The sequence below is a fragment of the Phyllobates terribilis genome, unplaced genomic scaffold, assembly GCF_046119375.1.
Source record: "Phyllobates terribilis strain yellow unplaced genomic scaffold, ASM4611937v1 Scaffold_2__4_contigs__length_985480577, whole genome shotgun sequence".
NCBI lineage: Eukaryota > Metazoa > Chordata > Amphibia > Anura > Dendrobatidae > Phyllobates > Phyllobates terribilis.
The window spans coordinates 892,302,437-893,455,869 of NW_027362762.1; the positions used below are offsets into that span (position 1 = coordinate 892,302,437).

At 42.4% G+C, this 1,153,433-nt stretch overlaps 2 protein-coding genes across 3 annotated transcripts; one reads left to right on the forward strand and one right to left on the reverse strand.

Moving 5' to 3' along the window:
• Positions 1-154,305: 154,305 nt before the first annotated feature.
• On the reverse strand, positions 154,306-767,200 carry CADM2 (cell adhesion molecule 2). Of its 2 annotated transcripts, XM_073668208.1 has the most exons (9): positions 767,067-767,200; positions 569,579-569,731; positions 558,517-558,654; positions 550,515-550,685; positions 416,268-416,358; positions 330,045-330,223; positions 288,259-288,363; positions 166,534-166,659; positions 154,306-161,769 (listed from the first exon to the last, which is right to left on the reverse strand). In XM_073668208.1, the coding sequence occupies exons 2-9, from the start codon at positions 569,616-569,618 to the stop codon at positions 161,651-161,653; spliced, it is 969 nt and encodes a 322-aa protein (XP_073524309.1). In that variant the 5' UTR covers positions 569,619-569,731; positions 767,067-767,200; the 3' UTR covers positions 154,306-161,650. The 2 variants fall into 2 exon arrangements, with proteins under 2 accessions (XP_073524309.1, XP_073524310.1); XM_073668209.1 differs by lacking the exon at positions 288,259-288,363 and having other exon boundaries at positions 154,307-161,769.
• On the forward strand, positions 392,034-393,076 carry LOC141235995 (uncharacterized). The gene is made up of 2 exons (XM_073668211.1): positions 392,034-392,833; positions 392,961-393,076. The coding sequence occupies exons 1-2, from the start codon at positions 392,054-392,056 to the stop codon at positions 392,964-392,966; spliced, it is 786 nt and encodes a 261-aa protein (XP_073524312.1). The 5' UTR covers positions 392,034-392,053; the 3' UTR covers positions 392,967-393,076.
• Positions 767,201-1,153,433: the final 386,233 nt, after the last annotated feature.

Consider the following 1,153,433-nt stretch of genomic DNA (forward strand, 5'->3'; position numbering starts at 1 on the left):
GTGTTCCCTCCCCCCACTCCAGCCAGGGACAGGGACTGTCGTGCCCATCTCAGGGGCATATTGGTCGCCCTGCCCCACGGCAATGTGGTGTAATGCATGCAGGTGTCGGGTCCTGATCCACACTACATCGTTACCTGAGAGTGAGATATCACACCTCTGGGTGAGGTGCAATACCTCTGTAGCAACCGAGCCCTCAGGGTGCTACAGTTCCATTTATCTTCAGCCTAGGTTACGTATTGCGATACAGGGCCGTGATTTTGGCTATAAAAGGGTCCCCTAGACCCCTACCCCAAGCTTTTTAAGAGAATCATATATGGCGTGCCAGGAGACTCTATGGAATGCTTTCTCAGCATCCAACGAGAGTATCTAATTACAAATTTTTAACTGCATCTAGCCCAGGAAATACTTTGTGCCTAGTAGCAGTGTCTGCTAGTCAGCGGATTATCCCGGCTGTTAAGCAAGCTACACCACCTGTAGTTTGGACACTTAATTTTTTGAAAGGAAATGCTTCGGGACCACGAGATACTCAGTGAAGAGCATCAGGAGGCACCCCAAGGCATAGGGGCTGGGACTGGCAGTAGGATGCCTTGCGGTGGACAGCCGAGCTCGATCCTTATAAAAGCTTTTTAACTGCAGCAGCTTTAGTGGACGCTACTGGAGCTGGAATTACGCGGCTGCTGGCATGAGACTTGCCCTCCAATAGATCCTTGTAAATGGATTTAAAGTGTATTCATTCAAATTAGAGAGACAATTTAAATTAAAAAGCTTAGAGCTGCCTCCACCACAGGGGGGCTCGCTCGACCCACCAGTGGACAGGCACCAGTATTGGGAGAGGGGGGCTGGCCGTCAGGGTTCACCGCGGCTCTGGCACAAAACCGGCGAAGCGGAGGTGGCACGGGCAGGAGCGGACTGAACGTGGCTTCTCACTTTTTGGATTTTAGAAGGGCATGACATGCCTATATCTGTGTCTCCCCCTCCTTTTACTCCTCCACCTCTTTTCTTTTCGTATGACTATATGTACTTGTCACTTTTCCATGTGTTAGTTGTGTCTTCTGAGCAGTTTGTCAGCTTTTGGACACCTTTGAAGGTGTTTTCTTTGTGTTTCTATGTGTTTTTGTTTGCCTGCCATTGGTTTTAACGGTGTTCGAAGGTGTTCGACGAACAGTTCGACGAACAGTTCGGCGAACACACGGGTGTTCGACGAACCGAACCGAACTCGAACACTATGGGGGTGGCTCAACACTAGTCAGAAACTTACTACGCAGAGGCAAGAAACAGGAGGCCCTACACCCGCTCATTGGGGAGGATCCTGATATTCACCCTTCACCCTACAGTGCTCCGGGATGTGCCTGAATTTCCTCCAGTAAAAGGTACTGAAGTGACTACCGTGTCCGTTCCCGTTCTTGCTCTGACCCAGCTGGGTCTCGCCTGTCCTGCATTCCCCCTGCATACGCTGCCCTGAGACCTAGCTCCACCTGTGGGGAGCTATACCATCGAGCTGCCTTATCACGGGTCTCAGTGGACTGCTGCAGCGCTGTTGCTTCTCTCCAGATACCACAGGTGGCGTCACGAACTCTTATAAAATTAACAATTATCCACTCTTTTAAAGAGTGACCCCAGGGTACGGGCCAGGAGCCGACCACCGCGACATCCCCAAGGCCAGGCAAAGGCCCGGGTACCGAGTCATCCCCATCCCCTGGGCTAGTCACATCCTCCTCCACCTCCTCCGTTGACCTCATCGACTGGCTGACTGTGGGTTGACAGTAAGTGGGATCTCCAACCTCGTCATCATCACCCTGTGTGCTATCACACCCGTCGTCCTCAAAGCCAACCTCTTCCTGCCCTGACCGAAAAGTCAAGTTGTCGCTCCAATCAGGTATTTGAGTCTCATCATCGTCTTCATCATTGTCTCCACCAACAGGAGTGACAGTTTGGGAACGAGGGTCTACATTATGCTCAGAACCTTCTTCATCTGGTCCTGGATCCGACTTATAAAGATTCTGGGCATCAGTGCAGATCATTTCCTCGTCTGGATTAACAGAGGCTCTGGAGCAGACCTCCGTTTCCCAGGCTATAGTATGAGTAAACAGCTCTGCAGACTCAACCATCTGTGTTACCCCATACTCAGACCGGCAGCTGGAGACTTGGGAGCTGTGAGGAAACAAATGCAATTGGGGTGACACCTCTGAGGACTGGAGTATTTGTGATGTTGAAATTGAGGTGGAGGAAAGCCCACTTGAACGAGCACTTGATATCCGCTGAAGCACCTGCTGTTTTTGTGCCTCATCTGGAATATGTAGCGATGGGCGTGTCCGTAAGAAAGGGATCGTATCACATTGTCCACGAAAAGAAGTCGACATCTTAGTTTGGCTGGAAGATGGTCCTTCTTCTGCAGATGTTACCCCCCCCCACCGCGGGGGGGCTCGACCCACCAGCGGACAGGCACCAGTATTGGGAGAGGGGGGCTGGCCGTCAGGGTCCACAGCGGCTCTGGCACAAACCCGGCGACACGGAGGTGGCATGGGCAGGAACGAACTGGCCGTGTCGGCTTCTCACTTTTTGGATTTTAGAAGGGCATGACATGCCTATATCTGTGTCTCCCCCTCCTTTTACTCCTCCACCTCTTTTCTTTTCGCATGACTATATGTACTTGTCACTTTTCCATGTGTTAGTTATGTCTTCTGAGCAGTTTGTCAGCTTTTGGACACCTTTGAAGGTGTTTTCTATGTGTTTCTATGTGTTTTTGTTTGCCTGCCATTGGTTTTAACGGTGTTCGAAGGTGTTCGACGAACAGTTCGACGAACAGTTCGGCGAACACACGGGTGTTCGACGAACCGAACTGAACTCGAACACTACGGGGGTGGCTCAACTCTACTTAAGAGTAGAAATTACAATGAAGTCCAGCAAGGCCAGGAGGGCGGAGCGGGATTAAATAGGCAAACAAGGTCATGTGACCAGCAAGATAGAAAAAACCTAACAGGAGAGTTCTAACAGTACCCCCTCTTCTATGAGGATCCTCCGGATCCCCTAGGCCCAGGCTTATCAGGAAACCTCTTGTGAAAGCTCTGACAAGTCTGGAAGCAGAAACATCATCCGCCCTCACCCATGAGTTATCCTCGGGTCCGAAACCTTTCCAAGCGACGAGATACTGCAAACTCCCTCTATACCGTCTAGAATTTAGGATGCGGGAAATTTCGTATTCCCCGTCCTCCACCACCGGAGGAACAGTGGCAGAGACGTCTCCATCCGACTCACAAGCTCTTTTCAACAGAGAAACATGAAACACCGGATTAATCTTCCAGGAGGTAGGAACCTCCAACCTAACAGCAGATTGGTTAACTACCTGAAGCACCTTAAAGGGCCCTACAAACTTGGGACCCAATTTTTTAGAAGGAATCCTCAACCGCAGATTCTTAGAGGACAACCAAACCATGTCACCAATAGCAAACAAAACCTTTTGCCGTTTCCTATCAAAGTACCTCTTAGATTTTTTGTTAGCTCCTGAAGATTACCACGCACATCCGTCCAAACTCTCTCCAAGTCACCGGAAAAACTCTCCTCCTCAGGCACAGCCGATACCAATTTGGAGAATGACCCAAAAGATGGATGTCTCCCAGAACAACAAAAAAAAGGTGAACAACCAGCAGAAGAGGATGTATGGTTGTTAAGAGCAAACTCAGCAAGTGGCAGAAACTCAGACCACCCCTCCTGATTGTCTGCCACAAAACAACGCAAGAACTGCTCAACATCCTGATTCTTCCTTTCTGTCTGGCCATTAGACTCAGGATGATATCCGGATGAAAACGACAAATGAACTCCCAACCTGTCACAAAAAGCACGCCAAAAACGAGCCACCAACTGAGGTCCCCTATCAGAAACAATGTCAGTAGGAACGCCATGTAGTCTGACAATTTCCTTGACAAAGGCCTTAGCGAGTGTCTTAGCGCAGGGCAGTTTGATGAAAGGAACCAAGTGACACATCTTGCTAAAACGGTCCACGACCACCCAGATGACTGTGAAACCCTCAGAGGGGGGAAGGTCAGTAATAAAGTCCATAGCCAGATGTGTCCAAGGTGCACTAGGAACCTCCAGAGGGCAAAGTAACCCCGCTGCAGGAGTATGTGAAGACTTAGATCTAGCACACACCGTACATTGACGCACCCACTTAATGACTTCCTTCTGCCATCCAGGCCACCAAAAACTGTGACCCACAAGTCTCCTGGTCTCAGAAATTCCTGGATGACCTGCCAACTGAGACTCATGACACTCAACAAACAAATCTCTCCTAAAGGTCCTAGGCACAAACAACCTCCCATGGGGAGTGTTAGATGGGGCATTCTCCTGTGCTTTAAGAATCTCATCTTCCAAAATGGAGTCCAATGCAGCAATCACAACACCTTCTTGTAAAATGCTCCCCTCCTCCTCAGCACCAACCATGGGAGAAAAACTGCGAGACAAAGCATCAGCTTTAACATTCTTGGTACCCGGGATGTAAGTAACTGAAAAATTAAACCGCGAGAAAAAAAGTGCCCACCTAGCCTGACGGGCATTCAAGCGCTTGGCAGCATCAAGATAGATCAGATTTTTATGATCAGTGAAAACCTGAATGGGAAATTCAGCACCTTCTAAGAGATGACGCCAGTGTTCAAATGCGAGTTTAATAGCCAGCAATTACTGGCTATTAAACTCGCATTTGAACACTGGCGTCATCTCTTGGAAGGTGCTGAATTTGATGTACTCCATCCTTGATTTCCTGAGACAACACGGCACCGACCCCCACCGAAGAAGCATCAACCTCAACCAAAAACGGCTTAGTCACATCAGGCTGCATAAGGATAGGAGCAGAGCTGAACCTCTCCTTTAGAAACACAAAAGCTTCAATGTCAGTAGTCCACTGAACCGCATTAGCACCTTTCCTGGTGAGATCGGTCAGTGGTTTGACAATAATAGAAACATTTTTAATGAATTTTCTGTAATAATTGGCGAAACCCAAAAACCTCTGTATCGATTTCTAATCAATAAGCCTAGGCCATTCCTGAACCGCCTGAACCTTCACAGGGTCCATCTCAAAGCCTTCGCTGGAGATAATGTAGCCCAAAAAACAAATTCTCTGTACAGCAAACTCACATTTCTCCAGCTTAGCAAAAAGCGAATTGTCAATTAATAACTGTAATACCTCACGTACTCTCCGCCAATGAGACTCCAGATCAGGCGAATAAATCAAAATGTCATCCAAATACACAACCACATTTTTGCCGATCAAAGGTCTAAGGATGTCATTAATAAGATTCTGAAAAAATGCTGGCGCATTGGTAAGACCAAAAGGCATAACCAGGTTCTCAACATGACCCACAGGAGTGTTAAAAGCAGTCTTCCATTCATCACCCTCCTTCATGCGCAACAAATTGTATGCCCCCCGGAGATCAATTTTAGAGAACCACTTGGCCCCCACTAACTGGTTAAACAAATCAGGAATCAATGGCAGTGGGTAAGGATTGCGTACAGTAATTTTATTAATCTCACGAAAGTCCAGACAAGGACGTAAACCGCCGTCCTTTTTTTTAACAAAAAAAAATCCAACAGCCACAGGAGACTTGGAAGGCCTAATGTGACCCGTGGCCAAGCTTGTCTGTATGTATTCCTCCAAAGCCTTTCTCTCAGGAATAGTAAGATTAAATAAACGACTTTTTGGAAGAGTCGCTCTAGGGACAAATTCATTGGTACAATCATAGTCTCTATGGGGAGGCAATATTTGTGACTCCTCCTCAGAAAAAACTCTCCAAAAATCCTGAATAGGCACAGGTAATTCCCCTTTCTCCACCGCAGCAATACGTCCGTTACAACACTTGTCATAACACTTAGGACTCCAGGACTTAATTTCATTGGTAGACCAATCCAGTACAAGATTGTGCAATTTTAACCAGGGTAACCCCAAAATTACTGGAGAAGGCAAATTATTTAATACCACCAAATCCAAATTTTCTTGATGAACACCATTAATAGTGAGGGGAAATTCACAGACCTTGTGAGTAACACTCTTCAAAGGGGAGCCATCGACAGAAACCACAGCAATAGGGGATGACAAAGGTTTGGGTTTTAATTTTAGTTTTTTCAAGAATCCCCCATCAATCACATTCAGAGTAGAACCACAATCCACAAATATCCGAAATTCAATTAATTCTTCCTGAGCAGTGGTAGTAGCAGAAAGAAATACCCCCTTTTTGTTTCTTTGTTCATACGAAGTACACAGTTCTTAATAAAATGATCAGATATTCCGCAATAAAAGCACAAACCTTCAGAAGATCTGCGGTCTTTTTCCTGAGAGCGGGGTGCCATCGCCCCGATCTCCATTGGCTCTCCAATGTCAGTACAGACCCTCTCAAGACTCGGAGCTGACATGGTAGAAGATTTACTTTCATTAACCCTTGCACACAGTCTCCTGTCCACCCGTATAGCTAATTGCATAGCCTCCTGCAAGTTCCCAGGTGTGGGATAAGCAATCAGCAAATCCTTAACCCTTTCACCTAGCCCCGCAAGAAACAAACTTTTCAAAGCTGAATCGTTCCACCCCACCTGGGCAGACCACCGACGGAAGTGAGAACAATATTTTTTCCACATTACCTGATCCCTGCCTCAAATGTCTTAATTCAGTCTCAGCTGATGAGACACGATCAGGATCATCATACAACAAACCCAAAGCAGAAAAAAAACTATCCACTGATCTAAAGCATGGATCACTAGGTTGGAGAGAAAAGACCCATCCCTGAGGTTCTTTGCGCAAAAGTGACATTATGAACCCTATGCGCTGTGATTCATCACCAGAGGATCTGGGTCTCAAACGAAAATACAATAAACAAGCATTTTTAAAGGAAAAAAATTCCTGTTGATCACCAAAGAATAAATGAGGCAAACGTACCTTTGGCTCCACAAAATGTGCTCCAGAACAGCTACTCACGTGTTGTTGGAGCTCGGCCACCTCCAGAGAGAGTCCCTGCAGGCGTTGAGCCAAATCCTGAACCGACACCATGATGGAAACTGGAAGTCTTTCCTTAGAGATATTTTTTGGCTGGACTTACTGTTATGATCTGCTACAAGCACTAAGGAAAGAAAGGAGATCTGTCCCTACAATAGAACTAAGCTAGATCCCTACGATGTAATGGGGAACCTGATCCTGCGATCAGACCCGCTAAAGTCCTCGGCTAGTCTGTACGAAGACCTATAGATGCAAGGGAGGGATCCCTACAAGAACTAGGGACTGGGATAAAGTTGGGCACCTCCTAGCAGAAATTGTAGCAGTAAATGACAAACACACGACATAGAACATAAAGGTCCGAAGACCAAGCTAAACAGACAGAGAAAGGTAACTAAGCACCAGGCTAACTTAAGAGTAGAAATTACAATGAAGTCCAGCAAGGCCAGGAGGGCGGAGCAGGATTAAATAGGCAAACAAGGTCATGTGACCAGCAAGATAGAAAAAACCTAACAGGAGAGTTCTAACAACTGTAAGCAATTGCAGACACCTTTGCTAATTAGTTTGGCAGGTGTGTCCAATGAAAGGCAAGACTAATTAAGAAGGGTGTCCCACATTATTAAGCAGCCTACATTTTCTGCCAAAATGGGAAAGAAAAAGGATGTGTCGGCTGCTGAGAAGCAACAAATTGTGGAGTGTTTAGGTCAAGGCATGACTACAATCAACATTGCCAAGACACTTCATCCTGATCATCGCACAATCAAGAAGAATGTAGCTGATTCATAGTACACACGTGTGCATGCTGATTAGGGAAAATTGAGGACTCTTTCCCACAGGCAATTACATCAGGTTAAAAGAGCAGCGGCAAAAATGCCTTGTCATAGCAGCTGACAAGTTTTTGCATTAGCTGGTGTCTCCAACGTCCCCCGAACAACAAGATGCAGGGTACTTCAGAGGTTTGCAGCTGTGCGTAAGCGATCCTGTTGACCTCCTCTATCCACTGTACACAAGCAGAAATGGCTCCAGTGGGCCAAACAATACATGAAGACTGACATCAAAACTGTTTTGTTCACCGATGAGTGCAGTGCAACGCTCGATGGTCCAAATGGATGGAGTGTAGGATGGCTGGTGGATGGACACCCCATGCAAACACGGCTACGGCGCCAACAAGGAGGAGGTGGAGTAATGTTTTGGGCTGGAATCATGGGGAGAGAGATTGTCGGCCCCTTTAGGATCCCTGAAGGGGTAAAGATGAACTCCATAATGTATGTGGAGTTTCTCAAACAGCACTTCCTGCCATGGTTCAAGAAGAAGAACCGTGTATTCTGCAGCAAGATCATTTTCATGCATGATAATGCACCGTCTCATGCTGCACATAACACATCTGTATCTCTGGCAGATATGGGCATAATAGGGGACAAACTTATGGTGTGACCCCCATGCTTTCCTGACCTCAACCCCATTGAGAACCTCTGGAGCATCATCAAAAGGAGTGTCTATGTTGGCAGGAGGCAGTTCACATCTAAGCAACAGCTCTGGGAGGGTATTCTGTCCTCATGCAAAACAATTGAAGCAGAAACCATCCAAAACCTGACAAATTCAATGGACGAGAGAGTTCAGAAGCTCCTTTTGAACAAGGGGTCCTATGTGCAAATGTAACATCATCTAGAATAAAGTTTTGAGCTGAAAACTGTTTGATTTCAGTTTCTAATAACCTGCTAATGCTTATAATTTCAAAAATGACCATTTTTTGGTTCTTTATTAAAATGAAAAGGTTGATCGAAGAGTGTGGGGGATCTAAGAGTGTGGCAACCCAGTAGTCAGGATTATTTCGAATTCTGACAATCTGAGGGTCATGTTGCAGGTAGTGCAGCAAGAAGGCACTCATGTGTCTTGCGCATCTAGGAGCCCCAAAATTATTTTCCGGGCTAGATGCAGCTAAAAATTATTATTAATTTGAAAGCTGGTGGAGCCTAGTATACATGGCCTAATAGAATCACTACTGCAAACTGCTACAAGGCACAAATTATTTTCCAGCCAAGATACAGATAAACATGATTAGTAATTTTAAATCTGGTGGAGTTTAGTATAGATGGCCTAATAGAATCAGTACTGCACACTGCTACAAGGCCCAAGTTATTTTCCAGCCAAGATACAGATAAACATGATTAGTAATTTGAAAGCTTAAAACGGTTGGTGAGGTGATTTTAACAAATCATCAAGCTTTTACTCTCCCCAGGATGACACAGGGGTAGAAAAGTCATTTCGGATCCATGATTTGTTCATCTTTATGAACGTGAGTCTTTCAACATTATCAGTAGAGAGCCGCGTGCGCTTATCTGTCAGCACACCACCAGCAGCGCTGAACACACGTTCAGACAGAACGCTGGCTGCGGGGCATGACAAGATCTCCAAGGCGTAAGTGGCTAGCTCCGGCCATTTATCCAGATTGGAAGCCCAAAAAGAGCAAGGGTCCAGTGACACAGTCATGGCTTCAATGTTTACTTGGAGATACTCCTGTACCATCGTCTCTAGGCGTTGACTATGTGTCAGACTTCTTGTCTCCTGTGGCATTGCAAAGGATGGGCTAAAAAAGTGGTGAAATGATTCCGCAAAATTGATGTTACCAGCAGATACTGTGTTTCTGTTATGGTTTGAGTGCTGAACACTTGACGGTCCCACGGTTGGCAAGTTGGAACTGTGAGATTCACTACGTGCACCACTAGTGTTTTGGGGAAAAGCACAAGTAAGATTCTGCAACAGTCTCTGAGGATACTCCTGCATGCGTGCATCTCTTTCTACGGCAGGAATAATTTCTGCAAATTTACTTTTGTACCGGGGATCTAACAGTGTGGCAACCCAGTAGTCAGGATTATTTCTAATTCTCACAATTCGAGGGTAATGTTGCAGGTAGTGCAGCAAGAAGGCACTCATGTGTCTTGCGCATCCAGGAGCACCAATTCCCTGTTGTGTTGGTGGCGAGGTAACAATCATGCTTCCTTCCTCTGCCCTCTCCCCACAACCTCGCACAACAGATATGTGATCAAGGTCTCCATCATCTGATGAGTCTTCCATCAGTTCGTCCTCCACTTCTTCCTGGGCTCCTGCACCTTCCTCACTAGTTTGGCTGCTACCATGCGCCCTGGTAAAACCATCTCCCACACCCTCACATTCCTGCCGCCTTGGTGCTGCCGACCATCTGGACCTTGCAGATGTTAGCCCTTCCGCATACAACTCCTCCTCCTCTACTTCCTCCACCTCCTTTTGTGCCACCACCTGACTCCGAATTCTGTTTAACATGTGCTCCAGCATGTAAATCACCGGAATAGTCATGCTGATAATGGCATCGTCAGCACTAAACATCTTCGTCGCCATTTCAAAACTGTGCAGAAGGGTGCATAGGTCCCTGAACTGAGACCACTCCTCCAGCGTGATTTGCCCCTCCTCTGGATCTCGTTGGCCCAGGCTATACATCAGAATGTATTTCACCAGGGCTTGTCGGTGCTTCCACAGTCGCTGCAACATGTGCAGGGTTGAATTCCACCGGGTAGGCACATCGCATTTTAGCCGGTGAAGTGGCAGGCCCAATGACTTCTGTAGAGATGTAAGTCGCTGAGCTCCGGGATGCGAACGGCGGAAGTGAGCACACAGCGACCGAGCCCTCTGCAGAAGGCCATCTAGTCCAGGATAATGGGCTAAAAATTGCTGGACAACCAAGTTCAACACGTGAGCCATACAAGGCACGTGTGTGACATTGCCACGGCGAAGGGCCGCACCCAGGTTTGCAGCATTGTCGCACACGGCCTTCCCTGGTTTCAGGTCCAGTGGAGACAACCATTCATGAAACGGGTTCTCCAGAGCTGACCACAACTCCTCAGCTGTGTGACTCACATTTCCCAGACATTTCAAAGTAAAAACTGCCTGATGACGTTGAGCCCTGCTGCCAGCATAGTAAGGAGGTGTGCAGGATCCCTTCTGCGCAGTTAGAAAGCTTGTGGCATGACCAGACAGGCTTTGGGAGCAGGTGGAGGACCGAGAGGAGGTTGAGGAGGCAGAAGCAGTGGAGGAACTTCGTGATAAAGAGGATTGACGCACAACTCGTGGGGATGGCAAGACTTGGACAGCAGCCCCTTGTCCTGCTGTCACCATAGTTACCCAGTGCCCAGTCAGCGACATGTAACGCCCCTGTCTATGCCTACTCGTCCAAGTGTCTGTGGTGAACTGCACCCTGTCACACACAGAGTTTCTCAAAGAAGCGGTGATGTTGTGTGCGACATGCTGGTGGAGCGCAGGCACACCTTTCTTTGAGAAGTAGTGCCGACTGGCCATTTGGTACTGGGTCACTGCGACGGACATAAGGTCTCGAAAATCCTCTGTGTCCACCTGGCGGAAAGGAAGCATTTCTGTAGCCAAGAGCTTGCAGATGGTGAAATTCAACCTCTTAGCTTTCTCATGGCTAGGAGGAAATGGTCTTTTACTTGTACACATCTGAGGTACCGAGGGCTGGCTGTTGTGCTTAGACGGGGTTGGGTAGGGTATCCCCGGCCAACTGCCGGTCTGTGAGGAAGATGCAGGCAGACATGTTAGGTTGCCTTTATCCAAAGGTGGTGCTATCGAAGTCGGACAGCGCTGAACACCAGCTGGTGTTTCCACTTCCAAAGAAAATGATGACCCGCTGTTGCGGGTAAAGAGGTGGCAGGTCTGCGTCCCAAAACAGGTGTGACTCCTGTCCCCCCAGTCACAGAGAATGATGAGGCCGTGGATGCACAAGATGTGGCAGACGGTGGTTGGCCCGGCCGGCTAGGCCGCATTGTAGCACAGTGAGCTTCCCACTGCAACTTATGCTTCATATCCATGTGACGGTTCATGCATGAAGTACTCAAACTATGTATTTTTTGGCCTCTACTTAGCTTTTGCTGACAAATGTTACAGATAACATGAGTTGGGTCATCTTTATCGATCCGAAAAAATGCCCACGCTATGCAAGGCTTAGCACCCATGCGACCTGAAGAGCCACCACGACTTGTGGTCAGAGGCAGAGTTGTGTTTGAGGATGCAGTTGTTGATGTGCTTCCAGTACTACGTCTCTGTCCAGGAAGGCGCAACCTAACCTCGTCATCACTAGCATCCTCCTCCACCTCCTCTGCTGACCTCATCTCTTGGCTGACTGTGGGTTGACATTAAGTGGGATCTCCAACCTCGTCATCATCACCCTGTGTGTTATCACACCCGTCGTCCTCAGAGCCAACCTCTTACTGCCCTGACAAAAAAACTAAAGTTGTCGCTCCAATCAGTTATTTGAGTCTCATCATCGTCTTCCTCATTGTCTCCACCAACAGTAGTTACAGTTTGGGAACAAGGGTCTACATTATGGTCAGAACCTTCTGCTTCTGGTCCTGGATCCGACTCATAAAGATTCTGGGAGTCAGTGCAGATCATTTCGTCGTCAGGATTCACAGAAGCTCTGGAGCCGACCTCTGATTCCCAGGCTATAGTATGAGTAAACAGCTCTGCAGACTCAACCATCTGTTCTACCCCATACTCAGACGGGCAGCTGGAGACTTGGGAGCTGTGAGGAAACAAGTGCGATTGGGGTGACACCTCGGAGGACTGTAGTATTTGTAAAGTTGAAGTTGAGGTGGAGGAGAGCCCACTTAAAGGAGCACTTGATATCTGTTGAAGCACCTGCTGTTTTTTGCCTCATCTGGAATTTGTAGGGATTGGCGTGGCCTTAAGAAAGGGAACTTGTCACGTTGTGCGCTAAAAGAAGTAGACATCTTAGTTTGGCTGGAAGATGGTCTTTCTTCTGCAGATGTTACTGGTGCTTTAACACCTACCCCACGGACACAACCTTTTTTTCCCTTCCCAACACGCCTATTCCGCTTTCCACCAGCAGCAGGCCTTTTTCCACTCATTTTGGTGGTTAACTAATTCACAACTGTGGAGTTGTTTGCACAAAAAACAATGGATGGGAACTGAGCAGAGCTGAGTGGCCAAACGGTGGTATTAGTCCAAATGTATTGGCTGGGTTAGATGCAGATAAAAATTATTTTGAATTTGCAACCTGGTGGAGGTTAGTATAGATGGACTAATAGAACAAGTCCCACACACTGCTACAAGCCAAAATATTTTTTCAGAGCTAGATGCAGAAAAAAATTATATTGAATTTGCAACCTGGTGGAGGTTAGTATAGATGGACTAATAGAACAAGTCCCACACACTGCTACAAGCCAAAATATTTTTTTCAGAGCTAGATGCAGATAAAAATTATTTTGAATGTGCAATCTGGTGGAGGTTAGTACAGATAGACTAATAGAACAAGTCCCACACACTGCTATAAGCCGAAATATTTTTTCAGAGCTAGATGCATAAAAAAATTATATTGAATTTGCAACCTGGTGGAGGTTAGTATAGATGGACCAATAGAACAAGTCCCACATACTGCTACAAGCCAAAATATTTTTTCAGAGCTAGATGCAGAAAAAAATTATATTGAATTTGCAACCTGGTGGAGGTTAGAATAGATGGACTAATAGAACAAGTCCCACACACTGCTACAAGCCGAAATATTTTTTCAGAGCCAGATGCAGATAGAAATTTTTTTGAATTTGCAACCTGGTGGAGGTTAGTATAGATGGACTAATAGAACAAGTACCACACACTGCTACAAGCCGAAATATTTTTTCAGAGCTAGATGCAGAAAAAAATTATATTGAATTTGCAACCTGGTGGAGGTTAGTATAGATGGACTAATAGAACAAGTCCCCCACATTGCTTCAAGCCGAAGCCCAAATATTTTTTCTGACCTAGATGCAGATAAAAATTATTTTGAATTTGCAACCTAGTGGAGATTATATTATTATAAAAAAAATTATATTGAATTATATTATATTATATATTATATTATATTATATTGAATTATATTATATAAAAAAAAATTATATTGAATTTGCAACCTGGTGGAGGTTAGTATAGATGGACTAATAGAACAAGTCCCACACACTGCTATAAGCCGAAGCCCAAATATTTTTTCAATGCTAGATGCAGATAAAAATTATTTTGAATTTGCAACCTGGCGGAGGTTAGTATAGATGGACTAATAGATCAAGTCCCACACACTGCTACAAGCCGAAGCCCAAATATTTTTTCAGAGCTAGATGCAGATAAAAATTACTTTGAATTTGCAACCTAGTTGAGGTTAGTATAGATGGACTAATAGAACAGGTCCCACACACCGCTACAAGCCCAAGCCCAAACATTTTTTCAGAGCTAGATGCAGATAAAAATTATTTTGAATTTGCAACCTATTGGAGGTTAGTATAGATGGACTTATAGAATGATGCTATGCCCAAAATGATGCTATTCCCAACACAGATAGGCTACTCCACTGACTAACACATACTGCCAGAGGCCAAAAAGGATTTGCTTTGCTAGATTTAGCCAAATGCTGTGAAAAAAACTTGCACAGCACTGGCACAGACCTGCCTGGCAAAAAGTGATAGGAAGTGATGTAACCTAGCCCTCAAAAGGACTGCAATTACAATTAGTCTTTACTAGAGATGAGCGGTGTTCGACTAGAACTGTTCACCAATCTCAAATTCGAGCTGTTTTGGGCGGTGTTCGAGTCGTTCGACGAACGCGAACGGTTTGCATGTCTGGCGCTGTTTAGAGCACAAATCATGCAGGGATTGTCTGCCACTCACTGTAATGCCACAGCCATGGTGGTTGTGGGATTACAGTGGTTGCCCAAATCGATGGGAACAGTGCTCACAGTGAAACATGAAAAGCCGGCAATTCAGCAGCGGCATACACCGGTACCCGACAATTTATAATTGAAAGAATAGAGCTTCACACATAGATTAGATAGATAGAAACATGTCAGTCACATATATAATTAGCACAGTGACAGTGTTGCTTACTGTACTTGTCATTTAGTGTAAAGGAGTTCATTGGACATGAACTCGGCTCATCTGGATGCCGTCACAGCCAGACACTGAGGAGCGCAAGCATGCCTGCACTTCTCAGTGTCTGCCGCATGGCAAGCTAGATGGCAGCGTTCTGCTGCGGTCCAGCCTGTCATGTGAATGTAGCAGAGCTGAAGCTGTCGTGGGAACCATGGAAAGGTAAGGATGATGTTGCTTTATTATTTTACTTTTATTGCAGTAGATCGTTGGCTTCAGCTGGAATGGGCGTGATGGTAAGTATGGTTTAATTTAGAACAATAAAGAATTGTGTCTTTATTTCAATTAAAGGACTTTATTCTAGGTGTCTGTGTTTTTTGTAACTTTGACTATGGGGTTAGTAATGGGGGTGTCTTATAGACGCCTCTCCACTACTAACCTGGGCTTAATGTCAGCTGGCATTATAAGCTGACATCAACCTCAGCCCTATTACCCCACAGCCACCGCTACAGGGCAGTGGGAAGATCGAGGCTAAGTGCCAGAATTTGCGCATCCTATTAGTGTTGAGCGAACATGCTAGACACTGCTCGGTACTCGCCCGAGCATCACGCTACTCGGGATGTTCGGCGTGCACCGAGCATTTCCGGGCTACTCGGGCGGGAGCTCGGATCTCCGCCCTGCATGTTTGGTGCTCTTTACAGAGCCAATGAACATGCAGGGATTGCCAGCCAGTCACTGTAATGCTGCAGCCATGTTGGTTGTGGGCATTACAGTGATTGGCTGGCCGCACAGCGTCACCTCGAGTATTTAAAACCGGGCGCCGCCATCTTGGACACTGTCGCTCCGGATTAGACAGTGTAGGGACAGCGCTGCTGATTTAGGGTGAGATATAAACTGCGAAATAGTTAGTGTAGGGTCTGTAAAGGCTGCCAGAACAAACAAACAGTCCTTTTCAGGACTAATATCCATCCCAGATACCTGTCAGGCAGGCTGTATAGGAGACACAGTGGTTATACCAGCAAATGCTGCATTACAGTCCTGTGTGCTCCTGTTGCTGAAATTGCTGGACTTAGCACCAGGTGTCGGGGGCCAGGAAAAATCCTTTTTATTTCATCTAAATCCTCCTTTTTTTTTCCTCCTTCACACTGTACAAATACACGTCTTATTAACCTTTTGGTGTGTCCCCCCCCCCAAAAAAAAGCGTGTCTCTGATTTTTCAGACACAAATATAACTGTTGAAAATAGTCTGGTGTAGGCTAGAGAAACAGAAGTGTTGTTTTGCACTTCCACGGTTCAAACATCTGTATTATCCATTTTGGGCCATTTGTATCTAAAAAACAAAACAGTTTGAGTGTGTCGCTCACTGTTCAGCCGCAAATATCTCTATTTAAAAAAGTGTGGTATACCCCAGTAAACAATAACTGTGGTTTTGCCATCCCACGGTAAAAAATCTCTATTATTCAGCTTTTGGTAGTTTTTTCCGTAAAGAAAAACAGTAGTGTCTCCTGACTGTTGTGACACAAAAATATATCTGTTGAAAATAGTCTTGTGTAGGCCCGACATCCCAGTGTGCTTTCGCAGTTCCACTGGTCAAATCGCTGTACTATCCAGTTTTGGGCCTTTGGTATCTAAAAAAAAAGCTGTTTGAGTGTGTCGCTCACTGTTCAGCCGCAAATATCTCTATTTAAAAAAGTGTGGTATACCCCAGTAAACAATAACTGTGGTTTTCCTCTTCCACGGTTCTAATCTACTCTTTATTACCCTTTTTCCATTGATAGTGCAAGTGTAAGCTATTTTACTTCATTTACAATGGGCAAGGCGCGTGGCAAGGGACGTGGAAGTGGACGTTCTGGTGATGGTTCGTGCAGAGGATGGGGCCGTGGCCAAGGTGAAAATGTGCCACAACCAACAACCACATCTTCTCGCTCCCACTTCTTGACCGAATTACTAGGGAAGCACAGAACAACACAAGTATTGAGAACTGATCAGTGTGAACAGGTTATTAATTGGATAGCAGATAATACTTCCAGTTACCTGGGCACCACCACCTCCGGTCTGTCTTCCACACGGTCAACTCTTAGTAGCCGTGAGTCTCGACCGCATACTCCTCCTCATCCTGATGCTCCTTCCTCCCACCATGCCGAGTGTCGTCAGACAGCAAGTGATCCCACACTTGGACACTCTGAAGAGCTGCTCACTGGTCCGTTTGCATATTTGGGCCCCTCGCCTGATTCGCTTGAAGTAGTGGAAGAGGAGATCCCATATTGCGATGCCCAAATATTTGAACAGCCACGGCCACAGGTAGTCGACGTTGGCAATCTGTCACAAGAGGTGGACGATGACGAGACACAATTGCCAGGAAGTGAGGAGGAGGATCGTGGTGCGCAAGTGGAAGAGGAGGAGTTGGTGGATGATCTAGTAACTGACCCAACATGAAAGGAGGACATGCAGAGTGAGGCCAGCAGCACACAGGGGGAGGGAGGCAGAGTACCCCAACAGGCAGGAAGAAGCAGTGTGGTGGCCGCAGACAGAAGGCAGGCAACCGTTCCCCGTAACACCAACACGAGGGACGTTGCCAGTACAAGCGGTAGGTCTTCCAGAGTCTGGAATTTTTTTAAAGACTCTGCTGATAACCCCAAAAAGGCCATATGTTCCACCTGCCATGACAGCATCAGCAGGGGTGACAAAACTACCAGCCTGACCACCACCAGCATGATCAGGCACATGGCAGCAAAGCACCCGACTTTGTGGGATGAAACCCAGGGTCCATGACCAGTGTCAGCGGGTGTCACCACTGCTTCTTCCACTGTTGTGCGTGCAATAGAACCCCCTGTTGTGTGTGCAAGGCAATCCCCTGTCCATATTGCATGTAAAGATGCCCCCTCCTCTCAGTCTTCACTTGTTATGGCAGTTTCTCAAGAAACAGCATCAACGTCCACGTCCACGTCCCACCGCAGCGTTCAATTGTCCATATCCCAGACCATTGAACGAAAGCGGAAATTCGCAGCTAACGCCCCACAGGCCACAGTCCTAAATTCGCACATTTCACGACTGCTTGCATTGGAAATGCTGCCTTTTAGGCTGGTGGAGACGGAATCCTTCCGCAATCTTATGGCGGTGGCCGTCCCTCGGTACTCGGTCCCCAGTCGACACTATTTTGCCCGGTGTGCCATCCACGCACTACACAAGCACGTGTCCCAAAGCATCTGCCGTGCCCTCAACAACGCAGTTACTGGGAGAGTCCACCTGACAACGGACACGTGGACAAGTGCTTGTGGCCAGGGACGGTACATCTCTCTGACGGCACACTTGGTAAACATAGTGGAAGCCGGGACCCAGTCTGACCTTGGGACGGAACACATCCTCCCCACACCGAGGATTGCGGGCCCTATGTCAGTCAGAGTTGCCCCCACAGTGTACAGCTCCTGCGCATCCTCCTCCTCCTCCTCCTCATGTTCAGCCTCCATCTCAGATATCACCACATCAGTTACAAGCTGGAAGCATTGTAGTACTGCCTCCGCCAAGTGGCAACAGGCTGTGCTGAAACTCATAAGCTTAGGTGATAAACCTCACACTGCTTGTGAGTTGTGGACAGCTGTGAAAGAGCAGGCAGATCTGTGGCTGAGACCGCTGAACCTACATCCCGGCTTGGTCGTGTGTGACAATGACCGTAACCTGGTGGCGGCTCTGAGGCGAGGTGAGATCACACACGTACCATGCCTGGCTCATGTGCTTAACCTCGTGGTTCAGCGGTTTCTTAAATCGTACCCCGAGTTGCCAGATCTGCTCGAGAAAGTACGCCGCCTGTCAGCTCATTTTCGCAAGTCAACTACAGCTTCCCCCGCCCTTGCTGTGTTGCAGCAGCATTTGCAGCTTCCGGCACACTGACTGGTGTGTGATGTCTCCACACGTTGGAACTCTACCCTCCACATGTTGCAAAGGATTTGTGAGCAGAAGAGAGCAGTTATGGAGTACCAGCTGCAACAAGGCCGTCGATATTCAGGTCAGACTCCACACATAAGACCTCAGGAGTGGACCTGGATGTCTGACATATGTACCATCCTGACAAACTTTGAGGAGGCCACCAAGATGGTGAGTGGCGATGATGCCATCATTAGTGTTAGCATCCCACTTGTTTGTCTTTTGCAACGCTCTCTGCAGAGAATTAAAGAGGAGGCATTGCAGCCAGAGTATGATGAGATGGATCAAGAAGCCATAGCGGGCGATTACACACAGCCCAGCCTCATCTCATCCCAACGTGCATTGGGGGACAATGAGGGAGAGGAGGAGGAGGAAGAACAGGAGCTGCTATCATGCGTTGTAGACGGTAGTACCTGTACAAGTGTCATACCGTCGGATCAGCGTGGGTGGCCTGAGTACAGGGGGGAGGAGGAAGAGGAGGAGGAGGAGGAGAGCATGGTCAGTAGTCATCTTGGTGAGGACACGGAAATCTTGCCCGTTTCCAGTCTGGCACGCATGGCTGACTTTATGTTACGCTGCCTTAACCGTGACCCTCGCGTTGTCAAAATGTTGGGTGACAGTCATTACTGGTTGGTGACACTTGTAGACCCCCACTACAAGGAGAACTTTCACTCTCTTATTCCTGAGGTGGAGAGGTCTACAATAGTGGGGCAATACCAGAAGGCCATTGCTGCAGAACTCTTAAAAAAATTCCCATCTGAACACGCTAGCAGCAGAGGTCACAGTTCGTTGCCCAACCAAGGCGTACAGGCGAGAGAGATGCAACTCCAATCCAGCAGAGGCAGGGGAACACTGTCAACGTTCTGGGACAGTTTTCTGACACCTGCCCAGCTTACAGGCCCTGAGGCGTGGTGTACTCTCACAAGGAGTGGAAAGTTTCAAAAGATGGTGAGAGATTACCTTGACGATCGTACCAGCGTCCTCCGTGATTCCTCTGTGCCTTTTAATTATTGGGTATCCAAGCTTGATACTTGGAATGAACTCGCTCTGTACGCCTTGTAGGTCCTGGCCTGCCCTGCCGCTAGCGTGTTATCGGAGCGTGTTTTTAGTGCCGCTGGGGGAATTATAACTGATAAGCGCACTCGCCTGTCAACTGACAATGCTGACAAGCTGACCCTTATCAAAATGAACAAGGGCTGGATTGGGCCAGACTTCTCATCACCACCAAATGACAGCAGAGTAACATAAAGTCATATCCACTGTGTTATTTCGGGAGGTGTATTCACATGCACCACTTCACACCCACACATTAGTATACGCTTCCTCGTTTCGGCTGTTTAATCTTCTTCTCCTTATCCTCAGCCTCCACCACCACTATACCACCAGGGTGCCAGCATTGCAAGTTCCTCCGTCCTTATTTTTGGCAGCTTTTGCTTGCAAGGCATAAGCAAACACTATGGGACACCCACTCCCCAATAATGGGACTTATGTTTGTAATATGCTGTACTGCATGGCTCTTGTAAGGGGCATTGCAAGTTGCTCCGTCCTAATTTTGGCAGCTTCCTGGGAAAGCATAAGCAAATACTATGGGACACCCACTCCCCAATAATGGGACTTATGTTTGTAATATGCTGTACTGCATGGCTCTTGTAAGGGGCATTGCAAGTTGCTCCTTCCTAATTTTTGGCAGCTTTTGCTGGGAAAGCATAAGCAAATACTATGGGACACCCACTCCCCAATAATGGGACTTATGTTTGTAATATGCTGTACTGCATGGCTCTTGTAAGGGGCATTGCAAGTTGCTCCATCCTAATTTTTGGCAGCTTTTGCTGGGAAAGCATAAGCAAATACTATGGGACACCCACTCCCCAATAATGGGACTTATGTTTGTAATATGCTGTACTGCATGGCTCTTGTAAAGGGCATTGCAAGTTGCTTCGTCCTAATTTTTGGCAGCTTTTGCTGGGAAAGCATAAGCAAATACTATGGGACACCCACTCCCCAATAATGGGACTTATGTTTGTAATATGCTGTACTGCATGGCTCTTGTAAGGGGCATTGCAAGTTGCTCCGTCCAAATTTTTGGCAGCTTTTGCTTGGAAAGGATAAGCAAATACCATGGGACACCCACTCCCCAATAATGGGACGTATGATGTAATATGCTGTACTGCATGTGACGCGCCCCCTGGGCCGTGTGTACACGTGTGTGGGATACCCTGTGCCGGGTCTCTGGGGTCTGTAGTCTCCGAGGCGGTGAGTCGGTCCCGTGGCTCAGGCTGGTCAAACCAGTGGCAGTCTTTCTTAGGTTTTGAGGTTAATTGTCCGACTGCACCACCCGTGGATTGCGGTCAGGGAGTACCACCGCTGAGAGGCAGACCGCTGAGGCTGGTGTTGTGTGCGCAGCATAGAATGGGATAACTCCTCTCGGGAGGAGTATAGCCTCAGGGCAGTGAGTGTGGATGATGGGGGTGATGGTGCATGAGTGCAGCAGGAATGACTCAGAGTCTTTGCTGTGCAGTTCAGGGTCTTTACTGATGATTATAAGGTAAACCCTCCCGGGAGTACTGGCTAGCATAAGAGGCCTGGTCAGTCTGTGAGCAAGCAGGAGTTCCCCTGGCCAGGTGGAGTTGTAGGCCTCCCCGTCTGTCTGCACTCTTCCTGGCTACCTTGCTGTAAGCGGGTAGAAGTAGCCCACATCCCTGAGTGTACCGTGTAGTGCTCACCCATATGGCTGGTGACTTGGGGCCTTCTGTTAGCCTCCGCTCCACGACGCCGGTGCTGGTCTCTTGCTTGTAACTGAGCCTCCGGGCTTCTATGGCAAGAGGACCTGAAATCCCCTGCCGGCTGGTTTCTGCTGCTGGATATATAAGTCCTCACAGCTTCGGACTCCTGTGTCCGGTTCCTATTGTCTTCTGCCAGGGCGAGCTCTGCTCAGCTTCCAGCCCCTGGTCTTTAGCTCCTAGCTCCTACAGAGCTCCTTGCTGTTACTTTCCCTTGCTCTCACTCTGACTCTGACTGTTCTCTGACTCACTCAACCCCGCCACAGATCCAGTTTATAAGGGCAGAATTCTCCCCTCCCAGGATTGGGGCAGGAGGATGTTGCATGTTTAAGGGATCCTGACAAGGAAACCTCCCACTTGCTCTCCGACTTAATATCTCTATTACTGTGGTGACCAGACCCCTGGGGTGCCACACATGGCTCTTGTAAGGGGCATTGCAGTTCCTCATAATTTTTGGAAAGCCTTCCATTCACTGCTTAGGCCAACAGTGCACGGGAGACCCAGTTGCTATAAATGGAAAAAAAGGTTTTGTTAACGCCCTCTGACCTCCATGTCATTTCCAAGGAGCATTGGAGTGGCTCGAAATTTTTGGTAGGCATTGCACTCACTGTATGCCCTATAACTGTGTAGCCGAACCACTCCTTTTGTTACAGAAACATATCCTACAAGACATATCTGGTTGACTGGCCTGATATTGATGTGAATGGTCCCTGTTTTTCCTGCTCTTTCTCCTTTGCCACTACCTCATCCATCATTTATCACCTGAAGCTTTGTTTTAACGGGAGTCATAGAACTTGGATAGTAGCAGGAAAACATCCAGCAATCCTCGGAGGAGGTAGGATATGCGCCAAAACGCTGACCACCTCAGGCCTAGCCGCTACTACTTACATGCACTTGCATTACAACAAAACAAAGCAGATGCTAACTTCTATCATCCTCATCATGCTCCTCACCTTGGCACTCTCAACTCCCCTGATTGAGAAGCCAGGGCCCACTGGAGGAGTTTGATAGTCCGGTGGGCTCGGCCAATGCTGCCCTAAAGCAGGCCAGGCTAAGAAAAGTGTGGTAAAGCTTACCGGGACAAATAGGGGTGGCTGGGGACCGAGTATGGACTCCCGGCCACCCCCTGGAGGCTGGGGAGCAAGCGGGGACACCCGGCCACCAGGCGGCTGGGGACTGAGTATGGATACCAGGCCGCCGACACAGCCATGGCGTGGTGGCCAGATTCCGCCTACACATGCCTAAAAGGCCCAATTTAAAGTGCAAGCAAGCAGTATGGTATTGCAGCCTGGGGGTGGGTGGGTGGCAGGCTGCATACTTGCGCTTGCATTGCTAGGAATGGGAGAGGTACAATTGAACACTGGCCTGGGACAAGGACTTGAATGGGGATAGTTGCAAGTCTGCAACGACAGGTGCAAGGTGGGAGGCATCTTCGAATGTACCATGAACAGGAGTTTGGCATGCACACACTACAGTGGAATAGGCTCTCCTTCCCACTAAATGCACTGGGGAGGTCACAGGTAATGTTTTGGTATACGCGCTTAATCTTATGTATAAGGCACACCAGGACAAATATGGGCGGCAGGGGACTGAGTATGGATACCTCGCTGCCGAAGCAGCCATGAGGTAGTGGCCAGCTTCGGCCTCCTCCAAACTAAAGGGCCCCATTTCAAGTGCAAGCTAGCAGTATGGAATTGCAGTCTGGGGGTGGTTGGGTGGAAGGCTGCACACTTACACTTGCATTAAAAGAAAACATATCAGATGCTAACTTCTGTCATCATCATCATGCTCCTCACCTTGGCACTCTCAACTCCACCGATGGAGAAGTCAGGGCCCACTGGAGGAGTCTGGTTCTCTGGTGGGCTCGTCCAATGCTGCCTAAAGCAGGTCGGGGAAAGAAAAGTGTGTGGGGGGATGTTTCAAGGAGAAATAGGAGTGGCTGGGGATCGTTTATGGACACCTGGCTGCCCCCAGGCGGCTGGGGACCGTGTGTGGACACCCGGCCGCGGGGTGGCTGGGGACCGAGTATGGACACCCGGCCGCCAGGCGGCTGGGGACTGAGTATGGATTCCAGGCCGCCAACACAGCCATGACGTGGTGGCCAGATTCCGCCTCCACATGCCTAAAAGGCCCAATTTCAAGTTCAAGCAAGCAAGCAGTATGGTATTGCAGCCTGGGGGTGGGTGGGTGTCAGGCTTCATACTTGAGCTTGTATTGCAAGGAATGGGGGAGGTACAATTGAACACTGCCCTGGGACTAGAACTTGCATGGGGATAGTTGCAAGTCTGCATCTTCTGATGCGGTAAGGATCACTTATGATGGGCACACTTTTATACAGTGACCTGGGAGTCAGAGATGCTTCCAGGGGTCTTCCCCATGCTGTTCCCTTGTCTTTTCAGCACTTTATGCATGTGTCACACAGCACATGGCCAGATAAGATTGTAAAATGTTAAAATGACATTTCACGGTGAATGAATTTGTAATAATTGAAAGCAATACAAAAGTTCAAAAACGCATAAAAAATGCTACTTGTGAACATAGCCGAAGGTGTGGAAGAGTATTTTTGTTTTTGGTCATTTATTTTACCTTATACACAAGTCTTTACCCTGGAAAGGATGTTTCTTAACATATTTCACAGGAAAAAAGTTTCACTTTCGTTTTTGAACGTTTTATTGTGAGCCTGTAAAAGTGGCTTAATACCTCTGACCACGTTGTTGACAGCAGTGACCTGGGGGTCAGAAATGCTTTCTGGGGCAATCCCCATGCTGTCCCCATGTCATTTGAGCACTGTCACTATCGTTTTGGGCACTTGTTAGGCTTTTAAAAGACTGCCGGGGGTGCCACCGCAAAAATGCTCGAGTCTCCCATAGACTAACATTGGGCTCGTTGCTCGGGTCGAGCACCCGAGTATCACGGCGAGCTCGGCCCAAGCTTCGAGCACCCGAGCATTTTAGTGCTCGCTCAACACTACATCCTATGGATTCGCCATTTCTGGGGCGGCTGACGGCTGATGTTTCTAGCCTGGGAGGGGACCAATATTCATGGCACCCTTCCTGGGCTATTAATATCAGCCCCCAGCTGTCTGCCTAGCCTTTGCTAGCTATTAAAATAGGGGGAACCCCACGTCATTTTTTTTGGGGTCCCCCATTTTAATAGCTAGTAAAGGCTAGGTATTCAGCTGGGGGCTGATATTAGTAGCCTGGGAAGCTCCGTGGGTATTACCCCCTTCCCAGGCTTCAAACATCTGCCCCAGCCGTCTGCTTAACCTCCGCTAGAGACTAAAATTACGGGGAACCACACGCCAATTTTTTTTTTAATAAATCCTTTATTTTAACACTAAATGACAAGTACAGTAATCAACACTATCACTGTACTTCTTATCAATGTGACTGACATGTTTCTATCTATCTAATCTACGTGTGATGCTCTATTCTTTCTGTTATAAATTGTCGGGTACCGCTACTGAATTGCCGGCCGGCTTTTTTAAAGAGACGGTGCATGAAAACACTAATATTTTTTTTAATAAATCCTTTAACACTAAATGACAAGTACAGTAACCAACACTGTCACTGTATTTCTTATATATGTGACTGACATGTTTCTATCTATCTAACCTATGTGTGATGCTCTATTCCTTCTTGTCTAAATTGTCGGGTACCGGTGTATGCCGCTGCTGAATTGCCGGCCGGCTTTTTTAAAGAGAGTGTCTTCTGAGCAGTTTGACAGCTTTTGGACATCTTTGAAGGTGTTTTCTATGTGTTTCTATGTGTTTTTGTTTGCCTGCCATTGGTTTTAACGGTGTTCGAAGGTGTTCATAGGTGTTCGACAAACAGTTCCTCGAACATCCCGGTGTTCGACGAACCGAAACCGAACACTACGGGGGTGGCTCAACACTAGTCTTTACTTCCAACCTATCTATTTAAGAGCACAGACCTGCCTGATAAAAGTCATAGGAAATGATGTAACCTAAACCTGAAAAGGACTGCAATTACAATTAGTCTTTACTCCCAACCTATCTATTTAAGAGCACAGACCTGCCTGATAAAAGTCATAGGAAATGATGTAACCTAGTCCTTAAAAGGACTGCAATCACAACTATTCCCTACTCCCAAGCTATCTGTAGATTTGTGAGAAAATTGGCTTGAAATTAACACTGAAAGTATAGCGAACACAGCAACAGCGGTGCCGTCTAACACGCAGCTGCAGCAGTGAGAAAATGGTGGCGACGGGGAAAATGGCTGGGTCTTATAGGGCAAGGACATGTGACATACACTGGTAATGACACATGCCCTTGCTTGTGTGAAAAAAAGCGTTTTGCTCCGTGTGTGCGCTGCTGATAGGCTGACAGAGTGCACCTCCCCACTGTAAATGCGGGAAAGAGAAAAAAAAATGGAGATCTTCATTATTTCTGCAGAGATCCATCCCCTGCCCCTCCCCCCGCCCCGCTGTACACTCAAACTGCGTATTAACATTCATTTTCAGCATTACTGAGAAAAAATCCAGTTATGATTTTGGTGCACGAACAGTTATCGAACATAACCTCGAACAGCCGAATTTTTTTCAAATTGTTCGTGTTCGCCGAATGGCTGGAACACCGACCAAAACAGCTCGAATTTGAGATTGGCAAAAAGTTCGAGTCGAACACCGCTCATCTCTTGTAATGAATAGTAAGGACTGGAGGCAGTAAGGGAGGTGAGTGGTCCAGTAACTATTTTTTTTCTAATTTTTATGTCTTTAGTTTATTATTAGTGATGAGTGAACGTGATCGGATGAGGGTTTATCCGAGCACGTTCAGGTGATAACCGAATATCTTTGGCGTGCTCGCAAAATAGATTAATAATAAATAATAAACTTAAGACATAAAAATTAGAAAAAAAATACTTATCGAAGATACTTTGTTAGCACCTGAGTGTGCTCAGACAAGGGATTATCTGAGCACATTCGCTCATTACTATTTTTTATGCTCTGAGGTCTGGAAAGATCACATAATAATAAAGCATATTAAATTTGCAGAGAATAGCTCCTCTACAAATTGAATTTAACATGAAAATCCAAGCAAATTTTGCCTAATCATCATTAAAGGGAAACTGTAATTTCCAAAGTCTTTTGACATGTCACAGTGAAGAAGCCGAAGTGCTTAGCTGAGTGCTGCTATCCTTTGACACTGAAAAGGAGATCAATAGAAAGTCGATGAATTCATCTTAAAGGGATGGTCCAGTTATGCCATATGGATGACCTATCCATAGGATTGTTCAACAATGTGAGATAGGCAGGGATCCCCCACCCAGCACCACCACCGAATCGATCAGCTGTTATTTGCATGATACATGTGTGTGGGGAGGCAGGTGGGACGGAAAAGGAGAAAGAGAACTCTGCTGAACATGAGAGCTTGCACTGTGCAGCTCTACAGAAGAGAAATAGATATTGGATGGATAGATAAATTGATAATTAGTTAATTTGATAACTTTTCACACTGCCATGAGAGAGAACAATACCTTCTATCCTTATACTGTACAAACATAAGCCTTGCCTGGCCCCCATCTTTTATACCAGCTATGATAGCCTCCCTGATGGGCTGCGCTACAAATATATGATGTTATAGCTTCAGGAAATTAAGGGGTATTGCAAAATGTCATTAGTCTGATAGCTGGTGCTTCAGAAGTGTGTGAAATGGTACCAGCCATTTTTTTTTTTTGATCCTCAGAAATCAAACCACAAAGTGTTCAAATTTGCAGAATCCACAAACTTTAGGAGATTTAAACTCTAAGTTGATCGATAAGTTCATCTCTATTAAAAACTATACCACTATACATTTTTAAAGCCATCTTTGTAATTCTTGGACCATTAAAAGATGAATATTCACTATTGGGGATCATGCAGACGTCCCTGCAAATCAGTCTAAGCTTAGACTACTAATGCACGGTCTGGTCGTGGGTCTCTCGACTCAAGTGTGATAGCTTCATATAAATATATGAAGCTGTCACACTTGGGCCGGGAAAGCCGCAGCTAGTTTATGCATTGCGGTCTGAGATCAGACATCTGCATGAGCCCTGATTATGATCTATGGGTACTTATATAGTTTACCATAAAGGATTACTCTCAAAATATTTATGTATTTCAGGGGCAGCCAAGAGTTGTTATTATAAAATCTGACTTGCAAAAAGCTTACATTTGCACATTCCTTATATGCTCACCAAAATATTCAATATTTGTCCATCTAACATTTTAAATTCCCTATTTATGTTGTTTATGACATCTGACTTTTATTTTTTAATGAACACTTTGCATAGTCTGCAGACTGAGCATTCAATGATTACCAATTGATTTGATGATCCACACATCTGCATGATGAATTATTACTTATCAGGTATAAACAAGGGAAAAGGCAAATGAAATTAAATTTCACATTTTTACATCAAGCCCAAAAAGTCAGACAAAAGAAAATAAGCTTGTTCAATTTAAAGAGATCTAACCCCCAATTCAATTTTCAGGACAAGAGTTGTTAACTGGTCCATTTTATATCAAATTTGGCCAAAGTATTACAAAGACTGCTTAAAAGCATTTAGTGGTATAGTTTTTAATTAAGTATAGTTTTTCCTGTCAAATTAAAAAAAAAGAAAAAACTGTTTAAACTTTTCAAGGGCTTGGCACAGCAAGTACAATAGTTTCCTACTCCTCTTAGCCCTGTCAAATAACTGGGGGATTATGTACAGTATAATATGATGTTTTCTCACTTCTAGTTCTACACAATTACACAATTCGGAAAGTTTTACAAAAGAAGACTACAAGATACTCAAGCAGATGATAGATGTAGCAGAAATCTAATGGTAAATTGTTTGTAATAGAGATGAGCCGATTGATCTGTGATTTCCTGAAATTTGCGGTTTCATCTCAAAAAATAACTTGCCCGGCACCATTTCCCACAAGGCAGAAGCATCAGAAAGCGGGCGGATGTTATTTTGTGTGGCTATGCGGGCCTCCCCATAAGGCCCTGCAGCTATGACATCTGGCGGATTATCATACCTTGTAGTACAGTGGTAGTCAGTATCTGGGCCATCACAGATCAGCTATCACTATCTAGACTGAGCCACAGTGAGTTAGCATTCCTCTTTTGTTTTTTTTAAAACTTCTCATAAAATATGCAACTCAGCTACTAGAAACAGGAACCATGGAATAAAACTTCAGTATTTGGTCAGTATTTTGCATGCATGTTTTTATGCCGAAACCAGGAGTGGAATTTACTGAGAAAAATTTTAATTGGAAGATTGACACCTGTTCTGTGTTTTCGAGACACTCCTAGTTTTGGCATTCAAGAACTGCTGAAATACTGATCAAAAATACCGATCAAATATACTGATGTTTGAAAAAAGCCTAAGGAACAATACTTCCTAATTAAAACAGCCAACTGACAACTTTTTCGTGCCAGTCTCTATATGTTTTTTGCTTTCATATGTGTTATGAACCGAAAACACTAATAGGGCTTCCAGTGCCAGATTTGGCAATACCAGCTCTGTTTTGCAGGTCCCAGGAAACTTACGGTTTTCATCAGCAATTGGCCAGTTGGTAGGACTTAATATACTTCTTGTTAAAAAAAAAGGGGTGAGAGATTTTCCAGCTCCAAAGTTTTGGTCTCCATTGATTTCTATGGGGTTCAGGATCAGGTTCGAGTTCGGGTAGAGTTTTGGTGCCCGAACCAAACTTTGGACTAAAGTTTAGTCAAACTCGATGAATCCAAACTTTTGCGGGTCCACTCATCCCAACTCAGGAGCAAGTGCAAGTTAATATTTAACAATATGAGATTGGTCATGTTCAAGGGCACATTATGACTGCACAGACTTTTTTGGGTGCCACATTATTGCTTTTACCAACTCACAGCTTGTACAGGGACATAATATAACCATGTGCATGGGCTGTTATTCTCATTCTTGTATCCAAATCAATATTTTGTACAATTACAAACTGTAGCTAATATAAGTAATATTTCAGTTATACATATTTTTGCCGAAAGGCATTAGATCAATGTATGATTTTTGGAGGTGCGGTCCATGCTCCTTTTTTTGTGCATAAGTAATATTTATTCTAAAGATTTCTCAATTTTATTTGAATATTTATTTGGACTATTTCTTGGTTTGTTGATTCTGGTTTTCTGGCAGCATCTTGTCCATCATTGTGCGGTCTTCCGATTGTTGTAGAGAATCTGAGAACAGGAAATCAACACATTTCATCTATTGTATTCTGAGGACTAAAGTACTTGAAAAATCTAGTCTTGTAGAAGTAAATTTTAATGATGTTTTTTTTTGGTTAAGGCTTTTGGCATCTTATGTAAGCCAGGACTGTAAAATATATATTTTTTATCATATTGTAATGTGTAGAGGTGTCGCTGTTAAAGCATACCCATGATTAAAATGTAAAAAATCACAGCCTTTCTTCAGGCAGTTGTAGATATATATTAAGTGTAGTACAACAAGACTCGTACATAATCAGCATTATTTTAAATTGTTTTCTTTTCTCTGTTTTCTCTAAATTTTCATACTATCTCCCCATACTTGTTGTAGTGGAGGATGTTTTGTTTGCTGTGGGCTTAGAAGATGTGTGGCGCCCCTTAGGGTTCAGTCGCCACAGAGGTACTGCACCTCACCCATAGGTGTGGTGTCTCCTTCTCTCAGGTAAGGAGGGAGTGCTGCCCGGAACCCCAACACCCGCATTCAACACTACACTGCTCCAGGCCAGCTGGAAGGGCAAGATGCAATGTGTTTCCTGCTGAGCCCTGACCCTGGCTGGAGTGGGGGGAGCCAAAGGTAGGGGGAACCGGTAGTGGGTGTGGGTGGAGGATGTAGAGTGGTAATGGTGGCAGTGCAGTAGAGCACAGTGAGTGAGGACAGTCAGTCAGGGAGAAGAGTCTCTTTAGGAGCTCTGCTCCACAAGTGGGGCCTAGTGATAGAGGCCCAGGAGGGGAGCAGAGGAGTAAGGCTCCGTTCTATAGAAGGGATCCCAGGGGGTATGGCGAGTGCAGGACAGCACCCGTATGCCCCGAATCTGCCAGGTGTCAGAGGGATCAGGCCGCAAGAAGGGGACCGGCCCCTGTACCAGCCGTGTTACTCCAGGTCTCGGCTGGAAAAACCGGAGGCTTCTGACTTTTATAGTGCAGTTGCCACAGCCTCATCCTAGTCACTGTGAGGGTCAAGTAGGTCTGGGAACTCCTAGTTGCCCAGAGGGACTTCAGAGCACCCATTCAGGACTGTGTATGGGAAAGCGCAGGGCAGGAGGGAGAAGACCAAGCGTGAGAAGTCTGTCTAGTGAGGAACATAAGAAAGCGGGGTTCCGTCAAGTGCTCCTGACCTACCTGAGGAAGAGCTGAACCCCTGTTCTGGTAGATGCAGCGCGACGTGGGAGGCTGGCACCCGCGCAGTGTACCTGTGGAACTTACATGAGAACTGTGAGTAAAAACTCGGATGACTGCACTGCACTGCCTTCATCAGTTATTTCAGCTGCGCCATCTCCCCCTCTGCACTACAACGCCCAGCATCACCACCATCTGCACCTACACTGCACCAGGGGCCCCGCTCCACCTGTGGGAAGCAGAAACATCCTAGCTGCCATCCCATCACCCCCGGATGACTGCAGCAGCGCTGGTAATTCTTACCAGGTACCACAGGTCTCGTCACGAACACTTCCTAAAACTACAAACCCCATATAAATAACATTCCCCTTTTTGTTGACCGCCCTGGGCCACGGACCGGGCGAGCCGCCGTGACATATCCCTTTTCTCAGTGTCCACCAGCCCGGCACCGAGTACCCCACAGCCCTGGGGACGCGTCTGATGACTATAGTGCTCCTCCTTTTTTCTGTCCCTAGAGGCATAGTTGTGGTGAGGCAACCGAGACATCTGTGCCGAGAGCTGAACATTGGGGGGTTACTTTTCTTTTGGAATAAAGGAAAGCTTAGCTATGGCTATGGCTATTTCACTTAAAAACTAAGGAGAGATCTGCAGCTGCATGCCCCTCCTCCCACTCTTATACACTAGTAAGTGTACTACTTATTTATAAGTACTGTATTTTCGGAAGACATTTCTGCATCAAAAACACATCTCTTGGCAGGAAAAACACTGCCAAAAAATATGTGTTTTTGCCACATATCCGCTTGCTTTTTCTATGCTCTTTTCATGCCTTTTTCCCACCATTCATTAAAATAGGTGGAAAATACTGCAAAAACACTGAAAGAATAGAAATTCTGCAGATTTGAAACAGCTTAAAATCTGCAAGGAAAAAAATAAAATGTGCATGAGATTTTAGAAATTTGCTTTGATGCCACTGTAAAACACTGCAAAAAAAACATGCAGAAAATCCTTAGAAAAAAATGCGGCAAAAAGCGACATATGAACATACCCTAAGATTGATGAGAATTTTATTAACATATGATCAAAATATCTGTGTTTCTTCTAACTTCCATTGTGAAGATGAAGAATAATTCTAATATTCATCCTAGCTTAAATTAATTCACATATGTGTCTATTTTTGATCCCACAATTATATATTTTTTACCACTCTCATGTAATCTCAGAATTTCTCATATCTGCTTCATAGAAAATGGTTGTATATCTATCTGCAGAAAACAAGATACAGTGCTGTGTTTGTGCTGGTGTTGATAGCCCATCAACTCAAGGCATTTATCAGCCATAACAGCATTAGATTGATAATGAATTCTTTATCTTTTTTTGTTTGTTTTTCAGTTCTCAAAAAATAAGTCTTATTCTTATGCTGACCAATAACTGCCGGAGCTGAAATGATGCACAAGCCCGAGGCACGAGTTTTGTTGCATAGGTAGACTATTCATAAAGTAGAACAACGAAGATGTAACTGGATTTAGCACCACAGCAGCTTGAAGCACCGTAGCAAGATATTGACAGGACTCATCTGTTCCTGCTTTATTTGGTTTATTTAGATCTCTGTATATATGGAAAATTGGCAAAAAAAATTATCGATACAACTTTGTATTATTGGAAAATATGACCCAATTCATTATGGGTACTTTGCACAAAAAATGAATCTAGCATATAGCAAAACAAATACTTTTAAGCACTGAAGCATGAAGATTAACAGAACATAATATGACTATCACTAAGCCCATGATATAAACTATACAAATGTATATAATTTTGTTATAAAATTGCATACATTACTGTATGTAAAAAAAAATAAATAAATACAAAGAAATTAATGATAATGTCAAGCAATTAGGTAAGTAAAAGTATTATATGCAAATATAGCTTAAATTTAAAATATTTAGAAATAAAATAAACATTTAAAAATATATTAAAATATGTAATACTTTCTATATTTAGGATGTAGCCTATGTATAGTGGTGGAAAGAATAATGGAAGCTTCCTTAATTAGAGCTTTTGCCACCAATTCATCATTAAACAAGCAATTTTCTCTGGATTGCAGTTATACACATCTTAAATTCTAGATACAGAGATAATTAATGATTCTTTAATGAGTGTATATGAGGAGATTACTATCTGGGAATATGGACTGTATTTTTTTCTGTAATGTGTAAGTGATCTATTACTGTATCATTACTTAGGTCTTCACACCTAAAAAAACAAACACATTGGCTGATCATAACATTATACATATATGACATAACGAAGTAGATATAAAGTGTGATATATTGTGAATCATATCATAAGTTTGTATAGCAAAAGTTATCAAAATACCGGATTGGTCAAAAGTTCAAGCAAAGGTTTTTATTGTTCTTATCGGAATGTGCACATTGTAGATTCAGGCAGAATCAACTCAAAAGAATTCATATGTAAATAAGGCGTAAAAAATAAGTGGAAAAAAAACCATAATATTTGTTAAACTCTAGATTACTGAAAGTACCCAAACTTTACTCTAACAGATTTTCAGACTCTTGGCATTCTCTCTCAAGCTGCTTCATTAGGGAGTCACCTTGAATGGCTTCCAATTAACAGGTATGCCTCGTCAAGAGTTTATTAAGTGATCATTTGCTCTCAGAAAGCGTTTGCGACCATCAGGTGTATTTTGCAGAAAAAATGTTGGTGCACATTTCTTAACAATGAAAAGCCCTATTCCACAATTGTTCTAAGCCAGAATATGGCAAAAAACTCAAATAATTGAAAAGAAATGACAGCCCAACATTACCATAAGACATAAAGATCAGTCAACCTGGAAAATTGCTAAAGCCTTAAAGGCATCCTCAAGTGGAGTCAATAAAATCGTTAATCATTATGATTTAATTGAGTCTTACGAGGACAACCCAGGAAAGGAAGATCAAGAATTACATCTGCTGCAGAGGATAAGTTCATCAGAGTTACTAGCCTCAGAAACCACAAATTTACAGCACCTCAGATAACAACCCTCATAAATGATGTATGTATCTCAATTAGTTTTGAGCGAATTTGCTCAGTGAATGTTCTAAAGTTTCAAATTCGGCACGAATATGACACATTCGGATTTGTGATTGGAAAGGCGAGCAAAATTTGTTAAAATCTGAAATTGTTTGACGAATAAGCGCAGCAACGCGAATACGGGGCAACCACAGCATTTTGAACAGTTTTTCTAGCATAGTGTAAGTGTATGTTGAGCAGGTAGACATGGTAGATGAGTGTGGGTGCTAAGGAGAGCTCAGAACAGGACAGATCAGTGGCGCGCGCTTTTTTTTTATCCCAGTAGGCGGTAACTTTAAGTCAGGAAAGAGCGGAAACAGAGCGAAGGAAGCATCCACACTGTCCAGACAAAAGGGCTTCTGCAATTGGCTGCTGAAATCACATGTCCTCCCTATATAAAAAGCTGCCATGTTCCCTTAGCGCCATTCTATCCATTTAACTGCTGGGGAGACAGACGCAGCTCAGTGTGCTCCTGTGTAATGATAGATATTAGCTAGCTAGATGGGCGCTTGTGTGGAAGTCAGAAACTGTAGATAATTCCCGGCCTGTGTACCTGTGCAATCAATGATGCAGCACATTTTTTTGTTTTCTTGTGCAAGTACTGAGATTCTGACAGAAAAGAGCAGGGCCCATGCCATAGAACAGCATTGTGCACTGCTTGTATTGAGCTCCATGCATGAGTATACCTTCAATCTATTTTTGCACTTGCTAATGTGATCAAGCAAGTAAGCAAGCGCAGCCCACCTTTTCATTTTGTGTGGTTGAAATTCTGCTCTATGCAGAGTCTGCAGAGCTTCTGATTGCAGAGCACAAAACCCTTTTTGTTTCTGTTGCTAATGTGAGAGTGCAAGTTGTGTTAGCCCAGTTTTTCCTTCTTTTGGTGGGTGAAATGCAGCTGTATGCACAGTAAAATAGCAGAGCAGAGTCCACAAAAGTATTTTTTAGTGTGGAAAGTTTATCCAGTCTGCTAAAAGCCAGATAGTATTTTAGTGGCATTGAACTTCAGCGTAAAAAAATAAATTTCAGCAGCAGAATGGAAGGAAGGGAGACACAGACATTACTAGTGGGTAGGCGGAGCCCACACAGGATAGAACACCTCAGATTACAAAAAAGTGTTGACCGGCCCCTCCAGCTTGGGCTCCTCCTACTCCAGCTCCCCAGTCTAAAATTTGAGGTCGCAGAGGATAGTCGCTGCTAGAGCAGCTCCTCAGAAATTTTTTTTATTTTTATCGGACAGAGACTTGGACCCCCCGTGGTCTAGAGGTCTCAGGGGTCTCAGTGCTGATGGACCCCCACCCCTCCCCTGGCGAATCTGCATACCCTTTATGGTGGTCCCTGCAGAACCCTGCCGGCCCCGGGGGATAAGGGACGCTTCCCGGAGGAGACCCAAACCGCGCCATTGGGGTCCCTGCACGCTCCGTCCTGGGGGGAAGCTAAGGGCCACAGCGCCACAAATCCCTGGGGGTCCCTGAGGCGCTCAGCTGGGTGAGTACTCAGCATTTGTAAATGTGTTTGAGTGCTTCAGCGGCTGCTGCGGCGGCCGCTGTTACATGTACCGTTGGTGACTGTGTGTTTTTCGTCCGCAGGTGGATCCCTGCAGGACATGTGAAGCGGGGCAGGAGCGGAGAGCGGAGGAGTCGCGCGTCTTTTTGAATGCCGGTGGGGGGCGTGGCTTCCCGCCTTCCCGGTCTTTTCGCGGGCAGGTAGCGCTCTGAGCGCGCGCTTTCTCCTGTCCCTCCCCTTCCGGCTTCTCTCTTCACTGCGCGGTGGCCATTTCTGACGGCCTCCTCCGGCTCCTCACTCTCCTCTCCTCCCGTCAGAACCGAAGAAACGCTGCACCGCGGCCAGCTGGGTGAGTCGCTTCTGCCTGTCAGGGCAGAAGCTTAACCTCCTCACCCCCACAGCGCAGGGCACCTTTCTGCGGCACAATTAGGTGGCAGACTGCGCTGCCCTGCAGCTGCTACCTCATATAGAGGTTTTTTTGTCTGGGACTCGCACACCTCTTTCATTTAGCAGAGGTTGTGGGGAGTCTGCTGCATTAACCCCCTGGTAGGCGGTTAACCCTTAATTGGGGGACATCTGGGGTAGCTCTCACTGTAAGAGCCTTAACCCTTCAGCGTTTGTTTCTTTCCTTTTAGAAGCCACACTGTCCTAGTTACTGACAGGCTTAAGCCTGCTATATACTGTGTGAGGGCATGTCAGATCAGGGTCCAGGAGGCGCGGTCCGTCTCCCAGGTCCGCTACAGGATCAGTCTCGCGTATCTGACTCGCAGGAGTCCTCGACGGCGTCAAGTGCAGCGCAGGTCAGGGGACTCAGTGATGTTAAAATGGAGTCTCTCACTCGTTCTATTGATAGCCTGTCTGACCTTCTAGGTCATTGGGTGTCAGCTAGATCCCAACTGTCTTCTCATGGCAGGAAGCGCCACAGGCCGGTACTGTCCTCCCCACGCAGCGACTCAGAGATCTCTGATATGGAGGGTTCCCCTTCAAGCTCTGCTGGGGAGATGTCCGATTCAGATAAAGAGGATCGGCAGGGGCGCTCTGCCTCTCTTTTGGGCCGTGTGGATGCTTTTATTGGAGCTATGAGGGAGGCGTTACAGTTACCGGAGGAGGTAGCTAGACGCCCTGGTAAGTCGGCCCGGCTTTTTCAGGAGTCGCATAGGTCGCGGTCAACGTTACCATCTCTGGATGAATTTGATGGGGCGGTGGAGAAGGAACGCTTATGTCCAGATAAGCGTTTTCAGGGGACACGGTTTTTTGAGGCACTGTATCCGTGTTCTACGGAGTCGATTGCTAATTGGATTCCTTCTCCTGAAGTGGATGTCCCTTTATCCCAGCTTAGCAAATCTTCATTACTTCCTGTTAAAGGGAAGGCGAGTCTGCAGGATCCGCTGGACAGAAAAACGGAGATGGCGGCTAAATCCATCTACGAGGCCGCGGGTCATGGATTCAGAGCGGCTTTAGGAGCCATGTGTGCTGGTGAAGCTTCCCTGAGGTGGTTGGACCGCCTACGGACGGCGTGGCAAGATGGATCCCCGCTATCCGAGGTAGAAGGGCTTTTCAAGTTGTTGGAAGAGGCAGCGCGATATGGCAGAGATGCAGTTCTGGATACTACGTCACTGCTGTCCAGCGCTCAATCCTCGGCTGTCACAGTCAGAAGAGCACTGTGGCTTAAGCAGTGGACCGGAGACGCGGTTTCCAAGCAAGGTTTGCTGTGTTTAGCTTACAAGGGTGGTCAGCTGTTTGGGTCTGACCTCACGGAACTGATTGCGAAGGCCAAGGCAAAAGAAACGGCTTTACCGCAGCATAGAGCTGTGGCTTCTGCGTCTGGCAAGTCTAGTGCCGGTAGTAGTCGGCGGCCCTTTCGGCCCCGTGGACGGTTCGGTCAGCCCTCTTGAGGATCGGGTCATCCCTCGTTTTTGGGAAAAAAGATCTCTCAGAAAGCCCGCACTCCCTGGAAACAGAACTTCCGTCAAGACAAACGGGAAGCTGACAAAAAGCCCGCTAAGGCGGACTGACGCCAGGGTTTCACTCGAGGGTCCTCGAGTGGGGGGTCGCCTGCTCCAGTTCGAGTCGACTTGGGTGTCCCACGTTTCAGACGCCTGGGTGACGCGGGGTGTGTCGGCAGGCTATTTCATAGAGTTTCTTTCTCGACCCCCGGACAGATTTTGCCAATCTCGCATTCCGTCAGAGCCCGAGCTAGCTACCGCTCTACGGCGGGAGGTCGATTCCCTTCTGCAGAATGGTGTGGTGGTGCCGGTTCCGCCGGAGGATTGGGGAAGGGGGTTTTACTCCAACCTCTTTGTGGTCCCCAAAATGGAGGACAAATTTCGCCCCATTCTGGATCTCAAAAAATTGAATCTGCATGTCCGGACCCGGAAATTCCGCATGGAGTCGCTTCGCTCAGTTGTGGCGGCTCTGTCGCAGAACAATTTTTTAGTGTCAATCGACATTCGCGACGCTTATTTGCATATTCCCATTGGAAGGGCTCACCAGCGCTTCCTACGTTTTGCCATAGGTCAGGACCATTACCAGTTTGTGGCCCTGCCATTCGGGTTGGCATCAGCGCCCAGAGTTTTTACAAAAATTCTGGCGCCTCTCATGGCGATCCTTCGAAGGCAGGGGGTGACAATTCTTCCCTATCTAGACGACCTTTTGATTGTGTCGTCCACAGAGGAGGAGGCGGTGAGGGCTCGCAATCTATCAATTCAGCTCCTGGAGGACTTCGGATGGCTAGTCAATTGGAAGAAGTGATCTATGGAACCGTCGCAGTCAATCCTGTTTTTGGGGATGCACTTCGACACGGTACGGGCAGTGGTGTCCTTGCCTCCGGACAAGCAAGCAAGTCTTCGTCAACATGTACAGGTTATGAAGTCTTCGACAGCAATGTCCCTTCGAAGGTGTATGCGCCTTCTGGGTCTGATGGTGGCGTCAATGGAAGCGGTCCCGTTTGCTCAATTTCATTCCAGGGGTCTCCAAATGCTCATTCTGACCCGTTGGGATCGATCGCAGGCTTCGCTGGATCGCAGTGTCATCATCTCCCACAGGGTGCGAGAGTCTCTAGGATGGTGGTTACATCCAGAAGCGTTATCCCAGGGGAAGTCCTTCCTCCTTCCGCGGTGGTCGGTCATAACCACCGATGCCAGTCTGACGGGCTGGGGGGGGGGTCTGGAACGATCTCTGGATTCAGGGAGTATGGTCGTCAGAAGAGTCTGTCCTGTCGATCAACCTCCTGGAGTTGAGGGCGATTTTCCTTTGCCTCCAACACTGGACGGTCCCTTTAAGCGGTCTGCCAGTCCGAGTGCAGACAGACAACGCGACGGCGGTCGCGTATATCAACCATCAAGGTGGGATGAGGAGCTCCAGGCTCATGATGGAGGTCTCTCGGATCATGGTATGGGCCGAAGCCAGGATTCCAGCCATCTCCGCGATTCACATCCCAGGAGTCCAGAATATCACGGCGGACTTCCTTAGTCGCGAGAAGTTGGATCCCGGAGAATGGAGTCTTCATCCGGAAGTTTTTGCACTACTGTGCTCCCGTTGGGGAAGTCCCCAAGTGGATTTGATGGCATCCAGGTTCAACGCCAGGTTACCGACGTTCATGTCCAGGTACAAGGACCCAGAGGCTGTGGCGGAGGATGCTCTAGTGGCTCCGTGGGACCAATTCGAGCTGATCTATGTGTTTCCGCCGATATCCTTACTTCCTCTGGTGTTACGTCGGATCAAACTGGAGAGAGTCTCAGCTATGTTGGTGGCCCCAGATTGGCCAAGGAGGACGTGGTTCTCAACGCTGGTGTCGCTTCTGGCAGTGCCTCCGCTTCCACTTCCACTTCGCCCGGACGTGTTAACCCAGGGGCCCATTCGTCATCCGGACCTGAAGTCTCTGCGTTTGACGGCGGGGCTCTTGAGACCGAAATCTTGACCCGTCAAGGATTTTCAGCCGAAGTCATTGCCACTCGGCGAGCGGCCAGAGGTCCTACTACCACTAGGATTTATCACAAGACTTGGGAAGTCTTCTTCTCGTGGTGTTCCGGTTCTTTAAGGAACCCGAGGATTTTTTCCATTCCCAATTTGTTGGCCTTTTTGCAGTATGGGCTGGACAAGGGTTTGGCAGTTAGCACCCTGAAGGGTCAGGTTTCCGCTCTATCCTTGCTGTTTCGGAAGGCTATCGCCTCGCGTAGGGACTTACGTTCCTTTTTTCGCGCGGTAATCCGTCAATTTCCGCCGCGGAAGGCACTTGTGACTCCTTGGCGGCTCAATCTTGTCTTGGAGGCTCTTCAACATGGGCCTTTTGAGCCTATGGACTCTGTTAGCCTTTCATTGCTTTCCTGGAAGGTTGCCTTCCTGGTGGCGGTCACCTCTTTGAGAAGGGTTTCTGAGTTGGTGGCTCTTTCTTGCTCGCCTCCTTTTCTGGAGTTTCACCCGGATCATGTAGTGCTTCGTACACGGGGCGACTTTCTACCTAAGGTGGTGTCACAATTTCATGTTAACCAGGATATTGTGTTGCCCTGTCCAGAGCCGAGGAATGTGAAGGAACGGGCCTTGCACACTTTGGAATTGGTGCGGGCGTTAAAGTTCTATTTGTCTATTACTCAAGGTTTTCGGAAGTCGGACTCACTTTTTGTGATTCCAGCAGGTCGTCGTCGTGGTCAACGAGCTTCCAAGGACACTATAGCTTGATGGATTCGGTCGGCCATTTTAGAAGCTTACCGATTTAAGGGCGAGCCTTGCCCAATTAAGATTCGAGCTCACTCCACGAGAGCTGTGGGTTCATCGTGGGCTTTTCATCAAGGGGCCTCGGCAGCTCAACTCTGCCGGGCGGCTACCTGGCGCTCCGTCCACACTTTTACAAAGTTTTATAAGGTGGACGTCAGTGCTTCCGCGGATGCGGCCTTAGGACGTAGGGTCCTGCAGGCGGCTGTAGTTTAGGTTATCTCCTTAACTTGTGTTTAGCGCTGGTTGCGCATTTATCTAAGTTGTTGGGAATCTGCCTTTGTTGTTTTTTCCCACCCTTAATTTCTGGACTGCTTTGGGACGTCCCACTAGTAATGTCTGTGTCTCCATTCCTTCCATTCTGCTGCTGAAAGACGGATTTTGGTAGGAACTTACCTGTAAAATCCTTTTCAGCGAAGGAAGGAAGGGAGACACAGCTCCCTCCCATGGCAGAAGTGTGTTGTTGTGTTTTCAGATGCGGCGTGACCCTTCTCTGATGGCGGTTATCTGGGCTGGGGTCAGCGCGCTAAGGCTCTGTTCCAGCATTGCCAGCTCATCGCAGTGGTCAGGTCCAGTGAGTAGTACCTGGGACTGTGTGTTTTTTTCTGTTATATGCATAATCTGTCTTCTTGCTTTTTTCTGAGTTTTTCAGAAGGGGTTGTGTTGCTCCGCTGGTGTTAATTGCTCTTCCTTAGCTTGTGTACGGACTGGGGAGCTGGAGTAGGAGGAGCCCAAGCTGGAGGGGCCGGTCAACACTTTTTTGTAATCTGAGGTGTTCTATCCTGTGTGGGCTCCGCCTACCCACTAGTAATGTCTGTGTCTCCCTTCCTTCCTTCGCTGAAAAGGATTTTACAGGTAAGTTCTTACCAAAATCCGTCTTTTTTCTCTTGCAAGGCACAGTCCAAAAAAATTTTTTTTGTGGGACAAACGTGATACACTGTGCTATAAACCAGCTACTATGTCAGTGGTGGTCAAATTCAGCTGTACACACATTCAAACAAATACAGTATATATTTTTTGTTGGCAGGCAGAGCCCACAAAAGTTTTGTTTGTGTCACAAACGTGATCCAGCCTGCTAAAAGCCAGAAACTATTTTAGTGGCGTTGAATTTCAGCTGGTTTCAGAGTAAAAAAATATTTTTTTTCTCTTGATAGGCACAGTCCAAAAAATATTTTTTCGTGTAACAAGCTACTACGTCAGTGACGGTCAAATTCAAAAAAATATTTTTTGCTCTGAGTAACGTGATACAGCAGGCTAGATCTGAGTTTGAAATATTTTGAAGCATATATTCTATGTCATACTGGGCTCATACACAGTAAAAAAAAATTCTGTTCTTAATGTGATACAGCAGGGAACATCTGAGTTTGAAATAGTTCGGAGAATATTTCCTAAGTTATACAGGCCTCATCCACACTAAAAAAAATACTTTCTTCTGTTCCTAACATTATACAGCATGGGACATCTCAGTTTGAAATTGTTCGTATCATATCTTTTATGATATACAGGCCTTATCCACAGTAAAAATATACTTTCTTCTGTTACTAATATGATAGAACAGTGGACATCTCAAATTGAAATTGTTAGGAGAGTATCTCATATTTTTTAATGGGCCTCATCAACACTAAAAAATTTCTTTCGTCTGTTAGTAACATTATATAGCAGGCCATATCTTACCTTGTCATTTAGTGTCGCTGAAATTCAGGTGTGTGAAGATCTGTTGCAGAGGAAAAAAAGAAATTTTTCTTTAGTTAATAGCGTGCTCCTACCACAGTATCTGAGCAACATGAGTGGGAAAAAGAGAGGTAGTCTTGGAAGGGGGAATAGGCTTGGTGTTCAAGATATACGTGGGGTAGGTGGTAATGAAACAGATCCTATTCAAAGACAACTGACAACTTCTGATACTGGATGGCTTACTCCATTCCCTTTCTTTAGCAGCCACACAGTGATAAACCTTGTTGATAAGGGCCAGAAAGAGAAGGTTCTCCAGTGGATGGCAAGCTCTGTTTCAAGTGCCCTCTCCTCTTCTTCCTCCACCTCATCATCACACGCAGTACAGTCCACAGAGGTGGCACCCCAATTACCCATGCCCCCCGTGTCACAACAGTCCAACTGCCCAACTGACTGTAGTGAAGCACAGATGGGTGAGTCTGTAGAACTGTTCACCCATTCTATACTATAGGCATCAAGAGGAGGAAAGCATCTGCACCGATGCCAACATTTTTTTTATCTTGGATTCGGGGTAGGACGAAGTAGGGTCTGAGCAGGTTCATGACCCTCATCACCAGATGTTAACCACAGGGGAAGGAGGTGATACCAATGAGACTCAGATATCTGAGGTTCATGCGCACTGTACTGTGCTGTCAGGGAAACAAGAGGGGAAGGGTCACTGTGAGGGCGAGGAATGGGATAACACATTGGATGATGATGAGGTTAAAGATCCTAATTGGTGTGAACCCAGAATCACGCAGCCGAGTAGTTCAACTGGGGAGGTGGAGGAGGAAGTCGAAGAGTTTATATTTCGCCGTATGGCATAGACACGGAGGGATGCAAGCACAAGGAGCATTGCATCCTTAGCCACAACCATGGCTGTGGCAAGCAGCGGTCACAGGTCTGCAGCTCGCAGGGGCGGCAAGGGTTGCCTAGCATGGGCCTTTTTTGTCTCTGCAAAGGATGAGCCAACTCACGTTATCTGCAAGCTTTGTGATAAAAAACTCAGTAGAGGGAAAAACTGCAATAATTTGTCTACTACATGCATGAATATTCACATGCTCAAACAACATGTGTTATGCTGGGAATCTCACCGCGGTGAAATGCGGACCAGCGGACATCAACAACCATCAGCTGCCCTATCAAATGCATCTGCTGCTTCTTCATCCTCCTCTGTTACTGTGCCAACTATTGTCACGTAGGTCTCCCAGCGCAGAAACTATGATTCTTTACCCGCTCCAGTCAGGCTGAGTGACGGCCCATCAGCTCTAATGGAAGCGGACACGCCTGCTGTGTTTGTTTCACCGAAAACACCGCATGTTTCTCAATCTGCTCCTGCACCTCACTCATGGTCCAGCAGTTTGTCCGGTTCACCATACTCCGCCCTCTCTCAGCACCGCAGCCAGCCCTCGGTCCTGCAGTTGTAGTCACATAAAAGATTGCTTCATTCTACGCATGACAAAGCTAAGAGGTTGAACTCCACCATTACCAATATGTTGGCCACGGAAGTGCTGTCTTTCCGCCTGGTAGATACAGATGGTTTTTGAAAGCTGATGGCCCTTGCAGTCCCCCTGTACCAGTAGCCTAGTTGCCATTACTTCTCTAAGAAAGATGTGCCTGCGCTACACAAGCATGTCGCAGACAACATCACCCGTTCCTTGTCTAAATCTACATCTGCAAGGGTGCATTTCACCACAGACAGCTGGATGAGTAAGCATGGCCATGGGCGTTACATCTCACTGATTGGGCACTGGGTGACTCTGGTGGCTGTGGGGGGCATGCGGGGAAGGGGCTGCTCCACAAATCTTGGAATCCCCAAGGCTTGCAGAAGAAACCTCTGTATTTCCCACTTCCTCCACTGTTTCTGCATCCTCCACCTCCACAAGGGCCTCCACCTGCGCACTCAACCTCTGCCTTAACAAGACATGCGTTCCAAGGGTACAGAGGGAATCCACACCACCTCTGTGCTGTGCAGTCAGGGCTCACCTCAATCAGGCAGTGTTAAAACTAATATGCCTTGGAGATCGCAGTCATACAGGTGAAGAGTTGTTGGCAGCTTCCAGGCTCAGTTTGAGCAATGGCTGTCTCCACTGAACCTAGAGCCAGGGAAGGGCGTGTTCGATAATGGTATGAACCTGTTAGCGCCCTAGGCCAAGGCAAGCTCACACACGTGCATTGCATGACTCACGTCCTCAACCTGGTGGTACAGCGATTTCTCCACCACTATCCCAGCCTGGATGAGCTGCTTCACAAAGTACGGAAGCTGTGTGCTCACTTCCGTCGTTCTCGCTCCTCATGTCATTGACTTGCATCAATACAAAGGTCTTTCTCCATGCCAGTTAACAGGTTGATCTGCGATGTACCGACATGGTGAAATTCCACACTGTGTAGCATCGGCGTCTCTGCCCCCTGTCAGGCAGAGATGCCGTCCCTCTCACCGCCAGGCTCCCCGCCCGGCGTCCTCCAGCACTCCTCTTCCTGCTTCTGCCGGCGCACGCAGCTTCCCGGGCACTGTGCTTAGGGCACGCGCGCACTCCCTCCCTCTTAAAGGGGCCGCGCGCGCCACCCTAAGGTGTCCCCGGCCAATTGCCGGAGGTCCTCCCATATATAAAGCACCTCCTCCAATATGGAGGTGCCCGAGCAATAGTTGATGCACAGTGTACTTACCTCTGCTTCACCCTCAGGTCCCGCTGCTAGCCTGACTACTAGTCCTGCCCGCCAGCCTGACTATCAGTCCAGTCCGCCAGCCTGACTACTCTCCAGCCCGACAGTTTGTCTTCCATTCAGTCTGCCAGTCTGTCTATGGGCTTTGCCCGCCTTCTTACCTGGAAGGACCTGCCTGTTACCTGCCAACCTACCTGGAGTCTCCCGCCTGTCACTTGCCATGACCACCTGTCTGCCTACCTTGAGGCTCCTGCCCATCACTTGCCGTGACCACCTGTCTGCCTACCTGGAGGCAACTGCCCATCACTTGCCGTGACCACCTGACAGCCTACCTAGAGGCTCCCGCCTGTCACTTGCCGTGACCACCTGTCAGACTACCTGGAGGCTCCTTCCCGTCACTTGCCATGACCACCTGACTGCCTACCTAGAGGCTCCCACCTGTTGCCTGCTGTCTCTGCCAGTTCATCTACCTGGATCTCTCATCTGCCTGTCTGCTGTGCCCATCTGCAGTATCTGTCAGTCCCAGCCATCTGACCCGTGGGAGTCACCTGCTCTCTTACAAGGTCGTCCCCAGAGTAGCACCTGGTCCCTCTGCTCGGTCCCTTCCTGATCACGGAGTCGTTAGCCACCGTACGACCTAGGTCAGTCCGAGTTGATACTTAGTTACGCCCCTCTGGGTCCCTCCTTGCCCCGCAGCACAGAGGTTCCACCAACCGGATCCGTAACACACTGCACATGTTGCAGCGACTGTGTCAGCAGCATCTAGCTCTGATGCAGTATGTCATGTCGTATAGCCTGGGCCAATGCAGTACAGATGTGAGGCAAATCATATTTACCGAGTGGGAACAGATTAAGGACCTCTGCACCCTTCTGCACAGTTTTGAAATGGCTACTAAACTGGTTAGCGCTGACAATGCCATCAACAGCATCACTATTCCAGTCATATACATGCTGGAGCAGACAATGAGTAACCAGCGTCAGGAGGTGGTGTTTCCAGAAGAAGAGGAGGATGCAGAAGGGATGAGAATGTTTCAAAGTTCCAGACTCTCATCACCGAGACAGATGCCAAGTGACGGTGGATTCCTGCGATCGACGGGGTTTGGTGATACCAGGCAAACTGTAAGTGAAGGTGCAAGAGCCGAGAAAGTAATGGAGGAGGAAGAGGTGATGGGCGAGCAGCTATCTGAGGATGAAGAGGATAAGAGGATAATCATCCCCTCTCGGTTGAATGTGATTGGCAGGAGGGGACAGAGGAAACAAGCATCAGTGTTGCGCAGCCCACAATACAGCCTGGCTTTAGACGTCCTGGAAGAGCCCGACATATGAGTGCCTTCTTGATACACTATCTGCAACATAATCCCGTATAGTTAGGATTAGAAATAATGCTGACTACTGGGTTGAAACTCTGTTAGATCCACATGGAAAGGGACCCATTTATGTTGGAGTATCGGAACAAACTTTTAAGCAACCTTAATAGAGCTTTTCCTCAAGATAGCAATGAGGCATCGCAGCTGTAGTCTTTCAACCTCTGGCATGTCATTTTGTCAATGCCAAAACATTAGCTGCAAGTGAAGTAAGTGGCAGAAGCAATTTCTGTGAGTCCTTTCACACATTTTTTAGACCACCTTGTGCATCAACACAACAGAGTACAATTCTGACACGTGGTGAACGACTGGAGAGGATGGTGGAGCAGTATCTAGAGCTTAATATGAATACCATCAGGGAGTATTTTGACCCTTTTACATTTTGGTCTTCAAAAATGGATGAATGGCCTGAGCTAGCCTGTCACACCTTGGAGGTTTTATCATGCACGCCTCCAGCGCTCTCTCAGAACGTGTCTTCAGCGCTGCTGGTGGTGTCTTGACGGATAAGCGCTGTCGGCTGTCCCATGAAAGTGTAGACCGCCTAACTTTCATCAAGATGAACAAGTCATGGATCTACAAGGACTTTTGCACCCCAATTGCAGACTGTACAGAGTAGGTGATCTTGTAGTTTTTAGTGTGCTGCATTGATCTCGCGGAATCGCAGTTTGTCATATGGCTTCTGTGCCTGCTCTTGCTGCTGCAGGTTTTAGGCTCTAATTTTGGGAAATGTGGAGAATCCTGATTGGGTCTCCATCCATTGGGTTCGCTGTAGTGGGAGAGGTTTGGGTCTCCGTTTAACTAATTGTAGTATGATGAAATTGATGCCACTTCGGTGGTGTTAGGCCCTCATTTAGGGAAATGTGAACAGTCCTGGTTTGGTATCCATCTCCTGGGTTGGCTGTACTGGAAGAGGTGTGGGTCTTATTTACACTTTTTCTACTGTAGTGAAATTGAGGCCACTTTGCTGGTGTCTGCAGCTAATTTTTGGAAATGTGAAGAATACTGATTGGGTCTCCATCTGTTGGGTTGGCTGTAGTGTAAGAGGTTTGGATCGACATGCATTTGTATAGTTATACTCTAGTGAAATTGAGTATTTGGTGCAGATATTGTTCTTCCCAAATGGGAACACAAACATGATAAACTATAAATTGATTTTCAATAAACAACCATCAGCCACCCCATCCAACACCTCTGCTGCTTCTTCCTCCTCCTGTTACCATGCCAAGTATTGTCACGCAGGTTTCCAACAGAACTAGCTGTATACCTGCTGCAGTTAGGCTGAGTGAGAGCCCGTCAGCTGTAACAGAAGCTGACATGCCTGCTGTGTTTGTTTCACTGAGCACACCACACGTTTCTCAATGCACCGTAACATCTCCGCCTGCACCTCACTCACGGTTTATCAATTTGTCCGTTTCACCGTACTCTGCCCTCTCTCAGCACTGCAGCCAGCCCTCAGTTCCGCAGTTGTGGTCACGTAAAAGATTGTTTCATCCTACACATGACAAAGCTAAGAGGTGGAACTCCACCATCTCCAATCTCTAGGCCATGGAAATTGTGGTCTTAGACCCTATTTTTTTAAATGTAAACACTTCCGATTGAGTCTCCATCTCCTGGGTTGACTGTTCTGGAAGAGATGTGGGTCTTATTTACACTATTTCTACTGTAGTGAAATTGATTAGACATTGCTAGTGTCTGCCACAAATTTTTGGAAATGTGGAGAATCCTTATTGGGTCTACATTAGTGTTGAGCGAGCATGCTCGACATTGCTCGGTACTCGCCCGAGCATCTCACTACTCGGGATGTTCGGCGAGCACCGAGAATTTCCGGGTTACTCGGGCGGGAGCTCAGGTCTCCGCCCTGCACCTTTGGCACTCTTTACAGAGCCAATGCACATGCAGGGATTGCCAGCCACTCACTGTAATGCCGCAGCCATGTTGTTTGTGGGCATTACAGTGATTGGCTGGCCTCACAGCGTCACCTCGAGTATTTAAAACCGGGCGCCGCCATCTTGGACACAGTCGCCCGGGATCAGACAGTGTAGTGTCAGTGCTGCTGAGTTAGGGAGAAAGATATAGTGCGAAATAGGTAGTGTAGGGTCTCTAAAGCCTGCCAAATCAAACAAACAGTCCTTCTCAGGACTAATATCCATCCCAGATATCAGGCAGGCAGGCAGGCTGTATAGGAGATGCAGTGGTTAAACCAACAAACACTGCATTACAGTCCTGTGTGCTCCTGCTGGTCAAATTGCTAGACTTATTCCCCGGTCTCAGGGGCCAGGAAAAATCCTTTTTCTTCATCTAAATCCTGTATTTTTTTTTTCCTCAGTCAGACTGTACAAATACGAGTCTTTTTAACCTTTTGGTATTCCCCCTCCCACCAAAAAAAAAAATTGAATGTGTCTGTGACTGTTCAGACACCAATATATCTGTTTAAAAGAGTCTGGTGTAGGCCAGATAGCTAGAACTGTGGTTTTGCTGTTCCACGGTTCAAATCTCTGTATTATCCTGCTTTTGGCATTTAATCCATAAAAAATACTGCAATAGTGTCTCGCTGACTGTTCAGACACAAATATATCTGTTTAAAAGATTCTGGTGTAGGCCAGATAACTAGAACTAGGGTTTTGCAGTTCCATGGTTCAAATCTCTGTATTATCCTGCTTTTGGCCTTTTTTCCGTAAAAAAAATAAATAATAGTGTCTCGCTGACTGTTCAGACACAAATATATCTATTTAAAAGATTCTGGTGTAGACTAGATAACTAGAACTGTGGTTTTGCTGTTCCACGGTTCAAATCTCTGTATTATCCTGCTTTTGGAATTTTTTCCGTAAAAAAAAAAACGGTAATAGCGTCTCCCTGACTGTTCAGACACAATATATATCTGTTTAAAAGATTCTGGTATAGGCCAGATAACTAGAACTGTGGTTTTGCAGTTTCACGGTTCAAATCTCTGTATTATCCTGCTCTAGGCCTTTTTTCCGTAAAAAAAAAAAGTAATAGTGTCTCGCTGACTGTTCAGACACAAATATATCTATTTAAAAGATTCTGGTGTAGGCCAGATAACTAGAACTGTGGTTTTGCAGTTCCACGGTTCAAATCTCTGTATTTTTCTGCCTTTGGCCTATTTTCCGTAAAAAAAAAACGGTAATAGCGTCTCCCTGACTGTTCAGACACAATATATATCTGTTTAAAAGATTCTGGTGTAGGCCAGATAGCTAGAACTGTGGTTTTGCAGTTCAACGGTTCAAATCTCTGTATTATCCTGCTTTTGGCATTTTTTCCGTAAATAAAAACAGTAATAGTGTCTCCCTGACTGTTCAGACACAAATATATCTGTTTAAAAGATTCTGGTGTAGGTCACATAACTATAACTGTGGTTTTGCAGTTCCACGGTACAAATCTCTGTATTATCCTGCTTTTGGCCTTTTTTCCGTAAAAAAAACCGTAATAGTGTCTCGCTGACTGTTCAGACACAAATATATCTATTTAAAAGATTCTGGTGTAGGCCAGATAACTAGAACTGTGGTTTTGCAGTTCCACGGTTCAAATCTCTGTATTATCCTGCTTTTGGCATTTTTTCCGTAAAAAAAAACAGTAATAGTGTCTCCCTGACTGTTAAGAAAAAAATATATCTGTTTAAAAGATTCTGGTGTAGGCCAGATAACTAGAACTGTGGTTTTGCAGTTCCACGTTTCAAATTTCTGTATTATCAAGCTTTTGGCCGTTTTTCCGTAAAAAAACACAGTGATAGTGTCTCTCTGACTGTTCAGACACAAATATATCTGTTTAAAAGATTCTGGTGTAGGCCACATAACTAGAACTGTGGTTTTGCAGTTACACGGTTCAAATCTCTGTATTATCCTGCTTTTGGCATTTAATCCATAAAAAATACTGCAATAGTGTCTCGCTGACTGTTCAGACACAAATATATCTGTTTAAAAGATTCTGGTGTAGGCCAGATAACTAGAACTGGGGTTTTGCAGTTCCATGGTTCAAATCTCTGTATTATCCTGCTTTTGGCCTTTTTTCCGTAAAAAAAATAAATAATAGTGTCTCGCTGACTGTTCAGACACAAATATATCTATTTAAAAGATTCTGGTGTAGGCTAGATAACTAGAACTGTGGTTTTGCAGTTCCACGGCACAAATCTCTGTATTATCCTGCTTTTGGCATTTTTTCTCTGTAAAAAAAAACAGTAATAGTGTCGCCCTGACTGTTCAGACACAAATATATCTGTTTAAAAGATTCTGGTGTAGGCCAGATAACTAGAACTGTGGTTTTGCAGTTCAACAGTTCAAATCTCAATATTATCCTGCTTTTGGCATTTTTTCCATAATAAAAAAACAGTAGTAGTGTCTCCCTGACTGTTCAGACACAAATATATCTGTTTAAAAGATTCTGGTGTAGGCCACATAACTATAACTGTGGTTTTGCAGTTCCATGGTTCAAATCTTGGTATTATCCAGCTTTTGGCCGTTTTTCCATTAAAAAAAACAGTAATAGTGTCTCTCTGACTGTTCGGACACAAATATATTTGTTTAAAAGATTCTGGTGTAGGCCACATAACTATAACTGTAGTTTTGCAGTTCCACGGTTCAAACCTTTATATTATCCAGTTTTGGCCATTTTTCCGTAAAAAAAACAGTAATAGTGTCTCCCTGACTGTTCAGACACAAATATATCTGTTTAAAAGATTCTTGTGTAGGCCACATTATTATAACTGTGGTTTTGCAGTTCCACCGTTCAAATCTCTGTATTATCCAGCTTCTGGCCTTTTTTCCATAAAAAAAATACAGTAATATTGTCTCGCTGACTGTTTAGACACCAATATATCTGTTTAAAAGATTCTGGTGTAGGCCAGTTAACTAGAACTGTGCTTTTTCAGTTCCAAGGTTCAAATCTCTCTATTATCCTGCTTTTGGCATTTTTTCCGTAAAAAAAAACAGTAATAGTGTCTCGCTGACAGTTCAGACACAAAGATATCTGTTTAAAAGATTCTGGTGTAGGCCAGAGAAATAGAACTGTGGTTTTCCTCTTCCACGGTTCTAATCTCCTTTTTATTACCCTTTTTCCATTGATAGTGCGAGTGTAATCTATTTTACTTCATTTACAATGGGCAAGGCGCGTGGCAAGGGACGTGGAACTGGATGTTCCGGTGATGGTGCGTGTAGAGGACGGGGTCGTGGCTAGAGATGAGCGTTGTTCTACTCGAACTGTTCGCCAATCTCAAATTCGAGCTGTTTTGGGCGGTGTTCGAGACGTTCGGCGAACACGAACGATTTGAGAAAAATTCGGCTGTTCGAGGTTATGTTCGATAACTGTTCGTGCACCAAAATCATAACTGGATTTTTTCTCAGTAATGATGAAAATTAATGTTAATACGCAGTTTGAGTGCACAGCGGGGTGGGGGGAGGGGCAGGGGATGGATCTCTGCAGGAATAATGAAGATCTCCATTTTTTTTTCATTTCCCGCATTTACAGTGGGGAGGTGCAATCTGTCAGCCTATCAGCAGCGCACACACGGAGCGAAGTGCTTTTTACACACAAGCAAGGGCATGTGTCATTGGCAGTGTATGTCACATGTCCTTGCCCTATAAGACCAAGCCATTTTCCCCGTCGCCACCATTTACTCACTGCTGCAGCTGCGTGTTAGACGGCACCGCTGTTGCTGTGTGCGCTATACCTTGTTAATTTCAAGCCAATTTTCGCACAAATCTACAGATAGCTTGGGAGTAGGGAATAATTGTGATTGCAGTCCTTTTAAGGACTAGGTTACAGCATTTCCTACGACTTTTATCAGGCAGGTCTGTGCTCTTAAACAGATAGATTGTGGGAGTAAAGACTAGTGTTGAGCCACCCCCGTAGTGTTCGAGTTCGGTTCAGTTCGTCGAACACCCGTGTGTTCGCCGAACTGTTCGTCGAACTGTTCGTCGAACACCTTCGAACACCGTTAAAACCAATGGCAGGCAAACAAAAACACATAGAAACACATAGAAAACACCTTCAAAGGTGTCCAAAAGCTGACAAACTGCTCAGAAGACATAACTAACACATGGAAAAGTGACAAGTACATATAGTCATGCGAAAATAATAGAGGTGGAGGAGTAAAAGGAGGGGGAGACACAGATATAGGCATGTCATGCCCTTCTAAAATCCAAAAAGTGAGAAGCCGACACGGCCAGTCCGCTCCTGCCCGTGCCACCTCCGTGTCGCCGGGTTTGTGCCAGAGCCGCGGTGAACCCTGACGGCCAGCCCCCCTCTCCCAATACTGGTGCCTGTCTGCTGGTGGGTCGAGCGAGCCCCCCTGTGGTGGAGGCAGCTCTAAGCTTTTTAATTTAAATTGTCTCTCTAATTTGAATGAATACACTTTAAATCCATTTACAAGGATCTATTGGAGGGCAAGTCTCATGCCAGCAGCCGCGGTAATTCCAGCTCCAGTAGCGTCCACTAAAGCTGCTGCAGTTAAAAAGCTTTTATAAGGATCGAGCTCGGCTGTCCACCGCAAGGCATCCTACTGCCAGTCCCAGCCCCTATGCCTTGGGGTGCCTCCTGATGCTCTTCACTAAGTATCCCATGGTCCCGAAGCATTTCCTTTGAAAAAATTAAGTGTCTAAACTACAGGTGGTGCAGCTTGCTTAACAGCCGGGATAATCCGCTCACTAGCAGACACTGCTACTAGGCACAAAGTATTTCCTGGGCTAGATGCAGTTAAAAATTTGTAATTAGATACTCTCGTTGGATGCTGAGAAAGCATTCCATAGAGTCTCCTGGCACGCCATATATGATTCTCTTAAAAAGCTTGGGGTAGGGGTCTAGGGGACCCTTTTATAGCCAAAATCACGGCCCTGTATCGCAATACGTCACCTAGGCTGAAGATAAATGGAACTGTAGCACCCTGAGGGCTCGGTTGCTACAGAGGTATTGCACCTCACCCAGAGGTGTGATATCTCACTCTCAGGTAAGGATGGAGTGTGGATCAGGACCCGACACCTGCATGCATTACACCACATTGCCGTGGGGCAGGGCGACCAATATGCCCCTGAGATGGGCACGACAGTCCCTGTCCCTGGCTGGAGAGGGGGGAGGGAACACTGAGGAAGGGGAACCCTGTAGTGCAGGAGCAGGGAGGAAGCAGTTCCTGGGTGCATTGAGAAGGGAGTATAAAAGGTGGGCACCATCTTAGTTCAGTGCAGAGAAGTCTGAGCAGAAGTGGCAGGGAGCAGGGGCTCTGCATGAGCTCTGCTCCGGAGGCGGGCCTAGTAACAGAGGCCCAGGCCTGGAAGAGGGAGAAGGAAGGAAGAGGAGCGGAGAAGGCTCCAGAAACGAGGAATGAAGGGATCCCAGGGGTGCGGACGGGCGAGTCGCCACCGCACGCCCGAATCCACCTGCGTGGAGGGGTCAGGCCAAATTGGGAGACCGGTCCCCGAACTAGTGGAGGCAGGAAACGACCCTCAGCTAGAAACCGGAGGCGCTGACATTTTATGTGGCGCAGCCCCTCGCTACACCCGCTAGGAAGGCACCACATAGGGTCAGGGAAACTGGCGCCAAGTTTACCAAGAGGAGGCCCGAAGCAGCCGGACAGAAGTGTTGGTAAGAAAGGCCAGACAAAGGACACACAAAGGGGGTCCTGTGAAGTGCTCCAAAGTTATCTGGGAGTTGTCTGAGCCCCTCACCTGGTGAGCACAGTACGACGTGGGCAGCCGTTACCTGCAGACGTGGTCTGGATAATAAGAACTGTGAGTAAAGGCCCTGAACTGCATCACTGACTCCATGTCGTTACTGCTGCTGCCCTGCACCATCACCCCCATCCTCCGCATACACTGCCCTGAGGCTATACTCCTCCCGTGGGGAGTTATGCTACGCTCTGCTGCACCCACAACACCAGCCTCAGTGGTCTGCCCTGTAGCGGCGGTTCACTCTGACCGCAATCCACGGGTGGCGTAGTCGGACATTTAAACATGAAAACCACATAAATAGTTCCGCCACTGGTTTGACCGCCCTGAGCCACGGAACTGGGTCGCCGCCACGAAGACTACAACCACCAGCATCCACCAAAAAGGGTCCGGCTCCGGGTGTCCCAAGGCCCAGGGGGTGCGTCAGAACATTTTCATCACCTTTCACAATCACCAATGGGACAAGGCAGTGATGTCCTCTGTCCCCTCTCTTATACATCCTAGTGACAGAGCACCTGCTCTCATCAATTCGCCATAACCCCAATATTAGGTGGATTGAGGTGGGAGGCACCGAGTACAAGTGCTCTCTATTTGCTGATGATGTCCTAGTATATATCACTCAATCACATATATCCATCCATGCTGTTATGGCTGAAATAGATCACTTTGTTACATGGTAAAATTTTAAAATCAATGCAGCGAAGTCTGAGGCCCTCGATGTCTCCCTCCCCAAATCCATATAGGATTCCATCCAGTCCAACTTTCCCTTTGCCTGGCCCTCACAGGGTATCAAATACTTAGGAATTCCTATTCATAGAGACCTCTCCCATCTATGTTATCTTAATTTTTGGCCCTTTATTGAACAACTCCATACAGACCACGGTTGGCAAGTTAGAACTGTAAGATTCACTACGTGAACCACTGGTGTTTTGTGGAAAAGCACATGTACACTGCGTTCCAAATTATTATACAAAAAGTGTTTAGGAGTGATAAGGGAAGAATTTGTTTGTTTGTCAGTTAAACTCATTGATGGTGATGTGTGTCAGGGCTCTTTATATCACTGTAAGCAATTGCAGACACCTGTGCTAATTAGTTTGGCAGGTGTGTCCAATGAAAGGCAAGACTACTTAAGAAGGCTCTCTCACATTATTAAGCAGCCTACATTTTCTGCCAAAATGGGAAAGAAAAAGGATGTGTCGGCTGCTGAGAAGCAACAAATTGTGGAGTGTTTAGGTCAAGGCATGACTACAATCAACATTGTGCGATGATCAGGATGAAGTGTCTTGGCAATCAAGAAGTATGTAGCTGATTCACAGTACACACGTGTGCGTGCTGATAAGGGCAAATTGAGGACTCTTTCCTACAGGCAATTACGTCAGGTTGAAAGAGCAGCGGCAAAAAAGCCTTGTCATAGCAGCAGACAAGTATTTGAAGCTGCTTGTGCCTCCAACGTCCCCCGAACAACAAGATGCAGGGTCCTTCAGAGGTTTGCAGCTGTGCATGCGCCATCCTGTTGACCTCCTCTATCCACTTCACACAAGCAGAAACGGCTCCAGTGGGCCAAACATTACATGAAGACTGATTTCAAAACTGTTTTGTTCACGGATGAGTGCCGTGCAGCGCTCGATGGTCCAGATGGATGGAGTGGAGGATGGCTGGTTGATGGACACCCCACGCAAACACGGCTACAGCGCCAACAAGGAGGAGGTGGAGTAATGTTTTGGGCTGGAATCATGGGGAGAGAGATTGTCGGCCCCTTTAGGATCCCTGAAGGCGCTAAAGATGAACTCCATAATGTATGTGGATTTTCTCAAACAGCACTTCCTGCCATGGTTCAAGAAGAAGAACCGTGTATTTCACAGCAAGATCATTTTTCTGCATGATAATGCACCATCTCATGCTGCACATAAAACATCTGCATCTCTGGCTGATATGGGCATAAAAGGGGACAAACTTATGGTGTGACCCCCATGCTCCCCTGACCTCTACCCCATTCAGAACCTTTGGAGCATCATTAAAAGGAGTGTCTATGATGGCGGGAGGCAGTTCACATCTAAGCAACAGCTCTGGGAGGGTATTCTGTCCTCATGCAAAACAATTGAAGCAGAAACCATCCAAAACCTGACAAATTCAATGGACGAGAGAGTTCAGAAGCTCCTTTTGAACAAGGGGTCCTATGTGAAAATGTAACATCACCTAGAATAAAGTTTTGAGTTGAAAACTGTTTGATTTCAGTTTCTAACAACCTGCTAATGCTTATAATTTCAAAAATGACCATTTTTTTGGTCTTTATTAAAATGAAAAGGTTGATCGAAAAGTTTGGGGGATCTAAGAGTGTGGCAACCCAGTAGTCATGATTACTTCGAATTCTGACAATATGAGGGTCATGCTGCAGGTAGTGCAGCAAGAAGGCACTTATGTGCCTTGCGCATCTCGGAGCCCCAAAATTATTTTCCGGGCTAGATGCAGCTAAAAATTATTTTTAATTTTAAATCTGGTGAAGCTTTAGTATAGATGGCCTAATAGGATCAGTGCTGCACACTGCTACAAAGCCCAAATTATTTTCCAGTCAAGATACAGATAAACATGATTAGTAATTTGAAAGCTTAAAACGGTTGGTAGGGTGATTTTAACCAATCATCAAGCTTTTACTCTCCCCAGGATGACACAGGGGTAGAAAAGTCGTTTCGGATCCATGATTTGTTCATCTTTATGAACGTGAGTCTGTCTACATTATCAGTGGAGAGCCGGGTGCGCTTATCTGTCAGCACACCACCAGCAGCGCTGAACACACGTTCAGACAGAACGCTGGCTGCGGGGCATGACAAGATCTCCAAGGCGTAAGTGGCTAGCTCCGGCCATTTATCCAGATTGGAAGCCCAAAAAGAGCAAGGGTCCAGTGACACAGTCGTGGCTTCAATGTTTACTTGGAGATACTCCTGTACCATCGTCTCTAGGCGTTGACTATGTGTCAGACTTCTTGTCTCCTGTGGCCTTGCAAAGGATGGGCTAAAAAAGTGGTGAAATGATTCCGCAAAATTGATGTTACCAGCAGATACTGTGGTTCTGTTACGGTTTGAGAGCTGAACACTTGACGGTCCCACGGTTGGCAAGTTGGAACTGTGAGATTCACTACGTGCACCACTGGTATTTTGTGGAAAAGCACATGTAAGATTCTGCAACAGTCTCTGCTGATACTCCTGCATGCGTGCATCCCTTTCTATGGCAGGAATAATTTCTGCAAATTTGCTTTTGTACCGGGGATCTAACAGTGTGGCAACCCAGTAGTCAGGATTATTTCTAATTCTCACAATTCGAGGGTCATGTTGCAGGTAGTGCAGCAAGAAGGCACTCATGTGTGTTGCGCATCCAGGAGCACCAAGTCCCTGTTGTGTTGGTGGCGAGGTAACAATCATGCTTCCTTCCTCTGTCCTCTCCCCCCAACCTCGCACAACAGAAATGTGATCAAGGTCTCCCTCATCTGATGAGTCTTCCATCAGTTCGTCCTCCACTTCTTCCTGGGCTCCTGCACCTTCCTCACTAGTTTGGCTGCTACCATGCGCCCTGGTAAAACCATCTCCCCCACCCTCACATGCCTGCCGCCTTGGTGCTGCCGACCGTCTGGACCTTGCAGATGTTAGCCCTTCCGCATACAACTCCTCCTCCTCTACTTCCTCCACCTCCTCTTGTGCCACCACCTGACTCCGAATTCTGTTTAACATGTGCTCCAGCATGTAAATCACCGGAATAGTCATGCTGATAATGGCATCGTCAGCACTAAACATCTTCGTCGCCATTTCAAAACTGTGCAGAAGGGTGCATAGGTCCCTGATCTGAGACCACTCCTCCAGCGTGATTTGCCCCACCTCTGAATCTCGTTGGCCCAGGCTATACGTCAGAACGTATTGCACCAGGGCTTGTCGGTGCTGCCACAGTCGCTGCAACATGTGCAGAGTTGAATTCCACCGGGTAGGCACATCGCATTTTAGCCGGTGAAGTGGCAGGCCCAACGACTTCTGTAGAGATGTAAGTCGCTGAGCTGCAGGATGCGAACGGCGGAAGTGAGCACACAGCGACCGTGCCCTCTGCAGAAGGCCATCTAGTCTGGGATAGTGGGCTAAAAATTGCTGGACAACCAGGTTCAACACGTGAGCCATACAAGGCACGTGTGTGACATTGCCCCGGCGAAGGGCCGCACCCAGGTTTGCAGCATTGTCGCACACGGCCTTCCCTGGTTTCAGGTCCAGTGGAGACAACCATTCATGAAATTGGTTCTCCAGAGCTGACCACAACTCCTCAGCTGTGTGACTCACATTTCCCAGACATTTCAATGTAAAACCGCCTGATGACGTTGAGCCCTACTGCCAGCATAGTAAGGAGGTGTGCAGGATCCCTTCTGCGCAGTTAGAAAGCTTGTGGCATGACCAGACAGGCTTTGGGTGCAGGTGGAAGACCGAGAGGAGGTTGAGGAGGCAGAAGCAGTGGAGGAACTTTGACATAAAGAGGATTGACGCACAACTCGTGGGGACGGCAAGACTTGGACAGCAGCCCCTTGTCCTGCTGTCACCATAGTTACCCAGTGCCCAGTCAGCGACATGTAACGCCCCTGTCCATGCCTACTCGTCCAAGTGTCTGTGGTGAAATGCACCCTGTCACACACAGAGTTTCTCAAAGAAGCGGTGATGTTGTGTGCGACATGCTGGTGGAGCGCAGGCACACCTTTCTTTGAGAAGTAGTGCCGACTGGGTATCTGGTACTGGGGCACTGCGACGGACATAAGGTCTCGAAAATCCTCTGTGTCCACCAGGCGGAAAGGCAGCATTTCTGTAGCCAAGAGCTTGCAGATGGTGAAATTCAACCTCTTAGCTTTCTCATGGCTAGGAGGAAATGGTGTTTTACTTGTCCACATCTGAGGGACCGAGGGCTGGCTATTGTGCTTAGACGGGGTTGATAAGGGTGTCCCCGGCAAACTGCCGGTCTGTGAGGAAGATGCAGGCGGACATGTTAGGTTGCCTTGATCCAAAGGTGGTGCTATCGATGTCGGACAGCGCTCAACACCAGCTGGTGTTACCACCTCCAAAGAAAATGATGACCTGCCAAATACGCTGGCTGTTGCGGGTAAAGAGGTGGCAGGTCTGCGCCCCAAAACAGGTGTGACTGCTGTCCCCCCAGTCACAGAGGATGAAGAGGCCGCGGATGCACAAGATTTGGCAGACGGTGATTGGCCCGGCCGGCTAGGCCGCATTGTAGCACACTGAGCTTCCCACTGCAACTTATGCTTCATGTCCATGTGCCGGTTCATGCATGAAGTACTCAAACTATGTATTTTTTGGCCTCTACTTAGCTTTTGCTGACAAATGTTACAGATAACACGAGTTGGGTCATCTTTATCTATCGGAAAAAATGCCCAGGCTATGCAAGGCTTAGCACCCATGCGACCTGAAGAGCCACCACGACTTGTGGTGAGAGGCAGAGTTGTGTTTGAGGATGCAGTTGTTGACGTGCTTCCAGTACTACGTCTCTGTCCAGGAAGGCGCAACCTGACCTCGTCGTCACTAGCATCTTCCTCCACCTCCTCTGCTGACCTCATCTCTTGGCTGACTGTGGGTTGACAGTAAGTGGGATCTCCGACCTCATCATCATCACCCTGTGCGTTATCACACCCGTCGTCCTCAGAGCCAACCTGTTCCTGCCCTGACAAAAAACTAAAGTTGTCGCTCCAATCAGGTATTTGAGTCTTATCATCGTCTTCCTCATTGTCTCCACCAACAGGAGTTACAGTTTGGGAATGAGGGTCTACATTATGGTCAGAACCTTCTGCGTCTGGTCCTGGATCCGACTCATAAAGATTCTGGGCATCAGTGCAGATCATTTCCTCGTCTCGATTCACAGAAGCGCTGGAGTCGACCTCTGATTCCCAGGCTATAGTATGAGTAAACAGCTCTGCAGACTCAACCATCTGTTCTACCTCATACTCAGACGGGCAGCTGGAGATTTGGGAGCTGTGAGGAAGCAAGTGCGATTTGGGTGACACCTTTGAGGACTGGAGTATTTGTGATGTTGAAGTTGATGTGGAGGAGAGCCCACTTAAAGGAGCACTTGATATCCGTTGAAGCACCTGCTGTTTTTGTGCCTCATCTGGAATTTGTAGCGATTGGCGTGGCCGTAAGAAAGGGATCTTATCACATTGTCCGCTAAAAGAAGTAGACATTTTAGTTTGGCTGGAAGATGGTCTTTCTTCTGCAGATGTTACTGTTGCTTTAACACCTACCCCACGGACACAACCTTTTTTCCCCTTCCCAACACGCCTATTCCCCTTTCCACCAGCAGCAGGCCTTTTTCCACTCATTTTGGTGGTTACCTAATTCACAACTCTGGAGTTGTTTGCACAAAAAAACAATGGATGGTAACCGAGCAGAGCTGAGTGGCCAAACTGTGGTATTAGGCCAAAACTATTGGCTGGGTTAGATGCAGAAAAAAATTATTTTGAATTTGCAACCTGATGGAGGTCAGTATAGATGGACTAATACAAATAGTCCCACACACTGCTAGAAGCCCAAATATTTTTTCAGAGGTACTGTAGATGCAGATAAAAATTATTTTTAATTTGCAACCTGATGGAGGTCAGTATAGATGGACTAATAGACCAAGTCCCACACACTGCTAGAAGCCCAAATATTTTTTCAGAGCTAGATGCAGAAAAAAATTATTTTTAATTTGCAACCTGATGGAGGTCAGTATAGATGGACTAATAGACCAAGTCCCACACACCGCTAGAAGCCCAAATATTTTTTCAGAGCTAGATGCAGAAAAAAATTATATTCAATTTGCAACCTGCTGGAGGTCAGTATAGAAAGACTAATAGAACAAGTCCCACACACTGCTAGAAGCCCAAATATTTTTTCAGAGCTAAATGAAGAAAAAAATTATTTTTAATTTGCAACCTGATGGAGGTCAGTATAGATGGACTAATAGACCAAGTCCCACACACTGCTAGAAGCCCAAATATTTTTTCAGAGCTAGATGCAGAAAAAAATTATTTTTAATTTGCAACCTGATGGAGGTCAGTATAGATGGACTAATAGACCAAGTCCCACACACCGCTAGAAGCCCAAATATATTTTCAGAGCTAGATGCAGAAAAAAATTATTTTTAATTTGCAACCTGATGGAGGTCAGTATAGATGGACTAATAGACCAAGTCCCACACACTGCTAGAAGCCCAAATATTTTTTCAGAGCTAGATGCAGAAAAAAATTATTTTTAATTTGCAACCTGATGGAGGTCAGTATAGATGGACTAATAGACCAAGTCCCACACACCGCTAGAAGCCCAAATATTTTTTCAGAGCTAGATGCAGAAAAAAATTATTTTTAATTTGCAACCTGATGGAGGTCAGTATAGATGGACTATTAGACCAAGTCCCACACACTGCTAGAAGCCCAAATATTTTTTCAGAGCTAGATGCAGAAAAAAATTATTTTTAATTTGCAACCTGATGGAGGTCAGTATAGATGGACTAATAGACCAAGTCCCACACACCGCTAGAAGCCCAAATATTTTTTCAGAGCTAGATGCAGAAAAAAATTATTTTTAATTTGCAACCTGATGGAGGTCAGTATAGATGGACTAATAGACCAAGTCCCACACACTGCTAGAAGCCCAAATATTTTTTCAGAGCTAGATGCAGAAAAAAATTATTTTTAATTTGCAACCTGATGGAGGTCAGTATAGATGGACTAATAGACCAAGTCCCACACACCGCTAGAAGCCCAACTATTTTTTCAGAGCTAGATGCAGAAAAAAATTATATTCAATTTGCAACCTGCTGGAGGTCAGTATAGAAGGACTAATAGAACAAGTCCCACACACTGCTAGAAGCCCAAATATTTTTTCAGAGCTAAATGAAGAAAAAAATTATTTTTAATTTGCAACCTGATGGAGGTCAGTATAGATGGACTAATAGACCAAGTCCCACACACTGCTAGAAGCCCAAATATTTTTTCAGAGCTAGATGCAGAAAAAAATTATTTTTAATTTGCAACCTGATGGAGGTCAGTATAGATGGACTAATAGACCAAGTCCCACACACTGCTAGAAGCCCAAATATTTTTTCAGAGCTAGATGCAGAAAAAAATTATTTTTAATTTGCAACCTGATGGAGGTCAGTATAGATGGACTAATAGACCAAGTCCCACACACTGCTAGAAGCCCAAATATTTTTTCAGAGCTAGATGCAGAAAAAAATTATTTTTAATTTGCAACCTGATGGAGGTCAGTATAGATGGACTAATAGACCAAGTCCCACACACCGCTAGAAGCCCAACTAATTTTTCAGAGCTAGATGCAGAAAAAAATTATATTCAATTTGCAACCTGCTGGAGGTCAGTATAGAAGGACTAATAGAACAAGTCCCACACACTGCTAGAAGCCCAAATATTTTTTCAGAGCTAAATGAAGAAAAAAATTATTTTTAATTTGCAACCTGATGGAGGTCAGTATAGATGGACTAATAGACCAAGTCCCACACACTGCTAGAAGCCCAAATATTTTTTCAGAGCTAGATGCAGAAAAAAATTATATTCAGTTTGCAACCTGATGGAGGTCAGTATAGATGGACTAATAGAATGATGCTATGCCCAAAAGATTTTACTTCACTAGGTGCAGTAAAAAAATTGGTATTCTATACACAGGTGTTATATCTTGCAACACAGATAGGCTACTCCACTGACTAACACACTCTGCAATAGTCCAAAAAGGATTAGCTTTGCTAGATTCAGCCAAATGCTGTGAAAAAAACTTGCACAGCACTTGCACAGACCTGCCTGGCAAAAACTGATAGGAACTCATGTAACCTAGTCCTGAAAAGGACTCCAATTACAATTAGTCTTTACTCCCACAACCTATCTATTTAAGTGCACAGACCTCCCTGATAAAAGTCGTAGGAAATTCTGTAACCTAGTCCTTAAAAGGACTGCAATCACAACTATTCCCTACTCCCAAGCTATCTGTATATTTGTGCCAAAATTGGCTTGAAATTAACAAGGTATAGCGCACACAGCAACAGCGGTGCCGTCTAACACGCAGCTGCAGCAGTGAGAAAATGGTGGCGACGGGGAAAATGGCTTGGTCTTATAGGGCAAGGACATGTGACATACACTGCCAATGACACATGCCCTTGCTTGTGTGAAAAAAAGCACTTCGCTCCGTGTGTGCGCTGCTGATAGGCTGACAGATTGCACCTCCCCACTGCAAATGCGGGAAAGAGAAAAAAAAATGGAGATCTTCATTGTTCCTGCAGAGATCCATCCCCTGCCCCTCCCCCCACCCCGCTGTACACTCAAACTGCGTATTAACATTAATTTTCATCATTACTGAGAAAAAATCCAGTTATGATTTTGGTGCACGAACAGTTATCGAACATAACCTCGAACAGCCGAATTTTTCTCAAATTGTTCGTGTTCGCCGAACGGCTCGAACACCGCCCAAAACAGCTCGAATTTGAGATTGGCGAACAGTTCGAGTAGAACAACGCTCATCTCTAGTAAAGACTAATTGTAATTGCAGTCCTTTTCAGGACTAGGTTACATCAGTTCCTATCAGTTTTTGCCAGGCAGGTCTGTGCAAGTGCTGTGCAAGTTTTTTTCACAGCATTTGGCTGAATCTAGCAAAGCTAATCCTTTTTGGCCTATTGCAGAGTGTGTTAGTCAGTGGAGTAGCCTATCTGTGTTGCAAGATATACCACCTGTGTATAGAATACCAATTTTTTTACTGCACCTAGTGAAGTAAAATCTTTTGGGCATAGCATCATTCTATTAGTCCATCTATACTGACCTCCATCAGGTTGCAAACTGAATATATTTTTTTTCTGCATCTACCTCTGAAAAATTATTTGGGCTTCTAGCTGTGTGTGGGACTTGTTCTATTAGTACATCTATACTGACCTCCATCAGGTTGCAAACTGAAAATAATTTTTTGTCTGCATCTAGCTCTGAAAAAATATTTAGCCTTCTAGCAGTGTGTGGGAGTTTCTCTATTAGTCCATCTATACTGACCTCCATCAGGTTGCAAATTAAAAATAATTTTTATCTGCATCTTCCTCTGAAAAAATATTTGGGCTTCTAGCTGTGTGTGGGACTTGTTCTATTAGTCCATCTATACTGACCTCCATCAGGTTGCAAACTGAATATAATTTTTTTCTGCATCTAGCTCTGAAAAAATATTTGGCCTTCTAGCAGTGTGTGGGACTTTCTCTATTAGTCCATCTATACTGACCTCCATCAGGTTGCAAATTAAAAATAATTTTTTGTCTGCATCTAGCTCTGAAAAAATATTTGGCCTTCTAGCAGTGTGTGGGACTTTCTCTATTAGTCCATCTATACTGACCTCCATCAGGTTGCAAACTGAATATATTTTTTTTCTGCATCTACCTCTGAAAAAATATTGGGCTTCTAGCTGTGTGTGGGACTTGTTCTATTAATCCATCTATACAGACCTCCATCAGGTTGCAAACTGAATATAATTTTTTTCTGCATCTACCTCTGAAAAAATATTTGGGCTTCTAGCTGTGTGTGGGACTTGTTCTATTAGTCCATCTATACTGACATCCATCAGGTTGCAAACTGAAAATAATTTGTTGTCTGCATCTAGCTCTGAAAAAATATTTGGCCTTCTAGCAGTGTGTGGGACTTTCTCTATTAGTCCATCTATACTGACCTCCATCAGGTTGCAAATTAAAAATAATTTTTATCTGCATCCAGCTCTGAAAAAATATTTGGCCTTCTAGCAGTGTGTGGGACTTTCTCTATTAGTTCATCTATACTGACCTCCATCAGGTTGCAAATTAAAAATAATTTTTTGTCTGCATCTAGATCTGAAAAATATTTGGCCTTCTAGCAGTGTGTGGGACTTTCTCTATTAGTCCATCTGTACTGACCTCCATCAGGTTGCAAATTAAAAATAATTTTTATCTGCATCTACCTCTGAAAAAATATTTGGGCTTCTAACTGTGTGTGGGACTTGTTCTATTAGTCCATCTATACTGACCTCCATCAGGTTGCAAACTGAATATAATTTTTTTCTGCATCTAGCTCTGAAAAAATATTTGGCCTTCTAGCAGTGTGTGGGACTTTCTCTATTAGTCCATCTATACTGACCTCCATCAAGTTGCAAATTAAAAATAATTTTTATTTGCATCCAGCTCTGAAAAAATATTTGGCCTTCTAGCAGTGTGTGGGACTTTCTCTATTAGTCCATCTATACTGACCTCCATCAGGTTGCAAATTAAAAATAATTTTTTGTCTGCATCTAGCTCTGAAAAAATATTTGGCCTTCTAGCAGTGTGTGGGACTTTCTCTATTAGTCCATCTATACTGACCTCCATCAGGTTGCAAACTGAATATATTTTTTTTCTGCATCTACCTCTGAAAAAATATTTGGGCTTCTAGCTGTGTGTGGGACTTTCTCTATTAGTCCATCTATACTGACCTCCATCAGGTTGCAAATTGAATATAATTTTTTTCTGCATCTAACCCAGCCAATAGTTTTGGCCTAATACCACAGTTTGGCCACTCAGCTCTGCTCGGTTCCCATCCATTGTTTTTTTGTGCAAACAACTCCAGAGTTGTGAATTAGTTAACCACCAAAATGAGTGGAAAAAGGCCTGCTGCTGGTGGAAAGGGGAATAGGCGTGTTAGGAAGGGGAAAAAGGTTGTGTCCGTTGGGTAGGTGTTAAAGCAACAGTAACATCTGCAGAAGAAAGACCATCTTCCAGCCAAACTAAAATGTCTACTTCTTTTAGCGGACAATGTGATAAGATCCCTTTCTTAGGGCCACGCCAATCGCTACAAATTCCAGATGAGGCACAAAAACAGCAGGTGCTTCAACGGATATCAAGTGCTCCTTTAAGTGGGCTCTCCTCCACATCTACTTCAACATCACAAATACTCCAGTCCTCAAAGGTGTCACCCCAATCGCACTTGCTTCCTCACAGCTCCCAAATCTCCAGCTGCCCGTCTGAGTATGAGGTAGAACAGATGGTTGAGTCTGCAGAACTGTTTACTCATACTATAGCCTGGGAATCAGAGGTCGACTCCAGCGCTTCTGTGAATCCAGACGAGGAAATAATCTGCACTGATGCCCAGAATCTTTATGAATAGGATCCAGGACCAGACGCAGAAGGTTCTGACCATAATGTAGACACTCATTCCCAAACTGTAACTCCTGTTGGTGGAGACAATGAGGAAGACGATGATAAGACTCAAATACCTGATTGGAGCGACAACTTTAGTTTTTTGTCAGGGCAGGAACAGGTTGGCTCTGAGGACGACGGGTGTGATAACGCACAGGGTGATGATGATGAGGTTGGAGATCCCACTTACTGTCAACCCACAGTCAGCCAAGAGATGAGGTCAGCAGAGGAGGTGGAGGAAGATGCTAGTGACGACGAGGTCAGGTTGCGCCTTCCTGGACAGAGACGTAGTACTGGAAGCACGTCAACAACTGCATCCTCAAACACAACTCTGCCTCTCACCCCAAGTCGTGGTGGCTCTTCAGGTCGCAATGGTGCTAAGCCTTGCATAGCCTGGGCATTTTTTCAGATCGATAAAGATGACCCAACTCGTGTTATCTGTAACATTTGTCAGCAAAAGCTAAGTAGAGGCCAAAAAATACATAGTTTGAGTACTTCATGCATGAACCTGCACATGGCCATGAAGCATAAGTTGCAGTGGGAAGCTCAGTGTGCTACAATGCGGCCTAGCCGGCCGGGCCAACCATCGTCTGCCATATCTTATGCATCCGCGACCTCTTCATCCTCTGTGACAGGGGGGACAGCAGTCACACCTGTTTTGGGGCGCAGACCTGCCACCTCTTTACCCGCAACAGCCAGCGTGATTGGCAGGTCATCATTTTCTTTGGAGGTGGCAACACCAGCTGGTGTTGAGCGCTGTCCGACATCGATAGCACCACCTTTGGATCAAGGCAACCTAACATGTCCGCCTGCATCTTCCTCACAGACCGGCAGTTTGCCGGGGACACCCTTATCAACCCCGTCTAAGCACAATAGCCAGCCCTTGGTCCCTCAGATGTGGACAAGTAAAAGACCATTTCCTCCTAGCCATGAGAAAGCTAAGAGGTTGAATTTCACCATCTGCAAGCTCTTGGCTACAGAAATGCTGCCTTTCCGCCTGGTGGACACAAAGGATTTTCGAGACCTTATGTCCGTCGCAGTGCCCCAATACCAGATGCCCAGTCGTCACTACTTCTCAAAGAAAGTTGTGCCTGCGCTCCACCAGCATGTCGCACACAACATCACCGCTTCTTTGAGAAACTCTGTGTGTGACAGGGTGCATTTCACCACAGACACTTGGACGAGTAGGCATGGACAGGGGCGTTACATGTCGCTGACTGGGCACTGGGTAACTATGGTGACAGCAGGACAAGGGGCTGCTGTCCAAGTCTTGCCATCCCCACGAGTTGTGCGTCAATCCCCTTTATCTCAAAGTTCCTCCACTGCTTCTGCCTCCTCAACCTCCTCTCGGTCTTCCACCTGCACCCAAAGCCTGTCTGGTCATGCCACAAGCTTTCTAACTGCGCAGAAGGGATCCTGCACACCTCCTTACTATGCTGGCAGTAGGGCTCAACGTCATCAGGCGGTTTTTACTTTGAGATGTCTGGGAAATGTGAGTCACACAGCTGAGGAGTTGTGGTCAGCTCTGGAGAACCAATTTCATGAATGGTTGTCTCCACTGGACCTGAAACCAGGGAAGGCCGTGTGCGACAATGCTGCAAACCTGGGTGCAGCCCTTCGCCGGGGCAATGTCACACACGTGCCTTGTATGGCTCACGTGTTGAACCTGGTTGTCCAGCAATTTTTAGCCCACTATCCCAGACTAGATGGCCTTCTGCAGAGGGCACGGTCGCTGTGTGCTCACTTCCGCCGTTCGCATCCCGCAGCTCATCGACTTACATCTCTACAGAAGTCGTTGGGCCTGCCACTTCACCGGCTAAAATGCGATGTGCCTACCTGGTGGAATTCAACTCTGCACATGTTGCAGTGACTGTGGCAGCACCGACAAGCCCTGGTGCAATACGTTCTGACGTATAGCCTGGGCCAACGAGATCCGGAGGTGGGGCAAATCACGGTGGAGGAGTGGTCTCAGATCAGGGACCTATGCACCCTTCTGCACAGTTTTGAAATGGCGACGAAGATGTTTAGTGCTGACGATGCCATTATCAGCATGACTATTCCGGTGATTTACATGCTGGAGCACATGTTAAACAGAATTCGGAGTCAGGTGGTGGCACAAGAGGAGGTGGAGGAAGTAGAGGAGGAGGAGTTGTATGCGGAAGGGCTAACATCTGCAAGGTCCAGAAGGTCGGCAGCACCAAGGCGGCAGGCATGTGAGGGTGGGGGAGATGGTTTTACCATTGCGCATGGTAGCAGCCAAACTAGTGAGGAAGGTGCAGGAGCCCAGGAAGAAGTGGAGGACAAACTGATGGAAGACTCATCAGATGAGGGAGACCTTGATCACATTTCTGTTGGGCGAGGTTGGGGGGAGAGGACAGAGGAAGGAACCATGATTGTTACCTCGCCACCAACACAACAGGGACTTGGTGCTCCTGGATGCGCAACACACATGAGTGCCTTCTTGCTGCACTACCTGCAACATGACCCTCGAATTGTGAGAATTAGAAATAATCCTGACTACTGGGTTGCCACACTGTTAGATCCCCGGTACAAAAGTAAATTTGCAGAAATTATTCCTGCCATAGAAAGGGATGCACGCATGCAGGAGTATCAGCAGAGACTGTTGCAGAATCTTACATGTGCTTTTCCACAAAACACCAGTGGTGCACGTAGTGAATCTCACAGTTCCAACTTGCCAACCGTGGGACCGTCAAGTGTTCAGCACTCAAACCGCAACAGAACCACAGTATCTGCTGGTAACATCAATTTTGCGGAATCATTTCACCACTTTTTTAGCCCATCCTTTGCAAGGCCACAGGAGACAAGAAGTCTGACACATAGTCAACGCCTAGAGACGATGGTACAGGAGTATCTCCAAGTAAACATTGAAGCCATGACTGTGTCACTGGACCCTTGCTCTTTTTGGGCTTCCAATCTGGATAAATGGCCGGAGCTAGCCACTTACGCCTTGGAGATCTTGTCATGCCCCGCAGCCAGCGTTCTGTCTGAACGTGTGTTCAGCGCTGCTGGTGGTGTGCTGACAGATAAGCGCACGCGGCTCTCCACTGATAATGTAGACAGACTCACGTTCATAAAGATGAACAAATCATGGATCCGAAACGACTTTTCTACCCCTGTGTCATCCTGGGGAGAGTAAAAGCTTGATGATTGGTTAAAATCACCCTACCAACCGTTTTAAGCTTTCAAATTACTAGTCATGTTTATCTGTATCTTGACTGGAAAATAATTTGGGCTTTGTAGCAGTGTGCAGCACTGATCCTATAAGCCCATCTATACTAAGCTCCACCAGATTTAAAATGAATAATAATTTTTAGCTGCATCTAGCCCGGAAAATAATTTTGGGGCTCCGAGATGCGCAAGACACATAAGTGCCTTCTTGCTGCACTACCTGCAACATGACCCTCATATTGTCAGAATTCTAAGTAATCATGACTACTGGGTTGCCACACTCTTAGATCCCCCAAACTTTTAAATCAACCTTTTCATTTTAATAAAGACCAAAAAAATGGTCATTTTTGAAATTATAAGCATTAGCAGGTTATTAGAAACTGAAATCAAACAGTTTTCAACTCAAAACTTTATTCTAGGTAATGTTAAATTTTCACATAGGACCCCTTGTTCGAATGGAGCTTCTGAACTCTCTCGTCCATTGAATTTGTCAGGTTTTGGATGGTTTCTGCTTCAATTGTTTTGCATGAGGACAGAATACCCTCCCAGAGCTGTTGCTTAGATGTGAACTGCCTCCCGCCATCATAGACACTCCTTTTGATGATGCTCCAGAGGTTCTGAAGGGGGTAGAGGTCAGGGGAGCATGGGGGTCACACCATAAGTTTGTCCCCTTTCATGCCCATATCAACCAGAGATGCAGATGTTTTATGTGCAGCATGAGATGGTGCATTATCATGCAAAAAAATGATCTTGCTGTGAAATACATGGTTCTTCTTCTTGAACCATGGCAGGAAGTGCTGTTTGAGAAAATCCACATACATTATGGAGTTCATCTTTAGCGCCTTCAGGGATCCTAAATGGGCCGACAATCTCTCTCCCCATGATTCCAGCCCAAAACATTACTCCACCTCCTCCTTGTTGGCGCTGTAGCCGTGTTTGCGTGGGGTGTCCATCAACCAGCCATCCTCCACTCCATCCATCTGGACCATCGAGCGCTGCACGGCACTCATCCGTGAACAAAACAGTTTTGAAATCAGTCTTCATGTAATGTTTGGCCCACTGGAGCCGTTTCTGCTTGTGTGAAGTGGATAGAGGAGGTCGACAGGATGGCATATGCACAGCTGCAAACCTCTGAAGGACCCTGCATCTTGTTGTTCGGGGGACGTTGGAGGCACCAGCAGCTTCAAAAACTTGTCTGCTGCTATGACAAGGCTTTTTTGCCGCTGCTCTATTAACCTGACGTAATTGCCTGTAGGAAAGAGTCCTCAATTTGCCCTTATCAGCACGCACACGTGTGTACTGTGAATCAGCTACATACTTCTTGATTGCCAAGACACTTCATCCTGATCATCGCACAATGTTGATTGTAGTCATGCCTTGACCTAAACACTCCACAATTTGTTGCTTCTCATCCTTTTTCTTTCCCATTTTGGCAGAAAATGTAGGCTGCTTAATAATGTGAGAAAGCCTTCTTAAGTAGTCTTGCCTTTCATTGGACACACCTGCCAAACTAATTAGCACAAGTGTCTGCAATTGCTTACAGTGATATAAAGAGCGCTGACACACATCACCATCAATGAGATTAACTGACAAACAAACAAATTCTTCCCTTATCACTCCTAAACACTTTTTGCATAATAATTTGGAACACAGTGTACATGTGCTTTTCCACAAAACACCAGTGGTTCACGTAGTGAATCTTACAGTTCTAACTTGCCAACCGTGGTCTGTATGGAGTTGTTCAATAAAGGGCCCAAAATTAAGATAACATAGATGGGAGAGGTCTCTATGAATAGGAATTCCTAAGTATTTGATACCCTGTGAGGGCCAGGCAAAGGGAAAGTTGGACTGGATGGAATCCTATATGGATTTGGGGAGGGAGACATCGAGGGCCTCAGACTTCGCTGCATTGATTTTAAAATTTGACCATGTAACAAAGTGATCTATTTCAGCCAAAACAGCATGGATGGATATATGTGATTGAGTGATATATACTAGTACATCATCAGCAAATAGAGAGCACTTGTACTCGGTGCCTCCCACCTCAATCCACCTAATATTGGGGTTATGGCGAATTGATGAGAGCAGGTGCTCCGTCACTAGGATGTATAAGAGAGGGGACAGAGGACATCCCTGCCTTGTCCCATTGGTGATTGTGAAAGGTGATGAAAATGTTCTGATGCACCCCCAGGGCCTTGGGACACCCGGAGCCGGACCCATTTTGGTGGATGCTGGTGGTTGTAGTCTTCGTGGCGGCGACCCGGTTCCGTGGCTCAGGGTGGTCAAACCAGTGGCGGAACTATTTATGTGGTTTTGATGTTTAAATGTCCGACTACGCCACCCGTGGATTGCGGTCAGAGTGAACCGCCGCTGCAGGGCAGACCACTGAGGCTGGTGTTGTGGGTGCAGCAGAGCGTAGCATAACTCCCCACGGGAGGAGTATAGCCTCAGGGCAGTGTATGCGGAGGATGGGGGTGATGGTGAAGGGCAGCAGCAGTAACGACATGGAGTCAGTGATGCAGTCCAGGGCCTTTACTCACAGTTCTTATTATCCAGACCACGTCTGCAGGTAACGGCTGCCGACGTCGTACTGTGCTCAACAGGTGAGGGGCTCAGACATCTCCCAGATAACTTTGGAGCGCTTCACAGGACCCCCTTTGTGTGTCCTTTGTCTGGCCTTTCTTACCAACCCTTCTGTCCGGCTGCCTCGGGCCTCCTCTTGGTAAACTTGGCGCCAGTTTCCCTGACCCTATGTGCTGCCCTCCTAGCGGGTGTAGCGAGGGGCTGCGCCACATAAAATGTCACAACCTCCAGTTTCTAGCTGAGGGTCATTTCCTGCCTCCACTAGTTTCGGGGACCGGTCTCCCCCTTTGGCCTGACCCCTCCATGCAGGTGGATTCGGGCGTGCGGTGGCGACTCGCCCGTCCGCACCCCTGGGATCCCTTCGTTCCTCGTTCCTGGAGCCTTCTCCGCTCCTCTTCCTTCCTTCTCCCTCTTCCTGGCCTGGGCCTCTGTTACTAGGCCCGCCTCCGGAGCAGAGCTCATGCAGAGCCCCTGCTCCCTGCCACTTCTGCTCAGAATTCTCTGCACTGAACTAAGATGGTGCCCACCTTTTATACTCCCTTCTCAATGCACCCAGGAACTGCTTCCTCCCTGCTCCTGCACTACAGGGTTCCCCTTCCTCAGTGTTCCCTCCCCCCACTCCAGCCAGGGACAGGGACTGTCGTGCCCATCTCAGTGGCATATTGGTCGCCCTGCCCCACGGCAATGTGGTGTAATGCATGCAGGTGTCGGGTCCTGATCCACACTCCATCCTTACCTGAGAGTGAGATATCACACCTCTGGGTGAGGTGCAATACATCTGTAGCAACCGAGCCCTCAGGGTGCTACAGTTCCATTTATCTTCAGCCTAGGTGACGTATTGCAATACAGGGCCGTGATTTTGGCTATAAAAGGGTCTCCTAGACCCCTACCCCAAGCTTTTTAAGAGAATCATATATGGCGTGCCAGGAGACTCTATGGAATGCTTTCTCAGCATGCAACGAGAGTATCTAATTAAAAATTTTTAACTGCATCTAGCCCAGGAAATACTTTGTGCCTAGTAGCAGTGTCTGCTAGTCAGCGGATTATCCCGGCTGTTAAGCAAGCTACACCACCTGTAGTTTGGACACTTAATTTTTTCAAAGGAAATGCTTCGGGACCACGGGATACTCAGTGAAGAGCATCAGGAGGCACCCCAAGGCATAGGGGCTGGGACTGGCAGTAGGATGCCTTGCGGTGGACAGCCGAGCTCGATCCTTATAAAAGCTTTTTATCTGCAGCAGCTTTAGTGGACGCTACTGGAGCTGGAATTACGCGGCTGCTGGCATGAGACTTGCTCTCCAATTGATCCTTGTAAATGGATTTAAAGTGTATTCATTCAAATTAGAGAGACAATTTAAATTAAAAAGCTTAGAGCTGCCTCCACCACAGGGGGACTCGCTCGACCCACCAACGGACAGGCACCAGTATTGGGAGAGGGGGGCTGGCCGTCAGGGTTCACCGCGGCTCTGGCACAAACCCGGCTACACGGAGGCGGCATGGGCAGGAGCGGACTGAACGTGTCGGCTTCTCACTTTTTGGATTTTAGAAGGGCATGACATGCCTATATCTGTGTCTCCCCCTCCTTTTACTCCTCCACCTCTTTTCTTTTCTCATGACTATATGTACTTGTCACTTTTCCATGTGTTAGTTGTGTCTTCTGAGCAGTTTGTCAGCTTTTGGACACCTTTGAAGGTGTTTTCTATGTGTATCTATGTGTTTTTGTTTGCCTGCCATTGGTTTTAACGGTGTTTGAAGGTGTTCGACGAACAGTTCGACGAACAGTTCGGCGAACACACGGGTGTTCGACGAACCGAACCGAACTCGAACACTACGGGGGTGGCTCAACACTAGTCGTGGCCAAGGTGACAATGTGCCACAACCAACAGCCATATCTTATCACTCCCACTTCTTGACCGAATTACTAGGGAAGCACACTACAATACCAGTATTGCGAACTGATCAGTGTGAATAGGTTATTAATTGGATAGCAGATAATACTTCCAGTTACCTGGGCACCACCACCTCTGGTCTGTCTTCCACATGATCAAGTTTTAGTAGTCGTGAGTCTCGACCGCATACTCCTCCTCACCCTGATGCTCCTTCCTCCCACCATGTTGAGTGTCGCCAGACAGCAACTGATCCCACACTTGGACACGCTGAAGTGCTGTTCACTGGTCCATTTCCATATTTCTGCCACTCGCCTGCTCCGCTTGAAGTGGTGGAAGAGGAGATCCCATGTAGCGATGTCCAAATATTTGAACAGCCACGGCCAGAGGAAGTCAACGCTGGCAATTTGTCACAAGAGGTGGACGATGATGAGACACAATTGCCACAAAGTGAGGAGGTGGATCGTGATGCGCAAGTGGAAGAGGAGGAGGTGGTGGATGATCTAGTAACTGACACAATGTGGCAGGAAGACACGCAAAGTGAGGCCAGCAGCACACAGAGGGAGGGAGGCAGAGTACCCCAACAGGCAGGAAGAAGCAGTGTGGAGGCCGTACACAGAAGGCGGGCAACAGTTCCCCGTAACACCAACACGAGGGACGTTGCCAGTACAACCGGTAGGTCTTCCAGAGTCTGAAATTTTTTAAAGACTCTGCTGATAACCCCAAAAAGGCCATTTGTACCACCTGCCATGCCAGCATCAGCACCGGTGACAAAACTACCAGCCTGACCACCACCATCATGATCAGGCACATGGCAGCAAAGCACCCGACTTTGTGGGGCGAACAACAGGGTCCACGACCAGTGGCAGCGGGTGTCACCACTGCTTCTTCCACTGTCATGCGTGTAAGAGAACCCCCTGTTGTGCTGGCAAGGCAATCCCCTGTCCATTATGCATGCAAAGATGCCCCCTCCTCTCAGTCTTCACTTGTTATGGCAGTTTCTCAAGAAACAGCATCAATGTCCACGTCCACGTCCCACCGCAGCATTCAATTGTCCATATCCCAGACTTTTGAATGAAAGCACAAATTCGCAGCCAACGCCCCACAGGCCACAGTCCTAAATTCGCACATTTCACGACTGCTTGCTGCCTTTTAGGCTGGTGGAGACGGAATCCTTTTGCAACCTTTTGGCGGTGGCCGTCCCTCAGTACCCGGTCCCTAGTCGACACTATTTTGCCCGGTGTGCCATTCCCGTACTACACAAGCACGTGTCCCAAAACATCTGCCGTGAGCTCAACAACGCAGTTACTGGGAGAGTCCACCTGACAACGGACACGTGGACAAGTGCTTGTGGCTAGGGACAGTACATATCCCTGACGGCACACTGGGTAAACATAGTGGAAGCCAGGACCCAGTCGGACCTTGGGACGGAACACATCATCCCCACACCAAGGATTGCGGGCCCTATGTCAGTCAGAGTTGACCCCACAGTGTACAGCTCCTGCGCATCATCCTTCTTCTCCTCCTCATGTTCAGCCTCCATCTCAGATATCACCATATCAGTTACAAGCTGGAAGCACTGCAGTACTGCCTCAGCCAAGCGGCAACAGGCTGTTCTGAAACTCATAAGTTTAGGTGATAAACCTCACACTGCTTGAGATTTGTGGACAGCTGTGAAAGAGCAGGCAGATCTGTGGCTGAGACCACTGAACCTACATCCAGGCATGGTCGTGTGTGACAATGGCCGTAACCTGGTAGCGGCTCTGAGGCGAGGCGAGATCACACACGTACCATGCCTGGCTCATGTGCTTAACCTCGTGCTTCAGCGGTTTCTTAAATCGCACCCCGAGTTGCCAGATGTGCTCATCAATGTACTCCGCCTGTCAGCTCATTTTCAGAAGTTGGCTACAGCTTCCGCCCTTGCTGTGTTGCAACAGCGTTTGCAGCTTCCGGCACACCGACTGGAGTGTGATATCCCCACACGTTGGAACTCTACCCTCCACATGTTGCAAAGGATTTGTGAGCAGAAGAGAGCAGTTGTGGAATACCAGCTGCAACAAGGCCGTCGATATTCAGGTCAGACTCCACACATAAGACCTAAGGAGTGGACCTGGATGTCTGACATATGTACCATCCTGAAAAACTTTGAGGAGTCCACCAAGATGGTGAGTGGCGATGACGCCATCATTAGCATCAGCATCCTACTTGTCTATTTTTTGCAATACTCTCTGCAGAGAATTAAAGAGGAGGCATTGCAGCCAGAGTATGATGAGATGGATCAAGAAGCTGTAATGGGTGATTACACACAGCCGAGCCTCATCTCATCCCAACGTGCATTGGGGGACAATGAGGGAGAGGAGGAGGAGGAGGCAGAACAGGAGCTGGTATCATGCACTGTAGACGGTAGTACCTGTACAACTGTCATAACGTCGGTTCAGCGTGGGTGGCCTGAGGACAGGGGGGAGGAGGAGCAGGAGAGCATGGTCAGTCATCATCTTGGTGAGGACATGGAAGTCTTGCCCGTTACCAGTCTGGCACGCATGGCTGACTTCATGTTACACTGCCTTAACCGTGACCCTCGCGTTGTTAAAATGTTGGGTAACAGTCATTACTGGTTGGTGACACTTTTAAACCCCTGCTACAAGGAGAACTTTCACTCTCTTATTCCTGAGGTGGAGAGGTCTACAAAAATGTGGCAATACCAGAAGTCACTTGCTGCAGAACTGTTAAAAAAATTCCCATCTGAACACGCTAGCGGCAGAGGTCACAGTTCATTGACCAACCAAGGCTTACTGGCGAGAGAGACTCAACTCCAGTCCAGCAGAGGCAGGGGAACACTGTCAACATTCTGGGACAGTTTTCTGAGTCCCGCCCATCTTACAGTCCCTGAGGCGCGGGGTACTCTCACAAGGAGTGGAAAGCTTCAAAAGAGGGTGGGGGAGTACCTTGCCGACCATACCAGCATCCTCCGTGATTCCTCTGTACCTTTTAATTTTTGGGTATCCAAGCTGGACACTTGGAATGAACTCGCTTTGTACGCCTTGGAGGTCCTGGCCTGCCCTGCTGCTAGCGTGCTATCAGAGCGTGTTTTTAGTGTCACTGGGGGAATTATAACTTATAAGCGCACTCGCCTGTCAACTGACAATGCTGACAAGCTGATCCTTTTCAAAATGAACAAGGGCTGGATTGGGCCAGACTTCTCATCACAACCAAATGACAGCAGAGTGACATAAAGTCAAATCCACTGTGTTATTTCGGGAGGTGTATTCCCATGCACCGCTTCACACCCACACATGGGTATACGCTTCCTCATTTCATCTGTTTTTTGCTCTTCTCCTTATCCTCAGCCTCCACCACCACTATACCACCAGGGTGACCGTGGTCCATCTTGACAGCATTGCAAGTTACTCCGTCCTAATTTTTGGCAGCTTTTGCTTGCAAGGCATAGGCAAAGACTATGGGAGACCCAAACCGCAATAATGGGAATAATGTTTTTCATATGCTGAACTGCATGGCTCTTGTAAGGGGCAGTAAAACTGATTTGTTAAGCTACTGTGACCTCCACCACTCTTCCAAGGGGCATTAAAACCGTCTTGTTAAGCTACTGTGACCTTCAATACTCTTCCAAGGGGCATTAAAACCATCTTGTTAAACCACTCTGAACTCCACAGCTCTTCCAAGGGGCATTAAAACCATCTTGTTAAGCTACTGTGACCTCCATCACTCTTCCAAGGAGCAATAAAACTATCTTGTTAAAACACTCTGACCTCCACGTCTATTCCAAGGGGCATTAAAACTGTCTTGTTAAGCTACTGTGACCTCCACCACTCTTCCAAGGGGCATTAAAACTGTCTTGTTAAACAACTCTGACCTCCACGTCTCTTCCAAGGGGCATTAAAACTGTCTTGTTAAGCTACTGTGACCTCCACGTCTCTTCCAAGGGGCATTAAAACTGTCTTGATAAGCTACTGTGACCTCCACCACTCTTCCAAGGGTCATTAAAACCGTCTTGTTAAGCTACTGTGAGCTCCACCACTCTTCCAAAGGATATTAAAACTGTCTTGTTAAGCTACTGTGACCTCCCCCACTCTTCCAAGGGGCATTAAAACTGTCTTGTTAAGCTACAATCACCTCCACCACTCTTCCAAGGGGCATTAAAACTGTCTTGTTAAGCTACTGTGACCTTCACCACTCTTCCAAGTGGCATTAAAACCATCTTGTTACACCACTCTGAACTCCACAGCTCTTCCAAGGGGCATTAAAACCATCTTGTTAAGCTACTGTGACCTCCTCCACTCTTCCAAGGAGCAATAAAACCGTCTTGTTAAACCACTCTGAACTCCACAGCTCTTCCAAGGGGCATTAAAACCATCTTGTTAAGCTACTGTGACCTCCACCACTCTTCCAAGGGGCATTAAAACCGTCTTGTTAATCCCCTCTGACTTCCACATCTCTTCTAAAGGGCATTAAAAGTGTCTTGTTAAACCACTCTGAACTCCATAGCTCTTCCAAGGGGCATTGAAATGTTGTTTTTAATTAACTCTAACCTCCACGACTCTTCCAACGGGCATTGCATTTCCTCCTAATTTTATTCAGCTTTTAATTTTCAATGCATAGTCGAACTCTAAGGGAGACCCACTCCCCAATAATGGTAGAAGGTATTTAGTACACTGTAATCCACGTCTGTTTCAAGGGGCATTGCAGTTCCTCATAATTTTTGGAAAGCCTTCCATTCACTGCTTAGGCCAACATTGTACAGGAGACCCAGTTGCTATAAATGGAAAAAACGGTTTAGTTAAGGCCCTCTGACCTCCATGTCACTTCCAAGGGGCAGTGGAGTGCCTCGAAATTTTTGGTAGGCATTGCACTCACTGTATGCCCTATAACTTTGTAGCCGAACCGCTCCTTTTGGTACAGAAACATATCCTACAAGACATGTGTAGTTGACTGGCCTGATATTGATGTGAATGGTCCCTGTTCCTCCTGCTCTTTCTCCTTTGCCACCACCTCATCCATCATTCATCACCTGAAGCTTTGTTTTAACGGGAGTCATAGAACGGGGATAGTAGCAGGAAAACATCCAGCAATCCTCGGAGGAGGTAGGATATGCGCCAAAACGCTGACCACCTCAGGCCTAGCCGCTACTACATAAATGCTCTTGCATTCCAAGGAACAGAAAGCTTAGGAGATGGATGGCCTCATGATCATGAATAATTTACTCGTTGTGTAGGAGGCCGACCACTGCTGCTGTCTACCATCTGAACTTTGTGTTGAAGCCTGATTGACCCAGGACCCGCAATCTTCTATGTCTGGAGGACATGTTGCATCCCAGTGTCCAACTGTGTCCCACCTTCCACCATATTAACCCAGTGTGACGGCGTCAGTCAGATGGACCATCCCTGGCCACATTCACTTGTCCACGTGTTTGTGGTTAGGCTGTCCGTCAAATAGGGGGTGGGTGGGTGTCAGGCTGCATACTTGCACTTGCATTGCAAGGAATGGGGGAGGTTCAATTGAACACTGCCCTGGGACAAGGACTTGCACGGGGATAGTTGCAAGTCTGCATCTTCTGATGCGTCAAGGATCACTTCTGATGGGCACACTTTTAGGTAGTGACCTGGGTGTCAGAGATGCTTCCAGGGGTCTTCCCCATGCTGTTCCCATGTCTTTTCAGCACTGTATGCATATGTCACACAGCACATGGCCAGATAAGGTTGTAAAATGTTAAAATGACATTTCCCGGTGAATGCATTTATCACGGTTAAAAGCAATACAAAAGTGCAAAAACGCATAAAAAATGCTACTTGTGAACATAGCCCAAGGTGTGGAGGAGTATTTTTGTTTTTGGCTATTTATTTTACCTTATACAGAAGTTTTTACCCTGGAAAGGATGTTCCTTAACATATTTCACAGGAAAGCAGTTTCAGTTTCATTTTTAAACGTTTTATTGTGAGCCTGTAAAAGTGGCTTAATACCTCTGACCACGTTGTTGACAGCAGTGACCTGGGGGTCAGAAATGGTTCCTGGGGCGATTCCCATGCTGTCCCCATGTCATTTGAGCACTGTCACTATCGTTTTAGGCACTTTTTAGGCTTTCTACCGACTGCCGGGGGTGCCGCCGCAAAAATGATCGTGTCTCCCATAGATTAACATTGGGCTCGTTTCTCGGGTCGAGCACCCGAGTATCACGGTGAGCTCGGCCCGAGCTACGAGCACACGAGCATTTTAGTGGTCGCTCAACACTAGTCTACATCTATTGCGTTTGGCTGTAGTAGAAGAGGTTTCTGTCTACATTAAACTACTTCTACTCTGGTGAAATTGATGCCACTTTTATGGTGTCTGCCACTAATTTTTGTAAATGTGGAGTATCCTGATTGAGCCTCCATTGGGTTTGGCTGTAGTGGAAGAGTTGTCGGTCATCATTATACTAGTTCTACTCTAGTGAAATTAATTCTTTGGTGCAGATATTTTTGTCACAGGGGTACACAAGATAGAATCAAAATTGGTTTTCTTAGTTCTGTGGTATATAAAGCTGGTTATATTTCTTAACACTCACAGCAAAAGCCACACTACGAAGAATTAAAGTTCCCCCAAAAATTCAAGAAAAAAAAAAGGGCAGCAGTGTTTACCTGCCCAGATCATCAAATCCAAATGCTCTACCAGGATGCAGCAGACCCACATAAAGATAGCTTTTGCTGTGAGTGTTTAGAGTAGGACTCGTAAGCATGAGGACCCTTGACGCGGGTTACGAGCTTATGTATTTTGGCCAAAATATCAACTAATACCTCATATATTATATATATTTATATGTAATTTTGCACACTTTTACTCCAGGGTGTACCCAGGCCAATGCGGACATTGTAAACTAGGGTGTCTCTTCCAAGGGGCTGCACTTGTATAGTACCGGGCAGCCCGCCTAGTCGAATAGTATGGGCGTAACTAATAGGCTGTAAGCCGGATACTGTGCACTACCCTAGTGTGAACAGCACCCTATACAAGTCTATCTTTGTGCAATTCTAATACTAAGCAGTCACCCCCTCCATGAAATGGTAGGTTGTGAGTGATTGTCTCATCAGTATTTTGCACCTGTGTATCCACGATCTTTATGTGGGTCTGCTTCATCCTTGTAGTGCATTTGGCTTTGAAGATCTGGGCAGGTAAACACTGCTGCCCTTTTTTGTTGTTTTTTCTTGAATTTTTGGGAGAATTTTAATTTTTCTTAGTGTGGCTTTTGCTGTGAGTGTTTAGAGTAGGACTCGTAAGCATGAGGACCCTTGACGCGGGTTACGAGCTTACGTATTTTGGCCAAAATATCAACTAATTCCTCATATATTATATATATTTATATGTAATTTTGCACACATTTACTCCAGGGTGCACCCAGGCCACTGCGGACATTGTAAACTAGGGTGTCTGTTCCCAGGGGGTGCACTTGGATAGTACCGGGCAGCCCGCCTAGTCGAATAGTATGGGTGTAACTAATAGGCCGTAAGCCAGATACTGTGCACTACCCTAGTGTGAACAGCACCCTATACAAGTCTATCTTTGTGCAATTCTAATACTAAGCAGTCACCCCCTCCATGAAATGGTAGGTTGTGAGTGATTGTCTCATCAGTATTTTGCACCTGTGTATCCACGATCTTTATGTGGGTCTGCTTCATCCTTGTAGTGCATTTGGCTTTGAAGATCTGGGCAGGTAAACACTGCTGCCCTTTTTTGTTGTTTTTTTCTTGAATTTTTGGGGGGAATTTTAATTCTTCTTAGTGTGGCTTTTGCTGTGAGTGTTTAGAGTAGGACTCGTAAGCATGAGGACCCTTGACGCGGGTTACGAGCTTGCGTATTTTGGCCAAAATATCAACTAATACCTCATATATTTTATATATATATATATACACTGTGTTCCAAATTATTATGCAAATAATATTTTCTCAGATTTTCCCAAATTACCTATATGAATTGCAGTCATTGTAATTTTCCAGTCAAATAACTATTAGAATACAATTGAAAGGTTTTTGAACAAACTGCCTATGATAAGAGTATATTTTTAAAAAAATAAAAAACTCAAACTGCACTCAAAATGCATGTTCCAAATTATTATGCACAGCAGAGTTTTCAACCTTTTCATTTTAATAAAGAACAAAAAATGGTCATTTTAGAAATTATAAGCATTAGCAGGTTATTACAAACTGAAATGAAACAGTTTTCCACTTAAAACTTTATTCTTGGTGATGTTACATTTGCACATAGGACCCCTTGTTCGAAAGGAGCTTCTGAACTCTCTCGTCCATTGAATTTGTCAGGTTTTGGATGGTTTCTGCTTTAATTGTTTTGCATGAGGACAGAATACCCTCCCAGAGCTGTTGCTTGGATGTGAACTGCCTCCCGCCATCATAGACACTCCTTTTGATGATGCTCCAGAGGTTCTCAATGGGGTTGAGGTCAGGGGAGCATGGGTGTCACACCATAAGTTTATCCCCTTTTATGCCCATAGCAGCCAGAGATGCAGATGTGTTATGTGCAGCATGAGACGGTGCATTATCATTCATGAAAATGATCTTGCTGCGGAATGCACGGTTCTTCTTCTTGAACCATGGAAGAAAGTGCTGTTTGAGAAACTCAACATACATTATGGAGTTCATCTTTATCCCTTCAGGGATCCTAAAAGGGCCGACAATCTCTCTCCCCATGATTCCAGCCGAAAACATTACTCCACCTCCTTCTTGATAGCGCCGTAGCCGTGTTTGCATGGGGTGTCCATCAACCAGCCATCCTCCACTCCATCCATCTGGACCATTGAGATCATTTCATGCATGATAATGCCCAGTCTCATGCTGCACATAACACATCAGCATCTCTGGCTGCTATGGGCATAAAAGGGGACAAACTTATGGTGTGGCACCCATGCTCCCCTGACCTCAACCCCATTGAGAACCTCTGGAGCATCATCAAAAGGAGTGTCTATGATGGCGTGAGGCAGTTCACATCTAAGCAACAGCTCTGGGAGGGTATTCTGTCCTCATGCAAAACAGTTAAAGCAGAAACCATCCAAAACCTGACAAATTCAATGGACGAGAGTGTTCAGAAGCTCCTTTCGAATAAGGGGTCCTATGTGCAAATGTAACATCACCTAGAATAAAGTTTTGAGTTTAAAACTGTTTGATTTCAGTTTGTAATAACCTGCTAATGCTTATAATTTTGAAAATGACCATTTTTTTGTTCTTTATTAAAATGAAAAGGTTGAAAACTCTGCTGTGCATAATAATTTGGAATATGCATTTTGAGTGCAGTTTGAGTTTTTTATTTTTTTAAAAATATACTGTTATCATAGGCAGTTTGTACAAAAACCTTTCAATTGTACTCTAATAGTTATTTGACTGGAAAATTACAATGACTTCTATTCATATAGGTAATTTGGGAAAATCTGTGAAAATATTATTTGCATAATAATTTGGAACACAGTGTATATATATATATATATATATATATATATATATATATATACAGTGCTGGTCAAAAGTATTGGCACCCCTGCAATTCTGTCAGATAATACTCAGTTTCTTCCTGAAAATGATTGCAATCACAAATTCTTTGGTATTATTCTCTTCATTCAATTTGCTTGCAAGGAAAAAACACAAAAGAGAATGAAGCAAAAATCAAATCATTGATCATTTCACACAAAACTCCAAAAATGGGCCAGACAAAAGTATTGGCACCCTCAGCCTAATACTTGGTTGCATAAGATTTAGCCAAAATATCTGCAAACAACCGCTTCCGGTAACCATCAATGAGTTTCTTACAATGCTCTGCTGGAATTGTAGACCATTCTTCTTTGGCAAACTGCTCCTGGTCCCTGATATTTGAAGGGTGCCTTCTCCAAACTGCCATTTTGAGATCTCTCCACAGGTGTTCTAGGGGATTCAGGTCTGGCTCATTGCTGGCCACCTTAGAAGTCTCCAGTGCTTTCTCTCAAACCATTTTATAGTGCTTTTGAAAGTGTGTTTTGGGTCATTGTCCTGCTGGAAGACCCATGACCTCTGAGGGAGACCCAGCTTTCTCACACTGGGCCCTAAATTATGCTGCAAAATTTGTTGGTAGTCTTCAGATTTCATAATGCCATGCACACGGTCAAGCAGTCCAGTGCCAGAGGCAGCAAAGCAACCCCAAAACATCAGGGAACCTCTGCCATGTTTGACTGTAGGGACCGTGCTCTTTTCTTTGAATGCCTCTTTTTTTCCTGTACACTCTATGTTGATGCTTTTTCCCAAAAAGCTCTACTTTTGTCTCATCTGACCAGAGAACATTCTTCCAAAACGTTTTAGGCTTTCTCGGGTAAGTTTTGGCAAACTCCAGCCTGGCTTTTTTATGTCTCGGGGTAAGAAGTGGGGTCTTCCTGGGTATCCTACCATACAGTCCCTTTTCATTCAGACGCTGACGGAGATGGACTTGTAGCCTTGAGATTGCTCATGCTTCCTCACAATTTGGTTTCTCAAGTTCTCAGACAGTTCTTTGGTCTTCTTTCTTTTCTCCATGCTCAATGTGGTACACACAAGGACACAGGACAGAGGCTGAGTCAACTTTAATCCATGTTAACTGGCTGCAAGTGTGATTTAGTTATTGCCAACACCTGTTAGGTGCCACAGGTAAGTTACAGGTGCTGTTAATTACATGAATTAGAGAAGCATCACATGATTTTTCAAAGGGTGCCAATACTTTTGTCCACTCCCTTTTTTAGGTTTGGTGTGGAATTATATCCAATTTGGCTCTAGGACAATTTTTTTGTGTTTTTTTCATTGAAGACAAATTAAATGAAGAGAATAATACCAAAGAATTTGTGATTGCAATCATTTTCAGGAAGAAACTGAGTATTATCTGACAGAATTGCAGGGGTGCCAATACTTTTGGCCAGCACTGTATGTAATTTTGCACACTTTTACTCCAGGGTGCACACAGGCCCATGCGGACATTGTAAACTATGGTGACTGTTCCCAGGGGGTGCACTTGGATAGTACCGAGCAGCCCGCCTAGTCGAATAGTATGGGCATAACTAATAGGCTGTAAGCCGGATACTGTGCACTACCCTAGTGTGAACAGTACCCTATACAAGTCTATCTTTGTGCAATTCTAATACTAAGCAGTGACCCCCTCCATGAAATGGTAGGTTGTGAGTAATTGTCTCATCAGTATTTTGCACCTGTGTATCCGCCATCTTTATGTGGGTCTGCTGCATCCTGGTAGTGCATTTGGCTTTGCAAATCTGGGCAGATAAACACTGCTGCCATTTTTTGCTTGTTTTTTCTTGCCATATTTCTTCTTTCAATTTTCAGTGCTGATATTGTTCTCCATTAGTGATGAGCGAGCATGCTCGCTACTGCTCGGTGCTTGCCCGAGCATCTCACTGCTCAAGATGCTCGGCGCTCGCCGAGTATTTCCGGGGTTGCTCGGCGGGAGCTCGGGTCCCCTCCCTGCATGTTTGGCGCTGTTTAGAGCGCCAATCAACATGCAGGGATTGCGTGCCTCTCAATGTAATGCCGCAGCCATGGAGTTTGTGGAATTACAGTGATTGGCTGGGCACACAGCGTAATCAGGTCTATATGATACCTGGCGCCGTCATGCTTGTCACAGTCACTCCGGAATCAGGCAGAGTAGGGAGAGGTGCTGCTGCGTCAGGGAGAGATTTGCTTGTGTATTAGGTAGTGTAGGGAGAAAAACCGTACATTACACATATCTATCTTAACAAACAGTCCTTTTGAGGACTAACTAATCCATCTGCAGAGATATCAGGCAGGCAGCGTATATAGGCAGGCAGGGTATATAGCAGACTGCAGTGCATATAGCACAAGAGGCTTCATTCCAATTCTGCCTTCTGCTGCTGTTAGATATTTCTATACAAATGCCCAGGTCTCAGGGTCCTGGAATACTTTTTTTGGGATCTTAATCCTCATTATTTGCTTAAAAATCAAACCAGAGATCAGTTTTTCTGTGCCATTTGCTTGTTGGCACTGCAGAATGCAGCCAGGTCCTTTCCATATTACAGCGCTAGAAATCCAGCTATGTAATAAATGCACTAAAGGCCTATTAGCTTATGCTATAGAGCATGGCGGAGGCAGACAGAATACTCTCAGAAATAGGGAGGCGTTTTGGATTTTTGTACTGGATACTAGAATTCCCTCAGGCTTCAATTATAGAAAAGAGTTTATGTTACATTACTGACTTGGTGTCTCACTCTTGTTTTTAAAAAATTCCCGTTGCTTTTTAATTCACCACTCTTACAAAAAAATTTTTTTTTCTTTGCAATCTTGGGTTGTTACACACCTGCAGCACCTTTTCTTGATTAGTGCCGCATAAGAGGGGTTCCTCCCCTTTTGTCTGACACTTATTCATACCAAGTTTAAGAGCGGTCTTTGCTCGAAACGCGTCTGGTAGCACACCCCTCTTTGGTGCCCCTGTGTTTCCCTTCTAGCATTGTTTTCCTACAAGCTGGAGTTTCATTATCGCCATCTGGATATTTTTAAAAAATTCTAAATAAAAGACATTTGTTTTTACTATTGGAGTCTGTGGAGCTGGATCATCGTCTTTCCTTTTACAAGTGAGAGAGACACAACTTCAATCCAGCAGAGGCAGGAGAATACTGTCAAAGTTCTTGGAGAGTTTTCTCAGACCCTCCCATCGCACAGGCCCTGAGGCGCGGGCTACTCCCACAAGGAGTGCAAAGTTTGGGAATATGCTGAGGGAGTACCTTGCCAACCGTACCAACATCCTCCGTGATTCCGCTGTGCCTTATAATTATTGAGTATCCAAGCTGGATACGTGGAATGAATTGGCTCTCTATGCCTTGGAGGTCCTAGCCTGCCCTGCAGCTAGCGTTTTATCACAGCGGGTTTTTAGTGCCGCTGGTGGAATTATAACTGATAAGCTCATCCGCCTGTTAACTGAAAATGCTGACAGGCTGACTCTTATAAAAATGAACAACGGCTGGATTGGGCCAGACTTCTCAACACCACTGAATGATATCCCGAAGTGCCGAAGCAAGAAAAAATACGAATATACGGCCAAAGATATAAAGAAAAATAGAAAAAAATATCTTTATTGAGAAATATATATATAAATAATCACAACATCATTTCAGGCTATGGTGGCACGACATATGTCAGAAGACATTACACAGAGACAAATAAAACATATTTAAAAACAATCACCAGGTGTCACCGCAGAGTACAGATATCGCATGCCTCACATATCGTTTTAAACTATCGACATATCACTTAGGGTAATCATATCTGTAGACAAATAAATGGCTACCACTAGCACACCCACATAGAGACATAAACCTTCATAGTACATATCAATTATAGGAAAATAGCAAAAGGAGGAAATGTCACATCAGAGATATTATTCACCTTGTAATGGGATCGAGACTGCACGCTGTGTGGCTCCCCGACGCGCGTTTCGGCGCTCCCGCCTTTGTCAAGGGGATGACTGTAACTGGAGACGTATCCCTCTTAAATACACCCACAATGAGGTGGGACCTGCCGCTAATGCCGGAACTAAATGATCATGTGACCGTTACCATAGTAGCGCATAGCGCCACCCACTATGCACTGCAACCCGGAAACTAAATGATCATGTGACCGTTACCATAGTAGCGCATAGCGCTACCCACTATGCACTACAATCCGGAAACAACCAGGACACTACCATAGGACTATAGGGCCACGTGTTTGTTACTATAGCAGCATAAGACGCTGCCCACCCTGCACCATGACCCAAAGGTGACGCAGAGTGCCTCACTGCAGGCCAGGCGACGGACTACATCAGCGTCGCAGCAGCAAGCTGCCCAGGACACGGAGGGAGTCAGACGCCATGGACAGAGAGGCACCTGCGTGCAGAGTCATCACAGTAAGTCTAAAATGTGACGCAGGAACTAAGAGGTGACACTACAGGGATTACAACATATGTCGCGATGTAGGGGGAGGGAAGGAGGGGGGGAGAGAAAAAAGAAACCATCACAAACAGCGATGCCAATAACAAAAAGTCCCAATATGCCCCATTTATAGCACAATCATCCTAGCATAAAGAAGGATATTATTAACACGTAACTTACTGGTCGCTGTGCATATAAATTGCAACTCGTGCTACCAACATGTTTATACAGTACAGACCAAAAGTTTGGACACACCTTCTCATTTAAAGATTTTTCTGTATTTTCATGACTATGAAAGTTGTACATTCACACTGAAGGCATCAAAACTATGAATTAACACGTGTGGAATTATATACTTAACAAAAAAGTGTGAAACAACTGAAAATATGTCTTATATTCTAGCTTCTTCAAAGTAGCCACCTTTTGCTTTGATGACTGCTTTGCACACTCTTGGCATTCTCTTGATGAGTTTCAAGAGGTAGTCACTGGAAATGGTCTTCCAACAATCTTGAAGGAGTTCCCAGAGATGCTTATCACTTGTTGGCTCTTTTGCCTTCACTCTGGGTTCCAGCTCACCCCAAACCATCTCGATTGGGTTCAGGTCTGGTGACTATGGAGGCCAGGTCATCTGGCGTAGCACCCCATCACTCTCCTTCTTGGTGAAAGAGCCCTTACACATCCTGGAGGTGTTTTGGGGTCATTGTCCTGTTGAAAAATAAATGATGGTCCAAATAGACGCAAACAGGATGGAATAGCATGCCGCTGCAAGATGCTGTGGTAGCTATGCTGGTTCAGTATGCCTTCAATTTTGAATAAATCCCCAACAGCGTCACCAGCAAACCACCCCCCACACCATCACACCTCCTCCTCCATGCTTCACGGTTGAAACCAGGCATGTAGAGTCCATCCGTTCACCTTTTCTGTGTCGCACAAAGACACAGTAGTTGGAACCAAAGATCTCAAATTTGGACTCATCAGACCAACGCACAGATTTCCACTGGACTAATGTCCATTCCTTGTGTTCTTTAGCCCAATCAAGTCTCTTCTGATTGTTGCCTGTCCTTAGCAGTGGTTTCCTAGCAGCTATTTTACCATGAAGGCCTGCTGCACAAAGTCTCCTCTTAACAGTTGTTGAAGAGATGTGTCTGCTGCTAGAACTCTGTGTGGCATTGACCTGGTCTCTAATCTGAGCTGCTGTTAACCTACGATTTCTGAGACTGGTGAATCGGATAAACTTATCCTCAGAAGGAGAGGTGACTCTTGGTCTTCCTTTCCTGGGGCGGTCTTCATGTGAGCCAGTTTCTTTGTAGCGCTTGATGGCTTTTGCAAGTGCACTTGGGGACACATTCAAAGTGTGCCCAATTTTTCGGACTGACTGACCTTCATTTCTTAAAGTAATGATGGCCACTTGTTTTTCTTTACTTAGAATTTGTATTATGGCAATAAAAAAAGCAGCTAACAGTCTATTCAGTAGGACTATCAGCTGTGTATCCACCTGACTTCTGCACAACACAACTGATGGTCCCAACCCCATTTATAAGGCAAGCCATCCCACTTATTAAACCTGACAGGGCACACCTGTGAAGTGAAAACCATTTCCAGTGGCTACCTCTTGAAGCTCATCAAGAGAATACCAAGAGTGTGCAAAGCAGTCATCAAAGCAAAAGGTGGCTACTTTGAAGAACCTTGAATATAAGACATATTTTCAGTTGTTTCACACTTTTTTGTTAAGTATATAATTCCACATGTGTTAATTCATAGTTTTGATGCCTTCAGTGTGAATGTACAATTTTCAAAGTCATGAAAATACAGAAAAATCTTTAAATGAGTAGGTGTGTCCAAACTTTTGGTCTGTACTGTATGTATATCGTGCATATACAACCCGTCCTGTCACAATATGTAGATAATTATACATATACTCACAGAGATATAACTCATGTGATAATAGATCTATCATGACTATGACACATGGCATATACACAAAATATAAAGACCAATACAGAAAAAATTATTATATACTGCATAGTGAAGGATCATACAAAAGATGACAACTAACAAATAGGTATCAACAACAGGGGGATATAAGACATTATTGCATAAATAGATTGTACAGATAGATCTCTATATGACATAGCTTCCCAGCAACGATGGCGTAGTATATAGTTCTCAGGTGTCACATCCAAACAGGAGGTTGTCCGGTATACAAAAAATAAGTGCGGATAATCCAATATGGAAGGAGGATAGGGCCACAGGTCACGTAAGATAGTCCAATATGGAAGGAGGATAGAGGAACAGGTCACGTATCCAGTCAAAGCCCACAGATTCATAGCACCTGATAAAAAATAATAATAATATTGTGCACAATTAAAAAACGAAAGAACACACAAAATTCTATGTAAAATGACTAACGCATATTTTAGATGGAATAGCAGGACCGGATTCACAAATATGGGGCCAAACTGTTATATTCGTTTAGACCTCTCGGATTTATTGTATTAAGGGTCCAGATCCACCTTGTTTCCATACGGGCCAGTCTCTGCGAAACAGGACCTCCACGTATACCCACCTCCACCGAATCAATCCCTTTGACCTCTAAGAGCTTTGGATTACAATTATGATATCTTTTGAAATGCTTTGGTAATGTTTTTAACGTAGATATTTCATTTTGCTCTGATGCCGCTGATATCCCTAGGACGTGTTCCCTTATACGTGTTTTAAGACACCGCGTGGTCATCCCCACGTAGATGAGACCACAGGGACATGTAGCACAGTATATGACATTACGAGAGCTACATGTTATACAATTCTTGATCTCATATGAATGTCTCCCTGTAGAATCTTCAAATGTGGTGCTTCTCACCACGTTGGGGCAGGCCACGCACCGACCACATGGGGTACATCCCGGGCGGCTCCTGAAATTATCTAAAAAGGTACCAACCCTTCCCCCCTCATAGTGGCTCCAAACTAGGTGATCGCGGAGATTTTTACTACGACGAAATACAAGAGTGGGCTTAGTTGTGATGTATTTAGCTAGCACTGGATCCGCTCTAAGTACCGGCCAGGCCTTTTTTAAGGCATTCCTTACAGCCGGTATTTGAGAATGGAAAGTTGTAATGAACCTGACAACATCACTTTCCTTCCTAGTATTAGATTTATAAAGTAAGTCATGGCGGGAGGAATGTCTAGCTCGATTGTATGCTTTCTTCACACACCTGCGACTGTACCCACGTGTATAGAAACGCTCACTCAATTCCTGGGATTGTAATTCAAAATCCCGGTCATTGGAGCAGATCCTGCGGAGGCGCAGGAACTGCCCCACCAGGACGGATTGGATGATGTGTGGTGGGTGAGGGGAGGAAGCATGCAACAAAGTATTTGATGCAGTAGGCTTTCTAAAAATGTTTGTTTGGATGGCATTATCAGGACCACGAGTTAGACACACATCTAGAAATTCGACTTTATCTGAATTACAGCAAAAAGTGAGCCGTATATTCAGGGAATTAATATTTAGGTCATGAATAAATAATTCAGGGTGTTCACGTGGCCCCTGCAAGATGAGGAAAATGTCATCAATGTACCGCGTCCAAGAAAGGACGCGGCCAATCGAGGACTCCTGATCCGGCAGGGAGAGGTCCATCTCCCACAACCCCAGGAAGAGATTAGCATATGAGGGGGCAAAAGCCGCCCCCATCGCGGTCCCCTGGAGCTGTAGGTAGAAGATTATTACTGGCGAACTGTCCTCAGCTTTGTGTGTGGTTGAACCGACAGTCCCTACCCTTTATCTCCTCCCTAAACTCCATAAGAATTTACAGAGACCTCCTGGACGTACTATTATATCCGGTAAAGGGAGCTACTTGGAGCCAGTCAATAGATGGATCGACTCCAAAATCAATCCATTGGTTGAAACTCTTCACTCCTTTTTGAGAGATACAGGTGACCTGCTGAGAAGGGTGGATGGGTTATATCTTGAGAGTGATTCCCTAATGGTGACTGCTGATATTGAGTCACTATATACGAGTATCAAACATAATGATGGTCTACGCGCCACTCAATACTTTTTGAGAAGGTCATCTTTATCAATTGAGATACAAGCATTACTGATGGAGCTGTTAGAGTTTACACTTACGCATAGTTTTTTTGTGTTTAAGGGGTCCTTCTACCTACAGCTCCAGGGGACCGCGATGGGGGCGGCTTTTGCACCCTCATATGCTGTTCTCTTCCTGGGGTTGTGGGAGATGGACCTCTCCCTGCCGGATCAGGAGTCCTCGATTGGCCGCGTCCTTTCTTGGACACGGTACATTGATGACATTTTCCTCATCTGGCAGGGGCCACGTGAACACCCTGAATTATTTATTCATGACCTAAATATTAATTCCCTGAATATACGGCTCACTTTTTGCTGTAATTCAGATAAAGTCGAATTTCTAGATGTGTGTCTAACTCGTGGTCCTGATAATGCCATCCAAACAAACATTTTTAGAAAGCCTACTGCATCAAATACTTTGTTGCATGCTTCCTCCTCTCACCCACCACACATCATCCAATCCGTCCCGGTGGGGCAGTTCCTGCACCTCCGCAGGATCTGCTCCAATGACCGGGATTTTGAATTACAATCCCAGGAATTGAGTGAGCGTTTCTATACACGTGGGTACAGTCGCAGGTGTGTGAAGAAAGCATACAATCGAGCTAGACATTCCTCCCGCCATGACTTACTTTATAAAGTTAATGCTAGGAAGGAAAGTGATGTTGTCAGGTTCATTACAACTTTCCATTCTCAAATACTGGCTGTAAGGAATGCCTTAAAAAAGGCCTGGCCGGTACTTAGAGCGGATCCAGTGCTAGCTAAATACATCACAACTAAACCCACTCTTGTATTTCGTCGTAGTAAAAATCTCCGCGATCACCTAGTTCGGAGCCACTATGAGGGGGGAAGGGTTGGTACCTTTTCCGATAATTTCAGGAGCCGCCATGTGGTCGGTGCGTGTCCTGCCCCTACGTGGTGAGAAGCACCACATTTGAAGATTCTACAGGGAGACATTCATATGAGATCAAGAAATGTATAACATGTAGCTCTCGTAATGTCATATACTGTGCTACATGTCCCTGTGGTCTCATCTACATGGGCATGACCACGCGGTGTCTTAAAACACGTATAAGGGAACACGTCCTAGGGATATCAGCGGCATCAGAACAAAATGAAATATCTACGTTAAAAACATTACCAAAGCATTTCAAAAGATATCATAATTGTAATCCAAAGCTCTTAGAGGTCAAAGGGATTGATTCGGTGGAGGTGGGTATACGTGGAGGTCCTGTTTCGCAGAGACTGGCCCGTATGGAAACAAGGTGGATCTGGACCCTTAATACAATAAATCCGAGAGGTCTAAATGAATATAACAGTTTTGCCCTATATTTGTGAATCCGGTCCTGCTTTTCCATCTAACATATGCGTTAGTCATTTTACATAGAATTTTGTGTGTTCTTTCGTTTTTTAATTGTGCACAATATTATTATTATTTTTTATCAGGTGCTATGAATCTGTGGGCTTTGACTGGATACGTGACCTGTTCCTCTATCCTCCTTCCATATTGGACTATCTTACGTGACCTGTGGCCCTATCCTCCATCCATATTGGATTATCCGCACTTATTTTTTGTATACCGGACAACCTCCTGCTTGGATGTGACACCTGAGAACTATATACTACGCCATCGTTGCTGGGAAGCTATGTCATATAGAGATCTATCTGTACAATCTATTTATGCAATAATGTCTTATATCCCCCTGTTGTTGATACCTATTTGTTAGTTGTCATCTTTTGTATGATCCTTCACTATGCAGTATATAATAATTTTTTCTGTATTGGTCTTTATATTTTGTGTATATGCCATGTGTCATAGTCATGATAGATCTATTATCACATGAGTTATATCTCTGTGAGTATATGTATAATTATCTACATATTGTGACAGGACGGGTTGTATATGCACGATATACATATAAACATGTTGGTAGCACGAGTTGCAATTTATATACACAGCGACCAGTAAGTTAGGTGTTAATAATATCCTTCTTTATGCTAGGATGATTGTGCTATAAATGGGGCATATTGGGACTTTTTGTTATTGGCATCGCTGTTTGTGATGGTTTCTTTTTTATCTCCCCCCTCCTTCCCTCCCCCTACATAGCGACATATGTTGTAATCCCTGTAGTGTCACCACTTAGTTCCTGCGTCACATTTTAGACTTACTGTGATGACTCTGCACGCAGGTGCCTCTCTGTCCATGGCGTCTGACTCCCTCCGTGTCCTGGGCAGCTTGCTGCTGCGACGCTGATGTAGTCCGTCGCCTGGCCTGCAGTGAGGCACTCTGCGTCACCTTTGGGTCATGGTGCAGGGTGGGCAGCGTCTTATGCTGCTATAGTAACAAACACGTGGCCCTATAGTCCTATGGTAGTGTCCTGGTTGTTTCCGGGTTGTAGTGCATAGTGGGTAGCGCTATGCGCTACTATGGTAACGGTCACATGATCATTTAGTTTCCGGGTTGCAGTGCATAGTGGGTGGCGTTTTGCGCTACTATGGTAACGGTCACATGATCATTTAGTTCCGCATTAGCGGCAGGTCCCACCTCATTGTGGGTGTATTTAAGAGGGATACGTCTCCAGTTACAGTCATCCCCTTGACAAAGGCGGGAGTGCCGAAACGCGCGTCGGGGAGCCACACAGCGTGCAGTCTCGATCCCATTACAAGGTGAATCATATCTCTGATGTGACATTTCCTCCTTTTGCTATTTTCCTATAATTGATATGTACTATAAAGGTTTATTTCTCTATGTGGGTGTGCTAGTGGTAGCCATTTATTTGTCTACAGATATGATTACCCTAAGTGATATGTCGATAGTTTAAAACGATATGTGAGGCATGCGATATCTGTACTCTGTGGTGACACCCGGTGGTTGTTTTTAAATATGTTTTATTTGTCTCTGTGTAATGTCTTCTGACATATGTCGTGCCACCATAGCCTGAAATGATGTTGTGATTATTTATATATATATTTCTCAATAAAGATATTTTTTCTATTTTTCTTTATATTTTTGGCCGTATATTCGTATTTTTTCTTGCTTACGCACTTCGGGATATATGTTACTTATACGAATGGCCCTAGATACATAGTCTTCTGAATTGGTTCTAATATGGAGATACTTGTTATCTTCATTATATACGTGTATGGCAACCTAATATTCGGTTCTAATCCTTCTTCTAATACCACTGAATGATAGTAGCGTAACATAAACTCAAATCCAGTGTCTTTTCTTGCGAGGTGTATTCCCATGCACCTTTTCACACCCACACATGTGTATATGCTTCCTGATTTTGGCTATTTGCTCTTGTCTTCCTCCTTCTCCTCATCCTCCACCACCATATCACCAGGGTGATGGTGGTCCGTGATGTAACACCCACATAATTTTTTTAAAGGGTGTTTATGATGCCCGTAAAAAAATTTTTTTATACCGTATGTTCATGTATACCCCCCAGGGGTAAATGTTTGTCAGCCCATACACTTAGTGCATGGGCATTACAGGTATAAGAGGCCCGCTCCTTTCTAATGGGAACATTTTTTTATGAGGCCCTCCTCCACGTCTCTTCCAAGGGGCATTGAAGTGCATCCAAATTTTTGGCAGCCCTTGCATTCACTGCAAAAGGCCAACACTATGGTAGACCCTCTCCTTTCTAATGGGGATTTGTCGTTACTGTGGCCCTCCTATATATCTCTTTAAATTGTTATTGGGGTTTTCCCTAAATTTGGTCAGCTGTTAGACTCACTGCATACACTATAACTGTATAGAAGACCCTCTCCTTTCTAATGGGAACATGTCATACTTGTTACTGTGGCCCTGCTCTATGTGTCTTTAAATTCTTAGTGGGGTTTTTCCTAAATTTGGTAAGTCGTTGGAGTCACTGCATACCCTATAACTGTATAATAGACACTCTCCTTTCTAATGGGAATTTCTCATTACTTTGGCCCTGCTCTATGTGTCTTTGATTTCTTAGTGGGGTTTTTCCTAAATTTGATCAACCGTTGGAATCACTGCATACCCTATAACTGTATAGCAGACTCTCTTCTTTCTAATGTGAATTTGTCGTTACTCTGGTCCTGCTCTATGTGTCTTTAATTTCGTAGTGGGTTTTTTCCTAAATTTGGTCAGCTGTTGGACTCACTGAATACTCTATAACTCTATAGCAGACTCTCTCCTTTCTAATGGGAACATGTCATACTCGTTACTGTGGCCCTGCTCTATGTGACTTTCAGAGTTCCTTCATCATCAATGAAACAGGATGTGTCTGATGATGTGTCACGCACCACTTTGCCAGATAAGGTTGCAAAATGTTAAAATGACATTTCCTGGTGAATGCATTTGCCTTAAAAAATAACGTAAAAAAAACAAAACAGTAGGACCTTTCTTTAGTATAAAAAAAGAGTCACCAATGTAACCTCAGTGTAATCACATTGTTCTGCTCCTGCACCTCCTCCTCCTTCTCTGAAATGACCACATCAGTCACAAGCTGAAAGCATTGCAGCACTGCCTTGGCCAAGCGGCAACAGGCTGTGCTGAAGATAACAAACTAAATGCTTAGGTGACAAACCGCAAAGCGCTGCAGAGTTGTTGAAAGCTGAACACAGCAGCTTGATCTGTGGCTCTCACCGCTGAACATACAGCCAGGCATGGTCGTGTGTGACAATGGGCGGAACATGGTGACGGAGAAATCACAGCCGGAGTAGATACGGTTTCCCTCTATGCCAGTCCTTTCACCGAGCTAAAGAATATGCCTGTGGTGAAATACAACTCCCACTGAGAAGCTGATTCAGAATGAAAAACATTGTGCCCACTAGAGGATTTGATTCTGAGCGCTCACCTTTCTCCCCTGCTCAAGAGCCCCATAGCTGCTGCAAAGTTAGCGCTGTCATGAACTCTCCTGAAGTAGAAGCCAGGGCACCCCAGAGGATTCTCTGGTGGGACCGTCCGACCCTGCCGAGAAGCAGTCCTTGCTAAGAAAAGTGTGTGGGAAGGTCCCCGGACACTTTATGGCTGCTTTTATACTGAGATGGAAACCCACACAAACACGGGGAGAACATACAAAATCCTTGCAGATGTTGTCCTTGCTGGGATTTGAACCAAGGATCCCAGCGCTGCAAGGCTTCAGTGCTAACCACTGATCCAATGTTCTGCCTTTCTCCCTCTGATATCTAACAGGCTGGAGAAACTTGCACCTACTGCCACCATATCTTCAGCTCCTTTGTGAGAAACTAATGTATTTGGGCAGCCAATCAGTGTACCAAATAAAATTCCGGAGAAGAAAATTTGGGAAGGCTTTGCTACTGGTACTGGGGGCAGTGCTAATACCATGGCGTTGTACCATAGTTTACTGGAAATATTGCAGGCTGGTAGGAGGCAAGCAGATTCACACAAAGTACCAGTAGTAATGTTCAGGGACACGCGATTGTGGAAGATGGAGACAACTCCAGGAGAAATAGTGGCAGCTGGGGACCGAGTATGGACACGAGGCATAAGGTTGTGAAATGCTTCCTCCTCCATGAGCCTAAAAGGCCACATTTCAATTGAAAGCAGCTTTAGAGGACTTCCTGGGAGAAATGACAGCTGGAGTAGATATGGCTTCCCAAGTCCTTTTACCAAGCTAAAGAATATGGCGGTGGTGAAATGCAACTCAGCAAAAAAGCTGTGGACTGGCTCCGTACCGTGCCTGGCCACATTCAATTGACCACGTGTTTGTGGGTAGGCGGTCATTCCCAGTAGGTTCACTGGGGAGAGCACGGGTAATGTTGAGGGACCCGTGCTTGTGGAAGGCGGAGACGAAACCGGTAGAAATAATGGCGGCTGGGCACTGAGAATTGATACACGGCTGCAGCCGACATGAGGCTGTATAAAGCTTCCGCCTCCATGAGCCAAAAAGGCCCCATTTCAAGTGCAAGCAGCTGCCCAGAAATCTGGCAGTTTAGTATTGCAGCCTGTGGGTGGCTGGCTGCATTCTTGCGCTTGCATTCCAAGTAACAGAAAACTAAGCAGATGGTGGCCTCTATCATCATCATGGCCTCACCTCAGCACTAAGAACTTTCATGAAGGAGAAGCCAGGGCCCACCGGAGGAGTCTCCGGTTGTCTGGTGGGTCCGTCCAACCCTGCCGAGAAGCAGCCCTGGCTAAGAAAAGTGTTGGGGAAGGTTCCCGGACACTCTATGGCTGTTTTTTTAATGTAGATCAGATGTGCTTATGCATGTTATTTCTCAAACCGGATTGCAGATCAGGCCATTGCCCAACTCTGTAGTCATGAAATTAAATGCGCAAAGAAAGATGTTTGTGTGTCAAAGCAAAACCGAGAAGTGCGAGTTGATGTTGGATGGGCTGCCATTGCTTCTGCAAAAGCTGCTTTAGAGGTCTTCCTGGAAGAAATGACACCCAGAGTAGATACGGTTTCCCTCTAGGCCAGTCCATTCACCGAGCTAAAGAATATAGCTGTGCTGAAATACAACTCAGCAAAAAAAGCTGTGGACTGGCTCCGTACCATCCCTGGCCACGCTCACCTGTCCATGTGTTTGTGGTTAGGCGGTCCTTCCCAATAAGTGCACTGGGGAGGGCACGGGTAGTGTTGTGGGACCCATGCTTGTGGAAGGCGGAGACGACACCGGGAGAAACAGTGGCGGCTGGGGACCGAGTATGGACACCCGACCGCCGCCGGCATGAGGTTATGAAAAGCTTCCGTCTTCACGAGCCTAAAAGGCCACATTTCAAGTGAAAACAGCTTTAGAAGACTTCCTTGGAGAAATGAAAGCTGGGTAGATATGGTTTCACAAGTCCTTTCACCGAGCTAAAGAATATGGCGGTGGTGAAATACAACTCAGCAAAACAAGCTGTGGACTGTCTCCATAGCGTCCCTGGCCACATTCACCTGTCCACGTGTTTGTGGTTAGGCTGTCCTTCCCAGTAAGTGAACTGGGGAGGACACGGGAAATGATGTGGGACCCGTGCTTGTGAAAGGTGGAGACAACACCGGAGAAACAGTGGCCACTGGGGATCGAATATGGATACAAGGCCGCCACTGGCATGAGGTTATGAAAAGCTTCCGCCTCCATGAGCCTAAAAGGCCACATTTCAAGTGCAAGCAGCTGTCAAAAATTTGGCAGTATAGTATTGCAGCCTGTGGGTGGGTGGGCGGCTGGCTGCATACTTGCGCTTGCATTCCAAGGAATGGGGTAGGGACAACTGAACGCTGCACTGGGACAATGACGTGGAAGGTGATTGTTGCAAGACTGCAATGACAGGTGCTTGGCGGGAGGCATCTTTGCATGCGCCAAGGTCACTTATGATGGGCACACTTTTAGGCAGTGACCTGGGAGTCAGAGATGCCTCCAGAGGTCTTCCCCATGCTGTTCCCATGTCTTTTCAGCACTGTATGCATGTGTCTGATGATGTGTCACACGCCACATGGCCAGAAAAGGTTGTAAAATGTTAAAATGACATTTCCTGGTGAATGCATTTGTCTTGGTTGAAAGCAATGCAAAAGTGCAAAAACGCATCAAAAATGCTACGTGTGAACATAGCCCAAGTTGTGGTGGAGTATTTTTATTTTTGGTTATTTATTTTGCCTTATATACAAGTCATTACCCTGGAAATGATGTTTCTTAACATATTTCCCTGGAAAATCCATTTTGGTTTCGTTTTTGTATGTTTTATTGTGAGTCCGTAAAAGTGCCGTAATACTCTGACAACGTTGTTGACAGCAGTGATCTGGGAGTCAGAGATGCTTCCAGGGGTCTTCCCCTTGCTGTTCCCATGTCATTTGAGCACTGTTCCCATCAATTTGGGCAATTTTTAGGCCCTCTGCAGACCGCCGGGGTGAGCTGCCAGAAAAATGCTCGAGTTTCCCATAGACTTACATTGGGCTCGTTGCTCGGGTCGAGCACCCGAGTTTTCCAGTTTGTTCGACTCGAGCAACGAGTACCCGAGCAAGTTAGTGCTCGCTCATCACTATTCTCCATACAGGGTTACACATTAGTAATGAGAGTGATTCAGTGATTTCTCAAAACCTACCCAGATCTGCCACAGCTACTTGTGAAAGTACAACGCGTGTGTGCCCACTTGAGAAAGTCAGTTATAGCTTCCGCCACCATGGCAGTGCTTCAGCAGCGTTTGCAGCTTCCCGCTCACCGACTGTTGTGCGATGTCACCACTAGTGTTGAGCCACCCCCGTAGTGTTCGAGTTCGGTTCGGTTCGTCGAACACCCGTGTGTTCGCCGAACTGTTCGTCGAACTGTTCGTCGAACACCTTCGAACACCGTTAAAACCAATGGCAGGCAAACAAAAACACATAGAAACACATAGAAAACACCTTCAAAGGTGTCCAAAAGCTGACAAACTGCTCAGAAGACACAACTAACACATGGAAAAGTGACAAGTACATATAGTCATGCGAAAAGAAAAGAGGTGGAGGAGTAAAAGGAGGGGGAGACACAGATATAGGCATGTCATGCCCTTCTAAAATCCAAAAAGTGAGAAGCCGAGACGGCCAGTCCGCTCCTGCCCGTGCCACCTCCGTGTCGCCGGGTTTGTGCCAGAGCCGCGGTGAACCCTGACGGCCAGCCCCCCTCTCCCAATACTGGTGCCTGTCCGCTGGTGGGTCGAGAGAGCCCCCCTGTGGTGGAGGCAGCTCTAAGCTTTTTAATTTAAATTGTCCCTCTAATTTGAATGAATACACTTTAAATCCATTTACAAGGATCTATTGGAGGGCAAGTCTCATGCCAGCAGCCGCGTAATTCCAGCTCCAGTAGCGTCCACTAAAGCTGCTGCAGTTAAAAAGCTTTTATAAGGATCGAGCTCGGCTGTCCACCACAAGGCATCCTAGTGCCAGTCCCAGCCCCTATGCCTTGGGGTGCCTCCTGATGCTCTTCACTAAGTATCCCGTGGTCCCGAAGCATTTCCTTTGAAAAAATTAAGTGTCCAAACTACAGGTGGTGTAGCTTGCTTAACAGCCGGGATAATCCGCTGACTAGCAGACACTGCTACTAGGCACAAAGTATTTCCTGGGCTAGATGCAGTTAAAAATTTGTAAGTAGATACTCTCGTTGGATGCTGAGAAAGCATTCCATAGAGTCTCCTGGCACGCCATATATGATTCTCTTAAAAAGCTTGGGGTAGGGGTCTAGGGGACCCTTTTATAGCCAAAATCACGGCCCTGTATCACAATACGTCACCTAGGCTGAAGATAAATGGAACTGTAGCACCGAGGGCTCGGTTGCTACAGACGTATTGCACCTCACCCAGAGGTGTGATATCTCACTCTCAGATAAGGATGGAGTGTGGATCAGGACCCGACACCTGCATGCATTACACCACATTGCCGTGGGGCAGGGCGACCAATATGCCCCTGAGATGGGCACGACAGTCCCTGTCCCTGGCTGGAGTGGGGGGAGGGAACACTGAGGAAGGGGAACCCTGCAGTGCAGGAGCAGGGAGGAAGCAGTTCCTGGGTGCATTGAGAAGGGAGTATAAAAGGTGGGCACCATCTTAGTTCAGTGCAGAGAAGTCTGAGCAGAAGTGGCAGGGAGCAGGGGCTCTGCATGAGCTCTGCTCCGGAGGCGGGCCTAGTAACAGATGCCAGGCCTGCAAGAGGGAGAAGGAAGGAAGAGGAGCGGAGAAGGCTCCAGGAACGAGGAATGAAGGGATCCCAGGGGTGCGGACGGGCGAGTCGCCACCGCACGCCCGAATCCACCTGCGTGGAGGGGTCAGGCCAAAGGGGTAGACCGGTCCCCGAACTAGTGGAGGCAGGAAACGACCCTCAGCTAGAAACCGGAGGCTCTGACATTTTATGTGGCGCAGCCCCTTGCTCCACCCGCTAGGAAGGCACCACATAGGGTCAGGGAAACTGGCGCCAAGTTTACCAAGAGGAGGCCCGAGGCAGCCGGACAGAAGTGTTGGTAAGAAAGGCCAGACAAAGGACACACAAAGGGGGTCCTGTGAAGCGCTCCAAAGTTATCTGGGAGTTGTCTGAGCCCCTCACCTGGTGAGCACAGTATGACGTGGGCAGCCGTTACCTGCAGACGTGGTCTGGATAATAAGAACTGTGAGTAAAGGCCCTGAACTGCATCACTGACTCCGTGTCGTTACTGCTGCTGCCCTGCACCATCACCCCCATCCTCCGCATACACTGCCCTGAGGCTATACTCCTCCCGTGGGGAGTTATGCTACGCTCTGCTGCACCCACAACACCAGCCTTAGCGGTCTGCCCTGTAGCGGCGGTTCACTCTGACCACAATCCACGGGTGGCGTAGTCGGACATTTAAACATCAAAACCACATAAATAGTTCCGCCACTGGTTTGACCGCCCTGAGCCACGGAACCGGATCGCCGCCACGAAGACTACAACCACCAGCATCCACCAAAAAGTGTCCGGCTCCGGGTGTCCAAAGGCCCAGAGGGTGCGTCAGAACATTTTCATCACCTTTCACAATCACCAATGGGACAAGGCAGGGATGTCCTCTGTCCCCTCTCTTATACATCCTAGTGACGGAGCACCTGCTCTCATCAATTCGCCATAACCCCAATATTAGGTGGATTGAGGTGGGAGGCACCGAGTACAAGTGCTCTCTATTTGCTGATGATGTCCTAGTATATATCACTCAATCACATATATCCATCCCTGCTGTTATGGCTGAAATAGATCACTTTGTTACACGGTAAAATTTTAAAATCAATGCAGCGAAGTCTGAGGCCCTCGATGTCTCCCTCCCTAAATCCATATAGGATTCCATCCAGTCCAACTTTCCCTTTGCCTGGCCCTCACAGGGTATCAAATACTTAGGAATTCCTATTCATAGAGACCTCTCCCATCTATGTTATCTTAATTTTGGGCCCTTTATTGAACAATTCCATACAGACCACGGTTGGCAAGTTAGAACTGTAAGATTCACTACGTGAACCACTGGTGTTTTGTGGAAAAGCAAATGTACACCGCGTTCCAAATTATTATGCAAAAAGTGTTTAGGAGTGATAAGGGAAGAATTTGTTTGTTTGTCAGTTAAACTCATTGATGGTGATGTGTGTCAGGGCTCTTTATATCACTGTAAGCAATTGCAGACACCTGTGCTAATTAGTTTGGCAGGTGTGTCCAATGAAAGGCAAGACTACTTAAGAAGGCTCTCTCACATTATTAAGCAGCCTACATTTTCTGCCAAAATGGGAAAGAAAAAGGATGTGTCGGCTGCTGAGAAGCAACAAATTGTGGAGTGTTTAGGTCAAGGCATGACTACAATCAACATTGTGCGATGATCAGGATGAAGTGTCTTGGCAATCAAGAAGTATGTAGCTGATTCACAGTACACACGTGTGCGTGCTGATAAGGGCAAATTGAGGACTCTTTCCTACAGGCAATTACGTCAGGTTGAAACAGCAGCGGCAAAAAAGCCTTGTCATAGCAGCAGACAAGTTTTTGAAGCTGCTTGTGCCTCCAACGTCCCCCGAACAACAAGATGCAGGGTCCTTCAGAGGTTTGCAGCTGTGCATATGCCATCCTGTCGACCTCCTCTATCCACTTCACACAAGCAGAAACGGCTCCAGTGGGCCAAACATTACATGAAGACTGATTTCAAAACTGTTTTGTTCACGGATGAGTGCCGTGCAGCGCTCGATGGTCCAGATGAATGGAGTGGAGGATGGCTGGTTGATGGACACCCCACGCAAACACGGCTACAGCGCCAACAAGGAGGAGGTGGAGTAATGTTTTGGGCTGGAATCATGGGGAGAGAGATTGTCGGCCCCTTTAGGATCCCTGAAGGCGCTAAAGATGAACTCCATAATGTATGTGGATTTTCTCAAACAGCACTTCCTGCCATGGTTCAAGAAGAAGAACCGTGTATTTCACAGCAAGATCATTTTTCTGCATGATAATGCAACATCTCATGCTGCACATAAAACATCTGCATCTCTGGCTGATATGGGCATAAAAGGGGACAAACTTATGGTGTGACCCCCATGCTCCCCTGACCTCTACCCCATTCAGAACCTTTGGAGCATCATTAAAAGGAGTGTCTATGATGGCGGGAGGCAGTTCACATCTAAGCAACAGCTCTGGGAGGGTATTCTGTCCTCATGCAAAACAATTGAAGCAGAAACCATCCAAAACCTGACAAATTCAATGGACGAGAGAGTTCAGAAGCTCCTTTCGAACAAGGGGTCCTATGTGAAAATGTAACATCACCTAGAATAAAGTTTTGAGTTGAAAACTGTTTGATTTCAGTTTCTAACAACCTGCTAATGCTTATAATTTCAAAAATGACCGTTTTTTTGGTCTTTATTAAAATGAAAAGGTTGATCGAAAAGTTTGGGGGATCTAAGAGTGTGGCAACCCAGTAGTCATGATTACTTCGAATTCTGATAATATGAGGGTCATGCTGCAGGTAGTGCAGCAAGAAGGCAATTAAGTGTCTTGCGCATCTCGGAGCCCCAAAATTATTTTCCGGGCTAGATGCAGCTAAAAATTATTTTTAATTTTAAATCTGGTGAAGCTTATTATAGATGGCCTAATAGGATCAGTGCTGCACACTGCTACAAAGCCCAAATTATTTTCCAGTCAAGATACAGATAAACATGATTAGTAATTTGAAAGCTTAAAACGGTTGGTAGGGTGATTTTAACCAATCATCAAGCTTTTACTCTCCCCAGGATGACACAGGGGTAGAAAAGTCGTTTCGGATCCATGATTTGTTCATCTTTATGAACGTGAGTCTGTCTACATTATCAGTGGAGAGCCGCGTGCGCTTATCTGTCAGCACACCACCAGCAGCGCTGAACACACGTTCAGACAGAACGCTGGCTGCGGGGCATGACAAGATCTCCAAGGCGTAAGTGGCTAGCTCCGGCCATTTATCCAGATTGGAAGCCCAAAAAGAGCAAGGGTCCAGTGACACAGTCGTGGCTTCAATGTTTACTTGGAGATACTCCTGTACCATCGTCTCTAGGCGTTGACTATGTGTCAGACTTCTTGTCTCCTGTGGCCTTGCAAAGGATGGGCTAAAAAAGTGGTGAAATGATTCCGCAAAATTGATGTTACCAGCAGATACTGTGGTTCTGTTACGGTTTGAGTGCTGAACACTTGACGGTCCCACGGTTGGCAAGTTGGAACTGTGAGATTCACTACGTGCACCACTGGTATTTTGTGGAAAAGCACATGTAAGATTCTGCAACAGTCTCTGCTGATACTCCTGCATGCGTGCATCCCTTTCTATGGCAGGAATAATTTCTGCAAATTTACTTTTGTACCGGGGATCTAACAGTGTGGCAACCCAGTAGTCAGGATTATTTCTAATTCTCACAATTCGAGGGTCATGTTGCAGGTAGTGCAGCAAGAAGGCACTCATGTGTGTTGCGCATCCAGGAGCACCAAGTCCCTGTTGTGTTGGTGGCGAGGTAACAATCATGCTTCCTTCCTCTGTCCTCTCCCCCCAACCTCGCACAACAGAAATGTGATCAAGGTCTCCCTCATCTGATGAGTCTTCCATCAGTTCGTCCTCCACTTCTTCCTGGGCTCCTGCACCTTCCTCACTAGTTTGGCTGCTACCATGCGCCCTGGTAAAACCATCTCCCCCACCCTCACATGCCTGCCGCCTTGGTGCTGCCGACCGTCTGGACCTTGCAGATGTTAGCCCTTCCGCATACAACTCCTCCTCCTCTACTTCCTCCACCTCCTCTTGTGCCACCACCTGACTCCGAATTCTGTTTAACATGTGCTCCAGCATGTAAATCACCGGAATAGTCATGCTGATAATGGCATCGTCAGCACTAAACATCTTCGTCGCCATTTCAAAACTGTGCAGAAGGGTGCATAGGTTCCTGATCTGAGACCACTCCTCCAGCGTGATTTGCCCCACCTCTGAATCTCGTTGGCCCAGGCTATACGTCAGAACGTATTGCACCAGGGCTTGTCGGTGCTGCCACAGTCGCTGCAACATGTGCAGAGTTGAATTCCACCGGGTAGGCACATCGCATTTTAGCCGGTGAAGTGGCAGGCCCAACGACTTCTGTAGAGATGTAAGTCGCTGAGCTGCGGGATGCGAACGGCGGAAGTGAGCACACAGCGACCGTGCCCTCTGCAGAAGGCCATCTAGTCTGGGATAGTGGGCTAAAAATTGCTGGACAACCAGGTTCAACACGTGAGCCATACAAGGCACGTGTGTGACATTGCCCCGGCGAAGGGCCGCACCCAGGTTTGCAGCATTGTCGCACACGGCCTTCCCTGGTTTCAGGTCCAGTGGAGACAACCATTCATGAAATTGGTTCTCCAGAGCTGACCACAACTCCTCAGCTGTGTGACTCACATTTCCCAGACATTTCAATGTAAAAACCGCCTGATGACGTTGAGCCCTACTGCCAGCATAGTAAGGAGGTGTGCAGGATCCCTTCTGCGCAGTTAGAAAGCTTGTGGCATGACCAGACAGGCTTTGGGTGCAGGTGGAAGACCGAGAGGAGGTTGAGGAGGCAGAAGCAGTGGAGGAACTTTGACATAAAGAGGATTGACGCACAACTCGTGGGGACGGCAAGACTTGGACAGCAGCCCCTTGTCCTGCTGTCACCATAGTTACCCAGTGCCCAGTCAGCGACATGTAACGCCCCTGTCCATGCCTACTCGTCCAAGTGTCTGTGGTGAAATGCACCCTGTCACACACAGAGTTTCTCAAAGAAGCGGTGATGTTGTGTGCGACATGCTGGTGGAGCGCAGGCACACCTTTCTTTGAGAAGTAGTGCCGACTGGGCATCTGGTACTGGGGCACTGCGACGGACATAAGGTCTCGAAAATCCTCTGTGTCCACCAGGCGGAAAGGCAGCATTTCTGTAGCCAAGAGCTTGCAGATGGTGAAATTCAACCTCTTAGCTTTCTCATGGCTAGGAGGAAATGGTCTTTTACTTGTCCACATCTGAGGGACCGAGGGCTGGCTATTGTGCTTAGACGGGGTTGATAAGGGTGTCCCCGGCAAACTGCCGGTCTGTGAGGAAGATGCAGGCGGACATGTTAGGTTGCCTTGATCCAAAGGTGGTGCTATTGATGTCGGACAGCGCTCAACACCAGCTGGTGTTACCACCTCCAAAGAAAATGATGACCTGCCAATCACGCTGGCTGTTGCGGGTAAAGAGGTGGCAGGTCTGCGCCCCAAAACAGGTGTGACTGCTGTCCCCCCAGTCACAGAGGATGAAGAGGCCGCGGATGCACAAGATATGGCAGACGGTGATTGGCCCGGCCGGCTAGGCCGCATTGTAGCACACTGAGCTTCCCACTGCAACTTATGCTTCATGTCCATGTGCCGGTTCATGCATGAAGTACTCAAACTATGTATTTTTTGGCCTCTACTTTGCTTTTGCTGACAAATGTTACAGATAACACGAGTTGGGTCATCTTTATCGATCTGAAAAAATGCCCAGGCTATGCAAGGCTTAGCAACCATGCGACCTGAAGAGCCACCACGACTTGTGGTGAGAGGCAGAGTTGTGTTTGAGGATGCAGTTGTTGACGTGCTTCCAGTACTACGTCTCTGTCCCGGAAGGCGCAACCTGACCTCGTCGTCACTAGCATCTTCCTCCACCTCCTCTGCTGACCTCATCTCTTGGCTGACTGTGGGTTGACAGTAAGTGGGATCTCCGACCTCATCATCATCACCCTGTGCGTTATCACACCCGTCGTCCTCAGAGCCAACCTGTTCCTGCCCTGACAAAAAACTAAAGTTGTCGCTCCAATCAGGTATTTGAGTCTTATCATCGTCTTCCTCATTGTCTCCACCAACAGGAGTTACAGTTTGGGAATGAGGGTCTACATTATGGTCAGAACCTTCTGCGTCTGGTCCTGGATCCGACTCATAAAGATTCTGGGCATCAGTGCAGATCATTTCCTCGTCTGGATTCACAGAAGCGCTGGAGTCGACCTCTGATTCCAGGGCTATAGTATGAGTAAACAGCTCTGCAGACTCAACCATCTGTTCTACCTCATACTCAGACGGGCAGCTGGAGATTTGGGAGCTGTGAGGAAGCAAGTGCGATTTGGGTGACACCTTTGAGGACTGGAGTATTTGTGATGTTGAAGTTGATGTGGAGGAGAGCCCACTTAAAGGAGCACTTGATATCCGTTGAAGCACCTGCTGTTTTTGTGCCTCATCTGGAATTTGTAGCGATTGGCGTGGCCGTAAGAAAGGGATCTTATCACATTGTCCGCTAAAAGAAGTAGACATTTTAGTTTGGCTGGAAGATGGTCTTTCTTCTGCACCTACCCCACGGACACAACCTTTTTTCCCCTTCCCAACACGCCTATTCCCCTTTCCACCAGCAGCAGGCCTTTTTCCACTCATTTTGGTGGTTAACTAATTCACAACTCTGGAGTTGTTTGCACAAAAAAACAATGGATGGTAACCGAGCAGAGCTGAGTGGCCAAACTGTGGTATTAGGCCAAAACTATTGGCTGGGCTAGATGCAGAAAAAAATTATTTTTAATTTGCAACCTGATGGAGGTCAGTATAGATGGACTAATAGACCAAGTCCCACACACTGCTAGAAGCCCAAATATTTTTTCAGAGCTAGATGCAGAAAAAAATTATTTTTAATTTGCAACCTGATGGAGCTCAGTATAGATGGACTAATAGAACAAGTCCCACACGCTGCTAGAAGCCCAAATATTTTTTTCAGAGATAAATGAAGAAAAAAATTATTTTTAATTTGCAACCTGATGGAGGTCAGTATAGATGGACTAATAGACCAAGTCCCACACACTGCTAGAAGCCCAAATATTTTTTCAGAGCTAGATGCAGAAAAAAATTATTTTTAATTTGCAACCTGATGGAGGTCAGTATAGATGGACTAATAGACGAAGTCCCACACACTGCTAGAAGCCCAAATATTTTTTCAGAGCTAGATGCAGAAAAAAATTATATTCAATTTGCAACCTGCTGGAGGTCAGTATAGAAGGACTAATAGAACAAGTCCCACACACTGCTAGAAGCCCAAATATTTTTTCAGAGCTAAATGAAGAAAAAAATTATTTTTAATTTGCAACCTGATGGAGGTCAGTATAGATGGACTAATAGACCAAGTCCCACACACTGCTAGAAGCCCAAATATTTTTTCAGAGCTAGATGCAGAAAAAAATTATTTTTAATTTGCAACCTGATGGAGGTCAGTATAGATGGACTAATAGACCAAGTCCCACACACCGCTAGAAGCCCAAATATTTTTTCAGAGCTAGATGCAGAAATTTTTTTTATTCAATTTGCAACCTGATGGAGGTCAGTATAGATGGACTAATAGACCAAGTCCCACACACTGCTAGAAGCCCAAATATTTTTTCAGAGCTAGATGCAGAAAAAAATTATTTTTAATTTGCAACCTGATGGAGGTCAGTATAGATGGACTAATAGACCAAGTCCCACACACTGCTAGAAGCCCAAATATTTTTTCAGAGCTAGATGCAGAAAAAAATTATTTTTAATTTGCAACCTGATGGAGGTCAGTATAGATGGACTAATAGACCAAGTCCCACACACTGCTAGAAGCCCAAATATTTTTTCAGAGCTAGATGCAGAAAAAAATTATTTTTAATTTGCAACCTGATGGAGGTCAGTATAGATGGACTAATAGACCAAGTCCCACACACCGCTAGAAGCCCAAATATTTTTTCAGAGCTAGATGCAGAAAATTTTTTTATTCAATTTGCAACCTGATGGAGGTCAGTATAGATGGACTAATAGACCAAGTCCCACACACTGCTAGAAGCCAAAATATTTTTTCAGAGCTAGATGCAGAATTTTTTTTTATTCAATTTGCAACCTGATAGAGGTCAGTATAGATGGACTAATAGACCAAGTCCCACACACTGCTAGAAGCCCAAATATTTTTTCAGAGCTAGATGCAGAAAAAAAATATTTTTAATTTGCAACCTGATGGAGGTCAGTATAGATGGACTAATAGACCAAGTCCCACACACTGCTAGAAGCCCAAATATTTTTTCAGAGCTAGATGCAGAAAAAAATTATTTTTAATTTGCAACCTGATGGAGGTCAGTATAGATGGCCTAATAGAACAAGTCCCACACGCTGCTAGAAGCCCAAATATTTTTTCAGAGATAAATGAAGAAAAAAATTATTTTTAATTTGCAACCTGATGGAGGTCAGTATAGATGGACTAATAGACCAAGTCCCACACACTGCTAGAAGCCCAAATATTTTTTCAGAGCTAGATGCAGAAAAAAATTATTTTTAATTTGCAACCTGATGGAGGTCAGTATAGATGGACTAATAGACCAAGTCCCACACACTGCTAGAAGCCCAAATATTTTTTCAGAGCTAGATGCAGAAAAAAATTATTTTTAATTTGCAACCTGATGGAGGTCAGTATAGATGGACTAATAGACCAAGTCCCACACACTGCTAGAAGCCCAAATATTTTTTCAGAGCTAGATGCAGAAAAAAATTATTTTTAATTTGCAACCTGATGGAGGTCAGTATAGATGGACTAATAGACCAAGTCCCACACACCGCTAGAAGCCCAAATATTTTTTCAGAGCTAGATGCAGAAAAAAAATTATATTCAGTTTGCAACCTGATGGAGGTCAGTATAGATGGACTAATAGAATGATGCTATGCCCAAAAGATTTTACTTCACTAGGTGCAGTAAAAAAATTGGTATTCTATACACAGGTGGTATATCTTGCAACACAGATAGGCTACTCCACTCACTAACACACTCTGCAATAGGCCAAAAAGGATTAACTTTGCTAGATTCAGCCAAATGCTGTGAAAAAAACTTGCACAGCACTGGCACAGACCTGCCTGGCAAAAACTGATAGGAACTGATGTAACCTAGTCCTGAAAAGGACTCCAATTACAATTAGTCTTTACTCCCACAATCTATCTATTTAAGAGCACAGACCTGCCTGATAAAAGTCGTAGGAAATGCTGTAACCTAGTCCTTAAAAGGACTGCAATCACAACTATTCCCTACTCCCAAGCTATCTGTATATTTGTGCGAAAATTGGCTTGAAATTAACAAGGTATAGCGCACACAGCAACAGCGGTGCCGTCTAACATGCAGCTGCAGCAGTGAGAAAATGGTGGCGACGGGGAAAATGGCTTGGTCTTATAGGGCAAGGACATGTGACATACACTGCCAATCACACATGCCCTTGCTTGTGTGAAAAAAAGCACTTAGCTCCGTGTGTGCGCTGCTGATAGGCTGACAGATTGCACCTCCCCACTGCAAATGCGGGAAAGAGAAAAAAAAATGGAGATCTTCATTGTTCCCGCAGAGATCCATCCCCTGCCCCTCCCCCCGCCCCGCTGTACACTCAAACTGCGTATTAACATTAATTTTCATCATTACTGAGAAAAAATCCAGTTATGATTTTGGTGCACGAACAGTTATCGAACATAACCTCGAACAGCCGAATTTTTCTCAAATTGTTCGTGTTCGCCGACCGGCTCGAACACCGCCCAAAACAGCTCGAATTTGAGATTGGCGAACAGTTCGAGTAGAACAACGCTCATCTCTAGTCACCACATGCTGGAAATCAACGTTGCAGATGTTGGAAAGAATTTGTGAGCAGCAGAGGGCAGTTGTTGAGTACCAGCTTCAACACGCCCATCGGCATTCAGGTCAGCCTCCGCACAAAAGAGTTGATGAGTGGGCATGGATGTCTGATATCTGTGCCGTCTTCCAAAACGTTGAGGACTCCACCAAGATGGTAAGTGGCGATGACATCATAACTAGCTTCTCTGTCTACTGACTCGCCTGCTGCTCACAGTTAAAGAGGAGGCATTGCAGGCGGAGCAAGGAACAATGCTGCCCATCCTCATCTCATTTCAATGGGGATTGGGTGATAATGAGGAGGAGGAGGAGAACATGGACAGTCATCCTCTTGGGCAGGGCAGGGAAGTCTTGCCTGTCTTGGAAGTCTTGATACCCATCTTTCAGTCTGTGGGAAAGCTGTATGAGTTTCGCTTAATGACCTTCAGTGCCCTAAACCGTGGCTTTGCTTATGCAAATTGTTTCTCAAAACGCATTGCAGATCAGGCCATTGTCCAACTATGCAGTGATTATATTCAAGAAGTAAAGAAATAATTTTGTCTGTGGTTAAGCACCAAAGAGAAGTGTGAGCTGATTTTGGAAGGGCTGCCATTGCTTAAGTGTGCTGGCCGATTAATGCACCTGTCACCACGCTATTCCCAGGCTTCTCCCCTCTGTAAATCCCTGTGCGGGCTCCCTGTTGCCCAGACACTCCAGTTGAAAACTTTGGCATACCAAGCCATCGAAAACCTGTTTCCTCCATACATGTGTGAACTAGTCTCACTGTACTAGTTACCAGCATGCAACCTCCCATCCTTCCAAGATCTCCTTCTCTACTTCCCTCTTATCTCTTCTTGTCATAATCACATACAAGATTTGTCCAGTGCATCTGGGCTATTGTATAAATCTGTACCCCAACACATCAGACTGTTGCCTACCGTGTAAACCTTGAAAAGGAAGCTGAAGACCCACTTCTTTTGACAACTGTAACCCTCGCTCCAGCATACAGCTGCACAACTAGCTGTACCCTGACCTACTGTATCCTCCCCCATCCTTTGCAGATTGTTTGTGCACCCTCGCAGGCAGGGTCCTCTCTCCTCTTGTACCAGTCGGTGACCCCTTTTGAGATATAAAGCGCCACGGAATAAATGTCGCTGTCATAGTAATAATAATTAATAATTATAGTACTTGTTCTCTGGGTCAATTGATGGCACTTCCCTGTTGTCTACACCTAATTTGATGTGTTTTGGCAGCTTTTGGACCCCTTTGTAGATGTTGTTTATGCATTTTTTTGGTCCCCCCCATTGACTCCTATGGTGTACAGGAATGTTCGTCGAATGTTCGACGAATAAATTCGTCAAATTTCTGTTTCTTCGGCGAACTTTTTCAACCGAACATTGAAATGTTCGCTCATCTCTAATCTCAACATCAACTGTCCAGAGAAGATTGCAAGAAGCAGACCTTTAACATCGTATTGCTGAAAAGTATCGAATATTGAGAACTGCAAGTAAGAAGAGATTTCTTTGGGTCAAGCAATTCAAGAATTGGAATTAGGAAATCAATAGACCATATATCAGTGGAAATCTGTATTAATTTACTCAAAATTTGGCCTTATAAATCATATCTGAGATTATTGGTACTAACAGCCATATCCTTGTGAGATGCCAAAAAGGTGCACTGATTGCTTCTATATGTGTGGTGTACATGAAGCATGTAGGGGGAGGTGTGATCATGTTAAGGTGCTTTGCTGGTAACACAATTGATGATTTATCGCAAATTTAAGGTACACTTAACCTGCATGGCTGCCACAGCATTCTGCAATGATATGCTCACACTAAGCGCAAACCAGATAGGATGGCACAATTTGTACTGCAACAGGTCAATGACAAACTACACTTTCATGTTATGAAAGGGCTATGTGTCCAAAAAGGAGAAGAATGGAAGATGAATCAAATTACATGGTCTCCACATTCACCTAATCTCAACCCAAATTAGATGATTTGGAATGAAATAGACCACAGAGTGAAGAAAAAGCTGCCAACAAATGCTTTGCAACTCTTTGAACTCCTTCAAGACTTTTGGAAAGCAACTCCAAGGTGAGTAAAGCTGTCATCAGGGTAAAAGGGGAATACTTTACGGAAGCTAAGGATTAACACATCATCTGGCTTGCTTCACATGTTTCCTTACTGCATGTTTTCATATGCTTTCCTTAACAGTTTTGCTGCCTTCAGTCTGAAAATAAAATGTGCAAATTCTAAAGACGAAAACTAATGACCGGTACTGTACTTTGCATTGTAATAAATAGAAAAATTTGATCAACATATTGCTTCTTGATTTTTTAATGTCATAGAAATTTTATCAAATATCTGATGCTTGAATGTTTAGATGTTTTTCTACATCTACAGATTATTTTTTAGCACTAAGGGCACATTCACACGTTCAGTATATGGTCATCAGTATTTGTAATTCAAATCCAGGAGTGGGTGAAAAATGCAGAAGTGGTGCATGTATTTCTATTAGTCCATGGCCTCACTATCAGTATTCGGTCAGTATTTTTTTTCAGGAGTGGGAGCCAAAATCAGGAGTGGGTGATAAATGCAGAATTGGTGACTTGTTTCTATTATACCTTTTCTTTGATTGTTCCTCACCTGATTTTGGCTCCCACTCCTGAGAAAAAATACTGACCAAATACTGATAGTGGGGCCGTGGCCTTATATTTTTCCTCTGTTTGCACCACTGCTAGTTTTGAATTACAAATACTGATTCAAAATACTGACCAAATATTGACCAAATACTGAATGTGTGAACGTGGCCTTAAACATATATTGTTCTATTCAAAAGAGTGATTCAACAACCAACATATTTATAAATGGTGAGATCTATGCTTACCCATTGAATAGGGCTTTCATTAGGGCTTTCATGGCCTCAGTGATTTTTCACCACACATTAAAGGGAATCTTTCAGCAGGTTTTTCCTATGGAATATGAGAACAGTGTGCTTACATGAGGTAGGGGTTAAAACACTGAGTTCAATGATGTGTCACATGTCAGGCTGTATGCTGTTGTTTACCTACAGTGAAGGTTTTATCACCTGGTGATTAATATTGCCTGGACTACTGCAGCTATGAAAGTGCGTGCTTTCTAGTGCGACTCCACTCTCTTCTGTGATAAGCAGCTTACTGTGTATAAACAATGTACATATAGATCTTGATGTAGGCAAGGTTAGCTTTCTCAGCTCTGCTGTATTGATCAATCTAAAAATTCTGATTGTGTCAGAACTGCTGCACCCTGTAGCCTCATTAATACATCATTGGATTCATGGTCTCTTAGCCTAAATCAGTCTGTTCTCAGATGAGGTAGCAAAAATTTGTTGACAGATTCCCTTTAAGTGATTTATCAACAAGCAAGAGAAAGACTGAATGTCCATCTGTGTCATAAATGAGATCCATAGAGTGTCATTGGTGTTAAACATCTGATGTCATCCAAGAAAACCACTGTAAAACATTTTGAAAAGTTGCAGAATAGTGCAAAATTTTTGCATCTTTTGTCATTTTCACCCAAGTTTAGGACAACTCTGCCAAAAAATATGGAGCTAGGGAGAACTCGAGGCGGTGCAGGGAATGGCTACGCCTAACTGTCAAATTCATCAATAATGGCAGTGTTTCTAATACAATGAATGTTACTCCAGTCATAGAGCAACATTTATGATGAGGCACAGGAAGCCACTGATAAGATGCCCAAATTCATTCATTAAGTGGTGTACTCATTAAATTTGACGTATCTTATTCCTGCATGAGCTTCATTAAAACTGGTGTACAACATTCCAGTTTTAATGAATCTGGGCAATAGTGTTGCAAAAAATAAAATGCTGCTGCCATCAGCTGGTGTCCAATGGAGCAGCTTGTCAAGGCATTGGTAAAATGAGTGTAGATCATGAAATAACGCACTGTACTATACAGTGGTACTACTAAAAAGTGAAATCAATGGATACATTGCAGTTACATATATATTTTATCAGTGAAATGTGTATGATCTTCAAGCCACTCACACATAAAAACACTTCCTAATTATCTATTGCATTGGATGATGAACATGGCATAAAGACAAAATGTCCAGGAAAAGTTAATGTATGTTAAAAATATTGTAACCTGAGGCCATTGTAGCTTGATTGATCCAAGATTGTAATAGTGTCTTGTGTAACAAAGAAGCAACTCGATTTATGATCACCAGTGTAGGGATGAACGGACAAATACTGGTGACCCCCTATTTATTTACTATATGTAGAGGTACAATTTGAAATTCCTAGTCTCCAATGGAAAGTTTACAACAGGGCACCCCATCTGTTATGTGTCATTTAGAATACTGGTGTAACAGAGGGGCACTGAGGCAAACACTTGCAATAGAGCTCCTTTAGTCTTCCATTCAAACATGAAAGGAGAATGCAGTTCATGGATCAAGTGTCCTTTTCTTTTGTCCACCATGGCACTTTGTGTTTTTGAATTGGTGGAGATTGACCTGACATAAATCAGCACCAGACGAGAAATCTTTTTGATGTTTTTTTGTCATTGTATTAACTGTATCTCTCATTGAGTAACCATTGTTTTAATTTATTTTAATCAATTATTAGTACAGGTAAAAATAAGAAACTTCCTAATATATCTTATTTGAAATAATCTGATTCTTCATCCCTTGGGACTGATCTTTTATTCTCAAAATTCTTAATTCACGGATAAAATCTGTCTTCAGTGAAGATCGATTTTCCCATTACTGAGATAGGAGAGGACAGATTCTGAATTCTGGTTGGAACAGAAATGCACAATATGGCAATCCCGCATGACAAATGAGAGTGAGAGTGATGGTTGTGCTCACAGGGGATGGTTGTGTGTGGACAATCTTCACCACACTTATTTGTTCCTCACCCAATCGCCTCCAAGACTTTTCCCAAAAATCCCCCATCCTCTGGAATTCTGTGCCCCAACACATCCGACTATCCACACTCGGATCCTTCAGACAGAGCATGAAAACCCATCTCTTCAAGAAAGCTTACAATCTGTAATGACCCCACGGCCTCCTCAACACCACTGGAGCTGCTGCCTTACCAACACCGGACCTGCGCCTCACCACCACCAGAGCTCTGCAACTCCCCACCCACTGTATCATTCCCCATCGTCCTGTTAAATGTAAGCCCGCAAGGGCAGGGTCCTCTTCTTTCTGTATCAGTCTCTCATTGTTTATTTATTACTGTAAGTGATATCTTTATTTTGTATGTAACCCATTCTCATGTACAGCACCATGGAATCAATGGTGCTATATAAATAAATAATAATAATATTAATATTAAGAGTCCTAGAATCCATGGCTGCAGCTTTGTGCCTAGAGGAAAAATTCTTACAGATAGCAACTCACTATAGTGGAGAGATCAAGGCTAGTGATGAGCGAACGTGCTCGACAAGCTCGGTGCTCAGCGAGTATTTCCGGGGTTGCTCGGGCGGGAACTCGGGTCCCCTCAATGCAGGTTTGGCGCTCTTTAGAGAGACAATGAACATGCAGGGATTGCCTGCCACACACTGTAATGGTGTAGCCATTTTGGTTGTGGCACTACAGTGAATGGCTGGCCGCACAGCGTCATCAGCTCTGCAGAGTGGGCCATTTATATGGATACACCTAAATGAAATGGGAATTGTGGGTGATATCAACTTCCTGTTTGTGGCACATTAGTATATGGGAGGGGAAAAACTTTTCCAGATGGGTGGTGACCATGGTGGCCATTTTGAAGTCAACCATTTTGGATCCAACTTTATTTTTTTCAATGGGAAGAGGGTCATGTGACACATCAAACTTACTGAGAATTCCATAAGAAAAACAATGGTGTGCTTGGTTTTAACGTAACTTTATTCTTCCCATTTAATTTAGGTATATCCATATAAATGGCCCACCCTGTATATACAGTAAGACCTGGCACCGCTATGCTCGTCACAGTCTACTCCGGAATCAGGCAGAGTAGGGAGAGGTACTAGGTATAGGTATTTCACAATATATATATATATATATATATATATATATATATATATATATATGTATATATATATATACAGTACAGACCAAAAGTTTGGACACACCTTCTCATTTAAAGATTTTTCTGTATTTTCATGACTATGAAAATTGTACATTCACACTGAAGGCATCAAAACGATGAATGAACACATGTGGAATTATATACTTAACAAAAAAGTGTGAAACAACTGAAAATATGTCTTATATTCTAGGTTCTTCAAAGTAGCCACCTTTTGCTTTGATGACTGCTTTGCACACTCTTGGCATTCTCTTCATGAGCTTCAAGAGGTACTCACCGGAAATGGTTTTCACTTCACAGGTGTGCCCTGTCAGGTTTAATAAGTGGGATTTCTTGCCTTATAAATGGGGTTGGGACCATCAGTTGTGTGGTGCAGAAGTCTGGTGGATACACAGCTGATAGTCCTACTGAATAGACTGTTAGAATTTGTATTATGGCAAGAAAAAAGCAGCTAAGTAATGAAAAAGGAATGGCCATCATTACTTTAAGAAATGAAGGTCAGTCAGTCCGAAAAATTGGGCAAACTTTGAAAGTGTCCGCAAGTGCAGTTGCAAAAACCATCAAGTGCTACAAAGAAACTGGCTCACATGAGGAACGCCCCAGGAAAGGAAGACCAAGAGTCACCTCTGCTTCTGAGGATAAGTTTATCCGAGTCACCAGCCTCAGAAATCGCAGGTTAACAGCAGGTCAGATTAGAGACCAGGTCAATGCCACACAGAGTTCTAGCAGCAGACACATCTCTACAACAACTGTTAAGAGGAGACCTTGTGCAGCAGGCCTTCATGGTAAAATAGCTGCTAGGAAACAACTGCTAAGGACAGGCAACAAGCAGAAGAGACTTGTTTGGGCTAAAGAACACAAGGAATGGACATTAGACCAGTGGAAATCTGTGCTTGGTCTGATGAGTCCAAATTTGAGATACAGTTATATGAAAAAGTTTGGGCACCCCTATTAATCTTAAGCTTAATGTTTTATAAAAATTGGTGTTTTTGCAACAGCTATTTCAGTTTGATATATGTAATAACTGTTGGACACAGTAATGTTTCTGCCTTGAAATGAGGTTTATTGTACTAACAGAAAATGTGCAATCTGCATTCAAACAAAATTTGACAGGTGCATAAGTATGGGCACCCTTATCATTTTCTTGTTTTAAATACTCCTACCTACTTTTTACTGACTTACTAAAGCACTTTTTTTGCTTTTGTAACCTCATTGAGCTTTGAACTTCATAGCCAGGTGTATGCAATCATGAGAAAAGCTACTTAAAGTGGCCACTTGCAAGTTGTTCTCCTGTTTGCATCTCCTCTGAAGAGTGGCATCATGGGCTCCTCAAAACAACTGTCAAATGATCTGAAAACAAAGATTATTCAACATAGTTGCTCAGGGGAAGGATACAAAAAGCTGTCTCAGAGATTTAACCTGTCAGTTTCCACTGTGAGGAACATAGAAAGGAAATGGAAGAACACAGGGACAGTTCTTGTTAAGGCCAGAAGTGGCAGGCCAAGAAAAACATCAGAAAGGCAGAGAAGAAGAATGGTGAGATCAGCCAAGGACAATCCTCAGACCACCTCCAGAGAGCTGCAGCATCAACTTGTTGCAGATGGTGTCACTGTGCATCGGTCAACTATGCAACACACTTTGCACAAGGAGAAGCTGTATGGGAGAGTGATGCGAAAGAAGCAAGCACGCCACAAACAGAGTCGGCTGAGGTATGCAAAAGCACATTTGGAGAAGCCAATTTCTTTTTGGAAGAAGGTCCTGTGGACTGATGACACCAAGATTGAGTTGTTTGGTCATACAAAAAGGCGTTATGCATGGCGGCAAAAAAACACAGCATTCCAAGAAAAACACTTGCTACCCACAGTAAAATTTGGTGGAGGTTCCATCATGCTTTGGGGCTGTGTGGCCAATGCCAGCACTGGGAATCTTGTTAAAGTTGAGGGACGCATGGATTCCACTCAGTATCAGCAGATTCTTGACAATAATGTTCAAGAATCAGTGATAAAGTTGAAGTTACGCAGGGGATGGATCTTTCAGCAAGAAAATGATCCAAAACACCGCTCCAAATCTACTCAGGCATTCATGCAGAGGAACAATTACAATGTTCTGGAATGGCCATCCCAGTCCCCAGACCTGAATATCATTGAACATCTGTGGGATCATTTGAAGAGGGCTGTCCATGCTCGGCGGCCATCAAACTTAACTGATCTGGAATTGTTTTGTAAAGAGGAATGGTCAAAAATACCTTCATCCAGGATCCAGGAACTCATTAAAAGCTACAGGAAGCGACTAGAGGCTGTTATTTTTGCAAAAGGAGGATCTACTAAATATTAATGTCACTTTTCTGGTGAGGTGCCCATACTTATGCACCTGTCAAATTTTGTTTGAATGCAGATTTCACATTTTCTATTAGTACAATAAACCTCATTTCAAGGCAGAAACATTACTGTGTCCAACAGTTATTACATATATCAAACTGAAATAGCTGTTGCAAAAACACCAATTTTTATAAAACACTAAGCTTAAGATTAATAGGGGTGCCCAAACTTTTTCATATAACTGTATTTGCTTCCAACCACCGTCTCTTTGTGCGACGCAGAAAAGGTGAATGGATGGACTGTACATGCCTGGTTCCCACCGTGAAGCATGGAGGAGGAGGTGTGATGGTGTGGGGGTGCTTTGCTGGTGACACTGTTGGGGATTTATTCAAAATTGAAGGCATACTGAACCAGCATGGCTACCAGAGCATCTTGCAGCGCCATGCTATTCCATCCGGTTTGCGTTTAGTTGGACCATCATTAATTTTTCAACCGGACAATGACCCCAAACACACCTCCAGGCTGTGTAAGGGCTACTTGACCAAGGAGGAGAGTGATGGGGTGCTACGCCAGATGACGTGGCCTCCACAGTCACCAGACCTGAACCAAATCGAGATGGTTTGGGGTGAGCTGGACCGCAGAGTGAAGGCAAAAGGGGCCAAAAAGTGCTAAGCATCTCTGGGAACTCCTTCAAGATTGTTGGAAGACCCTTTCCGGTGACTACCTCTTGAAGCTCATCAAGAGAATGCCAAGAGTGTGCAAAGCAGTCATCAAAGCAAAAGGTGGCTACTTTGAAGAACCTAGAATATAAGACATATTTTCAGTTGTTTCACACTTTTTTGTTATGTATATAATTCCACATGTGTTAAATCATAGTTATGATGCCTTCAGTGTGAATGTACAATTTTCATAGTCATGAAAATACAGAAAAATCTTTAAATGAGAAGGTGTGTCCAAACTTTTGGTCTGTACTGTATATCCATCTGAACTAACAGTCCTTCTGAGGACTAGTCCAGCTGCATATAATTAGTGCAGGCAGGCAGAGTATGTGGGAGACTGCATTGTATGACAGTGCTCAAGAGGGTCCATTGAACGTCCTATCTGCTGCTGATGTAAAAATTACAGATATTTGTAGACATAGCCCCAGGAATCAGGAGCCAGGGAAATTTTTTTTTATCTTAATCCTGGTTATTTGCTTAAAAAGCAATCCAGATTACACCATATTTCTGCTCCATTTGCTTGTTCTCACTGCAGAATAAAGCCAGATCTGTTCCATATTTCAGCGATAAAAATATAGAAATTGAAACTGAGTGTGGAAAATGTTGGTCTCCTTTTCCATTCTGTTGCAGTGCGTCGGTCAAGCTATTCACACTAGACGCTTGTGAAGAATAGTATTAATAAATTACAGGGGTACTATTTAAAACTGTGGTTCTCTGTCAGGCATATCACCTATAAGACTGTTCCAAAATCAGACATTTCTTCAATTTTTATTCTTTTGCAGTGTGTCGGTTAAGCTATTCACACTAGGTCTCTGTGTAGAATAATATTGGTAAATTACAGACCTGCTATTTAAAACCGTGGTTCCCTGTCAGACGTATCACATAAAACTGCATTTCAAATTCAGCCATCTGTAGTGAACGTGGAAAATATTGTCCTCCATTTATAGATTGTAGCACTGTCAGTGTACACCATTTCATAGCTCTATTTTCTTTTTGCAGAATACAGACAGTTTTTTTTGTTTTATTCATATTACTGTATTGAGGAAGCAGAGGAACTTTTTTCAACGATCAGACACACATGATCCATATGCCTGCCGTAATAATGCCGAAATTTTGATGAGTGTGCCAAATATTCCACTCCTCTTAAAGTCAGCCACCTGTGTTTTGTTGAACCAATTGACACTTGGTCGCAGACAAATAGAGATGAGCGTTGTTCGACTCGAACTGTTCGCCAATCTCAAATTCGAGCTGTTTTGGGCGGTGTTCGAGCCGTTCGGCGAACACGAACGATTTTAAAAAAATTTGGCTGTTCAAGGTTATGTTCGATAACTGTTCGTGCACCAAAATCAAAACTGGATTTTTTCTCAGTAATGCTGAAAATTAATGTTAATACGCAGTTTGAGTGTTCAGCGGGGCGGGGGGAGGGGCAGGGGATGGATCTCTGCAGGAATAATGAAGATCTCCATTATTTTTTCTCTTTCGCGCATTTACAGTGGGGAGGTGCAATCTGTCAGCCTATCAGCAGAGCACACATGGAGCGAACTGCTTTTTTTCACACAAGCAAGGGCATGTGTCATTGGCAGTGTATGTCACATGTCTTTGCCCTATAAGACCCCGCCATTTTCCCTGCCACCATTTTCTCACTGCTGCAGCTGTGTGTTAGACGGCACCGCTGTTGCTGGGTGCGCTATACCTTGTTAATTTAAAGCCAATTTTCTCACAAATCTACAGATAGCTTGGGAGTAGGGAATAGTTGTGATTGCAGTCCTTTTAAGGACTAGGTTACAGCATTTCCTACGACTTTTATCAGGCAGGTCTGTGCTCTTAAATAGATAGGTTGGGAGTAAAGACTAATTGTAATTGAAGTCCTTTTCAGGACTAAGTTACATCAGTTCCTATCAGTTTTTGCCAGGCAGGTCTGAGCCAGTGCTGTGCAAGTTTTTTTCACAGCATTTGGCTAAATCTAGCAAAGCTAATCCTTTTTGGCCTATTGCAGAGTGTGTTAGTCAGTGGAGTAGCCTATCTGTGTTGCAAGATACACCACCTGTGTATAGAATACCAATTTTTTTACTGCACCTAGTGAAGTAAAACCTTTTGGGCAAAGCATCATTCTATTAGTCCATCTATACTGACCTCCATAAGGTTGCAAATTTAATATAATTTTTTTCTGCATCTAGCTCTGAAAAAATATTTGGGCTTCTAGCAGTGTGTGGGACTTGTTCAATTAGTCCATCTATACTGACCTCCATCAGGTTGCAAATTAAAAAAATTTTTTATCTGCATCTCGCTCTGAAAAAATATTTGGGCTTCTAGCAGTGTGTGGGACTTGTTCTATTAGTCCATCTATACTGACCTCCATCAGGTTGCAAATTGAATATAATTTTTTTCTGCATCTAGCTCTGAAAAAATATTTGGGCTTCTAGCAGTGTGTGGGACTTGGTCTATTAGTCCATCTATACTGACCTCCATCAGGTTGCAAATTGAATATAATTTTTTTCTGCATCTAGCTCTTAAAAAATATTTGGGCTTCTAGCAGTGTGTGGGACTTGGTCTATTAGTCCATCTATACTGACCTCCATCAGGTTGCAAATTGAATATAATGTTTTTCTGCATCTAGCTCTGAAAAAATATTTGGGCTTCTAGCAGTGTGTTGGACTTGGTCTATTAGTCCATCTATACTGAGCTTCATCAGGTTGCAAATTGAATATAATTTTTTTCTGCATCTAGCTCTGAAAAAATATTTGGGCTTCTAGCAGTGTGTGGGACATGGTCTATTAGTCCATCTATACTGACCTCCATCAGGTTGCAAATTGAATATAATTTTTTTCTGCATCTAGCTCTGAAAAAATATTTGGGCTTCTAGCAGTGTGTGGGACTAGTTCTATTAGTCCATCTATACTGACCTCCATTAGGTTGCAAATTGAATATAATTTTTTTCTGCATCTAACCCAGACAATAGTTTTGGCCTAATACCACAGTTTGGCCACTCAGCTCTGCTCGGTTCCCTTCCATTGTTTTTTTGTGCAAACAACTCCAGAGTTGTGAATTAGTTAACCACCAAAATGAGTGGAAAAAGGCCTGTTGCTGGTGGAAAGGGGAATAGGCATGTTGGAAAGGGGAAAAAAGGTTGTGTCCGTGGGGTAGGTGTTAAAGCAACAGTAACATCTGCAGAAGAAAGACCATCTTCCAGCCAAACTAAAATGTCTACTTCTTTTAGCGGACAATGATATAAGATCCCTTTCTTACGGCCACGCCAATCGCTACAAATTCCAGATGAGGCACAAAAACAGCAGGTGCTTCAACGGATATCAAGTGCTCCTTTAATTGGGCTCTCCTCCACATCAACTTCAACATCACAAATACTCCAGTCCTCAGAGGTGTCACCCCAACCGCACTTGCTTCCTCACAGCTCCCAAATCTCCAGCTGCCCGTCTGAGTATGAGGTAGAACAGATAGTTGAGTCTGCAGAGCTGTTTACTCATACTATAGCCTGGGAATCAGAGGTCGGCTCCAGCGCTTCTGTGAATCCAGACGAGGAAATGATCTGCACTGATGCCCAGAATCTTTATGAGTTGGATCCAGGACCAGACGCAGAAGGTCCTGACCATAATGTAGACCCTCATTCCCAAACTGTAACTCCTGTTGGTGGAGACAATGAGGAAGACGATGTTGAAACTCAAATACCTGATTGGAGCGACAACTTTAGTTTTTTGTGAGGGCAGGAACAGGTTGTCACTGAGGACGACGGGTGTGATAACACACAGGGTGATGATGATGAGGTTGGAGATCCCACTTACTGTCAACCCACAGTCAGCCAAGAGATGAGGTCAGCAGAGGAGGTGTCTGAGGATGCTAGTGACGACGAGGTTAGGTTGCACCTTGCTGGACAGAGACGTACTACTGGAAGCACGTCAACAACTGCATCCTCAAACACAACTCTGCCTCTGACAACAAGTCGTGGTGGCTCTTCAGGTCGCATGGGTGGTAAGCCTTGCATAGCCTGGGCATTTTTTCAGATCGATAAAGATGACCCAACTCGTGTTATCTGTAACATTTGTCAACAAAAGCTAAGTAGAGGCCAAAAAATACATAGTTTGAGTACTTCATGCATGAACCGGCACATGGACATGAAGCATAAGTTGCAGTGGGAAGCTCATTGTACTACAATGCGGCCTAGCCGGCCGGGCCAACCACCGTCTGCCCCATCTTGTGCATCTGCGGCCTCTTCATCCTCTGTGACTGGGGGGACAGCAGTCACACCTGTTTTGGGACGCAGACCTGCCACCTCTTTACCCGCAACAGCCAGCGTGATTGGCCGGTCATCATTATCTTTGGAGGTGGTAACACCAGCTGGTGTTGAGCGCTGTCCGACATCGATAGCATCACCTTTGGATCAAGGCAACCTAACATGTCCGCCTGCATCTTCCTCACAAACCGGCAGTTTGCCGGGGACACCCTTATCAACCCCGTCTAAGCATAACAGCCAGCCCTCGGTCCCTCAGATGTGGACAAGTAAAAGACCATTTCCTCCTAGCCATGAGAAAGCTAAGAGGTTGAATTTCACCATCTGCAACCTCTTGGCTACAGAAATGCTGCCTTTCCGCCTGGTGGACTCAGAGGATTTTCGAGACCTTATGTCTGTCGCAGTGCCCCATTACCAGATGCCCAGTCGGCACTACTTCTCAAAGAAAGGTGTGCCTGCGCTCCACCAGCATGTCACACACAACATCACCGCTTCTTTGAGAAACTCTGTGTGTGACAGGGTGCATTTCACTACAGACACTTGGACGAGTAGGCATGGACAGGGGCGTTACATGTCGCTGACAGGGCACTGGGTAACTATGGTGACAGCAGGACAAGGGGCTGCTGTCCAAGTCTTGCCATCCCCACGAGTTGTGCGTCAATCTTCTTTATCTCAAAGTTCCTCCACTGCTTCTGCCTCCTCAACCTCCTCTCGGTCCTCCACCTGCACCCAAAGCCTGTCTGGTCATGCCACAAGCTTTCTAGCTGCGCAGAAGGGATCCTGCACACCTACCTACTATGCTGGCAGTAGGGCTCAACATCATCAGGCGGTTTTTACTTTGAAATGTCTGGGAAACGTGAGTCACACAGCTGAGGAGCTGTTGTCAGCTCTGGAGAACCAATTTCATGAATGGTTGTCTCCACTGGACCTGAAACCAGGGAAGGCCGTGTGCGACAATGCTGCAAACCTGGGTGCGGCCCTTCACCGGGGCTATGTCACACACCTGCCTTGTATGGCTCACGTGTGGAACCTGGTTGTCCAGCAATTTTTAGCCCACTATCCCAGACTAGATGGCCTTCTGCAGAGGGCACAGTCGCTGTGTGCTCACTTCCGCCGTTCGCATCCCGCAGCTCAGCGACTTACATCTCTACAGAAGTCGTTGGGCCTGCCACTTCACCGGCTAAAATGCGATGTGCCTACCTGGTGGAATTCAACACTGCACATGTTGCAGCGACTGTGGCAGCACCGTCAAGCCCTGGTGCAATACGTTCTGACGTATAGCCTGGGCCTACGAGATCCAGAGGTGGGGCAAATAACACTGGAGGAGTGGTCTCAGATCAGGGACCTATGCACCCTTCTGCACAGTTTTGAAATGGCGACGAAGATGTTTAGTGCTGACGATGCCATTATCAGCATGACTATTCCGGTGATTTACATGCTGGAGCACATGTTAAACAGAATTCGGAGTCAGGTGGTGGCACAAGAGGAGGTGGAGGAAGTAGAGGAGGAGGAGTTGTATGCGGAAGGGCTAACATCTGCAAGGTCCAGACTGTTGGCAGCACCAAGGCGGCAGGCATTTGAGGGTGGGGGAGATGGTTTTACCAGGGCGCATGGTAGCAGCCAAACTAGTGAGGAAGGTGCAGGAGCCCAGGAAGAAGTGGAGGACGAACTGATGGAAGACTCATCAGATGAGGGAGACCTTGATCACATTTCTGTTGTGCGAGGTTGGGGGGAGAGGACAGAGGAAGGAAGCATGGTTTTAACCTCGCCACCAACACAACAGGGACTTGGTGCTCCTGGATTCGCAAGACACATGAGTGCCTTCTTGCTGCACTACCTGCAACATGACCCTCGAATTGTGAGAATTAGAAATAATCCTGACTACTGGGTTGCCACACTGTTAGATCCCCGGTACAAAAGTAAATTTGCAGAAATCATTCCTGCCATAGAAAGGGATGCACGCATGCAGGAGTATCAGCAAAGACTGTTGCAGAATCTTACATGTGCTTTTCCACAAAACACCAGTGGTGCACGTAGTGAATCTCACAGTTCCAACTTGCCAACCGTGGGACCGTCGAGTGTTCAGCACTCAAACCGTAACAAAAACACAGTATCTGCTGGTAACATCAATTTTGAGGAATCATTTCACCACTTTTTTAGCCCATCCCTTGCAAGGCCACAGGAGACAAGAAGTCTGACACATAGTCAACGCCTAGAGACGATGGTACAGGAGTATCTCCAAGTAAACATTGAAGCCATGACTGTGTCACTGGACCCTTACTCTTTTTGGCTTCCAATCTGGATAAATGGCCGGAGCTCGCCACTTTCGCCTTGGAGATCTTGTCATGCCCCGCAGCCAGCGTTCAGTCTGAAAGTGTGTTCAGCGCTGCTGGTGGTGTGCTGACAGATAAGAGCACGCGGCTCTCCACTGATAATGTAGACAGACTCCCGTTCATAAAGATGAACAAATCATGGATCCGAAATGACTTTTCTACCACTGTGTCTTCCTGGGGAGAGTAAAAGCTTGATGATTTTTTAAAATCACCTCACAAAACATTTTAAGCTTTCAAATTACTAATCATGTTTATCTGTATCTTGGCTGGAAAATAATTTGGGCTTTGTAGCAGTATGCAGTACTGATTCTATTAGGCCATCTATACTAAGCTCCACCAGATTTAAAATTACTAATCATGTTTATCTGTATCTTGGCTGGAAAATAATTTGGGCTTTGTAGCAGTGTGCAGTACTGATTCTATTAGGCCATCTATACTAAGCTCCACCATCTTTCAAATTAATAATAATTTTCAGCTGCATTTAGCCCGGAAAATAATTTTGGGGCTCCGAGATGCGCAAGACACATAAGTGCCTTCTTGCTGCACTACCTGCAACATGACCCTCAGATTGTCAGAATTCGAAGTAATCCTGACTACTGGGTTGCCACACTCTTACATCCCCCACACTCTTCGATCAACCTTTTCATTTTAATGAAGACCAAAAAAATGGTCATTTTTGAAATTAGAAGCATTAGCAGGTTATTAGAAACTGAAATCAAACAGTTTTCAACTCAAAACTTTATTCTAGGTTATGTTACATTTGCACATAGGACCCCTTGTTCGAAAGGAGCTTCTGAACTCTCTCGTCTATTGAATTTGTCAGGTTTTGGATGGTTTCTGCTTCAATTGTTTTGCATGAGGACAGAATTCTCTCCCAGAGCTGTTGCTTAGATGTGAACTGCCTCCCGCGATCATAGACACTCCTTTGGATGATGCTCCAGAGGTTTTGAATGGGGTTGAGGTCAGGGGAGCATGGGGGTCACACCATAAGTTTGTCCCCTTTTATGCCCTTATCAGCCAGAGATGCAGATGTGTTATGTGCAGCATGAGACGGTGCATTATCATGCTTGAAAATGATGTTGCTGTGGAATACACGGTTCTTCTTCTTGAACCATGGCAGGAAGTGTTGTTTGAGAAACTCCACATACATTATGGAGTTCATCTTTACCCCTTCAGGGATCATAAAGGGGCCAACAATCTCTCTCCCCATGATTCCAGCCCAAAACATTACTCCACCTCCTCCTTGTTGGCGCTGTAGCCATGTTTGCGTGGGGTGTCCATCAACCAGCCATCCTCCACTCCATCCATCTGCACGGCACTCATCTGTGAACAAAACAGTTTTCAAGTCTGTCTTCATGTATTGTTTGGCCCACTGGAGCCGTTTCTGCTTGTGTGCAGTGGATAGAGGAAGTCGACAGGATGGCGTACGCACAGCTGCAAACCTCTGAAGGCTTTTGGTGGCACCAGCAGCTTCAAAAACTTGTCTGCTGCTATGACAAGGCTTTTTTGCCGCTGTTCTTTTAACCTGACATAATTGCCTGTAGGAAAGAGTCCTCAATTTGCCCTTATCAGCACGCACACGTGTGTACTGTGAATCAGCTACATACTTCTTGATTGCCAAGACACTTCATCCTGATCAACGCACAATGTTGATTGTAGTCATGCCTTGACCTAAACACTCCACAATTTGTTGCTTCTCAGCAGCCGACACATCCTTTTTCTTTCCCTTTTTGGCAGAAAATGTAGGCTGCTTAATAATGTGGGACAGCCTTCTTAAGTAGTCTTGCCTTTCATTGGACACACCTGCCAAACTAATTAGCACAGGTGTCTGCAATTGCTTACAGTGATATAAAGAGGCCTGACACACATCACCATCAATGAGTTTAACTGACAAACAAATTCTTCCCTTATCACTCCTAAACACTTTTTGCATAATAATTTGGAACACAGTGTACATGTGCTTTTCCCCAAAACACCAGTGGTTCACATAGTGAATCTTACAGTTCTAACTTGCCAACCGTGGTCTGTATGGAGTTGTTCAATAAAGGGCCCAAAATTAAGATAACATAGGCGGGAGAGGTCTCTATGAATACAAATTCCTAAGTATTTGATACCCTGTGATGGCCAGGCAAAGGGAAAGTTGGACTGGATGGAATCCTGAATGGATTTGGGGATGGAGACATCGAGGGCCTCAGACTTCGCTGCATTAATTTTAAAATTTGACCATTTAACAAAGTGATCTATTTCAGCCATAACAGCAGGGATGGATATATGTGATTGAGTGATATATACTAGGACATCATCAGCAAATAGAGAGCACTTGTACTCGGTGCCTCCCACCTCAATCCACCTAATATTGGGGTTATGGCAAATTGATGAGAGCAGGTGCTCCATCACTAGGATGTGTAAGAGAGGGGACAGAGGACATCCCTGCCTTGTCCCATTGGTGATTATGAAAGGTGATGAAAATGTTCTGACTCGCCCCCTGGGCCTTGGGACATCCGGAGCCGGACCCTTTTTGGTGGATGCTGGTGGTTGTAGTCTCCGTGGCGGCGACCCCGTTCCGTGGCTCAGGGTGGTCAAACCAGTGGCGGAACTATTTATGTAGTTTTGATGTTTAAATGTCCGACTACTCCACCCGTGGATTGCGGTAAGAGTGAAACGCCGCTGCAGGGCAGACCGCTGATTTTGGTGTTGTGGGTGCAGCAGAGCATAGCATAACTCCCCACGGGAGTAGTATAGCCTCAGGGCAGTGTATGCGGAGGATGGGGGTGATGGTGCAGGGCAGCAGCAGTAACGACATGGAGTCAGTGAGGCAGTCAAGGGCCTTTACTCACAGTTCTTATTATCCAGACCACTTCTGCAGGTAACGGCTGCCCACGTCGTACTGTGCTCACCAGGTGAGGGGCTTAGACAACTCCCAGATAACTTTGGAGCGCTTCACAGGACCCCCTTTGTGTGTCCTTTGTCTGGCCTTTCTTACCAACCCTTCTGTCAGGCTGCCTCGGGTCTCCTCTTGGTAAACTTGGCGCCAGTTTCCCTGACCCTATGTGGTGCCTTCCTAGCCGGTGTAGCGAGGGGCTGCGCCACTTAAAATGTCACAGCCTCCGGTTTCTAGCTGAGGGTCGTTTCCCGCCTCCACTAGTTTCGGGGACCGGTCTCCCCCTTTGGCCTGACCCCTCCACGCAGGTGGATTGGGGCGTGCGGTGGCGACTCGCCCGTCCGCACCCCTGGGATCCCTTCGTTCCTCGTTCCTGGAGCCTTCTCCGCTCCTCTTCCTTCCTTCTCCCTCTTCCAGGCCTGGGCCTCTGTTACTAGGCCCGCCTCCGGAGCAGAGCTCATGCAGAGCCCCTGCTCCCTGTCACTTCTGCTCAGACTTCTCTGCACTGAACTAAGATGGTGCCTACCTTTTATACTCCCTTCTCAATGCACCCAGGTACTGCTTCCTCCCTGCTCCTGCACTACAGGGTTCCCCTTCCTCAGTGTTCCCTCCCCCCACTCCAGCCAGGGAAAAGGACTGTCGTGCCCATCTCAGGGGCATACTGGTCACCCTGCCCCACGGCAATGTGGTGTAATGCATGCAGGTGTCGGGTCCTGATCCACACTCCATCCTTACCTGAGAGTGAGATATCACACCTCTGGGTGAGGTGCAATACCTCTGTAGCAACCGAGCCCTCAGGGTGCTACAGTTCCATTTATCTTCAGCCTAGGTGACGTATTGCGATACAGGGCCGTGATTTTGGCTATAAAAGGGTCCCCTAGACCCCTACCCCAAGCTTTTTAAGAGAATAATATATGGCGTGCCAGGAAACTCTATGGAATGCTTTCTCAGCATCCAACGAGAGTATCTAAATACAAATTTTTAACTGCATCTAGCCCAGGAAATACTTTGTGCCTAGTAGCAGTGTCTGCTAGTCAGCGGATTATCCCGGCTGTTAAGCAAGCTACACCACCTGTAGTTTGGACACTTAATTTTTTCAAAGGAAATGCTTCGGGACCACCGGATACTCAGTGAAGAGCATCAGGAGGCACCCCAAGGCATAGGGGCTGGGACTGGCGGTAGGACGCCTTGCAGTGGACAGCCGAGCTCGATCTTTATAAAAGCTTTTTAACTGCAGCAGCTTTAGTGGACGCTACTGGAGCTGGAATTACGTGGCTGCTGGCATGAGACTTGCCCTCCAATAGATCCTTGTAAAAGGATTTAAAGTGTATTCATTCAAATTAGAGAGACAATTTAAATTAAAAAGCTTAGAGCTGCCTCCTCCACAGGGGGGCTCGCTCGACCCACCAGCGGACAGGCACCAGTATTGGGAGAGGGGGGTCTGGACGTCAGGGTCCACCGCGGCTCTGGCACAAACCCGGCGACATGGAGGTGGCACCGGCAGGAACGGACTGGCCGTGTTGGCTTCTCACTTTTTGGATTTTAAAAGGGCATGACATGCCTATATCTGTGTCTCCCCCTCCTTTCACTCCTCCACCTCTTTTCGCATGACTATATGTACTTGTCACTTTTCCATGTGTTAGTTATGTCTTCTGAGCAGTTTGTCAGCTTTTGGACACCTTTGAAGGTGTTTTCTATGTGTTTCTATGTGTTTTTGTTTGCCTGCCATTGGTTTTAACGGTGTTTGAAGGTGTTCGACGAACAGTTCGGCGAACACACGGGTGTTCGACGAACCGAACCGAACTCGAACACTACGGGGGTGGCTCAACACTACTGACCAATACCATACTATTAGGCAACTGCCAGAAACCGTGGCCATCAGACATTATCCCATATGACTGCTGTAATAATCCAGCAATTATTGTGAGAGTGTCAAATATTACACTCCATTTAAAGTATTGCAGTTGAGGGTTCAAACCTATTCTCAGTTGGCCGCTGACAAATAGCATATCTGTGAACAATGTTGTCAGAATATTACGCCACTTTTGCGGACTGACAAAAAAACATACAAAAAACAAGCTAAAATGGAAAAAATGTTAAGAAACATTCTTTCCAGGGTAATAACTTGTATATAAGGCCAAAGAAAAAAAAATAAAGTTATGGACTGTGGAAGACATTTATGCGACCAGATTGAACACTCATGTGTAGCTGGTGATGATACCACCTAGCAGCAGCACCTGTTCTTATTATAAATGCATCTGACAGCGTTATTGATAGGGAATAGAATCGATTTTAATTTTTTGGGGGCAGCACGCAGTATAAGGCAATAATACCTGGCTGGATCGGTGTAATATGCTATCCATACTGTGATACCTCAACCATAAAAGAATTTCAGATAAGACAGTTAATATTCTAGAACATAGAATCTATTTGAATTGTCCTTCCCATTATTAAGGAGTGGGTCTCCTATAAAGTTATTGCATATGCAACAATTTCAAGGACAGCCAAAAATTAGGATGCACTCCAATATACATTTGACAAGACATAAAAAAAAAATACAAAATAAATAAAAACACAATAGGATCTTTCTTTAGTATAAAAACCAGACTCGACAATGTAACCTCAATGTAATCACATTGTTCAGCTCCTGCACCTCCTCCTCGAGTTCAGTCTGCATCTCCAAAATGACCACATCAGTCACAAACTGGAAGCACTGCAGCACTGCCTTGGCCAAGCGGCAACAGGCTGTGCTGAAGATAATATGCTTAATGATTAGGTGACAAACGGCCCACTGCTGCAGAGTTGTTGAAAGCTGTAACACAGCAGCCTGATTTTTGGCTCTCACCGCTGAATATACAGTAAGGCAAGGTCATGTGTGACAATGGGCGGAACTAGGTGGCGGAGAAATGACAGCCGGAGTAGATACGGTTTCACTCTATGCCAGTCCTTTCACTGAGCTAAAGAATATGGCTGTGGTGAAATACAACTCTCACAGAGAAACAGTGTCAGTGAAAAACATTGGGCCCACCAGAGGATTTGGTTTTACGGGCCCACCTTTCTACCTCGCTCAAGAGCCACATGGCATCTGCAAAATTTGTGCTATCATGAACTCTCCTGATGGAATTGCCAGGGCCCACCCGATGATTCTCTGGTGGGCCTGTAAAACCCTGCCGAGAAGCAGCCCTGGCTAAGAAAAGTGTGTGGGAAGGTTCCTGGACACTCTATGGCTGCTTTTTTACTGTGGTCTGGCTCCAGCAATCTATAAGATTATAATCTATGATTCTTTCACTGGCTCTCCATTTGCCAGAGACTTCAATTCAAAACCGTAACTAGTGTTGAGCCACCCCCGTAGTGTTCGAGTTCGGTTCGGTTCGTCGAACACCCGTGTGTTCGCCGAACTGTTCGTCGAACTGTTCGTCGAACACCTTCGAACACCGTTAAAACCAATGGCAGGCAAACAAAAACACATAGAAACACATAGAAAACACCTTCAAAGGTGTCCAAAAGCTGACAAACTGCTCAGAAGACATAACTAACACATGGAAAAGTGACAAGTACATATAGTCATGCGAAAATAAAAGAGGTGGAGGAGTAAAAGGAGGGGGAGACACAGATATAGGCATGTCATGCCCTTCTAAAATCCAAAAAGTGAGAAGCCGACACGGCCAGTCCGCTCCTGCCCGTGCCACCTCCGTGTCGCCGGGTTTGTGCCAGAGCCGCGGTGAACCCTGATGGCCAGCCCCCCTCTCCCAATACTGGTGCCTGTCCGCTGGTGGGTCGAGCGAGCCCCCCTGTGGTGGAGGCAGCTCTAAGCTTTTTAATTTAAATTGTCTCTCTAATTTGAATGAATACACTTTAAATCCATTTACAAGGATCTACTATTGGAGGGCAAGTCTCATGCCAGCAGCCGCGGTAATTCCAGCTCCAGTAGCGTCCACTAAAGCTGCTGCAGTTAAAAAGCTTTTATAAGGATCGAGCTCGGCTGTCCACCGCAAGGCATCCTACTGCCAGTCCCAGCCCCTATGCCTTGGGGTGCCTCCTGATGCTCTTCACTGAGTATCCCATGGTCCCGAAGCATTTCCTTTGAAAAAATTAAGTGTCTAAACTACAGGTGGTGTAGCTTGCTTAACAGCCGGGATAATCCGCTGACTAGCAGACACTGCTACTAGGCACAAAGTATTTCCTGGGCTAGATGCAGTTAAAAATTTGTAATTAGATGCTCTCGTTGGATGCTGAGAAAGCATTCCATAGAGTCTCCTGGCACGCCATATATTATTCTCTTAAAAAGCTTGGGGTAGGGGTCTAGGGGACCCTTTTATAGCCAAAATCACGGCCCTGTATCGCAATACGTCACCTAGGCTGAAGATAAATGGAACTGTAGCACCCTGAGGGCTCGGTTGCTACAGACGTATTGCACCTCACCCAGAGGTGTGATATCTCACTCTCAGGTAAGGATGGAGTGTGGATCAGGACCCGACACCTGCATGCATTACACCACATTGCCGTGGGGCAGGGCGACCAATATGCCCCTGAGATGGGCATGACAGTCCCTGTCCCTGGCTGGAGTGGGGGGAGGGAACACTGAGGAAGGGGAACCCTGTAGTGCAGGAGCAGGGAGGAAGCAGTTCCTGGGTGCATTGAGAAGGGAGTATAAAAGGTGGGCACCATCTTAGTTCAGTGCAGAGAAGTCTGAGCAGAAGTGGCAGGGAGCAGGGGCTCTGCATGAGCTCTGCTCCGGAGGTGGGCCTAGTAACAGAGGCCCAGGCCTGGAAGAGGGAGAAGGAAGGAAGAGGAGCGGAGAAGGCTCCAGGAACGAGGAATGAAGGAATCCCAGGGGTGCGGACGGGCGAGTCGCCACCGCACGCCCGAATCCACCTGCGTGGAGGGGTCAGGCCAAAGGGGGAGACCGGTCCCCGAACTAGTGGAGGCAGGAAACGACCCTCAGCTAGAAACCGGAGGCTCTGACATTTTATGTGGCGCAGCCCCTCGCTACACCCGCTAGGAAGGCACCACATAGGATCAGGGAAACTGGCGCCAAGTTTACCAAGAGGAGGCCCGAGGCAGCCGGACAGAAGTGTTGGTAAGAAAGGCCAGACAAAGGACACACAAAGGGGGTCCTGTGAAGTGCTCCAAAGTTATCTGGGAGTTGTCTGAGCCCCTCACCTGGTGAGCACAGTATGACGTGTGCAGCCGTTACCTGCAGACGTGGTCTGGATAATAAGAACTGTGAGTAAAGGCCCTGAACTGCATCACTGACTCCGTGTCGTTACTGCTGCTGCCCTGCACCATCACACCCATCCTCCGCATACACTGCCCTGAGGCTATACTCCTCCCGTGGGGAGTTCTGCTACGCTCTGCTGCACCCACAACACCAGCCTCAGCGGTCTGCCCTGTAGCGGCGGTTCACTCTGACCGCAATCCACGGGTGGCGTAGTCGGACATTTAAACATCAAAACCACATAAATAGTTCCGCCACTGGTTTGACCGCCCTGAGACACGGAACCGGGTCGCCGCCACGAAGACTACAACCACCAGCATCCACCAAAAAGGGTCCGGCTCCGGGTGTCCCAAGGCCCAGGGGGTGCGTCAGAACATTTTCATCACCTTTCACAATCACCAATGGGACAAGGCAGTGATGTCCTCTGTCCCCTCTCTTATACATCCTAGTGACGGAGCACCTGCTCTCATCAATTCGCCATAACCCCAATATTAGGTGGATTGAGGTGGGAGGCACCGAGTACAAGTGCTCTCTATTTGCTGATGATGTCCTAGTATATATCACTCAATCACATATATCCATCCATGCTGTTATGGCTGAAATAGATCACTTTGTTACATGGTAAAATTTTAAAATCAATGCAGCGAAGTCTGAGGCCCTCGATGTCTCCCTCCCCAAATCCATATAGGATTCCATCCAGTCCAACTTTCCCTTTGCCTGGCCCTCACAGGGTATCAAATACTTAGGAATTCCTATTCATAGAGACCTCTCCCATCTAGGTTATCTTAATTTTGGGCCCTTTATTGAACAACTCCATACAGACCACGGTTGGCAAGTTAGAACTGTAAGATTCACTACGTGAACCACTGGTGTTTCGTGGAAAAGCACATGTACACTGCGTTCCAAATTATTATGCAAAAAGTGTTTAGGAGTGATAAGGGAAGAATTTGTTTGTTTGTCAGCTAAACTCATTGATGGTGATGTGTGTCAGGGCTCTATATATCACTGTAAGCAATTGCAGACACCTGTGCTAATTAGTTTGGCAGGTGTGTCCAATGAAAGGCAAGACTACTTAAGATGGCTCTCTCACATTATTAAGCAGCCGACATTTTCTGCCAAAATGTGAAAGAAAAAGGATGTGTCGGCTGCTGAGAAGCAACAAATTGTGGAGTGTTTAGGTCAAGGCATGACTACAATCAACATTGTGCGATGATCAGGATGAAGTGTCTTGGCAATCAAGAAGTATGTAGCTGATTCACAGTACACACGTGTGCGTGCTGATAAGGGCAAATTGAGGACTCTTTCCTACAGGCAATTACGTCAGGTTGAAAGAGCAGACAAGCCTTGTCATAGCAGCAGACAAGTTTTTGAAGCTGCTTGTGCCTCCAACGTCCCCCGAACAACAAGATGCAGGGTCCTTCAGATTTTTGCAGCTGTGCATGCGCCATCCTGTCGACCTCCTCTATCCACTTCACACAAGCAGAAACGGCTCCAGTGGGCCAAACATTACATGAAGACTGATTTCAAAACTGTTTTGTTCACGGATGAGTGCCGTGCAGCGCTCGATGGTCCAGATGGATGGAGTGGAGGATGGCTGGTTGATGGACACCCCACGCAAACACGGCTACAGCGCCAACAAGGAGGAGGTGGAGTAATGTTTTGGGCTGGAATCATGGGGAGAGAGATTGTCGGCCCCTTTAGGATCCCTGAAGGTGCTAAAGATGAACTCCATAATGTATGTGGATTTTCTCAAACAGCACTTCCTGCCATGGTTCAAGAAGAAGAACCGTGTATTTCACAGCAAGATCATTTTTCTAAATGATAATGCATCATCTCATGCTGCACATAAAACATCTGCATCTCTGGCTGATATAGGCATAAAAGGGGACAAACTTATGGTGTGACCCCCATGCTCCCCTGACCTCTACCCCATTCAGAACCTTTGGAGCATCATTAAAAGGAGTGTCTATGATGGCGGGAGGCAGTTCACATCTAAGCAACAGCTCTGGGAGGGTATTCTGTCCTCATGCAAAACAATTGAAGCAGAAACCATCCAAAACCTGACAAATTCAATGGACGAGAGAGTTCAGAAGCTCCTTTCGAACAAGGGGTCCTATGTGAAAATGTAACATCACCTAGAATAAAGTTTTGAGTTGAAAACTGTTTGATTTCAGTTTCTAACAACCTGCTAATGCTTATAATTTCAAAAATGACCATTTTTTTGGTCTTTATTAAAATGAAAAGGTTGATCGAAAAGTTTGGGGGATCTAAGAGTGTGGCAACCCAGTAGTCATGATTACTTCGAATTCTGACAATATGAGAGTCATGCTGCAGGTAGTGCAGCAAGAAGGCACTTATGTGCCTTGCGCATCTCGGAGCCCCAAAATTATTTTCCGGGCTAGATGCAGCTAAAAATTATTTTTAATTTTAAATCTGGTGAAGCTTTAGTATAGATGGCCTAATAGGATCAGTGCTGCACACTGCTACAAAGCCCAAATTATTTTCCAGTCAAGATACAGATAAACATGATTAGTAATTTGAAAGCTTAAAACGGTTGGTAGGGTGATTTTAACCAATCATCAAGCTTTTACTCTCCCCAGGATGACACAGGGGTAGAAAAGTCATTTCGGATCCATGATTTGTTCATCTTTATGAACGTGAGTCTGTCTACATTATCAGTGGAGAGCCGCGTGCGCTTATCTGTCAGCACACCACCAGCAGCGCTGAACACACGTTCAGACAGAACGCTGGCTGCGGGGCATGACAAGATCTCCAAGGCGTAAGTGGCTAGCTCCGGCCATTTATCCAGATTGGAAGCCCAAAAAGAGCAAGGGTCCAGTGACACAGTCGTGGCTTCAATGTTTACTTGGAGATACTCCTGTACCATCGTCTCTAGGCGTTGACTATGTGTCAGACTTCTTGTCTCCTGTGGCCTTGCAAAGGATGGGCTAAAAAAGTGGTGAAATGATTCCGCAAAATTGATGTTACCAGCAGATACTGTGGTTCTGTTATGGTTTGAGTGCTGAACACTTGACGGTCCCACGGTTGGCAAGTTGGAACTGTGAGATTCACTACGTGCACCACTGGTATTTTGTGGAAAAGCACATGTAAGATTCTGCAACAGTCTCTGCTGATACTCCTGCATGCGTGCATCCCTTTCTATGGCAGGAATAATTTCTGCAAACTTACTTTTGTACCGGGGATCTAACAGTGTGGCAACCCAGTAGTCAGGATTATTTCTAATTCTCACAATTCGAGGGTCATGTTGCAGGTAGTGCAGCAAGAAGGCACTCATGTGTGTTGCGCATCCAGGAGCACCAAGTCCCTGTTGTGATGGTGGCAAGGTAACAATCATGCTTCCTTCCTCTGTCCTCTCCCCCCAACCTCGCACAACAGAAATGTGATCAAGGTCTCCCTCATCTGATGAGTCTTCCATCAGTTCGTCCTCCACTTCTTCCTGGGCTCCTGCACCTTCCTCACTAGTTTGGCTGCTACCATGCGCCCTGGTAAAACCATCTGCCCCACCCTCACATGCCTGCCGCCTTGGTGCTGCCGACCGTCTGGACCTTGCAGATGTTAGCCCTTCCGCATACAACTCCTCCTCCTCTACTTCCTCCACCTCCTCTTGGGCCACCACCTGACTCCGAATTCTGTTTAACATGTGCTCCAGCATGTAAATCACCGGAATAGTCATGCTGATAATGGCATCGTCAGCACTAAACATCTTCGTCGCCATTTCAAAACTGTGCAGAAGGGTGCATAGGTCCCTGATCTGAGACCACTCCTCCAGCGTGATTTGCCCCACCTCTGAATCTCGTTGGCCCAGGCTATACGTCAGAATGTATTGCACCAGGGCTTGTCGGTGCTGCCACAGTCGCTGCAACATGTGCAGAGTTGAATTCCACCGGGTAGGCACATCGCATTTTAGCCGGTGAAGTGGCAGGCCCAACGACTTCTGTAGAGATGTAAGTCGCTGAGCTGCGGGATGCGAACGGCGGAAGTGAGCACACAGCGACCGTGCCCTCTGCAGAAGGCCATCTAGTCTGGGATAGTGGGCTAAAAATTGCTGGACAACCAGGTTCAACACGTGAGCCATACAAGGCACGTGTGTGACATTGCCCCGGCGAAGGGCCGCACCCAGGTTTGCAGCATTGTCGCACACGGCCTTCCCTGGTTTCAGGTCCAGTGGAGACAACCATTCATGAAATTGGTTCTCCATAGCTGACCACAACTCCTCAGCTGTGTGACTCACATTTCCCAGACATTTCAATGTAAAAACCGCCTGATGACGTTGAGCCCTACTGCCAGCATAGTAAGGAGGTGTGCAGGATCCCTTCTGCGCAGTTAGAAAGCTTCTGGCATGACCAGACAGGCTTTGGGTGCAGGTGGAAGACGGGGAGGAGGTTGAGGAGGCAGAAGCAGTGGAGGAACTTTGACATAAAGAGGATTGACGCACAACTCGTGGGGACGGCAAGACTTGGACAGCAGCCCCTTGTCCTGCTGTCACCATAGTTACCCAGTGCCCAGTCAGCGACATGTAACGCCCCTGTCCATGCCTACTCGTCCAAGTGTCTGTGGTGAAATGCGCCCTGTCACACACAGAGTTTCTCAAAGAAGCGGTGATGTTGTGTGCGACATGCTGGTGGAGCGCAGGCACACCTTTCTTTGAGAAGTAGTGCCGACTGGGCATCTGGTACTGGGGCACTGCGACGGACATAAGGTCTCGAAAATCCTCTGTGTCCACCAGGCGGAAAGGCAGCATTTCTGTAGCCAAGAGCTTGCAGATGGTGAAATTCAACCTCTTAGCTTTCTCATGGCTAGGAGGAAATGGTCTTTTACTTGTCCACATCTGAGGGACCGACGGCTGGCTATTGTGCTTAGACGGGGTTGATAAGGGTGTCCCCGGCAAACTGCCGGTCTGTGAGGAAGATGCAGGCGGACATGTTAGGTTGCCTTGATCCAAAGGTTGTGCTATCGATGTCGGACAGCGCTCAACACCAGCTGGTGTTACCACCTCCAAAGAAAATGATGACCTGCCAATCACGCTGGCTGTTGCGGGTAAAGAGGTGGCAGGTCTGCGCCCCAAAACAGGTGTGACTGCTGTCCCCCCAGTCACAGAGGATGAAGAGGCCGCGGATGCACAAGATATGGCAGACGGTGGTTGGCCCGGCCGGCTAGGCCGCATTGTAGCACACTGAGCTTCCCACTGCAACTTATGCTTCATGTCAATGTGCCGGTTCATGCATGAAGTACTCAAACTATGTATTTTTTGGCTTCTACTTAGCTTTTGCTGACAAATGTTACAGATAACACGAGTTGGGTCATCTTTATCGATCTGAAAAAATGCCCAGGCTATGCAAGGATTAGCACCCATGCGACCTGAAGAGCCACCACGACTTGTGGTGAGAGGCAGAGTTGTGTTTGAGGATGCAGTTGTTGACGTGCTTCCAGTACTACGTCTCTGTCCAGGAAGGCGCAACCTGACCTCGTCGTCACTAGCATCTTCCTCCACCTCCTCTGCTGACCTCATCTCTTGGCTGACTGTGGGTTGACAGTAAGTGGGATCTCCGACCTCATCATCATCACCCTGTGCGTTATCACACCCGTCGTCCTCAGAGCCAACCTGTTCCTGCCCTGACAAAAAACTAAAGTTGTCGCTCCAATCAGGTATTTGAGTCTTATCATCGTCTTCCTCATTGTCTCCACCAACAGGAGTTACAGTTTGGGAATGAGGGTCTACATTATGGTCAGAACCTTCTGCGTCTGGTCCTGGATCCGACTCATAAAGATTCTGGGCATCAGTGCAGATCATTTCCTCGTCTGGATTCACAGAAGCGCTGGAGTCGACCTCTGATTCCCAGGCTATAGTATGAGTAAACAGCTCTGCAGACTCAACCATCTGTTCTACCTCATACTCAGACGGGCAGCTGGAGATTTGGAAGCTGTGAGGAAGCAAGTGCGATTTGGGTGACACCTTTGAGGACTGGAGTATTTGTGATGTTGAGAGCCCACTTAAAGGAGCACTTGATATCCGTTGAAGCACCTGCTGTTTTTGTGCATCATCTGGAATTTGTAGCGAATGGCGTGGCCGTAAGAAAGGGATCTTATCACATTGTCCGCTAAAAGAAGCAGACATTTTAGTTTGGCTGGAAGATGGTCTTTCTTCTGCAGATGTTACTGTTGCTTTAACACCTACCCCACGGACACAACCTTTTTTCCCCTTCCCAACACGCCTATTCCCCTTTCCACCAGCAGCAGGCCTTTTTCCACTCATTTTGGTGGTTAACTAATTCACAACTCTGGAGTTGTTTGCACAAAAAAACAATGGATGGTAACCGAGCAGAGCTGAGTGGCCAAACTGTGGTATTAGGTCAAAACTATTGGCTGGGTTAGATGCAGAAAAAAATTATTTTGAATTTGCAACCTGATGGAGGTCAGTATAGATGGACTAATAGAGAAAGTCCGACACACTACTAGAAGGCCAAATATTTTTTCAGAGGTAGATGCAGAAAAAAATATATTCAGTTTGCAACCTGATGGAGGTCAGTATAGATGGATTAATAGAACAAGACCCACACACAGCTAGAAGCCCAATATTTTTTCAGAGGTAGATGCAGAAAAAAATATATTCAGTTTGCAACCTGATGGAGGTCAGTATAGATGGACTAATAGAACAAGTCCCACACACTGCTAGAAACCCAAATATTTTTTCAGAGGTACTGTAGATGCAGATGAAAATTAGTTTTAATTTGCAACCTGATGGAGGTCAGTATAGATGGACTAATAGAGAAAGTCCGACACACTACTAGAAGGCCAAATATTTTTTCAGAGCTAGATGCAGAAAAAAATTATATTCAGTTTGCAACCTGATGGAGGTCAGTATAGATGGACTAATAGAGAAAGTCCGACACACTACTAGAAGGCCAAATATTTTTTCAGAGGTAGATGCAGAAAAAAATATATTCAGTTTGCAACCTGATGGAGGTCAGTATAGATGGATTAATAGAACAAGACCCACACACAGCTAGAAGCCCAATATTTTTTCAGAGGTAGATGCAGAAAAAACTATATTCAGTTTGCAACCTGATGGAGGTCAGTATAGATGGACTAATAGAACAAGTCCCACACACTGCTAGAAGCCCAAATATTTTTTCAGAGGTACTGTAGATGCAGATAAAAATTAGTTTTAATTTGCAACCTGATGGAGGTCAGTATAGATGGACTAATAGAGAAAGTCCGACACACTACTAGAAGGCCAAATATTTTTTCAGAGGTAGATGCAGAAAAAAATATATTCAGTTTGCAACCTGATGGAGGTCAGTATAGATGGATTAATAGAACAAGACCCACACACAGCTAGAAGCCCAATATTTTTTCAGAGGTAGATGCAGAAAAAAATATATTCAGTTTGCAACCTGATGGAGGTCAGTATAGATGGACTAATAGAACAAGTCTCACACACTGCTAGAAGCCCAAATATTTTTTCAGAGGTACTGTAGATGCAGATAAAAATTAGTTTTAATTTGCAACCTGATGGAGGTCAGTATAGATGGACTAATAGAGAAAGTCCGACACACTACTAGAAGGCCAAATATTTTTTCAGAGGTAGATGCAGAAAAAAATATATTCAGTTTGCAACCTGATGGAGGTCAGTATAGATGGATTAATAGAACAAGACCCACACACAGCTAGAAGCCCAATATTTTTTCAGAGGTAGATGCAGAAAAAACTATATTCAGTTTGCAACCTGATGGAGGTCAGTATAGATGGACTAATAGAACAAGTCCCACACACTGCAAGAAGCCCAAATATTTTTTCAGAGGTACTGTAGATGCAGATAAAAATTAGTTTTAATTTGCAACCTGATGGAGGTCAGTATAGATGGACTAATAGAGAAAGTCCGACACACTACTAGAAGGCAAAATATTTTTTCAGAGGTAAATGCAGAAAAAAATATATTCAGTTTGCAACCTGATGGAGGTCAGTATAGATGGATTAATAGAACAAGACTCACACACAGCTAGAAGCCCAAATATTTTTTCAGAGGTAGATGCAGAAAGAAATATATTCAGTTTGCAACCTGATGGAGGTCAGTATAGATGGACTAATAGAACAAGTCCCACACACTGCTAGAAGCCCAAATATTTTTTCAGAGGTACTGTAGATGCAGATAAAAAATAGTTTTAATTTGCAACCTGATGGAGGTCAGTATAGATGGACTAATAGAGAAAGTCCGACACACTACTAGAAGGCCAAATATTTTTTCAGAGGTAGATGCAGAAAAAAATATATTCAGTTTGCAACCTGATGGAGGTCAGTATAGATGGATTAATAGAACAAGACCCACACACAGCTAGAGGCCCAATATTTTTTCAGAGGTAGATGCAGAAAAAAATATATTCAGTTTGCAACCTGATGGAGGTCAGTATAGATGGACTAATAGAACAAGTCCCACACACTGCTAGAAGCCCAAATATTTTTTAGAGGTACTGTAGATGCAGATAAAAATTAGTTTTAATTTGCAACCTGATGGAGGTCAGTATAGATGGACTAATAGAACAAGTCCCACACACTGCTAGAAGCCCAAATATTTTTTCAGAGGTACTGTAGATGCAGATAAAAATTAGTTTTAATTTGCAACCTGATGGAGGTCAGTATAGATAGACTAATAGAGAAAGTCCGACACACTGCTAGAAGGCCAAATATTTTTTCAGAGGTAGATGCAGAAAAAAATATATTCAGTTTGCAATCTGATGGAGGTCAGTATAGAAGGACTAATACAACAAGTCCCGCACACTGCTAGAAGCCCAAATATTTTTTCAGAGGTACTGTAGATGCAGATAAAAATTATTTTTAATTTGCAACCTGATGGAGGTCAGTATAGATGGACTAATAGAGAAAGTCCGACACACTACTAGAAGGCCAAATATTTTTTCAGAGGTAGATGCAGAAAAAAATATATTCAGTTTGCAACCTGATGGAGGTCAGTATAGATGGACTAATACAACAAGTCCCACACACAGCTAGAAGCCAAATATTTTTTCAGAGGTACTGTAGATGCAGATAAAAATTAGTTTTAATTTGCAACCTGATGGAGGTCAGTATAGATGGACTAATAGAATGATGCTATGCCCAAAAGATTTTACTTCACTAGGTGCAGTAAAAAAATTGGTATTCTATACACAGGTGGTATATCTTGCAACACAGATAGGCTACTCCACTGACTAACACACTCTGCAATAGGCCAAAAAGGATTAGCTTTGCTAGATTCAGCCAAATGCTGTGAAAAAAACTTGCACAGCACTGGCACAGACCTGCCTGGCAAAAACTGATAGGAACTCATGTAACCTAGTCCTGAAAAGGACTGCAATTACAATTAGTCTTTACTCCCACAACCGATCTATTTAAGAGCACAGACCTCCCTGATAAAAGTCGTAGGAAATGCTGTAACCTAGTCCTTAAAAGGACTGCAATCACAACTATTCCCTACTCCCAAGCTATCTGTATATTTGTGCGAAAATTGGCTTGAAATTAACAAGGTATAGCGCACACAGCAACAGCGGTGCCGTCTAACACGCAGCTGCAGCAGTGAGAAAATGGTGGCGACGGGGAAAATGGCTTGGTCTTATAGGGCAAGGACATGTGACATACACTGCCAATGACACATGCCCTTGCTTGTGTGAAAAAAAGCACTTCGCTCCGTGTGTGCGCTGCTGATAGGCTGACAGATTGCACCTCCCCACTGTAAATGCGGGAAAGAGAAAAAAAAATGGAGATCTTCATTGTTCCTGCAGAGATCCATCCCCTGCCCCTCCCCCCACCCCGCTGTACACTCAAACTGCGTATTAACATTAATTTTCAGCATTACTGAGAAAAAATCCAGTTATGATTTTGGTGCACGAACAGTTATCGAACATAACCTCGAACAGCCGAATTTTTCTCAAATTGTTCGTGTTCGCCGAACGGCTCGAACACCGCCCAAAACAGCTCGAATTTGAGATTGGCGAACAGTTCGAGTAGAACAACGCTCATCTCTAACCGTAACCCTGACATGCGAAGCCATCCACAACCTGGCTGCTCCATATATCTGTGACCTAGTCTCCCGGTACATACCAGCACACAACCTCCAATCCTCACAAGATCTCCTTGTCTACTCCCATCTTTTCTCCTCTTCCCACAATTGCATACAAGATTTTTCCTGTGAATGCCTTCTACTCTTGAACTGTGTACCCCAACTTATCAGACTCTCGCCTACTGTTGTAACCTTTAAAAGGAAACTAAAGACCCACCTTTTTCGACAAGCCTACAACCTGCAGTAACCCTCTCTCCACCATACCACTGCATGACCAGTTGTACCCTCACCTACTGTATCCTCACGCATCCCTTAAAGACTGTTTGTGCACCCTCACATGCAGGGTCCTCTCTGCTCTTGTGCCAGTCAGTGACTTCTTTTCTCATGTAAAGCGCAATGGAATAAATGGCACTATAATAATGAATAATAATAATTATACTACTTGTACTCTGGGTCAATTGATGACACTTTCCTGGTGACTGCCCTTAAATTGATGTGTTTGGCAGCTTTTGGTCCCGTTTAAAGGTGTTGTGTATACGTTTGGTTTTGGAACCCATTGAATCCAATGGCGTTTGGCAATGTTCGTTGAATATTCGACAATTACATTGGCGAATATTGCAAAAACGGCGATTGTCATCCGAAATGAATATTGAAATATTTGCTTGTCTCTAGTCAGAAACAGCCTTAAAAAAATTATGTGGGTGTTGCATCACCGTCTCTCTGGTTATATGGTGGTGGAGGATGAGGAGAAGGAGGAGGGTGACATAAAACAGAACAATTCCTGAAGGGTATATCCATATCTGGGTGTGAAGGGGTGCATGGAAAAAGACCCCCCCAAAAATTAACCACTGGATTTGAGTTTATGTTTGATGCTATCATCTGGTGGTGTTGAGAAGTCTGGCCCAATTCAGCCCTTGTTAATTTTTATAAGAGTCAGCCTGTCAGCATTTTCAGTTGACAAGTGGATGCACCTATCAGTTTTATCAGATATAATGCCCCCTGCGTCACTAAAAACTATCTCTGACAAAATGCTAGCGGCCAGGGCCTCCAAGTTGTAAAAAGACATTTCATGCCACGCGTCCAGCTTGCATCTTCCAAAACTTTTCCCTCCTTGTCAGAGTACCCCATGTATCAGCGCCTGGGTGCTGGGAGGGTCTGAGAAAACTGTCCCTGACCTTTGACAGCATTCTCCTGCCTCTGCCGCATCTGGTTTGTGTCTTCCTCGCTTGTACTCCTTGGTTGTCCAATGAACTGTCTGACTGTGACCTCTGCCGCAAGCGTTGTCAGATGGAAATTATGTTTTGTTATAATTCTTCAACAAGAGCTTGAACTTAATATTTTCCAGAATGGACTCCTTCTGTTCCCTCCGTCTACCAACCTACCTATACCTGACTTTGCAGTTTCCTTTAGTTGCTGCTACCATAACTCCCACTCGGCAAGCCTGCTATTTTGGAGTCATATTTGACAAACAACTTTCCTTTATTCAACTTGCAAAATCAATCACTCACTCATACTACCTGCACCTTAAAAACTTCTCCAGAAGTCGACCTTTTCTTACCTGTGATACTGGAAAAACTCTTACTGTCACTCTTATTCACTAGTGCAACTCTCTTCTAATCGGTCTCCCTCTAAACAAACTGTCTCCTCTCCAATCCCTTCTGAATGTAGCAGCCAGGGTCGTATTTCTATAAAGGCACTTCACTGACGCCTCTACCCTGTGCCAGTCATTGCATGGGTTAGGTTACACAATTACTACAGAATACAATACAAACTCATCTCTCTCACCCACCAAGTTGTCCACAGTTCTGCACCAGCCTATATCTCTTCCCTCATTTCTGTGTATCACCCCTCCTGTGCCCTCCTTTCTGCAACTGATCGAAGACAGACATTCTCCTTAATCAGAACCTCACACTTCCGTCTCCAAGAGTTCTCTCGTGCCATGCCAGTTTTCTGTAATGCCCAAAATGCGTACAACGCGATGGTCACAGTAAAAGCAGGGGAACATAAAGTTGGCCTTGTGTGCCAGACTGCCAACAGCCAAAACTTCCCTGTTCTCACCAAGAGTATCACTGTCTATATTCTCTTCCTCCTCATCCTCCTCATTTTCACCCAATCTGCACTGAGATGGGGCTGGGCTGGGTAGCATCACCCTGCACATTTCCTTGCTCCGCCTGCAATGCCTCCTCTTTGTGAGCAGCGAGCATTTCAGTAGACAGAGAAGCAGGATGTTAATGATAATTATGGCGTCATAGCCGCTCACCATCTTGGTGGAGTCCTCAAAGTTTTGGAGGGGGGCACAGACGTCAGACATCCATGTCCAATGATCAGCTCTCATGTGCGGAGGCTGACTTGAATGCCGACGGACGTGGTGAAGCTGGTACTCAACAACTGCTCTCTGCTCCTCATAATCATTCCAAACATCTGCAACTTTGATTTCCAATGTGTAGTCACATCGCACACCAGTCGGTGAGCTGGAAGCTGCAAACGATGCTGAAGCCCTGCCAGGGCAGCGGAATCTGTAACTGACTTTCTGAAAAGGGCACACGTGCGGCACTTTCACAAGTAGCTCTGGCAGATCCGTATAGATTTTGAGAAACTGCAGAACCACTGAGTTGAGCACATGGGTCAAGCATAGTACATGTGCGAGTTTGCCTAGCTTCAGAGCTGACACCAGGTTCTCTGATACAGCTTTCAACATCTCTGAAATGGTGTGCAATTTATCACCTAAGCATACAGTCCTGCTTATTGTTATTGCCACACACAAAGTTTAAGCAAATAATCTGGAATATGTCCTGAAAAAATTAATCAAGTGATGGAGATGGAGGCTGAAGAGGAAGAGGAGGAGGAGGTGCTTGCACTTTAGAATTTAGAAGTAACCCTGATTGACCCAGGGTCCACTCTCCTCTGCGTCGGGAGAACCTGTTCCATCCCAGGTTCTCACTGGGTCCCGGCTTCCACAATATTAACTCAGTGGAATGAGTCAGTGAGATGAACCGTCCCTGGCCACATTCACTTGTCCACGTATTTGTGGTTAGGAGGTCCTTCCCACTTAAGTGCACTGAAGAGGGCACGGGTAATGTTCTGGGACTCGCGCTTGTGGAAGGCGGAGACGTTATCGGGAGAATTAGTGGCGGTTGTGGACACCCGGCCACCAACAACTTGAGGTTGTGGAAAGCTTCCGCCTCCACAAGCCTAAAAGGCAACATTACAAGTGCAAGCTGTCCAGAAATATGACAGTTTAGGATTGCATCCTGTGGGTGGTTGATTGGCTGCATACTTGCGCTTGCTTTTCAAGTAACACAAAGCTAAGGAGATGGATGATCCAACCATCATGAATAATTTAATCGTTGTCTAGGAGACTGAACACAATATTAATCCAGTGACATACATCCGTGAGATGTACCGTCCCTGGCCACATTCACTTGTCCACGTGTTTGTGGTTAGGCGGTCCTTCTCACTTAAGTGCACTGGTAAGAGGATGGGTAATGTTCTGGGACTCGCGCTTGTGGAAGGCGGAGACGATACTGGAAGAAATAGTGGTGCCTGGGGTCCGAGTATGGACACCCGGGCGCCGCCGCCATGAGGTTTTGGAAAGCTTCCGTCTCCATGAGCCTAAAATGCAACATTTCAAGTGCAAGCAGCCCAGAAATGTGGCAGTTTAGTATTGCGGCCTGTTTGCTGCCTGCATACTTGCGCTTGCATTCCAAGTAACAGAAAACTAAGCAGATGGTGGCCTCTATCATCATCACAACCTAGCCTCGGCACTATGAACTCTCCTGAAGTAGAAGCCAGGGCCCACCAGTGAATTCTCTGGTTCTCTGGTGGGTCTGAGAAGCAGCCCTGGCTAAGAAAAGTGTGTGGGAAGGTTCCTGGACATTCTATGGCTGCTTTTTTTTACTGAGGTGGAAACCCACGCAAACATTGGGAGAACATACAAAATCCAGATGCTGTCCTTGGTGGGATTTGACCCCTGGACCCCAGCACTGCAAGGCTTCAGTGCTATTCACTGAGCCACTGTGCTGCCCTCTTTGTTCTCCCTCTGATATCTAACAAGCTGGAGAAACTTGCACCTACTGCCACTAAGTATCTTCAGCTCCTTTGTGAGAAACTAATGTATTTGGGCAGCCACTTAGTCTACTAAATAAAATTCCTGAGAAGGAAATTGTGGATGGCTTCGCTACTAGTACTGGAGGAACTGCTAATACCATTGCGTCATGCCATAGTTCACTGTAAATATTCCAGGCTGGTTGGAGCCAATCTGATTCCCATAGAAAAGTACCAGCAGCAAGCTAAGGAGATGGTGGCCTCTATCATCATCACGACCTCACTATGAACTATCCTGATGGAGAAGCCAGGGCCCACCGGAGGAGTCTCTGGTTCTCTAGTGGGCCCGTCCAACCTTGCTGAGAAGCAGCTCTGGCTAAGAAAAGTGTGTGGGAAGGTTCCCGGACACTCTATGGCATTTTTTTTTTTTACTGTTCACTGGCTCCGTACCGTTCCTTGCCACATTCACCTGTCGATGTGTTTGTGATTAGGCGGTCCTTCCCAGTAAGTGCACTGTAATTTTCTGGGACCCGCACCTGTGGAAGGCGGAGACAATACCGGGAGAAATAGTGGCGGCTGGGGACCGAGTGTGGACACCCGGCCACCGCCGGCATGAGGTTGTGAAAAGCTTCCACCTCCATGAGCCTAAAAGGCAACATTTCAAGTGAAAGTAAGCAGTCCAGAAATGTGGCAGATTAGTATTGCGGCCTGTGGGTGTGTGGGTGGTTGGCTAGATACTTGCGCTTGCATTCCAAGTAACGCAAAGCTAAGGAGATGCATGATCCAACCATCATAAATAATTTGGTCATTGTCTAGGAGACCGAGCACAATATTAACCCAGTGACATGCGTCAGTGTGCTATACCATTCCTGGCCACATTCACTTGACCACGTGTTTGTGGTTAGGCAGTCCTTCCCATTTAAGTGCACTGGGAAGGGCACGGGTAATTTTCAGGGACTTGCGCTTGTGGAAGGTGGAAAGGATACCGGGGGAAATAGTGACGGCAGAGGACCAAGTATGGACCCCCGGCCGTCGCTGCCATGCGGTTTTGGAAAGCTTCCACCTATACGAGCCTAAAAGGCAACATTTCAAGTGCAAGCAGTCCAGAAATGTGTCAGTTTAGGATTGTGGCCTGTGGGTGAGTGGGTGACTGGCTTCATACTAGTGCTTACATTCCAAGAACTGTGGTAGGGACAACTGAACGCTGCAAAGGGACAAGGACGTGGACAGTGATGGTTGCAATTCTGCAAGGACAGGTGCAGGGCAGGAGACATCTTGCATGCGCCATGGACAGTGCATTGGCGTGCAAGCACAACAGCGGAGTGGCTAGTTGTGTCATCCGCAGACCCTTTTTCTGGACCTTGGTGTTTGGCCCAGCTTGTCAGGTGCTTTGCTGTCATGTGCCTGAGCATGCTGGTGGTAGTCAGACTGCTACTTTTGGTGCTCTTGCGGATTCTGGCCTGGCAGATGTTGCAAATAGCCTTTTTGGGGTTATCTAAACAGTCTTTAAAAAAGAAGCAGATTCGGGAAGACCTAAAAGTTGTACTGGCAACTTCCATCATGTTGGTGTTCTGGGGGGCAGTTGCCCCCCTTGTGTCTGTGGCCACCACACTGCTTGTTCCTGCCTGTAGTGGTGCTGTGCCTCCCCCCCCCGTGTGCTGCTGTCCTCGCTCTATATGTCCCCTTGCCAGGTTGGGTTAGTGACTTCATCGTCCACCTCTTCGTTTTCCACTTTCGCACCCTGGTCCTCCTCCTGACTTTCCTTCTATTGTGTCTCATCATTATACACCTCTTGCTACAGTATTTGCAGTTTCCCACCCTCACCTTCAGGTGACCATGGCCTCTCAAATCGCTACATGTGATTTTCTGTTGCCCTGCTCAAGGTGGCTGGTCAAGAGGCCCAAATTTATCAATGAAAAAGTGAACAGCTCTTGGGGTAAACCTGGACTTTAATCTCTCCTTCAAACCACATATCAAAGTTCTTTCCACTTCTGAGTGGACCGAGCAAGAGGCCAGAATCTATAAATTGAAAGATGAACAAAACAGCTCTTCGAAGTTTCCAAGTGTGGGATCAGTTGTCTCAGGGCACTCAAAATGGTGAGAGTAAGGAGGATGAGGGTGAGGAAGATGTTGACTCCAAGTAAAAAAATCACCTGTATCCGTACATTCCTCAACAACGAATATACAAAAACACTAGTGCACGGGCTCATCATCTCCTTTCTCGATGACTGCAACTCCTGCTCTGTGGCTTCCCTTCTAACACTCTCATATTCCTCCTATATAATCTATCCTAAACTCTGTTGCCCCACTAATCCACCTGTCCCTTTACTATTCCCTGGCCTCTCCTCTCTGTCAATCCCTTCACTGGCTCCCCATTACCCAGAGACTCCCGTTCAAAACCCTAACCTTGAAATGCAAAGCTATCCACAATCTGTCTCCTCCATACATCTGTGACATAGTCTCCTGGTACTTACCTGCATGCAACCTCCGATCCTCACAAGATCTCCTTCTCTACTTCCCTCTTATCTCCTCTTCCCACAATCTAATACAAGATTTATCCCGTGCATCCCCCTTTCTCTGGAACTCTCTACCCCACCATTTCTGACTCTCGTCTACTGTTGAAACCTTTAAAAGGAAGCTGATGACCCACATCTTGCGACATACATACAACCTGCAGTAACCATCACTCCACCTCACCTACTGTATCCTCACCCATGCCATGTAGACTGAGCCCTCGCGATCAGGGTCCTCTCCTCTCCTGTACCAGTCGCTGTCACATTTTTGTTGAAGATTATTGTAATTGTTTTTGCAATGTATACCCCTTTTTCAAATGTAAAGTGCCGTGGAATAAATGGTGATAAAGGAATAATAATAATGTGATCGAGACTCACATCTACTGAGACTGGACAATGTGGAACACAGGGTGGTGGTGGTAGCAAACTGACTGGAAATTTTATCTGCTATCCAACCAACAACCTTTCCACACTGCTCTGGCTTCAATAGTGGTGTTCCATGTCCGTAACAGTGGACATTGTTGACAGCAGTGACCTGGGAGTCAGAAATGCTTCCAGGCATCTTCCCCATGCTGTTCCTATGACATTTCAGCACTGTTCCCATCAATTTGGGTAATTTTTAGTCCCTCTGCAGACTGCCGGGGGGGGCACCAGAGAAATGATTGAGTTTCCCATAGACTTACATTGGGCTCGTTACTCGGACCGAGTACTCGAGTATTCCAATTTGCTCAACTCGAACAACGAGCACTCCAGCATTTTGGTACTCGCTCATCACTAATCAGGGTACCTGGGCTGCACTTGCTGAAATTAAGAATCCTCAATGGTATAAAATGAAGATTTTTATTACACCAATGCATTTCAGCACCAGACTGGCTCCTGTTTCATGGTAAAACAAACAAGAGAGGATAGTTGGTTTTTATAAAGCTTTATGGAGAACTGTACAGTCATGGCCAAAAGTATTGAGAATGAGACAAATAGTAATTTTTCCAAAGTTTGCTGCTTCATTTTTTGTAATGGCAATTTGCATATACTCCTGAATGTCAGAGTGATCAGTTTAACAGCAATTACTGTACTTGCAAAGTCAATATTTGTCCAGAAAATGAACTTTAACCCCCAAAACACATTTCAACATCATTGTAGTCCTGCCTTAAAAGGAGCAGCTAACATCGTTTTAGTGATTGATCCATTAACACAGGTGTGGGTGTTGATGAGGACAGGGCTGGCGATCAATCAGTCATGATTAAGTAAGAATGACATCACTGGACTCTTTAAAAGGAGGCTGGTTCTTGGTATCATTGTTTCTCTTCAGTTAACCATAGTTATCTCTAAAGAAACACGTGCAGCCATCATTGCACTGCACAAAAAAGGCCTAACAGGGAAGAGTATCGCAGCTACAAAGATTGCACCTCAGTCAACAATCTATCGCATCATCAAGAACTTCAAGGATAGAGCTTCCATTGTTGTCAAAAAGGCTCCAGGGCGCCCAAGAAAGACCAGCAAGCGCCAGGACCGTATCTTAAAACTGTTTCAGCTGCGGGATCGGACTACCAGCAGTGCTGAGCTTGCTCAGGAATGGCAGCAGGCTGGTGTGAGTGCTTCTGCAAGCACTGTGAGGCGGAGACTCTTTGAGCAAGGGCTGGTTTCAAGGAGGGCAGCAAAGAAGCCACTTCTCTCCAGAAAAAAATCAGGGACCGACTGATATTCTGCAAAAGGTACAGGGAGTAGACTGCTGAGGACTGGGGCAAAGTCATTTTCCCTGATGAATCCCCTTTTCGATTGTTTGGGACATCTGGAAAACAGCTTATTCGGAGAAGAAGAGGTGAGAGCTACCACCAGTCTTGTCTCATGCCAACTGTAAAGCATCCTGAAACCATTCATGTGTGGGGTTGCTTCTCAGCCAAGGGAATCGGCTCACTCACAGTCTTGCCTAAAAACACAGCCATAAATAAAGAATGGTACCAGAATGTCCTCCAAGAGCAACTTCTCCCAACCGTCCAAGAGCAGTTTGGCGCCCAAAAATGCCTTTTCCAGCATGATGGAGCACCTTGCCATAAAGCAAAGGTGATAACAAAATGGCTCATGGAACAAAACATAGAGATTTTGGGTCCATGGCCTGGAAACTCCCCAGATCTTAATCCCATTGAGAACTTGTGGTCAATCATCAAGAGACGGGTGGACAAACAAAAACCAACAAATTCTGGCAAAATGCTAGCATTGATTATGCAAGAATGGACTGCTATCAGTCAGGATTTGGTCCAAAATTGATTGAGAGCATGCCAGGGAGAATTACAGAGGTCTTGAAGAAGAAGGGGCAACACTGGAAATATTGACTTGCTGCATTAACTCATTCTAACTGTCAATATAACCTATTGGTACTCATAATATGATTGCAATTTTATTTCTGTATGTGATATAAACATCAGACAAACACTAATAAAAACCAGAGGCCAGCAGATCATGTGAAAATATAATTTTGGTGTCATTCTCAAAACTTTTGGCCATGACTGTAATTGTTTTTTCAGGAGAATTTGCAGCAGAATACTTGTGTCTGCCTGTAGCTCCTCCTTTCTCCTCCCTTTCCCCTCTGCATTAAATTTTATAAGCACCAACTGTCATCTATCTCCGTAATAAGAATATCTTTCTTCACTGAACACAGATTTTATCCATGAACGGAGAGTGAGAGATCAGTCCAGGAGTAGAAATAAGCAGATTTCTCTGATAAGATACTTTATAAAGTTGCTTATCTACATGTGTACTATTGATTTATTAAACAAAAATAAAAATAACTGTTCCTCTCTATTGAAATTAGCTGATGTCATGGTGATAATCTTTGAAAGTTTTTGTTAAAAGGGTTGAGCCATCCCACAAGCAACATCAACTCGTACACAGTAATCTCACAGCTTTGTTTACTTCATTAGATTTTTATTGAAGAAATAGAAATGTCCCACATGAGAGATGCTCGTCTCACCTTTAACAGGGAAAAAGAAGCATATGTACAGGTGTTTTCATTTGGTAACAGATGAGTGGCACTAAATTACACTACAACTGCTATGTTACATGGAAGAGCATGTAACTACGAGGCGCGCTTACGCACGCGTGCACAGAGTAAACTCGACCCCCTCACATTTGTGAATTACCTCATTACACATGATTCTTTTCATCAAGATAATTTTTGTTTATTTAAACATTAAAATGAAAATACATGAGGTGTTACATTTCATCATCATCATCATCATCATTTTTTTTATTTTTTTTTTTAGAAAAAAAGTTTTGTTTCTGTTTTTGCTTTTGGTATGAATTACAGATTTACTCTTAATGCAAAATTTACCATCCCAAAAAACATGTGAAATGTGTGACATTTTAGCACTTTTTCTCAGTGAGTAAGATACTCATCACAATTCCTGGCCAATTCCTGGATGTAATGCTGACAAAGAAACAGATTTATAGGAAGCAATATCGTTAGTGACAACATATTTAAAGATAAACGATTCAGTCCTCTGGAAAAAAAATATATATATCGTATATTTGTGATTACAATGATTAATAGACACCATAAACTGTACAATTGCAGAAATATGCTACAATAAGACCATCTATTCTCACAAGTACAAATGCATGCTAGTTCCCAGTGATTTGTAGATGATACTATTTTATTTCTCCTAACTTAAAACTATTGTGACTGATATATTGTTATTAAGGGCCTAAGAGCTATAGAGTTGCAAAAAGACTAGGACTAGTGACCCCTGGCTAAATTATGATGGGGCCCATCTTTGCTGTCCATTTTGTTTTTTACATGGATAAATAATCTTGTCTTTTTTTCTGGTCACCAGTGTTTACAGTGTGGTAGAATACAGTGTGGTAGAGCAACATGTCTTCCATGTCCAATCCTTCTAAGATCATTCTACCTCAAATGACTTCTGCAGGACAAGCTCATATTTTGCATTATATTGAGGGATATTTATTTTTATTGTGTTTATGCCAAAAACTGGCTTAAAAAAAATTGCAAATTATTGTGTTCGCTATTTGTACGCCATCATTTGGGACTTTTTACTTATTTTTCTGTTCCCCATGGCACTTTTCTAACAAGTAAGAAGAGCTTAGTGTAACGGGGACCACACGCAAATTTACTAAAATTTATGCCAAAAAGTGGCAAATCTATGCCAGCCGGTTTTGCAATTGTCCCGTAGTCAAAGCACGTGATGCGACAAATTTATTAAGTGACACATGCTTTATACGTCAGCTTGCTTTATATTAAGACCTACTTAAAGGGGTTGCCCAATCCTAATCTACAAGTCTGTTGTCATTGTATGTGATCAAAAGGAAAATGGGTTCCATTTCCAGTTAAAAATGAAACCTTTATTCAGAAGTTAAAATTGAAATTCCATGGAAAATCTTTGGGAGAACAAGGTAGGGATAGAGAGTCATTTCGCAACACGTTTCAGACGCACTCTAGAGTCCTTTGTCAAAGCTTTGACAGCTGGAGCTGGAACCCATTTTCCTTTTGATTATTTCCACATCTGGTCAGGATGAACTTCCATGCTCCTACATATCAAGCCGCAACAGGTGAACTGGCATCCTTTCTACATCATTGTATGTGACTGCAGATTTGTGAATCCTCACATTGTGTGCACTGTGCGCTGTAAGAATTCTTCAGCGCTGGCATCGAGAACTGCGATCATGTGACTGCAAGTATACTATATGCATTCTCGTGTCACCATGCCGACTAGACTGTTTCTGGACTTGCATTAAGCAAGAGCCCAACCATTTAGTCAGAATATGGTGGGGAGTATGCATATTCCATATTTCTGGTCACATGACTGCCACTCCCGGCACCGGAGAATCCTCACAGTGTGCAGTGCACCAGATGTAAGGATTCACAAGTCTGTAGTCACTCTATGTAAGACCGGACAACCCCTTTAATCTATACCAGTCTTAATATATCTCCAATTTGTCCCAATTAGGTTCCTGAGATCTAATGTCAAGGACTGTGACAGTAGTGGGTGTCCTAACAGATATACCTTGACTGTTACCATTCCCGACTTGTCTGTATTAAAGAGGTTTCCACTACTTTTACATTGATGCCCCATCCGTAAGATGGGGCATCAATGTCTGATCGGCCAGGGTACTGCACTTCTGCCTCCTGTTCAATTCAATGGGAGGTGGATGTATAGTACCCCGCGGCTACTACCTCTAAACGGCCAAGCTCCGCATGTAAGTACTTCTGGCCAGCGGCCGCCGCCAGCACCTATAACAGCTGATCGGTGGGGAAGCTGTGTGCTGGACCCCAGCCGATCAGACATTGATGCCCCATCCTACGGATGAGGCATTATTGTGAAAGTAGTGGACTACTTCTTTAATAAATACTTGCACATCCCATAACATATCTTTTCGCCAGTATAAACTCTTTTCTGCTTTCCTCCTAGCAATATAAGAAAAATACTTGGTTTCACAATTCATCAATAGGGCATTACCCTACAAAGTTAGGCAAAGTTAGCCCCGATTCGATGGCATCAAAATATGTAGGGATGCACCCCTTTGGCAAGTGGAATGGTAATGCCCATTTTTTGTTCACATATCCAGGAGGAATGACAGAGGAATGGCAAACTACAGAGAAGAATAGATGTTCTATAATTGTTCTATATATGAGAAATACAAGCATTCTTTAAAACAAACAGGTCAGGATAGGTGATAAGGATTGTTAAAGGATTTCTCCTACTTAACATTGGCGAGAGGGAAAACATTATTAAGAAGAGCAGCTACCAAACATTTTTCAAAGCAATGTTCTTTCAGACTTCCTAACTGCCTCAGACCTTTATGCCACAAATCATATAGGGAACAGTGAATAAAGGACATTTTCTTTTATTTATTTCATATATATAATAACGCGAGAGCAAATTGATATTCCAATATAAGTTTAAATTGAATAAAGTATTTTGCTTTTGTGATTCTGCGGTGGAAATAGTGAGGCAAAGAAAATACAAAATCATTGTCAAATAATACAAAGGAATGAATATGCATGAAAATATTTAACCAGAATCCAGATGGTGCTTAATGGTTCATATATTCCACAAACATGCAGTTCAAAAGTTTACAGAACAGTTTTCGTCTTTTTTTTTTTTTCTTTTTTTTTTTTCAAATTTGGAATCACAATCGTATGCTGAAATTTTTTTTTCTGTGTAACGTTGTGAGTCCTTGATAAACACGCTTTTATGCATTTACAAATGTTGACTGCCTATAGAGGTTACAAGGAATGTAGAACTTTAAGACACAACAGTGTATGAAAAGCAAGAGGGAGAGTCTGCTACCAACCCTCCTAGCGAAGAAGACTGAGATGCCAACTCTTCTAAATATTTTACTGACAATTTTCTATATGTAATATAAAACTGTATATACTAGAGTGACTACACTCTAAACTTCTAGAGTCATTATATATGTGAAAACTGCAGATCTGCTGACATTGGCTGAGGTATGTGGAAAAATCTTCTCTAGGCTCCAACGCAAAACTGTCTTTTCCATCCCTATAAAGATGGAAGTCGTGACATTCCCAACCATTTTTCACAACATTATTTATCATCTATCTGCAGGAATCACGATTTAGCACCCCTTATATTCCTATACAGGTTCACTTCACTTCACTTTTTATTTTTTGTTTTTGACCATCAGTAAATATACTCATAAGTGGCAACCGTGAATGCGATGAACTTTTTTGTTCAAAAAAGCAAAAAAAAAAAAAAAAAATCACTGCCGATAATATGGTTACTATACTATATTCAATCTATTAGAAACAGCTAATAACAATACTAATAAGAATAACAGTTCGGGGATTATATGATAAAGACTATCTCAACACGAAAAAAAAAAATTGGATGCTACAGTATCAATTAGGACTAAGGGTCTACTTTGTTAATTTATTGGGAAGAGTAATATATGAAATTTTATACTTGTATCAAGGGTTGCATTTAAAAAGTTGCCCACATTGGAATAGTGCCTCTGTGGGCACAACTATAGGGTGCTGTGTCATACCTAAAATGGAAATTAAAAATGTATTTTACAGCATATTTGTCACCAAACCCATGGAAGGATTTTTTTCTGTTGTTTTCTTTCGTCAAGTCCAAGATGGACTATTGCCATCTGAAAGTTAGATTCCATTGGATACATCAAATATGTTTCCATTTTGCCCAGGGCAGCAGGAGATGTGTCTGGAGCAATATCAATCTAGTTGGATAGCACAAACAGAACACAAAACATACTATCAGGGATTAGACTGTTTGACGTAATATCTTCTGCAGCCCTTGTGTTCCGCTATCGATTGACCTTCCCTTTCCCCGCGTCTCCTTGGCCAAAACGCGAGCGTCCGATAATCTATTTTTTGCCAACTCATACAGTTTCACCAAATTTCTAGCAGCTACAGTACCCCTGTTGTCTTACTATCATATTTACTATAGATTAAACGTATTATTGCATTTTTCACATATGTTATGGTGCGTAAAACAAGCATGCAGCCACACCAATGAAGACATACTTCTTTCAAATGTAATACTGTATATGTTTTATTATGATAACACTCAACCATGTCATGATTATTCATACTTGGTATATTATGGAGAAAAACAAAGGAGGGCGCTACAGGCAACCCCAAAGTATTACAGAAAAAAATGTAAGTCTTCCACAAGTATTACTGAAGTTGAGATCATATTTGTAGTATATATATTTATTCTAAGTCAAAGTCTCTATGTGTCTTCTTTTTCCAGATTCCAAAGATTCTATAAATAACAGTAGACATAATTTTTGCTTCATAGGCTGTCAGCCTCTCACACTTCACTAAGTCTAGCTACCTTGTTAAAATACCCTATTTCAGATGCACAATGCCTGGAATTTTGAGGCAAAGCAGAATTCAGAGCGATTCTCAATCTCCGACTTTGGGAATCAATGCTGGAAATGTAAAATAACAATACTTATTACAGGCTGAAAAAGATATAAAAAAAAAATAAAAAATCAAGCCAACAGGTCCGGAATATTGAGTTTATGATTAGCGGAGTGAATTTTTTTTTCGATCATCAAAACCTCACTGACGTGTTCAGAAATATATCATGGCTTGTGGATAAATTGATACTGAAGCTTTCACTGTCAGAAATTCTGTATCATTTTACTGTGACATAAGTTATACCTCACAAATGCATAGACAGGAATTTAGTAGAAGAAGTTCATTTACAGTATCCATAAACCGTGTAGTATTTGTTGCACTACGACTTTTTTTTTTTTTGTTCTTGATATTTTGACAAATCAACCCAAAATGTGAAACAAATAAAATCACCCAAAAAAATAAAAAAATAATAATACAAATAAAAATGACTAGAAAGCTAAGCAATAAAATAAAGTTGTACTCAAATATGGTTAAACTTGAAAACCTGAGGCTCTGCACTGGTGGTGAGATTAAAGTATCTTTCCTTTAACATTGTGCTTCCATTGTTGAACAGATAAAAAATAAGATGATCTAGAAAAGTTTGAACAGTGCTAGGACATACAGACAGAAATTCTTCAAACACATTATCTACACGTAATACTGGTTGTAGGTTTATATCTAAGAAGGATTTTGGGGGAGTAGGAAGCGGAGGGGCCATTAGAAAATGGGTACTTGTGACTTCCTTACATCCAAAAAAGTTAAATATGTATCAAATAATGTCCAACTTGATTTAATACATTTACTATTTACAAGATACGGGAAATGCACAAATATTCTGACGACTTTTCTCTTCTTGAAGAAAAAAAAACACAGTAGAGTCCACATAGAAACAATAAATATGGAGAGACCTAGAACATTAAATAAACCAGGTGAAGTCATCCCCCCCAAAAAATAGGGGAAAATAATAATAAAGAAAAAATCATACATGGAAGTACCATTTACTATACCTCGGCTTAAAGTGAATGTCCACTTTTCAAAAGCAAGTAATTTTTTTAGGTATAAAAAGTTGTACTGTCTTATTTTGTCATATATCTTCATAGTTGTTGAAGCTCTATGTTACTGATACAGATCTCCAAATCTCCTTCATAGACATAGAGTTAACAATGCCATGAATACTGCTTGCAGTCGCCCATAGGTTGGCACAAAAGCTTACTGTATACAGTTTTATCATTAAGTTCAATGTAAACCAGTATGCAGTAGGCTCCTAAGCTCCCTCTAGTGGTGGCTGCAGATATACAGAATGTTATCTTTAAAATCAATTTGTATGCAGAGGATTACAGATCTGTATGAATCTCCAGCATTAAAAAAGCATACTAAGAAGCTAAACAGCTCCACATTTTACACCTATTTAGATAAAAAAGGAAAATGGTATGCTAGGGCAGACATTTACTTTAAGTATAATGTATCTACTTTGTATTTTTTAAATCTACGTTGAGCATGTCTATTGTATTCAATGCCATACATGACTTTGCCCTGACTTATGAGTATTGTTATTGTTAAAGCATATATCTATACTCACTGTTACTATGTTCAGATCATGTGTAGTAGATCATTCTTAAAAAAAAAAGCATCCAGTCATAATGAAAGCGAGAAAATGGTGTTTGTCTTTAAGTGGAACTTAATCAATTGAATTTAATCAAGTCTGTACCAAAACTATGTAATGGCAAGACACACTCCATACTTTATACATGCAGCAATGAATGTAGTCCAGATTATTGCAGTGTGTTTTGTAATACCGCACGCAGCCACACGAGGTGCCATTGCTTAAAATCCTAACAGGACATCTATAAGTAGGCCAGTGTGATATACACAGAACTGCCAATAGGTTCAATAACATGGACTATAATACATGTTGGTATCATCATGTACTTGTATGTGTGCTGGAGACATATACAAAAGGGCAGCCTGGAAGTTCTTTGTGTAAACATAAAAAAAAAAGAACGTATGTCGTGTAACAATGAGAAAAAAAAATAAAGAAAAAACAATTGTTAAGGCTGTATATTCAAGCACTGTATGATTAGATTTTCAACAAAATGATGGACATGTTTTTTCATTTTTTTTTTTTTCATTATTTTTCGCATTTTTCTGCAGTAAGAAAAGTCCCGCATTATGAAATGCAATTAAAGTATGATGCTGTCAACAGCTGATTGTTGGCATAAGCTGGCTATTGATAGCAGAAGTTAATAAAATGGAGCGGAAGATGGTGGGAATGAATTTTGAAAAAAATAAAAATAAAAAATAAAATGATAGCCAGTTTTTTCCAGCAGTCAGCCTGATAAGTAAAACTCGTAGTAACCAGGTTTGCATTTAAATGAAATATTCCTTCTTCTCCTCTGCATTCACTTGGCTGCCTTCTGCATTGATAATGGCTGTGTCTGCATCTGGGGCATCTTCAGCTCCTTTTGCTTCATTTGTTAAATATGTCCCTACAGAGATCAAGATTATACAAACGGTTGTTAGAAATTTTGCTTGTCATTGACTGTCTCTTGTTTCATTTAGAGATTGATGCAAGGCAAAGCTGCTTACAATACATTAGCATATCATTTATATACAATGTTCTGATCTACATCAGATTATATTAATGTAGTATCTGCATGCCAAATGTCTCCAAGTATTGGATGGACTAGACAGGCTATTCCTTACTTTCAGTTATGTTGTCTCCATGGTATAATGAGAGCAAATGGAAAAAAAAAATATTAGCATGATGTGTTGTGTATAGCACCTAAACCAGCTGTAAAGTGTATTGGGAAATTAGTATTTTTATTTAATCGAGCTTCTAAATATATATAGCCGATATCGGGTGTTTGTGCTCATCATGATTTGCCCTTAAAACATAATGAGAGTTCGCCAATAGTGACCAGTAGGTACAGTGTTAAGGAAGCTAATCTAAGCCAAGGGAAAGGGGAAACAGGCTAAGAGATAAACATCCACTGATGCTAACAATTTTTCAGAAGGTCGGGAAGACAAGAGCAATGCTGCCTTCTTTATGTATATAGGTAGTAATGGACTTTTTGCCCGGAGGTTGAGGTTTATTTTGTTTGTTTTTTTCCACCTACACTGAGTATCCTATGACTCACCATAGAGTCTAGGTTGCTTCTTTTTAAAAGAACATACATGCCATAGGTTAGTCTTATTTGTTTTCTATTGGGCTTTTTTTGAATGAGTAGAGTTAGTGATGAGCAAATTTGCCAAAATTTTATTTCAAGCGGCTCGCTTGAATTCATTTAGTCCATTTAATTTACATCATATTAGTTTGATGCAAATCAAATGTGCCTTATAATGTTCTTGGGTGTGTCCAGACCCCAAATCATAATAAACATACGGTGAAAATAAGGAATCATAAGACTCATCTCTCCGCTGACCTGTCCCACTCCAGCTCTCATCCGGTCATCAGCACAACTCCCTTTGGCTTCTTCTTTGCTTGTCCATGACATACATTTTTATCTTTGGCTTCTTCTTTGCTTGTCCATGACATACATTTTTCTCTTCCTCCGTCTTCACTTTGTGCTGGGACTTCTGAAGGTAGACTGCAGAGAGCTGTGGTGGTGGGACATGTCAGTGGCCAGATGAGTATTTTGTTTTATATTCACCTGGTATTCCTATAAATCATCAAAATTCCAGTCAACCAAGGCCAATTTTTCTGGATTTGCCTAATTTTCAAGATGATCCATTTTTTTGTAAAATTTAAGGTGACTTCCATTCACCTAGAATCAATTTGCTCTTCTCTAGGTAGAACAATCATGGAGATATCCACTCCACAGGGAGTAAATCCAATGGTCAAGAAAAGAAGATTGGGGTGGCCAACCACCAATTCATTATGATTAATGGGGTAAAGTATAAGGTGGTATCAAACAATACTATATACATATCCTATCAACCTTTGCGATGGGGCCAACTATCTTATATACTGTATACTGAGGTGTCCTTTTACACCAGCTATAACAAAAAACAAAAACAAAATATGATTTCACAATACCCTAATGGGACATGTCTATATATGTGTCTTTTTGTGTGGTCACCCAGTGGTTGTGACATAAAATGGAGCCTGTTAAAGTTTTGGAAGAAGGTCCCGAAGAATGCATTCAGTTTGTATCATGAGAAATTGGAGTCATTAACACAGAGAATCGTTGGACATTTCAGCCAACCACCTGAGCATTGTTGGCTTCAGCTTCGGAGATATCAGACACACTAATTATTTGGCAAGTGAAATATTCCCCGGCTGAAATGTGCTAACATTTTTACTAGACAGTATTGCTTTCCAATGATAGAGCAATTTAATGGTGATTTTAAGATGCTCCTGGAATCACAGCTGTAAATTGCTAGACCTAGAGATTTCAGAGTGATGTTTTTAAATGATTCTCAGGTCGGTAAACCACTTACTTTGTCCAAAAGGAACCTGTAGCTGAGAAGATTTTACTTCAATTATTTCAGATGATGCACCATGAAGGAGCTACAGGACATAAGGACTGTCAGTAAGTGACACGAAAACCACTGTGGACATCTACTAGAAATTCCAAAGTGGAAATTTACTTTTAGACATCCTTTACTTACATTTTAGGAAACTGCAGCAATAGCTATTTCTTAATATATATTAACTAGAATTGACATTTTCAGTGCTCCCTGAAGAATCTGTCATCGGAGTATAGAGGTAATTTATAGCAGATTATAATCTGCCAACAGATAAGGGAAAAGTGAATTTTTTTTTTCACTACAATAATTCCAAAGTTAATACAATTGAAAAAAGACAACTGTCCATCAAGTTCAGCCAAGGGATGGGAAAGGATAAAAGGAAGTGGTATATGTGCAACCCTAATTCATGATCCAGTCTACCATAAAAGAACTAATCTTTCCTTCCTAACAAAGTTTTTATCCTCTCAGTTTATTACAGTCTTATAGTATAGCACTGTGTACTTACAATTGCTCATTTTGCCTTTCTACCCAAATAATTATTCTCTTTTCTCTGCTCTATGTGGAAGCAGGAAGTCTCTTTTCCCTGCATGAATCATTCTACTCTTCAGCTGTTGACCCAGCTGCTCCCTCATCCCCTCTGCAAGGGAATTTTGCAGTGACTCATGACTCATGCAGGGAAAGGAGAGTTTATGCTTTGTATATAAAGCTTAGAAGGATTCAGCTAGTCTATTTTTAATAATGTGATGTCATAGACCTAATGGAGAAGAGAATAATTACATGGGTAGATGGACAAAATGAGCAATTGTAAGTACACAGTGCTATATAATATGATGATTGCAATACATATAGGCTGTGTTCACACATTGCATTTTCTCAGTGTTTTTTAAGCAGTATTTTATGCAAATTTTCTGCCGCATTTTACAGCATCAGTAAAGTCTATGAGATTCCAGAAATATTATGCACTTAGCTTGGTTTTTGTTTCACCAGTATTTTGTGCTTTGCATGGTCTTTTAAAGAATAAAGAATGTCACTTTCAGCATTTTTTCAGCGTTTTTCACCCGTTAGAAGTAACGAGTGGTGAAAAAACGCTGAAAAAAAGCACCAAAAAAGCAGGTGTCAGTTTTTTCAGCATTTTTTGTGGCAAGACATAATGAAATAGAATGAGATTCTTTTTTTTTACTCTCCTTTATGTACATGCATAAAGAGACAAAAGGACAGTGAAAAAAAACGCACCAAAAAAAACGCACCAAAAACACAAGCAGAATCCTGAACAATCCTTCCTTGCAAGAGATCAGGATTTGCTGCAGAAAAAAAACGCTGAAAAAACACAATGTGTGAACATAGCCTAAGAGGATACAAATTTTTATGGGAGTGCTTCTTTATGGGCAGTGAGTAGAGCTAGCACCAACCATTGTGTAGTTTAATTAGTTAAATGCTGCTGTCAACTTCTGACCATGTAAATAAACTGATTGCAGATGATGGCTCCTATCAGTCCCCTCACTATGCAATCGCAAAGTGCTGATGGGTTCTCATAGCTGAGCTCACACTCTGCTATCTGTAGTATTGCAGTATATAGAATCAGTGATAAAATGATCATAGGTTGAAGTCGACTAAGGGGATTAAAAAAAAAAGTAATAAAGAAATCACATTTTTAATAATATCAAATATAATAAATGATAAAAGATTAAATCATCTCCCTTTAAAAAATAATAAAATAAAAAATAAACTCATTTGCAGTTTCCATGTCGTTAAATGTCCAGTTTGTCAAAATATTTAAATAATTTACCCATATGGTAAGCTCTATAAAATAAAAAAATGAAACAACCAGTTTACTTTTTTTTATTGAAAAAAGCAATACATTTTTTTTTCCAAAATGTTGCATAAACTACAGAATGGTATCAATAAAAATGTCATCTCACCATGCAAAAAAACAAGCCCTCTCATAGGTTCATTTATGGACATAGAAAAGAGTTACTGCCAGGTCTCACAAAACGGGGATACAAACCAATTTATTAATTTTTCTGAATTTCTTAAATTTTGTTTCACAATTTAAAATAAAAAAAAGTACAATTTTGGTATCGCTTCGATTGTACTGACCTGGAAAGTTGGTTGATAATTTTTACAACAAAGTAAACATTGTAAAATTTAAACCCAGAAAACAATAATGGAATTTACATTTTTTTTGTCATTTTTTGGCAGAATTTTTTTCCCAGTTTCAAGTACATTGTGTGTTAACTCAATGGTGCCAATAAAAACTACAACTTGACCCACAAAAAAAATAAAGTCCTTACATAGCTATGTTGATGAAAAATAAATAAAGTTATGAATCTTGGAAGAGAGTGAAAAATAAAAGAGTAAAAATAAAAAATGAGCACAGTTGGGTAAGGCATTACATTGGGAAAGGCTTAACATAGGGGCAAAGTCAACCACATAGTCAAAGATGTGCCAGATGTATTATACGCATGTGACTTTTAAACAACTTACACAAGTAGGCTTTGGCTTCATGTAAGTATTGTAAGATAGTTGATTTTTTTTCTCTACTATGAGTAAGTAAAGCAGCTAAAACAATTGTAGCTGAATTTTTCCTCTTGGGAATACTATGAGTGTATTATCTCAGTACCATAGGGAGGATAACACTAGTCCTAGTCCACCAATGACTTGGCCAACATTTAACGAACCAAGCAACAATTTTATAATAGTTAGACACATAATAACATTTAACATGTAAGGTATAATGAAATAGAGAAAGAAATACTAGAAAAATAATTGCAGGGATGTACCTTTATGTCTCGCCAAGTATCGTCCAAGCAATATAATAGAACATAATGTGACAAAGACGACTACGGCTACTATCCCTCCTATAAGAGCGTGGTCAGTGGCTGCAGGACCAGGATATGCATTGGGATCTGTAAAGCAAATACTAGATCGTTAATAAGTGAGTGATGCAAAAAACATATAATATAAATAAAAACACTAAAAAAAAGTAAATATAAAGAAAGAACCTAAGTGGGAATTTACCGATAAGGGATGCATAGGCTGCAGTTCATTCTGCCACATTATGGAACATCAGTGCAATATTATGTAGGACTTGAAATAGTTAAAAGCTCCATTGTAGGGGCCCAGAAGTTCAATGTCATTGTATGTCTCTGAATTGGCCAGTAGTGTATTCAATGGCTAGAGAAGCATTACCCATAGAGAAAATGTGAGAAAAATTTACAAATGTGATAATTTCTGGAAAATGGATTATAAGACACCAAAAACAATGTACCCTTACTCAAACAGTGCTGGTTAATAAGATGAACTGTCTTATAAAGCTGCAGCAGTGTCTGAATTGGAAAGTCTGATCTGAGCTATTTTAGTGAAAAATAAAAGGAATTGAGAATTAGAGATCAGATATATCGGGCAGAAAAGTCTGAATAATACATAATTCATACAGCATTGGCTCTGTGGGAAATCCCTAACACATGCTCATCATTTCTCTGCAATTCCTACAGTACTTTCTCTACTCTTTGAAACATACTCTGCACTTCCATTATACAGTGTGTGCATATATATATATATATATATATATATATATATATATATATATATATATACAGTACAGACCAAAAGTTTGGACACACCTTCTCATTTAAAGATTTTTCTGTATTTTCATGACTTTGAAAACTGTACATTCACACTGAAGGCATCAAAACTATGAATTAACACATGTGGAATTATTATTAACAAAAAAGCGTGAAACAACTGAAAATATGTCTTATATTCTAGGTTCTTCAAAGTAGCCACCTTTTGCTTTGATGACTGCTTTGCACACTCTTGGCATTCTCTTGATGAGCTTCAAGAGGTAGTCACCGGAAATGGTTTTCACTTCACAGGTGTGCCCTGTCAGGTTTAATAAGTGGGATTTCTTGCCTTATAAATGGGGTTGGGACCATCAGTTGTGTTGTGCAGAAGTCAGGTGGATACGCAGCTGATAGTCCTACTGAATAGACTGTTAGAATTTGTATTATGACAAGAAAAAAACAGCTAAGTAAAGAAAAAAAAGTGGCCATCATTACTTTAAGAAATGAAGGTCAGTCAGTCCGAAAAATTGGGCAAACTTTGAAAGTGTCCCCAAGTGCAGTTGCAAAAACCATCAAGCGCTACAAAGAAACTGGCTCACATGAGGACCACCCCAGTAAAGGAAGACCAAGAGTCACCTTTGCTTCTGAGAATAAGTTTATCCGAGTCACCAGCCTCAGAAATCTCAGGTTAACAGCAGCTCAGATTAGAGACCAGGTCAATGCCACAAAGAGTTCTAGCAGTAGACATATCTCTACAACAACAGTTTAGAGGAGACTTTGTGCAGCAGGCCTTCATGGTAAAATAGCTGCTAGGAAACTACTGCTAAGGACAGGCAACAAGCAGAAGAGACTTGTTTGGGCTAAAGAACACAAGGAATGGACATTAGACCAGTGGAAATCTGTGCTTTGGTCTAATGAGTCCAAATTTGAGATCTTTGATTCCAACCACCGTGTCTTTGTGCGACGCAGAAAAGGTGAACGAATGGACTCTACATGCCTGGTTCCCACCGTGAAGCATGGAGAAGGAGGTGTGATGGTGTGGGGGTGCTTTGCTGGTGACACTGTTGGGGATTTATTCAAAATTGAAGGCATACTGAACCAGCATGACTACCACAGCATCTTGGAGCGGCATGCGATTTCATCCGGTTTGCGTTTAGTTGGACCATCATTTATTTTTCAACAGGACAATGACCACAAACACACCTCCCGGCTGTGTAAGGGCTATTTGACCAAGAAGGAGAGTGATGGGGTGCTACGCCAGATGACCTGGCCTCCACAGTCACCAGACCTGAACCTAATCGAGATGGTTTGGGGTGAGCAGAGTGACGGCAAAAGGGCCAACAAGTGCTAAGCATCTCAGGGAACTCCTTTAAGATTGTTGGAAGACCATTTCCGGTGACTACCTCTTGAAGCTCATCAAGAGAATGCCAAGAGTGTGCAAAGCAGTCATCAAAGCAAAAGGTGGCTACTTTGAAGAACCTAGAATATAAGATTATTATCTGTTGTTTCACACTTTTTTGTTAAGTATATAATTCCACATGTGTTAATTCATAGTTTTGATGCCTTCAGTGTGAATGTACAATTTTCAAAGTCATGAAAATACAGAAAAATCTTTAAATGAGAAGGTGTGTCCAAACTTTTGGTCTGTACTGTATATAATTCATAAGGAAAATATATAGTAGGCTGCCATTTTTAAGCTCATATATAGACATATGCAAAAAAATAAATGATTAAAAAGCCCATGTCTCTAAGCATCAGTTTTGTTTTCTTCAGATCTCATGCTTTTTCCACCTTTCCTGTGCTCAATGACGAGTCTCTGCTGCTTATATCAGGTCAACAATGCAGAAGCCAATCAGTGAGATCTGTGGTTCTAAGTTGATGGCACAAGTCGCTGAAAGCCGCTGAGGTCAGTCATTGGCTGCAGCGTTATTGATGTGGTATGAGCACTGCAGACAATAACAGACATTGGGAGCAACATCAGGAACTCAGCTGGGGAGAGTGAGTAAAACATAGCTTTTTTTTTTTTAAAACAAACTGCAGAGGTTTTCCAAAACCTTTATAAAGGACCATTTCATAAATCATATGTCAAAAATACACAGGCACATACTAATTCTTAGTTTTTACCCTCTAAGTTCCTATTAATTTGCCAAACAAAAAATAGAAAAAACACAACTACCATTTGCAAGGAGGGGATGTATCTGTGAGCTTTCCTGAAGCGCTGTTCTATACCCTTATGCTAATCCTATACTCTTGCTCCCCCCCTAGATATAACATTGACCATGTTTTTGTCAATGGAAGTTTCAGATTTGACTTTTTGACAAAAGTCTCTTTCCCTGTGCACAAAGCCTTACCTGCTGCATTTACTTCTTTGCAACTGTATTAGTCAATTTATCATAAAGAAGAAATTTAGCAGAATAAAAGCCCAGATAGGTTGATTACTCGAGAATGTACGGTTTTCCTTGACATTTGTGATTTATTGTACACTTTGTTCCAATCTGAACCGTAAGGACCTCACTGTACTGCATTATCTTGCATGGAGCGCATACTGTATCGGAATTAGATCTGCTATGCTTTGCAGACCACCAAATTCTATTAGTATCTATTGATCTGGAGGATACATCAAGGCATATAAACAAAATTCCACTCTGTCTGTTATCATTCCAGGGGACATGTTCATACTTATCAGCATTGAAAGAATTTTACACTATTCCCGTGTAGCATATTGTTTCCAGATTAAAAAAAAAAAGAATAAGGAAACATGAAAAAGTTTAAAAGTGCTGACAAGAAAATGTATTATATTGATCAACTGCAAAGATCCTTGCAATGCAGAGACTTTGCCTTACTCGCATCCATTTTGTGTGAAATTCAGTCTAATAAATGTGCTGGGAAAAATAGAAAGCTTTTATGTTTGAGCGTAGTTAGCATTAGACAAATTACAGGATGTGTGCTGTGTTTCTGGCAAGCTTTTCATGCTGACATTTCCTTGAAATATCTGTTCTATTGGAATAAAGTAAGTGACAAACTTTTTGGTAAAGTTCTTACTTTGACTAAGGAAAGGGGTAAAAGCAAAAAAGCTAAAAACCTATAGAACTATAACAAGGTAACTCTAGTAAAAGTAACTTCCCAACATTTCAAAATAATATTAGGACTCTAATGAACAAAGGAAATGTTGCATAACAATAAAAATGAATGAAAAGAAGCAGCTTGAACCCGTGCACCAGAGGTATAAGTACAGGTTACTAAAACAGCATCCGCGAAAAATCAGTACAGGTTGTTAGGATATGCGCGAATGAGGTCCTGTTGTTGGCACTGACAATGCGTTCACATAACAGCGAATATGACTGTCATAGTATCATAGTAATAACACTCCAGACGCATGCGCCAAAATGACTATCCGGGCGTATACGTAGAAGCAATCATAAAAATGGCACCAATTGGTTATGCTTAAGGAGGCACCTTGAAGGCTATCACTGTCCTCGGACCTGACACAACATTATTTTCCTGCACAAATAAATGACAAAATTTAAAAAATTCTAAAACTTTTTGAGAGTGTGGTTGTTTTCTGTTCTTATATTACTACTTGGGATAACACCAAGTTCATCCAGCACCTCCCTATCATGACGAGTGACCACCAAAACTTCCTCCAATACATGAGTATGCACACAGTGTGCAGACTGAATACAAAATCCATGGGTCTGCGCACCATCATGTGCAGTTTTATGCGTGAGCTGAGAGCTTCTGCTTTGTGCTTTGTGTGATCTGGGGGGATCTCAGAACCCACCAAAAAAAAGAACTTTAAAGGAGTTATAATGTACCAAAACTTTTTTTTTACTTTAATTATACTTTAAATCTACAGAATTATTAAAACAAGAATATATTTTTTAGACTACCCCTTTAATATCCTGAATCTGTGCCGGAGGTCTCTACTCCAAAGAAATTATTATTATTATTATTTATTATTATAGCGCCATTTATTCCATGGCACTTTACATGTGAAAAAGGGGTATACATAGCGAAAACAATTACAATAATCTTGAAAAAAACTTGATGGCGACTGGTACAGGAGGAGCGAGGACCCTGCCTGCGAAGGCTCACTGTCTACAAGGGATGGGTGAGGATACAGTAGGTGAGGGTAGAGCTGGTTGTGCAGCTGTATGGTGGAGCAGTGATTACTGAAGATTGTATGCATGTCAGAAGAGGTAGGTCTTCAGGTTCCTTTTGAAGGTTTCCATTGTAGGAAAGAGTCTGATATGTTGGGGTAGAGAGTTCCAGAGTAGGGGGGATGCACAGGAGAAATTTTGTATGCGATTGTGGGAAGAGGAGATAAGAGGGGAGTAGAGAAGGAGATCTTGTGAGGATCGGAGGTTCCGTGCGGGTATGTACTGGGAGACTAGGTCAGAGATATATGGAGGAGACAGGTTGTGAATGGCTTTGTATGCCATGGTTAGGTTTTTGAACTGGAGTCTCTGGGTAATGGGGAGCCAGTAAAGAGATTGACAGAGAGGAGAGGCCAGGGAATAGTGGGGGGACAGGTGGATTAGTCGGGCAGCGGAGTTTAGGATAGATTGGAGGGGTGCGAGAGTGTTGGAAGGGAGGCCACAGAGCAGGAGGTTGCAGTAGTCGAGGCGGGAGATGATGAGGGCATGCACTAGTGCTTTTTCAGATTCATGGTTGAGAAATGTGCGGATCCGGGAGATATTTTTGGAGTTGGCAGGAAGTGGAAAGGGCTTGGATATGTGGTTTGAAGGATAGGTCAGAGTTCAGGGTTACCCCAAGGCAGCGAGCTTGCGGGACTGGGGAGAGTGGACAGCCATTGACGTTGATAGATAGGTCAGGTGGGGGGATGAATGAGATGGCGAAAAGATGATTAATTCTATTTTATCCATGTTAAGTTTTAGAAATCTAGCAGAGAAGAAGGATGAAATAGTGGATAGACATTGTGGGATTTTGGTCAGTAGGGAGGAGATATCGGGTCCAGAGAGGTAGAATTACAATATCAATGGATAAAGTCACCATCCCAGGGATTGTACAACCCTACTCTCATGCAAGGAACGTCAAGTGAAGGCAAAAAAAACTAAAGGTATTTATAAGCCAACATTGGGAGAACTATTCTTTAGGATTTCTGGCCATCTATGCTTTACATGCATTGCTTACGATAACTCTAACATGCTTATTTATACGGTTTCACTAAAATATTTTATACATTAAGATAATCATATGCAATTCTTTACATTATCCATTTCATTTAATCCAATTTTAATATTTTTTGTTTATAGTACACCAAACAATTACCAGCCTGTTTTTATAGCTCATAGTTTATTAATCGCTCTCATTTTATATCTAAACTGAAGCATAATAAAATGACTCTTATTCATGGTCATTTATGCACTTATAATTTACAGTGGAAATAAATGCAGGGGCAATTTCCATTGACTGTAGTTGTGTTATAATAGCTGTAGTAAAACTTTATGCCACATCAAACGTCTCCAAAACTGCTAATGGAAAAGCCTGCAAAATGTAAAAATCTTGAAATTTTCATATGTTAGATTTTCAGGATTTTACTTTTAAATTTATAGTAAGAATAAAATAAAATATCGCATGAAAGTATCAATCAAAGCTGAGATAGCTCCCAAACTGCGTCGTAAAAAGTGAAAAATGCATTTCTCGAACCTAAATGAATTTATTTACGATAAAATTTTCATTTTCATCCCTAGAAATATTTCAACTTTCATTACTTATCGGTTGCTCATCATTTTTATGTAATGTGTCTTGCGTCTACTTTTTTTTCCTGTTGTGTATTTTTCTGTCTCCTTAAGGGTACAAGGTGCTCATGTCTTAAAATGGTTCATTTACTTTATGTTTCGGCTTAGGACTCAGCAGTATTGTGTGTCTATGTATTTTCTAGTTGACTTTATACTTTCTGGGAAGCAGATCAGGTGAATGAACCTCCCTCTGAAGTAAGACAAGATATAATGACTGATGTTTATTGTTACATTTTATTGGAGAAGGGTCAAGATTATCTTTTCTTTGGGTTCTTCATGTTGGCAGCTTTATATCTAAACATATCAAAGAACAATAAAAATGTGAAAAAGAAATTAAAAATACAACTTAGAAATTAAATACAGAGACCTTGGAAAATCTTATAGATATTCTGTTATTTTCCACTTCTTAAAACGTATATTCTACTAGTTTGTGGCTGCCATTTTGATTTAACTAAAGAGTGGGCAGCCTTTGGTGATTTTTTAAAATTATGAGCTAGTGTTAAAAGTATGGAGAACACTCCTAAATATCCTCAAAAAGGGCCTATGGAAACAATTCAGGTGGTGCTCAGGTGGCGCAGTAGAACATGGTAATTGTAAGATCAACTTCACTTTGAAAGTTGGAGATGGCACCAGGAGAGAAAACGCTCAGGGATTGAGCAGATTAACATTAAATCGAGGAATTGACGACGTGGTGGTGTGCTACCCAGTAAAAAAGATGAAGTGTAATATTCAGCGAATATTATTACCTTTATTGATGTACCCAAATTCACAGATCACAAACCGGTTTCCGCTCTTGGCAGGAACCTTCGTCTGTTGAATCACCTGATGAAGGCTCCTGTCTGGAGCTGAAAAATGGTCTGTGATCTGTCAATTTGTGGACTTCAATAAAATTAATATTATTTTCTGAATATTGCACTTTATATTTGTCCTGGACACCTCGTCAATTCCTCCAAAAGGGCCTGACTTTCTAGCAAAAGCAAAGAATGAACTTCCAGGTTTTGGGATCCCTGTATATAGAGATCCCGCAACCCTCCGAGGACTCTCTTGCAGTGAATTTATAAGATATTGAGCATTATCGCTAGTTCTTGCTCTAACTCAGCTCATCCTTTACTAAGCAGTTACTAAATGGTAATATCTCTAAGGATTTTATCATTTGGTCCCTTCTACAGCAAATCAGAATGATCCACAGGTCCACAACACATCAAGGTTAGGGCTCATTTAGACGTTAGTGATTTTTCTCATGCGCAAAAATTGGTCTGAGCTTTATCAGTGTTTTTGATCAGAGTTTCATCAGTTTGGTCAGTGTCAGTTTTTACCATTAGAGTTTGGTCAAAGTTTCATAAGGTTTTCTTCGGATGACATTAAAATTGATTGCAGTTTCTCAAGCTTCTCTTTTTAATCAGTTTGTGAAAAACGGACAACATATAGATGAAATCTGAGTGCAATCTGATTTTTTCATGGACTCAAAGACTTGCACTGTCCAATTTGATTGGATCAAAATTGGACATGTCTCTAAGACATTCGGTCAGTAAAATTAAACAAACATGTGAACAGCTTCATAGAATACAATAGATATGAGTTGATATGAGTTCTAGCCATTAAAAACACAGACAGAACTTGCATGAAGAAAACTGAAGTCTGAATGAGCCCTTACAGAAATTAGAGTTGTGTCTTGAAATGTGCCATCTACCATTGTGCCCATCACATGGCCAAGACCATTTTTTCAAAAGAAGGCAATCAAGGCTCTCATTTAATGAATGCAAGTCTTGAAGATCTCATTGAAAAACTTTAATTTGCTAAAACAACAATATTGTTTTAGGCGGCTTTGCACTCAATATTTTTTAGAAAAAATAATGTTTTTGTGTCATTTTTTATGGCATTTATAGCACCTTTTTGCTTCAAAAACCACTACAATCAGATGTTTTATGGAAATCAACAAGATAACACAAGCATTGCATTTATTGTGGCGAGAGTTGTTATAGCATTTGTGACGAGTTACCATTTTTGGAATGCTTTTCCAATCAATATTTCATATATTTCTGAGAAATAGATCTCTTTGTTGTACATTCTTCTAAATGCTATATTTTAGACATTTTAGAGTACAATACATAAAATCTTAGCTTTATATTACATAATACAACGCTTACATTATGTCTATAGAAATGTGGTCTAGAAATAATATCAACAGTTTTATGATTTTTTTATACATGGTTTTAAAACCTGCAGCGTCTATAGTCCTGATAGGAAAATAAAAGCAACCTGCTATTTTACTTCATAGCATGTTTTTGAGGAGGTGGAATATAATGAATAGACATTAGCCTAGGTGGCCATGAATGAAAAGTTTTATTAGATTTATGAAGTAATTTAATTCCAAATTAAACACCCACAATAAATTGCAAATTACAATCTTAAATTTAGTCCCTGCCTGAAATTCTAAAATATCATGTACATTTTCCCATTAGATGCAAATGTCATGTAATATTGGATGAAGGGTTTACCAAATTCTGAAAGCACTTCTGATTACATTTCCTGGAGAACTTTCTGTTGAGAATCTCTATTACTTTGTGTGTGTTATTTAACACAGACATACAAACATATAGACATACAGTGCTGGCCATAATATTGGCACCCCTGCAATTCTGTCAGATAATACTCAGTTTCTTCCTGAAAATGATTGCAATCTCAAATTCTTTGGTATTATTCTCTTCATTTAATTTGTCTTCAATGAAAAAAACACAAAAAGAATTGTCCTAAAGCTAAATTGGATATAATTCCACACCAAACCTAAAAAAAGTGGTGGACAAAAGTATTGGCACCCTTTGAAAAATCATGTGATGCTTCTCTAATTTGTGTACTTAACAGCACCTGTAACTTACCTGTGGCACCTAACAGGTGTTGGCAATAACTAAATCACACTTGCAGCCAGTTAACATGGATTAAAGTTGACTCAACCTCTGTCCTGTGTCCTTGTGTGTACCACATTGAGCATGGAGAAAAGAAAGAAGACCAAAGAACTGTCTGAGGACTTGAGAAACCAAATTGTGAGGAAGCATGAGCAATCTCAAGGCTACAAGTCCATCTCCAAAGACCTGAATGTTCTTGTGTCTTCCGTGCGCAGTGTCATCATGAAGTTTAAAGCCCATGGCACTGTGGCTAACCTCCCTAGATGTGGACGGAAAGAAAAATTGACGAGAGATTTCAACGCAAGATTGTGCGGATGGTGGATAAAGAACCTCGACTAACATCCAAACAAGTTCAAGCTGTCCTGCAGTCCGAGGGTACAACAGTGTCAACCCGTACTATCCGTCGACGTCTGAATGAAAACGGACTGTATGGTAGGATACCCAGGAAGACCTCACTTCTTACCCAAGACATAAAAAAGCCAGGCTGGAGTTTGCCAAAACTTACCTGAGAAAGCCTAAAAAGTTTTGGAAGAATGTTCTCTGGTCTGATGAGGCAAAAGTAGAGCTTTTTGGGAAAAGCATCAACATAGAGTGTACAGGAAAAAAAAAGAGACATTCAAAGAAAAGAACACGGTCCCTATAGTCAAACATGGCGGAGGTTCCCTGATGTTTTGGGGATGCTTTGTTGCCTCTGGCACTGGACTGCTTGACCCTGTGCATGGCATTATGAAGTCTGAAGACTACCAACAAATTTTGCAGCATAATGTAGGGCCCAGTGTGAGAAAGTTGGGTCTCCCTCAGAGGTCATGGGTCTTCCAGCAGGAAAATGACCCAAAACACACTTCCAAAAGCACTATAAAATGGTTTTAGAGAAAGCACTGGAGACTTCTAAGGTGGCCAGCAATGAGTCCAGACCTGAATCTCATAGAACCCTGTGGAGAGATCTCAAAATGGCAGTGTGGAGAAGGCACCCTTCAAATATCAGGGACCTGGAGAAGTTTGCCAAAGAAGAATGGTCTACAATTCCAGCAGAGCATTGTAAGAAACTCATTGATGGTTACCAGAAGCGGTTGTTCGCAGTTATTTTGGCTAAAGGTTGTGCAACCAAGTATTAGGCTGAGGGTGCCAATACTGTTGTCAGGCCCTTTTTTGGAGTTTTGTGTGAAATGATCAATGATTTGATTTTTGCTTCATTCTCTTTTGTGATTTTTCCTTCCAAGCAAATTAAATGAAGAGAATAATACCAAAGAATTTGTGATTACAATCATTTTTAGGAAGAAACTGAGTATTATCTGACAGAATTGCATGGGTGCCAATACTTTTGGCCAGCACTGTACATAACTATAAACTGCTCTAGGGCCCATTTAGAGAGGGACACAGATTTGGTTGGTTCCATCCCCTTTGTTTTTGTATAAAAAACAACGGTGAAGTATTCCCCTCCCAAGAAGCATTGCATTATTAATAAAAGGTTAAGCGGTGGACTGAGGGAACGTGAAAAGAGGGTGTAGGAGGAAGCAAACACCAGACATTACTAGCATGGGTAGCAAAGCCAAGCACTGAATTGATCTTTTTGATTTTTGATATTGGGTTCTTTTTATTAAGCATGTCTTACTGCACAAGACAACTAAGAAGTTTATGAATATAGCATAAAAGGAAAAGGAAAAAAAAAAGGAGGTAGAACTGGAATCAAGATTTATGTCATTTTCTTATTCTGCCCTCACATAGGGTGACAGGTTCAATGTAATGGTATGCACACTAAAATTTTAGCTCCATTATAATTTAGCACTATGAAAAAAAGTTTTCTTTATCCAATTGAGTCCTTAAAGAAATTGACCACTTTTGGGGATAGGGCTTCAAAAACACCCATCAACCCCACCAATCAATGGCTCCAGCAGTGGAAGGAAGTTATCCGATCCTACCAGAACACAGCATCTCCATTAAAACTGCGGCTGGGTCCTGCATAGTCACCCCCTTTTCAATTGAATAGGAGATGGATATACAGTACCTGGCCTTGGTCACTATTAGTGTTGAGCCACCCCCGTAGTGTTCGAGTTCGGTTCGGTTCGTCGAACACCCGTGTGTTCGCCGAACTGTTCGTCGAACTGTTCGTCGAACACCTTCGAACACCGTTAAAACCAATGGCAGGCAAACAAAAACACATAGAAACACATAGAAAACACCTTCAAAGGTGTCCAAAAGCTGACAAACTGCTCAGAAGACATAACTAACACATGGAAAAGTGACAAGTACATATAGTCATGCGAAAATAAAAGAGGTGGAGGAGTAAAAGGAGGGGTAGACACAGATATAGGCATGTCATGCCCTTCTAAAATCCAAAAAGTGAGAAGCCGACACGGCCAGTCCGCTCCTGCCCGTGCCACCTCCGTGTCGCCGGGTTTGTGCCAGAGCCGCGGTGAACCCTGACGGCCAGCCCCCCTCTCCCAATACTGGTGCCTGTCCGCTGGTGGGTCGAGCGAGCCCCCCTGTGGTGGAGGCAGCTCTAAGCTTTTTAATTTAAATTGTTTCTCTAATTTGAATGAATACACTTTAAATCCATTTACAAGGATCTATTGGAGGGCAAGTCTCATGCCAGCAGCCGCGGTAATTCCAGCTCCAGTAGCGTCCACTAAAGCTGCTGCAGTTAAAAAGCTTTTATAGGGATCGAGCTCGGCTGTCCACCGCAAGGCATCCTACTGCCAGTCCCAGCCCCTATGCCTTGGGGTGCCTCCTGATGCTCTTCACTAAGTATCCCATGGTCCCGAAGCATTTCCTTTGAAAAAATTAAGTGTCTAAACTACAGGTGGTGCAGCTTGCTTAACAGCCGGGATAATCCGCTCACTAGCAGACACTGCTACTAGGCACAAAGTATTTCCTGGGCTAGATGCAGTTAAAAATTTGTAATTAGATACTCTCGTTGGATGCTGAGAAAGCATTCCATAGAGTCTCCTGGCACGCCATATATGATTCTCTTAAAAAGCTTGGGGTAGGGGTCTAGGGGACCCTTTTATAGCCAAAATCACCGCCCTGTATCGCAATACGTCACCTAGGCTGAAGATAAATGGAACTGTAGCACCCTGAGGGCTCGGTTGCTACAGACGTATTGCACCTCACCCAGATGTGTGATATCTCACTCTCAGGTAAGGATGGAGTGTGGATCAGGACCCGACACCTGCATGCATTACACCACATTGCCGTGGGGCAGGGCGACCAATATGCCCCTGAGATAGGCACGACAGTCCCTGTCACTGGCTGGAGTGGGGGGAGGGAACACTGAGGAAGGGGAACCCTGTAGTGCAGGAGCAGGGAGGAAGCAGTTCCTGGGTGCATTGAGAAGGGAGTATAAAAGGTGGGCACTATCTTAGTTCAGTGCAGAGAAGTCTGAGCAAAAGTGGCAGGGAGCAGGGGCTCTGCATGAGCTCTGCTCCGGAGGCGGGCCTAGTAACAGAGGCCCAGGCCTGCAAGAGGGAGAAGGAAGGAAGAGGAGTGGAGAAGGCTCCAGGAATGAGGAATGAAGGGATCCCAGGGGTGCGGACGGGCGAGTCGCCACCGCACGCCCGAATCCACCTGCGTGGAGGGGTCAGGCCAAAGGGGGAGACCGGTCCCCGAACTAGTGGAGGCAGGAAACGACCCTCAGCTAGAAACCGGAGGCTCTGACATTTTATGTGGCGCAGCCCCTCGCTACACCCGCTAGGAAGGCACCACATAGGGTCAGGGAAACTGGCGCCAAGTTTACCAAGAGGAGGCCCGAGGCAGCCGGACAGAAGTGTTGGTAAGAAAGGCCAGACAAAGGACACACAAAGGGGGTCCTGTGAAGTGCTCCAAAGTTATCTGGGAGTTGTCTGAGCCCCTCACCTGGTGAGCACAGTATGACGTGGGCAGCCGTTACCTGCAGACGTGGTCTGGATAATAAGAACTGTGAGTAAAGGCCCTGAACTGCATCACTGACTCCGTGTCGTTACTGCTGCTGCCCTGCACCATCACCCCCATCCTCCGCATACACTGCCCTGAGGCTATACTCCTCCCGTGGGGAGTTATGCTACGATCTGCTGCACCCACAACACCAGCCTCAGTGGTCTGCCCTGTAGCGGCGGTTCACTCTGACCGCAATCCACGGGTGGCGTAGTCGGACATTTAAACATGAAAACCACATAAATAGTTCCGCCACTGGTTTGACCGCCCTGAGCCACGGAACTGGGTCGCCGCCACGAAGACTACAACCACCAGCATCCACCAAAAAGGGTCCGGCTCCGGGTGTCCCAAGGCCCAGGGGGTGCGTCAGAACATTTTCATCACCTTTCACAATCACCAATGGGACAAGGCAGTGATGTCCTCTGTCCCCTCTCTTATACATCCTAGTGACGGAGCACCTGCTCTCATCAATTCGCCATAACCCCAATATTAGGTGGATTGAGGTGGGAGGCACCGAGTACAAGTGCTCTCTATTTGCTGATGATGTCCTAGTATATTTCACTCAATCACATATATCCATCCATGCTGTTATGGCTGAAATAGATCACTTTGTTACATGGTAAAATTTTAAAATCAATGCAGCGAAGTCTGAGGCCCTCAATGTCTCCCTCCCCAAATCCATATAGGATTCCATCCAGTCCAACTTTCCCTTTGCCTGGCCCTCACAGGGTATCAAATACTTAGGAATTCCTATTCATAGAGACCTCTCCCATCTATGTTATCTTAATTTTGGGCCCTTTATTGAACAACTCCATACAGACCACGGTTGGCAAGTTAGAACTGTAAGATTCACTACGTGAACCACTGGTGTTTTGTGGAAAAGCACATGTACACTGCGTTCCAAATTATTATACAAAAAGTGTTTAGGAGTGATAAGGGAAGAATTTGTTTGTTTGTCAGTTAAACTCATTGATGGTGATGTGTGTCAGGGCTCTTTATATCACTGTAAGCAATTGCAGACACCTGTGCTAATTAGTTTGGCAGGTGTGTCCAATGAAAGGCAAGACTACTTAAGAAGGCTCTCTCACATTATTAAGCAGCCTACATTTTCTGCCAAAATGGGAAAGAAAAAGGATGTGTCGGCTGCTGAGAAGCAACAAATTGTGGAGTGTTTAGGTCAAGGCATGACTACAATCAACATTGTGCGATGATCAGGATGAAGTGTCTTGGCAATCAAGAAGTATGTAGCTGATTCACAGTACACACGTGTGCATGCTGATAAGGGCAAATTGAGGACTCTTTCCTACAGGCAATTACGTCAGGTTGAAAGAGCAGCGGCAAAAAAGCCTTGTCATAGCAGCAGACAAGTTTTTGAAGCTGCTTGTGCCTCCAATGTCCCCCGAACAACAAGATGCAGGGTCCTTCAGAGGTTTGCAGCTGTGCATGCGCCATCCTGTCGACCTCCTCTATCCACTTCACACAAGCAGAAACGGCTCCAGTGGGCCAAACATTACATGAAGACTGATTTCAAAACTGTTTTGTTCACGGATGAGTGCCGTGCAGCGCTCGATGGTCCAGATGGATGGAGTGGAGGATGGCTGGTTGATGGACACCCCACGCAAACACGGCTACAGCGCCAACAAGGAGGAGGTGGAGTAATGTTTTGGGCTGGAATCATGGGGAGAGAGATTGTCGGCCCCATTAGGATCCCTGAAGGCGCTAAAGATGAACTCCATAATGTATGTGGATTTTCTCAAACAGCACTTCCTGCCATGGTTCAAGAAGAAGAACCGTGTATTTCACAGCAAGATCATTTTTCTGCATGATAATGCACCATCTCATGCTGCACATAAAACATCTGCATCTCTGGCTGATATGGGCATAAAAGGGGACAAACTTATGGTGTGACCCCCATGCTCCCCTGACCTCTACCCCATTCAGAACCTTTGGAGCATCGTTAAAAGGAGTGTCTATGATGGCGGGAGGCAGTTCACATCTAAGCAACAGCTCTGGGAGGGTATTCTGTCCTCATGCAAAACAATTGAAGCAGAAACCATCCAAAACCTGACAAATTCAATGGACGAGAGAGTTCAGAAGCTCCTTTCGAACAAGGGGTCCTATGTGAAAATGTAACATCACCTAGAATAAAGTTTTGAGTTGAAAACTGTTTGATTTCAGTTTCTAACAACCTGCTAATGCTTATAATTTCAAAAATGACCATTTTTTTGGTCTTTATTAAAATGAAAAGGTTGATCGAAAAGTTTGGGGGATCTAAGAGTGTGGCAACCCAGTAGTCATGATTACTTCGAATTCTGACAATATGAGGGTCATGCTGCAGGTAGTGCAGCAAGAAGGCACTTATGTGCCTTGCGCATCTCGGAGCCCCAAAATTATTTTCCGGGCTAGATGCAGCTAAAAATTATTTTTAATTTTAAATCTGGTGAAGCTTTAGTATAGATGGCCTAATAGGATCAGTGCTGCACACTGCTACAAAGCCCAAATTATTTTCCAGTCAAGATACAGATAAACATGATTAGTAATTTGAAAGCTTAAAACGGTTAGTAGGGTGATTTTAACCAATCATCAAGCTTTTACTCTCCCCAGGATGACACAGGGGTAGAAAAGTCGTTTCGGATCCATGATTTGTTCATCTTTATGAACGTGAGTCTGTCTACATTATCAGTGGAGAGCCGCGTGCGCTTATCTGTCAGCACACCACCAGCAGCGCTGAACACACGTTCAGACAGAACGCTGGCTGCGGGGCATGACAAGATCTCCAAGGCGTAAGTGGCTAGCTCCGGCCATTTATCCAGATTGGAAGCCCAAAAAGAGCAAGGGTCCAGTGACACAGTCGTGGCTTCAATGTTTACTTGGAGATACTCCTGTACCATCGTCTCTAGGCGTTGACTATGTGTCAGACTTCTTGTCTCCTGTGGCCTTGCAAAGGATGGGCTAAAAAAGTGGTGAAATGATTCCGCAAAATTGATGTTACCAGCAGATACTGTGGTTCTGTTACGGTTTGAGTGCTGAACACTTGACGGTCCCACGGTTGGCAAGTTGGAACTGTGAGATTCACTACGTGCACCACTGGTATTTTGTGGAAAAGCACATGTAAGATTCTGCAACAGTCTCTGCTGATACTCCTGCATGCGTGCATCCCTTTCTATGGCAGGAATAATTTCTGCAAATTTACTTTTGTACCGGGGATCTAACAGTGTGGCAACCCAGTAGTCAGGATTATTTCTAATTCTCACAATTCGAGGGTCATGTTGCAGGTAGTGCAGCAAGAAGGCACTCATGTGTGTTGCGCATCCAGGAGCACCAAGTCCCTGTTGTGTTGGTGGCGAGGTAACAATCATGCTTCCTTCCTCTGTCCTCTCCCCCCAACCTCGCACAACAGAAATGTGATCAAGGTCTCCCTCATCTGATGAGTCTTCCATCAGTTCGTCCTCCACTTCTTCCTGGGCTCCTGCACCTTCCTCACTAGTTTGGCTGCTACCATGCGCCCTGGTAAAACCATCTCCCCCACCCTCACATGCCTGCCGCCTTGGTGCTGCCGACCGTCTGGACCTTGCAGATGTTAGCCCTTCCGCATACAACTCCTCCTCCTCTACTTCCTCCATCTCCTCTTGTGCCACCACCTGACTCCGAATTCTGTTTAACATGTGCTCCAGCATGTAAATCACCGGAATAGTCATGCTGATAATGGCATCGTCAGCACTAAACATCTTCGTCGCCATTTCAAAACTGTGCAGAAGGGTGCATAGGTCCCTGATCTGAGACCACTCCTCCAGCGTGATTTGCCCCACCTCTGAATCTCGTTGGCCCAGGCTATACGTCAGAACATATTGCACCAGGGCTTGTCGGTGCTGCCACAGTCGCTGCAACATGTGCAGAGTTGAATTCCACCGGGTAGGCACATCGCATTTTAGCCGGTGAAGTGGCAGGCCCAACGACTTCTGTAGAGATGTAAGTCGCTGAGCTGCGGGATGCGAATGGCGGAAGTGAGCACACAGCGACCGTGCCCTCTGCAGAAGGCCATCTAGTCTGGGATAGTGGGCTAAAAATTGCTGGACAACCAGGTTCAACACGTGAGCCATACAAGGCACGTGTGTGACATTGCCCCGGCGAAGGGCCGCACCCAGGTTTGCAGCATTGTCGCACACGGCCTTCCCTGGTTTCAGGTCCAGTGGAGACAACCATTCATGAAATTGGTTCTCCAGAGCTGACCACAACTCCTCAGCTGTGTGACTCACATTTCCCAGACATTTCAATGTAAAAACCGCCTGATGACGTTGAGCCCTACTGCCAGCATAGTAAGGAGGTGTGCAGGATCCCTTCTGCGCAGTTAGAAAGCTTGTGGCATGACCAGACAGGCTTTGGGTGCAGGTGGAAGACCGAGAGGAGGTTGAGGAGGCAGAAGCAGTGGAGGAACTTTGACATAAAGAGGATTGACGCACAACTCGTGGGGACGGCAAGACTTGGACAGCAGCCCCTTGTCCTGCTGTCACCATAGTTACCCAGTGCCCAGTCAGCGACATGTAACGCCCCTGTCCATGCCTACTCGTCCAAGTGTCTGTGGTGAAATGCACCCTGTCACACACAGAGTTTCTTAAAGAAGCGGTGATGTTGTGTGCGACATGCTGGTGGAGCGCAGGCACACCTTTCTTTGAGAAGTAGTGCCGACTGGGCATCTGGTACTGGGGCACTGCGACGGACATAAGGTCTCGAAAATCCTCTGTGTCCACCAGGCGGAAAGGCAGCATTTCTGTAGCCAAGAGCTTGCAGATGGTGAAATTCAACCTCTTAGCTTTCTCATGGCTAGGAGGAAATGGTCTTTTACTTGTCCACATCTGAGGGACCGAGGGCTGGCTATTGTGCTTAGACGGGGTTGATAAGGGTGTCCCCGGCAAACTGCCGGTCTGTGAGGAAGATGCAGGCGGACATGTTAGGTTGCCTTGATCCAAAGGTGGTGCTATCGATGTCGGACAGCGCTCAACACCAGCTGGTGTTACCACCTCCAAAGAAAATGATGACCTGCCAATCACGCTGGCTGTTGCGGGTAAAGAGGTGGCAGGTCTGCGCCCCAAAACAGGTGTGACTGCTGTCCCCCCAGTCACAGAGGATGAAGAGGCCGCGGATGCACAAGATATGGCAGACGGTGATTGGCCCGGCCGGCTAGGCCGCATTGTAGCACACTGAGCTTCCCACTGCAACTTATGCTTCATGTCCATGTGCCGGTTCATGCATGAAGTACTCAAACTATGTATTTTTTGGCCTCTACTTAGCTTTTGCTGACAAATGTTACAGATAACACGAGTTGGGTCATCTTTATCGATCTGAAAAAATGCCCAGGCTATGCAAGGCTTAGCACCCATGCGACCTGAAGAGCCACCACGACTTGTGGTGAGAGGCAGAGTTGTGTTTGAGGATGCAGTTGTTGACGTGCTTCCAGTACTACGTCTCTGTCCAGGAAGGCGCAACCTGACCTCGTCGTCACTAGCATCTTCCTCCACCTCCTCTGCTGACCTCATCTCTTGGCTGACTGTGGGTTGACAGTAAGTGGGATCTCCGACCTCATCATCATCACCCTGTGCGTTATCACACCTGTCGTCCTCAGAGCCAACCTGTTCCTGCCCTGACAAAAAACTAAAGTTGTCGCTCCAATCAGGTATTTGAGTCTTATCATCGTCTTCCTCATTGTCTCCACCAACAGGAGTTACAGTTTGGGAATGAGGGTCTACATTATGGTCAGAACCTTCTGCGTCTGGTCCTGGATCCGACTCATAAAGATTCTGGGCATCAGTGCAGATCATTTCCTCGTCTGGATTCACAGAAGCGCTGGAGTCGACCTCTGATTCCCAGGCTATAGTATGAGTAAACAGCTCTGCAGACTCAACCATCTGTTCTACCTCATACTCAGACGGGCAGCTGGAGATTTGGGAGCTGTGAGGAAGCAAGTGCGATTTGGGTGACACCTTTGAGGACTGGAGTATTTGTGATGTTGAAGTTGATGTGGAGGAGAGCCCACTTAAAGGAGCACTTGATATCCGTTGAAGCACCTGCTGTTTTTGTGCCTCATCTGGAATTTGTAGCGATTGGCGTGGCCGTAAGAAAGGGAACTTATCACATTGTCCGCTAAAAGAAGTAGACATTTTAGTTTGGCTGGAAGATGGTCTTTCTTCTGCAGATGTTACTGTTGCTTTAACACCTACCCCACGGACACAACCTTTTTTCCCCTTCCCAACACGCCTATTCCCCTTTCCACCAGCAGCAGGCCTTTTTCCACTCATTTTGGTGGTTAACTAATTCACAACTCTGGAGTTGTTTGCACAAAAAAACAATGGATGGTAACCGAGCAGAGCTGAGTGGCCAAACTGTGGTATTAGGCCAAAACTATTGGCTGGGTTAGATGCAGAAAAAAATTATTTTGAATTTGCAACCTGATGGAGGTCAGTATAGATGGACTAATACAAATAGTCCCACACACTGCTAGAAGCCCAAATATTTTTTCAGAGGTACTGTAGATGCAGAAAAAAATTATTTTTAATTTGCAACCTGATGGAGGTCAGTATAGATGGACTAATAGACAAAGTCCCACACACTGCTAGAAGCCCAAATATTTTTTCAGAGCTAGATGCAGAAAAAAATTATTTTTAATTTGCAACCTGATGGAGGTCAGTATAGATGGACTAATAGACCAAGTCCCACACACCGCTAGAAGCCCAACTATTTTTTCAGAGCTAGATGCAGAAAAAAATTATATTCAATTTGCAACCTGCTGGAGGTCAGTATAGAAGGACTAATAGAACAAGTCCCACACACTGCTAGAAGCCCAAATATTTTTTCAGAGCTAAATGAAGAAAAAAATTATTTTTAATTTGCAACCTGATGGAGGTCAGTATAGATGGACTAATAGACCCAGTCCCACACACTGCTAGAAGCCCAAATATTTTTTCAGAGCTAGATGCAGAAAAAAATTATTTTTAATTTGCAACCTGATGGAGGTCAGTATAGATGGACTAATAGACCAAGTCCCACACACCGCTAGAAGCCCAAATATTTTTTCAGAGCTAGATGCAGAAAAATATTATTTTTAATTTGCAACCTGATGGAGGTCAGTATAGATGGACTAATAGACCAAGTCCCACACACTGCTAGAAGCCCAAATATTTTTTCAGAGCTAGATGCAGAAAAAATTATTTTTAATTTGCAACCTGATGGAGGTCAGTATAGATGGACTAATAGACCAAGTCCCACACACCGCTAGAAGCCCAAATATTTTTTCAGAGCTAGATGCAGAAAAAAATTATTTTTAATTTGCAACCTGATGGAGGTCAGTATAGATGGACTAATAGACCAAGTCCCACTCACTGCTAGAAGCCCAAATATTTTTTCAGAGCTAGATGCAGAAAAAAATTATTTTTAATTTGCAACCTGATGGAGGTCAGTATAGATGGACTAATAGACCAAGTCCCACACACCGCTAGAAGCCCAAATATTTTTTCAGAGCTAGATGCAGAAAAAAATTATTTTTAATTTGCAACCTGATGGAGGTCAGTATAGATGGACTAATAGACCAAGTCCCACACACTGCTAGAAGCCCAAATATTTTTTCAGAGCTAGATGCAGAAAAAAATTATTTTTAATTTGCAACCTGATTGAGGTCAGTATAGATGGACTAATAGACCAAGTCCCACACACCGCTAGAAGCCCAACTATTTTTTCAGAGCTAGATGCAGAAAAAAATTATATTCAATTTGCAACCTGCTGGAGGTCAGTATAGAAGGACTAATAGAACAAGTCCCACACACTGCTAGAAGCCCAAATATTTTTTAAGAGCTAAATGAAGAAATAAATTATTTTTAATTTGCAACCTGATGGAGGTCAGTATAGATGGACTAATAGACCAAGTCCCACACACTGCTAGAAGCCCAAATATTTTTTCAGAGCTAGATGCAGAAAAAAATTATTTTTAATTTGCAACCTGATGGAGGTCAGTATAGATGGACTAATAGACCAAGTCCCACACACTGCTAGAAGCCCAAATATTTTTTCAGAGCTAGATACAGAAAAAAATTATTTTTAATTTGCAACCTGATGGAGGTCAGTATAGATGGACTAATAGACCAAGTCCCACACACTGCTAGAAGCCCAAATATTTTTTCAGAGCTAGATGCAGAAAAAAATTATTTTTAATTTGCAACCTGATGGAGGTCAGTATAGATGGACTAATAGACCAAGTCCCACACACCGCTAGAAGCCCAACTATTTTTTCAGAGCTAGATGCAGAAAAAAATTATATTCAATTTGCAACCTGCTGGAGGTCAGTATAGAAGGACTAATAGAACAAGTCCCACACACTGCTAGAAGCCCAAATATTTTTTCAGAGCTAAATGAAGAAAAAAATTATTTTTAATTTGCAACCTGATGGAGGTCAGTATAGATGGACTAATAGACCAAGTCCCACACACTGCTAGAAGCCCAAATATTTTTTCAGAGCTAGATGCAGAAAAAAATTATATTCAGTTTGCAACCTGATGGAGGTCAGTATAGATGGACTAATAGAATGATGCTATGCCCAAAAGATTTTACTTCACTAGGTGCAGTAAAAAAATTGGTATTCTATACACAGGTGTTATATCTTGCAACACAGATAGGCTACTCCACTGACTAACACACTCTGCAATAGGCCAAAAAGGATTAGCTTTGCACAGCACTGGCACAGACCTGCCTGGCAAAAACTGATAGGAACTCATGTAACCTAGTCCTGAAAAGGACTCCAATTACAATTAGTCTTTACTCCCACAACCTATCTATTTAAGAGCACAGACCTCCCTGATAAAAGTCGTAGGAAATGCTGTAACCTAGTCCTTAAAAGGACTGCAATCACAACTATTCCCTACTCCCAAGCTATCTGTATATTTGTGCGAAAATTGGCTTGAAATTAACAAGGTATAGCGCACACAGCAACAGCGGTGCCGTCTAACACGCAGCTGCAGCAGTGAGAAAATGGTGGCGACGGGGAATATGGCTTGGTCTTATAGGGCAAGGACATGTGACATACACTGTCAATGACACATGCCCTTGCTTGTGTGAAAAAAAGCACTTCGCTCCGTGTGTGCGCTGCTGATAGGCTGACAGATTGCACCTCCCCACTGCAAATGCGGGAAAGAGAAAAAAAAATGGAGATCTTCATTTTTCCTGCAGAGATCCATCCCCTGCCCCTCCCCCCACCCCGCTGTACACTCAAACTGCGTATTAACATTAATTTTCATCATTACTGAGAAAAAATCCAGTTATGATTTTGGTGCACGAACAGTTATCGAACATAACCTCGAACAGCCGAATTTTTCTCAAATTGTTCGTGTTCGCCGAACGGCTCGAACACCGCCCAAAACAGCTCGAATTTGAGATTGGCGAACAGTTTGAGTAGAACAACGCTCATCTCTAGTCACTATAGAAATTTTAAAGCTGTTGTGTTCCGGCAGAATCCTAGAACTTCCGGCTGCCATCTACTTCGATAACAGCTAATTGGTGGGGATCTTCTGCATAGGTCATCAAGCAAAAAGTAGTGGCCAAACATTTTAAACAATATTAGTTAGAATTACAGAATGAGATAATATACATTTTTAGTATATCCTTTAAGGCTAGCCATACATGTGCAATAGAGGTCAAACAGATGCTTGTTTAGCTGACAACGATCTCTGGCGACTCCCCCATACGAGTACACTTGAATGTTTTGCACTACCTGGGTAGAGAGGAAAAAGGCACTGAAAAAGGCTCTGACAATGGCTTATTTCCAAGAGGACATCAGAGGCAGACAAAATACAAACTGTCCAACCTTTATATTTCCCAACTTTATTTGTCTGTAGCAAGATTCATTTGAATTGACAAGAAGATTCAATTTTTTCTCAATAAAATTCAATATGTTATTGAATTTGCCCTGAAAAGACATTTATTATGTTCTGGGGTCTTTGCAAACCCAAACACATAATAAATGGAGGGTTGGGAAGTGGTCCTATACCCACACCTTACCTGTCCAGCTGCCACAGCTCCTCACCTGGTTCTCCACTTGCTTCTGATCGATATCTTCAGTGCTCTCTTCTTCAGTCTTTCCTTCAGTCTTCTGAATATATCAGGCCTAGTCAGTTCCAGAAGACCAAAGAAGTGAAGCCCAAAGAATACAAATCAGAGGAGAAGACTGATCAGAAGTGCAGTGAGGCCCAGTAGGAGGGATGTAGCAGCAGGATAGGTGAGGAATGGGACTAAGACAGTTATGTATATTTTATCTTTATTTTAACACCTTCCTAGTCCACTAAAGAATTTGTCAGCCACCATTTTACTGAATTTGTGAATTCATAACAAATTTGATTTGGTTGCGTCGCTAGCATTGGTGCTTTGCAGCACTGGGGTCCTGGGTTCAAATCCCACCTAAGACAACATCTGCAAGGAGTTTGTATGTTCTCCCCGTGTTTGTGGGGGCTTCCTCCAGGTTCTCTGGTTTCCTTCCACACTCCATAGACATACTGATAGGGAACCTACAGTGCTGGCCAAAAGTATTGGCACCACTGCAATTCTGTCAGATAATACTCAGTTTCTTCCTGAAAATGATTGCAATCACAAATTCTTTGGTATTATTCTCTTCATTTAATTTGTCTTCAATGAAAAAACACAAAAAGAATTGTCCTAAAGCCAAATTGGATATAATTCAACACCAAACCTAAAAAAGGGAGTGGACAAAAGTATTGGCACCCTTTGAAAAATCATGTGATGCTTCTCTAATTCGTGTAATTAACAGCACCTGTAACTTACCTGTAGCACCTAACAGGTGTTGGGAATAACTAAATCACACTTGCAGCCAGTTAACATGGATTAAAGTTGACTCAAACTCTGTCCTGTGTCCTTGTGTGTACCACATTGAGCATGGAGAAAAGAAAGAAGACCAAAGAACTGTCTGAGGACTTGAGAAACCAAATTGTGAGGAAGCATGAGCAATCTCAAGGCTACAAGTCCATCTCCAAAGACCTGAATGTTCCTGTGTCTTCCGTGCGCAGTGTCATCAAGAAGTTTAAAGCCCATGGCACTGTGGCTAACCTCTCTAGATGTGGACGTAAAAGAAAAATTGACGAGAGATTTCAATGCAAGATTGTGCGGATGGTGGATAAAGAACCTCGACTAACATCCAAACAAGTTCAAGCTGCCCTGCAGTCCGAGGGTACAACAGTATCAACCCATACTATCCGTCGGCGTCTGAATGAAAAGGGACTGTATGGTAGGATACCCAGGAAGACCCCACTTCTTACCCCGAGACATAAAAAAGCCAGGCTGGAGTTTGCCAAAACTTACCTGAGAAAGCCTAAAACGTTTTGGAAGAATGTTCTCTGGTCAGATGAGACAAAAGTAGAGCTTTTGGGGAAAAAGCATCAACATAGAGTGTACAGGAAAAAAAAAGAGGCATTCAAAGAAAGAACACGGTCCCTACAGTCAAACATGGCGGAGGTTCCCTGATGTTTTGGGGTTGCTTTGCTGCCTCTGGCACTGGACTGCTTGACCGTGTGCATGGCATTATGAAGTCTGAAGATTACCAACAAATTTTACAGCATAATGTAGGGCCCAGTGTGAGAAAGCTGGGTCTCCCTCAGAGGTCATGGGTCTTCCAGCAGGACAATGACCCAAAACACACTTCCAAAAGCACTATAAAATGGTTTGAGAGAAAGCACTGGAGACTTCTAAGGTGGCCAGCAATGAGTCCAGACCTGAATCCCATAGAACACCTGTGGAGACATCTCAAAATGGCAGTTTGGAGAAGGCACCCATCAAATATCAGGGACCTGGAGCAGTTTGCCAAAGAGAATGGTCTACAATTCCAGCAGAGCATTGTAAGAAACTCATTGATGGTTACCGGAAGCGGTTGTTCGCAGTTATTTTGGCTAAAGGTTGTGCAACCAAGTATTAGGCTGAGGGTGCCAATACTTTTGTCCGGCCCTTTTTTGGAGTTTTGTGTGAAATGATCAATGATTTGATTTTTGCTTCATTCTCTTTTGTGTTTTTTCCTTGCAAGCAAATTAAATGAAGATAATAATACCAAAGAATTTGTGATTGCAATCATTTTCAGGAAGAAACTGAGTATTATCTGACAGAATTGCAGGGGTGCCAATACTTTTGGCCAGCACTGTAGATTATGAGCCCCAATGGGGACAGTGATGACAATGTCTGAAAAATGAGGTGGAATATGATGATGCTATGTAAATAAAATAAATAAATTGGTTATTAATTCATTTGACCTTCTCCGCCCCCATATACATTAGATGGCCATTCCGCCAGACTTTAATATCTATAAAAATTCCATAAAATTCTGTGAGGTCTATGAAACATTCATATGCATGTGACTTATTGTCTTGCAAACATAGCAGTATACCGGGATATTATAAGGCAAAGTAGTTACTTTCTACGACTGTGTAATTTAAAGCCACAAGGACCCTGTTTGCCACAGTACAGGCTATGAGACATGGTTCTGCCTTGTGTATTTGGCATAAAAGAAGCATAAATGTATTATATAAAATAAACTGCAAATCTAAAATATTGTTTTACCGTATCATTATACTATTTTAACATGAAGCCAATATAATTTTTTACTATTCCTATCTCCTACTTTACTGGTTACTGGTTGCAAATGATCTATATAAAAAGAAGTAAAAGACCTATATGATATAAGAATTTCCGCAAGGCAACCACACTTTACATCTGAACTGAGAAAGTAATTTCCTTTATTCCCTGCAGAGAGCAATAAGGTCCTGAATCGAGGGCCCAATATAAGTACTAACTCAAGTTTCAAATAAAATAAATGTGATAAAAGCTTTCATCTGGCTGTTGATCAAATGTGCAAAGGCAATGATTTCGACAGACATAGTACAATGCATCTCTTGTATGGCTCCCTAATGCAGATTCATCAATTGCCTCCATTCGGGATTTCTTGATTAAGGCAGAAAGAAATGTTACTCACATCTTAAGTGCTGCCCAGTGGGGGAATACCAGATATGTTCTAATCTGGAGATTGTTAAGATTGTCATTAGGAAATAATGGAACCATGTTTATTTTACAAAATGATAGCGGTAATAAACCTATTTAAAGACAGATTCAATTTCTTCAGCCAGAGAGTCATGTTAAGTTATTGCAACAGGAGCCAAATATTATTGTTGGGAAACTTTGAGAAAATGTAAACTTTTGTTGTATTTTAATTAAGTTTCAAATTATAAAAGATCAATAAATTAACAAGTGTGAACTAAATAATATTGTTTGCATCATGTGTGTTTATTCCCCCCCAAAAAAGTATTTGACTATTACTTTTTTAAAGACACACGTGGTTAATTTAAAGGGAACCTATCTTGTTTGCTATGAAGTTAATGAATAATTACACATCTACTTTGCAATAAAAATGTCAAAAATCCTCTTGGTATTGTGGTTTCCTTTCACAATGCTAAAACATACTGATAGGATAAATGGATTCCTATGATATTGGCCTAGTGAGTATATATTATTATTATTATGCATTGCTTATATAGTGCCATTAAACTCCGTAGCACTTTAAAACATTATCATTGCTGTGCCAATCTAAATTCCCTATCACTATGTCTCTGTAGTGTGGGAGGAAACAGGAGGACACCCACGCAAACACGGGGAGAACATACTAATGCAGATGTTGTCCTTAATGGGATTTGAACCCAGAAACCCAGAGCTGCAACACCACAGAGTTAACCACGGAGCCACCGTGCTGCCTAATCGGAGATGAAGAAGTCAGATTGTAAGAGAAACTGATATCCATAACTACCTCTGTACAGCTCCTTGGAATATGTTGGGCCTAAATAAATACAACTCATTTACTCTCGGATGCTGCAATCAAAAGTTATTGCTTTGGAAATCTATTTACTAGAAGAAGGACAACACAAGGAGTGAAATAGGTAATTAAAGTGGATTCTGGTTTGGCTTTTATCCTAAGTCACATTGCAAGGCTTGTTAAAGGGTCGATATTGACTTGTAGGATTGCTACTTTCAATAGATGGCACTAAAGTTCAAGTCCTCTTCCTCTCTGAAGAGACAATTTGCATTTCTAATTCTAGAAACATTTTCCTAACCTAACGAGGAAGAATTACCTGGAACTTTTTCTACATCCAGAAGGAACTGGGTGAGAATGTTTGTTTTTCTATTAAGATGATTATGTTGCATTAATATCTTCTTGCTATGTGTTTCATCCATTAGGTGCCACTGGCATTAACATCCCTGAGGGTTGTTTGTCCAGGTTTTATGTTATCTGTAGTGGTGCATCTATAATTCCTATGCTGTTTTGTCTGTGCACGCCTGGTCTATTTATTATACTAATTAATTCATTAAAAATTATGTTTTAAGCACCCAGTGTTCTAAATATACAACCCCCTCCTCTATCTAAACAATATTTTTGAATGTAACATGTTACTGTTATATAAAAAAAAAAAAAAAACAGAAAAGGAATTTCCGGACTTCCATACACGTACAACTAAGAAAGTGAAGGACCTGATTGTATGCTAGTTATTTACTAATGATATGATAGAAAGTCATTCCAAACCCAATTTGAGTCGATTTTATTCCTCTAGTCGTGGTAGAATTATAGCGGTGAGATTATTGCAAACAAACTAAATATGTTGTACTGAAATTGCATTCTAAGCATAGCAAAGTAAATCTATCCTGTCACACTGCACAGCGGTGGAGATGTGTAGTGTTTTTAATAGAACTCCTCACCGTAAAAAATATGTTTAATTTTGTTTATTTGCAACCTAATCAAAATATGTATAAAATTAAAGTGATATATGGTGCTTTTCTGCTGAAAGGACTTCATATAATTAGCCTAAAATGTGATGTATGGCTACCCGTTTGGCTAATCTCCACGGAATGTTTATTTCTGAGAGCACTGTGTGCAAAACCTTTCCCCATACTGTACATGACAAACTATATTGTTATAAAAACTGCTACCCTGAAGAGATAAAAAAATCAATTACATAAGATAACATTGCATAAAAAATACACATTCTAGAAACAAGTCCAGTAAGGAGATAAAGGATTTCATACTAGCCCCTGGTATATATATATATATATATACATATATATATATATATATATATATATATATATATATATATATATATATATATATATATAAAGATATAGCAAAACAAGACTGTGTTTTAGGTGTAAAGCGCCATGAAATAAATATAATGAGAAATAATAATAATGGGTATTAGGGTCAAACTGCCAAATAATACAACCCATTGCAATGTCAGAACTTGAGATCACACAGAGATCATTCACACTGCAAAACACTTCTTATTCCCTTTTTTTTGCCTTCTCTCTGTAACGCTTTGGCACCATTTCGCAACATTTCCATCAGAGTTGCCTGGATGTTATGGACAACCACCATAATTCAATGGCAAAGTCATCATGCAGGCATAGGAATTAAGGTTGACTCTTTGTCATTCAACCCATTAGATGTCATGATCACTGGCTGTAGTGAATTAACGTTGACCCTGGCCGTTCAACCCCTTAGACGTTGTGATCACTGGCTGTAGAGAATTAACGTTGACCCTGGCCGTTCAACCCCTTAGACATCGTGATCACTGGCTGTAGTGAATTAATGTTGACCCTGGCCGTTCAACCCCTTAGACGTTGTGATCACTGGCTGTAGAGAATTAACGTTGACCCTGGCCGTTCAACCCCTTAGACGTTATGATCTCTGGCTGTAGAGAATTAACGTTGACCCTGGCCGTTCAACCCTTTAGATGTCGTGATCACTGGCTGTAGTGCATTAATGTTGACCCTGGCCATTCAACCCCTTAGACGTCGTGATCACTGGCTGTAGTGGATCACCCTTCCAGCCGGTGATTGGCTGCAGCCGTTACATGCCCCTGTATCAGTATGTCATCACTGCACCAAGGGAGGGCAAGAGACTAGAAGCAATTCTAGAGGTTGAAAACCATGGATCTCTTTATTAGAAGGAGAAAATTCAGGCTATCGGAGGCTCTCAGAGGCAAAAAATGAATCAATCACCAAAATTAATGAAACTGAAAATAAAAATGTATTAAACAAAATACAATGCATGCATAGCACAAAAGACACCATAGACACCAGTGCATCATGGCTGCATAGTACCACCTTGGACCCACATAAATTAATTGTGCCGCAATTTTTGGAAAGGACTCAGGTTGAGTCAAAATGCTTAGTGCATTTTTAATCTCATTCAAGAAGCAATGGTGTAATTCTACTATTTGTACCAACTGTTCTAATAAATTCCTCTTTTTGCAAAACTTCTGAATGTGCAGTGAAAATTCCTCACAAATACCATGTACTGTCCTATATCCACACTATAACAATAGAAGCGCCATTAGTAGGGAGCTAAACATTTTTTAGTATTTTTAGAATACTCTTGTGGCCATTTCTGTTGGGGAAACACACCTTTTTGGTGTGGATCTTACTCATTTATATCAATGGGGACCATAAATCCATTTGTTAGTGGTTTTGTTTTCGTTTTAATTTTTTTGTTTGCATTGACGCAAGAAACAAACCCCCATAACAGCATATAAATAAAGTGCAGAACGCGTGCAAAGATTTTAAATTAAGAAAAGCTTGTAGTTTAGAAATCTGCACTAATTAAGCAACGTGTGAACTTGCATAAATAGAAAGTGTCAAAGATATCAGACGATTTGTATTAGGCTCCTAAAGTCACACATAGATTTAACTGACAGTCTAATGTGTAAGGAGACCCTGAAGAGATGATTGTCGGAGGAATTCAGGATCTGACATGTATGATTGGAGACTGCAAATCCTTTTGTGCTACATGAGATAAGCTACTGGCAGCAGCTCTCTCATAGAAAATACAGAAGCGAGCTCTCCTATGTATGGAAAGGACGGCCGAGATAAATGCTGGCGGAATAATTGGTCAAACCATTCTTCAGCTGACCGGCCGCTATGGTCTATGGTGGGTTTAAGACTTAAAGAGGTTGTCGACTACTTTTTACATTGATGGCCAGTCCTTAGGATAGGTCCAACACCCAGCCCACCCGCCAATCAGTGGTTATCAATGTTGGCGGCAGTGGCCGCCAGCTGTAAGTACTCACTTGCCGAGTTGCTTCATCTACTTGTAGTGGCTGCAACAAGGAACAACACATACACCGCCTATTAGAATCAATAGAACGTGGATGTGTGCTACCCTGCGGCAGCCACTACAAGTAGATGGAGCAGCTCGGCAAGTGAGGAAGCCACTGCCGCTGCCAACAATAGCAGCTGATCGGCCGATCAGACATTGATGACCTATCCAAAGGATAGGTCATCAATGTAAATGTAGTGGACAACCTCATTAAATCTGCAGTATTTGTGTAGTGTGGCCACTCTTGTACAAAGTGAAGACTGTAGCTACATTAGTAGCTCCATCTATACAACAGTAACACAATGCTCTCCTATGTCCTGACAATTTGATACAATGTATCAGTGTAAGTAAAATGTTCCAGTCGGTTTTGCTCACAGGGAGAAAACGTCAACATGCATTTTTTTAAAAGACTAGGAAAAAAAATCTGTAATCATCTGAATAGACATTTATCATCTCTTAGACATCTTTGACACCTTGCAAAATTGCAGATGGTAGAATGGTTTACAGCAATCAATCTTAACATATCAAGTTTGTAATTCTAGAGTAAATATGCCAAATCAAGTAGGAGGGCTTTAATGGAGCCTGCTCCTATTGATTAGCAATTCTAAGCAGCAGAAGAAGACAAGGTAGAAATAGGAGTTATTATGTGTCATGCAGAGAATATTCTATGCAATAAAATCAGTGCAAACGAGTGACTGGCCTGGCTGGAAAATATGTTTTGTGGCATTTAATCATGATATCACTTTTTGTTACATTGTCCAAATGAGAGGCAGGTTACTGTAACACCTGGTGCTATACATGACTTATTTCTTGGCTTATAGCAATGGCTCCTAGTCATTACTAGTGTTGAGCATTCCGATACTGAAATATCGGGTATCGGCCGATATTCGCGGTATCGGAATTCCGATACTTAATTCCGATACTTTTACAATATCGAATACCGGAATCGGAAGTTCCCATAATGCCTGCGCTCTGCAGTGTCTGTGAAGGATGACAAGTTGGATGGCAGCCCGATCCAGCCTGTCATCAGAATGCCATCCCAGCGGGGGAGAATTCTCCTGATTGTTTAAAAGCCGGCGAGCGGTAAAAAGCCGCCGGCTTTTAAACAATCACACAGCCCCATACTGCTTCCCTGCAGCCTCCCACCCCGATCCTCCGCTCCCCTCGCCACCTCCAATCCCAATCGTAAATTAGGACCGGGCGGGGAGCGCAGCACCAAGGAGCGAAGGACCCGGGCGGGGAAGCCGGCAGTGAAAAGACTTCACCGCCGGCTTTCCCGTTCTGTGCTGCGCTTTCCCGCCGGTTATTTCAAATGAACAGCTGAGGTATCAGGTGATGCCGATCAGCTGTTCATTTGAAGTAGCCGCGGTGCCCTCAGAGGGTTCATGTGAGTTCATGCTTGACTGCATGAACTCACATGAACTTTCCCACGGCCGCACAGGTCAGCCTCACCTCCCAGACCATCAGACCGGTCATGATTAGTGTGTGTGCGGGTGTCTGTGCGTGTGTGTGCGGGGTGTGTGTGCGATGTCTGCGTGTGTGTGCGCGGTGTCTGTGCGATGTTTGTGCGGGTGTGCGCGGTGTCTGTGCGATGTCTGGGGGGTGTGTGCGTGCAGGCAGACATAGGCCGATGTGACACTACTACTCCCATTGGCCTATGTCTGTCCCCCGTCCACTCGTGCCAGCAGGATCAGCTCGATGGGAGCAGTAGTTCCCATCAGCCTGATCCTGCTATTTAAATTGCCCTACTATGCCCCAATAAATTTTAAATACATGTCATTGGTGGCCAGTGGTTACCTAAAATAAATTAGTTTATACATTACCTGTCCCCGCCGATCGCCACCTAAAATAAAGTAAAAAATAAAAAACTACACCTATACTCACCTAGACACCTAATTCCCCGAAGCCATCGATCTCCTGTAATAAAATATAAAATAATAAACCACAACCTTATCCTTACCCCTCCGTAGTAGTCCACGAGTGTCCCACGAAGATCTCCAGTTCAGAGCAGCCACATAGAATGTGACCGCTCTGAACCGCTGCCGCCGCTAGAATGACGGGGCCGTAAGGGTTCACCGGAGTTCAGGCAGCGCTGCTCCGGTTAGCTCCTTTACGGCCCTGCTGTATCGTGAGAAATTCCCACGGTACAGCAGTGCCGTAAAGGAGGTCTCCGGAGCTGCGCTGCCTGAATGCACTCCGGTGACCTCAGTCAGTGGCTCCCGCTGCCGGGAGCGGACGTGTTCCCGGCAGTGTGAGCTTACAGCAGCCATGCACAGCTGTCACCATCTCCAGATGTGACAGCTGTGCATGGGAGATCAGCGCAGGAACGTGGACAGGTAACTATTATTTTTAGTAAACTAAGAATTAAATAAAATGGTGTGTTTTATTTCAAATAAATTATTTTTTTCTGGGTGTAGTGTGTTTTTTCTTTTTAACACTTTGTAGGTTAGTAATGGGGGTGTCTTATAGACGCCCATCATTACTAACCTGGGCTTCATGGCAGCTGGCTCTGACATGAACCCCACCACTATTACCCCCTGCCACCGCACCAGGGCAGCGTGGAAGAGCGAGGCTAAGTGCCAGAATTGGCGCATCCTATGGATGCGCCATTTCTGGGGCAGCTGACGGCTGGTGTTTCTAGCCTGGGAGGGGGCCATTATTCATGACACCCTTCCTGGGCTATTAATATCAGCCCCCAGCTGTCTGCCTAGCCTTTGCTAGCTATTAAAATAGGGGGGACCACACGTCATTTTTTTGGGGGGTGTCCCCCATTTTAATAGCTAGTAAAGGCTAGGTATTCAGCTGGGGGCTGATATTAGTAGCCTGGGAAGCTCCGTGGGTTTTACCCCCTTCCCAGGCTTCAAACATCTGCCCCAGCCGTCTGCTTAACCTCCGCTAGAGACTAAAATTATGGGGGATCCCACGCCATTTTTTTTTTAAATAAATACTTTATTTTAACACTAAATTAAATTTGAGGAGTTAATAAAGATGCAGTCCCTAAATTATTATTTATTTTTTAATTCATTTTTCCCAAAACTTTTGACGTGGGCTTCGCCATATTTTTGTATGCCAGCCAGGTACAGCATCCAGCTTCTATGAACGCGCCATTTTCCGGGGCGGCTGCGGACTGCAATTTTCAGCGGGGGGGGGGCAGAAAGCTTGGGCCTCCCTGCGCTGCAGATTCCATCCCCCAGCTGCCTAGTTGTACCTGGCTGGACTCAAAAATAGGGAGAAGCTCCACGTTTTTTTTTTTTTAATCATTTCATGAAATTCATGGAATAATTAAGAAAAAAAGGGCTTCCCTATATTGTTGTGTCCAACCAGGTACAAATAGGCAGCTGGTGGTTGGGGGCAGCCCGTTCCTGCCTGCTGTACCTGGCTGGACACAAATATAGTGCAAATCCCCACGTCAATTTTTTTTTAATTATTTCAGGAAATTCATGAAATAATTAAAAAAAATTTATGTGGGGCTTCGCCCTATATTTGTGTCCAGTCAGGTACAGCAGGCAGGAATGGGCTGCCCCCAACCACCAGCTGCCTATTTGTACCTAGCCGGACACAACAATGTAGGGAAGCCCTTTTTTTCTTAATTATTCCATGAATTTCATGAAATAATAAAAAAAAAAAATACGTGGGGCTTCGCCCTATTTTTGTGTCCAGCCAGGTACAGCTAGGCAGCTGGGGGCTGGAATCCGCAGCGCAGGGAGGCCCAAGCTTTCTGGGCCCCACCCGCTGCAAATTGCAGTCCGCAGCCGCCCCGGAAAATGGCGCGTTCATAGAAGCGCCATCTTCTGGCGCTGTACCCAACTCATCCAGGGCCCTGGTGCGGTGGCTCACTGGGTAATAAAGGGGTTAAGGCCAGCTTGGCATTATCAGCTGGCCCTAAGCCCGAAATTCATGGGGTCACGCCAATATTAGACATGACCGCCATGAATTTCTAGTAAAGTATTTAAAAAAAACACAAACACCCAGAAAAAAGTCCTTTAATGGAAATAAAGACACAATTCTTTATTGTTCTAAATTAAACCATACTTACAGTCACGCCCATTCCAGCTGAAGCCAGCGATCTCCTTCAATAAAAGAAAAATAATAAGGCAACCTCATCCTTACCTTTCCATGGTTCCCACGACAGCATCAGCTCTGCTACATCGAGATGACAGGCTGGACCTCAGCAGAACACTGCCATCCAGCCTGTCATCCCGCAGACACTGAGAAGCACAGGCATGCTTGCGCTCCTCAGTGTCAGGCTGTGACGGCATCCAGATGAGCCGAGGTCATGTCCAATGAACTCGGCTCACCTCATGCATGTCACTGACAGCGTGGGAAAATTCTCCTGCACTCAGCGCTTCAGCGTGAGAATTCTCCCACGCTGTCAGTCACATACATGAGGTGAGGTCATGTCCAATGAACTCAGCTCACCTCATGCACGTCACTGACAGCGTGGGAAAATTCTCCTGCACTCAGCTCTTCAGCGTGAGAATTTTCCCACGCTGTCAGTGACGTGCATGAGGTGTGCCGAGTTCATTGGACATGACCTCGGCTCATCTGGATGCCGTCACAGCCAGACACTGAGGAGCGCAAGCATGCCTGCGCTTCTCAGTGTCTGCGGGATGACAGGCTGGATGGCAGCGTTCTGCTGCGGTCCAGCCTGTCATCTCGATGTAGCAGAGCTGAAGCTGTCGTGGGAGCCATGGAAAGGTAAGGATGAGGTTGCTTTATTATTTTACTTTTATTGCAGGAGATCGTTGGCTTCAGCTGGAATGGGCGTGACGGTAAGTATGGTTTAATTTAGAACAATAAAGAATTGTGTGTTTATTTCAATTGGACATGAGCTCACCTCATGCACGTCACTGACAGCGTGGGAAAATTCTCCTGCACTCAGCGCTTCAGCGTGAGAATTTTCCCACGCTGTCAGTGACGTGCATGAGGTGAGCTGAGTTCATTGGACATGAACTCGGCTCATCTGGATGACGTCACAGAGAGACACTGAGGAGCGCAAGCATGCCTGCGATTCTCAGTGTCTGCGGGATGACAGGCTGGATGGCAGCGTTCTGCTGCGGTCCAGCCTGTCATCTCGATGTAGCAGAGCTGAAGCTGTCATGGGAACCATGGAAAGGTAAGGATGAGGTTGCTTTATTATTTTTCTTTTATTGCAGGAGATCGTTGGCTTCAGCTGGAATGGGCGTGACTGTAAGTATGGTTTAATTTAGAACAATAAAGAATTGTGTGTTTATTTCAATTAAAGGACTTTATTCTGGGTGTTTGTTTTTATTTAACTTTGACTATGGGTTTAGTAATGGGGGTGTCTTATAGACGCCTCTCCATTACTAACCTGGGCTTGATATCAGCTGGCATTATAAGCTGAAATCAACCCCAGCCCTATTACCCCACTGCCACCGCTACAGGGCAGTGGGAAGAGCGAGGCTAAGTGCCAGAATTGGCGCATCCTATGGATGCGCTATTTCTGGGGCGGCTGACGGCTGGTGTTTCTAGCCTGGGAGGGGGTCAATATTCATGGCACCCTTCCTGGGCTATTAAAATCAGCCTTTGCTAGCTATTAAATTAGGGGGGACCCCACGTTATTTTTTTGGGGGGGTTCCCCCATTTTAATAGCTAGTAAAGGCTAGGTATTCAGCTGGGGCTGATATTAGTAGCCTGGGAAGCTCCATGGGTATTACCCCTTCCCAGGCTTCAAACATCTGCCCCAGCCATCTGCTTAACCTCCGCTAGAGCCTAAAATTAAGGGGAACCCCACGCCAATTTTTTTTAAAATAAATCCTTTATTTTAACACTAAATGACAAGTACAGTAATCAACACTGTCACTGTACTTCATATATATGTGACTGACATGTTTCTGTCTATCTAATCTATGTGTGATTCTCTATTCTTTCTATTCTAAATTGTCGGGTACAGATGCTGAATTGCCGGCCGGCTTTCTTAAAGAGACGGTGCACGAAAACACTAATATTTTTTTAAATAAATCCTTTACACTAAATGACAAGTACAGTAAGCAACACTGTCACTGTACTTCATAGATATGTGACTGACATGTTTCTATCTATCTAATCTATGTGTGATGCTCTATTCTGTCTGTTATAAATTGTCGGGTACCGCTGCTGAATTGCCGGCTGGCTTTTTTAAAGAGACGGGTGCACGAAAACACTAATATTTTTTTAAATAAATCCTTTATTTTAACACTAAATGACAAGTTATGTGAGCAACACTGTCACTGTACTTCATATATATGTGACTGACATGGTTCTATCTACCTAATCTATGTGTGAAGCTCTATTCTTTCTGTTGTAAATTGTCGGGTACCGGTGAATGCCGCTGATGAATTGCCAGCTTTTCATGTCATTCGACATTATTCTTAGTTGTTTTACTTCATGTAGAATTAACCTACAAGGAAAGAAAGGGTTTATTTTCATTCCGATATTTGTGTCCCATTGACTTGCATTGGTTTCCGGTATCGGAATCGGCGATATCCGATACTTTTTGGGTATCGGCCCGATCCAATCCGATACGATATTTCCTGATATCGGAAGGTATCGCTCAACACTAGTCATGACCAGACAAATAGTCTTGTACTGGCTTTGTATATGTTGCATTACTCTCAGTAACTTATTCATTTAGGATTCATGTAAATCTAAATACATAATAAAATACTCGTACATGCTACAACTGTAGAAAGGCATCAAATAAAGCAAAAACACTGCGGCATACAGCCCAGGCTGGGTCAGTCTACACCAAATGAGTTTAAAGGGGATCCCTAGTTTACATTAGAGAGATTTTGGAAGAGTTCACCTAACCAAAATATTCACCCTTTTAGGTTTCATGCTTACAACTATATTATGGGTATATCCAATCAATAAAATAAGATTGGAAAGTCGGAATTTGTAGAACTATTTGTTATACAGTCATTAGCATTTCTTTGCATAAATCCAGGATATGCCTTTAGGGTAACCTACAATCCAATTTAAGTGGGTTTTTCAGAATTAAAAGGGGTTTGGATCTGCACCAACTTTGGGAGCAGTGGCTCCAATGGTCCATGTGTGAATAGAACTATCATGTTGATGCTTGACCACCGCTATATTTTTGTCTATGGAACTGATGGACTGCTCAGCTAAGTCAGTACCAAAGAAATGATTAGAGAGATCAACTTTGGGTATCACTATTACATCTACACAGGGAACATGGGCAGAATAGTGGTTCAGTGGTTAGTCATTGAAGTCCTGGGTTCAAATCTCACCGAGGGCAACATCTGCAAGGAGTTTGTATGTTCTCCCTTTGTTTGCTTGGGTTTCCTCCAGGTTCTCCAGTTTCATCCCAAACTCCAAAACCTTACTTATAGGGGATCTAGATTGTGAGCCCAATGGGGACAGTGATGATATTGTCGATAAAGTGCTGTGGAATATGATGGCGCCATATAAGTAAGTTAAATAAATAAATTTTGGGACTCCTGAATAGAGATGAGCGTTGTTCTACTCAAACTGTTCGCCAATCTCAAATTCGAGCTGTTTTGGGCGGTGTTCGAGCCGTTCGGCGAACACGAACAATTTGAGAAAAATTCGGCTGTTCGAGGATATGTTCGATAACTGTTCGTGCACCAAAATCATAACTGGATTTTTTCTCAGTAATGATGAAAATTAATGTTAATACGCATTTTGAGTGTACAGCGGGGTGGGGGGAGGGGCAGGGGATGGATCTCTGCAGGAACAATGAAGATCTCCATTTTTTTTTTCTCTTTCCCGCATTTACAGTGGGGAGGTGCAATCTGTCAGCCTATCAGCAGCGCACACACGGAGCGAAGTGCTTTTTTTCACACAAGCAAGGGCATGTGTCATTGGCAGTGTATGTCACATGTCCTTGCCCTATAAGACCAAGCCATTTTCCCCGTCGCCACCATTTTCTCACTGCTGCAGCTGCGTGTTAGACGGCACCGCTGTTGCTGTGTGCGCTATACCTTGTTAATTTCAAGCCAATTTTCGCACAAATCTACAGATAGCTTGGGAGTAGGGAATAGTTGTGATTGCAGTCCTTTTAAGGACTAGGTTACAGCATTTCCTACGACTTTTATCAGGCAGGTCTGTGCTCTTAAATAGATAGATTGTGGGAGTAAAGACTAATTGTAATTGGAGTCCTTTTCAGGACTAGGTTACATCAGTTCCTATCAGTTTTTGCCAGGCAGGTCTGTGCCAGTGCTGTGCAAGTTTTTTTCACAGCATTTGGCTGAATCTAGCAAAGCTAATCCTTTTTGGCCTATTGCAGAGTGTGTTAGTCAGTGGAGTAGCCTATCTGTGTTGCAAGATATACCACCTGTGTATAGAATACCAATTTTTTTACTGCACCTAGTGAAGTAAAATCTTTTGGGCATAGCATCATTCTATTAGTCCATCTATACTGACCTCCATCAGGTTGCAAATTGAATATAATTTTTTTCTGCATCTAGCTCTGAAAAAATATTGGGCTTCTAGCTGTGTGTGGGACTTGTTGTATTAGTCCATCTATACTGACCTCCATCAGGTTGCAAACTGCATATATTTTTTTCTTCATCTACCTCTGAAAAAATATTGGGCTTCTAGCTGTGTGTGGGACTTGTTCTATTAATCCATCTATACAGACCTCCATCAGGTTGCAAACTGAATATATTTTTTTCTGCATCTACCTCTGAAAAAATATTGGGCTTCTAGCTGTGTGTGGGACTTGTTGTATTAGTCCATCTATACTGACCTCCATCAGGTTGCAAACTGAATATATTTTTTTCTGCATCTACCTCTGAAAAAATATTTGGCTTCTAGCTGTGTGTGGGACTTGTTGTATTAGTCCATCTATACTGACCTCCATCAGGTTGCAAACTGAATATATTTTTTTCTGCATCTACCTCTGAAAAAATATTGGGCTTCTAGCTGTGTGTGGGACTTGTTCTATTAATCCATCTATACAGACCTCCATCAGGTTGCAAACTGAATATATTTTTTTCTGCATCTACCTCTGAAAAAATATTGGGCTTCTAGCTGTGTGTGGGACTTGTTGTATTAGTAAATCTATACTGACCTCCATCAGGTTGCAAACTGAATATATTTTTTTCTGCATCTACCTCTGAAAAAATATTGGGCTTCTAGCTGTGTGTGGGACTTGTTCTATTAATCCATCTATACAGACCTCCATCAGGTTGCAAACTGAATATATTTTTTTCTGCATCTACCTCTGAAAAAATATTGGGCTTCTAGCGGTGTGTGGGACTTGTTGTATTTGTCCATCTATACTGACCTCCATCAGGTTGCAAACTGAATATATTTTTTTCTGCATCTACCTCTGAAAAAATATTGGGCTTCTAGCTGTGTGTGGGACTTGTTGTATTAGTAAATCTATACTGACCTCCATCAGGTTGCAAACTGAATATATTTTTTTCTGCATCTACCTCTGAAAAAATATTGGGCTTCTAGCGGTGTGTGGGACTTGTTGTATTTGTCCATCTATACTGACCTCCATCAGGTTGCAAACTGAATATATTTTTTTCTGCATCTACCTCTGAAAAAATATTGAGCTTCTAGCTGTGTGTGGGACTTGTTCTATTAATCCATCTATACTGACCTCCATCAGGTTGCAAACTGAATATATTTTTTTCTGCATCTACCTCTGAAAAAATATTGGGCTTCTAGCTGTGTGTGGGACTTATTCTATTAATCCATCTATACAGACCTCCATCAGGTTGCAAACTGAATATATTTTTTTCTTCATCTACCTCTGAAAAAATATTTGGCCTTCTAGCAGTGTGTGGGACTTTCTCTATTAGTCCATCTATACTGACCTCCATCAGGTTGCAAATTAAAAATAATTTTTATCTGCATCTAGCTCTGAAAAAATATTTGGCCTTCTAGCAGTGTGTGGGACTTTCTCTATTAGTCCATCTATACTGACCTCCATCAGGTTGCAAATTGAATATAATTTTTTTCTGCATCTAACCCAGCCAATAGTTTTGGCCTAATACCACAGTTTGGCCACTCAGCTCTGCTCGGTTCCCATCCATTGTTTTTTTGTGCAAACAACTGCAGAGTTGTTAATTAGTTAACCACCAAAATGAGTGGAAAAAGGCCTGCTGCTGGTGGAAAGGGGAATAAGCGTGTTGGGAAGGGGAAAAAAGGTTGTGTCCGTGGGGTAGGTGTTAATGCAACAGTAACATCTGCAGAAGAAAGACCATCTTCCAGCCAAACTAAAATGTCTACTTCTTTTAGCGGACAATGTGATAAGATCCCTTTCTTACGGCCACGCCAATCGCTACAAATTCCAGATGAGGCACAAAAACAGCAGGTGCTTCAACGGATATCAAGTGCTCCTTTAAGTGGGCTCTCCTCCACATCACTTTCAACATCACAAATACTCCAGTCCTCAAAGGTGTCACCCCAATCGCACTTGCTTCCTCACAGCTCCCAAATCTCCAGCTGCCCGTCTGAGTATGAGGTAGAACAGATGGTTGAGTCTGCAGAGCTCTTTACTCATACTATAGCCTGGGAATCAGAGGTCAACTCCAGCGCTTCTGTGAATCCAGACGAGGAAATGATCTGCACTGATGCCCAGAATCTTTATGAGTCGGATCCAGGACCAGACGCAGAAGGTTCTGGCCATAATGTAGACCTTAATTCCCAAACTTTAACTCCTGTTGGTGGAGACAATGAGGAAGACGATGATAAGACTCAAATACCTGATTGGAGCGACAACTTTAGTTTTTTGTCAGGGCAGGAACAGGTTGGCTCTGAGGACGACGGGTGTGATAACGCACAGGGTGATGATGATGAGGTTGGAGATCCCACTTACTGTCAACCCACAGTCAGCCAAGAGATGAGGTCAGCAGAGGAGGTGGAGGAAGATGCTAGTGATGACGAGGTCAGGTTGCGCCTTCCTGGACAGAGACGTAGTACTGGAAGCACGTCAACAACTGCATCCTCAAACACAACTCTGCCTCTCACCATAAGTCGTGGTGGCTCTTCAGGTCGCATGGGTGCTAAGCCTTGCATAGCCTGGGCATTTTTTCAGATCGATAAAGATGACCCAACTCGTGTTATCTGTAACATTTGTCAGCAAAAGCTAAGTAGAGGCCAAAAAATACATAGTTTGAGTACTTCATGCATGAACCGGCACATGGACATGAAGCATAAGTTGCAGTGGGAAGCTCAGTGTGCTACAATGCGGCCTAGCCGGCCGGGCCAACCACCGTCTGCCATATCTTGTGCATCCGCGGCCTCTTCATCCTCTGTGACTGGGGGGACAGCAGTCACACCTGTTTTGGGGCGCAGACCTGCCACCTCTTTACCCACAACAGCCAGCGTGATTGGCAGGTCATCATTTTCTTTGGAGGTAGTAACACCAGCTGGTGTTGAGCGCTGTCCGACATCGATAGCACCACCTTTGGATCAAGGCAACCTAACATGTCCGCCTGCATCTTCCTCACAGACCGGTAGTTTGCCGGGGACACCCTTATCAACCCCGTCTAAGCACAATAGCCAGCCCTCGGTCCCTCAGATGTGGACAAGTAAAAGACCATTTCCTCCTAGCCATGAGAAAGCTAAGAGGTTGAATTTCACCATCTGCAAGTTCTTGGCTACAGAAATGCTGCCTTTCCGCCTGGTGGACACAGAGGATTTTCGAGACATTATGTCCGTCGCAGTGCCCCAGTACCAGATTCCCAGTCCGCACTACTTCTCAAAGAAAGGTGTGCCTGCGCTCCACCAGCATGTCGCACACAACATCACCGCTTCTTTGAGAAACTCTGTGTGTGACAGGGTGCATTTCACCACAGACACTTGGACGAGTAGGCATGGACAGGGGCGTTACTTGTCGCTGACTGGGCACTGGGTAACTATGGTGACAGCAGGACAAGGGGCTGCTGTCCAAGTCTTGCCGTCCCCACGAGTTGTGCGTCAATCCTCTTTATGTCAAAGTTCCTCCACTGCTTCTGCCTCCTCAACCTCCTCTCGGTCTTCCACCTGCACCCAAAGCCTGTCTGGTCATGCCACAAGCTTTCTAACTGCGCAGAAGGGATCCTGCACACCTCCTTACTATGCTGGCAGTAGGACTCAACGTCATCAGGCGGTTTTTACATTGAAATGTCTGGGAAATGTGAGTCACACAGCTGAGGAGTTGTGGTCAGCTCTGGAGAACCAATTTCATGAATGGTTGTCTCCACTGGACCTGAAACCAGGGAAGGCCGTGTGCGACAATGCTGCACACCTGGGTGCGGCCCTTCGCCGGGGCAATGTCACACACGTGCCTTGTATGGCTCACGTGTTGAACCTGGTTGTCCAGCAATTTTTAGCCCACTATCCCAGACTAGATGGCCTTCTGCAGAGGGCACGGTCGCTGTGTGCTCACTATCGCCGTTCGCATCCCGCAGCTCAGCGACATACATCTCTACAGAAGTCGTTGGGCCTGCCACTTCACCGGCTAAAATGCGATGTGCCTACCCGGTGGAATTCAACTCTGCACATGTTGCAGCGACTGTGGCAGCACCGACAAGCCCTGGTGCAATACGTTCTGACGTATAGCCTGGGCCAACGAGATCCAGAGGTGGGGCAAATCACGCTGGAGGAGTGGTCTCAGATCAGGGACCTATGCACCCTTCTGCACAGTTTTGAAATGGCGACGATGATGTTTAGTGCTGACGATGCCATTATCAGCATGACTATTCCGGTGATTTACATGCTGGAGCACATGTTAAACAGAATTCGGAGTCAGGTGATGGCACAAGAGGAGGTGGAGGAAGTAGAGGAGGAGGAGTTGTATGCGGAAGGGCTAACATCTGCAAGGTCCAGACGGTCGGCAGCACCAAGGCGGCAGGCATGTGAGGGTGGGGGAGATGGTTTTATCAGGGCGCATGGTAGCAGCCAAACTAGTGAGGAAGGTGCAGGAGCCCAGGAAGAAGTGGAGGACGAACTGATGGAAGACTCATCAGATGAGGGAGACCTTGATCACATTTCTGTTGTGCGAGGTTGGGGGGAGAGGACAGGGGAAGGAAGCATGATTGTTACCTCGCCACCAACACAACAGGGACTTGGTGCTCCTGGATGCGCAACACACATGAGTGCCTTCTTGCTGCACTACCTGCAACATGACCCTCGAATTGTGAGAATTAGAAATAATCCTGACTACTGGGTTGCCACACTGTTAGATCCCCGGTACAAAAGTAAATTTGCAGAAATTATTCCTGCCATAGAAAGGGATGCACGCATGCAGGAGTATCAGTAGGGACTGTTGCAGAATCTTACATGTGCTTTTCCACAAAATACCAGTGGTGCACGTAGTGAATCTCACAGTTCCAACTTGCCAACCGTGGGACCGTCAAGTGTTCAGCACTCAAACCGTAACAGAACCACAGTATCTGCTGGTAACATCAATTTTGCGGAATCATTTCACCACTTTTTTAGCCCATCCTTTGCAAGGCCACAGGAGACAAGAAGTCTGACACATAGTCAACGCCTAGAGACGATGTTACAGGAGTATCTCCAAGTAAACATTGAAGCCACGACTGTGTCACTGGACCCTTGCTCTTTTTGGGCTTCCAATCTGGATAAATGGCCGGAGCTAGCCACTTACGCCTTGGAGATCTTGTCATGCCCCGCAGCCAGCGTTCTGTCTGAACGTGTGTTCAGCGCTGCTGGTGGTGTGCTGACAGATAAGCGCACGCGGCTCTCCACTGATAATGTAGACAGACTCACGTTCATAAAGATGAACAAATCATGGATCCGAAACGACTTTTCTACCCCTGTGTCATCCTGGGGAGAGTAAAAGCTTGATGATTGGTTAAAATCACCCTACCAACCGTTTTAAGCTTTCAAATTACTAATCATGTTTATCTGTATCTTGGCTGGAAAATAATTTGGGCTTTGTAGCAGTGTGCAGCACTGATTCTATTAGGCCATCTATAATAAGCTCCACCAGATTTAAAATTACTAATCATGTTTATCTGTATCTTGACTGGAAAATAATTTGGGCTTTGTAGCAGTGTGCAGCACTGATCCTATTAGGCCATCTATACTAAAGCTTCACCAGATTTAAAATTAATAATAATTTTTAGCTGCATCTAGCCCGGAAAATAATTTTGGGGCTCCGAGATGCGCAAGACACATAAGTGCCTTCTTGCTGCACTACCTGCAGCATGACCCTCATATTGTCAGAATTCAAAGTAATCATGACTACTGGGTTGCCACACTCTTAGATCCCCCAAACTTTTCGATCAACCTTTTCATTTTAATAAAGACCAAAAAAATGGTCATTTTTGAAATTATAAGCATTAGCAGGTTGTTAGAAACTGAAATCAAACAGTTTTCAACTCAAAAGTTTATTCTAGGTGATGTTACATTTTCACATAGGACCCCTTGTTCGAAAGGAACTTCTGAACTCTCTCGTCCATTGAATTTGTCAGGTTTTGGATGGTTTCTGCTTCAATTGTTTTGCATGAGGACAGAATACCCTCCCAGAGCTGTTGCTTAGATGTGAACTGCCTCCCGCCATCATAGACACTCCTTTTAATGATGCTCCAAAGGTTCTGAATGGGGTAGAGGTCAGGGGAGCATGGGGGTCATACCATAAGTTTGTCCCCTTTTATGCCCATATCAGCCAGAGATGCAGATGTTTTATGTGCAGCATGAGATGGTGCATTATCATGCAGAAAAATGATCTTGCTGTGAAATACACGGTTCTTCTTCTTGAACCATGGCAGGAAGTGCTGTTTGAGAAAATCCACATACATTATGGAGTTCATCTTTAGCGCCTTCAGGGATCCTAAAGGGGCCGACAATCTCTCTCCCCATGATTCCAGCCCAAAACATTACTCCACCTCCTCCTTGTTGGCGCTGTAGCCGTGTTTGCGTGGGGTGTCCATCAACCAGCCATCCTCCACTCCATCCATCTGGACCATCGAGCGCTGCACGGCACTCATCCGTGAACAAAACAGTTTTGAAATCAGTCTTCATGTAATGTTTGGCCCACTGGAGCCGTTTCTGCTTGTGTGAAGTGGATAGAGGAGGTCGACAGGATGGCGTATGCACAGCTGCAAACCTCTGAAGGACCCTGCATCTTGTTGTTCGGGGGACGTTGGAGGCACAAGCAGCTTCAAAAACTTGTCTGCTGCTATGACAAGGCTTTTTTGCCGCTGCTCTTTCAACCTGACATAATTGCCTGTAGGAAAGAGTCCTCAATTTGCCCTTATCAGCACGCACACGTGCGTACTGTGAATCAGCTACATACTTCTTGATTGCCAAGACACTTCATCCTGATCATCGCACAATGTTGATTGTAGTCATGCCTTGACCTAAACACTCCACAATTTGTTGCTTCTCAGCAGCCGACACATCCTTTTTCTTTCCCATTTTGGCAGAAAATGTAGGCTGCTTAATAATGTGAGACAGCCTTCTTAAGTAGTCTTGCCTTTCATTGGACACACCTGCCAAACTAATTAGCACAGGTGTCTGCAATTGCTTACAGTGATATAAAGAGCCCTGACACACATCACCATCAATGAGTTTAACTGACAAACAAACAAATTCTTCCCTTATCACTCCTAAACACTTTTTGCATAATAATTTGGAACACAGTGTACATGTGCTTTTCCACAAAACACCAGTGGTTCACGTAGTGAATCTTACAGTTCTAACTTGCCAACCGTGGTCTGTATGGAGTTGTTCAATAAAGGGCCCAAAATTAAGATAACATAGATGGGAGATGTCTCTATGAATAGGAATTCCTAAGTATTTGATACCCTGTGAGGGCCAGGCAAAGGGAAAGTTGGACTGGATGGAATCCTATATGGATTTGGGGAGGGAGACATCGAGGGCCTCAGACTTCGCTGCATTGATTTTAAAATTTGACCATGTAACAAAGTGATCTATTTCAGCCATAACAGCATGGATGGATATATGTGATTGAGTGATATATACTAGGACATCATCAGCAAATAGAGAGCACTTGTACTCGGTGCCTCCCACCTCAATCCACCTAATATTGGGGTTATGGCGAATTGATGAGAGCAGGTGCTCCGTCACTAGGATGTATAAGAGAGGGGACAGAGAACATCCCTGCCTTGTCCCATTGGTGATTGTGAAAGGTGATGAAAATGTTCTGACGCGCCCCCTGGGCCTTGGGACACCTGGAGCCGGACCCTTTTTGGTGGATGCTGGTGGTCGTAGTCTCCGTGGCGGCAACCCGGTTCCGTGGCTCAGGGCGGTCAAACCAGTGGCGGAACTATTTATGTGGTTTTGATGTTTAAATGTCCGACTACGCCACCCGTGGATTGTGGTCAGAGTGAACCGCCGCTAAAGGGCAGACCGCTGAGGCTGGTGTTGTGGGTGCAGCAGAGCGTAGCATAACTCCCCACGGGAAGAGTATAGCCTCAGGGCAGTGTATGCGGAGGATGGGGGTGATGGTGCAGGGCAGCAGCAGTAATGACACGGAGTCAGTGATGCAGTCCAGGGCCTTTACTCACAGTTCTTATTATCCAGACCACGTCTGCAGGTAACGGCTGCCCACGTCGTACTGTGCTCACCAGGTGAGGGGCTCAGACAACTCCCAGATAACTTTGGAGTGCTTCACAGGACCCCCTTTGTGTGTCCTTTGTCTGGCCTTTCTTACCAACCTTTCTGTCCGGCTGCCTCGGGCCTCCTCTTGGTAAACTTGGCGCCAGTTTCCCTGACCCTATGTGGTGCCTTCCTAGCGGGTGTAGCGAGGGGCTGCGCCACATTAAATGTCACAGCCTCCTGTTTCTACCTGAGGGTCGTTTCCTGCCTCCACTAGTTTCTGGGACCGGTCTCCCCCTTTGGCCTGACCCCTCCACGCAGGTGGATTCGGGCGTGCGGTGGTGACTCGCCCGTCTGCACCCCTGAGATCCCTTCGTTCCTCGTTCCTGGAGCCTTCTCCGCTCCTCTTCCTTCCTTCTCCCTCTTCCAGGCCTGGGCCTCTGTTACTAGGCCCGCCTCCGGAGCAGAGCTCATGCAGAGCCCCTGCTCCCTGCCACTTCTGCTCAGACTTCTCTGCACTGAACTAAGATGGTGCCCACCTTTTATACTCCCTTCTCAATGCACCCAGGAACTGCTTCCTCCCTGCTCCTACACTACAGGGTTCCCCTTCCTCAGTGTTCCCTCCCCCCACTCCAGCCAGGGACAGGGACTGTCGTGCCCATCTCAGGGGCATATTGGTCGCCCTGCCCCACGGCAATGTGGTGTAATGCATGCAGGTGTCGGGTCCTGATCCACACTACATCCTTACCTGAGAGTGAGATATCACACCTCTGGGTGAGGTGCAATACCTCTGTAGCAACCGAGCCCTCAGGGTGCTACAGTTCCATTTATCTTCAGCCTAGGTGATGTATTGCGATACAGGGCCGTGATTTTGGCTATAAAAGGGTCCCCTAGACCCCTACCCCAAGCTTTTTAAGAGAATCATATATGGCGTGCCAGGAGACTCTATGGAATGCTTTCTCAGCATCCAACGAGAGTATCTAATTACAAATTTTTAACTGCATCTAGCCCAGGAAATACTTTGTGCCTAGTAGCAGGGTCTGCTAGTCAGCGGATTATCCCGGCTGTTAAGCAAGCTACACCACCTGTAGTTTGGACACTTCATTTTTTCAAAGGAAATGCTTCGGGACCACGGGATACTCAGTGAAGAGCATCAGGAGGCACCCCAAGGCATAGGGGCTCGGACTGGCAGTAGGATGCCTTGCGGTGGACAGCCGAGCTCGATCCTTATAAAAGCTTTTTAACTGCAGCAGCTTTAGTGGACGCTACTGGAGCTGGAATTACGCGGCTGCTGGCATGAGACTTGCCCTCCAATAGATCCTTGTAAATGGATTTAAAGTGTATTTATTCAAATTAGAGAGACAATTTAAATTAAAAAGCTTAGAGCTGCCTCCACCACAGGGGGGCTCGCTCGACCCACCAGCGGACAGGCACCAGTATTGGGAGAGGGGGGCTGGCCGTCAGGGTTCACCGCGGCTCTGGCACAAACCCGGCGACACGGAGGTGGCACGGGCAGGAGCGGACTGAGCGTGTCAGCTTCTCACTTTTTGGATTTTAGAAGGGCATGACATGCCTATATCTGTGTCTCCCCCTCCTTTTACTCCTCCACCTCTTTTCTTTTCGCATGACTATATGTACTTGTCACTTTTCCATGTGTTAGTTGGGTCTTCTGAGCAGTTTGTCAGCTTTTCGACACCTTTGAAGGTGTTTTCTATGTGTTTCTATGTGTTTTTGTTTGCCTGCCATTGGTTTTAACGGTGTTCGAAGGTGTTCGACGAACAGTTCGACGAACAGTTCGGCGAACACACGGGTGTTCGACGAACCGAACCGAACTCGAACACTACGGGGATGGCTCAACACTACTCCTGAACTGGCACACAGGAGAACAGGTGGATTCCCTGTTTGGCCCCTGTGCAGGAGTGTGCTCCCTACCTTCCTATATGAGCAGTAGCTGGCGCGGTACACTTGATTCACTAGCACAGACAAAGACAATATCTCATTATTCATTGAGTAAAAAGCTTCAATTTATTATTCTGTTGAAGAAAGGAAAATTTGTGACCAAGGAAATGCAATATTTGCATGTAGCAACTACAGTGGACCCCCAATGTCAGTGTTATAGGTGGGCCCTGGGCAACCCAGTCCTGCACTGCTCCTGATCTCTGAATCAGTGAAGGGCTCAATGGTCAGTTTGTCATCGATCATCCATATATCATCTATTTTATGTGAAAATGAAAAATATTTTCACTGGAAAACTCCTTTAATACTGTTGATTATACTTATAAGAGGCCAACAATGTGTGATCTGTAGCAGTCCAATCCTTGGGACCCCAATTACTTTGCAGAACAAAGGTCTACTCTGATTACTGGGCTGTGTTGCCCCTTTACTGTAGTACCAATGCATCATTGGCAATATTTCCAAGACACAATGTTAAATGCACTGCAGGATGTCGCAGGCCCCCAAGATAAAGGCAGTAAAAATAGGAGGGGAAATAGGGAAAATCATCTCACCAGTGTTGGAAGTCTGTAGCCCTCAGTTGCAAGAGGAATCACCACACGGAGTCGCCCAGGTTCAGGACATAGGCACAATTTTCAGAAAAAATATAGGTATTTCCAGCATTGAATTATAATATAAAAGGTCACTTTTATTTTCAATTTCTCATAAAACATACTGGCTGGCAAATCTACAATTCCCACAGTAAAGGACTGACGTGTTTCGACTGGGAAGTTTTATTCATGGCATGAATCATACCATGAATAAGACTTCCTAGTCGAAATGCGTTGGTCCTTTCCTGTGGGTTTTGCAGATTTGAAAGCCAGTATGTTTGTATGAGAAATTGAAAATAAAAGTGACGTTTTATATTATGATTCAACACTGGAGAATACCTCTGTTTTCATGATAAAGGCAGGGGCATCACAGGTGCAAAATACTGATGAAACAACCACTCAAGCATGGAGGGGGTGATTGCCTAGTATTGCAAATACACATGGATAAGGCTTGTGCAGCGTGCCAGTCACACAGGTATGTGTAATGCACAGTGTATTGCTTACAGCCTATTAGTGGTGACCATACTATTAGATCGGTGGGCTGCTGACTTTGCTGAGCACTATATAAGTGCTCCCCACAAAGACAGGCACCCTAATTTCCCCAATTGGATTTGTAATACTAGGCAACTGCCCCAACCATGAATTGGTAGGTATGTGAATGGCTGTTTTGTCATTATTTTGCACTTAGGCTGCCCCCGCCTTCATCATGGGGGTCTGCTGCATCCCCCTAGTGCAATTAGTATTGTGTCTTGGTGTTGGTAAATACAGCTGCCTTTAAATCTTGGAAGTTTTTGGATTTTATGTCACTTTCTGTGAAAGCAAGTGTGTGGAGTTGAATCATACACTCATATACAATCTAATGATAAACCATTCCTATTAAATAGAAGCTACCTCTGTTTCTCTCTCACTACATTGCTTTTTTACTAGATTATTCCAAAGTTTAAATTGTGTTCCGATAGATTTTCTGTTGGAACCAGACTCTTACACATTAATTGGTGCCAATGGTCCAACCAACCACAACTTTAGAGGAGCTAATTATTAGAGCCAGCCACCTGCCAGTAGGGTTCATTTCTTGTCGGATCATTACTAAATAAATGATTAGATCTTATTGATGATACAGTATGTACTTATTGCACAATGATAAGAAAATGATTCAAAGAAAGTAAAAGTGAAGGCACAAACATAATACCTAGATGAAATCTGACGTTGATCACTAACATTTATAAAAGATCATTTCCAACAATAGACGTATAATAGTTAAATAGTTCTGTGTACAAACACAAGTATACTACAAGTAACCAAGAAAGTCTTAGAGTTAGGGATGAACGGATCCGTAGAAGTACGGGTTCTGATACCCGACAAGGACTTTATTCCAAAGTTCGGTTCCTATACCAAAACTGTGCCTGAACCAGAACCCGATCCCCATTGAAAATAATGGGGACCTGAACATTTGAGCTGGAAAATATTCTCTCTCTCTGCCGAACGTCTCCCGGAACTCCGAACTTTGCAGCGGATTTCTGGGAGAGGTCCGTGTTCGGAGTTTAGCAATTAGGGTAGGTTCACACCAGTGAATAAAAAATCATTCAGAATTTCATTCAGAAAAGTGGGACAATTTTTTTTCTCATTTGGCATCCGAATACAAGCCGTTTTTTTTTTACAGCAGCAGCTATTAACCATTTACAGGACCATTTACAGTCTCCTATGTTACAGAATTGCAATGTATCCGTAAAAATCTAATGTTACACTGTGGCTCTGTATGACAACCGATTTTTTAATGCATGCATAGACTTAAATGGGCGAGTCTCATCTGATTTACGGAAGACACTAGTGCATGATGCAATTTTTTTCATATGCAGAATCGCTTAGTGGAAAAAAAAGTTCATCTGCACTGCCACATTGAATAACATTGGTCCGTGTGCTGTCCGTTTTTTCCATCGACAGCACTGGACCAAAAATATGGTCGTGTGAGCAAGCCCTAAGGCTTTATGTGACAATATACGCAAAAAATGAGAATTTTACAGAAAAGAAAGGGGCAGAATACAAAGCTTCAGCTAAAATACATTTTCTTTAAAAATACACTGAAACTGAATAAAGCTAGCACAGTGAACTTCTCCGTCTGCCCACCCTTGTTGACTTAATGGATCACTATTCTTAAGAGCACTCAAAGGGTAAATTGACTTTAAAGCCCTTTTAGAGTGTCGTTGGCATAGAACTGACAGAAAATTCTCAAAAAGGGCACAGCTGTCAAGAAAGTCTGCATTCCGAAAACTACAGAACAGCCAGGGATTTACAGAGATAGACAGTAGTAATGTCAATACACTGCCAAATGTTGCTAATGTAGAAAGTGTAATTCAAGGTAACTTGTCTGACATTGGAGAAATGAGGGAAAAGGCTTTTCTTATCAGGTTATTTTTTTGTTTCTCTTTTTTGTTCTTTTTAACTTTTTAACCACACTATGATTGGTTCTTATTGTGCATGAGTCTAATATAAGCAGCAATGTAGCAATGTATGACCCGATAATCTGTACTCAGAAATGGAATGGTTGCCCAAAATAGACTGTAGTCTCCGTTATATAATTGTATTTGTCCAATTTATAAGAAATGATAAATCTATTTAACAAAATAGAGCTTTTTTGGTGCTATTGATAACTGGCTGTATTAGAATACTTGTTTGGATAGGTCAATGAGTTTGATTGATGAATTTGAAAAAAAATCAAATGAACACACTAACTTTAAAGCTATGTGCACACAGCATTTTTTTTCAGGTGTATTCCACCCAGTCTTTTGGGGGAAATCTGCAAATAAAATCTATATTAACTGCAAGAAAATGAACGAGATGCAGATTTTAATTTTTTTTTCTGCAATTCAGTTTCAACAGAGTGAAAAAAAACAACCAAAAGCATGAGCATAAGTGGGCATGAAATTCATATACTGTAAATCCAATACACTTTGCTAGAACTGTGTTTCTTTCATGAAGAAATTATGCAACATCACAAACATACCAATATTCATTGTGGAAACTTAGCCTAAGGACATGTTTACATGTAGCATTTTTCTGCACATTTTTGACTGAGAAAAAATGTAGCATTTTACAACAGCAGCAGCAGCAAAAAATAAAATAAAGAGTTTTCCAAAATTTCTCGTGCTGCATTTTTTCTTTGCATTTTTTGAGTTTTTTCTTAAACGGCAGCATGTCAATTTGTTCCAATTTTTTTATGCGTATGAAAAACATCCATAATGAATTTTCTCTGGTCAATGCTTTGTGTTTTTCATGCGAAAAAAAAATGCTGGTAAAATAATTGCTGCAAAAAAGCACTGAGTGAACATTCCCTATGGACATTTACTAACACCTTACTCCAGAATAAGTATCCTGTCTTGTGCTATAGCTGCTGGGAAAAGGCAAGTGGCTGTGACTGTACAGCTTTCTTTATTCACTTCTGTAAGAGAAGAATCAGATGGCCGTGTAAATCAGATGAGGATCGCAATGCAATGCTCAGACTGGCCATTGGCTCCCCCTGACCTCAGCGTGACAGCATGTATTTCTATGCAGCTCTCACGTCCAAGTCGAGAGAGCCGATGGCTAGTCTGAGCATTGTGTTGCGATCCTCCTCCGAGGAAGAGGGCCATTTTCTGCTTGTGTATGCCCTTGCCAGACCAATTAGGGTATATGCAAACTATGTCATTTTTGGCAGATCCGCCCCAAAACCTGCACTGCCATGTAAACACGACTTGCTGTGCACATGTTCAGTCTTTTTGAGCTTCTTTAAAGGGGAACCTGTCAGTACAGAATGACTGTTTAATCCAAGTACAGGCGCTCGGTGCTTCATGGAGAAGCCAATCATTTAATCAAACCTGCTTGGTTTCCATTTAACTCCACCTTTCTCTAGCTCTATGAAGCCAGAGCTGTCAATCACAGAAGAGGTGGGGTGGAAATAAATGGAAAACAAGAAGGAGGGAAGGAGTATATTAATGATTGGTCTGTCATGAAGTATCAAGTGGTGGGATTTACTTTGAACAGTCATTCTGTGCCGACAGAGTCCTTTTAAGCACTTCAGGCTTCAAATGCTGCAAAGCGGTAAAAGAAGTGACCCGAAACTCTTCAAATGGCTTCGACCTAAAAGCCAATTAATATTGTATACAGAATTAAGAAAAATAGCACACTGGCAGCAAATCTCCCACAAAAAAAAGGCAAATAAGTGTCAAATAAGAAAGGAAAAACATGGCTTGCGTTTCCTAAAGTGTTTTATGCTTGAAAAACCCAAAGGGCATGACGGCATCTAACGATTGTTCTGTGCACATAGTCTTAGAGAATTTATTCTCTATACCAGTGTTGAGTCCTTGAGGTTACGTTTTTTGATAAAAGTATGCAAAATAGCTCTCCTCCAGAAGCATGAAAATCGTCTCTCCGTTGACAACTGGGGAATGTAATATGGTTGGCTTCTCTATAAAACTCTGATTTTACTGACATCTTTTTCCCTCTTTATGGCATCAAACATTGACATGTCAATGTCAGAGGCAGTTCTCTCCCTTCCGGAGAGGAGCTATTTTTCGTCATAAACTGAGAAGTAATAGCTGAGTTAGTAACAGTGCACAATGCTGTTTGGTACAAGCATTTGTCATGTTTTTCCTAAAGTTTTATGATGTGACACTATTTTTTTCGTTGCAAAATCTTTACTTTTTCATGACAAAAGCCATTGTAACACGCCATACTGTGACTTTATCGGTTGCTATGGTAACTTGTTGGGAAAACTCAGAGACAAAGTTAAAGTTTAAAGCATATTTTCTCCTATTTTGTGCATGCTGCCTATTTAATATAAATGCCCATTTTGATTAACTTTTGCATATATTTGCAATAAATATGATTAAAAAAATATTTTCTGAGATTTCTTGACCAGTATGTCGTTAAAGAAAAGAAAAGAAATAGACAGGTGGTATCTGTATCCAATAGCCAACAGTTTTTTTTTGATAATTGGTGGAAAAGGATATCATGAACAACTAACCAATTACAGTACAGAAAATGTGGAGGTAATTTTATGAGTTTACTTTTTCTGGATACAGTATTTCACTTGATTAAAGGAGTTGCACAAAATTGGTCATTTTCTTCCAAAAACACATAAGTCCACTGGACTGGTCTGTTATGACAATGACAAAATGAGACTGATCTGCAGTACCACAAACATCCCATAGACAAATGCGGCACTGTTTTTTTTTTCTTTTTAAAGCAGCCATGTATTTTTAATTCATACTCACTAGTGTTGAGCGAGTATGTTCTGTCCGAGTACGCTTGGGCCGAGCTCCGAGTAGTTATAGCTGCTTGGTCATAAGGTTAAATCGCTCCCGTGTACATGATTTGCGACTGTTTGACAGTTTTATTACATGTGAGGATTGTCTATTTCTTACACATTCCTCACATGTAATAAAGCTGCCAAACAGTTGCAAATCATGCACAAGGGAGCGATTTAACCTTATCACCGAGCAGCTATAAATACTCAGAGCTCGGTCTGAGCATACTCGGACAGAACATACTCGCTCAACCCTATTTCTTACACATTCCTCACATGTAATGAAGCTGCCAAACAGTTGCAAATCATTCACAAGGGAGCGATTTAACCTTATCACCGAGCAGCTATAAATACTCGGAGCTCGGCCCGAGCATACTCGGACAGAACATACTCGCTCAACCCTAGTGTAAATATGACTAGAAAGCAAATAGTTCCTTTTAACACTAATTTTCTTGTGGAAGGTTTCCATTGTTTAGGCACATCAGGGGCTCTGCAATTACGACATGGCATCCACTATCTGTTCCAGCCAATTTTGCACTTCAAAAGTCAAATGTTTCTCCTGCCATCCACCCAAACAGTAGTTTTCTACCATATTTTGGGTATCAGTGTACTAAGAAGAAATTGCACAACAAATTTTAGCGTCCATTTTCTCCATATCTGATACCCTTATGAAAATGCAAAATTGGGGGCTGAAAAACAATTTTGAGGGAAAAATGTGAAAATGTTATTTTTATGGCTCAATGTTATAAAATTCTGTGAAGCACCTGTTGGTTCAAGGTGCTCACTACCCATCTAGATAAATTCCTTGAGAAGCTAGTTTCCAAAATGGGGTCACTTGTGGGGGGTTTCCACTTTTTAGGCACATGCACATAAGGGGGCTCTACAAACGTAACATGGCAACCGCTCTCGATTCCAACCAATTTTGAGCTCCAAAAGTCAAATGGTGCTCCTTCCCTTCCGAGCCCTGCCATGTGCCCAAACAGTATTTTTCACCCACATGCAGGTGACCGGCGTACTCAGGATAAATTGTACAACAAATTGTATGGTCTATTTTCTCCTGTTACCCTTGTGAAAATGAAACATTTGGGGCCAAAATAATATTTTTGTGGGAAAGGTAAAATGTTCATTTTTTCCTCCCATATTGCTTTAATTCCTATGAAACACCCAAAGGGTTAATACACTTCTGGAATGTGGTTTGAGCACTTTGAGGGGTGCAATTTTTAAAATCATGTCACTTTTGGGTATTTTCTGTCACCCAGACCACTCAAAAGCACTTCAAATGAGATGTGGTACCTAAAAAAGTTTTGTAAAGTGGTTTTGTAAATTTTGATGGAAAAAAGAGAAATTGCTGATAAACTTTTAACCCTTCTAACTTCCTAACAAAAAAAAAAAGTTTCAAAAAGCAATGGTGATGTAAAGTAGACATGTGGGAAATGTTATTTATTAACTATTTTGTGTGATATAACTCTCTGGTTTAAGGGCATACTCTGACAAGCAAAAAGGATAACAATGTTTTGACTTTTGACTTTCGGGCTCCATATCTCACAATCTACTGATTCGAACATAAGACTTCAATAATTTTATCTACAATTATTTTGGCTATCTCATACAGAAATTTGACTTGCCACTATTTAGCATATGGCTGGCTATGTAGTTTATTTATATATATTTGTATTCTTGTGTGTATATACAGTACAGACCAAAAGTTTGGACACACCTTCTCATTTAAAGATTTTTCTGTATTTTCATGACTATGAAAATTGTACATCAACACTGAAGGCATCAAAACTATGAATTAACACATGTGGAATTATATACTTAACAAAAAAATGTGAAACAACTGAAAATATGTCTTATATTCTAGGTTCTTCAAAGTAGCCACCTTTTGCTCTGATGACTGCTTTGCACACTCTTGGCATTCTCTTGATGAGCTTCAAGAGGAAGTCACCGGAAATGGTCTTCCAACAATCTTGAAGGAGTTCCCAGAGATGCTTAGCACTTGTTGGCCCTTTTGCCTTCCCTCTGCAGTCCAGCTCACCCCAAACCATCTCGATTGTTGGTCAGACCTCATCTGGAATACTGTGTACAGTTTTGGGTACCACATTTTAAAAAAGACATCGACAAACTGGAGCAAGTTCAGAGAAGAGCGACCAGAATGGTGACTGGTCTGCAAACCATGTCCTATGAGGAACGGTTGCAGGATTTGGGAATGTTTAGCTTGCAAAAAAGAAGACTGAGAGGAGACTTAATAGCTGTCTACAAATATGTCAAGGGCTGTCACATTGTAGAAGGATCATCTTTATTCTCATTTGCACAAGGAAATACTAGAAGCAATGGGATGAAACTAAATGGGAGGAGACACAGATTAGATATTAGAAAAAACTTTTTGACAGTTAGGGTGATTAATGAGTGGAACAGGCTGCCACGAGAGGTGGTGAGTTCCCCTTCAATGGACGTCTTCAAACAGAGGCTGGACAGACATCTGTCTGAGATGATCTAGTGAATCCTGCTTTGAGCAGGGGGTTGGACCAGATGACCCAGGAGGTCCCTTCCAACTCTACCATTCTATGATTCTATGATTCTATGATTCTATGATTGGGTTCAGGTCTCGTGACTGTGGAGGCCAGGTCATCGGGCGTAGCACCCCATCACTCTCCCGCTTGGTCAAATAGCCCTTACACAGCCTGGAGGTGTGTTTGGGGTCATTGTCCTGTTGAAAAATAAATGATGGTCCAACTAAATGCCAACCGGATGGCATAGCATGCTGCTGCAAGATGCTGTGGTAGCCATGGTGGTTCAGTATGCCTTCAATTTTGAATAAATGCCCAACAGTGTCACCAGCAAAGCACCCCCACACCATGACACCTCCTCCTCCATGCTTCACGGTGGGAACAAGGCATGTAGAGTCCATCCTTTCACCTTTTCTGCATCGCACAAAGACAAGGTAGTTGGAACCAAAGATCTCAAATTTGGACTCAACAGACCAAAGCACAGATTTCCACTGGTCTAATGTCCATTCCTTGTGTTCTTTAGCCCAAACTTGTCTCTTCTGCTTGTTGCCTGTCCTTGACAGTGGTTTCCTAGCAGCTATTTTACCATGAAGGTCTGCTGCACAAAGTCTCCTCTTAACAGGTGTAGTAGAGATGTGTCTGCTGCTAGAACTCGGTGTGGCATTGACCTGGTCTCTAATCTGAGCTGCTGTTAACCTGCGATTTCTGAGGCTGGTGATTCGGATAAACTTTTCCTCAGAAGCAGAGATGACTCTTGGTCTTCCTTTCCTGGGGCGGTCCTCATGTGAGCTAGTTTCTTTGTAGCGCTTGATGGTTTTTGCAACTGCGCTTGGGGACGCTTTCAAAGTTTTTCCAATTTTTCGGACTGACTGACCATCATTTCTTAAAGTAATGATGGCCACTCGTTTTTTCTTTACTTAACTGCTTTTTTCTTGCCATAATACAAATTCTAACAGTCTATTCAGTAGGACTATCAGCTGTGTATCCACCTGACTTCTGCACAACACAACTGATGGTCCCAACCCCATTTATAAGGCAAGAAATCAAACTTATTAAACCTGACAGGGCACACCTGTGAAGTGAAAACCATTTCCGGTGACTACCTCTTGAAGCTCATCAAGAGAATGCCAAGTTTGTGCAAAGCAGTCATCAAAGCAAAAGGTGACTACTTTGAAGAACCTAGAATATTAGACATATTTTCATTTGTTTCACACTTTTTTGTTAAGTATATAATTCCACATGTGTTAATTCATAATTTTGATGCCTTCAGTGGGAATGTACAATTTTCAAAGTCTTGAAAATACAGAAAAATCTTTAAATGAGAAGGTGTGTCCAAACTTTTGGTCTGTACTGTATATACCGCATTTTCCCGCGTATAAGATGACTTTTCAACCCCTGAAAATCTTCTCAAAAGTCAGGAGTCGTCTTATACGCTGGGTGTCATCTTATAGTGCATATACCCTTATAGTCTGAATTTTGGTGGAGGAGGGGGTTTATATATATGATGTGTGGGATGTGGGAGGAGCAGTAGCGGCGGAGGAGCCGAGCACAGGAGGCAGCAGCCACCTGTTGCAGCCTACACTGTCCCTACTGCTAAAGAAAATGAATATTCATGCTCCTTAATAGCGGCACACAGTGTAGCCACAGCACGGCTCCTACTGCTGCCGAAATCGCCTGTGACCACTGTTAATGGGCATGAATATTCAACCTCTCTCCACGCCCATTGGCGTGGCAAGGGGGTGAATATTCATGTCCTTTAATAGTGGGCATACGCGATTGCCCGACAGCAGCAGAAGCAGCGCTGAGGCTACACTGTGTGCTGGCTATAAAGGAGCATGAAGTCACTGCTCCCAGCGCATTCCGTCCCGGTGTGGGGAGCAGTGACTTCCAGCAGTTGATCTCTCCTTGTCAGCGCATGGTAAGGATGCCATGCGCGGCTCACATGGCGAGATCAGAGCGGGCAGACAGGACGCAGCGCTGGAGGAGAGAAGAAAGATGAGTAGGAGTGTTTATTTTTTTATGTGCAGCATGATGGGAATTAGGGGGACCATGCATACCAAAATAAGGATTAGGGGTCATACATAACAGGATAAAGATGAGGGGGCCATACATACCAGGATAAGGCTGAGGGGGGCATACATAACAGGATAAAAATGAGGGGGCCATACATACCAGGATAAGGATGAAGGGCCATGCATACCAGGATAGGGATTAGGGGGGCCATGCATACCAGGATAGGGATTAGGGGTGCCATGCATACAAGGATAGGGATGAGGTGTGCCATTCATACCAGGATAGGTATGAGGGGTAGCATGCATTCCAGGACAGGGATGAGGGGTGCCATGCATACCATGATGGGAATTGCTGTGCCATGCATACCATGATAGGGATTAGGGGTGCCATGCATACCAGGATAGGGATGAGGGGTTCCTTGCATACCAGGACAGGGATGAGGGGTGCAATGTATATCAGGATTGGGATGAAGGGTGACATGCATACCAGGATAAGGATGAGGGGTGCCATTCATGCCAGGATGGAGGGGTTCCATGCATACCAGGATAGGGATGAGGGGTGCCATGCATACCAGGACAGGATGAGGGGTGCCAAGCATACCAGGATAGGGATGAGGGGTGCCATGCATACCAGGATAAGGATGAGGGGTGCCATGCATACCAGGATGGGGGAGTTCAATGCATACCAGGATGGAGGGATGCCAGGCATACCAGGATGGGGACCACGTATAAAAGGAAGGGGGGCATATATACCAGGATGGGGGATATTGTCAGAATTAGGGGACATTACCCCTATACCAGTGTCAGCAGAAGATCCCCTTCCCCTTAAAAATGCATCTTGAATACATTTTTTGCTTAATTTTTTTTTTCTATTTTCCTCCTCTAAAACCTAGGTGCGTCTTATGGTCCGGTGCGTCTTATAGTCTGAAAAATACGGTATTTATGGTCATTTATAAGCCCTCCCTGTCTCCAAGACTATCAGAGTGGTAGCACATCCCTCTGGCCCGTCCTTGTATCCTATTACTGGTACCTCCTTCTCTGCCTCTCTGATCTTGCTCCTGAGAACTGCAGTGACGAGATGAGGGGGCGCCTCATCGAGAAAGTGTAAGTGAAGCAAGCTGCAGGCGTCCAGGACGCCCGGGGTATAGAAAAAAGAGAAAGAGCGGTGCGGTGACCAGGAAAACACGCCTCTTTCACTCGTCCGGCCCGCCCTTGTATTACCTCCTTCTCAGCCTCTCAGATCTCGTTCCTGAGGACTGCAGTGAAGCGGCGCAGGCGCGCATGTGCTGATAGTCTTGGAGACAGGGAGAGCTGGGCAAGGAGAGCTGACCAATCCAAGCAGAATTTGCATACAACAACCAGCCAATCGCCAGTTAGGTTCATCATTTTAAAATTACCATATTGAAATCAAATCTGATTTATTTTAAATTTTTACTGTATGTGCGTTAGAAGAGGGCTAGTCTTAAATGGTGAATATATCCCAAACTCTATATTTTAACTGGAAAAGTTGGGGGTCGTCTTATACACCCAGTCATCTTATACTCCTGAAAGTACAGTATATATTTATGTATACTGTATATACACACACACTAATGCAGGGGTCTCAAACTCGGCTGGGTATATGGGCTGAACATGGAAAAAAATTTGAATTTGGGGGGCCGCATTCTTTGCAGGTCAAAGTGAAATTATTAGTGATACCTTTTTTTTGCATACACCGTCCGAACATTTTTGCTGTGCTTATTTTATTTTTTTATAGCTTGGGTCATTACGGATGTGGCAATAATAAATGTGCACTTTTTTGTGTTTACTTTAGTTTATATTTAAAACAGCATTTTTAGTGGCAAAATATTTTTTCATGCTGTATTTTTATTTTTATTTTTTTTAATTTTTACAATTTTGTTTCTTCCAATTGGCCACATACAGTAATATTGTTTTACAATTAACACCATATAGTAATTCTGGCAAACATCTAGTAATGTGCCCCATCCTGGTGGTCCCAATCTTGAAGTAATATGCCCCATCCTGGTGGTCCTAATCTTGTAGTAAGGTGCCCCATCCGGGTGGTCCCAATCTTGTAATAATGTGCCCCATACTGGTGGTCCCAATCTTGTAATAATGTGCCTCATCCTGGTGGTTACTATCTTGTAGTAATGTGCCCCATCCTGGTGGTCCCAATCTTGTAATAATGTGCCCCATCCTGGTGGTCCCAATATTGTAATAATGTGCCCCATCCTGGTGGTCCCCATCTTGCAGGATTGTGCCCCATCCTGGTGGTCCCAATCTTGTATTAATGTGCCCCATCCTGATCTCCATCTTTTAGTAATATGCCCAATCCTAGTGGCCCCAATCATGTAGTAATGTGCCCCATCCTGGTGGTCCCAATCTTGTAATAATGTGCCCCTTCCTGGTGGTCCCAATCTTGCAGTCATGTGCCCCATCCTGGTGGTCCCCATCTTGTAGTAATATGCCCCATCCTGGTGGTTCCCATCTTGTAGTAATATGCCCCATCCTGGTAGTCCCAATCTTATAGTAATGTGCCCCATCCTGGTGGTCCCAATCTTGTAATAATGTGCCCCATCCTGGTGGTCCCCATCTTGTAATAATGTGCCCCATCCTGATCCCCATCTTTCAGTAATATGCCCCATCCTGGTGGTCCTAATCTTGTAGTAATGTGCCCCTTTCTGGTGGTCCCAAGCTTGTAATAATGTGCCCCATACTAGTGGCCCCAATCTTGTAATAATGTGCCTCATCCTGGTGGTTACTATCTTGTAGTAATGTGCCACATCCTGGTGGACCCAATCTTGTAATAATGTGCCCCATCCTGGTGGTCCCAATCTTGTAATAATGTGCCCCTTCCTGGTGGTCCCAATCTTGCAGTCATGTGCCCCATCCTGGTGGTCCCACCATCTGGCAGTAATGTGCCCTATCCTGGTGGTTCCCATCTTGTAGTAATATGCCCCATCCTGGTGGTTCCCATCTTGAAGTAATGTGCCCCATCCTGATGGTCCCAATCTTGTATTAATGTGCCCCATCCTGATCCCCATCTTTTAGTAATATGCCCAATCCTAGTCGTCCCAATCATGTAGTAATGTGCCCCATCATGGTGGTCCCAATCTTGTAATAATGTGCCCCATCCTGGTGGTCCCAATCTTGCAGTCATGTGCACCATCCTGATCGTCCCCTCATCTGGTAGTAATGTGCCCCATCCTGGTGGTCCCCATCTTGTAGTAATATGCCACATCCTGGTGGTTCCCATCTTGTAGTAATATGCCCCATCCTGTTGGTCCTAATCTTGTAGTAATGCGCCCCATTCAAGTGGTCCCAATCTTGTAGTAATGTGCCCCATCCTGGTGGTCCCAATCTTGTAATAATGTGCCCCATCCTGGTGGTCCCCATCTTGTAGTAATATGCCCCATCCTGGTGGTCCACATCTTGTAATAATGTGCCCCATCCTGGTGGTCCCAATCTTGTAATAATGTGCCCCTTCCTGGTGGTCCCCATCTTGCAGTAATGTGCCCCATCCTGGTGGTCCCAATCTTGTAGTAATGTGCCCCATCCTGATCCCCATCTTGTAGTAATATGCCCCATCCTGGTGGTTCCCATTTTGTAGTAATATGCCCCATCCTGGTGGTCCCAATCTTGTAGTAATGTGCCCCATTCAAGTGGTCCCAATGTTGTAGTAATGTGCCCCATACTGGTGGTCCCAATCTTGTAATAATGTGCCCCATCCTGGTGGTCCCCATCTTGTAGTAATGTGCCCCATCCTGGTGGTCTCAATCATGTAATAATGTGCCCCATACTGGTGGACCCAATCTTTTAATAATGTGCCCCTTCCTGGTGGTCCCAATCTTGTAGTAATGTGCCCCATCCTGATTACCATCTTGTAGTAATATGCCCCCTTCTTGTGGTCCCAATCTTGTAGTAATGTGCCCCATCCTGGTGGTCCCCATCTTGCAGTAATGTGCCCCATTCTGGTGGTCCCCATCTTGCAGTAATGTGCCCAATCCTGGTGGTCCCCCCATCTAGCAGTAATGTGCCCCATCCTGATCCCCATCTTGTAGTAATATGCCCCATTCTTGTGGTCCCAATCTTGTAGTAATGTGCCCCTTCCTGGTGGACCCAATCTTGTAGTAATGTGCCCCATCTTGGTCCTCATCTTGGAGTACTGTGCACCATCCTTGTGGTCCCCATCTTGCAGTAATGTGCCCCCTCCTGGTGGCCCCATCTTGCAGTAATGTGCCTCATCCTGGTGGTCCCCATCTTGCAGTAATGTGTCCCATCCTGGTGGTCCCCATCTTGCAGTAATGTGCTCCATCCTAGTGGTACCCATCTTGTAGTCATGTACCCCATCCTGGTGGTCCCATCTTGTAGTAATGTGCCCCATCCTGGTTTTCGTCTTGGAGTAATGTCCCCCATCCGGTAGTAATGCTCCATCCAGGTCCCCATCATGTGGAATTGTCCCCTGCGCTGTTCTTCACACACATAAAAAAGAAAAAAAAAAGATTCCTCTCACCTGTTCTCCATTCCCTCATCGTCCTTTCTCCACCTGTGGCCTGCAGGCACAGACCCCTTGATGATCCGATCTGGTCCAAGAGGAGCCTCCGACAGCAGCACTTCATTGCCACACAGAGACTGGCTCTCTGCACAGCATTTCCAATGCCAGCCGCCGGCCAATCAGAGGCCAGCAGCTGGCATCTGTGCATGGCAGTGAATTAATATGCCGCTGCGCTGGGACGCAAATATCAGCTGCTGGCTTCTGATTGGCCGGCGGCTGGCATTGGAAATGCTGTGCAGAGAGCCTGTCTCTGCGCGGCAATGCAGCGTTGCTGTCGGTGGCTCCTTCTGGACCAGATCGGATCGTCAAGGGGTCTTTGCCTGCAGGCCGCATAAAGCAGCCTCAGGGGCCGTGTATTTGAGACCTCTGCACTAATGTGTGTGTGTATTTGTATAGCACAGCCAGAAAACCATAAGATTACTAGAAGAAAAGAATTCAAAACCATTTCATAAGTTTGGATTCTTTTCCAGACTCAATTCCAATTTAATCGAAAACAACCAGTCAATGAAAAATATATATTTTTTTCTCTCACAGAATAAATTGGAAAAGACAAGTCGCTGAAGATAAATGTATTCCACTTCATTTTCTCCCCCACTTCTGGAATCAAACATAGATCTCATTTAAAATACAAAATTAAAGATCAGTATAACCATGTAAAAATAACACTTGAGAAATAATTGTATTATTCTAATTATTCATCACTGTTTGTACACCGCATGATTTACTTTATTGCCCTTGTTGTCATTTTTATGAGGAATAAAGTATCGTCTCGGACAGGCGAATAAAATAAATGCACGCTTGCTAGATGCAATCTTACTGAAATAATAATAAAAAAACTTTACAGCTGCTTACATGAGCAAATAATAGCCTCTTACTAGCACGAGGATATTCAATGAATTAAAGGCGGTGTACGAAGGCAAGCAAAGAAAGAACAAGTGCAAGGGGCAAAGATTAGAGAACAGAAACAGAACCTGCGCAAGGAGAAAACCCACAAATAAAGAGATAGTGATTTGATTATGAAAGTAGTTATTTTACTTCTGTATTAATATATGCTAATTACTAAAGGTTTTAGAGGTTGGGCTCATGCACATAACTGTATGGAGCTTCTGTATGCCACTGATTTACTACAGAATCATAGAGACACGCCATTCCCATGTTTTAGGTACTAAGTAGAGATGAGCGAACCCTAACTTAAAAGTTCGGGGTTCGTACCGAACACTAAATGACGGGTGCAAAACTCTGAACACAGACTTCTCCCTGAAGTCCATTTTAATGTTCAAAGTTCTGAGGGAAGTCCAAGGACAATCGAGAGAGAGAGTTTGGTTGCCCATTTTTTTTTCAATGGGGTCCGGGTTCATGTTCAAGTTTGGGCACGGTTCTGGTACCCAAACCAAACTTTGCACTAAAGTCCGGGTTGGGTACCTGAACTTGAATTTCCAACGGTCCGCTCATCCCTAGTACTGAGGTGTTCTTCATATACATGAAGCCTGAAGGAGCAGGTACAGTGCCTACAAGTAGTATTCAACCCCCTTCAGATTTAGCTGGTTGACACATGCGGAATTAACTTGGCATTGTGACATTTGTACTGTAGATCAGCCTGGAAGTGGGAAATGCACTGCAGCAAATTTTTTTTTTTTTTTTTTTTAAACGTTAAAAGTTAATTCAGAGTGTCATTTATTATTCAACCCCTCAAACCACATGAATTCTGTTTGGTCCCCCTAAAGTATTAAGAAGTAGTTCAGGCACCAAGAATAATGAGCTTCACATGTGTGGATTAAAGATCTCTTTTGCCAGCCTTTTCTGACTATTTAAGACCCTCCCCAAACTTGTGAACAGCACTCAGACATGGTCAACATGGGAAAGACCAAGGACCATTCCAAGGCCATCAGAGACAAGATCGTGGAGGGTCACAAGGCTGGCAAGGGGTACAAAACTCTTTCCAAGGAGTTGGGCCTATCTGTCTCCACTGTTGGGAGCATCATCCGTAAGTGGAAGGCTTATGGAACTACTGTTAGCCTTCCACGGCCTGGACAGCCTTTGAAAGTGTCCTCCCGTGCTGAGGCCAGGCTTGTCCGAAGAGTCAAGGCTAACCCAAGGACAACAAGGAAGGAGCTCTGGGAAGATCTCATGGCAGTGGGGACATTGGTTTCAGTCAATACCATAAGTAACGTACTCCACCGCAATGGTCTCCGTTCCAGACGAGCCCGTAAGGTACCTTTACTTTCAAAGCGTCATGTCAAGGCTCGTCTACAGTTTGCTCATGATCACTTGGAGGACTCTGAGACAGACTGGTTCAAGGTTCTATGGTCTGATTAGACCAAGATCGAGATCTTTGGTGCCAACCACACACGTGACATTTGGAGACTGGATGGCACTGCATACGACCCCAAGAATACCATCCCTATAGTCAAGCATGGTGGTGGCAGCATCATGCTGTGGGGATGTTTCTCAGACAAGGGGCCTGGCCATCTGGTCCGCATCCATGGGAAGATGGATAGCACGGCCTACCTGGAGATTTTGGCCAAGAACCTCCGCTCCTCCATCAAGGATCTTTAGATGGGTCGTAATTTCATCTTCCAACAAGACAACAACCCAAAGCACACAGCCAAGAAAACCAAGGCCTGGTTCAAGAGGGAAAAAGTCAAGGTGTTGGAGTGGTCTAGTCAGTCTCCTGACCTTAACCCAATTGAAAACTTGTGGAAGGAGCTCAAGAATAAAGTCCACATGAGACACCCAAAGAACCTAGATAACTTGGAGAAGATCTACATGGAGGAGTGGGCCAAGATAACTCCACAGACCTGTGCCGGTCTGATCAGGTCTTATAAAAGACGATTATTAGCTGTAATTGCAAACAAGGGTTATTCCACAAAATATTAAACATAGGGGTTGAATAATAATTGACCCACACTTTTATGTTTAAAATTTAATAAAATTCAACTGAGCAACATAACTTTTTGGTTTGTAAGATTTATGCTTCTGTTCATAAAACCTACTCTCGTTTGCAGTTTGAAGGCTCTAACTTATTTGCATCTTATCAAACCAGCTAAATCTGCAGGGGGTTGAATACTACTTGTAGGCACTGTATAAAAGAACATTGAGGCTTCATAACTCCATGCAAAAGGAGCCTAAAGGAGCCCATACAACTTACATTTCAGTTTACCCAAAGCCATCTCTAGAAGCAGCCTATCATCTAGGAAAACAAAATGAATGGGAGTTGGCTTTTATTAACCACAATAAGTATATAAAAAAAGTAAGCGAACCTCTGTGATTTCTCTAAGAACTAATTAGTGCAGAATGTTTTAATTACATGAGATTGGAAGTTTAGGTTTCACAGGTGCATTGGACAATAAAGGGGCACAAAACCTGATTTCTGACAAATTATTTTCAACAAAGGCTGGTTAGTGTGAGGAACGAGAAAAATTGATAATCAGCTCACCTTCAAGGGAGGACATTTTAGTGTGAAAATCACTTGCATTAACATAGAAACTCTGGTAGACTTTTTTTAGGTCAGGGTTTAGTGCAAGGAGTGTAGGAACACACAGAGATAGTATCCAGATAAGAAATGGAAGAAGAGGGAAGAAGGGTCCATAAGGATTGGGCTTCAGTACCAATGTAAAAATGTTGAAACATAACTTTTACTGTGCAATTAAAAGCATGGTGAGAAAAGGCAAAAAAGAAAGGTTAAGGATCCATAAGCTTACGCTTTTCGGGCTAGCAACCCTTACTCATAGTTGGTAAGTGTGAACCATGCCTCGAGGCAAACAACTGCAACTGTAAAAAGCCCACAGTAGAGATACATGAACGTAAAAACATCGACATAAGCACTACTAAAGATCTAGGTGTTTATTCAATTTTTCAATCCCTCAGGTGAACTGAAATGTTGTATGTTGTCCATTGAAGCTAATAGACTGGTTATCTGATGCTGGGTCCTTCACTATTTATAGCCACTCTGTTGTAGCTGACTAATTTGCTCTAAATTAGAAATTAACCTTTTCTTATTTGAATTCCAAATGTCCTATTGGGGGAGGAATTTGGAATTGAGTTTTCAAAATATGACAACCTCTTTATGTCTGAAGAGCAGAAAAAAGCAGGTTCATGTTCTATCCAAGTAACCACAATTAAGTGGTTGCTGTCTAATCTTAATAACATCAGCTTTCTAAACGATAGTAAAATGTCTTTTGTCTTATGAATATTAATTTTAGTCTTTTCCTTTAAAAAACAAAACAAAATGTGACTTCTGTGAAGGTTGTTCCCGAGACCACATATTTGTATCAGTGCTACTTTACAATTGCCTCTGGTTGCCTTGAGGCAGTTTTAAATCTTGTATTATCCCTAAAGTATTCACTGGCATAATCAAATTAGATGTTTCATTTGTATTTAATGGTCTGCTTTGCTTCACTTTTCAAGTAATGTCTTAATGACGATTAGAAATTCAGAATAGTTCCCGGTGGTCAACAAAAAGCCTTTTGCCTGACAGCACAAAATGCTCTCGATTGCAAAACATGCATGAAAGGTACATTTGACAAGAATATTTGTGTAACTTCAACCTGGCCTCCAGATAAATGTCCCCACAGGTAACGCGTCTGATTAGGATCTGCAGCTGGTAATTATTCATGTACAGATTAATGACATAAGAGCTTTACAAAGTTGTGTTTGAAGTAGGTGAAAGAATTAGTGAACTTGTTTATTTGGTTTTCAAACTTTTGTAATTGCTAAAAGTTTTTGAAAAAGTTTGGGCTACATTTCTATATTGCTTCCTATAGCAACTCATCACCCTGGGACTTAAAAGTGACTGTACATTTCTCATGTATAGCTATCCTACCTGGTACTCTCCATTTGTCTCCAGTTGCTTCCTTTGCTCAGATCAGTGATCAGTTCCTCCTGCATTCAAGATGGCTGAAGCATTGGTATGGGGAGTGCAGTGGTAAGTCTGATCCATACATCCCCTACTTTCACTATGCTGTGGGATATATATGATAGGGAAGACATGCTTTTGACTTACAATTGCACTCCCCAATGTAGGGGCCATATTGAAGGCAGGAGAAATGGAACACTGATCTGAATAGACGAGGCAGTGACTAGTCTTGAGAAAAGTATAGTCACTTTTCAGTCCCAGGGTCTAAGGTCAAATTAACTATCATAAATAAACAATTATTCCCAGCAAGCTTATTAAACCTTTACCTCCTTGGATGTATGAGTACTTCCAAGGTGGTAGCTCCGCATGTTACCAGGCATGTGACAGCTGATTTTATCAGCTGTCATGTGCCCCTAACAGCCACGGGTGGAATCGCATCTGTCAATCTCTGACAGCGGCATTTAACATCGCCGTGCCGTAAGCGCTTCACTTGTCCCGCCCATCGGTTGCCGATGGGTTGGCATGACAGACCAAGGTCTCCAGGAGATCCCTGTCGTTTTCATTGACGGGATGCTATGAGCACCACCAACAGTCTGCGCTCATAGCAAGTGAGCATTTTAGCTACACACAGGGGGCCTGGAGCTCTGCTGTGTGTAGCACAGGTGATCAGACGATCGCATCTTCTAGTCTCCCATGGAGACTATTGAAGCATGTCTAAAGTAAAAAAAAAAATGTTTTTAAAAATATTGATAAAATTAAAAAACTATAAAAGTTCAAATCACCCCCCTTTCGCTCAGCTCAAAATAAAACAATAAAAAAAATCAAATATACACATATTTGGTATCGCTGCGTTCAGATTACCTGATCTATGAATGTATGAAAAAAAATTAATCGGATTGGTAAACGGTGTAACGAGAAAAAAAATCGAAATGCCAGAACTACGTGGTTTTGGTCACCGTAACATTGTAATAAAATGCAATAACGGAATATTTACCCCAAAAATGGAATCAATAAAAACGACGGCTCGGCCTGCAAAAAATAAGCTCTCACCTGCGCCCAGATCCCAAAAAATGGAGACTCTACAGGTCTCGGAAAATGGCACCTTTTTTTTTGTTTTTTTTTTATTTTGGATTTTTTTTTCACAACTTAAATAAAAAATAACCTATACATGTTTGGTATCTACGGACTCATAATGTCCTGGAGAATCATAATGGCTGGTCAGATTTAGCATTTCGTGAACATGGTAAAAAACAAAAGACAAAAAACAATTGTGGAATTGCACTATTTTTGCAATTTCACAGCACTTTGAAATTTTTTCCCCTTTTCCAGTATACAATATGTTAAAACCAATGGCGTTGTTCAAAAGTACAACTCGTCCCACAAAAAATCAAGTCCTCACATGGCCATATTGACAAAAAAATAAAAAAGTTATGGCTCTGAGAAGACAGGGACTAAAAAGCAAAAACTCGAAAATGGAAAAACCCAATTGCTAACTTGCTGATCACTAGTGGTCCTACTAATCCTGAAAATGGGACTATAGTGCCCCCAACTGAACAGTGAAATGGATGCGCAAGTTTCTGCTCCATTCATTGTTTAGGGGACTGATGCTGATAGCCAAGTAAAGGACTTGGCCAACAGTCCCAAAGATTGGCTGAATGAATGATGGTGATGTATATGAAGAGCTATCACTCAACCCAAACTATGCCATGTTCTCAGAATCAGTGGAGGTTCCAACTATGGAACTCCAGCGATCAGCAACTTAACAACTGTGAATAGGTGATAACTTACTAAGATGGGAATAACCTTTTAATGATGTTGTCTGGTTAAGAGCCTTTATTTTCAAGCACTGTAAGAGAATTCTGAGTTAACGGATTGGCCATTCATCTGTTATCAAGAGCAGAGATAATTTTCAAAAATTGTTTTGACTGGAAGACCTTGGCTGCTTTTACTTTATATTAAAAGACATTCACCCCGATTCACTAAAGTGGTTATGTCACGAATCATTAGGAATTTGTGGCAGCTCTGGATGGCTATAATTTAAATGTTATTTTTTTCCTTTGGTCAAGGAAGAGTTAATGTTAATCTCTTGCTGGCAAGTTTCTTTTTGTTCCATCAGCTGATGTTGGGTGGGAACCACTCTCACCTCACATGATCCATCAGCTGATGGTTGGTTATTGAGTTCATTTTATGCAGACTAGCTAGAGGTGTGAAACCCTCCTGTAACTTTGGTGGAGCAGCTGTAAGAGTTCTGTACTCTGGTGCCATTGTTGGAGCTTTGCTGCAGATTTGGAGCTTTGCTGCAGATTCCAAGTTAAGTTGTTTTTTCTTGCTGCCAGTCAATTGTTTGTCATCTTACCCTGTGTTCTTTATCTGTAGTGACAAGACTAGCATCCTTATCGGCCAGTTCACTAGCCAGGGTTTGTTGAGGAGACAATCAGGAACTAGGTACGTGACAGCAGTGGGGGGGAAGGACCCACATAGGGTGTTAGGGAAGATTAGGGATAGACACAGGTTAGTGTCAGGAGGTGTCCCATCCCTCTCTCCCTACCATTAGGGCCTTCCTTCCCCTATATAATCCCGTTGTACTCAGATATTATGCCATCCGCCAGACACCTCAGTGTCCGGTTCGTGACAGGTTCTGCCAGAATTCTAGTGTAAAGCACTTTAAAAAGTCGTAAATTGTTTGTGAAAAATTGGCAGAGCTGCGGCAAGATGGGGATGTGACATTGGATTGATGCCACAGCTCGTCTAATTTATGATGAATTGTGGCATTCCAGTCTTACTCCAGACTGGAGTAAAATTTGTGTGGAGGCGCACACAACTTTACTTCTGTTCCTAATTGATCTATAAGCAAATTAATGAATTAGAAGCGTTTGACTCCAACATGCCCTCTTCTCCCTCCCTTTGAAAATCACTAGTCTTGAAGAATTAGGGCCATTGGGTTCACAGGAATTCTGTAATGCTTCATTGGTCCTGTGATGGCATTGCAAGGATATAAAATACTTGCTATCACATTTTTTCTATAAAACACTGATGATCGTATGTAGCCGCAGATTATCTTTAGGAAACCCTTTTATCAAGAAGAGTTTGTCAAAAGGAGACAACTTAGACAATACAATAAGATGGCTATTTCTGCTTCTTATGGCAAACACCACTCTGCTTAGTTGAGATGCCTACTTTATATAAGAATTTCCAGCTGTGTGACTAATCATTCATTTTCATCATTGTCGTTCCTATATATTTCATTAACAGGACCACATTCTAGGTTACTATTCTGCTCTCTGAATTTAATGTGTAGCCCCCAAGGGAGACATTGATGAGGCATCTGTGGAACTTCAAGGTCACTTCTCCTTTGATACTATTTTGGGCTATTTTTTTTCCCTTTCTACAATTTTCGAAAGAATACCCTTGCTACAGACAGACCCCAGTCGACCTTTTAAGTATAATCGCTTCATATATTTCAACTGAGTTTTATCTGCTGCATTGTCTTGCTTCATTCTTTTATCTTAAATACTATATATCTCCTTGTTTAATCTACGTATTGTTTAATAGCCACTTGTAGGGAGTCTGTTAAGCTGTAAATCAACAGAAGGATTGGAGACAATATAGGAGAATTTTTAGTACATTATTTCTATTCCAGGACACATTTAGGTGCTTTATAAACCTAAAAAAATAGCCTTGCCTAAAACGTTAGAGACATTTATGGCTGAAATGGAAATATCCATCTCTGTGCAGCAACGACAGGTGGATTGGACTATGCACACAGTATTGTTGGCCCGCTTGCCTGTATCCATAGTCCTGACCAATGGAGGGTGCCACACAAGGACAGAAATTCCTATCTCAGCCGTGATTACCGGAAACAGGAATGTCAGCTTAATGCTCTTTTTAGCATTCTTAGTTTTTCATCACTTTCACTTCCATTTGCTTCATGAAAATTATGTTTAAAATATCCACCAATGAGATAGTCTAATATCCAACACTATAGATAATGAACACCCACCCCATTAAAGCCTTGGACACACTTAGGTTATTCTCATACACAACAGATGTAAAAACATCAACCATTATGGATATACATATGCATGCTGTTTATATCAGTACATGGCTATCTGTACATGACGAATGGAACAGATGCAGACATGTTTACAATATATCTATGTAGTGAAAGTAAACCCTTATATAACCCACTTATGCATCCTCATAGAAGATGATGTTACGCACTTGCCTCAGCTCGGCAGGACTTCACCACCTTCCCTTATGACCACTGCCCTCTGCTGCGCTCCACATTGGGTTTTACAAGTGGTACAACAAGTTTACATGACCTCATCTGCCTAGACCTATTTAAGGCCTACTAAGACACACAACTATGTGACTTCTAGTGCTGTGTTCTGTTTGTTTCCTATGCTTTTTTATCACCTCCTTGTCTGCATCTGCCTTGTAACACTGCATACCTGTTGCATTTGTTGCTTTGGACCTGCCTACGTCTTCTCTGCACCTCTCCTTTTGTGGGTGCCAAGTCCTTTCTCCACACCTGCCTTCCTGCCTGCTACACCAACGCCCCCGAGGTCCGTGTACCCACCCGGACCTGAGGCTTAGAGGATACACCTCACCTGGCCTGGTGAGCCTAACAGATGAGTATTTTACTGTTATCTCTGCTTAATCCTCAATGTCTTAATGGAAGAATGAGAGGGAAAGCTAAATAGTAAAAGAACTTGAGTTATGTACAGCACAGATAAGTGACATCATAATCCTGATTAGGAACATTTTTAGTAACATGTTGACACTTCAGTGCATTATACTGGGGGAATGTAGTACAAAAAAAGTGAGCTTTGTATTAATATGCATGTAATGATTGGCTGTCTAAGTAGCTTTTCTCCTTGCTACTATTTTACATATACTATAATACGGTCTTACCAGTGGTGTAAATAAAAGAACAAGGTCCCCTTAGTAAGCTTTAGAATGTGCCCCCAACCCTGACACCCTGTTTGCTCATCATCTCTCGACCCTCCTGCTGTGCTTCTTACTCTAACACCCTGTACCCATCTGATGCATCATCACCAGGTCCTTCTGCAGCTATGCATGCCCTCACATCCTCTTTTAGAGTCCCCCACACTCTGATAGCACCTGTGTGGGCAGAACAGGCAGTTCTACAGGAGAGTCTCTGAGTGACGTGGGCACATTTGTTCTTCTTGTCTGATCAGTATCTCAAAGGGTAACACGGCACTCTACTTATTCATTGAAAGGTGCACAGATAGGATATTTATTTATTTTAATTGCTTATATAGCGCCATTAATTTCACAGCAGTTTACAGACATTATCGTCACTGTCCCCATTGGGGCTCATAATCTAAATTCCCTATCAGGATGTCTTTGGAGTGTGGGAGGAAACCGGAGAACCCAGAGGAAACCCACGCAAACACGGGGAGAACATACAAACTCCTTGCAGATGTTGTCCTTGGTGGGATTTGAACCCAGGACCACAAGGGGCCAAATAATATTGCACGCCCCACTTTTCAGTTTTTAATTTGTTAAAAAGTTTAAAATATCCAATAAATTTCGTTCCACTTCACGATTGTGTCCCGCTTGTTGTTGATTCTTCCCCAAAAAATTAGAATTTTATATCTTTATGTTTGAAGCCAGAAATGTGGCAAAAGGTAGAAAAGTTCAAGGGGGCCAAATACTTTCGCAATGCACTGTATATAGGAGGCTATGTGGGGGCTCATATTGTATGTAGGAAGCCATGTGGGGCACATATTGAATATAAGAGGCTATGTTGGGGCTCTTACGTAATATATGGGCTGTTTTTGGGCTCTAACGTTATATAGGGGGCTGTGTGTGGGCTCATACGGTATATAAGGGGATGTCAGCATACTTAATTCTGCTCAACATTAAGTGATACTATTAATATTAATATAAAATATTTATAGCCAATATCTTAACATTAATATTGAGCATAATTAATTTCAGCCCTTTGGTTCGGCTCTAGACAACAGTCACGGTTTCTCATGTGGCCCCTCGGGAAAATTAATTACCCACCCCTGAACTATATGGTAGTGCTCAGATTTTCTATTTTTGATCTCCTGCAATCACAGGCCCATACCGGCTGCTATGGCTACTGTTGCGCCCCCTCCTGTCTGCCTGTGCCAGGATGAGCTGCTGTTTTGAACCCCATATGAGAATAGGGCCCTGAAGAAGCTTCCTGTCATCTAATAGTAAATGATTTACAGCTTCCAGCAGTTAGTTCTTCTGTATATTCAAAGATTTTTTTTCTATCTTTATTAGGTTTACTCTTATTTTCTTTTTATCCTCATTTTTTGAAGGGAGGTTGATATTTGTGGGAGTTCAAAAGCAATAGAATTAAATATGTAAAATACGCAAAAAAAGGAAAAATACTTATCAGCTCTCCTGAAGTGTAGTACTGCCCTGGGATCTTTCAATTGAGGTAGGGATGACCGGAAGGAAAAAATGACCAGAAGGAAAAAATCCCAGCTGGAGGATGGGTGAGGCACAAGAGCAATAGAAAAAAATCCAGCTACACCAAAAGAAAAAGTATCGAACATTAAAAATTCTAATTTAATGAAAAAAAATTAACAACATATTAGAGGGGAATTAGAAAGGCAGACATAAAAAATTAGAGAAAGGATGACGGGTTTTCTTGGTAGGATATGAGTAAGAACCATGATGGTTCGAAACACGTCATCCTTTCTCTAATTTTGTATGTCCCCTTTTCTAACTCCCCTCTATCAGGTATTTAATTGTTTTTCATTAAATCTGAAGTTTTAATATTTAACATTTTTTCTTTTGGGACTGCTGGATTTTTTTCTATTGCTCATGTAAAATATGTAATAGTTGTCATAGAATAAATGAACATTGTAACATGAGGGAGCGCTGCATTAACCAACACTACCATCCACTCCAGACAGATTCTGCTCTCCAAAAGTAGGTAATTAGATTTGGTAATTAAGAATTCAGCAGTTCTCTGGCAGTGATACTGATTATTTTGCTGTAACATACAATATTGAATGTAGTAATCTATATTATTTAACATAACTGTCCTCCTCTAATCAATATTTAGCTTAATGAATAGCAATTAGTGATAGTAAATGTCACGTACTGTAACTTAGTTTTCGAGTTTGATTCAGAATTATCTTCTTATTTTTTATATTTATACACAAAGTATAGGAATAAAACAAAACTTAATTGTCTGGATCTAAATAATACATTTCCCTATTGATTTGTTTCCACCCTGTAATGCATTGCGCTTGTTCGGGACGTGGCAGCTGAAGTGGAGCCCGCCTTATCTACCATGCCAGGTCTACCCATCTGCCAGTCTTGAGGCTGATAACATTCTTTAAAGCTTTTTTGTGACCACCAACTTGACAAGACTCATCGGACATAATAATTTGTGCAATAGTGTTTAGTGTAAAATCTGCGTTTTCCTGCTCATTATGATGCTTTACAGACCTTATATCACATTAAAAAGACAATTTTGTAGTAATGTATCGTAAGCTTTAGAGGGCAATAATCGTTTTTATTAAATTAAATCTAACAATATTTAGACTAATGTTAAATGTCCAGTTCATGAATTATTCAACAGTTAATTAAATTCTGTTTTCCTCCTTATGTTAAATATATTAATGTTCTATGAAGTTAATTGTCTGCTTCAGTCAATCCCTTCCTGCTTTAATCATTAGTTGAGTGTTCCTGCTTCTGTTGCCACCAGAGATGAGCTGTAATCTGTAGAGGAACGCAGCAATAAGTGTTCAGTTTATCTACAGCACCCCCACAGGAGGAAAGTAGAATTGCATTGTTCCCAATAAATGTAATAGGTTGTTTGTGTAATATATTCATGACATTGGTTTTCCATATTGAGATGTGCATTTTGTAGCTGCTCCATAGATTCCTAAAGTAATCAAAACCCTTGATAAAAAAAAATTATCAATTGTTTAAATCATTTTTTTGAGGGCCATAAATGTATTTTTGTTTTTTCAAATTGGTAATGTGTCTTTTTTATTCTCCATATCACGATCTGTACTAATAAAAGAGAAAAAAAATGCCATTTTCCTATTGGCCCCATCTAGATTATTACTTTATTTTGCTTTAGGAAATTAACATGTACATTAGAAGCAATAGATTGAATCAGACCATATCCTTTTATATTGAAGCATTTAATAATAGTTTAATAATAGTTTGCAAAGGTCATTATAAAGGACTAGATATTGAACCCGTTCTACGCCCGGGTGGCGAGCATTTTTATTGGTATATGGTCTCCCATGCCGGTATGTGCTGCCCCCCTCCTGGAATTTGTGCTGCCCCTATCCTCTCCCCACATTGGTATGTGTGGTACTTCTCATCCCTATACTGGTAAGCATGGTACCCCATCCTTCATCCCTCATCCCTATCCTGGTATGTATGGGCCCCTCACCCACATCCTGGTATGCATGGCACTCCTCACCACCATCCTGGTATGCATGGCCCCTCATCCGAATCCTGGTATGCATGGCCCCTGATCTGAATCCTGGTATGCATGGCACCCCTTATCCCCAATCCATGTATGCATGGCACCCCTCATACCAATATGCATTTCACCCCTCATCCCCAATCCTGGTATGCATGGTCCCCTCATCCCCCAATCCTGGTGTGTGTGATACCACTCACCCCCCAATTCTGGTATACATGGTCCCCTCATCCCCAATCCGGGTATTTGTGGTACCCCTCACCCTGCAATCATGGTATGTATGGTCCCCTCACCCGGCAATCCTGGAATGCATGGTCCCCACATCCCCCAATCCTGGTATGTGTGGTACCCCTTATCCTGGTATGCATGATACCCTCACCCACCAATCCTGGCATGCATGGTCCCCTCACCCCCCAATCCTGGTATGCATGGTCCCCTCATCCCCCAATAATGGTATGTGTGGTACCCCTCATCCTGGTATGCATGGTCCCCTCACCCCCCAATCCTGGGATGTGTGGTACCCCTCACCTCCTAATCCTGGTATGCATGGTCCCCTCACCTCCCAATCCTGGTATATGTGGTATCCCTCATCCCCCAATCCTGGTATGTGTGGCCCCCTCACCCCCCAATCCTGGTATGTGTGGCCCCTCACCCCCCAAACCTGGTATGTGTGGCCCCCTCACTCCCCAAATTCTGGCCTGTGTGGCCCCCTCACCCCCCAATACTGGTATGTGTGGCCCCCTCATCCCTTTCACGCTGTACATACAAAAAATAAACAGTTATACACTCATCTTTCTTCTCTGTGCTCCAGCGCTGCTGCGTCATTTTCTGCCAGTGGCTAGGGGAGGAGTGCGGTGCCGGAGCACCGCGCTGTCCGGTGCCATTTTTCTGAAGACACACTGCAAAGAGAAGGCGCCGCAGCAACGCACCTCCCGGTCAGGTAAGTATGGCACCGGAGATCGCGGTATGCGTTCTGTGTCTACGCATACCACGATCTCCGGTGCCATACGCTCCTCTTACCTGTAACGGCTGGATGCATGCTTCTGTCTAGAGCCAGACTGCACGCCGCACATGCACAGTCTATCGAGGCTTCAGACAGAGACACGCATCCCCAATTATATTATTGATGTGGGTACAGGTTTATCTGTAATATCACCTATTGTGAACGGACGATCCCATGCTATCTGCTATGTATACAAATTAGTGATGAGCGAGTATGTTCTGTTAACCCTTTTGGCAAACATGTTCAGGTGCTCACTGAGTATCTTCAACGTGCTCAGGTGTTAAGTTTGAGTCACTGTGTGTGCATGATTTGCGACATTTTGACAGCTTTAATACATGTGAGGAATGCCTAACAAACAGGCATTCCTCACATGTATTAAAGCTGTCAAACAGTGGCAAATCATGCACACACAGTGACTCAAACATAACATTTGAGCAGCATGCTCTCCGAAAGGGTTAACAGTAGTGTTGAGCGAGTATGTTCAGTTAACCCTTTTGGCGAGCATGCTCGGGCGAACACCGAGTATTTTCAGCGTTCTCAGGTGTTATATTTCAGTCTCTCTGTTTCAATGATTTGCAACTATTTGACAGCTTTAATACATGTGAGGAATGTCGGTTTCTTAGGCATTCCTCACATGTATTAAAGCTGCCAAACAGTCGCAAATCATGGATGCCGAGAGACTGAAACATAACACTCGAACACTCTGAAGATATGCGTTGTTCGCCCGAGCATGCTCGCTGAAAGGGTTAACAGAACATACTACTCGCTCATCGCTAGTTAACAGAACACGCTGGCTCATCACTACAAGTGATATGTTTGCAAAAAAAATATTCGGACAGGTAACTTTGGTTTGGTGGGAGGTCATACTGAGCAAGCATGGAAACACACTAATGGTTCATGAGACCTGTATCAGGCTGGGGTGCCAAGGACCCACCAGTAACCAACTCCAGGACCCTACTTTTCAGCTACATGTAAATATGACATTATCTTCAATCATAAATTCATATAACAATGAGCTGGATAGATTGGTAAATGAATAAGATGCTGCCTTTGTCTGTACATAGTGATTCAAGTATATTGTGCCAAGTACTGCTCATAGAAGAGGGTGGTGGCCCACTCCTGCACAGGGGTCCACTCCTGTTTGCCAGTAAGTAAAGTTGTGAAATACCTTTATTATTCATGTGGGAAATCTATGAATCAATTGACAAGTGGGCATCACCCCACCCCTTGTAAATAAGGTTTGTCTGATCATGATAGGAATGATTGGACAGTCTCATGTGAAGGACATGCTCCATTGACAAAGGAACATCCAGCTGTCAGTTTAGTCATACATTTCCAGGTGGAACAAGAGAGGAACTGAGTTAGGCTATGTTCAATCATTGCGTTTATGCTCCTTTTTTTCTGCTGGCAAAACCTGCTCTCTTAGCAGTAAAGAAACTGATTACAAAAAGCAGGAATTTCTGCATTTTCCAGCACTATTTGCTGCATTTTTGCTGCATTTTTTGCTGCATTTTTTTTCAGGTTCCCGAGCTTTCTCAGGATCCCAAGTGGAAGCTTTGCTTCCACCAAAGAAGCATGAACACAGGTCATCAATACAAGACATATGTGAAATGATAAAACCATCTTTAGAAAAAAAGGGGCAATTTGATTAAATTATTTAGTGGCAAAAAATTTTTATGTCTAAAAAAAATAAAGACTATTATGAACAAAAAAGTTCATATGAGTCCATGAAAAAATACAAAATTACAAATGTAGCAGTGGAGGGAGGTGAATTAGTCAGGAATAGTTTACCAAGCTTGACATTGGCAGAGCATTGAGTTTGTAGGACAGAGTTTACTTTAACACTTTGGTCGGCCTTTGAGAAGACCAGATATTGTTCAATTTCACACCTTGGTCAGCAAATGTTTACTTTTTTCACACATTACTAATTTTATTAAGCTGTACTAACCCTAATTAAATTGTACTAATCCTAAACGGCCATTCTCAGGTGATGACACCAAGACATTCTGGTTTAAACTTGGGAAAATCACAAAAATAAATGTGTCTCACATCCTGCTGTACATGCTTTTTTTCACTAAAAATGCTGCCTTTTTGCACTTACTCGTAGCTTTCTATGGATGAAAAAAAGCTGAACAAACCCTGAAAAAAGTGACATGCTGCAGTTTTAAAAAAACGCAGCAGTTTTCCAATTCAGTCAGGAATGTGTGTGCATGAGATTTGTGAAAACTCATAGCTTTTGCTGGTGCTGTAAAACACAGCTTAAAATTTGCATAAAAAACACAGCAAAAAAAAAAAAAAAAAAAGCAAAAATGTAACATGTGAACATAGCCTAAGAAGAGCTATGATAAACAAGGGTAGAGAACTGTTATTGCATGCTATTTATTAAAGCAAACCCTGGACCTCTAAACATTTCAATATTTTTTTGGAAAGACTTGTGAAACACCCAATTATTTCTATATTTTCCTACTCGTTATGTTCACAGTACTGGCACAGCTCGTTCAAAGGTTTTCTGGAACTTATATAAAAAAAAAATCTGATTTACTGATTACAATAGTTATCAAAACTTTCAGTGTATCTCATATGTCCCCCCCCTGTATATATACTTTCCTAGATGTGTATTTCAGCTTTTAATTAAAATCGGTTGCGCAGCAACTCAGAAAAGCAATAGCCTTGTATTGCCAATAATGTATTGCAACACGTTGGTGTTTCCAAGCAACCGCACGGCATAGGAATCGTGAAGAAAAGGTAAGGGCAAAAGGGCTCAAATCAATTATGAGTAGGTAAACCACTTTGCCATGAAAGCTTGAAATATTTAGTTATCTCCCTGTGTTAGTTGTTATGACCTAATATCAGTTCACTCCTTTTTTAATAACAGGTTGACATTGGAAAAAGCTGGAGTCGCTTAAGATAGAACTAATAATAAGGGAAGCAGGAGAAAAAAACTGAATTCATAACACTGGAAAACATGAAATTATATTTAAAAAGAAAAAACATATTGTAATTGCTTTAATATATGAAAATCAATGTTATGCTGTGATTAGGCCCCCTGTGCATACACCAAACTGATCCATGGGGCCCTATTTTATCCAATGGAGGTCAACGGAGGTCAAAAGAGGGTCCTTTATTCAAGGGTACAGCTGCCATGTTTTTTAATTGTATGGATTAGTGCTGGGAGCTGAGCTGATCCTTACACCGGCTTCAGAGAAGCTCATGAAAAATTTTCATCCAGACAAAATGGATGATTTTCATCCACTTTCCATCCGTATGCAATGCACATGTCATCCTTTTTTGTATATCAGCAGTAAATAAAATTTACCTGACCAAACTCCATTTCCTATGTTAAGAATTGCAAGGTATCACTTAAAACCAGATGCTATACAGTTGATCTCTATGGGATCCGATTTTTTGGAGAATTCAAAGAATAAATAGGCGAGTGTCATCTGAAATATGGTAAAGACTAGTACATGCTGCAATTTTTTTCACACTTAGTCCTAAAAACTGTCATCTGAACAGCCTTATCGAATAACATTGGAACGAGTGCTGTCCAAGTGCTATCAAATTTTAACACGGGCAGCTTACGCCTGTACAGAGGCATTCTGGGAAAAATGTATAGCCTTATATCCATTATTATGTGTGTCCTACACCTCAGTATGATTATACAGTGGCATCCATTAGATGTATAAATCTGGAATTATTTCTGACATATACCTCTGACATACACTACATATACTGTGTCAATAAACCCTTTGGTATTGTGGTTAAGTGGAAGTGCCTGGATTACCATGACAGGGCATTCTTTATCCTCTCATGTCTCTCCTTACCCCACAGTATAAGAGTGGAGAGAATGTGTTAAAATAATTAAAAAAAAACATAATATATTCACCTGTCATAAGCCCTCATCTGACTCCTTACACTGGCTTTCAAGCTCCTAGGTACTCCACTCAAGATTTTGGTTCTCATAGCCAGGGAGCACAAATAGTCATGTGGGGGGTGACACACGTCAATGGTATCCATTGCCCTCCATGTGTCTGGTTGGACTTCAGCTCTGGAAGAATGAAACCCAAGCAGAGGACTTGAGGAACTGTGAAGATAGTGTATGGGGTCAGGTGAGGGTCTAGGATGGGGGATATGTTTTTTTTACTTTAACTGCTTCTTGGCCATCAAAAAAGCCCAACAAAATGACAACTATTTGACTGGATTTGTGCTAATTAAATCACGAAAATTTGGGATTTTTTAGAGTCTGAAATTTTTGAGAAATTTGTAATGAATTGTATTTGCTATGGATTTATTGGTTTATGTCTATTTGGGATCGCTTAGGCATCAGGGCTGGGTGCAGGTTCTGAATCTTCTATAGATTCACCCCTGTAGCCAATGGTAATCCATTAAGTAGAAATGTCCTGTAGTCTAAAGTCCTTCATACAAATTAGATTAATGTCGGCCACAATTGCCGATATCGATTGGTTCGGCCAACAGTTGGGGGCCAGTCAACTGAATGTTGTGAGAGATGTCGATCGAGCATGTCCGATTTCAGACTGCTGATTGAATTGTTCTCCCAGAGATAAGTCACCAGTAGAGATGTTTGCAGGGTGCTTTTCTCATGTACACACGTGGTCAAAATTGTTGGTACCCCTCGTTTAATGAACGAAAAGCCCACAGAAATAACTTGAATCTGACAAAGGTAATAATAAAGTAAAAATCTATGGAAATGAACAAATGAAAGTCAGTCATTGCTTTTCAACCCTGCTTCCACAGAATTTAAAAAAAAAATTAAACTCATGAAATAGGCCTAGACAGAAATGATGGTACTCCTGAAAATAATGTGACAAAGGGGACATGTTAAATCAAGTTGTGTCCACTAATTAGCATCACAGGTGTCTATAATCTTGTAATCAGTCAGTGGGCATGTACATAGGGCTACAGATACTCACTGTGCTGTTTGGTGACATGGTGTGTACCACACTCAACTTGGACCAGAGGAAGGAAAGAGTTGTCTCAGGAGATTAGAAAGAAAATTATAGACAAGCATGTTAAAGGTAAAGGTTATAAGACGATCTCCAAGCAGCTTGATGTTCCTGTGTAATTTATTAATACTTTTGTCAGATTCAAGTTATTTCTGTGACCATTGTGGGTTTTTCTTTCATTAAACGAGGGGTACCAACAATTTTGACCACATGTGTAGAACACAGGAGAGCTTGGAGGAATGAGCGCTCCTGTATATGAGAGAGACGGCCAAAAGAGCTGGCAGCTGAACGAAAACTCCTGTGTTTAGGAGAATGGCCAAAGGATTGTCGGCCAAACAAGCACTCCCGTATATAGGAGAGATGGCCAAAAGGACTGTTGCCCGAATGAGCACTCCTGTATATGGAAGGGACGGACAAGGGGGCTGGCAACCAAACAATTGGCTGAAGCATCATTCGACCAACAAACATTAAATATGTATGGAAGCTATGAGGCTACATTCACACATTTTTGTTTTACCTACAATATCTTTTTTTGCCTCATCCTTTTCTTAGTGAAGCAGGCAGACTGTCTGCACTAATTTTATCCATTGACTATTAATAATGTATTAGTTAAAAATGAATGAAACTCAGATAGATCTCTGTAGAACATAGTCTGTCTTCAGAGCGCCATTCAATTTAGACGGATCCCCGTGGACGTTAATGGCTGCGTAAGACTGATCCACAAAACAGATGAGAAAAGTACATGTGCTGAATCTAATAGCCCAGAGTCACGGATCCATTTTTAAAACTGATTTGTGTATGGATCAATGAAACTCCATGGGTCAGTGTCTTGTCTGAGATAAAAGGGATAACACTAGGATGTTTCACATGGGTCTATGGATGTAGCCTAAGGCCTGGTTCAAAGAGCCATATCCAAACTTGGGCCAGTCACAGGCAAAGCTCTGTGTTTGTGTGCTTTATTTTTAACATCCACTAGTCTGGTCCATCGGTGTGCACAGGCTCACTGGTTATTATTGGATAAGTGCAACGTCCGTTGAGCACACTGAAGAATATTCGACAGACTGGACCTGGCCTAAGGCCGGCTGCAGACGAGTGTATAAAAAATCATCCTGAAAACTCTGACAATTGTCAACCAATTTTCATCCATGTGCTATCCATGTGTCAGCTTTTTACATCCTTGTGACAACCATGCGATGTTACTGTGTCTTCCGTGAACAATCTGTTTTCACGCAGCTACACTAAAAATATGATCAAATACAGTTTCTAGGTTTATAATAGAAATGTATCAGTAAAAATCGGATGCCATTCAGATGTTTTGGGTGGGTTCCGTTTTTTTAACTCATCCATAGACTTGAATGAGACTCATTCGAGACTCGGAAGAAAGTCGTGCATGCTGCGATTTTTTTTCTCACGGACAGTCAGACCGAGAAAGAAGACTGTTCATCTAATAGCCCTATTGAATAACATGCGTCAGTGTGCTGCCCAATTTTGGCTCATCTACATGAGCCCTAATTCCCATATTCCTGTGTGAGTATCTAGAGCTAATGTGCTAAACAATTGTAAAACTCATTACTTAAAGGTCTGTCTGCTGACTGGAAGAAAGTAAGTAGGAGCCAGCTGTTGTCTGGACTGATAAGCCTAGGTAACATAAAACATCAGCATCTACAGAGTTTATGTGTCACCCGAAGAAAACACATCATCTGATAAATTACGTGGGAAAGAGGATAAATTACAATGCAGTGCTACTAATCCATACAACAATGGCCATCTGCTTGGTGTAATTCAGGTTATTGCTTGGACAATAGATTTGATGAAAGCGCCGGTATCTTCATTAACAGACCAGCAGGCTGATTATTTATCTAGCGTTAAGAGAAAATGTAGCTAATGTCAGTCATTAACAGCCATACTCATCTGTTTCAAGCCCATTAGTAAAGTACAACTAATTAAGTTACACAAGTAAAAAAAACAAGACTTAATTAGAATCATTCCATTCCACTGTAAGGCCGTGCAATACATTTGTGGGACAATTCTCCGACAAATAAGAGCTGGCTTGTTTGTATGGCTTTTACGAGAAAAATCTGATCCTGAAAAAGGAACAATCCAGAAAATCTAATGCTTTGTGTTATGCATAATGCAGGGTCTACAGAACTTTTCTCTCTGGCATTCTTTAAGCCCCTAAATCATCGACCCTCTTAGACATCGTACATAGCAGATCATATATCAGTTTTTAATGGCGTTCTAATAATTACAAAGCAATGAGAATATTTGGGAGGTGATTAAATGTTCTCTGTACTTTTAGACAACTCGGTCTCATTTTGTAGATAATGAGATAAATGGAAAATCTACATATATATTTTTGTAAAAAAAAAATATAATTTAACCTTAACAAATTTCCCCTAATTTCTGGTCTCTAGGTGTCCCTTATATTTTTTAACATGCTGTTCAATGCATCTTGTTAAAGGGAATCTGTCACCAGGGTTTTGCTACTGCATCTGAGAGCAGCATAATATAGAAAAAGAGACCCTGATTCCAGCGATGTATCACTTAGTTTACTGGGTGCAGCAGTTGTGACACAATCAGAGTTCCTAAATGTAGCATGCAGAAGAGCTAAAAAGCTACCCCTGCCCACACCAGGCTCTGTATGTACATTGTCTATAGACAGTGAGCTGCTTATCACAGAAGGGGGCGTGGTTGGACCAGTGCACTGTGGTCAGGGCTATGATAATCTCCTAGTGATAAAACCTTCATAGTAAGTAAACAATAGCACACAGCCTAATAAATGACACATCACTGAATTCAGTGTCTCAGTTGCCAACTCATGCTGACAAATTTCCTTCAAGTGTAATCTCCCTATTGCACTACAGACTTCAAAATAATTTACAGGCAATGTCGGCAGATCTTCATCTCCTACTCCTGATTTGTTATCTATCAAGCACAAAGGCGTAGCAGATAGGCGGGCTTTCAGTTTGAGACATACTAGTTCCTGCTCCTATAGTGCTGACAGAATGCTCTTAAAAATAATTGATGTCAAGTGTCCTTTTATAGCACTCTTCATTTGGTGAGGGTTTGTCTCAATAAGTCTACAGGGTGGAGCTTGTAGATTCACAAGCACTGTGGCTCAGATGACCGATCAATCTGCTGTTAGCATGTAGATGAAGCTGATAATGTATTCTGAGTTCAGGACCTCCACTAAATATTCATGAGCAGCTATTTTTATTGAGAATTACGTATGAAATTCCCGACGAAAGCAAAATGAAAAGTTTCCCAGCAGTTTGAAATGATTTAATGTCCCTTTAATGCTGTAATGAACATTTCACATGGCCTCGCCTCCTTTATCTATACAGCGAGGCATAAATTGTAGCCCTTCTCATTGCAATAGTTTAGACGACTTCCATCTAAACTAACACTAAAACTTGCTTAAACTGAAATAATATTGCATTCCTGTATTACCATTTATCTTAATCATATTACATGCGTGTTTTTTTTTTTTTTCTGAATATTTTCCCTTAAGCTTTAATATCAAATGGACAATCATGTAAAATCATTGCTTTTAACAAGCGCAACAGAGGGAGAATATGTGCAGCACAGATGGCGTAAGGAAAGAGAAAATGGTTCTGCATATGTTATGCAAATGAAATTGGGTGCTATGCATGGAGTGAATTATAAGAATGAATGTGTGCCTAGTGAGCGCAGATTGAGTTTTGAAGGAGTATATGTGGGCTGTGCGGAGATTATCGAGAGGTGTGAAATTTCACTCTGCAGTAGGAGCCGTAAAGGGAAAGAAAAAAAAAAAAAGTTGAATTCTTTAAGTTCAGGAAAGATATCTCTTAAATTCACTGTACACAATCTGCCTAAGGGTAAAAATGTCGCTGAATGTCAAGCAGTCAACCTGTGTATGAGAAGCTGCCGTTCCGCGGTTATTTAGCATACCTCATAGGCAAACTGGATATTTTATATGTTTAACGGAGACATATTTCACTCTTACTGCCCACCTTCAGGCTTTGATGACTTGAAGTCTCCAATAGTACAATCATTACGATAAAAGTGATTTATATTCGCAAGAATAACACAAAAAGTAAATAATATAATTCGAGGAGGAGAAGGGCACATTCTTAAATGTTCATTGTAATAGACTTCTCAACATTGAAATTGCAACACCAAGAAGGAAAAGTTATGGAATTATGGAACTCGTAGGATACATAGACATGTTAATGATATGAAAATGATGAAGACATGGAAACAAAATTTTCAAAACTTCTTGATTTATTCCATATCGAGTATGAGCGCCTGGCACAAAAATCCCCGCACTTGACATGCAAAAATTGAGGTTATTAATGGTTGTCTGAGAAATTTTCTGCACTTGTGCATATAGCTCATCAGGAGCTGCTTCTGGCAGCGCCCTTTGCAATTGTTGACAAATGATGCCCCAGATTTGAATGATATGAGAAAAATCTGGTGACCCTGCAGACCATGGTAACACATTGAGACAATGCAGACTTCTCACAGTAGCTCGAGCAACATGAAGCCTGGTGTTGTTGTGTTAAGAAATGGCTTCTGGTACATTTTGAAGAAATTGCTGTACCACTTTGTTCACAACAAAATCAATGTAATGCCGATCTATAGTGCACCTGAAATGAAGACTTGAAGTATATTATGCCTCTACACATCATAATCCTGAGTGTAAGACTGATGTGACATTCCCTCATGAAGACCTTTCATGGCATTTGCCCCTTGGTCCCCTCAGATTCAAAGAATAGTCCATAGTGATCCATGCTGTTTTGCAAGTGAAATTAGACATAACTTACCAAACTTAAGACTTCAAACAGTGTCTGCACAAACCACAATATTGGCTATGAATCAGACATCCAGCATCAGGTGTTTCATTGACCTCATGCCACTGCTCTCGAAAGCTATGAAACTGCAGAGCAAGACAGCAATGGAGGCTGTAATGTAGACCTAGCCTCTTGAGCATGGATTTCTACTTTTGTCTTGGACACAATGATAACTAGAGATTGGTCAGGAGACAATGTGGGCAACACCATGAAGAGGCTTACAAAGGGAGTGGGAAAGTTTCTCAGGAACCATTTTTCAACATGATAACACCAGATTGCATGTTGCTCTCACTACAGTGAACCACCTGCATGGCCTAAACGTTCTACTATGGCCTGCATCCTCTCTGTATTTGTCTTCCATCAAGCAAGTCGCCTTTGGTTGGCAATTGCAGAGGGAGCTGCCAGCAGCAGATCTTGATGATTTGTGCACCCAAGTTTATTCAATAAGGCAGAACATTCGTCAGACAATAATTGATAACCTCAATGATATCATGCCAAGATGAGTAAGTGCGGGGATTTGGGCACATGGTGCTCATACTTGAAACTGAATAAATACTGATGTTTTGAATTCTTTTGTTTTTCAAATTTTTTCGGCACTCGCATATCATTGACAAGATTGTTAAACCGGTGATTTTAATAATTCCACAAGCTTTTCTTTTTGGTGATGCAATATCAATATTGATGAGTGTAAAATGTTCTCTCATATATCCATAGAAAGGGATCATACTTGAAGAGATGACCAAACATAAAGTCTAACCTCAATGCTAGGGCAAAGTAGGAACAGAGTAGATAAAGTACAGTAGGTAACCATCAATGGCACAATTAAGAGCAATCAATGCTGTCTGTTTACTAATTTCCCATCAGCATAATGTTGAACTTTAGGGTCAAAGGATAGGGAGACAAGCTTTGGGCATTGGGGAGGACAAGCCTTGTGGAGAACTTGTCCACCACTTGACAAAACTAAGCAAGAGTGGAAAGATCGACTATAGTCAATGTATTAACTATCATTTATGCCAGAAACTGGAATAAATTATAGCGGAAAATAAAAGCAAGCTCACAACCGGCACAGATTTTGTTAGGAGACCACAAGCTTCCCAAGATACGACTAATGTAGTAAGAGGCATTTGCCTCTAAATAAATCTGGACCCCAGAGCTCATATAATTAAGACCAGTGTATAAATGCTTGTGTAAAATAAATGTCCCCTAATACATTACTGGCAGGTAAGAAAATTGATTTATGGTTACATGCAAAGGCCATATTAAGACCAAGGACAGAATTTGATTCTGTGCCATTAGTTTGGGAAAGTCTTTCCTGATGTCATATGACTGGATATCTTGTTACTGGCACTAAATATTATGGACCTTACCCAGAACTATAATATTGATATATGTATGAGCTCTCACAATACAGAGTTCACCTTCTGACTTTACATAACTTGTATCATCATCAGGTCATTTCCATCTAATTGTCAAACAATCAATCAATGTTTCACTCCAGTAAGGAGACCCCCAACTCTCCACATTGCAACAGCTTGCAGAATCTTAACACTTTTGCTTCATAATCACAGGACAACATTATTTTTGTAGCAAAAATAGAAAATCTCCAGGGCATTAATAATTAAAAAACCTATTTATTTTAAGTTAGTAAATAATATTTTTTCTGCAGACATTGACTTTTTTTCTGCTGATACCTTCTTCCCATCTGTGAACCATCACTGTCAGTTAAAAATAATGAATCATCACATATGTTGACGAATATAATATAGAAGTAGTCATCCCCCAAAGACTGATTTTCAGCTACATTAGTCTTTTTCTCCATAAATAACAAGCATATAAGACTTACAGAGAAAGAGATTTCAAGCTTTTGAAGAGTCTGTGAGCTTTTAGGTGTTTTCAGCTGATTAACTGCAACATCAGTGTTTGATTCAAGGCAAATAACGCTTAAAAGGGGTAAAAGTCATTTTATGATATAATGGCATAACTTTCAATGGTCACTGCCATTTCAAATAAACAAACAGTAAAAGCAAGATTAAGAAATATTTTATTCTATCTTATTAGAGAAGTTTGATTCTTTCTACTCTCATAAGACACTTCTCGAGCTCACGCCTGCATACTGAAGTCACCATTCACACTGAAAAATAGCTTAAATCTGTGTTGATCAAAACATGACTTCCAGTTCACTGAGGAATCATATTACCACTAAATATTAAGTCTATCGAAAGGGGAGGAGGAGGGAGGAGCATTGACAGAGAAGTGGAGAGTCACACACCGATGATGTTGCTGCTTTCTAGTGCTTTTCTCAGCCTTGTGCTGGATTCACAGCTACACAGCTCAATACTATCTCTGATTAGACTGTCTAGTCTAAGTTTTTGAGTAGACCGTGCTGTTGTAAAAAGGAAGGAGCTCCACAGGGGAATAGCAATTTCGAAGTTTTTCCTTTTACACGTTTCATACTCGCACAGAGCCCTTTTTCAAATACAAGCTAGAGGTGCTATGTAGTTTGATTTTTTTAAAAAGAGCTCAGTGAGAGTATGAAACGTGTAAAAATAAAAACTACAAAATTGCTATTCCATTGTGGAACTGCTTCCTCTATACAGCAGCGCGGTCTACTCTGAAACATCAATCTCCTTTTTATAATAATCGATATGCAAAAGATGGTTTGCGTTCATTTGCTAATGGGACTGCAGCAGCTGTAATATTCATGGGCAATTATTGGAGTTGTGACAATTGTAAGGTGCCCCAGCGAGGAAGTCGTGGGTGAGCTGTAGCCCCCTCTCGCTCTGGCGCCCTACATTCGTGTCCTCCCTCTGATGTGTGGCTGTGTATGTGGGGCTCTCCACTTACTTCAAACCACCCGATCGCGGCTGTCTCCAGGCATTTCTCTTCTGGGAGAAGGGCAGCAATAAATTCAGAGGACACGAGATTCTTAACCATAACTTGGACTTTACTTGAGGAAGAGGAATATGTACTGTATTTACAGGCAGTTATAATGCATAAGGCCCGACAGGTTATTATCTCTCTCACAGGCACTGGCAACATCTTCAGCCCTGGTTCCCTCTTTAAGTGAAACATCTCTGTGACTCTATCTCTAGCCCAAGATACTCTTCTGCAATATCAACAGTGTTCCGGCTCTGATATCTCCCCCACGTCTTAGCCTGGAGTCCTATTTTTCTTCCTTTGCTTCCTGCAGACTAGAAGTGCCCCGGGTCCTCAACACCTCTTTTGGGTTTCCCCGGCCGGCTAACAGGACTCTTGCTCTTGCGTAGGGAGACTTTTACACTGGCGATCCCACTGTCTGAGGGTATGGAGCTCCCGTCTACCCTAGCAGCCACCATATAGTCAGGCTGCCCATACGGTTCACTGTCCTATCTCTTACTGAACATCACTTCCTGCTTCTGGAAGCTAAGCCGGGATTTGCCTAAAGTGCCCACCCTCTGTGGACTGTCATAACACAACACTGCTAGCAGACTCAACCTGACATCTGCACCCAGGACAGTGGCATCTTGTGGCTGATTACAGGTACTGCAGCACACAAGGAATTATGCCAGGAACAAGCTCTACAACACTCAAGGCTTGATCAGGGCACTAAGTTCCCCCTCTACTCTACTGACTGGACCAGTGAAGCTAACCCCTTAGCTTGACCTACCAACAGTTCAGAGAGGTCTAACTACAGGAACACTTCTTTTAACTACCTCAGTGCCAAGGGAAGGCTATATCCTTACCCACTATTACACAATCACAGCCCTTTCAGGCAAGAAACTGCATAATTCCCTTCTAATCTGAACCTTTAAATATCACCCTATGTGCCCTTGCCTCCCCCCTTTATTAGTCTAAGTTTGTCATCTGTTTGTTGACCATGTTCCTTTCTGGTATTCTACACTTTACATCAGTGAAGTCACACCCAGTTGGACAAGGCACGGAAAGTGCTAAAAGACAAAATGAATATTATATAAGTCATAAAGGACTGTTTTTTTGGCCCAGACTGCCACATTTAGCTTGATTAATCTATCCCATTGTCTGCACAGCTTTGTATGTCCTAATGTAGATTTTACACTGGAGCCTGATACGTCACTTCATTATATCAAGTATATAACAAATCTATCTATCAATCTATCGATCTATCGATCTATATCTACCTATCTATGTATCAATCTATGTATCTGTCTGTCTGTCTGCCTGTCCATCCGTCCATCCTCCGTCCATCTGTCTGTTTTTCTGTCTGTCTATCTGCTTTTATCTAGTGGACAAAAAACATTTTGATATAGAATGCATTATATTAACCGTTTAGCACTAATTCCTATTTGTGAAAGTAAATTAAGCATATGGACATAAAAAATAAAGTTTATTCAAAGGATTAATTGAAGAATTCACTTCACTGAGCTGAGTAATGAGCAGCACTTGTCAGTTGTGGGGTAATGCTGCTATCTGCTAATATCTTCAACATTGTACAGTTGAAAATGTGAATTAAAGAATACATCGTTTGTCTATTTCTTGTTAAAATAGAGTAAAGTTTTTCTTTTTTCTGGCAGTAGGTAGGTGCAGACTAAGGCCACATTCAGATGTCCGGTTTTTGCGTATGGGTGCTGGCTGTGATTTTCACTGATAGCACTCACACCTATGATAGTCTATGGGGCCATTCACATGTCCAATTTTTCCCTCAGATCGAGTGGTCAGCGAAAAATATCGGAGACATGTCCGATTACATCTGAGTGCACTCCGATTTTCATTGACTATCAGAATGGAGAGGGTGGAGAAATCGTTTTTATCCAATTTTTTCATGCACTAGAAAATTGGATGACACTCGTACCACACTGTTATCAAACTCTGATCAGAATAGTCGATCCGATTTTCTTGTAATCGAAAAAATTGGACGTCTGAATGAGGCCTAACAGTAGTTGGCCACTTTTTGGCTCTTCTGTGTGTTTGAGCTAAGTGAACCTAAAATTGGAATTAATATACTAATTTGTCATCATTTTCCATTCGGCTCTGATGTTCTGAGTGTACTCAAAGCATGGACATTGTCAGCTATGTAAGCTAACAGGTAGGCAGTCACATAATGTATAAAAGGGTTAGGCAAAGACAGGCAAGAAATCTCACCTTCCCATGGGCTGGAATGTAGCTGGTAGCATGGTGGCTCAGTGATTAGCACTGGGGTTCCAGGTTCAAGTCTCACCAAGAACAACATCTGAAAGGAGATTGTGTGGGTTTCCTCTGTGTACTATGGTTTCCTCCCAAACTCCAAAGACATACTGATAGGGAATTTATATTGTGAGCCCCAATGGGGACAGAGATGATAATGTTTGTAAAGCACTGCAGAATATGATAGCACTAAATAAATAGCTGTAACTTTTCATTTGAAAAAAGCCCCAGAAAAGAGTTTCGTTCAAGACTTACAACAATGAATAGATTTTTCTATTATTGGTGATGACCTGCTACATTGAGCATATTGAGGAAGCAGATGCATGCAGTTCTTCCATAAATAATGAGAGGTAGTAATTCCCAAAATATTAATAGAAACTCCACTGCTGGAATGATATTGCAGTGAATATAAGATTATATGTTACTTCTTTGTCACTTATTCACCAAATATACAGTTCTGTACCAAACAGTGTACAGTGGTCCTTAGGCAGAATGGCAATAATAGGGAACCTTAATTTCCTGTAACCCTCTTACCTTACATAGCACTTGCTTGTATGATGTATCAGTTTTACAATAAAACATGTTATAGAATACATTTTTTCTCTAAAGGTGAACCGCGTCTTTCAAGTAGTCTTTAGTGGCTGTATATCTACCCTTTGTTCTAATTTGGTTAAGGGCTCCAATTTTAGAAAAGTGGAATCTGTCACCAGCATTTTGTTACCTCATCTGAGAGCAGCTTGATGTTGTTTTTCCATTGATGTGTTCCTTACTGGGCTGCATGCTGTCATTTTGATACAATCACAGTTTTGTCTGCTGCAGATCAAGCAGTGATCAGAATGCTGAGCTCTGTATAACTCCGCCCACACCACTGATTGGCAGCTTTCTGTGTACCATGAGCAAAAGCAGAAAGCTGCCAATCAGTGGTGGGGGCGGGATTATACTGAGCTCATGAATATGGAGGACTGCATGGCATCAGGTTTAATAGTCCTCTAGTGATAATCTCCTGCTTATAAAACATTTTCTCAAAACTACAGCAAGCAGCCCAGTAAGTGACACATCTCTGGAATTAGGGTATCTGCCCCTACATTATCCTGCTCTCATATTGTGTGTCAAAAACCAAGTGTGAGGCCTGATCTACGGCCAGCATATATCAGACACTGTATTTATGATTCCATCGAGGTATTTCTGACTCTGAAACACTGCAAAATTTTAAAGATAAACATATATTAAAAGCCACTGGGAGCTAAACTGCATGGAAGAATAGTTGGACAGACGAGTCCCTGGTGGCCTTTCACTGTGCGCACCCAGTGACTGATAGATCTCTTCCTATACACGCAAGCAGCTGTCTCCTGTCTCTCAAGGACAGCAGGCAGGGAGAAGCTACCAGGGTTTCAACTGGTCAAGTAGTCACCAAAGTGATTTGGTCCCGGTGGCTTTTAAGGGGAACCTGTCTTCATAATTTAGTATGTTAAAATAAAGGTATGGTCATAGTAACACTTTTATATTGATTTAAAAGATACCTGTGGGGAAGAAATCCGCATCCTAGTTCTTGTTTAATTCACGTTAGAAGTTTTCATGCAATATCCTCTTCATGCATCAGGGTGAGACTGTGGATAGTATTTTTGGCTCTGCCGTGACCCCTCTGTTTTTGTACAAGCCTCCTATTTTAAAGTTTTCACCAGTGCCATTCTTCATCAACACCATTAAATTCTTAATTTCCTAGTGGTCTTCAGCAAAATAGCACCGGCGGCGGCACATGCACAGATTCAGACCTAGGCTCAACGATGAGCTGAGATCTAAATCTGCCATCCCCCGGAGCCATTTTTCTGAAGACCAATGGGAGATGAACTTGCTCAAGCACCACCAGCGGCAAGGGCGGCGCTAGTGTGATTTTTAAAATAGTGGGCTAGTACAAATGCAGAGGGGCCGCAGCAGAGCCAAAAACCCTATCCACAGTCCTGCCCCGATGTACGAAGAGGATATTGCATCAAAACATCTAACGTGAATTAAATAAGAACCAGGATGCGGATTTCTTCCCTACACCACATGTACACACATAAAGCATACACATCTCATGCAGAATATCAGACTCATATTTTTTAGGGGTGTTAGTACAGATTTATGAATAATTTGAGCAAAATTGGCTCTAGAGTTCTAGTACTCTTCCTCTCTGAAGAGACAATTTGCATATTTCCCAGAGGATCATTGCAAGGCTTAAAAGTCTCCTCATCTTAGCATGTCAGGCTTGACATGTCACTCTCCACAAGGAGAAATGTTGACCTTGAATCCCGGTCAGACGCCTCTGATCCAGGTAAACCAGATCTCTCACTTTGCACTGACAAGGGGCAGTATCCAGAAAAGCAAATTGAGATTTTGGCTTTTATCCTAAGTCGTGTGGAAAGGCTCATTAGAGAGTCTATATTAACTTTTAGGATTGCTACTCTCAATAGGAAGCGTTAGAGTTCTAGTCCTCTTCCTCGCTGAAGAGATGATGAGCAAAAGTAAGAAAAGACATAGATGTATAATGTCCTTTAGCATCTGTGCTCATTGAGTTACATTCTAGTGAGCTGTAGCATGCAGATAGGTAACGTTCTGCATTGTGCATAAAGTTTTCTTATATTGTCCACAGCTGAAAATAGTTATTCTTACCCATAACATTGCCCGTTCTTTGCAAAGATTTATTCCGGTAATACACTTTGATCTGGATTTTCTCTTAGGTCCAGAATGCAACCATAAATATTATCTAGTGCCAATGTGTTCATCACATTGGGCTTAAATATTAATAGGACTAGATTGATTCAGTCTATCTTTTCTATTTTTAATGCACACAGCTCATTTATTTATAATACGGAGGATTATTTAGTTTGCGGTAGGTATATGTTGGTAACACTTGCCATGCTTTTCAGGTGACCATAATATCTTTACCGGAAGAAAAATTCACCCTTCTGATTATAATTAACATTCAGCTAATTCCAGGTTTTTAAATATGGTGGAAAATATCAGAACATACAGTCATGGTCGAAAGTGGTGGCACCCTTGAAATTGTTCCAGAAAATTATTGCATGTTTTGTCATACACATTTATTTCCTTTGTGTATTGGAACAACACAAATAAATAGAGAAAAAAGGCAAATTGGACATTATAATAATAATTTTCTGGAAGAATTTCAAGGGTGCCAACACTTTTAGCCATGACTGTATATAGGGCTCAAATTTTTGATAAAAGGGCTTTTCCAGGACCTGAATATTAATTGTCTAATGGTACAAACTGCTCTCAATGCTCTTTCAACCTCCAAGTCTCTCTCCGCACATGGCGGATTATGTAATCTCCAATTATAGGTTCTATTAATTCATTATTTTTTCTATTTAGTACCCTTTATCATACCCCACATTTATACAAAATAGGCAGGATCTTGTAAATCAAAATTATAGTTTTTTCGAGGCTGGTGATCAATAATGTTTAACTGGAGATGTGTTTTTTTGCTCGTTTTTGGGAGGTTGTTAACTTTTTGTATACTATGCTGTTGTTAATTTTTATTGTTTTATTTCTATGTGAAGTCACACATGAAATGTACAGCGAAACCTGGACTATATCATAACAGGGATAAAATGAACTCAAGCTGAATGTTAAACTCCATAAACAGCACTGACAGCTGCAAAAACTGTGTTTAACTATTTTGGAAAACTCATTTTTCAATTGACCTGCTAGACGGCTTTTGAGTCTTTGTGAGTGATAGAGAGCCTGTCTAGTCACATCAATCTGTCTACAGTTGCCAGAATGCCCTAACCACCAAAACAGATGAATGACCAAAAGAAAAGAAATCCTGTTAAATATAGAATTGTCACTTCAAAACAGAGTTCTAAAAGAATGGGACTTTATGTTGCCATGGAGAGTGAATGTGGAAGTGTGGTGACATCTCCATTTTGGGAAAATACAAATTCAGAGGTACACCTCAAAAAGAGAAAACCCATAAGTGATTTTCAGAAATACTCTTACATCTTGGCTAAACATAAACTTTAATAGTGTTTTCCACTATTGTATTTAGCACTTTAAGAAAGCAAAATATTTTTGGCGACAGTCCTTTTCTAGCTCACTCAACATTTGTAGCAAAAAGTATAATCTAAAAAAAAAAATAAAATAAAATGTCAGTTTTAGAATTGAATTGTACACAAAGAAAAAAATATATATTATTTCACAAAAGAAAAAGAGTCACAAGTCACCAAAAATATAACGCATAAAAGAATAGTTATGTTTAGGACTAAGACTATTTAAAAACCAAAAAAATGAGCCGGAACATAATTTGGCCACTACGACTATTTGGTCAAAGCATTTCTTCATGATTGCTGCCCTTCTTTGTCCATCGAATGACTTGCCATATTATTTCCAAATTTCTAGGTGCTGAGTTTAGTACTTTCACTATCTTAAAGGGAGTCTGTCACCCCAAATTTACTTTTTCAAACTAACCACATTGACTTGTAAGAGATGGAGCAACAAATAGAATTCAATATTTTTAAATCTGGACCTTCTGTTGCCCCCAAAATCAAATTTATTGTGTTATGCAAATGAAGGTGCTCAGTGCACCATTCGGGTGTCTAAATGACTTTGTGCATAGTTCCACCTACTTATTTAGATTACTGCCACTCCTATGTTGATTGACAGGCCTTTGTTTGATCCATACCCTCTGCTGTGTGAGGATAAATCTATGTTGTGTCATTCCTGTTCCTGTGCAGGAGAGAGCACACAGATCACTCTCTCCTTGCTGCTGACATTTCTTGCACCCATTGCTATCACTAGCAGTGATGTACGTGCTCTCTCCTGCACTGAAATGATAGCAGAGGAGACGAGCAATGTCACAAGTGAGAAGAAAGTGATTTTTGTACTGTCTCCTGCACAGGAACAGGGATCACATAACAGAGGTTTATCTTCAAATAGCACTGGGCAAGCCAGCGCTGTCAATCAACTTAGAACGAGTGGTAGTAATGTAAATAAGTGAGTGCAATAGTGCACCGAGGCATTTAGCCGCACCAAGTGTGCACTGAGAACCTTTATTTATCTACTACAATAAAGTTGTTTTTTGGGACAAGATAGAAACAGATTAAAAAAAAAAGATTTTATTGTTGCTTAATCTTCTACATCTATATATGGATAATTTGAAGTGTAAATTTGTGATGACAGACTCTCTTTAAAGAGGTTGTACACTACTTTTTCATTGATTACATATACTTCAGTCATGAATTCGACACCTGGCACCCCCGGCAATCAGCTGTTCTCGGTGTCACCGGCTGCAGGCTAGAACTGTTCAATTGCGTAGCTGCTCTGTCTTCTGATAGTGGCAGCGGCATGGTACAACACATCCGTCTCCTATTGATTTGAATAGGAGGTGGATGTGTAGTACCTTGCCGTAGCCACTATCAGAAGCCAGAGCAGCTCTGCAATCAAGCAGTTGTGGCCGGCAGCCGCTGACACCGAGAACAGCTGATCGGCGGTGGTGCCGGGTGTTGGACCCCAACCAATCAAACTTTGATGACCTATCTTAATGATAGGTCATCAATGAAAAAGTATTTTGCAACCTCTTTAAATATGTTGCAATCAACTATGAGATTAAAGGGAATCTGTCAATCAACCCTCTGGAGTCATCTATGTGGGCATGCAGGTCATAGGAAGCTGAATAAAATGATATCTTGATATCTGTGATCTGATGTCTTATTCCAGAGAAGTCCACATTTTTCTTATAAGTAAATGAGCTGTTCCAGGCTATAGGTCGGACCCTGTTCTGCATATATTGCTCTTCAGGGGAGGTATATTCTGAATAGGTCGTTATCACCCAAAGAAAAAGGGAATCGACCAACCAGATCAGGACTTCCTCTCCAGGTATCGCATATCAGTCACAAGATTTTCTTCAATTCTGTGTATGCCCTTGCTTTTTGGGACCTGTACAACACTGGAAGTGTATAGTATTTGTTCCAATTTGGAACTGTACATACAAATCAATGTTTTGCTTAGACCCACAAGGAGTAAAAATGGAATGATCTATGTATCTGATTTGCATTGATCTTTTTTTATTGAAAAAGTAAAGTTTCACTTCTTCAGTAGCAAAAGGCTGACAGGATTAGGGCTGTAGATCCCTCCAAGGATATCCTAAATCTTCCAAATGCTAGAACAGAATACATGATGCTGTAGCGTAAATCATTAATGTGTAACCTAAAATCAAACCAAGCCTCAGATGTAAATCTCTTGGATATATTTTTGATTTTGTAGTTTTTAATAAAAAATGTATTTTACAAAAATGCAAACATTGATTTCTTAAATTTGTAAATACAGTTTAGCATTTTTAATTATAATTCTACATTCAAATTAAATTTTCATTTACACTTCTGAGACTAAGAATCATTTGTTGGATTATTTAAACTTCTGCATATGTTGCAGTAATACTAACCTGGGGCTGTACAACAAAATCCAAAAGTGCCATGTTTTTTGGCCCTGAAGTGATGGGGAGCAAGCCATTTGGCATGTGTATCTGAGTGCTGCTTCTAGCATGAATCACTCAGCCTAGTTGTCTCAGTTTTTGGAATCATTTTGTTAGCACAGTTAATTGATGCATTTTTAATGGTTTGAATAAATCTTTTCATATTTGAAGTTCTAAATTTGTGTTTTCCATTTTCCATTTTGAGATTTTGAAATTATTGGCATGTGCTTGTATACATTAAAATTACGAGATATACATTTTCTTAATAAATACATATTAACTTTTTAAGTATATCATAAAAACAAAATTGTAACAGCTTTCACATCTACTTTTTGGTTGAAAGTCTCGTGTATCGTTTACAGGGGAAGTAAAAGTTTTCCCAAGAATGACATCTATCACCCATCTACATACATGTCTAATTGTTGAGTGTCCCACTAGTGGTAACCCGATCAATCACCAGGAAGGTAGGCTGGAAGATTTAACTGGGGAAAACTTCTCACACATGAACATTACTAGTGTCATTGTCAGTGGGAATGATGGAGATAGCCGAGTACAGTCCCCAGGTATTGTCACTTGTTCCAGGACTTTGGATGGAGCATTGTACGCAATAATGCATGTTTATTTCCAACCTAATTGAAAAAGAATTGGGGATCTGGATTACTGTTTTAGTTATTCAAAAGGAGTCCAGATACTGCACACTTCAATACGTTGTAAAAAGATTAGAACCGTTAGGCTATGTTCACACTTTGCGTTTTTTCAGCTTTTTTTATGCACATTTTCAGCTGCGTTTTACAGTACCAGCAAAATCTATGAAATTCCAGAAATCTCATGCACACAGCTTGTTTTTTATTTGATCAGTATTTTGTGCTTTGCATGTATTTTTTTGCAGTATAAAGCATGTCACTTCTTTCAGCCTTTTTTCAGAGTTTTTGCAGCATTTTTTTGCGTTTTTTCTCCCATTGGAACTAATGGGCGATGAAAAAATGCACCAAAAATGCAGGTGACAGGTTTTTCAGCGTTTTTTCAGCATTTTTTGTACCAAAACCGGAATGAGATTTATTTTTTTACCACTGAACTTTATGTACATGCATAAAAAGACAAAAGGACATTGAAAAAAATGCACCTAAAACGCACCAAAAAAAAAGCAAAAAAGCAAGAAAAATCCCGAACAAACCTCCTGTCAAGAGATCAGGTTTTTCTGCAGAAAAAAAACGCTGAAAAAATGCAATGTGTGAACATAGCCTTAGAATCGTTGGTGATGTGCTGTTCTAGTCACCTGACTGCTGCAACCAACCTTAGCGGTTCTGTGACAGAAGAATGGTGATATCATAGTGTGGTATTTGGAGCAGCCTATGCTGGATCTACAAGGGTTACAAAATTTGAGGATATATCAGCTTGATATCTTCACTCCAAGCATGGCATCTGCACAGGTTTTAGAATGGCCGGACAACCCCTTTAAAAGAAATATGTCATCAACTTTTTGCTACCCCTTGTGATGTATCACTTTCTGGGCTGCTTTCTGAAGTTTTTGATAAAATCACTACTTTAATTGCTGCAATTCTACCAGTTCTCTGAATGCTGAGCTCTGCATAACCCCTCCGACACCACTGATTGGCAGCTTTTTGTGTACACTGTGCATAGGCAGAAAGCTGTCAATCAGTACTGGGGCATAGTTATACAGGACATATGCAGGACATATGAGTATGGAGGACTACATGGCGCCAAGTTTACTAATCCATTAGTTATAATCTCCTGGTGTTAAAACAGTGACTTTCTCAAAACTACAGCAATCAGCCTAGTGAGTGACACAACATTAGAATCAAGGTCTAGGTCTCTACATTATGCTGCTTTCAGGCTAGTGTGATCCAGGGACCCTATAAGGAACAGCCGTTGATGAGTGGGAGTGCCAAATTGTATATTAGAGTGCCAAACTCCAGAGCAAGGTAGGGAACAGAATTATTATAGGGACTAATTTAGGTCTCATAGCTAATGATCCTATTGTGTCTCCTGTTAAGAGTCCCTATGACTCCATTTTCCCTACTTATTTTGTATTTGTATTTTATATATGGTTTTCTTTATAAGCACATTTTTATTTTCAGACCCTTTTTTTGTACATTCTGTGAGCTAAGTCTGCAATGTGACTATAAATATATTTAAAGGGGATTCTTTTGTTTAGCAATTTTTCAAATAATATTTCAGGATTTTGGAGATATTATAGAGCGTCATCCATTAATGTTTGACCCAGAGAGACCTTTACTCTAAGGGAGCCAACATGCTTGTAATTTACAAAAACAGCTTATTGCTTTAATGGACCCCATGTACAGTAATTCTTGACTTCCTCTATAGTAGTATGGCAGCTAACACTTGTGACTGTGTTCCCACACCATTTATGGCTGATTGTTAGGGATTTGAGTAAGTGGCACATCCTACAATCAGCTTATCATTGCGGGACCATAGTTAGGTAACCAAGTGGAGTGCCCCGTGACCTTTCTCAGTACTCATGTGAGTTTTTCATAAATTACTCCTGAAATCACAGAAAGTGTTGGGAAATACTGATTATTTAACTTCACTTTTTATTTAACCCCGACCCTCATATAAGAATAGAGGCAATTAAATGGAGCTGCACATTACTGTATACCTTATAAGTATGGGATCTGTTTTACTCTTTTGGAACCATCATGTCATAGATATGCTAAAAGTGTTATAAAAAATGACAGCAGCTATAAAGATATTCTACCAATTGAAACCCAACATGTTATCAAGTGTATTGTTAGCAGACTAATTAGAGTTTATCCATTAATGAATAAACGTGTTTTTCTTAATTATACTACCATGAAATTTTCATCTTTTCATTGTCTCAGAAGAAATGTGCATTTTATCATGATTATGTCTGTCTAAATAATCCCTCACTTATCTGTTAGATTTTACAGCTTTTTAACCTTCCTGAGAAATCAATTGATAGAGGCCATGTGATGAAATGTTTCATCATACTGAGCCCAAAGTAATAGGGAATACCAGCTGGCTCTTTCTCGAGGATGATCTCTACAGTCCTTGAGAGAACTTGCTTCATATGTGACAAAACATGTCATTCATGTCAGACTTGCCAATAAGATTTACTATGATCTCATTCAAGAAACATTTTAGAACATTCGAAACCTAATTTAATACGAAAAAAATAATTACCATAAGAGATGAGTTAATCTGGTAAGATACGAATTAACCAAATTGAGCGGATTTTACCGAGAAACTCAAAGTTATTCCCTGCAAATTGAAAGTTCCCTATTATGCTCAGGGGTCTCTCCAGATCAAAGAAATTAAAAAAGTAAAATATAAAAAGGCCTCTTTTTTCTGAATATGAGTGCCAGTGTCTTCACTCTAGAACAGGTATTCTGGCCGCGACCATGCCTTGATGTTCAGGGCGCGTCATGATGTCATGACATTACGACACACTATGAACTCCAATCCCCACCTCAATCTAAAACATGCCTCAAAGGTCACTGTGCATAGTAATGTCATGATATAACGATGTACCATGACATCTGAGATCCATTGTCTTCACTCTATAGGACAGGACTTCTGTCCAAGACCAGGCCTTAGCGGCACTGTGTGTTGTAACATTACGACACCCCCTGCGACCTCTGAGAGACAGTCGCATCCGAAAGTTCTGCTCTATACTGAAGACACCAGTTCAAAATAGTGGAAAGAAGAGGCCCTAAGGACTACACTGTGAGCAGCAGGCACTGAAGGCAGCAGTGGTGCCAGGACAGATGATCGGTAAGGTGAATATTATATTGTTTATTTGTTTGTTTACTCTTTTCCAGCCCTTTTCCCACGACTGGTTGCCATTTTTCTGAATTTGCACAAAGTGAGTTACTAAAAAACCTGTATTCTGGAGAATAGATATTTTTGTAAGGTTGGAGTAGAATTACATTCGCCCATCTCTAATTTTTGTATATCAGTAACAATGTAAAACAATGAAACATGTAAAATTATCTCACTAGAAATAAGAGAATTCTTTGCAATTTGAATTTATCAGGTTCACCGAATATTTCCCAAAAAATTGTTTCACGGTGCGTAGATTTGCTGTGACATGCAAGTACTCCAAATTGTCCTGAAAAGACACATGTAAAACTCAGAGGTCTTCTAGGGCTGTATTGAACCCACTTCAAGCTCTAATAAAACACCTTAGTGATGTCAAAGTGACCATAACACAAATATGCCTCTGTCATATGGCAGCCATTCTTCTCTGCTGTGCTGCCACACACTATCTATCGTTTCTTCAGTGTTTTATGTCTTTCTCTCCCTATCTCTGTGGCTAAGGTTTGACATCATCTTACGATCCTGCCGCTGCATTCACTGGTTCTGCTTTTCTACAGGCTTTGATATTCCATTCTGACTGGTTGTGCTACATTATGTGATATGATAGCTGCAAAGCTTTACGGTGGAAGCCTTAGTTACACCTGATGTCAAGTGACCCTTCTCTGGCTGATGTAATCTGCTGCAATGTGTTAAAATGATGGAAGAAATTATAAGCGATTCACAATTGTTTTTTAACTTTCCAGGTTCAGCATATTCCTACAATTAAAAACAAATTTAAATACTATTCAATTTACTCATTAATAATACTCACATACATCATACTTGGCATTCCACTATCAAATCCCCAATATGGCCCGCCAGACATCTATTTACCTTATACAGCCAATTACTTGTCACAGCGGTCCCATGCCAGTTTGACTGATATCCATAGTCATGGAGTTTTTCTATTATTAACCCATTCATGACAGGAGCATTTTCCGTTTTTTCGGTTTCATTTTTTTGCTTCCCTTCTTCCCAGAGCCATAAGTTTTTTTTATTTTTCAGTCAATATGGCGATGTGAGGGCTTTTTTTTTGCGGGACAAGCTGTAATTTTGAACAACATCACTGCTTTTACCATATAATGTACTGGAAAACGGGAAAAAAATTCCAAGTGTGGTGAAATTGCAAGAAAAAGTGCAATTTCACAGTTGTTTTATTTTTTTTTTTACCACGTTCACTGAATGCTAAAACTGACCTGCCATTATTATTCTCCAGGTCATTACGAGTTCGTAGACACCAAACATGTATAGGTTCTTTTTTATTTAAGTGGTGAAAAAAAATCCAAAGTTTGCTAAAAAAAAAAAATGGAGCCATTTTCTGAGACCTGTAGCTTCTCCATTTTTCGTGATCTGGGGTCGTGTGAGGGCTTATTTTTTGCGCGTGAGCTAAAGTTTTTATTGATATCATTTTGGGGTAGATCAAATGTTTTTATCACCCGTTATTGCATTTATTACCAAAAAAAATGTAACTCTGGCGTTTAGAATTTATTTCTTGTTATGCCGTTTACAGATCACGTGATTTTTTTTTTTTATATTGATAGATTGGGTGATTCGGAACGTGACGATACCAAATATCTGTATGTGTGTTTTTTTTTTTAACGGTTTTATTTTAAATGGGGCAAAAGGCGGGAGATTTAAACTTTTATATTTTTAAAAACATGTTTTTTTACACTCTTTGCATGCTTAAATTGTCTCTATAGGAGACTAGAAGCTGCATTTACCTGATCCCCTCAGCTACACACTGGTGATGAGAAGATCGCCTCTGTGTAGCAGAAATGCTCACTTGCTGTGAGCACTGACCACTGGGTGGCGCTCATAGAAATCTGGCAATGACAACCACTGGGGTCTCCTGCAGACCCAGGGTTATCATGCCAACCCATCGGTGACCAACGATCATGTGACGGGTCGCTGATGGGCAAGGCCAATGACTCGCTTACCAGAAGTGTGAGTTAAATGCCGCTGTCAGAGATTGACAGCAGCATTTAACTAGTTAACAGGCGCGGGTGGATCGTGATTCCACCAGCAGCTGTTGCGGGCACATGTCAGCTGTATAGATCAGCTGACATGTGCCCGGAAAGGTGTGGGCCGTGGGGGCGTACTATTACACTCCACATCAGAAAGGGGTTAAAGCACCGCTCCAGCATTTTCTTTTATTTCAATGCTGGAGTGGTGTCACTAATCTAAGTTTACTGACCCTAGGATTAAATTTACTAGCCGCAATCTTCTGTTGTTCCCCCCGGTCCCGCACCACCATCTTGTGACCTTTTGACTACTGGAAGTCAGAGGAAACGGTCACAAGGAGTGTTGAGCGAGTACGTCTCATTAACCCTTTCGGCGAGCATGCTCAGGTGTTCGTCGAGTATTTTGGCTTGCTCGGTATTTCTTTTACTGTCGCCGCAGCTGCAAGTGTCACGGCTATTAGACAGCTGTGACACATGCAGGGATTGCCTGTCAAACAGGCTTGAGAAAGGCCTATCATGGCCAAAATATTGCTTGATTCATCTACCTCATTTGTAACTACTCTCATATGCTTTTAAAGACAGAATAAAAGTTATATTTTATCCCTATGAGAAGTTTTCTGGTGCCTCGGATTTCCTTGGATTTTGAAGCTGATTTGGACCTTGTGGGGGGTCAGTCCGAGCCTATACTGAGTGTCCTCTGGTGCATGAGAAACATCCACTGGACTCCATATATCTGTTGTGCATTATCTGTTGTAGATGGAAACATTGACCATCTTTGACTCACCTCTTCTTTCACAATGAATTGTTTATAACATCAAAGTGTTTTTTCTTGCCCTTTTCTCGGAAACAATTTTTAACATAATAATAAAACTTGGGTTTCTGTGTATTTTTTTGGATTAATTTTTAGGAAATTTCCTAGAAAAATTATCTGTGACACATAAATAAGAGAAAAGTAGTGTCTTTTTGATGTTCTGTCATCGCGATGTAATGCTTATACCAATATTACAGAAATATCAGATCTCTAGAAAGAACAATAGTCTACCAAGCTCAAAAAGCTTGTAGATTTCTTGTCTTAGTCCTGCAGTCCCATGCCTCAAAGCAGCTCATTACAGTCCTCATTTTAGGTTTCTACAATCTTCTATCTAAGCCGGCAATGGAAAGGAGCCATAGGATAAAATGGTTTATGATGCGATGCCAGATGAAGATGGACCACCAGCTGAGCCTTTCCTATAGATGATCTCTGTCATCCCTAAGATAAGTTTTTCACTTTGAGCAAAAAAAATCACAAATTCAGGCATGCCAATGAGATCTACTGAGATGTTAGTGGAGGGAAATGCATTTTAGAAGTTTTAAATGGACTCAACTATATGAAAGAAATCTGATTTATGCGGCTACCCAAAATCAGTATATTTCTAGCTTCAGAAGCACATAATCAAGCGGACTGACTAAACTTCTGTTTTGAAGCGATCCTCGACACACCTCTGTACAAATAACTTAAAGAAGACCCATCATCTCTCCAAACATGTCAGATTTAATAAATACTTGTCTGTCCCATATCATTTTATAGCATAATTTATTAATGATTTCAATGATCTTCATCGTTCCAACGATAGTACAACTAAATATAGGCAAGCTTGCAACATATCTTAGCATAAAAATAGGTTTCTTTCTCCATTTATGAGCCATGTCTTCTCTCCCTGCCTCTCAACTCTCAAAAGTCATTTAGATGTGTTTACACTTAACCTTTCTTGGAATAATGTAAGCTTCTTAACTAGTAGGGATGAGCGGAATCATGGAAGTTTGTGTTCGGGTAGCAGAACTTTACCCGAACTTGAACCATAAATGTAAGGGGATCCAAACTTTGGATCTCTCTCACTCTCCATCTTGCTGCTCAAAAGTTCAAGTACCTATTGTTTTCAATGGGGTTCGGGTTCTGGTTAAAGTTTGGGTACAGTTCTGATACCGGAACCAAACTTTGGAATAAAGTTTGTGCTGGGTACCAGAACTTCCACAGGTCCGCTCATCCCTACTTGTCATGATATCAATTAATACAATCCATTAAATGTGTAAATATTAAACATATGTGTCTACTTGTAACAGTTCTCTGGATATGTCTGGTTTGGGAACATGGTATAGAGGGAATATAGAGGGAATATAGGAATGAGTAAGATCACCCTTTCTCTTTCTGTTTCCAAGGAAAGTAACAATATAATATATGGATCCATACAGAATGCATACATAATTAAATATATGCCTTAGACCTAATGAGGCTGGTGTACTTACTTTGAAAATCCATGTCAGAATGGCAGCATGATATTGATATTAATATAAACATTTAATGATACTATCTATATTGTGATAGAGCTCATGAGCCTAAGTGTATTCAGTGTCTGCTCACTCAGCCTGGCTGACAGCTGCAGCTTATACTCAGCAGAGAGAGATTTAGCAGGGAAGAAGGACACTGAGTAGAGAACAATCATGCTAGGTTTGTGAAGATTGTGCTTAACTCTTCATAGAAGATTTAAAAGAGTAAACAGCCATTCTGACATTCTAATACATCTATTTAATAATGTATGCAGTTTGCTGGCAACACATTTATTTTAAGCAGCAATAAATAGATGATTAATTTTCAATCAGCTGTACATAACTAAATTTTACTGAACCCATAAACACATAAATCAAGTTTAAGCAATCAACTAACACTTATGCATTTAAATGTAAAGTTGAAGATTTCCAGTTTGATTTTAACTGCAGTTGATTTGCACAAAAGTTTTCATTATGTTGCTATAATAGATACTCCATTGCCTTAATAATAAAGCAAAAGAGTGAAAACCCTGAACCTGTGATAGAGGAAATAATCAATGTAGCATGACATTGAGCTACTGAATAGCATGTTGCATAAATACATGAAGGGAATTTGTCAGCAGATTTTTCATATGTATTCTGACAGCTGCATGAGGTAGGGACAGAGACCTTGATTCCAGTATCACATTGTTTATTGTGTGCAGCAGTTATTATAGAATCACAGTTTTTTCTACTGCAGATCTAGCAGAGCTTGGAATACTTGGCCCTGTATAACTGCGCCTACACCACTGATTAACCGTTTCTGTCTATAATGTATATTCATAAAAAGCTGTTAATCAGTGCTGAAGGCGGGGTGGGACTAGGAGGCAAAAGGCAGCTTGTAGTGTAGAAATAATCTCATGCTGATAAAACACTGATTTTATTGAATCAGCAAAATGGAGCCCAGTAAGTGACACATCACTGGAATCAGGCTCTTTGTCGCTACATCATGGTGCTCTCAGAATTCATCGCAAAAACATGCTGATTGATTCCCTTTGCGCAAGTCAAAATAAACAGTACAGCACAATTGGAAACATTATGATATACAGCAGGTGTTGAACTCTTTCAGTTTAAAGGGGTTGTCTGGTCTAAAATGAAAAGTCTGCCATCAGTCTGTGTGACTGCAGACTTGTGAATCCTCTCAGTGCACACACTGCGCTGGGAGGAATTGGCATTCTCTGCCCTGAGAACGAAGGTCAGGTATGCCACATGTATACTCCTGGGCAAAACCTGTCTAGTGGGTGCTGCCTCGCTCAATACATTTGCATTGATGAGGCCACGCCCAGTAGATGGCCACGTCCATTAGACGGGTTCTGCTCGACAGCCGCAACACATGCAGAGATTACCTTTTTGTTGGTCAATCTATGCATGTGTTGTAGCTGTCTAACAGCCACGAGACATGCAACCGTGACCCCTCAAACATATTTTTCGAGCAAACCGAAGATACTCGGTTAGCACCCGAGCATGCTCGGATGACCCCTTATCCGAGCATGTTCGCTCATCACTAGGGACAACCCTTTTAACCCATTTGTATTCCCATTTATCATATACATGTCTGAAGGGCCATGTAAGGCTGGAGCTACAGGCTTGCTTTGGATATGACAAAGGTGCGACTCACAAAGTACCGCATTGCAGCCCACAAGGTAACGTGACCAGCAAGATGCAATAAGTCAGATCCATTTGGATTTTTGGTCACTAGCTTGTCCCCATTGCAGTATCTTGCAGGGTAAAATGAGATCTCATATACCTGCATCATGCTACAATGTAGCAGCAGCATATAGCGATCTTTGGCCATGCGATTTGTGTCATGGCAAAACTTTCAATGTAGCCCCAACCTTCAGAGGGTTTTTTGTCATTTTATTCATCTCAAATATCTGTTTTTTTATATTTACTGTTTGTATTAATTGCTACAACAATGTGCAAATATCCTCACATTCATCCATGCAGTTGGGTTTCACACACATTTAGCAAAATTCTTTTTGTTGCCATCACAGGTGAAAACGTGTCAGTCTCATTTATTTGCCTCAATGGGAGCATGCGATGAAAAATATGTTCCATTTTGTAAAATAGCAGGTTGGTAAATCATTAAAACATTAGCGTTCACTGAGATGAGAGAATTGCTTTGAATGCACAACTGAATGGGAGCAATTTTGTGGTTAATGTGTGATTTTCATGTTAAGAAACTTTTCAGGTTACTGAATGTTTCCGAATGTGAAATCTATCATGGCATCGTAGCTACCCCCTTATATTTACTTAAAGTGGTTGTACAGAGTTATGTATGGTAAGAGCGACTACTGAATATTGCAAAATTATGCAATGTTCTATATAGTATTGTGTGCATAAAATCTTAACCTATAGTAACATTTCTGTTACTGTTGGGCTCGCCAACATGAGCGTATAACTTGGACTAGCGCTATGCGATATTTTATCGGATAGCACTCAGCCCAATGTTATACTATGGGGCAGTGCAGATCAGCGATTTTTTTCTCATGCTTTTTCAACTTTCAAAAATGTATCCGATAGTCGAAACATGCTCACCCATACAAGTCTATGGGTGCATGTAAAACATCAGACTACACTCGCATGTCATCCGAAAGCAGTCCGATGTATGCTCACAGAGACAATGGAGAAGATGGAGAAATTAAGTTCTCCATCTTCTCCACACCTGTGATATGATTCTCTCATGTGGTTGTTGAGAAAAGACTGTGAGCGGCTGTAACATCCAAATTGCGTCTGCATTGGAATAAACAGCAGTGATTTATTACTACGTGAGTGCCAGGACCTGCTTTATTTTCATGCATTCCTCTTCCATGAGCACCACGAGATTTCACGTAGTGTCGACCTATTACCTTGTTATCTTTACACAAAGTGACTGTTGACTTATCGATTTGGGCAGGACAACTCCTTTAATCTCTACCTGGATGCATAAAATTTACATTTTAGTATTTAATAGGAAAGCTTATCAAAAGGCTTATATAGCTATTATATAGATATCTATAGATATCTATCTATATCTATTACATAGAGTCACTGGTATGATATATGAGGGGAGGCATGTATCACGCAGGTTGCTGGCCTGTGTGAACTGAAACCAATAGACTTTCTGCCAGCATGTTATATGTTGGGGGTTTACTCTTTTAAAGGGTGTGGTTTTATGGGAATGACATAAAGATGGGAGGGAAGTCATTCCAAATACCTTCGCCTCAGGGTGTGGCTGAGCAAGGCTTAAATGCTCAGTCACCATTCTTTTTCCTGTTGTTGAGTTTGGAGTGTCAAAGACTCCAGACTGAAGGGCCACAGCTCAGAAAGGAGCTGAAGGCTGGGACTGCAACATGTGTGGTGAATCCCACACTGCTGTGGACTGTGCTATAGTTTATCTTTTGTTTTGTTGTTTTGCCAGTAAGGCTGTGTTTATTGTTGCTAGAGCTGCAAGGCTTTATGCCACATAATAAAGCCTGCAGAGAAAACATGGTTCCTGAGTCTACTTCCTGGAAGCCGAGTTAGGTACCTTACAACAGTTGGTGTGAGAGTGCGAGCAAGATCCCAGGAACACATGTTCCTGCTATGAGAAACGGAGGATGTCCTGGGTGCAGGCCACCACCCAGCCAGAGAAGGCTGGCAGCATGGAGGAGCTCATTAAGCACCTGGTGCAGAGCCAACAACAGGTGCACCAGCAGCACTTGCAAAGTCAGCAGCAGAACCAGGAGACGACCAAACTGTTGCTTCAACAGATCCAGTTGCAGCAGCACCAGCAGGGGCAGCAACAGCAGATACAGCTTCTGGCGGACGCCATCCAGGGCAGGGCAACCGCCCCACCCACAGGACCAACTGATGACTCCCACTTTAGGAACGCGGTAAGATGGACCATTCGTAAGATGACTCCCAGTGATGATGTAGAAGCATTTCTGACAGTCTTTGAGAGGGTGGAGACTTCCACCTGAACAGTGGGCAGAGGTTCTAGCAACAAATTTGTCGGGTGAACCCCAAAAGGCATATTACGACTTGGCACTGCAGGGTGCCAAGGAATATACCAAGCTAAAGACAGAGATCTTAGCATACCTGGGAGTGAATATGGTGGTGAGAGCCCAATGAGTCCACCACTGGGTGTATGCCAGCGACAAGCCCCCTTGCCTGCAGATGTTTGACCTATTGCATCTTGTTCAGAAGTGGTTGCAACCAGAGTCCACTCCGGCCCAGATGGTTGAGAGGGTGGTGATTGACAGATTCGTGCACTCCCTTCCTAAACCAGTACAGACTTGGGTTGCCCAGGGAAATCCCCAGAATGCAGATGACTTCATTGGCCTGGTAGAGAGGTACCAGGTGGTTGAGAAATCCCTTGGGAAACTGGATATAGTCACTTCTCCATACTGGGATACCCAAATGGGGGTGAGTTCACCACAGAAGGGGTCTAGAGCCACCACTGGGGGGCGTCCCACTCCCACTGAAGGTGCCACAAGGACCGTTGTTAAAGATATAGTCTGTTGGCGGTGTCACTGTTAGAACCTTGCTCTTAGGTTTTTTCCTTTGCTGGTCACATGACCTTGTTGGCCTATTTAATCCTGCTCCGCCCTTCTGGCTTTGCTGGACTTCATTGTATAACTACTTTCTAGCTAGCCTGTGCTCTGTATCTAACTCTGTTAGTTTGCTTGGTCTACGGACCTCTGTGTTCTTTATATTTTGTTTGTTCGTCTGTCTGCTACTATTTCTGTTAGGAGGTGTCCCATTTTCCTCCCAGTCCTTAGTACTTGTAGGGATTCCTTCCCCACATCTATAGGTCTCCGTACAGACTAGCTTAGGACTTTAGCAGGTCTGATCGCAGGATCAGGTCCCCTGTTACATCGTAGGGATTAAGCTGAGTTCTATCGCAGGGACAGATCTCCTGTCTTTCCTTAGCTCTGGTAGCAGAACATAACAGTAAGTCCAGCCTGCAAATTCTCTAAGGAAAGATTTTTCTGTTCCATCATGGTGTCGGTTCAGAATTTGGCTCATTGCCTGCAGGGACTCTCTCTGGAGGTGGCCGAGCTCCGTCAGCACGTGAGTAACTGTCCTGGAGCACAATTCTTGGAGCCTAAGGTATGTTTGCCGGATTTATTTTTTGGCGAACACCGAGAATTTTTTTCATTTAAAAATGCTTGCCTATTGTATTTTCGTTTGAGACCCAAGTATTCTGGGGATGAATCCCAGCGCATAGGGTTCATAATGTCACTTTTGCGCAAAGAGCCTCAGGAGTGGGCCTTTTCTTTGCAACCTAGTGATACATGCTTCAGATCAGTGGATAGTTTTTTTTCTGCTTTGGGGCTATTATATGATGATCCTGACCGTGTCTCATCAGCTGAGACTGAGTTAAGACGTTTGAGACAGGGATCAGGTAATGTGGAAAAATATTGTACTCATTTCCGTCGTTGGTCTACTCAAACAGGGTGGAACGATTCTGCTCTGAAAAGTCTATTTCTTGCTGGGCTCAATGAAAGGGTTAAAGACCTGCTAATTGCTTATCCTACACCTGAAGATTTGCAACAGGCTATGCAATTAGCTATACGGGTGGATAGGAGACTGCGTGCAAGGGTTAATGAGAGCAAATCCTCTGCTATGTCAGTTTCTGGTTATGAGAATGTGTGTACTAACAGTGGTGAACCGATGGAGATTGGATCGGTGGCACCTCGCTCTCAAGAAAAAGACCGTAGATTTTCTAAAGGCTTGTGTTTCTATTGCGGAAAATCTGGTCATTTGATTAAAGGCTGTGAGCTTCGTATGAAGAAAGAAAAAAAAATGGTCAGTCATGCCCGTATTGCCTGTTTAAATTCCAAGGGTGTATTTTTAGCTGCTTCCACGATTGCTCAGGAAAAATTAATGGAATTTCGGGTGTTTGTTGATTGTGGGTCTACTCTGAATGTAATTGATGGGGGATTCTTGGAAAGACTCAATTTAAAACCCGAACCTTTATCATCCCCCATTGCTGTGGTTTCTGTGGATGGTTCCCCTTTGAAGAATATTACTCTCAAGGTCTGTGAATTTCCTCTCACTATTAATGGTGTTCACCATGAGAAATTGGATTTGGTAGTTTTGAATAACTTGCCTTCTCCAGTAATATTGGGATTGCCCTGGTTAAAATTTCACAATCCTGTACTGGATTGGTCTACCAGTGAAATTAAATCCTGGAGCCATAAATGTTATGACAAGTGTTGTAACGGGCGTATTGCAGCTTTGGATAGGGGAGAATTGCCTGTTCCTATTCAGGATTTTTGGAGAGTTTTTTCTGAGAAGGAATCGCAGGTTTTGCCTCCTCATAGAGACTATGATTGTTCTATTGAATTTGTCCCTGGAGCGACTCTTCCTCAAAGTCGTTTATTTAACCTTACTATTCCTGAGAGGAAGGCTTTGGAGGAATACATACAGACAAGTTTGGCCGCCGGTCACATTAGGCCCTCTAAGTCTCCTGTGGCGGTTGGATTTTTTTTTTGTAAAAAAAAAGGACGGCGGTTTACGTCCTTGTCTGGATTTTCGTGAGATTAACAAAATTACTGTACGCAATCCTTACCCACTGCCATTGATTCCTGATCTGTTTAACCAGTTAATGGGGGCCAAGTTGTTCTCTAAAATTGACCTTAAGGGGGCATACAATCTGTTGCGCATGAAGGAGGGTGACGAATGGAAGACTGCTTTTAACACTCCTGTGGGTCATTTTGAGAATCTGGTTATGCCTTTTGGTCTTACTAATGCTCCTGCATTTTTTCAGAATCTTATTAATGACATCCTTAGACCTTTGATCGGCAAAAATGTGGTTGTGTATTTGGATGACATCAGAGCGTTTCACAGGAGATTTCCTGATAAGCCTGGTCCTAGGGGATCCGGAGGATCCTCTTAGAAGGGGGGGTACTGTTAGAACCTTGCTCTTAGGTTTTTTCCTTTGCTGGTCACATGACCTTGTTGGCCTATTTAATCCTGCTCCGCCCTTCTGGCTTTGCTGGACTTCATTGTATAACTACTTTCTAGCTAGCCTGTGCTCTGTATCTAACTCTGTTAGTTTGCTTGGTCTACGGACCTCTGTGTTCTTTATATTTTGTTTGTTCGTCTGTCTGCTACTATTTCTGTTAGGAGGTGTCCCATTTTCCTCCCAGTCCTTAGTACTTGTAGGGATTCCTTCCCCACATCTACAGGTCTCCGTACAGACTAGCTTAGGACTTTAGCAGGTCTGATCGCAGGATCAGGTCCCCTGTTACATCGTAGGGATTAAGCTGAGTTCTATCGTAGGGACAGATCTCCTGTCTTTCCTTAGCTCTGGTAGCAGAACATAACAGTCACAACCCTGGACACGTGGCCGCCACATGTCAATTGTCCCCCGAGCCCATGGACTGCAGCCTAGGAAGATGGGTTTCCTATTATGCTTATCCAGGCTGCAGAGTGGACTGTTCACCCGGCGAGGGGCCACAGGCATGTGCCGTGTCCATTAATTGGGTGAAGGTGCTAGGACTGTTGGATTCAGGGAGTCTAGTGACCCTAATCAGTGCCAACCTTCCCCACCAGCTGATCTCTGCCAAGACTGTGGACGTTCTCTGCATACATGGGGATGCCAAGGACTACCCTGTGACCAGAGTGACAGTGGGAATAGACTGTGGTGCCCAATCCCACGAGGTCAGGGTGGTTAAGGACCTGATACATCCTGTCATATTGGGACATGATTTCCCATTGTTCTGGAATTTTTTGGGGAAAGAAACCAGACTGAGTCGTGTAGACAAAATCCAGGTCACTAGGGAAATACCCACGTTGAGATCTGAAGGGGATGAGTTCCCATTGTGTGTCCTTGCCGGCAACAAGGAGGAGACTGTGACCGAGGAGGCTGACCTCCCTGAGTTAGAGGTGACAGGAGAGAACTTTGGGTCTGCTCTAGTTTGGGACTTGACCTTGAAGGGGGCATGAGAAAATGTTTCTGTCTGTAATGGGGTTGCTCAAGAGCCGGGGGCAGACACCAGGTACCTACACTTCACAGTTCAGGGGGAGATATTGTATCGGGTTACCAAACCAAAGGGTGATGAGATAGTGGAGCAGCTATTAGTCTCAGAGCCACACAAACAGAGGGTATTAGAGATGGCCCATTCACATGTTCTGTGGGAATACCTGGGGGTCGAGAAGACTCAGGAGAGGATATTGAAGAGGTTTTATTGGCTAGGGTGTTACCGGCAGATCCTGAACTATAGTAGGCCCTGACCCACTTTCCAGATAACCACCCTCTCTTCCCACTTTCGTAGTCCTTTAGTCCCCCTACCTGTGATAGAAATCCCCTTTGAAAGGATTGCTATGGACTTAGTGGGGCCCTTAGTCAAATCGTCCCGGGGCCACCAATACATTCTGGTGGTCATGGACTATGCGACCCTTTAACCGGAAGAGGTACCACTGAGGAACTCGTCGAGTAGGAGCATAGTCTGAGAACTTGTCCATATATTTGCCAGAACCGGGCTGCTGAATGAGATACCCTGTTCATGAGCAACGTAATGAAGGAGCTGTGTAAAGTCCTTCAGATTACCCAGCTACGAACCTCCGTTTACCATCTGCAGACAGATGGCCTGGTGGAGCGCTTTAATAAAACCTTAAAAGCAATGTTCAAAAAGGTCATAGAGAAGGACAGATGTGACTGGGACTACCTGTTACCATTCCTGCTCTTCTCGGTAAGAGAGGTCCCACAAGCCTCTACAGGTTTCTCCCCATTTGAGCTACTGTATGATGACAACCGCGAGGGCTCCTGGATATTGCCAAGGAAACCTGGGAAGCCGAGGTTACGCCCCACTGGAGCATGATAGAACATGTCGCCCAGATGCAAGAGAGAATGGCGAAAGTGATGCCTATCATGAAGGCTCATTTACTCCAGGCACAAGAGGCTCAGGCAAGGGTCTATAACTGGTCAGCAAGGCTTAGACAGTTCCAGCCTGGGGATTGCATTCTGGTGCTTATTCACACCGTCGAGAGCAAGTTCCTGGCCAAGTGACAAGGCCCATATGAGGTGGTGGAAAAACTCAGCGAAGTGAACTGCAAAGTTCACCAGCCAGGCCGAAGAAAGCCGCACCAAGTGTACCATGTGAACTTGCTCAAGCCATGGCGAGATTGGGAAACGTTGGAGGCTTCTTGCTTGGGAGCCAGTCCGAAAGCCAAAGTTGAGGACGTCACGATAGCAGAGACTATCACCGTCACAAAAGCAACAATGTAGAGAGCTGCTGAAATGGGACCGTGACCTGTTCTTGGAGTTACCGGGGCATACATAAGTGTTCAAGCATGACGTGCTGATGGAAGCGCATGTTAGGGTAAACCTCAAACCCTATAGGATTCCTGAAGCCCACCATGAGGTAATCTCAGCCGATGTGACGAGGATGCTGGACCTCGGCATGATAGAGGAATCAAAGAGTGGGTGGTCGAGTCCCATCCTGTATATGAGCTGGAAACTCTCGTCCTGGGAGAAAAATGATGCCATTGTGGAGAAAGAATGCTTAGCCATAAAATGGGCTATAGACACACTAAGATATTACCTACTTGGCCAAAAGTTTAAATTGGTGTCAGACACTGCCCCTTTGATATGGTTGAGGAAAAAGAAGGGTAAGAAGGTCCAAGTAACTAGGTGATTCTTAGGTCTCCTAGACTTTAGTTTTCACGTGGAGCATAGACCCGGGAAGTTACACGCTAATGCTGATGCCTTCTCCAGAATCCCCTGCTTGGTGTCTGAAGGTGCCCAAACCTCCAGCTTTGGGCAGTGGGGGGGAATATGTGACAGTCACTGATATGATATACAGTATGAGGGGAGGTATGTGTCACGCAGGTTGCTGGCCTGTGTGAACTGAAACCAATAGACTTTCTGCCAGCATGTTACATGCTGGGGGTTTACTCTTTTAAAGGGTGTGGTTTTATGGGAATGACATATAGATGGGAGGGAATTCATTCCCCATACCTCTGCCTCAGGGTGTGTATGAGCAAGGTTTAAATGCTCAGTTACCATTTTTTTTCTGTTGTTGAGTTTGGAGTTGCAAAGACTCCAGACTGAAAGGCCACATCTCAGAGAGGAGCTGAAGGCTGGGACTGCAACATGTGTGGCGAATCCCACACCGTTATGGACTGTGCAATCGTTTATCTTTTGTTTCATTGTTTTGCCAGTAAGGCTGTGTTTATCTTTGCTGAAGCTGCAAGGCTTTATGCTAAATAATAAAGCCTGCAGAGAAAACACGGTCCCTGAGTCTACTTCCTGGGAAGCCGAGTGAGGTGCTTTACCACAATGTGTATGCAGCTTCTGGGGTGAATTCTGGTGATAGGTCCTCTTTAGTTCTGGTGTGACCTATATATGTGGGCTGTATAGGACCTCATATGGGCTACTGGGAGTAAGAAATCACTGTGGGAATTTTCCAGTTGCACATGGCAATAATATTTATTGCTTTTTGAATTTTACATCAACAAGCAGCAGTTGCCTTTTTGGTATTTATGGGGCAATTTTCATGATATAGTGGCTCCATTGTTAGCCTGATGGGTAATAAGCTGCCATTTATAGATACACAGGACTCTTGACAACTGTAAAAGTCAGTATTACATGGCCCCTGGATCGGTCGTTCTTTAAACCGTCTCCTTCTTGCCAACATCACTGGCTCCTCTTTTGACCATTCAGTCTGGCTTGATGTTTTTGTGGAATGACATCAGCTGGCAGGTAAAAGGCGGTTCCTAATGTTCCTTGGCAGTGAACATTGACTACTGACCTGGCGACTGGACCAGGAAATTACAAACTTATTTACTCATCTCTTGTGACAATGGCTTCATGAAGTATGCTGTATTGTATCATCAGTGGTGGACACAGAAACAAAATGGTCCCTGTGCAATAACAGTGTATTGGCTCTTTGCAGTTGGGCTCCTTGCTGGTTTGGGGTTGATAATGGGCTCCCTTACCTGTTGGACCTCTGTGCAGCTGCACCAGTTGTACCAATGATGTGTCCTCCTCTAAGCATCATACTATACAATGTTTGAGATAAAGAAATAGGTCCATCAAGAACAGTCTATTCTTCCACATTGCTGATCCAGAGAAAAAACAAACCCGTATGATGCGCAAAAACTTTGGCTAATCTCTAAGATTTCTCTAGGGTCAATGACCCATCTCCAAAACCCTAGCTTTCATAATTAGTAATTACATTGAGGATAAGCTTCCAAGGTAAACTATTTCAAGACCAAATTCCTTCCATGCTCTCCGATGCATTCGGGCTTCCTCTGAGTTTCCAACAACCAAAGCAAGCATCATCATTTCCTGAACTGAATGTAAAAAAAAAAAATACTTCCTTATAGCTCTAATTTTTAAAAGACCATATTTATTTTGTGGTTATTTAAAGGCAACACGTGTTAATATTTATGAAATCTGATTGGGTCTAAATAGATGCATAATCTATGTCAATTATGGTTGGAACCTAGAATAGGAACCTGTTACATGCAAACTTTCTATAGGCAGTGCGTTATATAGCAGAAGCTGAGCAGATTGATATATACTTTTGTGGGAAAAGGTAAAACTTGTTCTTTATTCATGTAAATCACTGCCCTTTTTATGGTTCAGTTGACATTGCTATCCACAATTTACATGGTTCCCTTTCCAACTTGTACATAAAGAGATGACTGTCAATCCCTCAATTGAACACAGAGATTGAGCGCTATAACTTTATGCACAGTGAGACAGGCAGGTTGCTCAATATTTAAATACAACCGCCTACTGGACTCCTCAGTAAATAATGAACACTGATTTAAATTAATAAAATACAAGTGATCAGGGTCGAACTGGCCAAGGGCCCACCGGTAACATCAACTCCAGGACCCCACTTTTCAGCTACATGCAAATGTGACATTATCCTTAATCACAAATGTACACTGCTCAAAAAAAAGAGGGAACACTTAAACAGCAGAATATAACTTCACGTAAATCAAACTTCTGTGAAATCAAACTGTCCACTTAGGAAGCAACACTGATTGACAATCAATTTCACATGCTGTTGTGCAAATGGAATAGACAATGGATGGAAATTATTGGCAATTATCAAGACACCCTCAATAAAGGAGTGGTTCTGCAGGTGGGGACCACAGACAACATCACAGTACCAATGCTTTCTGGCAGATGCCTTGGTCACTTTTGAATGTTAGTTGTGCTTTCACACTCGTGGTAGCATGAGACAGACTCTCCAACCCACAGAAGTTGCTCAGGTTGTGCAGCTCATCCAGGATGGCACATCAATGCGAGCTGTGGCAAGAAGGTTTGCTGTGTCGGTCAGCGTAGTGTCCAGAGGCTGGAGGCGCTATCAGGAGACAGGCCAGTACACCAGGAGAGGTGGAGGGGGCCGTAGGAGAGCAACAACCCAGCAGCAGGACCGCTACCTTCACCTTTGTGCAAGGAGGAACAGGAGGAGCACTGCCAGAGCCCTGCAAAATGACCTCCAGCAGGCCACAAATGTGCATGTGTCTGCACAAACGGTTAGAAACGGACTCCATGAGTGTGGTATGAGGGTCTGACATCCACAGATGGGGGTTGTGCTCACAGCACAACACTGTGCAGGACGCTTGGCATTTGCCACAGAACACCAGAATTGGCAAAGTCGCAACTGGCACCCTGTGCTCTACACAGATGAAAGCAGGTTCACACTGAGCACATGTGACAGACATGAAAGAGTCTGGAGATGCCGTGGAGAGCAATCTGCTGCCTGCAACATCCTTTAGCATGACCAGTTTGGCAGTGGGTCAGTAAGGTTGTGGGGTGGCATTTCTTTGGAGGGCCGCACAGCCCTCCATGTGCTCACCAGAAGTTGCCTGACTGCCATTAGGTACCGAGATGAGATCCTCAGACCCCTTGTGAGACCATATGCTGGTTTGGTTGGCCCTGGGTTCCTCCTAATGCAGGACAATGCCAGACCTCATGTGGCTGGAGTGTGTCTGCATTTCCTGCAAGATGAAGGCATTGGACTATGGACTGGCCCACCCGTTCCCCTGACCTGGATTCGATTGAGCACATCTGGGACATCATGTCTCACTCCATCCACCAACGTCATGTTGCACCACACACTGTCCAGGAGTTGGCGGATGCTTTATTCCAGGTCTGGGAGGAGATCCCACAGGAGACCATCCGCAACCTCATCAGGAGCATGCCCAGGCTTGGTAGGGAGGTCATACAGGCACGTGGAGGCCACACACAATACTGAGCCTCATTTTGACTTGTTTTAAGGACATTACATCAAAATTGGATCAGCCTGTTGTGTGTTTTTCCACTTTAATTTTGGGGGTGACTCCCAATCCAGGCCTCCATTGGTTAATACATTTGATTTCCACTGATGATTTTTGTGTGATTTTGTTGTCAGCACATTCAACTTTGTACAGAACAAAGTATTCAATGAGAATATTTCATTCATTCAGATCTAGGATGTGTTATTTGAGTGTTCCCTTTATTTTTTTGAGCAGTGTATATACAGTAACAATGAACTAGGTAGATTGTTAAATGAAAAAGACGCCACCTTGGTCTGTACATAGTGATTCAAGTATATTGTGCCAAGTACTGCTCATATAAGAGGGTGGTGTCCCATTCTTGCACAGGGGCCCACCGGAGGATTCTCCTGCTCTCTTGTGGGCCAGTCCAAGACTGTAAGTGAAAGTAAATAATTTCCCATAAAACCATATCTAGATCTTCTCAGCTCCTTCTCCTCTATAACTTGTTGCCAACAGATCAGATACCATGTTCGATGTGACAAGTTCTCTTACATGGATGCAGAAACAAATAATGTACAGCAAAATTAAACAGAAATGTGGTTATTCAAGCTGATGCAATATTGACTTATTTCAAACCCAATCAGCTTCAATTATCTCATCACAGTTACTGAAATTGGCAGCAGACTAGAGCACAAGGTGTATGGTAGATCAAACATACCTTTGGTGCCAGAGACGGATGAGGTTGAACGGGGTGTTATGGTAACAGAGGTTTTGACTGTTGCAGTGGTGAAAAGGGGGATGATTGTGGTTGTAAATAAAGGTTCTGGTCAATGGGAAAACATAAAAAGAGACATGAAACGTAAAGACAAAATCATAGTATACAAAAATCATAACAATGGTTAAGCTGGGTAATGTAGACACACAGTAACATAGACATGCTTAAGCAAAGTGCTCTAGACACTTGGTCATTTAATAAGATTAAATCACTCTCATTTTGTATTTCGCTTCATTAGAACGGTATATAAAATGCTGTATTATTTTTCAATTACTGGATACTGCAAAACATTATTCCATCTGATGCTATGGAGAGTGAATTTAATTGACAAGAACCAAGCTTTCATCCATGCCATGTACAATGGATTGTGCGTCGGAGATCAAATGTGGATAAAACAACATGCTGGGTAAAAGTAGGAGACAAACAAGCAAAAATAACATGCTAAGAGGATGGAAATCACACGCCAAAGTGACTGTTTCACCTGCAGTGCCTTCCTCTGGGCTATATCAAGGAAAACTAATCAGCAATTGACTCCATGTTTTGCATTTTGTATTCAGAAGTCGTCCCCTAGCTAAAATAGAAGTCAATGGTGGGCAACAATCATAAAGACCCTTCTATTGAGCCACAGAGGACTTCTAAAAGAGTATATAATTGACTATTATATTTTTGATGCAGCATACTAGCAATACAAGTGATTGACTTATAGTATAATTTTTTTTCAGAAAATTCTAATATTCAATAGAAAACTTTTTGCGGTTTTCAGAACCTCTACTTGCTTTTCTGCAAAATGAACTTTTATCAAACTTATAAAAAACGTTTTAGTTTACGTTCCACTGGACACAAATCTATCCTGGCCATGTGATGATTTCCTACATGCCACAGTTCTGAGATCTGTACAGTATACAGCCCTGTACATCAAGTAACCAGGTCATATTTCTATCCAATGAAAGAAGTATATGATGAAGGCTCCTGTTCATTGACTACAAGAGATAATGGGCGATGTATTACACAAGAGATGAGTTTCTGTTAAATAATAATAATTAATAATAAAAATTGTCAGCAGAGTTATAATGTCACTTTTGCAACAAAGTATTGCATAAAGTAATAGCGATAAGTAGTGATGAGCGTAGGTGCTGGTTACTCGAGTTTGCCGAGGGTGCTCTGGTATGCACCGACTATCGCAGATGCTCAAGTGACATGTTCGGGCTGCATGTTCTGTGGTTATTAGACAGCCACAAAACATCCATTGATTACCTAACAAACAAGGGCAATCCCTACTTGTTTTGTGGCTGTCTAACCCGCACGAAACATCTGGCCGTGGGGACTCGAACATGTCACTCGAGCATCTGCAATACTCAGTGCATACCAGAGCTCCCTCGTCAAACTCAAGTAACGAGCACTTGCGCTCATCACTACAGATAAGTGATTGACTCAATGATTGACAGCATTCACTCTCTGACTGTGCATAGAAACATAGCTGACAAGCAGTAAACAGGACATCCCACTGGCATAGTCATCCATGAAGGGTGGGTAATCTCTGCAAAGGACACTGGACTCCTCAGCATATAATAATATGACTTATACCATTACTAATTATTGTAATTGTCATCAGAATTATCATTACTCTCACCTCTACATAGTATACAGTGGTGATATTCTACATAAAGTAATAAATAGAGATGAGTGGATCACTTCGGGCGACCACAGTTCTTGGTCCAGGTCAGTAGTCTATGGATCTTGACAGGAGCTAGGAGAATTTCCTTACCTTCCGAGATCCAAGGCTCAGTTTAAGACTAGCTGTATCCCGAACACCGCACAGATGATATCATACCAGGCCGGCATATCAAATGCCGTGCCTAGGAGCCCCGAATCTCAGGAATTTTGCGCACTGATCTGGACCATGGACTGAGTTTGAGCAAAGTGATTCTCTCATTTCTTGTAGTAATAATTAAAGTTTTAAGCTATCCTTCACCCTTTAAATCAAAACTATATTTGATTTGTAGATTTAGAAAGAGCAGCACAGGTAAAGAAAGATTCACATTAGCTTTGTACCACATATCCTAGATTTGGTCGAAGGTTCTATCAAAATCCCCAAAATGGAAATTTGTGCAGCTCCTGTGCACAGCCAGACATTACTGATCTGGACCATGGACCGTATTTGTGGAAAGTGATCCACTCATTAATAAACATTAAAGTTTTAAGCTATCCATCACCCTTTAAAACAAAACTATAATTGACTAATATTATAAGGTAAGGATGCGTTCACATTAGCTTTGCACCCCACATCCATGATTCCGTTGAAGATTCCATCAGAATCCCAAAAACGCAGATTTCCAATAGACCCCCAATGGAGCCATTGAGTTAAAAGTCTGCAACTTTGGACCCTGTTTGGTCTCCTTTCCTGCGGTGTCCATCTTTTAAGTCAGACACAATAGTGCAATTTACTTCTCTATTGTGTGCGAAGAGGTTTTTAAATCTAACCAAAAAATAATGCATCTTATTTCCAATAATTCACTTTATATACACGTTAGTTGGAATGAACACTAGATTGAGAAAACGTTAATAGGAAAACAGTTCCTAAATTCTTTGAACAGAAGCATAGCATGAATACCAGAGAATTAAATGTACCCTGCTTGCTCCTAATCATGTATTTGGTCAACATGTATTTTGTTTTCTTGTTACATTTCCCATTGAGTTCTCTGCTGGAAATAAACTGCTTTGATAGTTATTAGAACAGTAATTGTGCTTGAGAGTCTGCAGTATGACTAGTCTGGGCAATTACTGACCACTCAAAAATCACATCATTATTGTTGGATGTCAGACTCTTATCAAATGCAGACATGAGTTGTCAGAAGCCAGAATAGTATATGCAAAGGTTCCAGAATTAAATGGGTATATCAGTCCGATGTGGAGGTCACAGGTAGTTGAGCACACAAACAACAGTCAAGCTGTTTCCATATTTCCATCTGCTTCTGATTTCCACGTAGAGTCAGACATTTGAATCTCAGTCATGAATGGATAACATAGCAATACTCCTTTAAACTTATATTTTAAATATGAATTTACTAGTCAATTACTTGCTGTATTTTACTAGTAATACAACAGAAAACTTAGTGAGACATAGATGTTTTTTGGTAGATACAGATTCTTTCTAAAGGGAATTTGCCACTATAAAAAGTGCCACTTGAGATCTGGTCAGGGGTTCACTATTTATTTTTGCTATCACCAACTGTGCAGGAAACCACATCATTATACATTCACTTGAATGACGCTGTGTTTAAAATCACTGTACAGTAGGAGGCCAAAATGAGTGAACTTTGTGCAATACTTAAAAAAGAGTGAATAAATCTCTCACCGTGCCGAACAAATTAACTTCATTTTGAACATTGTGCAATGAAAAAGGTTCATGGACTCTTGTAATGTTTCATTAAAATTCCCTGAACTAAGTTTGGCTCAGCTGCACCAAAGGAAGTTGACCTAATTCTCAGGGAATCCCAAACCTGCATCCCTTGCTATCAATGATACTTTTAGGTACTTTTTCTGATAAATAGAGATGAGTAGATCGCTTTGCACAATCCCGATCCTTGGTCCAGGTTAGTCGTCAACAGACATGAATAGGAGCTGTATGAATTTGCTTATCCTCCTGGGACCCAAGCTAGATTTATGATTAGCTGGGCTGGTGAGACATCACCTGTGCACCATACACTGCATATGACAACACGCCAGGCTGGTGAATCAAACGCTACGCCAGGAAACCCGTAAGCTAAGGAAATTCATACAACTCCAGTCCTTAGCCAGAGAGCACGGATTTGGACCATGGACCAGGGTTGTGCAAAGTGATCCGCTCATCCCTAGTAATAAAGTTTGATGCTAACTTTTAACCTTTAAGAGGAAACTATAATTGACTAGTAAATTTAGAAACAGAAGCACAGATAAGGATGCCTTCACATTATCTTTGTGCCCAACATCCATGATTCCATTGAAGGTTCCATCAGAATCTCCAAAAAGCAGATTTCTAGTAGACCCCAAATTATCCCATTGAGTATAATGAGGCCAACGGTGACCACCCTTCCTGCGGTGGCCAACTTTTAAGTGAGATAAAATAGCAGTCGACTATGCAATTGTTTTGGAAGACATTATTAAATTTAACCAGAAAGTAATGCATAATCCAAATAAGGGAGGCTTCCAAGCAATACTGCGTGAAAAAAAGTTAAAATCATAAGAAAATTGTCCCTCTAGGGGAAGGTGCAGACCACTGTATTTTCGGCCAGAGTGCGATCCAACAAAACATCAGATCGCACTTGGACCAATGTTCGTCTATGGGGCCATGCGCATGCCCGATTTTTCCTCGGACAGACTCTGTATTGCTGCATCCCTGAGTTTGGTCCTTAATTCGGATCACACTTCACCATGCAAGTCAATGAGTGCGTGGAAATCATCGGAAGACACTCGGATGGCATCTGTTCTCCTGTACGATTTCCACTGCCTGACCCAATGGAGAAGATGGAGAAAAGTTGTTCTTCACCTTCTCCTCATCGGAGAGAATTGAATCACACTATGCTGACACTCTGATAAAACTCTGATCAGTTTCATCAGAGTGTCATTTGCATAGTAGACGCGATTATCTTGGATGAGAGAATCTACAGCCATCTGCACCTGCTCATTGACTTACAAGTTAGTTACCATGCAGGGCCCCAAAGAGAAAATATTCTTCCCTTTGAAGGAGAGCTCATTTGCATACTTTCCTCAGTATTTACCTGTGAACACAACTTTTTAGTTTATAAACAGATGTTATGTATATTTATAAAAAAAATATATATCAATTTGTAAATAAAAGACTTATTATCTTGTACTGAGTTACAGCCTATATTATGGTCAAAACTGCACGCATAATTCTACTTGTTGCAGCTGAAAACAGCCAACAATCTGGTTGACAGATACATTTCTAATAACGTAGCTTAATAGCATAGAGTATGACTTTTACATTTGGAGATGGAATTTAAATTTTAAAAAATAGCGCACAGGTGTAAGGCATAAACTCACGGGATCCATCTCATTGCTGACCCAAGAAGGCAGTTATGTCATGCTATAAGCCTGAAGCCTGCAGAATTGAGAATGCACCTCTGGGTTATGAAACAAGACCAGTACAAAAAGGGTAATGTTTTCATAAAACTACTCAAATAAAAAAAAATATTGATGAAAATTTGGAATTTTCCATTTCACTTTTTGCTTACACTTAAAGATACAACTTGTTGAAGAATAGAAATTAAAAATATATGGATGTTAGAAAAGCATTGAAAGATGAAAGCATTTTCCAATTCTGGACGAGCTGCATCAACTGTGAAAAGTTTAGAAGTGTGAGAAAGACTTTAAGAGTTCTATGGTTGCCTAGGCAACCAGACCTCCCTCTGTTGTGGATGCACCTCCTACTCTATCTTTTAAGTATTAGGTTCATGGGTTCTAGTACAGCCTTGACACAATCTGCATAGGTGTAACATTATTTTCCGACCAGTGCCACTTTGAAGACATCTTTTTAAATGAACAAGTCAATATTCAACTTGACCCAACATTTTTTTTTCTTTTTTCTTTTTTTTTTTAAATCATTTTTCAGTGACAGTGCAGGCGGGACACAATGTGAAAACTCCTAGGCGTGAATGAGTATGGCCGCCACGGGGCCAGGTTGTTACTAGGCAGCATGTCTCTCCACATGGCTGCCTTTCTGTTCCTTTCTCTCTTGCCGTGCTTTTGTCTGTTTATCTTTTTTGAGTGAAGCAGCTTACAAAAGAAGATGCTCAAAAGCAGTACAGCAGAAGAATGAAAGTGTCAGCATGAAATACAATCCATTACAGATCACCAGGTGTAATTCCATTTGGAACGAAAGATCATTTTTAGAGCATGCTACTGTTAACCCTTGTTCGTGTTTTCTTTTTTCACATTTAATGCATCACAGACTTGAAGGTTTGAATTGGAGGTGCTCCTGTGAACAGCTAGCAATGAACACATTAAATCTTCACCAGAACATTCAAGCTCAAAAAAATTGTACAAAAAAAAAAAAAGATAAAAAAAACTCATGAAAAAAAAACGACTACTTCCTTCTGGACAGTTACTGCATTGTTTTTGAAAGTTAAAATTGATGCCATGTAAAAAAAAATAAAGTGCAATAAATAGAACATGGTCAATTTATATGCATTGACACTTTATGTTGGCTATATAAGAGTCTCTATGCCTATGGAAAGGATAGCCTAAGTTCCAGAGCTTTCACTGATCAGCAAAATATAGGGGCTGTAGTGTTGCTAGAAGAATTTAACCCCTAGAACTTTTTATACCGTTGCAGTATCTAGTCCAAGGAGAGCATTTGCCCTAGTACTGCAGCTTAGATCACTTGAATTCAGTCAAATAAGTAACTTTACCAACTAGAGTTTCATGAAAGGACAAGTGATTAGTGATGAGTGAGCATGCTCAGTACTCGAGATTTACGAGCATGCTCAGGAGTTTTCGGAGTATCTTCGGCCTGCTCGAATGTTATGTTTGAGTCAATCCTGTGTACATGATTTGCGACTGTTTGACACCTTTAATACAATTGAGGAATGCCTGTTTGTTAGGCATTACTCACATGTATTAAAGCTGTCAAACAAACAGGCATTCCTCAATTGTATTAAAGCTGTCAAACAGTCGCAAATCATTGACACACAGAGGCTGAAACATAACACCCAAGAATGCTGAAGATACCTGGTGTTAGTCTGAGCATGCTCGCCGAAAGGATTAACAGTAGTGATGAGCGAGTATGGTCAATTAACCCTTTCGGCGAGCATGCTCAGACTAACACCAGGTATCTTCAGCGTTCTTGGGTGTTATGTTTCAGCCTCTGTGTGTCAATGATTTGCGACTGTTTGACAGCTTTAATACATGTGAGGAATGTCTGTTTCTTTGGCATTCCTCACGTATTAAAGCTGTCAAACAGTTGCAAATCATGTATACACAGAGAGACTGAAACATAACACCCGAGCACGCTGAAGATACTTGTTGTTGTTAGCCCGAGCATGCTGAAAGGGTTAACAGAACATACTTGCTCATCACTACAAGTGATTTGTTTGCAAAAAAAATATTGGGACAGGTAACTTGTAAGAGTCTATGGGCACTTTAATGTGCTTATTGGAAGTAGTTCAAGAGATACAATAGAACACCCAATAATTATAGGAGTTGTTCAGTGAAAAGAAGTTATTAACTATCCATGAGACACAGTAGACGATAAATTATTTATCGGTGGTGGTAATCCGCACTGATCGGTAGAATGTGGAACTTTTGGCCTCGAAAGAATGGAGCAGTCATAGTGTGCACTAAGTGATCTGGTATACATGGTTCAGTGTGCATCATTTACTTGGGTCTGCCTATGTAAACAGACATGACTACCTATCGGTGAAAATTTATCAATCGGCATTCCCATTGTGCCACAGGTCAGTCAATGTAAATGGACCTTTAGTTTTTGCTGTGCTACACAAACACAACTAGTATCCAACTTCTAACACAAAGTGAAGAAATAATATTATACCTAGTGGTCAGGGGTTAAAACACAGATTTCAGCAATGCCTCTTAACAAGCTCTGTGGTTTTGTTTGCTTATAATGATTGTTTTAGCACCACCATGCTGTTCTGACATGCCCCCTACTATGATGAGCACCTCACTGTCTATGGACATTGTATATGCAGAGCCTGGTGTGGGTGGGGTTAGCTTCCTCAGCTCTGCTGTATTGCTAAATCTAAAAGCTCTAATTGGGTCAAAATGGTAATCTAAGTGATACACCATTAGATTCAGCATCTCTTTGCCTACATCATTCTGCTCTCAGATAATTCAGCAAAAACTTGCTGACAGATTCCCTTTAACTGACATCCTGCTCAACAGCCTGTGTGCAGAGCTTGGAGTGCGATTACAGCGCACTCACTGTGCACTCACTGTGTACTGAGCGCTGTCGGCATGGAGAATGTAACCTAATTTTCTCCCTGTAGCTGCACCTCCAGATAGATTAACCAACATGTTGAGCCCCTTTCTGGAAATGGTCGTAACTGTGTGGGTGTGCGCCTTTACATGTTCAGAGATCACTGTACAAAATGAGGGAAAAACTTTAACTTTAACTCTTCTCCTTACCAGTCGTCAATGGTGGGATCCTGTTTTATCTACCTCTTGCTTTACAAATGGATGTTTCCTTTTGTTGTAATCCTTCCCTCTTACAATACTGAGATCAGTAACAACCAGGGCTAACTGGCAATTCCGGCAAATGCCAGATGGGCCGATTCAGAGGTGGATAACACAGCCCAAATAACAGTATTCAGTATCCTGTGATGCAGATACTGTTAATAACTGTAGCGGAGCCAAGAACCATTTGACAGAAGTATCAAGGTGGATTTCTAAAATCTAGGTATAGATTTAGTTGGCATGAAAGCGCCGATATATTCATGCAATTAGCTTGACATATAAAATCCTCATGACAGGTTCTCTTGAAAGAATTTGGCTTATTTTTCAGCTTTCCCTGCGTCAGAGACAGATATTTCCTCCAGTCATGGACTGGAGTACATTTCTGCTATGATTTGCACTAAATTTTTTGGGCTTTATTAGGTTCCTTCAGATAAACTCCTCACACTTTTCAAAATGGCAAAAGTTGCAGCTTTTGCACAAAATTAGCAACTTTTCCGGGGGAAAAGGGCTTCAGGAATTATCTCCTTATATTAATTATTCTTAAAATTCACCAAAAATACAAACAAATTATCAAACAGGATGAACCACTATGTTAAATCAAGCACTTTTTAATCTTTTTAAGTTTGCACTAAAAATGTTTTTAACAAAAATAACCCATCGTATATTAAATTCAATATCAAATATCACACGCTGTGCATGTAGCTAGATTAAAGTTGAGTCTTTGGAGGGATTTTCTGGAATCATCAGAATTAATGGCTTATAACTAGAATAGTCCATTAATATTTGGCTCTGTCAATCAGATGTCTGTAGTGTTCTCATTGTTTTCATTGTTTCCAACACCTGTCAAGAGTCTGCGCTTCATCAAGCTGATAAGGTTGCAGCTAGACTTGCTAATTGACCATTAATTGCCTACATCTGAGATGATTTGCGGTTGTTTAATATGCTTCCAGGGCTCACAGAACAATCAGTCATAGGTATTTTTGTGCGCATAAACAGTCATTGTCCTCGGCAGCACATGATTTGTTTACACAGTATGATATGCTTCCGAAAATGATGACACTTAAAGGGTTTTCTCACAAACAAAAGTTCACTTTAATCAATAGATCTTGGAATAATAATAATTTTCACAATTTGATGTTTTTAAATAAAATGTTCCTGTGCTGAGATAATCTTATAAATGTGCCCCTGCTGTGTACTGTGTAATGGTTGTGCCTGACTGTACAGGAACATGGTCTGATCATACCACAGCTCCTGGGCAGGGGAGGAAGCAAAAAAGAGTATACAGACATTACAGCAGGGGATCGCAGCTGAATCTTTTTGTGAGGTACAACCTTGTTTAAAAACAGGCAGGGAAATGTTATACCTCACAAAAAGAATCAGCTCTGATCCCCTGCTGTCCTGTCTGTACACTCTTTTGCTTCCCTCCTGCCCAAGAGCTGTGGTATGATCAGACAATGTTCCTGCATGGTCAGAGACAGCCATTACACAGTACACAGCAGGGGCACACTTATAAGATTATCTCAGCACAGGAACATTTTATTTAAACACATCCAATTGTGGAACTTATTATTATTCTAAGATCTATTCATTAAAATTTACTTTTGTTTGTGGGAAAACCCCTTTAAGCATTTAGCTCGTTCACGGAGTGATTGGCTACCTGTTTACACAGGAATTGAATGTTCCTAGAAAAACTCATTCCTGATAATTAACCAATGTGAATTCATACGTAATCCTTGAAAACCCCTTTAATAAAGTGATCATAATATTTAATGACAACTATCAATAACGAAAAAACATTATCTTGAATTATTTACAGTGCAAAGAAGAAGAATTTGCCTGTAAATTAAGAAATATTCAGCAGTTTGAGGCTTTAGAGTATAAAATGATATGGAACAGATTTGTACATATTTGCTAGATTTGTTGAAAAAAAATCAACAAATGCTCAAACCAGCTGTTAAACAACTTTTTTCCTTACTGCTCAAAATGCGTAAAATTCCAACTTTGCTTTTTATGTATTCATATAAAGCTTTAAAGCTTCTAATTAGCAATATTTTTTTACAGCAGTAGGACTGGAAATATACTGCAACTGTTAGAGATGAGAGAATCAATTTGTTGCAAATCAAATTTGTGTCAAATTCTAGGAAATTCTCTGAACTCTGCAAATTCAATCAATGTGCAATTTGATTTGCACAAATTGCAAAAAAAGACAGTCAATATTTTGCACAGTGCAGAAGATTGCATCAGCCAAAGAAGGCTCACATAACCTCGGGCACATCCAAGCTAGCCTATAAGGGACTCATAAGGAACTTTCATAGCCTGTATAAAAGCTAAGGCAGGGAATGCAGTGTAGCAACTAGTTTTGGGTGAATCTGTTTAGTGAGAAGTGAAAGCTTCACTGCTTAACAATGAAAATAGGGCAAGAAAGCTCCAAAACTCTGAATATGCAGTACAGATAGCAACGTGTATGTCAAAACAGCACTGAAGAATGGTCACTACCTAGTGATGAGCGAGCACAAAAATGCTCAGGTGCTCGATGCTCGGGTCGAGCACATTGGAATACTCGGGTGCTTGACCCGAGCAATGAGCCCAATGTAAGTCTATGGGAAACTCAAGCATTTTTCAGGCTGCCCCCCCCCGGAGGTCTGCAGAGGGCCTAAAAATTGCCCAAATCAATGGGAACAGTGCTCAAATGACATGGGAACAGCATGGGGAAGACCCCTGGAAGCATTTCTGACTCCCAGGTCACTTCTGTCAACAAAGTTGTCAGAAATATTACCCCACTTTTGCGGACTCACAATAAAACATACCAAAACAAAACCAAAATGGAATTTCCTGGGAAATGTGTTAAGGAGCATCCTTTCCGGGGCATTGACTTGTATATAAAGCAAAATAAATAACCAAAAACAAAAATGCTCCTCCACACCTTGGGCTATGTTCACACGTAGCGTTTTTGATGCGTTTTTTCACTTTTGCATTGCTGTCAACCGTGACAAATGCATTCACCAGGAAATGTAATTTTAACATTTTACAACCTTATCTGGCCATGTGGTGTGTGAGATATCATAAGACACATTGTGTTTCATTTGTGAAGGAGGGACTCTGAGAGTCACAAAGCCTATTCTAAGAGAGCCATCAGCCGGCTATGTTTTATTGTTCCCATTACTAAAGAGTGGGTCTCCTATACTGTTATTGTGTATGCAGTGAGTGCCAGGGCTGCCCAAAATTTGGACGTACCCCAAAAGAGCTTTGAAAATTTGGATGCACCCCAGTACCCCTTTGAAGAGACTTAGAGGAGGGCCTCCTGAAAACAATATTCCCATTATTAGGAAGTAGGTCTCCCATTGTGTTTGCCTATGCAGTGAATGCAAGGGTTGCGAAAAATTTGGAGGCACTCCAATGCCTCTTGGAAGAGACGTGGAGGTCAGAGGGCCTCCTGAAAACAATGTTCCCATTATTAGAAAGTGGGTCTCCCATTTTGTTTGCCTATGCAGTGAATGTAAGGGTTGCCAAAAATTTGGAGGCACTCCAATGCACCTTGGAAGAGACGTGGAGGTCAGAGGACCTCCTGAAAACAATGTTCCTATTATTAGGAAGTGGATCTCCCATTGTGTTTGCCTATGCAGTGAATGCAAGGGTTGCCAAAAATTTGGAGGAACTTTAATGCCCCTTGGAAGAGACGTGGAGGTCAGAGGGCCTCCTGGAAACAATGTTCCCATTATTAGGAAGTGGGTCTCTCATTGTGTTGGCCTATGCAGTGAATGCAAGGGCTGCCAAAAATTTGGAGGCACACCAATGCCCCTTGGAAGAGACATAGAGGAGGGCCTCATAAAAAATGTTCCCATTAGAAAGGAGCGGGCCTCCTTTACTTATAATGCCCATGCACTAAGTGTATGGGCTGACAAACATTTACCCCTGGGGGGTATACATGAACATACTGTATAATTTTTTTTTTTTTTACAGGCATCATAAACACCCTTTAAAAAAATGATATGGGTGTTGCATCAAGGACCACGGTCACCCTGGTGATATGGTGGTGGAGGATGAGGAGAAGGAGGAGGACAAGAGCAAATAGCTAAAATCAGGAAGCGTATACTCATGTGTGGGTGTGAAAAGGTGCATGGGAATACACCTCCCAAGAAAAGACGCTGGATTTGAGTTTATGTTAAGCTGCTATCATTCGGTGGTGCGGAGAAGTCTGGCCCAATACAGCCCTTGTTCATTTATATAAGAGTCAGCCTGCCAGCATTTTCAGTTGACAGGCGGATGCACTTATCAGATATAATTCCACCAGCGGCACTAAAAACCCGCTCTGACAAAACGCTGGAGACAGAGCATGCCAGGACCTCCTAGGCATAGAGAGCCAGTTCATTCCATGCATCCAGCTTGGAAACCAAGTAATTATAAGGCACAAAGCAATCACGGAGGACGTTGGTACGGTCGGCAAGGTACTCCCTCAGCATTTTCCCAAACTTTACACTCTTTGTGATATTACCCCACGCCTCAGGGTCTGTGCGATGGGAGGGGCTGAGAAAACTCTCCCAGAACTTTGACAGTGTTCCCCTACCTCTGCTGGATTGAAGTTGGGTCTCTCTTGCCTGTACTCCTTGGTTGTCCAACGAAGTGTGCCCTCTGCCGCCAGCATTTTAAGATGGGAATTTTTTTAATAGTTCCCCAACAAGGGCTTTCTGGTACAGCCCCATTTTTGTAGACCTGTCCGCCTCAGGAATAAGAGATATAAAGTTTTCCTTGTAGCGTTGGTCTAGAAGTGTCACCAACCAGTAATGACTGTCACCCAAAATTTTGAGAACGCGAGGGTCATGGGAAAGGCAGAGTAACATAAACTCAGCCATGCGTGCCAGACTACTAACAGACAAGATTTCCGTGTCCTCACCAAGAGGATGACTGACCATGCTCTTCTCCCCATCCTCCTCTCTGTCCTCTGACTATCCACGCAGAACAGACGGTATGACAGCTGTGCAGGTAGCACCGTCTATAGCGCATGAAATTAGCCCCTGTCCTTCCTCCTCAACTTCCTCTTCCTCATTGTCACCCAATCCAAGTTGGGATGAGATGAGGCTGGGCTGTTTGTAATCACCCTGTATGGTTCCTTGCTCCATCTCATCGTGCTCCGCCGCAATGCATCCTCTTTGATTGTGAGCAGAGAGCATTTCAGAAGACAGAGAAGCGGGATGGTGATGCTAATTATGGCATCATCGCCGCTTACCATCTTGGTGGAGTCCTCAAAGTTTTGGAGGATGGTACATACGTCTGACATCCATGTCCACTCCTGAGGTCTTATCTGTGGAGTCTGAACTGAATGCTGACAACCTTGTTTATGCTGGTACTCAACAACTGCCCTTTTCTGCTCACAAATCCTTCCCAACATCTGCAGTGTAGAGTTCCAAAGCGTGGGGACATCACACATCAGTCTGTGAGCCGGAAGCTGCAAACGCTGCTGAAATACGCAAGAGCGGTGGAAGCTGTAGGTGACTTTCTAAAATGGGCACACAGGCGGCGTACTTTAACAAGCAGATCCGGCAGCTCCGGGTAGGTTTTGAGAAACTGCTAAATCAAGAGGCTAAGCACATGGGCCAGATATAGTACGTGTGTAAGCTCGACTTGCCTCAGAGGCGCCACCAGGTTCCAGAAATTGTCACACACGACCATGCCTGGCTGTAGATTCAGTGGTGTGAGCCACAGATCTGCCTGCTCTTTCAGAGCTGTCCACAACTCTTCAGCATTGGGCGGTTTGTCACCTAAGCATATTAGCTTCAGCACAGCCTGTTGCCGCTTGGCCGAGGGAGTGCTGCAGTTCTTCCAGCTTGTGACTGTTGTGGTCATTTCGGAGATGGAGGCTGAAGATGAGGCTGAGGAGGATGAGGTGCAGGAGCTGTAGACCGTTGGGGCAATCCTGATTGACCTAGGGACCGCATTCCTTGGTGTCTGGAGGACGTGTTTCATCCCAAGGTCCGACTGAGTCCCGGCTTCCACTATGTTAACCCAGTGTGCCATTGGCGCGATGTACCTGTTATGATCTGCTACAGAGACTAAGGAAAGAGAGGAGATCTGTCCCTACAATAGAACTAAACTAGATCCCTACGATGTAACGGGGAACCTGATCCTGCGATTAGACCCGCTAAAGTCCTCGGCTAGTCTGAACGCAGACCTATAGATGTGAGGGAGGGATCCCTACAAGATCTAGGCACTGGGAAAAGTTGGACACCTCCTAGCAGAAATAGTAGCAGTCAAAGACAAACACACAACAAAAAGGCATAGGGGTCAGAAGACCCAGCAAAACTAACAGAGAACGGCAACAGAGCAACAAGCTAGCTTAACAGTAGTAAATACAAATGAAGTCCAGCAAAGCCAGGAGGGCGGAGCTGGATTAAATAGGCAAAATGTTCATGTGACCAGCAAACTAAAAAAAACCTAACAGGAGAGTTGTAACAGTACCCCCTCTTCTAAGAGGATCCTCCGGATCCCCTAGGCCCAGGCTTACCAGGAAAACTCCTGTGAAACGCTCGGACAAGTCTGGGAGCATAAACATCATCCGCCCTCACCCATGAGTTATCCTCAGGTCCGAAACCCTTCCAAGCGACGAGATACTGCAAACTCCCTCTATACCGTCTAGAATTTAGGATGCGGGAAATTTCATATTCCCCGTCCTCCACCACCGGAGGAACAGAGGCAGAGGCGTCACCATCCGACACATCAGCTTTTTTCAACAGAGAAACATGAAACACCGGATTAAATAGGCAAAATGGTCATGTGACCAGCAAACTAAAAAAAAACTAACAGGAGAGTTGTAACAGTACCGTCCCTGCCCACAAGCACTTGTCCACGTGTCCGTGGTTAGGTGGACTTTCCCAGTAACTGAGTTGTTTAGGGCACGGCTAATGTTTTGGGACACGTGCTTGTGTAATGCGGCGACGGCACACCTGGAGAAATAATGGTGGATGGAGTCCGAGTACCGAGGAACGGCCACCGCCATCATGTTGTGGAATGCTTCCGTCTCCACGAGCCTAAAATGCAACATTTCGAGCGCAAGCAGTCGTGAAATGTGAAAATTTAGTAGTGTGGCCAGCGGGTCGTTGGCTGCGTATTTGCGTTTGCGTTCCAAGGACAGGGGTATGGGCAACTGAACGCTGTGCTGGGACAAGGATGTAGACGTGCTTCCTGATGCTGCTACTTGAGAGTGTGCAATGATAGGTGCAGGGCAGGAGGTATCTTCGCATGCACCATGGACAGGGGATTGGCTTGCATGCACGACAGTGGAAGAAGCAATGGTGCCACCCGCAGACACTGTTCCTGGACCCTGGGGTTTGGACCACAAAGTCGGGTGCTTTGCTGCCATGTGCCTGACCACGCTGGTGGTGCTCAGACTGGTCATTTTGCCACCCCTGCTTATGCTGACAAGGCAGGTGGTGCAAACGTCCTTTTTGGGGTTATCGGCAGAGTCTTTAAAAAAACAACCAGACTCGGGAACACCTAATAGTTGTACTGTCAACTTCCAACATGTTGGTGCTACGGGGAACGGTTGCCTTCCTTCTACCTGCGGCCACCACACTGCTTCTTCCTGCCTGTTGGGGTTCTCTGCCTCCCTCCCCCTGTGTGCTGCTGTCCTCGCTCTGCATGTCCTCCTGCCAGGTTGGGTCAGTCACTATATTATCCACCACCTCGTCTTCCACTTCCGCAGCCTGGTCCTCCTCCTGACTTTGTGGCAATTGTGTCTCATCATCATCCACCTCTTGTGACACTTTCCTACCATCGCTTCCGTGTGACCGTGGCTGCTCAAATATTTGGGCATCGCTACATGCAATCTCCTCTTGTGCCGCTTCAAGTGGACCGGACGAGACGCCCGAATCTATAAATGGAAAAGTGATCAGCTCTTCAGAGTGTCCAAGTGTGGGATCAGTTGTCTCCGGGGACTCGGCATGGTGGGAGGAAGGATTATCAGGGTGAGGAATATGCGGTCCAGAATCATGGATACTGAGACTTGACCGTGTGGAAGACAGGGTGGTGGTGTGGCTAAATGACTGGAAGCATTATCCGCTATCCAACCAACAACCTTTTGACATTGCTCTGGGTTCAATAGTGGTATGCTGCGATCCCCTAGGAATTGGGACAGGAAGGTCAGGCGAGAAGATGTGGGTGTTTGTTGTGGGACAATTTCAGCTTGCCCACGGCCTTGTCCTCGGCCTCTGCATGCACCATCACCATCACGTCCAGTTCCCCATCCCTTGCCACGTGCCTTGCCTATTTTAAATGGAGGACAGTATCCGCCACACTCACTACAAATGACTGAGTTTGGAGTGAACTTATTTGTGATCCGTGTGACGGAGAAAACTGAGTTTTAAATACCTGGCCTGTAGGTAGCTAGTTTGAACTGCAAACTGGTGTGAATTGTTTCACTGACACACTGAAAGAAATTTTTAATGGAGGCCAGAAATGGCAGTATTTTCTGACAACATATATGTGATCTGTGTGACGGAGAAAACAGAGTTTTAAGCACCTGGCATGCAGGTAGTGTAATGCAGCGGCTTGCTGCATTGCTAAAATGTCCAGAGGGATGTGTTCTGGCTGACCTTTTACCTCCCCCTCAGGTGACTGATCACATGACTGTGTCATCATCACAGGTCCTGTGTGCACAGAATGATATGTAAATCCTGGTGGTTTTGAAACAGAGAGAGAGAGGCCTGGTGAGGCCTGGTGAAGCCTTGGAAGGCTGGAGGCCTGGTCCCTGTGTGGGACTCCACTAGCCGGGAAGAGGCTGGATCCCTGTGTTTGAGATACCAGTAGCCTTGGAAGGCAGAAGGCCTGGTCCCTGTGTGGGACTCCACTAGCCTGCAAGGCAGAGGCTGGATACCTCTGTTTGACATACCAGTAGCCTTGGAAGGCATGTGGCTTGGAGACTAAGTCTGGGAAGCCTTAAAGCCACAGCTGTCCCAGAACCGAGTTGATAGAAGCAGCTGACATCCGGCAAAGGTAAATCAGCGCTATATGTGAATATTGTTGCTGTACCCTGCTGAAGTCTGTATTTGAAGCAAAGTGGGCATAGCTGCCACTGAGAAGGCTCTAGGATACATGTGTAACATTCCTGCAAGCCACAGAGATGGACTATGTTATGAGCGGTTTATGATGTGTAATAAACTGCTGGACTACATATTACCGGAAAGTGTTGCATGTGTGCTTTAATTGACCTGGTGAAGCAAGTACCCCAGCGTGATGAATAGCGCTACCTTACAGTAGCTAGTTTGAACAGAAAACTGGTGTGAATTGCTTCACTGACACACTGAAAGAAATTTTTAATGGAGGCCAGAAATGGCAGTATTTTCTGACAACGTATATGTGATCCGTGTGACTGAGAAAACAGAGTTTTAAATACCTGGTCTGTAGGTAGCTAGTTTGAACAGAAAACTGGGGTGAATTGCTTCAATGACACACTGAGATAAATTTTTAATAGAGGCCAGAAATTGCAGTATTTTCTGACAACGTATATGTGATCCGTTTGACGGAGAAAACACAGTTTTAAATAGCTGGATTTCTAGCGCTGTAATATGGAAAGGACCTGGCTGTATTCTGCAGTGCCAACAAGCAAATGGCGCAGAAAAACGGTGTTCTCTGGATTGCTTTTTAAGCAAATAATGAGGATTAAGATCCCAAAAAAATATTCCTGGCCCCTGAGACCTGGGCCTTTGTATAGAAATATCTAACAGCAGCAGAAGGCAGAATTGGAATGGAGCCTCTTGCGCTATATGCGCTGCAGTCTGCTATATACACTGCCTGCCTATATACCCTGCCTGCCTGATATCTCTGCAGGTAGATTAGTCCTCAGAAGGACTGTTTGTTAAGATGGATATGTTTAATGTCCGTTTTTTCTCCCTACACTATCTAATACACCAGCAAATCTCTCCCTAACGCAGCAGCACCTCTCCCTACTCTGCCTAATTCTGGAGTGACTGTGACGAGCATAGCGGCGCTAAGTCTGATATAGACCTGATGACGCTGTGCGGCCAGCCAATCACTGTAATGCCACAACCAACATGGCTGGGGCATTACAGTGAGTGGCAGGCAATCACTGTATGTTGGTTGGCTCTCTAAAGAGCAGGGAGGGGACCCGAGCATCTGCCCGAGCATCTCGCAAGTACTCGTCGAGCTCCGAGCATCTTGAGTACTGAGATGCTCGGGCGAGTACCGAGTACTTGCGAGTATGCTCGCTCATCACTATTACCACCCATTTACCCATTACCATATATGTTGAGGTCACTTTGACATTACTAAGGTTGTGCTTGCCTTAAAGATCTTGAAAAGGTCTACAATCAGTCCTATGAGACCGCAGAGTGTTACACAAGTCTTTTTAGGGCAATTTGAGTACCTGTGATTTACAACAAATTTATTTGCCGCAAATCGAATTTTCGGGGAAAATGTGGCGAAGATGTTGAGGTCAAATTTATAAAGATTAAATCATCTTTATTAATCTTGCTGTCAAACTGTGCTGGTCTGAAAAGGGAACAATGTACTTACCTATGTATGTATCAGATGGCGATTTCATATTTATAATTAGAATTGGTCATTTTCATCTATAACTGCTGTGTATATTTGGATACAGTTAGGAAGATTCTACACATATAGATATTGGACTATCTGTCAAATCAAACCAATATAAATTAAATTGATTAATATTTCAATTGATTTTTATTATTAGTCAGAAATGATGTGGAGGACAGGAATTTGTTTTATCTTGACACATTATATCTGGCTGCATACGGATAACTTAGAGAAATGTCATTATGTGCAAGACTGTTCTGTTTTACCTGAAATGTCTACGATTAAATCCAGTTTGAAGGGGTTTCCAGATGAAAACAAGTTATTTCATATCAACAGGATACATGCTAATTGGTTAGTCTGTGGGGGACTGACCATTCGATCCACACTAACTGGCAGAATTGGTAACTTTTATTCCTTTTATAATGGAGCGCCAGTGAGCATGTGCAACCTGTCCTCTATTCAGTTCCTATAGGGCTGCTGAGTGATATACTTGGCTTTTCCCAACAGAACCTGTCGCACCATGTTGTAATGGGGATAAAAATTCCCCATTCTGTCGAACAGTGGGGGTCCCCGTGTTGAGACATCTACCAATCAGCAAGTTGTCTCCTATACCATGGATAGGTAACAGCTTGTTTTCACAGGAAAACCCTTTTAAGTTAACAGTAAAAGTATAATACCATTAGGAAACCAGAAAATAAAACTTTGTAATATCACAATACAGTGTGACACAGTATGATTCTGCTCTATAACAACTTTACTGATAAATCTATCATACTTACCAACATCAAGGTTGGTAAAATAGGAAAATTTAGATTTCTACCTCAGGTTTGAGAAATATTCCAGAACTGGGAGATAATGTCCACTTATGCCAGGATTGTTTTAGAAAAATCGTGACAGTTCCAGAAAATTTGTGACGGCTGATAAATGCGGTCTAAGCATTCAGTTTTCTACCGTTCAGCGGAATGTTTCCTATAGTTGTAGAGGAGCAGTCATTTTAGGTTGAAATCAATGGAACATCTATAAATGTATAGAAATTTAGTAAAGCCAGTTTAGTCAAACATCACTCAAATGTTCCATCCGTTTGGTGTAGGTCCTCATCTGATTGCTCAAAAGCATGTGGCAATACAAGCAGAAATGGACGACTCCTGCATAAATGGCACATAGATTTTCTATTGAGGTCATATTTATTTATTTATTTTACTTGCTTATATAGCGCCATTAATTCCACGTCACTTTAGAAACATAATTTTTCCCATTGGGGCTCACAATCTACAATCCCTATCAGTATGTCTTTGGAGTGTAGGAGGAAACCGGAGAACCCGGAGGAAACCCACGGATGGGGAGAACATAAAAACCCCTTGCAGATGTTGTCCTTGGTGGGATTTGAACCTATGACGTGTGACTGAGCCATTATAACTATAAGGCCCAGTGCTGTTTACTAGCACTATAGGTATTTTTTGCTCCATTTGCTTTATATTAGATATCTGGGCCCATGATAAAATTGTTATGAAAGCAAAGGTAGCTCACAATATAAGTTTACTCATCCGCTGACCAGACTTGAACTGTTCAGATACTACAAAAAATATTTTAATCGTAGCAGAAATCCTAAATGAACATCACAGGGTGGTAAGAACCCAACAGACCATAAGCTGCCTTCCCATAATGTATATCTGTAGTATCTGTATCAGTCAATTAGATTGTAATGGAGGACAAGGGCTCGTTTTCCGCTAAATATTATGAATGTACGTCCCGTGTAACAACAATTCCTGGCATTGTGCTGCTGCCATATTCTCTGGCAGCACCTTCCTGTTTCTGAGAGTGTTTTCTTGACATTTATTATTATCAATAAAAGCCAAGACAAATGAAAGTAGCAGCCGTAGTATCGATTCTGCAAATGCAGCACGGAGAATTCTAACAGTTTGATCTCTTCCAATCCACCAAAAATACATAAGCTCTTTTACGGCCACCTCCTCCCCCCTCTATACCATCCCCCTCCATCAATGAAAAATGGAAATAATATTGCTGACTGTTTTGATGGCAGTGGCAAGTAACAGTTACGGGAGAATTGTAATCATTCTGCTCATATCTGTATCGATTTCAGCTATGATCTGCGCTGCTACATTAAAAAGTATATCGCCTTTCATCTCTCAGATGCACCTGAAAAAAAAAAGCGATCATCGTTGACCTTGTTCTGTGTGAAATTTCGTAACCAGATTAGTCAATTAGAGATCAAACAAAATGCACTGTATTTTCCGCTCGCTTCACGCTTTTTATTTGGCAAAAACTAACAGAATGCTCTGGAATGTGAAGAGAGAGTCGCGTCCGTCTATAATTTATTAGACTTCTGAATAAAATCAACACAAAAGCAAGCAAACAAAGAAGGGTTTAGAAGCCACGTTAATGTTTTATACCCTAAAATGTAGCAACTGTATTATTTATTGGTCTTGTCAATGCTGTCCTTTGATTGAGTTTTGGCTGTTTTGTTATTATAACCTATAGACACCCCTGTCCCTGTGCTTCTGAATGTAGATGAGAATTTAATGGTTAAAAAAAAGTTCTTTACCAGCTCTATCCTATTGAAAGTGTATGAATCTGTGATCTTTTATTAGCAGGTTAGATAAAAATTCAGGAAAACATCTTCATACCTATAGCTACATGTAATGATAGGGTGGTCACTCAGAAAGAGTCCAGCAACTTTAAGTAGGATGCTTTTAAAGAGGCATTTCCATCCAGTGGCGTACCGCCAATGGCGGCAGACCACGCGACTGCTATGGGGCCCGTGAGCCGTGGGGGCCCCATAGCAGTCCAGGGGGGGACATACCGCCGCCGGTGCAGCAGCGCCGGGTCCCCACCATGCAGCTGCACCAAGGGGCCCGCAAGGTGCAGCAGCTCCCTGCACGCGGCGGTCAGGGAGCGATCCCTGCAGCTCCGCTGCTGTCAGGAGGAGAATAGCAACGGAGCTGGAGAGTTCGTCGTCTGCTTCCTCCCTGACCGAGGCACGCGCAGCTTGATGACGTTATCATGCAGCGCGCGCCTGGGTCAGGAAGAAAGCTGCTGGCAACCAGGAGGATGATGCTGCAGGGGAGCGAGCTGAGGTAAGTTGTTGTTTTTTTTTTGCTTGCTTGTTTTTTACTGAAATGCTGGGGAGGGGAGGTGGGGGGAGAGCAAAGGTGGGATGGTGGGGCTGGGGAGAAGAATGATGGGGCTGGGAAGAGCAATAATGGGGCTGAAGGGACTGAGGAGAGCAATGATGGGGCTGGGGAGAGAAATATTGGGGCTGGAGAGAGGGCTGATGGGGCTGGGGAGAGGAATAATGGGGTTGATGGGGCTGGGGAGAGCAATAATAGGACTGATGGGGCTGGGGAGGTGAATAATGGGGCTGATGGGGCTGGGGAGAGGAATGATGGGGCTTGGGATAGGAATAATGGGACTAATGGGGCTGGGAAGAGTAATAATGGGGCTGGGGAGAGGAATGATGGGGCTGGGGAGAGGAATAATGGGTTGGTAGGGCTATGGAGAGCAATGATGGGGCAGGGGAGAGGAATGATGGGGCTGGGGAGAGCAATGATGGGGATGGTGGTGCTGGGGAGAGCAATGATGTGGATGGTGGGGCTGGGGAGAGCAATGATGGGATGGTGGGGCTGGGGTGAGCAATAATGGGGCTGATGGGGCTGGGGAGAGGAATAATGGAGTACATGGGGCTGGGGAGAGGAATGATGGGATGATGGGGCTGGGGAGAGCATTGATGGGGCTGGGGAGAGGAATGATGGGGCTTGGAAGAGCAATAATGGAGCTGATAGGGCTGGGGAGAGCAATGATGGGGATGGTGGGGAAGGGGAGAGCAATGACGTGTTGCAGGGAGAGAGCAATGATGGGGGTGCTGGGAGAGAGCAATGATGGGGGTGCTGGGATAGAGCAATGGTGGGGGGCTGGGAGAGAGCAATGATGTGGGGCTGGGAGAGAGCAATGATGGAGGTGCTGGGACTAAGTAATGATGGGGGTGCTGAGAGGAAATGATGGGGGTGCTGGGAGAGCGCAATGATGGGGGTGCTGGGAGAGAGCGATGATGGGAGTGCTGGGAGAAGCAATGATGAAGGTGCTGGGACAGAGCAATGATGGGGGGCTGGGATAGAGCAATGATGGAGGTGCTGGGACAGAGCAATGATAGGGGTTCTGGGACAGAGCAATGATGGGGGCTGGGAGAGAGCAATGATGGGGGTGGTGGGACAGAGCAATGATGCGTTTGCTGAGAGAGAGCAATGATTCGGGTGCTGGGAGAGAGCAATGATGGGGGTGCTGGAGAGAGCAACGATGAGGGTGCTGGGACAGAGCAATTACAGGGGTGCTGGGACAGAGCAATGACGGGGGTGCTGGGAGAGAGTAATGATGGGGGTGCTGGGAGAGAGCAATGACGAGGGTGCTGGGAGAGCAATGATGGAGGTGCTGGGAGAGAGCAATTATGGGGGTTTCACTTTACTTGTACTGTGAAGCCTTGTATGTTTTTCGTGTGCACATAGCCTTACAGTTAATTGGGGAGAGTCACAGAGACTGAATAATTTATATTATTGGCCGGTGCAGATTATAGTTAAAGGGGGGCACAGTGCTGCTTATCACTTTATATTTTGATTACTAAGTGGCTAATAGTATATTAATGGGGGAGTTACATATCTGTATTCGAGGACTCAGAGCGGGGGAGACACATGTATACATACAATATGTGACCTTCTTATTTTCTAGGCTGGAGATCATCGTGACAAGACGAGTCGTGGCTGGGAGATGTCGACATGAAGGTCTGACCAGATGGAGAAGAAGCAGCAGAAACCGGATCTGATCAGATGAGACATCAGCGGTAAGTGCCTGGATGTAAATATTATTCTGTATCTGCACTGTGTGACTTGGAGTGATAATGTTATCTGTAAAATCCCTTAGGCCACATTCTCACATTTGTGTGAAATGTCTGTGTGCTGCCAGATATTTTAATCGAATGGTCCACGGACTTGTACAGTTTTACAGATCCATTCACACATCCATGAAAATCACGGATCTGAGAATGAGATCTAAGAGGGTCAGAGAATGTCCTGTTCTGATCCGATTTTGAGGATTAGAATAGTACATGCTCAATGCGTCAGTAAAACAGGGCAGCACACCGACACTGCACACAGATGCAGGAATGTAGCCTTATTATGTATAGCACAGTCCCTTAGTATATAGTGTACTCACTTATTATGTATAGTGCCATCCTTAGTTATATAGTTTCCTCTTTTATTATGTATAACACCCTCCCTTATTATGTACCATCCTCTCTAGCGGCTCACAGTTGGGGGATCATACTGTGTTGGGGTCAGCATACTTTACCCTGGGAGTTGAGGTGGGGTATAGTAGGGTCATTATACTGTGCATGTTGAGGAAGTCACGATGGGGGTTTCATACTGTGTTTGGGGGGCCCTTTTATTGGCACCACACTTTATGGGGCAATGAAAGAGAGATCTAGGACGTCAGCAGGAGGAAAATTACTATGTAAAGGATGGAAAGTTGTGAGATCTGATCTTTGGTGACCCCGACAATTATTTACATTTTCTTTTTGGGGGGGGGCCCAATTAGAGCTTCTGCTATGGGGCCCCATGATTCCTATGTACGCCCCTGTTTCCATCTACGTAAGAAAATGCATATTTGTAGGATATTCCGTGATGTTATAATCGATAGCGGTACAATTACTTGGATTCTAATTGATTTTGAAAATAAAGCAACTGTTGCGCCCCTCCTATGCATGTCCCATGCACAGGGCAGAGACTGATAATGATAAAGTTCAAGACAGGGAAAAAATGATCAAAATAATAAATATCTTATTGCAAAAAACAATTAAAAGGCAAAAAAGTTAATAATTGTAATTGTCCCAACAGAGAAGACAACATTGACACGTGTTGGTGAGTAAACTACAGACCCTGGAAGTAATAATCCAAGTTTTAAAGAAAACACGTAATCAATTCATAATGACATAAGCATAATGGAAATAAGAATGGAATGCCAGAAGAAAATTGTATTGAAGTAAAAAGTCAATCAATATAAGAATATAATAGCATACATTCTGCCAGCCAAGGCGAAAGGAGCTCACGCACCAAATACACCCCAGCACGCGTTTCACGAATGCTTCATCAGGGGTCATTTTCGGTGCACAGAAGCACTGACTGCCCAGCTGTGCAGAGAATGACTTTGAGAAGCCGCACTGCAAGGAAATGCCTGGTAACATCTTTTTGCATGGAAAAACCATAGAAGAGCAATCAATGAAGCAGTGTTTCGCTCTTTTTGTTCTCAGCATCAATGGAGGTTCAAGAGAATGTCTCCTCAGTGATGATAACATATCCTACAATACACCATAACTTACAGAGGTGGGAATAATCTTTTAAAAGAAATCTGTCATTTAATTTTTGCTTCCCCATCGGAGAGCAGCATGATTAGTGGCAGACACCCTGATTCCAGTGATGTATTACTTTCTGTCCTGCTTGCTGCAGTTTTGATAAAATCATTGTTTTTCTACTGCAGATCTACCAGTTCTCTAAATACTGAGCTCTATATAACCCCGCCACACCACTGATTGGAAGTCTTCGGTGTACACTGTGCATAGGCAGAAAGCTGGCAATCAGGAGGAGATGGGGTTATACAGAGCTCATGAACATTGAGGACTATATGGCAGCAGGTTTATTAGTCCATTAGTGATAATCTACTGATGATAAAACAATGATTGTGTCGAAACTACAGCAAGCAGCCCACTTGACACATCAGTGAAATCAGGTTCTCTGTCTCTGCATTATGCTGCCCTTAGACTGTGTGGTATAAAGCTGGTGACAGATTCCCTTTAAAAATGTACTAAGGAGGGATGCTAGAAAGGAAGACAGACAGGGCTGTTATCTAATAATAATCATACTGACTTCTTCTCCTTTAGTTCCCACAGTGCGCTGCTTGAATTTGCACTGCTGATATACTATGAGAAATATGGTGGAAAGTAAAATACAGATAGGTAGTTATTGAAGATAAGACTGGAATGAAGAAGGGGAAAATAAAGCGCTAATGTGCTGTAAGAAAGAAGAAAATGAGTGGGAACACATGGAGAACGAGGTTGCAGACAAATCAAATATGATGTGGGAAAAGAGAGCACGAGAGGAAAGAAGTGCTGAAATGATCTGATAAATGAGCAGACATGTGAAAAGAAGACGACTGGGTATTCTGAAACTGCTCTTCTGCTGACACATTACTGCTAATCTAAGCCGACAACAGAGCGTGCGCTGTCATTGTGCACATCGCACAGTGCACAGCGAGCAAGGACCAGCCTAGCCCCTGAAACGAGCATCTCTGATGGCGCTTTGTTTCAGGGAGGGAACAGGGGCTGTGGCAGTGACCGCAGACTCTGCCCCCTCCTGATAACACTTTGTTTCAGTATCCCAGCATGCACTGTGATTCTCAAATAATGAGTAGTCAAAGAGGAAGTGGAAAAAGAAACACGGATAGTGTAATTTTGGGAAGATAAGGAATTTTTAATACAAGTATATTAGAAAACAATTTAGATTATCGATCGGTATAGATATTGATTTAGGATGAATATCACTTTGGATTTTGGACTACCCCTTTAAGGTGTAGGGACCCATATGTGGTGGCCACTTATACTCCCCTTATAACCACACATTTGTTACTGTTAAAACAACACTTTTACAATAGCATTGTCATGGTTGAGACACTTATGTTAAAAAATATATATATAAAAAAACAACAACTATATAAACAAATAAATATATGCATAATATCGTTACCCCCGGCCTCATACCTGTTATATCATGCCTTATGCCTGTGTTTGGGTCAGTTAATGACTAAACTATTGTAAACTCAGTGGCAAATAAGCCTCCTAAACTGGGAATAAAACTCTTATGTGTTGTTCTCTATACTGCTTTTCCAGGAATAGTTTTTAACTATAACTCTAAATCCATAAAGCCTAAAAAAAATAAACTCTGAAATGATCCTTCAGAGTGCTCCTGGCTCCGATATGCTGCTATGCTGCTGGTCTGTAAGTGGTGCTCATCCTTGAAACAGTGCTGGATAAGGAATCAAGAGCTTGTTTATGTGCACTTATTAAGCCCGCTCAGGCTGCTTCTGATTAGTAAATACTGAGATAACACAAAGGATGCTGGTAATGGGTACAAGATGTCACATTAAGCATCCACTTCACTTCATAATACAGGACAGCAAGCAGCAAAATGCTTTCTAATGTTACACAACAACATTTTTCACATTGTGTAACGTAGGAAACTTTAAAGGGAACCTGTCATGTGAAATCTCCCTAATAACTTGTGGATATGGAGTTAATATGCAGGTTAATAGCGTTCTGCTAGACACCCACACTGAGAGCCCCACTGCCAGAAGGAAATCAACTGTAACCACGCCCGGGCACCTGCACTTAAAACCCCCACCGCCGGGAGGAAATGAACTGTAACCACACCTGGGCGCCCGCACTGAGAGCCCCGCTGCTGGGAGGAAATGAACTGTAACCACGCTCGGGCACCCACACTGAGAGCCCCACTGCTGGGAGGAAATGAACTGTAACCACGCCTGGGCACCTGCACTGAGAGTCCCGCTGCTGGGAGGAAATGAACTGTAACCACGCTCGGGCACCCACACTGAGAGCCCCACTGCTGGGAGGAAATGAACTGTAACCACGCCTGGGCACCTGCACTGAGAGTCCCGCTGCTGGGAGGAAATGAATTGTAACCACGCCTTGGCACTGACAGACAGCTGGTTCTAAAGTGAATCAGTGCTGAGCCTGATGTCAGTTAGTGTCAGGGAATGGTTTCAGCAGCCACTTACAATATATTGAGCAATGACTGAAGCCACGCTAGTCGCACCTATATAAAGCCGGAGGCTGCCAGGAGGATTAAAGTTAATTTACTCCCAGTAGATTTAAGTAAAGGTGCCGGGCAGAGCGCTATTAATCTGCTTAATAACCCCATATCTGCAGGTTAAAGAAGCACTCCCATTAAGGTTTTTAGTACTTACAATTGCTCACTTTGCCTTTCTACCCAGTTAATTCTCCTCTATTCCAATAGTTCTATGACATCACGTGATAAACTGAATCCTGATAAGCTCTATGTAGAAGCAAGAGGTCTCTTTTCAGTGCATAAGTCATCATTAGAACTAGAATTCATCATCACTGAAATGTCCCTGACAGGGAGAGGAGAAAAGCAGCTGGGTCAAGAGTTGCAGAGAAATGACTGTCATGGTAGCAGTCTTGTCTGCTCCCCAGTGAGGGGTTTAGGCAAGGGGCCCTCGTCACAAGTTTCAAAAAATCTGCAATCCATGAGCATAATTTACTGGTGCATGTGCATTTGGAAAATGAGTTATCTTTAATGGACAACCCTCTAATTGATTGATTGATTGAATGAAAAAATGGAGCAAGTTTAGAGAAGAGCTACCAGGATGATGAGCAGACTGCAAACTATGTCCTACGAGGAACGGTTAAAGGATCTGGGAATGTTCAGCTTACAAAAAACAGGGCTAAGAGGAGACTTAATAGCTGTCTACAAATATCTGAAAGGTTGTCACAGTGTACAGGGATCATCCTTATTCTCATTTGCACATGGAAACACAAGAAGCAATGGGATGAAACTGGAAGGGAGAAGATATAGATTAGATATTAGGAAAAAACTTTTTGGCAGTGAGGGTGATCAATGGGTGGAACAGGCTGCCCCGAGAGGTGGTGAGTTCTCCTTCAATGGAAATCTTCAAAAAAAGGCTGGACAGACATCTGTCTGAGATGGTTTAGTGATTCCTTCATTGAGCAGGGGGTTGAACATGATGACCCTGGAGGTCTCTTCCAGCTCTACATTCTATGATTCTATGATGAGAATGATGATAATGATGGTGATGAATAATGATTGAAGCATGAAGATGGAGCTGACACTGATGCTGATAAGCCCCCCCTCAGCCTATGAGTTGTGGGTGATAATAATGCTGAGTATTGGTTGTATGTATCATGCTTTATACCATCTATTATGCTTTTTTTGTGGTACACCAATGAAAACCAGCTTTCAGGTCCATTTGTTAACAATTTACTCAGTGACTGATGAACAGCCGCATACGAAGTTTCAGCAGTGCGTCTCACACAGAGACCAAGATGGCACAACATGGATGCGGTTCGTTAGGCAGCGCTCTTCATAGGGACCTTGGCACAGCTGCAGATCTGAACTTGATAAATAATTCATAGTTAGCTTTCCAACTTTCAAATGAGACGATTCAGATTGAAAATGTGACCTGCAATATTACGTTTCTAGCAGGATATTAATAGGAAATACAAACTGATGTCGTCCGCCGGTTGTTACCGCAACATGTCACCTCTGCATTAGTGCAAATGAACATTTATCTGAGCCGCTCAGTCTAAAAGGAGGTGATCTGAAAATAAATTCTAGAATACGCTTTTCTATGCTCGCCGAGACATTTATCAATGTCTTTCCATTCTCCTTCACGCTAAAGAAGCATCAGATTTATAAAATTAAAAAGTTTGAAAAAAAAAAAACTCGGTTACACATTGAACTCTTGTAATGATAAATCTAAGCTTCATATTTTCCACCCGCATTGTGGCATTTTGTGCACCGGTCGGAATTTGCAATTACTTTCCGGCAGTAATATGGAATATCTAGTCATAAAACATACACTGATCCAATGGCTTTCTTCCCACAAGTTGTACATTACGTGGTACAATTAGACAGATTTCCCCTCCTCTGATGTACATAGACACAGCTGTGCTCGGAGACAATACTGCTGAGCTATAAAGCTTCACCGCACTGTCAGTCCATTGTAACTCCTGCTACTGTTTAGTGTTATCGTAACTTCCACCGCTGCTAGGAATTAATAAGTAGGTTCACTCTTCCTCCACATATTCCTCTTGAATTATAAACAGCGACTCTTAGAAAATAGATACAGGGGATTTTTTTCAGGGATAAAAAGATCAAATAACAAAGCAAAGCAAATTTTATACATGGTTTCAGAGGCATATAGCGGATCAAGGGTTGTCAAAGTTAAAGAAGACCTTTTATTCTATTTATCATTAAATGATTTTTTTCCCTTAAATTATTGTACATTTTTTATAAACAAAAAATATAATGAAAAAATATATATTGAATATTAGGGCCAATTTGCTTTATACCTGCAGTTGTAATCTTGGGGATAGAGTGCACTGGATGACTCTCCCCGTGTTCCCATCTCTCCCTTTGACTGACTTATAGCAATTGCTTATTTTTATTTTATTGGCATATAGATTAAAGCATGATCTTATTTCCCTATTTCATATTACAAACATGATCATTATTATCCCCATTAGGGCTCACAATCAAAATTCCCTATCAGTATGTCTTTGGAGTGTTGGAGGAATCCAGAGTATCCAACGCAAACACTCCCCGTGAACATGCAAACTCCTGGCAGATGTTGTCCTTGGTGGGATTTGAACCCAAGACCCCACTGCTGCAGTGCTACCCACTGAGCCAGTCACATGGCACATAACAGTGAGAGTAGATACGACTTCAAAAGTCTTAAAAAAATTATCCAGAATTAGAAAAACATGGCTACTTCTAAGTCTTAAATGAATTGTCCAAAATTAGAATATGAAGGCTGTGTTTCTTTGCCGTGTGTGATGATGTTTAGCTTTACCGTGTGGATGTCAATGTTCTTTTTCTCTTAAGTTGGGCTTGCATGTCCTATGATATGATTAGAGAATCAAGTCTTCTACTGAAATTTGGTGACTCATTTCTTGGGTTTGTACCCTGATTGTAGTATAATAATTATCCTAAAAAAATATTAAAGCATAAAAAAAGAACCTGAATGTTAAAGGTATACCTTTTTTTCGCAATGGAAACTAATAGTTGATGGATACCACTTTATGACATCAATCACAGATGCCTGTTTATGTCCTTGTGTCTGAATTAAACATAGGTCACAAAGGGAGAATAGTTGATAGAACTTCTTGTAATCACTTCTGTAATGATGAAAATAGTGGTCACCCAGACAGGAAATTAATTAACGGAGTTGACATACTGTAAATCAGCACACTGCAATGAAGAGGGCCTGTTACCAGGTCAATAGTGGCTTGTTTTTTCACTATATTCCACAATTTTGCCATACAGTTTCAGCACGGGCCATTTTATTTCATGCTAATTTTAATTGTCTTTACAAAAGGGGTGTGACTCACAGGGTTATAATGCAGAACAGCCCAAAGACATGCCCCAAAGGATCCTGTGAGCCACACCCCATTTGTAAAGACTATTAAAATTAGCATATCAGTGGGAAAAATATGAATAAAAATGGATCCCTTTTGACCTGGTAACAGTTCCTCTTTAAGGAAAAGCCTTAAAAATGGAATTACAGATCTTAAAGGTATTTAAAACCAATTATTATGTATGTAATTACTGTAGTGGGGCTGTAGATGTTTCAGTAGTTGTAGATTCTGCACAATAGTAACAATAAAATATCTAAGAATAGAGTTAAAATATCAGCCAATTTGACATACTTTAGAAACATATCAAGTGCTAAATGATTGTAGGATTTCATCATAATAAAACTACCAGTGTATCTTTAATAATATAACACTTTACCAGTGTGGCAGATATATTATTATTATCTTCATTTACTTGGCTTTTTTCACACCTCAAGTTGCAAAATCTGCAGTGCTATTACTATATGCATGCAAAATTCAACCTATGAGGTTCCTGCGACCTTTGTATGAAACTAATAGCTGCAAGATTCTTCACACGGTGGGCAATTTTATCTCTTTTATGTAAGTCAGTTGCTTAAATAATATTGTGCAGGTTAGAGCTTCATTACAAGGAGAGCCAAGTGGCATACATAGCATGGCAATAATTAGTTTATCATTGGATACAAACATTGGGAAACATATGTGACAAGTTCCAAACAAATGTTTGTTTCACCCAATAAGCATAAAAGTGATTTTTGCTATCATGATATTGATAACCTATGCAATGAGTAGATCATTAACACCAGATCAGTGGGAGTCCAACAACCAGCACCTACACCAATCAGGAGTTACCAGCTCCAGCAGCAGCCAATGTGTAAAGTGAACAGAGTGGGACGCCATACCTCCATCACACTGTTTAGTGGCCATTTTACTAGATTACATCCAGTTTCTGTCCGTGCTGATAACAGCTAACCGGTGGGGGTCTCAGGTTTCTGACCACCACTGTCACAATACACGTATAGATGACCTTTTCTAAGAATATCCTAAGTAAGTAGAGCATTTATATACATATATATATATATATATATATATATATATATATATATATATATATAGTAAAGCATGTATATATTGCTGCATAAATGTAAAAAGCCCACTAACTTATATTGTAAGTATATTTTGTACAATATGAGCCTGGAGTGTGTTTCATCAAAGTCTTTCTGGTTTCGCTTTGCTCTCTTAGAGTACACAATTCAGCTTGCAGCTTTCTTGTCCGACTCTCCTATACAAATGAATGCTGAGCTATCATGTGTTCTCATTGGGCAGAGCAGAGTAAAGGTCCCCATACACATTAGATGGCTGTTTGTAGAACAATGCTTTGGTTAATCGTTCATCTGACAGCCATCTTGGCTCTCTCTCCCATACAGAGGAGCACTCGATCGGTCATGCTCTCCTGTGTTCTCTATGAGAAAACCACCAACAGACATGATTAATAGTAGGCTTATCTCCTGGAGGACAACAGAGAAATGTAGCCAAAAATCGCAAATGCCCAATTGACATATCCAAGACAATAAGTGGGCCAGCGCCCCCATACACATTATAGTATTGGACAAACTGGTAAATATACATGGGTGTGGACAACATTAGTCTAATCTGTTTGGAGGGGTTTATGCCACAGCCAGATTGAACAGGCAGCAGCTTATCTGCCTGCAAAGCCAAAGTATAGGGTGTTAAAATGTAATCGACCTCAGTCTTATATTCTGTGCTTTTATTTGTCAAAGAAAAGTTGATCAGTCCCCTTACACACTAGATGGTAAGTCAGTCCTGCTGAAATAATGGAATAATTGACTTTTATCTAAGGTGTATGGAGTACATGGAGTAGAGATGAGTGGATCAGACAGAATTCAAATTTGCCTGTTCACACAGATTTTGCTGGGAAATTAGATTTGCTGAAAAGTTATACTCCAAAAATGGAATGTCCTTTATTATGCTCATCGCTCACCTCTCCAGTCTCTCTGCTCTTCATGGTCACCCATCCAGTCCTTTGATCCTCCACCACTTTTAACACTGAGCCAGAACTTCCAGCGCTGATGATGACTGGGAGGGTTCTCTTCAAACTTGTGAAATGTCACAACATCATAGTATTATGTTATGCACCATGACATTGTGTACACATGGGCAGAACCGTCCTGGACCTCATCAAAGCTGGAAGTGCTGACTCAGTGTGGGAGGCTTAGGGATTTCAGTTTGAGCAGCAGAAATCAAAAGATGTGGTGAAGACTAGACGGGTGACAGTAATTAACGGAGAGAGAGATGGCAAGGTGAGTATAAAGATTTTTATTTGAACTTTTTGCTCGCCACATTTTACTGAAACCACAGCTGCCAATTTGCTGAAATCACACCAGAATGAATTACAAAAAAATGCTTTTTTCTTTTAAAAAATTCAAACCCACAAAAAATCCATTCTATAAATGAGGCCAAATGTAAGTAAATGTAATGTTCCTGAAAAACCTCACAATGTAATGATGAGTGATGAGCGAGCATGCTCGCCACTGCTCTGTGCTTACCCGAGTACCTCACTGCTCGAGATGCTCGGCAGTCGCCGAGTATTTCCGTGGTTGTTCGGCGGGAGCTCGGGTCTCCTCCCTGCATGTTTGGCACTCTTTAGAGTGCCAATCAACATGCAGGGATTGCCTGCCACTCACTGTAATGCCGTTGCCATGTTGGTTGTGGCATTACAGTGATTTGCTGGCCGCATAGCGTTATCGAGTCTATATCAAACCTGGCGTGCCAATGTTCATCACAGTCACTCCGAAATTAGACAGTGTAGGGAGAGGTGCTGCTTTGTCAGGGAGAGATTTTCTAGTGTACTAGATAGTGTAGGGAGAAAAAACATACATTACACATATCCATCTTAACAAACAGTCCTTTTGAGGACTAACTAATCCATCTGCAGAGATATCAGGCAGGCAGTGTACATAGGCTGGCAGGCAGGGTATATAGCAGACTGCGGTGTATATAGCGCAAGAGGCTCCATTCCAATTCTGCCTTTTGCTGCTGTTAGATATTTCTATACAAAGGCCGAGGTCTCAGGGGCCAGGAATATTTTTCTTTGGATCTTAATCCTCATTATTTGCTTAAAAAGCAATCCAGAGAACACCATTTTTCTGTGCCATTTGCTTGTTGGCACTGCAGAATACAGCCAGGTCCTTTCCATATTACAGCACTAGATATCCAGCAGTTTGCTGTTGTAACTGCTTACCTACAGGTCAGGTATTTAAAACTCTGTTTTCTCCGACACACTGATCTCATATACGTTGTCAGAAAATACTGCCATTTCTGGCCTCCATTAAAAATTTCTTTCAGTGTGTCAGTGAAGCAATTCACAGCAGTTTGCTGTTCAAAATACTTACCTACAGGCCAGGTATTTAAAACTCCGTTTTCTCCGTCACCCGGGTCACATATAAGTTCGCTCCATACTCAGTCATTTGTAGTGAGCGTAGAATATACTATCCTCCATTTAAAATGGGCAAGACCCATGGCAAGGGACAGGGAACTGGGCGTGATGGTAATGATGCATGCAGAGGCCGAGGACAAGGCCACAACAAATACCCAAATCTTCTCGCCTGACCTTCCTGTTCCAATTTCTAGGGGACCGCAGCACACCACTATTGAACCCAGAGCAGTGTCTAAAGGTTGTTGGTCGGATAGCGAATAATGCTTCCAGTCACTTAGCCACCACCATCACCACCACCCTGTCTTCCACATGGTCAAGTCTCAGTAGCCGTGAGTCTGGACCGCATAATCCTCACCCTGATCCTCTTTCCTCCCACCATGCCGAGAGCCCAGAGACAACTGATCCCACACTTGGACACTCTGAAGAGCTCTCGCCCGGTCCACTTGAAGCGGGGCAAGAGGAGATCGCGTGTAGCGATGCCCAAATATTTGAGCATCCACGGTCACACGAAGGCGACGGTGGGAAAGTGTCACAAGAGGTGAACGATGATTAGACACAATTGTCAGAAACTCAGGAGGAGGACCAGGGTGTGGAAGTGGAAGACATGGATGATATAGCAACTGACCCAACCTGGCAGGAGGACGTGCAGAGCGAGGACTGCAGCATGCAGGAAGACGGAGGCAGAGCACCCCAACAGGCAGAAAGAAGCAGTGTGGTTGCCACAGACAGAAGGCAGGCAACCGTTCCCCGTAACACCAACACGAAGGAAGTTGCCAGTACAACTGTTAGGTCTGGTTGTTTTTTAAAGATTCTGCTAATAACCCCAAAAAGGCCATTTGCACCACCTGCCAGGCCAGCATCAGCAGGGATGGCAAAAAGACTAGCCTGACCACCACCAGCATGATTAGGCACATGGCAGCAAAGCACCTGACTTTGTGGGCCGAACGCCAGGTTCAAGGAACAGTGTCTGCAGGTGGCACCATTGCTTCTTCCACTGTTTTGCATGCAAGCCATTCCCCTGTCCATGGTGCATGCTAAGATACCTCCTGCCCTGCACCTGTCGTTGCGCACTCTCAAGTAGCAGCTTCAGGAAGCACGTCCATGTCCATGTCCCAGCGCAGCGTTCAGTTGTCCATACCTCAGTCCTTGGAACGCAAGCGCAAATATGCAGCCAATGCCCCACAGACCACACTACTAAATTCTCACATTTCGTGACTGCTTGCGCTCAAAATGTTGCCTTTTAGGCTCGTGGAGATGGAAGCATTCCGCAACCTGATGGCGGCGGCCGTCCCTCGGTTCCCGGTCCCCAGCCGCCACTATTTCTCCCGGTGTGCCACCCCCACATTACACAAGCACGTGTCCCAAAACATTAGCTGTGCACTCAACGATGCAGTTACCGGGAAAGTCCACCTAACCACGGACACGTCGACAAGTGTTTGTGGGCAGAAACGGTACATCTTGCTGTCGGCACACTGGGTTAACATAGTGTAAGTTGGGACCCAGTCGGACCTTGGGATGGAACACGTCCCCCCGACGCCAAGGTTTGTGGGCCCTAGGTCAATAAGGGTTGGCCCCACAGTCTACAGCTCCTGCACCTCAACATCTTCAGCCTCCTCCTCTTCAGCCTCCATCTCCGAAATGACCACATCAGTCACAAGCTGGAAGCACTGCAGCACTGCCTCGGCCAAGCGGCAACAGGGTGTGCTGAAGCTAATATGCATAGGTGACAAACCGCACAATGCTGAAGAGTTGTGGAAAGCTCTGAAAGAGCAGGCAGATCTGTGGGTCATACCACTGAACCTACAGCCAGGCATAGTTGTGTGTGACAATCGCTGGAACCTGGTGGCGGATCTGAGGCGAGGCGAGATCACACACGTACCATGCCTGGCCCATGTGCTTAACCTCATGGTTCAGCGGTTTCTCAAATCCTACCCGGAGCTGCCGGATCTTCTTGTTAAAGTACGACGCCTGTGTGCCCATTTTAGAAAGTCCTCTACAGCTTCCGCCGCCCTTGCCGTGTTTCAGCAGCGGTTGCAGCTTCCGGCTTGCAGACTGGTCTGTGGTGTTCCCACGCATTGGAACTCTACACTGCAGATGTTGGGAAGGATTTGTGAGCAGAAGAGGGCAGTTGTTGAGTACCAGCATCAACAAGGCCGTCGGTATTTGTTCAGACTCCACACCTAAGACCTCAGGAGTGGACATGGATGTCAGACATACAGTACAGACCAAAAGTTTGGACACACCTTCTGATTTAAAGATTTTTCTGTATTTTCATGACTATGAAAATTGTACATTCACACTGAAGGCATCAAAACTATGAATTAACACATGTGGAATTATATACTTAACAAAAAAAGTGTGAAACAACTGAAAATATGTCTTATATTCTAGGTTCTTCAAAGTAGCCACCTTTTGCTTTGATGACTGCTTTGCACACTCTTGGCATTCCCTTGATGAGCTTCAAGAGGTAATCGACTGGCTCCATACCATCCCTGGCCACATTCACCTGTCCACGTGTTTGTGGTTAGGCGGTCCTTCCCAGTGAGTGCACTGGGGAGGGCATGGGTAATGTTGTGGGACTGGGCTTGTGGAAGGCGGATACGATACCGGGAGAAATAGTGGTGGCTGGGGACCAAGTATAGACACCCGGCCGCAGCCGGCATGAGATTGTTAAAAGCTTCCGCATCCACGAGCCTAAAAGTCCATATTTCAAGTGCAAGCAGCTGCCCAGAAATCTGGCAGTTTAGTGTTGCGGCCTGTGGGTGGGTGGGTGGCTGGCTGCATACTTGTGCTTGCATTCCAAGTAACAGAAAACTAAGCAGAAGGTGGCCTCTATCATCATCATGGCCTCACCTTGGCACTATGAACTCTCCTGAAGGAGAAGTCAGGGCCCACCGGAGGAGTCTCTGGTTCTCTGGTGGGCCCGTCCAACCCTGCCGATAAGCAGCCCTGGCTAAGAAAAGTGTGGGGGAAGGCTCCCGGACATTCTATGGCTGCTTCTTTAATGTGGATCAGACATGCTTATGCATGTTATTTCTTAAACCGCATTGCAGATCAGGCCATTGTCCAACTCTGTATTCATGAAATTAAAAGCACAAAGAAAGATGTTTGTGTGTCAAAGCACCACCGACAAGTGCAAGTTGATGTTGGACGGGCTGCCATAGCTTCTGCAACAAGCTGCATTAGATGACTTCCTGGGAGAAATGACACCCAGGGTAGATACGGTTTCCCTCTATGCCAGGCCTTTCACCAAGCTAAATACAACTCTCATTAAAAAAAGCTGTGGACTGCCTCCGCACCGTCCCTGGCCACATTCACCTGTCCATGTTTTTGTGGTTAGGGTTTCCTTCCCAGTAAGTGCACTGGGGAGGGCAAGGGTAATGTTGTGGGACCAATGCTTGTGGAAGGCGGAGACGACACTGGGAGAAACAGTGTCGGCTGGGGACCGAGTATGGACACCCAGCCACCGCCGGCATGAGGTTATGAAAAGCTTCTGCCTCCATGAACCTAAAAAGCCACCTTTCAAGTGCAAGCAGCTGTCAAAAAATTGGCAGTATAGTCTTGCAGCCTGTGGGTGGCTGTATACTTGCACTTGCATTCTAAGGAATGGGGTAGGAACAACTGAATGCTGCACTGGGACAAGGACATGGACGGTGATTGTTGCAAGTCTGCAATGACAGGTGCATGGCGGGAGGCATCTTCGCATGCGCCAAGGATCACTTATGATGGGCACACTTTTAGGCAGTGACCTGGGAGTCAGAAATGCTTCCAGAGGTCTTCCCCATGCTGTTCCCATGTCTTTTCAGTGCTGTATGCATGTGTCTGATGATGTGTCACACACCACATGGCCATATAAGGTTGTAAAATGCTAAAATAAAATTTCCCATTGAATGCATTTGTCACTGTTGAAAGCAATTGCAAAAGTGAAAAAACGCATCAAAAATGCTACGTGTGAACATAGCCCAAGGTGTGGAGGAGTATTTTTGTTTTTGGTCATTTATTTTGCCTTATATACAAGTCATTACCCTGGAAAGGATGTTCCTTAATATATTTCCCAGGAAAATCTATTTTGGTTTTGTTTTTGTATGTTTTATTGTGAGTCCGTAAAAGTGGCATAATACTCTGACAATATTGTTGACAGCAGTGACCTGGGAGTCAGAAATGCTTCCAGGGGTCTTCCCCATGCTGTCCCATGTCATTTGAGCACTGTTCCCATCGATTTGGGCAATTTTTAGGCCCTCTGCAGACTTCCAGGGGGAGCCGCCTGAAAAATGCTCGAGTTTCCCATAGACTTACATTGGGCTCATTGCTCGGGTCGAGCACCCGAGTATTCCAATTTGCTCGACCCGAGCAACGAGTACCTGAGCATTTTTGTGCTCGCTCATCACTAGTAATGATGTAAAATGTAAAAAAATTAAGATTTGTGACGATGGTCTCCACGCACCTGTCCCAACTCAGTTCCACCCATATAAGCAGAGCTGGGAGAAACTGCCATGAAGTCGCCACTAGTTACAAAATCCAGGCTCGACTTCAAGTTCCACCTAAATTTTGTGACTTTTCAAAGCTTCTACTACAGAATTCTGCTGTGAAAGTTTTAAATATCCAATGTATCCAAATAATCCTTTCCTTACTTGACACAATTGCAGACAAGCTCTGTCTATTGAAGACCGTTATGTGCATTCCTCCAGTAGTTACCATTGAATTATCATTATAACCCTAAACAATGGCCACTCATAAAACAATGATAATTAATGACACAGTATTATGAGATCATTTATGCTATATGATATAGCATATAAGAAGATGAAAACATAGAAAATAAATTGCTTAGCGGTACACTTCCATTAATACTGTATTACATGGGACTATTGAAAATATCTAGCCTTTCTTAGATTCGGATAAAGCAAATAAGTTAGAAATGCAGGTTTGCCCAGTCGTGGCCCAATATTCTCACTTTTTAAACCACACTGCATTAGACATATGAAAAATGTATTCACAGTCATGATTTTATTTTTTGAAATTTTACAGTACCCAAACCATTTTACAGTATATACCACTATCCCTCTAAAAATTTTTTAATTGATGAGGCCCAGTAATTTTAGCACAATAATACAGAATGGTCACTCTCATTCAGATGGGTCCACACTTAACTTTTCTTTAAGTTAGAGACTACGTCATGAGAAATATTTAGATTTGAGAGTCCTCAGTGGTTGATACCTTTTAATGGCTAACTGAAAAGATGGTAACAGGTTGCAAGCTTTCGAGACAACTCAGGCCTCTTCATCAGACTACGTCATAAAATTGAATGAAATCTCACACTATCTAGTAAAAGGTATATTTTATTAATGAGAGACTATGGTCAAAGGATTCTTTTTTAACATAGTCGCATATGGTTGTTTTGCAACATCCATCAAAGGCATTTGTTACAATCATCCAGTAAAATTTACAGTATATACAGTATATATATACAGTTATATGAAAAAGTTTGGGCACCCCTATTAATCTTAAGCTTAATGTTTTCTTAAAATTGGTGTTTCTGCAACAGCTATTTCAGGTTGATATATGTAATAACTGTTGGACACAGTAATGTTTCTGCCTTGAAATGAGGTTTACTGTACTAACAGAAAATGTGCAATCTGCATTCAAACAAAATTTTACAGGTGCATAAGTATGGGCACCCTTATCATTTTCTTGTTTTAAATACTCCTACCTACTTTTTACTGACTTACTAAAGCACTTTTTTGGTTTTGCAACCTCATTGAGCTTTGAACTTTATAGCCAGGTGTAAGCAATCATGAGAAAAGCTACTTAAAGTGGCCACTTGCAAGTTGTTCTCCTGTTTGAATCTCCTCTGAAGAGTGGCATCACTGGCTCCTCAAAACAACTGTCAAATGATCTGAAAACAAAGATTATTCAACATAGTTGTTCAGGGGAAGGATACAAAAAGCTGTCTCAGAGATTTAACCTGTCAGTTTCCACTTTGAGGAACATAGTAAGGAAATGGAAGAACACAGGGACAGTTCTTGTTAAGGCCAGAAGGGGCAGGCCAAGAAAAACATCAGAAAGGCAGAGAAGAAGAATGGTGAGATCAGTCAAGGACAATCCTCAGACCACCTCCAGAGAGCTGCAGCATCAACTTGCTGCAGATGGTGTCACTGTGCATCGGTCAACTATACAACGCACTTTGCACAAGGAGAAGCTGTATGGGAGAGTGATGCGAAAGAAGCCGTTTCTGCAAGCACGCCACAAACAGAGTCGACTGAGGTATGCAAAAGCACATTTGGAGAAGCCAATTTCTTTTTGGAAGAAGGTCCTATGGACTGATGAAACAAAGATTGAGTTGTTTGGTCATACAAAAAGGCGTTATGCATGGCGGCAAAACAACACAGCATTCCAAGAAAAACACTTGCTACCCACAGTAAAATTTGGTGGAGGTTCCATCATGCTTTGGGGCTGTGTGGCCAATGCCAGCTCGGGGAATCTTGTTAAAGTTGATGGACGCATGGACTCCACTCAGTATCAGCAGATTCTTGACAATAATGTTCAAGAATCAGTGATAAAGTTGAAGTTACGCAGGGGATGGATCTTTCAGCAAGACAATGATCCAAAACACCGTTCCAAATCTACTCAGGCATTCATGCAGAGGAACAATTACAATGTTCTGGAATTGCCATCCCAGTCCCCAGACCTGAATATCATTGAACATCTGTGGGATCATTTGAAGAGGGCTGTCCATGCTCGGCGACCATCAAACTTAACTGAACTGGAATTGTTTTGTAAAGAGGAATGGTCAAAAATACCTTCATCCAGGATCCAGGAACTCATTAAAAGCTACAGGAAGCGACAAGAGGCTGTTATTTTTGCAAAAGGAGGATCTACTAAATATTAATGTCACTTTTCTGGTGAGGTGCCCATACTTATGCACCTGTCAAATTTTGTTTGAATGCAGATTGCACATTTTCTGTTAGTACAATAAACCTCATTTCAAGGCAGAAACATTACTGTGTCCAACAGTTATTACATATATCAAACTGAAATAGCTGTTGCAAAAACACCAATTTTAAGAAAACATTAAGCTTAAGATTAATAGGGGTGCCCAAACTTTTTCATATAACTGTATATAATTTTTTTTAAATATGCAGAAACTTGATGGGTGCCATAAATCTAAGCATCCATCCAACATACTTTTTTCATATGTGTTTAACTTCTTGGACCACATCACTTAGGATATGTCAAGTTTGGAGAATATGTAAGGAAGGACACATCTGTTTGTCTAAAATAAGAAAAAATAATAATAAGTCAACCTACCGTTTATTATCAAGATGTATTCTGCACTGTTTTTACCAATGGTGTTAGTTGCTTCACATCGATATGTTCCATTGTCTGTTTTGTTCAAGAAAGATATTGTTAAGTCATGTCCACTTACGACCATCCTGTCTGGATCTGGAAGTTCTCCACCATCCTTTGTCCATAATACTGGTTCTGGTCTGTTTAGTAAAAAAAAAAATTTCCTTTAGTCGGAGTAAACTTTCAAGGATTTATTATTGACTTCAAAGGGAGATGTTTAAGTCTATCTGGCAGCAGACAATTAGAGATTTACATTTTATCTCCGTTGTTTGGGATTTGGAGGTCTGTAATCGTAAACCTGGAGCTCCATATTCATTTAATAAAGAATCAGCACATTTTATATTATATACTCACATTCTCTCTGTGAAATCCTTATATTTCTTACTCTTACTTAAAGCTTTGTAATATAGATGTAGATTTAATTGCAAATATTTTAAATGTTTAGTTTAAGTGTTAAAGGGAATGTGCCATCAGTGAATGATATACAGTATGTTTAAATCAGGTTTTTTAAATTAAAGGTATAAAAATAGAAATATATCATAATCTGCATTAAATGTGTATATATATATATATATATATATATATATATATATATATATATATACATATATAAATCTTGCAATTTTTACATTGGCTGGTCCTAAGAAGGAAGACTCCAGCTGCAGCCAGTTGTTTTACTTCCAGACACAGGTAAATTAAAAGAAAGGGAGGTGCATGTCGGATTTCTTGAAATATAGTGTTTAAGTCAGGTTTCTAGGTTAAATGTATTAAAAAAAAGAAATAAAATAACAATCTATATGAAAAAAATAGAAATCTTGCAATTTTCACACTAGCCGCCCCTGAGGGTGGAGAGTCAAGCAGCAGTCAGTTGTTTAACTGCCAGACAAAGGCAAATGAAAACAAAAGGAGATGCATGTCTGATCTCCTGAGAAATGTTGTTTAAATCAGGTTTTATGATAAATATATTCAAAAGAAAATATTATCACAAAAAATAGAAATCTTGCAATTTTCACACTGGTCGCCATAGAAACTATTTCAGACTCACATGTTTTGTTTTTTTACAGAAGACTTTTCAGAAGTCTCATTATCATCACAGGCATGACTTCAATGTCTGAAAACACCTCTATACATTGCTGATAAAATCACAGGATCCACCAATCATAATAGGTGATGTCACAGCTTCCCCTGCTCCTTCTCCCTGTACAATAAATTATGCACACACTCATTAAGTGCTTTAACACAGTGACTAGGTGGTAGTCTGGTGCTGGATTTGAAATGGGTCCAGGACTTTCTGTGATCTCCCATTTCAGTCCAGCCAGGGCTGATGCTGCTCAGCATCATCGTCACCCCCAACACCTAGCTTGTCCGCGAGCACTGTTTATCTCCCAGGTAGTTGTGCCTAACAATGTTAAGCCTGGGTTGCAGAGAGAGACTGGGCTTGCGGAGTCTAAGTACAGAGTTTGCCGTACTGAGCATGTCCGTGACCTGGCGGATCATGATTCGTGGTTTGGCACCCACCTGACCCGGTGACCTGGCACCGCCTGATTGGTTCACGGTTAAAGTCACCAATGGCGCGTCGGTGGGCAGGGCTTAGTCTTTAAAAGGCCCGCCCACAAACATGGCGACGCGCTCAGATCATTTGAGCTGGTTGTTTGTGGTGTGCACGCTTAAACTCTTGAGCTCCTCAAAGAGCCATAGCTTTATGCAGGCAGGTAGCTTGAGCCATATAGAGCCGGTCTGCTCAGTCCTGTAGCACGCCGGCTGAGTGCACGAATACCCGGCGGGTATCACATCCGCATACTAGCACCAACTCCTATAGCGTAGCGCCTGTACCGAAGACAGGGCTACTGCTTCTTCTCCGGTCACACGTCTCCCTGCGGTTCTTGGTTATTGTGTGAACCGCTTTAGCGCCATTCCCCATAGCATAGCGCCTGTATCAAAGACAGGGCTACTGCTTCTCCCACGGTCGCACGTCTCCCTGCGGCTCTTGGAGATTGTGCGAACCGTGTTACCCGTCCGTGTGCATTAACACGAAGGGCTAAGATAGTTGATAGGTGTGTCGCCGGTCGCTCTCCCTCCGTGCAGTTAACGGAGATAGAGCGTATCGCTTTACCCGGTCCGGTGTGCTGTTAACACGGATGGGTTATCAGTTTAGTTGTCGCTTTCCTTTCCACCCGGAAAGTGTTCGGCAGCAGTCCACTAGGCTGCATTGCGGACCCCTGGGTCGGTTGCGTTCCATTAAAATAAAGTTGTCTGCAACCGCCCTCCTAACACTAGGGATCTAAATCAGTTGATTGCCGCTAATGCATGCTGATTTTTATTTTTTCCTTTTTATTGCTGCTTATGTATCCATGCATTTCCTGAAAGAACAAGAAGCAGTGTCCACTTTAGAAATTATAAGACTTTTCTTTATTTTAATGCAGAACATGATGTGAAAAAATAATAAACAAAAAAAACTTTACAAAATTTTTTACTTTTTTTAACTAATTTAAGTGGTAGGTGATTTTCTGATGACATATTCCCTTTAAATTTGGATGATTTTAAGGTATTGCATTGACTTTAATATATTTTGAGCATCTGTCAACGAGGCTGTAGCACTATTCCACCATGAAACCTAAAATAATTTCTTGATCGCAAGATTTTTATCGGCTGTGATTTTCTACTAGGAGACTTTATAAATGACCGCATCACTTAAAAGTCACCTAATGCACTCTAATAATTATTTTAAATACAGTTCACATCTCAAGCTTTAAATACTGCGATCCAGTTTATTCATTAGCACTGGCTCATTTGTCCGGCAGCTGCTATGATAGCGAACATATTGCTCAAAGGACAGCTATTCTAAATCAAAAGCTGCTGGATGTTTTTCTTCTGAGCATAATATTTCTAAATGATTCATTTTCGGCTGACCTGCTGCACTTTTTTATTTTTTTTTATGTAAAAATATAATATTCCCAAGAATGTGGCATCACAAAGCACAATGCACAAAAGATGGAGCTACAGTACATTAATTTTGTCTTAATTAGTCAAGTTCATTAATCATGTTTCAACAACATACATAGCCTGTGTTTTGCTACAAATGGTCAAATATCTGTTGTGCTTTTTTTCCTTCCAGAATAACGCCGCCCTTGTCCTTAGGCTGAATTTGGTATTGCAGCTCAGTCACATTCAAATTAATATGAGGCAGAAAACTTTTAGAATTTAGATTTTGGAGTAAAATGGGAACCAGTTTTCTAAAGAAATAGACCATTTTAAATGTGACTGGTTTTGGGAAACAACACCTCATCTGTAGATGAGTTGTGACTGATTTTGCAGTTCAATTCCATTGGAGTGAATGCAGTTGAGTTGAAAAATCACACAGAACCCGTGGAGATCAGTGGCACTTAAAGCAGAGGTGATTTTCTAATCTAGCTCAATCTCCAATGTTTAGAAGAGATACAGGAATAGATACCACTACATTAGGAGGTCAATATAGATATTACTCTGACACAAAATCATAGTAATGTCCCAATAAATTAGAAAAAGAATGGTAGTCTCACAATATACAGTACTAGGTAGACTATGGAGGTAACTAGATCTACATTAGACATATTCGGATATCTAGAATATGTATCTGTGTACAATGAATGACATATGGGCAGGCAATCAAAAGAGTTGTCCGGTCTAAAACTAACAAGTCTGCAGTCACTCTATATCACTGCAGACTTGTGAAATATCACATTGTGCACACTGCACACTGTGAGGATTCTCCAGTGCCTGTACCAGGAACAGCAGTTATGTGGCCGCAAATATGCAAGGTGCCACATTTCGACTGGATGGGCGAGACTTCCATCAATGAAAGTGTATTGAGCGTGGCCGGAAAAAGTCTAGTTGGAATGTGACAGGTAGCATGCTGATAGAATACAGCTCCTGGCACCGGCATCAGAGAATCCTCCCAGCACACAATGTACACGATGTGAGAATTCACAAGTCTGCATTCACATACAGTGTCTGCAGACTTGTAGTTTAAGACCGGATACCAGAAACTTATAATAAGATAAGATAAACATTTAGTCTTTTGTTCTTAAGATTTTCTATAGGTCATGCATAACATCTGACCTCATATATATCATACAATGGGTTTATGGTTTAGTTGGAAGTGATTCTTGTCTGATTTTAGTTATTTGCTTGTATAAACCAATTATCTAGGATTTTTATATATAAATATATATACATATATATATATATATATATATGGAAAATTGTTATGTCCTTTACTTGATTAAGGCTGTGTCTAATTGAGTGATGGTGGTGGTTTTTGTAAGGGTGGCCGCTATAGGGTCACGCAGGGCTAGCCCACGTTGAGCGGGGGAATCATATCAACTTATTAGGGTGCCAACCTTTGTGGTTAGGTAGGGTTATTGAGGGTAAGAAATCCCCCCCCCTATCCCCTCAGGATTTTTTGATCAATCTGACCTTTTCGTGGTAACTTAGCCTTTCACTATTTCTTACCCTATACTGTATGTGGCAGAAATACTACAGTACATACTACACTAAGGTTTAATACCTTGTTTTTAACCTGATAATTAATGAAGTCTAATTTTTTAAGGGTTTTTCTTCAGTGTGGCATACTACTAATTGACGCCCTTTTAATATTCCCTAAGGCTGTTGTAATTTAAGACTGGAAAACAACTTTAAGGTAACTCTTAATTGAATCGAAATTTAGATTTGCAGACCATAAAAGAGGTTATCCCTGACTTTCATATTGGTGATCTATCCTTAATCATCAATATCAGATCTGTCGCCGATCAGCTGTTTGTACTGTAGCTTCAGATGTACAGGTCCAGATGTACACAGTGCATGGAGTAGGAACAGCACAGCTCCGTACAATGTGTAATGGCCGTTCTTGGAGGTATACCTTAATAACTTGCATTCAGTGCAATATGAGCTGAGATATAGCATCCAAGAATGGCCAGTAAATACTGTATGGAGCTGGACTGTCCAGACTCTGTACATTGTGTACATATAGTCAAAGTGGGAGCTGCACACAGCTTATCGGTGAGAGTGCTGGGTGTCTGATCCTCATTGATTGTATATTAATGATCAATCCTAAGGATCCTAGACAACCTCTTTAAGAATGGCTAGTTAAAGATTTTCCCAATTTTTTTCAACAGCGGCAAGCAATCAAAATGACTTGTCTTTTGGAATTTTCCAAATAACTTATTGATCAATGGGAATCGATCCAATCAGATAACTAGATTGAAGGGGCAAGGTTTTTTCATTGTTTCATCTGTTTGATGCAGACACTGCAGAAAACACATACTATGGTATAAACCAGTGAGAAAGAAAAAAAACACTTAAAAAAGGTGGTGCAGCTGGATAAAATAATTCAACTGGTTGGTTTTCTTTAACTTCAGAAAGATACCAGTCTGGCGCAAAACGTGTTGTTTAATTAAAAGAAACACAACTATTCTCTGCCACCACAGCATCAAGAATTGTTTTATCCAGCCATGCAGCCTTTTTAGAATTATTTTCTTTTTTTTCTACTGGTGAATCCTATCTGGGAGTTTCTCCAAGTCATGAGGCAGCAGGAGGAGTAATACTATTTTTGGATTTATTTCCCTCCTCTAAATAGGGTCACCCCGTTTGTGTGCATTTTCTTTCCCACAAAAGCATTTTTTGAACTATGTCTTAATTATCTGAATAAATGTAGATCACATACTGCATTGTAAAACAGCAACCGGTCAGTGTATTCAGAAGAAGAATGAATAGAAAAATGTGCTCAACTCTCTCCATTTATTTCTTTAGAAGGTACAAAAAAAAACTTAATTTAATAATATTCCACAAATGTCAGTTTTGGGAATAAATCTTTAAGACTATATCAAGAATGAAAGTTAAAATTGTGGAAATAGAAAATAATCTTAAAAAAAATTCCTGTATTGTACAAAATGAAAAACAATAAAAAAAAGAATCTCCTTTTGTTTTATGATTTTTTTAACTGAAGACTTTACAGTGAGACAAAGTTCAACTTTACTTTTTTACTAAGTAAAACTTTGATGATTTTGAATCAGGCTCTCAGTGGTTTATGATTTTGGAAATATCACTCTTACAGGTTAGCTCCTTTCATTTTCTCTCGTTACTGGTAAGGGAGATCTCCTGAAATATTTTGCTTGGTAATATGTAATATCAATATATTCAAAATTGCATTCCTCACCAATAATGTATTTTTCATTTTGTTTGCTATAAGCAGAAAATCTTGTTCAATAAACAAGTTCAGCAAAATATATTAGAAATGAAATAAAGTTACCGTTTTTAATCTTGAACTGAGCAGATAGCCTCTGGTGTGCATGGTTTGTATATGCTAGCTTGTTTTTAATGATAAATTTATTTAACACTTACATGTCATGACACCTGCTACATTTCAAATTGATTCTAGCATTTTATGCTTTGTATATTATTGATACTGATTTTACACTATGTATGTAGCACCTCTGAGCTGGACTGGCCATCTGACAATTCTGATAAATACTAGATGGGCTGGTCCAGTAGTGGACAGTTTTAACAGTATCTGCATCCTCGTTAATACCCTAATCTGCCAGTTACTTGAGAAAGTGGTAGGCAGATTCTGGCCAGCAGATTTTGAGAGGCCTGCAGGGGATGAAAAGCGGCACAATAACATCACTGGCACCAAATCCGGGCTAGGGACTGATGTGAGAAGGAGTGAATCACTGTGAGGCACGAGAGCAGGTTGAGTTGAGTATTGTTTTCATTTACCCTTTGAGGAGGCACAATATAGGTCAATATTAATACAAAGGGAGACACCAATACAAGAACTAGGAGGCACAATGGTGGGGGTGGCAATGCAATAGTGCTACAATTAAGACCAATGGGGAGCAATATTTTTACAATATAGAGGAACAATGAGTGGCATGACTAAAAGGCATGGTCAAAAATGAGGTGTTTTTCATTGGAAACTGTTTTAAGAAACATTCCTTCTTTAAGGAGTTTTGAAGGTTTTTTTTTTATTTCCTGAAGAGGAGGCACAATGAGGTCCATTACTACAATATTGAAGGGCAATGGGAAGAGGCATTATTTGAATGAGGCAATTTTGGAGCATTACTATCAGGAGTCACAATGGTGGAGCATTACTATCAGGAGGCCTGATAGAAGGACAATAATATAATAAAGAGGCACAAGGGGGTCATGAATATTATTGTGACATGAGGAGGCACTATTGCTATGTGGAGGCACAAAAGGAGCGTTATTACTGTCTGGGGAACTGGTTATCTCACTATACGGTTTGCATAAAGGTGGAGAACTACACGATAGGTGCTGAAAAAGTGATAAACCAAAGAAGAAGTGGTCATGGGGGTCTGGGCCAAATGTCAAATAACAATGAGAGGAAATGATTACAATTAATGAGAACGTCACTTGTAAGTTACTTGAATTATCTGTAAAGTATATACTTATTTGACAGATCACCAGTATAGAAATGATATCTACCATTTGAAGATGAGCAAATCTTTTGAAATTCTTAATTGCCAGCTTCACCGAATTTTCCCTCAACAATCAATTAATTTGAATTAATGGTGGATATAAATACTGCAAAGCCTCTAAGTGCCTGGAAAACTGCATTGACTTCATTTGAGCTCCTTAACACAAACACAGCCTTAGTAATATCCAAGTGACCTCAATCTATCTGACTAGTGGAAAACAGATGGTAACCAATAGCCGATTTAAAGAGTAGCCATCATTTTAATTTTATTTCATAAATCATAAGTACACGTGAAAATAAGCAACTTTGTCATTTATTTTATCAGAGAAATCTGCATCTTTATCTGCCAGAATTGATCAGTCATTATCAAAATTCTCAATTCTGAGGTACAATCTGTATTCAGTGAAGACACTGTCTTATTACTGAGATAGGAGATGAGAGCTGCTACTGATCTTGTTACCACAACTCCTGACTGGCCCGAAGTCAGAGCTAACGTAAGTCTAAGAAAGCCTTCTTCTGCCCTTTTTCTGACTATCGTAGAATTACATTGAGTTGTAACTTCTGGATCGCCCAGCAAACACTGGAGCAATCCTGCAGGTCATAAACTGTTGGAAACTGACCAGAGCGAAACCCATCAAAGATGAAGATGGCGGCTGGTAAGTATTAAACTAGATTTGTAACACCTTTCCAGCTCTGCAATAAATAAAAAGACTGGAGTGGTGCTTTAAGCTTTAATTTCTAAAACTGAAATATCCACTATAAAAAAAATTCACAATTAGCTTTGCTACATCTTTTACCAATATTTGACCTAATCTTTTCCTTTTAGAACCAAATTTCCCTGCAATATATCTCACCAATACTTTAAACATAGAAAATATACTTCCCCTTTGATCAATGATCCGGGATGAATGTGTTCATGTACGATAAGCACTTTATATGTGAATACTGGTAAACGACTTTTGACCTATTATTATGTGGATGTTATCTTTATTTCTTTTTGTAATACTAACAAAATACCAATGTTTTTCTTTTTAAAATATTGTGCTAAATGCTAACAATTTTCAATATATTTTAGTCCCTAGCTCATTATTACATGCAGCTTGTAGAATTATGCAAATAACATAAACAAACTATACAAGTACAAATATACCAATAACATACCATTTACTTTTTAAGATGATTTTGGCAATTTCTTCTATATCCAATTACTTTCCTTAAACTTGAGAAAAATTAGGAAAAGGCTCAGAATTTATCACTGTGCCCCACCTGTCCCTGTGTGCATCAGAGCTCTACACACATGCAGACGGTTTATACTAATTCCAGTTCAATTTTTAAAATATGGAAAATTGATTATGAGTTTTCTTATTGCTTACATTTATGTCTACATACAGATCTTACATTTCATTTAACTCCACCAGACAGAAGTTATTACAGTAATTTCAAGCATATAAAAAAGCTGATGATGTCATGTCACCAGGGGGGAAAGGCTGTATGCTATGCATTATGTAAAGCATGCAGCTTTATTTTACCTCTATGCTGCTGTTAGATGATAGGAATTGAATAAAGTCAGAATGTTTCATATTAGATGTCAAATCAATGTTTACCACTCCTACCGCAATAAAAGTACTTAATAAATATATATGTAAATAGGTACAAAAAGGAATAATTCACTGGGTACTGAACAGAGATTTTGCAAAGGGAATTGATGTTTAAAACTCTGGAGTAAATTTATACATAGTATTTATTTTGGCTGTGATTAGAGATGAAAAAATAAATTTGAGTGGCAATGAATTGTGCTCGAATTTTACAAAAGTCTGCATTCGCCAAATGTGTATTTTTTGCAATTCACTTCCGCACGGATTCAGAAAAATGGTGGCCACAGGTTGATATTTTTATGAACCACAAATGGCTATCACAATGTTGGAAAAATTTAAAAATCCTTATATTTACCTCACTGCTTACATCTCTGGCCCATAAAACTCTTCAACATCACCCGTCCAGTCCTCGTTGCATCCTCTGATCCCCACCACTCGTGCTAAAATTTGTGTGGTCCTCATACTGAGCCGGGGCTTACGGCTCTGTTGAAGGCTGAGAAGTTTCTTCGCATGCACAAGCAGGTCCTCATACTGAGCCAGGGCTTACAGCTCTGTTGAAGGCTGAGAAGTTTCTTCTCATGCACAAGCACAGTCGTAGCACATGACCTTTGTGCACTTGTACAACACTTCCCAGTCCTCATCATAGAAGTTTAGGCTCCGTGTGAGAGGTATGGGGATTTTAGCATAAGTGGTGGGTTTCAGAAGATGCAACGAGGACTGGATGGTTGACGGTAATGGGTGGAGGAGCCAAAGAAGTGAGCAGTGAGGTGAGTATAAGGATATTTCTTATGCTTTGCATATCATATTTGTTAAGCTCTGGGGTCTGGAGCAGCAAAGGTTTACGGTATCAGAAATGACTGGTAAGTGATGGGCGGGACCAGTTATTCCCATCCTTCAATTCAACAGGTGCAGCTGGGTTAAAAGGACAGCTGACCTGCTCATAACTGTCTGTGTGTAGAGGTGGAAACATTTCTTAGACCTGGTCTCTTTGAGAGCAGGAGAGTAGAGATGGGCGAACCCGAACAGTCAAGTTTGGGGTCCGTACCAAACACATAGTGTCCGTGCATGGACCCCGAACACGGACTTCTCCAGGAAGTTCCTGTTATTGTTCAGGTTCAACACCCCGAATATTGGCTGTTTCCCACGCTGTCATCAGGGTGACAGCGTGAGAAACACCGGCGGCTCTGATCGGCTGTAAATTATATACTTTCTCACGCAGTATGAGGCTTTATCATGCAACGAGTGGTGCCGTAAGGTAGGTGACTGTGGCTCATCAGCTTTGAACTCCCGTGACCTTTCTCACGTCAGAGCTGCACACTGCAGGGGCATTCTCAGGCTCCTGTCTCAGTATGTTCCAGCTGTCATGGAGAGCTGTCGCATCATTGATGTGACCACTCTCCAATTCATTCAAATCGTCGTTGGACAGATATGGATTATATTCTCGTCGGTCAGGTGAGGAATATGTTTTTTTAAATAAATGGGTAAAAGAGAGTGGGGAGTTTTATTTAAAATAAAGGAGTCTGTGTGTTATTTTAAATAAAAGAACTTTATTCTTGCTGTGTCTTTATTACAATATGACAATTGGGTTAGTAATGGGGGCATCATATAAATGCCTCTTCATTACTAACCTGTGGTCTTGATGTCAGCGACCATAATCCAGCTGACATCAACTTGGCATATATTACCCCACTGGCCACCACATCAGGGTAAGTGGGAAGAGCCGGGAAAAAGGTCAGAATTGGCGCATCTAATAGCTGTGCCATTTCTGGGGAGACTACAGGCTGCCATTTTTAGGCTGGGGAGGGCCGATATTCATGGCTCCTTCCCAGTCTGAGAATACCAGCCCCCAACTGTCTGCTTTAGCTTGGCTGGTTGTCAAAAATGGGGGGGGGGGCACGGCATATTTTTTAAATTATTTAAATATTTAAAAAATACAACATGGGGACCCCTCTATTTTTGATAACTAGCCAATGTAAAGCTGACAGCAGGGGGCTGGTATTCTCAGACTGGGAAGGGACCATGGATATTGGTCCTCACCAGCCTAAAAATAGCAATCCACAGCCACTCCAGAAAAGATTAGATGTGCCAATTCTGGACTTTTGCATGCCATTTTTTATTTTTATTTATATATTGCACAGGCGCAGGCTGATGAATACTCTCATCAGCCTCGCCTGCTCTCGCTGCTATCAGTGAGGGCAGGTGCACACTAGTGAGAGTAGTACTCTCACCAACCGACGCCTGTGACCACTGCTGTCTCACTTGCTGCCATCTGACAGCGTGGGAACCGCAGCTCTCTGACCGGCAGTATCGATCTTACCGCCGATCAGAGCCCTTGTTTGACGTGTTGCCATACAGATGACAGTGTGGGAAACAATGGATGTTCGGGTATTGGGTATTGTGGGTGTTGTTCTGGTACCTGAATCAAACATTTTTTAAATGTTCGGTGAACCCACTGGACCCGAATAACCACGGGTTCGCCCATCACTACTGGAGAGACCTTCTTCTTCTGGTCAGACTGTGCGCTAAGAATCTTGAAGATATTGTGAAGGGGCAACTGTTTGGAACAGGGAGGCTGCACTGTCAAAGGGACGCTATCTGTGTGAGGTTAACAGTACAGGAGGCCTTGCAGAAAAATACTCTGGAGGATGACGTAGTGGTTTTCCTGACTTTATTTGAGAGGATGGCAGAAATGGAGAAACTGCCCCAGGAGCAATGGGTGGAGGTCCTAGGGCCATATCTTACTGAGGAACCACAGAAGGTGTATTATGACCTTGCCCTGCAGGATGCTAAGGATTACGATAAGCTGTAGGTTGAGATTGGGCATAACACTGCAGCCTAGGCTCAACAGGTGCACCATAGGCACTGCAAAAAGGACAAACCTCCCCTATCTCAGATATTTGAAATCCTGAACCTGATCCAGCAATGGTTGCAGCCTGAGACTTGTTCCCCAGCTCAGACGGTGGAGAGGGTCGTGTTGGACCGGTTTATCTATTTATTCCCAAAGTTGGTGCAATGCTGGTTTGCCCAGGAAGATCTCTAGAAAGCAGATGACCTGGTGGGCCTTATAGAGCGATACTCGGCCGTGAAAAAATCCCTGCGCCATCAAGGGAGTCCGAGTTCACTTGTCAGGTGTACCCAAATGAAGGGGCCCAAGATTACCTCTGAGGGGCACCCAAGGTCCCAGGAGGGGTCATAGCCGGGTCCAATTGGTACATCTCATAAGAATATCTGCTGGAGGTGTTGTGCTCCGGGGCATATATCAGCCAACTGTCCCCTGACCTCAAGGTCAATTGACTGTGGCATAGGCCGGCGCTGCTCCTACTTTACCTATCCTGCCTGTAGAGCTATTCTTCATCCTGGCAAGTGGTCCCAAATGTGCTTGGTAATGGTGAATTGGGTGCAGCTGACTGGTCTCCTGGATTTTGGAAGTTTGGAGACCTTGGTAAGGGCCAGACTCCCACATGTGCCAGTCCCCGGGAAGCTGGTGTACAATAGATGTATTCACAGAGATGTTGAAAACTTTTCTGTGGCCCAGGTCGACATAAGCACGAATTTGGGATCAATGTCTCACAAAGTGGGAATAGCAAAAAACTTATTACAATCCAATATACTCTAACCAATAAAGAAAAGAGAAGTGCTATGATGAAACTAAACACAAAAAAATATAAATCTTTATTAAAGGATGTAAGTTAAAAACAAGTAAAGAGGAAATAAATATCCAACATGGCAAATACAGATAAAAGGAATGGGTGAGCCAAATAGGCAAATTTTTTTTAGTAATAATTACCCTGAGATGTAAAATTATTTAAAATAGCGAACAAACAAGAAATGTATGTGCCCAGATAACCAACCGAGGTAAATATATGTGAAAAAATGGAAAGTACTAAAGTATAAATAGCAGGTAGGTATCAAGGGTCATATGCGGGATAAGTAGATGATAAAAAATTCCGGTGCCAACATTATTTGAAGTAGTCCCATATATAGTCATATAGTACATATGATGTGACATATAAATTAAGGTACAAATTATAGAAAAAGTGCATACAGGCTCACTCGCTAACAACCCGACGCGTGTTTCACTGATGCTTTGTGGACCCTTTAATAAAGTTTTATAATATTGGCATTAACTTTCGTCATAACACTTCTCTTTTCTTTATTAGTTGTTGTATCCCTTTGGTGCAATTAGGACATTTGACCTGCTTGGGGTTACAATCTCTTTTGCTCAATGCATATTGTATACTCTGCTAAAGATACTGTATTCCTAAACAGGTTCTTACCACCTAGTAATAAATGGGATAGAATCAATCAAGCCTGGGCCTCCTCTCTTTAGGGGCCACGTAATTGACTTTTTAACACAATCCCTTGATTTCATTTTTTTCATACTTTTTTGCTCAGATATAACTAATTTCTGAAACAAAAGAAAACTTTTTGTTGCTGCTTTTTGGCATTTTTATTTATTTAAATCACCTTTACAGTTAGCTATAAAGTAATTGTTATACTAGAAGAATTGTTAAAGGTTCATCAATCTTTGCTCCTTTGTCTCAGAGATTTACATCCGTAATAATAATGCATACTGCCACATCAAATATAAAGCAGAAAGAAATACTCCCCAAGCCAGGTTTCATGCCTATTTGGCCATCTGTTATAATAAAATTTCTTTCCAGTCTCCTCTGATATACATCCAGTCTTGTCTGGTCACATAATTTTCATTATGAGAACGCAGTCAGAAGATTTTTCATTTTATGAGATTTAAAAGGTTATGACACTGCCATGCTTACTTACTAAGAAGGGTAAAGACACTTGAATAAGACATAAATTAATTTATACTATTAAAAAAAAATAAGAAGATCTGGGAATTTTCAACACTAAGATCACATCTGCAATGGAGGTATTGTCAGTAGTTTCTGTTGCAGTTTCTATTATATTTGATTAGCGCTAATCTTTTCATTAACCCCTTCCTGACCTGGCCATTTTCCTTTTTTGAGTTTTTTTTTTTTGGCCCCCTTCTTCCAAGATCCATAACTTATTTATTTTTTTCTGTTCACATAGACATATGAGGGATTGTAAATTTTTAGTTGCACTTTTGTTTGAAAGCATTAATTTTACCCCGTAGTGTCCTGGAAAACAGGGAAAATAACTCAAAGTGGGGTGAACTTGGGAAAAAAAATGCAATTCTGATATTGTTTTAAGGGAATTCTTTTACGGCTTACATTTAGAGGTAAAAATGACCAAGAATCATGCTCATGCAGGTAAGTTTGATCCCAAAGATATGAAACTTCTACATTGTTATTAGTTTTTTAGAGGTAGAAAAAAAATTGGAAATTTGTAAAAAAATTAATAATTTGGGATTGAGTCAGCATTTTTTGAGACAAAGATCGTTTTAATTTCTCAGTCAATGGAGTTGTGTAAGGGCTTATTTTTTGCATTTGGATAGGTATGACAAGTTAATCACTTCTTATTAAATTTTTTGGCAGAAACCAAAAGAACATAGTTTTGACAATTTAATTTTTTTTCTCTTTAAGAAGTTTACTGCTAAAAAAAAATATATTTTGATAGATAGGACTTTTATTGATGTGGTGATACCACATAAGTGTATTGTTAATACATTTCTTTTTCTATACAGTATCTTTACTTTTAATGAGGGAAAAGAGGGGTCATGCAAATTTTGATGTGGTTTTATTTTTTTTATAACATTATTTTTTTAAAAATTTGTTAGTCCCCTTTGGGGACTTGATCCTGCGATTGACCTTGTTCTTTAGACAACAATATTTCAGTATTGATGCATATCGTAAAAATTATGATCGCCATTGAAACACAACCACAGGGTGAGGTTCAGGGAAGCTCCATGATGACATGCACAGGCATCTTTAACAGACACTTGGCAGCCTCAACCACCCATTGGCACCCCAAGATCACATTGCAGTTCATGTGGGCGCATAGAAAGATGCATTACCAAACTTAATGACCAGGCATGCAACCCTTTGATATCAACCATGTTACATCTGTATAACGGAAATCACAAACCAAATTTGAACAAATCCTATCTAAAAATAAGTTTGAATCATGCTCAAAAGCTTTATATGGCTTTGCTATTTGTTGATTAGGAAAATTAAAATTTTGGGCATTGCCCTTCCCAACATGCTCTAGGTGTCTGGAGGTTTGTGACTCGAGTCTTCTTTTAACTGAAACAGTACAAGAGCTTGTAAATTAATGTAAATAAAAAATAAATAAAAAGTCATCAGTATAGAAATACAAAGGCCATGTCCTCAAGGTGATGACAAGAAATGATAGCAACTTTAAAGTGAGCTCTATATTTTCAGTGGTTACTGTCATTCAACAAATTTTGCCTAGATTAATAATATAATATAATATCAGAAACAAAGAATATGAGAATGCTTCTTTCTCCGCTTGTTAGCAAAATTTTCTCTTTCCTCCTGCCTCCTGAACTCATTATTCACTCTTAAAAAACAGATTAAATCCACCTTAACCCCTTCACAAACTATGATGCATATTTACGTCATATGTCGTGTCCCTGACTTTGATGCGTGCTTGCATATTTCCAGATATATGATGGCTGATGTATTCAGCCATAATCTGCCTTTAACAAGCATGTGGCAGTTAACCTGTTTACTGCTGCTGTCAATCTCTGACAGCGGCATTTAAAACGCAACGGCAGGGGGCATATCATCTGGGGCGCCGGTGGATTGGCATGATAGAGGGTCTGCTGAAACCCTTGTGCCTGTTATTATGATAATCCTTTGAAAGCCAGCATTTAGCTGACCTTCATAGGAGATCATAATTTTCACTTTACATAGCAGTACTGATGCACTGCTATGTATAGTACAAGCAATCAGATGTTTGCAAGTTTTCAAGTTCTCTAAGGAGATTATTGAATACAGTAAACATTAAAAAGAAAAAAGTTTTTAAAAATATGAAAAAAAAACAACACAAAAGTTCTAATCACCAACCTTTTGCCCCATTAAAAAAAAACTATTAAAAAAGTAAAAATCACAGATATTTGGCGTTGCTGCGTTTGTAAAACTCAGATCTATCAAAATATAAAATGAATTAATCCGATCAGTAAACTGCGTAACGAGAAAAAAAATAAAACTCCAGATTTACAAAAGACTCCTGCAAAGGCTTCCTAACATTTTAAAAAGGTCCCTTAGTCTGTTACAGTAGGCTCCTCAATCATGGGGAAGACTGTTGACTTGACAGATGTCCAAAAGGCAGTCATTGACATACTTCACAAGTTCCCAGAGTTCCAATTTGCATTCGGAAATCAAGGTCCCAGAGGCTAGAGGAAGAGTGGAGAGGCACACAATCCAAGCTGCTTGAGGTCTAGTGTGAAGTTTCCACAATCAGTGATGGTTTGGAGAGCCATGTCATCTGCTGATGTAGGTCCACTGTGTTTTATCAAGAATAAGTCAACGCAGCCGTGTACCAGGAAATTTTAGAGCACTTCATGCTTCCCTCTACTGACATGCTTTTTGGAAATGGATATTTCATTCTCCAGCAAGACTTGGCACCTGTCCACACTGCCAAAAGTACCAATACCTGGTTTAAAAAAAACTGTATCACTGTGCTTCATTGGCCAGCAAGCTCGCCTGACCTTAACCCCATAGAGAATGTATGGGATATTGTCAAGAGGAAGATGAGAGGCACCAGACCCAACAATGCAGATGATCTGAAGGCTGCTATCAAAGCAACCCGGGCTTCCATAACACCTCAGCAGTGCCACAGGCTGATCGCCTCCATGCCACGCCACATTGATGCAGTAATTGATGCAATAGGAGCCCCGACCAAGTATTGAGTGAATTTACATAACATACATTTCAGTAGGCCATTATTTCAGATTTAAAAAAAAATTTCAAGCTGTTGTTATAAAGTATTCCAATTTACTGAGATAATGACTTCTGTGTTTTCATTGACTGTAAGCCATAGTCATCAACATTAAGGCTGTGTGCCCACGTAGCGTTTTTCAAGCGTATATGCTGCGGAATTTCCGCAGCGTAAACGCTTGAAAAACGCATGTATATCCGCACCCCATGGTCCCCAATGGCATTCCGCAATGTCAATGCCCATGCTGCGGATTTTTCCGCAGCGTATATGCTGCGGTCAAAAATCCGCAGCATGTTCATTAATTTTGCGGAAGCGCAGCGGAATCAATGTGCGGATGGTACCCAAGTCTGGATGAGAGGAGACTCTCATCCAGACCTGGGTACCAAAGAACCTGTTAAAAAAAGAATAAAAAGAAGTTTATACTTATCTTCTGATGTTTTCCCTCCGTCTCGCTGTTGTCTGAAGGACCTGCCACGTCATTGAGTCATGTGACCCACCACATGACTCAATGACGTCACCGCAGGTCCTGCACACAACAGCGTGAGCCGCTCAAGCCTCCGGACGGGGCAGAGAATGCATCAGAAGGTGAGTATAAAGTTTATTTTTTTATTTTTTACCATTCTGAACAAGTTGTCAAGCACTTTTCCAAGTGATGCTTGGAGAAGTGCTTGATAACCCGCATGCGGAAATGCATGCAAAGACGCCTAACAAACGCTTCTACCTGGCGGGAAAACCGCATGTAATATCCGCATGCGATTTTCCCGCCAGGGAGAAGCGTAAAAAATATGCTTCAGGTCCACAACGTGGGCACATAGCCTAAGGCTATGTGCCCACGATGCAGAAATGCTGCATATTTTTTCTGCTTCTCCCTGGCAGGAAAAATGCATGCGGATTTTACATGTGTTTTTCCCGCCAGGTAGAAGCATTTGTCAAGCATTTGTGCATGCATTTCTGCATGTGGGTTATCAAGCACTTTTCCAAGTGATTTTAGCATCACTTGGAAAAGTTCTTGACAACTTGGTCACACTATATAATCCATGCAACCGGCATGGATTTATATAGTGTGACCAAGGAATAGTTAAAAAAAAAGAATATGAATGGTGAAAAATAAAAAATAAAGATTATGCTTACCTTCTGATGGCCCCTGGTCTCCTCCGCTACGTCCGGTCTCCCCAGTGTCTCGCGGTGGTGTGAAGGACCTGCGATGACGTCATTGAGTCATGTGACAGGTCACGAGACCGCCGACGTCAGCGGTTGCGTGACCTGTCACATGACTCAATTATGTCATGTCAGGTCCTCACACCACCACGAGCCGCCCAACACACCGCACGCATCGCTGAGGAGGCCAGGGGCCATCGGAAGGTAAGTATAATCTTTATTTTTTATTTAAAATTTTTTTTTTACAGTTTCTATGGTTCCCAGGTCTGGATGAAAGTCTCCTCTTCTCCAGGCCTGGGTACAATCCGCACATTGAATCGCTTCATATCCGTGTGTGCACATGTAGTGATGTGGATATGAAGCATTTCATGCAAGTTAATGGCGGCAATTACGCTGCGTGTCCGCAAAATTAATGGACATGCTACCTATTTTTCCGCAGTGATAATCCGCAGCGGAAGTTTCCTCAACATGTGCACAGCACATGCGGATTATCATTGGGGACCTTGGGGCACGTATTAACAAGCGTTTTTAAAGCGTTTTCACTGCGGAAATTCCGCGGCAAAAACGCTTGAAAAACACATAGTGGGCACACAGCCTAACAGAAATAAACAATTGAAATAGATCACTCTGTTTGTAGTGATTCTATATACAGTATTTTTCCGACCGTAAGACACACTTTTTCCCCAAAAAATAAGGAAGGAAAATGGGGGGTGCGTCTTATGGTCCAAACATTACTTTACTGTTGGTTGTGGAGTGGGGATCACAGGTTCCTCTGGCGGCGGCAGAAGTGAGATGTGGCTGAAGCTGGGACCTGTACCTGTGCTGGAGTGGCTGGTGTCGGGCGGTGAAGTAGAGGAGACGGGGCCTGTGACGGGCTATGAGCGGCGTCTGGCGGTAAAGCAGAGCAGCGTGTTGGCCTTCCGGTGGCCGCGGCCATCTTCCTGACGCCGTGATCTACAGGAAAAATGGCCCACGAGCCGGTGCATTCGCCGACAGGGAGCTCCAGCGGCCATTTTCCTGTAGATCACAGCCTCAGGAAGATGGCAGCGTCCACCGAAAGCTGCACACGCTGCTCAGCCACACCGCCGGATGCTGCTCACAGGCCGGCACAGGCCCCAGCTCCTCTGCTTCACCGCCGGACACCGCTCACAGGTCCAGGCCCCAGCAGGCTCCTCTGTTTCACCGCCAGACACGAGCCACGGCCAGCACAGGTCCCGGGCCTCAGACAGGCCCCAGACTTCAGACAGGCTCAAGACCAGCCACAGCCAGGCACAGGTCTGGGCCCAACACCAGCCGGGCCCGACACCAGCCAGGCCACAGGCCCCAGTCAGGCCACAGTCAGGCCACAGGTCCCAGTCAGACACCCGCCTCGCAGCATCTCTCCTCTTCTGCTGCTGCCACCGTGTTCCTGAGGCAGGGAACGGAGGGACCTGCGATCGTGCTCCAACTCACAGCTGCTGGAGCACAAGCTTCATGTATCCGGGGTCTGCAGCATTCCTCCACTTCCGCCGGGCCGGTTTCCTGAAGTTCCCTGTTTGCTGTGACCCCAGCTCCACCACCCCCCAGGTACGATACCGTGCCTATTCAGACTATAAGATGGACCCCATCTTATAAAAATTTTTTTTTCCTATTCTCCACCCCAAAGTTTGTGGTGCGTCTTATGGTCTGGACACAAGTTGTGACATTGAATTAAAGGATGGAAGATGTCTGCTCTTTCTACAGTCACTGTGTGATCCATTTATTTTAATAAGACTTCAAATGCAAGAGGCACTATTAAGGTCAAAATATTTTCATACTTTTTTATGCGTAATGATTTTTTTTTCCACAATGTGGAAATGTGCGTCTTATAGTCCGAAAAATAAGGGAATATATGAATTTCACTTTTTGTATTGAAAAACTGAAATAAATTAACTTTTCGATGATATTCTAATTTTGTGAGAAGCACCTGTACCTCAACATTGTATCAGTAAAAATGTCTGCTCAAGGTGCAAAAAATAAGTGCTCAAATAGCCCCATATTCCGAAAGTTAAAAGTGTTATGGGTCTGGCGACACAAGCAAATTTTTATTTTACAAATTTTTTTTCACCACTTAAAAAAAATTATGCGTGTTTGGTATAATCATAATTGTACTAACCTGAAGAATCAAATTGCCAGCTCAGTTTTACTGAATGGTGAATAAAAGACCCATGGTGAATAAAAAACGCAAAAAACTATTGTGAAATTGCACTTTTTTTTGCAATTTCAATGCACTTGGAATTTTTTTCTCACTTTTCCGTGCATCACATGATAAAATGAATGGTATAACTCAAAAGTACAACTCATACCACAAAAAACAATCCCTCATGTGGCTTTGTGGATGGAAGAAATGAAGGGCTGAAAAAATGAAAATTCCCTAAGTGTGAAGGGGTGAATGAATGCAAGATGAGTTGCCAGCTCACTGAAGAATCAAGTTACAGTTGAAATTAAACCCTTTAGAGACAGGAGAGAAGTAGTGAGGAGCACTCAGCACAGTGAGAGACCAGGTAGACACAGGCAGAGCATGCTACAACTTCCAGCAAATTTATTCTCTTCAGTTCAAGATTCACATTCACACAGCTCAGTGATGCTATATAATGTACTCAAACTTGACAAGTCAGTGCCCTAAGTTATATATTATTAACCTTAAGTAATCTAGGATTAACCTATTTAAAACAGTATATTTCACTCGAATTGTACCACAAAGGAGTGTAAAGATGTAATGTGAAGCATCTCTACATCTCTACTGCCTTCATTCAATCATTATGACCTTTAGGATATGTTCACATAATGACTTTTTCAAGTGGATTCCATTATGGAAACTGCCCAAAAAAACAAGCAGAAAATTTTCAATAGAATGAACAAATGCATTTCTATGTAAAACTTGCTGAGCATAAGATCAGGGTTTTAACCTTCTTTGATCCTCTTCAGATTTCTAAAAACACCAAATAGCTAAATGAAGGGAGATATCCAATCTTCTGGCATTTGGCATTTTGCTCTTTACAATAAAAGTCAATGGGAAAGCTAATAAGACCCAGACTTTATTTGGAATGGTTTGCCACAAATTTTAAGTAAAAACTGCTAGCAGTTTCTTCATTATTCAGTGTAATTTAAAAAAACAACCAGAAAAAGACATCACAAAATCCATAGAAAAAGTCTGCAAAAAACTGCCAGAGGACAAAACCGTCTTAAAAAATGCTCAGGAAATGATCAAAAAAACAACAGAAAAGACATTTCATGAAGAAAAAAACTTTTTCTGCTTTAAAAATTAGATGGGATTGCCTGAGTTTTAACCCCTTAATGACCGCTGATACTCATTAAAACGATGGCCATTAGGGGCATTATTCCCTCACTGCCTTTTTAAAATGGTGATCAGGAATAAGGCTGTAGCACCCCCCCCAGTATCGGATTTTCCTGTCCCTGATCACCAAAAAAACCCTATGTCCGCTATTAAAATAATTTATCTCTCTTCTGACAAGATGTAGATGACAGAGGAGAGAGAAATGATGTCTTCCAATCCCACCCCGGTACCGCCATCCCCGGTCCATCCTGCTCTGTCCCCTGGCCCTCCATGTTATCTCCCTGAAAATATGGCAGGCACTTGCACACTGCACCCGCAAAGATCTGCTGGCCTGTATTCGGCAACAATTACAGTGATTAAAAGACAAAAAATAGTAAAACAAATCTCCCTTTTTCATCCCCTTAGTTTATTTTTTCCATTCTTTGCCGCTATGGTTAGGATTAGGGTTGGGTTTGGGGCTGGGGTTAGAGTTGTGTAAGGGTTAGGGTTGTGTTAGGGCTGGGGTTAGGGTTGAGGTTAGGATTGTGTTAAGCTTAAGGTTGTGTTAGGGCTCTGTTAGAGTTAAGATTGGGGTTAGGGTTTGTTCGGGTTGGGGTTGTGATTAGGGTAAGAGTTGGAGATAGGATTGGGGTTTTTTCAAAAGTAAAAAAAAAGGATGACTATATGATGACGAATCTTGAGGGCAAGTGATAGTTACTCGAGTTGTGCTCGGTTGTGTGCTGAGTATCGTGGGTCCTCGAGTGACATGCTCGAGTCCCCATCCTACATGTTTTGCGGCTGTTAAACAGACAAAAAAAACATGCGGGGATTGCCTGGCATACATGGGCAATCCCCACATTTTTTGGGGGATGTCTAACAGCCGCATAACATGCGGGGCAGAGACTTGAGAATGTCCCTCGAGGACCCGCGATACTCAGTTCATACCCAAGCACCTGATGCAAATTAGTGAGCACTTGCGCTCAACACTAATGATGATGTATGATATATGACAACCTAATATCATCAAATTCTATGTAGTACCTTTGGGTTCAAAAACCTGACTATACCCCTGGATAAAATCCTTGAGGGGTGTAGTTTCCAAGGTGGGGTCATTTATGGAGGGTTTCTGCTGTTTAGGCACCTTAGGAGCCCTGCAAATGCAACATGGTGCCCACAATCTATGTCAGCCAATTTGTGTTCCAAAATTCAAAGATTGATCCTTTCATTCCGATCCCAGCTGCTTGTCAAAACAGAACTTTTTGACTTCATGTAGGGTGTCACTGCTAGAGATGAGCGTTGTTCTACTTGAACTGTTCGCCAATCTCAAATTCGAGCTGTTTTGGGCGGTGTTCGAGCCGTTCGGCGAACACGAACAATTTGAGAAAAATTCGGCTGTTCGAGGTTATGTTCGATAACTGTTCGTGCACCAAAATCATAACTGGATTTTTTCTCGGTAATGATGAAAATTAATGTTAATACGCAGTTTGAGTGTACAGCGGGGTGGGGGGAGGGGCAGGGGATGGATCTCTGCAGGAACAATGAAGATCTCCATTTTTTTTTCTCTTTCCCGCATTTGCAGTGGGGAGGTGCAATCTGTCAGCCTATCAGCAGCGCACACACGGAGCGAAGTGCTTTTTTTCACACAAGCAAGGGCATGTGTCATTGGCAGTGTATGTCACATGTCCTTGCCCTATAAGACCAAGCCATTTTCCCCGTCGCCACCATTTTCTCACTGCTGCAGCTGCGTGTTAGACGGCACCGCTGTTGCTGTGTGCGCTATACCTTGTTAATTTCAAGCCAATTTTCGCACAAATCTACAGATAGCTTGGGAGTAGGGAATAGTTGTGATTGCAGTCCTTTTAAGGACTAGGTTACAGCATTTCCTACGACTTTTATCAGGCAGGTCTGTGCTCTTAAATAGATAGATTGTGGGAGTAAAGACTAATTGTAATTGGAGTCCTTTTCAGGACTAGGTTACATCAGTTCCTATCAGTTTTTGCCAGGCAGGTCTGTGCCAGTGCTGTGCAAGTTTTTTTCACAGCATTTGGCTGAATCTAGCAAAGCTAATCCTTTTTGGCCTATTGCAGAGTGTGTTAGTCAGTGGAGTAGCCTATCTGTGTTGCAAGATATACCACCTGTGTATAGAATACCAATTTTTTTACTGCACCTAGTGAAGTAAAATCTTTTGGGCATAGCATCATTCTATAAGTCCATCTATACTGACCTCCATCAGGTTGCAAATTGAATATAATTTTTTTCTGCATCTAGCTCTGAAGAAATATTGGGCTTCTAGCTGTGTGTGGGACTTGTTCTATTAATCCATCTATACAGACCTCCATCAGGTTGCAAACTGAATATATTTTTTTCTGCATCTAGCTCTGAAAAAATATTGGGCTTCTAGCTGTGTGTGGGACTTGTTCTATTAATCCATCTATACAGACCTCCATCAGGTTGCAAACTGAATATTTTTTTTTCTGCATCTACCTCTGAAAAAATATTGGGCTTCTAGCTGTGTGTGGGACTTGTTCTATTAATCCATCTATACAGACCTCCATCAGGTTGCAAACTGAATATATTTTTTTCTGCATCTAGCTCTGAAAAAATATTGGGCTTCTAGCTGTGTGTGGGACTTGTTCTATTAATCCATCTATACAGACCTCCATCAGGTTGCAAACTGAATATATTTTTTTTCTGCATCTACCTCTGAAAAAATATTGGGCTTCTAGCTGTGTGTGGGACTTGTTGTATTAGTCCATCTATACTGACCTCCATCAGGTTGCAAACTGAATATATTTTTTTCTGCATCTACCTCTGAAAAAATATTGGGCTTCTAGCTGTGTGTGGGACTTGTTCTATTAATCCATCTATACAGACCTCCATCAGGTTGCAAACTGAATATATTTTTTTCTGCATCTACCTCTGAAAAAATATTGGGCTTCTAGCTGTGTGTGGGACTTGTTCTATTAATCCATCTATACAGACCTCCATCAGGTTGCAAACTGAATATATTTTTTTCTGCATTTACCTCTGAAAAAATATTGGGCTTCTAGCTGTGTGTGGGACTTGTTCTATTAATCCATCTATACAGACCTCCATCAGGTTGCAAACTGAATATATTTTTTTCTGCATCTACCTCTGAAAAAATATTGGGCTTCTAGCTGTGTGTGGGACTTGTTCTATTAATCCATCTATACAGACCTCCATCAGGTTGCAAACTGAATATATTTTTTTCTGCATCTACCTCTGAAAAAATATTGGGCTTCTAGCTGTGTGTGGGACTTGTTCTATTAATCCATCTATACAGACCTCCATCAGGTTGCAAACTGAATATATTTTTTTCTGCATCTACCTCTGAAAAAATATTGGGCTTCTAGCTGTGTGTGGGACTTGTTCTATTAATCCATCTATACAGACCTCCATCAGGTTGCAAACTGAATATATTTTTTTCTGCATCTAGCTCTGAAAAAATATTGGGCTTCTAGCTGTGTGTGGGACTTGTTCTATTAATCCATCTATACAGACCTCCATCAGGTTGCAAACTGAATATATTTTTTTCTGCATCTACCTCTGAAAAAATATTGGGCTTCTAGCTGTGTGTGGGACTTGTTCTATTAATCCATCTATACAGACCTCCATCAGGTTGCAAACTGAATATATTTTTTTCTGCATCTAGCTCTGAAAAAATATTGGGCTTCTAGCTGTGTGTGGGACTTGTTCTATTAATCCATCTATACAGACCTCCATCAGGTTGCAAACTGAATATATTTTTTTTCTGCATCTACCTCTGAAAAAATATTGGGCTTCTAGCTGTGTGTGGGACTTGTTGTATTAGTCCATCTATACTGACCTCCATCAGGTTGCAAACTGAATATATTTTTTTCTGCATCTACCTCTGAAAAAATATTGGGCTTCTAGCTGTGTGTGGGACTTGTTCTATTAATCCATCTATACAGACCTCCATCAGGTTGCAAATTGAATATAATTTTTTTCTGCATCTAACCCAGCCAATAGTTTTGGCCTAATACCACAGTTTGGCCACTAAGCTCTGCTCGGTTCCCATCCATTGTTTTTTTGTGCAAACAACTCCAGAGTTGTGAATTAGTTAACCACCAAAATGAGTGGAAAAAGGCCTGCTGCTGGTGGAAAGGGGAATAGGCGTGTTGGGAAGGGGAAAAAAGGTTGTGTCCGTGGGGTAGGTGTTAAAGCAACAGTAGCATCTGCAGAAGAAAGACCATCTTCCAGCCAAACTAAAATGTCTACTTCTTTTAGCGGACAATGTGATAAGATCCCTTTCTTACGGCCACGCCAATCGCTACAAATTCTAGATGAGGCACAAAAACAGCAGGTGCTTCAACGGATATCAAGTGCTCCTTTTAAGTGGGCTCTCCTCCACATCAACTTCAACATCACAAATACTCCAGTCCTCAAAGGTGTCACTCCAATCGCACTTGCTTCCTCACAGCTCCCAAATCTCCAGCTGCCCATCTGAGTATGAGGTAGAACAGATGGTTGAGTCTGCAGAGCTGTTTACTCATACTTTAGCCTGGGAATCAGAGGTCGATTCCAGCGCTTCTGTGAATACAGACGAGGAAATGATCTGCACTTATGCCCAGAATCTTTATGAGTCGGATCCAGGACCAGACGCAGAAGGTTCTGACCATAATGTAGACCCTCATTCCCAAACTGTAACTCCTGTTGGTGGAGACAATGAGGAAGACGATGATAAGACTCAAATACCTGATTGGAGCGACAACTTTAGTTTTTTGTCAGGGCAGGAACAGGTTGGCTCTGAGGACGACGGGTGTGATAACGCACAGGGTGATGATGATGAGGTTGGAGATCCCACTTACTGTCAACCCACAGTCAGCCAAGAGATGAGGTCAGCAGAGGAGGTGGAGGAAGATGCTAGTGACGACGAGGTCAGGTTGCGCCTTCCTGGACAGAGACGTAGTACTGGAAGCACGTCAACAACTGCATCCTCAAACACAACTCTGCCTCTCACCACAAGTCGTGGTGGCTCTTCAGATCGCATGGGTGCTAAGCCTTGCATAGCCTGGGCATTTTTTCAGATCGATAACGATGACCCAACTCGTGTTATCTGTAACATTTGTCAGCAAAAGCTAAGTAGAGGCCAAAAAATACATAGTTTGAGTACTTCATGCATGAACCGGCACATGGACATGAAGCATAAGTTGCAGTGGGAAGCTCAGTGTGCTACAATGCGGCCTAGCCGGCCGGGCCAACCACCGTCTGCCATATCTTGTGCATCCGCGGCCTCTTCATCCTCTGTGACTGGGGGGACAGCAGTCACACCTGTTTTGGGGCGCAGACCTGCCACCTCTTTACCCGCAACAGCCAGCGTGATTGGCAGGTCATCATTTTCTTTGGAGGTGGTAACACCAGCTGGTGTTGAGCGCTGTCCGACATCGATAGCACCACCTTTGGATCAAGGCAACCTAACATGTCCGCCTGCATCTTCCTCACAGACCGGCAGTTTACCGGGGACACCCTTATCAACCCCGTCTAAGCACAATAGCCAGCCCTCGGTCCCTCAGATGTGGACAAGTAAAAGACCATTTCCTCCTAGCCATGAGAAAGCTAAGAGGTTGAATTTCACCATCTGCAAGCTCTTGGCTACAGAAATGCTGCCTTTCCGCCTGGTGGACACAGAGGATTTTCGAGACCTTATGTCCGTCGCAGTGCCCCAGTACCAGATGCCCAGTCGGCACTACTTCTCAAAGAAAGGTGTGCCTGCGCTCCACCAGCATGTCGCACACAACATCACCGCTTCTTTGAGAAACTCTGTGTGTGACAGGGTGCATTTCACCACAGACACTTGGACGAGTAGGCATGGACAGGGGCGTTACATGTCGCTGACTGGGCACTGGGTAACTATGGTGACAGCAGGACAAGGGGCTGCTGTCCAAGTCTTGCTGTCCCCACGAGTTGTGCGTCAATCCTCTTTATGTCAAAGTTCCTCCACTGCTTCTGCCTCCTCAACCTCCTCTCGGTCTTCCACCTGCACCCAAAGCCTGTCTGGTCATGCCACAAGCTTTCTAACTGCGCAGAAGGGATCCTGCACACCTCCTTACTATGCTGGCAGTAGGGCTCAACGTCATCAGGCGGTTTTTACATTGAAATGTCTGGGAAATGTGAGTCACACAGCTGAGGAGTTGTGGTCAGCTCTGGAGAACCAATTTCATGAATGGTTGTCTCCACTGGACCTGAAACCAGGGAAGGCCGTGTGCGACAATGCTGCAAACCTGGGTGCAGCCCTTCGCCGGGGCAATGTCACACACGTGCCTTGTATGGCTCACGTGTTGAACCTGGTTGTCCAGCAATTTTTAGCCCACTATCCCAGACTAGATGGCCCTCTGCAGAGGGCACGGTCGCTGTGTGCTCACTTCCGCCGTTCGCATCCCGCAGCTCAGCGACTTACATCTCTACAGAAGTCGTTGGGCCTGCCACTTCACCGGCTAAAATGCAATGTGCCTACCCGGTGGAATTCAACTTTGCACATGTTGCAGCGACTGTGGCAGCACCGACAAGCCCTGGTGCAATACGTTCTGACGTATAGCCTGGGCCAATGAGATTCAGAGGTGGGGCAAATCACGCTGGAGGAGTGGTCTCAGATCAGGGACCTATGCACCCTTCTGCACAGTTTTGAAATGGCGACGAAGATGTTTACTGCTGACGATGCCATTATCAGCATGACTATTCCGGTGATTTACATGCTGGAGCACATGTTAAACAGAATTCGGAGTCAGGTGGTGGCACAAGAGGAGGTGGAGGAAGTAGAGGAGGAGGAGTTGTATGCGGAAGGGCTAACATCTGCAAGGTCCAGACGGTCGGCAGCACCAAGGCGGCAGGCATGTGAGGGTGGGGGAGATGGTTTTACCAGGGCGCATGGTAGCAGCCAAACTAGTGAGGAAGGTGCAGGAGCCCAGGAAGAAGTGGAGGACGAACTGATGGAAGACTCATCAGATGAGGGAGACCTTGATCACATTTCTGTTGTGCGAGGTTGGGGGGAGAGGACAGAGGAAGGAAGCATGATTGTTACCTCGCCACCAACACAACAGGGACTTGGTGCTCCTGGATGCGCAACACACATGAGTGCCTTCTTGCTGCACTACCTGCAACATGACCCTCGAATTGTGAGAATTAGAAATAATCCTGACTACTGGGTTGCCACACTGTTAGATCCCCGGTACAAAAGTAAATTTGCAGAAATTATTCCTGCCATAGAAAGGGATGCACGCATGCAGGAGTATCAGCAGAGACTGTTGCAGAATCTTACATGTGCTTTTCCACAAAATACCAGTGGTGCACGTAGTCAATCTCACAGTTCCAACTTGCCAACCGTGGGACCGTCAAGTGTTCAGCACTCAAACCATAACAGAACCACAGTATCTGCTGGTAACATCAATTTTGCGGAATCATTTCACCACTTTTTTAGCCCATCCTTTGCAAGGCCACAGGAGACAAGAAGTCTGACACATAGTCAACGCCTAGAGACGATGGTACAGGAGTATCTCCAAGTAAACATTGAAGCCACGACTGTGTCACTGGACCCTTGCTCTTTTTGGGCTTCCAATCTGGATAAATGGCCGGAGCTAGCCACTTACGCCTTGGAGATCTTGTCATGCCCCGCAGCCAGCGTTCTGTCTGAACGTGTGTTCAGCGCTGCTGGTGGTGTGCTGACAGATAAGCGCACGCGGCTCTCCACTGATAATGTAGACAGACTCACGTTCATAAAGATGAACAAATCATGGATCCGAAATGACTTTTCTACCCCTGTGTCATCCTGGGGAGAGTAAAAGCTTGATGATTGGTTAAAATCACCCTACCAACCGTTTTAAGCTTTCAAATTACTAATCATGTTTATCTGTATCTTGGCTGGAAAATAATTTGGGCTTTGTAGCAGTGTGCAGCACTGATTCTATTAGGCCATCTAAAATAAGCTCCACCAGATTTAAAATTACTAATCATGTTTATCTGTATCTTGACTGGAAAATAATTTGGGCTTTGTAGCAGTGTGCAGCACTGACCCTATTAGGCCATCTATACTAAAGCTTCACCAGATTTAAAATTAATAATAATTTTTAGCTGCATCTAGCCCGGAAAATAATTTTGGGGCTCCGAGATGCGCAAGACACATAAGTGCCTTCTTGCTGCACTACCTGCAGCATGACCCTCATATTGTCAGAATTCGAAGTAATCATGACTACTGGGTTGCCACACTCTTAGATCCCCCAAACTTTTCGATCAACCTTTTCATTTTAATAAAGACCAAAAAAATGGTCATTTTTGAAATTATAAGCATTAGCAGGTTGTTAGAAACTGAAATCAAACAGTTTTCAACTCAAAACTTTATTCTAGGTGATGTTACATTTTCACATAGGACCCCTTGTTCGAAAGGAGCTTCTGAACTCTCTCGTCCATTGAATTTTTCAGGTTTTGGATGGTTTCTGCTTCAATTGTTTTGCATGAGGACAGAATACCCTCCCAGAGCTGTTGCTTAGATGTGAACTGCCTCCTGCCATCATAGACACTCCTTTTAATGATGCTCCAAAGGTTCTGAATGGGGTACAGGTCAGGGGAGCATGGGGGTCACACCATAAGTTTGTCCCCTTTTATGCCCATATCAGCCAGAGATGCAGATGTTTTATGTGCAGCATGAGATGGTGCATTATCATGCAGAAAACTGATCTTGTTGTGAAATACACGGTTCTTCTTCTTGAACCATGGCAGGAACTGCTGTTTGAGAAAATCCACATACATTATGGAGTTCATCTTTAGCGAATTCAGGGATCCTAAAGGGGCCGACAATCTCTCTCCCCATGATTCCAGCCCAAAACATTACTCCACCTCCTCCTTGTTGGCGCTGTAGCCGTATTTGCGTGGAGTGTCCATCAACCAGCCATCCTCCACTCCATCCATCTGGACCATCGAGCGCTGCACGGCACTCATCCGTGAACAAAACAGTTTTGAAATCAGTCTTCATGTAATGTTTGGCCCACTGGAGCCGTTTCTGCTTGTGTGAAGTGGATAGAGGAGGTCGACAGGATGGCATATGCACAGCTGCAAACCTCTGAAGGACCCTGCATCTTGTTGTTCGGGGGACGTTGGAGGCACAAGCAGGTTCAAAAACTTGTCTGCTGCTATGACAAGGCTTTTTTGCCACAGCTCTTTCAACCTGACGTAATTGCCTGTAGGAAAGAGTCCTCAATTTGCCCTTATCAGCACGCACATGTGTGTACTGTGAATCAGCTACATACTTCTTCATTGCCAAGACACTTCATCCTGATCATCGCACAATGTTGATTGTAGTCATGCCTTGACCTAAACACTCCACAATTTGTTGCTTCTCAGCAGCCGACACATCCTTTTTCTTTCCCATTTTGGCAGAAAATGTAGGCTGCTTAATAATGTGAGACAACCTTCTTAAGTAGTCTTGCCTTTCATTGGACACACCTGCCAAACTAATTAGCACAGGTGTCTGCAATTGCTTACAGTGATATAAAGAGCCCTGATACACATCACCATCAATGAGTTTAACTGACAAACAAACAAATTCTTCCCTTATCACTCCTAAACACTTTTTGCATAATAATTTGGAACGCAGTGTACATGTGCTTTTCCACAAAACACCAGTGGTTCACGTAGTGAATCTTACAGTTCTAACTTGCCAACCGTGGTCTGTATGGAGTTGTTCAATAAAGGGCCCAAAATTAAGATAACATAGATTGGAGAGGTCTCTATGAATAGGAATTCCTAAGTATTTGATACCCTGTGAGGGCCAGGCAAAGGGAAAGTTGGACTGGATGGAATCCTATATGGATTTGGCGAGGGAGACATCAAGGGCCTCAGACTTCGCTGCATTGATTTTAAAATTTGACCATGTAACAAAGTGATCTATTTCAGCCATAACAGCATGGATGGATATATGTGATTGAGTGATATATACTAGGACATCATCAGCAAATAGAGAGCACTTGTACTCGGTGCCTCCCACCTCAATCCACCTAATATTGGGGTTATGGCGAATTGATGAGAGCAGGTGCTCCGTCACTAGGATGTATAAGAGAGGGGACAGAGGACATCCCTGCCTTGTCCCATTGGTGATTGTGAAAGGTGATGAAAATGTTCTGATGCACCCCCTGGGCCTTGGGACACCCGGAGCCAGACCCTTTTTGGTGGATGCTGGTGGTTGTAGTCTTCGTGGCGGCGACCTGGTTCCGTGGCTCAGGGTGGTCAAACCAGTGGCGGAACTATTTATGTGGTTTTGATGTTTAAATGTCCGACTACGCCACCCGTGGATTGCGGTCAGAGTGAACCGCAGCTGCAGGGCAGACCGCTGAGGCTGGTGTTGTGGGTGCAGCAGAGCGTAGCATAACTCCCCACGGGAGGAGTATAGCCTCAGGGCAGTGTATGCGGAGGATGGGGGTGATGGTGCAGGGCAGCAGCAGTAACGACACGGAGTCAGTGATGCAGTCCAGGGCCTTTACTCACAGTTCTTATTATCCAGACCACGTCTGCAGGTGACGTCTGCCCACGTCGTACTGTGCTCACCAGGTGAGGGGCTCAGACAACTCCCAGAAAACTTTGGAGCGCTTCACAGGACCCCCTTTGTGTGTCCTTTGTCTGGCCTTTCTTACCAACCCTTCTGTCCGGCTGCCTCGGGCCTCCTCTTGGTAAACTTGGCGCCAGTTTCCCTGACCCTATGTGGTGCCTTCCTAGCGGGTGTAGCGAGGGGCTGCGCCACATAAAATGTCACAGCCTCCGGTTTCTAGCTGAGGGTCGTTTCCTGCCTCCACTAGTTTCGGGGACCGGTCTCCCCCTTTGGCCTGACCCCTCCACGCAGGTGGATTCGGGCGTGCGGTGGCGACTCGCCCGTCCGCACCCCTGGGATCCCTTCATTCCTCGTTCCTGGAGCCTTCTCCGCTCCTCTTCCTTCCTTCTCCCTCTTGCAGGCCTGGGCCTCTGTTACTAGGCCCGCCTCCGGAGCAGAGCTCATGCAGAGCCCCTGCTCCCTGCCACTTCTGCTCATACTTCTCTGCACTGAACTAAGATGGTGCCCACCTTTTATACTCCCTTCTCAATGCACCCAGGAACTGCTTCCTCCCTGCTCCTGCACTACAGGGTTCCCCTTCCTCAGTGTTCCCTCCCCCCACTCCAGCCAGGGACAGGGACTGTCGTGCCCATCTCAGAGGCATATTGATCGCCCTGCCCCACGGCAATGTGGTGTAATGCATGCAGGTGTCGGGTCCTGATCCACACTCCATCCTTACCTGAGAGTGAGATATCACACCTCTGGGTGAGGTGCAATACCTCTGTAGCAACCGAGCCCTCAGGGTGCTACAGTTCCATTTATCTTCAGCCTAGGTGACGTATTGTGATACAGGGCCGTGATTTTGGCTATAAAAGGGTCCCCTAGACCCCTACCCCAAGCTTTTTAAGAGAATCATATATGGCGTGCCATGAGACTCTATGGAATGCTTTCTCAGCATCCAACGAGAGTATCTAATTACAAATTTTTAACTGCATCTAGCCCAGGAAATACTTTGTGCCTAGTAGCAGTGTCTGCTAGTCAGCGGATTATCCCGGCTGCTAAGCAAGCTACACCACCTGTAGTTTAGACACTTAATTTTTTCAAAGGAAATGCTTCGGGACCATGGGATACTTAGTGAAGAGCATCAGGAGGCACCCCAACGCATAGGGGCTGGGACTGGCAGTAGGATGCCTTGCGGTGGACAGCCGAGCTCGATCATTATAAAAGCTTTTTAACTGCAGAAGCTTTAGTGGACGCTACTGGAGCTGGAATTACGCGGCTGCTGGCATGAGACTTGCCCTCCAATAGATCCTTGTAAATTGATTTAAAGTGTATTCATTCAAATTAGAGAGACAATTTAAATTAAAAAGCTTAGAGCTGCCTCCACCACAGGGGGGCTCGCTCGACCCACCAGCGGACAGGCACCAGTATTGGGAGAGGGGGGCTGGCCATCAGGGTTCACCGCGGCTCTGGCACAAACCCGGCGACACGGAGGTGGCACGGGCAGGAGCGGACTGGCCGTGTCGGCTTCTCACTTTTTGGATTTTAGAAGGGCATGACATGCCTATATCTGTGTCTCCCCCTCCTTTTACTCCTCCACCTCTTTTATTTTCACATGACTATATGTACTTGTCACTTTTCCATGTGTTAGTTATGTCTTCTGAGCAGTTTGTCAGCTTTTGGACACCTTTGAAGGTGTTTTCTATGTGTTTCTATGTGTTTTTGTTTGCCTGCCATTGGTTTTAACGGTGTTCGAAGGTGTTCGACGAACAGTTCGACGAACAGTTCGGCGAACACACGGGTGTTCGACGAACCGAACCGAACTCGAACACTATGGGGGTGGCTCACCACTAGTCACTGCTCTCATAAGAAAGTGAGTAATAAACTGTGGGGTCCACGTTTTGGTGTTATCCCTTACAAAAGTCAGAAATTTGTGGCTAAAGGAAGATTTTTGTGAAAAAAATGAACTTCTTCAATATGACAACCTATTGTTATCAAATTCTGTGTTGTACCTGTGGGTTCAAAATGCTCACTATACCCCTGGATAAAATCCATGAGGGGTGTAGTTTTCAAAATAGTGTCACTTGTGAGGGTTTTCCACTGTTTATTCACCTCAGGGGCTCTCAAAACACGACATGGCACCCCCTCTCGATTTCAGCTAATTTTGTGTTCAAAAAGTCAAATGGTGCTCCTTCTCTTCCGAGCCCTGCCAAGCGCCCAAACAGTATTTTTACCCCACATATGGGGTATCGGCATACTCGGGAGAAATTGCCCAACAAATTGTGGACTGTTTTCTCATGTTACCCTTGTGAAAATAAAAACAATTGAGTCTAAAATAAAAGTTTTGTTAAAAAAAAGTTTAATGTTATTTCTTTCCATCCACATTGCTTCAGTTCCTGTGAAGCACCTGAAGGGTTAATAAACTTCTTGAATGTGGTTTTGAGCACCTTGAGGGGTGCATTATTTAGAATGTTATCACTTATGGGTATTTTCTGTCATTTAGGACCCCAAAGTCACATAAAATGTGATGTGGTCCATAAAAAAATGATTTTGTAAATTTTGTTGGAGAAATTAGAAATCGCTGGTCAACTTTTAACCCTTCTAACTTCCTAACAAAAAAAAATTGTTTCAAAAATTGGGCTGATTTAAAGTAAACATGTGGAAAATGTTAATTATTAACTATTTTGTGTGACATATCTCTATGATTTAAGGGAATAAAAATAAAAAAATTGAAAATTGTGAAATTTTTTACACTTTTGCCAAATTTTCTAATTTTTTACAAATAAGCTTAAATAATATAAAAAAAATTTAAGATGATCATGAAGTACAACACAAAAAACAGTCTCAGTATCAGTGGGATCCGTTGAAGCGTTCCAGAGTTATTACCATATAAAATGACAAATTGTAAAATTTGGCTTGGTCATTAGGGTCAAAATTGGCTCCGTCACTAAGGGGTAAAATTGTTGTGTGTACATGTCTTTAGGGCATGGGCAGATGGAGTCAGTCTGTTTAAAAAAGTGCCTGAAATATTGCTTAAAAATGCTTACTATTAATTAATATTGTTAAGCCATCTTGCTCTTCACATTTTCAGTCTTTTCAGTGTTTTAGAAGCTGAAAAACGTCTGGTGGGAAAGAAGAAAGCGCATGTCACTTATTTTAAGTGGTTCATGATGGAATCTACTCCAAACTAGACACTGTCCAATTAAAAGGCTGCAAAAAATTAAAAACACTTTTGGAAAAAATAATGCTTCGAAAACTCTTCAAAACCGCAATAGCTATGTGTACATGGTGTCTTTTAGACACTGGCAGTCATTGAGTTTTCGCTGGTCAACTAGCTTCATTAAAATGCCAATGGTTGTTTTCCTGAGGCAGCTTAACCGGCGGAGCTACTGGTGTCTCTTACTCTATTCTCTTAACCATAAAGATTATGCTGTTTCCGAGTGGAAGCTGCCCAACGAATGAGTATGTCACTTCTTTTAACCACTTCAGGGTTTTATAAAGTGGTTTAAAAAAGAGACATAGGACAGAACAAGTGCACAGCAGAGACGTTTTGACATTACTATACACTACTGTATATTTATTTTATAAGGGCTTTTTCAGCGCTTTTTCATCTGTGCATGATGAAGGGATTGCAAGTACTTTATGTATTGTAAGAGATAACCAGGCATTTGGACAAAATATCTTTAAAAAAACGTTGTACATGAGCTACTCATTGATGCGAAATGAACGCTAATTTCCCTTACTTAAGCATCAGCTGCAAAACTATAAAGTAGTATTTTATTATTAATAATAACATTTTAATTAATGATAGATTTTGCATACAATTGCAGCAGGTGCTAACCAACCCCTCGGCACTAACATCATGTTTACTGCTATATTTTAGTGCTTCCAATAAAGTGTTGCTCACGCAGATACAAAGTGCTACCTGACAGACTGACACCTAGCAAGTGACTGATTAACCATCTGTGAATAGCAAAGTATTCTAACTTGCGTCATTACTATTACTTCAGCACATGGCCTCCCAAAAAACATATTTTCTCACATACAGAAATGGATGCATTACCAGTACCTTTGCTTTCTAAACAAGTCAAAACAGATCTGTATGTTACATTCCCATGATATCAGGGCAGTATTTGTATCTACAACATGGAAACTAATATTGAGTATAATACAGTAAAAAATGTGGATAAAAAATTGAAACATCATCAGCTGAAAAACATTCAGTGGGGAAAATAAGTATTTGATACAATGATGATTTTGCAAGTTTCCCTACCTACAGAGAATGGAGAGGTCTGTAATTGTTATTGTAGGTACACTTCAACTTTGAGAGACATAATCTAAAAAAAATCAAGAAAATCACATTGTATGATTTGTAAATAATTCAATTGCATTTTATTGCATGAAATAAGTATTTGAACAACTGACAATCAGCAAGAATTTTGGCTCTCACACACCTGTTAGTTTTTCTTTAAGAAGCCCTCCTATTGTGCACTCATTATCTGTATTAATTGCACCTGGTTGTACTCGTTACCCATATAAAAGACACCAGTCCACACACTCAATGAATCACACTCCAACCTCCCCACCATGGGCAAGACCAAAGAGCTGCACAAGGCTGGGATAGCTACAGGACAATAGGCAAGCAGCTTAGTGAGAACAACTGTTGGCACAATTATTAGAAAATGGAATGAACACAAGATGAATGTCAATCTTTCTCGGTTTGGATCTTGTGCTCATGGGGTATGGATGATTCTAAGAAAGGTCAGGAATCAGCCCAGAACTACAGGAGAGGACCTGGTCAATGACCTGAAGAGAGCTGAGACCACAGTCTTAACCATTACCATTAGTAATACACTACACTGTCATGGATTAAAATCCTGCAGGGCACGCAAGGTCCCCTTGCTCATGCCAGCACATGTCCAGGCCCATTTGAATTTCACCAATCACCATCTGGATGATCCAGAGGAGGCATAGGAGAAGGTCATGTGGTCAGATGAGACCAAAATAGAACTTTTTGGTATGAACTCCACTCGCCATGTTTGGAAGAAGAAGAAAGATGAGTACAACCCCAAGAACACTGTCCCAATCGTGAAGCAAGGTAGGGGAAACATCATACTTTGGGGACAGGACGACTGCACCTTATTGAAGGGAAGATGGATGAGGTCATCATGCATTGCATGATTTTGGCCAACAACCTCCTTCCCTCAGTAAGAGCATTGAAAATGGGTCATGGCTGGGTCTTCCAGCATGACAATGACCCGAAACACACAGCCAGGGCAACTATGGAGTGGTTCTGTAAAAAGCATTTCAAGATCCTGGAGAGGCCTAGCCAGTCTTCAGACCTGAATCCAATCGAAAATCTTCAAAGGGAGCAGAAACTCAATGTTGCCTAGTGACAGCCCCAAAACCTGAAAGATCCGGAGAAGATCTATGTGGAGGAGAGGGACAAAATCCCTGCTGCAGTGTGTGCAAATTTGGTCAAGAACTACAGGAAATGTCTGACCTGAACAAAGGTTTCTGTACCAAATATTCAAATCTGTTTTTCTATTGTATAAAATACTTAATTAATTTGCATTTTATTGCATGAAATATGTAAAAATCGTACAATGTGATTTTCTGGATTTTTTTTAGATTCTGTCTTTCACAGTTGATGTCTACCTACGATAAAAATTACAGACCTCTCCATTCTTTGTAGGTGGGAAAACTTGCAAAATTGTCAGTGTTTCAAATACTAATTTCCCCCACTGTAAATAATAATCTAAAAACTAACAAACAATCTTCATTACTTTAAGGGGTTGTCAGACTTTCAACAATTTTTTTTTAAGTAGGCATTGTTACAGAATAATAAAAACATGGTATACTCACTGACTCTTTCTTCTGTCACTCTATCACTGGCAGCACTGTGGAATCAATGGCCACCTGACCACTGAGGACTGTGTTTGGCTTCAAGCCATTAGATGTACAGTACATTTAAAAATGTCCAGTTATACTGACCTGATGGCTGCAGCCAATTGTAGTCCTCAGTGTCAGGGCACCCAAGAACTTAACTCCATAATTTCCTGTCCACGTGGAGACCGCGATAGTTGCCTTCGCTGGAGTAACTGAGTTAGAGCTAGGGAGTCAGACAGTATATTTAAAAAAGGACATGTCATCAAATTTTTCATGTTGAACTGGACACAAGATGTAATAGTGGCTGCAGAGCAGAATGACATTATTTTTTTTCTAATTTTGCCTCGGTTATGGAGACATTAGCAATTAAAGTATTTGGCACCATATGAGTTAACTTTAATTAAATCTAAGTGGGTGTTATCACCTAGCAAATCATACAGTGAGAATAATTACACGCCCCCAGTGATAGAAACTCATACAGGGAGTAAAAGTACACGCCTCCAGTGATAAAAACTAATACATGAAGAAGAAGCACACCCCCCCAATGATAGCAATTCATACAGGGAGAAAAAGTACATGATAGAAACTCATACAATGATAAGAAGTACACGCCACCAGTGATAGAAACTCCTACAGGGAGAAGAAGTACAAGCCCTCAGTGATAGCTATTCATACAGGCAGAAGTTGTACATGCCCCCAGTGAAAACTCTTTAATAACATCCACTTGGCCTTAACTTATTGGGTGCCAAAAACTTTAATTGCTATTATCTCCACAATGGAACAACCTAAACTTGAAATAAATTAAAATACCACCTGCAATTAATATAACAACAATCTTTATTGAAAAATGTTTTTTTATTTAAAAAATTCTTATTATAAAACCACAAATGATTAAAAAAATTCAAGAGGAAAGAATGAATCAAAAGAATGTTGGCACGTATGGGCCTGGATACATCCCCGATGCTGAGATCTTATACATATAAATTAGTAGTCATAGGAGGGGTTTTCTTTCCAATATAGGCCCCACCTCTCTACCCAGTGAACAACATAGGGTGTAAATATGCAAAAAACGTCCCTACATAGGGCTCAGCTCGATGTAAACCTTGCTGTTAAATATATAGATACAACAACTGAAATAATATGAGTCTATGCAAAAGAGTTATAAGTTAATGCCCTCCCAAATAGGAGCACCGGTTTAAGTTTATTGAACTTACCCATCAGGAATGTAAAAATGCCCGGTCACGCCCAACAAGTAACGCCCTGACGTGCGTTTTGCAGACTCAGTGCTTTCTCGAGAGGAGTGCCTGAATGGAGAGTCGGATCTCGTACATCCAGAGATCCTGTGACTGCGCGGACATGCGGTGCAATAATTGGTGGACATTGGACAGGGATATGTATAAATGCGGAGAGACATGACTCTTTACATTACACACTCCCATTGAGAAAGCACTGAGTGTGCGAAACACGCATTAGGGCATTACTAATGGTGCGGGACCGGGCATTTTTACATTCCTGATGGGTAAGTTCGATAAACTTAAACCGGTGCTCCTATTTGGGAGGGCATTAACTTATAACTCTTTTGCATAGGCTCATATTATTTCAAGAGTTGTATTAGTATATTTAACAGCAAGGTTTATATCGAGCTGAGCCCTATGTAGGGACGTTTTTTGCATATTTACACCCTATTTTGCTCACTGGGTAGAGAGGTGGGGCCTATATGGGAAAGAAAACCTCTCCTATGACTACTAATTTATATGTATGAGATCTCAACATCGGGGATGTATCCTGGTTCATACGTGCCCACATTCTTTTGATTCATCCTTTCCTCTTGAATTTTTTTAATCATTTGTGGTTTTGTAATAAGAATTTTAAAAAAAAAAAATTTCAATAAATATTGTTGTTATATTAATTGCAGGTGGTATTTGGATTTATTCCAAGTTTAGGTTGTATCATTTGGGATCCACTGCATAGTTTTGTCCATATTTACTAAATGGGGAGGTATAAACAAGTTGATCTCCAGCTAATATGCATCATATATGTCTTTGGAATAGTGTTCTGTATATCTCCACAATGGAGATGCAAAATTAGAAAAATTAAAAACTTTTTTATTCTGCTTTACAGCTATTATTACATCATGTGTCCAGTTCAACACGAAAAATGTAATGAAACAATATGCAACTATGAATACATCTTTGCATAGTGTTTATTTATTTAATTTAGATTTTTTAAAATTAGTTTGTATGCATCTTCTCTTGATGGCCACAAAACAAACAATTGAAACTTTGAAAAGTAAAGCTAGTCTAGATGAAACCTTGAATACCAAAAAATAAAACTAATTTTGCAAAAATCATTATCGTTACGTAATAGTATTGCTTACAGAAGTCCATTGACACAGAATGTTCTCTATTTTGGACTAACCAGTATAGAATTAACAGACACAGAACCACTATCCCTTGTAACACCAAACTTTTGTTAGCAATGATCTAAGGTTGATTAACTTAATACTCTTCTTCCACAGCTAAATTCTCTTAATATATTGATTGGAGGCAAATATACCAACCCTACTGCATTAATTATACTCTAACTCAGATATCAGGAGCATGTATTTTTTCTTGCATGGCTGTGTATACACATATTATATACTATGGAAAACCCAACTATGACATTCATAGGTTTTGATTCTCACTTCAATAAAGAAAACAGGTTCTAGTAAATTACAGAAAATGGTTAGACCCAAAAACCAATATCCATTACTTTTTCGTAAAAAGACTTTTCCCATCAGTTCTGTTAGTTTTAGAGCATTATATATCAATTACACTGTTGGTGTTAAACCAAATGTACAAAAAAAAGTAACCAAAACGTTACTGCATACAACCATTATAGAGAAGGTGAAAATGGCTTTCAGATCAAAACCATGGGAATGTGACCTTTCTTATTGACAACACACCATGCTGTATTGTATCATCCCATATCACATGTTTACCAGCTTAGTCAATAGCAAAACCTGCTGTGAAAATCTTTCTCGGAATCACATCATTTATTGACAATATTTGACAGATACACTCTTGCAATCTTTAAGAAAAAACTAGAAGAATTTCAGAGAATTGACCAGGATTTATCTACTGTATATAATAATTATACTCCTACTAAAATAGATACTTTTCTAAGAAATCCAGACATTTCCTCAAAAGAGTTTTCTATTTTCTGTATTTCTGTTGACTTTTACTTTTCAGATTGTTTTTCTTATTACTTTAAAATATTTAGGTAATCTCAGAATTTGCTGAAAGAGAGATGTAAGGATTTTGGATACCGAAGAACTTTTTACTTTTGTTGTTCTGGTTTTGAGCTACAACTTGCATAGTAGACCAAAGGAGTATTTAAAGGAGTTAAAGGGGTGGTCCAGAATGCAGCTTAATTTCCATCCTAAATCCCTCTCAATTTAGTGCCATAATCGAAACTATTTTCTAATATACTTAAATTAAAAATAAACTATCCTTTCCCAACTACACTATCTAACATTCTGAACTGTCCTCCCACTTCTCCTCCTGCTCCCTCTTCCACCACCTACAATCTGGTTTCCAACCACACCATTCTACTGAAGCTGCACTGATTAAAGTCACCAACGACCTTCTAACTGCCAAATCCAAGCGACACTACTCTGTCCTCCTCCTCCTGGACCTATCATCTGCCTTCAACACAGTGGACCATTCCCTCTTACTACAGACTCTCTCATCTCTCGGAATCACGGACTTGGCCCTTTCCTGGATCTCCTCATACCTAACAGACCAGACATTCAGTGTCTCCCACTCACACACCACCTCCTCATCTCACCCCTTTCTGTCGGTGTTCTCCAAGGTACAGTTTAAGTCCCTTGCTCTTCTCCATCTGCACCTTTTGGCCTGGGACAGCTAATAGAGTCTCATGGCTTTCAGTATCACCTCTATGCCGATGACACACAGATCTACCTCTCTGGACCCGATATCTCCTCCCTACTAACCAAATCCCACTAAATCTGTCCACTATCTCATCCTTCTTCTCTGCTAGATTTCTAAAACTTAACATGGATAAAACTGAATTCATCATCTTTCCGCCATCTCACTCAACTCCCCCAACTGACCTACCTATCAACGTCAATGGTTGTCCACTCTCCCCAGTTTGGCAAGCTCGCTGCGTTGGGGTAACCCAGGACTCTGACCTATCCTTCAAACCACATATCCAAGCCCTTTCTACTTCCTGCTGGCTCCAACTTAAAACTATCTCCTGGATCTGCACATTCCTCAACCATGAATCTACAAAAACACTAGTGCATACCCTCATAATCTCCCGCCTCGACTACTGCAACCTCCTGTTCTGTGGCCTCCCTTCCAACACTCTCGCACCCATCCAATCTATCTTAAACTCAGCTGCCCGACTAATCCACCTGTCCCCCAGCTATTCCCAGGCCTCTCCTCTCTGTCAATCTCTTCACTAACTCCCCATTAACCAGAGACTCTGATTCAAAACCCTAACTATGGCATACAAAGCAATTCACAACCTGTCTTCTCCATATATCTCTGACCTAGTCTCCTTGTACATACCCGCACGCAACCTCTGATCCTCACAAGATCTCCTTCTCTACTCCCTTCATATCTCCTATTCCCACAATCGCATACCAGATTTCTCCCGAGCATCCCCCCTACTTTAGAATGCTCTACCCCAACATATCAGACTCTCTCCTACCATGGAAGCCTTCAAAAGGAACCTGAAGACCCACCTCTTCCAATAAGCCTACAAACTGCAGTAACAACCGCTCCACCATACAGCCTCACGATCAGTCCTACCCTCATCTACTATATCCTCACCCATCCCTTGCAGACTGTGAACACTCATGGGCAGGGTCCTCCTGTACTAGTCGCCATCACGTTTTGTTCAAGATTATTGTAATTGTTTTTGCGATGTATGCCCCTTTCTCACATGGAATAAATGGAGCTATAATAATAAATAATAATAACTGCTGTTCTATTTTTTTACAACTTTTTTAATGACACTTCATTTGAGAATCCAAGTGCATTCTGGGATACACAAGCGAAGTGTCATCAGGGGGAAGAGGCTGTGGTCACTGCCGCAGCCCTTGACCCCTCACTGAAACAAAGCATCATCAGTGATGCTCATTTCAAGGGCTGGGGTAGTCCCTGCTGCTGTCCACTGTGCGATGAGCACAATGGCTTTGCAAATCAATGACAATGACACAATGACAGCGCCCTCTCTCGCTGGCTCATATCACTGTCACTGTTACAGTCCTTGTGATGTCAGACACCCATCAAGAAAATCAGACAGTGAGCTATCAATCAAGCTTAAGAGGCTGGTGCTGGATGAGGAAACAACCCCAAGAGACAGTGGTTTGTTAAGTGTACTGCCACTCTCAGAACATTTAAAAAATATTTGCATATTAATGAAAATGATAACTACTCAGGAATATAGCAACAGATAAGATATATAAAGGTGTTGAAGAAATTACATTTTAAAGTCCTAGATGTCCATGTATACATTTTGACTAGTTGATCTTACTGACAGATTCCCTTTACTGTCTGCACTGATATTTGCTATCTGGAAAGTGCAATATTTACACCAGGCACTGTATAGTATCTGTTTCAGTAAAAATGTCCTGTTAGTGACTGCTTATATAACGTGCTGTAGGACAAAGATTCCTTAAGCCCACAGCCAACAAACCTTTTTTTTCCAATTAAATACCCCGATTCTGCTATCTCAAAGGAACACTTGCAGAGTGAAAACTCTAACACTATCAACCAGATGACCACCCAAAAATTACAGTTCCCAGGCACACTCTACTTCCTTCCATGCACCCGCATCAATTGTGTATGCTCTCCCCTGCATAGTGAGAAGTGCACATGTGAAGTCCTGCTACACAAAGAAAGAGCCACAGTATGTTGATGTAAACCAATGAAGACAAATTGCACATGCTGTGAACCTAAATAAAAAAAAACAGAAAAACATATTAGAGCAGGGCCACTGAAATATAAACACTTATAAAGTTAATATGAGCAAACAATATATTAGGGTGAGTCAAAAAATATCTGTACACTGACAGTTGAGTTTATTATAAACTTTCAAAAGAGACAAATGCATCATTTTTTAACATAACCTTCCTGCTTTTCAAAACATTTTGTCCTTCTGTCAACAAGCATTTGCATTCCTTCATTACAAAAAAAAATATTTTAGTATGAGCTGCTAGCCACAAATGCATTGCTGTCTTCACATCTTCAGCAGGAGTGAATCTTTGTCCTTGTAGGTTTTTTTCAGGAGATTTAATCCACTGTCACTTGTCTATCCAAGAGAATCAGGTCACGTGCACGCTCATTGTTGTCATTAATTGTTGACGTGGATGGGCGTCTGGCTCCTTCTTCATTTCTGACAGCTGGGCAACTTTCCTTGAAATTTCTATCCATTCATGCACACTTCTTTGTGACAAAACGCTTTCTTACATACTATGTACATGGTCTTCAATAAATATTGGCGCCACACACACCTGCTAACCACAAAAAAAATCCAAATCACTGCATGCTGCTCTTCTTTCGTACAAATCACAAGTGGGGCAGCCTTTGTTTCTTGCACCCAAATCACACGTTAAATCTTGCATAGTAGTGACTGGGGAGACAAAGACCTTGTACAAAAAACACTGATATAACACTGCATAGTAGTGACTGGGGAGACAACGACCTTGTACAAAAAGCACTGATATAACACTGCAGAATAGTGACTAGGGAGACAACGACCGTGTACAAAAAGCATTGATATAACAGTGTAGCCAGCAGAGTTTTTTGAATCAACATTGTAATTTCTATTGATAAACCTTTGCAGAAAAATTTAGTTGCACATGATTAGAAATAGCTAATAACTACAAGAGTTGTGGTCAAGGCAAAAATGCATAATAAGTAAAGTGGAATTATTGATTAAATGTAGATGAAAGTGAACCAGTGACATATATTTATGATCAGGAGGTGGAAGTACAAGTGCAATTATAAATAATTAATTAATTGATAGATAAAACAAGAACAGATTTTCCACCAAGCTCCACTCCAGCCCCGACATGTGATTCACATTCAGCTTTTTACACCCCCTGCATTTTATTTTGAACTATACTTAATTAATTATTCCTCCTTTCTAATCTTGTATTTTTGCCTTGACCACCGCCCTTGTTGTTTTAAACTTTTATTATTTATGTCCAAATTATTTTTGCACTAATAAATAGCAATAAAAATTATATTGTTTGCTCATATTGACTTCATGAGTATTTATATTTCTGCTCTATTTTTATTTTTTCAGATTACATTTTTTGGGGCCTTAGAATGGCACATTATATATTTTTAACATAATAAGGCTGTGTGGTTATACTGGTGATCAATTGCACATGCTGGTACTCATAGTGGAAAATTAACTGTAAGACGAAGAACATGGTAAAAATAAGTGTGACACATTAATTATCATCAATTAGCTGTATTTGCAAATTATATTCTAAATTGGTAGTAATTGTGACAATTCCCCTTTAATTACTTATTAACTCCTATTAGTGGTGTCTTCTGCTTTAGTAGCCATTGTTATTTCATGCAGGCATATACTTACTTATTAATATGGCAAATAGTGTCGTAAACCCTATTTTTAACACAGCATCTATATTCTTTATCATAGAAAAAGTGTGGGCAAATCACAGACTCTTTTCTCTTAAAGGAACCTATATCTGCTATTACAGATTAGCAAATCATGCAAAATTTGAATTTGTCTGATTGAGCTTATTTTCCCAGGAAATTTGATTCCCGAAGTATTTATTCTGAAATAATTAAATTTTCCTTATTATGTTCTTGGGTAATTTGTAAAAAATAAAAAAAATCCTTATATTCATGTCACCACTCAACTCTCGGGCCCCTCTGTTTCTCACGGTAACCTCTCCGGTCCGTGCTGTATCTTCTGATTGCCACTGCTCAAGCTTAATTCTTGGGGCCTCTTACATTGGGCTGAAACTTCTGGTTTTCATGTGGGCTGGGAGGGTTCTGCACATGCCATAACCTTTTGAAAACTTGTGACTAAGTGAGGGATAGTGGTCTGAAGATGCTGCAAGAACCAGACAGGTAACACGTAGGTGCCGCAGTGTCACGGATGTGTCAGATGTGACAGACAGTCGCTCTGTATCTGGCTGCAGAAGGTCACCACGTTTGACATTGCAGACGTCTTCCTAATCCTGCTCACTTTTGGACCCAGTGGCAGCCTCCCTCCTGCTCTGATTGACACACTCTGGTCTGGGTGTTTATAAACTCTCAGTCTGCTGCAGGGAGTCACTGGTGATATTCTCATTTTCCCTTGTGAAGGCTTGGAGCTACAGCAGTCGGCTAGCTTCCTCTCTGGTGTCCTTGGAGGACGTTTGGTGTTATCTCTTTGGTGTTTGCTCAAGCTCAGTTTCCCCCCTTTGTCTCCATTGTTGTTTTTAGTTTATAGTGGTCACTGACCAGTGCTCTCCCGTCCCCTCCCTATCTAGGGCCTAGCTCTAGGGATATACAGGTCTTAGGTTTCCGACTCGGCGATTGGTGTGGAACCAATGTAGGGATGGCAGGGTAGGCAGGGTGTCATTAGATCTGCCTAGGGATGTCCACTCCCCCTTTTCTTAGTGTCTGGGCTTGCTTCCCTTCATCCCTTCGTGTTGCACTTAGTCTTACCCACACTGTGCGTGACACACAGAGGTCAACAGTAACGTGAATATAAGGATTTTTATTTTATTTTTTTAACATATTTATGGCATATTATGGTTCAGCAAAAATGAAGGTCAGTGACTGCCATTTTGCTGAATCCGCATGGAAGTGAATTACAAAAGCTCTGCATTTTGGCAAATGCGGATTTTTGTAAAATTCAAGTAGTATTCAATTCCACTCTAATTTACTCGCTCATCTTTATCTGCTATGAGATATATTTTCATAAATGCATGCTGGTCACTGACAAAAATCTTCTGAAATTGTCAATTTTAATACTATTTCCTGGATATCAGACATTCATTTGCTACTTTTTACTTGTTTACTACTTAAATTCAACAGGAAATCTCCTTAAATTTTATCCAACTTGTTGGCTGTTTTCAGCCTGCAGTTGGCCATAATCAAATGTTCTTAGACCAGCTAGCATCAGTCAGACATTGTATCCCTTTCTCTAAATCAGGCTTCCTAACTTTACATGATAGTAAGAGTTCATTGCATTGGCCAAAATTACACTGAGATTTCAGACCGTTCATGTGTCAGATATCTTTATTATGAAAGTTAACAGGTGTCAGAAAGTAAGAAACCCTCATAATCAATAGTGGTACTTTAAATTGGAGAAGATACTCACGCTAAACCTTTGATGCTGGAGGATCTGCTGGCTCTAAACAAAAGGGTATAAAAAGGTATAATGAAGCGTTACGCTAGACATGAGCAAATAAATTGGATGCTAATTGAATTTTTGTTGAATTTTTAAGAATTCACTGAACCCTTTTCCAATTCACTTTGTACAAATGGCTGAAAATGGTTGTAGCAATTTTACACATTGCAGGAGATTGTATCAGCTAGAGAAGGATCACATGATCTTGGCATTAGATAATGAGAGGACATCACAGCTCACAGATTAGTCAAAGAGTTAGGGAGTGAAAGCCATAAAACACTGTATACACGTTACATGTGGTGTCTGACAGCACAAAAGTGAAGAACAACATATTTGTCAAGGTCACTTAGGCTTTACTAAGGCTTTGATGGCTTTGAAGCACCACTCCAGTATTTTTTTACTGCTGGAGTGGTATCACTAATCTAAGTTACCTGCCCCTAGTATACATACCAGCCACCATCTTCATAGGCTTCATTCCGGTCGGTCTTCTGCAGGTGTTGCATCACTCCAGTGTTTTCTGGGAAAGACGACAGTCACAACTCAATGCAAGTGTATGAGAGTCAAAACAAGGCCAGAACAAGGTTGTCATAGACTTGCATTGAGAGCCTGTGACCTTTACAGGAAGAGCAGGAGGCAGAGCCTGGTAAATATAATACTAGGGTCAAGAAACTTACATTAGTGGCACCACTCCAGCACTGGAGTGGTGATTTTAAGTGCCTGGTTGGATATAGTTCTAGAAGACTTTGGAGGTTATATACTGTACATCATCTGGAATCTTTGCAGTACTTTTAATTTGCAGTGAAAAGATGTGCCAATTGAATCTTTTTGAAAAATTGAGCAAATGTATTGAATTTTAATTTTAAAACAAATTTTAATGCCAGATTTTTCTTGCCATTGAGATGTGAGACTTGACACAAAAAATGTGATCACCACAGAAAGTAGCATAAACTGTAAGAATGTTGTTGCAGCAGATGAGATTTTCTAAAAAATGAAGCAAGGATGAAAAGTACTGTAATTTTTTGTGTTTTCAACTAAATGAAGGAATCTTTCAGTAATTACTGCAATGTTCCATTCAGATCATTGTCAGTGTTTATGTAATTGACAAAGTACCCATAATGTCAACACTTCTCAAGGGAAGATGTGATGTGACTGCTATTATGAGCAATCATGTAAGAAAAGGAAATATACAGTGAGACTGAGACAACAGGACAGTGAAGGCAATGTAATACATAGACCACTAATTTATTATATCCATCTTTAAACTGAATTTTAAAAATTGCATCTAATACACAATAAACTGCAACATTTAAAGAGGTATTCTGAGCTTAGACATTTCACAAAGTAAAATACTGCAATTCTCCACATATTTTCCTTCAAATATTTTCCGTGTTTGCTTCCGACCATTCTATGGTCAATTATAGTTTGGTGTTTGGTGTTATTAAAGATGTTTAAATTGTTTGAAATTCCATTTGCCACATTCTCCAAATTTTATTAAAATTAAATATGCACGGAATTGGTTAGCTAAGAATCAAAAGTATTCCAAAGTCTCCAATTGCACTGAAAAGAGAAGTCTGATACTTTAAGTCTCCCATCTCTCTCCCTTAAAGTTAAATCTAAATTATTCTCTTTTTCGCACTATGGTCCTGATTCATCAAGACCATTGATTTTCTCACTGGTTTTGATGAGGGAGTGTGCTGGAGTCAGTCGCTCCTGATTCATTAAGAGTGCACACCTCTAAATTAATCGGGCACATCTGAAAAGTGGCGTCCGCCTCCATGTGCGCCTTGCCACAAATCTTACAGCAGTTGGGGAAAATTCTCGATGAGCGGGAATTGTCAAGTCTCCATCCCACCCCAGCTCTGCCCGCTTTGATAGAGCTGGGTAAAAATGGCATGAGAAGGTCAAAAGTTGCAACATTTTAGCGCATGGTGCCAAAATTTTGTGACTTCAAAGCTTTTCATGACAGAATTCTTGTGTAAAGCTTTGATGAATTATGTCTTAATTGTTTAGCTACTGCATTACTTGTCTCTGCTTTTAAGCAGGCTATGATAGTCCCTCATGATTGGCTGTTCTATGCCATGTGATGTGATAGCTGCACTATTTGGAAGCCCTCAGGTGGGCTCAGGATCATGTAAGTCTTCTTTGAATGATGAAATCAATGTGAAAAAATGGTGGTAACCATTTTAGGTGATTCAAATATTATTTGAGTTCTCTGAGGTCAGCAAATTAATACAAATTCAACATGAATTCAATTGACATTAAATCAATTTGCTCATTCTTAGATCCTATGGTTGATACATCACTGACATGAGATCATGATCGGAGGACTTTCTCCAGTGACACATCGTGACAATTAAGGTAAACCGATGCATTTGGATACACAGCTTTGGTGTGGGAACGATGAAGAATTTTAAGGGTAAATAATTTTAGAAAGTCACTGTTTTATTACTCTATTAGGAACACTGTTTAAAGGGTATAAGTAATGGATTATGGAGATGACTTTTAAGCTCTTGGCAATTCCTAGCATGAATGGGCTTCACAGTTTGATAAAAACCTTGGTACCACATAATAGGACAGCAATGTTATAAATGGCTTGTAGTAGATAGATGATAGATAGATACAGTGGTGGCCAAAAGTATTGGCACCCCTGCAATTCTTTCAGATAATACTCAGTTTCTTCCTCAAAATGATTGCAATCACAAATTCTTTGGTATTATTATCTTCATTTAATTTGCCTTCAATGTAAAAACACAAAAAGAATTGCCCTAAAGCCAAATTGGATACAATTCCACACCAAACCTAAAAAAGGGGGGGGACAAAAGTATTGGCACTGTATGAAAAATCATGTAATGCTTCTCTAATTTGTGTAATTAACAGCACCTGTAACTTACCTGTGGCACCTAACAGGTGTTGGCAATAACTAAATCACACTTCTAGCCAGTTAGCATGGATTAAAGTTGACTCAACCTCTGTCCTGTGTCCTTGTGTGTACCACATTGAGCATGGAAAAAAGAAAGAAGACCAAAGAACTGTCTGAGGACTTGAGAAACCAAATTGTGAGGAAGCATGAGCAATCTCAAGGCTACAAGTCCATCTCCAAAGACCTGAATGTTCCTGTGTCTTCCGTGTGCAGTGTTATCAAGAAGTTTAAAGCCTATGGCTCTATGGCTAACCTCCCAAGATGTAGACGGAAAAGAAAAATTGAAGAGAGATTTCAACGCAATATTGTGCGGATGGTGGATAAAGAACCTCGCCTAACATCCAAACAAGTTCAAGCTGCCCTGCAGTCCGAGGGTACAACAGTGTCAACCCGTACTCTCCGTCGGCGTCTGAATGAAAAGGGACTGTATGGTAGGATACCCAGGAAGACCCCACTTCTTACCACGAGACATAAAAAAGCCAGGCTGGAGTTTGCCAAAACTTACCTGAGAAAGCCTAAAACGTTTTGGAAGAATGTTCTCTGGTCAGATGAGACAAAAGTAGAGCTTTTTGGGAAAAAGCATCAACATAGAGTTTACAGGAAAAAAAAAGAGGCATTCAAAGAAAAGAACACGGTCTCTACAATCAAACATGGCGGAGGTTCCCTGATGTTTTGGGGTTGCTTTGCTGCCTCTGGCACTTGACTGCTTGACCGTGTGCATGACATTATGAAGTCTGAAGACTACCAACATATTTTGAATCATAATGTAGGGCCCAGTGTGAGAAAGATGGGTCTCCCTCAGAGGTCATGGGTCTTCCAGCAGGACAATGACCCAAAATACACTTCCAAAAGCACTATAAAATGGTTTGAGAGAAAGCACTGGAGACTTCTAAGGTGGCCAGCAATGAGTCCAGACCTGAATCCCATAGAACACTTGTGGAGAGATCTCAAAATGGCAGTTTGGTGAAGGCACCCTTCAAATATCAGGGACCTGGAGCAGTTTGCCAAAGAAGAATGGTCTACAATTCCAGCAGAGCATTGTAAGAAACTCATTGATGGTTACCGGAAGTGGTTGTTCGCAGTTATTTTGGCTAAATGTTGTGCAACCAAGTATTAGGCTGAGGGTGCCAATACTTTTGTCTGGCCCATTTTTGGAGTTTTGTGTGAAATGATCAATGATTTGATTTTTGCTTCATTCTCTTTTGTGTTTTTTCCTTGCAAGCAAATTAAATGAAGATAATAATACCAAAGAATTTGTGATTGCAATCATTTTCAGGAAGAAACTGAGTATTATCTGACAGAATTGCAGGGGTGCCAATACTTTTGGCCACCACTGTAGATAGATAGATAAATAGATATCAAAATTACATAGATGATGTCCTCCTCCTGTGGACAGGAAGTGAAGAACAATTATTTGAGTTTATTAGGTACCTTAATGAGATAGATCCCACCATCAAATTTACCCTTGTCTTTTCAAGTGATAAGATACAGTTTCTAGATGTAATGGTGAAACAGGATAATGGAAAACTAAATACTACTCTTTTTGTTAAACCTACGGACAGAAAAGACATTTTACAATATAATAGTCACCATCCACAGAAAACCATTGCATCCATAACATAAAGTCAATTTATTAGGCTACGGCGAATCACCAGTGAGGACAAAAAATTCTGACTGCACTTCAGATCTTATGGTAAAAAATTTTTTGGACAGGGGATATCGAAAAGATTTGCTAAATCATCAAAAACGTAAACCATGTAAACTGACAAGAGTGTCTCTATTAAATTTCAAAAAGAATAGAAAATAATTGAAAAGAGTGTCGATGGTGACAACATAAACCGAAGATAGTAAAGAAGTATCTAAAATAATTAAGAAGCATTGGGGCATGTTAAGTAAATGTTTGCCAAATATTATGGATTTTAAAGATCTTCCGTTGTTCTCTTACAGGAGAAGTAGGAACATAGAGGATAGACTTGTACACTCAGACATTGGCACATTTAAGAAATCTCAACATATCTATCTAACGGGTACACAAAGGAAAGGCTGTTATCCATTCTTATCATGTGTAAATTGCCCATTGATGTTATAAGGCCCCACTTTTATCCACCCTGAAACAGGTATTAGCTACAATATAGAACACTACCTAACATGTAATTCAGACTATGTAGTCTACCTCTTATAATGACCATGTTCCTTATGGTATATCGGTGAGACATCTTGGGACTTTAAAACTCGAATCAATCACCACCGATATACCATAAGGAAGAAGAGGGGTCATCTGCCAGTCTCCAAACACTTCCTTGAAATTGACCATATGGAAAAACAATTAAGAATTAAAATTATAGATTTTATTCCACCACAGAGGAGAGGAGATAGAGTCCGTCTCCTTAAACGAAAAGAATTAGAATGGATTTATAAGTTGAATGCCCTAAAACCTGCTGGATTGAATGTGGAGTTTAAAATTTATTTAGTTGTATAAATTAATCATATTCCCCTTTGTTGTGATCTGCTCTTTATCATTGGTGTTATAAAAAGGTTTATTTAGTCTTGAATTTTAATGTTGTATTTATTCGTTCACAGATCACTTCACGAACAAAGAATTCACGGAAGAATCTGTCTCACTTAGTTTGGTGTTGTAGATTTTTAAATAAAAATTCCTTTTTCTAATAAAAGTTTTTGAAATGCTTTTTTGACACATAGATATATTCTTTTCACTTTTGAACACTTTTCAACCAATGAAAGCCTATAGGGACTTTCTGGAGAATTAAGAAAAATTTGTGTGAGTGTTTACATAAATAGGATGGAATGTAATTCACTACTGGTATGTCCATTAACCCCCTTGTGTTAAAGTTGGGAGGGGTCTGACCTGGTAGGGCCACCTTCTCCCTTCATGACATAAGCATCTGTAATACCAAAAGGGGCATTTCAGATTGCTGGGGTTGGTCAAAATATACAGACAGGTAGACTTACCAAAATCCCTGCTATATTTAATTAAGGTAATAAAGCATGAGCTGCAAAGTAACTATGTTATGTATAATGCTCATTAAAGGCCCCGTCACACTTAGCGACGGTGCAATGATCCCGACAATGATACGACCTGTCAGGGATCGTTGCTGCGTTGCTATGTGGTTGCTGGTGAGCTGTCAAACAGGCAGGCTCACCAACGATCAGGGGAGCAGCGACATAATGGAAAGAATCTTTCCACGATGTCCTGCTCCTGGTTACGAGCCTGCTGAAGCAGGAGCAGGCTGGTAACTATGGTAAACATCGGGTTACTAGGGGCACACGCGCACCTAGTAACCTGCTGTTTATCATGGTTACCACTCTGCTACAGTGAGCGGGAGGTTACCGCTCACTGTAGCAGGCTCGTAACCATGATAAACAGCGGGTTACTAAGTGCGTGTGTTCCCCTAGTAACCCGATGTTTACCATAGTTACCAGCCTGATCGCTGCTCCCGCCGGTCACACACAGCGATGTGTGCTGACCAGCGGGAGAGCAACGACCAAAAAATGATCCAGGACACTTTGCAGCGATCAGCGACCTCACAGCAGGGGCCTGATCATTACAAAGTGTCACACATAGCGACATCGCTGGTGAGGTCGCTGTTGCATCACCAAAACCGTGACACAGCAGCGATCTCGCTAGCGATCTCGCTATGTGAGACGGGGGCTTAACCCTAGAACGCATGACCATAAAAATCTACACTTTCACATACCTGGGGCCTTTTAGGCCCGTGTGCAAATAACATGGAATAACTCAAACAAAAATGACAAACAACTATATACCTGAGGAATACCTAGAGTTTCAAAATTCTAACTTAAGTAATCTTGCAGAAAATAGAAAACAATTAACAGGGCGGGCCTGCGAGGCCCCAGGTATGCGTTCTAGGGTTAAAAGACTTCTACAATCTAAATGTAAAAAAATATTGTTGTTCCAATGTCCTTTCCCATAAGGAAGATGGCGCTGCCACATTCAAAAGCGTTACTACGTGTGGAACAGCCAGGACATCTTTCACCATTTAGAAATGGAGATCGCGACTACTTAACTCATTTGCGCATGCGCGATTGTGCTTTCTCCCTACATGATTGGCATGATTGGTTGTTCTGCAATCAGCTGACTGGACATGCGCAGTAGCCCTTGATAGATGCTGATATCGGCAAAGTCTTTAGGATTTTTCATCTAATATGATTAAAACACGGGCGGGTGAGTTATATTTTAATTAGTAACAACACATGATTGATCACTATCCAATTTTATGTTTATTAATAAAATAAACATGTGTAATATTACAATATGCACTTCATCACTCCAGCACTTTATATTTGACATACTATGTACATGCATATCTGGCAGAAATCAATGTGCACTGTTTTTTAACTTGTTCTGACCAAAAGTTTGTTAATTGTACAATTCTAAAATGCACTTATATAACTATGATGTGTCCTTGTTTCACTGCTTGAGGAATGTTAATTTGAACAGAAACATCGCCACGCCACATGGGCTACAAAAGTCCACTATCCTTGGTAACTAATGGAGTGCTGCCTGCTTTTTCTATTTTTTAGATAGATAATCGATAGATAGATGATAGATAGATAGACAGATAGATAGATAGATAGATAGATAGATAGGGGTCCCTATATATGTATATATATATATATATGTATATATATATATATATATATATATTGTCTTAGCAATTTAAACAAAAATACATAAACATGAAATGGAACACATGAATAGCTTTAATGTCTACATACAGTACATTTCATTTCTACAATTTTGCTGTTACCTCTCCTTATACCTAAATAGAGTTTTATTTTCCCTGATAGATAGTAATATAATGGCCTGCAGAACAGCCTGTAGTATAGTTATGTTGTCACTTTAGATATTCTCTAATGCTATATACAAATTAGGTTGCAGTTTATTTCTATATGATTGACTTGATAGCCCTTCAATAAATATGGCTCCCGGTATTTGTTTGATTTTTTGTGCAGGTCAGCACATGTGCAGTATCTTTACATAAGACTTTTTATGACGTTTACTGACATAATGATCTAATTTTAAATCTACTGTATATTGTGCTGGGGCAGTATCAGAACCTGGCAAACACAGGAATTTTGTAGGGCCCACTACGCCTGGTGGGTCGACACAACCCATACCAGGGTAGAGAAAGATACAGTTAAAAACTATGATGGAACAGAAAGTTATTAATTCCCTTCCTGACTGCTTACACTTGTAGGTGATAGGTTTCTTTAGGATTATGCCTTATCAGAGGTTAGGAGGTTGGGTTGCAATGATATTTTATAATGCCACTTATACCTGTTTGAAGACTATAAATGGTAGAAGTAAGTGTGGCACCCCAGGAGTCCGGTTGCCACAGAGGCATTGCCTCCCTCTCAAAGGGTGATGCCATGCCTGGAAGCAAGGAGGGGTCCCCTAATCAGGTTTTGCTAGCATGCAACACTTTCCTGGCTCCAGACCAGCAAGCGGAGCTCCTCCCCTTAGCAACTGGGATCTGGAGGCGGGGTTAGTCAGTGTGAGGAGAGGAGAGAGGAGTTGAAGTCTGGACGCTGACGAAGAAAGACCTAGGGAGTGGAGCTGCACGGCAGTTCACCCCAGAGGAGAGAAGCGCAGAAAAAACAGACATCGGAGTCTGAGGTTGTTGGGCACTGAAGGCCCAGCAGCAGAAACCGGAGGGCAGGACACTGCAGGTCTCCTGGCCCCATCAGACACCCGGAGGCTCAGCAGCATGATAGGGCCCAGCACCACCACGTGGGAGCGACACTCCAGGAAGGCCCGAGCTGCCTGCTATACAGGTGAGCACAAAGACGCTTTACTCAGGGACGTGGGCCACAGCATAGCTGCAAGCAGCAGGGCCAAAGAGATTAGCGCAAAGGGAAGGCCTACAACTTCACCTGGCGGGGTGGATTCCCAACTTGCTTCCAAGCCGCCTGGACCTCTACTACCAGCTGGTACCCATGCCACGGTTTCCCTAACCACCGCAAGTAAAGATAAGAGGAAACCGCCATTAAGTTGTGGACTGATTATTAACTGCGCCATCCTCTGCACTACCCCGCACAGCAACATCTATAAAATCACTACTTCCTGCCCTGGAGCTAAGCTCTGCCTGTGGAGAGCTGAACAAACTCTGCTGCGTCATCATCGGCTCCAGAGGTTCTGCACCGCAGCGGCGTCTCCATATAGCCGCATACCACAGGTGGCGTCACGAACATTATATAAAAACTATAATCCCCTTTCCCAAATTCCCCTTTTATTGACCGCCCTAGGTCAAGGACCTGGTCACCGCCATTGTGACATCTCCCCTAGCAACGACCGGCCCGGCTACTGAGTACCCCACAGCCCAGGGGAAGCGTCATAGACCTCACCTCTCATTGTGGGAGCAGGATTAGTTGAATTTGACTTTATTTTGTTTATTGAAAAATAGAACATGGGAGGACTCATAGGCACAAATTGCAGATAATTTCTGTATAGCCCACAAAGAGGTCATTATTATTGTAAGGAGACACAAAAGGGGCATAATTACAGAGGGGTGTACGTATTGTGTAGAGGCTTGAAGGGAAACATTATTATTGCATATATACCCATGGACATTATCATTACTTTATGGAAGCTCATAGGAGTCATCATAATTATATGGAGAGACAAAGTAGTACATCATTATTGTATGGAGGCATAAAGGGGCATAATTATTGTATAGAGCCTTAAAGGGAAACATTATTGTATGAATAACTAAGGGGGGCATCATTATTTTATGAAAGCTTGTAGGTGTCATCATACTTGTATGGAGGCACAAATTGGGACATCATTATTGTATGGAGGCACAAAGTGGGACATCATTTGTGTATGGAGGCACAAAGTGTGACATTATTGTATAAAGGCACAGAGGGGGTGTAACCATTGTATAGAGGCATAAAGGGAAACATTATTATTGTATGGATACCCAAGGGGCATCATTATTTAATGTCAGAAAACAGTGGGGTATCATTATTGCGTATGGGGGGCACAAATGAGGACATAGATTAATAGATAGATAGATAGATAGATAGATAGTCCTTTAACAAGATTGACATTGAACAATTACTACTACAGTAGGCAGTGCATTTTCAAAAACAACAACTACTTTATTCTTGTGCATAATTGGACTTTTATTATACAATATAGCTTAAGCAAGGAGATCATTCTTGCTGCCTACATCATCTTCAGTTTCTCAGTTCTTTTGGGACCCTCATGTGAGGTTTTGCAATATTTAATTGAAAATGATTGATTGCACAGACATCCCTCATGAGTCTGGTGAACAGAATGGAGGAGACGATATTCCTAACAAATGCATAAAACATTATGTTGTCTTTTCATAGAATTGTCTGTATTAATGCAGCTTAAAGGAAAAAGTGATATTGTTTCAACCATACTTTGCAAGATTCTAGGACTTTGTATTCTCATAGGAGTAAACGCACTGTCAAAATATGTAACAAATTAAGTACTGCAAGGAGGTGATTATAGCATAAAGATAATAAAGGGGTGAAAATAAGGTTTAAGAATAAAAATCCTTTGATTTGGAGAGGTTTTCCACTACTTAGATAGTCTGATGATTAGAACAGCTTATCAGTATTAGGTTGGTAGAGGTCCGAAACCTGGCACCTTCATCAATCAGTCAGCAGTGTCCAAATGCAACCAGTGAAAAGAGTGGAAAAGCACAACTCTGGACACTGTGTAGTGGCTATTCTTGTCTACTATGTATCAACTCCTATTAAAGTTAAAAATATTACTGTGCCTAAAATTAATATATACTGTTAATATCTTGAAACAATATTATATTATGTTTTTCTTTTCTCATCGGCTTCACCATTCTATATTAGATGAGGACACAAGAAATGATGCACCTACAGAAGGATAAGGTGTCTGTAAGATAGGGCCACTATTGATTCCATGTGTCTTAGTGGTGTGACAAAGTCACTGGCAGAATACTGGAGGGGAGATATGTTTCACTGGAAGTTTCTCCTGCAAAGTAGGTGCTGAGAGAGTTAAATAGCCACAAGGGAATGTTTTATAGGTGGATGGCTGTAATTCGGGCGGGAGGCCATCCATCATATCTCCACCCAAGGGTGGGGTCTGGGCTTTGAATAGCCAGCCTTTTCATTCATGTGGTGTTCAGTGTGTGGAGGCTAGTTCCTGAGAGAGAGGAACCTGTATTTGTGCTAAAACTGGACCATGTGCTCTTGCTAACCCGGAGTGGCCGGACCTCGGCCAAAGTAAGGACTGTTCTTACCTTTTTCCTTTTTCTTTATTGTTATGCCAGAAAGGCTATGTTTATATTGTGCACTTGACCATGGTTTATGCTGCTTCCTACAATAAACCACCAAGTAATTTAAAGACAGTGTCATGTATCCACCTCCAAGTGCAGCAGAGAGAGCGACTCTACTACAAGTGGTGCGAAAGTGCATGCAAGATTCCAGGAACACGTGTACCTGCCACAGAGAACAGTGGATTTCCTGGGTAAAGGCCATCAGCAAGCAAGAGATGTCCAGCAGCAGGGAGGATGTAATAAAACACTTGGTCCTGACGCATCAGCAGCAGCAGGAGTCAAACAAAGCTGTTACTACAGCAGATGTGTCAACAACAGAAGGATCAACAGAAGCAGATGTAGCATTTGGAGACCGCCATCCACGGCCGAAAGATCATCCCACCGCCAGGTCCAGCTTATGACTCCCATGTCCGGAAAGTGGTAAGACATGTGATGCAAAAAATGACCACAGGTGACGATATAGAGGCCTTTCTGATCATTTATGAAATTGTCGCTGAGAAGGAGAAACTTCCGCCAGAACAATGGTCAGAGGCGCTGGCGCCCTACCTGACGGGGGAAACCCAGAAGGCATATTAAGACTTGGCCTTGCAAGATGCCAAAGTGTATTGAAAACTAAAACCTGAAATTTTGGCTCGCTTGGGGGTAACAATGACTGTTAGGGCACAGCAGGTCCACTGCTGGGCGTATCACTGCGAGAAAAGCCTCGGTCCCAAATGTTTGACCTGTTGCACCTTCTCCAAAAATGGCTGCAGCCCAAGTCCTCTACCTGGGAGCAGATGGTAGAGCAAGTGGTGATGGACCGATTTGTGCATTCCCTGCCGAGGCCGATACAGACTTGGGTTGCCAAGGGTGATCGCCGGAACGCAGATGAACTAGTCATACTGGTCTTGTTTCTTTGGCGTGGGTCGGTGCAACAGCTTGAGAGTTTCATGGCACAGCTAAATATAAATATGTGGGGAATTCGGTTGACATATAAATATGATGCATCTAAGATCGAATTCCTGGATGTCTGTCTGGAGGTGGACGATTCTGGCCGCATTCAGACGGACATCTATAGGAAACCAACGTCGACCAATTCCCTTATTCATGCAAGTAGTGCCCACCATCCAACCACAATAAGGGCCGTCCCGGTCGGGCAATTCCTGAGGGCGAGGTGGATCTGCTCATCGGACCATAAATTTGAGAAGCAGGCTATCGATCTTAAATCAAGATTCGCATCACGTGGCTACAGTAATAGGTGTGTGAGGCGGGGTTACGAACGTGCTAGGCATACCACAAGAAAACACTTATTATACCCAAACAAAGCATATAAAACCAATGATGATGGGCAGAAGAAGATACGGTATATCTCTACATTCAATCACGAGTGGGATAATATGAGGAGTATAATGACAAAACACTGGAGTATCCTGATGACCGATGCCTCCTTGGGACCGACTCTTGGGGATTATCCCCTAATGACCCCTAGACGGTCCAACAACCTGAAAGATATTTTAGTGTCGAGCCTCTACGTTGCGAAAAAATTAAACCCCTTCGGCTCCCGTGGCCCTACTTTGGGCAAGTTTCCTTGCGGCCACTGTCGTGCCTGCGCCAATGTCCTCCGCTGCACCACTTTTGCGTCCTCGGATGGTACAAGACAGTTTGATATCAGACATCACATCTCGTGTGGCACAAGTAACGTAATTTACTACGCAACTTGTGACTGCTCTCTGATATATATTGGTCTGACATCCAGGGAGCTCCGGGTACGCATACGGGAGCATGTGCGGGACATTGGCGCGGCCAGGACAGTGGCTGATGTCACTGAATTAAAAACAATTCCGAGACACTTCAGGGTCGCCCATAATTGCGACCCTAGATGCCTCAAAGTTCGTGGGATAGATGTGGTTCACATGGGTGCCCGGGGGGGTAATGTAAGAAAAGTCTTGGCACGTGCCGAAACTAAGTGGATCACTATGTTGGATACTCTTTCTCCACATGGTTTAAATGAGTCCCTGTCTTTTTCCTCATTTCTATAAATTTGATTTATGACTATTTATTTAATTTAGTCTTTTATGGAATTGTTCCTCCTTGGTCTTTTTTCTTTTTCTTTCTTTTTTTCTTTCCTTTTTTCTCCCCCCCTCTTGTGCTTTAAAATAATTCTGTTGCGCTTTAATATTTGCATTTATTGTATATATGGGGTTTCCCCAGTTTCTAATTTTTATATTTATTTCTAGTTTTTATCGTCTGTTTGGAATATTTGGCCCCTATATGCCGGATTATGCATATTGATGCCTGAATTAAATCATCTGCGAATCGGTCTGATGTTGGCGGACGTAACAATTACAAATGTCATATGAAAACACCATCGCTTTGAAAGCGATCTTTCTGCACACTGCATCAAATTGGTGGACCAATTATCGACAAAGTGACCTGCTTGTGTGTCTTTTTCAAATCAAGTTGTTTATTATGAGATATGATATATCTTTAAATGCAGTGTTATATTTTCCGCCTTAATCTGTGCCCTTTTGATGTTGTGCGCATGCTCCGCTCCCTCCGCTGTGGGTCGCGCGCCCGGCTGTCTCTGCGGGGCTGGTGCGTGCGCGGGCGCCCAGCCTTGTCTTTGGCCATGCGCCCGCGCTTGCGCACTAGCCCCTGACGGCCTGGCTTTGCGTCCTGGGGCGGGGAGTGGCGACGCATGCGCCGCTTACCGGCATCAAACCACGCCTACTTGCTGATCAGGTGATCGGTCATGTGTGGCCACACATGACCGACGCCATGGTTGAAAAGGGTGCCGCTTTTTTACTCCTGCACATTCCCCTTGAGGAAGCGGCCAGTTTTGGGCCGTGAAACGCGCGTCGGGGCTTGCTACAGCGCGGCTATTACTATTAGCCAGTGTTTGGCTTTTCGCTGGGTAAGATGACCTAATGTTTATATCTGTCCTTATGGCTATCCCTCTCTTTAATAGTAATTACTTTATTCTTATTACTTGATTAACTTACTGCATATATTCTGGGATCATGAGGACCTCTACTGTTGGCCATCTTTTTCAGTGTACAATTTTCTTGGCCACGACCTGTATTCTGGGGGTTTGCCATTTTGTGGCCATTATCACTGGCTTGTGATTGATCTTCACTGGGTAAGGCTGCCTAACGCATAGGACCTGTCCCTCTGAAAATCCTTTTCTTCAGCAATAATTATTTCACTCGGAAACACACCTACAATTGTGCTCCGATATATACCACTATTGGTTTCAGTATATATATTATTCTGCTGTATGAATTTTCTGGGATCATGGGGACCTCTGTTGTTGGTTGTCTTCTCCAGTGAATATTTTTCTTGGCCACTATCTATATACTGTCACTTGATATTGTACTTTATGTGTAATTTTAAATGTTGTAATAAAATTTGAATGTTTTATGCCTATAAAACAACTCTGTGTTTCTCAAATCTATTATATGTAACATGAGTTGGCATGATTTGGTGCTCAGGGTTAGTCTTTTCTTCCCCCAGATGCGCCAATCTAGCTATAAAAGGGTTAAATTGTTGATGCTATTTATTTCTGTGTATTTCACAGTTTTTTCCAGACCCAAAATGGATTTTAGAGCTCAAGACGATACTTGGCTTTTACAATTGGACGAGATTTGCAATGATGGTGGCCTGAATGGAGCACTAACAGTAGGGGGGAATACTTTGTCTATATCTATTAATGAACTTAAAGACTTAATTAGGAAAAGGACTCGCTTGTGGTGGAATATTGCCTTTCTGAGGAAATATATTGAAAAGGGACTCATACCTCGTGGCCTAAGGGTCCAAATATTTCCTTCCTTTAATATAGATGATGACACAATTAAAAATAGATGGGAACAATACTCCAACACGTGCTCGATTGGATACATGAATCTGTTAATTGAAATTAATCAGATATCGCTATCCACTATTGAGACTCAAATTGAAAAACTGCAACTTTCCTTTAAGAATGAAATGACTGCAGATTCACTAAAAAAGTTGAATGAGGACATTGAGGCTCTAGCTCAAAAATGGGCAAAAGAGACACAACAAGCTAAAACAAAAAAATTTCAGAGGGATACCCAGGATAAATCATTACAAAAAGTATATAAATGGGACATCACGAGGGGACGGTCTCGTCCATTCCAAAAACATAAGTCCCAATCCAGGTCTAGATCTACCTCAGTATCGTCTTTTACCTCTACTGAAGAGACGCATGATGGGCCTCAAGCAGCAAATAATCATGGAGTGTCTGCATCTGGCACAAAAAGGATTCAAACCAGACTTACAAGTAAAAACAGGGGCTTGGCAGCACAACGGGTGAGTCGGTCTCATGGAGGCTTACGGATTGTCAATTTATCGGCACATGTTCTTTCTACTGAACAGTTGGAGGTCCTCGGTATGGGCCTAACCTTTTCTCCTACTAATAGTTTTAATTACTTTACAGCCCTAAAGGACCTCCACCTGTTCTCTCGGAAACTCATTTTGCACAAACTCCACTCCAAGAAGGATGCCCCTATTGGTGCTTTGAATGCGGCGGAGCGGGAGGCGATTGCTACTTTGTAGGAGCTTTTACTGGAACAAACTTCCTCACAACCAGGTGGGTTGCCTCAATGTGCGGTTCCCAAATCGACACGATTTCCCCCTTTGTCCCTCTGTCCAGCAGTTGAGATTTTTTCCAGACTTGTTGCGGATGATTTTAAAAAACTATCAAATAAAAGAAAATTTGATAATCTTACGGCGCGACAACGTCTGGCGATTCAGCAACTCAAAACTTATGATGACATTGTAATCAAACCTGCGGACAAGGGGGGAAATATTGTGATTTGGCAATGTGCCAAATACGAAAGAGAGGCGTTTAGGCAACTACGAGATAGCAATACGTATTGTAAATTAAATTTTAATCCGACCCACTCCTACTCCTCCGCACTTCAATCTATCCTCACCCGTGCTTGTGATGCAGGGACCATATCTAAAAAAACAGTTGAAGCACTTACTGTACGGTTTCCTAAGACATCCACGTTCTATCTTCTGCCCAAGATCCACAAAGACGCCGTGGACCCACCTGGGCGTCCGATCGTGTCCGGTATAGAGGGTCTTTGTGAACCAGCCTGTAAATTTATTGATTTTTATTTAAAACCAATTGTAGCGACGTTACCCTCATACGTTAGGGACACGACGGACGTCCTTACTCGGGTCGACGGCGTCTCTCTGGATAAGGGGGTTCTGCTTGTCACGGTAGATGTCGAGTCTTTATATACTTGTATTGACCATAATATTGGTCTGGATGCGGTCCGCCTCTTCCTCGGGGCGTCTGACTTGGGCGGCCCTATGTGTGATTTTATCTGCGAGCTGTTGCACTTTGTACTCACACATAATTATTTTTTGTTTAAAGATAATATTTATCTACAGAAGCGCGGCACAGCGATGGGGGCGGCCTGCGCGCCTTCGTACACCAATCTCTTCCTAGGGGCATGGGAGAGATTGATTTTTGGCGATGAAGGCGTGGGGGTCGCGGACCATGTGCTGTGTTGGCTGCGCTATATCGATGATATTTTGTTTTTTTGGCGTGGGTCGGTGCAACAGCTTGAGAGTTTCATGGCACAGCTAAATATAAATATGTGGGGAATTCGGTTGACATATAAATATGATGCATCTAAGATCGAATTCCTGGATGTCTGTCTGGAGGTGGACGATTCTGGCCGCATTCAGACGGACATCTATAGGAAACCAACGTCGACCAATTCCCTTATTCATGCAAGTAGTGCCCACCATCCAACCACAATAAGGGCCGTCCCGGTCGGGCAATTCCTGAGGGCGAGGTGGATCTGCTCATCGGACCATAAATTTGAGAAGCAGGCTATCGATCTTAAATCAAGATTCGCATCACGTGGCTACAGTAATAGGTGTGTGAGGCGGGTTTACGAACGTGCTAGGCATACCCCAAGAAACCACTTATTATACCCAAACAAAGCATATAAAACCAATGATGATGGGCAGAAGAAGATACGGTATATCTCTACATTCAATCACGAGTGGGATAATATGAGGAGTATAATGACAAAACACTGGAGTATCCTGATGACCGATGCCTCCTTGGGACCGACTCTTGGGGATTATCCCCTAATGACCCCTAGACGGTCCAACAACCTGAAAGATATTTTAGTGTCGAGCCACTACGTTGCGAAAAAATTAAACCCCTTCGGTTCCCGTGGCCCTACTTTGGGCATGTTTCCTTGCGGCCACTGTCGTGCCTGCGCCAATGTCCTCCGCTGCACCACTTTTGCGTCCTCGGATGGTACAAGACAGTTTGATATCAGACATCACATCTCGTGTGGCACAAGTAACGTAATTTACTACGCAACTTGTGACTGCTCTCTGATATATATTGGTCTGACATCCAGGGAGCTCCGGGTACGCATACGGGAGCATGTGCGGGACATTGGCACGGCCAGGACAGTGGCTGATGTCACTGAATTAAAAACAATTCCGAGACACTTCAGGGTCGCCCATAATTGCGACCCTAGATGCCTCAAAGTTCGTGGGATAGATGTGGTTCACATGGGTGCCCGGGGGGGTAATGTAAGAAAAGTCTTGGCACGTGCCGAAACTAAGTGGATCACTATGTTGGATACTCTTTCTCCACATGGTTTAAATGAGTCCCTGTCTTTTTCCTCATTTCTATAAATTTGATTTATGACTATTTATTTAATTTAGTCTTTTATGGAATTGTTCCTCCTTGGTCTTTTTCTTTTTCTTTCTTTTTTTCTTTCCTTTTTTCTCCCCACCTCTTGTGCTTTAAAATAATTCTGTTGCGCTTTAATATTTGCTTTTATTGTATATATGGGGTTTCCCCAGTTTCTAATTTTTATATTTATTTCTAGTTTTTATCGTCTGTTTGGAATATTTGGCCCCTATATGCCGGATTATGCATATTGATGCCTGAATTAAATCATCTGCGAATCGGTCTGATGTTGGCGGACGTAACAATTACAAATGTCATATGAAAACACCATCGCTTTGAAAGCGATCTTTCTGCACATTGCATCAAATTGGTGGACCAATTATCGACAAAGTGACCTGCTTGTGTGTCTTTTTCAAATCAAGTTGTTTATTATGAGATATGATACATCTTTAAATGCAGTGTTATATTTTCCGCCTTAATCTGTGCCCTTTTTATGTTGTGCGCATGCTCCGCTCCCTCCGCTGTGGGTCGCGCGCCCGGCTGTCTCTGCGGGGCTGGTGCGTGCGCGGGCGCCCGGCCTTGTCTTTGGCCGTGCGCCCGCGCTTGCGCACTAGCCCCTGACGGCCTGGCTTCGCGTCCTGGGGCGGGGAGTGGCGACGCATGCGCCGCTTACCGGCATCAAACCACGCCTACTTGCTGATCAGGTGATCGGTCATGTGTGGCCACACATGACCGACGCCATGGTTGAAAAGGGTGCCGCTTTTTTACTCCTGCACATTCCCCTTGAGGAAGCGGCCAGTTTTGGGCCGTGAAACGCGCGTCGGGGCTTGCTACAGCGCGGCTATTACTATTAGCCATTGTTTGGCTTTTCGCTGGGTAAGATGACCTAATGTTTATATCTGTCCTTATGGTTATCCCTCTCTTTAATAGTAATTACTTTATTCTTATTACTTGATTAACTTACTGCATATATTCTGGGATCATGAGGACCTCTACTGTTGGCCATCTTTTTCAGTGTACAATTTTCTTGGCCACCACCTGTATTCTGGGGGTTTGCCATTTTGTGGCCATTATCACTGGCTTGTGATTGATCTTCACTGGGTAAGGCTGCCTAACGCATAGGACCTGTCCCTCTGAAAATCCTTTTCTTCAGCAATAATTATTTTACTCGGAAACACACCTACAATTGTGCTCCGATATATACCACTATTGGTTTCAGTATATATATTATTCTGCTGTATGAATTTTCTGGGACCATGGGGACCTCTGTTGTTGGTTGTCTTCTCCAGTGAATATTTTTCTTGGCCACTATCTATATACTGTCACTTGATATTGTACTTTATGTGTAATTTTAAATGTTGTAATAAAATTTGAATGTTTTATGCCTATAAAACAACTCTGTGTTTCTCAAATCTATTATATGTAACATGAGTTGGCATGATTTGGTGCTCAGGGTTAGTCTTTTCTTCCCCCAGATGCGCCAATCTAGCTATAAAAGGGTTAAATTGTTGATACTGGTCGAGAGGTATCATGAGGTAGAGCATTCCTTTAGAAAGCAGCCCACTCCATATTGAGGGTCCCAATCGGGGCAGAGGCCCAAAAGGGGGTGGGGAATCCAGTGTCCAAAGGGGTGGGAGACGTAATGCCCATGGTCCCTGCGGGAGAGATTATATGTTGGAGGTGTTATGGCCCAGGCCATATAGCTGCCCGCTGCCCCCTCTCATCTGAGCAAATGGACTGTAGCCTGGGACACCGCTCTTCCTACTATTCCTACCCCACCTGCAGTGTGGATTATCAACCCGGTGAGGGGCCACAGTCATGCCCTGTGACCATAAAGTGACCATACATGGGGTGTTGGTAGCAGGACTCTTAGACTCAGGGAGTTTGGTGACTCTGGTTAGGGCCACACTTCTCCACCAGTTGGTCCCCAGGAAACATGTGGGGGTACGCTGTATTCACAGGCACGCCAAGGATTACCCTATCACCGACTGACCATAAAAACTAACTGAGGGGATGAGTCCCATGAGGTCGGGGTGGTTAAGGACCTACTACATCCAGTAATAATAGGGTGGGCTTTAGCCATTTCTGGGACTTGTGGGGGAAAGCAGATGTACCATGAGAATCAGGAATGAGCCGTGTTCACCATGATGAGTTCCCGATGCAATCAGAGGCGGATGAGTTTCCCCTGTGTGTCCTTGCTGGTGATGAAGATGAGACGGTGACTCAAGAGGCTGAGATTCCTGAATTGGGAGTTTTGGGGGTGAATTTTAGTACTGCACAAATGCAGGATCTTACGTTGAAGAATGCATTTGATAATGTGTCTGTAATAAATGGGGTTGCTCAAGAGCCGAGGGCTGACAAGAGATTTCCCTATTTTACACTCAAAGGGGAACTTCTTTATTGGGTCACTAAGCAAAGAGAGGAAGTGATAGAGCAGTTGGCGGTGCCCGGCCTCTATAGGCATAAGGTATTAGACCTGGCCCATACTCATATCTTGGGTGGGCATCTAGGGGTAGACAAAACTTGGAAGCTGGTCCTGCAGAGGTTATACTCACCTGGATGTCAATGAGAGATTGTGAATTACTGCCGGTTCTGCCCCACCTGTCAGCTATCTGTTCCCATATCCCTCTTCCGCAGCCCCCTAGTACTGTTGCCTATTATAGAGGTCCCGTTTGACCGGATTGCCATGGACCTTGTCGGGCTCCTAGTCAAGTCTGCCAGGGGGCACAAATACATCCAGGTAGTGTTGGACTATGCAACTCGGTATCCGGAGGCAGTACCATTGAGAAATTCCTCAGAAATTCGCCAGATATCTTGTGCATATTTTCTCCTGGACTGGCATGCCAAAGGAGATCCTGATGGAACAGGGAACTCCTTTTATGTCTAAGGTGATGAGGGAGTTGTGCAAGGTTCTCCAGATTACACAACTCCGGACATCTGTATACCATCTGCAGATGGGCGGCCGGGTGGAGAGATTCAGCAAGACCTTGAAGTCTATGCTGAAGAAGGTCGTGGAGAAGGATGGGAGAGACTGGGATTGCCTATTGCCATACTTGCTGTTGTCAATTAGGGAAGTTCCCTAGAGCTCTACGGGATTCTCGCCATTTGAACTAATATATGGATGGCACCCTCGGGGACTTTTAGACATAGCGAAGGAGACCTGGGAAGCAGAGAGTACACCCCACCAGAACATCATCGAGCATGTGGTCTAAATGCAGGACCGGATCACGAGGTTGATGCCAATTGTGAAGGGGAGCTTCCTACAGGCACAAGAAGCCTAGGTGAGGGCCTACAATCGGGCCGCAAGGGTGAGAAAATTCAGCCCTGGAGACTGGATCTTAGTATTAGTTCCCACGGTCGAAAGTAAATTTCTGGCCAAGTTGCAAGGGCCGTACGAAGTGGTCGAGAAGTTGAGTGATGTCAATTATAAAATCCACCAGCCAGGAAGAAGAAAGCTTTACCAGATCTACCACATCAACTTGCTTAAGCCGTGGCGGGACAGGGAACTGGTGGAAACTACATGTCTGGGGGCCAATCCTGAAGTCAGGGTCGAGGATGTCACAGTGGCAGAGACACTATCACTGGCCCAAAACCAACAGTGCCGAGAACTGTTGCAGAAACACCGATACCTGTTCTCAGAGTTGCCTGGATGTACGCAGGATGTGGAGCATGAGATCCTGATGGAACCACATGCATGGGTGAGCCAGAGGCCATATCGAATCTCCAAAGCCCACGACAAGGTGATCTTCAAGGAGTTGCAGAGAATGTTGAACTGGGCGTCATCGAGGAGTCTCAAAGCGGCTGGTCCAGCCCCATTGTTCTTGTACCGAAGCCGGATGGAGAATGGCACTTCTGTAACGATTACAGAAAACTAAATGAAGTGTCTAAGTTTGATGCCTATCTGATGCCCCAGGTCGATGAACTTATTGAACGGCTGGGGACTGCCAGGTACATCACGACCCTGGACCTAACAAAGGGGTACTGGCAAATTCTCTTGTACCCGGGTGGGAAGGAAAAGACTGCTTTCTCTACACCGATGGATGTTTTCAGTACACCAGGATGCCGCTCTGTATACAGAGAGCCCCAGCTACCCTCCAGATGGTCACGGACCAGATCCTAGCCTCGCACAAGAAGTATGCCGCCGTTTACCTGGACGACATCGTGATCTTCAACCCAGATTTGGGAATTCATCTGCAGAAGGTCCAGGTGGTACTGGGGGGCACTAAGAAAGGACAGGTTTACCATAAACCCAAAAAATGCCCCATTGGAAAAAAAGAGGCAAAATAGTTGGGCTACATCTTTAGAAGGGGCGAAATAAAGCCACAAGTGAACAAGGTGGAGGAAATCCAGAATTGCCCGCAACCGGCCTCCAGGCATTTCTGGTAATTGTGGGATACTATCTGAAGAGGCAATTTCCATATTAAATTCCCTAGAGGAGCATTGCATGGCGAATAAGCCTCCTTACCTTGATGTGCCAGAGCTGGTGTGTCACTCTCCATAAGGAGAAACGCTATCTCTTAGACCTCAGCCCAGAGCCTTTCACCTAGCCAAATCAGTTCTCATACTTTGCACTAGCGAGGGCCAACAGCCCGAAACACCGTGTCTGCAAATTGAGTTTCTGATTTGGCTTTTATCCTAAGTCATATTGCATGACTCGTTAAAGGGTTGATTGTGACTTGTAGGATTGCTACTTCCAATAGGAGGCGCTATAGAGTACAAGTCCTCTTTTTCTCTGAAGAAGCAATTTGCATATTGGGATACTATTGGCGATTTATCCTGAATTTCACCCTGATAGTGGCACCCCTAACTGACCTGCTTAAAGGTACGAAGACGACGATGGCCAAGTGGTTTTCTGAGGCAGAGGTAGCATTCCAGGAATTGAAGCTCGCCCTGTGTAAGGAGCTGGTCTTAAAAGCACCTGACTTCAATAAAGAGTTTGTGGTCCAGACGAACGCCTCAGAGGTCAGCATGGGAGCCGTCTTATCCCAAGAAGTAAATGGGGAGGAACATCCCATTCTTAATCTATGCAGAAAACTCTCGGCCTTTGAAAAGAGCTATGCTATTGTGGAAAAAGAGTGCCTGGCCATGGAGTGGACAATTGACACCCTGAGATTCTACTTATTAGGCCAGAAGTTCAGGTTAGTGTCAGATCATGCTCCCCTAAGATGGATGAGGGAAAGGATGGGGAAGAATGCCCAGGTGACAAGGTGGTTCCTGGCACTCCAGGACTTTAGTTTCTTTGAGGGAGCACAGGCCCAGAAAGCTACATGGTAATGCAAATGCCCTGTCTAGACTTCCATGTTTAGTAAGCGAAGGTGCCAAAACCCCCAGCTTTGGGAAGAGGGTGGGAGATATGTGACAAAGTCACTGCCAGAATATTGGAGGGGAGATATGTTTCACTGAGGCTGTTAGCTTCAGTGATGTGAAATATGGAAGTTTCTTCTGCATAGTAGGTGCAGAGAGGGTTAAACAGTCATTTAACAAGGGCATGTTTAATAGGTGGATGGCTGTGGTGCGGGCAGGAGGCCACCCACCATATCTCCACCCAAGGGTGGGGTCTGGGCTTTAAATAGCCAGCCTCAGGTGTTGTTCAGTGTGTAGAAGCTAGCTCCTGAGAGAGAGGAGCCTGTGCTTGTGCAAAAACTGGACCATGTGCTCTTGCTAACCCTGAGTCGTCGGACCTCAGGCTAAGTAAGGACTGTTCTGTACTGTTTTCCTTTATGTTTCCTTTTATGCCAGAAAGACTTTGTTTATGTTGTGCACTTCACCGAGGTTTATGCTGCTTCCTACAATAAACCAACAAGTCATTTAAAGAGACAGTGTCCTGTATCTACGTCCAGGTGTAGCAGAGAGAGCGACTCTGCCACAGTGGATATTGCACCACAAGATGCACTGCACTACAACACCTGTATGTGGTGCTTGAGGTGCATCCCTAAAATGTTGGTTTATGGGATCTCTGGAACGTAGAGTTGGTGCAAATCGATTTGCAGGACCTGGTCAATTGGCCACCTCGGTAAACTGGGACTGCTAGACAGTAACCCCGAGAAGCAACTTTTCTTCTATGTCCCAATAGAGGCAGCTCTTCTTTTAATTAGATGGTAATTAAATCATTGCGGCATGATGGTAATGATGGTTAGATGGTAATTAAATCATTGTGGCATGATGCACACATGATGTCACACCTGGCTGGCTAATCGAAAGGAGGAGCTATGGATGGCAGCAGGTAGGAGGAAGTTCTCGTGGCTCATGTTGTGTCACCTCAAAAAACATCCTAGAGAATGGACAATTACACACATTTCAAACAACAGAGTCAAAACAGGATAGTCAGAGCTTAATTTCCCAGATGTCACTCATACGTAGCTTTATAAATCTTGATAGAACCGTTAAAAAAAATATGGAACTAACAATGGAATTTTCCATTTCAAACTGAAGACTGGAAGTAAAAATTGTATGCACCACTCATTTTCCACAACTTCAAAAATAGCCTCTTAAGGAACATCCCAAGCAAACCTGATTCACTAAGAGGACGGTCTTACCAGAGGTGCTCAAAGAAGAGTCAAGAGAAAATGTATCACAAACCGCACTGCAGGCCCTGCACTTGTGTATACAAGCAGGAGAAAATGTAGAGGTTTTAAAGAAGGTTACAAAATTTGTTATAGAAAATATATGTTCCAGCTCACTGTGAGTTTATTCCCATACAGTCTGGAGCACGGATAGCGGATCTACCTTAGCACTAGTGTTGAGCCACCCCCTTAGTGTTCGAATTCGGTTCTGTTCATCGAACACCCGTATGTTCGCCGAAATGTTCGTTGAACTGTTCATCGAACACATTCAAACACTGTTAAAACCAATGGCAGGCAAACAAAAACACAGAGAAACACATAGAAAACACCTTCACAGGTGTCCAAAAGCTGACAAACTGCTCAGAAGACACAACTAACACATGGAAAAGTGACAAGTACATATAGTCATGTGAAAAGAAAAGAGGTGGAGGAGTAAAAGGAGGGGGAGACACAGATATAGGCATGTCATGCCCTTCTAAAACCAAAAAAGTGCGAAGCCGACACGGCCAGTCCGTTCCTGCCCGTGCGACCTCCATGTCACCGGGTTTGAGCCAGAGCTGCGGTGGACCCTGACGGCCTGCCCCCCTCTCCCAATACTGGTGCCTGTCCGCTGGTGGGTCGAGCGAGCCCCCCTGCGGTGGAGGCAGGTCTAAGATTTTTAATTTAAATTGTCTCTCTAATTTGAATGAGTACACTTTAAATCCTTTTACAAGGATCTATTGGAGGGCAAGTCTGATGCCAGCAGCTGCGGGAATTCCAGCTCCAGTAGCATCCACTAAAGCTGCTGCAGTTATAAAGCTTTTATAAGGATCGAGCTTGGAGTTCCACCACAAGGCGTCCTACCGCCAGTCCCAGCCCCTGTGTCTTGGGGTGCTTCCCGATGCTCTTCACTGAGTGTCCCGGGGGCCCGAAGCATTTCCTTTGAAAAAATTAAGTGTCCAAACTACAGGTGGTGTAGCTTGCTTAACAGCTGGGATAATCCGCTGACTAGCAGACACTGCTACTAGGCACAAAGTATTTCCTGGGCTAGATGCAGTTAAAAATTTGTAATTAGATACTCTCGTTGGATGCTGAGAAAGCATTCCATAGAGTCTCCTGGCACGCCATATATTATTCTCTTAAAAAGCTTGGGGTAGTGGTCTAGGGGACCCTTTTATAGCCAAAAGGGTCACTGCCCTGTATCGCAATACGTCACCTAGGCTGAAGATAAATGGAACATTTTCATCACCTTTCATAATCACCAATGGGACAAGGCAGGGATGTCCTCTGTCCCCTCTCTTATACATCCTAGTGACGGAGAACCTGCTCTCATCAATTCGCCATAACCCCAATATTAGGTGGATTGAGGTGGGAGGCACCGAGTACAAGTGCTCTGCATTTGCTGATGATGTCCTAGTATATATCACTCAATCACATATATCTATCCCTGCTGTTATAGCTGAAATAGATCACTTTGTTACATGGTCAAATTTTAAAATCAATGCAGCGAAATCTGAGGCCCTCGATGTCTCCCTCCCCAAATCCATGCAGGATTCCATCCAGTCCAACTTTCCCTTTGCCTGGCCCTCACAGGGTATCAAATACTTAGGAATTCCTATTCATAGAGACCTCTCCCGTCTACGTTATCTTAATTTTGGGCCCTTTATTGAACAACTCCATACAGACCACGGTTGGCAAGTTAGAACTGTAAGATTGACCATGTGAACCACTGGTGTTTTGTGGAAAAGAACATCTACACTGTGTTCCAAATTATTATGCAAAAAGTGTTTAGGAGTGATAAGGTAAGAATTTTTTTGTTTGTCAGTTAAACTCATTGATGGTGATATGTGTCAGGGCTCTTTATATCACTGTAAGCAATTGCAGACACCTGTGCTAATTAGTTTGGCTGGTGTGTCCAATGAAAGGCAAGACTACTTAAGAAGGCTGTCCCACATTATTAAGAAGCCTACATTTTCTGCCAAAATGGGAAAGAAAAGGATGTGTCGGCTGCTGAGAAGCAACAAATTGTGGAGTGTTTAGGTCAAGGCATGACTACAATCAACATTGTCAAGATACTTCATCCTGATCATCGCACAATCAAGAAGTATGTAGCTGATTCACAGTACACACGTGTGCATGCTGATAAGGGAAAATTGAGGACTCTTTCCTACAGGCAATTACGTCAGGTTAAAAGAGCAGAGGCAAAAATCCTTGTCATAGCAGCAGACAAGTTTTTGAAGTTGCTGGTTCCTCCAACGTCCCCCGAACAACAAGATGCAGGGTCCTTCAGAGGTTTGCAGCTGTGCGTAAGCCATCCTGTCGACCTCCTCTATCCACTGTACACAAACAGAAACGGCTCCAGTGGGCCAAACAATACATGAAGACTGACTTCAAAACTGTTTTGTTCATGGATGAGTGCCGTGCAACGCTCGATGGTCCAGATGGATGAAGTGGAGGATGGCTGGTTGATGGACACCCCACGCAAACACGGCTACGGCGCCAACAAGGAGGAGGTGGAGTAATGTTTTGGGCTGGAATCATGGAGAGAGAGATTGTCGGCCCCTTTTGGAGTTTCTCAAACTTCTTGCCACGGTTCAAGAAGAAGTACCGTGTATTTCGCAGCAAGATCATTTTCATGCATGATAATGCACCGTCTCATGCTGCACATAACACATCTGCATCTCTGGCTAATATGGGCATAAAAGGGGACAAACTTATGGTGTGACCCCCATGCTCCCCTGACCTCAACCCCATTGTCCTGCTGTCACCATAGTTACCCAGTGTCCTGTCAGCGACTTGTAACGCTCCTATCCATGCCTACTCGTCCAAGTGTCTGTGGTGAAATGTAACCTTTCACACACAGAGTTTCTCAAAGAAGCGGTGACGTTGTGTGCGACATGCTGGTGGAGCGCAGGCACACCTTTCTTTGAGAAGTAGTGCCGACTGGGCATCTGGTACTGGGGCACTGCGATGGAAATAAGGTCTCAAAAATCCTCTGTGTCCACCAGGCGGAAAGGAAGCATTTCTGTAGCCAAGAGCTTGCAGATGGTGAAATTCAACCTCTTAGCTTCCTCATGGCTAGGACTAAATGGTCTTTTACTTGTCCACATTTGAGGGACCGAGGGCTGGCTGTTGTGCTAAGACGGGGTTGAGAAGGGTGTCCCCGGCAAACTGCCGGTCTGTGAGGAAGATGCAGGCGGACATGTTAGGTTGCCTTGATCCAAAGGTGGTGCTATCGATGTCGGACAGCACTGAACACCACCTCCAAAGAAAATGATGACCTGCCAATCACGCTGGCTGTTGCGGGCAAAGAGGTGGCAGGTCTGCGTCCCAAAACAAGTGTGACTGCTGTCCCCCAAGTCACAGAGGACGAAGAGGCCGCAGATGCACAAGATGTGGCAGGCAGTGGTTGGCCCGGCCGGCTAGGCCGCATTGTAGCACAGTGAGCTTCCCACTGCAACTTATGCTTCATATCCATGTGCCGGTTCATGCATGAAGTACTCAAACTATGTATTTTTTGGCCTCTACTTAGCTTTTGCTGACAAATGTTACAGATAACACGAGTTGGGTCATTTTTATCGATCTGAAAAAATGCCCAGGTTATGCAAGGCTTAGCACACATGCGACCTGAAGAGCCACCACGACTTGTGGTCAGAGGCAGAGTTGTGTTTGAGGATGCAGTTGTTGACGTTCTTGCAGTACTAGGTCTCTGTCCAGGAAGGCGCAACCTGACCTCGTAGTCACTAGCATCCTCCTCCAACTCCTCTGCTGACCTCATCTCTTGGCTGACTGTGGGTTGACAGTAAGTGGGATCTCCAACCTCGTCATCATCACCCTGTGTGTTATCACACCAGTCGTCCTCAGAGCCAACCGGTTCCTGCCCTGACAAAAAACTAATGTTGTCGCTCCAATCAGGTATTTGAGTCTCATCATTGTCTTCCTCATTGTCTCCACCAACAGGAGTTACAGTTTGGGAACGAGAGTCTACATTATGGTCAGAACCTTCTGCGTCTGGTCCTGGATCTGACTCATAAAGATTCTGGACATCAGTGCAGATCATTTCCTCGTCTGGATTCACAGAAACTCTGGAGCCGACCTCTGATTCCCAGGCTATAGTATGAGTAAACAGCTCTGCAGACTCAATCATCTGTTCTACCCCATACTCAGACGGGCAGCTGGAGACTTGGGAGCTGTGAGGAAGCAAGTGCGATTGGGGTGACACCTCTGAGGACTGTAGTATTTGTGATGTTGAAGTTGAGGTGGAGGAGAGCCCACTTAAAGGAGCACTTGATATCCGTTGAAGCACCTGCTGTTTTTGTGCCTCATCAGGAATTTGTAGCGATTGGCTTGGCAGTAAGAAAGGGATCTTATCACATTGTCCGCTAAAAGAAGTAGACTTCTTAGTATGGCTGGAAGATGGTCTTTCTTCTGGAGATGTTACTGTTGCTTTAACACCTACCCCACGGACACAACCTTTTTTTTCCCTTCCCAACACATCTATTCCCCTTTCCACCAGCAGCAGGCCTTTTTCCACTCATTTTGGTGGTTAACTAATTCACAACTCTGGAGTTGTTTGCACAAAAAACAATGGATGGGAACCGAGCAGAGCTGAGTGGCCAAACTGTGGTATTTGCCCAAAAGTATTGGCTGGGTTAGATGCAGATAAAAATGATATTGAATTTGCAACCTGGTGGAGGTTAGTATAGATGGACTAATAGAACAAGTCCCACACACTGCTACAAGCTGAAATATTTTTTCAGAGCTAGATGCAGAAAAAAATTATATTGAATTTGCAACCTGGTGGAGGTTAGTATAGATGGACTAATAGAACAAGTCCCACAAACTGCTACAAGACAAAATATTTTTTCAGAGCTAGATGCAGAAAAAAATTATATTGAATTTGCAACCTGGTGGAGGTTAGTATAGATGGACTAATAGAACAAGTCCCACACACTGCTACAAGCCAAAATATTTTTTCAGAGCTAGATGCAGAAAAAAATTATATTGAATTTGCAACCTGGTGGAGGTTAGTATAGATGGACTAATAGAACAAGTCCCACACACTGCTACAAGACAAAATATTTTTTCAGAGCTAGATGCAGAAAAAAATTATATTGAATTTGCAACCTGGTGGAGGTTAGTATAGATGGACTAATAGAACAAGTCCCACACACTGCAACAAGCCGAAATATTTTTTCAGAACTAGCTGCAGAAAAAAATTATATTGAATTTGCAACCTGGTGGAGGTTAGTATAGATGGACTAATAGAACAAGTCCCATACACTGCTACAAGCCGAAATATTTTTTCAGAGCTAGATGCAGATAAAAATTATATTGAATCTGCAACCTGGTGGAGGTTAGTATAGATGGACTAATAGAACAAGTCCCACACACTGCTACAAGCCGAAATATTTTTTCAGAGCTGAAATTGACTGCAATTACAATTAGTCTTTACTCCCAACCTATCTATTTAAGAGCACAGACCTGCCTGATAAAAGTCGTAGGAAATGATGTAACCTAGTCCTTAAAAGGACTGCAATCACAACTATTCCCTACTCCCAAGCTATCTGTAAATTTGTGCGAAAATTGGCTTGAAATTAGCAAAGTATAGCGCACACAGCAACAGCAGTGCCGCCTAACATGCAGCTGCAGCAGTGAGAAAATGGTGGCGATGGGGAAAATGGCTGGGTCTTATAGGGCAAGGACATGTGACATACACTGCCAATGACACATGCCCTTGCTTGTGTGAAAAAAGCAGTTCGCTCCGTGTGTGCGCTGCTGATAGGCTGACAGATTGCACCTCCACACTGTAAATGCGGGAAAGAAAAAAAAAATGGAGATCTTCATTATTTCTGCAGAGATCCATCCCCTGCCCCCCCCCCCCCCCCGCCCTGCTGTACACTCAAACTGCGTATTAACATTAATTTTCGGCATTACTGAGAAAAAAATCCAGTTATGATTTTGGTGCATGAACAGTTATCGAACATAACCTCGAACAGACGAATTTTTTTCAAATTGTTCGTGTTCGCCGAACGGCTCGAACACCGCCCAAAACAGCTCGAATTTGAAATTGGCGAACAGTTCGAGTCGAACACCGCTCATCTCTACTTAGCACAAGGAAATTCTGACAAAGGAAGGATAATCCAGCCCAACAGACATGCAATCTTCTTTATTCAAGTAGGTATTATACAGAGGAACACTGATAAACATTCATGTTAAGATAAAAGATGATATTTATACATTTCAGGTGCCGCAGAACCCTTAATCATGACCAAAATTTGTTGGTGTCCACAATGGAAACACCAAAATGTCCTAGATTTTTTATAGTTATGAATTGATGTGGCTGATGGATCAGGTCCTTTGAATTGATTCATACCAACTCTACTGCTAAGTTAATGTGCAGTGATTGTATGAGAAGCCTGCTGTTAGAATGGGCCAAGGTCTGGGCCTAGTAAGCTGCATGTTATAGGCCTGTGGGTGCCCTGAAAAAGTGGGACCAGGAAGTATCTGGAGTCTCTCCCAAAATTACAAAGAGATGGGTCATTCAGATAGAAGCCCTCAGAGATATCAGTTGGAGGTAGATGAAGAGCTGCAAGGACTGGTGAGTCTGAAAAACTGATTTAATGGAACCAGTGGCTTGGTATACCAGTTATAGGCTTTGCAGTTGGACTGTGTTAGAAAAGGATTGATCTTTGTAAAGCTACATATGTAAATTGCATGCAAATTGTTCATTGGGACCACGGATTTGTTAAAACGAATAGTCTGATCTACTGTACCTCTTCACTATAAACAGGACTGAATGAAGTGGAATGGTCGAGTGTATGAAGGAGACAGATGAGTATATCACTGTCATTCATTCCCAGGTAGAGTGAGGATAAACTAGGGTTCGGCCTCGTTTCAGCAATCATAGGGGCTCTACAATCAGTAATGCAAGGTAATGTAATTATTACACCTCCATCACTAGAGCTCATGCATAGCACTTTCATATAAACCAAACTGCAAACTATTGTTATACCACTTAGGCCAATGGTGAATAGTTTATCATTTTAGTACAGAACTTTTATTCTCTTGGTTTTCCGTGTATTCGTCTTCAGCTGTATGGATTTTGCTATGTAAAATGTACAGTAATTCAGTTTATAATTAGATGGTAGAGCAAAGACAATTATAACGTGACAATAGATTGGCATAGACATACGTTTTTCGAAAGAAAAGAAATAGCAATTTCAAGGTAGATGTAGAACAAATGGAAAAGCCTGCACACAGGCAATTATTATTATTATTTTTAACTGTCAGAATAAATTTCTATTTTTCATTTCTGGTGCTGAATGTGCGGGAAACCTCATGTGCTCCTGAGCATCCTCACACTGATATGGTCTTTTCTGTTGCTGATTTGTATTCAGCTTCCTCAGTCAAAATCTAATTATTTTAAATCTGCATTAAAACATATATCAATTGGGACCAACCTTTTAAATTTGCTCTTAATCAGAAGTTAAGCCTTAGAGGCTGAACATAATTATGAAAAAGTTGCATTAATATTTCAAAATAAGTGATATGTCAACATTTTCTAAATCGCCTCAAAAAAACATCCTAGAGGAAGGGCAATTACACATATTTTATACAGCAGAGTAGAAACATGACAGTCAGAGCTTAATTTCCCAGATGTCGCTCATATCTTTAGAAATCTGGATAGAACCGTTAAAAAAAAAATAGGAACTATTAATGGAATTTTCCATTTCATACTGAAGACTGATAGTAAAAACTGTATGCACCACTCATATTCCACAATTTCATAAATAGTCTCTTAAAAGTAGGAGTATTTTGGGACTTAAAGGTATATCCCAAGCAAACTTGATACACTGAAAGGGTGGTCTTATCAAAGGGGCTCCAAGAAGAGTCAAGAGAAAATGTGTCACAAAGAACAATGTAGGCCCTGCACTTGTGTATACAAATAGGAGAAATTTTCTGATTTTTAAAAGCGGGTTCCAAAATGTGTTGATGCCCACCATGGAAACACCAAAATGTCCTAGGTTGTATGTACTTCTAAATTTTACCTATAACAGATGTGCCCTTTTTGCCTTTACTCTTGGCTTGGCACATCCAAAGATATTTGGATTAAGACAGCCAGCTTTAATGAAATAAAAATTGTGATACTCTCTTGGGAGATGTATATGCTATATGTGTCTATATAAGGCCACTTAATTGTTGCAATATATGTAGCAGCTTGTCCATGGTTTTGCTACCATTTTGCAATAACATTACATTTGCATAGTTGGATATTAGAATCCTTAGCCAAAGTTGTGGAAAGGTAAGAATGGCCTTATCTTTACATTACACATGTATACCATTTGGTGATCTTATGATAAAGGATAGTATCATATAGTACATCTGGTAGTTTAACGTAAGTGTAGGCTTAAGCTAAAACCCAATTAAGGTTTTTATTTATGGCCCCAAAACCTTTGTGCTATATTGCTTAAGATTAGAGATGAGCGAATAGTGGTGCTGTTTGATGAGTGGGAGGGATGTGTTTGATGAGGGGAGGAGGTGGGGAGAGGTCAGAGGAGCAAAGGATTGTTATTATTATTATTTTTTTCTAATTAACTTAATATGTGGAGATTCCGGCAGCCAATCAGGGTGCAGAAACCATCCACAATGTCCAGACACAAGGGCTTGTGTCATTGGCTTCCGAAGTTACATGTCCCTCTCCATATAAAAACAGCGTAGTAAGGCTGCTGCTTCTGCAGGTATTCTGAAAGTTAGCTAGGCAGTTTATTGTCAGCTAGTTCAGATAGATAGGATCCAGCAGTCCACATTTCAGCATCTAAATCCTAGGTGATAATTGTGTGCTCCAGCCAGCAGTCCACATTTCTGCATATAATTCCTTTGTTCCAGTTGTGTGGTCCAGACACCAGTTCACATTTCAGCATCTAAATCCTTTGTGCTAATTGTGTGGTACAGCCAGCAGTCCACATTTCAGCATCTAAATCCTTTGTGCTAATTATGTGGTCCAGGCACAAGCCCACATTTCAACATCTAAATCCTTTGTTCTAATTGTGTGGTCCAGACTCAGGTTTACATTTCTGCATCTAAATCCTTTGTGCTAATTGTGTGATCAAGCCAGCAGTCCACATTTCAGAATCGAAATCCTTTTTGCCAATTGTGTGGTCCAGACATCAATAAGTATTTCAGCATATAAATCTTTTGTGCTAATTCTGTGGCCAAGCCACACTATCGCAGCAAATAAATACTGATTGTTAATTTAGTGACAGGTGACTGACTGGTCTGGGCCTAGGGTTGTGAAACAGCTGGTTGAAAGATGTTAAAAAAGGTACATCCAACATGAGTTTTAAAAGACAACTGACAATTTATGTTACTGGACAGGGCTACTAGATTTCCTTTCTTTGGCAGCCGCACAGCAGTACACCTTGTAGATGAGGGTCAGAAAGAGCATGTGCTCCAGTGGATCGCAAGTGCTGCATCAAGTGACCTCTCCTCCTCTTCCTACACCTTAACATCACACACATTACAGTCCTCCGAGATGGCACCCCAATTACCCTTGTTCCCCCCGCGTCACAACTCTCCAACCACCCAACTGACTGTGGGGAACCACAGATGGATGAGTCTGCAGAGCTGTCCACACATTGTATTCCATGGGAATCAGAGGTCTGCTCCAAAGATTTACAAACTCTTTTTTTCAGTTGGATCTGGGACCGGACGAAGTAAGGTCCGAGCAGAATCCAGACCATCGTCACCAGACTTTAATCCCCGGGGGTGGAGGTGATCTTGATGATACTCAGATACCTGCCTGAGGAGCATGCGGACTCTACTGTGCTGTCAGGGCAGGAAGAGGAGGAAGGTGACTCTCAGGGCGAAGAGTGGGAGAACGGAGAGGATGACGATGAGGTTGTAGATCCTACTTGGTGTGAACTCAGAGGCACGCAGCTGAGTAGCTCAGCAGAGGAGGTGGAGGAGCAGGAAGACAAGGAGGTTACGTAGTGGCTTCATGCACAGACATGGAGTGAAACAACTACGCCAAGTACTGCATGCTCAGACAAAATTCTGGCTGTGGCCCGCAGCGGTTGTGGGTCTGCAGTTTGCAGGGGCGACAAAAGTTGCCTAACCTAGGCCTTTTTTGAAACCGCAAAGGATGACCCAACTAACGTCATCTGCCAACTTTGTAAAAAATGACTCAGCATAGGCAAAAATTCAATAATTTGATAATCACATGCATGAACCGGCACATGAGCGATCAACATGCATTAGTCTTGGAATCTCACTGCTTTAAAATGCGGACTAGAGGGCCTTGCCAACCACTGGTTTCCCTATCAACTGCATCTGCTACTTCTTCCTCCTTCGTCACCAAGTGTTCTTACACAGGTCTCTAGCCACAGAACTTCCACTTGTTTGCCCACTACAGTCAGGCTGAGTGAGAGCCTGTCAGCTGTTATGGAAGTGGACATGTCTGCTGTTTTTGACCAATCTCAGGCACCGAGCACACCACATCTTTCTCAATCCACCATAACATCTTCGCCTGTACCTCACTCACATTTAATCAGTGTGTAGTGTTCACCCTACTCCACCCTCTCTCAGCACTGCAGCCAGCCCTCGGTCCCACAGTTGTGGTTACATAAAGGGTTGTTTCCTCCTACACATGCCAAAGCAAACAGCATGAACTTCACCATCTCCAATTTGTTGGACACGGAAATGCTGCCTTTCCTCCTGGTGGATACAAACGGTTTCTGAAAGCTGATGTCTGTCGCAGTCCCCCAGTACCAGTTGCCCTATCGCCATTACTTCTCTAAGACATCACCTGTTCCTTGAAAAAATTTATGCCTGCCAGGGTGCTTTTAATCACAGAAACCTGGATGAGTAAGCATGTCCAGGGGCCTTTCATCTCTCTGACTGTGCACTAGGTGACTCTGGTGGCTGTGAGGGCAGGCGGGGAAGGGGCTGCTCCATAAGTCTAGGAATCCCCAAGGCTTCCTCCACTGCTTCTGCCTCCTGCACCTCCTATAGTGCATCCACCTGCATCGTCAACCTCTCCCTTAATGAGACACATGTTCCACATCTGTACTGTGCAGCCAGTGCTCACTGCTATCAGGCAATGTTTAAATTAATATGCCTTGTAGATTGCAGTCACACAGCTCAAGAGTTGTGGACAGCTATCTAGGCTGAGTTTGAGCTATGGCTTTCTCCACTGAACTGGGAGCGAGGGAGGCCATGTGCAATCACATTGCAAATCTGTTTGCGGCCCTATGCCGGGGCAACCTCACACACGTGCCTTGCATGGCTCACGTACTCAACCTGGTAGTACAGCAATTTCTCTGCCACTAGCCTGGCCTGGATCTGCTGCTGCAGAAAACACGGTCACTGTGTGCTCACTTCTGCCATTCGTACCCCTCAAGTCATCAATTTGCATCACTACCAAGGTCTTTAGTCTTATCGGTTAACCGGTTGATTTGCGATGTGCTGACACAGTGGAATTCCACTCTGTACATGTTTCAACGACTGTGGCAGCAGTGACTGGCCCTGATGTGGTATGTCACTTTACATAACCTGGACCAACGCAGTACTGACGTGGAGCAAATCACACTTGCAGAGTGGGCACAGATGAAGGATCTCTGCACCCTTCTGAAAAGTTTAAAAATGGCTACTAAGATGGTCAGCACTGATGATACCATCATAAGCAACACTATTCAATTCATCTATATGGTGGAGGACATTTTAAATAGTCTGTGGGAGGATGTGGTGGTCCCAGAGGAAGAGGAGGAAGCAGAGGAGGATGAGGAAGGAATAACAATATCTCTAACTTCCGGAGTGTCGTCGCAGAAGTGGGTGCCATGGGAGGGTGGATTACAGTGATTGAGGGGGCTCATTGTTCCTGGCAAATTTTAGTGAGGGTGCGGAAACCGAGAAACAAATGTAAGAGGACAAGGAGGAAGAGGTGATGGGCACGCAACAGTCTCGACATGAAGAGGATAATGAACCCCTCTCTGTTGTCTGTGGTGGAGAGAGGGGACAGAGAAAGCAAGCTTGATTGTTACCACGCCACCAACACACCATGGACTTGGACCTCATGGAAGCACTGACACATGAGCATCTTCTTGCTGCTCTATCTGCAACATGATGCCCATATTGGTGGTATTAGAAATGGTGCTGACTGCTGGGTTTCCACTCTGTTAGATCCGCAGTACAAGAGTAAATTTTGCCAGATGCTTTCCCCCGGTAAAGGACACACGCATACTGCAGTATCGAAACACACTTGTAGACAATCTTAAGAGTGTTTTTCCCAAGACAGCAGTGAGGCACACAGTATGCATCGTAGTTCTAGACTTCCAACTCCGGGAGTGTTGAGTCGTCAATGCAAAAACAGCAGAAGCAGTGTAAGTGGCAGAAGCAATTTTTTAGACCAGCGCGTGAACCAGCAGAGCAGAATACAAGTCTGGCACATATTGAATGACTGGAGAGGTTGGTGCAGAAGTATCTTGAGTTCAATATCAGTGCCATCAGGGAGATTTAGGATCCTTTTGCATTTTAGTCTTCAAAAATGGAAGAGTGGCCTGAGCTCGCATGTCATGCCTTGGAGGTTTTGAAATGCCCGGCAGCCAGTGTTGTCTAAGAACGTGTCTTCAGCGCTGCTGATGGTGTCCTGATGGATAAGCAGATCCGGCTGCCTAACTTTCATCAAGATGAACAAGTCATGGATCTCCAATGACTTTTGCACTCCAGTCGCAGACTGTACAGAGTAGGCAATGGTGTAGTTTTTAGTGTGCTGTATTGATATTGCGTTATTGCAGTCTTTGACACCTTTGTCATGGCTTCTGTGCCTGCTCTTGCTACTGCTGCTGATGCTACTAAACATTTTTTGAAATGTGGAGATTCCACATTGGGTCTCATATGGTGGTTTGACTGTAGTGAAAGGGGTGTCAGAGCGCTATCATACTATTTCTACTCTGGGGAATTTATGCCACTTTAGTGGCATGCGGCAATAATTTTATGAAATGTGGAGACTCCAAGTTGGGTCTCCATCTGGTGGGTAGCCTGTAGTGGAAGGGGTGTCAGATCAGCATTATACTTTTTCTACTCTGGACTTTAGTGGTGTCTTCCCCTAATTTATATAAATGTTTGGACTGCAAGTTGGGTCTCCTTCATGTGTGGTACCTGTAGCAGTAGGGCTCCCAGATCAGCAGACCTGGACTTACTTTCAGTCAACTACCTGTGTTACTATCCTTAAATTTTTCTAACAATAGAAGTCTATGAAGCTGATATTTTTGTCACCTGATTGAAGCTGAGCAGAAAAGCAGTTTGAGCTGTTTTATGAGGTATCAGGGCTCCCAGCACAGCAGGCCTACACTGGTCCCTCACCCAACCTCTTAATTTGAAATTCAAAGCTGTAAAGGCTGGCCCAGACCCTTTCTCATGCATGACCCATGCCTACTGCTGCTGTGTCATTTTAAAATTTCTACTGTGGGTCAATTGATGCTACTTTTCCTGGTGTCTGCCCATAGTTTTTGGAAATGTTTGGTCTCCTTCATGTGTGTTGCCTGAGTTTGGCAGGGCTCTCAAAGCACCAGGCCTACACCTTTCACTCATCCACTTGTTACTGATCAATGTTTAAGCTAGGAATGCTGATCCAAGCCCTGTCCCAGGCCCTTTCCCATGCATCCATGCTGCGCAATTATACTATTTGTACTCTGGGTCAATTGATGCCATTTTTCCTGTTGTGTGCCCCTAATTTGAGCTGTTTTGGCAGCTTTTGGCCCCCTCTGAAGGAGTTGTCTATGCATCTGGCTTTGCCTCCCATTGAATTCAATGGGGTTCAAATATGTTCGACGAACTGTTTGGCGAATATCGGAAAGTCTACTGATCCAAAACGGACCTTAAAGGTTCGCTCATCTCTAGTTATGATGGTGCAGGCATTAGAAATGCAGCCAAATTGGGAATTGTAGTTTTTTCAATGACATTTTTAAAATTTTGATAAAGATCTCCAAGCCATAGAATAATCTGACAAAAAGCAGCATGATGGCTCAGTGGCTATCACTGTAGCGCTAGGTCCTGGGCTCAAGTCTCACCAAGGATAACATCTGCAAGGAGCTTGTATGTTCTCCCCGTGTTTGCGTGGCTTTCCTCCCACACTCTAAAGACATACTAATAGGGAGTTTAGACTGTGAGTCCCAATGGAGATATTGATGATGATATCTGTAAAACGCTATAGAAATTAATAGAGCTATATAACCAAGTAAAACAAATAAATTCTGTCTTTCTTAAAATGTTACTTGGGGGTTTAAAGTGCAAAGTTATTTTACTACAACTGAATTTTTCTAAAACCCTTTACTATTGGCTGTGTCACGTATGACAGCTTAGCCCCATCCATATGAATCGGTATGAGCTGCAGCACCAGGAACTAAAGCTGAGATGTTAATGGGACAAAAAAAAAAATCTTTTTTCTAGTACCATGAAGCCACAAGAACTGCTTAGTGCTTTTAATATTCTTTTGTACAGTTTTTTGTAAAAATAAAACAAGACTTACGCAGGTTTTCCTTTAGATTCGCAAGTTAAAATTAGTGGCTGGCCTTCTTGAGGAACAGGAGTGGAGGGATGAATCTTTACAGTAGGAGTATCTGCAAATGAGGAAAGTAAAAAATAATTAATTATTCACTTTGTAACAAAATATGTTTTTACAAATAGTTTATTTCGAATACATCAGGTGATGATAAGTGTGATTAACCCCTTTACCCCCGAGGGTGGTTTGCACGTTAATTACCGGGCCAATTTTTACAAATCTGACCACTGTCACTTTATGAGGTAATACCTGTGGAATGCATCAACGGATTCCAGTGATTCTGAGATTGTTTTTTCGTGACATATTGTACTATGATAGTGGTAAAATTTCTTCGATATCACTTGAGTTTAATTGTGAAAAAATTGGAAATTAGGCAAAAATGTTGAAAATTTCACAATTTTCAATATTTGAATTTTTGTGCCCTTAAATCAGAGAGATATGTCACAGAAAATAGTTAATAAATAACATTTCCCACATGTCTACTTTACATCAGCACAATTTTGGAACCAAACTTCTTTTTTATTAGGGTTAAAAGAGGGGTCTTTAAGACAGAAAATACCCAAAACTGACACCATTATAAATACTGCACATCTCAAGGTGCTCAAAACTACATTCAAGAAGTTTATTAACCCTTCATGTGCTTCACAGGAATTTTGGGAATGGGGAAGAAAAGAATGAACATTTAACTTTTTTCACAAAAATGTTACTTTAGACTAAATTTTTTTTATTTTTCCAGGGGAAATAGGAAAAAATGGATCCCAAAATTTGTTGTGTAATTTTGCTCTGAGCACGCAGATACCCCATATGAAGGGAAAAAGCACTGTTAGGGGGCACGGCAGGGCTCAGAAAGGAAGGAGTGCCATTTGACTTTTTGAATGTAAAATTTGCTTGAATAATTAGTGGACGCCATATTGCGTTTAGAGAGCCCCTGATTAGAGATGAGCATTGTTCTACTCGAACTGTTCGCCAATCTCAAATTCGAGCTGTTTTGGGCGGTGTTCGTGCCGTTCGGCGAACACGAACAATTTGAGAAAAATTCGGCTGTTCGAGGTTATGTTCGATAACTGTTCGTGCACCAAAATCATAACTGGATTTTTTCTCAGTAATGATGAAAATTAATGTTAATACGCAGTTTGAGTGTACAGCGGGGTGGGGGGAGGGGCAGGGGATGGATCTCTGCAGGAACAATGAAGATCTCCAATTTTTTTTTCTCTTTCCCGCATTTACAGTGGGGAGGTGCAATCTGTCAGCCTATCAGCAGTGCACACACGGAGCGAAGTGCTTTTTTTCACACAAGCAAGGGCATGTGTCATTGGCAGTGTATGTCACATGTCCTTGCCCTATAAGACCAAGCCATTTTCCCCGTCGCCACCATTTTCTCACTGCTGCAGCTGCGTGTTAGACGGCACCGCTGTTGCTGTGTGCGCTATACCTTGTTAATTTCAAGCCAATTTTCGCACAAATCTACAGATAGCTTGGGAGTAGGGAATAGTTGTGATTGCAGTCCTTTTAAGGACTAGGTTACAGCATTTCCTACGACTTTTATCAGGCAGGTCTGTGCTCTTAAATAGATAGATTGTGGGAGTAAAGACTAATTGTAATTGGAGTCCTTTTCAGGACTAGGTTACATCAGTTCCTATCAGTTTTTGCCAGGCAGGTCTGTGCCAGTGCTGTGCAAGTTTTTTTCACAGCATTTGGCTGAATCTAGCAAAGCTAATCCTTTTTGGCCTATTGCAGAGTGTGTTAGTCAGTGGAGTAGCCTATCTGTGTTGCAAGATATACCACCTGTGTATAGAATACCAATTTTTTTACTGCACCTAGTGAAGTAAAATCTTTTGGGCATAGCATCATTCTATTAGTCCATCTATACTGACCTCCATCAGGTTGCAAATTGAATATAATTTTTTTCTGCATCTAGCTCTGAAAAAATATTGGGCTTCTAGCTGTGTGTGGGACTTGTTGTTTTAGTCCATCTATACTGACCTCCATCAGGTTGCAAACTGAATATATTTTTTTCTGCATCTACCTCTGAAAAAATATTGGGCTTCTAGCTGTGTGTGGGACTTGTTGTATTAGTCCATCTATACTGACCTCCATCAGGTTGCAAACTGAATATATTTTTTTCTGCATCTACCTCTGAAAAAATATTGGGCTTCTAGCTGTGTGTGGGACTTGTTCTATTAATCCATCTATACAGACCTCCATCAGGTTGCAAACTGAATATATTTTTTTCTGCATCTACCTCTGAAAAAATATGTGGCCTTCTAGCAGTGTGTGGGACTTTCTCTATTAGTCCATCTATACTGACCTCCATCAGGTTGCAAACTGAATATATTTTTTTCTGCATCTACCTCTGAAAAAATATGTGGCCTTCTAGCAGTGTGTGGGACTTTCTCTATTAGTCCATCTATACTGACCTCCATCAGGTTGCAAACTGAATATAATTTTTTTCTGCATCTAGCTCTGAAAAAATATTTGGCCTTCTAGCAGTGTGTGGGACTTTATCTATTAGTCCATCTATACTGACCTCCATCAGGTTGCAAATTAAAAATAACTTTTATCTGCATCTACAGTACCTCTGAAAAAATATTTGGGCTTCTAGCTGTGTGTGGGACTTGTTCTATTAGTCCATCTATACTGACCTTCATCAGGTTGCAAATTAAAAATAATTTTTATCTGCATCTAGCTCTGAAAAAATATTTGGCCTTCTAGCAGTGTGTGGGACTTTCTCTATTAGTCCATCTATACTGACCTCCATCAGGTTGCAAATTAAAAATAATTTTTATCTGCATCTACCTCTGAAAAAATATTTGGGCTTCTAGCTGTGTGTGGGACTTGTTCTATTAATCCATCTATACAGACCTCCATCAGGTTGCAAACTGAATATAATTTTTTTCTGCATCTACCTCTGAAAAAATATTTGGCCTTCTACCAGTGTGTGGGACTTGTTCTATTAGTCCACCTATACTGACCTCCATTAGGTTGCAAATCCAAAATAATTTTTTGTCTGAATCTAGCTCTGAAAAAATATTTGGCCTTCTAGCAGTGTGTGGGACTTTCTCTATTAGTCCATCTATACTGACCTCTATCAGGTTGCAAACTGAATATATTTTTTTTCTGCATCTACCTCTGAAAAAATATTGGGCTTGTAGCTGTGTGTGGGACTTGTTCTATTAATCCATCTATACAGACCTCCATCAGGTTGCAAACTGAATACAATTTTTTTCTGCATCTACCTCTGAAAAAATATTTGGGCTTCTAGCTGTGTGTGGGACTTGTTCTATTAGTCCATCTATACTGACCTCCATCAGGTTGCAAATTGAATATAATTTTTTTCTGCATCTAACCCAGCTAATAGTTTTGGCCTAATACCACAGTTTGGCCACTCAGCTCTGCTCGGTTCACATCCATTGTTTTTTTGTGCAAACAACTCCAGAGTTGTGAATTAGTTAACCACCAAAATGAGTGGAAAAAGGCCTGCTGCTGTTGGAAAGGGGAATAGGCGTGTTGGGAAGGGGAAAAAAGGTTGTGTCCGTGGGGTAGGTGTTAAAGCAACAGTAACATCTGCAGAAGAAAGACCATCTTCCAGCCAAACTAAAATGTCTACTTCTTTTAGCGGACAATGTGATAAGATCCCTTTCTTACGGCCACGCCAATCGCTACAAATTCCAGATGAGGCACAAAAACAGCAGGTGCTTCAATGGATATCAAGTGCTCCTTTAAGTGGGCTCTCCTTCACATCAACTTCAACATCACAAATACTCCAGTCCTCAAAGGTGTCACCCCAATCGCACTTGCTTCCTCACAGCTCCCAAATCTCCAGCTGCCTGTCTGAGTATGAGGTAGAACAGATGGTTGAGTCTGCAGAGCTGTTTACTCATACTATAGCCTGGGAATCAGAGGTCGACTCCAGCGCTTTTGTGAATCCAGACGAGGAAATGATCTGCACTGATGCCCAGAATCTTTATGAGTCGCATCCAGGACCAGACGCAGAAGGTTCTGACCATAATGTAGACCCTCATTCCCAAACTGTAACTCCTGTTGGTGGAGACAATGAGGAAGACGATGATAAGACTCAAATACCTGATTGGAGCGACAACTTTAGTTTTTTGTCAGGGCAGGAACAGGTTGGCTCTGAGGACGATGGGTGTGATAACGCACAGGGTGATGATGATGAGGTTGGAGATCCCACTTACTGTCAACCCACAGTCAGCCAAGAGATGAGGTCAGCAGAGTAGGTGGAGGAAGATGCTAGTGACGACGAGGTCAGGTTGCGCCTTCCTGGACAGAGACGTAGTACTGGAAGCACGTCAACAACTGCATCCTCAAACACAACTCTGCCTCTCACCACAAGTCGTGGTGGCTCTTCAGGTCGCATGGGTGCTAAGCCTTGCATAGCCTGGGCATTTTTTCAGATCGATAAAGATGACCCAACTCGTGTTATCTGTAACATTTGTCAGCAAAAGCTAAGTAGAGGCCAAAAAATACATAGTTTGAGTACTTCATGCATGAACCGGCACATGGACATGAAGCATAAGTTGCAGTGGGAAGCTCAGTGTGCTACAATGCGGCCTAGCCGGCCGGGCCAACCACCGTCTGCCATATCTTGTGCATCCGCGGCCTCTTCATCCTCTGTGACTGGGGGGACAGCAGTCACACCTGTTTTGGGGCGCAGACCTGCCACCTCTTTACCCGCAACAGCCAGCGTGATTGGCAGGTCATCATTTTCTTTGGAGGTGGTAACACCAGCTGGTGTTGAGTGCTGTCCGACATCGATAGCACCACCTTTGGATCAAGGCAACCTAACATGTCTGCCTGCATCTTCCTCACAGACCGGCAGTTTGCCGGGGACACCCTTATCAACCCCGTCTAAGCACAATAGCCAGCCCTCGGTCCCTCAGATGTGGACAAGTAAAAGACCATTTCCTCCTAGCCATGAGAAAGCTAAGAGGTTGAATTTCACCATCTGCAAGCTCTTGGCTACAGAAATGCTGCCTTTCCGCCTGGTGGACACAGAGGATTTTCGAGACCTTATGTCCGTCGCAGTGCCCCAGTACCAGATGCCCAGTCGGCACTACTTCTCAAAGAAAGGTGTGCCTGCGCTCCACCAGCATGTCGCACACAACATCACCGCTTCTTTGAGAAACTCTGTGTGTGACAGGGTGCATTTCATCACAGACACTTGGACGAGTAGGCATGGACAGGGCGTTACATGTCGCTGACTGGGCACTGGGTAACTATGGTGACAGCAGGACAAGGGGCTGCTGTCCAAGTCTTGCCGTTCCCACGAGTTGTGGGTCAATCCTCTTTATGTCAAAGTTCTTCCACTGCTTCTGCCTCCTCAACCTCCTCTCGGTCTTCCACCTGCACCCAAAGCCTGTCTGGTCATGCCACAAGCTTTCTAACTGCGCAGAAGGGATCCTGCACACCTCCTTACTATGCTGGCAGTAGGGCTCAACGTCATCAGGCGGTTTTTACATTGAAATGTCTGGGAAATGTGAGTCACACAGCTGAGGAGTTGTGGTCAGCTCTGGAGAACCAATTTCATGAATGGTTGTCTCCACTGGACCTGAAACCAGGGAAGGCCGTGTGCGACAATGCTGCAAACCTGGGTGCGGCCTTTCGCCGGGGCAATGTCACACACGTGCCTTGTATGGCTCACGTGTTGAACCTGGTTGTCCAGCAATTTTTAGCCCACTATCCCAGACTAGATGGCCTTCTGCAGAGGGCACGGTCGCTGTGTGCTCACTAACGCCGTTCGCATCCCGCAGCTCAGCGACATACATCTCTACAGAAGTCGTTGGGCCTGCCACTTCACCGGCTAAAATGCGATGTGCCTTCCCGGTGGAATTCAACTCTGCACATGTTGCAGCGACTGTGGCAGCACCGACAAGCCCTGGTGCAATACGCTCTGACGTATAGCCTGGGCCAACGAGATCCAGAGGTGGGGCAAATCACGCTGGAGGAGTGGTCTCAGATCAGGGACCTATGCACCCTTCTGCACAGTTTTGAAATGGCGACGAAGATGTTTAGTGCTGACGATGCCATTATCAGCATGACTATTCCAGTTATTTACATGCTGGAGCACATGTTAAACAGAATTCGGAGTCAGGTGGTGGCACAAGAGGAGGTGGAGGAAGTAGAGGAGGAGGAGTTGTATGCGGAAGGGCTAACATCTGCAAGGTCCAGACGGTCGGCAGCACCAAGGCGGCTGGCATGTGAGGGTGGGGGAGATGGTTTTACCAGGGCGCATGGTAGCAGCCAAACTAATGAGGAAGGTGCAGGAGCCCAGGAAGAAGTGGAGGACGAACTGATGGAAGACTCATCAGATGAGGGAGACCTTGATCAGATTTCTGTTGTGCGAGGTTGGGGGGAGAGGACAGAGGAAGGAAGCATGATTGTTACCTCGCCACCAACACAACAGGGACTTGGTGCTCCTGGATGCGCAAGACACATGAGTGCCTTCTTGCTGCACTACCTGCAACATGACCCTCGAATTGTGAGAATTAGAAATAATCCTGACTACTGGGTTGCCACACTGTTAGATCCCCGGTACAAAAGTAAATTTGCAGAAATTATTCCTGTCATAGAAAGGGATGCACGCATGCAGGAGTATCAGCAGAGACTGTTGCAGAATCTTACATGTGCTTTTCCACAAAATACCAGTGGTGCACGTAGTCAATCTCACAGTTCCAACTTGCCAACCGTGGGACCATCAAGTGTTCAGCACTCAAACCGTAACAGAACCACAGTATCTGCTGGTAACATCAATTTTGCGGAATCATTTCACCACTTTTTTAGCCCATCCTTTGCAAGGCCACAGGAGACAAGAAGTCTGACACATAGTCAACGCCTAGAGACGATGGTACAGGAGTATCTCCAAGTAAACATTGAAGCCATGACTGTGTCACTGGACCCTTGCTCTTTTTGGGCTTCCAATCTGGATAAATGGCCGGAGCTAGCCACTTACGCCTTGGAGATCTTGTCATGCCCCGCAGCCAGCGTTCTGTCTGAACGTGTGTTCAGCGCTGCTGGTGGTGTGCTGACAGATAAGCGCACGCGGCTCTCCACTGATAATGTAGACAGACTCACGTTCATAAAGATGAACAAATCATGGATCCGAAATGACTTTTCTACCCCTGTGTCATCCTGGGGAGAGTAAAAGCTTGATGATTGGTTAAAATCACCTTACCAACCGTTTTAAGCTTTCAAATTACTAATCATGTTTATCTGTATCTTGGCTGGAAAATAATTTGGGCTTTGTAGCAGTGTGCAGCACTGATTCTATTAGGCCATCTATAATAAGCTCCACCAGATTTAAAATTACTAATCATGTTTATCTGTATCTTGACTGGAAAATAATTTGGGCTTTGTAGCAGTGTGCAGCACTGATCCTATTAGGCCATCTATACTAAAGCTTCACCAGATTTAAAATTAATAATAATTTTTAGCTGCATCTAGCCCGGAAAATAATTTTGGGGCTCGGAGATACGCAAGACACATAAGTGCCTTCTTGCTGCACTACCTGCAGCATGACCCTCATATTGTCAGAATTCGAAGTAATCATGACTACTGGGTTGCCACACTCTTAGATCCCCCAAACTTTTCGATCAACCTTTTCATTTTAATAAAGACCAAAAAAATGGTCATTTTTGAAATTATAAGCATTAGCAGGTTGTTAGAAACTGAAATCAAACAGTTTTCAACTCAAAACTTTATTCTAGGTGATGTTACATTTTCACATAGGACCCCTTGTTCGAAAGGAGCTTCTGAACTCTCTCGTCCATTGAATTTGTCAGGTTTTGGATGGTTTCTGCTTCAATTGTTTTGCATGAGGACAGAATACCCTCCCAGAGCTGTTGCTTAGATGTGAACTGCCTCCCGCCATCATAGACACTCCTTTTAATGATGCTCCAAAGGTTCTGAATGGGGTAGAGGTCAGGGGAGCATGGGGGTCACACCATAAGTTTGTCCCCTTTTATGCCCATATCAGCCAGAGATGCAGATGTTTTATGTGCAGCATGAGATGGTGCATTATCATGCAAAAAAATGATCTAGCTGTGAAATACACGGTTCTTCTTCTTGAACCATGGCAGGAAGTGCTGTTTGAGAAAATCCACATACATTATGGAGTTCATCTTTAGCGCCTTCAGGGATCCTAAAGGGGCCGACAATCTCTCTCCCCATGATTCCAGCACAAAACATTACTCCACCTCCTCCTTGTTGGCGCTGTAGCCGTGTTTGCGTGGGGTGTCCATCAACCAGCCATCCTCCACTCCATCCATCTGGACCATCGAGCGCTGCACGGCACTCATCCGTGAACAAAACAGTTTTGAAATCAGTCTTCATGTAATGTTTGGCCCACTGGAGCCGTTTCTGCTTGTGTGAAGTGGATAGAAGAGGTCGACAGGATGGCGTATGCACAGCTGCAAACCTCTGAAGGACCCTGCATCTTGTTGTTCGGGGGACGTTGGAGGCACCAGCAGCTTCAAAAACTTGTCTGCTGCTATGACAAGGCTTTTTTGCCGCTGCTCTTTCAACCTGACGTAATTGCCTGTAGGAAAGAGTCCTCAATTTGCCCTTATCAGCACGCACACGTGTGTACTGTGAATCAGCTACATACTTCTTGATTGCCAAGACACTTCATCCTGATCATCGCACAATGTTGATTGTAGTCATGCCTTGACCTAAACACTCCACAATTTGTTGCTTCTCAGCAGCCGACACATCCTTTTTCTTTCCCATTTTGGCAGAAAATGTAGGCTGCTTAATAATGTGAGACAGCCTTCTTAAGTAGTCTTGCCTTTCATTGGACACACCTGCCAAACTAATTAGCACAGGAGTCTGCAATTGCTTACAGTGATATAAAGAGCCCTGACACACATCACCATCAATGAGTTTAACTGACAAACAAACAAATTCTTACCTTATCACTCCTAAACACTTTTTGCATAATAATTTGGAACACAGTGTACATGTGCTTTTCCACAAAACACCAGTGTTTCACGTAGTGAATCTTACAGTTCTAACTTGCCAACCGTGGTCTGTATGGAGTTGTTCAATAAAGGGCCCAAAATTAAGATAACATAGATGGGAGAGGTCTCTATGAATAGGAATTCCTAAGTATTTGATACCCTGTGAGGGCCAGGCAAAGGGAAAGTTGGACTGGATGGAATCCTATATGGATTTGGGGAGGGAGACATCGAGGGCCTCAGACTTCGCTGCATTGATTTTAAAATTTGACCATGTAACAAAGTGATCTATTTCAGCCATAACAGCATGGATGGATATATGTGATTGAGTGATATATACTAGGACATCATCAGCAAATAGAGAGCACTTGTACTCGGTGCCTCCCACCTCAATCCACCTAATATTGGGGTTATGGCAAATTGATGAGAGCAGGTGCTCCGTCACTAGGATGTATAAGAGAGGGGACAGAGAACATCCCTGCCTTGTCCCATTGGTGATTGTGAAAGGTGATGAAAATGTTCTGACGCGCCCCCTGGGCCTTGGGACACCCGGAGCCGGACCCTTTTTGGTGGATGCTGGTGGTTGTAGTCTCCGTGGCGGCGACCCTGTTCCGTGGCTCAGGGCGGTCAAACCAGTGGCGGAACTATTTATGTGGTTTTGATGTTTAAATGTCCGACTACGCCACCCGTGGATTGCGGTCAGAGTGAACCGCCGCTCCAGGGCAGACCGCTGAGGCTGGTGTTGTGGGTGCAGCAGAGTGTAGCATAACTCCCCACGGGAGGAGTATAGCCTCAGGGCAGTGTATGCGGAGGATGGGGGTGATGGTGCAGGGCAGCAGCAGTAACGACACGGAGTCAGTGATGCAGTCCAGGGCCTTTACTCACAGTTCTTATTATCCAGACCACGTCTGCAGGCAACGGCTGCCCACGTCGTACTGTGCTCACCAGGTGAGGGGCTCAGACAACTCCCAGATAACTTTGGAGCGCTTCACAGGACCCCCTTTGTGTGTCCTTTGTCTGGCCTTTCTTACCAACCCTTCTGTCCGGCTGCCTCGGGCCTCCTCTTGGTAAACTTGGCGCCAGTTTCCCTGACCCTATGTGGTGCCTTCCTAGCGGGTGTAGCGAGGGGCTGCGCCACATAAAATGTCACAGCCTCCTGTTTCTAGCTGAGGGTCGTTTCCTGCCTCCACTAGTTTCGGGGACCGGTCTCCCCCTTTGGCCTGACCCCTCCGCGCAGGTGGATTCGGGTGTGCGGTGGCGACTCGCCCATCCGCACCCCTGGGATCCCTTCGTTCCTCATTCCTGGAGCCTTCTCCGCTCCTCTTCCTTCCTTCTCCCTCTTCCAGGCCTGGGCCTCTGTTACTAGGCCCGCCTCCGGAGCAGAGTTCATGCAGAGCCCCTGCTCCCTGCCACTTCTGCTCAGACTTCTCTGCACTGAACTAAGATGGTGCCCACCTTTTATACTCCCTTCTCAATGCACCCAGGAACTGCTTCCTCCCTCCACCTGCACTACAGGGTTCCCCTTCCTCAGTGTTCCCTCCCCCCACTCCAGCCAGGGACAGGGACTGTCGTGCCCATCTCAGGGGCATATTGGTCGCCCTGCCCCACGGCATTGTGGTGTAATGCATGCAGGTGTCGGGTCCTGATCCACACTACATCCTTACCTGAGAGTGAGATATCACACCTCTGGGTGAGGTGCAATACCTCTGTAGCAACCGAGCCCTCAGGGTGCTACAGTTCCATTTATCTTCAGCCTAGGTGACGTATTGCGATACAGGGCCGTGATTTTGGCTATAAAAGGGTCCCCTAGACCCCTACCCCAAGCTTTTTAAGAGAATCATATATGGCGTGCCAGGAGACTCTATGGAATGCTTTCTCAGCATCCAACGAGAGTATCTAATTACAAATTTTTAACTGCATCTAGCCCAGGAAATACTTTGTGCCTAGTAGCAGTGTCTGCTAGTCAGCGGATTATCCCGGCTGTTAAGCAAGCTACACCACCTGTAGTTTGGACACTTAATTTTTTCCAAGGAAATGCTTCGGGACCACGGGATACTCAGTGAAGAGCATCAGGAGGCACCCCAAGGCATAGGGGCTGGGATTGGCAGTAGGATGCCTTGCGGTGGACAGCCGAGCTCGATCCTTATAAAAGCTTTTTAACTGCAGCAGCTTTAGTGGACGCTACTGGAGCTGGAATTACGCGCGGCTGCTGGCATGAGACTTGCCCTCCAATAGATCCTTGTAAATGGATTTAAAGTGTATTCATTCAAATTAGAGAGACAATTTAAATTAAAAAGCTTAGAGCTGCCTCCACCACAGGGGGGCTCGCTCGACCCACCAGCGGACAGGCACCAGTATTGGGAGAGGGGGGCTGGCCGTCAGGGTTCACCGCGGCTCTGGCACAAACCCGGCGACGCGGAGGTGGCACGGGCAGGAGCGGACTGAACGTGTCGGCTTCTCACTTTTTGGATTTTAGAAGGGCATGACATGCCTATATCTGTGTCTCCCCCTCCTTTTACTCCTCCACCTCTTTTCTTTTCGCATGACTATATGTACTTGTCACTTTTCCATGTGTTAGTTGTGTCTTCTGAGCAGTTTGTCAGCTTTTGGACACCTTTGAAGGTGTTTTCTATGTGTTTCTATGTGTTTTTGCTTGCCTGCCATTGGTTTTAACGGTGTTCGAAGGTGTTCGACGAACAGTTCGACGAACAGTTCGGCGAACACACGGGTGTTCGACGAACCGAACCGAACTCGAACACTACGGGGGTGGCTCAACACTACCCCTGATATGCCTAAACAGTGGAAACCCCACATAAGTGATACCATTTTGGAAACTAGACCCCTCAGGGAACTTATCTAGATGTGTGGTGAGCACCTTGAATCCCCAGGTGCTTCACAAAAGTTTATAATATGGAGCCGTGAAAATAACATTTTCACATTTTTTCCACAAAAATGTTTTTCAGCCCCAAGTTTTGTATTTTCATAAGTGTAACAGGAGAATTTGCACCATGCAACTTTTATGCAATCTCTCCTGAGTAAGCCAATACCCCATATGTGGGGGAAAATCACTTCTTGGGTGTACGGCAGGGTTCTGAAGGAATGGAGCGCCATTTGACTTTTAGAATGTAAAATTTGCTTGAATAATTAGCGGATGTGCCCCTAATGTGCCTAAACAGTGGAAAACCCCCCACAAGTGACACCATTTTGGAAACTAGACCCCTCAGGGAATTTATCTAGATATGTGGTGAGCACCCTTAACCCCCAGGTGTTTCACAGAAGTTTATAACATGGAGCCGTGAAAATAAAAAAATCAAACTTTTTCCACAAAAATGATATTTTAGCCCCAAATGTTTTATTTTCACAAGGGTAAGAGGAGAAACTTTTTTGCAATTTCTCCTGAGTACGCCAATACTCCATATGTGGGGAAAATACACTGTTTGGATGCACGACAGGGTTCAGAAGGGCAGGCGCATTGTGTGCCTTTTTGAACGCAAAATTGGCTGGAAGCAAGAGTGGACGCCAAGTCGCATTCGGGAGCCCTTGATGTGCCTAAATAGTGGAAACCCCCCACAATTGACTCCATTTTGGAAACTAGACCCCTCAAGGATTTTATCAAGGGGTATAGTGTACATTTTGAACCTAGAGGTACGACAGAATTTGATAACATTAGGTCATCATATTGAATAAGTTGTCATTAGTAGAGATGAGCGGTGTTCGACTAGAACTGTTCGCCAATCTCAAATTCGAGCTGTTTTGGGCGGTGTTCGAGTTGTTCGACGAACCCGAACGATTTGCAAAAAATTCGGCTGTTCGAGGTTATGTTCGATAACTGTTCGTGCACCAAAAGCGTGTTCTGCATGTCTGGCGCTATTTAGAGCACCAATCATGCAGGGATTGTCTGCCACTCACTGTAATGCCACAGCCATGGTGGTTGTGGCATTACAGTGATTGCCCAAATCGATGGGAACAGTGCCAAGAGTGAAACATGAAAAGCCGGCAATTCAGCAGCGGCATACACCGGTACCCGACAATTTAGAACAGAAAGAATAGAGCTTCACACATAGATTAGATAGATATAAACATGTCAGCCACATATATACGAAGTACAGTGAAAGTGCTGCTTACTGTACTTGTCATTTAGCGTAAAGGATTTATCAAAAAAAATAATAGTGTTTTCATGCACCGTCTCTTTAAAAAAGCCGGCCGGCAATTCAGCATCTGTACCCGACAATTTATAACAGACAGAATAGAGCTTCACACATAGATTAGATAGATAGAAACATGTCAGTCACATATATATGAAGTACAGTGATAGTGTTGGTTACTGTACTTGTCATTTAGTATTAAAATAAAGGATTTATTATTAAAAAAATTGGCGTGGGGTTCCCCTTAATTTTAGGCTCTAGCGGAGGTTAAGCAGACGGCTGGGGCAGATGTTTGAAGCCTGGGAAGGGGGTAATACCCACGGAGCTTCCCAGGCTACTAATATCAGCCCCCAGCTGAATACATAGCCTTTACTAGCTATTAAAATGGGGGACCCCCCAAAAAAATGACGTGGGGTCCCCCCTAATTTAATAGCTAGCAAAGGCTAGGCAGACAGCTGGGGGCTGATATTAATAGCCCAGGAAGGGAGCCATGAATATTGGCCCCCTCCCAGGCTAGAAACACCAGCCGTCAGCCGCCCCAGAAATGGCGCATTCATAGGATGCGCCAATTCTGGCACTTAGCCTCGCTCTTCCACGCTGCCCTGGTGCGGTGGCAGGGGGTAATAGGGTTGGGGTTGATGTCAGCTTATAATGCCAGCTGACATCAAGCCCAGGTTAGTAATGGAGAGGCGTCTATAAGACACCCCCATTACTAACCCCATAGTCAAAGTTAAAAAAAACACAAACACCCAGAATAAAGTCCTTTAATTGAAATAAAGACACAATCCTTTATTGTTCTAAATTAAACCATACTTACCGTCACGCCCATTCCAGCTGAAGCCAACGATCTCCTGCAATAAAAGAAAAATAATAAAGCAACCTCATCCTTACCTTTCCATGGTTCCCAGGACAGCTTCAGCTCTGCTACATCGAGATGACAGGCTGGACCGCAGCAGAACGCTGCCATCCAGCCTCTCATCCCGCAGACACTGAGAAGCGCAGGCTTACTTGCGCTGCTCAGCGTCTCTCTGTGACGACATCCAGATGAGCCGAGTTCATGTCCAATGAACTCGGCTCACCTCATGCACGTCACTGACAGCGTGGGAAAATTCTCACGCTGAAGCGGTGAGTGCAGGAGAATTCTCCCACGCTGTCAGTGACGTGCATAAGGTGAGCTCATGTCCAATGAACTCAGCTCACCTCCTGCACGTCACTGACAGCGTGGGAGAATTCTCCTGCACTCAGCGCTTCAGTGTGAGAATTCTCCCACGCTGAAGCGCTGAGTGCATGAGAATTTTCCCACGCTGTCAGTGACGTGCATGAGGTGAGCCGAGTTCATTGGACATTAACTCGGCTCATCTGGATGCCCTCACAGAGAGACACTGTGGAGCGCAAGCAAGCCTGCGCTTCTCATTGTCTGCGGGATGACAGGCAGGATGGCAGCGTTCTGCTGCGGTCCAGCCTGTCATCTCGATGTAGCAGAGCTGAAGCTGTCATGGGAACCATGGAAAGGTAAGGATGATGTTGCTTTATTATTTTTCTTTTATTTCAGGAGATCGTTGGCTTCAGCTGGAATGGGCGTGATGGTAAGTATGGTTTAATTTAGAACAATAAAGAATTGTGTGTTTATTTCAATTAAAGGACTTTTTTCTGGGTGTTGTGTTTTTTTTAAATACTTTACTAGAAATTCATGGTGGTCATGTTTAATATTGGCGTGACCCCATGAATTTCGGGCTCAGGGCCAGCTGATAATGCCAAGCTGGCCCTAACCCCTTTATTACCCAGTGAGCCACCGCATCAGGGCCCTGGATGAGTTGGGTACAGCGCCAGAAGATGGCGCTTCTATGAACGCGCCATTTTCCGGGGTGGCTGCGGACTGCAATTTGCAGCGGGGGGGGCCCAGAAAGCTTGGGCCTCCCTGCGCTGCGGATTCCAGCCCCCAGCTGCCTAGTTGTACCTGGCTGGACACAAAAACAGGGCGAAGCCCCACGTCAATTTTCTTTAAATTATTTCATGAAATAATTAAGAAAAAAAGGGCTTCCCTATATTGTTGTGTCCGGCCAGGTACAAATAGGCAGCTGGTGGTTGGGGGCAGCCCGTTCCTGCCTGCTGTACCTGGCTGGACACAAATATAGTGCGAAGCCCCACGTCAATTTTTTTTAAATTATTTCATGAATTTCCTGAAATAATTTCAAAAAATTGACGTGGGGCTTCGCACTATATTTGTGTCCAGCCAGGTACAGCAGGCAGGAACGGGCTGCCCCCATCCACCAGCTGCCTATTTGTACCTGGCCGGACACAACAATATAGGGAAGCCCTTTTTTTCTTAATTATTTCATGAATTTCATGAAATAATTAAAAAAAATTGAAGTGGGGCTTCGCACTATATTTGTGTCCAGCCAGGTACAGCAGGCAGGAACGGGCTGCCCCCAACCACCAGCTGACTATTTGTACCTGGCCGGACACAACAATATAGGGAAGGCCTTTTTTTCTTAATTATTTCATGAATTTCATGAAATAATTAAAAAAAAAGTACGTGGGGCTTCGCCCTATTTTTGTGTCCAGCCAGGTACAACTAGGCAGCTGGGGGCTGGAATCTGCAGCGCAGCGAGGCCCAAGCTTTCTGGGCCCCCCCCCGCTACAAATTGCAGTCCGCAGCCACCCCGGAAAATGGCGCGTTCATAGAAGCGCCATCTTCTGGCGCTGTACCCAACTCATCCAGGGCCCTGGTGCGGTGGCTCACTGGGTAATAAAGGGGTTAGGGCCAGCTTGGTATTATCAGCTGGCCCCAAGCCCAAAATTCATGGGGTCACGCCAGTATTAGACATGACCGCCATGAATTTCTAGTAAAGTATTTAAAAAAAACACAACACCCAGAATAAAGTCCTTTAATTGAAATAAAGACACAATTCTTTATTGTTCTAAATTAAACCATACTTACCATCACACCCATTCCAGCTGAAGCCAACGATCTCCTGCAATAAAAGAAAAATAATAAACCAACCTCACCCTTACCTTTCCATGGTTCCCACGACAGCTTCAGCTCTGCTACATCGAGATGACTGGCTGGACCGCAGCAGAACGCTGCCATCCAGGCTGTCATCCCGCAGACACTGAGAAGCGCAGGCATGCTTGCGCTCCTCACTGTCTCGCTGTGACGGCATCCAGATGAGCCGAGGTCATGTCCAATGAACTCGGCTCACCTCATGCACGTCACTGACAGCGTGGGAAAATTCTCACGCTGAAGTGCTGAGTGCAGGAGAATACTCCCACGCTGTCAGTGATGTGCATGAGGTGAGCTCATGTCCAATGAACTCAGCTCACCTCCTGCACGTCACTGACAGCGTGGGAAAATTCTCCTGCAATCAGCGCTTCAGCGTGAGAATTTTCCCACGCTGTCAGTGACGTGCATGAGGTGAGCCGAGTTCATTGGACATGAACTCGGCTCATCTGGATGTCGTCACAGAGAGACGCTGAGCAGCGCAAGCAAGCCTGCGCTTCTCAGTGTCTGCGGGATGACAGGCTGGATGGCAGCGTTCTGCTGCGGTCCAGCCTGTCATCTCGATGTAGCAGAGCTGAAGCTGTCGTGGGAACCATGGAAAGGTAAGGATGAGGTTGCTTTATTATTTTTCTTTTATTGCAGGAGATCGTTGGCTTCAGCTGGAATGGGCGTGATGGTAAGTATGGTTTAATTTAGAACAATAAAGGATTGTGTCTTTATTTCAATTAAAGCACTTTATTCTGGGTGTTTGTGTTTTTTTTAACTTTGACTATGGGGTTAGTAATGGGGGTGTCTTATAGACGCCTCTCCATTACTAACCTGGGCTTGATGTCAGCTGGCATTATAAGCTGACATCAACCCCAACCCTATTACCCCCTGCCACCGCACCAGGGCAGCGTGGAAGAGCGAGGCTAAGTGCCAGAATTGGCGCATCCTATGAATGCGCCATTTCTGGGGCGGCTGACGGCTGGTGTTTCTAGCCTGGGAGGGGGCCAATATTCATGGCTCCCTTCCTGAGCTATTAATATCAGCCCCCAGCTGTCTGCCTAGCCTTTGCTAGCTATTAAATTAGGGGGGACCCCACGTCATTTTTTTTGGGCGGTCCCCCATTTTAATAGCTAGTAAAGGCTATGTATTCAGCTGGGGGCTGATATTAGTAGCCTGGGAAGCTCCGTGGGTATTACCCCCTTCCCAGGCTTCAAACATCTGCCCCAGCTGTCTGCTTAACCTCCGCTAGAGCCTAAAATTAAGGGGAACCCCACGCCAATTTTTTTAATAATAAATCCTTTATTTTAATACTAAATGACAAGTACAGTAACCAACACTATCACTGTACTTCATATATATGTGACTGACATGTTTCTATCTATCTAATCTATGTGTGATGCTCTATCTTTCTGTTCTAAATTGTCGGGTACCGCTGCTGAATTGCCGGCCGGCTTTTTTAAAGAGACAGTGCATGAAAACACTATTATTTTTTTAAATAAATCCTTTACACTAAATGACAAGTACAGTAAGCAACACTATCACTGTACTTATTATATATGTGACTGACATGTTTCTATCTATCTAATCTATGTGTGAAGCTCTATTCTTTCTGTTCTAAATTGTCGGGTACAGATGCTGAATTGCCGGCCGGCTTTTTTAAAGAGACGGTGCATGAAAACACTAATATTTTTTTTAATAAATCCTTTACACTAAATGACAAGTGCAGTAACCAACACTGTCACTGTGCTTCTTATTTGTGTGACTGACATGTTTCTATCTATCTAATCTATGTGTGATGCTCTATTCCTTCTTGTCTAAATTGTCGGGTACCGGTGTATGCCGCTGCTGAATTTGCCGGCCAGCTTTTTTAAAGAGAGTGTCTTCTGAGCAGTTTGTCAGCTTTTGGACACCTTTGCAGGTGTTTTCTATGTGTTTCTATGTGTTTTTGTTTGCCTGCCATTGGTTTTAACGGTGTTCGACGGTGTTCTAAGGTGTTCGACGAACAGTTCGACGAACAGTTCCTCGAACATCCCGGTGTTCGACAAACCGAACCGAACCCGAACACTACGGGGGTGGCTCAACACTAGTCATTAGTCTTGAGCACAAATGCTCGCTACTTGAGTTTGCATCAGGTACTCGGGTATCCACAATGTATCACGGGTGCTCGAGTGACATAATCGAGTCCATGCCCTGCATGTTTCACGGTTGTTAGACACCGAAAAAAAAAAACATGCAGGGATTGCTTGTGCATGGCAGGCGATCCCAGGAATGTTTTTTGTCCCCGAAGCATATGAAGCACAGACTCAAGCAAATCACTCGAACACCCGCGATACTCAGTGCATACCCGAGCACCCGATGCAAACTCAAGTAGCGAGCACTTGCGCTCAACACTGGTCGCCATATCGTCATAATTTTTTTTTTGTTTACTTTTGAAAAAATCCCAACCTTAACCCCGACCCTAACCCTAGCCCAACCCTAACCCTAGCTCAAACCTAACCCTAGCACAACCCTAACCCTAACACAACCCTAACCCCAACCCTAATACAACCCTATCCCTAACCCTAACCCCACAACCCAATACCAAGAAGGAAAAGTTGTGGAATTCTGAAAATCACAGAATGACTAGATATGCAAATGAACAAAATAAAAAAAATGTAAACACAATTTTCAAAACATTTAAATCTGCAGAAATACAGTGGTTTACGAATGTATTCACCCCCTTGACATTTTTTGCTATCTCACAACTTGGAATTTCACTTTTTTTAAGATTTCCATCAGTTCATGTAAAGAATATGCCTACAACTGTGAGCATTTGGCTTTCTTTTTCTTGTGAAGCAAACAGCAAATAGGACAAAATAACCTTAAACTTCAGTGTGCATAACTATTACATCCCCCCAAAGTCAGTACTTTGTAGAGCCTCCTTTTGTGGCAAATACAGCTGCAAGTCACTTTTGATAAGTCTCTATGACCTTTCTACATCTTGCCACTGGGATTTTTGCCCATTCCTCAAGGCAAAACTGCTCGAGCTCCTTCAAGTTAGATGGTTTCCTCTGATGAACAGCAAACTTCAAGTCTGACCACAGATCTCAATTGGATAAAAGTCTGAGCTTTTCAGAAAATACTGCCATTTCTGGCCTCAATTAAAAAAAAATTTCAGTGTGTCAGCGAAGTTTTTGACACCGGTTTGCTGTTCAAAATAGTTACCTACAGGCCAGGTATTTAAAACTGTGGTTTCTCCGTCACACGGATCCCAAATACATTTTCAGAAAATACAGCCATTTCTTGACTCCATTAAAAAAAATTCAGTGTGTCAGTGAAGTTTTTGACACCGGCTTGCTGTTCAAAATAGTTACCTACATGATAGGTATTTAAAACTGTGTCTTCTCCATCACACGGATCACATATACATTTTCAGAAAATACTGCCATTTCTGGCCTCCATTAAAAAAAATTTCAGTGTGTCAGCAAAGTTTTTGACCCCGGTTTGCTGTTCAAAATAGTTACCTTCAGGCCAGGTATTTAAAACTGTGGTTTCTTCGTCACACGGATCACATATACGTTTTCAGAAAATACTGCCATTTCTGGCCTCCATTAAAAAGTTGTTTCAGGGTGTCAGTGAAGTTTTTGACACCGGTTTGCTGCTCAAAATAGTTACGTACAGGCCAGGTACTTAAAACTGTAGTTTCTCCGTTACACGGATCACATATAACTTTGCTCCAAATTCAGCCATTTGTAGTGAGCATGGAAAATATTGTCCTCCATTAAAATGGGCAAGGTGTGAGGCAAGGGACGGGGAACTGGACGTGATGAAGATGGTGCATGCAGAGGCTGAGGCCGAGGCCGACCGTGGGCAAACTGAAATTGTGCCACAACAAACACCCACATCTTCTTGCCCGACCTTCCTGTCCCAATTCCTAGGGGACTGCAGCACACCAGTATTGAACCCAAAGCAGTGTCAAAAGGTGGTTGGTTGGATAGCGGATAATGCTTCCAGTAACTTAGCCACCACCACCACCCTGTCTTCCACACGGTCAAGTCTCAGTAGCCGTGAGTCTGGACTGCATATTCCTCACCCTGATCCTCCTTCCTCCCACCATGCCGAGTGCCCGGAGACAACTGATCCCACACTTGGACAGTCTGAAGAGGTGTTCACTTTTCCATTTATAGATTCGGGTCTCTCGCTCGGTCCATGTGAAGCGGGGCAAGAGGAGATCAAATTTAGTGATGCCCAAATATTTGAGCAGCCACGGTCAAATGAAGGTGACGGCGAGAAAGTGTCACAAGAGGTGGATGATGATGAGACACTGTTGCCAGACTCAGGAGGAGGACCAGGGTGCAGAAGTGGTAGACAAAGTGGTGGATGATATAGTAAGTAACCCTGGCTGGCAGGAGGACAAGCAGAGCAAGGACAGCAGCACACAGGGGGTGGGAGGCAGAGCACCCCAACAGGCAGGAAGAAGCAGTGTGGTGGCTGCAGACAGAAGTAAGGCAACCGTTCCCCGTAACACCAACACGAAGGAAGTTGCCAGTACAACTGTTAGGTCCTCCCGAGTCTGGTTATTTTTTAAAGACTCTCAATAACCCCAAAAAGGCCATTTGCACCACCAGCCAGGCCAGTATCAGCAGGGATGGCAAAATTACCAGCCTGACCAGCACCAGCATGATCAGGCACATGGCAGCAAAACACCCGACTTTGTGGGCCGAACCCCAGGGTCCAGGAACAGTGTCTGTGGGTGGCACCACTGCTTCTTCTGCTGTTGTGCATGCAAGCCAATCCCCTGTCCATGGTGCATGCGAAGATGCCTCCTGCCCTGCACCTGTCGTTGCACACTGTCAAGTAGCAGCATCAGGAAGCACGTCCAAGTCCTTGTCCCAGCGCAGCATTCAGTTGTCCATACCCCAGTCCTTGGAATGCGAGCGCAAATACGCAGCCAATGCCCCACAGGCCACACTACTAAATTCTCACATTTCGTGACTGCTTGCGCTCGAAATGTTGCCTTTTAGGCTCGTGGAGACGGAAGCATTCCGTAAACTGATGGAGGCGGCTATACCTCGGTACTCGGTCCCCAGCCGCCATTATTTCTCCCGGTGTGCCGTCCCTGCTTTACACAAGCACGTGTCCCAAAATATGTGCCTTGCCCTCAGCAATGCAGTTACCTGGAAAGTCCACCTAACCACGGACATGTGGACAAGTGTTTGTGGGCAGGGACGGTACATCTCGCTGACGGCACACTAGGTTAACATAGTGGAAGCCAGGACCCAGTTGGACCATGAGACGGAACACGTCCTCCCGACGCCAAGGATGGCGGGCCCTAGGTCAATCAGGGTTGCCCCCACAGTCTACATCTCCTGCATCTCATCCTCCTCAGCCTCCTCCTCCTCTTCAGCCTCCATCTCCGAAATGACCACATCAGTCACAAGTTGGAAACACTGCAGCACTGCCTTGGCCAAGCGGCAACAGGCTATGCTGAAGCTGATATGCTTAGGTGACAAACTGCACAATGCTGAAGAGTTGTGGACAGCTTTGAAAGAGTGGGCAGATCTATGGCTCACACAGCTGAACCTAAAGCCAGGCATGGTCGTGTGTGACAATGGCCGGAACCTGGGGTGGCTCTAAGGCGAAGCGAGCTCACACACGTACCATGCCTGGCCCATGTGCATAACCTCATGGTTCAGCAGTTTCTCAAATCCTACCCGGAGCTGTCAGATCTGCTTGTTAAAGTATGCCGCCTGTGTGCCCATTTTAGAAAGTCACCTACAGCTTCCGCCTCCCTTGCCATTTTTTAGTAGCACTTGAAGCTTCCGGCTCACAGACTGTTGTGTAATGTCCCTACGTGTTGTAACTTTACACTGCAGATGTTGGGAAGAATTTGTGAGCAGAAGAGGGCAGTTGTTGCATACCAGCATCAACAAGGCCGTCGGTATTCAGTTCAGACTCCACACATGAGACCTCAGGAGTGTACATGGATGTCTGACATATGTTCCACCTTCCAAAACTTTGAGGACTCCACCAAGATGGTGAGCGGTGATGACACCATAATTAGCATCACCGTCCCGCTTCTCTGTCATCTGAAATGCTCTCTGCTCACAATCAAAGAGGATGCATTGCAGGAGGAGCATGATGAGATGGAGCAAGGAGTCATATAGGGTGATTACACACAGCCCAACCTCATCTCATCCCAACGTGGATTGGGTGACAATGAAGAAGAAGAGGAGGAGGAGGAAGAATAGGAGCTAGTTTCCTGAGCTATAGATGGTACTACCTGCACAACTGTCATACTGTCTGTTCAGCGTGGATGGCCTGAGGACAGAGAGGAAGAGGAGAGAATGGTCATCTGAAAACGCTAGCTGCAGAGGTCACAGTTCTTTGGACAACTAAGGACTACAAGCGAGAGAGACACAACTCCAATCCAGCAGAGGCAGGGGAAGACTGTCAAAGTTCTGGGAGAATTTTCTCATTTCCTCCCATCGCACAGGCCCTGAGGTGCGGGGAACTCCAGAACATTGCATGCAAAGTGTATTCCACAAGCAACTAATAACCTCAATGATAGCAAAGCGTTTGTTTATTTCTGCGTGTGGATCTCATACTCGATACTCAATAAAGACGTTATTCAACATGTTGCTTCCATTTTTGTTATAATTTGCATATCATTAACATTATAATCAATTTCATTATTTTCCTGATTGCACAAATTGTTTCTTATTGATGTTGCAATTTCAATGTTTAGAAAGTCATTTTGAAAAAAAATGGTCACATTTTTGTAAACTTAGAAGTTTCTTTTTTCCTGTGTACAGTTTTGTTTTTACATCTCTATTGTTAAATATATGAAAGTAAGTGCAAAAGCAAAATAAGAACACTGAAGGACAAGTGATTGAAAAAGTTGTCAAAACATGATGGTTTTAAAGAAGAGGAAGATAAGGAGTCAGGGCAAAGGATAATGATAACTCTTGTATTTTGAAATAAAGCAGTATTTATTGCAAGTTACCGTACTCAGCTAAAAAATTATTAGTTAGAACTTATGATAGACACAATTTCAGACCTTTGTGCTGTGCCCCAGAAACTAGTAGCCAATATATTGAACACTAATCGGGGTGTTCATTTTATGTGTGTTCAATATACTGTACATGCCTGGTGTTGCATGACCAAACTTGTACCAGTTCAAGTTAACACAAGTTGACTAGTGATGAGAGAGCACTAAAATGCTCGGGTGCTCGAAGCTCGGGTCGAGCACATTGGAATACTCGGGTGCACAACCCGAGCAGCGAGCCCAATGTAAGTCTATTGGAAACTCGAGCATTTTTCGGGCGGTCCTCCCCCGGCAGTCTGCAGAAGGTCAAAAATTGCCTAAATCGATGGGAACAGTGCTCAATTAAACGTCAGTCAGGCAGAATATATAGGCAGACAGGCAGGTTATATAGGAAGGTGCATGAAAAACATAGAAGGGCATTTGAAACACACTAGTGCCCTCCGATTTTCATGCACCCTTTTCTTTAAAAAAGCCGGCATTTCAGCAGCGGCATACACCGGTACCCGACAATTTAGAACAGAAAGAATAGAGCATCACATATAGATTAGAAAGATAGAAACATGTCAGTCACATATATAATAAGTACAGTGACAGTGTTGGTTACTGTACTTGTCATTTACTGTTAAAATAAAGGATTTATTAAAAAAAAATAATAGTGTTTTCATGCACCCGTTTCTTTAAAAAAGCCGGCCGGCAATTCATCATCGGTACCCAACAATTTAGAACAGAAAGAATAGAGCATCACCCATAGATTAGATAGATAGAAACATGTCAGTCACATATATAATAATTACAGTGACAGTGTTGGTTACTGTACTTGTTATTTACTGTTAAAATAAAGGATTTATTAAAAAAATAATTGGTGTGGGGTTCCCCGTAATTTTAGTCTCTAGCGGAGGTTAAGCAGATGGCTGGGGCAGATGTTTGAAGCCTTGAAAGGAGGTAATACCCACAGAGCTTCCCAGGCTACTAATATCAGCCCCCAGCTGAAAACCTAGCCTTTACTAGCTATTAAAATGGGGGACCCAAAAGAAAAATGACGTGGGGTCCCCCCTATTTTAATAGTTTGCAAAGGCTAGGCAGACAGCTGGGGGCTGATATTAATAGCCCAGGAAGGGTGCCATGAATATTGGCCCCCTCCCAGGCTAGAAACACCAGCCGTCAGCCGCCCCAGAAATGGCGCATCCATAGGATGCGCCTATTCTGGCACTTAGCCTCGCTCTTCCCACTGCCCTGTAGCAGTGGCAGTGGGGTAATAGGGTTGGGGTTGATGTCAGCTTATAATGCCAGCTGACATCAAGCCCAGGTTAGTAATGGAGAGGCGTCTATAAGACACCACCATTACTAACCCAATAGTCAAAGTTAAAAAAAACACAAACACCCAGAATAAAGTCCTTTAATTGAAATAAAGACACATTCCTTTAATGTTCTAAATTAAACTCTACTTACCGTATCGCCCATTCCAGCTGAAGCCAACGATCTCCTGCAATAAAAATAAAATAATAAACCAACCTCATCCTTACATTTCCATGGTTCCCAGGACAGCTTCAGCTCTGCTACATTGACATGACAGGCTGGAGCGCAGCAGAACACTGCCATTCAGCTTGCCATGCCGCAGACACTGTGACAGCATCCAGATGAGCCGAGTTCATGTCTAATAAACTGAGCTCACCTCATGCACGTCATTGACAGCATGGGAGAATTCTCCTGCGCTCACGGCTTGAGCAGGAGAATTCTCCCACGCTGGGATTGCATTGAGATGACAGGCTGGATCGCAGCAGAGCACTGCCATCCAGCATGTCATCCTTCAGAGACACTGCAGAGCACAGGCATGCTTGTGCTCTGCAGTGTCTCTGAAGCGCTACCTGCAGTGTCTCTGAAGCGCTGGATTGAAGCAGAGCGCTACCATCCAACTTGTCATTCTTCAGAGACACTGCAAAGTGCAACTATGCCTGCGCTCTGCAGTATCTCTGAAGGATGACAACCTGGATGGCAGCACTCTGATGTGATTCAACCTGTCATCTCAATGCCATCCCAGCATCGGAGAATTATCCTGCCCAAGCGGTGAGCGCAGGCGAATTCTCCCACGCTGTCATTGACGTGCATGAGGTGAGCTGAGTTCATTGGACATGAACTCGGCTCATCTGGATGCCGGCACAGCCAAACACTGAGGAGCTTCACTGAGGAGCTTCTCTGTGTCTGCGGCATGGCAAGCTGGATGGCAGCGTTCTGCTGTGCTCCAGCCTGTCAAGTCAATATAGCAGAGTTGAAGCTGTCCTGGGAACCATGGAAAGGTAAGGATGAGGTTGGTTTATTAATTTATTTTTATTGCAGGAGATCGTTGGCTTCAGGTGGAATGGGGTGAAAGTAAGTGGGGTTTAATTTAGAACATTAAAGGAATGAGTCTTTATTTCAATTAAAGGACTTTATTCTGGGTGTTTGTGTTTTTTTAACTTTGACTATGGGGTTAGTAATGGGGTGTCTTATAGACACCTCTCCATTACTAACCTGTGCTTGATGTCAGCTGGCATTATAAGCTGACATCAACCCCAACCCTATTACCCCACTGCCACCGCTACAGGGCAGTGGTAAGAGAGAGGCTAAGTGCCAGAATAGGCACATCCTATGGATGCGCCATTTCTGGGGCGGCTGACGGCTGGTGTTTCTAGCCTGGGAGGGGGCCAATATTCATGGTACCCTTCCTGGGCTATTAATATCAGCCCCCAGCTGTCTGCCTAGCCGTTGCTAGCTATTAAAATAAGGGAGACCCCACATCATTTTTTGGGGGTCCCCAATTTTAATAGCTAGTAAAGGCTAGGTATTCAGCTGGGGGCTGATATTAGTAGCCTGGGAAGATCCATGGGTATTACCCCATTGCCAGGCTTCAAACATCTGCCCTAGCCGTCTGCTTAACCTCCGCTAGAGACTAAAATTACGGGGAACCCCACGCCAATTATTTTTTTAATAAATCCTTTATTTTAACACTAAATGACAAGTGCAATAACCAACACTGTCACTGTACGTATTATATATGTGACTGACATGATTCTATCTATCTAATCTATGTGTGATGCTCTATTCTTGCTGTTCTAAATTGTCGGGTACCGATGATGAATTGCCGGCCGACTTTTTTAAAGAGACGGGTGCATGAAAACACTATTATTTTTTTTTAATAAATTCTTTATTTTAACCCTAAATGACAAGTACAGTAACCAACACTGTCACTGTACTTATTATATATGTGACTGACATGTTTCTATCTATCTAATCTATGAGTGATGCTCTATTCTTTCTGCTCTAAATTGTCGGGTACCGATGATAAATTGCCGGCCGGCTTTTTTAAAGAGACTTGTGCAGGAAAACACTATTTTTTTTTTAATAAATCCATTATTTTAACAGTAAATGACAAGTACAGTAACCAACACTGTCACTGTACTTATTATATATGTGACTGACATGTTTCTATCTATCTAATCTATATGTGATGTTCTATTCTTTCTGTTCTAAATTGTCGGGTACCTGTGTATGCCACTGATGAATTGCCGGCTTTTTATGTTTCACTGTGAGCACTGTTCCCATCGATTTTGACAATCACCGTAATGCCACAACCACCATGGCTGTGACATTACAATGAGTGGCAGACAATCCCTGCATGATTGGTGCTCTAAATAGCACCAGACATGCAGGACGGGGACCCAAGCTCCCGCCCGAGGATCTCGAAAGTACTCGGCGAGCTCCGAGCATCTCTAGTACTGAGATGCTCGGGCGAGCACCGAGCAGTGGTGAGCATGCTCGCTCATCACTAGAGTTGACCCTTCCATTTCACTCTAATCTAAAAAAAGATACATTTTCTGCCTCTGTGAATAGGAATTTACTAAAGTACTTACCATAAATGACTCAAAAAGGTTTATATATAACGTAAAGAAAGAAGATATATATAAACTATAGAAAGAAGATTAAGTTGCCATGGGACTCTTGGTTGGTTCCCTTCCCTTTGCTGTTGGGTGAGAAGAATCTGTACAAGACTTCCCTCTCCAGATGAACTTTGCTTTTATCAGACAAGGGGTTGAGGAACAGTTGTACAGGTATTGACTAAACTAAACAGAATAAGAATGTGATAACAATTTCATTACTTTATTTTTCTCCTTCTTGGAAGCCTAGTCTGGCACAGACGGGTCTGACTTTTAAAGGGTTACTTTTTAAGGGGCTGAAAATGAAATATGCCAGAAATGGGCCAGAAGTGACCAGAAGGTATGGATAACTATCTACTATTTGTACTTAGATTCTCTTTCTCATTCTCCCTTACACTTTCATCATGCTTACATATGCCCTTACTGTTTTTGCCCCACTAATCCTCACTCTCCTTCGCTATACCCAAAGCCCAGCACCCTCTAACCAAATCATCATCTCTCCCTCCCTCCTACCTCCCCACCTAACCTCATCTACAGACCTGCTCATCAACTTCAGATCGATCCTCCCAAAACATAAAACAAGCCGGACACTCTCCTTCTCCCACCTGCTCTCCCTCTCTCTGCTTCTCCTCACTGCTGGAGACATATCTCCCAATCCTGGACCCCCACAGCTTGCACCACCAAATCCCCCACCTATCGCATCAAACCAACTGCAAACTACCACAACCTTTCTTATGCAAAACCGGTCCCCCTGACTCCCACCTCGCTGTTCCCTCTCTCTGGAGCACTGTGGAACGCATTCTCTGTCTGCATTAAGCTCCATTTTGTCCACGACCTCTTTACCTCTCGTCATCTCTCCTTCCTGGGCATCACAGAGACATGGCTAACACCCTCTGACACTGCCTCCCCTGCTGCGCTGTGTTACCGTGGCCTCCACTTCACCCACACTACTCACCCTGGAACAGACATGGTGGAGGAGTGGGTCTTCTCCACTCTAATAACTGCATCTTTTGCCCTACTCCTCCTCTTCCCTCCCTTATTCTCCATTTTGAAGTCCACTCCGTCCGCATTTACTCTCCCTCCAACCTCCAAGTGGCTGTCATATACCAACCCCCGGGCCCTATCACTGCCTTTATTGACCAATTCTCCACCTGGCTTCCTTACTTTCTCTCTGCTGACATTCTCACAATCATCATGGGCGATTTCAACATTCCCACTGACACTCGCCAGTCAGCAGCATCCAAACTCTTGACGCTTACTTCATCCTCAGCAACCCACACAGACGGACACACACTAGACCTGATCTTCACCCGACTCTGCTCCCTATCTAACCTCACAACCTCCCCCCTACCCCTATCTGACCACCATCTACTCACATTCTCATCCCTGTCCTCCCCACCTGTCACCCATGTCCGGCAACTAGCACACCCCCGCAGAAACCTTGCACATCTAGACACTCACACACTCTCTGACTCTGTTCTACCACTGAGATCCATATCCTCACTCCATGACACAGACAGCGCCACCACTTTCTACAATGCCACTCTCGCATCAGCTATTGACTCGGTCGCCCCTCTTGCGCATGGGAGAGAGTGATGAGTCAACAGTCAACCCTGGCACAGCAACCTCACTAAACAGCTTTGACAAGCATCCAGGGTTGCGGAGCGGCGTTGGAAGAAAACACATACTCAAGATGACTTCATTACATTCAAACAAGCAACAATTGCATTCAAATCAGCACTCACCTTTGCTAAACAGGCCTACTTCACAACCCTCATATCCTCCCTATCCTACAACCCCAAACAGCTATTCAACACTTTTAACTTTCTCCTCCGCCCTCCACTGCCCCCTCCGACCTCCTTCATCTCTGCTGAGGAGTTTGCCACACACTTCAAAAACAAGATTGACCAAACACGGCAAGTCTTTACTGTCCGACCACCACAACCCCTTTGTTTTCCACAGCATTTCCCTACCCCCATAACCTCCCTTCCCAACATCACAGAAAGAGACCTTACTCATCTCCTCTCCAAATCACACCTCACCACATGTGTACTTGATGTTATGCTGGCGTGTCCTTTAATAAAATAAAATAAAACTTAAAGGACACTTCGGGATCCACCGGCCTGCAGAGGAGCTGCAGCAGCTGAGTCCCAGAGGAAGGTTCAGCTAAGCACAGAGAAAGAAATGAACTTGTGTGTTAAGTGCACACACTAGTAGTAACAAAACAATGTATAATGCTGGGAGTTAACAACACTCCAGAAACAAAACTAATAAACTTCTGCACTGCAAGACACCGCTGTGCAGAGCAGGAAGGATTTGGCTGCATGAAACGCCTGAACACTAGATGGTGGCATATAGAGCTGCAGATAGCTGCTGGCCAGGAAAGGCCTGGAACCTAAGTTCCTAAAGAGGAGGAGAATCTCTGCAGCACCCAACACATGGGTGTAAAAGCGGCAGTGTGATCACACATACAATGGCGAACCCTGGACTACTGGATCGGTAGCAAGGACGCCTCTGTGGCGTGGATACAAACCAGTGAACCGACACGGTAGAGTGTGGTGCTCACAGCATTCCCCTAGCCCTAATTGATGGCTAGGATGACTAGGGAGCTTTCATCAGGAACCCTTGACAATGACTCTCACACACTGCATTTACTGCCAGAGACCTCACCCTAGGTTAGAAAGAGATAGACTAGGCACTGGGGCGGAGCCCACGGAGCGCTTAAATACACTAGAGACAGCCCCAGCCCCCCAGGACAACCAACCATGCTGTACCAGACAGCAGGGGGCAAGGCTTAGTGGCACATGACCGTAAGGGGGCATGGCTTAGTGGCTTAGCGGCACATGCCCACAAGGGGGCATGGATTAGTGACACATGACCACAAGGGGGCGTGGCTTAGCGGCACATGAGCAGAAACGCAGAAACCACACTTAGAATCCCTAGAACGGTACCTAAATGCTGACAATTACTGACCAGCAGGAAAGGGCCTGGCCGGATGCCGCGAGAAAGCCCTTCTCCTGCGTACCAGCCTAACACTCGACCCCAGCCCATCCCACCTCCTCCCCAACCTCACCCCCACACTCATCCCATCCCTAACCCATCTTTTCAACCTATAACTATCTTCTGGTACTTTCCCAGCTGCCTTCAAACATGCCACAATCACGCCCATCCTGAAAAAGCCATCCCTCTACCCAACCGCCTTGTCCAGCTATCGCCCCATATCGCTGCTCCCATTTGCCTCCAAACTCCTTGAGCAACATTCACACTGAACTTTCCTCCGACTTTTCATCTAACTCTGTCTTCGACAACCGACAATCCGGTTTCCACCCCGACCTTTCCACCGAAACTGCCCTTACCAAAATCACCAATGACTTACAGCCAAAGCTAACAGACAATTCTCTGTACTCCTTCTTCCTGACCTGTGCTCTGCTTTCGATACAGTTGACCATTGCCTCCTACTACAGATCCTCTCTTCCTTTGGCGTCAAAGACCTTGCCCTATCCTGGATCTCCTCATACCTTTCTAGCAGCACATTTAGCGTCTCCCACTCCCCCACTACCTCCTCACCCTGCCCCCTCTCTGTTGGAGTCCCTTAAAGCTCTGTCCTAGGACCCCTACTCTTCTCAATCAATACCCTTGGCCTGGTACAGCTCATAAAATCCCATGGCTTCCAGTACCATCTGTACGCTGATGACACCCAGATCTACCTCTCTGGCCCAGATGTCACCTCTTTGCTGTCCAGAATCCCAGCATGTCTAGCAGCCATATCCTCCTTCTTCTCCTCCCGCTACCTCAAGCTCAATATGAGCAAAACTGAACTCATTATCTTTCCCCCATTTCGCATATCTTTCCCACCTGATCTTTCTATCACAATAAATGACATTACTCTCTCCCCTGTACCGACAATCTGCTGCCTCAGAGTAACCCTTGACTCTGCCCTGTCCTTCAAACCCCACATCCAAGCTCTCACCACCTCCTGTCTCCTCCAGCTCAAAAATATTTCCAGAATCCGTCCTTTCCTCAACCCTCAATCTACCAAACTGCTTGTGCATGCCCTCATCATCTCCTACCTTGACTATTGCAACATCCTCCTCTGTGGCCTACCTGCTAACACTGTCGCACCCCTCCAGTCCATCCTCAACTCTGCTGCACGATCTGTTCATCTCTCGCCTCACTACTCCTCTGCTACCCCCCTTTGCAAATCCCTTCATTGGCTCCCATTCCCCCAGCGTATCCAGTTCAATCTACTAACACTGACCTACAAAGCCATAAATAACCTCTCTCCTCCGTACATCTCCGAACTAATCTCCCGTTGTATTACCTCAAGTAACCTCCGGTCTTCCCAAAACCTCCTTCTCTTCTCCACACTTATTCGTTCCTCACTAGTGTTGAGCGAACATGCTCGACACTGCTCGGTACTCGCCCGAGCATCACGCTACTCGGGATGTTCGGCGAGCTCTCGGGCTGGAGCTCGGGTCTCGGCCCTGCATGTTTGGCGCTCTTTACAGGGCCAATGAACATGCAGGGATTGCCAGCCAGTCACTGTAATGCCGCAGCCATGTTGTTTGTGGGCATTACAGTGATTGGCTGGCCGCACAGCGTCACCTCGAGTATTTAAAACCGGGCGCCGCCATCTTGGACACAGTCACTCCGGATCAGACAGCGTAGGGACAGCGCTGCTGATTTAGAGAGAGATATATCCTGCAAAATAGTTAGTGTAGGGTCTGTAAAGGCTGCCAGAACAAACAAACAGGACTAATATCCATCCCAGGTATATCAGGCAGGCAGGCAGGCTGTATAGGAGACGCAGTGGTTATACCAGCAAACGCTGCATTACAGTCCTGTGTGCTGCTCCTGTTGCTGAAATTGCTGGACTTAGCTCTAGGTCCCGGGGGCCAGGAAAAATCCTTTTTTTTTTTATCTAAATCCTCTTTTTTTTTCCTCCTTCACAATGTACAAATACCCATCTTATTAACCTTTTGGTGTCCCCCCCCCCCCCCCAAAAAAAAAAAGTGTGCCTCTGATTTTTCAGACACAAAATATCTGTTGAAAATAGTCTGGTGTAGGCCAGAGAAATAGAAGTGTGGTTTTGCAGTTCTATGGGCCATTTGTATCTTAAAAAAACAGTTTGAGTGTGTCGCTCACTGTTCAGCCGCAAATATACATATTTAAAAAAGTCTGGTATACACCAGTAAATTATTACTGTGGTTTTGCTGTTCCGCGGTAAAACATCTCTATTATCCTGTTTTAGGCATTTTTTGCTGTATAAAAATAATAATAGTGTCTCCCTGATTTTTCAGACACAAATATATCTGTTGAAAATAGTCTGGTGTAGGCCAGAGAGACAGAAGTGTGCTTTTGCTGTTCCACGGTAAAAAATCTCTATTATCCTGCTTTTTGCATTTTTTGATGTAAAAAAAAAAAGTAATAGTGTCGCCCTGATTTTTCAGACACAAATATATCTGTTGAAAATAGTCTGGTGTAGGCCCGAGAAATACAAGGGTGGCTTTGCAGTTTCACGGTTCAAACCTCTGTATTATCCACTTTTGGGCCATTTGTATCTAAAAAAAACAGTTTGAGTGTGTCGCTCACTGTTCAGCCGCAAATATCTTTATTTAAAAAAGTGTGGTATACCCCAGTAAACAATAACTGTGGTTTTGCCATCCCACAGTAAAAAATCTCTATTATTCAGGTTTTGGTAGTTTTTTCCGTAAAGAAAAACAGTAGTGTCTCCTGAGTGTTGTGACACAAAAATATATCTGTTGAAAATAGTCTTGTGTAGGCCCGACATCCCAGTGTAGTTTCGCAGTTCCACGGGTCAAATCGCTGTACTATCCAGTTTTGGGCCTTTGGTATCTAAAAAAAAAGCAGTTTGAGTGTGTCGCTCACTGTTCAGCCGCAAATATCTCTATTTAAAAAAGTGTGGTATACCCCAGTAAACAATAACTGTGGTTTTCCTCTTCCACGGTTCTAATCTACTCTTTATTACCCTTTTTCCATTGATAGTGCAAGTGTAAGCTATTTTACTTCATTTACAATGGGCAAGGCGCGTGGCAAGGGACGTGGAAGTGGACGTTCTGGTGATGGTTCGTGCAGAGGACGGGGCCGTGGCCAAGGTGAAAATGTGCCACAACCAACAGCCACATCTTCTCGCTCCCACTTCTTGACCGAATTACTAGGGAAGCATAGAACAACACCAGTATTGAGAACTGATCAGTGTGAACAGGTTATTAATTGGATAGCAGACAATACATCCAGTTACCTGGGCACCACCACCTCCGGTCTGTCTTCCACACGGTCAACTCTTAGTAGCCGTGAGTCTCGACCGCATACTCCTCCTCACCCTGATGCTCCTTCCTCCCACCATGCCGAGTGTCGTCAGACAGCAAGTGATCCCACACTTTGACACTCTGAAGAGCTGTTCACTGGTCCATTTCCATATTTGGGCCCCTCGCCTGCTCCGCTTGAAGTGGTGGAAGAGGAGATCCCATGTTGCGATGCCCAAATATTTGAACAGCCACGGCCACAGAAAGTCGACGTTGGCAATCTGTCACAAGAGGTGGACGATGACGAGACACAATTGCCAGGAAGTGAGGAGGAGGATCATGGTGCGCAAGTGGAAGAGGAGGAGGTGGTGGATGATCTAGTAACTGACCCAACGTGGAAGGAGGACATGCAGAGTGAGGCCAGCAGCACACAGCGGGAGGGAGGCAGAGTACCCCATCAGGCAGGAAGAAGCAGTGTGGTGGCCGCAGACAGAAGGCAGGCAACCGTTCCCCGTAACACCAACACGAGGGACTTTGCCAGTACAAGCGGTAGGTCTTCCAGAGTCTGGAATTTTTTTAAAGACTCTGCTGATAACCCCAAAAAGGCCATATGTTCCATCTGCCATGCCAGCATCAGCAGGGGTGACAAAACTACCAGCCTGACCACCACCAGCATGATCAGGCCCATGGCAGCAAAGCACCCGACTTTGTGGGGCGAAACCCAGGGTCCACGACCAGTGTCAGCGGGTGTCACCACTGCATCTTCCACTGTTGTGCGTGCAATAGAACCCCCTGTTGTGTGTGCAAGGCAATCCCCTGTCCATACTGCATGTAAAGATGCCCCCTCCTCTCAGTCTTCACTTGTTATGGCAGTTTCTCAAGAAACAGCATCAACGTCCATGTCCATGTCCCACTGCAGCGTTCAATTGTAAATATCCCAGACCTTTGAACGAAAGCGGAAATTCGCAGCTAACGCCACACAGGCCACAGTCCTAAATTCGCACATTTCACGACTGCTTGCATTGGAAATGCTGCCTTTTAGGCTGGTGGAGACGGAATCCTTCCGCAATCTTATGGCGGTGGCCGTCCCTCGATACTCGGTCCCCAGCCGACACTATTTTGCCCGGTGTGCCATCCCTGCACTACACAAGCACGTGTCCCAAAGCATCTGCCGTGCCCTCAACATCGCAGTTACTGGGAGAGTCCACCTGACAACGGACACGTGGACAAGTGCTTGTGGCCAGGGACGGTACATCTCTCTGACGGCACACTGGGTAAACATAGTGGAAGCCGGGACCCAGTCGGACCTTGGGACGGAACACATCCTCCCCACACCGAGGATTGCGGGCCCTATGTCAGTCAGAGTTGCCCCCACAGTGTACAGCTCCTGCGCATCCTCCTCCTCCTCCTCCACCTCATGTTCAGCCTCCATCTCAGATATCACCACATCAGTTACAAGCTGGAAGCATTTCAGTACTGCCTCCGCCAAGCGGCAACAGGCTGTGCTGAAACTCATAAGCTTAGGTGATAAACCTCACACTGCTTGTGAGTTGTGGACAGCTGTGAAAGAGCAGGCAGATCTGTGGCTGAGACCGCTGAACCTACATCCCGGCATGGTCGTGTGTGACAATGGCCGTAACCTGGTGGCGGCTCTGAGGCGAGGTGAGATCACACACGTACCATGCCTGGTTCATGTGCTTAACCTCGTGGTTCAACGGTTTCTTAAATCGTACCCCGAGTTGCCAGATCTGCTCGTGAAAGTACGCCGCCTGTCAGCTCATTTTCGCCCTTGCTGTGTTGCAGCAGCGTTTGCAGCTTCCGGCACACCGACTGGTGTGTGATGTCCCCACACTTTGGACCTCTACCCTCCACATGTTGCAAAGGATTTGTGAGCAGAAGAGAGCAGTTGTGGAGTACCAGCTGCAACAAGGCCGTCGATATTCAGGTCAGACTCCACACATAAGACCTCAGGAGTGGACCTAGATGTCTGACATATGTACCATCCTGACAAACTTTGAGGAGGCCACCAAGATGGTGAGTGGCGATGATGCCATCATTAGTGTCAGCATCCCACTTCTCTGTCTTTTGCAACGCTCTCTGCAGAGAAATAAAGAGGAGGCATTGCAGCCAGAGTATGATGAGATGGATCAAGAAGCCGTAGCGGGCGATTACACACAGCCCAGCCTCATCTCATCCCAATGGGCATTGGAGGACAATGAGGGAGAGGAGGAAGAGGAGGAGGAGGAGGAAGAACAGGAGCTGCTATCATGCGTTGTAGACGGTAGTACCTTGTACAAGTGTCATACCGTCGGTTCAGCGTGGGTGGCCTGAGGACAGGGGGGAGGAGGAAGAGGAGGAGGAGAGCATGGTCAGTCGTTATCTTGGTGAGGACACGGAAATCTTGCCCGTTACCAGTCTGGCACGCATGGCTGACTTTATGTTACGCTGCCTTAACCGTGACCCTCGGGTTGTCAAAATGTTGGGTGACAGTCATTACTGGTTGGTGACACTTGTAGACCCCCGCTACAAGAAGAACTTTCACTCTCTTATTCCTGAGGTGGAGAGGTCTACAAAAATGGGGCAATACCAGAAGACCCTTGCTGCAGAACTCTTAAAAAAATTCCCATCTGAACACGCTAGCGGCAGAGGTCACAGTTCGTTGCCCAACCAAGGCGTACAGGCGAGAGAGATGCAACTCCAATCCAGCAGAGGCAGGGGAACACTGTAAACGTTCTGGGACAGTTTTCTGACACCCGCCCAGCTTACAGGCCCTGAGGCGCGGGGTACTCTCACAAGGAGTGGAAAGTTTCAAAAGATGGGAGGGAGTACCTTGCCGATCGTACCAGCATCCTCCGTGATTCCTCTGTGCCTTTTAATTATTGGGTATCCAAGCTGAACACTTGGAATGAACTCGCTCTGTACGCCTTGGAGGTCCTGGCCTGCCCTGCCGCTAGCGTGTTATCGGAGCGTGTTTTTAGTGCCGCTGGGGGAATTATAACTGATAAGCGCACTCGCCTGTCAACTGACAATTCTGACAAGCTGACCCTTATCAAAATGAACAAATGCTGGATTGGGTCAGACTTCTCATCACCACCAAATGACAGCAGAGTAACATAAAGTCAAATCCACTGTGTTATTTCGGGAGGTGTATTCCCATGCATCGCTTCACACCCACACATGTGTATTCGCTTCCTCATTTTGGCTGTTTTTTGCTCTTCTCCTTATCCTCAGCCTCCACGACCACTATACCACCAGAGTGACCGTGGTCCTTGTTGCCAGCATTGCAAGTTCCTCTGTCCTAATTTTTGGCAGCTTTTGCTTTGAAGGCATAGGCAAAGACTATGGGAGACCAACTCCCCAATAATGGGAATAATGTTTTTAATATGCTGTACTGCATGGCTCTTGTAAGGGACATTGCAAGTTCCTCCTTCCTAATTTTTGGCAGCTTTTACTTGGAAGGCATAGGCAAAGACTATGGGAGACCCACTCCCCAATAATGGGAATAATGTTTTTAATATGCTGTACTGCATGGCTCTTGTAAGGGGCATTAAAATCATCTTGTTAAGCTACTATGACCTCCACGTCTCTTCCAAGGGTCGTTAATATTGTCTTTTTATTCCACTGCGACCTCCACCACTCTTCCAAGGGGCATTAAAAGCATCTTGTTAAGCTACTGTGACCTCCACCACTCTTCCAAGGGGCATTGATATTGTCTTTTTATTCCACTGCGACCTCCACCACTCTTCCAAGGGGCATTAAAACCGTCTTTGTTAAGCTACTGTGACCTCCACGTCTCTTCCACGGGGCATTGATATTGTCTTTTTATTCCACTGTAACCTCCACCACTCTTCCAAAGGGCAATAAAACCGTCTTGTTAAACCACTCTGAACTCCACAGCTCTTCCAAGAGGCATTGACATGTTGTTTTTAATTACCTCTAACCTCCACGACTCTTGCAACGGGCATTGCATTTCCTCCTAATATTTGTCAGCTTTTGCTTTTCAATGCATAGGCGAACACTAAGGGAGACCCACTCCCCAATAATGGGTAGAAGGTTTTTAATACGCTATAATCCACGTCTGTTTCAAGGGGCATTGTAGTGCCTAATAATTTTTGGAAAGCCTTCCATTCCCTCCTTAGGCCAACAGTATACAGGAGACCCAGTTGCTATAAATGGAAAAAACGGTTTAGTTAAGGCCCTCTGACCTCCATGTCACTTCCTAGGGGCATTGGAGTGCCTCGAAATTTTTGGTAGGCATTGCATTCACTGTATGCCTTATAAGTGTGTAGCTGAATCGCTCCTTTTGGTATAGAAACATATCCTACAAGACATGTGTGGTTGGCTGGCCTGATATTGATGTGAATGGTCCCTGTTCCTCCGGCTCTTTCTCCTTTGCCACCACCTCATCCATCATTCATCACCTGAAGCTTTGTTTTAACAGGAGTCATAGAACTGGGATAGTAGCAGGAAAACATTCAGCAATCCTCGAAGGAGGTAGAATATGCGCCAAAACGCTGACCACCTCAGGCCTAGCTGCTACTACATACATGCGCTTGCATTCCAAGGAACAGAAAGCTAAGGAGGTGGATGGCCTCATGATCATGAATAATTTACTTGTTGTGTAGGAGGCCGACCACTGCTGCTGTCTACCTTCTGAACTTTGTGTTGAAGCCTGATTGACCCAGGACCCGCAATCCTCTATGTCTGGAGGAGGTGTTGCATCCCAGTGTCCAACTGTGTCCCGGCTTCCACAATATTAACCCAGTGTGAAGGCATCAGTGAGATGGACCATTCCTGGCCACATTCACTTGTCCACGTGTTTGTGGTTAGGCAGTCCTTCCCACTAAATGCACTGGGGAGGGCACAGGTAATGTTTTGGTATGCGCGCTTGTGTATAAGGCGCACCGGGACAAATAGGGGCGGCTGGGGACCGTTTATGGACACCCGGCCACCCCCACGCGGCTGGGGACTGTGTGTGGGCACCCGGCCGCGGGGCGGCTGGGGACTGAGTATGGACACCCGGCCGCCCCCTGGCGGCTGGGGACCAAGCGTGAACACCCGGCCGCCGGGCGGCTGGGGACTGAGTATGAATACCAGGCTACCGACGCAGCCATGACTTGGTGGCCAGATTCCACCTCCACATGCCTAAATGGCCCAATTTCAAGTGCAAGCAAGCTAGCAGTATGGTATTGCAGCCTGGAGGTGGGTGGGTGGCAGGCTGCATACTTGCGCCTGTATTGCAAGTTATGGGGGAGGTACAATTGAATACTGCCCTGGGGCAAGGACTTGCACGGGGATAGTTGCAAGTCTGCATCTTCTGATGCGGCAAGGATCACTTCTGATGGACACACTTTTAGCCAGTGACCTGGGTGTCAGAGATGCTTCCAGGGGTCTTCCCCATGCTGTTCCCATGTCTTTTTAGCACTGTATGCATGTGTCACACAGCACATGGCCAGATAAGGTTGTAAAATGTTAAAATGACATTTCCCGGTGAATGCATTTGTCACGGTTGAAAGCAATACAAACGTGCAAAAACGCATAAAAAATTCTACTTGTGAACATAGCCCAAGGTGTGGAGGAGTATTTTTGTTTTTGGTTATTTATTTTACCTTATACACAAGTCTTTACCCTGGAAAGGATCTTCCTTAACCCCTTTCCGACCTGGTCAGTAATAGTACGCACCAGGTCGGGAAGGCCGGTTCAGCGGGGGCTCCGGCGGTGAGCCCGCACTGAAGCGAGCACATGTCAGCTGATTATTGGAATCGCAATCCACCTGCGGCTGTTAACATGTTAAATCTCTGACAGTGGCATTTAACTCGCGCTTCCGGGAGTCCAAAGCCCCGCCCATCAGTGACCCCGTCATGTGATTGCGGGTCACCAATGGGTGGGCATGACAACACAGGGTCTGCAGCAGACGCCTGTCGTTGTCATGTCTCAATTGCTATGAGCGCCACCTAGTGGTCAGTGCTCATAGCAAGTGAGCATTTCTCCTGCATACAAGCGATCTGCTCATCGCTTGTATGCAGTAGAAGCAATCAGACAACTGCTGCTTCTAGTCTCCTCTGGAAACTATAGAAGCAAGCAGAAAGTGTAAAAAAAAAGTTTTTTAAAAAATTAAAAAATTTAAAATTATATAAAAGTTTAAGTCACCCCCCTTTCGCCCCATTCAAAATAAAATATATATATAAAAAAAAAACCACATACACATATTTGGTATCGCCGCATTCAGAATCGCCCGATCTATCAATATAAAAGAAGAATTAATACAATCAGTAAACGGCGTAGCGAGAAAAAAATTTTAAACGCCAGAGTTAAGTTTTTTTGGTCGCTACAACTTTGCAATGAAAGGCAATAACGGGCGATCAAAACATCGGATCTACCCCAAAATGGTATCAATAAAAACGTCAGCCCGGCACGCAAAAAATAAGCCCTCACCTGGCCCCAGATCCCGAAAAATGGAGAAGCTAAGGGTCTCGGAAAATGGCGTCATTTTTTGTTTTTTTTTTAGCAAGATTTGGATTTTTTTTTCACCACTTAAATAAAAAAGAACCTATACATGTTTGGTGTCTATGAACTTGTAACGACCTGGAAAATAATGATGGCAGGTCAGTTTTAGCAATCTGTGAACGTGGTAAAAAAAGGACCCAAAAAACAACTGTGGAATTGCATTTTTTTTGCAGTTTCACTGCACTTGGAATTTTTTTCCCATTTTCCAGCACACGATGTGGTAAAACCAGTGATGGTGTTTAAAAGTACAACTCGTCCCGCAAAAAATAAGCCCTCACATGGCCATATTGAACGAAAATTAAAAAAGTTCTGGCTCTGGGAAGAAGGGGAGCAAAAAATGAAAACACAAAAACAGAAAGACTCATGGTCGTTAAGGGGTTAACATATTTCACAGGAAAGCACTTTCACTTTCGTTTTTGAAAGTTTTATTGTGAGCCTGTAAAAGTAGCTTAATACCTCTGACCACGTTGTTGACAGCAGTGACCTGGGGCTCAGAAATGCTTCCAGGGGCGATCCACATGCTGTCCCCATGTCATTTGAGCACTGTCACTATCGTTTTGGGCACTTTTTAGGCTTTCTACAGACTGCCGGGGGAGCCGCCGCAAAAATGTTCGGGTCTCCCATAGACTAACATTGGGCTAGTTGCTCGGGTCGAGCACCCGAGTATCACAGTGAGCTCGGCCCGAGCTTCGAGCACCCGAGCATTTTAGTGCTCGCTCAACACTATTCCTCACGCAATCGCCTCCAAGATTTCTACTGAATATCCCACATCCTATGGAATTCTGTGCCTCAACATGTCCGATTATCCACCACACCTGGATCCTTCAGACGGAACCTGAAAACCCATCTCTTCAAACAAGCTTACAGCCTGCCATGACCTTGCTTGCTGCCACCTCAACCAACAACACCGGAGCTACGGCAACCCCTCAACCTACTGTCTCCGCCCAATTCCTGTAGAATGTAAGCACGCAATGGCAAAGTCCTCTTCCCTCCGTACCATTCTATCATTGTTAGTTTGTTTACTGCAAGTGAGATCTGTATTTGGTATGTAACCCCTCCTTATGTACAGCGCCATGGAATCAATGGCACTATATAAATTAATAATAATAATAATAATAATTCTTGAACTAATAAAATCCAGTAAATTTTTCGCTAGAATTTAAGGTTGTTTTGAAGAATAATTTGAATTCATTAATAGAATTGTATAGTAATATACTGAGCAAAGTTTGTCTCTGCCTCTTGTCAAAATCTACCAAACTAACTCAGAAATAAGAAAGATCAAAAATTGATCTAATATTGATAGACATAGCCTTTGAATGGCATCATCCTTAGTGCTCAGCTACTTGTGCATTTATTTGTCTGACGCAATATGTGATGATATATATCGCCCATTGGTACATTTCCCCAATTAGACATTAAAAATAACATGTGACGTGGAGACTCATGAGCTTCTTAGAAGAAAGTGAAGTTTAGATGACATAAACTTGTGCCGTTTTTCGGTACGTAGGGGTTGGTGACGAGAATAATGTGAAATAGTCAACTTCGAAAACTAAGTTCTAGGTAAATGAGGAATTCAATTCCCAGATCTTAATTTAAACTGACAGTCAGTCTTCAACTTAGTTTGAAATACAGAAATAGCACAGCAGAAGAATTCAATTATTATTGAAAATGGGTTTTTACCTAAAATGTAGAAATAAAATTTAAGCTGCTAAAGCATGGATCAAAATGGGCTCCCATCATGATGCACTTGTTTTCACCTCTATATTCCATCTATAACTATTAGTAAATTCATTATCAACTTGGTTGCTATGAATGCAAGCTTTTGGCAGAGGACAGTCCTGTGCAGGTCCTCTTACCCAAGTAGCATAGATGATGGATCCCACCTGTTCTGCTTGGATCCTCTTTCCAAAGGCACAATGGCAGTGGTATAGTTGGTCTCTACAGCACATTTGGGGGCAAATATATTTCTGGTGCAACCAGGAGCAAAGAGGTAAGGGAGCCCATTTCTACCTTCAAAACAGCAAGAAGCTTCTACCGCAGACACAGTATTGGACTGCAAAGGGCTCATATAATGTTTTTGCACAGGGGCCCTTTTCTGTCTATGTCTTCCCTTATGTTCATCCTTATTGAGACACGGCATAGATCATTTCCAGAAGATAAAATGGTTGTCCACTACTTGAAAACCCTTATTCAATCCCTATTTTTTTTCCCATTGTAAAATAATAAAACTAACACTAACCTCCGATGCTGTTTCAGCAGTGTCAGCACTGTCTCTCCAGGGAATTGCATGATATCGTTATATACCGTGATCCCTGCAGCCAATCAGCATCCGCTTCACTCTCCCTGCCTTCAGAAAATTAAAAACATACATCCAGAAGAATTGAGAACTGCTGCTCTCTCACTTCCCCTTGATGTATGTGATACATCAGATGGCTGAGAGAGTGAAGTCAGTGCTGATTGGGATTGCATGATATAACAATTCCCAGGAGAGCCGCGGGAATGGTGTCGGAACTGGAGATGAATATAGGTGTTATTATTTTTCAAGAGGAAAATATAGAGATTGAGAAGTGGTCGTCAGAGTAGCGGATGACCTCTTTAACACCTTTCACAAAATGGACTATAGGACTAATAAATGCATTTTGCATCACTCAACCTTTTAAGTTAATGAAAATCTCAATGATGAAAATGTTATTGATAAGAATCTCTTAGTTATGCCACAAGTATATAGGCTGTAAGGCAGCGCTCAACATCATGCTAGGGGACACTCGCTGTACCGGATCAATTAAAGCACACCAGCCTTGTTGTCCAGTATTTCACAGTCTGGCAGTTTATTACTCTTCATAACTGCTTATAACTGAGTCCAACTCAATGGCTCGCCAACATTTACACATATAATGTCCAGGAGCCTTTCAAGAGGCAGACAGGCCCACTTGGCTCCAGTTACAGCCTTCAGCAAAGTCACTTATATCAACGTCCATATAATGCAGCATTTTACCTTTGTCGGGTTTTAGCTGCTTCAGACTTGTTCTGCCACAGCTGTGGCTTTACGGCTTCCCAGATGGGGGTCTCCAGCCCTCGTACCTTCAAAGGCTACTGGTATGTTTTCACACCTAATATCCAGCCTCTGCCTTCCAGGACTCTGACTTTCCAAGCCTCTTGCCCTCCAAGGCTACTGGCATCGCTTACACATAAGGATCCAGCCTCCGCCTTTCAGGCTTCACCAGGCTTCACTAAGCCTCACTAGGCCTCACACTCTAGCGGTGTCTCACATGGGAACAGGCCTCATGCCTTTCACACCTGTCTCAAATCTATCAGGGTTTATATATCCTACAGTGCACACACAGGACCTGTGCTGATGTCACAATCATGTGATCAGACCTTCTGTGTGCACAGGACCTGTGCGATGTCACAGTCATGTGACCAGTCACCTGAGGTAAGGTGCATGGTCAGCCAAAACACACCCTGGACCATTAAGGTAATGCGGCAAGCCGCTGCATTACAAGTCACAATATAATTTTGTCTCTTTTTGGTGGATTCTTCCTAGAAAACGGATTAGGAACCTTGCCTGTTGAAGTAATGATAGAGAACACAGTTCTCACTCATCTGCTTCCCAGAGTAGAGCACCTCCCAAATGATACAGAATGCCTACCTTTATAAATGACTGTCAAAATGGTCATCCAAAAACTTAACAAGTTCTTGAGTGGAGTAAATCATCAGTTCAATTTACAAATATACAGTACTTTCAGTTTACTGTCCCAATTTCAGAGCCTGTTGCATTGTCCTCTGTGTGTAGGCTCTCATTTTGTTCTGACATAGGAAAGATTAATTCTCCTTGTTTCAAAGACTTGATTGATTTTCATGTAAAAAGAAGATGATACCCCAAGGACAACTATAATGATTCAGAAGTCTGTATGTTGCTATGCCTATTTGCATAGTCCACAAGTTGAGCATACAGTCATATGAAAAAGTTTGGGCACCCCTATTAATCTTAAGCTTAATGTTCTATAAAAATTTGTGTTTTTGCAACAGGTATTTCAGTTTGATATATGTAATAACTGTTGGATACAGTAATGTTTCTGCCTTGAAATGTGGTTCATTGTACTAACAGAAAATGTGCAATCTGCATTCAAACAAAATTTGACAGGTGCATAAGTATGGGCACCTCACCAGAAAAGTGACATTAATAGTTAGTAGATCCTCCTTTTGCAAAAATAACAGCCTCTAGTCGCTTCCTGTAGCTTTTAATGAGTTCCTGGATCCTGGATGAAGGTATTTTTGATCATTCCTCTTTACAAAACAATTCCAGTTCAGTTAAGTTTGATGGTCGTCGAGCATGGACAGCCCTCTTCAAATGATCCCACGGATGTTCAATGATATTCAGGTCTGGGGACTGGGATGGCCATTCCAGAACATTGTAGTTGTTCCTCTGCATGAATGCCTGAGTAGATTTGGAGCGGTGTTTTGGATCATTGTCTTGCTGAAAGATCCATCCACTTTGTAACTTCATATTTATCACTGATTCTTGAACACTATTGTCAAGAATCTGCTGATACTGAGTGGAATCCATGCGTCCCTCAACTTTAACAAGATTCCCAGTGCCAGCATTGACCACACAGCCCCAAAGCATGATGGAACCTCCACCAAATTTTACTGTGGGTAGCAAGTGTTTTTCTTGGAATGCTGTGTTTTTTTGCCACCATGCATAACGCCTTTTTGTATGACCAAATAACTCAATCTTGATTTCATCAGTCCACAGGACCTTCTTCCAAAAATAAATTGGCTTCTCCAAATGTGCTTTTGCATACCTCAGCCAACTCTGTTTGTGGCGTGCTTGCAGAAACGGCTTCTTTCGCATCACTCTCCCATACAGCTTCTCCTTGTGCAAAGTGCCTTGTATAGTTGACCGATGCACAGTGACACCATCTGCAGTAAGTTGATGCTGCAGCTCTCTGGAGGTGGTCTGAGGATTGTCCTTGACTGATCTCACCATTCTTCTTCTCTGCCTTTCTGATGTTTTTCTTGGCCTGCCACTTCTGGCCTTAACAAGAACTGTCCCTGTGTTCTTCCATTTCCTTACTATGTTCCTCACAGTGGAAACTGACAGGTTAAATCTCTGAGACAGCTTTTTGTATGCTTCCCCTGAACAACTATGTTGAATAATCTTTGTTTTCAGATCATTTGACAGTTGTTTTGAGGAGCACATAATGCCACTCTTCAGAGGAGATTCAAACAGGAGAACAACTTGCAAGTGGCCACTTTAAGTAGCTTTTCTCATGATTGCATACACCTGGCTATAAAGTTCAAAGCTCCATGAGGTTACAAAACCAAAAAAAGTGCTTTAGTAAGTCAGTAAAAAGTAGGTAGGAGTATTTAAAACAAGAAAATGATAAGGGTGCCCATACTTATGCACCTTTCAAATTTTGTTTGAATGCAGATTGCACATTTTCTGTTAGTACAATAAACCTCATTTCAAGGCAGAAACATTACTGTGTCCAACAGTTATTACATATATCAAACTGAAATAGCTGTTGCAAAAACACCAATTTTTATAAAACATTAAGCTTAAGATTAATAGGGGTGCCCAAACTTTTTCATATGACTGTATAAACTATATTTCACTTTGTGTTTTTTACATATTAAATGATATTATGTAATGAAGCCAATCTTTTTCCTTTCTCTTTTTATATTGCATTTTCTGATGGCATGAAAAAGGACTGGATATTTGATTCTTTGCAATATTTGAGACAGCGCCGTTCTCTGTCTATGAATCAGAGTAACAGAGAAGGAGGCTAGCTTACCTAATAAACTGGTAGCAGCCAGACTCCTTCATTACATACTGACCTGAAGAAGGGGAGGATGTTCTTTGCTTGTATTGGAACATCATTTGAAGCTATATTTTCAAGACAATAGGATGCTGTCTAAAATTGGTTTAATACACTCCTCAATACTACAATTGCAACTTCAAGAATGAAAAGTCATAGAATTCTTAAATTCATGGGATGGATAGACATGTTAATGATATGCAAATTATGAAAAAATGGGAACAAGAATTGAAACATCCAGATTCATTGAGTAGCAAGTATGAGCTCCATGTGCAGAAATGCATGCTCTTACTCGCCTTGGCTGCTATTAGTGAGGTTATTAATGGTTGCCTGAGGAATGTTTTGACAGGCACTTGGTCACGTAAATCATCAAAATCTGCTGCTGACAGCTTCTTTTGCAATTTTACTAACCAATTATGTCTCAGATGTGTGCAAGTCCAGAGATGCTGCAGACCATGGTAGTACATTTAAGCTACTCAGGCTGCTAACATTAGTAAAATTAACATGTGACTTAGCCTTGTTGGTATGTAAACTGGCTTTGAACACTTTGTAAAATGGCCATACCACTAGTTCCAACACCAAATTAATGTAATCCAAGCTGTTAGTGTACCTGGAAAGAAAAAAAGAAGACTAGAAAAGTCTAACTACCATACATTATGCAACCCACCCCACACATAATCTCAATAGTAGGACTAGCATGACGTTTCCTTATAAAGGTGCCTTCGTAGCATTGCCCTGTGGTCTACAGACCAGTCTCTGGCTATAATTATATTCAAACAAAAAGTGGTGCTCATCACTGAAGAGGATAAAAATCCATTCCAGCCTCTATTGCTCCATTCTAGCCTCTGGTCTCTATTGGAGACCATGAGGGCAACCCCATAAAAAGGCCTTCAAGAAGTAATATCACACCAGCCTTACTTCTGGGATTATGGTGAGGGGTGGGATAATTAACTAAAGCTTGAACCCTCTAGTTTTCGTTCCAAATATACTAATATATTGACATTGTATTGATGGTATTGTGATTGCTCCAAAATCTACCATAAGCTGTTTTTAAACACAACAATGCCAAGCCACATGTTGCTCATGCTAAAGTGATAAGCCATAGTCTGCAACATCTCTGTCTCCCATCGATCTACTCAAGGATATCTTTGGGCAGCAATTGCAAAGGAAACTTCCAGCAACAGATCTTGATGAATTGCGTGCCCAAGTGTATTCGGCTTGGTGGAACATTTCTCAGACAACCATTAAAGAACCACTCCAATGTTTTATTTTTAAATTGTATGACCTAGAGAGGTGTCAGTAATGTAAGTTCCCTGCCTCTAGTAATTTACTTAGCCATGATCTTCATCTATCCATGGCAACTCTCTGGTCCTCTTCTGCTGTTTGTGACCTACTTGATCACTTCAGTGTTTGCTCGGCGAGCTAGAGGTCACTTCTCAATGTAAGTCTATGAGAGCAAGAATGAGGCTCTCATAGACTTACATTTAGAACTTGTGACCGTTAACTTTGAATTCTGATCAGTCAGAGGTTGCGGTCACAAGATGGCAGGGTGGGACCAGAGCGGTGTCGGGAAGAGCTGAAGAGAATGGCTGATAATTATATTTCTAGGGTCAGGAAAAAAAAACAATCCAGCCCTCAAATGGAAAAAAAAATCTGGAGTGGTGCTTTAATAACCTCATTGATAACATGCTAAGACATGTAAGCACGTGTATTTCTCATTCTTGACATCAAATAAATTAAGATGTTTTGAAAATTTTGTTTCTATTTTTTCATCATTTGCATATCATTAAAATGTGCATCGATCCTGTGATTTCCTTAATTCCATGACATTATTTTCTTGGTTTTGAAATTTTAATGTTGAGGAGTAAAGTTTAAAATACATGAGCATATTTTCATGCTTTACATTTGTAGACCACTTAAGAATTTTTATCCACAGACAACTCCTTTAAAATTCCTTTGCAGGATAACAGTAGAAATAGGAAGCATTCCACATCTCACATTGAAATTAGAATGCTAAATGCCCAGATCAGGGGTGGGAAGTCCTTGAGAACCTTTTATCCGGTTCCCATGCAGTTTCCCAGGGACAGCATTGCTTGGGCCGGCAGCTGTATTTTGCCATCCGCAGATGCATTAATTTCTTCTTGCTCTGTGAGCACATGCAATGAAAGGTTAGATCCTGACACCAGTGCCAGCGTGAGGACGTACTTTGGGGGCGGAGTTGGTGCTCAATTTGTATGGCCCCCGAAGGATAATATAAATATTCAAATGGCCCTTGGCAGAAAAAAGACTCACCACCCTTGGCCTTGATGATAAAGATTATGCACAGGGCACCAATACGTGGCACTGAGTCCTACACTTTAGCTTTCCTTGTCCAGTCGCTGTAGCAGTCAGTTTATGAAAATCACAGAAACCCACGGAGGACTGCATAACATCACCATGACTTATACCTTATAACAAGCTCTTAAACAGCAGCTGTATAACGTCAGTAATCTCATTATTTTATTTCCGTATCCTCTTTTACAATTTATTTTGAGCTTTTTAATGTTTGTATGTGAATTATTACAATCCATAGCCTCTTATCTCAAAATTATAGTAGATTACATTTGAGTGTCAGTGTACTACATAATGAAAACATATATTTCTGTATCTTAGATTTGCAATGTGTGTGTTTCTTTTTTTTTTTCATAATATCTGCCTGTTATAATGTGATTCCGCTGATTTGTGTACTTCGAGTTCTGGAGACGTCCGTGGACAGCACAATGTTCCAAAACACTTATCACTACTTACTTGGAGAATATATTAAATTTCTTCCTCTAAAACCATTTGAATGTTTCCTGCTGAGTCTATATTTTTTCATGCACTAACAAGGGTAAGTGGATCCAGGTGGTAAGCTGTGAAGTGGAGCCCCCCCTGCATTAGTTAATCAAGCTTGCCAGAACTGAATTCTATGCTGGGAAAACTGTAACTGTAAGAAAAAGTTTATTTTCTAAACAAACAGCCCCTGTGACACAAATATTATATATATACTATATATATATATATATATATATATATATATATATACATATATATATATATACAGTTATATGAAAAAGTTTGGGCACCCCTATTAATCTTAAGCTTAATGTTTTATAAAAATTGGTGTTTTTGCAACAGCTATTTCAGTTTGATATATGTAATAACTGTTGGACACAGTAATGTTTCTGCCTTGAAATGAGGTTTATTGTACTAACAGAAAATGTGCAATCTGCATTCAAACAAAATTTGACAGGTGCATAAGTATGGGCACCCTTATCATTTTCTTGTTTTAAATACTCCTACCTACTTTTTACTGACTTACTAAAGCACTTTTTTTGCTTTTGTAACCTCATTGAGCTTTGAACTTCATAGCCAGGTGTATGCAATCATGAGAAAAGCTACTTAAAGTGGCCACTTGCAAGTTGTTCTCCTGTTTGCATCTCCTCTGAAGAGTGGCATCATGGGCTCCTCAAAACAACTGTCAAATGATCTGAAAACAAAGATTATTCAACATAGTTGCTCAGGGGAAGGATACAAAAAGCTGTCTCAGAGATTTAACCTGTCAGTTTCCACTGTGAGGAACATAGAAAGGAAATGGAAGAACACAGGGACAGTTCTTGTTAAGGCCAGAAGTGGCAGGCCAAGAAAAACATCAGAAAGGCAGAGAAGAAGAATGGTGAGATCAGCCAAGGACAATCCTCAGACCACCTCCAGAGAGCTGCAGCATCAACTTGTTGCAGATGGTGTCACTGTGCATCGGTCAACTATACAACACACTTTGCACAAGGAGAAGCTGTATGGGAGAGTGATGCGAAAGAAGCAAGCACGCCACAAACAGAGTCGGCTGAGGTATGCAAAAGCACATTTGGAGAAGCCAATTTCTTTTTGGAAGAAGGTCCTGTGGACTGATGAAACCAAGATTGAGTTGTTTGGTCATACAAAAAGGCGTTATGCATGGCGGCAAAAAAACACAGCATTCCAAGAAAAACACTTGCTACCCACAGTAAAATTTGGTGGAGGTTCCATCATGCTTTGGGGCTGTGTGGCCAATGCCAGCACCGGGAATCTTGTTAAAGTTGAGGGACGCATGGATTCCACTCAGTATCAGCAGATTCTTGACAATAATGTTCAAGAATCAGTGATAAAGTTGAAGTTACGCAGGGGATGGATCTTTCAGCAGGAAAATGATCCAAAACACCGCTCCAAATCTACTCAGGCATTCATGCAGAGGAACAATTACAATGTTCTGGAATGGCCATCCCAGTCCCCAGACCTGAATATCATTGAACATCTGTGGGATCATTTGAAGAGGGCTGTCCATGCTCGGCGGCCATCAAACTTAACTGATCTGGAATTGTTTTGTAAAGAGGAATGGTCAAAAATACCTTCATCCAGGATCCAGGAACTCATTAAAAGCTACAGGAAGCAACTAGAGGCTGTTATTTTTGCAAAAGGAGGATCTACTAAATATTAATGTCACTTTTCTGGTGAGGTGCCCATACTTATGCACCTGTCAAATTTTGTTTGAATGCAGATTGCACATTTTCTGTTAGTACAATAAACCTCATTTCAAGGCAGAAACATTACTGTGTCCAACAGTTATTACATATATCAAACTCAAATAGCTGTTGCAAAAACACCAATTTTTATAAAACACTAAGCTTAAGATTAATAGGGGTGCCCAAACTTTTTCATATAACTGTATATATATATATAAACAGTACAGACCAAAAGTTTGGACACACCTTCTCATTTAAAGATTTTTCTGTATTCTCATGACTATGAAAATTGTACATTCACACTGAAGGCATCAAAACTATGAATTAACACATGTGGAATTATATACTTAACAAAAAAGTGTGAAATAACTGAAAATATGTCTTATATTCTAGGTTCTTCAAAGTAGCCACCTTTTGCTTTGATGACTGCTTATATTCTAGGTTCTTCAAAGTAGCCACCTTTTGCTTTGATGACTGCTTTGCACACTCTTGGCATTCTCTTGATGAGCTTCAAGAGGTAGTCACCAGAAATGGTTTTCACTTCACAGATGTGCCCTGTCAGGTTTAATAAGTGGAATGTTTTGCCTTATAAATGGGGTTGGGACCATCAGTTGTATTGTGCAGAAGTCTGGTGGAAACACAGCTGATAGTCCTACTGAATAGACTGATAGAATTTGTATTATGGCAAGAAAAAAGTAGCTAAGTAAAGAAAAACGAGTGGCCATTATTACTTTAAGAAATGAACGTCAGTCAGTGCGAAAAATTTGGCAAACTTTGAAAGTGTCCCCAAGTGCAGTTGGAAAAACCATCAAGCGCTACAAAGAAACTGGCTCACATGAGGACCGCCCCAGGAAAGGATGACCCAGAGTCACCTCTGCTTCTGAGGATAAGTTTATCCGAGTCACCAGCCTCAGAAATCGCAGGTTAACAGCAGCTCAGATTAGAGACCAGGTCAATGCCACACAGAGTTCTAACAGCAGACACATCTCTACAACAACTGTTAAGAGGAGACTTTGTGCAGCAGGCCTTCATGGTAAAATAGCTGCTAGGAAGCCACAGCTAAGGACAGGCAACAAGCAGAAGAGACTTGTTTGGGCTAAAGAACACAAGGAAAGGACATTAGACCAGTAGAAATCTGTGCTTTGGTCTGATGAGTCCAAATTTGAGATCTTTGGTTCCAACCACCGTGTCTTTGTGCGATGCAGAAAAGGTGAACGGATGGACTCTACATGCCTGGTTCCCACCGTGAAGCATGGAGGATGAGGTGTGATGGTGTGGGGGTGCTTTGCTGGTGACACTGTTGGGGATTTATTCAAAATTGAAGGCATACTGGACCAGCATGGCTACCACAGCATCTTGCAGCGGCATTCTCTTCCATCTGGTTTGCGTTTAGTTGTACCATCATTTATTTTTCAACAGGACAATGACCCCAAACATACCTCCAGGCTGTGTAAGGGCTATTTGACCAAGAACAAGATTGATGGGGTGCTATGCCAGATGACCAGGCCTCCACAGTCACTAGACCTGAACCAAATCGAGATGGTTTGGGGTGAGCTGGATCGCAGAATGAAGTCAAAAGGGCCACCAAGTGCTAAGCATCTCTGGGAACTCCTTCAAGATTGTTGGAAGACCATTTCCGGTGACTACCTCTTGAAGCTCATCAAAAGAATGCCAAGAGTGTGCAAAGCAGTCATCAAAGCAAAAGGTGGCTACTTTGAAGAACCTAGAATATAAGACATATTTTCAGTTGTTTCACACTTTTTTGTTAAGTATATAATTCCACATGTGTTAATTCATAGTTTTGATGCCTTCAGTGTGAATGTACAATTTTCATAGTCATGAGAATACAGAAAAATCTTTAAATGAGAAGGTGTGTCAAAACTTTTGGTCTGTACTGTATATATATACACACACTGTATAACCATTATCAAATAAGTTCATCTCAACATTGAAATTGCAAAACCAAGAAGTAAAAGTCATGGACATATGGAAATCACAGGATAGATAGACACGATAATGATATGTAAATGATGAGATTATGGAAACATGACTCCAGGGACACTTTAGAAAAATGACCGTTCCACTTGTTCCACCACTAAATCAATGTAATACAGTGCTTTGAGTGTACCAAGAATGGAGACTGGATGGGACCAGCGTGATGTTCCACCATGAAGGCCTCTTCAAAGTGCTTCAAAGTGTTGCCCTCAAGGACTCCAGAAGGAGACCAAAGGCTCAAATGAAGATTTTTCTTCTATGACCATGAGACTGGCTTTTGTCCTGGATGTAATTATAGACAGAGATGTCTGGAGACTATATGGGTAATACCGTGAAGAAGCCTTCAAGAGGGAATATCACACCAGTCTTACTCCTGTGGTTATGGTATTGGGTGGCATAATGTATGGTAGCCGGACCCCTCAGCCTTCATTCCAGGTACAATAACAGCTGAGCAATACATTGATTTAGTAGTGGAATAATTTCTCCAACATGTCCCAGGAGCTGGGTTTCAACACATCAGTGTCAGACCACATGTTCTTCACGCTACTGTGAGTCACAGCCAAAGCATGCTACCATGACTTTTTCTCCCATCAAGCACATCTGGGATGTCTTTGATCAGCAATTGCAAAGGGAGCTGCAGCAGCTGATCCTGATAATTTACAGTATGTGTTCAAATGCATTTAGTATGGCAGAACAGTCTTTAGACAACCATTAATAACCTTATCGATAACATGCCAAGGCAAGTCAGTGCATGTATTTCTCATACTCAATACTGAAAAAATGAAGATGTTTTGAAAATTATGTTTTTGCTTTATTATCAGCTGCATAGCAATAGCATGTCTGTCTATCCTATTATATGAATGATTTGATGACTACACATATGTACAGTGGGTATGAAAAGTCTGTTCACCCCTGTTAAAATGCTACTTTTTTGTCATGTTAAAAAATAATACCAAAAGGAATGATTTCAGAATATTTTCCCCTTTTATTGTCACCTACAATCTGTACAACTCCATTAACAAATAAACTGAAGTCTATTTGGGTGGAAAAAGAAAAATAAACATTAAAATAATGTGATTGAATAAATATGTACAACCTTAAACTAATATTTTGTTGAAGTACACCTTGAACTTATGACGGCATTCAGTTTTTTTGGGTAGGAGTCTACAAGCATGGTACATTTAAAATTGGCAATCATTGTCTGCTTTTCGTTATAGTAGAAATCCAAATCGGAAACTTTGTGACGGCATCTCCTCTTCATGTCAATTATAGATTTTCAATTGGATTCAGGCTTGGCCTTTTGCCAGGCCATTATAAAATTTTATCCTTGGGCAAAGCTATTCTTTTGCTGATTTGAGGGTATGCCTAGGGTCTTTGTTATACTGCAAGATGATATTCCCGTGAAGGTGAGATGGTTTTGTTGAAAAAATGACTGATATTTGGAACTGTTCATAATTCCCTATACCTTGACTAAAGCCCCAGTTCCAACTGCTGAAAAAAAGCCTCAAAGCATAATGCTGCCTTTACTATCCTTTACTGTGAGAATGATGTTCTTTTGTTAATGTGCAGTGCTGGCTTTATGCCAAATATTCCTTTTAGAATTATAGCCAGAATGTTCATCTTTGGTCTCATTAGACCATAACATGTTTGCCCACTTGCTGTTGATGAAGGTTTAGCAAAACAAAACTTGGCTTGGATGGTTTTCTTTTCAAGAAAAAACTTTCTTCTTGGCACTCTATTCCACCGGCCAGACATATGAAGAATACAGGAGATTGTTGTCACATGCAGATGTTCTCATATGCAAGTAAACAATCAGTACTTGCCATAAATTGCTGTACCTCCTTTAATGTTGCTAGAGGCCTCTTGGTAGCCTCCCACCCCCAAGACAAATTTTCCTCTTGTCTTTTTATCAGTTTTTGAAGGACATCTAGTTCTAGGTAATCCCACTATTATGCAAGTTGAAGCCACTTTTTGATGACTGTCTTCTCAGTCCTTCATGGTTTATCTAATGACTCTGATTTTTTTTGTAGCCTTCTCCTGATATATAACTTTCAACAACAGATCCCTTTGTTGTGTTGTAAGCTGTTTACAGAACATGGTTTTTGCAGTAAAATACAACTAATTCCATGTTAGGAAAATTCTGCTAGAACAGCTAAACTTTATATGGGGTTAATCAGAATCACTGTAAATCATGACAGCTGTGTACTAACTACTACTTTCCATGATATTACATGTGATTGGCTAATTCTGAAACCAACTACATCTCCAATTATAAGAGGGAGTTATGCACTTATGCAATCACATTGTTTTAGTTTTGTTATTTTAATTCTCAACCTAAAAATTATTTCAGTTTGTTTCTGAATGCATTTGTGCAGAGTATAGGTGACATTACAGGTGGAAAAAAAGTTCTTAAAATATTCTTCTTGGTAAGATTTTAGTACATGAAAAAACTGGCATTGTAACAGTGTATGGAGACTTATTTTTAGTACATTAGCTAAAAACAACATTTTAACTGTAGCTTTTTTTCCAACCACCCAACAGGAAGTCAAGGTCCTGGGCAAAACTTGACATAGGCTGATGTCTATAAAAGATCGGTCACACATTGCAAACTGTACATTATTAGATTTTAAAAAAGTTATATGCCTTGCTAATATATTAGGCTTCCAGACTTGGAAACCCCATTGATCCAGAATTTGGAATTCTGTAACTCAGAGAATGGGACTATTCTGCTCGGTCTACAATGGAACAGAGGTGACATGGTCTGCCTCCACTTCATTCATTGTCAATGAGACTACCAGAATTAGCTGGGCATGGTATATGTCTTTCTTTGGTAGTCCCATAATTTTTTTTGGAGTATAAGTCTTTAAACAGATTAATTAGAACTAATGAGGTTGGTGAACCTACTTTAAAAACCCATGTCATTATGGTCATATAACCCTTTTGAAAAGTGTAAACTTAATCTTTGATCCATTAGTCTGATTGACATCTCCTCAGTGTTCATCCTTCCTCCTGCTGAAATCTTACACTGCTCAGTACTGCCTGTATCTCTTAGTCTAGTTGGGTGAGTGGAGACTGGATACACTTTAGCTGGATGCCTAAAATGGTCATCTTAATACCAGGATATACAACCAATCAGACCTTAATTTTCCAAGTAAGTATTCCTGACATATTAGGTATAACAGATCCATCTACTATGAAGTTTGTTTTGTCAAATCTATTTACAGATCCACAGACAGACTTTTACTGCATAGAAGTTTGCTTTTATAGTGCTGTATATTTAGCCAAGGCTTAGTGGTTTCTTGGTGTTCCCTTTGACAAACGGCAGATGCCCCCAGCCTTCATAGCTACCCCCTAATAGTGAAAGCAATTTCAGCCTACATGAAAAAGCTTTGTTTAAATTTTATATTCCTAAAGTAATATGAAGACACAGTTGAGGTTTTAATTTAAAAAGATCACATCAATCTAGATCCATAGGGTGTAGGTGGTCCTCGTTGTGGTGGTATTTCCCATTCTTTTTTATTTTTAATAAGCATTCGTGAGTCATAACACATGGGAATGACTGGAAGAATACAGTAGAATACATATAACAAGAAAAAGAGAGAAAAAAGAGAGAATGAGTAATAGTGTCTTGTTTCATAAAATCATTCTAGTCATTATCAATAAAATTGCCTAAGACAGATGTCGTAGAAGTGCCCAATCAATTCATTCAAATTATTATCAAGAGTGATCAGCAGGTTACAAACCATCCCATGCACAGGTGGGTAACTTGCAAAGTTGGTACAACTTTATACTAAGTGGTAATCAGCAGCTTATCATAATCTACAGAATAGTTGACTTTGGTTGTAGCATCTTGTTTTTAAACCCTTCATTATCGGCCAATGTTTAGTTTTTATAGCTTTGATTTTTCTTCCTCTTTTTCATGGTCCACAACTTCTTTATTTTTTTCCATCAGTATATAGGAATGAGGCCTTTATTTTTGCAAAACAAGTTGCAGTTTTGAATGACATCATTCATTTTATTATATCAGAATGGGGAAAAAAATCCAAATAGGGGAGAATTTGTGAAAACAAATATTCCTTTATTGCGTTTCAAATTTTGCTTTAACTATGTTCAGTGTGCAGTAAAAATTAACTGACAAGATGATTCTCCTGGTTAGTCCAATTATGGTGATGCCAAACTTTTATTGTTTTCTTTAAAATAATTTTAGTAGTGGAAAAAAAATATGAATTTTATAAAAGAAAAAACATTTACTGAAATCCATAATTTTTTGATTTTTCCATTGATGGAGCTGTTTGAAGGATTGTTTTTTAGTGTGCCGAGCTCACATTTGTATTCATACCAATTTGGAGTATATGCCACAAATCGATTACTTTTGTGCACAAATTCATAAGTAGTGGTAGTGGTTAGGATAATCCTGACTACCATAAACAGGCAACAATGGACACAAATTATACAAGCACACCAAATATGAGAAACCGTACATACTAGGTTACTAGGGTAAGACCACGATGAGCAGGGGCATCATCTCTTGCGTTGCCTATTAGGGTACCAATCTCCATGGTCAGGCAGGGACAGTTCTAGAGCCTTATATGGACTTTTTTAGTGGAACTATTTCCAACTTTCCCTTGTTTCTAGTGGATTCATCTATATCACTTCTTCCTGCATCAATACATTTGTGTCATTTTTTCTATTTCTGTTTTTGGTGTTTTTAGTGTACTGTATATCCATTAAAGTATTTAATGTTTTTATGCTCATTATTGTTGTCTTTCCATGCTAGCCACAGTCAACAATGGATGGTAACATGATGCTGGCATGCTCTCTGGGGCTGTAGAGTAAATGCAGTGCATGGAGCTAGCTGGGAGAGGGAAGAAGAGGACAGAGCCACTAGGCGTGGGAATGGGGACAAATTAGATACTATTTTTTTTTTTTTAAAGAATAGTATATGTAGGTGGTTTATCTGCAAGAATTGTCTTACATGCAGACTTTGAAAAATTTGCTGTCAAAATGACTACAAAATCTTTATAGAAACACCAATGAGCCCAATGAACGCAAGTGTGAACACAGTCTTAGAATTTGTATTCATATTAATAAAAGAAGAATAAAATCTCAATAAAATCTTGGAAAAATATATATTTTTTTAAATTCCAATATGGTTTTTTACTATTTCATCTTAAGACTAAGGTCACACCAGTGTATATTCTCTCATTCGAGAGAATCGGGCCAATTATGCTAACCACACTCTGATCATACTCTGATCAGAGTGTGATCACAGTGTGATCCAATTTTCTCGGACGAGAAGTTGCTGGAGAAAAATAATCTCCATCTTCTCCTTTCTGTCAGTCCCTAGAAATCAGACTGCACTCAGAAGACCTCCGAATGTAGTCCAATGTTTTCCGGGGACTCATTGACTTGCATGGCCAAGTGCGATCCAATAATCAGATCTAACTCGTGCATGCTGCCATATTTTTGGTATATTTAAAAAAATCGGACATGTGCTCAGCCCCATAGAATTACATTGGCCCGAGTGTGAGCCGATGCTTGTGGGATTGCATATGGGACAAAAATGCTGTCATGTGTACAAGCTCTTAGGCAAATCTTTAAGAGAAATTTTAGATAAATATGTGAAAATATACTATAATTTTGTTAATTAATACAGCCAAAAAAATGTCAATAGAGAGCAACAGTGTCAACTTCAACATTAAAACTGAAAGAAAACGGAACAAAAAGTAGAAGCTAAACATGAATTAAATTGTAATTATCCCTATTTGCTTTAAATAAATGTATTTTTTTCAACTTGTTTTTGATAGAAAAGCACGAAAGCATGAAAAGAATTAAGGCAGCTCATTTCCACAAGCCACGCAAGCCTCCAGAAGGTACTGTACATGCTCCTGCTAAAACTGTTTGTTTGGCATCTTATTGAATGTGCTTCATTTTTTTAAATGACTGATCATGAAAATATGCTGCTCCGTTTTCTCATCAAGTATTTGCTGAAAATTACACATAATCCAGATGTTCAGGCTGTCACTTGATCAACCATATGTCCTTTTATGGTGTATACTGCAAATACATTTTCTTTTCTTTTTTTTTTCCCGTTAGACTTCAGATGGGAAAAAAGTTCCATGAGATGAAAATATAAGAAATTTACAAAGTAGAGAATTTAAATGGTCAATGTTGGTAAGATCTGTCAATCAATTTAGATTAATATGGCAACTTAAAGCAGTAAAAGTTTAATTGGTTGTTTCACAGTCAAGGAGTCACAAACATCAAAATGATACGAAAAAAAAACAGATTTATGCCCTGAAAATTCAATTTTTATTTTCCATCTTATTGTGTCAGGGTCTTGGACATATAACCAGCTCTTTGACAGTTTTATTTATTTTTTCATTATATTTATGTACATTTTTTATACTAATTGGATGAGAGTAAAACTTTTTACAGATTTCTAATGCACCACTATCTTTGGATGAGGCTCCAGTTTTGAGTAATCAAAGGTTGGTATCTTCTGAAACAGACTGCCAACTAACAATGATATAGAGAACCTGATACCAGTAGATGTGATCAGATTTATCGTCAAAAAATCAAATTTGAGTCAAATTTCTTGAAATTTGCAGGTCTACAACAAATTTAAACAGTTTGCAATTCAATTTGCGTGGATTGCAAAAAAGAAAAACAGATTAAGGCCCCTAAAAATTCATTTTTATCTTACATTTCTATTGTGTCAGGGTCTTGGACATATAACCAGCTCTTTAACAGTTCTATTTATTTTTTCATTATATTTTTGTACAATTTTTATACTGATTGGATTATAGACAGTAAAACTTATTACAGATCTCTAATGCTCCACCCTCTTTGAATGATCAAAGATTGATGTCCTTTGAAGTAGACTACCAACTAACAATACTATAGGGAATATGACATCAATAGAGATGATCAGATCGATCTGTGACAAATCGAATTTGAGTTAAATTTCCTGAAATTCGCAGGTCTCCACAGATTTGAACAGTTTGCAATTCAATTTGCATGGCTTGTCCCCCACCCACCCCCCAAAAAATGCCTGGCATCATTAAATGCCTTGCTGAAAAGTCACTGAGTCGGCTAGTGATGACAGGTGTGGCTAAGCAAGCTTCCCCATAATGCCCTGCAGATGTCAAATCATATAGTCCAGCGAAGCCAATTTTGGAGGACTATCGCAGAGAGTATAAAATATATAAGTTGGCCAAGTAGCGCCATTTTGTATTTTTACAGCACAGGGATAAAGGTCAGAGCGCACAGCTCATTCAACATAAGGAGTAAAAAAGATACTCTCTCTTTTGCTATATTAATGAAAAATCAGGTTGGGTTCAGTACTAGAGGATAGCAAAATGTGCTATACACCATTCAAAGACAACTGGACTGTTTGAGAGTCGCCACAAATAAATTATCAAAAAATCTAATTTTTGGGAAAAATTTACTAAACATGACGATTTCAAACTTCAAAAGATTTGATCATCTCTAGTCACCAGGTTTTGGCTACAGCATATGAGACCAACATGATTTAGGAGCAGAGTCCTTATTCCAGGAACATATCACTTAATGGGCTAGATATTGTAGTTTTGATAAAATCACTTTTCTCTGCTTCAGATATACCAATTCTTTGAATACTGAGCTCTGTATAAGCGCCGCCAACACCACTGATTGGCAGTTTTCTGTGTACTCTGTGCATAGGCAGAAAACTGCCAATTAGTGGCGGTGGAGGGGGAATTATGCAGAGCTCATGAATATGAAAGATTACTTGTCAGTAGCTTTATTAGTTCTCTAATGATAATCTGCTACTGATAAAACAATGATTTTATCAAAACTACAGCAAGCGGCCCAGTAAGTGACACATTGGTGGAATCAAGGTCCCTATCTGTACAATATGCTGCTTTCAAATTAGGTGACAAATCTTGGTAACAGGTTCTATTTAAGGTCTCCATGCGCATTAGACTAACAATGAGTTTGGCCAAGAATCTAATGTGTATTGAGCTCCTGACTCTAGATAAGGATCTGGCATGTCCGATTTCGGATTGCAGATGACTGCCAGTGGTTCTTTTATAGAGAATATTGGAGTACTCGGCAGCATGAGCGCTCATATCTATGAGATAGTCATGTGAGATGGCTGCCAGGCAAACAAATGGCCAAAGCATCATTCAGTCAACAGCTATGTAAGATGTGGTGGTGAAGCACTTCAGTTTGGATAAAACTCTTATAACATTATGTTTTAATTAAACAAGATTTTACAGATCCAGCAATATATAAAACATTCCTTACCATTAAAAAAGGTAACTCTTCATAAGCATGCTTTAAGAAAATTGACTATAAGAGGTTTTTAGTCTGTTAGTCTCATATTATTTATTTCCTTTGATTAGAAATCATTTTGTGCAAATGAAGAATCCTCCAATGCTAAATTGCATTTCATCATCTCATCTATGAGCTGGATGCATTTCACTACACAAGGCTAAATGAGTAAATACTGTTTCTCACTTGGAGAAGACTGTGCATCACTTGGTAATTGGGCAATATTTTTAGAACTTTGGAAAAAACGTAAATTCAAATACATTTGTTCAGCCACATATAACAACCGTGAATGCAAGTGGAAAACAATTTACATTAACATTAATGAGAAAGCTTAGAACAATAGTTGAATATTAAACAATAGCAGAAGGCGCTTGACTCATTTGTAGGCTTTCTACTGAGCGAGCTTATACTTTTCCAATTGTACAGTATGCAGACCTGTGTTAGAAAACCTTCTTATCTCTAACATGAGAATGGATGTGGTGTAAGTTATATTTTAATGGAAAAATGTAATCAACCTTGTAACAGGGTTTGTGAAAATTCTACTACTTTAGAAAAGTTCTAGAAAGAGCAAAATATTTTATTTTTAAATATATTGAAATATTGATATTTTTTGTATTGCACCATATATATCAGGCTTTATGACAAATCCTGTGGATATGCTATAAAAAGAATAACATTTGAATACTCATGTAGTATATAGCTCTCAAAGACATCGGTTCCCCTCACTGAAAGGACTCACAATGTAATCTTCCAAGATCTCAGATGTTTCCTTATCACAGATTCTCAGGAAGCCAATTAACTTTTCAGTACCATTTTATTTGGCACTTGGGAAGAAGCATGAGTGTAAAAAGAAGCTAAATAAGCACAAGGAGACGGAAAGTCCAAACTTCTGTTCCGGTAAAACACAGTTCCCTATTAAAATTGTTGTTACTTTTATCTGGTGTCATCACAACAATTCATTGATATGTTTCAACAAATTTAAGAAGGTATTTGTCTCCAATGATGTATATATATATACCCCAGTGAATATGTAGAGTTACAATGCATCTTTATTTCTCTTCAACTAATATTTCTTTGGGGACTTTGTAAGTTGCATTTCAAAAATGCAACTAAAGTCAGATGTTTCAAGAACAATGAAAAGTAGAGATGAGAAAGAGATTTCAATGGGGTTCTGGTTCAAGTTTGGGTAAACGAACTTTGGACTAAAGTTCAGTAGGGTACCTTTCATCCCTAGTGAAACATAAAATTTACTAAATGAATTTCGTAACCCCTTTGATGTATTGAGAAATTGCCATGTCATTTACTGTATACCACATGGAGAGGAGACTAATAATGTAGTGGAATATCACTCAAACACAGGATCTTTAGCAGAGATGAGCGTTGTTCAACTCGAACTGTTCGCCAATCTCAAATTCGAGCTGTTTTGGGCGGTGTTCGAGCCATTCGGCGAACACGAACGATTTGAGAAAAATTCGGCTGTTCGAGGTTATGTTCGATAACTGTTCGTGCACCAAAATCATAACTGGATTTTTTCTCAGTAATGATGAAAATGAATGTTAATACGCAGTTTGAGTGTACAGCGGGGTGGGGGGAGGGGCAGGGGATGGATCTCTGCAGGAATAATGAAGATCTCCATTTTTTTTTCTCTTTCCCGCATTTACAGTGGGGAGGTGCAATCTGTCAGCCTATCAGCAGCGCACACACGGAGCGAAGTGCTTTTTTTCACACAAGCAAGGGCATGTGTCATTGGCAGTGTATGTCACATGTCCTTGCCCTATAAGACCAAGCCATTTTCCCCGTTGCCACCATTTTCTCACTGCTGCAACTGCGTGTTAGACGGCACCGCTGTTGCTGTGTGCGCTATACCTTGTTAATTTCAAGCCAATTTTCGCACAAATCTACAGATAGCTTGGGAGTAGGGAATAGTTGTGATTGCAGTCCTTTTAAGGACTAGGTTACAGCATTTCCTACGACTTTTATCAGGCAGGTCTGTGCTCTTAAATAGATAGATTGTGGGAGTAAAGACTAATTGTAATTGCAGTCCTTTTCAGGACTAGGATACATCAGTTCCTATCAGTTTTTGCCAGGCAGGTCTGTGCCAGTGCTATGCAAGTTTTTTTCACAGCATTTGGCTGAATCTAGAAAAGCTAATCCTTTTTGGCCTATTGCAGAGTGTGTTAGTCAGTGGAGTAGCCTATCTGTGTTGCAAGATATACCACCTGTGTATAGAATACCAATTTTTTTACTGCACCTAGTGAAGTAAAATCTTTTGGGCATAGCATCATTCTATTAGTCCATCTATACTGACCTCCATCAGGTTGCAAATTGAATATAATTTTTTTCTGCATCTAGCTCTGAAAAAATATTTGGGCTTCTAGCAGTGTGTGGGACTTGTTCTATTAGTCCATCTATACTGACCTCCATCAGGTTGCAAACTGAATATAATTTTTTTCTGCATCTAGCTCTGAAAAAATATTTGGCCTTCTAGCAGTGTGTGGGACTTTCTCTATTAGTCCATCTAAACTGACCTCCATCAGGTTGCAAATTAAAAATAATTTTTATCTACATCTAGCTCTGAAAAAATATTTGGCCTTCTAGCAGTGTGTGGGACTTTCTCTATTAGTCCATCTATACTGACCTCCATCAGGTTGCAAACTAAAAATAATTTTTATCTGCATCTACCTCTGAAAAAATATTTGGCCTTCTAGCTGTGTGTGGGACTTGTTCTATTAGTCCATCTATACTGACCTCCATCAGGTTGCAAACTGAATAAAAAAAATTTCTGCATCTAGCTCTGAAAAAATATTTGGCCTTCTAGCAGTGTGTGGGACTTTCTCTATTAGTCAATCTATACTGACCTCCATCAGGTTGCAAATTAAAAATAATTTTTATGTGCATCTAGCTCTGAAAAAATATTTGGCCTTCTAGCAGTGTGTGGGACTTTCTCTATTAGTCCATCTATACTGACCTCTATCAGGTTGCAAATTAAAAATAATTTTTATCTGCATCTAGCTCTGAAAAAATATTTGGCCTTCTAGCAGTGTGTGGGACTTTCTCTATTAGTCCATCTATACTGACCTCTATCAGGTTGCAAATTAAAAATAATTTTTATCTACATCTAGCTCTGAAAAAATATTTGGCCTTCTAGCAGTGTGTGGGACTTTCTCTATTAGTCCATCTATACTGACCTCCATCAGGTTGCAAACTAAAAATAATTTTTATCTGCATCTACATCTGAAAAAATATTTGGCCTTCTAGCTGTGTGTGGGACTTGTTCTATTAGTCCATCTATACTGACCTCCATCAGGTTGCAAACTGAATAAAAAATTTTTCTGCATCTAGCTCTGAAAAAATATTTGGCATTCTAGCAGTGTGTGGGACTTTCTCTATTAGTCCATCTATACTGACCTCCATCAGGTTGCAAATTAAAAATAATTTTTATGTGCATCTAGCTCTGAAAAAATATTTGGCCTTCTAGCAGTGTGTGGGACTTTCTCTATTAGTCCATCTATACTGACCTCTATCAGGTTGCAAATTAAAAATAATTTTTACCTGCATCTAGCTCTGAAAAAATATTTGGCCTTCTAGCAGTGTGTGGGACTTTCTCTATTAGTCCATCTATACTGACCTCCATCAGGTTGCAAATTGAATATAATTTTTTTCTGCATCTAGCTCTGAAAAAATATTTGGCCTTCTAGCAGTGTGTGGGACTTTCTCTATTAGTCCATTTAGACTGACCTCCATCAGGTTGCAAATTAAAAATAATTTTTATCTACATCTAGCTCTGAAAAAATATTTGGCCTTCTAGCAGTGTGTGGGACTTTCTCTATTAGTCCATCTATACTGACCTCCATCAGGTTGCAAATTAAAAATAATTTTTATCTGCATCTACCTCTGAAAAAATATTTGGCCTTCTAGCTGTGTGTGGGACTTGTTCTATTAGTCCATCTATACTGACCTCCATCAGGTTGCAAACTGAAAATAATTTTTTTCTGCATCTAGCTCTGAAAAAATATTTGGCCTTCTAGCAGTGTGTGGGACTTTCTCTATTAGTCCATCTATACTTACCTCCATCAGGTTGCAAATTAAAAATAATTTTTTGTCTGCATCTAGCTCTGAAAAAATATTTGGCCTTCTAGCAGTGTGTGGGACTTTCTCTATTAGTCCATCTATACTGACCTCTATCAGGTTGCAAATTAAAAATAATTCTTATCTGCATCTAGCTCTGAAAAAATATTTGGCCTTCTAGCTGTGTGTGGGACTTTCTCTATTAGTCCATCTATACAGACCTCCATCACATTGCAAATTAAAAATAATTTATATCTGCATCTAGCTCTGAAAAAATATTTGGCCTTCTAGCAGTGTGTGGGACTTTTTCTATTAGTCCATCTATACTGACCTCCATCAGGTTGCAAATTAAAAATAATTTTTTGTCTGCATCTAGCTCTGAAAAAATATTTGGCCTTCTAGCAGTGTGTGGGACTTTCTCTATTAGTCCATCTTTACTGACCTCCATCAGGTTGCAAACTGAATATATTTTTTTTCTGCATCTACCTCTGAAAAAATATTGGGCTTCTAGATATGTGTGGGACTTGTTCTATTAATCCATCTATACAGACCTCCATCAGGTTGCAAACTGAATATAATTTTTTTCTGCATCTACCTCTGAAAAAATATTTGGGCTTCTAGCTGTGTGTGGGACTTGTTCTATTAGTCAATCTATACTAACCTCCATCAGGTTGCAAACTGAATATAATTTTTTTCTGCATCTAGCTCTGAAAAAATATTTGGCCTTCTAGCAGTTTGTGGGACTTTCTCTATTAGTCCATCTATACTGACCTCCATCAGGTTGCAAATTAAAAATAATTTTTTGTCTGCATCTAGCTCTGAAAAAATATTTGTCCTTCTAGCAGTGTGTGGGACTTTCTCTATTAGTCCATCTATACTGACCTCCATCAGGTTGCAAACTGAATATATTTTTTTTCTGCATCTACCTCTGAAAAAATATTTGGGCTACTAGCTGTGTGTGGGACTTGTTCTATTAATCCATCTACACAGACCTCCATCAGGTTGCAAACTGAATATAATTTTTTTCTGCATCTACCTCTGAAAAAATATTTGGGCTTCTAGCTGTGTGTGGGACTTTCTCTATTAGTCCATCTTTACTGACCTCCATCAGGTTGCAAATTAAAAATAATTTTTATCTGCATCTAGCTCTGAAAAAATATTTGGCCTTCTAGCTGTGTGTGGGACTTGTTCTATTAGTCCATCTATACTGACCTCCATCAGGTTGCAAACTGAATATATTTTTTTTCTGCATCTACCTCTGATAAAATATTTGGGCTTCTAGCTGTGTGTGGGACTTGTTCTATTAATCCATCTACACAGACCTCCATCAGGTTGCAAACTGAATATGATTTTTTTCTGCATCTACCTCTGAAAAAATATTTGGGCTTCTAGCTGTGTGTGGGACTTTCTCTATTAGTCCATCTTTACTGACCTCCATCAGGTTGCAAATTAAAAATAATTTTTATCTGCATCTAGCTCTGAAAAAATATTTGGCCTTCTAGCTGTGTGTGGGACTTGTTCTATTAGTCCATCTATACTGACCTCCATCAGGTTGCAAACTGAGTATATTTTTTTTCTGCATCTACCTCTGAAAAAATATTTGGGCTTCTAGCTGTGTGTGGGACTTGTTCTATTAATCCATCTACACAGACCTCCATCAGGTTGCAAACTGAATATAATTTTTTTCTGCATCTACCTCTGAAAAAATATTTGGGCTTCTAGCTGTGTGTGGGACTTTCTCTATTAGTCCATCTTTACTGACCTCCATCAGGTTGCAAATTAAAAATTATTTTTATCTGCATCTAGCTCTGAAAAAATATTTGGCCTTCTAGCTGTGTGTGGGACTTGTTCTATTAGTCCATCTATACTGACCTCCATCAGGTTGCAAACTGAATATAATTTTTTTCTGCATCTAGCTCTGAAAAAATATTTGGCCTTCTAGCAGTGTGTGGGACTTTCTATATTAGTCCATCTATACTGACCTCCATCAGGTTGCAAATTAAAAATAATTTTTTGTCTGCATCTAGCTCTGAAAAAATATTTGGCCTTCTAGCAGTGTGTGGGACTTTCTCTATTAGTCCATCTATACTGACCTCCATCAGGTTGCAAACTGAATACAATTTTTTTCTGCATCTACCTCTGAAAAAATATTTGGGCTTCTAGCTGTGTGTGGGACTTGTTCTATTAGTCCATCTATACTGACCTCCATCAGGTTGCAAATTGAATATAATTTTTTTCTGCATCTAACCCAGCCAATAGTTTTGGCCTAATACCACAGTTTGGCCACTCAGCTCTGCTTGGTTCCCATCCATTGTTTTTTTGTGCAAACAACTCCAGAGTTGTGAATTAGTTAACCACCAAAATGAGTGGAAAAAGGCCTGCTGCTGGTGGAAAGGGGAATAGGCGTGTTGGGAAGGGGAAAAAAGGTTGTGTCCGTGGGGTAGGTGTTAAAGCAACAGTAACATCTGCAGAAGAAAGACCATTTTCCAGCCAAACTAAAATGTCTACTTCTTTTTACGGACAATGTGATAAGATCAATTTCTTACGGCCACGCCAATCGCTACAAATTCCAGATGAGGCACAAAAACAGCAGGTGCTTCAACGGATATCAAGTGCTTCTTTAAGTGGGCTCTCCTCCACATCAACTTCAACATCACAAATACTCCAGTCCTCAAAGGTGTCACCCCAATCACACTTGCTTCCTCACAGCTCCCAAATCTCCAGATGCCCGTCTGAGTATGAGGTAGAACAGATGGTTGAGTCTGCAGAGCTGTTTACTCATACTATAGCCTGGGAATAGGAGGTCGACTCCAGAGCTTCTGTGAATCCAGACGAGGAAATGATCTGCACTGATGCCCAGAATCTTTATGAGTCGGATCCAGGACCAGACGCAGAAGGTTCTGACCATAATGTAGACCCTCATTCCCAAACTGTAACTCCTGTTGGTGGAGACAATGAGGAAGACGATGATGAGACTCAAATACCTGATTGGAGCGACAACTTTAGTTTTTTGTCAGGGCAGGAACAGGTTGGCTCTGAGGACGACGGGTGATGATGATGAGGTTGGATATCCCACTTACTGTCAACCCACAGTCAGCCAAGAGATGAGGTCAGCAGAGGAGGTGGAGGAAGATGCTAGTGACGACGAGGTCAGGTTGCGCCTTCCTGGACAGAGACGTAGTACTGGAAGCACGTCAACAACTGCATCCTCAAACACAACTCTGCCTCTCATTACAAGTCGTGGTGGCTCTTCAGGTCGCATGGGTGCTAAGCCTTGCTTAGCCTGGGCATTTTTTCAGATCGATAAAGATGACCCAACTCGTGTTATCTGTAACATTTGTCAGCAAAAGCTAAGTAGAGGCCAAAAGATACATAGTTTGAGTATTTCATGCATGAACCGGCACATGGACATGAAGCATAAGTTGCAGTGGGAAGCTCAGTGTGCTACAATGCGGCCTAGCCGGCCGGGCCAACCACCGTCTGCCATATCTTGTGCATCCGCGGCCTCTTCATCCTCTGTGACTGGGGGGACAGCAGTCACACCTGTTTTGGGACGCAGACCTGCCACCTCTATACCCGCAACAGTCAGCGTGATTGGCAGGTCATCATTTTCTTTGGAGGTGGTAACACCAGCTGGTGTTGAGCGCTGTCCGACATCGATAGCACAACCTTTGGATCAAGGCAACCTAACATGTCCGCCTGCATCTTCCTCACAGACCGGCAGTTTGACGGGGACACCCTTATCAACCCCGTCTAAGCACAATAGCCAGCCCTCGGTCCCTCAGATGTGGACAAGTAAAAGACCATTTCCTCCTAGCCATGAGAAAGCTAAGAGGTTGAATTTCACCATCTGCAAGCTCTTGGCTACAGAAATGCTGCCTTTCCGCCTGGTGGACACAGAGGATTTTCGAGACCTTATGTCCGTCGCAGTGCCCCAGTGCCAGATGCCCAGTCGGCACTACTTCTCAAAGAAAGGTGTGCCTGCACTCCACCAGCATGTCGCACACAACATCACAGCTTCTTTGAGAAACTCTGTGTGTGACAGGGTGCATTTCACCACAGACACTTGGACGAGTAGGCATGGACAGGGGCGTTACATGTCGCTGACTGGGCACTGGGTAACTATGGTGACAGCAGGACAAGGGGCTGCTGTCCAAGTCTTGCCGTCCCCACGTGTTGTGCGTCAATCCTTTTTATGCCAAAGTTCCTCCACTGCTTCTGCCTCCTCAACCTCCTCTCGGTCTTCCACCTGCACCCAAAGCCTGTCTGGTCATGCCACAAGCTTTCTAACTGCGCAGAAGGGATCCTGCACACCTCCTTACTATGCTGGCAGTAGGGCTCAACGTCATCAGGCGGTTTTTACATTGAAATGTCTGGGAAATGTGAGTCACACAGCTGAGGAGTTGTGGTCAGCTCTGGAGAACCAATTTCATGAATGGTTGTCTCCACTGGACCTGAAACCAGGAAAGGCCGTGTGCGACAATGCTGCAAACCTGGGTGCGGCCCTTCGCCAGGGCAATGTCACACACGTGCCTTGTATGGCTCACGTGTTGAACCTGGTTGTCCAGCAATTTTTAGCCCACTATCCCAGACTAGATGGCCTTCTGCAGAGGGCACGGTCGCTGTGTGCTCACTTCCGCCGTTCGCATCCCGCAGCTCAGCGACTTACATCTCTACAGAAGTCGTTGGGCCTGCCACTTCACCGGCTAAAATGCGATGTGCCTACCCAGTGGAATTCAACTCTGCACATGTTGCAGCGACTGTGGCAGCACAGACAAGCCCTGGTGCAATACGTTCTGACGTATAGCCTGGGCCAACGAGATCCAGAGGTGGGGCAAATCACGCTGGAGGAGTGGTCTCAGATCAGGGACCTATGCACCCTTCTGCACAGTTTTGAAATGGCGACGAAGATGTTTAGTGCTGATGATGCCATTATCAGCATGACTATTCCGGTGATTTACATGCTGGAGCACATGTTAAACAGAATTCGGAGTCAGGTGGTGGCACAAGAGGAGGTGGAGGAAGTAGAGGAGGAGGAGTTGTATGCGGAAGGGCTAACATCTGCAAGGTCCAGACGGTCGGCAGCACCAAGGCGGCAGGCATGTGAGGGTGGGGGAGATGGTTTTACCAGGGCGCATGGTAGCAGCCAAACTAGTGAGGAAGGTGCAGGAGCCCAGGAGAAGTGGAGGACCAACTGATGGAAGACTCATCAGATGAGGGAGACCTTGATCACATTTCTGTTGTGCGAGGTTGGGGGGAGAGGACAGAGGAAGGAAGCATGATTGTTACCTCACCACCAACACAACAGGGACTTGGTGCTCCTGGATGCGCAACACACATGAGTGCCTTCTTGCTGCACTACCTGCAACATGACCCTCGAATTGTGAGAATTAGAAATAATCCTGACTACTGGGTTGCCACACTGTTAGATCCCCGGTACAAAAGTAAATTTGCAGAAATTATTCCTGCCATAGAAAGGAATGCACGCATGCAGGAGTATCAGCAGAGACTGTTGCAGAATCTTACATGTGCTTTTCCACAAAACACCAGTGGTGCACGTAGTGAATCTCACAGTTCCAACTTGCCAACCGTGGGACCGTCAAGTGTTCAGCACTCAAACCGTAACAGAACCACAGTATCTGCTGGTAACATCAATTTTGCGGAATCATTTCACCACTTTTTTAGCCCATCCTTTGAAAGGCCACAGGAGACAAGAAGTCTGACACATAGTCAACGCCTAGAGACGATGGTACAGGAGTATCTCCAAGTAAACATTGAAGCCATGACTGTGTCACTGGACCCTTGCTCTTTTTGGGCTTCCAATCTGGATAAATGGCCGGAGCTAGCCACTTACGCCTTGGAGATCTTGTCATGCCCCGCAGCCAGCGTTCTGTCTGAACGTGTGTTCAGCGCTGCTGGTGGTGTGCTGACAGATAAGCGCACGCGGCTCTCCACTGATAATGTAGACAGACTCACGTTCATAAAGATGAACAAATCATGGATCCGAAATGACTTTTCTACCCCTGTGTCATCCTGGGGAGAGTAAAAGCTTGATGATTGGTTAAAATTACCCTACCAACCGTTTTAAGCTTTCAAATTACTAATCATGTTTATCTGTATCTTGGCTGGAAAATAATTTGGGCTTTGTAGCAGTGTGCAGCACTGATTCTATTAGGCCATCTATAATAAGCTCCACCAGATTTAAAATTACTAATCATGTTTATCTGTATCTTGACTGGAAAATAATTTGGGCTTTGTAGCAGTGTGCAGCACTGATCCTATTAGGCCATCTATACTAAGCTCCACCAGATTTAAAATTAATAATAATTTTTAGCTGCATCTAGCCCAGAAAATAATTTTGGGGCTCCGAGATGCGCAAGACACATAAGTGCCTTCTTGCTGCACTACCTGCAACATGACCCTCATATTGTCAGAATTCGAAGTAATCATGACTACTGGGTTGCCACACTCTTAGATCCCCCAAACTTTTCGATCAACCTTTTCATTTTAATAAAGACCAAAAAAATGGTCATTTTTGAAATTATAAGCATTAGCAGGTTATTAGAAACTGAAATCAAACAGTTTTCAACTCAAAACTGTATTCTAGGTGATGTTACATTTTCACATAGGACCCCTTGTTCGAAAGGAGCTTCTGAACTCTCTCGTCCATTGAATTTGTCAGGTTTTGGATGGTTTCTGCTTCAATTGTTTTGCATGAGGACAGAATACCCTCCCAGAGCTGTTGCTTAGATGGGAACTGCCTCCCGCCATCATAGACACTCCTTTTGATGATGCTCCAGAGGTTCTGAATGGGGTAGAGGTCAGGGGAGCATGGGGGTCACACCATAAGTTTGTCCCCTTTTATGCCCATATCAGCCAGAGATGCAGATGTTTTATGTGCAGCATGAGATGGTGCATTATCATGCAAAAAAATGATCTTGCTGTGAAATACACGGTTCTTCTTCTTGAACCATGGCAGGAAGTGCTGTTTGAGAAAATCCACATACATTATGGAGTTCATCTTTAGCGCCTTCAGGGATCCTAAAGGGGCCGACAATCTCTCTCCCCATGATTCCAGCCCAAAACATTACTCCACCTCCTCCTTGTTGGCGCTGTAGCCGTGTTTGCGTGGGATGTCCATCAACCAGCCATCCTCCACTCCATCCATCTGGACCATCGAGCGCTGCACGGCACTCATCCGTGAACAAAACAGTTTTGAAATCAGTCTTCATGTAATGTTTGGCCCACTGGAGCCGTTTCTGCTTGTGTGAAGTGGATAGAGGAGGTCGACAGGATGGCGTATTCACAGCTGCAAACCTCTGAAGGACCCTGCAACTTGTTGATCGGGGGACGTTGGAGGCACCAGCAGCTTCAAAAACTTGTCTGCTGCTATGACAAGGCTTTTTTGCCGCTGCTCTTTTAACCTGACGTAATTGCCTGTAGGAAAGAGTCCTCAATTTGCCCTTATAAGCGCGCACACGTGTGTACTGTGAATCAGCTACATACTTCTTGATTGCCAAGACACTTCATCCTGATCATCGCACAATGTTGATTGTAGTCATGCCTTGACCTAAACACTCCACAATTTGTTGCTTCTCAGCATCCGACACATCCTTTTTCTTTCCCATTTTGGCAGAAAATGTAGGCTGCTTAATAATGTGAGACAGCCTTCTTAAGTAGTCTTGCCTTTCATTGGACACACCTGCCAAACTAATTAGCACAGGTGTCTGCAATTGCTTACAGTGATATAAAGAGCCCTGACACACATCACCATCAATGAGTTTAACTGACAAACAAACAAATTCTTCCCTTATCACTCCTAAACACTTTTTGCATAATAATTTGGAACACAGTGTACATGTGCTATTCCACAAAACACCAGTGGTTCACGTAGTGAATCTTACAGTTCTAACTTGCCAACCGTGGTCTGTATGGAGTTGTTCAATAAAGGGCCCAAAATTAAGATAACATAGATGGGAGAGGTCTCTATGAATAGGAATTCCTAAGTATTTGATACCCTGTGAGGGCCAGGCAAAGGGAAAGTTGGACTGGATGGAATCCTATATGGATTTGGGGAGGGAGACATCGAGGGCCTCAGAATTCGCTGCAATGATTTTAAAATTTGACCATGTAACAAAGTGATCTATTTCAGCCATAACAGCATGGATGGATATATGTGATTGAGTGATATATATTAGGACATCATCAGCAAATAGAGAGCACTTGTACTCGGTGCCTCCCACCTCAATCCACCTAATATTGGCGTTATGGCGAATTGATGAGAGCAGGTGCTCCATCACTAGGATGTATAAGAGAGGGGACAGAGGACATCCCTGCCTTGTCCCATTGGTGATTGTGAAAGGTGATGAAAATGTTCTGATGCACCCCCTGGGCCTTGGGACACCCGGAGCCGGACCCTTTTTGGTGGATGCTGGTGGTTGTAGTCTTCGTGGCGGCGACCCGGTTCCGTGGCTCAGGGTGGTCAAACCAGTGGTGGAACTATTTATGTGGTTTTGATGTTTAAATGTCCTACTACACCACCCGTGGATTGCGGTCAGAGTGAACCGCCGCTGCAGGGCAGACCGCTGAGGCTGGTGTTGTGGGTGCAGCAGAGCGTAGCATAACTCCCCAACGGGAGGAGTATAGCCTCAGGGCAGTGTATGCGGAGGATGGGGGTGATGGTGCAGGGCAGCAGCAGTAACGACACGGAGTCAGTGATGCAGTCCAGGGCCTTTACTCACAGTTCTTATTATCCAGACCACGTCTGCAGGTAACGGCTGCCCACGTCGTACTGTGCTCACCAGGTGAGGGGCTCAGACAACTCCCAGATAACTTTGGAGCGCTTCACAGGACCCCCTTTGTGTGTCCTTTGTCTGGCCTTTCTTACCAACCCTTCTGTCCGGCTGCCTCGGGCCTCCTCTTGGTAAACTTGGCGCCAGTTTCCCTGACCCTATGTGGTGCCTTCCTAGCGGGTTTAGTGAGGGGCTGCGCCACATAAAATGTCACAGCCTCCGGTTTCTAGCTGAGGGTCGTTTCCTGCCTCCACTAGTTTCGGGGACCGGTCTCCCCCTTTGGCCTGACCCCTCCACGCAGGTGGATTCGGGCGTGCGGTGGCGACTCGCCCGTCCGCACCCCTGGGATCCCTTCATTCCTCGTTCCTGGAGCCTTCTCCGCTACTCTTCCTTCCTTCTCCCTCTTCCAGGCCTTGGCCTCTGTTACTAGGCCCGCCTCCGGAGCAGAGCTCATGCAGAGCCCCTGCTCCCTGCCACTTCTGCTCAGACTTCTCTGCACTGAACTAAGATGGTGCCCACCTTTTATACTCCCTTCTCAATGCACCCAGGAACTGCTTCCTCCCTGCTCCTGCACTACAGGGTTCCCCTTCCTCAGTGTTCCCTCCCCCCACTCCAGCCAGGGACAGGGACTGTCGTGCCCATCTCAGAGGCATATGGGTCGCCCTGCCCCACGGCAATGTGGTGTAATGCATGCAGGTGTCGGGTCCTGATCCACACTCCATCCTTACCTGAGAGTGAGATATCACTCCTCTGGGTGAGGTGCAATACCTCTGTAGCAACCGAGCCCTCAGGGTGCTACAGTTCCATTTATCTTCAGCCTAGGTGAAGTATTGTGATACAGAGCCGTGATTTTGGCTATAAAAGGGTCCCCTAGACCCCTACCCCAAGCTTTTTAAGAGAATCATATATGGCGTGCCAGGAGACTCTATGGAATGCTTTCTCAGCATCCAACGAGAGTATCTAATTACAAATTTTTAACTGCATCTAGCCCAGGAAATACTTTGTGCCTAGTAGCAGTGTCTGCTAGTCAGCGGATTATCCCGGCTGTTAAGCAAGCTACACCACCTGTAGTTTGGACACTTAATTTTTTCAAAGGAAATGCTTCGGGACCATGGGATACTCAGTGAAGAGCATCAGGAGGCACCCCAAGGCATAGGGGCTGGGACTGGCAGTAGGATGCCTTGCGGTGGACAGCCGAGCTCGATCCTTATAAAAGCTTTTTAACTGCAGCAGCTTTAGTGGACGCTACTGGAGCTGGAATTACGCGCGGCTGCTGGCATGAGACTTGCCCTCCAATAGATCCTTGTAAATGGATTTAAAGTGTATTCATTCAAATTAGAGAGACAATTTAAATTATAAAGCTTAGAGCTGCCTCCACCACAGGGGGGCTCGCTCGACCCACCAGCGGACAGGCACCAGTATTGGGAGAGGGGGGCTGACCGTCAGGGTTCACCGCGGCTCTGGCACAAACCCGGCGACGCGGAGGTGGCACGGGCAGGAGCGGACTGAACGTGTCGGCTTCTCACTTTTTGGATTTTAGAAGGGCATGACATGCCTATATCTGTGTCTCCCCCTCCTTTTACTCCTCCACCTCTTTTCTTTTCGCATGACTATATGTACTTGTCACTTTTCCATGTGTTAGTTGTGTCTTCTGAGCAGTTTGTCAGCTTTTGGACACCTTTGAAGGTGTTTTCTATGTGTTTCTATGTGTTTTTGTTTGCCTGCCATTGGTTTTAACGGTGTTCGAAGGTGTTCGACGAACAGTTCGACGAACAGTTCGGCGAACACACGGGTGTTCGACGAACCGAACCGAACTCGAACACTACGGGGGTGGCTCAACACTAATCTTTAGGAAGATGAAGTTGAGTTAAAAGGTTATGCAACAATATATTAAGTTAAAGAGGTTGTACAGATTTAGCACTAAAGTCTGCAGTCACTTTATGTGACGGCAGATTTGTGAATTCTCACAGCGCGCACAGTCCACACAGTCAGGATTGTCTGGTGATGGAGGCAAGATCAAGTGTTTTGAATGGGAAAGCCCAAGTCTAGTCAGAATGTAGCTGGAAGAATGCATATCGCAAACTTGCAGTCACATGACTTTCCGGTCTCGCCGCCGGCACCACAAAATCCTGACAGTACACAATGTGCTCATTGTGAGGATTAACAAGTCTGGGACTAGTGATCTTTCATGAAAAAAACAGCCATGATTTTCTACTATCCAGCAACTCATTCAAAAGAGGTTTTATGGAATTGTATAAAATCATGCATCAAGTAGGAAATGTTATAAGTTAAAAAAAAATAACAATTTGCCCTTGCAGTCAAGCTGTTCATCAATCACTTACCCACTTCATCCAGCCACTAATCTGGCACATGACAGCTGGGGTCAGTGGTTTAATTACATTGCCTATTTTACAGAAGAATTTGCAATGTCCTAGAAAACCTCTTTAAAGTCATTCTAGTCTACATTCATGCTTGGGTGATTTGATTAGCATTCAGCATCAATATTTTTTTAGATAACCTGGGCAGCAGGGTGACTCAGTGGTTAGCACTGCAGCCTTGCAGTGCTGGGGTCCTGGGTTGAAATCCCACCAAGGAAAACATCTGCAAGGAATTTGTATGTTCTCCCCGTGTTTGTGTGGGTTTCCTCCCACACTCCAAAGACATACTTATAAGGAATTAAGATTGTGAGTCCTGATGGGGACAGTGATTATAATGTATGTAAAGTGTTGTGGAATTAATGGCGCTATATAAGTGAGTAAAATAAATAAAAATAAATAAATAATATATATATATTGGAACAATTCATGCATTGTACATGTTTTACATCACTTGCTTGTTTTGGCATACAAATACTAATGTAAATTCTGATTAAATACTCATATATGGATGACATTTTAACTACTTCGCGCCAGAGCCTGTTTTTGCCTTCGTGACAATGCCAATTTTTTCAATTATGACCACTGTCACTTTATGAAGTAATTACTCTGGAATGCTTCAACGGATTCCCCTGATTCTGAGAAAGTTTTTTCGTGACATATAGTACTTCATGATAGTGGTAAAATTTCTTCGATATCACTTGCGTTTATTTGTGAAAAAGTCAGAAATTTGGCGAAAATTTTGAAAATTTAGCAATTTTCAAACTTTGAATTTTCATGCTCTTAAATCAGAGAGATATGTCACACAAAATAGTTAATAAAAAACATTTCCCACGTGTCGACTTTACATTAGCACAATTTTGGAACAAACATTCTTTTTTTGTTAGGAAATTCTAAGGGTTAAAAGTTGACCAGCGATTTCTCATTTTTCCAACAAAATTTACAAAAACATTCTTTAGGGACCACATCTTATTTTAAGTGACTTTGAGGGGCCTTTATGACAGAAAATAGCCAAAAGGGACACCATTCTAAAAACTGCACCCCTCAAGGTGCTCAAAACCACATTCAAGAAGTTTATTAATCCTTCAGGTGTTTCACGGGAATTTTTGGAATGTGGAAGAAAACAATGAACATTTAACTTTTTTTCACAAAAATGTTACTTTAGACAAATTTTTTTATTTTCACAAGGTTAACAGGAAAAAATGAACTAAACAATTTGTAGTGCAATTTCTCATGAGCGCGCTGATACCCCATATGTGAGGGAAAACCACTGTTTGGGTGCAATGGAGGGTTCGGAAGGGAGGGAGCGCCATTAGACTTTTTGAATGTACATTTTGTTTGAATAATTAGCGGACGCCATGTTGCGTTTGGAGAGCTCCTGATGTGCCTAAACAGTGGAAACCCCCCACAAGTGACACCATTTTGGAAACTAGACCCCTTAGGGAACTTATCTAGATGTGTGGTGAGCACCTCGAACATCCAGGTGATTCACAGAAGTTTATAATATTAAGCTGTAAAAATAAAATTTTCACATTTTTACTACAAAAACGTTTTTCATCCCTTAATTTTGCATTATCTTAAGGGTAATAGGAGAAATTGCATCATGAAATTTCTTGAGCAATTTCTCCTAAACATGCTGATACCCCATATATGGAGGAAAACTACTGTTTGGGCGCACGGCAGGGTTTGGAAGGGAAGGAGCGCCATTTGACTTTTTGAATGTAAAATTTACTTGAATAATTAGTGGATGCCATATTGCATTTGGGGAGCCCCTGATGTGCCTAAACAGTGGAAACCCCTCACAAGTGACACCATTTTGGAAATTAGACCCCTTAGGGAACTTATCTAGATGTATGGTGAGCACCTTGCACCCCAAGGTGCTTCACAGAAGTTTGTAATATTAAGTCATAAAAATAACATTTTCACATTTTTCCCACAAAAATGTTTTTCATCCCCTAATTTTGCATTATCATAAGGGTAACAGGAGAAATTGCAAAATGAAATTTGCTGTGCAATTTCTCATGAGTATGCCGATACCCCATATGTGGGGGAAAACCACTATTTGGGTACACTGCAGGGTTCGGAAGGGAAGGAGCGCCATTTGACTTTTTGAATGTAAGATTTGTTTGAATAATTAGCGGACGCCATGTTGCATTTGGGGAGCCCCTAATGTGTCTAAACAGTGGAAACCCCTCACAAGTGACACCATTTTGGAAACTAGACCCCTTAGGAAACTTATCTAGATGTGTGGTGAGCACCTTGCTCCCCCAGGTGCTTCACAGAAGTTTATAATATTGAGCCGTAAAAATAAAATTTTCACATTTATTCCCGCAAAAAATGTTTTTCATCCCCTAATTTTGCATTATCATAAGGATAGCAGGAGAAATTGCACCATGAAATTTGTTGTGCAATTTCTCCTGAGTAGCCTGATACCCCATATGTGGGGGAAAACCACTGCACTGGTGTACGGCAGGGTTCAGAAGAGAAGGGAGCGCTATGTTGGCTGGGAAAGGTTGCAGACACCATGTCACATTTGAAGAGTCGCTGACATGCCGAAACAGCAGAAACCCCCACAAGTGACCCCATTTTGTAAACTACACCTCTCAAGGAATTCATTTAGGGAAGTAGTGAGTATTTTTAAATTTTTAAATTTATATTATTGGGCCGTGAAGAAAACATAATTGTATTTTTACCACAAAAAAATGTTTTACCCTCAGATTTTACATTTTCAAACAAGGCAATGGGTAAAAATGGTGCCGAAATGTCACACAATTTCTTCTAAAAGTGGCAATACCCCATATGTGGCTGTATCGTACTGCTTAGCCATACGGCGAGATCTGGGAGGGACGGAGCGCTATTTGACAATTGGAGAACAAATTATTGTAGAATAGGCATTTGGATTTGGGAGCACAAAATTTTCTGAATTTCTTTTCGGGGGCAAGGGCCATTTTGCTTTTCCAGAGCCTTTCTGCTACCAGTAACTTCGAAGTCCCTTATATTTTTAACAGATGACAGACCTGAGTGGGGACTAGCTTTTTTGAGGACTGAGTTGAAGCTTTTATTGGGAACATTTTACGTAACATTTATCCGGCGCTCTAGGCTGAGCCCTTACATCGGGGTTTCCATCTAAATTTCCAAGTGATGTAATTCAGATGAAACCCCTGCAGGATCCATTCACTATAATGAGGCAGCAGAGTTACTCTGGACTCCGTCTGGCCTCTGTTTAGCGGTGTCCTTTTTTTCTGAAGTGCACAAAACTGTGGCCAACCGCAGTTTTATGCACGCCTAAAAAAATTGACACCGTGGGATCACAGGCCAGATGGCATCCACAGTGGCCTATATCTGCCTCATTACAGGGATTCTTCCATCAGGTCTTCCGTCTGAATCACAGTTTTCAGAGATTCACACGGAAACTCTGGTGTAAGTGCTCTGCGCAGTGCGCAGGAGAAATGTGAGCAGAGCCTTACTGCGATCTTTGGGAGACATAATAAACAAATCAGTAGCAGGTGAAGAATTGGTTTTATTTATTTTTTACGCCATTCCTAGTGTGGTATAAGTGATGAGATTACTTTATTCTTCGGGTCGGTGCGATTACCAGATTTATATCAGGTTTTTATGACTTACAGCTGTCACACACTAAGAAACGCTTTTTTTTGCAAAATCTAGTTTTTGCATCGCCATATTTGGAGAGCCATAATTTTTCCATATTTCGGCTGACAGAGTCATGTGATGGCTTGTTTTTTGCGGAATGAGTTGACATTTTTATTGGTACCATTTTTAGGCACGTGACATTTTTTGATCGCTTTCTATTCCTTTTTTAGGGAGGTAAAATTAACAAAAACCAACAATTCAGGAATTGTTTTTTGAGGTTTTTTTATGCCGTTCTGCGTGTGGTAAAAGTGATAAGGCAGCGTTATTCTTTGGGTCAGTACGTTTACAGCGATACTACACTTACTGTATTTTTTTTTATGTTTTGGCGCTTTTACACGATAAAACAATTTTATAGAAAAAATATTTTTTTTGCATCGCTTTATTCTGAGAGCTATAACTTTTTTATTTTTCAGCTGATGGGTCTGTATGCCATTTTTTTTGCGGAACAAAATGACGTTTTCAGCAGTACCATTTTTATTTCCATTTTGCTTTTTGATCGCATTTTTTTCCACTTTTTGTTTGGCAATATGATGAAAAAGCATAGTTTTTTGCTCCGTTTTTTTTTATTTTTATTACGGTGTGCACAGAAGGAGTTAATTAGTGTGACAGTTTTATAGATCGGGTTGTTTTGGACATGGCGATACCAAATATGTGTACTTTTTTTGTTTTTGCATAAATATACGGATTTATTGGTTTAATATTTTATTTATTTTTATTTATTTCGTGATTTTTTTTTAACAGTTTGAAAACATTTTTTAGATTTTTATTTTTACTTCGTTCTGTATGGGACAATAATTTTTATTTTTCTAATCACTGTTCTCATGCCTTGCAATAGACATGTATTGCATGAGAACTTTGCTGACAGTTTCACACTGTCTGTCTCCTGCTGGACTCAGCTGCAGGCTGAGCTCAGCAGGACACCATATATGGCTGATCTGGAGGCGGTCATGTGACCTCCAGCTGCCATAACAACTGCAGGTCCTGGAAGACATCAGGGGGCCGTTGGAGAGGTAAGTGGACGACCCCCTCTCCTCTCACTATCTTCTATATGCCGCGATCACTATAGATGGCGGCATATAGAAGATAGCAAAGGGTTAACATCATTGGGACCTGATCCAATCAGGTCCCGATGATGTCCTCTGTCAGAGCTGTCGCTCTGACCTGCAACCGCAGCACTTGCAGGACCCTGGGGGTCCTGAGGACTGCGGGACCACCGACCATTCATAAACGTCGGTGCTGCACAGAGCCAAGGCAGCGCCGACGTTTATGTACAGTGGGCGGTCGGGAAGCGGTTAAAATCAGTAAATATTAAGAATATTAGTGTATTTGCATTTTCCATATTGCTTAATCTATGTCGCTGCCAGCATATTATAAGTGTCAATGACTGTTGAAAGATTATCTACGTGTTGGCACAGATGTGACTAAGCCAAAACCTTTCCGCTAAAACAGTCCTTGCCCTCGGCACCGTAAGGGTTAAAATGTAAATATAACTCTAATAGATATAATTATACTAATATTAAGAAATAATTGATCCTTAAAAGTGTGTTTTATTAGGTAACTCGTGAAAAAAAACTCCATCCATAGGGTATTAATACATAATTAACCTTTAGAAATCCAGTCCTATTATTTTCCAGCATGAGATTTTTGAAGGCAATGAAGCAGCATTTTAAATTGTTTTGCATTTAAATCATTAATTTCCTATCTCCATCCATCATTAACCTAATTGATCTCATTTAAACATGTAGATTGTAGGCTCCCGCTTCATGTTTTAGAACCAATTTTTTTTTCTTTTTCTCTCTTTTGCTTCTTACTTTTCAGTTACAAGCTGTTAGATTGTCATTGATCAAGGAAATTAAATACTTCAATTCAATTTTTAATAAATATAGAAACAGAATGAATTTTCCCATCGGGGTTATAGAAAACATTTTTTTGCAGTAGGCAAAGGGATTACAAGTGACTTTTGTCATAATAAGATGCCATTACAACATAATGATGCCCTTTTAACAAAAAGCAAAAAATGATACATGATGATTGTTGGTTGGTCGAGGTTTGGGTGATAGCATCTCCACCAAAGGAAGAGTCCTACAGCAGAAGGCTTGCCTTCTTCAGGACTAGAGAAGGACTTATAGACTTTGTATTAAGTTAATCTTAAAGGAGTTATATTGGACATTGTTTTTTTTTAGTATGGGACTAAGAAACTACCTGAATGTTTTGCATGGCGATGACCTGTGCTGGCTCAGGCGGTGACTTTCCTGCTTCATTTGACCTCATGTTAATGGAGTAGCTTTTTCTCTTCTGGTCTACACTGTTGACTGTGCAACACTGTTGATGTCATGCTGATTGACAGCCGACTTTCCACAGTTAGGCAGCGAGGAGTTTTAGAGGATTTATGTGTGCACTTTGAAAAATAGGAAGAAATTGACCACACACAATTTTTTGAAGTACCCTTATTACATGATAATAAAGGCAACTTATGGCTCATGCAAATAATTATTTTAAATAAATTATTGCATTCAATAGCAAGTGTGTTTTTTTAATCACATAATTTTCATTAATTGCATCTCCCACAAAAATATGTAGTCATCATGCGGAGTTGAAAAATCATATATGGTGATCCCATTGCCAAGTTGAACATCATGAGCTCTTGTTAAATGGTCAATATTGACTTTTAAGATTGCTACATCCAATAGGTGGTGCTTGAAAATATCATGAGTGACACTTTAAAGATCAAATAATACCATCTCTACCTATGTTAAACAATTTAAAAAAATCATTGGAATGTTCCCACTTTCTCACCTGACTATATTACATAGATAAAGGGGTTTTCAAGTATCAAAATATTGATGTCCTATATTTAGGATTGACCATTAATATCTGATTTTAGAGTTATGACTCTTGGCACCCTCGCCAGTAACCTGTTAAAATGGGCGGCACCAGTTGGAGAGCATTGCAGCTTTTCTGTAGGGATAAGCGGACTCATAGACGTTCGGGTCTGTCGGGTTCGACCAAATTCTTGTCCAAAATTCGGTTTGGCTACCAGAACTCTATTCAAACTTGAACCCAGATGCGAATCTCATAGAAGTAAATCGGGACGCGCACCTTGATGCTGTAAAATGGTCATAGCAATGGCTAGGGGTCTCTCACTCTCGGAACTCCGAACACTAAAATGGACTAAAACAGGAGAAGTCCATGTTCAGCACCGGATACTAGGTTTCCAGTGCGAACCCCAACCGTTACAGTTGGGTTCGTTCATCTCTACTCTTCTGATTTGTTTACACAAATGTTATCTAAAAAGTAGTGGCTATGTTGGGGATTGCAAAATTTTTCTATACCCAAGATATATGTTATTATGCATATCAAAGCAGGTAAGCAGAGCATGAGCGGCTGCAGTGCTATCTGGGAGCCATGTCCTCTGAAAACACCTCACTGCTGGGGTGCTAAAAGTCAGCCCCCTACTGATAGGACAGTCATGGCTTATCCTAGAAATAGGTTATCAATAGTCAGAACTTGGCAAACCTCTCTTCAACCACCCTTTTTATCATTGGCTATATTACTTTAAAGTTTCACATAAAAATTGTGAAGTTTACAATTCATGCTGGCCAATAGATTGAACAAGAAACAGCCAAAGGTCTCAAATGATTACATGTATAATAGTCTATGGTCAAGTTGGAATTCCAAGGAATACTATATGATAAGAGACTTTAGCTAAAGCAATTTTTAATTGGTATATACAATATATATTACATGCACTATGTGTATGCTTGTCATCCGTTTTATTCATTTTATACTAATAGTTCATCTTGTTTCATCTATTCTACATTAGTTTTAAAATGTAAAGTTGAAATTGTGTGAATTAAATACCTACCAGTTCCTTAACTGGACTCTAAAGGTGTTAATTGCTACAATATTAGAAGGAATAAAACATGCAAAGAAAGCAGAAAGCTAACTTTCTTGCTTTCTCTGGAAAATTGCAATTCTAAATACAGCAATTTATCACTATTCATTGCAAATTAAGGTTCTGTAATTGATGATTGTGAATTTAGGAGAATAATCGATGAATATTACTTATGTTAAGAAGGGTGAAAATCTAGAATTGTCTTCAAGGATTCTAAGACGTTTAGCAATAATATCTTTATACATGTTATATACTTCATATACTATTTATATACTACTTATTGTGTATAAATTAAAACTATATCCTCAATTCATTTCCATAAAGCAAATGTGGCTTGCAGTTATTCTCCATCAGTTACAGATAACATTAGCACGCTGGAATTATTTTCAAGGACATTTTGCAGCAGGTGCATTTTTAGATGTTGCGCATTTGCTCTTTTGGCAGAGAGAGAAACCACCATTAAATGACCACTGGGCCGGCTAATGACCATTATATAACAGTATATGTTCTCTTTTTAGTGCATGTGAAAATAAAAATGGTTTAAAAATGTAAAGAAAAGGACAGGCACAATGTAAATAAATTTGCAATATAGTGTATAGATAAATATGGAATGGTCGATGTCATTTAGCAAATATTAAAGGAACATTATAAGATGATATATAGAGGGACTATGGTCCTTTTTTGCCTCCCCTGGACAACAACTAATGTTACATCTTTTTACAAAGTAATAACAAAACATGCAATGAGGCAGATGGTCACCCTCTCTCCTAGCTGGAATTTTGGATTAGAGTAGTGTTACTATCTGATACATCCTTGCAATATAATGATTATGATAAAGATTGTTCCAAAAGTATAACCAAACAAATTGTGTAATTAGTTTTGATTAAAGATGTTTAGCTGTCTAACTTTTCCAGCTTGCATTAAATACAATACAACAAGCTGCTTGATGCTGTTAAGAATACATTCTGACAACCATGTGCCATGTCAGCTTAGTATCCAGCTACTTTTGTATTCTTCTAAATGCAAATTTAAGCTCAATTTTGAATTTATGTCATATTATAAGAATTAGATTTACATTTTTGGAGAAGACAAGAGGAGCAAGGGACTGAACCAACAAGGGTAAGGGTGGGCTAGTAGTATGTATTGACATGGAGTGGCATTAAACTTTGCAATACATTTTACTATAAAACAATCAAAGTACTAAAGTAAAAGTTAAAAAAAAAATTAATCAAGTTATACTTTTTTTCTTAAAATAATCCATGCAATGCCATAAAAATATATGAAAAGCTACTAACAATTGTACGAATGGAGGCTAATTCATTGAGCCTTTTTGGGCATAAAACTGGTAAGGATTAAACATGAATTTTGCTCAAATTGTAGTCTGACAAAAATGTTGCAACTTTTGGCCTTTTTTTACACAAGTCTGCCAAATTTTGAAAAGGGGGTGAAGCTTTGTGGAAGGGGTCTTGGACTTATATAGGCCAACAGATTCATTATCATTTATGCCCTATATGTGATTCAAAAAATATCAGAAATGTATTCAAATCACAAGTGGTGTACATTTGTGTCGAGGAATCATTTTATCTGAAAGATGTGCTAAATTAATTAAATAAATCAATTGCATGAAGTTGCTATTGCTTTTTTTTCCATTTGAAAAAGATGCTAGCCCAGAGTTGAAATGTGTTATGGAAATAAAAACTATTCAACTCATCTTGGTCCTAAGGATTCTTCATTACTGCAGCGCAGCCTGATATTATGTTATCGTCCACATTGGTCGACTATCCTGGAGGAAAACATCTCCCCACCACGAGACGGCAGCAACTGATATTTTCAGGTGTTCTTAGGAGATGTACCTGCGCACAACTTGCTCAGGTGAGCACCTTCCTTTTACTTTGCTTTGCATCCAAAAGGATATCACCTGATGGTATTGTGCGCTTTTGTTCCCCTACAGTTTTTCTATCTAATTTAATTAAAGATGCACTCCTCCCATCAAAATGTTTCTCCTTTTAATATATTGCAATCATCATATTATATGTTACATTTGCTCGTTTTGCATTTCCGCAGTTACTTTTTCTGTTTTCCATTATGTCTATGACATTACATAATTAAAACGTTACTAGCTGAAGGGAGCAGCTGGGTCAAGAGTTGAAGAGGGGAATGATTTTTGCAGGGACTAGAGACTTCCTGTTTCTATATAGAGCTGAGGGAAGAGAAGAATGATCTGGGTAGAAAGGCAAAATGAGCAATTGTAAGTAGATAATGCTATATAATATGATATTTTAAGAAGATAACAACTTTGATGGATTTGCTTCTTTAAGGGGCACATGCCTTTTAATGAATTTGGTGCTTTCTACTCCAATGAACCCTGGATCAATAATGTTATACAAAATTTCATTCTTGATTAAATGCCCCCATTGAGTGTTATGTATATTGAATTGATCATAGTTTTATACAATTTGTAGATGATTTAATTTTTGTTGTTTGAAAATTGACTTTGGACATTTGACTTTGGATAACTCAGGAGGAGCTTTTAGCGACTCTCTTCTTTCTAGAGTCTATGTCATATTGACTGGTTCAGTAATAACTTACTAAACATTACTATGGCTATGTTCTGTATATGCAAAATAACATCAAAACACTACCAAGCAATTAACAGTAGACATGTTCTGTATATAAGGTATATCCACTCCTAGGATCAAGGTCTCCTAGTCCCCAAAAAACAGTCTCACTGTTGTCCTAACACCTATTCAATCAAGCAGTTTCTCTTTCTAGTTCCTTTACTAACTGATGCCTTTAGTTACTGATTCCAGAGTTGTCATCCTATAAATTTTCCTACTTATGACACCACAAAAGCAATATCCAAGGACTTAGTGAGAGCACTTTATTATCATCATTACTAGGGTACCCCATTAGAGAATGTCATAATGATTTTTAATTTCTTTCTATTTTTTAAATAATTTTTTTGCATTCTAAGGCAAAATAAAAAATACAGTAGAAATGTATTAAAGCCTAAAACCGTAAGTGCTAAAATGTGATGTCACATGCATGGGTGGCACTGGTCTCTGCAAGTCGGATATTCTTACAAAACCTACTGAAAGTGCACTCAGTTTCTGGCTAGTTATTACTGATATGAGCTGTTGAGAAAGAGCGCACTGTCATTGGACACATTGCACAGTGACAGAGTGGAAACTAGCCCAGTGTTAGGCGTTTGCTGGATTCAAAATGGGTCCAGAACCTTCTGTGGTCTCCCATTCTTGTCCAGTCAGGGCTGATGCTTCTCAGCATTATCATCAGTCCAAACGCCTAGCTGGTCCACGAGAAGTACAGGTTGCCTCTTGGGCCTTTGTGCCTAGCAACATGAAGCATAGATTGCGGAGGGAGACAGGGCTGTTAAAGCCTAAGTCCAGGTTTCTCTGTACTGAGCATGCCCGTGACATGGCGGACCATGATTGGTGGTTTGGGAGTCAGCTGATACGGTGACCTGGCACCGCCTGATTGGTCATGGGTGACTTCTCCAATGGTGCGACGGTGGGCAGGGCTTAATCTTTAAATAGCTTGCCCACAAACATGGCGGCACGCTCTGATCATTGAGCAGTGATGGTGTTATGTGGACGCTTGGTCGTTTGAGCTCCACGTGTGCTTTAATGGAAGTAGGCAGGTTAGTGGAAATAGGCAGGTAGCTTCATCTGACAGTCTGGCTCCGACTAAGGGGTCGCCATACACCCCAAGCAGTCTGCAGACGCCGTATTCCCGGTACTGCCTGTAAGCCACGTGGAGTGATTCTCCTCAGTCCGGTAGCACGCTGGCTGAGAGAACTTACACGCCGGCGTGAGTCACACACGCATCCTAGCGCCAACTGTGTAGTCCCTGTGCTGGAACAGAACTACAGATACTTTATTTATCACACATCTCTCGTGCAGTTAACGGAGATAGTGCAAATTCCTTTTCCCGCTCCAATGTGCTGTAACACGGAGGGGATTGTCATATAAGTTGGTTGTTTTACCTTCTCACCCGGAAGGTGTTCGGCAGCAGTCCACCTGGCTGCTTCGCAGAGCCCGGGGTCGGTTGCGTTCCATTACAATAAAGATGTTTGCAACCGTCCCCATAACACCCAGCTCCTGAAAGGAAGGTCATTGATGGTGCTTCATTTCAGGGTGGGGCGGGGGGCTGTGGCAGTGACTGCAGCCTGTGCCTCCTGATGATAGTTCATTTGACTAACTCAGCATGCATTGAAATTCTCAAACAAAGCATCATCCAAAAGGAAGTTGAAAGAACAAATACAAGCAGTTAGATATTATAGTTAGGGAAGGATAGGACATTTTTAATTAAAGTATATTAGATAATAGTTTAGATTATGGCATTAAATAGATAGGGCTTTAGGATAAAAATTAATAAAGTATTTCAGACTAACCCTTTAAATCCTTAGGCCATGGCTATACTTTTTATATTTTTATGTAACTCTTACAAAAACAACTCATACTTGTTATGTGTACTACTATGTGTGTGCAATAGAGATACACACAAAAAGGCCTTGACAAAAAGGCCATAACAAAAATAATACATTGGTAGATAGGTACTTGCTTGAGCAGGAAAATACTGGAACATCATGCAGTATTTTTGTGATGTTCACAGTTGTCAAATTGGACCAGTAAAACAGGAAAGCAAAAATTTTATTATGTAAATGAAACTGCAAATTCTTCAACTTCACCAGGACAATCAAATATCATGATATTTGATATGAATTTTATTAAAATCAAATAACTCATCTTTAGTATACAATTATTACACCTATAAGAAAAGATTAAGAAACAAACACAAATTAGATTTTCAAAGTTGCATCGAAAAAAAAAATCATAATCAAGCCATAGAAAATAAATAGAAGAATGAGATATCTAGTTTATTGAATTCTTCTAAATTAGTATTTTTGAATATTTGCTAAATGTTGTATATTATTAAATATAAATATCTCCAAAGTACAATTCAACTTCAGAAGCTTCTTTGTATGGCTTTTTAATTGATAATGTTCATCATTATTTTAAGAATCATTAGCTCGAGATCAGCTTTATGTATTATAAAAGGCAGAGCTTCAATTATGCTCTTTTGAACCAACGAATGTGAAAGTTTTACTTGAAGTTTATAGGACCAATAAAGTAAATTTATGTCAAAATGATAAGAATGAATGAAAAATCTTTAATCCCTTACTGACACATACTGGTATGTCATATGTTGGCTCTCTGACTTTAATGCAGGCTTGCACACCGGGCTCATATCTTCTCCTGCACATGATGGCTGATTTAAACAGTCATCATCTGCCTCTGATAGCCATGAGAGAAGTGGAGCTATGCTCATGGCTCTTAACCTGTTAAATCCCGCTGTCAATCTCTGAGACAAACAGTTAACACGAGCCGACGGGGGACGCGTCAGGCCATGCTCTCATCATCTCGACTGTGACATGATTGTTGGGCGCCAATGGGTTGTCATTACAGCCGGGAGTCTACTGAAGACCCCCGTGCCTGTCGTTATGATCCTCCTGTGAAAGCCAACCTGTGGCTGGAGTGCATAAGAGATTGTGATTCTTTATATACATTGCAGTGCTGATGCACTATTATGTATAGCACAGGCGATTGGAAGATCACAGCTTTAGCTCAACTTAATGGACTATTGATTACAGTAAAAAAATAAAAAAAAAATGTAATAAGAAAGAAATAAAAAAACACAAAATTTCACATCACTCCCCTTTTGCCCCATTAAAAATAAAACAATTAAAAAAAGTAAAATGCACATTTTTGGCAATGTTATTTTCATAAAAGTCTGATCTATCAAAATATTAAAAAATTAATCCAATCGGTAAACACCGTAATGAGAAAAGAAAAGAAATTGAAACACCAGCATTATGGGTTGTTTTTTTGGCTGCCACAACATTACAATATAATGCAATAAGAGGCAAAAAAAACATAATATCTACTCCAAAAGAGTATTAATAAAAATATCATCTCAGGGCGCAAAAAATAAGTCCTCACACAGCCCCTTATCCCGAAAAATAAAAACTTTATGGTGCTCAGAAAATGGTGACTCAAGAATATTTTTTTTTATGAATTTCTGAATTTTTTCAATCTGTGTATTCATTCTTACCTGGAGAATCATATTGCCAGATCAGTTTACCGTATAGTGAACATAATAAATAAAAATGAAAATAAAAACCCTTTTTTTGTAATTTCGACACACTTGGAATTTTTTCCCACTTTCTAGTGCATCACATGCTAAAATAATGATGTCATTAAAAAGTACAACTTGTTCCGCAAAAAAATCAAGCCGTCATATAGCTATGTTGCCAGAAAAATTGAAAAGTTATGGCTTTTGGAAAAGGTGAGGAAAAAACGAAAATGAAAAATGGAAAATGGCCATGGCACGAAGGGGTTAAAGAAGACTCGTCACCAGGTCAAAGGTACACTTACATTACTCCCTCTTCTCCCCTACGTATTATTTATTTTATCTATATTGAGTACATCAAATATACCAACTTTATATTTTGTGCATCAAATATATAAATTGTTTTATTTTCTACAAGGGAGCGTAGCTCTAAAGGTAATTATGTTGAGCAAGCTAAATAAACACCCCCATGGAGCCCTGTGAGTGATGCCCAACTGGTAAAGATTATAAAAATTATTACTAACTAAAAAGTTCAATTTTCTCAGTTCAATTTTCTCCGGAACTGTGTGGTAGATTTTTTTTTATAATGGAGGAATAGGAGGGGAGCAGCAGAAAAAATGAAGAGTTAAATCTGGCCTCTTTTATACTATTGGCTAAGTTTGAAGTCTTGGGGCCACCATGCTAAGTCTGTATAGGGGAATTTCTCTTTCTCATCTATCTATCTGATTATGAAGGTTGATGAGTTAACTTAAAGAGTAACTAAATGGTTGCAAACAATTTTAGATTTTTCATTCTTTTAATTGTCAGAAGATCAGTCTGGGTCCAGGTCCAGAGACCTCATTAAATACTCAAAAATCCATGGGAAATGCACAACTCAGGTGAAATTCTGCCTCAGACATCAAAAAATCTGTTGGCAATTAAAGTGGCAAAGAAATTATGTATTATTAATATAAATACTTTTATGCCCAAAAATGACAAAAGTATTCTTGGAGTGATACCTTTATTGGCTAACCATACTATATATATATATATATATATATATATATATATATATATATATATATACATATATATATATATATATATGTATATATATATATATGCAAGCTTTCAGAGCACAGAGGCTCCTTCTTCAGTCGATATTACAAATTTGTAACATTGCCTGAAGAAGAAGCCTCTGTGATTTGAAAGCTTGCATATATATACTGTATATATATATATTTTTTCTGGTTAGCCAATAAAGGTATTACTCCGAGAATATTTTTTGTAATTTTTGGGCATAAAAGTATTTACATCGATTTTTCTGGCTAACACGATACCACAATAAAACTTTGTAGTGTACATCATGTATTATTAATAATAATTATTAAATTAGAAGAGAGAATGGTGGATGGAGGTCAAGATGGAGAATGTAGAGGAAAAAGTCTCTGCATGGCCTGTTTGTCCCTTTCAACTCCACTTATTGATCTAATGCATAAAACTGGAGGAAAAAAAAAAGAAAAATCTCCCCTAAGGATCCTCGAGGTCAAGATGGAGGATACAGAAGCAAAAATCTCTGTATGGCCAATTTGTCACTTTAGACCCCAAATATTGATCTACTGCTTAAAACTGGAGAAAACAAACAAAGAAAAAAAGTATGGTTTCTAAAATTCTATTTGAAATATAAATAATTCCAAGATGGGGGCTTCTAATTAAAATCAGCAATCAATTAGCCACAGTGGACCAGTTGACTAAGACTACAAACGATATCTCTCTCTCTAGGATCGAAGGAGGTGAATGTATTACACAGACACCCTCTGGTTTCAATAGGCTTACTGTAATACTCCATTTCTCCTGTAGAGGTGCTGTAAGTAAAATTGTATCCTTGCGGTTGAATTTCTGAGTGCTCCTGATTATCAAAGGTGATCGCAAAGGATCAAAGCCTTCGAAGTCCCTTTATATGCAGGTCAGTTTTTCCCATGTGCTCAGAGGAACGTAATTACTTTTATAGTAGCCCTTGCCACTATATTCTGAGTTAAGTTCTGCTTAAAGTACTGAAACATATTGTTACAACTATGATATAAATTAGCCTTACTTTCTGTGCTCAGCTAAAAGCTATTTTATGATTCAAAATACACTTCCAAGCAGCAGAGTGGGGCATAAATCAACTATAAAAAAGCATCACAAATTTCTGTTGGAATTACAGATATGCTCTTTCAAAAGCTTGATTACATAGAGAATAATGGGCAAGTAACTGTATGTTATAGAGTTTCTCGCGCACACCATCCAAATGTGTGATGACCCATATGCTTGAGAAATAAATGATGTCAAAGGGTATTTAGCCCTATCGATGCTGAAAAGGCCTTTAATACAACAACACAATGACCTGCAATGCATTGTAGACCTCCCTTGCAATGAAAAATTACTAGCGAAACTGATTGTGACTATTCCCTTATTGTTTATTCTTGGAGCACCTTGGAAAAAAGGACAGAGTTAGAACAGAAGTTGAGTCAGGATCAGCTAAGAAGTCGTATAGACAGCATTAGAACTTTAGAAACTGATTACCGGATCGATAATCTTCATAAAGTTGCAAAAAAAATACCATCTCTCATTGAGAATAATGGGCATTCTCATCCTATATATTCATATCTACTGGTCCAAGCTCAGCACCATTGCTTTGTCTTTCTATAACTCCCAGAGATGGGACACATTATAGTCCTTGGGAAAAGTAGACATTTATAAATGGAGAGCAGGAGTCAATGGACGCCCATCCTTCCAATAAGGAGTAAATCTATACACTATATATTCCAGATTGTAGACATATCTTGTTGACATGCCATAAAATTTATCATGAAAAAGACCTTCAAGAAAAAAAATGTAGACTAGGAAACTGATATAAGGACCTATGATGAGTGGGTGTCAGTAGAAGATCAAACTATAACTTTTTTGGACAACAATTTTTTTTAATTTTATAGATAATAATAAAAAGTTATATTACCATACCATGTTAGCCAGAAGCTTGCAAATATAATTTTTCTGGTTAGCCAATAAAGGTATCAGTTAGAGAATATACCTTTGTCACTTTTGGGCATACAAGTATTTACATAGATAACAATAAAATATTAACCACAAAATGAATATTGAAAGTCTTCCTTTTATTAGAATTTTCCCTAAGAACCCCGTAGTCTCCCTTTTCTATCTTCAGACTTTAGCACATACTTTAAAAATCCCTCAGTCTCCAAAATATTCAATTAGTGGGATGCACTAGAGGAGAGGAGATGTGTGGGGAAGGTGGGATATGCAGCTGCAGTTTCTATGTCTATATGCTTTGGAAATGCATAAGATTAAAAACACAAAGCATAAAACACGCATGCAGTTATTTAATACAGTTTCAATGGAAATGTATAAGACTTTTTTTCATTTTTCATATAGATGCAGTTCTAGTTTTGTGTAATAAAAACTGCAATAAAATCGCCAAATTTTATTGGGGGTCGGGATTGGGGTGGAGAGTAGCGATAGGCATCTCAATTATTTTCTTATAAATGAGGACATATTAAAAAGAATGAGTAAAAGGAATTATAAAAAGGAATGAACTTAGAAACTCGGTATAAAAAAATAAAAGTAAGTTGTAAAAGATTTCCTGGGCATCATATACTGTACATGGAATGATCGTGGAGTATGTGCAGATTATATACTTTCAATACAAACAGTTGTGTATTGATTTCCATTGGCTTGCTAGGTGGGGAATGAATATAGAAAATGTGCAGGTTTATAGTGGAATGAACACATGTCTTTTGAGTGGATCCTTTCCCTTTTAAATAAGGAATGGACATGGGAAAAGTAGAATATATATACACATATCCCACAATAAAGCTATTTAATTCTCTTTGCTTGTTATGTAGAGAATGAATATGGAATATATACAGATTAGAAGAATGAACACATATCTCATATAAACAGATATATATTGAATTTTCTGTGCTTGTTATATGCAGAATGAGCATAAAATATATGCAGTTCATTGTGAAATGTACAGGAGTTCCATATCATTTATGATGGTTAATAGCTGTTATGATATCTTGTATATTAGTGGATTACAGCACTAATGGGCAGGAATATTCTAAAATAGGACATGTACAACACGTGCAGATGCGAACCACCCCTAATGCTGCTGTACAGACAGGACAGAGGGAGGCAATTACGTCTTCTATTAAAGGGAATCTGTCACCATGAAATTGAAGCCCAGTCTGCATGCACCATGTTATAGACCAGGGGGAGCTGAGCAGATTTATATATAGCTTTGTGAGAAAAGATTCAGTATAAGCTGTGATTTTATCATTTAATCCTCTGTTCTTTCTGTGATCCTCGGTCCAGTGGCTGGTCCTATCTGTGACTGACAGTCTTCTTTGTATAAGAGTGCATACAGAGATAGCCGTCAGTCACTAATAAGACCACCCACAGAAACAGCAGAGGTGCAATTGACTAAAAGAGAGTCCATCTCATTCCTCCATAAAAACATACACTCGCTGTTTTACTTTACCCTCTGTCTTCTTTCACCACAGTTGGGCACTTGCATGAGCACCTATGGCATGCTACTATGGCAATCCAGAAACATGCATCATCCACCACCTACCATTTTGACGCAACCTAACTCCTGCATCATAAGATGGATTCTTACTCTGCCCACCATATGATGATCACAATACCCATATGACACCCCCAGCCCCAGTTTCATGACACACGTGGCACCCTTATTTAGAAGCATGACAATCACTTATGGTTCGGCGCACCCCATCGCCGGATAAAGGCCTGAAGGTACAGTCACCCTAAACCACAACAGACATGACTTAGGTGCGGAAGTGCCTGCAAGAATCTCCCAATTAGGTAACTATTTGACTTAACAATGTACTCAGTCAGTTAAACAGCGCTGGTAGCACCTCTAACATCCCATCACATCGTAGGCGATATATTACTTTGATTACCCCTATAACTGACTTCATGTTCATTTACTTTTTCTATAGTGACCGCGTGACAAGACTCGGGACAGGGTCGAAATATAATAATATGTCGCTTCAATCTCTGCACCTTTGAAAGTCCAAACATATGTCTGTTTTTTACCTTCTCGTTTAAGTAAAATCTTTGCATCTATCTAACAAGAGTGTGCAGTGAAATTCCTATCTACATAAAACACAGATTATGCTGAATCTTTTTTCATAAAACTATATATCAATCTACTCGGCTCCCCCTGCTCTATAACATGGTGCCTGCAGTATGGACTGCATTTTCATGGTTACATGTTCCCTGTAAATGATTACACAAGAGGTCAAATCAGGCAAGAGTTAGACTCTGTAGGAGCTCTGTTTATGCCTGCCCATTATAGCTCTTGTAAAGTGATCGAGAGTGGTATTCATAACCTAGTTGCTGTCCGGTTATGCTCTGGCATTTTACAGGAAAACAATGTCCAAGTCCCAGTGTGCTGTCAGGTGTGGGGTGCATCACACTCACTTCTAGGCCGCAAGCTTCCGCTGTCTCCAGGTATCCATCTTCAGGAGATTCTGCACACAACTCAGGGAACACCAAGTTCATTGCAACAAGCAAATGTTTACTGGTCAGTTCAAGTTCATCAGTTTGTAATATGTGGGATAGTGCACAATACTTCTTGTTCCTTATTTCCTTAGCCTGATACATCTTCAGCCTTACCATTCATTCCTCCTGGACTATCCCTAAGCCCACTGACTCTGTGAGCCCCAGGGATTTCCTGTCCAGTTCCACAGTACACTGGGATAAGCCACTTTCCCTTAACACAGTTTCCACGTTCATCTTCCCCTGTGCGCTAGAGGATATGATGTGCTCATCAGTCCCCACACTGAGCTTTGGGCTCCTGATGATGCCGGAATGTCTGCAAGTGATATCAGTACGGCTTCCCACTGTCTTGAATAACTGGTAAATATTGGCTCTAGCAGCCCACTGCACCTGAACTTGACCTTGTCACTGTATTTCCTTATCTGAGTCGCTACCAGGAAGTGTCTGCTTTTCATTATCTTTCACCCCCTCCCACTGTATGCTCATCCCAAACATTAACTGTATCTTAACTGTAACTGGAGCTAACTGGAAGTACTATCCTATAACAGTAGGTACTAAGCCTATTCTAATCTTATGTCCTAGTCTATCTCTTATCTCCTATGCTGCTCACTACTATATCACAGTCTATTAGAATATAGACTCAGGCTATGTGCCCACGATGCAGAAATGAAGCAGAAAATTTCTGCAGCATTTCTGCATCTCCCTGGCAGAAAAAACGCATGCAGATTGTGCATGCGTTTTTCCTGCAGAATACATGCGGATCCACATGCGGATTCACATGCGTTTCCGCATGCAGATTGACAAGCGCTTTCCAGGCGATAGCATCACTTGGAAAGTGCTTGACAACTAGGTCATACTGTATAAATCCATGCAAACAGCATGGATTTATACAGTGTGAACCGTAAAAATGAAAACAAATAAAGCTATACTCACCCCCGAGGCCCCAGCGTGGCTGCAGCACTTGTTCCTGTCTGGTTCCTGGATGCCCGCATATCGCAAGACAGAGCAGTGAAGGGCCTGCGGTCACATGACTGTGACGTCACCGCAGGTCCTCAAGCGATGTCGACATTCAGAGAGAAGCCGCCGGAGAGATGAATATAAACTTTATTTGTTATTTTATTCTTTTTTTATAGGTAGAATGGTACCCAGGTCTGGATGAGAGTCTCCTCTCCTCCAGAACTGGGTACCATCCGCACATAGAGACGCATAGAAGCCGCTTGGAAAAATGTACAGTCGCGGTTTCTATGCGTCTCAATGCAAGTCAATGGCGGGAGTTCCGCTGCGCTTCCGCAAAATTAAATGACATGCTGCGGATTTTTGTACGCAGCATAAACGCTGCGGAAAAATCCGCAGCATGTGCATAGAACATGCGGAATCCCCTTGGGGACCATGGGGTGCGGATTACCTAGCGTTTCACAAGCGTTTATGCTGTGGAAATTCCGCAGCATAAACGCTTGAAAAACGCTACGTGGGCACTCAGCCTAAAACTACAGTACATAGTTCACATTTCACTTGTCATTATGTACATTTTGTGATTATTGTTTCAGGGACAGGAACAAGGCAATACAGTAAACACCCTTACACTGTGACACACTATTATTCAAGGAATCAAAATAATTACTGACCAGTGAAAATTATTTGAGATATATACAGTGAGGGAAATAAGTATTTGATCCCTTGCTATTTTTGTAAGTTTGCCCACTGACAAAGACATGAACAGTCAAATTTTTAGGGTAGGTTAATTTTAACATTGAAAGATAGAATATCAAAAAAAATCAAGTAAATCATGCAATAAATTGTATAAATTAGATAAATGTATTTGCATTTTGCAGTGAGAAGTAAGTATTTGATCTCTCTAGCAAGTAACACTTAATACTTGGTGGCAAAACCCTTGTTGGCAAGCACAGCAGTCAGACGTTTTTTGTAGTTGATGATGAGGTTTGCGCACATGTCAGGAGGAATTTTGGTCCACTCCTCTTTGCAGATCATCTCTAAATCATTAAGATTTTGAGGCTGACGCTTGACAACGGGGAGCTTCAACCCCCTCCATAAGTTTTCTATGGGATTAAGGTCTGGAGGCTGGCTAGGCAACTCCATGACCTCACTGTGCTTCTTTCTGAGCCACTCCTTTGTTGCCTTGGCTGTATGTTTTGGGTCATTGTCTTGCTAGAAGACCCAGCCATGACCCATCTTCAATGCTCTTACTGAGGGAAGGAGGTTGTTGGCCAAAATCTTGACCCTATCCATCTTCACTTCAGTACGGTGCAGTCATCATGTCCCCTTTGCAGAACAGCACCACCAAAGTATAATGTTTTCCCCACCATGCTTCACGGTTGGGATGATGTTCTTAGAGTTGTACTCATTCTTCTTTTTCCTCCTCCCAATAACTCACAGAATCATAGAGGTGTTCATTGTAAAACTTCAGACGGGCCTGCACATGTGCCTTCTTGAGCAGGGGGACCTTGCGAGCACTGCAGGATTTTAAAACTTTAAGGCGTAATGTGTTACCAATGGTTTTCTTGATGACTGTGCTCCCAGTTGCCTTGAGATCATTAACAAGTTCCCCACGGGTAGTTTTAGGCTGATCTTGCACCTTCCTCACGATCAAGGATACCGCACGAGGTGAGATTTTGCATGGTGCCCCAGATCGATGTCGATGGACAGTCATGTTGTATTTCTTCCATTTTCTTACTATTGCGCCAACAGTTGTCTCCTTCTAACCTAGTGTCTTACTTATGTTTTTGTAGCACATTTCAGCTTTTTGCAGGTCTATGATCTTGTCCCTGACATCCTTAGAAAGCACTTTGGTCTTGTCCATGTTGTAGAGGTTAGAGTTTGACTGATTAATTGAGTCTGTGGACAGGAGTCTTTTATACAGGTGACTATGTAAGACAGCTGTCTTTAATTCAGGTAACTAGTTGATTAGGAGCGTCTAACTGGTCTGTAGGAGCTAGAACTCATAATGGTTTGTAAGGGATCAAATACTTATTTCTCACTGCAAAATGCAAAAAAAATTATCTAATTTATACAATGTGATTTTCTTGATTTTTTGGGGGGATATTCTATCTCTCAATGTTAAAATTAACCTATCCTTAAAATTATAGACTGTTCATGTCTTTGTCAGTGGGCAAACTTACAAAAACAGCAAGGGACCAAATACTTATTTCCCCCACTGTATGTTCATGCCACTATAAACTGCAAATATTTCATTTTCAATCCCCACCTACCAAGACATGGAATTCAATATCCATCTATTTACAAGGGATATATGTTCATTCCACTATAATTTGTTCCATATCTACGATGTCCAGGAAACCTAATACACCTTTATTAATTTTTATATCAATAAGTATTATGTTTATTCTTTTTGCTAACTCCTTTAAGTCCTGAATGTAATATATACAGTGGTGTGAAAAAGTGTTTGCCCCCGTCATGATTTCTTATTATTTTGCATGTTTGTCAAACTTAAATGTTTCAGATTACATAACAAATTTAAATATTTGACAAAGATAACAGAGGTAATCACAAAATGCAGTTTTTAAATGAAAGTCTATATTATTAAGGGAAAAAGTAATCCAAGCCTATAGGGCCCTGTGTGAAAAAGTGATTGCCCCCCTTTTAAAACATAAATTAACTGTGATTTATCATATCTTTGCGAAGCAATGTTAACTTTCCCAAGTCACACACAGGCCGGATTACTGCCACACCTGTTCTCAATCAAGAAATCCCTTACATAGTACCTGCCTGACAAAGTGAAGAAGACCAAAAGATCTTCAAAAGATATACATCATGCTGCAATCCAAAGAAATATAGAAACAAATGAGAAACAAAGTAATTTAGATCTATCAAGCTGGAAAAGGTTAGAAAGACATTTCTAAAGTTTTGGGACTCCAGCGAACCACAGTCACAGCCATTATCCACAAATGGTGAAAACATGTAACAGTGTTGAACCTTCCCAGGAGTGGCCGGCCGACCAAACTTACCCCAAGAGCGCAGCAATGACTCATCCAAGAGGTCACAAAAGACTCCACAACAACATCCAAAGAACTGCAGGCCTCAATTGCTTCAGTTAAGGTCAGTGTTCATGACTCCACCATAAGAAAGAGACTAAGCAAATATGGCATGCATGGCAGAGTTCCAAGATGAAAACCACTGATGAGCAAAAAGAACATAAAGGCTCTTCTCATTTTTCCCAAAAAAACATCTTGATAATCGCCAAGACTTTTGGGAGAATACTCTGTGGACTGACGAGACAAAAGTTGAACTTTTGGAAGGTGTATGTCCCATTACATCTGGCGTAGAAGTAAAACAGCATTTCAAAAAGGAGCATCATACCAACAATAAAATATGGTGGTGGTAGTATGATGGTCTGGGGCTGTTTTGCGGCTTCAGGACCTGAAAGACTTGCTGTGGTAAATGGAACCATGAATTTTGCTGTCTACCAAAAATCCTAAAGGAGAATGTCCGGCTATTTTGTTCGTGACCTCAAGCTGAAGCACACTTGGGTTATGAAGCAGGACAATGATCCAAAACACACCAGCAAGTCCACTTCTGAATGGCTATTGAGATGCTGTGATATGACCTTAAAATAGTGGTTCATGCTCAGAAATCCTCTAATGTGGCTGCATTACAACAATCTTTCAATGATGAGTGGGCCAAAATTCCTCTAGAGCATTGTAAAAGACTCATCACCAGTAATCGCAAACGCTTGATTGAAGCTAAGGGTGACCCAACCAAATATTAGTTTTAGGGGGAAATCACTTTTTTACACAGGGCCTTGTAGGTTTGGATTTCTTTGTCCCCTAATGATAAAGACCATCATTTAAAAACTGAATTTTGTGACCCCATCTAGTGACCTGGACAAGTGTATGGAAGCGAGGCTGCGCCCACTGGCCGGTGGTATGTATAAGGCATACATACCCTCTGTTCCCGGATGCCTGCTCTGGGGGATTCATAAGTTTGAAGTTTTTTGTGTTGTCTTTGTCTAATCTAAACTTGTTTTGTGATCTGAAACATTTAAGTGTGACAAACATGCAAAAGAATAAGAAATCAGGAAGGAGGCAAACACTTTTTTACACCACTGTAAATGTACTGTACAACGCTATTAATATACCTGCAAATCAATAACATAGTACTGGTGCTAAAGTTGTTTTACTATTGCTGCTGTAATTGTATAACAGTAGACACACTGTCACACTTCTAAGTAACTTCGAAACTGAGTGAAAATATGTCAGTCTGTTCATGATTTCTTGCTAATTTCTTCCTGAAATGTTCTCTCACTTCCTCAGAGAATTAGAACACTATAAGTAACTACTATATATTTATAGAGACATACAAAAAAGCTAGCAAAAAACTTCTACAATCTCTCCACAGTCTATAAGGGCTTGTGCACACAGTGTCTTTACAGGAAATCTGACAAAATCATGATGCAAGGGCTGAGAACTTGTGTTACCACATAGCTCGTGCTTTTTATCTTGAGTACCATAATTCTCTCTGCCTAAATCTGGTAACCAGTTTCCAATTTTTCAGCAGAGAATATCAAATCGTAGAGCCAAAAAGCTCCTGAAATAATTATGACTTGCAGTAAGGTTTTGTTCACATGCAGCATTTTTACTGCATTGTTTTCTGCACGAAAAAGGATAAATATGAACATGTGAATGAGATCTTATTCATTTTACATACACTGCATACATTAAAACCGGACAGAAAAAATGCTACTTTAAACAAGCCCAAAGCATTCCATTCATCGGTAAAAGAAGTGTGGCTATTTAATACAAATATAACTGTTCCACACAGCACCCAAAAATTCAAGATATGACACTATAAAAGGTAAGATGAGATAGTGGAAGCCTTAAAGTGGTTGTCCGGTCCAAATCAATAAGTCCGCAGTCACTGTGTAATCGCTGGTTTCTGACCCGGGACTGGAGTGTATGTATGCATTATACAAATTCCCTGCCAGAACCCGTCTAGTGGGTGTGGCCTCGCTCTGTACACTTGTGTTGAGTGAGGCCACACCCCATCTAGTGACCTGGACAAGTGTATGGAAGCGAGGCCGCGCCCACTGGCCGGTAGTATGTATAATGCATACATACCCTCTGTTCCCGGATGCATGGGAAGGGGGATTCATGAGAGTGCAATCGCACAGAGTGACTGCAGACTTATCGATTTTGACAGGACAATTCCTTTAACATAAAGATGGTCTCTGGGCATTTTCTCCTTTTTCCTGTCCTGTAACCTGGTTCTGTTTACAGCAATGTATAAACAACCAGACCATACAGTTCTTGCATAACAGAACCAAACTGTATATTTCCACCACTAGTATACTCTGCAAAAAATTATATAGCATTTTGCCATTGTACAGCACTCATAGAACACTAACATACAGTATAATTTAACTCTACAATGTCTAGATAATACTGGTAAAGTATATGGTAATTTAATTTGTGATGGAGACAAGAGTCAAATGCCAGGCCACCATTGCTCCCCTTAATAACTATTGTTGATGCAAGAATAATGACACACACACGAGCCAGAATTAAATGTTACATCTCACATTTAACTTTTTTTTAAGGGTGATAATTAAAAATGAGCAAATTTATTTAAGTAGAATTTAGAGGGAACATATTATGTAAAAATGCAATTAACCTGCAGATATGGGGTTAATCTGCAGGTTAATAGCAGTCTTAACTTGCCCAGTGCTTGCTTCGAGAGCTCCGCTGTCAGGAGGACACAGTATGAGAAGTGGGGGGAAGATTGGTGCTGTGAACACAGTATGACTAGCAGGGGGGATTGGTGTTGACACAGTATGAGGGGCGGTGTGGGGGAATTAGTGTTGTGGACACAGTATGAGGAGCGGGGAAGATTGGTGCTGTAGACACAGCATGAGAAGTGGGGGGATTGGCGCTGCAGACACAGTATGAGGAGTAGGGGGATTAGAGCTGCGGAAAAAGTATAAGGAGTGGGGGATCAGTACTGCGGAAAGAGTATGAGGAGCAGGGGAATTGGTGCTGCGGACGCAGTATGAGGAGTGTGAAAAATTGGTGCTGTGGAAACAGTATGAGGAGTGGGGAAAGACTGGTGCTGCTGACACTGTATGAGGCGTGGGTGGAGATTGATACAGATACAGTACGGGAACTGAGGGATTGGTGTGAACACAGAATGAGCAGTAGGGGTTGGGATTTGTGCAGACAAAGTTTTAGGGGAGGGAGATAGGAGCTGTTGTGGGGGGATTGGTGTGAATATAATATGGTGAGTAAGGGAGACCTGTGAGGAGACAGTATGTCAGTATGGGGAATGAAAAAGATTGGTGAAGAGAAAGTATCTGGGAACAAAGGGGATCTGTGAAGAGACAGTATGGCAGTATGATCAGTGATGGGGACCAGTTAGGAGACAGTATGGAAGTTTGGGAATCCAGGGAGACCTGTGAACATAAACTTTGGGGGCAGGGGATCTGTGAGGCGACAGGATGAGGAACGTGGAATATGTGAAGAAACAGTATGAGGAGTGGGAGAGAATGGGTGTGGAAACTGTATGGGGATGTATGAGAAGACAGTATGAGGCGGGAGAGGGAAATGTTTGAGGAGACTATTGAGGAAAATAGTGTGAGGAGACGTTATGGGGGAAGAAAATATAGAGACTGGGTAGTGTGGAGGGCAGTATAGAGAGTGGGCAGCATTTGGGGACAGTGTGAAGGCACAGCAAGGAGGGGACAATTTGCTTAGGAATGGGGAGTATTATGAGTGGGCACAGTATAGAGATTGGCAACTATAGCGGAGACACAGTTTGAGATGACAATGTGAAGAGGGGGCCCAGTATGGTATGGAGAGGGCAGTGTGGTGGGCATAAACCATAAGTGGGAGAGTGTGGCATCATATTTTGTGCAGGGAATACAGTGAGGGGCAATTATTTATTCAGGAGCGTAGTGCAGGGCAGATATTTTAATTCAGAAACATTATAATCATGCTACTATTTTTAAGGTCACTGGGTTGAGATGCACTGCAGGAGACCAAAGAATATGTAATTCTGCAAAGATGAGCTGTGGATGTAAAAAGTCATCATGGCTACTGAACAAGATGAAAAATAAAATAGAATGACTCTAATCAGCCACTTATAAGTTACCTGGATGTAAAAGTTTATTTGTGGTAATGACTAACTTTCAACAGTACTGTGGTTCCTGTGTAATCTGAAGATGACTGATAACAACAACTCCCAGTATCACCTTATTATTGTTAAGGACATACTGGGAGTTTTAGGTTCATGTGACACAACTGTAAAGAGTGCTGACCTGACATGACAATTGATTACTGTACTAAGCTTGGTGATGTATTCATGTGCTGATGGTGATTCTCGTGATATATTCATGTACTAATGGTGATTCTAGTGATGTACTAATGTACTGATGGTGGTTCTGATAATGTATTCATATACTGATGGTGATTCTGGTGACGTATTTCTGTACTGATGGTAGATCTGGTGATATATTTTTTACTGATGGGGCTTGTGATGCTGCATTTCTGTACTGCTGGTGTTTCTGATGATATATAATTATGGTGTTTTTGGTTCTGTGGGGAATTCACCTTTACAGTGCACTGGAGATTACTGGGACCAGAAGTTACAGTGATTCCCCGGTGCTTGCGCACATCAAAATTAATGACAGTGCCCACATAAGGGCAGATCGGAGCAGAGGAGAGATAGCAGGCAGAATGCGCAGGTGCAGGATTTCTGGCCGTGCACATGGCATCAAAGAGAAACTGAAGAGAAGGAGAGGAGAAATCTTGCATAATGAAGACAGGAGGCAGTCTTATCTTCTGGGCAGCATATGTCCAATGGCCTGGAAGATTTAAGCTATAAAAGATGATTTTTACGGAACAAAGCATCATCAAGGAGGCATAAAGGTATGACTAATTTCAGCTGTATATAACCTGTATACCTATATTAATTACGCAAAAGGCTTAAAAGGGTGACAGATTCTCTTTAAGCACTGTAGTATGCCCAGTCCTTACAGCATGTAATATACTGACTGTTAGGATTTGTCTCTGCTTATTGGTTCCAGCAGTAATCACATGATCATTCATATGCAATTTTCATATTTCCCGGCTTTCTCAGTGAAGCAGGGGCTGTAGTACTTCACTGAACATTGAGAGAATCAGGAAAAGCAGCTTTTGGCACTTGACTTTGCATCGCATATACAGTTAGGTCCATATATATTTGGACAGAGACAACATTTTTCTAATTTTGGTTCTAGACATTACCACAATGAATTTTAAACAAAACAATTTAGATGCAGTTGAAGTTCAGACTTTCAGCTTTCATTTGAGGGTAAGCACATTAAAATTGGATGAAGGGTTTAGGAGTTTCAGCTCCTTAACATGTGCCACCCTGTTTTTAAAGGGACCAAAAGTATTTGGACAATTGACTCCAAGGCTATTTCATGGACAGGTGTGGGCAATCCCTTCGTTATGTCATTCTCAAATAAGCAGATAAAAGGCCTGGAGTTGATTTGAGGTGTGGTGCTTGCATTTGGAAGGTTTTGCTGTGTAGTAAACATGCGGTCAAAGGAGCTCTCCATGCAGGTGAAACAAGCCATCCTTAAGCTGCAAAAACAGAAAAAACCCATCTGAGAAATTACTACAATATTAGGAGTGGCAAAATCTACAGTTTGGTACATCCTGAGAAAGAAGGAAAGCACTGGTGAACTCATCAATGCAAAAAGACCTGTGCGCCCACGGAAGACAACAGTGGTGGATGATTGCAGAATAATCTCCATGGTGAAGAGAAACCCCTTCACAACAGCCAACCAAGTGAACAACACTCTCCAGGAGGTAGGCGTATCAATATCCTAATCTACCATAAAGAGAAGACTGCATGAAAGTAAATACAAAGGGTTCACTGCACAGTGCAAGCCACTCATAAGCATCAAGAATAAAAAGGCTAGACTGGACTTTGCTAAAAAACATCTAAAAAAGCCAGCACAGTTCTGGAAGAACATTATTTGGACAGATGAAACCAAGATCAGCCTCTACCAGAATGATGGAAAGAGAAAAGTATTGCGAAGGCGTGGTACAGCTCATGATCCAAAGCATACCACATCATCTGTAAAACACGGCGAAGGCAGGGTGATGGCTTGGGCATGCATGGCTGCCAGTGGCACTGGGTCACTAGTGTTTATTGATGATGTGACACAGGACAGAAGCAGCCGAATGAATTCTGATGTATTCAGAGCCATACTGTGTGCTCAGATCCAGCCAAATGCAGCCAAACTGATTGGTCGTCGTTTCATACTACAGATGGACAATGACCCAAAACATAAAGCCAAAGCAACCCAGGAGTTTATTAAAGCAAAGAAGTGGAATATTCTTGATTGGCCAAGTCAGTCAATTGAGCATGCATTTCACTTGTTAAAGACTAAACTTCAGACAGAAAGGCCCACAAACAAACAGCCATTGAAAACCACCGCAGTGAAGGTCTGCAGAGAATCAAAAAGGAGGAAACACAGTGTCTGGTGATGTCCATGAGTTCAAGACTTCAGGCAGTCATTGCCAACAAAGGGTTTTCAACCAAGTACTAGAAATGAACATTTTATTTCCAATAATCTGTCCAATTACTTTTGGTCCCTTTAAAAACAGGGTGGCACAAGTTAAGCAGCTGAAACTCCTAAACCCTTCATCCAATTTTAATGTGGATACCCTCAAATGAAAGCTGAAAGTCTGAACTTTAACTGCATCTGAATTGTTTTGTTTAAAATTCATTGTGGTAATGTCTAGAACCAAAATTACAAAAACGTTGTCTCTGTCCAAATATATATGGACCTAACTGTTAGTGGTCACATGACAACTACTCAATCAGCTTGAGCTGGGGAGAGGTGAGGGGGGCGCCAAATTGATTTGTTGCCTCCGGTGCCGGAAAAACTAGATTCACCTCTAGATAACATTAGGTAACATTCAATTCACATCTAATGCCTTCTCAGAAAATTAAATTTTCCAGTAAAATCTGCACGATATGAATCTTGGCAGATTCGATCATCTTTAGCGGTAATTCATCTGCATGGAATGAAACACTACAATATCCAGAAATTCCTGGATAGTTTTACTGGTTAAATTGGCTGCAGTGAGTGCCAAAATCTGCTTGTCCTCTAATTAAACAACTTCTTTAAAATATAGTGAGAGACCTGCTTACTTAATGCTTTAAAAATAACTTTTATTTAATATTTATTTAATTATCTAAAGTATAAATTAAAAATGTGTTTATTCCAAAGAAAACACAGATACCTCCACTCATTGACTTTCCTCTCCGCTCTGTTCGCGGTAATATCTTTACATGTGTTTTTTACATTTCTCTATATCATGTAAGCAGATTCTGAATTCCACAAAGCAGGGGATGAGTCTGACTTGGCTGCCTTTCTCTTTGATTCCATTGGCACCCCTGCAGTGCAGAGACAGACTGAGTATTGAAGAAACAAAGAATATGCAAACTTTTGATACATTTTTTAAAATGACTGCACCCGTGGCATGGTTTAAGGGAATAAGAACATGAAAGCAAGAGCCATACAAATTAGTTGCCCATCCTGAAAACAACATATTCAGCTGTAACCAAAGTGTCCAGCGCAGCGAAACCTGCATTTCCCTACACTGCGCTCTGTAACCCAGATAAACTGACAGACTGCTTAAAATAACTAGTGAGATCTTTTCAGAAGAAAGGCAGAAAGGCCGAATAGAACAGGATTTATTCTGCTTTCTATACAGTATTACACCCTACCGAGTCATTTATAATTTATGCCCGATACTTTTTCATCTTTTTATACACATTCATGTTAGGTTGATTTTACATGTGTCAAGATTCCCCTGAGATACCCAAAGGAAAATAATAAGGCATTGGTATGACCATTGCATGTGCCGTTTATAGGTTTGCACAAGGAAAAAAAATATACTACAAGACCACACTTGCTCTACATGATCCTGTCGTCCCCATGTCAGAAGGTGGCAAGATTCTTATATACAGCAGTTTGTTCTGCATATAGCTACCACCTGCCCCATGGAGCAGCTTATTTTGGAATATTGTAGCTTAGAGCTAACTCTGGCACTAGGTCTTAAATGTCGCTGTTACATTTGCACCATATCTTGGTATGCCTATTGGTATTGTGACCATCATTAAAGAGGGGCCAAATGGTCAAATATTTATAATACCTCCTGAGCTAAGTCGGAGAATTAACCCTGGTGTCCTGGTCTTCTTATTAGAGAGGGCGCACTTATTTCTTGAAAATATTTAAAGAATTTTTTTGGTGGATATGGTGAAATTATTTAGCCCATGTCACTTAAAAGGAACCTGTCAGCAAGTTTTGAGACCCTAAACTAAATTCATCTATGTAAAGCATCTGAAATGGTAATTATGTCTATAGTCTTGTATTATAATTCCGTTTCTCCATTTTTAAGAAATATAGCTTATGTAATTGAGCTGACAAGTACAAGGGGCTTGGCCTGCTTTTACAGCTCTCCGACATCTCTCCATCTTTCTCTGCCGGCCTCCTGTTAGTGACTAAGAGGTCAATATTCCCTGTGACCTGCTCCCCTGCAAAAAAAACCTTGCACAAGTGCCATCATTTTCAGGGCTGTCGCATGCACAGTAAGGTCCTGATGATGCTCCGAGAACTGAAGTATCGATCTGCGCCAATCCTATGTTCACTGCTTCAAGTCTCCTAAGAAGGTTATTGAAGCAAATAAAAAGTAGAAAAAAAATGTTTGAAAAAATCTAAAAAAAAAATAACAAATATAAAAATCCAAATCACCCCCCTTTTTACCCCATTCAAAAAAAAAAATACACACTCTGCTTTCAGAAATGTCTAATATATCAAAATATAACATCGATTAATCGATCGGTAATCGGCGTGACGCGAAAAAACATCAAAGAGCTAGAATTAAGTTTTTCTGGTAGCTGCAACATTGCAATAAAATGCAACAACAGGCGATCAAAACATTGTACCTACCCCAATATGGTATCAATAAAAACATCAGTTTGGTGCGCAAAAAATAAGCCCTCATAGGCCCCAGATCCCAAAAAATGGAGACGCTGCGGGTCTCGGAAAATGGCGCCATATTTTTTCCTTACAAACTTTGGATTTTTTCATCACCACTTAAATAAAAGGGAACCTATTCATCTTTGGTATCTGTGAACTCATAATTACCTTGAGAATCATAATGGCTGGTCAGTTTTAGCATTTTGTTAACATGGTAAATAAAAAACCCAAAAAACTATTCTGGAATTTCACTGTTTTTTCAATTTCAACGCACTTGAAATTTGTTTCCCATTTTCGAGTACACTGTATATTAAAATCAATGGTGTCGTTCAAAGTACAACTCATCCTGTAAAAAGCAAGCCCTCTTGTGGCCATATTGATGGAAAAATAAAAAAGTAATGGCTCTGGGAAAAAGGGGAGCAAAAAACGTAACCCCCAAAAATGGAAGATTGCAAGGTTGTGAAGGGGTTAAAAACCTACTGAAAGGTTCCCTTTAATGGGGAGTCACATCACAGGATATGTCAGGATTCCGACACTTAGCTTCAGAACAGATGTTTCCTGACTCTTTGTCCTCTTTGGTGCTCAATCACTGTGAATTTGAGGTTTGTCTCTTAGGCAGTAATGTCTGATGTACTCACAAATTGGCTCTTTAACCAATTTATTCTATTGGCTGTATGTGTTCATATCACAATCCAATTTACTATTTCATTTAATTACTGGTGGAATTAAAAAAAAATTGTGAAAAAATACTGAAGTGATATGTGTAGATACAAGGAAGAAATGTAATCTGGCAGGACTGGTTGTCCTCTCCACACATTCCCAACATATCTTGTAATATTTGCCTTTAATAAGAATATATTTAGTAAGATCACCAGAGGAGAAACTTATGATAATCATTTTCACTTTCCCTCTCAGCATAATCTTTTGGGGGGGGGCGCCCAATAGATTGGTGGGAGTATGGTGCTTGCTTAAGGGATCTTCTAGTGTGGTGGCTGTTTGGTTCTTCTTAGATATATTCCTTCATGGTGTTGAGATATGCATTTCATTAGCCCAACTATTGCTAGGCTCACAAAATGCACTTAGATGTTGGTGCTGGAAAGCTTTTGGGTGGGGTTGGCTGGTTTCACTGCTCCAAGGTGAATTTTCAAAGTTGAGAGATGGCTCTAATGAGCTATTGGGTTTGTTTGGTTGTGATTATACTTTCTGCTGTAGAATCTGGTTACAGATTATCCTAAAACCTTTCCTGTACACCTCTTGTATGAAAAGTCTATGCAATATCTTGAATGTTTATGTGTTTGTACTTTTTACTAGTTTCTATTTGAATCTTTAAAAAAACTTCTTCAATAAGAGACTGTTCTAATGTTTAGCTATACTGGCTAAATTTTGCTAAAATTCAATGAAAATCTTTGAAACTAAACTGCATTTTAATACAAAATATAACAATGAGGCACTTAGTAAATCTCATATAAATTAGTCACCTAAACATGACAATCACTAAATAAATTATGTCCGATCAGTCTTGTACTACTTTTACAGCAGTAGCTATGCTGATTTTTCAAGACTTGGCTCTTATCCTAAGTTAGAATTTGGAATTAAAGACTTAATTTAGCACCTACGGTCTGAAAACACCATAAACACCAACATAAACAGCCAAGAAATGCTTGTGAGAGCATCCATGAAGCTTTGTTAGTACTATTCCTAGAAAACAACAACAGGAGCCCTTAAGAAGCACTTAGGTATTAAAATCTGGCTATAAATAATTCCAAGTACTTTGGCTGTTTTCTATTTTTATTATCTTGTTTCACAATTTTTTTCTGAGATTATAGGGGTTATTTTTTTATAGACAACCTCATTCACAAATGAGCCAGGCAGGAAAATGCAGTATTACATGATGGTCATTCAGATAGATGGCCATCGTTTTACTACATAGGTGATTTAAGTCTATCAAAGTGAGAGTAGCTGTATACTATCATGCTTTTTCTTTTAGCCTGGCATGATCCAAGATGATTGGTGCAAGATTGCCAATTTTGAAAAAAATATGTTGTGATACTGTCAGGAGATATTTATAATATTTTTCAGGTTGCCAACTCTTAGGGGGTTTAATGGCATTCTGCAATAATGTATTGAACTTTTATTCTGAAACACTGAAGCTCTAAGGTTAAAGATGTATAGTAAACATCTCAGAAGGTTCTCAAGAAATCCCATCTAGTTTTCGATTTGCCCAGACTGAACTTACTGTATTAACAGTTTTCTATTTTGGACTTTTCAGCTTTTCATAAACCTAACTTTTCCAAGAAATTCTTAATTGAGTTATCTCATCAATATTGGTACTTTAGACTAATTTCAACAGATGTTGTAGGCGTAGGCTGGGCTCTTACACAGTATGTCTGATCTTTCCAGCTAGTATTTTTCTTCCAGAGGAGAAAGGTATACACTGGTCTGGCATTAATTAGCAGACAAAGCTAGAAATAAAAAATCATTGGTTTGGTGCAAGAACGTGTCTGGCATCATGATTGTCAGCACAGAATGAGAGTTGAAACCAAGTATAGGCACTCAGTGCACTCTTGGCGTGGCTAAACATTTACGAGCACCTTTCCATCTACTTGTTTTCCATCTCTGCCCTTCTCTGCCCTTATTTGCCCCTATAAATACTGAACTGTCAATCAAAAAAGTGGTGGATATAAAGGGAAAAGAGCACTTAAAGCACCACTCTAGCATTTTTTTCAATTTCAATGCTGGAGTGGTGCTTGTAATCAGTTCCCTGCCCTTAGCATATTATTTATCAGCCACTGTCTTCAGCTGTTACCGAAACTGCTCAAGTCCTGCACCACCATCTTGTGATCACAACTTCTGACTGAGCAAAAGTCAGAGGTCACGGTCATAAGCTCATGTAAGGGCTCATTCAGACGTCCATTCCAATTGGTCTGAGTGTGAACCACTAATGCACGTTCTGACTGCAGCTCTCCCCACCCGAGCGTGACAGCTTCATATATTTCTATGAGACTGTCATGCTCAGGTCGGGAGACCTACAGCCTGTTCCTCCATTGAGGTCCAATCTCATACTGATTTGCACGGAACTCTGAATGAGCCTAAAGTCTATGGGAACCTCGTTCTCGACTCATTCTGGCTCTCAAAGACTTACATTAAGGCTACTGCCCCACTATCAGCATTTGGTCAGTAGTTGGTCAGTATTTTTTCTCAGGAGTAGGAGCCAAAACCAGAAGTGGGTCAAAAAAGCAGAAGTGGTGCACTTGTTTCTATTATACCTTTTCTCTCATTGTTCCTCACCTGGTTTTGGCTCCCACTCCTGAGAAAAAATGCTGACCGAATACTGACCAAATACTGATATTGGGGCCATAGCCAGCTCCAGCAAGCACTTTTTCACAAACTGCTGGAGACTGACCGGAGCGGCGCTAATAACAAATGAAGACAGCGGCTGGTAAGTATAAGACTAGGGGCAGGAAACTTAGACTAGTTACACCACTACTAGGATCCTATGAAAAAAAACAAATGCTGAAGTGGTGCTTTAAATGTTTGGCCATGCCAAGAGTGTACTGAGCACCTGTACTTGGTTTGAACAGTCATTTTGTGCTGACCGACTTGCTTCAAGGATGACAAACTTCCCATTGATGTTTGTGGTCAGCTAGTGTGAAGCAGTCATAGATATAACCAGATCTACTTGATTAATTTGAGAATCATCTATTTTTTTTTCTAGTATCTTCACTAATGCTTGTTATCAAGCAGAAACACTTAATGATAAACCAACAGAGCGTAAAGGAAGCTGGAGACAAATATTGCAGAAAATAGGAGAACAATTCCTGCATTTTCTTTATGTAATGGTTATTTCCAGTTCAAGAAAACATCCACTTACTGCCCTCTATTAACACTTGTTTTATCCAAGGGGCAAGTTACATCTGGATAGAAAACTTTTCACCAGAGGCAATACATGGTAAAAAAATAAAAGTACGTTTTCTTAATGAGCTCATGAATAGAAGAGATTTACTTGCTATTTCTGCAGAATAATAATTAGTTCATTATTTCAAATATATAAAATCATAAAAAGTAAAACTTGGACAAAGCCAAAGTAAATTTAGGTACAAAGATGAGTCATAAACGTACACGATGAATTCTATAGTGTGTTTTCTTGGATGAACTTGGCCAGTATAGGAATGTTAGGTTCTGTTAGATTTATCAATGATATGTGATGAATAACAAAAATAATTGTGTGGCTGTGAAGCAATTCATTCAGTCCTCCTCTAATGAGCAGAACAAACGAGCATATTAATGCGGGAATCAGGCATTTTAATTGTTGGCTGAGAGATTGTATTTTATATCCATGGGCAGATTTATACCAACTAAATTATGTTATGTGCCAATCCTATTCCCCTCAGCATATCAATGGAATACCAACTAGGGAGGAGGTAGACTTTTAGTCTTTACACCAGTCAATTTTTTTCTCTTTTTTCACTTGCATATATGAAAATTAAAACTGATCGGTCACAGGATTTTACAATACAAGCTGCATGAATTATTAAACAGATTTTTTTTAGACTTGATGAGGCTGATCTGCTTACATTGCAAAATCCCTCTAATTCTGATATTAAAATTATCAATTTATGAATCTAGCTAAAGAGAGAGAAAGCCTGTGACTCCAAGTGTATTCAGTCTCCTCTCACCCATTCAGACTGACAGCTGCAGCTTATACTGAGCACTCTGAAATTTCAGCAACAGCAGCAGGGAAGAGGGACGCTGAGGAGCTGTCAAACAGAATTGGTGGGCAAAAATAATCGTTCAAGTTTCCAAACAGATTATGAAACCATTGTGAAATGGATTTTTAAGGCAAGTATTTAAGTCTCATGGGGTTTAATAAATCTGCTTATTAATATATTCAGTTTGAATTGTAAAATCTGGTGGCAGATCCTCTTTAAATTGGGTTTAAGCTTGATTATGCTGCTAAAACAAGCCATTAAAATGCATAAAACTGATTTTTGGTCAGTCACATATATTTCTGCAAAAAATCAACTATAGTTATCAATACACGGAAAAAAACATGTTTATTAACATAACCATTAAAGATTAGGCTCTGGACAGAATCAAACTCCTATTCCTGGCATTTTACAATATAGGCTTTTCTGACTTCACCTGCTGGAGGAATCTGAATATATACTGTAGATGCTCTGCTCCTTTCCTGACAAGTAGGGCAGAAAACGATTTCTATTGGCTGCTACACAGTGAACATGTAAGGGGGAAGACCGGGGTGTAAGTACTTTCAGAACAAGGGATCCGGAACTGTCGGGGCCGTGCCTCTGGTTGCAGGGGGAAGGCAGACTGCAATCACAGGAGTCAGGGGAATGTCTAGGAATAGAGAGAAAAAGGAGGTTTGCGTGGGAAAGCAGGCAGTTGACAGTTGGAGTCAAGCCCGATTAGAGGGAGAAGAGACGCAGGGACCGTGGAGCCGAGCAAGTGAGGTGCAGTGTTATGGACTAGGGGCTTAGCAGAAGACCGCCCGCTGCCACCAGAAGATGGAGCATTGTGTAGGCGGGGAAGCCAGAAGAAACCAACACCGGCATCAGCAGGCAACTGCCTTGTGGGGAACAAGAGTCAGCTAAGTGTAAAACTGCCGATTACAACCGTTTCGCCTCTGCTACATCTAGCCAAACTGTGGATTGTCGGTTATAGCCTGATACCTGATACTTGCCTTGTTGTCCCCATATTTCCCCTGTTACTCCCTACGTGGAGATTGACCCTTTTGCAATAAATCCCCCCTGTTTATTAACCCTGTACTGGCTGCTCTGTGTTTCTGTGTCACTGCATCTAAAGTACCTGTGTCGCAAACACATGACATTATGCAGAAGCCATGTTTTGGGGAGAGTGTCTGAGCATGTGCGACTAGCAGCAAAAGTCTGAGCATGTGAGTCTAGCAGCACTCAGCTCACGGTTGTGTGTATTGTTAAACACTTTGAATACCAGTTGATACCATACTATGTAAGTGGATGTCATAGCTCTTTACTATATTCATTTTAGCAGAGTTTATATAGAAAGTAATGCCATTTTTTATTATCTCTATTATGAGTATGGTATTTAAAAGAGAGTCAACTTCTTTTTGGTCAAAGACATTTTTGGTCTTTGAAACGAGTAGAAATTTGTATTTTATGCTATTTGCAGTTTAAGCATTTAGGCTATGTGCCCACGATGCAGAAATGCTCCGGATTTTTCAAGAGCATTTCTGCATCACCCTGGCTGAAAAAACGCATGCCGATTTTACATGTGTTTTTTCAGCCAGGGACAAGTGTTTGTCACGTGTTTTTAGCATTTCAATTTCGCATGCGGGTTGTCAATAGTGTTGAGCCACCCCCGTAGTGTTCGGTTCGGTTCGGTTCATCGAACACCGGGATATTCGAGGAACTGTTCGTCGAACACCTTAGAACACCGTCAAACACCGTTAAAACCAATGGCAGGCAAACAAAAACACATAGAAACACATAGAAAACACCTTCAAAGGTGTCCAAAAGCTGACAAACTGCTCAGAAGACACTCTCTTTAAAAAAGCCGGCCGGCAAATTCAGCAGCGGCATACACCGGTACCCGACAATTTAGACAAGAAGGAATAGAGCATCACACATAGATTAGATAGATAGAAACATGTCAGTCACACATATAAGAGGCACAGTGACAGTGTTGGTTACTGCACTTGTCATTTAGTGTAAAGGATTTATTAAAAAAAATATTAGTATTTTCATGCACCGTCTCTTTAAAAAAGCAGGCCGGCAATTCAGCAGCGGTACCTGACAATTTAGAACAGAAAGAATAGAGCTTCACACATAGATTAGATAGATAGAAACATGTCAGTCACATATATAATAAGTACAGTGACAGTGTTGCTTAATGTACTTGTCATTTAGTGTAAAAGATTTATTTAAAAAAATAATAGTGTTTTCATGCACCGTCTCTTTAAAAAAGCCAGCCGGCAATTCAGCAGCGGTACCCGACAATTTAGAACAGAAAGATAGAGCATCACACATAGATTAGATAGATAGAAACATGTCAGTCAGATATATAATAAGTACAGTGATAGTGTTGGTTACTGTACTTGTCATTTAGTGTTAAAATAAAGGATTTATTAAAAAAAAAATTAGCGTGGGTTCCCGTAATTTTAGTCTCTAGCGGAGGTTAAGCAGACGGCTGGGGCAGATGTTTGAAGCCTGGGAAGGGGGTAATACCCACGGAGCTTCCCAGGCTACTAATATCAGCCCCCAGCTGAATACCTAGCCTTTACTAGCTATTAAAATGGGGGACCCCCCCAAAAAAATGATGTGGGGTCCCCCCTATTTTAATAGCTTGCAAAGGCTAGGCAGACAGCTGGGGGCTGATATTAATAGCCCAGGAAGGGTGCCATGATTATTGGCCCCCTCCCAGGCTAGAAACACCAGCCGTCAGCCGCCCCAGCAATAGCAGATCCATAGGATGCGCCAATTCTGGCACTTAGCCTCGCTCTTCCCACTGCCCTTTAGCGGTGGCAGTGGGGTAATAGGGCTGGGGTTGATTCAGCTTATAATGCCAGCTGACATCAAGCCCAGGTTAGTAATGGAGAGGCGTCTATAAGACACCCACATTACTAACCCCATAGTGAAAGTTAAAAAAACACAAACACCCAGAATAAAGTCCTTTAATTGAAATAAACACACAATTCTTTATTGTTCTAAATTAAACCATACTTACCGTCACGCCCATTCCAGCTGAAGCCAACGATCTCCTGCAATAAAAATAAAATAATAAACCAACATCATCCTTACCTTTCGATGGTGCCCAGGACAGCTCCAGCTCTGCTAGATCGAGATGACAGGCTGGACCGCAGCAGAACGCTGCCATCCAGCCTGTCAACCCGCAGACACTGAGAAGAGCAGGCTTGCTTGCGCTCCTCAGTGTCTCACTGTGACGGCATCCAGTTGAGCCGAGGTCATGTCCAATGAATTCGCTCACCTCATGCACGTCACTGACAGCGTGGGAAAATTCTCCTGCACTCAGCGCTTCAGCGTGAGAATTTTCCCACGCTGTCAGTGACGTGCATGAGGTGAGTTCATGTCCAATGATCTCAGCTCACCTCATGCACGTCACTTACAGCGTGGGAGAATTCTCACGCTGAAGCGCTGAGTGCAGGAGAATTTTCCCACGCTGTCAGTGACGTGCATGAGGTGAGCTGAGATCATTGGACATGAACTCACCTCATGCACGTCACTGACAGCGTGGGAAAATTCTCACGCTGAAGCGCTGAGTGCAGGAGAATTCTCCCACGCTGTCAGTGATGTGTATGAGGTGAGCTCATGTCCAATGAACTCAGCTCACCTCATGCACGTCACTGACAGCGTGGGAAAATTCTCCTGCACTCAGCGCTTCAGCGTGAGAATTTTCCTATGCTGTCAGTGACGTGCCTGAGGTGAGTTCATGTCCAATGATCTCAGCTCACCTCATGCACGTCACTTACAGTGTGGGAGAATTCTCACGCTGAAGCGCTGAGAGCAGGAGAATTTTCCCACGCTGTCAGTGACGTGCATGAGGTGAGCTGAGTTCATTGGACATGAGCTCACCTCATGAACGTCACTGACAGCGTGGGAGAATTCTCCTGCACTCAGCGCTTCAGCGTGAGAATTTTCCCACGCTGTCAGTGACGTACATGAGGTGAGTTCATGTCCAATGATCTCAGCTCACCTCATGCACGTCACTTACAGTGTGGGAGAATTCTCACGCTGAAGCGCTGAGAGCAGGAGAATTTTCCCACGCTGTCAGTGACGTGCATGAGGTGAGCCGAGTTCATTGGACATGACCTCGGCTCATCTGGATGCCGTCACAGCGAGACACTGAGGAGCGCAAGCAAGCCTGCTCTTCTCAGTGTCTGCGGGATGACAGGCTGGATGGCAGCGTTCTGCTGCGGTCCAGCCAGTCATCTCGATGAAGCAGAGCTGAAGCTGTCATGGGAACCATGGAAAGGTAAGGATGATGTTGGTTTATTATTTTACTTTTATTGCAGGAGATGGTTGGCTTCAGCTGGAATGGGCGTGATGGTAAGTATGGTTTAATTTAGAACAATAAAGAATTGTGTGTTTATTTCAATTAAAGGACTTTATTCTGGGTGTTGTGTTTTTTTTAAATATTTTGCTAGAAATTCATGGCGGTCATGTCTAATACTGGCGTGACCCCATGAATTTTGGGCTTAGGGCCAGCTGATAATACCAAGCTGGCCCTAATCCCTTTATTACCCAGTGAGCCACCGCACCAGGGCCCTGGATGAGTTGGGTACAGCGCCAGAAGATGGCGCTTCTATGAACGCGCCATTTTCCGGGGCGGCTGCGGACTGCAATTTGCAGCGGGTGGGGCCCAAAAAGCTTGGGCCTCCCTGCGCTGCAGATTCCAGCCCCCAGCTGCCTAGTTGTACCTGGCTGGACACAAAAATAGGGCGAAGCCCCACGTATTTTTTTTTTAATTATTTCATGAAATTCATGAAATAATTAAGAAAAAAAGGCCTTCCCTATATTGTGGTGTCCAGCCAGGTACAAATAGGCAGCTGGTGGTTGGGGGCAGCCCGTTGCTGCCTGCTTTACCTGGCTGGACACAAATATAGTGCGAAGCCCCACTTCAATTTTTTTAAATTATTTCAGGAAATTCATGAAATAATTAAAAAAAAATTGACGTGGGGCTTCGCACTATATTTGTGTCCAGTCAGGTGCAACAGGCAGGAACGGGCTGCGCCCAACCACCAGCTGCCTATTTGTACCTGGCTGGACACAACAATATAGGGAAGCCCTTTTTTTTTAAATTATTTCATGAAATAATTAAAAAAAAATTGACGTGGGGCTTCGCACTATATTTGTGTCCAGCCAGGTACAGCAGGCAGGAACGGGCTGCCCCCAACCACCAGCTGCCTATTTGTACCTGGCCGGACACAACAATATAGGGAAGCCCATTCTTTTTTAAATTATTTCATGAAATAGTTAAAAAAAAATTGACGTTGGGCTTCGCACTATATTTGTGTCCAGCCAGGTACAGCAGGCAGGAACGGGCTGTCCCCAACCAACAGCTGACTATTTGTACCTGGCCGGACACAACAATATAGGGAAGCCCTTTTTTTCTTAATTATTTCATGAAATAATTTAAAGAAAATTGACGTGGGGCTTCGCCCTGCTTTTGTGTCCAGCCAGGTACAACTAGGCAGCTGGGGGCTGGAATCCGCAGTGCAGGGAGGCCCAAGCTTTCTGGGCCACCCCCGCTGCAAATTGCAGTCCGCAGCCACCCCGGAAAATGGCGCGTTCATAGAAGCGCCATCTTCTGGCGCTGTACCCAACTCATCCAGGGCCCTGATGCGGTGGCTCACTGGGTAATAAAGGGGTTAGGGCCAGCTTGGCATTATCAGCTGGCCCTAAGCCCGAAATTCATGGGGTCACGCCAATATTAGACATGACCACCATGAATTTCTAGTAAAGTATTTAAAAAAAACACAACACCCAGAAAAAAGTCCTTTAATTGAAATAAACATACAATTCTTTATTGTTCTAAATTAAACCATACTTACCGTCACGCCCATTCCAGCTGAAGCCAACGAACTCCTGAAATAAAAGAAAAATAATAAAGCAACATCATCCTTACCTTTCCATGGTTCCCATGACAGCTTCAGCTCTGCTACATCGAGATGACTGGCTGGACCGCAGCAGAACGCTGCCATCCAGACTGTCATCCCGCAGACACTGAGAAGCGCAGGCTTGCTTGCGCTCCACAGTGTCTCTCAGTGAGGGCATCCAGATGAGCCGAGTTAATGTCCAATGAACTCGGCTCACCTCATGCACGTCACTGACAGCGTGGGAAAATTCTCCTGCACTCAGCGCTTCAGCGTGAGAATTTTCCCACGCTGTCAGTGACGTGCATGAGGTGAGCCGAGTTCATTGGATATGAACTCGGCTCATCTGGATGCCGTCACAGAGAGACGCTGAGGAGCGCAAGCAAGCCTGCGCTTCTCAGTGCCTGCGGGATGACAGGCTGGATGGCAGCTTTCTGCTGCGGTCCAGCCTGTCATCTCGATGTAGCAGAGCTGAAGCTGTCCTGGGAACCATGGAAAGGTAAGGATTATGTTGCTTTATTATTTTTCTTTTATTGCAGGGGATCGTTGGCTTCAGCTGGAATGGGCGTGATTGCAAGTATGGTTTAATTTAGAACAATAAAGAATTGCGTCTTTATTTCAATTAAAGGACTTTATTCTGGGTGTTTGTGGTTTTTTTAACTTTGACTATGGGGTTAGTAATGGGGGTGTCTTATAGACGCCTCTCCATTACTAACCTGGGCTTGATGTCAGCTGGCATTATAAGCTGACATCAACCCTAGCCCTATTACCCCACTGCCACCGCTACAGGGCAGTGGGAAGAGCGAGGCTAAGTGCCAGAATTGGCGCATCCTATGGATCTGCTATTGCTGGGGCGGCTGACGGCTGGTGTTTCTAGCCTGGGACGGGGCCAATAATCATGGCACCCTTCCTGGGCTAATAATATCAGCCCCCAGCTGTCTGCCTAGCCTTTGCTAGCTATTAAAATAGGGGGGACCCCACATCAATTTTTTGGGGGGTCCCCCATTTTAATAGCTAGTAAAGGCTAGGCATTCAGCTGGGGTCTGATATTAGTAGCCTGGGAAGCTCCGTGGGTATTACCCCTTCCCAGGCTTCAAACATCTGCCCCAGCTGTCTGCTTAACCTCCGCTAGAGCCTAAAATTATGGGGAGCCCCACGCCAATTTTTTTTTAAATAAATCCTTTATTTTAACACTAAATGACAAGTACAGTAATCAACACTGTCACTGTACTTCATATATATGTGACTGACATGTTTCTATCTATCTAATCTATGTGTGAAGCTCTATTTTGTCTGTTATAAATTGTCGGGTACCGCAGCTGAATTGCCGGCCAGCTTTTTAAAGAGACGGTGAATGAAAACACTAATATTTTTTTTAATAAATCCTTTACACTAAATGACAAGTACAGTAATCAACACTGTCACTGTACTTCTTATATATGTGACTGACATGTTTCTATCTATCTAATCTATGTGTGAAGCTCTATTCTTTCGGTTCTAAATTGTCGGTTACCGGTGTATGCCGCTGCTGAATTGCCGGCTTTTCATGTTTCACTGTGAGCACTGTTCCCATCGATTTGGGCAATCACTCTAATGCCACAACCACCATTGGCTGTGGCATTACAGTGAGTGGCAGACAATCCCTGCATGATTGGTGCTCTAAATAGCGCCAGACATGCAGGACACGCTTTTGGTGCACGAACAGTTATCGAACATAACCTCGAACAGCCGAATTTTTTGCAAATCGTTCGGGTTCGTCGAACAACTCGAACACCGCCCAAAACAGCTTGAATTTGAGATTGTCGAACAGTTCTAGTCGAAAACCGCTCATCTCTAGTTGTCAAGCGCTTTCAAAGCGATTTTAGCAACACTTGGAAAGTGCTTTACAACTTGGTCACACTATATAAATCCATGCAACTGGCATGGATTTTATATAGTGTGACCAAGTTAGTTAAAAAAAAGAATAAAAATGGTAAAAAAAATAAAAAAAAACATTAGATTCACCTTCCGATGGCCCCCGGTCTCCTTCTCCGGTCTTCCCGGTGTCTCGCGGTGGTGATAAAGGACCTTCCATGATGTCATTTAGTCATGTGACAGGTCACACGACCACCGACGTCAGCGGTCACGTGACCTGTCACATGACTAAATGACGTCATGGAAGGTCCTTTTAGACCATCACGAGCTGCCGGGGAGCAAGGACGCATCATACAAGAGACTGGGGGCCATCAGAAGGTAAGTTTAATGTTTATTTTTTATTTTAAAATCTTTTTTTTACAGGTACTATGGTACCTGGGTCTGGAGGAGAGTTTCCTCTTCTCCAGACCCGGGTACCATCCGCACACTGAATCGCTTAATATCCGCATGTGCACATGTAGTCATGCGGATATTAAGTGATTCAATGCAAGTCAATGACGGCAAAAATGCCGCAATTCCGCAAAATAATTGGTAGTGCTGCGGATTTTTCCGCAATGATAATCCGCAGCGGAAATTTCCGCAGCATAGCAGACCTGCTAACAAGCGTTTTTTAAGCATTTCTGTGGCGGAATTGCTGCTGTGGAAACGCTTAAAAAACGCGTAGTGGGCACACAGCCTTACAATGCTTTTTTTATAGACTTTGGCAGTTGTCTGACAATCTGTCTACTTTTAGGCTCATGTAGGTTCACTAAAGTTCATTTGGGGAAAGTCTTTGGTTGGCCCTTTCTCCGGCAACAATGTAAGGCACCCTTAGGGTAGCATGTGTACACATGACATTTTTTTCTGGAGGATTTGTCCTGAAATCCATCTAAAGCTTAAAAATGCTAAGAAGAATGTACATATGCATTGTAATGTCAAAACGAATTCCTCTTCATATGTTCAATCTTTTTGAACTTCATTTACCAGGCTTCAAAAGCAGTGAAGAGGCTAAAATAAGTGACTGGTCCACTCTTCAGGTGGCTTTCTTTTGAAAGCCTCGGCCCATAATGTAATTTTGCATTGCCGAGCGGACCTTCCCATATTGCCCTGCAGCTATGACATCAAGCGGATTATCACACCTTGTTCAGTGTTAATCAGTTCCTAGGCTATCACAGATTAGTGGCTCCCAGCTGAGCACAGTTTGTACAAGGGAGTTGTTTTTCATCTACAGAGTCATTAGGTAAGTCTCTCTTGTCTATAGAGGGTAAGCACTTATGGTCAGCAGGGTCTTCTCTCTCGCCTGTAGAATGTAAACTCTCATGGTCAGCAGGGTCTTCTCTCTATCCTGTAGAGTGTAAGCCCTCATGGTCAATGGGGTCCTCTCCCTCCTGTAGAGTGTAAGCTCTTATGGTCAGCAGGGTCCTCTCTCCTGTAGAGAATAAGCTCTTATGGTCAGCGGAGTCCTCTCTCCCTTCTGTAGAGTGTAAGCTCTTATTGTCAGCATGGTCCTCTCTCTCTCCTGTAGTGTGTAAATCTTATGATCAGCATGGTCCTCTCTCCCTCTCCTGTGGAGTGTAAGCTCTTATAATCAGTGGGGTCCTCTCTCCTGTAGAGTGTAAACTCTTAAGATCAGTGGGGTCCTCTCTCCTGTAGAGTGTAAACTCTTATGGTCAGCGAGGTTCTCTTTCTCTCTCTCCTTTAATGTATAAGCTCTTATGGTCAGTGGGGTGCTTTCTCCTATAGAGTGTAAACTCTTATGGTCAGTGGGGTCCTCTCTCCTGTAGAGTGTAAATTCTTAAGATCAGTGGGGTCCTCTCTCCTGTAGAGTGTAAACTCTTATGGTCGGCGAAGTTCTCTTTCTCTCTCTCCTTTAATGTATAAGCTCTTATGGTTAGTGGGGTGCTTTCTCCTTTAGAGTGCAAACTCTTATGGTCAGTGGGGTCCTCTCTCCTGTAGAGTGCAAACTCTTAAGATCAGTGGGGTCCTCTCTCCTGTAGAGTGTAAACTCTTATGGTCGACGAGGTTCTCTTTCTCTCTCTCCTTTAATGTATAAGCTCTTATGTAGAGATGAGCGTTGTTCTACTCGAACTGTTCGCCAATCTCAAATTCGAACTGTTTTGGGCGGTGTTCGAGCCGTTCGGCGAACACGAACAATTTGATAAAAATTCGGCTGTTCGAGGTTATGTTCGATAACTGTTCGTGCACCAAAATCATAACTGGATTTTTTCTCAGTAATGATGAAAATTAATGTTAATACGCAGTTTGAGTGTACAGCGGGGTGGGGGGAGGGGCAGGGGATGGATCTCTGCAGGAACAATGAAGATCTCCATTTTTTTTTCTCTTTCCCGCATTTGCAGTGGGGAGGTGCAATCTGTCAGCCTATCAGCAGCGCACACACGGAGCGAAGTGCTTTTTTTCACACAAGCAAGGGCATGTGTCATTGGCAGTGTATGTCACATGTCCTTGCCCTATAAGACCAAGCCATTTTCCCCGTCGCCACCATTTTCTCACTGCTGCAGCTGCGTGTTAGACGGCACCGCTGTTGCTGTGTGCGCTATACCTTGTTAATTTCAAGCCAATTTTCGCACAAATATACAGATAGCTTGGGAGTGGGGAATAGTTGTGATTGCAGTCCTTTTAAGGACTAGGTTACAGCATTTCCTACGACTTTTATCAGGGAGGTCTGTGCTCTTAAATAGACAGGTTGTGGGAGTAAAGACTAATTGTAATTGGAGTCCTTTTCAGGACTAGGTTACATCAGTTCCTATCAGTTTTTGCCAGGCAGGTCTGTGCCGGTGCTGTGCAAGTTTTTTTCACAGCATTTGGCTGAATCTATCAAAGCTAATCCTTTTTGGCCTATTGCAGAGTGTGTTAGTCAGTGGAGTAGCCTATCTGTGCTGCAAGATATACCACCTGTGTATAGAATACCAATTTTTTTACTGCACCTAGTGAAGTAAAATCTTTTGGGCATAGCATCATTCTATTAGTCCATCTATACTGACCTCCATCAGGTTGCAAATTAAAACTAATTTTTATCTGCATCTACAGTACCTCTGAAAAATTATTTGGGCTTCTAGCTGTGTGTGGGACTTGTTGTATTAGTCCATCTATACTGACCTCCATCAGGTTGCAAACTGAATATATTTTTTTCTGCATCTACCTCTGAAAAAATATTTGGGCTTCTAGCTGTGTGTGGGTCTTGTTCTATTAATCCATCTATAATGACCTCCATCAGGTTGCAAACTGAATATAATTTTTTTCTGCTTCTAGCTCTGAAAAAATATTTGGCATTCTAGCAGTGTGTCGGACTTTCTCTATTAGTCCATCTATACTGACCTCCATCAGGTTGCAAATTAAAAATAATTTGTATCTGCATCTACAGTACCTCTGAAAAAATATTTGGGCTTCTAGCTGTGTGTGGGACTTGTTGTATTAGTCCATCTATACTGACCTCCATCAGGTTGCAAATTAAAAATAATTTTTATCTGCATCTACAGTACCTCTGAAAAAATATTTGGGCTTCTAGCTGTGTGTGGGACTTGTTGTATTAGTCCATCTATACTGACCTCCATCAGGTTGCAAACTGAATATATTTTTTTCTGCATCTACTTTTGAAAAAATATTTGGGCTTCAAGCTGTGTGTGGGACTTGTTGTATTAGTCCATCTATACTGACCTCCATCAGGTTGCAAATTAAAAATAATTTGTATCTGCATCTACAGTACCTCTGAAAAAATATTTGGGCTTCTAGCTGTGTGTGGGACTTGTTGTATTAGTCCATCTATACTGACCTCCATCAGGTTGCAAATTAAAAATAATTTTTATCTGCATCTACAGTACCTCTGAAAAAATATTTGGGCTTCTAGCTGTGTGTGGGACTTGTTGTATTAGTCCATCTATACTGACCTCCATCAGGTTGCAAACTGAATATATTTTTTTCTGCATCTACCTCTCAAAAAATATTTGGCTTCTAGCTGTGTGTGGGTCTTGTTCTATTAATCCATCTATACTGACCTCCATCAGGTTGCAAACTGAATATAATTTTTTTCTGCATCTAGCTCTGAAAAAATATTTGGCCTTCTAGCAGTGTGTCGAACTTTCTCTATTAGTCCATCTATACTGACCTCCATCAGGTTGCAAATTAAAAATAATTTTTATCTGCATCTACAGTACCTCTGAAAAAATATTTCTGCTTCTAGCTGTGTGTGGGACTTGTTGTATTAGTCCATCTATACTGACCTCCATCAGGTTGCAAATTAAAAATAATTTGTATCTGCATCTACAGTACCTCTGAAAAAATATTTGGGCTTCTAGCTGTGTGTGGGACTTGTTGTATTAGTCCATCTATACTGACCTCCATCAGGTTGCAAACTGAATATATTTTTTTCTGCATCTACCTCTGAAAAAATATTGGGCTTCTAGCTGTGTGTGGGACTTGTTGTATTAGTCCATCTATACTGACCTCCATCAGGTTGCAAACTGAATATATTTTTTTCTGCATCTACCTCTGAAAAAATATTGGGCTTCTAGCTGTGTGTGGGTCTTGTTCTATTAATCCATCTATACAGACCTCCATCAGGTTGCAAACTGAATATAATTTTTTTCTGCATCTACCTCTGAAAAAATATTTGGCCTTGTAGCAGTGTGTCGGACTTTCTCTATTAGTCCATCTATACTGACCTCCATCAGGTTGCAAACTGAATATAGTTTTTTCTGCATCTAACCCAGCCAATAGTTTTGGCCTAGTACCACAATTTGGCCACTCAGCTCTGCTCGGTTACCATCCATTGTTTTTTTGTGCAAACAACTCCAGAGTTGTGAATTAGTTAACCACCAAAATGAGTGGAAAAAGGCCTGCTGCTGGTGGAAAGGGGAATAGGCGTGTTGGGAAGGGGAAAAAAGGTTGTGTCCGTGGGGTAGGTGTTAAAGCAACAGTAACGTCTGCAGAAGAAAGACCATCTTCCAGCCAAACTAAAATGTCTACTTCTTTTTGGGGACAATGTGATAAGATCCCTTTCTTACGGCCACGCCAATCGCTACAAATTCCAGATGAGGCACAAAAACAGCAGGTGCTTCAACGGATATCAAGTGCTCCTTTAAGTGGGCTCTCCTCCACATCAACTTCAACATCACAAATACTCCAGTCCTCAAAGGTGTCACCCAAATCGCACTTGCTTCCTCACAGCTCCCAAATCTCCAGCTGCCCGTCTGAGTATGAGGTAGAACAGAGGGTTGAGTCTGCAGAGCTGTTTACTCATACTATAGCCTGGGAATCAGAGGTCGACTCCAGCGCTTCTGTGAATCCAGACGAGGAAATGATCTGCACTGATGCCCAGAATCTTTATGAGTCGGATCCAGGACCAGACGCAGAAGGTTCTGACCATAATGTAGACCCTCATTCCCAAACTGTAACTCCTGTTGGTGGAGACAATGAGGAAGACGATGATAAGACTCAAATACCTGATTGAAGCGACAACTTTAGTTTTTTGTCAGGGCAGGAACAGGTTGGCTCTGAGGACGACGGGTGTGATAACACACAGGGTGATGATGATGAGGTTGGAGATCCCACTTACTGTCAACCCACAGTCAGCCAAGAGATGAGGTCAGCAGAGGAGGTGGAGGAAGATGCTAGTGACGACGAGGTCAGGTTGCGCCTTCCTGGACAGAGACGTAGTACTGGAAGCACGTCAACAACTGCATCCTCAAACACAACTCTGCCTCTCACCACAAGTCGTGGTGGCTCTTCAGGTCGCATGGGTGCTAAGCCTTGCATAGCCTGGGCATTTTTTCAGATCGATAAAGATGACCCAACTCGTGTTATCTGTAACATTTGTCAGCAAAAGCTAAGTAGAGGCCAAAAAATACATAGTTTGAGTACTTCATGCATGAACCGGCACATGGACATGAAGCATAAGTTGCAGTGGGAAGCTACAATGCGGCCTAGCCGGCCGGGCCAACCACCGTCTGCCATATCTTGTGCATCCGCGGCCTCTTCATCCTCTGTGACTGGGGGGACAGCAGTCACACCTGTTTTGGGGCGCAGACCTGCCACCTCTTTACCCGCAACAGCCAGCGTGATTGGCAGGTCATCATTTTCTTTGGAGGTGGTAACACCAGCTGGTGTTGAGCGCTGTCCGACATCGATAGCACCACCTTTGGATCAAGGCAACCTAACATGTCCGCCTGCATCTTCCTCACAGACAGGCAGTTTGCCGGGGACACCCTTATCAACCCCGTCTAAGCACAATAGCCAGCCCTCGGTCTCTCAGATGTGGACAAGTAAAAGACCATTTTCTCCTAGCCATGAGAAAGCTAAGAGGTTGAATTTCACCATCTGCAAGCTCTTGGCTACAGAAATGCTGCCTTTCCGCCTGGTGGACACAGAGGATTTTCGAGACCTTATGTCCGTCGCAGTGCCCCAGTACCAGATGCCCAGTCGGCACTACTTCTCAAAGAAAGGTGTGCCTGCGCTCCACCAGCATGTCGCACACAACATCACCGCTTCTTTGAGAAACTCTGTGTGTGACAGGGTGCATTTCACCACAGACACTTGGACGAGTAGGCATGGACAGGGGCGTTACATGTTGCTGACTGGGCACTGGGTAACTATGGTGACAGCAGGACAAGGGGCTGCTGTCCAAGTCTTGCCGTCCCCATGAGTTGTGCGTCAATCCTCTTTATGTCAAAGTTCCTCCACTGCTTCTGCCTCCTCAACCTCCTCTCGGTCTTCCACCTGCACCCAAAGCCTGTCTGGTCATGCCACAAGCTTTCTAACTGCGCAGAAGGGATCCTGCACACCTCCTTACTATGCTGGCAGTAGGGCTCAACTTCATCAGGCGGTTTTTACATTGAAATGTCTGGGAAATGTGAGTCACACAGCTGAGGAGTTGTGGTCAGCTCTGGAGAACCAATTTCATGAATGGTTGTCTCCACTGGACCTGAAACCAGGGAAGGCCGTGTGCGACAATGCTGCAAACCTGGGTGCGGCCCTTCGCCGGGGCAATGTCACACACGTGCCTTGTATGGCTCACGTGTTGAACCTGGTTGTCCAGCAATTTTTAGCCCACTATCCCAGACTAGATGGCCTTCTGCAGAGGGCACGGTCGCTGTGTGCTCACTTCCGCCGTTCGCATCCCGCAGCTCAGCGACTTACATCTCTACAGAAGTCGTTGGGCCTGCCACTTCACCGGCTAAAATGCGATGTGCCTACCCGGTGGAATTCAACTCTGCACATGTTGCAGCGACTGTGGCAGCACCGACAAGCCCTGGTGCAATACGTTCTGACGTATAGCCTGGGCCAACGAGATTCAGAGGTGGGGCAAATCACGCTGGAGGAGTGGTCTCAGATCAGGGACCTATGCACCCTTCTGCACAGTTTTGAAATGGCGACGAAGATGTTTAGTGCTGACGATGCCATTATCAGCATGACTATTCCGGTGATTTACATGCTGGAGCACATGTTAAACAGAATTCGGAGTCAGGTGGTGGCACAAGAGGAGGTGGAGGAAGTAGAGGAGGAGGAGTTGTATGCGGAAGGGCTAACATCTGCAAGGTGCAGACGGTCGGCAGCACCAAGGCGGCAGGCATGTGAGGGTGGGGGAGATGGTTTTACCAGGGCGCATGGTAGCAGCCAAACTAGTGAGGAAGGTGCAGGAGCCCAGGAAGAAGTGGAGGACGAACTGATGGAAGACTCATCAGATGAGGGAGACCTTGATCACATTTCTGTTGTGCGAGGTTGGGGGGAGAGGACAGAGGAAGGAAGCATGATTGTTACCTCGCCACCAACACAACAGGGACTTGGTGCTCCTGGATGCGCAACACACATGAGTGCCTTCTTGCTGCACTACCTGCAACATGACCCTCGAATTGTGAGAATTAGAAATAATCCTGACTACTGGGTTGCCACACTGTTAGATCCCTGGTACAAAAGTAAATTTTCAGAAATTATTCCTGCCATAGAAAGGGATGCACGCATGCACGAGTATCAGCAGAGACTGTTGCAGAATCTTACATGTGCTTTTCCACAAAATACCAGTGGTGCACGTAGTGAATCTCACAGTTCCAACTTGCCAACCGTGGGACCGTCAAGTGTTCAGCACTCAAACCGTAACAGAACCACAGTATCTGGTGGTAACATCAATTTTGCGGAATCATTTCACCACTTTTTTAGCCCATCCTTTGCAAGGCCACAGGAGACAAGAAGTCTGACACATAGTCAACGCCTAGAGACGATGGTACAGGAGTATCTCCAAGTAAACATTGAAGCCACGACTGTGTCACTGGACCCTTGCTCTTTTTGGGCTTCCAATCTGGATAAATGGCCGGAGCTAGCCACTTACGCCTTGGAGATCTTGTCATGCTCTGCAGCCAGCGTTCTGTCTGATCGTGTGTTCAGCGCTGCTGGTGGTGTGCTGACAGATAAGCGCACGCGGCTCTCCACTGATAATGTAGACAGACTCACGTTCATAAAGATGAACAAATCATGGATCCGAAACGACTTTTCTACCCCTGTGTCATCCTGGGGAGAGTAAAAGCTTGATGTTTGTTTAAAATCACCCTACCAACCGTTTTAAGCTTTCAAATTACTAATCATGTTTATCTGTATCTTGACTGGAAAATAATTTGGGCTTTGTAGCAGTGTGCAGCACTGATCCTATTAGGCCATCTATAATAAGCTCCACCAGATTTAAAATTAAAAATAATTTTTAGCTGCATCTAGCCCGGAAAATAATTTTGGGGCTCCAAGATGCGCAAGACACATAAGTGCCTTCTTGCTGCACTACCTGCAGCATGACCCTCATATTGTCAGAATTCGAAGTAATCATGACTACTGGGTTGCCACACTCTTAGATCCCCCAAACTTTTCGATCAACCTTTTCATTTTAATAAAGACCAAAAAAATGGTCATTTTTGAAATTATAAGCATTAGCAGGTTGTTAGAAACTGAAATCAAACAGTTTTCAACTCAAAACTTTATTCTAGGTGATGTTACATTTTCACATAGGACCCCTTGTTCGAAAGGAGCTTCTGAACTCTCTCGTCCATTGAATTTGTCAGGTTTTGGATGGTTTCTGCTTCAATTGTTTTGCATGAGGACAGAATACCCTCCCAGAGCTGTTGCTTAGATGTGAACTGCCTCCCGCCATCATAGACACTCCTTTTAATGATGCTCCAAAGGTTCTGAATGGGGTAGAGGTCAGGGGAGCATGGGGGTCACACCATAAGTTTGTCCCCTTTTATGCCCATATCAGCCAGAGATGCAGATGTTTTATGTGCAGCATGAGATGGTGCATTATCATGCAGAAAAATGATCTTGCTGTGAAATACACGGTTCTTCTTCTTGAACCATGGCAGGAAGTGCTGTTTGAGAAAATCCACATACATTATGGAGTTCATCTTTAGCGCCTTCAGGGATCCTAAAGGGGCCGACAATCTCTCTCCCCATGATTCCAGCCCAAAACATTACTCCACCTCCTCCTTGTTGGCGCTGTAGCCGTGTTTGCGTGGGGTGTCCATCAACCAGCCATCCTCCACTCCATCCATCTGGACCATCGAGCGCTGCACGGCACTTATCCGTGAACAAAACAGTTTTGAAATCAGTCTTCATGTAATGTTTGGCCCACTGGAGCCATTTCTGCTTGTGTGAAGTGGATAGAGGAGGTCGACAGGATGGCGTATGCACAGCTGCAAACCTCTGAAGGACCCTGCATCTTGTTGTTCGGGGGACGTTGGAGGCACAAGCAGCTTCAAAAACTTGTCTGCTGCTATGACAAGGCTTTTTTGCCGCTGCTCTTTCAACCTGACGTAATTGCCTGTAGGAAAGAGTCCTCAATTTGCCCTTATCAGCACGCACACGTGTGTACTGTGAATCAGCTACATACTTCTTGATTGCCAAGACACTTCATCCTGATCATCGCACAATGTTGATTGTAGTCATGCCTTGACCTAAACACTCCACAATTTGTTGCTTCTCAGCAGCCGACACATCCTTTTTCTTTCCCATTTTGGCATAAAATGTAGGCTGCTGAATAATGTGAGAGAGCCTTCTTAAGTAGTCTTGCCTTTCATTGGACACACCTGACAAACTAATTAGCACTGGTGTCTGCAATTGCTTACAGTGATATAAAGAGCCCTGACACACATCACCATCAATGAATTTAACTGACAAACAAACAAATTCTTCCCTTATCACTCCTAAACACTTTTTGCATAATAATTTGGAACACAGTGTACATGTGCTTTTCCACAAAACACCAGTGGTTCACGTAGTGAATCTTACAGTTCTAACTTGCCAACCGTGGTCTGTATGGAGTTGTTCAATAAAGGGCCCAAAATTAAGATAACATAGATGGGAGAGGTCTCTATGAATAGGAATTCCTAAGTATTTGATACCCTGTGAGGGCCAGGCAAAGGGAAAGTTGGACTGGATGGAATCCTATATGGATTTGGGGAGGGAGACATCGAGGGCCTCAGACTTCGCTGCATTGATTTTAAAATTTGACCATGTAACAAAGTGATCTATTTCAGCCATAACAGCATGGATGGATATATGTGATTGAGTGATATATACTAGGACATCATCAGCAAATAGAGAGCACTTGTACTCGGTGCCTCCCACCTCAATCCACCTAATATTGGGGTTATGGCGAATTGATGAGAGCAGGTGCTCCGTCACTAGGATGTATAAGAGAGGGGACAGAGAACATCCCTGCCTTGTCCCATTGGTGATTGTGAAAGGTGATGAAAATGTTCTGACGCGCCCCCTGGGCCTTGGGACACCCGGAGCCGGACCCTTTTTGGTGGATGCTGGTGATTGTAGTCTCCGTGGCGGCAACCCGGTTCCGTGGCTCAGGGCGGTCAAACCAGTGGCGGAACTATTTATGTGGTTTTGATGTTTAAATGTCCGACTACGCCACCCGTGGATTGCGGTCAGAGTGAACCGCCGCTCCAGGGCAGACCGCTGAGGCTGGTGTTGTGGGTGCAGCAGAGCGTAGCATAACTCCCCACGGGAGGAGTATAGCCTCAGGGCAGTGTATGCGGAGGATGGGGGTGATGGTGCAGGGCAGCAGCAGTAATGACACGGAGTCAGTGATGCAGTCCAGGGCCTTTACTCACAGTTCTTATTATCCAGACCACGTATGCAGGTAACGGCTGCCCACGTCGTACTGTGCTCACCAGGTGAGGGGCTCAGACAACTCCCAGATAACTTTGGAGCGCTTCACAGGACCCCCTTTGTGTGTCCTTTGTCTGGCCTTTCTTACCAACCCTTCTGTCCGGCTGCCTCGGGCCTCCTCTTGGTAAACTTGGCGCCAGTTTCCCTGACCCTATGTGGTGCCTTCCTAGCGGGTGTAGCGAGGGGCTGCGCCACATAAAATGTCACAGCCTCCTGTTTCTAGCTGAGGGTCATTTCCTGCCTCCACTAGTTTCGGGGACCGGTCTCCCCTTTGGCCTGACCCCTCCACGCAGGTGGATTCTGGCGTGCGGTGGCGACTCGCCCGTCCGCACCCCTGAGATCCCTTCGTTCCTCGTTCCTGGAGCCTTCTCCGCTCCTCTTCCTTCCTTCTCCCTCTTCCAGGCCTGGGCCTCTGTTACTAGGCCCGCCTCCAGAGCAGAGCTCATGCAGAGCCCCTGCTCCCTGCCACTTCTGCTCAGACTTCTCTGCACTGAACTAAGATGGTGCCCACCTTTTATACACCCTTCTCAATGCACCCAGGAACTGCTTCCTCCCTGCTCCTGCACTACAGGGTTCCCCTTCCTCAGTGTTCGCTCCCCCCACTCCAGCCAGGGACAGGGACTGTCGTGCCCATCTCAGGGGCATATTGGTCGCCCTGCCCCACGGCAATGTGGTGTAATGCATGCAGGTGTCGGGTCCTGATCCACACTACATCCTTACCTGAGAGTGAGATATCACACCTCTGGGTGAGGTGCAATACCTCTGTAGCAACCGAGCCCTCAGGGTGCTACAGTTCCATTTATCTTCAGCCTAGGTGACGTATTGCGATACAGGGCCGTGATTTTGGCTATAAAAGGGTCCCCTAGACCCCTACCCCAAGCTTTTTAAGAGAATCATATATGGCGTGCCAGGAGACTCTATGGAATGCTTTCTCAGCATCCAACGAGAGTATCTAATTACAAATTTTTAACTGCATCTAGCCCAGGAAATACTTTGTGCCTAGTAGCAGGGTCTGCTAGTCAGCGGATTATCCCGGCTGTTAAGCAAGCTACACCACCTGTAGTTTGGACACTTCATTTTTTCAAAGGAAATGCTTCGGGACCACGGGATACTCAGTGAAGAGCATCAGGAGGCACCCCAAGGCATAGGGCTGGGACTGGCAGTAGGATGCCTTGCGGTGGACAGCCGAGCTCGATCCTTATAAAAGCTTTTTAACTGCAGCAGCTTTAGTGGACGCTACTGGAGCTGGAATTACGCGGCTGCTGGCATGAGACTTGCCCTCCAATAGATCCTTGTAAATGGATTTAAAGTGTATTCATTCAAATTAGAGAGACAATTTAAATTAAAAAGCTTAGAGCTGCCTCCACCACAGGGGGGCTCGCTCGACCCACCAGCGGACAGGCACCAGTATTGGGAGAGGGGGGCTGGCCATCAGGGTTCACCGCGGCTCTGGCACAAACCCGGCGACACGGAGGTGGCACGGGCAGGAGCGGACTGGCCGTGTCGGCTTCTCACTTTTTGGATTTTAGAAGGGCATGACATGCCTATATCTGTGTCTCCCCCTCCTTTTACTCCTCCACCTCTTTTATTTTCGCATGACTATATGTACTTGTCACTTTTCCATGTGTTAGTTATGTCTTCTGAGCAGTTTGTCAGCTTTTGGACACGTTTAAGGTGTTTTCTATGTGTTTCTATGTGTTTTTGTTTGCCTGCCATTGGTTTTAACGGTGTTCGAAGGTGTTCGACGAACAGTTCGACGAACAGTTCGGCGAACACACGGGTGTTCGACGAACCGAACCGAACTCGAACACTACTGGGGTGGCTCAACACTACTCTTATGGTCACTGGGGTGCTATCTCCTTTAGAGTGCAAACTCTTATGGTCAGTGGGGTCCTCTCTCCCTCTTCTGTGGAGTATAAGCTCTTAAGGTCAGTGTGGTCCTCTCCCCTGTAGAGTGTAAATGCTTATAGTCAGCGAGGTTCTCTTTCTCTCTCTCCTTTAATGTATAAGCTCTTATAGTCAGTGGAGTGCTCTCTCTTTCTCTCTCCTGCCTATAAAGAGTGAGACCTTATGATCAGCAAAGATCTCTCTCTCTCCTCGCCTCCATGTGTATTTTACAATCCCATACAAGCTTTACAGTATTTAAATTTTTGGGTGAAAATGTGGCAAAGTCAGTGAATTTAAATTTCTAATGACCTGTTCTGTGAGGGCAGAACTAATAAAGACAGTTGTAAATATGAGGGAAGAGCACTGTTTTGCATTAATCTTCATCAGTTCTATCATTAAAGGTTTCACCATAGTTTTTTTTTTATATTGAGATCAATAGGAGATTGATTGAAATCCCAGATCAGTTTTTCATGTTGTTTAGATCAGTTTAAAGATGTAAAAACTTATTTTGGCCTTTATTGAGAGTAACTGTCAGGAAATGCTGCATGAGTCAGACATCACAGCTTAGAAAACGTTGAGAATCCATACAAGGCAAAAAAGCAAAATCAGTAATGTTGGCCAGAATAGCAATTTGCATTGAAGTCATTAATTCTTATAATTACCATTTCATACCATGCCTGTACTTACAGTGGATGTCTAAGGACTGCGTTGCTATATGAGGTGTCGAATTTAGAGAATCGTGGTCCACTCTGCAGCTCACAATTGCACCATCATCTTTGCGATCCCCTCGGAAATCCAGCACACTAATAACCGTGAATGTCTTCCCGTTGCTATCCCTCTCTTGTTTTTTCTCAACGTCTATATTAAAAGGAAGCCAGAAGTTCACTTTTAAAGGTTCATTATAACAGTGAGAAAACACAGCGTTCCATTCCTAACTGCAGTTTTACTTCTAGATAAGTGACAGGCGGGAGACATTGAGTGAGCCTTATTAAAGCATATTATGTAGCAGGGTTTTTCTTTATAATGTGCAATTTACAAGATGAGAATAGAAAAGTACTTATAAGAGAATGTTAATGTCCAATGTAAAAATAAAAATAATATTTATAATATTTGTGCAAGGTTAAAGTTAATTACTGTACCACTTAGAATATGTTTACATTATTTTGCAGCAAATGTCTTATAGAAGACTTAAGAATACCCCAAGTAAGTGTCTAGTACTGGAGACAGATAAATATTGGTAACAATGGTTCAGTAATCCATGACCCTTCACACAGATTGAATGAAATACAATATCCAGTCAAACCTGAAATCTCATATTAATCCCTAAAATAATGACTGCACACTATCTGACCCCTGCACAAATTGCTGGGTATGACAAAGAATACAGAATACGGTACAGTTTAAGATTTTACATTCATTGTTAGTTTTTAGAAGTAAAAGGGTATGTACAACTTTTATTTTTTAAAATATCTGCGGCCAATCCTTGGGAGTGGCAACACTATTTATGCCTTACTTTATTGCCACTGTATTACTAGTATGCATAAAAAAGCCAGGTCAAGACTTCCGGGGGTAGGGCATCTAGCATGGCTGCTTTTTACAAGAGCTCCAGATGGATGACTGATGAATACAGCTATAATCCTCAACATATCTTCATTAAACCAGCTGAAAACAAGAGATATCTATATAAGAAGGTCTGGTCTTCCACTGAAGCCGAATATTTCATAGACCCTGATTCCTAGTGCATAGTTTGCACTGCAACACTGCCTACTTGTTGCTGGCCATATTAAGGCCTAAGGAACTCAACAAGTCTGTCTTCCCAGAAACATCCCTGGAACTCTTGACCCACCTTAGTTGCAGCCAAGGGCCATCTTTCAGCCAATAGACCAAAGCTGCTGGTCTCCTGACAGGTGCACCTTCCACCAGCTTCTGTACTGGCCAAGTACCTCTAAATATTGAGTCCACCACATCCCAGCCATCCACAGAGAGGTGATAACATCTTCAGATCTCATGTGATAGACAAATACTCCTTCAGGAGTAAGGTACTGTGGCTGTTGGTGGGGGAACTGGGAGAAAGGACACTACTGTACATGCTTCAAGACAAGTCAGACAGTTTCCAATGTCTTCAGCATTCTTGATTTACTTATAAAGCAATCTACTGCCAGTCTAAAGGCCCCGTCACACATAACGAGATCGCTAGCGAGATCGTTAGTGCGTCACGGTTTTGGGATCGCTGGAGAGTCGTTTCGTGATCGCTGGGGAGGTGTCAAACATGCAGAACTTACCAACGATTTCGGCCGCCCCAGCGATCTAACTAACGATCTCGGTGGTCGTTGGGACGCTTTCACACAGCAACTATTTCAACGATCCACACCTTGATAGGGACTGTACTATGTCACAAAGGCGTGCATAAAATCACTTTTCCGCGCCTCCTCATCTCCCATTGGTGGACACTACTGCCTTATGATTGGGCGGCCTTGGTTTAACATCGCTACTGCGTCTCCGGTCAGATGGGATCGCTACTGCGTCTCCGGTCAGACGGGAACACTGGTGTGTGCATTGTTCCTGTACAGATGTATGGATGTCCATATATTTATATGAATATATATATAGAGAGTAAATGGCCATTTTTGTGTATGCATATTTGTACGTTTGAGAGTATGTGTATATATAGTTATCTGTATACGTATGTGTATATGAGTGTGTGTGTATATATTTATGTACTTGAAAATATGTATGAGTACATGGATGAATCTGTTTACATACGAGTACACGAATGTATATGCGTGTATGTATCTGTGTATGTATGTATGTATGTATGTATGTATCTGTATACGCATGTGTATACATATGTACATACAGTACAGACCAAAAGTTTGGACACACCTTCTCATTTAAAGATTTTTCTGTATTTTCATGACTTTGAAAATTGTACATTCACACTGAAGGCATCAAAACTATGAATTAACACATGTGGAATTATATACTTAACAAAAAAGTGTGAAACAACTGAAAATATGTCTTATATTCTAGGTTCTTCAAAGTAGCCACCTTTTGCTTTGATGACTGCTTTGCACACTCTTGGCATTCTCTTGATGAGCTTCAAGAGGTAGTCACCGGAAATGGTCTTCCAACAATCTTGAAGGAGTTCCCAGAGATGCTTAGCACTTCTTAGCCCTTTTGCCTTCACTCTGCGGTCCAGCTCACCCCAAACCATCTCGATTGGGTTCAGGTCTGGTGACTGTAGAGACCAGGTCATCTGGCGTAGCACCCCGTCACTCAGCTTCTTGGTCAAATAGCCCTTACACAGCCTGGAGGTGTGTTTGGGGTCATTGTTCTGTTGAAAAATAAATGATGGTCCAACTAATCGCAAACCAGATGGAATAGCATGCTGCTGCAAGATGCTGTGGTAGCCATGCTGGTTCAGTATGCCTTCAAATGCCCAACAGTGTCACCAGCAAAGCACCCCCACACCATCACACCTCCTCCTCCATGCTTCACGGTGGGAACCAGGCATGTAGAATCCATCCGTTCACCTTTTCTGCGTCGCACAAAGACACGGTGGTTGGAACCAAAGATCTCAAATTTGGACTCATCAGACCAAAGCACAGATTTCCACTGGTCTAATGTCCATTTCTTGTGTTCTTTAGCCCAAACAAGTCTCTTCTGCTTGTTGCCTGTCCTTAGCAGTGGTTTCCTAGCAGTTATTTTACCATGAAGGCCTGCTGCACAAAGTCTCCTCTTAACAGTTGTTGAAGAGATGTGTCTGCAGCTAGAACTCTGCGTGGCATTGACCTGGTCTCTAATCTGAGCTGCTGTTAACCTGCAATTTCTGAGGCTGGATACTCGGATAAACTTTTCCTCAGAAGCAGAGGTGACTCTTGCTCTTCCTTTCCTTGGGCGGTCCTCATGTGAGCCAGTTTCTTTGTAGCGCTTGATGATTTTTACAACTGCACTTGGGGACACTTTCAACGTTTTCCCAATTTTTCGGACTGACTGACCTTCATTTCTTAAAGTAATGATGGCCACTCGTTTTTCTTTACTTAGCTGCTTTTTTTCTTGCCATAATACAAATTCTAACAGTCTATTCAGTAGGACTATCCGCTGTGCATCCACCAGACTTCTGCACAACACAACTGATGGTCCCAACCCCATTTATAAGGCAAGAAATCCCACTTATTAAACCTGACAGGGCACACCTGTGAAGTGAAAACAATTTCCAGTGACTACCTCTTGAAGCTCATCAGGAGAATGCCAAGAGTGTGCAATGCAGTCATCAAAGCAAAAGGTGGCTACTTTGAAGAACCTAGAATATAAGACATATTTTCAGTTGTTTCACACTTTTTTGTTAAGCATATAATTCCACATGTGTTAATTCATAGTTTTGATGCCTTCAGTGTGAATGTACAATTTTCAAAGTCATGAAAATACAGAAAAATCTTTAAATGAGAAGGTGTGTCCAAACTTTTGGTCTGTACTGTACATATATGGACTGCTTACTGCGGTGACTACTGCTACTACTGAATGAATGAGAAGCAAAGCTTTTGCATAGTAGAACACACAGTTTATTAGACACATCAGTACAGAAATGTCAGTAGTGTAGAAACATGAGTAGTTGCCCGCTATAGGTTCTGATGCTGCCAAGGAACAGCACCAGGACCGTTAAAATACTGGCAGTAGTTGTCGCGGCTGGTCTTGGCATCATAGGTGTTTCTGCCATATCCCACTGGTTGAAGGCCTGCAATTGCAGGATCGTTTGCACGCCGTTCTCCGAGCTCCACTTCCCCATTGGCTAGGTCCACAGAGTCCACGAAGCCACGCGGACAGTACGTAATTGCATCACGTCGACGAAGAAAGTTGTGAAGCGTGCAACAGGCCAAAACAACAGAGTCTATTGATTTAAGCTTCATGTTAATTGGCGTGTGAAAAACTCTGAAGCGGTTGGCCAGGACAGCGTGTCAGAAAACGTGCTGTGTGGGTGTGTGCACAAGACCCCTAAAATATCTGCCCATGCAAAAGCATATATATACAGATAGAAGCCAAGCCCTCCCTCCCTGAAGAGCAATGATAGCAGATAATTGACTGATGTACTATATATGAATTAAAAATGGAAACTCATTTGAAACCCCAAACAATACCTACCTCACTAAAGATGTCTGATTTCTTCAAAGTGGAGTCACAGCCGGAGAACGCTGGTGGGATCCGAAAAACAAGGACGCAGTAGTGACCACCAATCGGGGACGAGGGGCGCGGAAAAGTCCAATTTATACACGCCTACGTGACTCAGTTCTGAATCGCTAACGAGATCGTTGTTAAGGTGTCAAATACAGCGATGCACACTGCCCAGCGGGAGTGCAACGACCCAGGAATGGTCCAGGAAGCTTTGTAACGATCAGCGATCTCACAGCAGGGGCCTGATCGTTGCTACCTGTCAGACATAACGAGAGCACAGCGAGATCGCTATTGCGTCACGAAAACCGTGACGCATCAACGATCTCGCTTGCGATCTCCTTATGTGTGACCGGGCCTTAAGTTGTTCAAAGGCTGAAAAAGCTCAGCTTTAACAGCCTAAATTGGCCTTAGACTGTTTCTGACTTGTCTCAAAGCAGAAAACACCCTAGTTACATAGCATCACTTCTGTATTTGTTGTGCAGCTCAATCATCTAATGGCTGCTTTATAACTCATATCCTTGAACCTTGGATTTCAGCTAATATACAAATACCAACACTTAGCCTCACTGCAGTGCCACAAGTAACTGATTCTGAAATAGCATTTTATTTTATCTCTGTGCAAGATCAGAATTTGACATCCTAGTTTGAAAATTATTGTTTGTGATTTAAACAATCTACACTTCTAACACAAAACTACATCCCAGTGACCGATACAGGCAACGTCATTTCCTGAACTTGCATAAATTCAGTCACCTCGCCTCACCTATCAACTCAAGAGGGGAGAAAGCAGAAGAATGGGAGAGAGATCTTTCATTTTTTGAATTACTGCTGCTAGTATCACGCCATTCTTCTGAGTTGTTAATGGCGCATGTTAATTCATCTCTTATGATTCGTTAATACGGGAAATTGCTCTCCTTACATTTCATACATTCTTTTCGATGACCTCCTCCCAGTCATTGAGACCTGTATATCAATGGGCGTGGAAAAAATACTTGTCAAAGCAACAATGTTCACCTCATTTTGTATTGCAAATGTCAATCTACCAGTTTGGGAACACCTACATCTTCTACCCTAACAAAAACATAAATTGCAAAACTAATAAAGGTAAATAGCTACCAACAAAGTCTAAAATGACAAGATCATCAGAAAATCCAGAGGCTTTACCTGAACTTTCAAGTGGTGGAGACAATAGCCCACCTAATATATCACCATGCCAGACTTTTCAAGCATCGCCTGCAATGGAAAACCTACAAGCAGCTGCTGTTGCTCAGGAAGTCTCAAGACTCCTCATACTGCTCTATGATAAGAGATTAGATGTCCTCCAAGCATCTATCAATTCGATTCTAGCCCAAATTATGATAAATTTACAAATATTGCCGAACTGGAGATCATGGTAAATGAGTGTGGTACTACCATCACCTCTATTGCTGAGGCATCCACCAATAATCAAACAGAAGAAATTTATCTCCATTATCTCCATGACAAATTGGAGGACCTAGAGAATAGAGAGAAGTGGAATAATCTGTGACTCATAGATGTCCCAGAAAATATTTTTGGAGATAATCTATCCACCTTTCTCAATACTGACCTAAAACAAGCTTTGTAACTTTTTATCACTCCAGATTCACTGATGGTTGAGATAGCCCATCACATAGGTCCTACTAGGGAACAAGGAAGAGGTAGTCCACGAATGGTCACTGCTAGATTCCTAAACTGATCCATCAAAGAACAAATCAACAATAGCGCACCATCGGATGAACTCACTAACAGCATACAACTGTATCCTCATCTTTTATGACTTTTCTTCTTCACTCACTCAAAAACATAAAGGCTTCTCTCCCGTTTGTCGATACCTTCATGACATCTCTATTAGATTCCATCTGTTATATGCAGCCAAACTAAAAGACCAAGACAATGGTCGCACTCACATCTTTGATTATCCGATACATGCGCACTGCCATTTCTGAACACCAAATGAGGGATGACTATTATCATTTCAGTGGAAGAGCATAACTTACTTTTATGATTTTCAGGACATTGTCTACACTGTTATGGGCTACACGGTCTAATATAATTAATTATAGTAACTAGCTGTTCGTTATCTTTTCACGGGTGATGTTTTTAGTTATTCATTTAAAGCGCACATGTCAGCAGGATTGTGCTTAGTAAACTATATACACTGTCAGGTGGGTGTCATTACACTGATTAAAATAATACCTGGGTTGATGAAATCCATCTTGTGGTTCTTGTGTAATCTTTTCTTTCAGTTTGGAGATAATGATTTGCTCGTGCTTCGGGGCGGCCTGTGGTGGGCGCTCTATCTGGTGCTCTGCTTACATCTTCATCTGTATGCTGTTATGACAGCTCACTGATGGTTCAGTGACCTGCCTCCTATTTTACATAATGCATCTAGTAGTGCTGGGCTAGGTAAAATAGGAGGCAGGTCAGTGAAGGCACAGTGAGCTGTCATAAGCGCATATAGCTGAATATGTAAGCAGAGCACCAGATAGAGTGCTCCCCACAGGCCGCCCCAAACCATGCCATGTTATAAGTAATATGTATTATATACAGTATCTACATTAGCATCATTTTTACAACAATCTGCACACGCACCATTGATCATGAATCTTTCATATTTTTAGATGTCCATCAAATGCTTTTTACACATTAATAATAATACTTTTTATTTTTATAGCGCCAACATATTCAACAGCACCTTACAATTATAGAGTGGACTTTTGCAGACAATACAGACAATATAGAATAAGCATAACTCATATCAAAAGGAGTGAGGGCCCTGCTAGCAAGCTTATAATCTATAAGGAAACATATTAAATGTGAATTTGTATAGTATTCTCAACTAAAATGAATTTAAAGATGACATTTCCCTGGATGTTTTAATTTAAACTGTGGACATCCTTCCATTGGTGTTCCTCTTCTGATTCTAGAACAGTTTTTCTTTTACTTCTGTGCCCCTCAGTTCTAAAGTTATGCACCAGTAATAATTATGCTAATGTTCCCTTCAACTTACTGGGTATATACTACAGAACTTCTGTGGGTGGAGATGTTTTTTGATTGGCCAGTGTCAAATAAAAAAGCAACCCACCCCCACTCCCTTCCATAGATAAGTTCTTTAGTGTATTCCCAGTGGGCTGAAGGGAAATTCCAAATCATTATTACCAAGGGGCATATCTTTGGAAAAGATATGCACAAAAAAAAAAAAAACCTCTTCCAGGATCAGTGACGCAACACCAACTGGATGAGGTACTCAGTTTGTATTTAAAAATTAAGTGAAAAGTCCTCTTTAAGGATTCCTGAAATTAATCTCCAGTTACATAATAACTAATTTGGTTAATTTGTCCATCCCCTGTATTTTAAATTGCAGGTTTTCTTTTTTTGTTGAAAAGCAACTCCAACAGAAACCTAATGCTTGAAAAGACATTATAGACAAGCAGCTAACAAAAGAAGTGAAAAATCTTTTTAGGGAACTGCGGCACATTTTAAAGTAAAATTTTCTTACCTGTTATTTCTTGGTCACCTTTGAACCATCTAATATCTGCAGCAGGTTTGCTACCAGATGTTTTACAAGTCAGGCGAATTGGGTCTCCCTCCATAACTGGGGATGAATATCCTGAAATATGTGGCTTCTCAGGAACACCTAAATCAATATAAAGGCCACACAAACAAATAATTGAAGTTAAATATAATAATATAATTTAAAACAAAATACATATAATTTATAATAATAATTTAATATAGGTTTATAAAACAAAAGATGAGCACATCCATTTTATGCAAATTGAAATTCTGTAGAATTTTTTGAGAAATTTTTGGACCCGGCAAATTCTAACTATAGTAATTCTAACTATAGTAACTGAGATTTGCTTAGTGTGAGCAGCCAAAAATGGCTGCTGCCATTTTCGCAATGTAGAAGATGGCCACATAAATCTGACATGACCTCGGGTGTGGCTAAGCGGGCTTCCTCATAATGCTGGCAGATTTCACATCACATAGTATAGCCAACTGGAGGGCCTATCATAGCCTTTATTAAAGACGAAACATGAACTTCAGCAGCCATTTTATGGTGAATCTGGTTAGTTAAAGGACGTCACAGTTCAGCTGTAGAGATAGTGAAAGCCATGAAACACTGAAAAAAATTGCAATGCACATGTTCCAGAGACGTTTTGTCATGATTTAAAAAATTGTGGTGTAAATGTTGCACATCTAAAAAATGCAATGCAGCTACAACGTGTGTATGTTTCTTTGTCCTGATGAAGAAGTCTGTAGCACTTCGAAATGCATTGACTGAATAAAGAAAAACCTCAAATATTTTCTTTCTGAACCTGGATCTATTATATGGGATACCAGCAATGCAGATTATCCACAAATCGTCCTTCAATTTTTAGTGAATCATTTTACTACAAATAAATTTTTTGGGGAAAATTTGGCAAATGTGCCGAATTTTAATTTAAAAAAAAAAATGCTCATCTCTAATTTAACCTAATGCATGGGAGAAAGTGTCAACTACAAATAATATATAAAATAAAAAAATAAAATAAAAATCATTAAACAAAAAAAAGCCTCAGCTGATAATAATGGCAATAAATATTTTACAATTTAGATTAAAAAAAGCATTCAAAATTACTTTAATAATTACATATTCAAACAGAGAGAACCTTGCATAGGAAAAAAAAACGTTATTTTCTTTGCAATGGCTGTATAATGCCGAACCATCAGTTCATACGGAGGATTTAGAAAGACATTTATACTTTGGATCCAAAGATAGGTCTCTGTGGAAAAGCATTAAGCTGAGGAAGTTATTATCCTGAAATACTGTGCTTAGAATGGGTAGTTTTTGTCCTTAATGGCAAACTTGTAAAGATTTTTTGTAAAATTGTCCCAGTGGGGCTTAAAAAAAGCCAGCTTTCAAATACTATGCACAAAACCAATTCAGCAGCTGGATTAACTTTAATGTGTCTGGCATCCAGCATTAGTCCTATTAAGTGAAAGAACCTGGTATTCTAAAACAAGTGAAGTTCACGGGCAAAAAGGAAAAAAAAAATCAATCTCTAAAATTGTATAACAGGTTAGGAACATAGGTGTGTTTGCAATAAACCATAGCAATTTCATCTGATTCAGCCGCTGACATTCAATGAATCTCATAAAGTGTTGAGTTTAAGTGTTATTCTGCAGAATTCTCTATGAATCTCTTTCATTTTTAGTGTCACTGAAACCCTCAGAGGGGAAAAAAGGGAGAGATCATTTAGGGAATAAGGTATAAATGGTGAAGTGCTCCCAATAAAACAACAAAAACTAATAGTTTGCGGCAGAAATGACAGGAACCAAGAAAAACACTAAGGCAGAAAAAAAAGAAAGCAGCTATAAAACTTTCCTTAATTTTAGAGTTTTATGAGCACCATGTCCTTAAGAATATATAGTTGAAAGGTTTAAGCTGGCTGTAGCCAAAATACTATCCCTTGAGAATAATAGGAAACAGAAATACAATAAAAGAGCTGTGGCTTAAGAAATAAAGGACAGTTTTTAGAAGTAAAATGGTTTATATATAGTTTAGTCTGCAGGCATCATGTTATAGAGCAGGAGGAGCTGCGTAGATGGATACACTCCTCAGCTTTGAAATTGTAACACCAAGAAGGAAAAGTCAATGAGTTATGAAAATCACAGGATCAATATTCATAATAATGATATGCAAATTGTAGCATCGGCATCTCTGCCTCCTGCCAGGCAGAGACGCCGTCCCTCTCACATCCTCTCTCCCCGCGCTCCCCGTTCTCCTTCTCTTCCTGTTGTCGGCGCGCGCAGTCCCCCGGACACTGTGCATAGGGCGCGCGTGCGCTCCCCCCCTCTTAAAGGGGCCGCGCGCGACATCCTAAGGAGTCCCCGGCCAATAGCCGAGGGTCCTCCCATATATAGGGCACCTCCTCCAAAATGGAGGTGCCCAAGCAAAGTTGTTGCACAGTGTTACTTATCTCTGCTTCAGCCCTCAGGTTCTGCTGCAAGCCTGACTCCTCGTCCTATCTGCCAGCCTGTTATCGGCCCGTTACCTGCCGTGTCTGTCAGCCCGCTCACCAGGGAGCACCCGCCTGTTAACTGCCGTGTCTGTCAGCCCACTCACCTGGGAGCGCTCGACTGTTACCTGCCTGTTACCTGCTGTGTCTGTCAGCCCGCTCACTTGAGAGCGCTCGCCTGTTACCTGCCTGTTTCCTGCCGTGTCTGTCAGCCCGCTCACCTGGGAGCGCTCGCCTGTTACCTGCCTGTTACCTGACCGTCCATCTAGAGACTTCTGCCTGTCACTTGCCGTGACCAACTGACAGTCTACCCGGAGGCTCCCACCTGTCACCTGCCGTGTCTACCAGTCCATCCTCCAGGACCACTCGTCAGCCTGCCTGCTGTGTCATCTGCTATACCGGTCAGTCCCAGCCATCTGACCCGTGGGAGTCACCTGCTCTCTTACAAGGTCGTCCCCAGAGTAGCATCTGGCCCCTCTGCTCGGTCCCTCCCTGGTCACGGAGTCGTTAGCCGCCGTACGACCAGGGTCGGTCCGGGTTGATACTTAGTCACGCCCCTCCTTGCACCACAGCACAGAGGTTCCACCACCCGGACCCTTAACAGTTTGCTCGGGTCATGGAACTCGGTGGCACCCAAGCTCCCTCGCTCTCTGACCTATTCCAGGAGGTGTCCCATCAGTGATCCCAACAGAAAACCATCTTAAACTACCTGCGGAGTGTCAACTCCCTCCTGGACACACTGAATGTTCCACCTGCGTCTGCCGCGAGTCGTACGACTCCCGCTCCAGCAGCGCCGCTGCCCATCAGTGCCATGGCATCCAGCCCCGGTCTCCGGCTTTCCGCACCTCCTTGTTTCGGAGGCGACCCCGCGCTAGCTCGGGGTTTCATAAATCAGTACACCCTGCACTTTGAACTTTTGGCACACCAGTTTCCCTCCGATCATGCCAAGGTGGCCTTCATCATGTCCCACCTCTCTGGAGAAGCACTGGCATGGCTGAATCCCCTGTGGGAGAGAAGGGATCCCCTGGTGTCTGATCTGTCGTCTTTCCTCGTTGCTTTCCGGAAAGTCTTCAAAGAACCTGTATGAAAATCCTCTTCAGCCTCCTCTCTGCTTCGTATCCACCAAGGGAGTCTCACCGTGGGCCAATATGCCATACGGTTCCGTACCCTCACTTCTGAGCTCACCTGGGACAACAAGACCCTGGTGTCCATCTTCTGGGAGGGCCTTTCCGGTCGGATTAAGGACGAGTTGGCCGGACGGGACATTCCTACCACCCTGGATTAGCTGGTGTCGCTAGCTACCCGGATTGATATCCGTTTCCTTGAGCGTGGTTAGGAGACTACCCGGGAGCGAAGATTTCCTCGTCTGGCTCTTACCTTCCAGAGACCTGTCTCTCAATCAGCCACTTCCCGTACACGCTCGCCCAAACCTATGCAGGTCGACCAGACCAAGATGGTCGAATCTCGCCAAGAGTCTCGTCGAGCCGAGGGGAGCTGTTTCTGCTGTGGCAGTAAGGAGCACTTCATCCGTTCCTGCCCGGTGAGGCCGGGAAATGACAGTGTCTAGGACCGCTTGGAGAGGTCAAACTAGGCAAAAGTAAATCCTCTCCTTCCCTGACTTTGTCTGTCTCTATCTCCTGGGGAGAGAACTGCTATTTTGAACTTGCACACCTAGATTCCGGAGCTGCTGGGAACCTCATCTCCCAGTCCCTGGTAGAGAGACTTCACATCCCCACCAAACCTCTGGCTGAACCATTGGCTGTCGCTGCCGTGGATGGAGGACTTCTTCCGGTATCCATCCTGCTCATCACCGAGCCTATAACCCTGCAGGTGGGAATGCTGCACTCTGAGAGGATCTCCTTCCATGTGCTTTCCGGTTTCTCTCACTCCCTATTGCTGGGTCTACCCTGGCTGCAGAGACATGAACCCATGCTGAATTGGCAATCCGGCAAGGTTCTCCGTTGGGGGCAGGAGTGCCATGGGACCTGCCTAGTCCCTGTCCGCCCGGTTCGCCCTCCACTCACCCCGGCTAATCTATCCGGTTTACCGGCACCTTACCTTTCCTATGCAGATGTCTTCGATAAAAAGGAAGCAGAGACACTGCCACCTCATAGGCAATACGATTGCCCGATCGACCTCGTACCCAGAGCCACTCCATCCCGTGGGTGTATTTACCCGTTGTCATCGGCCGAAACCAGGGCCATGTCGGAGTACATCGAGGAGAATCTGGCTATGGGATTCATCCAGAAATCTACCTCCCCGGCCAGAGCCGGATTCTTCTTTGTCAAAAAGAAGGATGGCTCGCTACGTCCCTGTATAGACTATAGAGGACTCAATCAGATCATGGTCAAAAATAAATACCCCCTGCCGCTCATCTCCGAGTTGTTTGACTGCCTTAAGGGCGCTAGGATCTTTTCCAAGCTGGATCTTCGGGGGGGGGTATAACCTGGTCCGAATCCGTCAAGGAGACGAGTGGAAGATGGCATTCAATACCCGGGACGGTCACTACGAATACCTTGTGATGCCGTTCGGTCTCTGCAATGCTCCCGCCGTCTTCCAAGAATTGGTCATCGATATCTTCCGTGTTTTTCTTTACTCCTGCGTGGTGGTGTACCTGGACGATATCTTGGTCTTCTCTCCGGATCTTCCCTCACACCGGAGGGATGTTTGTCAGGTCCTGCTTAGGCTCAGGCAGAATCACCTCTATGCATAATACGAGAAGTGCCTCTTCGAGCAGACCTCTCTTCCATTCCTGGGCTATGTTATCTCCCAGACAGGCTTGCGAATGGATCCTGAGAAACTCTCTGCTGTCCTAAAGTGGCCCCGTCCAGAGGGGTTGAAGGTGATTCAATGATTCCTGGGCTTCGCCAACTACTATCGTCTCTTCATCCCGCACTTCTCTTCCCGGACTGCTCCCATATCTGCGCTCACCCATAAGGGAGCAAATCTCAAGGTATGGTCACACGAAGCTGAGGAGGCCTTCCTTTCCTTAAAGCAAGCCTTCTCCTCTGCCCCAGTACTGCACCGTCCGGACTGCAACAAACAATTCTACCTGGAGGTTGATAACTTCTCCTCCAGAGCCGGAGCGGTGCTCACTCAAAAGTCTTCATCCGGGAGAATGGTAACCTGCGGTTTCTTCACCAAACTCTTCTCCTCGTCTGAGCGCAACTACTCCATTGGAGATCGAGAACTGTTAGCTGTTAAATTGGGGCTGGAGGAGTGGCGCTATCTGCTTGAAGGGGCTCTATACCCGGTGATCATCTATACGGATCACAAAAATCTGGCATATCTCCAAAATGCCCAAAGACTCAATCCGCGTCAGGCCCGGTGGTCTTTGTTCTTCGCCCGCTTCGACTTTGTCCTACATTTCCGCCCGGCGGACAAGAATGTCAAAGCCGATGCCTTGTCCCGATCCTTCCTGTCCTCCGATCAAGAGGAGGAGCCTATGCACATCATCGACCCCTCCAAAGTGATGCAAGTGGCCCCCTTAGCTCTTACTCGTCTTCCGCCCGGTAAGACGTTTCTAGCAATACCAGATCGTGTGAAGGTTCTTCACTGGCGTCATTCATCTAAACTAGTCGGCTATGCTGGCCTAAAGAAGACCTTCCTGCTCATTACCCGGCATTACTGGTGGCCTACCCTGCACAAGGATGTGGTAGACGTTGTCTCGGCCTGTTCATCCTGTGCCCGCAACAAAGTTCCCAGACATCTTCGAGCCGGTCGCCTCCTGTCTCTTCTTGTACCTGCTGCCCCGTGGCAGCTCATTGCCATGGTGGTCGCTGACCGCTTCTCTAAAATTACCCACTTCATCCCTCTGCCTGGTCTCCCGTCTGCATCTCAGTTGGCCAAGGATTTCTTCCATCATATCTTCCGTCTCCATGGTCTACCTTTCCACATTGTGGGGGATCGAGGGGTTCAGTTCACCTCACGTTTCTGGAGAGCTACCTGTAAGCTACTGGATGTCACCCTGGATTTCTCCTCCGCCTATCATCCACAGTCCAATGGCCAAGTGGAGCGAATCAACCAAATCCTTACCAGCTACCTCTGGCACTTTGCTAACGCTCACTATACCGACTGGGTGGAGCTCCTACCATGGGCCGAATTCTCCTACAACAACGATGAGAGCGAATCCACTTCGAAATCCCCGTTCTTCGTGGTCTACGGTCAACTTGCTCGGATTCCGTTTCTCATCTCCGCCTCGGTGGACAACCCTGCCGCGGACGCTCTTGTCAGGGAATTCTCCACCATTTGGGAGAATACCAGGTCCGCACTTCTTCAGTCATCCGAGCGGATGAAGAAACATGCTGACAAGAGACGTCTGGAGCCGCCTCAATTCCGAACAGGAGATAAAGTCTGGCTCTCTTCCAAACATGTCCGACTCAAAATATCCTTCTATAGGTTGGGCCCTCGGTTCATCGGTCCATTCAAAATTCTCAAACAGATCAATCAAGTGGCCTACATTTTAAAACTCCCGGTCACCTTACGGATTCCCAACTACTTCCATGTATCTCTCCTCAAACCAGTTGTCTTTAATTCTTTTTCAAACAATCCAGGTACTCTTCCTGCTCCGTTTTCCGCTGAGGACATTTTTGAGGTAGAGAACATTCTGGCCACTAAGAGGGTAAGAGGAAAGATTCTTTTTCTTGTGGATTGGAAGGGGTTTGGCCCAGAGGAGAGAACTTGGGAACCCAGGGAGAACAATCATGCCCCGCTTCACCTTGAAAAATTCCTTTCTGGCCTAAAAGAGAGGGGGGCGTAAAGGGGGGGTACTGTAGCATCGGCGTCTCTGCCTCCTGCCAGGCAGAGATGCCGCCCCTCTCACCTCCTCTCTCCCCGCGCTCCCCGCTCTCCTTCTCTTCCTGCTTTCGGCGCGCGCAGTCCCCCGGGCACCGTGCTTAGGGCGCGGGTGCGCTCCCCCCCTCTTAAAGGGGCCACGCCCGCCGTCCTAAGGAGTCCCCGACCAATAGCCGAGGGTCCTCCCATATATAGGGCACCTCCTCCAAAATGGAGGTGCCCGAGCAAAGTTGTTGCATAGTGTTACTTATCTCTGCTTCAGCCCTCAGGTTCCGCTGCTAGCCTGACTCCTCGTCCTGCCTGCCAGCCTGTTATCTGCCCATTACCTGCCGTGTCTGTCAGCCCGCTCACCTGGGAGAACCCGCCTGTTACCTGCCGTGTCTCTCAGCCCACTCACCTGGGAGCGCTCGCCTGTTACCTGCCTGTTACCTGCCGTGTCTGTCAGTCCGCTCACCTGGGAGCACCCACCTGTTACCTGCCTGTTACCTGCCATGACTGTCAGCCCGCTCACCTGGGAGCACCCGCCTGTTACCTTCCTGTTACCTGCCGTGTCTGTCAGCCCGCTCACCTGGGAGCGCTTGCCTGTTACCTGCCTGTTACCTGACCGTCCATCTAGAGACTTCTGCCTGTCACTTGCCGTGACCACCTGACAGCCTACCCGGAGGCTCCCGCCTGTCACCTGCCGTGTCTACCAGTCCATCCTCCAGGACCACTCGTCAGCCTGCCTGCTGTGTCATCTGCTATACCGGTCAGTCCCAGCCATCTCACCCGTGGTAGTCACCTGCTCTCTTACAAGGTCATCCCCAGAGTAGCACCTTTTCCCTCTGCTCGGTCCCTCCCTGGTCACGGAGTCGTTAGCCACCGTACGACCAGGGTCAGTCCGGGTTGATACTTAGTCATGCCCCTCTGGGTCCCTCCTTGCACCACAGCACAGAGGTTCCACCACCCGGACCCGTAACACAAATGATGAAACATAGAAACAACATTTCAAAAACATCTTAATTTATTCAGTACCATGCATGAGTGCTATGTGCAGACATCCCCGAACTTACAAGTGTTGGCTGCTATCAATGAGGTCAATTAATGTTTGTCTTTGGAATCTACTATCACGCTAAATGCACTTGGGCAAATCATCAAGATCCGCTGTTGGCAGCTCCTTTTACAATTGCTGGCCAATGACGTCCCAGACATACTCAACAGTAGGTAAGTCTGCAGCCACTGTATCCATGGTAGCATGCTTAGGTCATGTAAACTGCTCAGAGTAGCATGAACAATTTGTAGCCTGGTGTTGTCTTGATGAAAAACAGCTCCTGGGACACTTTAGAGAAATGGCTATATCACTGATTTCACCATTAAATCGATGTTACACCGACTTGTTGGTGTCCCTGGAAAAATAAGTAAAGGACTCCAGCTACCATACATTATGACACACCCCATGATCCCAGGAGTAGGATCGGTGGCATATTCCATCTTTAAAGCCGCTTTATAACATTGCCCACATGGTCTCCAGGTGAAGACCACAGGCTGGAATAGAGCAATGGAGGCTAGAATGGAGGTCTATCCTCTTTGGTGATGGGTCTTGATTTTGTTTTTTATGCAAAGATAGCTGGAGATTTGAGGCCATGTGGGCAATCTCATGAAGAGGCCTTTGCTAGGGTATATCACACTGGTCTTACTTCCATGATTATGGTGTGGGGGGTAAAATGTATGGTAGCTAGACCCTCCATAGCCCAAAAGTGCTACTGTGGCCAGCAGTGTCTCCGGAATGTCTCCCATTGAGCACAACTGGAACGTCATTGGTCGGCGAAAGCCGTTAGCGGCGGATCTTAAAGATTTGCATTTCCAAGTACATTCATAGTGGCAGGACATTCCTCATACAACCAGTAATAACCTGATTTATAGCATTGCAAGGTGTGTAAGTGCAGGTATTTCTGCACATAATGCTCATTATCGATACATAATAAATAATGATGTTTTGAAAACATTACCATTTTTTCATCATTTCCATATCATTAACATGTCTATGCATTATGTGATTTCCATAATTTCATGACTATTCCTTCTTGGTATTGCAGTTTCCATATTGAGGAGTGTATATATTTTGGTGGGAAAAGATTTTGGCTTAGGGCTCATTCAGACATCACCGATTTTCATCAGTGTTTTAGATCACATTTTCATCAATGTCTTTTTTTTACCATTAGAGATTCATCAGTTTTTGATGGTTTTTTTGCATATGAGAAGGATTCTCTAGATTCTCCTATCAAACAAATATGAATGTCGGACAGCACTAGTATGCAACTTGGACGGCATCTGAGTGCTATACAATTTTTTCATGGACCTACAGACCTTCTTTGAAGAGTTTGATTCATGCTTCTGATAAAATCATACATGTCACCGTGTTTTGGTGTGGACTGCTCAGTCCACAAAAACATGGACATGTCCGTGAGAAGTATAAATTTTTACATGAATGAGACCCACAACGTGTTTTATGTATTTATATTCATTGTTTATGAATCCAGTGGCTGGTCTCACTTAATGATTGACAGTCTCCTTGCATGTGTATGCATACAGAGATCACTGATCAGAAATGCCCTCTAGTCTTATAAGGTTATCTTTCATGGTTTGAAATACTTTATATTAGAAATTAGATGGTGGACTCACTAGATGTGCTATTAAATTCAGTCATGTGCTTCAATTTTGCACTTTGTGAATTATTTTCAATTAGAATAAGGTGAACTACATGTAATTAAAACTCAATTTTTAGTGTGTTATTCTTAAGGTTGTCCCATAAATAATATATTGGATATTACCTATCCATTAGAACTGTTGGGTTCTGACTGGTTTGACTCCCACTGATCACGAGAACTGTGGTCTCAAAGTATCATGAGTGAAAGTATCATGAATGAAAGAAGCATTAGTGAACATGTCCAACCACTAACTCATGGCTTGTCCAATACTCTGATAGGCAGTTAATAGAGCAGTGGTCGCAGGGCTTTATTCACACGGAACTTTGTGATCACAATTTTCTTGACCAGTTTGAGTCTGAACTGTTGAACGCCTAGTGATCTTACTTTTCAGTCTTTTCTTTGAATATGTGATAAGTGGTGCTGATAATCACCACTTGAAAAAATACATATCATTCATACTGCATCTAGAAATATGTGCAATTCAACCCATGCTTGTGCTGGCTATAGGATGCAGTATATATTGGAACATCTACCACTTTTCTGAATGTTGAGCTCTGTATAACCCCTCCACACCACTGATTGGCAGATTTCTGCCTATGCACAGTGTTCACAGAAAGCTGCCAATCAGTAGTGTGGGCAGGGTTACAAAGAGCTCATGAATATGGAGGACTACCTGGAAGCAGGTTTACTAGTCCTCTAGTGATAATCTCATGCTGATAAAACTGTGATTTTATCAAAACTACAGCAAGCAGCCCAGTAAGTGACACATCACTGGAACCAGGGTCTCTGCTTCTACATGCTGCTCTCATATTGCTTAGAGCAAAAACCTGGTGACAGATTCCCATTAACAGTTCAAAATGATATAAATCAAGAGATTGATGAAAACGTTTAGAAACATTTTTCTGTAGAGCGTAATAGTTTGCTTAGTGATAATTAGTCCAACATGAAACATTATATATCTAGCTAAACACTTGAGCATATTAATGATTTAAAGTAGAAATATTCCAGCATGATATATTTTATATATTCAATACCAAGGATTTTTTTTCCCTTTTTGTCAGTCTGTAGTACTCACCTAGAACTGTGAGGAAAGCCTTAGAAGTCTTGACCGGCATTGTAAACAAGGAACATGTATACTGTCCTTCATCTAACAACGTGACATCACTAACGCTGATACTCAACTCATGCCAGGAAGCTCGAACCAATTCAATCCTGTTATCCCTTAGTGCTGAAAGAAGCAAAAGATATAAATTTTTTTATTAAAGTGAAATGCTTAATTACAACAGAACAAGTATACAATGAAGCAGGTAGATAGCATTTTTTTTTCAATAGCATTGACATTTTAAGACTCTGAATTGCCAAAGCCTTGAATTGCAGCGTTTGCCAGCGCCACTTGTATAAATGAAACACGTGGTTTTGTGACATGTCCTTTACACAAAACAACAAGGCGAAAAACTAAACCTCAGTTCAGCTGTATAAAGTAACCACTAAAAACATGTTTGTAGCTTTCGGAGACAAGCATAATTTCGGTACGGGTGCTATCTGACAAAACATCGGATCACACTAGGACCAATGTAATTCTATGGGGCCATGTACTTGTCTGATTTTTTCCATGGACAGAGTCTGTTGGAGGAAAGTATCTCTGCATGCCTGAGTTTGATCCGATATTTGATTCACACTCGGCCATACAAGTCATTGAGTCTGTGGAAAACATTGGACTACAGTTGGATGACATCTGAGTTCGGTAAGATTTCTACGGATTGACACAAAGGAGAAGATGGAGAATTTTTTTCTCCATCTTCTGCTCATCCAAGAGAATCAAAGCACTTTATGATCACACTATGCTCACAATCTGATCACCGTTTGATCAGAGTGTCATTTGCATAATTGACCTGATTCTCTTGGATGAGAGAAAATACTGCTATGTGGCCCTAGCATAAAAGATATAATCAATCAGTATCCAGTACCTAATAACCATCTAGTGGTGACTTAAAGGAGTTTTGTTATGTTGTACAATAGGAACACATGGGGCAGTGCACTCCTGTTTGTTAGCAGTTTAGATCACTGGCATAGTAGCATCAATGGCCCAAACTGAGCACTCTCTGTTCCTGCAAGCAGAAGCAGCTTTGCCTTTGAGGCACCGGAGGAGCCCAGTGGCACTGGAGGAGCACAGTGGCACTGAAGGTGGTAGGAAACAGCTATCTGGCCAACTTCAGAACAGCACTCACAATCCATTGGAAAGATCATTTAAGCACTGCACTCCTTGCCTAGGAGACCGACTACCTCTACTAAGCCACAGCTCTGGCTAGTAACCTAGTAAATGAACAGTCTGTGGTACCATAGCATGCAAACGTGAAATATATGAAATTTGAATTGCATTACTGCTCTAGAAAATAGGAAAAAATTAAAATACTTAGAGCTTAAATTGGCCAATTCATGTAAACCCAGCAGCCACGATAAGGCAATTCTCTTTGCTGGGAACTTATCCTAATTTGAATCTTTTCCTAGGCAGAAGCCTACATTTATATGAGTAAATATGCACAGAAGGGCCTTCATTTTTTATATAATCGTGGCAAGACGCCAATTAGAAAATACATGGCTAGTAATTACCACAAGCCTACTCAACATTAGATATAATAACAGGAGAAACAGAGTACGTATAGGCATAAAAACAGTATAGCTTTATTAAATACCAAATATAAAAAAACGGCCACCAAGGGTGGCAGTATGAAGTAGATAATAGCTTACAAAATGCAGCACATAGTAGTGTGTATACAGAATATATATACTTTGAGAAAAATTTCCTCAAGGAGAAAGAGGAAGGAAAGGCAAGCACAAAAAGTACAAAAATAGCACACACAATACATATGCACAGGTCCGCACAGATGTACAGATGAATATACAATGTCAATGCAGATACAAATATCGCTTACCAATTACAATTATAGATAGGAGTAATGGACAGGCCAAGGGCCAGGAGAAATAGAGGTACCAGGTGGCCCCAATAGAGCCTCGACGCGCGTTTCGCCCCTTAGCTGAGGGCTTTCTCAAGAGGCATAGATGTGTAGGAGATCAGGACCTTTTTAAGGTCTGATACCCGGTCACGTGACCGCATCGTAGGTCACGTGACCGGAAATCAGGAAGTGATCAGTACCAAGCGGCGCATGCGCCGGACGCCGAGTATTGTCGGCGCGGGCAGCGTCCGTCACCCGGCAACGCGCATGGCGGAAGCACATAGTATGTGCCCCGGAAGCGCGTGGCTAGGAACAAGACGGCCGTGCCCGGGCCGAGAACAGCGTACCTCCGGCGCATGCGCACCGCAAACTGAACACCAAAGCAGAGAGTTGCCACTAACAGAAGGAAAACACACCACGGGAGATGGACAGGGATCGGGATAGAGGGGACATCATTCATCTCACATATAATATAGTAAGGTACAACATGAAATAATTAGCAAAATGTAAAAGTTGTAAGAAAACAGACAATAGTGTCAAACATATAGCAGATATCCAAGTGTCCAATATGTAACATCAGTCCCATAAGATCCAGTCTAGTCAACGCGTGGGTCACAGGATGTTTTCCTTTGTATGTTGTATCTTGGCAACACAAGAAGAGCAAACAAAGAAATAGAGGAGATAAAAAAATAAAGTAAATAAGATGAAAAACACACACCAAAATAAAAACAAATTACAAGAGTTAAAAACAAGGGGATCAAGGGCCACAAAAATAAAACATAGTAGCATAACATCTAAGGCGGAGAACGATCCGTGGAGGAAAAATCATCTCACAGAAAAGGAGCGAAGCTAAGTGTCTCGTTAAGGCCTAGGGGAGACATGGTTTTCAGACGTATGATCCATTTTGTTTCTTTTTGGCCAAGGATCTTAGTCCAATCACCACCACGGGAGCCAAGGTGTAAAACATCAATTCCACGCACCTTCAAAGATTTTGGGTCACAATTGTGTTTTTGTTGAAAGTGACGTGGAATAGTTTTTAGTTCCCGTGGATCGGCCACCGTTTTTGCCGCGCCAATGTCGCGCACATGCTCCCGTATCCTCACCCGTAGCTCTCTCGTGGTAAGTCCGATATAGATTAAATTACAAGCACAAGTTGCGTAGTAGATTACATTAGTTGAATCAGAAGATATAAAATAACGGATTTGATAGTTTTGCGGTGCGCATGCGCCGGAGGTACGCTGTTCTCGGCCCGGGCACGGCCGTCTTGTTCCTAGCCACGCGCTTCCGGGGCACATACTATGTGCTTCCGCCATGCGCGTTGCCGGGTGACGGACGCTGCCCGCGCCGACAATACTCGGCGTCCGGTGCATGCGCCGCTTGGTACTGATCACTTCCTGATTTCCGGTCACGTGACCTACGATGCGGTCACGTGACCGGGTATCAGAACTTAAAAAGGTCCTGATCTCCTACACATCTATGCCTCTTGAGAAAGCCCTCAGCTAAGGGGCGAAACGCGCGTCGAGGCTCTATTGGGGCCACCTGGTACCTCTATTTCTCCTGGCCCTTGGCCTGTCCATTACTTCTATCTATAATTGTAATTGGTAAGCGATATTTGTATCTGCATTGACATTGTATTTTCATCTGTACATCTGTGCGGACCTGTGCATATGTATGGTGTGTGCTATTTTTGTACTTTTTGTGCTTGCCTTTCCTTCCTCTTTCTCCTTGAGGAAATTTTTCTCAAAGTATATATATTCTGTATACACACTACTATGTGCTGCATTTTGTAACCTATTATCTACTTCATACTGCCACCCTTGGTGGCCATTTTTTTATATTTGGTATTTAATAAAGCTATACTGTTTTTATGCCTATACGTACTCTGTTTCTCCTGTTATTATATCTAATGTTGAGTAGGCTTGTGGTAATTACTAGCCATGTATTTTCTAATTGGCGTCTTGCCACGATTATATAAAAAATGAAGGCCCTTCTGTGCATATTCACTTGTTTCTGTTTTATTACAGTCTATTTTTGGCCTATGATGGATTTTAGAGCCCGGGACAATTCGTGGCTCGCACAACTTCATGAAATCTCTAGTAGCACTGGTACTAATATACATGCCAAGGACCCTGGATTACAGGAGAACATTATTAAACTAAGGGCGACTCTGAGGCGGAGAACGAGAATGTGGTGGAATCATGCTTTTCTATCTAAGTATATAGAGGGGGAACAAATCCCCAGAGGTCTTAGGGTTCAGATATTCCCGTCCTTTGATGTTGAGGAGGAAACATTTAAGAATAATTGGGAAACCCTGGCCAACAATTGTTCCCTAGGTTTTCTTAAACTCTTGAAGGAACATAGTGAAACCTCCCTCAAAGAAACAGAAATAGAATTAGAAAATTTGCAGACCCTAGTGCAAAAGGACCTGACAACAGAGGAACTTAGGCGGCTCAATGAGGACATAGATTTAGAACTACAGAAATGGGTGAAAGAGATCTGTGCCAACAATTCCAAGAAATTTGCACGTGATGTCAAGGATAAACAACTGGGATATTTATACAAATGGAGACTCCCACCCAACCGGGGTAGACAGGACATGAAGCGTACCCCTTCTCACTCTAGGTCCTCATCGGCCGCCTCTTCTACTACTGTGGGTGAGAGGAAACTCAGTGGAAATACCATATCTGGGTCCCTCTCTATCCCCCAGACCTCGTCAGGTATCCAGACGAGACCCAGTCATAGGAGAAGGCGACATGTGCCATTTCAGGTTGGTAACGCGTGGGGGGGGCCCCGCATCATCAACTTACCCACACATGTGCTAACTAGAGCACAGGTGGAGGTCCTTGAGTTGGGTTTGTCATTTGCACCTACCAATTCATTTGACTTTTTTACTGCACTCAAGGACCTCCACCTCTTTGCTCGCAAGCTAATTTTGCAAAAATTGCATTCCAGGCCCGGTGGTGACGATGGCCCGACGGCGGTGGCGGAGAGGGAGGCGGTACAGACTTTGGAAGCACTTCTACTGGAGCAGGAGAACTCACAAAGAGGTGGGTCATTAGAAAAAATGAGATCCAGATCTGCAAGGTTCCCCCCCCCTGTCGATAAGCCCAGCTGTCGATATTTTTGTGCGGCTTGTGACAGAAGACTTGAAATGTCTATCTACTCGCAGAAAATTAGACAACTTGACATATTCACAGCGGCAAGCGATTAGCCAACTTCAGTCTTTAACAGACGTCGTAATAAAACCAGCCGACAAGGGGGGCAACATTGTAATCTGGCCCTGCTCACAGTATGAAAAAGAAGCCCTGAAACAATTACGGGATAGTAACACGTACTCCAAATTATCATTTAATCTTACCGCCTCCTTCTCCTCCACCCTCCAAGGCATTCTAGCCCGGGCGTGTGAAATGGATATTATTGATAAAAAAACGGTGGAGGCGCTAACGGTACGCTTCCCTCGTACAGCTACATTTTATTTACTTCCTAAAATCCACAAGGACCCCCTCTACCCACCGGGACGTCCGATTGTGTCTGGTATAGTTGGACTGGTGGGCCCCATCTGCACCTTCATTGATAATCACCTTCGCCCACTAGTGGAGACCTTACCTTCCTATATTAAAGACACATCGGAGGTCCTGAGACGGGTCGACGGGGTCCTTGTGGATAATCAGACCTTATTAGTCACGGCGGATGTTGAAAGCCTCTACACATGTATCCAACATGAATTGGGCCTGGAGGCAGTGCGCCTCTTCCTCCGGGGTTCCGACCTGGACGGCCCCTCTGGTGATTTCTTGCTCGAGCTCCTGCGCTTTGTCCTGCATCATAATTATTTTTTATTCAAGGATACTGTTTATCTTCAGCGACGTGGCACGGCCATGGGAGCGGCCTGTGCACCCTCATACGCCAATCTCTTCCTGGGAGCTTGGGAAAGAGACATTTTTGGCGATGGGGGTGTCCAGGGTAGCGACCTGGCCGTGACATGGCTGAGATATATAGATGATATTTTTCTTCTGTGGCGGGGCTCAGTGCAGGAGCTGGAGGCATTTATGAGCAGGTTAAATCAAAATGAATGGGGAATTAGGCTTACATACACCTATCATCAATCCAAAATGTCCTTTTTGGACATTCATTTGGAAATTGATGAAGGTGGTTATATACAGACAAATGTCTTTCGTAAATTGACATCTATAAATTCCCTTATTCATGCTTCTTCTGCTCATTCCACTTCTACCATTGGTGCCGTCCCGGTGGGACAATTCCTGAGAATGAGGCGCATATGCTCAACTGATTCTCAATTTGAGATTCAGTCAGCTGATCTTACTCGACGATTCCAGGAATGAGGATACAGCAATAGATGCATCCGCCGTGGCTATAGGAGGGCGATGGTTACTCCTCGTAATCAATTATTATACTCAACTCCTTGTGGTAGGAAGAGAGATACGGGGAGGATCCGCTACATTTCCACCTTCAATCATGAGTGGGGGGAGATGCGGCGGATCCTCTCCAAACATTGGAGCGTTCTTGGTGCGGAGCCCTCCCTACGCGAATTTGTGGGGGAGTATCCACTCATGACACCCAGGAAAGCCAATAACCTCGGTGACATGTTGACACGGAGTCATTACATTCCCCCACCAACCAACCCGTTCGGGTCCCGTGGACCAAGACTCGGGTTTTTTCCCTGCGGACGCTGTCTGGCCTGCGCCAATGCCGTGCGCTCTGTCTCCTTTTCCTCATCCGATGGCTCCCGTGACTATCAAATCCATTATTTTATATCTTGTGCTTCAACTAATGTAATCTACTACGCAACTTGTGCTTGTAATTTAATCTATATCGGACTTACCACGAGAGAGCTACGGGTGAGGATACGGGAGCATGTGCGCGACATTGGCGCGGCAAAAACGGTGGCCGATCCACGGGAACTAAAAACTATTCCACGTCACTTTCAACAAAAACACAAATGTGACCCAAAATCTTTGAAGGTGCATGGAATTGATGTTCTACACCTTGGCTCCCGTGGTGGTGATTGGACTAAGATCCTTGGCCAAAAAGAAACAAAATGGATCATACGTCTGAAAACCATGTCTCCCCTAGGCCTTAACGAGACACTTAGCTTCGCTCCTTTTCTGTGAGATGATTTTTCTCCACGGATCGTTCTCCGCCTTAGATGTTATGCTACTATGTTTTATTTTTGTGGCCCTTGATCCCCTTGTTTTTAACTCTTGTAATTTGTTTTTATTTTGGTGTGTGTTTTTCATCTTATTTACTTTATTTTTTTATCTCCTCTATTTCTTTGTTTTCTCTTCTTGTGTTGCCAAGATACAACATACAAAGGAAAACATCCTGTGACCCACGCGTTGACTAGACTGGATCTTATGGGACTGATGTTACATATTGGACACTTGGATATCTGCTATATGTTTGACACTATTGTCTGTTTTCTTACAACTTTTACATTTTACTAATTATTTCATGTTGTACCTTACTATATTATATGTGAGATGAATGATGTCCCCTCTATCCCGATTATCTACTTCATACTGCCACCCTTGGTGGCCGTTTTTTTATATTTGGTATTTAATAAAGCTATACTGTTTTTATGCCTATACGTACTCTGTTTCTCCTGTTATTATATTTATATGAGTAAGTAGGATCCTGCTGTGCACGGTAAGAGAGCCTATGTATACAAATAACAAAAGACTGACTTTCACTTCCAAACAGAAAATAGGTGTGTACAGGTTGTAGTAGATCGGCTCAATCGGCTGCACATAGAGGTAGATACAGGAACGGTATCTCTTTAAAACTTCCACTGGTTTATTAAAGGTACTGCATAAACCAGTGAAGTGTCTAGCAAAATAAACACGGCCTTTCTGGCCTAATAGGAAAACAAAACATGACGCGTGGCACAGTCCGTGTTGCTGCGGGTGTTATGTTCTGCTACCAGAGCTAAGGAAAGAGAGGAGATCTGTCCCTACGATAGAACTCAGCTTAATCCCTACGATGTAACAGGGGACCTGATCCTGCGATCAGACCTGCTAAAGTCCTAAGCTAGTCTGTACGGAGACCTATAGATGTGGGGAAGGAATCCCTACAAGCACTAAGGACTGGGAGGAAAATGGGACACCTCCTAACAGAAATAGTAGCAGACAGACGAACAAACGAAACACATAGAACACAGAGGTCCGTAGACCAAGCAAACTAACAGAGTTAGATACAGAGCACAGGCTAGCTAGAAAGTAGTTATACAATGAAGTCCAGCAAAGCCAGAAGGGCGGAGCAGGATTAAATAGGCCAACAAGGTCATGTGACCAGCAAAGGAAAAAACCTAAGAGCAAGGTTCTAACAGTACCCCCCCTTCTAAGAGGATCCTCCGGATCCCCTAGGACCAGGCTTATCAGGAAATCTCCTGTGAAACGCTCTGATAAGTCTGGACGCGGAAACATCATCCGACCTCACCCAAGAGTTATCCTCGGGACCGAAACCTTTCCAGGCCACAAGATACTGCAAACTACCTCTATACCGTCTAGAGTTAAGGATGCGAGAAATTTCATATTCCCCGTCCTCCACCACAGGAGGAACAGAGGCAGAGGCGTCACAATCCGATACAACAGCTTTTTTCAACAGAGAGACATGAAATACCGGATTAATTCTCCAGGAGGTAGGAACCTCCAACCTAACAGCAGATTGGTTGACAACCTGAAGCACCTTAAAGGGCCCTACAAACTTGGGACCCAATTTCTTAGAAGGAATCCTCAACCGCAGATTCCTAGAGGACAACCAAACCATGTCACCAACAGCGAACAAAACCTCCTGTCGTTTCCTATCAAAGTAGTCTTTAGATTTTCTGTTGGCCTCCTGAAGATTACCACGCACATCCGTCCAAACTCTCTCCAAATCACCGGAAAAATTCTCCTCCTCAGGCACGGTAGATCCCAACTTGGAGAACGACCCAAACGACGGATGTCTCTCAGAACAACAAAAAAAAGGCGAACAACCAGCAGAAGAAGATGTATGATTGTTCAGAGCAAATTCAGCAAGTGGCAGAAACTCAGACCACCCCTCTTGATTGTCTGCCACAAAACAACGCAAGAACTGCTCAACATCCTGGTTTTTCCTTTCTGTCTGGCCATTAGATTCAGGATGATATCCGGACGAGAACGACAAATGAACTCCCAACCTGTCACAAAAGGCACGCCAAAAACGAGCCACGAACTGAGGTCCCCTATCAGAAACAATGTCAGTAGGGACGCCATGAAGTCTGACAATTTCCTTGACAAAGGCCTTAGCGAGAGTTTTAGCGCAGGGCAGTTTGACGAAGGGAACCAAGTGACACATCTTGCTAAAACGGTCCACGACCACCCAGATGACAGTAAAACCCTCAGAGGGGGGAAGGTCAGTTATAAAGTCCATAGCCAAATGTCCAAAGGACAAAGCAACCCCGCAGCAGGAGTATGTGAGGACTTAGATCTAGCACATATAGTACATTGACGCACCCACTTAATGACTTCCTTCTGCCATCCAGGCCACCAAAAACTGCGACCCACCAGTCTCTTGGTCTCAGAGATTCCGGGATGACCTGCCAACCGAGATTCTTGACACTCAACAAACAAATCTCTCCCAAAGGTCCCAGGCACAAGCAACCTCCCATGAGAGTGTTAGAAGGGGCATTCTCCTGTGCTTTAAGAATCTCATCTTCCAAAACGGAGTCCAAAGCAGCTATCACAACACCTTCTTGTAAAATGTTCTCCTCTTTCTCAGCACCGACTATGGGAGAAAAACTGCGAGACAAGGCATCCGCCTTAACATTCTTAGTACCAGGGATGTAAGTAGCGGAGAAATTAAACCGCGAGAAAAACAGTGCCCACCTAGCCTGACGGGCATTCAGGCGCTTGGCAGCATCAAGATATATCAGATTTTTATGATCCGTAAGAACCTGAATGGGAAATTCCGCACCTTCCAAGAAGTGGCGCCAGTGTTCAAATGCGAGTTTAATAGCCAATAATTCCCGATTACCAATATCGTAATTCAGTTCAGTCTCCAAAATTTTTTTTGAAAAAAAGGCACAGGGATGTAATCCATCCCCGTTATCCTGAGACAATACTGCGCCAACCCCCACAGAGGAAGCATCAACCTCAACCAAAAACGGCTTAGTCACATCAGGCTGCATAAGGATGGGAGCAGAGGTGAACCTCTCCTTGAGATACACAAAAGCTTCAATGGCCTCAGAAGACCACTGAACCGCATCAGCACCTTTCCTGGTGAGATCGGTCAGAGGTTTGACAATACTAGAAAATTTTTTTATGAATTTTCTGTAATAATTGGCGAAACCCAAAAACCTCTGTATCGATTTCAAACCAATAGGCCTAGGCCATTCCTGCACAGCCTGAACCTTAACCGGGTCCATCTCAAAACCTTCGCTGGAGATAATGTAACCCAAAAAACTAATTCTCTGTACAGCGAACTCACATTTCTCCAGCTTAGCAAAAAGCGAATTGTCCATTAATAACTGTAATACCTCACGTACGCTCCGCCAATGAGACTCCAGATCCGGCGAATAAATCAAAATGTCATCCAAATACACAACCACATTTTTGCCGATCAAAGGTCTAAGGATGTCATTAATAAGATTCTGAAAAAATGCAGGAGCATTAGTAAGACCAAAAGGCATAACCAGATTCTCAAAATGACCCACAGGAGTGTTAAAAGCAGTCTTCCATTCGTCACCCTCCTTCATGCGCAACAGATTGTATGCCCCCTTAAGGTCAATTTTAGAGAACCACTTGGCCCCCATTAACTGGTTAAACAGATCAGGAATCAATGGCAGTGGGTAAGGATTGCGTACAGTAATTTTGTTAATCTCACGAAAATCCAGACAAGGACGTAAACCGCCGTCCTTTTTTTTTACAAAAAAAAAACCAACCGCCACAGGAGACTTAGAGGGCTTAATGTGACCGGCGGCCAAACTTGTCTGTATGTATTCCTCCAAAGCCTTCCTCTCAGGAATAGTAAGGTTAAATAAACGACTTTTAGGAAGAGTCGCTCCAGGGACAAATTCAATAGAACAATCATAGTCTCTATGGGGAGGCAAAACCTGCGATTGCTTCTCAGAAAAAACTCTCCAAAAATCCTGAATAGGAACAGGCAATTCTCCCCTATCCAAAGCTGCAATACGCCCGTTACAACACTTGTCATAACATTTATGGCTCCAGGATTTAATTTCACTGGTAGACCAATCCAGTACAGGATTGTGAAATTTTAACCAGGGCAATCCCAATATTACTGGAGAAGGCAAGTTATTCAAAACTACCAAATCCACCATTACTAGTGAGAGGAAATTCACAGACCTTGAGAGTAATATTCTTCAAAGGGGAAGCATCCACAGAAACCACAGCAATGGGGGATGATAAAGGTTCGGGTTTTTTAATTGAGTCTTTCCAAGAATCCCCAATCAATTACATTCAGAGTAGACCCACAATCAACAAACACCCGAAATTCCATTAATTTTTCCTGAGCAATCATGGAAGCAGCTAAAAATACACCCTTGGAATTTAAACAGGCAATACGGGCATGACTGACCATTTTTTTTTTTTTTTCATACGAAGCTCACAGCCTTTAATCAAATGACCAGATTTCCCGCAATAGAAACACAAGCCTTCAAAAAATCTGCGGTCTTTTTCTTGAGAGCGAGGTGCCACCGCTCCAATCTCCATCGGTTCACCACTGTTAGTACACACATTCTCATAACCAGAAACTGACATAGCAGAGGATTTGCTCTCATTAACCCTTTCACGTAGTCTCCTATCCACCCGTATAGCTAATTGCATAGCCTGTTGCAAATCTTCAGGTGTAGGATAAGCAATTAGCAGGTCTTTAACCCTTTCATTGAGCCCAGCAAGAAATAGACTTTTCAGAGCAGAATCGTTCCACCCTGTTTGAGTAGACCAACGACGGAAATGAGTACAATATTTTTCCACATTACCTGATCCCTGTTTCAAACGTCTCAACTCAGATTCAGCTGATGAGACACGGTCAGGATCATCATATAATAGTCCCAAAGCAGAAAAAAAACTATCCACTGATCTGAAGCATGTATCACTAGGTTGCAAAGAAAAGGCCCACTCCTGAGGCTCTTTGCGCAAAAGTGAGGGAGGAAAATGGGACTCCTCCTAACAGAAATAGTAGCAGACAGACGAACAAACAAAACACATAGAACACAGAGGTCCGTAGACCAAGCAAACTAACAGAGTTAGATACAGAGCACAGGCTAGCTAGAAAGTAGATATACAATGAAGTCCAGCAAAGCCAGAAGGGCAGAGCAGGATTAAATAGGCCAACAAGGTCATGTGACCAGCAAAGGAAAAAACCTAAGAGCAAGGTTCTAACCTGGGATCCGCCCGCTCAGGAGCAAACATACAAAGGTTCAGCTTTCCTTATTATGGAAAATGCAGCTCTGGACCTCTCATGCCCTGCTCTTCATTCACTTTTTAGCTCACAGAGACAAGCTCCAGCAGCATGGAGGGCATTATACAGCAGAGCTAAACTGTGTTGATCTGAATCAACCTCTGGTGTGAGATGTAAAACACTTGCTACAGAGTTCTGCAAAATGTTTTTCTGTCTGTCTGTTCCCTCTCCTGCTCCTCAATCCTCCTCTTCCCTTCCATTCTCCATAAAGGATTACGTAGTCCATCTCCCCTTTAACTGCTTTTTCACAGTAGATGTTGAGTTCAGGAGGCAGGTGGGATAGGAAGAAGTGTCTGATAAGTGGGGAAGGAAGTTGATTTGTCTGATAAGACACATTACAAAGTTTCTTATAATCACCTGTTCTGTTGATTTTTTCAAAGTTTGTTGAAAGTACAGTTCCATCGTAATAAGAACTGCATTCATAGGATATAATCAGATGGATTATATCTGTCGTTTCTTTTACCCAGTTTCAGTACAAATTCAACATTTTTGACCAAAACTATTTCCCACCTTAGCAGCCCCATGCTAAACAATCAAATCCACCTGTTTGACCTTAGAATATTTCGCATAAAAATTGAAGTAATTTACGACTCTCATAATGTTGTAATAGCAGCCATATTCTGTCTTTTTATTCATAGGAATGCTCATAAATATTTAAATTCACAATGAATAACCACCATTGAGCCTTATCAAATATGCCAAAATGGCTGAAATTCTTAAGTGCTTTACCCAATAAAACATGAGCACCTAATTTACACTGATTATTATTGACAAGAAATTGTGGGACATGATTTCCACTGCTAAAATAATTGTATCACTTTTCCATAATGTGAATTAGATGATTGGGAGTTATGAGTCAACAGCTTATCTGCAATGCATGTAAAAAGGTAATTTCTCGAAACGTTTACTCTCCAACATCTTATTAAGAAAAAGACCTCAATCATCAATGCATAGAGCACCAGGGAATAACCTACAGCATCCCTTAAGCACCAAATCTATTCATGCTTATCAGAAATTCATTGGCATTAATAGGAATAACATACTTGAATCAAAGTCTGAAATCAAATCTACAACATAAAGTAGACCAGTAATAAACATAATTAGTGTACAGTTCACTTGCTCTAATTTTATGCCTTCACAGATATCATCGAGAGCAACACAATTTATAGGCTTGCCACAAGAAATATGTGTATTTGTTATAGGGGAATGAATTTAATATTTTCATCATACTGGGAGTTTCCATTGCATTTTTTCCCATTATATCGAGTGGCAACATCTTTGTAATACCTATGGGTGTGACTATATGGAGTAAAAAATGAGCAGTTGCACTTCAGTACTGGTGAATGAGGTGTCAAAGTGTCTCCTGACACTTTAGAAGACCCCAGTAATGACATACTGCTCATAGGGCTATGCCATAGGTTTAACATAAAGGAAGACATTTCAGTTATCCTAATGATGATATTTTTAATTTTTTTATTTTTTCAAGAGAATTAGACTTTCAAGTGTTTTCTACGATAAATAATTATGTAGACAAATTTAAGTTGTCCTTACATGGTGGTCAATCCAGACGCAAGTACTACAAGTCATCATGGGGATAGAACTATAGACATAGTCATGCTCGTGCTATAAACCTTTATTTTTGGCTTAGTGTCTTAGAGACAAGGGGATGTCTGGGCCTCACAATTTCAAAACTTAAAAAATTACCAGTCTCAAAAATTGAAGCTCTATCATCTCTGCTCTTTTGGACAATGAAAGGATATCATTAGTGTTGAGCGAACATGCTCGACACTGCTCGGTACTCGCCCGAGCATCACGCTACTCGGGATGTTCGGCGAGCACTGAGCATTTCCGGCTTACTCGGGCGGGAGCTCGGGTCTCCGCCCTGCATGTTTGGCGCTCTTTACAGAGCCAATGAACATGCAGGGATTGCCAGCCAGTCACTGTAATTCCGCAGTCATGTTGGTTGTGGGCATTACAGTGATTGACTGGCTGCACAGCGTTACCTCGAGTATTTAAAACTGGGCGCCGCCATCTTGGACATAGTCGCTCTGGATCAGACAGTGTAGGGACAGCGCTGCTGATTTAGGGAGAGATATAAACTGTGAAATAGTTAGTGTAGGGACTGTAAAGGCTGCCAGATCAAACAAACAGTCCTTCTCAGGACTAATATCCATCCCAGATATCAGACAGGCAGGCTGTATAAGAGACGCAGTGGTTATATACCAGCAAACGCTGCATTACAGTCCTGTGTGCTGCTCCTGTTGCTGAAATTGTTGGACTTAGCTCCAGGTCTCAGGGGACAGGAAAAATCCTTTTTTTTTTTCATCTAAATCCTCTTTTTTTTTTCCTCCTTCACATTGTACAAATACCCGTCTTATTAACCTTTTGGTGTCCCCCCCCCAAAATAAAAAGCGTGTCTCTGATTTTTCAGACACAAATATATCTCTTGAAAATAGTCAGGTGTAGGCTAGAGAAACAGAAGTGTTGTTTTGCACTTCCACGGTTCATTTTGGGCCATTTGTATCTAAAAAAAAAAACAATTTGTGTGTGTTGCTCACTGTTCAGCCGTAAATATATCTATTTAAAAAAGTCTGGTATACCCCAGTAAACAATAACTGTGGTTTTGCCATCCCAAGGTAAAAAAATCTCTATTATTCAGGTTTTGGTATATTTTCCGTAAAGAAAAACAGTAGTGTCTCCTGACTGTTGTGACACAAAAATATATCTGTTGAAAATAGTCTGGTGTAGGCCCGACAAATCCCAGTGTTGTTTTGCAGTTCCACATGTCAAATCTCTGTACTATCCAGTTTTGGGCCTTTGGTATCTAAAAAAACACAGTTTGAGTGTGTCGCTCACTGTTCAGCCGCAAATCTATATATTTAAAAAAGTCTGGTATACCCCAGTAAACAATAACTGTGGTTTTGCCTTCCCACGGTAAAAAAACTCTATTATTCGGGTTTTGGTATATTTTGGTATATTTTCCGTGAAGAAAAACAGCAGTGTCTCCTGACTGTTGTGACACAAAAATATATCTGTTGAAAATAGTCTGGTGTAGGCCCGACAAATCCCAGTGTGGTTTTGCAGTTCCAAAGGTCAAATCTCTGCACTATCCAGTTTTGGGCCTTTGGTATCTAAAAAAACACAGTTTGAGTGTGTCGCTCACTGTGCAGCCGCAAATCTATATATTTTAAAAAGTCTGGTATACCCCTGTAAACAATAACTATGGTTTTGCCATCCCTCGGAAAAAAATCTCTATTATTCAGGTTTTGGTATATTTTCCGTAAAGAAAAACAGTAGTGTCTCCTAACTGTTGTGACACAAAAATATATCTGTTGAAAATAGTCTGGCGTAGGCCCGACAAATCCCAGTGTGGTTTTGCAGTTCCATGGGTCAAATCTCTGTACTATCCAGTTTTGGGCCTTTGGTATCTAAAAAAACACAGTTTGAGTGTGTCGCTCACTGTTCAGCCGCAAATCTATATATTTAAAAAAGTCTGGTATACCCCAGTAAACAATAACTGTGGTTTTGCCATCCCTCGGTAAAAAATCTCTATTATTCAGGTTTTGGTATATTTTCCGTAAAGAAAAAGAGTATTGTCTCCTGACTGTTGTGACACAAAAATATATCTGTTGAAAATAGTCTGGTGTAGGCCCGACAAATCCCAGTGTGGTTTTGCAGTTCCACAGGTCAAATCTCTATACTATCCAGTTTTGGGCCTTTGGTATCTAAAAAAACACAGTTTGAGTGTGTCGCTCACTGTTCAGCCGCAAATCTATATATTTAAAAAAGTCTGGTATACCCCAGTGAACAATAACTGTGGTTTTGACATCCCACGGTAAAAAATCCCCATTATTCAGGTTTTGATATTTTTTACGTAAAGAAAAACCAGTAGTGTCTCCTGACTGTTGTGACACAAAAATATATCTGTTGAAAATAGTCTGGTGTAGGCCAGACAAATCTCAGTGTGGTTTTGCAGTTCCACGCGTCAAATCTCTGTACTATCCAGTTTTGGGCCTTTAGTATCTAAAAAAAACACAGTTTGAGTGTGTCGCTCACTGTTCAGCCGCAAATCTATATATTTAAAAAAGTCTGGTATACCCCAGAAAACAACAACTGTGGTTTGCCATCCCATGGTAAAAAATCTCTATTATTCAGGTTTTGGTATTTTTTACGTAAAGAAATCAGTAGTGTCTCCTGACTGTTGTGACACAAAAATATATCTGTTGAAAATAGTCTGGTGTAGGCCAGACAAATCCCAGTGTGGTTTTGCAGTTCCACTGGCAAAATCTCTGTACTATCCAGTTTTGGGCCTTTGGTATCTAAAAAAACACAGTTTGAGTGTGTCGCACACTGTTCTGCCGCAAATCTATATATTTAAAAAAGTCTGGTATACCCCAGTAAACAATAACTGTAGTTTTGCCATCCCACTGTAAAAAATCTCTATTATTCAGGTTTTGGTATTTTTTACGTAAAGAAAAGCAGTAATAGTTTCTCCCTGATTGTTCAGACTGTTTAAAAGAGTCGGGTGTAGGCCAGAGAAATAGAACTGTGGTTTTCCTCTTCCACGGTTCTAATCTACTTTTTATTACCCTTTTTCCATTGATAGTGCAAGTGTAAGGTATTTTACTTCCTTTACAATGGGCAAGGTGCATGGCAAGGGACGAGGAAGCGGACGTTCTGGTGATGGTTCGTGCAGAGGATGGGGCCGTGGCCAAGGTGAAAATGTGCCACAACCAACAGCCACAACTTCTCGCTCCCACTTCTTGACCGAATTACTAGGGAAGCACAGAACAACACCAGTATTGAGAACTTATCAGTGTGAACAGGTTATTAATTGGATAGCAGATAATACTTCCAGTTACCTGGGCACCACCACCTCCGGTCTGTCTTCCACACGGTCAACTCTTAGTAGCCGTGAGTCTCGACCGCATACTCCTCCTCACCCTGATGCTCCTTCCTCCCACCATGCCGAGAGTCGTCAGACAGCAATTGATCCCACACTTGGACACTCTGAAGAGCTGTTCACTGGTCCATTTCCATATTTGTGCCCCTCGCCTGATACACTTGAAGTGGTGGAAGAGGAGATCCCATGTAGCGATGCCCAAATATTTTAACAGCCACGGCCACAGGAAGTTGACGCTGTCAATTTGTCACAAGAGGTGGACGATGACGAGACACAATTGCAAGGAAGTGAGGAGGAGCATCGTGGTGCGCAAGTGGAAGAGGAGGAGGTGGTGGATGACCAAGTAACTGACCCAACGTGGCAGGAGGACATGCAGAGTGAGGCCAGCAGCACACAGGGGGAGGGAGGCAGAGTACCCCATCTGGCAGGAAGAAGCAGTGTGGTGGCCGCAGACAGAAGGCGGGCAACCGTTCCCCGTAACACCAACACAAGGGACTGTGCCAGTATGAGCGGTAGGTCTTCCAGAGTCTGGAATTTTTTTAAAGACTCTGCTGATAACCCCAAAAAGTCATATGTTCCATCTGCCATGCCAGCATCAGCAGGGGTGACAAAACTACCAGCCTGACCACCACCAGCATGATCAGGCACATGGCAGCAAAGCACCCGACTTTGTGGGGCAAAACCCAGGGTCCACGACCAGTGTCAGCGGGTCTCACCACTGCTTCTTCCACTGTTGTGCGTGCAATAGAACCCCCTGTTGTGTGTGCAAGGCAATCCCCTGTCCATACTGCATGTAAAGATGCCCCCTCCTCTCAGTCTTCACTTGTTATGGCAGTTTCTCAAGAAACAGCATCAACGTCCACGTCCATGTCCCACCGCAGCGTTCAATTGTCTATATCCCAGACCTTTGAATGAAAGCGGAAATTCGCAGCTATCGCCCCACAGGCCACAGTCCTAAATTTGCACATTTCACGACTGCTTGCATTGGAAATGATGCCTTTTAGGCTGGTGGAGACGGAATCCTTCCGCAATCTTATGGTGGTGGCCGTCCCTCGGTACTCGGTCCCCAGCCGACACTATTTTGCCCTGTGTGCCATCCACGCACTACACAAGCACGTGTCCCAAAGCATCTGCCGTGCCCTCAACAATGCAGTTACTGGGAGAGTCCACCTGACAACGGACACGTGGACAAGTGCTTGTGGCCAGGGACGGTACATCTCTCTGACTGCACACTGGGTAAACATAGAGGAAGCCGGGACCCTGTCGGACCTTGGGATGGAACACGTCCTCCCCACACCGAGGATTGCGGGCCCTATGTCAGTCATAGTTGCCCCCACAGTGTATAGGTCTTGCGCATCCTCCTCCTCCTTCTCCTCCTCATGTTCAGCCTCCATCTCAGATATCACCACATCAGTTACAAGCTGGAAGCACTGCAGTACTGCCTCCGCCAAGCGGCAACAGGCTGTGCTGAAACTCATAAGCTTAGGTGATAAACCTCACACTGCTTGTGAGTTGTGGACAGCTGTGAAAGAGCAAGCAGATCTGTGGCTGAGACCGCTGAACCTACATCCCGGCATGGTTGTGTGTGACAATGGCCGTAACCTGGTGGCGGCTCTGAGGCGAGGTGAGATCACACACGTACCATGCCTGGCTCATGTGCTTAACCTCATGGTTCAACGGTTTCTTAAATCATACCCCGAGTTGCCAGATCTGCTCGTGAAAGTACGCCGCCTGTCAGCTCATTTTCGCAAGTTGGCTACAGCTTTCGCCGCCCTTGCTGTGATGCAGCAGCGTTTGCAGCTTCCGGCACACCGACTGGTGTGTGATGTCCCCACATGTTGGAACTCTACCCTCCACATGTTGCAAAGGATTTGTGAGCAGAAGAGAGCAGTTGTGGAGTACCAGCTGAAACAAGGCCGTCGATATTCAGGTCAGACTCCACACATAAGACCTCAGGAGTGAACCTGGATGTCTGACATATGTACCATCCTGACAAACTTTGAGTAGGCCATCAAGATGGTGAGTGGTGAGGACGCCATCATTAGTGTCACATCCCACTTGTCTGTCTTTTGCAACTATCTCTGCAGAGAATTAAAGAGGAGGCATTGCAGCCAGAGAATGATGAGATGGATCAAGAAGCTGTAGTGGGCGATTACACACAGCCCAGCCTCATCTCATCCCAACGTGCATTGGGGGACAATGAGGGAGAGGAGGAGGAGGAGGAGGAAGAGCAGGAGCTGCTATCATGCGCTGTAGACGGTAGTACCTGTACAAGTGTCATACCGTCGGTTCAGCGTGGGTGGCCTGAGGACCGGGGGGAGGAGGAAGAGGAGGAGGAGGAGGAGAGAATGGTCAGTCATCATCTTTGTGAGGACGCGGAAATCTTGCCCGTTACCAGTCTGGCATGCATGGCTGACTTTATGTTACGCTGCCTTAACCGTGACCCTCGCGTTGTCAAAATGTTGGGTGACAGTCATTACTGGTTGGTGACACTTTTAGACCCCCGCTACAAGGAGAACTTTCACTCTCTTATTCCTGAGGTGGAGAGGTCTACAAAAATGGGGCAGTACCAGAAGGCCCTTGCTGCAGAACTCTTAAAAAAATTCCCATCTGAACACGCTAGCAGCAGAGGTCAAAGTTTGTTGCCCAACCAAGGCGTACAGGCGAGAGAGATGCAACTCCAATCCAGCAGAGGCAGGGGAACACCGTCAACATTCTGGGACAGATTTCTGACACCCGCCCAGCTTACAGGCACTGAGTCGCGGGGTACTCTCACAAGGAGTGGAAAGTTTCAAAAGATGGTGAGGGAGTACCTTGCCGACCGTACCAGCATCCTCCGTGATTCCTCTGTGCCTTTTAATTATTGGGTATCCAAGCTGGACACTTGGAATGAACTCGCTCTGTACGCCTTGGAGGTCCTGACCTGCCCTGCCGTTAGCGTGTTATCGGAGCGTGTTTTTAGTGCCGCTGGGGGAATTATAACTGATAAGCTCACTAGCCTGTCAACTGACAATGCTGACAAGCCTACACTTATCAAAATGAACAAGGGCTGGATAGGGCCAGACTTCTCATCACCACCAAATGACAGCCGGGTAACATAAAGACAAATCCATTGTGTTATTTCGGGAGGTGTATTCACATGCACCCCTTCACACCGACACATGGGTATACGCTGTCTCATTTTGGCTGTTTTATGTTCTTCTCCTTATCCTCAGCCTCCACCACCTCTATACCACCAGGGTGCCAGCATTGCAAGTTCCTCCGCCCTTATTTTTGTCAGCTTTTGCTTCGAAGGCAAAAGCAAAGACTGAGGGAGACCCACTCCCCAATAATGGGACTTATGTTTGTAATATGCTGTACTGCATGGCTCTTGTAAAGGGCATTGCAAGTTGCTCCGTCCTAATTTTTGGAAGTTTTTGCTTGGAAGGCATAAGCAAATCCTATGGGAGACCCACTCCCCAATACTGGGACTTATGATTGTAATATGCTGTACTGCATTGCTCTTGTAAGGGGCATTGCAAGTTGCTCCGTCCTAATTTTTGGAAGCTTTTGCTTGGTAGGCATAAGCAAATCCTATGGGAGACCCACTCCCCAATAATGGGACTTATGTTTGTAATATTCTGTACTGCATGGTTCTTGTGAGGGGCATTGCAAGTTGCTCCGTCCTAATTTTTGGAAGCTTTTGCTTGGAAGGCATAAGCAAATACTATGGGAGACCAACTCCCCGATAATGGGAATTATGTTTGTAATATTCTGTACTGCATGGCTCTTGTAAGGGGCATTGCAAGTTGCTCCGTCCTAATTTTTGGAAGCTTTTGCTTGGAAGGCATAAGCAAATCCTATGGGAGACCCACTGCCCAATAATAGGACTTATGTTTGTAATATGCTGTACTGCATGTCTCTTGTAAGGGGAATTGCAAGTTTCTCCGTCCAAATTTTTGGAAGCTTTTGCTTGGAAGGCATGAGCAAAACCTATGGGAGACCCACTCCCCAATAATGGGACTTATGTTTGTAATATGCTGTACTGCATGGTTCTTGTAAGGGGCATTGCAAGTTGCTCCGTCCTAATTTTTGGAAGCTTTTGCTTGGAAGGCATAAGCAAATACTATGGGAGACCCACTCCCCAATAATGGGACTTATGTTTGCAATATGCTGTACTGCATGGCTCGTGTAAGGGGCATTGCAAGTTGCTCTGTCTTAATTTTTGGAAGCTTCTGCTTGGAAAGCATAAGCAAATCCTATGGGACTCCCACTCCCCAATAATGGGACTTATGTTTGTAATATGCTGTACTGCATGGTTCTTGTAAGGGGCATTGCAAGTTGCTCCGTCCTAATTTTTGGAAGCGTTTGCTTGGAAGGCATAAGCAAATACTTTGGGAGACCCACTCCCCAATAATGGGACTTGTGTTTGTAATATGCTGTACTGCATTGCTGTTGTAAGGGGCATTGCAAGTTGCTCCGTCCTAATTTTTGGAAGCTTTTGCTGGGAAAGCATAAACAAATACTATGGGAGACCCACTCCCCAATAATGGGACTAATGTTTGTAATATGCTGCACTGCATTGCTCTTGTAAGGGTCATTGCAAGTTGCTCCGTCCTAGTTTTTGGAAGCTTTTGCTTAGAAGACATAAGCAAATCCTATGGGAGACCCACTCCCCAATAATGGGACATATGTTTGTAATATGCTGTACTGCATGGCTCTTGTAAGGGGCATTGCAAGTTGCTACGTCCTAATTTTTGGAATCTTTTGCTTGGAAGGCATAAGCAAATCCTATGGGAGAACCACTCCCCAATAATGGGACTTATGTTAGTAATATGCTGTACTGCATGGTTCTTGTAAGGGGCATTGCAAGTTGCTCCGTCCAAATTTTTAGAAACTTTTGCTTGGAAGGCATAAGCAAATACTATGGGAGACCCACTCCCCAATAATGAGACTCATGTTTTAATATGCTGTAGTGCATGGCTCTTGTAAGGGGCATTGCAAGTTGCTCCGTCCTAATTTTTGGAAGCTTTTGCTTGGAAGGCATAAGCAAATACTATGGGAGACCCACTCCCCAATAATGAGACTTATGTTTGTAATATGCTGTACTGCATGGCTCTTGTAAGGGGCATTGCAAGTTGCTCCGTCCTAATTTTTGGAAGCTTTTGCTTGGAAGGCATAAGCAATTACTATGGGAGACCCACTCCCCAATAATGGGACTTATGTTTGTAATATGCTGTACTGCATGGCTCTTGTAAGGGGCATTGCAAGTTGCTCCATCCTAATTTTTGGAAGCTTTTGCTTGGAAAGCATAAGCAAATACTATGGGAGACCCACTCCCCAATAATGGGACTTATGTTTGTAATATGCTGTACTGCATGGTTCTTGTAAGGGGCATTGCAAGTTGCTCCGTCCTAATTTTTGCAAGCTTTTGCTTGGAAGGCACAAGCAAATCCTATGGGAGACGCACTCCCCAATAATGGGACTTATGTTTGTAATATGCTGTACTGCATGGCTCTTGTAAGGGGCATTGCAAGTTGCTCCGTCCTAATTTTTGGAAGCTTTTGCTTGGAAGGCATAATCAAATCCTATGGGAGACCCACTCCCCAATAATGGGACTTATGTTTGTAATATGCTGTACTGCATGGTTCTTGTAAGGGGCATTGCAAGTTGCTCCATCCTAATTTTTGGAAGCTTTTGCTTGGAAGGCATAAGCAAATCCTATGGGAGACCAACTCCCCAATAATGGGATTTATGTTTGTAATATGCTGAACTGCATGGCTCTTGTAAGGGGCATTGCAAGTTGCTCCGTCCTAATTTTTGGAAGCTTTTGCTTTGAAGGCATAAGCAAATCCTATGGGAGACGCACTCCCCAATAATGGGACTTATGTTTGTAATATGCTGTACTGCATGGCTCTTGTAAGGGGCATTGCAAGTTGCTCCGTCCTAGTTTTTGGAAGCTTTTGCTTGGAAGGCATAAGCAAATCCTATGGGAGACCCACTCCAAAATAATGGGACATATGTTTGTAATATGCTGTACTGCATGGCTCTTGTAAGGGGCATTGCAAGTTGCTCTGTCCTAATTTTTGGAAGCTTTTGCTGGGAAGGCATAAACAAATACTATGGGAGACCCACTCCCCAATAATGGGACTAATGTTTGTAATATGCTGCACTGCATTGCTCTTGTAAGGGGCATTGCAAGTTGCTCCGTCCTAGTTTTTGGAAGCTTTTGCTTAGAAGACATAAGCAAATCCTATGGGCGACCCACTCCCCAATAATGGGACATATGTTTGTAATATGCTGTACTGCATGGCTCTTGTAAGGGGAATTGCAAGTTGCTACGTCCTAATTTTTGGAATCTTTTGCTTGGAAGGCATAAGCAAATCCTATGGGAGAACCACTCCCCAATAATGGGACTTATGTTAGTAATATGCTGTACTGCATGGATCTTGTAAGGGGCATTGCAAGTTGCTCCGTCCAAATTTTTAGAAACTTTTGCTTGGAAGGCATAAGCAAATACTATAGGAGACCCACTCCCCAATAATGGGACTCATGTTTTAATATGCTTTAGTGCATGGCTCTTGTAAGGGGCATTGCAAGTTGCTCCGTCCTAATTTTTTGAAGCATTTGCTGGAAGGCATAAGCAAATCCTATGGGAGACCCACTCCCCAATAATGGGACTTATGTTTGTAATATGTTGTACTGCATGGCTCTTGTAAGGGGTATTGCAAGTTGCTCCGTCCTAATTTTTGGAAGCTTTTGCTTGGAAGGCATAAGCAAATACTATGGGAGACCCACTCCCCAATAATCGATCTTATGTTTGTAATATGCTGTACTGCATGGCTCTTGTAAGGGGATTTGCAAGTTGCTCCGTCCTAATTTTTGGAAGCTTTTGCTTGGAAGGCATTAGCAAATCCTATGGGAGACCCACTCCCCAATAATGGGACTTATGTTTGTAATATGCTGTACTTCATGGTTCTTGTAAGGGGCATTGCAAGTTGCTCCGTCCTAATTTTTTGAAGCTTTTGCTTGGAAGGCATAAGCAAATACTATGGGAGATCCACTCCCCAATAATGGGACTTATGCTTGTAATATGCTGTACTGCATGGCTCTTGTAAGGGGCATTGCAAGTTGCTCCATCCTAATTTTTGGAAGCTTTTGCTTGGAAGGCATAAGCAAATACTATGGGAGACCCATTCCCCAATAATGGGACTTATGTTTGTAATATGCTGTACTGCATGGCTCTTGTAAGGGGCATTGCAAGTTGCTCCGTCCTAATTTTTGGAAGCTTTTGCTTGGAAAGCATAAGCAAATACTATGGGAGACACACTCCCCAATAATGGGACTTATGTTTGTAATATGCTGTACTGCATGGCTCTTGTAAGGGGCATTGCAAGTTGTTCCGTCCTAATTTTTGGAAGCTTTTGCTTGGAAAGCATAAGCAAATACTATGGGAGACCCACTCCCCAATAATGGGACTTATGTTTGTAATATGCTGTACTTCATGGTTCTTGTAAGGGGCATTGCAAGTTGCTCCGTCCTAATTTTTGGAAGCTTTTGCTTGGAAGGCATAATCAAATACTATGGGAGATCCACTCCCCAATAATGAGACTTATGCTTGTAATATGCTGTACTGCATGGCTCTTGTAAGGGGCATTGCAAGTTGCTCCGTCCTAATTTTTGGAAGCTTTTGCTTGGAAGGCATAAGCAAATACTATGGGAGACCAATTCCCCAATAATGGGACTTATGTTTGTAATATGCTGTACTGCATGGCTCTTGTAAGGGGCATTGCAAGTTGCTCCGTCCTAATTTTTGGAAGCTTTTGCTTGGAAAGCATAAGCAAATACTATGGGAGACCCACTCCCCAATAATGGGACTTATGTTTGTAATATGCTGTACTGCATGGCTCTTGTAAGGGGCATTGCAAGTTGCGCCGTCCTAATTTTTGGAAGCTTTTGCTTGGAAGGCATAATCAAATCCTATGGGAGACCCACTCCCCAATAAAGGGACTTATGTTTGTTATATGCTGTACTGCATGGTTCTTGTAAGGGGCATTGCAAGTTGCTCCATCCTAATTTTTGGAAGCTTTTGCTTGGAAGGCATAAGCAAATCCTATGGGAGACACACTCCCCAATAATGGGACTTATGTTTGTAATATGCTGTACTGCATGGCTCTTGTAAGGGGCATTGCAAGTTGTTCCGTCCTAATTTTTGGAAGCTTTTGCTTGGAAAGCATAAGCAAATACTATGGGAGACCCACTCCCCAATAATGGGACTTATGTTTGTAATATGCTGTACTGCATGGCTCTTGTAAGGGGCATTGCAAGTTGCTCCGTCCTAATTTTTGGAAGCTTTTGCTTGGAAGGCATAAGCAAATACTATGGGAGACCCACTCCCCAATAATGGGACTTATGTTTGTAATATGCTGTACTGCATGGCTCTTGTAAGGGGCATTGCAAGTTGCTCCGTCCTAATTTTTGGAAGCTTTTGCTTGGAAAGCATAAGCAAATACTATGGGAGACACACTCCCCAATAATGGGACTTATGTTTGTAATATGCTGTACTGCATGGCTCTTGTAAGGGGCATTGCAAGTTGTTCCGTCCTAATTTTTGGAAGCTTTTGCTTGGAAAGCATAAGCAAATACTATGGGAGACCCACTCCCCAATAATGGGACTTATGTTTGTAATATGCTGTACTTCATGGTTCTTGTAAGGGGCATTGCAAGTTGCTCCATCCTAATTTTTGGAAGCTTTTGCTTGGAAGGCATAAGCAAATACTATGGGAGACCAATTCCCCAATAATGGGACTTATGTTTGTAATATGCTGTACTGCATGGCTCTTGTAAGGGGCATTGCAAGTTGCTCCGTCCTAATTTTTGGAAGCTTTTGCTTGGAAAGCATAAGCAAATACTATGGGAGACCCACTCCCCAATAATGGGACTTATGTTTGTAATATGCTGTACTGCATGGCTCTTGTAAGGGGCATTGCAAGTTGCGCCGTCCTAATTTTTGGAAGCTTTTGCTTGGAAGGCATAATCAAATCCTATGGGAGACCCACTCCCCAATAAAGGGACTTATGTTTGTTATATGCTGTACTGCATGGTTCTTGTAAGGGGCATTGCAAGTTGCTCCATCCTAATTTTTGGAAGCTTTTGCTTGGAAGGCATAAGCAAATCCTATGGGAGACCAACTCCCCAATAATGGGATTTATGTTTGTAATATGCTGTACTGCATGGCTCTTGTAAGGGGCATTGCAAGTTGCTCCGTCCTAATCTTTGGAAGCTTTTGCTTTGAAGGCATAAGCAAATCCTATGGGAGACGCACTCCCCAATAATGGGACTTATGTTTGTAATATGCTGTACTGCATGGCTCTTGTAAGGAGCATTGCAAGTTGCTCCGTCCTAATTTTTGGAAGCTTTTGCTTGGAAGGCATAATCAAATCCTATGGGAGACCCACTCCCCAATAATGGGACTTATGTTTGTAATATACTGTACTGCATGGTTCTTGTAAGGGGCATTGCAAGTTGCTCCATCCTAATTTTTGGAAGCTTTTGCTTGGAAGGCATAATCAAATCCTATGGGAGACCCACTCCCCAATAATGGGACTTATGTTTGTAATATGCTGTACTGCATGGTTCTTGTAAGGGGCATTGCAAGTTGCTCCATCCTAATTTTTGGAAGCTTTTGCTTGGAAAGCATAAGCAAATACTATGGGAGACCCACTCCCCAATAATGGGACTTATGTTTGTAATATGCTGTACTGCATGGCTCTTGTAAGGGGCATTGCAAGTTGCTCCGTCCTAATTTTTGGAAGCTTTTGCTTGGAAGGCATAAGCAAATCCTATGTGAGACCAACTCCCCAATAATGGGACTTATGTTTGTAATATGCTGTACTGCATGGCTCTTGTAAGGGGCATTGCAAGTTGCTCCATCCTAATTTTTGGAAGCTTTTGCTTGGAAGGCATAATCAAATCCTATGGGAGACCCACTCCCCAATAATGGGACCTATGTTTGTAATATGCTGTACTGCATGGTTCTTGTAAAGGGCATTGCAAGTTGCTCCATCCTAATTTTTGTAAGCTTTTGCTTGGAAGGCATAAGCAAATCCTATGGGAGACCAACTCCCCAATAATGGGACTTATGTTTGTAATATGCTGTACTGCATGGCTCTTGTAAGGGGCATTGCAAGTTGCTCCATCCTAATTTTGAGAAGCTTTTGCTTGGAAGGCAAAAGCAAATCCTATGGGAGACCCACTCCCCAATAATGGGACTTATGTTTGTAATATGCTGTACTGCATGGCTCTTGTAAGGGGCATTGCAAGTTGCTCCGTCCTAATTTTTGGAAGCTTTTGCTTGGAAGGCATAATCAAATCCTATGGGAGACCCACTCCCCAATAATGGGACTTATGTTTGTAATATGCTGTACTTCATGGTTCTTGTAAGGGGCATTGCAAGTTGCTCCATCCTAATTTTTGGAAGCTTTTGCTTGGAAGGCATAAGCAAATCCTACGGGAGACCAACTCCCCAATAATGGGACTTATGTTTGTAATATGCTGTACTGCATGGCTCTTGTAAGGGGCATTGCAAGTTGCTCCATCCTAATTTTGAGAAGCTTTTGCTTGGAAGGCATAAGCAAATCCTATGGGAGACCCACTGCCCAATAATGGGACTTATGTTTGTAATATGCTGTACTGCATGGTTCTTGTAAGGGGCATTGCAAGTTGCTCCGTCCTAATTTTTGGAAGCTTTTGCTTGGAAGGCATAAGCAAATACTATGGGCGACCCACTCCCCAATAATGGGACTTATGTTTGCAATATGCTGTACTGCATTGCTCGTGTAAGGGGCATTGCAAGTTGCTCTGTCTTAATTTTTGGAAGCTTTTGCTTGGAAAGCATAAGCAAATCCTATGGGACTCCCACTCCCCAATAATGGGACTTATGTTTGTAATATGCTGTACTGCATGGTTCTTGTAAGGGGCATTGCAAGTTGCTCCGTCCTAATTTTTGGAAGCGTTTGCTTGGAAGGCATAAGCAAATACTTTGGGAGACCCACTCCCCAATAATGGGACTTGTGTTTGTAATATGCTGTACTGCATTGCTGTTGTAAGGGGCATTGCAAGTTGCTCCGTCCTAATTTTTGGAAGCTTTTGCTGGGAAAGCATAAACAAATACTATGGGAGACCCACTCCCCAATAATGGGACTAATGTTTGTAATATGCTGCACTGCATTGCTCTTGTAAGGGGCATTGCAAGTTGCTCCGTCCTAGTTTTTGGAAGCTTTTGCTTAGAAGACATAAGCAAATCCTATGGGAGACCCACTCCCCAATAATGGGACATATGTTTGTAATATGCTGTACTTCATGGTTCTTGTAAGGGGCATTGCAAGTTGCTCCGTCCTAATTTTTGGAAGCTTTTGCTTGGAAGGCATAAGCAAATACTATGGGAGATCCACTCCCCAATAATGGGACTTATGCTTGTAATATGCTGTACTGCATGGCTCTTGTAAGGGGCATTGCAAGTTGCTCCGTCCTAATTTTTGGAAGCTTTTGATTGGAAGGCATAAGCAAATACTATGGGAGACCCATTCCCCAATAATGGGACTTATGTTTGTAATATGCTGTACTGCATGGCTCTTGTAAGGGGCATTGCAAGTTGCTCCGTCCTAATTTTTGGAAGCTTTTGCTTGGAAAGCATAAGCAAATACTATGGGAGACCCACTCCCCAATAATGGGACTTATGTTTGTAATATGCTGTACTGCATGGCTCTTGTAAGGGGCATTGCAAGTTGCTCCGTCCTAATTTTTGGAAGCTTTTGCTTGGAAGGCATAAGCAAATACTATGGGAGACCCACTCCCCAATAATGGTACTTATGTTTGTAATATGCTGTACTGCATGGTTCTTGTAAGGGGCATTGCAAGTTGCTCCGTCCTAATTTTTGGAAGCTTTTGCTTGGAAAGCATAAGCAAATACTATGGGAGACCCACTCCCCAATAATGGTACTTATGTTTGTAATATGCTGTACTGCATGGCTCTTGTAAGGGGCATTGCAAGTTGCTCCGTCGTAATTTTTGGAAGCTTTTGCTTGGAAAGCATAAGCAAATACTATGGGAGACCCACTCCCCAATAATGGGACTTATGTTTGTAATATGCTGTACTGCATGGCTCTTGTAAGGGGCATTGCAAGTTGCTCCGTCCTAATTTTTGGAAGCTTTTGCTTGGAAGGCATAAGCAAATACTATGGGAGACCCACTCCCCAATAATGAGACTTATGTTTGTAATATGCTGTACTGCATGGCTCTTGTAAGGGGCATTGCAAGTTGCTCCGTCCTAATTTTTGGAAGATTTTGATTGGAAAGCATAAGCAAATACTATGGAAGACCCACTCCCCAATAATGGGACTTATGTTTGTAATATGCTGTACTGCATGGCTCTTGTAAGGGGCATTGCAAGTTGCTCCGTCCTAATTTTTGGAAGCTTTTGCTTGGAAGGCATAAGCAAATACTATGGGAGACCCACTCCCCAATAATGGGACTTATGTTTGTAATATGCTGTACTGCATGGCTCTTGTAAGGGGCATTGCAAGTTGCTCCATCCTAATTTTTGGAAGCTTTTGCTTGGAAAGCATAAGCAAATACTATGGGAGACCCACTCCCCAATAATGGGACTTATGTTTGTAATATGCTGTACTGCATGGCTCTTGTAAGGGGCATTGCAAGTTGCTCCGTCCTAATTTTTGCAAGCTTTTGCTTGGAAGGCACAAGCAAATCCTATGGGAGACGCACTCCCCAATAATGGGACTTATGTTTGTAATATGCTGTACTGCATGGCTCTTGTAAGGGGCATTGCAAGTTGCTCCGTCCTAATTTTTGGAAGCTTTTGCTTGGAAGGCATAATCAAATCCTATGGGAGACCCACTCCCCAATAATGGGACTTATGTTTGTAATATGCTGTACTGCATGGTTCTTGTAAGGGGCATTGCAAGTTGCTCCATCCTAATTTTTGGAAGCTTTTGCTTGGAAGGCATAAGCAAATCCTATGGGAGACCAACTCCCCAATAATGGGATTTATGTTTGTAATATTCTGAACTGCATGGCTCTTGTAAGGGGCATTGCAAGTTGCTCCGTCCTAATTTTTGGAAGCTTTTGCTTTGAAGGCATAAGCAAATCCTATGGGAGACGCACTCCCCAATAATGGGACTTATGTTTGTAATATGCTGTACTGCATGGCTCTTGTAAGGGGCATTGCAAGTTGCTCCGTCCTAGTTTTTGGAAGCTTTTGCTTGGAAGGCATAAGCAAATCCTATGGGAGACCCACTCCAAAATAATGGGACATATGTTTGTAATATGCTGTACTGCATGGCTCTTGTAAGGGGCATTGCAAGTTGTTCCGTCCTAATTTTTGGAAGCTTTTGCTTGGAAGGCATAATCAAATCCTATGGGAGACCCACTCCCCAATAAAGGGACTTATGTTTGTAATATGCTGTACTGCATGGTTCTTGTAAGGGGCATTGCAAGTTGCTCCATCCTAATTTTGGAAGCTTTTGCTTGGAAGGCATAAGCAAATCCTATGGGAGACCAACTCCCCAATAATGGGATTTATGTTTGTAATATGCTGTACTGCATGGCTCTTGTAAGGGGCATTGCAAGTTGCTCCGTCCTAATTTTTGGAAGCTTTTGCTTTGAAGGCATAAGCAAATCCTATGGGAGACGCACTCCCCAATAATGGGACTTATGTTTGTAATATGCTGTACTGCATGGCTCTTGTAAGGGGCATTGCAAGTTGCTCCGTCCTAATTTTTGGAAACTTTTGCTTGGAAGGCATAATCAAATCCTATGGGAGACCCACTCCCCAATAATGGGACTTATGTTTGTAATATACTGTACTGCATGGTTCTTGTAAGGGGCATTGCAAGTTGCTCCATCCTAATTTTTGGAAGCTTTTGCTTGGAAGGCATAATCAAATCCTATGGGAGACCCACTCCCCAATAATGGGACTTATGTTTGTAATATGCTGTACTGCATGGCTCTTGTAAGGGGCATTGCAAGTTGCTCCGTCCTAATTTTTGGAAGCTTTTGCTTGGAAGGCATAATCAAATCCTATGGGAGACCCACTCCCCAATAAAGGGACTTATGTTTGTAATATGCTGTACTGCATGGTTCTTGTAAGGGGCATTGCAAGTTGCTCCATCCTAATTTTGGAAGCTTTTGCTTGGAAGGCATAAGCAAATCCTATGGGAGACCAACTCCCCAATAATGGGATTTATGTTTGTAATATGCTGTACTGCATGGCTCTTGTAAGGGGCATTGCAAGTTGCTCCGTCCTAATTTTTGGAAGCTTTTGCTTTGAAGGCATAAGCAAATCCTATGGGAGACGCACTCCCCAATAATGGGACTTATGTTTGTAATATGCTGTACTGCATGGCTCTTGTAAGGGGCATTGCAAGATGTTCCGTCCTAATTTTTGGAAACTTTTGCTTGGAAGGCATAATCAAATCCTATGGGAGACCCACTCCCCAATAATGGGACTTATGTTTGTAATATACTGTACTGCATGGTTCTTGTAAGGGGCATTGCAAGTTGCTCCATCCTAATTTTTGGAAGCTTTTGCTTGGAAGGCATAATCAAATCCTATGGGAGACCCACTCCCCAATAATGGGACTTATGTTTGTAATATGCTGTACTGCATGGTTCTTGTAAGGGGCATTGCAAGTTGCTCCATCCTAATTTTTGGAAGCTTTTGCTTGGAAGGCATAATCAAATCCTATGGGAGACCCACTCCCCAATAATGGGACTTATGTTTGTAATATGCTGTACTGCATGGTTCTTGTAAGGGGCATTGCAAGTTGCTCCATCCTAATATTTGGAAGCTTTTGCTTGGAAAGCATAAGCAAATACTATGGGAGACCCACTCCCCAATAATGGGACTTATGTTTGTAATATGCTGTACTGCATGGCTCTTGTAAGGGGCATTGCAAGTTGCTCCGTCCTAATTTTTGGAAGCTTTTGCTTGGAAGGCATAAGCAAATCCTATGGGAGACCAACTCCCCAATAATGGGACTTATGTTTGTAATATGCTGTACTGCATGGCTCTTGTAAGGGGCATTGCAAGTTGCTCCATCCTAATTTTGAGAAGCTTTTGCTTGGAAGGCAAAAGCAAATCCTATGGGAGACCCACTCCCCAATAATGGGACTTATGTTTGTAATATGCTGTACCGCATGGCTCTTGTAAGGGGCATTGCAAGTTGCTCCATCCTAATTTTTGGATGCTTTTGCTTGGAAGGCATAATCAAATCCTATGGGATACCCACTCCCCAATAATGGGACTTAAGTTTGTAATATGCTGTACTGCATGGTTCTTGTAAGGGGCATTGCAAGTTGCTCCATCCTAATTTTTGGAATCTTTTGCTTGGAAGGCATAAGCAAATCCTATGGGAGACCAACTCCCCAATAATGGGACTTATGTTTGTAATATGCTGTACTGCATGGCTCTTGTAAGGGGCATTGCAAGTTGCTCCATCCTAATTTTGAGAAGCTTTTGCTTGTAAGGCAAAAGCAAATCCTATGGGAGACCCACTCCCCAATAATGGGACTTATGTTTGTAATATGCTGTACTGCATGGGTCTTGTAAGGTGCATTGCAGTTCCTCATAATTTTTGGAAAGCCATCCATTCACTGCTTAGGCCAACAGTGCACAGGAGACCCAGTTGCTATAAATGGAAAAAAAGGTTTAGTTAAGGCCGTCTGACCTCCATGTCATTTCCAAGGGGCATTGGAGTGCCTCGAAATTTTTGGCAGGCATTGCACTCACTGTATGCCCTTTAACTGTGTAGCCGAACCGCTCCTTTTGTTACAGAAACATATCCTACAAAACATATGTGGTTGACTGGCCTGATATTGATGTGAATGGTCCCTGTTCCTCCTGCTCTTTCTCCTTTGCCACTACCTCATCCATCATTTATCACCTCAAGCTTTGTTTTAACGGGAGTCATAGAACTTGGATAGTAGCAAGAAAACATCCAGCAATCCTCGGAGGAGGTAGGATATGCGCCAAAATGCTGACCACCTCAGGCCTAGCCGCTACTGCATACATGATCTTGCATTCCAACAAAACAAAGCAGATGCTAACTTCTATCATCCTCACCATGCTCCTCACCTTGGCACTCTCAACTCCCCTGATGGAGAAGCCAGGGCCCACCGGAGGAGTCTGGTTGTCTGGTGGGCTCGGCCAATGCTGCCCTAAAGCAGGCCAGGCTAAGAAAAGTGTGGGAAAGGTTACCGGGACAAATAGGGGTGGCTGGGGACTGAGTATGGACACCCGGTCACCCCCTGGAGACTGGGGCGCAAGTGGGGACATCCGGCCACCGGGCGGCTGGGGACTGAGTATGGATATCAGGCCGCCGACGCAGCCATGGCGTGGTGGCCAGATTCCACCTCCACATGCCTAAAAGGCCCAATTTAAAGTGCAAGCAAGCAGTATGGTATTGCAGCGCTTGCATTGCAAGGAATGGGAGAGGTACAATTGAACACTGTCCTGGGACAAGGACTTGAACGGGGATAGTTGAAAGTCTTCAACGACATGTGCAGGGTGGGAGGCATCTTCACATGTACCATGAACAGGGGTTTGGCATGCACACACTACAGCGGAATAGGCTCTCCTTCCCACTAAATGCACTGGGGAGGGCACAGGTAATGTTTTGGTATACGCGCTTAATCTTATGTATAAGGCACACCAGGACAAATAGGGGCGGCTGGGGACTGAGTATGGATACCTCGCTGCCGAAGCAGCCATGAGGTAGTGGCCAGCTTCGGCCTCCTCCAAACTAAAAGGCCCCATTTCAAGTGCAAGCTAGCAGTATGGCATTGCAGTCTGGGGGTGGGTGGCAGGCTGCACACTTACACTTGCATTAAAAGAAAACAAAGCAGATGCTAACTTCTGTCATCATCATCATGCTCCTCACCTTGGCACTCTCAACTCCCCTGATGGAGACGCCAGGGCCCACCGGAGGAGTCTGGTTCTCTGGTGGGCTCGTCCAATGCTGCCCTAAAGCAGGCCGGGCTAAGAAAAGTGTGTGGGGGGATGTTCCAAGGAGAAATAGTGGCGGCTGGGGACCGTTTATGGACACCCGACCGGGGGGCGGCTGGGGACCGAGCATGGACACCCTCCCGCCGGGCGGCTGGGGACTGAGTATGGATTCCAGGCCGCCAACGCAGCCATGACGTGGTGGCCAGATTCCACCTCCACATGCCTAAAAGGCCCAATTTCAAGTGCAAGCAAGCAGTATAGTATTGCAGCCTGGGGGTGGGTGGGTGGCAGGCTGCATGCTTGCGCTTGTATTGCAAGGAATGGGGGAGGTACAATTGAACACTGCCCTGGGACTAGAACTTGCACGGGGATAGTTGCAAGTCTGCATCTTCTGATGCGGCAAGGATCACTTATAATGGGCACACTTTTAGACAGTGACCTGGGTGAGATGCTTCCAGGTGTCTTCCCCATGCTGTTCCCATGTCTTTTCAGCACTTTATGCATGTGTCACACAGCACATGGCCAGATAAGGTTGTAAAATGTTAAAATGACATTTCCCGGTGAATGCATTTGTCACAGTTGAAAGCAATACAAAAGTGCAAAAATGCATAAAAAATGCTTCTTGTGAACATAGCCCAAGGTGTGGAGGAGTATTTTTGTTTTCGGTTATTTATTTTACCTTATACACAAGTCTTTACCCTAGAAAAGAAATTCCTTAACATATTTCACAGGAAAAAAGTTTCAGTTTCGTTTTTGAACGTTTTATTGTAAGCCCGTAAAAGTGGCTTAATACCTCTAACCAAGTTGTTGACAGCAGTGACCTGGGGGTCAGAAATGCTTCCTGGGGCGTTCCCCATGCTGTCCCCATGTCATTTGAGCACTGTCACTATCGTTTTGGGCACTTGTTAGGTTTTTAAAAGACTGCCGGGGGTGCCACCGCAATAATGCTCGGGTCTCCCATAGACTAACATTGGGCTCGTTGCTCGGGTCGAGCACCCGAGTATCACGGCTAGCTCGGCCCGAGCTTCGAGCATCCGAGCATTTTAGTGCTCGATCAACACTAGATATCATCTAAGCAAAGCTAGGTTCTCCCATTGGGGGGTTTCATCTGACTTCCCAAAAATATGACTCAGACAGAACCCCTATTAGTGTCGTTAAGTACAATTAAAAAATGGATTCTGAAGTCTGAAACCTTTGACTATGCTTTGCCTCCTTTCCAGTATTGGGGACTAGTATGTCTGACTATAAAAGTTGCAGACTTCGGACTATATTTGCCTCATTTTACTCAATGGCTCCATTGGGATTTCTGTCTCAAATCCAATTTTAAGGGATTCACATAGAAACCTAAACTGAGACATGAACATGGAGAATAAACCTAATAGCCTAAATTGACTATTTTAGGTTACAGTGTTAACAACTAATACATAATCCAACTAAAATCTAACCGAAAGTTAATATAAAAAAGATCTAAGTATCATTGTTACATAGTTGGTGCAATATACAGTACACCCATCAAGGTTAACCTAAACATGAGAGAGAATGTCGAGGAAGTGATTGAATGGAGCTACAATATGGAAATTTATTCCCCTTTTTGGTTAGAAGAAGATAAAAAAATACATAAGGCTATCCTACATGCGAAAAATTTTCCACCTTATCTCAAATGACACCTAGACTGGAATAACACTCAAGGCAAGAATTTTATACATAAACATTTCACAAAGTCTTCTCAGCATCATTGAAGACATTGACTGTACCAGCTTCTCAAGTAGGCTAGTCCAAAGATTTTGTCTTTAAGGAAAAGAAGCCTTCTGGCTTCTGGTGAAACTTTTTTCTCCAAATTTTACAGTTGAAATGATCTTTTGATATGTCATAGATATAAGATCACATATAGGAAGAATTTAATTAAGCCAGTATATCTACTAGAAACCTGGCACCACATTGCAAGTACTGAGTAATTATTAGAATTACTCTTTTCTTAGAATCATTTGTTTAACTTATTGTGCAGTTGGGATAATCAAATTGATTTGCAGGACCCTGGTCCAGTGGCCACATCAGTGGTCTGTGGCTGCTGGAAGAGAGCCTTGCTCTTCTCTTTCTACATGCAGGCATCCTTAGCAATTTGTCTGATTAGTAGGCTCGATATGACATCCTCTATGTCATGCCACAATGATGTCACATGGTGTTGACAAATCAGAAAAGGCACCAGGAATTCTGTCAGGAATGTGGAGGTCTGTGGGCCTCTAATCTGGTGGCCAAGGACTTCTGATCTGACCGCTAGACAAGAGACCTGCAAATTGATTGACTCAAATCTATCATTCAGCAATTACACCTTGCCAGTCATTAAAATATAAGAAGTACATTTTGGATGTAAAAGTTTTATTCACAGTTTATATATAAATGTATTAAATTATTATGTTAACACCTAACTATATACCATTAGAATGTTCATAATTGGTCATTTTGTGACTATGTCCACTAAAACTTGAAGGTGAAAAATTCATGCATACATGCGCAAGTACAAAGCACACAGCAATTTTTCACTTAATTCTACACCATCACATGACAGTGTCTCACTTTATGGCCATGGCCCCACAATCAGTATTTTGTCAGTATTTGGTCAGTATTTTTTCTCAGGAGTGGGAGCAAAAACCAGGTGAGGAACAATCAGAGAAAAGGAATAATAGAAACGAGTCACCAATTCTGCATTTATCACCAACTCCTGGTTTTGGCTTCCAAAATACTGACCGAATACTGACCAGATACTGATAGTGGGGCCGTGGCCTCACGCAACTAGTTGCTGAACTAGTCCACCCCTATTGCTCTAAAATTGGAGACCAGCAACATGAAACCTCTCTCCTTTAGTTTAGCACCACCACAACAGTCATATTCCCATTAAAAATAGACGTTTAAAAGAATATTAACCTCTGTGTTGTTTACAAAATTGCTGTACGATTGCTTTATAGAAATTTCTGTACAGTACAGTGACATTACTGTGAGCATTTTTTTTCTTCTATTTAAATTATTTATTTCTTGGTTTCTAATCCTTTAAAAATAGTAGTCTTTTTTTATTCAAAAAATCCGTTTCTGATTGACTGGCAAAGCTTAGATTGAAATAAAAAAATTTCAATTAATATTTTCTCAAGAAATTCCTCAGTGGGCAAATTACACATTTAAATAGGCACCAGGGTTACTGCATGCATCCGAATTTTCAACTGTCAAATCACCTGCATAATTATTACAAACATCAACAGCCGCTTTTGTTTTCACAATTCCCCGGATATTTCAACTATTAGAAGGAAAATATCATGAAGATTTTAAATGTAAATATAGAAACGATCTAATATTATTGAATACTTCAATGTGAGAACCTGAAATGATGCTCAACTGTAGCAATAATTAGTTTTCAGCTTTATAGCATCCTTTAGGTGTAGGTGTGAAGAAGATATTTGTCTGTAACAAAGTCATCACATTGGAATTTGAACACATTTTTAATGGACAGAATTCCATACATGTATGTCTTTAAGACATCCCCAACATATTTTCTGCATGTGTTAGTTAACTAAATAATAAGCTATTTGGTCTGTGCTAATGACGATTGTATAAGCAGAGAAGAGCCTTGAAATAAACACACTGTACTGACTGATAGAAGCCAAATTATATGTCATAAAGACTTATAAATATTATATGGACTTATAATAGGCAGATAATTCCCTCTTGACAGCCCCCCCAAATCAATTTATGCACAAAGAAGATTAAAACTTATGCTTTTTTCTGTGGATTTTTGATTCAGTTCCTCTTATGAACTAATTTTAAAAAAAATTTGATTTGTGACAAATAAACGTGTACGTATCTCAACACTGGAAATCTTGTAACTTTTGGAAAATATACATTAGGTAGAGAATAGATAGAGAGAGAGCCCCACTATCCAGTGGAACTTACACTTTACGGAAAAGAGAGTAGACTCCTCTGGCCATAAAAGATAACACTCTACAGGAGAAAGTGGACTCCACTGATCATGAAAGCTTAAACTCTACAGGAGAGAGAGAGAGAGACCACTGTCCAGAAGAACTTACACTCTACAGTTGAAATAGCGGACTCTTCTGGCCATAAAAACGTACACTCTACAGGAGAAAGAGGACTCGTCTGACCATAACACATAACACTCTACAGGAAAGAGAGGACTCCACTGACAATAAGAGCTTGCACTCTACAGGAGAGAGAGGAATTCTCTGACCATAGGAGCTTACACTCTAAAGGAAAGAGTCTTATCCAGTGACTCTGCAGATGGAGAATGATTCTGCTATGCAAACTATGCTCCACTGAGAACCACTGATACAGTTCGAAAAATAAGTATTTGATACACCTCAGATTTTGCAAGTTTTCCCACCTACAAATAATGGACAGAATCTAAAAAAAATCCAGAAAATCGTATTTCATTATCTTTGCATAATTAATTAGCATTTTATTGTACGAAATACGTTTTTGATACAAAAGAGAAACATAACTTAATGTTTGGTACAGAAACCTTTGCTTACAATTACAGAGGTCAGAAGTTTCCTGTGAGTCTTGACTAAGTTTGCACACACTGCAGCAGGGAATTTGGCCCACTCCTCCATACAGATCTTCTCCAGATCTTTCAGGTTTCAAGGCTGTCACTGGGCAACAATGAGTTTCAGTTTACTCCAAAGATTTTCTATTGGGTTCAGGTCTGGAGACTTGCTAGGCCAGGACCTTGAAATGCTTCTTATGGAGCCACTCCTTAGCTGCCCTGGTTGTGTGTTTTGGGTCATTGCCATGCTGGAAGACCCAGCCATGACCCATCTTCATTGCTTTTACTGGGCAAACAAGGTTGTTGGCCAAAATCTTGCGATACATGACCCCATCCATCCTCCCTTCAATATGGTGCAGTCTTCCTGTCCCCTTTGCAGAAAATCACCTCCAAAGTATGATGTTTCCCCACCATGCTTCACGGTTGGGAGCGTGTTTTTGGGGTTGTACTCATCCTTCTTCTTCCTCCAAACATGGTGAGTGGAGTTGATACCAAAAAGTTCTATTTTGGTCTCTTCTGACCACATGACCTTCTCCCATGCCTCTTATGGATCATCCAGATGGTAATTGGCAAACTTCTAATGGGCCGGGACATGTGCTGGCATGAGCAGGGGGACCTTGCGTGCCCTGCAGGATTTTAATCCAAGATGGTGGTATGTGTTACTAACAGTAATGTTTGAGACTGTGATCCCAGCTCTCTTCAGGTCATTGACCATGTCTTCTTGTTTAGTTCTGGTCTAATTCCTGACCCTTCTCAGAACCCTTCTTACCCCACGAGATTTTGCATGGAGCCCGAGACCGGGCAAGATTGATAGTCATCGTGTGTTTCTTCCATTTTCTAATAATTGTGCCAACAGTTGTCTACCCACCAAGCTGCTTTCCTATTGTCCTGTAGCCCATCCCAGCTTTGTGCAGGTCTACAATTTTGTGCCTGGTGTCCTTAGACAGCTCTTTGGTCTTGGTCATAGTGGAGAGTGAAATGATGTAAGCCCACTCTCTCATGCTTTAACAGTGTGAGAAACTATGAGAGGCAATTTTTTTTTTTTTTGCAAAACGCGAATCAAAAATCAAAATATTCAAAGTTGCGTGAAACTGCAAATTTCAGGAAATTTGACATGAACTCGATTCTCCACGGACTAGTTTACTCATCTCTACTTCTGTTACAATGATAAATATCCTAATGAAAAACAAATAGCCCCCATTTTAGTCAATGCAGCTTGTCTGGCGCCATTTGTGTTATTCATGGGGCAGATCCATTTCTTGCAGGAGTTTTGTTTTTCTGCTTCTATGTTACAACAGAGAAAAGAAACTCCACTCGCCAGTGTGAACCCAGCCTTATATCTGTATTCAGAGCTGTGATGCAATTATTGGACAAGCACGCAACAAAGTCTGTCGTAGGTTACGCAAACCTAAACTACATATGTAAACATTTGCCAGTTATAAGATCTGTAATAGATACTATAATCAAAGGATCTCACTTTCTATATTCATCACTTTTCATAAACAATACATGAGAATTTAGAGATAAAAAAGAATGATGCAAGAAAACTTTTTAAAAAATGATGGCTACCACACATAGCATAAGGTCAGGTGCGGATACATCAGTGGTGCAACCTCTGCAGCCGCAGAAGGGCCCAAGAGGTAAATGGCATATACTGCAAATGGCCCATATACTGTTCTTCCACAGGAGCCCTTTTCTATCTGTGTCTGCCACTGCAAAAGATGTATATATATATAATAAATCATTGTTAATAAAAGAAAAGTCAGACCATAGGACCATGTATTCATCATCTCTTTCCTGCAGCTCAAAAGGCCAAAATGATTGTCAGAAGGTAAAATAACTTCCTGAATAAAAGAAATATAGATTGGATTTATTCAATAAAGTATAATCTGTTTAAGATTAAAATGCATAAAAAAGGTAAAAATAATTTGTGCCAGTCAGGAGTCAGGCTTACAGTATATGACGGATGATTGACTGATACTTGACCCCCTATAATAATTCCGATTTTGATCATTTTAAAGAACTTTTAAAATGCACTAAGTAGCAATTTTACATCTCTGTTGATGGCTCAGTCAATATTAATGTGAAAAGTAGAGTAGTATGCAACTCTAATGTAGAGTTAAAACAACACAAACTTTGACATTTCCAGACGCCATAGTCTTTGGACACTGTTTCTAACTATTATATGATGCATAATAAATTAAAGTCTTTATTAGTGTGAACAGAGCCCAAAAATTGTAATTCACTTATTTATAACTGAACATAGTTGGCATGAATATTTTGCATGAATAATTTTGTGTTTATGTATAATAATAATAATAATAATAATAATAATAATAGCAATAGCTTATGTTATTCTGCAGTCATTTCATACAATACAGCCAGAGGAAGATAAAGCTGTAACCTCACCCAAACTATCTTGGTTTCAACACTATACTTTAAGGTATAATTTTTTTTCACCACTACAAAACAGGTAACAGAAAGCTATACTTTGAGCAACAAAGAACAGTAGCTCTCCAAGCCAAATGGAAATGAAACACAGCATGGAACTTGGGTTCTCAGCCATAATAAAGCTTACCTTCTCCTTTAATGGATTTTAGCAGTATGATATTTGTCACTATTGATAGAAAACTGCTCTGATCTGTTGAATAATGTAATAATAACATGGTCTGGCAGTTTGTATGTCTCCTGGGTATGGAATTCACATTATTACGGACAAAAGTTGATTTCAGACTAAATAGCATCTTTTTTCAAAATGCCGTTTTGTATATTTTGCTGAAATAGTTGTGAATCGTATAGTACATACTGTATATATTTTGCATTGTGTTAAAGTTTCATGCCATGCTCCAGGTCCTATCAGGAATCTCATATTTTTCATTGTACTTGTAGTAGTTGTCTGTCCCAATAAGCCTAGTTAAAGGGGTATTGTGCTGCCATGTTTTGCCTGGTAGTGAGGAAGATTCCAATTCTTCCTCTTGTTCTTGTCAGTTGCTATTGACTATGGTGATTGATCCTTATCCTAATCTTAACCTTGTTCTTGACTGGTTTCTCTACATAATATCTATTGATTGACTCTTGGATTTAACTCTTGGCCTTCTCCTGACCACGTTTATGGTCCATCTTCTGGCATGCCTCAATTAGATCTCCTTGTATTCACCTACAGTTTACACCTGACTAATTCTTGGGAAACTTTTTTCAAAATGTGTCAATATTTGGAAGCATTTATATTAAATGAAATATATGACTCAGTAAACTTGATAATATATCCTTACACTTGGGTGATGTGAACCTACTAGGAGTTGTTTCCACTCAATGTAAACACACAGACCTGGGGATGGGGCATTATCAAGTGTCTTTATTTCAAAAATTGGAAAAAAAGGGAATCATGAGCTGATCAATTGGTGGGACTCCAGTCCAGGTCAGTGGTACCTGGTGGACATATGGGGGACGTTCCCAGCGTGCCAGAGCTTGAAAAACATCATCAGTGTAATGTGACCCACATATGACGTTGAGCCAGCCCTAAAAAATCAAATGTGACACTGAGGATACCAGAAGGTAAGAGATTTAAAGGCATCCCATCTAACCGGTACCACTGACCTGAACGCTGAACCAGAGTTCCGAGAATAGATCCACTCATTTCAAGAATCAACACCTTTTTCAATGTTTTACCAATGTTTTAATCAATCTAATGGTACATATTAGCCCTTCATTACCTTTTCACATGACATGACATCCTGGGATGGTTGGTGCAGCATGACCAGTTTTGTAAAAAAAAATAATAATTTTTGCTACTCTTTCAGGAGTTATTTATGCTTTATATATCTTCATGTGACTATTCAATGGTTATAATTGTTACCTTTAAATGGTTTTGCTAGAATGTCGCTATAAAGTATTGAATGTGTATTGTTTGAAATTAGAGACCTAAAAATGTGCAAGAAGCTTAGGATGGTACCCATCTGTACATCAATATTGTGCCATTTTACAAAATTGGAGCACTGGTCTGTGTTCTTTCTTAAATTTTCTGGCTGATCTGTAACATGAGTGTTATTTTCACATGAGAGTATTCAACTTATTGAGGTATTCAATGTGAAGGGAAGACTATAGAGTGGAAAATGGATGATAAAGGCAATGGTTCTATGTGAGGTGAGAAACAATAAGAGGTGGAAAAGAAAAATATTCTCAACCTATATATTATAAACAGTATCTATAATATAACCCTGCAAGCGTGTCTCTGTCTGAAGCCTCAATAGACTGCGTATGTGCGATGCGCAGTCTGGCTCCAGACAGAATCACGCATCCAGCTATTACAAGTAAGAGGATTGTGTATGGCGCCGGAGATCGCGGTATGCGTAGGCACTGAACGCATACCGCGATCTCCGGCGCCATACTAACATACTTACCTGACCGGGAGGAGCGTTGCCACGACGCCTCTCTTCGCCGGAGACTGGGGCAGGAGTGAGGCGTCTGATCAGCATATGTGCATAGCGCTATCCGGCGCCATTTTACTGAAGACACATTTGAATTGTGTCTTCAGCAAAATGGCGCCAGACAGCGCGGTGCTCCGGCACCGCACACCTCCCCCGTCTCCGGCAGAACAGGACGCAGCAGCGCTGGAGCACAGAGAAGAAAGGTGAGTATAACTGTTTATTTTTTTTGTATGTGTGTACAGTATGAAAGGGATGAGGGGGGCCACACATACCAGGATTGGCGGGTGAAGGGGTTACACATACCAGGATTGGGTGGTCAGGGAACCATGCATACCAGGATTGTGGGGTGAGGGGATCATGCATACCAGGATAGGGATGAGGGGTACCATGTATTCCAGGATAGGGTTGAGGGGTACCATGTATACCAGGATTGGGGATGAGGGGTACCATGTATGTCAGGATAGGGATGAGGGGTACCATGTATACCAGGATTGGGGATGAGGGGTACCATGTATACCAGGATGGGGATGAGGGGCCCATGCAAACCAGTATAGGGATGAGGAGTGCCATGCATACCAGGATGTGGGTGAGGGGCCCATGCATACCAGGATGAGGGATACCATACATACCAGGATAGGTATGAGGGATGGGGTACCACACATACTAGGATTGGGGATGTGGGGTGCCACGCATACCAGGATTGGGGGTGAGGGGTACCATGCATGCCAGGATTGTGGATGAGGGGTGCCATGCATACCAGGATTGGGGATGAGGGGTGCCATGCATACCAGGAGGGGTGAGAGGTGCCATGCATACCAGGATTGGGGGTGAGGGGTACCATGCATATCAGGATAGGATGGTGGGGACAGGATGGGGGCAGCACAAATACCAGGAAGGGGGCAGCCCATACCAGCATGGGAGACCATATACCAATAAAAATGCTCGCCACCCGGGCGTAGAACGGGTTCAATAGCTAGTATATGTATATTCAGACATGATACCCATGTGTATAAATACATTAACAAATGTAATCATCCCAACCAAAGTATTTTAAAAGCTGAGCCCACATATTGACTCCCGGCTAGAATACAGTATACATTTCAGAATGGTGCCTTAAATTCCTCCATTAAGGTGTAATTTTTGCAGCTGTAATGGCATTTGCTGAAACACATTACACAAAGCCTTATAAAAGGAGTTTATCTGTGTGCAGATTCCTTTTAAAGTTAGTTTGTGATGAAATAATAAACACATAAGGTGATTTGCAAGATTTTTACTGAAGGTTTCTGATTTTTTCTTTGCAGTAAGCATGATTTTTTTTCTTTCAACTTTACATAAAATGTATTCTAACAGCAATTTAGGTTTTTATCCATAGTTCCCAACCAATGTGTCAGGATTTATTTGCATGACAAGTCTGATGTGTCACAAGAGTTAGGATGTTGCGAAAGAAGCTGACGATATGTGATGCTGATGACAGGTGAGCTATATAGCCCAAGTCTAATGAGCAGAGACTCTTTATTCTTTCATATAGTATGTAGCTTTCTTTTCATTTGTCTTTATCTGTACAAACGCACTATGTAAATATTTGACATGAAATAAATTCTAAAATTGCTTTACTACTGAATAAACATTTCACTCAAAAAGGAAATAAAGTAGCAACAGTTATAAAGGATGTCAAGTAATGAGAACACTAACCTACAGTATTTGCCCTATTAGGAGATAGGGTAAAAGTCCTTCACTGGAAACTGACCTTTGTGACTCCCCTGTCAGCAGTACTAGCAGAATTCCAGGGCTGCCAGGAGTTGGACCTATGGGATCAATTGAATGTCGATGGCTGTTTTTAGAGTCTGGATTTTCTTGAAGACTCTTGACTTTAGTGTGCCATCATTTATTGTTCCATTTGTGTCCATCCATACAATGACATGAATTTAGTAAAAGGGGTTGTCTGATGCTGAAACATTTTCTTTTTAGGTATGGATGATTTCAATTTACCTTCTGTCAATCTTGTTGGTCAGCGTTAGCTCCTGAAGCAATGTCCGTGGCATCCAGATGTCAACCGAAGCTGAAGCCTTTGATTGCCCAAAGCGATGAAGTCACTAGAAGAGAGAGTCAACTTCTGCAGCCAAGCACAAGTTTCATGGATTTTGTTCATGTCCAGATGGCAAAGACATTGCTTCTTGAGCCATCAAAGACATTGCTTCTAGAGTGGTTTGTGCTGAATCCATGGAGACACGCCCCAGAATAAACTGGGTGAAACGCGTGTTGGGGCACAGGGCTGCAAACCTAACAGGGCTCCACATAATTACCATGTAAGTTTGCCTCCCATACTCTTAGTTCTGAAGTAGATGTTAACTATTAGGGAATGCATTGCAATAGATATGTGGGCATACTAACTATATAATGTTTTAGTCTTGGAAGGTTTATTGCTAGCTCTCCATTTATAGTCTCTGTTTTTTAACAAAATCTGTTATATTTTATATTTAATAAAGTTGATATATTTGAGATATTTTGTAGCACTATTGTTCTTTTGGTTTATTACATATTGCTTCTAGGGTTAACTTCGCTGGATCCACTGGGTCATGGAAGGTGATCATGCCACCATTTGCTATTTTCAAAACATGCTTTAAATGGTTTTCAGCATCGCACAATCCCTTTAAGGACTCCAATATTTCACAAAAGAAATTTAATACAATGCCAGGACATACAAGCAAATCTCTTAGGAGGCTGAAATCCTCTTCACAACTGAGCAGCCACACATAGACATATACAGCATAAATATCTCTTGACAGAGTGTAAGAACTGTTCTTGTTTTTAACTAGGCAATTTCATGCCACTCTTTTTGGAATGGAATACTTTAAGTTAAAGGACAGTTAAGGAAGGAAATGATTATATCTGTTTCAAATCTAGCATCAATAAATCAGCAATTAAACAGAAGTAGCAGTCACAAACACAAAGGTGGCCATGATATCGATCTAGCAAGCACCATTTTGCTGTAACACATTTTTGTATCGCACTTACAATATTTGCATATTTATACTTTTTCTACATTAATTTGTAATACATAGAGAATATGTATTTATTAATTAATATTTATATTTGAAAATTTTCAATTTGGACATTCCAAGTTAAAAGAGAAGGTCTTCCATTATGCAATGAGCCTTCCTTATGTTTCATCTCCTGAATGCTAGTGGTTTCCCCAACTATATGAACTCATTGAAGCGAGGTAGTGAGCCTCTTTGTATGTTTACTCATTTTTGGGACCTTTTTCAACAAAAATCATTGCATAAAATAATGTTTCACACAATAAAATATAGGAAAGGAATTGCTGTATTTTTCTGTGCTTCCCTTTACATAACTTAAAACATAAAAATAGAATCCAGATTTACACACCTAGAATGAGGCTGAAATAAATAAAATTGATTGTTTTTTTGTTCGGGATGTGGAGCAAGTCAGTTATTTCTATGAGTTGTTCTACCAAGTTTCCACTACACAAAAGTCTGCTTTATCAAGCAGAAACTCTTGTAAAAAGATCTGTCTCAGCTAATCACAGCAATCTCAGAAATATCTCAGTCTTCATGCCGAAACAGCATATCGCTCAAGTTATTCCCCTGAAAGGTTTATTTTCTTACAATTAAATTTCTCCTCGGCTGCAGTTTATAATTAAAAAAACAATTCTGTGCACACCTTCCCATGATCCACCGACAAGTCTTTGCCACTTTACCCAGTTGTCTGGCATTGTCTTGGGCATTGACGTCACGTTAACATCGTGGCAGACAGTGAGTGAACACAGTGGTTTGAAAGCATTTACGTATAGACTGAATGTCCCATTCAGAACTGCTGAGTAGAGATGAGCGTTGTTCTACTCGAACTGTTCGCCAATCTCAAATTCGAGCTGTTTTGGGCAGTGTTCGAGCCGTTCGGCGAACACAAACAATTTGAGAAAAATTCGGCTGTTCGAGGTTATGTTCGATAACTGTTCGTGCACCAAAATCATAACTGGATTTTTTCTCAGTAATGATGAAAATTAATGTTAATACGCAGTTTGAGTGTACAGCGGGGTGGGGGGAGGGGCAGGGGATGGATCTCTGCAGGAATAATGAAGATCTCCATTTTTTTTTCTCTTTCCCGCATTTACAGTGGGGTGGTGCAATCTGTCAGCCTATCAGCAGCGCACACACGGAGCGAAGTGCTTTTTTCACACAAGCAAGGGCATGTGTCATTGGCATTGTATGTCACATGTCCTTGCCCTATAAGACCAAGCCATTTTCCCCGTCGCCACCATTTTCTCACTGCTGCAGCTGCGTGTTAGACGGCACCGCTGTTGCTGTGTGCACTATACCTTGTTAATTTCAAGCCAATTTTCGCACAAATCTACAGATAGCTTGGGAGTAGGGAATAGTTGTGATTGCAGTCCTTTTAAGGACTAGGTTACAGCATTTCCTACGACTTTTATCAGGCAGGTCTGTGCTCTTAAATAGATAGATTGTGGGAGTAAAGACTAGAGATGAGCGTTGTTCTACTCGAACTGTTCGCCAATCTCAAATTCGAGCTGTTTTGGGCGGTGTTCGAGCCGTTCGGCGAACACGAACAATTTGATAAAAATTCGGCTGTTCGAGGTTATGTTCGATAACTGTTCGTGCACCAAAATCATAACTGGATTTTTTCTCAGTAATGATGAAAATTAATGTTAATACGCAGTTTGAGTGTACAGCGGGGTGGGGGAGGGGCAGGGGATGGATCTCTGCAGGAACAATGAAGATCTCCATTTTTTTTTCTCTTTCCCGCATTTGCAGTGGGGAGGTGCAATCTGTCAGCCTATCAGCAGCGCACACACGGAGCGAAGTGCTTTTTTTCACACAAGCAAGGGCATGTGTCATTGGCAGTGTATGTCACATGTCCTTGCCCTATAAGACCAAGCCATTTTCCCCGTCGCCACCATTTTCTCACTGCTGCAGCTGCGTGTTAGACGGCACCGCTGTTGCTGTGTGCGCTATACCTTGTTAATTTCAAGCCAATTTTCGCACAAATATACAGATAGCTTGGGAGTAGGGAATAGTTGTGATTGCAGTCCTTTTAAGGACTAGGTTACAGCATTTCCTACGACTTTTATCAGGGCGGTCTGTGCTCTTAAATAGATAGGTTGTGGGAGTAAAGACTAATTGTAATTGGAGTCCTTTTCAGGACTAGGTTACATCAGTTCCTATCAGTTTTTGCCAGGCAGGTCTGTGCCAGTGCTGTGCAAGTTTTTTTCACAGCATTTGGCTGAATCTAGCAAAGCTAATCCTTTTTGGCCTATTGCAGAGTGTGTTAGTCAGTGGAGTAGCCTATCTATGTTGCAAGATATACCACCTGTGTATAGAATACCAATTTTTTTACTGCACCTAGTGAAGTAAAATCTTTTGGGCATAGCATCATTCTATTAGTCCATCTATACTGACCTCCATCAGGTTGCAAATTAAAACTAATTTTTATCTGCATCTACAGTACCTCTGAAAAAATATTTGGGCTTCTAGCTGTGTGTGGGACATGTTGTATTAGTCCATCTATACTGACCTCCATCAGGTTGCAAACTGAATATATTTTTTTCTGCATCTACCTCTGAAAAAATATTGGGCTTCTAGCTGTGTGTGGGTCTTGTTCTATTAATCCATCTATACTGACCTCCATCAGGTTGCAAACTGAATATAATTTTTTTCTGCATCTAGCTCTGAAAAAATATTTGGCCTTCTAGCAGTGTGTCGGACTTTCTCTATTAGTCCATCTATACTGACCTCCATCAGGTTGCAAATTAAAACTAATTTTTATCTGCATCTACAGTACCTCTGAAAAAATATTTGGGCTTCTAGCTGTGTGTGGGACTTGTTGTATTAGTCCATCTATACTGACCTCCATCAGGTTGCAAATTAAAACTAATTTTTATCTGCATCTACAGTACCTCTGAAAAAATATTTGGGCTTCTAGCTGTGTGTGGGACTTGTTGTATTAGTCCATCTATACTGACCTCCATCAGGTTGCAAACTGAATATATTTTTTTCTGCATCTACCTCTGAAAAAATATTTGGGCTTCTAGCTGTGTGTGGGACTTGTTGTATTAGTCCATCTATACTGACCTCCATCAGGTTGCAAACTGAATATATTTTTTTCTGCATCTACCTCTGAAAAAATATTGGGCTTCTAGCTGTGTGTGGGACTTGTTGTATTAGTCCATCTATACTGACCTCCATCAGGTTGCAAACTGAATATATTTTTTTCTGCATCTACCTCTGAAAAAATATTGGGCTTCTAGCTGTGTGTGGGTCTTGTTCTATTAATCCATCTATACTGACCTCCATCAGGTTGCAAACTGAATATAATTTTTTTCTGCATCTAGCTCTGAAAAAATATTTGGCCTTCTAGCAGTGTGTCGGACTTTCTCTATTAGTCCATCTATACTGACCTCCATCAGGTTGCAAATTAAAACTAATTTTTATCTGCATCTACAGTACCTCTGAAAAAATATTTGGACTTCTAGCTGTGTGTGGGACTTGTTGTATTAGTCCATCTATACTGACCTCCATCAGGTTGCAAATTAAAACTAATTTTTATCTGCATCTACAGTACCTCTGAAAAAATATTTGGGCTTCTAGCTGTGTGTGGGACTTGTTGTATTAGTCCATCTATACTGACCTCCATCAGGTTGCAAACTGAATATATTTTTTTCTGCATCTACCTCTGAAAAAATATTGGGCTTCTAGCTGTGTGTGGGTCTTGTTCTATTAATCCATCAATACTGACCTCCATCAGGTTGCAAACTGAATAAAAATTTTTTCTGCATCTAGCTCTGAAAAAATATTTGGCCTTCTAGCAGTGTGTCGGACTTTCTCTATTAGTCCATCTATACTGACCTCCATCAGGTTGCAAATTAAAACTAATTTTTATCTGCATCTACAGTACCTCTGAAAAAATATTTGGGCTTCCAGCTGTGTGTGGGACTTGTTGTATTAGTCCATCTATACTGACCTCCATCAGGTTGCAAACTGAATATATTTTTTTCTGCATCTACCTCGGAAAAAATATTTGGGCTTCTAGCTGTGTGTGGGACTTGTTGTATTAGTCCATCTATACTGACCTCCATCAGGTTGCAAACTGAATATATTTTTTTCTGCATCTACCTCTGAAAAAATATTGGGCTTCTAGCTGTGTGTGGGACTTGTTGTATTAGTCCATCTATACTGACCTCCATCAGGTTGCAAACTGAATATAATTTTTTCTGCATCTACCTCTGAAAAAATATTGGGCTTCTAGCTGTGTGTGGGTCTTGTTCTATTAATCCATCTATACTGACCTCCATCAGGTTGCAAACTGAATATAATTTTTTTCTGCATCTAGCTCTGAAAAAATATTTGGCCTTCTAGCAGTGTGTCGGACTTTCTCTATTAGTCCATCTATACTGACCTCCATCAGGTTGCAAATTAAAACTAATTTTTATCTGCATCTACAGTACCTCTGAAAAAATATTTGGGCTTCTAGCTGTGTGTGGGACTTGTTGTATTAGTCCATCTATACTGACCTCCATCAGGTTGCAAATTAAAACTAATTTTTATCTGCATCTACAGTACCTCTGAAAAAATATTTGGGCTTCTAGCTGTGTGTGGGACTTGTTGTATTAGTCCATCTATACTGACCTCCATCAGGTTGCAAATTGAATATATTTTTTTCTGCATCTACCTCTGAAAAAATATTGGGCTTCTAGCTGTGTGTGGGTCTTGTTCTATTAATCCATCTATACTGACCTCCATCAGGTTGCAAACTGAATATAATTTTTTTCTGCATCTAGCTCTGAAAAAATATTTGGCCTTCTAGCAGTGTGTCGGACTTTCTCTATTAGTCCATCTATACTGACCTCCATCAGGTTGCAAATTAAAACTAATTTTTATCTGCATCTACAGTACCTCTGAAAAAATATTTGGGCTTCTAGCTGTGTGTGGGACTTGTTGTATTAGTCCATCTATACTGACCTCCATCAGGTTGCAAATTAAAACCAATTTTTATCTGCATCTACAGTACCTCTGAAAAAATATTTGGGCTTCTAGCTGTGTGTGGGACTTGTTGTATTAGTCCATCTATACTGACCTCCATCAGGTTGCAAACTGAATATGTTTTTTTCTGCATCTAACCCATCCAATAGTTTTGGCCTAATACCACAGTTTGGCCACTCAGCTCTGCTCGGTTACCATCCATTGTTTTTTTGTGCAAACAACTCCAGAGTTGTGAATTAGTTAACCACCAAAATGAGTGGAAAAAGGCCTGCTGCTGGTGGAAAGGGGAATAGGCGTGTTGGGAAGGGAAAAAAAGGTTGTGTCCGTGGGGTAGGTGTTAAAGCAACAGTAACATCTGCAGAAGAAAGACCATCTTCCAGCCAAACTAAAATGTCTACTTCTTTTAGCGGACAATGTGATAAGATCCCTTTCTTACGGCCACGCCAATCGCTACAAATTCCAGATGAGGCACAAAAACAGCAGGTGCTTCAACGGATATCAAGTGCTCCTTTAAGTGGGCTCTCCTCCACATCAACTTCAACATCACAAATACTCCAGTCCTCAAAGGTGTCACCCAAATCGCACTTGCTTCCTCACAGCTCCCAAATCTCCAGCTGCCCGTCTGAGTATGAGGTAGAACAGATGGTTGAGTCTGCAGAGCTGTTTACTCATACTATAGCCTGGGAATCAGAGGTCGACTCCAGCGCTTCTGTGAATCCAGACGAGGAAATGATCTGCACTGATGCCCAGAATCTTTATGAGTCGGATCCAGGACCAGACGCAGAAGGTTCTGACCATAATGTAGACCCTCATTCCCAAACTGTAACTCCTGTTGGTGGAGACAATGAGGAAGACGATGATAAGACTCAAATACCTGATTGGAGCGACAACTTTAGTTTTTTGTCAGGGCAGGAACAGGTTGGCTCTGAGGACAACGGGTGTTATAACACACAGGGTGATGATGATGAGGTTGGAGATCCCACTTACTGTCAACCCACAGTCAGCCAAGAGATGAGGTCAGCAGAGGAGGTGGAGGAAGATGCTAGTGACGACGAGGTCAGGTTTCGCCTTCCTGGACAGAGACGTAGTACTGGAAGCACGTCAACAACTGCATCCTCAAACACAACTCTGCCTCTCACCACAAGTCGTGGTGGCTCTTCAGGTCGCATGGGTGCTAAGCTTTGCATAGCCTGGGCATTTTTTCAGATCGATAAAGATGACCCAACTCGTGTTATCTGTAACATTTGTCAGCAAAAGCTAAGTAGAGGCCAAAAAATACATAGTTTGAGTACTTCATGCATGAACCGGCACATGGACATGAAGCATAAGTTGCAGTGGGAAGCTCAGTGTGCTACAATGCGGCCTAGCCGGCCGGGCCAACCACCGTCTGCCATATCTTGTGCATCCGCGGCCTCTTCATCCTCTGTGACTGGGGGGACAGCAGTCACACCTGTTTTGGGGCGCAGACCTGCCACCTCTTTACCCGCAACAGCCAGCGTGATTGGCAGGTCATCATTTTCTTTGGAGGTGGTAACAGCAGCTGGTGTTGAGCGCTGTCCGACATCGATAGCACCACCTTTGGATCAAGGCAACCTAACATGTCCGCCTGCATCTTCCTCACAGACTGGCAGTTTGCCGGGGACACCTTTATCAACCCCGTCTAAGCACAATAGCCAGCCCTCGGTCCCTCAGATGTGGACAAGTAAAAGACCATTTCCTCCTAGCCATGAGAAAGCTAAGAGCTTGAATTTCACCATCTGCAAGCTCTTGGCTACAGAAATGCTGCCTTTCCGCCTGGTGGACACAGAGGATTTTCGAGACCTTATGTCCGTCGCAGTGCCCCAGTACCAGATGCCCAGTCGGCACTACTTCTCAAAAAAAGGTGTGCCTGCGCTCCACCAGCATGTCGCACACAACATCACCGCTTCTTTGAGAAACTCTGTGTGACAGGGTGCATTTCACCACAGACACTTGGACGAGTAGGCATGGACAGGGGCGTTACATTTCGCTGACTGGGCACTGGGTAACTATGGTGACAGCAGGACAAGGGGCTGCTGTCCAAGTCTTGCCGTCCCCACGAGTTGTGCGTCAATCCTCTTTATGTCAAAGTTCCTCCACTGCTTCTGCCTCCTCAACCTCCTCTCGGTCTTCCACCTGCACCCAAAGCCTGTCTGGTCATGCCACAAGCTTTCTAACTGCGCAGAAGGGATCCTGCACACCTCCTTACTATGCTGGTAGTAGGGCTCAACGTCATCAGGCGGTTTTTACATTGAAATGTCTGGGAAATGTGAGTCACACAGCTGAGGAGTTGTGGTCAGCTCTGGAGAACCAATTTCATGAATGGTTGTCTCCACTGGACCTGAAACCAGGGAAGGCCGTGTGCAACAATGCTGCAAACCTGGGTGCGGCCCTTCGCCGGGGCAATGTCACACACGTGCCTTGTATGGCTCACGTGTTGAACCTGGTTGTCCAGCAATTTTTAGCCCACTATCCCAGACTAGATGGCCTTCTGCAGAGGGCATGGTCGCTGTGTGCTCACTTCCGCCGTTCGCATCCCGCAGCTCAGTGACTTACATCTCTACAGAAGTCGTTGGACCTGCCACTTCACCGGCTAAAATGCGATGTGCCTACCCGGTGGAATTCAACTCTGCACATGTTGCAGCGACTGTGGCAGCACCGACAAGCCCTGGTGCAATACGTTCTGACGTATAGCCTGGGCCAACGAGATTCAGAGGTGGGGCAAATCACGCTGGAGGAGTGGTCTCAGATCAGGGACCTATGCACCCTTCTGCACAGTTTTGAAATGGCGACGAATATGTTTAGTGCTGACGATGCCATTATCAGCATGACTATTCCGGTGATTTACATGCTGGAGCACATGTTAAACAGAATTCGGAGTCAGGTGGTGGCACAAGAGGAGGTGGAGGAAGTAGAGGAGGAGGAGTTGTATGCGGAAGGGCTAACATCTGCAAGGTCCAGACGGTCGGCAGCACCAAGGCGGCAGGCATGTGAGGGTGGGGGAGATGGTTTTACCAGGGCGCATGGTAGCAGCCAAACTAGTGAGGAAGGTGCAGGAGCCCAGGAAGAAGTGGAGGACGAACTGATGGAAGACTCATCAGATGAGGGAGACCTTGATCACATTTCTGTTGTGTGAGGTTGGGGGGAGAGGACAGAGGAAGGAAGCATGATTGTTACCTCGCCACCAACACAACAGGGACTTGGTGTTCCTGGATGCGCAACACACATGAGTGCCTTCTTGCTGCACTACCTGCAACATGACCCTAGAATTGTGAGAATTAGAAATAATCCTGACTACTGGGTTGTCACACTGTTAGATCCCTGGTACAAAAGTAAATTTGCAGAAATTATTCCTGCCATAGAAAGGGATGCACGCATGCAGGAGTATCAGCAGAGACTGTTGCAGAATCTTACATGTGCTTTTCCACAAAATACCAGTGGTGCACGTAGTGAATCTCACAGTTCCAACTTGCCAACCATGGGACCGTCAAGTGTTCAGCACTCAAACCGTAACAGAACCACAGTATCTGGTGGTAACATCAATTTTGCGGAATCATTTCACCACTTTTTTAGCCCATCCTTTGCAAGGCCACAGGAGACAAGAAGTCTGACACATAGTCAACGCCTAGAGACGATGGTACAGGAGTATCTCAAAGTAAACATTGAAGCCACGACTGTGTCACTGGACCCTTGCTCTTTTTGGGCTTTGAATCTGGATAAATGGCCGGAGCTAGCCACTTACGCCTTGGAGATCTTGTCATGCCCCGCAGCCAGTGTTCTGTCTGAACGTGTGTTCAGCGCTGCTGGTGGTTTGCTGACAGATAAGCGCACGCGGCTCTCCACTGATAATGTAGACAGACTCACGTTCATAAAGATGAACAAATCATGGATCCGAAACGACTTTTCTACCCCTGTGTCATCCTGGGGAGAGTAAAAGCTTGATGATTGTTTAAAATCACCCTACCAACCGTTTTAAGCTTTCAAATTACTAATCATGTTTATCTGTATCTTGACTGGAAAATAATTTGGGCTTTGTAGCAGTGTGCAGCACTGATCCTATTAGGCCATCTATAATAAGCTCCACCAGATTTAAAATTAAAAATAATTTTTAGCTGCATCTAGCCCGGAAAATAATTTTGGGGCTCCGAGATGCGCAAGACACATAAGTGCCTTCTTGCTGCACTACCTGCAGCATGACCCTCATATTGTCAGAATTCGAAGTTATCATGACTACTGGGTTGCCACACTCTTAGATCCCCCAAACTTTTCGATCAACCTTTTCATTTTAATAAAGACCAAAAAAATGGTCATTTTTGAAATTATAAGCATTAGCAGGTTGTTAGAAACTGAAATCAAACAGTTTTCAACTCAAAACTTTATTCTAGGTGATGTTACATTTTCACATAGGACCCCTTGTTCGAAAGGAGCTTCTGAACTCTCTCGTCCATTGAATTTGTCAGGTTTTGGATGGTTTCTGCTTCAATTGTTTTGCATGAGGACAGAATACCCTCCCAGAGCTGTTGCTTAGATGTGAACTGCCTCCCGCCATCATAGACACTCCTTTTAATGATGCTCCAAACGTTCTGAATGGGGTAGAGGTCAGTGGAGCATGGGGGTCACACCATAAGTTTGTCCCCTTTTATGCCCATATCAGCCAGAGATGCAGATGTTTTATGTGCAGCATGAGATGGTGCATTATCATGCAGAAAAATGATCTTGCTGTGAAATACACGGTTCTTCTTCTTGAACCATGGCAGGAAGTGCTGTTTGAGAAAATCCACATACATTATGGAGTTCATCTTTAGCGCCTTCAGGGATCCTAAAGGGGCCGACAATCTCTCTCCCCATCATTCCAGCCCAAAACATTACTTCACCTCCTCCTTGTTGGCGCTGTAGCCGTGTTTGCGTGGGGTGTCCATCAACCAGCCATCCTCCACTCCATCCATCTGGACCATCGAGCGCTGCACGGCACTCATCCGTGAACAAAACAGTTTTGAAATCAGTCTTCATGTAATGTTTGGCCCACTGGAGCCGTTTCTGCTTGTGTGAAGTGGATAGAGGAGGTCGACAGGATGGCGTATGCACAGCTGCAAACCTCTGAAGGACCCTGCATCTTGTTGTTCGGGGGACGTTGGAGGCACAAGCAGCTTCAAAAACTTGTCTGCAGCTATGACAAGGCTTTTTTGCCGCTGCTCTTTCAACCTGACGTAATTGCCTGTAGGAAAGAGTCCTCAATTTGCCCTTATCAGCACGCACACGTGTGTACTGTGAATCAGCTACATACTTCTTGATTGCCAAGACACTTCATCCTGATCATCGCACAATGTTGATTGTAGTCATGCCTTGACCTAAACACTCCACAATTTGTTGCTTCTCAGCAGCCGACACATCCTTTTTCTTTCCCATTTTGGCAGAAAATGTAGGCTGCTGAATAATGTGAGAGAGCCTTCTTAAGTAGTCTTGCCTTTCATTGGACACACCTGCCAAACTAATTAGCACTGGTGTCTGCAATTGCTTACAGTGATATAAAGAGCCCTGACACACATCACCATCAATGAGTTTAACTGACAAACAAACAAATTCTTCCCTTATCACTCCTAAACACTTTTTGCATAATAATTTGGAACACAGTGTACATGTGCTTTTCCACAAAACACCAGTGGTTCACGTAGTGAATCTTACAGTTCTAACTTGCCAACCGTGGTCTGTATGGAGTTGTTCAATAAAGGGCCCAAAATTAAGATTAGTGTTGAGCCACCCCCGTAGTGTTCGGGTTCGGTTCGGTTCGTCGAACACCGGGATGTTCGAGGAACTGTTCGTCGAACTGTTCGTCGAACACCTTAGAACACCGTCGAACACCGTTAAAACCAATGGCAGGCAAAAAAAACACATAGGAACACATAGAAAACACCTTCAAAGGTGTCCAAAAGCTGACAAACTGCTCAGAAGACGCTTTCTTTAAAAAAGCCGGCCGGCAATTCAGCAGCGGCATACACCGGTACCCGACAATTTAGACATGAAGGAATAGAGCATCACACATAGATTAGATAGATAGAAACATGTCAGTCACATATATATGAAGTACAGTGACAGTGTTGCTTACTGTACTTGTCATTTAATGTAAAGGATTTATTAAAAAATATAATAGTGTTTTCATGCACCGTCTCTTTAAAAAAGCCGGCCGGCAATTCAGCATCTGTACCCGACAATTTATAACAGACAGAATAGAGCTTCACACATAGATTAGATAGATAGAAACATGTCAGTCACATATATATGAAGTACTGTGACAGTGTTGGTTACTGTACTTGTCATTTACTGCAAAGGATTTATTAAAAAAAATAATAGTGTTTTCATGCACCGTCTCTTTAAAAAAGCCGGCCGGCAATTCAGCATCTGTACCCGACAATTTATAACAGACAGAATAGAGCTTCACACATAGATTAGATAGATAGAAACATGTCAGTCACATATATAATAAGTACAGTGACAGTGTAGGTTACTGTACTTGTCATTTAGTATTAAAATAAAGGATTTATTATTAAAAAAAATTGGCGTGGGGTTCCCCGTAATTTTAGTCTCTAGCGGAGGTTAAGCAGACAGCTGGGGCAGATGTTTGAAGCCTGGGAAGGGGGTAATACCCACGGAGCTTCCCAGGCTACTAATATCAGCCCCCAGCTGAATACCTAGCCTTTACTAGCTATTAAAATGGAGGACCCCCCAAAAAATATGACGTGGGGTCCCCCCTAATTTAATAGCTAGCAAAGGCTAGGCAGACAGCTGGGGGCTGATATTAATAGCACAGGAAGGGAGCCATGAATATTGGCCCCCTCCCAGGCTAGAAACACCAGCCGTCAGCCGCCCCAGAAATGGCGCATCCATAGGATGCGCCAATTCTGGCACTTAGCCTCGCTCTTCCACGCTGCCCTGGTGCGGTGGCAGGGGGTAATACGGTTGGGGTTGATGTCAGCTTATAATGCCAGCTGACATCAAGCCCAGGATAGTAATAGAGAGGCGTCTATAAGACACCCCCATTACTAACCCCATAGTCAAAGTTAAAAAAAAAACACAAACACCCAGAATAAAGTCCTTTAATTGAAATAAAGACACAATTCTTTATTGTTCTAAATTAAACCATACTTACCATCACGCCCATTCCAGCTGAAGCCAACGATCTCCTGCAATAAAAGAAAAATAATAAAGCAACCTCATCCTTACCTTTCCATGGTTCCCAGGACAGCTTCAGCTCTGCTACATCGAGATGACAGGCTGGACCGCAGCAGAACGCTGCCATCCAGCCTGTCATCCCGCAGACACTGAGAAGCGCAGGCATGCTTGCGCTCCTCAGTGTCTGACTGTGACGGCATCCAGATGAGCCGACAATGAACTCGGCTCACCTCATGTACGTCACTGACAGCGTGGGAAAATTCTCCTGCACTCAGCGCTTCAGCGTGAGAATTTTCCCACGCTGTCAGTGACGTGCATGAGGTGAGCCGAGTTCATTGGACATGACCTCGGCTCATCTGGATGCCGTCACAGCCAGACACTGAGTAGCGCAAGCAAGCCTGCGCTTCTCAGTGTCTGCGGGATGACAGGCTGGATGGCAGCGTTCTGCTGCGGTCCAGCCTGTCATCTCGATGTAGCAGAGCTGAAGCTGTCGTGCGAGCCATGGAAAGGTAAGGATGATGTTGCTTTATTATTTTACTTTTATTGCAGGAGATCATTGGCTTCAGCTGGAATGGGCGTGGCGGTAAGTATTGTTTAATTTAGAACAATAAAGAATTGTGTGTTTATTTCAATTAAAGGACTTTTTTCTGAGTGTTTGTGTTTTTATTAAATACTTGACTAGAAATTCATGGTGGTCATGTCTAATATTGGCGTGACCCCATGAATTTCGGGCTTAGGGCCAGCTGATAATGCCAAGCTGGCCTTAACCCCTTTATTACCCAGTGAGCCACCGCACCAGGGCCCTGGATGAGTTGGGTACAGCGCCAGAAGATGGCGCTTCTATGAACGCGCCATTTTCCGGGGCGGCTGCGGACTGCAATTTGCAGCGGGTGGGGCCCAGAAAGCTTGGGCCTCCCTGCGCTGCAGATTCCAGCCCCCAGCTGCCTAGTTGTACCTGGCTGGACACAAAAATAGGGCGAAGTTCCACGTATTTTTTTTTTAAATTCATGAAATTCATGGAATAATTAAGAAAAAAAGGGCTTCCCTATATGAACTCGTCTCATCTTTATGCCGTCACATCGAGACACTGCAGAGCGCAAGCATGCCTGCGCTTCTCAGTGTCTGCGGGATGACAGGCTGGATGGCAGCGTTCTGCTGCGGTCCAGCCTGTTATCTCGATGTAGCAGAGCTGAAGCTGTCGTGGGAACCATGGAAAGGTAAGGATGAGGTTGCTTTATTATTTTTCTTTTATTGCAGGAGATCGTTGGCTTCAGCTGGAATGGGCGTGATGGTAAGTATGGTTTAATTTAGAACAATAAAGAATTGTGTCTTTATTTCAATTAAAGGACTTTATTCTGGGTGTTTGTGTTTTCTTTTAACTTTGACTATGGGGTTAGTAATGGGGGTGTCTTATAGACGCCTCTCCATTACAAACCTGGGCTTGATGTCAGCTGGCATTTTAAGCTGACATCAACCCCAGCCCTATTACCCCACTGCCACCGCTACAGGGCAGTGGGAAGAGCAAGGCTAAGTGCCAGAATTGGCGCATCCTATGGATGCGCCATTTCTGGGGCGGCTGACGGCTGGTGTTTCTAGCCGGGGAGGGGGCCAATATTCATGGCTCCCTTCCTGGGCTATTAATATCAGCCCCCAGCTGTCTGCCTAGCCTTTGCTAGCTATTAAATTAGGGGGGACCCCACGTCATTTTTTTTGGGGGGGTCCTCCATTTTAATAGCTAGTAAAGGCTAGGTATTCAGCTGGGGGCTGATATTAGTAGCCTGGAAAGCTCCGTGGGTATTACCCCCTTCCCAGGCTTCAAACATCTGCCCCAGCTGTCTGCTTAACCTCCGCTAGAGACTAAAATTACGGGGAACCCCACGCCAATTTTTTTTAATAATAAATCCTTTATTTTAATACTAAATGACAAGTACAGTAACCAACACTGTCACTGTACTTATTATATATGTGACTGACATGTTTCTATCTATCTAATATATGTGTGAAGCTCTATTCTGTCTGTTATAAATTGTCGGGTACAGATGCTGAATTGCCGGCCGGCTTTTTTAAAGAGACGGTGCATGAAAACACTATTATTTTTTTTAATAAATCCTTTGCAGTAAATGACAAGTACAGTAAGCAACACTGTCACAGTACTTCATATATATGTGACTGACATGTTTCTATCTACCTAATCTATGTGTGAAGCTCTATTCTGTCTGTTATAAATTGTCGGGTACAGATGCTGAATTGCCGGCCGGCTTTTTTAAAGAGACGGTGCATGAAAACACTATTATTTTTTTTGATAAATCCTTTACACTAAATGACAAGTACAGTAAGCAACACTGTCACTGTGCTTCTTATATGTGTGACTTACATGTTTCTATCTATCTAATCTATGTGTGAAGCTCTATTCTTTCGGTTCTAAATTGTCGGGTACCAGTGTATGCCGCTGCTGAATTGCCGGCTTTTCATGTTTCACTGTGAGCACTGTTCCCATCGATTTGGGCAATCACTGTAATGCCACAACCACCATGGCTGTGGCATTACAGTGAGTGGCAGACAATCCCTGCATGATTGGTGCTCTAAATAGCGCCAGACATGCAGGACACGCTTTTGGTGCACGAACAGTTATCGAACATAACCTCGAACAGCCGAATTTTTTGCAAATCGTTCGGGTTCGTCGAACAACTCGAACACCACCCAAAACAGCTCGAATTTGAGATTGGCGAACAGTTCTAGTCGAACACCGCTCATCTCTAATTAAGATAACATAGATGGGAGAGGTCTCTATGAATAGGAATTCCTAAGTATTTGATACCCTGTGAGGGCCAGGCAAAGGGAAAGTTGGACTGGATGGAATCCTATATGGATTTGGGGAGGGAGACATCGAGGGCCTCAGACTTCGCTGCATTGATTTTAAAATTTGACCATGTAACAAAGTGATCTATTTCAGCCATAACAGCATGGATGGATATATGTGATTGAGTGATATATACTAGGACATCATCAGCAAATAGAGAGCACTTGTACTCGGTGCCTCCCACCTCAATCCACCTAATATTCGGGTTATGGCGAATTGATGAGAGCAGGTGCTCCGTCACTAGGATGTATAAGAGAGGGGACAGAGAACATCCCTGCCTTGTCCCATTGGTGATTGTGAAAGGTGATGAAAATGTTCTGACGCGCCCCCTGGGCCTTGGGACACCCGGAGTCGGACCCTTTTTGGTGGATGCTGGTGGTTGTTGTCTCCGTGGCGGCAACCCGGTTCCGTGGCTCAGGGCGGTCAAACCAGTGGCGGAACTATTTATGTGGTTTTGATGTTTAAATGTCCGACTACGCCACCCGTGGATTGCGGTCAGAGTGAACCGCCGCTCCAGGGCAGACCGCTGAGGCTGGTGTTGTGGGTGCAGCAGAGCGTAGCATAACTCCCCACGGGAGGAGTATAGCCTCAGGGCAGTGTATGCGGAGGATGGGGGTGATGGTGCAGGTGCAGCAGCAGTAATGACACGGAGTCAGTAATGCAGTCCAGGGCCTTTACTCACAGTTCTTATTATCCAGACCACGTCTGCAGGTAACGGCTGCCCACGTCGTACTGTGCTCACCAGGTGAGGGGCTCAGACAACTCCCAGATAACTTTGGAGTGCTTCACAGGACCCCCTTTGTGTGTCCTTTGTCTGGCCTTTCTTACCAACCCTTCTGTCCGGCTGCCTCGGGCCTCCTCTTGGTAAACTTGGCGCCAGTTTCCCTGACCCTATGTGGTGCCTTCCTAGCGGGTGTAGCGAGGGGCTGCGCCACATAAAATGTCACAACCTCCTGTTTCTAGCTGAGGGTCGTTTCCTGCCTCCACTAGTTTCGGGGACCAGTCTCCCCCTTTGGCCTGACCCCTCCACGCAGGTGGATTCTGGCGTGCGGTGGCGACTCGCCCGTCCGCACCCCTGAGATCCCTTCGTTCCTCGTTCCTGGAGCCTTCTCCGCTCCTCTTCCTTCCTTCTCCCTCTTCCAGGCCTGGGCCTCTGTTACTAGGCCCGCCTCCGGAGCAGAGCTCATGCAGAGCCCCTGCTCATTGCCACTTCTGCTCAGACTTCTCTGCACTGAACTAAGATGGTGCCCACCTTTTATACTCCCTTCTCAATGCACCCAGGAACTGCTTCCTCCCTGCTCCTGCACTACAGGGTTCCCCTTCCTCAGTGTTCCCTCCCCCTACTCCAGCCAGGGACAGGGACTGTCGTGCCCATCTCAGGGGCATATTGGTCGCCCTGCCCCACGGCAATGTGGTGTAATGCATGCAGGTGTCGGGTCCTGATCCACACTACATCCTTACCTGAGAGTGAGATATCACACCTCTGGGTGAGGTGCAATACCTCTGTAGCAACCGAGCCCTCAGGGTGCTACAGTTCCATTTATCTTCAGCCTAGGTGACGTATTGCGATACAGGGCCGTGATTTTGGCTATAAAAGGGTCCCCTAGACCCCTACCCCAAGCTTTTTAAGAGAATCATATATGGCGTGCCAGGAGACTCTATGGAATGCTTTCTCAGCATCCAACGAGAGTATCTAATTACAAATTTTTAACTGCATCTAGCCCAGGAAATACTTTGTGCCTAGTAGCAGGGTCTGCTAGTCAGCGGATTATCCCGGCTGTTAAGCAAGCTACACCACCTGTAGTTTGGACACTTAATTTTTTCAAAGGAAATGCTTCGGGACCACGGGATACTCAGTGAAGAGCATCAGGAGGCACCCCAAGGCATAGGGGCTGGGACTGGCAGTAGGATGCCTTGCGGTGGACAGCCGAGCTCGATCCTTATAAAAGCTTTTTAACTGCAGCAGCTTTAGTGGACGCTACTGGAGCTGGAATTACGCGGCTGCTGGCATGAGACTTGCCCTCCAATAGATCCTTGTAAATGGATTTAAAGTGTATTCTTTCAAATTAGAGAGACAATTTAAATTAAAAAGCTTAGAGCTGCCTCCACCACAGGGGGGCTCGCTCGACCCACCAGCGGACAGGCACCAGTATTGGGAGAGGGGGGCTGGCCATCGGGGTTCACCGCGGCTCTGGCACAAACCCGGCGACACGGAGGTGGCACGGGCAGGAGCAGACTGGCCGTGTCGGCTTCTCACTTTTTGGATTTTAGAAGGGCATGACATGCCTATATCTGTGTCTCCCCCTCCTTTTACTCCTCCACCTCTTTTATTTTCGCATGACTATATGTACTTGTCACTTTTCCATGTGTTAGTTATGTCTTCTGAGCAGTTTGTCAGCTTTTGGACACCTTTGAAGGTGTTTTCTATGTGTTTCTATGTGTTTTTGTTTGCCTGCCATTGGTTTTAACGGTGTTCGAAGGTGTTCGACGAACAGTTCGACGAACAGTTCGGCGAACACACGGGTGTTCGACGAACCGAACTGAACTCGAACACTACGGGGGTGGCTCAACACTAGTAAAGACTAATTGTAATTGCAGTCCTTTTCAGGACTAGGTTACATCAGTTCCTATCAGTTTTTGCCAGGCAGGTCTGTGCCAGTGCTGTGCAAGTTTTTTTCACAGCATTTGGCTGAATCTAGCAAAGCTAATCCTTTTTGGCCTATTGCAGAGTGTTAGTCAGTGGAGTAGCCTATCTGTGTTGCAAGATATACCACCTGTGTATAGAATACCAATTTTTTTACTGCACCTAGTGAAGTAAAATCTTTTGGGCATAGCATCATTCTATTAGTCCATCTATACTGACCTCCATCAGAATGCAAATTGAATATAATTTTTTTCTGCATCTAGCTCTGAAAAAATATTTGGGCTTCTAGCAGTGTGTGGGACTTGTTCTATTAGTCCATCTATACTGACCTCCATCAGGTTGCAAACTGAATATATTTTTTTTCTGCATCTACCTCTGAAAAAATATTGGGCTTCTAGCTGTGTGTGGGACTTTCTCTATTAGTCCATCTATACTGACCTCCATCAGGTTGCAAATTAAAAATAATTTTTATCTGTATCCAGCTCTGAAAAAATATTTGGCCTTCTAGCAGTGTGTGGGACTTTCTCTATTAGTCCATCTATACTGACCTCCATCAGGTTGCAAATTAAAAATTATTTTTTGTCTGTATCTAGCTCTGAAAAAATATTTGGCATTCTAGCAGTGTGTGGGACTTTCTCTATTAGTCCATCTATACTGACCTCCATCAGGTTGCAAACTGAATATATTTTTTTTCTGCATCTACCTCTGAAAAAATATTGGGCTTCTAGCTGTGTGTGGGACTTGTTGTATTAATCCATCTATACAGACCTCCATCAGGTTGCAAACTGAATATAATTTTTTTCTGCATCTACCTCTGAAAAAATATTTGGGCTTCTAGCTGTGTGTGGGACTTGTTCTATTAGTCCATCTATACTGACCTGCATCAGGTTGCAAACTGAAAATAATTTTTTGTCTGCATCTAGCTCTGAAAAAATATTTGGCCTTCTAGCAGTGTGTGGTACTTTCTCTATTAGTCCATCTATACTGACCTCCATCAGGTTGCAAATTAAAAATAATTTTTATCTGCATCGAGCTCTGAAAAAATATTTGGCCTTCTAGCAGTGTGTGGGACTTTCTCTATTATTCCATCTATACTGACCTCCATCAGGTTGCAAACTGAATGTATTTTTTTTCTGCATCTACCTCTGAAAAAATATTTGGGCTTCTAGCTGTGTGTGAGACTTTCTCTATTAGTCCATCTATACTGACCTCCATCAGGTTGCAAATTGAATATAATTTTTTTCTGCATCTAACCCAGCCAATAGTTTTGGCCTAATACCACAGTTTGGCCACTCAGCTCTGCTCGGTTCCCATCCATTGTTTTTTTGTGCAAACAACTCCAGAGTTGTGAATTAGTTAACCACCAAAATGAGTGGAAAAAGGCCTGCTGCTGGTGGAAAGGGGAATAGGCGTGTTGGGAAGGGGAAAAAAGGTTGTGTCCGTGGGGTAGGTGTTAAAGCAACAGTAACATCTGCAGAAGAAAGACCATCTTCCAGCCAAACTAAAATGTCTACTTCTTTTAGCGGACAATGTGATAAGATCCCTTTCTTACGGCCACGCCAATCACTACAAATTCCAGATGATGCACAAAAACAGCAGGTGCTTCAACGGATATCAAGTGCTCCTTTAAGTGGGCTCTCCTCCACATCAACTTCAACATCACAAATACTCCAGTCCTCAAAGGTGTCACCCCAATCGCACTTGCTTCCTCACAGCTCCCAAATCTCCAGCTGCCCGTCTGAGTATGAGGTAGAACAGATGGTTGAGTCTGCAGAGCTGTTTACTCATACTATAGCCTGGGAATCAGAGGTCGACTCCAGCGCTTCTGTGAATCCAGACGAGGAAATGATCTGCACTGATGCCCAGAATCTTTATGAATCGGATCCAGGACCAGACGCAGAAGGTTCTGACCATAATGTAGACCCTCATTCCCAAACTGTAACTCCTGTTGGTGGAGACAATGAGGAAGACGATGATGAGACTCAAATACCTGATTGGAGCGACAACTTTAGTTTTTTGTCAGGGCAGGAACAGGTTGGCACTGAGGACGACGGGTGTGATAACGCACAGGGTGATGATGATGAGGTTGGAGATCCCACTTACTGTCAACCCACAGTCAGCCAAGAGATGAGGTCAGCAGAGGAGGTGGAGGAAGATGCTAGTGACGACGAGGTCAGGTTGCGCCTTCCTGGACAGAGAAGTAGTACTGGAAGCACGTCAACAACTGCATCCTCAAACACAACTCTGCCTCTCACCACAAGTCATGGTGGCTCTTCAGGTCGCATGGGTGCTAAGCCTTGCATAGCCTGGGCATTTTTTCAGATCGATAAAGATGACCCAACTCGTGTTATCTGTAACATTTGTCAGCAAAAGCTAAGTAGAGGTCAAAAAATACATAGTTTGAGTACTTCATGAATGAACCGGCACATGGACATGAAGCATAAGTTGCAGTGTGAAGCTCAGTGTGCTACAATGCGGCCTAGCCGGCCGGGCCAACCACCGTCTGCCATATCTTGTGCATCCGCGGCCTCTTCATCCTCTGTGACTGGGGGGACAGCAGTCACACCTGTTTTGGGGCGCAGACCTGCCACCTCTTTACCCGCAACAGCCAGCGTGATTGGCAGGTCATCATTTTCTTTGGAGGTGGTAACACCAGCTGGTGTTGAGCGCTGTCCGACATCGATAGCACCACCTTTGGATCAAGGCAACCAAACATGTCTGCCTGCATCTTCCTCACAGACCGGCAGTTTGCCGGGTACACCCTTATCAACCCCGTCTAAGCACAATAGCCAGCCCTCGGTCCCTCAGATGTGGACAAGTAAAAGACCATTTCCTCCTAGCCATGAGAAAGCTAAGAGGTTGAATTTCACCATCTGCAAGCTCTTGGCTACAGAAATGCTGCCTTTCCGCCTGGTGGACACAGAGGATCTTCGAGACCTTATGTCCGTCGCAGTGCCCCAGTACCAGATGCCCAGTCGGCACTACTTCTCAAAGAAAGGTGTGCCTGCGCTCCACCAGCATGTCGCACACAACATCACCGCTTCTTTGAGAAACTCTGTGTGTGACAGGGTGCATTTCTCCACAGACACTTGGACGAGTAGGCATGGACAGGGGCGTTACATGTTGCTGACTGGACACTGGGTAACTATGGTGACAGCAGGACAAGGGGCTGCTGTCCAAGTCTTGCCGTCCCCACGAGTTGTGCGTCAATCCTCTTTATGTCAAAGTTCCTCCACTGCTTCTGCCTCCTCAACCTCCTCTCGGTCTTCCACCTGCACCCAAAGCCTGTCTGGTCATGCCACAAGCTTTCTAACTGCGCAGAAGGGATCCTGCACACCTCCTTACTATGCTGGCAGTAGGGCTCAACATCATCAGGCGGTTTTTACTTTGAAATGTCTGGGAAATGTGAGTCACACAGCTGAGGAGTTGTGGTCAGCTCTGGAGAACCAATTTCATGAATGGTTGTCTCCACTGGACCTGAAACCAGGGAAGGCCGTGTGCGACAATGCTGCAAACCTGGGTGCGGCCCTTCGCCGGGGCAATGTCACACACGTGCCTTGTATGGCTCACGTGTTGAACCTGGTTGTCCAGCAATTTTTAGCCCACTATCCCAGACTAGATGGCCTTCTGCAGAGGGCACGGTCGCTGTGTGCTCACTTCCGCCGTTCGCATCCCGCAGCTCAGTGACTTACATCTCTACAGAAGTCGTTGGGCCTGCCACTTCACCGGCTAAAATGCGATGTGCCTACCCGGTGGAATTCAACTCTGCACATGTTGCAGCAACTGTGGCAGCACCGACAAGCCCTGGTGCAATACGTTCTGACGTATAGCCTGGGCCAACGAGATCCGGAGGTGGGGCAAATCACGCTGGAGGAGTGGTCTCAGATCAGGGACCTATGCACCCTTCTGCACAGTTTTGAAATGGCGACGAAGATGTTTAGTGCTGACGATGCCATTATCAGCATGACTATTCTGGTGATTTACATGCTGGAGCACATGTTAAACAGAATTCGGAGTCAGGTGGTGGCACAAGAGTAGGTGGAGGAAGTAGAGGAGGAGGAGTTGTATGCGGAAGGGCTAACATCTGCAAGGTCCAGACAGTCGGCAGCACCAAGGCAGCAGGCATGTGAGGGTGGGGGAGATGGTTTTACCAGGGCGCATGGTAGCAGCCAAACTAGTGAGGAAGGTGCAGGAGCCCAGGAAGAAGTGGAGGACGAACTGATGGAAGACTCATCAGATGAAGGAGACCTTGATCACATTTCTGTTGTGAGAGGTTGAGGGGAGAGGACAGAGGAAGGAAGCATGATTGTTACCTCGCCACCAACACAACAGGGACTTGGTGCTCATGGATGCGCAACACATATGAGTGCCTTCTTGCTGCACTACCTGCAACATGACCCTCGAATTTTGAGAATTAGAAATAATCCTGACTACTGGGTTGCCACACTGTTAGATCCCCGGTACAAAAGTAAATTTGCAGAAATTATTCCTGCCATAGAAAGCGATGCACGCATGCAGGAGTATCAGCAGAGACTGTTGCAGAATCTTACATGTGCTTTTCCACAAAACATCAGTGGTGCACGTAGTGAATCTCACAGTTCCAACTTGTCAACCGTGGGACCGTCAAGTGTTCAGCACTCAAACCGTAACAGAACCACAGTATCTGCTGGTAACATCAATTTTTCGGAATCATTTGCAAGGCCACAGGAGACAAGAAGTCTGACACATAGTCAACGCCTAGAGACAATGGTACAGGAGTATCTCCAAGTAAACATTGAAGCCATGACTGTGTCACTGGACCCTTGCTCTTTTTGGGCTTCCAATCTGGATAAATGGCCAGAGCTAGCCACTTACGCCTTGGAGATCTTGTCATGCCCCGTAGCCAGCGTTCTGTCTGAACGTGTGTTCAGGGCTGCTGGTGGTGTGCTGACAGATAAGCGCACGCGGCTCTCCACTGATAATGTAGACAGACTCACGTTCATAAAGATGAACAAATCATGGATCCGAAACGACTTTTCTACCCCTGTGTCATCCTGGGGAGAGTAAAAGCTTGATGATTGGTTAAAATCACCCTACCAACCATTTTAAGCTTTCAAATTACTAATCATGTTTATCTGTATCTTGACTGGAAAATAATTTGGGCTTTGTAGCAGTGTGCAGCACTGATCCTATTAGCCCATCTATACTAAGCTCCACCAGATTTAAAATTAATAATAATTTTTAGCTGCATCTAGCCCGGAAAATAATTTTGGGGCTCCGAGATGCGCAAGACACATAAGTGCCTTCTTTCTGCACTACCTGCAACATCACCCTCATATTGTCAGAATTCGAAGTAATCATGACTACTGGGTTGCCACACTCTTAGATCCCCCAAACTTTTCGATCAACCTTTTCATTTTAATAAAGACCAAAAAAATGGTCATTTTTGAAATTATAAGCATTAGCAGGTTATTAGAAACTGAAATCAAACAGTTTTCAACTCAAAACTTTATTCTAGGTGATGTTACATTTTCACATAGGACCCCTTGTTCGAAAGGAGCTTCTGAACTCTTTCGTCCATTGAATTTGTCAGGTTTTGGATGGTTTCTGCTTCAATTGTTTTGCATGAGGACAGAATACCCTCCCAGAGCTGTTGCTTAGATGTGAACTGCCTCCCGCCATCATAGACACTCCTTTTGATGATGCTCCAGGGGTTCTGAATGGGGTAGAGGTCAGGGGAGCATGGGGGTCACACCATAAGTTTGTCCCCTTTTATGCCCATATCAGCCAGAGATACAGATGTTTTATGTGCAGCATGAGATGGTGCATTATCATGCAAAAAAATGATCTTGCTATGAAATACATGGTTCTTCTTCTTGAACCATGGCAGGAAGTGCTGTTTGAGAAAATCCACATACATTATGGAGTTCATCTTTAGCGCCTTCAGAGATACTAAAGGGGCCTACAATCTCTCTCCCCATGATTCCAGCCCAAAACATTACTCCACCTCCTCCTTGTTGGCGCTGAAGCCGTGTTTGCGTGGGGTGTCCATCAACCAGCCATCCTCCACTCCATCCATCTGGACCATCGAGCGCTGCACGGCACTCATCCATGAACAAAACAGTTTTGAAATCAGTCTTCATGTAATGTTTGGCCCACTGGAGCCGTTTCTACTTGTGTGAAGTGGATAGAGGAGGTCGACAGGATGGCATATTCACAGCTGCAAACCTCTGAAGGACCCTGCATCTTGTTGTTCGGGGGACGTTGGAGGCACCAGCAGCTTCCAAAACTTGTCTGCTGCTATGACAAGGCTTTTTTGCCGCTGCTCTTTTAACCTGACGTAATTGCCTGTAGGAAAGAGTCCTCAATTTGCCCTTATCAGCACGCACACGTGTGTACTGTGAATCAGCTACATACTTCTTGATTGCCAAGACACTTCATCCTGATCATCGCACAATGTTGATTGTAGTCATGCCTTGACCTAAACACTCCACAATTTGTTGCTTCTCAGCAGCCGACACATCCTTTTTCTTTCCCATTTTGGCAGAAAATGTAGGCTGCTTAATAATGTGAGACAGCCTTCTTAAGTAGTCTTGCCTTTCATTGGACACACCTGCCAAACTAATTAGCACAGGTGTCTGCAATTGCTTACAGTGATATAAAGAGCCCTGACACACATCACCATCAATGAGTTTAACTGACAAACAAACAAATTCTTCCCTTATCACTCCTAAACACTTTTTGCATAAAAATTTGGAACACAGTGTACATGTGCTTTTCCACAAAACACCAGTGGTTCACGTAGTGAATCTTACAGTTCTAACTTGCCAACCGTGGTCTGTATGGAGTTGTTCAATAAAGGGCCCAAAATTAAGATAACATAGATGGGAGAGGTCTCTATGAATAGGAATTCCTAAGTATTTGATACCCTGTGAGGGCCAGGCAAAGGGAAAGTTGGACTGGATGGAATCCTATATGGATTTGGGGAGGGAGACATCGAGGGCCTCAGACTTCGCTGCATTGATTTTAAAATTTGACCATGTAACAAAGTGATCTATTTCAGCCATAACAGCATGGATGGATATATGTGATTGAGTGATATATACTAGTACATCATCAGCAAATAGAGAGCACTTGTACTCGGTGCCTCCCACCTCAATCCACCTAATATTGGGGTTATGGCGAATTCATGAGAGCAGGTGCTCCGTCACTAGGATGTATAAGAGAGGGGACAGAGGACATCCCTGCCTTGTCCCATTGGTGATTGTGAAAGGTGATGAAAATGTTCTGATGCACCCCCTGGGCCTTGGGACACCCGGAGCCGGACCCTTTTTGGTGGATGCTGGTGGTTGTAGTCTTCGTGGCGGCGACCCGGTTCCGTGGCTCAGGGTGGTCAAACCAGTGGCGGAACTATTTATGTGGTTTTGATGTTTAAATGTCCGACTACCCCATCCGTGGATTGCGGTCAGAGTCAACCGCCGCTGCAGGGCAGACTGCTGAGGCTGATGTTGTGGGTGCAGCAGAGCGTAGCATAACTCCCCACGGGAGGGGTATAGCCTCAGGGCAGTGTATGCGGAGGATGGGGGTGATGGTGCAGGGCAGCAGCAGTAACGACACGGAGTCAGTGATGCAGTCCAGGGCCTTTACTCACAGTTCTTATTATCCAGACCACGTCTGCAGGTAACGGCTGCCCACGTCGTACTGTGCTCACCAGGTGAGGGGCTCAGACAACTCCCAGATAACTTTGGAGCGCTTCACAGGACCCCCTTTGTGTCCTTTGTCTGGCCTTTCTTACCAACCCTTCTGTCCGGCTGCCTCGGGCCTTCTCTTGGTAAACTTGGCGCCAGTTTCCCTGACCCTATGTGCTGCCCTCCTAGCGGGTGTAGCGAGGGGCTGCGCCACATAAAATGTCACAGCCTCCGGTTTCTAGCTGAGGGTCGTTTCCTGCCTCCACTAGTTTCGGGGACCGGTCTCCCCATTTGGCCTGACCCCTCCATGCAGGTGGATTCGGGCGTGCGGTGGCGACTCGCCCGTCCGCACCCCTGGGATTCCTTCGTTCCTCGTTCCTGGAGCCTTCTCCACTCCTCTTCCTTCCTTCTCCCTCTTCCAGGCCTGGGCCTCTGTTACTAGGCCCGCCTCCGGAGCAGAGCTCATGCAGAGCCCCTGCTCCCTGCCACTTCTGCTCAGACTTCTCTGCACTGAAATAAGATGGTGCCCACCTTTTATACTCCCTTCTCCTTGCACCCAGGAACTGCTTCCTCCCTGCTCCTGCACTACAGGGTTCCCCTTCCTCAGTGTTCCCTCCCCCCACTCCAGCCAGGGACAGGGACTGTCGTGCCCATCTCAGGGACATATTGGTCGCCCTGCCTCATGGCAATGTGGTGTAATGCATGCAGGTGTTGGGTCCTGATCCACACTCCATCCTTACCTGAGAGTGAGATATCACACCTCTGGGTGAGGTGCAATACCTCTGTAGCAACCGAGCCCTCAGGGTGCTACAGTTCCATTTATCTTCAGCCTAGGTGACGTATTGCGATACAGGGCCGTGATTTTGGCTATAAAAGGGTCCCCTAGACCCCTATCCCAAGCTTTTTAAGAGAATCATATATGGCGTGCCAGGAGACTCTATGGAATGCTTTCTCAGCATCCAACGAGAGTATCTAATTACAAATTTTTAACTGCATCTAGCCCAGGAAATACTTTGTGCCTAGTAGCAGTGTCTGCTAGTCAGTGGATTATCCCGGCTGTTAAGCAAGCTACACCACCTGTAGTTTGGACACTTAAATTTTTCAAAGGAAATGCTTCGGGACCACAGGATACTCAGTGAAGAGCATCAGGAGGCACCCCAAGGCATAGGGGCTGGGACTGGCAGTAGGATGCCTTGCGGTGGACAGCCGAGCTCGATCCTTATAAAAGCTTTTTAACTGCAGCAGCTTTAGTGGACGCTACTGGAGCTGGAATTACGCGGCTGCTGGCATGAGACTTGCCCTCCAATAGATCCTTGTAAATGGATTTAAAGTGTATTCATTCAAATTAGAGAGACAATTTAAATTAAAAAGCTTAGAGCTGCCTCCACCACAGGGGGGCTCACTCGACCCACCAGCGGACAGGCACCAGTATTGGGAGAGGGGGGCTGGCTGTCAGGGTTCACCGCGGCTCTGGCACAAACCCGGCGACACGGAGGTGGCACGGGCAGGAGCGGACTGAACGTGTCGGCTTCTCACTTTTTGGATTTTAGAAGGGCATGACATGCCTATATCTGTGTCTCCCCCTCCTTTTACTCCTCCACCTCTTTTCTTTTCGCATGACTATATGTACTTGTCACTTTTCCATGTGTTAGTTGTGTCTTCTGAGCAGTTTGTCAGCTTTTGGACACCTTTGAAGGTGTTTTCTATGTGTTTCTATGTGTTTTTGTTTGCCTGCCATTGGTTTTAACGGTGTTCGAAGGTGTTCGACGAACAGTTCGACGAACAGTTCGGCGAACACACGGGTGTTCGACGAACCAAACCGAACTCGAACACTACGGGGGTGGCTCAACACTACTGCTGAGCTCACTGGTTGGCTGCTGCACTGTCTACGTGACGTCAATACCACAGGTAATGCCAGACACTGGGAAGAGTGTCAGAGATTCGCCAGTGGATCTGGAAAAGTTGAGCAGAGCATGTTTTTATTGTAATAGCAAACTGCAGCCCAAGGAGAAATTTAATTGAAATAGAAAAACACTTTAAGAACCAGTTGATGAGTATGAAGTCTCACCCACATTTACAGTACCACATACAAAGCTGTGACCATTTCCAGTATATTTCTTGACCTAAAAGGGCGCAGGGAATAGACAATACCAAACCTACAAGCTAAATATTAATAAGATCTCCAGTTTTTGGCAAGATGTAAAGGGGCAGATTGACCAAAAACTCTTCAAAATTTTGGTGCACATGCCAGGCACCAATCTTTTTTACTTGTTCCATAAACTTTTTTGCTCCTCACCCCAAAATAGATGTGTTTCTGTGGGAAAGAAGGCTTAGCTTAGGATGTGCCAAATTGTGGCACAATTTTAAGATGAAAAATTGGTCTAAAGTACAGTAACCTATCCAAAAGGTGGTGTGAAGTTAGACCAAAGAATCTGAAGATACGAGACATTTATATTGCCACATAAGCCATGGTGAGACAATTTGAGCATCTAGACTAATACAAAACTTTACAGTGGTAAATTTGCCCCAAACTTGCAAGGGACCTCCATCATGCTTCATTGTTGCCTGTACATACTCATTATTGTCCTGATTTCCAGTACTTCACTAAGCACTAACTTTCTCCTGTTACATCCAAATATTTCACATTTTCACTCATCATTTTGACTCATCATTCCAAAGCACCTGTGTTCATTTTTCTGCCCTTCCGCACCTATGTCGCTATGCATAATTGAGTTTCTTGACCTTGTTTCTATGGTTTTTGGAGGCAATTCTTTCATGAAGACAATTTATGGCCATTAGATAAACATTAGATGGAGTATCTGGGTACTTTTGGTTGCTGTCAGTTCTCAGCTAAGGCACTGATGGACATCTTCCGAATGTAAAGATACATAAGCATGAAGTGTCTTTCATCTGCTGCACTAAGTTTTCTTGGCTGACCATTGCGTCTCTGGTCCTCAACATTCCCCATTACTTGGTGTCTTTAATGCTGAGATATACAGATAGATTCGTACCTATCATGCAATACCATCAGCAAGGTATCTGATTGCCTCCAAATTTATTCTGCAGCATTACTACTCCAAATATTCAGAACTATCTTTGGCAAACAGAAGAACAAGGAGTCCTGGAAGTGATGGTTTGGCCCCCAGAGACCTGATCTCAACATTATTGAGTCTTTGTTGGATATACATGAAGATTTGCGCAAGTCTACATCCAAAGAATAACTATTGTAAGTTCTCCAAGGTGTATGTAAAAGCGTCCCTGCTGAGATCCTTGAAAAACTGTGTGCAAGATTACCGAGACGAATTAATGATTTGTTTTTCTTTTATTTTTTAAAGCAGAAAGCAAGTTCTAATAAAACAATAAAAAATCATAGTCATTTATTAATTCCATGCCACTGCAGTCTCTGTGGTCCTTTTTTCGGATGGGTTTGGTATGTTACCTCTGCAGAAAATGACAGGCAACAGCCATAGACAACTGGCTCTCTACATCCTGCTTGGAGAAGGAGAGATTTCCAGCTCACTCTGAAATGTTCCTATTGTATCCGGATCAAGGAGGCGGCTCTACCACACAACGAAGATAAATACAAGAAGGAGGCTCCCGCCAGACCGACATGCAGTCTTCTTTATTAGGGAAGTCTAAAACAGATGACAAACAGTGTGATATCCATGCTAAGGTCAGCTATAGCGTCTACGTGTTTCACGTGCCGTAGCACCCTTAATCATGATGCTTTGTTTCTATAGTTAGCATCTTGATTAAGGGTGCTACGGCAAGCGAAACGCGTAGATGCTATAGCTAACATTAGCATGGAAGTCACACCATTTTTTCTCTGTTTTATACTTACCTAATAAAGAAGATTGCACATCTGTTGGGCTGGAGCCTCCTTCTTGTATATCTTGTATGGGTCATACAGACATGTGATTACTGCGACCAATGATTTACCGAAGCACCACATCCCTTACTATTAAAGGAATCACAAAGACTTGTAGGTGAGGTTGCGTATCTTTATTTTATTAGATCCTGATGCATGTGTTAAAAAAACACAAAGGGCGGAAAACATATTAAAGAATTATAAAGTATAAAATATTGTATAAAAGCAATTTTGTTTCTGGATTTCAGCCTATTCTACAGATTTATACAACGATATATAATATTATTACAATAGTGAAAAGAGGTTATCAAATAAACATGTTTTCAGATGAGCCGTTTGTGAATTCAAAGCGAACAGTTGATTGTTCATGGGGTTAGAATTCAATTTCTAAAACACTGAAAATGCCAAGAGAATAGAAACGCTAATATACAATTATCAGAAAAGCTAATTTTGACAAATTGTAGAGTATGGCTGAATAAGTTTAAATGACACACTTCTAAAATACAATGAAAACTCATAGCAGGTGGTTGTAAAAAAAATCCAGAGATACAACAGATAACTTGAATTATATATTGAAGTTTGATCTTTGGAAAATACAGCACAGGCAGAAAGGTTATATTAGTTCCCAACCTGAGCAAACTGTGAGGTGCAGGGTGTGCTCAAGTTTACTATAGAAATGTATTACTACTTTACTAATTGTTACTACTTTGTAGTTCAAGAAAAGAAAGACTGAACTGATTTGTCATAAAACAGAAGGTATTAACAAATTGCCTTCCAGCGTATATTCATGCAATAAGGAAATTATTCCTACTTCTGGGATATTCAGCAGAGAAATGTAAATTGTTCTTTCATTCCCTTGATGACATACTGTATGTGTCCAGAGTTGCTGTGATGTGTGGGTAGGTAAAGCCTAATAAGCAGACACGAGCGGATCTTTGAAATTCAAATTCATCAGCTTTTCCCAAAAAAATAGATTTATGGTGAAAAAATCTGTTCAAATCTTCATACTGGAATGCTTTTAATTGCTTGGAAAATACATGTGGGGGATAGGAAAGAGCTTACACCCTTTCAGAGGAGAGAGCGAGAGAAGCTTGCTGACCATAAAAGCTTACACTCTACAAGAGAGAGAGGACTTCACTGACCATAAGAGCTTACTATTTACAGGAGACATAGAGAGAGGACCTCGCTAACCATAAGAGCTTATACTCTACGAGAGAGAGAGGACTTTTCTGACCATAAGAGCTTACAATTTACAGGCAAACGAGAGAGGACCCTGATGACCATAAGAGCTTACATTCTACAAAAGAGCATAAGAGAGATGACCTGCTGACCAAAAGAGCTTACAATTTACAAAAGAGAGAGGACCCCGTTGACTCTAACATCACTTGCACTCTACAAGAGAACGTGCGAGAGAAGACCTTTTTGACCATAAGAGCTTACACTCTTCAGGAGAGGGAGATAGGACCCCGATGACCCTAAGAGTTTACACTCTACAGAACAGAGAGAGAGGACCCCGCTGACCATAAGAGCTTACACTCTACAGGAGAGGGAGAGAGGACCCCGATGACCCTAAGAGTTTACACTATACAAGAGAGAGTGAGAGAGAGGACCCTGTTGACCATAAGCGCTTATAATTTACAGGAAAGAGAGAGAGAAAGAGGACCCTGTTGTCCATAAGAGCTTACACTCTACAGGAGAGAGAGAGAGAGGCCCCAGCTGACCAAAAGAGCTTACAATTTTCAGGAGAAAGAGAGAGGACCCCATTGCCAATAACAGCTTACACTCTTCAAGAGAGTATGAGAGAAAGGACTCAGTTGACCATAAGAACTTACAATTTACGGGAGATAGATACAAAGGACCCCGTTTAGCATAAGAGCTTACAATGTACAGGAGAGAGAGAGGAGTCTGCTAACCATAAGAACTTACACTCTACAGGAGAGAGAGATGATCCTGTTGACCATAAGAGCTTATAATCTACAGGAGAGAGAAGTCACTGTTGACCATAAAAGCTTACAATTTACAGAAGAGCGATACAGAGGACCCCGTTGACCATAAGAGCTTACAACGTACAGGAAAAAGAGAGAGAGAAAGGACTCTGCTAACCATAAGAACAATTTACAGGAGAGAGAGGACACTGCTGGCCATAAGAGCTTACACAAAAGAGAAATGTACCAATGGACTCTGGAGATCGAAAACGACTCAGCGATACAAGCTATGCTCTATGGGGAACTTGACATTTTGGGGAAGTCTGCCCAACAACTCAAAACGACATTAGCCAGCTCTCTAATGCTTCAGCAGTGTGCCAATTTTTTTTTGTGAGTCGAATCTCAAATATTCAAAATCACATGAAACCTTTAATTTCAGGAGATTCAACTCTAACTCGATCCATTGCCGACCAAGCTACTCATCTCTACTAAGTCTTTTACTCCACACATACCTGTATCAGACTCATCAGCCGCTTTAACAAGATTGATATGGAAATCCCTCTCAGGAAAGGAAAAAGCTTTCTTCATAAACAGTGCAGTGATTTCAGAATGTCAATTAGCTGAGTCCTTAAGCTTATTATGATATAAATATAAATAATTTCCCTATGCTGTGCTTATTACCACCAATCATTAAAATTCCTATTTACAAATGAAAAAATGAATTCACTCCTTTTTAATCTCATCCTAGGCAACAGTCTCTTCTACCTATGACTTGTCCTGTCTCTGCTCCCACTTCTTAAGTAAACAACCAGGTTAGCGTGGAAATTCAGGAAGCTTTTTTGTTTTGTTGTATTTAATTTAATTTAATTGTATTTTGCTGTCATAAATTCAAGAGGTAAAAAAGACAGTATATACTTTTGTTTGCACAAAAAAATTGAAAGCAAATCTAGGTCTGCCTTTGACCTGCAAAGTCTTTAGTAATTTTTAAAAGAAACTTTGCAGTCTTAATATAACTAGAGGGTGATAAAGGCCAATGTAAGTATTACTCAGGGCGAAAAATTATTCAATGTTGCTGTTGCCATGTGTCTACTTAGGCTCTTGATGTTATCCATGGAGACTTGGAAAATTTTGGACTTTGACCTTAGAAAATCTATAAGAAGATAATATTATTTTAAATCGATCTACTGGATAAACAATGCCAGAAGCATATTAAAAATATAAAAACAATCCATGAAATTAAAATTTTGTTTCTACATTTTAATATGCTGAAAATTGATTTTAAGATTCCACTGTGTAGAAGCTTGCTTAGTAGTAATGGAAATATAGTGTAGAAAATATCAAAAGCTTGACAGATTAGTGGACAAACCTGATGTAAAGATCAATATCAGCAGGATTGGTCAAACTTTTACTTCAAATGTGTTTGGGGGCCTTTCAACCCTCCCCAAAAGAACATGTTGAGGGAGATAAATGTCAAGCATTCAGTTTTAATTCATTCATAAGCCCCTTTTCTTCTTATTGCCACTGCTGACAGGGGTCAGTGGTTTTCTTATCTCTCCTAATTAAAAACATATAAACAACCTTCAAGCTGAATGTACATGTGTGGGGGGAGAAATAGCTAAAATATCTGTATGGCCAGGTTAATTTTGGAATAAAAACATAAAAGGTGAGGTTTGGTTTTGGGTATTCATTTTTTTGGGACAATTGTAGAATTGTACCAGTCACCGACTCGTTTTGTTAAGATTATTGTAAGTGTTTTTGCTATGTACACCCCCTTTTTCACATGTAAAGTGCCATGGAATAAATGACGCTATAATAATAAATAATAATAATAATATTTGAGTACGACTTGAATAGTGAAGGGAAGGTACTTGAGGGAAGACTTCAAAGCCTTGAGTCCTGTTGACATGGTTTTAGCTTTACTTATCCATATTTGCCAAAAGTCCTAATTTTGTTGAGTTTTGCCAGATTCTTTCAGTGAAACCTCCAACTTTTTCTGCTGAGTTGTTTTAAATCCAAGAAACATAAACCACAATAATGTCTGTGTTGATTCACCCCTCTATCACTGTATTCTATGAGGAATCCATTAAATTCCCATCATCATTGGGTTGGAAGCTTCTCCTTAAAAATGCAAAATAAGACAGAAAATATATAGTTGCAATGGTTTTAGTCTTTATGCCGTGAATGTGCTGACTCTTGGTCCCTTCTTCGTTTATCTATAATACCCACGAGGGAACAATCAATCAATAGAAGAAGGACTAAATCAATTAGAAGAATCAGTCAATATATTTTTCCAATTGCTGCCCAACTCCCTTATTGTCTGTAATACTCTTCAAAACTCTTATATAAAGTGGTTTTACATCCATACAGTTCAGCTACCTTTTTATTCTCTATTGAATCCATCTTGATTCCAAGTCTTCACCCTGCAATTTCTCCTGGAAGAAGCTAATGCAAAAGATACATTGGTGTTGCGATCCAGGCCCCCACAGGTTTCCTCTATTGATTATTACTATTTTCCACTGCTGGACTCTATTGTGATTTGACTATTTGTGGTTTATGCATATATCTATGCGGTTAGTTTATGAGCCATTGGGCCTACTCTCCCAACAATAGAGATTTGTATATGAGTGCTTACCTATTATATAATTGTAATTTGATTAACAATCCGATTCCTGGATGGGATGGATCCCTTTGTCCAATACTCTTTTATTATTTATTTTTATCATTTTTATGTTATGTATTTGATTAATTACAATTAAAGGTTATCATTTTTTATTTGCGCTTTTCTACCTTCATTGTTATCGGGTTTATCTGTTTCTTTGGGAGCACTTTTGATATATTCTAACCATATATAGGTATTTATATTTTATTTATTTATTTTTTTAATTATAAATATATAGCTAAAAAGGTTAAACTTTGATCTCTTACATTATATATCTGTCACAGGAGCTGTGCAGTGATCATCATTATCTATAATATAAGCTTCTGTCCAAAGTCTAGACTTAGCCCAACAACTGGCCTATCAAGAGGCTCTGGTATACCAAAAAACACCTACTATGGTAGAGTGATAAAGTTTGAAACATGCAATCTACATTGTGGTCACTTTGTACTTCTTTGGCAGCATGAAAACATCAATTTCCAAATTTTTGGCCAAGTTCAGATTGTGGCTTAGCACAAAAAAACACTACATTTGCAAATATCAAAATTACATCAATGATCTAAGATCACGGGTTTAATAACATGATGATTGAGAATGACAATGACAAAATAACAACATTAAATTATTGATAAGCTATTTTTATCATAAAATAAACTGAATTACGCAGAGACTGCAGGACATTTTTATGTCAGTCCATATATTTCTAAGACAGTAAGTACTGTACCATATGAATATATTATATATACTTCTCTTTTTCTCACTGTAAACATATAGCAAACCAGTATTTTTTATTAGCAATCTAAAATAATTGAATTTTTCCATGCATATTGGAATAAAATTGAAAGCTGCCGCAGGAAAAAATACACTAAGGAAGATTAATTCAATAGAAAGCTACAGGGTATACTCATTTCATAAATTTAGTACAATTTTTTTCCAGTCTATTTTTGTGCTAGGATTTCCTAAGGCAAATTCTGATCTGTCGACCCCATGATGTCAGATCACTTACAATGAGGCAACATACTATATAATATAGGATCAAAAAGAATCCTGCAGCATAAAATACATATTTTTCTCTACTTTTGTTATGTGAACTGTTGAGATGCAAGAAATCCCATTTCTGTTTGAGAGCAGACAAGTAAAACATAATGAATATTTTTCAGTTGTCACAACTGCACTGTAGCACGTTTCGAAACATACAATTTATCCTTGGTATAGGAAGAAAGAAGGCAGAGTGAATTTACTAAGATGTTTCAGTTGGTTAAACAGCTTTTCTGCTTTGCAAATTGCACTATGTACTTGTACTGTCTGCTGCGATGGTATTTGTAAGAGTCTACAAAAATATCTGTCTTTCTATCTAGAAAAGGAAAAAATTAGAGCAGCATTAAATTCATATAAATTCGAATGCAAACCTTTCAATCTATTGGCTATTATATCAAAAATAGAAAATTAATAAAAGAGGCAGCACTACCTGGCACTACCTGGTCATGTAGGAAAAATAGAGGATTTACTTCATGCCCAAACTGAATGATGTTTTAGCTCCCACAATGAAAGACTCATTTGCGGAGCCAAAATGTCATTCACAAAGGGTGCTGAATAAATCACTTATTTTTGCCTATATGACCAGGTAGTGCTGCCTCTTTTATTATCTATTTATCTATGATTAATATCAGTCTATTTTCTATCTATCTTAATGCACTATGTATATCGAGAGAGAGATAAATAGATAGATGGATAGATAGATAGATAGATAGATAGATAGATAGATAGATAGATAGATAGATAGATAGATAGATAGATAGATAGATAGATAGATAGATAGATAGATAGATTGTAGGGTTTTCCTAAGTTCTGCAAAAATATTTGTGAACACTTTAAGAAGCAAAAGACACATTGATTAGAACACACAGGTACAAAATGTTAAACGCTCCAATATTTATACCTTGAACAAAAGTGTAAAGTACCCATACACAAAATACAAAAACATCACAGACTGCATCGGCCATCTGGAGGCTATTCATTCTTTCCCAAACCTTAATCTCAAAAGCCCTTCTCCTATCTTTCGTGGCCCTGTTCTTAAAAGGAATCTGTCAGAACAACAGCATCTCACCTCCAAATTGTTTATATGGTAATGTCGCGCTCTGAAATGTAATGTCATCAGCGCTTTTACTTATGAAATCTGTTGCTCTCTGATTGCAAAATCGTAGTTTTTATCCATATACAAATGAGGCTTAAGTGCTTAAGGAGTGTCATAGCACAATTTCTGCCTCCGAACTCTATTCCCTGCCGAACCCCTCAGTTCCCTGTGTGAATAAAAAAAAAATTATTTTACTTATGAGCAACCTTAAGTTCTTGCACCTTGATCTCACTTGGTGGCAAAGACAGCGCCATCACATGGTTCCTCCTCTTGGCATCCTCGTTGTGGGATACTCCTGTCTCAGGAATCAATCCCACCTCACCAGGTCGGCAGCAGTCTTTTGCAAATTCATCCATACTACAAGTGGGAGTTGGGCCTCGGCTTGCACAACTGCATCAGGTGAGCAATTTCCTATAGATGCTCACTCTTTTAATTGATCAAATCTTACTACGCTTAGATAGCACCACATTTTTTCTCCTTTAGGAAATCTATTATAATTCCCTGTACCTGATTGACATCTCACCATTTCTGTATTCAAGCCATTGAGTTGTTAGCACAAGAAGATGGGGTTGAAATAGGAATATAGCCTATTTTATTTGTTTATGAGTTAAAAAAAAAATTTCAGTTTGGGAGCAACAGATTGCATAAGTAAATGTGTGAATGACATTATCTTTCGGAAAGTACTATGACCATAGAAACAGTTTTGGGTGGTTGATTGTTCTGATTCTTTTTCAGAGTACTATTCCTCTTGTATAATCTGCACATATTCTTCCTCCTCTACACTCTGCACCTCAGGGAACACGTTCCACATCACGTAGGCTCTACCCATCTGTAGCCCCTGTAATATTATTCTTTTCAGGGACAACTTTATTTACTCTGATTTTTTTACTAGGAGAAAAACAGAGTCATCATGGTTTTTTAAAAAAAGACACATATTTTATTAACAATCAGTTAAAACAAGTGTTATAATCAAAAAACAAAAGGAAATTAATAAAGAGCAAGTGAAAAGCAAGGTGGACAATGAAATATCCACATAAGCCCAAACAGACCTGCCTCAATATTAGATGCTTAATCAAAAATAGACACAACTCTTATGACTGGAAAAAAGGATTTTTCCATAAGAGTAGAAAGACCGCTGCACCTAAGATTTTCAACCAATACAGTGAAAATTGCATAAATAATAGGCCAATAATTTATCTCAATGGAGTATCAAAATTGAAGAGCTGTCGTTAAACTGAACACCTAGTGGCGCACTATAGTATACTGAAAAAAGAGAACAAGCATCAAAGACAGACCCATCAATTAAGGTGCAGCGTGCATGTTAATATAAACTATAGAGTTGGACAGATAGAGAAGCATCTCCACATATTCCCTCCCTTCCCCCAATCTCCCACTCCTACAAAATGAAAGGAGGGGAGAGTGACCTCTTAGGCATATTAACATAAAGTGCCAGAAAGGGCATGTCACTAAAATTGGCAGTGGGGGAGATGTTGTTCTTACCAGGGGTGGTGGTGGGCAGTCAGTGGGCTTTGGGACAAACCACGTGCGTCCCCGACGCGCGTTTCGCGGCGACTACGGCCGCTTTCTCAAGGGGCGGTGAAAATAATGGGAAGCAGGCACCCTTTTTGAATCATTAGTGCCGGTCACGTGAGCGATCACGTGACCGGTCACATGTGTGATGGGGGCGTGCACTGGTGCCCTAGCGACGCGAAGCTGGCGCATGCGCCCGCCGTAACCCGCGCCAGACCACGCCCCCAGGCCGTCAAGACACCATCGCGCACGCGCGGGCACGCCGCTCAAAGAGCGGAGGTGCCCGACCGTGCGCGGACGTCATACAGACAGCCGGAGGCGCGCCCAACAGCAGGGAGGCCGGCGCATGCGCACCACGTCCCAGGGCAACAGTGCACGCATAGAAGTTACATATACACAGGACCAGGAAAGACAGAGCAGGAATTAAACAGGGAATTTCATATCATGACACCATATCCATGACAATTTGTCCATCAAGCCCTTTTCTTTGTCTTTTTCCATATTTCTGTCATCCCATCCTTAATTTCTATGGAGCATCTGCATCACACAATCATTTGGAGTAAATAAAGATTGATCCAATAAGGTGCAAAGAGAGGAGTTATGTTATTATCTGAAAAAAAGCTGAAAAATGTATACAATTAAAAACAAGAATTAAATTAAAACCAACACAAAAACAAAAAAAGGGAAAACGAAAAAAAAAAAATTAACCCCAGACTAGACAATATATATCCCTCGGACACAGTGAGGGTAACAAGGAGAGGGTAATTGTATGAATTAAAATTAACCAGAAAAAACCCCAAGATCACAAGAAGGAGGAAAAGGAGAGGGACTCATTTAGTCCACGGGGCGACAATGTCCCAAGTGTCACTATCCACTTAGCTTCAACCTGCGCCAAAATCTTTTTGACATTGCCGCCCCGTGCACCCAAACGTATCACGTCTATCCCCCGCACTTTGAAACAGCGAGGGTCGCAATTATGGACAGTGACCCTCGCTGTTTCAAAGTGCGGGGGATAGACGTGATACGTTTGGGTGCACGGGGCGGCAATGTCAAAAAGGTTTTGGCGAAGGTTGAAGCTAAGTGGATAGTGACACTTGGGACATTGTCGCCCCGTGGACTAAATGAGTCCCTCTCCTTTTCATCCTTCTTGTGATGTTGGGGTTTTTTCTGGTTAATTTTAATTCATACAATTACCCTCTCCTTGTTACCCTCACTGTGTCCGAGGGATATATATTGTCTAGTCTGGGGTTAATTTTGTTTTTTTCGTTTTCCCCTTTTTTTGTTTTTGTGTTGGTTTTAATTTAATTCTTGTTTTTAATTGTATACATTTTTCAGCTTTTTTTCAGATAATAACATAACTCCTCTCTTTGCACCTTATTGGATCAATCTTTATTTACTCCAAATGATTGTGTGATGCAGATGCTCCATAGAAATTAAGGATGGGATGACAGAAATATGGAAAAAGACAAAGAAAAGGGCTTGATGGACAAATTGTCATGGATATGGTGTCATGATATGAAATTCCCTGTTTAATTCCTGCTCTGTCTTTCCTGGTCCTGTGTATATGTAACTTCTATGCGTGCACTGTTGCCCTGGGACGTGGTGCGCATGCGCCGGCCTCCCTGCTGTTGGGCGCGCCTCCGGCTGTCTGTATGACGTCCGCGCACGGTCGGGCACCTCCGCTCTTTGAGCGGCGTGCCCGCGCGTGCGCGATGGTGTCTTGACGGCCTGGGGCCGTGGTCTGGCGCGGGTTACGGCGGGCGCATGCGCCAGCTTCGCGTCGCTAGGGCACCAGTGCACGCCCCCATCACACATGTGACCGGTCATGTGATCGCTCACGTGACCGGCACTAATGATTCAAAAAGGGTGCCTGCTTCCCATTTTTTTCACCGCCCCTTGAGAAAGCGGCCATAGTCGCCGCGAAACGCGCGTCGGGGACGCACGTGGTTTCTCCCAAAGCCCACTGACTGCCCACCACCACCCCTAATAAGAACAACATCTCCCCCATTGCCAATTTTAGTGACATGCCCTTTCTGGCACTTTATGTTAATATGCCTAAGAGGTCACTCTCCCCTCCTTTCATTTTGTAGGAGTGGGAGATTGGGGGAAGGGAGGGAATATGTGGAGATGCTTCTCTATCTGTCCAACTCTATAGTTTATATTAACATGCACGCTGCACCTTAATTGATGGGTCTGTCTTTGATGCTTGTTCTCTTTTTTCAGTATACTATAGTACGCCACTAGGTGTTCAGTTTAACGACAGCTCTTCAATTTTGATACTCCATTGAGATAAATTATTGGCCTATTATTTATGCAATTTTCACTGTATTGGTTGAAAATCTTAGGTGCAGCGGTCTTTCTACTCTTATGGAAAAATCCTTTTTTCCAGTCATAAGAGTTGTGTCTATTTTTGATTAAGCATCTAATATTGAGGCAGGTCTGTTTGGGCTTGTGTGGATATTTCATTGTCCACCTTGCTTTTCACTTGCTCTTTATTAATTTCCTTTTGTTTTTTGATTATAACACTTGTTTTAACTGATTGTTAATAAAATATGTGTCTTTTTTTAAAAAACCATGATGACTCTGTTTTTCTCCTAGTAAAAAAATGTTGCCTTGGAGTCGGTATTTGAGGGTGTCGGGGGGGATTCTGTTCCCTTGCCCACACTCAATTTGTAGTACTTGGGCTATTTTTCTAATTATATTTATTTCTGTGGCTTACACAGTTTATTTCAGGCCCGCTATGGACTTTCGAGCCCGGGACGGAACCTGGCTCTCACAACTTAACGATGCATGCAAGGAGGACAATGATAGTAATGCAGGGGGGGGGTTCTGTATGAATGAACATACTAATAAATTTAAGGATCTCATCAGAAAGAGAACACGGCTATGGTGGAATGTGGCTTTCCTAAAAAAATATATTGAGAGGGGTCTCATACCCCGGGGTCTGAGAGTACAGATCTTTCCCTCCTTCAAGGTAGAGGATGATTCTATCAAGACTAGATGGGAACAACATTCCAACATATGCTCAATTGGATACATGCACCTACTTATTGAGATGAACCAGAAATCTCTAACATTGATTGAGACCGAAATTGAACAACTACAGCTCATACTGAAGAAAGAGATGTCTAATGAGTCTTTAAAAAAATTCAATGAAGACATTGAAATTCTAGCTCAGGAACTGGCTAATGAGGTCCAGTCGTTTAAATCCAAGAAATTTTCACGTGATTTACAAGATAAACAATTACAACGTATGTACAAATGGGGACATTCAAATAGACGGTCTCGCCCTCAACAGAGAGGAGGCTCTCTTTCCAGATCAAGATCAACGTCCATGTCATCCACCACATCTGTGGAGGACCCTCACGAAAAAACGCAATTTGTGGATAATCCGAGTGCTCTGGGACAAAATCCTAGAAGGGTCCAGACTCGACAGACTAGCAAAAACAAAGGTCCATCGCAACAACGGGTGAGTGGGTCCCAGGGGGAGTTACAGGTTGTCAATTTGTCCTCCCATGTTCTCTCTGCAGAGCAGTTGGAGGTTCTAAGCAAGGGATTGTCCTTCTCCCCCACTAATGGCTTTAATTATTTTACAGCTTTAAAGGACCTTCACCTTTTTACACGCAAACTCATCCTCCATAAATTACACTCTAGGAGCATGGCACCTTGTGAATCCTGGAGTTCTGCGGAGCAGGAGGCAATTTCAAATTTGGAGGAATTATTGCAGGAGCAAGGATCTTTCCAACAAGGTGGGTTACCCCCATGTGCAAGGCCTAAATCTACACGCTTTCCCCCTTTGTCCTTGTGCCTGGCTGTGAAAATTTTTTCTAGGCTTGTATCTGAGGACTTTGGAAGGTTGTCTACCTCTAGAAGATTTGATAACCTTACAGCATCTCAACGGAAAGCAATTAGTACTTTGCAGTCCTATAGTGACATTGTAATCAAGGCAGCGGACAAAGGGGGAAATATTGTGATTTGGCCCTGCAAGAAATATGAGAAAGAAGCATTCCGTCAACTAAAGGATGCTAATACTTACTCCAAACTCTGTTACAACCCTACAACCTCCTTCTCCGCAGCACTCCAGGTGATTCTGGCCAATGCCTGTGAGGGTGGGATTGTAGATAAGAAAACGGTGGAGGCCCTGACTGTCCGATTTCCAAAAACACTGACCTTTTATCTTTTACCCAAGATCCATAAGGACCCCGTCGACCCGCCGGGACGTCCGATCGTGTCAGGTCTGGGTGGTCTATGTGAACCCATATGCAGATTTATTGACTTTTACTTGAAGCCAATTGTTGAGACCCTGCCCTCGTACATCAGAGACACGGCGGACGTCCTCACGCGGGTCGATGGCGTCCTTTTGGATAGTGGGGTATTGCTTGTTACAGCAGATGTGGAAAGTCTGTACACCTGCATTGAGCATACCATTGGTCTGGAGTCGGTCCGTCTCTTCCTCGGGGCGTCCGACCTGGGCGGCCCTTTGTGTGGGTTTATCATCGAGCTCTTGCAATTTGTCCTGACCCATAATTATTTTTTGTTCAAAGATGCAGCATATCTGCAAAGGCGGGGCACAGCGATGGGGGCGGCCTGCGCGTCCTCGTACGCTAACCTTTTTCTAGGAGCATGGGAGAGACATATTTTTGGCGATGAGGGCGCGGGGGCCACGGACCAAATTTTATGCTGGCTCCGCTATATTGATGATATTTTGTTTTTCTGGCGAGGGACGGTGCAACAGCTCGATGAATTTATGGTTCAACTGAACCAGAATACATGGGGCATTAAACTGACATATAGATCTCATACCACTAAAATTGACTTCCTGGATGTCGAGCTGGAGGTTGATGGTGGGAGGTGCCTCCAGACCGACATTTTTAGGAAGTCTACGTCAGTTAATGCCCTAATACATGCCGATACGGCACACCATCCCACCACTATAAGGGCCGTCCCCGTCGGGCAATTCCTGAGGGCGAGGCGAATCTGCTCCTCTGACCTTAGATTTGAGCGTCAGGCCGTGGACTTGAGGCTCAGATTTAAACAACGAGGGTACAGCAACAGATGTATCAAGCATGGATATGATAGGGCCAGACGGACCCCACGTAACAACTTACTATACTCAAACGTTATTAAAGGATCGGAAACCGGACAAGTAAAAATTCGGTACATTTCGGACTACAACCATGAGTGGGAAAATATGAGGAGGATTATGACCAAGCATTGGGACATTTTGGCAACCGACCCCTCCCTTGGACCAATTCTTGGGGATCGTCCCCTTATGACACCGAGACGGGCCAAAAATCTTAAAGACCTTCTAGTGTCGAGCCACTATGTCCCGACACAACCAAATCTTTTTGGCTCTCGTGGACCGACCCTTGGAACTTTTCCCTGCGGTCGTTGTCTTGCCTGCACCAATGTCGCGCGCTGCAACACGTTTACGTCCTCAGATGGCAACAGACTCTTTAAAATAAGACATTATATTTCATGTGGCACTAGCAATGTCATCTATTATGCCATGTGTGATTGCCCTCTAATCTATATTGGACTTACATCTAGGGAACTGAGAATACGTGTGCGTGAGCATGTGCGCGACATTGGTGCGGCCAGGACAACGACCGACGTTAGCGAACTCAAAAGTATTCCTAGGCACTTTAGGACTGTCCATAATTGCGACCCTCGCTGTTTCAAAGTGCGGGGGATAGACGTGATACGTTTGGGTGCACGGGGCGGCAATGTCAAAAAGGTTTTGGCGCAGGTTGAAGCTAAGTGGATAGTGACACTTGGGACATTGTCGCCCCGTGGACTAAATGAGTCCCTCTCCTTTTCCTCCTTCTTGTGATGTTGGAGTTTTTTCTGGTTAATTTTAATTCATACAATTACCCTCTCCTTGTTACCCTCACTGTGTCCGAGGGATATATATTGTCTAGTCTGGGGTTAATTTTGTTTTTTTCGTTTTCCCTTTTTTTGTTTTTGTGTTGGTTTTAATTTAATTCTTGTTTTTAATTGTATACATTTTTCAGCTTTTTTTCAGATAATAACATAACTCCTCTCTTTGCACCTTATTGGATCAATCTTTATTTACTCCAAATGATTGTGTGATGCAGATGCTCCATAGAAATTAAGGATGGGATGACAGAAATATGGAAAAAGACAAAGAAAAGGGCTTGATGGACAAATTGTCATGGATATGGTGTCATGATATGAAATTCCCTGTTTAATTCCTGCTCTGTCTTTCCTGGTCCTGTGTAAATGTAACTTCTATGCGTGCACTGTTGCCCTGGGACGTGGTGCGCATGCGCCGGCCTCCCTGCTGTTGGGCGCGCCTCCGGCTGTCTGTATGACGTCCGCGCACGGTCGGGCACCTCCGCTCTTTGAGCGGCGTGCCCGCGCGTGCGCGATGGTGTCTTGACGGCCTGGGGGCGTGGTCTGGCGCGGGTTACGGCGGGCGCATGCGCCAGCTTCGCGTCGCTAGGGCACCAGTGCACGCCCCCATCACACATGTGACCGGTCACGTGATCGCTCACGTGACCGGCACTAATGATTCAAAAAGGGTGCCTGCTTCCCATTATTTTCACCGCCCCTTGAGAAAGCGGCCGTAGTCGCCGCGAAACGCGCGTCGGGGACGCACGTGGTTTGTCCCAAAGCCCACTGACTGCCCACCACCACCCCTGGTAAGAACAACATCTCCCCCACTGCCAATTTTAGTGACATGCCCTTTCTGGCACTTTATGTTAATATGCCTAAGAGGTCACTCTCCCCTCCTTTCATTTTGTAGGAGTGGGAGATTGGGGGAAGGGAGGGAATATGTGGAGATGCTTCTCTATCTGTCCAACTCTATAGGTTATATTAACATGCACGCTGCACCTTAATTAATGGGTCTGTCTTTGATGCTTGTTCTCTTTTTTCAGTATACTATAGTGCGCCACTAGGTGTTCAGTTTAACGACAGCTCTTCAATTTTGATACTCCATTGAAATAAATTATTGGCCTATTATTTATGCAATTTTCACTGTATTGGTTGAAAATCTTAGGTGCAGTGGTCTTTCTACTCTTATGGAAAAATCCTTTTTTCCAGTCATAAGAGTTGTGTCTATTTTTGATTAAGCATCTAATATTGAGGCAGGTCTGTTTGGGCTTATGTGGATATTTCATTGTCCACCTTGCTTTTCACTTGCTCTTTATTAATTTCCTTTTGTTTTTTGATTATAACACTTGTTTTAACTGATTGTTAATAAAATATGTGTCTTTTTTTAAAAAACCATGATGACTCTGTTTTTCTCCTAGTAAAAAAATGTTGCCTTGGAGTCGGTATTTGAGGGTGTCGGGGGGGATTCTGTTCCCTTGCCCACACTCAATTTGTAGTACTTGGGCTATTTTTCTAATTTATTTACTCTGATGCAGCACAATGCTGATCTCACTAAGCCGTATTCTCTAGGCTGACAGTGGTTCACCACAGTTCTTTTCTAGTCTCAGAAGAACTGACTTAGGTCATAGTCTTGATTGGACCAAATTTTAGCCTTCCATGGCTTAGAATCAACACCGCTCATACGTCCCTGGCTTTCTCTAGGCTAACAATAACTTCACAGCAACTGCTGACCCTTTAAGAGTTAATGCCATCCAAGTTAACAGTCTACTCAGCCTGTTCTGCGTCAAACGTAGCCTGCATGGTACACCAGAAGCCACAATCCTCATGGCCTAATCGCCCTAGCCTCTGTGTCACAAGAGGTCACTTGTTACCTCACTTCCTGCTGTGTAGACAATCATGCCTTGTTAGGCAAAGCTGAAAAATTGCTCCCCTCCATACTCCTGTTAATACTCCATGTGATCCTCTCTATAGGTCTCCTTAGATCCCAAATCAAGACTCCAGTCCATCAATGCTGAAGTCCTCCTGATGGATCAAGCACCATGCTTAACTTCTTTTCAGGTCAATGCCAGATCTAATATGTATTATACAGTTATATATTGTACTTGTATTCACAAGCAAATTTTATAATTTTGGTCATATGCCGACTAGCTTTGCATTCACTTTTGTCAAGAAGCAGGAAAAATTACTAATCATATATTTGCAGTCAAGTGACCACCCAAACCAGCAGGCAGCAGAGCAGAATGTTGTTAGTGTGCGCATTGCAGACTGTCAGGATTCAACAATCAAATTTAGCTGAAGCCCGGAAAACCTCTTTAACAGCAAGAAATATTATCAGATAACAATCTCTTAGCGTCCCATAATAACTTAGTCATTGGTTATATCACCAACCATGGCCTTTGCATGAATAATGTAAAGTATCTATAAGTTCTAAAAAGATAAGTATTCCAATTCCAGTGTGCAAATACTATATGCATGTTAAGTCTTGGATTGGAGAATAAATAGATCTGTGAAGCACTGTAGTATTGTCGGTGTGAGGATGATGGAATATTTAACTTGCATTTGTGAATCTTTGCAGACACTGATGCTCTTTAATGAAGCTAATAGTAAACCAATGATTTTGCTGGAAGCAAGCACCTTAAGCTCACCAGGGAGCAGGGAAGCAGTTAATTGCACAGGAGAACGAGGAGCTCATGGTCTTAAGTGAATTCCCATGGGAAAGTCTTGAAAGGAAAGCAAGCAGTCAGATGAGTGGCTGTAGCTGTAGGTGTAGACAAGGTCAGAGTAATACGCTAAGCTGCTGCAGATCCGCTGGGTCAGCTCAGAGAATTTCACAAAAATCTCCAAATTGAAATATATAGATACTTCATAACCTTTGAGAAATATGACTTTTGAATTAAATTGATGTGCAATGAATGTATGAATAAGTGGATTCATTAAGAGGATCTTTTAATAAAAAGATCAAAGAGTTACATTTATGTGCTCTTTACCCTACACTACAATGTAGTATTAGAAATTAACATAAATAGTCACCTCTTCATATATAAACCTATAATGACATAATATGTATCGAAATGTCTACAGAAAAATATTTTTTTATAATAAGCATGAAAATCAAGCAGTAGTCATAAATATTTGAAGAATAATCTGTGTTTTATACAACACTCTATGATAGGTGGTGAGAATGGACATCCCTGTGAAAAAAAAAAAACATTTCCATGAAAAAAACATTAAGGAATGGATTTTTATTAGTGATGAGTGAGCATGCTAGTTACTCGAGATTTACGAGCATGCTCGAGTGGTTTCCTAGTATCTTCAGCGTGCTCGGTGTAATGTTTGAGTCACTCCGTGTGCAAGATTTGAGATTGTTTGACAGCTTTAATACATGTAAGAAATGCCTGTTTGTTAGGCATTCCTCACATGTATTAAAGCTGTCAAACAGTCGCAAATCATGCACAAATAGTAACTCAACCATAACATTCGAGCATGCTGCAAATACTCAGAGAGCACCAGAGCATGCTTGCCAAAAGGGTTAACAGAACACACTCACCCATCAGTAATTTTTATATAGTTCCCAAATGCATGTGTACAATTGAAGGGAATCTGTCAGTGGGTTCAACCTTCCTAAGCCATCTAACATGGGCATATACATCATAGAAAGTTGTATAAAATTATACCATGATATCTGCAATTGGATAAAATCCACAATTTACTGATTATGTAAGGGGGCGTTACCATTTTGAGACATGTATATCAAGAGAACAAACTGTCAGTCATTACAAGTCTCGCATTAGTAATGCCCCCTTTCATTTAAAATAATCAATGAAGACAGATTCCCTGGGAGATCTATGTACTGCCCATAGATCTTAACAGCTCATTTACATATTAAGAAAAATGAAAAATGTTGATTACTCTGGAATCAAGACATCATTTTATTCAACTTTCTATGACTTGCATGCCCATGTAATATGAAAGACTTGGCACGATATGGTATACAGATGAAATAGTAAAAAATTTTATTTGTGCGATCCAAAAACATGCAAAGCATTTTTTTGCATTTTCGGTACCAGCGATGGCAGACTAACCTGTGCTTCCAGTGTCAATCTGTGAAGGAACACATCCTTTTCGCAAGATGAATAGTAAAACACCTAATTGTCAATTTATGCCTAATATTCTAGACCAGGGATGTCAAATTCAAACACATAGAGGGCCAAAATGAAAAACTTAGATGAAGTCGTGGGCCAACCTGTATACAGTATAATGGGCCCCCATAGTCCTCCATACAGTATAATGGCCCAACATTGTCCTCCATACAGAATAATGGGCCCCACATAGTCCTCCATACAGAATAATGACCCCACACAGTCCTCCATACAGAATAATGACCCCACATAGTCCTCCATACAGAATAATAGGTCCCGCATAGTCCTCCATACAGATTAATGGGCCCCTCATAGTCCTCCATACAGTATAGTAGGCCTCACATAGTCCTTCATACAGAATAATGGGGCCCACATAGTCGTCCATACAGTATAATGGCCCTCACATAGTCTTCCATACAGAATAATGGGCCCCACATAGTCCTCCATACAGTATAGTGGCCCCAACATAGTCCTCCATGCAGAATAATGACCCCACATAGTCCTCCATACAGAATAATGGCCCCACATAGTCCTCCATACAGAATAATGGCCCCGCATAGTCCTCTATACAGAATAATTGGCCCCACATAGTCCTCCCTACAGAATAATGACTCCACATATTCCTCCATACAGTATAATGGGCCCCACATAGTCCTCTATACAGAAAAATGGGCCCAACATAGTTCTCCATACAGAATAATGGGCCCCACATAGTCCTCCATACAGAATACTGGCCCCACATAGAGGTGGTGGTTTTGATGTTGCAGGCCAAATAAAACCACCCTGCGGGCCAGATTTGGCCCACTGGCCAGAGTTTGATATGTACGTTCTATGCAGAATAACAGAAGAAGAGTGCAATACAAATAAATTAGAAAAAATGCTGAAGAATAAGCATTTACTAAAGATCATATCAAGAAAGATGACCGGTTTTCTTTGAAGAATAGCTCTGTGCTTTTAGCCACCAAATTGAGTAAAACACACCCTTTCCTAAAATATTCTTTTTAGCAATATCATATTTCAATAAAGGGCACATTTTGTGTTTTTTTTATCCTAGGTTTTGTCTGTTAATTGGCCACAGTGTGAATGTGTACCTACTCATTGCACTTATATCAACATGTGTTCAGGCTTGTTGTTTTGTTTGATCTTGCATTATTTTTTGCTAGTTTGTACATACAGCGATATGGCTCCCCCTTTTTGGGCTGTGCATCATGTCTAAATAGTTTTCCACTAGTTGGTGCAAAACAGTCAGATCTGGGTCCTGTTCTGCCTCCGTCTATTTGGGGTGTGCTAACACATGGCGAGGTGAACTAAGAGTTAGGGTCCATCCTGATTGGGTACACCTTGTCGCAGTGGGATGTTTTTTACACTCTTTTGCTCAAAATAGTGTCAACTAAGTAACCTATGCTATTTACATTTACTTTTACCATTTTTTTTATATTTATTCTAGGTTTTTTCTCATGCAGACAGGCTGATTTATCATGCCATTTTTGCCACAAAAATACTATAGAAAAGTCACAAACTTTTAATGAACTTTTTATAGTTCTGCAAAAATTTTGCAAATTTGTTTTTTTTTATTTCCAATGTCACCAACTATTTTTAAAGTGGCTAGGCTTAGTAAATGTGGGTGTAGTGTAGCACGACCTGGCAAATTACCTATAATTTCCACCTTAAAAGTGGCAGGAATTATGGAAGAAATGTATTCCAGTCATATTGGAGTACTCATCCTTCTTCTTCCTCCAAACATGACGAGTTGAGTTAATGCCAAAGAGCTCAATTTTTGTCTCATCTGACCACAGCACCTTCTCCCAATAACTCCAATAACTCACCGAATCATCCAGGTGTTCATTGTAAATCTTCAGATGGGCCTGCACATGTGCCTTCTTGAGCAGGGGGACCTTGCAGGCACTGCAGGATTTTAAACATTTAAGGCATAATGTGTTACCAATGATTTTCTTGGTGACTGTGGTTCTAGCTGCTTCAGATCATTAACAAGTTCCCCCCATGTAGTTTTAGGCTGAACTCTCACCTTCCTCATGATCAAGGATACCCCATGAGGTGAGATTTTGCTTGGTGCCCCAGATCGATGTCGATTGACAGTAATTTTGTATTTCTTTCATTTTCTTTCTATTGCACCTACCTACAGTTGTCTCCTTCTCACCCAGCATCTTACTTATGGTTTTGTAGCCCATTTCAGCTTTGTGCAGGTCTATGATCATGTCCTTGACATCCTTAGAAAGCTCTTTGGTCTTGCCCATGTTGTAGAGGCTAGAGTCTGACTGATTAATTGAGTCTGTGGACAGGGGTCTTTTATACAGGTGACTATGTAAGACAGCTGTCTTTAATGCAGGTAACGAGTTGATTAGGAGCGTCTAACTGGTCTGTATGAGCGAGAACTCAATGGTTTGCAAGGGATTAAATACTTATTTCTCACAGCAAAATGCCCAAAAAATTATCTAATTTATACAATGTGATTTTCTTGATTTTTTTTTTGGATATTCAATCTCTCAATTTTAAAATTAACCTACCCTTAAAATTATAGACTGTTCGTGTCTTTGTCAGTGGGCAAACTTAAAAAACAGCAAAAGATCAAATACTTATTTCCCCCACTGTAAAACCCAAGTCTTAATGAATTCCTCCCTTAGTGTATATCGGGAAAAAAATGCTGCCATTGAGAGATATTCTACGAAAAGAAATGGCAAGATAATGTATTATCTCAGTTACAAGACAGATTCCAACAAGGAAAAAAATATTAGTCCGATATCTATACACTGCTGTCAATGAACAGAGTTCCAAGCTCTTGCACCATGTTAAAATATTTACATGTCCTTAGAAGGAGGATATTGCACCGACACAGCTCATAATTTTGCCTCACGTTGAGTAATACATAGACAAACTAAGCAGGAAAGTATTGATTCAAATGCTGAAAGTGTTTTCTCACTGCCCATATCTGGATACTGTGGATATTATTAAAAATCAAGAGATGTGATAAGGTGGAAAATATTGGGTGAAATTACTTATCCACAGAGAATATACATAAAGATGCAATAAAGGAGATTACGTGATGAAAGCTCTGTATCATTCATTCTCCTTGTAGGAACAAAATGAACTCCAAAACTGCATATTTTGTGGCAGCAAGAATTTATTAAGAATATTTTTGTCCTCGGAGAGGAGAAATGGGTTTTCTAATGTAACAATAGAACAAACAATACAACTGTTGTTGTTATGGTATGAATTAAATAGGATTTATAGAAAGATTTTAAAAAGGCATTACCCTTATTATATGAGAAATTTAAAGCAGATATGTCACCTTAATATAATGCCTTATGCAAGGTCAATGTTTTACACTGGGGATGTCAAACTTAAACACACAGAGGGCCAAAATGAAAAACTTGGACAAAATCGCGCGCCAACCAGTATGCAGTATAATGATCCCCACATAGTCCTCCAAACAGTATAATGGGCCCCACATAGTTCTCCATGCAGTATTATGGGCCTCACAAAATCCTTCATACAGAATAATGGCCCCACATAGTCCTCCATACAGAATAATGGGCCTCACAAAGTCCTCCATACAGAATAATGGGCCCCACATAGTCCTCCATGAAGAATAATGAGCCCCAGAGTCCTCGATACAGAATAATGGCCCCACATAGTCCTCCATACAGAATAATGGGCCTCACAAAGTCCTCCATATAAAATAATGGGCCCCACAATGTCCTCCATACAGAATAATGGCCCCACTTCTGGTAACCAAAACAATGAGACTAAAATTTTGTCACTTTGCTATGAGTAAAGCCAAAAATTAACGAGCAAGTTTTATATCATTGGCATTATCGAGCATAGTACTCCCCTGACCCATTTTGCAGTGATTGACAGGCATATGTGTTGCATCCATACAAAGCAACATGTTAATTACTGTAGGGTACAGACTAAAACTATGGCCCTGATGTATCAAGACTGGCGATGTCTTGATGAGAACACACATTGGAGTCATAAAGAGACGCACATCTCCATTCAATCATAGTGTGATGAATGGGTTTTTCACATTGGTTATGGCAGTGAAAAACTTGTGTATGCAAATGCGCTGAGTTTTTGGAAAATGAGGTCTAAGGAGTAGCGTTTCTCCTTGTAGAAAGTGGCATGCCTGACATGATAGCATAAGGAGACTTTAAGGCCATATAGTGCATATTTTAATTTCCCAGAAGAGCATTGCATGGCTTATAAGTCTCCTTATACTGGTCTGTCAGCCATGTCACTCTCTATAAGGAGAAACGTTACTCTTCAGACCCCAGTCAGTGGCCTTTCATACACCCAAATCAGATCTCATGCTATGCTCTCAGGAGGGACAACACCCTGAAACACATGTCTGTAAGCTAACATTCTTCTTTGGAGTTTATATTAAGTCATATGGTAAGGCTCATTAAAGTGTTGCTATTGATTTTTTTCAAATGAATTGCAACTTTTAATAGGTGGCACTTAAGTTCTAGTCCTCTTCTTTTCTGAAGAGGCAATTTGCATATTTTGATAATGGAGCATGTCCTAGATTTACAGTTTGAGGTAGATGAGGTAGGAGACTTCACAATTCATATCCACATCAATCAAGGTGAGGGACAATATAATCTACACTGCTGGTGGTTCATAGGATGGTCAGACCTATCCATTAAATCAAATGGTGAAGATTTGTAAATTGTGTGATACAGGAGTTAAGAATTTTTTTTAAAGGTATCCTGGTCTGTACTGGTGAGCATTTAGGAGTTTTTAGAGAAGGAACAGAGTAATGAGAACCATTTATAAGAGAAAAATGAAATGTCAGGTTCCCTTTAAGCAGGCAACTGAAATCTCTACGTTAAAAAATGCACAGAATCCACAAAAGAAAGCGTGCAGAATGAAATTCATATTGAAACAAAATATTGATTTATTCTTCATTTTTTATGATAAAAAAGACAGCTCTAAAAGTTTAAGTATGGTGCCTTGCAGAGTGAGTACAATCTGATTATAAGGTGTCAAATGACATTTAAAATTATCAGTGGCTCGTAGCCCGTGCACCAGGGTCTATTGTAGAAAATCAGGAAGGTATGAAAGACCAAGATAGGATCTCAAACAAACAAGATGCTGTGCCAAATCGGCTGTAACACGTGTTTTTATTTCCATGAGAATTTTAGAATGTGTGATATTTTTAATATCTAATCCCTGCTAACATGTTATTATCATTTCTTCAGCAGAAGATATACAGAGTTAAGGAAATAAAATATATCTTGGGTTTATATTTCCTACATGTCTTCATAGTTGGTACAGTTAATAATTGTGCCAAAGATATAATTGTAGTATATGTTTGCTCTGTATTTGTTATTTTTTTTACATGTTACATCTCAAAAAGGGTGGATCTGACAAGACTGAAATATACCAAATGGAGCAGATTTTACAAAGAAATTTGATTTACAGCAAATTTATTCTCCACAATTTGAATGTTACTTATTACGCTCCAGAGTCTCAACAGATCCCAGAGCATAATCAATGTAAGATGTAAAAGTAAATTTATACTCATCTCACCAGTCTGTTTGGGCCACCCGCTAATTACTGATTGCCATCCAGTTATCAAAGATGCCTCTTCTCTCCATCATCATAAGCTGCATCTCCCAGCCTGTTTACTCTAGACCAAGACTTCCGTCCGTGGCCAGAACTTAAAGGGAACCTGTCATGTAAAATAATTCTATTAACCTGCAGATATGGTGTAAATTTTCAGGTTAATAGCGTTGTCACACCATACAGTGTCTGCACTGAGAGATCCTCAGTCAGGAGGAAATGAACTTTATTCCCCACAAGCAGGCTTGCTCTTTCAGTCATAAGGGTGACACTGTCATGGTTTCAGATACCTCTAGGTGTACAGAGAGCAGCGAATATAACCGCGCCCACAGTACTGATTGACAGCCGGCCCTAATACTAAGCCGGTTGTAAAACATTGCCAGGGGCACGTTTACAGCTGCCACTCAAAAAAGTTATTTTCCTCTCGACAGAGGGGTGCACAGTGCGAGCTCAGCATGGTGTTACAACACTATTACCTGCAAAGTAACCCTATACCTGTAGGTGAATAGCGTTATTTTACATGACAGGCTCCCTTTAAAGGTCACTGCGTGTTGCACATCCGTGGCATCATGATGTCCAAAGTGCAGTGATTTATGAAGCTTCGTCATGGCAGGAAGTCCCAGCATAGAATGAACAGGCTGGGGGATACGGTTTGTGATGGGGAAAAGAAGAGGTGGCTCTATGACTGGCAAAAGCAGCAGAGGCTTGACAGATGAGCGATGAGATGAGCTAAAGCTTTATTTGCCTTGTAGACTGTGAGCCCTCGGGGCAGGATCCTCGTTCCTCCTGTACCAGTCGCCGTCACGTTTTGGTCAAGATTGTTGTAAATGTTTTTGTATGTATAGCCCTTTTTCACATGTAAAGCGCCATGGAATAAATGGCGCTATAACAATAAATAATAATAATAATAATTTGTTAAACTTTTGACAGGCGCCTTTAGCTTATCGACTGACAAAGAGACGATAATAACGTGAGGGATACATCAAAGGTTTAACTAATCAAAAGAATCCCCCCCCAAATAAAATATAACTTTTATTTATCACAATAAAAAATACCATTGAAGTTCCCAAATTATCCAAATATATAATTACCTAAGTGGTTTGAATCTCCACTATTGTGATAAGTGAACTATAGGACTAGACAGGTGAGGGGACAGGGTATGGAAAGCACCTAATACTTTCCCTAGACAAAACCCCCTCACAATAGCCTTACCTGTCTGTGGAGGTTGGCACCCTACTATGTGATCTGATGTGGATAGGAAACATAGATCACATTAGGAAACTGTGCTGTAAATGTTTATGCAGTACTACAGGTATATTTTATTGGGGGGGGCAATCCTTTTGATTAGCCAGTCCAAGCCACCTTTAGTTCATCAAAATGGCAGCCAGCCCACCTTGATTTTGCTTAATCGGCACAAAGAAAACTTACAAAAATTTGTAGTTGTCAAAAATGCAGAATTTTTGTATATTCCAGTGGAATTTAATTTCACTGGAATATATTCATTAATCTCTAATTAGATCACTTGATAAACAACATTTTAATGAAGAATAAGCTAAGGCTAAAATGTTAAGTCATTCTAACCACTTTCCAAGCATGTGGGCAAATATTTAAAAAGGTGAAACGTTTGGTACAAGTTTAAAAGTTCTTATTGTTTTCAATATAAGGAACAACATACTATTCTTGTGCTAATGATACCCTATAATAGATAGCATAGTTTCATTTCTTTTAAATTCACAATCAGAAAAAAGTCAGGCAAAAACTAATCTTGCTTCCACAAGGAACCTAAACGCTTCCGTAAATTGAATATTATTTATGAGCCATGTAATAAAATAAACGTATTTACAATGGAACAAAAGACAGAATCAGCTGACTTTATCAGTGTTAATCTGAGTCTCTCACTCTATGCTGTACACACGCAGCCAGTCCCAGCTGCTTTTTCTCCGGCTGCTCCATAACACACAGGAATCCATTCTACATCTCTTCTCACCTAACTACATTCAGTATGAAGATAATACCTCCTCCCTCATGTATGAGGAACATATACCCTGTTTATGAATATGATGACATCTCTCCTGTATTTAGATACTACACTCACCCATCCACACTCCCCACACACAAGTATCTTCCAACTTCAAAGCAGCAAGTCTCACACAGCTGACAAATAATGAGACAACAGAAATCCTCCACTTCAGACAAATTTTGCCTTCATTTCTTAAAAGATCATAGCCATTTTAACTAAATATGAAAGGAATTGTTTTGTTTTGCAATTTAAATATTGGAGAAAAATTTATATTTTGGTCATGTTTTACATAATGAAGTTTTTCAGAAGGTTATTTCATGTTTAAAGGGTTTTTTAGTCTTAAATTACAAGTCTGCAGTCACTCTATATGACTGCAGACTTGTAAATCCTCACATCGCGCTTATGGCGTGCTGTGAGGACACTCTGGTGCCAGCGCTGGGAACGGTGTTCATGTTACTGTGATTAGGCAATATCCAAACTCCTGGGCCACAGTCCAACTAGACTGTTTGTGGCCTTGATGAATACAATTGCATTGAGCGAGGCCGTGCTCATCTAGTTGGAATGTGGCCGGGAGTATGTATATCACATACTTGCTTTAACATAATCACCACTCATATGACCAGCACCAGAGAACCCTCACAGTGTGAAGCACGCATGATGTGAAGATTCACAAGTCTGCCGTCACATGGAGTTCCTGCAGTCTTGTAGCTTTAGGCAGGACAACCCCTTTAAAGACATATTGTCCTGGGTTCATATCCCACAAAGGACAACATCTGCAAGGAGTTTGTATGTTCTCCCCATGTTTGCGTGGGTTTCCTCTGGGATCTCCAGTTTCCTCACACATACCAAAGACATCCTGATAGGGAATTTAGATTGAGAGCCCCAATGAGGACAGTGACGATAATGTCTGTAAAGTGCTGAGGAATTAATGGCGCTATATAAGTGAGTAAAATAAATAAATAAATATTGTCCTCTGTACTATTCTTACAGTTAAAATGACTACAACCTTGAAAGAACCCCCACAGATCTCTTTAAGCAGAGAACTCAAGGTGCTCTTAGTATAACAGTTTGAACAGAACCTTATATTTACTTACATTTCAATAATTATGTATAAGAGATACACTACCGTTCAAAAGTTTGGGGTCATTTAGAAATTTCATTATTTTTGAAAGAAAAGCACATTTTTTTTCAATGAAGCTAACATTAACTGAATCATAAATACACTCTATACATTGTTAATGTGGTAAATGACTATTCTAGCTGCAAACGTCTTGTTTTTATTGCAATATCTACATAAAGTCATGGCCAAAAGTATTGAGAATGAGACAAATAGTAATTTTTCCAAAGTTTACTGCTTCATTTTTTGTAATGGAAATTTGCATATACTCCTGAATGTCAAAGAGTGATCAGCTTAACAGCAATTACTGTACTTGCAAAGTCAATATTTGCCCATAAAATGAACTTTAACCCCCAAAACACATTTCAACATCATTGCAGTCCTGCCTTAAAAGGAGCAGCTAACATTGTTTTAGTGATTGATCCATTAACACAGGTGTGGGTGTTGATGAGGAGAGGGCAGGCGATCAATCAGTCATGATTAAGTAAGAATGACATCACTGGACACTTTAAAAGGAGGCTGGTTCTTGGTATCATTGTTTCTCTTCAGTTAACCATGGTTATCTCTAAAGAAACATGTGCAGCCATCATTGCACTGCACAAAAATGGCCTAACAGGGAAGAGTATCGCAGCTACAAAGATTGCACCTCAGTCAACAATCTATCGCATCATCAAGAACTTCAAGGAGAGAGCTTCCATTGTTGTCAAAAAGGCTCCAGGGCGTCCAAGAAAGACTAGCAAGCGCCAGGACCGTATCTTAAAACTGTTTCAGCTGTGGGATCGGACTACCAGCAGTGCCGAGCTTGCTCAGGAATGGCAGCAGGCTGGTGTGAGTGCTTCTGCACGCACTGTGAGGCAGAGACTCTTTGAGCAAGGGCTGGTTTCAAGGAGGGCAGCAAAGAAGACACTTTTCTCCAGAAAAAACATCAGGGACCGACTGATATTTTGCAAAAGGTACAGGGAGTGGACTGCTGAGGACTGGGGCAATGTCATTTTATCTGATGAATCCCCTTTTCGATTGTTTGGTACATCTGGAAAACAGCTTATTCGGAGAAGAAGAGGTGAGCGCTACCACCAGTCTTGTCTCATGCCAACTGTAAAGCATCCTGAAACCATTCATGTGTGGGGTTGCTTCTCAGCCAAGGGAATTGGCTCACTCACAGTCTTGCCTAAAAACACAGCCATGAATAAAGAATGGTACCAGAATGTCCTCCAAGAGCAACTTCTCCCAGCCGTCCAAGGGCAGTTTGGCGCCCAACAATGCCTTTTCCAGCATGATGGAGCTCCTTGCCATAAAGCAAAGGTGATAACTAAATGGCTCATGGAACAAAACATAGAGATTTTGGGTCCATGGCCTGGAAACTCCCCAGATCTTAATCCCATTGAGAACTTGTGGTCAATCATCAAGAGACGGGTGGACAAACAAAAACCAACAAATTCTGGAAAAATGCAAGCATTGATTATGCAAGAATGGACTGCTATCAGTCAGGATTTGGTCCAAAAGTTGATTGAGAGCATGCCAGGGAGAATTACAGAGGTCTTGAAGAAGAAGGGGCATTAACTCATTCTAACTGTCAATATAACCTATTGGTACTCATAATAAGATTGCAATTATATTTCTGTATGTGATATAAACATCAGACAAACACTAATAAAAACCAGAGGCCAGTAGATCATGTGAAAATATAATTTTGGTGTCATTCTCAAAACTTTTGGCCATGACTGTAGGTGTACAGAGGCCCATTTCCAACAACCACCACTCCAGTGTTTTAATGGTACATTGTGTTTGCTAACTGTGTAAGAAGGCTAATGGATGTTTAGATAACCCTAGAAAACCCTTGCACAAGTATGTTAGCCCAGCTAAAAATGGTTTGACTGATTTGAGAAGCTATAAAATTGACCTTCTTTGAGCTAGTTGAGAATCTGGAGCATTACATTTGTTTGTTCTATGAAACTCTATAAAATTGACAAGAAACTGAAGATTTCCTACAACGGTGTGTACTACTCCCTTCAGAGTAGAGCACAAACAGGCTCTAACCAGAGTAGAAAGAGAAGTGGGAGGCCCCGCTGCACAACTGAGCAACAAGACAAGTACATTGGAGTCTCTAGTTTGAGAAATCAATGCCTCACAGCTCCTCAACTGGCAGCTTCATTAAATAGTACACGCAAAATGCCAGTGTCAACGTCTACAGTGAAGAAGCGACTCCGGGATGCTGACCTTCAGGGCAAAGTGGCAAAGAAAAAGACATATCTGAGGCTGGCTAATAAAAGGAAAAGATTAATATGGGTAAAAGAATACAGACATTGGACAAAGGAAGATTGGAAAAAAGTTTTATGGACAGACGAATCAAAGTTTGAGGTGTTTAGATCACACAGAAGAACATTTGTGAGACTCAGACTAGCTGAATAGATGCTGGAAGAGTGCCTGACGCCATCGGTCAAGCATGGTGGAGGTAATGTGATGGTCTGGGGTTGCTTTGGTGCTGGTAAAGTGGGAGATTTGTACAAAGTAAATGGGATTTTGAATAAGGAAGGATATCACTACATTTTGCAATGCCATGCCATACCCTGTGGACAGCGCTTGATTGGAGCCAATTTCATCCTACAACAGGACAATGACCCAAAGCACACCTCCAAATTGTGCATGAACTATTTAGGGAAGAAGCAGGCAGCTGGTATTCCATCTGTAACGGAGTGGCCAGAACAGTCACCAGATCTCAACCCCATTGAGCTGATGTGGGAGCAGCTTGACCATATGGCGCGCAAAAAGTGCCCATCAAGCCAATCCAACTTGTGGGAGGGGCTTCAGGAAGCATGGGGGGAAATTTCTCAATATTACCTCAGTAAATTAACAGCTAGAATGCCAAAGGTCTGCAATGCTGTAATTGCTGCAAAGGGAGCATTCTTTGACGAAAGAAAAGTTTAAAGGAGAAAATTATTCTTTCAAATAAAAATCATTATTTCTAACCTTTTCAATGTCTGGACTATATTTTCTAATCATTTTGCAACTCATTTGATAAATAAAAGTATGAGTTTTCATGGAAAACATAAAATTGTCTTGGTAACCCCAAACTTTTGAACGGTAGTGTATATTACTCCATTTTCATGTCCAGTCACATCAGCTACTTGTATACACAAATTCTTGCATTTGGAGAAAATTGACTCTAATACCAAATGGATTTTAAATATAAAATTTAAAATCAATTTTAAGTAAAAATAGTTAATAGTTTAGATCTGGATTCTGTTTTCAAGGTTAAATGCGTGATATTATTGGGGATTTTGAATACTGAATTTTTGCACATTAATCATTGAGAATAGCTTATTGTGCACTGAACACCTGCACATTTCAATCTCAGACTTGTTAAAGATCTTAATGCAAATTCTTTCAAGAGCAAAACATTCATATAAAGATATGTAAAACAGCTTGCATTTTTGTAGGCAATGTAATAATACAATATCTTTTAAGTACAGCGGAAGATAAGGTAATCCTTGCATCATGGCGGTATAAAGGATTTGTGTCAGTTCAGAACAGTGATAAATAATAGCAGGATCTTCCATCAAATGGAAAAATCTTGGCGCACTTTCTTTGTCAAATATTTATGTATGTTCCCCCCTTCAAATATTGTCAGAATGAAAAAGGTAAATTATAAATGGCTTACAGCATTGAAGGCTTATATTGTCAAACTTTCAATCAAATCTTCTATGGTTCAAAGGATGAACTATAATAAAATAGACTCTGGGAAGTTACAAGAAAAAATTGAAATGTATAATTTCTTCAAAGTTTAAAATTACTAGTTACTGTAGGAAAATATGTCTGAGATTCTTCATTGGCCAAATGTGATCTGCGCTTTAGAAATATTCAGTAATGACCTACAATACAAAATCTGTGTACTAGGTATAGCACCCTCGCTATCAACTTACAAACCAAATTTTTGACAAGTGATATGGCCTCCTGCCATGATGTTATATAACAAGTTCCGGAAGTGCTGTGGTTGAAATGAGCAAACCGCCATGTGAGCAGAAAAAGGATGTTCCCTTCTACTCGGAAGAGGCAGTTTGAGTCTGTGCTGCTTAGTGCACTTTTATGAAGATTGTCAATGAAAATCCAAACCCATGTTTAGTGCTGGTTTTATATGACTTATTTTAATCAAAAATGTCCCATATTGTTAGAAACTTATGTTCTGAATTGAATATTGGAGGCCATACCCATTACCATATTATCAGCCACTGGTATCGATTTCAGTGGGAGTAGCCAACCATCCATGGGGAAGTTTTTATTTTTCCAATCAGCAGATGTATGGGGAAAGAAGGACTAGGCTGTTGGATCTCATCATGCACGATTATTTTGTTCTTAGGGGAGATAAACCTGCACCAGAGGTGTCTGACAGTCACTTCCTCCCCTCTTTTAATTCAGAGTGCATCCCTGCTCAGCTGATCCAAGTGTGCCTTTGTAGGTGAAGGACTGGAATTATTGGGGACTGATGAACAGCCGTTCAGCTGGCAGATATGTAGAGTTTACGACCACTATGAAGGAACTAATAAATTCTAGCTAGCAAAATAAAACTTTATATAGTCAAATGAATAGAGTTGAGCAAATTGAATGTGAATGTGATTTGTATCAAATTTTTAGGAATTCTCTGGACCCAGAGAATTTGAACAATATGCGATTTGAATTGCCTACAATGGTCACCATCATACTGCACATTCTAGACTGCATCAGCCACTAAAGGCCTTGACCTCGGGCACAGCAAGAGAGGCATCCTCGGAATGTCTTGCAGCAGCAAGAATCAGAAGCAGGGAATTCAGCAGTCATTTTGGGGTAAATCTGGATAGAGAGAAAACTAATGAGATAATGATAATGAGAAAACCATATAACACTGAAAAGACTGTTCATATAGTGTGCACTAGCACAGAAGTGAAAAACAGTTAATATACATTTACCCACAGCCATACTGTATATGTTTAAACAGAACTGTAATTTCAACACACATTGCATAAATCAATAGTACAAGTGTAAATAAGAAACTTTGCAGTGTCTTACCATAGAAATTAGCTTCCTCCCCCACTGCCTATTATCCTCTATAAACAGAGGGTGGGGGAGTGAGCAACAGGGAAGGGAATAGACAGAAAACCAATATGCAGAGCTCTATAACAAGTGTTTTACCTCACATCAAAGGTTGATTCAGATCAACACAGCGGAGCTCTGCTGTATAATATTGTTGCAGCTTGTTTTTTGAGCTAAAAAGTGATTGGAGAGCAGGCATTCCCTTCTCTGTGCTGTCTATTGGAGAAATCACTGCAGCTCATCTTCCCTCCAGTAAACAGTGGATTGCAAGTTATAGATAGAGGATGCAAAGGGGACAACTGGTGAGAATGCAGGATACAAGTGACATAATGGCTAGAAATGGTTTACTCCTCATGTACACACACAGGACACCTTATTCTGAATAGTTACTTGAAAGCACAGTTACATTTTAAAGGGAAACTTCCATCACAAAAAGCGCTATTAACCTGCAGATATGGGGTTAATATGCAGGTTATTAACGTCATTAACCAGCCCAGCGCCTGCACTTTCTCAAATGCTTTTGGGCAGGAAAATAACTTTATCCCCATTTTACCAGCTTTCCGGTTTCAGTAATGAGGGTGGTGCCGTCATGGGTTCAATCAATTCTGAGTATACACAGACTGACAGCTGGGTCCGTAATAGCGTGGGCTGTCAGTCAGGGCCAGGGGTGCGGAAACAGATGCTCTGTATACTCAAAGCGGTGACTGAACCAGCGCTGGCATCACCCCTGTGACTGAAACCATAACTCTGCCAGGGGGAATAAAGTTTATTTCCTCCCACAACGTTCGGGTAAGAGAGGGTGCTGGGCAGGTTAGTAACACTATTAACCTGAAGATTAACCCCATATCTGCAGGTTAATAGCTTTTTTTTTGGTGATAGGTTTCCTTTAAGATCACTTTGACAATACAAAAAATGTGTTTGCGATAAACAGCGTGTAACGGGTTGCATACAGTTCTAGTAGTCCTCAGAGTATTTTACACAATCTTTTCAGGGCTACTGCTGAAAATTGACTCCCAGTGCATCAAATTTTGGGAAAAAGTTGGCAAATTCAAATGGCAAAAAATTCTCTCATCTCAAGGAAATAAAACGTTACAAATATGGTGCTAGTTAGTAGATGATTTAGCTGTGATTTACTAGTTTTTAGTACTTTTCTTAAGAGATGTGACTGCTCTAAAGAGGTTTTCCAACAATAATTCAGCATATAAATTATATCTGTAGTAAAATACAATAATAATGGTAATAATAATAAGTTTTATAGTTGTTTATGATGATATAAGTTATAAGTAAATGTGGCATTTATGAGCACTTGAAATATCACATTTTTCTTTTATCACATGTCTGGCTTGTCCTATTTAGTCATATACTTCTCTGTAGTGGTTGATGTCATAATTATTTCCTGCAGTCAGACAAATAAATATGCATAAACTAAGCAGAAGTGCCTCTGTAAGAAATCCTCGCTGTGGTGTCTACTCCCCTTAAAAACCCTATTGGCAAAAAGATCAAGCTCCAGAACATCATTCTCTTAATCTTGTGGTGTGTTACTTTATCTTTTTCCATTCACAGTGCTCACTTTTAGCTAAGAGGTTCTGCTGTAATCTGGAAAGGTTCAGTCAGGAGATAATAAGAGCATTGGACATTAACGACGCGGGTATTATCATCAAGATTTCAGATACATTAAGTTACAGTTCGCAAAAGTTACAAAATGCGTACGTTTTAAGCATGAATATAACATTTCTTTTCAAGATATTTTTGCATTTTTTTAATGTTCTGATTACAGTTTTTTAAAATAAATAGTGTAGTAAGAAATAAAAAAATAGGCCCAACATGGTTTATGCAAACGAAAAAAACTATAATCACTCACTGATTGTCCCGTCTGTCAGAGGCCACAGGCTCAAAAAGGCTACCTCTGGCAGTCTTGGCACAAGCACCTCCATTTGGCAAATTTTAGAGGAACCCCAACCTTCACCCTTTAGACTGATTCCATGGAATAGCTGCTGAGGAGCGAACTAGAGGCAGGAAGGGCCGCCGAGAAGGGTCAAAGAGGTCATGTCAGGATCAAAACTGTATAACAAGAGGATATTCAAAATGCAGAAGAAAGGTAGCAAGACTGGCAGTGGAAGACCAAGGGGTTTGAGTAGCAAGGCAGCCCCGCCCAGGGCTCTCCGAGGACAGTAATAAAAATACCAGACAATTAGCCCCATAGTTCTCTGATCTAGTTTCACCAAAAGTCCCAGGAATAAAATAGGACTGATTCTGTCATGCATCACCCTCAATAATGGCGCAGTGCCGCTTAACTGTTGAAGCAGAAAAAAAGGGACATGAATCGGCAGAAATGTTACATTGATCCCACGTTGCTTATTCATAGCATTGGCCATGTCCGCCACCTGCCTCACTGCTTCCTCTTCTTCTGAGTCTTATGGCATATAACTGCAGATACCAATAAATGGCCGCAGGATTGGCATGTTGGTTACCGCTGTTGCCACTCATTGGTGCATCAGTCACATGCCATCCTCACAAGATGAGGGCTACACAGAATCTATGGGGAACAGTAGAGGAGTATATTTTACTTTTTTATAGACCACATGGAGCCTGTTTTCCCTTTTCTATTTTTTATTACATAAATAAAAGAGTTAGACAACCCCTTAAAAAAAATCTATGTTTTTTTGTAGCTACTAGTCTTTGAAGCTCATTGATGAACTCCTCCAAAGGATCTAATTATTTCAGTATGATCTGGAAAGATACTTGAAGATCAGTGTTAGATGACCTTTTTTTTCTTGCTTATTTTTCGGGGGGGGTACTATAAGAGTTAACTAAAGTAAGTCTGATTGATAGCAATGCAGTTAACAAGAACAATCATAGTTACTGTACCAAAGTGGGCAGTATACACCGTAATTTACAGTTTTTGAGTCCATTTAATTGCTTAATTGAAAATGCAACCTCTTCACTTTGTTCTTTCTTAGCAGTGGTAGCACTGAGAGTGATGCTCAGTCAAGAGGAGTTTATTTTAAGTAGACATGTTAAGTATATGAAAATTAATACAAATTGCTTTAAATCTCCTCTAAATGTTTGTACAGTATGCCTATATATGTACCTGGATTATAGAGAGTTGTTTTGATAAAAAAAATTTCTGTGAAAAAGAATAATAGAAATTTTTATAAAATGCATAAAATAAGTTATACCATATTCAAAGGATACTGTAGGTGATAACTTATTGACCAGTGTGCGTCTGACTGGTGAGACTTGTATCTCTCTGCAGAGTTGGGCATTTTTATTCCAGTTAACAAAGAGCTTGACCCCTACTCTCTTTATAAATTCCCCATTGGGCTATCGGGGCTCCGCGTTTGACTTTTTATGACAACCCCAAAGAGAATAAGTTGAAGGGCATTGGGGCATCTGACCTGTATTTCCATTTTGTAACAGGGATAAAAGTGCCACGCCGGGCATAAAAATAAGGACGTAAAAATTTCCTGTACTGTTGGTCCCAGTGGTCGAACACCCACCAATTAGTAAGTTATCTTCTATCATGTGGTCAGGTGATAATTAATTTTAAAAAGACAACCCCTTTAACATAAATGTATACACAAGTCTTGTTCATTTATGGGTATATTATTATGTTATCTTCCTACCTCTTAAAATCTGTCTAAATTATCCATATAAATCTATATGTTGCTAACGTCAGGGAAGGCCTGCAGCGGTCATATGTGCTATAGGTTTAATCAATGCAGCAGCTATGTATATAAAGATTAGCAGGAACTACGAGAGTTGCAGAGCTGAAAAAGCTGGTGATTCACTAAGAAATTAAAGCTTTTTGTATTATTTTATTACATTTCTTTCCCCTTTAGCCAATTTTTTTTTACATTCAGGAAAACCCCTTTTAATCATTCTTGTTCCTTTCATTGAATTGTAGGTCACACTTACAATGCTGATAGGGAGGCACAACACTATAATGAATAGATCTGAAATTTCCTGTTTCAAAGCTTAGCAGATAAATGGAAACTGTTAAATATGTGGCTATTCATTGCTGAGCTCCAGATGTGGTGCCACCTATACATGGCACAGTTCTGAGATTTATCAGTATGGTATACCCTTAAATGGAAGCTCTTAGTAGGATCAACCCTCCTAAGCAATCTATATGGGCATACAGGTCATAGAATTCTAATGATTCCTAGATATCTGCAATAAGAAGTCTTATTCCAGAGAAATCCTTGTTTTTCTTATATATAAATGAGCTGTTAAGATCTATGAACCGAACATAGATCTCCCTGAGAATCTGCCTCCAGAGCTTATTATAAATGAGAGGTGGTGTGACCAAGGTGAGACATGTAACACAGAACAGTAGAACTGAACTTTTTCTCCTTACAAACACATTTTCTGCAGCTCTCACAGCTCTGCTGTATTTCAACGCTGGCTGGCTGTGAGATGGAAGCCCTGAGAGGAACCTGCAGATATGTCAGGTATAATTTCACACAGCTCTGCAGGAGAGCAGAGAGCAGCCATTATATCCTACTGGTAACTTCCCCTTCATGTAAAATGTGCTCTGGAGTCGGAGTCTTATGCAGATCTATGACCGGCCCATAGATCTTAACAACTCATTTACATATAAGAAAAACATGGATTTTTTTTTCTGGAATAAGACATGGGATCGCAGAGATCAAGGTATCATTTTATTCAGCTTCCTATAACCTGCATGCCCATGTAGACAGCTTAGGAGGGTTCATCCTACTTTAATATCAATTAACATAATTTGTTTCTCTGCTAGGCTTAAAATTGTCACCCAAATATCTTAAAGGGGGATTCTCATCTCAGACATTTATGGCAAAGAATATGCTATAAATATCTGTAGATTCCACCCATGGCACTTATTTAGATAAAGATGGTCCCTCTGCACATGTCTTGCGGCTGTAATTAGTGGAAAGGTAACACTAGCCGTGCATATTCCCTATATTGGATTTTAAAAATAAATACACACAATTACGTACCTAGATAGACTTGACACTCAGTAGTATTTAATTGCATCTGTTTAATTTTTTGACAGAAGGATAATATAATTATTATTAAGCTGCTACTACTACTACTACTAATAATAATTATTATTATTATTATTATTATTATTATTAATACTAGTATTATTTTTGTTATTATTATACAAATAATCATTTCATATAATTTATAAAATCACTAGTTAGAATTTTTCTACCATGACAGAAGATAATCATTTGAAATGTATATTTATTGGCGATAATTTTTTATTTTTGGAGGAAATGCTCTGAAACAGTTAATCATTTCTAACACCAGCTATCGTCAATTTTGTCAAAGTTTCTATTTTTATTACATCAAAGCCTCCTTCTTAACCATATATTTTGAACTTAATATCAAATAATGTGTCTATTTATGTGAACCATTTTCTCAACTGAAAAAAATATATGTTTGGTGCTCATAGGAAGATTTGGCTTACTGTAAAACAATAGCCTCATTTTAGAAACAGTAAATCTGCTCTATAGGGAAGCAAAAACAGCGGTAGCCGACATCTATCAAATTCATTTTAAAAGTGTTTAAAGCTCTTACAAGTTATTTTGCCTGATTAGTTCCTAAAGTTGCCAATAACAGTTATTCAGAGATAGAAAAAAAAAATTGGATTCATTTTCAATTACACTCTGTTCTAAACACATTAAGCACTTGGAGTGATATTTCATTTCGATCAGATATAAAGTAGAACACAAGACCTTGCTTTATAATAAGAACCAAAGGTGCCACATACTGCTATCAAACAGTTAGTTATTTCCATCTTTTAGACTAGCAAATTAAACTTGACTTCCATCGTAACCTTTTGAGTAAGAATTCTGATCCTATTGCCCTTGATCAGTGTAACATTAAACATCCGCAATTATAGCAAGCTGTTAGGAGCAAAAGATGGGACCGTGATTTCCATCAGTCTCATAAATGTGAATGTGTGAACTATTAAATCTCACCCTTGTACAAGGGTATGTTACATCTATTTATCTTCACCCCAAAGACTAATAAGTTGAGTTTTAGGAAGTAAATATGTTCATTGCTATTCCCATCAATTAGCCGTCATTAACTTTAAGCCTCCATAACTGGAAGGCCACCAATGAATAAAATTTCAATATTTCAGAGTTTAATTTGAGAATTGGCCATGAAATCATCTTATACATTATAGCTTATTATCTCTGTAAATGACATTTGAGTTGAGAAGAATCACATATTTGTGAGAATTAAGAGTTACAGTCCAATTCTGCTTAAACTTAAATACTTTATTATTGCAGGCTTAAAAGCTTATTGCGTGGAGGTTTTAAAGCTAATTTGCCTGAAGCCTAAAATGTATTTGAAATACAAGAGCAAACATGATTTATACATTCTTTAAAGTAACCTATCAGCTTGGAAAAGCAATGCAATCAATGGGCGACATGTTATAGAGTAGGAGGAATTGTGCAAATGATATGTAGTTTAGTAGGAAAAAAAAATCAGCATAACTTGTATTTTATTCATTGAAATAGCTGCCTTTTTAAGTTTAAGAGTCCAGTGAGCAGTCCTACTTAAAGGGTTTGTCCACTTCAAGGAAAACCCCTTCTTGATATAAATGTTAGGTCCCAATAAAACTAAAAAGCTTACACTCATCTCCCATGCTGGCACTGTTCCAGTGGTGTTGGCACTCATGGTCCCGGGGCTCTCATGCGCTTGTCTGAAATGTGGTGCCCGGCGCCCAATCAGCGCTGGCGTCACTCTTCCCACCTTCGTACGAAAGTGAACACGAAGAGGAAGTAAGGGCTGATTTCTGACTTCCTCTTCTTGTTCAATTCATACAGAGGGGGGCAGTGACGCCAGTGCCGAATGGGTGCCGGGCACCATGTGTCATACAACCACACGAAAGCCCCGGGGACCACGAGCGCCGACAACGCTGGAACGGCGCTTGCACAGGAGGTGAGTAGAAGCTTTTTTATTTTATCGGGGGCAAACATTTAGATCATGATTGACAGCTTCATCTAGATAAGTGTGCATGGAGAAATAGCTATCAGTCTCTGTCCTACTGGATTCCTAACCACAGAAAGAAAGGGGCTTAGTTATACGATATTACTGAATTATTACCCACAAACCTACAGTGTATCTTATTCTATTTGTTTCCTCTTTGTCCATAACATCCCTGTGATGCAGTAGGGAGATTGAGAACTGCCAGTTTCCCACAGATTACATCAGATAGCTGAGTATCTCAGAATGAGGATATTTTGCGATTGTTAGGGAACATTTTTTAATGTTTGACCATCTTATGGAAACTTACATGCTAGTTTGCATAGCAATACTACCAAGCGTCCAAAGTAGAGTTGGGAAAATTTACTCAAGTAAAATTGAACTCTCCTTGATTGTTACAAAAATCAGTATTCTCCAGAAAACATTTCTCTCGTAATTTGCTCTGCACAAATTAATTAAAATAGTAACCAGCTGTTGCCGATGTTTTGCTGAATTCTGAGGGCCAGCAAAAGGCAAAAGAACCTAATGCTCACCTCACGGCTCACCTGTTCCATCACCCCCACTGCCTTCTGTACCTGCTGCCCATGGTCCAGTCTTCATGGTCTAGTCTTTTCACAGTTGTGCACTGGTGTTTTCACTCTAGAACGGGAATTACATCTGCGACCAGGTCTTGCAGGTCACAGTAAGTTGTAATGTTGTGACATCACAACAAGCTGTGATCTCTGAGGCCTGTTTGCAGCTAGAAGTACTGTTCAACATTGAAGACACCAGGTCTTAGAGATCATATCCTGTTGTGACATTGTGATATCATCACACACCCTGACCTTCGAGGCCTGGTTGCGACTGGAAACCCTGATCTAGAGTGAAGACACCAGAGTACATAAGTCAACAGAGGAGGCCCTAAGGACAGATTTGTCAGGCAGAAGGCATCAGAGGTATTAGTTGTTTTTTTTTTACATTTTACATTAATTATACTCTGGGGTTTTTGAGAGTTCCTAGAGCATAATAAAGAGCATTCAATTTGTATTGAATACCTTCACTGCAAATCAAATTTCCTGTTAAAATCTAGATAGATGGAAAACTCAAATCATGCCAGATCTGCTCATCTCTAGTCCAGAACATATAGTTGGTGATTGCCACGGTAAATATAGAGTGAAAAATAGAAAAAATGCATATAATGAGGGAGATTTATCAAATTAAGTGTGCCAGAATTTCTTTTCCCTGTCCAACAACAAAAGAATCTTTACAGTAAATTTCTGGCAAAAGCTAAGCCAACTAATAGGTGATGTAAACTTAAACTAGACAGCCTTAAAATTCATCGCATTTATCAAGTAGCTTGAACCCCTGTGATAACTCTAGATCATTTTAAGACTGTCTAGTCTAGTCTAAGTGTGCACTCTCTAAGAATTATAGTATTCATAAATATTCACAGATGTAGTCATAGCCAATCTGCTATTGTTAGAGGTGACCAAAATGATTTGCAGAACTCTGGTTTGGTATTCATATCGGTCCTCCCTTGAAACTAAACCTGGGTTCTACAAACTTCTTTGGGTCTTCTTAGTGTCCCCTAATTCACAGTATTTTAGATAGTGTAGAGGTATAGTATAGTAATCGGCTGACAGAAATATATCTAAAATCTTAATCTTTATTGAAAAATACATGATATAGATATATAGACAATAATAGTGCCAGGGTAATAGTTCCATAAAGGAGGAACTAGACCAATAAAGATGTACTTGCAAAAAAGGGCATTATTTAACCCTAAGTGTCCCTATGTGTAATTGGTCACCATATCTGCCATTGGTCTAGTTTCTGCTAAATGGAAAGATCAACCCTGTCGCTTGTATTCTTGTATTGTCTATATACAGTATCTATACCACTGTTTTCTTATTGGGACACATTGCGTGATAGTTTCTGTTTTTTGCATTATTAGTTTGAGCATCATTTGGTGTTTTTAATATTGTTCAATAAAGATTAAGATTTTACGTATACCACTGTGAGCTCATTCTTGGTGCCCCTAGCTATTTATCAATGCCACCATAATATCATGACCATGATGTCATAGCCATGATTTGGATCATGCAAATCTTTTTGCCCCTCTCTTGTTATTATTATTATTATTATTAGTAGTAGTAGTAGTAGTAACAGTAGTCACTTTAGTGGTAAATAATAATACAAATTATTATTATTATTATTGTTTATTATTATAGCGAAATTTATTCCATGGTGCTTTACATGTGATAGGGATATACATAGCAAAAACATTTACATAATCTTAACAAAACAAGTCAGCGACTGGTACAGGAGGAGTGAGGACCCTGCCCACGAGGGCTCACAGTCTACAAGGGATGGGTGAGGATACAGTAGGTGAGGGCAGAGGAGGTCATGCAGTAATGTGGTGGAGCGGTGGTTACTGCAGGTTGTAGGCTTGTCGGAAGAGGTAGGTCTTCAGGTTTCTTTTGAAGGCTTCCATGGTAGGCGAGAGTCTGATGTGTTGGGGTACAGAGTTACAGAGTAGGGGCGATGCACAGGAGAAATCTTGTATGCAATTGTGGGAAGAGGAGATAAGAGGGGAGTAGAGAAGGAGATCTTAAGAGGATCGGAGGTTGCATGCAGGTAAGTACCAGGAGACTAGGTCACAGATGTATGGAGGAGACAGGTTATGGAAGCCTTTCCATGCCGTTGTTAGGGTTTTGAACTGGATTCTCTGGGCAATGGGGAGCCAGTGAAGGGATTGACAGAGGGGGCCACAGAGCTGGAGGTTGCATTAGTCGAGGCGGGAGATGATGAGGCCATGCACTAGTGTTTTTGCAGAGTCTTTGCTGTGGAATGCACGGATCCGGGAGATATTTTTGAGTTGGAGTTGGCATGAAGTGGAAAGGGCTTGGATATGTGGTTTGAAGGAGAGATCAGAGTCCAGGGTTACCCCAAGGCAGCGAGCTTTTGGGACTGGGGAGAGTGAACAGCCATTGACGTTGATGGAAAGGTCAGATGGGGGATATGAATGAGAGGGTGGAAAGATGATGAACTCTGTTTTATCCATGTTGAGTTTTAGAAATCTGGCAGAGAAGAAGGATGAGATGGCGGACAGACATAGTGGGATTTTGGTTAGTAGGGAGGAGATATCGAGTCCAGAAAGGTAGATCTGTGTGTCATCAGCATAGAGGTGATACTGAAAGCCGTGAGACTCTATGAGCTGTCCCAGGCCAAAGGTGTAGATGGAGAAGAGCAGAGGTCATAGAACTGAACCTTGGGGGACACCGACAGATAGGGGGCGAGATGAGGAGGTGGTGCGTGAGTGGGAGACGCTGAATGTCCTGTCTGTTTAGTATGAGGAGATCCAAGATAGGGCCAAGTCCGTGATGCCAAGAGATAAGAGAATCTGTAGTAACAGGGAATGGTCCACTGTGTTGAAGGCAGATGACAGGTCCAGAAGGAGGAGGATGGAGTAGTGTTGCTTGGATTTGGCAGTTAGTAGGTCGTTGGTGACTTTAGTCAGGGCAGTTTAAGTCGAGTGATGCGGTCAGAAGCCAGATTGCAGGCGGTCGAAGAGGGAACAGGAGGAGAGGTGGGAGGACAATTCAAGGTGGACATGTTGTTCTAGTAGTTTTGAGGCAAAGGGGAGAAGTGATATGGGGCGGTAGCTAGTCAGAGAGGATGGGTCAAGGGAGGGCTTTTTGAGGATGGGTGTGATTGCGGCATGTTTGAAACATGAGGGGAAGACACCGGTTGTTAGTGACAGGTTGAATAATAATAATAATAATAATAATAATAATAATAATAACTTAGAACATCATTTGTTGAAAATCCTAATTTATGAACTACACATTTTCCGTAAAGACATACTGAAAATATATACTTTCTTAGTTTTTCATTTTGAACTTTTACATTTCTTTCTGGCAATATTAAGGCATAAACCTCTGTTATTCATCTTCTAGAACAGCCCTGGGAAATGACTGTGTTATCCTCTGCTGGCCCCACTAGAGGAAAGACCCAACTGTGCAGTCATTAACTTCAACAAAACAGTGCTAAGCAGATTTTACTTCTTCAGGGCATTACAAGCTTATAAGCATTTTTCAATAGTTCTCACATAAAACAATAGGAGACATTCAAGACCAATTTTTTTTAGCATAATAATAGCTACATTTACTCTATCAATTATTTACTTAGTGTGAGTGGAAAAAAATGTTAGTGGCTTAGATTTTTAAATGGATGAATATAGCAAACCTAAATTTGTAATCAGCATGCAACCATGGTGCGTCATCATGAGGAAGAAAAGTTCACGATCCTATGGAAACCTGCTAAAATCTGCGTGACAGCGTGGCAAAACAGAGATGTTCGTAGGCGGAGCCGATTTTTTGGTGCAAACAAGCAGAAACCCCGAGCACGAACCCGAATTTGAAATGCCGAGCAAATTCGCTCAACACTACTAGTAACACAGTGTCTTGCCATTTCTTCTATACTGATGCATCCAGTTCAGCTACATTTGTATTCAGGTAACACATTATCTTGCCTTCCCTGCTACACTGATGCACCGCATTTGGCTACAATTGTATTCTAGTAACACACAACTTTGCCATCTCTGCTATACTGATCCATACAGTTTGGCTACATTTGTATTCTATTAACACACTATCTAGCCATTTCTACTATATTGATGCACCCCTATATTTGTATTCTGGTAACCCATTATCTTGCCATCTCTGCTACACTGATGCACCCTGTTTGGCTACATTTGTATTCTAGTAACACACAACTTTATCATCTCTGCTATGCTGATTCATCCAGTTCGGCTATATTTGTATTCTATTAACACACTATCTTGCCATCTCTGCTATACTGATGCTCCCGCTTTGGCTACATTTGTATTCTGGTAACAAATTTTCTTGCCATCTCTGCTATACTGATGCCCCCAATTTGGCTATGTATGTATTCTAGTAACACATTTTCTTGCCATCTCTGCTATGCTGATTCATCCAGTTCAGCTACATTTGTATTCTATTAACACACTATCTTGCCATCTCTGCTATACTGATGCTCCCGCTTTGGCTACATTTGTATTCTATTAACACACTATCTTGCCATCTCTGCTATACTGATGCTCCCGGTTTGGCTACATTTGTATTCTGGTAAAACATTATCTTGCCATTTCGACTTTGCTGATTCATCCAGTTCGGCTACATTTGCATGCTAGTAACATACTATCTTGTTATCTCTTCTTTACTGATGCACCTGGTTTAGCTACATTTGTTTTCTGGTAACACATTATCTTGCCATCCCTACTATATTGAGGCACCCAGTTCGGCTACATTTGTATTCTAGTAACACACTACCTTGCCCTCTCTGCTATACTGATTCATCCAGTTTTGCTACATTTGTATTCTTGTAACATACTATCTTGCCATTGCTACTATATTGATGCACCAAGTTCGGCTATATTTGTATTCTGGTAACCCATTATCTTGCCATCTCTACTACACTGATGCACCCAGTTTGGCTACATTTGTATTCTAGTAACACACAACTTTATCGTCTCTGCTATGCTGATTCATCCAGTTTGGCTACATTTGTATTCTAGTAACACACTATCTTGCCATCTCTGCTATACTGATGCTCCTGGTTTGGCTACATTTGTATTCTGGTAACACATTATCTTTCCATCTCTGCTATACTGATGCCCCCAATTTGGCTACATATGTATTCTAGTAACACATTTTCTTGCCATCTCTGCTACACTGATGCACTGCATTTGGCTACATTTGTATTCTAGTAACACACAATTTTACCATCTCTGCTATGCTGATTCATCCAGTTTGGTTACATTTGTATTCTAGTAACACACTATCTTGCCATCTCTGCTATACTGATGCACCCAGTTTGGCTATATTTGTATTCTAGTAACACACAACTTTTCCATCTATACTATACTGATTCATCCAGTTTGGCTACATTTGTATTCTATTAACACACTATCTTGCCATCTCTGCTATACTGATGCCCCCGGCTGGGCTACATTTGTATTCTGGTAACACATTAACTTGCCATCTCTGCTATACTGATGCACCAAGTTTGGCTACATTTGAATTCTATATTTAGTCTTTTAGGAAAGTCTCTAATATGCATTTTCCAAAAAAGTATATGAATATGTCAAGCTGACTTCAGAAACGAAAAATCTCCGCATGACACATATTTTACAAGCATCTAATAAGCCTCTGGGATGTATGTCCCCAATAAATATTCAGAAAAGGGGATATAAATAGAAAGGACATATCTGTAAATGCCATTTCTATTTCATTTTATGGTAAATAGCCTTAAGATTTATTAAGGATATATTTTACCTTCAATAGTGAGAAATTCTCTCATTTCTCAAGTCATCTGACACATTGATTAAGTAGAGCGGGTATTTAGGAGACAACTGCAAATGTCATTTGTGTCAAATCCCAAGGTGAATACTGTTGCTGGATCTAATATGCCAATTTTATTACATTTTTATCCAAGTTTTAGATATAATACTAATTTGTGAATGGCTCTAAAGATTCTTCATTAAATGCCAAGTTGCTATAGAAATGCATTATTTAAATCGAAGACCAATTGATATTATTTTTCCTAACCCGTGGGACAACATAACCTAAATCTGTCCTCTATAATGACTTTCACACGGTCACTGAAGATAAATATTGCACCGTACTGTTAAAAAATTGATGGCTAATAGTGAAAAAAAAATGTTTAACATTTGTGCTAAATAGAATTATGTGACCTTGAAAATGCCCTAAAAGAAAAGATGAATAAAATATATTATCTGAGGGGCATTAGCCTGCACTGTTTAGTTGTATGAAACAAGAAAAAAGTTTCCAATGACTAGCCGTAAAATGTCAATCAGCCCGAAAAGGAAAAAAAAAACTTTAAGAATATAGTTTACTCTGGGTTAATAGTCTTTTAAATTAGGATAAAAGAAGTCATACTGTGAAAATCTTTCTGCCATCTGATTAAGCAATGAGCCAATACACCAGTAAATATTCCAGAAATCCCCCATGGTTTAACTCAAAGGCTTAATTCTTTCCTCTTTTCATCCCCATCCTTCATTTTTAGGCCATCATTGTAAAAGCCATGTCAGGAATTTTCTATCACGCTGTCTGAGTGAAATGAATGAAATGATTTCATGCTTTTCATGGCAACTTTTGTGTAGCTGGAGCTATTGTCCTATAAAGCATGGAGAGAAGAGCACCACGAGAAGTACTGTAGTACAAGATTTCTATCTGAAGGGGGTTTAAGTCTATTTTTCAATATATAATGGGGTTTGTTTTTCCACTTTAATTAAGAACTCCAGCTGTGCCTAGAAATATTGCACAATACCCCATCTACCCAAATAACCTAGTATTAGGGACCATTGGTGTTCATGGGGCAGAAATATCCCAATGAGTAATCAAAGCATTTTCCAGAATATGATTTTATTTATAGTTTTAATGCTCTAGAAACCATAAGCTGTACACCTAAGGTTGTGGACATGTTTAAGCCCATTCATCCATTCCTTATCCAGAAGCAATACCTGACCATTTCTGATCAAATGAAATATACAGTATGCATGAATGATTTACTTTCATATTCTGACTGGTTGGGGCTTTCCATAATATTTGCAAAATATAACCCAAAGTCTAAATCCCTTTGCAAAACTTACTAATATAGCTAGCATTGTATATAGAATTGATCTATCTTTAATGGAAGCCAAAGGCCGTATATAAAGAGAGAGTCACAAATGTTTAGCTATTCTATATGTGCATATAATAGGGTTATTGAAAGAAATATTCATAGGTACAGAGTGCTGCAGGAATTATTCTTAGTGGTATTGTGTGATCTAGCAGTTAAACTGTAACTGTAATTTGCAGTTATGTTATCCCTTCAAATAACCATTATTTAACAATACATTATTGCAACCACAGCATAGACACTGCCCATAGGAGATGATGTATTCATAATAACCTCTAGGGATGAGCGAACGTGCAGCTGCACGTGGTTGTCCGACAGCCGCAACACATGCATGGATTGCTTGTTTGTTGGTCAAGCCATGCATGTGTTGCAGCTGTCGAACAGCTACGAGACATGCAGCTGTGGTGACACTAACCTATTATTCGAGCACGCCGAAGATACTCGGTTAGCACCCGAGCGTGCTCAGTTAACCTCTTATCCGAGCTTGTTCGCTCATCACTAATAACCTTCTATTAATAGAGAGATTACAGTGGCTACAAACAGGCTATCTGCTAAAGAAGTGATATACTGTATTTAATTTCATCCCTGTCCTTGATATGCCTAAACCGGCATTATAGTGCTGCACCCACTTAAACCAATATCAATATCAGTCTTTTGCAAGGGGGTCTCCATATAGCTCAACTAAATGCAATGTTGTATATTTGTCATTCTTTGTATTTTGCCTTCAATAAAAGCTCCTAGTACATGAGTGTATTTGAGCACATTGATCCTTAAAGAGTTAGTCTGAAGTCAAAGTAATTAACATCCTAAATCTATTTAGTGCCATAATCTAACCTATTTTCTAATATACTGGGATTAACAATTCCCTCTCTTTCGCTAACTACACTATTTAACTGCTTTTCTACTTTTTTTCCCTACTTGCATTCTAATGACACCTTGATTGTGAATCACAGTGCATGCTCAATTACAGTGCATACTCAAATTAAGCATCATCAATGGGCAAATGCTGCAGTCATTGTCGCAGCCTTGACCTCCTCTCTATATGTAAGGGAGCATCATCAGTGATGCTCATTTCAGGGTCAGGGCTAGTCCCTGCGTGCTGTGCACTGTCGATCTGCACAATCATAGCGCGCTCTCTGTTGCAGGCTGCTCTCTGCATGTCGGGTATTGTGACATCGCTCTGATGCCAGCTCATTATTGCTGATTGCAGCCGACACCAGAGAGCGCGCTGTGCACCATGTGATATGTACAATCACAGCGCACTCTCTGTTGTTCGCTGAAATCAGAACAATGACAGAATAAGGACTAGCCCCATCCCTGAAATGAGCGTCACTGATGATGCTTAATTTCAGAGAGGAGGAAAGGGGCAGGGGCTGCAGCAGTAACCAGAGCCTCTGCCCCCTGATGGTGCTTCATTTTAGTATCCCAGCATGCACTGGGAATCTCAAACAAAGCATCATCAGAAAGGAAGTAGGGAAAAAATAGAAAAGCAGTTAGATATCTTAGTTAAGGAAGGATAGAGAATTTTTAATGCAAGCATATTAGAAATTAGTTTAGATTATGGCACTAAATAGATAGGGATTTAGAATGAAATTTACTTTGACTTTGGATCACCCCTTTAAGTTGTATTCTAAGAGCAAAAATTATCTCATATTGGGAGTACATCTATAGCCTCAGCGCATTTTGTCCACCCATTTGTCACTGGGCACATCAGGTGACAAATGTAGATATTATATTTTTACAGCAGAGCATATGCTGAGAAGCTATGTCAGCCGCGTAATGAACCGCTGGGTCTGTACTTGGCCCATATACATACCAACCAGTGATTCTAAAGGACCCTCTTTAAACTTTAGATAGCTGTTGGATGCACGATGATTTAGCTGATCGATCAACCAGCAGCTATATCGCCTGACTCTCTGCTGAGCTCTCCTGTCTTCTGTATAATAGGGATGCTGCCCGAAAACACTGGTGGCAGAGAACCTAAGGATTAGTATTCCGAAATCAGCCATTTTGGATCCTTATCTCCCTCAACAATCATCCGTCAGGGATTCTTGTACACAGACTGTTGGCAGAACCCATCGATATCAGACGGTTTGGCCGATGTTAGTCTAAAATGTATGGGCGCTTTAAATGTATAGTTTTTCATTAGGGTCAGAAAGGAATGATCTATATAAAGTACAGACCAAAAGTTTGGACCCACCTTCTCATTTAAAGATTTTTCTGTATTTTCATGACTTTGAAAATTGTACATTCACATTGAAGGCATCAAAACTTTGAATTAATACATGTGGAATTATATACTTAACAAAAAAGTGTGAAAGAACTGAAAATATGTCTTATATTCTAGGTTCTTCAAAGTAGCACCTTTTGCTTTTGCTGTACTGTATGTCTGATCACTGTCTTAGGCCATGGCCCCACTATCAGTATTTGGTCAGTATTCGGTCAGTATTTTTTTGCAGGAGTGGGAGCCAAAACCAGGTGAGGAACAATCATAGAAAAGGTATAATAGAAACAAGTCACCAATTCTGCATTTATCACCCACTCCTGGTTTTGTCTCCCTCTCCTGAGAAAAAATACTGACCAAATACTGATAGTGATGGCCGTGGCCTTAGAGGGAGAATTTATTTCACCATCTTGTGGATATGTGATGCAATAGTAATTAGACTATACACAATTATCATAGCAGAGATACACTTTTCTGGAACAATATTTTTCCAATTTCCCGTATTGTGATACATCATTTTCAATATTTCATCACATGAGTTGATGCATAATGCTAACAAACTAAAAAACATTTCAATGCAAAACGGTAAATGTCACAAAATGAATATGGAGAAACAAGATATCTGTCTGAAACCTATTGTCAACTTCCATGAAAGCAAAGGGAGTAATTTTCCACCCTTACTTACAGACCACTGAGCTTTGCAATCTAAAACTCACCTAAACAGTGTCATTGCTGGTAATTTCACTACTGTTTTTAAAGAAGAAAAAATAAATAAAATTGATGGTGTGTGTAAAATTAAGGTATAGGGAGGATTACTTTTTGCCGTAAACCTATAATCACTGCTTCACATCATCACATTTCAGCACATCAGATTCATTCTCTATTGAACTCTAGCATAGTGAAAGCAGAATGAAGGAACTGAGATTTTCCAAACGCCTACACTCCAGTACAAAATACCGCCTACTCTCACATATCGGCACTATCATTATAAAACCCTAACCTTCTGTCTTAATATTCCCGAGTATGTTTCACTAGGATGCCCTAAAGCTAAAGGTAAATCAATATATCTTCCACCAGTTCTTAATACTTGAAGGCAAACACACGTAGGGTTATTAAAATTCAGATATAAATCATATTATCTTTTTCAGTGTTTGCTGCTGTTGCTAAACCATAACGCCTGTGATCTTCTGACATATGATGCTAAAAAAAAACCTTTGAAATTGGCTGAAGTTTGACAATCTTGCTAAGGGCAGTAATAATTTCACAAAAATAAGCAGTACTAGATATGAGGTACAAAACATGGAGAACTTCAAAACCATAGAAAGTGCATGTAATTATTGTGAGTAATAATCTGTAAGCACCGTTTTTCAAACTTATCTTACAAAAATCCTTTCGTACAAGTAGGACTTTTAAAGAGGAATTGCTTGATCCTTGCAATATCGTTACATTCCAAACATACCCATATTGTCATTTTTGTGGCATTTTTTCTGCCTTTGTAACTTTTTATCCAAGTGATAACTTGTCATCTGAACATGTCCTCTTAGGTGACCTCTAAACCCCCAGATGAAGAGGTATATGTGAAACACGCGTTTTACCGGAGTAGCTGCCTGTATAGCTGGAATTCTTTGTGATAATACTTATGTTCATTTTCTTATGATGCCTTTGTATTTGTTTTACACATTGTATTGAGGACACTTATTAGAGGTCCATTACTGTCATATAATTTGCACTAATGACAAATTATTTACTGCATCTATATGCAACTTTTTCGTACTACACCGTCAACTAGTTAGCCTGAATTCCCGCTTCTCTTTTCTTCTGGATTTTTCATGATATTATCCATTGTATCTCTAATTTATAGATATACAGTATTTTATTGTATTGATATCATGTTATTTTAAATTAATTGCTATTTTTATGCTTGACTTATAATACTGGGCAGTTCGTTTGATTCATGTATTTTTTGGACTATAAAACGCATTTTTTAACAAGAAAAACTCATGTTAAAAAGTGTTTGCATCTTATAGCTTAGAGACAGCTTCCTGTGATGGAGCAGAATGCAGACAGCACGTCCTCCAGCCTAGTCAAAGCCCGGACCCTAATCCAACTGAGAATCTGTGGTCAGACTTGAAGATTGCTGTTCAACAGAGGAAACAATCTACTGTAACTTGAAGGAGCTGGAGCAGTTTTGCCTTGAGGAATGGACAAAAAACTAAGTGGCAACATGTTGAAAGCTCATAGAGACTTATCCAAAGTGACTTGCAGCTGCAATTGCCACAAAAGGAGGCTTTGGAAAGTACTGACTTTGGGGGGTGTAATAGTTATGCACACTGAAGTTTACAGCTATTTTGTCCTATTTGTTGATTGCTTCTCAAGAAAAAAAAAACTAATATTCACAGTTGTAGAAATGTTCTTTACATGAACTGATTGAAACCCTCAAAAACAGTGAAATTTCAGGTTTTGAATGTAGCAGAGCACGAAAAATGCTAAGGGGGTGAATACTTTTGCAAACTACTGCATTTCTGCAGATCGAAATGTTTTGAAAATTGATTCAGGCAAAAGACATGTGGGAGACTCCCAAAATGAATGGCGGAAGGCGGTGTGGTCAGATGAGACCAAAATTTAACATTTTGGCCACCAAGGTAAACGCTATGTCTGGCACCAAACCAACACAGCTCATCACCCCAAGAACACCATCCTCACAGAGAAACATGGTGGTGGCAGTATCAGGCTGTGGGAATGTTTTTCGGCAACAGGGACAGAGAAAATGGTCTGAGTCAAGGGGAAGATAGATAGTGAAAAATACAGGAATATTCTTGAGTAAAACCTGTTTCAGTATGTCAGAGATTTGAGACTGGGATGGAGGTACATCTTCCAACAAGACAATGACCCAAAGTATACTGCTAAAACAACACTTGAGTGGTTTAAGGGGAAATGTATAAATGTTTTGTAGTGGCCTAGTCAAAGCCTGGACCCTAATCCAATTGAGAATCTGTGGTCAGACTTGAAGACTGCTGTTCAACAGAGGAAACCATCTACTGTAACTTGAAGGAGCTGGAGCAGTTTTGCCTTGAGAAATGGACAAAATTGCCAGTGGCAACATGTGGAAAGCTCATAGAGACTTATCCAAAGTGACTTGCAGCTGTAATTGCAGCAAAAGGAGGCTCTACAAAGTACTGACTTTAGGGGGGTGAATACTTATGCACACTGAAGTTTTCATTTTGTTGTCCTATTTGTTGTTTGCTTCACATTAAAAATAAAACCAAATGTACATAGTTGTAGGCATGTTCTTTACATAAACTGAATCAAACCCTAAAAAAGCAGTGATATTTCAGGTTGTGAGGCAGCAAAACACGAAAAATGCCAAGGGCCAAGAACAATTTCATAAGCCACTGTACATACACAAATGTTCAGTTACATTTTTACATATTTTCAAATAAAAGTATTCTATCACAATTTAAAATATAGTATTTTAACTTATTGTAACTTCAAATATTATATTATAAGTTAAAATATTTTTTTACTACTAACGTTCTTTCATATGAAATCATGTTAACGACTCCATAAAGCAATACTTTGCCATTATCCAACTTAGACTCCTTTACCATCAATTGTTTGGCTTGCACAGTCAGCAATTAGCACAGTCAGTAGTCATTTTTTTTTCATTCTTTCTGATCAGATAAAAAACTACTTTTTGTTTCTCATAACCGATGGCAATATAAAAAGCATCTAAAATATACAGATATAACAGGCACCAGCTGTAATGTTCACCATTGTGCATAGCCAGATGGAGCCACACATGTGGTGGCCACATTCAATAAAGCAATGTGTTTGTTTTTCTGTCAGCAGGTTGTTGCAATGATTTGCTTTAAAGCAGATGGTTTTAAGATATCAGAGAGTGTCTGCTGACAATCTGGTACCCGACATATTTGTAACAAGTATTTTTTTTTTTTACCCAAAAAAACTGAGATATAGTAAATATGCATGCAATGCAGATCATTTTTTCATATGAATTCACCAAAAAAATTCTAGATCTCCGTAAAATATATATTTTTCTACTTTAGCAATAGTACATTTCACAACAAAATAAAATTTAATAAAATAGTTGCAAAAGAAAAAAATCAAAACTATGTTTTTTACTCCTGGGTCAGATTATATTAAATCAATATTGCCATAAGGATCAAGTTTATGGAGGATTATAGAGAAGGATCACAACAATTCATTTAATGGTTTGCTTTTACAGCCAGGTCATAAATGTGGTAGAAATAAATGTGTATTTTGATGAATGTCATAAATTTGATTAGAAACGTAGAGCATGAAGAATTGAGGAGTCTCTAATATTAGCTTTCTCTTTGGGGAGCAGACTTTAGAGGACATTGTCCACGTTGCTTAGTCAATAGAAAATCTTTGTTTGCCCTAAGTCCTCTGTTACTTTAATATCTTCCTAAGAACCCTCCTTTATTTATAGCTGCCATTACTATTTACTTACTGTAGGGTATTTGCTGATTTTGTTTCTTCTTAGGTTTTGTCTGTTAAATGTCCACAGTGTGAATATGCTCTTATACGTTGCACGTATACCAACTTGTGCTCCAGCTCATCTCTTTGGTTTTGCTGTAGTTTCTTGTACTTTGTACAAATATTGGCCCCCTTTTTAAAGCTAGACATTTTATTATCATTTATATGGCTTCCCATGGCCAGGTGTCTAAACACTCGGACCCCTGTCTTGCTCTGCCCCTATCTACTATGAGGTTGTCTGACACAAGAAGAGGTTTTAATACTAGAGCATTGGACCGTCCCGATTGAGTACACATTGACATTGGTGGGATGGCTTTTATGATTTTTTATCAAAAACAGTGTTTACTAAATACCCTATGTTATTTATATGTTCTATTACTATTTACTTACTTACAGCATGGTATATACTCATTTTGTTTCTATCTTTGGTTTTGTCTGTTAAATGGCCGCAGTGTGAACATGCTCTTTGGTTTTACTTTAATACCATCCTAGCATATGGAAATCGTGCAATAAAAATACAGGGTAACAAATTCATTACATACTTCTTAATTACTTTATTTTGGTTGATGTTTCACCATGTCCTCTTTTTTTTATGGATCTGTAAGATTTACGTTTTTAATTGGCAAAAATGGAGTTATGCAGAATTCTGATGGATTCCTATTGGCTTTAATATGAGCCATCAACTTTCTCTTTCATACTAAAAAGATAAATGTAGCACAATGTGCATTTAAATCCAAAATAGACAATAAAACTGAAGCAACTGTATATATGATATATGCCATAAGAAAATTGATAAAATCAATGGGTGCACTAACATAAAAGGTTATCCGTGTTTTTTTTTCAGAAAATGATGGAGGACAATAACATGATGTTAAACTTTCTTCAAAAAGCTGGATTTAGGTTTACCTCCAGTTGCAATCTCCTACTTGATATGACAGCAGGAGGGGAGCGGAGCCACTGCAAAGCAAACTGGGTGGTTCAATTGCCATGATATTCTTGCAATATTCAGAAAGTAGAGTTGAGCAAATCTTCTGAAATTAAATTCTGGCAGATTGGCAAAACTCGGGAGGTGAAGGGGGCATATTTTATTTGCATTGAACCCCATATCTGTCAATAATCCACCCCTCCCTCCCTTCCTTCTCCAGTGGGCTCGTCTGTGGGAATCTTCTAGATTCAGGTCTTCCAAAAGGGGCAACACCACAGACTAATTTTCACACAGGAAGACTCAGAGGGAGAAGAAAGACAGGCCCCTAGAATCCAGTAAAATGGAGGCTGTCCAATATTTTATTGGATTCACACATATCAAATCCTGCAAAATTCTTACTTGTTAGAATCCAATTTTTTTTAAGTCAAAGTGAAATCAATTAGTTTAGAATTGATTAAATTATCTATCTCAGGGAGTATTCCTCATAGGTTCAATTTTTATCAAAATCACTATGCATTGTTGTCTGCAATGGCTTAATTTAAATACGAATTGACAGGAGGTCTGGAATTGCAACTTCTCAATATGGGATACTTTAAAGGGTATGTACCCAGATTCAAAGCTAAATCCAGAAAAAAATGGCATGACACCCACCAAATAAAATAGTAGCTTTAATTTTTATAGTAAGGTGCAGTACAATATGGGGTGATGCAGACAACAATACAGGCAACAGCTGTTTTGGACAATTCTGCACTTCTTTGATCTTGAATGAAGAAGCACAGAATTACATGAATCAGCCGTCTCCAGTATTTCTATCTGCATTACCCCCATTTGTATTGCAGCTTACAATGAAAATAAAAACTATTGTTACATTTGGTGACTGCTAGAAATTGGCAAATGTATTAGAGTGAAATAGAAATCCAACTTGAATTTTACAAAAATCTGTATTCTCCAGAACACAATTTTTTGTAATTTGCTCCTCAAAAACTTATAAAAATGGTGGTCAGCTGCCTGCATTTTGCTGAACCACAGAGCACTGATAAAAGATTAAACCATGAACAAAAAAATAATACTCAACTCACGTGTCACCTTTCCATCCAACCCTGCTGCTAACTGCCTGCCATCTGATCCTCCACTCCTCTTCTTTCCACCGTTGCATGCCACATCTCCGGTGGCTCCAATTTAGACTAGAATTTCCAGCTACTACCAGGTCTCAGAAATCACTGTGCATCTAAATGTTATGACATAAGGCATGGCACACAGGAACGTCAAAAGCCTGGTCGCATCTGGAAGTCCAGCTAGAGTGAAGACATTGGAGATACAGTGTGCAATGGCAGAAAAAAAGAGCCTCAGAGAGCAGTGATAAGCGTAGGTGGTCAGACAGGTGAGCTAGGGATTTGTTTTGTGTTTTTTACATCTTATGTGTAATATGCTCTGCAGTCTGGAGAGAACCCTGAACCTAAAAAGGAATATTCGGTTAACAGTTGATAACTTTGCTGTAAATCGAATTTCCTTGGAAAGTTCATGCAGTTTTTTGAATTTGAATTTTGTCTGATCCGATCATCTCTACTAACTGACATTTTTTATATATATTTTAATTTTAAAAATGGTTTTTGACTGTTTTTTTCTTGCACAAGTTTAGAAGTTACTGCCTATCAATAGAGTAGCCCATAGTGGTCCTTTCAGTTGGACTCATCTTGATCCCAAGTATCAGTCACTAGAGAGCCTGTATGAAAGGAGCAAGAGTAAAGCATGCACACCTCTGCTACTTTCCTTCATAATGGGAATGCCTGAGACCAGCCAACCTGTACCACTGGGGTCCCAGCAAGCAGAGCCCCAGAAATCAGAAAGTTATATCCTATACCGTGGATAGAGAATAAAATCTAATCTTGGTATAAATAAGTTTTTATTAGTGATGAGCAAACACGCTCGCCACTGCTCGGTACTCGCCCGAGCATCACTGTGCTCGACGAGCTCGGCGTTCGGCGAGTATTTCTGGGTTGCTTGGGCAGGAATTTGGGTCTCCTCCCTTCATGTTTGGCACTCCTTAGAGAGCAAATGAACATGCAGGGATTGCCTGCCATGTACTGTAATACTGTAGCCATGTTGGTTGTGGGCATTACTGTGATTGGCTGGCCGCACAGCATCAGGTGTATTTAAGACCGGGCGCCACCATGCTCTTCACAGTCTACCCCAGAATCAGGCAGAGTAGGGAGAGCTGATGCTGAGTCAGGGAGAGATTTGCTTCTTTATAGTTAGTATAGGTATTCCACAACATATATATGTATGTATATATATATATATATATATATATATATCCAACTGAACTAACAGTCTTTCTGAGGACTAATCCAGCTGCATATATTCAGTGGTGATAAAAGGAGTTAGGCAGGCAGTGTATGTGGCAGACTGCAGTGCATGATACAGCACAAGAGGGTCCATTGAACGTCCTGTTAGTATAGAGTATAGGTATTCCACAATATATATATATATATATATATTCCTCTGAACTAACAGTCCTTCTGAGGACTAATCCAGCTGCATATAATCAGTGCTAGGCAGGCAGGCAGTCTATGTGGCTGACTGCAGTGCATGATACAACACAAGAGGGTCTATTGAACGTCCTGTCTGCTGCTGCTGCTGTAATAATTACAGATATTTCTAGACATAGAAAGGCAATTTTTTTTAACTTAATTCTGGTTATTTGCTTAAAAAGCAATCCAGAGTACACCATTTTTCTGCTCCATTTGCTTTTTCTCACTGTAGAATAAAGCCAGATCTGTTTCAGATTTCAGTGATAAAAATCCAGAAATTTGACCTGAACGTGGAAAATATTGGCCTCCTTTTCCATTCTGTTGTAGTGTGTCGGTGAAGCTGTTCACAGTAGGTCTCTGTGTAGAATATTATTAGAAAATTACAGGCCTACTATTTAAAACCATAGTTCTCTGTCAGACATATCACCTATAAGACTGTACAAAAATCATACATTTCTTCCATTTTCATTCCACTGCAGTGTGTCAGTGAAGCTTTTCACACTAGGTCTCTGTGTAGAAAAATATTAGTAAATTACAGGCTTACTATTTAAAACTGTGGTTCTCTGTCACGTGTATCACATATAACTGCATTCCTAAATCAGCCATTTCTCTTGAACGAGGAAAATATTGTCCTCAATTAAAATTGGGCAAGGTGCCTGGAAAGGGACGGAGAAGTGGACGTGATAGTGATTATGCATGCAGAGGCCGAGGGCGTGGCCGTTGGCAAGCTGAACTTGTGCCACAGCAAACACCCACATTTTGTTGCTTGACCTCCCTGTTCCAATTACTAGGGACCGCAGAACACCACTATTGAACACAGAGCAGTGTCAAAAGGTTATTGGTTGGATAGCAGATAATGCTTCCAGTCACTTAGCCACCACCACCACCACCTTGTCTTCCACATGGTCAAGTCTCAGTAGCTGTGAGTCTGGACCACATATTCCACACCCTGATCCTCCTTCCTCCCACTATGCTGAGTGCTCGGAGACAATTGATCCCACACTTAGACACTCAGAAGAGCTGCTCACTTTTCCGTTTGTAGATTCGGGCCTCTCACCCGGCCAGCTTCAAGCGAGTCAAGAGGAGAACACGTGTACCGACGGCCAAATATTGGAGCAGCCATGATCACAAGAAGGTGATGGTGGGATATTGCAATTACTGTCGCAAGAGGTGGATGATGATGATTTTGAGACACAATTGCCAGAAAGTCAGGAGGAGGACCAGGGTGCGGAAGTGGAAGATGAGATGGTGGATGCTATAGTAACTGACCAAACCTGGCAGGGGGGCATACAGAATGAGGATAGCAGCACACAGGAGGAGGGAGGCATAGCACCACAACAGGTAGGAAGTAGCAGTGTGGGGGCAACAGACACAAGGTGGGAAAACATTCCTCGTAACGGCAAAATGACGGAAGTTGCCAGTACAACTGTTAGGCCTTCCTGAGTCTGGTTATTTTTTATAGATTCTGCAGATATCCCCAAAAAGGTCATTTGCACCACCTGCCAGGCCAGCATCAGCAGGGGTAGCAAAACTAGCATCCTGACCACCACCAGCATGATCAGGCACATGGCAGCAAAGCACTCGACTAGGTGGGCCAAACCCCAGGGTCTAGCAACAGTGTCTGCGAGTGACACCACTGCTTGTTCTGCTGTTGTGCGTGTATGCTAATCCCCTGTCCATGGGGCATGCCAAGATGCCTCCTGCCCTGCACCTGTCATTGCACAGTCTCAAATAGCACTATCAGGAAGAACATCCACGTCCTTGTCCCAGCGCAGCGTTCAGTTATCACTACCCCAGTCCTTAGAACACAAGAGCAAATACGCAGCCAACGCCCCACAGGCCACACTACTAAATTCGCACATTTCGTGAATGCTTGCACTCAAAATGTTGCCTTTAAGGCTCTTTGAGATGGAAGCTTTCTGCAGCCTGATGGCAGCAGCCATCCCTCAGTACTCGGTCCCCAGTCGCCACTATTTTTCCCGGTGTGCAGTCGCCGCATTACACGAGCATGTGTCCCACAACATTAGACGTGCCATCAACAACGCAGTTACTGGGAAATTCCTTCTAACCACGGACACATGGACAAGTGCTTGTGGGCAGGGAAGGCACATCTCGCTGATGGCACACTGGGTTAATATAGTGGAAGCCGGGACCCAGTCGGACCTTGGGACGGAACACGTCCTCCCGACGCCGAGGATTGCGGACCCTGGGTCAATCAGGGTTGCCCCCACATACTACACCTCCTGCACCTCCTCTTCCTCTTCAGCCTCCATCTCTGAAATTACCACATCAGTCGCAAGCTGGAAGAACTGCAGCAATGCCTTTGCCAAGTGGCAGCAGGCTGTGCTGAAGCTAATATGCTTAGGTGACAAACCGCACAACGCTGAAGAGTTGTGGACAGCTCTGAAATAGCAGGCAGATCTGTGGCATATCAAAACCTACCCGGATCTGTAGGATCTGCTTGTCAAAGTATGCCACCTGTGTGGCAATTTTAGAAAGTCAGCTACAGCTTCCACTGCCCTTGCCGTGCTTCAGCAGTGTTTTCAGCATCCAGCACACTGACTGATCTGCGATGTCCCCACGCATTGGAACTCTACATTGCAGATGTTGGGAAGGATTTGTGAGCAGAAGAGGGCAGTTATTGACTACCAGCATCAACAAGGCCATCGGTATTCAGTTCAGACTCCACACATAAGACCTCCAGAGTGGACATGGATGTCGGACATATGTACCATCCTCCAAAACTTTGAGGACTCCACCAAGACGCTGAGCCATAATTAGCATCACCATCTCACTTCTCTGTCGTCTAAAACGCTCTCTGCTCACAATTAAAGAGGATACATTGCAGGCAGAGCACGATGAGATGGAGCATGGAACCATACAGGGTGATTACACACAGCCCAGCCTCATCTCATCCCAACGTGTATTGGGTGACAATGAGGAATAGGAGGAGGAGGAGGAGAAAGAACAGGAGCTAGTTTCCTGCACTATAGACGGTAGTACCTGCACAACTGTCATACCGTCTGTTCAGCGTGGATGGTATGAGGACAGGGAGGAGGAGGAGGATGAGAAGGAGAGCATGATCAGTCATCCTCTTGGTGAGGACACGCAAGTCTTTCCTCTCTGCAGTCTGGAACACATGGCTCAGTTTATGTTACGCTGCCTTTCCTGTGATCCTCACGATGTCCAAATTTTGGGTGACAGTCATTATTGGTTGGTGACACTTCTAGACCCACACTACAAGTAGAATTCTCTGTCTCTTATTCCCTTGCAGGACAGGCCTAATAAAATGGTGCAGTACAAGAAGGCCCTTGTACTGCACCCTTCAACTGAAAAAGAACAACAAAGCATAGCCAGCTGATGGCTCTCTAACAATAGCAAGGGTTGACTGCTGGCCCTTTAAGAATATAAAGCCTAGAAAAGTTGGAGTAGAACGTCCAACATGTCAAAAAAGGAACAAAAATGAAGTATTAAAAACACTTTTATTAGTAGAAACATTAAAAAATATATGTCTATATAACAATAGTAGAAAAGGTCATGCAGGGTAGGAAATACACAAACAGCAGATACAGCAGTTTATACGTGGGTCCCCCGGGAACAGGGTAAAACAAATCCCATCAATAGATAAATAGTTCATAGAGCAGGTAAAATGGTATATATTAGGTGTAAACAACTGTAGGGCATGCATACAAGCTCAGAATCTAGGTGGGAAGAGTACAATGAAATATAAAGGGAAACCACTGCTCAGAGTGGAGGGAAGAAAAATGACCAGAGTAGGAAAAGGGTGCAAAGTCAGAGACTCACCCATGGGGACTAAAGTAACCACGTCACCGTACTGCAGCCCCGACGCGCGTTTCGCTTGGCTTCCTCGGGGGGCTGTGGTTGTGGATAGAGTGGGCGCCTTTAAATATCCTCCCAGATGAATCGCTGATTGATGCAGCGCATGCGAAGCGGCAGCGTCCCCCCGCCCCGCGTCACGTCCGGCCAGTTTCCCGGGGGGACCGTGGGCAGCGACGTGCGCGGTGACGTCACTACCCATAATCCCCACGTACGGAAGCCCGACAGGACACGGCCAAAGGAGGACGGCACTGTGCATTCGCGGCTCAGCGATAGCCATACCAAGTGAGGGCAAGAGTAAGGGAAAAAATATCTCTTAGACAAAGAGGGTACTAGCTGTCAGAAACCAAGGTGCAGGTAGAGTACATGCCCCATTCGTGCTACAAGTATAATAGTGTCATCATAGATATATATTAAGGAGTAAATATAAGTAAGTATGCATTTTGAGAGTCTAACAGGGACAACATTGCATATAAATAGTGCGATAATGACTGCGGCCACTAGAGAGAGAAGCATGTTCAAATGTATGGAACAATACATAAGTTGCCACAGAAAACAAGTGCAAAGTGCACAGAAGTCCAATGCATGCCCAATTATAAATATTGGGAAAAATAAATACATCCAGGGGCAGAGAGCATTGTAAGTAGCAGTAGGTTGACTCATAGAGATAATTTGTGACATTAGGCATTCATAATAACTGTAAATGTCCATCCCATATGCGTCCAGAAGTATCCTAGATGGTATGGAGATATAGGTGATGGTGCCTAAATTTTAATGTATAATAGAAGAAACAGAGAAAAAATTAGACAATAAGAAAAATAAAAAATCCACATTAAAAACAAAGGAGAAGAGAACCTACAAGAATGAAGAGAAACCATTATGTTCATTAAGACCACCAGGGGTCACCCTGTCCAGTACCGCAATCCAGCGGCATTCCAGCTGCACCAAAATGCGCTTATAGTTATCTCCCCTGGTACCTAAATGTACCATATCTATACCAATGAATTTGAGGAGTGAAGGATCGCAATTATGGCGCAGTCTGAAATGTCGCGGGATGGTCTTGAGTATTGATATGTCCAGCACATCCCTTGCTGCCACCACATCCCTAACGTGTTCCCTAACACGAACCCGGAATTTGTGGGACGTAAGTCCCACGTAGTTCAAATTACATGGGCAAGTGGCCATATAAACAACATGTGTAGAACTACAGGAGATGTGGTGAGTGATTTTAAATTCCCTGGCCTGTTTGGCAGAGAATGACTTGGCCGTGACAATGTTTCGGCAGGCCATGCATGATCCACAGGGATAACATCCCCATCGTGATTTAGTTACCCCAAATGGGGTGGAAGTAGGGGCGACATAATGGCTCCTGAGCAATGTGTCCTTCAAACTTTTGCCCCTTCGGGCCGTCATTAATGGTCTGTCAGGCAAGATCCTGCTAAGCATTGGTTCCGTTTTTAAGATACACCAATGCCTCTCAAGAATTCCCCGAATAGTCTGCCAGTGGCTGTTGTACATCGATATAAATCTAATCGGAGGGTCTCTTTCGTACGATCTACCAACACTGGCCAGAAGGTGATCACGCGGAGTCCCCCTTGCACGTCTGTAGCCTCTCTTAATACTCCGTGCACTGTAGCCCCATTCCTGAAATCTTTGATGGAGGTCCCGAGACTGAGCGTCAAATGCCGTATGAGTGGAACAAATACGTTTGGCTCTAAGATACTGTCCAACAGGAATGGCCCGAATAGTGGCCGGTGTATGGGCTGATGTTGCGTGCAAAAGTGCTTTAACCGATGTTTTCTTGCGTAAAACATCGGTCTGTAACAGGCCATCCTGCTGGACAGTGATACCAATGTCTAAAAAGTCAATGTGACTTGAGTCCCATGTATACGTGAGTCTGATATTAGTTTCATTGATATTCAGAGAGGTGATAAAGTTATGAAGCTCAGTCTCTGAGCCCTGCCAGATGATAAAAATATCATCTATGTATCTGTACCAGCACTGCGCATGGGAGGCGGCGCACGCACCATCCCCAAAAGCGTCCCTCTCCCAAAAGCCGAGAAAAAGGTTAGCATAGGATGACGCGCACGCCGCGCCCATCGCAGTGCCGCGTTTCTGAAGAAAAAAACGATCTTTAAACGTAAAAAAATTATGAGTGAGTATGAACTCCAATAATTCCAGGACCAGTGCATGGAGAGAGACATCCAGACTACTGGTCTCAAGGAAAAAGCTAACTGCACGTAATCCATCCGTATGGCCAATGCTGGTGTACAACGATTCGCCGTCAACAGCCACCAACAGGCTACCCGGATCAAGATATACACCCTCAATTTTACCAAGGACGTCTCCAGTGTCCCTGACATAGGAGGGCAGTGTCTCCACAAGTGGATGCAAATAGTGCTCAATAAATTTGCAAATGGGGTCACATAGCCCGCCAATGCCAGAGACAATGGGACGTCCCGGTAAGTCCAACAAATTTTTGTGGACCTTAGGGAGTAAATAAAAAGTGGGAATTACTAGTTGTTTATTGCAAAGGCCATCAAAAACTTTTTTGGGGATGATACCCTGTTCATACGCTCTCCAAAATGTCAGAGGTCGGCGCTGAAGGATATCGTGGGATTGTCAGGTAAGGTGCTATAAAACGCACGGTCCCTGAGGTGTTTGAAGGCTTCCTTCTCATACTTCATGACTGGCCAAATCACAACATTTCCCTCCCTTGTCCGCCGGTTTAAAAACCACATCTTTGAAAGACTGTAGTTCATTTAATGCTTTTTTCTGTTCAGTCGTAAGGTTGTGATATTTGGGTCCCCCAGATACGGCCCTGAGGTCCCTACTGATCAGTTTATTAAAAATCTCTACCTGTGGGCAGAGGGAAAAGGGGGGAAACGTGGAAGATCTGGCCAGGGCAGAACACGGGAAAGTAGCTGTATTAGTTGGAGTGCCTTCTCCCTCTAACTCATCCAGAGCCGACAGGGCTTCTCTCTCCAGGGTCGTATCAAGGTTCATGTCAGGCGTTGGTTTCATATGTAATTTGCGTAAAATTACTTTTCTAAGGAAAAGCTGTAAGTCCTTCAATACTGTAAAGAAATTATAACCATTAGTCGGAACAAAGGTCAGTCCCAGAGAGATTACTTCAATCTGGCAGTCAGAGAGGGTGTGTGTGGACAAATTGATTACATCTAATTTATTTGATTTCGATTTTTTCTCCAAAGAGTGGGGGGGTGTCAATTTGCGTTTTGGATAGGTTCTTCCCCTTAATTGTCCATACTGTTTATTACTCATAGGTTTAGTGCCCCCAACATTAGGCTGATTTATAGGAGTCTCTTCATCCATAGAGGATAGTGATGACACTGAATTCCACCGATTGCCATGAGTGTGTCTGTTGGGGCCCTTTTGCCCTCTCCACTTATAGACCCGCTTAAGATTGAAATCAGAGAGATCCCTCTGTTATTTTTTGGTTTTGGTAGTTATGGTGTTCGGTCCATTTTTCTATTATTGGCTAATACTGAGTCTTTTCACAGCGTGTACCTGAACCTATCCAAAATGCAAATTGACACCCCCCCACTCTTTGGAGAAAAAATCGAAATCAAATAAATTAGAGGTAATCAATTTGTCCACACACACCTTCTCTGACTGCCAGATTGAAGTACTCTCTCTGGGACTGACCTTTGTTCCGACTAATGGTTATAATTTCTTTACAGTATTGAAGGACTTACAGCTTTTCCTTAGAAAAGTAATTTTACGCAAATTACATATGAAACCAACGCCTGACATGAACTTTGATACGACCCTGGAGAGAGAAGCCCTGTCGGCTCTGGATGAGTTAGAGGGAGAAGGCACTCCAACTAATACAGGTACTTTCCCGTGTTCTGTCCTGGCCAGATCTTCCACGTTTCCCCCCTTTTCCCTCTGCCCACAGGTAGAGATTTTTAATAAACTGGTCAGTAGGGACCTCAGGGCCCTATCTGGGGGACCCAAATATCACAACCTTACGACTGAACAGAAAAAAGCATTAAATGAACTACAATCTTTCAAAGATGTGGATTTTAAACCTGCGGACAAGGGGGGAAATGTTGCGATCAGGCCGGTCATGAAGTATGAGAAGGAAGCCTTCAAACTCCTCAGGGACCGTGCGTCTTATAGCACCTTACCTGACAATCCCACGATATCCTTCAGCGCCGACCTCTCTGACATTTTGGAGAGAGCGTATGAACAGGGTATCATCCCCAAAAAAGTTTTTGATAGCCTTTGCACTAAACATCCAGTAATTCCCACTTTTTATTTACTACCGAAGGTCCACAAAAATTTGTTGGACCCACCGGGACGTCCCATTGTCTCTGGCATTGGCGGGCTATGTGACCCCATTTGCAAATTTATTGAGCACTATTTGCATCCACTTGTGGAGGCACTGCCCTCCTATGTCAAGGACACTGGAGACGTTCTTGGTAAAATTGAGGGTGTATATCTTGATCCGGGTAGCCTGTTGGTGGCTGTTGACATCGAATCGTTGTACACCAGCATTGGCCATACGGATGGATTACGTGCAGTTAGCTTTTTCCTTGAGAACAGTAGTCTGGATGTCTCTCTCCGTGCACTGGTCCTGGAATTATTGGAGTTCATACTCACTCATAATTTTTTTACGTTTAAAGATTGTTTTTTTCTTCAGAAACGCGGCACTGCGATGGGCGCGGCGTGCGCGCCATCCTACGCTAAACTTTTTCTCGGCTTTTGGGAGAGGGAGGTTTTCGGGGATGGCGCGTGCGCCGCCTCCCATGCGCAGTGCTGGTACAGATACATAGATGATACTTTTATCATCTGGCAGGGCTCCGAGACTGAGCTTCATAACTTTATCACCTCTCTGAATATCAATGAAATTAATATCTGACTCACGTATACATGGGACTCAAGTCACATTGACTTTTTAGACATTGGTATAACAGTCCAGCAGGATGGCCTGTTACAGACCGATGTTTTTTGCAAGAAAACATCGGTTAACGCACTTTTGCACACAACATCAGCCCATACACCGGCCACTATTCGGGCCATTCCTGTTGGACAGTATCTTAGAGCCAAACGTATTTGTTCCACTGATACGGCGTTTGAGGCTCAGTCTCGGGACCTCCATCAAAGATTTCAGGAACGGGGCTACACTGCACGGAGTATTAAGAGAGGCTACAGACATGCAAGGGGGACTCCACGTGATCTCCTTCTGGCCAGTGTTGGTAGATCGTACGAAAGAGACCCTCCGATTAGATTTATATCGACGTACAACAGCCACTGGCAGACTATTCGGGGAATTCTTGAGAGGCATTGGTCTATCTTAAAAACGGAACCAATGCTTAGCAGGATCTTGCCTGACAGACCATTAATGACGGCCCGAAGGGGCAAAAGTTTGAAGGACACATTGGTCAGGAGCCATTTTGTCGCCCCTACTTCCACCCCATTTGGGGTAACTAAATCCCGATGGGGATGTTATCCCTGTGGATCATGCATGGCCTGCCGCAACATTGTCAGGGCCAAGTCATTCTCTGCCAAACAGGGCAGGGAATTTAAAATCACTCACCACATCTCCTGTAGTTCTACACATGATGTTTATATGGCCACTTGCCCATGTAATTTGAACTATGTGGGACTTACGTCCTGCGAATTCCGGGTTCGTGTTAGGGAACACGTTAGGGATGTGGTGGCAGCAAGGGATGTGCTGGACTTATCAATACTCAAGACCATCCCGCGACATTTCAGACTGCGCCATAATTGCGATCCTTCACTCCTCAAATTCATTGGTATAGATATGGTACATTTAGGTACCAGGGGAGGTAACTATAAGCGCATTTTGGCGCAGCTGGAATGCCGCTGGATTGCGGTGCTGGACACGGTGACCCCTGGTGGTCTTAATGAACATAATAGTTTCTCTTCATTCTTGTAGGTTCTCTTCTCCTTTGTTTTTAATGTGGATTTTTTATTTTTCTTATTGTCTAATTTTTTCTCTGTTTCTTCTATTATTCCTTTATATTTAGGCACCATCACCTATATCTCCATACCATCTAGGATACTTCTGGACGCATATGGGACGGACATTTACAGTTATTATGAATACCTAAGGTCACGAATTATCTCTATGAGTCGACCTACTGCTACTTACAATGCTCTCAGCCCCTGGATGTATTTATTTTTCCCAATATTTATAATTGGGCATGCATTGTACTTCTGTGTACTTTGCACTTGTTTTCTGTGGCAACTTATGTATTGTTCCATACATTTGAACATGCTTCTCTCTCTAGTGGCCATAGTCATTATCGCACTATGTATATGCAATGTTGTCCCTGTTAGACTCTAAAAATGCATACTTACTTATATTTACTCCTTAATATATATCTATGATGACACTATTATACTTGTAGCACGAATGGGACATGTACTCTACCTGCACCTTGGTTTCTGACAGCTAGTACCATCTTTGTCTAAGAGATATTTTTTCCCTTACTCTTGCCTTCACTTGGTATGGCTATCGCTGAGCCGCGCATGCACAGTGCCGTCCTCCTTTGGCCGCGTCCCGTTGGGCTTCCGTACATGAGGATTATGGGTAGTGACGTCACCGTGCACGTCGCTGCCCATGGTCCCCCCGGGAAACTGGCTGGACGTGACACGGGGCGGGGGGACGCTGCTGCTTCGCTTGCGCTGCATCAATCAGCGATTCATCTGGGAGGATATTTAAAGGCGCCCACTCTATCCACAGCCACAGCCCCCCGAGGAAGCCACGCGAAACGCGCGTTGGGGCTGCAGTACGGTGACGTGGTTACTTTAGTCCCCATGGGCGAGTCTCTGACTTTGCACCTTTTTCCTGCTCTGGTCATTTTTCTTCCCTCCACTCTGAGCAGTGGTTTCCCTTTATATTTCATTGTACTCTTCCCACCTAGATTCTGAGCTTGTATACATGCCCTACAGCTGTTTACATTGAATATATACCATTTTACCTGCTCTATGAACTATTTATCTATTGATGGGATTCATTTTACCCTGTTCCCGGGGGACCCACGTATAAACTGCTGTATCTGCTGTTTGTGTATTTCCTACCCTGCACGACCTTTTCTACTGTTGTTATATAGACATATATTTTTTAATGTTTCTACTAATAAAAGTGTTCTTAATACTTAATTTTTGTTCCTTTTTTGACATGTTGGGCGTTCTACTCCAACTTTTCTAGGCTTTATATTTGACTAAGGAGTACCCTGTTTATTGATTAGCATTATGTACCATGGTGTTCGGTCCATTTTTCCCTTTAAGAATAGCAAGGGCCGTCTGATGGTTCTATGAAAATAGGCTTTGTGACTTTCAGAGTCCCTCCTTCATAAATTAATCAGGATGTGTCTTATGATGTGTCACACACCACATGGCCAGATAAGGTTGTAAAATGTTAAAATGACATTTCCTGGCGAATGCATTTGACTTGGTTGAAAGCAATGCAAAAGTGAAAAAACGCATCAAAAACGCTACATGTGAACATAGCCCAAGGTATGGGGTGCATTTTTGTTTTTGTATATTTATTTTGCCTTATATACAAGTCATTACCCTGGAAAGGATGTTCTTTAACATATTTCCCAGGAAAATCCATTTTGGTTTTGTTTTTGTATGTTTTATTGTGATTCCATAAAAGTGGTGTAATACTTCTGACCATGTTGTTGACAGCAGTGACCTGGGAGTCAGAAATGCTTCCAGGGGTCTTCCCCATGCTGTTCCCATGTATTTTGAGCACTGTTCCCATCGATTTTGGCAATTTTTCGGCCCTCTACAGACCGCCGGGGGGAGCAACCGGAAAAATGCTCAAGTTTCCCATAGACTTACATTGGGCTCATTACTCGGTCCGATCACTCGAGCATTCCAATTTGCTCGACTCGAACAACGAGTACCCGGGCATTTTAGTTCTTGCTCATCACTAGTTTTTATAATTCTATTTAAAATATGAACAGAGCATAAAATGTACAGAACATCCTATAATTAGCAAGTTTGGCCTTGATATTAACATAAACACAGAAAAGATAATTGGCTTTGTTTCGATCACACATGTTTTTCTTTATAGATGCAGCTAATCATTTCTTTTTTAGTTAGCTTTATAGAATTTGTGGATGGGAAAAATTTCTAATAAACTAAAATAAAAAATACTATACTAGGGTAGTTTATAAAAAACTTTAAATAGATCAGTGATTTAGAAATTACATTTGATTTTCTTTTTGTTTTAAAGGCTAAAATCAAGGGCACTAGTATTGTTATTTTTTATTCAACAAATTTTATAAAGCAAACTAAAGTATATTCTCTAATTAAATAGAGGGAGAGCGCTTAAATTGTCTCTAAAGTTCTTGTGAAGAATATCAACATATTTCATTTTTAAAAAAGGGAGTAATAACTTAAAAAGGTTTTCGACTTTTAGAAAAGAGGACATCAATTGACCAGATAGTAAAGAAAAACAATCATCAAGATAGTCCTCACTCCCACCACTGTTCCAGTGTTCGTGTTTTGACTGAAGTGATGACATCATGATTACAGCATGCATTACCACTGCAACTAATCATTGAGATCAGTGGTTCTCCTGTTGTTGACTACATAAGCCATTGAGTTAAGTGATTGACTGCAGGAATGATGCTGCTGTAGTCATGACGTCACTGCTGCAGCCAATAAAAAGACAATGGACCAGTGATAAGGAGCTGGCGGTGGACCCAGGATGTGTGAGCACTACTTTTATTTGTTTTTTATTACTACTATCTTATCGGTTGTGGCACACTTTTCTAAGAGTTGAAAACCCTTTAAAATGTTAATGCATTTATTTTTACATTGTAATAAAATTGCCCCAAGCAGTCCTTTTTCCAAACTTAATAATCCCAATACTTGATATTGCAATCCAGTAGGATTTCATGCATGAGTCATCATTAGAAATACAATTGTACCTCACTTAAACTCCCTGGTAGAGGAGATGAACAGAGCAGCTGGGTCAGGAGTTGAAGAGGATGATGACTCTGGCAGGGAAAAGAGACTTCCTTTTTTACTTGGAGCTTAGAAGGATTCAGTTAGTCTATTTTTTAATCACATGATATCATAGACAAAATAGAAAAGAAAATAATTAATTGGGTAGAATGGCAAAATGTGCCATTGCAAATACACAGTGCCATATAATATGATGATTGAAATATATTAAGAGGAAAAAAAGGCTGATGGGAGGAGTGCTTCTTTAATAGCAAATCAGATTCATTATGAATCTTCTAATGAAAATGGTTGTACCACAAATCAATTTTATGCTATTTGATAAGTGCAAATTATAGATATACTCAACTCTCCTATGCCCTCCCTGTACATCTTATACTGTAGCCAGTGAAGTGCGCCAGGGCATTCCTATGTGATGCCACGGTGAATTAAAGACCATTACGGAAGAGACTGGAGTTCCATAATGAAGATAGAAGACAGAAGACAAGACAGAAGATAGAAGACAGAGGAGCAAATCAGAGGGCCTGTAGTGATGGGACAGACATAAGAAGAAGGAAAGGTGAGTATAAGAATTATTTTTTAACCCCATAGAACAAGATTCGGTTGTCGTGGCAGGATTTCTTTCTAATTACTGAGGGCTTTCCATGGCTTTTTGCACCTCTCTTTCTTCATGTGCTCAATACTTTTTCCGTGTCATTTCTCATCATTACACATAACTTATCGTAATTAATGGACATCTATTGTTTGATTTCTTTTCCTGTGTGGACTGGATGGGTTGTTACTGATATCTGGTGAGAATTTCATGTCAATAGCACTTTTAGAAATATATTTACTTAGAAAATTGGTGACTTGTTCAATACTTATTTCAATTGGTGTATATATACACATATAAATATAGTAGGGAAAATAAGTATTTGATACACTGCCGATTTTGCAAGATATCCCATCTACAAAGAATGGAGAGGTCTGTATTTTTTATAGTAAGTACACTTCAACTATGAGAGACAGAATCTGAATAAAAATCCAGAAAATTACATTGTATGATTTTTACATAATTAATTTGCATTTTATTGCATGAAATAAGTATTTGATACAATAGAAAAACAGAACTTAATATTCTGTACAGAAACCTTTGTTTGCAATTATGGAGGTCAGACGTGTCTTGAAGTTCTTGACCAAGTTTGCACACACTACAGCAGGGATTTTGGCCCACTCCTCCATACAAATCTACTCCGAATCTTTCAGGTTTCGGGGCTGTCACTGGACAACATTGAATTTCAGCTTCCTCCAAAGATTTTCTATTGGGTTCAAGTCTGGAGACTGGCTAGGCCACTCCAGGACCTTGAAATGCTTATTAAAGAGCCACTCCATAGTTGCCCTGGCTGAGTGTTTTGGGTCATTGCCATGCTGGAAGACCCAGCCACAACCCATCTTCAATGCTCTTAATGAGGGAAGGAGGTTGTTGGCCAAAATCTCACGATACATGAAACAATGCATCCTCCCTTCAATGTGATGCAGTCATCCTGTACTCTTTGCAGAAAAGTAACGCCAAACCAAAGAATGATTTCCCCCCACAATGCTTCATGGTTGGGATGCTTTTCTTGGGGTTGTACTCATCCTTCTTCCTGCTCCAAACACGGCGATTGGAGTTGATACCAAAAAAGTTCTATTTTGGTCTCATATGACCACATGACCTTCTCCGATGTTTCTTCTGGATCATCAAGATGGTCATTGGCAAACTTCAACCGGGCCTAGACATGTGCTGGCATGAGCAGGGGGACCTTGCATGCCCTGCAGAATTTTAATCCTTGACGACGTACTGCGCTACTAATGTTTGAGACTGTGGTCCTAGCTCTCTTCAGGTCATTGACCAGGTCCTCCTGTGTAGGTTTTGGCTGATTCCTGACGTTTCTCAGTATCACCTTTACCCCACAAGGCAAGATCATGCATGGAGCCCCAGACTGAGGAAGATTGACAGTTATCTTGTGTTTCTTCCATTTTCTACTAATTGTGCCAATGGTTGTTGCCCTCTCACAAATCTGCTTGCCTATTGTCCTGTAGCCCATCCCAGCCTTCTGCAGGTCTACAATTTTGTCCCTGGTGTCCTTATTCAGCTCTTTGGTCTTGGCCATAGTGGAGAGGTTGTAGTGTGATTGATTGAGTGTGTGGGCAAATGTCTTTTATACAGATAACGAGTTTAAACAGGTGCAATTAATATAGGTAATGAGTGCAAAGTAGGAGGGCTTCTTAAAGAAAAACTAACAGGTCTGTGAGAGACAGAATTCTTGTTGGTTGGTAGGTGATCAAATACTTATTTCATGCAATAAAAATATATTTAATTATTTAAAAACCATACAATGTGATTTTCGGTTTTTTATTTTTAGATTCTGTCTCTCACAGCTGAAGTACCTACGATAAAAATTAAAGACCTCTCCATTCTTTGTAGGTAGGAAAACTTGCAAAATCACCAGTGTATCAAATATTCATTTTCCCTACTGTATATATATATATATATATATATATATATATATATATATATATATATATACTGTATATATGTATATGTTCACTTTCAACCTTTCTTCACCGCATTAAGTGAATGCTGCACTGGGAGATCTAATTTCTTTGCAGCGCCCAAGCAGCATTACTACCAGACATCATGAAATTTTAATATGATGCAACCTTTAAAAATGTGTACTCACATGCACATACAAAACACAATTGCTAGGTACACCCTAAGGTATAGGAAAGGCTAACAGTGCAGAATGTAAGGCAATTTATCTTGATTTGTTCCTTTTTTAAGAAATATGGAATTCTGGGAGCTTCCAGTGAAGAATATCACAATTCCTAGCTAAGGGAAGTCTCTTTTCCCCAAGGTGCTTCACAATGTATTTGTTGATGGTAAAAAAAACTCCCTTCAGGGAAATTAACACACAGTGGAAATCTCCCCTACTTATTTTTTACACTTTATATTAGAAATGAACTTGGAAGAGGCATTTCCTAGAGCTGAGCATTCCTTCTTCTATCTCAGGGGTCTTTTTAGTTTTGAAATATTAACCTTCTAGTGCAATATATTTACTTGTGCTCAGCCACGGATAATAATATCTGTTATGCAATGATCACACCAGTAGGAGAAAGAAAGTGCACATATCAAGAGGATATTTAAAATGATTTTTTCATGTTAATTGCCTAATAAACTTTCCATATTAAGCAATTTAGGGTGCTATACTTTATTCATTAGTAGTTTTGTTAGTAAAATCAGCATTGGCAAAAAAAATAAAAGGTTGTAACAAGCACCAAAGTGATTTTCTGTTCTTAATGGGCAATTATTACAATTATAATTAAAAAGTTTTACAACTTTTTTTTTTACTTTTTCTTTTAATTTGTCACCATAGTAAAAATCTCTCTTTGGTGTGAAAGCATGGTAGCCTTCTTGCTTATATCGAAAGATGAGCAATGCACAAGTCTAATGCCATAGCCATCATATCCATTAGTGAGGCTGCCCAATAAGTGTCAAAATGGCCTTGTTTTTTTCCAAATTCATATAAAATTAGATAATAAAAACAGATTTTTCTTGGAGGCCTTAATAACCCAAAGCATGGTCAAAGATAAACTATCATTTATATTAGTCTTTAGTCCAGGATGATTGGCTCTAAAGGGACTGCCTTGATTGAATTCAACAAGAATTTGGATTAAATTCTAAGTATAACAGAAATAAAAACATACAGTACAGACCAAAAGTTTGGACACACCTTCTCATTTAAAGATTTTTCTTTATTTGGGGACACTTTCAAAGTTTTCCCAATTTTTCGCACTGACTGACCTTCATTTCTTAAAGTAGTGATGGCCACTCGTTTTACTTTACTTAGCTGCTTTTTTCTTTCCATAATACAAATTCTAACAGTCTATTCAGTAGGACTATCTGCCGTGTATCCACCTGACTTCTGCACAGCACAACTGATGGTCCCAACCCCATTTATAAGGCAAGAAATCCCACTTATTAAAACTGACAGGGCACACCTGTGAAGTGAAAACCATTTCCGGTGACTAACTCTTGAAGCTCATCAAGAGAATGCCAAGAGTGTGCAAAGCAGTCATCAAAGCAAAAGGTGGCTACTTTGAAGAACCTAGAATATAAGATATATTTTCAGTTGTTTCACACTTTTTTGTTAAGTATATAATTCCACATGTGTTAATTCATAGTTTTGATGCCTTCAGTGTGAATGTACAATTTTCATAGTCATGAAAATACAGAAAAATCTTTCAATGAGACGGTGTGTCCAAACTTTTGGTCTGTACTGTATCTTGAAAAATTTAGTGGATGAAAGAAGAAAGTACCACATATTGCACATTTTCAGCACTTTTTTAAAATAAAGCCATTAATTATTATTATATTATTATTATTTGTGTAAAACCAGAAAATCCCTTTAAAGATAAAGTTTAAGAATTTTCTGGCTTACAATAAAATATATTATAATAAGAAACAGCACTGAGACCAGGAATATTTGGCAGCCGATCCAACACCTTGAGCTGTCGGCATAGAATGGTTTGATCGCAGTGTAATGCTTCACAAAGCATTTTTGAATACTTTTTGTGGTGTGGCTAGATTCATTATCCTGCTGAAAGAAGCTACTGCCAATAAAAATATCAAAGTTATCAATGCATTTGATTGGTCTTAAACAATTTTTTAGGTAGTATTATACAACAACCCATTTGGATCACAAACATCATGATTAGAGGTTCAAAAGTGCGAACAGTGCCCCTTTTGTCCACCAAAAATAACTCCATATACATGCCATAATTTATAACAAGGAGAAAAATGGAGCCTTCAATAGCTTAGAACGATTATTCAAATTTTATTACATATAAAGATTAAAATCAGTAACAAACAACACGCCATATAACATTTATGCAGAAAAAAGTGATCAACTCAGACCTCAAGCTGTGAGTAGCCAGTGGTGCCAATTACAATGTGGTATCATGAATAGTGACTATGCCACAAGGGCATTCCTATACGTAGTACATACTGATAGTATCTAATGAGTCCATAAGTTAAACCCTGAGCCAAAGGGAAGGTATAGTACCTAGTACATCTTGGTAGTTATCAATAGTCTCAAGGGAGAATACATATTAAATAATTGGACTCATGAACTTACCCAGCAGTTGGAGATGGACGCCAATGGGACCGCAAACCTGATTCCCCCATGATGAAGTGGTCATTTATATAAGCAAAATGTGCGTAGGGGACGTGGGGAATCTTCTCACCAGGTTGACGGTCCCATTGGCGTCCATCTCCCACTGCTGGGTAAGTTCATGAGTCCAATTATTTAATATGTATTCTCCCTTGAGCCTATTGATAACTACCAAGATGTACTAGGTACTATACCTTCCCTATGGCTCAGGGTTTAACTTATGGACTTATTAGATACTATCAGTATGTACTACGTATAGGAATGCCCTTGTGGCATAGTCACTATTCATGATACCACATTGTATTTGGCGCCACTGGCTACTCACAGCTTGAGGTCTGTGTTGATCACTTTTTTGTGCATAAATATTATATGGTGTGTTTTTTGTTACTGATTTTAATCTTTATATGTAATAAAATTTGAATAATCGTTCTAAGCTATTGAAGGCTCCATTTTTCTCCTTGCTATAAATTTTTTAGGTAGGTGACATGTTTCAGGTCCACATAAATGGTGGGACCCATGATTTTCCAGCAAAAACATTGCCCAGTGCATCATACTACCTCCAACAGCTTACGTTCTTCCTATTCTTGTTACTTCATTATCCAGTTCTGAGGATAACATGCCGAGAAAAATGGATCAGACAAAACTAGATTTTGCTTGTTTGTGTGGATTTTCTTTTTAAATTGAATGTCCTTTATTATGCTCTGGGGCCTCATTAGACCTAAGAAAATAAGTATAAGATCTAAAAAGTAAACAAATACCTATACACGCCCTTCCAGACCTCACCTCACACATCTGGTCCTTGTCACATCTTCATGTCATTGCCACTTGAGCTGAATCTCCAGGCATCTTCAAGCTGGGACAGGAATGATAAGACGAGGGATGGTTCTGCAGAACCATGCATAAGGTTACAACATCATGACATAACATGCGTCGTGACCCTGTGCACATGTGTGCGGACACGTCCTGAACCTCATCAGTGCCAGAAGTCCCAGCCCAGCGGAAAGAGGATTAGGGATCAATGTGAGCATGGGTGAAAAGAAGATGAAGATCGGTAGGGTGACGGTGAGGAGCAGAGGCACCAACAGGCACATTTGATGGCCTTTTATAGTTTATCAAAATGGCAGCCATTCTTTTGAATCTGTGCAGAATAATTCACTTTTTTTTTAAATGCAGACTTTTTGTAATATTCAAGGAGAGTTCAATTCCACTCGAATATACTTGGTCATCTCTAACAGTCAGCAAAGGTGTTCAAACAATAGTCGTGGTAAGACAGCATCAAGCTGCAGATGTTAATGCATGAATGCCAAATGTGGGATTATTTTTTTTCCCAAGCAAAATCGAAGTAAACTTATAATGGCATAACATTCACAGAAACAGCAGCAACATTTTGACCTCTAAAATAGATCTGAGTCTTTGTCAAGCAAATATGGTATTCATACAAGTTTACAAAATCCTGAGTGTTTTGATACCTTTCTATTATAGTCACCTATAGTAAAGGTCTGTTTACGATGGCCAACCAGCAGCAATAAATGACAGCAAATCAGAAAACAAGTAGCTGATTGGCAGTCATTTAGTACCCTGCTTTATGTGAAAGATACATCCTTCATCATCCACAAAATGTCTCCCAATTGCTCCTTCTTACGTCTCTCTGTCCTGTTGAGGGTAGAGCAAAGTACTCTACTGCAGATGAGCCGGCTTTACTTCTGGGCCATGATTGCTCTTTGGGTTTTCCTGGCACATGCACACTAGAGTATTGTGTTCTGCCCTCGGCAGGGCAGAGAAAAGTGCTCCTGTGCAAAAACGTGATGGGGACCACTGTGTGGATGACTTAAGATGTGTACCTGAAGCAAGGACTGCAACTGTGGGGAAAGAGGAGGTGCCGGATCAAGACTAGAGTTCCCATTGGTTTAGACCAGTGGTCCCCAACCTTTCTTATCAGAGAGCTACATTCAACTCTGACAGAAAGACGGGAGCCACATACAGAGTCCTCTGGGTAGTGACATCTGCACCCTCCCCACTGCAGTTAAACCCAGAGCTACCCAATACTGGGATAATGATAGCCAAAGCTTCCCCACCGAAATATCACCAATACCCTGTGCCGCCCTTCCTTATACCCAGCATACTTACATCCATACTTGCCATCTGTGAGTAGAGATGAGCGGTGTTCGACTCGAACTGTTCGCCAATCTCAAATTCGAGCTGTTTAGGGCGGTGTTCGAGCCGTTCGGCGAACACGAACAATTTGAAAAAATTCGTATGTTCGAGGTTATGTTCGATAACTGTTCATGCAATAAAATCATAACTGAATTTTTTCTCAGTAATGCTGAAAATTAATTTTAATACGCAGTTTGAGTGTACAGCGGGGCGGGGGGAGGGGGAGGGGATGGATCTCTGCATAAATAATGAAGATCTCCATTTTTTTTTCTCTTACCCGCATTTACAGTGGGGAGGTGCAATCTGTCAGCCTATCAGCAGCGCACACACGGAGCGAACTGCTTTTTTTCACACAAGCAAGGGCATGTGTCGTTGGCAGTGCATGTCACATGTCCTTGCCCTATAAGACCCAGCCATTTTCCCTGTCGCCACCATTTTCTCACTGCTGCAGCTGCGTGTTAGATGGCACCGCTGTTGCTGTGTGCGCTATACTTTGTTAATTTCAAGCCAATTTTCGCACAAATCTACAGAGAGCTTGGGAGTAGGGAATAGTTGTGATTGCAGTCCTTTTGAGGACTGGGTTACATCATTTCCTATGACTTTTATCAGGCAGGTCTGTGCTCTTAAATAGATAGGTTGGGAGTAAAGACTAATTGTAATTGCAGTCCTTTTGAGGGCTAGGTTACATCAGTTCCTATCACTTTTTGCCAGGCAGGTCTGTGCCAGTGCTGTGCAAGTTTTTTTCACAGCATTTGGCTAAATCTAGCAAAGCAAATCCTTTTTGGCCTCTTGCAGTGTGTGTTATTCAGTGGAGTAACCTATCAGTGTTGCAAGCTACACCACCTGTGTATAGAATACAATTTTTTTTACTGGACCTAGTGAAGTAAAACCTTTTGGGCATAGCATCATTCTATCAGTCCATCTATACTAACCTCCACAAGGTTGCAAATTCAAAATAATTTTTATCTGCATCTAGCTCTGAAAAAATATTTGGGCTTGTAGCAGTGTGTGGGACTTGTTCTATTAGTCCATCTATACTAACCTCCACCAGGTTGCAAATTCAAAATAATTTTTATCTGCATCTAGCTCTGAAAAAATATTTGGGCTTGTAGCAGTGTGTGGGACTTGTTCTATTAGTCCATCAATACAAACCTCCACCAGGTTGCAAATTCAAAATAATTTTTATCTGCACCTAGCTCTGAAAAAATATTTGGGCTTGTAGCAGCGTGTGGTACTCATTGTATTAGGCCATCTATACCTAGCTCCACCAGCTTTGAAATTAATAATAATTTTTAACTGCATCTTGCCTGTAAAATAATTTTGGGCATATTAGCAGTGTGTGGTACTCATTCTATTAGGCCATCTATACTAAGCTCCACCAGCTTTCAAATTACTAATAATTTTTAGCTGCATCTTGCCTGGAAAATAATTTTGGGCATAGTAGTAGTGTGTGGTACTCATTGTATTAGGCCATCTAGACCAAGCTCCACCAGCTTTGAAATTAATAATAATTTTTAGCTGCATCTAGCCCAGAAAATAATTTTGGGCTTAGGAGCAGTGTGTGGTACTCATTGTATTAGGCGATCTACACCAAGCTCCACCAGCTTTCAAATTAATAATAATTTTTAGCTGCATCTTGTCTGTAAAATAATTTTGGGCATATTAGCAGTGTGTGGTACTCATTCTATTAGGCCATCTATACTAAGCTCCACCAGCTTTCAAATTACTAAAAATTTTTAGCTGCATCTTGCCTGGAAAATAATTTTGGGCATAGTAGTAGTGTGTGGTACTCATTGTATTAGGCCATCTATACCAAGCTCCACCAGCTTTGAAATTAATAATAATTTTTAGCTGCATCTAGCCCGGAAAATAATTTTGGGCTTAGTAGCAGTGTGTGGTACTCATTGTATTAGGTCATCTATACCAAGCTCCACCAGCTTTCAAATTAATAATAATTTTTAGCTGCATCTTGCCTGTAAAATAATTTTGTTCATATTAGCAGTGTTTGGTACTCATTCTATAAGGCCATCTATACTAAGCTACACCAGCTTTCAAATTACTAATAATTTTTAGCTGCATCTTGCCTGGAAAATAATTTTGGGCATAATAGTAGTGTGTGGTACTCATTGTATTAGACCATCTTTACCAAGCTCCACCAGCTTTAAAATTAATAATAATTTTTAGCTGCATCTAGCCCGGAAAATAATTTTGGGCTTAGTAGCAGCGTGTGGTACTCATTGTATTAGGCCATCTATACCAAGCTCCACCAGCTTTGAAATTAATAATAATTTTTAGCTGCATCTAGCCCGGAAAATAATTTTGGGCTTAGTAGCAGTGTGTGGTACTCATTGTATTAGGCCATCTATACCAAGCTCCACCAGCTTTCAAATTACTAATAATTTTTAGCTGAATCTTGCCTGTAAAATAATTTTGGCCATATTAGCAGTGTTTGGTACTCATTCTATAAGGCCATCTATACTAAGCTCCACCAGCTTTCAAATTACTAATAATTTTTAGCTGCATCTTGCCTGGAAAATAATTTTGGGCATAGTAGTAGTGTGTGGTACTCATTGTATTAGGCCATCTATACCAAGCTCAACCAGCTTTGAAATTAATAATAATTTTTAGCTGCATCTTGCCTTTAAAAAAATTTTGGGCATATTAGCAGTGTGTGGTACTCATTGTATTAGGCCATCTATACCAAGCTCCACCAGCTTTGAAATTAATAATAATTTTAGCTGCATCTTGCCTGTAAAATAATTTTGGGCATATTAGCAGTGTGTGGTACTCATTGTATTAGGCCATCTATACCAAGCTCCACCAGCTTTGAAATTAATAATAATTTTTAGCTGCATCTAGCCCAGAAAATATTTTTTCTTCCCAATAGTGGTAGCAATAGAAATATGGGGCGCGCTCCTGGCTAACAAAAATATGCGCTTCATAACAAAAAAACACCAGCCTAGCACACTGCATAAATAAGATGGCATCATCGTCTCTCCCAGTGCTAGGCCTACTTCGCCGGCTAGCATTCCTGTGCCTAAAACACAATGTATGGGTCCGAGCTAGCCACGATGCAGAGGGGTCTAAAGCTGCTGCTAACGCTTTATCACAATTCAATTGGCAGATTTTCACATAGCTCCTCCCCAACGCCCACCCTTCGGGCAACAGTTGCCCACCCTCCCTATGTGATCTAGTGGCGAATAGTTGATGCCATTAATCAGAGCGTCAGTTGCCCCATCAACGTGTCAAGCATACGGTAAGACATGGGAAGAGTGGACACGACTAGTAGCAGGCAGACGGGTTGACCAATGTGAACTAGCCAGATTACAAGTCACCATAGAATTTCTCCACCTGTTAATGATGAGGGGCATATCAGGGGCGTCAGTGCAGCGGTGTCTGACCGGAGTAGCATTTCACTTCCAACTACTGAATTGGGGAGATGTGACAAAGCGATTCATCATCAGAAAATCCATAAAAGGGTGGAAAAGGGGTCAGCCAAATCAGGAGTGTAGACATCCCGTCCCGTGTCACTAAAACTGATTTCTCACATCATATCCCTAACCCTATTAACATGACACTCACAATTTGAAGCAACACTACTGTCTACTGCATTTGCGATCGCCTTCTTCGGGGCGCTATGCATAAGCGAATTAGTCCCTCAATCCAAAATTACCACCAGTAGAGGCGTATTACACCAGGACGTAGTCATAGCCAACAATGCAATACGTCTATGCATACGCCAATCGAAAACGGTTCCAGCAGGCAGGGGCACTTGAGTACTTCTATAACTCACAAACGGTACACTGAGTCGGGTAACAATAGTAAAAACATATATAACCATCATATCACAAAGTAATTTATTTATTCCTATCACACATTGATGGAACGCCATTAGCAAGATACCAGTTCCAAGCTATATTTAATAAATGCATAACATCGGCAGGGAACCACCCCAAAGATTACAGCACACACTCATTCCATATAGGCGCGGCCACGGAAGCAGCAAGAGCAGGACTGTCAGAAACGGAAGTTCAGAGGATAGAGAGAAGGCGATCCACGTGTTTGGGGAGATACATAAGACCGGACTTGTTATCCTACCGTGGTTTGTTTCTTTTACAGGTGACCCTAAGCCAACAGTGTGGTTGATAGGCCACTCGTATATATATTGGGCAGAAAAAAGGGTGAAAGTCCGCTCAGGCAGGAGGAAATTAGAGTTTCATAACACATATTTCCACTGGAGAGGTATTAGAGGCCTGCTATGGCCACAGGTACTAATTTGAGGTAATCAAGGTAGGGAGAGAGGCAAGAGGTCCAGTCATCTTAGTTATATAGGCCGGGGGAAACGACCTAGGTCATCCCAAGAGCGCATAACAAATGGCAATAATGAAACTAGACACTAAGCGCTTCAGAGGATTTTTCACAAAACTAACTATAGTATGGTCAGAGATTGTGCCGATAGCGGTATGGCAAGGTGCGCGAGACATCACGGCCATCGAATGGACAAGGCGGGTAATAAATATTCGGATGGCAAAATTTAGAAGAGACAGAGGCGGTGTAGTGGTACAACACCGACAACTGGAAGAAAATAAAGTAGGCCTCATACGGCCCGACGGTGTTCACTTAATGGATATTGGACTGGACATATTCCTGTCAGGACTAGAGATGAGCAGTGTTCAACTAGAACTGTTCGCCAATCTCAAATTCGAGCTGTTTTGGGCGGTGTTCGAGTTGTTCAACGAACCCGAACGATTTGCAAAAAATTTGGCTGTTCGAGGTTATGTTCGATAACTGTTCGTGCACCAAAAGCGTGTCCTGCATGTCTGGCGCTATTTAGAGCACCAATCATGCAGGGATTGTCTGCCACTCACTGTAATGCCACAGCCATGGTGGTTGTGACATTACAGTGATTGCCCAAATCGATGGGAACAGTGCCAACAGTGAAACATGAAAAGCCGGCAATTCAGCAGCGGCATACACCTGTACCCGACAATTTAGAACCGAAAGAATAGAGCTTCACACATAGATTAGATAGATAGAAACATGTCAGCCACATATATACGAAGTACAGTGAATGTGCTGCTTACTGTACTTGTCATTTAGCGTAAAGGATTTATCAAAAAAAATAATAGTGTTTTCATGCACCGTCTCTTTAAAAAAGCCGGCCGGCAATTCAGCAGCGGTACCCGACAATTTAGAATAGAAGGAATAGAGAATCACACATAGATTAAATAGATAGAAACATGTCAGTCACATATATAAGAAGTGCAATGACAGTGTTGATTACTGTACTTGTCATTTAGTGTAAAGGATTTATTTAAAAAAATAATAGTGTTTTCATGCACTGTCTCTTTAAAAAAGCCGGCCGGCAATTCAGCAGCGGTACCCGACAATTTATAACAGACAGAATAGAGCATCATACATAGATTAGATAGATAGAAACATGTCAGCCACATATATACGAAGTACAGTGACAGTGTAGCTTACTGTACTTGTCATTTAGCGTAAAGGATTTATCAAAAAAAATAATAGTGTTTTCATGCACCGTCTCTTTAAAAAAGCCGGCCGGCAATTCAGCAGCGGTACCCGACAATTTATAACAGACAGAATAGAGCTTCACACATAAATTAGATAGATAGAAACATGTCAGTCACATATATATGAAGTACAGTGATAGTGTTGGTTACTGTACTTGTCATTTAGTATTAAAATAAAGGATTTATTATTAAAAAAATTGGCGTGGGGTTCCCCTTAATTTTAGGCTCTAGCGGAGGTTAAGCAGACGGCTGGGGCAGATGTTTGAAGCCTGGGAAGGGGGTAATACCCACGGAGCTTCCCAGGCTACTAATATCAGCCCCCAGCTGAATACCTAGCCTTTACTAGCTATTAAAATGGGGGACCCCCCCAAAAAAATGACGTGGGGTCCCCCCTAATTTAATAGCTAGCAAAGGCTAGGCAGACAGCTGGGGGCTGATATTAATAGCCCAGGAAGGGAGCCATGAATATTGGCCCCCTCCCAGGCTAGAAACACCAGCCGTCAGCCGCCCCAGAAATGGCGCATTCATAGGATGCGCCAATTCTGGCACTTAGCCTCGCTCTTCCACGCTGCCCTGGTGCGGTGGCAGGGGGTAATAGGGTTGGGGTTGATGTCAGCTTATAATGCCAGCTGACATCAAGCCCAGGTTAGTAATGGAGAGGCGTCTATAAGACACCCCCATTACTAACCCCATAGTCAAAGTTAAAAAAAACACAAACACCCAGAATAAAGTCCTTTAATTGAAATAAACACACAATCCTTTATTGTTCTAAATTAAACCATACTTACCGTCACGCCCATTCCAGCTGAAGCCAACGATCTCCTGCAATAAAAGAAAAATAATAAAGCAACCTCATCCTTACCTTTCCATGGTTCCCACGACAGCTTCAGCTCTGCTACATCGAGATGACAGGCTGGACCGCAGCAGAACGCTGCCATCCAGCCTCTCATCCCGCAGACACTGAGAAGCGCAGGCTTGCTTGCGCTGCTCAGCGTCTCTCTGTGACGACATCCAGATGAGCCGAGTTCATGTCCAATGAACTCAGCTCACCTCCTGCACGTCACTGACAGCGTGGGAGAATTCTCCTGCACTCAGCGCTTCAGCGTGAGAATTCTCCCGCTGAAGCGCTGAGTGCAGGAGAATTTTCCCACGCTGTCAGTGACGTGCATAAGGTGAGCTCATGTCCAATGAACTCAGCTCACCTCCTGCACGTCACTGACAGCGTGGGAGAATTCTCCTGCACTCAGCGCTTCAGTGTGAGAATTCTCCCACGCTGAAGCGCTGAGTGCAGGAGAATTTTCCCACGCTGTCAGTGACGTGCATGAGGTGAGCCGAGTTCATTGGACATTAACTCGGCTCATCTGGATGCCCTCACAGAGAGACACTGTGGAGCGCAAGCAAGCCTGCGCTTCTCAGTGTCTGCGGGATGACAGGCTGGATGGCAGCGTTCTGCTGCGGTCCAGCCTGTCATCTCGATGTAGCAGAGCTGAAGCTGTCATGGGAACCATGGAAAGGTAAGGATGATGTTGCTTTATTATTTTTCTTTTATTTCAGGAGATCGTTGGCTTCAGCTGGAATGGGCGTGATGGTAAGTATGGTTTAATTTAGAACAATAAAGAATTGTGTGTTTATTTCAATTAAAGGACTTTTTTCTGGGTGTTGTGTTTTTTTTAAATACTTTACTAGAAATTCATGGTGGTCATGTTTAATATTGGCGTGACCCCATGAATTTCGGGCTTAGGGCAGCTGATAATGCCAAGCTGGCCCTAACCCCTTTATTACCCAGTGAGCCACCGCATCAGGGCCCTGGATGAGTTGGGTACAGCGCCAGAAGATGGCGCTTCTATGAACGCGCCATTTTCCGGGGTGGCTGCGGACTGCAATTTGCAGCGGGGGTGGCCCAGAAAGCTTGGGCCTCCCTGCGCTGCGGATTCCAGCCCCCAGCTGCCTAGTTGTACCTGGCTGGACACAAAAACAGGGCGAAGCCCCACGTCAATTTTCTTTAAATTATTTCATGAAATAATTAAGAAAAAAAGGGCTTCCCTATATTGTTGTGTCCGGCCAGGTACAAATAGGCAGCTGGTGGTTGGGGGCAGCCCGTTCCTGCCTGCTGTACCTGGCTGGACACAAATATAGTGCGAAGCCCCACGTCAATTTTTTTTAAATTATTTCATGAATTTCCTGAAATAATTTAAAAAAATTGAAGTGGGGCTTCGCACTATATTTGTGTCCAGCCAGGTACAGCAGGCAGGAACGGGCTGCCCCCATCCACCAGCTGCCTATTTGTACCTGGCCGGACACAACAATATAGGGAAGCCCTTTTTTTCTTAATTATTTCATGAATTTCATGAAATAATTAAAAAAAATTGAAGTGGGGCTTCGCACTATATTTGTGTCCAGCCAGGTACAGCAGGCAGGAACGGGCTGCCCCCATCCACCAGCTGCCTATTTGTACCTGGCCGGACACAACAATATAGGGAAGCCCTTTTTTTCTTAATTATTTCATGAATTTCATGAAATAATTAAAAAAAATTGAAGTGGGGCTTCGCACTATATTTGTGTCCAGCCAGGTACAGCAGGCAGGAACGGGCTGCCCCCAACCACCAGCTGCCTATTTGTACCTGGCCGGACACAACAATATAGGGAAGGCCTTTTTTTCTTAATTATTTCATGAATTTCATGAAATAATTAAAAAAAAAGTACGTGGGGCTTCGCCCTATTTTTGTGTCCAGCCAGGTACAACTAGGCAGCTGGGGGCTGGAATCTGCAGCGCAGGGAGGCCCAAGCTTTCTGGGCCCCCCCCCGCTACAAATTGCAGTCCGCAGCCACCCCGGAAAATGGCGCGTTCATAGAAGCGCCATCTTCTGGCGCTGTACCCAACTCATCCAGGGCCCTGGTGCGGTGGCTCACTGGGTAATAAAGGGGTTAGGGCCAGCTTGGTATTATCAGCTGGCCCCAAGCCCAAAATTCATGGGGTCACGCCAGTATTAGACATGACCGCCATGAATTTCTAGTAAAGTATTTAAAAAAAACACAACACCCAGAATAAAGTCCTTTAATTGAAATAAAGACACAATTCTTTATTGTTCTAAATTAAACCATACTTACCATCACACCCATTCCAGCTGAAGCCAACGATCTCCTGCAATAAAAGAAAAATAATAAACCAACCTCATCCTTACCTTTCCATGGTTCCCACGACAGCTTCAGCTCTGCTACATCGAGATGACTGGCTGGACCGCAGCAGAACGCTGCCATCCAGTCTGTCATCCCGCAGACACTGAGAAGCGCAGGCATGCTTGCGCTCCTCACTGTCTCGCTGTGACGGCATCCAGATGAGCCGAGGTCATGTCCAATGAACTCGGCTCACCTCATGCACGTCACTGACAGAGTGGGAAAATTCTCCTGCAATCAGCGCTTCAGCGTGAGAATTTTCCCACGCTGTCAGTGACGTGCATGAGGTGAGCCGAGTTCATTGGACATGAACTCGGCTCATCTGGATGTCGTCACAGAGAGACGCTGAGCAGCGCAAGCAAGCCTGCGCTTCTCAGTGTCTGCGGGATGACAGGCTGGATGGCAGCGTTCTGCTGCGGTCCAGCCTGTCATCTCGATGTAGCAGAGCTGAAGCTGTCGTGGGAACCATGGAAAGGTAAGGATGAGGTTGCTTTATTATTTTTCTTTTATTGCAGGAGATCGTTGGCTTCAGCTGGAATGGGCGTGATGGTAACTATGGTTTAATTTAGAACAATAAAGGATTGTGTCTTTATTTCAATTAAAGGACTTTATTCTGGGTGTTTGTGTTTTTTTTAACTTTGACTATGGGGTTAGTAATGGGGGTGTCTTATAGACGCCTCTCCATTACTAACCTGGGCTTGATGTCAGCTGGCATTATAAGCTGACATCAACCCCAACCCTATTACCCCCTGCCACCGCACCAGGGCAGCGTGGAAGAGCGAGGCTAAGTGCCAGAATTGGCGCATCCTATGAATGCGCCATTTCTGGGGCGGCTGACGGCTGGTGTTTCTAGCCTGGGAGGGGGCCAATATTCATGGCTCCCTTCCTGGGCTATTAATATCAGCCCCCAGCTGTCTGCCTAGCCTTTGCTAGCGATTAAATTAGGGGGGATCCCACGTTTTTTTTTTGGGGGGTCCCCCATTTTAATAGCTAGTAAAGGCTATGTATTCAGCTGGGGGCTGATATTAGTAGCCTGGGAAGCTCCGTGGGTATTACCCCCTTCCCAGGCTTCAAACATCTGCCCCAGCCGTCTGCTTAACCTCGGCTAGAGCCTAAAATTAAGGGGAACCCCACGCCAATTTTTTTAATAATAAATCCTTTATTTTAATACTAAATGACAAGTACAGTAACCAACACTATCACTGTACTTCATATATATGTGACTGACATGTTTCTATCTATCTAATCTATGTGTGATGCTCTATCTTTCTGTTCTAAATTGTCGGGTACCGCTGCTGAATTGCCGGCCGGCTTTTTTAAAGAGACAGTGCATGAAAACACTATTATTTTTTTAAATAAATCCTTTACACTAAATGACAAGTACAGTAAGCAACACTATCACTGTACTTATTATATATGTGACTGACATGTTTCTATCTATCTAATCTATGTGTGAAGCTCTATTCTTTCTGTTCTAAATTGTCGGGTACAGATGCTGAATTGCCGGCCGGCTTTTTTAAAGAGACGGTGCATGAAAACACTAATATTTTTTTTAATAAATCCTTTACACTAAATGACAAGTGCAGTAACCAACACTGTCACTGTGCTTCTTATATGTGTGACTGACATGTTTCTATCTATCTAATCTATGTGTGATGCTCTATTCCTTCTTGTCTAAATTGTCGGGTACCGGTGTATGCCGCTGCTGAATTTGCCGGCCGGCTTTTTTAAAGAGAGTGTCTTCTGAGCAGTTTGTCAGCTTTTGGACACCTTTGCAGGTGTTTTCTATGTGTTTCTATGTGTTTTTGTTTGCCTGCCATTGGTTTTAACGGTGTTCGACGGTGTTCTAAGGTGTTCGACGAACAGTTCGACGAACAGTTCCTCGAACATCCTGGTGTTCGACGAACCGAACCGAACCCGAACACTACGGGGGTGGCTCAACACTAGTCAGGACTCCAGGACGGAGTGGAAGAAACGTTAAGAGTGATGGATGGGGGTCAGAGTCCTGCATAAGAGTACGCAGGATCCTCCGTGGCCTGGAAATAGAAAGGACATGTTGGAGAGTTACATTTGTTGGCCAACTTGCCAATGTGGAGACCCAGGGCATGCTGCAACAAGCTGAATTATTTTAGAAATAAAATGCCTTTCTAATGGAATGAGTAAAAAGAGTTAATAAGCTGTGACCGATCCTCACCCATCCAGTTGTAAGAGTTACATTATTGTATTGTCAAGGAAAGTGGGCGGTAGGGGGGTTGAGCATCTGGGTTTGGTTGGGGGTCCCCACAGTCTGCCTAGGCTAGATGCATTTAAAAATTCTTATTAGATACACAGGCGGTGCAGCTTTCTTCGCAGCTGGGCTACTACGCCCAAAGTATTGCCTAAGCTAGATGCAGTTAAAAATTCTACACTTACTAGCAGACACTGAAGCTTTGGAGCAGACCTCTGAGTAAACAGCTCTTCAGACTCAATCATCTGTGTTACCGCTAGCCATAGTGTATGTAGTTTCTTACAGTCAAAGGGGGGGGGGGCACCCAACCCACCTGGAATTGATGATGCCAACGTCACGTAAAACACAGCAAGGGGACTCCAAAAAGAGTCTCCATTTTTTCCAAAATTTGTGGCACAGACACCACTTAAGTAGCATCAATTGCCCCAGAGTTGCTTAAAACGGTTGGTGAGGTGATTTTACCAAATCCTCAAGCTTTTAGTCTCCCCAGGATGACACAGGGGTAGAAAAGTCCTTGAGGATCCATGATTTCTTCATATTTATGAACGTGAGTCTGTCTACATTCTCATTGGACAGCCGCGTACGCTTATCTGTCAGCACACCACCAGCAGCGCTGAACACACGTTCAGAGAGAACGCTGGCTGCAGGGCATGACAAGATCTCCAAGGCATGAGTGGCGAGCTCTGGATATTTTTCCAGATTGGAATCCTAAAATGAGCAAGGGTCCAGTGACACAGCCATAGCTTTGATGTTCACTTGGAGATACTCCTGTACCATCCTCTCTAGGCGTTGACTATGCGTCAGACTTCTTGTCTCCTGTGGCCTTGCAAAGGATGGTCTAAAAAAGTGGTGAAACGATTCCACAAAATTGCTGTTACCAGCAGATACTGTGTTTCTGTTATGGTTTGAGTGATGAAGACTCGACAGTCCCACGGTTTGCAAGTTAGAACTGTGAGATTCACTACGTGCACCACTGGTGTTTTGTGGAAAAGCACATGTAATATTCTGCAACAGCCTCTGATAATCCTCCTGCATGCATGCATCCCTTTCTATGGCAGGAATTATTTCGGCAAATTTACTTTTGTACTGGGGATCTAGGAGTGTGGCAACCCAGTAGTCGGGATTACTTCGAATTCTGACAATCCAAGGGTCATGTTTCAGGTAGTGCATCAAGAAGGCACTCATGTGTCTTGCGCATCCAGGAGGACCAAGTCCTTGTTGTGTTGGTAGCGAGGTAAGAATCATGCTTCCTTCCTCTGCCCTCTCCCCCCAACCTCACACAACAGAAATGTGATCAAGGTCTCCCTCATCTGAAGAGTCTTACATGCCCATCGCCAGTTCGTCCTCCACTTCTTCCTCGGCTCCTGCACCTTCCTCAACAGTTTGGCTGCTACTATGCATCTGGTTAATCCCTCTCCCCCACCCTCCCATGCCTGCCGCCTTGGTGCTGCCGACCGTCTGGACCTTGGAGATGTTATCCCTTCCGCATATGACTCCTCATCTACTTCCTCCACCTCCTCTTGTCCCACCACCTGACTCTGAATTATGTTTAATGTGGGCTCCAGCATGTTAATCACCGGAATAGTCATGCTGATAATGGCATCGTGGTCAGCACTAAACATCTTCATCACCATTTCAAAACTGTGCAGAAGGGTGTGTGGCGCCCCTGAGGGTTCAGTCGCCACAGAGGTACTGCATCTCACCCAGAGGTGTGGTATCTCACCCTCAGGTAAGGAAGGAGTATGGCTCGGGACCCTAACACCTGCATCCAACACATACCCGCAGTGGGGGTAGGGCGAGAGTGCTCCTAAGGTAGAGCACAGTCACAGGTCCCTAGCTGGCGGGAGTGTCTTATGTAGTGGGTGTGGGTGGAGAAAGCAGCTTAGGGGAGCACATGACAGGGAGAGAATAAATAGAAAGCCATCTTAGAAAGAGCAAGCCAGTCAGAGGAGGAGAAGTGACAGGAGCAGAGGCTCTGCATGAGCTCTGCTCCAGAGGCGGGCCTAGCCTGGAAGGCCCAGGACTGAAGGAGAGAAGAGAGGAGTGGGAGCAGGAAGGCTCCAGGGACCGAAGGGACCCTAGCGGTACGGGCCGTGCAGAAGGCCATTCGTACTCCCGCTGCTACCAGGAGGTAAAGGGGTCAGGCCAGATAAGTGGAACCGGTACCTCAGCTAGCAGAGAAACAGCAAGGCTCAACTAGAAACTGGAGGCTGCAGCATTTCATGTACTGCAGGCGAAAGTCCACACCAGTCTCACTAAGAAGGTAGCCACATAGGACCTAGGGGATGGAGCACACGTCGCCCGCCAAGGCCAGAGGATACCAGATAGAAGTCTCACTGGGTGTGAGGTGCAGGGAGAAGGCCAGAGAAAGGGCACACAGAAGGGGGTCCTGCTAAGTACTCCGGAGCTATCTGGGGGTGGACTGAGCCCCTCACTGAGTATGCACAGCACGACAGGGGAGATTGCTCTGGTACCTGTAATCTGGACTGCAACAACTGTGAGTAAAGATCTTGGGACAGCATCACAGGGACTCTGTGTTCATTACTGACTCCCTGGACTACAACCACCATCATCCACCCACAATGCCCTGAAGCTACACTCTTCCTGTGGGGAGTAATAATACCATTGCTGCAAAACAACCAGCTTCAGAAGACTGTTCCACAGCGGCGGCCCCTTTGGCCGCACTCCACAGGTGTCATAGTAGGACATTATAAAACCCATATATACAAATTACCCTTGGATTGACCGCCCTAGGTCACGGACCGGGTCACCGCCACAGTGACTATAACCCCCAGCGTCTACTGGCCCGGCTCCGGTACCCCACGGCCCAGGGGGCGCATCAACTTCATAGGTCCCTGATCTGAGACCACTCCTGCAGTGTGATTTGCCCCACCTCTGGATCTCTTTGGCCCAGGCTATACGTCAGAACGTATTGCACCAGGGCGTGTCTGTGCTGCCACAGTCGCTGCAACATGTGCACAGTTGAATTGCACCGTGCCGGCACATCGAATTTCAGCCGGTGAACTGGCAGGCCCAACAACTTCTGTAGAGATGTAAGTCGTTGAGCTGCGGGATGCGAACGGCGGAAGTGAGCACACAGCGACCGTGCCCTCTGCAGAAGGCCATCTAGTCCGGGATAGTGGGCTAAAAATTGCTGGACAACCAGGTTCAACACGTGAGCCATACAAGGCACGTGTGTGACATTGCCACGGCTAAGGGCCGCACCCAGGTTTGCAGCATTGTCGCACACGGCCTTCCCTGGTTGCAGGTCCAGTGGAGACAACCATTCATGAAACTGGGTCTCCAGAGCTGACCACAAGTTCTCAGCTTTGTGACTCACATTTCCCAGACATTTCAAAGTAAATACAGCCTGATGCCGTTGAGCCCTGCTGCCAGCATAGTAATGAGGTGTGCAGGATTCCTTCTGCGCAGTTAGAAAGCGGGTGGCATTACCAGACAGGATTTGGGTGCAGGTGGAGGACTGAGAGGAGGTTGAGGAGGCAGAAGCAGTGGAGGAACTTCTAGATAAAGAGGATTGACGTACAACTCGTGGGGACTACTTAGCTTTTGGTGACAAATATTACAGATAACACAAGTTGGGTCATCCTTATCGATCTGAAAAAATGCCAAGGCTATGCAAGGCTTAGAGCCCATGCGACCAGAAGAGCCACTACATCTTATGGTCAGAGGCAGAGTTGTGGTTGAGGATGCAGTTGTTGACGTGCTTCCAGTACTCCGTCTCTGTCCTGGAAGGCGCAACCTAACCTCGTCATCATTAGCATCTGTGACGCCCAGCTGCGCTTGGTGTCACAGATCCTAGAAGAGTGCATTGATGGAATCCTCCACAAGAGGCCCCCATAAACATTCACACATCTCCACCTTCCACCTCAGACCAGCAGAGGGAGCCTGTTAGGGATATAAATAGGGAAGGTGAAGCTAGGCAGTTTAGTTACTCTGAAGAGTTCCTGCAGTAGAGAAGCCTAAGAGAGGTCAGTCTGCAGTGGAACTCAGTCTAGTCTAGAGAACTCAGTTAATAGTTCAGCAGTGGAGCACGAGGCTCCTGTTAGCTAGATTCAGGGAGCCCAGTTAGAGCTTAAGGTGTGCCGGCGCCATAAGATCGGTGAAGCACGGCAAGCTGCCGTTAGTGTGTATAGCCTAGTGAGGGCCCGAGTAGGCCGAAGGCGAGTGGAGAGTTAGTACATATTGGGCAGAAGCTCACCCAGAAGCATTTACCAGACACCAGATCCGAGCTTACCGGGATCTCTATGACCCAGTAAGGCATAACCGGAATCCCTGGAGAACTACAAGTCCCAGGATCGCTAAGGTGCTGATACGTAACTGAGCCAGGAGACGCTTAGGCCCCGCATACTGGGAGCGTGAACTCCAAGACAAGGCCCTACCACAAGGTCAGCCAGCGCAGGACAGAGACGAAGTTAGGCCTAGCTCCAGGCAGGTCAGAAACTTACTACGCAGAGGCAATAAACAGGAGGCCCTACACCCGCTCATTGGGGAGGATCCTGATATGCACCCTTCACCCTACAGTGCTCCGGGATATGCCTTAATTTCCACCAGTAAAAGGTACTGAAATGACTACAGTGTCCGTTCCCGTTCTTGCTCTGACCCAGCTGGGTCTCGCCTGTCCTGCATTCCCCCTGCATACGCTTTTCTGAGGCCTAGCTCCACCTGTGGGGAGCTATACCATCAAGCTGCCTTATCACCGGCATCAGTGGACTGCTGAAGCGCTGGTGCTTCTCACCGGATACCACAAGTGGAGTCGCGAACTCTTATAAAATTAACAATTATCCACCCTTTTAAAGAGTGACCCCTGGGCACGGGCCCGGGACCCGACCACCGCGCCATCCCAAAGGCTAGGCAAAGGCCCGGGTACCGAGTCATCCCCATCCCCTGGGCTAGTCACATCCTCCTCCACCTCCTCTGCTGACCTCATCGACTGGCTGACTGTGCGTTGACAGTAGAGATGAGCAGTGTTCGACTTGAACTGTTCGCCAATCTCAAATTCGAGCTGTTTTGGGCGGTGTTCGAGCCGTTCAGCGAACACGAACGATTTGAAAAAAATTCGGCTGTTCGAGGTTATGTTCTATAACTGTTCGTGCACCAAAATCATAACTGGATTTTTTCTCAGTAATGCTGAAAATTAATTTTAATACGCAGTTCGAGTGTACAGCGGGGCGGGGGGAGGGGCAGGGGATGAATCTCTGCATAAATAATGAAGATCTCCATTTTTTTTCTCTTTCCCGCATTTACAGTGGGGAGGTGCAGTCTGTCAGCCTATCAGCAGCGCACACACGGAGCGAACTGCTTTTTTTCACACAAGCAAGGTGTTATGCACACGCCCGGGCTAAGCGGCGTGTGCGTGTGATTGGTAGTGATTCCACTGGACCGTGCCGGAGAGTGAATGCCTGGAGGGGCGTGACTAAGTATTCACCCGATCCGACCAGGGTCGCACGACGGCATACGACGCCAGTGCACCAAGGAGGAACCGAGCAGAGGGACCAGGTGCTACACCAGGACAGACGCCGGACACGGCTGTTGACCCACACAGGGGAATACAGGAACAGGCTGGTAGGCTGGCACACAGACTGGTGGGTATAGGCAGGCACGACTGGTATGCAGGCAGGCGGGTATGCAGGCAGGGGGGTAAAGGCAAGCACAGATAGAGTGCAGACAGGGAGGCACTAGCAGGTAGGAACACAGGCGGGATAGGACCCAGTACACACCGGGACTCAGGAACAATACAGGCAGAGGGTTACAGGCAAGCACTGCTAGAGTGCAGACAAGGCTGAGCAGGGAGGACAGGGCTCTGTTCACACGGAACAGACAGGAAGGGAAAGACAGAGCCAGATACTCACACAGTACTTGCAGAGAAAACAAGCAGGAGTTAGGTACGAGTTCAGACTCTGCAGAAAAAGGAAGGGAACGGACATAGAGGCAAAACAGGTAAAGGACAGGAGAGTGTTCAGACTGGAACTGAGTGTACGGAGGAGACCGACACTGCAGCGGGATACAGGAGCGGGTCTGGGAATACGGCCCCCAGAGAGGCAGAACGAACAGGCAAGGAGCGTGTTCAGACAGGACAGACCAGAAACAGGAGCGGGTCTAGGAAATCGGCCACTAGAAGGCGGAATGAACAGGCAAGGAGCGTGTTCAGACAGGACAGACAAGAGAACACAGAAAGGACTCAGTTCAGACACGGGAACTAATACCGCAAAGCAGGAGACATACAGGACTTAGTTCAGACACGGGAACTAATACCGCAAAGCAGGAGACATACAGGACACAGTTCAGACACGGGAGCTGATACCGCAAAGCAGGAGACATACAGGACTCAGTTCAGACACGGGAACTGATACAAAAAGCAGGAGACATACAGGACTCAGTTCAGACACGGGAACTGATACAAAAAGCAGGAGACATACAGGACTTAGTTCAGACACGGGAACTAATACCGCAAAGCAGGAGAAATACAGGACTCAGTTCAGACACGGAAACTGATACAAAAAGCAGGAGACATACAGGACTCAGTTCAGACACGGGAACTAATACCGAAAAGCAGGAGACATACAGGACTTAGTTCAGACACAGGAACTAATACCGCAAAGCAGGAGACATACAGGACTTAGTTCAGACACGGGAACTAATACCGCAAAGCAGGAGACATACAGGACTTAGTTCAGACACGGGAACTAATACCGCAAAGCAGGAGACATACAGGACACAGTTCAGACACGGGAGCTGATACCGCAAAGCAGGAGACATACAGGACTCAGTTCAGACACGGGAACTGATACAAAAAGCAGGAGACATACAGGACTCAGTTCAGACACGGGAACTGATACAAAAAGCAGGAGACATACAGGACTTAGTTCAGACACGGGAACTAATACCGCAAAGCAGGAGAAATACAGGACTCAGTTCAGACACAGAAACTGATACAAAAAGCAGGAGACATACAGGACTCAGTTCAGACACGGGAACTAATACCGAAAAGCAGGAGACATACAGGACTTAGTTCAGACACGGGAACTAATACCGAAAAGCAGGAGACATACAGGACTTAGTTCAGACACGGGAACTAATACCGCAAAGCAGGAGACATACAGGACTAAGTTCAGACAGGCCTGGAAATACAGCCTCCAGGAAAGGCAGACAAGGAAACAAAGACGGGACCTGGCACCTTCAGAGTGCAAGCACACACTGAAGGAAAACACTATGCTCAGGCAGGGATAGAAGGGAGCTGCTGATCTATATACCAAGTGACAGACAGCAATAGGCTGAGGACGCACAAGGGGTGTGACCCACAGCAGGTACAAAGGCAGGAAGTGATCGGGCGCCGCCCTTAAGCAGCAGAAACAGACACAAACAGACAGCATGGAGGGAAGCCAGAGAGACATTCTGGACAGGAGATCAAGTGCGCCCTCTTGCACAGTGGGAGATGGACCACCATGCAAGGACGCCGCCAGGTATGTTACAGTACCTCCCCCCTTACGCCCCCTCTTCTTCAGGCCTGCCAGAATCTTCCGCAGGGAATTCGAGGGCCAGTCGTTCACTGGGTTGGAGGGGGACAGAGACTTAAGGGTAATCTCTGCTTCGAGGTACATCTTGTCAAGCTCACAGGAAGAAATAGACGGGTTATCACGTACATAATGAGGAAAAGTCACTGTCTCTTTGTTATCTGGTGGTATCCCGGAGGATTCAGGAAACAACTGGAGGTCCTCCGCCGGGTCAGAAGAGTGCAGAGGCTCAGAGAAAACAACTGCTTCAGAGTACACTAGGTCGGACTCACTGGAGGAAGCAGGCGAGGTATCGGGTACCGAGTATAGGAAAGTCTCTGTCCATTCACCACCAGGTGGCACCCCGAAGGGTTCTGGAGACAGCTGGCGGTCCTCCGCCTGGTCAGAGGGGTGTAGAGACTCACGGGTAACCTCTGCTTCAGAGTACACTAGGTCGGACTCACTGGAGGAAGCAGGCGAGGTATCGGGTACCGAGTATAGGAAAGTCTCTGTCCATTCACCACCAGGTGGCACCCCGAAGGGTTCTGGAGACAGCTGGCGGTCCTCCGCCTGGTCAGAGGGGTGTAGAGACTCACGGGTAACCTCTGCTTCAGAGTACACTAGGTCGGACTCACTGGACGAAGCAAGCGAGGTATCAGATCCAGGATATAGGAAAGTCTCTGTCCATTCACCACCAGGTGGCACCCCGAAGGATTCTGAACACAACTGGAGGTCCTCCGCCTGGTCGGAGGGGTGTAGAGACTCAGGAGTAACCTCTGCTTCGGAGTACACTAAGTTGGACTCACTGGACGAAGCGAGCGAGGTATCAGGTACAGAGTATAGGAGAGTCTCTGTCCTTTCGTTACCAGGTAGCACCCCGAAGGGTTCAGGAGACAACTGGAGATCCTCCGCCTGGTCGGAGGGGTGTAGAGACTCGGAGGTAACTACCACTTTGGGGTACCCATTGTCAGGCTCACAGGACGAAGCGGACAAAGTATAGAGTACCGGGTGTAGAGAAGTCTCTCTCCATTTGTCATCGAGTGGTATCCCGGAGGATTCAGGAGGCAACAGGGGATCCTCCGCCAGGTAGTAGAGGTGCACAGACTCAGAGGTAACCACAGCTTTGGAGCATCCTTGGACATGCACACCGGTTAAAGAGAGAGAAGCATCTGATGCCGGGTGCAGGAAGTTCTCCTGTGTGGAGTCTGGATGGGCAGAAGTCTCTTCGGGCAGGAGAACTGGTGCACTACCCACGCACATTACCCATTGGGGTTTCTCCGGGATACAGGGAGATGAAGCTTCAGTAGGGACTTCAAGATTGGGGTCAGGAGGTCTCAGGGAGGACAGACCCTGGCGTGACGGCTTGCCTCTACGTCTAGCACGTCTGGACTGCCTCTTGAGGTTGAGAGAAGTATTCCGGAAAGCGTAGTCACCCTGTGAGGATTCTGGGTGGGCAGTAGTCTCATTGGGCTGGAGGACTATTGCGCTACCCACACACAGTACTCATCGGGGCTGCTCCGGGATATTGGGAGGTGAAGCTTAAGCAGGAGCCTCCGGGTTAGGATCATCGAAGACCATTAGAAAGGCCACCAGGAAGGCCATTAGGTCCCGGAGGATCGGATCCTGTGTTTCATATAGGGGGTTGATCCATTCCAAGGCATCACCCGCCAGGTAAGACATCATAAAGGCCACTTTAGCCCAATCGGAAGGAAAGTAGAGAGGGTAGGCCTTAAAGTGTAGCATGCATTGCTCCACAAATGCACGACACTGTCTTGGATCCCCATAGTAACGTGGCGGATCCGCAGGAACGAGAGCTGATAGATCCATCTGGACGGTGCGTAATTTCGCCTGGAACTCAGCTAAGAGAAAAAAAATTTATTTATTTATTTTAATGCATATATTCGCTGGAAAACTTCTCAGAGGGCGAAGGCCGTGGGGCTCAACGGGAACCATGGCCTGAGCATGCTGTTATGCACACGCCCGGGCTAAGCGGCGTGTGCGTGTGATTGGTAGTGATTCCACTGGACCGTGCCGGAGAGTGAATGCCTGGAGGGGCGTGACTAAGTATTCACCCGATCCGACCAGGGTCGCACGACGGCATACGACGCCAGTGCACCAAGGAGGAACCGAGCAGAGGGACCAGGTGCTACTCCAGGACAGACCCCGGACACGGCTGTTGACCCACACAGGGGAATACAGGAACAGGCTGGTAGGCTGGCACACAGACTGGTGGGTATAGGCAGGCACGACTGGTATGCAGGCAGGCGGGTATGCAGGCAGGGGGGTAAAGGCAAGCACAGATAGAGTGCAGACAGGGAGGCACTAGCAGGTAGGAACACAGGCGGGATAGGACCCAGTACACACCGGGACTCAGGAACAATACAGGCAGAGGGTTACAGGCAAGCACTGCTAGAGTGCAGACAAGGCTGAGCAGGGAGGACAGGGCTCTGTTCACACGGAACAGACAGGAAGGGAAAGACAGAGCCAGATACTCACACAGTACTTGCAGAGAAAACAAGCAGGAGTTAGGTACGAGTTCAGACTCTGCAGAAAAAGGAAGGGAACGGACATAGAGGCAAAACAGGTAAAGGACAGGAGAGTGTTCAGACTGGAACTGAGTGTACGGAGGAGACCGACACTGCAGCGGGATACAGGAGCGGGTCTGGGAATACGGCCCCCAGAGAGGCGGAACGAACAGGCAAGGAGCGTGTTCAGACAGGACAGACCAGAAACAGGAGCGGGTCTAGGAAATCGGCCACTAGAAGGCGGAACGAACAGGCAAGGAGCGTGTTCAGACAGGACAGACAAGAGAACACAGAAAGGACTCAGTTCAGACACGGGAACTAATACCGCAAAGCAGGAGACATACAGGACTTAGTTCAGACACGGGAACTAATACCGCAAAGCAGGAGACATACAGGACACAGTTCAGACACGGGAGCTGATACTGCAAAGCAGGAGACATACAGGACTCAGTTCAGACACGGGAACTGATACAAAAAGCAGGAGACATACAGGACTCAGTTCAGACACGGGAACTGATACAAAAAGCAGGAGACATACAGGACTTAGTTCAGACACGGGAACTAATACCGCAAAGCAGGAGAAATACAGGACTCAGTTCAGACACGGAAACTGATACAAAAAGCAGGAGACATACAGGACTCAGTTCAGACACGGGAACTAATACCGAAAAGCAGGAGACATACAGGACTTAGTTCAGACACGGGAACAAATACCGCAAAGCAGGAGACATACAGGACTTAGTTCAGACACGGGAACTAATACCGCAAAGCAGGAGACATACAGGACTTAGTTCAGACACGGGAACTAATACCGCAAAGCAGGAGACATACAGGACACAGTTCAGACACGGGAGCTGATACCGCAAAGCAGGAGACATACAGGACTCAGTTCAGACACGGGAACTGATACAAAAAGCAGGAGACATACAGGACTCAGTTCAGACACGGGAACTGATACAAAAAGCAGGAGACATACAGGACTTAGTTCAGACACGGGAACTAATACCGCAAAGCAGGAGAAATACAGGACTCAGTTCAGACACAGAAACTGATACAAAAAGCAGGAGACATACAGGACTCAGTTCAGACACGGGAACTAATACCGAAAAGCAGGAGACATACAGGACTTAGTTCAGACACGGGAACTAATACCGAAAAGCAGGAGACATACAGGACTTAGTTCAGACACGGGAACTAATACCGCAAAGCAGGAGACATACAGGACTAAGTTCAGACAGGCCTGGAAATACAGCCTCCAGGAAAGGCAGACAAGGAAACAAAGACGGGACCTGGCACCTTCAGAGTGCAAGCACACACTGAAGGAAAACACTATGCTCAGGCAGGGATAGAAGGGAGCTGCTGAGCTATATACCAAGTGACAGACAGCAATAGGCTGAGGACGCACAAGGGGTGTGACCCAAAGCAGGTACAAAGGCAGGAAGTGATCGGGCGCCGCCCTTAAGCAGCAGAAACAGACACAAACAGACAGCATGGAGGGAAGCCAGAGAGACATTCTGGACAGGAGATCAAGTGCGCCCTCTTGCACAGTGGGAGATGGACCACCATGCAAGGACGCCGCCAGGTATGTTACACAAGGGCATGTGTCATTGGCAGTGTATGTCACATGTCCTTGCCCTATAAGACCCAGCCATTTTCCCCGTCGCCACCATTTTCTCACTGCTGCAGCTGTGTGTTAGACGGCACCGCTGTTGCTGTGTGCGCTATACTTTGTTAATTTCAAGCCAATTTTCGCACAAATCTACAGATAGCTTGGGAGTAGGGAAGAGTTGTGATTGCAGTCCTTTTAAGGACTAGGTTACATCATTTCCTACGACTTTTATCAGGCAGGTCTGTGCTCTTAAATAGATAGATTGTGGGAGTAAAGACTAATTGCAATTGCAGTCCATTTCAGGGCTAGGTTACATTAGTTCCTATCACTTTTTGCCAGGCAGGTGTGTACCAGAGCTCTGCAAGTTTTTTTCACAGCATTTGGCTAAATCTAGCAAAGCAAATCCTTTTTGGCCTATTGCAGAGTGTGTTAGTCAGTGGAGTAGCCTATCTGTGTTGCAAGCTACACCACGTGTGTATAGAATACAAATTTTTTTACTGCACCTAGTGAAGTAAAACCTTTTGGGCATAGCATCATTCTATTAGTCCATCTATACTAACCTCCACCAGGTCGCAAATTCAATATAATATTTTTCTGCATCGAGCTCTGAAAAAATATTTAGGCTTCTAGCAGTGTGTGGGATTTGTTGTATTAGTCCATCTATACTAACCTCCATCAGGTTGAAAATTCAATATAAGTTTTTTCTGCATCTAGCTCTGAAAAAATATTTCAGCTTCTAGCAGTGTGTGGGACATGTTCTATTAGTCCATCTATACTGACCTCCATCAGGTTGCAAATTCAATCTAATTTTTTTCTGCATATAGGTCTGAAAATATTTAGGCTTCTAGCAGTGTGTGGGACTTGGTCTATTAGTCCATCTATACTGACCTCCACCAGGTTGCAAATTCAATATCATTTTTTTCTGCATCTGGGTCGGAAAAAATATTTCAGCTTGTAGCAGTGTGTGGGACTTGTTCTATTAGTCCATCTATACTAACCTCCACCAGGTTGCAAATTAAAAATAATTTTTATCAGCATCTAGCTCTGAAAATATATTTAGGCTTCTAGCAGTGTGTGGGACTTGGTCTATTAGTCCATCTATACTGACCTCCATCAGGTTGCAAATTCAATCTAATTTTTTTCTGCATCTAGCTCTGAAAAAATATTTCAGCTTGCAGCAATGTGTGGGACTTGGTCTATTAGTCCATCTATACTGACCTCCATCAGGTTGCAAATTCAATCTAATTTTTTTCTGCATCTAGCTCTGAAAATTTTTAGGCTTCTAGCAGTGTGTGGGACTTGGTCTATTAGTCCATCTATACTGACCTCCATCAGGTTGCAAATTCAATCTAATTTTTTTCTGCATCTAGCTCTGAAAATATTTAGGCTTCTAGCAGTGTGTGGGACTTGGTCTATTAGTCCATCTATACAGACCTCCATCAGGCTGCAAATTCAATCTAATTTTTTTACTGCATCTAGCTCTGAAAAAATATTTAGGCTTCTAGCAGTGTGTGGGACTTGGTCTATTAGTCCATCTATACTGACCTCAATCAGGTTGCAAATTCAATTTAATTTTTTTCTGCATCTAGATCTGAAAAAATATTTAGGCTTCTAGCAGTGTGTGGGACTTGGTCTATTAGTCCATCTATACTGACCTCCATCAGGTTGCAAATTCAATCTAATTTTTTTCTGCATCTAGCTCTGAAAAAATATTTAGGCTTCTAGCAGTGTGTGGGACTTGGTCTATTAGTCCATCTATACTAACCTCCACCAGGTTGTAAATTAAAAATAATTTTTATCTGCGTCTAGCTCTGAAAAAATATTTAGGCTTCTAGCAGTGTGTGGGACTTGGTCTATTAGTCCATCTATACTGACCTCCATCAGGTTGCAAATTCAATCTAATTTTTATCTGCATCTAACCCAGCCAATACTTTTGGCCTAATACCACAGTTCGGCCACTCAGCTCTGCTCGGTTCCCATCCATTGTTTTTTTGTGCGAACAACTCCAGAGTTGTGAATTAGTTAACCACCAAAATGAGTGGAAAAAGGCCTGCTGCTGGTGGAAAAGGGAATAGGCATGTTGGGAAGGAGAAAAAAGGTTGTGTCCGTGGGGTAGGTGTTAAAGCAACAGTAACATCTGCAGAAGAAAGACCATCTTCCAGCCAAACTAAAATGTCTACTTCTTTTAGCGGACAATGTGATAAGATCCATTTCTTACGGCCACGCCAATCGCTACAAATTCCAGATGAGGCACAAAAACAGCAGGTGCTTCAACGGATATCAAGTGATCCTTTAAGTGGGCTCTCCTCCACCTCAACTTCAACATCACAAATACTCCAGTCCTCAGTGGTGTCACCCCAATCGCACTTGCTTCCTCACAGCTCCCAAGTCTCCAGCTGCCCGTCTGAGTATGGGGTAGAACAGATGGTTGAATCTGCAGAGCTGTTTACTCAAACTATAGCCTGGGAATCAGAGGTCGGCTCAAGAGCTTCGGTGAATCCAGACGAGGAAATGATCTGCACTGATGCCCAGAATCTTTATGAGTCGGATCCAGGACCAGACGCAGAAGGTTCTGACCATAATGTAGACCCTCGTTCCCAAACTGTAACTCCTGTTGCTGGAGACAAGGAGGAAGATGATGATGAGACTCAAATACCTGATTGGAGCGACAACTTTAGTTTTTTGTCAGGGCAGGAACAGGTTGGCTCTGAGGACGACGGGTGTGATAACACACAGGGTGATGATGATGAAGTTGGAGATCCCACTTACTGTCAACCCACAGTCAGCCAAGAGATGAGGTCAGCAGAGGAGGTGGAGGAGGATGCTAGTGACGACGAGGTCAGGTTGCGCATTCCTGGACAGAGACATAGTACTGGAAGCACGTCAACAACTGCATCCTCAAACACAACTCTGCCTCTGACCACAAGTCGTGGTGGCTCTTCAGGTCACATGGGTGCTAAGCCTTGCATAGCCTGGGCATTTTTTCAGATCGATAAAGATGACCCAACTCGTGTTATCTGTAACATTTGTCAGCAAAAGCTAAGTAGAGGCCAAAAAATACATAGTTTGAGTACTTCATGCATGAACCGGCACATGGACATGAAGCATAAGTTGCTGTGGGAAGCTCAGTGTGCTACAATGCGGCCTAGCCGGCCGGGCCAACCACCGTCTGCCATATCTTGTGTATCCGCGGCCTCTTCATCCTCTGTGACTGGGGGGACAGCAGTCACACCTGTTTTGGGGCGCAGACCTGCCACCTCTTTACCCGCAACAGCCAGCGTGATTGGCAGGTCATCATTTTCTTTGGAGGTGGTAACACCAGCTGGTGTTGAGCGCTGTCGACATCGATAGCACCACCTTTGGATCAAGGCAACCAAACATGTCCACCTGCATCATCCTCACAGACCGGCAGTTTGCCTCGGACACCATTCTCAACCCCGTCTAAGCACAACAGCCAGCCCTCGGTCCCTCAGATGTGGACAAGTAAAAGACCATTTCCTCCTAGCCATAAGAAAGCTAAGAGGTTTTAATTCACCATCTGCAAGCTCTTGTCTACAGAAATGCTGCCTTTCCGCCTGGTGGAATCAGAGGATTTTCGAGACCTTATGTCCGTCGCAGTGCCCCAGTACCAGATGCCCAGTCGGCACTGCTTCTCAAAGAAAGGTGTGCCTGCGCTCCACCAGCATGTCGCACACAACATCACCGCTTCTTTGAGAAACTCTGTGTGTGACAGGGTGCATTTCACCACAGCCACTTGGACGAGTAAGCATGGACAGGGGCGTTACATGTCGCTGACTGGGCACTGGGTAACTACGGTGACAGCAGGACAAGGGGCTGCTGTCCAAGTCTTGCCGTCCCCACGAGTTGCGCGTCAATCCTCTTTATCTCAAAGTTCCTCCACTGCTTCTGCCTCCTCGACCTTCTCTCGGTCCTCCACCTGCACCCAAAGCCTGTCTGGTCATGCCACAAGCTTTCTAACTGCGCAGAAGGGATCCTGCATACCTCCTTACTATGCTGGCAGCAGGGTTCAACGTCATCAGGCGGTTTTTACTTTGAAATGTCTGGGAAATGTGTGTCACACAGCTGAGGAGTTATGGTCAGCTCTGGAGAACCAGTTTCATGAATGGTTGTCTCCACTGGACCTGAAACCAGGGAAGGCCGTGTGCGACAATGCAATTTTTAGCCCACTATCCCATACTAGATGGCCTTCTGCAGAGGGCACGGTCGCTGTGTGCTCACTTCCGCCGTTCGCATCCCTCAGCTCAGCGACTTACATCTCTACAGAAGTTGTTGAGCCTGCCACTTCACTGGCTAAAATGCGATGTGCCTACCCGGTGGAATTCAACTCTGCACATGTTGCAGCGACTGTGGCAGCACCGACAAGCCCTTGTGCAATACGTTCTGACGTATAGCCTGGGCCTACAAGATCCAGAGGTGGGGCAAATCACGCTGGAGGAGTGGTCTCAGATCAGGACCTATGCACCCTTCTGCACAGTTTTGAAATGGCGACGAAGATGTTTAGTGCTGACGATGCCATTATCAGCATGACTATTCCGGTGATTTACATGCTGGAGCACATGTTAAACAGAATTCGGAGTCAGGTGGTGGCACAAGAGGAGGTGGAGGAAGTAGAGGAGGAGGAGTTGTAAGCGGAAGGGCTAACATCTGCAAGTTACAGACGGTTGGCAGCACCAAGGCGGCAGGCATGTAAGGGTTCAGGAGATGGTTTTACCAGGGCGCATGGTAGCAGCCAAACTGGTGAGGAAGGTGCAGGAGCCCAGGAAAAAGTGGAGGACGAACTGATGGAAGACTCATCAGATGAGGGAGACCTTGATCACATTTCTGTTGTGCGAGGATGGGGGGAGAGGACAGAGGAAGGAAGCTTGATTGTTACCTCGCCACCAACACAACAGGGACTTGGTGCTCCTGGATGTGCAAGACAGATGAGTGCCTTCCTTCTGCACTACCTGCAACATGACCCTCGAATTGTGAGAATTAGAAATAATCCTGACTACTGGGTAGCCACACTGTTAGATCCCCGGTACAAAAGTAAATTTGCAGAAATTATTCCTGCCATAGAAGGGGATGCATGCATGCAGGAGTATCAGCAGAGACTGTTGCAGAATCTTCATTGTGCTTTTCCACAAAACACCAGTGGTGCACGTAGTGAATCTCACTGTTCCAACTTGCCAACCGTGGGACCGTCGAGTGTTCAGCACTCAAACCGTAACAGAAACACAGTATCTGCTGGTAACATCAATTCTGCGGAATCATTTCACCACTTTTTTAGCCCATCCTTTGCAAGGCCACAGGAGACAAGAAGTCTGACACATAGTCAACGCCTAGAGACGATGGTACAGGAGTATCTCCAAGTAAACATTGAAGCCATGACTGTGTCACTAGACCCTTGCTCTTTTTGGGCTTCAAATCTGGATAAATGGCCGGAGCTAGCCACTTACGCCTTGGAGATCTTGTCATGCCCCGCAGCCAGCGTTCTGTCTGAAGGTGTGTTCAGCGCTGCTGCTGGTGTGCTGACAGATAAGCGCAAGCGGCTCTCCACTGATAATGTAGACAGACTCACGTTCATAAAGATGAACAAATCATGGATCCGAAACGACTTTTCTACCCCTGTGTCATCCTGGGGAGAGTAAAAGCTTGATGATTTGTTAAAATACCTCACCAACCGTTTTATGCTTTAAAATTACTAATCATGTTTATCTGTATCTTGGCTGGAAAATTATTTGGGCTTTGTAGCAGTGTGCAGTACTGATTCTATTAGGCCACCTATACTAAGCTCCACCAGATTTAAAATTACTAATCATGTTTATCTGTATCTTGGCTGGAAAATAATTTGGGCTTTGTAGCAGTGTGCAGTACTGATTCTATTAGTCCATCTATACTAAGCTTCACCAGATTTAAAATTACTAATCATGTTTATCTGTATCTTGGCTGGAAAATAATTTGGGCTTTTTAGCAGTGTGCAGTACTGATTCTATTAGGCCATCTATACTAAGCTCCACCAGATTTAAAATTACTAATCATATTTATCTGTATCTTGGCTGGAAAATAATTTGGGCTTTGTAGCAGTGAGCAGTACTGATTCTTTTAGGCCATCTATACTAAGCTTCACCAGATTTAAAATTACTAATCATGTTTATCTGTATCTTGGCTGGAAAATAATTAGGGCTTTGTAGCAGTGTGCAGTACTGATTCTATTAGGCCATCTATACTAAGCTCCACCAGATTTAAAATTACTAATCATGTTTATCTGTATCTTGGCTGGAAAATAATTTGGGCTTTGTAGCAGTGTGCACTACTGATTCTATTAGGCCATCTATACTAAGCTCCACCAGATTTAAAATTACTAATCATGTTTATCTGTATCTTGGCTGGAAAATAATTTGGGCATCGTAGCAGTGTGCAATACTGATTCTATTAGGCCATCTATACTAAGCACCACCAGCTTTCAAATTAATAATAATTTTTAGCTGCATCTAGCCCGGAAAATAATTTTGGGTCTCCTAGATGCGCAAGACACATGGGTGCTTTCTTGCTGCACTACCTGCAACATGACCCTCAGATTGTCAGAATTCGAAGTAATCCTGACTACTGGGTTGCCACACTCTTAGATCCCCCACACTCTTCGATCAACCTTTTCATTTTAATAAAGACCAAAAAAATGGTCATTTTTGAAATTATAAGCATTAGCAGGTTATTAGAAACTGAAATCAAACAGTTTTCATTTCAAAACTTTGTTTTAGGTGATGTTAAATTTGCACATAGGACCCCTTGTTTGAAAGGAGCTTCTGAACTGTCTCGTCCATTGAATTTGTCAGGATTTGGATGGTTTCTGCTTCAATTGTTTTGCATGAGGACAGAGTACCCTCCCAGAGCTGTTGCTTAGATGTGAACTGCCTCCCGCCATCATAGACACTCCTTTTGATGATGCTCCAGAGGTTCTGAATGTGGTTGAAGTCAGGGGAGCATGGGGGTCACACCATAAGTTTGTCCCCTTTATGCTCATATCAGCCAGAGATGCAGGTGTGTTATGTGCAGCATGAGACGATGAATTATCATTCATGAAAATGATCTTGCTGCGGAATACACAGTTCTTCTTCTTGAACAATGGCAGGAAGTGCTGTTTGAGGAACTCCACATACATTATGGAGTTCATCTTTACCCCTTCAGGGATCCTAAAGGGGCCGACAATCTCTCTCCCCATGATTCCAGCCCAATACATTACTCCACCTCCTCCTTGTTGGCTTCGTAGCCGTGTTTGCGTGGGGTGTCCATCAACCAGCCATCCTCCACTCCATCCATCTGGACCATCGAGCGCTGCACGGCACTCATCTGTGAACAAAACAGTTTTGAAGTCAGTCTTCATGTATTGTTTGGCCCACTGGAGCCGTTTCTGCTTGTGTACAGTGGATAGAGGAGGTCGACAGGATGGCTTATGCACAGCTGCAAACCTCTGAAGGACCCTGAATCTTGTTGTTCGGGGAACGTTGGAGGCACCAGCAGCTTCAAAAACTTGTCTGCTGCTATGACAAGGCTTTTCTGCCGCTGCTCTTTTAACCTGATGTAATTGCCTGTAGGAAAGAGTCCTCAATTTTCCCTTATCAGCACACACACGTGTGTACTGTGAATCAGATACATATTTCTTGATTGTGCGATGATCAGGATGAAGTATCTTGGCAATGTTGATTGCAGTCATGCCTTGACCTAAACACTCCACAATTTGTTGCTTCTCAGCAGCCGACACATCCTTTTTCTTTCCCATTTTGGCAGAAAATGTAGGCTGCTTAATAATGTGGGACAGCCTTCTTAAGTAGTCTTGCCTTTCATTGGACACACCTGCCAAACTAATTAGCACAGGTGTCTGCAATTGCTTACAGTGATATAAAAAGCCCTGACACACATCACCATCAATGAGTTTAACTGACAAACAAACAAATTCTTCCCTTATCACTCCTAAACACTTTTTGCATAATAATTTGGAACACAGTGTACATGTGGTTTTCCACAAAACAGCAGTGGTTCCCGTAGTGAATCTTACAGTTCTAACTTGCCAACCTTGGTCTGTATGGAGTTGTTCAATAAAGGGCCCAAAGTTAAGATAACATATATGGGAGAGGTCTCTATGAATAGGAATTCCTAAGTATTTGATACCCTGTGAGGGCCAAGCAAAGGGAAAGTTGGACTGGATGGAATCCTGTATGGATTTGGGAAGGGAGACATCGAGGGCCTCAGACTTCACTGCATTGATTTTAAAATTTGACCATGTAACAAAGTGATCTATTTCAGCCATAACAGCAGGGATGGATATATGTGATTGAGTGATATATACTAGGACATCATCAGAAAATGCAGAGCATTTGTACTCGGTGCCTCCCACCTCAATCCACCTAATATTGGGGTTATGGCGAATTGATGAGAGCAGGTGCTCCTTCATTAGGATGTATAAGAGAGGGGACAGAGGACATCCCTGCCTTGTCCCATTGGTGATTATGAAAGGTGATGAAAATGTTCTGACACGCCCCCTGGGCCTTGGGACACCCGGAGCCGGACTCTTTTTGGTGGATGCTGGTGGTTGTAGTCTCCGTGGCGGCGACCCGGTTCCGTGGCTCAGGGCGGTCAAACCAGTGGCGGAACTATTTATGTGGTTTTGATGTTTAAATGTCCGACTACGCCACCCGTGGATTGCGGTCAGAGTGAACCGCTCCTGCAGGGCAGACCGCTGAGGCTGGTGTTGTGGGTGCAGCAGAGCGTAGTATAACTCCCCACGGGAGGAGTATAGCCTCAGGGCAGTGTATGCGGAGGATTGGGGTGATGGTGCAGGGCAGCAGCAGTAATGACACAGAGTTAGTGATGCAGTCCAGGGCCTTTACTCACAGTTCATAATATCCAGACCATTTCTGCAGGTAACTGCTGCCCACGTCATACTGTGCTCACCAGGTGAGGGGCTCAGACAACTCCCAGATAACTTTGGAGCGCTTCACAGGACCCCCTTTGTGTGTCCTTTGTCTGGCCTTTCTTACCAACGCTTCTGTCCAGCTGCCTCGGGCCTCCTCTTGGTAAACTTGGCGCCAGTTTCCCTGACCCTATGTGGTGCCTTCCTAGCGGGTGTAGCGAGGGGCTGTGCAACATAAAATGTCACAGCCTCCGGTTTCTAGCTGAGGGTCGTTTCCCGCCTCCACTAGTTTCGGGGACCGATCCCCCCCTTTGGCCTGACCCCTCCACGCAGGAGGATTCGGGCGTGCGGTGGCGACTCACCCGTCCGCACCCCTGGGATCCCTTCGTTCCTCGTTCCTGGAGCCCTCTCTGCTCCTCTTCCTTCCTTCTCCCTCTTCCAGGCCTGGACCTCTGTTACTAGGCCCACCTCCAGAGCAGAGCTCATGCAGAGCCCCTGCTCCCTGTCACTTCTGCTCAGACTTCTCTGCACTGAACTAAGATGGTGCCCATCTTTTATACTCCCTTCTCAATGCACCCAGGAACTGCTTCCTCCCTGCTCCTGCACTACAGGGTTCCCCTTCCTCGGTGTTCGCTCCCCACACTCCAGCCAGGGACAGGGACGGTCGTGCCCATCTCAGGGGCTTATTGGTCGCCCTGCCCCACGGCAATGTAGTGTAATGCATGCTGGTGTCGGGGTCCTGATCCACACTCCATCCTTACCTGAGAGTGAGATATCACACCTCTGGGTGAGGTGCAATACCTCTGCAGCAACCGAGCCCTCGGGGTGCTACAGTTCCATTTATCTTCAGCCTAGGTGACGTATTGCGATAGAGGCCCGTGATTTTGGCTATAAAAGGGTCCCCTAGACCCCTACCCCAAGCTTTTTAAGAGAATAATATATGGTGTGCCAGGAGACTATATGGAATGCTTTCTCAGCATCCAACGAGAGTATCTAATTACAAATTTTTAACTGCATCTAGCCCAGGAAATACTTTGTGCCTAGTAGCATTGTCTGATAGTCAGCTGATTATGCCAGCTGTTAAGCAAGCTACACCACCTGTAGTTTGGACCCTTCATTTTTTCAAAGGAAATGCTTTGGGACCTCGGGATACTCAGTGAAGAGCATCAGGAGGCACCCCAAGGCATAGGGGCTGGGACTGGTGGTAGGACGCCTTGCGGTGGACCGCCGAGCTCCATCCTTATAAAAGCTTTTTAACTGCAGCAGCTTTAGTGGACGATACTGGAGCTGGAATTACGCGGCTGCTGGCATGAGACTTGCCCTCCAATAGATTCTTGTAAAAGGATTTAAAGTGTATTCATTCAAATTAGAGAGACAATTTAAATTAAAAAGCTTAGACCTGCCTCCACCACAGGGGGGGCTCGCTCGACCCACCAGTGGACAGGCACCAGTATTGGGAGAGGGGGGCTGGCCGTCAGGGTCCACCGCAGCTCTGGCACAAAGCCGGCAACACGGAGGTCGCACGGGCAGGAACGGACTGGCCGTGTCGGCTTTGCACTTTTTTGGTTTTAGAAGGACATGACCTGCCTATATCTGTGTCTCCCCCTCCTTTTACTCCTCCACCTCTTTTCTTTTCGCATGACGATATGTACTTGTCACTTTTCCATGTGTTAGTTGTATCTTCTGAGCAGTTTGTCAGGTTTTGGACACCTTTGAAGGTGTTTTCTATGTGTTTCTATGTGTTTTTGTATGCCTGCCATTGGTTTTAACGGTGTTCGAAGGTGTTTGACGAACAGTTCTACAAACAGTTCGGCAAACATACGGGTGTTCGACGAACCGAACAGAACTCGAACACTACGGGGGTGGCTCAACACTAGTTGACAGTAAGTGGGATCTCCAACCTCGTCATCATCACCCTGTGTGTTCTCACATCCGTCGTCCTCAGAGCCAAACTCTTCCTGCCCTGACCGAAAAGTCAAGTTGTCGCTGCAATCAGGTATTTGAGTCTCATCATCGTCTTCATCATTGACTCCACCAACAGGAGTTACAGTTTGGGAACGAGGGTCTACATTATGCTCAGAACCTTCTTCATCTGGTCCTGGATCCGACTCATGAAGATTCTGGGCATCAGTACAGATCATTTCCTCGTCTGGATTAACAGAAGCTCTGGAGCAGACCTCCCTTTCCCAGGCTATAGTATGAGTAAACAGCTGTGCAGACTCAACCGTCTGTTCTACCCCATACTCAGACGGGCAGCTGGAGACTTGGGAGATGTGAGGAAGCAAGTGTGATTGGGGTGACACCTCTCAGGACTGGAGTATTTGTGATGTTGAAGTTGAGGTGGAGGAGAGCCTACTTGAAGGAGCACTTGATATCCATTGAAGCACCTGCTCTTTTTGTGCCTCGTCTGGAATTTGTAGAGATGGGCGTGTCCGTAAGAAAGTGATCGTATCACATTGCCAACGAAAAGAAGTAGACATCTTAGTTTGGCTGGAAGATGGTCTTTCTTCTGCAGATGTCACTCCCCCCCACCGCGGGGGGGGGGGCTCGATCCACCAGGGGACAGGCACCAGTATTGGGAGAGGGGGGCTGGCCGTCAGGGTCCACCGCGGCTCTGGCACAAACCCGGCAACATGGAGGTCGCACGAGCAGGAACGGACTGGCCGTGTCGGCTTCGCACTCCAGCGTAGTCCCTCTGCCCGCTCGCGCCCGTAACCTCAAAGGGATGCGCAAGCGGCTTTTCTTCACAGAGCTGTTCCCCACGCAGCAGGAACGTGGGGGAGCTCAGGTCGGCCTTCCACTGTACTCCCTTACCTCCCTCGCCTTCTTTCCTTCTTCCGTTCTCCATCTAACCCTTCGGCTCCGTGGTGTCTGCTCTCCCTCCAGCTCTCTCCTTCTCACAGGTGGACTACCGCGTGTATTCACACTGTGATGAATCTTTTGGGCCCAGGCATAAGAAGTTGTCGAGGTAATGGATAATATGTGCCCCCTTAGAAACGTCCATTACAACCCATTCGAGGAAGCAACAAAACGCCTCAAATAGTGAGCAGGATCTGGAGCACCGCATGGGCAAACAGCGATCTATATAGTATGCTCCTTCCCAGAAGCAGCCCAATAGGTGGACACTATTCGGAGGCACAGGTAGTAAGTAACCGGAACGCTGCATCAATGTCTGTTTTGGCCATTAGGGTGACCCTTCCCAACTTCTTGATATGCCTGATTGCCTTATTAAAGGATGTACAGTATATACTACTGTACTTGGTTCCGCGTCGATGTTGTCATTTACGGACCGGCCCCTTGGATATGACAAATGGTGGATTAGTCCGAATGTATTGGGTTCCGTTTTTGGCACAACTCACAATGGGGATACCACTACGTCTTGTAAGGAAAGTGTTCTGAATGGAACAGCCATTCTACCTAAAGATATTTATTTTTTTAATTTTCTTGTCACGACGTCTGGGTGTTGGTAGGCTGATTTTAGATTTTTACTCCAGCCTTTCTTGATTTTAGAAGGGCATGACATGCCTATATCTGTGTCTCCCCTCCTTTTACTCCTCCACCTCTTTTCTTTTCGCATGACTATATGTACTTGTCTCTTTTCCATGTGTTAGTTGTGTCTTCTGAGCAGTTTGTCAGCTTTTGGACACCTTTGAAGTGTTTTCTATGTGTTTTCTATGTGTTTCTATGTGTTTTTCCTTGCCTGCCATTGGTTTTAACGGTGTTCGAAGGTGTTCGAAGAACAGTTTGACGAACAGTTCAGCGAACATACGGCTGTTCGACGAACCGAACCGAACTCGAACACTACGGGGGTGGCTCAACAATATCTGTGAGTATAATAAAAGGTCTTTTTTGTGCTATGCAGAGGACATTAGGGGCATACATACAGCTTACTAAAATGCTGTGAAAGAGGGCCTAAAGTTGGTGGCTTTACTTTATATTGGGAAAACCAAGTAACAGGTTCCCATTAACTCTTCTGTGTCATCAGACCAGACAAGTTATTTTGTTGCCTAATGTACCCTACCCACTGACAGGTGCCATTATAATGATTAACTTCATCTCTCAGTGGTTTTAATATTATGGCTGTTTGGTACACAATGTATCAAGGATAGATATGATTTTTCCCTGGCTCTTTGAAGTTTTTAATTGTTTGCTATCTCTGTCCCATGGCAACATTTTTAGCAATTCCATTCTTTGTAAATGTTGTCCATGTAGTTAAGCTGTGTTAAAAAATGTCCTTTTAAAGCTACTAGAAGAATGCAGAACATGATTCACAATGTACACACTGTGCAAAAGTATTGTTAGGTTTCTAGAAAAATATGTTTTTTTTTACTAAAAAAAACTGGGTAGGATCAACATATTTTACCAAGTACAAATGGCTAGATAAGGTTATTCTGTTAAAGTGACCATGTAGCTCTTCTGTCATATGTATTTTAGTAATTCCTTGTAAATAACAGAAAATTGCAATTCTGGATCACATTCTCTAACAACTCTGCATCATTCTATTCCTCTGGCTCATCCTGGAAATATATAAATTAATTGACAAATGGGTGTTACCATTCTCATTGACAAAATGGTGTGTTCTTACGTAACCTGACAATATCCGTACTGATTGGACAATGTCAGATTGTACAGGGACACATCCCCAACTGGTAACATCCAGATATTAATTTATCTACTAATTTCAAAAGCGGAACAAAACAACATACAGCTCAAAGAAACGATGCAATGGGGAATACAATAATTTACTAAATCTGATGTCAAGAGAGGTTAGAAGGCTTTTTTATTGGTCTGGCAGTAAGTTAATCGATTGTAAAAATTATCGGCACCAGCATGTACTCTATACCATAAAAGCAGATCATATACTGTATCTATTATGGGGGTCATTGAAGAGAATAGGACAAGCTGTGGTTGGTTCCATAACCATTTACAGTGATAGTCTCTACAGGACTCCCATCTTTAAATGTGTATTCTAATATTATGAAATTGGTATAGTTAGTTAGGATGAAAATAAGCAAGTTTGCAATAGACTTTTTTTTTCTATTTGCTGTGGCTCTCCTGCTATGAGCGCTTATGTCTTACATTGTTTAAAACACATTTCCAAAGAGACCGACCACAAGAGCCTGCAAGTATGTCAAACAGTTACATTTCAGGCTGAGAAGTTAACTTCTGAGATACTAGCCACTTACTTTACTCCAATCCAGTCTAAAAATGTATTTAGAGCAGTTAGCTGCTCACCTCCCCTCCCACTCACCCACAGCTCCTGACTTGGAGATGCTGTTATCAGTTCTGCAAAATCAGAAACCTCCACCAGTCTGTCTATGTAAAAATTGCTTACTTTTCACATGTTGCGATTGTTCAAAGACAGTAATATCTGTATTTGCAATCATACAGGTAACTGTAGACTTTACAACAAGCATTTTGTCCATTACAGCAGCACATTCAGTTCAGCGGTAGGATGATGCTTCTCAACCACAATGGTCACTCAGAGAGAAGTGTCTTGCCCTCCCTATCCACAAGGAAGCAAGGAGTCAGAGGAGCTGTGTGCTGCTCAAGACATGTTGGGAATAACCCTTTAAAGAGACCATATTGTGTGCAAGCGAAAATTAAGTCAGTAGTCATGAATGTCCATCAACTGCTTCGCACACTCTAATGTGCCTATAAATTACAATAAGGGTGCCCATGTATGGAGTGAGCTCAGAGACTGAACTCGCTCCATACAGGGCAGATGCCAACTGTGATACACAGCCAGCATCTGCCTGCAACACAGTTATTTACCCTGGCCTTGTTTAATAATAATAATTTTTATTTATATAGCACCAACATATTCCGCAGCACTTTAAAATTAAGCGGGGACATATACAGATAATAAATTCAATACAAGGTAAGACAGTTTAAACAGTTACATTAGGAGTGAGGTCCCTGCTTGCAAGCTTACAATCTACAAGGAAATGGAGGGACACAATAGGTGAACAGGGCTTGTTATTTCAGGTCTAGCAATGATAATAAATAGGGATTTTCATATAAAGTTGCATGTTCCGGCCATTAGCCAGTATGTCTAAGTGCAATAATCAAGTATCAAGTGCAGTTATCGTGTGCATGGAGAGTGTGGAGACAGATGAACAGTAGGGAGCAGATTCTGAATAATATTTAGAAGGCGAGAACAGGGGAAAGTTAGTTTACTGAGTAGTTGAGGTGGTAAGCTTGTTTAAAGAGATGGGTTCTTAAAGCGTGCTTGAAGACATGGGGACTAGGCATCAGTCGGATCGTCTGGGGTAGTGCATTCCAGAGAACTTGTGCAGCATGAGAGAAGTCTTGGAGGTGGGAGGTTTGCATTAAGAGGATGTTAGTCTTAGGTCATTTGTAGAATGGAGGCCATGTGTAGGGAGATAGACTGAGAAAATATAAGGTGGTGCAGAACTGTGGAGAGCTATGTGGGTGAGAGCGATGAGTTTATATTGGACTCTGTAGTGAATGGGTAACTGGCACAAGATGGAGGCATCGGTGAAGCGACTGGAAAGAAATACGACCCTGGCTGCCGCATTAAGGACAGATTGGAGAGGAGAAAGTTTGGTAAGAGGGAGACCGATCAGATGAGAGTTGCAGTAGTCCAGACGAGAGTGAATAAGAGCAACAGTATGAGTTTTAGCAGTTTCAAAGGTGAGGAAAGGTCGGATTCTTTAGATGTTTTTAAGATGAAGGTGACAAGAGGGGGTGAGTGATCAGATATAGGGAATAAAGGAAGGTTTAGTGTCGAATATGACCCCAAGGCAGCGAGCATGCTGCTTGGGAGTTATGGCTGAACCCTCCAAGGTAATTTCGATGTTAGGTAGAGTTATGTTAGTAGAGGGAAGAAACACAAGAAGTTCAGTTTTGGAGAGATTCATGATAAGAGGGATTTAAGACAGAGGGAGGACATGATGTTAGCGACAGAAGACAAACAATCCTTGGTATTTTGCATTAGGGTAGATGTAAATACTTTTATGCCAAAAATGACAAAAGTATTCTAGGAGTGATACCTTTATTGGCTAACCAGAAAAAAAATATATATGCAAGCTTTCAGAGCACAGAGGCTCCCTTCGTCAGGCAAGATTACAATTTAATTCATAAGACAAAAGGCACAACATTTGCGAGATGTTACAACAAGATATTTGTTCATGAGGTGTAAGTTGTGATGACTCCTACTGATAAGTCAGGGAGTTCAAATTATGTTTTTTTGTTGCAAAATGAGAGGACTTGGGAATGTTTAATTATCTGGATGTGTGAATTGTGCCCATGTAGTGAGTCATAAACCAAAGTCATAATTGAATTCATTTGTAATCTTGCCTGACGAAGGAGCCTATGTGCTCTGAAAGCTTGCATATATTTTTTTTTTCTGGTTAGCCAATAAAGGTATCACTCCGAGAATACTTTTGTCATTTTTGACATAAAAGTATTTACATCGATTTTTCTGGCTAACACGGTACCACAATATAACTTGTATTGTACATCATGTATTAGGGTAGGAGTGATGTCAGGGGAAGAAGTGTATAATTGGGTGTCATCAGCATAGATGATACTGGAGCCCAAATCTACTGATTGTTTGTCCAATAGGGCCAGTGTGTAGAGAGAAGAGGAGGGGGCCTTGGACTGAGACCTGCAGTACCCCAATAGTAAGAGGAAGAGGAGCCAGCAAAATATACAGTGAAGGAACAGTCATAGAGGTAGGAGGAAAACCAGGAGAAAACAGTTTCGTTGACACCTATAGAGCAGAGCATAGTGAGGAGGAGCTGGTGATCCAGTGTCAAATGCGGCAGAGAGATCCAGGAGAATCAGAAGGGAGCAGTGACCTTTGGATTTTGCTGTTAGTAGATCATTAGAGACTTTAGTGAGGGCTGTTTCAGCTGAGTGTAAATAGCAGAAACCAGATTGTAGAGGGTCAAGAAGAGAGTTATCTGAGAGATAGTGGATCAGACCGGAGTGGACCAAGCATTCCAGGAGTTTATAGATGAATGGAAGATTAGAGACAGGCTGTAGTTAGCAGTGCAGTTCTGGTCCAGTGATGGCTTTTTAAGTAAAGGGGTTATGAAGGCATGTTTAAATGAAGAGGGAAAGATACCTGAAGAAAGAGAGAGGTTAAATATTTTAGTCAGGTGAGGGGTGACCACGAGTGAGAGAGACTGCAGGAGATGTGAAGGAATGGGGTCACTGTTGCAGGTTGAAGGCCTAGAAGAAGTGAGGAGCTGGCTAACTTCTTCTTCTGTGACAGGCTCAAAGATAGCAAGTGAGCTTGAAGTGTGGCATGGAAGGGGATACAGACACTGAGATGTCCTGTTGGATGTGGTTGATTTTTTCTAGGAAATGAGTGGCCAGATCCTCACTGTTGAGGTTAGTGCTGGGGGCCTGTGCTGTAGGGTTCAGGAGGGAGTTTAAGGTTTCAAATAGTCATTTTGGATTGTTGTATAGTGAAGTGATGAGGGTGGTGAAGTAAGATTGTTTGGCCAGATGAAGGTCAGAGTTATAGGTTTTGAGCATAAACTTATAGTGAATGAAATCCTCTGCTATTCCCTCTCTTCATGCAGAGGAGAGTTAGTATACTGTGAGAGGCCGAATGAAGAGGTTAGAGAAAGTAGATGAGTGGCAGATTGGGAGAGAGGATCATCGATGGGGATGTTAAAGTTTCCCATGATGATGGTGGGGATGTCACAGGATAAAAAGTGAGGAAGCCAGGAGGCAAAGTGATTCAGGAACTGGTGGGAGGAGCCTGAAGGGCGATACACAACCGCCACCCGCAGGGAGAAGGGTTTAAAGAGTCTGATGTGGACTTTAAAGGAAGGAAACATAAGTGAGGGAACTGGTGGGATGACCTGGAAAGCACATTGTGATGAAAGGAGCAAACCAACACCTCAACCCTGTCTGTTCTCAGGTCTGGCGGTATATGAAAATTTCAGCCCACCAAACGAGAGAGCAGCAGCGGTGGTGGTGTCTGACTGCTGGATTCAGGTTTCTGTAATAGCCAGAAGGTTAAGGGTATTAGAGAGGAAAAATATCATGAATGTAAGTTAGTTTGTTACACACAGACCGTGCGTTCCAGAGAGCACAATGGAAAGTGATAGGAGAGGGAATACACTGAATGACTGTTAATAAGATTAGCAGGGTTTCTATATGCAGTTGGAAGAGAGTTATGTATGCTAGCGGAAGGTGGCCCAGGGTTGGGGAAGATGTCGCCAGCGACTAGTAGAAGGAGAAAAAAGAGAAAGAACAGGTGGAGCAATGATTTGTATGAACGTTTTGAGTGCTGTATCGAGGAAATGGATGGTTTGGAGTGGGTGAGAAATGACAGTAGAGCCTCAGAGTTATACATGGGAGAGGGGAGAAGGGAGGGGTTGATATGGAGAAAGTGCACAGAATTTAATTTAAGTATTTAAATGACAATGTCAATCACTGAAAAGGGCATTTAAATAGTGCGATCGCCATTACGCATGCTAATTGGCTTCAATCAGTCCTCTAAGAGTTGACAGGTTAACCATATGCCTGTAGAAGGCCTCCATCGCCCCCTTCTTAGTACTCTGTTATAGCTCCGCCTATAGCTTAATTGTAGGAGACTGTGATTTATACTTTATACTGTAATACAGTGGCATGTAAAAGTTTGGGAACCCCTTGTCAAAATTACAGTTATTGTGAACAGTTAAGCAAGCTAAAGATTAAATGATCTGTAAAAGAGCTAAAGAGGGCATCAGGAGTTCTATGGGAAAGTGGTTGTAACAATGAATCCAGTCGCTCATTGAGTCGTTACATGACCAATCCGATGCCAGACACAACACGTTCGAAACGAGTTGCCAATCAACAATTATGAGATGGAATGTTTTTAATACATTTTTCAATAAAGTTTTTGAATTTTTAAGAAGCTGGATTTATCTTCTCACAAGGGAATCCTGGCAACATGTGGTGTGCTCGCTGTAAGGATTCAGGAGTCTGTAGTCTCATAAAATGACGGCAGACGTTCATCAGATGATGGGATAACCCCTATAGGCTAAGTTTCCACAATGAGCTTTTGGTGAGTTTTTTATGACAGCTCTCTGCAGGATGATCTTCTCCTGATGAACCATACATCAACGGGGAAACGCGTCGAGGAGTGTCGGGGGTAACCTAACATCTGTGCAAGATAAGTCCTATGTTTACTCTTTGTATCATGCTATTATTATGAAACAGCGGATGTGGTAGAATATCAGGCAGCTGTGTAAAGTAGGAACTGTGAGTTAAATAATATAGTGAATCACAGGAACACTATATTGAATATGTGGTTATAAGGAAGATTAGGTCTTCTCTTGCAGGTTTTACCCGTGATATATATGTACTGTATTGATGTAGTTTGGGGAGCACTAGACACGAGTATGTAGGCCCCACCTACATTTTTTCCTGCTTTTTTTAAGATAAGTGATTTGCTGCAATATAGATTTATTGACTAGATCCACACCTGTATACCATACACTCAGTGGCAAAAAGATATTTCCATCGCTTCTGGTGGGGGGAGGTGTGGAACTAATAACCGTAATAGATCAATATTTATATATCTACCTGCACTAAGTCACTTTTTTATGGGCACTTTATTTATGTTGTATGTGTCATACTGTGACTATTAAAGATTATCTTATATAGAAAAGGGTTTTTGTGTTAGATGTGAGTTTTTTATGCTGCAGAATTTCTGCACCATTTATTCACCTAGTAAGTAAATGAGGCTACTTAAAGGAGTTGGCCACTACTAGGACAACCCCTTATTGAATTAATTGTTTGGCCCTGATAAAATAAAAAAGCCTATACTCACCTCCCGTGCCGGCACCATTCCATCGGTGTCAGCCCTCGTGGTTCCGGGGCTCCCATGCTGTTGTTGTGACACCAGCACCCAATCAGCGCTGGCATCACTGTCCCAGCCTATATACGGTCTGAACATGAAGAGGAAGTGAGAGATCAGCTGATCTCTCACTTCCTCTTCATGTTCAATCCGTACAGCCAGCACTGATTGGGCATCGGTGTCACATGTCATTCCACCATATCACAGCCCCAAGACAGAGAGGGCTGACGCCACTGAAATGGCACCAGCACAGGAGGTGAGTATAGGATTTATTTTATCGGGATCAAACAATTAGTTCAAGCAGGGGTTGTCCTAGTAGTGGACAACCCCTACAAGATCATCTCATTGCGTTTTTGAGTGCTTTTTATTTACATGCGTTGTTATACAGTTTGACACTGTATTTTCTTTCGCTTATTGGGGTGTCATATTTTAAATAAAACTGCTTTGTTTTTGATACTAAGGCTGTGTGCCCACTATGCATTTTTTAAGCATTTCCGCAGTGGCATTTCCGCTGCAGAAACGATTAAAAAAAGCTTGGTAGAAGGTCTGCCATGTTCCCCAATGATAATCCGCATGTGCTGTGAACATGCTGCAGAAATCTTCGCTCTGGATTATCATTGCAGAAAAATCCACAGAACTACCTATTATTTTGCGGAATCGCGGCGTTTTTTGCCGCCATTGACTTGCATTGAATCGCATGACATCCGCATCACTGCATCTGCTGATGCGGATACCATGCATTTCAATGTGCGGATGGTACCCGGGTTTGGAGAAGAGGAGACTCTCCTCCAGACCCAGGTACCATAGTACCTGTAAAAAAAAGAATAAAATAAAAAATATACATTATACTTACCTTCCGATGGCCCCCGATGTCCTTAGCGATGCGTCCTGGCTTGCCGGCAGCTCGCAATGGTCTAAAAAGGACCTGCCGTGATGTCATTTAGTCATGTGACGGGTCACGCCACCGCTGATGTCGACAGGTCCTTTTAGTCCACCGCGAACTGCCGGCAAGCCAAGACTCATCGAATAAGGACACCAGGGGCCATCGGAAGGTAAGTATAATATTTATTTTTTTATTTTTTACCATTCTTTTACGGTCACACTATATAAATCCATGCCGGTTGCATGGATTAATATAGTGTAACCAAGTTGTCAAGCACTTTCCAAGTGATGATAAAATCGCTTGGAAAGCGCTTGACTACCCGCATACGGAAATGCATGTGAAGAACGCTTCACTTCCGCATGTCCCTGGCAGGAAAAACGAATGTAAAATACGCATGCATTTTTTTTGCCAGGGAGATGCAGAAACGCTCAGGAAAAATCTTTGAAAAAACTTTATTGATACAGTCATTTGCAGATTACATGCAATTTTGATGTATTTCTGCCACTAAAAATGCATGTGCGGTTTTTACTTGCGGATTTTCCGCATCTAATGCAAGTCTATGAGAAAAATCCACACATAAAACTCAGCACACCTGCAAGTGAAATAGTCATGTTGCGAATTTGAAAGGCACCACAGGTCGGTTAACGCTGAGTAAAAAGATGCTAGATGATTTCTATAAATCCCATGCACTTTCCTGTAACTGTAAGAAGCTATGTTTTTGATTGAGTGAAAATATACAGTATCAGGAACTCATCAAAAACTCATCAAGGGCACACAGCCTTAACCTCTGAAGACCCCTATTAACACCCACTTGGCTTTTTGATAGACCCCCATGGAGATCCTACAATGCTGTTTACTGTATTATTGTGATGTGCTTCTACATAAATATTTCCATACATTATTGAAGACACTGAAATACAAATCATTTCTTTTTTAGATATCTTTGATGAGATTCAAATCCAGTTCCAAATCTCAACGTTGATATCTCATTACAAAAAAAAGCTGAAGAGGCGAGAGGAGATGTGCAAACTTTCAGAAAAGAGAAGAAACAAGCGCGCACACATTAACACCATTTTATCTAATCGACTGAATGATCTGAATCAACTTTGCAGCGGATTCCACGCTGCTTCTTGCCAAATGCTTAATGGAAGTATTTCATGTTCAAACCCTTTGGCAAAAATGAATGGGACTTCTTGCTTTTTTTCATTCTCTTTCCAGACTTCACAGGAAATTAGTATTAAAACGTTGCTGTTCTGTTCTCGTCTTGTACAATATAGCGGAGATACCAAAATATAAGTCTATCTAAGTTATCCTAACATTTCTCACATTGTCAGAGCCTGCAGACCTTCGGGCATCCACCAACGTACATGTAAGCTTTTCATTTAACACTTACTGCAACATTCTCAATTATTCTCGACAGAGAAAGAGACCGCAATCTTAACCAGCATGCTTATTGTTAGTGAGCAGTACATATTCTCTATATGAGGTATATTCTTGAGCATCGGCTAAGGAATTTCTCAGCTAAAGCTCAGTGAAGAATCTATTCATAAGACCTACAAAGCCTCACAGCAAAAGGCTTTTCATGTTACATCTCAACAGTCAGAAAACCTTCTCTCTCTGCATTTGTCAGACGTATCAAAATAGCAAGAAGTCAGGATAAAAATATTCCAAGGGATTGAGTGCTTGGCATAGTATAGGGGAAAGAATTTCCAACATATGTTCGACATAGCGAAGAGGGTTTATAATGTTAAAAATATGATTACCTTTTTTGTCATCAAAGTAGAGGGTCTGCTGAGCCGGGTTTGACCACTGGAGGGAGGTGTTATCATTTTGATCAACGCGACAAGTCAGGTTCACCGTTCCTCCTTCGATAGCTGTAACGTTCTGTGTTACTGGAAACTGCCCTTGGCTCACTAGAGGGAGAGTCAGAGAATATCGCTGAGCACAGAAGTTACAAAGCAGAATGTAAAGCACGAGCATGCTACAGGCCGACACATACAAAAATCAAGAGAAAACATAGTGCTGGGAAATAACAGGAGGCAATCAATTCTGAACATGACTTCTTTGGTTCACCTCTGGATCAAAAATGCCTTTGTCGTGGTCCTTAGATTTGACACTTGATACAATTTGCTATTTCCTGTGTTGTGAAGTCTAAAGTATAGATGAAGCAGTGCGGAGTCGGAAATCTGGTGCCATTCATTGCAATTTCAAAAAAGCATTGCCTGTAGTTTCCATTGGAAGGCAGGTAAACTACAGCACAAATTCAATTCTGCTACCTCGATCTTAATATCCATGTTGTATATATTCTGACTTAAACCCAAAACATTGAGCCAGAGCATATGTTGGTATCAGTGCAATGCACAGATGTGCATTCACACCGTGACCATTTAACAACTAGAACCTAAGGTATAAACAAAATGAGCAAATGCCCTGTAATAAGTAAATAATTAGTAATAGTACATATAAATTACATAGGGTACTTAGTTAACATTGTTTTGATTAATACAATGTAAAAGCAATCCCACCATGACAAGGTGTACCCTAATTGGGACAGACCCTTGCTTTTGAAGGGGAGCCACGCTCCTCTATGTACAAAGTACAACAAACTAAGACAAACTAAGACAAAGCCAAAAAAATTGAGCCAGAGCATATGTTGTTTAAGTGCAATGCATAGGTCTTCGACGTGATTCTATATTATGTTTAAGTCACTGCATCTGCATGATTTAGGGCTGTTAGTCAGCCTCAACACATGCAGGGATTGCTTGTTTGTTAAGTAAACCTCACATGTGTTGAGGCTGTATAGAATGGGATGTCATAAAAGTTCCTGTAGGTTTGCATTATTCATTTTATACTGTATACACTGATTATTGTCTACAACTGGGTCTGCTTTTATGGCAATAGAAATCTTGTGACCAACATATCACTTATATGCAGGACGTACTATTGCTATCGTGGGTGCTGAGTTAGCACTTGTCTGCACAGGGTCCTATTATTCCTCTGCCATTTAAAAACATACCAGCTTAATAAAGTGGCACATCATTATACGTGGGGCATGTGATAAAATTTGCACTTTGGGACAATTAACAATTGTGGATCTTCAGTTAATATTTTACAATATGTCCTTAGGTGGCATATGAAGAGCAGATTCCCTGGTTAAGACTTTGCAGACAAAAGTCATCTGAGTGATGTCTCGTTAATGACCAAATCATTACCAAAGTAGGGATTTTTAACCCCTTGACAACTTGCACCTTACATGACATTGGATATGTGCATTAAATGTATGTAGCCGGATAAAGAGCCAAGCCTACTCCAAACAACAAGTGCTGGCTGTGTTATACAGCTGGAAACTGATTGTTAGTGCTGTGATTGAAACCTCCTTGATGCCATTGTCAGATACTGTTGGCAACATCATCTAATGGCTTTAACACTCAGGAGAGCTACCTTTAGTCACCCATCACAATCCCCATTCCCACCCCTGCAATGTGATTTTCTGGCAAGTCTTCATAGGTGAATGGTAAAACATCAGTACACGGCAATATAGAAGAACTTTAGTGTATTATATATGTTTTCAAGGCCTCAATGGAGGACTAAAAAATGTAAAAACATTCTAAAAAAAGTTATATAGAAACATTTAAACCACCGCCCTTTTTCTCATGACTAAAATAAAAAATATAAATAATTAAAAAAATAAACATATTCGATGTTGCTACGTCACTGAATGTTGAGGAAAGAAAAACCCAAATGGCCTTATTACAACTCTATCAACTGAAAAATAAATTGAAATAAATAGTAATATCAATAGAGCAATCAAAACTACAGCCTGTCCTTCAAGAAAACAAGTTTTCATTTGGCTATGACAAAAAAAAAAGTAAAAGCAAAAAAAAAGAAAAAATGTAAGCAAAAAAATGAAACATAGCTGGGTCTTTATCGAGTTAAAGGGGTTGTCTGGTCAAAAGTGATAAGTCTGCAGTCACTCTGTGTGAATGCAGACTTATGAATACCCCCAGCGCAGGCACTGTGAGCTGTGGGGATTTGCCGGTATGAGACCCGAGACTGGATGCTATGTATACGTTATAAATACACCCGACCATTCAGCGCCGCCTCGCTCCATACACTTGTATGGTGTGAGGCTACGCCTCGTCTAGTGACGTGGACGGCTAGTGGGCACGTCTGATTAGAAGGCGCAGCCTCGCTCAATACAAGTGTATAGAGAGTGAGGCGGCGCCCACTGCCTGGGGGTATGTATAACACATACACACCCTCCGTTACCCGGTCTCATACCGGTGAATCCCTGCAAGGCACAGTGCCTGCGCTGGGGGGATTCATAAGTCTGCAGTCACACAGAGCGGCTGCAGACTTATCACTTTTGATCGGACAACCCCTTTAAGTTGAAGCCCTGGAATTTCCCGAACCTGGTGTTGATGCCTGAACTTTCTGGGATCGTTTTAATAAAAATCAAGAAAGTTCCAGTATATTCTGCATTGTTGTATGAGCCATCGCTAAATGATTTTGGCAATTTGCAAAACCTAAATGAAAGGGGTTGTTTGGTCATAATAATAAGTCTGCAGTAACTCTGTGTGACTGCAGACTTATGAATCCCCCCAGCAAAGGCACTTTGCTCTACAAGGATTCACCGGTTCTTGAGCCGGGACCGGCAGGTGTGTATGCGTTATACATACTCCCGGCCAGAGCCTGTCTAGTGGATGCAACCTCGCTCCATACACTTGTATGGGGGGAGGCCGGGCCCACTAGATGACTTCAGCTCAGAGACTGGCCAATCCTCGCAGCTCACAGTGCGTGCTCTGGGGGGATTCATAAGTCTGCAGTCACACAGAGTGACTGCAGACTTATCATTATGACCGGACAACCCCTTTAATGTAACTTAAAATGTAAAACCAAATTCCTGAAGTATTTGAAAGTACGAAGTTAACTCAAGAACTGCAGAAACTTTCTTCGTCTAACCATTTATTTCTCTTGATATTAGTAGACTCTCAGTATCTTCAGCTATTCTCTTAAACATAATCAAAATATCCGTGACAGATCTTACAGCAACACAAATATCGTCCGGTAGATTATTGCTTTGGGAAGACAGCACATAACTGATAATACCGTGCATGTCTTTGTAGCAAACAATGAAATAAGTCACTGATAATATATTTTTCCTACAAAAACCACAATATTATCCTTTGCGACCTGCCATCTATACAAGAAAAGAAATGTGCGGGAAATAAAGGAATACTGTAAGGTAACATGGTTTAATTTGTATCGCTATGTCTTTCTTTAAATCACTAGGGGGTTGAATCATTGCCGCTATAAAGCACTTTCCAATTGGGTGATAAATTAGAATGTGCTAGAACGCTAATATAAACAATATGATGGAATAAAGGATATAGGAGGTAACAGCGGCATACGTTTTGTATCTCACCATTCTGAAAACATACAGTATATCTCCTGTCAAATCAGTTGTGTCCTCTGGGAACATAACATTCATAATGCACATTTAATCTGCATTTCTAAATTGTTTATATGCAAAGCTGTAATTCTTGGTGTGATAATCAGTCCAAGAGGCTTCCAGAGACGAAAGATTCAATAAATAAATCAATGAAGTCCTTTTATATCATCTCTTTCATTGCGTGATTAACTCGAGTGCCACAGACTGCATTCACATAGTCAGACATTTGGCTCAATATTCCTTTCAAGCTTCCTCGTTTTCCACCCCGTTTCTAAAACAATTTTGTATGTGCTTTTCTTAATTACAGGGTAATCTTGAAGAAACCTTTCATCTCTGACAATTTGTTTCTACTAAGAAGAATATGTGTAAGCTGGTGATACAGCTATGTGTACTCCCCGGGGTAAGGTAGAGGAGACCTCAGTTAACTACAAATGTGTCAATGGATGTGGTTAAAAATGTAACAGAGTGGGTAATCGAGGGGGGTATACTACCTTTGGAAATCTTTAATTCATGACCACGAAAAAGTCACATACCTCGAATTCTATCTTATAAAAAATTAAACAACTAAAAATGTATTTTTTATAGTTGTATTTATAATATTGACATGAGATATGACTCATTCTTTAGACATAATAGTCGATGAGAAAATGGGACAATTGCATAGAAAAGGGCAGCCGAAAAGTAAAGAAGTTATCTGTTGCAACCATGCAGTGTTTTTAAGGGGCTGAAATTGATCAGAAAGGTTTAAATCAATGAAAGAGTATTCAGATTAAAAGGAATTTTTCACCTAATTTGAGAACAGCGTAATGTCATTGTTTTTTTCTTACCTTGAAAAAGGCGCTAGTCCGGAGCCAAAATGCGTTGGTTAATAAAAACTTTAATTTTATACCATCGAGGATTCTTCATGTCCACAAGCTGAGCCCAGGTACCATGACCTCTCCACTGAAGTGAACAGTGTAAAGGAGAGAGCCCCATTTACAGTGATGTGTGACTTACTGGGCTGCTTGCTGTAGTTTTGATCAAATAACTGTTTTTTTCAGCAGATTTTGACAAGAGGACTTGTAAACCTGCTGCCATGTAGTCCTCCATATTCATGAGCTCTGAATAACCCTGCCCCCCAACACTGATTGACAGCTTTCTGCCTATGCACAGTGAACACAGAAAGCTGCCAATTTGTAGTGCGGGTGGGGCAACAAATAGCTCAACATTCAGAGAACAGGGAGATCTGCAGCATAGAAAACAGAGATTTAAATAAAACTGCAGCAAACAGCACAGTTAGTGGCACATGACTGGAATCAGGGTCTCTACATCTATATTATGAGTCTCTCAGATGGGGTAGCAAAAATCGGGTGACAGATTCACTTAAAAAAGTCTATTTCTTCTGTTTCTATACTTCCTAGTTTCCTTATTAGTCTAGCACTTTTACTTTCTCTGGACAGACATGTACAGTTAGGCCTCATTCAGATGCCATTGTGTGCTGGATCTGATTTTCATCCATCTGTGATCAATGTGTCCATTTTGAACATCATTGTTGCTTTTGTTTTTCTTGCATACAAAAAAAGACCAAAATAAAAAAATATATATTATCTTGCCCACTAAACAGTATAAAACGGAGAGTTAGATTGTACAGAGATTGCAAATGTCTCCTGTTTTCTTTTTGTTTTTTTTTAATGAACAAGTTTGATCTGTTACTCCAATTAAATATGGTACTGTCTTTGTTTTTTTTGTGGAAACTCAATGTGGAAATTAGGAGTTAAGTACATTTTTTTCCAGTGTGACATTTGGTTGATATTTTATCAGGTCTTAGAACCAGAGCAGAATGAGTGAGATGACCATAGAAGGAAAAGATATTTCTGGTTGAGGGATATGTTGAGATGACCTTAGAAGGAAAAGATATTTCTTGTTGAGGGATATGTTGAGATGACCTTAGTAAGAAAATATATTTCTGGTTGAGGGATATGTTGAGATGACCTTAGTAAGAAAATATATTTCTGGTTCAGGGATATGTTGAGAGGACCTTAGATGGAAAAGATATTTCTGGTTGAGGGCTATGTTGAGATGACCTTAGAAGGAAAAGATATTTCTGGTTGAGGAATAGGTTGAGATGACCTTAGTAAGAAAATATATTTCTGGTTCAGGGATATATTGAGAGGACCTTAGATGGAAAAGATATTTCTGGTTGAGGGATATGTTGAGAGGACCTAAGAAGGGAAAGATATTTCTGGTTGAGGGATATGTTGAGAGGATCTTAGAAGAAAAGGGCATTTTTTCACTTACCTAATCGGTACAATATTTCTGAGAATATAATAACACGGTATCTGCCCACTTTCATTTCCATCTTAGTAAAAATAAATGGAAGGGGCTACATTTTCCAGAATTCTAACTTCAGAACTGTTCTGGTCTGTTATTGTTGTGTCCGTCCGATAGCATTGATTGCTGATTTACTTAGAGGAGCTCCGAATCTAACATCACATCACATCAATAATCCAAATAACCATATGAATGGCCACATACATTATGGGTACCTATTCTATCACTGAAAAACATGTAAAAATGGACAGGTGAACATTCCATATGATGGGAATAGTTGACGCTACATTCCACTTTTATGTTACAGAAAATAACTTGGTGTTAAATATTTGAGGGTACCCCTTTCCTGGCATTGACAATGACAATGTTGATTAGCAGAAAATAAAGTCAATAAAAACTAGTTTGCCAATTTTATTAAAATTTAAGCTTTGATGTCCAACAGAAGTGCTTGACTCTACTTATCTTCTTTCACGTGAATAGAAAGGAGCAACTTTACAAAGGTGTTCCCATTTTACAAATTTATCGTATACCCAGAGGATACTCAATATAGATGAGGTATTAGCATCCAGAAGACATTTATGGCATATTCACAGAATCCTCAATTTATTGTATGTGTAAATCCCGGAGCTGGGACAGTCTCACTATCTAGATGAGACTTATGGGGATTGCCTGTAAAGTCTACCAAGGAAGCTGTAAGAATCTATGGCAGCCAAGGGACAACATTGCATAACTGTTCATGGTTCTGAAATACAATAATTAAGAAGAACTTCATTTTTTGATGTCTTCGAACATTTTAGTAAGTATTGTACTTCAATAAAATATGTTCTAACTGTAGTTAACCTCCTATACACATAACCCCTTACTCTATCTGATCTACAAATGCCTCAATGACCTTTTACATCTCTTTACTTGGCTTCCCTCAATGTGAGGCTGTAAGAAGTGATACGACGCATTTTGGTCCGACACTATCCCTAAAGGTATTTTCACATCAAATCTATTTAAATATTACCTTTCTGAATCTTACTACCTAGAGCACTGCTGCATTCAATGTGGTTTTGAAGTACAAAGGACTTCTACATCAAAGATTGTAAACATTGACATGATGTTTGAAGGCACTAGAAAGCAAATGTTTTTGAAAGCACAAATGATCAAAAGTAATAAGAAAACCTTCTGTTTACTACCCTGACTCCTTTCGGTAAACATTTGTCGGACGCTACAAAATGCGATACTACTGGTCATTGCTATTGTTAAGTGCTTTGCACTTGTCAAGAATGGAAGGCGGAAGAGATGGGAAGTAGAAAGCTTTATGAAGTATGCAGAAAATATAAAGAATAACATGATAGATCTAGGAGGAGGTACTGAAATGAATACTAAAACCAAATCAGCAGTAGAGAGGCGCTGGTCAATATGTTCCTAAGGAGCTATAGATCTTTGCAGGAACAAAGATTTATTAGAAACTATTTATAGTGCAGAAGGTTGTAGGAATGAAATCTAAAATAATGCTACAATCATTTTCTTTATTACATGCTATAAAACTGCTCTGTGCACCGAACAAGGCAGACAAGTAGACAAACACTCCTGAAAGAGGAATATCAAGAAGGCTTTATGGTAATCTGATTTTACTTGAAAAGTACTTAGTGGAAAATTTAATTTCGCTTTGGATAAAGCTTGATGGTTGAAGAAAATTTACAGAGAAAGTGAAAGTGGAGGTGGCAGACGGATCCAGGCCCTGGTGTCACATAGAAACACATAAATATTATGAACTACACTTAGAAAATGTGGGCACAATTCTATTATATTTGTATCCAATATACTTTACATCTATTATACTTATTCACTTCTATGAAGGTGGTGTAGAAAGTTCTAATAGCAGGAAGATGATCAATGAGTTCTGAATTACTTATTTACCAGGTATTACATATAATTAGTGATTAGTGGATCCATCCGCTGAGGATTGAGTTTAAGTAAAATTTCCTGAAATTTGTGGTTTCACAAGAATTCGAACATTTTAAGATTCTATTTGCGATTCATCAAAAAAATAAAAAAAATAATTGCCCGGGACCATTTTGACACTATTAAAGCATCAGAAAGTGGGCTAATGTCTTTATTCATGGCTGCTCAGGCCTCCTGATAATGCCCTGCAGCTATGACATTTTATGGATTCTCATAGCTTGTACAGTGGTGGTCAGTACCGGGGCCATCACAGATCAGAGGTTCGCAATGGAGCACAGTTTGTAAGGCAAAGTCATTTTCCATCTCCAGAGTCACTGGGAAAGCCTCTCTTCTGTAGAGTGTAAGCTCTTATGGTCAGTGGGGTCCTCATTCTTGCTTCTCCCCTACGTGTAATTTTCAAGCACTTACAAGTTATCCAGTATTGAGATTCACACAACTTTATTTGTCACAAATGAAATGTTTGGGGAAAATTCATCAAAGTCAGCAAATTCAAATTTAAAAAAATCAACTCAAATCTACATGTGATTGATTATAATCTAAAGTTCATTGAATGGATTAAATTCAACATCAACAATTTTCACCTATCCATAAAATACGTGATAATCTTCTTGATCGCTGGCGGTAATACTTCAGAGACTTCCATGGATACCAAGAATGAGGCTCTGAAGAGACATGTTGTAATGTAGCGCTGGGGGCACAAGTGCTCTATTGCTCCATTCATTTGTTACAGGAATTCTAAAGAAATAATGCCTCTATACTAGTGTATCTTTATCAATCCCATAGAGAATACATTTTACGGAATCAGTAGGTGTAAGGGTGTGCCAGGGGCAATTCATGCCCTTCATACCTTCCTTCTGAAACAGGTACGCTCTTGCTGTAATGTGTACAAGGTTTTATGGTTATTAATGTTGTGAATTATTTAAATGTATATTATTGACATTGATAGGCTATAGTGTTGTATTATATGACTAGATAGGGATAGCTTAAGCATAAGCAGTTAACATATAGGTATATAATTAACATTAAGCATAAGCTAATACTTTGGATAGTGCAGTTGTGGGCACAATAGAGATAGGAAGTGTGACATGTCAGTGATGACACAGGTAATTGTTCTAAGAATAGCTCCAGTGTGGGAGGGGCTCAGTTCATGGGTTGAGGGAATTTACCAGATGGAAGGGGCATAGTTAAGGTAAGGGAGAGGGCACTTCCTGGATTCATTCAGTTCAGTCAGAGGTAGTGAAGTAACGAGTGTGCCATCCAAGTTCAGGTGCAGTGTGCTGCTAGAACAGCACGTGTCAGTAATGCAAAGCAGTGGGAGGCCAAATTTAAATCTATAATGAATATTCCTGTAACATCTGGATCCTACGGCTCGGGCCAGGTACCGAGGAGCGAGCCTGGTCTTCTGACATCTCGAGGTCTGTGGACGAGGAATTACATGGGGAGCAGGTGACCGGTCTCTGTTGCACTGCGAGAATGGACAGCGAATCCCTGAGACTGATCGAGTCTGTGTGCTTAGGGTTAGTCCAGAATGAGAGTGTGACAGAAGAGAAGAGGAGTTGTGATAAGGAGGGAGAAAATCTGCATTGCTCTGCCCTATCCCATCTGTATCTACTTGATGAACTTGGACTGTTAAGTAAAAGTTTGAATTTTGCAATGAACCTGGTGTCCAATGCATTGTGTGTGGCGGTTCCTGAGGACAGAAGCCTGGAGGAAGCAGAGAACTGCAGCCCACAAGTGAGTGTGATGCCCCCCAACACCATACAGCACACTGGGACTGGGACACCTCCTGTCTGTAAAGTGCCAGTGCACAACAGGACTGCAGCTTGGTCGTGACTACCGCTATGCAGCACTTTACATAGGATCCCAAAAGTTGAATCTCCACTACCAAGAAATTTGCCACCTATGCTAAGACTAAGCAATAACTCTTTAAAAATAGTTACAAGGAATATGATAAAATGGTTATATAAATTTCAGAAAAAAAGGCCATATTTTCATCCCTATTGATTTCTGTAAGCATGTCCATATTACAACCACATTGCAATAATACTTTTGTATTACTGGATTTATTTTTCCAATTTTCTTTGATATAATCCAATGTGCAAATCTCTATTGACCTAATTTACCACTGGTCTAGAATAAATTATTTTTATCAGATCCGTATCGTGGATGGAAATTTCTGCCCGGATTGACTTCAATAAGCAATGACCAGACATAAATCAACATCCAATGATGTATGCTGCATTTTTAGTTTTACAGAATCTGAAACTTATATTTGTCCATGCAGAGAACTGCACCATTATTATAGGGTCAGAGTGAAACAGTTTTGTGAATAAAACACAAGCATAAAAATCAGTGATGTGTATTAGAAGTTGATACATTGCATATATTCGGTCTTTCAATTACAAATTGCTCCAATTACCTAGGTAAAAGTTTCTTATTGTACAAATTGACAGTGACATATCTTTTTTTCATTTTTGGCATGAATCTGAGCATCTGGGAGATATTAATTTTCCAATCAATCATGAGTTTGTCCCAGAAATGATGATTATTTAAGAATCCTATCTTTATATTTACAGGTATAATCACTCATTTATTTTTAACATTTTCCCTAAGAAATCAAATAAACTTAATGATGGCATTCTAAATGTAATGAACATGAATGGGTGGAAAGAATTAGGTTTATAGAAGTAAAGGGAATGGTTAAATGTGGTATACTGCACTTCTGTTTATATGGATTAAGATCCTTAGCCACAGATAATCTTTAGTATGTAAAAGCGAAATTGCTGTACTTTGCAACCAAATGAGTGTTTCTCAGCTAGCATTGGATTAATGTTCAGCAAAAGACAGATGGCAGAGCGCTCCACATATATGGTATGAAGTGTTCCCTTTACATTGCGTGCACAATGGTGGCATGTGCTATTCACATTTAAATGTCTTTGAAACAAGAAAATAGCTGACAAAACGACAATGCACTGTCTACAAAAACATCACATAGCAAAAAGGTAATATATATTTCTATATTTGAGATAATGATACATTGTTAAGTATAGCCTCAATCTAAAGGGTTTGTAAAAATGCATCCTATGTACGATACTGTAATTTCCTGGTTACTAAATCCAATGGACTAGAACTAGCTTCATTTATCTTCGCGATAAATCCTAGACCAACTAAAATGTAGTAAAGATTCAGACTAAGAACTTTACATTTATTTAAGACATTACATAAACTAAACGAATTACCTGAGACTAAAATATTGATGACCTATCCTTAGGTTGTTTTTTAGGGAGTTACTTATGCTCCTTAGTTCCAGTAAAAGGAAAACAAAAAGCTTTAGGATATCAAGATGATTTGGACAATTGTAGCTTAGAACTTTGTGGAAACTGTCTGGGGAAGATCCCTTTCAGATCCCCATAACTGTGCCCTGAGCACAAGATCCTTAAATACATGGTTGGGTGTGGAAGAACATGACCGGCCACACAGAATTCTGACCTCAATCCCATCCAACACTTCTGGAATGAACTAGAACTTGTCCTATATCAGTGTCTGATTTCACAAATGTTTTTCTGGATAAATGGACAAACATTCCCAGGAACACACTCCACAATCTTGTAGAAAGCTGTCCTAAAAGAGTGGAAGCTATTTTAGTTTGCAAGGGAGGAATTAACTCCATATTAATACTTATAGATTAAAAATGAGATGTCTTAAAAGCTCCTGTAGATGTAATATGTATAGTAGGTGTTCGAATGATTTTGTCCATAAGGTATACCTGTCAGGTAAATTCAAAAATTGAGAGAATATAACTAATTGGGACAAGTCTTTCTCTTTAAAAAAGCCCCACATTATAGTTACATTCTGGAAGAAGGATCAGATTCTAGCTGCTGGAATAGTCTTGAAAAAGGTATAATAAACCACTAAACAGTAAAAAACTGCACACCTCAAAAACATCGCTACAATTTGACCTTTATTTACCTTTGACTTTACAAAATCTCACATTTTTGCACGGATTCCTTCTCGTAAAGATGTCTATAATTCTCTACTGATCAAGATCCCTCTTACTAAACTCTCCCCTCTCCAATCTATCATGAATGCAGCAGCCAGGATCATAGTTCTGTCCATCTGCTACACTAATGCCTTCACCTTGTGCCAGTGTCTGCGCTGGTTATCTATCCGCTATAGAATTCAATATAAACTTATTAGTGTTGAGCGAGCACTAAAATGCTCAGGTGCTCGAAGATCGGGCTGAGCTCGCCGTGATACTCGGGTGCTCGACCCGAGCAGCAAGCCATATGTTAGTGTAGCGTCCCGCGAGTTCAGTTGCTACAGGGGTATTGCACCTCAACCAGAGGTGTGATATTCCACTCCCAGGTAAGGATGGAGTGTGGACCAGGGCTCAGTTAGCTGCATACACCACACAAACTCCTCATTTCCGGGGGACAGTTCGCAGATGCTACCATTTATTGCAGGCACAACTGACCATTAGTGTTGAGCCACCCCCGTAGTGTTCGAGTTCGGTTCGGTTCGTCGAACACCCGTGTGTTCGCCGAACTGTTCGTCGAACTGTTCGTCGAACACCTTCGAACACCGTTAAAACCAATGGCAGGCAAACAAAAACACATAGAAACACATAGAAAACACCTTCAAAGGTGTCCAAAAGCTGACAAACTGCTCAGAAGACACAACTAACACATGGAAAAGTGACAAGTACATATAGTCATGCGAAAAGAAAAGAAGTGGAGGAGTAAAAGCAGAGGGAGACACAAATATAGGCATGTCATGCCCTTCTAAAATCCAAAAAGTGAGAAGCCGACACGTTCAGTCTGCTCCTGCCCGTGCCACCTCCGTGTCGCCGGGTTTGTGCCAGAGCCGCGGTGAACCCTGACGGCCAGCCCCCCTCTCCCAATACTGGTGCCTGTCCGCTGGTGGGTCGAGCGAGCCCCCCTGTGGTGGAGGCAGCTCTAAGCTTTTTAATTTAAATTGTCTCTCTAATTTGAATGAATACACTTTAAATCCATTTACAAGGATCTATTGGAGGGCAAGTCTCATGCCAGCAGCCGCGGTAATTCCAGCTCAAGTAGCGTCCACTAAAGCTGCTGCAGTTAAAAAGCTTTTATAAGGATCGAGCTCGGCTGTCCACCGCAAGGCATCCTACTGCCAGTCCCAGCCCCTATGCCTTGGGGTGCCTCCTGATGCTCTTCACTAAGTATCCCGTGGTCCCGAAGCATTTCCTTTGAAAAATTTAAGTGTCTAAACTACAGGTGGTGTAGCTTGCTTAACAGCCGGGATAATCCGCTGACTAGCAGACACTGCTACTAGGCACAAAGTATTTCCTGGGCTAGATGCAGTTAAAAATTTGTAATTAGATACTCTCGTTGGATGCTGAGAAAGCATTCCATAGAGTCTCCTGGCACGCCATATATGATTCTCTTAAAAAGCTTGGGGTAGGGGTCTAGGGGACCCTTTTATAGCCAAAATCACGGCCCTGTATCGCAATACGTCACCTAGGCTGAAGATAAATGGAACTGTAGCACCCTGAGGGCTCGGTTGCTACAGACGTATTGCACCTCACCCAGAGGTGTGATATCTCACTCTCAGGTAAGAATGGAGTGTGGATCAGGACCCGACACCTGCATGCATTACACCACATTGCCGTGGGGCAGGGCGACCAATATGCCCCTGAGATGGGCACGACAGTCCCTGTCCCTGGCTGGAGTGGGGGGAGGGAACACTGAGGAAGGGGAACCCTGTAGTGCAGGAGCAGGGAGGAAGCAGTTCCTGGGTGCATTGAGAAGGGAGTATAAAAGGTGAGCACCATCTTAGTTCAGTGCAGAGAAGTCTGAGCAGAAGTGGCAGGGAGCAGGGGCTCTGCATGAGCTCTGCTCCGGAGGCGGGCCTAGTAACAGAGGCCCAGGCCTGGAAGAGGGAGAAGGAAGGAAGAGGAGTGGAGAAGGCTCCAGGAACAAGGAATGAAGGGATCCCAGGGGTGCGGACGGGCGAGTCGCCACCGCACGCCCGAATCCACCTGCGTGGAGGGGTCAGGCCAAAGGGGGAGACCGGTCCCCGAACTAGTGGAGGCAGGAAACGACCCTCAGCTAGAAACCGGAGGCTCTGACATTTTATGTGGCGTAGCCCCTCGCTACACCCGCTAGGAAGGCACCACATAGGGTCAGGGAAACTGGCGCCAAGTTTACCAAGAGGAGGCCCGAGGCAGCCGGACAGAAGTGTTGGTAAGAAAGGCCAGACAAAGGACACACAAAGGGGGTCCTGTGAAGTGCTCCAAAGTTATCTGGGAGTTGTCTGAGCCCCTTACCTGGTGAGCACAGTACGACGTGGGCAGCCGTTACCTGCAGACGTGGTCTGGATAATAAGAACTGTGAGTAAAGGTCCTGGACTGCATCACTGACTCCGTGTCGTTACTGCTGCTGCCCTGCACCATCACCCCCATCCTCCGCATACACTGCCCTGAGGCTATACTCCTCCCGTGGGGAGTTATGCTACGCTCTGCTGCACCCACAACACCAGCCTCAGCGGTCTGCCCTGTAGCGGCGGTTGACTCTGACCGCAATCCACGGGTGGCGTAGTCGGACATTTAAACATCAAAACCACATAAATAGTTCCGCCACTGGTTTGACCGCCTTGAGCCACGGAACCGGGTATCCGCCACGAAGACTACAACCACCAGCATCCACCAAAAAGGGTCCGGCTCCGGGTGTCCCAAGGCCCAGGGGGTGCGTCAGAACATTTTCATCACCTTTCACAATCACCAATGGGACAAGGCAGGGATGTCCTCTGTCCCCTCTCTTATACATCCTAGTGACGGAGCACCTGCTCTCATCAATTCGCCATAACCCCAATATTAGGTGGATTGAGGTGGGAGGCACCGAGTACAAGTGCTCTCTATTTGCTGATGATGTCCTAGTATATATCACTCAATCACATATATCCATCCCTGCTGTTATGGCTGAAATAGATCACTTTGTTACATGGTAAAATTTTAAAATCAATGCAGCGAAGTCTGAGGCCCTCGATGTCTCCCTCCCCAAATCCATATAGGATTCCATCCAGTCCAACTTTCCCTTTGCCTGGCCCTCACAGGGTATCAAATACTTAGGAATTCCTATTCATAGAGACCTCTCCCATCTATGTTATCTTAATTTTGGGCCCTTTATTGAACAATTCCATACAGACCACGGTTGGCAAGTTAGAACTGTAAGATTCACTACGTGAACCACTGCTGTTTTGTGGAAAACCACATGTACACTGCGTTCCAAATTATTATGCAAAAAGTGTTTAGGAGTGATAAGGGAAGAATTTGTTTGTTTGTCAGTTAAACTCATTGATGGTGATGTGTGTCAGGGCTCTTTATATCACTGTAAGCAATTGCAGACACCTGTGCTAATTAGTTTGGCAGGTGTGTCCAATGAAAGGCAAGACTACTTAAGAAGGCTCTCTCACATTATTAAGCAGCCTACATTTTCTGCCAAAATGGGAAAGGAAAAGGATGTGTCGGCTGCTGAGAAGCAACAAATTGTGGAGTGTTTAGGTCAAGGCATGACTACAATCAACATTGTGCGATGATCAGGATTAAGTGTCTTGGCAATCAAGAAGTATGTAGCTGATTCACAGTACACACGTGTGCGTGCTGATGAGGGCAAATTGAGGACTCTTTCCTACAGGCAATTACATCAGGTTGAAAGAGCAGCGGCAAAAAAGCCTTGTCATAGCAGCAGACAAGTTTTTGAAGCTGCTTGTGCCTCCAACGTCCCCCGAACAACAAGATGCAGGGTCCTTCAGAGGTTTGCAGCTGTGCATACGCCATCCTGTCGACCTCCTCTATCCACTTCACATAAGCAGAAACGGCTCCAGTGGGCCAAACATTACATGAAGACTGATTTCAAAACTGTTTTGTTCACGGATGAGTGCCGTGCAGCGCTCGATGGTCCAGATGGATGGAGTGGAGGATGGCTGGTTGATGGACACCCCACGCAAACACGGCTACAGCGCCAACAAGGAGGAGGTGGAGTAATGTTTTGGGCTGGAATCATGGGGAGAGAGATTGTCGGCCCCTTTAGGATCCCTGAAGGCGCTAAAGATGAACTCCATAATGTATGTGGATTTTCTCAAACAGCACTTCCTGCCATGGCTCAAGAAGAAGAACCGTGTATTTCACAGCAAGATCATTTTTCTGCATGATAATGCACCATCTCATGGTGCACATAAAACATCTGCATCTGTGGCTGATATGGGCATAAAAGGGGACAAACTTATGGTGTGACCCCCATGCTCCCCTGACCTCTACCCCATTCAGAACCTTTGGAGCATCATTAAAAGGAGTGTCCATGATGGCGGGAGGCAGTTCACATCTAAGCAACAGCTCTGGGAGGGTATTCTGTCCTCATGCAAAACAATTGAAGCAGAAACCATCCAAAACCTGACAAATTCAATGGACGAGAGAGTTCAGAAGCTCCTTTCGAACAAGGGGTCCTATGTGAAAATGTAACATCACCTAGAATAAAGTTTTGAGTTGAAAACTGTTTGATTTCAGTTTCTAACAACCTGCTAATGCTTATAATTTCAAAAATGACCATTTTTTTGGTCTTTATTAAAATGAAAAGGTTGATCGAAAAGTTTGGGGGATCTAAGAGTGTGGCAACTCAGTAGTCATGATTACTTCGAATTCTGACAATATGAGGGTCATGCTGCAGGTAGTGCAGCAAGAAGGCACTTATGTGTCTTGCGCATCTCGGAGCCCCAAAATTATTTTCCGGGCTAGATGCAGCTAAAAATTATTTTTAATTTTAAATCTGGTGGAGCTTATTATAGATGGCCTAATAGGATCAGTGCTGCACACTGCTACAAAGCCCAAATTATTTTCCAGTCAAGATACAGATAAACATGATTAGTAATTTGAAAGCTTAAAACGGTTGGTAGGGTGATTTTAACCAATCATCAAGCTTTTACTCTCCCCAGGATGACACAGGGGTAGAAAAGTCGTTTCGGATCCATGATTTGTTCATCTTTATGAACGTGAGTCTGTCTACATTATCAGTGGAGAGCCGCGTGCGCTTATCTGTCAGCACACCACCAGCAGCGCTGAACACACGTTCAGACAGAACGCTGGCTGCGGGGCATGACAAGATCTCCAAGGCGTAAGTGGCTAGCTCCGGCCATTTATCCAGATTGGAAGCCCAAAAAGAGCATGGGTCCAGTGACACACTTGGAGATACTCCTGTACCATCGTCTCTAGGCGTTGACTATGTGTCAGACTTCTTGTCTCCTGTGGCCTTGCAAAGGATGGGCTAAAAAAGTGGTGAAATGATTCCGAAAAATTGATGTTACCAGCAGATACTGTGGTTCTGTTACGGTTTGAGTGCTGAACACTTGACGGTCCCACGGTTGGCAAGTTGGAACTGTGAGATTCACTACGTGCACCACTGGTGTTTTGTGGAAAAGCACATGTAAGATTCTGCAACAGTCTCTGCTGATACTCCTGCATGCGTGCATCCCTTTCTATGGCAGGAATAATTTCGGCAAATTTACTTTTGTACCGGGGATCTAACAGTGTGGCAACCCAGTAGTCAGGATTATTTCTAATTCTCACAATTCGAGGGTCATGTTGCAGGTAGTGCAGCAAGAAGGCACTCATGTGTGTTGCGCATCCAGGAGAACCAAGTCCCTGTTGTGTTGGTGGCGAGGTAACAATCATGCTTCCTTCCTCTGTCCTCTCCCCCCAACCTCGCACAACAGAAATGTGATCAAGGTCTCCCTCATATCATGAGTCTTCCATCAGTTTGTCCTCCACTTCTTCCTGGGCTCCTGCACCTTCCTCACTAGTTTGGCTGCTACCATGCGCCCTGCTAAAACCATCTCCCCCACCCTCACATGCCTGCCGCCTTGGTGCTGCCGACCGTCTGGACCTTGCAGATGTTAGCCCTTCCGCATACAACTCCTCCTCTACTTCCTCCACCTCCTCTTGTGCCACCACCTGACTCCGAATTCTGTTTAACATGTGCTCCAGCATGTAAATCACCGGAATAGTCATGCTGATAATGGCATCATCAGCACTAAACATCTTCGTCGCCATTTCAAAACTGTGCAGAAGGGTGCATAGGTCCCTGATCTGAGACCACTCCTCCAGCGTGATTTGCCCCACCTCTGGATCTCGTTGGCCCAGGCTATACGTCAGAACGTATTGCACCAGTGCTTGTCGGTGCTGCCACAGTCGCTGCAACATGTGCAGAGTTGAATTCCACCGGGTAGGCACATCGCATTTTAGCCGGTGAAGTGGCAGGCCCAACGACTTCTGTAGAGATGTAAGTCGCTGAGCTGCGGGATGCGAACGGCGGAAGTGAGCACACAGCGACCGTGCCCTCTGCAGAAGGCCATCTAGTCTGGGATAGTGGGCTAAAAATTGCTGGACAACCAGGTTCAACACGTGAGCCATACAAGGCACGTGTGTGACATTGCCCCGGCGAAGGGCCGCACCCAGGTTTGCAGCATTGTCGCACACGGCCTTCCCTGGTTTCAGGTCCAGTGGAGACAGCCATTCATGAAATTGGTTCTCCAGAGCTGAACACAACTCCTCAGCTGTGTGACTCCCATTTCCCAGACATTTCAAAGTAAAAACCGCCTGATGACGTTGAGCCCTACTGCCAGCATAGTAAGGAGGTGTGCAGGATCCCTTCTGCGCAGTTAGAAAGCTTGTGGCATGACCAGACAGGCTTTGGGTGCAGGTGGAAGACCAAGAGGAGGTTGAGGAGGCAGAAGCAGTGGAGGAACTTTGACATAAAGAGGATTGACGCACAACTCGTGGGGACAGCAAGACTTGGACAGCAGCCCCTTGTCCTGCTGTCACCATAGTTACCCAGTGCCCAGTCAGCGACATGTAACGCCCCTGTCCATGCCTACTCATCCAAGTGTCTGTGGTGAAATGCACCCTGTCACACACAGAGTTTCTCAAAGAAGCGGTGATGTTGTGTGCGACATGCTGGTGGAGCGCAGGCACACCTTTCTTTGAGAAGTAGTGCCGACTGGGCATCTGGTACTGGGGCACTGCGACGGACATAAGGTCTCGAAAATCCTCTGTGTCCACCAGGCGGAAAGGCAGCATTTCTGTAGCCAAGAGCTTGCAGATGGTGAAATTCAACCTCTTAGCTTTCTCATGGCTAGGAGGAAATGGTCTTTTACTTGTCCACATCTGAGGGACCGAGGGCTGGCTATTGTGCTTAGACGGGGTTGATAAGGGTGTCCCCGGCAAACTGCCGGTCTGTGAGGAAGATGCAGGCAGACATGTTAGGTTGCCTTGATCCAAAGGTGGTGCTATCGATGTCGGACAGCACTCAACACCAGCTGGTGTTACCACCTCCAAAGAAAATGATGACCTGCCAATCACGCTGGCTGTTGCGGGTAAAGAGGTGGCAGGTCTGCGCCCCAAAACAGGTGTGACTGCTGTCCCCCCAGTCACAGAGGATGAAGAGGCCGCGGATGCACAAGATATGGCAGACGGTGGTTGGCCCGGCCGGCTAGGCCGCATTGTAGCACACTGAGCTTCCCACTGCAACTTATGCTTCATGTCCATGTGCCGGTTCATGCATGAAGTACTCAAACTATGTATTTTTTGGCCTCTACTTAGCTTTTGCTGACAAATGTTACAGATAACACGAGTTGGGTCATCTTTATCGATCTGAAAAAATGCCCAGGCTATGCAAGGCTTAGCACCCATGCGACCTGAAGAGCCACCACGACTTGTGGTGAGAGGCAGAGTTGTGTTTGAGGAGGCAGTTGTTGACGTGCTTCCAGTACTACGTCTCTGTCCAGGAAGGCGCAACCTGACCTCGTCGTCACTAGCATCTTCCTCCACCTCCTCTGCTGACCTCATCTCTTGGCTGACTGTGGGTTGACAGCAAGTGGGATCTTCAACCTCATCATCATCACCCTGTGTGTTATCACACCCGTCGTCCTCAGAGCCAACCTGTTCCTGCCCTGACAAAAAACTAAAGTTGTCGCTCCAATCAGGTATTTGAGTCTTATCATCGTCTTCCTCATTGTCTCCACCAACAGGAGTTACAGTTTGGGAATGAGGGTCTACATTATGGTCAGAACCTTCTGCGTCTGGTCCTGGATCCGACTCATAAAGATTCTGGGCATCAGTGCAGATCATTTCCTCGTCTGGATTCACAGAAGCGCTGGAGTCGACCTCTGATTCCCAGGCTATAGTATGAGTAAACAGCTCTGCAGACTCAACCATCTGTTCTACCTCATACTCAGACGGGCAGCTGGAGATTTGGGAGCTGTGAGGAAGCAAGTGCGATTTGGGTGACACCTTTGAGGACTGGAGTATTTGTGATGTTGAAGTTGATGTGGAGGAGAGCCCACTTAAAGGAGCACTTGATATCCGTTGAAGCACCTGCTGTTTTTGTGCCTCATCTGGAATTTGTAGCGATTGGCGTGGCGGTAAGAAAGGGATCTTATCACATTGTCCGCTAAAAGAAGTAGACATTTTAGTTTGGCTGGAAGATGGTCTTTCTTCTGCAGATGTTACTGTTGCTTTAACACCTACCCCACGGACACAACCTTTTTTCCCCTTCCCAACACGCCTATTCCCCTTTCCACCAGCAGCAGGCCTTTTTACACTCATTTTGGTGGTTAACTAATTCACAACTCTGGAGTTGTTTGCACAAAAAAACAATGGATGGTAACCGAGCAGAGCTGAGTGGCCAAACTGTGGTATTAGGCCAAAACTATTGGCTGGGTTAGATGCAGAAAAAAATTATATTCAATTTGCAACCTGATGGAGGTCAGTATAGATGGACTAATAGAGAAAGTCCGACACACTGCTAGAAGGCCAAATATTTTTTCAGAGCTAGATGCAGAAAAAAATTATATTCAGTTTGCAACCTGATGGAGGTCTGTATAGATGGATTAATAGAACAAGACCCACACACAGCTAGAAGCCCAATATTTTTTCAGAGGTAGATGCAGAAAAAAATATATTTAGCTTGCAACCTGATGGAGGTCAGTATAGATGGACTAATACAACAAGTCCCACACACAGCTAGAAGCCCAATATTTTTTCAGAGGTAGATGCAGAAAAAAATATATTCAGTTTGCAACCTGATGGAGGTCAGTATAGATGGACTAATACAACAAGTCCCACACACAGCTAGAAGCCCAAATATTTTTTCAGAGGTACTGTAGATGCAGATAAAAATTATTTTTAATTTGCAACCTGATGGAGGTCAGTATAGATGGACTAATAGAGAAAGTCCGACACACTGCTAGAAGGCCAAATATTTTTTCAGAGCTAGATGCAGAAAAAAATTAGATTCAGTTTGCAACCTGATGGAGGTCAGTATAGATGGACTAACAGAGAAAGTCCCACACACTGCTAGAAGGCCAAATATTTTTTCAGAGCTAGATGCATACAAAAAATTATTTTGAATTTGCAACCTGATGGAGGTCAGTATAGGTGGACTAATAGAACAAGTCCCACACACTGCTAGAAGGCCAAATATTTTTTCAGAGCTAGATGCAGAAAAAAATTATATTCAGTTTGCAACCTGATGGAGGTCTGTATAGATGGATTAATAGAACAAGACCCACACACAGCTAGAAGCCCAATATTTTTTCAGAGGTAGATGCAGAAAAAAATATATTCAGTTTGCAACCTGATGGAGGTCAGTATAGATGGACTAATACAACAAGTCCCACACACAGCTAGAAGCCCAATATTTTTTCAGAGGTAGATGCAGAAAAAAATATATTCAGTTTGCAACCTGATGGAGGTCAGTATAGATGGACTAATACAACAAGTCCCACACACAGCTAGAAGCCCAAATATTTTTTCAGAGGTACTGTAGATGCATATAAAAATTATTTTTAATTTGCAACCTGATGGAGGTCAGTATAGATGGACTAATAGAGAAAGTCCGACACACTGCTAGAAGGCCAAATATTTTTTCAGACCTAGATGCAGAAAAAAATTAGATTCAGTTTGCAACCTGATGGAGGTCTGTATAGATGGATTAATAGAACAAGACCCACACACAGCTAGAAGCCCAATATTTTTTTAGAGGTAGATGCAGAAAAAAATATATTCAGTTTGCAACCTGATGGAGGTCAGTATAGATGGACTAATACAACAAGTCCCACACACAGCTAGAAGCCCAATATTTTTTCAGAGGTAGATGCAGAAAAAAATATATTCAGTTTGCAACCTGATGGAGGTCAGTATAGATGGACTAATACAACAAGTCCCACACACAGCTAGAAGCCCAAATATTTTTTCAGAGGTACTGTAGATGCAGATAAAAATTATTTTTAATTTGCAACCTGATGGAGGTCAGTATAGATGGACTAATAGAGAAAGTCCGACACACTACTAGAAGGCCAAATATTTTTTCAGAGCTAGATGCATACAAAAAATTATTTTGAATTTGCAACCTGATGGAGGTCAGTATAGGTGGACTAATAGAACAAGTCCCACACACTGCTAGAAGGCCAAATATTTTTTCAGAGATAGATGCAGAAAAAAATTATATTCAGATGGATTAATAGAACAAGACCCACACACAGCTAGAAGCCCAATATTTTTTCAGAGGTAGTTGCAGAAAAAAATATATTCAGTTTGAAACCTGATGGAGGTCAGTATAGATGGATTAATAGAACAAGACCCACACACAGCTAGAAGCCAAATATTTTTTCAGAGCTAGATGCAGAAAAAAATTAGATTCAGTTTGCAACCTGATGGAGGTCAGTATAGATGGATTAATAGAACAAGACCCACACACAGCTAGAAGCCAAATATTTTTTCAGAGCTAGATGCAGAAAAAAAATAGATTCAGTTTGCAACCTGATGGAGGTCAGTATAGATGGACTAATAGAATGATGCTATGCCCAAAAGATTTTACTTCACTAGGTGCAGTAAAAAAATTGGTATTCTATACACAGGTGGTATATCTTGCAACACAGATAGGCTACTCCACTGACTAACACACTCTGCAATAGGCCAAAAAGGATTAGCTTTGCTAGATTCAGCCAAATGCTGTGAAAAAAACTTGCACAGCACTGGCACAGACCTGCCTGGCAAAAACTGATAGGAACTGATGTAACCTAGTCCTGAAAATGACTCCAATTACAATTAGTCTTTACTCCCACAACCTATTTAAGAGCACAGACCTGCCTGATAAAAGTCGTAGGAAATGCTGTAACCTAGTCCTTAAAAGGACTGCAATCACAACTATTCCCTACTCCCAAGCTATCTGTATATTTGTGCGAAAATTGGCTTGAAATTAACAAGGTATAGCGCACACAGCAACAGCGGTGCCGTCTAACACGCAGCTGCAGCAGTGAGAAAATGGTGGCGACGGGGAAAATGGCTTGGTCTTATAGGGCAAGGACATGTGACATACACTGCCAATGACACATGCCCTTGCTTGTGTGAAAAAAAGCACTTCGCTCCGTGTGTGCGCTGCTGATAGCCTGACAGATTGCACCTCCCCACTGTAAATGCGGGAAAGAGAAAAAAAAATGGAGATCTTCATTGTTCCTGCAGAGATCCATCCCCTGCCCCTCCCCCCACCCCGCTGTACACTCAAACTGCGTATTAACATTAATTTTCATCATTACTGAGAAAAAATCCAGTTATGATTTTGGTGCACGAACAGTTATCGAACATAACCTCGAACAGCCGAATTTTTCTCGAATTGTTCGTGTTCGCCGAACGGCTCGAACACCGCCCAAAACAGCTCGAATTTGAGATTGGCGAACAGTTCTAGTAGAACAACGCTCATCTCTACTGACCATGTCCCTGGCTGGAGTGGGGAGGGGGGAGAGAACCCAGTGATGTAGGAGCAGAAGGGGATGGTTTCTGGAGCATAGGAAGGAGCTCATTGGTTGCAGGTCACCTGAGTTCAGACACAGTGAAGCAGATAAAAGGTGGGGGCCATCTTAGGAGGGAGTTCAGTGTTCTGTGAGAGGAGAAGGCAGGGAGCAGAGCTGCTGCATGGGCTCTGCTCCCTGGGCAGGCCTAGCACAGAGGCCGGGGCCAGAAGGGAGAAGAGGAGAAGGAGAAGGAAGAAAGGTGGAGAGAAAGAGGAGTAGAAAGGCTCCAGAAACAAGAAGGCAGAAGGGACCCTAAGAACACACGTGATAACGGGTGAAGGGTCAGGCAGAATAAGGTTACCGGATTCCCAAGTTGGTGGAGGTAAATTATCCCTCAGCCAAAGACCGGAGGTCGTGATCATCTATTGGTGCAACCCCCTGCTACACCCACTAGGAAGGCACCACATAGGGTCAGGGAAACCGGCGACAGGTTTCACCAAGAGAAGGCCCGAGGCAGCTGGACAGAAGTGTGGTCACTGGTGGGGCACGAGAGGCCAGAGAAAGGACAGAAGGGGGTCCTGTGCCATACTCCTGAATTGCCTGGGGGTTGACCGAGCTCCTCACCTGGTGGACGCAGCACGGCTTGGGCAGTCATTCCCTGCAGAAGTGACTCGGATTACAACTGTAAGAGACCCTGGACTGCATCACTGACTTTGTGTGATTTATGCTGCGCCTGCACCATCACCCCCAGCATCCTACCACACTGCCCTGAGGCTACACTCTTCCCGTGGGGAGTTATACTATCTCTGCTGCACACACCATCAGCCTCAGTGGACTGCCTTGCAGCGGCGGTTCATAATAGCCACAATCCACGGGTGGCGTAGTCGGACATTCAAAACCTACAAATACACTGCCACAGCATTTGGTCTGACCACCCTGAGCCACGGGATCGGGTTGCCACTACTACACTCAACATCGCACCGAAGCCCGGTTCCGGGTGCCCCACGGCCCAGGGGGCAAGTCAGCTTTGGAGTAGTTGGCAGGATTGTGACCAACCCGCCACAAACGGGTATTGCGTGCCTGAAAAAGACCTTAAAAGGAAGTTTCCCGCCATCCGGAGCCGTTTCCCGCCATCTTCAGCCGTTTTCCCGCCATTTGACTCCATCTTCGGGATGCCGCGCGGGAAGAAGAGGGGCGTGGACGTCAAAAATGCGCGAAGTCCGAAGCCCCGCCCGACGCGCTGACGCCACACAAGGTCCTGTAAGGAGCCCAGCGAGCGCTGACGTCAGCAGCGCGCGACGCCAGGTCCTCAACACAGACCATCGTGAGCGTAGCCGCAGCCGACAAAAGAGGATCGCCGGAAGGTAGGCCACGGTTAACCAGGGGGGGGGGAAGACATCAGGAACAGAGAGCAAGATGGCGGACCGGCAGCAGACTAAGCTGCCCAGCATCGGCAGTGCCCCAGCCGTCGCGGGTCCCGACCAGCACCAGAAGAAGACGCGTGACGCAGGAGCGGTCGCGGGAGCAGGTAAGAGGAGACTCCCTGTCCCGGACGCTGCCAGCGTCAGCCTGCTCCCGGGCCCCCTGGTGGAGCCGCCGATCCCGGGCGTCCTCAACAGCGGCCCTCTCCAGGCCCCGCCGCAAGGCCTACTGCACCGCAGCACAAGGGGCGGGTATGCCCTCAACATCCACCGGGTGTGCGCAGAGCGTCACACTGCTGAGGACCAGGACGGGTCTGAAGACCACCGCTATGAGGAACAAGGTGAGTATGGAGGGTATCGCTACCAGTGAACAGTAGCATTCCATTGTATATAGTTACCCGACAGGGTACATGGGACTGTTTCAAATTTGAGTGTGGTCCCCGTTGGGACTGTTATGGGACTGTTACCTGTTAAAGTTGTCTCCTCCCTAAGTTACCTGGCTGAGGACTGAGAGCAGCCATCCCCTTCCTTACCTGGCCGAGGACTGAGAGTGGCCGTCCCAGTAAATAGTTGCGCTTCCTAAAGCGCCCCCTATTGGTTTTATAAAAGGACTACAACGTTTATCTTAGCTAGACTTTTGCACCTTTAAGAAGAGTGAACACCTGGTCACAAGTTGCACTGCGGCCAGTGCACAAAAAAATGTTTTACTTGAAAATGTTTTATATGAAAAGTTTTATATGTTGCTAAAAGAGTTACATACTATTGGAAATGTTTTATATGATATATGACAAAACAGTTCCAGTAATATTAAAAGTGCAGTATAATGTCTAGTAAAGAGAAAGTGTTTCCCATAAAGGGAAGTTGAATAATGCCGGCCGTTTTCTAATGTAAAAAGTTTTGAAAAAGTTTTGCATGTCTTGTAAATCAAATGTTTTTGCTCTTTTCCAGCCCGAAGACGTGCTGTGGTTTACCAGGGGGGAATGTAGCGCCCCGAGGGTTCGGTTGCTACAGGGGAATTGCACTTCAACCAGAGATGTGATATTCCACTCCCAGGTAAGGATGGAGTGTGGACCAGGGCTCAGTTAGCTGCATACACCACACACACTCCTCATTTCCGGGGGACAGTTCGCAGATGCTACCATTTATTGCAGGCACAACTGACCATGTCCCTGGCTGGAGTGGGGAGGGGGGAGAGAACCCAGTGATGTAGGAGCAGAAGGGGATGGTTTCTGGAGCATAGGAAGGAGCTCATTGGTTGCAGGTCACCTGAGCTCAGACACAGTGAAGCAGATAAAAGGTGGGGGCCATCTTAGGAGGGAGTTCAGTGTTCTGTGAGAGGAGAAGGCAGGGAGCAGAGCTGCTGCATGGGCTCTGCTCCCTGGGCAGGCCTAGCACAGAGGCCGGGGCCAGAAGGGAGAAGAGGAGAAGGAGAAGGAAGAAAGGTGGAGAGAAAGAGGAGTAGAAAGGCTCCAGAAACAAGAAGGCAGAAGGGACCCTAAGAACACACGTGATAACGGGTGAAGGGTCAGGCAGAATAAGGTTACCGGATTCCCAAGTTGGTGGAGGTAAATTATCCCTCAGCCAAAGACCGGAGGTCGTGATCATATATTGGTGCGACCCCCTGCTACACCCACTAAGAAGGCACCACATAGGGTCAGGGAAACCGGCGACAAGTTTCACCAAGAGAAGGCCCATTGCAGCTGGACAGCAGTGTGGTCACTGGTGGAGCACGAGAGGCCAGAAAAAGGACAGAAGGGGGTCCTGTGCCATACTCCTGAATTGCCTGGGGGTAGACCGAGCTCCTCACCTGGTGGACGCAGCACGGCTTGGGCAGTCATTCCCTGCAGAAGTGTCTCGGATAACAACTGTGAGTAAAAGACCCTGGACTGCATCACTGACTCTGTGTGATTTATGCTGCGCCTGCACCATCACCAGTAGCATCCTACCACACTGACCTGAGGCTACACTCTTCCCGAGGGGAGTTATACTATCTCTGCTGCACACACCATCAGCCTCAGTGGACTGCCTTACAGCGGCGGTTCATAATAGCCACAATCCACGGGTGGCGTAGTCAGACATTCAAAACCTACAAATACACTGCCACAGCATTTGGTCTGACCACACTGAGCCATGGGATCGGGTTGCCACTACTACACTCAACATCGCACCGAAGCCCGATTCCGGGTGCCCCATGGCCCAGGGGGCGAGTCATTAGTCTTTGGGAGACCCGAGCATTTTTGCGGCGGCACCACCGTCAGTCTTTTAAAATCCTAACAAGTGCCCAAAATGATAGTGACAGTGCTCAAATGACATGGGGACAGCTTGAGGATCGCCCCAGGAAGCATTTCTGACCCCCAGGTCACTGCTGTCAACAACGTGGTCAGAGGTATTAAGCCACTTTTAAGGGCTCACAATAAAACGTTCAAAAACGAAACTGAAACTGCTTTCCTGTGAAATATGTTAAGGAAATTCCTTTTCAGGGTAAAGACTTGTGCATAAGGTAAAATAAATAACAAAAAAAAAATACTCCTCCACACCTTGGGCTATGTTCACAAATAGCATTTTTTATGCATTTTTGCACTTTTGTATTGCTTTCAACCGTGACAAATGCATTCACCGGGAAATGTCATTTTAACATTTTACAACCTTATCTGGCCATGTTCTGTGTGACACATGCATACAGACCCCTGGAAGCATTTCTGACACCCAGGTCACTGCCTAAATGTGTGCCCATCAGAAGTCATCCTTGCCGCATTAGAAGATGCAGACTTGCAACTATCCCCGTGCAAGTCCTTCTCCCAGAGCAGTGTTCAATTGTGCCTCCAACATTCCTTGCAATGCAAGCGCAAGTATGCAGCCTGCCACCCACCCACCCCCAGGCTGCAATAACATACTGCTTGCTACCACTTGAAATTGGGCCTTTTAGGCATGTGGAGGCGGAATCTGGCCACCACGTCATGGCTGCGTTGGCAGCCTGGTATCCATACTCTGTCCCCAGCCGCCCGGCGGCCGGGTGTCCACACTCGGTCCCCAGCCGCCAGGGGGCGGCCGGGTGTCCATAAAAGGTCCACAGCCGCCCCTATTTCTCCTGTCACCTTCCCATACACTTTTCTTAGCCTTGCCTGCTTTAGGGCAGCATTGGACGAGCCCACCAGAGAACCAGACTCCTCCGGTAGGCACTGGCTTCTCCATCAGGGGAGTTGAGAGTGCCAAGGTGAGGAGCATAATGATGATGATAGAACTTAGCATCTGCTTTGTTTTCTTGGAATGGAAGCGCATGTATATAGTAGCAGCTAGGCCTGAGGTGGTCAGCGTTTTGGCGCATATCCTACCTCCTCCGAGGATTGCTGGATGTTTTCCTGCTACTATTCCAGTTCTATGACTCCCGTTAAAACAAAGCTTCAGGTGATAAATGATGGATGAGGTGGTGGCAAAGGAGAAAGAGCAGGAGGAACAGGGACCATTCACATCAATATCAGGCCAGTCAACCACATATGTCTTGTAGGATATGTTTCTGTAACAAAAGGAGCAGATCGGCTACACAGTTATAAGGCATACAGTGAGTGCAATACCTACCAAAAATTTCGAGGCACTCCAATGCCCCTTGGAAATGACATGGAGGTCAGAGGGCCTTAACTAAACCGATTTTTCCATTTATAGCAACTGGGTCTCCTGTACACTGTTGGCCTAAGCAGTGAATGGAAGGCTTTCCAAAAATTCTGAGGAACTGCAATGCCCCTTGAAACAGACGTGGATTACAGCGTACTAAAAACCTTCTACCCATTATTGGGGAGAGGGTCTCCCTTAGTTTTCGCCTTTGCATTGAAAAGCAAAAGCTGACAAAAGTTAGGAGGAAATGCAATGCCGTTTGGATGAGTCGTGGAGGTTAGAGGTAATTAAAAACAACATTTCAATGCCTATTGGAAGAGCTGTGGAGCTCAGAGTGGCTTAAGAAGACGCTTTTAATGCCACTTTGAAGAGACGTTGAGGTCCCAGTAGCTTAACAAGACGGTTTTAATGCCCCTCGGAAGAGATGTGAAGGTCCCAGTAGCTTAACAAGACGGTTTAAATGCCCCTTGGAAAAGTGGTGGAGGTCACAGTTGCTTAACAAGATGGTTTGAATGCCCCTTGGAAAAGTGGTGGAGGTTGCAGTAGCTTAACAAGACGGTTTGTATGCCCCTTGGAAGAGACACGGAGGTACCAGTAGCTTAATAAGATGGTTTTAATGCCCCTCGGAAAAGTGGTAGAGGTCGCAGAGGCTTAACAAGACGCTTTTAATGCCCCTCAGAAGAGACGTGGAGGTCCCAGTAGCTTAACAAGACGGTTTTAATGCCCCTTGGAAAAGTGGTGGAGGTCACAGTAGCTTAACATGATGATTTTAATGCCCCTTACAAGAGCCATTCAGTACAGCATCTTAAAAATATTATTCCCATTATTGGGGAGTGTGTCTCCCATAGTCTTTGCTTATGCCTTCCAAGCAAAAGCTGCCAAAAATTAGGACTGAGGAAATTGCAATGCCCCTTACAAGAGCCATGTAGTACAGCATATTACAAACATTATTCCCATTATTGAGGAGTGGGTCTCCCATAGTCTTTGCTTATGCCTTCCAAGCAAAAGCTGCCAAAAATTAGGAGGAAATGCAATGCCTGTTCGAAGAATCGTGGAGGTTAGAGTTAATTAAAAACAACATTTCAAAGCCCCTTGGAAGAGCTGCGGAGTTCAGAGTGGTTTAACAAGACGGTATTAATGCCCCTCAGAAGAGACGTGGAGGTCCCAGTAGCTTAACAAGACGGTTTTAATGCCCCTTGGAAAAGTGGTGGAGGTCACAGTAGCTTAACAAGATGCTCTTAATGCCCCTCAGAAGAGATGTGGAGGTCCCAGTAGCTTAACAAGATGGTTTGAATGACCCCTTGGAAGAGACGTGGAGGTCCCAGTAGCTTAACAAGACGGTTTGAGGTGGTCAGCGTTTTGGCGCATATCCTACCTCCTCCGAGGATTGCTGGATGTTTTCCTGCTACTATTCCAGTTCTATGACTCCCGTTAAAACAAAGCTTCAGGTGATAAATGATGGATGAGGTGGTGGCAAAGGAGAAAGAGCAGGAGGAACAGGGACCATTCACATCAATATCAGGCCAGTCAACCACATATGTCTTGTAGGATATGTTTCTGTAACAAAAGGAGCAGATCGGCTACACAGTTATAAGGCATACAGTGAGTGCAATACCTACCAAAAATTTCGAGGCACTCCAATGCCCCTTGGAAATGACATGGAGGTCAGAGGGCCTTAACTAAACCGATTTTTCCATTTATAGCAACTGGGTCTCCTGTACACTGTTGGCCTAAGCAGTGAATGGAAGGCTTTCCAAAAATTCTGAGGAACTGCAATGCCCCTTGAAACAGACGTGGATTACAGCGTACTAAAAACCTTCTACCCATTATTGGGGAGAGGGTCTCCCTTAGTTTTCGCCTTTGCATTGAAAAGCAAAAGCTGACAAAAGTTAGGAGGAAATGCAATGCCGTTTGGATGAGTCGTGGAGGTTAGAGGTAATTAAAAACAACATTTCAATGCCTATTGGAAGAGCTGTGGAGCTCAGAGTGGCTTAAGAAGACACTTTTAATGCCACTTTGAAGAGACGTTGAGGTCCCAGTAGCTTAACAAGACGGTTTTAATGCCCCTCGGAAGAGATGTGGAGGTCCCAGTAGCTTAACAAGACGGTTTAAATGCCCCTTGGAAAAGTGGTGGAGGTCACAGTAGCTTAACAAGATGGTTTGAATGCCCCTTGGAAAAGTGGTGGAGGTTGCAGTAGCTTAACAAGACGGTTTGTATGCCCCTTGGAAGAGACACGGAGGTACCAGTAGCTTAATAAGATGGTTTTAATGCCCCTCGGAAAAGTGGTAGAGGTCGCAGAGGCTTAACAAGACGCTTTTAATGCCCCTCAGAAGAGACGTGGAGGTCCCAGTAGCTTAACAAGACGGTTTTAATGCCCCTTGGAAAAGTGGTGGAGGTCACAGTAGCTTAACATGATGATTTTAATGCCCCTTACAAGAGCCATTCAGTACAGCATCTTAAAAATATTATTCCCATTATTGGGGAGTGTGTCTCCCATAGTCTTTGCTTATGCCTTCCAAGCAAAAGCTGCCAAAAATTAGGACTGAGGAAATTGCAATGCCCCTTACAAGAGCCATGTAGTACAGCATATTACAAACATTATTCCCATTATTGAGGAGTGGGTCTCCCATAGTCTTTGCTTATGCCTTCCAAGCAAAAGCTGCCAAAAATTAGGAGGAAATGCAATGCCTGTTCGAAGAATCGTGGAGGTTAGAGTTAATTAAAAACAACATTTCAAAGCCCCTTGGAAGAGCTGCGGAGTTCAGAGTGGTTTAACAAGACGGTATTAATGCCCCTCAGAAGAGACGTGGAGGTCCCAGTAGCTTAACAAGACGGTTTTAATGCCCCTTGGAAAAGTGGTGGAGGTCACAGTAGCTTAACAAGATGCTCTTAATGCCCCTCAGAAGAGACGTGGAGGTCCCAGTAGCTTAACAAGATGGTTTGAATGACCCCTTGGAAGAGACGTGGAGGTCCCAGCAGCTTAACAAGACGGTTTGAGGTGGTCAGCGTTTTGGCGCATATCCTACCTCCTCCGAGGATTGCTGGATGTTTTCCTGCTACTATTCCAGTTCTATGACTCCCGTTAAAACAAAGCTTCAGGTGATAAATGATGGATGAGGTGGTGGCAAAGGAGAAAGAGCAGGAGGAACAGGGACCATTCACATCAATATCAGGCCAGTCAACCACATATGTCTTGTAGGATATGTTTCTGTAACAAAAGGAGCAGATCGGCTACACAGTTACAAGGCATACAGTGAGTGCAATACCTACCAAAAATTTCGAGGCACTCCAATGCCCCTTGGAAATGACATGGAGGTCAGAGGGCCTTAACTAAACCGATTTTTCCATTTATAGCAACTGGGTCTCCTGTACACTGTTGGCCTAAGCAGTGAATGGAAGGCTTTCCAAAAATTATGAGGAACTGCAATGCCCCTTGAAACAGACGTGGATTACAGCGTACTAAAAACCTTCTACCCATTATTGGGGAGAGGGTCTCCATTAGTTTTCGCCTTTGCATTGAAAAGCAAAAGTTGACAAAAGTTAGGAGGAAATGCAATGCCCGTTGGATGAGTCGTGGAGGTTAGAGGTAATTAAAAACAACATTTCAATGCCTATTGGAAGAGCTGTGGAGCTCAGAGTGGCTTAAGAAGACGCTTTTAATGCCACTTTGAAGAGACGTTGAAGTCCCAGTAGCTTAACAAGACGGTTTTAATGCCCCTCGGAAGAGATGTGGAAGTCCCAGTAGCTTAACAAGACGGTTTAAATGCCCCTTGGAAAAGTGGTGGAGGTCACAGTAGCTTAACAAGATGGTTTGAATGCCCCTTGGAAAAGTGGTGGAGGTTGCAGTAGCTTAACAAGATGGTTTGTATGCCCCTTGGAAGAGACACGGAGGTACCAGTAGCTTAATAAGATGGTTTTAATGCCCCTCGGAAAAGTGGTAGAGGTCGCAGAGGCTTAACAAGACGCTTTTAATGCCCCTCAGAAGAGACGTGGAGGTCCCAGTAGCTTAACAAGACGGTTTTAATGCCCCTTGAAAAAGTGGTGGAGGTCACAGTAGCTTAACATGATGATTTTAATGCCCCTTACAAGAGCCATTCAGTACAGCATCTTAAAAATATTATTCCCATTATTGGGGAGTTTGTCTCCCATAGTCTTTGCTTATGCCTTCCAAGCAAAAGCTGCCAAAAATTAGGACTGAGGAAATTGCAATGCCCCTTACAAGAGCCATGTAGTACAGCATATTACAAACATTATTCCCATTATTGGGGAGTGGGTCTCCCATAGTCTTTGCTTATGCCTTCCAAGCAAAAGCTGCCAAAAATTAGGAGGAAATGCAATGCCTGTTCGAAGAATCGTGGAGGTTAGAGTTAATTAAAAACAACATTTCAAAGCCCCTTGGAAGAGCTGCGGAGTTCAGAGTGGTTTAACAAGACGGTATTAATGCCCCTCAGAAGAGACGTGGAGGTCCCAGTAGCTTAACAAGACGGTTTTAATGCCCCTTGGAAAAGTGGTGGAGGTCCCAGTAGCTTAACAAGATGCTCTTAATGCCCCTCAGAAGAGACGTGGAGGTCCCAGTAGCTTAACAAGATGGTTTGAATGACCCCTTGGAAGAGACGTGGAGGTCCCAGTAGCTTACCAAGATGGTTTGAGGTGGTCAGCGTTTTGGCGCATATCCTACCTCCTCCGAGGATTGCTGGATGTTTTCCTGCTACTATTCCAGTTCTATGACTCCCGTTAAAACAAAGCTTCAGGTGATAAATGATGGATGAGGTGGTGGCAAAGGAGAAAGAGCAGGAGGAACAGGGACCATTCACATCAATATCAGGCCAGTCAACCACATATGTCTTGTAGGATATGTTTCTGTAACAAAAGGAGCAGATCAGCTACACAGTTATAAGGCATACAGTGAGTGCAATACCTACCAAAAATTTCGAGGCACTCCAATGCCCCTTGGAAATGACATGGAGGCCAGAGGGCCTTAACTAAACCGATTTTTCCATTTATAGCAACTGGGTCTCCTGTACACTGTTGGCCTAAGCAGTGAATGGAAGGCTTTCCAAAAATTCTGAGGAACTGCAATGCCCCTTGAAACAGACGTGGATTACAGCGTACTAAAAACCTTCTACCCATTATTGGGGAGAGGGTCTCCCTTAGTTTTCGCCTTTGCATTGAAAAGCAAAAGCTGACAAAAATTAGGAGGAAATGCAATGCCCGTTGGATGAGTCATGGAGGTTAGAGGTAATTAAAAACAACATTTCAATGCCTATTGGAAGAGCTGTGGAGTTCAGAGTGGCTTAAGAAGACGCTTTTAATGCCCCTTTGAAGAGACGTGGAGGTCCCAGTAGCTTAACAAGACGGTTTTAATGCCCCTCAGAAGAGATGTGGAGGTCCCAGTAGCTTAACAAGACGGTTTTAATGCCCCTTGGAAAAGTGGTGGAGGTCACAGTAGCTTAACAAGATGGTTTGAATGCCCCTTGGAAAAGTGGTGGAGGTTGCAGTAGCTTAACAAGACGGTTTGTATGCCCCTTGGAAGAGACATGGAGGTACCAGTAGCTTAATAAGATGGTTTTAATGCCCCTCGGAAAAGTGGTAGAGGTCGCAGAGGCTTAACAAGACGCTTTTAATGCCCCTCAGAAGAGACGTGGAGGTCCCAGTAGCTTAACAAGATGGTTTTATGGCCCCTTGGAAAAGTGGTGGAGGTCACAGTAGCTTAACATGATGATTTTAATGCCCCTTACAAGAGCCATTCAGTACAGCATCTTAAAAATATTATTTCCATTATTGGGGAGTGTGTCTCCCATAGTCTTTGCTTATGCCTTCCAAGCAAAAGCTGCCAAAAATTAGGACTGAGGAAATTGCAATGCCCCTAACAAGAGCCATGTAGTACAGCATATTACAAACATTATTCCCATTATTGGGGAGTGGGTCTCCCATAGTCTTTGCTTATGCCTTCCAAGCAAAAGCTGACAAAAATTAGGAGGAAATGCAATGCCCGTTCGAAGAATCGTGGAGGTTAAAGTTAATTAAAAACAACATTTCAAAGCCCCTTGGAAGAGCTGCGGAGTTCAGAGTGGTTTAACAAGACGGTATTAATGCCCCTCAGAAGAGACGTGGAGGTCCCAGTAGCTTAACAAGACGGTTTTAATGCCCCTTGGAAAAGTGGTGAAGGTCACAGTAGCTTAACAAGATGGTTTGAATGACCCCTTGGAAGAGACGTGGAGGTCCCAGTAGCTTAACAAGACGGTTTGATTGCCCCTTGGAAGAGACGTGGAGGCCCCAGTAGCTTAACAAGACGGTTTTTATGCCCCTTGGAAAAGTGGTGGAGGTCACAATAGCTTAACAAGATGCTTTTAATGCCCCTCAGAAGAGAAGTGGATGTCCCAGTAGCTTAACAAGACAGTTTTAATGCCCCTTGGAAAAGTGGTGAAGGTCACAGTAGCTTAACAAGATGCTTTTAATGCCCCTCTGAAGAGACGTGGAGGTCCCAGTCGCTTAACAAGATGGTTTTAATGCCCCTTGGAAAAGTGGTGGAGGTCACAGTAGCTTAACAAGACTGTTTGAATGCCCCTTGGAAAAGTGGTGGAGGTCGCAGTAGCTTAACAAAATGGTTTGAATGCCCCTTGGAAGAGACTTGGAGGTCCCAGTAGCTTAACAGGATGGTTTTAATGCCCCTTACAAGAGCCGTACAGTACAGCATCTTAAAAATATTATTCCCATTATTGGGGAGTGGGTCTTCCACAGTCTTTGCTTATGCCTTCCAAGCAAAAGCTGACAAAAATAAGGACATAGTAACTTTCAATAATGGCAACACTTACCATGGTCACCCTTGTGGTATAGTGGTGGTGGAGGCTGAGGATAAGGAGAAGAACAAAAAACAGCCGAAATGAGGAAGTGTATACCCATGTGTGGGTGTGAAGCGGTGCATGTGAATACACCTCTCAAAATAACACAGTGGATTTGACTTTATGTTACTCTGCTGTCATTTGGTGGTGATGAGAAGACTGGCCCAATCCAGCCCTTGTTCATTTTGATAAGGGTCAGCTAGTCAGCATTGTCAGTTGACAGGCGAGTGCGCTTATTAGTTATAATTCCCCCAGCGGCACTAAACACACGCTCCGATAACACGCTAGTGGCAGGGCAGGCCAGGACCTGCAAGGCGTACAGAGCGAGTTCATTCTAAGTGTCCAGCTTGGATACCCAATAATTAATAGGCACAGAGGAATCACGGAGGATGCTGGTACGGTCAGCAAGGTACTCCCTCACCATCTTTTGAAACTTTCCTTTCCTTGTGAGAGTACCCCACGCCTCAGGGTCTGTCCGAAGGGATGGTCTGAGAAAACAGTCCCAGAACGTTGACAGTGTTCCCCTGCCTCTGCTGGATTGAAGTTGCGTCTCTCTCGCATGTACGCTTTGGTTGGGCAACGAACTTTGACCTCTGCCGCTAGTGTGTTCAGATGGGAATTTTTTTAACAGTTCTGCAGCAAGGGCCTTCTGGTACTGCCCCATTTTTGTAGACCTCTCCACCTCAGGAAAATGAAAGTGAAAGTTCTCCTTGTAGCAGGGGTCTAAAAGTGTCACCAACCAGTAATGACTGTCATCCAACATTTTGACAACGCGAGGGTCACGGTTAAGGCAGCATAACATAAAGTCAGCCATGCGTGCCAGACTGGTAACGGGCAATACTTCCGCGTCCTCACCAAGATTTCGACTGACCATGCTCTCCTCCTCCTCCTCCTCCCCCCGGTCCTCAGGCCACCCACGCTGAACTGATGGCATGACAATTGTACAGGTACTACCATCTACAGCGCATGATACAAGTTCCTGTTCTTCCTCCTCCTCCTCTCCCTCATTGTCCCCCAATGCACGTTGGGATGAGATGAGGCTGGGCTGTGTGTAATCGACCGCTACGGCTTCTTGATCCATCTCATCATACTCTGGCTGCAATGCCTCCTCTTTAATTCTCTGCAGAGAGTGTTGCAAAAGACAGACAAGTGGAATACTGACGCTAATGATGGCGCCATCACCAATCACCATCTTGGTGGACTCCTCAAAGTTTGTCAAGATGGTACATATGTCAGAAATCCAGGTCCACTCCTGAGGTCTTATGTGTGGAGTCTGACCTGAATATCGATGGCCTTGTTGCAGCTGGTACTCCACAACTGCTCTCTTCTGCTCACAAATCCTTTGCAACATGTGGAGGGTAGAGTTCCAACATGTGGGGACATCACACACCAGTCGGTGTGATGGAAGCTGCAAATGCTGCTGCAACACAGCAAGGGCGGCAGAAGCTGTAGCCGACTTGCGAAAATGAGCTGACAGGTGGCGTACTTTGACGAGCAGATCTGGCAACTCGGGTACGATTTAAGAAACCGCTGAACTACGAGGTTAAGCACATGAGCCAGGCATGGTACGTGTGTGATCTTGCCTCGCCTCAGAGCCGCCACCAGGTTACAGCCATTGTCACACATGACCATGCCTGGATGTAGGTTCAGCGGTCTCAGCCACAGATCTGCCTGCTCTTTCACAGCAGTCCACAACTCACAAGCAGTGTGAGGTTTATCACCTAAGCTTATGAGTTTCAGCACAGCCTGTTGCCGCTTGGCGGAGGCAGTACTGCAGTGCTTCCAGCTTGTAACTGATGTGGTGATATCTGAGATGGAGGCTGAATATGAGGAGGAAGATGATGCGCAGGAGCTGTACACTGTGGGGGCAACTCTGACTGACATAGGGCCCGCAATCCTCGGAGTGGGGAGGACGTGTTCCGTCCCAAGGTCCGACTGGGTCCTGGCTTCCACTATGTTTACCCAGTGTGCCGTCAGGGAGATGTACCGTCCCTGGCCACAAGCACTTGTCCACGTGTCCGTTGTCAGGTAGACTCTCCCAGTAACTGCGTTGTTGAGGGCACGGCAGATGTTTTGGGACACGTGCTTGTGTAGTGCGGGGATGGCACACCGGGCAAAATAGTGTCGGCTGGGGACCGAGTACCAAGGGACGGACACCGCCATAAGGTTGCGGAAGGATTCCAACTCCACCAGCCTAAAAGGCAGCATTTCCAACACAAGCAGTCATGAAATGTGCGAATTTAAAACTGTGGCCTGTGGGGCATTGGCTGCGAATTTCCGCTTTCGTTCAAAGGTCTGGTATATGGACAATTGAACGCTGCGGTGGGATGTGGACTTGGACGTTGATGCTGTTTCTTGAGAAAATGCCATAACAAGTGAAGACTGAGAGAAGGGGGCATCAATGCATGCAGTATGGACAGGGGATTTCCTTGCACACACAACAGGGGGTTCTATTGCACGCTCAACAGTGGAAGAAGCAGTGGTGACACCTGCTGACACTGGTCGTGGACCCTGGGGTTCACCCCACATAGTCGGGTGCTTTGCTGCCATGTGCCTGATCATGCTGGTGGTGGTCAGGCTGGTAGTTTTGTCACCCCTGCTGATGCTGGCATGGCAGGTGGTACAAATGGCCTTTTTGGGGTTATCAGCAGAGTCTTTAAAAAAATTCCAGACTCTGGAAGACCTACAGGTTGTACTGGCAACGTCCCTCATGTTGGTGTTATGGGGAACTGTTGACTGCCTTCTGTGTGCGGCCACGACACTGCTTCCTCCTGCATGCTGGGGTACTCTGCCTCCCTCACCCTGTGTGCTGCTGGCCCCGCTCTGCATGTCCTCCTGCCATGTTGGATCAGTGACTAGATCATCCACCACCTCCTCCTCTTCCACTTGCGCACCACGATCCTCCTCCTCACTTCCTGGCAATTGTGTCTCGTCATCGTCAACCTCTTGTGACAAATTGCCAGCGTCGACTTCCTGTGGCCGTGGCTGTTCAAATATTTGGGCATCGCTACATGGGATCTCCTCTTCCACCACTTCAAGCAGAGCAGGCGAGGGGCACAAATCTGGAAATGGACCAGTGAACAGCTCTTCAGAGTTTCCAAGTGTGGGATCAGTTGCTGTCTGACGGCACTTGGCATGGTGGGAGGAAGGAGCATCAGGGTGAGGCTGAGTTTGCGGTCGAGACTCACGGCTACTAAGAGTTGACCGTGTGGAAGACAGACTGGAGGTGGTGGTGCCCAGGTAATCTGCTATCCAATTAATAACCTGTTCACACTGATCAGTTCTCAATACTGGTGTTGCTTTGTGCTTCCCTAGTAATTTGGTCAAGAAGTGGGAGCGAGAAGATGTGGCTGTTGGTTGTGGCACATTTTCACCATGGCCACGACCCCGTCCTCTGCACGCACCATCACCAGAACGTAGAGTTCCACGTCCCTTGCCATGCGCCTTGCCCATTGTAAAGGAAGTAAAATAGCTTACACTCGCACAATCAATGGAAAAAGGGTAATAAAAAGTAGATTAGAACTGTGGAAGCGGAAAACCACAGTTCTATTTCTCTGGCCTACACCCGACTCTTTTAAACAATCTGAACAATCAGGGAGAAACTATTACTGTTTTTCTTTACGGAAAAAATACCAAAAGCTGAATTATAGAGATTTTTTACCATGGAACAGCAAAACCACAGTTATAATTTACTGGTGCATACCAGACTTTTTTAAATATATATATTTGCGGCTGAACAATGAGCGACACACTCAAACTGTTTTTTATTAGATATAAATGGCCCAAAAGCAGGATAATACAGAGGTTTGACCCGTGGAACTGCAAAACCACACTTCTATTTCTCAGGCCTACATCAGACTATTTTCAACAGATATATTTGTGTCTGAAAAATCAGGGAGACACTATTAGTTTTTCTTTACGGCAAAAAATGCCCAAAGCAGGATAATACAGAGATTTGACCCGTGGAACTGCAAAACCACACTTCTATTTCTCGGGCCTACACCAGACTATTTTCAATAGATATATTTGTGTCTGAAAAATCAGGGAGACACTATTATTGTTTTTCTTTACGGCAAAAAATGCCAAAAGCAGGATAATACAGAGATTTGACCCACGGAACTGCAAAACCACACTTCTATTTCTCGGGCCTACACCAGACTATTTTCAATAGATATATTTGTGTCTGAAAAATCAGGGAGACACTCTTAGTTTTTTTTTTACGGCAAAAAATGCCAAAAGCAGGATAATAGAGATTTTTTACCGTGGAACAGCAAAACCACAGTTATAATTTACTGGTGTATACCAGACAATTTTAAATATATATATTTGCGGCTGAACAGTGAGCGACACACTCAAACTGTTTTTTTTTAGATACAAATGGCCCAAAAACAGGATAATACAGAGGTTTGAACCATGGAACTGCAAAACCACACTTCTGTTTCTCTGGCCTACACCAGACTATTTTCAACAGATATATTTGTGTCTGAAAAATCAGAGACACACTTTTTTTTTTTGTGGGGGGGGGGTGGGGGCGGGACACCAAAAGTTTAATAAGACGGGTATTTGTACTGTGTGAAGGAGGAAGAAAAAAAGAGGTTTTAGATGAATAAAAAAGGATTTTTCCTGGCCCCCTAGACCTGGAGCTAAATCCATCAATTTCAGCAACAGGAGCACACAGGACTGTAATGCAGCGTTTTCTGGTATAACCGCTGCGTCTCCTTTACAGCCTGCCTGCCTGCCTGATATCTGGGATGGATATTAGTCCTGAGAAGGACTGTTTGTTTGATCTGGCAGCCTTTACAGACCCTACACTAACTATTTCGTAGTATATAACTCTCCCTAAATCAGCAGCGCTGTCCCTACACTGTCTGATCCCAGCCGTCTGTGTCCAAGATGGCGGCACCCGGTTTTAAATACTCGAGGTGACGCTGTGTGGCCAGCCAATCAATGTAATGCCCACAACCAACATGGCTGCGGCATTACAGTGACTGGCTGGCAATCCCTGCATGTACATTGGCTCTGTAAAGAGCACCAAACATGCAGGCCGGAGACCCGAGCTCCTGCCCGAGTAACCCGGAAATGCTCGGTGTTCGCCGAACATCCCAAGTAGCGTGATGCTCGGGCGACTACCGAGCAGTGTTAAGCATGCTCGCTCAACACTAAAACTTATCTTTCTTACATACAAAGTTCTCCACAGTTCTGTACCTCCTTACATTTCCTCCCTCATCTCTGTCTTCCACCCTACCCATTCTTTTCATCCCGCTAATCACCTAAGACTACAATCCTCTATAATCTGAACCTCCGTCTCCCATCTACAGGACTTCTCTCGCTGCACCTGTTTTCTGGAATGCGATACCACAGACAATCCGGTTAATTCACAGAATCCGCACTTTCAAGTGAACCCTAAAAACACATTTAGACTAGTGTATCACCTCACTTCACTATTCTAACTTACTTTTCCCTGTTCTCCCTTCCATGCTCTCTGTAGCACTTTGTATCAGTCATTGCATAGATGCTGGCTGGTGACCAGTTCATTCAGCGTTGTTTGAATGCCACAATTTATTATTCTTAATTCTGGCTGTACCTTGCATGACAAGCACTTTATTTTTACTTTTTGTATTACCCCTATTTCCTTATAGATTACAAGCTTATAGGCAGGGCCCTCACTCCTTTTGGTATGCGTTGAACTATGTGTTACTTTGGAATGTATTATCTTGGTTGTACAAGTTTCCTCTGAGCTGTAAAGTGCTGCAGAATATGTTGATGCTATAGAAATAAAAATTATTATTAATATTATTATATTTTGGTTAACAGGTGAAAGGCAACAATGTGCAGAGTAAGGCAGAGAGATGTGACAAGAAGCAATGCAAGTTCAGTACACAGATAAATGGCAGCAGTTTTTAAAATAAAGCACAGTGTATTGAATGAGTGTATTGCAGAACTTGAAACAAATGAGAGTCTCGTTAACTCAATCTAACAGCATAATATATGCTTATGATGCTGTGAGTTCAGGTCAGAAAAGCCAGGCTCGACATATGTACAAATAGTATAAAGTCGATCATCATGGCACACTATGCAATTCCCCATCTAAAGCAACAAGCAAGACTAAGGCAGGAGAACTATAAGTTGGTGACCATAAAATGAGAAACCAAGCTAGGTTCTTGCTAAAATGAGAAATTACGAGATGCAAGAACCTAGACAATAAAATCAGCACTGAAGCTGTCCAGCATTAAAAGCAGCTTAGGGAGAAAATCTGCTATTTCTGACACAACAAATGAGTCTCTGAGTTTCAGTCTTGACACCTCCTCGGTGAACATCTCATTGCCTCTGGTCTTGCAGACCTCCCTTTAAGAAATCTATATTCCTTAATATGGTAGGAAAAAAATTAAACAAGCTACTATAAAATCCAAAAGGACACAGCATAAAAGAAAATGTTATAAAACAGCTAAATTCTACTGTGCTTCTGAGCTGACGGTTTCAGGAAAGTCAAAGCATACAGTAAATAAAAACCTATCCAACAAGTAAGTAATAATGTATAATCTAACTAAGATACAACAAAGAGTAAAAATACAATGAATGGATCGATTTGCCACTCTTCTGCTTTACAAAATAAAAATTTAGATTTGCTCTAATAATTACTGCAATCGAATCTATTAAGAAAATGTCTTTCTGTAACTTTATTAACTAGCAGTCTGTATCGAGGAGGATAGTTTTTTTTTTTTTTAGCCTATAAGGAATATGTTTGTTATTTAGTCTGTATGTATACTGTGTATAATATGAGATCAGAGCAAGATCGACTTATATTGGCATTAGCACAGCTATGTGGGCTAAAAATAATATAAAAACAACAGCAGGAAGTAGTCAAAATATTTTTTTTCTGTAGACCTGCTAAATGTGTCACAACCATTAATTCTATGTTTAATTTTTTTCCATTTATTCTTTTTGGTGCTAGGCAAGGTGTATTATTTACTAGGGGATATCGGGCTGTATACCTGCCATACTGGAGTTCAACCATTATATTAATTTCAAATCTCACAATATACATTTTACAAATAACATTCATCAATCTCAAATTATGTTTCTAGATTTATATTTAAAGGAGGAACGTGGAAAACCTATTATAACACCTGTTTATAGGAAGACTACTGCCAGAAACACAATACAGCATGCTCGTAGCACCCACCCCATATTTACAATAACATCTACTCTTGTAGGGCAATTAATGCGTTGTAAACCGGTTTGCAGTTCTGAGCAATTTTTGAAATAGAATCACAAAATTTTGTCAAAGATTAGCCACCAGAGGGTAACCATCTTTGATGATAAAACAAGCTTCTCATATAGTCAAATGCAGAGACTGAAAAAAATAGATTTTCGTAAACCAATTGGTTCAACTCCAGAAGTCAGCAATAATAAACCATTAATAATAACTCTTACTTATAGTCAGTAATTTAACAAAATAAAATATTTTCAAATATTTGCTACTTTTACATGATCCAAAATTGAAACTGATGCCTAATAATGGCTCTATGAATCTACCTAAAAAAGTGGTTCAGGCCGTGACTGAGCAGGTAACTCCCAATACTCTGGCATGGGTGTGTATCTTGCAAACTATTACCATTTTTAACTTTGATACTGGGCTCATGACTATGACAAAAATCAGTTGATGAGATCGCACTGCTTTTTAATGTTTTACTTTAGGTAAACCTGAATAGTACACATGAATAGTAGGTGTGTAGTTCAAGGCAGATGAAGACACCCCTATTAAGCTATCACAGGAATATTGCAGCTTCTCCATTTTGGACTCCCTGATGACTGCCTGGTCTCTACCGCTACAACAGCCTGACTGGCACGCTGCAAGAATCTGAACTGTACCACCACATCAGCCTGACCGGCACACAGCAGATCCTTCTTTATCGGCCCTGGACATCCACACATCATCCAGCAGCCACAGAACCAGATCTCCTGCTGGCAGTCCCCCGCTGTCTGGAGCATTTACTGCAGAGTTTGGAAGGCTCATCATTTTTTTTTCTGTGCATAGCTATTTGGGGTGATAGGTAGGACCACTTGTCTAACATTTTTATATATATATATGGAAGCATTGCAGTGCATCCTTGCATCCTTTATTTGAATATATATAATTAATCTGAATATGGTGCCATGTCCTTGCATTTTATCTATCGGTTGGAACAGAGTGTTTCTGATTCATGCACTGTGTTCTTCTACCAACAATGGCACTAGTTGTCCGCCGATCAGTGGTTCGGCAGGGTGTTGAACCCCCACTGATCTGATATTGATAACCTATCCCAAGGGTAGGTCATCAATTTCTTTATTCAGGGCAACCCCATTAATTAAAATCTGCGAAATCCAAAATCTCTAAGTTCTAACAAATTGGTCATCCAAGTCTAGAGTTGGTGGACAAAACTGTTTATGAACTTTTTCATCAGACACTACTGAATGCCATATTTATTTCTCCTGCTGCCTTTCCGATGAAAACTGTATACGAAATGTTGCCTTCAGTGTCTATAAATTCATATATGTACTCTAAAACTTCTCCTAGAATTCTTATAGCCATGTATATTTTCCATTTTTATAATCTTTCTAACTTCAAGGTGCGCAGCCAGTTGTACTTTACGTGTCCTTATACTGCATGAATATAATTTTGTTTTCTATAAATATTGTTTAGTGTCAAGCAGCGAGTCCTTCCAGCAATGCAGTACTGCTTGATGTTGTGAATTATATGGCAGTTGTACCTAATCCTTATTCACCTTTATGCGGTAGAATATACCCAAGGCAATTTAGTATTTGTGCTACACAGACTTATTGCAAGAGAAAATTGATAATACACAATCTCCTGCTGTCTGCTATCCCCTCAAAAATGAAAGAAAAGTGTTTCTGTTGTGCTAGTAAACAGAATTCTCATGAACCTGATGAAATAAAACCAAGACTTTTGACTTAAAGAAAACAAAATATATAATTAACAAGGGGAAATTTTATACATTTACACTTCAGGAAGCTAAATTAGAATAAAAAGGAGTAAAAGCATACCTGTAGTTTCAGGTAACTTTTCAGAACATGATGTCCTGTGTGTGTACATGAAAAATAACAGGATTTCTGGCCATTACTTGAGTTGTGTTTTTCAACACTTTTCCCCTTCTGGATGAAGACAAACTGTTATGGTGTCTCCCAATTAATGCATATATATAAATAGATTCCTGTTGTTGTTTTTGTAACACACAAACAAAACTAGCAGCACCATGGTAGACATTATGCAGCAGTACAGAGCTGTGCAGCTGTGAATCCAGCACTGATGTGAAATAAATTTAGAAGATGCAGCACAATCTGCCCGTGTCTGCTTGCTCACTCACTGTGATGCATTCTCCTAATTCTTCCTCTAACCTCACCTCTCCAAAGACTTCAATATGCTCTAATCTTAACACTTCAATGTGCTGGCAGCCTATCTTGCTTTAACAAAGATGAGTTTGAGCTGTTTTTCAGAATTAACAATGAGTTTTGGATGAAGCGGAGAAAGGAAGAAGTGGTTCAAAAGTTGTAAAACTATTTTTTTAATTTCCCTGTATTATTGATTTAATCAAAAGGGAGCTGATCTGACAATGTTCAAATTCACCAAATAGAGCAGATCCAGAGCCATATGACAGATTTAAAAATAAAAACTAAACAGCAAAAAATGGAGCAGAATATCAGTAGGAATTAAAATGAGCAAAAATTGGCTCCAACTGACCTGGTAAAAGGTCAGCTATGTGGTTAACTTTTAAAAAAGTTGACAGCCCTTCTAAGGACTAGACATTTATCAAATAAGAAAAATGTTCCCTACAGTGTAGAAATAATCATGACAGTTACCAAGTTTCTAAAATATAAAACTGTAGTATTGTCATTGGCCTGCCCCATAGCATGATCTCCTGTGTGGAGCAGCGGGCCAAAAATTGACAGTGACATAGACACTCTTGTGGTTCCTGATATAAGTGTATTGGTTTTGTATACTGTATATAATTACATCATAAACATTTATCTTTATATAGAAGGGACAATCTCTTCAAACTATTTCAGTTTTTTTGCCTTAGTTTTTTAGGTCAATAAAGTGTAACATGGAAGCATGTGAACTTGGAAGCATGACCCACAGGTCTCCACAAATTTGAACCCTCTGCAATTCAATTTGTGAGGATGAGCCCCCCCCCCCAAAAAAAAATGAATTGCCCAATGCCATTTCACATAAAGTTGAAAATTCATAGGTGGCATATGACATCAGGCATGGACAGGTGTTTTTTTTTTAATTCTGCATACACTGCAAACAAGCTCTCTCTTTTTTGAGTATTGCAATTCCTGAAAAATTTATTCGAAGCAAAATTAATTTTTAAGGACATTCAATGAACCAGGCTTATGTCTAGAGCTGTCCCTTTTGCAGTTAGGAGTATAATCTTCTGCTATTTCAAAGTTGGTGGGCATAAAAAAAAATCTATAATAAAGAATGTGCATTAACACCAGCAATATATCAAAGTAAATTTCCTTTCCGGTGAAGGGAAAAAAGCAAATTAAACAACAGTAGACAGCACCTCTCTCATATATACAGCCCACACTATTTCATTAAGCAGTGCCTGCAGTCAGGACATTACTTAATTAATCCTCAGGAACTACAAGGAGTACTATTAACTACTGACATGATTTATCCTCTAACCTGTCACAGTCACACACAGCCGTATTATGGAAATGTTTACTACATTTATACTTTGCCATTTCCTGTTTCCATGGGTTTGGGTTTGGACTTTCAGTGGAGCTTCCATTCGTTTTACTGCCTATTGGTGAACAGTAGGAAATCTGCCTACAAATTCAGCAAGAACATCTGACATCAGCATGGAATTTTACTCTATACCGTACATCCCATGCCTCAGTGGTCTCATCAAACCCTAGAGAATTAGTAGGCAGATCATGGTTTCAACTTGCAAAATATCTCTATTCACTGCGGGCAAGGTATGAGGAAATAATAAGACATGTCTTTGTAATACATGTGAAGCTATTGAACATAATTAAGGAGCAATTCCATGTGGAATTCTTTCATTATGTATCAAGAGTCAGAGTGGATCCTGCTATGTCTTTTTTATCTATTGAGCCTCAGATGTTGGCCATTAGAAGTGATAGGCATTAGGAAACATTTTTAAATCTTGCAGAGGGTTGGTAAAGAAATTAAAGGGTTTAACCAGGACTTTTTTCTTTTTTTTGTTTTACTGCGGGCTTGAAAACTTTCTGCCTCTTCTACCCGGTGCCGGTACAGTATGTCATGCTGTTTGACAGCTGGCTCTCCATAGTTAAGCAATCAGCAGTGACACCCCGTCAACAGAGCAAAGAGGAAGAGAAGCCGCTGCTTTGCCAACAAGACACCAGCAAAAGCCACTGAATTGCAGAGTGGAGCAGTCTGTGACTGCAAGATGCCGGCAGAGATCAGCACCGGACACAACAGGCAGGTAAGTAGCATCTACATGCCAGTTAGTTTTAGGCCTACAGTAAAAAAAATGAATCTTGATAAACCTTTTAAGAGTACAGGAAATATTCAGCCTATTTGCTTAGACAGAGATGTTCCTAGGCACAAGAGAAAAACCTTCAAAAGGGAGTTCACCTACCATAGTGTCTTCATATGAGTAGAGAAACCTTTGAGTCAGCTTAAGCACCAAGGAATGGGTATGACTGTTAGCCTTGCATACCCCATAAAGTTGCCCCTGCCCAGATAGTGTGCATTACTAGAGCAAGGTTCTTGACTAAATGATTAGAAATTTTAATTTGTAGATACATTTACCGTATTTTTCGGATTATAAGCCACAATTTTTTCCCCCGAATTTGGGGGAAAAACCGGGATGCATCTTGTAATCCGAACTGTAGTGGAGCTTACCAGCATTGGTGGAGCGGGGTCCCAGGGTCGTTGCTGCCAGAAGCTTCTGCCTTCCGATAGAGGCAGGAGTCGGGAGATGGCTGCGGGCCCCATGCTTGTAGTAGGAGGTGTTCGGTGGTGCGGGGGGTCCACCGACATTTTGTAAAATCCATAGCCCCCCATCTTCCATACTCTTCTATGCGGTGGACTCCAGGAAAATGGCCGCCTGAGGCCGCACATGCTCAGATTGAGATCTTGGCACCGAGATCTCGGCTCCTGAGCCCACAGCCATCTCCCAACTTCTGCCTCTGTCGGAAGGCAGAAGCTTCCACCAGCAGTGACCCTGGGACTCCGCTCCACTGAACATCTCCTACTACAAGCAGGGAGCCCGCAGCCATTTCCTGACTCCTGCCTCTGCTGGAAGGTAGAAGCTTCCAGCAGCAGTGATCTCCTGACTCCTGCCTCCGAACACACCATCCTGCCTCGACCCTGCCAACTGAGACCCTGCTCCACCAACACCTCGGCCCCCCCAAGATAAGCTGATTATAAAACGCACCAGTTTATAAAAAAACATTTTTTTCCTATTCTCCTCCCAAAAATTTGGGTAGCGTCTTATAAACCTTTGCGTCTTATAATCCGCAAAATACGGTAATTACTGTGAGATATGTTTCTGGGAAAGTTGAGTAAAGTTGAGTAACAACCAATATGTCTACTGTGAAAGTTACCATGCAAGTTATTTCTTTCAAAGAGTTCTGCCTTCTCATGCAATAATAAACTCCACACTCCTGTATTTCTGTGTAAGTTGTCATCTAGTTTTCCCATAAATATATGTAAATTAATAAAGTGCTTTTAATAACATTACAGAAGCATACAAACTATTATGCTTATTTATATAGCACGATCATATTCCGCTGCGCTTTATCATGATCATCATTGTGCTCATTCTGCCTTACAATCTAAATTCCTTATCAGTATGTGAACTGTAACTATCACCATAGTCAATGATGTATGTTTGTGCCATCTCTATACAGAGGTTAAAGAGGTTGTCTGGCCTAAGGCTGCAGACTTGTAAATCCCCACATCATGTGCACTGGAGGATTTTCCAGTGCCGAAGCAGGGAGCGGGAGGTCAAGTGACCGCAAGTATACGATTTGCATACTTCCGGCCACATTCTGACTAGACTGCATCTGGGTTTGCTCAAGGAACTTGCTTTGAGCAAGGCTGCGCCCATCTACCATTTAGTTGACATGTGACTGCATGTATGCAAATCACATTGTTGCTCACATTACTGTCCGGTTCCCAATGCCGACACAGAAGAATTCTTACAATGCACAGTGCATGCGAAGTGAAAATTCATAAATCTGGAGTCACATAAATTGACCACAGACTAAGACGGGACGACCCTTTTTAATGCTCATTGGGATTTATTAAGTCACAATAATAGGTAGCGAAGGACATTTATGTAGGTCGTCTCTTTTTTTATGATACATTTGCGTTAAATATCATTAGGTATCATAGATAAATCTTTGTGCATTTTATTCTGGTGGTAAGTAGTGTTGAGCATTCCGATACTGTAATATCGGGTATCGGCCGATATTCGCGGTATCGGAATTCCGATACTTAATTCCGATACTTTTACAATATCGGATACCGGAATCGGAAGTTCCCATAATGCCTGCGCTCTGCAGTGTCTGTGAAGGATGACAAGTTGGATGGCAGCGCGATCCAGCCTGTCATCAGAATGCCATCCCAGCGGGGGAGAATTCTCCTGATTGTTTAAAAGCCGGCGGGCGGTATAAAGCCGCCGGCTTTTAAACAATCACACAGCCCCATACTGCTTCCCCGCAGCCTCCCACCCTGATCCTCCGCTCCCCTCGCCACCTCCCATCCCGATCGTAAGTTAGGACCGGGCGGGGAGCGCAGCTCCAAGGAGCGGGGAGTGAAGGACCCGGGCGGGGAAGCCGGCAGTGAAAAGACTTCACCGCCGGCTTTCCCGTTCTGTGCTGCGCTTTCCCGCCGGTTATTTCAAATGAACAGCTGAGGTATCAGCTGATGCCGATCAGCTGTTCATTTGAAGTCGCCGCGTTGCCCTCAGAGGGTTCATGTGAGTTCATGCTTGACTGCATGAACTCACATGAACTTTCCCACGGCCGCACAGGTCAGCCTCACCTCCCAGACCATCAGCCCGTCATGATTAGTGTGTGTGCGCGATGTTTGTGCGGGTGTGCGCGGTGTCTGTGCGATGTCTGCGGGTGTGCGCGGTGTCTGTGCGATGTGTGCGGGTGTGTGCGGTGTGTGTGCGTGCAGGCAGACATAGGCCGATGTGACACTACTACTCCCATCGGCCTATGTCTGTCCCCCGTCCACTCCTGCCAGCAGGATCAGCTCGATGGGAGCAGTAGTTCCCATCAGCCTGATCCTGCTATATAAATTGCCCTACTGTGTCCCCAATAAATGTTAAATACATGTCATTGGTGGCCAGTGGTTACCTAAAAGAAATTAGTTCATACATTACCTGTCCCCGCCGATCGCCACCTAAAATAAAGTAAAAAATAAAAAACTACACCTATACTCACCAAGACACCTAATTCCCCGAAGCCATCGATCTCCTGTAATAAAATATAAAATAATAAACCACAACCTTATCCTTACCCCTCCGTAGCAGTCCACGAGTGTCCCACGATGATCTCCAGTTTAGAGCAGCCACATAGAATGTGACCGCTCTGAACCGCTGCCGCCGCTAGAATGACGGGGCCGTAAGGGTTCACTGGAGTTCAGGCAGCGCTGCTCCGGTTAGCTCCTTTACGGCCCTGCTGTATCGTGAGAAATTCCCACGGTACAGCAGTGCCGTAAAGGAGGTCTCCGGAGCTGCGCTGCCTGAATGCACTCCGGTGACCTCAGTCAGTGGCTCCCGCTGCCGGGAGCGGACGTGTTCCCGGCAGCGTGAGCTTACAGCAGCCATGCACAGCTGTCACCATCTCCAGATGTGACAGCTGAGCATGGGAGATCAGCGCAGGAACGTGGACAGGTAACTATTATTTTTAGTAAACTAAGAATTAAATAAAATTGTGTGTTTTATTTCAAATAAATTATTTTTTTCTGGGTGTAGTGTGTTTTTTCTTTTTAACACTTTGTAGGTTAGTAATGGGGGTGTCTTATAGACGCCCATCATTACTAACCTGGGCTTCATGGCAGCTGGCGCTGACATGAACCCCACCACTATTACCCCCTGCCACCGCACAAGGGCAGCGTGGAAGAGCGAGGCTAAGTGCCAGAGTTGGCGCATCCTATGGATGCGCCATTTCTGGGGCGGCTGACGACTGGTGCTTCTAGCCTGGGAGGGGGCCAATATTCATGGCACCCTTCCTGGGATATTAATATCAGCCTCCAGCTGTCTGCCTAGCCTTTGCTAGCTATTAAAATAGGGGGGACCCCACGTCATTTTTTTGGGGGGGGTCCCCCATTTTAATAGTTAGTAAAGGCTAGGTATTCAGCTGGGGGCTGATATTAGTAGCCTGGGAAGCTCCGTGGGTTTTACCCCCTTCCCAGGCTTCAAACATCTGCTCCAGCCGTCTGCTTAACCTCCGCTAGAGACTAAAATTATGGGGGATCCCACGCTATTTTTTTTAAAATAAATCCATTATTTTAACACTAAATGACATTTGAGGAGTTAATAAAGATGCAGTCCCTAAATTATTATTTATTTTTTAATTAATTTTTCCCAAAACTTTTGACGTGGGCTTCGCCATATTTTTGTATGCCAGCCAGGTACAGCATCCAGCTTCTATGAACGCGCCATTTTCCGGGGCGGCTGCGGACTGCAATTTTCAGCGGGGGGCAGAAAGCTTGGGCCTCCCTGCGCTGCAGATTCCATCCCCCAGCTGCCTAGTTGTACCTGGCTGGACACAAAAATAGGGAGAAGCTCCACGTTTTTTTTTTTTTTTAATTATTTCATGAAATTCATGGAATAATTAAGAAAAAAAGGGCTTCCCTATATTGTTGTGTCCAACCAGGTACAAATAGGCAGCTGGTGGTTGGGGGCAGCCCGTTCCTGCCTGCTGTACCTGGCTGGACCCAAATATAGTGCAAAGCCCCACGTCAATTTTTTTTTAATTATTTCAGGAAATTCATGAAATAATTAAAAAAAAATTATGTGGGGCTTCGCCCTATATTTGTGTCCAGTCAGGTACAGCAGGCAGGAACGGGCTGCCCCCAACCACCAGCTGCCTATTTGTACCTAGCCGGACACAACAATATAGGGAAGCCCTTTTTTTCTTAATTATTCCATGAATTTCATGAAATAATTTAAAAAAAAAATACGTGGGGCTTCGCCCTATTTTTGTGTCCAGCCAGGTACAACAAGGCAGCTGGGGGCTGGAATCCGCAGCGCAGGGAGGCCCAAGCTTTCTGGGCCCCACCCGCTGCAAATTGCAGTCCGCAGCCGCCCCGGAAAATGGCGCGTTCATAGAAGCGCCATCTTCTGGCGCTGTACCCAACTCATCCAGGGCCCTGGTGCCGTGGCTCACTGGGTAATAAAGGGGTTAAGGCCAGCTTGGCATTATCAGCTGGCCCTAAGCCCGAAATTCATGGGGTCACGCCAATATTAGACATGACCACCATGAATTTCTAGTAAAGTATTTAAAAAAAACACAAACACCCAGAAAAAAGTCCTTTAATTGAAATAAAGACACAATTCTTTATTGTTCTAAATTAAACAATACTTACAGTCACGCCCATTCCAGCTGAAGCCAACGATCTCCTGCAATAAAAGTAAAATAATAAAGCAACCTCATCCTTACCTTTCCATGGTTCCCAGGACAGCTTCAGCTCTGCTACATCGAGATGACAGGCTGGACCGCAGCAGAACGCTGCCATCCAGCCTGTCATCCCGCAGACACTGAGAAGCGCAGGCATGCTTGCGCTCCTCAGTGTCTCGCTGTGACGGCATCCAGATGAGCCGAGGTCATGTCCAATGAACTCAGCTCACCTCATGCACGTCACTGACAGCGTGGGAAAATTCTCCTGCACTCAGCGCTTCAGCGTGAGAATTTTCCCACGCTGTCAGTGACGTGCATGAGGTGCGCCGAGTTCATTGGACATGACCTCACCTCATGCACGTCACTGACAGCGTGGGAAAATTCTCACGCTGAAGCGCTGAGTGCAGGAGAATTCTCCCACGCTGTCAGTGACGTACATGAGGTGAGCCGAGTTCATTGTCGGCTCATCTGGATGCCGTCACAGCCAGACACTGAGGAGTGGAAGTATGCCTGCGCTTCTCAGTGTCTGCGGGATGACAGGCTGGATGGCAGCGTTCTGCTGCGGTCCAGCCTGTCATCTCGATGTAGCAGAGCTGGAGCCGTCGTGGGAGCCATGGAAAGGTAAGGATGAGGTTGCTTTATTATTTTTCTTTTATTGCAGGAGATCGTTGGCTTCAGCTGGAATGGGCGTGATGGTAAGTATGGTTTAATTTAGAACAATAAAGAATTGTGTCTTTATTTCAATTAAAGGACTTTTTTCTGGGTGTTTGTGTTTTTTTTAAATACTTTACTAGAAATTCATGGTGGTCATGTCTAATATTGGCGTGACCCCATGAATTTCGGGCTTAGGGCCAGCTGATAATGCCAAGCTGGCCTTAACCCCTTTATTACCCAATGAGCCACCGCACCAGGGCCCTGGATGAGTTGGGTACAGCGCCAGAAGATGGCGCTTCTATGAACGCGCCATTTTCCGGGGCGGCTGCGGACTGCAATTTGCAGCGGGTGGGGCCCAGAAAGCTTGGGCCTCCCTGCGCTGCAGATTCCAGCCCCCAGCTGCCTAGTTGTACCTGGCTGGACACAAAAATAGGGCGAAGCTCCACGTTTTTTTTTTTTAAATTCATGAAATTCATGGAATAATTAAGAAAAAAAGGGCTTCCCTATATTGTTGTGTCCGGCTAGGTACAAATAGGCAGCTGGTGGTTGGGGGCAGCCCGTTCCTGCCTGCTGTACCTGACTGGACACAAATATAGGGCGAAGCCCCACATCAATTTTTTTTAATTATTTCATGAATTTCCTGAAATGATTTAAAAAAAATTGACGTGGGGCTTCGCACTATATTTGTGTCCAGCCAGGTACAGCAGGCAGGAACGGGCTGCCACCAACCACCAGCTGCCTATTTGTACCTGGTTGGACACAACAATATAGGGAAGCCCTTTTTTTCTTAATTATTTCATGAATTTCATGAAATAATTAAAAAAAAAAAATACGTGAAGCTTCTCCCTATTTTTGTGTCCAGCCAGGTACAACTAGGCAGCTGGGGGATGGAATCTGCAGCGCAGGGAGGCCCAAGCTTTCTGCCCCCCCCCCCCGCTGAAAATTGCAGTCCGCAGCCACCCCGGAAAATGGCGCGTTCATAGAAGCTGGATGCTGTACCTGGCTGGCATACAAAAATATGGCGAAGCCCATGTCAAAAGTTTTGGGAAAAATTAATTAAAAAATAAATAATAATTTAGGGACTGCATCTTTATTAACTCCTCAAATGTCATTTAGTGTTAAAATAAAGGATTTATTTTAAAAAAAATTGACGTGGGGCTTCGCCCTATATTTGTGTCCAACCAGGTACAGCAGGCAGGAACAGGCTGCCCCCAACCACCAGCTGCCTATTTGTACCTGGCCGGACACAACAATATAGGGAAGCCCTTTTTTAAAAAAATTATTTCATGAAATAATTAAAAAAAAATTGACGTGGGGCTTCGCACTATATTTGTGTCCAGCCAGGTACAGCAGGCAGGAATGGGCTGCCCCCAACCACCAGCTTCCTATTTGTACCTGGTTGGACACAACAATATAGGGAAGCCCTTTTTTTCTTAATTATTCCATGAATTTCACTGAAATAATTTAAAAAAAAAATGCGTGGGGCTTCGCCCTATTTTTGTGCCCAGCCAGATACAACTAGGCAACTGGGGGCTGGAATCCGCAGCGCAGGGAGACCCAAGCTTTCTGGGCCACCCCCGCTGCAAATTGCAGTCCTCATCCGCCCCAGAAAATGGCGCGTTCATAGAAGCGCCATCTTCTGGCGCTGTACCCAACTCATCCAGGGCCCTGTTGCGGTGGCTCACTGGGTAATAAAGGGGTTAAGGCCAGCTTGGCATTATCAGCTGGCCCTAAGCCCGAAATTCATGGGGTCACGCCAATATTAGACATGACCACCATGAATTTCTAGTAAAGTATTTAAAAAAACACAACACCCAGAAAAAAGTCCTTTAATTGAAATAAACACACAATTCTTTATTGTTCTAAATTAAACCATACTTACCATCACGCCCATTCCAGCTGAAGCCAACGATCTCCTGCAATAAAAGTAAAATAATAAAGCAACATCATCCTTACCTTTCCATGGCTCCCACGACAGCTTCAGCTCTGCTACATCGAGATGACAGGCTGGACCGCAGCAGAACGCTGCCATCCATCCTGTCATCCCGCAGACACTGAGAAGCGCAGGCATACTTCCACTCCTCAGTGTCTGGCTTTGACGGCATCCAGATGAGCCGAGGTCATGTCCAATGAACTCAGCTCACCTCATGTACGTCACTGACAGCGTGGGAAAATTCTCCTGCACTCAGCACTTCAGCGTGAGAATTTTCCCACGCTGTCAGTGACGTGCATGAGGTGAGCTGAGTTCATTGGACATGACCTCACCTCATGTATGTCACTGACAGCGTGGGAGAATTCTCACGCTGAAGCGCTGAGTGCAGGAGAATTTTCCCACGCTGTCAGTGACGTGCATGAGGTGAGCTGAGTTCATTGGACATGAACTCGGCTCATCTGGATGACGTCACAGAGAGACACTGAGGAGCGCAAGCATGCCTGCGCTTCTCAGTGTCTGCGGGATGACAGGCTGGATGGCAGCGTTCTGCTGCGGTCCAGCCTGTCATCTCGATGTAGCAGAGCTGAAGCTGTCGTGGGAACCATGGAAAGGTAAGGATGAGGTTGCTTTATTATTTTACTTTTATTGCAGGAGATCGTTGGCTTCAGCTGGAATGGGCGTGATGGTAAGTATGGTTTAATTTAGAACAATAAAGAATTGTGTCTTTATTTCAATTAAAGGACTTTATTCTGGGTGTTTGTGTTTTCTTTTAACTTTGACTATGGGGTTAGTAATGGGGGTGTCTTATAGACGCCTCTCCATTACTAACCTGGGCTTGATGTCAGCTGGCATTATAAGCTGACATCAACCCCAACCCTATTACCCCCTGCCACCACACCAGGGCAGCGTGGAAGAGCGAGGCTAAGTGCCAGAATTTGCGCATCCTATGGATGCGCCATTTCTGGGGCGGCTGACGGCTGGTGTTTCTAGCCTGGGAGGGGGCCAATATTCATGGCTCCCTTCCTGGGCTATTAATATCAGCCCCCAGCTGTCTGCCTAGCCTTTGCGAGCTATTAAATTAGAGGGGACCCCACGTCATTTTTTTGGGGGGGTTCCCCCATTTTAATAGCTAGTAAAGGCTAGGTATTCAGCTGATGGCTGATATTAGTAGCCTGGGAAGCTCCGTGGGTATTACCCCCTTCCCAGGCTTCAAACATCTGCCCCAGCCGTCTGCTTAACCTCCGCTAGAGACTAAAATTATGGGGGATCCCACGCCAATTTTTTTTTAAATAAATCCTTTATTTTAACACTAAATGACAAGTACAGTAAGCAACACTGTCACTGTACTTCATATATATGTGACGGACATGTTTCTATCTATCTAATCTATGTGTGATTCTCTATTCTTTCTATTCTAAATTGTCGGGTACAGATGCTGAATTGCCGGCCGGCTTTCTTAAAGAGACGGTGCATGAAAACACTATTATTTTTTTAAATAAATCCTTTACACTAAATGACAAGTACAGTAACCAACACTATCACTGTACTTATTATATATGTGACTGACATGTTTCTATATATCTAATCTATGTGTGAAGCTCTATTCTGTCTGTTATAAATTGTCGGGTACCGCTGCTGAATTGCCGGCCGGCTTTTTTAAAGAGACTGTGCACGAAAACACTAATATTTTTTTTAATAAATCCTTTACACTAAATGACAAGTACAGTAAGCAACACTGTCAGTGTACTTCATATATATGTGACTGATATGTTTCTATCTATCTAATCTATGTGTGAAGCTCTATTCTTTCTGTTGTAAATTGTCGGGTACCGGTGTATGCCGCTGATGAATTGCCGGCTTTTCATGTCATTCTACATTATTCTTAGTTGTTTTACTTCATGTAGAATTAACCTACAAGGAAACAAAGGGTTTATTTTCATTCCGATATTTGTGTCCCATTGACTTGCATTGGTTTCCGGTATCGGAATCGGCGATATCCGATACTTTTTGGGTATCGGCCCGATCCAATCCGATACGATATTTCCTGATATCGGAAGGTATCGCTCAACACTAGTGGTAAGACAGTAGTAACAGGGAGCAATAAAGTAGAGTGTCTGCAATCACTGTGTGTTGAAATGGTAAATGTTCCAAAATATTAAATGTTGAATTTTAAAAATAATCCCAGCTACAAGACGGAACTGACAAATCTCTCTCTTGAGTTGTCTTTGATCAGTTTGTGTTGTATTTTACCAGATGATTTACATATTTCTCTACATTTTCCATTATTTGGTGAGTGATGTATGTAAGTTTTGCTCAGAATGATTCAGTGGGTACAAAAATAAAGTTCCAAGTATATTCATTGTAACGGTCTGTCCTTCGAGTTAGATTTTCCCTCTACCATCACTATTACTCCTGGAGATTAACAAAACCCCATCATCTAGGGAAGAACATAAAAAAAATCCAGAGACAGCCACGGGGCTTGTGATCTGGAAAAAAATGAAGCTTAGTGCAATTTCTTTGTACAGAATCCTAAAGATTCCAGGACCACACAGGATTAAACAACTCATGAATAAATGAGAGTCACAGAAAAGGCATCCTCAATTTATGCGGAAATTTAGTTGGAGGGACATTTACATGCCTGACACATTCAACCCTGACAAAATGTTCCTATGAAATTTTCTACCTGCAACCAACCATGGGATTTAGTATTGGATGGATGCAGTGCAAGGATATTGACAATGAACTAATTCCAAATTCTGAACATTATGGATTGTTAGCAGCAAAAGCAATTCAGTAAATGGTATTTTCCAGTTATCTGTGAAGCTTAACAATCAGTTTTATTAAACAGGTCCTTAACCCTTTAATGTTAGGGCTAATATTCTATCATTCAAGATGGACTATAACCCACATCTATTGAAGATTGATATTTCCTATGCCAGTCTTAATCTTTACTTCGCTAGATTAAAATGGGCCAATTTTATTAAGAAGCACATGATTCTTCAGTCTTAAGCATCATATTGACCTGCCTGAAAGTCAGAAATTGTAATCTCTGACACAAATGAGATGGTTTAGTTTTGTACAAAAATTAGAAATTTTCTGTATTTCTGCTTACAAAAGGTGTCAGAAACAAGTCACGACACACCCCTTTTTCAATGTTAGTGGTGAAAAAAAATCAAGTTTGTGAAGTTATGGGCAATTTAACCCACAAAGAGGCTAAATCGATTGATGAATTCCCGAAAAAGTTCTTTGACTTCCTTTGTACTTTTATACTTTCCTGTTTCATGATGTATAATATGATATATTAAAATAATTTTTTAAACCATTTACCATGGAAAAACAGATTTTAACATTGTGATTTTTTGCACATTTTAAGCATATATTAAAACGGCACTCCCTGCTTAGTCATTCCCATTTTATTTTCATTCACAGGCTGCTGGTCTTCATTTGGCAATTTGGCACCCCTGGTGCCTGTTAGGCTTTGTACAATCATGACATCATGATGTCACAGCCTGACACACATCATAAAATCACATGAGGCCTATTTAGTCTAGTAAGAACTCAAATGGCATCAAGATGAGCATTGGGCTCCAAAGTCATGACGTCTAGTGACCTCATAGGTGCTAGAAGCACCTGTGGCTTGAAGAAGACTAGAGACCAGTGAATAAAGACCAGACCACAATGATCAGGAGAATAGCAAGGTCAGGTAGAGGTGAATACTTTTTTTTTAACCTTTCATGGCCCTTCTGAATACAGCAAAATAGAAACTGGACACCATTTTAAATATTTCTTGTGATTCAAATAACAAAAAATTACATTCTAAATTTTGTGTGGAATTCAAGTTGAATTTTATTTTCCTTTAAGTGATTCACTCATATATTGTATTTATGGTCTCCGAAGAGAGTCATCATCTCAGTCACCAGAATTTCTTTTATGATGAAATTACAAAGACTCTACAACTGAAGTTTTCTTTGGGGAAAGACAAAGGTTGCTATCACAGAAAATGATGATGACTGTGCAGTGCCTGTTACAAAATTATAATGAAGCAAATCACAGAACACCGTCTTAACTAAATTTGTCTATTTATAAGAATATAGAGGAAATTATAATCATAATGTCCTCTCAGCAGGCAGAAATAGAAATGGCTATGCCCATGTGATTCTGCTCTTATGCATCATAAGATTTATAGCAGTGCATAGAGGAATACAAAGTAGAGTAAGTTTGAGAATCAACATGGAGTCTGAGGGGAGGAGTGAATTGTATGCATATAAGAACATTATAAAATAGAGAAGTGTGGAATGTGATAGATAATCAGGTGGTGGGGTGGAGTTATAGAAAAAACACATCTATTTCTTTAATTATGTGTATGATGGATAATAATAGTGAAATTTGACTCTAAAACATTTTGTTTATTTTCCTTACAATATGTTCATATGTTGTATTTCAATTTGTTTATACTGTATTTATTCACATAATGGATGGGTTATGAAAAAAATTCCAAACATACTTAAAGTACCAGTCAAGCATTTTTTATTCGTTCAGCGCTGGAGTGGTACTACTAATTTAAGCTACCTGACTCTAGTCTTATATTTACCAGCTGTTAGCTTCAGCTCTTCCTGGTACCACTCTGGTCCCACGCCACCATCTTTTGACTGCAACTTTTGACTGACTAGAAGTCAAAGGTAATGGTCACCAGCTCTCAATGTATGTCTATGAGAACTTTGTTCTGAATTTGTTCTGGCTCTCATAGACCTACATTGAGTTTTGACTTCCAGACTGCTCATAAAACACTGTAGCGATCTGGAAGGTCACAAACTGTTTGAGACCAAAGCAGTGCCAAGAAAAGATGAAGATGGCGGCTGGTAACAATAGGACTAGGGGCAGGGAACTTTGATTAGTAGCACCACTCCAACATTGCAATAAAAAAAATTGGATTGGTGCTTTAAAATGTATATATAATAAAAGGTCATTTTATTTACCCCAGCTGCTCATTAAAAAGCTATCAACTGTTCATCAATGAGCTAATTAGTGGTGTAAAGCCAAAGCTGACTTACGCTTTGCACATGTGCTGATCCAGATAGCAGAATCTCTGGTATCTGGGCATGCACTGAACAGTTTTATTAGAAAGTACCCAGGGATGGCTAAGACAGCGATTACATGGGTAAACCACATCATTGCCACATTTTGCATCCTATATACTTGCATATTCCATAAATGGAAAGCGAGTAGCCAACTAACTAGCAGATGAGGTTAAGTATGAGGAACTTTATAGTTTGCTTCTGAACTGAGGATTTTTAGCCAATTTTTCAATAAAATGGCAAACGTCATTTATAGACATTGCGTGCTATCTCAGAATTTTAGGCTTTCTTTAACCATGAAAAAATGTTAAAAGAGTATTTCAGATCTTCTTTTATTTGTTCTGTCTCTAGTTCCCCAATATATATATACCATATTCTTCAGACTATAAGACGCACCAGACCATAAGAAGCACCCCAAATTTTGGGGTGGAAAATAGGAAAAAAAATATTTTGGGGGTCCGTCTTATAGTCTGAATCGGTATCTTACCTTTTGGGGCGGTGGAGCGGGGGTCACAGGTGGCAGGGTCCTTCAGGTAGCTGGGCTTGGCACTGGTGGCCTGGAGCTGGGGGCCTGCTGGCTGGTGCTGGGGGTCTGGTGCCCGGTGGCCTGAGTGCCTGGCACTGATGGCCTTGGGCTGGGGGCCAGGTGGCTGTTGCTGGGGTCTTGGGGCCTGGGTGCCTGGTGGCCTGCTGCTGGGGACCTGGTGACTGGTGGCCTGGGTGCCTGGTGCTGATGGCTTGGGGCTGGGGGCTTTGTGGCTGGTGGCTGGCGCTGGGGCCTGGTTGCCTGCCGCTGGTGGCCTGAGGCTGGGTGGCTGTCACTAGGGGCTTGGGGCCTGGGTGTCTGGTGGCTGGCGCTGGGGACCTGGTTGCCTGTCGCTGGTGGCGTATGGCTGGGTGGCTGGTGCTGGGAGCTTGGGGCCTGGCACTGTTGGCTGGTGCTTAGGGCCTGACACTGGTGGGCTGGGAGCCTGGGGTTGGGGCCTTGGGCTGCGGCCTGGTAACGGGGCCGGTGTCTTGGTGGCATGGCAGAGTGCCATGAGCGGCTTCCGATGCATGTGGCCATCTTTCTGAAGCTGTGATCTACAGGAAAATGGCCACCGGCATGGCACAGCCCATGCGCCGGCTCCTGCGACCATTTTCCTGTAGCTCACAGCTTCAGAAAGATGACCAAGCACACCAGGAGCCCCTCAAGCTGCTCACAGCAAGACACCGGCCCCAAGACCCGGAAAGGCCCTGCCCCCAGGCTGATACCGGCCCGCCTCACCTCCTCTTCTGCTGCCCCCTGCTGCTGCTGCCACCGCCACCTTCTTGATGGCCCTGCGATCCCACTCCACCACCATCAGTAAGTTACTTTTGGACCATAAAACGCACCCCCCATTTTCCTCCCAAATTTGAGGGGAAAAAAGTGTGTCTTTTGGTCCAAAAAATACAGTATATATATATATATATATATATATATTATATCTATATGTCCAGCTAGTTTTACGTTGTATAGTTGTTCCTTTCTCTCTGGAAATTATTAGTGTCATTTTCTGCAGTTAGGTCATATGATCACATGGTGACCTCACATGAACATTACATGCCTTTATGTTCTTTGAAGGTAGTGGCATTCACCAGAATTGCCTGTATAACGCAATAGTATCAACTGTTTCACTGAAATTCTCCACTGGCAGAATATCATATCAAAGATAATGATGATGATAGCGCAGTACCTGGAACACAATTCGAATGTAAGAGATCACTGCTCAGCCTCCTGGCTAAATATGCTATACGGTTACTTTGTACACACCCTGGTACTTAGTATTAAAAGGCTATGCCCTGTGACCCCCTCCCTTCTATGTCCACTGTCAAAATGCCCAACAAATAGCAGTTGGAAAAACAGCAATGAGTTAATATTGGTAAGTAACTCGACTATACTCATGCCATGTCTTTTTCCAGCGTACATTTGACCTTGAATGAGTTTATTAGTGTTTCAGTTAAACATCACCTAATCAGCATTAACAACCTCATTAAAAATTGAGAAATACTTTCAATTAAAACAGGATTTTCTATAAAGCACATTTATTTTTATACTGTTATTGTTTATACTATTGTGAATACACAACACATTTATTGTCTGAGTCTAATTTTCCTTTTTTAATAATTGCCTTATTGCAGATTGAGTAAGAACTCCCATGTTTAATTGTTGTAATTTTTATTTTACCAGAATGTGGAAAACATGTATTTATATTCCAAAGCCAAATAATAGCTTTTTGTTATTATTGTAATAAAGCAGTTGGTGATTTGAGGAGAATTAAACAATCTAATCTACTGTAAAATAATAAATAGGCAATTTTATTGATATCCACAATAAGGTAGTTTTCTACATGAGTGACTTGTTTTATGAAGCAGAACAGTTTTACTGGTAGAGAAATACAATGATTTTTTTATGTTTGAACTACTGAGTCATTGAAATTAGATAATGTTTGATTATTTCCATTTCCAGTGAATACAATAATGTGGATCCCCATGTGCTTTTAAAGGTATCAAAATGATTTACAGCCAAACTAACTCATTGCTACTGAATAGTTATGAATGGCAAACTTTTAACAATGCAACAACATGCTTTTTTGTCCATTCGAATACTCTTAAAGGTAATCCTCTTATGCTTTGCATGGATTCCTAAAAAAACTGAAGAATAGGACTAGATGCAAAGAAATCACACTATGAATACTTTAATGCCACATGCAGTTACCCTCCACTACTGTCTAACAACAAAAATGAACATTCGTGCTTACAATTCAATAAAAACTAGATAAAGATATACTAAGACAACAAGAGGATTTACTTTATTTGTGAGGCCAGAAATGGCAATGGTTGGAAACCCATTTCAGACATGTCACAGTATACTATTGGGCCAGTTTCACATGATTGTAACTAGAGATGAGCGTTGTTCTACTCGAACTGTTCGCCAATCTCAAATTCGAGCTGTTTTGGGCGGTGTTCGAGCCGGTCGGCGAACACGAACAATTTGAGAAAAATTCGGCTGTTCGAGGTTATGTTCGATAACTGTTCGTGCACCAAAATCATAACTGGATTTTTTCTCAGTAATGATGAAAATTAATGTTAATACGCAGTTTGAGTGTACAGCGGGGCGGGGGGAGGGGCAGGGGATGGATCTCTGCAGGAACAATGAAGATCTCCATTTTTTTTTCTCTTTCCCGCATTTGCAGTGGGGAGGTGCAATCTGTCAGCCTATCAGCAGCGCACACACGGAGCGAAGTGCTTTTTTTCACACAAGCAAGGGCATGTGTGATTGGCAGTGTATGTCACATGTCCTTGCCCTATAAGACCAAGCCATTTTCCCCGTCGCCACCATTTTCTCACTGCTGCAGCTGCGTGTTAGACGGCACCGCTGTTGCTGTGTGCGCTATACCTTGTTAATTTCAAGCCAATTTTCGCACAAATATACAGATAGCTTGGGAGTAGGGAATAGTTGTGATTGCAGTGCTTTTAAGGACTAGGTTACAGCATTTCCTACGACTTTTATCAGGCAGGTCTGTGCTCTTAAATAGATAGATTGTGGGAGTAAAGACTAATTGTAATTGGAGTCCTTTTCAGGACTAGGTTACATCAGTTCCTATCAGTTTTTGCCAGGCAGGTCTGTGCCAGTGCTGTGCAAGTTTTTTTCACAGCATTTGGCTGAATCTAGCAAAGCTAATCCTTTTTGGCCTATTGCAGAGTGTGTTAGTCAGTGGAGTAGCCTATCTGTGTTGCAAGATATACCACCTGTGTATAGAATACCAATTTTTTTACTGCACCTAGTGAAGTAAAATCTTTTGGGCATAGCATCATTCTATTAGTCCATCTATACTGACCTCCATCAGGTTGCAAACTGAATATAATTTTTTTCTGCATCTAGCTCTGAAAAAATATTTGGGCTTCTAGCGGTGTGTGGGACTTGGTCTATTAGTCCATCTATACTGACCTCCATCAGGTTGCAAATTAAAAATAATTTTTTTCTGCATCTAGCTCTGAAAAAATATTTGGGCTTCTAGCAGTGTGTGGGACTTGGTCTATTAGTCCATCTATACTGACCTCCATCAGGTTGCAAATTAAAAATAATTTTTTTCTTCATTTATCTATGAAAAAATATTTGGGCTTCTAGCAGCGTGTGGGACTTGTTCTATTAGTCCATCTATACTGACCTCCATCAGGTTGCAAATTAAAAATAATTTTTTTCTTCATTTAGCTCTGAAAAAATATTTGGGCTTCTAGCAGTGTGTGGGACTTGGTCTATTAGTCCATCTATACTGACCTCCATCAGGTTGCAAATTAAAAATAATTTTTTTCTTCATTTAGCTCTGAAAAAATATTTGGGCTTCTAGCAGCGTGTGGGACTTGTTCTATTAGTCCATCTATACAGACCTCCATCAGGTTGCAAATTAAAAATAATTTTTTTCTGCATCTAGCTATGAAAAAATATTTGGGCTTCTAGCAGTGTGTGGGACTTTGTCTATTAGTCCATCTATACTGACCTCCATCAGGTTGCAAATTAAAAATAATTTTTTTTCTTCATTTAGCTCTGAAAAAATATTTGGGCTTCTAGCAGTGTGTGGGACTTGTTCTATTAGTCCTTCTATACTGACGTCCAGCAGGTTGCAAATTGAATATAATTTTTTTCTGCATCTAGCTCTGAAAAAATATTTGGGCTTCTAGCGGTGTGTGGGACTTGGTCTATTAGTCCATCTATACTGACCTCCATCAGGTTGCAAATTGAAAATAATTTTTTTCTGCATCTAGCTCTGAAAAAATATTTGGGCTTCTAGCAGTGTGTGGGACTTGGTCTATTAGTCCATCTATACTGACCTCCATCAGGTTGCAAATTGAATAAAAAAATTTTCTGCATCTAGCTCTGAAAAAATATTTGGGCTTCTAGCGGTGTGTGGGACTTGGTCTATTAGTCCATCTATACTGACCTCCATCAGGTTGCAAATTAAAAATAATTTTTTTCTGCATCTAGCTCTGAAAAAATATTTGGGCTTCTAGCAGTGTGTGGGACTTGGTCTATTAGTCCATCTATACTGACCTCCATCAGGTTGCAAATTAAAAATAATTTTTTTCTGCATCTAGCTCTGAAAAAATATTTGGGCTTCTAGCAGTGTGTGGGACTTGGTCTATTAGTCCATCTATACTGACCTCCATCAGGTTGCAAATTAAAAATAATTTTTTTCTGCATCTAGCTCTGAAAAAATATTTGGGCTTCTAGCAGTGTGTGGGACTTGGTCTATTAGTCCATCTATACTGACCTCCATCAGGTTGCAAATTAAAAATAATTTTTTTCTGCATCTAGCTCTGAAAAAATATTTGGGCTTCTAGCAGTGTGTGGGACTTGGTCTATTAGTCCATCTATACTGACCTCCATCAGGTTGCAAATTGAATAAAAAAATTTTCTGCATCTAGCTCTGAAAAAATATTTGGGCTTCTAGCGGTGTGTGGGACTTGGTCTATTAGTCCATCTATACTGACCTCCATCAGGTTGCAAATTAAAAATAATTTTTTTCTGCATCTAGCTCTGAAAAAATATTTGGGCTTCTAGCAGTGTGTGGGACTTGGTCTATTAGTCCATCTATACTGACCTCCATCAGGTTGCAAATTAAAAATAATTTTTTTCTTCATTTATCTATGAAAAAATATTTGGGCTTCTAGCAGCGTGTGGGACTTGTTCTATTAGTCCATCTATACTGACCTCCATCAGGTTGCAAATTAAAAATAATTTTTTTCTTCATTTAGCTCTGAAAAAATATTTGGGCTTCTAGCAGTGTGTGGGACTTGGTCTATTAGTCCATCTATACTGACCTCCATCAGGTTGCAAATTAAAAATAATTTTTTTCTTCATTTAGCTCTGAAAAAATATTTGGGCTTCTAGCAGCGTGTGGGACTTGTTCTATTAGTCCATCTATGCAGACCTCCATCAGGTTGCAAATTAAAAATAATTTTTTTCTGCATCTAGCTATGAAAAAATATTTGGGCTTCTAGCAGTGTGTGGGACTTTGTCTATTAGTCCATCTATACTGACCTCCATCAGGTTGCAAATTAAAAATAATTTTTTTTCTTCATTTAGCTCTGAAAAAATATTTGGGCTTCTAGCAGTGTGTGGGACTTGTTCTATTAGTCCTTCTATACTGACGTCCAGCAGGTTGCAAATTGAATATAATTTTTTTCTGCATCTAGCTCTGAAAAAATATTTGGGCTTCTAGCGGTGTGTGGGACTTGGTCTATTAGTCCATCTATACTGACCTCCATCAGGTTGCAAATTGAAAATAATTTTTTTCTGCATCTAGCTCTGAAAAAATATTTGGGCTTCTAGCAGTGTGTGGGACTTGGTCTATTAGTCCATCTATACTGACCTCCATCAGGTTGCAAATTGAATAAAAAAATTTTCTGCATCTAGCTCTGAAAAAATATTTGGGCTTCTAGCGGTGTGTGGGACTTGGTCTATTAGTCCATCTATACTGACCTCCATCAGGTTGCAAATTAAAAATAATTTTTTTCTGCATCTAACCCTGCCAATAGTTTTGGCCTAATACCACAGTTTGGCCACTCAGCTCTGCTCGGTTACCATCCATTGTTTTTTTGTGCAAACAACTCCAGAGTTGTGAATTAGTTAACCACCAAAATGAGTGGAAAAAGGCCTGCTGCTGGTGGAAAGGGGAATAGGCGTGTTGGGAAGGGGAAAAAAGGTTGTGTCCGTGGGGTAGGTGCAGAAGAAAGACCATCTTCCAGCCAAACTAAAATGTCTACTTCTTTTAGCGGACAATGTGATAAGATCCCTTTCTTACGGCCACGCCAATCGCTACAAATTCCAGATGAGGCACAAAAACAGCAGGTGCTTCAACGGATATCAAGTGCTCCTTTAAGTGGGCTCTCCTCCACATCAACTTCAACATCACAAATACTCCAGTCCTCAAAGGTGTCACCCAAATCGCACTTGCTTCCTCACAGCTCCCAAATCTCCAGCTGCCCGTCTGAGTATGAGGTAGAACAGATGGTTGAGTCTGCAGATTCTGTTTACTCATACTATAGCCTGGGAATCAGAGGTCGACTCCAGCGCTTCTGTGAATCCAGACGAGGAAATGATCTGCACTGATGCCCAGAATCTTTATGAGTCGGATCCAGGACCAGACGCAGAAGGTTCTGACCATAATGTAGACCCTCATTCCCAAACTGTAACTCCTGTTGGTGGAGACAATGAGGAAGACGATGATAAGACTCAAATACCTGATTGGAGCGACAACTTTAGTTTTTTGTCAGGGCAGGAACAGGTTGGCTCTGAGGACGACGGGTGTGATAACGCACAGGGTGATGATGATGAGGTCGGAGATCCCACTTACTGTCAACCCACAGTCAGCCAAGAGATGAGGTCAGCAGAGGAGGTGGAGGAAGATGCTAGTGACGACGAGGTCAGGTTGCGCCTTCCTGGACAGAGACGTAGTACTGGAAGCACGTCAACAACTGCATCCTCAAACACAACTCTGCCTCTCACCACAAGTCGTGGTGGCTCTTCAGGTCGCATGGGTGCTAAGCCTTGCATAGCCTGGGCATTTTTTCAGATCGATAAAGATGACCCAACTCGTGTTATCTGTAACATTTGTCAGCAAAAGCTAAGTAGAGGCCAAAAAATACATAGTTTGAGTACTTCATGCATGAACCGGCACATGGACATGAAGCATAAGTTGCAGTGGGAAGCTCAGTGTGCTACAATGCGGTCTAGCCGGCCGGGCCAACCACCGTCTGCCATATCTTGTGCATCCGCGGCCTCTTCATCCTCTGTGACTGGGGGGACAGCAGTCACACCTGTTTTGGGGCGCAGACCTGCCACCTCTTTACCCGCAACAGCCAGCGTGATTGGCAGGTCATCATTTTCTTTGGAGGTGGTAACACCAGCTGGTCTTGAGCGCTGTCCGACATCGATAGCACCACCTTTGGATCAAGGCAACCTAACATGTCCGCCTGCATCTTCCTCACAGACCGGCAGTTTGCCGGGGACACCCTTATCAACCCCGTCTAAGCACAATAGCCAGCCCTCGGTCCCTCAGATGTGGACAAGTAAAAGACCATTTCCTCCTAGCCATGAGAAAGCTAAGAGGTTGAATTTCACCATCTGAAAGCTCTTGGCTACAGAAATGCTGCCTTTCCGCCTGGTGGACACAGAGGATTTTCGAGACCTTATGTCCGTCGCAGTGCCCCAGTACCAGATGCCCAGTCGGCACTACTTCTCAAAGAAAGGTGTGCCTGCGCTCCACCAGCATGTCGCACACAACATCACCGCTTCTTTGAGAAACTCTGTGTGTGACAGGGTGCATTTCACCACAGACACTTGGACGAGTAGGCATGGACAGGGGCGTTACATGTCGCTGACTGGGCACTGGGTAACTATGGTGACAGCAGGACAAGGGGCTGCTGTCCAAGTCTTGCCGTCCCCACGAGTTGTGCGTCAATCCTCTTTATGTCATTTTTCCTCCACTGCTTCTGCCTCCTCAACCTCCTCTCGGTCTTCCACCTGCACCCAAAGCCTGTCTGGTCATGCCACAAGATTTCTAACTGCGCAGAAGGGATCCTGCACACCTCCTTACTATGCTGGCAGTAGGGCTCAACGTCATCAGGCGGTTTTTACATTGAAATGTCTGGGAAATGTGAGTCACACAGCTGAGGAGTTGTGGTCAGCTCTGGAGAACCAATTTCATGAATGGTTGTCTCCACTGGACCTGAAACCAGGGAAGGCCGTGTGCGACAATGCTGCAAACCTGGGTGCGGCCCTTCGCCGGGGCAATGTCACACACGTGCCTTGTATGGCTCACGTGTTGAACCTGGTTGTCCAGCAATTTTTAGCCCACTATCCCAGACTAGATGGCCTTCTGCAGAGGGTACGGTCGCTGTGTGCTCACTTCCGCCGTTCGCATCCCACAGCTCAGCGACTTACATCTCTACAGAAGTCGTTGGGCCTGCCACTTCACCGGCTAAAATGCGATGTGCCTACCCGGTGGAATTCAACTCTGCACATGTTGCAGCGACTGTGGCAGCACCGACAAGCCCTGGTGCAATACGTTCTGACGTATAGCCTGGGCCAACGAGATTCAGAGGTGGGGCAAATCACGCTGGAGGAGTGGTCTCAGATCAGGGACCTATGCACCCTTCTGCACAGTTTTGAAATGGCGACGAAGATGTTTAGTGCTGACGATGCCATTATCAGCATGACTATTCCGGTGATTTACATGCTGGAGCACATGTTAAACAGAATTCGGAGTCAGGTGGTGGCACAAGAGGAGGTGGAGGAAGTAGAGGAGGAGGAGTTGTATGCGGAAGGGCTAACATCTGCAAGGTCCAGACGGTCGGCAGCACCAGGGCGGCAGGCATGTGAGGGTGGGGGAGATGATTTTACCAGGGCGCATGGTAGCAGCCAAACTAGTGAGGAAGGTGCAGGAGCCCAGGAAGAAGTGGAGGACGAACTGATGGAAGACTCATCAGATGAGGGAGACCTTGATCACATTTCTGTTGTGCGAGGTTGGGGGGAGAGGACAGAGGAAGGAAGCATGATTGTTACCTCGCCACCAACACAACAGGGACTTGGTGCTCCTGGATGCGCAACACACATGAGTGCCTTCTTGCTGCACTACCTGCAACATGACCCTCGAATTGTGAGAATTAGAAATAATCCTGACTACTGGGTTGCCACACTGTTAGATCCCCGGTACAAAAGTAAATTTGCAGAAATTATTCCTGCCATAGAAAGGGATGCACGCATGCAGGAGTATCAGCAGAGACTGTTGCAGAATCTTACATGTGCTTTTCCACAAAATACCAGTGGTGCACGTAATGAATCTCACAGTTCCAACTTGCCAACCGTGGGACCGTCAAGTGTTCAGCACTCAAACCGTAACAGAACCACAGTATCTGCTGGTAACATCAATTTTGCGGAATCATTTCACCACTTTTTTAGCCCATCCTTTGCAAGGCCACAGGAGACAAGAAGTCTGACACATAGTCAACGCCTAGAGACGATGGTACAGGAGTATCTCCAAGTAAACATTGAAGCCACGACTGTGTCACTGGACCCTTGCTCTTTTTGGGCTTCCAATCTGGATAAATGGCCGGAGCTAGCCACTTACGCCTTGGAGATCTTGTCATGCCCCGCAGCCAGCGTTCTGTCTGAACGTGTGTTCAGCGCTGCTGGTGGTGTGCTGACAGATAAGCGCACGCGGCTCTCCACTGATAATGTAGACTGACTCACGTTCATAAAGATGAACAAATCATGGATCCGAAACGACTTTTCTACCCCTGTGTCATCCTGGGGAGAGTAAAAGCTTGATGATTGGTTAAAATCACCCTACCAACCGTTTTAAGCTTTCAAATTACTAATCATGTTTATCTGTATCTTGACTGGAAAATAATTTGGGCTTTGTAGCAGTGTGCACCACTGATCCTATTAGGCAATCTATAATAAGCTTCACCAGATTTAAAATTAAAAATAATTTTTAGCTGCATCTAGCCCGGAAAATAATTTTGGGGCTCCGAGATGCGCAAGACACATAAGTGCCTTCTTGCTGCACTACCTGCAGCATGACCCTCATATTTTCAGAATTCGAAGTAATCATGACTACTGGGTTGCCACACTCTTAGATCCCCCAAACTTTTCGATCAACCTTTTCATTTTAATAAAGACCAAAAAAATGGTCATTTTTGAAATTATAAGCATTAGCAGGTTGTTAGAAACTGAAATCAAACAGTTTTCAACTCAAAACTTTATTCTAGGTGATGTTACATTTTCACATAGGACCACTTGTTCGAAAGGAGCTTCTGAACTCTCTCGTCCATTGAATTTGTCAGGTTTTGGATGGTTTCTGCTTCAATTGTTTTCCATGAGGACAGAATACCCTCCCAGAGCTGTTGCTTAGATGTGAACTGCCTCCCGCCATCATAGACACTCCTTTTAATGATGCTCCAAAGGTTCTGAATGGGGTAGAGGTCAGGGGAGCATGGGGGTCACACCATAAGTTTGTCCCCTTTTATGCCCATATCAGCCAGAGATGCAGATGTTTTATGTGCAGCATGAGATGGTGCATTATCATGCAGAAAAATGATCTTGCTGTGAAATACACGGTTCTTCTTCTTGAACCATGGCAGGAAGTGCTGTTTGAGAAAATCCACATACATTATGGAGTTCATCTTTAGCGCCTTCAGGGATCCTAAAGGGGCCGACAATCTCTCTCCCCATGATTCCAGCCCAAAACATTACTCCACCTCCTCCTTGTTGGCGCTGTAGCCGTGTTTGCGTGGGGTGTCCATCAACCAGCCATCCTCCACTCCATTCATCTGGACCATCGAGCGCTGCACGGCACTCATCCGTGAACAAAACAGTTTTGAAATCAGTCTTCATGTAATGTTTGGCCCACTGGAGCCGTTTCTGCTTGTGTGAAGTGGATAGAGGAGGTCGACAGGATGGCGTATGCACAGCTGCAAACCTCTGAAGGACCCTGCATCTTGTTGTTCGGGGGACGTTGGAGGCACAAGCAGCTTCAAAAACTTGTCTGCTGCTATGACAAGGCTTTTTTGCCGCTGCTCTTTCAACCTGACGTAATTGCCTGTAGGAAAGAGTCCTCAATTTGCCCTTATCAGCACGCACACGTCTGTACTGTGAATCAGCTACATACTTCTTGATTGCCAAGACACTTCATCCTGATCATCACACAATGTTGATTGTAGTCATGCCTTGACCTAAACACTCCACAATTTGTTGCTTCTCAGCAGCCGACACATCCTTTTTCTTTCCCATTTTGGCAGAAAATGTAGGCTGCTTAATAATGTGAGAGAGCCTTCTTAAGTAGTCTTGCCTTTCATTGGACACACCTGCCAAACTAATTAGCACAGGTGTCTGCAATTGCTTACAGTGATATAAAGAGCCCTGACACACATCACCATCAATGAGTTTAACTGACAAACAAACAAATTCTTCCCTTATCACTCCTAAACACTTTTTGCATAATAATTTGGAACGCGGTGTACATGTGCTTTTCCACAAAACACCAGTGGTTCACGTAGTGAATCTTACAGTTCTAACTTGCCAACCGTGGTCTGTATGGAATTGTTCAATAAAGGGGCCAAAATTAAGATAACATAGATGGGAGAGGTCTCTATGAATAGGAATTCCTAAGTATTTGATACCCTGTGAGGGCCAGGCAAAGGGAAAGTTGGACTGGATGGAATCCTATATGGATTTAGGGAGGGAGACATCGAGGGCCTCAGACTTCGCTGCATTGATTTTAAAATTTTACCATGTAACAAAGTGATCTATTTCAGCCATAACAGCAGGGATGGATATATGTGATTGAGTGATATATACTAGGACATCATCAGCAAATAGAGAGCACTTGTACTCGGTGCCTCCCACCTCAATCCACCTAATATTGGGGTTATGGCGAATTGATGAGAGCAGGTGCTCCGTCACTAGGTTGTATAAGAGAGGGGACAGAGGACATCCCTGCCTTGTCCCATTGGTGATTGTGAAAGGTGATGAAAATGTTCTGACGCACCCCCTGGGCCTTGGGACACCCGGAGCCGGACCCTTTTTGGTGGATGCTGGTGGTTGTAGTCTTCGTGGCAGCGATCCGGTTCCGTGGCTCAGGGCGGTCAAACCAGTGGCAGAACTATTTATGTGGTTTTGATGTTTAAATGTCCGACTACGCCACCCGTGGATTGCGGTCAGAGTGAACCGCCGCTACAGGGCAGACCGCTAAGGCTGGTGTTGTGGGTGCAGCAGAGCGTAGCATAACTCCCCACGGGAGGAGTATAGCCTCAGGGCAGTGTATGCGGAGGATGGGGGTGATGGTGCAGGGCAGCAGCAGTAACGACACGGAGTCAGTGATGCAGTTCAGGGCCTTTACTCACAGTTCTTATTATCCAGACCACGTCTGCAGGTAACGGCTGCCCACGTCGTACTGTGCTCACCAGGTGAGGGGCTCAGACAACTCCCAGATAACTTTGGAGCGCTTCACAGGACCCCCTTTGTGTGTCCTTTGTCTGGCCTTTCTTACCAACACTTCTGTCCGGCTGCCTCGGGCCTCCTCTTGGTAAACTTGGCGCCAGTTTCCCTGACCCTATGTGGTGCCTTCCTAGCGGGTGGAGCAAGGGGCTGCGCCACATAAAATGTCAGAGCCTCCGGTTTCTAGCTGAGGGTCGTTTCCTGCCTCCACTAGTTCGGGGACTGGTCTCCCCCTTTGGCCTGACCCCTCCACGCAGGTGGATTCGGGCGTGCGGTGGCGACTCGCCCGTCCGCACCCCTGGGATCCCTTCATTCCTTGTTCCTGGAGCCTTCTCCGCTCCTCTTCCTTCCTTCTCCCTCTTGCAGGCCTGGGCCTCTGTTACTAGGCCCGCCTCCGGAGCAGAGCTCATGCAGAGCCCCTGCTCCCTGCCACTTCTGCTCAGACTTCTCTGCACTGAACTAAGATGGTGCCCACCTTTTATACTCCCTTCTCAATGCACCCAGGAACTGCTTCCTCCCTGCTCCTGCACTGCAGGGTTCCCCTTCCTCAGTGTTCCCTCCCCCCACTCCAGCCAGGGACAGGGACTGTCGTGCCCATCTCAGGGGCATATTGGTCGCCCTGCCCCACGGCAATGTGGTGTAATGCATGCAGGTGTCGGGTCCTGATCCACACTCCATCCTTATCTGAGAGTGAGATATCACACCTCTGGGTGAGGTGCAATACGTCTGTAGCAACCGAGCCCTCGGTGCTACAGTTCCATTTATCTTCAGCCTAGGTGACGTATTGTGATACAGGGCCGTGATTTTGGCTATAAAAGGGTCCCCTAGACCCCTACCCCAAGCTTTTTAAGAGAATCATATATGGCGTGCCAGGAGACTCTATGGAATGCTTTCTCAGCATCCAACGAGAGTATCTACTTACAAATTTTTAACTGCATCTAGCCCAGGAAATACTTTGTGCCTAGTAGCAGTGTCTGCTAGTCAGCGGATTATACCGGCTGTTAAGCAAGCTACACCACCTGTAGTTTGGACACTTAATTTTTTCAAAGGAAATGCTTCGGGACCACGGGATACTTAGTGAAGAGCATCAGGAGGCACCCCAAGGCATAGGGGCTGGGACTGGCACTAGGATGCCTTGCGGTGGACAGCCGAGCTTGATCCTTATAAAAGCTTTTTAACTGCAGCAGCTTTAGTGGACGCTACTGGAGCTGGAATTACGCGGCTGCTGGCATGAGACTTGCCCTCCAATAGATCCTTGTAAATGGATTTAAAGTGTATTCATTCAAATTAGAGGGACAATTTAAATTAAAAAGCTTAGAGCTGCCTCCACCACAGGGGGGCTCTCTCGACCCACCAGCGGACAGGCACCAGTATTGCGCGAGAGGGGGGCTGGCCGTCAGGGTTCACCGCGGCTCTGGCACAAACCCGGCGACACGGAGGTGGCACGGGCAGGAGCGGACTGGCCGTCTCGGCTTCTCACTTTTTGGATTTTAGAAGGGCATGACATGCCTATATCTGTGTCTCCCCCTCCTTTTACTCCTCCACCTCTTTTCTTTTCGCATGACTATATGTACTTGTCACTTTTCCATGTGTTAGTTGTGTCTTCTGAGCAGTTTGTCAGCTTTTGGACACCTTTGAAGGTGTTTTCTATGTGTTTCTATGTGTTTTTGTTTGCCTGCCATTGGTTTTAACGGTGTTCGAAGGTGTTCGACGAACAGTTCGACGAACTGTTCGGCGAACACACGGGTGTTCGACGAACCGAACCGAACTCGAACACTACGGGGGTGGCTCAACACTAATTGTAACATGGTTCCATTTTAAAGTCAGTACAAGCGATGAGTGAATATATTGAATTCTAATTGAATATTTAAAAAATCTGCATTCGGCCAAAATAGGATTTTGCTTGTAACTTGCTTTTGCTTAAATCATAATGTCAAAAAATAAAAAATGATACTTACACTCACCTTTCTGTTCACCTCCCCTTCTTCGCCTCTCTTCACTATTACCTTTCTGTTCCTTGTTGCATCTTCTAATCACCGTTGCAAGCACTAAATCCTCGGGGCTTCTCATAATAAGCCCGGAATTCTGTCTTTGATAAGGCCCAGGATGGTTCTACCCAACGTGAAGACTGGAGGGGCCTTAGAAGTGAGTGGTAAGGTGAGGATAAGGATTTATTCTATTTTTTTATGTACGTCTATTATGCTCTGGGTTCTAGAGAGACCCCAGAGAATAATAAGGGGTAATACATCTACAGAGAATACCCTTTCTGCTTATTGAATTTCCTAGAAAAAATGAAGTGAATTATTTTGCTTTCACTTAATTTCTTCTAAGTCTTAGAAATAGCTGCAAACAAACAAAAGGAATTTGTTTCTTAACTTCTATTCACATTACATGATGAATACATTTATGAAAAATATTTTAAAGATATGTGCCCACTGAATTATATTGAATATATTTTGATTTTGTGTGATTTTGTAAACCATTCAGTTCTGGTCATCATCAAGAATCAAGGAAAGTGAGCAAACCAGAACCCAAGAAGGACCATAACAATTTGCCATGATTCACGATTGTAAATCTAAAAACAGATCCCTGTTCTACAATGACCACCCATAGTGACAAGTGATGGAAGGTTGGTGGTTGTGATGGTCTTTACAGTATCCATTCAGTGCTTTCAGAGGTTCATTGACCTCTTTCCTTACTAATTGTCACCATTCACTGTCTCTCCCCTTCTTATGCATAATTTTCTCTTCCACTCTTTCATTAACAGTGATGAGTAGGGAAAATACCCACAGAAAATGAGCCTCACAGTAGCTGCTATATCTGATCCCCTAATACATATATGTCCACCCTTACCTCTTTTTCTTATGAAACAAAGAAATTGCAACACATCACAGCTTGCTAGCTAAACCTTAAACAGACTGTATTTCATATTACAACCTCTGAGTGAACATATATAAATACAAATAGCATAAATATAGTTGAAACCAGAAGTTTACATATATTACATAAACATATAGGGTATTAGGGGATATATATTAGGAGAAACACATTTTTTCTCATTCTGATGCAAGTTTTTCTCAATATCTGACATGGAATCAGAGTAAACCTTTCCCATTTTAGGTCAATTAGGATTGCCATAATTTTTAATATTTCCCAAATGCCAGAATAATGAGAGAGGGGGAATGTTTCAAGGCAATTTTACTACTAACTGAAAAGTCAAAAGTTTACATACACTAAGATTACTATGCCTTTAAACACTTCTGGACTGCCCATATAATGATGACATGTGTTTGGAAGCTTCTGATAGATTTTTTGGCAACATCTAAGTTAATTAGAGACACACCTGTGGATGTATTTTAATGCACACCTGAAACACACTGCTTCTTTGTGTAGCATCATGGGAAAATCTAGAGAAATCAGCCAAGATATCAGGAAGAGAATTGTGGACTTGCACAAGTCTGGCTCATCCTTGGGTACAATTTCAAGATACCTGAAGGTGCCTCGTTCATCTATACAAACAATTATACCCAAATACAATAAAGATGGGAATGTCCAGCCATCATACCGCTCATGGAAGGAGATGGGTTCTGTGTCCCAGAGATGAAAGTGCTTTGGTTTGACATATGCATATCAACCCAAGGACAAAAGCAAAAGACGTTGTGAAGATGATGGCAGAAGCTGGTAAGATTGTATCAATATCCACAGTGAAACGAGTACTGTATCAACATGGGCTGAAAGACCACTCTGCCAATAAGAAGCCATTACTTCAAAAGAAACATATAAAAGCCAGATTAATGTTTGCAAATGCACACAGGAACAAAGACCTTAATTTTTGGAGACATGGCCTGTGGTCTGATGAAACTAAAATTGAACTTTTTGGCCATAATGACCATCGTTATGTTTGGAGGAAAAAGGGAGTAGCTTGGAAGCCTAAGAACACCATCCCAACTGTGAAACACGGGATGGCAGCATCATCTTATGGGGCTGTTTTGCTGCAAGAGGGACTGGTGCACTTCACAAAATAGATGGCATCATGAGAAAAGAAGATTATGTGGCAATACCGAAGAAACATCTCAAGACATCAGCCAGGAAGTTAAAGTTCGGGTGGAAATGGGTCTTCCAAATGGACAAATGACCCAAAGCATACTGCCAAAATGGTAACAAAATGGCTTAAGAATAAAAAAAAGTCAATGTTTCGGAGTGGCCATCACAAAGCCCTGATCTCAATCCTATTGAATATTTATGGGAAAAGCTGAAAAGGCAGGTGCGAGCAAGGCTACCTACAAACCTGGATCAGTTACATCAGTTTTGTCAGGAGGAATGGGCCCAAATTCCAACCAACTATTGTGAGAAGATTGTTTAAGGATATCCCAAACGTTTTACCCAAGTCATTCAGTTTAAGGGCAATGGTACCAAATACTAATGATTCAATGTATGTAAACTTTTGACTTTGCAGTAAGTAATAAAAATGCCTAAAAACATTCTCTCTCATTATTCTGGCATTTGGCAAATATTAAAAATTATAGTAATCCTAATTGACCTAAAACGGAAAAGGTTTATTCTGATTTCATGTCAGATATTGAGAAATACATGTATATTTTATATAATGTATGTAAAATTATGTAGCAGATAATTATGCTTCAATTATGCTTCAATTTTTTTTCATGCCAGTTATGTATTGCTAGTTAACCTAAGATAAGGCTAAGTTCACCTAAGCGTATAAAAATAATCAATCAATTTTTATCAAGAATTTTTTTTTCATCAGCTTTGTCCTCCATATACAATCCATATGGCCTCCGTTTTAACACATCATTACTTATTAAAATGTATAAGAATATAGTTTTGTATAAAAAAGAATTGCAATGTAGCCATAAAAATTTAATGCTATACGGTTGATATGTATGGGACAATTTTTTTTAGCACATGTAGCCGTGAACAGGCGAGTCTCATCCAAATAATGAATAGGAGTAATGCATGCTGTGATTTTTTTCACGTGGACAATCGGTCCATGAAATATAAACAGATCATCTGAAAAGCCATAATGAATAATATTGGTGCGAGAGCTATCAGTTATTTTCACTTACAGCACTTGGACCTAAATTAGACTAAACTAGTAGCCTAAGTCATGCCAAGAAAAAGATATGGCAGGAGACTTTTATAGCCATGTCCATTCCCCTCCAATATGGGCAACATCTCACTTTCATTATATTTTGTTCTGACATTGTAATTGTAATGTGAAATTTAGTTATCTTTTTTTTTACCACACTATTATATATTTAGTATTATTCTTTTCTTTTTCAAATGTTACTTAAAATCTCCATCTATGTTATAGTAAGAGCTGGAATGCAGAAAAAATAACACAACCTTGGAGTAAAATCGCCAGTATGAAAGGCACTGTAATGAGAAACATTTTAAAATTCCCCAATGCATTATTGTGAAATCGGCAGCATCTGTTTGATTGTTTGTAAAAGGTATTTGTATCCTGCATTAACCTTATACTTTGTAACAAACAGTTGAGTTAAACAGAAGTGACTGATTGTGTGATATTAACAAATCTGTCAGACAGCAAACTCCAGCCACTACTAATTCAAGAAATCAATGATCTAAATCCAGTGTCCAATCTGTGTTTAATCTTGCATTACAGATGTTATCCAGCAAAACGACACCTTTATGATACACCGTAAATGCTATGGAATTAAATGTTAAGACTATAACCCTTGCTCACATATTTCAACAATTGCGGCTGATGGGCTGATATTGCTTCTCGAGAGCAGAACAGTTCAGCTTTTTTGATAAAAGTAAACCCGTAAACCCATCAGCCATGGAGAAAATATATAAATTATCAAAAGGGGTTTTTGTTATTTGTTTCTGTACAGATATAGTGAGTGCCAAGTAATAATTCGCATTCAAAGGACAGCAATTTTTACGATTTTCAATGTCATGAGCAAGTAGAGAAGAACTCTCTATCTATTTATGTGGTAATAAAACTGGTCACGGGCAAAGAAAAATTCAGTACAGAAATAATTTAAAAAATCAGAAATAACATTAGGGGAAACATTTTTTTTCTCATACCGATGTAACTACACTTTTCTTGAATTTTGTTAAGGTTTTCAGTTCCTCACAAATCTAATTCAATAATATATCAGAACATGGCAGCAAAACCCTAGACGTGGTGCAATTCAAATTGTATCCACTGAATGCTCACACATAGATAAATATAGCTTAGACATCTCCTGACAGAGTATCACAAAATGATGTTTTGTTTTAAAGCTAATGATCCTGTTCAGCAAATCTAAGGAGATTTGAAACCAAGAGCCAAGCAAAGAAAGGACACATCTGTATACCAATTAGGCATATGGCCAACTCACCACTGGATGCTCAAAAATAGATAAATATAGGTTAGACATCTCCTGACAGAGTATCACAAAATGATCTTGTGGAAAAAAGATCTAAGGATATATTAAACCAATAGCCAAGGTAAAAAAGTACAGATCTGTATACCATTTAGACATAGGCCAATGCATTAAAGATAGCATCCTGGCCTTCTTAAAAATATTGGACCCCTTCTATTTTCTCTTCATGTTCGACTTGAGCATCATATCAATCAAGAATAATAGAGTTCAAGTTGATAAAAGGGTCTTGTAAAAATCAAATTTTATATATAATGGGGAGCATTCCCCCCTACAGTAAATTTTGTAAGTTACTTGGTCTCAACACAAAAAAAAACTGTGGGGGGTAGAGGCAAAGTAAGGAATCAAGTGATTCTAGAACAAGTGAGTAAAATGTTGGCACTGGAGCAAAAAGTGTTTACCAGGTGAGTACAACATTCCCTCATTCTAAATAATCTTTTTTTCAATGCTTGACACTAAATATATTCCTGTAGAAAAGTGTCACAAATGTTCAGCATGGATTACCTATTTGCAGTAAAATAACAATAATGGTGGGCAAAACCAGATAAATCATAAATCCTACAAGAAGAAATACAACACCTAAATAATAATAAAATATATTGTTTATTAAATCATTTATAAACAATAACAACATATCATAATAATATGTACAAAATTATTCTAGATAGGGGGCTACACAAAAAATGGGTCTCAAGTGATTGGAAATGAGTTAAAATTATGTTACTATGATCAGTACAAGTCGAGAACAATGCAGATCGTCACATGTATATTGTCAGGGAGTGCAAGTGCATAAATCTGTAATCATAATTATGTGAGACTAAAAATTATATATAAATATATCTATGTCATATAATAAATAGATATACCAAATATAAGACAAATAAATACCAAATAAGTAAAACCGTCCGTGAATAAAGTAAGTATCTTAGTAAGTAGTAATATTGGCCAAACCAATCACCAGGTACCCGCACCCCAACTCACGTTTCATACTTTGCATCCTCATAATTATGGTTTAAAAATTTATGCACTTGCACTTTATTTAAATGTGTAGCATGACCTTATGTTTAACCGTTTTATGACCTTAACCATATGAGTACACACAAGTTCACATCCCCTTCTCTGGCGCGGGCTCCGGCGATGAGCCCACACCTTTCCGGGGACATGACAGGATCTGATTAGCTGTCATGTGCCCCTAACAGTCGCGAGTGGAATCGCGATCCACCCGGAGCTGTTAACATGTTAAACGCCACTGTTAAACTCTGACAGTGGCATTTAACATGCACGCGCCGGAAGCGTCACATGATCGTGAGTCGCCAATGGGTTGACATGACAATCTGGGGTCTGTAGTAGACCCCTGTGGTTTTCATAACAGATCTGCTATGAGAAGTGCCCAGTGGTCTGCGCTAATAGCAGATAAGCACTTTTGTTACACAGGCAATCAGATAATCACAGCTTCTAGTTTCCCATGGAGACTATTCAAGCATGTAAAAAAATGTTTTTAAAAAAATTAAAAAGCATACAGTGGGTATGGAAAGTATTCAGACCCCTTTATATTTTTCACTCTTTTTTCATTGCAGCCATTTGGTAGATTCTAAAATGTTCATTTTTTTTCTCATTAAAGTACACTCTGCACCCCATCTTGACTGAAAAAAAACAGAAGTGTAGAAATTTTTGCCAATTTACTAAAAAAGAAAAACTTAAATTTCACATGGTCATAAGTTTTCAGACTCTTTGCTCAGACACTCATATTTAAGTCACATGCTGTCCATTTCATTGTGATCCTCCTTGAGATGGTTCTACTCCTTCATTGGAGTCCAGCTGTGTTTAATTAAACTGATAGGACTTGATTTGGAAAGGCACACATCTATTTATATAAGACCTCACAGCTCACAGTGCATGTCAAACCAAATGAGAATCATGAGCTCAAAGGAACTGCCCATGGAGTTCAGAAACAGAATTGTGGCAAGACACAGATTTGGCCAAGGTTACAAGAGAATTTCTGTATTACTCAAGATTCCTAAGAGTACAGTGGCCTCCATAATCCTTAAATGGAAGAAGTTTGGGACCACCAGAAGTCTTCCTAGACCTGGCTGTCCAGCCAAACTGAACAATCGTGGGAGACGAGCCTTGGTGAGAGAGGTAAAGAAGAACCCGAAGATCACTGTGGCTGAGCTCCTGAGATGCAGTAGGGAGAGGGGAGAAAGTTCCACAAAGTCAACTATCACTGCAGTCCTCCACCAGTCGGGCCTTTATCACAGAGTGGCCCAACAGAAGCCTCTCCTCAGTGCAAAACATATGAAAGCCTGCATAGAGTTTGCTCAAAAACACATGAAGGACTCCCAGACTATGAGAAATAAGATTCTCTGTTCTGATGAGACAAAGATAGAACTTTTTGGTGATTATTCTAAGCGGTATGTGTCGAGAAAACAAGGCACTGCTCATCACCTGCCCAATACAATCCCAACAGTGAAACATGGTGGTGGCAGCATCATGCTATGGTGGTGGTTTTCAGCTGCAGGGACAGGACGACTGGTTGCAGTTGAAGGAAACATGAATGCAGCCAAGTACAGAGATATCCTGGATGAAAACCTCTTCCAGAGTGCTCTGGACCTCAGACTTGGCCGAAGGTTCACCTTCCAACAAGACAATGACCCTAAGCACACAGCTAAAATAATAAAGGAGTGGCTTCAGAACAACTCTGTGACCATTCTTGACTGGCCCAGCCAGAACCCTGACCTAAACCCAATTGAGCATCTCTGGAGAGACCTGAAAATGGCTGTCCACTAGCGTTCACCATCCAACCTGACGGAACTGGAGAGGATCTGCAAGGAAGAATGGCAGAGGATCCCCAAATCCATGTGTGAAAAACTTGTTGCATCATTCTCAAGAAGACTGATGGCTGTACTAGCTCAAAAGGGTGCTTCTACTCAATCCTGAGCAAGGGGTCTGAATACTTATGACCATGTGATATTTCAGTTTTTCTTTTTTAATAAATTTGCAAAACAATCTACATTTCTGTTTTTTTTTCAGCCAAGATGGTGTGCAGAGTGTACTTTAATGAGAAAAAAAAATTTTTTTTAGAATTTACCAAATGGCTGCAATGAAACAAAGATTGAAAAATTTAAATGGGTCCGTACCCACTGTAAAAGTTCAAATCAACGCCTATCGCCCCATTCAAAGTAAAACAAAAAACAATCAAAATTACACATTTGCTATCACCGCTTTCAGAATCACCTAATCTATCAATATATAAAAATAATTCATCTGATCAGTAAACGCGTAACGAGAAAAAAAATCAAAACGCCAAAATTAAGTTTTTCTGTTTGCCACAAAATTGCAAAAAAATCCAATAACGGGTAATCAAAACATCGTATCTATCCCAAAATGATATCAATAAAAGCGTCAGTTCAGCGCGCAAAAATTAAGCACTCACCCCGCCCCGGATTACGAAAAATGGAGACGCTACAGGTCTCAGAAAATGTCTTTTTTAATATACATGTTTGGTGTCTACGAACTCATAATGACCTGGAGAATCACAATGGCAAGTTAGTTTTAGCATTTAGTGAACATGGAAAAAAAAGAGAAAAATTTTGGAATTGCACTTTTTTTGAAATTCCACCACGCTTGGAATTTTTTTCCCGTTTTCCATTATACAATGTAGTAAAACCAATGGTGGAGTTCAAAAGTACATCTCATCCTGCAAAAAATAAGCCCTCATATGGCCAAATTGACTGAAAAATAAAAAGTTAAGGCTCTATCTTTAGTTTCAGGTAATGGTATGCCAGCATGGAGTATTGGTTAAAATGAAAAACTGTTCTTAATTTCAGGCAAATTTTTTTTTTAGGATTAAAATGTAAACCATCTATAAAAAATAGTCAGAACTTTGCCAGAAACAAAGCCATTCACTCCCTAGAGGGAAAAAAACATTTTGACCAAGCCATCCCTGCACTTTCACTTAAAGAAGAACTCCTCCTCCTATCAAAGTTTTTATCCTCCTAATATATTGCAGTTATTAATCTTTATCATTTACAACTGTAATCAGAAAACAAAAATTTGGTCTCGAAAAACAATATTCAATTTTGTATAAAATAATACAATAAAGAGTTAATGTGAAGCACTTGAATAAAAAATAAGACTGAACACTGAAACTTTTATAGAAAGTCCATTAAGCAAAGCTAAAATGAATACAGGTCAGGAAAAATAGTTTTTAGCTCTAGCTATCAAGATTAAAGCATAAGTCAATCATTTTGTGTAGAAAAGCACCTTCATCAATATGATAATGAGAACTGACTGAGCTATACCTATTACTAACTTTAATGCAGTAAGTCATTGCTATTCAAACGCATGTCCAATATACATCAATCATGTCCCCTTTCATTGTACATGTATAGACTTTGGTGAAAAATAACACTGCATTATCTTCACTAAAACATTATTGTGAGTTTATTATATTCTTCAAAGTTTTGTTGAAAACTTTATTTGATATTGAGAAAGAAGAAATGGAAAGTTAGAGTTTATATATGACATCACATATACAAACAAAAGATAGGCACTTAACAGGGCAATTCCATGGTACTGTATATTGAGAGCATAAAAGAGGTAGATAGGCAAAAGCAAATCTTGTGGAATTGTTCTACACTTCTACAAAAATCAAAAATTACGATTAGCCACAGGCAGGTCCTGGAGACACTGTGGTGTAAGAATGATGGATTCCAAGTGGAAAGCTACCAAAGTAGGTTCTGTGAGATAAGGAGGATATAAGGCACAAGTCCATTTATGTAAATAGAGCTGCTTTATTTTATACATGTCATACTGTCTAATTTTGAAGCTTACTGTAGTTTTCAAAAGGCTTGATTGAGCATTGCATTTGACGAGGCCACTCTTTTTGTAACTTCTCAATTTAATTCATCTAGTTGAAAAGATCCAATGCACCAATAGTAAACCTCCTTGTTTCCTTAGTTCGGCCTCCCACCAATACTAGCTGTATTTTAGCTCTAAATTTGGGCTAGAAAAAGGCCAAAATGATTACATATATTGTAGTTGCTTTGTATTGTAAAATATGGAATAAAAGCGATAATTTTCCTGAATATTCTGGTGACTCAGATTTTTGATTCTCAATTTCATCAGACATTTGAAATGCTCATCTAATAAAAGTAGGATATTTTTAATTAAATCAGTTGAAGGTGAGGCACAGACGACCGTGTATTCACTCATCCAAGAAAACGGGTTGATTATGCAAATCACACTCTGATCAAACTCTGAAAAGTGTGATCAAATTATCTTGAATGAGGAGAATATGGATTTTCCATTCTGTCTGCCCATGGAAATCAGACAGCACTCAGACATCATCTGAGTGCAATCCAAAGATGTCCATGGACTCATTGACTTGCATGGCTGAGTGCAATCTGAGTATCAGATCAAACTAATGCATGCAGCAGTTTTTTTACTTGGACCCGCTCAGTCTGAGGAAAAAAAATCTGACATGTGCACAATCCCATTGAGTAACATCAGTCAGAGTGCAATCCAATATTTTTCTGGATCACATCTAACCGAAAATACGGCCAAATGCAGGACCCAAATAGTGAGTAATTCAGGTGTATTTGATTTGGGCTGTGGCTGTGCATTTCAGCTGTCATCTGATTATAAATTACAGGTTCTCAGTGGCAGTGCCATGCTATCACCATAGCGGTTATTATATGTTCTCAACAGATGGAAATGAAAGTTATACTTGTATCTATTAAGCACCATCTCAATAAATTTTATAAAAATGATTTTCCATCTTTGAAAAACATTTTTAGGTAGCGAGGTCTAACATATACTTCTAAAGAAGGTCAGAGATTTGTTATTTGGCTACAGAGCTTCAAATGTCCTCGATAGACAGAGTTAAAAGATTTGTTCTAGCCACAGGATAGTTGATAAATATTTGATCACTGGAGGCCTGACAGCTGGGACCCAAACTTACCATGAGATTAAGGATCCCAAAGTCTCCTGTGTGATTGAAACTGTACTGCGCATGTACTTATTTAAATTTATTTTTCACGCTTTTTCAATGACATTAATTTCGACATTGCTTTAAAGACATCATCATCACTGCCAACAATGAGGCTCACAATTTAAATTCCCTATCACTATATCTTTGGATTACGGGAGGAAACCAGAGTATCCAGAGGAAACTAGGAAACTAATGCAAACAAAGGGAGAACTCTTTGTAGATGTTCTTCGCTGAACACCAGCGCAGCAAGGCTCTACTTCTTGATACAGTATGTCATTGAAATGTAATCCACAATGATTATATTTTATGTAGTAAACTTAACCACCTTGTTACCCATGTATGATCACAACATCTCATTACCACTGAATGAGATTAAACAGGAGATCCATCAAGAGGAAAGATGAACACAGAACTTAAACACATGCTAAAAAGGAAGAAATACATTAGTGAGGGAATACTTAGATAACATAAATGAATTCAAGTCTCCAGGTCCAGATGAATTACATCCAAGGGTACTGAAGGAGAAAGCAGAGGAAATTATTGAACCGCTCTCCATAATATTTGAAAATTCTTGGAGAACAGGAGAAGTTCCAGAAGACTGGAGAAGAGCAAATATGTTGCCCCTATCTTCAAAAAAGAAGAAGAAAGTGGACCCAGAGAACGATAGGCCTGTGAGACTTACTTCTATACCAGGAAAAAGATTTTTGAACAAATTATTAAACAACATGTATGCAAGCACCTTTATGAGAATGAAGTGAAATGAAGTGATTAACCAGAGCCAGCATGAGTTTGTAACTAATAAGTCATGTCAGACTAACTTAATTACCTTCTATGACGGAATCACTGACTGGGTGAATCAGGGAAACTAAGTAGATATAGTATATCTTGACTTCAGCAAAGCATTTGACAAAGTATCTCATAAAATCTTTATTGAAAAAATGAACAACTATGGAATGGACAAGGCAACTGGATTCATAACTGGCTTAGTGAATGGATCCAAAGAGTGGTCATAAATGGTTGCACATCCAGTTGGAATAATGTGTTAAGTAGGGTACCATAAGGCTTTGTCCTGGGTCCTGTGTTGTTCAACATCATTATAAATGATTTAGATGAAGGAACTGAGGGTAAACTGATTAGATTTGCTGATGACTCAAAGCTAGGAGAGATAGAAAATACTAGAGAAGATAGAGATGATTCAAAAAGATCTAAACAAACTGGAACTGTGGGCAGCAACCAACAGAGTGATTTTTAACAGGGAGAAATGCAAAATCCTTTATCTGAGCAAGAAAAATGAAAAAAGCATATACAGATTGGGAAGAACACAATTAAGCAACAGCACATGTGAAAAAGACTTGGGTATACTAATAGATCAGAGACTGAACATGAGTCAACAGTGTGATGCAGCAGCAAAAAAGGCAAACACAATTCTGGGTTTCCCTTAACAGAAGTATACAGTCTAGATAACGTGAAGTAATTACCCCCTCTACTGCTCTTTGATCAGACTTCATCTGGAATACTGAGTCCAGTTCTGGGCACCACATTTTAAAAAGGACACAGAAAAACTTTAACAAGTTCAGAGAAGAGCTACCAGGATGGTTCCCATTCTACAAACAATGTCCTTTGAGGAACAGTTAGAGTATTTGGGAATGTTTAGCTTGCAAAAAAGAAGACTGAGAGTAGACTTAATAGCTGTCTACAAATATCTGAAGGGATGTCATAGTGTACAGGGATTAGCTTCATTCTCATTTACACAAAGAAACAATTGAAGCAATGGGATGAAACTGAATGGGAGAAGATACAGTTTAGATATTGGCAAAAACATTTTGACAGTGAGGGTGATCAATGAGTGGAACAGGCTTCCATGAGAAATTGTGAGTTCTGTTCAATGGGAGTCTTCAAACAGAGGTTGGACAAACATCTGTCTGAGATGGTTTAATCAATCCTGCTTTGAGAAGGGGTTGGACACGATGGTCCCTTCCAACTCTAACATTCTATGATTCAATGAATTGAGATAAGTTCACGCCAGCGCAATACTGCTGCATTCACACAGGTGACTTTGGGATTTCTGTTCTGAAGATTCATAAAGCTTCCATTGTCCAGACTCCCTGCAGTCAAATATCTTGTGGATAGATGCAGCTCAATAATAAAAGTGTATTGAGCAAGCTTCTAAGCTCCTTCTAGGGATATCCACAAAAATATATTTTTTTAGCTTATGTGTATGATTGATAATTAAATTAATCAGCTCTAAATGTTGAACTCTCAGGACCAGACTTACTAATCCTGTCAAACAATTAGTCTAAAAATTGTACCAAATATAGGCCAAATTTTGTAAAAAAAATTATCTTCATAAACCCCACCCCCATAATAAATCACATAAAATGGAATTATTGTGGATTACATTTCAATGACATAAAGTATCGATGTTCCTGAATTGCACAAAGTAGCCATTAGCAATGAAACTTCTAATGTCCATGGTCATTATTATTGTAATCCATCCAAATCCAATTTTATGCCCTAGATGAAGACTTCACATAATGCAATTTTCCTGTTCAAGACATCGTACCTGAATTTTAAAGACTTCCACTGGTGTTGATAATTTATCACAGTAGGAAATCCATTAAAGAATATATCAGGTTATTCAGTCAAAAACATAGGTCTAAAACATCCCAATCTATATTTTATATCCTCTTTAATTATACAGAAAATCAAGAAGACAAAACTCTGGAACATCACTATTATTTTTTAATCAGATTGCATGCTGAAAAATACATGCAGTATTTACTACATCAACTTAAGGGAAGGGAATAAATATATTTGTATTGACATGTTAATGGCCATCTCTAATTCATATTCAAGGAGTACTGTCTTTAATACATTAGCCTGAGTATTTTTTTATATGAAGTACAGTAAATCCAAGTACTATCAATTAGATGAGACATGCAAACTCCTCTGGCAGCATGTTGCCAATGGCCAAAATTCCTTCAATTCACTTAGGTGGGAGAAGACTTGAACTTGCATCACCATTTGCCAGTACTACATAATGTATGGAGTTTTGCCACTGTTAGAGCTCTGCAGCACCTTCAATCAACTCAGAAGTGCCACCAATCTAATATTTAAAATGCATTCCATCAATATTAATTTCCTTTTACTTGTTTAGATAATCCAGTCAATACTAGTCTACAGCAGCATATTATTGCTAGTCAGGTATTTAATGACAGCCTACTGTATGGAGTGACTGTTGGAGTGACAGAGGGAGCTCCATCTATTTGTTAAACTCCTTAGATGATGTGGTCATTATAAACGACAGTATCTAGAGTTTTAAACAGACAGTATTGATGTTGTCTTCAAACCTGACCATTGCAAAAGGATTGAACCACAAAACAGAAAACATATTATAGATTGTCTCATAAATGAATTATACTTCATTAATATTCAAAAAAATATATATGATAACAAAGCAAGTATTTTTTTTTTAAAGAGCAGAGTTACTCAATGCAGGCATACACTAAACACACTAAACTTATGTTATATATACTTGCCGAAGTATACAGATATCTAAAGTCTAAGTCTCATTGGGTAATATAAGGCTAAACATGATTATAATAGAAAACTTACATTGTGCTGCAATAAGGAACCTGCTTGCTTGTGTAACCCTGGCGCCCAACGCGCGTTTCACCCAGCTTTGTCAGTGAGCGTGTTTTTTTAATATTAATAAAGTATATATCAATGGTGAGACATTCTGCATCACTTTTTGTTTTTTTGTGGTTTAATTATTGATATTTTAGTGCCACTCTGACACTAGTCATTTTGACTTTGGGAAATTAGATGATTTTAACATTGCAAAAGGATATCAGTTCTAAGTTACAACACCTGCTGCACCAGAGAGTGTGGCACCCACACAACATGACATGCTCAAAAGCAGTTAATACTTCACAGTCACTTTTGAGGTGTCCTAAACAGCCGAGATGTCCCCCAAGTTAAATATTTTTCATGTAATTTCTTAGATAAAATGATATGCTGATGATAGGCTAAAATGTTTTATGTTATTATTTTTGGACCAAGTCTTTGAAAAATCACTTTTAACAGATGTCCCAAACAAATGTGCAGAACTAATTAGAGATGAGTGGATCTGACAAGCTTTGAAGTAAAAAGCAATAGTGAATGTAAATAACATAGAATACTTAGTACATACTGTTTTTGATCAAAAAATTCTAAAAACCATCCCACTGGAGTCAAGGTGCACCCAAATCGAGACGGTCTTAACCTCTATAATTAAATCCTTACCATGGGTCAAAAATGATCTTAATGTGAATAAGGGCCATGCAGGACCAACTATGGGCACCCAGCAATGGGAAACTATATAAATATAATGGCCAGGTATAAAAAAGGGAAGCCACAGCCCTGCGTGCACCAAGGGCACTATGGGCAAGACCACGTTGCATGTATACCAGCTTATACTATAGTTAATTTCTTTCAATTTTGTTTAGAGTCTAATAAAACATAATAAGTGTAAGTTGTAAAAATAAAAAAAATACTTACGCTTACACTCCTATATTTACACCCATCTTACCACTCACATATCCAGTACCTCCTCTCTCTACCAGTCTGGTCCTCAGCCCATTTCATTATCACCCCCACCAATCGCAAATTGTCCCACAAACAGAAATATTTTATGGCAGTTCAATGTTTTGATGCCCCTTTAAGGTCAGCTCCTGAATCCGAACTGAAGCAAATTACAAAAATCTGCATTTTGGTTAATATTGATTTTTGGAATATTTGAGTAGAATTCAGTTCCACTTGAATACTTTTGCTTATCTCTAATACTAACATAACTCAAAGTTGTCAATTCAATAAAGAATGAATAGTAAAATACCACGGCACTCAAATCGGTTGATGTAATGGTTATTTGAAGGAATGACAGAACGTTCTGTCATTCCTTCTTGGCAGTGATCAAGGGCTACAGACCAAAATCTTGGCCTCTCTACTTGGACAGATTTATTGCTGCACCTCTTTTGAATAATCTTCACATCAGCTGATTTGAGTGCCATGGTATTCTACTATTCATGTTATAACTCCTCAACCACTGAGCACCTCTACTTTCCAGACTGGTGTGCCCACCATTATTTTCTTCTTTCTTTCAGTTAAATAAAGAACACTTGCAGATGACAAGATTGTATTTATAATAAATTACAAACTAACATTTCTATAGGTTGCATTTCAATTACTATATGTATCTGAATTTTCCCATAAATGATAGCCAAATCTGACACCCTGTCAAGGCAGCACATCAAAAGAAACACCTCTTAGGGATGTCTATTTGGTTCTCTGATTTGTGATAGATGTTACACATATATTATGCATATTACTTGTCAACACTTTTCTGAACCAGTATAACCCTTTAGGCAATCTGAAAATGTAAAAATCTAATGAACATGTTAAATATCTACATTTAGTGGCCCTATGATATCAACTTTTAGATTACTCACTTTAAAGGAAGGCAGTGTTTACAGCCCTTTCCCCCCAAAAAAAATAATTACATGTCAAGGCACAATAATGTAAATTAAAATACTTGCACAATATTTATGTTTGGATCTTTCTATATAAAAAGTTGGGTAGCTTTACAAATAGATTGTATTTTGTGAGACCTGAGTTGCAGTGTGTACTATAGTCCAAAACTTCATTCACAAATCCGCAAGCTTCAGAGATGAAATATTCCTGTACTACATGCAGAATATTTGCATATAACTAGTTTTGATCATTTGTAAAAAGTAGATTTTACACTTGTACTTTACAATAATAAAATATAAAAAATAACTGTCCAACTGCATTATATGAACTTATCTAAGCAGTAAACCTCTGTTCACATAAGCATTTTTTTTAACTGTTACGCTCCATTAATGGAGTAAAACCCCCAAATTTATGGCAGTAACAGATCCATAACATGCCATACACATAACAGGTGAAAAATGGGTTCCTTTGACTATAATAGTTAATGTTAATGAGTTTCTGATATACGAGCCACCTTGCATTTTACTGAACAAAACAGTAAGCCACACTTTTAGCCAGCTCTCCTTCAATACTACCCAATAAACATTGCCCAGACAATTAATATTTCTATTTTATCGTATGTATATGTGGAAAACCCTGAACCTCGATTACAGTAGATGAGTTACAGCAGTAATATCATCAACAATGCAGTAATAACATCTGTAGAAGTCATCATAATTAGTAATATGTTGCATCTTATTAAATAGCATCAGCCTATATTTCCCAAAGACATTTGCAACATAAATAATCAACTACATTTCTCCATTTTTTTTAGCAGCAAAACTCATTAAATGTTTTGATAATTGCTGTTTGAAGGCTGTGGTTCTCTATTCTCCGTGGCACCGTTGGATCACAATGAGTCGGAAATAATTTAGTCAATATTTTCATAATCTGATCTATTGCTAAAGTTCAATGTAACGTATTGTTGTAAATAACAACTTCCTTATCAGAAGGTTCATGGAAGGAAATAAGATACACTGAGGCTGGTAAAATGCCAAAATATTCCTGTGACATATTTTGACTGTTTCTCGAAGACATTTAACAGCAATAGGAAAAGTTGCAGTTTATGAATAAAAAAAAATATAAATGTGCTTGAGTATGGTATTTCAGGTAACTTTTCAGACCAAACTTTTGTGTATGATAACACAAAGAATAGCATTATTTCTGCCCATTATATGACATGTATCCTGCATTTTCAACATTTTACCCCTCTGCAGACTATCTGTAATTTTCAGTTTTCTCTGAGTTAGTGAGCAGAGACCAGCTGCTATGATGCCTCCCATACACAGTACACACATAAATGAAGGATTTCTGCTCTTCTCGGTCTAGACTGAATGGGAGTCAGGCACATCAAAAAATCGATAACTGAAGATAAAGAAGGTCGCATCTTGATTTAACAGTTACAGCTTTCTGAATTTTTATACCAGCATTGGAATTTCTGTAACATGGTCTAACTTAATATGAGTTATTTTAAAAATGCTATATTTGTACAGTAGTACTGATCTGTGTGGCTGTGAATCCAGCACAGTAATGAGTTGAAACAGCTGCTTGAAGCTGCAGCACGAACTTCCTGTCTCTCACGGTGCTGAGTGCCCCTTACTCCTCCTCCTCTCCCTCCATCTCCACTTTATACCGTACAGTATAATAATACTGTTTAATCTGAAAATTAACTGTACAGGTAATTACTCTTGCTTTCACCAAAATGGATTTAAGATATTTTTTTCATAGTGAATGATGAGTTCAGAAGGAGGCGGGGATGTAGAAGAGGTTCATAAGTGTGAAAACAAAAGCATATTTCTTTGAAAAGATATACTACAAACTTTCTTACATTCACCCGTACTATTGATTTATGCAAAGATTTCTGAACCAGCACTGATCATTTAAGCCATCCCATGCACATTTCCCTATAAACACATAAACACAGAGCTGTATCTTTTTTGCACAGTGTGTTACAATGTCATTTTTTTATGATAATGTTGTAGGCTTATTGCATTCATTAAAAACATTTAACATTTTGAGTTGTGCAAAATGATAACAACAGCTCTAACATCTTAATTGGTGGTGCTAGGTGATGTGTGAAGGAAAGAAAGAAATGCAATATATAGAATTAGTTCACAGAAAACTCCAAATTGATACAAAAGGTATTGAATTGTTAGGTATGAACATTCACATCATGTGCTTGATTAAGCCACATTTAGCATGGTGTGACAATTCTGCCCTTACAGGTTTTTATCAAAAAGACTACTATAACTAGAGTAACTTGTACACAGCCATTTATTCTTATTGGCAGATGAGTTTTCCAAATCAAGACCCCCTCATTAGGATTGTATTTATAATATAATTTTTGAAGGAGGAATTTTGAGTGAAAGAAACCATAAAATTTTTTAACAGGCTAGATTTCTAGAGTGAAACACTTTGATAATTGCAAAAAAAATTGCGCAACTTGAGGGTTGAGCCAAAATTTGGTGACTTTTGGAGTTTTCACGTGAGTTTTACAAAGCTCCTCCTAAATGATCGAAGCTGGAGAAGGACAGAGGGGAAAGGAGGCATGAAAGCACAGCTTGTCTAATTCATGATGAGTTGCATTGTACCTTATGTCAAAAATTTTATGTCAAAATTTATGGCAAGGCCAACAGAGGCAAACGTCATTTTTCAAACATGCCTGAATCATTAAGAGGCATAAATCTATTAATGAATCAGGAGTTTCTGACTCCAACACGGCCCCTTGTTAAGATTGGCATTATTCAGGTTGGGCTTGATGAATCAGGGCCATAGAGTGAAAACTTACAATGTGATAATGCCAAAATTGATAGTTCTTCTATACTGGTCTTGAGACCACACTAAAGTAAAAGGAAAAGTAATACAATTATATCTAGATTTTTATAACAAAAACAATGATTTTTTTATTGTTTTAAAAATGTAGAATAATTTTTACCTTCCATTCTAGAGAAATCACTCTAGTTCATATATTAAATATTATGTGTTAAAAAATCATTTTTTGGCATATTGACAGATTTTTACAACCGGAGATGGGAGGTGTAGTGAAAAGCATAGGGTGGGATGTGAGGAGGAATGAGGGAGGTAGAGTGGGGTGTAATGTAGTGACAGAACCTAAAGACAAATCCATCAGTCAGACTAGAAATTCAATTGCACGATTATTGTAGAGGTTAAACTGTATCAGCTGAATAGACTGAGAAATGACTACTTTAGGTTTGTGTAGCATTCTTTATTAACTGCATGGAGAATTTTAACTAAAAGGCAGATAAGGAAGAAGGGAACCAAAATTATTTTGGCATGTGCCACTCACAATCACACTGGCAAAGTTTCACAACCAAAAGCCCATTTTTAGCCTGGACTAAGTGATATCCACATATAAATAACTGAATAATATAGAGTGAACATCCCTTGAAAGGCAGCATTTCAAATCATAACCACATTGGGGTGACACATATAGCATAAACATCTTGTGACAGAATATTGCAAAATCATGTTTTTTTTATTTTAGAAATTAGTAATCTTGTGACACACATCTAAGGGGGTGTGTAAACTAGATACTGCTCATGGTCTGCATTACAGTTGAAAGAATCAATTTGATGTGCATCAACTTTTTAAGAATCTATAGTGCAGAAGGTTGTATCCACCACAGAAGAATCACATGACTTTGGGTGTAAATGTGTCATCTTCCATAAAAAGACTTGCAGCTATAGTGTCACATGGTACAGCACTGCCAATCAGAAGGGACTATCATAGCCGGTATAAAAGCAGAAGCAAGAAATTTAGCAGCCAATTTGTGGTGAATCTGAATAATGAGAGGACATCATAGCTCACAGCTTAGCAATAGTGAATAAGTGTAATATGTAAAGAAAGGAGAATATTACAGAGCTTTATTGATTCAATTTAGACTCTTGTAGATAGTGTGTGAGAGCACAACTGTGAAGATTAAGGAAAGAAAAATGAAGGTAAGGAATTGAGAATAGTTCATATTTATCAGAGGTGAGAGATAGGAGAGTCACTTTGAGTGAGGCAGTGCCTAGGAGGAGCACATAGCTGGCAGTTTTTGCTTGCATGATCAGTGTGGTTATAGTGCTCCTGCAATTCGATCAGGGGAATTAGAGACTTTATAGCACTTTTGAATTGTGGCAAATCAACAAGATGTAAGTCTAATTTCCTGGTAAAAAATTGTTGAAGCTGTTGAAATCTAATTTCAAAAATGTGTTCAACAGTTCACAAATCTGCATTCAAAAGTATTTATTTGTGAAAAAAATCAGCCATATGTGGCATATTGACAGCATTTCATAAATATCTAGGACCTTTTTGCCAATATATATTTGGCACTATAAGTCTTTTTTTTAGCATTGTTGGTGGTATTTGGCAAGGAGATGCTCCACAAAGATATTGGAGCCTTTTTGTGACTGCTACAGATGTGTCCAAACTTTCCTTGCTGCCAATTTAGCATACCATTTCAATGCAAAATCAGAATACGCTAGCAAACTCCCTTACCAGGTGCAACAACTAGTAAGTGATAACATACAAACTCATAAAGCATAGGCATCTCCTGAAAAACTTCACAAAATTATGTTTTGTTTTTTTTTCAAACCTGCTACTCAAGATAAAATCGAGTGAAGAGAAAAGAAAAAGAAAGAAAATTTGTACCTATGCTATCCTTACAGCTAGACCACAGCCAACAAAGGTTCATAAGATACACTATAGCAGTAATTAGGACCTTCTTTTAAGTACTGGTTCATAGCATTCCACACTCTTACCATATACCAATTAATTGTTTGGAGAAAATGTCAGCCTAACCCATTGACAGTTTTTTTTTCTTTTTTCTTTTAACCTTTGTGATCTAAGGGGTAAAGTTTTTCCCTGAGGAGAGTGACATGCCTGGCATGCCAATGTGAGGAGGCTTATAAACCATGCAATGCTCTTCTGGGAAATTAAATGTGCAAACTGCCTTTTCAGAGAAGAAGAGGACTTGAACTCTAGCACTACTTATTTCAAGTAGCAATGCTAAAAGTCTATATCTACCCTTTAATGAGCTTTGCCACATGACTTAGGATAAAAGCCAAATCAGAATCTCCATTTGCAAACACTGTATTTTGGAGTGTTGGCTCTCATTAGTTCAAACAAGAGATATGATTTGGCTGTATGAGAGGTCTCTGACTGGGATGTAAGTGGTAACTATTCTCCTTGTGAAGAGTAACATGCCTAGCATGCCAGCGTAAGGAGGCTTATAAACCATGCAATGCTCTTCTGGGAAATTAAATAATCTTTTTAACTTTTTCAATTTCTCATGAAAAGTGAGGGCCATCCAACAGAAATTAGATTTTAGCTGGAATGAGCTTCCACTGGATCAGCAGCCGAATTTTGGTCTTTAATATGGACATTATTATCTATAAATATTCTAAACAAATAAGTAAAGATTAAATCTAAAAGCAATCTACTGTATTTTAAGCAACTCTGATGATAATCATAGGACATTAATATATTCCATAAATCAATGCACCTTGGCAACTACTAACATCATAGTAAATGGGTGTAATGTAATGGAATAGAAAAAATTATATATACAAAATTGCCATAAATCCTACACATTCCTTGTTTTTGTGCAATTAAAGAATCAATTTTCTAATTAACATTTGATTGATATAAACCAGCACAACAATTTGTATATAAAAAAAAAACATCCCTATGTTTTTCAAAGGAAATGATGTTAGAGAATTATAAAGAGCATTACTGCTGCAGGAAAATGTGAACAAACAAACAGATATCTTGGCAGCTCGAATCCACTGAACACTCCTATTAGACACTGAAGCCTCATGTGTTGCTATCTGATTCCGTCTACGCACAGACCAGCTCTTAATCTGATACCCAAGAGAGATATGGATTTGGATAGCTGCAGGTGAATCTTTTCCTAATTAACTTTAATACTGCCTAAGCATATTGAGCTACCCTTGTCTGAACTCTGTGGGATATCCTGCCAGAAGGGTTCCCATGTCAGCCATTAATCTGAGCTGTGCTACTTACAGCCCTATGTGGTAGTTCTCGCTACGCTGCATACAAAGACGGTTGCAAATCAGTTTAAAGAACCTCCGTTTCTTAAGGGTATTCTATAAGTCTATAGAAATGGCGTTATGCTGACTTTCCCATTTGCATAATGTTCATGGTTCTGCACTAAACTTATACGACTTGCAATAAAGCTGATCAAATATACAGAAGCCTCGGAAATTTGGCAATCATCGGATCCATAATATCTTTATTCTGTATTTTTAATGTCCTTACATATACAAAATATGGTTGTCACTCTAAATTTTTGGAAGATAAATTAGGACTGCAGAAGCTTCTTCTGTCTGAATGAGTTCTGTCACTATCAATGAACGTCTTTTGGAAAATATCGGTTAAGTTCCTAGATGCTAAAAAAATGAATGACATAAGGAGAGATGACAGCTAGGTAATGATGATCCGGGGTGAATCAGAGTGGCATTTAATGAATTAGAGCAGTTTTTTATTGACACGGGGACATTGTGGTGGACGTACTTAAAAGTCCAATCTTTCGATTTTAGAACAGGTTAATATTTTAAATGTGTAAATGAATAGACAAATTTAATATTTTGACTTTGTTCCTAGATTTCCAATAAATGTTTGGTTTTTGCATGTTTAGAAAAAATATATATTTTTTGAAATTTCCACTTTCTTAAGTCTACCTTTTATAAAACTCAACATAAACTTGGTCATGGTAACACTTTCTTTGATAAACTGTATTCATTATAATTTGTGAAACATTTTACATGGTCAACAGACTTTACATAAATCCATCAGACGAGCAAACATAAGAAACTCTATAATATATTGTTTCAAGGAAACATGTGTTTTTCTTGCTTCTAAGCCAAATATTCTTCTACACATCTCTATCCCGAACTCTTCACTCAATAATCCAGCTAAAAACGGAAAACAAGACAGACTGTCAGCTGAATGTGAGATCAGATTTCATCTTTGAAACATATGGAAAGGGTAGGAGTTAAAATGAGGTAGGAGCACAGTGAGAAAGAGAGAAAGTAAGCACACTCCTGAGGAAGCAGGTTGTGAAACAATCGTTGGCATGTGAGACGGACCGCAGCAAAATCTTACACCAAGTTAATTTGGGTCTGTATTACTCCATTAAGTAATGTTCAAAGTGTTATTTATTCATTGTCAGCTCTTTAGCCACATTCTATCATTTCTATCTGGAATTTATATTTGATTTTGGCCATACCTGTTATGTTAACAGATTGCGGTTTACCATTTGCACATTATATATTGGTCTATATATGTACTGTATATTTACTGAAATAATTCTCCATTGTTTAGTGTTGGTTTCTTACAGCCATACCTTTAGAGCACACATGTCAAACTCTGGCCAGTGGGCCAAATCTGGCCTGCAGGGTGATTATATTTGGCCCGCGAAGACAGCATCAACCCCCCATTGTACTGCATAGAGGACTATGTAGAACCCATTGAACTATATGGAGAAGTAAGTGGGGCCCATTATACTATATGGAGGACTATGTGGGGCCCATCATACTGTATAGAGGACTATGTGGAGCGCATTTTACTGTATGGAGGACTATGTGGAGCCCATTATGCTGTATAGAGGACTATGTGGGGCCCATTTTACTGTGTGGAGGGTTGTTAAGGCATAAGGTGGACCCATGACTTTGTCCAAGTTTTTATTTTGGCCCTTTCTGTATTTGAGTTTGACATCCCTGCTTTAGAGCATATTTATTAAACTTAATTATTTAGTCAATTTAGCATTTATTTCTATCCATCCTTTCCACTGTCCCTTTGGCTCTCTATATGCTTTGCAATCATTTTTTATCTTTGTTTATAGGTTTATATTGCGAATAATCTAATATATTAATATAGTATTTAGATTTTTTCATATGGTTTTCTTGTATACTTTTTTTGAGATTATACAGGGTTTTGGGCTGAATTTTTAGAAAAGATTACGTTGTTCTCTCTGGTTAGGGTTTTACCTCATCCCAGCTCTGGATTCACAGTTATACTGCTCGGTGCTGGTATATAATGTCTCCCATTTGCTACTGCTTCTGAACATCTGCTACATAAAGACAGGAGAGCAGAAATCTCCAGCTAGTTTTCACCCTCTTACTCAGAGAAAACTGAGTATTAGAGATAGAGGCTGAAAATGGAAAAACTTGGGAAAAATACAGAAAATAAATAATGTTATTTTTCTGTTATACACATATGAAAGCTTTTTATGAAAAGCCACCAGAAATGACAGGCATACATTAAACTTAGGGTTTCATATTTTCTACAAGCCTAAATGATATTTTCACTTTTTCAACCGTTTTACAGCTTATATCCACATTGCATTCATTTTCTTGAACCTGAATTTCAACCTAGGTTAGGGTACATTTACACATAGCAGATTTATTAAAGAAATTTGGGTGACTCTTACAGGAATCTGAATGAAACTTGCAAAAATCCATGCACATGTTTCAGAAACAAAACTAGTTGTATGGAATGGATTTTTCAGTCACTGAGACTTCTGAAACAAATTGGTTTCACTTTGATATAAACTTAGCTGCTTGGCAATCACATTCTTGAAAAAATTAAGTGTTGCAGTTATGGTATAGCTTATTATAGCACTAGGCATTTCATTTTCATTGTGTCCCTTTCCACCCAAGAAAATCTTCTCAATCCTAAAGGCCCCACAATGTCAGCAAGCAAAGAAGACAGTAACTGAGCCAAGAGTCAAGCCTCCTTTATATCCTACAAAGAAAGGTATTATGGTGACAAGCAACATCTGTTCCTTTATGCAATGGGATGACTTATGATAAACCCTATGAGAAGATTGTTGTTTTTTACTTTGAAAGAAAACTAAACTTAGAAATGTATTCAAATATGATAAACTTGTGTACATCTTTTTAATTTTTTTTAACCACTTCTCAACATTGGAAGTACTGGTATGTACTATTTTGCAGTGCATGCCCGCAAATGGAAGTACTAGTACGTCCTGGTGATCGTGCTGGCACGTCGAGACCCGGCTGCCACTGTCAGGAGCGGTGCTCGCACCAGCCCAGGCTTATTAACCCCCTAAATGCTGCATCAATAGCGATCGCAGCATTTAGAAGGCAGGGAGAGGGAGTGGGAGTGATTGTTTAACAAATTGTACCTTTCATTTTATCCTATTATCTCTTTGGAAAATTTAAAACTAGGGGCCAAAACAACATTTTAGTGGAAAAAATGGTAATTTTCCATTGACTCAGCCGAATGCTATACAATTCTGTGAATCACCTAGGGGTTGAAAATGCTTACTACACCCCTAAATGAATTCCATGAGAGACATAGTTGCCAAAATGGCATCACTTGTGGGAGTTTCTTTTGATTTGTTATGTCAAGGGCTCTTCAAATGTTACATGGCATCCAGAATCTATTTCAGCCAAAATTGTGCTCCACAATTCAATTGTCATTCTTTCCCTTCCGAGTCCTGCCATGTGCCCAAAGAGTAGTTTTCCACCACATATCGGGTATCGGTGTACTCAGGAGAAATTGCACAACAAATTTTATGGTCCATTTTCTACTGCTATTCTGGTGAAAATGAAAAATTTGATGCTAAAATCACCTCTTGCGGAAAAAAATCTATTTCTTTATTTTCATGGCCTAATGTTATAAAATTCTATGGAGCACTTATGGGTTCAAGGTGCTTACCATTCCTCTAGATTAGTTCTTTTAGGGGTATAGTTTCTAAAATGGGGTCACTTGTGGGGGATTTCCTCTGCTTATGTACATCAGGGGCTCTCCAAACGTGACATTGTGCTATCTATTCCAGCGGATTTTGCGCTTCAAAAGTCAAATGGTGCACCTTAACTTTCAAGCCCTGCCATGCGCCCAAACAGTTGTTTTCCCCCACATATGGAGTATCAATATATTCAGGAGAAATTGCACAACAAATTTTATGGTCCATTTTCCCCTGTTACTTTTGGCAAAATGAAGAATTTGGTGTTAAAGCCATCCTTGTTGCCGAAAAAAGTAGAATTTTCTTTATTTTCCTTCACATTGCTTTAAATCCTGTGAGGCACCTAAAAGGGTTAATAAACTTCTTGAATGCGTTTTTCAGCACTTTGAGGGGTCCCGTTTTTTAAACTAGTTTTGTAAATTTTGTTGGAAAAATTGCTTTTAGCTTTTAACCCTTCTAAGTTCCTAACAAAAGAAAATATGCTTCAACAATGATTCTGATGTAAAAGAGACGTGTGGTAAATGTTATTTATTATCTATTTTGTGGGGTATAACTATTTGGTTTAGAGGTATCAAAATCAAAAGTTTGAAAATTGCAAAATTTTCAAATTTTTGTCAAATTTTCTTATATTTTCATAAATAAACGAAAATCACATCAACCAAAATTTACTAGTACCATGAATCACAATGTGTCATGAAAAAAACAATCTCAAAATCACTGGAACAAGTTGAAGCACTCCAGAGTTATGGCCACATAAAGTGACACTGGTCAGAATTGTAAAATTTGGCCTGGACAAGAAGGTGAAAACAGGCTTGGGTTTGTAGGGGTTAAAGTAATACAAAAAAGGATACCTGGCAAGAGGATCATTGACGGTCAAAGCTCATTTAAATTTAAATGTTTCTGATCTGATCCTTCAGAAAAGTTATTGTCCACAAATTTGTGAAAAAGGTAATTTTTGCTAAAATAGAAAGGCATCAGAACACACAGAGTATTCTGATCTGAGCTTCCACTCTTCCAGGAAAGCTTTGTGCAAGGTTTTTAATTGTAAAGTTCTTTCACACCAAACTCACCCAACCATTTTTTTAGGACTTTACTTTGTGAACAGCAGTGCACTTTTCTGGAACAGAAAAGAGCCTTCTCCTAACCACAAAGTTGGCAGCATACAACAGTTCAAATGTCTCAGTATGCAGAACAATTGAGATTTACTTATGCTGCCTAGGTCAATTTTCTCCACCAAATTTTACAAAATATTTTACAGGCTCGTCCTTCAGACTGTCAGATAGATAAGTGTGATTCATTGCTTCAGAATCCAGTGACAATTTACTTTACACTTCTTCATTTGAAGACTGCTTTGTGATGTAAGGTTTACATGCAACTTTTCGGCTAACAAAACCAATGCCGCAAAGCTCCCGGTACACAGTGTTTGTGCTGATGTTACTGCCAGAGAAGGTTTGGACTCTCCAATTATGGAGTCAGCAGAGCATTTGAGATTTTTATGCACTATGCAACTCTTCAAGTTGATAACCCAGCTCTGTAACCTTACGTGATCTCCATTTGGCTCAGGTGCTTTGGTTCCTAAATAGTGTTGAGCGAATGTGCTCAGATAAAGTGTTATCCGAGCACGGTCGGGTGCTAACAGAGTATCTTCGGTATGCTCGAAAAATATGTTCGCTTCACCGCGGCTGCATGTCTCATGGCTGCTAGACAGCTGCAACACACGCAGAGATTGCCTGTTTGTTATTTAGCCAATGTGGCTAAATAAGGAAGTCAAGAGGGCAATGAAAAACAAAAAAAGGGCTTTCGGTAAACTTAAACAAGAAGGCATCGAGGAAGTGCTAATATCTTATAGGGAAAAAAACAAAATCTGTAAGAAACAAATAAGAATAGCAAAAGAGGAGACAGAGAGACTAATTGCCAAGGAAAGTAAAACGAATCCCAAACTGTTCTTTAACTATATAAACAGTAAAAGGTTTAAAACTGATGGAGTTGGCCCATTGAAAAATAACCTGGGTAAAATCATAGAGGGCGATGAGAGTAAAGCAAACCTACTCAATAGCATCTTCTCCACTGTTTTCACAAAAGAAAACAATTTATCGGAGGAAATGCAGAGTGATAAAGTAAACCCTCCGCTAAATATCACCCACCTAACCCAGGAAGAATTTCAGAAACGCCTAAATAATATCAAAATAGACAAGTCACCAGGCCCAGATGGCATACACCCCCGGGTACTAAAAGAATTAAGTAATGTGATAGACAGACCGCTGTATCTTATATTCAAGCACTCTTTATGGACAGGGACTGTCCCACTAGACTGGCGCCAAGCAAATGTGGTAACAATATTCCAAAAGGGGTCTAAAAGTGACCCTGGGAACTATAGACCAGTAAGCTTAATGTCTGTTGTGGGTAAATTGTTTGAAGGATTTCTTAGAGATGCTATTGTAGAATATCTTAATGATAATAACTGTCTAACTCCATATCAACATGGATTCATGAGGGATCGCTCCTGCCAAACAAACCTGATCGCCTTCTACGAGGAGGTGAGCTCACAGCTGGACAGGGGAGAGTCAGTGGATGTTGTATACCTTGACTTCTTCAAAGCGTTTGATACCGTGCCACACAAAAGGTTGGTATATAAAATGAGAATGCTTGGTCTGGGGGATAAGGTGTGCAAGTGGGTAAATAGCTGGCTGAGTGATAGAAAGCAGAGCGTGGTTATCAATGGAGTAAGCTCAGGGTGTGTCAGGGTTACTAGCGGGGTGCCTCAAGGGTCTGTCTTGGGCCCTATATTATTTAATATATTTCTTAATGATCTAGTGGAAGGGTTGCATAGTAAAATAGCAATATTTGCAGATGATACTAAACTTTGCAAAGTAGTTAATACAGATGAGGATAGGGCACAGCTACAGGAGGATTTAGATAAATTGGGGAGTTGGGCCAAAAAATGGCAAATGGGGTTCAATGCCGATAAATGTAAGGTCATGCACATGGGAAAGAAAAACAGCAGTCACCCATACATATTAAATGGGAAACCGTTGGGAAAATCTGACATGGAGAAGGACCTGGGCATCTTGGTTAACAGCAAATTAAATTGGAGTGCCCAATTTCAGGCAGCAGCTGCGAAGGCAAATAGAGTCATGGCATGCATCAGAAGAGGAATAGGGGCATATGATGAGAACATTGTTCTTCCTCTGTATAAAGCGCTGGTAAGGCCACACTTAGAATATTGTGCACAGTTCTGGGCTCCGGTGCTCAGGAAAGACATATTGGAGCTAGAGAGGGTACAAAGGAGGGCAACTAAGGTAATAAAGGGAATGGAGGGACTAGAATACCCAGAGAGGTTGTCAAAATTAGGCCTATTTATGTTGGAAAAGAGAAGGCTTAGGGGAGACTAGAGATGAGCGTTGTTCTACTCGAACTGTTCGCCAATCTCAAATTCGAGCTGTTTTGGGCGGTGTTCGAGCCGTTCGGCGAACACGAACAATTTGAGAAAAATTCGGCTGTTCGAGGTTATGTTCGATAACTGTTCGTGCACCAAAATCATAACTGGATTTTTTCTCAGTAATGATGAAAATTAATGTTAATACGCAGTTTGAGTGTACAGCGGGGTGGGGGGAGGGGCAGGGGATGGATCTCTGCAGGAACAATGAAGATCTGCATTTTTTTTTCTCTTTCCCGCATTTGCAGTGGGGAGGTGCAATCTGTCAGCCTATCAGCAGCGCACACACGGAGCGAAGTGCTTTTTTTCACACAAGCAAGGGCATGTGTCATTGGCAGTGTATGTCACATGTCCTTGCCCTATAAGACCAAGCCATTTTCCCCATCGCCACCATTTTCTCACTGCTGCAGCTGCGTGTTAGACGGCACCGCTGTTGCTGTGTGCACTATACCTTGTTAATTTCAAGCCAATTTTCGCACAAATCTACAGATAGCTTGGGAGTAGGGAATAGTTGTGATTGCAGTCCTTTTAAGGACTAGGTTACAGCATTTCCTATGACTTTTATCAGGCAGGTCTGTGCTCTTAAATAGATAGATTGTGGGAGTAAAGACTAATTGTAATTGGAGTCCTTTTCAGGACTAGGTTACATCAGTTCCTATCAGTTTTTGCCAGGCAGGTCTGTGCCAGTGCTGTGCAAGTTTTTTTCACAGCATTTGGCTGAAACTAGCAAAGCTAATCCTTTTTGGCCTATTGCAGAGTGTGTTAGTCAGTGGAGTAGCCTATCTGTGTTGCAAGATATACCACCTGTGTATAGAATACCAATTTTTTTACTGCACCTAGTGGAGTAAAATCTTTTGGGCATAGCATCATTCTATTAGTCCATCTATACTGACCTCCATCAGGTTGCAAATTGAAAATAATTTTTTTCTGCATCTAGCTCTGAAAAAATATTGGGCTTCTAGCTGTGTGTGGGACTTGTTCTATTAATCCATCTATACAGACCTCCATCAGGTTGCAAACTGAATATATTTTTTTCTGCATCTACCTCTGAAAAAAATATTGGGCTTCTAGCTGTGTGTGGGACTTGTTCTAATAATCCATCTATACAGACCTCCATCAGGTTGCAAACTGAATATATTTTTTTCTGTATCTACCTCTGAAAAAATATTGGGCTTCTAGCTGTGTGTGGGACTTGTTCTATTAATCCATCTATACAGACCTCCATCAGGTTGCAAACTGAATATATTTTTTTCTGCATCTACCTCTGAAAAAATATTGGGCTTTTGGCTGTGTGTGGGACTTGTTCTATTAATCCATCTATACAGACCTCCATCAGGTTGCAAACTGAATATATTTTTTTCTGCATCTACCTCTGAAAAAATATTGGGCTTCTAGCTGTGTGTGGGACTTGTTGTATTAGTCCATCTATACTGACCTCCATCAGGTTGCAAACTGAATATATTTTTTTCTGCATCTACCTCTGAAAAAATATTGGGCTTCTAGCTGTGTGTGGGACTTGTTGTATTAGTCCATCTATACTGACCTCCATCAGGTTGCAAACTGAATATATTTTTTTCTGCATCTACCTCTGAAAAAATATTGGGCTTCTAGCTGTGTGTGGGACTTGTTCTATTAATCCATCTATACAGACCTCCATCAGGTTGCAAACTGAATATATTTTTTTCTACATCTACCTTTGAAAAAATATTGGGCTTCTAGCTGTGTGTGGGACTTGTTCTATTAATCCATCTATACAGACCTCCATCAGGTTGCAAACTGAATATATTTTTTTCTGCATCTACCTCTGAAAAAATATTGGGCTTCTAGCTGTGTGTGGGACTTGTTGTATTAGTCCATCTATACTGACCTCCATCAGGTTGCAAACTGAATATATTTTTTTCTGCATCTACCTCTGAAAAAATATTGGGCTTCTAGCTGTGTGTGGGACTTGTTGCATTAGTCCATCTATACTGACCTCCATCAGGTTGCAAACTGAATATATTTTTTTCTGCATCTACCTCTGAAAAAATATTGGGCTTCTAGCTGTGTGTGGGGCTTGTTCTATTAATCCATCTATACAGACCTCCATCAGGTTGCAAACTGAATATATTTTTTTCTGCATCTAGCTCTGAAAAAATATTGGGCTTCTAGCTGTGTGTGGGACTTGTTCTATTAATCCATCTATACAGACCTCCATCAGGTTGCAAAATGAATATATTTTTTTCTGCATCTACCTCTGAAAAAATATTGGACTTCTAGCTGTGTGTGGGACTTGTTCTATTAATCCATCTATACAGACCTCCATCAGGTTGCAAACTGAATATATTTTTTTCTGCATCTACCTCTGAAAAAATATTGGGCTTCTAGCTGTGTGTGGGACTTGTTGTATTAGTCCATCTATACTGACCTCCATCATTTTGCAAACTGAATATATTTTTTTCTGCATCTACCTCTGAAAAAATATTGGGCTTCTAGCTGTGTGTGGGACTTGTTCTATTAATCCATCTATACAGACCTCCATCAGGTTGCAAATTGAATATAATTTTTTTCTGCATCTAACCCAGCCAATAGTTTTGGCCTAATACCACAGTTTGGCCACTCAGCTCTGCTCGGTTCCCATCCATTGTTTTTTTGTGCAAACAACTCCAGAGTTGTGAATTAGTTAACCACCAAAATGAGTGGAAAAAGGCCTGCTGCTGGTGGAAAGGGGAATAGGCGTGTTGGGAAGGGGAAAAAAGGTTGTGTCCTTGGGGTAGGTGTTAAAGCAACAGTAACATCTGCAGAAGAAAGACCATCTTCCAGCCAAACTAAAATGTCTACTTCTTTTAGCGGACAATGTGATAAGATCCCTTTCTTACGGCCACGCCAATCGTTACAAATTCCAGATGAGGCACAAAAACAGCAGGTGCTTCAACGGATATCAAGTGCTCCTTTAAGTGGGCTCTCCTCCACATCAACTTCAACATCACAAATACTCCAGTCCTCAAAGGTGTCACCCCAATCGCACTTGCTTCCTCACAGCTCCCAAATCTCCAGCTGCCCATCTGAGTATGAGGTAGAACAGATGGTTGAGTCTGCAGAGCTGTTTACTCATACTATAGCCTGGGAATCAGAGGTCGACTCAAGCGCTTCTGTGAATCCAGACGAGGAAATGATCTGCACTGATGCCCAGAATCTTTATGAGTCGGATCCAGGACCAGACGCACAAGGTTCTGACCATAATGTAGACCCTCATTCCCAAACTGTAACTCCTGTTGGTGGAGACAATGAGGAAGACGATGATAAGACTCAAATACCTGATTGGAGCGACAACTTTAGTTTTTTGTCAGGGCAGGAACAGGTTGGCTCTGAGGACGACGGGTGTGATAACGCACAGGGTGATGATGATGAGGTTGGAGATCCCACTTACTGTCAACCCACAGTCAGCCAAGAGATGAGGTCAGCAGAGGAGGTGGAGGAAGATGCTAGTGACGACGAGGTCAGGTTGCGCCTTCCTGGACAGAGACGTAGTACTGGAAGCACGTCAACAACTGCATCCTCAAACACAACTCTGCCTCTCACCACAAGTCGTGGTGGCTCTTCAGGTCGCATGGGTGCTAAGCCTTGCATAGCCTGGGCATTTTTTCAGATCGATAAAGATGACCCAACTCGTGTTATCTGTAACATTTGTCAGCAAAAGCTAAGTAGAGGCCAAAAAATACATAGTTTGAGTACTTCATGCATGAACCGGCACATGGACATGAAGCATAAGTTGCAGTGGGAAGCTCAGTGTGCTACAATGCGGCCTAGCCGGCCGGGCCAACCACCGTCTGCCATATCTTGTGCATCCGCGGCCTCTTCATCCTCTGTGACTGGGGGGACAGCAGTCACACCTGTTTTGGGGCGCAGACCTGCCACCTCTTTACCCGCAACAGCCAGCGTGATTGGCAGGTCATCATTTTCTTTGGAGGTGGTAACACCAGCTGGTGTTGAGCGCTGTCCGACATCGATAGCACCACCTTTGGATCAAGGCAACCTAACATGTCCACCTGCATCTTCCTCACAGACCGGCAGTTTGCCGGGGACACCCTTATCAACCCCGTCTAAGCACAATAGCCAGCCCTCGGTCCCTCAGATGTGGACAAGTAAAAGACCATTTCCTCCTAGCCATGAGAAAGCTAAGAAGTTGAATTTCACCATCTGCAAGCTCTTGGCTACAGAAATGCTGCCTTATGTCCGTCGCAGTGCCCCAGTACCAGATGCCCAGTCGGCACTACTTCTCAAAGAAAGGTGTGCCTGCGCTCCACCAGCATGTCGCACACAACATCACCGCTTCTTTGAGAAACTCTGTGTGTGACAGGGTGCATTTCACCACAGACACTTGGACGAGTAGGCATAGACAGGGGCGTTACATGTCACTGACTGGGCACTGGGTAACTATGGTGACAGCAGGACAAGGGGCTGCTGTCCAAGTCTTGCCGTCCCCACGAGTTGTGCGTCAATCCTCTTTATGTCAAAGTTCCTCCACTGCTTCTGCCTCCTCAACCTCCTCTCGGTCTTCCACCTGCACCCAAAGTCTGTCTGGTCATGCCACAAGCTTTCTAACTGCGCAGAAGGGATCCTGCACACCTCCTTACTATGCTGGCAGTAGGGCTCAACGTCATCAGGCGGTTTTTACATTGAAATGTCTGGGAAATGTGAGTCACACAGCTGAGGAGTTGAGGTCAGCTCTGGAGAACCAATTTCATGAATGGTTGTCTCCACTGGACCTGAAACCAGGGAAGGCCGTGTGCGACAATGCTGCAAACCTGGGTGCGGCCCTTCGCCGGGGCAATGTCACACACGTGCCTTGTATGGCTCACGTGTTGAACCTGGTTGTCCAGCAATTTTTAGCCCACTATCCCAGACTAGATGGCCTTCTGCAGAGGGCACGGTCGCTGTGTGCTCACTTCCGCCATTCGCATCCCGCAGCTCAGCGACTTACATCTCTACAGAAGTCGTTGGGCCTGCCACTTCACCGGCTAAAATGCGATGTGCCTACCCGGTGGAATTCAACTCTGCACATGTTGCAGCGACTGTGGCAGCACCGACAAGCCCTGGTGCAATACGTTCTGACGTATAGCCTGGGCCAACGAGATTCAGAGGTGGGGCAAATCACGCTGGAGGAGTGGTCTCAGATCAGGGACCTATGCACCCTTCTGCACAGTTTTGAAATGGCGACGAAGATGTTTAGTGCTGACGATGCCATTATCAGCATGACTATTCCGGTGATTTACATGCTGGAGCACATGTTAAACAGAATTCGGAGTCAGGTGGTGGCACAAGAGGAGGTGGAGGAAATAGAGGAGGAGGAGTTGTATGCGGAAGGGCTAACATCTGCAAGGTCCAGACGGTCGGCAGCACCAAGGCGGCAGGCATGTGAGGGTGGGGGAGATGGTTTTACCAGGGCGCATGGTAGCAGCCAAACTAGTGAGGAAGGTGCAGGAGCCCAGGAAGAAGTGGAGGACGAACTGATGGAAGACTAATCAGATGAGGGAGACCTTGATCACATTTCTGTTGTGCGAGGTTGGGGGGAGAGGACAGAGAAAGGAAGCATGATTGTTACCTCGCCACCAACACAACAGGGACTTGGTGCTCCTGGATGCGCAACACACATGATTGCCTTCTTGCTGCACTACCTGCAACATGACCCTCGAATTGTGAGAATTAGAAATAATCCTGACTACTGGGTTGCCACACTGTTAGATCCCCGGTACAAAAGTAAATTTGCTGAAATTATTCCTGCCATAGAAAGGGATGCACGCATGCAGGAGTATCAGCAGAGACTGTTGCAGAATCTTACATGTGCTTTTCCACAAAATACCAGTGGTGCACGTAGTGAATCTCACAGTTCCAACTTGCCAACCGTGGGACCGTCAAGTGTTCAGCACTCAAACCGTAACAGAACCACAGTATCTGCTGGTAACATCAATTTTGCAGAATCATTTCACCACTTTTTTAGCCCATCCTTTGCAAGGCCACAGGAGACAAGAAGTCTGACACATAGTCAACGCCTAGAGACGATGGTACAGGAGTATCTCCAAGTAAACATTGAAGCCACGACTGTGTCACTGGACCCTTGCTCTTTTTGGGCTTCCAATCTGGATAAATGGCCGGAGCTAGCCACTTACGCCTTGGAGATCTTGTCATGCCCCGCAGCCAGCGTTCTGTCTGAACGTGTGTTCAGCGCTGCTGGTGGTGTGCTGACAGATAAGCGCACGCGGCTCTCCACTGATAATGTAGACAGACTCACGTTCATAAAGATGAACAAATCATGGATCCGAAACGACTTTTCTACCCCTGTGTCATCCTGGGGAGAGTAAAAGCTTGATGATTGGTTAAAATCACCCTACCAACCGTTTTAAGCTTTCAAATTACTAATCATGTTTATCTGTATCTTGGCTGGAAAATAATTTGGGCTTTGTAGCAGTGTGCAGCACTGATCCTATTAGGCCATCTATACTAAAGCTTCACCAGATTTAAAATTAAAAATAATTTTTAGCTGCATCTAGCCCGGAAAATAATTTTGGGGCTCCGAGATGCGCAAGACACATAAGTGCCTTCTTGCTGCACTACCTGCAGCATGACCCTCATATTGTCAGAATTCGAAGTAATCATGACTACTGGGTTGCCACACTCTTAGATCCCCCAAACTTTTCGATCAACCTTTTCATTTTAATAAAGACCAAAAAAATGGTCATTTTTGAAATTATAAGCATTAGCAGGTTGTTAGAAACTGAAATCAAACAGTTTTCAACTCAAAACTTTATTCTAGGTGATGTTACATTTTCACATAGGACCCCTTGTTCGAAAGGAGCTTCTGAACTCTCTCGTCCATTGAATTTGTCAGGTTTTGGATGGTTTCTGCTTCAATTGTTTTGCATGAGGACAGAATACCCTCCCAGAGCTGTTGCTTAGATGTGAACTGCCTCCCGCCATCATAGACACTCCTTTTAATGATGCTCCAAAGGTTCTGAATGGGGCACAGGTCAGGAGAGCATGGGGGTCACACCATAAGTTTGTCCCCTTTTATGCCCATATCAGCCAGAGATGCAGATGTTTTATGTGCAGCATGAGATGGTGCATTATCATGCAGAAAAATGATCTTGCTTTGAAATACACGGTTCTTCTTCTTGAACCATGGCAGGAAGTGCTGTTTGAGAAAATCCACATACATTATGGAGTTCATCTTTAGCACCTTCAGGGATCCTAAAGGGGCCGACAATCTCTCTCCCCATGATTCCAACCCAAAACATTACTCCACCTCCTCCTTGTTGGCGCTGTAGCCGTGTTTGCGTGGGGTGTCCATCAACCAGCCATCCTCCACTCCATCCATCTGGATCATCGAGCGCTGCACAGCACTCATCCGTGAACAAAACAGTTTTGAAATCAGTCTTCATGTAATGTTTGGCCCACTGGAGCCGTTTCTGCTTGTGTGAAGTGGATAGAGGAGGTCGACAGGATGGCGTATGCACAGCTGCAAACCTCTGAAGGACCCTGCATCTTGTTGTTCGGGGGACGTTGGAGGCACAAGCAGCTTCAAAAACTTGTCTACTGCTATGACAAGGCTTTTTTGCTGCTGCTCTTTCAACATGACGTAATTGCCTGTAGGAAAGAGTCCTCAATTTGCCCTTATCAGCACGCACACGTGTGTACTGTGAGTCAGCTACATACTTCTTGATTGCCAAGACACTTCATCCTGATCATCGCACAATGTTGATTGTAGTCATGCCTTGACCTAAACACTCCACAATTTGTTGCTTCTCAGCAGCCGACACATCCTTTTTCTTTCCCATTTTGGCAGAAAATGTAGGCTGCTTAATAATGTGAGACAACCTTCTTAAGTAGTCTTGCCTTTCATTGGACACACCTGCCAAACTAATTAGCACAGGTGTCTGCAATTGCTTACAGTGATATAAAGAGCCCTGACACACATCACCATCAATGAGTTTAACTGACAAACAAACAAATTCTTCCCTTATCACTCCTAAACACTTTTTGCATAATAATTTGGAACGCAGTGTACATGTGCTTTTCCACAAAACACCAGTGGTTCACGTAGTGAATCTTACAGTTCTAACTTGCCAACCGTGGTCTGTATGGAGTTGTTCAATAAAGGGACCAAAATTAAGATAACATAGATGGGAGAGGTCTCTATGAATAGGAATTCCTAAGTATTTGATTCCCTGTGAGGGCCAGGCAAAGGGAAAGTTGGACTGGATGGAATCCTATATGGATTTGGGGAGGGAGACATCGAGGGCCTCAGACTTCGCTGCATTGATTTTAAAATTTGACCATGTAACAAAGTGATCTATTTCAGCCATAACAGCATGGATGGATATATGTGATTGAGTGATATATACTAGGACATCATCAGCAAATATAGAGCACTTGTACTCGGTGCCTCCCACCTCAATCCACCTAATATTGGGGTTATGGCGAATTGATGAGAGCAGGTGCTCCGTCACTAGGATGTATAAGAGAGGGGACAGAGGACATCCCTGCCTTGTCCCATTGGTGATTGTGAAAGGTGATGAAAATGTTCTGATGCACCCCCTGGGCCTTGGGACACCCGGAGCCGGACCCTTTTTGGTGGATGCTGGTGGTTGTAGTCTTCGTGGCGGCAACCCGGTTCCGTGGCTCAGGGTGGTCAAACCAGTGGCGGAACTATTTATGTGGTTTTGATGTTTAAATGTCCGACTACGCCACCCGTGGATTGCGGTCAGAGTGAACCGCCGCTGCAGGGCAGACCGCTGAGGCTGGTGTTGTGGGTGCAGCAGAGCGTAGCATAACTCCCCACGGGAGGAGCATAGCCTCAGGGCAGTGTATGCGGAGGATGGGGGTGATGGTGCAGGGCAGCAGCAGTAACGACAAGGAATCAGTGATGCAGTCCAGGGCCTTTACTCACAGTTCTTATTATCCAGACCACGTCTGCAGGTAACAGCTGCCCACGCCGTACTGTGCTCACCAGGTGAGGGGCTCAGACAACTCCCAGATAACTTTGGAGCGCTTCACAGGACCCCCTTTGTGTGTCCTTTGTCTGGCCTTTCTTACCAACCCTTCTGTCCAGCTGCCTCGGGCCTCCTCATGGTAAACTTGGCGCCAGTTTCCCTGACCCTATGTGGTGCCTTCCTAGCGGGTGTAGCGAGGGGCTGCGCCACATAAAATGTCACAGCCTCCGGTTTCTAGCTGAGGGTCGTTTCCTGCCTCCACTAGTTTCAGGGACCGGTCTCCCCCTTTGGCCTGACCCCTCCACGCAGTTGGATTCGGGCGTGCGGTGGCGACTCGCCCGTCCGCACCCCTGGGATCCCTTCATTCCTCGTTCCTGGAGCCTTCTCCGCTCCTCTTCCTTCCTTCTCCCTCTTCCATGCCTGGGCCTCTGTTACTAGGCCCGCCTCCGGAGCAGAGCTCATGCAGAGCCCCTGCTCCCTGCCACTTCTGCTCAGACTTCTCTGCACTGAACTAAGATGGTGCCCACCTTTTATACTCCCTTCTCAATGCACCCAGGAACTGCTTCCTCCCTGCTCCTGCACTACAGGGTTCCCCTTCCTCAGTGTTCCCTCCCCCCACTCCAGCCAGGGACAGGGACTGTCGTGCCCATCTCAGAGGCATATTGGTCGCCCTGCCCCACGGCAATGTGGTGTAATGCATGCAGGTGTCGGGTCCTGATCCACACTCCATCCTTACATGAGAGTGAGATATCACAACTCTGGGAGAGGTGCAGTACCTCTGTAGCAACCGAGCCCTCAGGGTGCTACAGTTCCATTTATCTTTAGCCTAGGTGACGTATTGTGATACAGGGCCGTGATTTTGGCTATAAAAGGGTCCCCTAGACCCCTACTCCAAGCTTTTTAAGAGAATCATATATGGCGTGCCAGGAGACTCTATGGAATGCTTTCTCAGCATCCAACGAGAGTATCTAATTACAAATTTTTAACTGCATCTAGCCCAGGAAATACTTTGTGCCTAGTAGCAGTGTCTGCTAGTTAGCGGATTATCCCGGCTGTTAAGCAAGCTACACCACCTGTAGTTTAGACACTTAATTTTTTCAAAGGAAATGCTTCGGGACCATGGGATACTCAGTGAAGAGCATCAGGAGGCACCCCAAGGCATAGGGGCTGGGACTGGCAGTAGGATGCCTTGCGGTGGACAGCCGAGCTCGATCCTTATAAAAGCTTTTTAACTGCAGCAGCTTTAGTGGACGCTACTGGAGCTGGAATTACGCGGCTGCTGGCATGAGACTTGCCCTCCAATAGATCCTTGTAAATGGATTTAAAGTGTATTCATTCAAATTAGAGAGACAATTTAAATTAAAAAGCTTAGAGCTGCCTCCACCACAGGGGGCTCGCTCGACCCACCAGCGGACAGGCACCAGTATTGGGAGAGGGGGGCTGGCCATCAGGGTTCACCGCGGCTCTGGCACAAACCCGGCGACACGGAGGTGGCACGGGCAGGAGCGGACTGGCCGTGTCGGCTTCTCTCTTTTTGGATTTTAGAAGGGCATGACATGCCTATATCTGTGTCTCCCCCTCCTTTTACTCCTCCACCTCTTTTATTTTCGCATGACTATATGTACTTGTCACTTTTCCATGTGTTAGTTATGTCTTCTGAGCAGTTTGTCAGCTTTTGGACACCTTTGAAGGTGTTTTCTATGTGTTTCTATGTGTTTTTGTTTGCCTGCCATTGGTTTTAACGGTGTTCGAAGGTGTTCGACTAACAGTTCGACGAACAGTTCGGCGAACACAAGGGTGTTCAACAAACCTAACCGAACTCGAACACTACGGGGGTGGCTCAACACTAGGGGAGACCTCATAAACATGTATAAATACATCAGGGGGCAGTACAGAGATCTCTCCCATGACCTGTTTATACCAAGGATGGTGACAAAGACGAGGGGGCACACTATGCATCTGGAGGAAAGGAGGTTCCTACACCAGCATAGAAGGGGATTCTTTACGGTCAGAGCCGTGAGACTCTGGAACTCTCTGGGAGAGGAAGTGGTGATGTCCAACTCACTTAATGAGTTCAAGAGAGGCCTGGACGCCTTTCTTGAGAACAATAAAATTACATCTTATGCTTAGTGATAGTTAATTAATCCAGGGATTAAATCTGACTGCCAGATTGGAGTCGGGACGTGAATTTTTCCTCAATTATGTAAATTGGCCTATACCGCATGGTTTTTTTTGCCTTCCCCTGGATCAACGCTGCAGAATAGCTGCAGTACACAAGAAATAGGCTGAACTGGATGGACGCTTGTCTTTTTTCGGCCTTATAAACTATGTAATTATGTAACTATGTAACAGTCGCGGCGGCATGAACATAATTTTTGAGCATGCCAAAGATACTCTGTAAGCACCTAAGCATGCTCAGATAACAACTTATCCAAGCACGTACACTCAACACTGTTCCGGAAGTTTACCACTTTTCAACAATTCCGCTCACAGTTGATGATGGAATATTTAAGAGAGATGAAATGTCATGAACTGATTTGTTACAACATTGGCTCCTATTACAGGTCCGAGCTCACATTCACTGAGATTTTTGGAATGACCCACTGGTTGTGTTAGCATATTAGTAAAGGCATACTGCATGGCAAAGGTGTGGATTTCCCCTGCCTGTGGCAATGAGACTAAATGAAAAACCTGAATTCAATGATAAAGGTGTATCCCAATACTTTTGTCTGTGTAATGTGTATATGAATGTATATATGAATGAGAATTCTATAAGATGTGATTTTTTTATATCATTCTGAGTTTTTACTGCAATAAGATACAGATTATCTTCAAAGGAAAGTGGGGCATGACGGAAGACGTTTCATCAATTTTTTATATATTGTCCATGTGTAGTGTTCCTTTAATATATCAATGCCTTTATACATTAAAAGCTATGACTGAGTTAGTGTCGAAAGGAGGCTGAGAAAAAAACGCAATGATAGCGCCAAATGGCTTATTCCTCAGTTTTATTATTGGTTCCTAAGGAATATCCTTATGAATATTGGTTTAGCACAAAAAAATGCTGCTTCCACAATCTGTATGTGCTGCATATACATTGAGAATCCCCATGTTACCGGCTGTAATAACAAAAATAAATCCATAAAGTTTTATATTTTCCAGCGTGATTAAATTCATGTTTTCATAATTATAACTGTGCAGGCATTGATTTAATAAGACAATTGCTGATATTTCATTTGATCCCAGGCTGCAGTTTTTGTAACTACTCAAAAAAGACGCCATAAACCAAGCTTGTTGAAAAGATTTTCATGACTGGCACAGCAAGCAAAGTATGAATAGAATACAAGTTGAGGCTTACAGCCAAGTGGTGTATCGTACGAGTACACATGCAGTTCAAAGCTGCAGCAGACTACATAAAAATTTGAATGGAAGCCGGGTCAGGAAGCACAAAGCCCTCGGGTCACTGGAAAATAAGTCAGTGGACAAAGAGCGCACCAGGATGTATGCCGAAACTGGGACATGCGGCAAGTAATATTATAGTATGAAGAATTCAATTACATTTAAAGGTATTTTTGTTCTTCCAACGTATGTTGTCCATTTTTTTTACAATCTCTTCTTAGCGCTACATGTATAGCACATTATATATGAGAACATCTCTTTATACAGAAGTGCAGATTTTAGATTTACCCCATATCTTTATATAATGTACAGTAGTTTATATTCCTGCTTATTGAGATCACTAAAGGCTTCTAGGAGATCAGATTTCTCATGGTTTTTTTTCTAACTACTTTTGCCCTGCTAGGAAGTTTGTTACTTACGTTAAAATTCGATAAGAGCTAAAATCGGTTTCTACAATAGGAAGCATTTCTAGATTTTATTGGTACTCATTGATTTACTATTTTTAGTGTATAAAACTTTACAACTTTACACAATATGTAAAAGTTGGAATCCTAGTTTTCAAACTATTTCATATGTGTCCAGAACACTTTTTGAGGCTCGCTTAAGAATATGTTTGGTTTTGCTGGAAGGCGTGTGGCTTTAACACATTAAATTGGCCCAAAGTTTAGGCACAAATTTTCAAGTCAGCCAAAATTTGGTGGAACGTTTGACAAAAGCCTCTAAAGATTCACCATAAAGATATATAAAGATAATTTAGATACCAGGATGCTGTAAAAACAACCTGACACATTTCTCTGATTTCTGCCTACAACATATAAAACTCCTGGCATGCTTTCTATTAGTCTTTCATTTACCCTGCACCACATCACTACTAGTCAGCCTCCTTCTCATCTGATATCTTTAATTATAGTCTCCAAATTAGAACCCTATTCAGTCTCCTTCACCATCTGGCAGCTATGGTGTCTTTCTCTCTTTGGGAACTGTACATATATTTCACTTCCCATGTATATTGTATATTCAGAAGCAGTGTGTACAGTTTTGATTTATATGGCTATTCTTCTGCACAGACTCTGATCCTTCCCTGTTAAGCACTGAAGTAGCAATATATATGATGCTGATCAATCGACAGAGAATGAGAGTCCACCAGCACTCTACTCAGAAGGCGGATGTGCCCATTTTTATACACTTTAAACACTAGGTGGCAGCATACTATTTAAAGTGTATCTGTTGTTTCAGGAGAATGGTTATTCTTTAAAGAGGTTTTCCCACAAACCAAAGCACATTTTAATCAATAGATCTTGGAATCATAATAATTTCCACAATTAGATGTGGTTAAAAAAAATGCTCCTGTGCTGAGATAATCTTAGAAATGTGCCCCTGCTGTGTACTGTGTAATGGGTGTGTCTGACCGAGCAGGAACACGGTCTGATCATACCACAGCTTCTGGACAGGAGAGAAAGTAAAAAAGGAAACAGACAGGAAAGCACGGGATCACAAATAATTATTTCTTTGAGGAAAAACATCTTTTCAAAAACAGGCCGGAAAATGTTTTACCTCACAGAAAAAAATCTGCTGCTATCCCATGCTGTCCTGTCTGCATATTCTTTTGTGTCCTCCCCTGCTCAGGAGCTGTGGTATGATCAGACCCTGTCCCTGTACGGTTAGACACAGCCATTACACAGTACACAGCAGGGGCACATTTATAAGATTATCTCAGCACAGGAACATTTTATTTTATCACATCCAATTGTGGAACTTATTATTCCAAAATCTACAGATTAAAATGAACGTTTGTTTGTGGGAAAATCCCTTTAAGTATGTCATAAACTTTCAATGGATCAACTTTTACCATTGCCCAAAATTTCAACAAAGGGGTTGTTTGGGCAAAAATAAAAGTTCCAATTGAGGATTAGAACTGTTAAAAACAAAATAAACTAAGTGATACCTAACAACTCTCACCTTGTTCCGAAGCCTGTGATTGCCTGCAACAGCCAGGTGACTTGAGCAATACATCGCTAGATGTTTTTTGATGACACACTGCTCAATTTACCTGACCACTACAGCCAGTCACAGACTGCAGTGGTCCTGCTGCAGAGGGAATACTGATGTTTCCTTTTCCTGTGTCAGCAGAGACGACAGAGTGACCAGTTGGTAGATAACACTTAGTTTGTTATTTTTTACAGCTCCAAGCTCAGTGGATATTTTTGTTTTACCCAGACCAAGCCTTTAACCCCTTAATAGCCTATGACGTATTAGTAAGCTATAGGCTATTTCCCCCGGTTCAGCGCGGGCTCCAGCGCTGAGCCCGCACTTAACCGGGCACATGTCAGCTGATTCCTACAGTTGACTTGTGCCCACAACAGCCGTGGGGGGAATCACGATCCACCCGCAGCTGTTAACCAGTTAAACACCGGTGTCAATCTTTGACAGCGGCATTTAACAGCACAGCTCTGGAAGCGCAGCCTTAACCCCGCCTATCGGTGACCCCGTCACGTGATCGCGGGTCACCGATGGGTTGGTATGACAAGCCGGGGTCTGCAGCAGACCCCTGTGGTTGTCATGTCTTGCTAGCTATGAGTGCCACCTAGTGGTTGGCGCTCATAGCACAGGAGCATTTCTCCTGCATACAGGCGATCTGCTCTCACCTGTATGCAGTAGAAACTATCAGGAAACTGCAGCTTCTAGTCTCCTATGGAGACTATTGAAGCATGCAGAAAGTTTAAAAAAAATGGTTTTAAAAATATAAAAAAATTAAAAAATATAAAAGTTTTAATCACCCCCTTTCGCCCCATTCAAGATAAAATAATAAAAAGAAATTCCCACATACACAAATTTGGTTTTACGGCATTAAGAATCGCCCGATCTATCAATATAAGAAACAGAATTAATCCGATTGGTAAACGGCGTAACAAGAAAAAAATTCTAAACGCCAGAATTACGTTTTTTTGGTCATCGCAACATTGCAATAAAGTGCAATAACGGGCGATCAAAACATTGGATTTATCCAAAATGGTATCAATAAAAACGTCAGCTCGGCACGCAAAAAATAAACCCTCACCCAGCCCCAGATCCCAAAAATGGAGACGCTATGGGTCTCGGAAAATGGCAACAATTTTTTTTTTAACAAATTTTGGATTTTATTTTCACCACTTAAATAAAAAATAACCTATACATGTTTGGTGTCTACGAACTCGTAATGACCTGGAGAATAATAATGGCAGCTCAGTTTTAGAATTCAGTGAATGTGGTAAAAAAAAACAACTGTGGAATTGCATATTTTTTGCAATTTCACCGCACTTTTTTCTCGTGTTCCAGTACACGATATGGTAAAACCAGTGATGGTGTTTAAAAGTACAACTCATCCTGCAAAAATTAAGCCCTCACATGGCCATATTGACCGAAAAATACAAAGGCTATGGCTCTGGGAAGAAGGGGAGCAAAAAGCGAAAATGCAAATATGGAAAAACCCAAGGTCCTTAAGGGGTTAATGACTTTCATATGTCATAATACAAATTTGATTCATTATTGTAACATTCTAGTAAAACCCTGCCAGGCTACTATTCACATCACAACTACTGGTTGGCCACATATAGATACAAGGCATTTAGCATGAACAAAGCCCAACAGAGTATCTCAAAACCATATATATTTTTCAAATCTGGTTATCTTGCATCACACATCTGAGAATATGTGGGGAAATCAGAAAAGGATACATCTGAGATTGGTCATTAGTGTATTGTTGTAGCTCCTTCAATGGAAATCAATTGACATATTTTGTTATTAAAACCAAATGGTAGAAAAATCTACCTAATAAATCCATGAAAATCTCATTCTCCCGGTAGGTAAAATTTACTGTACTTAATCTACAGGGAGGACAACAACAAGGTGCTTTGAGATCTGACTGTAACATAAGGTGCAATTAGCATAATCCCTAAATACACTTATCTCAAAATCAAACCCACAGCTGCAAAAACAGGAAAAAAACAATATCTTCTATCCATGGAAAACACATGAGATACATTAAGAGCCAAATGAGAGAGAAGAGAGCTCTGCAGTAACATGCTTTATTGATTGTCTAAGGTAGGCCAATAACGATGCAATTAAAGTTGTCAAGATGGAAATTATGGTCCGGAAGCTTACGGTTTAATAAGGGCACAGTGAAAATAGAAGTGATTTGGATGTGTGGCATAATTAAACAGAATGTTTTAGCCGTTTGCAAAGCTGTTACCCATCAGGTACCGGTTATGCATTTGGGCACTAATGTTAGATAGAATGGTAGACTTTACTTTATTTCACTTTAGCTTAGAGAAATGCATAGTAATTTTATTTTCTGCAATGGGCAAGTAATAGACATCCATTTCTCTATTTACCGTTCATTAAACAAGGATTCCTTTTACCAAAGAGGTAATTTCATAAATGCAAGAATTTTTTAAAAAAAAACTGTTATTGACCAGCTGATTTTACATATGAAAAAATAAAAATGGACTTTCATATTGACATTACTTCTTGGGGATTTAAAATGTTATTGAAGCATCTCATATATGGTTGGCTTCACAGGTTTTTCCAAGGTATTTTTGCCATCAATCAAACATGTCAAAAGTGTCAAATTTGTAAGGGTCCAGTAGACCCTGAGCAATATTTACAATGTCATAGTCTTAGAGGTGGCCATGCGAATGTGGTTCTTCTCCATTGAAACTGGTGGGAATTTTGGAAACTTAATAAATGTATATCAGACTGATTTTGTCTAAAAGTGATTTTGTGTGTTCTAGTTAGTGACTTTGAACATTCTCTTCAGATACCATACTATTCACATTAAAACGTATACTAAATTTCTCATAGAAAAGTATTTTAATCCTTTAAAGACCTATGACATACTTTTTTATTACAAGTCATATGTGGTGGTGTATGAAGCAGGCTCAGGAGCAGAACATTCTATATACTGAGCAGATGTTGGATGTATGCACAACTGACACATGCCTATAAAAAGCAGCAACCAGAGCTTGATCTGATCACTGCTGTTTAACGATTTAGTTGCTGCTATTTATCCCTGGTAGAGACAATGAAAATGTAGCAATTGCCTTTGCTTCTCACACGTACTGGCTCCATTCACTTTCACAACACTATTGAAAGGAGTCAATGGACTTCTATGGCAGCCGGGAATCTGCTGAAGCTATCTTTGCTACCACTGGCTGGACTTCATAGGAGACCATCATATACACTATAACCTGCAGTATTGCAGTATTTCAGTGTATAGTATAAGAGATCAAATGATCGCAGGTTTAAGTCTCTTTAGAGGAATAAAAAATAAAGCAAAAATGTTTAAAAAGAATATAAAAAAGTTCAATTCACCCCCTTTTTCTCCAATAAAAAATCAAGAAGTTAAAAATGTTAAAAATAAACATGGTTGGTTTCGTTATGTCCATAAAAGTGTGATCTATCAATATATAAAATTATTTACGCCAGTCAGCAGCCACTGACTGACTGCAGCCTTTACTATTTTGTCACAAGGGATATATCGATGAACATCAGCCGATTGGTAACTGCTGATTTGCTGCAGCGCTCATGGGACATAATCTCTCACAAGCACTAGAAGACTTGGCCCTGACATTGCTGGAAAAGCACAAGTGAAGAAGGTGAGGATAAGTTTTTCCTATATTAATCCGGGAACTCGGGTATTTAGAATTAGTTGTCCAAGTAGTTCACAACCCCTTTAAATGCCGAAAAAGAAAATTGAAAAGGTAAAATTGCTGTTTTTAAGCTGCTACACTTCAGCAAATAAATGTAATAAAAAGCAATCAGAACAATTTATGTTCTTCACAGTGGTATGAAGAAAAACAAAAGTTCTGGACAAAAAAAACCCTCATACAGGTCTATCAACGGAAAAATAAAAAATTACTCAGAAACTGAAAAGACAAGGTAACATTTTATTTTATTTTTTATTTTATTTTATTTTTTACTAGGTTCTGAATTTTTTTAACCATTAAAATATATATAAAATAACTTACAATTTTACTTACCTGGAGAACCATGTTGTCAGGTCATTTTTACCGCTAAGGTGAAAAATGCTAGAAAACCCTGTTAACTGTGCTTTTAAATAAATGCAAGAAATGCATGCAAATATATGTATTTTGCAACTTACATATAGATATCAGTTTAAGATACTCTAAAATGGAAAAAATCTATTCACAATATTAAAGATTCAGAGTGATTTGCATTTAAGAAAATCAATGGACATAATATATTTTTCACTTATTCAGTCAATTCATTCTCATCATATCTAGTATAGGCATAATATTTTTGTATTTCTCTCTCTATACAAAAGTATATTTTATAGAGATTAAATATATTCTGTGTATAAACACGTCTAATTATATAGTGAAAATGATTTTTTTTTTAAGTCTCCACTTCTTATAGGAACTTTTTGCTCAAAATATGAATAGGATTAAAGCATGTTAAATTCCATATTGATTCGGAGAAAGGTTATATACTGTCTCCCACCCCACTGTATCGAAAGTGGGAACCATGCGGATGCAATAGGATTATATGTACAGCAGAGCTTTCAGCTATTCTGTTATTCTGGTCTTTGTTTCTATTCACAAGTTTCTTAGTCTACAGTAATTCCTATATGAAAAAAAAAAATTGAAGTATATTTTCAATTAGGACCAAAAGAAGGGAAAAGCTTAGTAGGAAAAATACCAAGACAGTAAAGGAAATTATTTTTGATGTGACACGGCTTTGTGGCCAAGAAAGAAAGAGCTCTTCAGAGAATGCTGAGACTCATAAAGGAAGAAGGATATGCAACAGATTAGAGCAAGATAAAGGAAGAGCGGATAAGTATGGGGCTTACATAGAATAAAGCAATCTTGTAATGTAAATAGCACTGGCTAGAAAGAGAAAAGACAAAGAAAGCTAAATACGACTCAAGACAGTTCTAAGATAGCACATCAATATTAAGAAAACCACTCAGGCTTATTTTACTTATTTCTTTACTTGGTATCTGAGCTCAATGCATTTTCTCTGTTCGCAAACTTTTTGAAGTATAAAGAACTCATAACTTTTCTTTGTAGAGCAAAGGAATATAACACCGATGTGTCTACCTTTGCCTTTCCAAGAATTTTATTAAAGAATTATTCTCATCTCAGTACATTGCTAGGTTATGTCATCCATTTATCATTGATGGGGGTTCAACCTACAGGCCTCTGAGAATTATTTTTTCCTTCATAGTGGCACTTCCAGCTATCCAGATGTTAAGGAAATACTGTATCCTCTTAAAGCATACATGTCAAACTCCGGCCTGTGGGCCAAATTTGGCCCGCAGGGTGGTTATATTTGTCCCGCAACACCAGAACCACAACCTCTATGTGGGGTCATTATTCTGTATGGAGGACTATGTGGGGCCCATTATACTGTATGGAGGACTTTGTGGGGCCTATTATTCTGGGGCCCATTATTGTGTTTGGAGAGCCCCTGATGTGCCTAAACAGTGGAAACGCCCCACAAGTGACACCGTTTTGGAAACTAGACACCTCAGGGAACTTATCTAGATGTGTGGTGAGGACCCTTAACCCCAAGGTGCTTCACAGAAGTTTAAAACATGGAGCCATGAAAATAAAAAAATCAAACTTTTTCCACAAAAATTATCTTTTAGCCCCCAGTGTTTTATTTTCACAAGGGTAAGAGGAGAAAATGGAACCTAAAAACCGCTGTGCAATTTCTCTTGAGTACGCTAATACCCCATATGTGGGGAAAATACACTGTTTGGGCGCACGTCAGGGTTCAGAAGGGAAGGAGCACTGTATGACTTTTAGAACGCAAAATTGGCTGTAATCAAGAGCGGACGCCTTGGCGGATTTTGGGAGCCCCTGATGTGCCTAAATAGTGGAAGCCCCCCACAAGTGACCCCATTTTGGAAACTAGACCCCTCAAGGATTTTGTAAAAGGCTATAGTGTACATTTTGAACCCAGAGGTACGACAGAATTTGACAACATTAAGTCATCATATTGAATAAGTTGTCATTAGTCTTGAGCGCAAGTGCTCACTATTTGGCTTGCATTGGGTACTCGGGTATGCACCATGTATCACGGTTGCTCGAGTGACATGTTCGAGTCCCCGCCCCACATGTTTCATGGTTTTTAAACACCCCCAAAAAAACATGCGGGGATTGCTCGTGCATTGCAGACAATACCAGCAATGTTTTTATTGGCTGTGAAGCATATGGGGCAGAGACTCGAGCATGTCACTCAAACACCTGTGATACTCAGTGCATACACGAGCACCCGATGCAAACTCAAGTAGCGAGCACTTGCGATCAACACTGGTCACCATATTGTCATAATTTTTTTTTCTTTCTTTTGAAAAAATCCCAATCCCTAACCACAAACCTAATACAACCACAACTCTAACCCTAGCCCAACCCTAACCCTAGCCCAACCCTAACCCCAACCCCAACCCTAATTCTAGCCCAACCCTAACCCTAGCACAACCCTAACCCTAGCACAACCATAACCCCAACCCTAACACAACCCTAACCCTAATACAACCCTAAGCCAAGCACAACCCTAACCCTAGAGTTTATTTTTTTACACTGTTCCCCGTGCGGTATAAGTGATTAAATGACTTTATTCTTCGGGTCGGTGCGATTACAGCAATACCAGATTCAAATCGGGTTTTTATGATTGACAGCTGTCACACACTAAAAGACGCCAAAGATGGCAAATTTGAATTTCAAAAGATTCACTTCATGACATGACATGAATGGTGTAAAATCTATGACTCAAGAGCCAGTTATGAGTTCTCAATTTTTTTTCAAAGGTCACTTCCAGAACGACTTTCTTCACTTCATTCCATCGGTGATTAAATATGACAACTTAAAGAAAAACCTTTAACTTGCCATAAATACGGTATTTTAATAAATCGTGTAAGTGCCGCTGCTCTCCTGTATCTGGCATTGCTTTCTTTTGTTCCAGGGCACTCCGTTCCTGAGACATGGACCCCTTTTCAGTCAAAGTGGATGTGATCCTTAAGAAGATGCACCCTTTGGCTAACAACACTAAATTTACATATTGTTTGTAAAAAGAAAGAAGGAGCCATATCTCAGCAAAGGAGAGCTACAGGGAGAAAGGAAAAATAATGGCAGATTCAGAATAACAGAAGCATTTACACCAGATCGAAGAATCACATATTTATGGCAAGAGAAGCTCATCTTTAACATTTAAAGGGTTATTCACAATTTGGAAAATTATTACCTATCTTATGGATAGGTAAAAATTTGCCCAGTTTTAAATAACCCTTTAAGCTCACTTGGTGCATTTTGCCTACATATTATTTTTCCTCTTGCAGGATCAATTTTAATGGCTGAATAATAGTGGTATGTGGAAGTATATGGCACTGCTAGTAGTCTATGATGCTATAATTTGCATACTTTAACTATTATAGAGTTGTATCTTGTAGGCCCTGAAAGGTAGCTTTATGTGAGCAAAGTTTTTTTTAATTTCCACTTAAATCCCCATTTTACATGAGATCCAGATTCACCCCCCACCCATTTAATATAATTTATAATTTGAATGTTGCTCTAGTAAATAAAAAAAATAATTTTCCAACTGACTATTTCTTTTGTAGCAGTCAATGATCCATGCAATGGAAGAACTTTTAGCTCTTGCTTTCTAAAATTATAAGCCAATGATACATCATGGTCTGTGATAGATCATGTTAATAAAATAATTACCATGTAAAAATCTCTATGTAATATTACAAAATCCTTGTAAAATGAAGAACAAGGTCTAAGAAAATATCTGAGCAAAAAAAATGTACAGGTAGTTGATGAGTGATTTGGGAAAAAGAAAGGTTATAGAGGTGAGAACGGTCATAAAATGGCCATAAAAAACATCTAGTTGTGATTTAAGGTCCCTGGGTAACTATTAAGCAATTGTTTCCTCTGCCAAAACGTATTATAACTCTAAGCTCAAAATACTTCCATTCCTGAACGCTTTTGGGGTCCTTTTATCAGGACAATGATATTGTACCTTTTTAGCGAGTGATCAGGAATAGAGGGGGATGATGTATCTGTGATCTGTTATATCTATTTTTTGTCATCCTTCCTCACCTTTGTAGTGTGCTATTGTATCTCTGTTAATTTTCTCTTACCCCAGCCACAAGATAATAGACCATAAAGAAGTTCAAAAGTGCACACCGGTGGGAAATCATTTCTCCAGTTAATAAAGGAACTTCAAAGTAAATCTCAAAGGATTTTATGGAAGGAAATATTTTTCATAAAAAATGTACTTTTTGACATAGGACAAGCCTTTGTGTTGACCTGCACATTTTAAATTACTTGCTATTTTCAAAAGCTGCATTGTCCATTTCACCTTGTATTATATTAACGTGCATTTATTATTTTCATTTTTATGACTTTCATGGACTTCTATACTCTATATAGTTAGTCAGTATTACTCCACTATTGTACAAAGACTGAATGTATGCGTATAATACAGGAATATATAGCAAGTTGCTAATTGCTCTCACTTTTATCAGATTTTTTTATGCTTCTTCTACCTCCCTTTAATAGCCGCTTTCTCTCCTATCATACTTACAGTTATATGAAAAAGTTTGGGCACCCCTATTAATCTTAAGCTTAATGTTTTATAAAAATTGGTGTTTTTGCAACAGCTATTTCAGTTTGATATATGTAATAACTGTTGGACACAGTAATGTTTCTGCCTTGAAATGAGGTTTATTGTACTAAGAGAAAATGTGCAATCTGCATTCAAACAAAATTTGACAGGTGCATAAGTATGGGCACCTCACCAGAAAAGTGACATTAATATTTAGTAGATCCTCCTTTTGCAAAAATAACAGCCTCTAGTCGCTTCCTGTAGCTTTTAATGAGTTCCTGGATCCTGGATGAAGGTATTTTTGACCATTACTCTTTACAAAACAATTCCAGTTCAGTTAAGTTTGATGGTTGCCGAGCATGGACAGCCTTCTTCAAATGATCCCACAGATGTTCAATGATATTCAGGTCTGGGGACTGGGATGGCCATTCCAGAACATTGTAATTGTTCCTCTGCATGAATGCCTGAGTAGATTTGGAGCGGTGTTTTGGATCATTGTCTTGCTGAAAGATCCATCCCCTGCGTAACTTCAACTTTATCACTGATTCTTGAACATTATTGTCAAGAATCTGCTGATACTGAGTGGAATCCATGCGTCCCTCAACTTTAACAAGATTCCCGGTGCCGGCATTGGCCACACAGCCCCAAAGCATGATGGAACCTCCACCAAATTTTACTGTGGGTAGCAAGTGTTTTTCTTGGAATGCTGTGTTTTTTTGCCGCCATGCATAACACCTTTTTGTATGACCAAATAACTCAATATTGGTTTCATCAGTCCACAGGACCTTCTTCCAAAAAGAAATTGGCTTCCCCAAATGTGCTTTTGCATACCTCAGCCGACTCTGTTTGTGGCGTGCTTGCAGAAACGGCTTCTTTCGCATCACTCTCCCATACAGCTTCTCCTTGTGCAAAGTGCGTTGTATAGTTGACTGATGCACAGTGACACCATCTGCAGCAAGTTGATGCTGCAGCTCTCTGGAGGTGGTCTGAGGATTGTCCTTGACTGATCTCACCATTCTTCTTCTCTGCCTTTCTGATGTTTTTCTTGGCCTGCCACTTCTGGCTTTAACAAGAACTGTCCCTGTGTTCTTCCATTTCCTTACTATGTTCCTCTCAGTGGAAACTGACAGGTTAAATCTCTGAGACAGCTTTTTGTATCCTTCCCCTGAACAACTATGTTGAATAATCTTTGTTTTCAGATCATTTGACAGTTGTTTTGAGGAGCCCATGATGCCACTCTACAGAGGAGATTCAAACAGGAGAACAACTTGCAAGTGGCCACTTGAAGTAGCTTTTCTCATGATTGCATACACCTGGCTATGAAGTTCAAAGCTCAATGAGGTTACAAAACCAAAAAAAGTGCTTTAGTAAGTCAGTTAAAAGTAGGTAGGAGTATTTAAAACCAGAAAATGATAAGGGTGCCCATACTTATGCACCTGTCAAATTTTGTTTGAATGCAGATTGCACATTTTCTGTAAGTACAATAAACCTCATTTCAAGGCAGAAACATTACTGTGTCCAACAGTTATTACATATATCAAACTGAAATAGCTGTTGCAAAAACACCAATTTTTATAAAACATTAAGCTTAAGATTATAGGGGTGCCCAAACTTTTTCATATAACTGTATATAATTAAAGATAGAAAAAAAGAAACAATAAATCAAACATAATCAACAATCCTACTGTACTGATACAGAGGAATATGTAAATTGGAAGCCAGTTGCCCTATATTAGGGAATAAAATAATTTCTCAAAATAAGTTTTGTCAAACAAAATAAATCTCCGGCACCGACACCGCTTGAGCAGGAGAATTCTCCCACGCTGTCAGTGACGTGCATGAGGTGGGCTGAGTTAATTTGACATGAACTCGGCTCTTCTGGATGCTGTCACAGCCAGACACTGAGGAACTTCTCAGTGTCTGCGGCATGGTAAGCTGGATGGCAGTGTTCTGCTGCGATCCAGCCTGTCATGTCAATGTAGCAGAGCTGAAGCCGTTCTGGGAACCATGGAAAGGTAAGGATGAGGTTGGTTTATTATTTTACTTTTATTGCAGAAGACATTGGCTCCAGCTGGAATGGGCGATACGGTAAGTAGAGTTTAATCTATAACATTAAAGGAATGTGAGTTTATTTCAATTAAAGGATTTTATTCTGGGTGTTGGTGTTTTTATTTTACATTTGCCTTACACTATGGGGTTAGTAATGGGGGCGCCTTATAGACGCCTCTCCATTACTAACCTGGGCTTGATGTCAGCTGGCATTATAAGCTGACATCAACCCCAGCCCTATTACCCCACTGCCACCGCTACAGGGCAGTGGGAAGAGCGGGGCTAAGTGTCAGTATTAGCACATCCTATGGATGCGCAATTTCTGGGGTGGCTGAGGGCTGGTGTTTCTAGCCTGGGAGGGGGCCAATATTTATGGCACCCTTCCTGGGCTATTAATATCAGCCCCCAGCTGCCTGCCTAGCCTTTGCTAGCTATTAAAATAGGGGGACCCAACGTAATTTTTTTGGGGGTCCCCCATTTTAATAGCTAGTAAAGGCTAGGTATTCAGCTGGGGGCTGATATTAGTAGTCTGGGAAGCTCAGTGGGTATTACCCCATTCCCAGGCTTCAAACATCTGCACCAGCCGTCTGCTTAACCTTCGCTAGAGACTAAAGTTATGGGGGATCCCACGCCAATTTTTTTTTAATAAATCCTTTATTTTAACACTAAATGACACTTGAGGGGTTAATAAAGATGCAGTCCCTATTTTTTTTTTTTTTTTTCATTTTTTAATTAATTTTTCCCAAAAATTTTGACTTGGGCTTTGACATATTTTTGTATGCCAGCCAGGTGCAGCATCCAGGAACAAGCTGCCCCCAACCCCCAGCTGCCTATTTGTCCCTGGCCGGACACAACAATATAGGTAAGCCCCTTTTTTTTTATTATTTCATGAATTTCATGAAATAATTAAAAAAAAAACGTGGGGCTTCGCCCTATTCTTGTGTCCAGCCAGGTACAACTAAGCAGCTGGGGGCTGGAATCCAAGCTTTCTGCCCCCCCCTGAGAATTGCAGTCTGCAGCCACCCCAGAAAATGGCGCGTTCATAGAAGCGCCATTTTCTGGTGCTGTACCCAACTCATCCAGGGACCTGGTGCGGTGGCTCACTGGGTAATAAAGGGGTTAGCGCCAGCTTTGTATTATCCGCTGGCCCTAAGCCCGAAATTCATTGGGTCACGCCAATATTAGACATGACCACCATGAAATTCTACTAAACTATTTTAAAAAACAACAACACATAGAATAAAATATTTTATTAGAAATACAACAAAAAAACACTTAGAGACTCCATCTTTATTAAAAAAAATTATCTTCCGTCCGACGGGCCTAGGTGGTCTGGAGTTGGGACCCGGTCCTATTTGTCTACCCTTTTATATGCATTACTTCAACTTTGATATACAGTAAGGTTTTTAATATAGGCAGTATAGGTACCGTCCCAATTTAGGGTCACCTTGCCGCTGGTGGGACGGCTTGTATACTTTTTTTGATCAAAAATAGTTCACTAAGTACCCTATATTTATTATGCAACTTTGCTTTACATTTATATATAATTATGGTAGGGTATGAGATATAATTTTGTCTTGCTTCTTTTTTTCTTTTTTGCTAGTGTGAACATGCCTCTGTTTCTTGTATGTCTGCCATCTTAGACCTCAGTTCACATTGTCTGGTTTTTTGACTTGTTTGCATTCTGTGCAATTTAAGGGTGTGGCATGCCCTTTGTTGAGCTGATTGGTATATATGTAGCTTACCACGGGCCTAGGTGGTCTGGAGTTGGGACCCGGTCCTATTTGTCTACCCTTTTATATGCATTACTTCAACTTTGATATACAGTAAGGTTTTTAATATAGGCAGTATAGGTACCGTCCCAATTTAGGGTCACCTTGCCGCTGGTGGGACGGCTTGTATACTTTTTTTGATCAAAAATAGTTCACTAAGTACCCTATATTTATTATGCAACTTTGCTTTACATTTATATATAATTATGGTAGGGTATGAGATATAATTTTGTCTTGCTTCTTTTTTTCTTTTTTGCTAGTGTGAACATGCCTCTGTTTCTTGTATGTCTGCCATCTTAGACCTCAGTTCACATTGTCTGGTTTTTTGACTTGTTTGCATTCTGTGCAATTTAAGGGTGTGGCATGCCCTTTGTTGAGCTGATTGGTATATATGTAGCTTACCACGGGCCTAGGTGGTCTGGAGTTGGGACCCGGTCCTATTTGTCTACCCTTTTATATGCATTACTTCAACTTTGATATACAGTAAGGTTTTTAATATAGGCAGTATAGGTACCGTCCCAATTTAGGGTCACCTTGCCGCTGGTGGGACGGCTTGTATACTTTTTTTGATCAAAAATAGTTCACTAAGTACCCTATATTTATTATGCAACTTTGCTTTACATTTATATATAATTATGGTAGGGTATGAGATATAATTTTGTCTTGCTTCTTTTTTTCTTTTTTGCTAGTGTGAACATGCCTCTGTTTCTTGTATGTCTGCCATCTTAGACCTCAGTTCACATTGTCTGGTTTTTTGACTTGTTTGCATTCTGTGCAATTTAAGGGTGTGGCATGCCCTTTGTTGAGCTGATTGGTATATATGTAGCTTACCACGGGCCTAGGTGGTCTGGAGTTGGGACCCGGTCCTATTTGTCTACCCTTTTATATGCATTACTTCAACTTTGATATACAGTAAGGTTTTTAATATAGGCAGTATAGGTACCGTCCCAATTTAGGGTCACCTTGCCGCTGGTGGGACGGCTTGTATACTTTTTTTGATCAAAAATAGTTCACTAAGTACCCTATATTTATTATGCAACTTTGCTTTACATTTATATATAATTATGGTAGGGTATGAGATATAATTTTGTCTTGCTTCTTTTTTTCTTTTTTGCTAGTGTGAACATGCCTCTGTTTCTTGTATGTCTGCCATCTTAGACCTCAGTTCACATTGTCTGGTTTTTTGACTTGTTTGCATTCTGTGCAATTTAAGGGTGTGGCATGCCCTTTGTTGAGCTGATTGGTATATATGTAGCTTACCACGGGCCTAGGTGGTCTGGAGTTGGGACCCGGTCCTATTTGTCTACCCTTTTATATGCATTACTTCAACTTTGATATACAGTAAGGTTTTTAATATAGGCAGTATAGGTACCGTCCCAATTTAGGGTCACCTTGCCGCTGGTGGGACGGCTTGTATACTTTTTTTGATCAAAAATAGTTCACTAAGTACCCTATATTTATTATGCAACTTTGCTTTACATTTATATATAATTATGGTAGGGTATGAGATATAATTTTGTCTTGCTTCTTTTTTTCTTTTTTGCTAGTGTGAACATGCCTCTGTTTCTTGTATGTCTGCCATCTTAGACCTCAGTTCACATTGTCTGGTTTTTTGACTTGTTTGCATTCTGTGCAATTTAAGGGTGTGGCATGCCCTTTGTTGAGCTGATTGGTATATATGTAGCTTACCACGGGCCTAGGTGGTCTGGAGTTGGGACCCGGTCCTATTTGTCTACCCTTTTATATGCATTACTTCAACTTTGATATACAGTAAGGTTTTTAATATAGGCAGTATAGGTACCGTCCCAATTTAGGGTCACCTTGCCGCTGGTGGGACGGCTTGTATACTTTTTTTGATCAAAAATAGTTCACTAAGTACCCTATATTTATTATGCAACTTTGCTTTACATTTATATATAATTATGGTAGGGTATGAGATATAATTTTGTCTTGCTTCTTTTTTTCTTTTTTGCTAGTGTGAACATGCCTCTGTTTCTTGTATGTCTGCCATCTTAGACCTCAGTTCACATTGTCTGGTTTTTTGACTTGTTTGCATTCTGTGCAATTTAAGGGTGTGGCATGCCCTTTGTTGAGCTGATTGGTATATATGTAGCTTACCACGGGCCTAGGTGGTCTGGAGTTGGGACCCGGTCCTATTTGTCTACCCTTTTATATGCATTACTTCAACTTTGATATACAGTAAGGTTTTTAATATAGGCAGTACAGGTACCGTCCCAATTTAGGGTCACCTTGCCGCTGGTGGGACGGCTTGTATACTTTTTTTGATCAAAAATAGTTCACTAAGTACCCTATATTTATTATGCAACTTTGCTTTACATTTATATATAATTATGGTAGGGTATGAGATATAATTTTGTCTTGCTTCTTTTTTTCTTTTTTGCTAGTGTGAACATGCCTCTGTTTCTTGTATGTCTGCCATCTTAGACCTCAGTTCACATTGTCTGGTTTTTTGACTTGTTTGCATTCTGTGCAATTTAAGGGTGTGGCATGCCCTTTGTTGAGCTGATTGGTATATATGTAGCTTACCACGGGCCTAGGTGGTCTGGAGTTGGGACCCGGTCCTATTTGTCTACCCTTTTATATGCATTACTTCAACTTTGATATACAGTAAGGTTTTTAATATAGGCAGTATAGGTACCGTCCCAATTTAGGGTCACCTTGCCGCTGGTGGGACGGCTTGTATACTTTTTTTGATCAAAAATAGTTCACTAAGTACCCTATATTTATTATGCAACTTTGCTTCACATTTATATATAATTATGGTAGGGTATGAGATATAATTTTGTCTTGCTTCTTTTTTTCTTTTTTGCTAGTGTGAACATGCCTCTGTTTCTTGTATGTCTGCCATCTTAGACCTCAGTTCACATTGTCTGGTTTTTTGACTTGTTTGCATTCTGTGCAATTTAAGGGTGTGGCATGCCCTTTGTTGAGCTGATTGGTATATATGTAGCTTACCACGGGCCTAGGTGGTCTGGAGTTGGGACCCAGTCCTATTTGTCTACCCTTTTATATGCATTACTTCAACTTTGATATACAGTAAGGTTTTTAATATAGGCAGTATAGGTACCGTCCCAATTTAGGGTCACCTTGCCGCTGGTGGGACGGCTTGTATACTTTTTTTGATCAAAAATAGTTCACTAAGTACCCTATATTTATTATGCAACTTTGCTTTACATTTATATATAATTATGGTAGGGTATGAGATATAATTTTGTCTTGCTTCTTTTTTTCTTTTTTGCTAGTGTGAACATGCCTCTGTTTCTTGTATGTCTGCCATCTTAGACCTCAGTTCACATTGTCTGGTTTTTTGACTTGTTTGCATTCTGTGCAATTTAAGGGTGTGGCATGCCCTTTGTTGAGCTGATTGGTATATATGTAGCTTACCACGGGCCTAGGTGGTCTGGAGTTGGGACCCGGTCCTATTTGTCTACCCTTTTATATGCATTACTTCAACTTTGATATACAGTAAGGTTTTTAATATAGGCAGTATAGGTACCGTCCCAATTTAGGGTCACCTTGCCGCTGGTGGGACGGCTTGTATACTTTTTTTGATCAAAAATAGTTCACTAAGTACCCTATATTTATTATGCAACTTTGCTTTACATTTATATATAATTATGGTAGGGTATGAGATATAATTTTGCCTTGCTTCTTTTTTTCTTTTTTGCTAGTGTGAACATGCCTCTGTTTCTTGTATGTCTGCCATCTTAGACCTCAGTTCACATTGTCTGGTTTTTTGACTTGTTTGCATTCTGTGCAATTTAAGGGTGTGGCATGCCCTTTGTTGAGCTGATTGGTATATATGTAGCTTACCACGGGCCTAGGTGGTCTGGAGTTGGGACCCGGTCCTATTTGTCTACCCTTTTATATGCATTACTTCAACTTTGATATACAGTAAGGTTTTTAATATAGGCAGTATAGGTACCGTCCCAATTTAGGGTCACCTTGCCGCTGGTGGGACGGCTTGTATACTTTTTTTGATCAAAAATAGTTCACTAAGTACCCTATATTTATTATGCAACTTTGCTTTACATTTATATATAATTATGGTAGGGTATGAGATATAATTTTGTCTTGCTTCTTTTTTTCTTTTTTGCTAGTGTGAACATGCCTCTGTTTCTTGTATGTCTGCCATCTTAGACCTCAGTTCACATTGTCTGGTTTTTTGACTTGTTTGCATTCTGTGCAATTTAAGGGTGTGGCATGCCCTTTGTTGAGCTGATTGGTATATATGTAGCTTACCACGGGCCTAGGTGGTCTGGAGTTGGGACCCGGTCCTATTTGTCTACCCTTTTATATGCATTACTTCAACTTTGATATACAGTAAGGTTTTTAATATAGGCAGTATAGGTACCGTCCCAATTTAGGGTCACCTTGCCGCTGGTGGGACGGCTTGTATACTTTTTTTGATCAAAAATAGTTCACTAAGTACCCTATATTTATTATGCAACTTTGCTTTACATTTATATATAATTATGGTAGGGTATGAGATATAATTTTGTCTTGCTTCTTTTTTTCTTTTTTGCTAGTGTGAACATGCCTCTGTTTCTTGTATGTCTGCCATCTTAGACCTCAGTTCACATTGTCTGGTTTTTTGACTTGTTTGCATTCTGTGCAATTTAAGGGTGTGGCATGCCCTTTGTTGAGCTGATTGGTATATATGTAGCTTACCACGGGCCTAGGTGGTCTGGAGTTGGGACCCGGTCCTATTTGTCTACCCTTTTATATGCATTACTTCAACTTTGATATACAGTAAGGTTTTTAATATAGGCAGTATAGGTACCGTCCCAATTTAGGGTCACCTTGCCGCTGGTGGGACGGCTTGTATACTTTTTTTGATCAAAAATAGTTCACTAAGTACCCTATATTTATTATGCAACTTTGCTTTACATTTATATATAATTATGGTAGGGTATGAGATATAATTTTGTCTTGCTTCTTTTTTTCTTTTTTGCTAGTGTGAACATGCCTCTGTTTCTTGTATGTCTGCCATCTTAGACCTCAGTTCACATTGTCTGGTTTTTTGACTTGTTTGCATTCTGTGCAATTTAAGGGTGTGGCATGCCCTTTGTTGAGCTTGTTGGTATATATGTAGCTTACCACGGGCCTAGGTGGTCTGGAGTTGGGACCCGGTCCTATTTGTCTACCCTTTTATATGCATTACTTCAACTTTGATATACAGTAAGGTTTTTAATATAGGCAGTATAGGTACCGTCCCAATTTAGGGTCACCTTGCCGCTGGTGGGACGGCTTGTATACTTTTTTTGATCAAAAATAGTTCACTAAGTACCCTATATTTATTATGCAACTTTGCTTTACATTTATATATAATTATGGTAGGGTATGAGATATAATTTTGTCTTGCTTCTTTTTTTCTTTTTTGCTAGTGTGAACATGCCTCTGTTTCTTGTATGTCTGCCATCTTAGACCTCAGTTCACATTGTCTGGTTTTTTGACTTGTTTGCATTCTGTGCAATTTAAGGGTGTGGCATGCCCTTTGTTGAGCTGATTGGTATATATGTAGCTTACCACGGGCCTAGGTGGTCTGGAGTTGGGACCCGGTCCTATTTGTCTACCCTTTTATATGCATTACTTCAACTTTGATATACAGTAAGGTTTTTAATATAGGCAGTATAGGTACCGTCCCAATTTAGGGTCACCTTGCCGCTGGTGGGACGGCTTGTATACTTTTTTTGATCAAAAATAGTTCACTAAGTACCCTATATTTATTATGCAACTTTGCTTTACATTTATATATAATTATGGTAGGGTATGAGATATAATTTTGTCTTGCTTCTTTTTTTCTTTTTTGCTAGTGTGAACATGCCTCTGTTTCTTGTATGTCTGCCATCTTAGACCTCAGTTCACATTGTCTGGTTTTTTGACTTGTTTGCATTCTGTGCAATTTAAGGGTGTGGCATGCCCTTTGTTGAGCTGATTGGTATATATGTAGCTTACCACGGGCCTAGGTGGTCTGGAGTTGGGACCCGGTCCTATTTGTCTACCCTTTTATATGCATTACTTCAACTTTGATATACAGTAAGGTTTTTAATATAGGCAGTATAGGTACCGTCCCAATTTAGGGTCACCTTGCCGCTGGTGGGACGGCTTGTATACTTTTTTTGATCAAAAATAGTTCACTAAGTACCCTATATTTATTATGCAACTTTGCTTTACATTTATATATAATTATGGTAGGGTATGAGATATAATTTTGTCTTGCTTCTTTTTTTCTTTTTTGCTAGTGTGAACATGCCTCTGTTTCTTGTATGTCTGCCATCTTAGACCTCAGTTCACATTGTCTGGTTTTTTGACGTAGTCCAATGTAGTCTTCTTCCTTAGCCCAGCTACATCTCTGCTAGAGATTCTGTACCAGAGATGTAGCTGAGCTGTTCGGCCATGGGAAAGTTCATGTGAGTTCATGCAGTCAAGCATGAACTCACATGAACCCTCTGAGGGCACCGCGGCTACTTCAAATGAACAGCTGATCAGCATTAGCTGATATCTCGGATGTTCATTTGAAATAACCGGTGGGAAATCCGGCAGTGAAAAGACTTCTCCTCCGCCTTTCCCGTTCAGTGCTGCGCTCCCCGCTCCCTAATGTATGCTCCCCGCTCTACCGCTGCCTCCCATCCCAATCCTAAGTTAGGACCGGGTGGGGAGCGAATCACCAGGGAGTGGGGAGCATACATCAGGGAGCGGGGAGAGCAGCACCGAATGGGAAAGCCGGCGGTGAAGTCTTTTCACTGCCGGCTTCCCCGCCCGGGTCCTTCGCTCCCCGCTCCCTGGTGCTGCGCTCCCCGCTCCCTGGTGCTACTTTGTACTCGTTACTCCTAGCAAGTGATTACAAGGAAACTCGGGGAGTAACGAGTAGCCCGAGTACCATACTATTCGGCGAGTACCGAATAGTAACGAGTATACTCGGCCATCCCTAATTAACACATGTCTAAGGTTTCACACTCCTTTATTCACTTTTGTTGAGTGATCATTGTGTTCTGGCAGTGAGGTTCTCCAAACAGAGAATATTTCATTCTTAAATCTTTCATTCTTGTGAGTGGTCTCTACTGCAAAAACCCTTGGATTGCGCATACGACGTAACTGCTGGCTGGGGGAGCAAATTGGCAGCAAAATGGTTGTAAATTGGAAAAAAAGCCAGAGGAAAGAGGAAAATGAATAAAACAACATTTAAAACTCAATGTATTACTGATCTACAGGTCAACAATGCTGCCTTGCCAAGATATTACTCCCGCACCCTCTACCTTCATCGCTGCTTGCAAAGTTAGGGTAGTGGCGCCTGACAGTGGAGGCAAACAGAACAGGGTGTGGGTGAGAATCAAATGGATAATACTTAATATGATGTAGCAGTATGATCTTTCTGTATAAAATGAAAATATAAGGAATCACCCCCTTTGTCCATTTTTCAGTAACATTTTAGACCTTTACTTTGCCATATAAATTGTGTGTTGATAAAAACTTTTAAACCTAACCATCCAGGACTCTCATGCTCCACAGTATTTCCCATCTCTTATCTTTCATTTTTATTGACAGATAGTCCACAACTCTTATCTGTAACCAGCAACCATACCACTCTTACAGACTATAAACTGGATCCTTCCTAGGTTACATTACATAAAGTATTTAATATAAGAAAAAATTCTATATTCTTAAAGCAAAACAAATGTGGAATATAGTATTATAAAGTGTTGAATATGGTATTATAGATTCAAAATGATAATGTATTTTTAGCTTGATTAAACTCAGTAAGTATTATAAATGGAAGAAAGTTGCTCAAATTTTATTAAAAAATTTGACTAGAGAAGTTACTTGTTAAAATCAATATGTTCTTAATTCATTTTTGTCATCCCTATAGAAAAAAAACAGAAGAAGCAACTCAAAATATTTTCTTTAGTGCACCATATAGATAAGAAAAAATAATAATACCGCTTATCTGCTCTTGTCTCCCATCTATAAGACCCTTCCTCTATGCTGGTCATATGGTCTTCAGTGTATATTATATTGGTACAAACTGTGGTGTAGCATAGGCGACCACAAGGGAGGTTGCCACTGGTGTAAAATATTTACAGTGGGTACGGAAAGTATTCAGACCCCTTTACATTTTTCACTCTTTGTTTCATTGCAGCCATTTGGTAAACTCTATAAAATTCATTTTTTTTTCTCATTACACTCTGCACCCCATCTTGACTGAAAAAAAACAGAAATGTAGACATTTTTGCCAATTTATTAAAAAAGAAAAACTGAAATATCACATGCTCATAAGTATTCAGACCCTTTGCTCAGACACTCATATTTAAGTCACATGCTGTCCATTTCCTTGTGATCCTCCTTGAGATGGTCCTACTCCTTCATTTGAGCCCAGCTGTGTTTAATTAAACTGATAGGACTTGATTTGGAAAGGCACACACCTGTCTATAAAAGACCTCACAGCTCAAAGTGCTCACAGACCAAATGAAAATCATGAGCTCAAAGAAACTACCCAAGGAGCTCAGAAACAGAATTGTGGCAAGGCACAGATCTGGCCAAGGTTACAAAGAATTTATGCATTACTCAAGGTTCCTAAGAGCACAGTGGCCTCCATAATCCTTAAATGGAGGAAGTTTAGGACCACCAGAAGTCTTCCTAGACCTGGCCGTCCAGCCAAACTGAGCAATCGTGGGAGAAGAGCCTTGGTGAGAGAGGTAAAGAAGAACCCCAACATCACTGTGGCTGAGCTCCAGAGATGCAGTAGGGAGATTGGAGAAAGTTCCACAAAGTCACCTATCACTGCAGCCCTCCACCAGTCGGGCCTTTATGGCAGAGTGAATCCTATAATGAGATGGAAATACCACCAATTTTTAATGAAATAATCCAAGATACCTCAAACTAAGCATACCCAACATGCAAAAAAGGTATAAAGGAATAACACAATGCTAATTATTCATCATAAATTGTTTATATTTAAATTTAAACATCTTAAAACCAACAACAAGAAGATACAAATTCTTTAAAAAAACATGATTAAAATACAGCTCCTGAGCTGTATTTTAATCATGTTTTTTTAAAGAATTTTTATCTTTAAAAAATGCGGCCAAGTACAGAGATAATGCGGTACAGAAAAATGCGACCAAGTACAGAGATATCCTGGATGAAAACCTCTTCCAGAGTGATCTGGACTTCAGACTTGGCCGAAGGTTCACCTTCCAACAAGACAATGACTCTAAGCACACAGCTAAAATGACAAAGGAGTGGCTTCAGAACAACTCTGGGACCATTCGTGACTGGCCCAGCCAGAGCTCTGACCTACACCCAATTGAGCATTTCTGGAGAGACCTGAAAATGGCTGTCCACCAACATTCAACATCCAACCTGATGGAACTGGAGAGGATCTGCAAGGCAGAATGACAGAGGATCCCCAAATCCAGGTGTGAAAACTTGTCGCATCATTCCCAAGAAGACTCATGGCTGTACTAGCTCAAAAGGGTGCTTCTACTCAATACTGAGCAAAAAGTCTGAATACTTATGACCATGTGATATTTCAGGGTTTTTTTTAATAAATTTGCAAAAATGTCTACATTTCTGTTTTTTTCAGTCAAGATGGGGTGTAGAATGTACTTTAATGAGAAAAAAAATGAACTTTTTAGAATTTACCAAAATGGCTGCAATGAAACAGAGTGAAAAATTTAAAGGGGTCTGAATACTTTCCATACCCACTGTAGAGGTGCAAATTTTGAAAACAGAAAATAAGAAAGCAGTGGCATTGCTAGCATCACTTCAGGATGGTTGTCCAAGGTCCCCAGGCGAGCGCCACTTTGAACTGTATATTGATTTAGATACAGGTAGATTCTGTGGTAGAGCATGGAGACATAGTCTCCACCCCTCTCCATCCTGTAGGCCAAAGGCCTTCAGCCTACAAAATGTCACAATCTGGAAGAGCATTGTCCTGCCTGAACTGAACCTCTCTGGGCAGGAGAGTAGAGGACTTGGTAGCTTGGATTATGTGAGTATCAACTTTATTTTTTCCTGGGCGATGTGACAAAGATGGCTTTATTACTTTTGGAGGAGGCACTCAAAGGGCATCATTACTTTATACGGGGACACTGAGGGACATTATTGCTTTCTAAAGGTGCATTCATAGGACATTACTTTGTTTTAAGGGGACAGCCAGTGGGCATCATATATTATAATGGGGCACTAAGAGGGCAATATAACTGGGTTTTGGGAAAAAATGCTCATCTTTAATGGGCAAAATGGCTATCTATACTAAGCCATTGAGTACAAATCAGCATTTATGTAGACATTGATGTGGATATTAATTCGGATTTATACAATGCCACTATGCCAAATTATCAAAATACATGTCAGGAAGTGTTGTCTTAGAGACACAGAACAAAAAGAGTCTGTTACATCAATCAATGCTTTATCCTTGTGAGATTAAAAAACATAGAATATAGCGTTAATAGTGTTAGTATATAGACATTAATGTGAATAATTATTTTCCAAAGCTGTACTGTTAGAATTCACTTCAAGAAGTCTTATTCTAGACACCCAATTTATTTCAATCATTGATTTTTCCACAAGAGATTGAGTCACTGGAAAAAGTGTTCAGAGACTAGTGAAAGAACTCAATATATAGTTATATAGTATTACTATGCGAAATGCCATTCAATTTTTATTTAAATCTGATTATTAATTCCTGTGAACATGATGAATTCCACCAAATATGGACTCTACTTACTAATTACCTGTTAAGAAAGAGAAAATTCAGAAGTCGTAGATTAACACTTTCCATCTTGATTGCTTTTGTTTTTTTAGTTAATATTTGAGTCAAATGCCCATTCAATGAGAGGACATACCATTGGTATCTTTGACAGCTGCACAGGGGCCCAAGGCGTAAGGGGGCTACTTCCACCTAAAAGCAGGTATAACTATGCATTATGATGACCTTTTAGACTGCATAGGGCAAATATATTGTTCTTGCAGAGAGCTCTCATTTATCTGCCCCTGGCATATTATACATCTCTCAGTTTACATGAATGGTTGCAGGAATGTAAAGACATTGGTAGAATTTTTGCAAATCAACTACAATGATAGAAGAAAAAATATGGATTCGGTATCCCTTACATCAGTGTATTTTGAATATGTGTGCAGTTGTTTCCATGTTCATTGTTGAATTGTTTTATTCTTCTAAATTTCTTTTCCAGATTTTTTCTGAAAATTGTAAATAATATTAAAAGAAAAAAACATCTTAAGTTTTATAAAAATTGTGAGCAAATGATTTAACCACTAGTAAGAGGATGATAAGTATATCGTATTCTTTGGGGTCTTCAAGTTATCTAATGAGCAAGAATTAGAAAAACAAGAAATTTAAAACCCTGAGGTAAAATGATTATAATTTAAATGATTTTTTCCACTTTATCTGTTCATGGCTGAATCAGGAACAACAGGAGATGGGGCTGTGGAAACAGCCATGACTGCTATGTTTTTAAATTCCAATAGAACTGAGTTATGTTTAAGAGAAAAATCTTGTCATTTTATTCATTGGGCAAAATGGTTTGTAGTGGATATGAGCGAATTTACTGAACTCTGTTTCTGGTACATTTGCTCAAATCGGGCAACATATTTGATTTGTTCCCAATTAAATCTGTCCGAAATGAAATTACTGTGGAAAAGATGTTTCTTATGCTTTCAGGTCTCCCCAGGCAACAAATAATATTAAATAGAGGGCCAGGCTGATACTCATCTGTCCTGGGTTGGTCCCTCCCCTGTCTTGCCGCTGTAGCTCCCCATTTAGTCCTGTCTCAGTCCATCTGGTCACTGTTTGCTCTTCTACTTTTCTTGTGTAACTCAGTCACTTGGGGTGCAATGAGTGACCAGGGGGAGTAAGCTGATGACCGGGTGGGGAGATGCGGAAGCAAGGAGTGGACCTTAGACAGATCAATGGAAGATTTTCTTATTTTTAACCTCTTTTCAGGCTTAAAAAGCATCCAATCACATGGTGGTCAGCCAATAGATCAGTAAAAGAAAATCCCGGCACTCACGTGTTGATAATCAGTTGATTTATTCCACAACTCACACAAGACGTTTCAGCCTGTCCAAGGCTTTTTTCAATTGAAAAAAGCCTTGGACAGGCTGAAACGTCTTGTGTGAGTTGTGGAATAAATCAACTGATTATCAACACGTGAGTGCCGGGATTTTCTTTTCCTACAGACATTGTTTTCCACGTGCACCACTCTACGGAGTGCCGACTATTCCTTTTTGATACTAATAGATCAGTAAAGGCTATGTGGATAAATTATTTCTATTTTAATTTTTTATCTATCTATCTATCTATCTATCTATCTATCTATCTATCTATCTACCTTCTACCTTTCTATAATATCTATTTATTTATTTATTTATCTATATGTCTATTATACAGTAGATGAAAGAATTTATTCGAGTGGCATTTTCCTAGAATTTTACCAAAATTTGTATCCTCCACAATATAAATTCTTTTTTGATAATTCGCTCCATGTAGATTTAGAAGAAAAGCAGCCAGTTGCGGACACCATTTTTCTCAACTGTAAAGGGTAATGCCATTAAGTAAAGAAAATAAAATTATCACGTCACCGCTCACTTGTCCTGCCGCTTTTGCAGCCTGCCTTCATGCCTGAAGGCCTCTACTGGAGTGAAGAGGATGGGCATTACTGTTTAAGTGGAAGAGAAGAGGCACAATGGACCAAACTGTGGGCTGTTGGCTATAAAGTAGGTGAGCGGAGAGGTGCGTATATTATTTTTTTATTTCCTACATTTATTATGCTCTGGTGTCTGGAGAGACTGACGGAGCATTATAAGGTACATTCAATTTGCTTTAAACAACTTTGTTGCAAATTGACGTTCGCTGTAAAGTTATCTATCTATCTATCTATTCTCTATATTTCTGTCAATATATCTATTTATCTATCCATCTATCTATATATCTATTTATCTATCCATCTATCTATATATCTATTGATCTATCTACTGTATCTATCTATTTATCTTTCTATATTTAGAAAAATAAAGCAGCACCTTTACGAACTGAGGGTGCAAAGCCTCCCTGGTAATTGCCAAACCATCGAGATAAAAAAGAAAAACTGGAGGCAGCACACCAAAAGAGTGTAGAAAAGCTGATTATATAAAAACATTATTTTATTGATATAATCTTAGAATAAAAGGGTTAAAAATATGAAAAACTTGACCTACGCATTTCGAGTATTGGACACTCTTAATCATAGGCTATGATTTTTCATAGGCAAGTGTTTCATTTTTTAACCCTTCATTATAAAAACATATCAATATAATAATGTTTTTATACAAAAAAATATCTTTTCTGCGGGAGCTGGATATTTTCTCTTTACAAGTATGTTTATTTATAAGCCCATTGTGGTGATGTTTCGATTTCAACCTCTCGAAGAAGGTTTACAAGTTGGAATTGAAATATCGTCACAATGGACTTATAAATGAACAATCAACTTTTGTACACTTTTTTGGTCTTTTTTATCTATCTCTCTATTGATTTCTATCTATCTAGCAAAAAATTTGGAACAGCATGTATAAAGTAGTCATGGGTTCAAGGCACCCTAAACAAATGTCGGTTGGAATAGAAATAGTAATAAGGCAGGCAACACTCAAAAAAATTGTGAAAAAAGAGGACTTTATTAGCCCATATGGCGTGGCAACGTTTTGGTTGTGAGAATGGTTGGTCACACCATATGGGCTAATAAAGTCCACTTTTTTCACAATTTTTTAGAGTGCTGCCTACCTTTTTACTACTATCTATCTATCTATCTATCTATCTATCTATGTTTTCATACTCCTCCTTTTCACCTTCCATTTTTCTTTACAAGTAGCCAGTACTTAAGAAACACAAGTGAGATTGGTTTCTGCTTGGGTTGAGCATTGCTCTATTTACAGTTATGTATTACTATAATTATTTGGAAATGGAAGAAATGTTTTCATACCAAGCGACATTGCTGCTTTCTCCTAAGCAATGTGATAACACTTCATTATAATTTCCCATGTTTTGTAACTGTAGTATATCGACATTATTGAAACTATAGCTCAGCTTTCCTGTGCCTGATGTGTGTGAACTGACTGATTTAGCTCGGAGTATTTTGTGCTTTTTGCTTTTTCACTTTGCTTGCAGTATTATGTTTTTGTAATTATTGTATTTATGTGTATTACATATGTATACAAAACAAATTTATGCTAATTACCACATGACAACTGACAATAGGACATTAACAACGGACATCATGCTGTTGCTATATCTTTCTATGTCAGTTACCCTTACTATGACCTTGTAACATCTCATTCTCCCAATGGAACAAAGAAAGAAAAATGGCTACACTATCACATTATCAGTGACAGTTTACTCTATTTAGGTGGGAAATGAAGAAGGTGCCAATATTTCTTACATCTTATTATCATTAAAGTAAAACATGAGCACCTAAACGTGTTTCCCTTCCAGCGAAATAGAATGTTCATTTTCTAATTTTATTTCACTATTCCCTCTAGTATTTTATTTTATTTATTATTTTTTCTTTTGCATTTCCTAATGTAATCTATTCATACAGCCAGAAGAAGACCATTAAATCTTTATGAATGATGTTTAAATTATATCCTCTAAAATCTGAAACTCATAGATTATAATTTTACCATGGGAAAACTGGGTCACATGTTGATAAAAAAAAAAACAGCTTGGAACCTGAAGGATTTGGTTATGAAATGCAGTAAAAATTAACTTCAATGATCAGCAATTCTACATTGATGGAAGAGAATAATTTACAGGAAATTTCTTGCATCTTGAATCAAACTAATTATGGGTATTTAATAGTGTAGTGACTATTTGTGAATGCTTAAAGTAGAATTTCTTTGTGGTTTTATATCAGGCTCTACATATCTTAGAGGCAGTCAATGCAACAGCCCTTGGAGTGCCCTTTGAGCGAAGAGGCCCAGTCTTGGTTGGTCTCAGCTTCTCTATTATTTGATGGGTGAACCTTTGCAGGGTTCCTCTATGCTGATAAACTGTTACCAAACAAAGGTGATAAAAACAGTGATTCAGTGACCATAATAAGGTGTGAAGCTTAAAAATTATGACCAGCCATTCATAAAATTTAATATTGGCACTAGTGATGAGCGAACGTGCAAAGATAAAGTGTTATCCAAGCACGCTTGGGTGCTTACTGAGTATCTTCAGCATGCTCAAAAACTATGTTTGAGTCGCCGCCACCACGTACTCAAAAACTATGTTTCTTAGGCAATCGCTGCATGTGTCGTGGCTGTATAACAGCTGCAAGACATGCAGCCGCAGCGACTCAAACATAATTTTGAGCATGCTGAAGATACACGGTAAGCAACCAAGCGTGCTCGGATAACCCCTTATCTGATCATGTTCGCTCATCTCTAATCGGCACTATAATAGGGAAAGGCTATTTTGAATGCTTTAATGCGGGCCATTTCTCTTCCACAAACCCAAATGGTATTAGATACAGAGGAGTGGATCTTTTGAAATTTGATTTTGCCGGCTTTGCTGAATTTTCCCAAAACATTTGATTTGCTGCCAATAAATTTGCGCAAATCTCAATAAAGGAAAGCTTGTAATTGTTTGAAAAATACACATAGTGGAGAGGAGAGAGAGAGAAACCTACTCAACATAAGAGTTTACACTCTATAGAAAAGAGAAAAGACCCCGCTGACAATAAGAGCTTACACACAAGCAAAAAGAGAGACTGACCCATTAACCCGGAAATGGAAAACGACTCTGCCATACAAACTGTGCTCCATTAGGAGCCACTTAACTTTGATGGCCCAGGTACTGACCCCCACTGTACAAGGTGTGATAATCTTCTAGATGTTATAGGTGTAGGACATTATGGGGAAAACATTGTGGATACACAAAAAGTTATTCGCTCATTCTCTAATGATTCAGCAGTGTAGGAAATGGCATTGTGTACATTTTTTTATAGAAACTGTTAATTCAATCTCAAAATGTTTGAATACACATGAAACTGCAAATTTCAGGAAATTTGACTCTATCTCGATACTCTGAATATTAATCTACTCATTTCTAGTGTTACAATTATATATTACTAGCCACTATTATACCTGTGATATTTTTTTCATGAGTGAATGCTAGATTAGTTCTTAGTTTTAGGGTATGACAAAAATCAATAATTAAAGCTTATTTACATAATCTTTAAGTTACTTACAATTTATTTTTTTAATAAATCACATTTAGATTGCAGATCTCCATTTCTTCCTTTCTTCCGATTGGATTCTGCTCATAAACTCAAGGGAAAGTACAAGGGGCATGGAGAGAATAATTACACAGGTCTAGAAAAAAAAATGTTTTAGGTTTTTAATGGATTTAGGGTATTTTGAGGGTGCTGAATTAAAAAATTCCATTACTTTTGCTGAATTGGTTCTAGTTTTTGAGATAATTCATCCATGAAAATAATACATTCCCCCAATGCGACTTGGTTGTGGTACATAATGCAATAGCTTTTGGTCTTTTGGTCTGTCATTTAACTCTTTAACAATGTCTTATGTAAAGAAATTTCCAAGAAAAAACCTATTTGAATGATATGGCAAATTGGGGTCAAATATAGGTAAGAACCAACTAAAAATACCCTAAAAAAACTACTTTTAATGCAATTTATTTAACAGTATATCTTATTATAAACAAACACTATTTAAAAAGGGGACTATAGATGGGTTAATTGTAATATTGGTAACAATAATACACAAAAAAGGCTAAAGGTCTCTAGTAGGCCCTATAGAACTATTAGCCTACCTGACCGCGGAGATTGGCACCCTAAAGAGTCGACATGTCACCCCGGCTCAATGTCGACTGTCCCAGGAAACCCTACTATCCCATAAGCTGATCAAAAAAAATAGCAGTAACTCTGTATTTACTGCTACTCTCAGACAGGATAATTAGCTCATTGAAGGGTATAAAAATTGAAGGGTATACAATTTGATGACTTTACACCCACTATCTTGTCAACTATGCTACCTATTTGTTAAGATTCCCAGGAAAACTTATTCAGTAACTTATTAAGTAACTGTGTTTTGTATGTGTATATTTATATTATTTATTTTTGCTGTTCAGCATAAATTTGCTCCACAAAAGGTACAAAGGTGCTTGCCCGGGCAACATGAATGTGAAGGGGAAACATCTGACATACTAACAGACTACATGCATGGATGGGACTCCCATTCCGTTGAGCCATAATGGGTTTGGCCTTATTAAGGTTTATCAAGACTTAACCTAGCAGCCCCTGTTATATCAGAACATTATCACTGCATCCATTGCCACCTGTTTTATTGTTTGTGAGTAAGAACTGTGTCTTAAAGTGAGCTACCAAGCTTGCATGCCTCTGGTGGAGTAAAGTTTTGAGTTTTCTTCAAGTCACCCATGTGTCATCTGTGTATACTTATTCCATTAAGAAATAATGAAAACAGTACCCCTCTCCAAAACTTGATTGATCACACTTTACAAAGTGACAAAGACAGCCCTTGTATGACTGTATACCCTTAATAATAATATACTTAAGGCTATGTTAGCAAGCTGACCATCATTGAAAATGAGAAACATCACAAGTATAGTAGCTCAACTTTTCTTTTTTACTACATATCTGCTATCTATAAGAAATTTACATAATGTATATTCTTACTCAGAGCAAAATACTTTTTTTAATGAATACATAGTGGTATACAGTTTTAGTATATTTTTATACACGCTCATTACCTCGATGATGCATCTTATCTTGACACCTTTTTCATGCCAAGAACTGATGAACTGTTAAACTTGTTGACAACTTGCATTATGATCCACAGGAACATTATTGTTCTTACACAGAAATGTGCCACGGGAGTCATCTCCGTCACCTACTGAAAAGTGAATTAGATTTGGAACTAAAATATTAAGCTTTAAAGGGGTTTTCCCATGAACAAAAGTTAATTTTAATCAATAGGTCTTGGAATAATAATAATAAACTCCACAATTGGATGTGTTTAAATAAAATGTTTCTGTGCTGAGATAATCTTATAAATGTGTCCCCGCTGTGTACTGTGTAATGGCTGTGCCTGACCGTACAGGAACATGGTCTGATCATACCACATCTCCTGGGCAGGGGAGGAAGCAAAAGAGTATACTGACATTACAGCATGGGATCACAGCTGATTCTTTCTGTGAGGTAAAACATTAGTTAAAAACAGGCAGGGAAATGTTTTACCTCACAGAAAGAATCAGCTGTGATCCCCTGCTGTCCTGTCTGTATACTTTTTTGCATCCTCCCCTGCCCAGAAGCTGTGGTATGACCAGACCATGTTACTGCATGGTGAGACACAGCCATTACACAGTACACAGCAGGGGCACATTTATAAGAACTTTTTAACACATCCTATTGTGGAACTTATTATTGTTCCAAGATCTATTGATTAAAATGAACTTATGCTTGTGGAAAGACTCCTCTAAAGCAAAAATATTTGGGATCTGTCAAATGATTTTAGAGGAATTAAAAAAATAAATAAAAATGGTATTTGACTGAAAGGTAGGTATAGTACATAGCAGTGTGTACGACCACAAAATCTATACTTAGGTTACATTATGTTATCATTCAGGTTTCTGCAAGTCAATGATCTTACATTAGTGTCATGTCGGAATAACAGCACCGGGCTGCAACATAATGTAGCATAATTGACATTACTGGCTCTCATTATCAAAATGTGAGCTTGCTTCTGAAAGCAAAGGAAGAGCCATTTTATCAAATGCTACAAATTATCGTGAAAATGCTGAAAGTTGTAAAATATTTGCACAACTAAGCACTGCACAAAAACTTTTCCAAATTTGTAAAGCATTTTTTTCACACGTTTACTGGCATATTAGCTGTGATGAATTTGCCCCAAAATACAGTATGCAAAATAATATTCCACAGCTTAATATGTAAATGTATATAAAGATTTAAAAAAAAAAAATCACATTTCATTTAATGAAATCAAGTATAGTTTCTTTAGGCATCATTAGTTTGATGTGCTCTGTAGAGTAATTTACAGATGCAAAAGATTTGTTAGTTATTCATCCATAGATGAACATACATACCGCTGATCTAATTATCACTTCTCATGGGTGTCCCAACTTTCATATCTCAAATTATTGGATGCTATTACTAGATACAGTATAATATGTTACATGGAAAATTTCATTCAGCTTGACCAATTTCATTTGTTACACAGTGTTATAGGTGTAGCAAATGAAAATGGCGCTGAAAATTCTGCCATTTCTGGCCTCCATTGAAATTTTGTTGCAGTTTGTCAGTGAAGTTATTGACATGAAGTCGCTGTTAAAAATAGTTACCTACAAGCCAGCTATTTAAAACTGTGGTTTGTCTGTCACACGGATCACATATAAGTGCGCTGAAAATTCTTCCATTTCTGGCCTCCATTGAAATTTTGTTGCAGTGTGTTAGCAAAGTTATTGACACCAGTACGCTGTTAAAAATAGTTATCTGCAGGCCAGCTATTTAAAATTGTGGTTTGTCCATCAGACGGATCACATATACTGTAAGTGCGCTGAACTTTCTGCCATTTCTGGCCTCCATTGAAATTTTGTTGCAGTGTGTCAGTGAAGTTATTGACACGAGGTCGCTGATAAAAATAGTTACTTACTGTGCTTCAGGCTGTGCTTAGGTGACAAACCGCACAATGCTGAAGAGTTGTGGACAGCTCTGAAAGAGCAGGCAGATCTGTGGCTCTCACCGCTGATCCTACAGCCAGGCATCGTCGTGTGTGACAATGGCCGGAATCTGGTTGCGGCTCTGAGGCGAGGTGAGCTCAGACATATATCATGCCTGGCCCATGTGCTTAACCTAGTGGTTCAGCAGTTTCTCAAAACCTACCCGGTGCTGCCAGATCTGCATGTCAAAGTACGCCGCCTGTGTGCCCATTTTAGAAAGTCACCTACAACCTCCGCCGCCTTGTTTCAACAGCGTTTGCAGCTTCCGGCTCACAGACTGGTGTGTGATGTCCCCACACGTTGGAACTCTACACTGCAGATGTTGAGAAGGATTTGTGAGCAGAAGAGGGCAGTTGTTGACTACCAGCATCAACAAGGCCATCGGTATTCAGTTCAGACTCCACAAATAAGACCTCAGGAGTGGACATGGATGTCAGACATATTTACCATCTTCCAAAACTTTGAGGACTCCACCAAGATGGTGAGCAGTAATGACGCCATAATTAGCATTACCATCCCACTTCTCTGTCTTCTGAAACGCTCTCTGCTCATAATCAAAGAGGATGCATTGCAGGCAGAGCACAATGAGATGGAGCAAGGAACCATACAGGGTGATTACACACAGCCCAGCCTCATCTCATCACTACATGGATTGGATGACAATGAGGAAGAGGAGGAGGAGCTAGTTTCATGCGCTATAGACAGTACTACCTGCACAACTGTCATACCGTCTGTTCAGCGTGGATGGTCTGAGGACAGGGAGGAGGAGGAGAGCATGGTTAGTCGTCCTCTTGGTGAGGACAAAGAAGTCTTGCCTGTCAGCAGTCTGGCACGCATGGCTGAATTTATATTACGCTGCCTTTCCCGTGACCCTCGCGTTCTCAAAATTTTGGGTGGCAGTCATTACTGGTTGGTGACACTTAGAGACCCACGCTACAAGGAGAACTTTCTATATCTTATTCCCGAAGCAGACAGGTATACTAAAATGGGGCAGTACCAGAAGGCCCGTGTTGCGAATTTATTAAAAAAATTCCCATCTGAAAATGCTGGCGGCAGAGGTCACAGTTCGTTGGACAACCAAGGAGTACAGGTGATAGAGACACAACTCCAATCCAGCAGAGGCAGGGGAATACTGTCAAAGTTCTGGGACTGTTTTCTCAGACCCTCCTATCGCACAGGCCCTGAGGCACGGGGTACTCTCACAAGGAGTGCAAAGTTTGAGAAGATGGTGAGGAAGTGCCTTGCCAACCAAACCAACGTCCTCCGTGATTCCTCTGTGCCTTATAATTATTGGATATCCAAGCTGAACATGTGGCATGAACTGCCTCTCTACGCCTTGGAGATCTAGGCCTGCCCTGCCGCTAGCGTTTTGTCAGAGCCGGTTTTTATTGCCATTGGTGGAATTATAACTGATAAGCGCATCCACCTGTCAACTGAAAATGCTGACAGGCTGACTCTTATAAAAATGAACAAGGGCTGATTTGCGCCAGACTTCTCAAGACCACCAAATGATAGCAGCGTAACATAAACTCAAATCCAGTGTCTTTTTTTCGGAGGTCTATTCCCATGCACCTCTTCACACCTACACATGGGTATACGCTTCCTGATAGTGTTGATTTGCTCTTCTCCTCCTCCTTCTCCTCATTCTCCATCACCATATCATTCACCGCCATATCTACCATATCACCTCCTCTACGTGTCTTGCAAAGGGCATTGGAGTCCCTCCAAATTTGGCGCAGCTTTTGCATTCAATGCATAGGCAAACATTATGGGAGACCCACTTCCTAATAATGGGAACATTTTTTCATGAGGTCCTCTACGTCTTTTTCAAGGGGCATTGGAGTGCATCAAAATTTTTGGCAGCCATTGCTTCACTGCATAGGCAAACACTATGGGAGACCCACTTCCTAATAATGGGAACATTGTTTTTAGGACGCTCTCCGACCTCTACATCTCTTGCAAGGGGCACTGGAGTTCCTCCAAATTTTTGGCAGCTTTTGCATTCACTGCATAGGCAAACACTATGGGAGACCCACTTCCTAATAATGGGAACATTGTTTTAGGAGGCTCTACGACCTCTACGTCTCTTCCAAGGGGCATTGTAGTGCATCCAAATTTTTGGCAGCTTTTGCATTCACTGCATAGGCAAACACTACGGGAGACCCACTTCCTAATAATGGGAACATTTTTTCATGAGGCCCTCTACGTTTCTTCCAAGGGGCAATGGAGTACCTCCCAATTTTTGGCAGCTTTTGCATTCACTGCATAGGCAAACATTATGGGAGACCCAATTCCTAATAATGGGAACAATTTTCATGAGGCCCTCTACGTTTCTTCCAAGGGGCATTGGAGTACCTCCAAATTTTTGGCAGCTTTTGCATTCACTGCATAGGCAAACATTATGGGAGACCCACTTCCTAATAATGGGAACATTTTTTCATGAGGTCCTCTACGTCTTTTTCAAGGGGCATTGGAGTGCATCAAAATTTTTGGCAGCCGTTGCTTCACTGCATAGGCAAACACTATGGGAGACCCACTTCCTAATAATGGGAACATTGTTTTTAGGAGGCTCTCCGACCTCTACATCTCTTGCAAGGGGCATTGGAGTTCCTCCAAATTTTTGGCAGCTTTTGCATTCACTGCATAGGCAAACACTATGGGAGACCCACTTCCTAATAATGGGAACATTGATTTAGGAGGCTCTACGACCTCTACGTCTCTTCCAAGGGGCATTGTAGTGCATCCAAATTTTTGGCAGCTTTTTCATTCACTGCATAGGCAAACACTATGGGAGACCCACTTCCTAATAATGGGAACATTTTTTCATGAGGCCCTCTACGTTTCTTCCAAGGGGCAATGGAGTACCTCCCAATTTTTGGCAGCTTTTGCATTCACTGCATAGGCAAACACTATGGGAGACCCAATTCCTAATAATGGGAACAATTTTCATGAGGCCCTCTACGTTTCTTCCAAGGGGCATTGGAGTACCTCCAAATTTTTGGCAGCTTTTGAATTCACTGCATAGGCAAACACTATGGGAGACCCACTTCCTAATAATGGGAACATTGTTTTTAGGAGGCTCTCTGACATCTACGTCTCTTACAAGGGGCATTGGAGTACCTCCAAATTTTTGGCAGCCGTTGCTTCACTGCATAGGCAAACACTATGGGAGACCCACTTCCTAATAATGGGAACATTGTTTTTAGGACGCTCTCCGACCTCTACATCTCTTGCAAGGGGCACTGGAGTTCCTCCAAATTTTTGGCAGCTTTTGCATTCACTGCATAGGCAAACACTATGGGAGACCCACTTCCTAATAATGGGAACATTGTTTTAGGAGGCTCTACGACCTCTACGTCTCTTCCAAGGGGCATTGTAGTGCATCCAAATTTTTGGCAGCTTTTGCATTCACTGCATAGGCAAACACTACGGGAGACCCACTTCCTAATAATGGGAACATTTTTTCATGAGGCCCTCTACGTTTCTTCCAAGGGGCAATGGAGTACCTCCCAATTTTTGGCAGCTTTTGCATTCACTGCATAGGCAAACACTATGGGAGACCCAATTCCTAATAATGGGAACAATTTTCATGAGGCCCTCTACGTTTCTTCCAAGGGGCATTGGAGTACCTCCAAATTTTTGGCAGCTTTTGCATTCACTGCATAGGCAAACATTATGGGAGACCCACTTCCTAATAATGGGAACATTTTTTCATGAGGTCCTCTACGTCTTTTTCAAGGGGCATTGGAGTGCATCAAAATTTTTGGCAGCCGTTGCTTCACTGCATAGGCAAACACTATGGGAGACCCACTTCCTAATAATGGGAACATTGTTTTTAGGAGGCTCTCCGACCTCTACATCTCTTGCAAGGGGCATTGGAGTTCCTCCAAATTTTTGGCAGCTTTTGCATTCACTGCATAGGCAAACACTATGGGAGTCCCACTTCCTAATAATGGGAACATTGTTTTTAGGAGGCTCTCTGACCTCTACATCTCTTGCAAGGTGCATGGGAGTTTCTCCAAATTTTTTTCAGCCCTTGCAGTCACTGCATATGCAATAACAGTATAGGAGACTCACTCGTTAATAATGGGAACAACAAAGCATAGCCAGCTGATGGCTCTCTAACAATAGCGAGGGTCGACTGCTGGCCCTTTAAGAATAGTAAGGGCCGCCTGATGGCCCTATAAAAATAGACTTTGTGACTTTCAGAGCCCCTCCATCATAAATTAAACAGGATGTGTCTGATGATGTGTCACACACCACATGGCCAGATAAAGTTGTAAAAATGTTAAAATGACATTTACCAGTGAATGCATTTGTCTTGCTTGAAAGCAATGCAAAAGTGCAAAAACGCATAAAAAATGCTACGCGTGAACATAGCCCAAGTTTTGGGGGAGCATTTTTGCTTTAGTATATTTATTTTGCCTTACATACAAGTCATTACCCTGGAAAGGATGTTCCTGGACATATTTCCCAGGAAAATCCATTTTGGTTTTGTTTTTGTATGTTTTATTGTGAGTCCGTAAAAGTGGGGTAATACCTCTGACAACGTTGTTGACAGAAGTAACCTGGGAGTCATAAATGCTTCCAGGGGTCTGCACCATGCTGTTCCCATGTCATTTGAGCACTGTTTGCATCAATTTGGGCAATTTTTAGGCCCTCTGCAGACTTCTTGGGGGAGCCGCCTGAAAAATGCTCGAGTTTCCCATAGACTTACATTGGGCTCGTTACTGGGGTTGAGCACCCGAGTATTCCAATTTGCTCGACCCGAGCGTCGAGCACCCAAGCACTTTAGTGCTCGGCCATCACTATTAATAATATATCACATAGTTGAAATCTTTGTTTTAGCCCTTTCTCCTGCTGTCTTGAGATTACATAGTTAAAACCTGCTGATTCACTTTAATCACAGAACATACTGAAGTTAAATTTAACTGTAGACTGTACCAGTCTATCATTGTTGGTTTGTTTACTGTAAGTGATATCTGTATTTGGTAAGTAACCCCTTCTTCTGCACAGCATTATGGAATTAATGACGCTATATAAATAAATAATAATAATAACCTGCGGTTTGCACAGAAAATAATGCTCCAGTCAAAATGTGATCATATGAAGAAGGAGAAAAAGCAAAAGGAGTTTCTAACAAAGAGAGTTGAGAAAATTAAGACCATAATAAAAGGATTGCTGCCATAAACCGAAAAATAGATTAATAAATTAAGCATACATGGAATTATATTATATCTCTTCCTTTTACTGTGATTAAAAAATGCAAGAAAATAACATTAGAAAAGTTTGGGGGAAGAAATGGAAGGTAGCTGGCATTTTGTGAAGGGAGTAGAGGGGCTCTCACTAAATACATTTCGGTAATGAATGATACATGTGCTTATTTGTGATGAATGACCATTACATTGCTACAATTTAGTGCTATGTCTAGCAGTTAGTACAATAGTCAAGATACTAGTGAGCTTTTAGTACATTGTAACATTCCTTGAGTTTGTCTGGGTGGCCACCAGTAGAGTTAATGCAAATCGGTTGGCAGGACCCAGTGCATTGACCACATCAATAATCTGTGACTACTGGGCAGGAGCACTGAGACCCACCTCCTACATCTGGGCACCCATAGCCCTTCTTTTGATTATTCGGCCTAGAGCAACATCGTGGTAGCGGCGTGATGTACATGTGACACTGACAAATTAAAAGATGAGCTGCAGATGTCATCAGGTGGTTGAATGAGCACATCTGTTTTATAAAAGTGCAGAAGCATTACTAATATTCTGTACAGTGATTGTGTGTTCACAGTCATAATCATAAGTCAAATAAAAACTTTTACTGAGTTTCATTTCTTAGGAGTAAGTAGATTATGAAGAAAGCCACTTTGAAATAATATTAGATGAGTCTGCAAGTCAGCAGATTGAAGAGCAAAGCATTTCCCTTCGGTGTCATGTTGGCAACAGAGTTCATACGAACTGATCTGCCAAGTTCATGATTCACGGTTTGCAAATGGATTAGGGAATCATTAGTCTTTGATAGAAATAGGCAAATTAACTGTTTCTCAAAATCAGTTAATCAATGAGCCTACCTCTAGTAATGACTAAAGATTCATGATCAATGATTGTTGACCTTGATGGATCACTAGCTCATCGCTAGATCTTGGCACTACAAGCATGTTCTATTTGCATTTTTCAATTGCACATGATTATTATAAGAAACACCACCAGCTATAAAAATACCTTGAGGGCTTGGTTAATAATTATATGTAGAAATAATGTCTTGTCTCCTGTCTCTTTGTATGAAGGATAATTTGTGTGTTATGTAAGTGGTAGATCTACAGATGAGTGAGACTGTGGTGTTAATTGATCAAGACTACAAGCACTTTCAGCTGGGGACAAGTAACTGTGAAATATAACGCTCTGGGGAGATGATGATAAATGGAAGAACATTTATACTGTTGTAGTGTTATTGTGTATTGCATGGAATGAGGCTCTGAACAAATCATTCTAAATTACAAAAAACATGGGTATTGAAGCCCTTCATGAGATCCTTCAATGTCAACTACTCATGGTCTTGACACATTAATGTATATGTTACTGAATGCTAATACTCCTGATGGATATAGATGATCTCAACATGAAAATGTCTTCTGTTAAACACTGCATGACCACCAAACATCTTTACATTTGAGGGTCTAGTTCTAGTGGAGGTGGGGTGGTAAGTAATGTTTATATTTTTTTATTAATGTGCTGTTTGAGAAAGAATTTATACATCCAAAAAATACATGTGTCCTTCCTAATATTTCCTCTTAGCTAGTTATAAAAGAAAAAAAACTCTGTTCTGAGATGTTTATGCTGTATGTGTCTATATGTGGCCACACAATGGTTATGATGTAGATCGTAGCCTGTCGTGGGTTTTTCAAGCAATAATGTGTGCTGGGAAAAGGAAAAATTGCTGGCACCAACTTCCTATGTGTTCCAATACAATATTGGATATTGAGCAATCAAGCCTGATGGTATCAAGTGCTCACATGAATAAGTACATGTTATGATGTGCAACAAGTACTAAGGAAAGAAAGGGGAAAGCTATCCCTACAGAATGTCTAAGCTGAATCCCTACGATGTAGCGGGCAGCCTGTTCCTTGCAAACAGACCCGCCTTAGTCCTCGGCTAGTCTGAACGAAGACCTATAGCTTAAAGGAAGGGGTCCCTAAAAGAACTAAGGACTGTAACAAAAATGGGACACATCCTGAACAGAGAAGGTTGTTGCAGAACACAAAAAGATAAACTGACAAAAAGGTACTAGAGGTCCCAGAAGGACCAAGCAAACTGACAGAGATAGGCACAGAAGCACCTGGCTAGCAAAACAGTCAAACAACACTGAAGTCCAGCACAGCCAAAAGGGCAGAGCTGGAATAAATAGGCAGATGGTCACGTGACCGCAAAACACAAGATGGAAAAAACAAACAGGAGGGTACGCAAATGTGGAAGAAAAGAAAAAATAGTGGCACTCACCGATCCTGTAAAATTCAATGTCTTTATTTAACCACACATTAGCATTGTCTGCAGTTAGGGAAAGAGCACATAGAAAGGACTGGAAAGAGCACCTAGAATGGAGCTTTCTAGGTGCTCTTTCCCTCTCTGCAGCCAATTTTATTGTGGTGTTAAATAAAGACATTGGATTTTACAATGCCGGTGAGTGCCAATATTTTTCTTTTCTTCCCCAAGCAATAATGTACTGATCACAAAAAGCTAGAACCATATTATTGAATAATTGGTCTATTTTTTTACAGTTGCATAATAGAGTAAGATGCACAAAATAAAAATAAAGGTCAAGGGTAAAAAAAAGATTGATTGACAAGCATATATTAGGTTTACTCTGAGCCAAGTAATGAGCGAATCTGCAGCAATTCAAATCCAACACTTCTCTAGAAATAAGCCAGAAAATCAATTTGCATCAAATTAATTTATCAAATTCAATAGACCTCAAATTAAACAAAGGGGAGTAATATAACCACTTTGCAACTCACCTTGCCCACTGATGTAGCTCCCTGCCCAATTCTCCACTGGCTCCCTCAGACTCCGATCTGTTCTCTTTTTCCGTCACTCTGTGCTAGTTCTTCCTACTTTGAGTTGGCTTCAGTCAACACAAGACGTGATGTCACAACATCAGAATATCATGATGTGCTTTGCCCGAAGAGTAGACTAGGCCTTATGTGAAGCACATCATGATGTCCTGATGTTGTGACATTATAGTATAGGCTGTAGTATTTTAGACCCCGGCACCAAAGAAGGTTCTGATATAATTAATTACTCAAATAACTTTACATAACTACTAATAATTCTAAACATATGGACTACTTTAAAGGGGTATTTCCATCTCCAAGATAATATCCCAATGTAGTAGTTATAATATTAATAATATTAGCAAATACTTCAAATGAGAAATATAGTATAGTTCTTCTGATTAGCTATGTCACTTACCCAATGTGCAGGGCACTGCAGTAGCTTAGTTATCCATGGTTATGGTCACTAACAACTAACAAACTGTCACAATATGAGAGGCAATAACCATGGATACCTAAGCTACTGTAATGCCCTGAACATGAGGTAAGGGACATAGTGAAGCAGAAGAACTATATTATATTTCTAATTGCAGGTATTTTCTAATAATATTATTATTACACCTACTACATATTGAGATAGTATCTTGGAGATGGTAATACCCTTTAAGGCTATGTGCACAAGGAGTTTTTAATGGAGGTTTTAGAACAGAAATTGAGCGGAAACTCTCCAAATCCTCCTCAAAACCCCAAAACTCCAAAAAAAGAGGCGGTTCTGCTCAGTTTCTACTGTGATAACTCTGCAAAGAGATTCCATGTGCACACACTCTGAATGTGAAGAACCAAAGTATTTAACTTAAGTGTATCTGAAGCAACATAGGACTAAAAGTAAAGGAAGGGTTTTCACCCGAAACTGACTTAAATTTCTGAAAAGAAAATAGTTTTGTTTCGTACCCAATCATGTTGTATATGAATACAGAAATAATACATATTAGTGAACTCAGATCTAAGAGTTTATCATGCATAAATTGTATTGAAATAACTTTGAAACAAATCTTCTATTCAGGATATTGTAGAAAAATTAAAAAGCTTTCTAAGATACGGCAAACAGTCAAACAATGTGCACATAATACAAGTCAAGTCACAAAACCAACCCATAGCAAAAATATCTAACACAAATACTCTCCAGAATTCAAAGGAAAGAAATCTGATTATTTATGACCTAACAGAAAAACAATTTAAAATAGATTAATGTCGAAAATGTTCAATATCGAGAGAAATGAAAGAGATAGATATTGTTAAATAGAAAAGCCTTGCAGTGCGTTCCCTGTGGCAGCCATGAAATTATGTTGCCAAAGCAATAGGAGGCCAATAGGATTTATTGTTACAAGTAGGTACTTATTCTCTCGCTCCTGACCTAGAAACCTCTTAAATGAATAGAGATCACCTAATGTTTCTAAAAAATCTAGGCACACACATGGCATTAACCCAGCGCAGGAGGCAACAAGATTGTCCTTCGCCTTCCTAATTATTATAACGCTATTTATTGCACAGGCATCAATCAATATTCCCCATTGTTACCGGTGGGATAAATTGCATGATATTGGTACCACGCATGGCATCATAAATTCAAGAATATTGGTCTTGAACTTCAAATAATTTCTTCAGAATAAATCCTATTATGGTGGAATTCCTGTAGTTAGGCTGGATGTTTTTCTATTCTGTCTAAATTATAATTTTCGAAGTGACTTAAAACTTAGTTTATTTAAGCATTTGGACATTAGCCTTAGTGCTTTACACACAAAGAGATGGTGATTAATACCTTTCTCTATATAGCCCCTTAACCCCTCACTATTAGTAAACTACAGCATGATCAATGGGTCTAGGAGTATAGTCAAAAGGACAAAGACCAAGGGCATAACTATAAAAGGAGCAGGAGTTGCAGTCACACCTTGGCCATTGAGCCTAAAAAAGGAATCTTTTGGCCCTTATGAAAATCCCAATACTATTAAAGACCACTGTTACTGGATGCCCTTTTGTAAATTTTGCAATGGGGCCCATGAGTAGTGATGAGCGAGTATGTTCTGTTAACCCTTTTGGCGAGCATGCTCGGGCGAGCACCGAGTATCTTTAGCGTGCTCGGTGATGTGTTTGAATCACTCCTGTGTTCATGATTTGCGACTGACAGCTTTAATACATGTGAGGAATGCCTGTTTCTTAAGCATTCCTCACATGTATTAAAGCTGTCAAACAGTCACAAATCATGCACACAGGAGTGATTCAAACATAACACCGAGCACGCTGAACATAGTCTGTGCTCGTCCAAGCATGCTCATAAATCTTGAGTAACGAGCATGCTCACTCATCACTACCGATGAGCTTGAAGTTACACCACCAACAAAGAGTTATATTTGTGTTCTTGATGTACAAGCTCCAGTTGACATTTCCAGTCCGGGTTTAGAGATATCATCTTCAGGTAGTTTGACCTTGAATTTTCAATTTACAGACTCTGACCATCAGTCCAAAGTTATCTGTCGTTTTCTCTAGAGTTTCTTATACACCCATGCATGGCAGCCCTAAACATTAAGGATTTACATAAGTAGTTACTGTACCTCTTTTGCTCTCTTAAACAAAAGTTACAACATTTTTGCAGTCTGGTGTTGGAATGATGGAAGCTTCCATACCATGGGAGCACATAATATAGTTGAGCAATAAAACTACCTACACATTACCATTACAGGAGTTTTTAGAACATGCCATTTTAAATCCATATGCAATAATTTAGTTGGACCTCACTTCAAAGCTAAAACAGCTTCCATTGTTTTGGGAAAACTCTCTATAGAATTTCTTCTGGAATGGCTTTCTGTAAGGATTTCTTCTGGAATGGCTCACTGTAAGGATTTATTCTGGAATGGCTCTCTGTAAGGATTTCTTCTGGAAAGGCTTTGTGAAGTATGCTTGTGGGAATTTTTGACCATACATCCAGAAAAGCATTTGTGAGCTCAGTCACTGAACGGATGTTATACTAGCGGCCAAAGCTCACAATTTCCTCTCTAGTTCAGCCCCAAAAAAAACATTGGGTTGAGGTCAGGGCTCTGTGTGGTCGGTCATGTTCTTCCACACCAAACTCAACCATCCATCCCTTTATGGATCTTGTTGGAACTGGAAAGGTTGTCAAACGGATGTAATCAATGAAATGGAGCACTTCAGATGAAAGATTTTAGAAGTGTATTGGCACCAATCCCACAAGTTAAATGATATTCTTAATGTCAGCAGTTACTTGAGATCTTTTAAAGTGGTGCATTAGCTATAATTCAAAGTAGACATCAATAAGAAAAAATATACAAAGCAGCACTCACCAGATCTTTCTTGGCTTAAAAGTCCTTTATTCCATCATGTGTGGACAATCTGGGAAAACATGCGGCAAGCACTGATCTCTTACAGTGGTGCATCTGCTATAATTCAAAGTAGACATCAATAAAAAAAAATATACAAAGCAGCACTCACCAGATCTTTCTTGGCTTAAAAGTCCTTTATTCCATCATGTGTGGACAATCTAGGAAAACATGCGGCAAGCAGGTAGAAACAGGGAGTAGGTGCAGGGGAGGAAGAGAGGATGACATCGGTTTCGGGTCCAACTGACTCTTCTACTGGTCCTGACCCATAGAAGCGTCAGTGGGCCGTGAAACGGACATCGTCCTCTCTTCCTCCCTTCTTCTACTCCCTGTTTTTACCTGCTTGCCGCATGTTTTCCTAGATTGTCCACACATGATGGAATAAAGGACTGTTAAGCCAAGAAACATCTGGTGAGTGCTGATTTTTATATTTTCTCTTATTGACGTCTACTTTGAACTATAGCAGATGCACCACTGTAAAAGATCGCTGCTTGACGCATGTTTTCCCAGATTGTCCACACATGATGGAATAAAGGATTTTTTTTAGCAAATGAAATAGAGCAGCTAATGTGTACGGGGGCTTCAAGTTACAGTAGGGATATATATGAGCTAAGTACAAAATTGTCTGACTTGGCTGTCCTGGAGGAACAATAGATATATGTAATGAATAAAACAAGTTAATTAAACATCAAATCCATTTGTAATACTGAATATCATGATAAGGAAGCACATTTTATCTTCATGCCAATACTTAGAGTTCCCCTTTAAACAATGTAAAAATCATCATTCTAAAGATTCTCCCATGCCACTAATGTAGCTTATAGAGAATCAGCACAGTTGTCATATAAGAGAAAATCCTATAGAACCATTGGGTCCAAAGAAATAAATTTGTTTTCTGTCAAAAGAATATTGAAAGCTTTGTCAGGTCTAAGTGTTTCTTGAGGGTTGCAGGAATCCAATTAGCTTCTGATAAAAATAATACTGTAGCGGGATTTGATTTATATTATCTTTTTGTAGCTTGTGTCCCCTTGTGCATTGAAACTTCCAAACCTTTACTGAAAGTGTCCTAATAAAGTCAAGGTCTGTCATAAGGGCCAATTAGCTTACCTTTAGTTTTGTTTATCTGCAATAAGCTCCGAGCGGCATATTGATCCGTCAGATCCCTCTACTTGTTATTGCATTTATGGACAAGTTGCTATATTAAGTTATCCTATTTATGAATGATATGTATGAATTATATACATCTCATGGTATTTTCAAAGGTCATGCGAAAACCTATGAAATCCTACAGTCCTAGTATTAAGGAGATGATTCAAAATATATATATAGTAGACTATTTCAGTAAGTTCACTTGACTTTGACACTGTCTACACTAATTGAATTAATAAGTCGAGCACTTTTAACCTGAGTTTAATTAGAAATCGACAAATAGCTTATAATGGAGAAAATGGGAATCGTGGGCCCACCTAAACTTTCTCTCTTCCCACTTTCCCATGTTCATACTGTAGATGTAGCAAAGGTTATCTACTCCTCCTTGGTCAGACATGATTTGTAATACTGTGTCCAGTTCTGGGCACCACATTTTGAAAAAAGACATCGAAAAACTGGAGCAAGTTCAGAGAAGAGCTACCAGGATGGTGAGTGGACTGCAAACTATGTCCTACGAGGAATGATTAAAGGATCTGGGAAGGTTTAGCTTGCATAAAAGGTGGCTAAGAGGAGACTTAAAGGGGTTGTCCTGTCAAAAGTGATAAGTCTGCAGTCACTCTGTGTGACTGCAGACTCATGAATCTCCCCAGCACACGCACTGTGCACTGCGGGAATTCATCGGTTTCAGACCCAGAACTGGAGGGTATGTATCAGTTATATATACCCCCGGCCAGTTGGCACCTCCTCGCTACATACACTTGTATGGAGTGAGGCCACGCCCCGTCTAGTGACGCAGATGGCCAGTAGGTATGTCTGACTAGAAGGTGTGGCCTCGCTCAATAAGAGTTTATGGAGAGCGAGGTCACGCCCACTGGCCGGGGGCATGTATAGTACATACATACCCTCAAGTAACAGGTCTGAAACTGGCGAATCCCCGCAGCGCACAGTGCGTGCATGGGGGGGATTCATAAGTCTGCAGCCACACAGAGTGATTGCAGACTTATCACTTTTGACCAGACAACCCCTTTAATAGCTGTCTACAAATACCTGAAGGGATGTCTCAGTGTAGAGTGATCATCCTTATTCTCATTTACACATGAAATCGTGAAGAGCAATGGAATGAAACTGAAAGATACAGATTAGATATTAGAAAAAAAAATTGACAGTGAGGATGATCAATGAGGAGATCACCCTCATCCTCATAGATGGTCATGTTGTCCAAAATTGTTAAAACTAAGCTGTCAGTCTATGGAAAGAGTCAGTGTGGCTTCCATTCTTATTTCAGAACATTCAAAGATGTTTTATTAACATTTTTACTTACTCAATAGCCTGTTTAAAGTGAATCTGTCTGCAGGACTTCACTCCCAAACTATATATATATGTGCAAATAGCTTTTTCAAAGACAAGTCAGGCAATATCTTTAGATGGCAAGTCTGTTTCTTTGTTACTGAAAAATGAGTGTTTAAATCTTTATGCAAATGAGACTAAAGTGCTTTCGGCACATGGAAGCTCTTATACTTCGGCTGAATTCCCCGCTCTGAGTTGAATCCTCCTGCTTAACTGATGGCTATTATGTTTGTAGTCACATACCAAAGGAAATATCAGTAAAGCAGGACAAGGCAACCCTAGCCATGGAAAAGAGCTGGAGTGACAGAGGCTTGGGAAGAGCTTCCAGGTCCTTAAAGAACTTCAGCCTCATTTGCATATTAATACAAATGCAAATTTTTCAGTAAATGAGGACTGGACTGCTATATAAAGGCATTGCTGGACTTTTCTTTGTAAGAACTACATGCACATATAAATAGTCAGGTGGGTGAAATAATGCAAGGAAATTCCCTTTAAATCCAAATAATGTTGCATTGCTAACTGTGAACATAAATTCTTTCCGACTGTCCTTGTGTTAGTTTTGTTGGATTTTTTTTTATAGAAATGTCTCATTATTTTTCATAATGTGAATTTCAACTAAAATATTGTGAAAACTCATTTTCCTATCCATGTGATATAATATATAGCAGCAGTACATGATACAGGTTGGGGTCTGCTATGAAAAGTTATGAGATCTGTAACCAAATATCACAATGCATACATTATTAAAGAGATTTCTTAAATTTTATGAGGCTGGTGTACTTACTTTGAAAAATCCAAGTCAGACAGTCCTGTAGTCATAAAATGCTTATTTTAATATAAGGCAGGAAAACTTAAAAATATATATTCAACCATTTTGACATGGATTTTAAAGTAAATACACCAGCATCATCAGGTCTAAGATGTGTTTGCCAATACCGTATTTTTCGGACTATAAGACACACCGGACCATAAGACGCACCTAGGTTTTAGAGGAGGAAAAAATAAATAAATTAAGCCAAAAATGTGTTCATGATGCACGTTTAAAGGGGAGGGGGTCTTCTGCTGACACTGGTATAGAGGTAATGTCCCCCAATTCTGACAATATCCCCCATCCAGGTATATATGCCCCCCCCTTCCTTTTATATGTGGTCCCCATCCCCATCCTGGTATGCATGGGACCCCTCCATCCTAGTATGCATGGCTCCCTCATCCTAATCCTGGTATGCATGGCTCCCTCATCCCTGTCCTGGTATGCATGGCACCCCTCATCCCTATCCTGGAATGCATGGCACCCCTCATCCCTGTCCTGGTATGCATGGCCCCTCATCCCTATCCTGGTATGCATGGCACCCCTCATCCCTGTCCTGGTATGCATGGCCCCTCATCCCTATCCTGGTATGCATGGCACCCCTAATCCCTATCCTGGTATGCATGGCACAGCAATCCCCATCCTGGTATGCATGGCACAGCAGTCCCCATCCTGGTATACATGGCACCCCTCATCTCTGTCCTGGTATGCATGGCACCCCTCATCCCTGTCCTGGTATGCATGGCACCCCAAATCCCTGTCCTGGAATGCATGGCACCCCCTAATCCCCATCCTGGTATGCATGGCACCCTTAATCCCTATCCTGGTATAAATGGCACCCCTTATCCCTATCATGGTATGCATGGCACCCCTAATCCCTATCTTGGCATGCATGGCACCTCTAATCCCTATCCTGGTATGCATGGCACCCCTCATCCTTACCCTGGTATGTATGGCCCCCTCATCCTTAGCCTAATATGCATGGTCTCCCTAATCCCCATCATGCTGCACATAAAAAAAAATAAACACTCCTACTCACCTTTCCTCTCTCCTCTAGTGCTACGTCCTGTCTGCCCACACTGATCTCTCCATGTGAGTCGCGCATGGTGTCACTGCCATGCACAGCTCACAAGGAGAGAACAGCTGCCAAAAGTCACTGCTCCCCATGCTGGGACTGTATGCGAGGGGAGCAGTGACTTCACTCTCCTTCATAGCCGGCACACAGTGTAGCCGCGCTGCGGCTCCTGCTGCTGGCTATCTCGTGTGCCCACTTATTAAAGGGCATGAATATTCACCCCCTATATTCACAGCGGGCACAGGCGATTGTGGCAGCATGAGGAGCCGCAGCGCGGCTACACTGTGTGCTGCTATTAAGGAGCATGAATATTCAGTGCTCCCCATGCCCCTTGGGCGTGGGGAGCAGTGAATATTAATTTTCTTTAGCAGCGGGGACAGTGTAGGCTGCAGCAGGCTTCTGCTGCCTCCTGTGCCTGGCTCCTCCACCTGCTCCCCCCACAACCCACATATATATACACTCCCCCAACATTCGGACTATAAGACGCACCCCCCATTTTCCTCCAAAATTTTGGAGGAAAAAAGTGCGTCTTATAGTCCGAAAAATACGGTATATGTGAAAGTTCATTTTGTGACATCTGGTGACAGATCCGCTTTAAGTGGTAAAACCATTTTTGCTGATGGACTTTATGTAAGCTAAACAGATTTTGAATGTTGTTTGTCCCCTAGCTGTCCCCTAGTGACAGGCTGTCCAAATTTATTGTTTAACTCATTAATGGGAGAATGGATGTTCTTATTTTAAGAGCTGTGCCCGTGTATAGATCTGATTCCCTATAAAGGATTATTACAATCCTAGGTTATGTCCATTTGCTTTTCCTTTTTGAAAAATTAAACAATATTAGATTTAAGCACCAATACCACCCTTATCCTTTAGGGATATTCATTATAAGCCCATAACAGCTAATACCACCATGAAGAGCATCATTTTAACTTTTTGATTATCCTAAACAATCATATATATCAGATATTACCCAATAGGTTGACTGTAAGACTAATAAGAACATTAAATGAATGTACGGTAAGAAGGTGGATCCAGGTAACTACTGTCCAGTAAGGGACATCGGTAGTGTGCAAAGTTTTTGAGGGCATCATAAGAGATGACCTGCAGAGTTATATCACAGAGAATAATATAATAAATGATAATCAGCATGAATTCATGAAGATAGGTCATGTCTAACCAACATGTTGGGGTCCAATGAGGAGGTAAGTGCAAATCTGGATGTTGGTAATGCAGCTGATGTGATTTATCTGGACTTTGCAAAGACATTTGATATTGTACCACATTCCAGCCTTATACTGAAGCCACAGAAGCAAGGACTTGGGGGAACTATATGTAGATGGGTAAGGAATTGGCTAAATGATAGGAAACAAAGAGTCATCATAAATGGTACGTTCTCTAAATAGGATAAAGTCATCAGTGGAGTGCCGCAGTGATCTGTGCTAGGACCGATTCGTTTTAATCTCTTTTTTAATGACCTTGGGGATGGGATTGAGAGTAAAGTGTCTGTGGGATATTAAAATCTGATCTTGACATTACAATATTGCAGAACGATCTGGATAAGAAGACTGAATGGGCAAACACTTGGCAGATGAGGTTTAATGTAGATAAATGTAGAGTAATGCACCTAGGACGGAGTAATCCTATTGCTGCATACACTTTAAATGGGAGTATACTCGAGACTACAGAACAGGAGAAGGACTTGGGTATTCTGGTTACGAGTAAGCTGAGTTACAGTACTCAATGTCAGGCAGCAGCCGCAAAAGCAAACAAGATTTTAGGATGTATAAAAAGGGATAAAATTACCACTTTATAAATCGCTGGTGAGGCCACATCTGGAATATGGGATCCAGTTTTGGGCTCCACATTTTTAAAAGGAAATTCATAAGTTAGAGTCACTTCAAAGGCGGCAACTAGATTATTACAAGGGATGGAAGGCCTCTCATATGATGAGAGGTTGAAAAAGTTGGGCTTGTTAAGCTTAGAAAAAAGACACTTCAGAGAAGATCTAATTTACATGTATAAATATAAGTGTAGTCAATATAAATGACAAGCACATGACTTATTACTTCCAAAGATCATACTAAAGACCATGGGGCACTCATTACGGGTAGAAGAAAGGCGATTCTTCCACAATGTCCTATAAGGAACTATTAGAGATTTGGGGAATTTTTAGCTTGCAAAAGAGAAGATTGAGAGGTGACTTAATAGCTGTCTACAAATATCTGAAGGGCTGTCACACTGGAGAGGGATCAGCTTTATTCTCATTTGCACAAAGAAAGACTAGAAGCAATAGGATGAAACTGACTGGGAGAAGATACAGATTAGAAACTATAAAAAACTTTTTGACAGTGAGGGTGATCAATTAGTGGAACAGGCGGCCACGAGAGGTGGTGAGTTCTCCATCAATGGAAGTCTTCAAACAGAGACTGGACAGACATCTGTCTGAGATGGTTTAGTGAATTCTTCATTATGCAGGGGGTTGGACATGATGACCCTAGAGATCCCTTCCAACTCTAACATTCTATGATTATAGATTCCGTCAGCTACGTAGGAAAGGGTTCTTTACAGTTAGAGCAGTCAGACTGTGGAATGCCTGACCACAGGAGGTAGTAATGGCAGATATTATAACAGCTGTTTAAAAAGGGCTGGATGATTTCCCCACTACACATAACATTGTGGATTATAGTTAATTTAGTGATAAATTGTACAATTGGTGGAGAAAGGTTGAACTTAAAGGGGTATTCCCATCTCCAAGATCCTATCCCAATATAGAGCAGGTGTAATAATAATAATATTAGCAAATACCTCCAATTAGAAATGTAGTATAGTATTTTTGATTCGCTATCTCTCTTACCTCATGTGCAGGCATCGCAGGACCTTAGGTATCCATGGTTACGACCTCTAGCAACTAGCTAACTAACTGTGACTTTATCAGTGGACATAACCAAGGATACCCAAGGTCCTGCAATGCCTGCACATGAGGAAAGAGATAGCAAATGAGAAAAAATATACTACAATTCTAATTAGAGATATTTACTAATATTACTATTATTACACCTACTACATATTGGGATAGAAGCTTGGAGATGGGAATATCCCTTTAATGGACCTAGGTCTTTTTTCAAACTATGTAACTTTTCTAACCTCCTAACTATTCCAGGCAAAAATTTGAGACCGCCCCTCAAAAATCATGCCTTTTTGTTCTGGATCTCCATTGGATGGCCAATTATTTTCAATTGGGTAATCGCAGGATATTTAACCAGATAATGGCAAATTGCAAAAAAATTAGAGTGCTTAATATTGGTCTTTAAACCCGGTCCACTGTAAATTTACAGAGCAGGGTTAAACCTCCCGCTTCTACCATTTAGCAAAAGAAAAGACAGAAGATAAGAAGAAGACAGGATTGGTTTATCTTCTTATCTTCTGTCTTTTCTTTTGCTGGATACATAGAGTTCAATTAGAACAAAGCAGTGAAATGCAGCATTGGCACTGCGATCACATGATCATCAGGTCTTTGCCAGTAAATCAGAGCTGCTGAAACATGGCAGACCAAGATCAGCTCTGTAAGTCAAGCCTGGCCCAGCAGGGGACTGATTTCACCTGTAACTGGAGCTTCTATGGATGCTCTCTAGATGCCTCAGTTAAAGTAGGAGAACTTGAACAATAAAATAAAATAAAATGATTTAAAAATCTCTTGAAGAACAAATTACACAAAAAAATGTATAAAGCATCTGCAAAAATACAAAAAAGTTATAAAAAATAAAAAGTCCCTATGACAAAAAATAAAAATTTTTTTTTTTTTTTTTTCATATAAAATAAATTTTAGTCATACAAAACACAAAAAAAATGTATCAATTAGGTATCTACATGAACGTAATAAAATAGAGAATTCAATTGAACGGTGTTAACCGTGAACAATAAAAAATATTCCAAAATAAAAAAACTAAGCTAAATAAATGTTTTCTATATGCAGTAATTTAGACATACCCTAAATATAAATATTACAATGACAAAAAAAGCTTCATACAGCTAAGTCAATTAAAAAAAAAAAAAAAAAAAAAAATGACTGGTTATTAAAGGCCCATTCAGGGCCGATCAATAAGGGGTTAAAAGATGCTCTACAGAAAATATCAGTGCGCAGATCATCTGTCGGATAACCCTAAAGCAAATCCATACCAGTTAGTTTTTAGTAGATTATTTGGATGACTTATTAGTGATCATATTTTCAGATTTCTGCGTTTTTTTTTCCTTTTTCTTTTCTCTTTGCACATCAGAAAAGATACAATTTTTCATATGTTCTCAAACGTTATCTGGCATATCAGAATTCAGCAGTAAAGCATCTGCCTTCCTGTTATTACTGCCAGCCAGCATGCATCACATATTACAGGTTATTCCATGCATCAAACACTATTTTGTACTATGATGCATGATGCCTTAAAATAGCATGAACAACTACACATGCATTATCATGCTGCTTCCTGCATGCAAATATACAGCTAAAAGCATAAATACATACAAAAGTAGCTAGTTTGGTGTAAAATATGAAAAGTATGCCATTGAATACGCCTGATCAATATTTTAGAGAATTTCAACCTTTCTGTGGTCGAATATAAATAACATATGTCGTTATAAGATATAACTTATAATGCTACAAATGACTTGTAGAATTTATTATACAAGTCATTTCAATTCCAAAAATGCTTTTATTTTGTTCATTTTATCATTAGTTTTAAAATTTATTTTTTTTATTACTGTATTTTTTTTATCCTCTTTCTGGAGTTTTAATTCTGATTCCTAATATCTAGGGTTTTTGATAGATCCCCTGGTAGTTACAGCAACTCATTGGCATTTCCTCCCTCTCTTTATGCCTTTTGGAGCAATATTGACTATGGCCATTGTATCAAAGGGTTAGACATCCAGTATCAGAGATATCTCCAGTCCTGGCCATTATCATAGCGGCTAGTTACATTTAAATCCCGCATGTTCCAGCTTGTTTTAAAAGCCTGTTTTGCATAATCAATTCAATTACTACATGAGACTTTTATGGTGGTCATCATCTATAAAATCTTTAGTACTTTCTATAAACAGAAACTGGAGCTCCAATGTGCCACTGGATGCTGTGAATTCTGCTGTACTTCGCAAAGAAGATGCAAGAGGATGGCATTAGTGCATTACCCTTTAAGACACCTTCAATAGTGACTTTGGTATATGTTCCACCTCTTATACCAACAGTGCCCCACAATGAGATAATGGGGTGCCAATGGTTGACTTGACAGCTGGAGGTCTTTTTAATGCACCTAAGTCTATCTATTAGGCCAAAAATATTGTCTCAAAGTTTTTTTTCTTTGGTTCTTTGGGACACCATTATGATCTAGATCACACATGTCAAACTCTGGCCCGTGGGCCAAATCTGGCCTCCAGAATGAGTGTATTTAGTGCGTGATGACACTCGGGGCCATTTCTTTGCATGGAGGACTATGTGGGGACATTATACTGTTTGGAGCACTATGTAGGGCCATTATACTGTATGGAGGACTATGGGATGCCCATTATACTCTATGGATCACTATGTGTGGCCATTGTACTGTATGGAGCACTATGTAGGGCCATTATAATGTATGGAGGACTATGGGAGGCCCATTATACTCTATGGATCACAATGTGGGGCCATAATACTGTATGGAGGACTATGTGGGGTTATTATACTGTATGGAGGACTATGTGGGGCCATTATACTGTTTGGAGCACTATATGGGGCCATTATACTTTATGGAGCACTCTTTGGGCCATTATACTGAATGGAGGACTATGTGGGGCCATAATACTGTTTGGAGGACTATGTGGGGCTATTATACTGTTTGGAGCACTATGTGGGACCATTATACTTTATGGAGCACTATGTGGGTCCCATTATACTCTATGGAGCAGTATGTAGGGCCATTATACTGTATGGAGGACTATGTGGGGCCATTATACTTTATGGAGCACTATTTGGGCCATTATACTGTATGGAGGACTATGTGGGGCCATTATACTTTATGGAGCACTATGTGGTACCATTGTGCTGTATGGAGCACTATGTGTGGCCATTATACTGTATGGAGCACTAGATAGGGCCATTTTACTTTGTCCAAGCTTTCAATTTTGTCCCTCTGTATTTTGAGTTTGACATCCCTGATTTAGATAAATATGGTTTATCTCCATCAATACACAGATGTTATATAGGGTGCTCGCTGTGATTCTGTCTCCATGGTCCCTTATATATTATTGGAGCCAGGACTAATTTAACATAACCACAAAGGTTGAAATCTCCTCTTGAAGCATTTTGATACTTCATGCACCTGTTATAGCTTTGGTTGTTATGTTGCTCTATAAGGACAGCGTTATTGTTATGTATAGTGCAACTCATGGACTATCTATAACTATCTATATGACTCTCTTTCTATACTAAGACAGAACTCACCTTTACTTTTATTCTTCACAGCAGTCACTGGAAACAAATGATTGCATGAGAGGAAGAGAATAAATAAAAGCAGATTAGATTAGGGCCAGGAAGACTAATATGCCGTGATTTTTTTTATGGTTATGGAAAATTATATCGAAGGAGCATTTACCATAAACCTTGTGTTCAGCATGCGACTCCCTTTACATGCTAGCAATAAAATTGGGCAACATGGGTGGAGTAACACTTACAAATTGACACTGCACAGAGAAGTTGTGCAATGTAAGACTGAGGTTCTTTGGGTCTATCAGAGGAAACTGTTCAGAGGGATAACCCTCCATCTATACTCAGCAGCCGCATTTTTCACTTTTTATTGCTTTATTGTTTGCTGTAGAAGCAGAATATTTATTCAATTTGATCTACTAAAAGTAGGAGTAATCCAATCCTGTATTTATAAGTAATCTGATACCACAGAGAAACATAGGTCAGCAAAGGAACTGTATACGCAGAAAGATAAGTTTGCTTAATTGCTTAAATTTTACAAATTGCTTATTTTTAGGATTTTTCTAGGCATCTGAGCACAACATAACAATTGTTTAAGTGAACATACCTTATGTAGAATAATGAATTCCAAAACATACATGTTATATAGGAACATGTTCTACATGTACAATAATTCTTAAAGAGCATCTGTCACCAGATTTTGCAATACAACCTACATGTATTATTAAATAGACCTGGTGAGGTTGGTGTACTTACTTTGAAAATAGATGCCAGAATGGATGTATTATGCTTTTTTAAAGGTATTCTTGTCTAATAATAAAGAAGCACTCCAATCCAAATTTTTATCCTCTTAATATATTGCAGTCATCATTTTACATAGCACTGTGCACTTACAATTGCTCATTTTACCTTTCTACCAAGATAATTCTTCTAATTTTTCATTAGGTCTATGACATCAAATGATTAAAAACAGACTGTCTGAATCCTTCAAAGTGCTATACATAAACAGGGATTCTCTTTTCCCAGGATGAGTCATCACTTCAAAAGTACCTGGCAGGGGGGAGAAGGGAGCAGCTAGGTCAGTAGTTGAAGAGGGGGATGACTCATGCAGGGAAAAGAGACTTCCTGTTTCTACATAGAGCAGAAAAAAAGAAAAATTGATTGGGTAGAAAGGCAAAATGAGAAATTGTAAGCACACAGTGCTATATAATGTGATGATTCCAATATTTCAAGAGAATAGAAACTTTTATGGGAGTGCTTCTTTAAAGAAGCATGAGCTCTAATTCTGTCTGGACTAATCAAATGTTCACCTAAAGAGCATGTTCTCATGGTGTCTCATGGATATAGAAAGCTCAAAAAGACAGAACAAGTGAGCAGGAAGTCATTTCAACATTGCAATGCATATCTTAAATCCTTTTAGCTTATCTTTAAGTACTTTATCAGGTGGATTTCAGGTAGAATCTGGCATAAAAAGATGTCATGTGCACACAACCTAATATAGGAAAAAACATATTTCTGATAGAAATTTAAAAGCAAATACATCAGCCTCATCAGGTGCAAAAGATCTATTTAACAATGTATGGAGTTTGAATTGTGAAATCTGATCATAGTTTTGTTTTAAAGTAACACCGATAGTTTAGAAAATCCATTCTATACAAACTGTATTCCTTTCACTCAAACATACTTTTGTACAATAAATACAGTGAATATTTGATATTGGTGTATACCAAATAAAATTGTGTTTCATATAAAAGAATTATAAAACAATTTATTGCTACTAGACGTTTTGCATCAGTAAACCTAATATTGTGAGATAGTAAACTATTTCCATAGGTAGCTCCCGCTAGGATATTTGGCATCTGAGATTTTTTAATATAAATCACAACAAGAACATATTCTGTCATTTTACTCTCCACGAGGCGGCAATCGTGCTTAACAGGGTATCATCTGAAATCATATCCGTAGTGTGTTGTTAAGATAGCAAGCAAGTGGCATAGGCAATTTATATCTGATATTTTTTTTTTCCCATCATATCCTAATGTTTTGGTTATTTTGTAAACTACTAAAGTTGCACTAAACTAAAGACATTAATTTTTGTCTAAAATTAATTTTAATACAATACTGTTATGCCTGATGCTTTGGATCCAAATATATATGGATATATTTCATATAAGGAAGAAGGGCCCATGAGTACTGAAAAAGCAAAGAAAAAGCAAAAAAGATAAAAAAGATTAAGGATCCATAAGCTTACGCGTTTCGAGGCACCAACCCTCATTCTTGAATAAGGATTGCTATCCCGAAACACGTAAGCTCATGGATTTTAAATCTTTTATATCTTTTATTTTTTATCATCATGTTTTTAATTTTACAGTAAAAGTAATGTTTGTCCATTGGTGCTGGAGCCCAGTCCTCATAGACCTTCTTCCATTTCTGACCTGGCCTTGTGTGTTCCTACACTATCTGCTCCACATGCTGACCAAAGAAGGTCTACCAGGAGTCCTTTGTGAATACAAGCTGATTTCACCTGAATTGTCCTCCCTGGAAGGTGAGCTGATTACCTTTTTTTCTTCCCTACATATTTCTTATATATTTACTATTATCAATCTTACTCATGACCTCCATGGGAGCACAAGACTGCTGTAAATTCTCTGAACTCCCTTGGGAAGACAAACCCAGGTTTGGTTTTACATGGCTATGATTGAACTGCAATTTAAAGACTTTGATAGGACAATAAGGAATCTTGCGAGAATACGACACCATATGTATTAAAAAAAAGTTCACGCTGCTTAAATAAGCATTTCCAATATTATATTTAGAATACAATAGCAATGAAGAGAGAAACCATAATGCCTGTGATATTCACTTTCAAGCTCAAGTCTGTGCCTATTTCATTACAGCAAATCATTAAAAGGCGATAAATAACATGCCATAAAATATTAAAATTCAATAAAGTGAATAAACATTAAATCATTGGATCTAATTAATTATAAATTTCTGGTAACATAAGTATAACTAGATATGATTTCCAATTAACACTCCAATAACCAATACAGCCTAAATTATTGATTCCACAGCAGATTTAAAAGATAAACAATAGCAAAGCTTCATTATTAAGAACACTCGTTGTAGGGATCACTAATATGGCAGCCTTGGACATCTCTAATTTGTCTCCCATATTCCTCTGGTTTCATTTGAAGATGTACTAATTTTTTCTAAGGAATTGATATTGAAACATTGTGGCATGCTTGAGTACAAGCTGTATCATTCAGGCCTTCTTACCAAAAATCATTGCTCAGAGGCACCATACGGTGACACATGTGTTTACGAGCAATCTAAAGCTCGTTAATATGGGACCATAGGGACCCTATGTTGCACTGTACAGGATCTGTGTGCACTGCTTTGCCATATATATGAGGCTTAAGTCTGTAGAGTAATCTATATTAAATGTCAAAAATTATCTTATCGTAAGAATGATCGGCAAGTAAAAATATAAATGAAATAAAGCCCAAGAGCCCAACAGCAGCCCGCAGTACATGCCGTTTGATAACTCAATCATTTTATCATTACTAATAGGGCAAATAGAAAACTGGCGTAAATTAATGACATTAATAACCAAAGAGACTAAAATCTGAACTGGGACCTCATGGCCCAAATAAGCCTGAAAGTCATAAATAAGCAAGGGACCATATAAAAGTAATGAAATACGCTGTAGGAATATTCTCTTAATGGCTGACCTACTTGACACAGAGTTGAATTACTTTTTTCATTACCAAAAACCACATCTGTCCGGAAAGAGAAGGTGGTTTATATATTGATTTAAACTGAGAGAAAATCAAATTATTCAATTCTGTGCAGACTATGAGCATGTAATTTTGCTTAAGTGGGAACCCTTGAGTAAGAAAGAGATGATAAATTTTGTAATTAAGTTGTACAATCCAAGAGCAAGAACAGGATATTCAACAAATGTAACAAAAATGATAGATACACAGTACTGTGCAAAAGTTTTAGGAAGGTGTGGATAAAAATGCTGTAAAGTAAGGATGCTTTCAAAAATACAAGTGTTAAAGGGAACTTGTCATGCTCCAAACCGCTATTAACCTGAAATTATGGTGTTATTTTGCAGGTTAATAGTGTTCTAAAGTTGTTCAACCGCTTCACTAAAAGCTCGACAGATGGGAGGAAAGTAACTTTATTCCTTCCAGCAGCTTCAGGCTTTCAGTCACAAAGGCATGGCCATTGCAGCTCCAGTCACCATTCAGTACCTGTAACCACACCCCTGCACTGACTGACAGAGAGCATTGCACTGATGCACTGAAAATTAAGGTGTCAGTCAGTGCACAGGTGTAATTACAGCCACTGCTCACTATATACTGAGCGGTGACTGAAGCCACAATGGGCATGCCTCTATGACTGAAAACCAGAGGCTGGCAGAAAGAAATTTCCTCCCATCAACTGAGCATTTAAAAATGCATGCAAAGTGAAAAAAACAGAAGAGGAATCTAAATCAAAAACATATTTGGTATGACCACCCTTTTCTTCTAGGTAGGCTTACAAACAGTTATTTTAAGGAACTTAGCAGGGAGGTTTTCTATTTCTTGGTGTCTTAGATACTGAGAAATACAGGCAGTTATCTACGCATCATGCAATACCATCAAAGAGACATCTGATTTGCTCCAAATTCATTTTGCAACAGGACAACGATTAAAAACATACAGCCCATGTTATAAAGAACAATTTTCACCTTAAAGTCAGTCTGTTATCATGAAAATGCAGACCTATCTGCAGGCAGTATATTATAGAGCAGGGGGGGTGGAGTTGATTGATATTTAATGCTGTGAGAAAAGATTCAGTATAACCTGTGTTTTAATCATTTAAACGTCTGTTCTTTCTGGGATTTTTGGTCCAGTGGGCGGGGCTATCAGTGACTGACAGCTATCTCTGTATGCACTGTAAGAAAAGGAAACTGATAGGACCACAGATCACAGAAAGAGCAAAGGATTAAATGATGAAAGTACAGGTTATACTGAACTTTTTTTTTCATAAAACTATATATATCCATCTACTCAGCTTTCCCTGCTCTGTAACATGATGCCTGCAGATTGGTCTGCATTTTCATGGTGACGGGTTCCCTTTAAAAAACAAGGAGTCCAGGAAGTGATGATCTGGCCCCCACAGAACTGTGATCTCAACATCATCCACTCTGTCTGGGTTTACATGAAGAGACAGAAGGATTTGTACAAGCATCATCCACAGAAGATCTGTGGTTAGTTCTCCAAGATGTTTGAAACAACTTCCCTCCTTCAAAAACTGAGTGCAAGCATACCTAGAAAAAAATATTCTTTGATGCGGTTTTTAAGGGGAAGGGCGGTTGCATCAAATTTTGATTTGACTTACATTTCTATATTGTTCACTTTGCATTTTGTTGATTGTTAAAAGTAAACTATGAACATTACTTATTTTGAAAGTATTCTGACATTGCAGCATGTTTTTTTCACACCAGTTAAAACATTTGCACATTGCTATATATAATTTGGCATTCACAGTGGTGACTAATATTGGTTTACTTGAAAAGAAAATATGGCACTTATTGTAGGAAATGCAAGAGTATTAAGTCTATATAAACATCTGGATATTTATGATAACTTACATTATACAAAATATTCTAAAAACAATAGACTCAAAGATTATATTTTAGTGTATGTGCATATAACCTCTGAAATGTAAAGTGCTATTGAATATGTTAGCGCTATGGAAATAAAAATTATTATTAGGTTATGTTCACACATGTTGAGTTTTTCAGCGTTTTTTGCTGCAGATTTTTAGGCAAATATTCAGCTGCGTTTTGCAGTACCAGCAAAGTCTATGAGAAACTAGAATTCTCTGTTCACACGTCATGTTTTTTATTTTGTCGTTGAGTATTTTGTGCCTTGGTTGGGTTTTGGAAAATAGAGCATGTCACTTCTTTCAGCGTTTTTTCAGCATTTTTTCAGCGTTTTTTCACCAATAGGAAGTAATGGGTGGTGAAAAAAACACTGAAAAAGCGCACCAAAAACGCACCAAAATTTGCATCAACATGTTTTCAGCATTTTTTCAGCATTTTTGATGGCAAAATAGGATGGGGTTCTTTTTTTATGTACATTTATAAGTATAGACAGAAGGACAGTGAAATTAATGCTGAAAAACACATAAAAAAATGCAGCAAAACCTGCGTTTTTGACGCAGATGATTTCCTGCCAGAGATTAGGTTTTGCTGCAGATTTGTGATGCTGAAAAACCCAACATGTGTGAGCATAACCTTATAAAGAGAAAGAGTGAGATAAGAGGACCATGTAGTCCTTGTTAGTACTATCCCTATTACTACTGGGTGGCAAGAACCTATGCAGAACTCTCTTAACTTCACTGTTAGCAAGAAGTAAATAATGAATACATGCCAAAGTCATGGACACAAGCATCTAAAACTTAAAGACCAAAAACTTATAAAGAAAGGCCACATTCTTAGCCCATAGACAATGTCTGAGCTTCGAGGTCTGGCAGGGGAAGATATCCAGGTTTCCAAGGCTTCATTGTAACCTGGGAAGGTGAAGGGGAAAGGTAGTCTTTCAAAGCAGATAGTGTGTCCAGAGTCATGATAAAGAAGTTGAAAGGTTGAAGGGCTCTTAGAGAAATAACAGTCTATTCTGGCATATGACAGAGAGAGAAAATGGAGTTTTCCAATGACTTGAGATGCCCTACTTCTAAAGTTTGGCAAGTGGAGACTTAAAAGCAAAACAGTAAAATTTCCTTGGATAAGGCAGATATGACGGAAACAGTAATCTCTTGAAATTCAATTATTTTAATAAATCTCGTATTGGTCAGTAGAGCATCGCAAAGCGTATTTGTAGCCTGCAGATAAATATCATGTAGACTATGAGAAACTACTTTATGGGGTCTGCGACTGTGGAAAACATACTAAACAATAATTTTTAATTTAATAGAGTCGTGAAAAATTAGCTGAAAAGTTTTTCCATAGTTTAAGGTTAAATAGGAGCATTTGAAGGTTATTGCTTTTATGGCTAAAGACAAGGATTTTAGGGTGCTAATATGGAATAGAATAGTTATTTAGAGAAAGCCAACATCCCAAGTTGTACTCACCTCCACATACGTGATTTTACCAGTTTTGTACCACAGATATTCAAGTGCACAGCTTTTTGGAGTAATAATTCACTCTGAGTAGCTTTTTGGGGAATGAAAAGGCATAAACTGTCTACCATGTTGTCCACTGTGACTGGAGAATAAAACGTAACCTGAGTTGAGTTGTTCACCTATTTTGGATGAGCTCCAACAAATCATATAGTTCAGTCGGGAAACTGGAGATGAGGACCATTTTGGTAGCCTCAGTTTTTTAAAAATTGGATAAAATGCATCTGCTCCTGCAAGGTGCCATGCAATGCATCCTGGCCCCTTTTTTCTATATTAATTATTGGCGGTATATTCTGTTTTGATTATTTATTTTTTTCAAAATATTTTATTGGAGCCACCATTTTTTTCTAAATTTCCTTTTTCATAACCTGGTGATTTGCTTAAGAAACCTTTTCTTTACAGAAAGCATCTATACATTCTGCCATAATGTCAACAAATGTCAGTAAAATCTAAAGAAACAAATACATTTTAGTTTACTCTGCTCTTAACACTGTTGGGTGTAGATATTAAAGTCCAGATAGATTAGAGGATGCTGATCAATTATCAGCAGGAAAGGATAAGATACTAGGTTAAAATGTGTTAATGCCAGCGTGAAAAGAATAAAGTATAAAAGATACTCTGATAGGTTCTGTAATAAAGACTGAATGTAAAATAATACAATATATACACTGCTCTAGAAAATAAAGGGAACACTCAAATAACACATCCTAGATCTGAATGAATGAAATATTCTCATTGAATACTTTGCTCTGTACAAAGTTGAATGTGCTGACAAAAAATCACACAAAAATAGTCAACGGAAATCAAATTCATTAACCAATGGAGGCCTGGATTTGGAGTCACCCCCAAAATTAAAGTGGAAAAACACGCTACAGGCTGATCCAACTTTGATGTAATGTCCTTAACACAAGTCAAAATGAGGCTCAGTATTGTGTGTGGCCTCAACATGCCTGTATGACCTCCCTACAATGCCTGGGCATGCTCCTGATGAGGTTACGGATGGTCTCCTGTGGGATCTCCTACCAGATCTAGACTAAAGCATCCGCCAAATCCTGGACAGTCTGTGGTGCAACGTGACGTTGGATGGAGCGAGACATGATGTCCCAGATGTGCTCAATCGGATTAAGGTCTGGGGAACAGACAGGCCAGTCCATAGCTTCAATGCCTTCATCTTGCAGGAACTGCTGACACACTCCAGCCACATGAGATCTGGCATTGTCTTGCATTAGGAGAAACCCATGGCCAACCGCACCAGCATATGGTCTCACAATGGGTCTGAGGATCTCATCTCAGTACCTAATGGCAGTCAGGCTACCTCTCGCGAGCACATGGAGGGCTGTGCGGCCCTCCAAATAAATGCCACCCCACACCATTACTGACCCACTGCCAAACCGGTCATACTGAAGGATGTTGCAGGCAGCAGATCACTCTCCATGGCATCTTCAGACTCTGTCACATCTGTCACATGTGCTCAGTGTGAACCTGCTTTCATCTGTGAAGAGCACAGGGCGTCAGTGGTGACTTTACCAATCCTGGTGTTCTGTGGCAAATGCCAAGCGTCCTGCACGGTGTTGGGCTGTGAGCACAACCCCGATCTGTGGACGTTGGACCCTCTACCACCCTCATGGAGTCAGTTTCTAACCGTTTGTGCAGACACATGTACATTTGTGGACTGCTGGATGTAATTTTGCAGGGCTCTGGCAGTGCTCCTCCTGTTCCTCCTTGCACAAAGGAGGAGGTAGCGGTCCTGCCGCTGGGTTGTTGCCCTCCCACGGCCCCCTCCACGTCTCCTGGTGTACTGGCCTGTCTCCTGGCAGCGCCTCCAGCCTCTGGACACAACTCTGACAGACACAGCAAACCTTCTTGCCACAGCTCGCATTGATGTGCCATCCTGGATGAGCTGCACAATCTGAGCAATTTCTGAGGGTTGTAGAGTCCGTCTCATGCTTCCACGAGTGTGAAAGCACAACCAACATTCAAAAGTGACCCGAACATCAGCCAGAAAGCATTGGTACTGAGATGTGGTCTGTGGTCCCCAAGTGCAGAACCACTCCTTTATTGAGGGTATCTTGATAATTGCCAATAATTTCCATCTATTGTCTATTCCATTTGCACAACAGCATGTGAAATTGATTGTCAATCAGTGTTGCTTCCTAAGTGGACAGTTTGATTTCACAGAAGTTTGATTTACTTGGAGTTATATTCTGCTGTTTAAGTGTTCCATTTATTTTTTTGAGCAGTGTATATATGTATATATATATATATATATATAATATACATGCAATAATTTACTATATACTACTTTCAAATGAATCTATCCATTTTTTCTTTTTTTTCATGACATGAGCAATACATTGACGATGTTTTTTGAACATTTTTCCTGGACCACTGCAAACAGTGCATGAAAAGACAACAAAGAAAGACTTTTTAAAGCTAATTTTCTTTTTTTTCCATTTGGATTCAGTAGAGTCTATAATGGAGCTTGCACCACTCATTTCTCGTTATTATTAATTGCACATTGTGAAGCTCAGCTTATTTCAAATAAGGCAAAACTTGGAATTTTTCAATTAAATCTACAACATAGATTGTTGTGACCTATTAATTAGTGTTGAGCCACCCCCGTAGTGTTCGGGTTCGGTTCGGTTCGTCGAACACCGGGATGTTCGAGGAACTGTTCGTCGAACTGTTCGTCGAACACCTTAGAACACCGTCGAACACCGTTAAAACCAATGGCAGGCAAACAAAAACACATAGAAACACATAGAAAACACCTGCAAAGGTGTCCAAAAGCTGACAAACTGCTCAGAAGACACTCTCTTTAAAAAAGCCGGCCGGCAAATTCAGCAGCGGCATACACCGGTACCCGACAATTTAGACAAGAAGGAATAGAGCATCACACATAGATTAGATAGATAGAAACATGTCAGTCACACATATAAGAAGCACAGTGACAGTGTTGGTTACTGCACTTGTCATTTAGTGTAAAGGATTTATTAAAAAAAATATTAGTGTTTTCATGCACCGTCTCTTTAAAAAAGCCGGCCGGCAATTCAGCATCTGTACCCGACAATTTATAACAGACAGAATAGAGCTTCACACATAGATTAGATAGATAGAAACATGTCAGTCACATATATATGAAGTACAGTGATAGTGTTGCTTACTGTACTTGTCATTTAGTGTAAAGGATTTATTTAAAAAAATAATAGTGTTTTCATGCACTGTCTCTTTAAAAAAGCCGGCCGGCAATTCAGCAGCGGTACCCGACAATTTAGAACAGAAAGATAGAGCATCACACATAGATTAGATAGATAGAAACATGTCAGTCACATATATATGAAGTACAGTGATAGTGTTGGTTACTGTACTTGTCATTTAGTATTAAAATAAAGGATTTATTATTAAAAAAATTGGCGTGGGGTTCCCCTTAATTTTAGGCTCTAGCGGAGGTTAAGCAGACGGCTGGGGCAGATGTTTGAAGCCTGGGAAAGGGGTAATACCCACGGAGCTTCCCAGGCTACTAATTTCAGCCCCCAGCTGAATACATAGCCTTTACTAGCTATTAAAATGGGGGACCCCCCAAAAAAAATGACGTGGGGTCCCCCCTAATTTAATAGCTAGCAAAGGCTAGGCAGACAGCTGGGGGCTGATATTAATAGCCCAGGAAGGGAGCCATGAATATTGGCCCCCTCCCAGGCTAGAAACACCAGCCGTCAGCCGCCCCAGAAATGGCGCATTCATAGGATGCGCCAATTCTGGCACTTAGCCTCGCTCTTCCACGCTGCCCTGGTGCGGTGGCAGGGGGTAATAGGGTTGGGGTTGATGTCAGCTTATAATGCCAGCTGACATCAAGCCCAGGTTAGTAATGGAGAGGCGTCTATAAGACACCCCCATTACTAACCCCATAGTCAAAGTAAAAAAAAACACAAACACCCAGAATAAAGTCCTTTAATTGAAATAAAGACACAATCCTTTATTGTTCTAAATTAAACCATACTTACCATCACGCCCATTCCAGCTGAAGCCAACGATCTCCTGCAATAAAAGAAAAATAATAAAGCAACCTCATCCTTACCTTTCCATGGTTCCCACGACAGCTTCAGCTCTGCTACATCGAGATGACAGGCTGGACCGCAGCAGAACGCTGCCATCCAGCCTGTCATCCCGCAGACACTGAGAAGCGCAGGCTTGCTTGCGCTGCTCAGCGTCTCTCTGTGACGACATCCAGATGAGCCGAGTTCATGTCCAATGAACTCGGCTCACCTCATGCACGTCACTGACAGCGTGGGAAAATTCTCACGCTGAAGCGCTGATTGCAGGAGAATTTTCCCACGCTGTCAGTGACGTGCAGGAGGTGAGCTGAGTTCATTGGACATGAGCTCACCTCATGCACATCACTGACAGCGTGGGAGAATTCTCCTGCACTCAGCACTTCAGCGTGAGAATTTTCCCACGCTGTCAGTGACGTGCATGAGGTGAGCCGAGTTCATTGGACATGACCTCGGCTCATCTGGATGCCGTCACAGCGAGACAGTGAGGAGCGCAAGCATGCCTGCGCTTCTCAGTGTCTGCGGGATGACAGACTGGATGGCAGCGTTCTGCTGCGGTCCAGCGAGTCATCTCGATGTAGCAGAGCTGAAGCTGTCGTGGGAACCATGGAAAGGTAAGGATGAGGTTGGTTTATTATTTTTCTTTTATTGCAGGAGATCGTTGGCTTCAGCTGGAATGGGTGTGATGGTAAGTATGGTTTAATTTAGAACAATAAAGAATTGTGTCTTTATTTCAATTAAAGGACTTTATTCTGGGTGTTGTGTTTTTTTTAAATACTTTACTAGAAATTCATGGCGGTCATGTCTAATACTGGCGTGACCCCATGAATTTTGGGCTTGGGGCCAGCTGATAATACCAAGCTGGCCCTAACCCCTTTATTACCCAGTGAGCCACCGCACCAGGGCCCTGGATGAGTTGGGTACAGCGCCAGAAGATGGCGCTTCTATGAACGCGCCATTTTCCGGGGTGGCTACGGACTGCAATTTGTAGCGGGGGGGGGCCCAGAAAGCTTGGGCCTCCCTGCGCTGCAGATTCCAGCCCCCAGCTGCCTAGTTGTACCTGGCTGGACACAAAAATAGGGCGAAGCCCCACGTACTTTTTTTTTAATTATTTCATGAAATTCATGAAATAATTAAGAAAAAAAGGGCTTCCCTATATTGTTGTGTCCGGCCAGGTACAAATAGGCAGCTGGTGGTTGGGGGCAGCCCGTTCCTGCCTGCTGTACCTGGCTGGACACAAATATAGTGCGAAGCCCCACTTCAATTTTTTTTAATTATTTCATGAAATTCATGAAATAATTAAGAAAAAAAGGGCTTCCCTATATTGTTGTGTCCGGCCAGGTATAAATAGGCAGCTGGTGGATGGGGGCAGCCCGTTCCTGCCTGCTGTACCTGGCTGGACACAAATATAGTGCAAAGCCCCACTTCAATTTTTTTTAATTATTTCATGAAATTCATGAAATAATTAAGAAAAAAAGGGCTTCCCTATATTGTTGTGTCCGGCCAGGTATAAATAGGCAGCTGGTGGATGGGGGCAGCCCGTTCCTGCCTGCTGTACCTGGCTGGACACAAATATAGTGCGAAGCCCCACTTCAATTTTTTTTAATTATTTCATGAAATTCATGAAATAATTAAGAAAAAAAGGGCTTCCCTATATTGTTGTGTCCGGCCAGGTACAAATAGGCAGCTGGTGGATGGGGGCAGCCCGTTCCTGCCTGCTGTACCTGGCTGGACACAAATATAGTGCGAAGCCCCACTTCAATTTTTTTAAATTATTTCAGGAAATTCATGAAATAATTTAAAAAAAATTGACGTGGGGCTTCGCACTATATTTGTGTCCAGCCAGGTACAGCAGGCAGGAACGGGCTGCCCCCAACCACCAGCTGCCTATTTGTACCTGGCCGGACACAACAATATAGGGAAGCCCTTTTTTTCTTAATTATTTCATGAAATAATTTAAAGAAAATTGACGTGGGGCTTCGCCCTGTTTTTGTGTCCAGCCAGGTACAACTAGGCAGCTGGGGGCTGGAATCCGCAGCGCAGGGAGGCCCAAGCTTTCTGGGCCACCCCCGCTGCAAATTGCAGTCCGCAGCCACCCCGGAAAATGGCGCGTTCATAGAAGCGCCATCTTCTGGCGCTGTACCCAACTCATCCAGGGCCCTGATGCGGTGGCTCACTGGGTAATAAAGGGGTTAGGGCCAGCTTGGCATTATCAGCTGGCCCTAAGCCCGAAATTCATGGGGTCACGCCAATATTAGACATGACCACCATGAATTTCTAGTAAAGTATTTAAAAAAAACACAACACCCAGAAAAAAGTCCTTTAATTGAAATAAACACACAATTCTTTATTGTTCTAAATTAAACCATACTTACCATCACGCCCATTCCAGCTGAAGCCAACGATCTCCTGAAATAAAAGAAAAATAATAAAGCAACATCATCCTTACCTTTCCATGGTTCCCATGACAGCTTCAGCTCTGCTACATCGAGATGACAGGCTGGACCGCAGCAGAACGCTGCCATCCAGCCTGTCATCCCGCAGACACTGAGAAGCGCAGGCTTGCTTGCGCTCCACAGTGTCTCTCTGTGAGGGCATCCAGATGAGCCGAGTTAATGTCCAATGAACTCGGCTCACCTCATGCACGTCACTGACAGCGTGGGAAAATTCTCCTGCACTCAGCGCTTCAGCGTGGGAGAATTCTCACACTGAAGCGCTGAGTGCAGGAGAATTCTCCCACGCTGTCAGTGACGTGCAGGAGGTGAGCTGAGTTCATTGGACATGAGCTCACCTTATGCACGTCACTGACAGCGTGGGAAAATTCTCCTGCACTCAGCGCTTCAGCGGGAGAATTCTCACGCTGAAGCGCTGAGTGCAGGAGAATTCTCCCACGCTGTCAGTGACGTGCAGGAGGTGAGCTGAGTTCATTGGACATGAGCTCACCTTATGCACGTCACTGACAGCGTGGGAGAATTCTCCTGCACTCACCGCTTCAGCTTGAGAATTTTCCCACGCTGTCAGTGACGTGCATGAGGTGAGCCGAGTTCATTGGACATGAACTCGGCTCATCTGGATGTCGTCACAGAGAGACGCTGAGCAGCGCAAGCAAGCCTGCGCTTCTCAGTGTCTGCGGGATGAGAGGCTGGAAGGCAGCGTTCTGCTGCGGTCCAGCCTGTCATCTCGATGTAGCAGAGCTGAAGCTGTCGTGGGAACCATGGAAAGTTAAGGATGAGGTTGCTTTATTATTTTTCTTTTATTGCAGGAGATCGTTGGCTTCAGCTGGAATGGGCGTGACGGTAAGTTTGGTTTAATTTAGAACAATAAAGGATTGTGTCTTTATTTCAATTAAAGGACTTTATTCTGGGTGTTTGTGCTTTTTTTAACTTTGACTATGGGGTTAGTAATGGGGGTGTCTTATAGACGCCTCTCCATTACTAACCTGGGCTTGATGTCAGCTGGCATTATAAGCTGACATCAACCCCAACCCTATTACCCCCTGCCACCGCACCAGGGCAGCGTGGAAGAGCGAGGCTAAGTGCCAGAATTGGCGCATCCTATGAATGCGCCATTTCTGGGGCGGCTGACGGCTGGTGTTTCTAGCCTGGGAGGGGGCCAATATTCATGGCTCCCTTCCTGGGCTATTAATATCAGCCCCCAGCTGTCTGCCTAGCCTTTGCTAGCTATTAAATTAGGGGGGACCCCACGTCATTTTTTTGGGGGGGGTCCCCCATTTTAATAGCTAGTAAAGGCTATGTATTCAGCTGGGGGCTGATATTAGTAGCCTGGGAAGCTCCGTGGGTATTACCTCCTTCCCAGGCTTCAAACATCTGCCCCAGCCGTCTGCTTAACCTCCGCTAGAGCCTAAAATTAAGGGGAACCCCACGCCAATTTTTTTAATAATAAATCCTTTATTTTAATACTAAATGACAAGTACAGTAACCAACACTATCACTGTACTTCATATATATGTGACTGACATGTTTCTATATATCTAATCTATGTGTGAAGCTCTATTCTGTCTGTTATAAATTGTCGGTACCGCTGCTGAATTGCCGGCCGGCTTTTTTAAAGAGACGGTGCATGAAAACACTATTATTTTTTTTGATAAATCCTTTACGCTAAATGACAAGTACAGTAAGCAACACTGTCACTGTACTTCGTATATATGTGGCTGACATGTTTATATCTATCTAATCTATGTGTGAAGCTCTATTCTTTCGGTTCTAAATTGTCGGGTACAGGTGTATGCCGCTGCTGAATTGCCGGCTTTTCATGTTTCACTGTTGGCACTGTTCCCATCGATTTGGGCAATCACTGTAATGCCACAACCACCATTGCTGTGGCATTACAGTGAGTGGCAGACAATCCCTGCATGATTGGTGCTCTAAATAGCGCCAGACATGCAGGACACGCTTTTGGTGCACGAACAGTTATCGAACATAACCTCGAACAGCCGAATTTTTTGCAAATCGTTCGGGTTCGTCGAACAACTCGAACACCGCCCAAAACAGCTCGAATTTGAGATTGGCGAACAGTTCTAGTCGAACACCGCTCATCTCTACTATTAATTTAGTGAGTTGGCATTATGCAATTGCTTTCATGATCTACTATATAATTGATGCATAATGCTTAAGAAGGTTTGCTGAGGTTTAATAGGTTACTTAATTGAAAGTTAGGCAGAGTCTTTCAGAAGCAAAGATGGTTAGAGGTTCAACCAATCTGTGAACAACTGTGTCTAAAAATATATCCCACTATAATATCATCAAAAAAATCAGATGTTTTGGAGAAATCCATGTGCACAGTGGCCTAGACTGAGGGACATTTTAAGATGCTTGCATTTTATCTACTCTCAGGTGGCACTACAATAAAAACAGTCATGATTCTGTCATGAAAATCACTGCAGGGGCTCAGGAATACTATCAGAAATCATTTTCTGTAAACATAGTTTGCCTTGCAATCTGCAAATGCAAGCTAAAGCTCTATCATGCAAAGAAGTCGTATGTCAACCCAATACAGAAACACTGCCATTTTTTCAGGGCCAAATAGTTTTAGTCAAAATAAAAAACTAACTGTGGTCACATTAATAAAAATGTTACTTTTTTATGGAAACCATGTATGCTGTGTCTTGCAGACTTATGAGAAAAGGGACCATCCAGCTTGTTATCAGTACAGTTAAAAAAATAAGATCTCCGATGGTATGTGGTTGCATCAGTACCTACGGTATGGTCGGTTTACATATCTTGAAAACCACTATCAATACTATGATTTTTTTATAGGTTTTAGAGCAACATATGCTCTCATCATGGCTCTGTCTATTTCAGGAAAAGTTTTTTTTATATTTCAATGAGACAATACTAAACCACTTAATGCATCCAATAGAACAGAATGGCTTCTCGGAAGAAGAGTTCAGGTGATGAACCGGTCATGGCAGTATAAACCTTTCACCAATATATAACATTTGGTGCAGTATGAAAACAAAAATCTAGAAAAGAAGATATAGAACTGTGGAGCAGCTAAAATCCTACATCAGGAAAGAATGGGACAGCAATCCTCTCCCAAAACTCCAGCAATTGGTTTAATTACTTCTCAGATATTTACAGACTGTTGTAAAAAGAAGAGGTGATGCTACGCAATGGTAGACCTAACCCTATCCCTTCTTTTTGAGATGTGTGGTTGCCATAAATTTATAAATTAATTATTTTTTTCAATTAAAATGGAAGATCTGTGTTCTATGTTCCTTTGTGAATAAAAAAAATAACTATAAAAGGTTTCCAAATGATTGCAGTCTTGTTGTCTTTACATTTTAAACAGCGTCCCAACTTTTTTGCAATTGGGGTTGAACGATAGTAAAGGCTATATGGCAATTTGTAGTTATGCAGCCTAAGATCAAAATCTTGACTACTATATCATAAGTACTAATGTGGTCACGACCTGCAAAATTACAGCAACCACAAAATTCCCAATATTGTTGGCTTCTACTTGCCAAATGTAATTTAATTAGCCTTAAGAAATGCGTCGCGGCCAAAAGTCATCATGCAGCTCCAACTGAATCATAAATTAATTAGTTAATGGATTTTTAAAATAAGAGAACTGCCGTATAAACTGATACACTGTGTGCATCCATGGTACAAGACTATAACCCAATGGTATTTCATCTGTGGTGACTTACAGTACAGACCAAAAGTTTGGACACACCTCATTTAAAGATTTTTCTGTATTTTCATGACTATGAAAATTGTACATTCACACTGAAGGCAACAAAACTATGAATTAACACATGTGGAATTATATACTTAGCAAAAAAAGTGTGAAACAACTGAAAATATGTCTTATATTCTAGGTTCTTCAAAGTAGCCACCTTTTGCTTTTATGACTGCTTTGCACACTCTTGGCATTCTCTTGATGAGCTTCAAGAGGAAGTCACCAGAAATGGTCTTCCAACAATATTGAAGTAGTTCCCAGAGATGCTTAGCACTTGTTGGCCCTTTTGCCTTCACTCTGCGGTCCAGCTCACCCAAACCATCTCGATTCAGTTCAGGTCAGGTGACTGTGGAAGCCAGGTCATCTGGCGTAGCACCCCATAACTCTCCTTCTTGGTCAAATAGCCCTTACACAGCCTGGAGGTGTGTTTGAGGTCATTGCTCTCTTGAAAAATAAATCATTGTCCAACTAAACGCAAACCGGATGGAATAGCATGCCGCTGCAAGATGCTTTGGTAGCCATGCTGGTTCAGTATGCCTTCAATTTTGAATAAATCCCCAACAGTGTCACCAGCAAAGCACCCCCACACCATTACATCTCCTCCTCCATGCTTCACGGTGGGAACCAGGCATGTAGAGTCCATCCGTTCACCTTTTCTGCAATGCACAAAGACACGGTGGTTGGAACCAAAGATCTCAAATTTGGACTCATCAGACCAAAGCACAGATTTCCACTGGTCTAATGTCCATTCCTTGTGTTCCTTAGCCCAAACAAGTCTCTTCTGCTTGTTGACTGTCCTTAGCAGTGGTTTCCTAGCAGCTATTTTACCATGAAGGCCTGCTGCACAAAGTCTCCTCTTAACAGTTGTTGTAGAGATGTGTCTGCTGCTAGAACTCTGTGTGGCTTTGACTTGGTCTCTAATTTGAGCTGCTGTTAACCTGCGATTTCTGAGGCTGGTGATTCGGATAAACTTATCCACAGAAGCAGAGGTGACTCTTGGTCTTCCTTTCCTGGGGCAGTCCTCATGTGAGCCAGTTTCTTTTTAGCACTTGATGGTTTTTGCAACTGCACTTGGGGACACTTTCAAAGTTTTCCCAATTTTTCGCACTGACTGACCTTCATTTCTTAGAGTAATGATGGCCACTCGTTTTTCTTTACTTAGCTGCTTTTTTATTAACATAATACAAATTCTAACAGTCTATTCAGTAGGACTATCAGCTCTGTATCCACCTGACATCTGCACAACACAACTGTTGGTCCCAACCCCATTTATAAGGCAAGAAATCCCACTAATTAAACCTGACACGGCACACCAGTGAAGTGAAAACCATTTCCAGAGACTACCTCTTGAAGCTCATCAAGAGAATGTCAAGAGTGTGCAAAGCAGTCATCAAAGCAAAAGGTGGCTACTTTGAAGAAACTAGAATATAAGACATATTTTCAGTTGTTTCACACTTTTTTGTTAAGTATATAATTCCACATATGTTACTTCACAGTTTTGTTGCCTTCAGTGTGAATGTACAGTTTTCAAAGTCATGAAAATAGAGAAAAATCTTTAAATGAGAAGGTGTGTCCAAACTTTTGGTCTGTACTGTATATATAAAATGTACAGTTTTAAAAGTGGCATGACAAAATTTATAAATGGACATTATTTTTTAAAAAGTTGTCATAATAATGAAGCACAAAATTTAATACTCAGAACACAGAATGTGGCCAGAGTTTGTTTGATGCATACATTAAAATAATTGCAACTAATTCTCCCTCGCTCTGTCAGCTGTCATTACAGGCCTAATTTACAATGACATCTGGTTTACTCATGTATGATGTTTTACACAAAAAGCATCATAAAGCCCTGAGGCACCCTAAGCCTAATACATTTTTAGCAGACACCATGATATGCATTGGGCAAATAATTTATTACATATCGCACCATGGTCATCACTGCTGGCTTTTTAAGTCCATCAATCTATCAATATTTAATAGAGATCCCCCAAAACACTGCCAACAACCTTCGAATATGTGAACGTCAGGGATTTTTAAAAGCATATTAGACATGGCTTAATGAGTATTTTGTATGGATATTTTTTCCATTATCTCTTTTCTACTTCATAATAGAATTCAGGCTATTTTGATTCAAGGTATCTTTTTTTACAGTTCACTAAACAAATAAAGCTCTTTAAAGTGCTGGCTCAATAAATAATCCTCCAGAGAAAAATGACTATATGCTTGATGGCAAAAGAACTGATAACTTACAATTTCTGTACTGTCGACAAACTCTTTGAATTATGGAATATTTGTAACTTTTTTAACGAATTGTGCTGTTTTATGGTTATCTGTTCAAGTGCAGGCATAATGCAGAAAGATGCCTTCTATAAATTAGTAGAGAAGTATTCTACATCAAAAGGTAACTCTGATGCTGGGATATTTAATGACTATGTTTTCTTTCTCTACTTTTATATGGAGTCTGTCAAAAATGTGTTGCATGAAAATGTTATTACTTTACTCTTCCAAAATATTCCAAAAAATCTTTAAAGTTGTATAGTTTGTAATCCTTGTTTCAGGGATTGAATGGTTCATGAGGAAGTTACTGGACCTTCAAGTTCTTAAAGAGGACCTATCACGTCTTGGAAAACTGACTAATTTAGTGGCAGTAACTCTGTCCTTTTAAGTAACGGTGACTGAAGAAGAGTCTCTCAGCTCTCTTGCTATTTTGACAGCTTGTGCACATGACAGTATTTTCGGTCCAAGTGCATTCCGACAAAACTTAGAACTGCACATGTACCAATGTTTTTCTATGGAGCTGTGCACATGTCTAAGTTTTTCCTCGGACAGACTCAGTCTGGAGAAAATATCGCAGCATGTCCAAGTTTAATCTGATATTGATGAGTCTATGTAAATTATTGGACAGCACTAGGATGACATCTGAGTGCAGTCCGATTTCTGCGCACTGACAGGATGGAGAAGATGAAGACTTTTTTTCCTCCATCTTCTCATCTGAAAGAATCGGGCACACGGTGATCACACTCTGATCCAACTCTGATCAAAGGTTGATCAGAGTGTGGTTTGTATAATCAACCCGATGCTCTCTGATGAGAGAATATAAGCTTGTGTGACCCTGGCCTTATACACAAAGATTCAACTCAATAAGGGCTGATGTGTCATTGATTTTTTTTTTAAGTGGAAACATTTTAGAAAAATAAAACTTTTAGATGATCAAATCAGCAAACCTATCTAACAAACACTAAAAAAGGTAAAAGTGTTCAAGAGCCAGAGATTTACTCACTTTAACATTATAATACAGTAATTGATTTGAGTAAAGGATGTTTCATGTTACCAACTTGAGCATTAATATGCATAATAATTCCATTGGCACATTCTTATTAATTCTGTTTTCAATTTTTACTATTCTGCTGGATCAAGGACTTCATTCAATGAACTTTAGAAATTAGAAATAAAGAAATGTCATGGTGAAGTTATTATCATTTATATGTTTTATATTTATTATGATTATTATCGTGCTGACTTCATATGCAAAACCGAAGTATTCTCTAATTACTATATAAGAGGGAGGAGTCACGAGTATGACTCTGGAAAATGTAATAAATAAAAGACTTTCCCCTTTAAGGGAAAACATTTTCTTTCCACATTCCAACAAATTCCATCCATTCTCAAATTGTGGGCCATAGCCAGTGAGAACTAAAGGAAAGCAAAAATTTGATGCCAATACCAAAAATAGTATTTTGATCACTTTGTCCAATTTTAATGGTGCCAGAGTGGCCATCTACCTATGACCTACTTATCATCCAGCCCTGGCGACATTAGTAATGGAGACATAAGCCAAACCGTGCCATAAAAGTACACATTTTAAATGGCAACTTCTTGGGAGTATTGAATTTTGTAGGTCTAAATACTGTTGTGTCTACCCTTGAAATGTTATTAAAACAGTCAATAGGTGGCAATTCAATTCACAAACATCAGGTGGCATATATAGATTCATATAGAATAAACATTCTATGACAAAATATCACAAAATTATTAATTTTTTGATTTCTTTTATTCTTGCTCTTCTTGTGTTATTCATCTTAAAATAAAGTATGTCAAATTCTTAGGAAAGAAATGGAATAAGGGATCTCTAGAAGCAAAGGGATAAATCAAGCAATCATGTGATTGCCGATTATTCCAAGATCTAGCAGTTGAGTAGACCAATAGACAAAACGGTCTAAAAATAAGCCAGTAAAAAAAATTACAGTTAGATGAACAAATGACCATTCAATAATCAGTTTGCGCACGCCAGGATGATGTTACTACCGGTAATAAATATAAGAAAAAGAGGATCGGCAAATAAAAAGGGAAACAAAATTTCAAATCTTTATTCCATCAATTTAAAAATTAGGACATCCATAGTGCATGATAAAAACACATGTTCTTTCTAACACATTTCTGACAGAAGCCCTTCGTCATAGAATATTGTGGATGTAATAATTTTTAACTTGATTTGGAATCTTATTTCCCATTTTTTTGCGGATCCTCTTTTTCTTATATTCATTATCATTACCGATGGTCAACGGACATTGAATCAATGCATATTTAATAAGAGCAACCAACGCATTAATCACACAGCGAGGCTTTTTTTTCTCTTTTTGATGATGTTACTAGTCTAAGCTAATGCGCATAGAACAATCAGTTCATCCGTAGTCTAAGCTAATGTTACATTGTGAGTTTGGGTCATATGTGCCTACACACCTTGAATTTACTACCTTGTACCGAAAAAGAAAAAAAATTCAAGTGTTCTTATTTCGCTTCCTGACTCCTTTAGGCTTTTTTGAGTCCTTTAGATATTCATCCCTTTCAACTGGGAACAGTATCATTCACAATCATGAGGTAAGCTATATGCCAGTTTTATGTTATATTTATAGTCCCCAAAAATCGCGGAAAATGCCCACACTCCGCATTATATAGTTATTTTCAAGTCCTTCTGACATCTTGATACATAATTACTGTAGTTATCTCACATTGAGAACATATTTTAGCAGCTCAGCTTTACAAAGAATACGTTTTGAAAAGAAATGGAAACGCAGACAGATTTCTTTGGACAATTCTAGCACTGACTTCTAAGTGTATATGATTGCTGTGTAGACTGGCATTTCGGAAAGGGCATTGGTTTGTTAAGTGAAATATTGATTCATGATAAAACAAGCAGACTCCGCAGGAGGCTTCCTTACATTATGGTCTACACATAAAGGTACTATGCTAAAGAATATTTATTCTGCTTTATGTACATTATCATAAGAAGACAATTTAATTCCCTTAAAAAATGCAAAAAGAAGCTGAAGTAAGAATGCTTCCTGCCTAATGTTTAAAGGGATTCTGTCACCATATTAGACCAATCTAAACTGTTAATATGGGCATAGACAGCTGAGGAGAGTCCCACCTGTACATCTCATATCAGATGCCTTGTTTTTGATAAATTATCTTTTATCACTTTATATAAATGATCTCTTCCAGGCTCTTGGATGATAACTCTGCCTCCAGAGATTATTTTACGTGTATGAGTGGTCAAAACCATGGATACCTAAGCTATTGCAATGCCCTACATGAGGTAAGTGACGAATCTGAAGAATTATACTACATTTCTAATTGGAGATATAGCTAAAGTCTGCCTATTGGTCCAAAAACTGATCTATTGATAATTTGAACACTAGCGTACTCAAAGGAGGAGACTGGAGTGAAATTGCGCCAAAATTTGCAAATTTAACTTTTTAAAAAGTAGCGATTGATGAATCAGGGAAACATTGCTAAAATCTGCCCTCAAAGTGGAAACCAGAGAAAAACAGGCTAGCACATATAAGATAGACTTAAAAAAAGGTGCAAATACAATATCGAAGTGGGTGCAAGAAAAAGGGCACGAAACACACAAAACTAGCAAAAACAGTCTCAAAGCCAATGGTGATTTAGGGTCAAAATGTGAATTTTAGTCTCAAGCAGGGCTAGAACGAAGTTTAAGATAGGAAACTGCCAAGCACAGTGATTCATATCAACTTGGGGAGAGAACATAATTAGAAAATAATTATTGTCACCTCACTGAAGCAGCTTATCCTCCACTTTAGATATCTGTGCACACTGCATAGTCACAACTGGGGCATCAGCAGACCGGTGAGCAGTGTCCGCCTGTAACCCGGCCATCACTGACATTTCTGACTATCAGCGGCGCACTCAGGATAAGTGGGGGATGGACTTCCGGTAAGCTTCTTCTCTACTTTGGTGCCATTGGCAGTGCCACTGCTACATTCAGTTTCATCCAAGTAATTACGCAGTGGAAGTTTAATATATCAGTGAAGTTACAAGATGCTTTAGACATCTCCTTGCATTGCTGCTCAGCGCCTTCTGTATGACGCAGGTGGCATAATGTTATTTTTCCAATACTTGCACCATTGGAGTAGCTCAGGACTGTCTGCTGAAAGGTGAATGATCTTTTTTTGCTTTAATTACTTTTATTACTGAACCCTAACTTAGTTAATTAGATTTTCAGGGAGGAGGACACAGTGGTAAATTTAATATAAAGGGGGGGGGCACAGTTGCTTATATAATATTTAATGGTGGCACATTGCTAATTCAATAAAAAGACAGGTATGGTGGCTAATTTGATATTAAAAGGAGGCACAGTGGCTAATATACTATTAAGGAGAGGTCAGTGGACAATATAATATTAAGCTCAGGGTGTGTCAGGGTTACAAGCGGGGTGCCTCAAGGGTCTGTCTTGGGCCCTATATTATTTAATATATTTATTAATGATCTAGTGGAAGGGTTGCATAGTAAAATAGCAATATTTGCAGATGATACTAAACTTTGTAAAGTAGTTAATACAGATGAGGATAGGGCACAGCTACAGGAGGATTTAGATAAATTGGGGAGTTGGGCCAAAAAATGGCAAATGGGGTTCAATGCCGATAAATGTAAGGTCATGCACATGGGAAAGAAAAACAGCAGTCACCCATACATATTAAATGGCAAACCGTTGGGGAAATCTGACATGGAGAAGGACCTGGGCATCTTGGTTAATAGCAAATTAAATTGGAGTGCCCAGTGTCAGGCAGCAGCTGCGAAGGCAAATCGAGTCATGGCATGCATCAGAAGAGGAATAGGGGCATATGATGAGAACATTGTTCTTCCTCTGTGTAAAGCGCTAGTAAGGCCGCACTTAGAATATTGTGCACAGTTCTGGGCTCCGGTGCTCAGGAAAGACATATTGGAGCTAGAGAGGGTACAAAGGAGGGCTACTAAGGTAATAAAGGAAATGGAGGGACTAGAATACCCAGAGAGGTTGTCAAAATTAGGCCTATTTACGTTGGAAAAGAGAAGGCTTAGGGGAAACCTCATAAACATGTATGAATACATCAGGGGGCAGTACAGAGATCTCTCCCATGACCTGTTTATACCAAGGATGGTGACAAAGACGAGGGGGCACACTATGCGTCTGGAGGAAAGGAGGTTCCTGCACCAGCATAGAAGGGGATTCTTTACGGTCAGAGCCATGAGACTCTGGAACTCTCTGGGAGAGGAAGTGGTGATGTCCAACTCACTTAATGAGTTCAAGAGAGGCCTGGACGCCTTTCTTGAGAACAATAAAATTACATCTTATGCTTAGTTAATTAATCCAGGGATTTAATCTGACTGCCACATTGGTGTCGGGAAGTGAATTTTTCCTCAATGATGTAAATTGGCCTATACCGCATGGTTTTTTGTTGCCTTCCCCTGGATCAACGCTGCGGAATAGCTGCAGTGCACAAGAAATAGGCTGAACTGGATGGACGCTTGTCTTTTTTCGGCCTTATAAACTATGTAACTATGTAAGGTGAGTACAGTGGCCAATTTAATATTAACGGGGGTACAATGGCTAACCTAATTTAACCTTAAAAAACGGCAAAGTTGCTAAATTAATATTAAGGGGAAACAGAGGTATTTCTCCTCCTATCCCTTCCCTGTCCTTTCTTATTCCATACAGTGTTCTCCCTTTATATTTTATTATATTTATAGATGTCATTTAATTAAGTATGCTGAAATCTCCCTTTTTAAATACAGTATCACCCCAAGTTATCGTATATGTTGTATGTATTAATTTTGGGGTGTGATGAATGGGATCATGTACACTGTGAATCAAAAGGTATAGGTAGAACTGTTTGACAGCTTTAATACATGTGAGGAATGCCTGTTTCTTTGGCATTCCTCACATTTATTAAAGCTGTCAAACTGTCTCAAATCATGCACACAGGAGTGATTCAAACAGAACACTGAGCATGTTGAAGATACTCAGTGTTTGCCCGATCATACTCGTAAATCTCGAGTAACGAGCATACTCGCTCATCACTAATCATTATCCCTGTAGAATCAAGGAACAGGCTATGAAGAACCCCATCTTGAATTGCGGTGATGTGTGCAGGCTCAACCTCAGCTCAGATCACTTGCAGAGCCCAGTTTCTGGGTTCCACAGCCGTATTCTCATGACCGTTAGGGGTCCTAATGGTCAAACCTTATTGAAGAGGAAACTATGCTATGGATAGGTGATAACTTAATATCTGGGGAACAACTCTTAAAAGATGCTCAAAGAGCTAACTATTCTCTATTCTATTTCTTCCAGGGAAGCTGTGAATGAAAATGTGATCATGATCTTGGTTTGCTCTTTCCTAGAATTTCTTCCTTGATATTCCTACCAAATGTATATTATGTGTTATAAGATGGTATATGACCATTTGAATCATGACTATTTGATTTATGGAGCTTAAAAATTTGAAGTCGGGAGCTGATGACTAGTGTTGAATGAATTTGTTTGGCATTTCAAATTCGAGTTTTTGGCGCGAACAAGCCGGAACCCCGAACAAGAACCAAAATTTGAAATGTCGAACAAATTTGCTCAACACTACTGATGACGGCTGTTATAATACTTTTCACTTGAACTTTGTGTAACTTTCTTCGATAAAACTAGATTATACATTAAACAACATTAACATTAAATCAACGACAACAGTTAGGATAAATATTGTAGAATGAAGCAATGAGAAGCTACCTTTATGCAGAGACCAAGACACAAATATGTCTCCTGTTTCCTACCTTCATTATCTTCAAAGGCACTTATGAATAATGAAAATTAAATAATTAATTCCTAGGATTGCATATGCCAATCTGAAAAGCGTTTTCTATTTCAATGTTTCATTTTGAGAAGCTCTGATCAAAAGCATTCATCAGTCATGTTAGTGGCATTTGTATCCACTTTAAACAAACTGTATTTGCATCTGAATGTTGTTCATTGAAATGAGATACACAATGCCAGCCAAAGCCCAAACTAAAAGCCATTTCATGCCATTTAAATTAAAGACTGAATAAATGGTAAAAGGTCTGTTCTCAGAGCAGTAATTAGACACATCATAAGTAAGAGATATTTTTTTCATTAGAATAGGCTCACCAGTTGTCAAAATTTTTAACATGATACTGTTTATTAATAAGGTGTAATAAAAATTAATAGAGTAAGCTCCAGATGCAGGTCTACATGGGAGATTTTTTGATTATTACATGACTTTTTTCCATTATTTATTTATTTTTGTGTGTTTATTTAATCAACTCTATTGATTCAATGTGTGAATTATTTTTTGTTGGGTTAAATTTAATTAGCTTGATCCATATTATCATTAAGCTTTTGATTCTTATGTAAAAAGTTAGAGCTGCAGTAAGAAGAAAATACAAAAACTAAAATATAGAAATCATATCGGTTTTGATTCTTACCTCTCTTACCTTGAAAATAAGGGCATAGCAGTGGAAAGTGTCAAGGTAGCAGTTGCAACCAAGTCTTGGTTACTGTGGGGGCCAAATGGCTCCCATGCTGCATAGGAAAACAACATTGCTACAAAGGGCACATGGTACTGTTCCACTGCAACAGATTTTGCAATTGAACCCAGGAGATCACTTTATACATCTGCTTGACTTTAAATAACAATCTCAATTTAAAATTACTAGGATATATCATAAATATGTGTTGAAAGTAAGCCATAATAAGGGTTAACAGTACATGGCAACCTGGCAGCTCTTAATAGGGCTTCCATGGAAAGACTTTGCACAAGCCGCTCTGTTTAGCAGGTCCCAGAGGAACCCCGGGCCTGCACCCTTTAACCTTTATACAGAAATGTGTACATACTACAGGGTCACCTTGGTTGCATCCACAGAGTAGCTTCTGGCTGATGGAATGAGCTGACAGAAGGGAGTCAATTATACAGGTCAGCACCTAAAAGGCTGTTTGAGTATTTTCATATAATTTCCATGTATTTTGGTGTTTTGATAACAAAAAAATATTGAAAAAATCTCAAATATCAGGACTTGCCACAAACCTATAGGTTTTTCTGCAAACTCTGGTGTGAATCATCAGCAGGCAGCTTATTTCTTTCCCCATTAACGTCAATAGGAATTGCGTGATTGGCCAGATATCTCCGGTTTGGTTTTTCCAGTACTGTAAATATTCGGACTTGTGAAAGAGACCTACCTGAAATAATTTATGTAAATCTTTGACTTCCAAATTCAAAAGTTTATAAGATGTTGTAGAACTGAGATAATGGATTCTGAGCTTCTGAGCGTCATAGAGGTTTCATATTTAATATCTATCTTCATGAATATTGGTGACGGTCAAGATGATGTCTCCCTCTTGGATGTGGGACCCCCCCACACCAAGATATGGAATCTGAAGGATCTGTTAGGTCTTCTGCAGCTGGGTGGGCTCGCAAAGCCGAGCCCCCCTTGTAAGGTAAATAAGGGGTGTTCCCCAGAGTTTTGGCTGCTTACTAAAAAGCAAATCGGCCATTTTCAGGTCATTCTTCTCAGGGACGTCGAACGCACGCACTTCACGCGGCGTAAGAAGAATCACCTCTAATTTCCGGGGAGCCGTCCCTCCCACAGAATCTGAGACCATCACCTTGTGAAGCAGGTTTTGCTATTACTTATCCCTTTTATTTTAATAACTGTTTATGCATACATGTAAATTGTCTCCTTTATAATATCTTGTATATATTTTGTAAACACTGCCCACCTTTTGGGAGTAAATCATTAATTATTTACCAGTTTCTTTCTTCTTGTCCTATGTCGAGCAAACACGTTCCTCACCCGCTAATTCACGTTACCTACCAGGTACCCGATCCACCTGTTAAGCGATCGGTGGTGGCAGTATACCAGTATTTATGTGATATTGTGGTTTGAGGGTGGCTGGTCGGAGGTATATATACGTTCCTGGAAGGAACTGGTGGTATATATACGTCCTGTCACATCACGTGCCGCAATAGTCGACATAAATGAGAGCAGCTGCACCCGTGCTTATCCTCTGTCAATACCGTGTTTGACCAGCAGGATAAGGGGGCGCCAGAGAGCTGCAAGGTCTGACCCAAGAGTGGGTGTTGTTTTCATGACAAATTGAGCTATATACTGAGGGGGAGAGCTATATGCTGAGGGGGAGAGCTATATGCTGAGGGGAGAGCTATATGCTGAGGGGGGAGCTATATGCTGAGGGGAGAGCTATATGCTGAGGGGGAGAGCTATATACTGAGGGGGGCTCTATATACTGAGGGGGAGAGCTATATGCTGAGGGGGAGAGCTATATGCTGAGGGGGGCTCTATATGCTGAGGGGAGAGCTATATGCTGAGGGGGGAGCTATATGCTGAGGGGAGAGCTATATGCTGAGGGGAGAGCTATATGCTGAGGGGGAGAGCTATATACTGAGGGGGGCTCTATATACTGAGGGGAGAGCTATATGCTGAGGGGGAGAGCTATATGCTGAGGGGGGCTCTATATACTGAGGGGAGAGCTATATGCTGAGGGGAGAGCTATATGCTGAGGGGAGAGCTATATGCTGAGGGGGAGAGCTATATACTGAGGGGGGTTCTATATACTGAGGGGAGAGCTATATGCTGAGGGGGAGAGCTATATGCTGAGGGGGGCTCTATATGCTGAGGGGAGAGCTATATGCTGAGGGGGGAGCTATATGCTGAGGGGAGAGCTATATGCTGAGGGGAGAGCTATATGCTGAGGGGAGAGCTATATGCTGAGGGGGAGAGCTATATACTGAGGGGGGCTCTATATACTGAGGGGGAGAGCTATATGCTGAGGGGGAGAGCTATATGCTGAGGGGGGCTCTATATACTGAGGGGAGAGCTATATGCTGAGGGGGGAGCTATATGCTGAGGGGAGAGCTATATGCTGAGGGGGAGAGCTATATACTGAGGGGGGCTCTATATGCTGAGGGGAGAGCTATATGCTGAGGGGGAGAGTTATATGCTGAGGGGGGCTCTATATACTGAGGGGAGAGCTATATGCTGAGGGGGGAGCTATATGCTGAGGGGAGAGCTATATACTGAGGGGAGAGCTATATGCTGAGGGGGAGAGCTATATGCTGAGGGGAGGAGCTATATGCTGAGGGGAGGAGCTATATGCTGAGGGGAGAGCTATATACTGAGGGGGAGAGCTATATGCTGAGGGGAGAGCTATATGCTGAGGGGAGAGCTATATGCTGAGGGGGAGAGCTATATGCTGAGGGGAGGGCTATATGCTGAGGGGAGGAGCTATATGCTGAGGGGAGGAGCTATATGCTGAGGGGAGAGCTATATGCTGAGGGGAGGGCTATATGCTGAGGGGAGGAGCTATATGCTGAGGGGAGGAGCTATATGCTGAGGGGAGGAGCTATATGCTGAGGGGGAGAGCTATATGCTGAGGGGAGGAGCTATATGCTGAGGGGAGGAGCTATATGCTGAGGGGAGGAGCTATATGCTGAGGGGAGAGCTATATGCTGAGGGGAGAGCTATATGCTGAGGGGAGGAGCTATATGCTGAGGGGGGCTCTATATACTGAGGGGAGAGCTATATGCTGAGGGGGGAGCTATATGCTGAGGGGGGCTCTATATACTGAGGGGAGAGCTATATGCTGAGGGGAGAGCTATATACTGAGGGGAGAGCTATATGCTGAGGGAAGAGCTATATGCTGAGGGGAGAGCTATATGCTGAGGGGAGAGCTATATACTGAGGGGGAGAGCTATATGCTGAGGGGGAGAGCTATATGCTGAGGGGGAGAGCTATATGCTGAGGGGGGAGCTATATGCTGAGGGGGGGCTCTATATACTGAGGGGGGCTCTATATACTGAGGGGGGCTCTATATACTGAGGGGGGCTCTATATACTGAGGGGGGCTCTATATGCTGAGGGGGGCTCTATATACTGAGGGTTGAGCTATATACTGAGGGGGCTCTATATACTGAGGGGAGGGCTCTATATACTGAGGGGAGAGCTATATACTGAGGGGAGGGCTATATACTGAGGGGGGCTATATACTGAGGGGGCTCTATATACTGAGGGGAGAGCTATATACTGAGGGGGGCTCTATGTGCTGAGGGGGGCTCTATGTGCTGAGGGGGGCTCTATGTGCTGAGGGGGGCTCTATGTGCTGAGGGGGGCGCTATATGCTGAGGGGGGCGCTATATGCTGAGGGGGGCGCTATATACTGAGGGGGGCGCTATATACTGAAGGGGGAGAGCTATATACTGAGGGGGGCTCTATATACTGAGGGGGGCTCTATATACTGAAGGGGGGCTCTATATACTGAAGGGGGGCTCTATATACTGAAGGGGGGCTCTATATACTGAAGGGGGGCTCTATATACTGAAGGGGGGCTCTATATACTGAAGGGGAGAGCTATATACTGAGGGGGAGAGCTATATACTGAGGGGGAGAGCTATATACTGAGGGGAGAGCTATATACTGAGGGGAGAGCTATATACTGAGGGGGGCTCTATATACTGAGGGGGAGAGCTATATACTGAGGGGGAGAGCTATATACTGAGGGGAGGGCTATATACTGAGGGGGAGAGCTATATACTGAGGGGAGGGCTATATACTGAGGGGGGCTATATACTGAGGGGGGCTATATACTGAGGGGGAGAGCTATATGCTGAGGGGAGAGCTATATACTGAGGGGAGGGCTATATACTGAGGGGGCTATATACTGAGGGGGGCTATATACTGAGGGGGAGAGCTATATGCTGAGGGGAGAGCTATATACTGAGGGGGAGAGCTATATACTGAGGGGAGAGCTATATACTGAGGGGAGAGCTATATACTGAGGGGGGCTCTATATACTGAGGGGGAGAGCTATATGCTGAGGGGGAGAGCTATATGCTGAGGGGAGAGCTATATGCTGAGGGGAGAGCTATATACTGAGGGGAGAGCTATATACTGAGGGGAGAGCTATATGCTGAGGGGAGAGCTATATGCTGAGGGGAGAGCTATATGCTGAGGGGAGAGCTATATGCTGAGGGGAGAGCTATATACTGAGGGGAGAGCTATATGCTGAGGGGAGAGCTATATGCTGAGGGGGGCTCTATATGCTGAGGGGGGCTCTATATACTGAGGGTTGAGCTATATACTGAGGGGGCTCTATATACTGAGGGGAGGGCTCTATATACTGAGGGGAGAGCTATATACTGAGGGGAGGGCTATATACTGAGGGGGGCTATATACTGAGGGGGCTCTATATACTGAGGGGAGAGCTATATACTGAGGGGGGCTCTATGTGCTGAGGGGGGCTCTATGTGCTGAGGGGGGCGCTATGTGCTGAGGGGGGCGCTATATGCTGAGGGGGGCGCTATATGCTGAGGGGGGCGCTATATGCTGAGGGGGGCGCTATATACTGAAGGGGGAGAGCTATATACTGAGGGGGGCTCTATATACTGAGGGGGCTCTATATACTGAGGGGAGAGCTATATACTGAAGGGGGGCTCTATATACTGAAGGGGGGCTCTATATACTGAAGGGGGGCTCTATATACTGAGGGGAGAGCTATATACTGAGGGGGAGAGCTATATACTGAGGGGGAGAGCTATATACTGAGGGGAGAGCTATATACTGAGGGGAGAGCTATATACTGAGGGGGGCTCAATATACTGAGGGGGAGAGCTATATACTGAGGGGGAGAGCTATATACTGAGGGGAGGGCTATATACTGAGGGGGAGAGCTATATACTGAGGGGGGCTATATACTGAGGGGGGCTATATACTGAGGGGGGCTATATACTGAGGGGGAGAGCTATATGCTGAGGGGAGAGCTATATACTGAGGGGGAGAGCTATATACTGAGGGGGAGAGCTATATGCTGAGGGGAGAGCTATATGCTGAGGGGGAGAGCTATATGCTGAGGGGGAGAGCTATATGCTGAGGGGAGAGCTATATGCTGAGGGGAGAGCTATATGCTGAGGGGAGAGCTATATGCTGAGGGGAGAGCTATATGCTGAGGGGGAGAGCTATATGCTGAGGGGAGAGCTATATGCTGAGGGGAGAGCTATATGCTGAGGGGAGAGCTATATGCTGAGGGGAGAGCTATATGCTGAGGGGGAGAGCTATATGCTGAGGGGAGAGCTATATGCTGAGGGGAGAGCTATATGCTGAGGGGAGAGCTATATGCTGAGGGGGAGAGCTATATGCTGAGGGGAGAGCTATATGCTGAGGGGAGAGCTATATGCTGAGGGGAGAGCTATATGCTGAGGGGGGAGCTATATGCTGAGGGGAGAGCTATATGCTGAGGGGAGAGCTATATGCTGAGGGGAGAGCTATATGCTGAGGGGAGAGCTATATGCTGAGGGGAGAGCTATATGCTGAGGGGAGAGCTATATGCTGAGGGGAGAGCTATATGCTGAGGGGGGAGCTATATGCTGAGGGGGAGAGCTATATGCTGAGGGGAGAGCTATATGCTGAGGGGAGAGCTATATGCTGAGGGGGGAGCTATATGCTGAGGGGAGAGCTATATGCTGAGGGGAGAGCTATATGCTGAGGGGAGGGCTATATGCTGAGGGGAGAGCTTTATGCTGAGGGGAGAGCTATATGCTGAGGGGGGAGCTATATGCTGAGGGGGAGAGCTATATGCTGAGGGGAGAGCTATATGCTGAGGGGAGAGCTATATGCTGAGGGGGGAGCTATATGCTGAGGGGAGAGCTATATGCTGAGGGGAGAGCTATATGCTGAGGGGAGAGCTATATGCTGAGGGGAGAGCTATATACTGAGGGGAGAGCTATATGCTGAGGGGAGAGCTATATGCTGAGGGGGGCTCTATATGCTGAGGGGGGCTCTATATACTGAGGGTTGAGCTATATACTGAGGGGGCTCTATATACTGAGGGGAGGGCTCTATATACTGAGGGGAGAGCTATATACTGAGGGGAGGGCTATATACTGAGGGGGGCTATATACTGAGGGGGCTCTATATACTGAGGGGAGAGCTATATACTGAGGGGGGCTCTATGTGCTGAGGGGGGCTCTATGTGCTGAGGGGGGCGCTATGTGCTGAGGGGGGCGCTATATGCTGAGGGGGGCGCTATATGCTGAGGGGGGCGCTATATACTGAGGGGGGCGCTATATACTGAAGGGGGAGAGCTATATACTGAGGGGGGCTCTATATACTGAGGGGGCTCTATATACTGAGGGGAGAGCTATATACTGAAGGGGGGCTCTATATACTGAAGGGGGGCTCTATATACTGAAGGGGGGCTCTATATACTGAGGGGAGAGCTATATACTGAGGGGGAGAGCTATATACTGAGGGGGAGAGCTATATACTGAGGGGAGAGCTATATACTGAGGGGAGAGCTATATACTGAGGGGGGCTCTATATACTGAGGGGGAGAGCTATATACTGAGGGGGAGAGCTATATACTGAGGGGAGGGCTATATACTGAGGGGGAGAGCTATATACTGAGGGGAGGGCTATATACTGAGGGGGGCTATATACTGAGGGGGGCTATATACTGAGGGGGAGAGCTATATACTGAGGGGGAGAGCTATATACTGAGGGGGAGAGCTATATACTGAGGGGAGAGCTATATACTGAGGGGAGAGCTATATACTGAGGGGGGCTCTATATACTGAGGGGGAGAGCTATATGCTGAGGGGGAGAGCTATATGCTGAGGGGAGAGCTATATGCTGAGGGGAGAGCTATATGCTGAGGGGAGAGCTATATGCTGAGGGGAGAGCTATATACTGAGGGGAGAGCTATATGCTGAGGGGAGAGCTATATGCTGAGGGGAGAGCTATATGCTGAGGGGAGAGCTATATGCTGAGGGGAGAGCTATATGCTGAGGGGGGCTCTATATGCTGAGGGGGGAGCTGTATGCTGAGGGGGGCTCTATATGCTGAGGGGGGCTCTATATGCTGAGGGGGGCTCTATATGCTGAGGGGAGAGCTATATGCTGAGGGGGAGAGCTATATGCTGAGGGGGAGAGCTATATGCTGAGGGGGAGAGCTATATGCTGAGGGGAGAGAGCTATATACTGAGGGGGGCTCTATATGCTGAGGGGAGAGCTATATGCTGAGGGGAGAGAGCTATATACTGAGGGGGGAGCTATATGCTGGGGGGAGCTATATGCTGAGGGGAGAGCTATATGCTGAGGGGGAGAGCTATATACTGAGGGGGGCTCTATATGCTGAGGGGAGAGCTATATACTGAGGGGGAGAGCTATATGCTGAGGGGAGAGAGCTATATGCTGAGGGGAGAGAGCTATATGCTGAGGGGAGAGAGCTATATGCTGAGGGGGGAGCTATATGCTGGGGGAGCTATATGCTGAGGGGAGAGCTATATGCTGAGGGGGGGGAGCTATATGCTGAGGGGGAGAGCTATAAACTGAGGGGGGCTCTATATGCTGAGGGGGAGAGCTATATGCTGAGGGGAGAGCTATATACTGAGGGGAGAGCTATATGCTGAGGGGAGAGCTATATGCTGAGGGGGGCTCTATATGCTGAGGGGGGCTCTATATACTGAGGGTTGAGCTATATACTGAGGGGGCTCTATATACTGAGGGGAGGGCTCTATATACTGAGGGGAGAGCTATATACTGAGGGGAGGGCTATATACTGAGGGGGGCTATATACTGAGGGGGCTCTATATACTGAGGGGAGAGCTATATACTGAGGGGGGCTCTATGTGCTGAGGGGGGCTCTATGTGCTGAGGGGGGCGCTATGTGCTGAGGGGGGCGCTATATGCTGAGGGGGGCGCTATATGCTGAGGGGGGCGCTATATACTGAGGGGGGCGCTATATACTGAAGGGGGAGAGCTATATACTGAGGGGGGCTCTATATACTGAGGGGGCTCTATATACTGAGGGGAGAGCTATATACTGAAGGGGGGCTCTATATACTGAAGGGGGGCTCTATATACTGAAGGGGGGCTCTATATACTGAGGGGAGAGCTATATACTGAGGGGGAGAGCTATATACTGAGGGGGAGAGCTATATACTGAGGGGAGAGCTATATACTGAGGGGAGAGCTATATACTGAGGGGGGCTCTATATACTGAGGGGGAGAGCTATATACTGAGGGGGAGAGCTATATACTGAGGGGAGGGCTATATACTGAGGGGGAGAGCTATATACTGAGGGGAGGGCTATATACTGAGGGGGGCTATATACTGAGGGGGGCTATATACTGAGGGGGGCTATATACTGAGGGGGAGAGCTATATACTGAGGGGGAGAGCTATATACTGAGGGGGAGAGCTATATACTGAGGGGAGAGCTATATACTGAGGGGAGAGCTATATACTGAGGGGGGCTCTATATACTGAGGGGGAGAGCTATATGCTGAGGGGGAGAGCTATATGCTGAGGGGAGAGCTATATGCTGAGGGGAGAGCTATATGCTGAGGGGAGAGCTATATGCTGAGGGGAGAGCTATATACTGAGGGGAGAGCTATATGCTGAGGGGAGAGCTATATGCTGAGGGGAGAGCTATATGCTGAGGGGAGAGCTATATGCTGAGGGGAGAGCTATATGCTGAGGGGAGAGCTATATGCTGAGGGGGGCTCTATATGCTGAGGGGGGAGCTGTATGCTGAGGGGGGCTCTATATGCTGAGGGGGGCTCTATATGCTGAGGGGGGCTCTATATGCTGAGGGGAGAGCTATATGCTGAGGGGGAGAGCTATATGCTGAGGGGGAGAGCTATATGCTGAGGGGGAGAGCTATATGCTGAGGGGAGAGAGCTATATACTGAGGGGGGCTCTATATGCTGAGGGGAGAGCTATATGCTGAGGGGAGAGAGCTATATACTGAGGGGGGAGCTATATGCTGGGGGGAGCTATATGCTGAGGGGAGAGCTATATGCTGAGGGGGGGGAGCTATATGCTGAGGGGGAGAGCTATATACTGAGGGGGGCTCTATATGCTGAGGGGAGAGCTATATACTGAGGGGGAGAGCTATATGCTGAGGGGAGAGAGCTATATGCTGAGGGGAGAGAGCTATATGCTGAGGGGAGAGAGCTATATGCTGAGGGGGGAGCTATATGCTGGGGGAGCTATATGCTGAGGGGAGAGCTATATGCTGAGGGGGGGGAGCTATATGCTGAGGGGGAGAGCTATAAACTGAGGGGGGCTCTATATGCTGAGGGGGAGAGCTATATGCTGAGGGGAGAGAGCTATATACTGAGGGGGGAGCTATATGCTGAGGGGAGAGCTATATGCTGAGGGGGGGGAGCTATATGCTGAGGGGGAGAGCTATATACTGAGGGGGGCTCTATATGCTGAGGGGAGAGCTATATGCTGAGGGGAGAGCTATATGCTGAGGGGAGGGCTATATGCTGAGGGGAGAGCTATATGCTGAGGGGAGAGCTATATACTGAGGGGAGAGCTATATACTGAGGGGGGCTCTATATGCTGAAGGGGGCTCTGTATGCTGAGGGGAGAGCTATATGCTGAGGGGAGAGCTATATGCTGAGGGGGAGAGCTATATGCTGAGGGGGGCTCTATATACTGAGGGGGGCTCTATATGCTGAGGGGAGAGCTATATGCTGAGGGGGGCTCTATATGCTGAGGGGAGAGCTATATGCTGAGGGGGGCTCTATATGCTGAGGGGAGAGCTATATACTGAGGGGGGCTCTATATACTGAGGGGGGGAGCTATATGCTGAGGGGGGCTCTATATGCTGAGGGGAGAGCTATATACTGAGGGGGAGAGCTATATGCTGAGGGGAGAGCTGTATGCTGAGGGGAGAGCTGTATGCTGAGGGGAGAGCTGTATGCTGAGAGGAGAGCTATATGCTGAGGGGAGAGCTATATGCTGAGGGGAGGGCTATATGCTGAGGGGAGAGCTATATACTGAGGGGGGAGCTATATGCTGAGGGGAGAGCTATATACTGAGGGGAGAGCTATATGCTGAGGGGAGGGCTATATGCTGAGGGGAGAGCTATATGCTGAGGGGAGAGCTATATGCTGAGGGGAGAGCTATATGCTGAGGGGAGAGCTATATACTGAGGGGAGAGCTATATACTGAGGGGAGAGCTATATACTGAGGGGGGCTCTATATGCTGAGGGGAGAGCTATATGCTGAGGGGAGAGCTATATGCTGAGGGGAGGGCTATATGCTGAGGGGGGAGCTATATACTGAGGGGGGAGCTATATGCTGAGGGGAGAGCTATATACTGAGGGGAGAGCTATATGCTGAGGGGAGAGCTATATGCTGAGGGGAGAGCTATATGCTGAGGGGAGAGCTATATGCTGAGGGGGGCTCTATATGCTGAGGGGAGAGCTATATGCTGAGGGGAGGGCTCTATATGCTGAGGGGAGAGCTATATGCTGAGGGGAGGGCTATATGCTGAGGGGAGAGCTATATGCTGAGGGGAGAGCTATATGCTGAGGGGGGCTCTATATACTGAGGGGGGAGCTATATGCTGAGGGGAGAGCTATATGCTGAGGGGAGAGCTATATGCTGAGGGGAGAGCTATATGCTGAGGGGGGCGCTATATGCTGAGGGGAGAGCTATATGCTGAGGGGGAGAGCTATATGCTGAGGGGAGAGCTATATACTGAGGGGGGCTCTATATGCTGAGGGGAGAGCTATATGCTGAGGGGAGAGCTATATGCTGAGGGGAGAGCTATATGCTGAGGGGGGAGCTATATGCTGAGGGGAGAGCTATATGCTGAGGGGAGAGCTATATGCTGAGGGGAGAGCTGTATGCTGAGGGGGGAGCTGTATGCTGAGGGGGAGAGCTATATGCTGAGGGGAGAGCTATATACTGAGGGGGGAGCTATATGCTGAGGGGGGCTCTATATGCTGAGGGGGGAGCTGTATGCTGAGGGGGGAGCTGTATGCTGAGGGGGGAGCTGTATGCTGAGGGGAGGGCTCTATATGCTGAGGGGGGCGCTGTATGCTGAGGGGGGCTCTATATGCTGAGGGGGAGAGCTATATGCTGAGGGGAGAGCTATATGCTGAGGGGAGAGCTATATGCTGAGGGGAGAGCTATATGCTGAGGGGAGAGCTATATACTGAGGGGAGAGCTATATGCTGAGGGGAGAGCTATATGCTGAGGGGAGAGCTATATGCTGAGGGGGGAGCTATATGCTGAGGGGAGAGCTATATGCTGAGGGGAGAGCTATATGCTGAGGGGGGAGCTATATGCTGAGGGGAGAGCTATATGCTGAGGGGAGAGCTATATACTGAGGGGGGCTCTATATGCTGAGGGGGGAGCTGTATGCTGAGGGGGGCTCTATATGCTGAGGGGGGCTCTATATGCTGAGGGGGGCTCTATATGCTGAGGGGGGCTCTATATGCTGAGGGGGGAGCTATATGCTAAGGGGAGAGCTTCAATGCAGATTCGGGACATGAGAGGGAGGAGATTGGGGCCAATGATGATTGCAACCTTTTTATAAATTTCTGGGTGTTAATGGCGCGTAAATTTCTATAAGTGTGGACGGTGGGAGTGTCTTGAGTAAAGTCACAGTTCTTGACAGAGAATGAAAGAAGATTATGGTCAGAGAGTGGAAGGGGAGAGTTAGTAAAGTCATGTACTGAGCAAAGCCGGGAGAAGATCAGGTCCAATGTGTTCCCGTCCTCATGTGTAGGAGAATTAGCAAGCTGTGAAAGGCCGAAGGAGGAGGTTAATGATAAAAGATGCGTGGCAGATGGGGAAAGAGGATCGCCAATTGGGATGTTAAAGTCTCCCATGATTATCGTGGGGATGTCGCAGGATAGAAAATTTGTAAGCCAGGCAGCAAAGTGATCCAGGAATTGACGGGGGGGACCTGGGGGGCGATAGACAACCGCCACTCGCAGGGAGAAGGGCCGGTAGAGTCTGACTGTGTGGGCCTCAAAGGACGGGAAGATAAGGGAGGGTACAGGGGGGATAACCTGAAAAGTACATTTTGTTGAAAGAAGCAGACCAACACCTCCACCTGATCTGTTGTCAGGTCGTGGGGTATGAGAGAAATGTAGGCCACCATAGGAGAGAGCTGCAGCGGCGGTGGTGTCCGACTGCTGGATCCAGGTTTCAGTGAGAGCCAGAAGGTTGAGGGAATTAGAGAGGAAAAAGTCATGGATGTAAGAGAGTTTATTACAAGCTGAGCGTGCATTCCAAAGGGCACAGTTGAATGAGACAGAAGATATGCAGGGAATATTAATGAGATTAGCAGGGTTTCTGAATGTAACAGGGAAAGAGTTAGTGTTATTATTACTGGAGGGTCCTGGGTTGGGAGAAATATCACCTGCGACTAATAGAAGGAAGATACAGAGAGTGAGCAGATGATTGAGTGATTTGTGAGAGCGTTTCCTGCGTTGTATGGTGGGAATGAATGGATCTGCGTGGTATAACATTGTGAAGAGAGCATGACAACTGTACATAGGAGAAGAGAGGAGTGAGGGATTAATATGGATGAAGTGTGCCGCATTTGTGGGTGAACGGTGAATGTGGATGATTGTAGCAACCAGAGTATAAATGGCACAGATACAAATGGTGAATACTGTTTGCCAAAAAGATGACCTGGAAGCAAGTTTGTTTAATTGTCTTGCATGTCTTACCTGTCTCCTGCCCTGTCCAACTGCCATTTTCTAACTGCCAGGGCACTTTGCTAAATTATGGCACTTCGATGAAGGGTTGGTTCCTGACCCGATATAGGCCCATTCACGGACTGGGCGTATATCTAAAATAGGGACTGGTGGCAGCATACCAACTGGGGATTGGGGAAGGCTGGTAGTGACGGTCGGAGGTTCAGATATATATATTCCTGGCGCGGCCAAGGAAGATATATATACCGCCCTCACTACAGAGGGCCCCGATACCCAGTAGGTTACAGGACAGTCTCCCTGGCGACCGCTTATCCTAGGTGCAGTTCCTTGACTGACCTGAGGCTAAGAGGGCGCTAGCGAGTTGTGCTGTGTAGTGACGTTACGGTTTAGTGACGTTGAAGGGATAACACACTACCGTGTTCCCTGCGCTGGTTGCAGCTACCTGGCACTACTTTCTCTAGGTGCAGTACCTTGACTGACCTGAGAGGTAAGGGGGCGCCAGAGAGCTGCACCCACCGGCCGGCTTTCATCACATTGATGAAAGTGATGAAAGCCGGCCGGTGGGTGCAGCTCTCTGGCGCCCCCTTACCTCTCAGGTCAGTCAAGGTACTGCACCTAGAGAAAGTAGTGCCAGGTAGCTGCAACCAGCGCAGGGAACACGGTAGTGTGTTATCCCTTCAACGTCACTAAACCGTAACGTCACTACACAGCACAACTCGCTAGCGCCCTCTTAGCCTCAGGTCAGTCAAGGAACTGCACCTAGGATAAGCGGTCGCCAGGGAGACTGTCCTGTAACCTACTGGGTATCGGGGCCCTCTGTAGTGAGGGCGGTATATATATCTTCCTTGGCCGCGCCAGGAATATATATATCTGAACCTCCGACCGTCACTACCAGCCTTCCCCAATCCCCAGTTGGTATGCTGCCACCAGTCCCTATTTTAGATATACGCCCAGTCCGTGAATGGGCCTATATCGGGTCAGGAACCAACCCTGGGTAGCGTTTTTGGCTTGAGCCGAGCTCACACGGACGTGCGTTCGTTATGCAGAATAAAAGGCAGGCCCACAATTACTTGAGGTAATTGATTATAATAATATGTGATGAAAGCCGGCCGGTGGGTGCAGCTCTCTGGCGCCCCCTTACCTCTCAGGTCAGTCAAGGTACTGCACCTAGAGAAAGTAGTGCCAGGTAGCTGCAACCAGCGCAGGGAACACGGTAGTGTGTTATCCCTTCAACGTCAGACTCTCGCCGACCGTGGAAACCTTCAAAAGGAACCTGAAGACCCACCTCTTCCGACAAGCCTACAACCTGCAGTAAACACCACTGCACGACCAGCTCTACCCTCACCTACTGTATCCTCACCCATCCCTCGTAGACTGTGAGCCCTCGCGGGCAGGGTCCTCGCTCCTCCTGTACCAGTCGCTGACTCGTTTTGTTAAGATTATGTAAATGCTTTTGTTATGTATATCCCTATCACATGTAAAGCGCCATGGAATAAATGGCGCTATAATAATAAATAATAATAATAATAATAATAAATGTAGAAGAAAAAAATAATATTGAAAAACAAGATTTGCAGCATTTACTTAGCATTTTATTATTTTTTACATTTCCTGACTTAGAAATATCCTATACAAAGCCCAATTCATTTTATAGCAATGCATTACTCTCCTCCAGATGACAGTTACTCTTATTGAGCAGTATTAGACTTTTTCTCACAGCCTGTCCAAGGTTAGCCCAAAATTTCTATTAGAGTCGATCAACACTTATACGTTGTGCATGATGTATGCATACTATACATTTATAGTCAATTTTCTGTCTATAAGCGCTATACAATTCATATAGTATTCCCTAATGGTAGGATGGGATTATAATAGTTTAGTGTTCTGAGACCATTTGTGTTTGTCTTGATGAATCAACATTATGGCAAATTTATTAGAATATCATGACAGGCAAGAAAACTGGCTGCAATTCTTATAACAAACAACAGTGGTCACACTCCAACACATACAGCATAGACATATCTTGTCAGAGTATTGCATAACCGTATTTCTTTTCATAGTTGGTAATCTTACACCAAATATCTGAGCCATGAGAAACGGTAAAGAAAGAGACATTTGAACAGCATTTTGTGTAGAAACCCATTATTGACTGAATCAGTCAACATTTTGGCATGTCATAGGTAGTGTTGAGCGAATTTGTTCGGAATTTCAAATTTGTGTTTGGGGTTCCGGTTTGTTCGCGCAAAAAAATTGGCTCCGCCCACGAAAATCCATGATTTGCCACGCTGTCACGCAGATGTTATCTGTGTGACAGCATTGCAAATCAGGGATGTTCATGGGCGGAGCCGATTTTTTGGCGCGAACAAGCCGGAACCCTGAACACGAATATGAAATGCCAAACAAATTCGTTCAACACTAGTCATAGGTTCAATAAAAGGCTAGTTCTAGGACCTAACAAATTTCTCAAAAGTGTTGACGAATCTAAAAATTTGGGGGATTTGATCCACACAAATCAATTCAACTGGCCACCATTTTTCTAGAATCTTCTGAAGGTTAGGAAGGGGTGAAAATACTGACTTATATTATGTGTGTCACATCCTATGTGACCGCATGGGCCTCAGCACTAGAAGAATCAATGCGGATGATCAGGGAACTGTGATGCTGGCAGAGATAACGTAAGGAGTCAAGTGAGGGCCTAGGACAGGTGAATATAATGCATTTTTTAATTTAACCCTTAGTTTAAACTTATCCATAATTTTTACCCTTTCTCTCACGTCCATTTGTTATGTTTTGGGGACTTGAAAATACTTAGACCATAACAAAATGTCTTTTCAAGGCACTCGGGGAACTTTTGATTCAAACCAACTTTATTCGGACGTAATTAATTCTGCTGGCCAATTTTTTCGGAAATTTTCCCAAAATGAATTTTGCCAGATCTGCTCATCTTTGCCTAGTACTCATCAGAAACTAGTGGATTAAAACATGTTAAATAATTGTAGAAAAAATATGTAAAGTATTCTTCTCCTTGGATGAATATGCCATTTTTCCTACTTTCCGTTACAAGTTTGTCCTATGCTCTGATACATAGTAAGTAGCTAAAAAGAAACCTATAAAATATTTAGATTTTATTATTTTTTAAAACCAGACAGATCATTAGTATATTCCCTGTATTTTCTTTTTATTTTAATCTTCTCTAATAATGACTAGGTAGGTTTGAATTTGCATTCATTTCAGATACACTTCTAATGAATTTCTCAGTCAATGGCATATAACTTTCATTAGGCTTCATACTATGTTTTATTAATTGCGGTTCTTCACAAATGTAATTAAAATCAATAAAATCCTGCTATTTCCTGCTTTGTCCAGCGCTGTGTAATTTCCTCAGTGCAGGAATTACATCAAATAGACAAAAAAGTTTTAACGAGTGAAGAGATGCCTATACTGACTTAACTTTTAGAATAGGAATTCAACATTTCTGTTATTTTATTCAATATGCTATTTGATTCATACTTATATTAATAATATTTCATGAAATATATCATGTTATATACAGGAGAATAACAACGGGATAAAGTGGGTAGAAAAAGCTGGATGACCAAACATAAATATCATTTTCTTATTAAAATAGATCATAATTTCTATTCACATTACTTTTTTATTACAGATTCAAATTTAGTAAGGAATTTATCTGTATCTTTAGATACAGAGCTCCAAATCCCATAATAGATGTAGATTAAAAAGAAAACATGCTGACTGCAAGAAGTCACAAATAGGGGGAGCTAGGGAGCATGCTGAATACATTTATACAGATCGTACATCTTTTTAATAAAACAGTATACACTAAGTAGGTTAGAAGTGTTGATTATTAGGCTATGTTCTCACACAGGGCTTTTGCTGCATTTTTGGTCTGGCAGTTAGCAATAAAAAAAATTTCAGCAGTTTTGCTGTGTTTTTTGCAGCATTTTTGAGTGTGGATTACATATGTGCTTTGTCTATACTGCATGTTTCAATAAAGTTAGTTTTATTATTTAAAAATGGAGCAAAAAAAGTTGCAAAAATGCAACCAAAATGCCTCAAAATGGTTTGTTCCATTTTTGCAGTGTTTTTTCACTTTCTAACTTCTTGCTATGGGTGAAAAAATGTTACAAAACCCTTGCAGAAATGCTACAGGAATTGACATCCTGCAGATTTCAAAATAATTCAGTGCCCAAAAATGACAAAAGCATTCTAGGAGTGATACCTTTATTGGCTAACCAGAAAAATTATATTTGCAAGCTTTCAGAGCACAGAGGTTCCTTCTTCAGGCAGATCCCCTTTGGGTGAATTTTTGGTTCAATTGAAAATTCAAATTGATAACAGGTGTTGCAGAATGAAAATGTAATGCTAAATGGAGATGAGTGAATATATTACACTGAAATTGAATTCTACTTAAATAATACAAAAATCTGCATTTGCCAAAATTCAGATGTTTTTTGCAACTGACTTCCATACAAATTTAGCAAATGGTGGCTATCAAATAGTTAAACAATTTAAAAAATAGTTATAGTCATTTCACCTCTCTGGCCCTTTCACTTCTCATTGTCCTTCTTTAATCTTTTTATTACCACCTCGAGCATTGAATCCTCTCATGGTTGGTCGGGAGTACTTGTTCTGATGATGCTCATAATGGTTTTGTGAATAGACGCACAAGGTCATGGCACACTGCATGATTTCATATCATTATGACCTTTTGTAAGCTTAACTTTTTAAAAGTTAAAAACCATGATAGAAAGACCATTATTTCTAATATTGAAGGATTCCATAATAACAGGGTCAACAGCACAGGACTGGCACATAGCAAAAGTGTGGTGCCAATATTCAAAAACGGACCAAAACTGAGCCTCGCAACGTTAAACCCGTAAGTTTAACCTCTACTTTGTGCAAATTCTTTGATGTTTTTCTAAAAGATGCTATCCGTGAGTATCTCAATTAAAATAACCTTTTAATGCAGCATCAACGAAGGTTTCTGAGACTTTGTTCCTGCCAGAGTAATTTGATAAGCTTCCAAGAAGAGGTAAGTTTTAGACTGGACCAGAGTAAGGCTAAGGATATTGCATATCTTGACTTTTCTAAGGAATTTGATACAGAGTCAAATGAAAGGTTGGTACATAAAATGAGAACAATGGGAATATATGAAAATACAACATGTGTTATTGGATTTACAACTAGCTCAGTGATAGAAAGCAGAGATGGGTTATTAATGGAACACACTCTTATTGGCTCTGATTGGGTCACAGATCACAGTGGAATACCCTCGGGGTCAGTATTGGGCCATTGTTTTTTAATGTATTTATAAATTAAAATTAAATGCTTGAAAGCATGCAGAGTAGAATTTTAATATTTGCTGATGATACTAAGCGCTGCAAATAATCATCACGAAGGAGGATTATTTTATATTACAGAAGGATTTATGAAAGCTGGAGGCTTGGGCCAAAAAATTGCAATTGAAACTTAATATAGATAAGTGCAAGCTCATACATTTGAGCTTAGAAAACAATATGTACAATTATGTGTTAAACAGCAAAACACTGAGTAACACTGGCTCTGAAAAAGATTTGGGTGTATTGGTGGACAACAAACTCAATTCAGTCATCAGTGCCAGGTAGCTGCTAGCAAAGCAAATAAAATCATTAAAATCATAAGATGCATTAAAAGATGCAATAACAGTTTTGCCTCTATACAAGTCATTAGAGTGGCTACATTTGGAATATTCTGTACAATTTTGGGCTCCAGTGTATTAGAAGGACATATTTGAACTAAGGTGGGTGCAGAGAAGAGCAACCAAGGTTACTAAAGGAATAAGGAAACTGCAGGCTTAGGGATGATCCTTTTCCAATGTACAAATATATGAAACGACAGTATAGAGATCTGTCTGATGATCTTTTTTATATGTAAACCTACAATGATGACAAAGGGCATCCTCTAAGTCTAAAGGAATGAAGGTTTTACCTCAAGCATGATGATTTTTTACTGTACGAGCAGCGAGACTATGGAATTATCTGCCACATGATATTGCAAAGGTTTATTCAATAAAAAAAGTTTAACGATTGCTTGGATAACTTTCTTGAAAATTATAATATTACAGGTTATGGGCACTAGATTCTGTGATAAAATGTTGATCCTGGGAACTAGTAGGATTGCTGTATGTGAAGTCGGAAAGGAGTTTTTCCATTAATATTGGCAATTAGCATCCTCCTCAAGGGGTTTTTGCCTTATTTGACTGACTCATTTGGCTGATTTACTCAGCTCATAACTGGATTTAGACTGTACTGAGAACAATGAAAGGACACGTGAACAAGAAAGTAAATATGGTAGAATTGATTTATCAAGTTCAATATTCCCAGTGACTCGAGGTGATTTGTATATTGAAGAATTAATTTGCAAATAGAATTCTAGATAATTTTCCAACCTCAAAGTATTGATTTTCCAGGTTTTAGATACCAAGCAAATAAGAGTCACTTGGGAGAATCAAGAGAAAATACAATTTCTAAACATTTACTAAGTTTGGAATTGTTGGAACCACAGTTTTCTGTTCATCTTGACACTATATTAAAAATGAGGAATATGCACAATTTATTTTGAAACTACTTGCATTGCCGATTCAGTTTTAAATATCAGCATAGACCGTAAGAAACATTGGCAAACTGTACATTTGGATACAGTGTGTCCATTTTCCAGGCTCCTGTATCCACCAGGGAAGCTACTGCCGTAGTACATAATGTGATTGTTCACTGCTGGCAGATCTACTAGATATCGGAGTCTAAAAGATAGCAGGACAATAGCAAGGACTTGGTCGGTCCAATCAGGGTTGCCAACCTGATTTTCAATTTTTTCTGGACAACTTCTTAAAAAAATTACGGACAACCTACTCTTTTTTACGGACACATTAGATTACCTTATTAAATCATTTAGATTAAAAGTCATACATGTCCACAGATCATAAATCCTATGTAAAGACATCACGGATGCATCAAATTTTTTTTTATGGACAGGGGAAAAAGTGCCCTAATTTTACGAACCACCCAGGAATTTTTGGACGGTTGGCAACCTGGGGTCCAATCTGCTATTTAGAAGCAGAAATGGCAATATGACTTTTATGTACTGTACACTACTTTACTATAATCATCGATATATAAAATTAGAGGTATACATTAATTTACAAAAAACAAACTATATTACTCATATGATGCTTATGTCCATGAAACTTTATATAGCCATTAGTCGAAAGGGAAATGTCTTTCTAAGTTATGGACATTTTTAATAACAGCATTCATTTCTTACATTATTAAAAAATACAATTGTTGCTTTAACTTTCTGTCTCATTTTTTTCTTCTCCAAGCTCATTCCATACAAATGGGGCCAGAAAGGTGAAGGATTTAATCCTGAAGTGAGTGCCAGGTAATGATGAAAGCTTCTTACTAGACGAGCATAAACTCTGACTTGGCTGATATTGTTTAATTAAAGATTAAAGATAAGAGGAAACAGTATCTATTGCAGTAGTTATGAAGTGAAAATCAACAGACCATGCTCATGAGGGAGCCTACATTTGCATAAATAGCTACATTATTGGCCTATAACATATAATTATATGTGGTCTGCATGAACTAAAAACTTCACATTACACTTTTTGATCTTTCCAAAAGAATATCACGAGAAGAACATTTTCTGACATAATGTACCCCTGGCTTCAGAAACCATTTTTTTATTATTTAACCAAAAGCTTTAAAATTTATTTCTACCATATGTTTTATTCTAATGATCTGATATTTTAAGAGGATTAGTCAGCACTTCTTATATGTCTGTTTTGGTAAATACTTGTATTCTACATAAAATATTTACGGCGGAGCGTCTTGTCTTAGAATTCTACATTGTGCTTTTCTCTGTTTTTCCTTCTAGATATGCATCAGTAAATTTAAAACTGGATATTATCATTCATCCTGTTAAATAGGTGTGTCTCTATGCAGTCTGGAACAGCCAGCACTGATTGGCCAGTGTCAGCCAATCAGTGCAAGGACACACCCCCAAGGAGCAGGAATCAGCTGTCAGTTTATTCATAAAGTTTTTGGAGAAAAAAAAGTACATTTCTAATAAGAGAAGCTCTGTAAATGATATTTAATGGGGAAAACAATTATTTCCAATAATAAACATGTCAAGAATAATAAGTGATTCCTTTTAAAAGGAAGTTCCAATTAAAATGAAAGTTTGTGATCTTTTTTCTACATGGGATCAGTCGTTTAGAGTAAACAACATCTTTCCTAGAATGATAATTGTTGGACCTAAATGTTGTTGAATGATAAAAAAGCTGCACTGTGCAAAACCTTGAGGTTCAATGTTTACAGCAGGCACAGTATCAAAGTAATAGAATATGATTTCCAAACTCCAGAAGGACCATATTGGATAGGATCTGTCAGATTCTACCGTCCATCATTTTGATGGGAAAAATAAGGTTGAAGGCAAAATTATTTTACTATCTAAACATGAAAGTTTCCAACATAGACATGCACATAGCCTTATACCGCAGCTTAATTATCAAAATGCCTTGCATTGTACACATGGTATTTAGTACTTAGAACTAAGAGTTTTCAATTGGTAAAGAAACAGCTTACACCATGACCTGTACAACTTTGAAGAAACGCTCCCTTAGCGCAGATGTAAGATCTGTTCTCCCACCTGCAGCAATCAAGCACTTAGCCAAACACAAGCATAAAAGTAAAAAAAAAATGCTATATATTATTTTTTTTTAATTCTCCTCTGCTTATTTGCTTGCCTCAATCAACATGCATAATACACAGAACACATTGACACCTGTAAGAATGTAACATTAGCGCACAATCCGCCTTTCACTGGAGTCCATTAAAGATGCAAATTGTTTATTGCTTGAAAATGTATTCATGAAAATACTTTCTTATTCGATATCTCGCTAGCATGGCAGCAAGCCTGTAGACATTTATAGAATTTGTCACGAATCACTGGTTCTTTTTAGACAGATGTTCAACATCTGCAAGAGCTCAGAGAACGTAGGTGCATGCAACATGGTATATAAGACTCCGTGCAATATATTATTGAAAAACAGGCTTGTACAGTACAATGCCTTTATCCTCACAGATAAAGTGTTTATGCTTGGAATCATCAACATAATGTTCATGCTTCATAGCCATTAGCGGTCTTATTTTCTGTTATTCCTAGTCTTACAATCCACACGCACACCTACACATATAAATATATATATATGTATACTCTTTACTGTCTATATCTATATGTTGTTAGACAGCTTGCCCTTACCTTTATGCAGTATACAGTATATTTTTTGGAGCTTCCCCTGCATAAAATTCTGTGTAGGTGCTGTTATTGCCTGGGGGTTGTCTCATCAGAAGAGCAGCTCATGCGCAGATTGATAGTCTGGCGCTTGCAACGTCATCAAGAGTTTACTGCGCATGCACCGCCTCCTCTGATGAGATGATCCTGGGCAATGAAGGCACCAGTGCAGAATCTTAGGCAGATGTTCCAGGTCAGTAAGAGAAGAGTGACCTGTTGGAGAGAGACTGGAGGCCAGTGGCGGGTGGAGAAATAGGAAAAGAGACAGGAGAGCTGGAAATGCAGTGTATGTTTCCAATTAGAACTTCAAGGCTGGATTTTTCTACAATTTGCAAATGAAATGTTACAAGCAAGATATGAATTTAATAATTATTAAATTACTTTTACGCACATGCCTTGTTAGAGGTATAATAACCTGAAAACAGGTTCTCTTTAAATAGCAGATTGGTTGTACAGTAGTAATGGCAGGTGGTGCTGTTCCACATGTTGAATGATGCTGTACTATACTATTGTGAAATTGGCCATTGTGAAACATACACCTATGTGCTGCATGTATACCATTTTAAACCAAGCTCAAATTTTGTGTTTTTTACTTTGTATATTTTGCATTCTGTGCAAACCTGGGTGTGGCCTCCCTTCCTACAGCTGGACAACACATTTAAAAACTTCCCTTGGCTGGTGTTCCTAGTTTGGGACCAGAGCCTCAGTCTGCACCTTATTCACACAGAGGTCAACTTTGACATATGGTAAGGTTTTTATATTAGACAGAGTAGGCTCTATCCTGAATGGGTTCACCTTGTCGCTGGTGGGATAGCTTTCATACTATTTTTGATCAAAAACAGTGTTACTAAGAACCCTATTTTATTTAAATGCACTTGCTTTTTATTTATTTACAGCAGGGTTTATTTTCATTTTGCTTCTTGTAGGTTTTGCTGTACTATACAGTAGAGTTCACAAAAAGAGTCCAGCATGATGGATTTTCTGCATTAGCAATAACAGCGGCAAAATACATGGGTGAGTAGCCATGGGAGTGAGAATAAAGTTGGCAATAGCCCATATCCCCAAAATGGCCTCAAAACTTTACAAGCAAGAAACTGCACTGATAATACCAGTCCTAGATTACCAGTACAATTTCAAAGGTTAGAAGTGTAGAACCGTCAGTGACACCATGGTCATATGACTAAAGATCCTTCGTCCTGGAGGATTATGGAGGAACTGAACAGGAATAAAGAACCTGCTAAGTCCTTTACATGTGTGTGTGCATGCAGTGTATGTGCTTATCATGGAGTGTATATTTATGTGTATGTGACATGCAGTGTGTATGTATGTGTATGTGACATGCAGCGCAAGTGTAGCATGCAGTGCATGTATGTGTTTAGCATGAAGTGTGTGAGTAAAACAGTGATTGTTCATAGCATGGAGTGAGAGTAACATACAGTGTGTTTGCGGATGGGAGGACTTGAACGTATCTACAGTGTATGTGTAGCATTCACATTTAAAATGGTGGAGGCATAGATGAGCACTTGACAATCACCCAACAAACTAAAAAAATGTTCATTCATCACGTGATTTGATTATTTATGTTGGAAGAAAAATCATCTCTCTCGCAGCTTGTTTCCCGGAGTAAACAGGAGATAAGTTGAAAATAACATGGGGACATAATCATCTATTAGCGATCATTCTGTCCCCATCATTCTTCAATAGCCTGTATATAATCAATTGGCGCACTTGTTTAACAGTCTGAATTGGTTCATGTATATGCATTTTTTTTTAATGGTATAAAATGTTAGCCTTCGAGCACCAATTTAAATTTTTGCCTGCAGCCACACTTTGTCTAAAACCGGCTCTGTATGGGCCACCCAAAAAGTTTACCGAATTGGTGGATTGCTTTGGCAGTTGAAGAAATGACAAAGGTCCCCTGGCCCATGATATCTTTAGGACTTTTAATTTTGCAAAATTGCATTGTAACGTTCCCATCTGAAACTTGAAAAAAAAGTTAAAATTAAACATAAATGAAAAAAATCTATAAGTTAAATCCTCCAGTTTTAAAGTGGTTAAACAACTAATTAAAAAAAAGTAATAAAATATTTGCCAACTTCTTTGTCCATTAAACTCCCCTCATCCAGGCAATATTCCCACTAGGACATGGTTGGGAGTCCATTAATCTCCAAGCAAATTAATGAAATTGAGCTGTTCAACTCTAAGGTGTTAAATATGTCTACAGTTGGGGTCAGATCACACATTGTTAATAATTAAAGAGTTATTTACATTTTTATAAACCTACTTACATCCTCTATTATGTCAATTGTTGGTATTGTCAGCGGTCGGACCGCCATCTATCTAGAAGTTATTAATACCTTGCCCGTGGTTATAACTTCATTCTAATGGAAGACTACTTTAGATCTGAATTTAGTTTAGACAAAAAAGCAAAATAGCAGCAAAGGATTTACTAAATTGCTCAAAATTTAAAGTGCATTTTCAATGTGAAATATCTATATTTGCTCAAAGCCAGTGATTTCCTTCAAGAGGTATACAGTAAATTTATGGGGCATATTAATGTGAACTTGTGTTATTTTGTGACCTCTATAGTTAAATATGGCTTAATGTGTTTCAGGAAATGGCTAAGGTGGAAATGCAAAATGATTATCATATTCATGAGCTACTTTACATGTCGCTATAGTTAAAATGTCCTGTTATATCGTTTGTCAGCAGAGTGAAGTAGACACATGCTTGCATTTGATAAATGGATTTTTCATTAGCATATAAAAATATGTTTGCTGGGATTATAATCAAATACTGGACTTATAGGCTGCATTAAATATTGTAATCAATATTTTCTGCTACTTTGCTTCTCTTTCTGGGTCATTAAAAAATAAATAGTCTAAGAAAAATCTGCACACAAAATACAAAAAGTCCAGTCATACGAAATAAAATATTCAATATTTTCTTCTTGGAACAAAGTCCATTATTTAGATGTTGTTCTCCGCAGAATAAGAACTTGACATTTGAGCTGCACTAACTTCACATATTACTGAAAAGTGAAATTAGGCTGCAAATCCAGCTCCTGAAATACCTCTATAAATAAAGCAATTCTAATCTGCTCGAACTTCTATCATACAGTGGATTATAGATTTGGTTAGAACTCCTATAATGGCCGGATGATAATTGCTTTTTTACAATATTAATTAAGAATGAGTAAATTGATTTTAAGCTTACAAAATTTGTTTAGAATTTCTCAAAATTCATGTACTTCAGCGAATCTGAATTTTTTGGGACTTGACTTTTCGACTTCTGCAACATAGTAGTCATTTGGCCACCATTTTGTTGAAAAGAGTTAAAAAGTAAAATCTCACATTTAACTTACCCCTCACCTGTCTCTGCTACCTCATCTTCCCTTTAGTCTTCTGATAACTGTTCTCTTCACTCTTTTCCCTGTTTTTTTTTGTCATGAAGTGCGTTGCCCCAGTTGCATGGGATAATATGATGCATTTTATGAGATACATCAATATCTAGTTTTCAGTAGAAGCCCTGGTGAATAGTTTAGAGAAGACTGGAGATGAAGATGAAGATTAGAGAGTGAGCGGAAAACTAGTGAGGTGCAGTGGAAGCAGAAACAGGTGAGCAGCAAGTGAGTATTACGATAGTTTATTGTTAACCCCTTCCTGGCACATCCATTTGGCATGTATCAGAAGATCTCAGAGCACAAAAAAATGCATTTCTAATGGCAATTGGGGCATATTGGATTTGCATTGTCTACATTGGAGGCGATCGAATTGCCTGTCTGAATTTGACAAATGAACTGAATTCGAATTTCAGCAGATTTTCTAATTTCTACTATTTAATTTTATATTAAATTGTCTATTATATTCTGTAAAGGACTCATTAGGGACTAAGATATTGATGACCAATCCTGAATACAGGTGAAAGAAACAAGTTAATGTGAATCAAATTAGAGTAGTATTTTAAGAAATTTGCAAGTCCCAGTGAATTTGATCAATGTACGATTCAATTTGCATACATTGCCAAAATAATGCCCTCCACCTTTTTACACATTGTGGAAGATTGCATTACAGCAGGCTGACATGACCTCAAGCCTATCCGTGCAAGCTGCCCCATAATGCTATTACATTACAGCTATCTCATCATGTGTTGTACAACTGTATCACTGAAAAGAAGATTGCAGTAGTCTGTGACTAATATAAATATTGCATTTATAGTGGAAAAGAGATAAAGGAGGAGCCAGCAGCAGTGCCTGTATGATTGATCAGTGATATGGTGTAGTCAGCATCTTTCCTGCTACATTTGAATTACAATTTCACATTTTTTTATTTTTAATGCACTAGAAAGCAGAAGACAGACACCAGAATTTTTTTTTCAGAACAAAATAGTCTAAAATCATTTATTATTTTTTGGGTGATATATACGTATCTATAATTTTTTATCTCATCATTTTTGCGAATGGGATTGAATAAAAAAATTGTTTAAACAATGTAGACATTTAATTGTGCATGTCTATTTTTACACTTCTGTTTTACTAGTCCAATTTAAAAAGCATACTCGCCAAACCTATACTGCAGCCTGCTGACACATTTTGCTTTCAAAATGTGTTTCTATCTATATACCTACCATTTCTTATTATGTCTTTTTTTGGCAAAGATCAAACAATTGGAATTGAAAACCTTGTCAAATTTTATCATAGTGTTATACAAAATGTATAGTGAAAGAAAAAGTGAAAATAGCAATGGATGGGTTAGTGTAAAAGAAAAGAAAACATACCATGGTTAAGATAGCAGCAGTTGCTGGTAGCAGAAAAAAAGCACCACCAAACGCAATTCATAATTGGCCTCTAGCACGTGAAATAGTGGGAAGGAAGAAGAATGTGTTATGGAATTTATGGCACATCACTAATCTCAGTCACAGCTAACAGGGACACAATCAGTTTGAGGCAGCCTTCTGCACAGAACTGTCTATATCAGTATTTCTCAACTCCAGTCCTCAAAAGCCACCAACAAATCATGCTTTCAGGATTTCCTTAGTATTGCACAGGAAGATGGAATGATCATGTGGGCAATACTAAGAAAATCCTAAAAACAGGATCTGTTGGTGGCCCCTCAGGGCTGGAGTTGGAGAATACTATTCTATATGATCACAAATGACCAAGAGTGATAATTTTTGGACTGTTTTTTAATTTTAAAAGCATGAGTTATTAATTGGTCTGTTTGTTGCCATCAGGTTACTTACTATCTGTTTCTATGGTATGGTAACATACAAATGACTAATGTTGGTTTTGATTTTGGATAAAGTCCTAGGAGACAACACAGTGTTACACTCACATTTTCAGGGCATGTTGGAGGCTTTGCAATATTGTGATTTGTGATGCATCAATTGGCTGCATATTCCATTTTTGAGAAAATTTTGTGAAACCTGGCAAATTTGAATTTCAAAAGTTTCAATCATCTCTAATTATAACATCACCCCTACATTACTACAAAAGACCAGTGATTGTCTTTCTGCTGTGTCTAACATTATGTCCTCCCTCTGCCTAAAACTGAATCTTTCAAAAACTGAACTACTCGTATTTCCTCCCTCCATTAACTTACCTGTGCCCGATATTGCCATTTCTGTTTGTGGCTCAACCATTGCTCCCCAGCAACAAGCCCGCTGTCTTGGGGTCATTTTTGATTCAGATGTTTCCTTCACTCCTCACATCAAATCACTCGCTCGTTAATGTCATCTACACCTCAAAAGCATCTCAAGAATCAGGACCTTTCTCAGCTTTGACTCGGCAAAAACTCTTACTGTAGCTCTTATTCATTCTCGTTTTGACTATTTCAACTCTTTACTAATCGGTCTCCCTCTTACTAATCTCTCCCCTCTCCAATCCGTCCTTAACGCAGCAGCAAGGATCATATGCCTCGCCAACCGCTACACCGATGCCTCTTCCCTGTGCCAGTCATTGAATTGGTTGCCCATCCAATATAGAGTTCAATTTAAACTTATCACACTTACCCACAAAGCGCTCCATGCTTCAGTACCCCCCTACATCTCCTCCCTTGTCTCAGTCTACCACCCTACACGTGCCCTCCGTTCTGCAAATGACTTTAAACTAAAATCCTCCATAATCCGAACTTCCCACTCCCGTCTCCAAGATTTCTCGCATGCTGCGCCAATTCTGTGGAATGCACTACCCAGGACAGTTCGATTAATTCCCAATACCCACAGTTTCAAGCGAACAATAAAAACACATTTCTTTAGACTGGCGTATCACCTAAACACACTATCTGTCCGTCCCAGTTTTCCCCCATATTAAAATCTTCTTCAACTTCAGGTTCATGCCAACCATGTACTTAATAGCCTCGGTCAGGACTGTACACATACTGGCTGGCGACCAGTCCATGTATTATTATTTATCCTATTTAGTATATCAAGGCTGCATTATACAATATATGTACTTTTTACCTATTGAGTCTCCCCCATTTCCTCACTCCTTTCGATATGAGATATGCTTATTCTGTATAGTCTGTATATGTACCCCCTAAAATTTGTAAAGTGCTGCGGAATATGTTGGCGCTATAAAAATAAAAACTATTATTATTATATAACATATTCTGTAGATGATAAATCGAATTACTGGGAAAACTTCTTTAATTAAAGAGGGGATGCTTCTCCAAGGGTCACATGTCTAAAATGGCATGCAGACATGGGTTTTAGATAGGGAAAATGTATTTCACATATACATCATTTCTAATAAGCTACATTGTAGGGATTCACATTCTGCAAAGTGAGTAGATATTTAGTTTATTGAAGACCTGTTAATTTTTACTTTTTGTGATTTTGATAGTAAATTGAGCAAATTAGAATAGAGTCAGTCACAACAGGTTTCACATGTGCTAATATACACGGACACAGTGGTCAATAAACACAACACAAGAGATCACATGTGGGGTAAATTCAGGAGATACAAAAATGTAAGTAAGAAGTTTTCATCAGAATACCAAAAAGATGTCAGATGGCAGAATTCCATCCAAGCACCTACAGTATGACTTAATTGTTTGAGTATTGTACTTCATTGTTTATTCCATGTAAAATGCTGGAAACTTTCTTTTTTTTTAATAGAAGCATTTAATGTGTCCCTGACATCCTTTTTCATATACTGTAAGTATTTCCACATTATTCTGTGAAGCTGTTCTAGAGTTTGCAACTTTCTACAACTATATTATTTAATATGGAAATGTTCACCTCAGGCTACAGTATGTTATGGAGTAAAAAATGCATTAGAATTGTCTTTAAAAATAGAAGCCACAATACTGTAGTTAGATTTTCATTGACTCTGCACTTGCTGCAGATATAGAGCAATGACATAACATGAAATAACCTTGAAGCTTCCATCAAGGTGATTAGAAAATATCTTCACTTCATCAAATAAGAAAAGACAAAATATTGGAAAACTGATAGATTAAATATAGAGGGAATATGGCAGAGGAATATGGCTACATACTACATATATATATATATATATATATATATGTATTTATATATATATATATATATATATATATATATGTACCGCTTGTTTACTAAATGGATTCATTTTCATTTGGTAACTAAGGCAACACAGTAAGTGGCACATTGCTGGAATCAGGGTTTCTGTTTCTACATTGTGCTGCTCTCAGATTAGGTGACAAAAACCTGGCAACAAATTCTCTTTAATGCAAAAAACACCTATTAAGGTCCTTAGTAAGGATGAGTGGGCATGCACGGATAAGAAGTTATCTGAGCGTGATCGGGTTTGGATAGAGGAGCGGGCGTGCTCGAGTCATATGCTCGGGTATCTGCGGCCGCATGTATCATGGCTCATACACCACTGCTAAACATTCAGAGAATGCCTGATACACAGGCATTCTCTGCAGGTTTAGCGGCTGTATATTAGCAATGATACATACGGCTGCGGATACCCGAGCATATGACTTGAGCACGCCGGCTCCTCCATCCGAACCCGATCGCGCTCAGATAACTTCTTATCCGAGCATGCTCACTTATCCCTAGTCCCTAGAAATCATAGAGCCTCTTTCTTCCTCCCTTAGGTTAGGAGGAGGTCTGACACTGCATTATCCACCTCTTCCTTTTAAAAATCAACCCGAACGTTTTGCCAATCCAAGCATGGTAATTCAGAAATAGCTCACCTGCAAGACGGGATTGTAGACAATGACTATGGGAGGGTGACAAATTACACCACTATAAACATGGACTCTGGACAAATGTGCACAGGTCCTACCATGATCAAAGCAAAAAAACAATGGTGGATGGAAAATTTGGCTTTTACGCAATCCTATGTTCTTGGTGCACAGAATATTTTAAATGTGCCACAGCTTTTACACAGCACTGCAGTTATCAATGTACAGATTGTGTAAGCGTTAACTGAAGAGCAAGGCATGAAACAGCCATTGACGTAGCACACATATGCAAATTACATAGCATGGCCACCTATTTATTTTGTATTGGAGCTTCCACAATATGTAAATTGCAAATTAATATTTGCTACACAAATGAATGCTCGTTTGTGGAATGTTACATCAGTATATATAACATTCCTCGAAAACTTCAGCATAAATGCTGTAGACGGTGTTGTTAGTCTTAGCCACAAAATCTCTGAAAACTTGCAAAATCTCTAGAGATGAGTGAGAGTCAAGTTCGCAGGGCTCCCATCTGATGGCCCCAGAATACCGTTGTGGCAGCCGGACAGGGGTCCTACATATTTATTCTTTCATATCGAAAAATCTTGCATTTTGACACTGCATAACGTTGTGACTAGAAATCGCAAGGCACTGGACATGATGGAATCTCTTTGCAAGAAATTCAGGACTTTACTTTTTATGATGCGTCTGGTCATTAACATACTTGCACACAACTTGTATAGCATTTTATTTCATTTCTTTTTTTTACAGTTTTTGACCTTCAATTTTAAAAACGTATATTTTTCCATCCACTATTGATTTTTCAATAAAAAAAATGACAGAGACCATAATCCTGCAATTAGGTTCTCTATAATGTGACCCCCTTCATTTCCGCTTGCCTAATAATGTTTCTGTAAACAGAATTTGTCTAATATAATATTTTTCTGTGCCATTTAGCTTTTTCTTGTTTTTGTAACTTTCCTCTAAAAATCTATCCTGTCAAGACATTTTAATGAGCCCACGGCATGTGTCACTGCTTTTATGCTAAAAAGTTAAATAGTTGATAAACATCAGCCATTAGTCATTTGTTCCTTTCCAATGTAAGATGGTGAAAACTTCTTATTTTATTGCATTTTGAGTAATATTATGATTCAACCCCATTTGACAAATGTCTTATTTCAGGTCATCACCTGTTACAGCAAATGGCATAGACTTCTTGAGATCAGCTACAATTTAACCACATAAGTAAGTCTACAGTCATGGCCAAAAGTATTGAGAATGAGACAAATAGTAATTTTTCCAAAGTTTACTGCTTCATTTTTTGTAATGGCAATTTGCATATACTCCTGAATGTCAAAGAGTGATGAGCTTAACAGCAATTACTGTACTTGCAAAGTCAATATTTGCCCAGAAAATGAACTTTAACCCCCAAAACACATTTCAACATCATTGCAGTCCAGCCTTAAAAGGAGCAGCTAATATCGTTTTAGTGATTGATCCATTAACACAGGTGTGGGTGTTGATGAAGACAGGGCTGGCGATCAATCAGTCATGATTAAGTAAGAATGACATCACTGGACACTTTAAAAGGAGGCTGGTTCTTGGTATCATTGTTTCTCTTCAGTTAACCATGGATATTTCTAAATAAACACGTGCAGCCATCATTGCACTGCACAAAAATGGCCTAACAGGGAAGAGTATCGCAGCTACAAAGATTGCACCTCAGTCAACAATCTATCGCATCATCAAGAACTTCAAGGAGAGAGCTTCCATTGTTGTCAAAAAGGCTCCAGGGTGCCCAAGAAAGACCAGCAAGCGCCAGGACCGTATCTTAAAACTGTTTCAGCTGCGGGATCGGACTACCAGCAGTGCCGAGCTTGCTCAGGAATGGCAGCAGGCTGGTGTGAGTGCTTCTGCACGCACTGTGAGGCGGAGACTCTTTGAGCAAGGGCTGGTTTCAAGGAGGGCAGCAAAGAAGCCACTTCTCTCCAGAAAAAACATCAGGCACCGACTGATATTCTGCAAAAGGTACAGGGAGTGGACTTCTGAGGACTGGGGCAAAGTAATTTTCTCTGATGAATCCCCTTTTTGATTGTTTGGGACATCTGGAAAACAGCTTATTCGGAGAAGAAGAGGTGAGCGTTACCACCAGTCTTGTCTCATGCCAACTGTAAAGCATCCTGAAACCATTCATGTGTGGGGTTGCTTCTCAGCCAAGGGAATTGGCTCACTCACAGTCTTGCCTAAAAACACAGCCATGAATAAAGAATGGTACCAGAATGTCCTCCAAGAGCAACTTCTCCCAACCGTCCAAGAGCAGTTTGGCTCCCAACAATGCCTTTTCCAGCATGATGGAGCACCTTGCCATAAAGCAAAGGTGATAACTAAATGGCTCATGGAACAAAACATAGAGATTTTGGGTCCATGGCCTGGAAACTCCCCAGATCTTAATCCCATTGAGAACTTGTGGTCAATCATCAAGAGACGGGTGGACAAACAAAAACCAATAAATTCTAGTAAAATGCAAGCATTGATTATGCAAGAATGGACAGCTATCAGTCAGGATTTGGTCCAAAAGTTGATTGAGAGCATGCCAGGGAGAATTACAGGTGTCTTGAAGAAGAAAGGGCAACACTGCAAATATTGACTTGCTGCATTAACTCATTCTAACTGTCAATATAACCTATTGGTACTCATAATATGATTGCAATTATATTTCTGTATGTGATATAAACATCAGACAAACACTAATAAAAACCAGAGGCCAGCAGATCATGTGAAAATATAATTTTGGTGTCATTCTCAAAACTTTTGGCCATGACTGTAGCTCAGATCGTTACATTTGCAGACATTTTCCAACAAAGCCATCATTCTATTTTTTTGTAGTTTTCTGAATACAAATGAATTCTCTGACAATCTCTGTGCAGAAAGATTTGCGTAATTATTTAAGTATATTTATGAGATTCATTAGATCCTTTTACTAGTCTTTCAACATTAAACTTATAGTATCTATTCATGGCTCTGTTTTGAATCTTGAACATAGAAAGAGACGATTGATCTCAAATGGTCTCTAAACACCATTTTCTCTTCTTGCATTTGCCCATTAGAAGCAACAGAGATCAACCTGTCCCCTGCTGCTATGCTGCATAGTTTGAAAACCTTAATCAAAGAAAGTGTGAGGATGATCAAAGTAGAAGAGTTTGATTCCTACATTCAATGTTTGACATAGCTGTGAACTGCAGAAGAACAAGGGGCTTCTATGAAGACTATAAAGGGTGGTATAAGAAAATGTCAGTCGCTTTAATATGCCCATCTTCAGCTATAAAGACTAGAGATAAAACAAACAGTCTGATAAATGCCATTGAAAAGAGCAATGTCCACTTTGGGAAAACTGCTCCATCCTACATAATCTTATAGTTCTGCCCTGTATGGCAAAGTTATCCAATTTTCAAGACGCAATACTAAAGGGTGTTGCCTTATGGTCGCTCCATAACATGGCATTATTTCTGGTGAAATAAAACTGGAAACATATGAACATGTAGTATGGTATATAGACAGCTTTATATTCAGTATGATCACTAGGGAACTACAGGCAGTATGGCCAATAACCTGCATAAAGTATTGCAGGGCACCTGGACTGATATAGTATTGTCCACAGAATACAATGTAACGTCTAGCCTAAAGGCTGTTATAGAGATAGTATGGTCCATAGTCTGCAATAGACACAATATGGTCCATAGTCTGCAATAGTGCTGTATGGTCAATAGAATGCTATTTAGAGTATAGATAATTGACACATAGATACAGTATGGTCCATAAACTGCTATATCTAAATTAAGCTCCTTCAAACCACATATCCAAGCCCTTTCCACTTCCTGCCAACTCCAACTCAAAAATATCTCCCGGATCCGCACATTCCTCAACCATGAATCTGCAAAAACACTAGTGCACGCCCTCATCATCTCCCGCCTTGACTACTGCAACCTCATGCTCTGTGGCCATCCCTCTAACACTCTTGCACCCCTCCAATCTATCCTAAACTCTGCTGCCCGACTAATCCACCTGTCCCCCCCGCTATTCCCCAGCCTCTCCTCTCTAAAATCTTTCCACTGGCTCCCCATTGCTCAGAGACTCCAGTTCAAAACCCTAACCATGACCTAGAAAGCCATTCACAACCGGTCTCCTCCATATATCTCTGACCTAGTCTCCCGTTACATACCCACACGCAACCTCCGATCCTCACAGGATCCCCTTCTCTACTCCCCTCTTATCTCCTCCTCCCACAACCATATACAAGATTTCTCCCGTGCTTCCCCCCTACTCTGGAACTGTCTACCCCAACGTATCAGACTCTCACCTACCGTGGAAACCTTCAAAAGGAACCTGAAGACCCACCTCTTCCGACAAGCCTACAACCTGCAGTAACCACCGCTCCACCATACCGCTGCACGACCAGCTCTACCCTCACCTACTGAATCCTCACCCATCCCTTGTAGATTGTGAGCCCTCACGGGCAGGATCCTCGCTCCTCCTGTACTAGTCGCTGTCACATTGTGTTCAAGATTATTGTAATTGTTCTTGTATTATACCCCTTTTTCACATGTAAAGCGCAATGGAATAAATGGCGCTATAATAATAAATAATAATAATAATAAATAATAATAATAATAAGCTCCATAAACTTTTACAAATACAAAATGGCCCCATAGACTTCTATGTACATCATAGCTCATAGACTGCTGTAGATACGGAAAAAATCATAGACTGTGATGCATAATAAGGCTCATAAACGGCTATAGGTACAGTATAGTCCATAGACAGATGTAAAATGTGGTCCAAAGACTGCTATATAATGTACATTATGGCTCAAAGACTGCTATATATTGTACATTATTTCTTAAAGACTGCTATATACTGTATATTATGTCTCATAGGTTGCTATATACTGTACATTATGCTCACAGACTGCTTTATATTGTACATTATGGCTCATAGACTGCTATATGCTGTACATTATGGCTCAAAGACTGCTATATACTGTACATTATGGCTCAAAGACTGATATATACTGTACATTATGGCTCATAGACTGCTGTATACTGTACATTATGGCTCAAAGACTGATATATACTGCACATTATGACTCAAAGGCTACTATATACTGTACATTATGGCTCAAAGACTGATATATACTGTACATTATGGCTCATAGACTGCTATATACTGTACGTTATGGCTCAAAGACTGATATATCCTGTACATTATGGCTTAAAGACTGATATATACTGTACATTATGGCTCATAGACTGCTATATGCTGTACATTATGGCTCAAAGACTGCTATATACTGTACATTATGGCTCAAAGACTGATATATACTGTGCATTATGGCTTAAATACTGATATATACTGTACATTATGGCTCATAGACTGCTATATACTGTACATTATGGCTCAAAGACAGCTATATACTGTACATTATGGCTCAAAGACTGATATAGACTGTACATTATAGCTCACAGACTGCTATATACTGTACATTATGGCTTAAAGACTGATATATACTGTACATTATGGCTCATAGACTGCTATAGGTGACATAATGTGTCTCCTGCCAAATAATTTTCCTTTTACTATATTCTATATCCTCATATAGACTTAGCACATTTTAATAGGAAATTCAAGAAGCACACCACACTAGAGATGAGAAAAACAATTTGAGGCAAATTTAAGTTGTCAAGAATATTACAAAAAAATTGGATTACCCAGAAATTAAGTTTTTTGTAGTCTGGTTCTTCCTGCAAATTCAGCAAAATAGCAACAACCATTTTGCTTATTTGTAGAGTGCCAAGAAAGTAAAGAAAAAAATAATACTCATTTTGCAGCTTATTTGTTCCACCTATACAATAGCACTCCATCTCATCCTCCATGCAGCTCCCTCCAGTCTTTTAATTTCTTCTGCACCGTGCTACGTTATCTTCCTCTATCTTCACCCAGTTCTGGGGCTTCTGGTGTCGAGTAGAACTCTGACATCATTCATAATGCATGATGTGACATCACGACATGTGACAAAAAAAAGCCTAGTCAGCTCCTCGAGCAATTTAATAGGAAAAAATAGAGGAAGAGGATGTAAAATACAGTGCAGATAGAAAGAAGAGGCTGGAGGGAGCTGCGCAGAGGATCAGGTGGGGGATTGTAGCATCTGGACAGGTGAGAGGCAAATAGTGTATTTATTTTTTTCACCCTACTCTGGGGGCATAAAAAGGAACATTTGATTTCCTCGCCAAATTCAAAGGAACTGCTGAGCTTGAATTTTGGCAGATTTACTTATCACTGCAACCCACCCATTCTTATACAATACCTCCATTATTCATTAGTAAGAAGCTTTGAGCCCCCTAGTGGTAGGTGCTTGATTACTCACATCCTCAACTACAGTACAATACAATGGGGCAGTTTTACTAATCTTGTCTTACATTTTAGATTATGTCGATTTTGGCAAATTTTTAGCATATGTAGTTAAATTTATCATAGTGGCTTATGCTAGAGGATAAATTTAATGCACCTTCAGACAAACTGAACTAAAGATTTGTTTACTTTAGGTGATCACTGGCACTAAAAGCTAATTGTTTACTGAGCGTGAATCATTTAATAGCATTTTTAGACAGGCCGTTCTCTATTTGGAAACACACTGATCGATCTGTAATAGATTGCTCAGTGACCATAGACTGCCATTGTTCTCGGTAGCACATGTCCTGTTTACACAGGCTCAGGACAAAGTACCGCCAAAAAGGATGATCTTTAGTGCAAACAAAAGATCATTTTACACAATAAATCACCATTTTTCTCATTTGTTCCCAGAAACACCCATTCACGATAATCGTGTTATGGATATACACCTTAGAGAGGATCTACCACCTCGGAAAATGTTATTTGCATGCATATATAGGGTTAATCTGCAGATAAATACAATGCTGTCTGGCAGCTGTAATGAATGTGTGGCTACTGGGAGAAAATGAAATTATTTTCTTCTGGAAGCTGCCAGCTTTCAGTCATCGGGGCAATGAATGTGCAGCTACTGTCACTGGTCACAGATTGCCTGACTATACCGTGAGCAGCGGCTGTAAGCACGTTCCAGGTTTTTGATTGACACCTCAGTTTGCAGCTCATCTGTGCAGAGCTGGATGTCAATAAAAGTGTAAGGGCATGCTAACGTTCTTAGTACAGTGAGTAATACCGTGAGTGGTGACTGTAGCTGCTCCATGCATGTTCTGATGACTGAAAGCCGGAGGCTCACGGGAGGAAATAATTTAATTTTTTCCTGGTGGCTGTATTTTCAGGCAGCATTGTAAAGCTCTATCTGTAGATTAACCCTACATTTGCAAGTAAATAGCATTCTCCTAGGTGACAGGATCCCTTTATGTTTACACAACTTATTGGTTTCTTATTTTGGTGCACGGTGTCACATTTCAAGCGATATCTATTTCTTCCGAGCCATAACCCTATTTCTTCTAGCCAATCAGACTCTTTGTTGAGCATGGTGAAGAAAGTGCCTAAACTTTCCACACTCGATAAATGCAATTCTAGGTATGCCCAGGGCTGTACTGGGTGGCAAGGACCCACCAGTAACATTGATTCTGGGGTCCCACTGTTCAGCTACATGCAAATATCACATTACACTCATTCATAAATTTGCCTATGTTTCTATATAATAAACGCGGGTAGTTTGATAAACGAAGGTTGAGATAATGCCCTTTTCTGTACATAGTGAAACAATCTATTGTGCCAACTACTTCTATGTAGGTGGAGTGGAGATCCCATTCCTTCTTGGAGGCCCACCGGAGGATTCTCCCCTTCTCCTGTGGGCCAGTCCGAGCCTGGGTATGCCTATATTTTATCTTTGCATCATAATTCAGTATCATTTAGCTTAGTAAATCTCCCTGGGGTGACAAAATGTCAGCAAAAGCTATTGTACTGGAATATAAGAGTAGGATGCACAAAGATACTCATTTATTTATTACTGCAGTGTGAGCAATATTAGGGTTGTAAGGCAAATGGTTAAAAGACAAAATATGTTGAATGCTGGAGTCCGATAATACAATACAAAACACATTAGCAAAGCAAATCTTAGAAGGAAAGAAAGTGATTGAGAAGGTTTCAAGTGCAGAAGCAAGCTGTGTGCTTAGAAATAGAAATGATAGAATCCCACACACAAGCTGTCACACAGGCAGAAATAAAATGAATGACCTAAGAATCTCCAGAGGAGGGCCTCCAGAGTAGACTGACTTGTGTACAAGCTTCGCTTTCAGCCGAATCATACGTCCATGACCCGGCTCTGCCATTCCTACTGTATAAAAGACGCTCCTAGTGGAAACTTGCTGTCCACAAGCTTCTCTGTGTAACTTCCCAGGACAGTGTTTAGTAATTGTAGATGTCAGAGTGAAGTAAAACCTACAAGGACGCCTTAAATAGCTGTCTGTTACAAGTTAAAAGGAAAAGTTTTGTAGGGATCTGTTTATAAAGCAAAATCTCTGTAGACATAAAGTAGAGGAGGGAATATTCCTGGTCCACCGTGAAACTAAACGGTAGAGATTTTTTTTTTCTGCACTTGTATTTAAAGGGATTGTCCAAGAGTTAAAAAAATGGTACAGAAGATGTATGATATTAATGTTAATGACAGCAGTACTCAATAATAATAATAATAATAATACATAAAAATACAATGCCAACTCCTCTGTCATTTCAGTGAACTTTGTTTACATTTTGAGATTGATGTCTTGCCATCTACTATGTGACCACTGCAGCCAATCATTAACATCAGTGGTAATGACAGGTGACCAATGAGTCCGGTAATTGCCCATCACTCCCAAGATTTAAAGAAAACACAGAGGTTAGACCCCTCTCCTCTCCTCAAATCTGGAAGTTATAACCTGTCCCTGTGGACAAGGGATGACTTTCAAACTGGCACCATTATTTAATCATTTTATTAAGTTAGTTTTATTTTTTTTAAATTTGCACAAAGTATAACTTTGTGGATGTGTCACATATTCCATTACTGCTATCAAATAACTGATAAATTTTACATTTTATATGCTTGGGAGATTTATGTCAGGAGATATTGAAAAAATTAAAATACTTGTTATAGAATCCAAGCATTGCTATTATGGGCAATTAACAGCACAAGTTTCTCTACTTTTCAACTGGATCTTGTTTTTATATATTGGGGAACAATATTTGCCTGGGAGGCTTGACACAAACTTTTTGCTGGTCCTGCTTCTATATATCTATCTATCTATCTCTCCAAAATCTATCTATCTATTTATCTATCTATCTATCTATCTATCTATCTATCTATCTATCTATCTATCTATCTATCTATCTCTCTATCTATCCAATATCTATCTATTTATCTATCTATCCAATATCTATGTATTTATCTGTCTCTCCAATATCTATCTATCTAATCTATCTATCTATCTATCTATCTATCTATCTATCTATCTATCTATCTATCTATCTATCTATCTCTCTATCTATCATCTATGTATGTATATATCATCTATATATCTATCTATTATCTATTTATCTATTATCTAATCTCTCTAGCTAATATCTATCTATCTATCCATCCCTATCTATCTATTATCTATCTACCTACCTACCTATCTATCTATCTATCTATCTATCTATCTATCTATCTATCTATCTATCTATCTATCTATCTATCCATATCTATCTATCTATCATCTATGTATGTATCTATCATCTATATATCTATTCATATCTATTTATCTATTATCTAATCTATCTAGCTAATATCTATCTCTCTATCTATTTATCATCTATCTATCTATCTATCTATCATCTATTTATCTATCATTGCCTATCTGATATTTATGCATCTATCTAAAATTTTCCGAAACTGGCACGACTCCGGTGGGCAGTGAAAAAGATAGAGTGTTTTACTTATCCATATAATACATATACATACTTTCTATTTTTCATGGACAATGCGAGTCTTCACTTTTGACAGTTTGTAGGTTGTAGTCCATTGGGTAAGCGACCTGAAGTCTTGCACCCATACAGTTTACTCTTTGTAGATCAGTGCTGCTTTTCAATCTCTTCGCTTTTGTCTTCTTCTTCTTTCTATCTCTCTTATCTATTTCTCTCTATCTAATTTATTTCTTGATTTGTTTGTCGATCCATCTATTTATCTATATTCACAGAAAGACTGCCAAAATACTTTTCAAAACTTTTTCTTTGATGTCAGTTTTAAAAGTACAAATGGACGACACAAAATGACCTTAGAAGAAACGGCTGTACGATGCAAGCTGTATATCCTATTTACTTAATAAAAAGCCCTGACCTACCTCTTGAAGTGCATTACATGCATCACCTAATACAGCATTATGTACACATGAACATTCAGCTGGTATCTCATTACTTACTGCTTGGAGGAGATTAATGTTCTTATTACTTTAAACTACATTTCCTCAGCTCTGAAGAGAAGGTGACATTTAAGATGCAAAACAAACCCTCTTCCTCATCCAGAAACGTGTGTGCTCTATTATATCATCACCGCCGTCCAATCTGTCTTATGTTTATTCATTTTAGGGATTTCAATGTTTATAAACATTGTTCTTAATCTAAGGTTATCTAAGGCATTCCCTTTTTATATTTCAAGGGGGATTAAGAATAATAATGCATTAACACGGCATAGGGAACACAAAACTAATCTAATACCAAGATCTTGCTTCCAGACTGTGGCTTCCGCTCAGGCTAACATTTATAATTTTTTCACTGTTGTCTGAGCACGTGCAGAAATAGCATAATTGAATTTGTCATTTAACTTAATAGGGCATCATCATTTGGCCATAAGTATAATTTTCTGAGTTATGTAAAAGTATACATCAACAGATGTCTATGTTATTTAAGGAAGCACTCCCATCAACGTTTTTATCTTAATAAATTGCAGTCATCCTATTATATGGCACTGTGTACTTACAATTTCTCATTTTGCCTTTCTACCCAGTCAATTCTTTTCCATTAGGTCTATGACAACATGCAATTAAAATCTGACTACCTGAATCCTTCTAAGCTCTATGTAGAAACCGGAAGTCTCTTTTCCTTCATGAGTCATCACTGCAAAAATCCCTGGCAGGGGAGGAGGGAGTGGTTGGTCTGGATTTGAAAAGAGAGATGACTCATGCAGAGAATACAAACTTCTTGTTTCTACATAGAGCTTGGAAGGATTCAGCTAGTCAGTTTTCAATCACATGATGTCAAAGACCTAATGGAAAAGAGAACAATTAGCTAGGTAGAAAGACACAATTAGAAATTGTAAGTGTACAGTGTTATCAATCAACTTTGCAAGTTATTTGTTATTAACAATTCTCTACATTTTATGCTATATAGAGAATTTTAATTTTAATGTTTCCTACTTCCGTTTACTAGCTTACAAGCAATATTTTCTGGGCTGGCGAGTCTCCTAGGCAAAGAGCATGTGTTTGTAAGTTTTTTACTATAGAACTTGTAAGAGTTGTTCTGTAACTGGCCAGATTGGTTGATACTGCAGAGGTAAAAATGCCTCTGCTTGTAGCTCCGGAGATTGAACACGTTGGGTCAATGAATGCCACTTGTCCTATGAATCATTCAACCACCCCCGGCTAGCAGGAAACTGGGAGGCAGAGTTGCAGCACGGTCCTGTACAGCACAATGAGAAAACCTCTTCAAGACTAGGGTCACACCACAGTATTTTCTCTCATCCGAGAGAATTGGCCCGATTATGGTAATCACACTCTAAGCAGAGTTTGATCAGAGTGTGATCATAGTGTGATTTGATTTTCTCTGATGGGGAGAAAATAAAAAAATCTCCATCTTCTCCATTCTGTCAATCTTTGAAAATTGGACTGAACTCAAATGTTATCTGAGAGCAGTCTATTTTTTTTGACAGACTCATTGACTTGCATGGCAGAGTGTGATCCAAATGCATGCAAATCATGCATGTTTAGATTATTTTCTCAGACAGACTTGGTCGACGAAAAAAATTGAACATGTGCACAGCCCCATAGAATAACATTGGTCTGAGTGTGATCTGATGTTTTGTCGGATCCCACGCAGACCTAAATTACGGTCATCTGCAGTAGCCCTAACAGGGTTTTATTAACTAACTTCAAAACAATATTGTTGGGCACTTATACCCCTAATGAAGCCACACATTTAGTGATGATATGAGTGAGGTCTGTACCTCTATCTGCCTCTTTGATTTTTACACAGTTATCCCCTACATCTTTATCTTTTGATCCAACTAATGATCTCTTGGTTGTGCTGGTAGAATGCTACATTTATCTATTTATTTTTTCTCATTTTTGCAATTTTTGCATTTATTCTAATGCCACTCTTTTCTCATTTGTGCAAGGGCGACTGTATTTGATTTTTTTTCTAGTATTTTATTATTGTTACTCATCAAGTTTATGTCTGTATATGTCCCTTAGAGATGAGCGTTGTTCTACTCGAACTGTTCGCCAATCTCAAATTCGAGCTGTTTTTGGCGGTGTTCGAGCCGTTCGGCGAACACGAACAATTTGAGAAAAATTCGGCTGTTCGAGGTTATGTTCGATAACTGTTCGTGCACCAAAATCATAACTGGATTTTTTCTCAGTAATGATGAAAATTAATGTTAATACGCAGTTTGAGTGTACAGCGGGGTGGGGGGAGGGGCAGGGGATGGATCTCTGCAGGAACAATGAAGATCTCCATTTTTTTTTCTCTTTCCCGCATTTGCAGTGGGGAGGTGCAATCTGTCAGCCTATCAACAGTGCACACACGGAGCGAAGTGCTTTTTTTCACACAAGCAAGGGCATGTGTCATTGGCAGTGTATGTCACATGTCCTTGCCCTATAAGACCAAGCCATTTTCCCCGTCGCCACCATTTTCTCACTGCTGCAGCTGCGTGTTAGACGGCACCGCTGTTGCTGTGTGCGCTATACCTTGTTAATTTCAAGCCAATTTTCGCACAAATCTACAGATAGCTTGGGAATAGGGAATAGTTGTGATTGCAGTCCTTTTAAGGACTAGGTTACAGCATTTCCTACGACTTTTATCAGGCAGGTCTGTGCTCTTAAATAGATAGATTGTGGGAGTAAAGACTAATTGTAATTGGAGTCCTTTTCAGTACTAGGTTACATCAGTTCCTATCAGTTTTAGCCAGGCAGGTCTGTGCCAGTGCTGTGCAAGTTTTTTTCACAGCATTTGGCTGAATCTAGCAAAGCTAATCCTTTTTGGCCTATTGCAGAGTGTGTTAGTCAGTGGAGTAGCCTATCTGTGTTGCAAGATATACCACCAGTGTATAGAATACCAATTTTTTTACTGCACCTAGTGAAGTAAAATCTTTTGGGCATAGCATCATTCTATTAGTCCATCTATACTGACCTCCATCAGGTTGCAAATTGAATATAATTTTTTTCTGCATCTAGCTCTGAAAAAATATTGGGCTTCTAGCTGTGTGTGGGACTTGTTCTATTAATCCATCTATACAGACCTCCATCAGGTTGCAAACTGAATATATTTTTTTCTGCATCTACCTCTGAAAAAATATTGGGCTTCTAGCTGTGTGTGGGACTTGTTCTATTAATCCATCTATACAGACCTCCATCAGGTTGCAAACTGAATATATTTTTTTCTGCATCTACCTCTGAAAAATATTGGGCTTCTAGCTGTGTGTGGGACTTGTGTATTAGTCCATCTATACTGACCTCCATCAGGTTGCAAACTGAATATATTTTTTTCTGCATCTACCTCTGAAAAAATATTGGGTTTCTAGCTGTGTGTGGGACTTGTTGTATTAGTCCATCTATACTGACCTCCATCAGGTTGCAAACTGAATATATTTTTTTCTGCATCTACCTCTGAAAAAATATTGGGCTTCTAGCTGTGTGTGGGACTTGTTCTATTAATCCATCTATACAGACCTCCATCAGGTTGCAAACTGAATATATTTTTTTCTAAATCTAGCTCTGAAAAAATATTGGGCTTCTAGCTGTGTGTGGGACTTGTTCTATTAATCCATCTATACAGACCTCCATCAGGTTGCAAATTGAATATAATTTTTTTCTGCATCTAGCTCTGAAAAAATATTGGGCTTCTAGCTGTGTGTGGGATTGTTCTATTAATCCATCTATACAGACCTCCATCAGGTTGCAAACTGAATATATTTTTTTCTGCATCTACCTCTGAAAAAATGTTGGGCTTCTAGCTGTGTGTGGGACTTGTTCTATTAATCCATCTATACAGACCTCCATCAGGTTGCAAACTAAATATATTTTTTTCTGCATCTACCTCTGAAAAATATTGGGCTTCTAGCTGTGTGTGGGACTTGTGTATTAGTCCATCTATACTGACCTCCATCAGGTTGCAAACTGAATATATTTTTTTCTGCATCTACCTCTGAAAAAATATTGGGCTTCTAGCTGTGTGTGGGACTTGTTCTATTAATCCATCTATACAGACCTCCATCAGGTTGCAAACTGAATATATTTTTTTCTAAATCTAGCTCTGAAAAAATATTGGGCTTCTAGCTGTGTGTGGGACTTGTTCTATTAATCCATCTATACAGACCTCCATCAGGTTGCAAACTGAATATATTTTTTTCTAAATCTAGCTCTGAAAAAATATTGGGCTTCTAGCTGTGTGTGGGACTTGTTCTATTAATCCATCTTTACAGACCTCCATCAGGTTGCAAACTGAATATATTTTTTTCTGCATCTACCTCTGAAAAAATATTGGGCTTCTAGCTGTGTGTGGGACTTGTTCTATTAATCCATCTATACAGACCTTCCTCAGATTGCAAACTGAATATATTTTTTTCTGCATCTACCTCTGAAAAAATATTGGGCTTCTAGCTGTGTGTGGGACTTGTTCTATTAATCCATCTATACAGACCTCCAACAGGTTGCAAACTGAATATATTTTTTTCTGCATCTACCTCTGAAAAAATATTGGGCTTCTAGCTGTGTGTGGGACTTGTTCTATTAATCCATCTATACAGACCTCCATCAGGTTGCAAACTGAATATATTTTTTTCTGCATCTACCTCTGAAAAAATATTGGGCTTCTAGCTGTGTGTGGGACTTGTTCTATTAATCCATCTATACAGACCTCCATCAGGTTGCAAACTGAATATATTTTTTTCTGCATCTACCTCTGAAAAAATATTGGGCTTCTAGCTGTGTGTGGGACTTGTTCTATTAATCCATCTATACATACCTCCATCAGGTTGCAAATTGAATATAATTTTTTTCTGCATCTAACCCAGCCAATAGTTTTGGCCTAATACCAGAGTTTGGCCACTCAGCTCTGCTCGGTTCCCATCCATTGTTTTTTTGTGCAAACAACTCCAGAGTTGTGAATTAGTTAACCACCAAAATGAGTGAAAAAAGGCCTGCTGCTGGTGGAAAGGGGAATAGGCGTGTTGGGAAGGGGCAAAAAGGTTGTGTCCTTGGGGTAGGTGTTAATGCAACAGTAACATCTGCAGAAGAAAGACCATCTTCCAGCCAAACTAAAATGTCTACTTCTTTTAGCGGACAATGTGATAAGATCCCTTTCTTACGGCCACGCCAATCGCTACAAATTCCAGATGAGGCACAAAAACAGCAGGTGATTCAACGGATATCAAGTGCTCCTTTAAGTGGGCTCTCCTCCACATCAACTTCAACATCACAAATACTCCAGTCCTCAAAGGTGTCACCCCAATCGCACTTGCTTCCTCACAGCTCCCAAATCTCCAGCTGCCCGTCTGAGTATGAGGTAGAACAGATGGTTGAGTCTGCAGAGCTGTTTACTCATACTATAGCCTGGGAATCAGAGGTCGACTCCAGCGCTTCTGTGAATCCAGACGAGGAAATGATCTGCACTGATGCCCAGAATCTTTATGAGTCAGATCCAGGACCAGACGCAGAAGGTTCTGACCATAATGTAGACCCTCATTCCCAAATTGTAACTCCTGTTGGTGGAGACAATGAGGAAGACGATGATAAGACTCAAATACCTGATTGGAGCGACAACTTTAGTTTTTTGTCAGGGCAGGAACAGGTTGGCTCTGATGACGACGGGTGTGATAACGCACAGGGTGATGATGATGAGGTTGGAGATCCCACTTACTGTCAACCCACAGTCAGCCAAGAGATGAGGTCAGCAGAGGAGGTGGAGGAAGATGCTAGTGACGACGAGGTCAGGTTGCGCCTTCCTGGACAGAGACGTAGTACTGGAAGCACGTCAACAACTGCATCCTCAAACACAACTCTGCCTCTCACCACAAGTCGTGGTGGCTCTTCAGGTCGCATGGGTGCTAAGCCTTGCATAGCCTGGGCATTTTTTCAGATCGATAAAGATGACCCAACTCGTGTTATCTGTAACATTTGTCAGCAAAAGCTAAGTAGAGGCCAAAAAATACATAGTTTGAGTACTTCATGCATGAACCGGCACATGGACATAAAGCATAAGTTGCAGTGGGAAGCTCAGTGTGCTACAATGCGGCCTAGCCGGTCGGGCCAAACACCGTCTGCCATATCTTGTGCATCCGCGGCCTCTTCATCCTCTGTGACTGGGGGGACAGCAGTCACACCTGTTTTGGGGCGCAGACCTGCCACCTCTTTACCCGCAACAGCCAGCGTGATTGGCAGGTCATCATTTTCTTTGGAGGTGGTAACACCAGCTGGTGTTGAGCGCTGTCCGACATCGATAGCACCACCTTTGGATCAAGGCAACCTAACATGTCCGCCTGCATCTTCCTCACAGACCGGCAGTTTGCCGGGGACACCCTTATCAACGCCGTCTAAGCACAATAGCCAGCCCTCGGTCCCTCAGATGCGGACAAGTAAAAGACCATCTCCTCCTAGCCATGAGAAAGCTAAGAGGTTGAATTTCACCATCTGCAAGCTCTTGGCTACAGAAATGCTGCCTTTCCGCCTGGTGGACACAGAGGATTTTCGAGACCTTATGTCCGTCGCAGTGCCCCAGTACCAGATGCCCAGTCGGCACTACTTCTCAAAGAAAGGTGTGCCTGCGCTCCACCAGCATGTCGCACACAACATCACCGCTTCTTTGAGAAACTCTGTGTGTGACAGGGTGCATTTCACCACAGACACTTGGACGAGTAGGCATGGACAGGGGCGTTACATGTCGCTGACTGGGCACTGGGTAACTATGGTGACAGCAGGACAAGGGGCTGCTGTCCAAGTCTTGCCGTCCCCACGAGTTGTGCGTCAATCCTCTTTATGTCAAAGTTCCTCCACTGCTTCTGCCTCCTCAACCTCCTCTCGGTCTTCCACTTGCACCCAAAGCCTGTCTGGTCATGCCACAAGCTTTCTAACTGCGCAGAAGGGATCCTGCACACCTCCTTACTATGCTGGCAGTAGGGCTCAACGTCATCAGGCGGTTTTTACATTGAAATGTCTGGGAAATGTGAGTCACACAGCTGAGGAGTTGTGGTCAGCTCTGGAGAACCAATTTCATGAATGGTTGTCTCCACTGGACCTGAAATCAGGGAAGGCCGTGTGCGACAATGCTGCAAACCTGGGTGCGGCCCTTCGCCGGGGCAATGTCACACACGTGCCTTGTATGGCTCACGTGTTGAACCTGGTTGTCCAGCAATTTTTAGCCCACTATCCCAGACTAGATGGCCTTCTGCAGAGGGCACGGTCGCTGTGTGCTCACTTCCGCCGTTCGCATCCCGCAGCTCAGCGACTTACATCTCTACAGAAGTCGTTGGGCCTGCCACTTCACCGGCTAAAAAGCAATGTGCCTACCCGGTGGAATTCAACTCTGCACATGTTGCAGCGACTGTGGCAGCACCGACAAGCCCTGGTGCAATACGTTCTGACGTATAGCCTGGGCCAATGAGATTCAGAGGTGGGGCAAATCACGCTGGAGGAGTGGTCTCAGATCAGGGACCTATGCACCCTTCTGCACAGTTTTGAAATGGCGACGAAGATGTTTAGTGCTGACGATGCCATTATCAGCATGACTATTCCGGTGATTTACATGCTGGAGCACATGTTAAACAGAATTCGGAGTCAGGTGGTGGCACAAGAGGAGGTGGAGGAAGTAGAGGAGGAGGAGTTGTATGCGGAAGGGCTAACATCTGCAAGGTCCAGACGGTCGGCAGCACCAAGGCGGCAGGCATGTGAGGGTGGGGGAGATGGTTTTACCAGGGCGCATGGTAGCAGCCAAACTAGTGAGGAAGGTGCAGGAGCCCAGGAAGAAGTGGAGGACGAACTGATGGAAGACTCATCAGATGAGGGAGACCTTGATCACATTTCTGTTGTGCGAGGTTGGGGGGAGAGGACAGAGGAAGGAAGCATGATTGTTACCTCGCCACCAACACAACAGGGACTTGGTGCTCCTGGATGCGCAACACACATGAGTGCCTTCTTGCTGCACTACCTGCAACATGACCCTCGAATTGTGAGAATTAGAAATAATCCTGACTACTGGGTTGCCACACTGTTAGATCCCCGGTACAAAAGTAAATTTCAGAAATTATTCCTGCCATAGAAAGGGATGCACGCATGCAGGAGTATCAGCAGAGACTGTTGCAGAATCTTACATGTGCTTTTCCACAAAATACCAGTGGTGCACGTAGTGAATCTCACAGTTCCAACTTGCCAACCGTGGGACCGTCAAGTGTTCAGCACTCAAACCGTAACAGAACCACAGTATCTGCTGGTAACATCAATTTTGCGGAATCATTTCACCACTTTTTTAGCCCATCCTTTGCAAGGCCACAGGAGACAAGAAGTCTGACACATAGTCAACGCCTAGAGACGATGGTACAGGAGTATCTCCAAGTAAACATTGAAGCCACGACTGTGTCACTGGACCCTTGCTGTTTTTGGGCTTCCAATCTGGATAAATGGCCGGAGCTAGCCACTTACGCCTTGGAGATCTTGTCATGCCCCGCAGCCAGCGTTCTGTCTGAACGTGTGTTCAGCGCTGCTGGTGGTGTGCTGACAGATAAGCGCACGCGGCTCTTCACTGATAATGTAGACAGACTCACGTTCATAAAGATGAACAAATCATGGATCCGAAACGACTTTTCTACCCCTGTGTCATCCTGGGGAGAGTAAAAGCTTGATGATTGGTTAAAATCACCCTACCAACCGTTTTAAGCTTTCAAATTACTAATCATGTTTATCTGTATCTTGGCTGGAAAATAATTTGGGCTTTGTAGCAGTGTGCAGCACTGATTCTATTAGGCCATCTATAATAAGCTCCACCAGATTTAAAATTACTAATCATGTTTATCTGTATCTTGACTGGAAAATAATTTGGGCTTTGTAGCAGTGTGCAGCACTGATCCTATTAGGCCATCTATACTAAAGCTTCACCAGATTTAAAATTAATAATAATTTTTAGCTGCATCTAGCCTGGAAAATAATTTTGGGCTCCGAGATGCGCAAGACACATAAGTGCCTTCTTGCTGCACTACCTGCAGCATGACCCTCATATTGTCAGAATTCGAAGTAATCATGACTACTGGGTTGCCACACTCTTAGATCCCCCAAACTTTTCGATCAACCTTTTCATTTTAATAAAGACCAAAAAAATGGTCATTTTTGAAATTATAAGCATTAGCAGGTTGTTAGAAACTGAAATCAAACAGTTTTCAACTCAAAACTTTATTCTAGGTGATGTTACATTTTCACATAGGACCCCTTGTTCGAAAGGAGCTTCTGAACTCTCTCGTCCATTGAATTTGTCAGGTTTTGGATGGTTTCTGCTTCAATTGTTTTGCATGAGGACAGAATACCCTCCCAGAGCTGTTGCTTAGATGTGAACTGCCTCCCGCCATCATAGACACTCCTTTTAATGATGCTCCAAAGATTCTGAATGGGGTAGAGGTCAGGGGAGCATGGGGGTCACACCATAAGTTTGTCCCCTTTTATGCCCATATCAGCCAGAGATGCAGATGTTTTATGTGCAGCATGAGATGGTGCATTATCATGCAGAAAAATGATCTTGCTGTGAAATACATCGTTCTTCTTCTTGAACCATGGCAGGAAGTGCTGTTTGAGAAAATCCACATACATTATGGAGTTCATCTTTAGCGCCTTCAGGGATCCTAAAGGGGCCGACAATCTCTCTCCCCATGATTCCAGCCCAAAACATTACTCCACCTCCTCCTTGTTGGCGCTGTAGCCGTGTTTGCGTGGGGTGTCCATCAACCAGCCATCCTCCACTCCATCCATCTGGACCATCGAGCGCTGCACGGCACTCATCCGTGAACAAAACAGTTTTGAAATCAGTCTTCATGTAATGTTTGGCCCACTGGAGCCATTTCTGCTTGTGTGAAGTGGATAGAGGAGGTCGACAGGATGGCGTATGCACAGCTACAAACCTCTGAAGGACCCTGCATCTTGTTGTTCGGGGGACGTTGGAGGCACAAGCAGCTTCAAAAACTTGTCTGCTGCTATGACAAGGCTTTTTTGCCGCTGCTCTTTCAACCTGACGTAATTGCCTGTAGGAAAGAGTCCTCAATTTGCCCTTATCAGCACGCACACGTGTGTACTGTGAATCAGCTACATACTTCTTGATTGCCAAGACACTTCATCCTGATCATCGCACAATGTTGATTGTAGTCATGCCTTGACCTAAACACTCCACAATTTGTTGCTTCTCAGCAGCCGACACATCCTTTTTCTTTCCCATTTTGGCAGAAAATGTAGGCTGCTTAATAATGTGAGACAACCTTCTTAAGTAGTCTTGCCTTTCATTGGACACACCTGCCAAACTAATTAGCACAGGTGTCTGCAATTGCTTACAGTGATATAAAGAGCCCTGACACACATCACCATCAATGAGTTTAACTGACAAACAAACAAATTCTTCCCTTATCACTCCTAAACACTTTTTGCATAATAATTTGGAACGCAGTGTACATGTGCTTTTCCACAAAACACCAGTGGTTCACGTAGTGAATCTTACAGTTCTAACTTGCCAACCGTGGTCTGTATGGAGTTGTTCAATAAAGGGCCCAAAATTAAGATAACATAGATGGGAGAGGTCTCTATGAATAGGAATTCCTAAGTATTTGATACCCTGTGAGGGCCAGGCAAAGGGAAAGTTGGACTGGATGGAATCCTATATGGATTTGGGGAGGGAGACATCAAGGGCCTCAGACTTCGCTGCATTGATTTTAAAATTTGACCATGTAACAAAGTGATCTATTTCAGCCATAACAGCATGGATGGATATATGTGATTGAGTGATATATACTAGGACATCATCAGCAAATAGAGAGCACTTGTACTCGGTGCCTCCCACCTCAATCCACCTAATATTGGGGTTATGGCGAATTGATGAGAGCAGGTGCTCCGTCACTAGGATGTATAAGAGAGGGGACAGAGGACATCCCTGCCTTGTCCCATTGGTGATTGTGAAAGGTGATGAAAATGTTCTGATGCACCCCCTGGGCCTTGGGACACCCGGAGCCGGACCCTTTTTGGTGGATGCTGGTGGTTGTAGTCTTCGTGGCGGTGACCCTGTTCCGTGGCTCAGGGTGGTCAAACCAGTGGCGGAACTATTTATGTAGTATTGATGTTTAAATGTCCGACTACGCCACCCGTGGATTGCGGTCAGAGTGAACCACTGCTGCAGGGCAGACCGCTGAGGCTGGTGTTGTGGGTGCAGAAGAGTGTAGCATAACTCCCCACGGGAGGAGTATAGCCTCAGGGCAGTGTATGCGGAGGATGGGGGTGATGGTGCAGGGCAGCAGCAGTAATGACACGGAGTCAGTGATGCAGTCCAGGGCCTTTACTCACAGTTCTTATTATCCAGACCACGTCTGCAGGTAACGGCTGCCCACGTCGTACTGTGCTCACCAGGTGAGGGGCTCAGACAACTCCCAGATAACTTTGGAGCGCTTCACAGGACCCCCTTTGTGTGTCCTTTGTCTGGCCTTTCTTACCAACCCTTCTGTCCGGCTGCCTCGGGCCTCCTCTTGGTAAACTTGGCGCCAGTTTCCCTGACCCTATGTGGTGCCTTCCTAGCGGGTGTAGCGAGGGGCTGCGCCACATAATATGTCACAGCCTCCGGTTTCTAGCTGAGGGTCGTTTCCTGCCTCCACTAGTTTCGGGGACCGGTCTCCCCCTTTGGCCTGACCCCTCCACGCAGGTGGATTCGGGCGTGCGGTGGCGACTCGCCCATCCGCACCCCTGGGATCCCTTCATTCCTCATTCCTGGAGCCTTCTCCGCTCCTCTTCCTTCCTTCTCCCTCTTCCAGGCCTGGGCCTCTGTTACTAGGCCCGCCTCCGGAGCAGAGCTCATGCAGAGCCCCTGCTCCCTGCCACTTCTGCTCAGACTTCTCTGCACTGAACTAAGATGGTGCCCACCTTTTATACTCCCTTCTCAATGCACCCAGGAACTGCTTCCTCCCTGCTCCTGCACTACAGGGTTCCCCTTCCTCAGTGTTCCCTCCCCCCACTCCAGCCAGGGACAGGGACTGTCGTGCCCATCTCAGAGGCATATTGGTCGCCCTGCCCCACGGCAATGTGGTGTAATGCATGCAGGTGTCGGGTCCTGATCCACACTCCATCCTTACCTGAGAGTGAGATATCACACCTCTGGGTGAGGTGCAATACCTCTGTAGCAACCGAGCCCTCAGGGTGCTACAGTTCCATTCATCTTCAGCCTAGGTGACAAATTGTGATACAGGGCCGTGATTTTGGCTATAAAAGGGTCCCCTAGACCCCTATCCCAAGCTTTTTAAGAGAATCATATATGGCGTGCCAGGAGACTCTATGGAATGCTTTCTCAGCATCCAACGAGAGTATCTAATTACAAATTTTTAACTGCATCTAGCCCAGGAAATACTTTGTGCCTAGTAGCAGTGTCTGCTAGTCAGCGGATTATCCCGGCTGTTAAGCAAGCTACACCACCTGTAGTTTAGACACTTAATTTTTTCAAAGGAAATGCTTCGGGACCATGGGATACTCAGTGAAGAGCATCAGGAGGCACCCCAAGGCATAGGGGCTGGGACTGGCAGTAGGATGCCTTGCGGTGGACAGCCGAGCTCGATCCTTATAAAAGCTTTTTAACTGCAGCAGCTTTAGTGGACGCTACTGGAGCTGGAATTACGCGGCTGCTGGCATGAGACTTGCCCTCCAATAGATCCTTGTAAATGGAATTAAAGTGTATTCATTCAAATTAGAGAGACAATTTAAATTAAAAAGCTTAGAGCTGCCTCCACCACAGGGGGGCTCGCTCGACCCACCAGCGGACAGGCACCAGTATTGGGAGAGGGGGGCTGGCCATCAGGATTCACCGCGGCTCTGGCACAAACCCGGCGACACGGAGGTGGCACGGGCAGGAGCGGACTGGCCGTGTCGGCTTCTCACTTTTTGGATTTTAGAAGGGCATGACATGCCTATATCTGTGTCTCCCCCTCCTTTTACTCCTCCACCTCTTTTATTTTCGCATGACTATATGTACTTGTCACTTTTCCATGTGTTAGTTATGTCTTCTGAGCAGTTTGTCAGCTTTTGGACACCTTTGAAGGTGTTTTCTATGTGTTTCTATGTGTTTTTGTTTGCCTGCCATTGGTTTTAACGGTGTTCGAAGGTGTTCAACGAACAGTTCGACGAACAGTTCGGCGAACACACGGGTGTTCGACGAACCGAACGCGAACACTACGGGGGTGGCTCAACACTAATGTCCCTCTGTATTTTTTACCATACACCATCACTGCATTACATTCAGTCAGACATGTTTATTTGCAGGATTTCTTTTAAATTTGGCATTTAGGGTGGACTTAAGCTTTATCAAACGCGTTTTGTTTCAAATGTAAAGCTTTTTACTTGTTTTTATGTGCATGTCCTTTGGTTACGCTTTAATAAATATTTATCCATCTAATATTTGATGGTGATCCCCTGTTTCTTGCATAGCTCTTTTTTCCTCTTTCTTTATGCATGGAGTTAAATAATCTGGCTGTGAAAATATTAAAGTTTTTGTCCAACACTGGACAACCACTAATTAGCAGCAAGCTGAAAAAATATTGAAAGGCTGCAGATATCCGGAGCTTTTAATTAGCTGTGGTAGTCATGATAAATAACAATGTCATATGACTGCCTCGAGACACAGCACTAACATGGGAGAAGCACTAACATGTGAGAAGCAACACCAGCCTATGAGGTTAGTATGCATATTTTACTATTTTGCTTTAAGATGGAACTTTCCAGCAGTGGAAAACCCCTTTAATGCAAATAGAACTATTTAATTAGCATTAAAGCATATCTGCCACCAAGATTTCACAAAACATATGTATACATTATTAAATATATCTCTCTCAAACCTATTGAGGCTGGTGTACTTGTGCTTGATAACTAAGCTACTGCAATGCCCTGTACACGGGGTAAGCGACATAGCTAATCAGAAGAACTATACTACATTTAGGTCTTCAAATCGAGGAATATTTCATTGTTGACAAAGACACAGCTTGAGCATAGTCTGGTCTTTTCTGTCGTAACATATGGATGCGAAATATGGACGATAAAAAAAAAGACTGAAGATGAATTGATGCCTTCAAAATGTGGTGCTGGAGAAGGATGCTATCAATACAATGGATGGCAAGAAGAACAAACAAATCAACTTTGGAACAAACCAAGCCAAACATGTCAGCTGAAGCAAGGGTCACCAAGCTACGACTTGCCTACTTTGGATACAACATATGAAAGAAGCAATAACTGGAGAAGAACATCATGGTCAGAAGAATAGAAGAAACAAGGTGAAGAGGAAGACAAGCAACCCGATGGCTTGATAATATCAAGATAATGGCGGAGAAGACCCTGGTGGACCTATCTAGGCTTGCAAAAAATCAATCTTCCTATGAAGCATTCATCCATCAAGTCGCCATGGCTCGAGATCAAGCTGAAGGCCGTTTAATAATAATACTATATTTATAATTGGAAATGTTTGCTAATACAGTATTATTATTATTACACCACCACATATTGGGATAGGATCTTGGAGATGGGAATACCCCTTTAAATAAAATTATTAACTGGTAGTTAAATCATTCCTAAGCTATCACCTATTATCCAAACACATTTATTGGATTTGCGGTTCAGCAGAGATCATTTTTATTACTAGAGGAAGTCTTGCTGCATCTCATGTGGGCAGTAGTGACTTAATCACTACTGTGAAATAAGTACTGTGCAGGGGAAGTGATTCGGACTAGTGTTGAGTGAATTTGTTTGGCATTTCAAATTTGTGTTTGTGTTCCGGGTTCTGGCTTGTTCGCGCCAAAAAAATCGGCTCCGCGTGGCAAATCAGAGATGTTCGTGGGTGGAGCTGATTTTTTGGCGCGAACAAGCCGGAACCTGGAACATGAACACAAATTTGAAATGCCGAACAAATTCGCTCAACACTAATTAGTACGACATAGTGTAAAGGGGTGCTCTATGATCAGCTTTTAAAAATCATTCATCCCCCATATGAACTCGCCCACTGGCCCCTGCTGTCAGTGCATTTACTGCCTCAGACCTTTACAGATTTTACCATTTGCCATCATTTTAGTTATGCTACAACCGTAAGGATGTGAATATTGCATCCTGAAGTATCCACAAATATCCAAGTCATCCATCAACTAGAGCATATGTGAAAGCCACCTTTATGAAATGCCACTGGGATGAAAACCTCTAATGAGGGAGGATACATTATAGCACAGTCAATGTAGGCAAGGTGCAATAGCCAACGTAGTTCTTCTTGATAAAAATCGACATATAAAAATCACCATTTATCTTCATGTTTAATCTCTGTCTAACTATTTCTCACTCACTGTCAAAGTCACTTTTTCACCTTTGGAATGACAGAGAGTGACTATGACACAGCTGGAGAGGAAACATCTGCTTTTTGCCTTTATGTGTCCTTTGCGTTGCCTTTGGGACTTGTCTACTGATCTTATTGTCAGAAGCTGCAGTATGCTAAAGATGTAAGACGCAACTCAAAGTCTACAGTTTTCCTGGATGTCTGTTTTTCAGCAAAGGGACATTGAGGGCAATGAAGTTGTTATATGAAAACACATAAACTTCAGAGTTTCAAATGGCACATACATAAAACATACATATGTGGCTCAGTCGTGTACTATATTTTTGACATTTTACGCTGTGATTTTTATGATAGTAATAGTAATATTATCAAGCAAACACTAACCACCACTAAATATTGTTCAGCGAGTAGAGTGATATTTAAGTATTTATAGATGGATGAAATGATTGATAAGAGCTGTACAAAATTGCTGTATAATTTGCACAAATGACTTTTTATTAAATGCTACTAAGAACAATGATGAGAAAAATAATACAAATAAATAATAATAATAATATTACAAATAATTGTCATGTAAAAGGAACAGGTCATTAGATTTTTATACCCCAAACTAATTCCTTCTATATAAAAGCACAATATTAATTACATCCATAGCTGTATTTTAGAAATCTGGGTTTACATTTTCGAGAAATGTATTATTGAATTATTTAGCAAATGAGACACAAGTGCAGTTAGTGGGCACTGCACTTACAGATCTTTGTCTCTTTTCCCTATTCCCCTCCACTACTTGTACCCTGTCAGTGATTGACATCTTACATTTTTAAGTGGCCTCTCCCACCCAAGATTTAGTGCAAGTTCCATCATTCCCAGGGGTGGTGCATGCACCATAAGCTCCTGATTAAAACTATTGGTGTCTGCCAAGATGTTCAAAGTTTGCAAATTGCACAATGAACCACTGTCTTCTTCATTTCTGCTGCTGGTTTCCACGCCGTTCGGCCTAGAGGAAGAGTATTGCAGTGTCTGGCACGATCTGTAGATTGCATCAGACACTGGCAGTATTCTTCATAAGGACATTGCTGAGCATGCACCTCCCAGGCTAATGACAATGCTTAAACTGGATCTAAGGAAGAAGTAGGAAAGGCAGTTCACTGAAAGAAAAAAATGAAGACTAGCATCTAAGGAAATTCAGATCCCTTAAAATAATCATTGCATTAATAATGGAAATTTAACAATACTGGCTCTTGGTGTAACATTATTAGAACATGCCACTCTAAACTAAGAAAAAATGCTGCAACTGATCATAAAGGAAACTAACTGAGCTGTTGAATCCTACTTTCTAAATAGGGTTGAGGGAAAAAAAATATATATATATTCATATACAGTATAAGTTGGTATATTATGTGTCATAAAATTTGCACAAAAATATTGATGCACATTGCCTTTAGGCCATGCCCCTTTGTTAGGCAATCAGTAAAAAGTATTTAAAAGACAAAATTATTGTGGTGCGGGTCACAAAATACAGTCTTTTGCTTTAAAATGTGCCCAAATTAGTTAAATCTGCATAAAATTATACAAAAATATGCAATGAATACAAATTATATGTAGTACAAAAGAAGATTTGGTTAAGGATTTTGACATATATACTGTATGTTCAAAACCATAACATTTACACTGTGTGAGAACCTGACTTAAAGCACCACTCCAGAATTTTTTTATTGCACTGCTGGAGTGGTGCTTTAAATGTAAGTCCCCTGCCCCCTGTCATATACTCACCTGCTGCCGCCTTCATCCTTTTCCTGCATTGCTCCTGTCGGTCTTTAGCGAAAAATGACCTGCCGTCAGCTTCAGTGTTTCATGAAGCTGTGCGGAGGTCACTTTTCAATACATCTCTATGAAAGCCGCATTCTGGCTTTTATAGACTTGCATTGAGCTCCTGTGATATAACTTCTGACTTCCGACCAGTCAGAAGTTACGAGCACAAGATGGCGCTGCAGGACCGGAGCAGCATCGGTAAAAGGTGAAGCCGCCTGAAGGTGAGTATAAGAAAGGGCTGAGGGATTACATTTAAAGCGCCACTCCAGCACTGAAAAAAAAAATGCTCAAGTGGTGCTTTAACACTAGAGGTTTTGTAAAACTAATTGATATTATAGTAGAAGGGAAATAATATATGTGTAAAGGTCTATCAGATTTATTTGTGCACCCATTTAGTTTCGGTAGGCTTTTCAAATGAAGCACTATTAATGTGTTACCAAATTTAATGGTTGGGGTACATCTCGGCTGGCTGTACTGAGCTCTTACAGAATAAGGCCTTTGTAGGTGGTCACAGATTCTCTCATTTGAGAGAATCGGGCCGATTATGCAACTGACACTCTGATCAAACTCTAATCAATGTGTCAGCATAGTGTGATCCGATTCTCTTGGATGTCAGTGAGATGTCATCTGAATGCAGTCCGATGATTTTCACGCACTCATTTACTTGCACGGCAGAGTGTGTTTCAAATATTGGATCAAACTCGGTCATGCAGCAATTTTTTCCTCGAACCGGCTCTGTCCGAGTTAAAAATTGGACATGTTTACGGCCCCATAAGCTAACATTGATCTAGATGCGATCTGATGTTTTGTCGGGTCACTCTGGGATCGAAAATATGGCCGTCTGCAACCTAACCTAATGCTAATCATAACACAAAGTGTCAAAATCACTTAAAAAAACTTTAGATATTTCATAGATACATGTCAAAAGCTTTGATTGATAGGGTCCAGCTGGGGTTGGAAGCTGAATGGTGCTTTCCACTGACATTAAATTAAGAACATACAGTTGTGCTCAGAAGTTTACATACCCTGGCAGAATTTTTCGTTTCTTGACCTTGTTTCAGAGTATATGAATGATAACAAAAAAACTTTTTCCCCACTTGTGGTTATTGGTTGGGAGAAGACATTTATTGTCAAAAAACTGTGTTTTCTCATTTTAAATCTTAATGACAAACAAAAACATCCAAATGGCCCTGATCAAAAGTTCACATACCCTGGTGATTTTTGCCTGATAACATTCACAGAATTTGACACAAATGGGTTTGAATGGCTACTAAAGGTAACATCCTCACCTGTGACCTGTTTGCTTGTAATCAGTGTGTGTGCATAAAAGCTGAGTGAGTTTCTGGGATCCAGACAGACCCTTGCATCTTTCATCCAGCTACTGACATTTCTGGATTGTGAGTCATGTGGAAAGCAAAAGAATTGTCAATGGATCTACGGGAAAAGGTAGTTGAACTGATGTTACAGGGGGCCATACACGGTATTAAAACTGGGGTATGTGAACTTTTGATCGAGGTCATTTGGATGGTTTTGTATGTCATTAAGATTTAAAAAAGAGAAAATACAGTAGTTTGAAAATAAATGGCTTCACCCAACCAATAACCATGAGTGGAGAAACAGTTTTTTGTTATCATTCATATTCTCTGAAGCAAGGCCAAGAAAGGAAAAATTCTGCCTGTGTATGTAAACTTTTGAGCACAATTGTATGTGGTGCAATGCCGAAGGATAGCAGTGTGATTCTTGTTTCAGTGATCAGCGTGGGCTTTTATGTTGTTTCTTTGTTTTGCACCTGTTAAATGTTAATTTTTATGAAAATGACAGCTACACTTTAAAATCATTTTTTTTGCCCTCACCATTTATCCCCTTTAGCTTCCAAATATTTGTGAAGTGGATTGTGAACAAAACTTTGGACACATTGAACTCTACCACTAACTTTTACTTTTTTTTTCAAGATGCAGCATATGGAACAAGAGCAAATATAGGATCAGACTGCAAAGTGTTAAAGTAATGTATGTGCAGTGTTATGGGTCGTAATATAAACTATGCATTAATTATATTGATTGTACCTTGGTACTAGCTGTTAAATCCATATCTCTCCTATCGACTTTTATGCCTTTATTTCCTTCTTATGCTCCCAAGTCCTTTTTTGCACTCAATCCTTCCTTCTCTTTTTTCCATATACTATGCACTAATACTAATACAATACGTCTCATCCAGGGTAAGCTAAAAGTGATGAAAGTCCTGGGAGGAAGAGAGAACAGCATTCATTAACACTCCCTTCTCTACTTTGTGTCCTTTCATCTTGGGTGAATGCATCATACATCTGTTATGCTATGGAAACTCAATTACTATCTATCTTTTTATCTCTGTCTCATTTTCAGAAAACATATCTGGAAGGGCAAATATAATGAAATTCTTAAGAATATATTCTGGGTTAAATAATTAAAGATGCAGTTTTCCAAAACTACAGTGATAACAGCTAACGAAATAGGCATCAATGCCAAGGGTGAGTGCAGCCAGTTTCATTGCCATTCCGCTCACTGGCTTCTTTGCATTCCAGTCAACTGGGTGTGTTCTGTAATGCAAGAAGCTCTCCGTCTGTTAAGTGTATATCCCAACTGCTACATAAATGAAGTAAATACTAATTACAAGATACAGCTGTTCAAACACAGGAGGGCAATTATAACATCCCAAAATGTTGTTTTGGCTCCAAAACTATTTCAGTAATCACTACTTACTTGACTGACTATGTGTTTGGTACATAGATAACTGTAAAACATTAAAAATGAAGAAAGGTGTCATATCATCCAGGCTAATTGAAAGTGAAGAGATGGAAAAATCCAATTAGCATTTTGAACTTGTTTTGTCTTTGTCAATTATCTTAATTGTACTTTTGAAACATGGATTGAATCCTTATCTGTTCTCCGGGCAAAAGAGCATGTTGAAGCGAACATTTAGTGAGTCGAATTTGTGTATTTGACCTTTACTGTGGAAACGTTGGAAATGTTGCCCTACCAGTGATAGAATTTCTCATCTTAATTAATTTTGAAGAGTAGAATTGTCAATATATGTAAATTGGAGCAAATATTCACAATATTCAAAAGACTCGTTAGCTGAGCCTTAATTTAAAATGTATCACACAGTTACAGTCCTTTCGTAAAATGCAGATAGACAAATTAAAGCCAAGTTTGATATTATTCACCTATGATGTTATGAAACTCAATAAAGAAAACTCTTACGAATGATTGAAAGATTTAGGGCACAGTCAGATGTCCTTATAAATCGGAGCGAGATCGGAACGCATTGCAAGGACTGGCCAGCAGCTCTCCAGGCCCAAACATGACAGCTGCACAGAAGTACATGAAGCTGTAATGCTTGGGTCGGGAGAGTCTGTACGCTGCGTTCCAATCTTGTCGGATTTATATGGTTGTCTGACTGTGTCCTTATTGAGATTAATATACTAGAATTCTGGTGCAATTTTTTCCATAGAAAACTGATGCACAATTATGTAGTATGAAAGTCCTGACTTCATTAGTCCAGTCCAGGCCATCGATATCAAGGAAAGCAAATATGAGTATCAAAAGGGCTGTTATTTTCTTTAGATTATGAATTCTATTTCAAATATTAACCCACGCAGAGGTCTTTCTCACATTGCGTGGGGCGATATGTGACATGAACTTGTTGGTTACCACTGTGTGGTATGATACTTGAGGGTCGATTTAATAAGGTGTTTATGTCATAATTATGGTGTAAATATTGTGACTTTTGTCACTTTCACTCCAGTTTTAGCCAGTTACATCATTATGGGCTGACCATAGGCTGGATGGAATGTGGTTATGCCTGCCCATCACATTCATGAAAAGTTACATTAATTTAGAGGAATAAATTACCCCAGAAATGTACTCCAGTCCCTGATTGGAGTCCCTGACTAAAGTATATTTTTTTCGGAGGCACATGCCAATTAAGTGATGCACCTAATTCATTATGTGCCTATTAAAGAAGCACTCCCATCAAAATAGTTATTCTCTAAATATATTGAAATCGCCACATTATATGACACTGTGTACTTTCAATTGCTCATTTTGTCCTTCTACCCAGTTAATTCTTCTCTGCTCCATTAGGTCTATGACATCACGTGATTAAAAACTGACTAGCTGAATCCTTCTAAACTTCATGTAGAAACATGAAGTGTATTTTCTCTGCATGAGTCATCATTTGAACTACAATTCTACATCACTGCAAAGTCCCTGGCAGGGGGACGGAGTGGACCAGCTGTGCGGGAATGACTCGTGTATGGAAAAGAGACCTCCTGTTTCTACGTAGAGCTTAGGAGGATTTAGCTAGTTAGTTTTTAATCATGTGATGCCATAGACCTAATGGAAAAGAGAAGAATTAACATGGTAGATAGGCCAAATGAGCAATTGCAAGTACACAGTGCTATATAATATGATTGCAATTTATTGGAGGATAAAAACTTAGATAGGAGTACTTCTTTAATTAATTAGGCGTATCATAAGCCGGAGAACCCGTTCACTAAGACTGGCATGCGCAAAGCCAGTTTTCATGAATCGAGACCATAGTGTCCATGTTTTGGTCTGAAGAATAAGAGAACCCTATTAATGCTAGTGAAATCTTTTTATTGTTGAGTTATGTGTTTCTCAACTTGTCATTGACTGAAATACATGAATATAAAAGTTATATTGCAAACACTTAAAGCTTGGAGGAACTTTGGAAACTCTCAATGTCAACTTGGCACAAGACTGTCCTTAGGAGTGCATTTTGTTTTAAACTTGAAGAAACTGTATCAAAGTATTTTTTTAATACCCTGTTATTCAAGGATTATCTAAATCTCAATAGATAAAAAAAGCACATGTACAGTTCTTGCATTGGCCCATTTTACTTAAAAAAGCTGAAAAATTCAACTGAAATCTTGTCTATTTGCTGTATCCCAATGACACGATGTTACAAATTTACAGAGTTGCAATGTCAAAAGGGACTAATTTAGAGCTTCTGATTCCAAAACCATTTATTTGTTTTCAGCTCATTCCCATCAATATATCACGCTTGAATAACATTCGACTAGAAAAGTCTCATTCTTTAACTGGCTCCAATGGAGCTCATTCTCATTACAGTTGATTTTTTTTTAAATAACTTTGGTTACCATCCAATAAATATCCTGACATTGCATTTTTCGATAGTGTTCATATCTTAAAAAGTGCAAAGATTCTCCCCTCCCCCGTCATTTAAACTGCATAAACTATAATTTCTGCAAAATCAAGCAAAGACCTAATCAAGCTTTAATTTGCTAATTACTTCTCAATTTGATTAGATCTGGCAGCTAATCATCTCTGGAAATTTAAAGTCAATCTTCCACTCACATTTGCAAATCAGGGACTCGGTGAATAAAATGGGGAATATTGGAAATAACTTTCACTTAATAAGGAAATATGAACAATTTTTTTTAGCCATTTCTTCTATCACAAATCGGCAGATGTAAATTGATTGAAATATAATTCTGTGCACATTTCACATTCTGTTAGGAAGAAGCCATGTCATACAATGTTAAAAGCAGTTTTCATTAGAACAAAAGACAGGCATATGCTACACTGCACAAATACAATATAACTCAGAAGGACAACGAAAGTCAATTGTTGAGTGCACAATGCATTTAGGTAAACATGCCTCAAACTTTGCCCTGTCTGTGTCTAAATCGATTCAGTTCTGTAATCATCAAAAAAAAAGTACATTACATTCCAGGTCAAAGTTGTAATATCCCTTTTTTACGTAATATATATATTTTTAAGATTGACAATATTAATAGAGTTTTTCAATCTGTAAAAGCTGTAAATATACAAATTGCCATTATTCTACGTATTCTTCCTAAGAACACTCGTTCACAATAATTGTGATTTGTAAACAGATAAAACACTCAGACCTTGGGTCAAATCATTGTTGGAGCTGCACAAAAGACAATCATTTTCGTCAGCGTATCATTTTGTGTAAACAGGACCTGAACTGCTTAGAACAATGGCAGCCTACTCGCAGTGGATGATCTGTTACAGATCAATCGATGTGCATCTGAAACAAGGTCTGCCTGTGTTAACAGGCGATTTAAAGGGAACCTGTCAACCCGTTTTTAGCTTCTATACTGGCCCCAGTGTGTTGTTAGTGATGCAATGTGCATCACTAGCAAGTTTTTGCCAAAGAAAAGCTCCCAATATTAAGTTTAAAAAAAAAACATTTTATATCATTAGGGGATCCCCTCACATACCTTTTTCTTTTAGTCATAGGGGTGGCGACTTTAACTTTTCAGTCACGGACTTTTTAAATTAGGCATGCCCACACCATTGCATTTGATTGCCATGACTGGCCCGACGTCACAGCAAGCACATAGTATATCCCGCATGTGCGCACTACCCATCTGCTCCCCAGGCATGCGCACAGACTTTGGGTGTACAACTCCAGCTTCATGTCAGATGCGTGCATGCGCCAGAGCGCAGTGTGAAAGGGGAACACAGTGACACGCATAGCATGTGCGCTGACACGTCATGTAACTACTGACTCAGCGTGGCTCAGGCGCATGCGCGCATCTGACATGAAGCAGGGGCTGTACACCCAGAGTCAGTGTGCATGCCTTGGGAGTGGATGGACAGTGCGCACATGCGAGATATACCACGTGCTTACCATGATGTCGGGCAATCAAATGCAATGGTGCGGGTGTGCCTAATTTAAAAAGTCCATGACTGAAATGATAAAGTCGCCACCCCTATGACGAAAAGATGGAGGAGATCACCTAATGACATAAAGTGTTTTTGTAAACCTAATACTGGGAGCTTTTCTTTGGCAAAAATTTGTTAGTGATGCACATTGCATCACTACCAACACACTGGGCCAGTATAATAACTATAAACAGGGTGACAGGTTCCTTTTAAGGACCGTCTGTCATCAACCTAGTAGATGATAGATAATAGGTAAATGTGGATGGGTGACCAGTAAAAAAAGATCATAGTTTAGCTTTTTTCCTTTTATGTTTCCTTTTAGAAATATTCAAATTTTCTTCCCATTCTTCTGACTGTGCATAGAAATGGTTAAACCTCACAAAGTTTTTCATTCTTGCTCTCCACTCTGGCTAATAGATGGAGGAGTTAGCAAATTAGACAACTCTTTGATTCTTATATGGGAGACATCACATACTCAGCGCAGAAGTGCATCATTACTAGTGTTGAATGAATCTTTTGAAATTCAAAATATTCTGAGGTCTCCTTGAACGGTATTGAACCCCTTTTGAGCTCTTTAATGCAAACATTACCTTGGTAATGTCCAAGAGAGCTCAACACAACTGGCTAGGGGAAAACAGATGGCAACCACCCAATGGTAACAACACACTTAAGTATTAGACTTTTTAGGTTATTTAAAATGCAAAAACTTTCCAAAAATTATTGCTTTTTGGGGACAGATGCCTGCCTTGCTGGTGTTTATATACAGGTGGTGCAAACGAAATAAGCCATGACTTTTTCACAAGAGGTCGTGAAAAAATTATCAAAAATGTTTAGGGACTATCAAGATCTTTGTTCTTTGCTAAATAAAAAAGTGATACGTTTTTTGCAAACTGTTATAAAATAGTCCCTTTTTTAGGGAGCAGGAACAGGATAGCTATTTTGAAAGTGAAGAAATAATAGCTTTTCAGATAGGAGTGAAAAAAATATCTTTCTTTTTGTATAGCCAACAGGCTTTCCATTCTTAAACTGAAACACAAGACTAGGTTTCAGAGTTTTTCTTAAATATGAAAATTAGAAGAAAGCGGTATTAAACTGCCCTTCTTGTTTGCAGTGAGTGAAGACTTAACAGATTTTTGTTGTTAAGGTGAAAGTACTGCAATATATCACAGATCAATCAATCCGTTGTCACATGGACTCTGAAGATCCTGCACCTCCCTATCACCTGAACTTATGTGTTACTATACGTAGAATAAAACTCCGATATTCAATGCACTTCAGCGTTACAGTACCACCATAATCAAATTTCTATCCTTATCTGTAAAAACTAAAAACGCATTCTAACCTCCTAGCGGTAGGCTATAAATTCTAAAATGGCCGCTGCTTTCCCTACCCTCATTCTTTATAGCACCCCTTATTGGCTGCTATAGACTGTGTGAAGTAATGGCTGAAGTATTATAGGAAAGGCTGTGCCCGACAACATGAACACACTCTCTGGCTGATGTAGTCTTCAGCAATGTATGAAAAGTTGCCAGGCATTATATATTACTTTTTGTAAACCAGTCAAATAGAATCGCAAAGTGGTCAAATTCTCCAGGACCATTTATTTCAGGAAATTCGACTCAAAGTTAATTTTGCAGCAGATCAATACTCTCATCTCTAAACATATTATATTGTTCCTGACAATGTTGCATATGATTCAAGAATTAGAAAAAATGTAATGAAAACATAGTGGAAATATATTCATATCCACTCACCATATTGTCCCATAGTGATAACTATCATAGTGTTTCAGACTCTCGGAGATAATAATATAGTTATTAGTGCATTATAGTTTTTCAAATACACCTGTGCTCATATCTTCCTTGGCAGGTTTTATAATTATGTAATGTATGTAGTATGTCTCCATGGATGAATTATCATGACTTTATTATTACTTATAAGAGAAGGATTCTGATTTTATTCCGTTCTCAAAAATTCAAATCTCAATAATGATGTTTTATATCTGCAATATTTTATCTTTTACTATGTACAAAAATGCTTTCACATTATTTTTTCCAAAACCATAGTAAAATGATAATATAGTGTAAAATTTTACTTTAATTAAACTTTACATGGAATTACTGGGGGCAGAGATCTATAGCACAGGCAAATGACAGAAATGGTAAAATTAATCATTGTAAGGCATGCTATGGTCAGTTGAAATCTAACGATGAACCAAGGGAGTAACCCTAGGGGAGGAAGAAGAATATAAGGTAATAACCAATGTAACATGAACACTGTAACAAGGGCTTATTAAAATGACTAAAAGCTCAAAAAGTACACATCTCATACATAATAATATCTAGTGAGGATTGTATTTATGGACTCTATATCATGAAATGTCCACATTAGGCCATTTGATACTTTAATTTTAATCTCTTTATAATAAATTGTGAGGCATAGAACAAGTAATGATAAATATTATTAAGCTTGAACTATGTGATGCTATATTAACAATTTTTCACAATAAGAAAAACATTACCTGCTAAATATGAAATCAGGCTATTTGAATGCTGGACTCCACCTGTATTATTATTAATCTTACTTTTATTTGCAAACCAGCTCATATAACCATACAGGAAAGAACATTCTTCTTGGGAATGAGAACACAGTTACAGCATCCTACTTGGAATAGTTACAGCATCCTACTTGGAACGCACCACCCATCAGAAATATGCAATAAAACTATAAGTGTTAAAAATACAAAGGTTTTCACTTTTGCACTTGGCATAGTTGACCGATGCTTACTAGGCACTATAACATGATAACAACTCCTCAAATTATAACATGAAATGCAGCGCATCACCACATCATGATAGTAGAGGTTGGCATGTGTCAGGGGTGCTCAGAATACTGTGACTAAGACGAGTAATGTGCTATATATTCCATAGAGTGCTCTACTTCCCCCACCCTAACATGCTTTCTGGAGGCAAAGAAGGCCAATTGTGACTTATATTAGGCAATGCTACTGACTGCATGGCTGGCACCATCAATGGTGGTGATGCATCTGCTGTTGCAAACAACTCTAACATTCTTAGCTCTGGAATGTTTTTTTGTGTCCTTTTACACTGTTCTGTTCATTAACACGTATTCTTTACCGTACATTTTTTACATTATGATTATTTTTCAAACTCAACCCCTGCCCAAAACAACTTAATTAGAAATGCTAAGAAAGTGGATAGGTTGGTACACATACAGAAAGCAAAATGTGGCAGCAGTTTGTAGTATAGGAGTGGCATGTATTGTTGTCAAATTGGACAACCATATACAGTATATGCATCATATACATGGACAATAAAATTCCTAAATTTTTTCTTTTTTTTTCTAAAAAATGTAACCTACTTCCCAAAAATGACAAAATAAGACATGCTACATAAGTACATGGCTAAAAAGCCAGTTATTATGGTGTGGCATAAAAAAATGATATGCAAAAAAAAATTGTAATTCACACACTTTGTTGGGCAGATAGTCATAGATAAATATCTGGATTTTAGGGAATTTTTTTTAGTTAAATAATTATTATTCCCCTCTTTACAAAACTGATTGCACAAAAAAATGCAAAAACTTAGTGTAGTCATTTGTGTCAAGCAAGCACAATGTTAAACACGGATTTTAGATTTTTTTTCCTGTATAAAGTAGTGCACTGTCTAGCTTCTGCTTTATAGGGCATTAATAATGAAGAAAAACATTATGCAATTGTAATAAAAATAATATATTTTTATTTCTATAGTACCAGCATATTCCACAGCACATTTTAGAGGGGACTTAAAATAACGCTTCATGAACCGGTCACCAGTCAGTATCAGTACAAGTACAGACACAGAGAGCTAATATGTGATGGAGGGTGTGTGAACCGATGGTACGAGGGTTCTGATTTTGAAGACAGTATGGGCAAAACAGGTATAGTTAGATAACTGTGGTGAGGCAATAGGCCAATCTAAAGAAATGCAGTTTTAGGGCATGCTTAAACTGTGGATATTGGGAATTAATTGAATTGTCCTGGGTAGTGCATTCCAACGAATTAGTGCAGCACATGAGAAGTCTTGGAGACTATGATTCAAATACAGTAGCACAGAATTCAGTCACACTATATAACGGATTCATCACACTTGCTCTGACACTGCTGCTGGCACCTCTCCTCTCTTTCTTTCTATACACCTATCAATTGAATCTCTGTATTATTCCTAAAGTAATACACCCATCTTGAGTGCTGAAGTTATACAACACATTAATGTCTAGAGTATTTGTCCAATGATTTAGGGTTTTCCCTTTCTGTCTCTATTGTTGAGCTTTGAGCTCTGATGTCCTCTCAATATCCTAATATCACCCCAAAATGACTGCTGCTTTCCCTGCCTAGGCTTTTATATAGGCTATGATTGTCTGATTGGCTGTACTTTACCATATGATGCAATAGCTGCAAAGGCTTAGGAAAGAGTCCATGTGATCATGACTGAGGTCATGTCTAACTTCTTTCACTGATGTAATTGTCCGCAAATTTTTAAAAAAACAGCAGGCTTTTTAAAATTCCCATGTCGCCAGGACATGTGAAATTCTTTAAAATTCAACTTAATTCTCCACAGTAAAGCATATTATACACAGTTACAATACACATGCAATAAGTCATACAGGATTTCACCCAATGAAGATATGAGTGCAGTCTATTTGATAAACAATAAAGCAGTAACAATTCAATCAAGACATCTCAGAGAGTCAGAAATATGGTTATAATCATCACTATGGGACAATATAATGAGTACATGTGTATATATTGCCTTTATGTTTTTGTTTCACTTTGCCTAATATGTGAAACATTTACCACATTGTCAGAATATAATGTAATATTGGATATTATTCCATCTGTAATTTCTTGCATAGTGATCCGACTACTGGGAACCCCACCGATCTATATAATAAAGAAGTTGCACCCACATAACTTTATCTAAGGACTGGGTTTTATTTTTAGTGATTGGTGAGGAATTTCAGACATTTTGTTCCCATGTGTAAATGTTTTAGGAAATCCTTTAAATTGTTCCTCTATAAAAATGCCCTAATTTTAAATGAATAAATAATGACTTGATAACTTCGATTGTGTTGTGGAGGTAAAAATAAAACAGAGAAGCCAACTGTTGTATTTAAAGAGGCATACTTTCACTGAAATACAAGTCAAAAACATAAAAGGATAGGGTATTATATATGTTGCTTGCTTTAAAAATATTGGCCTTTAGTTGACGCTGGATACCATTGTTTTTCTTAAATGTGTTTTTATAAAGCATCATGATCCATCAATTAAATTGATCTTCTCTTGTACCTTCATACTTAAAGTGATTGTCCATTCATGATATATAAGTCAATACTTTCAGGGGATGACTACCAGTTATTAACTTTTTGGGCTCTTGCTGCTTGACAGCTTTTAAACTTAGCTCTAGTAATGAGTGAGTATGTCCTGTTAACCCTTTCAGCGAGTATGCTTGGGTGCTCGCCAAGTATCTTCAGCGTGCTCGGGCGTTACGTTTTAGTGACTCCGTGGGCATGATTTGAGACTGTTTGACAGCTTTAATACATGTGAAGAAACAGGCATTCCTTACATGTATTAAAGCTGTCAAACAGTCGCAAATCATGCGCATGGCATGACTCAAACATAACACTTGAGCACGCGTAACATACTCAGAAAACACCCGAGCATGCTCGTAAATCACTAATTAGCTCCATTAAGTCAGAAATGTAATCTGTGACTACAGTAATTCTATGGTTGTCTGAAACACACCTTTTGCCTCATCATTGGTTCAGGCTGCTACTCACTTCCTCCCATTATAGCTCTGTCTCTTCTGATTGGCTGCTGTGTATAAAATACAAATCTATCACCATTGATTTCCATTGGAGCAAGGACAGAACAATAATAAAGAACAGACTAATAAACTGTCAAGGAGGAAAATAGTATAATTGGTTAATTGCTAGTGATGAGCAAACGCGCTCGCCACTTCTCGGTACTCGCCCGAGCATCATTGTGCTCGACAAGCTCGGCGTTCGGTGAGTATTTCCGGGTTGCTCGGGCGGGAACTCTGGTCCCCTCCCTGCATGTTTGGCGCTCTTTAGAGAGCAAATGAACATGCAGGGATTGCCTGCCATGCACTGTAATGCCGTAGCCATGTTGGTTGTGGGCATTACAGTGATTGGCTGGCCACGCAGCGCCACCATGCTCGTCACAGTCACTCCAGATCAGACAGTGTAGGGAGAGCTGCTGCTGTGTCAGGGAGAGATTTAATCGTGTATTAGGTAGTGTAGGGAGAAAAACCATACATTACACATATCCATCTTAACAAACAGTCCTTTTGAAGACTAACTAATCCATCTGCAGAGATATCAGGCAGGCAGTATATATAGGCAGGTGGGCAGGGTATATAACAGACTGCAGTGCACATAGGACAAGAGGCTCCATTCCAGTTCTGCCTTCTGCTGCTGTTATATTTCTTGAAATAGGTCCAGGTCTCAGGGGCCAGGAATAATTATTTTTGCATCTTAATCCTCATAATTTGCTTAAAAAGCAATCCGGAGAACACGGTTTTTCTGCGCCATTTGCTTGTTGGCACTGCAGAATACAGCCAGGTGCTTTCCATATTACAGCGCTAAAAATCCATTTAAAACTGTAATTTCTCCGTCAAACGGATCACATATACGTTTTCAGAAAATACTGCCATTTCTGGCCTGCATTAAATTTTTTTTCAGTGTGTCAGCAAAGTTTTTGACACTGGTTTGCTGTTCAAAACAGTTACCTACAGGCCGGGTATTTAAAACTGTGTTTTCTCCATCACACAGATTACATATATGTTTTCAGAAAATACTGCCATTTCTGGCCTCCATTAAAAAAAAATTTCAGTGTGTCAGTGAAGCAATTGACACCAGATTGCTGTTCAAAATAGTTACCTACAGGCCAGGTAATTAAAACTGTGTTTTCTCCGTCACACGGATCACATATACATTGTCAGAAAAAACTGCCATTTCTGGCCTCCATTAAAAAATGTATTTCAGTGTGTTAGCAAAGTTTTTGACACTGGTTTGCTGTTCAAAACAGTTACCTACAGGCCAGGTATTTAAAACTGTGTTTTCTCCATCACACGGATCACATATATGTTTTCAGAAAATACTGCCATTTCTGGCCTCCATTAAAAAAAAATTTCAGGGTGTCAGTGAAGCAGTTGACACCAGATTGCTGTTCAAAATAGTTACCTACAGGCCAGGTAATTAAAACTGTGTTTTCTCCGTCACACGGATCACATATACGTTGTCAGAAAAAACTGCCATTTCTGGCCTCCATTAAAAAATGTATTTCAGTGTGTCAGCAAAGTTTTTGACACTGGTTTGCTGTTCAAAACAGTTACCTAAAGGCCAGGTACTTAAAACTGTGTTTTCTCCATCACACGGATCACATATACGTTGTCAGAAAATACTGCCATTTCTGGCCTCCATTAAAATTTTTTTCCAGTGTGTCAGTGAAGCAATTCACAGCAGTTTGCTGTTCAAACTACTTACCTACAGGCCAGGTATTTAAAACTGTGTTTTCTCCATCAAATCAGTAAATGTGAATAGCGGTGACACCTGATGAAGGTGGCTGTGTCCACCGAAACGCGTTGTGTGTATTAATAAATCAGTCCTTTTAATATTTTTGCCCTGTTATTGGCGCTCTGGTACCGCTATTCACATTTACTGATTGTCCTTTTCCCCCTGTTGGGGTGCGGAAGAGCTGCCTTTAATTTATTGTTCTTTCACCTGTGGGAGGAATTTAATTAGAATTACTACCCTGGTTTTCCAAGCTGCGCTGCCCTAACCCCTCCGTAACGCTGCCGGGGGTGTTGGTGAAGATGGGCGTCTATCTTGGCGTTACATGCTACTAACCTGACCACGTGATCCACTACCGAGAGATCAGGATCTGTGAACGCCGCTGGAAATAGATGACAGCCACCAACAGAGTGGAGCTTGTGGAGCTTTACACTGGGGTTGTGCAGAGGTGCACAACTTCATAAGGTTAGTAGCCATCCCCACACCCCTCTAACAATTGCAATACTGAGTCACCCATTGCGCCTTGTTCTCTCCTCTCTTTACATTTTCTCCGTCAAATGGCTCATATATAAGTTCTCTCCAAACTCAGTCATTTGTAGCGAGCGTGGAAGATACTGTCCTCCATTTAAAATGGGCAAGGCACGTGGCAAGGGACGGGGAACTGGACGTGATGGTAATGGTGCATGCAGAGGCAGAGGACAAGGCCGTGGGCAAGCTGAAATGGTGCCACAACAAATACCCATATCTTCTTGCCTGACCTTCCTGTCCCAATTTCTAGGGGACCGCAGCACACCACTATGGAACCCAGATCAGTGTCAAATGGTTGTTGGTTAGATAGCAGATAATGCTTCCAGTCACTTAGCCACCACCACCACCACCCTGTCTTCCACACGGTCAAGTCTCAGTAGCCGTGAGTCAGGACCGCATATTCCTCACCCTGATCCTCCTTCCTCCCACCATGCCGAGAACCCAGAGACAACTGATCCCACACTTGGACACTCTGAAGAGCTGTTCACTTTTCCATTTATAGATTCAGGCCTCTCGCCCAGTCCACTTGAAGCGGGGCAAGAGGAGATTGCATGTAGCCATGCCCAAATATTTGAGCAGCCACGGTCACACGAAGGCGACGGTGGGAAAGTGTCACAAGAGGTGGACAATGATGAGACAAAATTCAGGAGGAGGACTAGGGTGCAGAAGTGGAAGACGAGGTGGTGGATGATATAGCAACTGACCCAACCTGGCAGGAAGACATGCAGAGCGAGGACAGCAGCACACAGGGGGAGGGAGACAGAGCACCCCAACAGGCAGGATGAAGCAGTGTGGTGGCCGCAGACAGAAGGCAGGCAACCGTTCCCCGTAACACCAACACAAAGGAAGTTGCCAGTACAACTGTTAGGTCTTCCCGAGTCTGGTTGTTTTTTAAAGACTCTGCCGATAACCCCAAAAAGGCAATTTGCACCACCTGCCAGGCCAGCATCAGCAGGGGTGGCAAAACGACCAGCCTGACCACCACCAGCATAATCAGGCACATGGCAGCAAAACACCCGACTTTGTGGGCCTAACCCCAGGGTCCAGGAACAGTGTCTGCAGGTGGCACCATTGCTTCTTCTGCTGTTGTGCATGAAAGCCAATCCCCTGTCCATGGTGCATGCAAAGATGCCTCCTGCCCTGCACCTGTCATTGCACACTCTCAAGTAGCAGCATCAGGAAGCACGTCCATGTCATTGTCCCAGCGCATCGTTCAGTTGTCCAAACCCCAGTTCTTGGAACGAAAGAGCAAATATGCAGTCAACGCCCCACAGGCCACACTACTAAACTCTAACATTTCACGACTGCTTGCGCTTGAAATGTTGCCTTTTAGGCTTGGAGACGGAAGCATTCTGCAACCTGATGGCGGCGGCCATCCCTCGGTACTTGGTCCCCAGCCGCCACTATTTCTCCCGGTGAGCCGTCCCCACATTACACAAGCATGTGTCCCAAAACATTAGCCATGCCCTCAACAATGAAGTTACCGGTAAAGTCCTCCTAACCACGGACACGTGGACACGTGGACATGTGCTTGTGGGCAGGGACGATACATCTCGCTGACGGCACACTGGGTAGACATACTGGAAGCCGGGACCCAGTCGGACCTTGGGACGGAACACGTCCTCCCGACGCCAAAGATTGCGGGCCCTAGGTCAATCAGGGTTGCCCCATTGGTCTACAGCTCCTGCACCTCATCCTCCTCAGCCTCCTCCTCCTCTTCAGCCTTCATCTCCGAAATGACCACATCAGTCACAAGCTGGAAGCACTGCAGCACTGCCTCGGCCAAGCAGCCACAGGCTGTGCTGAAACTAATATGCTTAAGTGACAAACCGCACAATGCTGAAGAGTTGTGGACAGCTCTGAAAGAGCAGGAAGATCTGTGGTTCACACCACTGATCCTACAGCCAGGCATGGCCGTGTGTGACAATGGCCGGAACCTGGAGGTGGCTCTGAGGCAAGGCGAGCTCACACACGCACCATGCCGGGCACATGTGCTTAACCTCGTGGTTCAGCGGTTTCTCAAATCCTACCTGGAGCTGCCGGATCTGCTTGTCAAAGTACGCCGCCTGCGTGCCCATTTTAGAAAGTCAGCTACAGCTTCCGCCGCCCTTGCAGTGTTTCAGCAGCGTTTGAAGCTTCCGGCTCACATACTGGTGGGTGATGTCCCCACGCGTTGGAACTCTACACTGCAGATGTTGGGAAGGATTTGTGAGTAGAAGAGGGCAGTTGTTGAGTACCAGCTTCAACAAGGCTGTCGGTATTCAGTTCAGACTCTACACATAAGACCTCAGGAGTGGACATGGATGTCAGACATATGTACCATCCTCCAAAACTTTGAGGACTCCACCAAGATGGTGAGCGGAGATGATGCCATAATTAGCATCACCATCCCGCTTCTCTGTCTTCTGAAACACTCTCTGATCACAATCACATTGCAGGTGGAGCACGATAAGATGGAGCAAGGAACCATACAGGGTGATTACACACAACCAAACCTCATCTCATCCCAACGTGGATTGGGTGACAATGAGGAAGAGAAGGAGGAGGAGGAAGGACAGGAGCTAGTTTTATGCAATATAGATGGTGCTACCTGCACAGCTGTCATACCGTCTATTCAGCATGGATGGCCAGAGGACAGAGAGGAGGAGGAGGAGGAGAGCATGGACTGTCGTCCTCTTGGTGAGGACACGGAAGTCTTGCCTGTTATTAGTCTGGCACGCATGGCTGATTTTATGTTACGCTGCCTTTCCCATGACCCTCGCATTCTCAAAATTTTGGGTGACATTCATTACTGGTTGGTGACACTTCTAGACCTTCTCTACAAGGAGAACTTTATATCTCTTATTCCTGAGGCGGACAGGTCTATAAAAATGGGGCAGTACCAGAAGGCCCTTGTTGCAGAACTATTAAAAAAATTCCGATCTGAAAACGCTTGCTGCAGAGGGCACACAACCAAGTAGTACAGGCGAGAGAGACACAAATTCAATCCAGCAGAGGAAGGGGAACACTGTCAAAGTTCTGGGAGAGGTTTCTCAGACCCTCCCATCGCACAGGCCCTAAAGCGTGGGCTACTCTCACAATGAGTGCAAAGTTTGGGAAGGAGTACCTTGCCGACAGTACCAACGTCCTCTGTGATTCCGCTGTGCCTTTGAATTATTAGGTATCTAAGCTGGATATGTGGAATGAACTGGCTTTCTACGCCTTGGAGGTCCTGGCCTGCCCTGCCGCCAGCATTTTATCAGAGCGGGTTTTTAGTGCCGCTGGTGGAATTATGACTGATAACTGCATCCGCATGCCACCTGAAAATGCTGACAGGCTGACTCTTCTAAAAATGAACAAGGGCTGGATTGGACCAGACTCTCAGCACCACCGAATGATAGCAGCGTAACATAAACTCAAATCCAGTGTCTTTTCTTGGGAGGTGTATTCCCATGCACCATTTCACACCCATACATGGGTATATGCTTCCTGATTTTGGCTATTTGCTCTTGTCCTCCTCCTTCTCCTCATCCTCCACCACCACATCACGAGGGTGACCGTGGTCCGTGATGCAACACCCACATAATTTTTTTAAAGGGTGTTTATGATGCCTGTAAAAAAAAATTTTTATACAGTATGTTCATGTATACACCCCAAGGGTAAATGTTTGTCAGCCCATACACTTAGTGCATGGGCATTACAAGTATAGGAGGCCCGCTCCTTTCTAATGGGAACATTTTTTTATGAGGCCCTCCTCCACGTCTCTTCCAAGGGGCATTGAAGTGCCTCCAAATTTTTGGCAGCCCTTGCATTCACTGCGTAGACCAACACTATTGGAGACTCTCTCCTTTCTAATGGGAATTTGTTGTTACTGTGGACCTGCTCTATGTGTCTTTAAATTCTTAGTGGGGTTTTTCATAAAATTGGTTAGCCATTGGACTCACTGCATATCCTATAACTGTATAGCAGACTCTCTCCTTTATAATGGGAACATGTCGTACCTTGTTACTGTTACCCTGCTCTATGTGTCTTTAAATTCTTAGTGGGGTTTTTCCTAAAATTGGTCAGCCTTTGGACTCACTGCACACCCTATAACTGTATAGCAGACTCTCTCCTTTCTAATTGGAACATGTTGTACTTGTTACTGTAGCCCTGCTCTATGTGTTTTTAAATTCTAAGTGGGGTTTTTCATAAAATTGGTCAGCCTTTGGACTCACTGCATACCCTATAACTGTATAGCATACTCTCTCCTTTCTAATGGGAATTTGTCGTTACTGTGGCCCTGCTCTATGTGTCTTTAAATTCCTAGAGGGGTTTTTCCTAAAATTGGTCAGCCGTTGGACTCACTGCATACAATACAACTGAATAGCAGACCCTCTCCTTTCTAATGGGAACATATCGTACTTGTTACTGTGGCCCTGCTCTATATGTCTTTAAATTCTTAGTGGGGTTTTTCCTAAATTTGGTCAGCCGTTAAACCCACTGCATACCCTATAACTGTATAGCAGACTTTCTCCTTTCTAATGGGAACATGTCGTTCTCGTTACTGTGGTCCTGCTCTGTGTGTTTTTAAATTCTTAGTGGGGTTTTTCCTAAATTTGGTCAGCCGTTAGACTCATTGCATACCCTATAACTCTATGGCAGACTCTCTCTTTTCTTATGGGATTTTGTCGTTACTGTGGCCCTGCTCTATGTGTCTTTAAATTCTTAGTGGGGTTTTTCATAAAATTGGTCAGCCATTGGACTCACTGCATACCCTATAACTGTATAGCAGACTCTCTCCTTTCTAATGGTAACATGTCGTACTCGTTACTGTGGCCCTGCTCTGTGTGTCTTTAAATTCATAGTGGGGTTTTTCCTAAAATTGGTCAGCCCTTGGATTCACTGCATACCCTATAACTGTAGAGCAGACTCTCTCCTTTCTAATGGGAATTTGTCATTACTGTGGCCCTGCTCTATGTGTCTTTAAATTAGTGGGGTTTTTCCCAAATTTTGGCAGCCCTTGCAGTCACAGCATGGGCATTACTACTATAGGAGACCCGCTCCTTTATAATGGGAACATTTTTTTTACTGAGACCCTCCTCTGTGTCTCTTCAAAGGGTTACTCGGTTGCGTCTAAATTTTTGGCAGCCCTTGCAGTCACTGGATACGCAATAACAGTATAGGAGACGCACTTGTTAATAATTAGAACAGCAAAGCATAGCCGGCTGATGGCCCTCTAACAATAGCTAGGGCCAACTGCTGGCCATTTAAGAATAGTAAGGGCCGTCTGATGTCCCTATAAAAATAGTCTTTATGACTTTCAGAGTCCCTCCATCCTAAATAAAAAAGGATGTGTCTGATGATGTGTCACATACCACATTGCCAGATAAGGTTGTAAAATGTTAAAATGACATTCCCGGTGAATACATTTGTCTTAAAAAATAACGTAAAAAAAACAAAACAATAGGATCTTTCTTTAGTATATAAAACAGCGTCACCAATTTAAACTCAATGTCATGACATTGTTCAGCTCATGCAGCTCCTCCTCCATCCCCGAAATGACCACATCAGTCACAAGCTAACAGCACTGCAGCACTGCCTTGGCCTAGCGGCAACAGACTGTGCTGAAGATAACATGCTTAATGCTTAATTGACAAACCGCTCAGCGCTGCAGAGTTGTTGAAAACTGTAACACAGCAGCCTGATCTGTGGCTCTCACCGCTGAACATACAGCCAGGCATGGTCGTGTGTGACAATGGGTGGAACCTGGTGACGGAGAAATGACAGACAGAGTATATACGGTTTCCCTCTATGCCTGGACTTTCACCGAGCTAAATGCAACTCTCAGCAAAAAAGTTGTGGACTGGCTCTGTACCGTCCCTGGCCACAATCACCTGTCCACGTGTTTGTGGTTAGGCGATCCTTCCCAGTAAGTGCTCTGGGGAGGGCATGGGTAATGTTGTGGGACCCGTGCTTGTGGAAGGCGGAGGCGATACTGGGAAATATAGTGGTGGCTGGGGACCGAGTATGGACACCCGACCGCCGCCGGAATGAGGTTGTGAGCTTAAAAGGCCATATTTCAAGTGCAAAAAGCTGCCCAGAAATCTGGCATTTTAGTGTTGCGGCTTGTGGGTGGGTGGGTGGCTGGCTGCATACTTGCACTTGCATTCCAAGTAACAGAAAACTAAGCAGATGGTGGCCTCTATCATCATCATGGCCTCACCTCGGCACTATGAACTTTCCTGAAGGAGAAGCCAGAGCCCACCGGAGGAGTCTCCGGTTCTCTGGTGGGCCTGTCCAACCCTGCCAAAAAGCAGCCCTGGCTAAGAAAAGTGTGGGGGAAGGTTCCCGGACACTCTATGGCTGCTTTTTTAATGTGGATCGGCCATGCTTATGCATGTTATTTCTCAAACTGCATTACATTTCAGGCCATTGTCCAACTCTGTATTCAAGAAATTAAATGCGCAAAGAAAGATGTGTGTGTGTGTGTCAAAGCACCATCGACAAGGGCGAGTTGATGTTGGACTGGCTGCCATTGCTTCTGCAACAAGCAGCATTACAGGACTTCCTGTGAGAAATGACATGCAGGGTAGATAGGGTTTCCCTCTATGCCAGTCCTTTCACCGAGCTAAATACAACTGTCAGCAAAAAAAAGTTGTGGACTGGCTCTGTACCGTCCCTGGCCACATTCACCTGTCCACGTGTTTGTGGTTAGGCGGTCCTTCCCAGTAAGTGCACTGGGTAGGGCACGGGTAATGTTGTGGGACCCGTGCTTGTGGAAGGCAGAGGCAATAACGGGAAATATAGTGGCGGCTGGGGACCGAGTATGTACACCCGGCCGCCGCCGGCATGAGGTTGTGAAAAGCTTCCGCCTCCACAAGCTTAATAGGCCACATTTCAAGTGCAAGCAGCTGTCAAAAATTTGGTAGTATAGTATTGCAGCCTGTGTGTGGGTGGGTGGCTGGCTGCCTGCATACTTCCGCTTGCATTCCAAGGAATGAGGTAGGGAAAACTGAACACTGCAGTGGGACAAGGATGTGGATGGTGATTGTTGCAAGTCTGCAACGACAGGTACATGGTGGGAGGCATCTTTGCATGCGCCAAGGATCACTTAGGATGGGCACGCTTTATGCAGTGACCTGGAAGTCAGAGATGCTTCCAGAGGTCTTCCCCATGCTGTTCCCATGTCTTTTCAGCACTGTATGCATGTGTCTGATGATGTGTCACACACCACATAGCCAGATAAGGTTGTAAAATGTAAAAATTACATTTCCTGGTGAATGCATTTGTCTTAGTTGAAAGCAATGCAAAAGTGCAAAAACGCATCAAAAACACAACGTATGTATTCCTATTTGCTCGACCCTAGCATCGAGTGCCCAAGCATTTTAGTGCTCGCTCATCACTAGTAATTGCTACATATATACTGAGGCAAAAAAGGTTTAGTAAGGAGAGACTGGAAGGCTGCTTTTATAGCTTAAGTACACATTACAAAAATCCATTTATTTTACTACATTTAGCATATGGCTTTTGCAAAAGATTCATTTGGTATTGTAAAAATTATTATTTGGGAATATCATCTTGAAGGGCGCATTTCATATCTTCATATCATCATAATCTTTAGCAACCTTCACAGAACTAAACTGATTAAGATAGGATGTAACAAATCAAAAAAAGATTCTTTAAACTTGATGAAAGTTTAAATTGCAGATATATATATATTTTACCAATCTGATAAAGATATATGTTTATAGTATGTATTTCGAGCAAGCCTTCATCTTTTGGTGCTTTGCCATGTGAAAGCTTCTCATGAGATTTCATATTGTGGATGAATTCATTCATCTTCTCTCTACCTTGACATAATGGGATTTGCAGATCACATCAATAGGGTTGGAATGCTAAAGCTTACCTATCGTCATCCTAAAGACCTATGATTTATGTGAGGTTTAGATTGGTTGAGCAACTCAAAAACTGTATATTTTTATATTTTAGTTGCTTGATTTATTTACCCTTACATTGCCACTGTCATTAGACATAAAGCCATCTAAAGGATAATTATGAGTGATTAGAATGGTGGGCACCAAAGAGAACTATTGAAGGAGGGTAACCAAATGGAAGGGCTCCCTACATCAATAGTCACTTGCACATCCTTTTCACAGCAATTGTGGAAGAAGCGGACAGGACTCCCAAACTCCAGTCCAGGGCAGTCATATACAAAGTTGCTCAAGCGCTTTACAATTGGTAACTTAATGTTTGACTCTCCTTTTGAGGAGGAGCCACCAAGATCTATGTCCGGGTGGGTACACAGAACGCAGATTTTGGCACAGTTGGTATGATTGCATATGGGAAGCGAGGATGTGGCACATGCAGGAAACTCAGAGCCAGTAGTACAGGTAGAAGAAAACAAGGATGGTTGAAGAATCAGGGTATAGGAGCACAAATGGTGGTGCATACCAAACAATAAACACTAGAGTCTTAATCCTAAAACACAGGTGTGTGTCCTAACAGGCCTTAAATAGAATTATGGGGATGACGTCAATGAGCCACACCAGGCAACCAGCAAAACCCACATGGAGCATAACAGAGGGCAGTGGACTGAGGGGAAGCTAGCAGAACCCGGGATTCCAAGAACAGGTGTGTAACACTTGGAGAGAAACAGAAAATACAGCACTTCTGGCTTATAGGTAGGATCCTATTCCATAGTACAGTAAAACTTGGCAAGACTTTTATTATGTAAAAGCGCCAAAACATAGAAAAACAATATAAATGTGGTACCGCTGTAAACGTACTGACCCGAAAATAAAGCTGCCTTATCAACTTTACCACACGCGGAACAGAATAAAAAAATAAAAAAAAACAATTTCTGAATAGTGTTGAGCCACCCCCGTAGTGTTCGAGTTCGGTTCGGTTCGTCGAACACCCGTGTGTTCGCCGAACTGTTCGTCGAACTGTTCGTCGAACACCTTCGAACACCGTTAAAACCAATGGCAGGCAAACAAAAACACATAGAAACACATAGAAAACACCTTCAAAGGTGTCCAAAAGCTGACAAACTGCTCAGAAGACATAACTAACACATGGAAAAGTGACAAGTACATATAGTCATGCGAAAATAAAAGAGGTGGAGGAGTAAAAGGAGGGGGAGACACAGATATAGGCATGTCATGCCCTTCTAAAATCCAAAAAGTGAGAAGCCGACACGGCCAGTCCGCTCCTGCCCGTGCCACCTCCGTGTCGCCGGGTTTGTGCCAGAGCCGCGGTGAACCCTGACGGCCAGCCCCCCTCTCCCAATACTGGTGCCTGTCCGCTGGTGGGTCGAGCGAGCCCCCCTGTGGTGGAGGCAGCTCTAAGCTTTTTAATTTAAATTGTCTCTCTAATTTGAATGAATACACTTTAAATCCATTTACAAGGATCTATTGGAGGGCAAGTCTCATGCCAGCAGCCGCGGTAATTCCAGCTCCAGTAGCGTCCACTAAAGCTGCTGCAGTTAAAAAGCTTTAATAAGGATCGAGCTCGGCTGTCCACCGCAAGGCATCCTACTGCCAGTCCCAGCCCCTATGCCTTGGGGTGCCTCCTGATGCTCTTCACTAAGTATCCCATGGTCCCGAAGCATTTCCTTTGAAAAAATTAAGTGTCTAAACTACAGGTGGTGCAGCTTGCTTAACAGCCGGGATAATCCGCTGACTAGCAGACACTGCTACTAGGCACAAAGTATTTCCTGGGCTAGATGCAGTTAAAAATTTGTAATTAGATACTCTCATTGGATGCTGAGAAAGCATTCCATAGAGTCTCCTGGCACGCCATATATGATTCTCTTAAAAAGCTTGGGGTAGGGGTCTAGGGGACCCTTTTATAGCCAAAATCACGGCCCTGTATCGCAATACGTCACCTAGGCTGAAGATAAATGGAACTGTAGCACCCTGAGGGCTCGGTTGCTACAGACGTATTGCACCTCACCCAGAGGTGTGATATCTCACTCTCAGGTAAGGATGGAGTGTGGATCAGGACCCGACACCTGCATACATTACACCACATTGCCATGGGGCAGGGCGACCAATATGCCCCTGAGATGGGCACGACAGTCCCTGTCCCTGGCTGGAGTGGGGGGAGGAACACTGAGGAAGGGGAACCCTGTAGTGCAGGAGCAGGGAGGAAGCAGTTCCTGGGTGCATTGAGAAGGGAGTTTAAAAGGTGGGCACCATCTTAGTTCAGTGCAGAGAAGTCTGAGCAGAAGTGGCAGGGAGCAGGGGCTCTGCATGAGCTCTGCTCCGGAGACGGGCCTAGTAACAGAGGCCCAGGCCTGGAAGAGGGAGAAGGAAGGAAGAGGAGCGGAGAAGGCTCCAGGAACGAGGAATGAAGGGATCCCAGGGGTGCGGACGGGCGAGTCGCCACCGTACGCCCGAATCCACCTGCGTGGAGGGGTCAGGCCAAAGGGGGAGACCGGTCCCGGAACTAGTGGAGGCAGGAAACGACCCTCAGCTAGAAACCGGAGGCTCTGACATTTTATGTGGCGCAGCCCCTCGCTACACCCGCTAGGAAGGAACCACATAGGGTCAGGGAAACTGGCGCCAAGTTTACCAAGAGGAGGCCCGAGGCAGCCGGACAGAAGTGTTGGTAAGAAAGGCCAGACAAAGGACACACAAAGGGGGTCCTGTGAAGTGCTTCAAAGTTATCTGGGAGTTGTCTGAGCCCCTCACCTGGTGAGCACAGTACGACGTGGGCAGCCGTTACCTGCAGACGTGGTCTGGATAATAAGAACTGTGAGTAAAGGCCCTGAACTGCATCACTGACTCCGTGTCGTTACTGCTGCTGCCCTGCACCATCACCCCCATCCTCCGCATACACTGCCCTGAGGCTATACTCCTCCCGTGGGGAGTTATGCTACGCTCTGCTGCACCCACAACACCAGCCTCAGCGGTCTGCCCTGTAGCGGCGGTTCACTCTGACCGCAATCCACGGGTGGCGTAGTCGGACATTTAAACATCAAAACCACATAAATAGTTCCGCCACTGGTTTGACCGCCCTGAGCCACGGAACCGGGTCGCCGCCATGAAGACTACAACCACCAGCATCCACCAAAAAGGGTCCGGCTCCGGGTGTCCCAAGGCCCAGGGGGTGAGTCAGAACATTTTCATCACCTTTCACAATCACCAATGGGACAAGGCAGTGATGTCCTCTGTCCCCTCTCTTATACATCCTAGTGATGGAGCACCTGCTCTCATCAATTCGCCATAACCCCAATATTAGGTGGATTGAGGTGGGAGGCACCGAGTACAAGTGCTCTCTATTTGCTGATGATGTCCTAGTATATATCACTTAATCACATATATCCATCCATGCTGTTATGGCTGAAATAGATCACTTTGTTACATGGTAAAATTTTAAAATCAATGCAGCGAAGTCTGAGGCCCTCGATGTCTCCCTCCCCAAATCCATATAGGATTCCATCCAGTCCAACTTTCCCTTTGCCTGGCCCTCACAGGGTATCAAATACTTAGGAATTCCTATTCATAGAGACCTCTCCCATCTATGTTATCTTAATTTTGGGCCCTTTATTGAACAACTCCATACAGACCACGGTTGGCAAGTTAGAACTGTAAGATTCACTACGTGAACCACTGGTGTTATGTGGAAAAGCACATGTACACTGCGTTCCAAATTATTATGCAAAAAGTGTTTAGGAGTGATAAGGGAAGAATTTGTTTGTTTGTCAGTTAAACTCATTGATGGTGATGTGTGTCAGGGCTCTTTATATCACTGTAAGCAATTGCAGACACCTGTGCTAATTAGTTTGGCAGGTGTGTCCAATGAAAGGCAAGACTACTTAACAAGTCTGTCTCACATTATTAAGCAGCCTACATTTTCTGCCAAAATGGGAAAGAAAAAGGATGTGTCGGCTGCTGAGAAGCAACAAATTGTGGAGTGTTTAGGTCAAGGCATGACTACAATCAACATTGTGCGATGATCAGGATGAAGTGTCTTGGCAATCAAGAAGTATGTAGCTGATTCACAGTACACACGTGTGCGTGCTGATAAGGGCAAATTGAGGACTCTTTCCTACAGGCAATTACGTCAGGTTGAAAGAGCAGCGGCAAAAAAGCCTTGTCATAGCAGCAGACAAGTTTTTGAAGCTGCTTGTGCCTCCAACGTCCCCCGAACAACAAGATGCAGGGTCCTTCAGAGGTTTGCAGCTGTGCATGCGCCATCCTGTCGACCTCCTCTATCCACTTCACACAAGCAGAAACGGCTCCAGTGGGCCAAACATTACATGAAGACTGATTTCAAAACTGTTTTGTTTATGGATGAGTGCCGTGCAGCGCTCGATGGTCCAGATGGATGGAGTGGAGGATGGCTGGTTGATGGACACCCCACGCAAACACGGCTACAGCGCCAACAAGGAGGAGGTGGAGTAATGTTTTGGGCTGGAATCATGGGGAGAGAGATTGTCGGCCCCTTTAAGATCCCTGAAGGCGCTAAAGATGAACTCCATAATGTATGTGGATTTTCTCAAACAGCACTTCCTGCCATGGTTCAAGAAGAAGAACCGTGTATTTCACAGCAAGATCATTTTTCTGCATGATAATGCACCATCTCATGCTGCACATAAAACATCTGCATCTCTGGCTGATATGGGCATAAAAGGGGACAAACTTATGGTGTGACCCCCATGCTCCCCTGACCTCTACCCCATTCAGAACCTTTGGAGCATCATTAAAAGGAGTGTCTATGATGGCGGGAGGCAGTTCACATCTAAGCAACAGCTCTGGGAGGGTATTCTGTCCTCATGCAAAACAATTGAAGCAGAAACCATCCAAAACCTGACAAATTCAATGGACGAGAGAGTTCAGAAGCTCCTTTCGAACAAGGGGTCCTATGTGAAAATGTAACATCACCTAGAATAAAGTTTTGAGTTGAAAACTGTTTGATTTCAGTTTCTAACAACCTGCTAATGCTTATAATTTCAAAAATTACCATTTTTTTGGTCTTTATTAAAATGAAAAGGTTGATCGAAAAGTTTGGGGGATCTAAGAGTGTGGCAACCCAGTAGTCATGATTACTTCGAATTCTGACAATATGAGGGTCATGCTGCAGGTAGTGCAGCAAGAAGGCACTTATGTGCCTTGCGCATCTCGGAGCCCCAAAATTATTTTCCGGGCTAGATGCAGCTAAAAATTATTTTTAATTTTAAATCTGGTGAAGCTTTTGTATAGATGGCCTAATAGGATCAGTGCTGCACACTGCTACAAAGCCCAAATTATTTTCCAGTCAAGATACAGATAAACATGATTAGTAATTTGAAAGCTTAAAACGGTTGGTAGGGTGATTTTAACCAATCATCAAGCTTTTACTCTCCCCAGGATGACACAGGGGTAGAAAAGTCGTTTCGGATCCATGATTTGTTCATCTTTATGAACGTGAGTCTGTCTACATTATCAGTGGAGAGCCGCGTGCGCTTATCTGTCAGCACACCACCAGCAGCGCTGAACACACGTTCAGACAGAACGCTGGCTGCGGGGCATGACAAGATCTCCAAGGCGTAAGTGGCTAGCTCCGGCCATTTATCCAGATTGGAAGCCCAAAAAGAGCAAGGGTCCAGTGACACAGTCGTGGCTTCAATGTTTACTTGGAGATACTCCTGTACCATCGTCTCTAGGTGTTGACTATGTGTCAGACTTCTTGTCTCCTGTGGCCTTGCAAAGGATGGGCTAAAAAAGTGGTGAAATGATTCCGCAAAATTGATGTTACCAGCAGATACTGTGGTTCTGTTACGGTTTGAGTGCTGAACACTTGACGGTCCCACGGTTGGCAAGTTGGAACTGTGAGATTCACTACGTGCACCACTGGTATTTTGTGGAAAAGCACATGTAAGATTCTGCAACAGTCTCTGCTGATACTCCTGCATGCGTGCATCCCTTTCTATGGCAGGAATAATTTCTGCAAATTTACTTTTGTACCGGGGATCTAACAGTGTGGCAACCCAGTAGTCAGGATTATTTCTAATTCTCACAATTCGAGGGTCATGTTGCAGGTAATGCAGCAAGAAGGCACTCATGTGTGTTGCGCATCCAGGAGCACCAAGTCCCTGTTGTGTTGGTGGCGAGGTAACAATCATGCTTCCTTCCTCTGTCCTCTCCCCCCAACCTCGCACAACAGAAATGTGATCAAGGTCTCCCTCATCTGATGAGTCTTCCATCAGTTCGTCCTCCACTTCTTCCTGGGCTCCTGCACCTTCCTCACTAGTTTGGCTGCTACCATGCGCCCTGGTAAAACCATCTCCCCCACCCTCACATGCCTGCCGCCTTGGTGCTGCCGACCGTCTGGACCTTGCAGATGTTAGCCCTTCCGCATACAACTCCTCCTCCTCTACTTCCTCCACCTCCTCTTGTGCCACCACCTGACTCCGAATTCTGTTTAACATGTGCTCCAGCATGTAAATCACCGGAATAGTCATGCTGATAATGGCATCGTCAGCACTAAACATCTTCGTTGCCATTTCAAAACTGTGCAGAAGGGTGCATAGGTCCCTGATCTGAGACCACTCCTCCAGCGTGATTTGCCCCACCTCTGAATCTCGTTGGCCCAGGCTATACGTCAGAACGTATTGCACCAGGGCTTGTCGGTGCTGCCACAGTCGCTGCAACATGTGCAGAGTTGAATTCCACCGGGTAGGCACATCGCATTTTAGCCGGTGAAGTGGCAGGCCCAACGATTTCTGTAGAGATGTAAGTCGCTGAGCTGCGGGATGCGAACGGCGGAAGTGAGCACACAGCGACCGTGCCCTCTGCAGAAGGCCATCTAGTCTGGGATAGTGGGCTAAAAATTGCTGGACAACCAGGTTCAACACGTGAGCCATACAAGGCACGTGTGTGACATTGCCCCGGCGAAGGGCCGCACCCAGGTTTGCAGCATTGTCGCACACGGCCTTCCCTGGTTTCAGGTCCAGTGGAGACTACCATTCATGAAATTGGTTCTCCAGAGCTGACCACAACTCCTCAGCTGTGTGACTCACATTTCCCAGACATTTCAATGTAAAAACCGCCTGATGACGTTGAGCCCTACTGCCAGCATAGTAAGGAGGTGTGCAGGATCCCTTCTGCGCAGTTAGAAAGCTTGTGGCATGATCAGACAGGCTTTGGGTGCAGGTGGAAGACCGAGAGGAGGTTGAGGAGGCAGAAGCAGTGGAGGAACTTTGACATAAAGAGGATTGACGCACAACTCGTGGGGACGGCAAGACTTGGACAGCAGCCCCTTGTCCTGCTGTCACCATAGTTACCCAGTGCCCAGTCAGCGACATGTAACGCCCCTGTCCATGCCTACTCGTCCAAGTGTCTGTGGTGAAATGCACCCTGTCACACACAGAGTTTCTCAAAGAAGCGGTGATGTTATGTGCGACATGCTGGTGGAGCGCAGGCACACCTTTCTTTGAGAAGTAGTGCCGACTGGGCATCTGGTACTGGGGCACTGCGACGGACATAAGGTCTCGAAAATCCTCTGTGTCCACCAGGCGGAAAGGCAGAATTTCTGTAGCCAAGACTTGCAGATGGTGAAATTCAACCTCTTAGCTTTCTCATGGCTAGGAGGAAATGGTCTTTTACTTGTCCACATCTGAGGGACCGAGGGCTGGCTATTGTGCTTAGACGGGGTTGATAAGGGTGTCCCCGGCAAACTGCCGGTCTGTGAGGAAGATGCAGGCGGACATGTTAGGTTGCCTTGATCCAAAGGTGGTGCTATCGATGTCGGACAGCGCTCAACACCAGCTGGTGTTACCACCTCCAAAGAAAATGATGACCTGCCAATCACGCTGGCTGTTGCGGGTAAAGAGGTGGCAGGTCTGCGCCCCAAAACAGGTGTGACTGCTGTCCCCCCAGTCACAGAGGATGAAGAGGCTGCGGATGCACAAGATATGGCAGACGGTGGTTGGCCCGGCCGGCTAGGCCGCATTGTAGCACACTGAGCTTCCCACTGCAACTTATGCTTCATGTCCATGTGCCGGTTCATGCATGAAGTACTCAAACTATGTATTTTTTGGCCTCTACTTAGCTTTTGCTGACAAATGTTACAGATAACACGAGTTGGGTCATCTTTATCGATCTGAAAAAATGCCCAGGCTATGCAAGGCTTAGCACCCATGCGACCTGAAGAGCCACCACGACTTGTGGTGAGAGGCAGAGTTGTGTTTGAGGATGCAGTTGTTGACGTGCTTCCAGTACTACGTCTCTGTCCAGGAAGGCGCAACCTGACCTCGTCGTCACTAGCATCTTCCTCCACCTCCTCTGCTGACCTCATCTCTTGGCTGACTGTGGGTTGACAGTAAGTGGGATCTCCAACCTCATCATCATCACCCTGTGCGTTATCACACCCGTCGTCCTCAGAGCCAACCTGTTCCTGCCCTGACAAAAAACTAAAGTTGTCGCTCCAATCAGGTATTTGAGTCTTATCATCGTCTTCCTCATTGTCTCCACCAACAGGAGTTACAGTTTGGGAATGAGGGTCTACATTATGGTCAGAACCTTCTGCGTCTGGTCCTGGATCCGACTCATAAAGATTCTGGGCATCAGTGCAGATCATTTCCTCGTCTGGATTCACAGAAGCGCTGGAGTCGACCTCTGATTCCCAGGCTATAGTATGAGTAAACAGCTCTGCAGACTCAACCATCTGTTCTACCTCATACTTAGACGGGCAGGTGCAGATTTGGGAGCTGTGAGGAAGCAAGTGCGATTTGGGTGACACCTTTGAGGACTGGAGTATTTGTGATGTTGAAGTTGATGTGGAGGAGAGCCCACTTAAAGGAGCACTTGATATCCGTTGAAGCACCTGCTGTTTTTGTGCCTCATCTGGAATTTGTAGCGATTGGCGTGGCCGTAAGAAAGGGATCTTATCACATTGTCCGCTAAAAGAAGTAGACATTTTAGTTTGGCTGGAAGATGGTCTTTCTTCTGCAGATGTTACTGTTGCTTTAACACCTACCCCACGGACACAACCTTTTTTCCCCTTCCCAACACGCCTATTCCCCTTTCCACCAGCAGCAGGCCTTTTTCCACTCATTTTGGTGGTTAACTAATTCACAACTCTGGAGTTGTTTGCACAAAAAAACAATGGATGGTAACCGAGCAGAGCTGAGTGGCCAAACTGTGGTATTAGGCCAAAACTATTGGCTGGGTTAGATGCAGAAAAAAATTATTTTGAATTTGCAACCTGATGGACGTCAGTATAGATGGATTAATAGAACAAGACCCACACACAGCTAGAAGCCCAATATTTTTTCAGAGGTAGATGCAGGAAAAAAATATATTCAGTTTGCAACCTGATGGAGGTCAGTATAGATGGACTAATACAACAAGTCCCACACACAGCTAGAAGCCCAAATATTTTTTCAGAGGTACTGTAGATGCAGATAAAAATTAGTTTTAATTTGCAACCTGATGGAGGTCAGTATAGATGGACTAATAGAGAAAGTCCGACACACTACTAGAAGGCCAAATATTTTTTCAGAGGTAGATGCAGAAAAAAATATATTCAGTTTGCAACCTGATGGAGGTCAGTATAGATGGACTAATACAACAAGTCCCACACACAGCTAGAAGCCCAATATTTTTTCAGAGGTAGATGCAGAAAAAAATATATTCAGTTTGCAACCTGATGGAGGTCAGTATAGATGGACTAATACAACAAGTCCCACACACAGCTAGAAGCCCAAATATTTTTTCAGAGGTACTGTAGATGCAGATAAAAATTAGTTTTAATTTGCAACCTGATGGAGGTCAGTATAGATGGACTAATAGAGAAAGTCCGACACACTACTAGAAGGCCAAATATTTTTTCAGAGCTAGATGCAGAAAAAAATTATATTCAGTTTGCAACCTGATGGAGGTCAGTATAGATGGACTAATAGAGAAAGTCCGACACACTACTAGAAGGCCAAATATTTTTTCAGAGCTAGATGCAGAAAAAAATTATATTCAGTTTGCAACCTGATGGAGGTCAGTATAGATGGATTAATAGAACAAGACCCACACACAGCTAGAAGCCCAATATTTTTTCAGAGGTAGATGCAGAAAAAAATATATTCAGTTTGCAACCTGATGGAGGTCAGTATAGATGGACTAATACAACAAGTCCCACACACAGCTAGAAGCCCAATATTTTTTCAGAGGTAGATGCAGAAAGAAATATATTCAGTTTTCAACCTGATGGAGGTCAGTATAGATGGACTAATACAACAAGTCCCACACACAGCTAGAAGCCCAAATATTTTTTCAGAGGTACTGTAGATGCAGATAAAAATTAGTTTTAATTTGCAACCTGATGGAGGTCAGTATAGATGGACTAATAGAGAAAGTCCGACACACTACTAGAAGGCCAAATATTTTTTCAGAGCTAGATGCAGAAAAAAATTATATTCAGTTTGCAACCTGATGGAGGTCAATATAGATGGATTAATAGAACAAGACCCACACACAGCTAGAAGCCCAATATTTTTTCAGAGGTAGATGCAGAAAAAAATATATTCAGTTTGCAACCTGATGGAGGTCAGTATAGATGGACTAATACAACAAGTCCCACACACAGCTAGAAGCCCAATATTTTTTCAGAGGTAGATGCAGAAAAAAATATATTCAGTTTGCAACCTGATGGAGGTCAGTATAGATGGACTAATACAACAAGTCCCACACACAGCTAGAAGCCCAAATATTTTTTCAGAGGTACTGTAGATGCAGATAAAAATTAGTTTTAATTTTCAACCTGATGGAGGTCAGTATAGATGGACTAATAGAGAAAGTCCGACACACTACTAGAAGGCCAAATATTTTTTCAGAGCTAGATGCAGAAAAAAATTATATTCAGTTTGCAACCTGATGGAGGTCAGTATAGATGGATTAATAGAACAAGACCCACACACACATAGAAGCCCAATATTTTTTCAGAGGTAGATGCAGAAAAAAATATAGTCAATTTGCAACCTGATGGAGGTCAGTATAGATGGACTAATACAACAAGTCCCACACACAGCTAGAAGCCCAATATTTTTTCAGAGGTAGATGCAGAAAAAAATATATTCGGTTTGCAACCTGATGGAGGTCAGTATAGATGGACTAATACAACAATTCCCACACACAGCTAGAAGCCCAAATATTTTTTCAGAGGTACTGTAGATGCAGATAAAAATTAGTTTTAATTTGCAACCTGATGGAGGTCAGTATAGATGGACTAATAGAGAAAGTCCGACACACTACTAGAAGGCCAAATATTTTTTCAGAGCTAGATGCAGAAAAAAATTATATTCAGTTTGCAACCTGATGGAGGTCAGTATAGATGGATTAATAGAACAAGACCCACACACAGCTAGAAGCCCAATATTTTTTCAGAGGTAGATGCAGAAAAAAATATATTCAGTTTGCAACCTGATGGAGGTCAGTATAGATGGACTAATACAACAAGTCCCACACACAGCTAGAAGCCCAATATTTTTTCAGAGGTAGATGCAGAAAAAAATATATTCAGTTTGCAACCTGATGGAGGTCAGTATAGATGGACTAATACAACAAGTCCCACACACAGCTAGAAGCCCAAATATTTTTTCAGAGGTACTGTAGATGCAGATAAAAATTAGTTTTAATTTGCAACCTGATGGAGGTCAGTATAGATGGACTAATAGAGAAAGTCCGACACACTACTAGAAGGCCAAATATTTTTTCAGAGCTAGATGCAGAAAAAAATCATATTCAGTTTGCAACCTGATGGAGGTCAGTATAGATGGACTAATAGAGAAAGTCCGACACACTACTAGAAGCCCAATATTTTTTCAGAGGTAGATGCAGGAAAAAAATATATTCAGTTTGCAACCTGATGGAGGTCAGTATAGATGGACTAATACAACAAGTCCCACACACAAGTAGAAGCCCAAATATTTTTTCAGAGGTACTGTAGATGCAGATAAAAATTAGTTTTAATTTGCAACCTGATGGAGGTCAGTATAGATGGACTAATAGAATGATGCTATGCCCAAAAGATTTTACTTCACTAGGTGCAGTAAAAAAATTGGTATTCTATACACAGGTGGTATATCTTGCAACACAGATAGGCTACTCCACTGACTAACACACTCTGCAATAGGCCAAAAAGGATTAGCTTTGCTAGATTCAGCCAAATGCTGTGAAAAAAACTTGCACAGCACTGGCACAGACCTGCCTGGCAAATACTGATAGGAACTGATGTAACCTAGTCCTGAAAAGGACTCCAATTACAATTAGTCTTTACTCCCACAACCTATCTATTTAAGAGCACAGACCTCCCTGATAAAAGTCGTAGGAAATGCTGTAACCTAGTCCTTAAAAGGACTGCAATCACAACTATTCCCTACTCCCAAGCTATCTGTATATTTGTGCGAAAATTGGCTTGAAATTAACAAGGTATAGCGCACACAGCAACAGCGGTGCCGTCTAACACGCAGCTGCAGCAGTGAGAAAATGGTGGCGACGGGGAAAATGGCTTGGTCTTATAGGGCAAAGACATGTGACATACACTGCCAATGACACATGCCCTTGCTTGTGTGAAAAAAAGCACTTCGCTCCGTGTGTGCGCTGCTGATAGGCTGACAGATTGCACCTCCCCACTGCAAATGCAGGAAAGAGAAAAAAAAATGGAGATCTTCATTGTTCCTGCAGAGATCCATCCCCTGCCCCTCCCCCCACCCCGCTGTACACTCAAACTGCGTATTAACATTAATTTTCATCATTACTGAGAAAAAATCCAGTTATGATTTTGGTGCACGAACAGTTATCGAACATAACCTCGAACAGCCGAATTTTTCTCAAATTGTTCGTGTTCGCCGAACGGCTCGAACACCGCCCAAAACAGCTCGAATTTGAGATTGGCGAACAGTTCGAGTAGAACAACGCTCATCTCTATTCCTGAATTGTGGGATTTTGTTTATTCTGCCTCCCAAAAATCAGAATAGAAAGCGATTAAAACATGTCATGTGCCTGAAAATGGCAACAATGAAAACGTCAACTCATCCCGCAGAAAACAAGTCATCACATGACTCTGTCAGCCAAAATATGGAAAAATTATAGTTCTCAAAGTATGGCAATGCAAAAACTAGATTTTACAAAAAATGCGTCTTTTAGTGTGTGACAGATGTCAATCATAAAAACCCGATATGATTCTGGTATCTCTGTAGTCGCACCGACCCGAAGAATAAAGTCGTCTAATCACTTATACCACAGGAGGAATGGCGTAAAAATTAAACTCTCAAGTTAGGGCTAGGGTTGTGCTAGGGTTAGGGTTGGGGTTGGGGTTAGGGTTGTGCTAGGGTTAGGGTTAGGGTTGGGGTTGGGGTTGGGCTAGGGTTGGGCTAGGGTTGGGCTTGGGTTAGGATTGGGATTTTTTTCAAAAGTAAAAAAAAAAAAATGACGATGTGGCAACTAGTGTTTAGTGCAAGTGCTCTCTACTTGAGTTTGCATCGGGTGCTCGGGTATGCATTGAGTATCGTGAGTGCTCGAGTCTCCACCCCAAATGTTTCGCAGGCAAAAAAACCTTCCTGGGATTGCCTGCCATGCACGAGCGATCCCCACATGTTTTTTTTTGAGTGTCAAATAACCATGAAATATGCGGGCAGGGACTCGAGCATGTCACTCGAGCACCCATGATACATGGTGCATACCTGATTACCCGATGCAAACAAGTAGCGAGCACTTGCTCTCAAGACTAATGACAACTTATTCAATATGATGACCTAATGTTATCAAATTCTGTGTCGTACCTCTGCGTTCTAAATGTTCACTATACCCCTTGATAAAATCCCTGAGGGGTGTAGTTTCCAAAATGAGGTCACTTGTAGGGGTTTCCACTATTTAGGCACATCAGGGGCTCTCCAAATGCGACATGGCATCCGCTCTCGATTCCAGCCAATTTTGCGTTCAAAAAGTCCCACATTGCTCCTTCCCTTCTGAACTCTGCCATGCGCCCAAACACTGTATTTTCCCCACATATGGGGTATTGGCGTACTCAGGAGAAATTGCACAAAAGTTTTTGGGGTCCATTTTCTCCTCTTACCCTTGTGAAAATAAAAAAATTGGGACTAAAACATCATTTTTATGGAAAAAGTTTGATTTTCTTATTTTCATGGCTCCATGTTATAAACTTCTGTAAAGGACTTGGGGGTTCAGGGTGCTCACCACACATCTATATACTGTAAGTTCCCTGAGGGGTCTAGTTTCCAAAATGGTGTCACTTGTGGGGGGTTTCCACTGTTTAGGCACATCAGGGGCACATCCGCTAATTATTCAAGCAAATTTTACAATCAAAAAGTCAAATGGTGCTCCTTCCCTTCCGAACCCAGCCGTATGCCCAAGGAGTGGTTTTCCCCCACATATGGGGTATCTGCTTACTCAGGAGAAATTGCACAACAAATTGCATGGTGCAATGTCTCCTGTTACTCTTATGAAAATGCAAAAGTGGGGGCTGAAAAACATTTTTGTGGGAAAAAAGTGAAAATTTTATTTTTACGGCTCAATGTTATAAACTTCTGTGAAGCACCTGGGGGTTCAAGGTGCTCACCACACATCTAGATAAGTTCCCTGAGGGGTCTAGTTTCCAAAATGGTGTCACTTGTGGGTGGTTTCCACTGTTTAGGCACATCAGGGGCTATCCAAACACCACAACATGGCGTCCGCTAATTATTCAAGCAAATTTTACAATCAAAAAGTCAAATGGCGCTCCTTCCCTTCCGAACCCTGCCGAGCGCCCAAGAAGTGGTTTTCCCCCACATATGGGATATCTGCTTACTCAGGAGAAATTGCATAACAATCTGCATGGTGCAATTTCTCCTGTTACCCTTATGAAAATGCAAAAGTGGGGGCTGAAAAACATTTTTGAGGGAAAAATGTGAAAAATTTATTTTTACGGCTCAATGTTCTAAACTTCTGTGAAGCACCCGGGGGTTCAAGGTGCTCACCACACATCTAGATAAGTTTCCTGAGGGGTCTAGTTTCCAAAATGGTGTCACTTGTGGGTAGTTTCCACTGTTTAGGCACATCAGGGGCTCCCCAAATGCAACATGACGTCCGCTAATTATTCAAGCAAATTTTACAATCAAAAAGTCAAATGGCGCTCCTTCCCTTCCGAACCCTGACGTGCGTCCAAATTGTGGTTTTTCCCCACATATGGGGAATCTGCGTGCCCAGGGGAAATTGCACACCAAATTTTGGGGTCCATTTTTTCCTGTTACCCCTGCGAAAATAAAAAAAATTGGGTCTAAAGTAACATTTTTGAGGGAAAAAAGTAAAATGTTCCTTTTTTTCTTCCACATTCCAAAAATTCCTGTGAAGCACCTGAAGAGTTAACAAAGTTCTTGATTGTGGTTTTGATCTCCTGGAGGGGTGCAGTTTTTAGAATGGTGTCACTTTTGGGTGATGTTATTTATTAACTATTTTGTGTGACATATCTCTCTGATTTAAGGGCATAAATATTCAAATTTTGAAAATTGTAACATTTTGAAAATTTTCTCCAAATTTCCGTCTTTTTCACAAATAAAAGCAAGTGATCTAGAAGAAATTTTACCACAATCATGAAGTACAATATGTCACGAAAAAACAGTCTCAGAATCAGGGGGATCCGTTGACGCGTTACAGAGTAATTACCTCATAAAGTGACAGTGGTCAGAATTGTAAAAATTGGCCTGGTCATTAACGTGCAAACCACATTGGGTTGTAAAGGGGTTAATGGCTGATCATTTTGATCTCCCTGGATAAAAGTCACCACTACAGGACTCTGGCAGAGACTTTCTCATAGAGAACACAGGAATGTTCAGCCGAACCTAGTGTCCTTCGTCAGGGTAGGTCAGTGAAGATAGCTGCCACACAAAAAAATTGCTTAGCCAACAATTATCCAATATGTTTTAGACCTTCAGAGTTTTAAGTTACACCTCTCTATATTATATTAAATATTTTATTTGCCAGTTTTTTGCACTCCTTCCTTTATATTAATTTTCTTTTTGATGAGGTGACATATTTTATATGTTTTTCTATTGAGTATTTCTTCTCTCTTTTAGATATAACCAATTAAATGTATAATGTAAGAAAATGTATAACATCCTGCTGAGTACTAAGAGAGACATACAGAATATTTTAAACTAATTCAACAGGAATGTTGTCAACTTATTATAAGTGGGAGAAACTTTATTCTTTGAGTTATATTAGGTCATGGAGATGTATCATGTTGTCTACATATGTGAAACATTTTGGTTGGACATGACAGTCTTTGTAGCTACTGTAGTAAAGGTCAAGACTCCATATGTTATGATATGTGTAAGATGACAAGTGTGTAATTTCATGATCACCTGACATGACAAGGTAGGGCTTTGACCTTTAATGATCCCTCCTTGTTATAAATATCCAGCAGGGCCACATATGATACATTCAGAATCTCTAGTTTCTGCTTTTAGCTCCTGATTTTAGACTCTTTTAGTATTCACAAAAGAATATCATTCTTGGCAGCACATTGTATTGTGTAAACAGGATCTGTGCTGCCGAGAACAAAGGGAGCCTAAGCACATAGAACAATCATTTATAGTTCTTTCAGTGTGAATCTGATGTTGGGTCAGCTTTTGTAAACAAGCTATTATACCAAAATCGATCAGGAAATAAGAAGCTGATCGGCGGTCTTTTAGTGCCGTTGGACGGCGAGTGTTAATGGACATTAAATCAACCCTGTTGTAATGCATTAGAGGAACCTTCGGTGGGACCAAACTCAGATTCAATAATGGGTCCCAAAGTTCCACGTTATTGAGGTTGGACCTTATATTCTAAGAATAAAATAGATGCATAATAATGAAACATGATTACATATATGTAAATCAAACATGTAGTTTTAAAATAATATAAAAACAACTGAAATCCTCACCCTCCTGCCCACCATACACTATAACCTTTGCACAGACAGCAGAGTATGCCCGCAATACTGTCGCACTAAAAAATGAACATTTCCAATCTGTTTCTGTCTTTGGACCATGTGGCCACTGTAAGCTGTTATCAGAAGCTTAGACGAGATCACTAATCCTACAATCATGTGAAAAAAAATAAAGCGAAAAAAATTGGATCAGAAAATTAAACCAGATTAGGAAAAAAACTGAATTTTTATCACTTCCTGAAAGAGAGGAGCAATTCAGATTTCAATGTCCTGATTCAGCATCCAGTCTAATCCACAAGGAGAGCTGCTATATATTTCTGAGCCTGGCATCCTGAGCCTGGCATCCTGAGCCTGGCATCCTGAGCCCAGCATCCTGAGCCTGGCATCCTGAGCCTGGCATCCTGGGCCCAGCATCCTGAGCCCGGCATCATGAGCTTGGCATCCTTGGCACATTTTGTGCTAAATAGGCCATGTGAAAGTCACTGAGTACAGAAATGTAGCCCAACTGCCACATGAAGACGGGATGCCATAGACATTCATACTGAACATCAGACCAGGATAATGCAAATCAAATTGCTCATCTTTACTATCTGATTCTAATTATTAAAGAGAACCTGTCTCCATTTTTTTACGCTATAACCAATGGCCACCACCCTTCAGCCCCATGTGTTAGCGTTCTATAATGCTGCACATATGACTCCAATTCACCCTGCAAGGCAAAAAAACCTTTTATTATACTCTCCTATGGGGCGGTCTGGTCTGATTGGCGTCGCTGGTCTTGGTCTGGTGCCTCCTCTCTTCTTTCCATGCCGTCTATATTCTGTGCTTCGTGTGGATGACGCATCCTACGTCATCCACACAGTATCCCCCTTTAAGCTTCTATGCAGACGCACTTCTCTCTGCCCTGCCGAGGGCAGAGTAAGGTACAGTGGTAAAGCGGTAAAAGTCAAAAGAGTGCTGGAGCATGCGCACTACAGTATTTGATCTGCCCTCAGCAGGGAAGAGAGAAGTGCGTCTGTGCAGGATCACAATTCTGCATACTGTGTGGATTACATAGGATGCGTCATCCATACAAAGCACAGAAGGAGGACGGCATCACAAGAGGAGAGGAGGCACCAGACTGAGACCAGCGACACTCATCGGACCCGACCGCCCCTTAGGTGAGCATAATAAAAAGTATTTTTTTTGCCTTGCAGGGCATATTGGAGTCATATGTGCAACATTATAGAATGCTGTCACCTGGGGCTGAGAGGTGGTGACCGTAGGTTATATTGTAAAAAAATGGTGTCAGGTTCTCTTTAAAACTAATATAGGTGAAGAAATCCATTTAAATTTAGGATTACTCATTAGGGCCGAGTCCAGGATAATTCCAAGGGATGTGAATCCCTCAGTATCTAATTCTCACTTTTTCTTACTGTAATTAGTGAACCGTGAAGACATCTATGACATAAAAAACATGTCACTTAAGAGAAATCAATTTCCAAGATGCAGGTACGAGGTAAAACCACTATATACAAAATATAATTATAATGCTTGAAAACCTGGAAAGTGCTTTGTGTTGTGATTACAGCTCTTACAAAGCACTTGCAATATACAGAGGTTTGCAATTTACAGCTTGTGTTAATATTAAACAGAGAAACATCACAGTTCCAGGCACGAGATAAGACTTGCAGAGCTATTAGAAGAATTTCAACTGAAGCTCAGTGGCTTAATATGACTTAATTATTCCCTATAGCATCATTAAAAGTATAAAGCAGATAACAAGAGTACCTTCTTATAACTACGGCTCCTACTGCTGAGGCTGTAACTAAACTGGAAACCTCATATTTAGATGTGGTGGGTAAATAGCTAAAAAGACCTTCATAAAAACCACAATTCTGAAATTCTTGAGAAAAAAATAAACAATTTGTTTTTCTATACTATAGGGAAAATTTATCAAAATTGGTCTATCTATACTCATACACTGTGTGCAGAATTATTAGGCAAATGAGTATTTTGATCACATGATACTTTTTCTACATGTTGTCCTACTCCAAGCTGCATAGGCTTGAGAGCCAACTACCAATTAAGTAAATCTGGTGATGTGCATCTTTATAATGAGGAGGGGTGTTGACTAATGACATCAACACCCTATATAAGGTGTGCTTAATTATTAGGCAACTTTCTTTCCATTGGCAAAATGGGTAAGAAGAGAGATTTGACGGGCTCTGAAAAGTCCAAAATTGTGAGATGTCTTGCAGAGGGAGGCAGCAGTCTTGAAATTTCCAAACTTTTGAAGTGTGATCACCGAACAATCAAGCGTTTCATGGCAAATAGCCAACAGGGTCGCAAGAAGCGTGTTGGCCAAAAAAGGCACAAAATAACTGCCCATGAATTGAGGAAAATCAAGCGTGAAGCTGCCAAGATACCATTTGCCACCAGTTTTGCCATATTTCAGAGCTGCAACGTTACTTTAGTATCAAAAAGCACAAGGTGTGCGATACTCAGGGACATGGCCAAGGTAAGGAAGGCTGAAAAACGTCCACCTTTGAACAAGAAACATAAGATAAAACATCAATAAGGGGCCAAGAAATATCTTAAGACTGATTTTTCAAAGGTTTTATGGACTGATGAAATGAGCGTGACTCTTGATGGGCCAGATGGATGGGCCAGAGGCTGGATCAGTAAAGGGCAGAGATCTCTACTCTGACTCAGACGCCAGCAAGGTGGAGGTGGGGTACTTGTATGGGCTGGTATCATCAAAGATGAACTTGTGGGACCTTTTCGGGTTGAGGATGGAGTGAAGCTCAACTCCCAGACCTACTGCCAGTTTCTGGAAGACAACTTCTTCAAGCAGTTGTACAGGAAGAAGTCAGTATCGTTCAATAAAAACATGATTTTCATGCAGGATAATGCTCCATCACATGCATCCAACTACTCCATAGCGTGGCTGGCCAGTAAAGGTCTAAAAGAAGAAAAAATAATGACATGGCCCCCTTGTTCACCTGATCTGAACCCCATAGAGAACATGTGGTCCATCATAAAATGTGAGATCTACAGGGAGGGAAAACAGTACACCTCTCGGAACAGTGTCTGGGAGGCTGTGGTGGCTGCTGCACGCAATGTTGATCGAAAAAACAGATCAAGCAACTGACAGAATCTATGGATGGAAGGCTGTTGAGTGTCATCATAAAGAAAGGAGGCTATATTGATCACTAATTTTTTTGGCTTTTGTTTTTGCTTGTCAGAAATGTTTATTTCTAAATTTTGTGCACTGATATTGGTTTACCTGGTGAAAATAAACAAGTGAGATGGGATTATATTGGTCTTTATTAAGTTGCCTAATAATTCTGCACAGATATAGTTACCTGCACAAACAGATATCCTCCTAAGATAGCCAAATCTAAAAAAAACCCACTCCAACTTCCAAAAATATTATGCTTGGATATTTATGAGTCTTTTGGGTTGGTTGAGAACATAGTTGTTGATCAATAATAAAAATAATCCTCTAAAATTCAACTTGCCTAATAATTCTGCACACAGTGTATGTGTAAGGACTGGCAAATTTATTGAATGGAAGGGTTATTTCCACACTAGCATATTATCATATTCCGAGGATCCATAGGTTAGGGAATAACTGATCACTAGGTATCCAAGTGCTGGGATCCTAGCTATCCAAAATACAAGGCTTTGGAAATCAGAGAACAGGGCTCTGCAGCACTTTCTCATAATCAAGGTTTTCCATGCTCAGCCTTCACTTCATTCACTGTCTATTGGACTGCCAAAGAAAAGTGAGTAGAGCGCTCTGCTATTTCAGTTCCATAGAAAATGAATGCACTCCTCCGCTCCAGAGTCCGGTCTTCAGAATCCAAAGCCCTTTTGTTTGAATCGCAATAAGACTGACAGATAAATAAATGTCTTCTTTGCACATTAACATTGTGGTGCTGCCACTTTTTTTGGTTAGTTATTTATGGGGTCTTTGGTAATCCCCCGAAGGAGTGCCCCCAGCAATATACTACTAGAGCTGCTTCACTTGTTCTATGATAGATAGGCAGATAGATATTAGATTGATCTCTCTCTCTATCTATATATATACAATGTATAAACAGATTGATAGATAGATACAGACAGATAGAGAAATAGATAGATAAATAGATAGATAGATAGATAGATAGATAGATAGATAGATAGATAGATTGAAAAGCAAGGTGATAGTAAATAGTAAATTCCATGCAAAAAAATATTATCTTTATTGGCCCATGTGAACAGGTGACAAAGAAAGATAGATAGATATTGGAGAGATAGATAGATGGATAGATAGATAGATAGATAGATGATAGATAGATAGATAGATAGATAGATAAATAGATACGAAAGATGTGATAGATACGATAGATAGATAGATAGATAGATAGATAAATAGATAGATAATAGATAGATAGATATTGGATAGATCGATAATAGATATATAGATAAATAGATAGATAGATAGATAGATAGATAGATAGATAGATAGATAGGAGATAGATAGATAGATAGATAGATAGATAGATAGACAGATATTGGATAGATAGATAGATAGATAGATAGATAGATAGATGATAGATAGATGGATAGAAAGATAGAAAGATAGATAGATAATAGATGGATAGATATTGGATAGATAGATAATAGATAGATAAATAGATATATAGATAGATAGACATATAGATAGATAGATAGATAGATATGAGATAGATAGATAAATAGATAGATAGATAGATATTGGAGAGATAGATAAATAGATAGATATATGGATAGATAGATAGATAGATAGATAGATAGATAGATAGAAACACTTATTAAGCAGATAATTTAGGAAGTGAAGAAGGAGGTAACCTCAAAAAAGTATTTGCCTTCCCACTTGCAACCTTTTAGCCAATTTTTATTTTGTCTTTTGCATTTTCTTTGTCTTATTTATTTTTTTATCAGCAGATACAAGTTAGTTTTTAACACCAGTACAATGATCAGCAATAACTGCCGTCAGCACCATGACAATTAATGCTGCCTTCTGCATGAGAAAGTCATTATGCAATTATATCTGCATTTATAACTTGTAAACCTTACTCTTCAGTGAGATCAGTCTCTTCGTTCATTGTGGTTCAATATAATTTCAGCAGCTGAGGTAAAGTATGTGCCAGCAGGAGGTCATAAATGAGTCCTGCTGATGTTTTTATTATCACTGATTTCATCTACTTATCCTGTTGCTCAAATAACTCCGATGTTTGTGCTGTATGTTTTTTGCTTGTTGTTAGAATAAAGCTGAATACATAGTAGGCATATAAGTAATACGAAGCACACAGATCAATCACCAGTAATAATAGTACTGCTACAATATGTGAGATGAGAAGCCATTGGTAACACCGCTATCTTGTAGCACTGATATTCATGTGAATTTACAGATGTGTCCAAACATATCTTTCCACAAATCTGCAAAAGGACTCACTCCAATTTCTCATACAACTAATTCCATTAAATGTCAAAATATACAAGCAAAATGCTCAGAAGGCAGCAAGCCACAGCACAGCCACTGGGTGGCCACATTTTATGCAGTAGCATAAACATTTTATAACAGAGTGCTTCAGCAAGGGAGGAGGTTGTTCCTTATGGAGAGTAGCAAGTTGGCATAAGGAGACTTATCCTCTTTCGAGAAGAAGAGAACTAAAAGTCAATCCTGACCCTTAAATGGTCCTTGTCACATGTGTTAGGAAAAAAAACAGACACTCCATTTGCAGACACATGTTTCGGCTTATTTGCCCCTCATCAGTGCAAAGCAGGATGTCTGATTGCATGGCCTATAAGTCTCCTTATGAGAGATTGGCCCTCTCCATAAGGAGAAATGTTACTCCATAAAACCTCCTAGAGACCTCTCAGCCAAATCAGAGCTTATGCTTTGCACTAATGAGGGGCAAACATCATAAAACATGTGTCTGGAAATGGAGTTTCAGGTTTGTCTTTTTATCCTAAGTCATGTGACAAGGCTCATTAAAGTGTTGATATTGACTATTAGGATTGCCACTTCCTTCCTATCTGAGGAGGATATTTGTATAAAGCATTTTTTTTTAAAGATAATCATCACTTGCCACTCATCTAAAGCTATAGCTGTAGCAAGTGCCCAACAAACATTGGAGTCTATATTTATTTACTGAGAGCCATGAACATTTCTTCAGCATTCTGTGCTACAACATGTTATTCTGATGAAAGGAGCTCTATCCAAACGCTTTAGGCACAGTATCATATCACCAACTGTGACGTTGCCTCTTATTTGTTTAATAGTTCAAGCCAAGAGTAAAGGGAAAAAGAACACATTAGTGTATCCACCACAGCTCTAGTATCTTGGCCTCATTCAGACAAGTGGCAGGAACCCTTGGATTCCCCTTGACATCTCCTATTCACCAAACTGGACACCATAGTTCAGTTTTAGTGGACAGTAAGAGTAAATCCCTCAGAATTTGGCTAATGGGTCTTGTATCCTTTTGATCTCATTTTTAAACTTAATTGCTTATTTAATAAGGCTCTTACTTTTTAGATCCTTTTTTTAGATCCTGCATCTAACTAGTCTTTCTTGTCAGCTTCACGTGATGCTCACACCATATTAATGTCCTATCAATAGGTTCAATGTGTAGTTTAAACATACTTCATGCAAAAGTATACAAACCGTTCTGCAGTACCCAGCAGTAACCACTACATATTGACTAAACCCGCTCTACTCTATGCTTTTGAATAGAAGCCATCCTGTAATAACCCGCAGTTTCTGCTACATATTGACTAGAGCCGCTCTACCTTATGCTTTTGGATAGGAGCCATCCTGCAGTAACCGGCAGTAGCTGCTACATATTGACTGGAGCCGCTCTGCCCTATGCTTTTGAATAGGAGCAATACGGTAGTAACTGGCAGTAACTGCTACATATTGACTGGAGCTGAAATCTGTAGCTCCTTTCTGTATTGAGCATGTAACCTTGATTGGTATGATTGTGCGATAGAAATAAATAGTTATAAGAACAAAGCATATAAAGTATGATCAAACTTACATCTAATAAACAAAGAAAACATTTTAAGAACACAAGGTTGACATCAGAGCCCAAAAAAAGATATAGAATAATAATCTCCAGCTAAGACAAAAGCGAATGAGCACATTTATTAGAGCAGAAATAAAAAGAAGAGCATAACATAGAATTTAAATTGCAGCAGAGAATGGTACATCTGTATCCTACTCATTCTGCTGTGAACAATCATCCTGGATCTATGTGCGTTAAGTTATTAAATCTATTTAATAGTAAGAGTCAAAAATGATGAATATGCAAAAGAACAAAGAGTGAAGACAGTACTTTTAATAAATCCTTCTATTTAGTTGCTTAAGGAAAAGTTCACAATGCATTTGGACTCAGGATTCTCTGGACTATTGATAGATAGCTATTGATAGATATTCATAGACGATCATTAACATTATTTTTTTAAAACCTGTAGCACTATTGTGTCCTGTGCCTGAAAGTCTTTCAGACCCCCTAAATATACATAATGAAAGAGCAAAAGCGCATGAAATACATGGCACTGTGGAGTCTGGTGCTATTAGAAAGTAATACTGTGTAGGCTGGAATAAGGTTAATGAGTAGGAATGAGTGAATTGAAAACTACTAAAATTTTTGAAAAATCCATTTTCGCTCAAAAATGTTTTATTTATTTTTACTCACATATTCAGCATAGCTGTAACCATAAAATACCATTAAAAGGTTAAAAATTTAAATTAATTCCTTATACTCGCCTCACCACTCACCTCCCCAGCTCCTCTGCTCCTCATCGCTCACCTCTCCAGCCCCTCTGTTACTCACCATCACCTGTCGAGCCCCTCTGCTTCTCACCGCTCACCTCTCCAGTTCCTCTGCTCCTCACCGTCACCTGTCCAGCTCCTCTGCTCCTCATCGCTCACCTCTCCTGCCCCTCTGCTCCTCACCGTCATCTGTCCAGCCCCTCTACTCCTCATTGCTCACCTTTCCAGCCCATCTGCTCCTCACTGTCACCTGTCGAGCCCCTCTGCTCCTCACCGCTCACCTCCCCAACTCCTCTGCTCCTCACCGTCACCTGTCCAGCCCCTCTGCTCCTCACCGCTCACCTCTCCAGCCCCTCTGCTCCTCACTGCTCACCTCCCCAGCCCCTCTGCTCCTCATCGCTCACCTCTCCTGCCCCTCTTCTCCTCACTGTCACCTGTCCAGCTCCTCACCGCTCACCTCTCCAGCCCCTCTGCTCCTCACCACTCACCTCCGCTGCTCCTCTGCTCCTCACCGTCACCTGTTCGACCCTTGACACTTCTAGTGATCACCACAAATCACGCTGAAATTCCCACATAAGATCGGGGTGCATGTCATGATGTCATTACCTTCGGCATGCTTGTGCATGGGGGATGGTGATCAAAAGATGCAGCAAGGAGTGACGTGAGGAGTGGAGGGGTCGTAAAGTTGAGCAGTGAAGTAAGTACCAGTATTTTTACCTCTTACATTTATTATGCTTTGGGTTATGGAAAGCATAGACACCCAATTTTATGATAAGGGATATTAAATTTGGGGTGAATCTCTGGATAATCCACCCAAACAGGAGGATTAGAATTTTGCCTGATCAGCTCATCTCTAATAATGAGCAATTTTTTAATCAACTACAACAGTATAAATCCTCTTTTTCTCAATGTTACATTGTACTGAATTGTGTCATTGCCAGATATTAAGCAATTTGCACATCAGTTCTTTTTGCCAGGCTCCAGGAGTTTCCACATTTCCATTGACTGAATTTCCATTCTAATTCACTGATCGCCACTCAATGAATATTAAAGCACCACTCCATCATTTTCTTTTGTTGCACTGCTGGAGTGGTGCTTTAAATGTTAGTCCCCTGCCCCCTGTCTCATACTCACCTGCCGCCAACTTCGTGCTTTTCTAGCATAGCATCTGTCGGTCTCCGACGAAGAGTGATCTGCCTACAGTGCCAGTGTTTCATGGAGGTTACTTTTCAAAACATCTCATTCTGACTCTCATAGAGTTGCACTGTGATCTTGTGACATAACTTCTGACTTCTGGCAAGCCAGAAGTTACGGGCACAAGATGGCGCCGTGGGACAAGATCAGTGTCGGTAAAAGGGGAAGCCACCGGGAGGTGCCAGGGAGCTTAAATTTAAAGCGCTACTCCAGCCTTGAAAAAAAAAATCTGGAGTGGTGCTTTAACAAAAAGCCTTTGCTTCTTTCTGCCAACAGCTACAGATGCTCCCCTCATCAACTGTCTTCCCCTTCTACCAGTGCGCTAAGGCTTTTTTCTGGATCATGACATGATATATTGGGGATAACAGGGTGGATATAACACACAGATTCTGCCAAATGCCGTCACATAATTAATGAATAAGGACTATACACACATCATTTTAATAAGCCTATTAGTATTTGGCTGAGATAATCACTTCAGTACTGTGGACATGGAAAGTATTTTACTGTACGCTTATGCAATTTTTATTCATGTTGTTTAAATTAATGACTAACATATTTTTCTCATTTCTCACATTTTATTGGCAAATTATATTCCTGATAACATGCATGCAGACATTAGAAAGTCAAATGTGTGTTCATGTATGCAGAGGCATAAATGAGATCTACCTATGGCATTGTTATAAGAGTACCTATCTGTATACACATTAAATAATGCTGCACGTTTTTTTTTATATCACAATCCTCCATAGGAACTTCTAATACTGTAGGGCTAGTTCACACTAATGAATGAGCAAAATGCAAATACAAATTTATCAAAAACACACTTATTTTGTACAGGGTTTTTCCAGCCAATGCTTTTTTTTGGTGCCAAATACTCAATGTCTGCACATACTCATAAGTTGTGCACAGTGTCGGACTGGGATGCCAATGACCCACCGGTAACCAACTCCAGGACCCCACTTTTCAGCTACATGCAAATGTGACATTATCCTCAGTCACAAATTTATATAACAATGAACTGGGTAGATTGTTACATGAATAAGATGCCGCCTTTGTCTGTACATAGTGATTCAAGTATATTGTGCCAAGAAGAGGGTGGTGGCCCACTCTTGCACAGCTGCCTACCTGAGGATTCTCTTGTTCTCCTGTGGGCCAGTCCAAGCCTGGGTATACATTTTCCCATATATAAAAAATAGTTGCAGAGGCGGCTAAAAAGTCCCTTAAGCTCACATGAAAGCTCATTATTATTAAAGATGGGGACGCTGTTGGAGATTTTGCATTGAGGCCCATGAGTTTAAAGTTACGCCACTTCATACTTATATCGTGTCATTTTAGGAAGTAATGACAGCATTACATGGAATTTCTAATACGAAAAAAATAATCAAAAATGAATTTAACAAATCAGCAAGTTATACGTTTTTCTAAAATATCGCACATTAGTTAGACTTGATTGGTAAAGTAATTGTAATTAAAAACCAACTAGCAAGAGATAAAATATGCAATTAAGTGAAGCACAGGCTGAACGCCTCTGGCACTATTCACTACTACATCAAGTCATTTAATAGCGCTATCCATACCCTGGCATGTACTATATACACCATGTATTCTGTCTTTGTAAGTAATGTGATGGATTATCTGTGACAAAAGTACAGTTAACTGAAAATGTCTCAAACGATAGATGGAATAGACCTGAAAGAGAGCACTGCTTCTCCAGTAATGGCAATCATATCCAGTGCTAGAAACTCTTATAGGACAGACACAGTGCAATTATCATTAACCATGATGGAAAATGGACATCATCTGGGGGAATCTCACAATAATTGGACAATAGTTACTTGCCTCTAGCATCCTCAAGAGAAGATCACTGACAATCACAATGTAATGGGACAAAAAAAAGGGGGAGCCTGGCAGCAAAAGCCAATATACCGAGTAAGACCATAAATATTCTCGTCCTGACCATAAATTACTAGCTAAATTTATTTTATGATTTTATGGGGTAAAAAGAACATTAGTGCTGCCGGCAGCTGTCACTACAGCAAGGGTAAGAGTTTACGGTATATTGCTATAAAATGTACTCTGTGATTAAAGATAGTATTCACCAAGTTTGCAAAGGTTTTCCAGTTTCGGACAACTCTCTCCCGACTGCAGTTTGTTCAAAAAAAGCAAACAAACAAATTTTTCTTTACTTACCCTCCCTAGGTCTGGCGCTGAGTCTCCATCACACTCCGAGTGTCTGTTATTTTCTGCAACACTGACCACATTAAGAGCACTGCAGCCAGTAAGTGAGCTCAGCAGCTCTGCATGAGTGGATAGCATGTACCATTCAGCCTGCCAGAGTGGATGGCACGTACCATTCAGCCTGCCAGAGTGGATGGCACGTACCATTCAGCCTGCCAGAGTGGATGGCACGTACCATTCAGCCTGCCAGAGTGGATGGCACGTACCTTTCAGCCTGCCCGAGTGGATGGCACGTACCATTCAGCCTGCCCGAGTGGATGGCATGTACAGTTCAGCCTGCCTGAGTGGATGGCATGTACCATTCAGCCTGCCCGAGTGCATGACACGTACCATTCAGCCTGCCCGAGTGGATGGCACGTACCATTCAGCCTGCCCGAGTGGATGGCACGTACAGTTCAGCCTGCCCGAGTGGATGGCTTGTACCGTTCAGCCTGCCGGAGTGGATGGCACGTACCATTCAGCCTGCCCGAGTGGATGGCTCGTACCGTTCAGCCTACTGGAGTGGATGGCACGTACCATTCAGCCTGCCCGAATGGATGGCTCGTACCGTTCAGCCTGCCCGAGTGGATGGCACGTACCATTCAGCTTGCCCGAGTGGATGGCACGTACTGTTCAGCGCTGCGGAGCTCATTTATTGACTGAAGTGCAGTTGAAGCTGGGAGCAGTGACAGAGGCTCACTGGACCTGGGGAAGGTGAGTAAAGTACAGTTTTTTTTTTTAAACAAATAGTAGATAGGGAAAGTAAGTTTTACAAAAGCTGAAAACCCTTAAGGCTACATTTTGACGTTGAGTTTTTGATGCTGCAGATTTTCTGTCCCAATCTTGTACCTTTTAAAGATAGTATTCACCAAGTTTGCAAAGGTTTTCCAGTTTCGGACAACTCTCTCCCGACTGCAGTTTGTTCAAAAAAAGCAAACAAACAAATTTTTTTTTACTCACCCTCCCTAGGTCCGGCGCTGAGTCTCCATCACACTCCGAGTGTCTGTTATTTTCTGCAACACTGACCACATTAAGAGCACTGCAGCCAGTAAGTGAGCTCAGCAGCTCTGCATGAGTGGATAGCATGTACCATTCAGCCTGCCAGAGTGGATGGCACGTACCATTCAGCCTGCCAGAGTGGATGGCACGTACCATTCAGCCTGCCAGAGTGGATGGCACGTACCATTCAGCCTGCCAGAGTGGATGGCACGTACCTTTCAGCCTGCCCGAGTGGATGGCACGTACCATTCAGCCTGCCCGAGTGGATGGCATGTACAGTTCAGCCTGCCTGAGTGGATGGCATGTACCATTCAGCCTGCCCGAGTGCATGGCACGTACCATTCAGCCTGCCCGAGTGGATGGCACGTACCGTTCAGCCTGCCCGAGTGGATGGCACGTACAGTTCAGCCTGCCCGAGTGGATGGCTTGTACCGTTCAGCCTGCCGGAGTGGATGGCACGTACCATTCAGTCTGCCCGAGTGGATGGCTCGTACCGTTCAGCCTACTGGAGTGGATGGCACGTACCATTCAGCCTGCCCGAGTGGATGGCACGTACCGTTCAGCCTGCCCGAGTGGATGGCACGTACCGTTCAGCCTGCCCGAGTGGATGGCACGTACCGTTCAGCCTGCCCGAGTGGATGGCACGTACCATTCAGCCTGCCCGAATGGATGGCTCGTACCGTTCAGCCTGCCGGAGTGGATGGCACGTACCATTCAGCCTGCCCGAGTGGATGGCACGTACCGTTCAGCGCTGCAGAGCTCATTTATTGACTGAAGTGCAGTTGAAGCTGGGAGCAGTGACAGAGGCTCACTGGACCTGGGGAAGGTGAGTAAAGTACAGGTTTTTTTTTTTTTTTAAACAAATAGTAGATAGGGAAAGTAAGTTTTACAAAAGCTGAAAACCCTTAAGGCTACATTTTGACGTTGAGTTTTTGATGCTGCAGATTTTCTGTCCCAATCTTGTACCTATGAAGTAAATTAGGTTACTTCCATTTTTTCAATCCATTTAAGAGTGCTTTTTTTAATGTGCATTTCTTATTGCATTTTTGACTCTGTGTTTTGGTATCTTGTAGTTATGCCATGTTTTCAATAAAGCTGATTTGTTTTCGCTACTTCCTGGTATTTTGTTTTGACAAAACTTTATTCATACAGCCATACGCGAGTCACAATTGTTTTTGATTCTTATATGCAGCAGAAACAAGCTAAAAATGCATTCAATGAGGATTTTCCTTACCTCATGAAAGTCTATGGGAAAATCAGACCATAAAACTCAGCGTACCTACAAGAGAAATTGGCATGCTGCGGATTTTAAACATGCACCACAGATCAGCTTACATTGAGTAAAATTAAAGCACAGAGGTCATGAGATTTCTATAAATCCCATCCACTTTGCTGGAACTGTAAGATGCTGCGTTTTTATGCAGTGAAAATACGCGTGCAAAAACTCACCAAAAACTCATATTGGGTACCCAACCTTAAAGTCCCCTGAGTTCCGGCTGCAGACAATAATAATGGTATATTTTACATTTATTTTTATGTATGGGACTTGGAACAGAGAATCAGAAGAACAATACTGTAAATAATTTAGAATAAAATCAATCAGTACAAAATGTTGATGCCTAGTATTAAAGGGGATATCCGAGACTTAAAAAAAAATGTGTCTTAGCACTAACAGGCATGTAGTTGTTAATGAAGGCCACTACGTACCTTTTCTACCCTCCGCCGGTCATTGACCATTCCTCAGCTACTCCCTTTCAACAGAGCAGCAGTTTGTCTTCCTGCTGACAGGGCAGGACTACTGGCATCACGCTGATTGACAGCAGACTTCCCCCAATTAGGCAGCAGGGGAGCCGGCTGACAATCAACATGACACCAGTAGTCCCGCCCTGTCAACAGGAAAAGAAACTGCGGCTCTGTTGACATGACGTAAGCGGAAGTCTGTGACCTCTCTCTGCCAGTGGAGAATGACGATGGGCACACAAGGCAGGTAGGTAGAAACTACTTGCCTGTTAGTGCTTAGTCACATTATTTTTAGGTCCCGGATATTCCCTTCAAGAGGCAGTTATTCACTTTAACATTGCTGCCGCTGATGTATTTGTGTTCATAAAATGATAAAGATGGAGCAAGCGACAAACATCTGTGTGTTTCGTGCTACAATAGTATCGCACTTATGCTCTTTGCATAGCTTACTCGCCTATTAACTTTGTATTGTAGTGATGAAATGAATGTTTGTTTGCTGATTTCTACATATGTATTTCAATGCATTAATATGCAATTGCCACAACAATTTTACCTTTAAATTAAACACAGGCACATTATCAGCATCTTAGCCTTATATTACTGTTATATATCCCGAAGTTTTGTCAGATGTAATAACAGTGGAGCACCTCGCAATAAAGTTGTGAACCTAACTTCCGCGCACCAAAGTTTACCACGTAATGTATCATTTTTTAAATGTCTTACTGCAATATTCACATCATAGATATTTCTGCTAATACCTGAATGATGTTTTTGTGCAAAAGGTTAAAATAGCACATTAAAATTGAGATGAGAAGATAATCAATTTCCAGTTTCTGAGAAAGTAAAATAATTATAAAATAGTTATATTTTGATAATACGAGAACAGCGATATTGATCAAAGCAAATTGAATTGAATTTTACAAAAATTAAGTATTGTACTGAATCTGATTTTTTTTCTTATTCACTCTTTTTCAAATTAAGCAAAATAGAAGCCAGCCATCTTCTGTTTCCATAAATTGTAAAAGGCTGGGAGAAAAGAGTTAAAGAGGTTGTCCACTACTTTAAAATTTGATTATCCTTAGGAGAGGTCATCATTGTTTGATTGGTGGGGGTGCGACGCCCTTCACTCCTACCATCAGCTGTTCTCCTTGCTGGCAGCTGCCAGAAGTCCTCAGTTATGGAGTTGCCCTGTCTACTGAAGGTGACCATGGCTGGGTACAACACATCCAACCTTTATTCAAATCAGCTCTATAACTGAGCACTTCCGGCAGTGGCCGACACTGAGAACAGCCGATCGGCAGGGTTGCCAGGTGTCGTACCACCACCGATCAGACATTGATCAGACCTAAGGATAGGTCATCAATTTTAAAGTAGTGGACTACCACTTTAATAAATAATAACTCACTGCTCACTTGAACTGCTACTACCACAACTCACTGTCTTGTCACCCTCTCCATCCGTCCTCTTTTTTCCCCATTTCTCCCATGTGTAACCTCCTTTTTGGCCATCTTCATTCTGGGCCAAGTTTTCTGGCATCGAGTAGGTCTCTGACGCTGACTAAGCTCATCACTTTGTATGTCTTGTGTGTCTTGACATCATAGACCTAATTTGTGCCGAAAGACAGAGTGAAGGTGGCTGAAGAGGATATTACAAGCAGGTGAATGGATAAAAAGACAATATGGTGACCTTATGAGATGGTAAGATAGGTGAGAAGCAATTTTTTTTTTTTCATTTTTTAAGCTTGGATCTGGAGAAGTCCCAAAACATAATAAGGATCATTCAATTCCCATCAAATATCTTCAATGTAAGTGAAATTTCCCTGACAAAATTGAGCGATCTGCAAAATCTATCTTCTGATAATGATAATAATAATTATAATGCTAAAATAATAATACTAAAATTATTAAATAATACACAATAATAAATAATAATAATAAATAATAATAAAATTATTAAAAATAATAAAATAATTATAATGTAACTTTACAGTAAAAATAAAATGTTCTAAAGTAATAGTAGCATACAAAAAAGTCAATGCTATGGCTCTACCAATGAGTGACAATAGAAATACTGTAGAATGCATCAGTTAGCAAAAATTGTAATATTTAGCCTATAATACGAAGAACACAAAGCAGAATCTTCTGACTCTGATTTATCCTGACAGGTCATACGGCTATTTCAGCATTGCTTTCATGTTTGTCAAACTGGTAACATTCATTGCGGTATCACACTGGGAAAACGCTGATATATTAAACTTAAACTGGAGACCTATTTTAATTGTTATGTGATTTCCCAAATCCCCAAATTTACTCAGCTAATAATTAAAATAACGACAGTACATGTTCTCAGAACCGGGATTGCTTATTAATGTTATCTGAAAGGAAATTAGTTCTAGCCATCGTGTAGAATTTGTTTATTTAACATTATTTTTAAAGATATAATAAGTTATTAAAATGCACATCACCCTCTGTCATAACCGCGTACAGTAAAAAGTACAAAAAAAAAAGAAAAATCTGCACAAGTGAGAAAAGTAGTAATAACTTGCAAAAGTCTGTCTTCTTCGTGACTGAAAGACAGTAAATTGCCCTTCACGGGTGAGGTGCAGGTATTTGATTTATTCTGCAGAGATTCATTTCATTTCATTGTAAATCAGACTGCTTAATTTTACATTTTCCCTGCGTGCTATCGAAAGGGACATCTGGGAGGACACTGTAAGACTATCTGTAGGAACCAGTCCGATCCCTCAACGAATTACTTTGCCATGTAATACAATATTCATTTTCCTGCGATTTGTTGTCATTTTGATAGCATTTGACACCCCATGTCTATCCTTTTTAGCAGGGATTGCAAGAAGCAGCCAAGAAAACTTTACTATATAAAATAGAAGTGAAAAGTAGCAGAAGATAAAATATATTAATATAGATAGGTTTATAACACTTATACACAGTATTCCTTTTTTCACTCTATGAAGATACCGCTTCCGCCAACCTGTGCGAAATAAAAATGTTAAATTTGACATTTTTCTTTGGCTGGGAATAAGCATTAACATGATATTTATGGAAATTGCATTTTTTTTGACAAGGACATGAGGTATTGTAGATAGGGAGTCCGGACAAGTCCCATCACTTACAGTACACTGCCTTTACAGTAAAGGTACATAAATATAGATGATACTATGGATAGCATCTGATACAGATGAGCGAATCGATTTATAAAGAATAAAATTTGTTACAACTTTCAAGAAAATTTGGGATTTTTGGGATATGATTTGCGCAAATCAAGCAAAAAGGCAGCCAGATATCATTTTTTATTATCCTTTTACAGAGTAACTAAGCTTTCATTTATAAAATATATAATATATACTTTTGTCCGGTATGAGAAGTTATAGAACTTTTCAAGTCACTTTATACGGGTATTTGTCTCTAACCTTCTGTCAAGCAAATGCACTTCCAAACCTTTGCTTTTTCCCAGTGTATTTGTCTGCCTTTAGCCTCTGGAGTACAGATGATGGCAGTGAAAGGCTCAGCTCACTGTTTCCTCCTCTAAGTGTTCTGCTTATCAGAACAATCTCCGTCAGCAGCTTATCTTCAAACTTGGTGAGGCACAGGTACACAGGTGCTGAACTGACCCTGTCACTGCCAGCATCTGTACTCCAGATGAGTACATTATGATATCAATGCTGCTAAAGGAAGGCAAATAGACGGGCTTCCCTTGCAGGGACTTAGAATCCATTTAAATGCAATTTATTTTACAGAAACTGATACAAATTGCCATAATAAAGTAATTTGCAAAGTTAATAATTTTCTATGCTGGACAAAATAAAAAAAAAAGCTTAAAGGAGTTTCCCATGAACACAATTCTTTTTAATCAATAGATCTTGAAACCAATATGTTCTACAATTGGATGTGTTTAAATAAAATGTTCCTGTGCTGAGATAATCTTATAAATGTGCCCCTGCTGTACAGCGTCCATTTTAGGACATGATCAGATATCAAAATCAAACATCAGAATGATGTCAGCTTGAGGGTAAATACCCTGTCTGAGAACTGATTTTGATGAGTGATTCTGACGAGTGATTTTGACGAGTGATTCTGACGAGTGATTCTGACTAGTGATTTTGACGAGTGATTCTGGCAAGTGATTTTCACTGCTGTGTACTGTGTAATGGCTGTGTCTGACCATAAAGGAATATGGTCTGATCATACCACTGCTCCTGGGCAGGGGAGGAAGCAAAAGAGTATGCAGACAGGACAGCAGGGGATCACAGCTGATTATTTTTTTGCGGTAAACAATGTTTAAAAACAGGTAGTAACATATTTTACCTCCCAAAAAGAATCATTTGTGATCCCATGCTGTAATGAATGTATACTCTTTTGCTTCCTCTCCTGCCCAGGAGATTTGGTATGATCAAACCATGTTCCTGCATGACCAGACACAGCCATTACATAGTACAAAGCAGGGGCACATCTCACAGTTGTTCACAACTTTTATTACATGAGGAAGCATTGACATTGTGCAAGTCAGTAACATAACAATGTTACCATGGCTTACAGGCAATGCAGTGTTACATTGAGCCCTAGCTTCAGAAAAAGCAGATAAATGTCCATGTATCAAACATTTATTTTGCATAAAGGTCAACGGCAAGGATCAATGGAGGTTTTTAGGCCCAATAGCTGTTCAATCTTTCCTATAATCTAGCATTCATTACATAATTACACAGAATAAATATGACTTAAAATGTAATATCTCCCTAAACTCCAACTTTTTCCTTCATCTATTTAAGAGGTTACTACAATTCATTCTGAAGTCAATGAAAAAAGTATGGCTGAGTGACTAAACTCAACCTGAAGATAGTTATTATTCTATCTTATGACAATATGAGGGAAACTATAAACCAAATTCATCAAATATTTACAGATACAACCTTCTTCACCTTCCATATCAACCTGGCACATCCTGAGATAAAAGCAGCAAGATGACGAGTGGTGTTAAAATATACATGATTTTGTGATAATTTTGTCATAGCTATATCTTCTATGTGTCTATATGGTGATACCCAGTGGTTGTGATGATGTGAATTGCAGCCTGATGAAACTTTTACTATTTCGTGACAGTAATGCATTTTATTGAGGCCTTGATGCCATGTGTTGGGTGCCTAAGAGTTTTTCAAGTTTAGAATATAGAACCTTTGCTTTGCTACTTAGTTTCTTGCCTTCAATGAGTTTTAAAGCAGTTACCTTCTCTTTGTTAATCATCTAAGTATCATCTATTTTTTATTTTCTTCTGGCCAACAAAAGACCATTTCTCTTCTCTTTGAGTGGTTTGAGGGGGCTGGGGTATGTTCTGAATAATTTTTCTATTTTTGATCCCTTTGACTGTAGCCATTATGGGAAGGTGTCATAGTGTTTGATTAAGTATTATCTCTCTATATATGAAATGAATATTTACTATCAATCTAAGACATGCATATTTATGTATATTTAAATGTATATATATGTTTCTTTGAACAGGCACTTTAAATTAAGCTGATATATATATTTTTTTCTCACCTCCTTTATTAATATTTTTTCATGATAGTATATATTAAACAATATTTTTGCAACATTTATTATCAAATCCCTATGATGGGTATATGTAATTGTATATATATGTGCATGTGCTAGTTATATCATTGCTTGTACAGCATTTATTAGAGGGTACTCTCTTTTGATATCTATATTTATACTAACCTTATGGGCATACCCCTCCTGAGCCCCTTTGTTTTTGTTTTTAATGTTTTTAATGGCTTTTTGTCTTGTGTTGTGGTTTTATCTTGATTGACTAATTAAATAAAATATATTGCATTCATTTAAATTGGCGTTTCTTCCATTATGCCTTTTTTTGGTGGTTTCCATTTCTCTTCTCTTCCTTACCTGGTTCATTGCATACTTCCATTATAGAAAATGTCAGTGTCACCGAGTATCCTGAAGTCATTCCCTATTAGTATGAATCCTACTCTGCACTTTGATCCTGTAGCCTGAAGCGTTGAATTCCTGTTGTTGACATTTTACCGCCTCTAATATCCCCCATTGGTTCTTGCGGTTCCCAAAAGTCAGTCTCTTGGCAAATGTTACCAGTCAGTCCAAAAATTCTCTTTCAATCACATCAGATACATATGGCAATGACCACCATTGCATTCTGGACTGACTACACTGTATCAGCTGCCAATCCCATTATACTGTAATGGAGAGATGGACGTCATGACATGTAGTCTGATAATATTTGTTAGGAAAACCATACATCGGTTAACTTAGCTAAAATGGATAGAATATAATCAGCTAAATGTAGCAGTAGTGGATTATTTCTGCTAGTAATTCCGATTGAAATGTAGAAAAAAGGGAAAGTCTAAAAATACAGTGCAAGTGCCTAATGATGCTTAGCCTTAATTAAAGCAATTCATTAAAATAAAATGGATTGGCTAGTTACACACATCTAGAAATGTGCATCTCTCATATTGAATATATTGACCTGAAAGCGAGTTGTGTTCACAAACTAATAATTACTCTGTTTGTGAAAGTCCCAATTACTTTGGTTCTTTAGCAAATTTTTACAGATTGTTAGTTTGCTAGATTCTCAAGAGATCAATTGAACATTACTCTGCTCTGACTAATAATAGGTCATTAACAATACATACTCATGTAGCCAAGTATTACTTACATATTATTTTGATAGAAATTGTTCAGGTTTAGTTTGAAAGTCCGCAAATACTCTATGTGGCTGAAGACTTGTGAATTCTTACACTGCGCACATTGCGCATTGTCAGGATTCTCTGGTGCTGGTAGTGGGCGGTCATGTGACCTCTAGAATTCGATATATATGCTCCCGGCCACATTGCTGCTAGACATGTGTGGCCTCGCTCAATACGAGTGAATTAAGGGAACATTTAGCCGGAATGAGGCAGTAAGTATGCATATCTGATACTCGGGGTGACATGACCACTGGGTTTCTCCTTCGGCACCGGAGAATCCTGACAGCACATGCTGTGAAAAATATGAGGACTCACAGATCTACAGTCAAATAGACTGACCGCAGACTTTCTTGCCAAACCTGGAAAACCCTTAATATAGTATTATATTTTTGTATTTTTTCTTCTAGTTTCCAAAACACCTGTTGGTTACACTAGAAGCAAGTTCACAGAAAACCAGATTACTTTGCATTAACCTACCAATACATTTTTGAAGAGTGAGTACAGATGAGCACTTTAGGAAATTTCACATAATTATCAGGAGAGCATTCAAGTAATTATTATAGTGAGTGGTTGAGGTCATTTCAGTCCGATATTCATCGTTCAGACTTTGTGACATACAGTGCCTACAAGTAGTATTCAACTCCCTGCAAATTTAGCTGGTTTGATAAGATGCAAATAAGTTAGAGCCTTCAAACTGCAAACGAGAGTAGGTTTTATGAACAGAAGCATAAATCTTACAAACCAAAAAATTATGTTGCTCAGTTGAATTTTATTAAATTTTAAACATAAAAGTGTGGGTCAATTATTATACAACCCCTATGTTTAATATTTTGTGGAATGACCCTTGTTTGCAATTACAGCTAATAATCGTCTTTTATAAGACCTGATCAGGCCGGCACAGGTCTGTGGAGTTATCTTGGCCCACTCCTCCATGCAGATCTTCTCCAAGTTATCTGGGTTCTTTGGGTGTCTCATGTGGACTTTATTCTTGAGCTCCTTCCACAAGTTTTCAATTGGGTTAAGGTCAGGAGACTGACTAGGCCACTCCAACACCTTGACTTTTTCCCTAAAAAGGGAAACCAGGCCTTGGTTTTCTTGGCTGTGTGCTTTGGGTCGTTGTCTTGTTGGAAGATGAAATTACGACCCATCTTAAGATCCTTGATGGAGGAGCGGAGGTTCTTGGCCAAAATCTCCAGGTAGGCTGTGCTATCCATCTTCCCATGGATGCGGACCAGATGGCCAGGCCCCTTGGCAGAGAAACAGCCCCACAGCATGATACTGCCACCACCATGCTTGACTGTAGGGATGGTATTCTTGGGGTCATATGCAGTGCCATCCAGTCTCCAAACGTCACGTGTGTGATTGGCACCAAAGATCTCGATCTTGGTCTCATCAGACCATAGAACCTTGAACCAGTCTGTCTCAGAGTCCTCCAAGTGATCATGAGCAAACTGTAGAAGAGCCTTGACATGATGCTTTGAAAGTAAAGGTACCTTACGGGCTCGTCTGGAACGGAGGCCATTGCGGTGGAGTACGTTACTTATGGTATTGACTGAAACCAATGTCCCCACTGCCTTGAGATCTTACCGGAGCTCCTTCCTTGTTGTCCTTGGGTTAGCCTTGACTCTTCGGACAAGCCTGGCCTCGGCACGGGAGGACACTTTCAAAGGCTGTCCTGGCCGTGGAAGGCTAACAGTAGTTCCATAAGCCTTCCACTTATGGATGATGCTCCCAACAGTGGAGACAGGTAGGCCCAACTCCTTGGAAAGGGTTTTGTACCCCTTGCCAGCCTTGTGACCCTCCACGATCTTGTCTCTGATGGCCTTGGAATGCTCCTTTGTCTTTCCCATGTTGACCATGTCTGACTGCTGTTCACAAGTTTGGGGAGGGTCTTAAATAGTCAGAAAAAGCTGGCAAAAGAGATCTTTAATCCACACATGTGAAGCTCATTATTATTGGTGCCTGAACTACTTCTTAATACTTTAGGGGGACCAAACAGAATTCTTGTGGTTTGAGGGGTTGAATAATAAATGACACTCTGAATTAACTTTTTACGTTTTAAAAAAAAAAAATAAAAAAATAAAAAATTTGCTGCAGTGCATTTCCCACTTCCAGGCTGATCTATAGTACAAATGTCACAATGCCAATTAATTCCGCATGTGTCAACCAGCTAAATCTGCAGGGGGTTGAATACTACTTGTAGGCACTGTATATTATGAATATGCCATCAATGTCTTTAGTGATACAACTCCTTAATGTTTCTATTTTTATTATTGAACTATTTAGTAATGTTCAATGCTATACAGGAGGCACATTTGATTTTTAAAATAGTACTGTGAACTGAAGTGAATGGGAGCTGAGCTATAATAAGAACAATACCCAAAAATGACCTCTACGCAGTGTACTGAGCTGTGTTGTTCCAGTTCCTTGTACTATCTACTTGAACCCTCTGCAGGACGTGTTAGCTGCTGGTGCATGGGGATGCCAGGTAAAAATGAGTGGATCAGGCAAGGTTCAAATTTGCCTCTTCACCTGTTTTTTTTTTTCTGGGAAATGTGGGTACTGTATCTTATTATGATCTGGGGTCTCTTGTAACCTCAGAACACAATAAACATAACATGTTTAAAAAAATTCTTATATTCTCCTCACTCAGCCCTCCTTCTCGTCACCACCAATGTCTAGTCCTCGTCACATCTTCAAATCACTCCAGCCTCATTGATTCCCTGGGTCTTGCTTGATAGGCTGAGGCTTCCAGGTTTCCTAGGACCGGGAGGGTTCTTTGCAGGCACCAGCAAAGTTTGGAAAGAGGTCTGCACAGTTGGCAGCGAGAAGTAGAGGAACTGGAGAGGTGAATATAAGAATTTTTATTCTTTTCTTCTTTTTTTACTTTTCGATTGCTTTTTAGGGTTTAGAAAAATGGTATCCAGCAGACACTATTTTGCTGAATATGTGCTGAAGCAGATGGCAAAAGAAGCAAATTTTGGTGAATATAGATTTTTGTAAAATTCAGGTAGAATTAAATCCCACTCAAATTTATTTGCTCATTTCTAATGCCAGGTGTTGGAACCAAACTAATCTAATATTGATGATTTATCCTAATTCTAAATCCTCAGCATCCCAAACCTGAAAAACCCCTTTATGTTTTTAGAAACTTTCTGCACCTCTCTTGAGAATGGTTGTTGCATAAAGGAAAAAGAATATGGCTAAGTTGAACAAAAAAACAAGGCTTAATTTGCGCCAATAGTGCCAACATTTTAGATCCAAAAATTGATTCAGAAGAGTTGCTGTAAACTAAAAAAACTGTCTTTAAACAAGCAGCAAATTTGTAATCCAACATTAGCCACTGAAATAAATTTGCTGTAACTAAGGTGCATAAAATTAAGACAGTATTAATAAATCAGCCCCATTATATTAATGTAGCTGATTAAATGTACATGAGAAGCAATGTGGTCCTCCATAGAAGAACTAATCAGCAGGCAAACTATTACTCATAAAGGTTTTCTTGGGACCACAGATGTCACCTCCTGGGTAGCTCTAAGGTCATTTTCATTTCAAATTAGAAATGAAAATAAGTGAAGAGTCTTTAAGAATAGAATATTTTTACACCTAATTATGTTAAGCAAGTTCAAGGACACCATAATTGGATTTCAGTGTTTTTTTGGCTAATATTTCTCATCCAGTACTTTGACTGGAGTAGGTAAGGCCATCTATATTTAAACATTACATTAATGTTAAAAAAATGTTGCTGCTCCAAAATTCACGATAGTTATTATGTAAACAGGGAGATTACATTTCTAATAAAATGTAACTTTATAGAATACCAGAATACTTTTATTATTATAAGGTAATAGAAAGTATTTCAATATATAGAATATTTGTGGCCCTTTATTTGCTGCCTCCTTTACTTGAACCTCAAAGGACTAGTATCATCTTCTTTCTTCACGTGCGCATTCGTTCCTTGCCTCGCGGCGTCCTGTTTGTCGAGGGGGAGGCAATTTGGTTCTGTAGTTTGACAGTTCGTACCAAAGGCATGGTCATGTCGCTGGCCTAAACTGTTCAATCTCAAATACTGCCAGTAGAAACAACTTTTCCTCCGCAAAATTGGAGGACTACGGGAAGACTGAAGCAATCTGGCCAGCATCAGAGCTGCAGTTGTAATTGGGTACAAATCAAAGCAGGTTGGTTCTAAACATAAAAATGTATCATATGTTTCTAAAAAAATTTTTTATTATTCAATATCATTATAAATGTTGCAACAATGAGCCACAGAAGAAAGACCCTTCAATAAGTCACTCAATGCTACATTGCCTTTTGGGCTATTAATTCTATTGGGAGGGGCATAATACTACATTTCCCTTGAAATAAATTACTGCAAGGGCTTGTATAGATGATCATATTTTCGGTCCGAGTGCAATCCAACAAAATATTGGATCACACTCGGACCAATGTTATTCTATGAGGCCGTGAATATGTCTGTTTCTTTTTTCCTTGAAGTCTGTCCGAGGAAAAAATTTCAGCATTCATTATTTGCATCTGTAAATCAGATGGCATTCAACCATGCAAGTCAACGAGTTAATCCACAAAATTGGACCCCACTAGAATGAAATTATAGACTGACGGAATGGAGAATAATGAGACATTTTTTACCTATCTTCATCACATCCAAGAAAATTGGATAACACTATGGTCAAACTCTGATCAGAGTGTGATTAGCACAATCAGACCGATTTTCTCTGATGAAATAAAATACAGTCCTGTGACTCTTGCACAATCAGACCTCCCAGACCTTCGGTAATCTGCGTTTTTTAATAGATTTGCCATATTGGAAGAAAATTTTTAAATTGTGTCATCTGTCAGTTCTTTATATATGTAGTTTAATATTTTTTTTTTAAAAAAAGTATTTTTTTCCAGAATCCATTGAATGTGGTTAAACTACAATACTGAAGACAGAACATAGAAAATGGTGGTACTCTACTAAAAAAAAAGGAAAATTCTAAAAAATTTGTTTTAAAGGGATATCCCATATCATACATTTCTTAGATTTACACCTAGATCTGTCTTGAGAACAGGACTTCACTGCAAGCTACTGTCAGTGGAGATCTGGTCAGAACTCTCATACAAAAGAATTCGGACTAGCTGTCCATTGACAGCACCAGGTGCTATGGCCCCATTCTCGAGATAGATGCAGGTTTCATTGTCAGGATTCACATCCAATATCCATATACAGAATATTATATACATACATACATATATATAATAGTCTGCAATTTTTACAGCACATGTAGATATCGCTACTACACCAGAGGTTTTAGTATTCTGCCATGGTAAGATAACAAATATAGACCTCTGAAAACTCTGTTGTAAAAGCAAAACTTACATCAAGGCTAGTAATTTACTGATATGACCATTTAACTCCAGCCTAGCTCCATGGTAATGAATATAGATGAGGAAGAGGGAATCTGTGTTGTCTTAATTTAGCACCTGACAACATTTAAATAGCATTTAGAGCATGAATTACATGCAAGGGTTAGTATCACACTGGTGTTAAGGGATCACCCAGAAAAAAGACGCGGAAAACTAATACGTGCAATATATAATGTGTATCACATGGCTGACTTTTAATATAAAACTTTAATGGGATTTTCTCTTTAGAGTAATTGTTTCCTGAATTACTGTATTCACAATGTATAGGGAAACCAATTTATATCATATTCAGCAAATGTATATTATTTTGAGCACTGATTGGAAATAAAGATATGTCCATCCAGGTAGAATTTTTACTATTTGTACTCAATCTTTAGAAATGCTTTGTATGCTTTGTGAAAAAGATAGTATTAACAATGTTTCTAAAAATATCAACCGAATTAAACTTTTAGATTGACTGAATTAACTATTTGTAGCAGAGGAAGACAATATCACATATAACGAGGTGTGCTGTGGTAAATGAGAAGCCTTTTGCCTTCCAAAGTGGTTCATTTTTGTCCCGACGTGTTTCGGATCGCAACCGGTACCTTTCTCAAGGAACTTGTTGGATCAATAAAGACCCATTTTGGAACACAAAAGGCTTCTCATTTACCACGGCGCAGCCTGTTCAACGTGATATCATAATCCTCTATTTTTAATCATCTGGAAAAAGTTTTTCTCCTCCAGCCATAACTTTTCTGGATTTATCAAATTTGCGAATAACATATCACAGATCTACATCACATTTTTCCATACTTTGAAAAATACTAAGAAAAGTCTTTCTTCCTGAAAATAAACCCTGTGTGGTGGCACTCAATTTCCCTCTAAATCCATGTGAACCCATGGGCACTTGGTATTACACACCACATTATCCCTTTTAATGTTCTTTCGGGGAGGAATACTTGCATCCAGAAAGTGCTAAAACCCAGACTTATTGAATCTAGGTCATGTTGTATTGTCAATATTTATTGCATCACAAATTGAAAATATACAGAGGAACATCATTCATGACCTGTGTCCATCATCAGTTAAAGACATTGCCCCAAGGAGGCATAGAGGTAATTACATTATCCTCTTTCCAAGTGATTTGGAGGACATTCTAATCTTTTCTTGGTCTATGAATCCTCATTTACCCACTTGTTGATGCAGTTTATATATGGTGGACTAAAGACATTTAGCATAATACAAGATAAGACTCATTTTGTCCTTTAGGTGTCATAAATTTCTATGTGTAGTTATAGAATTTCCAAAATCGTACAGTATATATACCGGATCTCATTCGATTTCTATATTTTTCGTTAGAGTTTCCAGGAAAGTAAAATAAATTTCCAATGAGAAGAGATGTCAACAGAATAAGAATTAAATCAACTGAATAATCAGCATCTGTCAATCATTAAATAAGAACTGCCAGAAAATATGAGGTTTTCACCTTGCAATCTGCCGTCTATGCAGATGCTGAAGATGCCACCAGTGTGAGCCTGGTGCAAAAAGTGATGTTTATGAGCAATGACAAATTAACTTATAAACTTACCATTGAGCTGATGTAAATTGAAAAATAACTTTAAGTTATTAACTTGATACTTATGGAGTGTGATTTTGTGTTGATTTGTCAGGAGCAAAGTACAAGATATACTGAACATATAGCTAGTGAGTGATATTGGCCTCAGTTGAGACTGATGATATAACCATGCACTAAAATTAATGTCACATGGGTAGCAAAAAGTAATCTTTTCCTTTTACAATATGATGTACCGTATTTTTCAGACTAAAATACTACGCTCCAAATTTTGGGGTGGAAAATAGGTAAAAAACATTTTTTTATAAGATGAGGGTCCATCTTGTAGTCCGAAAAGGTATCTTACCTGGGGGCGGTGGAGTGGCGATCGTAGGATGCAGGGTCCCTCAGGAAGCGTGCAGTGGCGGAGGTGGAGCCATGCTGCGGACCCTGGGTGGGATAAGGGGGTGCCCCAGCAGTGGGGGGGTTGCGGTGCTGGTCAAGCAGGATTGCAGGAAGCTGGGACCCTCTCCCTCAGGAACCCAGGGCCAGCAGAAGCTGTGAGATGCTGCGGGGCCAGTGTCAGTGGTGAGGCAGGGGTGCGTGTGTTGCTTTTCCGTCAGCCGCGGACATCTTCCTGAAGCCATGGCCTCAGGGAAATGGCCACTGAGATTCCAGTCAGCACATGCGCTGGCTCGGGCGGCCATTTCCCTGTAGATCACGGCTTCAGGAAGATGGCAGCAGCTGCAGGAAAAGCAATGCATTGCGCCCTGCCTCACCACTGACTCCAGCACCGCAGAATCTCATCACCACTGCAGGGTTCCTGAGGGAGGGACCCTGCTTCCTGCGATCTTGCTCCACCACCATTGCAACTTCTTGGTAAGCTCCATTCAGACCATAAGATGCACTCCCTATTTTCCTCCCAAATTTGGGGGGGGGGTGTCTTATGGTCTGAAAAATACGATAGATGGGAGATGAATTCAATTTCATTGGCTGCTTTTTTATTGCTCAACTCTTCAATTTATTAAACCTTCTCCTGAAAACTTTCACAAAATTTTTCATGTTGAACTGAACACACAATGTAATAATGGCAACAGGGCAGAGTGAAATGTTTCTTTTTTTTATTTTCTTTCTGTTGAAGAGATATTAACAATGAAAGAATTTTTCACCTAATAAGTTAAATTTTGCCAAGTCCAAATGGCTACCAGAGTTTTTACTGGGAACGTAGTCCCCTTGTATGACATTGCCTAATTTGAAGCTGTTTACCAGCTTTAATACATGTGAGAAATGCCTGTTTTTCCAGCATTCCTCACATGTATTAAAGCTTTCAAACAGTCGCAAATCATGTTCACGGAGTGATGAAAACTTAACGCCTGAGCACTTTGAAGAGAATAGGTGCTCGCCCAAGCATGCTCGTAAATCTCGAGCAAGAAGCATGCTCGATCATCACTACTTATTAGGCGTCAAATACTTTTATTGCTAATATCTCTGCAACAGAGATGCAAAAACATTATTCTGGTCTGCAGACACTAATACGTTGTTTGTCTAGTTAAATATGAAAACATTTTGTGAAAGGTCTTCATTAAATGGTCACTTTGGTTTCAACAAACTGTAGAGTGAGAGAAAGAAGCAGATGGATGCACACAGAAAGTTTTTTTGCTTTCAGGCAAGTGTTATATTTCGTATCAGTGCTTTACTCCCAGTTATACTTCTCAGTCAAACTGTATATTGCTCTTCTTGATGCTGTTTCACCTGCGAGTGTTCTACAGAGAGAGGAGCAGAAAACCCTATAACTCTGTGTGCTATGTATGGGAGATATCATAAAAGCTGTTCTCCACTCAATTGATCAGGGAAAGCTGAAAATTAGAACTAGAGTCTGCAGAGGGCAAAGCTGGTGATAAATATACAGTAGTAGTCATAAAATGGGCAGGGATCAAGAGTAGACTACTCATCTAGCAATATGGCAGATGAAAAATGTCAAATAGGTCAGTCTAGCTGTGAGTCACCTGGATTTGTATTACTAACAACATTTTTTGTCCCCAGGACAGATATCATTAGAATTTTTCCTCATATAGGTTATTAAAACACAGCAAATCCTTTGAGAAATTAATAAACGTCATCATTTATTAGCTGTTAAAATTTTTCTCTGATACACCATAAATGGTGATGTCATATGAGGAATGGTGAGTGATCTTTTGCCAATATTTCAGGGAGGGAGAGCAGAATGCACAGAAATAGTGTGGACACCCCATATAAGAATAATAGGCTTATTAACTAGTGTCTTTGATCAGAGGGAGAGATTATGGGCTCCCCAGAAGGCTAGATTAGATTATAATACATTGATCCATTATATGTCTCTTTCCTCGTCTACAGTATTCTGAGCCTGTGTGGACCTGACTTCAGAATCTCAAGTTAGTATATGCTAGTTGTAGACATAGATGTGTTGGTAGGGAGAAACAGTATAGACAGCATTTTATCCATCTTGAGACTATATTGGAGTCTCAGGCTGGTACTTTGCATTTGAAGTAGGCAGACACTGAAGGTGGGACTGTGTGAGTTGTGGGATAGATACAACTCTGACAGAGAAGCCTTCTATAAACACTTACAATTCGACTATAGCCATAGTTGCAAGGGGCTGAAGGAAAGCTGAAATATGGAAATTAAGGTAACAAGGTGGTTTACGGACTCATTACAAAGATAGACAATTTCTGTATCCATTTAATAACAATGGCAGACCAGAAGGAAATTAACTCTCTTTTCAAGCACTCACTGGTAGGCCATAGGCTACTTCAGGTCTATGGCCTATCAGAGATAGGGATCACAGAGGGAGCATCAAATGGTATGATGATATCACATCATTGTGCTGCCTGCAGAAAAGAAGGACTACAGAAGAGAACAGCACCATTTGCCGTGAGAACAAGGTAGAGTGAGTTTTAGCTTCTTCTTTTTTATTGCTAGGGCAGGAAATAAAATAAGAGGGGGGCACTACAACTCCATAGAGGATAAGTGGAGGCCATTTTACTGAATGAAGGCACAGAGGGGGTACTGTTACTATATCAAGGCACAGGAGGCACTGTCACTATATGATGAATAAGACAGGCTGTATTACAGCATGGAGATACAGAAGGTACACTTTCACTATATGTAGGCATTTTTACTATCTAGAGGCACAGAGTGGAGCACTATTATTATATGGGTGCACTATAGGGCACTAATGTGTTGAGGCACAATGGTATTGTTTTTTACTACATCGAGTCAGAGGAGGGCTAAATTATTATATAGCAACATAGAAAGTTCACTATTGCTATACAGAAGCACAGAGTTGGGCAATATTTCTATATAGAGGCACAGAGGGAGCAGTACTACAATTTAGAAGCAAAGTCTGGGCACTAGAAGCCTGCAAGCTTCCAAATGCCAGGTCTGAATTTCTGTCCGTCCCAAAGATAGTGTTGTATACACATGTGACTTGAAATTACAGGAATGCTTTAACATTTAATATGGAAATTCAAAAACCTTTAATAAGATCAAATATCAAGTATGATCTCTCATACCCCACAGAATAATTTCAGATATTTTTATTTTCCATTGTCAAGGTTGCATTCCTAAAAAGAAAGTATATAAATATTACATACAACAACATGATAGAGCCTGCAAAAGAGTTATGCATTTACATGAGTGGTAAAGAACAAACAGGCAAACTCCTTTACTATTCCAAATCTTTTCTGCAGGCTTGGATTATTTAGGGTGAGTTTATATTGTTTAGCAGTGAAGGCAAAAGATGTTTTTGGATTAGAGTATTTTTTATGGCTGAAAGTAATCGTTGGCATTCAATAAAACATAAATCTGCTAGCTTTTTATTGAGGTTTGTGGACTCTTTCTGCAAAGTCAATTGTTGCTTCAAGCATTGTACTGGAAAATATAAAATTGTTCAGCAGTGATGTTTTTTTTTCTATATAGTATGATTTTGCACCTGGCAATGTTGTCCTCGGCTCCCATGCTTTATTCTTCACTATTCTAACTTGCTACATACCTCCATTGTCATTTAATGTTCGTGTACTGCTATTCATTAATCATTTATAAAAAGAATAAAACAGTTTAAGCACTGCATACTTTACTACACAACAGTGTTTATCTTAAAAAAAGGAAAAATGACCACTATTATTATCACATTTTCTTTAAAGATTTAGCTAAGAATTATTTTGGGGAAAGCTGGTTGAAAGCTAACATGGATTCTATACATAAAGAATTTGCCACCAGATTTTCCTGTAGTGTTAAATGAAAAACGTGCTATTTATGTATAACTTCTTGGAAGAAAAAAAATCTCATTTCATTTTCTGAAAGAATTATTCCCGCTATTAGCAGTTCTCATGCTAGATGGAACTGTTAGTCCCCCATCAATTGCAGCCATCACAAAAGCAAGGTATGTGTATAGAAAAGAGGCCAAGTGGGTCTCCTAATAAGTCTAAAGAAAGTAAAAAAGCAGCTTATAAATCGGCAGGGGTCCCAGCGGACTATTCTAACATTTGTTGCCTAACCTGTGAAATGGCTGGAATACTGCTCTATAGAATATGGAATACCGCTCTACTGGGTATATGCCATTTTACAAATCTATATGCTACTTCTTCTGCTCTATATTAAGGCCAATCAAAAATTATCAGAAATAAAGGGAGACATGGCTTAGCAAGTTCTGCCTTTTTTTTAGCAATCAGTGAGGATCCAAACAACCATACACACCAATCAGAAATTTTGAAATGTCACTATGACATGTCAAAGAGGTTGTCCACTACTTTAACATTGATGGACTATCCTTAGAAAAGGTCATAAATGTCAGATCGGTGGGGGTGCGATACCCGCCCCCCCCAGTGACCAGCTGTACTTTGTGCCAGTGGCAGCCGGAACTGCTCAGCTGCAGAGCAGCTATAGTGGCCACTGCAGGGTACTGCACATCTACCACATTTTCCAATCAATAGGGGGAGGATGTACAATACATGGCCTAAGTCACCATGAGTAGACGGAGCAGCTCCGTAACTGAGCACATGCGGCAGCTGGCACCGAGAACAGCTGATCAGTGGGGGCTCTGGGTGTCGCACCCTTACTGATCTGACATTGATGACCTATCCTGGGGATAGGTCATCAATGTTAAAGTAATGGACAACCACTTTATCCATTTATTTATTTTTTTTAAATAGATCCCCTTTATCAAAAAATGACATGATAAAATACACCAATTCATAGTCAGTTTAGAAGATACAAAGTCCACTGAGATGCAATCTTGCTAAGATTCCAACCTAATCATGCCTCCTTCATCATGCTGCCCCTCAAAAGTAAGCCACTCACGGGGTGTCCTACTGTTTAAACTTTCAAGGATCATCTATAAAATAAAAATTTGCAGTAAATGATAAATTCCCCTACAACACCACCACTGGGAGAATAAAGTATTACAATATAATTAAAATCAATCGGTTGACCATTTATTAGATGAACTTGGTTGGTCCTTCAGAAATATGGTTTTTGTTGATGTTCTACACTTTTGCTAAAGGGTGCATATCCTGAGCAAGTGAATCTCCTTAGATCATAAGTGTATTTAGAAATTATATTTTTAATAACGTAAACCTCTAAGTATTAAGAAATGATCATAGCTATGCTTATCCTGATGCTATATATCATGGAGTTTGAATCTTCTGCTCTGTTTAAAGTTCTGTAGACAAATGTATGGTATTTTTAGAATCACTTTATAAGCATAAAAGCTTTTCCCTATATCCTCATCAATTCGAAATTAACTCTTTAAGGGTGATTAAATGAGGATTAGTGGTAATGTTCTACTTATTAGGCTGGGCCTCCAAGTGGAACTGATGATATAGTATTTGTCAATAACTAGTTCACAGACCTACATTTTATCAAATGAAGCCAATGTAGCACAGAGTATCGGAAGGCTTTGAAACCATTTACCATATATTTAACAGTCACACTTTCTAAAATGATATAAATTTTAGCATGTGCCATGTAACCCAGCTTTTTGATTACTGCTGGGCTACTGAATCAAATTATACATAGAACCCTCTATCAGAATCCAGCAGTGAGGGATTGGATTTCCCGTGCCTTAGTATTATGATAGATTACCCCAGCAGGAAAAGTAAAATGGAAGAGCTTGGAATGAAATCAATTAACATCACTGTTATGAGACAGAATTGATGTTTTGCACTGATGTGATGCTTTAAAAACTGTCAATAAAATTATTTTAACTCTGGAAGTAAAAGTGCTGGCAGTACTTGTTGATGTCGGTGATTAGGCACGAAAAGAAGAACACTGAGAAAGAAAGATTAAAACATTGACAAAAAGTTTTAGCATTTGGCTTTCCAAATATAATGGAAATGTAAAAGGTAATTCTCATACAAAGTGGTGACAATCTACAAAACATGAGATAGTTGAAAAAGCTGCTATTTACAGAAAACAATAATTTAGCTTGAAAAGTAAGTAAAGAAAAAATGTCCCCTGCCAGCATACAGTAGCGTATATTTCTATTAATACTGTAAAGTATATTTGTAAAAATAAAAATAAATGTAAAATATATTTACTTTAAAATCTATTATATATTGTGATGAAAGTGCTCTACCAAATCATTTTCTTGAGGACTAATTCTAATTTGGTGTTGACTATTCCTAACCCCTTAATGCAAAATGGCATATAGCTGTGTCATTATTGGGGTGTCCACTTGTAGAGGGGGCTTTTTCAACAAATGGTAGATTCTAGCTTTATTACATAGCTGGAATTTATTTCTATAAGAAGCGACTGGAGTTAGTTCTGATTGATTGTTAACTCTTTAAATTCTCATAGAGCGGGATTTAAATTGAGAGGTTGTCAATGCTCCAGTGGACCGATTCCCATCTGCTCCTATCATCTCCTCACAATGTGATTGTTGGACACCAATGGTGGCAGCCAGGGTCCTGAGGAAGACCCCTTTCACTGTCATGTTGGTACTGCTGTGAAGCAGCCACAGACTGAAAACTATAGGAAATCAAAATTTTCACAATATACTGCGATACGGTAATTGCAGGCTAAAGTCAACTAGGGGAAATAATAACAATAACCTTTATTTTTTTATATAGCGTCAACATATTCCGCAGTGCTTTACATACCTTATGGGCACTGTCCCCAATGGGGCTCACAATCGAGATTCCCTACCAGTATGTCTTTGGACTGTGGGAGGAAACCAGAGACCCTGGAGGAAACCCACACAAACAAGGGGAGAGCATACAAACTCCTTGCAGATGTTGTCCTTGGTGGGATTTGAACCCAGGACCCCAGTGCTGCAAGGCTGCAATGCTAACCACTGAGCCACTGTGAATACACAAAAAAGGTTAAAAAAATGGAAAAAAATCAATCTTATAATTTTAAAAAATTGAAAAAATTAAAATGCCCGCCCCTTTTCTCCCATTTAGGTCTCACTCACACTGGTGAGTAGCATCCGATGATTGCCTCATATGAGAGAATCGGATGCTATATTAAAATGATCCTTGGCTCAAACTCTGCTGCGAGCGTGAGCTGAGTGTGATTTTACAGTGCTCCAATTCTCTTGCATGCGAGAATCGTATCACCAGTGCGGATCAGAGGGAGAACTTAATTTTTCCATCTATTCCATTGTGTGAGTCAGCGAATATCAGACTGCACTTGGATGACATCTGAGTGCAGCCCAGTGTTTTACACACACCCATAGACTTGTATGGATGTGCGCCATCCGATATGCACTGCCAATCACAGCATGCAGCAATTTTTTTTCCTGCTCATTTGGCATGGGAAAATAAATGCTAGTCGGCACTGATCCATATTATAACATTGGAGTGAGTGCTATCCGATGAAACATCGGATAGCACTTGTCCGAGTTATACGTGGCTTCTTGCCAGTGTAAGTGTACCCTAAAAATAAAGGAATTCAAAAGTTAAAAATAAAACTTATTTGGTATCGACACATCCATAAAATTCTGGCCTATCAAATTATAAAAGTAATAAATCCATATGGTGTTTTTTTCTGTCACCAAGGCTAAAAAATGCAATAAAAAGCAATGAATATGTTGTATGTACTCCAAATTAGTTTAATTAAACCATTAGCTCACCACCCAAAAATCATGTCCCAATACAGCTCAAAAGACTAAACAGAAAAAAAACATTACGTTTCCAACAAATCGTGATGCAATGCAACATTTTATTTACAAACTTCTGTATTTTTTCCACCACTTAAATAGTAAAAGTGTATGCAAGTCTGGTATGCTCTAGTCGTACTGTCTTGGAGAATCCTCCTGGTTCCAAGTCATTTTATACCACAGAATAAATGCTGTTAAAACAAAACCCAAAACATTATGGCAGAATTGAATTTTTTCACCATTTCCTCCCCCCATGGAGTTTTTTCCCATCTTCCAGTACATTGCATGATAAGAGTAATGGAAACATTTAAAACTACAACTCATTCTGCTAAAAACAAGCCCCATAAAGTTATGTCAATAAAAAATTGCAAAGAGTTATGGCTTTAAAAATTAGGGAAGGAAAAATAATAATAAATGTAAAAAAGAAAATTGGTTGTGCACAAGTAGGATGATCCGTCCTTAAATACTTTAAATGTTATAATCCTCCTTGTAAAAGAAAAATATCTCATACTTCCTGTACCAGCGCTGTTCTAGTCATGGTCCCCTGGGGCTCGCATGACTTTGGCTGCTGGGCTCATATGGCATAACAGTCAGCAGCTGCTAATGGACTGCTAATTTCACCTCCCAGACTGGGGTAACAAGGGGAAGCAATTAAGAAGAGATTCCAGCTCCTAAAATTCCAAAATGTATTCAAATCATTTAAAACAATGAATCCAAAGGTGATCAAGTCAACAAATTTCAAATGATCACCGGCGTTCTTTGTCTGAGCTTAGACAAAGAATGCTGGTGAGTGTTTGAAACGCGTTGTCTTGTTCCCCTTTGGGTTCATTGATTTATATAAATTTTGGAATTTTTGGAATTGGAATCTCTTTTTTTTGCTTGAAGTTTTCACATGTGGTCATATGGTTTCCTTGCTCCTGTACACCCAGAGCCAACTAGGTTTAGAGGTTTAAACATGTGTCAAATGTGTCATCCAGTGAGTTAAGAAAAAAGTTTTTCTGACTTATGAAAATTACTTTTCCTTGTTGCTACCTAATGACAACTTTTATCAAAGTGTTGCACAATGTTTGATAAATTTGGCATGCATTAAGATTAGAGATGAGTGAACCCGAAGTTAAAAGTTCGGAGTTCGTACTGGAAAGTTAGTGTCCGTTGCTAAACGCTGAACACAGATTTCTCCCTGAAGTCAGTTTCAATGTTCGAAGTTCCAGGGAAAGTCCGTTGCAAAGAGAGAGTGAGTAGAGAGAATTTTCCAGCCAAAAGTTTAGGTCCCCATTGTTTTCAATGGGGTTCGGGTTCTGGTTCAAGTTTGGGTACAGTTCAGGTACCCCAACTGAACTTTGAAATAAAATTTGGGTCGAGTACCAGAACCTGAACTTCCACTTCGGCTCATCTCTAATTTAAGATATTATACTTCGGTCTAGAAATGTTTCTCCACTTTACTGTGCAGTTATATATTACATTTTTTATTGCTAGATTTTTTTTAAAACCCTTTTGCAATTGGTTAATAGATAAGCATCCAGCCATTTTTCAGATACTGACATAGCATCTGCTAGTTCTACATCTTGCTCTTCTTGTTCTATTGTTCTACTTAAGAGATTAATATATCTTTTAGGCTAGATGCACACTACAAAAAGTAATACAATGGCTTCCATTAGGGGCTTATGTCTGAATATCTGAAAAATGAAATTCAGAATTGCCCCTTTTGGAACCATTCATTACAATGAGACAAATGGAGTTCAAATAGTCACTGTTTGTGCTCTTTTCCAGTGGCGTTTATATTGTAGCTGATAATATTCAAGCAACAGGTTCATAAAAGCTTAAGTTGCTAAATTGGAAAAGAGATGGGAGAGGGTAACGATAATCAATTATTTGGTTCTAGACCACTTTTCTGTTTAGAACCACATATGTTGATCATCATTCACAATTATCCTTTGACATTTCATGCAATGCAAGCTAAAAAAAAATGTTATGCAAAAGTTTCTATTCCTATCTCAAAGGATTAAAAAAATACAAGGCAGCAACATGTATTAATTTAAGATTTTTAAACATAAAACTACAGAATTTAGTTATTCATGGTAAAATTATTTTTTAACTTATTGTATTGTCCAATTTTCCTTTTTCTTCAAACATCTCCCTATCTCCCATATTAAATAATAAAGCATAAATGAGTCAAATAAATAAAATCTTTGAAAATGAAAGAATCTTGAAGGTGAGATTCTCTTGGGTACAAGATACAAAAAGACACCTCGAAGATGGATTATTCGTCAATCCCCTAAATAGGAAGATCTTTGCCTTCTATTCCATTGGGAAATCTAATAATCTAATTTTAACTCCTAGCACTGAAAAGAGCCATTGAATTGTATTATTTTTTAGCGGTGACAGAGCAGGATAATATGCATGCAGTCAAATGCAAAATCTGTATATTTAGAGAAAAAAAAAAGTTCCTAAATAGAAATTATTTCACAAACAAGTGATTTACATTATAAGGGAGGGCAAAGTTTGATGCGTAATTTCCGTATGATGGATGTCACAGGGTAATGCGCTAATTGTTCTCGCTAGTCCCAGTAGAAATGTTGTCTTATTAATTTCACCCATTGGAGCTCTGATAATTCATATTAGTAGGATTAATGTATACTAGCTGGTCTGTTACCTAGCCTAGCAGAAGGTTTAAAAGCAGGCTTTTATTACAGAAATCATTGCTATGGATCAGGAGAGAGGAGATAATTTAGCCAAATTTTACATATTTCATCATTTTTTATCCGTCACAATAACCATACTCGGCTCAGAAAAACATACCTGGCTGCAATCATGGGAATTCAATATGCGTGAATCCAGTAAATTAGTGGCCAGATTATCACTCTTTTACAGAATTTATATAAGCCTGGAATAGGTAAAAAAAATACTAAAAATCATACTCACGCAGCCCCTCACCTGTCCTTGCTGCTACAGTTCCCAGTTGACTTCTTAGTAGTGTTGAGCGAGCATTAAAATGCTCGGGTGCTCGAAGCTCGGGCCGAGCTCGCCGTGATACTCGGGTGCTCGACCCGAGCAACGAGCCCAATGTTAGTCTATGGGAGACTCGAGCATTTTGGCGGTGGCACCCCCGGCAGTCATTTAAAAGCCTAACAAGTGCCCAAAAAGATAGTGACAGTGCTCAAATGACATGGGGTGAGCATGGGGATCGCCTCAGGAAGCATTTCTGACCCCCAGGTCACTGCTGTCAACAACGTGGTCAGAGGTATTAAGCCACTTTTTCAGGCTCACAATAAAACAAAAGTGAAACTTTTTTCCTGTGAAATATGTTAAGGAACATCCTTTCCAGGGAAAAGACTTGGGTATAAGTTAAAATAAATGACCAAAAACAAAAATACTCCTCCACACCTTCGGCTATGTTCACAAGTAGCATTTTTTATGCGTTTTTGCACTTTTGTATTGCTTTCAACTATGACAAATGCATTCACTGGGAAATGTCATTTTAACATTTTACAACCTTATCTGGCCATGTGCTGTGTGACACATGCATAAAGTGCTGAAAAGACATGGGAACAGCATGGGGAAGACCCCTGGAAGCATCTCTGACTCCCAGGTCACTGTCTAAAAGTGTGCCCATCATAAGTGATCCTTGCCGCATCAGAAGATGCAGACTTGCAACTATCCCCATGCAAGTTCTAGTCCCAGGGCAGTGTTCAAGTTGTACCTCCCCCATTCCTTGCAATACAAGCGCAAGTATGCAGCCTGCCACCCACCCACCCCCAGGCTGCAATACCATACTGTTTTCTTGCTTGAACTTGAAATTGGGCCTTTTAGGCATGTGGAGGCGGAATCTGGCCACCACGTCATGGCTGTGTTGGCGGCCTGGAATCCATACTCAGTCCCCAGCCGCCCGGCGGCCGGGTGTCCATACTCAAGTCCCCAGCCGCCCCGCGGCCGAGTGTCCACACGGTCCCCAGCCGCCTGGGGACAGTCGGGTGTCCATAAACGGTCCCCAGCCGCCCCCATTTCTCCTTGGAACATCCCCCCACACACTTTTCTTAGCCCGGCCTGCTTTAGGCAGCATTGGACGAGCCCACCAGAGAACCAGACTCCTCCAGTGGGCCCTGACTTCTCCATCGGTGGAGTTGAGAGTGCCAAGGTGAGGAGCATGATGATGATGACAGAAGTTAGCATCTGCTATGTTTTCTTTTAATGCAAGTGTAAGTGTGCAGCCTGCCACCCACCCACCCCCAGACTGCAATTCATACTGCTAGCTTGCACTTGAAATGGGGCCTTTTAGTTTAGAGGAGGCCGAAGCTGGCCATTACCTCATGGCTGCTTCGGCAGCGAGGTATCCATACTCAGTCCCCAGCTGCCCCTATTTGCCCTGGTGTGCCTTATACATAAGATTAAGCGCGCATACCAAAACATTACCTGTGCCCTCCCCAGTGCATTTAATGGGAAGGAGAGCCTATTCCGCTGTAGTGTGTTCATGCCAAACCCCTGTTCATGGTACATGCGAAGATGCCTCCCACCTTGCACCTGTCATTGCAGACTTGCAACTATCCCCATTCAAGTCCTTGTCCCAGGGCAGTGTTCAATTGTACCTCTCTCATTCCTTGCAATGCAAGCGCAAGTATGCAGCCTGCCCCCCACCCACCCCCAGGCTGCAATACCATACTGCTTGCTTGCTTGCACTTTAAATTGGGCCTTTTAGGTATGTGGAGGCGGAATCTGGCCACCTCGCCATGGCTGTGTCGGCGGCCTGGTATCCATACTCAGTCCCTAGCCGCCTGGTGGCCGGGTGTCCCCTCTTGCTCCCCAGCCCCCAGGGGGTGGCCGGGTGTCCATACTCGGTCCCCAGCCACCCCGATTTGTACCGGTAACCTTTCCCACACTTTTCTTAGCCTGGCCTGCTTTAGGGCAGCATTGGCCGAGCCCACCGGACTATCAGACTCCTCCGGTGGGCCCTGGCTTCTCCATCAGGGGAGTTGAGAGTGCCAAGGTGAGGAGCATGATGAGGATGATAGAAGTTAGCATCTGCTTTGTTTTGTTGTAATGCAAGCGCATGTATGTAGTAGCGACTAGGCCTGAGGAGGTCAGCGTTTTGGCGCATATCCTACCTCCTCCGTGGATTGCTGGATGTTTTCCTGCTACTATCCAAGTTCTATGACTCCCGTTAAAACAAAGCTTCAGGTGATAAATGATGGATGAGGTAGTGGCAAAGGAGAAAGAGCAGGAGGAACAGGGACCATTCACATCTATATCAGGCCAGTCAACCAGATATGTCTTGTAGGATATATTTCTATAACAAAAGGAGTGGTTCGGCTACACAGTTATAGGGCATACAGTGAGTGCAATGCCTACCAAAAATTTCGAGGCACTCCAATGCCCCTTGGAAATGACATGGAGGTCAGAGGGCATTAACTAAACCTTTTTTTCCATTTATAGCAACTGGGTCTCCTGTGCACTGTTGGCCTAAGCAGTGAATGGAATGCTTTCCAAAAATTATGAGGTACTGCAATGCCCCTTACAAGAGCCATTTGTGGCACCCCAGGGGTCTGGTCACCACAGTAATAGAGATTACGTCGGAGAGCAAGTGGGAGGTTTCCTGGTCAGGATCCCTTAAACATGCAACATCCTCCTGCCCCAGTCCTGGGAGGGGAGAATTCTGCCCTTATAAACTGGATCTGGGGTGGGGTTGAGTGAGTCAGAAAACAGAGAACAGTCAGAGTCAGAGTGAGAGCAAGGGAAAGTAACAGCAATGAGCTCTGTAGGAGCTAGGAGCTAAAGACGAGGGGCTGGAAGCTAAGCAGAGCTCGCCCTGGCAGAAGACAATAGGAACCGGACACAGGAGTCCGAAGCTGTGAGGACTTATATATCCAGCAGCAGAAACCAGCCGGCAGGGGATTTCAGGTCCTCTGGCCATAGAAGCCCGGAGGCTCAGTCACAAGCAAGGGACCAGCACCGCTGTCGTGGAGCGGAGGCTAACAGAAGGCCCCAAGTCACCAGCCATACGGGTGAGCACTACACGGTACACTCAGGGACGTGGGCTACTTCTACTCGCTTACAGCAAGGTAGCCAGGAAGAGTGCAGACAGACGGGGAGGCCTACAACTCCACCTGGCCAGGGGAACTCCTGCTTGCTCACAGACTGACCAGGCCTCTTATGCTAGCCCGTACTCCCGGGAGGGTCTACCTTATAATCATCAGTAAAGACCCTGAACTGCACTGCAAAGACTCTGAGTCATTCCTGCTGCGCTCGTGCACAATCACCCCCATCATCCACACTCACTGCCCTGAGGCTATACTCCTCCCGAGGGGAGTTATCCCATTTTATGCTGCGCACACAACACCAGACTCAGCGGTCTGCCTCGCAGCTGTGGTACTCCCTGACCGCAATCCACAGGTGGCGCAGTCGGACAATTAACCTCAAAGCCAAAGAAAGATTGCCACTGGTTTGACCAGCCTGAGCCACGGGACCGGGTCACCGCCACGGAGACTACAGACCCCAGAGACCCGGCACCGGGTATCCCACACACGTGTACACATGGCCCAGGTGGCGCGTCACATGCAGTACAGCATATTACAAACATAAGTCCCATTATTGGGGAGTGGGTGTCCCATAGTATTTGCTTATGCCTTGCAAGCAAAAGCTGCCAAAAATTAGGACAGAGCAACTTGCAATGCCCCTTACAAGAGCCATGCAGTACAGCATATTATAAACATAAGTCCCATTATTGGGGAGTGGGTCTCCCATAGTATTTGCTTATGCTTTCCCAGCAAAAGCTGCCAAAAATTAGGACGGAGCAACTTGCAATGCCCCTTACAAGAGCCATGCAGTACAGCATATTACAAACATAAGTCCCATTATTGGGGAGTGGGTCTCCCATAGTATTTGCTTATGCTTTCCCAGCAAAAGCTGCCAAAAATTAGGATGAAGCAACTTGCAATACCCCTTACAAGAGCCATGCAGTACAGCATATTACAAACATAAGTCCCATTATTGGGGAGTGGGTCTCCCATAGTATTTGCTTATGCTTTCCCAGCAAAAGCTGCCAAAAATTAGGAAGGAGCAACTTGCAATGCCCCTTACAAGAGCCATGCAGTACTGCATATTACAAACATAAGTCCCATTATTGGGGAGTGGGTCTCCCATAGTATTTGCTTATGCTTTCCCAGCAAAAGCTGCCAAAAATTAGGACGGAGCAACTTGCAATGCCCCTTACAAGAGCCAAGCAGTACAGCATATTACAAACATAAGTCCCATTATTGGGGAGTGGGTGTCCCATGGTATTTGCTTATGCTTTCCCAGCAAAAGCTGCCAAAAATTAGGACGGAGGAACTTGCAATGCGGGCACCCTGGTGGTATAGTGGTGGTGGAGGCTGAGGATAAGGAGAAGAAAATTAAACAGCCGAAACGAGGATGCGTATACCCATGTGTGTGTGTGAAGCGGTGCATGTGAATACACCTCCCGAAATAACACAGTGGATTTGACTTTATGTTACTCTGCTGTCATTTGGTGGTGATGAGAAGTCTGGCCCAATCCAGCCCTTGTTCATTTTGACAAGGGTGAGCTTGTCAGCATTGTCAGTTGACAGGCGAATGCGCTTATCAGTTATAATTCCCCCAGCGGCACTAAAAACAAGCTCCGATAACACGCTAGCGGCAGGGCAGGCCAGGACCTCCAAGGCGTGCAGAGCGAGTTCATTCCCAGTGTCCAGCTTGGATACCCAAAAATTAAAAGGCACAGAGGAATCACGGAGGACGCTGGTCCGATCGGCAAGGTACTCCCTCACCATCTTTTGAAACTTTCCACTCCTTGTGAGAGTACCCCGCGCCTCAGGGCCTGTAAGCTGGGCGGGTGTCAGAAAACTGTCCCAGAACGTTGACAGTGTTCCCCTGCCTCTGCTGGATTGGAGTTGCATCTCGCTCGCCTGTACGCCTTGGTTGGGCAACGAACTGTGACCTCTGCCGCTAGCGTGTTCAGATGGGAATTTTTTTAAGAGTTCTGCAGCAAGGGCCTTCAGGTATTGCCCCATTTTTGTAGACCTCTCCACCTCAGGAATAATAGAGTGAAAGTTCTCCTTGTAGCGGGGTCTACAAGTGTCACCAACCAGTAATGACTGTCACCCAACATTTTGACAACGCGAGGGTCACGGTTAAGGCAGCGTAACATAAAGTCAGCCATGCGTGCCAGACTGGTAACGGGCAAGATTTCCGTGTCCTCACCAAGATGATGACTGACCATGCTCTCCTCCTCCTCCTCCTCTTCCTCCTCCCCCCTGTCCTCAGGCCACCCACGCTGAACCGACGGTATGACACTTGTACAGGTACTACCTCCTACAACGCATGATAGCAGCTCCTGTTCTTCCTCCTCCTCCTCCTCCTCTCCCTCATTGTCCCCCAATGCACGTTGGGATGAGATGAGGCTGGGCTGTGTGTAATCGCCCGCTACGGCTTCTTGATCCATCTCATCATACTCTGGCTGCAATGCCTCCTCTTTAATTCTCTGCAGAGAGCGTTGCAAAAGACAGACAAGTGGGATGCTGACACTAATGATGGCGTCATCGCCACTCACCATCTTGGTGGCCTCCTCAAAGTTTGTCAGGATGGTACATATGTCAGACATCCAGTTCCACTCCTGAGGTCTTATGTGTGGAGTCTGACCTGAATATCGACGGCCTTGTTGCAGCTGGTACTCCACAACTGCTCTCTTCTGCTCACAAATCCTTTGCAACATGTGGAGGGTAGAGTTCCAACGTGTGTGGACATCACACACCAGTCGGTGTGCCGGAAGCTGCAAACGCTGCTGCAACACAGCAAGGGCGGCGAAAGCTGTAGCCGACTTGCGAAAATGAGCTGACAGGCGGCGTACTTTCACGAGCAGATCTGGCAACTCGGGGTACGATTTAAGAAACTGCTGAAACAAGAGGTTAAGCACATCAGCCAGGCATGGTACGTGTGTGATCTCACCTCTCCTCAGAGCCGCCACCAGGTTACGGCCATTGTCACACACGACCATGCCGGGATGTAGGTTCAGCGGTCTCAGCCACAGATCTGCCTGCTCTTTCACAGCTGTCCACAACTCACAAGCAGTGTGAGGTTTATCACCTAAGCTTATGAGTTTCAGCACAGCTTGTTGCCGCTTGGCGGAGGCAGTACTGCAATGCTTCCAGCTTGTAACTGATGTGGTGATATCTGAGATGGAGGCTGAACATGAGGAGGAGGAGGAGGATGCGCAGGAGCTGTACACTGTGGGGGCAACTCTGACTGACATAGGGCCCGCAATCCTCGGTGTGGTGAGGATGTGTTCCGTCCCAAGGTCCGACTGGGTCCCGGCTTCCACTACGTTTACCCAGTGTGCCGTCAGAGAGATGTACCATCCCTGGTCACAAGCACTTGTCCACGTTTCCGTTGTCAGGTGGACTCTCCCAGTAACTGCGTTGTTGAGGGCACGGCAGATGCTTTGGGACACGTGCTTGTGTAGTGTGGGGATGGCACACCGGGCAAAATAGTGTCGGCTGGGGACCGAGTACCGAGGGATGGCCACTGCCATAAGATTGCGGAAGGATTCCGTCTCCACCAGCCTAAAAGGCAGCATTTCCAATGCAAGCAGTCATGAAATGTGCAAATTTAGGACTGTGGCCTGTGGGGCGTTAGCTGCGAATTTCCGCTTTCGTTCAAAGGTCTGGGATATGGACAATTGAACGCTGCGGTGGGACGTGGACGTGGACGTTGATGCTGTTTCTTGAGAAACTGCCATAACAAGTGAAGACTGAGAGGAGGGGGCATCTTTACATGCAGTATGGACAGGGGATTGCCTTGCACACACAACAGGGGGTTCTATTGCACGCACAACAGTGGAAGAAGCAGTGGTGACACCCGCTGACACTGGTCGTGGACCCTGAGTTTCGCCCCACAAAGTCGGGTGCTTTGCTGCCATGTGCTTGATCAAGCTGGTGGTGGTCAGGCTGGTAGTTTTGTCAACCCTGCTGATGCTGGCATGGCAGGTGGAACATATGGCCTTTTTGGAGTTATCAGCAGAGTCTTTAAAAAAATTCCAGACTCTGGAAGACCTACCGCTTGTACTGGCAACGTCCCTCGTGTTGGTGTTACGGAGAACGGTTGCCTGCCTTCTGTCTGCAGCCACCACACTGCTTCTTCCTGCCTGTTGGGGTACTCTGCCTCCCTCCCCCTGTGTGCTGCTGGCCTCACTCTGCATGTCCTCCTTCCACGTTGGGTCAGTTACTAGATCATCCACCACCTCCTCCTCTTCCACTTGCGCACCACGATCCTCCTCCTCACTTCCTGGCAATTGTGTCTCGTCATCATCCACCTCTTGTGACAGATTGCCAACGTCGACTTCCTGTGGCCGTGGCTGTTCAAATATTTGGGCATCGCAACATGGGATCTCCTCTTCCACCACTTCAAGCGTATCAGGCGAGGGGCCCAAATATGGGAATGGACCAGTGAACAGCTCTTCAGAGTGTCCAAGTGTGGGATCACTTGCTGTCTGACGGCACTCGGCATGGTGGGAGGAAGGAGCATCAGGGTGAGGAGGAGTATGCGGTCGAGACTCACGGCTACTAAGAGTTGACCATGTGGAAGACAGACCGGAGGTGGTGGTGCCCAGGTAACTGGAAGTATTGTCTGCTATCCAATTAATAACCTGTTCACACTGATCAGTTCTCAATACTGGTGTTGTTCTGTGCTTCCCTAGTAATTCGGTCAAGAAGTGGGAGCGAGAAGATGTGGCTGTTGGTTGTGGCACATTTTCACCTTGGCCACGGCCCCGTCCTCTGCACGAACCATCACCAGAACGTCCACTTCCTCGTCCCTTGCCACGCGCCTTGCTCATTGTAAATGAAGTAAAATAGCTTACACTTGCACTATTAATGGAAAAAGGGTAATAAAGAGTAGATTAGAACCGTGGAAGAGGAAAACCACAGTTATGGTTTACTGGGGTATACCACACTTTTTTAAATAGAGATATTTGCGGCTGAACAGTGAGCGACGCACTCAAACTGCTTTTTTTAAAGATACCAAAGGCCCAAAACTGGATAGTACAGCGATTTGACCCGTGGAACTGCGAAACCACACTGGGATGTCGGGCCTACACAAGACTATTTTCAACAGATATATTTTTGTGTCACAACAGTCAGGAGACACTACTGTTTTTCTTTACGGAAAAAACTACCAAAACCTGAATAATAGAGATTTTTTACCGTGGAACAGCAAAACCACAGTTATAATTTACTGGTGTATACCAGGCTTTTTAAAATATATATATATATTTGCGGCTGAACAGTGAGGGACACACTGAAACTGGTTTTTTAGATACGAATGGCCCAAAAGTGGATAATACAGAGGTTTGTACCGTGGAATTGCAAAACCACACTTGTATTTCTCGGGCCTACACCAGACTATTTTCAACAGATATATTTGTGTCTGAAAAATCAGGGAGACACTATTTTTTTTTTTTTACAGCAAAAAATGCAAAAAGCAGGATAATAGAGATTTTTTACTGTGGAACAGCAAAAGCACACTTCTGTCTCTCTGGCCTACACCAGACTATTTTCAACAGATATATTTGTGTCTGAAAAATCAGGGAGACACTATTATTATTTTTATACAGCAAAAAATGCCAAAAACAGGATAATAGAGATGTTTTACCGTGGAACATCAAAACCACAGTAATAATTTACTGGTGTATACCAGGCTTTTTAAAATATATATATATTTGCGGCTGAACAGTGAGCGACACACTCAAACTGTTTTTTTTAGATACAAATGGCCCAAAAGTGGATAATACAGAGGTTTGTACCGTGGAACTGCAAAACCACACTTGTATTTCTCGGGCCTACACCAGACTATTTTCAACAGATATATTTGTGTCTGAAAAATCAGGGAGACACTATTTTTTTTTTTTTTTACAGCAAAAAATGCAAAAAGCAGGATAACAGAGATTTTTTACCGTGGAACAGCAAAAGCACACTTTTGTCTCTCTGGCCTACACCAGACTATTTTCAACAGCTATATTTGTGTCTGAAAAATCAGGGAGACACTTATTATTTTTATGCAGCAAAAAATGGCAAAAGCAGGATAATAGAGATGTTTTACCATGGAACATCAAAACCACAGTAACAATTTACTGGTGTATACCAGGCTTTTTATAATATATATTTGCGGCTGAACAGTGAGCGACACACTCAAACAGTTTTTTTTAGATACAAATGGCCCATAGAACTGCAAAACCACACTTCTGTTTCTCTGGCCTACACCAGACTATTTTCAACAGATATATTTGTGTCTGAAAAATCAGAGGCACACTTTTTTTTTTTGGGGGGGGGGCACCAAAAGGTTAATAAGATGGGTATTTGTACATTGTGAAGGAGGAAAAAAAAAAGAGGATTTAGATAAAAGAAAAGGATTTTTCCTGGCCCCCGGGACCTGGAGCTAAGTCCAGCAATTTCAGCAACAGGAGCAGCACACAGGACTGTAATGCAGCGTTTGCTGGTATAACCACTGCATCTCCTATACAGCCTGCCTGCCTGCCTGATATACCTGGAATGGATATTAGTCCTGAGAAGGACTGTTTGTTTGATATGGCAGCCTTTACAGACCCTACACTAACTATTTTGCAGGATATATCTCTCCCTAAATCAGCAGCGCTGTCCCTACACTGTCTGATCCGGAGCGACTGTGTCCAAGATGGCGGCGCCCGGTTTTAAATACTCGAGGTGACGCTGTGCGGCCAGCCAATCACTGTAATGCCCACAAACAACATGGCTGCGGCATTACAGTGACTGGCTGGCAATCCCTGCATGTTCATTGGCTCTGTAAAGAGCGCCAAACATGCAGGGCGGAGACCCGAGCTCCCGCCCGAGTAACCCGGATATGCTCGGTGCTCGCCGAACATCCCGAGTAGCGTGATGCTCGGGCGAGACCGAGCAGTGTCGAGAATGTTCGCTCAACACTACTTCTTAGTCCTCTGCTCTGCTTAGGCTCTGATCTCCTCTTCACTCTTTTGCCGGTATTTCTGGAAAGGCGGGCTAGATCTCAATGCATGCTTTAACACCATGACAAGCACTGTCCTATGTCATTGCATGGGGCAATGAACATTCTTATGTCATTCTTATGTCATGATGTCAAAACATGGTTCGAAGCCAGTCGGCACCAAAAGTGCTGGAGAAGAGGAGGCAGAGCAGATTGGGGGCATAAGAAACCACAGGAGGACCTGTGGGGAACTGCGGTGGCAGGGGAAGGTGAGGGGTTAAGTGAGTATGTTTTTTTATTGTTTTTAAACTATGATTCATGCTACCCAAACCATAGGCACAGTGAATCGACTGTCAGGTTCCCTTTCAATTTTTATGGCCAGCCTAAGAATAGAGTAACATTTGAGGCTTATTTTTTTAATTTTTTAATAATGTTTTAATTAATCTCTCAAAATGTTATAACTTCTCATGAAGAAGTGTTTTTTTTTAATATTGTGCCCATTAATTTCTAACTATCCTTCCACACTACATCCACAGGCTGGTGCCATGAAATGCTTAATCCTCTGAATGAGTAATTGCTTTATTTGTTTTGTTTTAAGTAATATGAAGTGAAAACATTATCTTTATAGTTAATTTACTTGGAAACAAAATGATAAGCCTCTAGAAATAATAAGATAAATTATTTTCACTATTTCAAAATGTTTTTATTACCATGCAGAATATATTTTTCAGTTATTACTTTGGTTCCCCATGTCAGTTGGCAGGCACAGCTATAGTGAACACCTCAGAGGACACTTATCTCAAATTTCTGGAACCATAAGATTGGGAGTTACTAGTTAGTATAATATTTAGCTGAATGGGTACATACTGTATCTTTTTAATTATATAGTTCCAAAAACTTCATATTGCCTAATTTCACAATACAGTACAGAATATTTGTGGCTGCTAATATGAGAAGTTTGGAAGTTTACTCAAGACAACATTTTAAATGAGTTAGATATATGAATTAGTCTTTACTAAGGCCTCGTTTAAATGTCTGTTTTGTACGTACAATTTCTGTGTTTTTCACGTATACAACACATACTCTTTATAGTCTTTGAGGCTGTTCACATGTCCGTGTTTTTCATGGACCATGTTTCCATTGCAAATGTCATGGAGACATGTCCTTTTTATCTGGTCTCATGGATGAAAAAAGCCAATTCAAGTCTATGGGTCTGTGAAAATCACAGACAAATGGCATCACAGTGCCTTCCATGTGCTGTCCATATTCAACATTTCAAAAGATGTGAGATGCTTTGTAATTCATTTGTTTACTCATACGTGAAAAATCCTGATGACTCACTGACGACATATGAACCAAACACTGATGATACATGGACCAACACTGATGACACCAGAACCATATTTTTGCATCCATGAAAAATATGGACAAGTGAATGGTAAGTGGTCCCCAAACGATCAGATATTTATTAAAAAACAAATATAGGTGATACTCACCCTTCTCTTACTACACTCCAGCTCCCCACCATTGCTTCAATCTTTATATTTTGGCTGCAATGGTGACGTCATATTGACAGTGCACATTAATTCTGCAGCAATTCATTAAGCTTGGCGGCTAATGCCATCTACATCGTTGGGCACTAGACTTGGGAAGGGAAGTACTACCTGTATGTGTTTTTTTTACTAACTTCTGATCATTTCAGGACCCCTTTAACATCTCCTAGTGGCTGCTGATACCTAAAAACTTAGCATCTTGAGGCTTGGTAACTTATATAATTAAAAAAGTGTTGGGGTGGTCGCTATCAAGATATTTTATGAATCTGATACACACAGAATTTGTACCATATTTTGAACAAAAATTTTCATCCCGTAATTTTTGGTTTTGAGCATTTATTTTAATATTAGTATATTCCGCAAATGACAGATAAGTTTGACAGGTGTATTATTTTGCCATGTTTAATGAGTATTTCACTTATATTAGAGAGTATAAACAAGCATTTTACCAGATTTCATGGTGGAATTCATACTTATTTTCATAAAGAATAATTAACATTGTAGAGGGAAGATTTTGTTGTTCTTAACAGCTGGGCAGAAAATGAATCCACAAGAATAGAAACATTATTACAGCATTTGTAAAAGGTCATGACAAAGGTGGAACTTCTTGAGTATGGGCTAATTATCAGGTTTGCATAAAGAATTACAGTATTGTTGGAAACATGGATGATGAAAATGCCACTAGGTATACTTCAGCAGATGTTGGAAATATTATCCAGAATTTAATTTTTAAAAGCAATGTGCAACTTTGTGATTGCGTTAGATAATTTTTGTAACCCGTTTTTCAAAAAAATATCTCATTTGCCTTTTACAGTGCCTATGCAGGTCTTTGACTATCTATATTTACAAATAAAGGTTTCATCTCCGTTTTCTATAGACGATTGACAATTCCAGTAGGGAAAGGTTCTTTATGCCACTGAAAAGTAAATCTTTAAAAACCATGTCCCACACAGATAACCCTTTCTTAAGAAAGAAGCCCCCATTCTGGCTTGTCTAAGCACAGTGATCAAATGTTATCTCTGATGGACTGATATGAGATATAATAAAATGAAATGGCTTTTACTAGATTGACAGACATAGATGCAGAAGCTGGAACACAGGATAGTTCCATAGGATGATAAGTAGAAAGTGAAGGCAGCATGGGTCAAAGGGTATGAGAGTCATTGGTTATTGCAGAGATGATGTTTTGGTGAATGAGCTAGTTGAAAGTCTGACTGCAGGGATTTTTGTATTACTGGAATCTAAACATTATAGGTAATAAAGGTCTGAGCAATTATGGCATAAAGAGAGATTCCTTTCCTATTTGTTTGCTGAAGGGACAACAAAGTGTCACTAGATATTTTTCATCCCTAAAGCAAACAAAGCTAAAATTTTCAGGGCGTTCTGCATTATATCTCAGAAACCCATGGCAAACATGATCAGATTTATATTTCTATCAAATCAATCTAGTATCTATCTATATATTCAAAGTAAATGGAGGCCGCACACCATTTGATAAATAGTGAAAAAGTTACTTTTCAATGGCCCATGTTAGCGACGTTTCAACTCTAGGTGAGAGTCTTTCTCAAGCATCTATCTAGTTATCATCTATCTATCATCTATCTCCAACTATTTTATTCCACAATGACCCCCAGGTCAAGGTTGGTGGAAGCTCCTGGGAGAAATACTTAGGGCTCACGCAAACATCATGGATATCAGTCTGATCACAGACCGAAATTCACCGACTGGATGCAGGAGTCATGACCCGAGTGTGACAGCCTCATAGAATATATGAAGCTATCATATTGCAGTTGGAAGACCCCCTGCCAGACTATGCATTGTGGTCCATGATCAGATCGAGATCCATGGACATCTGCATGAGCCCTTAGAGTATCATATAGCACATAACAAATATCAATGAATTTTAAACTTATCAAATTCATTTACAATTTCCTAAGATTTTGCAGATTCTAGCAAATCCACAATTTGTGTGAATTTTACAAATTGGCAGGCAGATCGTTATCGTTTAATTTAATTTATATGGGCTGGGAGGGGTTAAAAAACAAGAAAATCATACTCTTCTAGCTCATATCCCATCCTTGCTTCCACACTTCCACACAAATACTTCTCTGGATTTCTAGGCCCCTACTTTGTTTAGACTTTAGTCGCCTCTTCACTCTTCGCCAGTGTTTCCAAAAATTCAGACAAGATTTTTATTGCACGTTTTAACATTATGACATGTTCCGTCCTACATTACTGTTTGGAGAAATGCACATGCTTATACCATAACGTAAAAATGTGGTTCGATGGCTAAGCCAGTGTTAAAAAAAAATGGTGAATAGGGGACTGGTGCCAGAGCAGATTTTTGGTATAGTAAGCCACAGGAGGAACTGTATTGGCAGGGAAAGGTGAGGGGTTAGGTGAGGATGATTATATTGTTTTTTAAACTCAATCTCAACCATCCATTTACTATGCTTTGGGCATGGATACCACAGAGCATGATAAACTGTTTTTTTTTTATTGACAACAGGGGCTCATTGAATTTCGATCAAATAAATTCAAAGCAAATTTGATTTCAAATTTGAGTAAAGTTGACAAATTCGAATTTTTTCAGATTTGTTTCTCCCTAATAGCAAACTTAAAGAGGTTGGCCAGTTTCTATTCAAAAAATGCAGAAAAATATGATTTAGTAGTAAGTCTGAGTAACATAGCGGTTGCATTAAAATATTACTGTGGCACGCGGGTATTGTGTGTAGCTGTCACTACGCCCTAGGTGACCTCCTTTCCCATCATAGAAACCAGCGAATGCACAGAAAAATTGTAGACGGCAAAATCTCATACATCAACAAGTATGAAAGTTTATTCATGGTTTCCATTTCCATATTTTACAATGTACTTAAATATTGCTTTACTTATTAAGGTATTTTAATAATTGACAAATCTATCATTCATTGATGTTAATTTCTATGTTATATAGATTTTTGTACAACATATGCTTCTGTTTTCATTTGTAAGTGCTAATAATAATCCTCTGAGAGTACATTGGAGTCTGGTTATTCTAGCTTGGGAATCATTATAGCAATAATAATACACTAAAATAGATTTTAATTATTTTGCTCTTTGGAAGCACATAGTAAAAACAACTTATGCTAACCAAGAATTTAATTCAATATAACTAAAGTAGAGTTAGAAGATTCATATTTTCAATTTATATGATCTATCTATCTATCTATCTATCTTTCTATCTATCTATCCTTCTATCTATCTCTATCTATTTATCAATCTATCATTTAACATAGTGTTTGGTTATTGCATTCAACATGTCCACATGTTCAGCAGAATTTCATCCCACACTTTACACATCCTACTTTTGGTCTATACAACTATGCCTAATCGAGGTCTCAACTATACAACCCAACACAGTTTATCCACATTCCAAAATTATAATATTTGAGCACATATTTGAATAATAACAATCTATATTATAGAACTATGGCCTTGATTCATCAAGACCAGCGTTGCTTCCTCCACTCTTGAGTCAGAAGCGCCTAATTCATTAAGAGGCATACACCTGTTAATGAATCAAATGCATCTGAAAAGTGCGTGAAACTTCAAAAATCTTTCTTCAGTCAGGAACTGGAATTAGATTTGTGGAGCAAGGTAAACTGAAGTTCATCATGACAGTGTCACCACGGTCCATTGTTCCACCCAATGCTCAAAATGGGCAGAGCTGGCCAAATTTTCATGAAAAAGTCAAAATTCACTAAATTTCACAACTGTTTCAAATGTTTTACCTTCAGATTTCAGGAATAATCACTTTGATGAATTGGGACCTACATGTCAGGAGAATTTCCTTGAATATAAGCCAAATATAAAGACCAAACAAGATGAGATTTAAACTTATTTTGACCATGAGCATGTTTTATGGTCAATACTTAGAATTTAAACCAGTTTCTAATCCCACCACAGAGCTAAGAGCTCATTTAGTTAATTCAAAGATTTTAACAGTTCTCTTGACTAGGTTCAACAATAACAATCAAGGATCTGCCAAAGGAGGTGTTTATATATACAGAAGATAAGAATATTATGATATAATTCATATAACTTCTTCAGAGAGAAAGAAGAAAGGGACTATTGTTAGGTAAAAATCCTAAAAGTCAGTATGGAACCTTTAAAGGGCCTTACCACTAAACTTCAGACAGGAAGCCAAATCATAACCTCTTCTGAGTTTCTCGTTTGACTTTCTACCCTAAGTCATATGGTAAGCCCTATAAAGCATTGATAGTGACTTTTAGCATTGCTACTTCTAATAGATGGCACTGGAGTCTCTGCCTTCTTCATCTCTGAGGAGGATATTTTCAAATTTAAATTCACAGTCAACGAACTGCATAGTCTATAAGTCTCTCTATACCAGCTTGCTGAGATCTGGTTGGCACAGAAGCATACAACAGGGCAATACCGCAAGAGAAATTAGAGAGGGTGAGAGTGATTGTAGTGCTCACTTGCAGTGACTGTGTATGGACACAACACCTACAAGAGCCTTAAAATCAGCAACTGCAGCCCGGTTGCTGGAGGAAAACTTCTTCCAGATAGCAATTGACTTTAGTGGAGAGAACACTGTACCTGCGCTGAGATCAAATGTGTTTTTTTTACCTTGAAAACGGTGCTGGAAAGCGTTGCGGTAAAGCACAGCCCAGGTACCGTGATTTTATTTTTTTAAAAGTAAGTAATTTCACAAAATTTTACTTTAGATCTAAAAATCTTTTCAAATGAAATGATAGATTTTCTTCTATGTGTAAAACTGAAATTTTACTTGTGTTGTTTACTTGAATTGGTAACTTTGATTTTAACTTCCGGCTTAATGTGTATTACAACAAATAACTTGCAATTACGTTGCATTACTTTGGTGAAAAGATACAGCACTTACTATTCCCTCCATTAGGTTTTTACATACATTTACGTTAAATGCCTGTAAATAAGCCATTTACTACAGGTATTTTGAATTGTTGTAATTTAGAAAATAAATATACAAAATGGAGCAAACATGCTTTTACCGCATTGTTTCTAAGTGCACAGTCATTAAGCTTTCTGTTCAAATGTATATAGACCCTTTAGGGGGAAAAAATCAATTCATTAGAAAGTTATACCCCATTAGGCAGCTGTTTACCAAGACTTTCTCTAAATGATAAAATGTACTTAATCTAAACTACTTTTCGTAAGTCTCTGAATCACAAAAAAATCAATTTATTTTCTTAATTATTTTCATTTGTGTCTGTTTATTTTCTTTCTTTTTCAAACATTCAGAGCATCTGACCATATTTATGCATGTATACAAAAATAATACTTTATATAGAAATGTATTTCCGTATAATAAAAGTGATGTGAAGAAGTTGTTTCTGCCTGGCAGCAGCTCAAACTTGTGTTATTCTTTGTTATGGAGTCTGTAAAGAAAAGTAATTAATCCCCCGACATCAGGAATCAGGATTTTGCAACACTAAGCTCTAATGAGAGAAATCTGGGCCGCTGGCAATCGGGACTTAGGAAGACGACATTGTTGAAAACTTTTTACACTCATATTTTATGTATTACTAGACTATGTAAGACATACATTACAATTCCTTAGCTGTCCCTCATGACATTTTACACTAAATAATTATACAAAGCAGATCGTACAAATTATTATTTTTAATTATTTTTCATTTGCATAAAATACCATTAACTGCATTATAAAAGCTTAGAATAATATTAAAAACAAACCAAAACTTTAATAAATAGAGTATAAAATATATTTATTTGAAAATGTTGGCAAGTAAACTATTTAAGCAGCTTGTGAAAAAGAAAAGTCTGCCCCAGTTTATTTGTATATGGTTGAAAAAAACTGAATCAGGTTTTCCAAAGTTCTCTTTCTTGTTATTGTAGCATAGTTTTAGGTATGTTTAGGCTATTATTAACATGTATTTTAGGAACAAATTTAAAGTTTACAATCACTACAGGCAAAAGGACAAAACACAAACCTAGAGAAAAAAATAAACAATCACAGATAATTTTATAATTAATTCTTCAGTGTGTAAAAAGCAGAAGCTGAACTAGAATGGGTGCATGGAAAATGTTATTAAGAGAATGGTTGGACTACAGTACCAAGACAGGTTATCTAACTTGTAGTTATTCAGTTTGGAAAAATTAAGGTTTAGAACCAATCTTATCATGGTGTAGAAATAACTGAAAGGACAGTATAGAGATCTTTCAAATCATGTTTTTATACCCAGGTTTGCACCCTCTATGTTTACAGGAAAGAGGGTTTAATCATAATCATAAATAGATATTCTTTATGGTTCGAACAATGAGACTATGGAACTTTTTGCAACACAATGTTGAGGTTGTCAGTGTAGAAGCAGTTAACATGACAGTGATTGAGATCAGCTTTGCTATTCAAACAGCTATTAACATGTTGCACCTGCTGTCATATTGGCGGCTTCTCCATATGTATCACTGTAAACACCTCTATTGTCTACCATTTTTTAATCAAAAGAAGGATTGGATCATGGCACAAAGTATAAGGCAAACAAAACATAATACTAGGAAATGGTCTTCATCTTGCTAGTTCGACTCCCACTTTGATAAAACAAAATGTGAGGGAGAGTAAATCTTCTAAGCAAAGAACTTAACCTTTTGATATTTGGAGCCCACTTGTCCAGTAAGTAATGTTGCAATTTTTTACTGCTAACTTTATGATCAATCCAACTCTAAACCACAAATTTATGTTATCTGTTTTTTTAATTGAAATATTGATTCAGTTTAAAAAATAAAACAAAAGTTAAAAAATATGAAGTCATTATAATGAAAAAAGACATATTGTTAAAGATTAACAACCGAAAATGAACACAAACATAGCAGAAAATACAAGATAAACATCATTTCTTTAAATTACTTTGAACATGTTTTATATTACCAGAACATTTTCAGAAAATGTTGCTGACACTACTGTATAATCTCTTTATAAGTTGCTCATTTATGAGAACTAATCTGTAGAATTTTTTATTGTCCTTGCATATTTTGGGGGTATTACTTGATATTATATTGTAATTATATTTTCTTTATATTGCAACTGTCTCTTTTATTCTTCCAAACCCACACTCTATTAAAAAACCTAATGAATCTATTAAATTCTTCATTGATTCAACAAATTTTTCATCAAGTCTGTAAAGTTCAGTTAATGTTTTAGGGTAATGTGTTAATCTCTGAAATATTTTAGAGATTAAAAGAAAATATACAAACCAAGTAATGGGCTAGTCCAATAATTCTTATATTTTATAATATCCTTTATTTTATTATTAGTGAAGTATGTAAATGAACTGTGTGAGGAGCTGCTCACTTACTAAAGACTATGAGACTTTTCCAACATGGAGCACTGATTTTTGTTGATCTTATTGTTGTGTTTTATTAGTGATTTCTTGCTGTGTTTTATTGTTCTGCTTGCTCATCACTATGTGTACTAATTTCACTTGTAAAGTCTCCAGCATTCCAGTAATCTCATTAGTATATCAGGAGCATCTAACCATTGTTCAAACAGTGACTAGACCCATTGTGTGAGTGTTGAAAATAATTCCAGCAGAGCCATCACCACAGGGAGTCTCACATGCAGATCCAGGTGATGGGTTCAACCTGAGAAAAATACCTGCACACATAGCTTTGGGGGGGGGGGGGAGAGTGAGAGCAATTCTGCTCATTCAGCAGGCTGAACCCAGTGAAGGAGAAAAGAAGCCACAGGTTTAGTGGGAAATCGTGGAATGTCATCAAAGGGATAAGGTCTAGACTGAGGATCTGGACCATGGATGGATCGATGGTTTATGGAGTAGAGATTGACTGCCAACTGGGCTGGATAAATGTGCTGCAGTTGTGGGATCTGTTGTCTGGATTTGATAAACTTTCTTAAAGGACTGTTGCCACTGGATACCTTTGCTTCAATGGAAGATCGTGGACTGTGACTACAGAATATACTGGCTGGAGATATGAAATCTGTGGGCCAACCAAAAGTTGGGGGACAGTGAGTATCGCTTCGCACAAAGGCAGTGGACCTACTGCCCCGGAGAGGGGATCTTGTGGACTGAGATAATTGTTTTCTTGATATTTACCTGGAATTGCTGTATTACCATGGATGTAAGGAATAAAATATTGTTGCATCGTTAACCTGCCTATGGGATTATTAAACTCCACAATCTCAGTTCTTCACAAACTGTATGAAAATCTAAAAATGAAATCTTGTAAACATGTTTGATATATATTTAGGAGGTCTAAGTTATATGTTGAATTTGACTTAAAGAGAATCTGTCACCGGGTTTTTGATGCCTCATCTGAGAGCAGAATAATGTAGGCAAATAGACCGTGAATCCAATGATGTATCACGTAATTTACTGGGTGCAATGATTCTGACACAATCAGAGTTAATAGATTTAGCAATGCAGCAGAGCTGAGAAAGCTGACCCCGCTCACCCCAGGCTCTGTATGTACAATGTCTATAGAAAGTAAACTGCTTGTCACAGGAGGGGGTGGAGTCAGTCTAGCATGCCTTTGTTGCTGTAGTTGCTGTAATTCAGACAATGATGGTCACCAGGTAATTAACCTTTCAGCGGAAGTAAACAACAGCATAGAGTCTGACATGTGACACATCATTGAAATCTGTGTTTTAACACCTATCTCATGCTTTTACATAGCAAAACCCTGTTGACATATTCCTTTTAAAAGGTGAGTACTTCCAGTAGGGGCCGCTGGGGTCTCAGCTTTCTTCCTCATGGAAGTGGCTAATTTGCATACCTTTATTACAAAGTGATAACCACCTAGCTTATAAGTCTCTCTAAGCCAAATTTAATTTGTCATAGCGATGATCAAATTAACTGAAAGCAAATTGAATTCAAATTAAATTTCATGAGGTTCTGGTCAGTCAGAACAGTTTGCAATTTGACTTGTCCGAATTGGCCCCCAAAATTACTGGCTACCTGTATACACATTGCAGAAGCTTACATCAGTCACAGAAGGCTAACATGACCTCAGGTGCAAATTTGCAGACTTCCAGATAATGCCTTGCAGCTATCATATGGTATAGTGCAGCCAATAAGGAGCGACTATCATAGATTGTGTAAAAACTTAAGCAAAGAAAGTAGCAACTATTTTTGGGTGATTTTAACATAGTGAGAGTATGGTAGATCTCACAGTCCAGCAATAGAACCTTGAAGAGTAAGACCTAAAAAAAACAAATATTTCAGGTAGAAATGTGTTCTACATCCTCAGTACTAAAGAAGATGAGAGTAGTAGTCAGTAAACAATACAGAGTTTAAATTCATAGGGAGAGAACAATAGGAGAGGTGCCAACAACAGATGTGCCAGACACAGCATGATTGATGATATTGTGTAGTTGGTATCTGTCCTCCTGCATTTGAATTACAAAAACACATTTTCTTTATTCTTAATGCACTATAAAGCAGAAGCAGCACAGCAAAAAAGTCTTTACAGCAAAAAAATCAACAATTAGTGTCAGATGGTGTGCTTACTTGACACTAGTGACTGTACTGATTTTTGGAAATAGTGGCAATGGCAATGGACAGGGAGATTAAAAAAAAATTCACAGCTAAGAATGTTTGAGCAGTTAGCAGCAGCAGAAGCACCCCCACCACTACTTGCAACAGTAGTGCTTCAGAGTATTATACACATCTTTTCAAGGCAATTGGTGCACCTATGATTCACATCAAATTTATTCCCCACAAATTAAATTTTATCGAAAAATTTGCCTAACTTAGCTAATTCGAATTTCAAAAGATTCAATCATCTCTACTCCCTTGATATAAAGAATGCATAAATATGGAAAAAAATATTTGTCTTTAAAAAAAAATTATAATTCAATTAATATTTTGCAGACTAAAAACATAATATAATTGGGTCCAATGTTAAACAGCACTGATTTAACTGATTGCTAGAAAAGACATAATTTTATGGTTATGTCAAAATAATTTTTAAATGGCAGTTCAGAACATTTTTAAATCAGTAGCTATTACATGTCACCAATCCTAACGCAAGATGATGGACACTGGGCAGAGAATGCTACAAGTTTGTTCTGAGCATAGAACATCATTTTCTATCTTTTTTTTTAAGATGTGAAACTAGAGAGTCATATTAAACCCTGATAACTAAGTGAGAGTAATTAAATTTAGTTGAGTTTAGATAGAGATCTTACTTTCTGATCCCATGTACAGGATTATTTCTCTATTAACAATTTTTTTCTTTGCTTGGCTCATGCTGCAAACAGAAAATTTCCAAATCATGTTGCAGGTAAATACAACTGATTGAATTGATTACTTTAATTTTATGACTCATAGATATGAAGAATAACTCCTGTCATGTATGTTTAGAAGCATTGAGATAAGGAAACTTCAACTTAGTATTAAAGATCAGTCATCCCTTAACATTTATTGGAATCCATTCTATTACCAGATTAATACAAGACTGAAGGTTTGTCTTTCAGGTTTAATGATTTCTCAAGAGGACTGAAGATTTTATGCATCTTCATAGATTGGCATTTGATTGCTCAATACAAAACAAAACACTTCCAATGTAAATACATTAATATATATACAGTATATTGTAGAATAAAATTGCAATAAAGATAGGACTTGATGAAAATAAATATGGCAATAATACTGTGGATAACACAATGCAATTGGCCACGCAATAAAATTATGAATTCATTTAAGAATATATATTGCATTTTTCAAACTTTAAGATACAATTTTTAACAAGAGAAACTCTTCTGAAAAAGTGTTTGTGTCTAATAGTCCGGATGATAGAGGAAAACGCTCACACGAGTCCTTCCCGATTACAGAGAGAGCTGCTGTTTCTCCTCCTGTCTGACACTAATCTATGTACAGAGCAGGAGAGGAAGCTGCCAGGACTGAGCGGAGGCTACAGATAGAGATGAGCGTTGTTCTACTCGAACTGTTCGCCAATCTCAAATTCGAGCTGTTTTGGGCGGTGTTCGAGCCGTTCGGCGAACACGAACAATTTGAGAAAAATTCGGCTGTTCGAGGTTATGTTCGATAACTGTTCGTGCACCAAAATCATAACTGGATTTTTTCTCAGTAATGATGAAAATTAATGTTAATACGCAGTTTGAGTGTACAGCGGGATGGGGGGAGGGGCAGGGGATGGATCTCTGCAGGAACAATGAAGATCTCCATTTTTTTTTCTCTTTCCCGCATTTACAGTGGGGAGGTGCAATCTGTCAGCCTATCAGCAGCGCACACACGGAGCGAAGTGCTTTTTTTCACACAAGCAAGGGCATGTGTGATTGGCAGTGTATGTCACATGTCCTTGCCCTATAAGACCAAGCCATTTTCCCCGTCGCCACCATTTTCTCACTGCTGCAGCTGTGTGTTAGACGGCACCGCTGTTGCTGTGTGCGCTATACCTTGTTAATTTCAAGCCAATTTTCGCACAAATATACAGATAGCTTGGGAGTAGGGAATAGTTGTGATTGCAGTCCTTTTAAGGACTAGGTTACAGCATTTCCTGCGACTTTTATCAGGCAGGTCTGTGCTCTTAAATAGATAGGTTGTGGGAGTAAAGACTAATTGTAATTGGAGTCCTTTTCAGGACTAGGTTACATCAGTTCCAATCAGTTTTTGCCAGGCAGGTCTGTGCCAGTGCTGTGCAAGTTTTTTTCACAGCATTTGGCTGAATCTAGCAAAGCTAATCCTTTTTGGCCTATTGCAGAGTGTGTTAGTCAGTGGAGTAGCCTATCTGTGTTGCAAGATATACCACCTGTGTATAGAATACCAATTTTTTTACTGCACCTAGTGAAGTAAAATCTTTTGGGCATAGCATCATTCTATTAGTCCATCTATACAGACCTCCATCAGGTTGCAAACTGAATATAATTTTTTTCTCCATCTAGCTCTGAAAAAATATTTGGCCTTCTAGTAGTGTGTGGGACTTTCTCTGTTAGTCCATCTATACTGACCTCCATCAGGTTGCAAACTGAATATATTTTTTTCTGCATCTACCTCTGAAAAAATATTGGGCTTCTAGCTGTGTGTGGGTCTTGTTCTATTAATCCATCTATACTGACCTCCATCAGGTTGCAAACTGAATATAATTTTTTTCTGCATCTAGCTCTGAAAAAATATTTGGCCTTCTAGTAGTGTGTCGGACTTTCTCTATTAGTCCATCTATACTGACCTCCATCAGGTTGCAAAATAAAAATAATTTTTATCTGCATCTACAGTACCTCTGAAAAAATATTTGGGCTTCTAGCTGTGTGTGGGACTTGTTGTATTAGTCCATCTATACTTACCTCCATCAGGTTGCAAACTGAATATAATTTTTTTCTGCATCTAGCTCTGAAAAAATATTTGGCCTTCTAGTAGTGTGTCGGACTTTCTCTATTAGTCCATCTATACTGACCTCCATCAGGTTGCAAAATAAAAATAATTTTTATCTGCATCTACAGTACCTCTGAAAAAATATTTGGGCTTCTAGCTGTGTGTGGGACTTGTTGTATTAGTCCATCTATACTGACCTCCATCAGGTTGCAAACTGAATATAATTTTTTTCTGCATCTAGCTCTGAAAAAATATTTGGCCTTCTAGTAGTGTGTGGGACTTTCTCTGTTAGTCCATCTATACTGACCTCCATCAGGTTGCAAATTAAAAATAATTTTTATCTGCATCTACAGTACCTCTGAAAAAATATTTGGGCTTCTAGCTGTGTGTGGGACTTGTTGTATTAGTCCATCTATACTGACCTCCATCAGGTTGCAAACTGAATATATTTTTTTCTGCATCTACCTCTGAAAAAATATTGGGCTTCTAGCTGTCTGTGGGACTTGTTGTATTAGTCCATCTATACTGACCTCCATCAGGTTGCAAACTGAATATATTTTTTTCTGCATCTCCCTCTGAAAAAATATTGGGCTTCTAGCTGTGTGTGGGTCTTGTTCTATTAATCCATCTATACAGACCTCCATCAGGTTGCAAACTGAATATAATTTTTTTCTGCATCTAGCTCTGAAAAAATATTTGGCCTTCTAGCAGTGTGTGGGACTTGTTCTATTAGTCCACCTATACTGACCTCCATCAGGTTGCAAATTCAAAATCATTTTTTGTATGCATCTAGCTCTGAAAAAATATTTGGCCTTCTAGCAGTGTGTGGGACTTTCTCTGTTAGTCCATCTATACTGACCTCCATCAGGTTGCAAATTAAAAATAATTTTTATCTTCATCTACAGTACCTCTGAAAAAATATTTGGGCTTCTAGCTGTGTGTGGGACTTGTTGTATTAGTCCATCTATACTGACCTCCATCAGGTTGCAAACTGAATATATTTTTTTCTGCATCTACCTCTGAAAAAATATTGGGCTTCTAGCTGTGTGTGGGACTTGTTGTATTCGTCCATCTATACTGACCTCCATCAGGTTGCAAATTGAATATAATTTTTTTCTGCATCTAACCCAGCCAATAGTTTTGGCCTAATACCACAGTTTGGCCACTCAGCTCTGCTCGGTTACCATCCATTGTTTTTTTGTGCAAACAACTCCAGAGTTGTGAATTAGTTAACCACCAAAATGAGTGGAAAAAGGCCTGCTGCTGGTGGAAAGGGGAATAGGCGTGTTGGGAAGGGGAAAAAAGGTTGTGTCCGTGGGGTAGGTGTTAAAGCAACAGTAACATCTGCAGAAGAAAGACCATCTTCCAGCCAAACTAAAATGTCTACTTCTTTTAGCGGACAATGTGATAAGATCCCTTTCTTACGGCCACGCCAATCGCTACAAATTCCAGATGAGGCACAAAAACAGCAGGTGCTTCAACGGATATCAAGTGCTCCTTTAAGTGGGCTCTCCTCCACATCAACTTCAACATCACAAATACTCCAGTCCTCAAAGGTGTCACCCAAATCGCACTTGCTTCCTCACAGCTCCCAAATCTCCAGCTGCCCGTCTGAGTATGAGGTAGAACAGATGGTTGAGTCTGCAGAGCTGTTTACTCATACTATAGCCTGGGAATCAGAGGTCGACTCCAGCGTTTCCGTGAATCCAGACGAGGAAATGATCTGCACTGATGCCGAGAATCTTTATGAGTCGGATCCAGGACCAGACGCAGAAGGTTCTGACCATAATGTAGACCCTCATTCCCAAACTGTAACTCCTGTTGGTGGAGACAATGAGGAAGACGATGATAAGACTCAAATACCTGATTGGAGCGACAACTTTAGTTTTTTGTCAGGGCAGGAACAGGTTGGCTCTGAGGACGACGGGTGTGATAACGCACAGGGTGATAATGATGAGGTTGGAGATCCCACTTACTGTCAACCCACAGTCAGCCAAGAGATGAGGTCAGCAGAGTAGGTGGAGGAAGATGCTAGTGACGACGAGGTCAGGTTGCGCCTTCCTGGACAGAGACGTAGTACTGGAAGCACGTCAACAACTGCATCCTCAAACACAACTCTGCCTCTCACCACAAGTCGTGGTGGCTCTTCAGGTCGCATGGGTGCTAAGCCTTGCATAGCCTGGGCATTTTTTCAGATCGATAAAGATGACCCAACTCGTGTTATCTGTAACATTTGTCAGCAAAAGCTAAGTAGAGGCCAAAAAATACATAGTTTGAGTACTTCATGCATGAACCGGCACATGGACATGAAGCATAAGTTGCAGTGGGAAGCTCAGTGTGCTACAATGCGGCCTAGCCGGCCGGGCCAACCACCGTCTGCCATATCTTGTGCATCCACGGCCTCTTCATCCTCTGTGACTGGGGGGACAGCAGTCACACCTGTTTTGGGGCGCAGACCTGCCACCTCTTTACCCGCAACAGCCAGCGTGATTGGCAGGTCATCATTTTCTTTGGAGGTGGTAACACCAGCTGGTGTTGAGCGCTGTCCGACATCGATAGCACCACATTTGGATGAAGGCAACCTAACATGTCTGCCTGCATCTTCCTCACAGACCGGCAGTTTGCCGGGGACACCCTTATCAACCCCGTCTAAGCACAATAGCCAGCCCTCGGTCCCTCAGATGTGGACAAGTAAAAGACCATTTCCTCCTAGCCATGAGAAAGCTAAGAGGTTGAATTTCACCATCTGCAAGCTCTTGGCTACAGAAATGCTGCCTTTCCGCCTGGTGGACACAGAGGATTTTCGAGACCTTATGTCCGTCACAGTGCCCCAGTACCAGATGCCCAGTCGGCACTACTTCTCAAAGAAAGGTGTGCCTGCGCTCCACCAGCATGTCGCACACAACATCACCGCTTCTTTGAGAAACTCTGTGTGTGACAGGGTGCATTTCACCACAGACACTTGGACGAGTAGGCATGGACAGGGGCGTTACATGTTGCTGACTGGGCACTGGGTAACTATGGTGACAGCAGGACAAGGGGCTGCTGTCCAAGTCTTGCCGTCCCCACGAGTTGTGCGTCAATCCTCTTTATGTCAAAGTTCCTCCACTGCTTCTGCCTCCTCAACCTCCTCTCGGTCTTCCACCTGCACCCAAAGCCTGTCTGGTCATGCCACAAGCTTTCTAACTGCGCAGAAGGGATCCTGCACACTTCCTTACTATGCTGGCAGTAGGGCTCAACGTCATCAGGCGGTTTTTACATTGAAATGTCTGGGAAATGTGAGTCACACAGCTGAGGAGTTGTGGTCAGCTCTGGAGAACCAATTTCATGAATGGTTGTCTCCACTGGACCTGAAACCAGGGAAGGCCGTGTGCGACAATGCTGCAAACCTGGGAGCGGCCCTTCGCCGGGGCAATGTCACACACGTGCCTTGTATGGCTCACGTGTTGAACCTGGTTGTCCAGCAATTTTTAGCCCACTATCCCAGACTAGATGGCCTTCTGCAGAGGGCACGGTCGCTATGTGCTCACTTCCGCCGTTCGCATCTCGCAGCTCAGCGACTTACATCTTTACAGAAGTCGTTGGGCCTGCCACTTCACCGGCTAAAATGCGATGTGCCTACCCGGTGGAATTCAACTCTGCACATGTTGCAGCGACTGTGGCAGCACCGACAAGCCCTGGTGCAATACGTTCTGACGTATAGCCTGGGCCAACGAGATTCAGAGGTGGGGCAAATCACGCTGGAGGAGTGGTCTCAGATCAGGGACCTATGCACCCTTTTGCACAGTTTTGAAATGGCGACGAAGATGTTTAGTGCTGACGATGCCATTATCAGCATGACTATTCCGGTGATTTACATGCTGGAGCACATGTTAAACAGAATTCGGAGTAAGGTGGTGGCACAAGAGGAGGTGGAGGAAGTAGAGGAGGAGGAGTTGTATGCGGAAGGGCTAACATCTGCAAGGTCCAGACGGTCGGCAGCACCAAGGCGGCAGGCATGTGAGGGTGCGGGAGATGGTTTTACCAGGGCGCATGGTAGCAGCCAAACTAGTGAGGAAGGTGCAGGAGCCCAGGAAGAAGTGGAGGACGAACTGATGGAAGACTCATCAGATGAGGGAGACCTTGATCACATTTCTGTTGTGCGAGGTTGGGGGGAGAGGACAGAGGAAGGAAGCATGATTGTTACCTCGCCACCAACACAACAGGGACTTGGTGCTCCTGGATGCGCAACACACATGAGTGCCTTCTTGCTGCACTACCTGCAACATGACCCTCGAATTGTGAGAATTAGAAATAATCCTGACTACTGGGTTGCCACACTGTTAGATCCCCGGTACAAAAGTAAATTTGCAGAAATTATTCCTGCCATAGAAAGGGATGCACGCATGCAGGAGTATCAGCAGAGACTGTTGCAGAATCTTACATGTGCTTTTCCACAAAATACTAGTGGTGCACGTAGTGAATCTCACAGTTCCAACTTGCCAACCGTGGGACCGTCAAGTGTTCAGCACTCAAACCGTAACAGAACCACAGTATCTGCTGGTAACATCAATTTTGCGGAATCATTTCACCACTTTTTTAGCCCATCCTTTGCAAGGCCACAGGAGACAAGAAGTCTGACACATAGTCAACGCCTAGAGACGATGGTACAGGAGTATCTCCAAGTAAACATTGAAGCCACGACTGTGTCACTGGACCCTTGCTCTTTTTGGGCTTCCAATCTGGATAAATGGCCGGAGCTAGCCACTTACGCCTTGGAGATCTTGTCATGCCCCGCAGCCAGCGTTCTGTCTGAACGTGTGTTCAGCGCTGCTGGTGGTGTGCTGACAGATAAGCGCACGCGGCTCTCCACTGATAATGTAGACAGACTCACGTTCATAAAGATGAACAAATCATGGATCCGAAACGACTTTTCTACCCCTGTGTCATCCTGGGGAGAGTAAAAGCTTGATGATTGGTTAAAATCACCCTACCAACCGTTTTAAGCTTTCAAATTACTAATCATGTTTATCTGTATCTTGGCTGGAAAATAATTTGGGCTTTGTAGCAGTGTGCAGCACTGATCCTATTAGGCCATCTATACTAAAGCTTCACCAGATTTAAAATTAATAATAATTTTTAGCTGCATCTAGCCCGGAAAATAATTTTGGGGCTCCGAGATGCGCAAGACACATAAGTGCCTTCTTGCTGCACTACCTGCAGCATGACCCTCATATTGTCAGAATTCGAAGTAATCATGACTACTGGGTTGCCACACTCTTAGATCCCCCAAACTTTTCGATCAACCTTTTCATTTTAATAAAGACCGAAAAAATGGTCATTTTTTAAATTATAAGCATTAGCAGGTTGTTAGAAACTGAAATCAAACAGTTTTCAACTCAAAACTTTATTCTAGGTGATGTTACATTTTCACATAGGACCCCTTGTTCGAAAGGAGCTTCTGAACTCTCTCGTCCATTGAATTTTTTAGGTTTTGGATGGTTTCTGCTTCAATTGTTTTGCATGAGGACAGAATACCCTCCCAGAGCTGTTGCTTAGATGTGAACTGCCTCCCGCCATCATAGACACTCCTTTTAATGATGCTCCAAAGGTTCTGAATGGGGTAGAGGTCAGGGGAGCATGGGGGTCACACCATAAGTTTGTCCCCTTTTATGCCCATATCAGCCAGAGATGCAGATGTTTTATGTGCAGCATGAGATGGTGCATTATCATGCAGAAAAATGATCTTGCTGTGAAATACACGGTTCTTCTTCTTGAACCATGGCAGGAAGTGCTGTTTGAGAAAATCCACATACATTATGGAGTTCATCTTTAGCGCCTTCAGGGATCCTAAAGGGGCCGACAATCTCTCTCCCCATGATTCCAGCCAAAAACATTACTCCACCTCCTCCTTGTTGGCGCTGTAGCCGTGTTTGCGTGGGGTGTCCATCAACCAGCCATCCTCCACTCCATCCATCTGGACCATCGAGCGCTGCACGGCACTCATCCGTGAACAAAACAGTTTTGAAATCAGTCTTCATGTAATGTTTGGCCCACTGGAGCCGTTTCTGCTTGTGTGAAGTGGATAGAGGAGGTCGACAGGATGGCGTATGCACAGCTGCAAACCTCTGAAGGACCCTGCATCTTGTTGTTCGGGGGACGTTGGAGGCACAAGCAGCTTCAAAAACTTGTCTGCTGCTATGACAAGGCTTTTTTGCCGCTGCTCTTTCAACCTGACGTAATTGCCTGTAGGAAAGAGTCCTCAATTTGCCCTTATCAGCACGCACACGTGTGTACTGTGAATCAGCTACATACTTCTTGATTGCCAAGACACTTCATCCTGATCATCGCACAATGTTGATTGTAGTCATGCCTTGACCTAAACACTCCACAATTTGTTGCTTCTCAGCAGCCGACACATCCTTTTTCTTTCCCATTTTGGCAGAAAATGTAGGCTGCTTAATAATGTGAGACAGACTTGTTAAGTAGTCTTGCCTTTCATTGGACACACCTGCCAAACTAATTAGCACAGGTGTCTGCAATTGCTTACAGTGATATAAAGAGCCCTGACACACATCACCATCAATGAGTTTAACTGACAAACAAACAAATTCTTCCCTTATCACTCCTAAACACTTTTTGCATAATAATTTGGAACGCAGTGTACATGTGCTTTTCCACAAAACACCAGTGGTTCACGTAGTGAATCTTACAGTTCTAACTTGCCAACCGTGGTCTGTATGGAGTTGTTCAATAAAGGGCCCAAAATTAAGATAACATAGATGGGAGAGGTCTCTATGAATAGGAATTCCTAAGTATTTGATACCCTGTGAGGGCCAGGCAAAGGGAAAGTTGGACTGGATGGAATCCTATATGGATTTGGGGAGGGAGACATCGAGGGCCTCAGACTTCGCTGCATTGATTTTAAAATTTGACCATGTAACAAAGTGATCTATTTCAGCCATAACAGCATGGATGGATATATGTGATTGAGTGATATATACTAGGACATCATCAGCAAATAGAGAGCACTTGTACTCGGTGCCTCCCACCTCAATCCACCTAATATTGGGGTTATGGCGAATTGATGAGAGCAGGTGCTCCGTCACTAGGATGTATAAGAGAGGGGACAGAGGACATCCCTGCCTTGTCCCATTGGTGATTGTGAAAGGTGATGAAAATGTTCTGATGCACCCCCTGGGCCTTGGGACACCCGGAGCCGGACCCTTTTTGGTGGATGCTGGTGGTTGTAGTCTTCGTGGCGGCGACCCGGTTCCGTGGCTCAGGGTGGTCAAACCAGTGGCGGAACTATTTATGTGGTTTTGATGTTTAAATGTCCGACTACGCCACCCGTGGATTGCGGTCAGAGTGAACCGCCGCTGCAGGGCAGACCGCTGAGGCTGGTGTTGTGGGTGCAGCAGAGCGTAGCATAACTCCCCACGGGAGGAGTATAGCCTCAGGGCAGTGTATGCGGAGGATGGGGGTGATGGTGCAGGGCAGCAGCAGTAACGACACGGAGTCAGTGATGCAGTCCAGGGCCTTTACTCACAGTTCTTATTATCCAGACCACGTCTGCAGGTAACGGCTGCCCACGTCGTACTGTGCTCACCAGGTGAGGGGCTCAGACAACTCCCAGATAACTTTGGAGCGCTTCACAGGACCCCCTTTGTGTGTCCTTTGTCTGGCCTTTCTTACCAACCCTTCTGTCCGGCTGCCTCGGGCCTCCTCTTGGTAAACTTGGCGCCAGTTTCCCTGACCCTATGTGGTGCCTTCCTAGCGGGTGTAGCGAGGGGCTGCGCCACATAAAATGTCACAGCCTCCGGTTTCTAGCTGAGGGTCGTTTCCTGCCTCCACTAGTTTCGGGGACCGGTCTCCCCCTTTGGCCTGACCCCTCCACGCAGGTGGATTCGGGCGTGCGGTGGCGACTCGCCCGTCCGCACCCCTGGGATCCCTTCATTCCTCGTTCCTGGAGCCTTCTCCGCTCCTCTTCCTTCCTTCTCCCTCTTCCAGGCCTGGGCCTCTGTTACTAGGCCCGCCTCCGGAGCAGAGCTCATGCAGAGCCCCTGCTCCCTGCCACTTCTGCTCAGACTTCTCTGCACTGAACTAAGATGGTGCCCACCTTTTATACTCCCTTCTCAATGCACCCAGGAACTGCTTCCTCCCTGCTCCTGCAGTACAGGGTTCCCCTTCCTCAGTGTTCCCTCCCCCCACTCCAGCCAGGGACAGGGACTGTCGTGCCCATCTCAGAGGCATATTGGTCGCCCTGCCCCACGGCAATGTGGTGTAATGCATGCAGGTGTCAGGTCCTGATCCACACTCCATCCTTACCTGAGAGTGAGATATCACACCTCTGGGTGAGGTGCAATACCTCTGTAGCAACCGAGCCCTCAGGGTGCTACAGTTCCATTTATCTTCAGCCTAGGTGACGTATTGTGATACAGGGCCGTGATTTTGGCTATAAAAGGGTCCCCTAGACCCCTACCCCAAGCTTTTTAAGAGAATCATATATGGCGTGCCAGGAGACTCTATGGAATGCTTTCTCAGCATCCAACGAGAGTATCTAATTACAAATTTTTAACTGCATCTAGCCCAGGAAATACTTTGTGCCTAGTAGCAGTGTCTGCTAGTCAGCGGATTATCCCGGCTGTTAAGCAAGCTACACCACCTGTAGTTTAGACACTTAATTTTTTCAAAGGAAATGCTTTGGGACCATGGGATACTCAGTGAAGAGCATCAGGAGGCACCCCAAGGCATAGGGGCTGGGACTGGCAGTAGGATGCCTTGCGGTGGACAGCCGAGCTCGATCTTTATAAAAGCTTTTTAACTGCAGCAGCTTTAGTGGACGCTACTGGAGCTGGAATTACGCGGCTGCTGGCATGAGACTTGCCCTCCAATAGATCCTTGTAAATGGATTTAAAGTGTATTCATTCAAATTAGAGAGACAATTTAAATTAAAAAGCTTAGAGCTGCCTCCACCACAGGGGGGCTCGCTCGACCCACCAGCGGACAGGCACCAGTATTGGGAGAGGGGGGCTGGCCATCAGGGTTCACCGCGGCTCTGGCACAAACCCGGCGACACGGAGGTGGCACGGGCAGGAGCGGACTGGCCGTGTCGGCTTCTCACTTTTTGGATTTTAGAAGGGCATGACATGCCTATATCTGTGTCTCCCCCTCCTTTTACTCCTCCACCTCTTTTATTTTCGCATGACTATATGTACTTGTCACTTTTCCATGTGTTAGTTATGTCTTCTGAGCAGTTTGTCAGCTTTTGGACACCTTTGAAGGTGTTTTCTATGTGTTTCTATGTGTTTTTGTTTGCCTGCCATTGGTTTTAACGGTGTTCGAAGGTGTTCGACGAACAGTTCGACGAACAGTTCGGCGAACACACGGGTGTTCGACGAACCGAACCAAACTCGAACACTACGGGGGTGGCTCAACACTAGCTACAGAAGCCGAGCTGCTGCCGGAACTTCCACGTGAGTAATTCAAGGACCTTTAAGGTAATGTGATCAGTCAAGGTTCTTGAGTTAATTGTGTAGAAGGTCCTTCCGCTGCTCAGCTCCTGCAGCCTCCATTCTGGTCCAGATTAGGAATTGCAAGCTGTGGTAATATATACTGTGTGTGCGTATATGTGTATATGTGTAACTTCAAGATGTGGTAATGTATAGTATAGTGTGTGTGTAACTGCAATTTGTGGTAATGCAGTGTGTGTGAGTGTGTGTATAACTGCTAGCTGTGGTAATGTATAGTGTGTGTGTATAACTGCTAGCTGTAGTAATGTATAGTGTGTGTGTGTTTAACTGCTAGCTGTGGTAATGTATAGTGTGTGTGTGTATAACTGCTAGCTGTGGTAATGTACTGTGTGTGAGTGTGTGTATAACTGCTAGCTGTGGTAATGTATAGTGTGTGTGTGTATAACTGCTAGCTGTGGTAATGTATAGTGTGTGTGTGTATAACTGCTAGCTGTGGTAATGTATATGTCACGCTGTCTCAGTATACTGGAGGTAGGGGGCCTAAGCTGACCCTAAGCTGGGGCCCTGACTAATCCCTCAACCTGGAGGTACTGTTAAAGGTACAGAGGTCCAGGCCGCCAGCGTAACCCCTACCTCCTGAGGATCCCTGCACCTAAGTAATCTAGTCCTGAGAAGGACCCCGATCACAACAAAAGGGGACAAGAAATAATATGCCCACACACAGTACTTAGATGAACGAGACAGTACAAGGGAAAAACCAAAACCACCTTGCATACAACAACTACACAACTACAACAGAGGGAACACCAACGGGAAAGGAGATAAATGATAAAGCGAGGAAGGGAAAATACACTCCAAGTACACTTATCTCAGAAACTCCAAACACCACGATCCGCTCTGTAAGTCTGAATGAAATGCTTTCACCGACACTTCCCAAACAGACCAGCAGGCATTTGAAGGAGTCTCACTACAGAAGTATTGATTGCAGCTGGGCGAGGCTGGACCTCGTCTAGCACAGAGAGAGAGAGAATTAACTCCCTCACTGCCGAAAAACACAAAGCACCAACAAGTCAGCTGCGAGAAGTCAGGCTGTGTACTCGTGACGATCTTCGTGGCGACACACCCGTGACAGTACCCCCCCTTCTACGAGGGGCCTCCGGACCCTCAGGGCCAGGTTTATCCGGGTGAGTCGTGTGGAAGGCCCGAACTAATCGGTCTGCGTTAATATCCGACGCAGGAACCCACATCCTCTCCTCAGGACCATACCCTTTCCAATGAAACAGGTACTGAAGGGACCGGCGATTAAAGCGTGAATCGATGACCCTCGATACCTGGAACTCCAAGTTACCATTGACCACCACTGGAGGGGGAGGTAAAGGTGATGGTACCACCGGCGCCACATACCTCTTAAGCAATGATCTGTGGAACACGTTGTGAATTTTAAACGTAGGGGGGAGGTCAAGACGGAATGCCACCGGATTAATAATAGAACTGATTCTGTACGGCCCGATGAACCTGGGACCCAGTTTCCAGGAGGGAACCTTAAGTTTAATATTCCTGGTAGACAACCATACCCGATCGTTCACACTTAGGTCCGGACCAGACACTCTCCTCCTATCAGCCATACGTTTGTATCGGTTCCCCATAGTATTCAGATTCTTCAGCACCCCTCTCCATACTGAAGCGAGTGATGAGGAAAATCGTTCCTCCTCAGGAACCCCCGAAGAGCCCCCCCTACTGAAAGTACAAAACTGGGGGTGAAAACCATATGCCCCAAAAAACGGGGACTTACCAGTGGACTCGCTCCGCCTATTATTAAGAGCAAACTCTGCCAGAGGTAAGAAAGAAGCCCAGTCCTCCTGGTTCTCTGACACAAAACACCGGAGATATGTCTCCAAGCTCTGGTTCATACGTTCCGTCTGACCATTGGTCTGAGGATGAAAAGCCGATGAGAATGATAAATGCATCCCCCGCCGTGCACAAAACGCCTTCCAGAACTTGGACACAAACTGAGACCCCCGATCAGACACCACCTCGGAGGGTACCCCGTGAAGCCTCACAATCTCCCCAATGAACACCTGCGCAAGAGTTTTAGCATTAGGGAGAGCCGAAAGAGCGATAAAATGTGCCATCTTGCTGAACCTGTCCACTACAACGAGTATGACCGTTTTACCCGAAGACGGAGGGAGGTCCGTAATAAAGTCCATAGACAGATGAGTCCAAGGACGCTCCGGGATCTTCAAAGGTAAGAGGGCCCCAGACGGACAGGTATGTGAGGTCTTAGAGCGCGCACAAACCCCACAGGACGCGACAAAAGTTACCACCTCCATATGTAAGTTAGGCCACCAAAACCGACGCGAGAGGAGATCCACAGTTGCTTTACTCCCCGGGTGTCCTGCAAAAACTGAGTTATGGTGTGTCTCGATCACCTTTTGTCGCAACTGATCTGGAACAAACAGTCTCCCCGGAGGTCCAACAGGGGCGTCCCCCTGAGCCTCCAATACCTCCTCCTCCAGCTCAGAGCATACTGCCGAAACCACCACCCCCTCCTGAAGGATAGGAATCGGGTCGTCCGTATTCCCGGCCCCAGGGAAACTACGAGATAAGGCATCCGCCTTTACATTTTTTGACCCAGAACGATATGTAACGACAAAATTAAACCTGGTAAAAAACAATGACCACCTAGCTTGTCTGGGATTCAGACGTTTCGCGGACTCCAGATATAGCAGGTTCTTGTGATCGGTGATGACGGTGACCGGATGGACTGCCCCCTCCAAAAAATGGCGCCACTCCTCAAAAGCTAACTTAATGGCCAAGAGTTCCCTATTGCCGACATCGTAATTCCTCTCAGCGGACGACAATTTTTTAGAGAAAAAGGCGCACGGATGCCACTTACCAGGGGACGAACCCTGTGACAATACTGCTCCCACCCCTACCTCGGAAGCAACTACCTCTACAATGAATGGCTGTGACGCATCAGGTTGAATGAGTATGGGTGCCGAGGCAAAACATTTTTTCAAGGAGGAGAATGCTTGACAAGCCTTGTCAGACCACCTAGAAAAATCCGTCCCCTTTTTAGTCATGTCTGTGAGAGGCTTAACCATGGACGAGAAATTACGAATGAACTTCCGGTAATAATTAGCAAACCCCAGGAAACGTTGTAGTGCCTTAAGATTCTCTGGCCGATCCCACTCAAGAACTGCCCGCACTTTCCCAGGGTCCATACGAAAACCGGACGCTGAAACCAGGAAGCCTAAAAACTGGAGTTCCTGTACGGCGAACACACACTTTTCCCATTTGGCATACAGTTTATTATCCCGCAAGATCTGTAACACCTGCCTAACGTGCTCCTGATGAGACACCAGATCCGGCGAGTAAATTAAGATATCATCCAGATATATGACAACAAACTGTCCCACCAGGCGGCGAAAAATGTCATTAACAAAGTGTTGGAACACCGCCGTGGCATTAGTCAGACCGAATGGCATGACAAGGTTCTCATAATGCCCCTCCGGAGTGTTAAACGCCGTCTTCCACTCATCCCCCTCCTTCATCCTAATCAGATTGTACGCCCCCCTGAGATCCAACTTAGAGAACCATTTGGCGCCCACGATCTGATTAAAGAGATCGGGAATAAGTGGGAGCGGATACGGATCTCGGACCGTAATCCGATTAAGTTCACGGAAATCCAGGCAAGGGCGTAGGCCTCCATCTTTCTTCTTAACAAAGAAGAACCCCGCAGCCACCGGTGAAGATGAAGGTCTAATATGCCCCTTAGCCAGACTTTCTGAAATATAATCCTTCATGGCCTGCCTCTCAGGACCAGAAAGGTTATACAACCTAGCTTTAGGTAACTTGGCCTCAGGGAGCAGTTTTACAGAACAGTCATACTCGCGATGAGGAGGTAGTTCCTGACACCCTTTCTCCGAGAATACATCCTCAAAGTCCGCCAGAAATGGAGGTAAGACCCAAGGAGTAACCGCACCGATGACCGTGTTCATGCAGTTTTTATTACAGAATTTACTCCATTGGCTTATCTCTCTGGTTTGCCAATTAATAACCGGGTTATGCTTAGCTAACCAGGGAAGGCCCAACACTATAGGAGTGGGAAGACCCTCCAACACGTAGCAAGACAACAGTTCTTTATGTATCGCCCCCACTTGAAGTTTTACGTCATGCACAGCTTGCAAAAAACTTAACTGACCGAGAGGCCTGGCATCGATCGAGAATATGGGGATGGGTTTAGCCAACTCACTCAATCGCATACCTTGAACCCGGGCAAACGGAGCATCAACCAGATTAGCCCCGGCCCCACTATCCAGAAGAACAGATATCCTCTCAGTTCTCGTACCCACCACCACCTCCGCCGGTACGAGAAACTGAGACGAACCTAGGGACGAAATACCTACTCCCAGATTGCCGTCCACCACACAACCTGGGATCAACAGTTTTCCGACGACTCTTCACTCTGCAAGGGACGGGATGGACACCCCCCAATAAAATGTCCCTTTCTCCCGCAGAAGAAACACCTTCCTGTCTTATGGCGCACCACCGGTCCCCTCCCCCGAAATGATGTCCCTCCTAATTGCATAGGCTCCTCTGGACTGACCAGGGGAACCACCATATGAGGGGACCTTGTAGGAGGTGGAGTCATCACAGGGGGTAGAGTTATCCCGCACCTCTCCCGAAGCCGTCTGTCAACGCGAATAGCAAGGGCCATAGCGGCTTCCAGTGACGCGGGAGAGTCATACTGTGCCAACACATCCTGTAATTTGTCGGATAAACCATGACAAAACTGGCTCCTAAGAGCCGGGTCATTCCACTGGGTGCCGTGGCCCACCTACGGAACTCCGAACAGAATTCCTCCGCCGGACGATCTCCCTGCTGGATCCTACGTAACTTAGACTCAGCAAGGGAGATCCGATCTGGGTCATCATATACGAGTCCCAGAGCAGCGAAAAACCTATCCACTGACTGGAGAGCCGGGGAGCCCGGGGGAAGAGAGAACGCCCAAGATTGTGGGTCCCCTAGTAGGAGCGAGATGACAATTCCCACCCTTTCTTCTTCACTCCCCGATGACCGAGGCCGCAGCCGAAAGTACAACTTGCATGCCTCCCGGAAAACAAAAAACTTGTCCCGCCCCCCAGTGAACCTGTCAGGGAGAGCTACTTTAGGTTCTGGTCCGGCTTGCTCCTGAGGATGCAAAACCTTGGACCTAACGTCCGCCAGCTCCATGGACAAACTCTGCAACTGCCGAGCTAGACCGGCTACTGGATCCATGGTAGCTGGAGAAAAACTAAGTGGGTCGGTGAAAATGTCACGCTGTCTCAGTATACTGGAGGTAGGGGGCCTAAGCTGACCCTAAGCTGGGGCCCTGACTAATCCCTCAACCTGGAGGTACTGTTAAAGGTACAGAGGTCCAGGCCGTTAGCGTAACCCCTACCTCCTGAGGATCCCTGCACCTAAGTAATCTAGTCCTGAGAAGGACCCCGATCACAACAAAAGGGGACAAGAAATAATATGCCCACACACAGTACTTAGACGAACGAGATAGTACAAGGGAAAAACCAAAACCACCTTGCATACAACAACTACACAACTACAACAGAGGGAACACCAACGGGAAAGGAGATAAATGATAAAGCGAGGAAGGGAAAATACACTCCAAGTACACTTATCTCAGAAACTCCAAACACCACGATCCGCTCTGTAAGTCTGAATGAAATGCTTTCACCGACACTTCCCAAACAGACCAGCAGGCATTTGAAGGAGTCTCACTACAGAAGTATTGATTGCAGCTGGGCGAGGCTGGACCTCGTCTAGCACAGAGAGAGAGAGAATTAACTCCCTCACTGCCGAAAAACACAAAGCACCAACAAGTCAGCTGCGAGAAGTCAGGCTGTGTACTCGTGACGATCTTCGTGGCGACACACCCGTGACAGTATAGTGTGTGTGTGTATAACTGCTAGCTGTGGTAATGTAGTGTGTGTGAGTGTGTGTATATCTGCTAGCTGTGGTAATGTATAGTGTGTGAGTGTGTGTATAACTGCTAGCTGTGGTAATGTATAGTGTGTGTGTGTGTGTATAACTGCTAGCTGTGGTAATGTATAGTGTGTGAGTGTGTGTATAACTGCTAGCTGAGGTAATGTATAGTGTGTGTGTGTGCAACTGTGTTTGTGTAACTGCAAGATGTGGTAATGTATAGTTCGTGTGATTGTGTGTAACTGCAAGATGTGGTAATGTATAGTGTGTGTGATTGTGTGTAACTGCAAGATGTGGTAATGTATAGTGTGTGTGATTGTGTGTAACTGCAAGATGTGGTAATTTATAGTGTGTGAAAATACAAAATGTAGTAATGTATAGTGTGTGGTTGTATGTAACTGCAAACTGTGTTAATGTATGGTGTGTGTGAGTCTGTATGTAACTGCAAAATGTGGTAATGTATAGTGTGTGAGTGTGTGTATAACTGCTAGCTGTGGTAATGTATAGTGTGTGTGTATAACTGCTAGCTGTGGTAATGTAGTGTGTGTGAGTGTGTGTATTACTGCTAGCTGAGGTAATGTATAGTGTGTGTGTGTGTAGCTGTGTGTGTGTAACTGCAAGATGTGGTAATGTATAGTGTGTGTGATTGTATGTACCTGCAAGATGTGGTAATTTATAGTGTGTGAAACTATAAAATGTAGTAATGTATAGTGTGTGGTTGTATGTAACTGCAAACTGTGTTAATGTATGGTGTGTGTGAGTCTGTATGTAACTGCAAAATGTGGCAATGTATAGTGTGTGAGTGTGTGTATAACAGCTAGCTGTGGTAATGTATAGAGTGTGTGTGTGTGTGTATAACTGCTAGCTGTGGTAATGTATAGTGTGTGTGTGTGTATAACTGCTTGCTGTGGTAATGTATAGTGTGTCAGTGTAACTGCTAGATGTGGTAATGTATAGTGTGTGAGTGTGTGTATAACTGCTAGCTGAGGTAATGTATAGTGTGTGTGTGTAACTGTGTGTGTGTAACTGCAAGATGTGGTAATGTATAGTGTGTGAAACTACAAAATGTAGTAATGTATAGTGTGTGTGATTGAGTGTAACTGCAAACTGTGTTAATGTATGGTGCGTGTGTGTCTGTGTGTAACTGCAAAATGTGGTAATGTATAGTGTGTTTTTGTGAGTGTGGATGTAATGTAAATGTGCATGTAGCTGAGCTGTGTGTCTATTTGTGTATATAATGTAGGGAAAGGAAAGAGGGAATAGGTATGTAATTATAATATAGCTTTTATTTATTATATATAGGATGAAATAAATGTAGAAAGTTTTTTGTATTTAGGATTATTAAATTAATATGAAGGCATCATATACTCATATACTCAGTGCGTAGACTGAATGTATAATGGATCACTGTTGCATGCTGATCAATTTTATTATTCGCTATGCAACTGTGATCCACTAAAGTCCCAGTATGCGGGTAACAGGGTATTATGTAGCTTAGGTAAACCAAGGACTCTTATATCATATAATTGGCCAGAGGTGGGGGATCTTATTACAGATTGTCAGCTATAATAAAAAGCGAAGCAGTAGTTGCTGCAGTGACCTTCATTATTAGACAGCGCTGCATAACATGATTATGCACTGTATCCAACTCACTGTATAATACTCACTGCAGAGAGACACTAATAATAGATTTATTAACTACCTATTCTACCCTAGGACACTAAAATTAGTAATAACGACCTCTTCACTTTATACCGCAAGGGAAGTCTTAATTAAAAAGAACAATATTTTTCCTATTTTCTGCTGTATATACCTGGTGTGCGTCTTATGGTAAGGTGCGTCTTATAGTCTGAAAAATATTGTACATGCTTATGTTTTATATAGATTTTTCAATTTAAGCAAAAATTCTATTCACTTTATAGTGTACATAACAGTAGATTTTAAAAAAATACACCCATGTGCTAAGAAATACAAATACAAAGTCTACAGTTCCAGTAGAATGTAAGCCCAAAATGGCAGGGTCCTCTCCCCTTTGTATCAGTCTGTAATTGTTAGATTGTTCAGGGTAATTTATATTTGTATGTTGGATGTAACCCCTTCTCATATAGAGCACAATGGAAATAAATGGTGCTTTAAAATAGAATAATAAAAATAGTAATCATAATAATACAGTATAGGTTAATTTCTCATACAGATATTTTTTAACAGCCTTTGACATACAGCTGGAGATAAGCACATAAGACAAAATTGAAATTCGTGAAATCAAGTGTATTCGATTCAAAGAAAAGCTATTCACCTCAAATTGAATGTTCTATATTATGCTCTGGGATTTCTTCACACCATGGATCATAATAAACTTAAGATGTAAAAAAATAAAATATGCTGCTCCCAGCCATTATCCGGTTCTCCCTGTCACCAGCCCAGTGTTCCCTCTAGGCCAGGGCTTGTAGGGATTGCTGGGGCCTGTTCTTGGCCGGTAGCCTTGACTTAAAGTAAACACCAGAGATGCGGTGTAATGGAGGGACTGAGAGTGAGTAGGGAGCATCTGAGGCAAAAGTAGAGGTGAGTGGCCAGAAAAAAAAAAAAACACACAGCTCACCTTTCCACCTGCCCCCGATGTTGCCTGTTCCTGTTCGGTCCTCCACATCGCCGTCAAACTCATCTCTGTCCCAGTGTTCACTTTAGACAGGGGATTTATGTTTAGTGTTCCCTTGACTCTAGGTCAGAAGCCCCAGTCTACAGTGAACACCAAGTGGGAGATAAGGTGAGTTAAAGGCGCAGAAGATCGAAATGCAGGCATTCAGAAATGGAGGCAATCTGAAACCTTTTGACAATCCTTTACTGCTTAGTAAGATGGCAACCATTTTGATGAATTCGTGAGGAGCAATTAACAAAAAACCCATATTCTTCTGAATGCAAATTTTTGTAAGATTCGAATAGAGTTCAATTCCACTTTAATAAATTTGTTCATCTATACATACAGCTTAAGCAAAGCCAAGTATTTTATGTTGGCACAATATGCTGAGATATCATAATGCACAGAAGAAGCAGAAACAAATAAATCAATTCAGTAACTGCAAAGTAAATAATGATAGCGTACTAGAGGCACATAATGCATTGCTACATAGAGGAACAAATCTTTTGGCACATACTTTACATTCCTTGATATTGCAAATCCCTATTCTATAGAAACATGCTAATGAAGTAAATAATTATTGTGAAGTGCTGCGTGTGTTGATCATGCTTGCCAATATTTTCCGTTAAAGATCACTGTGCCAACTGAACAAACTACTCTTAACCACTAGCAAGTCTGATCGTTCTTCAAATTAACATATGCTTGCTGTACCTTTTTATGACAGCTGAGAATGAACCGTCTTCGCACTTTTAGCAACATGTATGTCATTTTTGCAAACATTTCTTAATAATTTATTTGGTCTGGAGCCGAGTACAACAGATTTTTTGCATACTGCAGCTGTGGGAAATTAGATTTTTGTGAAGATGATCCTTTATCATTCATTTAGGGTCCTTCGAGAGACAAATACAAAACAATAGGAAAACCTGCTTTGGAAGTCTAAACGTTACCAATCAGAAGGAAAAAAATGGCTTCAATGATATTGTTGTTTAAATGAGACACTTCTCTTTATGTTATTGGCACATTAAGGTGCTGTCTCTGTCTTCTTCTTCTGTACCGGATCTGCTCCTTCTTTCCAGCCAGATGATATAGCCACACATGAGGTGTGCTTGGCAGACATCAAACCAACATGATGCCAAATTTTAGAATGCATTTCCTAACAGCATCTGGGTTGATGACTGCTTCCTTGGCATCTTCTATGTTGACTGGCCTTTGATCAACAACGGTCAACCCTCTTATTGTAAACACCTTGCATTAAAAAGTCTTTTGTAGAGCTGCACCTGGTTTTATAGAGAATTAAAATTTGGTATGTTGCCCTGCCCTTTTGAATAGAATATTTATATGAAAGTATTATTTTTTTATATAAGCCCTTTTACTAAATTCTTCTCAAATTATTACAGTAAATAAGCTATCTCAGTTAAAAATACATGTCAAATACTTCTTTCTTATGTATCTGGTGAGAATTTACGGAATTCTAAATAATCTACTTTACCAAAAGTATTTTATACATTCCTAAAAAATTATTGTGTGTATAAGATACATTTTATACTAAGCACTGTGGATAGTTTAATTTCATATGTGGGCAACCCTTTTTCAATAGCTATTTTAAAAATACTGTCGAATGGATAAGTCCATTGGATGGATCATTTGTTAAAGTAATTGTTAGCTTTAGTCAATTCCTACTCATTAAACGTATTTCCGGATGAAAATTGATAATAAAACTTTCCACTGTTGAAAACCTTAAATTGAATCTGTCATCAAAAATACTATCTATGGATTAAATCAGGATTTTATTCTGCATACATTTGTTTCTCAAATAAGTGTTTAATTAGGAACAGTTTTGGAATAGCAAAAATAATAATTGGTGCAAATTTAAAAAAATCAAGGACATAATAATGACAAAGTAAAAAAGGATGGATGGAGAAGAAAACAGTTTACAGAACCAAGGAGTCTAGATTACATGAAAATGGTAAAGACAGGTATTTAAGGCACAATTAAGAGCTTACATAAAAGTAGGCATTAACAAACAAACTTACCATGACCTGGAAGAGCAAATTGCCAATACAGAAAGGAAAAATTAATGTAATATTCACAGTGTGGAATGGAGCCATTTCAATGATAAAGTCTTTGAGGATTTTCAATATTTTTGACAATTAATTTTTTTGACGAATTTTGACAATTAATGACTGGGTGGCCAAGATAATATGGAATACGACAACCTTAAAAGGAGGAGATAAACAATATTTTATAAATAGAAGGTTGATGCAGGGTTTGATGGTTTATGGTGATGAGTCACCTTTTTTATGAACCCTAACACTGACGATAAAAATATGTTACTTAGGAGCAAGGACGATAGCAAGTAGCTTTCAAGCAACATTCCCTCCAGTAGCATTAGGAAAATTGTTCTTGCTAGCCTAGCTTGGTATAGATACCAGTGGAGAAAAAAAATTATATTTTGCCTATCTATAAATTTCTAGTTTTCTGATAAGATGTTTGAAAATGGATTTTCTAAACTAGACAAGTCCTTTAAATCGAGGAACCACACACCAATGACTTTCTCAGGATGATAGACAAAGTTTGACTATATGACTAAGGGTTAAGATATAGGCCCCGATTCATCAAGACTGGCATTTTGTATGCTAATCTTGATGAAGTGTGTGATAGAATAAGATGCGTTAAATTCCTCAACAAGAGTACACCTCTTAATGAATTTGGTGTATCTTTCACATGCCATGAGCCAGCCCTAAAACTATACTCTAGTCAAAAACTGGCATACATTTTCCAATACTTTTATATATCATGCCAATTTGTCGGGCACACTTGGCCAGACGCTGCCCATCCTGAGCTCTGCCCACTTCTCAAAAAATTGTCAGAGCAGGCTGGGACTGGGATTAACATTAGAGATTAGTCAACATTTTGAAATTTGAATTTGCCATCTTTGTTAAAATAATAAAAAAAAACACTTTGGATCACATCAAATTGATCTTCTGTGAATTGAAAGCACTGCAAGGTTTCCAGTTGCTGTGCCTGTGTGCTCATTAGATGTAGAGTCCGCTTTGCCATTCAGTTCCCTGCTTAACTCCAAGCCTCCTGCCACCAGCTTCCTGAAGCAGCGACCCTGCCTCCTTTGAAGCCGCTCGACCCCACTGGTAAGTTCACTTTGGAAAGTAAGATGCACCCCCATTTTCCTCTCAAATTTGGAAGAAAAAAGTTTGTCTTTTAATCCCAAAAATAAGGTACATCATTTAGTAGAAATCTTCAGTTTTAAGTTTTGTATTCCTTTTTAAATTGCAGAATTTAACAGTAGGAAACAATTCTGGTATTATATTGAAAATAAATCTAGCAAAACCCAATTGATGTATGTTTGTCAAGGGCAAAAAATATCTATTCTTCAGAATGTACACAGCCATTCATATGACTGCATACTAAAGACCTCAATAACAGGGTTTATGAAGAAAATACTTTTGTTTACAGTAAATCCAGTAAGAAAGGATGCAATAATAGTCATTGTGTATAGGTCATACATACATTATATAACATTTTATGTGACATTTCCAGCTTCAATGATTCAGAAGAATTATTGTATATCTATAGAAATCTTCTACATTAGGCAGAATTACATTGCATAAAAAAAATTAGAGAGGAAATGACCAAGACAGACAGCTTGCTTGAATGTAGGACCTCTGAGGCATACTTGTCTTTTTCTTACTCTCTGTTGATTGACCCTCCAGACCTTCCTATCGCTGGGTTTCAGACACAGTGGGAGGATTATTTGGGGTTTTCTGTATCGAGAGATCAATGGAGGCAAATTTTCTCTTTAAAGCATAAAATATCGATCCTGTACATGTTTTCATGAGGCCAGTTATAAATCGTTATCTCGATGGTATAGAGTCCCGACTCGACGACACAATATTTTTCTTGAAGCTAGTCCCATGTGTCGGAGATGTGGCGATGAGGAAGGTGATCTACTACACATTTCTTGGTCATGTAAGTTAATCTCTCCTTTTTGGGACAAAGTACAATCAATGATATGAAAGTTCACAGATCTCATGCTTGACCTGACTCCTGCTCTTGTCCTTCTCCATCACTGCAACACCCCGTTAAAAATATATAAACATTCTATACTGAGGCACTTCTCTGTAATGGCTCGTACGTGCATCCCCTGGAAAAAAGATACTGCTATGACAATCGCCATATGGTTCTTTAAAATTAATTAACGATTGTTGATGGAGGAACTTACCGCTACAGCTAATAACTCTTACAACTGTTTTTATAAAGCCTGGTTTTATTGGCTTAGATACCAGGCATATATCGAGGATCACTGAACATAGGACCCTTAGGCCACGGCCCCACTATCAGCATTTGGTTAGTATTTTTTCTCAGGAGTGGGAGCCAAAACCAGGAGTGGGTGATAAATACAGAATTGTTGCACTTGTTTCCATTATACCTTTTCTCTGATTGTTCCTCACCTTGTTTTGGTTCCCACTTCTGAGAAAAAATACTGACCGAATACTGATAGTGGGGCCATGGCCTTAGTATGACTAACTCCTGCCTTTCTTCCCTTGTGTCTCCTCCAATGTTCTCTCATTCGCCTTCTTCTACCTGCTACTTTCTCGGCTTAGATCTTATATTTGGTTGATGTTATAAAAAAATTGACATTATGCAGCTTTATTGAATAATTGTTAATAAAGAATTTAGTATGACTAATGATTTTGATGGTAAGATGTTACATCACATTCCTTATGACACTTGATGGATATTGTACTATGTTACATACTATTAATTACGAATGTGGCACTCTTAGTGCCTTAGGTCTTTGTTGTTTCTTATGCAATTTAATAAAGAGGAATTAATGACAAGACACATTGGGTCTTAGTTCATCACCTATTGTGACTGGGATAAGTGAAGAATGTTTTAACTTTCACAAGTCTGTGTGAAATTGTGAATATTTTGTCCTCTCAAGAAGAAGCCAATAGATATAGAAGATAAAAGAAATAAAAATCCTGCATGGAATTATCTGCTCTGAATGGAAGTAATCTTCTTAAACAGTGCAGAGTAAGATCTTATGGTCAGCAGGGTCCTCTCTCTATCCTTTAGAGTGTGCCTCTTATTGCCAGCAGGGTCCTCTCTCTATCCTGTAGAGTGTAAGCTCTTATGGTCAGCAGGGTCCTCTCTATCTCTCCAGTAGAGTGTAAGCTCTTAGGCTGTGTGCCCACGATGCATTTTTTAAGCATTTCCACAGCGGCAAAAATGCTGCAGAAATGCTTAAAAAATGCTTGGTAGAAGTCCTGCCATGTTACCCAATGATAATCCGCATATGCTGTGCACATGCTGCGGAAATTTCCACTGCGGATTATCATTGTGGAAAAAAAATCAGCACTACCAATTATTTTGCAGAAGCGCTGCTTTTTCGCCACCATTGACTTGCATTGGAAAGCATGGATTACGCATCACTGCATATGTAGATGCGCAATCAATGTTTTTCAATGTGTGGATGGTACCCGAGTGTGGAGGAGAGGAGACTCTCCTCCGGACCCGGGTACCATAGAATCTGTGAAAAAAAGAATAAAATAAAAATAAATGTTATATTTACCTTCTGATGGCCCCCGCTGCGCTCGTTCTCCCATGCCGGCAGATCGTGGTGGACTGAAGGACCTGCGCTGACGTCATAGTCATGTGACGGCAGGTCCTTCAGTGTACTGCAATCTGCCAGCAAGGGAGGACAGAGCGAAGCAAGACTGCGGGGGCCATCAGAGGGTACGTATAGATTTATTTTTTTATCCTTAATAGAGATGAGCGGTGTTCGACTAGAACTGTTCGCCAATCTCAAATTCGAGCTGTTTTGGGCGGTGTTCGAGTTGTTCGACGAACCCGAACGATTTGCAAAAAATTCGGCTGTTCGAGGTTATGTTCGATAACTGTTCGTGCACCAAAAGCGTGTCCTGCATGTCTGGCGCTATTTAGAGCACCAATCATGCAGGGATTGTCTGCCACTCACTGTAATGCCACAGCCATGGTGGTTGTGGCATTACAGTGATTGCCCAAATCGATGGGAACAGTGCCAACAGTGAAACATGAAAAGCCGGCAATTCAGCAGCGGCATACACCGGTACCCGACAATTTAGAACCGAAAGAATAGAGCTTCACACATAGATTAGATAGATATAAACATGTCAGCCACATATATATGAAGTACAGTGAAAGTGCTGCTTACTGTACTTGTCATTTAGCGTAAAGGATTTATCAAAAAAAATAATAGTGTTTTCATGCACTGTCTCTTTAAAAAAGCCGGCCGGCAATTCAGCATCTGTACCCGACAATTTATAACAGACAGAATAGAGCTTCACACATAGATTAGATAGATAGAAACATGTCAGTCACATATATATGAAGTACAGTGATAGTGTTGGTTACTGTACTTGTCATTTAGTATTAAAATAAAGGATTTATTATTAAAAAAATTGGCATGGGGTTCACCTTAATTTTAGGCTCTAGCGGAGGTTAAGCAGACAGCTGGGCCAGATGTTTGAAGCCTGTGAAGGGGGTAATACCCACGGAGCTTCCCAGGCTACTAATATCAGCCCCCAGCTGAATACATAGCCTTTACTAGCTATTAAAATGGGGGACCCCCCCAAAAAAATGACGTGGGGTCCCCCCTAATTTAATAGCTAGCAAAGGCTAGGCAGACAGCTGGGGGCTGATATTAATAGCCCAGGAAGGGAGCCATGAATATTGGCCCCCTCCCAGGCTAGAAACACCAGCCGTCAGCCGCCCCAGAAATGGCGCATTCATAGGATGCGCCAATTCTGGCACTTAGCCTCGCTCTTCCACACTGCCCTGGTGCGGTGGCAGGGGGTAATAGGGTTGGGGTTGATGTCAGCTTATAATGCCAGCTGACATCAAGCCCAGGTTAGTAATGGAGAGGCGTCTATAAGACACCCCCATTACTAACTCCATAGTCAAAGTTAAAAAAAACACAAACACCCAGAATAAAGTCCTTTAATTGAAATAAAGACATAATCCTTTATTGTTCTAAATTAAACCATACTTACCGTCACGCCCATTCCAGCTGAAGCCAACGATCTCCTGCAATAAAAGAAAAATAATAAAGCAACCTCATCCTTACCTTTCCATGGTTCCCACGACAGCTTCAGCTCTGCTACATCGAGATGACAGGCTGGACCGCAGCAGAACGCTGCCATCCAGCCTGTCATCCCGCAGACACTGAGAAGCGCAGGCATGCTTGCGCTCTTCAGTGTCTGGCTGTGACGGCATCCAGATGAGCCGAGTTCATGTCCAATGAACTCGGCGCACCTCATGCACGTCACTGACAGCGTGGGAGAATTCTCCTGCACTCAGCACTTCAGCGTGAGAATTCTCCCACGCTGTCAGTGACGTACATGAGGTCAGCTGAGTTCATTGGACATGAATGAGCTCACCTCATGCACTTCACTGACACCGTGGGAGAATTCTCACGCTGAAGTGCTGAGTGCAGGACAATTCTCCCACGCTGTCAGTGACGTGCATGAGGTGCGCCGAGTTCATTGGACATGAACTCGTCTCATCTTTATGCCGTCACAGCCAGACACTGCAGAGCGCAAGCATGCCTGCGCTTCTC

Excerpts from the sequence above, each read along its gene's own strand:
- CADM2 (XM_073668208.1), bottom strand. The coding sequence starts at position 569,618 with ATGCCGGTCAAGACTTCTAAGGCTTTCCTCACAGTTCTAG. Across the intron at positions 416,359-550,514 it reads GCAGTCCTTAGACATCCACT|ATACTCCTACTGTAAAGATT; the intron begins GTAAGTACAGGC and ends CCTCATTTGCAG. Across the intron at positions 330,224-416,267 it reads GAATCTAAAGGAAAACCTGC|ACCAGAACCAGTATTATGGA; the intron begins GTAAGTCTTGTT and ends TTTACTAAACAG.
- LOC141235995 (XM_073668211.1), top strand. The coding sequence starts at position 392,054 with ATGCTATTTATTTCTGTGTATTTCACAGTTTTTTCCAGACCCAAAATG.